Genomic DNA, 956,651 nt, shown 5'->3' on the forward strand with positions numbered 1-956,651 from the left:
GTTGATTTGAGAACAAAATGAAATGCCTCTTCGACAACAATTTAAATGCTTCTACACGTGTTTCTCTACCATGTGTTTGATCTTCAGGAGGTCTTAGATCTCTAGAAAATATATTATAAATTAAATTATTTTCATAAATGATATACAAAAACTATATAAAAACCAATCATGCTACAAATCTCATCATAACCTAGGGCACCCTAAACATGATTGCTGTTCTCAAAAGGAATAGTTGATTTGTGAGAATTCAACCTGATAATACTGGTGAAAACCATGGATATTGCATTATACATTCATGAAGTCAAATAGCCTGGCTGAAGCCAAACACTGTCATTGCTATCATTTAAATAATACAATGTTGAGAGCTTAGGATTTCCTACCTTGTTAGATATTATTTCCCTAAGAAACAATTGTTGACTTCAATCTGTTTCGCTTGACAATTCTAGATAGAATCCAAGATTGAGCTAGAGTAGTCTTGGACAGTATAAGTGTTTATCTTACCTAAAATGTGAGATTCTTTTGTGCTTAAGGAAACCTGGATATGCTAGTTCAGCATTTGTTTCAGCCACATGGTTTACTCGAAATTCAAAATGGCTGCCGCTTTGTTTAGATATTCTTTTGTGACGTCATCACGCTACGGTAATACGCGTTGACGTCATATCACTTTAGCTGTGCTTCTCAATTAGTTGTCGCGGTTCGAGTTTGTTTTTATTGTTATTAATGAAATCTGGCTGATTATTATGAAGCAAAATTGTAAATAAATAGCTAAAAATGCTTAAAGCCAGATTTCAATTTCAATTATTGACAGAAATGATGTAGAGAGTTTCTCAGAAGCTACAGGGCATATTATGTTGTAATTCGAAAACCTGTAAATCAAATAAGTCAAACAAATGTAGAAACTATAAGTGCAATACAAACTTTGTTTAAATCATATTTAGACCCTTCTTCGGTCAGAAATTGTCCACTATCATGCATGGTGTACAATTGGTTGCACTCCACACCTACACATTTATGGAAATTCCTTAGGTCAACAAAATGATCAATGTCTCCCATGTGATCTAGTTGTTAATACTTCATACTATATCAAACAGGGTGTGTGTGTGTGGGGAGGGGGAGTGGGTGGGGGAGGGTGTCTGTCTCTTGCCCTCCAGGGTCAGGATCTTGTTTACATTTTGACACAGATTTGAATAAAAATCTGTACAGGGATAAATTACTTGATTTTGTACCAAGTCTGCCTCCATCCAGGTAATGTTTGTATATGTATGTATGTATATATATTCATGCCGAGTTAAGCCAGTCCTGAGTTCCCCAATGCATTGAATTTCAGGGGTTTATTGACATACGTCTCTTACCTTAACTGATAATTAACTAAAGTGTTTTCATTGAATATCAAGGGTTTTGTTATTCCACAGATTTTTTCCGCACCATTGGCCATGCCCAATGTATACTTTGGAACAGTGCCCAATGTATATTTTCGAACACTAACAGACCATTAGCCATGGCCTTGGATCGTGCCCACTGTATTTTAAAACACTACCAGACCACTAGCAATGGCCTTCGGCAGTGTGACTCTGGTCACTAGCCACATCCTGGGCAAATACTCATAACTTCCTTGCCCTCTCATCATTTCCCCTCCTCACCACAATGTCTGTCTTTCAACAATACTCCATTTTATAAAGATAATTTGTAAAGTACACATACCATAGTGTCACTCAAATATGTAAATCCTTACAAAACTATGTTAGGCAAAAAGTGTAATTGTGGCACTAGTGCCCCGCATATTGAATGGGAGACTACAAATACCAGAATGCATTTCAGCAAAAGGCAACAAAATGGTCTCAGTGAGCACTGGGAACAAAGAACATCTTCAAACCATACTGGGCATAGTTGTCCCTGACATTTGAGACACGATATTTAAAATAAAAGGTTATTCTAGTTTGCAATTTTCCATGTATTAGCAGCTCCTTAACCAGGGATGGCTGCTCTTTAGAGTGCAATACTTTCACAGACTGACAGTTGCACGGTTTAAAAAAACAATGTGGATGCTGTGTGCTTTCTTAGTGTGTTATGAGATATTTAAAACTAAGGGCGCTTTGAAACACAATTTAATCGACGTATAAGCCTTACAAATACGAAAGAAAGAAGCAAAGAAGGAAAGAAGCAAAGAAAGAAAACACATGTGGGCTGTCTCCAATCCGTGCAGTAAACGGGACCGACCCTACCTAGCATCAAAGCAAGGAAGCTGCCGCCCCGTCAGGCCATGTTGCTCTAACTGGTCTTGTAACTTGGGCTCATTTATTAGGCAAGGTGGCCTGGGGGGGCCGGCTCCTTCCTCGCTTGGAAGCCAAGCAGGGTCGCTCTAATGCTAGCTTCCAATGCTAATAACTTTGGACTTGATTAAATGCTCTTAACAAAATCCCAGGCCCCTCCAAACCATACATTGTGGGGAAAATGTGTTGAAAGATGGAAAAGTAAATAAGAACATTTAAAAAATGCTGTTTTCAGCCTAATCCCATTCATTTTCTTGTAGAGAAAAAGTTCTTTGACCGAACTTCCTTAGCATGAAAACCTCTGGACAGATTTGCACCAAAAAAGTAACAATGTGGGTACAAGTGCTGCAGGTGTGCATTTTAGCGATTTGGGTTAAATTCGTCCAGTATTTTAAAAATATTCAAACTGAGAAGTTGTGCCGAGTGCTCCTGAAAAACATGTATACATTCCCTCAGTGCTTTGCAGCAAAGGGTCAGATGTTTTTCAGAAATAAGAAGCCGCCATTTTCTTTTGCTTGATGTGAGCAATTCCAGGGGCCAATACCTAGGGTAGCTGAAATGTAAAAGTGCGCAAAATATTTGGAGGAGGAAAAGGGGTGCATTCATATCGAGTTACAGGCGGGGAGCGGGAAAGAGGAACACATGAGCAGTGGGAGAGCAGGAATTGCCATAATCTGTATTACCATGGGATTGATTATTGGGCATGACGTCTGCATGAACAGAGGACTTCAGTAAAGGAGTGGTTAGCGCAAGACTTCACAGGAATAAAAAGAGGTATTATCAATAGCCTATGGACCACCTGGACGTTGTGAGAGTCTCTTAAAACTGCCAGTGGTGGGATTGGACCTACTAGGCAATGGGATATTATATTTAATAATTGGTGCAACAGGTACTGTGGACACGGCTAAAGGCCCTGGCCACTGGCTATGGCCAAGGGTCCTGGCCAGTGAACCCTGCGGCTGCCGGCTAAGTCCATTTAAAAGAAACATTTGCGCCAACTTGGGTAGTGGGCACTAAGGTCGAAGGCCATATCTATTGAGCAGTGGACCTTGAGGCTAGGTACTAAGGAGAGGGTAAGGGCCTCTGCCTCTTAAAATCATTAGTGCAACATGAACAATAGCCGCAGCCAAAGGCTCGACGAAACTATAATATTGCAAAACCCTTCATGTTCAGTGAAAGGACATTAGCTAAGAGTTAAGAAGAACTGATTTTTCGCAAAACAAAACCCTTGAAATTGAAATGTGAAAGCAGAATTAGCTATTTCAGCCAAGTTCACTCCACTTCAGAGGGAGATGGGCAATGTGTTTTAGGTAGACAAATTAGCTCACATAAAGACTTTTCTTGAGGAAAGTGCCTTTGTCTATATGGTACTGCTATTTTATGCATAGCGTGTTTCAACCATAGACGGACATCGCTCAAGGATTCATACAAATTCAAACATGTTTCACCCTTATTAAGGATCGTCGGTGCTAGCCTGTATTCTTGTGGTTGGGAGCACTGGGGAACGTTGAACAAACAGCAAAGCTATGGTGGGTTTAAAAGGCTTAAAAAATGTCTGGTGTTGAAAATGTAGTGCCTACTTTAGCGTATTCCCATATAGACAGAGCCTTTATTTGTATGAGAACGGTAGCTGGAGCAGACAGGCATATGGAGGCAATCTTCCCTTTGAAGCTGATCTGGGAGGGAAAATTCTGGGGGACAGAAAATCTCAATGGAGAATAATAACCAATATAGGGCTGGGACCTCAGGTTCTAGAAACCTATCCCAGATCACTACAGACATCACGCCAGTTAGTAGGAACAGCAGCCACAGGAAATCCGGAAGCCAGATCATGTGTGAGATAAGTGCAGATGCATCAGAGGCGTTCTGAATGCAAGTGTACTGGCTGCATCAATGTTAAAGATCATGTATACCGCTCACTTGCACCACAGGAGTGGTCCCCTGGCGCTCTGGCGGATCTGAAAGGTAAGACTGTGAGGGTATGCAGGTTAGTAGGGTATAGCTGGAATAGGTAGAACGAGAGTTGTGATGTGCTGTTGACAGTTTCAGTACGGTTAGCACTGTTCGCTGAGCTTGGGTGCGATTTACGGCTCTGCAGATTGCCATGTTTTGTTGTGCAGTGCTATGTGTGGTTGGTTTGTTGTTGCAGTGGGGTGAAGTGCATGTGGATTGCTGTGCAGAGGTGGTCGTGCTTGTTTTGCGTTTGAGAGTTGTATGCAGAACTTGAGGATTTTAGGGTTGGGTGAGTGGGGTCTTTTCCTACGGTGTTGCTTTGGACTTCTTTGCTCATCATCTCTGTCCGTGCTGTGTGCTGGGCGTTTTGTAGTGGTTTAATTACCAGGTACTGCATATGGTGGTGGCTTTAGTTATTCTCTAGTGGTTTGTGGGCATAGGGTTGTAAGGGCCACTCCAGGGCTGTAGATGGCTAGGGTTGGGGGTTTGGTTGCTTCCCCGGGTATCTTGTGTGGGATCCCCACACAATGAGGGCCGGGTGCACCAAGTCCTCCTGGGGTGAGTGATTAATGCTCCCCCCGTCGGCAGCTGGGCCCCTTGTCTCTAGGGTAATAGCTAGGATGGGGTATTGTAGGGGGTGGTTCTTTCTTGGGCTCTTTTCCTGTCTTTTTCCTTCGATGAATGCTTGTTGAGCTGTGCTCTGTTTCCCGTGGGGTCTGTTTTTCCTAGTTGTTCCCAACTGATTCTGAGGTGTAGAGCCAGGTTTTAAGTCGTTTTCTGAATTTTAGGTAATCCTTTGTATTGCGTATGTCTTGTGGGATGCTGTTCCAAGTTTTTGCTGCCAGGTGGGAGAATGACAACACCCCCAAGTTTTCTTTTTTTTATATGGTTTTGGTTCTAGGCAGATGTCGCTGCTTGATCCGAGCGGTCTCGCCAGTAGATAGATGGTTATTTTTTTTGGTAGGAATTCAGCTCCTTGACCATGGATTTCTCTCTGCGTTATGCACAGCGTTTTGAATATTATTCGTTGTTTGACGGGTAGCCAATGTAGCGTAGCATTTTTTGCGCTGGGGTTATGTAGTCCCTTCGTGGTAGTCTGAGCAGGTGTTTGGCCGCTGCATTTTGGATACGTTGCAGTTTTATTAATAGGCGTTCCGACATTACAAGGTATAGGCTATTGGCATAGTCTATTCTGGACAAGATGAGGGAGATGATGGTAAGTGTTTTGCGGGTGAAGGAGAGGAATGGTAGGATCCTTTTTACTATGTGAAGGAGGAAGAAACATGTCTTGATTATTGCATTTACTTGCGGTTCAAGTGTTAGTTCGTTGTCCATCAGGATCTTTTACTGTTGTCGACGGCGTTGGTGCAGTTCCTAGTTCTGTTGGTTATGTGATGTAGTGCCTGTTTTCTCTGTTTGTGGGTATAACCATCATTTCTGTTTTGCCTGGGTTGAGTTTGAGGCTGTTTGTGTTCATCCATTCATAGAGTTCTTGTAAACAGTCTTCCAGCGTTGTGTTTTGTTCTTGTGTCTCTTCTATTTTGTAGATGTGTCTGTGGTCTGCGTAGTTATAGAATGTGAAGCCGTGTCTTTTATTGAGCTTGATTAGTGGAGTCAGGTAAATATTGAAGAGCAGTGGGGCTATGGATGATACTTCTGGTACTTCACAGTTGGTGTCCCTTGGAGTGTATTTAAAGGGTTTAAACCAGACAGTCTCTGTTCTGTTAGGAATTATTTAATCCAGAGTAGGGCTAGGTCTGTGATTCCCATTTCTTCTAGTCTCTTTATGAGGATGTCATGGCCGACTGTCGAATGCTGCAGAGAGGTCTTCAGAGCTGGGCCTGTGTTGGAGTCTGCACTTGTCTTTAGATCTGTAAGGATATTTGGCGTGTTACAGTACAGAGTACAGCACTACTGCACAGGTAGCAAACAGCACAGAGTACAGCACTACTGCACAGGTAGCAAACAGCACAGAGTACAGCACTACTGCACAAGTAGCACATTTTTTTTTTTGCAGCACCACCACAAGGGTGCGGTGCATTGCTATATGGGTTACCAGATTAACAAGGAAAGACAAGCTATTCAGTCAAAAACGATTTTAACATATAAGATGCAAATCTATTTTTACAGTTAAAAGCACACGTGCTCATTTAAAAATGCACACTATTTTCACCTGAAATGCCTATGGTGCGAGAGACACATTTGAAAATTAACAGCTAACCTATTAACCATTAACCTGACTAATAAAACCTTATTTAACATAACCCACTAATAAAATGTGTTCTCCACTGCAGAATTAGGCATACTCTGAAAGCCATTTAAATGTGTGTGCAGATTTTTTTTTTCTCTTCTCTGCCTGCTTCTCCGTGTTTTTGTGCACAGTAACTGCAGGAAGAAGGAAGTCAGATTTGCAACAATTGCAAATGTATAAGCGAAGCTTTTGTTGAGAGTAGGAGGATGAGAGATGATGGATTTCATTGGGACACGTCATACAGAGGGCTGAGATGAAAGTTTTAGTGGGCAGTATCGGGGAAAAAGACAGGGAGACATTTTTCTGCACTACTGGGGAGAAGACCTGGCTGTGGGACTCCTGACTGAATGCAGATTCCTGCGTCCTGCTACAGTCAAGATTTGGCAGAGCTGGGAGGAAGACCTTTTCCTGGTTGGAGGCATTCCTATCTGCAAAAGCTAAGAATTCCAGGCAATGACCCCGGTTTGAAAAGGAAAGGCGATCCTTTTACTGGGGTTAATCTTCAAGGGAACCACATTCCGAAGGAGAACAGCTGAAGAAAACTCTGAACAAATAAGGTAATTACATAAGCGTGGGAGCCGTGTGTGCACGAAAATATGCAGTCAGTGTAGGAAAGGGGATTCCTGTGCGTGTCTTAATCAAATACCAATGTTGCAATTTGAGTTCTGTTCTCCGCCACTCTCTTTGCAGTGTGTCATAGACAATGCTTTTACTGTACCATTTTATTTATTTCTGTAAAGAATGAGATCGTGTTTAAATGCAACTTTTATAATACAGAAAAATATTTGAAAACAGACGGGTGGTGTATTTACTATTTACCATTACAATGCCGATGATGTGGGGAGATTTTTAAACAGTGCAATGGTCATTTTAAGACAGATCTGTGCATGTCAGAATCAGTATGAATAATTGTGAGTGACTGTAGCATAGCTCGTTGGAGGTACATGAGCCAACGGGAAGAGAGACTCTCTGAACATAGCTCCCTACCGTATATAAGGTAGTGGAAATTACCACAAGACTACCATATATAGCTCTCTGTCGTAAATAAGTCAGTGAGTTCGCACATGGTGGCACACCAACACTATCAATGAAAAATGTGGTATTCCTAAAATGTAGGTCTGAGGTCTCTCTAGTGATCACACGAAAAATCTAAGCAAAGATAAGGGATTCTGGACATTGGGGCCACAAATAAAACAAGGGAATTATGCTCACCAAAATACCACCAACCACGTATACCAAATATGCAGGTCTGGGTGCTGAAATAATGCATGTCCATTGTATTATTGTTGCACATGGCCAAATCTGAATACAAAGAGTGATTATTGCTAAGTTATTTTTCGGCGGTAATAAAATACCGTCAGGCCCCAAATCTCCACAAAATACCCTACATATTTATGGTGTGTTGCAGGCCGGGAAAGTGATCATAGAGTACCTACTGGGCGTGGCAAGCGTGTCTCACACTGCCATTTGCACATTAAAGGGAACCCATTTTATAATAGCAGTGTGCCACTAAAAACGAATTTCAGAATGTCACAAAGGGAAACCACATTCTCAGATCTAGTGCAATATTTAGAGGCAAAGTTATTTGCACATGGGAATTGGTCTTCGAATAGCACGTTAGAATGGAGTAACCGCATTCAGGGTGAGGTGCAGAAAGAAAAACTAGACAATATTTTTGCAGAAGGCAGCATAATTCAGGTCTGCCTTACAAGATTATTGAATGCAGCCGATAAAAGTGCAGAGAAAGACTGTTTAATACGGCTATGCGGCAAAATATGGTTTATTTTAAACAAATCCCTGCGAATGCAAGAGAATGATACTCAGCTAATTAACAGGTTAAAGACTGAATTAGAGGGGGCAAGTAAAAATCAGGAAATGTTGAGAGCAGAATTGGATGTATGCCAAAAAGACATGCAATTAAAATGCAGAGACTTTGATACTCAGTTATCCAAAAGCAAGAAACAATTTGAAGATAGTGAGCAATAATTGGCACACTTAAAAGCCTTAGTGGATCACATTAGGCAGGATAAAGATGAGGTTGTTTCAGAAATGCAGATTTTACAAAAAGAACATTGCGAAAAAGAAGGTGATCTCCAGAGTGCAGAACAAGAAATGATTAAAATGATTCAAGAAAGAGACAAGAGAAATAAAGAGTTCAATGAATGCCAAATGCAAATGTGCGATATGCAGGAGGTGCTTAATAAAATGAATGATGAAAATAATTATTTGCAAAATGAAGCAACCAGACTCCTTAAAAAGTGTAAGGACTTAGAACAGCAAATGTGCATTCCCAGGTCCCAGGAGAGGCGGCAGGGTACCACATTCAATGGAGTGGAGGTGAATTCTAGCTATGCCCAAAGAGCTAGTGCTACAGTGGCTGGGCCGGTGACTGAACTTGGTTGCAGCGCCCTTGGGGGATTTGATACTCCCATTGGGGGCAGCCACCAATCTCATACACCTGAAAACAGGATTGAGTCACAAAATAGTGCAATTCCATGCATTGCAACAAGTAGCCCCATAAAAATAATGAAATCCATTAAAGCCCTGATCAAACCATTTAAAAAGGGAGGTGAATGCTGCATTGAGGATCACTTAGAAGCGGTACATGACATTTTTAAAGCACTCCAGATACCTAAGGAACAGTACAGACAATATTTTCATTTAACTTTAGATGCCCCGACGGCCAGCATCATAAGGGGATTAAATGAACAGCAGAATATGACATGGCTGGAGTTTGAAAAAGAAATTAGGCGTCATTTTTCTCCTTTTCAGTCATTGCAGGAGGCAAAGAAAGTCGCGTACACAATTACTGCTGGACCTAATACATCCCCTCGCCAATTTTTACAAGACTTAAAAAGAGCATTCTCTCGCTTTGATGTATCTTTTGACTCAAATTCCAATGAGTTTAAAACCGCATACTTCTATGGGCTACAGAAAGACATCATATCCCAATTGGTCCGTGAATTTGACCGTGACAAGTCCCTTGAATGGATTGTACATCAAAGCACAAAGCTATATGAGGTCCTCTATTGTCAGGGTAGAGAAAGTGATAAAATGAAAGATACCAGGCCTAAATCTAAAGAACCCTCAGCCACAGTAATGGAAATCAGGTCAGCCAAAATGTCCCTTGAGTCTGCTCAAAGCCAAGGTAAAAATAATGTGACACCTGAACTAAGGGGTAATCAACAAAGATCGCCATTTCCTGTACCAATGTTCCAAACACATGATCCTAGTAATAGAGAGAGCTACATCAGCCCTAGATATTTAGGGGATAGACCCCGGGTAGGATATCGGCCTGATATGGCAGGTATGAACAATAACCAGAGACAAAATCAAGATCAAAGAAATGATGGTCCCTACCAGTCATTGGGGACACAGAGTAAGTTTGATCCCAACACCATGATATATGGTAATCAGGATAGGCCCCGATATGTGGATCGATTTACTGATAATGGAAATCAACATAGGGGCCAGTACCCACAATCTGAGAGACAGGACATGAGGCAAAACGTGAACTACAGTCCACGCCAGTACAATGATTCCCCACCAGGGGACTATAATCAAAGGATGGGTGCAACCCGCTTCCCTCCACAAATGAATCAAGAGTTCAGAAACCATCCCAACCGACATCAATCACCTGAGAGGTATCAGAATAGATCCAATTAGGGGGAAAACAACCAATATCGACCTAGGCCACAGAAAGAGGATCCTAGAGAGATGGAAAGGTTCCAGTGCCTTGAGGCCCAAGTGAAAATGTTAGCTGAGCAGATAGAAAAGCTCTATACAGCGCAAAAACAACCTTCCAAAGAGGGGGCTGATGGCCATAGCAATGACCGGGGGGCTTCCGAAAAGTGACTAAGTACTCATGATAATCGCAGTGCCAAAATGACAGATTGCTCTGATATAATTTTGCATAACAACTCTGAGATGCCTAATGGATTAAAAATGAAAGTACCAGTAAATGAAATTGTGATAGAAAGTGCAAATACTTCTAAAAAAGAGGTAAAAGAAACATTAGGAAGTCCAAAAGAACAAAGGAACAGATTTAAGAAAAATGACTCATGCATGGGGAATACCAGTGAAAAGGGAGTAAGTGGGGATGCCATAGCTCCTTCCCTGGGCAAGCAAAACAATGACCAAACACAGACAGAAAAAGGAAATACTCACAAGGAGGGTACAAGTCAATCACCTGAAGAATTCTTTGAGCCACATATTTTTGAAGAGGCTGAAAGGGCTGGTATTACACTAAATGATCACAAATGCACAGAATTAAAAGATGAAAAATTGATTGCTGAATGATGTTGTTACACATGTTCAGTTGGAAGGTTGTAAGGTGGTCTCTGATGTTACCCAGATGGATGGGCGAACAGTGGCCACACTCCAAAAAAACCTCTGAACATGGAGAAATGAATAAAATATCTCACACAGAAATGGGTAAAAAGGAGGGAAAAATGTCTTTTCATTTACCAATGTGCTTAGCCAAAAGTCAAAAAGACCTGAGAAAGGTGAGCCCTGAAATCAGTAAGAATTCACATTTCTTATGTGTATTAGAGGAAGTTGAGGACAGATATTATGCACCCATCACTGTAGAAGAAAAATGCCACACCTTCGCTATGATTGACACTGGCGCACAGGCCACAATTATGTCCAAGGAGCTGGTAAAGAGTATCAATGAAGGGAGGCCTCCACAGAGTCAGATCACAGTGAAGGCAAATCAAGGCCCAGTGCATAACTTTAATGGGGAGGAGGTGCCCATCATAGGTGTAACTGAGGTTGACATAAAAATAGGAAAGCACAGAATGAAACAAGAGGTATTGATCACATCTATTTGTGAAATTCCATTTCTGATGGGGACAGATTGCCTGAAAAGATTGTCTCCTCTCATAGATGGGGTGAATGGAGTGCTGTGGTCCTTAACCAAAAAAACATTGAGGCCTAAGAAACTAAAATCACAAAACAGCAATATAAATGAATGTCACACCGTTGCCAAAACAAATGATGCTGTGGAGGTATATCTCCAGAATAGCTGCATACCTAGTGTCACTGTTATATTAATGTGTCAAGACAAAATGCAGAGCGACAATGAAAAACTACCTGTACAAATATACTTGGACCCAAGGAAAGATTGGCAGACTGCCATAGATGAGCACACATTACGTTTCTATTTAAAAGAGAAAACATGCAAACAGAATATTGCTCCTAAAACAGATTCAGAAAAACACATTACCACTCTGGCAGAAATACACATGGAAGATGAGCAACCATGGGTTCATGTTGGTATAAATGATTATCTTAAAACAATAAAAGCCACTTTAGCACTTGAACATGAAAGGAGTTTCATTAATGAGAAATTGTTGCAAAAAATTATGTAGAGGGAAGAAATCCCGAAATTTAGGATTAAAAACCAATATGTTTCTGGGTTGGACAGTCCAGACTTTGAAAACCGAATTGCAGGCAGATGCATGCTTAAAATTAGCATTGGGCAGAAAACAATTTACCATAATGTATGGATAGTGAGTGGAGCACAAAATGAATTTTACATGGGCAATGACATCATGCACAGAATGTGTATGGTGTTAGATTTCCTTAATCAAAAAATATGGTCACGCCTAGGTGGTCCGGCACCTGAATTTGAAGACAAAAGAAGGGCTTATCATTGTGCACAACTGGTTCCTTATGCAGTCGAATTACAAATGAGGAAAAATACTATTATTCCTGCATTTACAAAACAGTTTGCAATAACACTGAAATGCAAAAATGGACAGCAGATGAAAGGCTCTGATGCATTTGTATGCCTGAATGAATCCATAAAACAGCAAGACCTGGATTATGAATACATTCCATTGGTAGACATTGGTGAGGGATCTGTAAAAATCATGGTAAATAATAAAGGTTGTCAGGATATTCATTTAGAGGAAAACTCCCCATTAGGAATGGCCATACAAAAATCACATTATACGGCAGATTTAAATAACATGGTGATTGGGAATATTCCTGAAAAATATGTAGATGCCAAGGGCGAGTTGCCAGAACACCTGGACTCTCAGCCCAAAGGAATATTTAAAATTCATTCTGTGTATCCTTATGATTCAAATGAGATAGTGTGCTGCCATCAAGAGGATTGCATAATATTTAATTTAAATGAAAATGAAACAGGAAATCAGCCCATTGAAGTGGAAGCTGATATGCCAAAATATTTAAAAGTGGCAGCTCTACAAAAAGACACAGCCACACAGTTAGAGGAAAGCGCTGAGATTCCTTTACCAGAAGAGTTTCCAGAATTTTCCAGAATGGTAGAAGAGCAGATCTCCTTAGCGGATGCATGTGACAGAGATAAGGATAGAGACGACCTGAGGGAAATATTTATGGAGTTTAAGGATGTATTTGCAAAAGATGCTTATGATTGTGGTTTAACTGATTTACATGTGGCCACACTACCAGAAGGTTGTAGCAGAAATCCAGTGTTTGTACGCCAGTATAGACTACCGCTGGCATGTTTAGAATCATTGGCAGAGATTATTAAAAATTTGGAATCACAGGGAATAATCAGGCCCATTCATAGCACATCCAATACGCCTATTTTAGGTGTGTTAAAGCCAAATGGTCAATGGCGGCTGTGTGCAGACTTAAGAGAGTTAAATAAAAGAGTACCAGTATCTAGATGGCCACTACCATTCATTGATCAGGGCCTAGCTCAGATACATGGTTCAAATGTATTTACCACATTAGATCTCACATCTGGATATTGGTGTGTGCCATTGGCAGAGGAGATACAACACTTATTTTCCTTTACATTTGACAGGACTCAATATGCCTGGCTTAGAGCTCCGTTCGGGTACATCAATAGTGGAAGTGAATTTGGCATATTTTTGAGAAAGGCCATGCCGGATGCAGCGGAAAGAGGAACAATAGTTTATGTGGATGATGTCCTGATAAAAAATGAAAGCCTGAAAAGCCATTTTGATGAAATAAGACATGTACTTGGCCAATTGCAGAAAGCAGGCGCCAAAGTATCTTTGCAAAAAGCACAATGGTGCAAGAAAAAAGTGAACTTTCTAGGGCATGAAGTGACTGAACGTGGGCTAAATCCACAAAGGAAGAAAATAGAGGCAATACAAAGATTAAAAAATCCTAAAGATGTGAAAGGAGTAAAAAGTTTATTAGGGACGACAGGCTATAACAGAAAGTTCATTGAGAATTATGCAGAAATCACTCAACCATTGAATAAACTGCTTAAACTAGATACTCCCTGGAGATGGGAAAGAGAGCAGTCTGATGCAGTGGCTAGATTGAAGGAATGTCTTGTAAAGGCACCATGTTTAGCATACCCCATAAAGGACAGGGATTTCTTTATAGAAATAGGTTTTTCTGAACATTGTATGTCAGCAGTATTATCACAAAAACACGATTTGAATCACAAAACCATTGCATATGCAAGTAAGGCATTTTCCCAAGTTGAAATGAAATTTAATGAATGTGAAAAGGCCCTATTAACCACTGTGTGGGCGCTACAACATTTCCGCCCCATTGTTCAGGGAGAAAAGGTGATTATTGAAACAAATCGTCAACCTTTGCAATTTTTAGAGAGTAAAAGAATTAGATCAGGCAATCTAGCGCAATCCAGAATCACTTCATGGACGCTGGCATTACAAGGTTTTCCCGTGGAAGTGAGATATGGACAAAATAAAAAGAGCCCAATTGCTCAAGGGTTAGCTGACTTACATGATTGTGCAGCTGAACAAATACCAAATGAAATGGAAGTGGAAACTAGTTTGCAGGAATTTGAACAATTTTTGAACAAGCTTTTGATGAAAAAACATGCAAGGATTTGCCAACTGTATATGTGGATGGTTGTGCTTTTCACATTGAAAATGACAGTAATAAACAGTTAGTGGCAGGAATAGGAAATGTCTGGTTGAAATGTGAAGACGTCCCCAGTATAGGGATGAGGATTGGGGATAGGAGCAGTCAGGTGGCGGAATTGGCAGCCATCTATAAAGCAATTGCTACTGCAGTTGATAAAAAGTTCAGTGAAATTGTCCTGGTGACTGATTCTGACTATGCACGGAATAGCTTTGTGGAGTATTTGCCTGGTTGGAAAGCAAGAGGCATGGTTACATACAACAAAAAGCCACTTAAACATGGAAAAATGATACAAGCCATAGACAAATTGGTGTCAGAAAATAATTTAACAATATACTGGAGAAAAATTCGTGGGCATTTAAAAACACCAGGAGAGGATAAGGAGGGAAATGATAAGGCAGACCATCTGGCTAAGATTGGGGCTGTGATGGGAGAATTGCTACATATTGATTATTTAATGGGTGAAATACAAATTGATGCAGTGACACGTTCTAAAGCACCAAAGGAGGTAGATCAACCGGTGGTGCAGTGGAGTCATGACACGCCAGACCAAGATTTGATTGAGGCACAAAAGAATGATCAAATGTTGGGAATCTATTATAATCATTTGATAGATCCTGAACAAAATCCTTTAACAGAAAATGATTGTATGGGAAAAGAAGAGCTGAGGGTGTTATTAAAGAACAAAACACGAATTCGATTACAGGATGGACTCATGATTAGAGAGTCCATAACAGGACAAATACAGTGGGTAGTACCCCTTTCATTCAGAGGACTGATGCTACACCATGCACATGATGCCATAACTGCAGGCCATAGAGGTTCACAAAAAACATTAGAAATATTAAAAGATTATGCTTACTGGCCACATATGTCCCAAGATGTGGAATTATATACTAGAGGATGTCTAGTATGCGCCCAATTTAAACCTGCTTCACCAATGCATAGAGCACCATTGATGAAAAGAGGCCTAACTCTCCCATGGTCAGATTTGCAAATAGACTATGTAGGTCCTTTAAAAAGGTCGAGCAGGGGACACCGTTATATTTTGAGTGTGGTATGTTTGATGTCAAAGTGGATTGAATGCATTCCTGCACCAGATTGTAGTGCGCAAACAGCAGCCACATTGCTGGTGAACCATGTGTTCTCAAGGTTTGGGTTGCCACAAAGAATTGAGTCAGACAGAGGAAGTCATTTCACAAGTACTCTAATGAGTAAAGTATGGCAAATACTAGGTGTGAAAAGGAAACTACATATCGCATATCGGGCGTCGTCTTCAGGTACAGTTGAAAGAAGCAATAGGTCTGTTGTGGATATTTGAAAGAAATTTGTGGCAGAAGCAGGTTCCAGCTGGGATTTACGTTTACCGTTGGTTCTGATGGCAATCAGGTCGACTCCTGCCAAAGCAACAGGTGTTAGCCCCCATGAGGTCTTAACAGGTAGGAAAATGGTGTTACCACAACACCTACTATACAGAACACATGAGCAAACTCTAGTGAGTGCATCCACAGTTCATGAATATATTGATGAACTGAGGAGGCATTTGCAACATGCATTTGCTTTTGTGCAGAGAAATCTGGAAAGAGCTGCTGACAGTGCAAAGTCATATTATGATAAAAAGACATCAGCAAAGGAATACAGTGTAGGGGATCAGGTGTACAAGTTTCATTTTGGAAAAAGTAAACAGAAAAATTCTAAATTTCTAGCAGCCTGGCAGGGGCCATTTCGGATTATAGATAAGGTCTCTCCTGTAGTGTATAAAATTTTGAAAAATGAAGGTGAAACAGCAATAGAGCAGTTTGTCCATGTAAATCAAATCAAACCATGCCATCCCAGACATGAGATCAGGCGGCTTGGGCATGTAGAAACAGATAAAGTCCCTTGAACACAAAAAGAGAAATAAATGGGTACAATCAGGAGGCAGTGACAAAGAAGTTAAAAAGTTGATTGTTATGAAGGCACATAAACACTGTAGTATATGTAAAATATAATATAAAATAAATAAATAAATCAATAAATAAATAAATGCACATATAATGGAAGCTCATGGTTGGTGTGCAGAGAGAAAGTGTGTTAAATATTGAATATCTGTTTGTTTTCTTTTAACTTGTGTTTAATTTCAGAAAAAAAAAAAAAATGAAATATTTTTACCAAGCATGTTTTATTTTTGGCAAAAGGATGAAGTTAGTATTGTGCTATGTACTTAATTTGTTTATTTTCTATTTTGATTTAGACAATTAACATTATTTGGTCGGAGGTTCCGGGATCAGAGGCCACGGGAGACGATGGAGTCCTGGAGTCCCCTGGATGAAGACCAAAAGATGCCTGCCTCCAGGTGGAGGTGAAGACAAAATAACCGGAATGCCAAAAGAGATGACTGCTGTGGATTCAAGATTGCCAAGATGAAAGAATACTCGAATGAACCGAATAACATCGCTGGTCGGGACATACCAAAAGAGACAAAACAGAAGTTCCGGCATTTGAAGTTCCACGTATTTATTATTTTAATTATTTATTTTAATTTGTTATATTAATTATTTGTTTTAGTTAGTTGTTTTATTTCGTTGTTTTTAATTGACTTGGAAAATTTAAACTTAAAGTAATGCCACTTCCACTGAGAAGGCAAATGTGGAACATTTTATGAACTGATGGACTCAGATGAAATGTTGATTGCAAATTTTCATTGATGCACATGAATATTCATTTTGTTGGATTGCTATATTGTAAAAAAAAAAAAAGAACAAGTTGTTTTTAGGAATTGGCTTGGATTATAGCCAAGTTCTAAAAACAAAAGGAGGGTATATGTAAGGATATTTGGCGTGTTACAGTACAGAGTACAGCACTACTGCACAGGTAGCAAACAGCACAGATTACAGCACTACTGCACAGGTAGCAAACAGCACAGAGTACAGCACTACTGCACAAGTAGCACATTTTTTTTTTTGCAGCACCACCACAAGGGTGCGGTGCATTGCTATATGGGTTACCAGATTAACAAGGAAAGACAAGCTATTCAGTCAAAAACGATTTTAACATATAAGATGCAAATCTATTTTTACAGTTAAAAGCACACGTGCTCATTTAAAAATGCACACTATTTTCACCTGAAATGCCTATGGTGCGAGAGACACATTTGAAAATTAACAGCTAACCTATTAACCATTAACCTGACTAATACAACCTTATTTAACATAACCCACTAATAAAATGTGTTCTCCACTGCAGAATTAGGCATACTCTGAAAGCCATTTAAATGTGTGTGCAGATTTCTTTTTCTCTTCTCTGCCTGCTTCTCCGTGTTTTTGTGCACAGTAACTGCAGGAAGAAGGAAGTCAGATTTGCAACAATTGCAAATGTATAAGCGAAGCTATTGTTGAGAGTAGGAGGATGAGAGATGATGGATTTCATTGGGACACGTCATACAGAGGGCTGAGATGAAAGTTTTAGTGGGCAGTATCGGGGAAAAAGACAGGGAGACATTTTTCTGCACTACTGGGGAGAAGACCTGGCTGTGGGACTCCTGACTGAATGCAGATTCCTGCGTCCTGCTACAGTCAAGATTTGGCAGAGCTGGGAGGAAGACCTTTTCCTGGTTGGAGGCATTCCTATCTGCAAAAGCTAAGAATTCCAGGCAATGACCCCGGTTTGAAAAGGAAAGGCGATCCTTTTACTGGGGTTAATCTTCAAGGGAACCACATTCCGAAGGAGAACAGCTGAAGAAAACTCTGAACAGATAAGGTAATTACATAAGCGTGGGAGCCGTGTGTGCACGAAAATATGCAGTCAGTGTAGGAAAGGGGATTCCCGTGCGTGTCTTAATCAAATACCAATGTTGCAATTTGAGTTCTGTTCTCCGCCACTCTCTTTGCAGTGTGTCATAGACAATTCTTTTACTGTACCATTTTATTTATTTCTGTAAAGAATGAGATCGTGTTTAAATGCAACTTTTATAATACAGAAAAATATTTGAAAACAGACGGGTGGTGTATTTACTATTTACCATTACAATGCCGATGATGTGGGGAGATTTTTAAACAGTGCAATGGTCATTTTAAGACAGATCTGTGCATGTCAGAATCAGTATGAATAATTGTGAGTGACTGTAGCATAGCTCGTTGGAGGTACATGAGCCAACGGGAAGAGAGACTCTCTGAACATAGCTCCCTACCGTATATAAGGTAGTGGAAATTACCACAAGACTACCATATATAGCTCTCTGTCGTAAATAAGTCAGTGAGTTCGCACATGGTGGCACACCAACACTATCAATGAAAAATGTGGTATTCCTAAAATGTAGGTCTGAGGTCTCTCTAGTGATCACACGAAAAATCTAAGCAAAGATAAGGGATTCTGGACATTGGGGCCACAAATAAAACAAGGGAATTATGCTCACCAAAATACCACCAACCACGTATACCAAATATGCAGGTCTGGGTGCTGAAATAATGCATGTCCATTGTATTATTGTTGCACATGGCCAAATCTGAATACAAAGAGTGATTATTGCTAAGTTATTTTTCGGCGGTAATAAAATACTGTCAGGCCCCAAATCTCCACAAAATACCCTACAGATCATCCCAGATTGAGAGGAGTGCCGTCTCAGTACCTCTCTTTGGCCTAAAGCAGACTTGTGCGTGGTCCAGTAGTTGGTGTTTCCTTCTCTGTGTTCCTGTGTTAGTCCATAGACGTAGGTTTCTAGTAGTTCTGCTGGGTAGGGGATGTTTGAGATAAATCTGTAGTTAGAAAGGTCTTCCATGTCGCCTGCCGTGTCCTTGATGAGTGGTTTGATATACGCTGATTTGAATTATCGTGGTAATCTCCCAGTTGCGAGTGACAGGTTGATGAGGTTTCTGCAGCATTCTAGGGGAGTGCCCTGTGTGAGGAATTATTTATATATGTCTGGGGAGCAAGGTATCCATGGGTGAGCCTGCTTTCGTGCTATTTCTTACCAAGTTGACAAGTGTCTCTACTGGTATTTGGGCGCAGCTTTGGAATTTTTCTGATGATCCTCGGTTGGAGAATTGGCTTGTGTATTTTGGTTGACTGGTCTGCTTTGTATGATTTGGTGGATGACACTGATTTTATTTTTGACGTGGTCCGCAAGGTCGTTGCATAGTTTCAGTAATGGTACCGGAATGTTGTTGCAGCCAAGTAGGTCCCATATTTTGTTTATGACCTTGAATAGTTGTTTTTCGGTGTTTGCCGCTTTGGTGTTTCGGTTATCGTAGTATTTCTTTCTGGCCTCTGGAATTTCCATTTTGTATGAACGGATTTCTCGTTGAAATTTTGATTGTTTTGTCTGGTCGTATTTTTTTCTACATTATACTTTTAGCTTCTTGTTTTTCTTTTTCATGGCCCATTTTGCCATTGCTTTTTCGCGTGATGGGTTTAAAGGTTTTTCCTTGGAGATCGCGTCAATGGTTTTGGTGATCCATTTATGCAGTAGTTCTGTTTTTCCATCGGAGGTTAGCTTCATCCAGGTTTGTGGTTGATGGTTTTGTGAGTTCAAAGTTACTGTCTTTGATGGTCTTCCAGTTTCTTTTCATGAACGTCGGAAGTTTACTGGGTTGTTTGGCTGCTTTTGTGGGTAGCATGATCAGAAATGGGATGATGAGGTGGTCGCTCCAGAGTATCTGTATTGGTGGTACCGTGGTGATGAGGTTTTTGTTGGTGAAGACTGCGTTGCGTGTGTGTGTTGCTCCTTTAACTAAATGATTTAGTTTCATGGTCATCAGTTGCTTAACTAGCGATCCTTGTAAGATAGCGTTTTCTTTTTCGAACTAGAGCTTGAAGTCTGAGGATTATCAGGTGTTCATGTTCAATGGCAAGGTTGGTGATGGCTTCTGTGACGGTGTCCACAAATGCTGCATCGTATGTCAGTGGTCTGTAAATCAGAACAAATTTGAGGTTTGTTTTGGGGCTCACTGCCAAATGAAGGATTAGAGATCCCAGTTTTTTTTAATGTCTAGTTGTGCGTCTGTTTCTATTTTCAGATGCTCCTTGTATGCTATTGCAAGTCTTCCTCCTCTTTCTTCTTTACCTGTGAGCACTTGAAGTTGTCTGGGAGGCAGCTGTGTAGTATGATTTTGTAGTTGTCTTCTAGCCATGTTTCTGTGACAAAAAGGATGTCGATACCTCTGTTGCACAGTAGGTCATAGAGCTCTGTGGCATGTTTGGACATTGATCTTGCGTTGATTAGGTTGCAGTGGATCCTTTCGATGTGGTTTAGTTTAGTTTTTAATATCGGCTTGGTCTCGTGGATGATGGTCTACTTCCATGTTGCTTTCAAGATGCGGTGAGAGTTCAGTCCAATCTGTTTCGTCATTGAAACGGTCATCTAGATTAATTATTGGGTTGCTGATTTCTTCTGCTTCCTATTCTATATTTTGCTGTAGTTGGTAGAGGTGTATTTGTGTTTTTGTGATATATGGAGCAAGGGTGTTGGTTTCGTTCTTTTAACTTCTGGGTGTTTTTCTTTTCCTGCGTGGTTCCAGTAGGTTTTCGGTAAGCCTAGCGAGGGTGCTGATGTTGGATGTTCGGGTGAGTGGTCTGTTGCGAGGTACAGTGTTCGATATAGGGACTTTTCTCTTTGCAAAGTGTTTGTGTTTGTTCTGTGGCCCAGTGTTTGTGTGGTGTGTTCTGTATTTGTGGCAGGGTCTACTGCAAGGTGGTGAGGTTCCATTTGGTTTGTTCCTTGTGCTGTTTTTCTTTGGCGTTGTCCTGTTCTGTGTCATGGCATGTTGTGGCCCTTAGTGGTAAGTTGGTTTTGAGGTTTCAGTGTGGGTCACAGGGGCAGTAGCCCGCCTGTAGGACTTTGCAGGGTTTGAATTGTGGCGGTTCATATCTTGCTTGCATTGTGATTGTAGGTAGAACGGTGTAATCTCTGTGGGCTTGTAGCTTGATACATGGGTAGTAATCCTGTGGTGGTGGGGGTTCTGCTGGTAGGGAGGGGGATTGACTGTGGAGTTCTTATCCTGCAGTAGGATTGAGGTGATGGGGGTATCTCTCCTACGAGGCGGGTTAGAGTCTCCTGTGTAACGTGGATCTAAGGGGGAGGGAACAGTAGTTAAAAGACCACACCTATATTTGAGTTTCCTGGGTGGTGGGAAAGGGCTATGTTTCACAGTATAGCAGCCAATGAAGGACAAATAGATTTGAGTCTCCTGGAAAGTGGGGGAAAAGGCCTAGGTCTCAAAGTATAGCAGTCAATGAGCAAACCTATATTTGCGTTTCCTAGATAGTGGGGAATAGATGGGAAAATCTTAGACAAGGGCAAAATTCCCACTTCGTGGAAGCAGGCCTTTCTAATAACAGTCTTTAAAAGGGGCTCTCGACCCAACCCTTATAATTATCGCCTAATGGCGATGCTTGATGCTAGTCAGAAGAATTTTTTCCAGTATTTTATTGAGGAAGACGACCAAATGGTCCAGTGAGGCAGTTAGTCGGTCTCCTTTCCAATCCGGATTCAGAAGAGGCTTCAATACTTTTTGTAACATTAGCATTTTACAATATCTTATTTCAGAGAGTAATAAAAAATGTCCAATGAAAAATTATATGTATGTTTCATTGATTACTGTAGGACGTTCAGCATGGTACCACGCCAGAAACTTTGTGAAAAGCTAAATAGTTTGGGCATGAATGGCAGTTGAACTATGAGGGGTGACAACTACGGACTTTCGAACAAATGCTGGTGTGAGACAAGGCTGCGCACTTGCACCCCTATTGTACAGCCTCTATGTGAGTGACATTGAGGAGGCAATCTCAACTGCGTGAAGTTTCACACCCAAGCTAGGACTGATAGAGATTCAACGGCTCAGTTATGCTACAATATTGTTACATAAAACAGCCATTGGTCTTCAACGCTCTATTTTAGCAATAGAAAAGTACTCTCAGACCAACAACCTAAAGATAAACATCGGACAAACAAAAATAATGACACTGGGTAAACAACATAAATCAGTTCATTATAAATGGTACCTGAATGGAACGCCCCTGGAAGTGGTGGATAAATACATCTATTTGGGTTTCCACATATGTAAACCACCCTCTAGTGATTATTATTGCAACTTTGTGACTTATAAGGCTATGAACAAATGGCTTGACTATAAAAACATCATACGTATAAAGGGCGGAAACGACCTTGAGGGACAAGTAGCCTTATATAGTAAAAGTATTATACCAGCTATACTCTATGGACTTGCCATTCTCCCCGAAAATATGATAGTATGGCTTGACAAATTTGAGGGTAAAATACAAGATCAATCTTAGTTGTCCCCCAATCAGTTCCGGCACAAGCCCTAAGATGCAAGGTGGGTGTTCAATCATTGCGAAAGTACTGAATAACACAAGGCTGCCAACTTCACATCCCTATCTGTCTAACGGGTGAATCCTCCGATTCACTTTATTACTACCTAGGCCGGCAGGATGGCATATGCGGCAATAACACATTCCTACAAGGTCTGAGACAATATGCAATAGGACATATGGCTCAGACAAACCGACCACTAGAAGAATTGAGGGATCATCCGAATTGGTTAACAGTATTAAAAAAAAGAGAATCAAACGCTTACCTGTCTTGAACAACTTAGATTATTCTGCATAAATTGATTTAGCTGCCAAAGACTGTAAACAAGCATTCAGGGGGTTGCATGTCAGTTACTTGGTAAAGTACTGTCCTATCCCAATCCCGAAAATGTATAACATCTTAGATTTAACATACTGCCCACGCTGGAGCACATAGGGAGGTGGAAAAAGATTCCCAGTGGGAAAAGATTGTGTTTTTTTTTGTGAAAGTGGAATTGAGACAGCCCGTCATGTACTAACTCAGTGTGCAAGGATGTCCAATTGTTATAACAAAGGCTATGATCGGTTTCTTACTAACCCACCGCATAGGGAGGGAGATCAATTCTGGAGCACCATTATGGGAGCGGAATCTGTTGTAACCATGGCCACGGTTTTTTATATATGAAAACGTGTTAATAATTGTATCACAGACCTTTCCTGATCTTTGTGTTCATAACTAATCCTTTAAGATTTGAACCAATCTTTTAAGACTGTATTAAGTATGATGGCAAGTATCCACTAATTGATTTAAATTCTAATTAGAGGATTTCTTTCTTGTGTCATTATTGTGTTTTGTATACTGTTTTTAACACATGCATTCTATACCTCTTTTTAAAGTTTATTAATAAATGTGTCTAAGGTTTATCTTAACCAATAATGCACAATAAAAAAGAAAATAATTCTAAGAACTAGTTGGAAAAGGGCCTAGGTTTCACAGTATAGCAATCAATGAAGCACACCAAGATTTGAGTCTCCTGGAGAGTGGGAAAAAGGCTGAAGTTTGGCAGAATAGCAGTCAATGAAATGAACATATATCTAGAAAGTTCCCTGAAAGATGTCTAGCGTGCTCGGGATGAGAAGTAGATAAAGTTGTTTGGCGAGTGCGAGTGGTGGGGTGGATTTAAGGATGAACTGAGACAGATGTTCTCACTTTTTGCACAGTGCCTACCTTGTTAGTTGGCGCAGATGGATGTCATCCTGTTTCCCGTTTCCTCTGCAGACACAGTCTGGAGCGGCTTCTGTAGGAGCTGTCCTTTGCCTCTGTTCTCTTTGCCGCAGGGGTTACAATGGGCAGGGGGCTGCCCTATCATGGTCAGTATCATAGGATGTTGAGAAGGGAGGAGCCCCGTTCCAACCCCCTAAGTGCTTTAGTGTGAGGTGAGATGCATTCAAAGCACTGTAATGGGCTAGGAGGGAGGGGGGACAGTGAAAGGATAACCTCCCAATACAAAGGACCCCACTTCCATATAATCAAATATAATCAACCCAAATAATGCAGCGCAAGGCACGAGCAACATTACTATTTTTGCATAGATGTTAGTAATTGTAGTTAAGAGACAAGGCCTGCATGGTGAATGCAACATTGCATGCACTAGGCCCAAATAGCGAGAAAAGGGAAATCTCCAGCAATGCCCAAGCTCCCAGGAGGACAGCCCACACCCCCAACCGCCACAACGCCTATTCATTGTTCTAACAGTGTTGCAAAGATGTGTTTTGTAACTGAAGAGGAATGTGCCCTACAAGGCCGTGATCACAAAACGGCGCCTGGTGTGCATGTTATCACACACTGGCCAAAGCATGACTCCAGCCCATCCCCAGGCGACTACGAGTTAAAGCCCATTTAACTGACTAAACCTTAAGATCCCTGAATTCCATGAGACCAGGTGCCCTTTGACCACCGACCTCAAAGTAACAAGTCCTGCAATGTTCAAAGAGGACGGACAGGGCACATTGTGGAGCGACAATCGTGTGATTTGTATTGCGAGGTGCTGTGAGGGATAAATTATAGTTCAAAACAAGGGTTGAGACCTCCTTTGGGACCGTCTTGAGGCCTGCCAGGTGCACAGTATAGTGATAAAATAGCATTATGTTATGAGTGTAGTTAATTTGTTCTTTGAACTTCGACATAAGAAGATGATTATCATCCCTGCAGCACCCATGTGATGGAAGACGGACAGACTGGGTTGGAACCAATGCCCTGGCATCTCTTATGGAGCAAGCGGATCATGTATAGGCACACACCAACCAACCTTGTGGGTTTTTACTGTATAGATTGCATCATGTATGACATGTTTTCCTTTCTAAGATTCTGCTTGTACTATTTTTTGGCAGAACGTTCTTAGCAGCAGAGTGCTTTGCTGTTGCTCTCATTTATGTGTGAGATTAAAACGTGTTATCCTTACAAGATCGACTTGGGCCTTTCTTCCCTAGTGGGTTGCATTCTCTCTGGTGTGAGCGCTCAGGGACTTCAATTGGTGACCCCCAATGTGATCCCAGCACCTCCTACACATGCAGCGGCTTCCAGGCTGCTTCTCCAGAAGGAGTCATGCCCACTACAGCGACAGATCCACGACGGATCCCAAAAAAAAACATGTTCCGAGTGGTCTAGCAGGAGCCATTCTAAGATAAGTCCTCTCTGCTCTTTGAAACGGAGCGCGGTTCAGAGGAGAGTGAAAGCCGGTGTAGTAATCGTTTGACAGAGGAGTTTGGGTGAGCATGCACATGTGAGGAAAATCTTGTGAGCGATAACAAGTAGGGGACAGATGCATGGGGAAGTGTGAGAGGGGTGAGCACATGGACAGTGAGGTTGATGTGACGTGGGTGAGGTTTGTGTTATTTCTTGTTGGTGTTTGTACTGCTCGGAAGGGGAGGGAAGGTGGTACCAAGGTGGTACCAAAATAAAAAATATTATTTAAAGGAGGCATACAGAAATAAAAGTAATGGTCTCATATGGAGTAGGCTGGGAAGAAGTAGTAGTTGTTATTTTAGCTTGTTAATGTATTGTATTTGTGTTCTATTGGATAGAGAACATGCCCTAGTTGGGGCAGTAATTGGGTGTGTCGCAGTGTGGTGTGGCATTGAATGGTTTTGTGGAGTGGTGTGTGTGCAAGGAAGGGGGACAGAAAATGATAGGGGTTGATTTTCTTTTTTGTCACAAACAACCGACAGCGTGAGCTGCGCGTCAGCAGGACTTTGCAGGGTCAGTAAGTGATAGAAGTCACTAGCATGGTGGGAGGAACACCAATAGAGTAGATGTACAAAGCCTTGCAAGTCTATCGTGACAGGGTGGAGAAATACCATAAGCAGTGGATCCCGGAGACAGGATCAGGGGAGGATGCCCTGCCCATAGCCAGAGCAAGGCTCACACAATAAGAGCATCTTGGAACACAGGTCCACATTTTCTGTAGCTAATTATAAGGTGAAGCAGCTACAGAAGAGAAAAGACATTTTAGACCTCTGGCATGTTTGAATATGTAGAAGACCAAGGGGACGGGGTAGGGCACAGAGATAAAAATATGGAAAGTGCAGGAAGGGAAAAGGAGAGGGCGGGCGTGAGTGGAGTGTCGGGGATTATATCCCTTGACAGCATGTCCCACAGAAGGGTACACAAATCCAAGCTATATATCCGCTGTGATAGGGACCCCTCCAGCATCTGTAACACACAGGCTACTGCTCCCCCACCCCCATACGCAAACCCGCCTGAAGAATCGGCCTCCGCAGGTGTCGGGTCAAGAGAGTTTGAAGAGTTGTTAGCGGAACTGAACAAGATACAAACATCCTCAAGAGAAGTGAGGGATGTAAGGGCATCAAAAGACTGATCAGGAGAATGGAAATGAGGAGATTATTTTTGCTTAGAATAGATAAAGGAGGAATAAGAAATTGATGTGTCGAAAAGGAAGGAGGAGGGCGTAAGTGCACACTCTTCGGACAAGATACAGTGGTGGGAAATGTTGAGAGGGAGGACGGTAGTGACTCGTTTGCTGAGGTACAGGGTGTGGAAGGAAGGGGTGAAGAGGCGGTTGAGAATACCCTCCCAAGCAGCAGGCACATGGGGCAGAGGCAGGTTCAGATGTACTAGCCGGATAGCGTTAGTACGAAAAAGGGTAAGTGTGAAGAAGGATATGGGAAGTGGGGCAAAGATGCAAATGCCCCTGATACATAAGGGGGCGAGGAGAACACAGTATGTGCCCTGGCCTCAGATGGATAAGAATAATTTAATTAAGGCCCTCCCACAGCTCACAGCAGGGGCAAGCAAGTGGATAAATGAGTTTGAAAAGCAAACAGCAAGGGTGCCCCTGGCAAGAGGGGATGACAAGAGCTTGATGGTCGCTTTAATTGGGGATCAGGCTTGGGACTTGTGGGTTAAAGCTGGACATCCAGGAATAACCCTGGAGGACAATGAACATGATGGAGCATCGTTTAACAGAATTAGAGCACAAGTGTGGGATGCGTTACGCAGGCCTTTCCTGGATACCCCCCGATTTACAGCCCTGATGCAGTGTAGAATGAGTGATGAGGAGCCAGCTAAATTAATTCTCAAATTACAAGAGATGTAGAGAGCTGAAACGAGAGGACCGTGGGATCGTTCAATATCATTCTATTTTATTGTAAAGAGAGGATTGCCAAAGGAGTGCAGAAGGCTTTAGATAAGATTGTGGGTATTGAGGCAAAGGGGTGGCGGGAGATACAAGGTATACTGGTGCATCATTGTAAAAGGATCACGGAGCGGGAGAGGGAAACGGTGTAAAGGCGTCAGGCAGAGGAAGCAAAGTTGGTAGAAAATAAATTGGCAATGGGTGTTGTTCAGGGACCTGTGTCTACATCCGTACAGGTGGAGGGGACAGAGGTTACCCAACAGGTCGTGAGCACCACTATTGCTACACTATGGGCTGAAGGACGACAAGGTCAGTGGGGCAGGGGGCAACAGTATCCCGGCCCACAGTGGCATCAAGGAGGACCACAGTGAAGAGGGGGATTCCGAGGAGAAAGAGGGGGAAGTTTTGGACCCAGAAGGGGTTTGGACCATCAGAATGTTGGAATTGTTTAAGGTGGGGACACTTTACAAGGGAATGCAGGAGCAGGTCTGCAATGGGGTATCATTTACTGGGCAGGGACCTGCTCAGCAAATTTAACATGGCATTATAATTTACAGATCGCAGTATAGTTTGCTCCACACCTGGGATGTGCACCATAAGAGCAATGTTGATAATACATCATAAGAGCAATGTTGATAATACACACAATGACAAGGGAAGTGGTGGTCCGCGGGACTCCTGTGGACCCGGACATGTTCCTTTATGGTTTTACTGTGCTCATGGAAGCGTTGTCTCAGATTGCTAAACAGTGTTGGCGAGTGCCAACATATTTCTTCTTTCGTCCAGCTGCGTCACCTGAGGTGGTGGCAGAACGATATTGTTGCAGGATTTACAGGGATTGTTGGTCTCTGACAAGAGGGCTGTCATGTTAGGAATTGATAAAGACGTGCAAGTTGTGCACAGTGCTATGTATAGATCCAACAGTACAGAAGTGACGGATGAGGAGTTGTTTGAGAACAGTGATAAAGATGGGGAGACATTAGATTTGTATCCCCTGTGACATAACGATACAGTACCAAAGGGTGCAGTGCCCCCTGATGACAGTATTAACCCCACCTCTAAAAGACTTACAACACGTGCCTTCATAGTTGTGGACTACCCATCCAGACAATGTAGGATTACTGAAAGATGTGAACCTATGCCTATAACAGTGAAGCAAGGGGCAGTGCTGCCGAGGGTAAAATATCCATTATCAAGGGAGCCAGAGGAGGGTATTAGAAAGACAATACAGGCCTTACTGGACCAGGGGATCATTGTGCCATCTATGTCCCCATGCAGCACAGCAAGAAATCAACAGGGGGTAATTGGAGAATGATGCAGGATTTATATCCCCTCAATGATGTGGTACAGAAAGAATTTCTAGTTGTCCCGAATCCTTCAACAATTTCTATGCAGCATCCCCAGACCCGTCTCAGATATAGAAATGCAGAGGTTTCTGGGCCTGTGCAATTACTGTAGTGCATGGATCTTAGATTACGCAGCATACACAAGGCCACTTCTGCAAGCCCTTAGGGAAGCACCAAATACAAAGGACCATAAATTACAGTGGACGGCAGACACGATCAAACGGTTTGACGATTTAAAAGAAGTCATGAGTTCGGCACCCGTACTGGTCACCCCAGACTACACGCAGGAATTTTACTTATTCTCACATTCAGAAGGCCAGCTTGTGACAGCGGTACTGACACAGAAGAGCACTATGGGCCATAAGCCATTGTCCTATTATAGCAGCACTCTGGATGCAGTGATGCAAGGGCAGCTGGCGTGCAAACAAGCTTTAGCAGCTGCTGCTTTCGCAATAGAGAAAAGTTCTACAGTTGTAATGGGGTGCTCAGTTACGTTGTATGTGGCACACTCTTTGTTTGCCATTCTAGAAATGTCAAAATCTACCCCGACTACACAAAGATCTTCAGCATATGAGATTATCATTTCTAAACCCCATATTCATGGGGTTAGATGTGCAACAGTGAACCCCTGCCACCTTCCTAACAGGCATGCCTACTACAGAGGATTTAATGTTGCACGACTGTGCCACATACAAGGGGGAGACAGACCTCCCCAAGGCAAGGGATTGCGCATTGTCATAGGGGGAGATACTTTTCTTGACGGGTCATCCAAATTGACCCGGAGGGAGGGCAAATACATACAGGGGCAGTGGTGGTACGACATGAGGAAGGTGAGAACAAAACGGTGGTCATGAAAAAATTGCCCATGCATTCCGCACAGGTGGAAGACCTCCTAGCGCTATTGAAGCTTTGTAACGCTTACCTGGGACTCCGCAGGAGCGTAATGCCTTCTCAGCTAGAGGATCTGTTATCTAGGCTCTTATTCTGTGAAAACAACAATAATAACAATAGAACTACTGTAATTTCTATTGGCAGGAAAAAACTGTATTGCAGTGTGCCTTTGATAAATCCCTCCCTCCTCACCTGTGCTTATGTTTTGTGGAGCTCTCCTTCCTGTATTCTACAGGGGCGTGTTGGTTTGAAACTTTTAACTTGAGAGGCTGTGGTGCTCAAAAGATTCTTGTCAGAATACTATCCTCGCCTCTTTTTAGAGTCATCTTGGGTGGCATCATTGGTGAAAAAATATATATAGTTCTTCAGATTCTGAGCAGTCCCTACGGTGGAGAGATCGCTCCTTCTAAATTTTCCCCTTTTATTTTGCAGGTTCTTGGTTCTCAGAAAAGGTTAGATGCTGCAGTATGGTTGTGACTGTACTCGGTTTGAGGAAACGTTTAATAAACGTGAGTTCATCTTAACTGAGTAATTGTAGCCTTCAGAGACGAGCAAGGTCATGACTAAGCAAAGAATAACTTGCTGGGACTTCAGGTAAGAAACATATGTAAAACTCATTCATGAATGAAAAAAACCTTTTGTTTTGCAGGTTTTTGGAAAACTGTAGATATGGTACCTTCAGGCGATGCAGAGACTGCTGAGGAAAACTTCTGAATGAAGGCACTGCAACCGCGAACGAAGACTGCTGTGAGGAAGATGCTGCGGCTGAACTTCTGACAGAAGATGCAGAGATTATGAAATAAACAGCTGACTGAAGGAACACTTCGGAAATACTCTGGTTCGGTAAGTCTTTTCAGTAAACTATGGAATTGTTTCTGTGGAAACTAATATATCTTAACTTCTTTTTTCTTTTGACAGGTGCTGTCCGGGGATTGCTGGGAGCATTACCCGCTGTCAGCGGAGAAGATGCGAAGCGAGCGCTCCAGCAGAGGCGGGGCTTAAGTAGCTCCTACTGCAATAGGTGTAGTATGTGCTGTGAGTTTACAATAGACTTGGCGGCAGCCATGTGGAGTGTAGGAAAAACCAATGTAAGTGCTATGTGAGCCTATGGTTGCAATGCTATGAATGAGACAAATGCCTTTTGTGCCAGGCTTCAAACCACTGTTGACCCACTGACTGATCTGAAATTCCTTGCTTCCTTGGTATTTCTGAATGGGAACGGTGCTCCTTTGCTGGGATCATGACAGTTTCTCCCCCCCCTCCACCTCCCCACCAGATCCCTCCCAAGGATAAACACTCCGGTCCTGGCTTAGTAGGGTGGTTTTGATGAAACCTTTGAAGTAATCTGGGGGCGTGAATATTTGAGCTAGGTTCCCAGGTCCTATCCTGTGGACCAAACCCATTCCAATCTACTAGGTACAACAATTTCCTTTTGACAATCTTGGAATCTAAAATTTCCTTTACTATGAATTCTGGTTCTCCTTCTATGATTAGGGGTTTTGGTGGTGGCTGTAATCTGGTACCTGGACTCAGTGATTTGATCAAAGAAACGTGGAATACTGGATGAATTTGCATGTGGGATGGCAACTTTAGTCTTACTGCTGCAGGATTGACAATTGTCTCCACCGGAAATGGGCCCAGAAACCTAGATTGGATTTTACGTGGGCCTTTGAATGTAATGTATGTAGAAGACAACCAAACCTTGTCTCCCACCTTATACTATGGAGATTTTCTTCGAAGTCCATCTGAACATTTCTTATTGTCCTCCTTTGCTGTAGCCAAATGTCGTAGAACCTCTTCCTGTACTCTGGTAATGTTATCATGAAGACTCTGTACTGCTGGCATCTCTAAAGACTCTCTGGGATCGAAGGTGGAGGTCCGAGGATGTAAACCATTCAGTGTGTAGAAAGGAGTATAGCCTGTGGAAGTATGTTCAGAGTTATTATAAGCATACTCTGCAATCCAAAGGACGTCCACCCAAGAACAATCTATCTGGTGGAGGAGATATCGAAGGTATTGTTCAAGAGTCTGATTGGTTCTTTCTGTTTGACTGTCAGTCTGTGGGTGGTGACTAGTAGATAGACGCACTTTGATCTTAGCCAACTGGCAACATTTTCTCCAGAATTGGGATACAAATTGGCTCCCCCTATCAGAGATGACAGTAGATGGAAATCCATGAAGACGTCCAATTTGTTCCGGGTATACCTTTGCTAAGACTGAGGAAGTAGTAAGTCTCTTAAGGGCAGTGAAATGCCCCATCTTGGAAAATAAGTAAACTACGACAAGAATTGTGTTATACCCCAGACAAGGAGGTAGCTCTGTAATAAAGTCCATAGAAATGGTATGCCAAGGCACTGGTGGAGCAGGTAACGGTTGAATCAGTCCTGCAGTTTTCTGCTTTAGGCTTTTATTCTGAGCACAAATACAAGTTTAAATGTAATCTATGATGTCCTTGCACCATGTTGGCCACCAGAAATGCCTCTTGATTTTGGCCATGGTCTTAGCGATTCCAGGGTGGCCTTCCAATGTGGCTGCATGGTACTCTGCCATAACTTTCTTTTGCAACTCCTGATGGGGGAGGTAAAGTCGACTCTGGAAATAAGGACCTTCTTGAAGACAAAACTTAGGTTCTCTTGAATCCCAAGCCTCTAACTCTGAAGTGGTCATGTTAAGTAGAATTTGTGCCTTCAAGTCTTCTTCGGAGGATCCAGTGACTCCCAGAATCTTCTCTTCTGGAATTATGTTTACAGGTTCTGTTGTGCCTTGAATTTCTTCCCTTTCTCCAATCCTTGACAGGGCATCCGCCTTGCCCTCAAGTACCCCTGGGCGATAAGTGATGACAAAATCGTATTCTACGAAAAATAACGCCGAACAGAGTTGTCGGGATAACTCGGCTTTGGCGTTGTGCATATTTTGCAGATTTTGGTGATCTGTAAAAACGCTAACAGTATACTGGGCCGCTAACAAGTGATGTCTCCATTCTTTGAACGTGTGTTTGATTGCTAGTAGTTCCTTGTCTGTGATGCTGTAGTTTAATTCGGCTGTTGAGAACTTCTTGGATCAGGAGGCCACTGGATGCAGCTGTCTGGTTTCAGTGTCTTTCTGGGATAGTACTGTTCCCATTGCTGCACTGAACGCATCGGTTTCCACTACAAATGGTAGCTTGTGTTGTGGGTGCCTCAAAACGGGAGCAGTAGTACATTTTTTCTTTAATGTCTGGAAGGCCTCTTCTGCTTCTTGGGTACAGGTGAAGGTTTTGTGTGTTCGCAGAAACGGAGTTATTGGGTGGACCAGTTGTGAAAATCCTGCAATAAAGCATCTGTAGAAATTTGCGAATCCTAAAAAACTTTGGACTCCTTTCACTGATGTAGGGGAAGGGCAATTTAGAACAGCGTCGACCTTTCGGCTATCTATTTGGATTCCCATAGGTGACAATATGAATCCCAGAAACTCCAGTGAGGTCGCATGAAAGGAGCATTTTTCTAGTTTAACAAAGAGCTTGTGTCGTTGCAGTTTCTGAAGTACTGCTCTTACATGGGTTATGTATTCTTGGACTGAGTTCAAGTAAATGAGAAAGTCGTCAAGGTACGCTGCGGTGCAGACATCAAGCAATTCATACAAAACATGGTTTATACAATTCTGGAAGGATGCTGCAGCGTTACATATGCCAAAGGGCATGACTTGATATTCGTACAATCTGTACTTTGTGCAGAAAGCAGTCTTCCATTCATCTCCTTCTTTGATTCTCACTAAGCGGTAAGCTCCTCTAAGGTCTAGTTTAGTAAAAACCTTGGCATCCTTAACTTGATCCATTAACACTGGAATGAGTTAAAGGGGGTACCAGTTCTTGACTGTGATCTGGTTGACGGCACGGTAGTCTATGCAGCTACGAAGGTTCCCTTCTTTCTTGGGCACGAAAAACAGAGGCGATGCCATGGGGGACTTAGAAGGCCGAACAAACCCATTTGCCAGGTAATTATCTAAATAGGTCTTTAAATTAATATTTTCTTGTTCAGTTAGGGTGTAAATTCTGCTGCATGGGGTTTTTGAGTCTGGGATCAAATCGATGTGGCAATCAAATGGCCAATGAGGTGGCAGCACGTTAGCCTGTTCTTCTTCGAATACTTTTTGAAAGTCTTGATTCTCTGGGGAGAAGGGTTCCCATCAACCCATCAATTTCGGAATGGGAACAGTGCTCCTTTGCTGGGATCATGACAAGCTTTGAGAGTGTCCCAAGGAGGCCATGTCACAATATATTCCAATTCACTGTACATCACACAATGGTACACGGCTCTCTATCCCGCTGGAAGAGGAGGGGGTTTTGGAGGGCGGCTGGATCCCCAGTGCAGCATGCAGCACTGCTAGAAATACTGATACAAGCATTATCCCAGCCATCTGTTGTGGCGGTCGTCAAGTGCGCCAAGATCTGTAATGGAGGCAAGAGAGCGCAAGGAAGACAGTAATGCCCCGGGAACTCCTCACAGTAGTTTTTGAACAGTTACATTACCCATCCCACAGTTTGAAGCAGCACACAGCAGCAGATATATAGGAGGATTGATTTATACCAAACATCCAGGAAAGCATTACAGAAATGGTCATAGATTGGCCACATGTCGGAGTTTCAGTACAGAGATGACACTACGGATGTTACGGGGCACTTGTCCTGCCCTACTGGGCCGTTCCGTGAACTACACATGAATTATGCGGACATGAGTGAGCATTGTAATGGCTCTAGATACCCCATAGTAGTGGTTTGCCCTTTTTCAAGGAGGGTGGAGACAGGGCCATGCACATATCCGGATGCCAAATGTGCTGCTAGATTTTTGGTATGTGAGGTTTTCCCTCAGTGGGGTGTATGCAAGGTTTTAAGGTCAGACAATGGCACACATTTTTTCAATGCACTATTCCAGCATGTCATGACACTACTCGACATTAAGCACTGGATACGTTCAATTTACCACCCACAGGCCAACAGCATTGTGGAGAGGGATCTATGGGCTCCTCAAAATGACATTTTTTCAAACTGTGTACAACGTTGAATAACTGGGTGCACGGTTTGCCCCTGGCCCACTTCAGTTTAGGTACACAGCCCAGTAAAGACCATCATTTGTCACCTAACAAAGTAGAAATTGGTCAGCGTATGCACTCTCCCATATCCCCTGTAAGAAAAGTCTCAGACGCACATATGGCAGCAGCAGTTCTAGGTGATGAGTTCAAAGATTATTTGACCACACTAACTAGGGCAATTAAATGAGTCTCCCGACAGATTGCACCTCCCAGGATTGAGACGACAGACACCGGACGTAGCAACCACGACGGCGACAGATCCAGAGTACACACTGCTGCCTGGTGATTTCATATACGTTTGAGATTTAGTGCACAGGTGAAACAACCCTCAGTTCCACAGGCCCTACGAGGTGGTGTTTTGCACACCCCTCATGGTGAAAGTGAAGGGCTTGCACTATTGGGTCCACCTCTCTGATGTCCATAGGGCACCTCCAGATGGTACATTGGCACACCAATTATCGTATGGTGGCCTCCTCATAGCGGCAAAAAACCATTTGAACCCGAAAGTTAGGGGAGAATGGGCTTTTGCACATCATTTTCTGGTGGTGGGCCTCTCATTGTGGTACAATAATAGGGACACACCTTTTTTGCTGGTTAATATATACTGGAATCCGGCTGAACTTTCGGACAGGCAATTATGGGCTGAACTATGCAATTTAGGGTCCCTTCTGCAGAACTGGTTGCTAATTAATATAGGAGGCCAGATTGTGATCGCGGGTGATCTCAATGCAGTCATTCATGGGGACTATTTCATGGGGGATGTTTTGATTAGCAGGCTGGGGGATGCCTCTATAGGTCTTGATAATTCAATCTGCAGGGGGAGGTTGTGGTCCCACTTTGCGGAGATGTGGGGCTTGGAAATCTTGGTAAACCATCTTCCTACTTGCTACTCAATAATTGACTACATTATTTGTTCAGGGGACTATAGTTCTGGTAAACTTGAGTGCATTGAGACTTCCCTTAGTGATCATTGCATTTTGTCACTGGAAATAGGTACTACTGGACTTATCGAACCCAAAGCTGTATATAATTACAATCTAAACGTCAATCAAACAGGGAGCAGAATTTCATGGACGGGGAAAAAAAGTAGACAATTTACTGTTTCCATGGTAGCAGATTTTGAGAATTTTTCAGAACCAGAAAAAAAAGACCTATGCGGCTAACAACTTCACAGATTACATTGGCAGTGCCGTGTCAAAATTGGGCAACACCAATTTGAGGGACAACCGATGGAAGAACGACAAATCCCATAACTTTGACATAGAAATCAGGAAAAAAAAAAAGAGGGATATGAGAAAAGGGATCAGACTAATTAAGAAATCGGGACTTACTCTAGAAAATACAGCTGAAAGAATAAAAAAAGTTAAACAAAGCTACAAAAATTGGTCCATACAACATAGAATAAATAAAGGTCAGAGTGAGGGGGAAAAAATGTTAAGTGCATTAAGAGGCTCAAATTCAAGAAATGTTTGGTATTTAATTAACAATTGGGACAAACCACAGAAAGAGCACTTAGTGAACCCAATCAACGAAGTAACGTGGCAGGGTCATTTTTCAAACACGTTTGTTCTTAACAAGGAGGGGGCTGGGGCTCCTTGGATGCACGAAACAAATTGGCTCCTGAATTTTACCGTTTGGGACATAAAAAACCTTATTGTAAAATCAAAAAATTCGGGAGCGCTGGGTCCTAACAACTTGTCTAACAAAATACTCAAAACCGCTCCTGAATTATGGGCAAAAATACTGTTTACCTTGTTTTCGAATATACTACTGACCAAGTCCTTCCCCCTGTCCTGGAGGGTATCCATTATTATACCGGTATTCAAAAAAGGTTCCCGATTATGTCCCAAGAGCTACCGACCTATAGCCATTGCTGATCCGGAATCCAAGCTATTCTCTTCGCTTGTCTTAAAAGACATCCAGAAATGGATTGATAACAAAATCTTGGATATGAAATTTTGGTTTTAGGAAAAATATGGGGACGGAATGTGGGGGGCTTATTCTATCCTGCCTGAGAGTTGAAGCAATGAAAAAGGTGGATACCTCGGTCTTTATAGCGTCTATGGACCCGAGTTCCGCTTTCGACTTGGTGGATAGGAATATACTATGGTCAAGACTAAGAACACTAAACATGCCGCCAATTGTGCTAGACATAGTGAGGGCAATATACTCTCAGACTGACGTGAAAGTAAGACTGGACTCTGCAGGTAACCTTTCGGAGCAATTTACTATCCACAATGGATTGCGCCAAGGATGCAGATTGGCTCCCACAATCTTCAACCTCTATGTTAGCGGTGCAAACCAGGCGTTATTAAATAGGGGATTAGTACCACCTAGAATTGGGAATACTTATATGTCCTGGTTGGCATATGCGGACGATTTCCACCTAATTGACACCACTAAGGTGGGACTCCAACGCATGCTTAGAGCTTTTGGGGGATTTATTACCTCAATTGCTCTTAAGGTTAACCCGGACAAAACAATAATTGTGCGCTTGGGGAGGAAAAACAAGAAATCAAACATGCTATCTTGGGTATCTGGAAATATAAATCTCAAAGCAAAAGCGGAGTTTAAATATCTGGGCTTCTCAATAGCAGGGGCACAGTCAAGACCCTTACTTAGGACACAATTGAAACTCATGGCTGATATTGCCATCTCTCAAATGCGGGCATTAGACGCAAAATTTGGGAAATTTTCTATGTCCCCTCTGAGAGAATATTATACAAAAAAAAGTAATTCCCTGCCTAATATATGGGGCCGAATTTCATTCCTCAACGTGTGAAGGTGAGTGGGCCTCGATAGAAAGCTATATTTGGAAATCAGTAATGTATCACTTACCTAAATGTATCCTGTATAACTTAATCAAGTACGAAATGGGTCTAAATTCGCTTCAGGCGCTAGTGACATGGAAACGAATGACGCTATGGAGAAAATGCAATTCTGCAGAGACTAACACTTTATATTATCATGCAGGTCGGGATATTTGCAATCCTTTCATAGTGGAACTAAACGAAGAAATAAATAAAAACTTGATGCTAATGGGTATTTCCACGATTTCTCTTAGGAACAACCCGGGAAGGGAGAAGGAAAGTGTGCTGGGTTTCGATTGGATCCATACCAAAAACGCGATATTGGGCTCCAAACTCTACCAACAAGTGTGTGCTGTAAATAAATGGTTACCAGGGATGGAAAGTTACCTAATAAAGTACCCAAATAAAATAATCCGTAATGATTTTATGCGTTTTAGATTCAACGTATTGCCCACTAACCAAATACTCTCAATTAGATCCATTGCTCAACTTATATGGCCGTGGTGTAGGTTCTGTGGTATTGAAGGTACGGTAGAGGACCTGAAACACATATTGCTGGTATGCCCGGCACTGAGGGAGAAAAGACTTCTACACTTTGCACAATATGTTCACAACACGGCGGATGTAAATAGAGAATTTATTTGGTATAAAATGCTACACAACAGTAATGGCAATTTGAACATCAGAGTAGCAACATTTCTGAGAAATGTGTGTGCTCTGTTTTAAATCCTCTGTTCTTTTCTACTTTCCATTCATTTTAATTTGGCTTTGGTTTTCTTACTATGTAAGAGTAATGAAGATGAACTTTTGGATCGTTATTAGGTGACTTTGTTAAGCAATATTGTGAAAATTAATGATATGAATTGGGAAATAGTGTTAATATGCTAGAGATAGGAAATTAACTGTGTTCTCTTTTTATTTGAAAATGTGAATATGTCTTCTTTTCTTTTTTGCTTTGCTGTTTTGTTCCTATTTTGTATTCTTAGTAACGAAAATGAACATTTTTGTAAAGGTTTTTCTAAACCAAAACAAATAAATAATAATAATAATTATCGCAAAAAGGAGGGGGTAGCAATACCTGTACCCCATCTACCTCACCGGCGTGTCCAGGCTCGATACATATGCAGTGGCACAATCCATAAGCTGGCCGAAGCTCAGCTGCAAGCTTTATATCTTTTTTCAGGAGCTCTTCCTCTTTCTTTTTCTCACTCTTTCACTGTGTAAAAATTATGTCTTGTATGTCTCTCCTTTTCTGAGTCTTGTGTATCTGTGCTTTCATTTCAATAGAGAAGATGGACGCAACTAATGTAAATAATGTGTTAAGTAGGCACCTGAGGTGTAGGTGCATGAATGAGAAAATATGGACCTATTTTTATTATTGTGGGTTGACCATTATCACAAGTCTCTATGTGACATTGATGGTACTTTTGGGACTTTATTGGGGGAGGCTGTAATTGGGGGAGGTCATATGAAGGTGGGGATGGGATTGTATATTATCCAAATGCGACATATAAATGTTATTAGTGGAGTTACATATGTTCGTAATAGTGTGAATACTAACAATAAAAATGGAAATGAATATAGGAGTAGCAATAGTGCTGATACAAGTGTTTGTGATGATTATAACAGGTACAACACGACAATGGGGGAAAACAGTGCAAAGATTGTTTTCAGCAAGTAGGTGATTATTTAGCAATGTGAAACAATACGATGTTATTTTCGATAGCACTGTTACAACTGGCACCCTTGAGAGTGTGTATAGAATAATGAAAAGAAAAGTATGAAAAAAGTATGATACGTATCAAGGGCTGGGTTTGGATGTGATTGAGAATATCTGTCATCCTGAGTTTACCAACTCATGGTATTCTGACAGGAGTGGTGTGGGAAGAAACGCTGTGAATGGAAGCGGTTACATGCGTGTTCACTCATTCAGCAAGCGTCAGGGGCTCCCAAGGTGTTAGCACCACAAGCAGTTCCAATTATACAGGCACAATGCCTAGTTCATCTTGTGCTATGCAGAATAAAAGGAACATTGCAAGCACATAGTGTGCAACTGCAAATGGTGGGTCCAGATCTTGTACAGTGCCGCAGCGATTCAAAAAACATTAAGTGTGTGGAGCTACCCTATCTGATGGTGAAAGGAGTAAACATGTCAGTAACAACTGGCAGGATGCTGCACTACCTTGCTTGGCAGACGGACTGGTAACATACAGCAAGGAGAGGATAGCACCGGCGGACAATTTCTGTGCACAAATCGAGACACATCATATCACAAAGCTGACGTGGATTGCAACAATGGAAAAGCCGGTGCAAGGACACAAGGAAGAAGAATATACACTGTTTCCGTAGCATGGGTACAGTCTTTGTCAGCTTGAACTAATGTTGCAATAAGATGCTCCTGATCAAAGACATGAAGAAGGGAACAGCGGCGAAGATGGATTACTACTGGATCTGTGGCCAACAAGCTTACTTGCACCTCCAACCATCATGGAGGGGCTGTTCGCTGGCCACGTTGCACTCAGTGCTATTAGTAATCCCAGAAGAACTCTTGAAAGGGGGGGAACTGCCTGCTGAGGGGCCAACTAGACTGCCCACATTCGAAAATGAAAATAATGGCTTGTTGCCCACATAAGAGCTACACATACCGCCAGGAAAAGGACAGTTACAACAAATAAAGAGGACCAAAACAAAGATTGAATTATACATATCCAAAGACTCTTCTGCATTGCTCGCTGAACTACCAGAAGAATATAGGCTCTTCAGCTCAGCAGAATCCTTTTTTGCATCTTTAGTTTTATCAGGAGTGCAGGCCGCAGCAAATGCCAAATGGTTGCAGATCGTGAGATGGGAGCTGGTCCAGCTTGCGAACGATACAGAGAACGGGTTCAATGTGATCAAGGTTGAGTTGGATGCATTGAGACTTATGACGATGCAAAACCGATGTGCTGGACATGTTAACAATGGAAGTAGTGGTTTGCAAAAATGCAGCGATTCCTGCTGCACATTTGTGCCTGCAGAGGACGCATCATTATCCCTCATCATCGCAGCTGTCCATGTCCTGGGTGTTCGCAGTAAGGAGGGAGGAGTACAGGACAGTGATTGGTTTACTTTGGAGCGATCATGAAGATGCTTATGTCCATCATCGTGTTCATCCTTGTTATTTTCTGCACCTCTCAACTGGATGTTGTGCCAATGTGGCACCTAATATTGCAATAGCGCAAGAACAGTGGTATCAATTGGGGTTCCAAAAGCACCTTGCAGGACAAAAGATATTGAAGTACAGACTGATATCCCAAAAATAGGCCATAAGTATGAAATACTCCCCATCCCCTATGGAGATTAAGTTGACCATCTATACCACACCATAATTTCTCCACTGTAAGGAAGGCATGGCATCAACAGTAAGACAGACACAAGTGACCACAGTTCAAGGGTGTTTATAGAACTTCAAAAAGGCTATGGTAAATGCCTGTCTAAACCTAAATCTACAGATGGAAGCAAGATACAACCATCAAATAATAGCGCAGTCCTACTGGTGTCTTGTCAAAATAAAAGGGCCTATATTTAAAAACCTATTGCCAATCCTTACCTCTAAATACAAATAGTGTGGGAAACAATGTTAGCAAAAAGAAAGAAGTGTTCACAAAATGATAAGTCAGGATGTTCAGGCCGTTGGCCTCCCTTCCCCACGTTTTCAGCAAGGGACAAGGTGGTTCACTCGAGCGTAGCAGTCTCTGGCTTCCCTAGCACAAGGTCACAGTTCAATCATCAGCATCTGGGCCTTCGGAGCGTAAGTCTCCTTGCTTCCCAAAGTCTCTTCACTCAAAGGGCCTGATGCAACAAAATAAACAAGAAGTTATTTTCCTCTTTAGATTTTCACATCGGGTGATTCACAATTCACCCCAGATTTCTGTCAGCCGAGCTCTGATCCTTTCAGCACAATGTTCTGTACAGGCCCTGTCGGACCCGAGCATGTCTTTGATTTTCCCAAGTATTCACATTGGGTGATTGACGGTTCACCCCGAATCCCCCTCAGCCAGGCTCAGACCCCTTCAACACAATTAGTCTCCCTCAGCTGGGCTCGACCAATGTCAATTTTACATAAAATATCGAAGACTTTTGAATGTGCACAGGGTTTGGCTTGACCTGTTTGCAGGACCACTTTGATTTCACAATTCTCCTTCTTTTAACATTGGCACTCTTCCGGTTGAATACTTAACAGACTTTCGAATTAACACTCACGTGATGCCGGACCACTCTGTCTACGGTGTTGTACCTTAGCTTCAAAGTGAATTCACTCATCCGCTGTTTTTTTTTTTTTAAACTTTGATTTTTATTAGCATTTTGTAAAACAAAGACAGAAAACGGGGCCCAACTGAGGCCCCCCTCACCCCCCTTTCACGACCCTCCCCTTCCTTCCCCCTCACCATGTCCAAACAAAAAACATAACAGCAGAAAAGAGACCAAACTTTCACATTTTTTCCTAGGTCTTTGAAGCACTGCAACATGTGACCCATTCAGTTACTGGCTAGAAGCCGACGTCGCCCCAGGTCGTGGGGACCCCCCATTTGGGTATTGTCCTTCACAGCGGTGGTCGTGTCATTTCGGGACTAGTGGACATCCCATCCCCATGTCTGCTGGACCCCATACCATTCAGCGAGGAATGAGCATGAGTCATTGTTCACCAATGCAGTCAGTTTGTCCATCAAGAACATGTTCTTAAGTTTTTTGGTCCAGTCTTCTTTGGAAGGTGTTTCCGGGCTCTTCCACCTCTGGGCCAGGGCCACTCTGCCTGCTCTCAACATAGTTTCCCACATCCTTGGGTACCGGTGTATTTCCACTTCCTCCGGGGGGAGGCCCAGCAGCATGGTCAGCGGGTTGAGGGGTAGAGGGTCCTCCGTTAGCTCCGCTATCCAATCTCTCACCGCTTCCCAATAGGTCTGTACCTTCGGACATAGCCACCACATATGACTTCTAGTCCCTAACTGGCCGCAGCCCCTCGGGCATTCAGGTGATACCCCTGTGAACATTTTCGAGAGTTTTACTGGGTCCCTGTGCCACCCCTGCAGGATTTTAAAGTTGTGTTCCATATCTGAGGTGAAAAGATTGCCATGAAACGATATCTTGAAAATGCGAGCCCAGGCGTCCTCTGATATCTCCTCCCCCGCCAGATCACTCCAAAAACCACGGAAACCTCGCCTAGCCTGGAGGTAATGGGTGTTTAGGACAGTGTACATATGGGAGACCGCTCCCTTTCTAGAGGTTGCTGAGTCAAGGAGTTTCTCGAAGGGAGTTAGTTGTCTACGCAGGTTAGGGTCCCACGCGGGGTCATTGAGGATGCCCTTGAGACGGAGGTATTCGAAGATGGAGGGTCCCGCCTCCCAGTCCCTCCCGTAAGTCCTCATAACTCAAGAATTCTCCCTCCCTGAACAGCTGGCCCTCCCATTCCAGTCCCGCATCTGACCAACTCTGGGATTGTCTAAACCCTCTGCTGCCCAATTTCAGGGGGGGGGGCCCACAAGGAGGTCATGGGGGACGGCCATGAAGAAAGATGTGCTGTCCGTGGGCATTCCCTCCAAATGTCCCAGAGAACACCCAGGGTCGGGTGGGATAGAACTTGTTTCGGGATAGACCTTCGAGGAGCCCACAGGAGGTCACTGACTTTTAGAGGGTGGACATCCATGTCTTCTAGGTATGACCAATATGTCCGTAAACCTTCCTTCATGTGTTATAGAAGGACCCGTAGTTGCGCTGCGTGATAGCACAGTTGGAAATCTGGGAGACCAAAACCCCCCTCCTCTCTTGGAAGCGTCAAGGTGGCCCTAAAAATCCGCGTGGTTTTCCCCTGCCAAATGAAATCTCGGACCCCCTTGTGTAAGTCGATAAATGTTTGAGCGGGTACCCGGGTAGGGAGGGCTGTAAAAAGGTATAAAAGCCGAGGCAGTATGTTCATTTTGACTGCCGTCATCGGACCGTATCATGAGAGGATCATTCCTCCCCATCTTCTCAAGTCAGAGGCGATCTCAGTTAGCATGGGCTCATAGTTGGAAGACCCTAGTTTTGTTAAATCCCTAGTGAGGAGAACCCCCAGGTATTTTATGTTGTTCTTGCCCACCGCTATCCCATGAAACCTAGTCAGGGGGTCCAGTACCGGGTCCACCAGGCGCATCGGAAGGAGGTCAGACTTGGTGGTATTCATTTTCAGGCCTGAGAACCTCCCGAACAAACTAACCAGGGACAGGAGGGGAGGGACCGAAGAGCCCGGGTCCACTAGATATGCTAGGATATCATCCGCAAATAGGGATAGCTTGAATTCCACCTCTCCCCTTCCGATACCCCTGATATCTGGGTGGGACCTAACCGCTATGGCCAAAGCCTCCATCGCGAGGACATACAGAAGGGGGGAAAGAGGGCAGCCCTGTCTAGTCCCTCGGGTGAGGGGGAAAGATTCTGACAGCACTCCGTTCACCTGGACCCTTGCGGTAGGGGCTCTGTAGAGGGCGGCAACCCAGCTCAGGATGTGCGTCCCAAAGCCCATTCGTTGGAGGAGGAGGGTCATGTATCTCCATTCTACTCTTTCGAAAGCTTTTTCCGAGTCCAGGGACAGGATGCATGCCTCGAGATTTGAATTTTGGGCGAAGTGAACCAAGTCTATCGTTTTGCGGATATTATCCGAACCCTGTCTGCCCCTAATGAAACCCACCTGGTCCCCGTGGACTAGCTTCTGCATTATCCCCTCCATCCGCCTACCCACCACCTTAGCCAAGATTTTGACGTTGATGTTGAGCAACGATATGGGTCGGTAGGACGAACACTCCCTCAGGTCTTTACCTTCCTTGGGAAGGACCACTATAATGGCTCCCATCATGGTGTCGGGGAGAGTGCCCCCTCCCAACACCGAGTTGAAAACTTTCTCCAGGTATGGAGACAGGGTGGATCGGAACCTCTTATAGAAATGCACAGAAAAGCCATCCTCCCCCGGGGAAGTCCCCACCTTCATCCCACTAATCGCCTTCTCCACTTCTTCCTCGGTCACCCGACCCTCCAGCCCCTCTGCCTGATCCCGTGAGAGGGAAGGTATCTGTATGGAGTCGAGGAACACTTCGATATGGGCATCGCCGCCGTCATATTTGGAGGCATATAGTGTCTCATAATATTGACGGAAGGCTTCGCTTATATGGGGGGTGTCATATCCCAATGTGCCCCTGCTGTCCCTCACTCCCTTCACCATTCTGCTTCTCTGGACCTCTCTCAATTTCCAGGCCAGGATCCTATCCGCTCTGTCCCCCTTCTCGTAGTATTTCTGTTTGACCATTTGGAGGCTTTTCTCCGTTTTATGGAGGAATAGGTCTTTCAATTGGAGCCTGTAATCCTCCAGGGTGGCCATGCGGTCTCGCTCTAGGGTTTGTGCCGGGGAGCCCCCCGGTTGGAGGGGCGCTATTTTTACCCTCAGAATCCTCTCCTGGGTCTCCCTTTCCCTCTTCTGTCGGGAACCAATTTTTAGGAGCACTCCTCTTAGTGTTGCGTTAAAGGCGTCCCAGAGAGTGTGCGTGCCCACCTCCCCGTTATCGTTGAGCTCGAAGAACTCTGTGATGGCCTCCAGTACAGTCTGGGCATGGACCTTCTCTCTCAAGATGGCGTTGTTACATCTCCAGCGTCCCCTCCGTTCTCTGCACCAGTCCCCTGCAAAGGTGACCCTGACCAAGTCATGGTCAGACCAGGGGACGGGATCTATCCTGTAACCCGCTATATGTGGTCGGAGTACCTCGTCCGCAAGGATATAATCTATTCTGGAGAAGGCTTTGTGGGTGGAGGAGTAGTACGAGAAAGAGGGAGTCCCCACTCGGGGGGTGGGTAACGTGTCCACCAGATTCAGGTCATCATTCACCCTTTAGAAGCAGCGAGACGTGGCGTCTCCAGCGGGTCTGGGGTTTGGTGCACCTACCCGTTGTCTATCTCTGGATGGGTCTAGGACCATATTAAAGTCGCCTCCCACCACCAATGGGCCTTGGACAAAGGTTTTCAGTCTTTCCCCCACTCCCTCCCAGAATTGGGCCTGGCCCTCGTTCGGGGCATATACAACCGCCAGGGTTATGGGTGATCCCTGTAGGGAGCCTCGTACGAAGAGGTAGCGGCCTTCGGGGTCCCTTAGGATGGAGTCTTTCTCGAAACTCAGCCCCCTTGCGATCAGAATTGCAACCCCTCTTTTCTTCCCCTTGTGGGATGCATAGAATATCTCTTCAATTCCTTCCCCCTCGCCCAGTGCGTTTCCTGCACAAAGAGTAGGTCCAGCTTAGCCCTCCTAAACTCCCTACTGATTAGGGATCTTTTCGTGGGGGGTGTTCAAGCCCCGCACATTCAGGGTTCCCACCCCTAGGGCCGGTCGGTCGTCAGCCATAGTCGCTGTCGCCTTTCCCCTTGGTTACCGGTGTTGCATGGACGATCCCTCCCTGCTTACTGTATTTCCTTGTTTGGATCTCTTTAAAACGTTTCCCCAACATCCCCCCCAACGCATTCCCCGCCCTAAAACCCCCAACTTGTGAACAAACCCCCACCCCCCCTCCCCGGCGTCCAGCCATGTAGTTCTTCCATTCCTGGATTGTTGGCTGGACCACCAGCCGGTTCCCCTCGGCCAGGCGTCAGATCCCAAGCTCGCTACCGTGAGCCCCCCCCCTCCCCCCTCTTGTCGCTCCCCCGAACCTCCCAATTTGGTTACTCTCCCGGGCCTTGGTTGGTGCATCTCTCGGTTCCCACAGTTATGATCCCCTCTATGCCCCCTTATACTTGCAGTTCAAGGGGGTGCAGCAAACCAGGCATCTCCAGTGTCTTTCTGCTTTCTAGACCCGATCTCCATGGGGTCGCTGGTGTCACCCCTCTGAGTCGGCCCGGTCCTCCTCCATTGGTGTTGGTGGTGTGTTAAATTTCTTGAACTTCCTCGCACCGGTTTTCCTCCTTCTGGGGTTGGGCTGCCCGGGGGTACCCCCTCTGAGCGCCTCCGGACCCACTGGTTCCCTCCGGGGGGCGGGTTCGCCCACATAATCTTGAATAGCGCCTTTAATGTCTTCTTCGGTTACCAACGTTGTGCGTTGGCCAGAGTATTCAAAGGACAGGGAGAAGGGATATCCCCATCTGTAGCGGACACCCTTCTCTTTCAGTTGTTGTGTCAGAGGGCGGCACATCCTCCGTTTGGCTAGGGTGTAAGCAGAAAGATCTTGAAAAATGGCGATCTGTGCACCGTTATAGGTTATCGCCCCCGCTTTCCTCGCAGCCTCCTGAACTTTGGCTTTCTCCGTGTAATAGTGGAAGCGGGCCAGAACCGTTCTGGGGCCCCCTGCTCTTCCCCCGGCCCTGTGTACCCAGTCAAATGTGAGTTCCGTTGTCATTTCCTCAGCAAACAAGAGGGTGATGATGTCTCTCACCACTTGAGTCAGCTCTCTCTCCGTCTCACCCTCCGTCTCCGAAATTCCAAAGAACCTTAGATTGTTCCGCCTTTCCCCGTTTTCATAGTCGTCCATGAACCTGGCTCTTTCTTCATCTCTCTTCTCCAAAGACGCAAGCTGTGTGCCAAATTGGATTTCCTGAGATGTAGAGGACGTTTGATAGTTTTCCACTTGCAGGACCCTATCCTCAATTTTGTCTACCCTTTGGTCCAGCTTCTCGAACTTCTGGGCAATGTTGGATCTCATTTCTCTGATCTCCTGAAGGATGGAGGCGAAGCCCTTTTCCATCGTCATTGCGGGTTGGCCTGCGGGTTCCGTGTGGGCTATGGCTCAGGAGACAGTGGGGACCTCAGTCGTGTTTGCTGTTTCTTGGAAGCAAAACGTTTGTAGGGCCTTCTTCCAGCTCATGAGGTGTCGTTGGTCCTTTGCCGCGGGGTCCGCTGCAGTCCGGGGGCTCCAGGGGGGAATGCCGTGCCACCCCAGGACCAGTCCGTAGTGCGTCGCACCAGTGGGTTTTGTAGTCGATGGAATGTCCCCTGCGAGGGGGTGGGGCGGCCCTCCAGGCGGGCACTCGCCCCGCCAACTGAGGACGGGGGCCTCTCACCTGGGTCACGGGCAGCCTGCCAGTTCAAGGTGGGCCGGGGGTGCAATGGTGCAGAGGACACCGGAGGTGTGTGTCAGTTCTCTTGGGCGGTGTGATCGTGGGGTCTCCCTCCGGGGCTAGGGTGCTTATTGCCCCCCAGCTGCTTGGTGGGTCGTGGCCCAGTGGGCCCCTGAGGTTGTGCTGCGCTGACCCGGGGTCGAGTTGTTGTGGGTCTCCGGGGCGTGGGGTCTGGTCCTAATTAAAGGTGGGGCAGCCCCCCAATTGGGCCTGTTGAGCGGGAGGAGGCCTCTGGGGGGGCACACGCCCCACCGGGTCCCGGCGGGGGCCACACACCCAGGTCAACCTCTTTGGTTGGTTAGGTCCTGACAGACTGCAAACGGGCACACACCCCACGGGTTGGCACGCGGGCCACCACTTGCTGGAAGAAGTAGAGGGTAAAACCCCACTCTCCCTCCTTTTCCTCCGCCCGGCAGCGCGGTATGCCCAGATTTGGATGGTCTTTATAGGTGGATTCCGCTGACCCAGGGACGTGCCAGTGTGCGTTGCTCGGGTGGGGCCTACAGGATCCGGCTATACTTCCCAGTAGAGATGGGGTAGGCCCCCCAGGCGGGCACACGCCCCACCGGCCGCCGGCGGGGGCCTCTCACCTGGGCCGTAGAGCTGCTGTCGTCTCCCAGGGGGCGGCCTCCGCTGCGTAGCTGGGCCTAGCCCTGCTTTGTCCACGAGGCACTGTGTGGGGTCAAAAATGGGATCCTGGCTGGGGCCGTGCGCTCCCTGTGTGCCTCCGGGGTAGTTCTGCGTGGTGGGTAGCCCTGTGTGAGGTGGCTACGTCGATGTTTTCCGCCCCCGTGGCGGGAGGGCCGGTCCGCCGCTCCCCCAGGGTGCTGCAGTGTTCCTTTCCTGATCCTTCCCCAGTGGGGTCCAGCCCCCGGCGTTATTGTCTTACTTTTTTTATGTTTTTTTTTTTTTTATGTTTAACTTTGGGCACTGCCCACTTTCCCGCTGCCTGAAGCCCTCTCTGGCGGTGGGGCTGGTGATCCGGGTCCGGGGGGGGGGAGGGGGTAGTGGAGGGACGTGCGCCCACCTCCCCTCCTTTTATGGGTCCTTGCAGTGCCTGGGGGTCTTCTCTGGGCGGGCACATGCCCCACCAGCCTCCGGCGGGGGCCTCACACCCAGTATCCTCTGGGCCTCCGCGCTCTTTAAGTCCTCCTGGCAGCGGGCCCGACTAGCGCGTGTTGCTCGTGGGCGCGGGCCACTTTCCTGCTGACTGTAGTCCTCCCTGGCGGTGGAGCTGGGGATCCAAGACCGGCGGGCGGGCGAGGGTCGAGGAGCCGCCGCCGCCTCCCTCGCGGGTGATCCGCAAGCCTCCCCAGGGGGCCTGAACCGGCACCCACGCCTCTCCGGAGGCCTAGCGGGGCCGGCGCTCTTGTCTCCCGGTCGGGCGCGTATCACACGCGACCTGCGCCGTCTTCGCCTGGGGGGTGCAGGCAGCCCACCCCCTTGGGCGAATTCTCTGGATTCCTGCTCCGTGCGCCAGCGCCGTGGGGGACGGACGCCCGCCGCAGTGCAGGAGGACGGTCCCACCCATCCCCACCTCCTGTGTCGGCGGGCCGCAACTCTATCTTCCGGGTTTGCGGCCGCCCGGGTCCTCTGCGGCGCTCCCGCTGCCGAGTCCACAGCGCCTGATCTCCGCTCTCACGGGGTCCTCGGACCCCGCTGTTTCGATCGTGGGGGCCCCGGGGGTTCCCCTGCACTCCGGTTCACTCTCTTGCCGCAGGGGGGGGGGGCTCAATCCCTCTTGTGACCCGGCTGTTGGAGGAGCACGAGAATCAGGCAGCCATTGCCTGCGCGCCCCCTGGTGGCCTCCTCATCCGCTGTTTTAATAATCTTCTTCATACAATGTTGCAGCTTGCAACCTTGGTTTCCACACAGCCCGATCTGGTATCAGTCTCCCAAACTCACCGGCTGTGCTCACTTCAGTGGTGCTGCTTTGTTGTAGGAGCCAAGGACAGTCCCACAGCAGCAAACGCTTCTCCCTGCCTTGACTATCGACGTGGGAGAGCCCCGGGTACCTCAGACGCACAATGCAGGATTCTTCAGATTTAATTCAAGGTCTTAAGTATCCTATTCTCGAAGGCTCATGAAAGATGCAGTCTTTCAGTGAAACTATCTGGAGCATTATTACAGAGGGTTTTTATTGAAGAAATCAGTATTTTACTTCATTGAGAGAGATCATTGTTTGCCATTATGTTTATAGAAAAAAAATATATTTTCACCAAACTTACTCCTTGCGAGATGTGTATTCTAAGGGGAAAATGCCCAACTGAGATGCTAAGGTACCAACTATAGAGGCAACTAGAGATGCACTAATGTCATTGGTAATCAGTGGTGGTGAAAATATGTATACTCATTATGGAGCATCTTTGTGGTACAATTTAGGATTGCAAATTGGGAACAAGACCTTGTGCTGGCGGAGTTGGATAGCGAAAGGAATTCTAAGGGTGTGCGATGTATAGAATGATGGGCAAATTATTTCTTTTGAATCTCTCAGAAGAAACTTTGGTTTAGGAAAAGAGGAGCAAATATATTATACAGAGTTAGAATCTCTTCTCACGCAGAGACAGGGCATGCTAAATAGCCCAATGAAAGATAGGCCGATTGTCTGCAATATATTTAATCCGCTGCCACGTATGGTTTTGACCTTTCTGAAATTGATGCCTATGAAGGGCTCATGTGCTGCCTCGTGGGAAAAAATTACAGCAAGCATGGATGAAAGAGCTGGGCAGAGACATAGCTGTAAAAGAATGGGATAATTTAATAAGAGTGGGTACGGTACGGCTACAAAGATGGATCTGAATCTGCTATTTGTTCAGAGGATTTGTGTCACCTATATTCGACCCCACTACGGATGGTTGACTTGGGTATGACGAATGAGGAATCTTGCTGGGGGTGGTGGCCAGAGGGGAGGTACCTTTTTGCATATGTTGTGGGAACGCCCAAGACTGGTGGATTTTTGGGCGGAAGTTTTGAACAGGCCGGACATCATTTTGGGAGTAGTGTTCCCTAGATCAACATATTCAGTAATTCTGCTTTAAAATGCTGGGAGGTGTATAATAGCTCGAGACCATGGAAACTGGATAGAGTATTGGTGGTGGCTGCTAAGAAAATCCTGGGGGTCTGGAAAACAAGGAAAAAGCCAAAAGTGGAGGGATGGTTATCTGATTTACAGACCCCGTCCAGTTATGAGAAACTCATGCTACAAAAACAGAAAAGAGAGGGCAATTATTTGGAGATATGGGGACCATTCAATGAACTGTATATTTGAGGCTAAACTATTACCATAATAGTTGGATGAATTGGGGGGTGTGTGGTTTGGAAAGACGTGAATGAATAGGGAGATAATTGTGAATTGAGTTGTGCTGTTTTGTCCATATATGTTGTGTGTGTCTTGTTTAGTTTTGTTGTCTCCATTTACATATAGCAATATTGCAATGGGTTAGTTATAGTTGATGACATATTGAATGCTGATATAGCAGATTTGAATTTATTTATATTTTTGCATAGTAGGGAAAACAATTGATTGGTTCAAGATATAACCCGCAGATGTTAATTGATGATTCTATTGTGTTAATCTAAACTGACAAGAGAAAAAAAAAAAGAGAAAAAAAATCCTTTACTGTCTTGCCGCCTTTCGCCTTGTATTAAACTGCTGCTTCCTTGTGTGCTTTGCCTCGCTCAGAGTGTGCTTCCTTGCTCCGCCTTTTATCCGTGTGGGGAAGGGTGACGGAAGTGAAGTGTGTGACTCTGCCTGACCTTTGTATTGGGACATGTCAGGTATACAACTCAGGTATTCCATTTTTGCTCACAGGGAGTGGTCAGTGGGAAAGAATGTGTGTCGGAACAGGAGAGGGGGGTTGAATCCTTAACTATCCTACCTGGTAGGATGGGGTAAAGGTGTTACAGGGAAGGGAATACTGCGATGTGCCATTCGGTGTCCCACTTCCACTCCCCGAAGACCCCTCATCCAGGTGATCCTCCCGCGCTCGTCCACCCCCAGGAACCAGATCCAAAAGCGATCGCTATGTCCCGGCCACCTGGATGACAGATCCCTGGGGACTAGCAGGTGAGACACCTTCAGGTTTCTCACACCACCCACGATTGAGAAAATTACACAGAGGTTTGGGTGTACCTGGCGGGGGAGAGTGGATGCATCTATATGACTTGCTCACCTGAAGAGTATGCACGCAGGGTGGGGAGTTTGCGTTCAGTGTGTAGTGTCTGTGTGCCAATAAAAGGAACTCAGCCATAAGTGGAAGCAGAGAGGAGGGAGTAGGAATGCAGAGGTATCACAGAGAGTGTTACTGTACAAGTAACAAGAGGGGGGAATGGTGAGACGAGATGCATTTGAAGCACTATGATGGGCTAGGGCAGATGGGAGGGCGATAAAAGTACCACCTCCCAATACAAAGGACCCCACTTCAATATAATCAAATATAATCAATCCACATAGTGTAGCTAAGGGCGCGAACAACATTGCTATTTTTGCATTGATATTAGTAATTGTAGTTGAGAACAAGGCGTGCGTGTCAAATGTGGCATTGCATGCACTTGGCCCAGATGCGAGACAAAGGACATTTCCAGCCATGCCTGAGCTCTCATGAAGACAGCCTACACCCACAACCGCCACAACCCCTATTCTTTTTTCTAACAGTGTTGCAAACATGTGTTTTTAGTCAAGAGGAATGTGCCCTACAAGGCTGTGATCAAAGACCGGCGCCTGGTGTGCATGTTATCTCCGATTGGCCAAAGCATACCCAGCCCATCCCCAGGCAACGAGTTATAGCCCATATAACTGACTAAACCTTAAGATCCCTGAATTCCATGACACCAGGTGTCCTTTTACCACCAACCCCAAAGTAACAAGTCCTCAAAATGAAAGTAGAGACCTTGGAGCTGTATGGTGCGGAAGGGAGGGAGTGAAATGTGTGTGAAGGGTAGAGTGCCCCAGAACCTCCTTTGTGCCAGTCTTGAGGCCTGCCAGGTGCAAAGTATAGTGATAAAATAGCATTATGTTAGGAGTGTAGTTAATCTTTTCTTTGACCTTCGACATGAGAAGATCTTCACAGCACCCACTTGATGGAAGACGGACGGACTGCGCTGGAACCAATGACCTGGCATCTCTTATGGAGCAAGCGGATCATGTATTGGTGCACACCAACCAGCCTCGGTCCTTTTCTGTACTTAAGCAATAGTGATTAGCACCCCTGATATCTCTCTGCTAGAGGCACAGACTATTGTGTTTTCTCCAGCATGGAAGCAATCTCTTGCTGGAGCAGCAGGTCCGAAGGTTAGAGTCTCAGGGTGGGAGTTATTGCTGCTCTCTATGCACGGGTGTATGTCAAGACATTGTGATTTGTGGTTGGAGGTTTTGATGGTAGTGACAGTAATAGTAAAAGACAGGATCAAAACATTTGAAGACATCATGGTTTTGTAGTCAGATTGTGCAGGGTTATGGTATTTAAGCCGATAGCTCTTTGAATGTCTTTCAAGATGCAGTTCCAGGTTCTCCAGCAAGACTCATAACTGCGCCCACTAGTAGCGAGCTTCCACAGCTCATTGAAGCTGAAGAGCTTCTTCCGGAGCAACCCTACAATCTCGAATTGTTGGTGCAGATCTAGGTCTCATCTCAGGGCACACATACATTTACAGAGGAAGACATGGACGTAGATGGCATTCATGTTCCAGGATTGACTGAAGAATTGGGCCTGGGTGAAATAGCAGATATTCCTTGGGCTTCTGGTTCTGGTGTAGTTTGGACCTTTCTGCACTGGGAAGCATGGGCTCAGGACAGAAGCCCCAGAAACTTCACTGCAGTCTGTGTGGTGAGGAACACTTGTTGCAGTCCGTGCTAGCAGTGTTGCAAAGTCTGACGTTAGGTGGTCGATCTTCAGGTAGCGAAAATCCATGGGTTGCAGAGAGTGGCAGGGTCCCGCAACTGGTTCCAGCAACGCCCCTTTTACCTGTGAGTGGAGAAATCAAATGACCTACGCAAGGGACTTATTAAATAGTTCAAATCCCATTGCATCTTCCAACCGAATATTGAAATGTGTGCAGCAAAGGTTGGTGATGTACCCATGTGCACAGAGTGACCTGTCAGAATTACTTAGGGTGATGGACCATGCCTTTTGTTTCGGTATTGCACATATGTAGTTGTATGAACAGTAAGGCTTCTGGCCATCTAAGACCGGTTTACTGACACCTTAGAAATTCGGAGTCCAATATCTCCATCCTAAATTCTACTATTCAGCTAGATTGAGGGTGATGTGCACTGTGACGATTGTGGGCAATATTAAGAGCCTTAAAGACATTCCTGATTATTTACCCAGTAAAGTGGCTGTCTCTATCGCTATCAATAATGAGAGGGTGCCCTAATCATAATTTGGCTACAGTAATATAATCAGCCTTTGAAAACGGATAGGCTTCCACCCATCCAGTTCTAAGTTTATGATGATCAAACAATACCCGCATCTCTGGCACTTGTGGAGCTGCATGAAGTCTATCTGCATTACAAAAGGGTCCCCTGGGACCGGATGTGGAGATTTCACCATCTTTACCACTCTTCCCATATTGTAAGCTAGGCACAAAGAACAACTACATCAACAAATCTGAGCCACAGCGGAGAAGTAGGGAGTGAATCAGTCTTGGTTCTCAATATCAATCATTACTCCCTTCCCTGGGTGAGCCACAGAATATTCTAGTCTGGCAAAATCAGGTAGGATCAGTCTAAGTGCTACCAAGTGGCCATCCAACCAGTGCCATAGGAAATTGTGATGCAAGAAACACTTGTGTACAGTTGCTTTATAAATTACATTTTTCCTTGAACCACAGCTCCTTCTCAGACTCTGCAACTTGATCTCGCAACACAGACTGGAAAAGAGTTGCCATTGGAAGCACAGATAATGACATGGTTATGACTCAGAGGGGGGTTTGGGGGTCTGTTTAGGTGTGCATTTTGAGCCGATGTGTCAGCAAGCCAATTACCCATAGCAGTAAAGGTTTGTGAAATAGCATGTCCTCAGCACTTGACAATTGTCAGGGTAGAGGGAAGTAAAGGTGCTTGTGCTAACATTCAGCAGAAACATATTCCATGAAGGAAAGGAGTACCAGCAGAAGCCAAATAGCGCCTCGGCTCCTAAAAATCATGCTCTAATTTGTAGGCTTACCCAGAGTCGCTACAGATAGTGGCAGTTCTATTCGCAACAAGGATACAAGCACGGGTGGTTTAAGCAAGGCATGGTATCAAAGTAAGACACAAGTGATCACAGTTCTAGGGTGTTTATTCAACACCTGAAACACTTGTGTATAGGTGTGTTATAAATGCCATATCATACATCATATGAACTGCAGAATAGGTGAGATAAACGCCTAATCTAAACCTAAATCTAAGATCGGAGCAAGCTACAACCATCAAATAATAATACAGTCTTTGTGGAGTGTAGTCAAATAATAGGGCATATACATTATAAAAAAAAACGAAAAAAAAAAACATTGCCCATCCTTCCCGCTATGCTACAATAGTGTGTGGGACATTGTTCACAAAAACTGGCTGTGGGCCTCCCCCACGTTTTTAGCACAGGACAAGGCAGGTCACTCAAGCACAGCACACTCTTGGGCTTCTCTGGCACGAGGTCAGTTTCTTTCACCAACATCAGGGCCTTCTGTACCCAAGTGTCTTTTGTGGAGAGTCTCTTGCTTCAGAGGACCGGATGTACCACAAACAAAGAAACGTTCCTTTCTCGATATTCACAAATCGGGCGATTCACTCTTCACCCTGGATCCCTCTCAGCTGGGATCTGATCCTTCTTTCATTGTTAGCCCCACTCAGTCGGGTTCATACCAACTTCAATTTGTAGACATTCCTCAGTCGGGTTCACACTTGCCTCAGCAATCTTCTTAGGCGTGTTACTGTTCACCCTGATTCACAGGCATCCCTCAGTCGGGTTCACATTTGCCACAACAATCTTCTCGGGTGTGTTATTCTTCACCCAGGATCCCCCTCTTCCGGGTTCAGACCCATTTTCTACAATTGGTCCCCCTCAGTAAGGCTCAGACCAACTTCAGTTTAGAGAAAATCGAAGACTTTTGAGTGTGCACAGGATTCAACGCAACAATCTTCTCAGGGTGTTATTCTTCACCCAGGATACCCATCATCCAGGTTCAGACCCCTTTTCTACAATTAGTCCCCCTCAGTCAGGCTAAGACCAACTTCGGGATTCAACGCAACCCGCTGCAGGACCACTTCGATTTTACAGTTCAACAATTCTTCCCCGCTCAGAAGGGGGAGGAGGCACCAAAAGGAGACCTTCTAGTGAGCACCCACGCAACGCCGCATCACTCTGTATCTGGTACCTATCTTGGTTTTACAAGTTCACTCATATTCAAGTTCTCTTTCTTCACACAATGTTGTCACTTGCAACCTTGAGCATAACCATCCGGTCTGCTATCAGTTCCTGTTTCTCCAACTCACTGGCTGTGCTGAACTCGTTGGCATTGCTTGGCTGTCGGAGACAAGGACGGTACCGCAGTGGCAATCGCTTCTCCCATATCCACTTGATCCTCCTGCACTGGTCCACCCCCAGGAACTGGATCCAATAGCAATGGCTGTGTAATGGCCACCTGGATGACAGATCCCCAGGGACTAGCGGGTGAGACACCTTCAGGCTTCTCAAAATGTGGGCTACCTGGGTGGAATTTACATTGGGTAGTCAAAAGGCTTCCAGAACCTCATGTGGTATTCATATTTCATGACCTGCTGAAACTCTGGCCCCATGATTACTATGTAAACCAGACTTGTCCTCGAGCAGTATCATCTTGGATTATGAAGAGGCACATCTTTCAGATCAGCTCAAGGGGTCATGAGGTCCTCGATACCAAGTAATCATGGAGTTCCCACTGTAAGGGGGTTGAAAGCACTAAGGCTGGATTTAAAACAACATCTGCCGAGGGCAACCGCAGCCGAATTATCAACTTCTCATATTTGGTCAATCTCGAGTTTGAGATGTGTTGGGTTTTGCCTTTCATAAGCAAAGTCAATACACCATGCTGCACTGCAACGCCGATTGGGTGTCCCTGAACTGAAGCATGAGCTTTCTCAACTAACAATGAAGTCACCAAAGCTCAGAAAAAGGATAACCCTATAGCCACTGAATCTAGTGTGGCGCTGTCAAATGTAGTTTGATGTTATTCAACAGACAATTGAACTAACACACCTTAGGCAAACTGGTCTCATTCATCACAAAACAATGTAAAACACTTCTATCATTTGGCAAATCCAGTGCTGGAGAATTTGACAATTCCTGCTTAACTTTAATAAAGGCTACATTAGCTTCAGTGGACCAGAGTAAGGGTTCAGAAACCGTATTAAGGGTATGATTTTGAAGGGGCTTAATCAAAGCATATCCCAAGACCCACTTACAGCAGTAGCCAGTCATCCCAAGGAATCTCCCATTTGCTTTTGGGGTCAGGGTACTTGGAAAAATCACAATAATACTGTCTTTGGAGAGTGTCTCCCCCGTGGAGCTATCATGATCCAAATACTAGATTCTGGTTTGACACAATTGAAGTTTTTCTTTGGCCGCTAGGTGTTCTTTCTGATCAAGATCACACTTTGAGTGTATCTATTCATCCTCTATTGACTTGCCTGTATACCACTGTATGCTTCAGCCTGTACGGGATTCCTGTTTCCTCCATCTCTTTGCATAGGAGGAGAGCATAAGTCTCTTACCTTGACTAAGACTGTAAATGATGATTGCATAATGTAGTATAACACTCTTGTAACTTGTATGTAAGATTATGTGCCTGATTGCCCACGGGCCTGGTTGCGCTTTACAAATAAAATAAATACAAATACAAGATCTGTCAATAGATCGAGAGAATCTTGTTCATAGGCTTTCAATGTGGAAGATGTCAATAGAAGGTCATTGATGTACTGGACTAAAACAGACCCCCCTTTAAACACCAGTGGGTTTAGATTGTTCGTCAGAATTTGGGAGAAGAGAGTCAGACTTTCAACATTCCCTTGAGGCTGCCTTGTGAATTTTGTTTTTAAATATATGAAAACAAGAAAGAATAATGGCTGAGTACACAGAGAGAAGAAAGCAGAGCACAGATCTACCACAGTAAAATACATAGCGGCTGCAGGAATGCAAGACATAATAGCGGGGTTAGGAGCAATAGGAAAAGTAGAATTAACAGCTCGAGGGTCTTTTACGAAAATTATAGGAATCTTTACCGGTTTCTTGATAGACTAACTCTGGGTTGTAAGGACTGTATAGGCACAATAATGCCTTCCATGAGTAACAATTCAATGACAGGTCTAATGCTTTTCTCAGCTTGCATCAAAATGGTGTATTAAGGAATGCATGGAAGAGGTTTGGCCGAGTACAAAGTAATTCGCACAGGTTCACCATTCAGCATGCATCCCACATAATTTGGATGTGTGGACCACATTTTAGCAGAACCTGGTCTAACAGTCCCTGTTGTAACAGCAAACAACAAATAAATTCTAAGTGCACTGGAACATCCAGAAGAATACCATCAGTGGAACATTAAATAGGACAGACCATTTTACATGATAGGTTTACTGGTGTGGACAGTTCTTAATAGAAAAGCATGGTCCTCAGAGATATGACACTGAGTGATAGACGTAGGGTGAGTACCAGGATGGAGTACAGGCTTAACCCAAATTCATATAGCATGTATTACTTCATCAGAACAAAGGGCACGTGGAAACACAGAGGCTCTCAACGTGTCAAGCTCCGGTATCAACCAAACATTCACATTTTTTGCTGCTGACAGCACAGTTAAAATAGGGGGCAGATAGATCAAGTGGTAGCAATGGAGAAATAACCCGACACATTCGATGGCTGTCCTATAGTGTGGTCAAATTATTTAGTGGTGGAGGTGGTTGAACAGGTTTAGAAAAGAATGGATGGAATTGCGTTTATTGCACCGATTACTGCATTGGTCGGTTAAGGTACATTCACTTTCAATGACCAAATACTTTGCAATAATGACATTGGTCATTATACATATTCCCAGTTTGTCTTGCCTAAAACCCCCAATCACCTCCCTCTTCCAAACATCCTCCCTCAGAAATTGACACCAGCACAGTGCACTACCGTTCCCTGCGAAGGCTGAAGTGGTTGAAGTAGCTGAATTTGTATCCCCATTAATTTTGCTTCAATGTTTGCTTTCTGTATTTGTGTTTTCTCATGAAAATGTGATGCAACTAACAATACTACAGTCAAATTCTTTTGCTTCCCAACCAGTGAGCACAGCCTTCATTCTATCCACAATCTTGCGTTGGAGTCCCATGGCAAATGCTGAAACCATAGCTTGTGGTGCCCTGATTGCTGCACTTAAAGTGACATGGTCCACAGCTCTGATGAGCAGGAGTGGCATGAACCAACCACCCCCACTGCGGTTTTGGGACCTGCAAGTTTAAGCTTACACAGGGCTATGCAAACTCAGCAGGGAAGGAAGGTTAGCAAATCGATGACTGGATAGGAACGGGGAATGAGAGAGGTTATGGACAGATAGGGGGGCATACACTGCACATACATCCTGCTTCGTACACACATACGTACTTGGTAATGGCCCAATAGAAAACAGAACAATGCATGCAGTAAGGCCATGGAACAAGAACAGTGTAGTAATGCACAACATAGCACTTAACTCAGGGTGTGGTGGCTGGAGTGTCCCTTTTTGTCTCCTGTGTATTCCCAGAGCCAAGCTCCATTGCAGTAGCAGTTCAAATGCTGCAAGAAGAGCTAGAATTAGTGCACACATCAATACTGCTGAAGTTGCTTAACACGTGCGTGTCTGCAGTTTTCTGGGTTGGGGTCTTGGCGTTAGTAGTCACACAGGACTTCACATGCTATGCAAATGCGGGGATGTGTGGGAGCCGCACGTGGCCTTTTGACAAGCAGCTTTTCTATGAGGAGGCCGCACATGGCTAATTTGCATGCAGCAGTAAGGTCCTGGCGGCACGTGGCTGTCTTAACGTGCAAACAAGTGTAAGTGAGTGAGTATGGATGTGCCCCGCAAGGACCACAGCTTATAAGTGGTCCACAGTACTGCACATGGTAAGTATGCACGGGTTAGTGCGTTTGAGCCCTGCGTTTAGTGCGTTTCATTTGCGCCATGAATGCAGCGTTAGCGGGCACGGCACTTAGCTTTGTGGGAAGCAGGGGCCAGAGATCTGGTGGGGCTGGACCCCTGCGTGATTTACCTGCTTTCAGCGTTAATAGAGCGCTGCAGTACTTAAAGTCTTGCGAGGGGTCAGGATCTCAATCTTGTCGGGTGTGGTCCCTCCCGTGTGTCTAAGGACGGAGCTGCTTGAAGTCTTGAGCACAAGCACTGTGTGCTTCCTTGCGCGCATGTGCACCAAGGTACCACTCCCAACGAGGATTGCATATGGTAGTTCTGGGCCCAGGTTCTGCTGGGAAATGCAGTCTTTTAGGCGTTTGCCCTGCAGAAAGGGCAAAAAAAAGTCTGATATTGTCTAATTGCTTTCTTTCTACAGTGCCTTTGTGTTTGTTGTCCTTTCGGTGGTCTCTGGTCCCCCCACAACATGTACCAAATGCAGCCCTCGACCCCCGTTCTGACATACAGAATATTGGGGGAAAAATTTACTAGATTTCTAATATAATCTACAAGAATTTTGCCTTTAGTCTGTTTGCAGGGATATATCTTGGTCCAATCGGTCTTTTTTGGGACAGGGTGTTCTTGCTAGGCCAATTTCATTTGTTTTAGTAATGTGAAAAAGTCTAATGAGAGGGCATCCCTTTATACTGGATTGATCAGCACAAGTACAATTGTAGCAGTTGATAATGACCTGCAGCTCCTCTTGAACTTTAACAGGATCTTCACAAACCTTTGTATAATATTAAATAAATCTGTTGAGCTCCATAGTGCATGCATGGTAACTAATGTATTGCCTGCCCCAGGTAGCTCTGTTACAGGGAATGCTGTGGTGCTCTTTTTGGGTAATTAGTTTGGAAATCCCATAAAAGTCACAGATGCATTAGTAGATGGGGAACCAAAGAGATTAGAGATGCATCAACTTTGTTGCAGTGCATCAATAGTTAAAAGTGACTGTGTCGCAGAGCTTCTTTTCTTGGTGTTCATATAGATGTGGATTGACTATAGGGTGGTGGTTCGCAGAGGGTTGAATCTGGGCTTCTAAGTTGGCTTTACTCCTCAAATAGCAGAGTTTACCATGAGAGGAGTAAAGATGCTTGAATGTGAAGGAGTAAAGATGCCTGAATTTGATTGGGTGCCTGAACTGGTAAAACATTTAGTATAGCTTCATTATAAAAGTCTAAAATGTCTTCTAGAATTCCTTTTGGTGCAGGTACTTGTGGCGGCATGGAATGAGGAGTCTGACCAAATGGTGGCATAGTGACTGATATAAACATTTATTAAAGTAAAAATCAAACCTACCTCTCCATAAATAGAAGTGGTTTCCCTACCTCAAACAAACTAAAACTCGGGCAGTCAGGAATTCTGTGTAGTCCAAATCAAAAGTTCACCATCCTATCACATACTTCTATTCTATCCCAACCACTCAAACACAAATCCTAATCCACGAAAAATAGTTATTTCTATAACCCAGGAGAAGGACTCCCTTCTGTGTAGAAGTCTCAAGGCGCAGCGTTCTCAATCTTCTAAAAATGTTCCATGGTTCAGAAAAGAAGGAAAGGTTCCACAACATCCAGGTGGGTCAAGGAGAATGATGCCCGTCTCCTAGCTTGTTCCCCAGTTCTCTATAAGCCTCTTTCAGGCCATTTTATTTTCAACTTCTTTAACAAATCTTGTTGTTCCCTCCAAGGGCTTCTTCCGCTCTCCACTTTCTCTTCTTTCTGTAACTTGCCCCCACTGGGACAAAGAAGAGGTTCCCAGAGTCCTCCTTGACTCTCCAGTACCAGACCCTTGGAGAACTGGATAGGAAATTGCCTCAACGCGTTTCACTACTTTCTCTTCTACTTCTCTCAGGGAAAGCTTCACCGGTTTCGCCAGGGGCCGCTGACTTGTTCTTCCGTCTTCTTATACTTCTCTTCCGTGGCCTGCTTGTCTTGGCTGCCAGGTACTGCTGGCGGTCTCTCCATATCTTCCAGACCGGACGCTCCACCTGTTACAGGTCACGCCACCACCAGAGTTTCTCGTGCTCAGCCTATAGTCATGTACTCTGTGGTAGGCTTGGGCAGGTACGCTCGGTGCAGTTCTCGGACTGCACGGTCCACCCACGACAGGTCATGCCACCTCGACTCTCTTTTTTCACTTCATGTACGCCGGCTCCCAGCCAACACACAAGACGCTTCCCTGGCATCTTATTGCTCTTCTCTGCAACTCTGGAGAGCTGCATTGCTGCAGTCTCCCAAAGTCCAGTTGCAACCTTGCGGGCCTCGTAACTGCATCCTTGCTCGCCGGGTTCTCCTTCCGGATTCAGAACAAAGTCCTTCTTTGCTGTTTAGTTTAAATAGTGGGGACTGCCCCACGTAACATTCGTTCCACAACAGCTGGTCGAGCACTCATCCTACTTGACTGCAACATGCTCAGGATCTTCTTCGTCCCTGTACTTATCAATGCGAGATTGTCTGACAGTTTCAGACTGTATCATAGGTATAGAAGGTTTGGGTATTACTATTTCCCTGTGGGGTCAGGAGTTAAAGAGGGCGTTTCTCTGACTCACGTCCTTATCCCCAAGAGGGGAGTTCCTCCCCATGAGGTCCGCATGTTACCAGCCCTAAAGGGACTTCTGGTTAGCAGCTGCACCTCCCTAGCCTCGTGGAAAGGGGCTCCCCTCTGGGGAGAAGTGACGCCATTGGGAGGATCATCACAGTACCCTTGAAGTATCTATTGTAACCCTTTTTAGGAACTCCCAGATTACAATGTTCAGTTTTTCATTCTTTTAATTCTTTTAACTGTGCCTGGAATGTCTCTCGGATGTCTTTCTACACTTTGATTTTAGATTTAGACTGCCTGTGTGTTGAGACAGCAACAGAGGAAGATGTAAGATGTGATCAAGGCCCTACGAGTGGAGCAGTTGATTTGTGCTCTGGGCGGCCACTGCGACAGAGGTCCAGTGATCGCGCTCTGAAACACCCGTGTACAAGCGCAATACAAATAAAATATAAATTCAATTGTCCGGCATCCAACATTAGCACAACCGACTTGGACACCCCGCCCTAGAGGAGATGGTATCCTTGGTGGTATTGTCTGAGGTGGCACTAAGACAGACGCTGACACCTCTCCCCAACTGTGGCCCTCCTCCCTCGAGCTTCCATCAAAGGTCTAATACAATGGCCCAGGGGGATGAGACAGCGAGGCGAGTGATCCTCCAAGGCCCACGAACAACTCAGATCCCTCGTGTCTATCCAAACCTGCCCAGCAACCAGCAGAATTAAAGTACCATCCAGCGAGGAAGGCGAGGAAGTGAGACCAATCTGGACATGGATGGCTCCACGTTTTTGCCAAGGCCTCAACCCTTTCCTACAGAGGGCCGTTCTTTAAACCTACCTGGCATTAACCAGAAATCACAGCCCCATGAGGCGTGTCCTATTGGTGCCCACAAAAGGCACACTGAGGCACAAGTAAACTTTCTGCTTTCCAGATGAGTGAGATTGGAGTAACTTGCACCAAGATGTGGTAGTCCATGTTTGAATCATTCCTCACTGTTGTCTATATAGGGGTCTATTCCGCAGCTAACTTGAATATGCAGTAGCGACATAGCCCGAATTGAACTACCTAAGTGGAATAACACCCAGAATTGGGCATTATTTGAACTAGTTTCACCAGTGACTGCCTCACTACCATCTACATGTGCAGGAAACATATGGTCTATGGGTTTCGTCCTTTCATTTTGCCAATTCCCGCCCTCAAATAATCTACCCCCGTCACAACTGCACGTCTGCAGCAGCAACGGAGGATGGCCCCCTGAGGAGCCTCGCTATACCTGCCCCAGCTTCTGTGTTGAGCCATTACCAGCTTGTCAGAGAAGATCAAGGGAGATTTGCCAGCAAATGCCTGCTGGCTACCATCAGCCCGTGACCCCAAGCCAACTTAATCCGGACGAATTTAACTGACATGATCAAGGTGTATGCTTAGAGGGAGGCCACCAGGGACTCGGGCTGCTCTCTTGGTACATTGCTGGAGTGAATAGGCAATTGGACGATCCTACATGGATTTGTTTTATTAGTGGTTTTAATATAATTGCTTTGCAGGAGACATGGGCCGTGGAACCGGTCATGTTATATGGTTAGCAGTTCTTTTGTATCCCAGCCACTAAGGGGCTGGAAGAGCAGGGAGTTTAGGTAGGGATTGTCATACGCCAAATAGACACCAGTGTGGGAGCTGGCAAAAGTCTGTAGGAGACAAGGGTGGCAAACAACTGCCTTTTTCTGAGTGGATAGCTCTTTTGAATCGGAATTCCGAGTGAGCGGACCTCCCTTTTGCCCTAATCAATTTCTTTAAGCCACGCCATTTCTCAGGCTTTCTTGTCTCTCCTTCTGGCTTCTATCAGTTCTTCCCTCCTTTGACTGTTTCTCCTCCACCACCTATTCCTTCCCTCTCACACTGTATAAAACCTTTCAAATGTTACACTCTTTTCATTAAGATTTTCACAGTCATCTTGTCATTTCCTCTTAAAAGCGCTGTCCTTTTATAACCACCGCAGGGAACTACTGATGCCTTCCTCACCTATGTTTCCCTTTCTGGGGACTCAGTACTGTCCCTCACCTACTTCACCCCACTGTGCACCGTTATCACTGTCCTCTCTTTGTTTACCCCTTTCAGCATTGCTGTCAGTACCCTAGCATCTTCGCCCCTTTATGCACCACTAGTACTGTCCACTCCTTTGGATACAGAGGTCACTTCTACCTTCGCTCCTCTGAGTACCACCTTCCTTCCTGCTGCTAGTGTTGCCCTTTTTGGCTACCACATTTCAGCTCCATACCAGGAGCGCCAGTTCCATTGGCTCAGTTTACGCTTCTGGGTTTCCCCTCCAGTACCGACACTTCAGTGTAGCTCTGTCTTCTGGACCTCTCCTCCATACCCCTGGGCTCTACTCCAACTCCAGGTCCTTCTGCTCATTCCCAGCCCCCTCCAAAACAATTCCTGTCTCCACCTCCTACTGCACATGCCCACACTAACAGGCTGAGATTCTGTACTCTTACGGTGCTGTGTTCCAATCCTCCAGCATCTTTCTGCCGTCAGCCGATTCCTTGGGACAGGTGTTCCTAGCTTCCATTAAAGTGGTAGTTGCTAAAGAGTCCCAAGCTTTAATGGATGTGAAAGCATTGTATTTTGGTGTAAAGAAGAGCCTAATTTCCATGATCCCGAGTGGTCTCTCCCCAGCTATAAGGGCTACTTCCTTTAAAGGTGTCATATCTCCAGTTGGCACCATTTGGCAGTTCCCCGCCCTGAGACTTACACTAAGCGGGGGTAACTATGTGAAAAAGTCTTTTACATGATAAAAAAGTCAGATTTAGAAAGATCATTCTGACCGCTCAGAGTGGTCTTTCTAGATCTAACTTTTACACCCCTGTGGCACACGGGTGCACGCAGGGGCCAACAGGTGCGGCCAAGATAAGCACAGGAAGACGGAAGTTCGGGATTAAGTGTTAGTTTGCGTCTCTGTGTGAATATTGTAGGGTAGCGTTTGGAGTGTGTGGGGAGGGGCTGGGGGAAGGTGTGTATATTTATATATGGGGGTAGCATAGGGACGTTTTGGAGAGAGGGAGCAGGATCAATGGGGGGTTCAGAGGATGAAACACGCTATTTCAGAGTTGATTTGGGGGAGGGGGGTGAAACGAGATATTTTGCGAATATTAAAGAATGCACCAAATCGGTCGGTTTTTGTGTGAGGCCTTTAATATTCAATATCACACATAACCTACTCACGATCCACCCTATACAATCTCTGGGTCCCTCATCTGTGGCATTAGGTCCCATTGGTTGCCCCACTTGATGTCCTAAGAACGATGCATTGGACTGTCGCATTATCTACACTGGATAGCGCATTCACTGCCACTAGCGTCATTTCAGTTTGGATATCTGTGCACATCAATATTTATAATGCAAAAACGTCTTCTTGCAAATATTGCATTTTTATTATGCTTGAGCATTGCTGGTTGTGGATGTTGATACCATATAGAAGACAATTGTTGCTGCTACCACATTACACTGTATTGCGGTAGGTGTCAGGCTGCTAGCACCTGCATTACAAATAGCCATTAAGGTCGAGGGATATCTCTCTACTTAAATCGGCACAAAAATTATTTATCGATGTGCGAAAGAAGAAAGGGGGAAAAAGACACTGCATTGACAATCGTGTGAATGCAGGAAAGTGACATTATGGAAAGTCTAAACTACAAACAGAGAACCCCAATGGCATGCTCCTTACTTCTAGCAGAAGCATTAGGCGTGCAGATCTTCACAGCAAAAGCACTGAAGTATTCAGGAAATCTTTCTGAATGATTGCAAAATGTTATAATTTCAAATAATCAGATTCAGGTTGTTTATCTACAGCTCTTTGAATATTGCAATATAAAAGAAGAGAACCTTTTCAATGATAATGTTGAAGAGCAAACGTGTAAATCTATGTGCAGTTTATTGAAACATAATGAAACCTGAGAGGAGAAGTGAGATGAAACCTTAACAAATACTCACTGTATGTTCTGCTTGGACCATAGTGTCGAGGAAATTCTGAAACATGTCGTTTTGCGGTGTGTAGCTTTCAGGGATGTGAGGTTGCGCTATTTAGAATCCATAGAACTAGCAGAGCAATTCTGGGCCAGCCTTATGTGGGGGAATGGTGTGAAACTGGTTGTAGCTCTGTATGTCTTTCTTTGCGTTGTTATAAAGAGGCTGGAGAAACCTTAGCTCAGCTAGTTTCCTCCCTCATGGATGTGTTGTCGGTTTCCCTTTTCTTTGGAAGTGAAAGATCGGTCGACTCATTCTTAAATTCTGTACGACCTGAAGTATGTGGGGTAGTGTTTGAACAAAGCATCTAGGATGTTTTGCATTTAACATTCTGATTTTACTTATGTTTTATAATGTACTATAAACACTGTTTTTGTACATTTCTTTTTTTTCTTCGGTTCTTGTTTTTGTGAAAGGCTCATTTTTATAGGGTGAAACACAAATAAAGAAAAAAACAATTCGACATTTAATGCTAACATGCTTGGGCACACGCAGTGCAAGAACTACACATCTGGCACGCCTCGTTGGCAACCTCGTTTATACAGAACAAAGATGTGGTGGTCCCGCCTTATTAGAGAGGAGAAAACGTATTGGGCCATAGCAGCAGCAAAAACTCTCGAACAGATCCTTGGATCGTCTGGCAACTCAACTGAACTAACTTCGATTAGGCTGACTGAATCCAGAACTAAGAATTAAGACTAAAAAACTTGAATTTTAAATTTCTAAACGCTGCTTCCAACATGAAAGATTGGAAAGCTTTTCACAAACCATGTAAAAATCGCAAAGCAAAGCGATTAAAACTCGAAAATAAAAATATAAAAAAATAACTAAGGAACTTGAAATACAAGGATTCAAACCTTATTTTTGCAGGCATGTTTTCAAGAACTTTGCTTAATTTGATCAGTTCATAAGCTTACAATACAAAGTAAGAAGCACATTGTGCCTGACCTCAGCATGAAACTAAATATGCTATTGAACAAAATTAATTCAATATTGTTCTCTTCTAATTTATATAGGTAATGTTATGTAATAAGCATTTATACTGCTCCTCCTACCACTATAAGGAGCTCCCAGCACTGAGGCTTGTCTTTTGGAAAGTACTGTGCCCAGGCCTGGGTTTTACAGACTTGGTTTACAGAGGAGTAATAAAGAGGGAAGCGGCAGAGCGGTTCGGCATAGAAGGAAAAGGAAAACCCTAAGGATAGAGAATTAGCAAAGACAGAACTTGGTTGTAGGGGTGTGTGTTTCAAGTGAGTGCTAATGAATTAAGCTCCAATGAGCAGAGGTAATAATTATCTGTCCCAGACTGCCAAAGGTCAATATTGAAAAAAATATATTTCCGAGTTGTGTTTTTTAGTGTATATCAACACTAAATTGACAATAAGAAAGGTTTATTGGCAAGGATGAATGAAGGCTTTATCTTGATTAAAGTAATTGTAGTAGAAGACAACCTTGTAAATGCATAGCCAGACAAGTGTGTCTATATACAATTAGGAGTTATCCTTTATGCCTTCCTTTCTACGCGTGTGATTTCAAAAATGAGCCAGAATTAAGTTTGAGTACATACATTACAAAGTCATAATAAAAGTTGCACAAGTAGATCTTAAATATATTCACATATGTAAAAACTCCATATGTCTTGATGAAAATGCATGCATTTGAAATGTTCAGTCTTAGTACACTTACAAATAACATGAATATATTTATAAGAAAATATATGCAGACAGTGACTGAATTATATAGTCATCCATTATATTGAGTAATTGCAAATTGTTTTCCACATGCAGTCAAGAAATAAATGAAGGATACCATTAGCAATTTGCCACCCTGCATATATGGTTTACAGCTCGCATCACCAAACTGATCCACTTCAGACCCAAGGTTAATGTATCAGTAATTAGGATTTGTTTTCTAACAGATTTTGTTCCCTTCAAAGGCCATTTTCCGCCAGGCGGCGTGCTTAGAAGTGGGAGCTTATACATTTAATGACATCACTCGTGCTTTCTTGAATTGGCTTCCTCTGCGCTTAAGAATTTTATTTCCATTGCCCGGCACCACTTTTACAGCACTTGTCCAGGTTTGGCATTTTTACTTGGATGAAACCTTTACCTTGTGGTGCATCCAGACACCACAAGTAAAGGATTTTCTGGGATACCGGATACAAAGGAAAATGTAATTGACCATTTATTCCAATAAAACATTTTCCTCAGACTTTTCCAGCCAAAATCCATAAAGTAGGCATTATAAACTATATCTTTAAAACTAGTCTTCGCTGTGTTAGTCTTCCATAATTTTGTCTTTGCAAGAAGTTTCGGCTTCACAATTCATCTGCTTACAATGTTTTTGCTTCTTGGGGTGGGTGAAGAAGCATAGCTGGAAAGTAAGAAAACTGAAGTGCTTTATTCTTGGTAAAGTCCAGTCATTGCAGGCCTCACTCCAACTGCCAATTGTTCACTTCCTGATAAACATTCACCATTGTGAAACAAACCCACACATGCACATATCATTGAACTGCCTCCCCATGTGCAAAGTCTTGGGAGGATAGCTCAGGGGCGATGTGCTCGCCTTCGAAGCAAGAATGCACGGAGCAACAGGTTTGATCCCCAGGTCAGCGCTTAGAAACCTCTGGGTATTAAGCGCGTTATAAATAACCTATCATATCACAGCTTCTACACACAAACTGATATTCCAACATACCTATTCTGCAATTCCACAATTATACGACACGTCACGTGTTGACATGCACAACATACACCCCCCCTTAAAACACGAACACCATTAATTCAAGAGTGCCTAAACCACAAGGAACTATTTCAAAACAGAATCCTTTACATTGGCTGACACCCTCATAAAACGCATCCCCCGATGGGCCTATCCCATGCGCCAGTGAACTTTCAGGTGGTCAGCAGACAGCTCCTCTGCCATCTATACTTAAGTCAGATTCCACATCACCAGGCTCATGGTGTCCTTCATGTTGAGAAGTCAGTTCTCGGAACTCCAAACATCTGTCGCTAGTACCACAAGCACCAGTTGGTGTATCTCCTATTTTGTCTCACGCTTCTACATCACCTGTATCTCCTTTGCTTACCAATATGCCTCCTGCATTCACCAACCACAATCTTTCACCACTACAAAACTCAGACAACCACACGTGGCTTTTCAAAATATCAGGACTCTGGACAACAATGCCATTTTGTGAACCCTTGCAGTATCTTATAGAGATTATTTTTGGTGCACCCAGTTTTATCATCGTTTGCCTTGTCCCTAGTTGAAGGGTGCTCCTGCTTAAGATTTTTGCATGCCATTACACATACTCCATTACCTACTTTTACCTAGTCAACATCGGAAAAAGTAGTCATGTTCTTAGCACCATGCAGCAATTCCAAAGAGGTGATTTGGTGTGGCAAAACTATAGCACCTCCTGCACTGCCTCCACTACATTATAGCAAACCAAGAGTCCAATGAGTGCAATCATTCACCACTCTAATGGTGCAATCTACTTGACCATTTCCCTGGCCATGATAGAGCTTTACTCCTGTGATTAATCCTGGTCTTCCTTTAAAAAGCCCACTCCTGTTTAGAAAACCTTCTGCATTCTATTGTCAATGATGAACTCGGCTGGAAGGCCTTTTCTTGTGAAACTATCCCAGAATAAATTATAACTTCTTAAGGGATAAGTACATCCCAATAGTGTGCATCACTACTCCACATGTCAAAAGTCCCCTACTATAAATGCATATCATTGAAAACCTAAAAACAGATCCAATGGTCTGAGGGCTTGATGCATTCAACATGGGCAGTTCCTGAGTTACTAAAGTCTTTAATACCCAATTACAACTGCTGCACACGAGGAAACATTCCACTTGTGTTGTATGCCCATTCCGGAGCACCGAAAATCCACCATGCGATTACACTTCGTCCATGTCATAACAGCTATCAGAGTCTATCTTGTGCAGTAATAAGTGCGACTAATAATTCCATTACGACAAACCCTACCCCAGTGATATTTCAGATGCCACTTGTAGCCTTGAATTTCATGCGGTACATTCCCCTCACTTTGCCACCCACCCTTCTACCATGTAATCCTAAAACTGCCACAACACCCCACCGCTACTGGCTTTCTGTATCCATTCCTCGCTAGAAACAGCAAGGCCGAGTCCATTATAGCCCACAACGGGCGTGAACCAGGTATATTTTATACTGTTATGTTATCCAAACCTGTATAGCGCATGTTCACCCAAGGGCATCTTGGTGCTAGGATACACAACACCAGAGTGGGTGGGGAGGACAATTTGCCAGCATCAATTGCAAACGCATGGCCCCCAACCCTAGCTAGGCGAAATCTGGGAACCGTGACCAGACAAGCATTGCCCGAGCTAAGAGTCCACCTAGGAAGTTAAGGAACTAATTTATCTTGAACGTTATTCGGCCCTCTGAGGATAGTTAAGCCCAATGGACCCAACAGAGGTATTTGAAATCAAACCTCTTGGCCACTGGAGCCAGTGGAGTGAGCAGAGTACAGGAGTAATAGGGAGTATTAGGGCTGCAACCGGCGAATTAGACCAATGGGCTGGGCTAGGAACACAGTGTTGCAGTAATTTTTATGTCTGGGTGCTTTACACTTGGAAGATGATGAGAGATTGGAGTAACATTAGCCACCTGGTATAGCCATTATAAGTGATGAGATATACGAAGAGGGAGGTGTGGAGTAAGGAGCCCAGAACAGGGTTGGCTTTTTGCAGGAAGGAGGAGCGAGAATGAGCTCACACCAGCCCAGACGTTGAATGGGTGGAAGGAGCAAGAGGAACCACAGAACCAGCCAAGTAGTGGAAAGAGTGGAGGGGTGGGGCAAGAAGGAACTGAGATATCTATGGGATGCAGCCAGCCACCTTTGGTTAAGAGGCATTTGCATAGAAGGCATTTCAGGCAGAGAGGCCAATAGGTTTTGTCCTTGTCAAAGCACTTGTCAACCAGAGCGATGTATGCCGCAAACCATATCCAGCAGTGATGGGACCGGAAGGTTTCAGGTCTGGATGTGTGGGCCTAGCAAAGCCCCCAGTTCAACTTCCTGCTGCAGGATGCTAAGGACTAAATAGGGAGCCAAACTACAAACAAGGTGTGATGAAGGTAATCATGCACAGACCAGATAGGTGTGTCTCGGCCCGGCACAAACAGGGCTTTCTCCATGAACTGGGTGAGCGGCTCACCAAGTAGGATGCCCGAGGGCAAAGTTCAACAGTGCCAAAGTAGTACTTTTTCCTCCACTGACAAACAGGATAAACAGTGTGAATGCACATTCCTTCCACGATAGTTATTGGCACCAGAGACTGGGCGGAAAGAAAAGTATTTATCCTAATCTGCATTACGGCAGCCATCACTTTGAACCACTCCAACTGTGAACTATTTGCTCACCAACACATTCAAAATGCTCACAAGCACTCACATTACACATCCATACCTAAACGGCCCCATCCATGCATTCACACATTCTGTGAATGTATTCCCATTATACACACACGCACACGTGTGCATGTGCATACGTGCGTGCACACATTTCATAACTGAGACAACACTATAAGGACTCATTTACTTTTACAATTTATTTTTATTCGAAGTTTTTCTTTTTACTGTTTACAACAATCCATTAATGTTTTTTTGAAATTTCATTTCTCCTGTTAAATATCATACTTTTTCTTATTTATACATGGCCACACTGCCTTTGGGCGACAGGGCACTTAAGCAACACTTTAAATATAATTAAATAAATAGCATTCAACCAAAACATTCCCAGACCAAGTTGTTGGCAACAAGGATCTTCAATAGAGAAGTTGAGATTAGACAATTCTCAGAGTGCCTGTGGAGTAACTACCTGTTCATGGCATCTACTCCATATTTGTAGTCATTATACCACAACAAATAAAGTGATTCTCATTAAGTTCCCGTGCGTCACTCACGTGGTTGCGAGGGATGGAACGGAATAGTGGAGTGCAGCTTGTGACGCTGATTTGGGTGGTTAGATGAAGACAGACTGAGTGCTGAGCCGCCTTAAGAGCACAAAGAAGCAGGTAGGAGGTTGAGGATGAGAAGAGGATTTCAACAGTGGCAAAGAGGCCTCTGAGTTACTAGACGGGAGCTAGAGGGGCCAATGCTGGTGACCAAGCAAGTGGGGTAGATCAAGATACTGCCAAGGCAGAGTAGCTATCAACATTTATCTAGTGCGTGTTTAGCCGCCATTGTCCCATTGGCACCACTGACCTCACAGGAAGGATGAACTTGACTCACCCAAACCAGCTACTGGAAAGGGTATAGTTGAGTATGGAGCAGATGAGCATATGAAAGATCAGGAGGAGGAGCAGAATGAGGAAATTGGAAGGCAGTCAGTAAAGGCCAGGAAGGAGGCCCACACGGTTATGCATATGCCTCTGTGCTACAAAACTGATACAGGGGCATCTTTTTTAATTCTGGGATCAAACAGGTGTAGGGGGCTAGGAGCCGCCCTTGACCTCCCTTTATTTTCTTTACAAATCTATACCCCTTATACTTTAAAAAAAATAGTTTTATTATTGTTCTAACAAACAGAGGAATATGGTTACATAATCAATTACATTTCCATTAGAAAGACCACAATAGACATAGGGCCTCATTACGAGTATGGAGGCAGCCATGCCCTTAGTAAGGGCATGGCTGCCTCCATACCGGGTTCCAATACCGGGTTCCTCCAATGAAGACTTACCGGGCTATTCCAACCATGGAGGACTCAGTAAATCCTCATTGGAAAAACCCATCCCCATTCCCATTTGAGCCTCTATAGGGCTCAATGGGAATGGGGAGGGAGCTAATAACGGGCCCGTTATTAGCTCCCTGGTCCCCTCGCGGGACCCGCTAACGGCGCCTAGTTTTACCAGGCATGCTTACCGGGTCCCGCAAGGGAACCTCGTAATAGGGCGTCCCGTAATGAAGGGTGCCGGTCCCGTACCGGCACCTTTCATTACGGGAGCGCCATGGCCGTAATGAGGCCCATTAACTTTGTATTCCACTTATCCGCCCATAACCATTAATTTATTCACCCAAGTAACTCCTTTAGCTAAGTGCCACAATGACATCATAGGCTCATCCTCACCGATTTCTAACATCTGTTCTGGACTGCATTGTATCTATCCCCTTATCCTTTATTTCATTTATTTGGTATGTTCCCAGAAAGAAAAGAAAAAAAACTAAAACCTATGCTTTCCACTGATGCTAGTGTACATTGTTGCAAAAGCTGCGAAGGAAAGACATGTCACTCCAGCATCATTGTACCAAGAGAATGAGTTTCATAACCACCCTATATAAGGAAGCATATAAGGAAGCACAAATTAAACAAACTTCAACCAAGTTGGAAAAAATCTATCCAACAGGAAAAATTATCCAATTCGTCCAACAGATGTGCCACCCAAAGTGCCTCACAGGAGATGTTGGTGGGGACTCGGGGCACACCATGATTAGACCATTGTAGAAGATTAAGTGCTAGATGGAGTTTGGTACAGAGTGCACTAATCAATAGCACCTATCAGATCTGAATATTTCAGAGCAAATAGCTACAATTCTGCAGCTGGGTGACAGGTTACTTTCCCATACATGTAATAATTACCTTCAAATTCGTCCCAGGATGTCAGTTAAGAGTCAACTGCATGGATGATGTGGGGAGGACCATACCCGGAGGAAGGCCATAAAGGATAGCAATTATCCAGCACAAACAAAGATTCCATGAGGTGGGGCGTTTGAAGAATCTTAATTTCAATTGGCAGGAAATGTCCCCCTCAGATGGACTAAGAATGCCCACACAAGAAATTGAGAAAGATTGGAGGAAAGTTCATCAAGCAAAGTTGTGGGTGTAATATATAATTAAACAGTCACCTTAAAAAATAAAGTGTGAATAGGGTGGGTAAAACGCAATCTATATCTTAAGGTGAGAAAACAGAAATTTCTCCTTTCGAAATCTGATACTGCCGCTTCAAGAAAAAGAGACGCCCCTGTAAGCAATTTTGATAATTAGGCAAGATTTGGCCCAAAAAGAGAACAATGCCCATATGCTGTGCAAAATTAAGCTGACCCTTGAAGGGAATATCAGATCAGCCTAGACAGCTACAGGGGGTCCACCAGAAAACATTCAGGAATGCCATATTCACGGCAATCAAGCAAAGACCAAACACAATTGTAAGAAAAATAAATACTGGGTACAGAATAATAGCATAGATCCAGCTGGAGAAGACTGACTGATTTAAAATCCAGATCACTGCATTAAACCAGTTAATGAAAAAAACTGGAAAGGTAACAAATAATTGTCTGGAAATGCAACACTAGAAAGAGAAAGACAGGCAAGGCAAGAAAGACGAGTTGGCTAACCAAGGATGGAAACAGAAAGAACACCTGGCGGTTTACACATACATGAGGCAGAGGGTGCAAAGAAAAAGGACCAAATGAAAAATTAGATGCATGTTAATGTATCAAAGTCAAGGAAATGTCCCAGAAATGCCCTGGGATACACGTGGAGAAAAAAGGTGCTTCAAAAGGGTAAAAACTAAGAGCAGCGAACTTGCAATACCTCGAGAAATCTATAAGGAGGCACAGACAGAAGAGAATGTTTAAAAAAAACAAAGTTACTACCCACTAAAGAGGTGAAAAACTAACTGCTTCACTCAATTCCCCATTTGAAGGTGTTAGAAACCTAGGATATGGACCTGGCACTTCCAATGCTGCCAAAGCACATTGTGAAGTCACAAGGGGTGCCTGGCCAAGTCCAACTTGACATTCATAACAGAGATGGTGTGGGCTAACCAAGAGGTGGACATTTAAAAATAAGAAAACAAGAACCGACTCAAACATGTGGAAATTGTTCTAGAAGAGGATATAAAGTCTCAAAATTGTGACACACTGCTCGGATGGTGAAAGTTCCGGTTTGAACAGTAAAGATTAACTAAATTTCTTGATAAGTAAGGAGATCCTCCAACAGGAAACATGGCTGTTGCATACTCAAGATCTTAATGGCTAAACGCGTGTTCACAAACCTGCAAGGTACACAAGGAAGATCTAGCCGCAATTTGGACATGTACTGGGAGTCAGATGTGCTTTCACTGCGAGAGCTCGCTATAACTCCCCATAGAAGCCAAAAAGGAAAAGTGTGAATAGGAGTGGCCCTCCTTTTAGTAGGCTGATATTTATCCTCTAGCTTCTGTTCCAGGTGTTGCTGGAACGCGAAGTACTAGATGTGTACTACAGGAAGATGTGAGAAATCCATTGTAGTGCTTGTTGGGGAGTTGAATGCCAATATATCTAGTGGAAAGAATGTCGCAAAATAAACTGAAATTCAGTAGAGCATCCTGGGAATCTCTTCCACTCTACACTGAAGATTACAAAAAAGGTGTCCACCCTGCATTATTAAACACCCAATTCTTATTAAGTTTTAAATGGCTTAGGCCAAGAAAGCGGTAGACCCTCTTTCTCTAGAAAGAAAAAGTGCAAAATCCTACACATGTTGACAGATGACCATTACTGGGCGACGTGGATCACTAATATGACCCAAAAGTGAACTTTTCCCGATAATAGCTCTTTTAGACTGAAAAAGCCTGCAAATTTCAGCCAAAATATCAGACCTTAAAATGTCAATGCTAGAAGTAATAAACTTGCCAGTAAGCAGCCTCCAAATGTGTAATCTATACGGCCTGACAGAAGAAAAAGATCTTGGAAGAGTCAGCAAAAAGGGAAACTGCTTTATTAACTCACATGCCCACCAGAAGTAGGTCCCGAGATGTATGCAGTACTCGTGAAGTCCCTTATGCATAATCCTCGGGTCTTAATACCCGAGTGGCAAAAGAGGCAAAATCCCCTTATGGTGGAAAGCTTGCAGGAAGCCAACATGAAGCCAAACCATAATGGAAGAGTATGTAAAGGCAAAGGATTGCAAGAATATCAAAGGTGAAGGAACCTGGAAATTAGAGCAGATAATTTTTATAGTGCCAGAGGAAATGACCATCAAAATAGTTGGTTCCTGGTAACAAAAAGGCATGGCTTCAACCTAAGAATTAATCAACTGGCCACTGCGCGTAGTGGTCTCAGTATTTGACAAAATGCGTGAGAGTAAGGCAAGGATGCCTAATGGCACCCATACTATGTCTTATCAAAATGTGCGCAATTTAAAATTACTAACGAAGGTAATCAGTATCCTCCAAAAATAGCAGGAGAGGAGAGTCCAGCACTATTGTACGCAGGCAATACTGCCATTGTAGACAGGACAGAGATTGGTTTGGGAGCAACAGCATCGATGAAACACTTTCTAGAAAAAGGACTGGATCTTAATTCAAAAATTACAATAGCAGTTATTGGAGGCCATGGATTACCGCAAGGAAATGGTGCTTCGGAAAAGCAGAGAGGTGTCAATAATCTACCTATAGGTACCCATCCATCGCTTTTAATTCAAATAAAAGATGGCTTACTTTCACAAAAACAAGGGATGAGAACAAAACTATTGGACACTTACAGGAATGTCAGCTAAATATGGAGGCCTGTCACTGGTAAATTCACTGGGAGGTTTCAGAAGGTAAAACAAGTGACTCAATGCTTTACTGCTGCAACATGTAGACCAATGCAGCTCTGGAACTATGTCAAGGAGGCACATTGCCTAAGAGCCAAGTCTGATCTGCCTAATTCCACATAAAGTTGTCAATCTACTAAGAGCTAGCTAGAGTGTCAATACGTAGGAGGACAGTATTCCTCACTATCCGGGAGGGAATGTCATTAGAGGTCTCAACTTACTGCAAGTAGGACCATTTGCTACTTGATAAAGGAAACCAACACTGCACTTTAAAGCTCTAAGAAGGTATTCACCATCTTCAAGGTACTATATTAGATTAACTGGTATGTTATAATTATCTCCCTCTCTGAGGGTTTTAAGCTGTATGGATTGTTTTAAAATAAACCAGAGAATTCCTAAATAACACATACTTTTTACTGATTATAGTCTGGTGGCAAAAACAAAAAGGCAACCTGTGGGGAGCAATTGGCATTAAGAGTTAGTTAGTGACCTATTAAGCCAAATGAATTGTCAAACCCCAAATCGTTTGCAAATGGCATCACTGTCATAACCTATTTAGATGAGATTTACAACATTATTTATTTCAAAATATTTCCTTCCCACCACTACTTGAATGCTTAGACTGAAACCGTAGCTGGTAGTGGATCGTCAACCAAAAACAAAGAGGATCCTTAAATGCTCTTAGAAATTTAAATAACATTGGAAGACAAGTGCTTGGAAATACATTTGAAGGCTTCTGAATTAAAATACATTTAAGAAGTGCTGTGAGACTACACAAGGCCCTAATGCCAAAGATGATGTGCTTATTCAGTTTTCCTGGCAAGGGATGTGGGTGATGTAGAAAAGCATGTGTTATTGGAGAAAGCAATTGGTGTGAATGGAAATGGATGCAGGTCTAAGTAGGGCTGATGCCAGCTGGTCTAGAATCAAGTGAAACTGATAGAGAAGAATGAAAGTGAGGAATGTGATAGGAGAAGTAGGGGGGAAAAGGGGTGTTCCATAGAGGAATAGTAATATTTGGCGTTTAGGGATATCAAGAGATTGAAAGGGTGCACAAGGGATATGGAGAAAGTCATGAGATGTTTAGAAAGAATTGTAGCACCATAGCAGGGTGTTAACATCTAATGGTGAATAGGAGGTCTAACTTCTCCATCAGCTTTGTCTGGTTGTACCCTGATGCATCTTGTGACCATTGGGATGCCAGTAGTATTTATACTATGTATGTCCTTCTGAATGGTCTTACAGCTAAAGTGCAGCCTCTCCCCAGTGTGGATCCTCTGGTGCCTCACCAGATTGTGTTTCTTAAAGAACCTTCCCCCGCACACCATGCAGCAGTATGGTCCTTTGGCAGTGTGAATGCCCTTATGCCGCTCCAGATTGGGTTTCTGAATAAAGCTGTCCCCACACTCATCACAGCGAAAGGGTCTCTCCCCTGTGTGAATCCTCTCATGCCGCTGGAGATAATGCTTGCTATTAAACCCTTTCCCACACACACTGCAGGCAAACCGTTTCTCTCCAGTGTGTATTCTCTGGTGACTGATTAGGTGCGGCTTCCCGGTGAAGCTTTTCTCACATTCAGTGCAGGTGAATGGCTTCTCTCCGGTGTGTACCCGCTTGTGCATCAAGAGGTGTGGTCTGGCATTGAAGGACTTCCCACAGTCATCGCAGCCAAAGGGTTTGATTTCTGAATGGACTTTCTTGTGCCGCACAAGGGCTTTGCTATGAAAGAAACTTTTACCACAATCGGGACAAGGGCACGGTGTCTCTCCTTTGTGATGTCTCATGTGTGAAATCATGTGCTGCTTCCTGGTGTAGCTCTTGCCACATTCCTTGCAGGAAAATGGCTTCTCTCCAGTGTGGATGCGCTCATGGATGATTAGATCTGCTTTGCGGTTGAAGCTCTTCTCACATTCCATACAGATATAGGGCCTGTCGCCAGTGTGGAGCCTACGGTGTGTCTCAAAGTTCCCCTTGTGATTGAATTTGAGATGGCAGTCACTGCAGGAGTAGGTCTTCTCTCTTGTGTGGATTCGCTGATGCCCCACAAGGTGGTGCTTGTAGTGGAATCTCCTTCCACACTGACTGCATTGGAAGGGTCGATCCCCATCATGGATGCGTTGGTGGCTGGTGAGGTGGGATTTTCGACTAAACGAGCGTGCACAACCATCACAGGCAAAAGGTCGTTTTCCTGAGTGCACCTTCTCATGCATTAGCAGATGAATTTTGCTACTAAACTCTGCTTCACATTGAGAGCAGGAGAAGGGACCCTCTTCTGGAGGAAGGCCAGGGGGATCATGACACGCTTTGCTGTTGATGAGATTGTCAGAATTTCCCTCTAGCTCCCCAGAGTTATTAGTAATCTCCTCTGGATACTCCTGTTCCAATTTAATGCTGGTCCTTATATTTAAATCCTCAGAGGGCCAGACACATATGTTCAAGTCTTCTTTGCCCCTGGCTACGTTTTCCAGTTCCTGGGATGCAGAACGTTCTTCAAACTGCTCTTCTTTAATTTCATTCAGGAGTCTTCTCCCTGAAAAATATTTAAAATATTGCATTTATTTAAATGTGTGCATCCTGATTTTTATATCCCAAAAGGGGCCTTTCATACAGAGCACAAAATGTATTTACAAGAAATTGCAAGAAATGTTTCATATGAAGGTATTTAGAAGAGGGTAAACGATGAAAGAACATGGCTGGGAAGGATTGGCAATGGGTTATAGTGATGGGGAGGTTATTGCAGAAACAGTTCAGAATGAGGCGACATAACAGTACATATAGGGAAGCAATACAATGAAAGCAATAATGTATAACTTGCTCAGCATACAGTGCTTTATAACGCAGCGTCTGCCATTTCATAACATCGGAGAGAATATGTTTTATTAGGATCCATTTTAAAAGTACTCTGTTCTATCAAACTTGGGATGCTGAAAGCCTGAGTTGCACCTGCTGAGATTCTAAAGTGTGCTCTGTGGGTTATCCACCTATCGAAGAAGTTCAAATTTAACTCACTGGGCTATCAGACTTGCTTATGTACAGTGAACCTATAACAAACAGGTAGAGCTCATAGAGCAATGCTTGTAGGAAATGGAGTCTCGCAACATTGCATTTAGAGGAGATGTAGGAATCGTGCAACAATCTCTAGCAGAGGTGGTGGCACAACAACACACTGCTAAGAGGTTGTGGTGAGTCAGTGAACAGCTTTTGGCAGTGGAGCTGGATCGACAAACAGCAAAGGAAGTGGTTTCAGCACGTCCACTGGAGATCATACATATAATAGGAACTCTTGGAAGATATGGACGAGCGCCAAATAAGATGGTCTGTGGGAACTGTAGCTGGCATGTTAGTGGTTTTGAGGTTAGGAAAACAATGGACACAAATATGGGCCAGGTGTCTAGAAGAGGGTAGACAAAAGACCAGGTGACACGACGATTAAACAATATCTGCATTGGTTTTGTCTGCAGAATCAGGACAACGGGTTGCTGCTATTATGCACCACAGAGTTTGTATAAAAGAGCCTCCCACATTCAGCCATAGGAGCATCTTTGTTCTATGCCATTTATGGGCAACATTGATGTAATCATCTGTGAGCCAGCTGACAATAACACTGGTGCTAATCCAGGAATACAACACAATGATGTCCATTCCTCTATTCAAAAGAACCTACATAATGCCCAAGATCGAATGAAAGGAATCCACAGGTCCTCATCAATCAATCAATATCCCCGGAACATTAGGTGGGTATTGGGTTTGGTTGGCATGAGTTCACCTTTGCGTTCCAGGACCAGAGAAACTGCTTCCTAAATACAGTGGAAGAAACAGAGCCTACAAAAAACATGTAGCAACAGAGAAGGTTTATTAGATTACAATGCAATTCAAAACCAACAGCATGTCCCATTCTAAACTTCAAGCAGTAACTTAAACTTTGCCGACACACAATCATCTTAGTTTATAATATAACTTGACTAATGCACTCAAAGTGAGGTCATTTTGCTTTGGTTGGTCCTAGTTCTGAGAAGATGCATTCTTCTGCTTGGGTGAGAGTTTAATTTAGTACACCATTAGTTGTCCCATTAATCCTTTGCCTCCTTCATGTGTCCTTGCTGCACCATCACAGGATGAGACTCTTCTCCAAACGTTCAGACTCATCAGTAACCCTGGGGCTACCCAATGCCTTCCTTCCAACATGGACAACTTGTACTTTTTCACCAATCAGTGATTCACCACCCCCTCCCCGGAATGCAGCTCAGCTGCTATTCTCCACATCTCTCCCCCTCCCCCCCCCACTGGGAGTGTCTTGTACTTTCAATGGTTTATCAATTTCCGTAGATGAGCTAACGACCGTATTTGTTAAAAAAGGGCAGCCAAATCCCGTCTATGAGGTGGGTCAGGTACTCCATGTCGTAGATGGACCTTGTCTTTTGCACCCAATCCCTCTCCGTGGGCACTGTCCCTCTTCCATTGTTGGGCTATAGAGCATCTCACTGCCACCAACATGGTGTGAATCATGTGGCCCTCCTTGAGGCCAACTTCCTCCACACCAAACAGCAGCAAACCGGGATCCCTTTGTCGGGTTATTTCATCCACCCCTTTCAGCCAGTCCAGCGTCTCTTTCCAAAATGTCTATTAGCAAGCTTTTCCACCACATGTGATAGTCGTCTGCCTTGGTCCTTCCGCAGCGCTAGCAGCTGGCCTTTGTCCGTGGATACATTTTTGCTATTGTTGCTGGAGGGTAGTGCCATCTGTGGAGCAGCTTAAATGCCTGCTTTCTGTATTGCAGGGTTATTGTGGACTTTCATCCCTCTGCATATTTTACCCCATAGCTGGTCATTTATTGCCCTCCCCAGATCGTCCTCACGCTGGCATTGTGTCTAAAGGCTCGCCCCTCCTCAGTTCCCTGGATAGCCTGCCTCTGGTATTAGTTTCCTGCAGTAGTGCTTTTTCAAAGGGGGTTAGATCTCGGGCTAGGTTGTCTCCCCATGTGGGCTTCATTAACACGCCCTTTAACTGCAAGTACTTGAAGGGAGAGAGCCCCCCCCATTCCTAATAAGACCTTTAGTCTGGTTAATGACATGAATTCTCCCTCTCCCCACAGTTGCCCCGCCCTAGAGAGGCCTGCTTCAGACCACTGCTGGAATCGTAGATGGTCCGAGATGTGGTTTCGTATGGTGGTTCCCAGGTACAACAAAGGGGAGATGGACACGTGGATAGCCAGCGTGTAGCGCTTCCCTTGGGCCAGATTGACCCAAACACCTCCAGGACTGGGTTTACCAATACACGTCCATGGATCTCCCTCTGTGGAACCCACATCCATTCCCCCAGTGTGACTGGGCTGAGAATCGCATTATCCATATGCACCCACTGCTTCTTCGTATCAGGGTCCAAGTGGTCCACCATAATTTGCAGCTGGGCCACCCTATAGTATGCTCCCAGGTCTGGGAATCCTACCACGCCTCCTTTTGCCAACATGAACACCTTTTGCGTGACCCTGGGTTTTGCTCCAGCCCATAAGAATCGCAAGAGGGCTTTCTGGATTGCAGTTAGAAAGCGGGCCGGTATTACCATGGGGAGCATTTGGAAAATGAATAGCAGCTTAGGGAGAACTGTCATTTTAATGAAGTTCAATCGTGCCATCCATGATAGGCCTAACCTACTGCAACGCTGCAGGTCTAGCTTTATCCCCTCCCACTCACTGCAAATAGGTCCTCTTGTTTTCTAGTGATTTCTATGCCCAGGTAACGGAAGCCTTTCTGCTGCGCATGGAACCCCCTTTTCCCTACCAGGTCTATGTCTGCTTGCTCCCACTTCCCCACCAGAAATGCCACTGATTTGGAGAGATTTGCCTTGAACCCAGACGATTCTCCATATTCCTCTAGTCCTCTAAGGAGGGCGGGCACTGAAGATTGTGGGTTGGAGAGGGAGAGCAGCGCATTGTCTGCAAAGAGACTTGCTTTGTATTCCTTTCCCCCTATAGAGACTCCTGTGATATCCCTTGATTACCAGAGATCCATCACCCAATGCTCCATCACCAGGGCCTATAGTAATGGGGACAGGGGGCACCCCTGTCTTGTTCCCCTGTGGAGCCCTATAGATTTAGACACGTCCTGTTTGACCGCTACTTTGGCTCTTGGAGTGTGGAACAGAGCTTTGATTCATCCCATCCATCGCTCTCCGATTCCTTTCTCTACCAGTACCCTGTCCATGAATGTTCAATTCACCCTATCAAATGCCTTTTTGGCGTCGAGAGGCGTTTTTGGGTAATATAGGATGTGTATGGTCTTTGTCAGGTTGTCGGAACCTTGCCTATTTTGGATGAAGCCTGTCTGGTCAGGGTCTATGAGGCCGGGGAGGTATTTCCAATTGGGATGCCAGGATCCTTGTAAAGATCTCTGCATCTACGTTCAGTAACGAGATAGGTCTGTATGAGGCGCAGTGGGTTTTGTCTTTGCCTGGCTTGGGGATCACCGTTATAAGCGCCTCCCAAAAGGTCAAAGACATATCGTCTGGCCCCCTTGTAGAGTTAAAGACCTTCATCAGCAGCCCCACTATGGCGCCCTGAAACTGCTTATAAAAGCCTGCTGTGTAGCCATCTTCCCCAGGTGCTTCCCAGTTTTCAACTGGCCTATCGCCTTTTTGACCTCTTCCTGTGAAATTTCTGCTTCCAGCATGGATTTCCGCTCTGTGGTAAGGTGGCGGATGAGGAGCCTGCCCAAGTATTCCTTAATCGCCTTTCCTTGAGCCATGGCCGGTTGTGCGTAGAGTTTCATAGAAGTCTGCGAAGCGGTCTGGGATGCAGTCTTCAAATCCAAGTGTCACTCCATTCTTGTCCCTTAATCGGTGGACCCTTCTGTCTCCCCTACATTCCCGGACTCTGTTTGCCAACAGCATACCCACCTTAACGCCCCCCCTAATAGAACTACTGTTTGGCATACCATAGCTCTTTGACCACCTCTCCTATCAGGAGGGAGTCATTCCTGCCTCTTGTCCCGCATTGCACCCAGTAGACCACTCTGGTCCTCTCCTTGTCGTGCAAGTCTAGCTCTCATATCTCTCAATTGTTCCTGTATTTTCCCCTCCAGTAGCATCCTTTCCCTCTTTTTGCATGCCCCCTCTGCTATAAGAAGGCCCATTATTGTCACCTTGGCCGCTTCCCACACCCCTTTCGGACACTGGGGGAAATCCCTAAAACAGGGTCCCTAAGGAGGACATTGTTGCACCTCTGTCGTGGGCGTTCCTTCCTGCCCTCCCCCAGCCACCAGTCTGCTGTGACCATTTTGTGGTCTGACCAGGTCACGGTCTCCACCCTTGGCCATGATGCCATAGCCTCTTGCTCATTAGGTACCAACAAGAGGTCTATCCTGGTGTAGTTGCGGTGTGAAGGCGAGAAGAAGGTGTATATGTCATGACCCTTGCACCTGGCCCTCACTGGCAAGTCAGCCTTCCAGTTAGGGCCGGGTCAAAGGCCTTAAAACCTCATCCAAGACTCTCTTGGGGTCAGTCCTGGCTCATAACCATCATGAAGACCAACATTAGAATGGGACTATTTAACTGGGGGGCAGAGGGGGAAGGGGTTCAGCCAACATGGAGGCACACACACAGCTCAGTTACAAGGAACTGAGCTATGCGGTCTAGTCTTTTGGGTGTGGCAGGCCTAGGACTACTTTACCTGGACTACTTTGGGTGGGACAGGCCTGGAACTATTTTACCTTGACTACTTTACCTGAAACTATTTAAACCGCACCCAAACAGCAGAACATGCTTTGCGTTATTCTGCTGTGGGCAGCGTAACGCTCACCGTGTCCAGTTCTTTGATGCCAGTTTACCTGAAACCAAGGACCTGCAGAGAGAGAAAGAACACTACAAAACTTACCTGGAACAGTATCCTGTCGTCAATCCCTCGCCGACTTCAGTTCCACTCACCTGAAGGTACGAACGCCATCATCCGGCACCACATGCATCCTGGAATACCATAACCTGGAAAAAGGAGAAAGAAAGACAGCATTAGTAAGCGTTTACTCACGTTTCCTCCCGAAAGAAGAAAGCCACACAATTCTTACCTCGGTAGTCCTCTCCTGGTCAGTATCATTGCTGGAACATTACGGCGCTCAGCGAGGAACATCGCAACCTGCAAGGAGAGAAAAGACACAGGTTAGCAATATAAAAGGCGTAACAGCGCAACGCATTACTCACCAGACAGCATCGCACCCACCACGCTTTCGCCTACCGGCCCATGCTCATCTCCAAACTGCATGACAACACCAAAATACCTTTTCATACCTAAAAGGAAAGACGCAAGAAATTAATATTGGAACTAAGAGGAACATAAGAACTGCATATAAAGGCTGTAAAGCAGCACACCTACGGAGTCGCAGCAGGCCTGGATTCCCACAGGGGGGGCTTGCACCAGTGAAGTAACTTGGTCGCTGCTCGCCGCCCACATCTATGCGCTCCTGCCACGAGGAGCAGGACGGAGAATCCACCTTTTACAATATTAAGGTGAGGAGAGGGCCTAAGGGGGAGGACGGAGTTGAGGTCAAGGGAGGTGGGAAAACAGACAATCTGGTATTGAATCCAGCTCTCCTATATTGCAGACCCATCTTGAACCAGAGGCCTTACCAAGGGACCGGGAGAGGGTTTGAGAGTGCAAATCATCCAACCAGGGCTTTAGGTTTAGTGTTGCTACTTTTCGGTTAGCCATCTTCCCTTTCCCATATTCTCTCTGTGCGTCGACCCTCATTGGGCTGTTTCCCCCGATATGAATGTCATGTTTTGCTGCATTCCATTTCCCACTCTCTTGGAACGGGTAGCCCTTTCCCCTCCCCTCTGACCTCCTCCGTTCTACTTAACATGTTCCTTCCTTTCTGTGGCCCCTTGCCCCCGCCTGCTTTCTCCCTTTCCTCTTCCCCACCCCTCCCCCACCCTCCCTCTCCTTGATGAGGCGTTCGGCCTCCCGTTATCCTATCTATGGGCATTCTGGCCGAACCCCTATATCAGTGGTCCCTGTCCTATTCTTCCTTTCCCCGTGGTGCCCCTTTTACAGCCTCGGTTGCCAGTTTTAACCCTTTCCCTCCCCCATCCGCCCCTGGTGCAACTCTCTTTGGGCATTTCCCTCCTTACCCCTCTACCAGGACTATGGTATTCAGTCATCTTCCCCTCATCATGTTGATCGAACAGTAACAAAGCAAGTGCCCTTAACTTTATAAGCTTAACTGTGTTTAACACCACCCCACCCGGGCTTCTTCCCCCTGCTTCCTTCATCGGTAACACTGACCTCGTTCAGTGAGGCCCCACAATTTGGGAACGAAAGGCCCTTTTGTTTAGTCCATTGGCAACCGGAAGCAACCTTTCCCTTCGTCGCCCCTTGCCTGGGGGGGTGGGGGTGTGGGGATGTGGGGTAGGATTGAGCTTTTGGCATTTCCTGGCCCCAGTGTCTTGCGTCTACTATGGTCCATCTGCGGGCCTCTAGCTTCATGTCTTTTGGGTAGCTCTGTCCCTCCCCCTTCCATCGGCTGTGGTCTCGGGACTGTCCTCTTAAATCCTCAATGGCCTTCATGATATCCTCTTTGTGTATCATGTGGTGTCTCTCCCCTTCTATTCCCAATAGGAGCATGAAGGGGAACCCCCATCTATACCGTATCCCTTTATCCTGGAGCCACTTTGTTAGAGGGCCACATTCGTTGCGTCTCAGGAAGGTTTGCACCGACAGGTCCTGAAAGATTGCCACCTTGGAGTTCTCGTATTCGATCGCTCCCATTTTTCTTGCTTTCTCCAGGATTTCGACCTTGTCTCGATATAGTGCATCTTTGTGAGCACTGATCGGGGTCCCCTTTCGCCCCTTCCTGCCCTGTCGACCCGGTCTATGGCCGCTTCCTCGCCCTCTTTGGCCCCTCGGACCACTCCCATTATTTCTTGTATTTTTCCTTTGAGTCCGGCCAGGGATTCCCCCTCCTTTTCTTCTAGTCCAAAGCAGCAGAGGTTATTGCGCCTCTCACGATTCGCAATATCTTCCACTTTAAGTCCTAAATCGCACTCTTTCCTTTCAATGTCGCAGAGAAGGACCTCTTTTTGGGACTCCAATACACCTGCTGATGCTCAATTAGCTTCCATGCCCTCCAGTCTTTCTTCCAAGGTGACCACCTTCGCGAATAGTTCTGTCACCTTGGCCCCAATGTCTGTGCGCATTCTGCGTATTTACTCTAATATTATTTGTATGTCGCTCTTTATGGCCCCCATTTCCATGGCACATGGGTGCAATCCCCCATCCATTGTTGCTGCCGTCATTGCTCCCTCGTCGGAGTAGTGAAACTTCGAGAGCTGTCGTCCAACTCTGGGTGTGGGTCTGCAGCACCTGGGCACTCTCCCCAGTGTTCTCCTTTTGCTTCGCTTCCCTTTGTTCAATTCTCTCACAGCCGGGGTGTGGCGAGTCTCAGAGGGGGACGGGGGAGGTCCTTGTTCCTCCTCCCTCCTGGCGCCTATTTGCCGCTCACTGGTGTTCTTTTTAGGAGTCCCTCCGCCTTCTCTGGTCCCTCAACTGGCAGCTTTTATGGCCTATCCTGATATGGGACTGAGCATTTTTGTCCCTCCGTAGTGTGCCAACTTTAGTCCTTCTGTGGCGGCTTCGATGTGTTTCTTTTGCCTCCTCCGTTGGGCCCTGTGTTCCTCTATGCTCCTCTGCAACAAAAGTTCCTTGGCGAACTCTGTGACCCCAAGGTTTCCGTGCTCTTTCTCTCCCCTTCCGTGGTGCACCTTTTCTGGTCTTCCACTGGTGCACCCTGTTTTATCGCATGGTCCGTTACACCCAGGGGTGGGGGGGCTGTCTCCAGTATCCCACTTCTGCTTCTGGGGGCCAGTGCGCTGGCTGGGCTGTGCGTGTCCTCTCTGCCCTTATGCCTCTATATGACGGCTCAGACCTCCCTGGGGACTGGCGGGCATCTCCCTTCTTGGCCTATACCTTCTGCAGGACTTTGGGGGTGGAGGCTTTTCCTCACCCCCTGCCTTCTTCCACCACACTGTGCCCTGGCCCTTCCTGGGCAGACCCAACGGCTGATCCCTGCAGCCTCTCTCGATGTTCTTGGGGAGCTCTTCCTCTTAGGTTTATCCTCCCCACCCTCTGTCTCGACGGTTCCTCACAGCTGGGGGCGCGGAGACTCGCTGTGTCAGCAGCGGGCTGCTGCCTTACCGCTGGCCTCGGGCTCCCGCTTCTTGTGCTCCGCTCTTTGAGCCAGTTCTCCCGCACTGCCACTTTCTTACGTCTCCCTGTGGGGGGCTCTCTACCTCCACCAGGTCGCGTCTTGCAAGGGGTTCGCCCGAAGCACACTCCCGCACTTGGCCGGGTGTCCTGTCGCCCTGGAGACCGCTTGGTTTCAGCTGCATCCCAGTGTGGTCTGCCTCCTCTTCTGCTCCTCAGCCCTTCAGAATGGGCAGGCTCACCTCCTCGTCTGCGGGCTGCTGCGCGGCTGTCGGGATGTTGCTCTGCATGCTCTTTCCTCAATTTGTCAGGCTCATATTTCGGAGGCGATTTCCTCCATTCCCATGGGTTGTCGGGCTCGCTCCTTGGATCTGGGCATGCCGCCTGCCATCTGTCCACCTGCTGGTCAGTCCATCTGCTGTCTCCAGGGGTCAGTATACGCCTGCAGCTCCCACTGTTCCAGGACAGGGACCGGAGCTAGGGATTCAGGCGTCCATCTTGCCTGCGCCCCCCTGCTGGTCTCTCCTGTTCAGTACATTTTAAGTTAAATAAAATGTCCAAGATGAAACTGCACAAGAAGAACCAAAAAACAAAATCAATAGGTTTATGGTCCTACAATATCTATGGCCAAACAAGTTGTCCCATATGATTAATCCTTTGCCTTTTTTTTGGAATTCTTGAAGAGCAGACAGGGTATTGACCAGGATAACAGACATGGGAACATTCCATAAGGGAAGGGGGCGTTGTGTGAGTGTTAGTGTTACGTGGATCACCGTCATGGCTCAACCAGACTGAACCAGATCCTTGGTGCCCAGTTTTGTGTTCCTGATAGTGTGCTCCTTGGAAGGTTGCAGTGTGGTACAGCACATTGTAATTAAGATAGTCATCCACCTGATCACATGTAAATGTGTGGAAGGAGAAATGGCTCACTGTAATGATCTTTCTATGGATTCTTCTCGCGCAGAATCTTGGTAGATATCCGTCATCCAGCTCTGATGTTCGGAAACTTTACAACAGGGGGCGTAGTGGACCTCGACTTGGCCGTCAATCCGTCTTGTCCGGCTCTTGGACATCTGCTCTGGAAGGGACGTCGGGCATCATACATAACACGCCATTACGCCCCATGCTTCAGTTCCTCCACTCTTTTCCCCCCATGCTTGAATGCTGCAGAAGGAAAAACCACAGGAGGCAACTAATCAGCTGGTAAAACCTTAACAAGGATGCATCCCACACAATAATGATTGGAGAACAACTGGTTGGGAATGCCTGCATCTGCAGGTGGGCCGGAAAAACTGTCTGAAAAAGACAGCCGTCAGAGTTTTAGAAGGGGAAGGGCCTACGTCAAGCAGACATCCCTCAGTGCGCCGGGACCACACCTTACCCTCACATCACCAATGGTCCATACCCCATTCCTCTGGTTCCGCCGATGGTGGTAGAATTTAAGAACATACGCACTGTAGGGGATGGATGTGCAGGTGTTGTGATGGAGGGAGAACCTGGAATAAGAGAATATGAATCACCATGAAGGTAATGTTTAATTTCTCTGTCGTCCTGGCTCTCCCTCCTTCCCAATTAGTTAGGACAAGACTAAAAAGCCTTTGAATAAGCGAGGGTGCAGGAGACCGCATGTACAGGATTCAGGCAAACAAGTTGCGGAGAACCTCTTGGCCGAATTGTGCATCATTTCGGGACGATGTGTCCATAGCATAGTGCTTGCAAAATGCAAGCGGGGTAGCCCAGGTAGCTGCTTTAACGAGGTCTACAATGGGAAAGTGCCTTGTAAAGGCTACAGATGCTGCCTTGGCTCTAGTGGAATGAGCCTGAAGTTTCTGCAAAGTCACGAGGCCTTTCAATTCGTAAGCCTTGGAAATACAGGAGACAAGCAATCTAGCAATGGAAACCTTTGCTGCCTTACTGTCAGGAGAAGGACCACCGTAGGTAATGAAGAGCTGGTCTGCTTTTCTAAACTGTTTCAAGGTAGAATTTTAAGGTTCTTACTACATCTAGATTATGTAATTTCTCTTCAGCCACAGAAGTGTGCAGTCTAGGAAGAAAAATGGGAAGACAGATTTCCTGGTTTAAGTGAAAATCACGGAAACCACCTTAAGTAGAAAGGAGGTGACCATACGTAACAACTTTGTCCTTCTGGAACAAAATATACGGTTCCTTTGAAGAAAGTGCCTGGAGATCACCAATTGGTCTAGCTGAAGTAATGGCCACTAAGAAGGCCGACTTCCAAGTTAGGAATTCTAAATCGCAAGAAGCAATAGGTTCGAATGGTTTTTGTATTAGGGCTGATAAGACCACGTTGAGATCCCACTGAGGTGGAGGTTCACGAATAGGGGGATGCAAACGGTAAAGGCCCTCGAAGGGCCTTTTTTTATAATCAAATTTTATTGGCATTTTAGGTTATAACATCATGCCTTGTATATCAACAGTAGTCTCCTTGGTACAATTATAACAGTATTCCTCTCCCAACCCACCCCCATCCCCATCCATGGCCATGGATCGAGCACAGGTATCTAAAGCATCTAGAGAGCTCACAGAGAACATTTCAAGGTACAGTCAAAACCTTATTTCCTTGCACACTGGAGCCTTAGGCCCGACTGTCTCCCCAGTGGCACATATCTCGTGTAGCACACCATCTTATTTGTTGTACAATTCCTGGTGGTCCCTCATGTTTGGGTTGGCCCCCACATGTGATGTTGTCAACTTACGCCAGGCGTCCATACTTTTCAAAAAAGGGGAGCCACAGTTCTTCAAGGTTCGATTTGGACTCTTGAGGTGTGTTAAGAACTCCATGTCATAGATGGCCCGGACTTTGGTGACGCATTCTTTTTCCCCTGGCATGTGTGGACTTTTCCACTTCTGGGCCAGACAACACCTAATTGCCACCAGCATGACCTGCAGCATATGACCTTGGGTCTCTTCGTGGTCATCACCCACATCAATTCCAAAAAAGAGCAGCCAAGGGCACAGGGTCCTCCCCACTCCATCTACCCCTTTAATCCAGGAAAAGACCTCTCCCCAATATGTCTGCACCACCGACACCTCCACCACATATGTATGTAATCACCTTTTACCGTCTGAAACTTCCAACAATGCGGGTCATATCCCACCCTCATCCTAGCAATCCTCTGCGGGGGATAGTGCCACCTATGTAATACCTTCAGAGCCTGGTGTCGGAATTGGAGCGAAGCCGTTGAGCGGTTAGCTTGGCTGCACATTTTAGACCATTTTTTATCATCAATTACCCCCCTAAGTCCTTCTCCCATTGTATACGCGCTGGCGGAGGATCCCTTGGAGCCGACAGAAGGAGAAGTTTGTAGAGATGGGATATCACTCCCTTTGAGCTGCAACTTGAGATGAGCAGTCTCTCAAAGTCCATCAGATCCAGGAGGGTTCGGTGAGAACTCCCTTGAGCTGGAGATAGCGGAACGGGGAAAGGCTGCCCAACCCCAGGGCCTCCTCCAGGTCTTTCAGGGGTATAAAGGGGGCCCCCTACACACAACTGACCTGCCCTGCTGAGACCGGCTTCGTACCATTGGTGGAATGCAGCTAGCTCGGCTATTTTATCTATGAACGGGGGGCCCCAAATACAACTCAGTGGAGAAGGCCAGGTTATAAGCCATCAATAGTAACCCCCCCCCCCTCCCTCCACACTGACCACAAGACCCCAAGTACTGGGTGATGTAGGACCCCTCTCGAGATGCGCGCTCTGGGCACCCATTCATCTAGTGTTAACGGGGCAAGAACCTTATTGTCCATCGCTACCCACTGCTTTTCCGTCCCCGGGTGAAGTGGTCTACCAGCAACCTCAACTTATAGTATGTCTCCAAGTCCGGGAACCCCACACCTCCATCTTCCTTGGGTCTAGTTAGTACCTCATAGGAGTTCCTATGTTTTTTACCCGCCTAGAGAAATCGCAAGAGGGCTCGCTTTATTTCCGTTAGCAATGTCTTGGGAACCTGCACCAGGAGCATTTGGAACAAGAATAGGAACTTGGGGAGAATCACCCTTTTCACCAAATTGAGGCGCGCCATCCACGAGAGTCCTGATCTCACCCATCTTTCCATATCCCTCTCGACTTCTGACCAGAGCGGGAGAATATTATTGGGGAAAAGGTAGTCAGGACTCAGTGTCACTTGCACCCCCAGGTATCAAAACCCATCCCTCTGGAGCCGGAAGGGGAGCCCTCCCACATAGTCCACCTCTGCCTCTGTCAGATTTCCCCCTATGAACACCACCAACTTCCCAAAGTTCACCTTAAACCCAGAGAGGTCTCTGTTACGTGCTATACTTTGTAGTACAAGAGGCACCGTCTGGGATGGTTTTGTGATATAGAGCAGAGCGTCATCGGCAAACAAGTCGATCTTGCAATGTGAGTTTCCTATCCGTACCCCATTGATTGCTTCATCATTTCAGACAGAGATCGCCCAGGGCTCCATAACCAGCGCATATATTAGGGGGGAAAGAGGACATCCCTGCCTTGTGCTCCTCCCCAGGGAGAATGCCTTTGATCCATCCCGTCTGCAACCACCCTAGCTGAGGGAGTGTAGTATAAAGCCGCAATCCAGCCCAACCATCTGGGTCCCATCCCCAGAGAAGAAAAGACCTCCCCCATAAAGGCCCAGTTGACACTGTCGGAGGCCTTCTCGGCATCGAGAGCAAACAAGAGGGCCTCCCTCTTCACGGACCACCCTCTAGTTCAGCACATGAAAGGTCTTCAACAAGTTGTCGGACCTTGTCTGTCTAGCACGAATCCCACCTGATCTGGGTGGATCAGACGGGGGAGGCATCTCTCTAGTCGGGTCGCCAGGATTCTGGCAAAGATCTTAGCATCTAGGTTCAGAAGGGAGATAGGCCTGTATGAGCCGCAATCTGCCTGGTCCTTGCCCGGTTTGGGTATTACAGTGATTAGGGCCTGTAAGAATGTAGGCGGGATGGAGTCTTGGTTCGTAATTTGGTTGAACAATTTGGCCAGTGGTTTCGCCAGAATGGATTGACACCGTTTGTAAAAATCTGCCGTATACCCGTCCCCTCCCGGGGCTTTTCCCGCTTTTAACCTCTTAATGGCACAGTTTACCTCTTCTTCTGATATTTCCCCCTCCAGACCCTCAAGTTCTGAGACGGTGAGACAGGGTAGAGGATGTTCAGCCAGATACGCCCAAATCCCTACCATCGACTCGTCCCCTTGTTTGGTGTACAGTTCTCTGTAGAAGTCGGCAAAGCATTCCACTATTTTCTCCCCTTTCTTACACACGTTGCCTCCTTTTTCTCCAACAAGCCCCACCCTCCGTTCTACATCCCATCATTCTGCGTGCCAAGAGAGTCCCCACACTGTCCCCCCGTTCATAGTACCTTTGTCGTGTGTACCTCAATTTCTTAATCACTTCCCCAATGAGGACCGGCTTTGTTGGAAAGAGAGAAAAACTTCGGTTCTCTATACAGGCAAGCACCGATAGCTGATAAGTAATGTTTACACGTGTCTACTTTGACACCTGTGGAAACTAGATTAGACAGGACATCCTCAATACAGGCATTTACAGGGTTAAGATCTTGTTCTAAGTCCCAGTGACAGAAATGTAACCACTTGCTACGATATTGCTTCTTAGTGGAAGAGTAGTATGATTGGATGAACCACTCTTGCCTTGTGTACTTGTTTTAAATGGCTTAAGATTGTGATGATATGGTTGTTTCACCGAAATTAAGCTGCGAGTTTTAGCTGCTGTGACACTGGCCTTACATTTCTGTAGGACCTCATCTGAGGATGGATCAAACAATGTTTTGCCATCGAACGGAAGGTCAAGCACTTTCTCCTGGATATCCTAATGGAGGGAAGAGGCAGACAAATGTGTGCGTACGCATGCAGACTGCACTAACTGCCCTTGCAGCTGTGTCAGTTAGATCTCTAACGAATTGAGGCTGTTGCATAGCAGCTTCTCTTCTCTCTCAAATCCAGAATGAGAACTCCTCTGGTGCTTCCTGAGGTAGCATGTCAGTGAAACGCTCAAGTTTTTCCCAATTAAGGATATTAAATCCCACCAGAACTGTAGAAGTGTTAACCTGCCTAAGTTGTAAGGTGGAAGTGGTGTAAAACTTCTTCCCTTGGATCTCGCATGCTTTAACTGAAGCTGGAGAAAGGCTTGTGCCAAGGGCAGCATAGACTACTGCTGAATTCGCTGGAAGACTTCCCATGAGAATGAAGGGTTCGTCCATAGGCACCTTGTATTTATTATCTAGGGCCTTAGAGATGCGGGGATCAAAATGGGGGTTTCCCCAACGAGCCAGAGCTTGCTCTATAATTGACAATTCCATGGGCAGTGGAACCTTTGATTGCTGAGATGGCAGTTTCCCAAAAAAAAACACAAATGGTGTTTCAGGCTTATCCTTTGGAAGGATTTCTAGTGCCTCCATGGCTTTAGTGACAATGTCAGGGAGCACCTTAGAATGTGTTGTGTCCTCTCCTCCTCTGAATACGAGTCCGAGTCCTTTGACATTTATTTTGTTTTTTGGGTGGAGGAGCAGAGTCCTCATAGTCCCCTGGTACCGTGACAGGGTCGGGAGTAGGATCCTTGATAACATGGGTGACATTTTGTCCTTGATGCGTTGAGCCAACACTTCTAGGAAGGGCTCAGAAAGCATTGATGTCATTGGCCATTTGGCAAGGGCTAGGTAGAGTGTCTCCTAGTCTGATAGAAGAAGTAGAAGAGTCAGCCCTATTAGGCGGTTGGCTAGGATTGTAAATGTTCAACACCACGGATCTAGGCACCTGAATGTTGGTTAGAACCAGTTGGGGTCCAGGCTGTGTTGGTACCAGTGCAGGTTGACCCAAATTGTCCTCAAAATGAGGAGATAATTGCGACAAAATGTGAGCGGTTTGTGCCCTCACAGGAGTGCTGAACAATTGTTCTGGTGGAACTGTAAAAAAATGTGAAGCATCAAAGTCTTCAGAGTCAGAAATTAGAGTCCAATTGTCCTTGTGACTCTCCGGTACCGAGCCCGAGACAGAAGCCAAGGGAAAATTCTTCCGTTTTTGTTTTCTTGGCGAATTCGGTACTGGAGTAGATCTCGAATGAGAGTGCTTATGCCTCTTATGAGATTTCCTCGGTACCGAGGAGCTTGAAAGCTCAACTGCGGTAGCAGAAGGTAAAACTTCTTTCGGTACCGAAGTACCAGAAGGTTTGCCAGCGGAAGCCGATTTGGCTTTGTCCAGTACAGGGGAATCAGAGTGGACCAAATCAACCCCGGAGTCACGGGCATCTTTGCACGTACCCTTGCCTGTTCGGTGTACCGAGGAAGAGAGGGGTTTCCCGATACTGTTATTTTGTCTGGCCTGTATTGAGGCCGTCATGTCTATTCTAGTTTCCACCGGTCCTGGGTGGGTGTTCTGCGACCCTTTCCCACCTGGAGGTACTAGTGCTTTCCCACCTGAACGGTCCTGTGAAGACTCCTGGACTGAGGAGGCAGTCTTCCCTTGGGTACCGACGGCCAGTGCTGAAACGAATACCTCACCTAATGGTACAGTCCCCCTCTTATCAATATCTGCCTCCCTCCTGTTACGAGCAAAGTCTTCTGTCGTCTTCAGCACCTGTCCCAGCTCAGGCAGAGAGAAGACAAGTCCGCAGAGACCTCAGGTGAATTACACAGCAAGATTTGGTGATGTATACCCAGACAGCGGACGCAGGCATGGAGGGGATGGGCCACAGAAAAATACTTCCGGCAACGGATGCACTGCTTGAAACATGTCCCTGAAAAAGGGAGTTGCAGTGCAGCAAAAATTCTGACCCACACAGTAGGCAGAAAAACAGGAACTGGGTGTGGACCGTTGGGCACGCGAGGGTAAGGTGTGGGAACGGAAGCAGAGGGATGCACGCATAACGTAGGCCCTTCTTCTAAAACACGACAGCTATCTTGTTCAGCAAGATTTTCCAGCCCGCCTGCGGATGCAGGCGTTCCCAACTAGTTGGGAAGGAGGGATAGCCGGGACAGAGAAATATGTATATATTTATTTTTAAACAAATGAGATTGAAGCGGTCATCTAAGAGCCATCACCAGATGCCTTCTCGTTTGGACAGAAGCGACAAGCCACAGAACTTTCTGAGCGGGGATGGATGGGAGAGTCGATGAGTAATCTGCGGGAGAAGAATCCATAGAAAGATTACGGTGCGAAATGTCTCCAGCAATGGATTGCTTTTCTTCTGCAGATTTTTCATCTTGATAGACTTCCCAAGCAGTTAGAAAAATGGAGGCGGGCAGAACGATTTAAACCAGTAGATTCTGTAGAACTGCCCTACCAAAGCAAACCGCGCATCAGCTCCCTGTGCAACACCAAAGGCATAGTGCTTGGTGAAAGTATGCAAGGATGACCATGTGGCTGCCAAACATTTGTCCCTAACAGCAACCCTTCTTTGGAGGGTTGTTGAGGCCGAAACCCCTCTGGTTGAGTGAGCCCTGATGCCCGCTGCGAGCTCCCTGTCTGATTGGTAACACTCGGATATGCACAAAACAATCCAATGTGACCGAGTCGGTTTTGATATGGCAAGACCTTTGAGACAAAGAATGAGTTACGATCAACTGGTCTGACTTCCGAACTCAGACGTGCAAGCAACATAGAAGCTAAACGCTCTCTTTGAATCAAGGCAGTGGAACCGCTCTTCCTCTTTAAAGGGATGTGGAGGAGGGTAAAAGATACAAAAGTCGATAGACTGGGACAGGTGAAACTCAGAAACCACCTTAGGAAGGAACCCAGGCCTGACTTTGAGAGAGACTTTCTTACGAAAGAACCTTAGAAATGGAGGTTTGCAGCACAAAGCTTGCAGCTCGCTATCCCTCCAGGCAGATGTGATTGCTACCAAAAAGGCCGTTTTAAGGGACAGCAGCCGTAAAGAACACGAGTGCATAGGCTCAAACAGAGCCGCCATTAAGTAGGCCAAAACCAGATTAAGATCCCAATCTGAGACAATAAAAGGGGTTGGCGGAAACTTATTGAGAAGGCCCTTCAGGAACTGGGCCATGACCGGAATAGTAAAGAAAGAACCTTGGACTGGGGACCTCTTGAAAACGGACAAGGCCACCAAATACCCTTTGACTGTGGCAACCTGAAGGCCTGACGAGGCCAGTGATGGAAGGAGCTCCATCACTGTGGTGGTGGGGCAAGAGATAGGGTCAATCACATGGTCCCTGCACCACGCTTCAAATCTTCTCCACCTGCACGCGTACATAGACCTTGTAGACTGTCTGCGTGAAGCCAGCAACACTCCAAGTACCTCCTCTGAGAGGTCCCAGTCAAGATACCTCATCCTTTCATGAGCCACGCATGTAGATTGAGGGAATCCGGAGTTGGGTGGAGTACTAACCCTCCAAATGGGTCAGGAGATCCAAACACAAGGCAACCGGTAAGGAGGACAGATGGTCAGATACAAGTGATCGGAGTAACATGTTCTCCTTGACCAATCTGGGGCGATCAAGATCATTGTCTCTCGAAATCTCGTCAACCTTCTGAGAACCCAAGGGACGACGGGAATCGGGGGAAGCGTAGTGGAGAGGGAAGATGCAAGCCACCAGAAACTTGTCCCCCAATGCGCCGATCGCTGTGGAGTTCCTCGAGCAAAACTGTTTGCACTTCCTGTTAGACTCTGTGACGAACAGATCCACTGCTGGGGTAACCCAGATAACCAAGACCTCCTCTAGGACTTCCTGGCACACTTGCCACTCGTGTGAGACCGTGCTGTGCCTGCGAAGAGCATCTGCCAAGGTGTTCGCCATCCCTGCCAGATGAACTGCCGAGACTGAGATTTGGTTCTTCCGTAACCAGAACCACAGGTGTATCGCCTCAAGGCGGGAGTGCACACCACCCTACTTTGCTTACTGAGGTAATGCCTAGCCACTGTGTTGTCCGTCAGGACGAGGACATGCTTTCCTCTAAGAGACGGGGCAAAGGCCCTCAGGGCTAACTAGCAACACCAGCAAGTCCTGAAATTCAAGAGCGTGGATGTCTCTCAAAGTCACCATCCTGAGTTGGTCTTTCCCCAGGAACTTGTTTAGAGCACTGAGGTCCAGAATGGGACAGAGACCTCCTCTTCTTGGTTACCAGGAAATACTGGGCCAATTACCAGCCTGATCGTCTCTGTCCAGGAGGTACCTCTTCCACCGCACCCTTTGACAACTGGGCTCTCAATTCTTCCTGGAGCTCCTGTCCCGGTTGGATTGGGGTAGGTGGGGGTCTGTCCTGTGGTCTCTTTAGAAAGGGCAAACAATAACCCCACCGAATCAACTGCAGGGCCCAGGCCTCAGAGGTTATCTCCTGTCACTGGGGCCGATGCCCCGCCAACCATCCGCCAACCGGTGCATTGTGGAAGGGGAAATCAAAGCGGCTTAGAGGGCGCCGGCATCCCCGTTGCTGTTTGTTGGCCTCTAAAGGTCCCCCCTGCCCCTTCTGGGACATGAGACACGCCTCTGCCCCTGCCTGGCTTGTAGGATCTGCACCTTCCTGCCATAGGGTACGGAATGACTATAGCCCATACCTCGGGAGGCAAAGCTTAAGGCAGGCATGGCCGGCTGCGCCGCTAGGCCTAGTGATTTAGCAGCCAACTTGGATTCCTTTTCTGAGAATTCGTCAGCTTTCTGACCGAAAAGCATGTCTCCCTCAAAGGGCATGTCCAGCAACCTGTTCTGAACATTCAGGGAGAAGCCAGAAGTTTTCAGTTAGGCCTGCCGCCTCATTACCACTGCAGAACCCTTTGATCGGCCAACACACTGAGCTACACCCAGGAACCATTTGCAATGACTGCTTGGCTACCTCCTTCCGATCCTCCACCAGCTGTAAAATCTGTCCCGCATGGCACCCCCAGGGACGTATTCAGCAGCATGTTCCACAGCTTTCCATAAACCGAAGGAATACTTTGCGAATCCACAGGCAATGTTTGTGGCTTTGAGCGCCATGCTGCCAGAGGAGAACACCTTCCTGGCTAATGCATCTGTTTTCCTCCCCTCTCTGTCCGTAGGCAGATTGGAAGTGGATGCGCTAGTCTGGTAGAAATAGTGGCAGCCTGTATGACCAACGCTTCAGGGGAAGCACGCGTGGCAAAGAAAGGGTCTCCTTTTGCTGGCCTATACTCCCCCCCCCCCCCCCCGTCGGGGAATAGTACAAGGGTGCTGCCATAAGGAGGCTAAAGGGTCCGCAATGGCTGGGTTGAATAGCATGTTACGCTTAACTTTGGGACTGTTGTCCAAAATGTCAGTGAGCTCATGCCCCTGAAGAGGTGTGGTGGACGCCTTCAACGCAAGGGTGTCAACAACTGTGTGAACCAGATCTCTGAACTTGATATTAGCATGCATATAGGGCTGGTTTGTTGTAACTCAAGGTCTGGGGAAGTATCCAGACCACTAGCGTCCTGTAAACCCTGTGCTAAGGCCAATAGATCGGCTTGGTCGCTGGAAATAAATCGATACTGCCGGCTCTCGTGTAAACGGGGTGGACCCGATCATCGGGTCATCGATGCTGAAGATGGACTGCATAGCGAGCCGAAGAACCCCGATCTCGATAACGGCACAAACGAATCGTCAACGACTCTCAGCGATGAGGCCTTGATCGCCAATGGAAAAGGCTTCGAGGCCAAAGTGGCTTTCGATGCCGATGCTTCTCTTGGTGCGGAGGGACACTCGGAAGACCGATGGACGACTTGGGCCTCTGCCTTACAGCCTTCCGGCGATTTCTGCCTATTAGGCTCGACGCCCGAAGACATTTAGATGTCAGTGTCCAGCTTGGGGTTGGGAGCACAGAGCACTGCTTTTGCCGCCAGAGCCTGCTGGTCGGGGGCCGGAGCCGCACCTATAGTTGCTCGCCTTTTAAACATTTTGAGCATATAAGTTTTAAAACGTTCTCACTCATCTCGAGTGGTCATTCCTGTCGAGGGCTTAGCTCATTCCAACGATGACGAGCTGGACTCAGGTTGATGGCAGTGGCGCCACTTTTTCCGCGAGGAAGACAACGAGGTAAGGCTCCTGTAATGCGACCGTTTGTCTTCTTGCAATGTCGTTCCTTCCCTTTGTTGGGGGTGGGCTCCTCAGTCTCAGGCTCTGAAGACCAGACGAGAGACCGCGCCAGAAACTTGCCACACAGTCGGCCCAACGCCAGTTTCCCAGCCCTCTCACAAAGGGATTTCGGCTCCATCTCTGTGCACAACACGCAGGCCTGTGTTGTGACTAACACCTAGACACCACAGACAGATGTCGTTGGGGCCAGTCACGGACATCCTGGCCTTGCAATCGCAGCATTACTTGAAGCCTGAAACACAGTGAGACGACATTGCAAAGTTTTCGTATTTGAAAAACATACAATTTGTATTAAAAAAACAGAGTAAACTTGAGTTGTGCACCCGATGCAGTGTGCAAGTGCATGGAAAAAAGGAACTGAACCATGGGGCGTAGTGACATGCTATACATAAGATTCCTAATACTACTTCTACAGCCGACAAGCGCGAGCCAGACAAGACGGATAGACGGCCGAGTCGAGGTCCACTACACCCCCCTGTCAAGATGTTTCCGAACAGCAGAGCTGGATGATGGATATCTATCAAGATGAGGAATCTGCAGTAGAAAAGCAATCCATTGAAGCTGCAGCACTTCAGACTTGTATGCCCCAGTGACATCCTCACAACATCTGAATAAGTGTAAATAAAGAGACCCCAGGTACCTACAGAATTCCACCTTAACAAGTCTTAGTAATAGAGTAGCAGTCTGTCTGGGCCTGGTACTTATTGCAGGGTTTGTGTCTGGGGTTCAGGACACTTTGCCTGCTTAGAAGGCCCACTGCCATTAGTTTTCGCTTGAAGTATGGTTTATTTTTACCATATGCGCTTGCCTTTTGAATTATACCAGGCCTTTATTATGCAATGTCTGGTTTTGACCACTTGGCCTGATTATTGGATTTATTTGGTTATTGTTCTGTGCTCCCGACTTTCTAGTCGAGGGAATGCTACTCAGTTCACTAACATACAGTTACCTGCAATAGTCCTCATTTTCCCTGTTGATTTACCCAGTTCTTACTGAAGCACCGTTTTGCTCCTAGGTGTTTCTCTAGGCCTTTCCCGTCACCATGTCTTTATTTTTTTATTGTGTCCCTCTGCCCTAACCGGTCCAATTCGCTCCACCCTCGTGGAGGACCACTTGTGCTTCAAGATTTTTTCAGCTGGTGTGTGAGGGGTGGTTCTCATTGTGATTCATGGACTCTGATCTTTGTCGCAGGTGGAAAAACTGCTAAGTTTTGCAGACTGAAACCCAAGTTGGGCCACTGGGAAAGGGATATTGTACTGTACCTATTCCTTGATTTAACCTTTGTTTTATCTTTTTCTTGCAACTCTGGGAGAGATCCAGCAGTACAGCGTCTAGCATATCGAGACAAGGACAATGGAAAGATTTGCTAATATTTGCACTGAAGCAAATTAGTAGAGGGTCAGAGCATTTCAGATTTGCTCCTGGTACCCAATACCTGATTCTCAAAGCCTAAAATTGGGCAAAAAATTGGGCTGCTTGGAACCTCTCTGTGATGCCCTTGCACAAATCTTTTTCATTCACATTTGCACAGGAGCATCTCAAAGATGCTACAGGAAGCTCAGTTAAACGCTCTGCATTATTAGCATAGCACACCAGGGTGTTACTGGAAGAAAATTGTGTCCACCAATATAAAACTCGCTCAATGTGTAACAAAGCAGAGCAGTCAGGCTTCACTCTATGGAGAGAATGGGCTTGTATCAAAGTACAATGCAAAAGTATTGCATTAGAGTAGAAGACCCAGTCAAATAATTACTAGCAAACATATACAAACAAAGCAGGTATCATGAAGCAAGACACCAGCAACAGATTAAAAGTTCAAACAAAAAGGGTTTATTAACTTAAATGTCAGGATGGTTAAAGGCCTCACCTGACCTATGCTAAGGTGGGATTTCCTTACCTAAAGGGACCAAGGATAGTCAGAGTTTAACTTAAAAATCTGTCTGTATCCAAAACCTATACTTGCCCTAACAATTAAAGCTAAAGAATGTCTACGGATGTCAGTATTAAAAGAACCAGTGTTCAAATGAGATGAGCTTCTTCCAGCTCTGGGCTTTCTTTCCAGCTCTCCTTTCCCAAGTTCACGGTTCCACAAAGTCTCAGGGTTCTCTTCCCCATGAACACAAAAGAGTTCCAAAATGAGATCTCAGGGTTCCTTTCCACAAGAAAACAGTTCAATATTTGTCTCAGGGTTCTCCTTCCCCAAGATACCATCTTGCCAACTTGTACTTAAGTTCAGTCTCTCAATGTTCAAAACCAGTTCCAGGTCAACTTTATACTCCTAGTTACTGACAGTTCATACATATCGCTTGCTTCGGCTTTACTTCAGCAATCTCTCACATGCACTTGTAGATGCTTTCTGTATGTTTCTTTGGCTTTCATAGATCGGGTATACCTGGTCTAGGCGCTTTTAAAGGACAACACGGCCCACCCATTCCCGTTCACGCAACCGGTCATCCTGTGTTCGCCCATAAAGGTTCTTCTGTAACTACACCTGTGTTCTGGTTCACACTCACTTGGCTTTCTCTTTGCCAGCCTTTTGGCTTTGTCACAACTGGTTTCACTCTTTGCCAGTCTCTCCACTCTGCCACCATGGGTTTTGTTCTACAATTCACCATATTGCTCCCACTCCCCAGCAATGTCCCATACTTGCTTTACATTGCATTTCATCTGATTCACTCTTAACTTGCAATATATGGTATTTGTTTTTATACCAACTTGCCATTCGCACATGGGTTTATGAAAAGTGTTCATATGCTCATTAAAATGTTATTCACTTCAGTATTCAATAGTTTCCAGTTCTTATTTGCTCATACTTGTAGTAATCATCAAAACCCATTTACTTTAGTTCACTGTATCTTTGAACCCTATTTCTCATTCATTCGGCATTGCCCTTTGACATGTAACAGTCCCCGTTTTTCTCTCTCCCCTCCCTCTCCTCCCTCTCCCCCCTTTCTGTAGTTTTGTGCATTACCTCCAGTTACTGCGTGCGTAGGGGGGCTCTGCCCTTCTGTGCCATTAATTGAAAGGAACCACACCTGGAACTTGTTCAACTTTGGAAGGATTCCATTTCTTTAGCATGTGAATATTAATTTAGTATAAATATTGTGGTACAGCATGTATAATAATGATTAAGTGAAATAATTCCCAAGATGTGCGTTAAAGTTGAAAGCTGTGCTCCTGACCTAGATATCCTTGCTGGATTCTTTGGCTTGAGGTGGCCAGCGGAGCACAATAGCCGTAACGGAACACTGGGAAGTGCAGTAATCACTGTGCTTCATTAATTTTGCTTGTAGGCGAGTTGTGCCTGTGCAGTGTGGCGAACCCGAATAAGGAATCGGACTATCTGCCACATTATGGGGTTTCCATTTAAAAGAAAAAGAAAATGCCTATCGAGCCCTACCGCTATGAGGGTAGTTCCCGGCCTAACAAACTAAAACTAATGGTGCTAAAAAGAAAACAGTCCTTAGTCCAAATCCTAACGTCCAATTGACCGTACCACTTAAGAAAATTACAAAAATAAGGAGGCCAGAGCAATAGCCTCGGTCTTCGGCCTGGCCCAATCACTTGGTTCTTTTCCAAGAGGTTTACAAAGTTCATCAATGTCTCAAAATACCGTTCACAACCTATCTGTAGGTCAAATCAAATGTTAGTATCTTCCATACTGTTTTTCTTGCTCAGGAAAAATACTTTTTTCATACAATTTCTCCAAAAAATTTGACTAGATGCTTGAAACCTTCCAGTTTTTTCTCTACAGTACTCTTTTTAACGTTTTGTGGTTCCCAGACTCTCCAAAGTCCTCTGGCCTTCTGACAGGCTTACTTGCTCTCTATCTCACTGGGGACTCAGCCAGTTCGGGGTTTCTCGGTTCCCGCAACCCTAGGTGCCATTGCAGTCTTGAATGCTAAAGTCTCTCTGTTTCTCAGGGTTCTCCTCAGCCTTCTAATAGCCTTGTTGCAACTTGATTTAAATAGGGCTTCTGTCCGCTCGGGTTTCTCAGGCTCTAGTAACTTGTTGATTTTCACAACCTTGATTATCACTATTCGTACCTCTCACTGGTGTTATCTTATTGGGAGCATTCCCTTTCCCATCCGCTGCCTGCCTTTGCAGCTGATATACTTCTCGTGCAGAACTCAGGGATCCGGGCTCTGCAGACTGGTCTCGGCGTCTGTTACCAGCCCCCAGGCCCCCCCCCATTGCTGGTCGTGCCACCAGGCAAGAAGGTTGCTTTATTGTCCCAGTGTCCTTTCTGACCCAGGCCTCTTTGCAGGTCAGGGAGCCAACCTCTGGTGTCTTGCAAGCGACTCATTTGCACCCCATACTACAGCTGGCTCCACAGTCTAGCATGGCTCTGTCCCTCCAGGACGTCTTTCCGTCAGAGGCTTGCCTCTGCTTATGATCCGAACCCCTTCCCGGATTCAAAGTACCTCTTGGTTTTATGTACATGATCGGAAACAAAAGGGGTGTCTCTTTCCTCTGACTGTGAAGTTCAGGCGAGACCAAGCATTACCTGAATCCAAAGTTGTTCAGTGAATTCAGAACAGAAGTAACAAGTCTTTCCAATTCCCATGTAGGCAGATGGCATGTTCTGGACAGGAAATTCCTTATCGGAATGGGAATCTTTGTCCCCAAAAGGGGAGTCACTCCAATTAAGGTCCCACTTGCCCAAACCCCTATGGAGGGTTTGGCTGAGGGGGCTCCCCTCCCTAGCCTCAAAAGGCATGGCTTCCCCAAGGGGAGAAGGGACGAATACCCTGAATTCGTCACAGCAGCTTGGTTATAAACTGGTCCACGGCTGACCAGGATCGGAGCAGATGCACCGAGACGCAGCTCCCCCCCCACTCGCAAAGGTGGAGCGGATGCTGAACGGCACCCCCGGGGGAGGAGTGGGGGCAACATGTGTGGTACGGCGTATCACCAGAAGGTACTAAGGCTGGAGGGGTTTGAACACCGGTGGGGTGTCAGGGAAGACTGGATCCATGCCCTGGAACTGTGATGAACGCACTACATCATTCCCACAGCGCTGCAGGTAGAATCAGCTTACTGCGATCCATCACACCTCTGCTGGTTATAGTCAACCCCTCACCTGTTGACCCCACCGTGCTGGAGGCCAGCTGAGCGGCTCCGTGTGAGCAGCCTGAGGCAGCTGAGCTGCGCTGTCCCGAACCACTCCAGGGGCAACAAACATGGGGAACACATACATGACAAAGCCAGCAAGCTGGGTGCAGCATACCTTTCCTCACAAGGCAGATTACATTGCAACAGCAAGCAGCATATAAAGGCAAGCCATAATAAGAAGCAGCCTAAGTTTGAGAATTCCGCCATGAAGTCACAGTCTCTACCCACTGGAGCCAAAGATAAAGGGATGGTCGGTTGAGGACATTTTGTGGAATAGAACGAGCAACAGGGTGTGAACATGAAGGAGGGGCAGGAGCGGGCCTTACTGAGCTGCTGAAGGAACTTAAATCTGCTATCAAATCAGTGGACAATAAGATCAACTCACTCAGGTTGAGAATGGATGTTTTGCAACACAAAATTGAGCAACTTTGCGAACATGTCAACAAAACAGAGCGCAGACTCAAGTGCAGAATCCAGGGCAGACTAACACAGCCTTGACCTTGCGACACTGAAGAAGCACCTTGCTTAAGTCAGAGCTAGGAGCAAAGATTTGGAATCACGCTCTCTGGCATTGTTGGGCTGCCTGAAACCGCAGTACATGGTCCCATGGAACCTTTATTTGAGCAGATATTAACAGAGATTCTAGGGAAGCCAGTGTTTTCACAACACTTTCAAGTGAAAAGAGCCCACAAGTCGCTTGGCTCCGGACAGGCACCAGGGCAGCCTCGGAGACCAATAACGGCATACATTTTTAATTTCAGAGGCCAGGATTTGGTCTTTAAGGCTGCTACAGGACTGTCAAAAATTAAACATGTCATCGCTCAGATCCATGTATTTACCATCTTTAGCCCTATGGTACAAGCAGTTTGCAAGTGCTTTGTTAAGATTGAGAAGCCTCTCCAGCTTCATAACATGCAATATCAAATGCTCTTGCCGGCAAAGCTTAAGATCATGCATCCAAATAAGGCGCACATCTTGGTTATGTCGTCTGATGCACTGCAGTACATTGTAAAGTACCTTAGAAAGTCTTGATTACTATACCATTCGAGGGCGCTGAATATTACATTTGTATTTGTATTTATTAGTTTATATAGTGCTTTACGCCAAAGCGCTGCACAATTGGACAACTTGATACAAAGAACATAACATAACAATATAACGATAGAAGCAAATTACAGAATGAATCAATTAAACCATTAAGAAGAGCAATAAGACTGGAGGGAATAGGGAGAGAAAAGCAGTGGGAATGTGGGGGAGAGGAGGGGAGAAGGAGGAGGGGGGAAGGGTGAGAGGGGTGGTAGGGAGTGGAGGGAGGGAATCAAGGGAAAGGAGAAAGAAAGGAGGGGGAGCAGGAAGGGGAGGGAGTTTCAAGGCGGGGGTGGAGAAGGAGAGATTTAAGGGAGGTGCGAAATGAGGAGAAAGTAGGAATAGAACAAATTGAGAGAGGTAAGGAGTTCCAGTGCAGGGGAGCTAGGAGCTGGAAGGAGTGGAAACGGGAGGGGGCACAAGGGGACGGAGGGACAGTCAGAAGGAACTGATCAGCTGAACGAAGGGAGCGGGAGGGAGTGTAGAAAGAGAGGAGGGAGGAGAGGTACGGGGGAGTGAGTCCATTGAGAGATTTGAAGACCAGGCAGAGGAAGTTAAATTTAAGTTGAGAGTGAAATGGGAGCCATCCAAGGGAGGAGAGGGAAGCTGAGGTCACGTCACGGGAGGTAAGGAGACAGAGGGTACGGACAGCAGAGTGGTAGATAGACTTGAGAGGATCAAGATGAGAAGTAGGTAGGCCAAAGAGTAAGGAGGAGCAGTAGAAGAGGCTAGAGGAGATTAGAAGTTTATTAGCATGAAAGGTGAGAGAAGGCCGGATTTTGCGAATATTGAAGAGGTGGTAGTGACAGGCACGAGAAGTGAGTGAGATATGGTGGGAGACAGAGGAGTCAAAGTGGACGCCTAAGTTACGGGCGTGGAGAGAGATAGGGAGATTAGTGGGAGGGAAATGAATGAAAGGGGGAGGGAGGAAGGGGGAAGAGAGTTGGAGGGGAAAAAAGACGACTTCAGTCTCGTCAGTGTTGAGGGAGAGAAAGCGGGAAGACATCCAGTTTTTTATGGCAGTAAGGCAGGAAGAGAGTTTCAGGTGGAGGTCGGATGAGAAAGAAAGGAAGAGTTGAGTGTCGTCGGCATAGAAATGGTAGGAAATGCCAAACGAGGAGATAACAGGGGCAAGGAGGGAGGTATAGAGTGAGAAAAGGAAAGGACCAAGCACTGAGCCCTGACGTACGCCGTACTCCAGAGGTTGGGATGGAGAGGACCGGCCACCCCAGGGAACCGTGAAAGAGCGGGAGTAGAGGTACGAGGATAGCCAGTTAAGGACAGAGCCTGTGAATCCAAAGGAGGAGAGAGTGTTAACAAGGAGGGGGTGATCGACAGTATTGAACGCAGCAGAGAGGTCAAGAAGAATGAGGACTGAGGATTGCTTAGAGAGTCGAGCAGAGAGAAGGGAGTTAAGGATATAGGTAAGAGCAGTTTCAGAAGAGTGTTTAGGACGGAAGCCGGATTGGGAGGGGGGTAGGAGGGAGAGATTGGTGACAAAGGTTGAGAGCTGGGAGTAGGCAATGCGCTCTAACAGCTTAGCGAGGAATGGAAGAAGTGAAATAGGACGGAAGTTGGAGGTAAGAAGGGGATCAGCCGAAGGTTTCTTCAAAATAGGGATGATAGTGGCATGTTTGAAAGCAGACAGGAAGGTGGCTGATGAAAGGCAGGCGTTGAAGAAGGAAGTAAGGTAGGGGATGAGAAGAGGGTAGATCTTGGGGATAAGGAGGGATGGGAGAGAGTCAGTAGGGGCGGATGTAGGGTGGGCTTTGGGGAGGAGGGTGGAGACTTCAGAGGGGGAAACAGGTGAGAAGAATCACACCAAGAATCACACCTGGTAAATCACACCAGCCAGTTATGGGTGTGTGGACACTCCTGAAGATACGTAATCATATAGTGGCATTTGTTTCGGACATATTCCGGCAGAATTGTTAGCACCAGCCTTAATCAATTATTACAAGTTGTAGGTCAGGAGCTAGTGCTTACCCCACATAAGCGCTTTACCCAGTTGGGCTCATTGGTTGTCGAGGGGAATGTTCCCACCGTTAAGAAGGGGGTCCAGTGCCAGAGGTGGGCAGTGGAATAGTGTTAACAAGTTAACTAACATGTTAGTAGAATGGGAACTTGTTGAGCTTGCAGTAGGTACGTGGAGCAAAAGCAAATCCGGTTGCAGACAAACCACAATAACAATCTTTTTTTACTTTGAACTGTATGTCTTGGAACACCAGAGGATTGCACAAAGTAATCAAAACAAGGAAGGTGCTAGCTAATTCCAAAAGACATAGCATTAATGTTCTTTTTTTGCAAGAAACACACTTGCAGGATTGGGGAGCAGGCAGATGGTTTGACTCCTACTCTAGGAACTCCATGGGGGTCATGATTATAATACGCAAGAGAGTCCTCTTTTTGATGACAAATGTCGTTGACCCAGGCGGATACTTTATTCTGGTCCATGGGACACTCTGGGTCAACGTGCCACTTTTGTGAACATACATGGCACCAAACCATGACCCCCCCCCCCTCCAGCCCCCCGCTCCCTCAATTTTATCAAACTGTGTGGGAGAAGCGTGAGCCTTATTTTGATTTTTGGAGGCAACCTCAATACAATACTATTGAGACACTAGACAGGGAAGAGTAGAAAACCTTGCAAAGCAGCGGGTAAAATCAAAGCAATGTCTTTCTTTATATCTGGAGGCATTCACATGGTAACGTTAGGCAACATATCGTCTATCCTGAAGCCCACGATAGCTCCATACACATTGATTAGTGGCTAGCATCTCCACAACTGTACAAAGCAGCATAGAAACGTGAGCTTCTACCCAGAACACTGTCACCACTCCCGATTGCTGTTCTCTTTGGGGTCCCCCATCACGGGGAGGGAACAAACCCTCCCTCCTTGAAGTTCAAGGGTGAATCCATCTGAGATGAGCAATTTCCCAAAATGTGCAGGATAGATTTGCAAGAGTTCTTTGATTGTAATGCAGGATCAGTGGAGGACTTTAGCATGGTTTGGGAATCCTTTAAGGTCCACATGAGGGGTATTTGTCTATCCAAAGAACGTTGTATCCTGAAGTCTATTCCGAAGAAGACCTAAAAGGAATGCAAAAAATAAAAACTGGAAAGGGGGTATGGACAGAACCTGCAGCAGACTACTGCTTGGAAGATAGTAGATGTATAAGAGTAGCTTCGACAAGCTGGCAGGTTGAGAAGTAGAATTCATCTTTGGGTCTTAGGAGTCAAGGAAGTATTGAGAGTCAAATAGGCCAGGTGGGTAACTGGATTATTTGTTTAGATTAGAGGGCGGGCACAGCGCTACAGGATCCATACAGGACAGAGGTGGGGAACTATTATGTGACGATACTGGATTTAATTAGCGCTACAGAGATTTCTACTCTGAGCTTTATACAGTGACAGAGGTGGCGAGCTCTTGGGCGATTGATGCCTTTCTAGAGGAGGTAGCAATGCAATGATTTAAAGAGAGCCAGAGAAAGTAGCTTGGGCGAACCATAACTCTTGAAGAGGTCGAGGAGGCCATTTAGGGGGATGGCCTTTGGCAAAGACCCAGTCCCCAATGGCCTGACCATTGTGTTTTACTGTCACTTCTCTGGCATACTAGCACCTAAACTCCAGTGACTATATTATGAATCATATTAGAAAGGGCCATTACCAGACTCTCTGCGGTAGGCCAATATCATAGCACTGTTGACACCTGGGAAATATAGCACAGAGTGTGGTTCATACAAACCGCTTTCCATGCTAAACGTGGATTGCAAACTGTATGCTAAACTGTTGGCCTGCTGACTACTGCTTATGCCTGATCTGGTGCTCCCTGATCAGTCAGGTTTTGTCCCTGGGAGAACCACACACCACCACCTCTGGCAACTCTTCACAATCAAGCACCATGATACCAGTTGTGACTCTCCTTTTGGATATACAAAAGGAGTTTGGCTGGAATTTCTTGTAATTGTTTATTTATACAGTGCGTATACACAGGTTGAGTCCTTCAAAGTGCTGCAAATTCTTGTTTTAATTTTTACGTTGGGTGGGGGAGGGGCCGGTCGCCAGGGTCCTCACCAACAGCACACTCAGCACTGCTTAATATATTGGGAGGAACTTGGTTGGGATGCCCTATGTCACTGATGCTTTTTGCGGTACCAAGAGAGCTGCTTGCCTGTGCATAAAGGGAAAGGCAATTGACAAAATGGGTCAACATGCATGGCATTCGTACCTTGCTGCTGCTATATGCGGATGACCTCTTACTGTACATTAAAAACCTGTAGGTCAGCCTGCACCCAATACTTACGCATGTTAAGGCCTTTGGTAGAGTATCGGGCCGCAGGGCAAATCCCACCAAGTCTGAAAAATTACCTCTAACAAGTGCCATCCTGACACAGGCCTCCTGAAATGGTGCAATGACACATCATGCTACCTGGGCATCCATCTAACCTTCTCACATAGCGCTAATTCATGCAGTTCCACTATGTCAAAAGGAGCACACATTTTAAAAGTGGCCCAGCCTTCCCCTGTCAATGCTAGAGAAGATCTCATTTATCTGCATGGTGGTGCTGCCCAAGTGGCTATATTTATTTATAAAAATACCAGCCAGATTGCCCTAATCCCTTTTCAGAAAGCTTAGGCCATTATGTAGGACATTAATCTGAGGCACAAAATCCCCCAGGGTCAACTGGGATAGCCTCACGCAGCCGCTGGATATGCGAGGATTGGGTTTCCCTGACCTGGAATTATATTACTTAGTGGCCCAAATGTCATATGCCTGGTATTGGTACGCAGCAAACCTAAGCCCACCACATGTTAGACTACAGAAGGCGCTGCGCCACACCAAGAGCTTGACCATTGCACTGATCGTGGACTTCTACAATTCTAGCGATACTATAGACGCTGCGATCAGGAATGCCGGAAGCTACATAAGTATATAGGCATCTGAAGGGCCATGTCTTCCAGGTTAAAATAAAAACAAATGCAGGGCATACAGATTACCTTTGATACAACAGTTCAGAGGGAATTTGCAACAGCGGGCTTGGTGAGTTTAGAGGACATCGTTCTGGAAGGCTCGTTCATAGAATTTGATCTGTTTTTTTCGAGTTGGGTGTCTCGAGTAGCACACATGCTCTATTGTACATGAGTTTACAGGCATCACTGAAAAAGATAGTCAAAAGCTTCCCAACATTGCCACAAGATAGCCTGATATTCAACTGGGTGATGGGCCCGTCATATAGCAAGCATGCTATTTTGTCTTTTTGCCTTTCATCCTTCTGAGGTCGATAAATGAGTACCAATTTCGGTTGGGTGATATTGTATGTAAATATGTGCTCTGTAAAGCGCTTTGGATTAAGGCACTATATAAATAACACATCATCATCATTGTCATTCTATAATCTTGTACTCTCCGACACTCGGGGCACAAGACAAAAACTTAGCAGGCAACTTGAGGTTAGTGAGTTGGGGTGCGCACTGAAGCATGTTAGATATTATCAATGAGAGATAGGCAGGAATGTAATTTGTCCACCTTGTCATGCTCCAAGGGTGGACATTCTATCTTGGGACTGCACTCCCCTCCACCCCCCCATCCGCCCTGCAATTGTTCTGGGAGAAATGTGGCGGGACATTATGGAAATAACAGACTACTATCTCCAGAGGTCCCCAGAAGTGTGCTTGTTGGGCTGCCTACCCAATCTAAACCTAAAATACTTGAAATTCACAGGGCTGGCCTGTATAATAGCTAAATCGCTTATAGTCGAATCATAGATGAAGAGGCCTGTCCCAACAATGTAGGGGTGGATGAACTACCTCATTTGGTACAAGAATGTCAGGCTCGATGGCGCGCCCTTGAGACTTCGGGAAGAACTTTTGATCCCATCTTGGTAAAGGTGTTCAACCCTCTTAAAGTCAGGTATGTAACTAATATTGTGCGATAGATGAACTAAGCCTGCATTGTATTGATCATCTTGCTGTAGACCGAATGGATTGTAACCGACTGCTGTAACTGTATTGATGAACATGTTGGAAGAAGAAAGTATCAATAAAAAGGTTTAAACTAAACTGTCCTTTTGCACCCTTAACTATGCAAACAGTGCTTAACAAGGTGAACTTGCATGACAAATGCACAGTAAACTTACACCACAAAATTAAAATGAAGCTGAATTTTAGATACTTGTTTTCCAACCCCTACAATAATTTAAGATGGGGCAATGACTTTCCTCAGTATGGTAGTAGCAATTTTATCAAGCACTGCTTCAGTGAGGAAAATAAATATATTTTTGTCTAGTGTGCAACCACTGCTTCTATGTGCACATCATTTTCTAATGACAGCCATTATTTGTTGAGGTTAATTGAGCCCATCTACTGTTGGTAATATGGGGTCTGAAGTATTTCAAGTGACTAAATTGTCAGCTTATTTATTTATTGGAAAATGTACAGAGCACAACTAAAGCCCAAGGGCGTCTAAGTGCTGGGGTCAACAGTAGCGTGAGAAATAGCTCGTACTCAAAATTTAATTGAGTTTATCCATATTCTCCCAAAATGGTATGCTGTAAAAAGGCATATTGACCTAGTAGTTTTTAAAATTCCTCTGCCTAGAAATCCCATCTGAAACTTCAATGGTGGTATCAGGCTGGCTTACGTCGCGTGTGCCAATTTTGAGAGAACAATCACTCCACAACACTAAAGTACACCAACTTCCACTTAGTATTATTGTGCTTTTAGATTTTATAGATCTAATGATGTTGTGGCCCACAAGAGAAAAATGTGAAACCACAGTGGCCCCTGTCCAAGAGTTTGGCATGTCTGATCTATAAAGTGGGAAAAATAAGAGATCTTGTGGTAACAAGCATTTTCCCGTGATTGCAGTTTCTAGTACATGGAAGGAAGTACTAGAATTATTGGAAGAATGTTAGTGTGATGGCCCGAGATATGTCCTTGACGCCATTGAAGTGTGGAGGTCAGAATTTTCTGATTTTCTAGTGCCCCCTGCAAATCCCAGGGATATAACTTGTCCAATCAAACTGTCAGAAAGCTAAGGAATAGGCTGTGGAAAAGGGTTAATGCAATCACACACTGTGGTAGAGGGAATACATAAGAGGAATTGATAACCAACCTACAAAAGCGATGCGAGTATGGCCACCCCATGGGAGTGAATTCACTAATGTGAGCTGACAAAGCTGTGTGAGGATGCTTCACAGCTATTCTTGTGCTTTCCAGAAATGTATTAGCTCTTGTATATTTAGGACTACTTGTACACACAGTTACCAAATGGAAAATAATGCTGCTGGTTTACAGACTGATAGTTGCCACTTTTACTGGCCATGCCGCCTGAAGAGAAAATGATACAAGTTTTCAATTAAACAGTTATGCCATATGTACATACATCAAAGGCCTTACCAACAAAACATTAACTATTTAGACATCAAATCTATTGAACATCTATAATTAACTAAGCATTGAATGTCTCAAGGAAAATTTAAAGGTCCGGTTTAGGCCTGGTTAATGGCAGTTGGGTGCTTGAAGTGGGGCGGCAAACTCTTGTCCCAACAAGATTCTTCCAGACGAAGAAGGCCTAACAAAGAAGAAAACTAGAGCGATGGCCGACAAGGCAGAAGAGTCAGCAGCAATTAAGATAGCGCCTTGACCACGGAAGAACCCAGCCAGAGTCAAAGGTCAGGCCAGAGGAGCAGTAGGATATACATTCAGCCAGCAGAGAAACAGACCCACGACTGAGGAAAAGGCTGGACGCATCCCGAGATATCACACAACAAAGTGGATGCAGAACAGGAGCCAGTCACTTAACATTCCAACCCTACCTCAGACACAAGTATACAATTGGGCGGTCTAGCAATTGCAAGTGAGGAAGCCTCCAGCAAAGACGGCCAGTCCTAGCAGCTAGGAGGATGGCAAGAAGCAAAGGAAGAGTCCTGCATGGGATTTCACCAGCAGGGAGAAGCAGGATGCACAGCCTAAAGGAGCAAAGGTTCAACCAATATGGCTAGGCCATGATATTCAGGAGCAGCCCATTATGCAGCAGTCTTCAGGTATGAATTGGGACTCGCTCTTCAGGAATGAATTTATAACATACTTAATATTAAAAATCATGATATATTCAATAAAACCAATGCTGTTCAATACATTTCATATACATCCAATATAAATCTAATCATACAAGTCTACTTATCACACATCAAGCCAGGATTTTTGCCAGGTTACTCACCGTAGTGACCACCTTACTCCTAGTCCATAGTCCCCTTTCCTCCATACTTGTGGGACATCTCTCCGTCCTGTGGCACAGGACCGGAGCACTTTGTAAAAAGCATCCAAAAATGGATTTTGTAAAAAAAAAAATGTATTTTAAATGTGTCCCTCCTCTCTTTCCTGCGCGGGGCCCGGCACGCGGCCGTAACCCCGCCCACCTTGGCTCCGCCACACGCATCGCCCATCAGTCCTTTTCTATCGCCGGGGCAAGATCCATTAGCAATAACAGAGGAACCTTATTAGAGGGGACGGCGGGCGGGCGTATGGAGGAAAGGGGACTATGGACTAGGAGTAAGGTGGTCACTATGATGAGTAACCTGGTAATACGCCTACGTCCCGTCCCCTTTCCTCCATACTTGTGGGACATTCCCAAGCACTCCGTACAGGAACTACGGGTGGATGGAAATACCCTTTACTGAAACAGGTTCTTCAGCACAGCCTGACCAAACTGAGCGTCAGCTCTAGAGCTCATGTCGAGACAGTAATGTTTACAGAAAGCAGATGGGGAGTCCCAAGTAGCTGCCCTAGAGATGGACTCCCAGGGAACATATTTCTGAAAAGCAACTGCAGCTGCCTTGCCCCGCACCAGGTGTGCATGGATACCTTTAGGAGGTTTCAGCCCTTGGACGGAGAAAGACTCTGTGATGCAGGCGGCAATTCACCTGGAAATAGTTGCCTTAGACGCCGGCTTGCCCTGAGGGTTACCGAAGGTCACAAAAAGTTGAGAAGAACTCCCAAGCTCGGAAGTCTTGTCCAGGTAGAATTTAAGAGCTCTTCGGACATCAAGACAGTGTAGAACTGTTTCAGCCTCTGAGGCCGGGTTCGGAAAAAAGACCGGAAGGGAGATCGACTGATTCAGATGGAATTCGGTCACTACCTTCGGTAGGAAAGCCGGGTTTGTCCGAAGGACCACCTTGTCCTTGTGAAAGACCAAGAAAGGATGCTCCACCGACAATGCCTGGAGCTCACTCACTCTCCTTGCTGACGTAACGGCGACCAGAAAGGACACTTTCCAAGACAAGTACTTGAGGTCTACCGTAGCCATTGGTTCAAAGGGTTTATGGCACAGCGCCATCAGGACTACATTTAGGTCCCATGGTGGGTGCGGATTACGAACCGTAGGGTAGAGGCGTGTCAAGCCAGCAAAATGCCTCTTCACCACTGGGTTAGAGAATAACAAAGGAAAGGTAAGCGGAAACCGCTGAGAGATAAGTCCTGCATGACAGAACATGAACCCCCGACTCTGCTAGGGAGGACACGAAGGAAAGCATCGTGTCAATCGTGGCCACCCTCGGATCCAACTTCTTCTCCAAACACCAATGACAAAACCTGAGCCATTTACTCCTGTATTGAGATCTGGTCAAGGGTTTCCTGGCTGCCTGGATAATGCGCATGTTATCGGCAGACAAACTCAGATGCTCTAAAGACTTGAACTCAGGCACCATGCCGCTAAACTGAGCGATTGTGGGGAGGGGTGCCACATCTGTTGTTCCCCCTGGTGAAGAAGATCGGGAGTTACTGGTAACCAGATCGGCGGAGACACCGACAGGTGTTGAAGTTCTGAGAACCAAAACCTGGGCGGCCACCACGAGGCTATCAGTAGAAGGGAACAGTTCACAGAGTTCTTCAACTTCCAAATTGCATGGTGAACTAGAGACAGAGGCGGGAAGGAGTAAGCTCTCATGTTATGCCATGGAATCTCGAGAGCATCCCCCAGAGAGGAGGCTCCCAGCCCCCCTCTGGAGGCATACTGAGGAAGCTTCTTGCTCACTGCCGTGGCGAAGTGGTCCACCTCCGGTGTGCCCCAACGCAAGAAAATCGATGATAGGACCTCCGCCTTCAACTCCCACTCGTAGCTGACCACTGTCCGCCGGCTGAGTGCATCCGCTGTGACATTCAGCTGGCCTGGGATGTGCACTGCAAGCAGCCAGACACCATGAAGCACGGCCCACTCCCAAATCTGGATGGACAGATCCACGAGGGGGCAGACTTCGTTCCCCATTGCTTGCTTATGTAATACATTGATACCACATTGTCCGTTCTTATGCGGACCACCTTGTTGACAATAAGCGGTCTGAACGCCCTGAGCGCTAGGAAGATCGCCAGAAGCTCCAAATGTCTTATGTGCAGGAGCTTGTCCTGAGGCGACCAGAGGTCCGAGACCTGAAGAAGATCTAACGTCGCACCCCACCCGAGGAGGGAGGAGTCCATCGCGATCATCACTGTGAGGACCAGGTCCTGAAACACCCCACCCCCATACAGATTGATGAGAGAGAAGACCACCAATCCAGGTCCACTCTCATGGAATCCGGAATCATTATCCGCATGGAATCCGGATCCACTGCTTTACGCCATGAATTCCGAAGAGCCATCTGGGTCCGTCTCATTTTGAGACGAGCAAGAGGAAGAGCCAGTACACACGAGGCCATGAGGCCCAAAAGCTTCTGGAACCACCAGGCCGACATGCTCTCCGACTGCGCAAACATCTGACACGTGGCCAACAGATCCGCCATTCTGTCCCTTGTCAGATACACTCTGCAGTCGATCGTGTTCCAACGACCACCGAGGAAGATCAGGTCCTGTGAGACCGTCATGGAGGATTACCGACAGCCCAAGATGGTACAGGAGCTGAAGGAGAGACTGGAGGTTGCCCGCTACTGCCAACGGACAAGGGCTGCGTAAGAGCCAGTCGTCCAAATAAGGATACACATGGATACCCTGGAGACGAAGATAGGCCGCAATCACTGACATCATCTTCGTGAAGACACGCGGCGCCGAGCTGAGGCCAAAAGGAAGCACCGAAACTGGAAGTGCTCCTCTCCCAAAGAGAAGCGGAGGTATCTCCTATGTGGATTCCAAACCAGGATATGCATGTACGCATCCTGAAGATCCACCACGCTGAGCCAATAGCCCATCTGCGAAGAAGAGCGTATCTGGCCGGGCGTGATCATCTTGAATTTCTCTTGGGGTAGGAAAAGATTGAACTGGGAAAGGTCTAGGATGGTGCGCAGGCCAGCCTGGTTGGGATTGGGCAGCGTAAACAGCCGGGAGTAGAAGCCCTCCCCTCGCTCCCCAAAGGGAACGGGTTCCACAGCCCTGAGGTCCAGGAGTTTCTGAACCTCGGCGTTGAGGGAGGGCGAGCCCAACGGCTGAAAAAGAGGGTTGAGGGGTGGGGTAGGGGGTAAAGGTAAGCGGAAGCCCGCTCGAACGGCTGACAAGACCCATCTGTCTTCTGTGATGGTCTGTCATGCCTCCCAATGAGACGCAATGCGTCCTCCCACTGGGGTCTCGTGCGAGCGTGGAAAACCCTAATTTGGCAGGTTTATCGGTGGCAGTGCCACCTGAACCTGATGAGGAGGCTGAGGAGCGGGAGAAAAACCGCGTATGCTGTTGTCTATGGCGGTTATTCCCCGCAGGAGTATCCACTCTGCGAGATTTGCAGTCGAGGAAGCCCCTAAAACCAGAGGAAGGTCGACTTTCCGACAACGGTTTCTGGGATTTGAAAGGAGCTTTAACCAGAACAGACAATGATTTAGCCGTCTGAGTGCTATCCTTGGATTTGGTGAGCTCTACATCGGTAGAAGAATGAAAAAGCTCCTTACCATCGAATGGAAGGTCCAACACCTTGTCTTGCACTTCCTTAGAAAATTTAGTGGCATGCAGCCACGCCTGCCGTGAGGTATCAACCCCAAGCATCAGGCCCCGAGCCGAGGTGTCTATGTGATGAGCCGCAGCCTCCAGGAGATCCTGGGCCAAGACCCTGGCATCGGAAAGGCCTCCTTTGAAATCTTCCAGCTTCTCGATCGGGATGTGCTCCTCAAACTTCGACAGACCTTTCCACATCCGCATGTTAGCTCCCGCCAATATCAATTTGGCGTTGGCCTGCCTGAGCTGCAAGGCCGAGTTGGCGAAGATTTTCCTCCAGAGGGAGTCAAGGAGCTTGTCCTCCTTTCCCAGAACCTGAGTAGCCGTCGTGGAAGAGGATTCTGCAGGCCGGGACTGCAAAGTGTCCGCAGCCACCACTGTGGAGGAGGGAGGCGGAACCACCGGAGGAACAGGTGAAGCCGGAGGCGCCGGTGGACATATCTCCTTGAAAAGCCCTTTGAAATATTCCCTCATGGGGTCGATGTGCATAAGCGCTTGAAATCTATCGAAAAAGGCATCCTCAGGAGATGGGCAAATCCAGGGACGTAACGGGGAAGGGTGCCACACCGGCCCCTCCACCGATGTATCCACATAAATCAAAGGAGCCGCCCCCGCGGGCAACAAAACATTGTGCGGAAGAGGCATCAGGGGCTCTAATCATAACCGGCCGGTAAGGATGCGCACAAGGGACCTTGGGTTCACCCAAGAGACCAAGCCCTACACCAGAAGCTGATGGCATAGTTGTAGGGGTAGCACCTAAAATGGCCGCTGTGGTCGTGGCGGGAAGGGAACGGGGCGCCATTTTGTCCTCATCCGAGGGGAACTGCGGCACGTGAGGAAGGGGTCCCTGTTGATGAATCAGGGGTCTTAATCTTAGCCTTAACATAACGAACCTCGGCCGAGCCGGTACTATGAGGCCTGGAATGTTTTTGTGACATACCAACCGCCAACTGAGCTTTCGAAGGAAGGACCTCGGCACTGCCGGTAAAAGAAGAACTTTGCTTCTTTGCCCTCTCAACAGATCTGGTGTCACCACAAGAGCGGGAACGGTGCGCTTTCACCGACAAAGCCTTGACTGGCCTCTCAGAACTGTTGGCAGCTTTAGCCTCAGTACGAGGGACCTTGGACCCAGGCCCGGTAACGGCCTTTTCTGCACGGGCCTCAAACATCCGTTCGGTAACTACAAGCCCAGCCAAGGCCTCGGGGCGCACCCCGGTTTTGTTTTTGAGGGAAGCCGACAGAGGCCTCAGAGCGAACTCCGGTACCCCACGACTGAGAAGAACTGGGTCTACAAACAGCCCCCACAGGAGCGGCCTCGGAGCGTACTCCGGTGTTCACAGGCCCCTTACGGAGACCCTCGGAGAAAACTCCGGTAGAATTATTAGGCTCAACGGGCACCTCAGGGCGCACCCTGGTAACAGAGCGATCAACGCCCCTCCCGGACCGAGAGGAACCCGGGAAGGTATCCCCCGGTCGGGGTGCTCTGAAAAGTAAAGAACTTAACGGGCGTTTTTTCTTCTCGTCGATGAACGCCTGAAAATGTGGAGGAGTTTGTCGGAACACCTCCTCCCACCGCTCCAACCAACGTTGAAGTGCCCAGACCGAAAGGGAGTCACAGTAAAAACAGGAGTCCCAACGGTGTTCCGGATCCAAACACTCTAAAGAAAGAAGATGGGGATCCGCCCTCGCGAAGTGACGGTGACACGATGAACAATCTGGAAAGTCTAATTTTAAAGACATAGACAGACTAGTAAACAAACGCTAGCGAGAGCCAGAGAGGAAAAAAGGGAAGAAAATCTTCCGAGGATGCAAGTGTGTCCGGCCCCGATTGAGCGGAGAAAAGGACTGATGGGCGATGCGTGGGGCAGAGCCAAGGTGGGCGGGGTTACGGCCGCGTGCCGGGCCCCGCGCAGGAAAGAGAGGAAGGACACATTTTTGAAAAAAAATAAAATTTGGATGCTTTTTACAAAGTGCTCCGGTCCCGTCCCAGAGGACGGAGAGATGTCCCACAAGTACGGAGGAAAGGGGGTGGTACGTAGGAGTATGACTATATACAATATTTAAATCCTGGAATCAGAGCGTAGATCCAATTATCAATTTTTCCACCACTCTTATCAATGCCCTACTTGTACAAGTTTCTGTCCTTTGAGGGCTTTACCCCGCAGGACATTCATCAGTGCTGTACATTTTCTATCGGTGTGTCATACTAATTGGCGATTTATTCCAAGCAAACACAGTTTTCTGACGATACGCATGTCAACACTGGTGAATGCCATGTAAGATTTTGGGGACTCAGTATGCCCCGTTGTGATTTGGTTTTGGAACCAGGCCCATGCCGGGGTTCTGTCTGATAGATGAGAGGTATTATGGGACCAGACATGTCCAGGCTGGCCCATATTGGCGCTCCACTATAGCGTAGAAATCAATCAAGGACACTATACACAGCCCTTCTGGTTGTGTATGTACATTTATGTGCGATTATATAATTCTCCCAGTTACAGGACCAAGATTGTCAGGTAGAGGAGTGATTAAGGAACTAGACACCATCATCCTTGTGATATATTGGCATTTTACTTAAGAGAAGTGTACAGTAAGGATACAATATATACCCCTTTGAGGTTAGGAGTGAACCTTCATATGCCCAGTAACAGAATCAAAAGTACTTTTACACCCTTCCTCTAAATTACAGGATGACAAGAGGGAGTAGTATTATAGTATACTGAATGAGCCTGTATCGTACACCTGAGAAAGACCCAATTGCGCGAGGATGCAGTCATCGCGTGGGACTACGCTTGTATACAAATGGCAGCCATTTTGTGTACGCCACAAGGCGATCCACTAGGAATCAAATGTGCTGAGACCTGAGAGAACTCAAGTCCTAAGTTCAGGGTTTCAACTAATGGTATTGGGCTTTATATGAATAAGTCCTTCTAAATGAATTTAGCGCCTCCTGATGACCTCCATATTGCAAATATGACCACAACAGTCTTTGTTGTTTTGTCTCTCGCTACCACCAGTTCTCTACAGAGACAATGGACATTTACAATTGAAGGGAGAATGTTTTAAGAATCGGACTATGAAGTTGACCATATAGTTGAAGGTAAGCATGCGATGTTAGAATGCGTTCTGCTGCCATTACACATACTAAAGCTAGCGGTGAATATATGAATCAACACCTAAGGTGGTAGTTTGGTATTACATATTGGCAAGAGTGTGAGAAGAGGACGCTTATGAAGTTAGTGTCAGCAGCATTCAAGGTTGCAGGTGTTCCTTGAGAGTGATCACAGACACACCGTTCGGGTATATTATATTGATAGATATATACTGAAATCCCTTGGGGAAGGGAATATGCAAGGTTCAGTAATAAACCCAATCTTTTTAAGAAGAAATTGTGTTTCTATTTGTTTAGGGTACATTGGAAAGACCTGGGGTGGGTTTGCTTGGCATACATAGCCAATTAGTTATGACACACCAATGTACAGCCCCTGATGAAAGTCCAACGGAGTAAAGCCCACACAAACAGAAACATGTATAAGTAGGGCATTGATAGTAGTGTGGAAAAATTGATCATTGGATCTACGCTCCCATTCCAGGAGTTAAATATTGTATAAGGGAATAGTTTCTTACCTGTAACTCCATTTCTCCAGCATTGGTATCTTTCATGGATTCACATGCTTAGAATATTCCCCGTCGTCAGACTGGGACCCCTCGGTACATATATATAGCCTTTTCCAATAGGAAAACTTCCGACACTTTTGTGTCCTATCTACGTCCTTTTAGGACCCGCCTACGCATGCTCCGCAGGCCGTCCCAGTATAAGAGGCCCGCCCCCGCGGCTCCCCTTCAGATTTCGGCCCCTCCAAAGTAGGAAGGGTTAGCCTTATCAATCAAATACATTACATTCCGGGGAGGTTGGCGGGCGCATGTGAATCCAGAAAGATACCAATGCTGGAGAAATGGAGTTACAGGTAAGAAACTATTCCCTTCTCCAGCATTGAATCTTTCATGGATTCACATGCTTAGAATAGATTGTATAGCAGTAACACTTGAGACGGCGGTGAGAATGTAATGTAATATACCATCAACATACTACACCATGGGTGCACAACTTACGGCCCGCGGGCCAGTTGCGGCCCGCCATGCTCTTTTGTCCGGCCCGCGAGGCACAAAGACTTTCCTAATGGAGGGCGGCCCGCGGCCGCCCTCCATTAGGAAAGTCTTTGTTGTCTTCCGGGCCGGACAAAACACTGGCCGTCATTGGCTCAGCACACATGCACCACGTTGCTCCTACGAGCCACGTAGTGTGTGTGTGCTGACCCAATGGAGGGCCAGCACTACGGCTGTCGTGGTCCATAAGGCTTGATGCCGGAAGGCATTACAGCCTTGGACCACGCCAGCAGTAGTACGATTCCAGCGTTCCTGCTTACCTGCCGCTTACCTGCCTGCCTTCCAGCACGTCTCCGGTAAGTGGTCTGTTTGCGTTTGTGTGTCGGGTCTGTTTCACTTTGTTTGTGTGTGTATGTTGCGATGGGGGGATGGGGGGGGTGTCGGATGTGTATGAATGTTGGAATTTGAATGTATTTTGTGTGTGTGTTGAGATGCGGGGATGGGTGTCGGATGTGTATGAATGTTGGAATTTGAATGCATTTTATGTGTGTGTTGAGATGCGGGGGTGGGGGGGTGTCGGATGTGTATGAATGTTGGAATTTGAATGCATTTTATGTGTATGTTGAGATGCGGGGGTGGGGGGGGTGTCGGATGTGTATGAATGTTGGAATTTGAATGTATTTTGTGTGTGTGTTGAGATGCGGGGATGGGTGTCGGATGTGTATGAATGTTGGAATTTGAATGCATTTTATGTGTATGTTGAGATGCGGGGGTGGGGGGTGTCGGATGTGTATGAATGTTTTGATTTGAATGCATTTTATGTGTATGTTGAGATGCGGGGGTGGGGGGGTGTCGGATGTGTATGAATGTTGGAATTTGAATGTATTTTGTGTGTGTGTTGAGATGCGGGGGTGGGGGGGTGTCGGATGTGTATGAATGTTGGAATTTGAATGCATTTTATGTGTATGTTGAGATGCGGGGGTGGGGGGGTGTCGGATGTGTATGAATGTTGGAATTTGAATGCATTTTATGTGTATGCTGAGATGCGGGGGCGGGGGGGCGTCGGATGTGTATGAATGTTTTGATTTGAATGTATTTTGTATGTATGTTGAGATGCGGGGGGGTGTCGGATGTGTATGAATGTTTTGATTTGAATGTATTTTGTGTGTGTGTTGAGATGCGGGGGTGGGGGGGTGTCGGATGTGTATGAATGTTGGAATTTGAATGCATTTTATGTGTATGTTGAGATGCGGGGGTGGGGGGGTGTCGGATGTGTATGAATGTTGGAATTTGAATGTATTTTGTGTGTGTGTTGAGATGCGGGGATGGGTGTCGGATGTGTATGAATGTTGGAATTTGAATGCATTTTATGTGTATGTTGAGATGCGGGGGTGGGGGGGTGTCGGATGTGTATGAATGTTTTGATTTGAATGCATTTTATGTGTATGTTGAGATGCGGGGGTGGGGGGGTGTCGGATGTGTATGAATGTTGGAATTTGAATGTATTTTGTGTGTGTGTTGAGATGCGGGGGTGGGGGGGTGTCGGATGTGTATGAATGTTGGAATTTGAATGCATTTTATGTGTATGTTGAGATGCGGGGGTGGGGGGGTGTCGGATGTGTATGAATGTTGGAATTTGAATGCATTATATGTATATGTTGAGATGCGGGGGTGGGGGGTGTCGGATGTGTATGAATGTTGGAATTTGAATGCATTTTATGTGTATGTTGAGATGCGGGGGTGGGGGGGTGTCGGATGTGTATGAATGTTGGAATTTGAATGCATTTTATGTGTATGCTGAGATGCGGGGGCGGGGGGGCGTCGGATGTGTATGAATGTTTTGATTTGAATGTATTTTGTGTGTATGTTGAGATGCGGGGGGGTGTCGGATGTGTATGAATGTTTTGATTTGAATGTATTTTGTGTGTATGTTGAGATGCGGGGTTGGGGGGGTGTCGGATGTGTATGAATGTTTTGATTTGAATGTATTTTGTGTGTGTTGAGATGCGGGGGTGGGGGGGTGTCGGATGTGCATGAATGTTTTGATTTGAATGTATTTTGTGTGTATGTTGAGATGCGGGGGTGGGGGGGGTGTCGGATGTGTATGAATGTTTTGATTTGAATGTATTTTGTGTGTGTGTTGAGATGCGGGGGTGGGGGGGTGTCGGATGTGTATGAATGTTGGAATTTGAATGCATTTTATGTGTATGTTGAGATCCCGGAGTGGGGGTGGGTGTCGGATGTGTATGAATGTTTTGATTTGAATGTTTTTTGTGTGCTGAGTTGGGGGGGTGGGGGTTCGGGTCTGTATGGGTGCATGTTTGTGTGTGTGCTGAGTTGGGGTTGGGGGGGTTCGGGTCTGTGTGTGCTGATTTGGGGGGTGGGGGTTCAGGTCTGTATGGGTGCATGTGTGTGTGCTGAGTTGGGGGGTGGGCGGTTCGGGTCTGTATGGGTGCATGTGTGCGTGCGCTGAGTTGGGGGGTGGGGGTTCGGGTCTGTAAGGGTGCATGTGTGTGTGCTGAGTTGGGGGTTCGGGTCTGTAAGGGTGCATGTGTGTGTGCTGAGTTGGGGGGTGGGGGTTCGGGTCTGTATGGGTGCATGTGTGTGTGCTGAGTTGGGGGGTGGGGGATCGGGTCTGTATGGGTGCATGTGTGTGTACTGAGTTGGGGGGTTCGGGTCTGTATGGGTGCATGTGTGTGTGCTGAGTTGGGGGGTGGGGGTTTGGGTCTGTAAGGGTGCATGTGTGTGTGCTGAGTTGGGGGGTGGGGGGTTCGGGTCTGTAAGGGTGCATGTGTGTGCTGAGTTGGGGGGTGGGGGGTTCGGGTCTGTATGGGTGCATGCTTGAGAATGTGTGTGCTGCGTTGGGGGCGGGGGGTTCGGGTCTGTATGGGTTCATGCTTGAGAATGTGTGTGCTGCGTTAGGGGCGGGGGTTCGGGTCTGTATGGGTGCATGCTTGAGAGTGTGTTTGGGGTATAGTGTTTGGTTGGGGGTGAGGGGGCCATGGGGCATAGTGTTTGGTTTGGGTGAGGGGGCCATGGGGCATAGTGTTTGGTTGGGGGGTGAGGGACAGGGGGCATAGTGTTTGGTTGGGGGTGAGGGACAGGGGGCATAGTGTTTGCTTGGTGGGTGAAGGACAGGGGGCATAGTCTTCGCTTGGTGGGTGAGGGACAAGGGGCATAGTGTTTGGTTGGGGGTGAGGGGCCCATGGGGCATAGTGTTTGGTTGGGGGTAAGGTGGGTGAGGGGGACATGGGGCATAGTGTTTGGTTGAGTGTGAGGGACAGGGGGCATAGTGTTTGCTTGGGGGGTGAGGGACAGGGGGCATAGTGTTTGGTTGGGAGCCATGGGGCATAGTGTTTGGTTGGGGGTTAGGGGGGGTGAGGGGGCCATGGGGCATAGTGTTTGGTTGGGGGTGAGGGACAGGGGGCATAGTGTTTGCTTGGGGGGTGAGGGACAGGGGGCATAGTGTTTGGTTGGTGGTGGGGGCCATGGGGCATAGTGTTTGGTTGGTGGTGGGGGTCATGGGGCATAGTGTTTGGTTGGGGGGGAGGGGCCCATGGGGCATAGTGTTTGGTTGGGGGTTAAGGGGGTGAGGGGGCCATGGGGCATAGTGTTTGGTTGGGGGTGAGGGACAGGGGGCATAGTGTTTGGTTGGGGGTGGGGGCCATGGGGCATAGTGTTTGGTTGGGGTGGGGGCCATGGGGCATAGTGTTTGGTTGGGGGTGAGGGGCCCATGGGGCATAGTGTTTGGTTGGGGGTTAGGGGGGTGAGGGGGCCATGGGGCATAGTGTTTGGTTGGGGGTTAGGGGGTGAGGGGGCCATGGGGCATAGTGTTTGGTTGGGGGTTAGGGGGGGTGAGGGGGCCATGGGGCATAGTGTTTGGTTGGGGGTTAGGGGGGTGAGGGGGCCATGGGGCATAGTGTTTGGTTGGGGGTTAGGTGGGTGAGGGGGCCATGGGGCATAGTGTTTGGTTGGGGGTTAGGGGGGTGAGGGGGCCATGGGGCATAGTGTTTGGTTGGGGGTGAGGGGCCCATGGGGCATAGTGTTTGGTTGGGGGTTAGGGGGGGTGAGGGGGCCATGGGGCATAGTGTTTGGTTGAGTGTGAGGGACAGGGGGCATAGTGTTTGCTTGGGGGGTGAGGGACAGGGGGCATAGTGTTTGGTTGGGGTTGGGAGCCATGGGGCATAGTGTTTGGTTGGGGGTTAGGGGGGTGAGGGGGCCATGGGGCATAGTGTTTGGTTGGGGGTGAGGGACAGGGGGCATAGTAATTGCTTGGGGGGTGAGGGACAGGGGGAATAGTGTTTGGTTGGGGTGGGGGTCATGGGGCATAGTGTTTGGTTGGGGGTTAGGGGGTGAGGGGGCCATGGGGCATAGTGTTTGGTTGGGGGTGGGGGCCATGGGGCATAGTGTTTGGTTGGGGGTGAGGGGGCCCATGGGGCATAGTGTTTGGTTGGGGGTGAGGGGGCCATGGGGCATAGTGTTTGGTTGGCGGTGAGAGACAGAGGGCATAGTGTTTGCTTGGGGGGTGAGGGACAGGGGGCATAGTGTTTGGTTGGAGGTGGGAGCCATGGGGCATAGTGTTTGGTTGGGGGTTAGGGGGGTGAGGGGGCCATGGGGCATAGTGTTTGGTTGGGGGTGAGGGACAGGGGGCATAGTGTTTGGTTGGGGGTGGGGGCCATGGGGCATAGTGTTTGGTTGAGGTGGGGGCCATGGGGTATAGTGTTTGGTTGGGGGTGAGGGGCCCATGGGGCATAGTGTTTGGTTGGGGGTTAGGGGGGTGAGGGGGCCATGGGGCATAGTGTTTGGTTGAGTGTGAGGGACAGGGGGCATAGTGTTTGCTTGGGGGGTGAGGGACAGGGGGCATAGTGTTTGGTTGGGGTGGAGGCCATGGGGCATAGTGTTTGGTTGGGGTGGGGGCCATGGGGCATAGTGTTTGGTTGGGGGTGAGGGGCCCATGGGGCATAGTGTTTGGTTGGAGGTTAGGGGGGTGAGGGGGCCATGGGGCATAGTGTTTGGTTGGGGTGAGGGAGAGGGGGCAGTGTTTGCTTGGGGGGTGAGGGACAGGGGGCATAGTGTTTGGTTGGGGGTGGGGGCCATGGGGCATAGTGTTTGGTTGGGGTGGGGGCCATGGGGCATAGTGTTTGGTTGGGGGTGAGGGGCCCATGGGGCATAGTGTTTGGTTGGGGGTGAGGGGGCCCATGGGGCATAGTGTTTGGTTGGGGGTGAGGGGGCCCATGGGGCATAGTGTTTGGTTGGGGGTGAGGGGGCCCATGGGGCATAGTGTTTGGTTGGGGGTGAGGGGGCCCATGGGGCATAGTGTTTTGTTGGGGGTGAGGGGGCCATGGGGCATAGTGTTTGGTTGGGGATGGGAGCCATGGGGCATAGTGTTTGGTTGGGGGTGAGGGGACCATGGGGCATAGTGTTTGGTTGGGGATGGGAGCCATGGGGCATAGTGTTGCACTCCAAGAGTGAACTCAATAATAAAGCTAAAACAGGCACAGTTAGGAGATGTACATCCTTTGCTTTTTTGAGGAAACCTGACTCAACGAAGGCCATACTCCTCTTGGGTAACCCAAACAGCAAACTATAGCAGTCCAAAATAACAGAATGTCCAATCAAGGGTCAATAAAATATATATAATTTAATTAAACAGACGATATACAATAACTAAATCGAAATAAATGATAGCAATGGAAAATGTGTAGTACAAAATGTAAGTTTGAAATGCAATAAAAATCGTTGCCCCTCAAAAACATCTTTTTCCATGTGTTTAATACAAATTGGGGGTTGAAAAAAGCCTCCTGACATGTCCCGCCTACCGCCCCGCCCACTTTTACTTTTCGGCCCACTATAGCCCTCATGTAAGGTACTTTCGGCCCTCTGTCAAAATCAGTTGTGCACCCCTGTACTACACAATGCATATGTACAGTAGGAATAAGTTACCTCAAATAACCTAACCCAGATAAAATAAACTGTCATTAAAAGGTAGACAACATTCTCCACAGTGTGGAGCTTACCTTACTGAAACAGATGGCGCAGGACAGCTCTTCCCATCTGCAGCTCGTCCGCATGCTGCCTGGCAAGGCAGTAGTGGCGGGTAAACGTGTTGGGCACCGACCATGCCGCAGCTTGGCATATGACCGTCAACGGAATTCCTGCCCATAAAGCTGTTGAGGAGGACATCGATCTTGTAGAATGGGCTCTAGGATGTCCTTGCAGTGGCCTTCCGGCCTTAGAGTGACAAAAGGCAATCGTCGATGAGACCCATCGAGCCAAACCTTGTTTAGAGATTGCTTTTCCTCTCGTCGACGGACCATACGCGACGAACAGTTGTCTAGTAGACCTGAATTCCTGTGTACGATGTAGGTAAAATTTCAGAGCCCTCTTAACGTCCAGGGTATGAAGAGCTTTTTCTGCTGCCGATGATGGCGTGGCGAAGAAAGTAGGGAGAAGAATGGACGAGTGTTTGTGATACACTGTCGGAACTTTTGGGACGAACATAGGATTAGTTGCCAGGACTACTTTGTCCTTAAAGAATCTTAGGTATGGCGGGTCTATGACCAGCGCTTGCAGTTCTGAGATTCTTCTAGCTGATGTGATAGCAATCAAGAATGCCAACTTCCACGAAATGAATTTTATGTCGGACGTGGCCATAGGCTCAAAAGGCGGTTTCATTAAGCCTGCCAATACTGTGTTGAGACTCCAAGTCGGGGGGGAAACGTTTTTCCGGGGGAAAAGCTCGAAATAAACCCCTCATGAAGTGTTTTACAAGTCTGTCGCTAAATAGAGGACACGACTGCCTTTTCCTTGTGAACCTCGAGATGGCCGCCAGGTGCACCTTTATCGATGTGAAGGATAATCCCCTCTCCGCTAAGAGGAGCAGGTAAGGTAGAACTTGTTTCGGCGTCACCGACAACGGTTGTAGGCCCTGTTGTCCCCTACACCATTCACAGAACCTCCGCCACTTATAGGAGTAGGATTTGTTTGTAGAAGGGGCTCTAGCCGCTTGCAGAATTTTTTGACAATCCTCCGAAACGTCTAAGGCACCGAACTCCGAAAAGTCAGGAGCCAGGCTGTAAGGTTGAGACTGTCCGGGTCGTGATGCCACACCGTGCCTTTTTCCCTGGATAGTAGGTTCGGGGCTTTGGGAAACCCTATGGGATGTTCCAGCGACAGGTGAAGCAGGTCGGAGAACCACGGTTGCCTTGGCCAGTATGGTGTCACTAGAATTACCCGGCAATTGTATCTGCGTATCCACTGTATTGTCCTCCGTATGAGGGGGAACGGGGGAAAAGCATAGAGGAACATATCCGTCCATGGGAAGGAGAATGCCTCCCCCCTGGAGCCCTCTTGAGGCCATCTGCTTGCGAATTGCTCGCATTTATTGTTGTCTTTGGTCGCGAAGGCGTCCAGAGGGGGGTGACCCCATTTCTCGAAAACTTTCATCAGGTGAACTGTGTCCATTTCCCACTCGTGTATCTGGGCCATGTTTCTGCTGAGGGAGTCTGCTTGGGAGTTCCTCACTCCTGGAAGGTGATGAGCCACGATGGAAATTTCGTGCTTTAATGCCCAATGCCATGTTTTCTGGGATTTCTATGGAAAGAGTTCTTGATCGCGTCCCTCCTTGTTTCCTCAGATAAAACATGGCCGTTGTATTGTCGGTCAGTATTCGTACTCGCGAGCCCCTGATGTGTGGTAGGAATGCCTTCAAGGCCCATCGTACTGCTCTGAGCTCTAACACGTTTATGTGTAGGAGTGACTCCGTTGGAGACCAGCGACCTTGCGTTTGGAGAACACCCATGTGAGCTCCCCATCCGGTTAGGGACGCATCCGTGACTATGGTTCGCTGAAACTCCGGCTCCTGTAAGGGTACGCCGTTTTTCAGATTGTGGAAACTCTGCCACCATTGAAGGGTCCGAAGCAGCTTGTCGTCGTCGATGGTTATCTTGTCTGACCACGATCCTTGAGCCTGCGTCCATCGGTCCGCGAGGAATTCCTGGACTGGCCTCATGAATAGGCGACAGTTTTCCACCAAATGGATGCAGGATGCCATGGCCCCTAGGACCGAAATGTATTTTCTCACTGAGATCTTGGTGTTTCGCCGTAGTCGGCACGCTTGTTGATTGAGTCTTGAGGTTCTGTCGAGAGAAGGTTTGACTAGTCCTAACTGGGTCTCGAACTGTGCCCCCAGGAATACCAGCGATCTCGATGGCTGCAGAGAGGATTTTTCGAAGTTTATGGCGAATCCCAGCTGTTGTAGAAGCTGCATGGTGGCTTGTAAACTTGTGTTGGTCGACGCCGGGGAGGATCCCCTTACCAGCCAGTCGTCGAGGTATGGGTATATATGGTGGCCTTGCTTCCTTAGCCAGGCCGCTACAGGAGCCAGGCATTTCGTGAACGTTCTGGGGGAGGTCTTGAGCCCAAAAGGAAGAACCGTGAACTGGTAGTGAGTCCGCCCTATTACAAATCTTAGGAATTTCCTGTGTTTCCGACACATTGGAATATGGAAATACGCGTCCTGTAAATCCAGGGACGCTAGAAAATCCCCCTCTTGAACGGCGCGGATCACTTCCTGCAGAGTGAGCATCTTGAATTTCAGGCTCTTTAAAGACTTGTTGAGATCGCGTAAGTCTAAAATGGGACGCCATTTGCCGTTCGGCTTTCTTACGACGAAATATCTTGAGTAGACTACTTGACCTCTCTGTGATGTTGGAACTAATTCTATCACGCCCTTTGCTAACATGAGTGTTACCTCTTGTTGCAGTATCTTCAGATGGGAATGAGCGGTGAACGCAGGAGGAATTTGCGGAGGGCTGTGTTTGAATTGTAGAGAGTGTCCGTTTCTTATAGTATCCAGCACCCATTGATCCGTCGTTATTCGTTCCCATTCGTCGACATATGCTGAAACTCTTCCCCCCAGAACGGTGTGTTGTATGTCACTGCTGATCTTTATTTTGCTTGTCTCTCGTCGACGACAGATATGATGGTCTTTTCCTGGAAGTCTGGAAGTTCCGGCGACGGTTTGCCGTTTGGGAGGCACGTCTGTATCCCTGGGAGGGGTAAGCTGATCTGCCAAAGGATCTGTCTCAAGATGCCGAGAATCTTGAATTACCTGAAGCCCCTCTAAAGGGACGAAAAGACTTCGTCCACCTTCTCACCGAAAAGAAGGTCTCCCTCAAAGGGCATATCTAAAACTTTGTATTGTACTTCTGGTCTGAAGTAGGTACACTTAAGCCATGACTGTCGACGTAATACGACCCCATTATTGACTTGCTTGAAGCCTGACTCCGCGAGGTCCACCGCGATGTTTATTGCGTGATTTGAGGCTTCCTCACCTTCTCGGACGAGTAACATCGCTGCCTTCCTATGCTCTTCCAGAAGATGATCAAGCAACGGAGCTAGCCTGTGCCACATCTCCCTATCTTATCTGGCAACAATTGCCAGAGAGTTTGCGGCCTTTACTGTGGTCGCTCCCACGGATAGCACTTTTTTGCCAAAGGCATCTTGGCGTCTCGCTTCGTTCTCAGGAGGAGTTGCACACTTGTGCTGGGCCTTCGCCTTCCTCGCCGCTGCCGCTGACACCACCGAGTCTGGCGTTGGTTGGGAGGATAAACACTTGGGGTAGACTCTGGAGCCTTAAACTTTTTTTCCAGGCGTCCTTTCACTGCTGGTTCTGAAAACGGGTGACGCATTGTCTGCAACCCCTCTTTCCATACATGGTCTAGTATTGGTATCGAGAACACAGACCTCCTTCTCTTACCCATGAGGTCGAACAAAAAACAGTCCTTTTTCTGTTCTTCCTGGGACAAACCAAATTCTTTGCATGCCTTCTCCATCATTGTCATGATGCCTACCTCTAAGGAGCCAGGCTGGGCCCAGCAACCCCAGAGGCAGACATCATTCACTCCAGGGAAGTCTCAGCGGGCCCAAATCGGGGCCCTTTGGACTCAGTCCTGGCGGCGTAGGCGCCAGGCTCATAGTGGACCCCAGTCCTGGCGCCTTAGGCGCCAGGCTCATAAAGGAGGATTTATGTGTAAGTGCTTGGGTGCACACTTACCTGATGCAAACCTTGCTGCTTCATCCAGGCCCTCTTGAGGCCTGGATGGGACTACTTTACCTGTGGGACTACTTTCCACCCGGGTGTGGTCGGGGAAGGATACATACCTGATCGGTGGAAGGATACATACCTGGAACTTCTTCCAAAGCTATTTAAACCCCACCCGAACAGCCACACGTGCTTCGCGTTGTTCTGCACCTAGCAGCTGGACGCTCAACGTGTCTGCTCCTGCATCCTGACTTCTGCCACGCCTGCCAGCACCCTGGATCACCTGCAAAGGGAGAAAGGAGGAGAATTGGAAAAAAGGAAAGACCATACCTGCTAAATCTGCATCCCGGAATCATTTCACCGACGATCCTGAAAAGGAAGACATCATTTTAAAAGCATTTCACTACGATCGCTGCAGCGCTGCATTTTACTCACCTTTTCCAGGCGCCTCCATCTTCAGCGGCGATCATCCGGATTTCGCCACTTCCCGGCGCCTAGGGGAAAAAAGACAAGAACAAAGGTGAGAGGGAGAAAAGGAATAAGGAAAGCTCAATTTCCTGAAAACTTACCCGTTGGGTTTTTCCACTTCATTTCGGGTCCTGCCGCTTCCGGACCCCGGCCCCTAAGGGGAAAAAAGGCTAAGACATTGAATGAGCGAATGCAAAGACATTACCTGAGCGCTCATCCCGAACTTACCTGTCATTTACTGAAGCTGCACGTTTCACTTCGGGTCGGCGCCATATCTCCGGCATACCAAACCCCGGCCCCTATGGGGAAAAAGACATAAGAATTAACGCTTGCTGCAATAAGACTACGAACATTATTAAGGCTTGAACTTTTTGACAGAACTTATACTGCGTCTTACCTGAACAGTCAAGCTTACCTGAACACCAATCCTCAATCCAGTGAAGTAACTGGGTTTCAACGCGCCCCTGCATCAGAAGCAGGATGGAGAGCTCTTCCTTCCAGATCCTAAGGAGGATATTCCTGCGAGCCTGAGAAGCTAGAGTTGAGGGGCCCATCCTGTTCATCTTTGGAGTCCGGCGCCCCATCTTAAGGAAGCATCAGCACCCGAAGCCGCGCCTCCGTGGGAATCAGGTGAGCGTTACAATCATAGAATGGAATGACGCAATGTCGTCCGGAGGGGAAGGGTGAGCTGGGCTTCTAGGGGTTTCCAACTCCACCTCTGACTCCCAGGTTGGATCCCTGGAGGGGGATGATGAGATATCCGACATGGCTCCCCTGCCTGACTCCGAATCTGGCAGCTCACCTTCCTCTTGTGCCAGCGCTGAGATTGGCGTGCGTAGGTGCGTCGGTTGACGGGGCGGGCCCGGCTCGTCGACGGGTGCCTGTGGTAGGTTTGCCTGAGGTAGTCTCTGGTCCAACGACTGTAACAACGACTGAAGCGTGGACAGAATTTCCAACGACAAAACAGATTGAGGATTGAGAAGAGGGGCAGATACCGGTATAACGGATCCCCTCGTCGACGACTTGTCGGCCACTCGTAGCCCTAGGTCTGCTGGGCCAGCTATTCTCTCATTCTCGTCCTCCGAGGACAGCAACACAGCCTGTTCTTGTAGTAAAGTATCCGGGGGGGATCGGATCAAAAATTTCAGGCCTCCAGGCCTCCTGTAGAACCCCCGTCGACGAGGCCATCGTCGACGTCGTTGTGGTGGATGCCACCTGCGTAAGTGGCAGGATGGAGGCCGATGACTGGGCCGCCGTCGACGACGGTGAGTTAGCAGGTGGTTTTGGCGGTCCCGCCTTTTCCACACATTGCTTGCTTTTACTCGACTCTCGACTCGTGGTCGATCTATGATGATCGCCCGAGGAGGATTTCCTTTCCTTTTCATGCTTTTTTGATGAAGATGATTTCTTTGACGAGGAGTCTCTCGTTGAGTGACTTCCAGACGACTCTTTTTCCGTCGGTCGAGATTTCTTCGCCGGTGGTTCCGACGAGGTAGCGCGGCGTGATGTTTTCGCCGATTGTGTGGAGCCTACCTCCGAAGGGGGGTATGCCCCCGCTCCTTCATTCAGCCATGCCACCAGTCGACTGCGGTCTTTTAGGGTTTTTTGAGAAAACCCTTTGCATATGTCGCAGTTATCCGCCAAATGATGAGTGTGGAGGCAATATATACAATCCATATGTCCGTCCCCCTCGTAAACTTTTTTCAAGCCGCACGTCGCGCATGGGCGGAACAGCGCTTTTCCTGAAACGGATGACATTTTCTGTACTCAAATTCCAGTAATGCAACCTTGTACAAAATAGTAAGACAACGCGAGGAGATCCCACTACTTTGGAGACGGTTGAAATCTGAAGGGGAGCCGCGGGGGCGGGCCTCTTATACTGGGACGGCCTGCGGAGCATGCGTAGGCGGGTCCTAAAAGGACGTAGATAGGACACAAAAGTGTCGGAAGTTTTCCTATTGGAAAAGGCTATATATGTGTACCGAGGGGTCCCAGTCTGACAACGGGGAATATTCTAAGCATGTGAATCCATGAAAGATCCAATGCTGGAGAAAGTCAATATCCTGGCTTGATGTGTGTGATCTGTAGGATTGTATGATTAGATTTATATAGAATGTATTGATGATCATCAGTTTTATTGAATAAATATATAAATTATGTAATAAAACTAAAATAAATATAGACCTATACAGCTTTGTCGAGGGGGGTGGGCTGGGGGGGGGAATTCACACTTGTATGAACAATGGGCTCACAAGGAGGCCTCAAGCACCTGCAGCCCCTGTAAGTGGGGGGAAACCAAAGAGAGCCACTGGCTGTGTGACCGAAGGGGGCCCTGGTCCTGGAATGCCACTGGAGTCAAGGATCCCCCCATAACACTCAGATGTGTCAGAAAGCTACAAGAACCACAGACTTCAGCCGATTCCACCTGCACCAACGTTTCTTGGTCTCTGTCACCCCCCCCCCACCTCAGACACCTTCCCCCCCCCAGCACAGTAAAATGCCAAGATCCACTCAACAACCATTTTGCCCTTTCGGATCCATACTCAGAAGGTGCATGAGATCATCAGTCTGCATGCAAGACATCAGTGTCTACTATGACCCAACCCTTCTATTCATTCAACAGCACCATTCCATCCGAACTGAATCCCCCCACACTACAGACTGTGGCTGCCATCTTCAAATGGCTCGGCCTGGAGCAGGGTCTGCATATTCAACAAGGGTTACGGTATTCTGTCCATCTGTAAACATCTCTGAATTGACAGTGGTTAACTCGGTCAGGGGCTGCAGCGAAAAAAAGTGATTCATGCTGTCTCTATGAGTGGTAGAGACACCGATTTAGAGGAGCTCACAGGTCTGTCTTCTACGGATGGCCACTGTCTGTGGTTCTATGTGCCCCGTGAGCAACGCTATGCAACCCTTGAGCAGGAAAACACACTCCCACTATAGTTGGGACACGCTAGAGAAGGGCACTACGCTAATTGGAGCCACATTGAATGGGGGGTAGGGGGAGGGCAGCTGAGAGGTTGTGTACAGTAGTCCAGAGTTATCCATGTATAAGAAGGATAGGCTGGGATGAGTTATTTTCCCAATGCAAGCCTTCCCTAAATTCCATATCTTATGTATGCCTATGATTTTAATAAGGTTCTTTTTCCAATACCCATCAGCAAGGAGGATGGATAGTTTGCTGAATTTCTCAGCATGACTTTTGGAATAGATGGGTGCTGCGGCCAAAGGGGCCAGGAACTCCCGATGCATATTGCAAGGCTGTGACAGGTGGCAGCAAGAGGAGGATCCCATGCCCAACCCACCATACTCTGGCCAAACAGCAGGCACAGGTCACTGTGTCCAGAAACATAGGTCTTATCATTTTAAGGAGGCTTGAAGTGGGTGTAAGGCAACTAAACCACCTTCAACCCTGTGGTATCATCATGCACAAAGTCTGTGTTCCAAATTAGGCATGGGACATCCATGTCCTGCAAGCCATTTTTGTATGGCACTTCCCAACCCAAAACAGAATAATCCCAAACCCACCTGGTAAGCAGGGTCTACAGAGTCCTGACCACTAGGGAATCGTTCCTACTCAAACACCAGAAACTAAAACACACCTAGGCACAAAGTAAATAATATTACCCACAGTGATATAACGTGGACAATCACACACCTAGAATCAGTTGTTCTATTACAATTCAGCCTGTCTTGAGACAAACAGTGGAGCTCTGAAATAGCAGCCCCACCCCAGGCTCAAGTGGAGCAGAGGCCCAAGATGCCAGCCAACCCCTTGATATAGGTTGCTAGAATGTTGGGAAGCATGCAAACAAACAATTGAACCAATCGGATTTGTAGTTTCAGCATGACCCACACACGAGCGCAGTGAGGTGCGATTAGTCCCTGGGTGTGGGACCAACTGCCTATTTTGCCATGGGGTTTTTCAGTGATGCATGGGTGGCCTTTCAAGGAGAAACTTTGTGGAGGCAGAGCAAAAGCTGCAGTGAGGTGACCAGAGGAGTGCAGAGGAAGAGTGAGGTTGAGAACAGACCGGTGGTGTGCAAGAGGAACATGAGGTGTGGGGGAGGAACATCAAGGGAACTGTGGTGGCTAGAGGAAGATGAAGGAGTGAGTTATAACAGAGCCAAGAGGAAACAAAGGGGCACAATGTGTAGGTCAAATCCCCTTCGGTAACAGATAGTTGTGACTCATCAAGCAGGTAGATGAGGAAGGGGTTATTAGGGACTAGAACCAGGACCTTACGAAAGGGAGGAGGGAAAGCAGCCTGCCCCAACCTCCAGAAAAGCTCCTCTGCCTGACCTTCCAGCGCAAGCCTAAGGGCTTAAGCTTGAATTACCTGCCCCTAACCTCTGTTATTGCCCAGGCCTAGCATGCAAGCATGCATGCATGCATGCTTGCATGCATGGATGCATGGATGCATGGATGTGCACAGAGGTCCGGGACCTAAACAAGGGTTTAACAGTGAGGTGAGGTCTAAAAGAAGGCGCTCAAAATAGACAGACAATGAGTTGGTGTATGGACACTCAAACTCCCATAACTGGAGGGATGAGACATGAAGGAGTTGCCGGGAAAGGGAGCCTTAGATTATAAACCCAGAGTTGGTAAAGATTTTTGGGTTCCGTTTACGCGAGTTGGCCTTCTTGTACATCAATCACTAATAAATCTGTATTTTGATCAAACTTGGCTTCTTGGAAACATGGAATTCTGATGCAAGCTGAAAAAAAAAAGACTACATGGTAAGTAATGTTTATCTTTACAGCTTGTGAATCGGTTTTTACATTTACATGCTATGTACATATTAGCAAGCAATAGTCCCTCCAGGTGCTGTGTGTAGTAGAAACAGTACTAGATCTATTTATCACAACTCCTTGTCCCACGTGTTAGTCTGCTCTTTCCTGTCTGTCTGCACCATAGTGTGTTATGAAAGTGTGTACAAAATTCTTGTTGCAGCCATGGAATGGCATCCAAAGGCATATTGGCTGGAAAAGCAAGTGCAGCTCCAGCCACCCTTGAAGAATGTGCACTTGGCTTTCCAGCAGACATTTATAGGTGTATACTTGCATGCATAATACTATCCATCTTTCAATGCCTGCCTTGATGATGGAGTACACCCTTTGTACAATTCTAAAAGCCACAAAACACTGTCTGGCTTTCAGTGTGTGCAGGCTGGTTTTTCTGTATGCTATTGTGGTTGGAAGAAAAATGGCCATTCAATTGTTTGGGTCACATGACAGAATAATTTAGGTGAGAAATAATGTGACTTTCCTTTTCATGGTGTATTGCTGCAAAAAATGTCGCACATTAAAGTCCTATTTTTCAGAGAACATATGTGCGTGGGTTTAAAAGGCATAACAACGGGCCTACATAGACCTATGTTGAGAAACCAACTCACAGTTGTCCACTTACTGGTGGGTGTAAACCTTTAATTCTACTTCTGATACTTTCCACAATGTGAAGCAGTTACTTCACGACTTCCTATTATGTGCACTGCATTGGTTATTCTTGGACTCGTGCACAAAAAATATACCCCCTTCACTTAAAGTAGAAAAACCTTGTGTTGGGTTTCCATGCCTCCCCTAAAATGCCCATATATCGTTGGGACAGTTGTACATTTGCAAACTATGATTTCAGGAGAATAGCTGTTAAGTTCTCTTCATTTCATTTCTACTTCTCTCTTCACTCTCCTCTGCTTTTTCCACCCATCCCCATCATCTCTTCTCGCGTCACTACTCCTACTCACAAAACATACTCCAACCCTAACTTCCATTACACATCCTCTTCTTGCATCTACCCCCCCAGCGCCTTATTTCTCAGACACAAAGTCGGCTATGCTTCTACATCTCTCACTCTTTCTATGGCTCTTTGTAATGCAGTCTGTCTGCAATAAAAACCTCCTTTACCTCAGACTTCTTCCTTTCGCATACTCCTTCTCTTGACCTCATTACCTTTACTGAAACCTGGATCTGTCCATCTTACTCTGCAACTGTTGATGCCCTTCATGACCCTGACCGACACACACACACACACACACACACACACACACACACACACACACACACACGACTGTTCATCCTCCAAACTTCCCATACCCTGCTAATTCTCCCTCATTCAAATACACTATTGCCACAATCACTGCCCCGTATGACTTACTGTTAGGAAATATTCTTCTTTGCTGCACCTTTCCTTCCATTTCTATGGACCCCCAAGCGTGTTGCTTTTATTTTGGTATTTGACCTGTTCTTTTTACAGTGCAGTGAAACCTTATGCTTCATTACACTGGCTTTTGCTCATCTGTCATTGGGAAAACTGACATGTCCTTCAGGCTGTCAGTACTGGGAAACATGGTTTCCCTTAATCTAGTTACTTTGTCACTACATTTAGAAACTGGTAACATTTCTCATTGTATTGTACAATGCATCTTACAATGCAGTACAATGGGGTACACTTTGTTTTGCCCTAGACCAACACTCAAGAGGATTTTTGGTTACTCTAGGTGTGCTAAATGGAAAAGCTGGTGGCAGCAGTGACATTTTACTATTTTTTGGTGCATTTTGTTTTAGCCTTACTTACCGCGATTGGGTACCAACTGTGGCTAGTGGTCAAACATGGCCATGCCACAAGCTTTTTTGCTTGTCCTTTGGCCATCTTTTCTTTTAGTCTTCTTCCTAGTCTGAGGCCAGGAAAATCCTTATATGGACTTCCAGTGCCCGGGAAAGCAGAGGCTTTCGGTGGGCTATGAGTGTTCGCTGCCAGGAAGTGATCTGGCACTGTCTGGTCCCAATCCACAAACTGGTGCCACTGTGTCTGAGTGGTATGCATGCGTTTACCACGTAGTCGTCCTGATTGGGGGGTGTGGGGGGGATGTGTGTGAGAGAGTGAGAGAGTGAGAGAGATCTGTCATTGGCTAGTGGGAGCTGCTGCTCTTACCTGGCTTTTAGGATAAGAAGAGGACCCCCTGCACCCTATATCTAGGGAGAACCTGGAAAAAACTGAAGGAGCCAAGACTCCTGTCCAGCTACAAGACTTGCAAAGATACCGTGGACCTGTTGGAAGAAGGCTTGGTGACCAACTTCCGCTGCTGCCCTGGCAAAGGCCTGTCCTGTGGAAGATCTCCAGAAGTCCTGAGAAGGAGCTGCAACTCTTGGAGTGGAGTGAATATCCATTCTCGACGTCAGCTCATAGTCCTATGAAGAAGAGCTTTCAGAAGAGCCCCAGGACCGCCCTGTGGATCACCAATTCCGGGTTTGCGCTAGCATGCTGCAGATGTCACCATTCTGAGTTCAGGCCTGGAACTTGGGGGGGAGGGGGGGCGGGGGAGGGTGATCTTCATCTTGTGCAACAAGACTTACCTCTGCGGAATTTCATGGTCCTAGCATCAAGGGGATCTGAGATAGGTGGGAATGAATGACCACAGTGAATCCCTTTGCGTCACTGTGCATCGGTGTCCATAATCCGAAACTGCTTACCTGCATCCATTCCTGTCCTGAGGGGCCCTGCATTGGGTTCTGCTGCAATCTTCAACTGGGAGACCTTACACCAGCATTAGACACCGACCGTAGAGCTGCTCGAACCTGTAACTCCTGTGAATCAAGGGCTTAGATGGACAGTGGGAAAACCGACCTTGGACCCTCTTCAATTGACCTGCCAAGTATTGTGAAGAATCGGAGCAGTGGGGCGAGTTGTAGCAATACTTACCTGAACACCTTTTCTCTCTTTTAAAAGTTTGGTAACTTTTAGAAACGTTTAGATTACTTTGGTTTTGCCATTGCTTGTTCAAACAAGCATTGCAAAAGTTGGGAACACGTGTTAGCTAGTTTAACTTGTAAACTGTTCACTGTACCCCAGAGACCCTAACTTCATTTGTTCCAGCTTCACAAAACTGCATGGAACTTTGCTGAACTTTTGGGCACAAGGACCCATACATTTTAGGAATGGATTTGTGAAGTTAAGATTGAATCTCGGTGGACTAGTAGTGCTAATACTAATCTGTACCTTCCTACTCAGGGGTTTCATATGTATTTTGCCCTACTGCAGTAATTGTATATATGCATCTCATTTTTAGTATAAAGTGACAATATTACCTCTGTCAGTAGTCCTTTTTCCCCTGCGTTATTTGGTTATAAGTAAAGAAGAAGTTAATTACCCATGGTAACTTTCTATCGACTGGATGGTCTTCCCACGTATTCCTCATCTTATGATCTTTCCATATCCAGCTTCAGCTGCTTTGGAAATTATTTCCAGCAGAGGGCGCTGCGCGTTGATGCCTGTCGGCTCGATGTCCCTCAGTGGCTTCTGTCTCGATATCGACGTCATTGATTGTATAAAGGGTGCGCTGCGACCGTTGGCTTCAGCTCTGTTTTTTTACATGTATAAGATATCCTACACCTGACCGTTACTCCCCCTAAAAGAGCAAAGACTGCAATCACATGGAAAAATCTACTGTGGAGCAGGTTGGGAGTGGCGATGAGGACTACGTGGGAGGAACATCCAGTCAAAAGAACTTTACCATGGGTAAGTAACTTGTTCTTCGGATGGATTGTGTCCTCCCACGTATTCCTCATCTTATGATAAACTCCCAAAGCAGTGCATGTATTCCTGGAGGATGGAGTCATAATTTTCCAAGTTAGGAGTTCCTTTATAGGTCTGTGTGTAGAGATTGTAGCACTGCCTTTCCAAATAAACCTTCTCAGCTTGAGGAAGAGTACAGATTTTAGTGTTTGGTAAGTGTGTATGGACGACCATGTTTTTAATTGGGACTCCCTCTGTAAGGCAGAGGAGGTTGTCATGCCCCTGGTCAAATGAGCTCTAAGACCCTCCGGAGGATCCTTTCCAACTAATCTGTAGCATTTAGACATTCTTAAATTATCCATCTTGATAAAGTTTGTTTCAAGATTGCCACAAACCAACTTGTGGCCGTGTAGCCTACACAAAGTTGGTCATCCTGTCTTAGTTTAGACATCCTGGAGATGTAGAAACTAAGTGCACGCCTTGGATGAAGCCTGTGTAACCTCTCCTCTTTCTTTCCAGGGTGAGGATGATAAAAATTAAAGTAGAATTATTTTCTGAGTTAAATGAAACTCAGACACAATCTTAGGCAAGAAAGTAGGTTTAACCTTAAGGACTCTGTCCTTATAGTGTGTAAGGAGGCTTGCAGACAATGCCAGAAGTTCACTCACCCTTTGGGCTGATGTAATGGCCACTAAAAGAATGGTCTTTAAAGTTAATAACCTTAAAGGATAGGAATGGATAGGCGGAAAATGAGCACACATTAGAAATTTGAACACCAAGTTGAGGTCCCAAATTGGGACTTGAAAAGGGACCATAGGAAATGTATTTGTCAGTCTTTTTAAGAATTGTATAACTAGTGGGATCTTGAAGATAGATAACTCTTCAGAGGAGCGCTTGAAAATAGAGCGCTGCCAGAGCCCCAGATTGGTTAGGTGTAACAAGAATGATAGCACTATAGGTGTACTGCATGTGTGTATCCCTGCACCAGCTGCAGAATTAATATTCTCTCACTCTCTCGCTCACTCTCATGGTACCACTTCCTCCTGGCCCAATCCGGAACAATTAGGATCATGGATTTCCTGAAGCTCCTGATGAATGACGGACTGGAGGGAACGCGTACAGGAGTGGAAACTCCAAGTCCACTATGAACAAGTCCCCTAGAGCTCCTCTTGGGGGAAATTCCCTTGAACATTACCGCTCACAATTCCAGATCCACTTGAGGGGTTCCCCAAAGGGTGACGATCTCTTGAAAGACTTCCTGAGCTAGTTCCCACTCGTGGGAGACTGCTCTGCTTTCTTAGAGCGTCACCCGCCGTAGTCTCCACTCCAGCTAGGTGAACTGCTGGTAGGGAGATTCCTTCTTGAATTGACCAGAACCAGAGCTGCATTGCCTCTCTGCACAGTGATAGTACATGGCCACTGTGTGGTCCGTCATTATCACAACATTATTCCCCCCACACAGAGGGCAGAAAGGCCTTCAGCGCTAGTCCGATTGCCCTCAGCTCCAGAAGGTTGACATGTAGTTTGGACTCCGATGGAGACCAACGACCGCTGATTGTCAGATCGTTGGCATTTGGTCCCCACCCTGTGAGTGAGGTGCCGGTTACCACCGTTATCTCCGGCCATAGCTGCCAAAAAGGTTATCCCTTCAGGATGTTGTCCTTGCAGGCCCAACACAGGAGATCCTATACGACCCTGCCATCCTGCCTGAGAATTGATACCATTGAGTCCTGAGTGCCCACTGGAGAGATCTCATTCTCAGGCGTGCCTCTGGCATTTGAAAAATGCAGGATGCCATGAGGCCGAGCAACCTCAGAAAGTCGAAGGCCAGGAGACGCTGGGCACTTTGGAATTTGGTGACCATCTGCAGAATATCTTGAGCCGTCACTTGTGGTGGCAAGGATTTTACCAGGGATGCATCCAGGACTGCTCCAATGAATTGGAGCCTTTCAGATTTTATCTTCTTTATTTAGGCATAAAGTTAATTACTAACTTTTTACCAATCACAGCTGATCACAATCAGCATCCAACTTCCATTTTCGTATACTTCTACGTTTAAAAAAACAATTTTCCAAATAGGATACCAGTGCATACAACCACCTGACATTTCCACCCATGTATAGTACTTCCCACCATACCTCTGCATCCAGTTATAATTTTGGGAATAGATTGTTGTACAGATGGACAGTTCTTAAACTTCACAGTTCTGGGCACTATAGGGTCAAGTATTGTAAAGACTCCACATCTTCATGACATAATCTACAATTTGCACTGCTGATATATGTTCCATATCTGTATAGTGTGGTTCTGTTGTGTAGAATGTTGAGTCGAAATCGCAGGAATAGATCCCAATGTTTGGGATTTGAGAATTTTGACACGTAGAGCAGCGTCACATTGAGGGTAATCATTAACGTCTTTGATAGTGAATGAAGCTTGGAATTTGTGATTCTCCAGTCGTCGGCCCACAAAATTCTTTTCATATAGGCTGGGTTCCGGCAAAGGGTTTCAACTGTGTCTCCTATGTCTAATAACAATGAATGACAAGCTTTGGTCCATTAGTCCAATGTCCAATCAGTGCAAGTGTCCTTTCTAGGCAACACCGTAAATTGGATCAGGCCATCCAGGGTATACAGTATTTATAACTAAAATGTTATGTAGAATGCACATATAACGAAAATGTTATAACGAAAACGTATGTGGGGTGGGGTAAAGGGTTAAATCTTGTGGGGAAACGTTTGGGGGTGGGTTTTTAGGGGTGGGAAACGGGGTGGGGGTTGAGGGGACCCCCCCAAAAGAAAAAAAATAATTGTTTTGTTGTTATAAAAATGTTCCTTATAAGGACATGCAACTGCCATCCGGTGTTTTTGTTTTACTGAAGAGTAATAACAACTTCCATTTTACTCTTACATAGGAGGGAGAGAGAGAAGACTAATCTCATGACGGATAATAGCCATAGGGACTGCATTCGGCCAGCGTAGAATTGATCGCCAGATGTTTCCTTCCAGCCAGTGCCACGTCTTCCACGGTAGGCCAAGACATGCTTCAGCTGCATATGTGAGGATTGGGACTACCTTCTGGTTGTAAAATTGGACAATTGGCGTCAGTGAGAATTTCCCATATGTGTGTCCCATTATCTTGGCTTGGGCTATCAGTTGGTTTACTTTGCTTCTCAAGTGATCTTTCCAGGGACATTCAATCGCGCTTGAGCTAATCATTGCTCCTAGGTATTTAATTGTTGGGACCGCACAAGCAATGCTCCTTTATGTACCATCCCAATGACTGTTTCCCCTGGAAGATTTTTTTTTTTCAAAAATTAGAATTTCAGATTTCTTTGAATTTATCTGTAGCTTATGTTGTCCCACGTATATTTGGAGTGCGTCTAATTTTCTTTGTAGGCCTCTAAGGGTTCTGTCCAATACCACCAGATCATCAGCATAGAGTAGCCACCTCAGCATATAGTCATTTATTTTTGGCGACCACGACAGGGCTGGGTCAATGATGTGCCTTACGTCAGAGATGAAGAAGTTGAAATAGAAAGACTTTCAAGGGGCATCCCTGTTTTAGTCCATTTTGTGTCGAGATGGAATTTGTCAAAACGCCTTCCCGGTTTAATTTCACTTGCAATTATGTTCTGGTGCACAGATCTTTAATTGCAGGTCCGGTGGACATTCCGCCTCATACATTTTTTTCCAGAGGCGTTCTCTCACAATACTATCGAAGGCACTTTCAAGATCGACACAAGCAAGATCTATTTTACAATCTCCTCTGAGGGTTTGCATGGTCATCATGCTCATCAATAATAAGTTAAGATTGCGCACAACGCCCTTGACAAAGCCTCAGATGTTTTCATCTGGGACTTCTTGAAGTTGAGGGAGAAGCCCAGTCCATGGATAGAGTGACAGGTGTAGCTGAGATGTTCCATCACCAGTTCGGGGCAACTGGGCCTGATCAGCCAATCGTCCAGGTAGGGGTAGATGTAAATCCCCCCCCTCTCCTGAGACTCGCTGCCACCACCGCCATCAACTTGGTGAAAACTTCAGGGCGGAAGTCGGCCAAAATGGCAGAACTCGAAACTGATAATGAGAATTGCCAACGGCGAACCTCAGGTACCGTCTGTGCTTGTGATAGATTGGCACATGAAAGTAAGCATCCTGAAGGTCCAATGATACCATCCAGACTTGAAGCTGGAGGGCCTGAAGGATCTGAGAAAGGGTAACCATCTTGAACGTGTCCTTCCTGAGGAATTTAAGTCTCAAGTCCAAAATGGGTGCTACAGGTACTGGTTCTATAGCACCTTTCTCTAGCAGGGTCAAGATTTCCTGCATGAGGAGCGGATCTGGAACTTTGAAAGAGCTGTTCCCCGGAGGATTACTTTTTAGAAAGGGAAGGCAATAACCCTGGGCAACTGTTTCCAATGCCCATGCATCAGAGGTAATGCATCACCCTCACCATTCTTTAAGATGGAGTGAGTCTGCCTCCCATCAGGGTCTTGTCAAATAAGGCCTCAGAAAGGTTTTGAGGCGGCTGAAGCAGTGGCTGATGGTATAGCAGCCGCTGCCTGGGCGGTCTTAGTACCACTTCCCCGTCCACCACAGGGGGATCTTTTTTGACCTCCGATTCGACAGGCCTCTCCCGCTTCCAACTGAGGAGTAAAACAAAAAGGACCTACGCCTCAAAGGTGTGGCTTGTCCAATAGCAGCACCAAGGGATTTGACTGCTGCTTTGGAGGTCTGCAGCTTCTCCAGGCTCCATGTCAGCCTTGCTACCAAATAAATGTGTGCCATGTCGAGTCTGGACTGCACATCTAGAGCAAAACCGGACTTTAACCAGGCAAATCTGTGCATTACTGTACTAGTTGCCATTGACGTGCTGATACTGTCAGCAGTGTCGATACCAGTCTGGAGGGATTCACACATTGCGTCTTTCCCATCCTTGACTAGATTTAAAAATCTGTCTCTTTCCTCCGGGATATGTTCAGCCGCCATTGCTATAGAATCCCAAAGTGTGAAAGTGAACCTGGCCAGCGTGCACGTAGCACTGACCGACTTTAGGGCCATACTCCCTGCAGAGAAAACGTTCTTGGCCAAAGCGTCGTAACGCTGGTCATCTCTGTCTGGAGGAATAGTGGAGTATGCATTTTGTTTTGAGGTGGATATGGCAGCCTGCCACTACCAAACGTTCAGGTGTCAGGTGTTTCGTCAGATAATCGGGGTCATTACTGGACGCCCTGCATTTAGATGTTCGCTTTTTATTTACTGCCGGAATGAACTCTGGTGTCTCCCAACTGGCATTTACCCACCTTTGCAGAGCCACATGAAAGGAAAGAATAGGATCCTGCTGGGGTCCTTTATCCAGGATATCTAAGATCATCCTGCTCATATATTGTCGTGGGTCCACCCCATGTATTCAACCACCATGGACATTAAATGTCTGTAAGACCCATCTGCATGGTCAGTAGGATCAGGTCTCCCAAATACTAATTCTGGGCATTTTGCAGGGACTCCTGTAGATTTTGGATCCGCGATTCCTCTGAGATCATGGGTTCAGGTACCCCATGTGTTCCATATTGTAGGCCAAAGGGACGAGAATCATGCCAGGAATGTTCTACATCCTCAAATAGAAGAAAGTGATTTAAAAAAATCCTTTCTTGGTAGTGGAGTGCATGATTTAAAAAAAGTCCTTGATGGCATTGCTTCAATTTTCGACCCCGTTGACGTCAAGGGTTTGGATGCTTGCAGTGTCGAGGACTTTTATGACCCAACGAGGAGTCTTCCGGCGCCGGTGACGACTTTCTCGAAGGAGATTTGTCTTGACGCGAGGGATCTTCGATTGCTCTCGAGGAGTTTCTCGCCTCCCGGGCTCTAGGGCGCACAGGTTTTGCCCTCATCTTTTTTCTTGTTCAGTTTTTCAACATGGGCATGGCTTTCATGAGTCTTCGAGGGAATCAAGGCAGAATCCTCAAATACCTTCATAATTTTTACTCCAAACTTTTCCCACTCAACCGGAGAGGCTGATTTCGTCAGGCACTTGACCCGTTCTGGGGAGGAACTCCACCACGACGGCGACCTATGGTGCCTTTTCTTCAAACGCCACGAAGATGACAAGTGATGAGATCCACTGGGTGATAGTAATCTTTTTGTCTTCTTTCGAAGAGGAGATATATTTCTCGATTCGTCTGAAGATTGCTTTTTCGACCGAGTCGTCGATGGGGATTTTCGAGACCTACCTGCCGCTAGTTTTCCTCTTCGCTCTTTTAGGGTTTTCGCCATCATCGATAGGCAGGCCTTACAGTCAAAGGTAGCGTGAGAGGAACAAAGGCACCACAGACACACCCGATGGGGGTACATAAGGAACATCTTCGCCACACAGTTCTGGCACTTCTTAAACCCTGATCGCAGAGTTGGTGGTGCCGATGACGATGCCATTTGTGAGATTTTTATCAGCGATTCTCGCAGGGAACCGAAGCGCAACATATCCGAAGCGATAGACTTCACGGAAAAACTGAACTGAAGCCATCGAGACAGAGGCCTCCGAGGGACATCAAGTTGCCAGACATCAACGCACTATGCCCTCTGCTGGAAACAATTTCCAAAGCAGGATATGAAAATATCATAAGATGAGGAATAAGTGGGAGGACACAATCCATTCAAAGTATTTTATACCTGTTTTTGCAAGTATGTTCCTTAACTATTTCACTGTGTGTGCTCATTGTGGACCCCTTACAGGCTCACCAGCTCTTGAGACTTAGCCTAGACTACTCGCCTTGCTACCTAGAACTGGTTTGGCTACAGCTCCCATAGTTGTCCGCATTACAATACTAGGTTGGCCTTCTATACAGCTGTCCACCAGGCCAGAGTCTAGAAAATCAGTCCTAACACTTACAGATTATCTCCCTCTACCAATCACATGGTCAGGTAGGTCAATTCTTCTACCACATCTTCTAACCAATTGACTCTCTCCCTCCAGATCACCACCTCATTGCCTGATGACTTCAACTTCCCCTCTCTCTCTCTGCTGCTCCATCGACTGACTTTCTCTCTTCTACTTAACCACTCTCTCTCTTGTCCACTCTCTGCCCACCCATTCAAATGGAAACACCCATGACCTTATTCTCATCTCCTCTCAAATCTCTGCCTCCAATATCTCTACTGCGCCTTCTCCCTCAGATAACTAACGTCTTTGCTTCAATATCCACTCCTGCGTCTGCCTCTACAACTATTAAGAAGTGCAAGTTTCGCTCCTCCAAACTCCCCGACTAACTCTCTGACCTACACCACCACTCTCTCCTCTTACACTAAACTCACCTTTCCATCCACTGAAGAAGCCTTCACTAATTTTAACACTGCTCATTAAGCTCCCTTTTCCTCTCACTACCCTCTTACTACACTTACTCCTAAATCCTCCGATCCACGGTCCTGGATTACACCACTCACCCACACCTTGGAAACAATGCGGAAAAAACTTCTACTCCTCTGAACTCCTACTCAATCTCACTGCTCCTCAAAATGTTTATTCTGGACTCTGTCAAATTTGACTTCTATCTCCCCCTAATTTTCTCTCAATCCTCCCAACCTAGGCACCTCCAAAAATTCCTCAACTCAATTCTCTCACCTCCTAAATCCACCTCTCTCTCCTCTACTCTTTCAGCAAATGATCTTGATCTCTACTTTACGTTTATACATTTCTACCTTCTATCCCCTCCTCATGCTCACTTTCCTCCACCACTCCAACTCTGCCACTACTGTCTTCCTTTGCCCCCACCAACCCAGATGAGAGTCTTGCCCTACGCCTCAAAGCTAACCCTTCCGGTGCCCCCACGGACTGTCCCATGAGAAGCACATAGCTCCCAGTGTTGCTCTACATCTCACTTCCCTCTTCAACTCCTCTCTTGACAATGCCACTTTCCCCATATCCTACAAGACAGCTACTGTCATGCCTTTCCTTAAGAAAACGGATGGAGATCCTAACTACCCTGACAACTTTCATCCCGTCTCTCTTCTACCACACTATTCCAAAATCCTAGAGCAAGAAATATTTAATCCACCCACTGAGTTTCTTGATACAAGGTGCGGAACCCCTCTTCAATCTGGCTTCCGACCTCTGCATTCTACAGACAGCTCTCCTAAATGTCAGTAACTTAATCTCTTCCTCTTGACATGCAAACGTTTCATCTGTTCATATTCTTCTGGACCCCTCCGCTGCCTTCAATACAGTTGACCGTTTTGACCATCTGTCTACATTCTCTCTCCTTGGCATCAGAGATATCGCTTGGTTTGCTTCATATCCTTTCCCCAGACACTTTCAGGTGTCCTGCAACTGCCTTACATCCCCACTCACCCACCTTACTGCTGGAGTTCCCCTAGGGTCTGCCCTTAGTCCACTTCTCTACACGGTTTACTTCAGCACTTGGCGTCCTGCTATCCTCTGACGGCTTTCTCTTATTAACTCTTCAGTGATGACACTCGGATCTTATTCTCCTTTCACTCCTTATCTGACAGGCTGTTGTCAAAAATGTTAAACTGTCTCTCTGCCAAATATGGGATGGCATCTCACTCGCTCATGCTCAACACCACTAAGACTGAAGTTCTCTTCTTCCCAGGCAAACAAGCTGTCTCTACTTCTCCTTCTCTTCTCTCCAGACTACCCTTCTTACTCTGCTTCCGCTTGTAACCTTGGTGTCATCTTTGACCCTTCACACAACTTCTCGCTCATCAATATTAGAAAAAAAATCGTTCATCTTCCTTTCAATACTGCTAAACATTTAATTTTCTCTTAAATCCCTTCTAGATCAGACTACTGCACTGGTCGCCACTATGACCTTCCCAACTACGCTTTTTCACATCTGGACAAAGTCCTCTACCTTCTCTGCCAGTCACCAGATTGGCTGTTTCTCTATGAAACAAAGGGCCAAGTATAAACTTTGTCTCAACATCTTCAAAATTATCCATGGACTTGCCCCAGCCTACCCATCTTTTCATCTCACTCCTTACTCTCCTCCTCACTCATTAAGATCAACCTCAACTCACCTCCTTGCCACCACTTGAGTCCCCTGTGCTCCCTCTCGTTTCCCTTCTCTATCACCCCTTGCTCCCCTACTCTGGAATCCTCTTCCTGTTAGCTCTACTCCAACTCCATCACTATTTAAATCCCACCTAAATGCTAGCTTTCTTTCTGAAGAACCGGTTTCCTAGCACACTATACTACTGCTTCACCTTGTTTTTGTCTCTCTTCATGGACAACAGAACAGCACTTCTCACTCACCCCTTCCATCTTTAATTCAGCACTTTCTCCACCAACCCCGCTACTATGTCATTCTGTTCTGTCCTCGTCTGTGGTTTGTGTTTCCACCTTCCCCTGCAACATCCTGCCTTTTTTTTTTTTAATATCATATTTTATTGGTTTTTATAACATACAACTGCAGGTCCTTACCGGACCAGATCATAATAACCACAACAGTAACATTCAATGGTATGCGTGCTCATACAGATTGCATACATTGCATAACATTTCTCATGGTGAGGTCTCCGCTGCATTGTTCATGTCCCGTATCTCATGCTACCAAGACTTTAAGGTTCGAGGGCTCATATAGTGCCATATCCTATCTGCCTTTTCGGGGCATCCCCTGGCTCTATACAGTCTCCTCTCAATGGCTATGCAGATTTGTACATCTGTGATCCACTGGTTTACCTGTGGCGGTTTTGCTGCGCCCCAGAGTTGGGCTATATTTCTTTTGATTATCGCAGGGTCATAAAGCATAGTTTTCATATCTGGACAAGTCTATTTCGCTGTCTGCTCCTAGTAGCAATAGTTTAGGGTCCCTGGGGATTGTTTGCCATAAGACCTTCGTAAGGATATCACAGCACTGTGGCCAGTAGTGACTGATATGTGGGCATTCCCACAATATATGGAAGAAGGTTCCCTCCTCTCCACGACATATAAGGTATAAGGCCACTCTCGGGTAGTAGATCCTGTGCAATATTTTAAGCTGGACTAGCCTTAGTCTAGTCGAGATGGCGGTTTCACGGGGGTACATTAGGATCTGGACCCAGTCTTCTGGCATGATTTCCCCAACCTCCTCTTCCCACTTTGTCTTCAGCCGTGTCGGTTCTGGTGTGGCAAAGGAGGTTATAACATTGTACATCACTGTGGTGATCTTCGCCTGGATATGATCTGTGATTACATTTCGTTCCAGTGGGGTACTATCTGGAATGTTGGAGAGGGGAGGGAGATGATGTAGTGCATGTCGGAGCTGTATATAGTGGTATCGTTCCAACTCTGGGAGGTTAAAGGACAGAGCCATATCCTCATAGGATCTAATGTTGTCATTCTCTGCGATGTCCCCTACTTATCCTATACCACATCTCACCCATGTGGGCCATTCCGGCAGTTTGGTTACCTCGGGGAGGTTCCCATTGTTCCATAGGGGCTGTAATGGTGTGACCTCGTCTTCCCACCCTATAAAAGCGTGCGACTCCCTCCAGATACGAGGTGTCTGTGTTGCCATTTTGCTGGGACCTGCTCTGGGTGTTGCAGCATATATCTTCGGGGGGGGTGACGCTCGCACCTGCGGCAGCATAGATTCTGCATGCAGTGCGTCGTTTATTACTGAGATTTGGCCAGCCCAGTAGTAGTAGTAGTAGTAGTAGTACTGTAGGCTTGGCAGGCCAATGCCGCCTTCCCATATCGATCTTTGTAGTGTTTGGAGGGCTATTCTCGGTCGTCCACCTCCTCATAGAAGTTTTCGGAGTATGCAGTCTATTTTTTAGAACGTCTTCTCCGGTATGTGGAGTGGGGCATTCTGGAGTATGTACAATTATCGAGGGAGTGTTAGCATTTTAAACAATGCTACGCGACCTAACAGGGTCAGTGGCAGAGATTTCCAATGTTGCACATCTCCCCCAAACCGATCTGTAATGGGTTCTAAATTATTGGACGTGTAATCCTTAAGGTACTGAAAGTGGTCGGGGGGCTATTTTATATGGGCAGGGCTCTGGGGGTTTAATGCAAATATCGTAGATATGGACCAGTTCACTTTCAGGCCACTAAAGGCCCCATATTTCTGGAGTAGTTGCGTCACTACCGCACATGCTGTCCTGGGGTTGCGCATGTACATCAACAGGTCGTCTGCGTATAATGGCACCCTGTCTTCCCAGTCTAGTCCCCCCGGGATCCCTCTCCATGTGGGTGCATCTCTTAGGAGCTGGGCAAGTGGTTCCATGGCTAGTGCAAAAAGGAGGGCTGATAGGGGGCAGCCTTGCCGCGTCCCTTTTCCGAAGGGGAAGGATCGAGACGTCCAGCCATTCACCTTGACCTCGGCCATCGGTGCTTTGTATAGTAGTTGAACCCAGGATAGGAATTGCTCTCGGAACCCCATTTTACGCATGATCTCCCATAGTGCCTCCCAGTGGATAGAATCAAATGCTTTTTCAAAGTCTATTGCGAGGACTCCCAGGGGAACATTCAGGGTCTGGGCGCGTTCAATGGCTAAGTGTATCCTCCGGATATTCATTCTTGTAGACCTGCCAGGCAAAAAGCCACACTGGTCTGGGTGAATCAAAGATGGTATGAACCGTTGTAGGCGTGTTGCTAATAATTTGGCCAGTATCTTCGCCTCAGTGTTAATAAGGGAGATCGGTCTATATGAGGTACACTTGTCTGGGGGCTTATTTGCTTTGGGTATTACAATTATTGTGGCCTTTCTTAGGTCCGCTGGCAGGCTGCCTGTGATTCGGGCTTGTTGGTACATTTTGAGCAGATAGGGGGCCAGTTCGTTACCTCCTATCTTCTTCCATGCCTCAATGGGGAAGCCATTCGGCTCGGGTGTTTTCCCGGATTGGAGCTGCATCATAGCAGTTATGATTTCATCTTCGATAATTTCCTTTTGTAAGGTAGCAATTTGTTCGGCATTTAAGGAGGTGAGGGAAATCTCTTCCAACACAGAGACTCCAGGGGCACATGCAGGTGCTCTATATAATTTCTCATAGTACCTTGCGAACTCTTCAGCTATCTCTGCATCTGTCAGGCGCGGTTCCGATTGGTGGGGTGTGATCATTCTTACTTGGCTATGTCCCTCGTCCCTCCGTTCAAGCCAGGCAAGCATCTTCCCTGCCTGGTCACCCGTTTCATAGATTCTGGCTTTCATTGCATTGTGTGCTTGTTTTGCGTTGTCCAGTGCAATGTTTTTAAGTTTCTTCTGCGCCAGGATTAGTGCTCTGTTCGTGTCAGCGCAGTCTTGGCTTAGGTGTGCTGCCTCTGCTTGCTTTACATTTGCTTCCGCCTCCTTCACTGATTCTAGATATTTTCTCTTTTGTGCTGCAGTCCAAAAAATAATTTCCCCCTGTATCACTAGTTTGTAGACTTCCCATAGTTTGATAGGACAGTCTACCGACCCTTCATTTAGTTCAAAATATGTCATGCTAGCATCTTGTAGGCGTTCTACTAATTCAGGAGAGCCTAGGTGATAACTGTTCAATCTCCACATCGGTGGAGGGGTCGGCTTACATGTTGTTATCGACATGAGTAGAGGGGAGTGATCCGAGATGCCTCTTGGGAGGTATTCCGCTCGTGTTGCTGTGTGTACTATTGCTGCAGGTACAAAGAAGTTGTCAAGGCATGATAACGATGCATGTACCCCTGAGTGATAGGAGTATTGTTGCTCTCCGGGATGCAGGTCGCGCCACACATCTCTGATGCCAAGTGCTTCCACAAATTAGGCCAGGTTGGTTCGGCGGGTGAGATCTCAGCTACGTAGATGTGTGCGGTCATGTATATTACTCATGACATCGTTAAAGTCACCCCCAAGGATCAAGATATCAGAGGCATCATCAGACATCAAAGGTGTTATATCTTCAAGTAGGGTGGATTGTAGTGCAGGCGGGGCATAGATCGCCAATAGGGATATTGATTTATTCCAGAGTGTGCCTGTGGCGTATGTAAATCTGCCCCCTGTATCCTGTGTTTTTGTGAGGGTGAGTGGCAATCTTTTATGTACAAGTATCAGTACTCCTCTGGCTCCCATCGTAAAGCAGGCTTGTGTTGCTGTGCGATAGTTGTAGCGGTTGAACAGTGCATTGGCTGTGCCGCCCAGTGAGTTTCAGTTAGGAAGACTATGTCTGGGCTGTGCCTATTCAACAGCTGTCGCACCAATCGTCTTTTCAGGCTGTTTCCTAATCCGTTCACATTCCAGGTGAGAAGCTTTAGGGTTCGGGTCTTGCTGTCCGGCAGCGGTACTTCAGTGCTCATGACTCTAGGTGACATCGCGTTTTCCTGGGGTAGTAGTGTCGCCCCTATTCATCTTGTGGCGGGGAGCGTCAGCTAGTGTTTGTTTAATTTCCAATTTTCGTATGCCTTGATATTCCGTTGAGCTTTTCCATCTTCTGAACTTATATCCAAACTCCCCCCTCCCCACACTTCATCCCCAACTGAAGTATCAGTCGCCCCTTCATAACTTAATAAACTAGTCCAAACTAAACTGGTTAATTACTATGTGGTCTCTTCCTTGTCAGGGGGGTGGCTCCGGTGTGGCCGCCAGCCGTTGCATACTTTTTGATTCTTGTTACTGTTTGGAGCAGGAGCTCCGTTACGTTTCAGTTTACAGTGGTTGCGTCGGCTTTGGTTGTGAACAGATGGCCGTTGCTCATTTCATTATGGCGGTATTCCTTCCTGTTTTTGCTGGGGTCTGTTCTCTGGTGGTCTCTCAGGGTGTAGCCCATTCCGTTCGCCTCCTGTTTTCTTTTTAACGCTCTAGTCGCCTGCTATGTGTCTCTCCGCCCAATTCCACGCATCTTTCGGATCTGTGAAGTGCACTGTGGTTCCATTGTAGAATATTTTGAGCTGGGCAGGAAAATCAGACCATATTTTGTTCCTAGTGCCTGCAGCCGTTTGAGTGGGTCAAATGATTGGCGCACTTTTTGTACCTCCCTGGTAAAGTCAGGAAAGAAAGCGATTTTCGATCCGTTGTAAGTGATGGACCCCTTCGATTTCGCCATCTGCAGCACAGCGTCCCTGTCTCTGTAATTCAGGAATCTTGCAATGACTGCTCGTGGTGGTGCCCCTGGTGCAACTTTTCCAGTTGGAATACGATGTGCACGCTCAATGGAGAAGAATTTGGAGAAGGATTTTGCATCATATATGTCTGTGAGCCACTCCTCAAGGAAAAGTTCCATGCTTGCCCCTTCTGTCTTTTCGGGGAGGCCAAGTATGCGAATATTGTTGCGCCTGGATCTCCCTTCATTGTCGTCGATTCTCGCTTCCAGGGTTTTTTTCGGTCTAACATTCCAGACATACATCTGTTGACTCCCCGTGGGCTGTCCTCTGTTTCTGAGATGCAGGCCTCGAATTCTCCGGTGCGCAAGGTCAATTTTTGTAAGTCGTGTCTCAGCAAGGACATGTCGGCACCAATACTGTCCATCTTCTCCATTGATGTTCTGGAGCTGGCGATAGCGCTCATCACGTCTCTAAGGGCGATGTCGTCCTCCATGTTGTCAGGTTCAATTGATGCTGGACGTTCTGGTGAGCAGGACATGAGTGTCGTTGCGTATTGTTCTATCCTGCTCTGTGTGGATGTTTTCCTTGGTTTGCCCTTCCCCATGTTGGATCAGTGTTGTGATGAAACAGAGGTTTCTTGTGTCCCAAGGGAGGGTCTAACAGGATCGTCACGAAGGTGCGTTGCAAAGGCTTTAGGTTTTTGGATTTTAAAGTGTTTCTGGGTCGTAGCGTTTAATGCGGGCTAGTGCTGCATTGTTTCACAGAGCGGGACCTTACTTTAGTATTGCTGCCCTCAATGGAGGCGTCTGTTGTTCGTGGGACTGTGCATGTAACTGCTTTCTCTATCTTGGCGCCACTTATGTATGCTTTCACTGTCCACAGTGTTCTGTTCGTTTCCCACTTCAGAATGTACCATGCCCCTGCTTGCGGTGTGAGTTATCGGTTACACACAGCGATCGGATCCTTCAAAGTATTTGGTTACTCCTGCCGTAGATTCGCACTTTCGAGCTTTGTTGTTCGTTGCAGTCTCCCCATTTGGTTCTCGAGTGTTGCTCAGTTCCTCTTTTCTCTCCCTCCCTCCGGCTGCAGAAAGGCGCCTATGGTGATTCCTTGCTTGTGACGGCGGGTTTCGTGTGGAGTCGTGGTAGTGTGCTCCCAGGAGACCTGGGATACGTGCATGCGCACCACCACAGAGGCGTGATAGCTATGGTTGCTAGGATGTGATTGGACTCCCAGCAGCTGTATTCCGTTTTAAGGCAAAGTTCTGCGTCTGAGTGTGTGGTTGCCACAGCTGGCTTTTCGCAGTTAGGTTGGATTGTTGATGAGGCCTGTCTAGCAGTGTATTAGATAGTGTCAATTGATCATGCACAACGTGTTGTATATTCAAATTGTTGGGTCATTTGTGATGTGTCGAGTGTACACTTTCACTCCTCATTATCTTATGTCCCCAGTGCAGAGACGCAAGAAAGGCCCAACTTCTGCCATCCACCCCTGGCGCTGTGCGTTACTTGTTGTGCGCCATGAGCACGCCAGGGTCTTCTTGCAGCTTTTGATGTGTATGGTGGGGCCACAGGGATTGCAGTGGGTCTTTGGGGCGTAGGCAGAGTTTCCGCTCTCTCCGTCTCCACCACCCCGCTCCCCGTGTCTCCCCCTCCTTACCGTTACTTTGGGCTCTCTCGTGCAGGCGGGTAAGTATAGAGTTCTTTCTTCGCGGGTCTAGCAGGCGCTCTACACCAGCCGGAGCACCCGCGACTCCGCCGCGGGTTCTGGTAGCCTGCTGGCGTTCTGGCTTTGTCACGGGAACGGGCTAAGGCGGTTCTTCAATCTCACATACCGCCATGGAGGTGATGTCTGCTGGGCCGCCTGTGTCCTCCAAGCCCCAAGGCTCCACTTTGTTTTGGGAGCGCACGCAACCTGGACCACTCCGGTCATTGGTGTCACCGTGCAGCGGAGGGAAAGATCACCCGCTCCCAACTGTATGTGTGTGCGGGCGGGTGGGCCCCCGGGCGGGTGGGCCCCTGCAGAGTCGCGTGACCGCTCAAACATAAAGATGGAGCAGGCAGTGGCGGCCGCGGCGGTCCATCAGCCCCCACGCCTACACCAGTCCAGTGTCCACGCACAGGTCTCGCCTCTCGCTGGTGATGCGGTCCTCGCCTCCGAGACAGGTTCAACACAGTTGCGCGCCGTCCTCCGGTTAGCTGTTATACTCGGTGGCCATTTTGTCCGTCTTACGCGGCTTGAGCCCGTTTGTTTCAGGCGACGTATCCGGAGATCCTGTTATCGAATCCGGTCCTAGGTCAGACTGGCGAGTGCAGCATCATTTCCAGCGTCACTGAAGCAGTTTCAGCCTTCTCCAATTTATAATTACACCAGGATATTTACAGGATACGGCTGGCGGCACAGGAGCGACGCAAGCTCACGTCCACATCGCTCGTATGTCGGCCACGCCCCCCCAACATCTTGTCTTCTAATCACATACACTTACCCCACTGTAAAGACCCATGTACTTAGCTCTGTTATCAATGGTCAACTCTATTGCTTTCCCTGTGATTTGTATGAATGAAGTTCAGCGTTTGTGAGCTGGGATGCGAGATCTGCTGCTGTTTCAATGTGTACACCTTGATGTGGATTGAGATTCATTGGTTAGTCAACAGCCAGCTGGAGAAGGCAGACACCACACTTGTCTGACAATTGTGGGTGCGCCAAGAATGAGTTTTAAGCACTCTTCCTACATCTTCTGTAATATCTGGTGTTTGTTATGTTATTGCGAGTCATTGTGCACTACTATTTTCATGGTCTTCAGGTGCTCTGCAATTCTGAAAAGGAAGGGGGGCTTGGGAGGGTTAGTGGGATGGAGAGGGGTAGCACAACAGAGCTTTGTTGTACTGTTGGCAATTTCAGTTTGGAAAAACCGGTCAGTGTGTTTGTTGGGTTCACTTTTTGGGTTGGTACGGGGTTGGTGGTGTTTTGGAGTGCTAGTGTGTATGAGATCAAATGCGCGTCTCTGGCTTAGTTTTCTGCAGTATGTTGGTTTGAGTTGGGTGTTGCAGAGTGTGTGGTCTTTCTGTGGTTCCTAGCTTTTGATGTGGCACAGGTATATGTTGGTTTTGTTTGGAGTTTGAGTGAGCATGTATGAAACAAATGTTTTAGTAGAGTTAGTCATGGGAGTGGTTTATAACCCTCCCAAAGAAGGGTATGTTGCTTTGGGTGTGCTTGTGTCCCATTTTTCTAAATAATTGTGCTCAAATTCAAACCAATTGTTTATAAACATTCCTCGGGTTGGAACTGGCCCGATAAACCTGTGCTACCACGCTCTGCTCAATCGGTTTAGTTAATTCAGGACCAATAGAATTGCCCCTCCACTAAAAATGTTTGTGCACCCATCACAGACCTTGAATCATTTAGACATCGGTAACAACCTAGCACACCCTGCTACCAAAACCTGCCTCTTCCACTGAGTGGGCAGGACTGAGTCAACTATATACCTCATAGGACAGGGCTGCTGACAGAATGAGCCCAGCCTTCAGTACATTACAAACGCAATGCATCAATAGGGACAGAGAAAAAGCAATATCCCTGACCATCTGATCCATAGTGCATTGCCCATAGACCACTGTTAAAGGCATGGTCTAGTAAAAAAATGTATTGTCCCTACGGGTCGGCCATGTTTTTTTAAGCCTAAGTGGCTCGATTTTAGAAAACTTTCCTATGGACCTTACCCAGGTTTTCGTCCATTAAACGCACGCGAAAACAAGCACCAGGGAGCCGCCATTGGCTGACCTGCTTTTGCGGCACTAAATCAAATCCCCCGCCCCTGACCCTGTCATCAGCAGACTCGTACCGCCCATTTCCCAACGCCAAAGCACGTCTTGTGTCAACATTCGCTGCGCTTCAGCTAATGACGTGTCGCCATGGAAATGGCAGGACGCCTCTTTCCTCAATAAGTATAAACAGACCGTTTCACAACACACAGCAGCAGATTTTCGATTCCATTCCTCTCTCTGTGTTACTTTGAGTATTCTGTGACTCGTTTCAGTGCTCTGGTCAGCTACCTTCGCCGCTTGTAGCCCGTGTGAACAGATACCAGTACCACCGCTATAAATTATTTTAGTTTGTTTAACACACAATGGCTACAATAATGCCCTACATGTACGAGCCCGAGTATACCGAGGAGGAACTACTGGAAAGGGAAGCATGCGAAAACGATGGGGATTCGGACGGCAGTTGGCAGGACGAATCAACAGATGAAGAGCCTGGGCCTAGTCGCATGGACGGCGTCTCCACCTGGTGCACATGCAATCGGTGCGAGCTAATGCCAACTGAGGACGAGAACTGCTGCTGCCGAGAAAACTCGGGATGCCTGGCCTACATTTCGGAAGGCGAGCCACGACCGCAATGCATCACCAAGATGCCAGACTTCAGGGAAGCCTGCCTCACACGGGCCGTGTTCAGAATAATGATGGTGCTTATGCACAAACTTCGCGCGACTGTTCGTCCTCGTAATCCGAGTAACAAGTAAGTATACTCTGCTTGTCATGCCACTCCGATTTCATGTTCTTCTACTATATCCAAAATTACATCTACATATCATTGTAACGCATGCAAGTCGTTCAATAGTGTGCATTGTCTAGATAGCATTTGTCCGTGCAGAATGCCATTAGTTACAAGAATTGTCATTGACAACAAACGTTTATTAAACTTATCTTGGTCATTTAAAAACAGTTTATTTCATTCCTTTTCACAGGTGGTACAGGCTGGTGGCCTATCGTTCCTTTACATGGTGGCTCCACGGGAGGCTTGGACACCGCGTTCGAAGAGTGATACCCGCCTGTGCCGTTCGTGCCATTAGAGAAACGTTCCCGAGTGACAGCGGTCAGTACAGGGGAGTTTCTCTCGCTATGCTGCAACCTGACCTGTATAATCTTTAAAGTCTTGTATTTTTGTGTCATGAAAATAAGATACAAAATAAAACACCACATATATTTTAACAACGGTTGTTTCGATTTTTTAAATGAATCAAGTGTGTCTCCATTCAAGGATGGACGTCAGACATCTGTGCTCCGAATGGGTGAAGGTCTGGTCGCTGTGAAGCAGGGTGGTCACCATCTATCTAAGCTAACATAACATATTCTCGATAATGCATGCACTAAATAACATTTGTTCAAAGTCTTTCAGTAGGTTATGTCTCTATAAAAGTCACACATATATCTATACTAACAATTACCATTGGATTATACAGGCCTTAGGGTCTTGACCACTATAATACACCGGTTGAAGTGTGGGTCTGTGCTCACAAGAATCTCCGGTATGTGGCATTTGTTATTGATAAGCAACGATATGCTATCATTGATACAAAGGCGATATACTATATATTGATATAAAGGCGGTTCGCGCCAGTGGATGAGCGCTGGCATGGGGGGCTGTCAGGGGCGCGAAAGGCCAAGGTGCCAAACTACATGTACACTTCAAAAGGTATCACATGCCAAGGGGCCATCGGTCACATGGGCCTCCTCAGACCCTGTGTCTCCAGCCAGGCCTCCCCTTGAAGCAGGCCGCCCCCCTGCAATCCACATAAGTGTGCCTCCATTCAGCAGTCTTCCTGTGCCTTATCTGCACGCCCCAGGCCCATCCATCCCAACCCCCTCTATCAAAGGCGGTTCGCACCCGGGGATGAGCGCTGGCATGGGGGGCTGTGACGGGCGCAAACGGCCAAGGTGCCAAACAGCATGTACACTTCAAAAGGTATCTCACGCCCAGGGGCCATCGCTCACATGGCCTCCTCAGACCCCGTGTCTCCAGCCAGGCGTCCCCTTCAAGCAGGCCGCCCCCCTAAGACCACGACATACATACGTCATTCATTCACAAACACACCCGTTTCTAATACTTTATAAACCACTTGATATGTCTCATGAGAACATCTTTGTGCTTTGCAAGTCAACTCCTGAACGTGTTACCTGGCAACCACTGAGATCTACGCTAATCTGCTCGTCGTCGTGCTATCCGTGAACTTCTGTGACCGCTTAGAGCAAACCCATCAGTGTGCTACCTGTGGCCACCCACCTATTCTCCTGCAACATACTGCTCTGCTTGCTGAATCCAACTGTTTGTTGGTCAAGGTAAGGCCATGTGTATCCTAGTCATATTTCGCAGATTTTTAAATTTCTATCTATTTGCGAGTAGAGTACACAATAGTGCTATGTTCATTGGTCTCATTGCTATTGACTCGAGTTTCCATTGCTATGCTATCAATAGATCTATTTATTTTCATCTGTGTCTGTTGTCATCGAATTGCATCCTTCGGGGGTCCAGTCTATAATGTAAGCATGTTTCCTTCTCGTGCAAGACAGAACATCCAAGGGACGAGTCACATGTTCAGATTTTAGTCACATCATTTATACATTTCTGCAACTTATGCAAATACTAAGCCGCACATAATGAACTGGTATAGTTCCTGCGACCAAAACAAACCTTGCATTGATCATTGTAGGATTCATTTACTTTTGTATCAAATCTTTATTCTTGAAGATTGTATAATAATGTCGATATTTACTTTTCAGATTTATCAACAATGCCTGCCTGTTCTATTAGCGGTTGCTCTTCGAAGACCCATGCGAAATCTGAAGGCACTACAATGCATGTATTCCCGAAAACTGTTGATCGAATAAGAGAATGGGTCAGACATTGCGGATATCCACTGGATGAGCTGGAAAGTAGAGTCCAACAAGTCTTACAGGACAAGAGGGGTGATGAATACCGCAACTGCAGCCGGCACTTTTCCTTGGACAAGTACACAACATCTTGGGTAACAAAGAAGAATAAACGGCGAACGACACGGAAATTGCTCGAAAACGCTATTCACACTCTATTCGTCCACATTCCGCCACCGGTGAGTCAAGTGTCTGGATTTAGCTTTAGGCCTTGCGGTAGTGTGTAGGTAGCCCAACGGATTAATTGATATTGTAGGTGTTCTATCCCTTGTAATAATTTCGATATTGATATGAGTGTATAGTTTTCGCCTTACATGGCTATTTTTAATATTGGCATTTCATTATCAATCATTAATTTACCTTTACAACTTCTTGACTATCCCTTGAATCTGAAGCAAGAACAATCTACATCCTTGACGTGGTCGCAGTTATCAACCACTTCTAGAGCGTATCAGGTAATCTTACTAGGCTAATCCGCTACAGACTTGTTTTATGCATGTCAAGTAATAGTTTTATTTTATCGTGTAATTATTTTACCGAATGTTTGGTTAGTGCTTTCCAATTGATATACACCTTAGTTATCGTCAACTGGTGTTTGTTTTCAGTTATAATTAGTGTTATCCATACTAATGCAAATACTGTCTTTCAGGGAGATGCTGAAGCGTCCGCCACATCTACAACATTTCTAGATGTTCTTCACCAGTAGGAGGTATGGATACTGACAGCTCCATCGAGCGTCATCATCAGAGCTGGAATTCTTGTCGTTTGATTGTTCTACACAATGTTTCATTCCTGGTTAGCCGTTGATATGTACCTGTGCTGTCGACCCCAGGTGTGTGTTATGTTTTCACTATTGTAATCCTCACTAATGCAAGTACTATGATTCAGGCAGTTGGAGTGTCAACCCCTGCACTTGATGCAGAGCCTGACATTCAAGTAATACCAGGGGACGTGGAAGCGGGACCATGCGTATACGAATCGGCGCAACAGCTTTCGGAAGTGCGCACTACATTTGCAACATCCATAGATATTCTTCAGCAGCACGAGGTATGGATACTGACAGCTCCATCATGTGTGATCATATTACGTGATTCCATTTGCTATACTTACTTCCCTATTAACGCAAGTGCTGTGTTTCAGGGAGACGACGAAGCTTCCACTACAATCACAACATCCAATTTAGATGATGCAGATGTAAATAAATCGGAGAAATAAGTCGATGAAATGTGATCATATTTAGATTTTCCTTGATTCTTTTGGACAATGCATCATTTGTGGTTATCTCTTTATATGTACCTGTGCATTCGACCCCAAGTGTGTGTTATGTTTCCAATATTGAAAACTATACTAATCCAAGTACTGTGTTTCAGGGAGATGCGGATGCCTCCTCTCCAATACAACCATTCATGGCAGTCCATGCAGAGCCAGAGGTATGGATACGGACAGCTCCATCGAAATAGATCATCACTGGTCGAATACTTGTCGTTTGATTGTTGCACACAATGTTTAAATCGTGTTTGGCTATTGAGATGTACCCGTGTGTTCATCCTCACGTGTGTTTTATGCTAACAATATTTTGATACATAGTAATGAAAGTACTATGTTTCAGGGAGACGATGGAGCCTCATTCCGTGCTGTCTATGCGGATACAGAAAATATAGTCGTTACAGCGCAAGAGGAAGGGAGGACATGCGGAAACGAATCGGAGCTACATCGTGCAGATGTTGAAGGTCGAGTCAAAAAAGCTGCAAAGAAAAAAAACCAAAAAAAGGTTAGTTACAAACAGTTCATAACTTTAAAAAAATGTTTGTGCTGGGGACTATTTTATGTTTTTTTCCAGTCAATTGGACTACACTTTATCTTGTGTTTAAACTGAACATCCCTTTTCCAATCTCTCCTCCAGTTACCCGTGGGTGTCAGAACTATACATACACAGACAGTGAAGCGAATGAGAGATGTTGCTTGCCAGATCATGTACACTATGGAGGAACTATTAATTGAGGCGAGGCATGTTCAGGCTCGAGATGCTCATGTCCAATGGCCAGAACATGAATTAACTGTGTTTGGAGACTACAGCAAAGTTGCATTGGACCATAGCTACAGTGCGACCGCACCACCACAACAAGATGTTATTGAATGTATTGAAGATAGCTCTGAAGTAGTTGCAGATCAATTTACACAATCTACACCCGCCAACAATTTCCCACCAAAAAACCTGTCGACATTGTTGTGTTCTCCCATCAATGTTGAAGTAATAGATGTCGAAATGACAGAGAATGAACCAGCCGCAGCATCCATAGACGCATCAGAACTTGATATCAGCGATATTACTTTCCAATGTGTTGAAATCTCCACAACGTCACAGGCCGAAACAACGTTGACGCAGGATGACAGTCTAATGAAAGAGAGCAAATACATTGTATTCGACAGTTGTTTGATGGAAATTATAAGTATGCTGAAATGTGTGCATTCCATTAGAGGGAAAGTATGTGGGAAGCCATTGATTAATGTGACTCGTCAAATAAAAGGCAGTAACGTCAAAATAAATGCCGCCTGTAGATTAAATCATAGGTTCTCATGGTCTGCACAACCGATGCTGGGGAAACTGCCAGCAGGCAATCTACTGTGTGCAGCTGCATCACTTTTTAGTGGCTCCAGTTTTAGAAAGTTAGAGGCTTTCTTTCAGTTTGTGGGACTCCATTTCATTTCTAAAGCGCTGTACTACATATACCAACGTGACTATCTGTTTCCGGCCATTAGTGATGCTTGGAAAATTGAACAATTGTCTCTAGCAAGTACATTCGAAGGCAAACGATTCAGGCTCGCCGGCGATGGACAGTGTGACAGCCCTGGATTTTCTTCTAAGTACTGCACCTACCACTTTCAGGACATGGATAGTAAGAAAATTCTGAGTTTGGTGGTCGTGCAGGTAACACAATGTACATCGTCAGTGGCCATGGAGAAACTAGGATTTATAAAATCAGTGGAATATCTACAATCAAGGGGAATGCACATCGACCTCATAGCCACGGACAGACACGTTTCAATTGCCAAGACAATTAGAGAGCAGTTCCCACATATTAAACATCAATTTGACGTATGGCATCTTGCTAAATCAATCAATAAGAAAATCTCGGCTGCAGGGAAAAAAAAAGGTTTTGAAAGTATTTTGCAGTGGTCCCATTCTATCACCAACCATCTTTGGTGGAGCTCAAAAACTTGTGAAGGTTCAGTGGAAATACTACTTGAAAAATTGCGGTCACTGATGCACCACTGTACCAACGTTCACCACTGGACAGCAAATCAACATTTCCACCAATGTGAACATGGTCCTTTGTACCCAGTGGAGGCACGGAAGAAGAAGTGGTTGATTCCATCTTCACCGACACAAAGCCATTGAGAAGATTGTTTTCGACAAAACTCTATCAAGAGATTTGAGAGGACTGACAGAATTCTGTCACACAGGAGATTTGGAGGTGTTCCACAATATGTGCCTAAAGTACAGGCCAAAGCGCTTGCATTTTAGCTTTCGGGGCATGAAACATCGCATTCTACTAGCGGTCTTGGCCCATAACAGCAAATTTCGGATGTGAACAATCTAGGACTAGGGGTAAAGTAAGGATGCCTCGCTACACTAAGGTGTTTTCAAAACGAAGTAAGCAATGGGTGATCAAACCAGTCTATGATGAAATGCAGTTCGACTTTGTGAAAGGCCTTATTGTTGCTGTGTTAGAGAAGCACAGATCTGGAATTTTGGACGTTTCTGTGCAGAGCAGTGATCCATTGCCACCGAACATTGCGACTGTGCCATGCCCACCCGAAGCACAGCTGGTTGTGAAGTACAAATCCCGGTTTAAATAATTGCAATAAGATTGTCTTTTTGTAAATAAATGTTATTGTACAGTGTACCTGTAACCCTAACCCCTACCTTCACCATCATGGATGGCGAACAAGCTGGGTGTCATCTTTGAACTCTCTCTATTCACCTCATATATGTGTATGTATATATTTTTCTCATGTCTCATCTCATGCAAATGTAAATGCTGCGCACTGTTAACGGAGGGGAGGCTTGCGTATTGCAAATAATAAAACAAACAATAAATCTCACTTTTAACTCAACTCCTGTGGTACTTTATACTTTCCCTGACATTCCGCCAAAAATTAAATGTCTCAATTTGGGCTGCAAAGCTCGCAGACAACGGGGACAAAATTGGGGCACTTAGAACGCGCCAGCCAAGCGGGCCGTGGCATTTGGGAGAGAAGCCAGTTCGCATTTGCACATTGAGGCGCACTACATAGACGGATTCTAAACTTCAAGTTCACAGATGCCTATACTACGTGATGTTGCAAATAAAGAATGCGAAGGACAGCGGCTTTGATTTTCAGGTCGTGCCCAGATGAGGCCCACAAGTCGCACTGGAAGTATAAGGGTCTATTGTTTTTTGACCTTGAGACAGGGACCATGCCGAAAGAACTACATTTGAAGGGGGTGCGCAATAACATAAGAGACGATAAGGCAGAAAATTCATAAACTAGACCGAGTTTCATTTTAGTTCAGTATACGAAAAATCGTTGTCAAGAGCACGGTCCGTTTTACAGATTGCATTACGAAGAGACACAATGGAAATTTCAAATATAATGTAAGTAAATCTTTACAGGCTTTTTTTACCGGAATGAAGATTTAATGAATGGATGCATGAATAAATGAATGAATGAATGAAGAGCTAGGAAAAGCAAGGAAAACGTGTTCGTAGTGGGCACATGGGCATGCAGGTCCACTGGTCTCACCGATCTCGGTCCTTGGCCCAGCCACTTTTCCCTGCACTGCCTACCTGCACTACGGGACTGTCTCTGTATCCTTCAGCCCCTTCTCCCGGCATTTACCTTGCACTTGCCACCAGCTGGCCCATGTACAGCATTTTTACCCCCCTCCCCCCTTCCCCATGCGCGATCAGAAAGACACCTGGCCTAGTAGGATCATTGTCTGTCTGCCCTTGTTCCCCACCTGCCTCGTCGCGCCTAGAAACACTTGAGTATAGGCGTGTTACAAATGCCATATCATATATCATATCATTCCTCACGCATGTAGACTAACTGTCGTTTATCATTGTGTGTTGGCCTTGATTTATTTCGTTACTTTTCGCATTGATTTTAGAGCCGAACATACTCCATTGAACTATCCTTGCAAGCAAATAGTTTCTGATCGGCTGTAATAAATAAAATAATTAATATTAATGAAGATCGGCTGGCGAGACTAATTATAATTTTTTTGTTTTCATAACAGGTATTTGCTCCCCTTCTGCTACTGCCATCGGTTTGAGACACCAGCAGATGGCTTTTACAGTAGACACCTGCAGCTTCGTGTGAACAATTGGAGCACACTGACAATTTTATGGGACGATCGCCAAGGGCCCACATGCCCTTACGCTGTACTAGTGGCTAGAAGCAACATATCAACCTTTACGATGGACTAGTGCCTAGTTGATGGAACAGCCTTGCGGTTCACCGTGCTTCCAAAGTGCTTCTTTTAACGAAAAGCAACACCCTGTGTACAGTGGCGGATACAGATAAAAGAAAATAAATGGCTTTCGGAGTTCATATGGCAATTGCTGAATATTCTCTAAACATTTAATGTAAAATAAATGTACTTTACCAAATGTACCGTGTTGCTGTTTGATTTTAAAGTACAGTTTCATATTCCGAATTGTGGCACGCTGTGTTGTGATATGGTCTGTGTTGGTTTCCGGGTTCTGTGTGGAGTCGCGTAGAAGACGACTGGGCGCGTTTGCCTACGCAGCACAGTAACGTCACGGAGAGAGGTGGGGAATTTGAATGTTTGGATAATGTCAGGCTCAGGGGCGGGGGAATTGATTTAGTGCCGCAAAAGCAGGTCAGCCAGGGCGATGGGGGAACTGATAGGATTATCAGAAAATGGCGGCTCCCTGGTGCTGGTTTTCGCGTGCGTTTAATGGACGAAAACTCGGGTAAGGTCCATAGGAAAGTTTTCTAAAATCGAGCCACTTAGGCTTAAAAAAACATGGCCGACCCGTAGGGACAATAACATTTTTTACTAGACCATGCCTTTAAGAACCTAGTCTACAGAAAGAGTTATTCTGTGGCTTTACCTAGTCTAATGCAAATCAATCTCTGGTTTATAGCACATGGCACACCTCACAACTTCAGTCAAAGGGTTAAAGCATGCAGCATACTACAACTGCCTTCTGGCTCTCCTCCAGGCAAAGATAGTCCCACCTGCTGGCCATGGGTCACTTTCCTAGGTTTCTTGTCAAAATTACAGCTCATGCCGACCAGAAAGTACTTTCATCTCCTCGTTGTCTTAAGGATTACCTTGTATGACTAGGAGAGAACCCTGGTCTTGTCATGGGGCGCAAGGCCTACCACAGATAATTCCAGTATCAGTCCTACCCCAAAGGGGGGCAATGGCAGTTGACAGGGCCCCAATTCCTATCCTCCACCTTTATCCCAGCCTATTTATGTGCAGTAGCCCTTTGTCTCACACCTCGTAAACAAGATGCTTTCCAGATTCTTTCCAACTTTCCAAGAGCCAAGGTACCACACCTGTGATGCAGCAAGAACCAGCAACGTGAGAACAACCCTTCAGCACAACATGCTGTCTACGCTATGGCACTGGAAAACTATAACCAAACCGAGTCAGAGCAGCCCACCAGCTTCCTGCGCAGATCATGATCCGATGACTGAAGTGAAGAGCTAGCAAAAGGAGGGACGGCAAAGGTGGCGCGGGAATGCATACACCTCTGCGAGTTAGCTTGTGCAATACTCCCCCCAGCCACAGCAGCATAGGCCCATGAGCCACAGTAAGTGGCCGAGACCATCAAAGATTAAACCAAGGAGCACAACCCCCAACAAAGATGGAACTCACGGGAGCCCACTCCAAGGGTCCCTAACACAAACCTGGATATGATACTACCCTGGTCGTCATCACTATTCAGTAGCAGGACCGCGTGGAAAAAAGGGGCTGAGCATAGCCCATTATTTAAACATACTTGCTGTTTCTAACCCCTCCAATGCAGTGAAGTCCAGGCCAGATTTGTCAGCTCAAGTGATCCAATGGCAGGAGAAGATGTAGTATAAAGAGGGAAACAGGAAGCAGGAAGTTGATTTGTTCAGGAGAGAGCAGAGGAGGAGGTGGCAGGCCAGAAGACAGCAGAAGGAAGGACAGAGAAGCAGAGTGTGGAGGAGATTTCTGGAGCAGGTGAGGTTTTGGTTAGAGTGCAATTATTACGCTGTTGTTTGGAGCGTGCATGAGAGGGTAATGAGTGTGGCTAGTAGAGAGTGTGACAGGAGTATATGTGAAATGCGTGCATGAGTGAAAGGAGGGTGTTTGAGTAGAAAGGAGGATAGAATCGTTTTAGGGTGGAGGACAGTTGTAGGGCAGAGTAAGCAGAGGAGGGAGTTGTAGGTCAGAGGAGGGAAGTCCTAGGACAGAGGAGAGAATTGTAATGTGCAGGAGGGAGTAGGAGTACCAGGAAGCAAGTTGTCACATTGTGGCGATGAGGTTGAGAGAGAGAGACATGGGAGGGTAGAGTTAAGACTGCGAATACAATGAAAGTGGTATTGGAAGGAGAGCGTCATCAGAGGGAAACATCAGTAAGTGAGAGGGAAGAGGAGTACAAGAGTGTGATAGAAAGGAGACCCTATCAGGCAGTGTTGGTAAGGCACTATCCAATTACCCTAATAGACCACTACAATCTGGTAAGAGCATGGACAGTTGGAAAGTCCCAGAGAATGTTCAGTTAGAGAAGGTGCTCAGCCTTTGGGTCTTCACTCCTTGTATTAATAAAAACCTAGACGGTAAGGTGGAGTCTGCTGTTTATACTAGCTTGGGGAGCAACAATGCTTGGGTTAGGTACGATTGGTGCTTTCTAGATGAAAAAGAGGGACATCATTGGGTCCATAGAAATCTTAATAAAAACCCTTGCACTGTCTCAGAGAGTTTGATTATTCTTTGAGCCATCTGACATTTACTAGCAAGTTTCTTTTCCCAGTTGCTAAGAATGTCGTCATTCTGAAAGTTTGGCCCACCACTCCAGGGTAACCGCCCTGGGCTTGAGTGCTCAGCAGGCTCCAATTTTCTCCTTCTGGTCAGTGGCTCCTGCCCGGATATGCGGTAAAGCGCTCAGCAAGCAGGTGACTGTTTTTCTTGCTGTCTGAGTGCTGTCAGTGCCTGAGCAAGGTGGCACCTCGTTCTCCTCCAGCCTGGCTCACAGCATAACATGTCTCCCCTTTGGACTGCTATACACACACTACAGATTTCTACTCTCTTCCATTGCCTTTTATATAGGTGTGAATTACCTTGATTGACTACTAAGCTTCAGGATTTGTTTTCCATGTTCCTATTTAAACTTGTGTCTTGGGATTGGCCCTCCCAGTTCCCTTTCCTCTCTGGTGTTTCACTTCCCTTTTTTGAGCTGCCCAGGCATGATCTATTCTGCTTCTCCCAGTCTTCGATCAGCTGGATGATTATTCTCTTTTGTGTACCAAGGGTTTGAAACCTTGGTCCACCGTCTTGATATCTGGCAGAAGCTGAGCTGCTAGTCCCAGTGATCGTCTCTATCTTGGCAAGTGACTCTTGAGATAGATGATTGTGGGAGAAGTGTGAGCAGGATCCTATTACACCCGGAGATGGAAGACCATATGTGAATACGCTTCTCTGCTGAAGGCCCATTCACTACAAGTTTGCGGAGGTTCCAATGGGACATACTCAGGTCCCCACTCTCTGCAGTGTCACCAGAGCAATTGATCTGTGTGTCTGAATAGTCCCAGGAATAAACACTTGTAAAGTAACAGTGTGTGTTTGCAGCACACAAGTCTCTCTGGCATAGTATGTATGGAAAAAAGCCCACTTCAATCGCTTTCTAAGTGTGGCTATGTAGCCATAGGAGTTTGGGCAAACTAGCACTACTCCGAGATCTCCTTCAACCCGCCTCCAGGCTGCTCATCACAGGCCCTGTGTGCATCCACCAAGTTCTCCTGAACTCTGCAGCCGATTCCTCAAATGCGACTGTCACATAACATATTGTGTTGGTGTGAGACTTTCCAAAAATGTATTGTGAAAAATAATTGCAGTAATAACCACACTCTGCTGTGCAACTGCTCTTATGGTTGGCACAGTTCCCAGTTATCAGTCAGTTGTCCATGTAGTAACAAATGTATTTTGTGTCTAAATAGTGTCAAAGGTGGCACAAAAATCACTGAGGCGATTTAAGGATTTTTAATTGAAATATCAATTGGCCCTATGGCTGTCCCCTTCCCTTGTGTTTACAAGCACCTCCTCCCTAGCCCAGAGGTTCTCAGTCCCAGATTAGTACATTGTGACAGTTTCTCTCTCAGTATGCGAAGTGCTAGACCTCAAGTACTTCCATGATTCCCTACTATAACCAGTTTGTGGTCTAAGGGGTTACGGTCTGTGTGCATTATAGACACCTTGCTTGATTTGGACTTGGACTTCTCGCGCTCTCCTCTTATCTCTTCCTCTCCTCCTTCCGCTTCACTCGACTCATTGCTCCACTTTCCGTGCCTCAAATGTCACTCATACCTTGGTCTCGCCTTCACCCTTTGATGTCATGACCCTGTCACTACTACACGTACGAGCTGCGAATCGCCTTGCTATCTGCCGGTCTCTCCCCTGCGCCGACAGATTGCAGAAATCTGGGGAGCAGATTGATGGTGGTTGGGACCCGGGCCTTCAGGCAGCTGGAATGCAGTGCTGAATCACTGTTCTCCGTCAGATACTTTTTGCTGCTTTCTCACTGGGGTAGAAGGTCACTGGGAGAAACAAGAAAACACTGGAAAGCACCTTGTTGACGAGGTATGGCATTCATTCATTTTATTTATTGATCATTCGTAAGGCGCTTTACACAATAGAATTGGAAGGGCACAGAGGGAATCACAACAATGGCAAAAACAGTATGTTTGCAGTAGTGGTCATACTAGGACTTGTGCCATTCGGACATGCAAGTGTATTTGAGGTTAAGTGCAGGTAATGGGGAGGAATGAGGAGCAGCGGAGTGGACAAGTGTTGAAGGAGGGCGCGCATGGTAAGTGCTAAGGGGAGCTAAGAAGGAGAACCTCAGGCTAAGTGCTAGTGCAGGCGACTCCCACGTGTGGGATTTGGAGCCACCAAGCAGGGGCTGACAGTACAGTGGGGGGTGCTGTTATTGACTGGGAGAAGGGCCTGTGATCCTGTGAGATTAATTAGGATCAAACCACCTGTTACAGCGGCAGTGGGGTGATTAGCAGGGAAGGAGGCAGAGAAGAGTTTGGAGCCGTTTCCAGAACTTAAGGAGGTCCGGCTCAAGTCTGAGAGGGGCAGGGAGGCTGTGCCAAAGGGAGGCACCAGCCGAGGAGAGAGGCTTGCCCCCCACTCTTTGCTTGGAGAAGTTGGAGATTGCGTGGTCCCAGGCGGCCTTTGGGATAATGCAGAGGGTCTTGAATTTGATCCTGGGAGCCAGTGGAGAGATTTTAGGGCTAGAGAGATACAGTCCCTCGGCCTGGGCTTGAGGCCAAGGATAAGTCTTGCATCCCTTTTCTGGATTAGCTCCAGTGGACAAAGGGAGGAAAGAGGGAGATTGAAGAAGAGGCTGTTGCAGTAGTCCAGACTGGAGAGGACCAGAGCTCTAGAGACATTGAGCTTCTGGGGGAAGGTGTGAAAAGGAAGAATGCCTCTAAGGAGATGGAAGTGGGACTTCTTCAAAGTTCGAAGGAAAGCAGTGTGTCATCGGCTTAGCAATGGAAATTGGGAGAGAAGGCGATCACATGAGCAAGAGGGGTGAGATGGATGTTGAAGAGCCATAGTGATAGGATAGAGCCCTGGGGGACGGCACAGGTAGAGAGGGTGGTGGTTGGAAAAGGGCCCAGTTGCAGCCGGGAAGGGCGGTTGGTAAGGTAAGAGGACAGCCAATCCAGTGCCCAGTCAGTGATGCCGAGGGTGTCAGTCGTTTTATGAGGATAGAATGGTTGACCGTGTCAGAGACAGAGGAAAGATCAAGGAGAATGAGAACAGCAGGAGAGTTGGAGTCGAGATTCACAAGCATGGGTTCACAGGTGTTCAGGAGAGCAGTTTACGTGCCTCTGGTTGCCCGGAATCCAGATTGATGGTTGTGAAGGCAACCCGAAAAATACGTGTGGAGGGTCGGTTGGGGGTGGGGGAGGACCAACTTCGCCATGAGTTTACCCAGGAAAGGGGGTCGTAGAGATGGGGCGATAGACTGGCAGGAGATGGCCAGCAGATGGCTTTTTAAGAGAAGGTACACAAAGGAGTGCTTGAGGGCTAGAGGGAAAGAGCCAGTGCCAATGGAGTGGTTACAGAAGTCAGCAAGAGCCAGGGCGTGAGAGGAGATGTTGTCCTTAATAGTTCTGGAGGAGCAGGGGGCACCCATTTGGAGGAGGCCTTCAGAGAGCGGACCTCCTTAGAGACCTCATCCAGTGCTTTGGGCAGGAGGGAGGCAAGTGAGGGGGAGGGTGGGAGGAGGGGAGCCAAGGGAGGCAGGGGAGCAGGCGTGGGAGAGGAGATGAGGGTGGAGGAGAGCGAGGACAGGAAGTCCTGAATCTTGGATGTGAAGTGGGAGACCAAGGCAGTGCAGACAGCCTGGGAAGGAAAGAGGTGGAAACTGCAAGTGGATTGGCAAGTTCCTTGCAGATTTTGAAAAGTTCAGCCGTGTTGTTAGTGGCTCCACAGATGCAGGCTTGGATGTGGGCTGGCGTCTTCAAGCGGATAGAGAAGCAATATTGCCTTTGGAGCAGGCAGCAGGACAGTTTGTCAGATAATAAGCCCAAGGCCACTTCCGTTTAACTCTGCACTTGCGTTTCAGAGATGCTAGATCGGAGTTGTAACAGCTGTTCTTGGTGGCAGGTTTTAGGCAGATCCTCATGGCAGGGGCAAGGATGTAAAAGGTGTTGGAGATGGCAAGGTGCAGGTTAGCAAGGACAGAGGAAGAGGGAGATGGGGCCAGTGGATCTCTAGATGGTGGCGAGGGTGAGAGAGATTAGGTGAAACCCCAAGCCTACAGACAAGGCATTCAAAAGAGGAGTAGGATTGAGTAGGGATAATGGAAGCAGGGACCCACTATGGGAAGGTCCGGACCACTCCACTTCCAGGCCTGTTGGGTCTGGGTTTGGAAAGGATTTTGTAGCCCTCAGGAAGGTGCAGGTCAAGAGCAGTGACAGGGCTGGCTTTGAACCACGTCTCGGTAAGAGCGAGGACGTCCAGCTCAAAGTCTTTGAGAAGGAGACAGATGTCAGGAGTGTTTGAAAGCAGAGCGAGCATTCAGAGTAGCTAAGTGAAGCTAGTTACCATCTTTGAAAGTTTTCTGAAGGGGGGTGGACAGGGCGTGGTACTCCCATCGGGGGTGGCAGAGAAGTGAGAGGAGAGGAAGAAGGGGTGGCAGGAGAATGGAGGATGTTTATGAGAGAAGAGAGGCGCTGGTAGAGGAGAAGAGTAGGTTGAGAACCTTGGGCCATGAAAGTGCCATTGTGATGGGCATTAAAGAAACATCTAGAGGTTAAGTATGCCAGCAATACTTCCCACCTAGTGCCACCATTAATGAATGAGGAGGAGAAAGAGGCGAGCCCAGACTGGGGGGTGGGGGAGGGTGGAATCCATAGGCCAGCAGAGAGGACAGTGAAGAGGATGTCTGTAATAGTCTGTCTGGAGGTGGCATTAACATAAGTGTTAGTAATAGGTAGACCTGGATTAGAGTCCTGGAGAGCTTTTTCTTCCAGACTTTGTGAGAGAGGTAGGATAAGTGATAGAATAGCAGTTAGAATAGATAGGAGAGATGGAGTGCCATGGGAGTAGAGGGGGAAGAGGGAGATGGGCGGGAGAGCTGCACAGTGCATGGGAACTCACCAAGTGGCCTAGCAGCCTGGCAGGCACAGAGGATATGGTGTGCAAAGGAAGACAATCGGTACACATTTATATAAAGCACCCCTAGATTCGAATTTCCCAAAATGGAGAATGTAAAGATTTAAAAAAGCACACAGATTCGAATTTCCCAAAAAGCACTACAAGCAGCACAAAAATGGAGGATGCACAGCTGTAAGGCACTCCTTGGAGGCAGGGCGTACAGAAGATCAGCAATGCAATGCAAGAGACCGGCATCAACATTTAGTAACAAGCCCACGTGTGGGTGGCAGCATTAGGTTGGACATGCAGGGTGGCTCATAGACAGCAGAGAGGGTATGCATGTAAAGACAATAGTAGTGGTAAAAGACAAGGAGGAAAGATAGAGGAGAGGAAGGGTTTGGTGACTTCAGAAGAGGGATAGCATAGCGTAAGCACTCAGTGTGGAGGCAGTCAATCCGGGCCTGCAAGGATGTATGCCAAATGATGGTGGGCCGCAGTGGTGGCACACATTTGTGTGAGGCGGTGCTGCACACAAGTCAAGGCAGGATTGTGACCAAAGTGTATGGCCAGTGGGCTTTCTCTGGCAGGCGAGGTGAATACATATGAGTGTAGATCGTTTGCAGCGGCTCGTGCAGTAGTGGTGTGTCAGCGAAGAAGGGAGCTTACCAGTGGTGGGTCATCCAGGCCCGGACAGGGCCAGACAGATGGGGACTTGGCCCTTAGGGGAGTCGGGCGATCACCTGCCGGTACTGGGGGCTTTGTTGCAGTAAAAGAAATGTGCAGCCAATCAGGCGGCGAAGATCAGCTGATGAGGTCGTCTCGCCTGGTGGCCATGATTGAAGATGCACTCGCGGCCCGTTGGGGATGGCGCATACAAGCTGGCTCCTGCTCAGCTGTTGGGCGAAATGCCCATGAGAAGAAAGAAAAACATGAGGCAAAGGTGGAGGCAAAGGTGGACTGCTTGGAAATAGACAAAGTGGGGACAGTAATTGTGCCCTTGTTTCTGTTCAGTTGCTCGCTTTTATAATCTTGTGGGTACAGTCATTGTATGCCATTCACCTCGTCCTAGGATTTCTCAAAGTGGAGCTTTTTTGATGGAGCAATGTGTGAGTTTACGCAATGGGACTGTAGATCTTCACTGTGCGAGCCCAATAGCAGCGTCCCTAATTTCAGAGTGCCGTCAGACCATCTCCCAGAAATCCAGCACAGAAGCCATCTTCTGCCTTTTCTACCTGGAATGGGCCAACGTTCTCCTCCCCTACCTGCCTCCATGCTATGCCCAAAACGCCTCCTTTCAATGTTCAAGTATCTTTGCCTTAAACTTCATGCATGCTTGGGAATTATCCTCCGTTTGTGTTTTGAGAGCCAACATTGTGAAGCCCATGACCAAATTGCTTCTGCTAACTAACACGGAATACCCGGATATCCAGGCCCGACTCTGCTATTTACCTCAAGGGCTGAACATCTGCACCAATTCCTTTAGGTTTCACATCGATAGATCTCTCATTCAAGGAGTACATTGCAAGGGAGATCCCAAACTGCTTGGTACCAGGGCTTCATCCCAGCAAACGTCTTCAGATCTACTGTCCAAGAATAAGTCCTCTCCCACCGGGATGGTTCAACGCCATCCTCGAAGACCTGCTGGCGACCACACTTGCACCCCTGAGAGGTGTCCTTCATGTAGCAGCATGACTCAAAGGACTCCAAATTCCACCACATCACCTGACTCACATCTAACTGCACTGCCTCCCACTGTAAGCATGCATCACCTTCAAATATTGCTGCATCATCTGCAAGGCAGTCACACTCACACTCCCAAGGCACCTGGCTGAGAAGCTCATTCTCTCCAGAGGCCTATGATCCAACAAAAGTCAGAACATATGGCTATGTGAATTCTGCCTGTGCAGTAAAGAAAGAACCAGGGGACTGGCCTTCTTCGTCTATGCCCCTAAAGTCTGAAACCGCCTTCCCGTCAACACCAGACTCACCATGTTGCATCTACATTTCAGGCAGGAGCTCAAGGGGCATATAGAAAATGGTTGCTTAACGTAATTGCTCCCGACCAACCTCACAAAACATTCATCAAATTATCCGTTCCTCTGAGAAAAAGCAGTGAACGCAGTGAACGAGCCAAAGGAACCAGCTCTGAAACTGTCAGGAAGCTAGTGAAACCTGGCAAACTGGAGCATCCGATTGAAGTAAAAACTTCAGCTGGAAGTGGTCGAGGAGCAAGCGGGAGCGGGGGCGTTCTGACCTACAACAGAGTGCCAGCACCGACACGGCTGGCACGTGGCAGCAGGTGGCGGACCTTGGTGGCCGGCCATAGCATACACAGTTGGGTGCAGGACTTTGACTGCCTCCACCCATCTGGCCCTCTCTACGGTGTTCCTCGTGATCTGCGCCACGGGGCCGGAGGATTTGCCTGCTCTGCGCGGTGAAGAGGAGCAGAGCCAGAGGGAGCCTGCACAATACAAGAGAGCCCCTGAAGAGTGGCAGTGAGTGGGGACCAACAAGGGGCTGGAGGAAAGAGGCTGTGATACCCTGGTATGCTGGGGGGAGCTGCGATGGTGAGAAGCCCTGAGGCCTAGTCGTGTAGAAAGTGTAAACAGACTCCCAGGGGATCGCTATGACAACTCCACAAGGAGGTTAAGGTGAAGGCAGTGCGATCCCAGTGAAACAGTGCCCAACTGCGAGGTAACAGAGCCAGAGTTGGGGAGGCACCTCACGAAAGGTGGATGTTGAGACAGCTTGTTACAGGCAAAGCGAGAAACAGCGTGGTACGATAGGGGCGCCCCACAAAGGCAGGAGCGAGATAAGGAGATGAGAACAGAGGTGGAACCAACAGAAGCCTAAATCCCAGCCAAGAGAGCCCTTGAAAGTCCCCGGCCTCACCAGTGGAAGGTGTAGTGGGTGAATGGCAACCAAGACAGAGACAAGAATAGTGACTGCAGCCATGGGAAAGGACAAACCCGCTAGGGTGACTCAGAGCAAGATGGAGAGATGCACAACAGGCCACATGGATAAAACGCAAGGCAAACCTGTCCTTGCGCTGAAACACATTGCCAACACAGAGGAGGTGAAACAGACTATGGCACATGTCTTGCAGGCGGTGAAAGACTCGAGATTCAGCCTGGAGAAAAAGAGAGGCCAAGGAGGGGTGGACGTCTCCCTGCTACAAAAGTATTTGAGAGCGGTGTCAGAAAGAGCAGGGGAAGCTAAGGAGAGGATAAACCAGATGGATTACACAGTAAAAACCCTGCACTCACAAGTGCACGTGCTACAAGGCAAAACTCACACCCTGGAACAGAGCAGAAAACACAGCGGGTATATGCCAAAGGGCAAACATCAAAACTTTGCGTCTCCCAAAGAGGGTATAGTTGTCTGCAATGGATCTATTCCTGGAACAATGACTGAAAGCCTTAACTAAATTCTTCTAGATAGTAGGAGCAAACTGTACCGCGTAGACCACCCCCACCGGGGGCACAGCCAAGACCAGTGGTGGCAAATCATTTTAATTACAGAGACAGGAGCACCATATTACAAGCTGCAAGAGCCAGAGGCCCAATAAAGGTAGACAATGCCCCAACATCATGATTTTCCCAGATAATACCCTGCAGGTGTAACAAGCAAGGAGTTCCGTTGAGGAAGTAAGGCTACAATAAACCTCATTAGAAGTTTGGTGGTAGTTCTATTACTGCCAGTTATCCCACACTGCCAAACTACAAGTTTGGCGCTGGGGTGGGCCGATTTACCTGTAGCTCTGAGCTGCCGGTAATTCCGGCATCTCACCACCAAAAGAAACCTAGTATTATGGGCCCCTGTGTTAATTGGTGCCGGTAATACAGGCATTCCCCCCCCCCCCACCCCCCTGAATGCACTGAATGGGGAATTGCATACACTTACCGGCACTTGTAATATGCCAGTAATTCCGGTAGATCAAGTGACGGTAACAGTAATACCGTTCGATGGTATCCCGCCGGATTTACTGTCCGGATACCACCAAACTAATGAGGCCCAATTGTGCAATAATTACTTCCAATACATGTGAGTTTTCCAGGAGATGTTGAGAAGGATAGTGGGAGAGAGAACTTGGATATTCCAGGAACCTAGACAGGTCTGGCAATGGCTGGCGAGCAGAGGAGTGACAGGGATTGAGGGGATAGCAAAGGTTCTGTATATCAAAAGGAGCCAGTGGAAGGACGAAGACACCCACCGCAAAGAAATGAGATCTGTGTGAAGTAACAACAGAAGCCCCCCACCAAGACCATAGGTTCAAGGTGGGCTTGGATAGCACAGTTAACAGAATCAACTTGGGCTCAGTCGAGGAGGAAGACGCATCAGAGTTCTACCTGGCAAAGAAGGCAGGCAGCAGCACTGTGGACTGAGAAGACGATCTGGCATACAGTCGACTATAGTCCCATAATCTTACTGTTGCACCTATGGATGGGGGTAAAGAGCTGGAAAGATAGTCCAGTGAGGCTAATGCTGTACAGGGAAGAGGGGGATAAGGGGGGGGGGGGGATATTACTGGGGCACGTAGAGGGACACAAAAAGGGAGGTAGGGACGCTGCAAATAGGAAGAAAGGTTGGCAGGGAAGTGGATTTGGTAGCAGGCAGAAGCGTGTAGGGCTTTTCAGTGGCGACCGATACTTTGCAGTTGGAGAGCAAGTATGGGGAGGAGGTGGGTGCTGGGGAGGAGCTTCATGGGGACAAGGGTTGGGTTACTTTTTGCAGACAGTCAAATCACAACACTGTAAGCAGGGGGGGGGTAAGAGGGACAAAGAAAGACTAGGCACACAGTGTAGACTGTTGACCTATCAGCATGGATAGTACAAGCAAAATGCATCTCCCGGAATGATAATGGTCTGAACGATCAATCTAAGAGAAGTGCAGTGTTACTGAAAAGGCACAAACCGGATGTGATACTACTCAAGGAAACACACCTGTTTGGTGACTCATGCGGTGTACTGGGGAAGAGACCATATAAATGCGTGGCACACGCAGGGTTTTCAAGGGGATCAAGAGGAGTAGGGATACTCATTAAGAAATCATTGGCCTTTCTGATTACGAAAATGTTCCAAGGCAGGAGGGGTATGGGGGGGCTTAGGGGTTTGGGGGGGGAATAGGAAAGGTAAACATTTTCTTCATTAATGTATATTTCACCTTCACCCCCCCAATGTTACTAATAGACAAGCTTGAGTAAGTCAAAAGAGTGGTTATTTAGGGGCCGCCTGTAAGGATGACGGTGACGGGGGCTTTTAACTGTCACTGGACAGGTGGAAGGGTAAATGGCGGGTGGCTAACCGACAAACTGAGAGACTTCCAAAATATAATAGGATTAGTGGACCTGTGGAGGGAGGCCCAACCAACAGGCCGATAGTTCTTGTTCTTCTCGGTGGTACATAAATACTTCAAGAACAAATTAAGTCTTTTCTCCATACTCCGATAGGCACACCGTGGAGGGGTGTGTACCAGCCGACTCCTTTCATCCCTCTGAGCATGGTTCGAGATTCCTGATGGGAGGTATTCTCCGTAGGGCATCTCGAACCATCTGCAATGACACAGGGAGTCCAGACACAGACAATATTCTCGGGAGGGATATCTAGATTGGGTTCCTATCATTTATTGGATGAGGTGAGAGTAGCCGAGTTAAAGAAGGAAACGGTGCAGTACATCCACCTTAACGAGAACACTGTGGAATTGAAGTAAACATTTTGGGAGGTATACAAAGCTGTGCTTAAGGGGAAGGCCATGGCAGTGACCACGGCTAAGGTGAGAATGAAAGAGACACAGTATGAAGAGAATGAGGCCAAAGTAACAGACCTAGAGGGAAAGTGGAGGGAAACCCAGACAGGGGTATTACTACAGGAACTTAAAAAGAAAGAGGTTTGAATTGGGGCGCTGGAAACGGCTAAGGTGTGATGGTGGTACAAGGGGGTGCACATTTATGACTTGGGAGACAAAACCGGAAAACTACTTGGTTGGTTAGCACAGAGAGAGGAAACAAGTCCCTGGTACACAAAATTAAGGTAGGAAAGAATGGAGACAATGCAGGAACCTCGGGAGATTGGGCAGGCCTTTACCTCATACTATCAGCAATGATATAAAACGCAAATGGTCAAATCGGAAACAGACATACAGGGGTTTCGGGAGTACCTACCCATAGCTCAACTGTCAGTCGAACAAAGGGAATCCCTGGAAGGGGATCTACAGATAGAGGAAATGGAAACCGCTAAGCTGCAGTTGAGAAGGGGAAAACTGTGGGATCCAATGGACTGCCCTTGGAGCTATTGTTAAAAATGAAAGCAGGAGAAAGAGGAGCCTCCCACTAGACCGGGGAGAGGCGACAATCATGGCAATACTAAAGTAAGAGTAGCAGAAGGAACACTGTGGGTCACACAGACCCATCTTCCCAATCAACATTGAGACTAAAATCCTTGCTAAAGTCCTGGCAAACACGTTGCAAAGGATAATCGCAGATCTAGTGAAAGATGGGGGCTCATCCCAAATAGATCTAAAAGAACGAACATCGGTTTTGGGTATGCCTAAAATCAAATACCAATCGCTGGATAGATTAGAACTGGATGCTCAGAAGGCATTCAGTTCCGTTGAATCGGCGCATGTGTTTGCAGTATTGAGGAGAATGGGAATTGGGTAGGAGTAGATTAGCTAGATGCCACTACAGTCCGAGTTAAGATAAACTGCACTGTATCTGAAACATTCACTGCAGAAGGAAACCAGACAGGGGTGTCTATTATCACCTATGCTATTTGTAATAGCATTGGAGGAATGGGTCAGGAGAGACCCAGAATTGGCGTCTTATCGCTAGGCAGGAGGGAAGAAGAAAGAATATCACTATACACAGATGATATCCCATTGTATCTGACAAACCAAGTAAGCTCCATACCAAGAGCTATGGCCATATCAGAGGAATTTGGACTATACCCAGGCCCGAGGGTAAATTCGGAAAAGAATCCATCCGTTAACCAGTGTAGTGGGGGTAGGGAGACCTGAGAAAATAATCCACCTCTGAAAACGGACGAAAGGGGTTTCAAGCACTTAGGGGTTTTCATCCAAAAGGACGCAAGCCTCTTTAGTGAACTTGATCTTAATTACAAAGGATTTGAAAAGGACACTAGGCAGTGGGCTACCCTTCCAATGCCACTAACGGAAAGGATCACATTGTACAAAATGGTGACCCATCCCCGTTTACTGTACATAACACGCCCCAGGACAATAAATGCCGGCGAATTTGATAGAATCAATAGAACGCTGCTGGAGTTCCTCTGGGAGCAAAAGACACAGTTAAACTGGAGACACTATATAACTTCCAGTGGGAAGGAGGTTTGGGACTTCTGTATCCTACAAGCATACTACTGGGCCTCACAGCTGCCATAGCGAATGAAAGTATACCTAGAGGGCAAGGGCACCCTAGATACATAGGTGACGCTTCTTGGGAGGAACGGGTGGGAGAAACTCATATGGGAGACCACTCCAGCTGCAAATTCCATTGACTACAAAGGCAGTGGGGATTGTGTGGAACTCGGTGCAAAGGCTTTTGAGATGGGACAAGTGGCTCACACCGGCTGCCAGGCGATGGAAAAAAAAAAAGACTAATCAAAAGGGGTGCAGTTCCTGAGCTGGGAGGGGGAATGGAAAAGCAAAGGAATTAAATGGTGGGAGATGTGGTGGGGACCCCGAACTTAAGAACATTTTAAGAAATAAGAGGAATGGGGGCTGAACAGAACTCAGGAGATGCACTAGCACTGCATAGTAGGAGAGTAGACAAATACTGCAGGCTTCCCCCTAGAGAGAAACATACTAGATGGTTAAATTAAAACGAAGCAGGTCATTTCATTCCACGAGACAATTAGCAAAGCCAAAACGAAGATGGCAAAGGCACGTGGGGGCTCTGGATCAGGATGAGTGAAGCACTGCAAGACCCCAGGGAGGTAGCAATAGCAGCCACATTGAGACTGATACAATGTAAATACCTACACAGTCTCTAATTCTCCAAGGAAAGGCAAAGGGATGTTCTTTCTTCCACATGCTATGGGAATGCCCAGAGATAAGGTGGTACTGGGAGAAAGTACAAAGGGAAGTGGAAGGGGTATTGGAGAGACCAGAGCAGCTTGAACCTAGGAATGCACGGCTGGGATATGGACAGATGGAGACGGACAGATATGCTAAGATATTCCCAAATATAGCATGTATAATAGGAAAATGATCCATAGCAGAACATTGGATGAGATTGGAGTCCCATCTCCTGCACAGCTGTCTGGCAGGTGGGAATGGATGCCATAAAGGGATGGGACCAGCTGGTGTTTAGGTGTAGGGGGTGCCCACACAAGTGTAAGATATGGGGGGAAATGGGGGGAGAAGAGAGCCAGGCGACCTACAGGGGTGGTCAAGGCCATCGATGGAAGAGGGCAGGGACATGGTGGGAGGGACAAGGGGGCAAGAGAACCAGGAGGGGACGGCAAGAAGCATGGGAGGTGGGAGGAGGTGGGGGGGCTGGATGTAACAGGGGGGTGAGACTCAATTGAACTGGTCTTTGGCAAATGGGATGGCTTTTGACTTCTGTTCTGCTCTTTATTGTTGGTTGTGGGATTGTTTCCATGATAAAAGCTTAATTCAAATGTTTGTCAATAAAAATGAAACTCCTCTTCAAGAATGGCTTCTCCTTAATGCCTATCTTCACACTCTCTCCACTCCCCATCGAGCCGGAGACTGGAGGCTCTGCTGCTCCCAGTTTGCTTGCAGATTCCTGACGGCTAAATTGCCTGCATGCATCCTGCGAGGTTAGCTCCTCACCCCTTGTATTGAACACGTGCAATCTGCCTGTAGCATTTTCCATGGGGGCCTAGATGCAGAATAATCTTGAGATTGAAAATCATCAAAAACATGAACATTTATGGGAATGTAAATTGTTTTGTAGTTTTAGTTGGCAAGCAATTGAGTGCTGCAAGAATTATGCAAGCATGGCAAAGGGAGGCCAGGCAAGAGCGGGTGGGTGTGGGTGCAAGGACAAAAGCTGGGGAAGTTTGCTGCTCAGCCATACACAGTTCCAACCAGTTTTCAGTCTGGTTAACTTGTCAGCATGCACACAAAACAGAGCCTCATCAGTAAAAGACAGGCCAAATATCTGGTACTGAACCAATTAGCCTCTTGAGGCTTGGGTTTTATCCATGAGAAAGTTTCCTTTGCAAGAGTGTTGATTTGCCAAGCGTGCACTGACCTGCTAGTTAATGTGGAGTCACCACTCGTCATAAAGCACAGGGCCAAGTTTATGTATTGGGCTTGCCTAAAATAAGGTGGGAGTGGGGCTTTGAATAGGTGATGCAGCCTAATGAGTAGGATTTCAGTTTTAGGACCATTTAGCATGAGGCTCATCTACCCCTATTTGGGTGATGGCATGAATAAAGAAGTAGCCACCTTCTCAATCTTCTTAAACAAGAATTAACTCATCCAACATTGTGTGAAGTGAACTCAGAGCGAGGAAAGGATGCTTGCTCTCATAATAATAAAGTCTCATAATAAAAGTCTCAAACATCCTAAAGGTGGGACTGTGCTCCCTTTTCCTAAAAATAGCAGTTTGCTCCGAGTGACAAAAACACATACTAGTGTTAGAACACTCAAAGGTAAGGCACCAGAACCATAGCTAGAGCTAATAATAACGACCCTACTGTACTAATCTACCAGTTTCTTTTAAATCTAGGAGTAAAATGCAAGTTTAGGCAATTTTTGTTTGAAAATACAAGTAGTATGAGGTCAACAATATTGCATGTTTATTCTTTCACATGTATAGCAGTATGGGAGTGGAAGACTCATCACAATTTAGGGTGTCTTGTGACCAGTGCTTTTAGACGCGAGCCTGATATGTGCGTGAACCTTTCCTTAGTCTCAAATCTGACCACCTTTGTGAGAGGGTACTGGCATGGAACATACTTTGCTTCAGACCTATTGATAGTTCAGATTACCTGGCATGACATGTAACCAAAGCGACACCAGTACTGGCATGTGACAGTGGCCATGTCTCTATAGATCTTTCATCTATCAGCCAGTTATGCGACTGTTTCAGCCAGGACATTTAAAGACACTGGTCAATAAGCACCGGCTTGAATCCTATGTGAAGAATGTTGTAAATAGGGACTCATTACCAACTTCATTTGTTGGGAAACAAAATCTCACCCTGAATTCAGCACTGAACTCTGTGGTTCAGACTTAATTCTCTCCAAATTAGACAATGGAAATGATCTGACAGTGGTCCATAGAAAGGAACTGGCCCCACTGAAAGCCATACAGTATAAAGCATCACTTCCCAGATCAGGAGCCCACTATTTCAAAACCACCATGCGAGTCCTCAACCTTACTGCAGTGGCTGCCAATAGAAGCTTTCCATATTTGTACGATATCTGTCTAATATACAAGACCTAAAGACTCCAAAGAATCTGGCTGATAAACACCTTACTTTAGGAAGCTGTAAGCCATTCGGAACCAACAAATCTCTTGCTTATGGTCTTCAACATAAAGAGGCAACAATCCCTCATTCAATGCATTACTGGCTGTGCCACAAAGATTTGGAGCCCAATCTCTCCTAAATGGCACTACTCACCATCCCTAATTTTCATCAGGGAGGAACTGAACACGCACTACTGGCACAGCGACAGTATCCTGCCATGACATTCAATCTACAAATACAAACAACTTGTTGCAAGGAGGTCTGCCTACTATCTGACAAGAAAAGAAACTTTCTTAAATCCTGAGAAATGGGTATCCAACCACTATCATCAATGCAGTACTGTGACCATGTAGTCCGTGTCTCTGGGCTATAGTAAACAAAGCAAAAAGGTATGGATGCCTCTTCTGGGGAATAAGTAGCAAGCTACCAAGGAGCAGTGTCCAATGGAAATGCAGCATCTCCTTCAAGGAGTCACACTGGGAAACAAACATGAGCACAGTCCCAAAAAAGTAAACTCATTTATAAGGAAGCACCAGGGTGACCGCAGACAATGGCAAATGGACCTCATATAGCACCCTAAGTGTCTAAGATAGCAAAAAGATTAAAAAAAAAAAAAGAGTATGAAAGAATAGGCAGCAGGAAAGGCAAGGTCCTAAAACAGTTGTGGACCTAAAAAGCCATACTCTGCTTCTTCTATAGAGGCTGTAGGGATTTCAAGCAATGGCAATGTATAAATAGTTTTGGTTAATCTCTTATTCTGATTAACAAGAAAGGAGGTTCTTGGGTTGGATGAACGCCATTATGTAGCAGGTGATCAGAGGGTAACAAAGTAATGCACCTCTTCATACAAGTATCTGTCCCTCGTGAGGCACCTAGTTCTAACAACCAAAGATTACAATGATGGCCAACAAATTTCAAATCCACTGCGTAACAGGTCATGTAGCCTCAGGGCTAGCCTTAAGCTATGCGTCATTAGAGTTCTCTATGTTTGGTCAACAGAAGTGTTCATAAACGTAACATTTGGAAGTCCGTCCTTATTCTATAAGAAAACATAAAATGTTCCTGTGCAGTCAATTTATGGGTTTACGGTTTTGACTTCTGCAGCATCTCGGGCCAACACAGCTTTGTCAGGACTTCCCACTGCCTCTTGTTCTGTTAATGCATCAACCTTCTCTGTCTCTTCACAACCTCAGATTTGCACACTCTTCTCTCGGGACTCTCCATGAACTTGGATTCTCGCAACACAACATTCTTGACAGTAATCAGTACGGCCTGCCCCTTATTCAGCGTTCCCGTCAGAATCTTTTCTCACGTAATTGCCAAAAGGTGGTTATATTTCAGAATTTTCAAGTGATCGGGTAGCCCTCCTGCCTTCCCTTTGGTAACCAGTGTTTTGTTGGCAGGACCCACCCTATGTATTCTCTTCAATTTAGGACTAGTGCCTCTGGTTGCATGTTTGGCGTACGCTCTAGAAAAACAGTTGCAAGACTCATAGGACATGCACTACCTCTACCCAGGTTGTGACCTCCCAATTCATCCATAGAGCAGATGAAAGCAGGTCTGCTTACTCCTAGTCTTCTCCCTTTACTGAAATATGTGCCCAGATTGATTTGTCTGCTTCATCTGAGCTTTAGTCTCATTACCTACCTACGTGCATTATTACCTACCTACCTTTGTGCAACAACCCAGTGGTTGGGGCTGCTTAATAATGAGCAGGATTGGGGCCTTCGGCACCCGCCATTACTATAGGCCAACCCACCTGTCACTATCTAAACCAGCTCATCCACCGCCCGTCTTAAAATCATGGTATCAATTGATGGGCATCTGCCAATAAGACTATGATTTGTGAAGTGCCACTTAAAGATTAACTTATCAAGGCGACAGGTAAGGTGTCCCAAACCTAGGTGCTACTGTATTGAACTACTGTTATTCGTGGTCCAGAGAGACCACGAACAACGAGACCATGTCAGCCACATTGGACAAAGAAAAAGAATGCTGCACTGAACTACATTAAAGCATAGGGTATGTATACCTTACACCACGTCTGTGGACACAGGCACGGCCATCCATCCATGCACCATAGAATGCAGCTATGGCTATGCCATTCCGTCCTAGTGGTGCACATACCCATCCACACTGAAACTCCCGAAGTAACTCACCACGTCTGCCACTAGAATACCATGACTAACAACGAAAATAAAATTTGTTACAGCTGGGCACACATCGAATCTTCAGCAATAGCACTTATACTAAATCACCAACAGCACCCACCCATGTGCCGGAACTTTGGGCTGGTTACTGGAACCTAGACAGCCACCTAAGTCCTAAGCTAGCAAAAATGCACACAAGCATCTCCTAATTTAAACTGTTAGAACCTCCTACACATTGACTGTGGTCACCGAGGGAGTTCCAATCACAAAGTGCATTGAGGCCATACAGATGGGGAAAGAGCGCTACATAAATAACAAATACAATACATTGTTTAAGGCTTAATTGATGTTTACATTTTTTAATGCACCGCACCAAGACTTTAATTGGGGACCAATCCCTCTGGACCATTTTGGATTTGCAAACACTGTGTTAATCGTTAGCAGAGACTGCTGATTTGGTTGAATGCAAATGTTCTGCTACTCGCACTGAAAGTAAAGTATTTGACTGGATGGGTGGGCGTGACTAGCAGCCAATGGAGTGGGTCGGCTTCCTGAACTGCTCCCGCCTGATCCTTCATGGTCCGATACAAACGCAAGCTCTCTGGAGTCTACATAGCCCGCAATCGACTGGGTGTGCGTGTGAATCTCTCGGGGATGCCCAACTGACAGGCGAAGTGAGGAGGCTTTGTTGCTGGCGAGATCTGCAGCACGAAACAAGAGGACCGCCGGCAACGCCAGGAGTCAAGATGGTGCTCGCACAATGAAGAGGGCAGCAGAGGCGAGCGGATGAGGCCCCGGAAACCCTGAGGACCTCGGGTGAGGAAGTAGCGAGAGGACGAGGGAGGCGATTGCTGGAGCAGACCGAGGATCAAGAGCAGTGGAGGAGGAACATTAGAGACCCGATCTGCCCAGCCTAGGGAGGAAGCGAGGTGAAGAACAATAGTGGATCTCTGAGTACACGATACACGGCACCCGGAGAAGTGTGGGCTGTGCGCGACCCCCCGGAGCGTCGTATTCACTCCTGGTGCTGTGGGCAGACTGTCAGCTACACGCTGGCCCACATGGCCAACACAGTGGGGACGTGGAACTGTGAAGCAACCCCTAAGGTACGCAGAGGAGCCAGTCGGGCTCCATAGTAAGCCACCTCTCCCCATCCAGACTTTTGGACACAGGCAGTGTTTGGAAAAACCCCGGGAGGCAAACATGGGAACCCGGGCCGGGCGGTGTACTTAAGAGGAAGGTTCCTGCCGTACGGGGCCCGCAGGCTCCAGAAACAATAACCTGCTGGATGGTGGCAGCACTCGGAGGGCAGAATATATCCAACTGGGCCGAGCGGTGAAACAACGAGAAAAAAAGGTCCCTGCTGCACAATGCCTGCAGCGGCCAGATGAGAAGGCACAATGCCGGCCAGAAGCAGCAGCTACGAAAGCGGCAAACACACGGACCCTGGGCGGAGGGGTGAAAACAAGCGCACAGCCCCAAGCACATAGGGCCTGCAGCGGCCAGGACAGGAGACTGCGGGCTGCCTGAAGTTGGCAGCCATGAGAGGAGCAAAGGGGGGGGGACCTGGGCCGTGCGGTGAACTGTAAGAAGCAACCCCTCCGGTGCTCGATCAGAAGCAAAAGAATAAAATAAAACAAAATCCCCCTCCCCATTTTACAAAAAAAGAAGGTTAATACAATATTAGATTGCTGGAAGCAGCTTATAGAAGGCAGTAATACCTTAACACTGGCATACACACACCTGGCAAGGATCTGAGAGACAAGCCCCAGTGACAGACCTGTAGGGCAAGCAGCCCAGGAGCACAAAGCACTGAAGGAAGCCACGGGAGGTGATGGCCTGCATTCGCCTCCCTTTGAGGGAACTACACACGTCAGCCACCCTGTGTGGACAGCAGCGCCATGGTTCCTTATCACATTGTACGGGCTCACAGGTACTGCTCCCTAAGCAATATACACCCGGGGGCTTTATAGTACCGTCATCCTAGCAGGAAGCAACTGGGGCCAACTGGGCAGAAGGCAGGCTGGCTGAATGCCTCCCAGGTCGTCTAAAGCCTAAGTGAACCAGCCAACTGTGGACAGCTTTGCCAGGCCCAAACAGCAGGCACCTAGAGGAAGCATGGACTCGGAAAGAAAGAAGGGGCGCCATGGAGTTGCATAATCAAGTAATTCCAGCCAAAGCGGAACTAAAGGCCTCCTGCGGGAGACAAATCGAATGGTGCAACCTGACGTTGGATTATTGCGACAGGACATGCAGAGCTTGGCAGAGCGCACTACCACGCTGGAGACACAGGTGAAGGAGAATTCACGCGTGCTCCGGGTCACACATGTGGATGTTCATGTTCTGCAGCAAAAGGTCAGTCTTCTGGAGAACATAGTCAAAGAGGCAGAGGGACGGGCCTGGAGAAATAATATCCGCATAGTAAGCTTGCCTGAGGGAGAAGGCGCAGACCAGACTACGTATATAGAAAACATACTGCTCCAGGAGATTGGGCCGGGGAACCTCACACAGGGCTTTACAATTGAGAGAGTGCACAGGGTGCTCACTAGGCGCCCATCCCCAGGAGCACACGGGAGACCAATTAATGCTAGAGTTCTGAAGTATAAGGACAGTGAAAACATACCGGCTTATTCCAGGCAAGGAGAATTGAAGAGAACCTCTGCAGAACTAGCGGTCTACCCAGATTATAGTTTCAAGTGAAGAACAGGGCAATTTTCAGCAGCTAAGGCTAGACTCTGTACGGCTAAACTAAAATACATGTTGACCTACCCAGCACGATTTAAGATCATATATAAAAACAAGACCTGGTTTTTTGACCTCCTGGAGGATGCGCAAGCATGGATGCACAGGGAGAGGATAGGTCCCTTTGAAAAGGGTGGAGACGACAATTGAGGAAGACGCAAAGGAAGTCCTACTCAACCCGAGGCAAGAGATAACTAAGATTCTTTGGACGGTATGATCTGCACAGCTGAGTGCTCCTGGGGAACCATAATTGAACAAACATCCTAAGACCAAAGGGCTTTTTATTATGGGGCAATAGCCCAGCAGAACAGGTCCTAGATGCTTGTAACTGGTTTTTGTTTGCATATGGCGGGGTTTATTAGTAGTCAATGCTTTACAACAAAAAAGAGGAGACCAAGCCACCCTTCAAGTTCAATATTTGAGGGAACTTGTTTTTGTGCCCATCCATTGTGCACCAGCCCCAGGCTGGAGAGCTTGGGGCAAATACAGGAAGCGGACATGCCTGAGCAAGCGTTACAAAGCTGGGCAGTTTCTAGTTGAGGTAGTTCAAAGGGGGAAAAGGTTGCCTGCATGTATGTTGAAAGGGGTAAGCAGCACAGCATTCCGGGTTGGAGCACAACAAGCGTGGCAGGGGAAGCCCTTTGCAATGTCAGATACAGTCGGCCGTTCAGAAGGGGATAGAAGCAAATGGCGGGGACTATAAACGTACTTACCTGGAATGTAAGCAGGTTGAATGCTTATGTAAAGAAAAACACAGTATTTTCATATTTTAAGAGATGTAAAGTGGACATTGCCTTGCTGCAGGAAACACCTCACGACTGAAAAACAGGCACTATTAGAGGGTAAATGGAAAGGGCAGATATTTGGTTCCCCGTATTCCGCCTATACTCGAGGTGTTTGAATATGGATAGTGCCCTCGGTAGCCTTCAAGGTTACCTATATTAAAATAGACAACAAGGGCAGGATGGTGCTAGTGCAAGGCATCTTAGAATAAGTAGACACATGCCTGGTTAACACGTATGCACCCAATCACAGTGTCGCCAAGTTTTTTCAAACTTTATACCCACGACTGGGCCACTATCGGGATAGCAATAGGATATGGGGAGGAGACTTTAATTGCACGCTAAACCCATTCCTGGATAGGTCAGACACCAAATACACCAAACTAGCTCTGCCTGCCAGAACATTACAGGCGCTCCTGGACTCTTGATTTGGAAGACACCTGGAGAATTCTCCACCCAGACGCTAGACATTATTCACACTTCTCAGCTCCACATGCAGTACATACAAGAATAGATAACTTTTTTGTGGTAAGTGAACTGGCACATCATGTCATGCATGCCCAGTATAAAGGAAGGGTCTTGACGGAAGGGTCTTGTCGGATCATGCCCCACTTAGCCTACAGTGGCAATATGTGCCCCCTAAGGCTCCGATACCCATGTGGAGACTTAGGAGTGAATCGCTGAGAGATTCCCCCATTTCGTGATTGCATTAAAGAATGTATAACTGAATATGTCTCGCACAATTTGGGCAGTGTACCCTGTGCCTGGTACCTTCTGGGAGGCATTGAAGGCGGTGGTTAGAGGGGTCGCTGTAGCGGGGTCTAACAGCGTTCAAGCAATATCAATAGAGAGCTAGCTTCTGCTGAGGAACGACCGAGGATATTAGAGCAATCTAGAGTGCAACATCCAGACAGTAATGCTAAGGCTAGGGAACTAAAACAGAAATGCATGGATTGCTGGGAGAGGCTGGGAAAACAGTTTTGCTAGATACATGGAGAAGCAACACAGAGAGCGGGATAAGCCTGGCCAGTTGCTAGCATGGTTATACAAGAAGGAAGCGCATCAAGGCCCCATACACTCGATAAACAAGGGACAAGGGAATTTATGCTACACTCGAATCAGGATTAATGAGGCGTTTCGAGAATTTGACCACCAACTGTACCAAGAGGGTCCCCCCAGTGGCAAACACCCACCTAGTGGATGTGTTGGACGAGAATGAGTTTTCTGGAAGCGCCCATCACCTTAGAAGATATACAAAATACAATTGTGAGTTTGCCGACAGGGAAGACACCGGGTTCGGATGGGCTACCCAGTGAATTCAGTACAATGTCCTTTCATCGTCTGCCTGTTCATCCCCAGGCTTTTTAACGTGCACATTCCATCGAATGTGTTCATCGAAATTTTTAGGGGGGGTGGGAAAGGGCAGATAAGAGTTTGGGCAGGTGGCCAATAGCAAAAAAATAAGTGTGGGAGGGGGGGAACCCCCCACCCCCAAAACAAAAAACCATGAGCACATTCAATGGAATGTGCACGTTAAAAAGCCTGGGATGAACAGGCAGGCAATGAAATTACATGGAACCGTGAATTCTATAAAGAATACGCACAAGTATTGGCCCCCATTTGCTTAGTACTCGCAACGATTCTTACAAGGCAGGGGTTCTTCCACTTAGCCTGAGAGAGTCTATTATAATAACTCTCCTCAAACCCCATAAAACCCTGACGGAATGTAGTTCTTACAGGCCCTGATCAATGCTTAATCAGGATAAAAGTATAGTGACGTCCATACTAGCAGCTAGAATTAAAAATGTTATACACAAGTTAGTGCATCCGGATCAGACGGGCTATGTCCCAGGCCGAAGTATGGCCTGGAACTTGAGGAGACTACATCATGTGATGGAAAGGACAGCATTGTGGGGAAACTCAGAGCGCCATAGCTACAATGGATGCAGTGAAGGCGTTTGATGAGATGGGACTGGCTTTATGAAACTCTGTGCGGATTTGGATTTGGGCAGACATACATCAAATGGTTCCAACTGGAGTACACTAGGCCAATGCCTAGGGTTAAAATGAGCAAATCTATTTCGGAGGCATGGGAATTAGAAAAAGACACAAGGCAAGGCTCCCCCTTATCACCGCTGCTCTATGTCCTTGCTATGGAACCGATCGCCCAGTACCTCAGGGCGTAATACAGGGAGGCAGGTATTGAAATAGACAGGGCCAGACACTCGATATCCTTATACGCTAATGACACACTATTATATATTCAGAACCTTGAGGATAATCTGGAGTTGCTGTTAGAAGCCACGGCACTTGTTGCGAAACTGTCCAGGCTTACAATTAGCATGGATTAATCAGCATTATTCCCATTAGTGGAACTGCGCAGGATAGAGCGCTGCCTGTGCTTACCCTGCAGTGGAGAGTGCGCATGTTTAGGTATTTGGATGATGGTGGTGGTATTGCCCAGACTACTACACTTCTTCGTGAATGTCCCGTTTTACAGATCTAGGCCCTTCTTTAAGACCTTGGAGGGTATCAGCAGAAGCTTCCTGTGGCAAAATGGGAGGAAAAGAATAGCTCTATCACCATTATACAGGCCGCATGTAGAGGGTGGCATCAGGGTCCTGCACTTCGAATTATATTACATAGCAGGGCAACTGCAATTTGTAGTAGATTGGCTTGCCGAAGACCCTTCTCTGGATACACTGATTGTGCAATCTACTGGACTGCGTCATTATCTAAAAGGAGATATTGTGGTTCAGGAAACCTCGCGGGGGCCGATGGTCGCACTGAGTGTCTCTAGGGGTGAACATTTGGGACAGAACCCTGGCAGTGATGGGGCTGACAGACCCAATATTGGCGCAGATTCCTCTGATTTCGTTAGGGTCATCATCGTCTCAGGCGAGAATGGGTATACGCACTTATTAGGAAGCCTGCGAGGTGGCCACCATAGGGGATATGTTTTTGTACCATTAGAGTTGGCAAGACAGACGGGCATGCACACAGGCCATATATATGCTACATAGTACTATTAAGAGAGGTTACACGTAGGTGGGCTGCATATAGCCAACTAATGGAGAAACATTTGATAGTGGATATCCTATATGACATAGCCGAGGGGGGGCATACTATATCAAGAATATATGACTTTCTACTGTCTAATGGGCCTGCCTCCCCGCCCCTGGTAAGGGGCAAATGTGAAGAGGATTTAGAGGTAACCTCCATGGAAGCGCAATGGGTAAGGGTACTAGGATACCACAAGGTGTCACGAAATGCGAGACTGCAGCTTATACAACTGCTTGTGACGCCCAGGGCATATATGACGCCTCAGCGGATATCCCGGTTTCCAGGGGAGGCAGCAGCACAAGGATGCCCCAGGTGCAATGCGATGGATGCGGGAATGCTTCATATGGTCTGGGCATGTCCTGTGGTGGGGCTATATTGGCAGGAGGTGGCAAATAGAGTACAAAAGGGGGGGGGCGGAATTTGGCATGCTTTCCCCGGGTGCATGTCTGCTGGGCTCCTTCTCACGCCCCAAAGGCCGGAAACATGTTACTAAACTAAAAGACCTAGCGTGTATACTAGCCAAACGTAGAATTGCTATGGCATGGAAATCATTCAAAGGCCCTGGTGTAGAGGAGTTATAGAAGGATCTGTATAGGTGGAGAGCGGCAACAACTGTTGCATGGAAAGGGGCGGTGCAGTGGGACCATGAGGAAGTCTCAGGGGGTAATCGGGGAATGGGAAGTATTACTGCAAACTCTGTTTGCTAAGGCAGCCACAGAAGAAGCAGAGGTGGATTGACCATAGCAAGAGCACACCTGGCTCCTAACTGTTGGAAAATGAGTGCATTTATAGTATAAATAAGATGCAGGCAAGCTGGGGGTAGGAGTTGGGAGGGGAGGGCAGGGAATGGACGGGGGATGTTGGGGTAGGGTTTAGGACATCTTACAAGGTGTTGGCTATTGACATTGCATTGATAATGTTGTATTAAGTTTTATTTGTGTTCTGGTAAAATCAATAAAAAAAATTAAAAAGAAAAAAAAATATTTGACTGGGTTTAGAGCTCAGCATTCAGCAAACCACATGGGTTCACTGCTCCACCGTTGTGCTAGCCAGTTCAAGTAGAACTGTAAAGTTTAGTTTCACAACATCGGTTAACTGCATTCTGGTTGTTAAGGAAGCATTTACAAGGGCCATGTTCCCTATTGCTAAAGGCTAACTGTTCTGGGGCATGCTGGAACTTGTAGTCCTGGGTTATCTTTCCAAATAAAGATGAATGCTTTTGAAATAAGGAAGTTGTGTGACTGACATTAGGGCATGCCCAGTAAATTCCACTTCTTCCACCCTCTAAGAGACCTCAAGTAGCAGCAGTACCAATCCATTCCCCCATGCTCAACCCACTCGAACAAAAGGATGGGGAGTTTCACCACTTCAGCACGCAGCACAGTTTCTCGCATGCGCAATGAGCCTGTTGCCAACTTGCATTTGCCTCATGCCGACTTCCGAATACAATTCCACAAGGATGCCGCCATGTTTGCACAAGGAGACAAACCCATGGAAACCCGCAGTAACTGGCATATGATAAGCTCCCAAAGGGGGCCACTCCATGTTCTCCCAAACAGGCCACACCATTTTCCTTAATATTGTATTATGATTCCTTCTCTTATAATGAAGGGTTCCAAGTCTTTTTTTTTCTGACCACAGCCCAACTTCTTAATGTAGCTAGGTCACTCATATGCCTACCACTCCATAACTCCTTTGCAATACCAAGGGCTTTTGGCTGTGAAATGTATTTTACCACCATGTTATATGTCAGTGCTGTGTTTCTACAGTTCCGTTCCCTTTGCTGTAATGATTTTATATTTCATCTCTTTTTATGCTCCTGGGGCCCCGATGCACACATTATAAAACTACAAATAAATAACTTCATCTTATTTTTTCAATCATGAAATGGAATGACATTAGCAAATGTGCTAGTGAACTCCTCCCAGAAAAACTGTAACCTAGGCTTCCTCTGAGCAATTCACTTGCACTACTCTTTTCAAAGTGATATGAAGGAGTCCTTTAAGTTGCTAAGGCTGGCGAGCACCCCATTCTTGCATGAGCAGTCAACTTATCTGGAGGGGCCGATTGTCTAGTTTACCAGCAGCAAGGTTTTGGTCAAGAATTTCCTACAAGATATTATGTAAAATCTTCATTCTATGTGAAGTCGGGAGGCAAGCATTATGCTTGTTTAAACCTTACTCACCACCAACGAAGCCAGCTGTTCAATAGGTCTGAGACAAATCTCTAAAGACTAATTTTCCAGTCCAATCAACCATTTGTATTATGTCCTATAGGCATACTCCCACCTGGAAAGCTTTTGAGGCCATACCATGGCTCCTCTGAGAGCACTCCGAAATGCGACACGACTACTCCAGACTGTGCTAGCACCCATTTGACCCAGCGTGCAAGGGTTGGTGACGCATCTGCTCTATGGGGTTTCCAGGTGGCAATTTGCAGTTGCCCCCCGAAAGCTATCCTAAATGCTTCCAATGGTGCTTTGTACGTTTTAACATAATGGACAACACACAACTCTGGTCGTTCGCGAAAAGGCCGGGTATGAGATGAACCTTGAATTGCACTTGGTACTCTTGTTCAGAGAGGAATTGCCATAGCATTTCAGTGCTGGACTGCCCATGTGAGAGGGACAAAGACTGATATGCAAATGGATATTTCCCATCTGTGAAAGGTACTGTGAGCAAAAAGCATGTGCTGCAAACTCATCTCAGAACAGGTTATCATGCCATGTTCCTTCTGGAGAGGAGCGCCTGCTACCTTTTTTGAAATACTTGAATTGCACTTAGTACTCTTCATGACGTGAAATACTAACTCATCGGGTGGTGGTGGGGAACCCTTCCAGCAAGATCCAATGCTTTAACGTCTGATACCTTCCTACAAGCTATCAGACACAAAACGGTAGTCAGCTTAGCCGAAAGCGTATTAAGGGAGAGGTTAACATTCTGAGGCCTGTACAGAAACAAATTCAGGACCACACTGATGACCCACAACACAGTTTAATGAGCTGACGACGAGGTTTGAAAGCCATACTCTCTTGCGAAGCCAGCACACCACAGGGTGTTCCCCAACCGAAAGGCCATCTATCAAGTTGTGCCTTGCCGAAATGGTTGACCAATAAGAGTTGACCTGTAAGCCAGTCCTTGCTCTGCAATCAAGTGCTACTAAAGAGGCTGAAACCGGATATCTATTCCATTCCACCCACCAGCGCGACCATGCTGCTCTAGAGGTCGCATAGCACTTGGATGTGGATGGGGACAAGCTATCATTAATGAGGTCAACTGCTTTTCCTGAAATGCCTGTGGCCTTCCACCTTGCCCTGAAATCCTCCATGCTGCTAGGCCAGAGTTCCCTATGTGATCATCAGATGAGGATCCCCCTGCGGATTTGCAACGAGAAATGGATTGCGGAGTAGACTGATTAGTAAATCCAAGGAAAGTTCCAGAAGAGCTGAAACCACGCTTGTGTAGTCCACAGCAGAGTTACTAGGACCAGCTCCATTCCATCCTGATGGACCTTCGCCAGGGTCCTCACGATCAGAATGAAAGGATGGAACAAATAATTCACTCCTGTGCTCCAGGGTCGCTGAAATGAATCAGCTGCTGCCACTGCAGGACCTAGCCTCCAAAAGCAAACAAATTCAGAAGTTGCGTTTTTAGGAAGGAAGAAGTCAGTCTCTAGTGACCCCCATTTCGCTTGCAGACGACCAAAGACTGATGCAGTCCGCATCCAATCGATGTAATCAACCAGGTATCTGAAGTTCCAAAAAACGCCTCTACATTGGCCAGGGACGGAAGGTACTCTGCGGTCACTGAAATCCAATGCATTAGACAGAAGTCCTTGGCTAACTCTGCTAGAGGCTTGGATCTTGTGCAGCTGAGGCGATTGATATACCTTACCACTACAAGAACTCCATCTTTAGCAGAATATAGCAACTTGATCTGCCTATAAGGACCGGACTGCAAAGGAGCCAGCTAGCAGTTCTAGGCTCTTCATTTGCAACTCTAGTTTGCGTGCAGCCCATTTACCGCCTGTTGAGACTGCTCATCACCTTGCTCCAAAACCTTTCCGGATGGCATTCGACTCCACTACCAGATCTAGTGCGGAGCTGAAAATAGTTTTGCCATTCCACGCCTGCATATGATCGACTCACAACCTTTGTTCTGCCCTCGCTTCCTGGGTGAGACTGCTTCCGGTGTGAGACTTATTTTCCACATGTTTGATATACCCCCCTCGCAAATGCACACCTGAATCTCGGAAGTGTAATGGTCCGGAAAATATAGCCTTAATGGACGGCGCAAACCCATCACTCCATGAGCGATAAGCCGCCTCCCCTTAGTAGCGCCCAGATCTTTCTTGGTTGAGCGGATTTTCTCAGTGGGCAGCCTGCTGAGATATTCCTCAGCATGTGAATGCCCTCCATCTTGGAAGTGACAATATAGAAGGAAGCTGTTGAGGCTCTTGAGATGGATAACTGGTCTGACATTTGCCTTCCTCCTTACTAGCAAGGGGTTGCTGATAAAGGCGCACGGATAGGGCGCAGTTAAGCAGATTGCTCCTTTGTGTGCTAATTTGACTACCTCTTCATCTATAGCATTCCGATCGGATGCCGAAATCGCTATTTTAGTGGGCAGTCGTACCTGCACTGGGACTGTAAAGCTAAAACCCTTGTACCAGCCGTCTGACCTTAGCATTGCTCAATCATGCATCCCATACTTGCCTAAATCACACTTTTCTGCCTCTGATGGGGTGCAGTGGCGCTGCACTAACTACGCTGTGGCTGTTTTGCTGGGCATCTTCCACCTCGCCCCCTGGCTCCTTGTCTGGAAGAAATTGTCTGTTTGGTGGTCTTGCCAGTATTGGGCCGCGGGCCCGACATATCTCTTTAGACTTGAAACCCAATCCAAATCGAATTGCCACTATCAGTATCCAATTTGGTAACCACAGGACTTCACGCCAAATAGGATCCTCATATAGTATATGCCTATCCAGGGCCCATTCCTGCGTGATTTCAATACCATATAAGCTTTTCGGGGATTACCTTCCTCAGTTTTCCATTTAACCTCTCCTCAATTGTTATCATACAAGGCATTCATTTGTTGCATTTGACCAAACGGTCATGGCATTATGCCTCACATTGAGCAAGGTCGGTTTTCCTACATTTATTTAAAAAGGAAATTTAAGTAAAGAAAACTACTGACACTTTTCCAACAGGACATTCCCCAATGCCCAGTTGAATTTGGTTACCTTTCTAGAAGTTATTAGCATTATTTTTGTTTTCGCAGGATTTATTTCAGGCAATTTTCTGGTGACTAACCTTTGTTAAAGCAATGGGTGTGTAATCAAATAAAAGAAAATCGTCTGCGCATACTGTACAAAAAAAAGCGAATCCCCACAATTGTGAGGGAGATAAAAGCTAACTTACTAAAATAGTCCGATATCAGACATGTATAAATTATAAAGGCTGGGCGCATCCTTGCCTTAGACCCGAATTTGTAGAGATGTTACGGGAGAGGTTACCGTTCTGGTCTAGCCGAACACATGAGTATTTGTGCAGACCCATTATCAAGTTCTGGAGTCCCACAGGAATTCCCCATCCAGATAATTTTTGCACGCAATTGACTTCGATTGACGAGGTTGAATGCGGACGATAGATCTAACGACACAGCATACATCGAGTCGTATTTCTTAGCCCATGCCAGATCCTGCAAACATTACAACAGACAGCCATTGAGTATGGTACCCTGCTGTTTGAAAAAGCCGGTTTGAATTTCTTTTACTCTCCCCGCCTGTGCCGCCCAAGGTTTCAAGTGAGTCAGGATGATGGACGCAAATTTATAGCCTTCTGCGTCCCTCACATTGATGGGCTTATAATTTTTGGGGTTGGATTTCTGGACACGCTTTTATATCAGAACAAAGGACGTCTCCCAGGAGGCTGGAAAAATTAGAAGTTACTCACTGTAGTGACTAACGTCCTTAGTCCCCGTTCCTCCATACTGCATGGTTGTCCCTTCCAAGGGACAGCAGACGGAACCTTTTTCACCAGAAAAAACCTTCCCCTTTAAATTTAGAGGCGCGCAGAGCTGTGGCTCAGGGAGCATGCGATGCCCTGACTCCGCCCTCTGCCGCCACACCTCAGTCCCCATTGATGCGTCGACAATAGATTTAACATTGCCTAATGACACCAGTATTATTAGGGGGGGGGTTGGTGGGACGTATGGAGGAAAGGGAACAAAAGGACTAAGTATGTTAGTCACTACGGTGAGTAACTTCTAATTACTCTAACGTCCCGTCCCCTTTCCTCCATACCGCATGGCCGATTACAACTGAATGTAGCCCCCGGGTGGAGAGGAGACCCTCCTTAAGCAAATAGGTTCCCGAGAACCGCCTGTCCTAAAGCCGCATCAGATCTAAAGCCGGCATCCAAACATTAATGCTTGCAGAAAGACAAGGAGTGGCCCAAGTGGCCACCCTGCTTAGGACTTGCCTGGGGACATGGCGCTGGAATGCGATGGCCGTTGCCTTGGCCCCTACTGCGTGGGTGTGCATGTTGGCCGGAAGCTGCTTGTGCTGGCCCTTGTACTCTTTGATGGCAGAGACCATCCCGCGGGATATGGAAGCCTTGGGGGCCGACAGCCTGGTCTTGAGCCTCCGAAAGTGACAAACAGGGCATCCGATTTGCAGAAGCCCTTGGTCCTGTCCAAGTAAAATTTCAGGGCACGCCCGACATCCAGGCAGTGCAGCACTCTGTGCATCGTCCTTGGGCTCGGCAAAAAACGTAGGAAGGACCATCTCCTTGTTCAGGTGGAAAGCAGACGGCACCATGGGCAGAAATGCTGGGTGTGTCCGCAGGACTACTTTGTCCTTGTGAAAGGGAGTATATGGTTCTGAGGCGACCAGCACCTGGATTTCGCCGGCTCAGCGAGCCAAGGTGAGGCTGACTAGTAAGGCCATCTTGATGTCCGCGTAGGCCATCGGCTCGAACGGTTTGTGGACCAGGGCGCCCAAGACTATGTTGAGGTCCACACAGGGTGCAGCCTCTTGACGGGCGGGTAGAGCCTTGCAAGCCCCGTCAGATGTTTCTTGATGATAGGATTGCAGGAGGAGAAGATAGCATCCTCCGAGTTCCTGTAAGCTCAGATGGCTGCGAGGTATGTACGGCAGGTGTCAACCTGCACGCCCGAGTGGGCGAGGTGTGCCGAGAAGGAGAGCACGTCGTCCAGAGTGCATGCCAGGGGATCGATTCCCTTGGAGTCTACTCAGTGGCAGAATCTGGTCCACTTGCTTTCATACTGGGCCCTGGTAGCCTTGCTCCTTGCGCCCTATATGATCTTCAGTTTAGCCTGGGAGAGGCTGAGGTGCCGCAGCGTTACCTGCTCTGGTACCACGCTGTGAGGGCTAGTTTCTGTGGCACGGGGTGGATGACTCTGCCCCCCTGCTGTGCCAGAAGAAGTTCTAGGCCCATCGGGAGGTGAATCAGGGGCATCTGTTATAGGCTGAGCAGCTCCGAAAACTGTGGCCTGGCTGGCCACAATGGAGCTATTAGAATGATGTTGAGTTGACGAGACTCCTTGATTTTGCGAATTACTCCAAGAATCAGCGGCATGGGCGGGAAGGCTTAAGCCCTCCTGCCATTCCACTGAAGCCAAAATGCATCGCCCAGGGAGCCGGGTCCCTGTCCCTGACAGGAGGCAAACTGATGGCACTTCTTGTTGTGCCAGGTGGCAAAGCGATCTACCTGGGGATGACCCCACCTGTTGGATATCTCCTGAATAACCAGGTTGTTTAGCTACCACTTGTAATTGTCTGCTCCCAGCTGCTGAGCCTGTCCACCTCCAGGTTGGATTCCCCCGGGAGGTGGACTGCTGTGAGGTAGATGTCGTTTTCCAGGGCCCACACCCACATGCTGATTGCCAGTCTGCACAGCGGAGGGGATCTGGTACCTCACTGCTTGTTGATATAGTACATGCTGGTCGAGTTGTCGGTCTGGATGAGGACAACTTTTCCCTTGAGAAGTGGTAGGAATGCCTTGATCACTAGCCAGATTGTGTTCAGCTCTAGCCAATTGATGTGGTATTCCTGCTCCTGTCGAGTCCAGGTGCCGTGGACCGAGAGATCGTCCAGGGTGGCTCCCCAGCCCTCGATTGAGGAATCTGTGGTGACAGTGGCCTGTGGAGTGGGCGGCTGGAAGGGCTTGCCCGTCCGTAGGTTGCAGACCCTGGACCACCATGTTAGGTCCGGGTGGAGAGATGGAGGAACGTTGATCATCTCGGATTGAGAGCCCCGAACTTGGTTCCATGAGGCCGCGAAGTGCAGCTTAATCCTCCTCATCCTCAGTCCCCGTCTCGTATGTGGAACGGCTAATAGGACCGCTGCCAACAGACCCAGGAGATGTTGGTACCACCATGCCGAGGTCACCTCTCTGCTGATGAAGTGAGTGGTGGCCCTCTTGAGGGGCGAGATCTTGTCCTCTGACGGAAATACCTTCTCTGAGCGCGTGTCTCAGATGAGGCCCAAGAATGTCAGAGTCTGCGTGGGCTGCAACTGTTACTTCTTGAGAATGAGCAAGAAGCCCAGATCGTGCAGCGTGTTCATAAGGGCATGGGAAGAGTGGTGAACCGCTTCCGGAGATGTAGTCCCGATAAGCAAGTCGTCGGGGTATGGGTAGATGTGGAGGCCCTGCGCTCTGAGGAGGGCCGCCACCGCATTCATGAGCCCTGTAAAGACCCTGGGGGCCGAGTTGAGGCCAAAACGAAGAACTTTGTATTGAAAATGGTAGCCCATGATCCTGAACTGCAGGAAAAAATTATGGGGCTAGCAAATCGGGACATGTAGGTACGCGTCCTTCAGATCCAGGGAGCACATCCAGTCTCCCTTGCACAATGTCTCCGCTATGAAAGCTGGCATAACCATCTTGAATTTTTGCAGGGGTAAGGAGAGGTTGAGTGTGGAAAGGTCCAGCACAACTCTCAGGCCCGCCTGGTTCATTTTCTGAATGGCAAAAATCCTGCAGTAAAAGCCAAAGCCTAGCTGGGAGGCTGGGACTTCCTCCACTGCCTGGCTCTCTATGAGCGACCGGATCTCCGCCAAAAGAGTTGCTGTCCCAACCTGTGGGAGTGGAGGAGGGAGGAGAGGCTGGGATAAGGAGGCAGTACCCCATGGATATTACAGAGAGGATCCAGGGGTCCGCCAAATTCGGGTGCCAGAAATGTGCGTGGAGAGCAAGCCTGCCCCCCACTGGAGACTCGTAGACCCGAAGGGGCAGGTTATGCCTTTTTTCCCTCAGAGGCAGTCGCGGAAGAAGGGGACTGGAAAAAGCCCTTACACTCATCCACCCCCCTTTTTGTTGCTTGCGCCCCAGTTCTGAGACAGCGAGCGGTCCGGCTGCCTGGATCTCTGTTCCTGGAAGCCGCGGAACCCTCAGTATGTACGACCCCTGTCGGAGCGCTGCTGAGATTGGGTGTACGATTTGGGCATGGTCTTTGTCAGGATGGATAAAGACTTGGCCATTTGTGAGCTGTTTTTCTTCTTGTCTAGCTCTTCGTCCGTGGAGGAGTGGAAGAGGCCCCCCCCCCTCAAACGGTAGATCTAATATGCATTCCTGGACGTCCGCGTTGAATTTTGTGGCCCGGCACCAGGCAGTCCTTCTCATGTCCGTGGCGATACAGATGGCACGGCCAGAGATGTCAATATGGGCCATGGTAGATTCCATGACGTCATGTGCCACCAGCTTGGCCTCGGCCAGCACCACCTTAAAGCGTGATCTGCTCTGCGTATGTAGTTGGGCAAGGAAGTCCGCAATTTTCCGCCATAATCTTTGGTTGGCAGCAGCCAGCATGGCATCAGCGTTGGCCCCGACGAAGATGCAAAGACGCGTTGGAATAGAGCTTCTTCCCGTACGCCTCCAAGATATTCTCTTCCTTGCCTAGCAGCGCCGCAGAGGAGGAGGCTGAGGACGACTGAGGCTTGGAGTATAGTGATGCCGCAGCAATCACTGAGGAGTGTGGTTGAGGATGGGCCCGAGAGCAAGAGTGCATCCCCCTCCATCTGCCTGTACTTGGCATCCAGGTGTCGATTGACTGGCTGGGCCGAGTGGGGCTTGAGCCAACCCTTCTTGGTAAGGGAGACCACATCGGTTTGCAGCCGGAATCCCTGTTTTGGCAGACTTGGCGTCGCGTGAGGACTTCAGCCAGGACCCCCTCTGCCGGCTGCTCGACCTCTGGTTGGGGTAGGCCCAGATACTCCGCCAATCCTGCAAGGAATTTGTGGAAGGCCCTGGCAGAGGGTGGCATATCCGGATTCCTCCTCCTAATCCATATCCTGTGGGTCAGGAGGATCCTGTAGAGGAGGAGTAGTTGGCGCTGGAGGCTCGGGTACAGGGACCGCGGGCGGAGGCTGAGGAGGTGGTGGAGGCTGGTACAGAGCCGCCTGAAGAATCGACTGGGGAGCCAGAGGCAGCGGCAGCACCGGGACCTGGGGCGCCGGCGCTTGTGGTGCCGCTAGCATTGCGAGTAGGACTTCCCTGATGTCATCTTTCAGGATAACCCCCATACGAGGTGACTTCATGAGTCCGAGCAACCTCTATAAGAACCCCTCTTCACTAACGAGGAGGTGGCAGGGGTGCTGACGGGGTAGCTGGGAGCTGCTGGAGCCGCTGCGTACCCTGCCCATTTGGACACAGTGGAAAGCTGTCCTGCGGAAAAGAGGGATAGGCTGTAGGCCACGTACCTGGTTGAGGCCAGTCCCACCTTGACACACGTTCTTCGCCAAATTCTTGGAATGGCGTCGACGGGTGCTTCTGTCTGGAGCAGCGCCCATCTTGTCGAGCTGCCTGCCACGTGCCTGCGACGTGCTGCTTGGCCCGCTGGGCCTAGCCTCATTCAAGACTCTTGCATGTGGATCACAAGGCCTAACCTGCTCCTCGGGCCCAAGCCCGGTCGGTGTGACACCCTTGGCCCGGGGGTCGGTAGAGCGGCGTTTAGGCGCCCCCTCTGACTTATTGCCGGTGTTATGGCATAGCCCCTCGGCCATATTGCCGGTATAAGGGCGGAGCCCCTCGGATGACAATCCGGTACAAGAACCCTCCGGTCCCTCAACACTACCACCGGGAGGATCCAAGGATCCCTCGGGCCGAAGGCCGGTAGCTGCAGTAGCCTCGGTGTACGTGTTGGTATAAGGTCCGGACCCTCCCGTGCAGGAGAGTCCATGGGAAGGAGTCTCCTTTGCAGCGTGCGATGGAAAATATCGACCCTACCTTGGGCTTGGCTCGATGCTTCACGACGTTCTTGAGGTCCTCCTGAGGTGACTTCTCGAAGAGCTCTCTCCACCTGGCTAGTCTGTTCTTCAGCGCTTTCGAGGACAGCGAGACACACGCTGTACAAGCTTGCCAACCGTGGTCTTGGCCAAGGCAACGTAGGCAGAGGGCGTGGGGGTCTGAAGTTGGGATAAGCCTGTTGCAGGATGGACACCTGCTGAACCCTGTGGAAGTCGTCATGCGCCAGGGAGGAGCGTACTGTCATGATGCCTACCCCCAAGGAGCCAGACCGGGCCCAGCAACCCCAGAGGCAGACATGTTCCCGAGGGAAGTCCCAGCGGCCCCAGGTAGGGGCCCTTTGGACTCAGTCCTGGCGCCTTTGGCACCAGGCTCATGTTGGACAACAGTCCAGGCGCCATAGGCGCCAGGCTCATAAAGGATGACTTTGTGTTAAGAAGTACTTGGTGTGAACTTACCTGATGCAGACCGTGCTGCAACATCCAGGCCACCTAGAGGCCTGAATGGGACTATTTTACCTATGGGACTACTTTACCACATGGGTGTGGCCGGAGGAAGAATACATACCTGGAACTACTTTGAAGGCTATTTAAGCTACCCCCAAGCAGCAACTCACGCTTTGCGTTGTTCTGCACCTAGCAGCTGGACGCTCACCGTGTCTGCTCCTGCATCCGGACTCCAGCCACGCCTGACAGCATCCTGGAACACCTGTAAAGGGAGAAGAGAGGAGAACAGGAGAAAGAAGAGACATTACCTGCTTAATCCGCATTCCAGAGTCATCTCGCCGACGATCCTAAAGGGAAGACATTCATTTTTAAAAGCACATCGCATAGCTCGCTGCAGCGCAGCATTCCACTCACCTTTACTAGGCGCCTTCTTGCCCATCAGCGACCATCTGGATCTTCCGCCGCATTTCAGCGCCTAAAGGAGAAAAAGACAAGAACAAAGGTGAGCTAGGGAAGAGAATAAGAAAGGCTTAATTTCCACCATAAGACTTACCTGTTGGGTCAATCCCTCTTCACTTCGGGTCGGCGCCGTTTCTTCGGCATTTCCGAACCCAGGCCCCTAAGGGGAAAAAGACTTTAGCATTAGTGAGCGAATGCAAGGACATTAGCGGAACGCTCATCTAAGACTTACCTGATATTTATTGGGACATCTCTTCTCACTTCGGGTCGGCGCCATATCTTCGGCATTTCCGAACCCCGGCCCCCAAGGGGAAAAAGACACAAGCATTAGTGCATTAATGCAAGAACACTAGAGGAACCACTCATCAAAAACTCACCAGAATTTTCCTTCGACGGTTCCATTCCCTAACTCGGAATCTTCATTCAGCACCTGAAATAGAGAAAACAGACAATGGTTATTTAAAGCTTGAACTTGCAACAGAATTCTTACGATACCTTACCGAAAAAGTCAAGCGAACTTGAACCCTCACCAATCCGAGATCCAGTGAAGTAACTGGATAACAACGCGCACCTGCATCAGAAGCATGATGGAGAGCTCGTCCTTTCAGACCCTAAGGTGAGACTTCACGGGGAATCGCAGAAGGGTTTCGTGGAGGGTGAGAAGGGGAGTGGGAGGCCTACGCATTATCCTGCAGATTGTTAATACTCCCTTTTCACACACCGAAGGATATTTCTACGAGCCAGACAAGCCAGTTTTGGTGCCATCTTCAGAGTCCTGCGCATCACCCTAGAAGAGGCCACAGCAATCCAAACCAGGCCAGCGCCTCCGTGGGAGTCAGGTGAGCGTTACACGTGACGCCTGAAGACCGAGTACCTGAATGACAGAAAAGACAAAAAAGAAAGAAGTATCCACGTGTGGAATTACATGGCCAAAGCCAAACCCAGGAGCGCTGGTGAATTCGGCCCGTTCCAGTCTACGCAGAAAAGGAGACTGAGGTGTGGCGCCAGTGGGCGGAGTCGGGGCACTGCATGCTCCCTGGCCGCACCCCTACACGCCTCTAAATTTAAAGGGGAAGGTTTTTTCTGGTGAAAAAGGTTCCATCTCCCGTCCCTTGGAAGGAACGCCCATGCAGTATGGAGCAAAGGGGACAGGACGTAAGAGTATAACGGGTCAATACCAAGTTTTGAAATAAAGTATGCAAGATCATAACCAAACTATCCTTGTCTGGCTTAAATAGGAGATTAGTTAGTGCATTAGGACCAGCTGTCATGACATGCTGGCCTTACTTTTACTTTCCAGGATATCATTTCTGTCAAACTCCAAAGTCTATGATCCTAAAAGCAGTTAATCAGTCTGAGGAGTTGTGGCCGGCACAAGCTCCAATTCCTTTTAAAAATAAATAGATGTAAAATGAAGCACCCAAATACTCTCTTGAAGAGCATTTAGCTGGGACACTGAGGATTACCCACTGAAGCCAAAAAATTTCCAAAAGTTGACAGTGTCTTTTCTTTTAAAAATACCGACCAACTCCCTCTCCCTTTGCAGCCTTTGAGCAAAGGGATTTTTCACCCAGTTTCTGTAGGTTTGTTTAGTTTCTCTAATCTTTTGACTGCACTAGCTTTAACAACGTCACATTTTTGACAATGTGTAAATAAGTCATCTACAAACATGCAATTGGGCACAGCCTCTTTACCACCTCTGTGCCAAGTAGCTTGCATTGCATCTTCATCAGTCAAGTTACCATTCAACGGAATCAGGCCCATATCTCTTAAAGTGGACCACATGTTACCATGCAACACTTTATGTGAAGGATTGTGCTTTATAAAAGAATGCACATGGTCATCACCAGCCCCTACGGCATAGCAGGTGGAATTGAGGTATCCAGCTACCAGAATGTACCAGTGTGTGACTTTTTCTCTCCAATTAAGAACACACTTCAGTAGGTTATTGAAAGATTCACCCAATGGGCACACACCAATAGATATTCACAACTAAAAACATGATCAATGAGGAATCGGACTCCAGCTTCAATTCAGACGCCATGTGGGGGGCGCTGCTGAGCAACCACAAAGATGGCTGCTTGAGTGAGCTTTCGCCCCAGCAAAATCCTAATCGTCCTAAAATCCTGCAAAGTGCTGAGTGGTGGACGACGCTTGATGTTGGCGTAAGGAGTGCTGCTCAATGTGGCCGAGCCCCAGGCAAATCAGACGTCAGACTGGGTAGCGACCGGCCTATTAGCGGGTCGAGTAGTGAAGGAGTGGCTGTGTCCAAAGTCGTCACCCATGAAGCTGACCTGGATCAGAACCACAGACCGCGGGTAAGAGCAGCCTCTCAGTGGGAGGAGCTCCAGCCCAGCGAGTGCCACATCTCGTACCCTCATTGCCGAACTGTGCTGGCTGCCCAGACTCTGCAACCCCTCCACAGTGCCAGTGTTGCTGCATCAGAGATACGGTAGTGCAGTCCGCACAGGTTTCAGTAGGGGCTGCAAAACTGGAGCGGCATGTACACCAGCGATAAGGGGGGTGGCAAGCCTGCAACGTTAGAAGGCCCCAGACAAGACGGGCAGCGGATGAGTGCTTGGAGGAGCGGGAAGAAGCCCCGGGGTGTGGTGAAAGGCGTGAGGCAGGCCAGATTGCGGAAAAGGCAGTGGCGGACTGGAGACTGTGGTAAGACTGCCCACCTGTATCACGCAACCTGCACTGGGGAAGCGTTGGTCTGCAGCAGCCCTGAGGCCAATCTAACAGGGTGTTAATCCGCATTGGACAGGCAAAGGAGATATCTGTTTGTAAAGGAGGTCGGGTGCATGGGCATATGTGACCCAGCGGGGCACCTTACGGTGAAACGCTGCGCAGTGCGCCTGGAATTATTAATGAAGGCCCAGTGGTTGGCGGCGCGCAGCCTTTGAAGAGCAGGCAATATATTCTGGACCACTGAAGAACAACATTTGATTGGCATTTACGATACAGCAGGGGGCCTACAGGCGATACTGGTGTGACACCTGTCTCCCAGTACCAAGTTCGTATAGGGAGAGGGTATTGGCCACGCGTGATGGCGATGCTGGACAGTGCTGGGCTCCCCTGGGGCCTCATCGCAGGATGTGCTGCTGTGACTACTCGGTCTTGGGGTGCTGGATTCTTGCTGGTGCATTGGCCTGGACTGCAGTGAGGACGCAGCAGGGGCCACCTATGGTGCATGGTGGACAGTATTGTGTGAGCTCAGTGTCCCTGTGTGATTGGAGAGGCAATGGTGTCTGGTAGGCAGAGCGACATGCAAGTGCGTCCTGTGGATATCCTGTTGGGGGCCCGCTGACTGCAGAGTGTTGCGACCCGTCTCAGAAGGGCACTATGATGAAGGGTGCAGGGAAAAAGCGAAGGCTCATGGACTCCTATATGAACACACACGCAAGGTCTGCCAGGACGTAAGAACCAGAGAGCGAGGGTGGCCCAAGTGTATTTGAAAATGATGCCCGTGAAGACCAGCTGATGGTGGCTATACAAAGCAGATGTGTGTCTGTGAATGTCAAGTTGGACAACATTGTGGCGAATATCAGCTCCCTGAAATCCAAGTTCGAAAAAGAAAGCGGTTGCATCACAGAGGCTGGAAACAGGCTGGGTGACGTGGAAGGTAGGGCAACATGACCGCGCAATGCCAGGCTGAAGGACGGAGCGACCATCTCGAGTCACACTTGCGGTGTAACAATGTGCAAATAGTGGGGCTTCCTGAGAAAGCTGAAGGGACCCATAGAGCTGTTTGTGGAGGAGCTGTTGAAGAAGTTGTTTGGGGCAATGTACCTTTCAGCGCAGTTCCTGGTGGAACGGGCACACTGTGATCTAGCTCCTTTCCCGAAGCCCAGGACACCACCATATAACATCAATGCCAAACAGATCCATTATAGAGACAGGGATCTCAACGTGAAAATGTCTAGGGAGCAGGGAACCCTCTGTTACAAGGCCAGCAACATTCATATATCCTGATTTTGCAGCTGGGGTGCAGGTACTGAGGTGATCCTATGGCCCAGTGAAGTGCCTGCTACGAGCCAGACAGATTCCGTATACCCTCAAGTTCCCAGCAAAACTGAATACAACATGGGGGCAGGGCACACTATTTGGAATCTTGGCAGAAGCCGTTGCCAGCATAGAAGCGTTGACCCTGCTGTCACCACAGGAGAGCTGAACCGATCGAAGTCCCAGCCAAATGGTGACAGCTGAGCCAAACGACATGGGAGTTTGATCAAGACATCCTCATAAAGGAATGCTAGATTGTGGCGAGTTCACATGAAGGTGCGCAGAGATATTGGTGAGAATATGCAGGGGCACAAAGTCTTTCTGAGCGTCGTTGCTGTTCACAACGCACCCAAGGAGGGTTCCACTGACGTTTGGGGGATGCATCATCAGGTTGGGGGAGAGAGTGAAATGGGGGAAATGGAGAAGGGTTCATTTATTGCAGTTCCACTGCACGTTGGAGATGAGCCAGGTGTGCGGCTGTTGGGGAGGGGGGGCGGGGTTGGGAGTACAGTTCTAAATGTTGGCAGACATGTTGCTTATTGGACAGGTCGCCAGGACCAGGTTGAGCAGAAGGGGAAGAAGATGTGAGCACAGATTGTTGGTTTAATCCATAGGAATGGCTGATCCTATTAAGTTAATTGCATGGAACATCCGTGGCCTCAACAACCCCATTAAAGCCAGGAAGATACTGGCATACTTCAATCGCAAACAGGCCCAAGATTGTCATGTTATAGGAGATGCATGCGCTGGGATGCGCAGGGGTTTTTTGCACCCAAATGGGGTCAACAGCGATTTTACACAGGCTACTCATCTCAGGCAGAGTGGTGCTCACCATGGTACATCAGTCCTTATATTTCTAGGCTGACGAGAGAAGTATAGACCCAGAGGGGCATTATGTGATTGTTTGGGGGAGAATTTCTGGGGTAAAGGTCGGGTTGGTCAATACATATGGGCCAAATATAGACAACACTGATTTTTATAGTCATTTATCTGAGATAATACTCAGCAAATGAGCCCTCCTCATCTCCCCCGCTCCTTATATGGGGCAAGATTGACACTATCCTTCCTGGACTTTGTGTTGGACCGATCGAAGGCTACCCAGTGGGGCTTAACTGGTGATGTGCAAATGATTGGACGGATTATGTCTCAGTTGAGGTTGATGGTTGCGTGGAGGAATAGATACCCCGGTGCAGTGAAATTATACCTGTTATTCATCGGTCCACGATATGATGTCCAGAATAGACCTGTTGTTGCCCTCTACAGACGGGGTGTCACAGGTACGGGACTGATTCACCCGCGAACCTTATCCCATCATTCGCCTGTTTAGTTATCCCTTATGCTGGACAGCCCCCTAGACCCTGGCCTATGTGGAGAATGCCTCACGCAATAGAGGCAAAGATGATGATATCAAGGCATACCTGCAAGACAAGCTAGATGTTTTTTTTTAAGTAAATGAAGAAGGTTCAGTATGCTACGGTATGGGAGACATTTAAGGTGTGGTTGCGGGGGAATTGAGGTCTATGGCAACTGGGGTGCTGAAACTGGTCCGCAAGGACCTGCAGGAAGATGAAACACAATTAAGACAGTTCGAGAAGGAGTATGGGGTAACCAATGATCAAGTGTTGCTAGGAGTGATCAAGGGAAACATGCAGAAATTCTGTGATTTAACAGACAAAGAGGTGCAATACTTGGAGAAGCCCACCAATGCACGGAGCTATGGGGAGGTAGATGGGCCTGGATGGTTTCTAGCCGGGGTGGTGAGGGGTGAGAAAGGAATACAGCCCATTACGGGAATCAATGGGATAACAGGGAAAGTACTGACCACAGATGAGGGGATCAATGAGGAATTCCTGTACGGATGATGAGATGGCTATATACCTGGGGGATATGGCTCTACTGAACTTACTGATGAGGCACGTCTGCTTCTTGACCAACCGGCGATGGTGGAGGAAGTAGTTGAGGCAATTACATCGTTGGCATCTAGAAATGTCCCAGGTTCAGATGTCTTCGGAATCAACCTCTACAATGTTTCGGTAGACCTTGGCACCATAGTTACTTAAGCTGTGGGAAGAGTCGCTGGAAAATGGTAGACTTCCGGCGTCGCTCTCAAAAGCTATTATCTCTGTATCAGTGAAGCCAAGCAGCATGAATTAACCTCATTTAGGCCGTTGTCCTTGATCAATGCAGACGCTAAGATGTCCGCAAAAATATTGGCTGCTCGGTTGCTCCCATATATGTTGCTGCTGGTACACCTGGACCAGTCAGGTTTTATTCCCAACTGATCCACAGCCTTAAATCTGAGGCGGCTTTTCTGTATTATATCGTAAATTAATCCACAGGCTGCAGCGGTTGCTCTATCATTAGATGCGGAGGAGGCCTTCGACTCCGTTTCGTGCACATTTCTATTAGAAATATTGTGCCATTTTAAGTTTGGGGACTACTTTATATAGAGTTTGTTCGACATATATGTTGCTCCGAATGCCAGGGTCCGTACTAATGGGGGGCTGTTGCAAACCTTTAAAAAGGGGGCAGGGAGCGCGACAGGGATGTCCTTTGTACCCATAGTTATTTTCCCTCATAATATAAATATAATCTTTGGCAAAGTTAGTGAGGATGCGGCAAAGGCATAGAGGTATCCGTATCATGGTGGCACCACAGAACATCTCGTTATATGCGGATGACACCATGTTGATGTTCGGGTCCCAGAACGGAATCTGGGGCACATACTGGAGGAGGTACATCTATATATATATATTATTCTGGTTATAGGATTGATAGTGTAAAATCTGAATGGTTTCAACTCACGGTTGGAACATTCAGTCAAACTGATCTGCTGGCATTTCGGTAGGTCCCAATCAGATTTAAATACTTGAGCATTCTGGTGTTCTGAGCACAACACTCGTTATATGTGGACAATCATGAGACTTATTTGTGTTCTCTTGCTGTTAAGTTAAAGGCCAGGCTCCCCGTCTTCTTGTATGGGAGACTGATATTGTTAAAAATGGTGGTGGCCCCTAAATTGCTATATTTCAGCACTATCCCGATAAGGCCTGGGTGTTTATTCTTTACTAACCTGTAATCCATGGTGGTTGAATTTGTTTGGAAGGCAGGGGTGGCCCTATGAGTGAGGGGGGCTTGCCGTGCTGGACCTCAAACTATATCACACTGTCACACATGAGCAATACGCCGGTTATTGGTATTCTCCAGTCCCTGGCCCAGTGCATAGAGCACTAGAGCTCTATAGCGCAGTGCCCAAAGATCTGAAGCCTGTCCTCCTTAAGGACTGTCATGTGGACTGCTGTACTTTTGACCCCATTTGCATTACTGTAAATGCACGTCCTGTATATTTAAGAGGCTGGGTATTACAGCCCGTATTGCGGTGTGGTCCCCTTGTGGAACTGCCCCCCCCTCCTCCCTCAACATACGATTCTGGTGTGTAGGTGTCCTGGGATGCTGACAGGCGGAAGGTTCTGGGGAACTGTGCCCAGGTGGGAGATATGTAGCGCTGGAGGAGTTTGCAGCAAAATTGGGTAACAATCCCATGAAAACTTTACAACCTTTTCAGATGAAGGCGGCTGCTAGGCAGAGATGGCCGTCATTTCCACAGGAACCAGATATCCATGGATGCATCGAGCTGTGATGCTAGAAGACTGGTTCTCCAGGCTGTATAAGCTGGCTCAGGCCAGGTCACCTTTCCAGGAATATGGCACGAGTTAAGTGGGAGCGAAACCTGACTGTCGAGATACAAGATGTTCAATGGCAGAAATATTGTCTCCCCATAAGGGAGGTCTCACTTAATGTGAGGTTTCGACCAATACATTTCAAGGGCTTCAATCAGTTCTATTATACACTGATGCGGCTATCCAGGTTTTCAACGAATGCAAGTAATGAATGTGCAAAATGCACGAGGGAGGGGGCTGACTTGTTTCATATGTTCTAGGATTACCCACTGGTAGGGCAATTATGACAAGAAATCGACATGCTGTACGCTCTCCCCTCCAAAATACCTCCTGGGTGACATTGGTAAGGTTTCCGTGCTTGTGCAAAGATTAAACAATCTTGGTTGTATTATTGCCAAAAAATACATATTAAAACACTGGAAGTCTAAAACAGCTCCCACATGCCGTGAATGACTTCGGGAACCAACATATGCAAATTAATTAATTAATTAAAATTGTATTGAACATTTCAGAAATTCATATTAAAATTACATAAAATAAACACAACCTAATCAGTCCATAGAATGTGTGAAGTAACAAATGACAGCACCTTTATTTCATTTCGATCTATGTCCATAGCAGATACACTTCTTATATCTGTATATCCTACCTGAACACCCATGAATGCTTTTTCAGCATTGTTAGCTAAGAAGCATGCCAAGATTATTGCTCCTATTCGTCCAAGCTTTACTAATTGAATGGTACAAGCTGGTTAATCAGTGATTACACCTTTGTTACAAAGACAGATCCCGGATCCATGCTCCCTTAAGCTTTGCACATGTGACCTTGCCCAGCTGCCTTGGGATGCCGCTCAGAAGAACATTAGCAGCACACACAGACAATCAACACCTTCCCACGCATTCCTATTCACAAGCAACAGCAGTTACTTCGATTTGCGTTTCCGTGTTAATTTCATTTTGATATTCTGGGCTAGTTTAGTTATGTTATCCCTACTTAAGGAGGGTGACCTTACAAACCGATTTGCTATCTAAGGAGTTTGCATAGGCAAATTTCATGCTCATCTTCTCCACCGATAGCATTGCTAAAATTACCCTGTAAGGCAAGAGCAGCATAGCAATATCATTTGCCTGGCCTACAAATGATTAGGGGTATAGCAATTATACTGGCCCTCATCCAAGAGCATTAGGGTAATAGATATTCATAACTCTACAATGCTTTTCAGGCAATCTGCATTATTTCCAGGTTTTCAGAGCTCTTTGGGCATGGTTATTTGGCATAGTGTAAAAAGCTATTCACGTAAACAGGCTTTATTAAATGCTACGGTAACTCTCTCCAATTAATTGTTTCACAACACTTGTATACTCCTACTTAACAATATTATCTGGAGGGGATTCTGCAAACAATCTTGTTTGCATTTCAAAATAGGTGTACAAAGATCCATGACGTTTGTAAATAAACTGCCCTTATCATTGGGAGTCTTTAAAAAATGTTTGTATGCAAAATATTGTTTGCAATCAAATATCCCAGTGAGTGTTTTATTGATACAATCCCCAGGAGAACCCTTTGAGGAAATATCTTCTGCTCTGCTCGAGGACAGGGATGAGTCGTGGCTAAACCGCCCAACATAAATAAACTATCACTTATCTCAATTATAAATGTGAAAGAGGCACAGCACGACAGGTGCACATCCTTGGCCTCTTTTGGTAGTACAGGGCAAGGGCACGGTATATCGGTAGAGGTGTGAAGCTAATACAGTTGCAACAAATTATAGATCAGTGGTACCAAAATACAAATGTACAACCAAGGTTCTATATCAATAGGACATTTAATTAGTTCTGTGCATTACAAGATTTTATAAAAAACACTTCTTGTGCAAAAACCGCGTGAGTTTTCCTCACAAAGATGGCCATCGCCGTAGAAAAGAGGCTTACCAGCAGCTAGAAGTGGCCGTGTGTCGCGCTTGGCCAGCCAGCTGCATTTTTACCCAATCCGGCGCGCCGGCAGGCGTTAGCCGGCCCCAAACAAAGGCACCAAAATAAGGCACCTGTCCCGTGCCTGATTAAACTATCGTCCCCCTGAAGAAGGAGCAGGAGCTCCCCTCTCCCGTGGGCTGCAGGAGCAGCTCACCCACTTCGTCCAACCCTATACGTAATAGGTAAGCCTGTGTGCTTAATCTAGTGCCTATGCACCAATACCAGCTACCGACTTGCGCAGAGACTATCCGTGATGACCACAATTCCTCTTCACATCTGAGGAAAGATTATAAAATCGAGCTACGCGCCCATCAGGAATCGCTTCATGCACATTCTCTTCTTCCTGTGCAAAAACTGCGTGGGTTTTCCTCACAAAGATGGCCGCTGCCGTAGAAAGAGGCATACCAGCAGCTAGAAGTAGCCGTGTGTCGTGTCTGGCTAGCCATCTGCATTTTTACCCAATCTGGGTGCGCCGGCAGGCACTAGCCGGCCCCCAAACAAAGGCACCAAAATAAGGCACCTGTCCCTGTCGAGGGTTGTCCAGCGACCAGCACCCTAACGCCAGCCCAGAGTGCCCCCCTTTCAGTCTCCACAATGACGGATTCCAACTTCAGTCCTGAGCGCCTACTTGATCCTGCAGACCATCAAAACAAACACTGCATCACAGCGTTCTACTCCAAGTAGCGGTAAGCCCTGCTGCACCCTTGTCTCTCCTTGTAACACCCAACTTTATCGCTCCAACTAGTAATCCTACTACAACTGTTGGCAAATCATGCTACACCGCACAACAGTTAGTCATGTAAAGACCACAAATCTCTCAGTGAGTACATACTATTAGAATGGACCACTTTAATTCTGAGTAATAGGCTAACTAACAATATCAGCTCAATCTCACCAGTCTTTTATCCTTGGCATATATAGTCATGCCATATCAAGTAGCGTATTCCTTGGCACGGTTCTGCCCTACTTCATAATTCTATGCTCATTTACTGGATTGTTAATTGCACTGTGTACTGACTACTAAGTGAAACGCCATAAACTTATATGCCATTACAATTGTTTCAACTGGATCACCATATTCATTTGTGTATACCTCCTGCAAGGTTATGCCCTCTATATGTAGCCACCAGTACCTTTTACACTGGCATGGCATTGATGTTCAAGTGAAACGAGGCAGACCCCTACCACACTAGAATTGCTTTGACTGCCACTTAGCATTTGCAACACTGCCTGTCGTTCTCTTATATTGAAATTGCTCCACTCACTTGCAAAACACAGCGCCTGCCAAACATCAGCTTTGCACAGACGTCCAGTGTAACCCTTTCACGCCAACCTGTATTTGATTTGTTCTGCTCGCCTAGTGTAACAGCACCGAGCCAATAAAGTTGTGATCACTTAGTGAAACCGCTTCCCACTTAAATACATTTTTGTGGAAGTAAGTTTACTTTAGGCGATCAAAGTAGACATTGTCTTGTACCTATTATTGCTAGTTTAACCTATCTACTGTGACACTAGTTATTAAGCTCCTTTTCTTAACAACATATACACCTAAACATGCACATCCTAAGGAGTCTACGGCCCTTCCTCACTATTGTGACAGCTACTGCGTACTTAGTGATCATACTGGTAGATTACCACCACCAGATCACCCAAAACTCCACTATGGCCCTACCTCCTATTCATACAAGTAAACAATGGCCTATAAAACTCATCACGCAAGGACCTGCCCAACCGTGTACCACCACCGATAGAAATGGAAGACTCTGCTCGAAACTAGCCAAACTATGAACCATTAGCTAGAACCCTTGCTACTACTAACAAAAGATCTAACCATAATCCTGTTAATCCCACTACCAAAACAAAAGGCCGGCCTATACTTACTGCCCCTAACCACTCCACCCCCAAGACCCAAACTATAACAGGCTCTCCAGTACCAGCTTCAGCCAACAATAGTCTCAAGGGCGCTCTAATAAATGCGAGATCTATGGTCGCTCATGCAACCGAGATAGCAGATATCATCTAGGTAGATATCTCGACTTCCTAGCGATCACTGATTCTTGGCTTCATGCTGCTGCAGGACCAGCTCTTTCATTAGCTATTCCCAATGGATATACTATCTTAAGATCTGACAGAGTTGATACCCGCGGAGGAGGCATCACACTCATAGCTAGAGACAATCTACTGATTAGACTAGTGCCAGCCCCTGATATCAAAACATGTGAGAATTTGACAGCCAAGCTCAACATAAACATCTCCCAGCCTCTGACGATCCATCTGATATATAGACCTCCAGGCCCTATCGGAACGTTTGAGGATGACCGATCTAATATTGTATCCAACATAAAAAACTCTTCTCAAGTCTTACTACTAGGGGACCTAAACCTGGGCTATAATGACCCGAAAGATGCACATGCATCAAGTGTGGCAAATATCCTAATGGAAAAAGGCTTCCCCCAAAAAGTGCTCCACCCTTCACATGTTAAAGGAAGAACACTGGACTGGGTAGCAGACCACAACGGCAATGCCACAATCTCCTCCATATCACCTCAGATCTGGTCGGACCACCGCCTTATAACCTTCACCTTAGACACTGAAAAACCCATCTCCATGCCTGTATCGCCAGCCCCACCTATTCCCACCCGGAATAAAAAGAATATTACCTGTGACAACCTACTCCCAGTTATCCTCCCAACACTTAATACAATCCCGGAAAATGTGGGACCTGACGCATTGGTCAATGAATATAATCATATCATGACCACCTCCCTAGACTCAATAGCGCCACTCAAATTAAGACTAAGCAAACCCAAGGCCCATCTCAACTCTTGGTATACACCATATCTAAAAACACTACGTACCAAAAAAAGGCAATGTGAGATAACCTGGAAATCACAACCGGCTGAAGAAACCAAGAATAATCTCAGCACCATCACAGCCCTATACAAAAATGAAATACTCCTAGCTAAAATGTGAAACTTATAATGCTAGAATATCCCAAGCAAACTCAAGTATGAAGAAACTCTGTCATCCTCAAAGCCTTAGAAGCTCCCATCCCAGTGCCAGACAACTGTATGAAGGATAAGCTTTGGTGCTTGAATATACAGCAAGCACTAGCCAACAAAGTTACAACTCTACAAGTAGAAATTGCTAAGAAAAAAGCTTCATTAATTAGCAATACACCCACTAGAACCGCACTAGATCTATCCAAAAACAAGATCATACCTTCCCGCTTTAAGTTCTCCAAAGTCACCATAATTGAAACTGAAAAGACTATATTATCACGCAAACCTAATTGTCAGGTGACCAATGCCCCGCTCAACTTATAAAGGATGCGGCCAGAAACCTGGCCCCCTTTATTACAAAACGTTTCATTCGCGTCTAATACCACCCCATCTAAACTCAAGGAATCATAAGTGCTCCCATTATTGAAAAAACAGACTCTAGACCCTTTGATTCCTACCAACTACCGTCCAATCACTACTGTGCCATTTCTCCTGAAAATCAAATGGCCTACTCACAAATTCAAAAACACTTGCAATCTAACTCCTTACTAGGAGCAAGGCAATCAGGTTTTCGGCCTCAGCATGGGACCGAAACAGCATTAATAGACTTGAAGGCCCAGATTGATGAACTTGGGGACAAAGAGAATCAGCCCTTCTTCTCCTTCTGGACTTATCGACTGATTTTGACTTGGTCGATCACCGGGTCTTATGCAGTTACTTGAATTCGGCGGCATACTTCTCAACAGAAGCCATAGCGTGGATACAATCCTTTCAAAGTAATCGGACTATAAGAGTCTTCTCACCTATGGCTGCAGCTGACCCAATCCCTATCCCTTCACTTGCGGTGTGCCCCAAGGATCTTGTGTTTCACCTACCCTATACAACATCTTCACCAAGCTCCTTTTCGATGATCTGGATCATCGGGGTATCAACTACACCAATTATGCAGAGGATACTCAGATCCTCCTATCTCTTACTGGTAATTACGACAAGGATTTGGACTTGGTGAATAGGGTATATCTCATCATTCAGGCATGGATGGCCACCCATGGACTATGCCTGAATGATAAAAACAGAGCTCGTCATCCTGGGAACACCATCAACCCTCAAAAAACGGAGTCCCGAATACTCAGCCTTTAACATAGACCATAATATCATTACCGTCCCTAAGGAAGTAAAAACCCTGGGGTTCTACCTGGATTCTACTCTCTCATTCAACAAACAGGTTGAACGAGAGAGTAGTTCAACCGGTAATCAGTTTTCAGGTATATTCCTCAACCACAGCATATACCTGCAAACTGATTAGAGCAGGCAAAGCTTTCATCTCAAACACTCGTTGCATCACCCTTGCCAGAGCACTTATCTAAGCTCGACTATTGTAACGCCTTGTACATAGGGGCTAAAAAACTATCAAGAAAATCCAATTCTTGCATAACAATGCTCCCAGAGCAGCTCTTGGAATTGTAAGGAGAGAACACGTATCCAAGAAGAGACGAGCCAACAACTGGCTGTCCACATACGACAAAATTAAACTAAAGGTTGCCTCTCTTACACATAAATGCATGAACAATGCGGCACCACGCTACCTATCAGATAGAATTATTACGAAACCTGCGACAAGAACAACTAGACTCTCTAATACGAACTGCCTCTTGATCCCTAGATTTAAGTTGGCCAGAGTTGGAGGCAGCAGTTTCCAGGTCAAGGCAGCCCAACTGTGGAATTCGCTACCCGCCCCACTAAGAGTAGAGCATTCGTACCAAAAATTCCATTGGAGCCTAATAATGCGGCTTAAAGATGCAGACTTCTAGGTCGACCTATGACACCTAGACTAACTGGCCCACTATACTGTAAATATTCTAGTACTGGCCACCATACCGACTGTTTCCTACACTTCACAGACTACTACCTTTTGAACCACGACTCTCCCAAGATCCTATGTGCCTTCTCTCAGCCCATAGCCTGAATCTCATGTATGTATAAATCCTGTATGTATATAATTTGCCTGTGTGTAACCTAATTGCCTTATGTAAATGTATATTTTTATGTGTAACCAAGCTGTGAGTGATCTTATGCAATGCGCCCTAATACCCACGGGTCTGGTGCGCAATACAAGTAATAAAACAAACTACAGACCCATCTCAAAGAAAACACTTGAATGCAGACTTTCAGAATAAGGGAAATTGTGCTGAAAGAAGGGTGGTTCAGAAGTAGATTTCAGCTGCAATGTTAATGTTTGAGGATATGCCTTTAAAATGATTCAGAAGGGGGAGCTTAAAAGTCACAATGGTATTTTGAGCAGGAATGGGGGGGGCAGCAGGCTTCTTCAATTACCTCTTGTGTCTAGCCTGCACTGGCCATCTATGGTTTTAGCAATTGCAGACGTTTATGGAGGACCTAGCTATCCTCGATTTTCACATTAATGGTTTCACCCAAAGCATGGAATGGACCCTGTTCTGGTCACAGTGTGGGACAATAGTGATGTGTAGTGCTGAGGAGGGAGCCCTCTCCCTATTGGTAATGATGTACCTATAAAACACGATTCGACAGCATGGAGCACAAGTTGCTCATTACTGAGCCTAGACCAAATGAGTATTTAATCTGGTGATTAAATGGTTAATTTCTTGGTGAAGAGAGTTCGGAGGATATGCTAGGCCACTTATTTGTAGAGTCCTACATTGAACCCAACTGTCATTACTGCATTTTAACAGCTCCTCCCACTAATTAACTTCTTTAGGGTACACAACCTCAGCAACCATTCATACGCAGATAACACCAAGATCTATTTCAGGTGAGCAGGCCTAAATGGGACTTCCAAAACGTGTCCCGATGTCTGGATGACATTGGGCTGTGAATGCTAAAAAGTGGTCTACATCTTAAAAACTAAGATGATGCATTTAGGCACACTGCATCTTCGTGGAAACCTGCAAAACCTGCACAAATGCCCATCAACTTTTTTCAAACTTGAGACCATCATCATTAACAAAGTGAAGAATTTAGGAGTTCTTGGCTGGCAGACCTTCAAATGTAGGTACAAATTAGGGTAGGTTAGCGAGGCAAGAGGGATAGTATAGCAGTTGATGCTTGAGGAACCACGAGGAACTGGCGTCCTGTGCGAGTCGGTTTTCTAAGTGAGACTGATTGTGTGCACTGGCTTGTTGTATCCAGAGGGGTGAGCCCAGTGTCGGAGATTGTTTGCGAATGTGCGTTTTTGAGTTTGCCTGTAATTTGGCTGGCCCATTGGGCTTGTGCGTTACTTGGGAGGCATGCAAGAGAGGAGCAGGAGCTGTTCGTACATTGGCTGCTCTCAAAGTGTTTGTAGAGCAATACAGTGGGTACCTTCATAATACTTCTAAATTGTAGGGATAAGCTATCCTCTTAGTCTATTGTGCGCAGCATTGGCTAGCTTCCACCATTCTTTTAAGTGTAACACAATGGCTACCCTCAAAATCTTCTAAGTGCAATACATAGGCTATCGTATCTCCATCTATGTGTGGTGTATTTGCTACACTATTGTGTGTAACGCGTTGGCTGGCTTTCACCATTCACGCAAGTGCAACACGTTGGCGACCCTCAAATCTAAGTACATTACATAGGCTATCTTCAAATTTCCATCTAGGTGTGGTGTACTAAGTGCAATATTTGGCTACCATGTAAGTTTCTTCTGAGTGTAAAGTAGTGGCTAACCAATACTCACCAGCAGTAGGGTCCTGTACTTGGCAATTCATCCAAGCACCATACATAATCCATACTTCTCATATACTCCAAGAGAAATACATAGGCTAACCAACGCTGTTAAATGCAATACATAGGCCAACCAGCATAACTCGTCCAAATGCAATGCATAGGCCAACCAGCATAATTCATCGACATACAATGGCAAAACAAAGAACACAATAGAAGACAACAATGTTAAGTGTAGGTGGTAGTAGTGTAGGAGTGGTAGGGTTTTCCCACATTACCTGGCAACTAGTACCTTACTTTGGCAACTGCGACACACCGGTTGCCTTCCTTCCTGAAGAAAGATATGCAGCACTGGTGTATTGTATGCAGATATTTCAGCTCATCAACTGCAGTAGCTCTGGTAAGTCAAGAACGTGGCCATTCTTCTCTCTTTTCTTATATCAAAAGGAGAGAACCAATGTTTGTCCTTAGACAGGTACACCACTCGCTACCAGTACGCTATGGAAAATACTTTATGATTTTGCGCTTGACGTTCAAGTGTTGGTATGGGTTTGTACCATTTTTTAGCAAGAAAGACTTGCACAGCCATTTTGTTGCCTTTGCTCATAATCAACTCCTAGTAAAGGTCCCCATAGTGGAAGTATAACACCAGGGTTGGTTGGGTGAATGTAGGTACTCAGTTGCTCCCAGACTGGATAGTTGCGTATCTGTGGGATAAATCAGTTGCTCATCTTTCATAATATCTCTAGCTCTCAGATTGAACATACTATGCCAGAAGTAATAGGCGGGCCTCATGCAAAGAAATGAAGTAGAGACGCACCCTGAAAGTACCCATGACCCAATGATGTGGACTATGCCTTTGCAGGATATTGTTCCCTCTGCCTCCTCAGGTGAAAATATTGTGGTCAGAGGAAATAATGGATTTAGCAGGTTAAAATGTGGTTGTCTTCTACATTAGCTTTATTTTGGCGTGAGCCATAGAAGCGCAAGTAACAGATAAAGTACAATAAAATCAGTTTAAAATTGATCGCCGTATTACATCAAAATGTTAAAACTGACACTTAGGACATCAATTTCAGAAATACACAATCCAAAAGTAGATACCATCTTATAAAGATAATTCCATAAGGTTGATAAGAATAATTCCATGAAAATAAAGTTGTTGTTTAATACTGCCTCTAGGATATAAAGTGCTTCCATAGATTCTGTGTGCTTATGTGGTTAAGGATTATTACCATACTAAGTGGCATAGCGCATGCAGTACTACATATACAATATAAAGTGCTAAGTACTGGATTTGGTGTGCTTGGGACTGCTTGTAATATATTTTTATAACAAATGGGTATATATTATTTGTAGGCGGAGTACCCAACCAACCTCACATATCGATCAAGTCTATTCAAGGCTAAAGCCATTGTTGTTGGGCAAGCTTAGCCGCCCTTCTCTTTCATGCTTTAAACAGGTAGTTGGCAACTAAGTGGACTGCCAAACTATCTTTCGAGGAGGGACATAGAATCAATGCTTGCATGCATTGTTCTAATGGATCTCACCTGAAACAGTGGTTTTAGTTAACTTTTTCAGAGGTCCAAGTAATAAGGGCAAATTAACAAGAAGTGAGCAGTACTTTGTCGCAATCCCGAACAATGGTCAGATCACTGACAGTAATATTCCATTTGTGACATAAATGTGGTTGTATGGATCTAGCAAGTAACCTATCAGCAATATCTGGATGTTTGATTCCCCATATACGAAATCGATATGTCCTGTTAACCTGTAATAAGTGTTGATTTGGAGGCATTATGCCAAAATGTAACATCCTCTGTTGCCCCTATTGTTACTTTGCCTTTTAAATTAGTAAAAGACTGTACAGCCAGCATTTGAACAGGGAGTGCAGGTAGGCCAGAAAATATGTAATCGAGAGCTTAAAACAAGTGGCACTCACCAACCGTGATGACATACCAAATATATGTCCCACATATAAAACCCTAGTGATCAGAAGAACGAATATACTCAACATAAGTGTCTGACCATAGCAATAGCACAAAGATCAACCATCATCCTGGAGCATTGTTAATGAAGTTGAATTTAAGAATACTTTTTTTAACACAGACGTTGCAGTTAACCTTAACGAAAGTAATGTTGTTTGGCTTTTGTTTTTTTTTTGTTTTTTTATACTAGCTCAAGTCAGATTTCTTTTCATATTCCACCAAAAAAAGATGAACAAATGTTTGCCACAAAGGTAAAGTGCGAAACATGTTAATTTCACCAAATGTTCATTCATCTCCGATTTAAATTCTCACATGAATATCATATTTGTATGCTTACTCTGATGATTTGCAGTGTTAGCAGTGGTGGCCATTTTCGCTGCTAAACACAAACTGCAAATAATCAGAGTAAGCATACAAAAAGGATATTTATGGGAGAATTTAAATCGGGTGTCCAATTAATTGTGAAATCAACATTTTTCGAGTTTACTGCAAGACAAATCAATGCAAAGAAGCTACTAACTCTCTTAAAAAAATGAAAACAAATATAGCACGCAATGAGTACTTTCTACAAATGACCTGTAGATGGTGCGTGAAACACCACAAAACGTTATGCTGAAAAAAAACATTTATTATCTCAGGAACGCGATGACCTGTCGAGCTAGAAATATAGCTGTGCATACAGTGGTAACCGCAGAGTATTGCATCTCGTCTTTCGGGGACGTCGGCATAGGCGCGTCTGTAACACTATCCCTATCGTGGCGTGTAGTGTACCCAAAATCCCTCACGCCCCGAGGTCCCTCCGATTGTATTTTTTCTGCCATGAGGGAGCCCAAGCCTATAGTGAGTGAGTACATGAAGCATAGAGAGAAGTAGTAAGACTTCTATGTTCCTTCCACACCGAGCGGGGAGGCAGGGCGGGCGCATGTGAATCCAAGCAGATACAATCATCAGAAATGCTATTACGGTAAGTAATGCAGGTCTTCTGATGCTTGTTAATCTGCTTAGAATCACATGCTGTGCATAGACTAGCAAGCAGTACCAGGAGTTGGAGGTGGGTTGTGAGAACTAACACTACAGAAAAGATGTCTTAACACTGCTTGTCCCACCAGACCTAGAATGAGTGTCTAGGCAATAGAGTTTTGTAAAGATGTGTACAGAACTCCAGGTTGCCGCTTTGAAAATGGACTCAAGGGGAACATTTGCAATGAATGCCATGGAAGCCCCAGTGCCTCGAGTAGAGTGTGCTCTGGGCTTGAAGGGCAGTTCTCTCTTAGCAAGAGAGAAACAGTGTGATGCATTTGACAATCCACCTTGAGATAGCCGATTTAGAGACAGGATCCCCTTCTCTACCAGCTGCCACTGAAACAAAAAATTGGTTTGTTTTCCTCAGTGGTTTAATTCTTTCCAGGTAGAACATGACTCCCTGCGCACATCCAGTGTGTGTAGGCTTTTTTCGGCCATGCTAGTGGGATTCTGGAAAATGGTAGGTAGTTCAATCGATTGGTTCACATTGAACTTTAAGATGAATTTGGGCGCAAATCTGGGGTGTGTGCGCAGAACTACCTTATCCCTGTAGACTGTAACAAAGGGGTCTAAATCAGAAAGTGGCTGCAGTTCCCTAACCCTTCTGATAGAAGTAATAGCCACTAGGAAGGCCGTTTTATAAGTCAGGTCTTTTAGACTTGCTTTATGCATAGGCTCAAAGGGAGCTCCCATGAGCCTGGTCAAAAGCACATTTAGGTCCCACCCAGGAGCTGGGTGAGAAATGGGAGGATAAATCCTCTTAACCCCTTCCGTAAAGGCCTTAATCACCGATATCTTCCACCACAACACCTTTTGTTGTGATGTGGTGTAAGCTGACAGTGCACCCAGATGAACCTTTAGGGAATTGAAGACCAACCCAGTGTCCAACAGATGGGCTAGGTATAGCACAATGTGTGTGAGTGAGCAATCGATGGGATTGACACCCTTGGAATTACAGCAGATGACAAAACGTTTCCATTTGCTGGCATAGCAATAACATGTGTTGGTTTCCTAGCTTCCCCGAGTATGTCCATGCACCTCTGAGGGAGCTTTAGGTGTCCAACCTCTATGACCTCAGGAGCCAAGCTGCTAAGTTCAGAGTTTGAGGGCATGGGTGTAGGGTCTCGCCCCTGTCCTGAGACATGTTGTACGGGCAGGGTAGTTTCACTGGTGGGGAGAGGAACATTTCCATCAGATGAGTGAACCAGGGTTGGCAGGCCCACATGGAGGCCACCAGTATCATGGTAACTGGTTCCTGGTGCATCTTGTGCACTATCTTGTTGAGAAGGGGAGTCGGGGGGGGGGTGGGGTGGGGGAAAGCATAGACAAATTTCCCTGACCATGTTATCCAGAGACCGTTCCCCTTGGAGCGCTTCTGCGGGTACCTGGAGGCGTAATCTGGGCATTGTGCTTTCTCCAGAGTTGCTAACAGGCCGATCTATGGGGAGCCCCAGTCTGTGAAGACGTTGAAAACAATGTCTTCGTGCAGACGCCATTCGTATTCTTCGGGCAGAGGAAAATATCTGCTGAGCACGTCTGCCAGAAGATGGAGTTCCCCCGGAACATGTTGGGACAACAGAAACATCTTGTTTCTGAGAGCCCATATCCAAATGTTTTGGGACAGCTTGGATAGCCCTGGAGAGTGAGTGCCCCCCTGTTTGTTCAGGTAATACATTGCTGTAGTGCTGTCCGTTAGAATCCGCACTGTCTTCCCTTGCAGTTGCATCTGAAAGGCCTTCAATACCTTGAACACTGCTAATAGCTCCAGTAAATTTATATGGTTGGACGCTACTTGAGGGGATCACACTCCATGTGCTGTCTGCTGAAGCAGGTGAACCCTCCACCCCGTGAGAGGAGTCTGTCGTGAGAGTGGCTTCCACTGCAGGGGTGGTGAAGGTCTTCCCCTTCAAGAGGTTTTCTCTTGACCACCACTGCAGAGAGAGAACGAGGGCTGGCGAGACAACTACCACATCTTCCCATTGTCCGCTGGCCTGACACCACTGGTTGTTGAGCACTCTTGCATGGTATGCATGCGCAGCCGCGCGTGGGGAACCAAGTATATGTACGACGCCATCATTCCTAGCAAACGCATGGCTTTGCGCGCAGTCACCTCCCGACTGGCTACATATTGAGGGATCTGGAAAAGCATGTTATGTACCCTCTCGTTGGAGGGGAAGACTAGGCAGTCTTCCGTCCGAATTAGAGCTCCCAGAAATTGTTTCGTTTGACTGGGGACTAGACTGGATTTCTTCTCGTTGATCGAGAAACCCAGACTGAAGAGAAGATCTACTGTTTTTTGGGGTGTTCGAAAAAAACATGTGTTGTACGAATCCTCTGTGATGAGCCAGTCGTCAAGGTAAGGGTAAACTGGGACAAATAGTCTGCGCAGGTGTGCTGCAGATACCGCTAGGACCTTAGTAAACACCCTTGGCGCCGAAGCAATGCCGAAGGGGAGTACCTTGAATTGGTAATGCCTGTCTTCCATCATGAGCCTTACATATTTCCTGTGCACTGGTAACATTGAAATATGAAAGTATGCATCTTTCATGACCAATGTTGCCATGTAGTCCCCTTGTTTCAACAGTGGGATTACCTCCTGTAGTGTTACCATGCAAAACCTTTGAGGTTTTATGAACTTGTTCGCTGGGCGCAGGTCTAGAACAGGGCGCATGGTGCGGTCCTTTTTGGGTACAAGGAAGTACACTGAATAAATACCCTTGTTTACCTGAAGAATAGGGGCGGCTTCTATGGCGTCCTTTCCCAGCAACGCTTCCACTTCTTGATTCAGAATTTCCAGATAGTCCGGAGAAAGGCCGTGAGCGTGGTGGTCCGAATTGTGGAGGTCGGCTGAATTCCCCACAGTACCCGTGGGTGACCGTCTTTATGACCCATTGGTTTGAAGTTATCCCCTCCCATGCCATGAGGAAAGATGTTAATCGCCCCCGACCGAAACATGGGAGGGGACCTGGATCTGATGGTCACTTCTGACCGGAGGCTGCGGCTCCTCTCAGACTGAGGCCTCTACCTCTGCCGCGTCACTGCCCTCTTGAAGTGTAGTATGCGGGGCTTCCTGAAGTTTGTTCTGTATTGAAACTCCCTAGTTACTTTGATTTGTACGGGACTGCCCTCGAAAGGACCGCCAGGAGTTATTTCCTCTCTGGGGGGGGAAGGTCTTTGTGTGATCTGTTGCAGAGACTTAAGAGTCGCATGCTCTTTTTTGGCCGTTTCCAATGCCTCATCAACCGCTTTCCCGAAGAGGTTACTTTCTTCAATAGGCTTATTGATGAGTGAAGCCTGAGTTTCGGGTTTAAACCCTGAGGTAAGCAGCCAAGCGTGTCTTTTGACTAGGGTCCCTTGGGCCAGAGACTTGCCTGCTGTCTCAGCCGTGTCCAGAGTGTTCTATATCACATTCTGGTTCTTCGGTTACAACAGAGAGAAGTTTGGACCTGGAGGGTTCTGGGACCTCCTGGAGGCCCTCTTGGAGTAGGTTCCATTGAGCGTCAGCATAACTTGCCAACAGCCTGGTATTATTTTCTATACGCATAGTGTATGCGGCAGCCGAGGTGACTCGTTTGCCTAAGGCATACAGCCTCTTGTCCGGAGGCGCCTCCCCAGTGGCAAGGGGTACCCCTGCTCTTTTTCGGGTGGTAGTCACTACCAGAGAATCGGGGATGGTGTGCCCTTTAATGTTTTGTGGGTCAGAAGGAGAGTGCTGAAACAATTTTTCCACTCTTGGGTTCACCGCCCGGGTTTCAGCTGGTGATACCAAGGAGGGAGCCAACCTTCTCTTGATGGAGTTAAGGAGGGGAATAGCTTGGCTAGATGGAGGCTTCTCCTTAGGAATATCCTCTACAAAGTCCTGCTCCAGCACAGCCTCTTGAGTAGAGATCTGAAAATATTCAGCTGCCTTCTTCAACAGAGTTGAAGGCCATCTGGTCATCTACAGACGAGCCCGACGAGCCAGAGTGGATGGATGGGAATCCAAACACAATACATCAATGTCCTGATCTTGATGGGGAAGTGTCCATGGGTCCGTTCACTCGTGCTGGGTTTCTTCCCAATTGTCTGCGGCATCCGTCTGTTCCTCCACATAATCCTGTAGAAAGGAATTTTCTTCCTCTTCATTGTAAATGTCCCTATGGGTGTACATGTGCACAATGTCTTCCTGCTGGATGGGGACAGAAGGCTGATCTTCCTGATAATGAGTAAATTGAAGGTTAGGCTTTCCACGAGACCTTTTCAGTGGAGGATGGTCAGAAAGACTGATCATTCTCTCCAGACGGTCCATACACCCCTCGAATTTCTCCCTTGTCCATTTGGAGGACCCAGGAGGGCCTACTGGTGGAAAAACATTGTCTTCCTCCCTACGGCGCCGAAAAGTGTCTCTTAGAGTGTTGGAAAGAGGCTCCTGACTGTCCTCATAAGTATCGTGAGAATCGGGGCCCCATGGAATATCAAAGGATTTGTCCGCGGTTTTTCAACTAGGCCTAGATTTTTGGGCCTACGAATTTCCACACTTCGACGTGAGAAGCTTTTGGATTAGCGCCCTTACTTGTTTTAGATTGCCCAGTTGCAGGACGCTGCTGTGGATGCGGGGGAAGGCTTTGGATCTGCACGATCCCAGGATACCGCCGACATTTTCGACGGCCCTGCTGGCGCTTTCGCCTTTTTTGACGAGGACGTTGAAATAGGCGTACGGGTTGTGTGCTTAGTGAGATGCGTTTGTACGCCCCCGTCGCCGGGTATTGTCCCTGAAGCGTGACCAGATCAGGCCTTAAAGGGTCGGGGACGGGCGTGGCGGACCTAGAAGTGTCCGCTTCCAGGTCTATTACGTCCGCATCATATGTTTGGTCATCTGAAGTGCCCAAGTCAGTCTCAGTGGGTGTGGTGGTGGGGCAAGGGGGTTCCTCCCACGACATACCGCACACGGCCCACCGCTTTACACGGTGCTCCTTAAGGGTCTTTAGGCCGAATGAGTTTGCAGCCCGCACACCGCTTTTCGCCGTGATCTGATGGGAGACAGGCGTTACACGTCCTGTGCTCGTCCTTCCAAGGATATCTGACCCTACACTTAGGGCAGAACCTAAAAGGAGTCCTTTCTATAGCAAAAGGGGAAGATGACTAGACCAAAAGGGTAAAGCGGACGAAAGAGGAAAGACATACCAAAAATATGGCCACCCCGACGCCACTCTCGCTACTGTAAAGGTCAGCCAGAAGGCCCGGCCACGTGGAAAGTCCGGCCGCCGGATCGTAGGCGCCGAAATCCACCGCCGTAGATGAATCCCAGCAGCCTTCGTCGAAGATGTTCTTGAGACCGAAGTGACTTAACGGGGACTAACCGACAAGTCGGTATAGGATAAACAATGCCCCTTATGCATGTTATCTGGGCGGAAAAAAACAATCTGAGGGACCTCAGCGCGTGAGGGATTTTGGATACACTACACGTCACGATAGGGATAGTGTTACAGACACGCCAATGCAGACGTCCCCTTTCGGTCCCCGAAAGACAAGATGCAATACTCTGTGGTTACCACTGGATGTCAGACTATTTGCACAGCATGTGATTCTAAGCAGATTAACAAGCATCAGAAACATAAGATATAACAAGAGTACCGTAACTGATAGTTCAGGTATTGAACCATCACCACACTCCGTGCTCCAAGTACCTTCTAAAATGTGTGTTTTTTTTTTAAACTAGTGTTGATGTAAGTTGAGCAATCATTTATTTTTCCATTTGTAGAGCGCACACAAACCCGTGGGCATCAGGTGCTTTTAACATTTACATGGGGCCCATAGTGGGGCGAAGGCATAAGTACATTTTAACAATTCTAACTACCAAAGCGTAAGTACGGGTGTTGTCATAATGAGCTTACAATCAAGGTACATCGGTAGAGACAAAGCAGGAGTGAAGTGTTTGGGGGATTCAACTAAGTGAACAGCCGAGTATTTAGGGCTTTGCGGAAGATCCAGTATGATTCTTCTGCTCTCAAGGTAGGTGGGAGGGAGTTCCAGTACTTGGCGGCAAGAACTGGGTAGCTGGATCCTCCTGCTTCCCAGGAGGATCCAGACATTAAATATGGCCATATCTGCCATATCTAATGTCCAAAGATATGGCATAGCTCCCTATAGCTTTATTCAAACCTGAATTGGCAATGCAGCTCTCTTTTTAACCTTCTATTTTCTTGATTTAAGAGCTAATCCTAAAAGGATTACTGCCTCACATACCTATATAACCATTACCTTAAAGGCCCTAGCATGACTTGGGAACCTCAGGAATGCTGGACTGGGCTTCTGCTACCAAGGAGGGTTCTCAAAATTCCACCATCAGTTAAATGTGCCGATATTTCCTTCCAGCTTTTCCCCCATCTATAGAACCTGGATTGTGTGGCGGTTTGGGGGTTAGGGGAGTAAGTAGAAGGGCTTTTCACGCTGTGTTTTCATGGGCATGGTTTCTACATGCCTTTGCTCGCCATGACAATGTGGAAGGCTCACAGGTCTGGTCATAGATCGGCTTTGTGTCCTTAAGCACACAAGCCTAGGGTTTTGGTAGCCATGACAAATTAAGTAACAAAAAAAGGTGAGTCCCCCCTTTTCAGGGAGCTTTCGCAAACTTGGCAATTCGTATATCTGACATACAACCCCTTCTAAATCTTGTTGGGTGCCTAGGGAGGTAAGCGGATGGGCTTTGCCATCCTGTTTTTATTGGGCATTGCTTAAACATGCCCAGGGTCACCATGCAGAGAGTAAATTCAAGGCATTACACCGCCTCCAGCCCCACATCCCCAGCGCAGAAAACGCATCCTCTCCAGATAGGTCTCCTCTTGGTGCAGCACCCCAGAGAATACAATTGAGTCCACACAATACATTTGGTGGAATTGTAACATGGCTCCACCATCTTTTCTTTCTCAGGCCTTTCTGTGCATCTTATCTACCCCTCGCCCTCCTCACAGCCATCTACCTGCCCCTGCTTCTCCCAACCAAATAGTGGGTATGATAGCACAGCAAGTAGAGCGCTCGCTTTGACATCTGTGCAGATCCTGCTGACGCAGGTTCGAATCCTGGCAGGGCCAAACTCAGCCTTTCATCCTTCCGAGGACGATAAATGAGCACCTACCACCGCGGGTAATAAGCAGCGCTCAGAGGCCTGAGGGTTCGTAGCGCGATATAAAATGCTAAATTATAATTATTAATACTGAATGTTCAATCATACTGCCCCTTTTCCACTCTTTGACAGGCAAGGTGCTTTGACGCCATGAACTATGGGGGTAGGTGGTATACAAATGCCAGATAACTTAACATTTAAATGCAGCTAAGTACATTCCACTAACTGGCCATTGGCTGAAATTGTCTCCATCTTTAAACAAGGTGCTATGTAAAATACCAACCTAGTTCCTTAATTGATTGGTTGTCCAACGTATACAGAAAAATGTTAAACAACAAGTCTGAAGGTTTGGGCAGATGAAACCAGAGTTCTGGTGGTTAGTTAAGCTGAATTTAGAAGGAGGTGTTTAACAACAGGTCAACATTTTTTGATGATGAATGCTAGTACAGAAATGTATGCTGCAGTACAGAACTACGCTGTACAATGCATACTTCAGAATGGCGTTGCACAAGGTTGATTTGACGAATTGTGGAAGATGCTGATGGAGTACGGTGTCCCTCTACCTTTGCTAAGGTCTAGCGTTCATCCTTATAGCACTACTTCGGGGGCAATCGGATAGGGTAAGGAAGGAGACATTTGTACCCATGTAACCATCAAGAGTGGGGCTTGCCAGGGCTTTGTTTCAGCCCCACTGCTGCAATGTATTGGAAATAGCATTCAGCTTAAAACGACATTCAGAGAGTGGGCCTTATGTTGTAAGTGTTCTGCAATCACAGATCATGGTTTAACGTCAAGATACTTTGTGAATGCCCAAACATATTTACATTCACAACGGATTGAGAATTGTTGCTAGAAAGTCTTTACTTAAAATTGGATCTGAATGTGCTCCCTCTTGCTTCAGTTCTCAGAAAGTGGAATCCAAAGTCATCTGAGATATCAGAATGATGGAGAGGCGATGCTCAAGAGCCTTGGGAAAGGGGGACTCCCGAAATTTCTGGCCATTTATTAACCGGACAGAGAACTCCCAACCGTCGGCTCGGAGTAACGTATAGAAAGCCACTGGCTGACCAGCCCTAAATAAAATGGATTTTGTCCTGGAAGTTTGAATTATCGGAGGACTTAATTCTACATCAAATAAGAAAAGCCTCATCCTCCAGGGCATCTGGCCCAAATGGGCTTACACGTGCCATCATGTAAAGTAACCCATACACCTGGTCAATAATACTAAGTGTACTCTCTGATGAAATCTTAAAAGAAAACCATCTACCATGGTCATGGAACTCATCCATAGTTGTCCCCATATATAAGGAAGGTGACCGGACATGTCCGGGGAACTATCGTCCGATCACCCTCCTAGACGCTGATAGTAAGATCTTTTCACTGGAGAATTGGGTAGGGAAAAACAACATACCATCAAAGGCCCAAATAGGCTTCAGAAGGGGTCAATCTACTTCCTTGAATGGCCTGGTATTGAACTTTATAAGCGAAAACTCGTGGTCCAAGGGGAGCACGGCCCTGTATGGGTCATGGATTATCTGTCAAGGGCCTTCAATATGGTGTGCAGAGTGCACCTTTGGGCAAAGTTGGATGAATGGGGGATTCCAAGACCACTCCTGGCCCTGTTGGCAAGTTTACATGAGATCTTTTTGAAGATAGGACTAGATGCAGTTGGCCACCCATCTATGCCAGTGAAGGTTGAGAGAGGAGTGAGACAAGGATGTCTTTTAGCCCCTCCACCCCCCTTCTTTTCAACATCTATCTGGCCCCAGCAACATTGATCAGCCCGAAGATCGGGGCTGCTCCCCATCAGGTGGTTGGCTTACGCGGATTATATAGTCCTATTGGACTATTCTCCGATAGGCCTGCAGCGCCTGCTGGGAGCACTGTGGAATTATGCAGAGGAAAACGCACTCAAAATCTAATGAAGCTAAGAAGTCAAATATAATTAACTTTAAAAGGCTGGGGAAAAAGCCCAGGTGCTCAAAGTGGTTTCTGGGTGATGAGATTATTCCTATTGTGAGGCAGGTGAAATATCTGGGGTTCAAATTACATACCTCTCCTACAAAGGTGCAATTAAATCTAGATTCAAATGATAAGGTTACGGTTTGGCCGGTCAGATGAAGAAAGTGGTTAGAACGTACTGTAGGTTTTCCATGGAGCGCTTATTAAAATTCTATGTTGCAAGCGTGCTCTCCGCATTGCTATATGGAATTGACACAAAGCCCTTAATTTGGGAAACCAAGTGGAGGGATGCCTGTGGAAAAAGGTGTTGGGGTTGCAATCATCCCTACCAATGGCAAGTCTCAGATTTGAACTTGGACTCTCGTCCCTAAACTCTCATGTTGATTGGCGCCTAATCTCACTGTACAGAGCAATCATAGTCCCTTAGGCAAATTCCCTATGTGAAGACACCATTGCTATCCTGGATCATGACACTTCTGGGTTTTTGACAAAACTAAAATTAGCAAAAAAGTTATTGTCAGATTGTGAAAGTAACCAAGAAGAGCTAATTTCCAATCCATTACGTACCAAGAGACTGATGAAAACAACTGATTGGATACAAACAATAGATACTATGCGCTCATGTTTTGGCTAAATCATTTGTCAAAAATAAATTGGGAATTGTGCGTAGGTATTTGAGGCGCTTCCCTAATCCTAAAGTGATACAGGATTTCCTGAGTATACGCCTTAATCTACTGCTCACAGGGGAAATTCTACAATCACGGAAGGGGCGAATGAAAGTGGGATAGGATGTCCTCTCTGGCAAGAGAATGTAACTCAATCTCTTAAAAAACATTTTGATGAATTGCAGAGGAACATGGGAGTTGAGGAAACAACTATTCCACTCAGAAGATAGACAAGATTAGGTTTGGAGATGTTTTGGGATAGACTCATATCTGGAGAAGATAATGCCCTAACCATAAAAGTGATTCGCCTAATCCAAGCCTTGAGCTTGGTGACTAAAGACTGAATAAAAGAAAGTGGAAGCCAATATAGTAGTGCTGTTTAAAATAATTAAAAAAAAAAAAACTCAGCCCTAACCCCCGATTGTTTATTAAAGTCATTATTAAAGTCATTACTCCACAGAAGACGGAACCCGGGAACAAGACGCAGTTAATAAACCACCAAAAGGCCTTCCTGAAGGATTTTTCCTGGCACTATGAAAACTTCTTGTATATCCATTAGTAAGGAACATTGTTGAAACCCACGTTTCCTGTAACAGTATCAGATCACACCTCTTTAGTTCCTTAGCCTCTGGATTAGTAAATAAAACTGTATGGCAACTCGTGTTCCAGGAAGAAACAAGAGCGCGCCCTCTACTAAAGAATAGGTGGCCTGTTCGTTCTATTAGTGTTAGAACTCCCGCCAACCATTGTTACAATGCAATACCATCCTAGTTGAGGAAACAATGGAGATGTCCCTATCCCTCTGCCCACATGCGTAGAAGGAGATGAGAATTTCCGTTTGATTTAGATTCTAATAATTAAGAGAGGAATTTCCTTTTATCGTTGCGAGACTTAAGCATATAGGGCATGATAGAGTTGACGTAAGATTGTGGCCTAATTTAAAATTGCATTGTACACCATCTTTGACACAATATCCAATGCAACTTTGTCAGTACGTTGGTAGTCAAACTCCACTAATGCAATGTCATTGCAGACAACAGGCAGATTAGGCAACTCCGTAAGGAGCGCCAACATATTCAATCTGTTTAAAATAAATTGTATGCCTTTCGGAAATAAACATTCCAACAAAAATCTGTGTTGCCTTTTAGTATCACCATCACAATTATGCCCCGAGCCTGTCTTTCGCTGGGCAAATTGACCACTGTTAGCGAGCAACACTCCAACGGGGGGAAACGCAGCCCGAGGCCCAGTCCGAGCCTTCCTCATTCCTGAGGGATCAGACTGTATTGTTCTCATTCAGCCTCTGCAAGGAGATGTGGAATTTTGGATAACAGTTACGTTATTCTCGCATGGGTAGCAACCTTTAGAAGGCCTAGATAAACTCCTCAGTTGCATTTGTGCGACCGCCAAGGATTTTTGTGCTAAAAGAATATCATCTTCCCCTTCATTAGGTTCAAAGCGACATCATAAAATCCTCGACAGTGGTGGTCGGTTTGGATTGCTCATGTACCAAAGCAGAGTGCTTAACGACCATTAGAAAATGCAAGCGATTCTGTTATCGCCTGAATCCTTAGGAATTTGTGCAAGTTTTTCCATATTAATTTAAGATTCTTTGATTTTTTCCTGTTTGTCTGGCAAACTTTGATAGGAGATGTATTTCCTGAAATTATACCAATTGTTATCAGCGACTGTATGCTCAATAACGCTGCAGGCCTTCTTGTCCATACCAGAGAGAGCTAGATGATAGAGACTGTAAATCTCTCTCCTCAGGTACAATATAGTCCAACACCTGCTTCTCTTGAATAGTATCCTGAAGTTTATCCAAAGGAAGGTGGGCAGAAATTATTCTATCCACCCTCTCTATAGTGGGATTAGGGCTAACTGGCCTTTCTGGTTCCATTGGGGGAGCAGTACTGCGCTTACTTTTATGAATGTTGCCTTTGTTCAAGGTTATCCAACTTTTCTTTCATGGCTTCCATAATAGCAAAAATTATTTTCACCTCTGAATAAATATTTTCATTGAGAGACGAAAGATGTAGGCACATAATCAAGTGCCTGAAGGGCCGATTGATGTCCTTAGACATCAAAATGTGCTCATTGCAGCAGCAAGGACATATGTGTTGAGTGTAGGGAACTACATGTTTCTCAGCAGTTTCAGGGAGGTGCAGTTTGATTTCAATGACTCCCTTTTCCTGGTATTCGGGTAATGTTCCAAAAGTGTTCTATTGTAAAGGAATGCAAGGGGGGGGGGGGGAATCACTCCCTTCCCCTGGCTGGTGTTTCCAATAAAACATGTTCAACTCAACTCTCAGGACCTTCACCTGGTGTTGGCCCATACCTTCCAATATAGTTAACAACAAAGCAAGGGAGAAGGACACCCTTCCCATGGCGACTCATGTGTGTGTACAAAGACTTCAATTTCTTGCCAGGAGAAAGGCTCCCTTCTAGTGTTTAAAAGTTATTTTCCAGATCTGTTGACTTCATCTTTGTTTTGCCACTCTTTCACAACATTAACAAGTCCCAAATCCTTACCTGGGTTTCAGTGGATCCATCTCTTCCACTGTGATGAGGAAGATTTCCTCTGAGATTTGTTTCACTGGCGTTGGGGTTCCAGACCCTTCTCCGGTTGTCGGTGGACTTATCACTGCCACTCAGACGAAGATACTTTTCTTGGATGCACAAATCTTCTCCCGGAGAGTCAGCTGCCGGCAGCTACGACTGAGACAAGGAAGCTTTTCTCAGATGCACGATTCTGGACTTGGAGACTCTGTGGTCTTGGAGCTACCACTGAGACGAGGACGCTCTTCCCCCGGATGCACAAATCTTCATCATGGGGGCCAATGACCCCCATTCACAAAGTTCATCTCATCACAAGCTGATCAGGAGCTAAGCAGAGACCTTCTTACTACCCCCCTGTGTATCCCTACTGGTCTGCCCATGCCTCCCGTTACCTTCTCTAGTTCTTTCTGGGACTGGGATCGGCGTCTCGTCCTCTTTGCACAACTTTGCTGTGCCCTGGACGTTGCACGGTGGCTCCCAGCTTCCTACGGTCTAGGCACCATTGTCGAGCCAAACGGCCCACCTCCCGGAGGTCATGCCACCGCTTCTCAGCTGGGCTGAGTCAGCTCCTGCCAGACCCGACAAGGACACCCTCAATGGCTCACCAGCAAACTGCCTCTGGCCCGCTGACGGGATTTGAAACTCCCGCTCTGGAAGGCTTCTGCACCTCTTGCCTCTCCCGGCTGGGCTTCTCCAGTTCCTTTGTTCATCTATTGTTATACAATGTTGCCAGTCCCGCCCAGGCGGATTGTCAACGTCCTTTGTTGCTTTTGATGCTCTGATCTTCAAGTCTCCTCGGGCCACCTCGTCCAGTACTAACACAGCAAGTGATCTTCCTGTTTTCTGTGCTCTTCTTTGCCTTGGTACTGTCTGTATCCCAAGTACTACCATAATACATGCGTCTATTTTCAAGGAAGTGGACTGGAGGGGGGCGTGGCCAACGGGAAACTGATGCAGACGTGAAGCTCCGGAGCACCTGCCCCAGGCCACATGATAATCAGTCCAAAATCCTGTCTAAAGTTCACCCTGGAGGTGGAAATAGAGCGATTCGAGCATAAGAAGATCTCAGGGGCTGAACTGACAGTGGAACAAACAGAAAACGATCTGTAGCTCCCCGTACGCCGGCGAACCTGGCGTGGAAGGGAGCTGCCACAGGGAACCGCAAGATGGCCGCCGTTAGAGGAGGAACGGGCTGGTGAACTCGACTGGCAGCACAAGGTACCTTGGGCACCAGCAACAACCCTGACCCCAGGTGGCAGGCCCAAAGATGCCAAATTGAAACTGCTGTGTGGCGTGAAAAGTGTAAGAAGCAACCCTGCATGGAGGTGGAGGTGTGCTACACTATGCCCCACGACTGCAAGGAGGAGCGAAAAGGCAGCTGGAGCCAGCTGGACGGACAATGAAGGAGACAGCAGCCCCCGCAACCACAGAAGGGTGAGAAGTGCTGCAGGAAGAGTCGGGTGAAGCGGTCAGCGGGAAGCAGGATCACACAGCCGCGAGACCCGGTGGAGCGGAGGCGGCAGCACCACGTGGAGCGGCGTTGCATTGAGTTACTCCCCCGTGGCCGCACAGCACTAAAAAAGGCACGCAGGTACCAGCTGCGGGGGGCAGTCTGGTGAGACACAGATACACCTGTGCTGATTCCGGCACAATCCGGAGCAGTTGATGCGCAGCCCTGGACACAAGCCCCATGGTTTACTGGCATATTTAGGGGAGCTGCAACGGCTAAGCAGGACAGTGCCTGGTGGGAACGACAATACGAGGATGGCACAAGATAACTGGGAGGTTGAGGCAGACCCCCTCAGTGAAGCACCTAGACCCAGGTAACCCCAGTAAAGAATAGGTGCAGTGGATGCTATCATACAGGGTTAGCGAACGAGCAGCAGACACTGCGAAAGGGATTCCCCGCAAGGCGAGAGCAAGCAACTACCATGGATGACAGAGGGTCCCGGGGGTCAAATGGGCCGAACAACACTTGGAGCTGCAAGAAAGGCCAGATCAACATAAAGACCGACAGCACAATAATTGGACACAACAGCAGACGCAGAGGGCTGCCTGAAGGAGTAGGCCCGGCCTATAGGGGGCGCAGACGGACAGGCATCAGTGAAGGAGACAGACGAAGGGGAAGAAGTGAAGAGCCAGGGCACACCGTGGATGATGAAATAAGGGGTAGACATCGGGCGCAGGAAAAGGCGGGGTGACCGTGAAAGAACGTGGGACAGCAGCACAGACCTCACAACACGGCGGACCTTGTTGACAACTGAGCCTTACATAATCCGAAATGTGGGGTCGTTACTGGCACGATGGTGAAAGGCCAGCAAAAGATAGACCACTACACTACCCACAAGGGTAGGGCAACGAAAGGACAGGAGGGGGAGAGTGATACAACAAGACCGGGGGCAGAGAAAGGTGAACGTGTCACGCTGGAAGGGCTGGTGGCAGCCATTCAGGAATCCAGAACCTCCCTGGAAAGGAAGATACAGGAAGGAGGAGTGGATGTGACCCTGCTCCGGGCTTACTTGTGCAAAGTCAGTTACAGAGTGAAGGAGGTGGAACAGCAGGTGAACACGGTGCAAGACGACTTGGCCACACTCAAAAACCAAGTACGCGGCCTGATCGGGGTGACAAGATGCAGAAGGACGATCTCGTTGCAATAATGTACGCCTGGTGGGGGTTCCAGAGGGCCAGAGCGCAGAACTGTACGTTGAAAGACTGATCCTGGAAACTCTACGCCTGAAAGAACTGTCAAAACTATTCACAGTGGAGCTGACACATAGGGTACCAGGCAGACCACCACCCCCAGGAGGGCAGCCGAGAGCGATTGTGGCCAAGCTGTTAAATTTCAGGGACACAATACTGGATTTTACACAGAAAGTTCAAAAGCAGAGAAGGTCCTTCAACTCGGCTCGCCTTAGGCTCCTAGAACTGAACTTGCGGTACATGACAAACTTTCCAGCAAAACTAAAGGTGATGGATGGTGGCCGGTCCTTTTTGTTCACATCTCCCAAAGTAGCATGGGTCTGGCTGGAGAAGAGAGCTGAAGGAGATGCCCCAGGGGCCCAACAACTGGCAGCAAAGGACGAAGGGAAATAGTCACCCGACGGAGAACTGAGCCGGGGCAATTGAGTGGATGAAGAGTTAACTAGGAGGTTTGAAGGGGAAAGAAGTGTTGCTCATTGAAAGGAGGGCACAGAGGTGCACAGAATGGTAGGTGACTGGAACAGGAAGAGAATCTAGCCAACCCCAGAACAGGGACCCACACCGCTGCACCGGACCATGGATGTGGAATGGAGGGCTCTCCCGATTAAAGCAGGTTGAAAAGGGGAGGAGGGGCAGGGGGGGATAGAGTATGGGGGATGGAGGGGGGCTGGGGGAGTTGGGAGGGAAAGTTGGGGTGGGAGAGTTGGGGAATAGTTGTTTGTTCATGGGAACGGGGAACGCTAGTTTGAGGAGCGTTAGAAGCCAAAGGGATGGGTGCCAGGGTAGAAAAATTCAACACTGTAGCGGACATGGGCAGAAACGATACAAATGGCGGCATGGGTGGAAGCTACCTTAGGATAGGCACTTGGAAGCAGGGGGAAGAGGGTCGGGATTGTACAAAATCTGAGGCGGCATGGAATTCAACTGGTGCTGCTACAGGAGACACACCTGCGGGGGGGGGGACTTGAAGACATTGGAGGCCAGGTTGGGGGTGTGGGGGGGCCAAGGTATTTGGGTCAATATATTCCAATTATGCAAGGGGAGTGCTAATATGGGTGGCCCCGGGGATCCCTATACAGGTGGAACGCACACTGGGAGACACGGAGGGACAGGACATCTGTGTGGTGTGCTCTTATGCTCCGAACGTGGACGACAATACATATTTCACCTCAGTGATGGAACTGACAGGGGCCAGCGCAACAGGGCTATACATATGGGGGGTTGGGGGGATTTCAATTGCGTCCTAAACCCGGAGCTAGACCGCAGAGGCAGAGGGGGGCCAACAAAGCTGCATGCACCTGAATCACTACGACAGGTAGTGGATAGGCTGGACCGAGTAGAACTTTGGAGGGAGGCACATTAAAATGAAAGGGCATAGTAATCCAGATCGACAGGATACACAGGGTAGGCCCACGCTGCAGTGGAGAACCCAGAGCCCGCCCCAGAGATGTCCTGATAGCAATGGCATCATACCCACAAAACAAAGATCCACGGAAAGCCTGAACGATGGATCATATCAGAATGAATGGATCGGCGATACGACTATCAAGATCTGGCACAATCCACCCTCCAAAAATGCAGGGAGATGTCACAAATAAAAGAACTGATGGCAAAGCAAATACGATATAAATGGACGTTCCCCTTCGGACTTTTATTCACGTGGGAAGGGAAACAACAAAGGATCACCACGAGTGAGGAAGGAGAGCGGATCATGAAGCTGCAAGAGAAGGAGGGATCCCGACCAACGACGGGGAACCACTCCTAGGGAAAAGGGCCCTAAGAGGCCAGACTACAGTGAATCCAAAATCTAGACGCGCCACGGAAACATCAAGACATAAATAATGGCCACAACCACCGCATAGACGAAGAACAACGACCACTAGTCTTCCATCAAAAATTCATCAATCAAGCGGCGACCACAAGCAACACATAGCCGCGACGAGCTGGAATCGCACTGGAATCCAAAGACACTTTTAGTGAGGTTTAGGACTCCTCACACAATAGTTACCCCTGAGATTGAGAGGGCATGGCGCAAAGGACAATACGCACAAGCGATCATTGGGCCCAGTGCCCTCCTCAGGGAAGTTATAAGGGAAGGGGAGGGGGAAGGGAGTGGAAGTTGGGGACCACAACAGGGGGAAAGTTACTTTAAGAGGAAAGGACAAGGAGCGGACACAGCAGGGGAAAGGGAAACCCACCGGCACACAGCAAAAAATCCACGGCATTCTAACTAAAGTATTCAACAAAACTCAGAAAAACACTACAGGATGGGGCTGAAAATCCTAACACAACATCAGAGGACTAAATTACCCAGCCAAAAGGAAAAAAGTCGACCACCAACTACGACAGGGGAAGTACGATATAATTATGCTACAAGAGACTCATATTCAGAAAAGGGATAAGGGGAAAATCAGACTGAAAGGCTACAATGGGATAATACATGCAAACAACGGGGAAAAGAAAAAAATAGGGGGTGCTGATAGCGTTCGCCGACTGCCTCAACGTCCAAATTCGAGAAACCTTGGAAGACAAGCAAGGGAGATTTTTAGCAGCAAAAACACAAATAGACAACCGCCCGCTGACTCTCGCAACTGTATACGCCCCCAATACGGGCCAGGACGGTTTCTTGAAAGACACTCTACACAAACTGGAAAATTTCTCACAAGAGGAGATGATTCTGGCCGGGGACTTCAACATGGCCTGGAAACTTAGAGAGGACAAATCGAACCCCAACCTCTCACCTCAAAAGCTCCCCGATGTAATCGCTAAGGAATACCATGCAATGGGAAGACGTCTGGCGGAAAATTAGTGGCACCACACCGGGATACACGTATCACCCCCATGTGCACGGCACATGCTCCAAAATTGACTATATCTGGGTGTCGGTGAGTCTTCTAGGGGAGATTCAGGCGGTAGAGACGGTCCCCATATCAATCTCAGACCATGCCCCCATCTGGATCTCGCTACCGGCCATCCGCAAACAATCTGGTTTATGGCAATGGGCCTTCCCCAGAGAAGTCATGCAAGACCAATTGATGTGGGAATCAATCAGAGGCTACATAGAAGTGTACTTTGACCAAAACAATACCCATGATGTTGCCAAGGCCACAATTTGGGAAGCCTTTAAGGCGGTCATGAGGGGTCCTCTAATCGCACTAAAGCACAGAAAGATAGACAATCCCAAAAATGGGAAGAGGAGCTTGAAAACAACCTAGCGAAGATAAGAGATGGAATGACTAATAAGCAAACCCAGAAACTAAAGAAAGCCTATAGACATATACAGGGACAGCTGGAGGCGATCCGAACAAAGAGGGCAGAGAACCAATTACTCCACTTGAAACATTGGTATGCCAAGAAAGCCAAAGCAGACAAACCACTGGCGAGACAGCTGAAGGGCAAACAACAAAGGCAAACAGTACAGGCGCCGAGAGACAGCAACGACTAAGGGAGAAGACAATCGAAAGCCATAAAAGACATCTTTAGAGATTATTACCAAGATTTATACTCATCGGACAATCCAACAGCGATCGACCAAAGGAACTATTTAAAAGACACAAAGCTCCCAACCATTACATCAGAGGAGAGAACAGCACTCAACGCACAGATAACGGTAGAGGAAGTCGCGAAAGCGATAAGAGATCTGCAAAAAAACAAAGCCCCGGGCCCAGACGGCTACACAGCCACCTTTTACAAAACCTAGGAGGGAACCCTAAGCCCGATCCTCGCAGAACTCTTTAACACCTTCAAGGACTCAGCTAACATCACAAACTCAATGAACGAGGCAAAAATCTTGGTTTTCCTTAAGAAAGGGAAGGACCCCGAGACACCAGGCTCATACCGACCCATAGCTCTCATAAACTTAGACGCCAAACTATACACCAAAATCCTAGCCAATAGACTCACCCCCTGCTCCCCAAACTGATGCACCAAGACCAATCAGGATTTATCCCTAACAGAACAACACACAACATCAGAAGAGTCACCCACCTGATCGAGAAAGTGGGGATCACAAACACCCCAGCTGCACTGCTGGCAATAGACGTGGAAAAAGCGTTTGACCTCGTGTAGTGGTCCATGCTTTTTCGAACCCTGGAGAAATTGGACCTCGGCGAAACCTACATTGACATGATACGGGCCAACTACAACACACCAAAGGCCAGAATCGCGGGGAACTCTCAGGCATAATAAGAATCGAAAGAGGTACTCAGCAGTGTTGCCCCCTCTCCCCACTCCTATACGTCATCTTCTTGGAGGCGTTGCTGACGAAAATTAGGAACACACCCAACATCAAAGGCATCACAATGGGAGGCACAATCCATAAAATAGCAGCCTATGCGGACGACATGCTGATCATCCTAGCGGAACCGGTAGAGACACTGCCCCCACTAATACAAACAAAGAAGACTTTGGTAGGGTGTCGGGCCTAAAGATAAACAGGCAAAAGTCAGAGCTAATGGTACTAGCAGGTGATATACAGGAAATACAGAAGCGAGCAGGAGAGCTACAACTCCGAGTGGCGGAAGAAGGGATCAGCTACCTGGGGGTCACCCTCACAAACACACTTAAAGGTCTATACTCAAGAAACTACCCGCACCCGTTAGATAAAGTGAGAAAGGACCTGAACAAGTGGACACCGCTATCCATCACATGGTGGGGCAGAATAACAGTGATAAAAATGACAATACTACCCAGACTATTATACTTCTTCCAGGCACTCCCAATCAGAACCCTGCCCGCGTTCTTCAAATCACCAGTCAAAATGATCAACAAATACATCTGGCAGAGCAAAACACAGACTCTCCAGTATAACACTTACGGCCCCTAAGTCAGAAGGAGGCATGGCACTCCCACACTTCGGGAAATACTACAAGGCTTCCCAACTGTGGGTCTTGAAAGAATGGATCCCCAACACATCAGAGAAGTTATGGGCGGTGCAAAACAGGGCAGTGGTGAGGAAAAGCCTCCAACATCTCCTGTGCACTAGCCCCGAACATAGGCACTCAAACCTCAGAATCAGTGAGATTACGAGCGCAGTCCTCCAAATCCGGAACAGGGCGACGAAACAAGGAACACAGACAATAAACTCGGCCCCCTTCATGTTGTTTGAGAATCTGGAATTCAAACCAGGCACAGAGAAAGATAAGTTAAAAAATGGCAAGATTCTGAATGCACAAAAGTGGGGGACATGTTCAAAGACCAACAGATTAGAACATTCACGGAATGCTGCACACTCCTCGGCCTCACGGAAAGAGACAGATTCCAATACAAACAACTCCATCACTGGCTCGCCACTCCAAGGATAACACAGGAGGCAACAAGAGACTTAACCCCATTCGAGACATACATCATGACACGTACAAAAAATTTGTTTGAACACTGTACAAATTCATAAATGTCCAAGCGGAAGACACAAAATGGCAATATATGGAGGGATGGGAAACATCACTGGGGAGAGAGATCACGAGAAACCAATGGGAATACGTCTGGCAAATCGTCTCCAAATGGACACGGGCGATCCAGCAAAGAGAAGCTTGAACAAAGATTAATCCAATGGCATTACTCCCCAGAAAGACTACACCGAATGTACAACACAAAAACAAAACGCTTGCTGCGAGGCTGCGGAGAGGAGGGCACATGGAGACATATCTGGTGGGGCTGCCCGAAACTGCAAGGCTTCTGGTCAGAGATAAAACCCCAAATGCAGGAGATGTTCAAAAGGGCAGAACTCAAAAGAAGGTGTGGATGGGCGGCTTTTGGGATCCCTGAGACAGGACGATGACGAAGACCCAGAAGAGAAATTTTATGGGCTTCCCGATTACCGCATGGCTAACATGACCCAAAGATGGAAACAGAAATCTCCGCCATCTACGATAGAATGGTTGCAGAGAGTCTGGCAGCTCATAGCAATGGAGCGCATTACGTATAACATACAAGGGGCCCGTCAAAACTTCCAGACCGACTGGGGGCCGGTGCTAGAATACCTTCAAAGCAACTATATGCTGCAATGGTGCCCACATAAAATCAGAATTCTGGACATGTTCACATGAGGGATCAATCACAAAGGACTGATTGGGGGGGGGGGTGATGGGAGAGGGGAGGAAGGGAGGGAAGAAGGACAATGTTCTAGTCCCACAGTTTGTGTTACTTTCATAAAATGCAATAAAAACAAGTTATAAAAAAAAAATGAAAGGGCAAGCTCCTATTGTTCAGGGGTCCATGGTTTCTTCTCCAGAGTGGATTACATATTTGTGGGGCCAGAGTGCTTCCACCGGCTCGCGAACCCACAGTATTTAGAGGGAGCACGGTCTGACCACTCCCCAATGGTCGTGGGATTGGAGGCCGCACACAGACAACCGGGCATGAGGCTGTGGAGGTTGAGGCAGGGATTACTGGGAGATGCGGCGAACGCACAAACCTTATGGGAGGCAATTACCTCCTTCTTTGAAGTAAAAGAGGGATCGGTAGGGGGGTTGTGGGGGTACAGTGCGAGCATTCAAAATAACGTTGTGGGGAGTGTGCATGTCCTAGGCAGTGGGGGTCAAACGATCACTGGATGACACCATAAAAAAGCTGGAGGGGGAGATTCGGCAATTGGAGATGGATCTGGCAGCAGGACAGCAGGTGGGGGAGCTACTGGTAGAGAGAACAAGTTCCCACCGGAGGGCCCTGGACGCATTAGCACGATTTGATAAAGGGAAATACACAGAACGGATACACAGGGAAGGAGATAAGGCGGGCCAACTTCTAGCATGGTTGTTCAACCGGGAGAGGTCAGGGGGAAGGATAACCCAGATACAGGACCAGGCTTGGTGTCATCACAACAGCAAATAAACAATGTATTTCTAGAATACTATAAACAGTTGTACTCATTGGAAGGGAATTATTTGGACCAGGAGGCCTCAGATCTATTAGACTTAGTACGAATGCCCAGGCTGGAAGGGGAATCTAGGGAGGGACTGGATCTGCCCATAGAGGAAGGGGAAATACTGGGGGCAATTAAATCAATGCAAGAGAACAAGGCACCGGGCAACAACGGCTTCCAGGTGGAGTTCTATAAAGCATTTGCAGACATTTTGGTCCCCCAGCCGAAGAGAGTTTATGATCACGCAGTCCAGAAAGGCTCTCTGCCTCAGCCCATGATGGACGCAGTGATCACAGTACTGCTAAAGAAGGAAGGGGACCCAACACAGTGTACCTCCTATAGGCCCATTTCCTTATTGAGCGTGGATGCAAAAATTCTGGGGAAGGTGCTGGAAACCAGGTTGGCGGGAGTTGGCCCCTAACCTGGTACACCCGGATCAATGCAGGTTCATAGGAGGGCGGGAATCCCGGCATGAATATACGCAGGCTGCACCATGTAAGGACTCCATTAAAGACTCACCTAGGGAGATGACACTGGTGGCATTAGACACAGTCAAAGCGGTTGATTCGCTAGAATGGCTGTGGTTATTTAAAGTACTAGAGGCCTGTGGTCTTGGAGAGGGGATGTTGAAATGGTTACGCCTGTTGTCTAGTTCTCCCACGTCCAGGGTGAAGACGGGCAGTTGGGTCTCGCAGGGATGGAACCTAGAGCGGGGAACATGTCAGGGGTGTCCGGTCTCCCCAAACATATCCACTGTGGGGCTGAAGCCACTGGCAAGGTATTTTAGAACATACATCATGGAGACAGGAATTCAGGCAGGGGGAGTGGTTCACAGCATCTCGCTCTATGCGGATGATGTATTGCTCTATGTAGACGACACACTGGAAAATATGCCAGGGATACGAGAGGTGAGTGGGGTTCCAGGTTAACAAAGGAAAGTCACTGGTATTTTCACTTGCAGGGCTGAGGGAACGCAGGGAGGAAGACACCAGATTGGGGGCTTCGATGGGAAAGGGAATCCTTCAAATACCTAGGGATCCAGATTGTCCATGAAATGGAGGAGACGTTTGCACATAACACTAGGAGGGCGCTTTCGCGCATACAAGATGCAGTACAGTTTTGGAAAAATCTACCCTCATCATTGATGGAGAGAGTAGCGCTTTGTAAAATGGTGGTACTCCCACGGCGCATGTATTATTTTGCAAATATTGCATACGCAGTCAAAAGGGTGTTCTTTAAGATGCTGGATAAAATATTGGGGGGAACTGCTATGGCATACAGGGTGCACTAGGGTGGCTATAGAAACATTGGGACGTAGACGAGAGGAAGGGGGACTCAACATGCCGGATTTTGAGCTGTACTTTATGGCGACACAGCTGCAGATGATAGTTCCTCTTCTAGGGCCGCCTGCTAGTATGCTAACGGGACTACTGGGCGGGAGTTATTGTGGGGACCCATGGAGGGGAAGGGGGGGAACACGATTGTCTTCAAAGCGTTCAGAAAGTTTGTGATATTGCTAGTGTTGAGCACTTTGTCAACCACCCAGCACACAAAATTGTCCTTTAAGGAATCCTGGTAGATGTTCAAACTCAAATCAATATCCACAGGACTCAACGAGGCACTACCTTCTGTTCTGAGAACCTGATCTCTTCCACACACCAATGTATTGCTGCACTTCTGCACTGAGCATACATACAACAGCTCCTTGATGCCTATCTTCAGGTATCCATACAGCCTAGCACCTAGCCTATAGTATATTGCACTTGTATCCCATTCCTATGTACCACATACATGCTTATATACAACATTAGGCATCCATTTACCCCTCCATCTTCAGCGTTCAGAAAATGGGAGAGAGGGTCAGACTCTGTACACTTATGCCTGGCACGCACCTAGTTGTGGTGTCTACATGCAGTCACTTAATGTCACCATCACCAAACTTTTCCCTGCCTGCCTCATTGCCCACCTTACAGGCATGCTTTGCATTAGCCGCATAGACAGCCGGCATTGGCACAGTACTATACAGATAGGCATTATACGCGTATGCCAGGCTCTCACTTAACCGTTCTGCCAGCTCGCAGTTACTGACTGTCATCCAGTACATGCTTTTCCTTGTAGAGATTTCCCATCTCTCAGGCATTTGTTGCATTTTTCGCTTACAAGGTGTTACATACACTCAGCGCAACTCCCCCTGCAGCCTAGTGTTATGTTATTTTGAAAATGCTGCGACTGCCTAGCCAGTTGCGGCTATAAGATACGCCTTCTGCCCATATTTAGATAAGGCTACTTTAAGGTTCAGTTATGTTTATTTAGTTTGGGTGATTTTCCGCCGCTTTATAGCACGATCAGCCATACCAAGTTGACACACATACTATTTATGTCATTGCGGCATACTCTCTCACTTCTGCGTGCATCAAAGCTCCGCATTACAACGCTTATTTTAAACTCACAGCGCCATGTACACGAGCCGCATCCTTTCCCAGGCTTGCACCGTGTTGCTTGCACAGTGTTGTGGCACCCGTCCCCATGACCACGGATGCCACCCTCAGTGTAGACACATGCGCAATAGACTAAACACTGTTCTCCTTATACACATGCGTAGTTAGCCGACACATACAGCTTCATTTTGTGAGTGCCTGAGCTACAGGACACACGCCAGCTGCAGTGTCTCCAACGTAGACAATCGGAGGTAAGAGCGCCCTGCTGACTCGTGATGCTAGTTTTCCCGCATTAGTCAGGCGATGCCTATTTTACCTATATGGGACTAAGCTCCCGTTTCCCCTTATTTTCTTTTCTCTTGTCTATCCAGTTACACGCCGTATCTTTGGCTTGCTAGGCATGAATTCCAGCATGTTCACAAGTTATGTGCCCATGAGTTTAGAAGAAGAAAATGCCCCTAAGCATATAATGGCCCGAAGGTACTTTTTGGTTTCTGAGTAAGCCTCGTGGCACGGTTATTTCTACTGCTTAAGATTTTATACCATTTCTCACTGAGACATATACATGTCTTCCTGTCTCCAGATCAAGCCCACCATTTTGAATACGTGTGGGATAGAGACACCCTGTCTGTGACACGCAGTATGACCATCTACTAGCCATTAGGCATCTACTTAGGACTGCGCCCTGTTTAAGTTCAGTGAAGGACCAGAAATATGTGCAAACTATACTTTCGGTTTATATCTGTTTTATCTGTGTTTACACGTATAGTACATCTCAAACTCCTACTGAACTCAGCAACCCCTTTTTTATACAATTCTTTTAATACACCTCCCCTTCGCCCTCTGTAGGGGAGACCACGCCTTGGCTCCAGAAGAAGGCTGTTATCTACACATAGCCAAAATGTCAGAGGACCAGTGTACCATCAGATGTCCCACTGTCCCTATTTTGAGAACTTTCAATGTTGATTCACTTTTGTGACGTCAACCTAACATAGGGTCCCCCTTTAGCCTGGCTTTGGCAGACCTACCCAAGGTCTTCCACTTAGAGTATTAATTACACATGCTCCATCTGGTTATTAACGTTGGTCAAAAATCATAATGTACCGATAAGGACTCTGACATGTATTAGATTACCTTTCATGTATGTATCTTGCGGTTCCTATTCTATTATGTGATGAATATCTCTGTATTCATTTGTTTTACCAGATGTATGTATGAAGTCCTGTGGACCATTCCTCCTTTTTTGTACTCATTGTCCAATGTTTTTCTGTATGTGAATTGCATACTTACACATAGGAAAATAGCCAATACTATCCCGTTACTATTCAAAATAATAAAGATGACAGCAATATATATATAAAGCTTCACTAAAAATATGAATAATACAAGAGTGCCTGTTTGTTTTTCGTACATGCATCCAGGATTAGGCAAAAAGTTGTGTTAGCCGTGGATCTGCACTACACAGCTGAATCGATTTGCATAGAAATGAATTGCAACATTTGACTATTTCAGCCAGGACAACCCCCTCTAGTTTATACCTGGTCATAGCCCATAGTCCTGTGTCTGTAGTGGGCCACCCCTACAGTTACACCCACAGTTTGCCGTTTCACCTTTCTGCGAGTGCTCTGCTCCTAGCTCCGAAGATAGTGTTTTATTGGTATTCTCAAAGATTGATTGCTGTGTTAGTCATTCCGTGAACTCCAGCATTCACCTTTGCTTCGGCATTCAAGTCTGTTAAAGGGATGGCGTTAGATTTAACTGCATAACAGCTCTTCAGTGAGTCCTGGGTTTTCTATGCTATTCCAGTATTATGTTTTATGAAGCATTTACAATATCCAACTTCTCTAGTAGTAGAGTTTGACCATTTCCGGGCATGCTGGGACCTGTAGCCTCAAACTACCTTTTTAGGGAATGCTATATCTGGACAGACTAAAGGAATATTGCGTAACTTACAGGAGGTCAAGTGCCTGAAATAATGCTCCTTCCATCCTCTGGGAGGCTCACTGGGTAGCTGATGGACCAACCCAGTCCCTGGTGGCTAGGCCCCCAAATGAAAGATGCGTGGCTCCTTCAACTCGCCACAAAGGACATACAGTGCCTGGATGACATAAGTAGAGTAGATCTTTCAACTGAAGGAGGTGATTATTTTACTAATGGCATTCCAACAATGGGGCTGCCAGATACAGAAAGTGACAAATGCTACATACATAGGCAATCACAATCCAATATCATTGTCAGATTGAAAGGAGCGCAGCCCCTTTAGTTTGTGCAGTTAATGTCCAAAAAAATGGAAATGTTTTCTTCATATTGTGTTAACAATGGAGAACAATTTTAAGATAGGGATGGCTCAGGATGAATTCATCACTTCACACTCCATAGATTAGCTGTTATAATTGTGACTTTAGTGTAGGTCAGGAAATATTTTAAAGTTACTCACCATAGTGACTACTTTACCCCTATTCCATAGTCCCCTTTCCGGCATATTTATGGTATGTCATCCCTGGGAATTGGACAGGACTGTAGCAGGGCAAGCAGTGGCACCGACAAGTGCCAATTGCATGAGCGAGAGTGGCTACAACCCCACTTGAGACCTCCCTTGTGCATGCACCCCTTTCCAACCATCAGTCCTTATACAAGGGTGATGGAATACTCCATTTTATTAAAGGGATGGTGGAAGAGAGTATAAAGGAAAGGGGACGATTAATTACGAGTACCACAGTTCCTATTGTAGGTAACACTAGGTCAGGACTACTTTCGCCCATAATGGAGGGAGATTGGAAAGCAACCTAGCATTTAGGGATGAAGGAAGAAAACAATTGAACCGAAAAGAGGTTTTTGTAGACAGCCTGACTGAAATTGCAATCCACCGTATAACTGACAACTAGGGAGTAATGATATCAAAACTTGACATGAGTTGCCCAAGTATCTGCCTTGCAAATGTCCTCCAGCAGAAGGAGGCTGCAAAACCACCAAGGATGCCTAGCCTGAACCAAATAGGCAAGAAGGCCTTTAAGAGAAAATGTACTGCTCTTTTAACATTTCATAATTTAAGAAATTATCCAAATGCAAAAGGTGGTCTTAGATGCATGTTAAGAAAACATTTTCTTAATGCAGCGTTCCTTCCATTGACAACAATGGAACCCCAAGCTGATCGCCTAGGTCTTGAACCCTTGCTTAATTTTAAGGCAAGTGAAGCCTTTTTAGCATCATTTAACAGTCTGACCCATCATTTTGGGGGCAATAATCAGCGAGAGGGACATTGTCCCATTTCATGTTTTCCTATGTTTTTTATTGTAGCACACACCACCTCACAGTGGAGTGCTATAGGGGCGCAATGTAGCCCTTTTCACTTTTGTTTGGCTGGCAGCATTCTTTATGGCTTTTTGGCAGTGAAACTTTCTTTTTATATTCTTGGTGCACGTCTGTGTACCATGTACTCAAAATGGCAGTTCTATGTTGTTTAATTTCTTACCAGTTTGGATGGTGCAGACCCTTGCCATTGGTGGGCTGGGGCAACCCCAAACCTGCTGCTATGAACAACCAGCTTTGTCCAAGCCTACTCCCTGTGTACCCTTCTATCTCTGCTGTGACCAGAAAAGCCCCCGACAGTGCCTTTCTACATGGGTTAGTGGGAACAGCAGGCTTCTGGTGGTGGGCACAGGACTGACTATTAGTGGATGACTCAAGTGTCTTGGGACCATCCTGTTCACTGCCCATCCGCTGACCAGGCCCCTCTGCTGTGACAGTCACTCTCCAGAATTTGCGCATTGGACTCTGCAAGTTCGACGACTTGTGGCCCAATGTCATGGTTGCTGCTATTGCTGCTCTCCTGCATGGAGCCTGTGCTTTACCACCATGAACCAAGTATGCTAAACCCAGACCAGGTTTTCTTTGCTGTTGCACTTAGTCTGCAGTGACCTAGAGGTCTCCCCTAGTCATAGAATTTGTTGTGGCTGCTGTCCTAAGGTATTTGGCCTGTCCACCAGTCTGTCGTAGCCGTCCCAGAATCAAGCATCAGAACTGCTGTGTCACCAGACCCCCTTTCCAACTTGATATCAACTTCAGCCACTTCACCTGCAACCACTGCATCTCAAATCGACGGGGCCAATATCATGTGTGTCCCAAGTGTGTTCGATTACCCAGCAGTGGTGAATTTGGAAAATTGGAGTAAGGGCCACACGTGTACTTGCCTCTTTTCGTGCTCTACTCCTGCCTTAGGGATTGAACATGCATACAATCAATTCCCTAAACACTTCCCTTACCTGGCTGTGAATGGCACCTAGTTTGGTGGGTTTGAGTGTACCCCACATTACATTTCTCACTATGCCTGTTCCAAAAGGTTCTTTCAAATTACATACATTGCCAACCTGTTGGCTTTGCCAAAGTTTGAGAGGGGGAACATTTGAGACTTCCAACCCCACTTTCCGGTACTTACAGTCCATGTATTTACCTGATGGGAAAGGACTGTCTGATCATTTTAAGGCAAGCGGTATGATAGGTTTCAATTCACTGTTCTTTTCTCTTTACTTGTTATAATATAAAGTATAAGTTACCTTATTTTGAAATTACCAACTGTGAAACTGTGTGTATGTATTGTAATGGGAACAAAATACACCAATGAATATGTTCAAGGGTATTCATACATAAAGGGCTCCCACATTTGGTTTGAAAAAATGACTCTTTGAAATTGTTATAGAGAAAGATCTCTAGAGGACTTTTTATGTTGTAATTGCATGAGTCAAAAACACAACAACACAATTTACAGAGAGAGAATAGACATCATCAATGGTTTGTTGGACCATAACAGAACATAAACGTAAATGCTTTAAAACACCATTTACCACCAATGCTCGGGACAAAGTTGAAAATGGTGTGTGTGCAACAAACCCAACCTCTGTGGAGGTTTGTCAAAACAGACACAGTTCAATCAGGTGGGTGTATGAGCCGCAGAACTAATTTAAATTGAAAAAGGGGGGTGGGGGGAGTGAGTCTAAACCCCAACTGTTATGTTTACTTGCAGCCATACCTTTGATGGCTGACCGCTTTACAACAAATTGGACCTTTTCACCTGTAGTTATTCGGTGAAAGGTAAGACACGTTTTACGCTTTGTGTACATTTATATTTATTATGTACATAACGGTTGGGGTTTAGACTCACCCCCCCCCTTTTTTCTGTTTAATACAACAGGAGTACCTAGAGACCAGCCCAGTGTGGCGTATGGATCTCTAATACAGTGCCTATCAATTGCTACGCAGGTAAGCTGTGTGTTTTCTATTTTGTGACTACACATTTTTGATTCAATCAATTTAAATTAGTTCTGCAGCTCATACACCCACCTGATTGTGATCTCCCTTCCCCACAGCTTAGACGTTCCGTGTACAGAACCTTGTTCTGATGATGGCTGTCCCAAAGATGAGGCTCATTTAGCCCAATTCTAAACGGCCGAAACACCTGATGTAGACATACTACTCCCCGAATTCACAGCACATTGATTGCTGTTCACACATGAAAAATCTTATCTGTTGCCTCTTAGTTGTTTTAAGTTGTCTTTAGAATTCCGCTTTGAATTGTTTCACAATTGAACTGTGTCTGTTTTGACAAACCTCCACAGAGGTTGGGTTTGTTGCACACACACCATTTTCAACTTTGTCCCGAGCATTGGTGGTAAATGGTGTTTTAAAGCATTTACGTTTATGTTCTGGTCCAACAAACCATTGATGATGTCTATTCTCTCTCTGTAAATTGTGTTGTTGTGTTTTTGACTCATGCAATTACAACATAAAAAGTCCTCTAGAGATCTTTCTCTATGATAACAATTTCAAAGAGTCATTTTTTCAAACCAATTGTGGGAGCCCTTCGTGTATGAGTACCCTTGAACCTATTCATTGGTGTATTTTGTTTCTGATTTAACCCTCCTGGGTAGAATAGGTTCCATACCAGGAGCCTGAATTTTTTGATTCTGTATTGTAATTGGTCATGAGTAAGAGTAGGACACAGAGGCATACTTTGATAGTTATATGCCTTTATTAAAGAAAAAGGGGTTGGAGGAACCCCAACCTTTACCTATAGCCATGAGGGGTTTCCCTCCCTCAACCAAAATAACTAGTGTCCAAGTCAGGATGTCCAAAATTGAAGGTCCCCAGTCCTATGTCCAAAACCTAAGCTGACCCTCACATTCTAAACTAATCATGCAGCTATACTTTGCAAGTGCAACTTAAAGGTCCAAAATGGTGCAAAAAAAAAAAAAAAAAAAAAAAAAAAGGAAACATCCAATGCTCCACAAGGATATGAAAGGGGTTCCCTTCCACTAGAATTCCAATGCATTTATAAAACACAGTCAAGATAACAACAGGTCTTCACTTCCTCCTTCTGGTTTTCCAATGTTGCCACAAAATAAAATAGATGTTCCGCTTGTTTACAAGGGTTGCAGCGTCCTGATAGCTTCTCCTATCTTGACAACCACAAGTTTTAACACATCAGTTTTATGGTTCACAACACTAAAATATTGCTCTTTCTCTCTCAAAGAACATAACTTCCTCTCTTTTGCTGATTTCACAGGGTCAAGAGAGTGCTTCTCCTCTTTTGATGGAATGACTCAAATATGTACAGCTTTAATGTCTTTCAAAACAGTCTAACTGGTGTACACTCCCCTCAGGTTTTACTTAAGCATCACAGTTTACAATTCTCTAAAACACACCTGGTATAGTCTCCCGTCAGGTTTTATTCAAGCTTCCGAGTTCATAGTTCTCCAAACAACGCAACTTGTATACTCACCTGCCAGGTTATATTCAAATACCTCAGTTCATAATTCTTCACAACAATACACTTGGTATACTCTGCCCTTCACTGGCCACATGGGGAGGACTTTTCCTGGGGAGTTAGTGGTGGCTTTGTCAGATTCCCCTACAGTCCGGGTCGTCCCTCTGAGGCACACAGGACTGTATATGTTTTCTTTCAAACTATTTCCAATAGAGGTACCCCTAGAATTTTGCAAGGTCTGATGTGTACACAAGGATTCCTTATATGGTACTGATGAAGTGCGTTTGCGGTCCATCTTTCCCCTTTTGATATAAATGGTAAGATTTCCGATGTTTTCATGGGGAATGGTATCTTATGTTTAACAGGGCGCCCAGACATCACTTGTAACCTTATTTTTATTTATTGAATAAATATAAGGTGCCCATACAGCAAATGGTGTTTCCAGGCACCCTAATCTAGCTGTGCAATTTGTGCTATCCATTTGGAGAACTGTGGTATGTCACTACCAAGGATCAACTGCACCGGTAGTCCTGCGATTACAGACAATTTCACCCACATTTCTTTCCCAAATTTGGTTATTGGAATTCCAATGGAAGGTTAGTTCTCAGTATGACCATGGACACAACAAACCTCTTCTATTTGAAGTGCCTTCCACTTTCAAGATACAAATTCACGTCTGACGGCACGCCTTGTACTCCCGATATCCAACTGGAACAACAGAGGTTTATGTTAGACTATAACGGGTATCCAGTAGATGGTTCTCTCCCCCTTGTATTTAGAACCCGGCTTTTGTTTTTCCTATTCTTAGTGTTCTTTCTGTTTTCTAGGGACTTCTCAGTATTTTCTTTTCACGTGGGTATTATTTTATTTGGATAGGCGTAAAGGAGGTTAACATAAAATGGTTCTGTTTTTTGGTTCTTTTAATTCCCCATCCAAACTAGTTTATGGTAAAACAGTTGTGAAGTCATCTTGTTTAAGGGGCAATGTCTTGCAGGATGACAAATCTCTCCACAAGAAACAGCTAAAAACATTTCTCTTCAACTGACACTTCTCTGCTCTCCTGTGCCCCCCCCCCTATTTCTTTCCCTCAGCCCTCATTTCTGTAACCAGCACCTAGATGCCCCTGGGTTATGTGCGCTTCTGATAAATGTACGAAATAAAATAACAATCTATCTCAGATAGGAGATAGTGTAGAGAATGGCAGATCTCTAGTTTAACCTTCTACGCTTAGAATCTTTGTATAGGATTCATTATTTTGGGGTTCCTCCGATGTCATTCCTTTCTGGGAATTAAAGAGAGGTGTTATGAGAGTAGATCTTCCTTCATTCTGCTAAAGGTTATTCCGGTATGACTGGTCACGGCATCTTAAGCGTCTCTGTGTTACCAGGAAAAACTAAAGATTCTGCTTTGTCATCTTTTTCCCTTCTGGATTTTGTGGGGTTTTTATCAGTGGGAAAATACAGGGACTGGGTCTCCTAACGTACAGGGTCCTGGAGATGGTACAAATTCTTTCCCCGAGGGATTGAGTTCCTCTTGTTTGGGAGATGGGGACAAGTAGCTTTGGTCTCTCTCCCTCATCCTGTGCCAGTTCTTCCCGCAGACCATCTAAGGAAACAAAACCTAGGCTCTGAGTCCTCTACTGTTTCCCAAGAGGTATAGAATCGGGAAGGGTAAGCTTACTTGACAGCAGTCCTGACCGGGATATCTTTGCTTTGAAGGGTTGGGGGAATATCCCTATTTGATGTTTGGGGTTTCTAAACGTTTCAAGGCACGGAGTGGTATTTTTAGCTTCCCCCATTTCAGGTTTTTCTATTTCCAAGAGCACAGAGCTTTCCAAAGGAATTATGGTACTCGGAAAGTTGGCTTTTTCATTATTCATTTTTTCACTAGGATTATATAAAGATCTCTTTAGGACAAGATAATGACAAGGGTATGAGATCTTGTTTGTCATATTTTCCAATGGAAATGATACTATGGGAGTCTCCCTCCTGGGAAGTGAGTTGCTTTTTCGCTTTGGATGAACTCAACCTCCTACCATAGGGAAAGGAGGTTAGTTATTAGATCAGCCTTTGGTGGTGAACATTTTAAGGTCTCTGTTTTTTTAGTGTCACAACTTGCTATTCTCCATGGGAAAGGGGTCTCCAGTAATATTGGAGTATTTGAAAATGTCATCCCTTCCCATAAAACCTTTGACTGAAGTAGATCATGATTAGAGGCAAAGTGTAACTGTCTTCAACTTTGATTTACCCAAAGAAAATTCCAAATCCCATTCCCACTGGATGGTCTGTCTGGGTTCCCAGCATTTCCCCACTCTGAGGTTTGCTGGAAGAGAGGTTCTCCTATAGTTTCATATACTAGCTGTCCCACCAACTCGCCTCTCAACCTGATTGTACTCTGTACTCCATGACACCTTTAGAAGTTTGAGTTCTCTCTCATCTCCACAAGCTACGAGCTGTAACACTTAATTTCCCTATCCTGTCAGTTTTGTCATGAGACAGAATTTGGTACTCGTGGGGAAGATTATATATATTCCCCGCCACCTTTTCCTTAATGCGTAAGATGGCTTCGCAAGTCAAAGGGAAAAATCAAGAGTCCCATTCTATGACCTGGTTTGGAAATGGTCTTTTAGTTTCTCCAAATAGGTCACGAACAACTGGTGCAAAAGAACACGGGTGCTTAACTTTTCCCAGATGTGCAACTTGTGGAACTGGAACTAGTCTTAGTTAATTTTCTATATTTCTGTGGTTTCCAAATTTGTATCAGCTGAGCCTAATCCCCACTACTGACACCATGTAGGATGGGTCATGAGTAAGAGTTGGACACACAGGCATACTTTGATGGTTATAAACCTTTATTCAAGAAAAAGGGGTTGGAGAAAACCCTACCTTTCCCTTTAGCTATGAGGGGTTTCCCTGCCTCAAACAGAATAACTAGTGTCCAAGTCAGGATGTACAAAAAGTAAAAGTCCTCTGTCCAAAACCTAAGTTGACCCTCACATTCTAAACTAATCATAAAGTGATAGGGTAAATGTTCTTTTGGCTGCATCCTGCGGCTATGCTTTGCAAGTTCAACTTAAAGTTTGAAAATGGTGCAAAAAGGAAACAAACAACCAATGTTCCACAAGGATATGAAAGGGGTTCCCTTCCCCCTAGAATTCCACTGTTCTTTGATAACACACAGTCTCAAGATATCAGCGGGTCTTCACTTCCTTCTGGTTTTCCAATGATGCCACACAATACAATATATTTTCCTCTTGTTAACAAGGCTTGCTGTGTCAAGACATAGCTTCAACCTCTCTTGACAACAACAAGTTTTAATACATCAGTTTATATGGTTCACAACACTAAGATTGCTCCGTCTCTCTCAAAGAACAGAACTTCCCCTCGTTTGCAGATTTCACAGGGTCAAGATCTCTTAACTGAATGACTCTAATATGTACAGCTTTAATGTATTTCAGAACAGTCTACCTGGTGTACTCTCCTGCCAGGTTGTATTCAAGCTTCTCGACTCAGTTCTACAAAGAAATGCACCTGGTATACTCTACAGCCAGGTTATATTCACATTCACTTGGCTTAAACGTTATAAACTCATTCTTCTTCAATTGCCTGTTATACTGTCCTGCTAGGACTACTCGCATTCGTAGCTTTCTGCGTTGGGGTGCAGGTCCATGACTCCCCTTCACTTTTCCTGGTAAACTCTCCTGCCAGGCCTATGCCAAACTTCATACAATTTTTCTTTCCAACAATATTGGGTTCTTGACCTCTCCCTGATGGCTGTGGGTGGCCAATGCTTATTTGGGCTCACAGTTTTCCTTGTTCAGGGTTTTCTGCTTTCCCCAGTCTCTTTCAATATTCTCAATGCTGGCTTAAACGCTCCAGCTCCCTCGCCCACCTCAAGGATTTCTCTCACTTCATTCCCACTCCAGTGCACACAGCGAAGCGCCCCAGTGTAATGTCGCTTGTTATACTGATCTATTCTTCTGGCTTTCTTGCCAATACAGGTCCTCTCTCTAAACCAGTGTCATTAGTCAACATTCAATTCTGCTTCTCCTTGACAGTGTCTTGGCTTTGCCACAAAGTGTATTTCACACAACTCACTCAGTTGTGTTCATCCTTTTCCACCACCTTACTTTCACATTATTCATAAGTACTCATCACTTGCTTTTCACTCGTGCTGTATTTTCATATCTTTCCGGCATTAAAAAACCCTCAATTCAGTCTCCAAAACCAACGATCACAGTTTTCAGTTCTTCGGCTTTTACATATGCCGGTTTCCAGCCCCTGGAGCACCCACGTAGGAGTGTTCCCTTCCTTAGACTCACCGGTATGCGGCCGTTCTTCCGGGCGTCTTCTTTCTCCTTTCCGGCTTCCTTTCACTCTGCTTGTGCTTTTCAGGGGCTCCAGCGATCATCACTCGCAGTCTTCGAAACTTTCTGCAGCGGCCTGCAGCAGTCTGGAGGCTTCAGTGTCCCACAGCTCTGGCTGTGGACACATGGCAAAGGGGGCTGCAGATGTTTCGACCCTCTTGCAGCCCGCTTGGGCCCCAGGGTCTTTCCCACCCTTCTGCTGCACACTGCGTCATTTCCGGTGGCCCATCTCCAGCCTGCTCCACATCTGCCAGCTGCGTCCTCCTCGCCAGACTGGTTTCCGGGCAGTCTCCCATTTAATGCACTCAGGCAGGTTAACTGGTTGCAGGCGCAAGTCCTTTACCTCATTTGTGTGACCATAGTTGAACCTATTAGCGGGACATGCCTGGCTATTGCAATGTTACCCCTCGACAGTCTTCCTCGTTTCAGCACCAAAGTGGAGTGAATGAATGGAAGTCTGCATAACTACCAGTTGCCTTCCTCCTCGTCCGAGTCCTAAAGGGAAATAGCTGTGCGATAGTTTGTGTGTGAGAAAGAGGCTAAGACTGACACCCTACAAAGGCAGGGGGAGGGGAGGATTCATTCAGACAAGGGAAAGGGGGATACCATGTCTCATCCAAAGATATCCTCTCCCCACGCCCCAAGGTCCATCCACCCACGTGACCCTTCTTCGCATATCCACCCCCAAAGTAGGGATCCAAGAGCAATGGTCTTCCTCTGGCCACCTGAGAGGAAGATCCAGTGGGAGTAGATGTGAGGATGCCCTTGATTCCTCACAGTACCCATACACGTAGATCAGGCATATTGTTACAGGTACGCCTCTGTCGATAACCCTTTTTCGATTCCGAAAAAAATAATATGTAATACTCTGCACTAGCCACAGAAGAACAGATGGCAGCCTATCCAAAGCATGTGAGTGGAACAAGTTACTATTGTTCACCAGAATGGGTCTGACATGGATTCACATGCTCATGAATATTCCCCGTCAGGCCGGCAATCCTCAGTAAAAGAAAACAAAGTTTCACTTTCACTTACAAACTGTATTTCTCCTTTAAACCAATCACTGCTGGGTCATGCTGACCCCATCTAATGACAGTCTTCTCCCTAAGCCCCCCTCCTCTGGCAGCCATCTTCGTAAGCACGTAAAGTGGCAGTATGACCAAGAAGAGCTGCAGAGGGGTCAGAGGGAGGGTTCGCATGTCAGACCCATGCTGGAGAACAATAGTTAGAGGTAAGTAAATTGTTCCTTCTCCAGCATGGGGTCTGGCATGAATTCACATGATCATGAATAACGAATACATAGCAGTATAACATTACACAACCACAGAAGGGGACAAGGTTCAACAGAAGCTATTAACTCATACCCCTGAACAGACTCCCCTCAAGCAAACAGGTTGCATAGCACTGCTTAGCCAACTCTGGACTCCTCCCTGGAATCCCAGTCGACGCAGTAGAACTTTGTGAAGGAGTGCGTGGACCTCCATGTAGCAGCCCTGCAAATGTCCAGCAGGGGCACACCAGCCAGGAACGCTGTCATAGCAGCGATCACCCGAGTGGAGTGGAGTGGGCTCGGACAGCAGGGCAACGGTCAGTTCACCAACCGATGACAGTGTGTGATAAAGCCGATGAGCCACCTCGAGATGGAAGCTCTGGACAAGGCCTACCCATGGTGCACAGGACCAAAGTTCACGAACAGTTGAGAAGTCATTTGAAAACTCTTTGTGCATGTCACATAGAATTTCAGGGCACAAGCAACGTCCAGGGAGTGCAAGGCCCTTTCAACCAGTGACAAAGGCCTCGGAAAAAACACAGGTAACCCAAAGGCACGCTGAGGTGGAATTACAACGGGACCTTGGGCATGAAAGAGGCGTGCATCCGCAGCACCACCCTCAATTCGTGGAAAGTCAGATATGGCTGCTTGCAGGATAGGGCCTGGATCTCACTCACTCTCCTGGCAGAGGTAATGGCCACAAGGAAAGTAGTTTTCCACGAGAGAGGCCGGATGCATAGGCTTGAAGGTGGCCCCTATGAGCCTCGTCGGCACCATGTTGAGTTACCATGCCGGGCCAGGAGCATTCACCGGCGGGAAAGATCGAAACAGTCCTTCCTTGACGAGTCGATGAGAGCAAAGTGAAGATCTTCCTGAAGCCCTGGTGTAACGTGAGATAGCCGCCAGATGCACCTTGATGGAGGCGCGCACAAGTCTGGTCTTGGCCATGGATAGCAAATATGGAAGGATCTGCGGGGCCGTGACCCTCGGAGGGGTAATCTTCTGAGACTGGCCCCACGTTGTGAATGCTTCCATTTGTGACCGTAGCACTTCAAAGTCCCCAACGCCCGAGCATTGGCAAGGACCTCCCTACAGTCTGCCGGCAACTCATAGCCTCCAAAGTCTAGGGCTGCAGGAGCCACGCCCTCCGGTTCAGTGACCCTGGGTAGTGGGGAAGGATTGCTGCTCCTCCTCTGGTGAGAAGATCCAGAACCACCACCAGCAGCAGCAGCTTGACTGGAGCTGACACCGATAGCCTGAGAAGGTCCGGATACCAAATCTGCCTCAGCCACGCCGGGGCTATGGGTATCATCCTGCATTGGCACTGACAGAATAGCAGGAGAGGCAACGGAGGAAACGCGTACAGAAACTGGCCTTCCCACAGGAAGAACGCATCCCCCAGGATCCTTGGTTGGTGGAATCTGCTGTAGCAAACGCATCTATCTGGGGCCTGCCCCACTTGAAGATGCGGTTCACCAGGTACTGCCGAAGTTCCCAGTCGTGGCAGCAGCGCAATTCCCTGCAGAGTGAGTTTGCGATGGTGTTGACTCAGATTCAGAGACGGAAGCAACGACTTGAGGGCCCAGAACACTGCCGTAGCTCCAAGATATTTATATGGAGATCCTTCTCCAGCAGCCACAGGCCTCTAAAGTGCAGACATCCGGTGTGGGCTCCCCAGCCCTACAGGCAAGCGTTTGTGGTAACCATTTCCTGGTATGAGGGGTTCTGAAAACCTGTGCCCTGGTGATGTTGGAGTGAACGCCCAACCACTGTATCGCCCGCCGGACTCCTGGTCAAGCCGGATCTTACCTGCAAATCTTCCGGACACCTGTATCCAGCAATCGTCCAGGAGCTCCTGAAGAGGTTTCATCCGTAACCTGCAGAGCTGGATAAGGTAGATCCAAGACGACATCATGCCGAGCAGTGATTTGATGGTTCGCACTGTGGTGGTCTTCATTGACAACAGGCATTGCACTGTTCACTGAATGGCTGCTACGCTCTCCTGCGAGGGCGACGCTAGGCAGGATACCGTGTTGAGTCTGGTTCCTAGGAACAGCGCATTCTGCGATGGTGGCAAGCAGGACTTCAGATTGAGGGTGAATCCCAGATCGCGCAGCAGATGGACAGTTGTATCCGTGTGTCTGACGGCTAACTCTTGCAAGCTGGCCCGGACGAGCCAGTCATTGAGCTATGCCTACATATGTATCCCCCGTAGATGCTGATGGGCCACCACAGGCGCAACACCCTGGGGGCCGACTTCAAGCTGAAAGGAAGGGCCTTGAACTAGTAGTGCCGTACCTGCACTACGAAGCACAGAAACATTCAGTGGTTCTTGTGAATGGGGACGTGGAAGTAGGCGTCCTCCAGGTCCAGCAATGTCAAGAAGTCTTTTTCCAGTTGGCCGAGCCAGTGCTGCAACGTGACCATCCTGAATTTTTGGTACTTGTTCAGATGTCGCAGGTCCAGTCTTCTTCTGGAATAGACTCCGGAGCTCTGCAGTCTTCGGGGAACCAGCTCTATCATCCCTTTTCATAGAACAGCCTGTACCTCCTCCAAGAGCTGAGGGATATACTGCTCCTGCCGGGCCACAGGAGGACTCTGCGGACACCTGTGTTGAAACTCCAGGGTAAGTCCTTGGACGAGAGCGTCCAGCACCCTTAGGTCAGTGGGGATCTTTTCCCACTGGCTGACAAATCCCATCAGCTGGCCTCTCACCGGGGTGCACAGGTGGGGGCCCAACGTCCTGGCTGGTTCAGGTCTGCTTTGGTGTCAGCCCCTTGCCTTGCGGGCAACCTGGTAACAGCCTCTGTAGGCTTCCTGAGACGTGGATCTTGAAGGTTGGTGGTACGAGGAGGAAAAACCTTTTGATGACCTATTCGACTTTCCTCTGGAGGGGCGAAAGGAAGAGCAGTGGTGCTGCTGGAGCGTGCCCAGGGAACAAGCCGTCTCTGTATCCGCCTTGATGGTCTGCAGGTACTCAACGACTTTTACAAAAAAGTTATCACCACCGAAAAGCATGTCCAGCACCCTCGCATGGACCTACTGGTGGAAATTCATGGCCATCAACCAGCCCCGACGACGAAGGCAGACACCGTCTGCTGGAACCCTGTGTCAGCAATGTCCAATGCCACTGTGATGGCATGACCCGACGCTACCTCTCCCTCCTGGAAGAGGGCACCTCCATCCACTTGTCATCAGGGAGGAACTCCAGAATCAGACCCAGCTTGTAACAGCTCCCTGTCTAGGATTGCCAGTGCGTTGGCCGCCTTGATGGTGGACACTGTCGTCTAAAAATGACCTCCCTTCCCATGGCATCCATCTTCTACCCCTGCACTGTCCCAAGGTACTGAAGACGACGAGGACAGGTTAGCCAACCGTTTCCTTGTGGCCATTGAAACCACAGAATCCAGCGATGGTTGCGACCTCAGGCACTTGGGTCCGAATTTCAGCACCCGGTACTTCTCCAGCCTATTACGTTTGGCCGGAGTCATGCAAGGGTTCTTTAAGAGGGCCAGGTCCCCCTCCCACACATTGTACAAAAGGGGCACTGCCATGATGGTCTTCCTCTTGGCCGCGCGCCTCTGGTACAGGAAGCCCTCCTTCTTGGTTTCCCCTCTGGCACAAGCTGGAAAAGCTAGGAGGCTTTGGCGACCACGGAATGGAACAACCCCACCTTATCCGTTGGGGACACCCTTGGCTGCAGAGAACCGCCCCCACCGGCGATGATATCGTCAGTCGTCGCTGTATCTGTTCCAATGTCCGTCGGGGGTGAGGGAGCCCGGCACAGATGTGGAGGCTGAAACGGGGGGCGTTGGATGACACTTTGTCTTCTTTGCCGGAGGTTGATCAGGGGCCTGGGTGTAGGGATGGTGGGGATGGTGGGGGAGGGGGGAGGGCATAGGAACCAGGCCCTGCTGCATCATGTTCTGGATCTCCGATACCAAAGTGCAGCGGGTTGACAGGATGTTCAGAGATGCATCCCTCGGCGAGCTGTCGTGATCTAACACTAGGCCCTGCGCCGTCACTGTCCTCCACCTCGTTGTCTGTGGACGAAACTTCGATGGCCTGGGACACATGCTGGGGCTGGTCTGCGACTTCCTTTTGCCACCCTGAGGGGTCAGAGCCGGGTTCAGGGACGGCATCCTCTTCTCCGGCGTGCCTGTATACTTCGCCAAAGTCACTGTGGTGGTTTCTTGCCTCAGAGGCAGTGGCACCTTCGGCGCTGTGGGGGTTACCTTTACAAGATCAGCCCCTTTCGCCTTCGTGAGAGCAGCCATCACCAGCTCCATCGTCGACAAAGTCTTCTCCTGAGCCTTTAGGGCCTTAGTTGGGCAGTTCGGCCACCTTCTCCTCCGTCCATGGCTTCTCTCACAGCTCAGGCAGGTTGGACGATTTCCTTTTCGAGGAGGAGCTCGATCGCTGGCCTGCCATGGAGGCTGATGGCGATGTCGAAAAATGAAAACATTTATTAAAAAACATAGAAGTAGCTCACGGAGCAAAACTCGAGGACTGTGTGCGGTACAAATCTGAAGATGGCTGCCAGAGGAGGGGCTTAGGGAGAGGACTGTCATTGAATGGGGGTTGTATGACCCAGAGGACAGCGATTGGTTTAAAGGAGAACTACAGTTTGAAAGTGAAACAGTTTTTTCTTTTACCCAGGATTCCCGGCCTGACGACGGGGAATATATTCATGAGCATGTGAGTCCATGCCAGATCCCATGATGGAGAACTAAGCAGATTCACCAGCTCCAGAAAGTATGATACTCTGATCCCCGTGCCACTGCTTACCATCAATTGTACACTGTCCTGAGAATAGAGCAGTAACACTTACTCAAAACCATCCTTACAGCTAAGCAGAGCACCAAACACCTTTACTTCTTAAACCTCTCAACAACAAAAAAATAGTACGTACAAATATGGTGAACACAATATTGGAAGGAATTAACAAATAGAAGCCCCATCTCACACCCACAAAGTTGCACCGACGTTACTGGGTCAGGGAGGAGCTCCAGTAGTAGTATGCCTGATCTGAAGAGGAACTTAGAAAAGGAATCTCTTAGAAAATGAATCCTTTAGTTAGGAATTAAAAAAAGGTAGAAAGTATTGATTGCAAAAGGTTATCTACTCTGGAGTTAAATATATATTCCTACTTGACAAGGGCAGTCAGCAGTACCAGCACGCTGTGCTGGTGATCGAGTCTTTCTTCCTGGTTCATTGTTGGAGGCGTGTGCTCAGAGGCGTGTCCCGAGCCCTCCACTCTACTTACCCTCAGTCTCCCGCGAAGCGGACCGCGAAGGGACTGACAAGGGCAGTCAGCAGTCCGCTGGCCTGCGTGACTGCGCGTCGATTTAAACACTGAGATACTTTCTACATTGATCCCCTGCCCTTCAGGCCCGGTGGATGGCAGCCCGGGACGAATCCGTAAAGCGGAAATTTGGGCTGGAAGATCAAGATAAGCGTTTGCTAAGAAACGGCAAACCTCGCCAGCCACCGACCCATAACAAGGACTTTGTAACCTCGCCGGAAACTGTGGAGCAGTTGGCTACTGAGAGGCTTCAACGGATCTCCCGCATTAAACACGCGGGAAAAGTGATACAGGCAAATCCAATTCGTCCAGCTGAGCCTAATGAAGTAAGTGACTTTATGTTTCCCCCGATTGAATCCTTGGGCTTGGATGGTACGCCGTCCCTGACGGCGCCAATTGTAGAAAACGAACTAACTATTCCTCAAGATGCGACTTTAGCAACGACGTGTCCCGCAACTCCCCACACACTTCTCACCTTTATCCAATACGAAGGTACAAGGTCCAGAAACAAGGTGGGGAAGTCCGATAAACCCGGAGTCGATTCCACCATGTGGTGAGGGAGCGCAAGAGGCCACGCCCGAGCAGCCTATGACCTCTACACGGGACGCGGAGGGGGGGGAGCCAGACACCGCCCCGCATTTTAGACTCCCCTGCGGAGCAAGAAATGCGCGCGGGCGATAGGAAAATACTCCGGACAGACCCAATCCCGCCTTCACTCCCGGGGGACCGGGTAGTGATCATGGTACACAATACAGAGGGAGTGGAGGAAGTGGAGGACTTACGAACACCGCCGGGACTAGATGTCCCACCTTCCTCTCCCCAATCGCTGTGCGAACTTGTTGTCGAGGAGGGAAGGGAAGAACACAGGGGGCTGGAGATTCCGGGGATACCCCTGGAAGAGGGGGGTTGCCAAGTCATTGCTCCCCTTTCTCGGGTGGTAATTCCGAAGCCCAGCTCCAGCCCTGTGAAACTACTCCCATTTTCATCCAGTATCCCCCCCCCCAGCCTTACCCAATGCGATTGATGCAACTGCAAACGCTAACCAGATTCTGAGCAACTTGCCGAAAACTTCGGGAGGCAGTCACAAGATGTCCTCTCGTAGGACGGTGAGGGCCAAGCCTCCGTACAAAAGAGGACAGGTGGGGGGGAAAAAACAATCAATCCCTCACTGTATGTCAACTCTGAAAGAGTTTTTTGGAAAAGAAATACGAATGGAGGGCGAAGGTTACCAAGACGTATCAGATGCAGAGCTCTTGGCCATAGTTGAAGATAGAGCTATGCACCTCTCAAACTAAAACTTTCCTGACAAGACGACCACTTTGTCAGAGAAATCGGTTAATAGTGCTTCGCACTTAACCGCTTAAGGGAGTCGAAGTCTCAACTTAATAAACATGGGAGCAGAAGCTGTAATGGGGAGGGATATCACAGAACCTGTTAAGAATGCCGAGCTAGCCCACGCAGGAGGGGGGACCTTGGGTAGTGTCACCTCGATTACTGGCACCCCACCCTGCATTGATAAGCAAGTAGAGGGATTGGGGCTGTCAGGAACCCCAGCGGGGGAGATATACCCAGCCCCGGCATTGGTTAGTGGCCTCCCTGCGCTACACAAAGTGACCGTCCCTTTTAATCCTCGATCTTTGGAGACCAGCTTGGAACCGCACATTGGAGGGGAGGGCCCTCCGTATGATAAAAGTTCAGGCCACCACAAAGATCAGGGCTTTTCGGCGCTCCCCAGATGTCAAGGCGATTCCCCTGCTAGCCAAGAGACTGAAACCCCCTCGAAAAAAGAGGATCTTATGACTATTCTATCTACAGTCACTATCGCGTTGGCCCCATTCGGAAAATTATATGAAGCCATTAGCGATACTCTAAAAGACCAAACCACTCTGATCGCACATATGCACACCAAACTGAATTTCCTAGAGGGGTTCATTACTGCTTTTCAACAGCACAAAGGCGATGACATGAGAGGACCGGAGTCTGTCCGGGAGATAGAGGTGGGCATTCGGCCCATTGATAGACCCCTACCTTTGGCGAAATATGCAGCACAGAAGGAGCAAAGCACAAAGGGGGTCTGTCTTCGAACGGATCGACTGGCAAACCAGGAAGGAAAAATGGATCAGTCGCATTCGCCCTCCCAGAAAGTGCAGCGATTCAAACAGTTGCGAAACCAATAGACTTCTCCAAAATGAAAATCCCGTCTACCTTTGAAATATTTCAACACAAAGGCCAAAGTGAACCGGTCTGTAAGGGCAAAAAGGCTTCGAAACATAAGCCTCCTCAACAGCCCGCACAAAAAGACAAAGCAGAGAGCAGAGGTCTAAGTAACCAAGGTAAACCTACCCCTCCAACACAAAATCGTCAAGTTTTCAAACTAAAACCCCCGGATAAGACTCGGCAGGCCCTACGGAGCCTAGAGAGGTCGCGAGAGGATTCTTGTAACTCAATTGACCCAATGAACATGAGTACATACACGGTCGAGGAATCAGAATCAGAAACTCCGCAAGCGCCGAATCAAAAAAGAAAAAAACCTGAAAGTCGCGACAACAGAGAAGCGGATGAACCGAAATCAAAGGCCCTGCTCCTTGATTCTCCCTCGACCTTGCCGCGAGCATTGGAAAAAACTACTCTGCCACAAAAAAGAGCAAGTAGGAATTTGAGACAAGCGCGGGGTAAGGGGCCCCATGGGAGAAATCAAGGTGAAGTCCAACCCCGAGACCCACAGCAAAGATCTCCCGGGGCAAAAAACCCTGGGGTTCAACATGACAGAAAAAAGGACAGGAGTCCAGCAATGGACAAACCCAAATGCCACTACAGAACCAGGGTTCACTCACCGCCGGGATCAACAGGGCGGCGGGTCGGTGGAGCCTTCCGTACTAAGCGCTCTCCTCCGCCTAGACAAAGGAAAATGATGACAAGAACTTTCAAATTGCAAAGAATATATGAAAGACAGGACAGCTGGACACTGAACCGTAAGGCCCTACTTAAACTGTTCCAGGAGAGTCGGCTGTCTCATATCGATGTCACAAAAGACATAAAAATCTTGGAACCGAATCCTAACGGAAGAAAAGACAGTTCGTTTCTACACATAAGATCGAAAAATATTCAAGAACAAATCTGGAAAGCAAGAGACAAATTGTACAATCTTGGTTTCGACCTGTCAAATGCGGTGGAGGGTAAAACATCGATTCTGTCCCTGCAAGAGTGGTCTCACTCTCGATCTAGACAGCAGGAACCTGTTCGAGGCTCTCGGCCTCACAAGATTCCTACTGGGGAACAAGCCCTCAGTAAATATGTTGAAAACCGGTCCCGGCGAGAATCTAATATTTTGTACACTCGACGGGATGTGAAAAGGAGATTGAGTTCGGAGAGGGGTCTCTCTCAGGCACCACATTTGACACGCAATGTAACTCACAGAACCTTTCAACGCGTGGAACAAATAGATGAGACAATGAAGCAGGGTAGAAGCCTATCAGGAAAAATTGACCCTGTTGTGGAGGGAACGAGATACAGCATGGACTCCTAGAAACCCCTAGTCAGTAGGCAGTAGCCACCACAGGGTCCTTCCAGCGTTTCCTTCAGGAAGGCATCGGTTCCCATGGAACCCCCGGAGGTGTCGCTGAAACTGGGATCGTGGAATACCAGAGGATTTGCCCACTTAACTGTTACATCAGACATCAACTTTGGGAGTTTCGACGCCCTATGTTTGCAGGAAACATGGCTAATCAAGCCTCCCACGCTGGACGGATTCCAAATGGCACACTCACCTGCCCATAGAAGTGAGAGGGGCAGACCGAGATCTGGCCTTATTACTGCCATAAGAGTGGGCTCAGGCTTATCATTGTCAAAGACACTTTTTGCTTCGGAATTTATTCTGGCGACGCTCTTGGAGTGAGAAAGGACGGAAGGTTCCCCGGAGCTTAATCAAAGTACAGAGATCCTTTTGATCAATGCCTACTGGAACCCAAAGCGAGTGACTAACGACTACTTCCTAACTCAAATTGAGACTCTAATAGATGACTTTCTGATAACATCTAACTCCAGCGACGTGATCATCGCCGGAGACCTGAATATTGATCTAACCCTTCTTTCTAAAGTGCTCCAAAGTAGAAACAATAGGTGGCACAATCTTCTAAATGCAAGAGAGATGCACATCCTCAAGCAAAAGGATGTGAAGAAGCTCAAAGTGATTCCAACTTGGGAGAGAGAGGATCAAGTGGCAATAATAGATTACATCCAGGTTTCAAGGAGCCTTCTGCCGCTGCTCACATCCTTTACAATCACCAGGACGCAGCATAGTGACCACAACTTGCTTACCTTCTCGTGGCATTCACGGAGAAGGGAGGCGGTTTTCGACGCTCAGAACCTGGCAGTAAATCAGAGCGGGATAAGGCTGAGATTGTCAGAAGTAGCTATTGCCAATATAACCACCCAATACAAGGCACGTAAGCTGGTTGACCATTTATGCCCGGCAAGTCGGATCGAATACTCGCCCCTTCTGACAGTATACCAACGGAAAAAAGGAGTGCTGAAACACGGAAACAAGGTCCCACTTCATACATATAATGAACAGCTAGTAGCCCGAAGAAAGGGGGTCAGAAAATTGCAACGGGAGGCCGCAAAAACAATGTCCTTAAGTAAGAAGGCTGAAGCTACTACGGCAGTAAAAACTTATAAAGCTTGGCTGAAGTCAACAAAAGCAAATAGGACCCAGATGGACGCGGAAAACATGCTGCGCGCTATCAGTGGTCATAAGGCACGCGACTTCTGGTCACTAATTAAGGGCAATTCTAAATTAGTGAATCAGGCACTGCAAAACTCGATTGGTGAAAAAACATGGATATCCCACTTTGGAAATCTTTACGGAATCCTGGATAAGGAAAAAGAGAGCGGGGCCCCTAGCTCTGGGGAACGGTGGGAAATCCCTCTGGACCTGCACACAATCAAAGGGAAAATAACACATCTCAATGGATCCAGAGCGGCAGGCCCGGACGGAATAACCAATTCTGACATAAAAGACAAATTGGAATTCTGGGCACTCTTCATCAAGGAGGTTTTCTCAAACTGCGTCAAACTCTCGACCATTCCCTCATCATGGAAAAAAGTGATTCTGGTTCCCATTTTTAAAAATGGAGCTAAAGACAACCCTGCACATTACCGCCCTATCGCTTTACTTGATTCCATAGGAAAACTCTTCGGTGCCTTAATCCTGGATAATTTTAGTAATTGGATCTCCGTGACGGGCCTGTCGGATCCTTTCCAGGCGGGATTCGTGAAAAACGTCGAAACTATGGTTAACATCTTGGCGGTGAGCACACTCAAAGCTAAAGTGTTCGAGGGTACCCCGAAGATCTACATGGCATTTATCGACCTGGTGCAGGCTTTCGACCGGGTAGACAGGCAACGTCTTTGGGCAAAACTTCAACTTCACGCCTGTCCCTCAAGGATATTGGAGCCCATAAAGGCCTTGTGCACGGAAACCACAATATGTGTCCGGTTGAACAACCAAGGCCTTTTATCTTCCTGGATGAAAACGGAAAGAGGGGTAAAGCAGGGGTGCCCCTTAGCCCCCGCCCTGTACAACGCATACATGGCCGATTTCAAAGAGTACGAAGCCAGAGTCCGGATGTTCCCTCCAACACTGGGATCAAGCAAAATCTCACGCCTACTATACGCGGACGACATAATACTCTTTGACGTAACCCCGATCGGCCTCCAGAGGCAGATAAATAACCTCGACTCCTATTTGAAGGAAAATAACCTTTTGATGAATTTGGAAAAGACTAAGATCATGACTTTGGGCGGAAATGAAAGGAAATTGGAGAAATTCACATCGGCGGTAAACAACACTAAAATCGAACAGGTGGACAGCTTCAAATACCTGGGCGTTATTATCAACAAGAACAGTAAGGAAACAGCGATGCAGGAGAGCATCATATCCAAAGTGAGACTGCTCATTTCACAATCTCGGGCAATATTGAAAAAATACGGAAAATTCACGATAGCGCCAGTGGTGACTTTTTACAAGTTTAAAGTGATCCCAACGCTCACTTATGGGGTAGAAGCTTTACCGAACCTACCAACATCCTTTTGGTCAAAACTGGAAGGATTTTATTGGAGAAAGGTTCTTAACCTTCCTGACTCGCTACCAATGGTGTTAATAAGAAGGGAACTCTCACTACTATCTTTGACCTCCATTGTGACCCGTAACAAAGCTATGCTATTTCGAAAGTCTTTACTTCCAAGCTCCCCACTGATTATGCAAGAAATCCAGCAAGAAATTCAGTCGGGATCATGCAAAATGCTAGTAAAATGGGCGGCAAAGATTGATTCAATCCTAGAGGGCGCTGGAAGCTCTAAAGACGAACTAATTCACAACCCTTCTAAGGTCAAACTGCGTCTACTACATCAAGATTGGATTGATACTTTGGAAAAAGCAGCCGCATCAAAATTGTTCATAGATCTGCCTCCACAGTTGACTAAAGTGAACAAACTTAAGCCTTACTTGCTAAAAGGGCCGGATCCCATTGTCAGGGTGAACTTCTTAAGAATCCGCCTGAACATCCTTCATACAAGGGAAGTCCTATTCCGAAGAAATTTGGTATCGGATGAAGCCTGCAGATTCTGCAAAAAGTCAGAGATGGCAGAAACCATAAGACATCTCCTGCTAAACTGCTTAGGAGTCACGGGCCCCCGCCTGAGACATCTGGGGCACTTGTTCAAAAATCTACATGTCTATGACGAAGAGGAATGGTGGTGTCGGCTCCTTAGTGGGGAGACTACTTGGGTGATTGCGGTGGTGGGCTTCTTCCGAGAGATTGAACTGCTTACCTGACGGTAGTTACAAGTGAGTAGGATCACCAGCTGGGCGTCCTCACCTTAACTTTTCTTGGGGGGATGCTGATTCTGATTTTGAACTAGAATTGAAAAAGAATTGATCTGACGGATCCTTTCGGGGAATTTTGAGATGTTCGGGGTTCTGGACAAAGAATGATTCTGCGGGGAATCTGGACCAGTTAATGTGGGGATTTCTTTTTTTTTCCCCCTCTTCAACTTTGTAAAAATTGTCTTACACAATTAAACCAAATAAAAAAAATATATATATTCCTACTTGCCTAAAAAAGAAAATAGGCTGATTAACTATGCAAATAATAGTTTTGTCTCTAAAAGATCATTTTACTGCATACTTAAAAATAGGGAGTAAAATTCGCCCCCCCCCATTAAAATCATATCTGCAACCATGTTTGTACCCTTGTCATGGGAAGCAAAATGACTTGGCACAGACTTTAGCTCACTTGTTTTTCCAACCCTTTCCCTATCCAAGCCTAAACCGAGAACCATGGTGCACCTTAAACAAACTCACATAGGCTTGCCTTATAAATTAATAGCTTCATTGCAGTATCTTCTCCTGTAACTTGGGATCATTCTTTTGAAATTCCTTGTTAACATTTAAGCAAGATGTGGAGGAGATGCTGGAGGCTCTAAACCACAGAATACATTATTATTAAGTTGGAAAACCCCAGTAGCGGAGTGCAGAAAAAACACAGAATGGTCAGTTTCCTAGACTGTTACTAGAGCTTATTGCCCTTCAATGCAAACAAGACGTTTCCTTTGCTGTACAACCGAAACATTTGACTTGGATATTGAAAGTGACCAATTTGTCTTTCAGCACCAAGGATTGTGCTCCTGCCGCATAACCGTCCCCATCTTCCTCCATATTTCCCCACCACGCCTGCTCTAGCCTCCAATCCTAGTCGACAGTGCTCAGTAAAAAGTGAGATGGGCCGCTCTAGGGAACGTATCAACAAAGGACTCACTGTGATATTTGGATACACAGTACTAGGCATGGAAACAAATATTTAAAACCAGACCAATATTGTAGCGCAGTTGACGACTTCATGAATCTGCATGCACACAATTATTTTGCACAGAAAACAAGATTGTTTGCAGTATCCCCTCTCCCGAATATTGTTGTGTAGGATTATACAGTTCCAAGTGAATTCTTGACTTACAGGAGAGACTTGAGTTATCTAACGTTCATTCATTAATGTCTATGCACAATGGAACTCTCACAACTTGGAAAGTAAGTTGATCGACTGAAAATTAGTGCAGATTTCTGAATATGTATTTTACTCTGGGTTCAAACTAAATTTACACTTGCACCACTATTGGCGAGTAAGAAACAGTGTGCTGTGTAGAAGTATTGAATGGCGGTGGTGAGTGACTTTCTTATGGCTGGCTAGTAGCTTGCAACTTAATTTGGTTTGCCCCTTGTATTACACTAATGCTAGGTACGAGTAGTGCCACTCATATTTCCATGAGATCATACCATTACTACAGTGAGTTTACTGCTCCAGCCGAAAATGTCGACCCCTTTTCTCATCTAATATATGTGGGGGATGGGCTACAGTAAATAATGGGGGCAAGGGGTGGGTTGCACAGGTCTCCCCAGCATATATATGCTGTGAAAAGTGAGTCGAAAAAAAAACAGACTTTTCAGCTGGTGCAGTAAACTCGGAGCAGTAATCACGTAGATCCCATTTCCACACCCATAATCCTTAGCAGACCAAGCAAATGATTTTGCAATTTTGCACAACCCTTATAGGGTACTGTTAGTACTGTTAAAGTATGGACGGCAGAGCATGAAATTTGCCAACATCAAATCCTTACAGGGCAGATTTGGAATGCTGGATAGCTAAGCTGGGCCTACCTTGTTTGACCAGTGTACTTTGTATGCAGCACAAGTATGAAATCTTGGTATCCTTTTTGATTAGTCTCCATATTTCTCAAAGCATGTCCGCAGAGTCTCTAAAGAGTGCCACTGCATAGGTTCCTGGGCTTTTTTCCTTTCCCTCCGAGTCCAGGTGATTAATGTACTCATTTCGAATAATGCAATTCTAGCTCGCTGAGAAAACAGTCTTCCAATCTACATAGATTGCAGCGTATTTAAAATGCTGCAGCCCTTATATTTATGACACTGGGTCAAACGGATCATGTTTCTCCAACAACGTACCCTACATTATTTACCGGTTACGGAAGGGAGTAGTTTCTTAACTGTAACTCTATTTCTCCAGCGTTGGTATCTTTCATGGATTCACATTTTGTGTATATTCCCTGTCATCGGGCTTGGAAAATCCCGGTAAATTCAGTATAGTAGTTTTCCTATGGAAAAACGTTGACACCTTATGTCCCCTATCAACGTTGTTATGGGTGCTTTAGGTAGAACCAATGGGACATTAAGTGTACAGCCCCGCCCCTGCTGCTTCCACTCAGATTTTAACCTCTCCAAAAATAGGATGTCCTAAGAGGCTGTTTGCCTGAGGGGGAAGGCTGGAGGGCACATGTGAACCCATAAAAGATACCAATGCTGGAGAAACTGAGTAACAGGCAAGAAACTACTCCCTTCTCCAGCATTATATCTTCATGGATTCACATGCTATGAATAGATTTTGTAGCAGTAAGAATGCCTGGAGGTGTACATCAGGCAAACAGGACATATACCATACCATAGGATCAAAAAAGAGAAGGACATAACGTTACGTCAATAACAGAGGAGTAGAGTCAAAACTCAAGAAGCTGCACGGCTTACCTTACTGGAACAGGCGTTGGAGCACTGCCCACCCTACTTGTACGTCCTCCGCATTCTGTTGACTCAGACAGTAGTGTCTGGTGAACATGTGGGGCACTGCCCACGTTGCTGCCTGGCAAATGTCTTTGATTGGTATGCCCACCCATAGGGCCGCTTAAGTGCGCTTGGACCTTGTAGAGTGAGCTCTGGGAGCTGACTGCAATGGTTTGTTGACTTTATTGTAGCAGAAAGATATAGTCGCTGCCCCCAGCGTGAGATGCCTTGTTTTTTTAATCGTCCGACCATAATGGAGGAACCGCCACAAATCGTTGTTTGGATGATCTGAACGATTTAGTGCGATCTAGATAGAACTTTAAAGCTCTTTTGACGTCAAGGGAATGGAAAGCTTTTTCCGCAGGCGTAGAAGCATCAGGGTAAAAAGTTGGTAAGATGGTCGTAGTGTTTTTGTGAAAATCATATGGAATCTTCGGAATGAAATGTGGGTTTGTAGAGTGTAGAACCCTGTCCTTCTTGAAGCGCAGATATGGAGGGTCAATGCAGAGCCTGCAGTTATGATACCTGTCTGGAGGACATGATGGGCACTAGGAAGATCACATGCCACATGAGAAATGTTATGGCAGCTGTTGACAAAGGCTCAAACGGTGGTTTCATGAGGGCTGGGAGCACAAGGTTGAAGCTCCAAACAGGAGAAAACCTCCTGAAAAGACCCTTGAGGAAATGCTTAAATTATCGGTCACTGAAAAGTGGTGTAGAATTTCTTTTCCGCGTGAACCTTGTTATGGCCGCTAGGTGAACTTTGACGATTTTGCAAGCCCATCTTTTGCTAAAAGCAAAAGGTAAGGAAGGAGTTGAGGTGAAACTCGCAATGGCTGCAAGTTAGACAAAAAACCTTTTCCACTTATGGGCATACAATGTGTTGGAAGAAGGAGCCCTTGCCACAGCCAGAATGCAGCAACAATCCCGAGGTATGTTTAGGTTGACAAAATCTGATTGGTCAGGAGCCATGCAGTTAGGTTGAGGGAGCCTGGGTTGTGATGCCATACCATTCCCTTGTTCTGAGATAGGAGATCCAGCTGAGAACCCAGGTGAAAAGGATCGTCTGCCGCCAGGTGAAAAAGGTCGGAGAACCAGGTCTGCCTGGGCCAGAATGGGGCCACTAGGATAGTTTTGCAGGGAACCTTACGAATCATCTGAACCGTTTTCCTTATCAGGGGAAACGGAGGGAATGCGTAGGCGAACATCCCCGTCCACGGCAAACTGATGGCACGGTTTGTTCTTGGGGGTGGCAAACAGGTACAAAGGGTGAATGCCCCACTTCTCGAAGATCTTGCCACTTGGGAGCTCTTCAGCTGCCATTTGTGCGTCTGAGAAGAGGCCCTGCTGGGGGAATCTACCTAAATGTTCTGAATTCCTGGCAGGTGGAAGGCCAGGATCTGAATTCTGTGATGTATGGCCAGTGCCAGAAGGTTTGGGCTTCCTGGGAAAGGAGTTGCGAGTGTGTGCCACCCTGCTTGCGTAGATAAAACATGGTTGTGGTGTTGTCAGTGAGAATCCTTAAAACTGAGTTCTGGATGAGGGGAAGGAAAGATTTGAACACCCAATGTACCGCCCTCAGCTCTACGATGCAGATGTGAAGAGACTTCCATTGGAGACCACAGGCCTTTGACTTGGAACTGGTCCAGATGAGCACCCCATCCTGCTAGCGAGGCATAAGTCAAGATAGTGTGTAGAAAATCTGGTTCCACCAGCGGCATGACCTGTTCGATGGCGAGTGGATGAGTCCACCACTGTAGGGGGTTCGCCAGAGACAGAGATGACTACCCTGTCTGACCAGGAGCTGTGGATTTGGGACCACCTGGAAGCAAGAAATTCCTGTGCTGGGCACAGAGACGACAATTTGGAATGAGTGGGATGCAGAACACCATGGCGCCAAGGAGGGACACGTACAAGCGCACCTTGACAGATGTTCCTGGTGTAAACCAGCCCGCTAGGGACAAGAGTTTCCCTGTTCTCTTTTTCGATGGATTGGCCTGATTGAGAGATGTCTGGAATTGCACTCCTAGAAATAACAAGGTCTTTGAGAGCATCAGAAAAGACTTGCTGAAGTTGATGGAAAATCCTAAATGTTGTAAAAGGAGCATTGTTGTGTTGAGAGACTCAGTCTCTTGGTAAGTTGCCCCCCTGACCCAAAAGTCGACCAGGTACTAGTAAACGGGGTGCCCGTTTCTCTGTAGGTAAGCTGCTACAGGAACCAGACACTTGGTGAAAGTCCTGGGATCTGACTTCAGGCCAAAGCGGAGAACCCGAAACTGGTAATGGCTGTTGCCCACCATGAACCTGAGAAATGTTCGATGCTTTGCTATGTGAAAGTAAGCATCCTCGAAATCTGGAGACACCAGAAACTCCTCAGGCTGAACTGCCCTTACTGCATGGGCGTCCCTTCCTAGGGACGGGAGACGGAACCTTTTTCCCCTTTAAATTTAGACGCGCACAGGGGTGAAAGCCCTGGGATCATGCGCTGCCCTGACTCTGCCCTCCGACGCCACGCCTCAGTCCCTATGGACGCGTCGACAATAGTTTAACATTGCTTAATGACACCAATTTAATTAGGGGGGGGGTGATGGTGGGACGTATGGAGGAAAGGAAACTAAGGACTAAGAGTACATTAGTCACTAAGGTGAGCAACTTATAATTACTCTTACGTCCCATCCCCTTTCCTCCATACAGCATGGGCAACTACACTGGAGTGTAGCCCAAGGGTGGAGAAGAGACCCTCCTTAAGCAAACAGGTTTCTGAGAACCGCTTGTCCGAGAGCCGAGTCAGATCTAGAGCCGACGTCCAGACAGTAATGCTTGCAGAAAGCCGAAGGGGTGTCCCAGGTGGCCGCCCTGCTTATGACTTGCCACGGGACCTGCCTTTGGAATGCGATGGGCATGGCCTTGGCTCTGACCGCATGGGCGTACATGTTAACCGCAAGTGGCTTATGCTGCCCCTCATATGCCTCCTTGATGGCCGAGACTGTCCATCGTGCTATAGAGGCCTTGGATGCCTGATACCCGGGTCTTGGTCAACCGAAGGTGAAAAACAGTGCGTCTGACTTGCAGAAACCCTTGGTCCTGTCCAAGTAGAATTTTAGAGCACGCCTGACAACGAGGCAGTGCAGAACCCTCTGAGCTTCGTCCTTAGGGTCGGCAAAGAACATAGGCAGCACTATTTCCTTGTTTAGATGGAACGCGGAAAAGGTACCTTGAGTAGGAACGCTGCATGTGTTTGCAGGACTACCTTATCCGTGTGAAAAGTAGTATAGGGCTCTGAGGCAACTAGTGCCTAGATCTCGCTGACTCTGCGAGCCGAAGTGAGGCCAACTATCAATGCCGTCTTAATGGTGACCGACCTGATGTCCGCGGACGCCATTGGCTCAAATGGTTTGTGCACCAAGGCGCCCAACACTATGTTGAGGTCCCACACAGGGTGTGGCCTCTTGATGGGCGGGTAGAGTCTAGCGAGACCCGTCAAATGCTTCGGGACTATTGGGTTGGAAGAGGAAAATACCTCCCTCTCTGAGTTTCTGTAGGCTCCTATGGCCACCAAATAATGCGGCAAGTGTCCACCTGCATGCCCGAGTGAGCGAGGTGCGCCAAGAAGGAGAGCACATCGTCCAACATACATGCCAAGGGGGAGGGTCGATATTCTTAGAGTCAGCCCAGTAACAGAACCTGGTCCATTTGCTCTTATACTGGGTCCTGGTAGACTTGCTCCTTGCACCCTGTATGATCTCTAGGTTAGCCTGTGAAAGCCTAAGGTGCCATAGCATGACCTGCTCAGGAACCACGCTGTGAGGGCTAATTTCTGTGGAGCGGGGTGGATGACCCTGCCCCCCTGCTGCGCCAGATGATGTGCTGGGCCCGTCGGAAGGTGAATGGGTGGCCTCTCTGAGAGGCTTAGCAGCTCCAAGAACCATGGCCTGGCTGGCCACCATGGAGCTATTAGAATGATGCTGTGGTAGCAAGAGTCCTTTATCTTGCAAATCACCCAGTGGATCAGCGGTGAGGGCGGGAAGGCGTATATTGTCATGCCGCTCCAATGAATCTGAAATACGTCGCTGAGGGAGCCGGGGCAGTGCCCCTGCCAAGACGTGAACTGTTGGCACTTCTTGTTGTCCAGGTGGCAAAGAGGTCCACCTGGGGGTGCCCCCATCTGCTGAAGATCTCCCGCAGCACCTGGTTGTTCAATTGCCACTCGTATTGTCCACTCCAAGTCTGCTGAGCCTGTCCGCCTCCAGGTTGGATTCCCCCGGAAGGTGGACTGCCATGAGGTGATGTTCTCCAGGGCCCATTCCCACATGCTGACTGCTAGGCTGCACAGTGGAGGGTATCTGGTAACCCCCCCCTGCTTGTTGACATAGAACATGCTGGTCGAGTTGTCTGCCTGGATGAGGACGACCTTGCCTCCTATTACCGGAAGGAAGGCTCCGAGCGCTAGCCAGATGGCCTTCAGTTCCAGCCAATTGATATGGTACTCCTGCTCCAGCCAGCCGGGTCCAGGTTCCATGGACGCTGTCCCCCCCAGCCCTCGAGCGAGGAGTCAGTTGTGATGGTGATCTGCGGAGAAGGCTGCCGAAAGGGCTTGCCTGTCCGCAGATTCAGTCAGTGGACCACTATGTGAGGTCCAGGTGAAGAGAAGGAGGAACGATGATCAGCTCTGCTTGAAAGCCCCGCTCCCGATTCCATAATGCTGTGAAGTGCAGCTGTATCCTCCTCATCCTGAGTTTTGTGTGGGGGACAGCCAATACGACAGCTGCCATGAGACCCAGTAGGTATTGGTACCACCAGGTCAATGCGACATATCGGCCGAGTAAATGAGCCGTGGCCCTGCTGATGGCCGTGATGTTGTCCTCCGTGGGGAACACTCTCTCAGAGCACATGTCCCAGATGAGGCCCAGGAAAGTCAGCCTCTGTGTAGGCTGCAGCTGGGATTTCTTGAGATTGAGCGAATATCCCAGATCGTGGAGTGTGCTCATAAGAGCGTGGGAAGTGTGTTGCACTGCTTCCGGAGATGTCACCCTGATGAGCCAGTCGTCGAGGTATGGGGTGGTGGCCCTGGGGAGGGCCGCCACTGTATTCATAAACATGGTAAAGACCCTGGGGGGCGAGTTGAGGCCGAAGGGAAGCACCATGTATTGGAAATGGTAGCCCATGTTTCTGAATCATAGAAAAGAACGATGAGGCTGCCAGATCGGGACGTGTAGGTACGCTTCCTTCAGATCCAGGGAGCACATCCAGTCTCCCTTGCACAATGTCTCTGCTATGAGTGCTGGCGTAACCATCTTGAAATTTTTTAGAGGTAGGGAGAGGTTGAGGGTGGAGAGGTCCAACACAACTCTCAGGGCAGCCTGGTTCTTTTTCTGAATGGCGAAAATCGTGTAGTAGAAGTACAAGCCTTGCTCGGAGGCTGGGACTTCCTCCACTGCCTGGCTCTCGACGAATGACCGGATCTCTGCCAAAAGAGTTGCCGTCCAAATCTGTGGGAGTGGAAGGGGGAGGCAGGAGAGGAAGGGATAGGTAGGCGGTACCCCCTGGACACTACAGAGAGGATCCAGGGGTCCACGAAATTCTGGCACTAGAACTGTGCATTGAGAGCAAGCATGCCCCCCACCGGAGACACGTGGACCCCAAGGGACACGTAATGCCTTCTTTCCTTCGGAAGCTGTTGCAGAGGAGGGGGACTGGAAAAAGCCCTTACTCCTCTCCCCCCCCCCCTTTTTGTTGTTTGCGCTGATGTTGAGTCGGAAAACGGTCCGGCTGCCTGGACGTCTGCTCTTGGAAGCTGCGGAGCCCTCCGCATGTTATGCCCCTTGTCAGAGCGCTGCGTCTAGGGCGTGGCCTTTGTGAGGATAACGACTTCGCCGTTTGCAAGCCGTTTCTCTTTTTATCCAGCTCCTCGTCTGTGGTGGAGTGAAAGAGGTCACCCCCCTCGAATGGCAGGTCCAAAATGTGTTCCTGGACATCCGGGTTAAATTTAGTAGCACAGAGCCAGGCTGTCCTTCTCATGTCCGTGGCTATGCAAATGGCCCGGCCAGAGGTGTCAATGTGGGCCACGGTGAACTCCATGATGTCTTGTGCCACCATTTTGGCCTCTGCCAGTCCCGCCTTGAAACGTGACTGGCTCTGCACCGGAAGCTCAGGGAGGAAGTCTGCTATTTCCCGCCAAAGCTTCTGGTTAACGACTGCCAGCATGGCATCCGCGTTGGCCTGACGAAGATGCAGAAAAGCGTTGGAATAAAGCTTCTTCCCGTACGCCTCCAAGATTTACTCTTCCTTGCCTAGCAGTGCTGCTGATGAGGAGGCCGAGGACGACTGAGGCTTGGAGTAGAGTGATGCTGCAGCAATCATCAAAGAGTGTGGCTGAGGATGGGCCGATAGCAAGAGTGTATCCCCCTCCATTTGCCTGTACTTGGCCTCCAGGTGTCGTTGGACTGGCTGGACCGAATGGGGCTTGAGCCACCCCTTTTTTGCCAAGGCGACAACATCCTTCTGCATCGGGATCCCGTTCTCGCCATGGGGCGTAGCGCGAGAACCTCGGCAAGCACGTCCTCCTCTGGTTACTTGAGTTCAGGTTGAGAAAGGCCCAAGTACTTGGCCAGCCCTGCAAAACGTTTGTCGAAGTCCTTGGCTGACGATGGTGCGTCGTGGTCCTCTTCCTCGTCTGTGTCCACCTGGGTGTCCAGTTGGTCCGGCGCCGGTGGAGGAGAGCTGGGAGCCGAAGGCTGAGGTGTGGAGACCGGAGCCGGAGGCTGCAGCGGAAGCTGGTACGGAACCACCTGCGCTACGGGCTGTGGGGCCGTAGCGGGCAGCAGGAGCTGCACAGGAGTCTGAGGCGCTGGAGCCATGGCCGGAGGGGCCGGAGGGAGCATGTCCCTGCTGGCGTCCCTGAGGATTGCCCCCATGCGAGGAGATCATGAGCCTGAGGAACCTTTCAAAGAACTTGTCTTCGCAGGCTGGAGGGGTGGTAGGTGATATTGACAGGGTTGGCATCAGTCCCACCTTGACACTCGTTCCTCCACCAGCTCCCTTCCTTGGTACGGTATCGGACGTGTGCCCATGTTGTCTGGCGCAGAGGCCATCTTGTCGAGCTGCCTTCCACATGCCAACGTCGTGTTGCCTGGCTCAGTGGGCCCAGCCACGTCCATGACTCGGAGTGTGGATCATGAGGCCTACCCTGTACTTCAGGTCGAGACCTGGTAGGCGTTTCGCCCTCAGCAGAGTTGCTTATAGTGTTGCGTGTAGGTGCCCCCTCGGACATGTTGCCGGTACAAGGGCATAGCCCCTCCGGTGAACACTTGGTGAAAGGACCTCAGCACTGTCACCGGGAGGATCTGCTGACCCCGTCGGCCGGTAGCTGGACTAGCCTCGGTGCTCGTGCTGGTATGAGAACCTGAGTGGTCACTCCCGCTTGGGCTAGTCCTTGGGAAGGAGTCTCCCTTGCGGGGTGAGCTGGAAAAGAGTGGGCCTACCTTGGGTCTTGAAGGATGCTCGACAAAATCCTTCAGGTCCTCTGGAGGGGACCTCTGGAAGAGCTCCCTCCACCTAGCCAGTCTGTTCTTCAGAGTTCTCAAAGAGAGCGCGGTGCACGTGGTAGAAGCTTGCCAGTCGTGGTCAAGGGAGCAGAGGCAGAGGGCGTGGGGGTCTGACGTAGGAAAGAGCCCTTTGCAGGCTGGACACCTGCTGAACCCTGTTGAAGTCGACATACGCCGGTGGGTGGGTGGGAGGGATAGAGCATGACACCTGAGGACCGAGTACCTGAATGAAAAAAGACAGAAAAAGAAGAAGTATCTGCGCATGGATTTACACAGAAAAGGCGACTGAGGTGAGGTGTGGTGCGGTGTGGTGTGGAAGGTGGTGTCAGGGCAGGGCATGCTCCCAGGGCCACACCCACACTCCCTGTAAATTGTAAAGGGAAGAAGGTTTTTTCTGGTGAAAAAGGTTCTGTCTCCAGTCCCTAAGAAGGGACGCCCATGCAGTATGGAGGAAAGGGTATGGGACTTAAGAATGCGCCTTGCAAAGTTAACCTCCTGAATTTCTGCTTTTTCACGTCCTTGTTGAGTAGCTGCAGGTCTACAATGGGGCGCCATTTTCTGTTTGGCTTCCTTACTACAAAAAACCTGGGATAAGTTCCCTTTTCTCTTGCCGATGAGGGGACCCAATCTATTGCCCCTTTTTGTACCATGAGCCGAACCTCGTGACGCAAGACGCGAAGGTGAGGCCGAGGTGTTTTTAGTGGAGGAATGGGGTGTTGTGGACGCCTGAACTCCGAGTGGCCATATTGGATAGCTTCCAGCAACCATCTGTCTGTCGATATTGAACGTCACTCGTTGAGCTGGAATGCCACCTTCCCTCCCAGTTGGCTACCTATGTGGCAGTTATTGTTGCTGCTTGTTTTGACGGCCTCTCTGAAGAGGAGGCTCCCCTTTTCCTCTGGCGTTGGTACTCCTTGTTATGTTGGGCAGTCTGGAAGGAATGCCTGTAGCCTTGGGAGTAGTAGTAGGACCTACTGTATCCCTTATCTTGAGAACCTGCAAATCTTGCGTTTCCCAAGGCGCCGCAAAAGTAGCGAAAGGGGTGAAAAGATCTTCTGCCCTACAGGGCTCTAAAGGATCTTGCTGTATCAGAGTCCACTTTCATGGTTTTCAAAGCGTCAATCTTTTCCCCAAAAAGATTTTCTCCCTCGCAAGGCATGTACACCACCTTGTGTTGAACCTCCTGGCGGAAATCCACACAGCCAAGCCAAGCTTGATACCCGAGAAGCACCCAGTTATTGATTTGCTTGAAACCGGTCTCTGCGAGGTGAAACGCAATGTTTATAATGTGGTTCGATGCCTCCTCCCCCTCACACACAAGAAGCATTGCTTCCTTCCACTGTTGCTCTGGAAAGTGGTCTAAAAGTGGTGCCAGGCGGTGCCAACGCTTGCGGCCATACCTTGCCACGATGGCCAACGAGTTGGCAGCCTTTCCCAGTAGTGGCTGCAATAGTGAGGACTTTCTTACCTAAAGCGTCCAATTTACGGTTCTCATTTTCGGGAGGAGTGGCGCACTTGTGTGGGGTGCGAGCCTTTCTAGTAGCCGCTACAAAAACAACTGACTCCGGTGGAGGCTGCGATGTCAGGGACATCCGAGTGGACTCGAAAGCTTTGAATTTCTTTTCCAAGCGGCCCTTGACCGATGGCTCCGTAAACGGGTGCTTCATGGTACGGATGCCCTCCTGCCATATGTGATCCAATACAGTGATTGAGAAAAAACGCTTTTCTTCTTTTCTCCATGTGGTCGAACAGGAAACAGCCCCATCTCCTCCTCTGGGATGAGCCCAAATTCCTGACAGGATTTAGCCATCCTGGCATGGAATACCCCCATGTTGTAAGGAGGAGATGGATGGGCCGGACTACTCTGAGCGTCCTGGTCTGTAGCCTGGAGCCCAATTGGCCCAGGAGAGACTGTAAGGTGGAGAGAACTTGCAGACAAAGTAATGACTGCGGATTAATCAGCGGATATGGAAGTGGAAAAGACCCCATGTCCACTGACGTGGACGGCAGGGCAGGCGATTGTACAATCTGCTGAAGGCAGAGTACCGGTGGATCTAGAAGAGGCGTTTCTGATGGCCCTTCTTCGGGATCAGATTCAAAAGCCACCTGCTCGTCGTAGAGTGGTGCTTCAAAATCAGAAGTGATTTCATGCCAAAGTATTTCCTCCGGCAGTATGGTTGGAGACTTTCCAAACATGGGCTGTTGTGCAGGCACAGTTGTGTGCTTCACCCTCTTGGGAGTCTGATCTTCTGTTGGTCCTGCTGAGGGAGTACTGGTTGACAGATGTTTTCTTTCTTTGTCGTCGATGTTGTCGACCGTGGTTGACGGTATGGTTGTCGACTGTGTTATCAACGGTTTTGTCATCGGCGGTGCAGTAGCAGATGGTATGGTCGTCGATGGGACAGCAGTCGCCAGTGTCATAGTGGACAGAACAGTCGACGATGGAGCAATTGCCAGGAGACGAGTCATAGATGTCGTTGTCAGCACCCTCATCGATGAAGACAAAGGCCTGGAAGACAACTTGGATATGTGCTTCGTAGTGTTGTGGATTGATGAAGACTTGTGGGACGCTCAAGAGCGATGCTTGTCAGTGAATGAAGATCCTTTCTTTGACGAGGACTAAGGCCTCAATGCGGATTTATTCGACAAAGACTTACGGGCCGAGTCCGCAGATTTCTGTGGGTGAGAGCCCCTCTCCTTCGGCTTGGAAGTGTCATGAGGGTGTGAAACCTGCCCCTCAGCACTCAACAGAGGACCTTTCCTAGATTTATCCTGACTGGATGAAGGCCTAGGCTCACCTAGTGCTGTTTCTTAGGCAGCGGTTCTTCTGACCGTGAGCGTTGTCGCAGTGGTGACCTCTAAGCTGAGGGAGTGGACACTCTGTCTCCGTGTGAGGAATGATGGATAGGCCCCCCTCCTTCAGCCAACAAATTGGGTGTCTTTCCCTGTCCTTGAGGGTTTTTTGGGGAAAACCCTGACAGATGTTGCAGTCTTCGATGGATTGATTGGGGTATAAACAATATAGACATTCGGAATGTCGGTCCCCTTTGTAGACATTCTTGAGGCCGCAGGTCTCACAGGGCCTGAACAAAGATGTCTTCTCACCCGAGGATTGCATAACGGGGCCTGAATACACACCTTTCCTTTATGAAAGAGTGGGAACAGCGAAAGCTGAAGTGATGAAAGAAATGTTCTTCTCATAAAAAGATGAATTCTCTGGAGAGAACACGAGATAAACCCAACAGTTAGGAAGACGGTTGAAATCTGAGGGGAAGCCGCGGGGGTGGGGCTATATACTTTATGTCCCATTGGTGCTACCTAAAGCACCCATATCGACGTTGCCAGGACACTCAAGGTGTCAACGTTTTTCCATAGGAAAACTACTATACTAGAGTTACCAGGGTTTTCACAGCCTAACGACGGGGAATATTCACAGCATGTGAATCTGTGAATCCATGAAAGATCCAATGCTGGAGAAAGTGTGTTGATCTTTTTAGACTCTTTGTATCCTTCCACAAGGCCCACTTTTTCAGCGCACATGATTTTTGCAGAATAGGTTTACTTCAGGTATGCCTCTCCTACGTCACTTAGAGCAGCTGCTAAAACCAGGTGCTAGTGCCCCACTATCAACTGGCTAGCTCAATTTCGTTTCTTCCAATTGTTCAGGTTTGGAGTCTCAGCACCACGGATTACCTGTTTGATCAGCATACTCTGTGCTAGCAGCACCTCCCCCACAGTTGATATGTACCTATTACAGCCCCTCATCTGGACTAGCTTCGGCCAGCCAACTATTTGCAGTCAGCCAGTGATCCAAACACACCTTAGCAGCCTCCCCTTCCATCAACCCCAGAGGCAGCCCAAATTCCCCTTCATTCAATTTCAGGCTTTTTCACTAGTAAGTCCTCATCGCTTTCCATCTTACTCTCACCCATATGCTCGTATCCACTCTTCTCTCATTCCTATCCCAAGGTAATACATGAAGTTACCACTCACCCCAAGAGCAGGATTCACTGGATATCACCGAGTCTGCCATGCCTTGAGGTTCTTGGGCGATTGCTTCCTCCATTGGCTCAATCTTCTTTATGATCAATGAGTCAAGTATGCTAGAATCTGCTGCAGAGTAAACATGTGAACAATTCCTTGGTTATAGTGATTCACATTAGTTGATTTAGTCTTTTCATGTTTAAGACAAGTAATCTGCAAAATAGTGTCTGATATTGTGGACAAGTTGAAACACTAGAACACCTGATAACAAAATGCCCAGAAGCTTTCCTTGTTAAGGCAAAAGATGTTTGACCACTTTAGTCTCCCGATGGGAGAAGACCTCCAGCAGGTCTTTATGAGAGAAGAGGAGTACCCTACACTAGCTATAGGCTGATCTTGGTAAAATATCAAAGGTAGCTTGGATAGCTTTTGCAGAGTAGGAGTTTTTGGTTACATTAGGTTTAGTTTGAAAATATATGGAATCATTATGTGCTGTTTATAATATTAGCAACTTAATTACAGATGATCTCTAGTATAAATACCAAATTCATTTGTCAATTGACGTACATAGTGTTTTATGTTTATTTTGTATTAATTTATATTGTGTATAAATTACTTGATAAGAAAATAAAAAAATACTAGTGTATGATCTTTATGACACATATCAATGCTAAAATTTGCCGGTTTCTGTTAAATGGGCCACAAACAACAACCATGCAGAGATAAAGGGGCTCATGCAAAATCACACCCACAGGAAGTAATTACAAAGCTCACCAACAGGACAGAAAGGAACTCACTAATGGGATGGCCACCCCGGGGAGTACGCCGGTGAGTGCGCCGGTGGCTGAGAAGATTGTATTTGCGGCTGAAGGGGCGCCCACAGTCATCACATATAAAGGGACGCAAACCAGTGTGAACATTCTGATGCCTCTTAAGAAGGCCTTTGCTGCTGAAGCCAATGCCACATTCAGGACACAGAAATGACTCGTCCTTTGGATGCGTGACTGGGATGATTTTTCGCACTTTTGGCAGTGTTCCAGGAAGATTTTCTGTTCGCCGAGGGCGCCCACGACGTCGAGGACACAGTATGCTTTTCTTCTGTTCTCGGTCTGACAACTTCTCCATTTTAAAGTCAAACCCGCCCTTTTCCAACATATCCTGCTCCTGCCCTCCAGAAGGTTTTGTAGAGCACATTTCTTGAATATTCTTCCAGGGCCTGGTCCCTGCAAAAACAGAAATAAATTGTTTATTTGCATTTATGTATTGAGTCTGTAAAGTGCTTCACCAAGAATCATTGCACAAAGGGCATAATGAACAAACAGTCCCATTGCTGGGTTCTTTACAAACCTTTACAGTACATGGGGAGAGCACACAGCAGACTTATAAATACTGTACACACCAAAGATGCATTTATAAATACATATAAGAAATTTGTGATTATTCTGGCAGGGGAATTCTTTTATTTTGTGTACGTAGGGGGACGGTCCAATAACACCATCACTTTAGGGCACAATCCCAGGAGGGAAACTAGCTTGAAAAGGCGATTGTAAAGCCAGGGACTGGTGGAGCGTCCCTAATTTCAGTAGGGTGCACGAGTGAGACGATGCAAGGAGGGTAAAAGAGTGACAGTGAGAGACAGTATGGGATTGCTGCGTGACATTTGGAGCTTGGGAGCATAGAGTGCAACGGAACGAGTTACAGAAGATGGATTTAGCTAGGTGGAGGAGAGGGATAGCCCGTGGATAGATATAAACAGAATGAGGAGAAATGCAAATAGGGAGTGATTTCTGCATGGCTATCCCCCCGTCTGAAAGTAGTGCATGGAGGTGACTGAGTATCATGTAAAGACGTAGTGTATTCAATATAGAATTGAGATGAGCATAATGGTGGATGAGAGGTCACGGGAAGAGTCGCCTGAGAAGGTCAAAGCAGTAGGGTGGCAAAGAGTGTTCATCGATTAAGCTAGACAACCAAAGCAGTAAAGGCGAGGAAGTCCTGAAGTTGTAGGTCACTGTCAAAGAATGCAAAGACTGCAAGTCGTGGAGGATATTGTGAAGAGGGCCGGAGGAAAGGATATAGAAGAGGGGATATTGTGGCATAGGGGCTTGGAAAAAGATCACTTGACCTTTAGAGGGGCTGGGAATCAATCAAGGCAGTGCCATCAAGGGATGGATAGGAGGTGGGGACTGATGTAAGGTAGCAGCTCAGGGGCAGAGAAGTAGATTTCAGTATAATTGGAAAAGATGATCTGAGAATTCAAAGGAAGAAATTTGTTTGCACAAATAGGGTGTGTAGTGTGAGAAGAAGTGGGCATCAAAAACAAGCCATGAGGGATCCTTACCATGAGTGCTTTGGCAGAGATGGCCTCAGTGTTTGAGGAAATTAAAAAGTGGTCATCAGCCAACGAACCAAGCAAGGATAGTGAGTTGGAGGTTTTGAAATGTCTTTATGGTTAAGCCTCCAAGTATCTGGAAAATGAGATTATCCGTTATGAATCTGCCAGATCTCTCCGGTCTGATCATCTTTTCCTTCTGGTGGTCCGGAGAACACTATTTAAACATAGCGGTGATTAGAGATCCTCGGTTTTAGGACCATCAATGTGGCATGATCTCCTTCTATCTTTGTGTAAAATTGATCAGCTTCTAGCTTTTTGTAAAGCCCTGAAATCAATTTGTTTTCTTAGACAAATTATCCTCTGTGTCGCCGTCTTTTTAATTTGACTGCATTTTACTTTCTCCTGCGCACAAATGCAGTTCGGTCGGCCGTCTTGAGCATTTATACATTTCAAATTCAAAGTCATTATGTGAGTCTAAAAACAGAGACCTTTTTCTTCATTATGCATTCATGATTTACGAACTTCAGAATGCATACCATGAAATACTCTCCCTTAAACACATGGAAAACGTTAATTAGTTGATTTTTGTTTCATTTCTGGTTTTATAGACTCTTCATTTTCAATACAAGAACAAACCAATGCATACACTATCCAAGAATTGATCCCCTGAAATCCCTTGTTGCCCTCCCACTACCCAGCCCCACTCTCAGAACACCCTATTTAGAATGTCAAATTCCTGCGTACGTATCTCAATTGAAGTATTGAAATGCAAAGACTATTACACGTCTAAAGATTTGGCCTATCTCTGACATTTTGTTATGCCTACCTTTGTCGTTATGCATCAAGTCTTCAAAACCTGTTACCATGGACATGAAATCATTTCAGCCTTTAAACATATGCTGTGCTACCCATTTCCAGTGTCATGTTATCACTGTGCTGACCCAGGAGAAGGCAGCTGCTCCATCTTCTCACCCCCAACTCTAGTCAGTGCTCAAAGAGATCCAGATCCACCATAGCAAACTAGCGCAGATGAGGCGCAAGGAGACTTCAATCCAATCACCCTTGAAAGTGTCTCTGCATCCTTATACCAAAAGAGGGACAATACAATATTATACCCATAGCCCCATGAAAAGCCACCTGCATGTGCAAGGTTGGAAGGGTACCAATATGGCCTGTGTCAAATATTATAAGCAAATGAACTTCATGTTGGAGTATTTTATGCATCTGTGCCCTTCTTCCTGCTATTCATGTGAACTTTAATGTACCCCCAATTCCCTGCCCATTTCATTCTTAAATCTTTTAACCAGCTCTTTATCCAATGGCTGTATGAAAGCATAGGCCCAAGAAATGCTCTGCCCCACAAGGCTTACTGATCTTAACCATATCTATAAACGCTTCCCTCAGATCCGGGTTGCCCAATTCTAACATTTTATCCTGCATACAATGCATAAACTCAGAGTATGTACAGAAATCTTTGTTTTCTATCCTTTACAAGCATTTTAGATCTTCAAACGAAATGAACGGACCATCCAGCAAACACTGCACAATCAAGCAGAAGCCCTTTGTATGCCAAGCATTTCAAGAGACGAGTTTTACCCCTCTCACCAAAGTTCGTATTGTGTTATACAATCACACTGCGTGCAAGGGCAGAGTACGACGACAATCTTGCGTTAACCATCTACAGACATCACTCGTGTTAAGATGGGAATTTTACACAGGCGGATAGAACCGGCTAACCCATTGAATTGCTTTAAAAGCATGTAGGATGTACCTCTCAAACCAAATCCACACAGGAAGAACTATGGCTAGTTGCGCCAACAGTGTGGCCCACGTATAACGTCCAAGATGGGAAGAGTTAGATGTCTCCCTTTGATCTATCTCCATAAAAAAGGACAGATTTTTTAAACCTAGTTTTACCGCCTACCCATATAAAGGAGAGTATTCCCTTCTCCATACGTCCAACGTCCGACTGGCTAACAGTTCTGGGATGCAATAAAACAGATAATTCTATGTCAAAACCCAAGGCAAGCATTATACTTCCCTTTTCTTTTAGAGAAGCTGAAGCAGCTATATCTAAGAAAAATATTCACCTTCAATGATAAATGTTTGCTAAAATCTTCCATGAACCAAAATCTGAACAAACAATCCCCAAGAGTTCTCGCCTCCTAGGAGTCCTTAACCCTCTGACTCGGCCACAGATGTGATAAAAGTAATACGGGACAAAGCAATTTGGCTAACAACTTTAACCCTCTACCCATTGCATCAGGTGAAGAGTGCTGCAGAACAGACAAGCTGTGGTCAATTTTAAGGACAGCAATTTTTTCTTCACCAAAGCGAAGCTAACAAAAACCTGTTTCTTCCACCTCTTGCCCTGCTGGAGAAGCTCAACGTCTGATAAATGAGTTTCTTGTATCAGACTAAGTCTCCATTTGTTTTCTTGAGATAAGACAGCACTGCTATTTTATCGATGGGTTTATCTTCCCCTTTAATGTTCCATCGGAAAATCTTTAATGGGGTGTCAGCCATTGACAAAGAGTTTGTACTTGTAGATGTTTGTGAGTAGTCGAAGAGGTTCCCTGCCTCTTGTTTCGAATGGGAGCATAGAGTCCCATCTTGAAGTTCAATTGCCCTGTCTGTGAGTAGAACCCTTGCACAATCCCCCGCTATTTGTCTTGGGTAAGCATCTGATGTTGGCATCCAAAAAAGAAAGAAACGTGTCCCATATATTTCTCCAGGTAGGCCATAAATGAGTGCCCATTTAAACACTCTGAAGGATCTACATCCTCAGCCCTTAACAGCAAATTTAGGATTTCTTTCCGGTTTGCAACATCATATTGTTTGTCCTCGAGATAGCAGCGATGGAAGACTGGTATAAATCCCCAAAGAGTATTTCGCCGAATCTGGACAATTCACCCCTTCTCCCCAGAGGGGAGCCACACCCTTTGTGTCTAGGAAGGTGAGCCCACTCAGCAAGACCCTCCCCCAGGGGTCTGGGCTAACTGTGAGTGACTTCCCTCTTGGGGACTCCCATTCCTATGACGAACTCACTTTCCAGAAGACTTTATTGGCCTATATGGGAATTGGAAAGACTGTTACTTCTGTTTTGAAACCACCAAACAGTGACATTTCCTCAAATTCATTGGTTTCAGGTAATACTGGATGTCGCCTGAAAGCCACAGAAGAAGAGCACTGCCATTTTGTTTGTAATGACGTACATAATACCACAACTTTGAATGGAGGAGAAACTCATAGGCAGGGAGAGGAGAGAATTTACACATAGGCGATCCTCTGGCGGGAAGACGTCCTGGAGGAACAGAGCCACGCGGGACCGCAGAGCCATCAGTGGCAAGCAGAGGAAGCAAAGTGATTGTAAGGCACCAAAGGCTGGCATCTTGATCGATAAGTCAAGGTCGGGAGAGAGAGACAGACGGTAGAGTGACAGGCAAGCTGTCGTGGGCCCGCGGTCCGTCACCCAGTGCAGCAACCCGACTGCAGTGGAGAGCCTGGAAACCCCGAGCTCCACACGAGAAGTATAGTGGCTGCCGAGCTGAGCAGCGGAAGGGAAGCAAATGCTACCGAGAAGGTAACGCAATGGAGAAGGGCAAACAAAGCGAGTCGAGGATCTGAAGGCCACAGGGGTCACAGGAACCAGAATAAAACAAGACTATCAAAAGGAGTGAGGGCTTTGGGGAGCCTTGAGAAACAGAAAGACATTGACAGTCTAGGCTCGAGAAGCCAGAAGTGTTACGGGAGACCAGAATACCCGAAAGGGCATACTCCTTACCATGGCCCTGCTAAAATAAGCCTAACAGAAGGCCAGAGGATTTTGAGGAAGCCTGAAAACCAGATTTGAGTTAGAGAAAGATACAAAGATTACAGGAGCCAGAGAAAAATGAACAGAGAAAAAGCAAGTATATCCTAGGATCAGAGGGCTTTGGAAGACGGAGAGAAACCAAATGAATGCACTATTCGAACCTCAGAAAGCCACAAAGGTTACAGTGACCCTATAAATCTGAGTGGGCAAGAGAAGCTAAACTGGATCAGTCAGAAGACCAGAGGAATTTGGGGGAGGGAGAACTTGGTTTGTTTCGAAATGTTTGAAGGTGAAACAAGATCCTTGAACAGTATCAAGTTGGAACTGAGGGAGTTGTTGTAACAAAAACCTTGTTTCTTTGAAAAAAAGGACACCTTACGGATTTCTAAAGAAAGTTGGTAAAACCATATGCCATGTCCTTCCCTTCTGATATTGGATTTTCCCTGGCAAATTGAAGCCATTTACCATGTTGCAGCATATCAAAGAATTATAAATTGTTTAGCTTAATACCAGCGAGTGGTTTGTAAGTGCGGGATCTGGATTCAAACCTGTGTTGCGCTGTGTTGTCTTGCTTCCAAGACAAACGTGTTGCCCCTGAGCTATCCTCCCTCCCGAGCACACTAAAAACGGGCGTGGGGGTTTGCCTCAGTCAGGTGGTGGTCTTGCAGTCCTATGAGCTCTATGGATATCCTTAGAGTCTTTAATCTCCAGTTGAAGAGATTAATTTAATATTAGTCCTGGGAGGATAGCTCAGGGGCAACATGCTTGCCTTGGAAGCAAGACGACACAGAACAACACAGGTTCGATCTCCGGGTTGGTGCTTAGAAACCTCTGGGTATTAAGAGCGTTATAAACATCCTATCATATCATTTGGAGAGCCAGACTCTTCAAATTTCCTGATACAAGCCCTTCAGAATTGCAAGCATTTTAGCAAATAGCTTTGTTCTCTCAATTTCAAATCATCCAGGCACTATTAAAGGGTCTGCAAAAGCTGGGACGGCCCCTTCCCTGCACCAAGATCTTATCCTACATATATGTTGTTCAGCCTCTCTGATGAGATGAGAAATTCCTATTAGTCCAGATGTAGTTATTTTCATCTGAGCATCGATTGATGCAATATCTAGAGCCAGGTTTTGAAGTAATGCATGCATATATGCCAGAGATGGGCAAGCATTATTCCAGTCAACAGACCTATTCGACTGTTATCCATTAGAGGGTGGGGTCCTGGAGTTCTTGCTTCTGTTCTTCTGGTGGCCTCCAACCCAATTGGTTCAGCCAGGCCCTATCCCTGTGCCCTAAATCTCAGATGAGTATACTGCCTAACAGGCAAAGTTCTGAAGAATGTCCAAAGAAAAAGTATCTGCTGTGTTGACAGTTCAGACAGCCTGCAAGGTTAATAAGCCCACCCTTCAATAACATGAGTGGGCTATGCCTCATAACACAGGATATCCAAAAAAGCATTCAGCAAAGTTCAACTGCTTTCAAATAGGGACGCTCAAGAGACTCACAAAACATTTGGTCTAGGGGTCCTTCATGGCCCCTTTTGCCTGACACTGACCCTTGTCAGTTCAGCAGTTTAATGGGTTTACAGTTACCCCATTGATAATATGTGCACCTTTTAAAAACTTGGCATCCCTAGGTTAGACCCTGTTGAGGGTCCCTTTGTAGTGAATGTAAAGTGTAGGTGTTCACCTTCATCTGGCCCCTGCAGGGCTCGTGGCTGACTCATCAATGTGTAATCTGTGAGACAGAAGAGCAAACTTTGCTCCGAATGGCCCCAGTGAGGGCCAAGCCACCACACTGCTGTAGATACTGCCTGCACTTCCCACTCGGATTGCCCTCAAGTTGTCAGCTCTTTCATTTGCCTAGCTCTGAGCTAATGCTGCAAGAGGCGGGGTGCTGATTCTGCCCGTGCTTATGCAGAGACATTTGTACAAGCCATTGTCAACACTACGAGCTGAGCACGCCGTAAGACACCAGAGCAGGCTGTGGTGTGTCCGCTACTGGGACCTTCATTGATTGTCCCAGCTTTAAAAAGCTCTAACCCATTTCTTGGGCAGCCATAATCAACTGTGGTGCCCCCAAGAATCTTTACGAATACACAATCTTTCAAACGTGAGGAAGGGGTACACCAGCTGCCAAACAAAGAATCCTGTGTAGGTCATATTGGGCACCATAAAACATTTACAATACAACATTAAAAAACTGCTTGAGCAGGAAGCAATCATGCCACAGATGCTCTGAATGCAAGTATGTAAACCAGCATGGTGAGGTGAGGGTGAGGATATCTAAGAAAATTGTCTCCATGAATGGCACAGGAGAAGGGACCTATGTATGACAAGTCTGAGGAAAATCCTAAAACACTGGTTTCTTTGGGTCAAAATACAGTGGTTGGTGTAAGGGAACGGGTCCCGTCACACAAGGGCAACAGCACATGGCTTTGTAACAGTGCACAGGTAAAAGAGAAACAAGCCAGTGCAGGGAAATGTCCAATTGAAATCAAACTAAAGTTAGTCATGCGTCTATTTCCCAACAGTGTTTGGTCAGGGTGGTCTTGCTCTGAATGGATGAAGCAAAATCAGCCGCAGATTAAGGGCTCAAAGGTTTCAGCCCCTCCTTTTCTGGTTGTTGGTAGAAAAGTGTACCTGCTGGGCTTTGATAGACCGATATCAAGATGAAATTCTAATTCTCCCCACTCTTTCTCAGGTGTATTTTCATGCATCTCCTGCTTCAGCCATGCAGGTGTGTCTTGGTGTCTCCCTCAACCTCCCGCTCTCCCTCCCAAATAAGGGTTCTTTAGTAGTCCCTGCTTTGGCCTCGAGGATGACTTGTAATTTCTCTGGCTCAATTCGAGCATCGCCTGCCACAGTGTTTAGGTTGGAATCCTGCACAGGGTGTGGGGGAAATTGACCTCCCCTGCCAATGCAGTGGGTGGGTGACCTGTTTTAGTCCTGCCTTATTTTCTTCTTGCAAGAGTGGGCAAACCCCAAGGCAAAAACAAGAGCTAAATTGCTGCATTTTACACTAGACATCAACGCTCTGGTTCAACTCCCATATTAAGAATTATGAAAAATTGTGTCAGTACAAACTTTGTCTGTTGGAAAACAAATTCCATTCCATATTCAGACCAGTGCCCTAATGGTTCATGCCCTACATTGGATAATGCGAAGGTCGCCCTGACTGTTATTCATTCTTCCGAAATATAAACATCAATGCTGATAATTTACTTGACAGTCCTTATAGTATAGATGGTCCTTCCTTGCCATTCACCTACCAATACAGACTGCTTAAATGCTTAGACAAAACCCTCAAGTTCAGGTTTAGCTACTTGCAGATCCTCGTGGATACTCTCCACTCCACCTTCTTCCATTCTAGTCTTGATGGTCTGTCAAAATTCTTTCCCATCCAGTAGGTTTTCCTTTTGGATGGGAGGACTTTCTTTGCTGGCACAAACCCTGTGCGGCTGGATACCTTCCTCAACATTAGGAAAACAGCAATGACATAGTCAGAGTGCTTATTCTGCCACTGCAGGAGTCTAAAAGTGCAAAATCAGAAAAGGTGGCATTGATGGAGGATGGGTGGCTGAACTACCTAAAAGGGGCAAAAGCACAGGAGGTCCATCTATGTTTGGAAAGAGGCCAACAAACATCAGGTTTGTGAGGTGATAGGGGAACGTATAGTCGCCAACAGTGTTCCCCCTTCTCTGGTATCTTAAGCAATCATTTCAATCAGCCGGCTTGAAGCAATTTTGAATGTATGCTTGAAATGGCAATGAGCGTACTGTGTGTTGGGTTTGGATTCGACAAGCCGTTTGGTCGACAAACGTCTTCAACTTACAACAGTGTCTCTGAAAAGTCACCCCCTGACTTGGAAGAGAAAAGTGGTCTTCATTGAACCATGGTTCTGTCGATTTGGGTTTGCAAACGTATAGTGGGTGTAAAAGGGGTAAGGATATTTTGTTCTGGGCCCCCTTACAAGATTAGATGCACTAAACAGAAATACCACTGGTTTACCAACAGATAACATCATGGCAGATTATCATACGAAAGGAGATAAATGAGAAAGAAATGGTACAGGGATGAACCAGACCAGGCTTGAAGAGGTCAATCTCATTTACAAAAAATTAATCTATGAAGACTAAATTCTTATTTTACATAATAGTTTTTATTAGCATCTGGGCGAGAGGGTCTGGCCAATTAGGTGGCCAGAAAGTGCGAGGAATGGGCGATTAAGTGTTCACATTCCCTATGCCAACTGTGCCTCTTCCTCAAGAGCTTGATTTTTCCCCCCGGCCCATACCCCTTGCCCTTTCTCCAATCTTTTTCACTCTCACCAGAGTACCACCGCCCTCATACCCGTCCCCTAGCCCCTACCAGAGCCAAGCACTCCCCTACCCACACACCTCTACTTCCTGCACGTACCTCCTCTACCTGGTCTCCAACCCACCCTCATCCTTTAGGGTCATGAAGGCATGATTAAAGGGAATGACTCCCTTTACGGTTTCCATGACGACCATCTTAATGTGTAGAATTGGGCATGCAGATTCATCATGGGCACAATTCGCATTATAGAAGGAACGCCAGGGGTGCTAAAAGCGGTAACCCTGCATTCAGGAGCAGTAAAGGGCTGTTAAGAGCCATAACACTCTGCTGAGACCCTCTGTGCACTCTGGCCTTCCTTAAGCTAAGGCTGGCAGACTGCCACCGGCCCTACCCTCCTCTCTTATTCAGGAGGTTACCAGTGTTACCATTTAAAATGAGTCTAGAAAGCTTTTCAGGTGAAACTTCTTTTAAAACCCAGAATGCACTAAATCTAAGTGCCATTTTTAGTTGAACAATGTAAACCTTTCAAAATTGTATTGAACATTTCAGAAATTCATATTAAAATTACATAAAATAAACACAACCTAATCAGTCCATAGAATGTGTGAAGTAACAAATGACAGCACCTTTATTTCATTTCGATCTATGTCCATAGCAGATACACTTCTTATATCTGTATATCCTACCTGAACACCCATGAATGCTTTTTCAGCATTGTTAGCTAAGAAGCATGCCAAGATTATTGCTCCTATTCGTCCAAGCTTTACTAATTGAATGGTACAAGCTGGTTAATCAGTGATTACACCTTTGTTACAAAGACAGATCCCGGATCCATGCTCCCTTAAGCTTTGCACATGTGACCTTGCCCAGCTGCCTTGGGATGCCGCTCAGAAGAACATTAGCAGCACACACAGACAATCAACACCTTCCCACGCATTCCTATTCACAAGCAACAGCAGTTACTTCGATTTGCGTTTCCGTGTTAATTTCATTTTGATATTCTGGTCTAGTTTAGTTATGTTATCCCTACTTAAGGAGGGTGACCTTACAAACCGATTTGCTATCTAAGGAGTTTGCATAGGCAAATTTCATGCTCATCTTCTCCACCGATAGCATTGCTAAAATTACCCTGTAAGGCAAGAGCAGCATAGCAATATCATTTGCCTGGCCTACAAATGTTTAGGGGTATAGCAATTATACTGGCCCTCATCCAAGAGCATTAGGGTAATAGATATTCATAACTCTACAATGCTTTTCAGGCAATCTGCATTATTTCCAGGTTTTCAGAGCTCTTTGGGCATGGTTATTTGGCATAGTGTAAAAAGCTATTCACGTAAACAGGCTTTATTAAATGCTACGGTAACTCTCTCCAATTAATTGTTTCACAACACTTGTATACTCCTACTTAACAATATTATCTGGAGGGGATTCTGCAAACAATCTTGTTTGCATTTCAAAATAGGTGTACAAAGATCCATGACGTTTGTAAATAAACTGCCCTTATCATTGGGAGTCTTTAAAAAATGTTTGTATGCAAAATATTGTTTGCAATCAAATATCCCAGTGAGTGTTTTATTGATACAATCCCCAGGAGAACCCTTTGAGGAAATATCTTCTGCTCTGCTCGAGGACAGGGATGAGTCGTGGCTAAACCGCCCAACATAAACAAACTATCACTTATCTCAATTATAAATGTGAAAGAGGCACAGCACGACAGGTGCACATCCTTGGCCTCTTTTGGTAGTACAGGGCAAGGGCACGGTATATCGGTAGAGGTGTGAAGCTAATACAGTTGCAACAAATTATAGATCAGTGGTACCAAAATACAAATGTACAACCAAGGTTCTAAATCAATAGGACATTTAATTAGTTCTGTGCATTACAAGATTTTATAAAAAACACTTCTTGTGCAAAAACGCCGTGAGTTTTCCTCACAAAGATGGCCGTCGCCGTAGAAAAGAGGCTTACCAGCAGCTAGAAGTGGCCGTGTGTCGCGCTTGGACAGCCAGCTGCATTTTTACCCAATCCGGCGCGCCGGCAGGCGTTAGCCGGCCCCAAACAAAGGCACCAAAATAAGGCACCTGTCCCGTGCCTGATTAAACTATCGTCCCCCTGAAGAAGGAGCAGGAGCTCCCCTCTCCCGTGGGCTGCAGGAGCAGCTCACCCACTTCGTCCAACCCTATACGTAATAGGTAAGCCTGTGTGCTTAATCTAGTGCCTATGCACCAATACCAGCTACCGACTTGCGCAGAGACTATCCGTGATGACCACAATTCCTCTTCACATCTGAGGAAAGATTATAAAATCGAGCTACGCGCCCATCAGGAATCGCTTCATGCACATTCTCTTCTTCCTGTGCAAAAACTGCGTGGGTTTTCCTCACAAAGATGGCCGCTGCCGTAGAAAGAGGCATACCAGCAGCTAGAAGTAGCCGTGTGTCGTGTCTGGCTAGCCATCTGCATTTTTACCCAATCTGGGTGCGCCGGCAGGCACTAGCCGGCCCCCAAACAAAGGCACCAAAATAAGGCACCTGTCCCTGTGCCTGTCGAGGGTTGTCCAGCGACCAGCACCCTAACGCCAGCCCAGAGTGCCCCCCTTTCAGTCTCCACAATGACGGATTCCAACTTCAGTCCTGAGCGCCTACTTGATCCTGCAGACCATCAAAACAAACACTGCATCACAGCGTTCTACTCCAAGTAGCGGTAAGCCCTGCTGCACCCTTGTCTCTCCTTGTAACACCCAACTTTATCGCTCCAACTAGTAATCCTACTACAACTGTTGGCAAATCATGCTACACCGCACAACAATTAGTCATGTAAAGACCACAAATCTCTCAGTGAGTACATACTATTAGAATGGACCACTTTAATTCTGAGTAATAGGCTAACTAACAATATCAGCTCAATCTCACCAGTCTTTTATCCTTGGCATATATAGTCATGCCATATCAAGTAGCGTATTCCTTGGCACGGTTCTGCCCTACTTCATAATTCTATGCTCATTTACTGGATTGTTAATTGCACTGTGTACTGACTACTAAGTGAAACGCCATAAACTTATATGCCATTACAATTGTTTCAACTGGATCACCATATTCATTTGTGTATACCTCCTGCAAGGTTATGCCCTCTATATGTAGCCACCAGTACCTTTTACACTGGCATGGCATTGATGTTCAAGTGAAACAAGGCAGACCCCTACCACACTAGAATTGCTTTGGCTGCCACTTAGCATTTGCAACACTGCCTGTCGTTCTCTTATATTGAAATTGCTCCACTCACTTGCAAAACACAGCGCCTGCCAAACATCAGCTTTGCACAGACGTCCAGTGTAACCCTTTCACGCCAACCTGTATTTGATTTGTTCTGCTCGCCTAGTGTAACAGCACCGAGCCAATAAAGTTGTGATCACTTAGTGAAACTGCTTCCCACTTAAATACATTTTTGTGGAAGTAAGTTTACTTTAGGCGATCAAAGTAGACATTGTCTTGTACCTATTATTGCTAGTTTAACCTATCTACTGTGACACTAGTTATTAAGCTCCTTTTCTTAACAACATATACACCTAAACATGCACATCCTAAGGAGTCTACGGCCCTTCCTCACTATTGTGACAGCTACTGCGTACTTAGTGATCATACTGGTAGATTACCACCACCAGATCACCCAAAACTCCACTATGGCCCTACCTCCTATTCATACAAGTAAACAATGGCCTATAAAACTCATCACGCAAGGACCTGTACTGAATGCCCAACCGTGTACCACCACCGATAGAAATGGAAGACTCTGCTCGAAACTAGCCAAACTATGAACCATTAGCTAGAACCCTTGCTACTACTAACAAAAGATCTAACCATAATCCTGTTAATCCCACTACCAAAACAAAAGGCCGGCCTATACTTACTGCCCCTAACCACTCCACCCCCAAGACCCAAACTATAACAGGCTCTCCAGTACCAGCTTCAGCCAACAATAGTCTCAAGGGCGCTCTAATAAATGCGAGATCTATGGTCGCTCATGCAACCGAGATAGCAGATATCATCTAGGTAGATATCTCGACTTCCTAGCGATCACTGATTCTTGGCTTCATGCTGCTGCAGGACCAGCTCTTTCATTAGCTATTCCCAATGGATATACTATCTTAAGATCTGACAGAGTTGATACCCGCGGAGGAGGCATCACACTCATAGCTAGAGACAATCTACTGATTAGACTAGTGCCAGCCCCTGATATCAAAACATGTGAGAATTTGACAGCCAAGCTCAACATAAACATCTCCCAGCCTCTGACGATCCATCTGATATATAGACCTCCAGGCCCTATCGGAACGTTTGAGGATGACCGATCTAATATTGTATCCAACATAAAAAACTCTTCTCAAGTCTTACTACTAGGGGACCTAAACCTAGGCTATAATGACCCGAAAGATGCACGTGCATCAAGTGTGGCAAATATCCTAATGGAAAAAGGCTTCCCCCAAAAAGTGCTCCACCCTTCACATGTTAAAGGAAGAACACTGGACTGGGTAGCAGACCACAACGGCAATGCCACAATCTCCTCCATATCACCTCAGATCTGGTCGGACCACCGCCTTATAACCTTCACCTTAGACACTGAAAAACCCATCTCCATGCCTGTATCGCCAGCCCCACCTATTCCCACCCGGAATAAAAAGAATATTACCTGTGACAACCTACTCCCAGTTATCCTCCCAACACTTAATACAATCCCGGAAAATGTGGGACCTGACGCATTGGTCAATGAATATAATCATATCATGACCACCTCCCTAGACTCAATAGCGCCACTCAAATTAAGACTAAGCAAACCCAAGGCCCATCTCAACTCTTGGTATACACCATATCTAAAAACACTACGTACCAAAAAAAGGCAATGTGAGATAACCTGGAAATCACAACCGGCTGAAGAAACCAAGAATAATCTCAGCACCATCACAGCCCTATACAAAAATGAAATACTCCTAGCTAAAATGTGAAACTTATAATGCTAGAATATCCCAAGCAAACTCAAGTATGAAGAAACTCTGTCATCCTCAAAGCCTTAGAAGCTCCCATCCCAGTGCCAGACAACTGTATGAAGGATAAGCTTTGGTGCTCGAATATACAGCAAGCACTAGCCAACAAAGTTACAACTCTACAAGTAGAAATTGCTAAGAAAAAAGCTTCATTAATTAGCAATACACCCACTAGAACCGCACTAGATCTATCCAAAAACAAGATCATACCTTCCCGCTTTAAGTTCTCCAAAGTCACCATAATTGAAACTGAAAAGACTATATTATCACGCAAACCTAATTGTCAGGTGACCAATGCCCCGCTCAACTTATAAAGGATGCGGCCAGAAACCTGGCCCCCTTTATTACAAAACGTTTCATTCGCGTCTAATACCACCCCATCTAAACTCAAGGAATCATAAGTGCTCCCATTATTGAAAAAACAGACTCTAGACCCTTTGATTCCTACCAACTACCGTCCAATCACTACTGTGCCATTTCTCCTGAAAATCAAATGGCCTACTCACAAATTCAAAAACACTTGCAATCTAACTCCTTACTAGGAGCAAGGCAATCAGGTTTTCGGCCTCAGCATGGGACCGAAACAGCATTAATAGACTTGAAGGCCCAGATTGATGAACTTGGGGACAAAGAGAATCAGCCCTTCTTCTCCTTCTGGACTTATCGACTGATTTTGACTTGGTCGATCACCGGGTCTTATGCAGTTACTTGAATTCGGCGGCATACTTCTCAACAGAAGCCATAGCGTGGATACAATCCTTTCAAAGTAATCGGACTATAAGAGTCTTCTCACCTATGGCTGCAGCTGACCCAATCCCTATCCCTTCACTTGCGGTGTGCCCCAAGGATCTTGTGTTTCACCTACCCTATACAACATCTTCACCAAGCTCCTTTTCGATGATCTGGATCATCGGGGTATCAACTACACCAATTATGCAGAGGATACTCAGATCCTCCTATCTCTTACTGGTAATTACGACAAGGATTTGGACTTGGTGAATAGGGTATATCTCATCATTCAGGCATGGATGGCCACCCATGGACTATGCCTGAATGATAAAAACAGAGCTCGTCATCCTGGGAACACCATCAACCCTCAAAAAACGGAGTCCCGAATACTCAGCCTTTAACATAGACCATAATATCATTACCGTCCCTAAGGAAGTAAAAACCCTGGGGTTCTACCTGGATTCTACTCTCTCATTCAACAAACAGGTTGAACGAGAGAGTAGTTCAACCGGTAATCAGTTTTCAGGTATATTCCTCAACCACAGCATATACCTGCAAACTGATTAGAGCAGGCAAAGCTTTCATCTCAAACACTCGTTGCATCACCCTTGCCAGAGCACTTATCTAAGCTCGACTATTGTAACGCCTTGTACATAGGGGCTAAAAAACTATCAAGAAAATCCAATTCTTGCATAACAATGCTCCCAGAGCAGCTCTTGGAATTGTAAGGAGAGAACACGTATCCAAGAAGAGACGAGCCAACAACTGGCTGTCCACATACGACAAAATTAAACTAAAGGTTGCCTCTCTTACACATAAATGCATGAACAATGCGGCACCATGCTACCTATCAGATAGAATTATTACGAAACCTGCGACAAGAACAACTAGACTCTCTAATACGAACTGCCTCTTGATCCCTAGATTTAAGTTGGCCAGAGTTGGAGGCAGCAGTTTCCAGGTCAAGGCAGCCCAACTGTGGAATTCGCTACCCGCCCCACTAAGAGTAGAGCATTCGTACCAAAAATTCCATTGGAGCCTAATAATGCGGCTTAAAGATGCAGACTTCTAGGTCGACCTATGACACCTAGACTAACTGGCCCACTATACTGTAAATATTCTAGTACTGGCCACCATACCGACTGTTTCCTACACTTCACAGACTACTACCTTTTGAACCACGACTCTCCCAAGATCCTATGTGCCTTCTCTCAGCCCATAGCCTGAATCTCATGTATGTATAAATCCTGTATGTATATAATTTGCCTGTGTGTAACCTAATTGCCTTATGTAAATGTATATTTTTATGTGTAACCAAGCTGTGAGTGATCTTATGCAATGCGCCCTAATACCCACGGGTCTGGTGCGCAATACAAGTAATAAAACAAACTACAGACCCATCTCAAAGAAAACACTTGAATGCAGACTTTCAGAATAAGGGAAATTGTGCTGAAAGAAGGGTGGTTCAGAAGTAGATTTCAGCTGCAATGTTAATGTTTGAGGATATGCCTTTAAAATGATTCAGAAGGGGGAGCTTAAAAGTCACAATGGTATTTTGAGCAGGAATGGGGGGGGCAGCAGGCTTCTTCAATTACCTCTTGTGTCTAGCCTGCACTGGCCATCTATGGTTTTAGCAATTGCAGACGTTTATGGAGGACCTAGCTATCCTCGATTTTCACATTAATGGTTTCACCCAAAGCATGGAATGGACCCTGTTCTGGTCACAGTGTGGGACAATAGTGATGTGTAGTGCTGAGGAGGGAGCCCTCTCCCTATTGGTAATGATGTACCTATAAAACACGATTCGACAGCATGGAGCACAAGTTGCTCATTACTGAGCCTAGACCAAATGAGTATTTAATCTGGTGATTAAATGGTTAATTTCTTGGTGAAGAGAGTTCGGAGGATATGCTAGGCCACTTATTTGTAGAGTCCTACATTGAACCCAACTGTCATTACTGCATTTTAACAGCTCCTCCCACTAATTAACTTCTTTAGGGTACACAACCTCAGCAACCATTCATACGCAGATAACACCAAGATCTATTTCAGGTGAGCAGGCCTAAATGGGACTTCCAAAACGTGTCCCGATGTCTGGATGACATTGGGCTGTGAATGCTAAAAAGTGGTCTACATCTTAAAAACTAAGATGATGCATTTAGGCACACTGCATCTTCGTGGAAACCTGCAAAACCTGCACAAATGCCCATCAACTTTTTTCAAACTTGAGACCATCATCATTAACAAAGTGAAGAATTTAGGAGTTCTTGGCTGGCAGACCTTCAAATGTAGGTACAAATTAGGGTATTTTTACAAAGGTAGCGGGCGCCCCTCTCTCGCAAGAACAGACATGATAACCTGTTCAGTGGTTATTAACCACTTGAGAGTTCGCAGCCACTGCTTTTACTCACTGTGCCTTTCACAGATGGGAAATATCCATTTGCATATCAGTCTTTGTCCTGCCCAGGGGCAGTCCAGCACCGAAATACAATGGCAATTCCAATCTGAACGAGAGTACCACCAGCAACCCCATACACGTGTTTCACCCTTGTTGGGGATCATCAGTGAGGTGAAGCTGATGCCTCTCTAAGCACAGTGAGAGGGAGACCACGTCTGGTTGCCCCCAGGAGACCTAGGGTTACCAATCCCAGGTTCCTTAATAAATAGTTTTACAAAGGTAGCGGGCGCCCCTCTCTCGCAAGAACAGACATGATAACCTGTTCAGTGGTTATTAACCACTTGAGAGTTCGCAGCCACTGCTTTTACTCACTGTGCCTTTCACAGATGGGAAATATCCATTTGCATATCAGTCTTTGTCCTGCCCAGGGGCAGTCCAGCACCGAAATACAATGGCAATTCCAATCTGAACGAGAGTACCACCAGCAACCCCATACACGTGTTTCACCCTTGTTGGGGATCATCAGTGAGGTGAAGCTGAGACTGATATGCAAATGGATATTTCCCATCTGTGAAAGGCACAGTGAGTAAAAGCAGTGGCTGCGAACTCTCAAGTGGTTAATAACCACTGAACAGGTTATCATGTCTGTTCTTGCGAGAGAGGGGCGCCCGCTACCTTTGTAAAACTATTTGTTAAGGAACCTGGGATTGGTAACCCTAGGTCTCCTGGGGGCAACCAGACGTGGTCTCCCTCTCACTGTGCTTAGAGAGGCATCAGCTTCACCTCACTGATGATCCCCAACAAGGGTGAAACAGGTGTATGGGGTTGCTGGTGGTACTCTCGTTCAGATTGGAGTTGCCATTGTATTTCGGTGCTGGACTGCCCCTGGGCAGGACAAAGACTGATATGCAAATGGATATTTCCCATCTGTGAAAGGCACAGTGAGTAAAAGCAGTGGCTGCGAACTCTCAAGTGGTTAATAACCACTGAACAGGTTATCATGTCTGTTCTTGCGAGAGAGGGGCGCCCGCTACCTTTGTAAAACTATTTGTTAAGGAACCTGGGATTGGTAACCCTAGGTCTCCTGGGGGCAACCAGACGTGGTCTCCCTCTCACTGTGCTTAGAGAGGCATCAGCTTCACCTCACTGATGATCCCCAACAAGGGTGAAACAGGTGTATGGGGTTGCTGGTGGTACTCTCGTTCAGATTGGAGTTGCCATTGTATTTCGGTGCTGGACTGCCCCTGGGCAGGACAAAGACTGATATGCAAATGGATATTTCCCATCTGTGAAAGGCACAGTGAGTAAAAGCAGTGGCTGCGAACTCTCAAGTGGTTAATAACCACTGAACAGGTTATCATGTCTGTTCTTGCGAGAGAGGGGCGCCCGCTACCTTTGTAAAACTACAAATTAGGTTAGGTTAGCGAGGCAAGAGGGATAGTATAGCAGTTGATGCTTGAGGAACCACGAGGAACTGGCGTCCTGTGCGAGTCGGTTTTCTAAGTGAGACTGATTGTGTGCACTGGCTTGTTGTATCCAGAGGGGTGAGCCCAGTGTCGGAGATTGTTTGAGAATGTGCGTTTTTGAGTTTGCCTGTAATTTGGCTGGCCCATTGGGCTTGTGCGTTACTTGGGAGGCATGCAAGAGAGGAGCAGGAGCAGTTCGTACATTGGCTGCTCTCAAAGTGTTTGTAGAGCAATACAGTGGGTACCTTCATAATACTTCTAAATTGTAGGGATAAGCTATCCTCTTAGTCTATTGTGTGCAGCATTGGCTAGCTTCCACCATTCTTTTAAGTGTAACACAATGGCTACCCTCAAAATCTTCTAAGTGCAATACATAGGCTATCGTATCTCCATCTATGTGTGGTGTATTTGCTACACTATTGTGTGTAACGCGTTGGCTGGCTTTCACCATTCACGCAAGTGCAACACGTTGGCGACCCTCAAATCTAAGTACATTACATAGGCTATCTTCAAATTTCCATCTAGGTGTGGTGTACTAAGTGCAATATTTGGCTACCATGTAAGTTTCTTCTGAGTGTAAAGTAGTGGCTAACCAATACTCACCAGCAGTAGGGTCCTGTACTTGGCAATTCATCCAAGCGCCATACATAATCCATACTTCTCATATACTCCAAGAGAAATACATAGGCTAACCAACGCTGTTAAATGCAATACATAGGCCAACCAGCATAACTCGTCCAAATGCAATGCATATGCCAACCAGCATAATTCATCGACATACAATGGCAAAACAAAGAACACAATAGAAGACAACAATGTTAAGTGTAGGTGGTAGTAGTGTAGGAGTGGTAGGGTTTTCCCACATTACCTGGCAACTAGTACCTTACTTTGGCAACTGCGACACACCGGTTGCCTTCCTTCCTGAAGAAAGATATGCAGCACTGGTGTATTGTATGCAGATATTTCAGCTCATCAACTGCAGTAGCTCTGGTAAGTCAAGAACGTGGCCATTCTTCTCTCTTTTCTTATATCAAAAGGAGAGAACCAATGTTTGTCCTTAGACAGGTACACCACTCGCTACCAGTACGCTATGGAAAATACTTTATGATTTTGCGCTTGACGTTCAAGTGTTGGTATGGGTTTGTACCATTTTTTAACAAGAAAGACTTGCACAGCCATTTTGTTGCCTTTGCTCATAATCAACTCCTAGTAAAGGTCCCCATAGTGGAAGTATAACACCAGGGTTGGTTGGGTGAATGTAGGTACTCAGTTGCTCCCAGACTGGATAGTTGCGTATCTGTGGGATAAATCAGTTGCTCATCTTTCATAATATCTCTAGCTCTCAGATTGAACATACTATGCCAGAAGTAATAGGAGGGCCTCATGCAAAGAAATGAAGTAGAGACGCACCCTGAAAGTACCCATGACCCAATGATGTGGACTATGCCTTTGCAGGATATTGTTCCCTCTGCCTCCTCAGGTGAAAATATTGTGGTCAGAGGAAATAATGGATTTAGCAGGTTAAAATGTGGTTGTCTTCTACATTAGCTTTATTTCGGCGTGAGCCATAGAAGCGCAAGTAACAGATAAAGTACAATAAAATCAGTTTAAAATTGATCGCCGTATTACATCAAAATGTTAAAACTGACACTTAGGACATCAATTTCAGAAATACACAATCCAAAAGTAGATACCATCTTATAAAGATAATTCCATAAGGTTGATAAGAATAATTCCATGAAAATAAAGTTGTTGTTTAATACTGCCTCTAGGATATAAAGTGCTTCCATAGATTCTGTGTGCTCATGTGGTTAAGGATTATTACCATACTAAGTGGCATAGCGCATGCAGTACTACATATACAATATAAAGTGCTAAGTACTGGATTTGGTGTGCTTGGGACTGCTTGTAATATATTTTTATAACAAATGGGTATATATTATTTGTAGGCGGAGTACCCAACCAACCTCACATATCGATCAAGTCTATTCAAGGCTAAAGCCATTGTTGTTGGGCAAGCTTAGCCGCCCTTCTCTTTCATGCTTTAAACAGGTAGTTGGCAACTAAGTGGACTGCCAAACTATCTTTCGAGGAGGGACATAGAATCAATGCTTGCATGCATTGTTCTAATGGATCTCACCTGAAACAGTGGTTTTAGTTAACTTTTTCAGAGGTCCAAGTAATAAGGGCAAATTAACAAGAAGTGAGCAGTACTTTGTCGCAATCCCGAACAATGGTCAGATCACTGACAGTAATATTCCATTTGTGACATAAATGTGGTTGTATGGATCTAGCAAGTAACCTATCAGCAATATCTGGATGTTTGATTCCCCATATACGAAATCGATATGTCCTGTTAACCTGTAATAAGTGTTGATTTGGAGGCATTATGCCAAAATGTAACATCCTCTGTTGCCCCTATTGTTACTTTGCCTTTTAAATTAGTAAAAGACTGTACAGCCAGCATTTGAACAGGGAGTGCAGGTAGGCCAGAAAATATGTAATCGAGAGCTTAAAACAAGTGGCACTCACCAACCGTGATGACATACCAAATATATGTCCCACATATAAAACCCTAGTGATCAGAAGAACGAATATACTCAACATAAGTGTCTGACCATAGCAATAGCACAAAGATCAACCATCATCCTGGAGCATTGTTAATGAAGTTGAATTTAAGAATACTTTTTTTAACACAGACGTTGCAGTTAACCTTAACGAAAGTAATGTTGTTTGGCTTTTGTTTTTTTATACTAGCTCAAGTCAGATTTCTTTTCATATTCCACCAAAAAAAGATGAACAAATGTTTGCCACAAAGGTAAAGTGCGAGACATGTTAATTTCACCAAATGTTCATTCATCTCCGATTTAAATTCTCACATGAATATCATATTTGTATGCTTACTCTGATGATTTGCAGTGTTAGCAGTGGTGGCCATTTTCGCTGCTAAACACAAACTGCAAATAATCAGAGTAAGCATACAAAAAGGATATTTATGGGAGAATTTAAATCGGGTGTCCAATTAATTGTGAAATCAACATTTTTCGAGTTTACTGCAAGACAAATCAATGCAAAGAAGCTACTAACTCTCTTAAAAAAATGAAAACAAATATAGCACGCAATGAGTACTTTCTACAAATGACCTGTAGATGGTGCGTGAAACACCACAAAACGTTATGCTGAAAAAAAACATTTATTATCTCAGGAACGTGATGACCTGTCGAGCTAGAAATATAGCTGTGCATATAGTCCGACATCCAGTGGTAACCGCAGAGTATTGCATCTCGTCTTTCGGGGACGTCGGCATAGGCGCGTCTGTAACACTATCCCTATCGTGGCGTGTAGTGTACCCAAAATCCCTCACGCCCCGAGGTCCCTCCGATTGTATTTTTTCTGCCATGAGGGAGCCCAAGCCTATAGTGAGTGAGTACATGAAGCATAGAGAGAAGTAGTAAGACTTCTATGTTCCTTCCACACCGAGCGGGGAGGCAGGGCGGGCGCATGTGAATCCAAGCAGATACAATCATCAGAAATGCTATTACGGTAAGTAATGCAGGTCTTCTGATGCTTGTTAATCTGCTTAGAATCACATGCTGTGCATAGACTAGCAAGCAGTACCAGGAGTTGGAGGTGGGTTGTGAGAACTAACACTACAGAAAAGATGTCTTAACACCGCTTGTCCCACCAGACCTAGAATGAGTGTCTAGGCAATAGAGTTTTGTAAAGATGTGTACAGAACTCCAGGTTGCCGCTTTGAAAATGGACTCAAGGGGAACATTTGCAATGAATGCTATGGAAGCCCCAGTGCCTCGAGTAGAGTGTGCTCTGGGCTTGAAGGGCAGTTCTCTCTTAGCAAGAGAGAAACAGTGTGATGCATTTGACAATCCACCTTGAGATAGCCGATTTAGAGACAGGATCCCCTTCTCTACCAGCTGCCACTGAAACAAAAAATTGGTTTGTTTTCCTCAGTGGTTTAATTCTTTCCAGGTAGAACATGACTCCCCTGCGCACATCCAGTGTGTGTAGGCTTTTTTCGGCCATGCTAGTGGGATTCTGGAAAATGGTAGGTTGTTCAATCGATTGGTTCACATTGAACTTTAAGATGAATTTGGGCGCAAATCTGGGGTGTGTGCGCAGAACTACCTTATCCCTGTAGACTGTAACAAAGGGGTCTAAATCAGAAAGTGGCTGCAGTTCCCTAACCCTTCTGATAGAAGTAATAGCCACTAGGAAGGCCGTTTTATAAGTCAGGTCTTTTAGACTTGCTTTATGCATAGGCTCAAAGGGAGCTCCCATGAGCCTGGTCAAAAGCACATTTAGGTCCCACCCAGGAGCTGGGTGAGAAATGGGAGGATAAATCCTCTTAACCCCTTCCGTAAAGGCCTTAATCACCGATATCTTCCACCACAACACCTTTTGTTGTGATGTGGTGTAAGCTGACAGTGCACCCAGATGAACCTTTAGGGAATTGAAGACCAACCCAGTGTCCAACAGATGGGTTAGGTATAGCACAATGTGTGTGGGTGAGCAATCGATGGGATTGACACCCTTGGAATTACAGCAGATGACAAAACGTTTCCATTTGCTGGCATAGCAATAACATGTGTTGGTTTCCTAGCTTCCCCGAGTATGTCCATGCACCTCTGAGGGAGCTTTAGGTGTCCAACCTCTATGACCTCAGGAGCCAAGCTGCTAAGTTCAGAGTTTGAGGGCATGGGTGTAGGGTCTCGCCCCTGTCCTGAGACATGTTGTACGGGCAGGGTAGTTTCACTGGTGGGGAGAGGAACATTTCCATCAGATGAGTGAACCAGGGTTGGCAGGCCCACATGGAGGCCACCAGTATCATGGTAACTGGTTCCTGGTGCATCTTGTGCACTATCTTGTTGAGAAGGGGAGTCGGGGGGGGTGGGGTGGGGGAAAGCATAGACAAATTTCCCTGACCATGTTATCCAGAGACCGTTCCCCTTGGAGCGCTTCTGCGGGTACCTGGAGGCGTAATCTGGGCATTGTGCTTTCTCCAGAGTTGCTAACAGGCCGATCTATGGGGAGCCCCAGTCTGTGAAGACGTTGAAAACAATGTCTTCGTGCAGACGCCATTCGTATTCTTCGGGCAGAGGAAAATATCTGCTGAGCACGTCTGCCAGAAGATGGAGTTCCCCCGGAACATGTTGGGACAACAGAAACATCTTGTTTCTGAGAGCCCATATCCAAATGTTTTGGGACAGCTTGGATAGCCCTGGAGAGTGAGTGCCCCCCTGTTTGTTCAGGTAATACATTGCTGTAGTGCTGTCCGTTAGAATCCGCACTGTCTTCCCTTGCAGTTGCATCTGAAAGGCCTTCAATACCTTGAACACTGCTAATAGCTCCAGTAAATTTATATGGTTGGACGCTACTTGAGGGGATCACACTCCATGTGCTGTCTGCTGAAGCAGGTGAACCCTCCACCCCGTGAGAGGAGTCTGTCGTGAGAGTGGCTTCCACTGCAGGGGTGGTGAAGGTCTTCCCCTTCAAGAGGTTTTCTCTTGACCACCACTGCAGAGAGAGAACGAGGGCTGGCGAGACAACTACCACATCTTCCCATTGTCCGCTGGCCTGACACCACTGGTTGTTGAGCACTCTTGCATGGTATGCATGCGCAGCCGCGCGTGGGGAACCAAGTATATGTACGACGCCATCATTCCTAGCAAACGCATGGCTTTGCGCGCAGTCACCTCCCGACTGGCTACATATTGAGGGATCTGGAAAAGCATGTTATGTACCCTCTCGTTGGAGGGGAAGACTAGGCAGTCTTCCGTCCGAATTAGAGCTCCCAGAAATTGTTTCGTTTGACTGGGGACTAGACTGGATTTCTTCTCGTTGATCGAGAAACCCAGACTGAAGAGAAGATCTACTGTTTTTTGGGGTGTTCAAAAAAAACATGTGTTGTACGAATCCTCTGTGATGAGCCAGTCGTCAAGGTAAGGGTAAACTGGGACAAATAGTCTGCGCAGGTGTGCTGCAGATACCGCTAGGACCTTAGTAAACACCCTTGGCGCCGAAGCAATGCCGAAGGGGAGTACCTTGAATTGGTAATGCCTGTCCTCCATCATGAGCCTTACATATTTCCTGTGCACTGGTAACATTGAAATATGAAAGTATGCATCTTTCATGACCAATGTTGCCATGTAGTCCCCTTGTTTCAACAGTGGGATTACCTCCTGTAGTGTTACCATGCAAAACCTTTGAGGTTTTATGAACTTGTTCGCTGGGCGCAGGTCTAGAACAGGGCGCATGGTGCGGTCCTTTTTGGGTACAAGGAAGTACACTGAATAAATACCCTTGTTTACCTGAAGAATAGGGGCGGCTTCTATGGCGTCCTTTCCCAGCAACGCTTCCACTTCTTGATTCAGAATTTCCAGATAGTCCGGAGAAAGGCCGTGAGCGTGGTGGTCCGAATTGTGGAGGTCGGCTGTATTCCCCACAGTACCCGTGGGTGACCGTCTTTATGACCCATTGGTTTGAAGTTATCCCCTCCCATGCCATGAGGAAAGATGTTAATCGCCCCCGACCGAAACATGGGAGGGGACCTGGATCTGATGGTCACTTCTGACCGGAGGCTGCGGCTCCTCTCAGACTGAGGCCTCTACCTCTGCCGCGTCACTGCCCTCTTGAAGTGTAGTATGCGGGGCTTCCTGAAGTTTGTTCTGTATTGAAACTCCCTAGTTACTTTGATTTGTACGGGACTGCCCTCGAAAGGACCGCCAGGAGTTATTTCCTCTCTGGGGGGGGAAGGTCTTTGTGTGATCTGTTGCAGAGACTTAAGAGTCGCATGCTCTTTTTTGGCCGTTTCCAATGCCTCATCAACCGCTTTCCCGAAGAGGTTACTTTCTTCAATAGGCTTATTGATGAGTGAAGCCTGAGTTTCGGGTTTAAACCCTGAGGTAAGCAGCCAAGCGTGTCTTTTGACTAGGGTCCCTTGGGCCAGAGACTTGCCTGCTGTCTCAGCCGTGTCCAGAGTGTTCTATATCACATTCTGGTTCTTCGGTTACAACAGAGAGAAGTTTGGACCTGGAGGGTTCTGGGACCTCCTGGAGGCCCTCTTGGAGTAGGTTCCATTGAGCGTCAGCATAACTTGCCAACAGCCTGGTATTATTTTCTATACGCATAGTGTATGCGGCAGCCGAGGTGACTCGTTTGCCTAAGGCATACAGCCTCTTGTCCGGAGGCGCCTCCCCAGTGGCAAGGGGTACCCCTGCTCTTTTTCGGGTGGTAGTCACTACCAGAGAATCGGGGATGGTGTGCCCTTTAATGTTTTGTGGGTCAGAAGGAGAGTGCTGAAACAATTTTTCCACTCTTGGGTTCACCGCCCGGGTTTCAGCTGGTGATACCAAGGAGGGAGCCAACCTTCTCTTGATGGAGTTAAGGAGGGGAATAGCTTGGCTAGATGGAGGCTTCTCCTTAGGAATATCCTCTACAAAGTCCTGCTCCAGCACAGCCTCTTGAGTAGAGATCTGAAAATATTCAGCTGCCTTCTTCAACAGAGTTGAAGGCCATCTGGTCATCTACAGACGAGGCCCGACGAGCCAGAGTGGATGGATGGGAATCCAAACACAATACATCAATGTCCTGATCTTGATGGGGAAGTGTCCATGGGTCCGTTCACTCGTGCTGGGTTTCTTCCCAATTGTCTGCGGCATCCGTCTGTTCCTCCACATAATCCTGTAGAAAGGAATTTTCTTCCTCTTCATTGTAAATGTCCCTATGGGTGTACATGTGCACAATGTCTTCCTGCTGGATGGGGACAGAAGGCTGATCTTCCTGATAATGAGTAAATTGAAGGTTAGGCTTTCCACGAGACCTTTTCAGTGGAGGATGGTCAGAAAGACTGATCATTCTCTCCAGACGGTCCATACACCCCTCGAATTTCTCCCTTGTCCATTTGGAGGACCCAGGAGGGCCTACTGGTGGAAAAACATTGTCTTCCTCCCTACGGCGCCGAAAAGTGTCTCTTAGAGTGTTGGAAAGAGGCTCCTGACTGTCGTCATAAGTATCGTGAGAATCGGGGCCCCATGGAATATCAAAGGATTTGTCCGCGGCTTGCCCCATGATTTTCGGCGAAACCGGGATAAGTCCCACTGCCGCAGTAAATCTCTCGATGCCGTCCTCGATAACCGCCGAATCGGCGTGAGATAAAGGTTCCGATGGTCTATTGCCTTCCGCAGCGTTAGAGGGCCCAACGGTCGGTTTTTCAACTAGGCCTAGATTTTTGGGCCTACGAATTTCCACACTTCGACGTGAGAAGCTTTTGGATTAGCGCCCTTACTTGTTTTAGATTGCCCAGTCGCAGGACGCTGCTGTGGATGCGGGGGAAGGCTTTGGATCTGCACGATCCCAGGATACCGCCGACATTTTCGACGGCCCTGCTGGCGCTTTCGCCTTTTTCGACGAGGACGTTGAAATAGGCGTACGGGTTGTGTGCTTAGTGAGATGCGTTTGTACGCCCCCGTCGCCGGGTATTGTCCCTGAAGCGTGACCAGATCAGGCCTTAAAGGGTCGGGGACGGGCATGGCGGACCTAGAAGTGTCCGCTTCCAGGTCTATTACGTCCGCATCATATGTTTGGTCATCTGAAGTGCCCAAGTCAGTCTCAGTGGGTGTGGTGGTGGGGCAAGGGGGTTCCTCCCACGACATACCGCACACGGCCCACCGCTTTACACAGTGCTCCTTAAGGGTCTTTAGGCCGAATTAGTTTGCAGCCCGCACACCGCTTTTCGCCGTGATCTGATGGGAGACAGGCGTTACACGTCCTGTGTTCGTCCTTCCAAGGATATCTGACCCTACACTTAGGGCAGAACCTAAAAGGAGTCCTTTCTATAGCAAAAGGGGAAGATGACTAGACCAAAAGGGTAAAGCGGACGAAAGAGGAAAGACATACCAAAAATATGGCCACCCCGACGCCACTCTCGCTACTGTAAAGGTCAGCCAGAAGGCCCGGCCACGTGGAAAGTCCGGCCGCCGGATCGTAGGCGCCGAAATCCACCGCCGTAGATGAATCCCAGCAGCCTTCGTCGAAGATGTTCTTGAGACCGAAGTGACTTAACGGGGAATAACCGACAAGTCGGTATAGGATAAACAATGCCCCTTATGCATGTTATCTGGGCGGAAAAAAACAATCTGAGGGACCTCAGCGCGTGAGGGATTTTGGATACACTACACGTCACGATAGGGATAGTGTTACAGACACGCCTATGCAGACGTCCCCTTTCGGTCCCCGAAAGACAAGATGCAATACTCTGTGGTTACCACTGGATGTCAGACTATATGCACAGCATGTGATTCTAAGCAGATTAACAAGCATCAGAAACATAAGTTATAACAAGAGTACCGTAACTGATAGTTCAGGTATTGAACCATCACCACACTCCGTGCTCCAAGTACCTTCTAAAATGTGTGTGTTTTTTTTAAACTAGTGTTGATGTAAGTTGAGCAATCATTTATTTTTCCATTTGTAGAGCGCACACAAACCCGTGGGCATCAGGTGCTTTTAACATTTACATGGGGCCCATAGTGGGGCGAAGGCATAAGTACATTTTAACAATTCTAACTACCAAAGCGTAAGTACGGGTGTTGTCATAATGAGCTTACAATCAAGGTACATCGGTAGAGACAAAGCAGGAGTGAAGTGTTTGGGGGATTCAACTAAGTGAACAGCCGAGTATTTAGGGCTTTGCGGAAGATCCAGTATGATTCTTCTGCTCTCAAGGTAGGTGGGAGGGAGTTCCAGTACTTGGCGGCAAGAACTGGGTAGCTGGATCCTCCTGCTTCCCAGGAGGATCCAGACATTAAATATGGCCATATCTGCCATATCTAATGTCCAAAGATATGGCATAGCTCCCTATAGCTTTATTCAAACCTGAATTGGCAATGCAGCTCTCTTTTTAACCTTCTATTTTCTTGATTTAAGAGCTAATCCTAAAAGGATTACTGCCTCACATACCTATATAACCATTACCTTAAAGGCCCTAGCATGACTTGGGAACCTCAGGAATGCTGGACTGGGCTTCTGCTACCAAGGAGGGTTCTCAAAATTCCACCATCAGTTAAATGTGCCGATATTTCCTTCCAGCTTTTCCCCATCTATAGAACCTGGATTGTGTGGCGGTTTGGGGGTTAGGGGAGTAAGTAGAAGGGCTTTTCACGCTGTGTTTTCATGGGCATGGTTTCTACATGCCTTTGCTCGCCATGACAATGTGGAAGGCTCACAGGTCTGGTCATAGATCGGCTTTGTGTCCTTAAGCACACAAGCCTAGGGTTTTGGTAGCCATGACAAATTAAGTAACAAAAAAAGGTGAGTCCCCCCTTTTCAGGGAGCTTTCGCAAACTTGGCAATTCGTATATCTGACATACAACCCCTTCTAAATCTTGTTGGGTGCCTAGGGAGGTAAGCGGATGGGCTTTGCCATCCTGTGTTTTATTGGGCATTGCTTAAACATGCCCAGGGTCACCATGCAGAGAGTAAATTCAAGGCATTACACCGCCTCCAGCCCCACATCCCCAGCGCAGAAAACGCATCCTCTCCAGATAGGTCTCCTCTTGGTGCAGCACCCCAGAGAATACAATTGAGTCCACACAATACATTTGGTGGAATTGTAACATGGCTCCACCATCTTTTCTTTCTCAGGCCTTTCTGTGCATCTTATCTACCCCTCGCCCTCCTCACAGCCATCTACCTGCCCCTGCTTCTCCCAACCAAATAGTGGGTATGATAGCACAGCAAGTAGAGCGCTCGCTTTGACATCTGTGCAGATCCTGCTGACGCAGGTTCGAATCCTGGCAGGGCCAAACTCAGCCTTTCATCCTTCCGAGGACGATAAATGAGCACCTACCACCGCGGGTAATAAGCAGCGCTCAGAGGCGTGAGGGTTCGTAGCGCGATATAAAATGCTAAATTATAATTATTAATACTGAATGTTCAATCATACTGCCCCTTTTCCACTCTTTGACAGGCAAGGTGCTTTGACGCCATGAACTATGGGGGTAGGTGGTATACAAATGCCAGATAACTTAACATTTAAATGCAGCTAAGTACATTCCACTAACTGGCCATTGGCTGAAATTGTCTCCATCTTTAAACAAGGTGCTATGTAAAATACCAACCTAGTTCCTTAATTGATTGGTTGTCCAACGTATACAGAAAAATGTTAAACAACAAGTCTGAAGGTTTGGGCAGATGAAACCAGAGTTCTGGTGGTTAGTTAAGCTGAATTTAGAAGGAGGTGTTTAACAACAGGTCAACATTTTTTGATGATGAATGCTAGTACAGAAATGTATGCTGCAGTACAGAATTACGCTGTAAATGCATACTTCAGAATGGCGTTGCACAAGGTTGATTTGACGAATTGTGGAAGATGCTGATGGAGTACGGTGTCCCTCTACCTTTGCTAAGGTCTAGCGTTCATCCTTATAGCACTACTTCGGGGGCAATCGGATAGGGTAAGGAAGGAGACATTTGTACCCATGTAACCATCAAGAGTGGGGCTTGCCAGGGCTTTGTTTCAGCCCCACTGCTGTAATGTATTGGAAATAGCATTCAGCTTAAAACGACATTCAGAGAATGGGCCTTATGTTGTAAGTGTTCTGCAATCACAGATCATGGTTTAACGTCAAGATACTTTGTGAATGCCCAAACATATTTACATTCACAACGGATTGAGAATTGTTGCTAGAAAGTCTTTACTTAAAATTGGATCTGAATGTGCTCCCTCTTGCTTCAGTTCTCAGAAAGTGGAATCCAAAGTCATCTGAGATATCAGAATGATGGAGAGGCGATGCTCAAGAGCCTTGGGAAAGGGGGACTCCCGAAATTTATGGCCTTTTATTAACCGGACAGAGAACTCCCAACCGTCGGCTCGGAGTAACGTTATAGAAGGCAATGGTGTAAAACATTTTCTCTGCAGCGTATAGAAAGCCACTGGCTGACCAGCCCTAAATAAAATGGATTTTGTCCTGGAAGTTTGAATTATCGGAGGACTTAATTCTACATCAAATAAGAAAAGCCTCATCCTCCAGGGCATCTGGCCCAAATGGGCTTACACGTGCCATCATGTAAAGTAACCCATACACCTGGTCAATAATACTAAGTGTACTCTCTGATGAAATCTTAAAAGAAAACCATCTACCATGGTCATGGAACTCATCCATAGTTGTCCCCATATATAAGGAAGGTGACCGGACATGTCCGGGGAACTATCGTCCGATCACCCTCCTAGACGCTGATAGTAAGATCTTTTCACTGGAGAATTGGGTAGGGAAAAACAACATACCATCAAAGGCCCAAATAGGCTTCAGAAGGGGTCAATCTACTTCCTTGAATGGCCTGGTATTGAACTTTATAAGCGAAAACTCGTGGTCCAAGGGGAGCACGGCCCTGTATGGGTCATGGATTATCTGTCAAGGGCCTTCAATATGGTGTGCAGAGTGCACCTTTGGGCAAAGTTGGATGAATGGGGGATTCCAAGACCACTCCTGGCCCTGTTGGCAAGTTTACATGAGATCTTTTTGAAGATAGGACTAGATGCAGTTGGCCACCCATCTGTGCCAGTGAAGGTTGAGAGAGGAGTGAGACAAGGATGTCTTTTAGCCCCTCCACCCCCCTTCTTTTCAACATCTATCTGGCCCCAGCAACATTGATCAGCCCCATCAGGTGGTTGGCTTACGCGGATTATATAGTCCTATTGGACTATTCTCCGATAGGCCTGCAGCGCCTGCTGGGAGCACTGTGGAATTATGCAGAGGAAAACGCACTCAAGATCTAATGAAGCTAAGAAGTCAAATATAATTAACTTTAAAAGGCTGGGGAAAAAGCCCAGGTGCTCAAAGTGGTTTCTGGGTGATGAGATTATTCCTATTGTGAGGCAGGTGAAATATCTGGGGTTCAAATTACATACCTCTCCTACAAAGGTGCAATTAAATCTAGATTCAAATGATAAGGTTACGGTTTGGCCGGTCAGATGAAGAAAGTGGTTAGAACGTACTGTAGGTTTTCCATGGAGCGCTTATTAAAATTCTATGTTGCAAGCGTGCTCTCCGCATTGCTATATGGAATTGACACAAAGCCCTTAATTTGGGAAACCAAGTGGAGGGATGCCTGTGGAAAAAGGTGTTGGGGTTGCAATCATCCCTACCAATGGCAAGTCTCAGATTTGAACTTGGACTCTCGTCCCTAAACTCTCATGTTGATTGGCGCCTAATCTCACTGTACAGAGCAATCATAGTCCCTTAGGCAAATTCCCTATGTGAAGACACCATTGCTATCCTGGATCATGACTCTTCTGGGTTTTTGACAAAACTAAAATTAGCAAAAAAGTTATTGTCAGATTGTGAAAGTAACCAAGAAGAGCTAATTTCCAATCCATTACGTACCAAGAGACTGATGAAAACAACTGATTGGATACAAACAATAGATACTATGCGCTCATGTTTTGGCTAAATCATTTGTCAAAAATAAATTGGGAATTGTGCGTAGGTATTTGAGGCGCTTCCCTAATCCTAAAGTGATACAGGATTTCCTGAGTATACGCCTTAATCTACTGCTCACAGGGGAAATTCTACAATCACGGAAGGGGCGAATGAAAGTGGGATAGGATGTCCTCTCTGGCAAGAGAATGTAGCTCAATCTCTTAAAAAACATTTTGATGAATTGCAGAGGAACATGGGAGTTGAGGAAACAACTATTCCACTCAGAAGATAGACAAGATTAGGTTTGGAGATGTTTTGGGATAGACTCATATCTGGAGAAGATAATGCCCTAACCATAAAAGTGATTCGCCTAATCCAAGCCTTGAGCTTGGTGACTAAAGACTGAATAAAAGAAAGTGGAAGCCAATATAGTAGTAGCCATCAGAAATGGGCAGTAATGGGGGAGGGGCACATCTTGAATTAATTTTATGAAAGGTTTACATCTCCTTTTAAACTGTAATTTATGCTTTGTATGAAATTATGTATTTTTATTTTAGGATTGATTGTTAATGAGAAGTGATTGTAGAATTGTGAAAAGCCATGATTTGGCTGTGACGCAAATAAAAAAAAAGGAATCCAAAGTCTTCCAATCTTTTTACTTTCTGCACCATGTTCAAAGAAAGTAATTCTCATGTTTTCTTCACGCTTAAGTTCAGGGCAGAGAGCTGTGTCCCTTCACAGTAATGCCAACTGTGCCATTTTTGCAAAGAGGTGCAAGGGAGCCCTAATCAATACAGACTCCAAGCTTAGAGAGGCCACGCTGCTCAGGGGATCCCATTTTGCAATCCTTTTTTCAAAGCCAATACCTGCACAGCTCTAGAGAAAGCACAATCAAGAAAGTCTTCTCCACAAATGATTTTGCAAGGGCCGGAAATGGTGGGGGATACTCCTCCAGCTGTTTCTCACTGGACAAGACGCTACAAGCAAAACGTGCTGCAGCCCAATTCTAATAAGATTAGAAGATCAACTTTTTCCTGTCCAGAAGCACAGGCAGAAGATGAGATTGGAGGCATCGAATAGGTAACCAATATAGCAATCACGGCATGTATTTGGTCAGACCACTCACTGCTTACATTTGGTGTTAGCCTCCCGGCCCCTCCAGCTAGATTAGATCTGAACCCTAGACTGGAGGTTTGTATGCGCAATACGAAAACGTGACGCTTGAAAACTTCTCCCCCGTACTACTTCAAAACTTGGGTGCTTTAGAGGACTTTGACTGTGCCAACGATCTTGCACTACATATTACTAAGTCCTTGACAGATGCAACCAACCAATTAGCACCCCTTTAAGACCTGTCTCTTACAAACTGAAACCACACAAAAATCTTGGTTTAATGAAGACTTTCTAGTGATTAGGAAAGACAAGCATGCAGCAGAAATGCGTTAGCGCAAAGACCCCATCCAGTGCCTCTATAGCCCATTATAAATCTTTGGTTAAAAAGTATAAGGAGGCAATGGTGAAAGCCAAGTCAGAGGATTATAACCACCGGATTCAGAACGCAAAGTCCGGTTCTAAGGAATTGTTCTCTATCCTTCGGGAGTTTAAGAATAAACCCTTCTTCACCAGGGCCTCTCAAGGATAAGGAATGGTGCGAGTCCATTCACAATTTCTTCTCGAATAAGGTCACAGCACATCGGTCCAATATCCAACAATTAAAGGATACAGTGGAGGTATTAGCAGTGGATTTTAAAGAGGAGATGCCTTCCAAGACAAGTCCCCATGCCTTCGACTTTACCCCGTGCTCCGAAACATTTATTGTACAGACGATCACAGAAATGAAACACCTCATGCCAAAGTGATGTCTGTCCATCCAACCTGTTTATAGAGTGCAAGGACATCCTTGGTCCTTGGGTAACCGACTTTGTGAACTGTTCCTTTGCAGAGGGTAGTGTTCCCCTCTTTCTGAAGGAAGCATGGGTGACACCCATCTTAAAAAAGGAGTCACTGGATCAGTGGGTCTTGGTTAATTATCAGCCAATTACGAATGTACCATTCTTGCTGAAAATTTTGGACAAGGTGGCACATATACAATTTCAGAATTTTCTGGAGGGCAATTATATTTTACTGTCTTGCCAATCTGGCTTCCGGAAGGGCCATGGTACTGGAACTACAATGCTGGACCTAAAGACCAATTTATTGTTGAACATGGACCAAGGACAACTATCGAGCCTCATGCTGTTAGATCTTTCATCAGCATTAGATCTCTTGGATCATGATCTACTCAAGGGTAGATTCCAGTCCTTGGTCAGGTGTTCCTCCAAAACAGCTGGCTGGATCTCATCCTTTCTGGGCCCCAGGAATTCCAGAGTGAACATAGGTGAAATCTGTTCGGACCCGTCACCTGTGGGGTCCCGCAGGGATCCTGCATTTCACCTATATTGTTTAATGTTTATTTGATCCTGTTCCTGCTCTTATTGAGAAGCCTGGGCGTCTATGTGCCCAAATATGCCGACGACACCCAGGTGACTAAAATGATCTGGCTCTTATTCCGAGGATGCAGCTAAGCTGAACACCACCTATAAAGCCATCCATCTGTGGATGTCCGCTAATTCCTTGGCTTTAAACGCTAGCAAAACCAAGCTTTTAATTGTAGCTACCACAATGAGACAGAGGTTTTTGCCAGCCGAGTACAAACACTTCTTACTCCTGGGTATGTTGATCCCTGTGGCAGGAAGGGTGAAAACCCTTGGTGTGGTCATGGATGCCGAATTCCATGGCACGCCACGTGGCGCTGTTCTGATCTTTCTGCGGGTTAATCACAAAACTTTGTAACATTCGCCCTTTGAGAACTTAGCCACTTCGGCTTCTGTCATTAATAACACACGTTTGGACTACTGCAATAGTCTGCTTAGTGGCTGTGCACACTCCTCTATAGCAGCATTTCAGGCCTCACAGAATGGGACAGTAAGGGTAGTCTCAGGTCTTGCTAGGCGGGACCATGTTACTGTGGCAAGGCAGAGCCTACACTGGTTGCCGGTAAAATTTAGAATCGGGCACAAAGTCCTGACCCTTACACATAAATGTGTGATAAACACGGCACCTCAGTACCTCTCAGCGCGCCTACAACTTCAGGCGTCATCTCGCTTAGTGAGGGCCCAATATCGCATGAGACTGGTTAAACCCAGATTTAAAGTGGTAAAAGGTGGGAGGGTGTAGCTTCAATGTGCAAAGTCCTGGCACCTATGGAACTTGTTTCCGTCAGATCTCAGAGCCCTAGATACTGCTTCTAAATTTAAAAAGGTGTTAAAAATGCTTCGATTGAACCTTCCGCCTGATTAGGCAACAGAGGTCCGATTGCTCTTGGAGCTAGTGCTGTTTGACTGGAGTTTTGCCCCTGGTATCGCTTCTCATTGTTTTAATGCCATTTGTCCTGGTTGTTCGTTTTTTTGGGTTTCTATGTGCACGCCCCAAGGCCTATGGGCATGTGTCACGATGATATAAGAATTTAAATAAATAAATCTAGCGAAGCAGTCCCCACAGTCTAAAGGTGGGAGCGATTTGCACAGTGCCAGCGCCTCTCAATCCGCTAGGGAGCAGGACAGCATATTTTGCTAGTGAGTAGCAGGCATGAGAAACCGTCATGGTTTTGGCCTAGAATGCTCACAGAACCAGGGCAGTACAATACACCCAAACCGATAGCAACGTCCATCTCCGATCGAGAAGCCTTGAAGGATGAATTAGTCAATTTATCCCAGTAGGGTACAATAAATCCCTCAGTGCGACAACCTCACAGTTTTATTAGCAGGCTCTTTTGAGTCAGGAGGAAATCAAATAATGAGTTGCTCTCAAACACAGGTAGCTGTTTAGATCTGAAGGATGCCTAAGTAGCGGTTCCGATCTTTCCTTCACACAGGCATTTCTTCCAGATTACAGTGGGCGGGGTGTTTTTGGGAGTATGCAAGTCTGCGCTTCGTGGCCTGGTAACACTTTATTGCTTCACTAGCCTGATGAAGCCAGTACTGGTGACACTTACTTGGAAGGCATGATTATCATATCACAAGATGAAGCTCTGATCCTAGGGTTTCTTGTAAATTTGGAAAAGTAGTGCTCAGAATGTACTATTTGGATAGTGATCATTTACTTTTGGTGTTTATACATAGTGGAATTTCTGGAATTCCTAATAAATACAGTGGAAGCCACTCTCAAGCTCCCAGTAGGAAAGATTAATCCTAGAACACGTTCGATTCAGGCGCTTATAGGGAAGGAGCAAATCTATCCCATGGAGTTAGGCAGGGTGATCGGGCAGCTTTCATCATCCATTGAAGCTTCATTTCCCGGTCCCTTACATTACAGGAAATTGCAGAGTCTCAGCTCAAGTACTTAGACTTGCATCACAATCTGTCAGAAACACAGTGTGTTTCACTCTATGATGGAGGCAACAGAGGAGCACACCTGTTGGCTAGATCCCATGGAGGCCTAGAACAGCAGGAACATCTTCAGGCCCTCCGCAGGTCTGGTGAAAGAATTAGCCAGCCGAGAAAGCTTGGAAACATGGTGCAGGTCAGTGACAACAGGAAGGAAATTGTCCTCTCGCGAGCTTTAGGAGCTAAATAAAGTAGAGTGGTTGGTACGAGTCTTTGCAGTTCGTTCGTTCATGAAAGACAGAGCAAACTGCCGTACCACTCTGAAGATGGACAATATGTCAGCAGTGAGGGACATCAACCACCTTTGGGGCATGAGAACCAGGCTGCTAGCATAATTAGCCAAAGACAGATGGCACTACTGCTTGGACAATCCGATTTCAGTGACGGCAGTAACTTCCAGGTCTACCAAATATGGCGGCGGACTGGAATTCCAGGTTTCTAGTAGATTACCAGTGACTAGAAGCTGCACAGAGAAGATTTCTCCTCCTGCAGGAGTGCTGTGGACCATTTTGCATTATACAATGGACAAACTAAGAAAGCTGCACACATTCGAATTTCAGAACAATGTTCACACATAACATGTAAAAGATCAAACTAGAATGGGGTAACACACCTTGATTCTATGAAAGGTAATGGTTTTAAAACTTATATGTGGAAAATATGACAACATTTGAAGGTTCAAGGGAGAAAAGACGACTGACACCAAATGTCGACTAATAGTTATAAATCTAGAAGTGTCCTCAATTGACGGACACTCCCGCCCCCTGCACACTCTTTATACTGGTGATTACCAGTCAGCAGTTCAAGAGGTTTATGGTGATTTAGACCTCATAGTAAACAAAAATACTCTTTACAATGCACTAATAGTCATTGTAGTCAACTATATATTGCATATCAGATTGTTTTAATCAGAAGTGTAGTAGTTCAATAAAAAACAAACAGCTCAAGCATTTCGGGAATGCATTTCCCTTCTTCAGGAGCAAATAAACACTCCTTGCTTCCTCCCTCTCTCCTTCCGTCCCTCCGTCCCTCCCTCCCTCCCTCCCTCCCAACCTCCTCCCATCCGAACCACTGTGTCCATATTGGGTCTGTGCTCCTGAACACGACCGGTTCGCCTAAGGACACCTGATGCAGACAAACTACAGGAACAGAAAAGGTAAGTGCGGTGCGGGCTGAGAGCACAGCCATTACTGTACTCCCCCCCCCCCACCACTCTTCTTACTATCATATACTTACCTGCATTTAGACTAATTGTGTAAACTGACTGTCTTCTGCATCTGGCCTATTTGCATGGGTTGGCCTCTTGCACTAAGCCTATTTATGCAGGTTAGCTATGTTTTGCATTTGGCCTAATTTAGATGTTAGGCAAATGCTCCCTTCTATGCACCGAGAAAGGCTTGGTGCAACATATATATTGAGTTGGGTCCTGCTCCCAGAGTTGGATTATTGGGGGTTGGAAATGTGTTGCTCTTAACTGTACTAAAAACTCACTATTCTGCATACTCCACCTCAAACTCTGAACTAAACACAACCATACCTCTGCAACACCACAAACCACACGCACTTCACAACACCCAACATGAAACCAAACCACGCGCAATCATACCTCAACACCACATGACTGCTAATGTGAGAAACCAGAATGCGTCTCACCCACTTGCCCCCAGGGATCTGTCATCCAGATGGCTAGGACAGGGCCATCGCTTTTGGATCCAGTTCCTGGGGATGGACCAGTGCGGGAGGATCACCTGGCTGAGGGGTCTTCAGGGAGTGGGACACTGGATGGTGAGACGCGGCATCCCCTTCCTTGTAACACCTTAACCCCATCCTACCCGGTAGGATATTTAGGAACTCTACCTCTCTGCCCCCCTTTTTTCAACACAAACACTTTCTCACCGACAGCCCAGTCTAAGGGAAAACAAACACCCGAGCCGTGTACCTGATACGTCCCAATACCATGGTCAGGCGAGGTCCGGCAATTATCGACAATCACTCACGCCTGATTGCCATTACACTTCCCAACACGGATAAAAGGCGCAGCACGAGAGCACACTCTGAGCGAGGCAAAACACACGAGGAAACAGCAGTTTCAAGATGGCAGTCTAGTGAGAGAAGACAGAAAGGGATCACAAGGAGGGAAGTAACCTTGACCTTTTCAACAAGGAACCGTTGCTTTCAGGAGTCTGCGAGATTGGAAAACAAGAGCAGGAAAACAGGCTGAACTACCCGGAGCCCTCCTGCGTCAAAGCGGGGAGAATCACCAGCCACTGTCGTACTGTTCTTGGCTCCAAGAACAAAGCAGCGACAGTGAAATCAACACAGCTGGTGAGTTGGGGAGACCGATACAAAACCAGTCTACGTTGAAGCTGTATGGCGAGCGCTGGAACAAACATTGTTAAAAAGTGTATGAGAAGAGAGGCGAGTGAAGTTAAACTGCTGATGAGTGATTGAACTTTAATACCAGCTACAATACCTTTGACAGAGTGCTCCAGAACCGCGTGGGTGCTCAATAGAAGATCTCTATAAAGGTAGCCAACTGAGGAGTAATGAAAGTAGATTCATTTGATCCGAGCCCTGCAGAGGGATATCATTTGAAAGTGAACAAATAAATGTTCAAACAAAATTCTGCACAAAGTCGAAGGTCTTCGGTTTTGATGCAAAAGAGAAAGTTTAGAAAAATACAAGAATCTGGTCAGAGCCGGACAGACGGAGGCCAATTGAATATTTTGTGTTAAAGTGGGTCTGAGCCTGGCAAAGGGGGACCCGGGGTGAATCGAAAATCACCCAAGAAGTTGCACATAAGAATCCTGAGGAGAGAGTAACTTTTGAACGTTTGTCCCATCAGGCCCTCTGAAGTAAGAGACTTTGAATGCCAAAGAGACTTTGGTACAGAAGGCCCTAATAATGAGATTTGAACTGCAACCTCGTGCTAGCGAAGCCAGAGACTGTGCTGAGCGCGATTGTGCCGCCTTGTCCTGTGCTGAAAAAATGGGGGAGGGAAGCCAAGGGCTTTAATATCCTGACATAGCATTTTTCTTTTGCCTAACATTGTTTCCCATACGATTTATAATTAGAAGTAAGGATTGGCAATAGGTTTATTAGTTTAGGCCCTTTTATTTTGACAAGACACCACTAGGACTGCGTTATTATTTGATGGTCGTAGCTTGCTCCCATCTTTAGATTTAGGATTAGATAGGCGTTCTTCAAATCCAGTTGAAGTTCAATAAACACCCTTGAACTGTGATCACTTGTGTCCGTCTTACTGGTTGATACCATGCCAACCTTACACTACCAACCAAAAACGCACCTATGCTCAGCGACAGGTTTCTCTGAACTGAAGCTGCCCACAGCACATCAAAACTCTTGCTCTTCTCCCGCTCAATCCCACTAACAAACCCCCCCAACCCCTCCCATTGCAGATCTGCCAGAGCACCTAGAGACCACACATGTGGCAAAAGTGCATGGTAGAAGACGACCTATTAACATTAACAAGGAAGCAAGATGGATCCACAAGATGCAGGCACATCTGGGCTTAAACATTTTTTACCATGACTTAGACACTTGAATTCTTCCTGTGACTTTACCTTCTACTTTATTGAATGATTTATTGATTGGATAGTTGCAAGGTGCCTAAACAACAAATGGTGTTTCAGGGAACCACAAGACAAAATAGTGGGGGGGTGGGAGGGGGCAAGGGAGAAAGATAATAACTAGGCTTTGTGACATTCAGATTGTGCAAGTAACAAGAAGTACGAAGGAAAGGGGGAAGCGCAAGTTACAAGAAGTACGAAGGAAAGGGGGAAGCGCCGGTCTGCGCAAATGCAAAGTGCTAGGGTGGGAAGGGAAGTGCAGGGTAAAGAATTGAGCGTGCAGTGGCTCCTAGGCGAGTGCTAAGGAGAGGTCAGGAGAGCAAGTGCCTAGGATTGCATGGGGCTTAGGGGAGAGGGTCCAGTGCGAGGAGCGGGGTGGGCTGGACGGGGGTGAGGGGCTGGTGCCCTGTAGAACTCAGAGGGAACCCGGCAGCCAGTCACTGCGGCAGACGGGGGTGTTAGCAGGGGAGAGGGAAGAAGGAAGAGAAAAGGAGGGTCTGAAGGAGCTTCGGGAACTTAAGGAGATCCGGCTCAAGCCTGAGAGTGGTAGTGAGACCATTCCAGCAGGAGGCTCCGCCAGGGGAGAGCGATCTACCCCCCCATCTCTCTGCTTAGAGAAGCACTTGATCTGCGGAGAGTTGATGCTAGAAGACCAAAGGGCTCTAGCAGGGAGGTATTTCGGGAGAGAGTTGGATGAAGCAGGGTCCCAGGCCGCAGAAAGCCTTGTGGATGATGCAGAGGGTCTTGATCTTGACCCTAGCAGCAAGCGGGAGCCAATGGAGAGATTTTAGCACTGGAGATGCGGTCCTTGGGCTTGAGGCCAAGGATAACTCTTGCATCCCTATTCTGGATAGGGGCTGGATACTTTAATGGGGCACTACTCCGCTCACTGTTGTAGCAAGTGGTTAGCCCTACCCCTTTCTTTCACCCTTCCCAGTGTATACATCCCTTTAGCTTGCTTTTATAAAATCTTTTGCAAACATTCCATTTTCCTACCTTAAAGGTTTTTTCTCTATTCCTTTTACAATTTCGCTGCCTCTTCCCTTGCACGGTATGTAATTAATGATTTGGCCAGGCATTTTTTACTTTTCACCATTTGAGTACTTTAGCTCTCATGCCACTGAAATAATCCTTTGGCACCCCCGCGTTATGCTAATGAACGGACGTCATTGCACCCAAGCGGATTGATGCCTCACCACGAAAGAGCGTGCTATTTTTACCTGCAGTTTTTTCAGTCTTTCACTTTACTGCCTACAGCACCGATACGGTTTACTTATCCCACATCCATTTTTGAGGTAAGACAACTAGTTTAGCCTATGATGTCAAGTCTTCTCTGTGCAGCCTAGCTCTTTAAACGAGGGTTCCCTCTACCTCCATGTACCATTACAGCTGTGTATGGAATGTTGATGGGATACATCCACAGCGACTTCCCTTAATCAGAAACCCACTTCACATTTTTCAGATATACCAACACAGGGATTGAAATGAAGATTGGATAAGCAGGAGCTGAAAGCAGATACTGGGTACTCTCAAGGCATCATGAAGCAAGAAACAGACAACAGATTCAAAGTTCAAACAAAAATGGTTTAATAACTTAATTTTCTGGATGATTGAAGGCCTAACTTGCTCTATGCTAAGGTGGGATTTCCCCAACTAAAGAAACTAAGGATAATCCGAGTCAGTAAATTCAACTCAAAAGTGTGTCTATGTCCAAAACCTATGCTTTCCCTCACAACTAAAGCTAAACAATGTGTAGGGATGTCAGTAATTAAAGAAACAGTGTTCCAAATAAAGTTCTGAGCTTTTTCCAGCTCCCCTTCCCCAAGTTGTAGGCAGTTCCACAAAGTCTCGGGGTTCCCTTCCCCAAGACGATAACAGTTCCAAAACAAGAGCTGGGGGTTCCTTTCCCAAAGAAAACAACCAAGTTCAAAATGGTGTCACAGTCCTCCTTTCCCAAGACATCCGATAGTTCATCTTGCCAACTTGTAAAAGTTCAGTCTCTCAATATTCAAAAACAGTTCCAGGTCCACTTTACACTCGTAGTTATTGACCGTTCATGCAGATTGCTTTCTTCTGCCTCACTTCGGCAATCTCCTTCATACACTTGTAATTGCTCTCTGTATGTTTCTTTGGTTTTCACAGATAGGGTACGCCTGGTCTCGGCGCAGTTGTCGGACCACACAGTCCACCCATTACATGTAAGTCAACCGGTCACCCTCGACTTGCTTGCCCACAGTTTTTTTTTTTTTAAACAATTTTTATTTTATTTGTTTAACCATAAAAACAACAATGTACACTTAATAATCACAAGCGAATACACATAAATACTTAACTTCCCGCCCCAACTCCCATTCCCCCCCTTTGGGCTACCCTCTACTTTAAATCATGGTCACTCTGCCATCAGCACCACTTCCTCCCTGGCAATGGAATCTCTTACTAGGATCTCTTCTACATCCAGAATATCGTGTACCGAGGCGGCCAAATCAGCTATGAGCTGTTTCTACATATCTACTCCTCTCACACTTGGTTCCTCATCTCTAATGGACGCATCCATCCACACCATCGTTTCCGCATTGGCCCATTTTAACAAGTCCCTCAACATTTTAACAAGGATATACGCCAAGTCTTTCAGCTTGCTTACATGTTTAGCCCGCTTGGGTCTTGGGAAGCACCCCAGCAGGCAGGCTTTTGGAGAGTCTACATCTAACGTGATCCCAGCATTCGCCAACAGCCGTGCTGCCTCCCTCCAGAATCTACCCATTTCCATGCATGGCGAAAACATATGTACTAAGTTAGCATCTCTCGCTCTGCAATTCAAGCACACCTGGTTACCTATTAGGTTAAACTTGGCTATTTTGTATGGAGTCAGATATGCTCCATGTGTCAAGCACAACTGGATCTGCTGGAATCTTGCGTTTCGCAATACTTTCTTGTGATACATTTTCACTCTGTCCCATTCCCCATCCGACAGTGTTGCTCCTAGGTTTGCCTCCCACTTCCCCCTGACTTTATCTATTTGCCCCCTACTGCGGACATCAGTACCTCGTATATGCATGAGATCTCATGTCCTCCTCCTGATACATCATAAAAGGACTCAATCACTTTGCTCAGCTGCATGTGTGGATCGGGTTCTGGCCATCTCTGTTTCAAGCCTTTCAGTAGCCTAGCGTGTGTAATGTACTGACCACTATGTATCACTGTATCTACTACCAGCTCTTCGAATCTCTGGGGCTCCCCTTCTTTAAGCACATCTCCCACGGGTTCCCAACTCTTACGTACATTCTTTCTGGTCTGTTCATTTGCTCCTGCGAGTGCCGCCAGCGGCACCTGCGGGGAATACAGAACTTTGGTGCCTAACAGCCGCAGTGCTCTACGCCATATGTTGCAGTCCAGGCACAGCAGGAGGTGCTCACTGGTTTTGTGCAAATCGGGTAAGTCTGCGTGCCGTTTTCAGCAGCCTTAATTCAGTAGTCGGTTCATCCGACAGCCATTTGGCCACATACTGCAGCTGACTGGCTATAAACTACATTTCAAGTTGGGCAATTTAATACCCCCTTGTTCGTAAGAATTCTGCAGCTTTCATAACGCCACCATGTTTCTTGACTGATGACAAATGAAGCTCCGGCAAGCGCTGTGTAATTTACCCAAAAACTTTTTCAGGATCGCAAAGGGGACATTGGCAAAATAGTGCAGGAGTCTCGGCAGCACCACCATCTTCAATAGCGCCGCCCGCCCCTTCCTCGTTAATGGCAACTTCCCCCAGAATGTTATGCTCTTCTCTATCTTCTTCACCGCTTTCTCTGTGTTGTGCTTATGTTCTTCTTTGGGATCGTGATATATGTCTATCCCTAGGTACCCGAGCGTAGCCGGCTCCCATTTGATAGGCAGCACCGGCAGACTGTGTATGGGTTTCCCTTTTTAACACCCCAGTGGGTACAAACTAGACTTCTGAGGATTCACCAATATACCAGACACTAAGGCGTACCGTACCAGCATCTCCAGGACATACTGTAAATTTTCTTCCAGATAACGCAAATACAGCAACATATCATCTGCATACAGCAGAACCAAATGTCTCCCGTACTGTGTACTTACTCACACCTCCCCATATTCCGCCCTCAAGTAAACCGCTAATGGCTCCAGCGCAAGTATGAAGATCATGGACACCCCGGTCTCGCTCCCTTACATAATTGCCACCTCTCGGAGATCACACAGCCCGTCTCAACTCTGGCCATTATACATTAGTTCCACCCATCTTATATACGTGGGTCCCATGCCGAATGCCTTCAGAACCGCCAGTAACCAGGGCCACTTAACTGAGTCAAATGTTTTCACAGCATTAAGCGAAACCACCGCCAGCTCGTCTGTCTTCCCTTTCATGTAATCTATTATGTGATGCAATGTCCTCAGGTTGTCGGTGATGTTCCTATGTGGGACATACCCAGTCTGGTACGGGTGGATGATCTTACCCATCATTGACCTCAGTTTCGTTGCCATAACCGCCGTGAGGATCTTCCCGTCCTGGTTCAGTAATGACAGAGGTCTATATGACCCACAGTCAGTGTCTAATTTGTTAGGTATGAGGAGGGGGACGATTATCGATTCCCTTAGTGATTCGGGCAACTTGCCTTGTTCTAATGCTTCATTTAACATTGACAACAATGGGGGGAGGATATCTGCTTTATGCTCTTTGTAAAACTCACTGGGGAGACCATCAGCCCCAGGGGCTTTGTTGGTGGGCAGATCCTTAATCACATTTTCTAGTTCATCAATGGTGGACTTCTAATCTGTCCCTGTCCGCTTGGGTGAGTTGGGGGAGACTTATCTCCGATAGTACCCCTTGTATGTCTACGACTTGCTTCCCCATAGGTACACTGTACAGGTCTCTCTAGAAGTCGTAGAAGTCATAGAAGCACTCGTTTACCTCCTCTTGGGCATCTGCCCCTTGCACCTCTCGTATTGGTTGCAGTGTGGCCTCGCTCTTACATAACCACGCCAGTAGGCGGCCAGGCTTATCTCCTTCTGCGTGTTGGCACTTGATATTTTTTTATTTTTTTTAATTTTTTTTAACTTTTTTTTTTATTGACATCATACATATAAGGAAGGGTGCGCGAGCAATCCCTGTCAGCAGTACATCAAACATAGATGTCGGTAATTTTACCTTTTACTCCCATCCCTCCTCCCCCCTCCCTCTCCACCCCCCCAACTTTTCAACATACCAAGTCTTGAGGTTTTGCAGGTTATAGAAGCTGCAGAGAGAACATTCGAACATCATTGTATTATTAGTCATACACATTGACATGGTGGGGTCAGATTGGTTCACAGCAGTTCGGGGGCCGAACTTGGTCCCTGGGGCTGGTGGAAGGATGTGCAAGATGGATACGTTATAGGTCGTACTTTACAAACGCATTGAGATGCAGTCATCATTAAGAAGAACTGCAGTCCATTCCTGTACAAAATCCGACATGGAATCATTTGTTATCGCTGTGAGTTTTTCATAGGTGAAGATCGACCTCAGTTTACAAAGCCATTCCTCCTTGGATGGAGCTAAAGCGCTTTTCCACTTTTGGGCCACTGCTAACCTCGCCGCCCTCAACATGGCCCCGATGACGTTCGGGAATGCATTCTGTTCTGTCTCCGGCATCGGAGTACCCAGAAGGATTTCCAGTGGAAGTAGAGACGGGCAGTACCCCTCTATATCCTTAATCCAGCTGAGCAGTTACGACCAGTACATCTGAATGACCGGACATCCCCACCACATATGAAACCATGTGCCCCTTTGCTGACATATCCTAGGACAGAAAGGGGATACCTCTTTAAACATTTTGGACAGGGTGGCCGGCAGGCGATGCCAAGAGTGGAGTATCTTGAAGCTGTGTTCCATTGCAGCCGTATACAGTGAACCCGTGAATATAGATTTAAAAATTGCCCTCCATGTGTGTTCGTCCAGCGTCATACCCAGCCTCTCTTCCCATATTTGTTTAAAGGGTTTTCTACCCTCCAGGTTAGCCGTTATCAATGTGCTATAAAACATAGATAGGGAGCCCTTCCGGGAGACTCTTTTGGCAAGAACATTCTCAAAAGCAGTGAGGGGACGTTTAAAGTTATCAGCCCAGCGGGGACGAGTCAAGAGTCCCTTCAAGCGCAAATATTCGAAGATTGAGGGTGGACTGTCACCCAGTGCTGCAGTCAGTTGGTCGTATTCTATGAAGCCCTCCTCGCGAGAGAGTTGAGCAACCCCCTCCAAACCCATGTCAGACCATGATTGGGTATCTCAGAAGCCTCTGGTGCCTAGGTTGATGGGGGGCCCCACAGCGATGTTAAAGGGGACGGCCAGGATGACAGCAGTTTATTATCTTTGTTTGGTTTCCAGACTGCCCAGAGGACCGCTAAGGTAGGGTGCGTTCTGAGGTGGGAGGGGAGGGTTTTAGGGGGGGGCCATAATAAGTCCCTGACTTTTTCGGGTGGGTGTGGACGTCCTCTGTGTAAGTCCAATACGTCCCCATGACATCTCTCATGTGCTCCAACATCACCCGGAGCTGGGCTGCTTTATAGTATAGCCTGAAGTCTGGGAGGCCGAATCCGCTGTGAGACTTTGGAAGGGTCAGGGTCGAGAATTTGACTCTTGCTCTTTTCCCGTCCCAAATGAACTGAAGGATTCGGGACTGCAATACCTCAAAGAAGGCATCAGGGATCACCACGGGGAGGGCTGCAAAGAGGTACAGTAGGCGGGGCAAGATGTTCATTTTAACCGTAACCATAGGCCCAAACCAAGAGAGTGTAAGAGGCCCCCATCGTTTGAGGTTGCTGCTAATCTTAGCCAAAATCCCCGGGAAGTTGCACTGATAGAGTTGTGAGAGATCCCTGGGAATGCAGGTGCCCAGATACCTAGTGGATACCCGCTCTATTCTTACTCCCAGTATTTCGGAGTTATCCCCAATATCGCAGTCCCCGGGACCCATGGGCATAATGCTAGACTTGGACGTGTTTACCTTGAGCCCCGAAAAGGTACCATAGTAGTTTAGAAGTCCAAATAATCGGGGTAGAGAGACCTGAAGGTTGGTCAGGTAGCCCAGGATATCGTCTGCAAACAGGGAGAGTTTGAAGTCGCAATCGTCACATCTTATCCCTGCGATTTCTTGGTCAGCTCTAATCGCTATAGCCAGGGGCTCCATTGCCAGAGCATATAGAAGGGGTGACAGGGGACAGCCCTGACGGGTGCCCCTAGATAGGGCCAGGGGATCCGATGTACCGCCATTGACCAAAACTCTCGCTATGGGGCCATTATATAATTTTGAGACCCACCCACAGAAGTTGTCCCCCAGACCCATTTTCCCAAGGACTTTACCCATATAAGGCCATTCGACGCGGTCGAAGGCCTTTTCTGAGTCTAGCGAAAGGAAATAGCCCTCCACCCCCTGCCTTGAAGCCTCATGTATGAGACCCAGGGTCTTCCGTATATTGTCCAAACCCTGGTGTCCCGGAATAAAGCCCACCTGATCTCCATGTACTAGGGAAGGGAGGAGTTTTGCCAGTCTGTTTGCTAAAAGTTTGGCCAAGATCTTAACGTCGACGTTGAGGAGGGATATAGGGCAGTATGATTGGCACTGGGAGGGGTCCTTCCCCTCTTTGGGGAGTACTACAATCAGAGCGGACATCATTGTGGGTGGGAGGGAGCCCTGTTCCAATGCTGAGTTGAACATCTTGGCCATAAACGGGGCTAGCGTTGATCGATCGGTCTTATAAAACTTGACTGTATACCCATCATCCCCCGGGGCCGTTCCACTCTTCAAAGAGGATATGGTGTCTATTATCTCTTGCGGGGTTACGGGAGTTCTAGTGTATCTGCCTTATCGGGAGAGAGGAAAGGAATCGGGAAGGAGTCCAGGAAGCTATCAATCTCGGTTCCATCCCCTGCATATTCCGAGCAATACAGATGTTCGTAATATTGCCTGAATTGTTCAGCTATCATAGTGTCTCTCACAGTCGATTCCCCTTCTGGGGTGCGAATGGAATTCACCCTCCTACTATTTCTGAGCTTGCGAAGCTTCCAAGCCAATATCTTATCCGCCTTTTCCCCCTTTTCCATATATTTCTGTTTCAAGAATGACAGCTTCCTTTCCGTTTGTCCCACCTGGAGGTCTGCCAGCTCAGAGCGCAGCTTTTGGAGCTCCTCCCACTTTCCGGGGAACATCTGCGTTTTCAGTTTCCCCCCCGGTTGGATAGTATCTATTTTTTCCCTCAATGATTTCTCCTCATGGCCCCTCTCCCTCTTTTTTCTCGAACCTATCTCGATAAGGATGCCCCTAATGGTTGTCTTGAATGCCTCCCAAACTCCCATGACGCCGACCTCCCCATTGTCGTTGATAGAGAAATAATCTTTTATGGCTGCTAAGAGGGCTTGGCGTACTTCCTTGTCGTGCAGAAGGAGGTCATTGCACCTCCACAGGGACCCGGATGCAGGGGCAGGGGGAATACCCATTTTTATTCTAACCAAATCGTGATCCGTCCAAAGAACCACCTCCACCCCCGAGTCTGTGACCTCTCCCCGAAGCGTGGAGTCAACTAGGATATAATCAATACGGGAGAATGTAGCGTGTGGTTTCGAGTAAAAGGTGAAGTCGGGATCTCAGCCTTGCTTAGTGGTGTGCGTATCACTCAAGCCCAGTTCCCCGTTAACTTCTCGGAAAGCTTCTGCCAGTTTATTATGAGTCGCAAATTGGGACATGGATTGAGCGACTTCCTATCCCGCTCGGGGCAGAGAACCATGTTAAAATCCCCACCCACCAGTAGAGTGCCCTCGGAAAAAGCTATAATTTTCTCTTTCATCCCCTCCCAGAAGCCATCCTGCGCCTCGTTCGGAGCATAAATGCAAACCAGGGTAAACAATCGGCCCCTCACCTCCCCCTTAACCATGATATATCGTCCTTCAGGGTCTGACCTATGAGCTTTGAACATGAAATGAACCCCGGGAGAGACCAGAAGGGCAACTCCGTGTTTTTTAGCCTGGAAGGACGCTACATACACCTGTTTTTAGCCCTAAGCTTTGGTTCCTTGCCCCGGACCCAGCGAGTTTCTTGTACAAATAGGAAATGAAGCCAGAGCCTTGTAAATTCTCTCACCAACAACGACCTTTTAATAGGAGAGTTAAGCTCGCGTACATTTAACGACCCCACTGTCAAAAATTGGAGTGGATCATCCATAACAGTGATGATAAAAGCTTGCGTCTCCCATGGAGCGCCAAATGTCAGTGCTCCCGCAGTACTTCCGCACCCTGCTGCTGCCCAGAAACAATTCTAAGGTTGCAAGATAGACCAGAAAACTTGACGTGTCCCAACTAAATCCCCAATGAACAAACCCCCACTTTTCACCCCCCCCCCCCGAACGCCTGGTAGACTAGCGGCTTCATCTTGTCGCCAAGCCAGGCCACCATTTTCTCCCCCCTCCGGGCTCTTAAACTCTTCAAAAACAACAACCTGAGCCCCCCCCCCCACCCCCTTATTGCAACCAGATTGTGAACTATTACCATGCTCCCCCACTCACAGAGTCGAGTACAAGCTTGATCATAGAGCTCCAGGGGCTCTTCAAGTGTTAGGCTGATCTGGGGATGCCGGTGCCACTCTTCTAAATTTCCTGTGGCCTCGGACCTTACGCCTTTCCCGTGGAGCCCTTGTCCCCCCTGGGGCCAACCGGGGCTCTCTCGCGCTCTTGCTCGCCCAACTCCATATTTGGATCATCCAGGAGTTCCCCCGACACCCTGCGAATATCGTCCTACGCGACCAGGGCGTACTTGTACCCTTCCAGTTCGAAGGAAAGTGAAAAAGGGTATCCCCACTTATACCGGACCCCTTTGGTCTGAAGCATTTGTCAGCGGAGAGCAGAGCCGACGTCTTGCCAGGGTGAAGGCGGACAGATCCTGATACACCGAGATCTGGCTCCCTCCTAATCCACCGGACCTTTCTTGCGTGCTGTTTCAAGAATTTCACTTTTTTCCGCGAAATAGTGGAATTGCACGAGAGTGGATCTGGGGCCTCTGTTGGCTGCTCCTGCTCTATGAGCTCTGTCGATAGTTGGTTCATTCGTATTCACCCCTTCGAAGAGGGATCCCACCACTGCGTTAACAGCTTTAATAATGTCTGTTTGCGTTTCACCATCACGCTCCGGGAAGCCTAAAAAACACAGGTTACAGCGACGTTCCCTGTTCTCTAAATCGTCAAGTTTTAGGGAACATTTCTCTTCCCTCTTCTCGAGCTCCACCGAGCGCATGTCGAATTGAGTCTCAAAAATGTCATTCCAGGCCGTATTGTTCTCTAGCGCTTGGACCCCGTCATCTACATTGTCCACTTTTTTGTCCAGGGTGTCCAGTCGTACCGCTATATCCGCTCTAAAGCCCCCGATTTCCTCCAGGAGGGCAGCCATGCCTTTGGTGACTGTGCTAGTGTCTGTTACTTCCTGATGCGTCAGGGCCGCCATCTCAGGGGGAGTTGGGGAGCCTGGGGGCAAGCGTCGGAATCTCTGCAGGGACTCCTTCCAGTTCATAGGCCCCCCCGGACCATCACCACTCCACGGGGACTACCCCTGAATGCCCCAGGCCTAGAGGGCAGCGCCGCCGGGCCACAAAACAACTCTAAAGGGAGGGCAGCAAGAGTTACTCCCTGCCTGCGGCCCAGGTCTTGTACTCACTGTTAGAATGGGAGGTTGCTCGGGCCAATTCTCCAGTTCACGGCCGATAGGGGCCTGTCGCCCCTCGTCCCAGTGTTGAATCTAGTCGCCTCAGCTCAAGCCGTCCTTAAAAGGAGTGGTCACTGCTGTGGGGTCAGGATATAACTGCAATTGATAGCCCAGGGGCAGGCCCTCTTTGCCCTTGATGTTGTTTGAAGCTTTGGTGCACCCTCACACCTCGTGGGAGCCCTGCAGTTCTTGTGGACTGTCTCCTGATCGGTTGTTGGATCCAGGGAGGGCACGGTGGGGGAGGGGTAGAAGGACTGCTGTGGGCACCCCCGAGGGGAGGGGGCGCCCGCTCTCTCGCGTCGCCGGCGGGGGGCCTCTGCTCTCGGTGATCCCCGATGAGGGCTGGCCCCGCGGGTAGAAAGGGGGTCAAGAATCCTGAGGCGGCAAACCGGCCCTCCAATGTACGCTCCTGCGCCAGCTCCACGGCACGCTAGTGCCTACGGGGGGAGCGCGAGCCACCGAGCACGGCGCGCAGCCCCGGGATGCAGCCCCAAAAGAAATGAACAGCCCAAAGCAGGTGTCCAGTCATAATGTCGAAACAATAACGTCGAATTACAAAAAGGTCGAATCCAAAAAGTCGAAAACAAAAATGTCGAATTTTTATTTTTTTATTTATATATTTTTTTGGGGCTCCGGGGGTAAAAAAAAAAAAAGGGGTAAAACAAAAAATACAATTAAAAAAGGGGGGTTAGGGGTGGGGGGAACCCCCCATTTCGAAAAAAAAAGCAACCCAAAAAAAAAATTCTACATTTTTGTTTTCGACTTTTTGACTTTCGACATGATTGGATTCGACTTTTTGACTATAAACGCCCAAAGCGCTGTGTGGCCCCGCCCGGGCTCAGAGGGGCTCGGGAACCACCACAATGAAGATCCAGGGGGGGGGGGGCGCTCTCCCCCGCCGCCCGACGGAGTTGTGGGCCTCACCTAAGCCGCGGCTCTCTGCTGTTTGGTGCGGAGCCGCGGCGCTGGGGGAGGCGGGGCTCTCTCTCCCTCCTGGCTCAAAGAAGAAAACCGCCCAAAGCGCTGTGTGGCCCCGCTCGGGCCCTGAGGGGTGCAGCAACCGCTCCGATGAAATTCAGGGGGGGAGGGGAGCCGCTCTCCCGCGCCGGCCGGCGGAGCCGTGGGCCTCACAGGAGCCGCAGCTCTCCGTTGTTTCATGCAGAGCCGCGACACAGGGGGAGGAGGGGCTCTCTCACCCTCCTGTCTTCAAAGGCTCGCAGCACATCGAAAACTTTGCGTCGGAAGACCGGAGTTGCAATGCCCAGGTGCCCTGCGTCGCCAGAAGGTTGCGATGGGGGTCAGCGCCTCACTCCTGGGAGGTCTGGGGGGGGCTCAGGTCCCGTTACCGGCGCCCTTCGGAGGAGACCGGTGGAGATGCATCAGCAGATCTGTGCCCCCTGGTGGATCCGATATATTTTTTATAGCTTAGGTTACCCAGCCTCTCCCATTGCACTATGCATTCCTGCTGGAGGCGTAGCGCTTCTCTTGCTTCCTCTTGTGTCCCGCCACCAGTCTTCAACATGTCCTCCAATTTCTGCTCTGTTTTTTGTAGTTCCCGCACTATTTCCTCTTGTAACCTTTTGTACTTGGCTATTGCCGATCCCCGCACTACCACCTTGAATGCTTCCCATAACACGCCAGCCGAACTCACACTGCCGGTGTTATGTGTAAAATACTCCTGCACCACTGCTCTCATGTGGTCCCAAAATCCTGCGTCCTTTAAGGCTTCAGTCGCCAGGTAGGGATCCTCACGCTGGGAGGCCGTATTTGCCACGTGATGACTAGGGGCGCGTGATCAGACAGGACTACAGCTTTAAATGCAGTCTATGTGAGCTTGTGCATCACCTCCTCCCCTGCAAACACGTAGTCCAGTCTTGTATACAGGTTTTGCGGGGATGAACAGTGATTATCCCCGGTCTAGTGGGTGCAATTTCCTTCATCTGCCAATTTCAGATCCCATACCAACGCTCCCAATGCTTTGGCCACTGGGGTTGGGTTAGAAAACTTCCCATCCGACCTCTCTCTTTTCGGCTCTATTGTGCAGTTAAACTCCCCCCCACACCTCCCATATGAACCCACAGTCCCTATGCGGGCTGATCTTGGAGTAGAGTGTCTTAAAATAGGCTGAGGTGTTCTGGTTCGGGTTCGGGACGTACATATTTACGCCACATCTCCGTTTTCTACCATGCCTCTGACAATAGCAATCCTGCCGTCATCTACTGCAGCTTGGAGGACCTGGAATGGGGCACCTGGTGCCACTCAAATCAAGACCCTTCTCACATAGGTTGAGTAGGCCTTACCAATCGTAATACCTCTCCATTCTGCCATGGCTGCATCAAACTTGCTTTCCCACAAGGATTTCAGTTCTGCAATGGCTTCCAGGATCTGTTGATCACTGCACTGGATTCGCTACTCCTAGCGTGTTGCCCCCCTGTATGTGTAGCAGCTTCTGGTGTTTGGGCTGGTTTAGTGAAAATATCGTAGGTGGTTTTGGACGGAATCTCCTCCATCGTATGTAGCTCTGGTGTGTGGCCCCTACGTCAGTGGCTCAGCACTTAGGTTCTGGTCGCTTCTCAATGATCCCTCGGCCAACTGTATTTCTGGCTTCCTGTTGGGCCGTCCGGTGTGTATGTCGGTCCGGCTATGCAGAGGTGTCCATGCTGTACGCTCAACGGCAAGGGCCGTGGACTCCAGCCTGGGGCTACACAGTTCTAGCTGTTAGAGACATAGTTGTGTTTATCAATGTCGCTGCTTATTGTGTGCCCGTCTGTGTGCCCGTCTGTCTGTCTGTGTGCCCGTCTGTCTGTCTGTGTGCCCGTCTGTCTGTGTGCCCGTCTGTCTGTGTGCCCGTCTGTCTGTCTGTGTGCCCGTCTGTCTGTCTCTGCCTGTGCCTGTGCGCGTGCCTGTGCGCGTGCCTGTGCGCGTGCCTGTGCGCGTGCCCGTCTGTGCCCGTCTGTGTCTCTCTGTGTCTGTCTCTCTGTGCGTGCGTGCGTGCGTGTCCCTGTCTGTGTGTGTGTGTCTGTGCCTGCCTGCCTCTGCCTGCCTGCCTCTGCGTGTGTGTGTGTGTGTGCCTGCCTGCCTCTGCCTCTGTGTGTGTGTGTGTGTGCCTGTCTGTCTGTCTGTGCCTGCCTGTCCCCGTCTCGGTCTGTGCCTGCCTGTCCCTGTCTCGGTCTGTGCCTGTCCCCGTCTGTGCCTGTCCCCGTCTGTGCCTGTCCCCGTCTGTGCCCGTGCCCGTCTGTGCCCGTGCCCGTCTGTGCCCGTGCCCGTCTGTGCCCGTGCCCGTCTGTGCCCGTGCCCGTCTGTCCCCGTCCCCGTCTGTCCCCGTCCCCGTCTGTCCCCGTCCCCGTCTGTCCCCGTCCCCGCCCGTCCCCGCCCGTCCCCGTCCGTGCCTGTCCCCGCCCGTCCCCGTCTGTGCCCGTCCCCGTCTGTGCCCGTCCCCGTCTGTGCCTGTCCCCGTCCCCGCCCGTGCCCGTCTGTGCCCGTGCCCGTCTGTGCCCGTCCCCGTCTGTGCCCGTCCCCGTCTGTTCCTGTCCCCGCCTGTCCCCGTCTGTGCCTGTCCCCGTCTGTCCCCGTCTGTCTGTGCCTGTCCCCGTCTGTGCCTGTCTGTCTGTGCCTGTCCCAGTCTGTGCCTGTCCCCGTCTGTGCCTGTCCCCGTCTGTCCCCGTCCCCGTCTGTCCCCGTCCCCGTCTGTGCCTGTCCCCGTCTGTGCCTGTCCCCGTCTGTGCCTGTCCCAGTCTGTGCCTGTCCCAGTCTGTGCCTGTCCCCGTCTGTGCCTGCCTGCCTGTCTGTGCCTGCCTGCCTGCCTGTCTGTGCCTGCCTGCCTGCCTGCCTCTGCCTGCCTGTGTCTGTCTGCCTGACTGTCTGTCTGCCTGACTGTCTGTCTGCCTGTGTCTGTGCGTGCGTGCCTGCCTGTGTCTGTGCGTGCCTGCCTGTGTCTGTGCGTGCCTGCCTGCGTCTGTGCGTGCCTGCCTGCGTCTGTGCGTGCCTGCCTGCGTCTGTGCCTGCCTGCCTGCGTCTGTGCCTGCCTGCCTGCGTCTGTGCCTGCCTGCCTGTGTCTGTGCCTGCCTGCCTGTGTCTGTGCCTGCCTGTGTCTGTGTCTGTGCCTGCCTGTGTCTGTGTCTGCCTGCCTGTGTCTGTGCCTGCCTGCCTGCGTCTGTGTCTGCCTGCCTGTGCCTGCCTGTGTCTGTGCCTGCCTGCCTGTGCCTGCCTGTGCCTGCCTGTGTCGGTCTGCGCCTGCCTGTCTGTGCCTGCCTGCCTGTGTCTCTGCCTGCCTGCCTGCGTGTCTGTGTCTGTGTCTGTGTCTGTGTCTGTGCCTGCCTGCGCCTGCCTGTCTGTCTGTCTGTGCCTGCCTGTCTGTGCCTGCCTGTCTGTCTGTCTGTGCCTGCCTGTCTGTGCCTGCCTGTCTGTGTCTGTGCCTGCCTGTCTGTGCCTGCCTGCCTGTCTGTCTGTCTGTGCCTGCCTGCCTGTGCCTGCCTGTCTGTGCCTGCCTGTGCCTGCCTGTCTGTGCCTGCCTGTGCCTGCCTGTCTGTCTGTGCCTGTCTGTCTGTCTGTGCCTGCCTGTCTGTCTGTGCCTGCCTGCCTGTCTGTGCCTGCCTGCCTGTCTGTGCCTGCCTGCCTGCCTGTCTGTGCCTGCCTGCCTGCCTGTCTGTGCCTGCCTGCCTGTCTGTGCCTGCCTGCCTGTCTGTGCCTGCCTGCCTGTCTGTCTGTGCCTGCCTGTCTGTGCCTGTCTGTGCCTGTCTGTCTGTGCCTGTCTGCCTGCCTGTGCCTGCCTGTGCCTGCCTGCCTGCCTGCCTGTGCCTGCCTGTCTGTCTGTGCCTGCCTGCCTGCCTGCGTGTGCGCGTGCGTGTGTGCGTGTGTGTGTGCGTTTGGTTGAGACATTTGTGGGTGATCATGAGAGTTCGGAAGGTGATTGTCTTTTATGGGGAGCCATTTGACCATCTGTCTGGCTTGGGATATATGGTTGGAGCATGGGATGTTAAAGGCTGCTCAGGGCATTATTTTGCAGGATTTGGAGTTTGTGGAGGTTTTGCTTGCTAGTGCCAAGACAGAGGGAATTACAATAGTCTAGTTTTGATAGTATCAGAGCTCTAGCTAGTATGATTCAACTCTGGGTGGATAAGAATGGTCTACAGGCAGTTATTAGTTTTGCAGTGTAGGCCGAAGAGGAGGCTGTGGCATTGACCTGTCTTGAAAGTGAAAGGGTTGAGTCGAGGTAGACCCCCAACGTTGTGGCGTCTTTCGAGACCTTGATGAGGTTACCGTCGATCTTGAATGAATTCTATTGTGGGTTGAGTTTATTGAGGCGTTGTCTGGAGTCAAGGAGTAGGAGCTCGGTTTGGTCATCATTTAGACAGAGCCCGTGCTTAGCTATCCAGTCTTGTATTTTTCTGCAGATTACGTTTAGGCAATTTACTTGAGACTCTGCGGGTGATGGGCGACTGCTCTGCTGAGGCAGTGTCTGAGAAAACCCTCATGGATCTGTCAGAGGAAGGATTGGATCCGTTGGGTGAGAAGGAGGCTGAGGTTAGGTGCGAGGTTAATATGCTGTGGTCGACCAAGTCGAAAGCCGCAGAGAGGTCCAGGAGTAGGAGTGGCCTTTGTCTTTGGCCTCGTCCATTGGGATCTTCAGATCTAGAAGGGCTGTCTCAGTGCCGTGTCCAGGTCTGAAGCCTGATTGGAGGAGGCCTAGCAGGTTGCGAGTTTCGAGGTGGTTCTGAATTTGAATATATGCTGCTTTATCTAGGATTTTTTGCATAAATGGGACGGTGGTGAACCCCCACCCCCATCCCGCACTGAGGACAATGTGAGCGACAGAACCCAAAGGGGTAGGTGGACATGCCGCAAGGTTAGATGCGAGAGCCAGAGATGTACAGAACTGAACTTGATAGACTAGGAGAGAGCCTAGCTGAGACACCAAGGAGACAGGGGATACAGTGCGGATCACGACACAACGTGCCAGTTGCAGAGTCATGTTTGTTTGTTGGGGTTGTTGTTATGGTTTGTTTGTTCAGTGTTGGAAATGAATAAGAGTTTAGTGAAGGGGGCAAATTATTTGGCTCCTTCTTTGATGATGGAGGCTGAACAAATGTCCCCTTGGCATTTGGAGGATTCGAGTCCGGCAATTATGGCTTCCACCCGTTTAATGGTGACAGGGAGAATTCAAATAGTTCAGAGTTTTTGGGAGAAGGTATTTGGGTTTAGTGGGAATTAGTTGTGCTTTTAGCAGCTAGGATGGTTCTTTTAGTTTCTATTTTGGCCTGGCGTAGAGCTATTTTATCTAATAAGGCCTTCTGCATGTTGGCGCACCAAGTAGCATCTTTGTCACAAGTGGATTGGGGAGGTTTGGGTGATTCCATTTCCTTGAGAATGGTGGAAACTTTTCACATTGGAGTTGGCATTTTGTAGTCTGCTGTAAAAAATATCACTTTTGGTTTTAATTATGGCTTTTGGTGAAAGTGTCTGTTAGTGTGCATTACTCCTAGTCGCCTCTTCCTCATACCAGTACTATAGTAATGTACATATGGGCCAGCTGTAGTGGGGGGTGATGGAGAAGATTGATAATACCCTATAGAAGTAGATGGGGGACAGAGGGTATTTTGATAACTTCTCTATTTTACGAGGTGGTTTGATTGTGGGAATATTCTCTAAGGAACAAGTTACTTACCTGTAAATATTGTTCTCCAGCATGGGTCTGGCATGGATTCACATGCACATGAATATTCCCAGTCAGGCTGGGAATCCTCAGTAAAAAGAAAAACAGTTTCACTTTCACTGTATTTCTCTTCTAAACCCATCACTGTCCTCTGGGTCATACTGCAACCCCCCCCCCTCTTATATGACCTATAAGAGTCGCAGAGGGGACGGTGAGAGGGTGAGCATGTGAATCCATGACAGACCCATGCTGGAGAACAATAGTTACTGATAAGTAACTTGTTCCTTCTCCAGCATGGGGTCTGGCATGGATTCACATGCTCATGAATAACAAATACACAGCAGTACAACATTACACAACCACAGGAGGTGGCAAGGCTAAACAGAAGCATTCAACTCTTACCTCTGGAACAGACTTGCCTCAAGCGAACAGGTTACGTAGCACTGATTGGCCGACTCTGGACTCCTCCCTGGAATCCCTGTCGATGCAGTAGAACCTTGTGAAGGTGTGCGTGGACCCCCACATAGCAGCCCTGCAGATATCCAGCAGGGGCACACCAGCCAGGTACACGGAGTGTGCTCTCGGACGGACGGTCCGGCAGCAGTGGGTTCGCCAACCAATGACAGTGCATGATGCAGCTGGTGAGCCACCTTGAGATGGAAGCCTTGGACACTGCCTTCCTATGGTTCACAGGACCAAAGTTCATGGACAGCTGTGAAGTCCTTCGAAAACTCTTTGTGCACGTCATGTAGAACTTCAAGGCACAGGCAACATCCAGCGAGTACAAGGCCCATTAAGCCGGTGACGAAGGTTTCGGGGAAAAAAACTGGCAACATCAAAGGTTCATTGAGGTGGAATTCCGACAGAACCTTGGCATGAAAGAGGGGTGCGTCTGCAGCATCACCCTTGATTTGTGGAAATTCATGTATGGCTGCTTGCAGGATAGGGCCTGTATGAGGGCCACCAGGAAAGCCATTTTCAACGAGAGGAACATGATAGGGCCTGATGCATAGGCTCGAAGGCCCCCCCCCCAGGAGCCTCGTCAGCACCACGTTGATTTCCCAAGCCGGGGCAGGAGCCTTCACCGGCGGGAAAGAACAAACAAGTCCTTTGAGAAATTCCTTGCCGAGTCGATGAGACCAAACAGAAGACCTCCCTGGAGACCCGGTGTAGCGGGAGATAGCCACCAGATATACCTTGATCGAGGCGTTTGCCAGTCCGGCCTTGGCCAAGGATAGCAAATATGAAAGAATCTGCAGGCCGTGATCCTCAGATGGGAAATCCTCTAGGACTGGCACCACGCAGCAAAATGCTTCCAATTGTGACCGTAGCACTTCAAGGTCGACGATGCCCTGGCCTTTGCGAGGACCTCCCTGCAGTCCACAGGCAACCAATTTCCGCCAAACTCTAGGGCTGCAGGAAGTCAAGCTTTCAAGTTGAGCAATCCTGGGTCGTCAAGCAGGATTGCGCCTCCTTCTCTGGCCACTGGTACCTCGAGGGCAGGCGACGCTGACAGGCTGAGAAGGTCCGTATACCAAATCTGCCTCGGCCATGACATACACAGTCTCAGTGTATTAATGATTCGTAGCAGGAGAGACAACACCGGAAACAGGAAGGAGACCGTGTCCCCCCCAGGCTCCTCGGTTGGTGGAATCTGCTGGCAAACTTCTTTTGGAGTTTGGTGCCATCACAAACAGATTGATCTGTGCCCCACTTTGCAAAGGTGCGGTACACCTGGTCCTGCCAAAGTTCCCACTTGTGGCAGGAGCGCAAGTCTCTTCTGAGGGAATCCGTGGTGTTCTTCACTCCCGCTAGATTAAGAGGGACAAGGAACATTTCTTGGCTAACGGCCCAGCGCCATAAGTCATGCGCTTCCTTGGAGAGCACCCGGGATCGAGTGCCCCCTTGTTTCCTGATGTAGAACATTGTGGTGGTGTCGTCCGTGAAAATCCTCACCACCTTGCCCTTCAGAGACGGAAGGAATGACTTCAGGGCACAACACACTGCCCCATAGCTCCAGGATGTTGATATAGAGATCCTTCTCCTCCAGCAGCCACAGGCCTCTGGCGTGCAGACGTCCAGTGTGGGCTCATTAGCCGTCCAGAGAAGCATCCATGGTGACCGTTTCCTGGAATGGAGGGTTCTGAAACCCCATGCCCTGTGCGACGTTGGAGCAGATGCCCCACCACCTTATCACCTGACGGCACTCATCATCCAGAGTGATCATGTCTGCGAAGTTTCCGGGCAGTTGTACCCACCGATCATCCAGCAACTCCTGAAGAGGTTGCATCTGTTAGCTGCAGAGCCGGATACAGGACGACACCATGCCGAGCAACGACTTGATGGTTCGCACCGTGGCCGTCTTCATCGACAACAGCCACTGCACCTTCGCCTGAATGGCTGGTACCCTCTCCTTCAAGGGTGATGCTAGGCAGGACACTGTATTGATTCTGGCCACCAGGAACCACACGTTCTGCGATGATGGATAATCCCAGATCAGTCAGCAGCTCGACGGCCACCTCCTTGTGTCCGACAGCCAACTCTTGCGAGCGGTCCCGGATTAGCCAGTCGTCAAGTTATGAGTATACGTGAATCCCCCATAAACGCAGATGGGCTGCCACCCATCTCAGGCACTTGGTGAACACTCTGGGGACCGACTTGGTAGGGCCCTGAACTGGTAGCGCTGTCCAAGCACTAGAAAGCATACAAATACATTTCCGGTGTTTTCTGTGAATGGGGACGTGAAAGTAGGCGTCGTACTGGTCCTGCAACGTCAAGAAATCACCCCTTTCCAGTTGGCCGAGCACTTGCAGCAACATGACCATCCAGAATTTGAGACTTGAGGTACTTGTTAAGACATTGCAGGTCTACATTGGTCCTCCAGGCCCCAGTCTTCTTTTTTACCAAGGAGGTATATGGAATAGACTCCAGAGTCACTGGGGAACCAGCTCTATCGCCCCTTTTCTTAACAGGACCTGTGCCTCCAAGAGCTGGGGGATGTGCTGCTCCTGATGAGCCACCAGAGGGATCTACGGACACCTGTGCTGAAATTCCAGGGTATGTCCTTGGGCGAGAGCGTCCAGCACCCATCTGTCAGAGGTGGTCTTTTCCCACTCGATGACAAACCTCGTCAGTCGGCCTCCCACCGGAGTGCCCGGATGGGGGCCCGACGTCTTGGCAGGTTCAGGCTTGCTTCAGTGCTGGCGCCCTGCTGGCGACGGCGATGCTGTCCTCCTGGGAACGGCCTCTGGGCTTCCTGGGTTATGGATCTGGAAGGCTGATGGTACAAGGAGTTGAAAACTTTCGAAGACCTGCCCGACTTTCCTCTGGAGGAGCTAAACGAAGAGCAGTGCTGCTGGAGGGTGCCCAGGGAACGGGCCGTCTCTGTATCCGCTTTGATGGCCTGCAGGGACTTGACGACCTTCCGTCAAAAGGCATGTCCAGTACTGTTGTTTGGTCCTTCTGGCGGAAATTCATGGCTTCAAGCAGCCTTGGCGACGAAGGCAGACACCGTTCCCCATCTGCCGGAACCCCATGTCGGCAACGTCCAGCGCCACTGTCATGGCGTGATCCAACGCTACCTCTCCCTCCAAGAAGAAGGCGATGGCCTCCATCCTCTTGTCGTCGGGAGGATCTCCAAAATCAGACCCAGCTTGTACCACACCTTCCCGTCGTACCTGGCTAGGGTTGCCAGTGCTTTGGCCGCCTTGAAGGTGGACACCACAGTGTAAATCACTTTCGTCCCCATGGCGTCTATCTTCATACCCTTGCTTTCCGGAGGGACTGATAGGATGTCCAGAGACAAATTCCTTGGCCGAAACTGGTCGTAGTCCTCTTCTTCCATGTCCTCGTGGACCGTGTGTAGAGACTCCAGGTCCTCGTCGTCCGTGGACGAAATTTCCATGGCTTGGGCCACAGCCTGTGACTGATCCAGGGCCTCCTTGCACACCCCCCCCCTCCTTTTCCACCAGGAGGGGCTGGAATTGGGTTCCGAGACTGTGTCCCCTTCTCCAGCGTGCCAACAGACCTTGTCAAAGTCACCACAGCAGCCTCACACCTCGGAGGAGGGAGGGAGGGATATCTTCAGCGCTGTGGGGGCTACCCTTCTCTGGGTCAGCCCATTTACTTTCGAGAGAGCAGCCGCCACCAGCTCTATCTTGGGCAGCTCAGCTTTCTTCTCCGTGTTCTTCTCCCGCATTTTATCCGGGTTGGATGATTTTCTCTTCGAGGAGGAGCTCGATTGCCGGTTGGTAATGGAGGCGGAAGGTGACAGATTGCGCCGTCTGCCGTGGAACCCGATTCTGCTGTGACCCCGGACTCGCGGCTCTTGGCCTTATCTTGGGCCCCCACGTATGAGGGGCCCTCACAGGACTTAGAAGACCACTCATCAGACAGACTGGCCATGGGGCGAGGCATGCCCCTGCTCGGAGCATGGGGCAGAGGCCTTGGCGTTTAGCCATGCCGCCAGTCTACTGTGCATGTTCTTTGTCGTCTTCTTGGCGAATCTGTGAAAAATCTCGCAATCTCCTTCCTTCTGGTCCGTGTCAGGAGTAGGGTTGGCCTAAGGCCAGGTACTATTGGAGTTGTGGGGCCAGGGACCTTGAAGAAGCCCATTTCCAGGAGGGTACTGTACTTTAAAGGGCTGCTATGCCCTTTCTGCAGACAAAATACGGCTGCAAACTACAAATCCCAGCGTTTGACTCGCCAGGACTACAATCCCCAGCATGCTTTGCGGGTTCGGGAGCCAATGGGAAGCCGCGCTGGGTGTGGCTCGCGAATGCCCATGCGCAAGCCCCGAGGCACGGGGCTTGTGCTCGAGACGCCGAGGAGAGAGGACGTAAGCCCAGCAGCTCCCCGGAATCCATACGCGAGGGGCCTAGAGCCTCAGGAACAACGATCCGGCCCCTCGCTGACACAAGATAAGTGCCGCTCGGCCCAGGCAGAGTCTGGGACCCTTGGGGAAGCGCAGGGGGCATACCCCGACCCCTCCCAGACCCCTGCGCATCATGTAAAAGCTAAGTGGGCGGAGTCACGGGAAAGCCATATTGCTAAAGTGAAAGAAGGAAGAGTGCATGGTTTCACGTGCATTCGTCTCATGGGAAAACGCCGGGAGGGCGCGTGAGATGAAGGAGCACTAGCTGGGGAACCCGGTCTGAGGAAAGGCCGCGTTTTGACCACCCGGTCTGAGGGAAGACCGTGTTTAGGGGCAATTGTAAACTCGGGGCTTGATAAGCCACGTGCGGCAGCGCACTCCAAGATTTGTGGAATATTTATGTTAAAACGCTGAATGCGTGTTGTGAGAGTTTGTGAGAGAGTGTGAGACCAGCAGAAACTTAAGACATACGCTAATGCTTGTCCTTTGTTTTCTTTTAGTTTGAACCTGATTCGAACCTGAATCTCGGACTGCAAGGACGTGGCACAGGACTTGACAGCCCTTGCAGGACAGGACTCAAAGACTAAAGCAAAAAGCTAAGTGTGCTAATGCATGTGACTGTGTTCATGAAAATGTAAATGGGCTAATGTCAACAATTGTTTGTTGCTAATCCTGGTATGCTGCTGTAGTGCTCAAAGGAGCACCTTCATGTTTGTTCAAGGGTAAGGTGGAGGTGACAACACCTTTACATGTAAAGGTGTTACGGCAGTTCCATCAGCCAGTTTGATGAAAGTGTGCAGACATCGTTTACCCTAACATCCCCGGTCCCATCCATAACCTCTCCCCAACCCTCAATCCGGTTATCCTAAAATCCCTCTACCTATCCACTCATCGAGATCCTAACCCTCCTTCCCCGCTCTGGTTAAAGAGGTCTGTGTGAGCTCTGTCTTGCAGGCACTGAAACCATTGAGGGGGTGGTTGGTACTGCGTCGCTCCTGCGCCTAGGACCTGAGAATCTCTGACAGTCCGGATGCAGGCAGTAGAGGCATTGCAGGTGCTTGTCCTCACCAAACACATTTTTTTAAGCCTGCCCTGGTGCAGGACTTTAAGAGGGATCTTCCTTCCTTTTCCGCCGTCATGGTCAGAGGGCGCAAAGTGGGCCTGATGGCCTTCTGGAAACTGACTATCTTCACCCTTGAGGGATAAAGAAATTCACTGACAATGGATCCCCACTGTCGGCAGATGGAGAGAAGAGCACACAGGCTCTTTCGGAACAAAAATAGAACCTTTTTCAGCGAAAACACAAAAAAAAACTTAGAAGTAGCTTGCAGAGCAAACTTGAGGACTCCCAACACTGAAGCGTGCAGTAAAAATCTGAATATGGCTGCCAGAGGAGGGGATTAGGGAGAGGACCGTCATTGGATGGGGGCAGTATGACCCAGAGGACAGTAATTGGTTTAAAGGAGAAATACAGTTTTTAAGTGAAAGTGAAACTTTTTCTTTTTACCGAGGATTCCCAGCCTGACAACTAGGAATATTCATGAGCATGTGAATCCATGCCAGACCACATGCTGGAGACTAAGGTGTTTTTGTTGGGGTTTTCATCCTGGTTCATCGATACTGGGGTTTTATACAGGGTTGGATTTGAAAAGAAGCAATGGAGTGGTTTTGACAGTACCCAATAAAAGCCTCAAGGACTGTGGGTTCATTAAGGAATGTAAACAGGGAGTAGCAAGCCTCAACTGATGACATTTTCCTTCCACTCCCCAAGGACCCTCCACCGAGGTGATCCTCCCTCGCATACCAACCTCCAGAGTTGGGATCCAAAAGAGGTGGCCCTTCCCTGGCCACCTGAGAGGAAGACCCAAGGAGAGTAAATGGGAGGACGCCCTCAGGTTCCTCACAGTATCCAGTAACAAACTGTGACCAGGAGCTACTACTGGGGAACTAGGAGCTAGTACATAACGTACTGCAAATCTAACTTCCACATAAGATGCAAAGGTACAATCAATTTTGTCAATCATTTATTACCCCTTGTGCTTTAAAAATCATATGGATGTGTCCCAATGTTTATTTATAGATTGTCCCAGATGCACAGAGTTAAATTCACATAGGTGCGTTTGTTCAGTAACAGTTGGCCTGCACAGCCAAAAGTAGCTCTTGGTAGATGTTGGTGTCAAGCTAACAAGGCTCTTCTAGGCTACAAATAGGAGCTTAATTCTACTTCGACCCTGCATTTCTGAAAACGCTGGGAAATCCATTTCTGTTCGTTTAAAAATGACTTGTTGTGAATAAGCATACATGCTCATTGGTACGTTTCTTCCAACTAAGGAAGACTCAGTCATGTGCCTTTAGATATTCTTGTTACATTTAGCTATTTTACCCTTCTGCTTTTTCATTATGTTTGTGAATGAGATGTGTGCTAATAATTTAGACGTATCAACAATCTGCTTGTACTGTCATCCTTTGTTTGGTATTCTCTCAACGAACAACGTTCTTTCTACTGGATGTTCCTCTGACGGATTCCTCATCTTTGAAATATTCATATGTCTGCTTGCAGCTTCGGAACCCTTTTTCATAATATAGGGCGCTGTGCTGTTCTCGGCTGTGACGCCAACACTGGTATAAGTAGCTTGCGCAGGGCCTGTTGCCCCAGTTCACGTCCCCCCCCCATGCTCAGCTGTCTCAAAGGTTATTAACCAGACGGTGAAAGAGGATGTAACAAAGGAATTACTCGCTAATTAGAGGGGTAGGCTGGGAGGACGATAAGGAATCAGTGGGAGGAACATGCAGTAGAAACACATTACCAAGGGTAAGTAGGTTGTTCTTCTAACAGATTGTGTCTTCCCACAGATTCTTCATCTTTGAATACTCCCAAAGCAGTATGCTAAAGGCGGTGGGAATCAAGAAGAACAAGTTACTTACCCTTGGTAACGCTCTTTGGAATGGATGTTCCTCCCACGTATTCCTCATCTTATGATAATTATCTTTCCAACTTCAGCCGCTTCAGAATTTTTTTTTCCATCACGTGGCACTGTGTGCCATCTAGTCCAGTCATCCCTCGAGGGCGTCCATTCGACTGTCGATATCAGTAGAAATAGCGCATACAGCGCTCGTTAGCTTCAGCTCTATTTTTCCCCTCCTGTAGAGGAATTACAGGGCGTACTATAGACCGTAGGCTCCAAGAAAGAATAACATATAAAGACATGTCAATTATACAGCAGGGTAGGCTGGGAAGGGTGAGGAGAAATACGTGCGAGGAACATCCAATCGAAAGAATGTTACCAATGGTAAGTAATTTGTTCTTTGAATGGATTGTGTCCTGCCACATATTCCTCATTCTTATGATAGACTCCCAAAGCAGTAATAATGCGGTGGTAGGATTATGAATTATATTTTGTCTGTTAGCAAGGACTGAATGAAGGACAGCTTTTCCAAATTGTCCTTCTTGACTGTAAGATTAATCCAGGCAGTAATGTTTTACAAATGTCTGACCAAGTGGCTGCTGCACAAATGTCTTTAACTGGAACACCTCTCTGAAGAGCAGCAGAGGTTGCCATGCCCTTTGTGGAATGTGCTCTCAAGCCTTCCAGCGGGTCTTTGTCTGCTAACTTGCAACATTCCCCAATAGCCAGGATGATCCATCTGGATAGGGTCTGTTTTGTCACAGCTAAACCCAGCCTGAATATATGTTGACGAATTTTACCCATTCTCGATATATAAAAGCTGAGAGCTCTTCTTGGGTCCAGCCTATATAATCTTTCCTTCTCGTTTTCAGGATGAGGAGGTGGGTAGAAAGGTGGCAAAATTATCTTTTGTGACAAGTGAGGGTCAGAGACTACCTTAGGTAGAAAGGAAGGTTTTACCCTGAGAACAACCTTCTCTTTATAGAAAACAATAAATGGAGGTTAACAGGAATGTGCCTGCAACTCGCTTACCCTACAGGCTGCGGTTATTTCTATTAGTAAGACAGTTTTCAAAGTTAGTAGTCTTAATGGGTATGAATTTATTGGCTCAAAAGGGATGCACGTTAGAAATGGTAACACCATGTTAAGATCCCATATAGGGACTTGGAAAAGGAACTGCTCGGAATACATTATGAAGACCCTTTAGGAATTGAACAATCAGAGGGATTTTAAAATATGAATCCTACTCTGAAGAGCGCTTGGAAATAGACAGCGCCACAGGTAACATTTAATTGTTCCAATCTGGAGCCCCAGATTCGCCAGATGTAATAAAAAAGAAAGTACCATATGTGTATCACAAAAAAAGGGTCCACATTCTTATCCATGCACCAACTGCTGAACTGGTTCCAACGGCAGCTGTACAAAGATTTTGTTTCTGGCCTTGTGGCCGAAAACAAGATCTCCATTACGTCCTCCGGGAGGTCCCAATCCTTGTATCTCAACCTCTCAGAAACTGTTCCATGTAATATCCCTGAAAAAATGTAGCTCTGGCAAAATAGATGGCAAAGAATTGTTTTATGAGGGACATTATTACAATGAACATTTTTTTTTCCAAGGGTAGTGGGGGACACTCCCTTTCCCCTTAACCCTATATATAATGTCACCACAAACCTTTCCCAGCAACATTATGTATGGCGACTATATATATATGGGGAAATTATTACCAGATACTTCAGAAACCACACGTGAAGATTGAGTGTCTTGACCTCTGGATGGACAACCCGATCCTCCTCTCACCTCTCACAAGAGATGGGCCTCTCTTTGTGGAAGAGGCATTGGAGGACAGATGGACATGTCCAGAAGGTGCAGGTATCACGCCCTCCTGGCCCAATTCGGAGCAATTAGGATCATGGCTTTTCTGAACTTTCTCAACCTCCTGATCATGTGAGGACTGATGGGGACTGGAGGAAACGCGTGCAGTGGAAAATCCTGTACACTACGAACACGTCCCCTAGAGCTCCTCTTGGGAGAAATTCCCTGGAGCAGTACAGTTTGCACTTCCGGTTGACACTGGTCACGAACAGATCCACTTACGGGTTCCTCCAAAGGGTGAAGATCACTTGAAGGACTTCCTGAGATACTTCCCCAATCGTGGAAGACTCTGCTCTGCCTGCTCAGAGCATCCAACGCTGTGCTCTCCTATCCGGTTAGGTGAACTGCCGACAGGGAGAGTCCTTCTCGATTTGCCCAGAACCAGAGCTGCATTTCCTCTCTGCACAGTGGTAGTGACCCTAATGCCTACTTTCTTGTTGAGGTAGTACATGGTCACCGTGTTGTCCGTCATCGGGACATTCTTTCCCCGTAGAGGGCAGGAAGGCCTTCAGCGCTAGTCTGATTGCCCTCAGCTCCAAAGGGTTGATTTGTAGTGTGGACTCCAATGGAGACCAACGACCATCACTGGCATGGGCTCACCACCCCGTGAGTGAGGCGTCCGTCACTACTGTTATCTTCGGTCATGGTTGCCAAAAAGATTCTCCCATCAGAATGTTGTCCTTGCACACCCACCACAGAACATCCTGTGTGACTCTGCTCGGAACTTGAAGGTGGTCTGACATCCTGCCAGAGAATTGGGACCATTGAGTCCCGAGAGCCCATTGGAGGGATCCCATTCTCAGGCGAGTCTCTGGCAACCGGAAAATACAGGATGCCATGAAAATGAGCAACCACAAAAAAGAAAAAAAAAAAAAAAAAATGTATGTATATATATATATATATATATATATATATATATATATATATATATATATATATATATATATATATACACACATTACTCACCGTAATCGTATTTCTGATGCTTGTATCTGCTTGGATTCACATGCTGTGCATAGGCTGACATCTAGTGGAAGCTGCGGAGTATTACAGTTTGTTTTTCGAAACTCGAAAATGGGCGTCGACACAGGGCATGCCAGTAATACTATCCCTAGTGTGACGTCCACTGTACCAAAGATCCCTCACGCGTCTAGGATCCTCAGATTGTATTTTTTCTGACATGAGGTAGCATGAGGAGTAGCGCGAGTACAGATAATCCAAGCAGATAGACAGAAAGGTAAGACTACAAGCAATCATGCGCCTTCTCTCGGAGGGGAGGAAGGGTTGGTCGCATGTGAATCTAAGCAGATACAAGCATCAGAAATACAATTACGGTGAGTAATGTATCCCTTCTGAGGCTTGTGGCATCTGCTTAGATCACATGCTGTGCATAGATTAGCGAGCAGTACCAGAAGAAGGAGGTGGGATGTGAGAAGGGTCAAGAGCAAATAAGTGTCTTAGAACCGCTTGTCCCACTTGTGTATCTGCCTTGGAATGGGTGTCAATGCAGTAATGCTGAGCAAAAGTGTGAATAGAGCTCCAAGTAGCTGCTTTGCAAATGGTGTCAAGGGGTAAATTTGCAATGGAAGCCAGAGTGGCCCCAATGCCTCTAGTAGAGTGGGCCCTCGGCGTAAAAGGCAGAGTTTTTTCAGAGAGTGAGTAACACAGCTGGATACAGTTAATAATCCACTTCGAGATGGCACCTTTAGAGACGCGATCCCCCTCTCTGCCTGTAGCTACGGAGACAAACTGTTGATCTGTTTTTCTTAGCGGTCTGGTTTTATTTACATAGTAGAGGACCGCCCTACGCACATCTAGGGTCTGTAGTTTCATCACAGCCGAGCTTTGCGGGTTCTGGAAGAAAGCCGGAAGCTCGATGGACTGGTTTACATGGAATTTTGATATAAATTTAGGTGAGAACCTAGGGTGTGTGCGTAAAACCAGGTTGTCTTTATGGACAGTAAAGAAGGGATCCTGCACTGACAGAGCCTGAATTTCACTGACCCTTCTTATAGAAGTAATAGCTACTAAGAAGGCCGTTTTATAAGTCAGGTGTTTGAGACTGCTTTTATGCATGGGTTCGAAAAGGGGGGCCCATGAGCTTGGCTAGCACCACATTAAGGTCCCACCCTGGTGGTGGGTTTGAAATAGGAGGGTGAAGTCTCTTTACTCCTTCCATGAAGGCTTTAACTACTGGTACTTTCCACCACGAAACCTTGCTATGGGAAGTGGTGTAAGCCGAGAGGGCTGCCAGGTGTACTTTCAGTGAGTTAAAAACCAATCCTGCATCTAGAAGGTGGAGCATGTATGTAACAATAGTGGAAGGAGTGCAATCAACTGGGTTGATTTGTCTACTCTGGCACCAGATAACGAACCTCTTCCACTTGTCAAAGTAACAGTGCCTTGTGTTTGGTTTCCTAGATTCCTTTAGGATGTCCATACACCTCTGTGGCAAATTGAGGTGTCCAAACTCTATGACCTCAGGAGCCATGCTGCCAGGTTCATTGAGTTGGGGTGATGGGACAGTAGGTTGTACCAGGCTGGAAGTTTGATGGGCTCGCACACCGCCATCCTGCGTAGGTGTGGGAACCACGGTTGTCTTGCCCACATGGGAGCAACTAGGACGAGCGTCATCGATTCCCTGTTCATCTTGTTCACCACTTTCCTGATGAGGAGTTGGTGGAAAAGCGTACGCAAACATCCCTGACCAGTTCATCCACAGGGCGTTCCCCTGGGAGTCTGGTTGGGGGAACCTGGATGCAAATCCTGGGCATTGTCTGTTTTCGCTTGTGGCGAATAAGTCTATAGTGGGGAAACCCCACTGAGAGAAGATATCTTCTACGACCTCTCTGTGAAGAACCCATTCGTGTTCCTCTGGGAGGGAGTCTCTTCTCAGAGCATCATCCGCTAGGGAATTGAGCTCCCCTGGAACATGTTGTGATGACAGGAAGATGTTCCGTCTGAGTGCCCATATCCAGATTTTCTGGGCAAGCTTGGACAGATTTGGCGAGCGAGTCCCTCCTTGCTTGTTCAGGTAGAACATGGCTGTAGTGCTGTCCGTCCGGATTTGCACTGACAGGTTTAGTAGGTGGGGCTCGAACGCCTGAAGCGCTCTGAATACTGCCAGAAGCTCTAGCAGGTTGATGTGGTTCTTGGCCACTGAGTGAGACCAGAGACCCTGAGCTGTGTGGTGGAGATGGTGAGCTCCCCACCCTGTCAGACATGCATCTGTAGTGACTACTGCCTTTACTTCGGGATCGTAAAAGGGTTTCCCCTGTGCGAGATTCTCTCTTGTCCACCAGTGAAGGCTTTGTACCAGTGTTGGTGAAACGACCACTAGATCGTCCCACTGACCACTTGCCTGAGACCACTGTTTCGCCAACCATTCCTGCATGGGACGCATGCGCAGGCGCGCGTGGGGGACTAGGTAAATGCATGATGCCATCATGCCCAGTAAACGCATTGCTTTGCGTACCGTTATTTGTTGACCCGACTGATAATGCGGAATTTGCAGTAGTATAATCCAAATTCTTTCTTCTGAAGGAAAGGTCAACCCCTCCTGGGTATCCAGGATTGCTCCTAGGAATTGTTTTGAGGTGCTTGGCACCAGGCTTGACTTCTTCTCGTTGATTGAGAAGCCTAACTCGTGGAGGAGGTCGATAGTCCTTTGAATGTTTGTCCTGCAAATTCCTGGGGTTTCCCCCGTTATGAGCCAGTCGTCCAGATAAGGGTACACTGGGATTGCCTCCCTGCGTAGGTGTGCAGCCGCCACCGCCAGTACCTTGGTGAATACCCTTGGTGCTGAAGCTATCCCGAAGGGCAGTACCTTGAATTGGTAGTGGCGACTGTCCACCTTGAAGCGCAAGTACTTTCTGTGCGCTGGGAACATGGAAATATGAAAATAAGCATCTTTCATATCCAAGGTTGCCATGTAATCCCCCTTTTTTAGGAGGGGGATTACCTCTTGTAGCGTGGTCATACAAAATTTTTGGGGCTTGACATACTTGTTGGCAGGCCGTAAGTCCAATACTGGGCGCATTGTCAAGTCTTTCTTTGGCACAAGGAAGTAAGTTGAAAAAATACCCTTGTTTACCTGGTGTCCCGGGACGAGATCTATCGCGTCCTTTTGTAGAAGAATGGCGATCTCCTCGAGGAGAATCTTCTGATGTTCTAAGGAGTGTACTCTTTGTCGTGGAGGATGGTTCCGGGGACGCTGCAGTAGCTCTATACAATATCCTGTGGATACTGTTGACAGCACCCATCTGTCTGATGTGATCCCTTCCCAAGCCTGGGTGAAGTTTGAAATGCGTCCCCCTACTGGGGTTGCGTGAGAAGGGACCCTGAACTGAGCGTCACTGCTTTGGTGGAGGCGTGCCGCCTCCCTTGCTGGGGCTGCCTCTGCCTTTACCACAATCTCTCCTATTACCTCTGCCGTAACCCTGGGTAGACTGTTGGTTGTTGTTCCACTGTGTACCCTGCCCTTGGGAATAGTTAGATCCTCTCTGGGAATTTTGGCCACATGGGCGACGAAAATTACTATTCCCTCTCTGGTTAGGGGGTTTATTGGTTAACTGGCCAAGGGATTTGAGTGTCTCGTATTCGTCCTTGGCATTTTTCAGTGCGTCTTCGACCGCCTTACCAAACAGATCGGTTTCCACCGGTTTGTCCAACAATGATGCCTGGGTTTCCGCTTTAAAACCAGACTGCCGTAACCACGCATGTCTCTTGATAACAGTGCCCTACGCTATCAATCTGCCTGCGTTGTCCGTGGCGTCGAAGGTTGCTTTCAAAATGCAACCAGACACGGCTCTACCCTCTGCGGAAATCCGAGCTAATTGGCCCTTTAACGGTTCAGGAGCAGAGGCTATGAGTGCCGCGACTTCTTCCCACTGATGGCAGTTGTAGCTGGCCAACAGGGTGGTGGAGTTAGCAATTCTTGCTTGATAGGCGGACGTTTAGGCTACCTTCCTGCCGAAACCGTATAGTTTTTTGCTCTCCTTGTCGGGAGGAGCTTCTGACGAAGACAAGGGTGTCCCAGCCCTCTTACGAGTGTTGGTGACAACTAGGGAGTCTGGCTTCAGATGTCCTCTTACATAGAGAGGGTCAGACTGTGCCGCCCTGAAAAGTTTTTCAACCCTGGGATTGACTGCTCTGGTGAGGTTTGGGTTCACCAGGGACGGATCTATTCTCCACTGAATGGATTTAAGGATAGGGATGGTCTGGGCAACAGGCCTCCTTTCTCCCACTAACTCTTCTGCAAAGTCCCTTTCCTCCTGTACACCGTGGGTGTCAATGTGGAAATGTTCTGCTGCGCGAGCGAGAACCTCATTTAGGAGGGGTTGGTTATCGACCGGGGAGTCGGTAACCGGGGCTTCGTTCTCTACCGGGGAATCTACTCTGTATGTTTCCGGGTCATCCTCTTCTTCTTCCTGGTCCTCATCATCCCCATAGTAGCCCGTCCCGGTTTGCTATTCTATCATACCAAATTCTTGGTCTTCACAAAAGGAAGCCTCTCCTTGATACCGTGAGTATGGTCTTGCGTAAGGTTGTACCTCGAAGGGGTCTGACCTCATCGGAGTTTCAAACCGGGCCTTTTTACTCGGGGGGGATAGGATCAGTAGAGCCTGAGGGTGTGGCCCCTTGTGGATCATACGAGAGGAAATGTTCTGGATTTTTATCATAAAAATCAGCCAAAGAAGACATTCTTGACATGACCCTATCTATGTCTTCACTGGACCATTTTTTGGAACTGGGAATGACTCTCTCAGCAAGTCTATGGGATTTATCTTGAGTAGCTTTGCTGGTTATGGACCTATCGGCAGACCTGGACTTGTCTGTCTGTTCAGGGGGGGTGGAGTGTTTCACAGGTGTGGAAGAATGTACAGGTAGTTTCTTCTGCTGTTTTCCCCCCTCCCCGTGCGTAGAAAAATGTTTTCCCTGTCCCCTTAGTGGCTCCGGAGTTTTTCGACGCCTGGCGTCGAGGATCGGGAGAGGTGTCCCTGTCCTTCGAGCGTGGGGCCTCGCTGGCTTTAATTGCGGGCTCTGACTCCTGGAGCGCGGCCTGGGGGTGGAAGTCGTCTTCCGACGATCGAACTTCTGTTAGCCTAGGGAGCGAGGCACTCTTGGCAAGAGTGGATGATTGCCTGGAGTCATGCGGCGATCTTGATCGGGAGCGCCCAGAGGACACCGAATCGGACCGTTCTGTCTGTGCCTCTTTCCGAGAACTCGACGTCGTCGAGTCTCGGTTGGACTTAATGTGTTTAGTGTGTGTAGTATGTGAAGCGCTTGTGTCGCCGGGGGTCTTCCCCATAGCCGCCCCGCTGGACGGCCTTCCGAGGTCGGGGACCTGCGCTCGGCTGTCTTTTGACACCGTAATGCCCTCGCCGTCCGAAAGTACGGCGTCGCTGCCATCGCTGAAGGCGCCCTCCGCTGCCATGGCCGCCTGCCTGGCATGGTGGGCCCAACGCTTCGTCGAACGGTCCTTAAGTGTCTTAGGTTTAAACCTACTACACGCTCTGCAGTTCGCTTCGGGGTGGTCCCTCGGCAAGCAGAGATTTCACGTGGCGTGCCTGTCGACCCAAGGGTATTTGCGATTGCACTTGGGGCAGAATTGAAAAGGGGTACCCTCCATACGCACCTTGAGGCAGCGGGCTGTTAAGTGTAGGAAATGTATAAGGTGTACCTATATACCAAGAGTGTAGAGTATGTACCACCCCCCACTCTCCCTACTTGCAGGGCCGAGGCCAGCGGCCTTCCGAGGCCCAAATCCGTCGTGCAGCAGCAGACGGTCGATGTCTTCTCCAGCCGGCGTCGAGTGTCGAAGTTCGACGTTGGGGTGGGGAAGGATGTCAATAGATTATTATTTTAAATCTTAGCAAAAGTATGGCTAAGGCCAGGGGACTCCGACCAGTATGGCGGAAAAAAACAATCTGAGGATCCTAGACGCGTGAGGGATCTTGGGTACAGTGGACGTCACACTAGGGATAGTATTACTGGCACGCCCTGTGTCGACGCCCATTTTCGAGTTTCGAAAAACAAACTGTAATACTCCGCAGCTTCCACTAGATGTCGGCCTATGCACAGCATGTGATCTAAGCAGATTCCACAAGCCTCAGATATATATATATATATATAAAATAATAATAATAGAAGACCGTAAGCCTTTGGGAACTCTGTAATTCAGTGACCATCTGCAGAATGTGTCGAGTCCTCACCTCGGGTGGCAAGGCTTTTCCTGAGGAAGCATCCTGGACTCCTCCAATGCATTGGAGCCTTTGAGCTGTTATCATGTGGGACTACTTGTAATTGAGGGATAAGCCCAGTCTGTGGAGGGAGTGACATGTTACGCTGAGATGTTCCTGGGCTCATTCAGGTGAACGTGTCCTGGTCAGCTAATTGTAAAGGTAGGGGTAGACATGAATCCCCCTATGCTAAGACTCACTGCCACCACTGCATTTGGTGAAAACCCTTGGGGCGGCGGTTAGCCCGAATCGCAGAACTCAAAACTGATAATGAGAACCGCAAACCTCAGATACCTTCTGTGCTTGTGATGGATAGGCTTAGGAAAGTAAGCATCCTCAAGGTCCAATGACACCATTCAGTCTTTAAGTTGGGGGCCCTGAAGCATCTGAGAAAGGGTAACCATCTTGAACTTGTCCTTCCTAAGGAAATTAAGTTTTTAAAGCCCAAGATGGGTCTCAATCCTCCGTCCTTTTTGGTCATCAGAAAATACAGGGAGTACCAACCCTTGTTCCTCTCCGCCATATGTACTGGTTCTATAGCTCGTTAACTTGAGGGGATGCCAGGCATTTAACAGAGAGGGGAGCAAGTCTGATATATAATCAACACCACAATAACAGCTTCCTATTGCTGTAGTCTATGGTACAGGTCACTAGGGGTTTGGAGACTTAATATAATTCTATGTGGAGCTCCATGTGGTCAAGTTAACATTGTTGACAGAGTATTCAACCTGTCTAACAAAGCTAACCATCATTAATATGTCGAAAAAAAATCTCATTTATTTATTAAGAAAACAGTTATAAAATAAATGTTCAATTTAAAACCATAGTAAAGTGACTTGTGCTAGATAAAGTGACCAGTGCATAACACCATCAGTGACTTTAAAGTGCAGGTACAATAAAATACAACGTTTAACAGGTCAATAGTACTGTGTTTTGACCACTAACATTTTAGATACACAAGTATTATGTTACAGACCACGATTGTAATTCAGAAAAAAAAATACATGTTCAGCAACCTGCTCAACAATACATGAGCATGCTTAGTTCCTATAAGCCTTTTTATTGACATTTTCAATATGAATCATAACACCTTCTGTGGTATTATTAAAAACCCAACATGTTTCGTTCCTCTAATCCAATTGTCAGATAATTCTGAGTACTTCTTCAGGGGTGAACAACAATAATAGTAACAAAATCGGTCTATCGTGTGGTGGCTGTGCGTGGCACTTGTGAAACTCCAAATCCTTAAGCAGTCTCTAACATGGAGTAACATATGATACAAGCACAGAGGTATTCTTAGTTTAGTTCCAAAATGTCTTTTTCAGTGGAATGTATCACCCTAGACCATAGAACAAGAAAAAAAAAAAAGAAGTGATAGGTATTCCTTTATATGGTCTCCAATAATAATAAAGAGTACATAATGGACACATGTGATGCTTAACATGTATTAGTCTCGGTAATGCAGCAGTATTTGCTGCAGAATCTCAGCTGCAGCAATTCCCTAAAAAACACACATTGATAGGGCTAGTGTAAAGATCCAAAAGTTATTACAATGCTTCACAAGAAACAGTGTTGGAAATGAAATTAGGCGTTTTAACTTCCACTTACTTGATATGCTTCAAAAAGGGCTCGTAGTTTGATCAAGTAGTGGTTTTATCATCAAAGTTCAAAATGATCTCACTGACTGCTGCAAAATGCTAAGGCAGGTCTTTAAATAGTATGATGTTAACAAGTGCACATGTGTAGATTTGCTTTGTTGAACTCTGTGTTCACTCAAAACTTAAGTCAAAATGGGCCAGGCTGTAGTAATGAAGAATATGCCACAGAGAAGAGCTCAAAGGCGGCCAATGCTCACTGTATCGTACTTCGACTATCCATAAAGTCCGACACCAATCGTCCGCGTTTGTTGACTTCCAGTCCAGAGCTCCATACACTGATCGCTCTGGACGCTTATGTGGGCATTGTGACACTTGGTAATAGTCCGTTCACACTGTCATTAATGCGTCACGTGGCACACGCTCATAATGGAGGTGAGGTAGAAGACACACCTTTCTCTAGCAGGATCAACATTTCCTGCATAAGGAGCGGATCTGGAATTTTGAAAGAGCTGTTCCCCGATGGATGATCGAGGCCTTTTTAGAAAAAGAAGGCAGTAACCTTGGGCTACCGTTTCCAGTGGCCAAGTATCTGAAGTAATGCCCTGCCATTCTTTCAGAAGCTGAGAAATTCTGTCTCCCACAGGGGTCTTGTGGATTAAGTGGTTTTGAATCGGCTGAAGATGCGGCTCAGGGTAAAGCTATTGCTTGTGCTGACTCGTCACCTCTCCCTCGTCCACCACGAGGGAATCTTCTCTGACTAGCATGTCCTCTTCCTCTTCCAACTGAGTAGTAGAATCGAAAGGACTTACCCCCGAAGATGAAGAACCACGGTAGGAGTTTTGAGGCTGTCTGATGGCGGCATTAACAGATTAAGATGCCGCTTTCGAGGTCTGCACCTTTTCCAAACTTTAATCAGCCTTGCTGCCAGACAGCCTCGAGCCGTCAAAGGGCATGTTGGGGAGTCTAGACTGCACATCCAGTGCAAGTCCTGACTTCCTCAAACACGCAAATCTGCGCAACACGGTGCTAGTGCCATGGATCTACTAATGCTATCTGCAGTATCCAAACCTGTCTGGAGGCATTCACACATTGCCTCCTTACCATCCTTGATGATAGCCAGGAAGCAGTCTCATTCTTCTCCTTCTGGGATGTGGTCAGCCGTGCAGTCCCACAGGGTAAACGTAAACTTTGACAAGACACAGGTTGTGTTAGTTGATTTTAAAGCCATACTTCCAGCAGTAAATATTTTTTCTCGCCCAGCCATCTACCCTCTTATCCTCATTGTGCGAGATAGAAGGATATGCCGATTGCTTGGTAGATGTAGCAGCCTGAACCACCAAACTCTCTGATGTTGGGTGCTTTGTTAAGTACTCCGGGTCACTGCTGGATACTGTAGCTGCAATCTCTGGGGGTTTCCCCATCAGACAACCCTTTTTTGTAGGGCAATGTAAAAAAGCTAAATTGAATCCTTCTGGGGACCCTGATCCAAAATATCTGTCCGGTCATCCTGCAGGAAAGAAGGTGTAGGCTTGCTCCAACCTAAACATTCAACCACCTTGCTCATTAGTGGTCTGTATGAGGAGTCAGCATGGTCAGTAGGATCTGGCTTACCAAATTCCAGTTCTGGAGAGGTATCTGTACCACTGGCTGATTGTAGGTTATCATACACATCTTTTAACCTAGATTCTTCAGAAATCAACTCCTCTGGCACATCTAGGGTGCCAAAATGTAAACCAAACGGTGGTTTATTATCGTCTGAAGGCTCATTGTCTTCATAGATTGAAGTTAAAGACTTTAAAAAGTATTTCTTTGGCAACCGTTTCAAAACCTTTTCTGGAGTAACGATTAGCTTCGACAACGTCGAAGAAATTGTCAACAACTACTTCGAAGTCGATTTTGTCAGAGTCTACTTCGCCACTGGCGTCGACAGCTCCGACACAGATGGCATTAGCGAGACCGGAGTTGCTGGCTTTATGTTTTTTCAAAGGAACCCTTGATGGACTGGATTCCTGGCTTGTCGAAGCCCTCAGCGATTTCTCATCAGATCGAGTTTTCTCTCGATGCAGTTCCGGCTTATAGCTCGGACTCAAAGATTTTAAAGGTTTAGTCTTCGACTTGCCTTTGCCGTCTTGATGCAGATCGACAGGGGCATGGGCTTTCTGCTTGTCCTTCGAGGGGGTCAGGCTGCATTCTCGAAGATTTTAAGCATTTCTTTATGAACTAACTTAGTTGGTCATTTGATACCTCTGCCGAGGAATCACTTGAGGTCGAAGGTGACCTGTGATGCAGTTTTCTTGGCCTTCTTAGAAGACGAAGAATGGCGCAATCTAGATCGAGATCTTTTAGACCTTTTCTATCAAGGAGAATCTCTCGACTCTTCAGATTTTCTTTTGGAACTCTTCGAACAAGACTTCAAAAGTCAACCTCCCCACCGCCAATTTACCTTTATGCTCCCTCAGAGCCTTTTCGGTCATAGCCTGGCACGAGTTACAGTTGGAGGTACAGTGACTGGTACCAAGACTCCAAAAGACATATGCAGTGGGGGGAGGGGGGGGGGGGGGGTTGGTCGGTGAACAACATCTTCGATCCAGAAGTCTTGGCACTTCTTGAAGCCCGTTTTAGGCGTTGGAGCCGATGGAGAAGACATTTTCGTTTCCAAAAATAGTGACGAAGTTCAGTGAAGAACCGAAGCACAATGTAAATCTTCGAAGTGTTAGCTTGGAAAAACGGAACTGAAGTCAACGGGTGCTGCGTGTACTATTTATACTGATGACATCGACCGTCGAATGAGGCCCTCGAGGGTTGACGAGACGGCACACAGCTCCCACCTAAAAAAAAAAAAACTAAAAAAATTAAAAAATTAAATCGGAAGCAGCTGAAGTTGGAAGGATAATCATCATAAGAGGAATACGTGGGAGGACACAATCTATTCAAATTCATTGTTGGTTTATGCTGTGAAGTACAGCCTCGCCACATTTAGCCTCCTAGCCCGACATGGAATCCCAACATGGAATCCAGGCAGTAATGCTTGCTAAATGCGTGTAAAGAAGACTAAGTTATGGTGTTGCATAGGTCTTATGCAGGCACCCCTCTCCGAAGAGCCGAAGAAGTAGCCAGTCCTCTGGTGAAATGTACTCTCAAACCATCGAGCAGGTCTTTGCCTGCCAAACCATAACATTCAGAAATGCATAAAATAATCCATCATGGAAATGGGTTGCTTAGTTACAGCCTGTGCCAATGTGTGTCCTGAATAGCCCACAAAGAGCTGGCCATCTTATCTGATTTCAGACATCCTGCTAATATATATCTTAAAGCCCTCTTCATGTCTAAACAGTGCAACCTCTCCTCCTCTCTAGAATGATGAAGTGGAGGATACAAAGCAGGAAATATTTTTTTGTGCCAAATGGAATTCCGATACTTCCTACGGCAAGAAAGAGGGTTGAACCACCAAATACCACCTTATCCTTAAGGTTGTAAAAGGAGGTTTAGAAGCAAGAACCTGAAGCTCGTTCACTCTACAAGCCGATGTAATTGGCGTTAGAAAGATGGTCTTTAAAGTCAGCAGTCTCAATGGACATGAATGCAGAGGTTCAAATGAAGCTCCCATCAGGAACTTCAACACCAAGTCCCAGACTTGTACTATAAACTGGAGGAAAGATGTTAGTCAGACCTTTCAGGAACTGAAGATAGGGATTTTGAATAAGAAACCCTGTTCAGGCGAGCTCTTAAAAATGTTAAGCGCCACTAGGTATCCCTTTGCAGTGGAAACCTGCAAACCCCAATGGCTCAGATCTAGTAAAAAGGGTCAATGTTCTTAGTTATGCACTAGCTGCAAAATGTGTTCCAATGGCAGCAGTACAGAGCTTTCATTGCTGGCCTTCAGGCCGAAAGCAACACCTCTATTATGTCTTCTGGAAGGTCCGAATCTTTGTATCTTAACCTTTCAGAAACCTGCCATGTAGGTTCTGGGTTCTGATTTCTGGGTGAAGAAGGTGACCACCCTCCTCTCTTTGGGGAAAACAAATTGGAGGGCAGATCTACATATCTAGAATGTCTAGGTGCCACGTCCTCCTGGCCCAATCCAAAGCAATCGGGACTATGGGTTTCACGAATTTCCTAAACCTCCTGAAGACATGAGGAATGACGGGACTGGCGGGAACGCGTACAGGAAAGGAAACTCCAAGTCCCCTAGAGCTCTTCCCCGAGGACATTCCCTGGAACAGAACCGATCCACTTGAGGGAGTCCCCAAAGGGTGAAGATCTCTAGAAGGACTTCTGAACCACCTCCCACTCGTGAGAGACTGCTCTACCTGCTCAGAGCATCCACAGCCTTGTTCTATTCTCCGGCTAGGTGAATGGCTTCTTAAAGAGCCCAAACCATGTGCTGCATTGCCTCTCTGCACAGTGGTAGTGAACCTACACCTCCTCTCTTGTTGAGGTAAGGCATGGTCACTGTGTTGTCTGTCATTTTCAGGACATTTGTCCCCCGCACAGAGAGCAGAAAAGCCATCAACACCAGTCTGATGGCCCTGAGCTCCAAAGGGTTGATGTGTAGTTTGGACTGCGATGGCAACCAACGGCCGATTGTCAGTTTGTTGGTGTGGGCTCCCCACCCAGTGAGTGAGGCATCCGTCACTACCGTTATCTCCGGCCATGGTTGCCAAAAAGATTCTTCCTTGAGAATGTTGTCTTTGCACGCCCACCAAAGAAGGTCTTGAGCAACTCTGCTCGGAACATGCAGTTCATCTGACATATACCCTGAGAATTGGGACGATTCAGGCCTCTGCCACCAGGAAAATGCAGGATGCCATGAGACCGAGCAACCACAGAAAATCGTAGGCCGGAAGATGCTTGGCATTCTGGAATTTTGCTACCATCTGCTGAATGTGTTGAGCTCTCACCTCGGGAGGCAAGGTTTTCCCTGAGGAAGTATTGAAGACCGCTCTGATGAATTGGAGTCTTTGGAATGGTATCATATGGGACTTCTTGTAATTGAGGGAGAAGCCCAGTCTGTGTAGGGAGTGGTGGGTGATAAGGAGATTTCCTGGGCTTGCTCTGGTGAACGAGCCCTGATCAGGCAATCGTCCACGTAAGGATAGATGTGAATCCCCCCTCTCGTGAGACTCGCTGCCACTACAGCCATCAGTTTGGTGAAAACCCTCGGGCGGAGGTCAGCCCAAATGGCAGAACTCAAAACTGATAATGAGAACCGTGAACCGCAGGTACTTCCTGAGCTTGAGATGGATTGGCACATGAAAGTAAGCATCCTGAAGGTCCAATGATACCAACCAGTCTTGGAGGTGGAGATCCTGAAGGATCTGAGATAGGGTAACCATCTTGAACTTGGCCTTCCTGAGGAACTTGTTCAAGTTTCTTAAGTCCAAGATGGGTCTCAATCCTATGTCCTTCTTGGGAATGAGAAAGTAGGGAGAATACCAACCCTTGTTCCTCTCCGCTACAGGTACATGTTCTTTTGCACCCTTCTCTAGTAGGGTTAACATTTCCAGCGCAAGGCGCAGATCTGGAAATTTAACAGAGTTGGCTCCAGGTGGATGATCTTGAGGCCTTTTTTGAAAAGGAAGGCAGTAACATTGGGCTACTGTTTCCAGTGCCCAAGCATCTGAAGTAATGCCCTGCCATTCGGTCAGATGCTGAGAGATTCTGCCTCCGACTGGGGTCTTGTGGGTCAAGGCCTCAGAGTGGCTTGGCGACAACTGCAGCAGCGGCTGAGGAAGATGCCGCTGCTCAGGCTGATTTAGCACCGCTTCGTCCACCACGAGGGAATCTTCTTTGCCCCCTTTGTCCGGCCTGTCCTCTTCCTCTACCAACTGAGGAATAGAAGCGAAAAGAACAACCCCTCCAGGAAGATGAACCCGCGTTGGGGTGTTGAGGTTGTCGAATGGAGGCACTAAGGGACTTTTCCGCAGCCTTGGAGGTCTGCAGCTTCTCCAGACTCTCATCCGCCTTGCTGCTGACCAACCTCAAGCTGTCGAAGGGCATGTTGAGCAGTCTGGCCTGCACATCCGGTGCAAACCCCGACTTTCTCAACCACGCAAACCTGCGCAGTACGGTGTTGCAGCCATGGATCTGCTGATGTTGTCAGCAGTATCCAAACCTGATTGAGGACACTCTCCCATAGCCTCCTTACCATCTAACTATATTCAGGAAGCTGTCCCTTTGCTCGCCTTCCAGTAATGTGATCAGCCGCCATGGCAACAAAGTCCCACAAGGTATAAGAAAATCTAACGTTACATGCACCTTGGCTAGTAGGCTTCAAAGCCATGCTGCCTGATGGGAACTTGCAAGCCCATGTATCAAGTTTCTTGTTGTCTATCCGGGGGGATAGAGGGATAGGCAGATTGTTTGCTTGAAGTAAGAGCCTGGACCGCTGCTAGAGGGTCTATACTTCTTAGAGAAGTTTCCTGTTCACAGCAGGCCCAGATTCTGGAGCTTCCCAATTGGCCACAACCTTCCTCTGAAGGGCCTTGTGGAAGGGTAAGATTGGGTCCTTCTGATGTCCCGGATCTAGGATGTCCATCATGTCATCCTGCTCATATGCCGGGGAAGCCCTACTCCACCATATACTCTGACTCTGTTCATCAGGTTTCTGTAACCTGAATCAGCATGCTCTGATGGGTCAGGCCTGCCAAACTCCAATTTTGGAGAAGTATCAAGTCCACTAGCAGACTGCAGGGAGTCACAGAGGTCTTTCATCCTTTATTCTGGATCAATAAGGTCTTCAGGTAATTTCTTTTTGTGTCAAACTGCACCTCAAATGATGAAGTCTCCTCATCAGAAGCACTTTCCTCTTCATATATGGAGGACATTGACTTGAAAAAGTATTTTTTCGGTACAGGCTTAAAGTTCTTTTCCTGAACCGGTATAGGCTTCAATGAGATCGAAGATTCCATCGACAGTGTTGTAGACAGCTTCGAGAAAGGGGTCAATTTGCAAGGAATCGCCGTCGACTTCGGCGTCAAAGCACTCTGCGTCGACACAATCATCTAAGGTCTCGACGATTTAAACTTTTTCGATGGTATCAGGGATGAACTCGATTCCAGAGTCAATACCTTTATCACATTTTCGTCAGGTGGAGTTTCTCAACGAACAGCCGGCTTACTCGGTTTTGCCGAAGTAGCCTTTGACTTCCCCGAGTCGTCCGAAGGAGCGACTGGGGCATGGCTCTTGCGTGATTCTTTTGAGGGAGGGTTGAGGCCGCATTGTCAAATATCTGCATCATTTCCACTCTTAAAGCGTCCCATTTACTAGGGGAACCAGACCTAGTTGGGCACTCGATAACCTCTGTAGTGGAGTCCAAGGAAGAAGATGGAGACCTATGACGTCTCTTCTTCGAAGAAGATGAAGAGTGCCTCGATCGGCTTCCCGACTGAGACCTCTTCGACCGGTTATGCCAAGTGGAATCTCTCGATTCCCCAGATTTCTTTTCCCTCTTCGAAGAAGACTTCGAAGCTTCCCGGAGAGCTTTTTCCGTAATGGACTAACAGGATCCGCAGTCATAGGTACAGTGCCCGGAGCCCAGACACCAAAGGCAGATGCAGTGAGGGTTGGTTATTGACATTTCTGCCCCGCAGTCGCGACATTTCTTAAATCCCGACTTTGGGGTCGAGGGTGTTGAAGATGACATTTTGTTGACAGAAACACTAAGTGCGCCGTTAGTGCTCAAAGCAAAAGCTTTTGGAAAAACTGAACTTAAGCCAACGGGCGTTGCACAAGTTATTTAAACTACGGATGATGTTGACGCTCTACGGTGGCCCACGAGGGTCATCAACGCCACGAAATTGTGCACAGCGCCCTCTGCCGAGAATATTTTTTTCCAAAGCATCAAAGCTGGTGATGTACAAATATTAAAGATGAATTAAAGATTAGGAATACATGGGACGACACAAGCCATTTCAAATGCGCACTACAACATAGGACAAACACAGTTATGGCAGTAAAACGTGGCATTTGGTGAGTTACTAAACCTATTCAATAGCGCGACTGGAGGGGTAGCTGAAGAGTTTGGCAAATTAAAATTCTGCCCCCTCCCCTTACCCTACGCCCTGGGCAGCCCCTTCTGACGATCCAAAAGGCAAATGCATCCTCTTATCTGGAGCGGAGCTCTGCCATTGGCAGGTTGGAGGATTTCAGGTCGCAGGGCAAGTCCAAGGCCTTTCGAGAGAGGCAGCTAACTTCATCAGAGACAGCTGGGTTCCTTCCACGTGAATGTAAAAGCAACTGGCTCCCTGCAACAGGGCATTCTCCCGGTTTCAGCCTTTCTAGCATTTATTCTTTGTACTTTGATAGCAGAGTTCTCGGAACAAGAGAAGGCCCATAAGAGAAAAAAATACAGCATCTGTCTGCAATCTCTGCAGGACACGAGCTGGTGGATGTCTCCCAGTAGGGGAGCATTCCCTAGTCTGCTGCATTTGAAGGGGGTTCACCCAACAGCTGCTCCTGCAGCAATCTACGCAGTTGCGTGGGACATTAACTTAGTATTGAATGCATTTCCCTCTTGGCACAAGAATTATAGGCTATTCCATTAGGTGCTGTCAGGCAAACGGACTACTATGCTGTGCCTGGTGTCATGCCAGAGGGGCTTCGATGTGCCTACGCTAGATCTAAGGGATAGATTACCCTCTCCGGATGGGGTAGTATTTCTTATTTCCAAACATAAAAAAATACATTTCCAGGGTGTCCCAGACCATCCCAGGCTTTGTCTCAGGAGCTATTTGAAGACATACGAAAGGGTGATTGTGGCATTCAGATCTGATCCCACAGGTTAGCTGCGGATTGCGAAGAGGAAGCCTCACAAGGCAGTCTTTCCTCCTATGCTCACTCGATGGTTAAGATGGATCCTCGATCAAGCCGGAGTGGATATAGCTCCACTGGAGCTCACACTGCCAGAGGAGATATGGCGCCTAAGGCTTTTCAGATACGAGTTTACCTGAAGGATATCATGAAGGTGACTGATTGAGTTTGCTGAATTGGTCTACAGAGATTTATATCTCTAGCGTATTGAACAGCAGGCTTCTTTGGTGGAAAGTAATCTTTGAAAAAGCATAATGCTCGCCATCGCTTTCGACAATGAATGAAGATGTTCCAGAATAGCTTGTAGGGAAGTCTTTATTTCCTCTCCGCTCATCCACCAACTCGGAGGATCAGACGCTTCTCCAAGCAGAGAGTTGGGGGCAGATCCATCTCCTCGGCTGGGGCCCCCTTCTGGAACAGCCTCCCAGCCCCTCTCAAACTTGAGCAGAACCACCTCCGGTCCCGGAAGCAACTCAAGACCTTCCTTTTTGCTTCCGCTTTCTCTCTTCCTCACCCCTGCTGATACACCCGACTGTCCCGCACACTGGTCACCCTCTGAACTCTGGCCCAGGCTCCTGCATGTCCAGTTGCCCTTGCACTGCCCCCCCAACACATAAGGGTCTGTATCTGCAACCCTACAGTCCCTTCTCTCTGCATTTATGAGCCACCCTCATGCTGCAGTTAACTGCACTCAAACCCCACTCGCCCCACCCCCACCACTCCCACCCCCACCCCCACCACCGCTCCCCTTCCCTCTTCCCCACACTTGCACCATCTGAATGACACAAGGCGTAGTAAAATTGTTATTTTTTCCTCCATCGTTTCCCCCTCTTTGTCTTGTCGCGCCTAGAAACACTTGTGTACAGGCGCGTTATAAATGCCTCATCATTGAAGACGTGAGGGCCAGTATTACCCTACCCCCTAGTTTGTAATGATACAAGCCGGGATTATTATGGCCATATTGGTCACATGGTTTTTACTAATCAAGTTCTGTATTCATTTAGTACTTTACATTGTACATATATTGCTGATATGTTTGATTTAGTACATTGAAAAAGTGTTCGATATCTGGCTGATTATACTATTTGAAAATGATTTTTGAGAAGGATGAAGGAAAGGGAGGAAAGGGAGGAATCGAAGATGACTCAGATTTCTGGCTTCAGAGGAGGGGGCGGGGGAGGGCCATGGAGGAAGGCCAGAGTGAAGGTAAAGAAGTAGGGTCCAGGGGACCCAATAGGGAGAATCTCTGTTTTACTGGCACTGGACTCCCGTAGACCAGCAACACCCAAATTCCCATACGGTATCACAGGGTGATCAGCCTCTGCTAAAGGACAAACAGGACACACAAGATCAAAAATGCACCAGCTTTGCACCAGGAATCTAAGCAAGGTGCTGCTTGTACCGAGTAACTATCCCTTTTGAAATAAGAAATTCGAAAGTGAACACAAACAGCTAACACTCCTATTGTGTCTTTGAGCTCCTATTAACTACAGGCGTCTGCAGTGCGGCTTCCTATGTAAAACAGCCATCTAAGGAGAATTTGTTGACACCATCTGTGGCAGCTATGTAAAGTTTCTCGGGATATGTGCCCTCAGTCTATGACTCATCAAAAGAAAATATGCATTTCAAAGGCACAATCAAGTGAACTACGCTGCTACATATCTGCACAGGTGTCTGGAGCAACTAGACTCCCTCAGATCTCCATCCTTGGCACTTTGAGTTCTATTCCTCGGTCAGCGGATGGGCACAATGACTCAAGGGTGGGCAAACTCATGGCCCACCACTTAATAAAAATGGAAAAACAATCAAAAGGAGGAAATCTAGATCTCAGCCACCAGGCAACAAATTGACTGACACATACGATTTTAAAGTGGCAGTATTGTATTCACAATTTTTTAAAGTAGTGAGTAAAATGATTAAGGAGTAAAAAAAGTAATTCCCATTCCTAATGAGATTATTTTTATATGCGAGTAAAAATGTTTTAACTGTAAAACAGAAGCGTTTTCAGAATAAATATTTTGTTGTACCTAGTTATTCATGAAAAAGATTCATGTTTACCACTTCAGATCATGCTCCAATAGTTTCTTCTTGTGGCATAATGTGCATTACTGGTCTTAACATATTTATCAAGCTGTTTGGGTGAAACCAGGGAACATGCACCTTATTTGTCCATTTCCTATTTTTTCATTGGGGGTATTTGTACTCCCCCATTTTTCTTTTTGGGGAGCATTTGCCTATTTTAGGGTGGAAAAGTGGTTGACATGCCCCATCTCTGTGGCTGACGACACATCAATGGATTCTACAACAGAGAACAAAGATCAGACTCCAAGTGAAATGCATGTGCCGATGAATCAATGGGAAAAAATGACAAATCTTACATACAAGATCTGCGCAGTGAGCTTGAAAAAATTGTGTAAACGTGGAGAGACAGAATTGTGAATACTGAAATGCCAACAAAGAAGGTAACCCACATCGCAGGCAGCAAGTAACATCTGATGGAGCATGTCCTCAATGATGAAGAATCTAGAGACCAAGTGCATAATATGTACCGTCTGGATTCTGGACAGAGCTGAGGGACAGGCCGCAAAACCTTTCTTAATTAAAACTACTTTCTGCTACGCTTCAGCTAGACAAAGGCAACGACACAGATCAACCGAGCCCGCAGGACGCTCTGACCCAAACCAGATCGAAGAAAACCTCAGAGATCCATTACAGTGAACTTCCTGCACTTTTCCTCCAAGGAGAAAATACAAATGCTGGCAAGAGGGAAGAATGAAGTACTTTGTAGAGCACACAGTATCACATTTTTATCAAGATCTGGAGCCAACTGTTCTGAATAAGAGATGTTATTTTACCACGGACAAGTACTGACCTAGCATACGCGTTGGTTTTTGCCTCAAACTACATTAAATTTCACAAAAGGCAACTAAAAACAACATCACAATATCTCACGCTAACAAATGCCAAATACTGCGGGAGGAAAGAGAAAGCGATGCAACTTCCCCAGAGCCCAGAAATAAATCTGAGACATATTCATCAAATAAAGACCCTCTGAAAGACTAATGATGCCAGAAGGGGAACACCTTTTTCTTGCATCAGGTGAAGGCCCGAAACCATCACAACCAGAAATTATTCTCTACTACTAACTTTATCCTGGAACATTAATAGCGTTAACAATCCAATGAAGAGAACTAAAACCCTCTCATTTTTTTGGAAGACATATACTGACATAATGTGGCTACAACAATGACATTCATAGTACTTATCTGGGGACACGTACCCCGTCAAGAAAAAAAAGGTGTTAGACCCTGAGGGCCAGTGGTTGATAGTGATAGGCATATCGACGCATTCTTGATAACGTCGGGATATGGCCCAAATGTGAATGGCTGCTCTTTTACAGTCACTGAAAGACCAGATTCAATCCTACTTGGGATATCGGCTAATAGCAGGTGGGAACTGGAATGAGACATTAGAACCCACATTACACAGATCTAGGCTTTCTAGGAGCCTTGCATCTCAGGCCATTTTGGCGTTTGACAAAGAATGTTCACAAACATCTCGATACTAGACACCAGGAGACTTCTCAATCCCACAGTTCAGAATTGCACATTTCAGTCTCCAAGACATCTAATTTTCTTAAGTACACAGTAACAAAGTCCCAAAGGCAACTTTGCGCCTGGAGGTATAATAGACACCATAAGTGTGATTTACTAAATCATAAGACTGGAGTATTCCAAAATTAGAGACCATCAAGGCTGTGATGACCTGTGCAGTAATGAGTTTACAATAAATAAGCAAATTGAAGCATTCTCAAAGCACAGCCAACATGTTTCAAACAAAAAGGGGTCTTCTTCAAGGCTGTAGTAAGGATACATCAGTAAATCAAATTTAACCAATTGATAATTAATAAACAAACGCAGAGTGAATCCGAACAGATACAAATCACATACTGGTGGTTAAACAATGAGAAAATATAATCAGAAAAAATGCATGTACGTAAGTACATGATATGATATATGGCATTTATAACGTGCCTATACACAAGTGTTTCAAGGACATTAATGACCATCTGTGTCAAGTTAAAATGCAGAGAGAAAAGAAGAGGGGAGAGACAAGCCATTAACAATAATTAGCACAACTTTTCTGATGCCACATAAAGTGGCAGTATTCAAAAAAGAATTAGAAGATGGACATCTAGAGACTGATCCTTAGGTTATTCGATCTTTCATTGTACTTATCAGACCATGCTGGGAACAAGATTGACTAGGACTACTGTTTTCAAACGACGCCTCTTTCCAAACTATCCCAAAAGAATGCTGCAAAGGACATGGCACGCCTCATTTCAGAGGGGGTGACCTGAACAGCAATCTCATCCATGAACAATGTCAAGACTCCTGGATCAGACTTAGAAGTGCAACCAGGAATCAATTCCACGCCAATTGACAAGACCCTCTAACACACTTTCTTAGACCAATGATCTCTCCCAGTATTTATGTCCCAATTACACTCATTCCAAAACCAGGAACAGACACCTTGGAAAGGAAAACGATAATCTCATGTCCTTACTAAATACAGATCTAAAACATTTAATGAAAATATGTCAGATTGTGTTCAGGCACACAGATATTTTTCACACAGATCAAGTGGGGTTTATAGGTCACAGATCCTAAGACTATTTACATCACTTGGCCCATATCATAGACATGGCCCATCCTGCAGATGGAAGGCATACGTTAGCCTCTGTCAATGCAAACAATGCTGTACATAGAGGTGAAGGGCTTCTTGACTAGAGCTTTGAAGGCAGTTGGGTCAGATGATGTTTTTGTTGATTGAAGTCTCTGCATACAACCCTGGACACATGTATTAAGAAAAGCAATGCAGTTTCAGTGCCCTTCGAATTGGCATGGGAAATCTGTTGTCCTTTGTCCCAATTGCCTTTTGTAATAGCTCTGGAGCCCCTGCTAAGTTGAATTAGGGATGACCCAGCCATAAGAAGCATTAAGCTAGGCAATGCAGAAAAGTAAGTTTCTTCTATACGTTAACAATGTCCTACTCACTCAAGTTATCCCAGATATGGATCTTCCACTAATATTGTAGAGCCTCTCTCACTAAGGGGTAGGACCTCTCTTTAAAATGGTCTCCATCCTGCACATTTTTATTTGTTTAATATTCGGCCTCTGTCAATTCCTCAAATTCTTTTTAAAGGATTTCTCGGTTCCTTCTTACATTTCTATAGCATGGTGGGAAAGCTAAAATTAAACTTGATACATTTTACAGAGAAAGAGTAGGGGAGGCTTAACTGTGTTGAATAGAAATCTGAACTACGGGGCTTCAGGATGTGCTTAAATTGGCTAAATCCAGTATAGAAGGGAAAGGGAAATCCTAGTGGCGCAGTTACGAGAACTTTCTCCTGAAACCCCTTAACACTGTAGACTACATCAATCAATTCCCAGCACAGGTTTACTCCACCGTAAGCAGATCTGGATGGCCATTTACAAAAGAAAAAGCCTTAGAACAGGTCTTACTGCTGAAACTCAAAATCGGGTTAAAGAGGGACCGTTTGATTGATAAAACGCGTTTTCATTGGTCCACTTGGGATTCCATGGTGTTTTGCCACATGAACTATTGCTTTTCAGTTGGATTTCTGTAATCCTTCAAAATTCTTATGGAAAAATTAAAACTTCCAAAGAGGAGTTCTGGAAAGAAATACAGCTGCAGCACAGCCTGCAACCACTCTTGAGATGATCACTCCAAAATGCACCCATGCCTTCTCCATATAACACATACCCCTCAAGAGTCACTCGGGCGAAAAAGGGCCATATCCATTCACCTCTTCCATGCACAAAGATAATCATGAAGAACGTTTGTATACACTTAAATCATACTGGCAGTAGAAACTAAGTTCACAATTTACTGATGACCAGTGGTCAGATGCCCTGGCCCAATGGTCTGATGGCCTTCGAAATGCAAATAAATGAACTCTTAAAACACTGACTAATTGGGCCGAGGACCCGTTCGTATGGCTCCGAGGTAGGCTCTGGGAACCCCTCTCCCGACAAAGCTCAAATCCCCCCTAAATGCGTCTGTATTTTCCTAAAAAATGATGCAGATGTTGATAAACACCTAAAGGCACCGTTGGGTGAGAGATGAGGCGATGAGAAGCCACCGTGGGCGAGTTCAGAGCGTTTGTGTGGCATGATCCAAACCTCCCGCCAAGATGGCGGGCCAGCGATGAAGAGCTGGCGCCCAACGCAGTACACCAACTGGAGCTGAGGCGGTGGAGAAGGGGCGGGCCCCGCCGAGCAGAGCGCATCAGTGCTCAATTTATACCATTGTGGGAAAACTGTGGCTCTGCGGCGCCGAGAAGAACAGTGGAGCTTGGAGCTTGCCAGAGGGGAATGAAGTGAGGAGGGGAGGCCTCCGCGTACCGCCATCCAGTGAGGAGCTGCAGGGATAGGACGGGGGCCGCCTGGAACACGAGCAACAGCGAACCGACTAGTGTGTCTGCTCCCCGGGAGTGTTGGCAAGGTTGGGCGGTGATCGGTGAAGCCATCCCTGGAACGCCGACTGAAGGACGGCCAGCAGAACCGCCGGGACCCGAAGCTGGCGCGTAGCATCTGGAGCGAAAAAGCAGTGTGTACCCACTCGGGGTAGAGGTAGCAGAGTCACGCAGTGACCGGCAGGACTCATCCCCAGGACTGACGCCCGGATGAGACCTGCAGGGCCGAGGACTGCTGGAGAAGCAAGTTGAGAGGGAGCAGCGGGCGCACCCTCCCGTCTACATCAGTAACGGAAGAAGAGCGGAGCGGCAGGGGAGGCTGCTCTGGGATATCGAGCGCCGGTCGGGCGCACCTCCGCCTTCCCCCGCCCTCCCTGCAGCTGGGGTAGGGACTTGGTCCTGGCACCTCCCGGCCAGGTGCGGGCTCGGTGGGGAGCGGATGGAGTGGGAGGATCTTGCCCTGTGACCCAGCATGGATGTCTGCGTGAGACTCCCGGGAAGGGGGCGCACCCCAGCGCGGCCCACGCATAGCAGGAACAGCCGGCTGTAAGCTATGCCTGAGCGGGACTGATCGAAATAACTGGAGGAATCTCCTTAGCCACTACTACAGCATTTAGCACCCACTTGAAATGACTCAGCTGCACTGCCCTGCTTATTCAATTAAGAAGGGTGAGAACACATACACCCCACGGATTGCCCTGAAGCTCCAGGGTCACTGCCCCTGCACCCCAACGAGGCGAGAGAATCCAACAACAGCGGAAGCTACCTAATAGGATGCTCCCACAGGAAGATCTTAGTCAATAGAGCCGCCTGAAACTACAGAGGAGAAGCAAGAAGGGCAGACCCAAGAGGCCTCTATATTCATAGAAGGAGTCTCAAGACTCATTTGAAGACACCTGGCAGAGGCAGCAGCCCTGGGGGGGCTCTGTGGAACGGAGGGGACCACCTGTGCCAGCACAGCGCGTACCACGAGCACGCCAGAGGCAAGTTCAGCCCGAAGTAGCCGCGGAGTGCGCTCCCTTTCTCCTCCTACTCAAAATATGTCCAAGCAGTCTGCTAAATCAAAAGGGGGAGCATCAGGAGATATCAAAGCAATGATGCAGGCGGCAGAGACTCAAATGTGGCCAGATTCAAGCTACCGCCCAGATACACCCCATCACAATGGAAGACCCAGCTGAATCGGCGGATTCCCCCAATCTGGAAATCTGATCTCCTGCCAATGCTTCAGGAGTTGAAAAAAAGACATTAAAGATAGCGCTGCAGATTTAACTAACTCTATAGCGGATCTCAACAAAGGGGTCATGGTGGGTGAAAGAAGGGTGGATGAGGTGGAGACCACGATAGCCGAACAGGGGCAGGAGCACGAATAACTAACCAAAAGAGTACAGGAGCTTGAACAGATGGAGCGGGTTCAGGATAAACAGGAGGATGCCGAAAACAGGTCTAGGAAAAACAACATACGGATCCGGGGAATTCCAAAATACGTGGCAGATCCCGAACTACAACAATATGTAATAAACCTGTTTCAATATATCCTAGATACTGGGGATAACAGAGACATGGTGCTGGGCCGCACGCACAGGGTCGACTCGACATATCAACTCAACAAAAACTTGACTCCGGATGTCCTAACACGGATACACCTATTTCCGTTGAAAGAAGACATCATGCGTGCCGCTAGAAAGAAAGAATCCATACATTTCAGGTTCCGCAACCATTCAACTATATCAGGATCTGGCGCAGGCAACCCTTCTCAAGAGGAAACACCTGAAGGTTGCAACAAACCGGTTGCGGGCTAAGGGAGTGCGCCATCGATGGGCATACCGTACTGGACTCCGATTTCAATGGGAGGGCCAACGGTACAGGATTACAAAAGAGGAAGTAATGGAGAGTCTTATGGCGAAGAAGGTAACGAGAACTCTGGCGTGAATGACTCCCCGTCTAGAGGCAAAAGGAGGGAAGACACATCTGAAAAGGAACAATGGAAACCTGCACGCCCCCGGCCAAAGGGCCGCAATAAGGACACCAACGTTACGGATCCCGCATGATCGACTGATTTCAAGGCATCGATGGACACATCTGAAGAGTGGTGCCAAATATCAATCACTTGGTCCCGAACTACGACAGGCACCAACAAGATGGAGGGTAAATATGGAGGCTGGGGACAGGGGGGGGATATGGGGAGAGGTGAGTGGAATCTATCACCAACTCTGCCACACACAAGTTCAACAAGCTGACTCCCTGATGCTCCGAATGGACAGAAATCTAAACAAAACATGACATGCGCAAGGGACAGGTCACAGTAATAAGGGCGCATATTTGCAAATCCAGAATTAACGGGGGGGGATGGCTGAGGGGTTAGGGGGGGAACCAGACCCTAATTTCCTGGGTAATTTTGTACCTGGTGATTTGTTGTGGTAAATCCACCATGTGTGTTCAAAGAGGAAGTTGGAGGTCTGGGGTTAAAGGGAGAAAGTTTAAGTTTACGGATGAGGGTGATATGTGGCATGCAAAGAGTACCTAAAGGCACAGAAGTGTTTAAGGAACCTAAGAAGCATAAGAGCAAAGCACGCGAATGGCTGAATTAACATTTGTTACACTCCAGGGACTTAATTCCCCAATCAAACGCAAATCCATGTTGTCTAGACTGGGAGATATGCAGGCCTCGGTGGTCTGGATGCAGGAAACACATCTGCTTAGAGAAGATGAACACAGACTAAGGCACAAGGGCTTTCCCATGCAATTTTTCGCCTCCAGTGGAACGAAAAGATGAGGGGTGGGCATCCTGCTGGCCAAGGGAGTTACCTTTGAAAAACAATTCGTAAAGAAATACCCGGAGGGCCGTTACCTGTTGGTGGGAGGGAAACTGATGGGGCAGCAGGTAACGTTGGTATCAATCTATGCCCCTAATGAAGGGCAGGACCGATTCCTGATGGAGGTGCTTCCGATCATTGCGCAATAGGGGAGGGGCAGATACTAATGGGGGCCATGGGGTAATGGATGCTGAGATGGACAACTCTTCCGGCTTCCCCTAATGACCACACGTTTAGACAGGCCCTAGCAAAATTCCTCAGAGACCTACATCTAACTGAAACGTGGCGTTTCTTTAACCCACAAGATAAGGCATACACCCATTACTTCGTGGTACATAGAGGTAATTTCCGGATTTACACGGTGCTGACCTCGGGCTCGCTGATCCCACAAGTTACGGGACTAGAGATTGGAGTGAGGTGCCTGTCGGACCATGCCCCAGTCCTCTTAAAGTTGGAACCCCTAAGCCCACAGTGCCTGCCCCGCAAACCATGGCGTCTAAATGAGGTAACCTTGAAAGATGTAGCGCTCAGAGCAGACAAAGAACAAGCCTTGAATAATAACTTCCAAGAAAATGTTACCCCTGGAATACACTGGGACACCATTTGGGACGCAAGTAAAGCAGTGGTAAGAGGGGAATTTATAGCGCACACAACAAACTACATTAAAAGAAAAGAAGGGGTGAGACGAGACATGGAAACCCAAGTGGCAGAAACCGAAGCAGAGTATAAAAACAGGGGCTCGCAGAAAGCACGGAGGGCACTGAAAAAAGTCAGGGCAGTCTTGGAGACCCACCTGGCGGATGAAGCAGCGCTTCTACTTGTACAAACTAAACAATCCTACTATATTAAAAGGGATAAGGCGAATCGATTCCTCACGGCCAAATTGAGGCAGCGAAGAAACCGGAATCGCATAACCCAACTTCAAAATCAAGAGGGGAACCTAGTGCGGGGGGGGGGGAAGCAATAGAGGAAGTGATTCACTCATACTATACCAAAAACCTAAAAGGGAGGACCCGGTAAGAGGAGAACAGACCGCATTCCTTAATCAAATGTCCCTGCCACAAATCAGCGATCTAGATAGGAAAACGCTAGAAGCTCCCATAACGGAGGAAGAGGTGGCAGAGGTAATAAAAGCACTAAGTGAATAAATCCCCAGGCCCAGATGGGCTTAGTAATGCATATTACAAAATGTTCAGAACCACCCTGATAGGCCCCCTAACGAAACTGTTTAACTCCATCCGGGACTCTGGGAGGATCTCTGGGGACATGAGCCAGGCAACCACAATTCCTATTAAAACAAGATAGGGACCCCATAGAATGTGCAAGTTATCGCCCTATATCGTTATTAAATGAGGATGCAAAAATCTATTCAACGGTGCTAGCCAGTAGACCAGCAGAGGTCCTGCCGTGGATAATCCATCCTGCCGGGGATAATCCATCCTGATCAAGCGGGGTTTGTACATGGGCGAAACACATGACAACATCCGCAGAGCCATAGACACAATTGATTGGGGTCGCAGAACAGGACAGCGGTTTTCGGTTCTAGCGTTAGATGTTTCCCGAGCCTTTGACAGCCTACATTGGGGTGTCTTACAGCTGACTCTGGAAAAGTTTGGGTGTGGCCCGATTTTTACCAGTATGGTAATGGCCAATTTTGCATATCCATCTACACGACTAATGGTTAATGGACGGCTCACAGGTAATATGCTCATTCAGAAGGGCACAAGACTGGGGTGTCCATTGTCACCTCTGATCTTCACCATGGCCATGAAGCCGTTGGCACAAAAAGCCTGCGACGACTCAGAGATCCAGGGGGTAGAGGCAGGCGCTGGAGGGCCCCAAAAAATAGCTCTCTACGCCAATGATATTCTCATGTTTCTCAAGGATACAACACATTCCCTCCCAAAGGCATTAGATTTACTAGAAGAGTTTGCGAAGGTTTCCAGATTCCATATTAATTATTGTAAATCCAAGGCGCTTAACATTACCAAGAGAGCAGAACAGGTGACAGAATGGGAGGACATGTACCCGCTGAAGTGGGAACAGAGCACTGTAAAATATCTAGGAATACAATTAACCTCCAAATAAAGGAAACTATACGGGGCCAACATCCCGGAATTACTGAAGGAGCTAGCAGGGGACCTAAAACACTGGGAGGTGCAGGAAATGTCATGGCTGGCAAGGATAACGGCTGTGAAAATGACCCTGCTCCCAGATTCCTCTACGTGGTAAGGGCCCTACCAATACGCATCCCAAATCCAGCAATCAAAAAATTACAAAGGGAGGTAATGGCATTTATTTGGAAAGGGAAAAACCAAGGGTCCCTAAAAAGGTCCTGTTTAGACCACAAGTGTTGGGAGGGCTAGGAGTCCCGGAAATCCGCAGATATTTATGGGCAGCGCAGATAGCCCCCCATGTTACAATGGTCACCCAGAAATAATCAAATCGGTTGGGCTGCCCTTGAAAGGGAAGCAACTAAAGCCCCCCTGGATAACCTTGCCTTAACTGCTGAACGGCACAGAAGCAAAGAGGGTACATTACTCGAATAAACCAAGACCACCTTATGGTACTGGGACAAAGCACTGAGAAGTAGAAAGATGAAAACCGGGGGAGGACCTTTGACACCAGTGGCCCACAACCTCCCGGAATGGGGCTTGACTTCTGGGTACATGGGGGGGTGGGGGGGAGAAAACACTGACAATGGGAGACCTTTACAAAGAAGGTACACCCCTAACCTTTGAGAGATGCAAGGCTTAATTTAACATACCTGAATCTGAGAGGTTCCACTATGTTCAATTTAGGCATTGGATTTCTAACAGGAGGGTCCGGGAAGAGGCAACCAGGGATCCAGTGGGACTAGAACTCACGATAAAAGAAGGCCAACCTGGGAACAGGGTGTCGAAATTGTATAGCTTAATGGGAGCAGTAGACCCTGAGGAATCCCTCATACATCTGCAAAAGTGGGAAGCGGATGTAGGGAAACCAATCTCTGGCGAGACTTGGAGCCAAATATGGCAAAGAGCCGCTAAATGTTCCAAAAGCACTTCAATCAAAGAAGCAGCATACACAATATGTTTGAGGTGGTATATGACACCAGCACGCATGCATTTCTTTAACCCAGACTACCCCATATCCTGCTGGAGAGGCTGCGGACACCCTTGTGACCTAATACATATGTGGTGGTCCTGTCCGGTGGCAGAAATATATTGGGAGGGAGATCCTGAGCCACATCAAGGAGATAACAGGGATACAGCTGCCATTTGACCCAATGGTGGTCCTACTGGGGGAGGCGGTTGATGGGTGCTATGCAAACTCCGGGTCGAAAGCTTGCCTCATTACTTATATGCTAAGTGCTGCTAGAAAAACCTTGGCACAAACATGGAAGAACAAACAAGGACCGATAGTGGCCATGTGGTGGGTAAGACTATAGGGGGTGATGGCCAAGGAAAAGATAACTGCACTATCCCACGGCTCTTAGATAAATTACTTGAACACCTGGATGCCACTGCACGAATTTACAGATAGTGAAAAAATGTATTTTAAGCCTAAATTATTGCGCAGTATACCTGTTATTTAAAAGCACATACTCCGGGCCGGAAGGTAACTTGGCCCAAAGACCCAGAATGCTGCAACATGCTACACTGTATCCGAATGTTGAGATTGTTAGGGGGGAGGGAATATTATCAAATGTTTGTAACCTATGCTCTTGAAAAACCAAAATAAATTAAACTTGGTTAAACAAAAAAAAAAAACACTAACTAATCCAGGTAATTTGTACCTTCTCCCCAAGGGGGAGCCACCCCTTTGAGACTAGGGAGATGAGCCTGATACGCAAAACTCACACTAGGGGATTGGGCAAGCAGAATCCCACTGGGGGTGACTGCCACCCCTTAGTGAGCAAGGACTCTGAAGTGAGCAAATCTGTAACATCTCCCTTAACACCAATATCCAAAGGGTTGTTGAATACATGGGGACTGATATCAATGTTAAAGAAAGGGGACCTTTAAATATGTTCGATTCCGACTCCTCCCTTGAGCCAGAATCCCAAGACCAAAAGAATTACGCCTCGTGTTGCAGCGAGAGACATAGAACGGACAAGACCCTTAGCAGGGAAGGATGAGCCGATGTGGAACGAGTTGGCCACAGGAAGCAAGCCAACCAGAGAGACACTGCATAACTAAACCAGGTGTTGAAGAGAACCGGTGGGCCTATAAAAAAAGCTTTAAAGAAAAATACCCGATGAACCCGAAAGCCATAGCCCACAAGGGGTTGTAAGAAACAAGAAAGTGTGTGAAATACCCAAAGAGGTTGAAGTTGAAAGCCACAACCCGTGAAAGTGTTAGAGAAGCAAGAACGCTAGGCCAATGCTCATAGGGGGTGAACTTGAAAGCGATAACCCGCACAGGGTTCACAGAAACAAGAGATTAAGAGAAATACCCGAGAAGGGTTTAGGGAAGCGAAGCAACCCGAGAGAAGGGAAAACTTGGCTGAGAGCCGGGAGCCCAGTCCGGGCTAAGAATCAGAGCCACACACAGTGGGTAGAAACAGACAACATCCCAAAATCTCAAGTAGAGCGTGGTCTCCATTGGACCACAAGAACTTAATATTGGCATAGGCCTAAGACCCCCCTGGAAAGGTGAACGAGAGACAGCAGTTGAACAACTAAAAGACCGATAAATCATTTGTTTTTATTTCAACTACGCGAAATGGCAAACGCTAAACCTAGTCCGTAGCAATAGGGCTAGGCGAGGGCTTTTATTTTACTTTAATAAAACAAACACAAACTTTGAAACACGTCCAGCTGTCTGCATCCGATCTCTGTCCTACCACAATACTATACAGGGCCTATGTGTACCCTTCCTGCATGAAAGCCATGAACCAATCCAAGTCTGACCTATGGTGAAGGGGTAACTTGAGACTGGCACTTTCTGTGCATGATGTGGGCTTGTCCTGTAGTTAGGAAATTAGAAGTCAAACCTTTTAAAAGTTGTAGGTTTCATACTGCAGTCACCATTAGATGACTCACCAAATCTGGACTTACTTGGCATTCCCCCTCCTTGGAACTAAATCCATCTAGCCAGCAAGAACATGCGAGTCTATTTCTCATAGTGAACTCAAGACGATTGATATTAAGACACTGCAACAGCCTGATTTGCGAGAACCGAATGGCTGGACTGCATTTGCAAGATGTCCGCATTTGAAAGACTCCTATTGAAAGGGGCCACAGCAGAGGAAAGAGATGCTCCCCTGTGTGATAGTTTTATGCAATTCATTTCAGAGGTTGGATTCTTGGTACAACAGTTCTTAGGTGGTCGAATGTACTAAAGGGATTGTTGCTTTCCATCTACTTTGCATACTGACATGAGCTATTAAATTCAGACGTCATATACAAGTTTGTTGCTACAAGAGCCACCGTTTGGTTTGCTTAAGGTTTTCTTTAAATTGTACACAATTTAATAAACAAATATTATTTAAAACAAATGTCTTTTTAAATTGTCAAAATAGGAGCCTAAACTTCCATTTCAGATTTAAAAATATCAACAACTGGTATATGATCTAGACCTGGCACTTAGTTACTCGTTTGTTTCCCCCAAAACTTTCTCAAGCGGAAATGAGCACATGGGTGAACATGGGAAAAGGAACAGGGATTACAAAATCGCCCCTTTCAATGAGAGTCTTTCAAACACTGCTGCATGGCTTTTCTTGCCCATCGATTTACTATTAAAGTCAGTGATAGAATATCACTGTTCCTGCATTTTCTATGCCAAAGTCTCAATTTTATTGTGGGTTAGATAGTTTTAGTTGCAAGGAGGGAATGAACGTTAAGGCCATACTCAATCTCTAGAAGAGAACCCTGTCTATTAACCACCAGTTTCTCATGTGTTGCAATGGGAGCAACATAACACAATCTGTGCAAATTGATGAAGAGTAGTGTAGGAACTCAGCTTTGAGATTGGAGTGTAACATAGGAATACGGCTTTGTGTGCTCCATGCCACTAGGTTTCAGAATTATCTAATATCATTAGCCTCAACAGCCTCTATAATTTCAGCCTGTGAATGCTCATGGACCTCTTCCTTCGAGGGATTCCTATTTTATATTGACTACACTGCAAGGACAGTGATAGGGTTCATGGCATCACATCAATAAAACCTTTCGTGTACCCTTTTGAGAGGGCTGCCTTAATCCGCCTACACTCACTGTCAAACCAGGAAAAGCAGCAAGTGATCCAAGAAAGAGACAGGAGCACGAAGCATAACCTATTCTCTGAAAACCAGTCTGTAACACCCATCTGTAAACGTGTTAGATGATGGGATTAGGTCCAGAGGGTCTAGGCCATGTAGGTCCGGGCTAGTCAAAACCAAATCGGCTCTAAACGAGAAGATGGGTAATAAGACTATTGGATCATGATCACTCTATAGTCTCTAGATCACCAAAAAGCTAGACACTATTCTTCAGTCCGCACACAGTCACCAGAGAATATATCTGTTGGTATTGCTCCTACGTAAAAATATTATCTAGAGCTCTGAGTATTAGAATGATATTTCATTTAGGATCATATAAAATTCCTGAAAAGCAGCACAAAGTAAACCTATTTTGAAAACGGGAATATGCATCAATCCTGTTGATTATAGCCCCATTTCACTTCTGAATGGGAGATGCAACATTTTTGGAAAGGTTTTCTTAATGAGGTTGTCAGCTTGGCAGTAAAGGGAAGCAAAGTTGACTAGTATCAAAAGAGGGTTTTCGAAAAGAGCACAGGGGCGATTGAGCAGGGGTTTTGTTGGCTCTTTCAGATCAATTATGTAGGGTCACAGAAATGAGTCGTTGACCTTAGGGCTGCATTTGATTGTCAAACAGCCCCTAATTTGGTGAGACTGTGCAAAGGAAATGAGTTGTACCATTTGTTGTCTGCCCTTCATGCAGGCACAGATGCCAAGATTAAGAAAAGCTCCAAGGTTACAATGGAATCCCAGTAGGATTGGGGGTGAAACGGAATATGTTAGGACCCTAATCCTTTTCAATCTCTCTATAAATGATGCAGACATCTGCACTGTTTGTGCTTGATTAGTGGTGGAGACAGGGGTGCCATTGTCCCCTCTCCTGTTTAACCTCGTGGTAGAGCACTTGGCCTTCTTCCTGAGAACAGCACAGTGATAAGGTTATTGAACATCTCTATTTGCTGATAATATGCCAATTTATACCACTAATCGAGAGATAAAGCCAAAAATGGACACTGACCGCGACTGGTCAATATTCAGGTCCAAGAACGTCATCTTTCCCACCACCCCGGCTTCTCTCCACCTTGTCACCCCCACGATCCCAATGAAATCGTACCCATCATTTAGTCAACCCATCCTGTTCTTTTGATCCCCTTCACAACCAAAAAACAACCCATCATCTCCTCTTAACTCTATGCTCCCACGCCAACCTCTCACTTTCAAGGGCATCTTCCCAGCTTCATACAAAGAACCAACAAAATACCAGTGGTTATAGGAACACTAAACAAACCTGCTGCTGACCCAAACTATCTTTTCTTTGGAACAGTCTTAATCTTGCTCCACCACTCCAAAATTCCTGAGGCATTTGTCGTCGAGCACAGTGCCGATCATCTTGGGGTCACCAAAGTATACACCAGCATTTGACACTTTAGATTATCACGCCCTCAATTAAACACTTTCTCCCCCCTTTGCTTCAAAGCAAACGCACTGACTAGATAGTCTAACCTCTCTGGTCAATTCTTTACCATCTCATGAAACTAACACCTCCTCCCCCAGATACCTTCCAAAGTGCATCCCTTCAGAGACCACTCATATTCATTCTCTGCACCACTTCATTAAGAAAACTCATCTCTTCCTTTGGCTCCCGCATCATCTTTTTGCTGACGATATCCAGCTCCTTATTTTCCACCCGTAAACCCTGCTATTGCATAGCACATCACTGGATCTATGTTAAAAAAACAAATACAAAAAGCTTGAATTGCAAAATTGTGAAGCCCACTTGTTCACATTTTGTAATTCAAGCTTTTTGGATTTTAGTTGTTTGTCTCCTGCTGGGCATCTAATGTATGCAGGGTACACCCCGCAACCCTAATACTAAACTAGGGCAGCGGGGGACACTCCCACGCTCCTAGTGCGGTATTATGGGATTCAATCTTTTATACCAGGCTGATTGTACACTAATTGTGCATTTTACCTTTTTTTTTTCTTCTCGATTTTGGGGTAAACCCACATCACTAGCTGCCTTACCCCCATCTAGCACAGGATCGTTTTTCTGCTGCCTGATGAACTTCTCTCATAGACACCTTCTAATGGGTTTCTGATGCTAACCCCACTCTTCCCTGTCCTTCCCACTCGGCCGGATTGCTAAATCATTCTTCTTGGTGCCTCCTTTTATAAAGTACCTTAAGCTCCATTAGTTCATTGCCACCACAGCCATGATTAACCTTCTTAATATTAGGAACATCTGCCCGCACCTCACTCACTACTTGGCAAAAACTCTGATCACTGCTCCAAACTTGTGCTCAATTAACTGGATAATTAGGTATGCCTACTCCGTGGTCTTGCTCTTTACTTTTTGGCTCCCCTAAATAGAGCCCTCAACTTTTCAACAAGGACCCCATAAATCCTAACCAACTCCTCTCCCATTTCCTTACACTGACACAAAGCTGGATGGCTCTTCATGCAAAAGTCACTCCCCTTTTAGTACCTACTCCTCATCTTTAAATCCATTCATGGTCTTGCCTCCCCATTACCTCACTTACTGCATCTATCTTTACTCTCCCTCTTGGACTGTGCAATAATCTGGACCCTATGTGCCCCTGCATGTCTCCGCGCTTTCATCTTCATCTCCATCTCTCTACTGGCTCCCCTCCACTGGAATGCCTACCCCTGGCCATCAGAGTTTCCTTTAACGGAATTTGTCAAACGTCACTTGCTAGCTCTTTAATGGGCATCTCTAGCCCTATGCTACTCTGAAATGGGCAACAACATGCCTTTTCCAGTAATGCCACACACAAATATGTTAATGTAAATTGTACCAATGTAAATACTGGCACCATTCCCCATACATCTATTGCATTTATGTTCATTGCCCTAGTCATTGTTCCAGATCAGCGTTTCATTACTTTACACTCTCCACCAGCTAGTCAGTCACATTCAGGCAAACCGTGTACACTGTCAAGGAGCCCTGCATTGGGAATGTCTCTGCCATTCTCTAATGTATCCTCTGTCATTTTGTTCAGAAATTACATCCCGATTCCGAAATAAATAGCAATAAAACAAGAAAAAATAAGCCACCCACAGAAGAACAAGTTACTTACCAACTGTAACATTTTCGATTAGATGTTCCTCCCACGTATTCCTCATCTCAGATATTCGTATCTTCAGCTTTGCTGCTTTGGAAAAAATGTTTCTCCACCAGAGGACGCTGTACTCGAGGTCACATCGCTGCTGTCCCTCGGAGGCTGCCGTCGACATCATCCGCAGTATAAAGGGCTTGAGCCATGCCTGTTGGCTTTAGTTCTGTTTGTTCGTATATTTTCAACTGATGAGTTGATAAAGGCATACCCCTTAGACCACAAGCTCTCAAGGAACATTGAGTGTAAAATATGTAAACTGTACGGCGGGGTAAGATTGGGAGGGTCGATGAGGAATATGTGGGAGGAACATCCAATCGAAAGAATGTTACAGTTGGTAAGTAACTTGTTATTCAAATGGATTGTGCCCTCCCACGTATTCCTCATCTTAGATAGCCTCCCAAAGCAGTATCAATTTGGAGGAGGGAGTACCAGAAAGTATTAATCATGGACTGTATGAAGGACAGCTTTGGCAAAGAGAACCTCTTGTGATGATGTTGAATCTAGAGGATAGTACTTCACAAAATTGTGCATAGAGGACCAGGTGGCCGCTGCACAAATGTCTTGCATTGGGACACCCTCCTCTGGAGAGCCGTTGAAGTTGCCATGCCCCTGGTTGAATGAGCACTCAGCCCATCTGGAGGATCTTTTCCAGCCAACCTATAGCATTCAGGGATTGCCAAAATTATCCATCTGGACAATGTTTGTTTGGTTACTCTAGACCCAATTTGTGTCCAGAATATCCAACAAAAGTTGAACACATTGCCAAACGTTAGCCAATCTGGAGATATAGAAACAGCCATTTTAGGGTCCAATCTATGTAACCTATCTTCCTCCTTACTTGCATGAGGAGGAGGATAAAAGGAAGGTAACGTGATTGTGCGACAGGTGAACGTCAGACTATTTTTGGCAAAAAAAGAGGGTTTGACCCTAAGAATAACCTTGTCCTTATGAAAAATGGTGTGAGGAGGCTTACAAGAGAGCGCCTGAAACTCACTCACCCTGCGGGCTGATGTCATTGTCACTAGAAGTATTGCCTTTAAAGTAAGGAGTCTTAATGGGCAAGAACGTAAGGGTGCAAATGGAATACATGTGAGGAATTTTAAAACTAAATTTAAATCCCAGACGGGTACCTGAAAAGGGGTTGGAGGGTACACAATTGTGAGCCCTTGCAGGAACTGAATAATCAAGGGCATTTTGAAGTAAGACACTTCTTCTGAGGAGCGCTTAAAATAGATAGCGCTGCAACGTATCCTTTTATTGTACCAACTTGGAGCCCCAAATTGGCCAAGTGTAAAAGGAAAGAAAGTACTGTAGGAGTATTACATAAGAATGGATCCACATTCTTATCCCTGCACCAGTTACTGAACTTGTTCCAACGACACCAATACAAGGATTTTGTTGCTGGCCTTCTGGTCGAAAGCAAAATCTCCATTACGTCATCCAGGAGGTCCCAATCTTTATATCTCAGCCTCTCTGAAACCATGCGTGAAGGCTGGGTGTTTTGACCTCTGGATGGAGAACCCTTGCGAGAGGAGATCCTCCCTTTGTGGAGGACATATTGGAGGGCAGATCATTCCCAGAAGGTCCGAGTACCACGTTCTCCTGGCCCAATCCAGGGCAATTACTATCATGGTTTTCCGGAACTTTCTCAACTGCCCGATTACGTGAGGAATGACAGGGATTGGGGGAAATGCGTACAGAAGTGGAAATTCCCAGTCCACCACAAATGCGTCTCTTAGAGCTCCTCTTGGGGGAAATTCCCTTGAGCAGTACTGATCACAATTCCGGTCGTGAGCAGATCCACTAGAAGGGCTCCCCAAAAGGATCTCTTGAAGGACCTCCTGAGGTAGTTCCCATTCGTGGGAGACTGCTCTGCTCCCCAGCTAGGTGAACTGCAGACAAAGATATTCCTTCTTGTAATGCCCAGAACCAGAGCTGCATTGCCTCTCTGCACAGTGGTAGTGATCCTACGCCTCCTCTCTTGTTGAGGTAGTACATGGCCACTGTGTTGTCCGTCATTATCAGGACATTCTTTCCCCATACACAGGGCAGAAAGGCCTTCAGCGCTAGTCTGATTGCCCTCGGCTCCAAAAGGTTGATGTGTAGTTCTGATGGAGACCAACGACCGCTGATTGTCAGATCGTTGGTGTGGGCTCCCCACCCCGTGAGTGAGGCGTCCGTCACTACTGTTATCTCCAGCCATGGTTGCCAAAAAGATTCCCCTTTGAGGATATTGTCCTTGTAAGCCCACCATAGAAGATTTTACGCCACTCTGGCCGGAACTTGCAAAATATCTGACATATTGCCTCAAAATTGAGACCATCGAGTCCTGGGGGCCCATTGTAGGGATCCCATTCTCAATCTGGCCTCTGGCAGTAGAAAAATGCAGGATGCCATGAGATCGAGCAGAAAAATTGAAGGCTGGCAGATGCTGGGTATTCTGGATCTTTGCTACCATCTGCAGAATGTGATGAGCTCTCACCTCGCCAGGCGAGGGTTTGCTAGAGGAAGTATACAGGACTGCTGATCATTTGGAGTCTTTGGAATGGTATCATATGCGACTTCTTACACAGACTGGGCTTCTCCCTTAATTACAAGATGTGGCAAGTCATGTTCAGATGTTCCTGGGATTGTTCGGGTGAACGTGCCCTGATTAACCAATCAACCAGGTAAGGGTAGAGATGAATCCTCCCTCTCCTGAGACTCGCTGCCACTACCGCCATCAGCTTGGTGAAAACCCTTGGTGCGGAGGTCAACCCGAAACCGATACTGAGAATTGCCAATCGCAAACCTCAGCTACTTCCTGTGCTTGAGATGGATTGGCACATGAAAGTAAGCATCCTGAAGGTCAAATGATACCAACCAGTCTTGGAGTTAAAGAGCCTGCAGGATCCGAGAAAGTGTGACCATCTTGAACTTGTCCTTCCTGAGGAACTTGTTCAAGTTTCTCAAGTCCAAGATGGGTCTCAATCCTCTGTCCTTTTTTGGTATGAGAAAGTATGGGGAATACCAACCCTTATTCTTTTCCGCTACAGGTACATGTTCTATTGCACCTTTCTCTAGCAGGGTTCAAATTTCCTGCAACAGGAGCGGATCTGGAATTTTGACTGAGTTGTATCCCAGTGGATGATCCCGAGATCTTTTCTGAAAGGGAAGGCAGTAACCTTGGGCTACTGTTTCCAGTGGCCAAGCATCTGAAGTAATTCCCCGCCATTCATTCAGATACTGAGAGATCCTGCCGCCCACCAGGGTTTTGTGGGTCAAGACCTCAGAGTGGCTTTGCAGCGGCTGCAGAAGCAGCCGAGGGGACAGTTGCTGCTGCTGGGGCTGATCTAGAACTTTTTCCTCTTCCACCACAAGGACATTTTCTTTGCTGCCCTCCTTGATTAGCCTGTCCCTTCTCTCTCCCAAATGAGGAGTAGAATCGAAAAGGGACGACCCCTCCAGGAAGATGAGCCTGAGTAGGAGTGTGGTTGAGGTGGTTTTATAGAGGCGCGAACACTTAGCTGCCGCTTTTTAGGTCTGCAATTTTTCTTAACTTTCGTCCGCCTTGCTGCCCAACAACCTCAAGCTGTCAAATGGCATATTAAGTAGCCTGGCCTGCGCGTCCGGTGCAAAACCCGACTTTCTCAGCCACGCAAATCTGCATAGCACTGTGCTAGATGCCGTGGACCTACTGATGCTGTCAGCAGTGTCCGGTCTTGATTGAGGGCATTCCCCTATAGCCTCCTTTCAATCTTTCACAATCGCAAGAAAACATTCTCTCTCCTCGCCATCACGAATGTGTTCAGCCGCCGCTGTCATACAATCCCATAGGATGTATGTGAATCTTGCAAAGGTGCAAGTCACATTAGTCGATTTTAATGCCATGCTTCCCGAAGAGAAAATCTTGCGAGACCATGTATCAATCTTTTTGTCATCTCTATCTGGGGGAATTGTAGGGTACGCCAAATGCCTAGTGGATGTGGCTGCCTGGACCACTAAACTTTCAGGTGACAGATGTTTTGTTAAGTATTCAGGATCATAATAAGAGGGCCTGTATCTGCTTGTGAATTTTCCATTTACCGCAAGTCCGGATTCAGGGGCTTCCCATGCAGCCATCACTTTCTTTTGAAGAGCTATGTGAAAGGGAAGGACAGGATCCTATGGAGGACCTTCACAGAGAATGTCCATCATGTCATCCTGCTGGTAAGTAGGGGAATTTCTGTTCCACCCCATGAATTCTGTCACCTTATTCATAAGTCTCCTATATCTGGCGTCTGCATTATCAGCAGGGTCAGGTCTTTCAAAATCCAATACAGGAGACGATGTCCAGACCACTTGCTGCCTGTAGACACTCATATAGGTCAGCCATTTTAGAGTGAGGATCAATTAACTCCTCAGGAACATCCTTTGTCCCAAATCTAACACCAGAAGGGGAAATGTCCTCTTCAGAGGATTGCTCTTCAAAAATGCAAGACATAGATTTGAAAAAATCCTGTATAGATTCAGGAGGATACATTTTATTCAGTGATTTAATGGGCATAGACCTTGGCTTCGTGAAAAGAGTCGATTTGGGTGCCGGAATTAGTGTTGACTTCGACAAAGGCATTGATGGTGTCGATATTATCGACGCAGGCTTCGACACAGTCGAAGGAGCCTTCGATAGCGTCAAAGGAGCCCTCGATGTAAGCATCGTCGCATGAACTGTCAACGCCTTTCATGCTGGCGTCGAGTAGGCCTTCGACAGAGGCGTCGAGCAAACCTTTGACATCGACTTTAATGGTGGTTGGGCACTTGGCGCCGTTTTGTCAGGTGTTGCCTCCGGTTTATGCACTTGTAAGCACAATTTCCTATTTGAATTAGGTGTCGGAGAGGTTTTTTCAGCAGATTTTAACCGTTTGGTCTTTGACCTCCCTCTGTCACGTTTTCAATGAGCTGGGGCATGGTCCTCACAAGATTTCTTTGAGGGGGTCTGGGCTGCGTTCTAAAAGATTCTCATCATCAAGGCTCTAAAAGCCTCTCACTTTCTAGTGGAATCATGCTTTGAAGGGCAGGTGATAACCCCTGTATCAGACGACAACAAAAAAGAGGACGCAGGAGATCGGGGACGCCTTTTCTTCGATTTTGTTTTGAAGAAGACTACTTCCTAGACAAACTCCTCGACTTTGATTTCTTCGATTTGTGTTGGATTTTTTCACTCGACTCAGCCTTTTTCCCCCCTCGAAGACAACTGAGGAGGAGTCCACCACCGCCAATTTACCTCTTCGTTCCTTGAGAGCTTTGTTAATCATTGCTTCACAGGTACCGCACTAGTCAACCCGATGGTCCGGACCCAAGCACCGGAAGCAAACTCGATGGGGGTCGGTGATTGACGACATCTTTCTGCCTTTCTGAAATGTTTTCAAATCCAGTCTTGGGCGTGGAAAGATTCAATGAGGAAGACATAGTTCAAAGAACTGAAACACCGTTTGTGACACGAAGTGAAAGCTATCGGAATGACAGAACTGAAGCCAACGGGCAAGGCTTGAGCCCTTTATACTGCAGATGACATCGACGCTCAACGGCAGCCTCCAAGGGACATCAGCAATGCAACCTCGAGCACAGCGCCATCTGGTGGAGAAACATTTTTTCCAAAGCAGCAAAGCTGAAGATACAAATATCTAAGATGAGGAATACGTGGGAGGACACAATCCATTCAAAAGGAATGTCATGAAGCAATGTTTCTTCAGTAGAATGCACATGATGCTATGCATGTTCAATGTTGCCTTGCCATTCAATACTATTTTATACATATTAAGAACTCAAGTAAAGAAAGTGTGACTTTTTGTGGCTAAATACAATGTACCAAAGGCTTTACAGTGTTCTAATGAGCAGCTCAATTAAAAAAATAAAATCTTAATCCTAAAAAAAAGCATGGTGAAGGATGAACTCTGCTGTAACACAGAAACACCTCCATCATTAATGAGCACCACTTCGCTTACAGGTCCATTGTCTCAAGCTGCAATGGTTTGCAGTAAACAACTGCAGCTTTATGGGTTTGCAATAAACAACTGGGACGACTCATAGCTCATTGCGTACAACTTGTCACATAGATTACCTTACCAAGCTTTCCCCCTGCTAAAGTGCCAGCTCACACGTGTTAGGAAAAGTCCTTTTATCACTTTTGGGAAACCCTGTATATTTGTGCTTTTAAAAAAAAAGATTCCTAGAGCTTTTTCCTCTGTGGATTATATCTGTGTCTCATTGAGGATACAACTCTACATTAGTGTTTTAGTGGGAGCCGTTGTAACTCCTAAAGTGAGTGTACCATGAAAGTGACCATTAGTTTGTCTGGACAACCACCTTCCCAGACACTGCAGGTTTGTTACTGCCTGGGGCAGTGTTGCCTTAAGTCTTTGCTGCATCATGTGTGGCCATTTTACTGTTCTGAGGCCCTTTCTTGCTCTCTTAACAGAATCTTAAAGGTGTCTCCTTGATTTTTAAGTCCGGAAGAGCGAGTGTCTGTGCAGATTTGTATACTTGTGCGTGTACCAGAAATGCAAAATATGGTTACTGCCGACATGGGCTGTCAAGAATTCACAAAGGAGCTCTGTGCAGGTTCGCTTAGGTTTACTCAGGGTTAAATGTCTAAAAGTCCTTAGGAATCCATATTCCTGTGTTTGCTGCAGAAGAGCCTGGGAAAGTCGGAATGTGGCACTTGCACGGATTAGCTGGCCACCAAACATTTGAACATTGCATGTGCATGTGTGTTTGCGATTGGTGTTTCAGATCACCCCTATGCCTGATTTAGGGATACAAGCTGAGACACTGCATCCTTACATTTTGCGGAGAAAAGTACTTGGAAGGAGACTCGCAAGACTGCATGGGAAGGAGCTCTGGTGCTGTTTCTCCCGAGTCTTTGAATCTCTGTTAGACAGGCTCTGTTCTTACTCTCACCAGACAGATACGATTACGACCTCCCCCCTCCCGTTGATATGCTGCAACAAAAATTGGATCTCTGCCCTCTGCTTGGTGTTGGTGCTCTCCTAAAGCTCCTGGTTGTTACTCTGATCAGTCCCAGAAGCAGGATCATCATTTTCACCCAGGGGTCGGTCTTGGTTGTTGCTGGATATTTGTCACCGACTCTTCCAGCAGTACCCTGGTTTTGTTGCTCTTATGTGGTGACCTGCAGTGGCATGCCCAGCATCGTTTGTCCCTTACCGCAACTTTTGTTGACCCATCTAGAGACACCACACTAATCTTCTAAACTAAGCTGCTAGAACACATCGCATCTTCAGGTCATCATCTTTGGGGTCCCCCAACTTCAACTGCACTTTTGTCTTCTTCTACAGCTCTGGGGTCTTCAGTTGCAGACCCTGCCTAGCCAGTGTTGAATCAAGACTTCTCCAGCTGCTGATTGTAGACAACACTCATATCTTCAAGTCCGTGGTTGCGGTTTCCTCCCCTGGTTACTTGTAGACACCTTGCTACTAAGTGCCCCATCATCCCCCTCCAATGTTGCTAGCTTCCGGCTCCCTTGTATCTGCTTCACTCACCATGTACTTTCCCCTACGACTTGTAAAGTTCTTTGTTGCTTCCCGAAGCTAGGTCCACGCACAATAAATACCCTAATAATAGTGCTACAATTGCACATGTTGGACAGCGGGATTTCTTCTTCTAGTTCCCCTTGTTTTCTCCATGGTCTTCACTCCACTCTCCCAGAGTTGGGGGAATGTTTGCATAGCTTGTATCTTCACCTATAAGATAACATTGAGCCACTGGTGTCAATTGCAAAATCACTGCATCGTGCTGAACCAATCGCAGCCCAGCAACATGCACAGGACCGAAGAAATAAATCCCTTACAACAACCATTTTTTTAGTAAAGTGATTAAAGTGATCAAATGAAAAACAGACAACTTCTACAACGTTGCCTGTATAGCGAACAAAGCCCATCAACTTCTTGGTCTTCAGCATGAAGAGGAGATAAGCAAGCAAAAAATGGGAAGGTGTCAACAGCACTGTTCTAACCATGCTAAGTTTCACTGGTGAAGGAGTATTTAAATGACAACACTATTTTAAATGTGCAAAACATGGGGGGGGGGGTCTGGGAACCTCTCTACCAGCACGAACACAGCCCATTGACTCGTTCTTGGGTGGATGGCCCCTGGGAGAGTCGCAACCAAGTCTTTAGCTCACTGTTCTTTTCACAGAGAAGAAATATCCCCACATATCAGTCTTTGTCCTACCCAGGGGCAGTCCAGCACCGGAATGCTAGGCAATTCTCCTCTGAACAAGAGAACCACAGCAACCCCATACACGTGTTTCAGCCTAGATGGGCATCATCAGTGAGGTGAAGCTGCGTCTCTAAGAGCAGTGAGCAAGGTGTCCACGTCGGAGTCCCCTGGTAACTTAGGGTGAGACCCAAAGCTACTTGGTATGCAAAACAGGGGGGGGTCTGGAAAACTCTCTCTAGCATTTCAGGACAAAGACTGATATGTGGGGATATTTCTTCTCTGTGAAAAGAACAGTGAGCTTAAGACTTGGTTGAGACTCTCCCAGGGGCCATCCACCCAAGAACAAGTCAATGGGCTGTGTTCGTGCTGGTAGAGGAGTTTCCCAGGCCCCCCCCCCTGTTTTGCTATTTTAAATGTGCTAATCTTGGTTTTTTTATGCTTCAGTAGTATAGTATTTCGATTTTTGACAGATTTGGTCTTTCTTGTATTGTACACTTACATTTTTGTATTGTACACTTTAAAGTTATGTCCAAAATTGTGCATGGACAGTGTGATATTCCGATTGGCCTGCAGTTACTTGATTAAGCTTGCTAGCGGTTTTCTTATTGGAGCAGGTATATAGTCTGCTTGGTTCTGGCTTCACTGAATCAGTTCAAATTTGAAATACCATATGAATTAATGTATTGAAAACTACACCCATATGTGCAGTGGAGCAAATAGAAACTCGGGGAGATGCATGGATTTGCCCAAAACTACACATTTTTAGTTAAGTGGAAGCCATGACTAGAACATAGTTTAGATGGTTTTAAAGATGCCAATGTATCTAACGCACCTCCTATTTTCTTTTCATTCAATTTTCTATCTTTACTCTCCCCTACCTCACCCTAAGCACCTCTTCATTTCAGCTCAGCTCTTGTACTTGTTTATAAAAGATAAACATGTGTTTGTGTGAGTGGACAGAAAGCAGAGCTGCGTTTGTGTGCAATGGTGGGGGGTGCCTATAAGGAGTGGGTGCAGAATATGTGTGTGCCATAGGGTTTTGTTATGTGTATGTGTCTGTAGGACTGGGGCTAAAGAGTGGTTCTATGCCTTTTTGGGGATGAGCAGTGCATGGAGAGTGGCTGGAATGTGGGCGAAATGGCTGCCCCGGGGTAGTCGATAAAGGGCTGGAAACGTGTGGGTGAGTAGGAATGTGTGTCGGGAATTACATGGCGTGGGGCTGCTTAAGAGTATGTGCAGTTGATGAGGTAGAATAAGGCTATTTCTTTCGGGCACATAGTGGCGCTGGGTGGAATACTTGGTCTTTTTTGTCAGTAGTTTAATTTGCAATTATTTGTGAATACCGCTCAAATGATTAATCCAGTCAATTATCCTAGTCAGCACTACTGCTGCAGAAGGGTCTATATCGCTAATGAACCATGGATTTATACAATTTCAGTTTTGGGTAAAAGTTTGCAGGGCTGTATGGGCAGGGGACAATTCGTTTTCTAGTAGACAAACACTGAATAGCAAACATCTCTCTAATTGTATGACAATGATAAATGACTATCACAAAGTCTCTCTCTATCCCTCTCTCCCGGAGTAAAACAGAAATGATCTTATTTTGGACATCCCTATCCCAGCATCTGGCAATTCAAATGCCAGAATACCTGCAAAACCCCTTGCAAAGACAGCTAGAGGCCCAGAATGTGTGTTTAATGCAACAATTGGCTTCCCCCTACCCCCAACAGGCAAATGTTGTGAATCGAAACACACCTTATATCAAATCCTTCAATCCCTGGAAATGGACAACAAAACTGAAATACTGGGTTTCCAAAATATTGATCCGACAAGTGCTGCTACTAGGCCTCACTGCTAGGAACCTACCATGACAACACTAAGAGTACTCCACTGGCCCCAAGCAGAACTGACAATCAAGTGCAAACCTATTTGCGGAACACATCAAGCCTAGTAGAACAAACTTCAAAAAAATAAAAACCAAAACAATAAACCCATCAAACTGCAACTCCCAGTAAACCCCATTATGAGCGATGAGGCTGGCTTCATCAAATAGATAAAGCATACCAGAAAGAAATCCAGAACAGGCACAACACTGCTCACCACTCAAGGCCCTAATCACTGGCACAAACTACGAATGGAGAGCAAAACCCCAATCACATTTAGGAAGGCATTTAAAATTGAACAAAGTAACCCTTTCACTGCTGGGACTTCTTATAGGAATGAAATCTTATACATATGTTCCAAGAGCAGTTCAAGGTTTGTAAAGCCTTCAATCAAACCTAAACCTTTGACACAGAGTTTGTATTTAACCAAGAGCGTACAATGAATACTTTCTTTTTTGGATACTGGCATTTAACATTGCCTCTGCCCGAAACATAAGAATGGACATTGACCTAGCTGGGAAAGTGCCTCTAGGGCCATAGCCTACTGTTCTTCCTTCTACTCTTGATGTTTGTTTTCTGCCCCCACCCCACTGCCAAATCTCTCCTGCACAAGGTGCCACAGACATGATCATTTTGGTGGTTGCACATTACAAATTATGAATAATGTCTCTTTTCCACTTTCCCTCATTAACTCCCACCAACATGCAGTAAATGAAATGTCACCTACCAGATATCACCTGTTCTACAGAGCCTTGCAGCTCTCGACTGTCTGCTTCCCCCACTGACTCATTCTTCTTTATAATTGAGTGCAGTCTGCCAGAATCTTCTGCTGCTGAGCAAAGATGTTAACAATGCATTAATGATTATTCCTTTTTAGTAGAACCGGTCTTCATTTTCTTTAACACAAAAAAATGACCACACTAAAGGGTTCACTATTCAAGACACTGACATCAATGCTAAAAAGGTTACAGGGTCAATCTGCCATCTATGATCCACTTACCAAAGCCCACACCCATACATAGATAATGGGGATTCACTATTGAACATGCAGGATCTTATACACAAGAGGCGATAAAGAAGCTTAAAGAAAGGGAAAAAAAGAACTCACCAATGAGATGGTCACCCCGGTGCGAGCACTGGTGGCTGATGAGATGGCATTTGCGGCTGAATGTGCGGCCACAGTCACTACATATAAAGGGACGCACCCCTGAGTGAACATTCTGATGTCTCTTCAGAAAGGCCTTGCAGCTGAAGCCGATGCCACATTCAGGACACAAAATGGATTCGTCCTTTGGGCGAGCGACCCGAGGGATCTTACGCACCTTCTGCAGTTTGACAGGAAGATTGTCAGTGCGCCTTGGGCGTCCAGGTCGCCGTCGAATTGTGTTTAATGCCCCCTCAGACTGCTTTTCCACATTCAAGACTTTGTTTCCCCTTGCAAACTTCTCCCAGTCCTGTTCTCCAGAAGGTTTTGTGCACCACATGTTTTTAACCCTCTTCCTGGGTCTTGTCCCTGCAATAATGAAAGCAAAAGTTAAGATTCTCATTTCTGGTAAATGAAATTTTGGTTAGTGCATAAATCATATGCTCAGATGTATATGCGGGGGGAGACTGACATCAAGGACATTTACAAAGGACAGCACAGGAACGAAGGATGGGCGGACGAGCGATTGTAAGGTCAGCAGGACTAGTCCACCCCCACATAACAAGCTTTACAATACTAAACATGCATAGACTCTCTCCCCTACCAAACCCCAGAGTGAAAGATCAAGTGTCCAAAGCAAAAGTTGACACCACATCATAATACTGAACAAAATAAACCAATTCTCAGCATCCCTTTTCCAGCAGTTTTAGGGATTTAGTCTAATCCAAGTGGATCTAGCTGTTAATAGATACTATTCTGATCTCTTACGCAAAAGCTGTGTGATTGAATCTAATGAGGACATGACTCCACTCCCTGGGGAAGCCTCTCGGTATGTGGCCAGGGGACGGCAGCCGCTACCTGATCTTGAACCTGGGGACGGCTACATGAGGGAGGATCACATGGGAGGGGGCAACTACCGGAGGCGATGTCATGGCTTTATTGGAGGTGGTGTGGTATCCCCCATTTGCCCATGAGGAAGACCCCCCCCCACCCCCTTGAAATCCAATACCCTTACAGCCTTTTTCTATGCGTTTGTTCCCATCTTTAAGGAAAATCAAGAAATATTTTCCCAACACCATTCAGGCCAAACTTCCATCTATAAAAGCTCCAAGAAACCCTTTTCATTTCCAATTCCCCTTTACAATGAACTGCTCTTTCATATGGAATCACAGAGAGATTCTCCATATATTATGTATCAAGTGACAACAATGGACTCCAACTACCACAACCATCTTAGTACTGAGACGATGAGGATGAAGGAGTTGATGCAAAACAGTAGGAGCTTCAAGCTCAATGAACGTGCTAGTTTGGTGAAAACACCTGTGCGCGGGACATTTAAAGATGCCACCCACACTATAAGAGTTAGTTCAGCAGAAGACGTTGCATCTCCCACAGAGGCGTGTGAATGCTGGAGACACGAGCCGGTGTGCAGAACAGTGGAGCTCACCAGCAGAGAAAGAGTAATGTGTTGTGAGCAAGATGTGCCGTGGAGATGACAGGAGCCACGAGAGAGTTCCTGGGCAGCTCGTAGAGACAGCGTTATCCTTAACAGGATCTGAAGGAAAGCAGGGGTGCAAGAGCAAAGCCGCGAGAGAAGCCGGAGAGACATGAGAGCAACCCAGAGTGAAAAGCAAGCAGCAGGGGTATGCCCCATAAGTGTGAAAGGGACCGAAGACACTAGACAGAGCCAGTGAGTCAGCCCAAACAGTCGGGACCCCAAGGCTTTCGGCGACCACGCCAATGACAATTTGAATGCGGTGAAATTTAAAATACCGAAACAATAAGATTGTTTACAAGTAAAAAGGGTATAGTGCAAACCCAAACCTCAGTAACAAATGAGTGCATGCAAATGAGTGCATGCAAATGAGTGCATGGACTGCAGATGAGGGGGAAAGCTTAAACGAACATTGAAACAGACAAATATACAGCGTTATTTGCAGTTTTGGATATAAAAAGGAACTGGCAAGAGTATACAAGGGAGTTAAAAGTACAAGAGGAGAGGTGCTTGCACACCAGGCAGTTGAAACTACATACGTTCTGATAGGGGAGTATACCAGGAAAATGCAACCCTACAAAAAAATAAATAAATAACTATTTTTAAAAAAAATACGCAGTGTTTGTTGAACAAAGAAGGAACTTGTGTTAAAGAAGGACTTTCAAGGCTAAAGAGTTGGTTTCCTAATATAATTGTTGTGGGCCAAAGAGAGACACAAAGAACTATTAGAACACAGGACATTGCCATCCCATTGAAGAATTCAAGGGAAGGGAATAACCCTCGGGAACCAAAGTCTTTTAATCTTGGGAGAACATTTTCTTTGGGAATGTTCAATTTTTCATTCATGAACACTGTTTGCTAATGCCAGGTTAAAGACAGACAGATCCTTAACTTTTGAGACTTAATCCCAACTTCCTCCAACTCCCTCCACACTACCTGAAAACAGGCCTGGCATCCACAGGGACGGAGCAATGCATAGGGGGCTAGAGTGGGCAAACCAACGCAGCGGTCTAGTTTCTAGAGATTGCTCGGTCTGCCCGGGAAGATTAATACCACACCGCTGATAGACGCAGCAAGGAGAAACTCCAGGAGAGGAGAAGCAGAACTGCAGAGGCTGGAGTGTGCTGCAGACGAGTAGATGTTGCTCAGCCCACTGTAGGTGGAAGCGCTGTAGGAAATGGTACAGAAAAGAAACGTGCCATGGAACGAGAAAACAGAGCTGGAAGCCCGCCACAACCCCTCGCGACGCAGCAGGAGCCGTACCCGACAGACAAGAGTACGGTGGGGAAACATAGGCTCGCTGGATGTTCGCCGAACTGCAGAGGGGAGAAGGAAAAGGTGAAGCAGAGGAAACACTCCAAGCAACCGCTAAGCCGGGGGAAGTCAAACGGATTACTGGGTTGCCAAACAGAATGTGCCGCTTTGAGAAAGTAAAACATGAAACCCCAAATGAAGCTTGTAGAGAGGGTACACTAGAACCCCTTTGCTGGTTGTAGAACCTCCACCACAGAAGTGGAAGTATATTAAACCAAGAGGGTCTTGAGAGTTAGGAAGGAACCTGGTACATAAAAGACCCACAAAATACTGACTCCAACGTTGTGAAACAAGGTTTATTAAGTCAACCATATAAGGACATTATTTCTTGGATAAAAGAAAATATGGTACGATAAAAGTCCTGGCAGGGGAAGTACACAAGGCAAAGTGTGTAACAAGTAAAGAGAAATGTCTCAAGGAAGCCCATACCCTTGCAAATGTTAAAACTGTGCAATGGTCCGGGCAGGAGAGTATACCAAGCAAAATCAAGTGTGTGAAACACTGAAGAGTGTACAAAGAATCTCGAGGAAGAATCATACTTTTGAAATTGTAAATGATTGTCAAGAAAGAAAGAAACCTGGCAGGGGAGTATACTAGGTAAACTAGTCTTGAAGTTGGCAACTAAAATTGTGAATACAGTGAAAAGGAGAAAACAAAAAGGGGACACATCCTTGGGAGTGTTTTATTTAAACTGTCCCAAATAGAAACCTGGGGAAGGGAGGCAATCCCTGTAGAATTACCAAGAGGAGGGAGTTGCCCTCTTGGGTTATAAGTAACTTGATCATTCTTGAGTTCAACATTTTCATTTTGAGAAAAGTAATCTGGAGAAGGCTGTGAATATTGTCCGCTTGGAACTTTTTGGTTGGATTTATAGTTGTGTGTTGGATTGGAACATTTGTGCACTTCAAATAACGGAGACATTATCCTTTGCACCTTAGAATCAGTTTTAGAGTGCGAGGGCCAGAATAGGATTACGGACATATACTTACTTTTGGACATCTTGACAAAGGACAGGTTATTAGTGTTTGTTGAGGTAGGAAAACCCCACCTAGATTAGAGATAGGGAGGTATTTTCCCAACTCATTTTATTTTCCAAGTTTATAGCCAAAACAGGAGTCCTCTGTGTTCACGTCTCATTCCCGTCTCTTCACAGCTATCACATTTTTTGTTACTTTGCCCGTCCTCATTATCATAAAGGTGTGTGACTGCCAGAATACTCCGATGTGAATAGGCATTGGAATAGGAAGTCTGTTCCTATCAAAACAAGAGTATTTTCCAAATCACCACATAAGACTGGTTCAGCTGGGCAGTCAAATGTGCAAACACCTTGCATGCATCCTCCTGCAATTTAAAGATTGTGCATCAACCAGGAGCAGTCTCCCCGTTCAGGATCCACCCATTTGCCTACATTAAGAAGACCTGAAATGGTTGTACCAGCATAAGTTGAAACAGAGGACCTAAAGCAAGTACAAAATCTAGACGTCTGACAGCATCTGAGCAGGGCAAATAACTTTGCAAGTTGACACTTGTGTACACGCACAGTTCACAGTGCCAGAAGAAAAACCCAATGCACATCTGGATGCCAGCACTCATTAAGGTAATGCAAACAACAATGTGCAGGCGAGTTCTACTTCCTGGTGCACAGCGGTCATCTTCAATAAAGGTATAGTAGAAGGAAAGGAGCTGTATACAGATTCTCCTCTCCATGCTGTGACAAGGTCAGTACCCAGACCTTGTCGTCAAGAGAGTATGGGAACCCATCTCAGCCTGGAGTAGTAGACCTACCAGAGAGGATTCCAGACCCAGTCCTACACAAGAGGGGGAAAGTTTAAGTTGGAAGGGCCCCAATTCCTGTCCCCTTCCCATGTGCCAGTGTATGTGCAGTACCCATTTGCATCACCCAATGCCTAAAATTACTGCCAGAGAGGGAGAGACACTGAAGAAAGAAAGGCACATAGCGTTGTCTTGGAGCCCTACACGAGCGGCATGTCAACGACGCCAGTGCCAAGTAAGCACAGAGTGAGGAGCAAGAGGACCTACGCGGGTGTCTGCAAAGTCGTGCATGACATAAAAAAACAGGATTTACCATAGCCTTTACTTCACCCCATGGGTAGAGTGTGCTGGACACCCCCCTCCCTCCAACCCCCAGTAGTGGTGTGGTAGGAATAGAGGTAGAGAAAAGGATATACCCGTCACTATGCATCAAAAAGGTAGAGAAGGCAATCAACCCCTGCAATGGGCTACCCACCCTCAGCCCATCCACCCAGGACTGATTTACTAGTGCCATGTAATTTTATTGAGGGTCTACTGTTCAAACCTCTCCCAACGCATTCCTCATCAAAACATGCACTGTATACAGTACACCTAATACCTATGCACAAATGCTTCTGGCTTGATTCTCAATAATGAACACTCAAGGAATTCGCACTCATGTGAAGTTCAATTCTTTTTATTATGAGAAATAAGTCAAACAAAAATATTGCCTATATTATTGTAACTACACAACACAATCAATATGCCAAATTTTATAAATGAAAACACAGCTATCATTTGCTTAGCCTCTATGTCTGCTCAAAATGAGTTAACCATCTCAAAAACATAATAGCTCCTCAAAAGCAATTATATGCTCATCAATTCTCACTAAACAGCCTCATAAAATGAACTGCCTTTTTAATACCTCTCCTCTTTCCAATGCGATATTAAAAATGGATAAAACGGACGCTCATACTCACTACAGTCCTCTGATAGTAGTAGTGTGTCATTTTTATAGAGCCTTTATCCCATTAGTATGGACTCAACACGCTTGTGAAAGGATCGCCCTCGGGGACCGAAGTCAAAGGTATGGGAAAAGTGTCTGAAAGGATTATAATGAGTGTGTGCATTTGGCCAAGGTAGGGATTAGGGTGGGATGGCCTAGCCCCAGTAAGCTACCCATGATGGTCAGGCATGTGGATGGGTGCTTAGGAGGTGCTCAAAAGAGTGCGTGAGTACAATCGACTCGGTATGTGTCCAGCTAGACAGAATTGTTTTTCGTAGGAGGTAGCTATATTCTGATGTCAGAGATGTTGTGCTTTGTCTTTTAGTCTGGTGTGTGGAGGCAAATGCGTGCCAGTGGGCTGCTGTGCCCGTGGCTGGTGCCCACCGAGGTGATGTGTAAATACGTACCTTGAGCCTCAGTTGGAGCTTTGCTTTTGATTTAGCATGTGTAATCCAATTATCCAGGATGCTCCGAATTTATACTTTGCTCGGCAGAATGTGGAGAGGCAGTGACAGAGTCAAGGGCTCGTTGTTCGAAGGTAAATGTGAAATGGTGAAAGATAGTCAGGTTGCTAGAGTGAATACCCAGGCTTTGAGGGCATTCCTGAAGGAGAAGTAGTCCTCATGGCCACAGATATTGAGAGTAAGGGAGTTCTAGAGGGTGGAAGCTTGGATGGAAAGTCTGGTGATACTGGCGGGGATCACAAGGAGGAGTGCAAGCCAGATCTAAGGTTTCTAATGAGTCAGTACTGTGTAAGTTCATATTGGAGGAATTCAGGACCCGTTTTACGGAGGGCATGGTGTGTAATGCACATAGCATTGAAGGTCACCCATCGACTGATGGGAAAACCATGGAGCGCTCTAAGAGCAGGAATGATCTCTGGGAGAGAGGGCAAGGAGGAGTCTGCCTGCAGAGTTTTAGATCCAGTGGAGATTTCTGAGCCGATAGGCAGGAGTCCCCAGATAGAGGGAATTGGCATAGTCTAAGTGGGAGAGGAGGATGACCAGGATGGCTGAGACTCTGTGAAGGTAGGAGAGATAGAGGAAGATTCATCTGAGGGTATGGAAATTACATGTTCTGGATGTGGTGTTGATGTGGTGAGAGTTAGATCTGAGTAGAAGGCGCATCCCAGGTTTTATACTGTGTTGGATGCCACAGGCAGGGGTCTAGGGAGGAAGGCCCGGGGGTGGGTTGTGGGAAGAGTAGGTTTTACTGCAGATCACGATTTCGGTTTTGCCAGGATCGAGGAAGAGGTGGTCAGCTGTCAGCTAGTGGTCGATTGCAGAGAGGCAGGAGGTGAAAGGTCAGGATTGGAAGATGCTGCATAGTTGTAGCCAGTTAGTGAGAGTGGATGAGTGCAGGGAGGGGGGTTAGGTAGAGATTGAAGAGGAAAGTGGACAGGGAGGCCCCCTGTGGTAACCCTTTAGAGACAGAGTTGGCGGCGGGTAGCAGAAGGGAGGGAGGAGCATGACTTGTGAGTGGTTGGAAAGGAAGGAAGTGATCCATCTTCGAGCGGAATCTCTGATGCTTGGAGAGTGGAGTCTGTCCGTTGGGATGTAGAGATAGTGTCGAAGGCAGCTGAAAGTTCAAGGAGGTTAAGTGCAGCACAGCCATCAGAGTCTGACATTCTTTTCAAATCATCCCAGAAGTTTCAGTTCCTCTGAGGGATCTGAACCCAGACTGGGCATGGTCAAGTAGGGAGTTGGTTTCTGTGTAGATCTAAGAGTTTGGCCATGAAGCAGATGTTTGAGATTTTGAAATAGGGTGGTAGTTGGATGGAAGGAGGGAGTCCAGTGGGGGCTTTTTAAGTAGGGGCTTGACGTGGGATGTTTTGGACACTACAGGGAAAATGCCTTGCAGAGAATGGTTGATTATGGAGCTTGCTACGCTGCTGCACAAGTTGAAGAAAGAATGTTCTTTAGGAGTGAGGGGAAGAGGCAGGGATCACCTCGGATCCGGAGGCGCAGTTTTGGGATAATGGTTTCAGAAATTCGGGATGTGATATCACAGTGAAAGAAGAGAGTATCCGGTGGGCGGGAGGAGGGGGAGGGGGGTGGGGGGGGGGGGAGTCGGGACAGTGAGGAGACAAGGGGGGGATGAATGCTGCTAATTTAGTTTTTATGGAGCAGTGTCTTTCGAGAGCAATGTTGTAAAAGTGGTCTGATAGGGCATTATTTATTTTAATTTGTATATGTGCCACACGCCCGTAAGCCTCAGAGCGCACACTTAAAACATGACAAGACAAACACTGAAGGAGAAGACAAATAAGATCAGCAGCAAGAGAGGCAAAACGGGAGAATCCTAGATTAGTCCGGTTTAAGGTTGAAAAGACAGGTTTTTATTGCCTTCATAAAAGTAGACAAATTGACAGCGAGGCGTGTGGGAGCAGGGAGAAGATTACAGTGTAGGGGAGCCTGGACGTCGAAAGAGGTCCCTCCAAAGCAAGATAGCTTGTACCTAGGCTGGGTGAAAGTAGGCGCTGCAGAGGAACGAAGATTCCTTGTAATGACGTGGGGCTTGAAACAATAGGAGAGATAAGCCGGGCAGATTTTGGAGTGGCATTTGAAGGCCAAGGTCAGGATCTTATGTGTAATCCTTTAATCGGTAGCCAATGCAGAGCTCTCCTGGCATTAGAAACTTGCACACACCAAGATAGTCCTCGAGTTGCTCGGACAGCATTGTTCTGGGTAACCTGCAGGGCCAGAATGTTGAGAGCTGTGGTACCTGCCAAGCAAGCTGTTGCAGTAATCCAGACTTGAATTAACAAGTGCTGTAGAAAGCAGAGCACAGTTCTCAACAATGAGGAAGGGACAAATGTAGTTTATGCGTTTAGTGATAAGACCACATGTGGAACGGATTTAAGACATGGGGTCTCGTAGAAAGTTCCTGGTCAAGTAGCACCCCCAAGGATTTGACTTCCTTAGAAACAGCGATGATATAGCCCACAATGCAAAAGTTGTCATAATCGGGCTAATTTGCTCAGGCGTGTTTTGGAGGCAACAATCAAGAATTCCGTTTTCTTGCAGTTGAGTGCTAGTAAATTGCATGCCATCCAGGCCTGGAAGGCATTGTAGATGATGTTTAAAGCAAGCAGTGCTTGCTCATAATGACCACTAAGTTCGAGGACGCCCGATCGGCATAGTTTGTATAACGGACACCCAGGGTGTCTAACAGGTCAAGCAGAAGCTGAATGTAAATGTTGAATAAGATAGGGGACAAACAAGCCCTGAGGGACACTGGATGCGAGTGTTCTTCACCAACGGATACCCGGACAGTCCGGGGTCCCAAGAAGGAGGATATCCAACTGGGAGCTAGAGTACAACAATGGGCGACCTCCCAGAGTCTCGTCACTAGCTGAGAGAGGTCCACCAGACAGAAGGCTGCAGAAGCATCAGCAGGGCAGGGTGACCTTTGTCCGCCATGGCAACCAGGGTGGATTTGAGGTCCAGCATGGCAGTTTCAGTCCCATTATGTGCTCTGTATCCAGATTGACACAGGCCCAAGATCTTGTGTTCTTCAATGTGTTTCTCAAGTTGAAGCTAGGCCATTTTGTCCAAGATTGTAAGGATAAATGGCACAATCGTGATGTGATGTGCTTATAATTGTCAACCGCCAGTGGATCCATGTTAGCTCTTTTAAGCAAGGATATAACCTACGCTTTTTTAACGGAGGGTGGCACTACTCGATCATCAAATGAAAGGTTGACGAGTTTTGTCATCCACACTGCTAAAAGTTCAAGAGAGTCTTTAAAGACATCTGTAGGGCAGCCGTGAGAGTATTGCAGAGTGCGTGAGAGTGAAGGGGGGCATGGTGGAACAGCTTGGAGTCTTGAATTCTGCAATGATCCTGTGGAGTTCCCTGCTAGGGTTACAGGAGGTGGCTATTCGGTTTCCATAGAAGGATCTTTTGGCTTTCCCAATTTCCACCATACAGGCTGTGACCGGTTTGGCATACGTGGCTCTGTTCTGGGGCGTAGGGTTGGACCGCCATGTGTGTTCCAGGCAGTACTTAAGGATGGAAAGAGGGAGAAAACCACTTGGGGTTAGGTCTGTTCTCTTGGAAGCAATTCTATTTGGGGTGAAAGGGATGATGGCACTAGAGAGCCAATGATCGAAAAGGTAGAGAGAGAGGATTGGGAGGTAGCATAGGAAGAATCAGCCAGGTCAGGGTTTATAATGACCTTGCTGCAAAGAGGTACACATGAGGAAAGGAAGTGGCTGGTGAGATGGGTGGGCAAGGGGGTAGCAGGAAGAAGAGAGCTGAAGGCTGGATGCCTGGAGCAAGGCTTGTTGTCTGTACAACCCAGAAACATCCAAAAAATATCAAATCCAATTGGAAGAACCACCCAGCAATACCCTCATGGCCTCTTTGCAAAAAGCAGGAAAAAAAAGGTAAAAATGCACTAAAAAGATTTAACGTCAATTGGAATTGACCATGATGCAAATATAAGCCAAATCTGAATACAATAGTTCCACGGGTGGTGAACTGATTGCCATAAGTCGGATTGCTTCCCTATGCAGTTCAGTCAACTATAGTAGGTCTCTAAAAAGTAAAAAGATGTGTTCAGAGTGTCTGGGGCCCAAAAATGCAATTTCAATTGCCTCAAAATCCAAGTAGAAAAAGTGAGTTCCCCTCTCCTCTCTCTAAGTCATAATGAATTTCTAGCTTGCTTCTCCTGCCAGTGTTCATCTAGGATTGCAAACAGCACTGCCTGCGCCCCCTCCAGAAACTGGCAGTTTTAAGCTTTTTTTTTTTTGTTTAGCTCCAAGCCCATCAGTCAACAATTCCCCTCATATATGGCCTAACCCAGAGGCCTTGTCCAACATTGTAGTCTTTCTTGTTTAGCAGAACATTTGGTACTATTTACCAAAACAAAAATAACTATTTGCCCACATCCCAGATCACTGGATTGCAGCCCAGAAGCTATGTTAGCTATAGTGAACCCATCATTGTTCTGCAGTGTCCCCATGAACCGAAAGGGGGAGGGGTTTAAGGTACTATATAAGGATTTTCTTGTATGCAACACCTCCTGGGTGGGGGAAGACCGGATCAAGTTGGCCAGGGACAGCAGACCAGCCACAGGACAGGCAGGAGGTGAAAAGAGACCCCAGGAAGGGACTAGCAGGGGGAAGGACGGCAGAGTATAGAGACGATTCTTGGACCTGGTGAGTGAGTGCAAGTGGTACTGCGTAGTCAGTGTACATGAAAGCATATCAAGTGCGCTTAGGAGATGGTTCGTAGGCAATGGATGTGAAATCGGTTAGAGTGAAAAGACGGTATTTGAGTAGAATGTGGGTGATGGAGTAGTAGTAGAATGAAGGTGGTATTAGTGTGGAGGAGGAAGTAGCAGTGTCATGGGGAGAGAGTAGTAACATCAGACAGTGACGCTTGGAGGAAATGCTTAGAAGGATTGAAACACATCGGAAGGACAAAAGACGCAAGAAATCTAGTAAGAGGAGCAGAGTGGAGTTGAGGGAATGAAGGAACAGTAAGAGGAGAACCCCAGGAATTGAGCAGAGTGCATAGGCGTGATAGGAAGGAGACCAAAACGGGCAGAGAGTCTCAAAGGTACAATTCGATATCCTTTTTTTAGATCACCAACTACTGGATACTACAGGGTGAGTCTAGGAATTCTGAGGAAGGAGAGGGAGTAAGTTGCTTACCTGGAACTCCTGTTCTCCTACATTGGTATCTTTCATTGATTCACATGCTTTGAATATTCCCAGTTATTAGGCTGGGAATCCTCAGTAACCTCAGTATGGAGAACAGGAGTTGCAGTTAAACCACATAATCCCCCTTCAGCATTGGATCTTTCATGGATTCAAATGCTTGAATAGAATAGACAGCAGTTACAAGTAGAAACAGTGGTGTACCAGGCGTATACCATTCTTTAAAACGAATGACCTTTTTTGAAAGGCCTACCTTACTAGGAGGATAGCTCAGCTGCAGCATGCTCGACTTGGAAACAAGACGACACGTAGCAACACAGGTTCGTTCCCTGGGTCCACGGCAACAGGTTCCATCCCTGGGTCCGCGCTTAGAAACCTCTGGGTATTAAGCGCGTTATAAATAACCTATCATATCATACTAGAATAGGTTTCTGCTTCGTTCTGTCTTTCTAGACAATAGTGCCTCGCATACGTGTGTGGCACTGCACAAGTAGCCGCTTTGCAGATGGTGGCCAGCTGGATACTCAATGTGACAATTTGCCAGGTATTGTCCCTTCTCCTCAGGGGGAAGCCCTTTCCAATGAGGCTAGAGGTGTAGACGTTACCGAATAGTCCCCCGAGGGATGGTTAAATACAGGGGGGGGGGACCTCATGGGGAGGGACTCTCCCTTCTGGGAATAAGGACAACCACCTTGGATACAACCCGTTAAACATCGCACCTCGACATGCCTTCTTCATTTTAATTCATAATGCGCTAAATATGAAAAAGCACCTAGGAATGGTAGTGCAAGACAAGACAGACAACAAAACACAAAAATCATGGCCGAGACAGGATCGGATTTAGTAACTGGAAGGAGGAGTTTAACTCCCCCCCCCCCTTCTATTTCAAACCACTGTATTGAGAGTAAACCAATGTATTTATTTCTGTAGTACTTGGGGTACAGCCAAGACAGAAGATACTAGGACAAAACAGAGCACAGAAAACATGAGGATTACTGACTGAGGTGGCTCACAGAAGGCATGAGGAATACCATGGATCCATTGACAACAGGTATTGACATTATACTGGGGCGGAGTAAGCTCTATCAAGTGGAAACAAAGAAACAACTCGGCATCCTCCTTCCTCATCGGAGAACCCGGGACATTGCGCACTTGATCTGAAGAGAAGACTTTGCAGAGGATGCCAGCAAGTGGCTGGGCAAGTACATGACGAATCCTGTGCCACCAGGACCAAGCCCAAAGGGAAGCAGGCGAGGCAGTGGCACGATCTCCCGGAGGAGGCGGACCGAGCAATCCCCCAATGGTGCAGAGACTGCATGGAGCCACGACATGCAGAGTTGCCGCAGTAGCAGTAACAAAGCAAACGGCCGCAGAAAGCAGGAAGGAGACTAACTCCAGTCCCTGGAGAGACAGGCGCCATGCAAGCAGGACCCTGAAGATAACAGGAAGCACGGGCAGACCGGTAGGGACGTGGGGGGAGTAGAGAGGTCTCTTCATGCCGAGGCAAGCGTAAGGCCTATTAGAAGGCCATCAAAGGTCGGGGACCCAAAACAAGGCGAAGAGTGCATCCGAGGAGTGCTTCCTCGTAAGCAGTGGCAGGGTAAGCCTGCTGATCACCAGAGAAGGGTCTGGGACCCCAACAGAAGTGGGCCAAGCATCAGGGACATTTTCCTCATAGCAGTGGCAGAGATAGACCCACTGACCACCAGAAAAGGGCCTGGAACCCTAATATAAGTAAAACAAGCATCAGAGGAAACCATCCTCACAGCAGTGGCAGGGATAAGCCCACCGACGATCAGAGAAGGGTCTGGGACCCCAACGCCACTGAAACAGGCATCCGAGAGTCCACTTGACTCCAGAGAAGGACTTGGGATTTTGCTGATATACTGAAAGAGTGTCACGATAAAACTTGAAAAAGAACTCTCAAACAGCAGGCGAAGGGAGCCATTCACCTGGTGAGAAAACCGCATCCTTTCAAGTACACTGAAGAGACACCAGGGGAAGGGAATCATTCCGCCTGGCCTTGTTGTGAATTGTATTGGTGCAGATCAGTAGCATGAGAAGTGAGCCATTCTCTTGGTCCATAAAGTTGATTGTACATGGCGTTGGAACTACAAGCTAGGGGAAGGGAGTCATTCCCCCTGGTATCCATTTACAAGAGGACATTTTGGGAACACCACCCATATACCAGGAGAAGGGAGTCAGTCTCCTGGAGAAGGAACTTGGTTGATTATATTATTCTTTAGTTGTGTTGTAAGTGATAGAAGTAGTTTGTGACAAAGGACGGTGGACTGTGATTTTGATAGACATTCTGACAGATCGTTAAGTATTAGTTTGAGGCAGGGGAAACCCCCCTTAGACATGGGGTTAGTGAGAGTTATTTTACTATAAATAAAAGTCTATAACAATCATCATGCCACCCTTGTGTCGGCTTCCTTCTTCGACACCCTTCCATATGGCGTCAGGCATGGGATCTGATACAAATTGAGGAACTCTGAAACATTCCAAACTGAGTAGCCAGGCCACTGATCCCACTGTAGCTACTGGCGAGTCTATAGGTTTCGACCTACACAGTAGTCAGGATGTCTCTATAGAGGTAGGAGAACACCAGTTGATCACCACAGGACTAATCCTGTCACCACCTAAGGGCACCTACATCCACCTAGTATACAAGTCCGGCCTATCTTGGAGATATGGCTTGTACACAAAAGCTGGATTAATAGACCCAGATTACAGGCGAAGTACAAATATGAATTCAGAACAATGGGAAACAAACATACCAGGTGAAAACCGGGGAGAAAATCACCCAGGGAATCTTAGAAGGGGCCCTCTTTCCCAAACACGCAGAGGTTCAAGAATAAGAGCTCACGGAAAGAGGCACTAAGACTTTGAGAGGCTGATAAGGAACCCCCATCTATTGTGAACCCAATAACCCTGAGGGCGACTGGTTAAGAGACGAGATAATTGCACATCTAGCTTTCGCTCAGCGAAATTACCTCAGGGGTTGAAATAGAGATGTGTGTACCAGGAGCTGAAAGTGGCTCTGGGTGATCTGGGATCATCTTCTTGCCAGGAGCTATTTCACTAACCCAGGAGCTATTAAATGGAACCATGTTCGTCTGGTGTGTCCTCCTAGGTTTACCAGCTGGCATTGGGTGGAGAGATACAAGGAATGCAGTCCATCCTAGTGACACAGGGGCATACAATCTGCACAGAAGCTTTTCCAAGAATTTTTAAAAAGAAAGATACATTGTTAGTGGTGCAGCCTAGGGTGTAACTGGAATCGGGTGTTTTAGCATCAGGTTCACCTTGTCTAGCAGATTTCAGCGAGTACTGTTGGGCAATGGTATCTTTGCAAAGTGCTAGTGCCCATGAAAACCGTAGTGGGTGCTAGAGGGCATTTGTTTCAGAAAAACCTCCACATGTCCAGTATATTGCACAGCATGTGAAAGGTCTGTCTGATTACCATGTACCTCGAGCACAGTGCAGAGATGCAAAAGCCCCTACTAATCATACGTTTCTAATTACTAGTCCTAGAGCAATGCTGAATGGCCGCTGCCCCTGTTGGCCCGATACCTACTTACAAGGTAAGCCCTCTTAGGCTAATTGCGGATTGACCGCTACTTGCTTACAGATCAGATATAAATATATCTGCTGAAGTTACGTTTTCGCCATGACCTGACTTTTTGATATTTTTTCCTCAGGGACGGAAACAGCTGCATATACGTTTTTATGCACATGCCGAGCTGTCTTCTCAACTGTAAAAAGAAATATCCTCAGAAATGGCCGCTGCTCCATCTGCATCAAAATTGCTTCCTCCCTGCAGCATGAAGCTGCACTGATTAGTTGGCCTCCTAATCAAACAAGCCAATCCGGGAGCCGGCAGGCGACCGCTGGCCCCCACCAAAGGCCCACACTCAAGACCCCTGTGTGTGGAGACCGGGACAACACGAGCCACGCAATCACAATCAAAATGCAAGTAAGGTCCACACGGTACTACACATTCTGCACTGTGGTTGTCCATTGCCTCTGACACTTATCAATATTCAATTTCCAATCTAAACTGTACAAGCTAGCGGTTAAGCTGCTCCCACTTCGCCTCTCTAACACGGTGACCACAAATCCAGTGAATCCTTGCATGCGTTACTGCCCCCTCTGCACACTTATGCCTCTGGCTGTCTACCGAAGTGCAGACACCTGTGTGCTTCCTCTCATTATGAGCTGTGTGCCGAAATTAATCTGTCCGGCTAACCGCCCCTTACGGCCGCGGCAAAGCTGATTGCTGATTAACTTTCCAAAACCCCAGTGCGCGCTATACGATACCACAGCTCTAACATTGTCCGGTCGCCGCACCAATCTTCATCAGCAGATCTGCATATGCTGCCTAGTCAAGCCTGGCTCCATCTACCGCTGTATCTATCCACTGCCGCGCCATAGCTAAAAGTTGCAATACTACGCCTATATAAAATGTTCCATTATTTTTCATTCGTAATTGGCACACCTACCCATTAATTGCACCTTTGTGGTGATCACACACCGAGTGCATTATCTTTTGATTTATGCACCTATGCCCAGATACTGTGCCCATGCTTTATTTGTGCGCTCTACGCCTAAATATTGTGCCCATGTATAGATGCTTGTGCCTTATGCGTAGATATTGTGCCCATGTATAGATTAACAAGTTACTTACCAACTGGTAATATTCTTTCGACTGGATGTTTCCTCCCACGTATTCCTCATTTTTGATATTCGTATCAGCTTTGCTGCTTCGGAAAAATTCAAATTCCACACCAGAGGGTGCTCTGCTCGATGTCATGGTGTTGATGTCCCTCAAGGGTTGTCGTAGAGCGTCAACGTCATCCACAGTACAAATAGCTTGAGCCGCGCCTACTGGCTTCATTTCTGTTTTTTCGATATCCTCAACTGAGGAGTTGATCAGGCGTACCCTTAGACTGTAAGCTCTCAAGGAACACAGAGTAATTCACGTAAATTGTATGGCGGGGTAGGCTGGGAGGGTCGGTGAGAAAAACATAGGAGGAACATCCAGTCGAAAGAATGTTACCAGTTAAGTAACTTGTTCAAATGGATTGTGTCCCCTCACGTATTCCTCATCTTCGATAGACACCCAAAGCAGTGAAAATTTGGAGGAGGGAGTACCAATTAACTCTAATCATGGACCGTATGAAGAAAGGCCTTAGCAAAAAGACCTCCTTGGAATGAGGTTGAATCTAAAAATGTTTCACATATGAATGCATAGACGACCAGGTGGCCGCTGCACAGATATCCTGTACTGGGACACCCCTTTGAAGAGCTGTCGAAGTTGCCATGCCTTTAATGAAATGAGCTATTAGCCCATCTGGAGGTTCTTTAACTGCCAGTTTGTAACATTCTCCGATTGCCAAAATTATCCATCTGGATACGGTTTGTTTTGTTACTGCAAGGCCCAATTTGTGGCCAGTATATCCAATAAAAAGTTGGTCACTTTGTCGAAACTTTGCAAGTCTACAAATATAAAAGCCGAGAGGCCTTTTTGGATCAAGCCTGTGAAGTCTTTCTTCCTCCTTACTTGCATGAGGGGGAGGAGAGAAAGATGGCAAAGACTTGCAGTATTATATTATCTTTATGGAAAATGGTGTGAGGAGGCTTACAAGAGAGAGCCAGTAACTCACTCACCCTGCGGGCTGATGTGATAGCCACTAGTAGGACTGTTTTCAATGTGAAAAGCCTTAGAGGACAAGAATGCAAAGGCTCGAAGGGAATGCATGCAAGACATTTTAAAACTAAATTTAGATCCCAACCAGGGACATGGTATAGGATTGTGGGTTACACGTTAAAGAAACCCTTCATAAATTGTACAATCAATGGTATCTTGAACTAGGATACCTCTTTAGAGGAGCGCTTAAAGATAGAAGGCCCTGCTAGGTATCCTTTATTGTACCAATCTGAAGCCCCAGATTGGCTAAATGTAACAGGAAAGAAAGAACCATAGGTGTGCCATATTGGAATGGATCCACATTCTTATCCTTGCACCAGTTACTTAACTTATTCCAACGACACTGGTACAAGGATTTTATTGCTGGCCTACTGGCCAAAAGCAAAATTTCCATTACGTCGTCTGAGAGGTCCCAATCCTTATATCTCAGCCTCTCAGAAAACATGCGTGAAGGCTGAGTGTCTTGACCTCTGGATGGAGAAACCGACCTTCCTCTTGCGAGAGAAGATCCTCTCTTTGTGGAAGACGTATTGGAGGGCAGATGGACATGTCCAGAAGGTCCGAGTACCACGTCCTCCTGGCCCAATCTGGAGCAATTAGGATCATGGTTTTCCTGAACTTTCTCAGCCTCCTGATTACGCCAGGAATCATGGGGACTGTAGGAAACGCGTACAGGAGTGGACATTTCCAGTCCACTACGAACGCGACCATTAGAGCCTCTCTTGGAGGAAATTCCCTTGAGCAGTACTGATCGCACTTCTGTTGACCTTGGTTGTGAACAGATCCACTTGAGGGGTTCCCCAAAGGGTAAGGATCTCTTGAAGGACTTCCTGAGCTAGTTTCCACTCGTGGGAGCCTGCTCAAAGCATCCGCCCAGTGTTCCTCTCTCCGGCTAGGTGACCTGCTGATCGAGAGATTCCTTGTTGTTTTGCCCAGAACCAGAGCTGCATTGCCCCTCTGCACAGTGGTAGTGACCCTACGCCTCCTCTCTTGTTGAGATAGTTAATGTCCAGTGTGTTGTCCATCATTATCAGGACATTCTTTCCCCGTACAGAGGGCAGAAAGGCTTTCAGCGCTAGTCTGATTGCCCGCAGCTCCAAAAGGTTGATGTGTAGTTTGGACTACAATGGAGACCGACCAATGATTGTCAGATCGCTGGTGTGGGCTCCCCAGCCCGTGAGTGAAGCGTCCGTCACTACTTTTATCTCCGGCCATGGTTGCCAAAAAGATTCTCCCTTGACAATATTGTCCTTGCAAGCCCAGCATAGAAGATCTTGAGTCACTCCGGTCGGAACTTGCAGAAGATCTGACATATTCCCCGAAAATTGGGACCACTGAGTCCTAAGGGCCCACTGAAGGGATCTCATTCTCAAACTTGCCTCTGGCACCGGAAAAATGCAGGATGCCATGAGGCAGAGCAACCTCAGAACAATCGAAGGCCGGCAGATGCTGGGCATACTGGAACTTTGTTACCATGTGCAGAATGTGCTGAGCTCTCACCTCGGGAGGCGAGGCTTTCCCCAAGGAAGTATCCAGGACTGCTCCGATAAACTGGAGTCGTTAGAATGGCATCATATGAGACTTCTTGTAATTGAGGGAGAAGCCCAGTCTGTGTAGGAAGTGGTAGGTAATCCTCAGATGTTCCAGGGCCTGTTCAGGTGAACGAGCCCTGATTAACCAATCGTCCAGGTAGGGGGTAGACGTGAAATCCACCCCCCTCTCCTTGCAACCACTACCGCCATCAGTTTGGTAAAAACCCTCAGGCGGACGTCAGCCCGAATGGTAGAACCCTAAATTGAAAATTAGAACTGCCAATCGCGAACCTCAGGTTCTTTCTGTGCTTGAGATGGATTGGCACATGAAAGTAAGCATCCTGAAGGTCCAATGATACCAACCAGTCTTGGAGTTGGAGAGCCTGAAGGATCTGAGAAAGCGTAACCATCTTGATCTTGTCCTTCCTGAGGAATTTGTTCAAATTTCTTAAGTCCAAGATGGGTCTCAATCCCCGGTCCTTCTTGGGAATGAGAAAGTAGGGGGAATACCAACCCTTGTTCCTCTCCGCTGCAGGTACATGTTCTATTACACCTTTCTCTAGCAGCGTTAAAACTTCCTGCACAAGGAGCGGATCTGGAATTTTGACAGTTGTATCCTGGTGGATGATCCGGAGGCCTTTTCTGAAAAGGAAGGCAGTAACCCTGGGCTACTGTTTCCAGTGCCCAAGCATCTGAAGGAATGCTCCGCCATTCATTCAGATGCTGAGAGATTCTCCCTCCCACCGGGGTCTTGTGGGTCAAGGCCTCAGAGAGGCTTAGAGGCGGCTGCAGAAGAGGCTCAGGGGACAGTTGCCGCTGGTGGGGCTGATCTAGCACCCTTTCCTCCACCTCCACGAAGGGAATCTTTTTTGTCCTCTTTGACTAGCCTGTCCTCTTCCCCTTCCAAATGAGGAATAGAAACGAAAACAACGACCCCTCCAGGAAGATGAGCCTGAGTAGGGAGTGTTGACGAGGTTGTCGTATGGAGGCGCTAAGTGACTTAGCCACAGCCTTAGAGGTCTGCAGCTTCTCTAGACTCTCATCCACCTTGCTGTCAAACAACCTCAAGCCGTGAAAGGGCATATTGAGAAGCCTGGCCCGCCGATCCGGTACAAAGCCCAACTTTCTCAGCCACGCAAACCTGTGTAGCACGGTGCTAGAAGGCATAGACCTGTTGATGTGGTCAGCAGTGTCCAGTTCTGACTGGAGACATTCCCCCATTGCCTCCTTTCCATCCTTCACAATAGACAGGAAGCCGTCTCGTTCCTCGCCTTTCCGGAATGTGCTGAGCCCCCATGAGAACAGTCCCTGGTAAAACCAGGCATCGTTACCAGGTCCCGCAAGGGGAAGAGGTAGCCAACAACAGGCCGTTAGCTCCCTCTCCCATTCCCATTGAGCCCTATGGGGTCTCAGATGGGAATGGGGAAGATCCGGGCCCGGGTTCCCAGAGGGAGGAATTACTGGGCCCTCCGAACTCGGAATGGCCCGGTAATTCCCCATTCTGGGAACCTGGTAAAGGAGCCCGGTTTGGCGGCAGCCATGGAGCTAAAGGCCCATAGACTTGAAAAAGTCTTTCCTTGGCAAATGGGTATTATCCTTACCCGTGGGTTGTGGTCAAGAAGACATCAGCATTGGCTTTGCCAATGGCATTGATGACGCTACAGGAATCTACGCTGTCTTCGACAGAGGCGTAGATGTTGCCGAAGGTGCCTTCAACAATGGGGTCGTCGAGAATGGTGTTGATGAAAACTTCGACACAGGTGTCGAAGGTTTGGAACCGGATGCCATTTTGTCCGGCGTTGCCTTCTATTTATGCACAGATAGGCTTGTTGACTTGCTATTGCTCTTTTTCTGAGGTATCGGAGAAGGGTCTCTAGACTGTACCCTTGACGATATCTCGCTGGATTTAGAGCGTTTAGTAGTCTCTGACCTTCCTCTGTCATCCGAAGGATGAGCTCTGGCATGGTCTTCGCGTGACTTCTTCGAGGGGGTTGGGCCGCTTTCTCGAAGATTCGCATCATTGAGGATCTGAAAGCCTCCCATTTTCTAGGGGAATCATGTTTAGTTGGACAAGTGATAACCCTTGAAGAGTCAGAAGACAAAGAAGAAGAGGGAGAACGGTGACGTCTCTTCTTAGTCTTCTTCTTCTTTGAAGAAGACGACTAAGATTTCCTGGACTGACTCCTCGATCGAGACTTCTTTGACTTACGCACGGACGAGTCCCTAGACTCCCCAGAGTCTTTATTCCTCTTCGAAGAAGCCTTCGAAGTTTTCCCTCCCCACCGCCAATTCACCTCGTCGTTCCTTGAGAGCTTTTCCTGTCATGGCCTGATAGGACCCGCAGTCATCAATCTGATGGTCAGGACCCAAGCACCACAGGCTGATGCGATGGGGGGGATCAGTGATGGACATTTTCTTCCTGCAATCCTGGCATTTTTTAAAACCAGAAATATGAAGACATCTCGACGAAAAACTGAAGCGCCGTTTCAAACACACGAAGCGAAAGCTTTCGGAAAAATGCAACTGAAGCCAACGGGCGCGGCTTGAGCCATTTGTATTGCGGATGACGTTGGCGCTCTACGCCAACCCTCGAGGGACATCAACGCCACGACATCGAGCACAGCGCTCTCTGGTGTGGAATTTTTATTTCCGAAGCAGCTAAGCTGATGATACGAATATCAAAGATGAGGAATACATGGGAGGACATAATCCATTCGAATTCTACCTTCTATGCCCAGTTACTGTGCCCATGTATAGATTTCTGCGCCTTAGGCCCAGATACTGTGCCCATGCTTGATTTGTGCCTGCTACGCCTAGATATTGTTCCCATGTATAGATTTCTACATTCTATGCCCAGATACTGTGCCCTTATCTAGACACTGAGCCTGCATGAAGAGCCTTAGCGAATCCAGACTTAAAACCCTCAACATAGCATATCTGACCCAGGTCAGTACCCTAGCGCAATCCCAACGTCCTTAACTATAACCTCACTCCAAACTAGAACAGTCTGGTACTATGTCCAATACTAAATCTCCTACAAATCCACCACTACTCCCGGCCACAACCAGGAAGATGAGCACATCTCGAACATCCTCTCAAACCACCAACTCCCCACTTTGTTCCTCAGAATGGTGGTGGATGGGGCTAACGACTAGCCTCATGCACTCACCCGCAGCTCAAAATGGCATTACCACGTACCCTACCCACTAGTGACAGAAAGCAATCACCCTCACAGACATCAGACACCATCCTCCTCAAACTATCAACAGGTCAATCACTGCAATACTTCTGAGGCCACTGAAACTCCATTAGTCCAACCCTCACACCTACAAGACAAGCAAAAAGAATTGAAAACTCCAAAACCTAACTTTTAGGATACCGACCGCATTAACACTATGACACACTTGAAAGGAGCCCTTATCACTGCTAAATCTCTCCTAGCCCACGACTTGGACATCCTCTCGATCAAGGAAACATGGCTCCACGCAGTTTCAGGACCTGCCATTTCCCTAGCCATCCCGGAAGGCTACACTATCTATAGGAAAGAGAACTACCGCTAAAGGAGGAGTAGCTCTCCTCAGGAAAAACACCTTTGATCTAAGGATATCTGTAGAACACAGCTTCCCATCAGGTGAAGTAATTACCTTGAAAATGGCCCTCACGCTCACCTGCACCCTGCCTCTCCACATCGTCTACAGACCCCTCAGGCCCAATATCTTCCTTTGAAGATGACATCACCTCACTCCTATCAGCTAACACAAAACCTCTCTCAAAAATAATCATTCTGGGTGACTTTCATCTAGGCCTGAATTACCCCCTCGACTCTCAAGCATATCTCCTTGCCAACTCAATGGTAGCCCAAAGGTTCACACATTGCATTACCCTCCTGACTCATGAAAAAGGACGCACTTTAGATTGGCTTGCCAACAACAATTGTGTCACTGACATTCCAGCCACACCACCCTCTCCTTGGTTGGACCACAATACCATCCTCTTCTCTACTGCTACAACTGCCAAACCTACCCTTCTCACATCACCATCGTCAAGAAGTTAGAAAAACATCAACCGAGACAATAGGTTACCCTCCTGCTCCCAATAACTTAACATTCCCCATCCCCAGTCAGATGCCACATCATTAGTTACCCTCTACAGCAAAACTATCCTTGCAGCTATTGACAAAGTAGCTCCATTAAGCACTAGGAAAGCGAAATCAATAGCACACGCCAACTCCTGGTTGACAACAGACCTTCTCACCTTATGTGCAGCCAAAAAGTCTGCTGAATGCAACAGGAAAAACACAGTCAACTGCAAATAAGGCCCATTTCCATGCCCGAGCCAATGAATATAAGGTAGCAGCCATTAAACCTAAAGGGGACTCTTATAACCAAAGAGTTGAGAATGCCCAATCTTGCTCTAGAGAATTCTTCGCCATACTTCGTGAGTTGGTAATACCTGCCCCTAACCTTGACCATTGAATCAAGGATCAGCAATGGTGCTCCAACGCTGGCGGACCAAATTACGCTCCTTCAAAACAAAATTGAAGTCAAGAAAACTAAACTTAACCACGACTCGACCCCAGCGGGCAGAAAATCACACCCACATTTGCCTTCACACCTCTGACTACATCAGAAACTATCAAAATCATCAAAGGACTTAAACCATCAAGATGTAAAGGTGACACTTGCTCTGCCACCTTCATTAAAGACATCAATGAGTTGGCGCCCTTATTCACCACACTTATCAACAGCTCATTTGCTTCTTGTATAGTGCCGATGACTTAAACGAAGCCTGGGTACTACCATTGCTAAAAAAAAAAAAAAGAAAAAAAAATATTTAAAAAACACATTGGACCCAAACATCCCAACTAATTTCGGACCCATCACCACAGTGCCATTTCTCTTAATGTTAGACCGTGTAGCGGATCTACAGATTCAAAAGTTTCTGGAATCCAACAATCTCCTAGGACTCCGTCTGGCTTCCGCCCGGACACAGGACGACACAACACTTCTGGATCTAAAAACACAAATAGATCATATCAAGGACAAAGGAGACCGCTGCATCCGCCTCCTGCTTGACCTGTCTGCAGCATTTGATTTGGTCAACCACAAAATCCTATGCCATCAACTAGCATCAGCAGCTCAATTCTCCCATGAAGCCATAAAGTGGATTGAATTGTCTCTCCAATCAGGAAGGTCTTCTTTGCCTTCTCAGCAGCCACCCCAGCCATAGTGTCTTGTGGCGTACAAACTGGGTGTCACGTGTATAATTATGCAGACGACACCCAAATACTCCTACCTATCACAGGCTCCTATGACACTGACTCAAACACCCTCAATAACATTTACCTCACTATCCAAGCCTGGATGGCGCAAAACGAGTGATGTCTCAATGATGAGGAAACTGAATTACTCATAGGGAGCAAATCTAAACTAAATAATCTATCACAACTCTATAAATCCTTCAACATTGATGGCAATACTATCAACTTTGAGGAGAAGAGAAAAGGCGGGCACAACCGCAGTAATAGGAAAACTTAGTCGTCAATATATCAGACAGATTGTTAACTAAAATCAAGGAAGAAACTCTACGGAAGGGATTAAGCTTTGTACCCATATGGAACTTCGCAAAGTAGAACTCTTCCAGATTATAAGAAAACTGAAGCTCAAAGTATTTTTTGACAAAATAGAAACAAGTGGCCAAACCACACAGGATACTGATGAACCGGAATTCAAGGAGTTTAGAGCAAAGAGTAACTTTATGCCTCCCATATCCACACCTTCGATTGAGATCTTTCACAGACTAGTTATGAGGGATTTGGAGCAGATTAGATCCAAACGTCCTGAACATTGTAAACTGCAACTGAACTCAATGACTGTGTTCAAGAATATATGGCACCAAAGATATCACAATTCACCCAGCAGACAAAGGAGGCGCTTTAGGTATCCTTAATACAAGAGACTACGATGATGAATATATGAGACGGCTCAGGGACACTAACACTTATGCCCCTCTAGATGGAGACCCAATAGTGGATATTAAGAATAACTTGGAAGACCTACTCACAAAAGCATTACTCTGGGGGATAAATCATCATACACATAGGTTTCTCACCAACAGTCACCCCAGGATTCCAAATTTCTATACTCTGCCGAAAATCCACAAAGATCCCATTAAACCACCAGGCAGACCAATCTTAGCTGGCGTGGATAGTGTACTGCAGCCCCTAGGAAAGTATTTGGATTTCTTCCTTCAGCCACTTATACAACAGACGCAAACATACCCAAGAGATACCACACACTTTTTGCAATTATTGAAAGCCACTAGATATGATCCTAACCATATCTTGTTCACTGTAGATGTCAAAAGCCTTTATACGTCGATTCCGCATGAAGCTATTGAGTGGATGGTTTTGAGAGAATCAGATATAAAAGCACACAGAAAGAATTAATCCTTGCCCTACTACAATTAATCTCTGAAAATGCATACTTCCAATGCAAAGACTTTTTATTTACAGGTTGCTGGAACATCCATGGAGGCGACAATGGCCCCCACCAATGCAAACTGTTATGTTTAAGTTTGAAACAGATCATGTGTTATCAAATCACACTTAGAACAGGAACATCCAGTTTTGGATTAGGTATTTAGGTGATATTCTTGGTATCGGGTAGGGCACAGAATTAGAATTTTTGGATTTCTTCATCTACCTCAACGGTATAGGCCATAGGCTCCAGATTGCTCATAAGATTTCACATACTGACATACCTTTTCTAGACGTCAAAATCAAAGCACACCCTAATGGATACAGTACTCACGTATACCATAAAGACACGGATAGGAACAATCTTCACTGTTTGAGCTTTCATCAAACCAGCCTAATCCAAAATGTGCCTTCTAGTCAAATGCCATGCATTAAAAAACATAGTGAGTAATCCAGAAGATTACATTAGAGAACACACAGATGCGAAAACATTTTTGCCACGTGGTTACAAAGAAATGGACATAGAAGCAGCCACTGCTGGGGTTGAGTCTATTGATCGGGACAGTCTGTTGACACAAAAGAAGGAAGATAAGAGCACACCAGCATTAGTATATGTGTCTAAATTCTCAGTACAAAGCAAATTGCATCAAGAACATCATAAAGAATAATTGGGAGAACCTCACATGTGATATTAGAGTACAACAATTGTTTAAAACACTGCAGGCATGTGCCTATCAGAGGAGCAGAAACCTCAGGGATGAACTGGTTTCTACGAAATCACACATGAAAGAATCAATCACAAATAAGCTTGGCACCTTTCCTTGTCTTAACTGTTCCAATTGTGGCTTCATCATCAAAGGCAGTACCATAAACCATCCACGTACAGGTGGGAAAATTAAACTGAAATGTTACGCCACATGCAACAGCAATAACATCTATGCCATTAAATGCCCATGCGGCTTGTATTATATTGGGAAATCAAAACGTACCGCTAAAACAAGATGGAATGAGCATAGGTCATGCATAAGAAATTGCAACTTGAACTCAGCAGTGGCCAGGCATTGGCAAGAAAAAAAAAAAGACATAACTTGTCACAAATCGGGTTTCAAATTGTGGAAGCTGTTGTGAAAACAAATCCCCATGAAACTGGGGACATCAAATTGAAAAGAAGAGAGACCTTTTGGATAAACCTTTTGGGCTCACTCGCTCCCAATGGGATGAACAAAGAAATCAACTTCTTATGCTATATTTAAAATGCCATAAGGCCCTGTGTGTGTTATAAGAGGACTTTATCTAACGCTATAAGATTTACATTCGCACATACGGGATTGCTTTTCCACATACATTTTTTCACCCAAAGTAGTGCGGATCTCCTGGACACATTTCTATGTCTAATAATTGGCATTTGATATTTGCATAAAGTTTTGTTTGAGGACCCTGTGTTACGCTCACCTGGTTCCCACAGGAGCGTAGATCGAACACGGACAGCTGCGGCCTCCACCAGCGTGAAGCGTAGGGCAAAGATGACCGTCTGGACGGACCCCCTCAGTCTTGTAAGCTTGACTCATAGAAGAATTCTCCTTATGTTTTTGATTGGTGAGCTCTCCATCCTGCGTGGCATGCAGGGGCGCGTAGATACCAGTAACTTCACTGGTTTTAGGTGTTGGGGTTCTGGACGGTTATTGAGTCCAGAGTTTGGCAAGTTTTTAAAGAGTTCTAAATGTCCAAAGTTCACTCTTGCACTCCCCTGTTGATTTGCGGCGGCAAATTCTGTCTGGAGGTTGCTGGCGGCGTTCAGGTAAGAGTCTAGATTACCCAAACTATCCTGTAAAGGTGCGTGAGATTAGCTCACCGTCTTCCTTTTTTTCCTAGATGCGGCGTATTGAAGGATAAAGCCTCTGGTGATAGCCAGGTAAGTCTTGTAATATAAGTGATTGTTCTTTTAGACTCTTTAGGCTCACTTTGCTTTTTCTGGTCTTTTCCCCAGGTGTTGAAAATCACCGAAAAAAAAGTGACAGAGGCAGCGCCGAGTCGGAGATGCTGTGGGCTGGTGAAAATGGAGCGGCGCTGCAGCTAGGATGCGACGCGTGCCGGACGAATGTCCCTTCAGGCTCGGAGTGATGCAGGATCCGAAATCAGGTGAGGAATCAGATTAAAGTCTGTAATCTAACCTCTTCTATTTTCCTTTCTCTCCTAGAGGCTCCGTGTTCGAGGCGGGCGTGGGAGAAGGCTGGATGCAGGTTTTCAGACACGGTGAGCGTTACGCTGCTAAATGCAGAATAATGCGAAGCGGGTGTTGAAGATCGGGCGTGGTTTAAATAGCTTTAAAAGTAGTCCCAGGTAAGAAGTTCCAAGAACCACACCCAAGTGAAAAGTAGTCCTTGTGGAAAAATAGTCCCTCCAGGTCTCACGTTGGCCTGGATGCATGTACAGCATGGTCTGCCTGAGGTAAGTGATGACTATGAGCCTGGCGCCTTAGGCGCCAGGACTGAACCCAGATAGCCCCTAGCCGGGGCTTCAGAGGTTTAAACAGATGTCCGGATGCCTGCTTCCGGGGTGGATGGGCTTGGTTCAGCTGCCCGGGGGTAGGCATCATGACACCCTGACCTTACCCAACATTAACATAAGGTCTTGTGCGAGTTGTAAGACATTAAAGACATGTTCTTATACCATTTACATATATAAACACAGTATTGCCACTCTACTAATATTCTACCTTAAGAATTTGCTTGATATTTTGTCAAGAGTACTGGTATTCAATATCAGCATGATGTTCGGGCTTGAGGACACTCACCTTGCCACAATATTTTATTAGTGCATGCGTTTGAGGACACTTATCTGTTCATAACATCATGTTACTTATTCTATTCATTATAAATTGCATTGCTATAAACAAGTACAGCAGTAATATTCACCATGACACTCCATGTTCTAGTCATGGTATCGGCATTTAACTGTTTCCATGTTCCTTATTTTTCACTTTTATTTGTGTTATGTATGCATTACCATTCCTATTGGCACATTACATAATATAATATCTAGATATGTATCAAAATAAGTCACCAGTACAGCTATCATTTTATTCATTGTGCTGTCAGCTAGGCAAACAGACAGTTGTCTGGCATTAGTCAGACAACTCCAAACTGTTAGTAACTACCAAGGTATAATCCATCTGCCCATTACCTTCGATAGACCGACAGATGCAAACCCGTGGGCGAGTCTTTTCTTTTGTTTACACATTATCTGATTTAACCTCGACATGGGTTGTTTCGAAATCCACATACTTGTTAGTGTTCTAGTGAGGTAGGCAAGTCCCGATCCCTCCGACACTGTGGTCTCCCCCGTGGGGCTGGGCAGTGGCGTTTTAGCAATCTCCTTGACAACCACTCTTGTATCAAAGGCGCGCGATCCTGCGCATCCACCACTGATTGTCAGCAGCATTTGCTACGGCAGGTAAGCGGCTGTCTAGCACGCTGTTTTTTCATATTCACGAACTAGCCATGTTTGTATAGCAAATCTTTGCTTATTATTACAGCCAGTGGAAGAGTGTGAGATCACACATCTCTGTTTGAGAGCGTACAAGGATCGATCGTCTGTGTATGCAGCATTACCTGTTACAGTTAAGCAGCTGCACAGCATGCCGTGTTATGTTGATCACCAGACATACACGCGTTTACACTCGTTTTCATTATTCACTTATAGCTTGAAAAAACATGCGTCTTCACATCCCATCTTTCCTACTGGGAAGATATCTGAATCAAATCCTTATGTCCAACCACTTAGGTATTTTTATTTCATTTGCATTCACATATGCCTTCAGTTATATTGTTCACACACTAACAGGATATTGTGTTTTTGTTTCTTTTCCTTTTGAGCCCACCATGTGTGATCTTGGTATGTACCATTACATTTCATTTTATGACATATGTTTAACTCTTTGTATGGAATTGCAATTGTATTTGTTTCATCTAACAATGTGTAGGGCTTCGCCCTGATGAAGCTTAGTCTCCGAAATGCATTGGCTTTAGAGCTCTACCCTATAAGAGGTGGCAGTTGGCCTCCTCCACTGTTGGACATTAAAATTGCTTGATTTGGCACTATGAAGAGCTTCAGTATCATCTTTACGAGATTTACTTACAAATTGCAAGATTTATTTATTTTCAAGAATCATTCAAGAAGATCATCTAATTTACGTATTTGTCTAAACAATTATTTGAGTAACTCCGTCAGGAGTACAATTTGAGAGCGGCTGGCTAGCTGTGTGGTTTCCACACAGCTTTTTGCTTGTAACACTCACAGGTCAATGCCACTGTCTCTGCCGCAGCATACACGTCCAAATTAATTAGAGCCAGCAGACCCTGCCTCTCATCTGACAACACATTACGCTGGCAAGAGCACTGATCTTCTCTAGGATTGATTATTGCAATTCTCTCTTTGCAGGATTCAATGCCAGAAACATCAATAAACTTCAAGTTGTGCAAAACAATGCAATCAGAGCAGCACTTGACATGCCCAAACATGAACACATCTCATCAACTAGACGCAACATCTACTGCCTCCCAGTACGAGACAGAATCTCTGGAACACCCTGCCATTAACACTGAGGACTGACATCGTTGTGGTCCTTCCTCAAAAGTCTTAAAACTTTGCTGTTTAATCAAGATTAAAACTAAATGTCACCTCTCTTAGGATCCCCCACCTAGCATAGGACTCCACATGCAGAAACAATTCCTGTTAAGCCTTTAAACAAATTAGGGCCTGTATATTTGTGTAATTTGAGCAAATTGTGTAAACTCGGTAAATATTGTATGACAGTGCATGATAACAATGAAAGATAAGATGGTAACCGTCACTCCCGCATTGTACCTTGTATCTGTAACCATTCATCTATGAATACGCGGAATTATATCCTTGTAACCAATCTCGGAAGATTAAGCGCCTAGATACCTCTGGGTTTTGTGTGCTATAGAAATGTTCAAATAAATACAAAATAAATAAGATACTTCACTGTTCCACATGTTGCAGCTTGCCTTCTCATTTCCCCACCCAAAACCAACTTGCACATCTATTCATGCATTATAAAAGAAAGACATTTGACTAGTAGGCTTTATTTTACGGCCAGAGTTCTCTTTTCTGAGAAAGTCCCACTTCCACCAGTAACCAACAATAAAGTAGGAATACATCTTTACAGCAGGTTTCCACTCTGGTTTCTGGCACGCTTACCATAAATGTACGTTATGTTCAAAGGGTTAAAACCTCATCACTCCTTTCACTTGACCTCTCCCTTTCCCACACACACCAGGTACTCCCGTTTGCTATAGCATACAACCAGCTCTGTGCCTTTTTAAAATTTATATCAAGCAAAAATTAACTTGTTTAAAACAATACTGTGATCATCGTGTATAAAAAAGGCAATCAGGTCTGTGGCCTTCGATTTTCAGGCAATGGTGACATTTATCGGTCTCCTTCATGTCTTAACGTGAATATTTAGGGAGGGTGCGTGTGTGAAAGGGTCTGCCAAATACCCTATAAGGTCAGACTTTTGAAGCTCATTCGAGCAGTAGCACAAACCTCAAAACTCGTCACACTGCCAGGGGTCCTAAAAGGAAGCGCGTTAAAAATGAAAGTTACCCAAGTTATAAGGATGCAGATTACAAAGTTACTCACCTTATCCAACCAGTGCACAGTCACTGCTAAAATGTGACTTATGTGTAGCTGAATTTCAATTTATTGACTCTTATAAAGAAACTCCACAGTGTGAATTGGAGAATATTTCCATGGATGAACTGGCTCGGAGGTCTGCCACAGAGCATACAAATTATCTGTAGTGCAGACCTACTCACACATGCTGCTAGCATTGATAATAAATTAGGATATGTCCTCCCGACTGTAGCGTCAGATTTATCCCGTTGCAGAGTACTGTCAGTCTGGGAACAAAATTAGAAGCATGGCATTCGGAAGGATGGGTGCACCAGATAGAGTGTGCGCTGTGCAGGCCTCCAATACGTTTGAATGCCTTTTGAACAAGCACTTGGTGCTGGGCATATTAGCAAACACCCTTTGTTACTGCGTGCGACTTTCCTTAGATTAGCGCTTTGCCGCCTCCTAGTGGTCATAATGAAAAATGGTACCACATTGACTATACAGCAGACCCCGATGTCAGCGCCTGGAAACAATGAAGGGGAATGTCAGCAGGCGCTCTGTCACATCAACAAGGTTACCCTATTCTGCCAGAAATGTTCTTAACTGTAGTTCCCGAAGAGGAAGCAAGGTCTAAAGATGGACCTTTTTTGTCTGAAACAAGGGCTTCTATATCGGGAAACCTCAGCCCAGAAAGGGTAACCAGGACCCAGATTGCCGTTCCTAGAAGCAATAGGAGGGTTGTCCTGCTGAAAGTCAATTCCCATTTGACTTCAGGACAATTAGGAACAGCAAACACACGGGGGCAGAGAACCAACAGGTTCTATTGGCCAGGGGTTCATACCGACATCAAGACCTTCATAGCCAAGTGCCCTCAATGCCAGAAAACAGTTCCACACTACCCTCCACCAACCCCATTACAGCCTCTTCCTACAATAGCTGTACCTTTCTCTAGAATTGGAATGGACATAGCGGGACCATTAGAACCATCCAGACTAGGGAATAAGTATATTCTAGTAATCCTGGATTATGGAACTCAGTATCCTGAGGCCTTCCTGATGAAAAATAATGCCTTGCAACAGATTCTTACAACTCTAATCCCTTTTCTGTCACAGGTGGGCTTTCCGAGGGAAATAATGACCGATCAAGGGAGTACCTTTATGTCAATCTTGATGGCAGAAGTGAAACCGAGTTTACAGATCAAAAGATAATTTTTTTTTACAGAGCGTATGCACCTCAGACATCTTAGTAGAACGTTTTACTAAAACCTTTAAGAATTTCCTACTAGAACTAGTGGAAGCAGATGGATGCAACAGACACAATGATCCCTTGGGCCATTTTTGCAATCAGACCCCACCACACCCAGAACTCCCTAGGGTTTTCCCCTTTTGAGCTCCTTTATGGATGCGACCCCAGAGACATATTGGACATGCGCCGGAGACCTGTGAAGAAGTGGAAGAGGCAGTGTTACCTAGGTCTCAAACAGCACAACAGCTTAAAGTGCACATGGCTATTCTGAGGGACCTAGTCCAAAAACATCTAGGGCAGGCCCAAAAAAAAAAAAAACATTACGACAAACAAAGCAGTACCACAGTCGTTTTTCATTGGACAGAAAGTGTTAGTCCTGCAACCCACCTCAGACCACAAATGCTTTTGCAATGGTACGGACCTTAGGAAATATTAGAGAGTTCAGGTCCCCATAACTATACGGTCGCCCAGCCAGACAGAAGACTCAAAACCCAAATATATCACAAACTTTTTAAAGGAGTGGAAGGAGGACCCGGTGTCCTAATGGCCACCTACCTTATTAGCAGATGAGAAATCAGAACACAGTGGTCCCTTCTGATCTACCAGAGAGACAGCAGCAGGACATCCAGGATCTCCGATGAAATTACGGATGTCTTAAAATAGTGAACCCGGGCGAGTGAAAGGGGTTAAACATTACATTTGCACACCCAGGAGGTAAGCGGATTAACATGAGGCCCTACTGAATTACAGAGGCAAGGAAGGAGGTGGTCCTACAGGAGGTGGAGAAAAGTAGCCACAGATATAATTGAACCATCACAGAATCTGTGGTCATCCCCAAGAGTCATTGTGGCCAAACCAGATCAGTCATGGAGGTTTTGTATAGACTTCCAGAAGTTGAATGCTGTATCCCAGTTTGATAACTATGCGGATCCTCCGATTGACTACCTCATCGACAGACTGGGATTGGCCGTCTATATCTCCACAGTTGATCTAACAAAAGGTGCCACTGAACCCCTCCGATACAGAGAAATCCGCTTTCTCCACCCCCAGAGGACTATTTCACTTCAAAGTCCTTCAATTCGGACTTCATGGGGGCCAAGCGACCGGTCAGCGGCTAATGGACCAGACACTGCAACCCTTTGCCTACTTCTGCAGCGCGTACCTGGATATAACAAAACCTGGGAGGAGCACCTGTTTCACATATATAAAGATCACCTGCTCTACGAGACAATCCAACCTTACCGTCAATCCCAAAAAGTGTCACCTAGCACAGTCAGTGGTCAAATAACTGTTTTTGTGTGGGAAATGGCTTAGTCCAACCTCACTTGGAAAAAGTCTGGGAAAAAGGCCAAGAGAGACACAAGAGCTTTTTTGGGGATTAGCGGATGTTCATTCCTAATTATTCTGCCACAACATCTTGCCTCACTAACAAATTGAAAAATGCAGAGGTACAAAAACATTGGTGGCAAAAGGAAGATCAGGCCAGCTTTAATACCCTGAAACGCATTTTATGCAGTGAACCTGTCCTGAAGGTCCCCAATTTAATAAAGAATTCATCCTTTAGACGAATGCTTCCAAAGTGGGCATAGGAGCCGTTTTATCCCAAGAGTATGACGGGATAGAGCATCCAGCTTTATACATCAGTCGGAAGCTCTTCCCAAGGGAGAAAAATGATGCAACAATCGAGCTTGAGACCCTGGCAATCAAATGGTTCGTGGGTTACTTCGAATATCATCTGATGGGAAAAAAATTCTAGTTAGTAACCAACCACTCTCCACTCACCTGGCTCAGTTCAAGGAAAGACAAACCCACAAATGATGCGCTGGTTCCTTGATCTCCAGCCTTTCCGTTTTAGTGTAGAACACAGAAAAGGCAGAGAACAGGGAAATGTCAATTTCCTTTCCCGATTTCCCTTAGAGGGAGATGGGCAATCCAACAGCATTAGGAGAAGGGTATGTGACAATTCGCCAGGTATTGTCCCTTCTCAGCAAGAAGCCGTTTCCCCATGAGGCTAGGGAGGTGCAGCTGCTACACAATAGTTCCCCTGGGGTAGTTTAATGCAGGAATACTTCATGAGGACGGACACCTTGGGCACAACCACAAACATCACACCCGCACATTCCTTACCCCCCCCCCCCGATCCATTTCAAACCACTATATTAAGAATAAACCAATGTATTTCTGTAGTACCTGGGGTACAGCCAAGACAGAGAATACAGAGAATACAAGGACGAATAAGAGCACAGAAAACATGAGGATTACCCACTGTGCTAGTACTGAGACGAGGTGGCTCGTAGGAGGCACGAGAAATACCAAAGAGCCACTGACAACAGAAACAGATGTTGACGTTGCATTAGAACGAGTAAGCCGTTAAGCTGGGGCGGAGTAAGCCCTATAACGTGGAAACAGAAAAACAACTCTGGGTCTTCCTTCCTAGTCACAGAACCCGAGAGATTCGAAGTCCACACTTGACTCAAGGAGACGCCTATATTGGAGAGAGCAGACCAATAGGAGAAGAGTCAAGCTCCTTGTCCAGAAAGTTGTCTGTACAAGGTGTTGGAACTACAAGCCAGGAGAAGCGAGTCATTCGCCCTTACACCTTTTTGCAAAAGAATTTTGGGAACGACACCCATATACCAGGAGAAGGAACTTTGTTGGATAATCATATTCTTTAATTGTAGTGTAAGGGATAGAAGTAAGGTGTGACACATGACAGTGGACTTTGATTTTTAAGACATTCCGACAGATCCGTTAATATTAGGTTTGAGGCAGGGAAATAACTCTTAGAGGTAGGGACAGTGAGAGTTCTTTCACTATAAATAAAAGTCTATAACAATTAACATGCCACCCATGTGCCAGCTTCCTTCTTCAACACCCTTACACTGACCACATTGCTGCCCATTGCTCTCATGTAATGGGCATAAAGCACAACTAGAAGGGGTTTCTTTGCTTCTGCCCGGCACTTGGAAATTGCTGACATGACCTACCGGCTATTCCTTGTTTGGAGATGCCTTTGCCTTTGTTAGGAGGTCCAAAAGCGGTAAACAGTTGTGATGCAAGCCAAAATGATTTTGTTCTGTCCAGATAAAACCTTTGGCTCTACCAAGGTCTAAGGAATGTAGAGCCATCTCTGCAGGAGTTGACAGAGTTGAGGAGATAGCTAGCAGGGCTATTGCTGGCTGTAAATGATAATCTGTGTACTTTTGGGATGAAACGCGGGTTAGTCCTTAAATCACTTTGTACCTTGTAAAGCATAGATATGGCTCTTTTGATAAACTGTGCTTCTATATCAGATGTTCTTCTGAATGATGTCACTGCTAGGTGGGACGCAACCTGCCAAGTTGTATATCTGATCTGCGTTGTAGCCATGGGTTCAAACTGCGACTTCATGAGTGCAGTTAAAACTGTATTTAAGCCCAGTTGGGGTGGCATTTACTTACTCGGTGGGTATGTGCGAAATATCCCCCTCATGAAATGCTTTATGATTCATTCACTATAGAGCAGAGAGTGGACTTCCCGTCTATTATATCTTGAAACGGCTAAATGATGCAGTTTATTAGAGGAATTGCGATGAGCCATCCTTTGCTAGTTTTATTAGGTATGATAACAAGTGGTGTGGTATGATGTTTAGAGGGTCTAGCTGCTCCTGGTTGCACCATTTACAGCAACGCATCAATATGAATACTTAGGACTTGTCAATGGACTTCGCTCTAGAAGCTTTTAGGATTTCTCTGCCATCATGGGATAGCAGGATGCAGAGGCATAGACAGGGTAGGGCCTGAGCAGGCAAGGCCCACACAAATTCTGTAAATGCTCACTTAGCAGCGCTCTGTGGGCATTTATAGATGTTAATTTCACTGCAGTGGGCCCAACTACATAACTACATTAACTTCAGGCCCCACTTGTTAGACAATCCTGGCTACATCTCTGGCGGTATGTGGCCAGAGTATGAAATCAGGAGCCATGCGTTGAGGTGCAGGGACCCCTGATCATGGTGGAGAAGGTGCCCACTATCATGCGAGAGCAAGTCTGGGGCTTATCCCAGTAGATTGGGACGTTCCTGCATTAGTTGAAGATCTGAATACCAGGTTTGACAGGGCTATTAGAATGATTTTGCACCGGTACATTGACAGCATTTGGAAAACCCTGCGAATCACTGCAAGGGGCAGAACATGTACGTGAACATCACCTCACAAGACCGCGTGAAGGCGTCTCCTGCACGATAGCAAGAAAACCATCCCGTTCCTCCCCTTCGGGAATATGATCAGCCGCTAAGGAGATACAGTTCCACAGAGTGTGCGTGAAACGAGACAAGGCACAAACGGAGTTGGCAGCCTGAAGCTCCATAACCCCAGAAGAAAACACCTTCGCCCAGCCGTCAAAACGTTTGTCGTCCCTATCAGGAGGGATGGTAGGGTACGACACCTGCTTTGCGGGGGCCGTACCCGCCTGCACCACCAAACTCTCCGGAGTCGGGTGCGTGGTCAAGTAGCAGGGGTCGCCACTGGCTGGGCGATATTTCTTCGGCAAAGACTTGCTCACTGCCGGGAGACTCTCCGGAGAAGTCCAAGCTGTAGCCACCCTTCTCTGCAGGGCCATATGGAATGGCAGTACCGGGTCAGTTGGTGGACCTTGGTCGAGGATATCAGTCAGATCATCCTGCTGAAAATCCCCAGGGAGGAAGACCACCCCAGGTAATCTGTGACCCTTGACATCAGGCATAGGTAAGAGGAGTCAGCATGCGTGCCAGGCTCAGGTCTACCAAACTCCACCTCCAGAGAGGTGTCCAGCCCACTGGCGTTGTGCAATGACTGGTGCAGGTCCTCAAGTTGGCTATGACCAGAAAGGAGCCCATCAGGAACCTCACCTTCCTCAGACCCCTCATCCACCTCAGAAATATAACCCAAAGGCTGGAAAGAGGGTACAGAAAAAGGAACAAATACATGTTTAGCCTTGGCCAGAGCCTTTCAGGGGGGGTTCCACCGTGCCACGGGGTACCCCCGACAAAGCCGCCTCGAAAGGCGTCGACTGAATCGACGTCGAGCGTGGCGCCGACAGCTTCGGCGGCGTCAACACAGTCCTCGAGGGCGGAGCCTCAAGAATGTCTCTCTACAGCCTGGACGCCGACGACTTCCTCAGAGGCGGAGCCTCGAGAGTCAGTCGACGACCTTGGTGCCGCCGGCGTCAATGTCTTCTTCGAAGACTTCACAGGTTCTCGTGGTCTCGAGGGCGTCGAGGACTGGGACCTGGAACGGGCATGCCTAGAGCGACCAGCCTTGTCCGACCGGGACCTCGAAGGCGCACAGTGGTCGCGACAACTGCTCGAGCCCAAAGGCAGACGAGCAGTCTCTCTAGTACGGCCACGTCCGGCGTCCTCATGCGGCGTGGACGGACCGGAGCCTCGCCAACATCTCCTTTCGGAAGGAATCCCATTCCTCAGGAGTGGAATGCTTGTTGGGACAAGCAACCCGCCGACGGGCAGAGTCCTCGGACGAGGACGGGGAAGGCGACCTGTGACAGAGCTTTCTGGAGTGCCTCGAAGAGGCAGAGGAATGGCGGGACCGATTCCCAGACCGAGAACCCCCGGACTCACTACGACGATGCAGAGAGTCACCCCTTGAATCATCCGTCGAAAGACCAGTGGAACGCGACTTCCGGGTCTTGGCCACCTTACCGACCGACAGCTTCTTCTTAAGCTCCCGCAAGGCCTTCGATGTGAGCGATTGGCAGTCGGCACAGTCATCCGTATCATTGACCTCCCCGAGGCACCAGAGGCAAGCGTCATGCGTGTCCATAAGCGACATCTTGGACCCGCACACCCGACACGTCTTAAACCCGGACCGCGGGGTGGAAGAAGCCGAAGACAACATACAATATTCAATGAAGAAACAGGTTTGAAGAACAGGAGTCAGTAGAATCGAGGCGCACTGAGATCTCGGAAGCAAACACGTTCGTGTAAAAAACAGAACTGAGGCTATGGGCGTCATGCATCCTACTTATAACATCCGGTGACGTCGGCTCGACGGAGGCCCTCAAGGACGGCGTATCGACGTAGGACGCCGAAAGATTTTCCGAAGCAGCACAGCTGTGGTGATTACTGTCATAGATATGGAATACACCAGAGGAGCTAATCCCCTCGAAGTGTAGGTTATGGGTTAAACATTAGGACAGGTTTTCATCTTGCACTGTCAATTAGGCAAAGAGCCAAGTCTTTAGGGCCTTTCGAAAAGACCAGTAGGTCTATTGCTCTCATTGTGGGTGGGACTGCGTTCCAGTGATGTGCTGCAACGAAACATATGACAAATATTACATACCTTTAATCGTCTTTCTGATGCTTGTATCTGCATAGATTGACATGATTTGTGTAGGGCAACATCTACTGGTTGGTGAAGAGTACATATTTTTTTCCATTTCGTAAAGGGACGTTGACTGGACGTTACTGTAATACTATCCCTATTGTGAAGTGTACTGTACCCATAATCCCTCACTTGTTGAGGTACTCAAATCATTTCCTTCCCTCCCCCTGACATGAGGTTGCATGGAGTACAGTGTGAATGTTGTCTATGGTGCTTCTACTCCCAACAAGTGGAGGTTGGCCGGGCACATGCAACTCTAAGCAGATACAAGCATCAGAAATGCAATTACAGGTATGTCATATTTGTCTTCTGAGGCTTGTGGATCTGCTTAGAATCACATGCTTTGCACAGATAAGCAAGCAGTACCAGAAAAAGGTGGTGGATTGTTACAAGGAACCGAGACAAACCAATGTTTCAGCACTGCTTGTCCCACCTGCAAATCCTTCCTGGCCTGTGTGCGCACACAATAATGTGTGCAAGTGTGTATAGAACTCCATGTTACCGCTTTGCATATTGCATCTAGAGGAATGTGAGCAATAAAGGCTAATGTAGCCTCTCTGATGTGTGGAGTGAGCTCTAGCAGTAAATGGCAGTGTCTTGATTGACAATGTGTAACAATGCAGTATTCATTTTACGATCCATCTGGATATTGTAGCTTTTGAGACAAGGTCCACTCTCTTCCTGCTGCTGAGAAAACAAATAACTGTTCTCTTTTCCTGAGCGACTTAGTTTTGTGTAGGTAGTACATGACTGCCCTACGAAAATCCAGCGTGTGGAGCACCATCTCCACTGCATTGTGTGGGTTCTGAAAGAAAGCCGGCAGCTCAATTGAACGATTTCTGTGAAATTTAGAAATGTATTCAGGCGGAAACAGTGGATTTGTTCTTAAAATCACTTTGTTATGTATTGTGACAAAGGCTTATGCCACAGACAATACCTGAAGTTCACTTAGTCTACGAATAGATGTAATCGCTATGAGAAAGGCAACCTTACTTTGTTCCCTTTATTATCATTACTTATAAAAATAAAAAACTAACAAGAGTACGTTAACAAAAAAAAACCCAAAATCTATTCTCAATTTTATCACAATTTTTCCATCTTACAAATTTATCAAAGCATTACAATAAAAAACGAAAGCATGAAATATAAAAAACAACAAATCATAACTACATTTCAACAAATACGATCCTAATGTACACAATGTCTATAGGTCACCCAGATTCAAAGATTTGATAAAACCCTGCATCGCCCAAACAGAAGTGGGTCACCCACTCAAACACTTACAGCATATGAATTCACAATCAACCTGCGCTTATTGTGAGCCCATTGCAGTGCACACGCACGAAAATCGATATTCGCTACATTCTACTGCCTACCATATACAACATTTCACCAGTTAACAGGATTAAGGATAATATCAAGAAACAAGTCTCCCTGCCGCCGAGACAAGCTATTGTATGCCCCAAGCAGTATTTACAAACCGCAACGTTTGCACGTAGAAAGGATGGCTGCCGCCGCTTTGAATTCACTTCCTCCACTACAGAGAAAGCTTACCACAGCCTGATTGGTCGCCTTCTTGCATTTAACCAATCACGGGGCACCGGCAGGCTTTAGCCGCGCCCCAACAAAGGCACCAAAATAAGGCAAATGTCCAGTGCCTGTCCAGCGCTTTCCAGTCACCGTCGGCAGAAATCCCTGCCCAACTGCCTTCCTCTGCCCAGCAGCACCTTCTCTTTCCCTTCCTACTTCAGCCCATTGCAGTTCCAGTGCACCCCCAAAACACATCTGGTCGGACAACAGAGCCGGGTAAGACCCATTCTGATAAAAAAATATATATTTTTCTTACTGTAGCTGCTGCCCCACAACCTATGAACGACCTCTACTGAGCATTATGTATAACATCAAGCCATATTACGCAATGTGCATCTAAGACCTGAAATTGGCCTTGAAGTGAACATCTGCTCCCATCATGGGTCCACACGCAACAATGCTCTTACGACCGCTTGATTAACTAGCCCAGCCCAGTACTAGCCACCCGCGATCAATTGCTTAACGAGCTTGCTCAACGACCCCCCAGCCTTGTGTTTCAACGCCATTGATGTTCTGAATGACTCATTTCCCCACTGCCAGTGTTAGTTGCGCTAATTGCGTGCGCACTAAATCTGCTCTTACGTGCCCCCAACAAGCAACTCGGTCCCAATCTGCGTTACAGTATCACTTTCATAATACACAGCAAGCAGCTTCTGATCAATTACGTTCTACCGTATTCATACTATGCCTGTTTGCATTATACTGTATCCTCACTGGTCTGCTTTGTGCCCTCACTCCCCATGTTAACATTCTGCTATTACTGGGCAGTATCTGTACACTGGTTACTCCCTGCTACTGGTGAATTTGCAGTGCCTGTTGACTTAGTGATTTGATGCGCCTTTGTTTATCTCCTACTATGCATCCCCCATGTGTTTGTTAGCATGCTTAGATCTCAGTACTATATCGATTATTTGACTTGTCCCACCTTCTCCGATGAGACTGATATCCATGATATTCATATTCCATCCAACATGTTGTACTCCTCGATTATCCTGTGTGCCTTGCTTAACCACTAAAATCTGCAACTTGCATAGCGTTCCTTTGACTTACTTCAGCTTTGGGCACAGCTGCGGCTTTAGGCACTATGCATCATCTATACACACTTGTTTTTGCTAAACTTCCTGCTTTGTGCTTCCTCCTTGAATGAACTGCTCCGACTGTGGCACTCTCTTATTATAACTACGCCACTCCAGGAGCGTCACCACATATCAGGCCCTGCTCACATTCCCTGCTACTCTGCACACAACCTAGTTTCATTATGCTTCCTAGCCCATCTGGACAAAGCTCCAGGAGCGCTCTTGACAACACCATAAAGCAACAACACATCTCAGCTCTGGGTCCCTTTACACATGTTTTTAACCCTTACCTCAATTTGCCTGCCCTCTGGATTGATCACTTTGCCACGAAACCTACACACAACCAACCATGCGCTACACCTTTGAGGAACTACAGACTTGGGTCTAGACTCCTGCATACTTCCTAACACCACGCCAACACTATTAGGCACACTAACATGTCTCCACCCACTGCAACAGCCCACGCCACCACACCACACTCACCCACTACGAACACCAACCCTGTCACGAACACGCCACTTACTCCTATGACCCTGATCAAGGGGGCTCTGAATAATGCCAGGTCACTTACTGCACATGCACTCGACATGGCTGAACTTATCCTTGCACGTGATCTCGACTTTATCGCCATCATCTTACTAGGTGATCTTAATCTGGGTCTACATGACCCCAATGATTCCCCAGCACACAACATCAATAACTAGCTTACCAACATAGGTATTACTCAAGATATTAATGAGCCAACATATTCTAAGGGCAGAATCCTCGACTGGATATCTGACCTCAACTGCGAAATAAATGTGTATTCCAATCAACCGTGCGTCTGGACATACCACCATCTACTCACATTCAGCATCTCTGCCAAAATTACCCATACCAAACCTGACATTGCACCTGCTATTTCCACTAGAAATAAGAGACATAATGTGTGCAAAAGCTCCCATTTATCTTCCCTATTCTCAATGGTCATGTCTCTATCTACACTGACCCAACTGTCATGGTATTGTTTAACCAGAGTATACTAAAAACGCTAGACCAAATTGCACCCATCAAGCTTAGAAAAGCTAAACCACTGGCCCACCTCAACTCTTGGTTCACACCTCACATGAGAGTCCTACGCAAAGACAAACGTAATCTAGAAGCGTGTTGGAAAAGTATCCCCACTGAAATGAACAAAGCAAGTTTAGCTTTAGCCACCTTGAATTACAAAGAGGCTATACTTCAGGTGAAAAGATACTTCGAACAAGCGCATTGAACAAGCTAAATCTAACATCAAAGAGCTTTTCATAATACCAAAAGAATTGGAATTGCCTGTCCCTCCTTCCGACACCAGTATCAAACACAGCTCCTGGTGTGCCAATATACAAAAGGCACTCCTTGGTAAAACAACCACTCTCCAAACCAAAATCAACAACAAAAAAACAGCCTGCAGTTCGACCCACTAGACAAATCAGATTAGTACAAACATCAACCTCCACTCCCAGAAACCATTTAACTTCTCACCCCTAACTATCTCTGAAGTTGAAATTATTATCAACAACCTTAAACCCTGAAACTGTCAAGGAGATGCATGTTCGGCCACTATTATCAAGGCTGCTTCTCACAAGCTAACTGCTTTCATCACTGCCTTTATAAATTCCTCCTTCAGCTCTGGGATTGTCTCAAGCAACCTTAAGGACGCCTGGGTCATCCTGCTTCTTAAAAAACCGTCCTTGGATGCCAACATACCTACCAACTACAGGCCCACCACTACTGTGCCATTCCTGCTAAAAATCCTTGATCGTGAGGCCTATCTGCAGATCCAAGACTACTTGGAAACTAAAACTCTTGGGACTTTGACAATCGGGACCCGGCCGCGTCATGAAACTGAAACCGCCCTGATTGATCTTAAAACACAGATTGAGGATCTTAAAGATAAGGGTAAACTTGCCCTCTTACTCCTACTCTATTTATCTGCAGCGTTTGACCTAGTAAATCACCAAATCCTCTGCCGACACCTTAAACTAACAGCCCATTTCTCGGATAAAGCTACGGCATGGATTAGCTTCTTTCTAGACAACGAGGGTCTTTTCCCCGTCCGCATCTGCTCAACCTTCACCTGTCACATGTGGAGTACCACACGGATCGTGCGTTTCACCTACACTCTATAATGTGTTTACAAAGCCACTTTTTGATATCTTGGATTATCTGGGTGTTATTTATACCAACTATGCGGATGACACCCAGATACTCATACCCATTACTGGTGATCATATAGCTGACTCACTTGCCGTTAACTCGGTCTACCAAGTCATCCAAGCCTGGATGGCGCACACAAACTCTGTCTGAATGACGAAAAGACAGAGCTTCTCATCCTAGGCACTCACCAAAGACTCAACAAACTGGACCCCTTGTTTAACTCCTTCATCATTGATGGTAACATCATTAAAGTTACAAAGGACACTAAAACCCTAGGCATTTATATCTTTTCCACACTCTCTCTCTCTCTCCCTCTGCAGGAAAAGCAGCATCTTCCAGAGCAGCCTACACATGCAAGCTCATTACAGCCTGCCGCCCCTTCTTATCTCCAGCCAGCTGTACCAGATTAGCCAGGGCCTTGGTAATGTCTAAAATGGACTATTGCAACACCCTCTATCTTGGCACTAACCAATGTAACCTCAACAAGTTACAGATTATTCTGAAAAATGCCATTAGAGCTGCATTAAACATCCCTAGGAATCACCACATCTCTTACACTAGACAAAGTCTCTGCTGGTCATCAGTTACAGAAAGCGTATCCCTAAAAACCCTTGCTCTAACACAAATGCATCACCAACCAAGCTCCTAGTTACCTTGCCAATAGATTTACTATCCATACCTCTAACAGACCCCTCAGAAGCGCCCAGTCCAATTGTCTAGCTATACCCCACTTCAACCTCCAGAATCAGGGGTGGGAGGGGGAGGGGGAGGGATCAGCTTCCCTGTCCTGGCAGTGAAACTCTGGAACTCACTACCAAACCCCCTCACAGCGGAACCTTCCTTCCCAGTGTTCAAGAGGCAAACTAAAGCCTGGTTGTCTGCCGGAACTTCCATTGAGCCAGACTGCTCACCAACCACCCACATGCCTAGACAAATCGTCCTTTGCCTGTTTGTACATATGGAATTGTTGAGGTCTATTTACTGTGCAACTATTGTTAACTATTGCAAATAATTCTTTAACCATATAAGACCCAGACACATGGCTAATTGAAAGCCCCAGAACAAAGAATATTTTTCTTTTTGGAACTCTCACTAACTTGGGCCTCATTTTTCCAATAGAGCAATTACAAGGAAAAGATAGAGGGAGCCCTTTTCAAGACACCCACCACAGGGGGGTCAAACTAGGGAACTGAATTCCAGTTTTTCCCTTCCAGAATTTACTTTTAATGCCATACTTTGAAATTTTAATTTTGTTTGTCAGATCGTTGAATGTTGTTTAATGAATCATGAAGATAAATGCTTTTTCTTTGATTATGATCTGTTTATTATGGAATACATTAGGGATATCTACGTTGAACACTGAGTATTTTTGCATTAATGTTTATTTTTTGATTAACATGAACTAAAAAGCATGTGTTATCTAAAAATGTTTTCTCTCTCCAACTAGCTCAATTATTCTAAGTTGTTTATAAGTAAATTCAATTAGATGATTGATGCAACTGAAAGGTCACCTGGAAAGCAATAACTGAGTGATCACCCCGAAATTCTTGCTCCGTTGAGATTATTTTGATTCAGGGTGGGATATATCTTAATGTATATGTTTTAACTATTGTTTGTCATTTGACACCCTCTTCTGTATATTATATATAAATGCTTCATGTATATTATTTGTAATGCCCATCTTGTATGTATCCAAAGTTATGTGCCTGGATGCCCTTGGGCCAGGTGCGCTTTATAAATAAAATACAAATACAATAAAATTCATTCAATAAACAATACTTTTAACGTACATAATTTGTTTAACTTGCAGTTCTGGAAAAAATATTAAAAGATGATTCATAGTATCAGGCTCATTTAGTTACAAAACGTACAGACTGCCTGGACCACAGCAATCGACCTATAGCTTACTGATATTTCCTTGGTGGGATGCAAATTCCAACTAAATTTTAAGAAGACATTACGAACAAATCTAATAGGATGGCTGTTAACAGGGGCCACCAATCCCCGTTTTTTGAGATCAAAGATAAGATCGTTCAACGATGCATAACTGAAGTTCATCGAGAGTAGAATTCTAGTCCCATTCCTACAACCTGATCTTTACTTTACATGGATTTTCCAGAAGGTCATTCTTTGTCAGACAAACTAGGCTCAGTATATGGTCACAGTACTCGGAGAACAGTTTCATACCACTGTCCATTTGTCGCATACCACTGCTATTCAAGTCATCATATACAAAATGTTCAAATGGCACAACATTTTATAATCAAACAATAAAATTAACATATTGCCCTACTAACCAAAGATATGAGTCCTAGCTCATATCTAATTACGGCAAGAGGAACAGAGTTTGGAATTCACAGAGCCTTCCACCAAACAAGACCTTCAGGTGTGGGAAGAAAATCTGACCCATGGAGGTAAAACTACAATAACTACAATAGCATATACAACTAAGTGGAATAACTGAAAATGTCACATACTTTGTGTCAATTTTGCATAATTGGTTGGTTAGGGCTCCAACCCTGGACCTCAACTACTCCTTAACCTGAGACTTGTGAGGGGTAGACACAATGGAGAATCCGAGGTAGATACAATTATCTACCCTCTCCAATTTATCTGACCCATTCCACCATTGAAAATCTGTCTTAATCCTCTTCACTGTGCATTGTGCATTGCATAATTTTAGTTTTCCCAGTGTTAAAACCTTAAAAAGTTATTCTTGGCAAAAGCATTAAATCGGACGCTGTAACCCAATATGTCTAGCTTATGTGGATGCTTTTTTATTATTCGGTTATACCCAGACAACTTTAAGAAAGTCAACTTCAGGCGAAACAAAGGCAGCAGCACCAATAAATTCCTCAACATTGGAATTTAAAGATTAAAAAGGTAGGGAGCAAGAATGCATCCCTGCCTTACACCTGTGTGAGTGTTAATTTTCCGAGACAGTAGACCCCCCATGATCGAGTCCAACTTAAATATTGGAGTGCTCATGGAGCCCAGTGATTAAACATAACATAACCGACAGTATACCCCAACAACCTTATGAGTGAGATCATTTAGGCTTGCTTTAGGCATTGGCTCAAAAGGGTGGCCCATGAGCTTGCTTAAGACCAGATTTGCCATTGACGGGTATAAACGTTTGAATCCTTCCATGAAGGCTTTGACGACTGACACTTTCCACCAAGCAAGAGATCTCGCTCTGAGAAGTGGTATAAGTAGAGGGAGCTGCAAGGTGTACTTTTAGTAAATTGAAAACAAGACCTGAGCCTAGCAAGTGCAACAAGGAGTGTACTATGCGTGATGGAGAACATTCAATAGGATTGATATTTTACTTTTTACACCAAACTACAAACCATTTCCACTTGTTAAAGTAACAGTGCCAAGTGTTGGGTTTATGGCTCGCTTTTAGAATTTCCTTGATTCTGGCAGACAAATTAAGGTGACCGAACTCTTGACTTCAGGAGCCAAGCTGCTAAAGTTGGAGGTCTGTAGATGAGGATGACGGGTTAATCCCTGATTCTGTGTCAGCATGTTGTAAGGACATGGCAGTCTTATTGGCGGGCAGATGGACATTTTGAGGAGGCGAGATCCACATCGGATGGGCCAACATGGTAGCCATTAGGATAATTCTTACTCTCTCACGGTACACTTAGTGGATTACCCTGTTCAACAGTGGTGTCGAAGAAAACCGTAAGCAAATGTCCCTGAACAATTCATACACAAAGCGTTCCCCTTGGATCTTTTGAGCGGGAACATGGAGGTGCAATTCAGGCATTTGGAGTTTTCTTTTTTGGCAAATCGATCTATGTCTGTTGTTGTTTAGAATTTCTGAATATAACTCCCACTCGTGTTCCCGAGAGCTGATTGATGATTCTGCTTAGCATGTCTGTTAGGCAATGGTGTTCCCCTGGAACACGTCGAGATTGGAGATGTATTCGTCTTTGCAGGCTCCAGTTCCAGACCCTCTGTGCCAGGGTGGACAGACTGAGGGAACCACCCTATCTGGTGATGTAAAACATGGTTGTTGTACTGTCTGTATTGATTAGCTCAGCTTTCCCAATCAACAGATTTTGGAAAGCTTGAAGTGCCTTGAAAACAGCTGGTAACTGTTGGGTATTGACATGCTTTGTGGCAAGATTGCATGACCATGTGCCTTGTGCTGTTTATTGGCGACAATGGGCTCCCCAACATGAAAATGAACCGTCTGTTGTAATTGTGATTTTCGCTGTAAGATTGAAAAAAAAAAGAAACTTTACCTGGAACATATTTTACTTTTTCCACTATTGAAGGGCTGACACAGGTGTTTGAGAAAATACCACTAGATCCCCCCCCCTTTCCCCAATTCCCTTCTTTCTGCGACCATTGTCCCTCCAACTATTCCTGGATGGGACGCATATGAAGCCTAGCATTTGGCACGATGAAGATGCAGGACGCCATGATTTGATTTTTTTCATTTGTAACGCGCACATGACAGAATGAACCGTATAGAAGCGCAGATGTAGTAATCATTAGTACGAGGCATAATGTAGATCCAAAGAGTGAAGCAGCCTAATGTAAGAGGAACACTGCTTCAAGCCCATCTAAACAGAAAGGTCTTCAGTGCCCTCCGAAACTGAGGCAATGATTTAAGAGTCCTCAATCCCAGTGGGAGAGAACTCCATAGTTTTGGTCCAAAAACAGCAAATCTTCTGTCTCCCCTTGAGATGTATACAGAGCGGGGGATAGCCAGAAGATGCCGGTCACTGGATCGTAAGCATCTGGATCACTGGTACGGTTGAAGGAGACCACAGATATACTGGAGAAAGCATGTTGATGCACTTAAAAATAAGACAAGCCACCATGAATCTAATACGGTCTTCAACTGCCAACAGTGTAAGGCACGCTGTGATGGCGAGACCGAGTATCTGCATAGGCCCAATATAATTCTTACTGCTGCATTCTGAGCTTTTTGAAGGCGTTACATTTGTTTAAGCCGGATGTCGAGCAGCTGGATGTTACAATAGATCAGGTGTGCATTGGCGTCTACCAAAACAGTATGATCCTCCCTGGGCATGTAAGGTAACACCGTCGAAGGAGAATCAAAACAGTGCAATGCCTGAACCTTTGACCCAACTTGGCCTTCGCTGCCCAGGTCATCCTGCCAAATGCAGCCTAAATTCTTAACCTTGGAGACAAATTTCATATTCGTCCATAGTAGTGTGGGAATGGGAAATCTCAACTGCTGAAAAGATGTTTAGGTCCAAATAAGATCAACTCTGCTTTGGCTGCATGCTCACACAGAGCAGGCACATAGGCTTTCTGAATGTTATTTGTCGACCGGCTGTATAACAAAGTATCTGGTGAAGGTTTTGGACCTTCTCGTTGGAGGGAAAATCTAAGGTGTTTTTCGCTCGAATAACACCCCTATGAACTATTTTTGTTCGCTGGGGATTAGGCTTGACTTTTTTGTTGATGGAAAAACCTAGATGTGCAGAAGATTAATAGCTTTCTGTGTGTTTAAATGACATTTTATTAGCCAGTCATCTTGATAAGTGTACACTGGAATGCTCTCTCTGCATAGATGTGCTGCTGCTACCGTAGGACCTTTGTGAATACGTGGTGGCTGAAGTGATCCTGAAAGAGAGCACTTTGTATTGATAATGCGCTTGACCCATTTTAAATCTGAGGTACTAAGATGTGCTGGCAGCATTGAAATAAAGTATGCATCTTTCATGTCTAGTGTTGCCATAAAAAGTCTCCCTTCTTTAGTAGTGGGATGACTTCCTGAGTGCTGTCATCCTTAACTTCTGTGGCTATACATCTGTGTTTCTGGTCTTAGATCTAGTAACTGGCCATTTTGTCTCATCTTTCTTTGGCATGGTGACGAATTACAGGATCCCTTCACTTCTCCTCAGAGGGCAGCCCCTCCCCTGTGAGGCTAGGGAGGTGAGCCTGCTATGCAATCATTCCCCTAGGGGCAGCAGGATCCCACAGGGAGAGACTCCATTCCTGGAGACATGGACTCCTGTTCCTTCCAGGAACTCCTTATAACCTCTCCTCTGGAGATGCCATAACACCAAAAATCAAAACATTCCCTCCAAACCAGTCATTATTTGCTACAATATTGTCATCAGTAAATCAACCTTCACCAACTACTTCTACTGTGAAGAAGAGTGGCAGAACCATGAATAATCAGGGGCTGGTAGCCACCTGTAAGAAAAGCGCCCAGATGCATTTGGGCTTGGCGTGCTATATAAGCAACAACAATAAATAAACCACAAAGACGAAGAAGATAAGGCCAAACATGATGAATGCACTATGGAAAGAGATAAAGGATCGTGGCCCTACGCTGGGGAGGACTCAACACTCCCTCATAAAAATCAAGGAAGGAACAATAGCAGATCTTGTCCCCACAGCCCGGGAGATTTGAATCCAAGCTTAGGAAGCAGTCAGCAAACGAAAAGCTGCCTGGTGCAGAGCCGGTGGCCCAGACCAAGGAGAGAGAGAAGCATTCGGGAAGCATAAACCCAAACTGATCATCTGAGGAAGGCCTGGTGGCAGTGGCGTGACTCAGACAGGGTGGAGCGTACGGTCCGTGAACAAAGCAGAGACCATACGAGGAACGGCTCAGCAGAGCCACATAAGAAGAGGAGGTCCATGCAGGTATTGTGAGATGGGCAAACCTGCCCCAACGAGAAGAACCAGTGACGCCTATCCTGAACAACGGAGGTAACGGGAACGGCGAGCGACCCGGGTGGAGTAAGTGGCACAAATTGAATGACGATTGCCAAGAGTCCACCCCTACTCGTCCCATTACTAGTGAATTTTGGAAGATTGCCAAGGACCGAATCATATTTGTCCCAGTACCAGTGAATGGAGTACAGTTATCAGAGGTTGCCAGAGACCAATCGTACTCTTCCCAGCAAAAGAGAAAGGTGTAAAGACAGCAAAGGCTACCAAAGGAGTAAATAAAACTCATCCCAGTCATTATTGGGAAGAGAAAGCAACCCGTCAAGTGGATATTGTTGTAAAATATAAAATAGATGAGAGAAAGAGAGACAGAGACAGAAAAAAGTTTGTCCAGACACTGGAAGGGTTCTATGTGAAACTAAACCCACAGTACAGGGGAAGATCCAAAGTATTTCATAAGTGGAAAAGGAATAAATACATTTGTTTGGAGGATAGCCAAGATCAGGATCAGTGGCTTTGAAGTTTGGACTTGAAGAAGGAGGTGTGTCAGTAATAGAAAAGGAGAAGTCCTGAATGTACAAAAGCCCCTTTGAAGAATTAAAGGAACTTGTTCACAGAATTGCCAAAAGCCATCCCAAGAAAGACTTGAAGCTATTAACACCTGTCCAGAAGAAGTGAGTCATGCTCCTGGACCCCTCTTTTCTTTGCATCTTTTGGAGCAGTGGTAGGGACAGAATAGCTTAGTTTGGGACGGGGGACAGTTTATTACATTGGACACTCACTCACAATGAGCACCGGTGTTAGATTTATGTTTAGTTGGGCAAACACTATTATATGGGATAGATGGGCCTTTTCTTTATTGTTTAAATAAAACTGAATACTGAAATGCCACCAGTGACTGTCTCCTTTATCTGGCCTACCACAGCACAAGGAAGTACACCGTATAAATATCCTTGATTGACTCTGATGGTGGAACAGGTCCTATGGCACCCTTTTGCAGCAGTATCTTGGTCTCTTGTTTGAGAATATGCATATGCTCTGTTGGATATTTCTGTGGCTTGGCGGCAATTACGTGTATGTTCCTGAAATTCCATGCAATACCCCCTCTAACTGTAAATATAGCCCGCTAGTCTGTGGTGATCCCCTCCCATTCGTGGGAAATGCGAGGGGGTGAAATGGGAGGGAACCTGGAATTAAGCCATTGCTTGCAGGAAGTGGATGACCTGCTTTGGATTTGGGCTCTACCTCGGCTCCTTCTGTGCAGTCTTTGAAATGTGGTTTGAGAGATAGCTGACAGACCCTGGTTTCCAAACCAGAAATAGGACGAACCTGCACCAGAGGCGGAATCGGTCTGCTGTTGATTGTGAGTAGCTTTAGCCACAAAAAGTATGCCGGCTTGACTGTGCGTTGCTCTGATGAAAAGGACGGTGGGAAATTTTAGTAAACGCTTTTAGTGTTTCGTGGTCTTTGTTGTTTCTAGGGTCTGGCCAACTGCTTTGCCAAATAGAACTTAATGGTCTATTGGCATGTTTAAAAGTGTGGCTTGAGTTTCAGCCTGAAAGGCAGAGTTCCTGAGCCAGGCATGTCTCTTTAGTATTGTGCCCTCTCCAATGATTCTCCCTGCAGTATCTGCAGCGCCTAAAGTGTTTTAAAGTACTGCATTAGCAGTTTGTTTGCCCTTGGATAAGGCCTTAACCATTTCAGTCCTTTAAGGCTCCTGGGCATTAATTAGCAGCAAGTCCCTTTACGTAAAGCTGTTGCCAATGCACATCTGATATGCTGTGGAGGGAGGCACTCTTTTGGCTAATGCAAAACGTCTTCCTTTCGTCATCGGGAGGCACCTCAGATGTAGGAAGAGAGGGCCAACCCTTTTCCGTGTTTTGGGGAGGACTAGTTTGTCTGTCTTCAAGTGTCCCCTGATAAAGAAGTGATTAGTAGATGCTGGTTTAAATATTTTCTCTACTCTAGGGTTAACTGGTTTGGTTAACTCTGGAGTTGTTAAGGAAGGTCGAGCCATTCTTTTACAGATTATAGTAATGGGATGTACACACCAATCTCTTTCTTTCAATGAGGAAGTCATCTACGAAATCCATGTCCTCCTCGGATTTGTGCGAGTATTTTAAAATAATGTTCTGCTTTCTTAAGCGGGTCATTGTGAAATACATTATTGTCACTGAGAGAAGAGGAGATCGGGTCATCGACATCTATTGAGGGCACAGGGATATCATTTAAATCCGTGCCAGTGTTATCGACCTGAAAGTGACCAGCCTTGTCTGAAAAAAAGCTACATTTCTTCAGGATCCTCATAAGGAACAGATCATTCTCTTCTAGTCTTCTTTGATGGCATCTCTGCTTGGGAAATTACCCCTTTGTGTTAGAGAGGGTGGTTCTCTAGAAACTCATCAATTATGCCATTTTATTCATGGTCACCTCAAACCTCCGTTTATCCATTTCTCTGAAGTGCCAAGGGTTCATGTGGTGGGAAAGTGGCCTCACTTGTTTTGCCCTGTTCTAATGGTTGTCTCTTCTTTTTTAGACTATCTGACAAAGAGGAAGCCGATTCAACGCGTGTGCATTTACTTTTATCAACATAATTAAAAAAATAAATTTGACGTATATTATATATTTTTTTAGATGCAGAATCCTTCAGTGAGGAGGCAGTCCGTGCAGACATGGGCTCAGGGCCACGCGTCGAGGGCGGAACATTAGAAACAGGCCTCCTCTGTTGAGCTGACCCGGAGGTTGCTGAGGTAGCCTTTTCCACTGAGGATTTTGGACCCTTGACGGGAACATCATAATAGTACCAGAGGGCAAAGTATGTTTGGATTTAGTCAAAAGCCCTGCAGGGTCCCAAATGGATTTGTGGCCTGATTTAGTATGTTTGGCCTTGTTGCCAGAGGTAGTCTCCATAGCAGAGCATGACGCTTATCGTTCGGAGCTGGGAGCCTGCAGGAACATGGGGACTCCCGATCGGATATCTTAGTCTTCCAAAATGAAACTGGGCTGCCCTGTTCTGGCTCAGACACCTCTGCTCCGGGGGTGTAATCCAAAGATGCCTCAGACTGCATAGGGAAGGCTGCCCAGTGTTTTGGATGCTTTTCTACTAGTATTCTAGGGTTAAAAAGTCCACACGACCGGCCCTCGTCTTCCCGGTGATCGAGGAAGGCAATAATTGCAGACCTTATGGAACTTTTTGTTGCACGGGGGCCAAAACGGGGTATTCCCAATGTCGGAGGCCAAAGGACAGCGAGGTCATAAATATTATGTAGGAAATGTAATGAGACATTCTTGTAAAGTATAAGCAGAAGTGCATTTCCTCCAAGCTCCCTACTGTGAAGATAGGGGTCTGTGGCTGTAGTCAGCTGGTGCTGATATCTGAAGCCGTTAGACATCCATTGCAACAGTGTTTCTATGGCCGTTGTGCTCCAATGGGAGCTATTAGCAGGATGATGTTCTCGAATACAGACTACATATATCATTAGTTAAGGTGGAGTTAACTTGTGCAGATTTAGCACAACAAAACCTTTGCAATTAAGCAGATGTGGTAAGTCATGACCAGCTTAACTTGGCACTCTCCTGTTGATGTCCCACATAATGCCATGTCCCCGCACCCATAAAGGCATTTTTTATGTCATTGTGCATCCCTTCTCTTGTAATGCTTATGTACTCATTGGCTTGGGACTTAGAAAATGCTGAGTTAAGCTGGTCACGACTTCCCACATCTGCTGAATTTCAAGGATTTCGTTATATTAAATCTGTGCAAATTAACTACACCATAACTAAGGTTTTTTCCAGTGAATTTTAAGGGTTTTGTTAGACCATCATTTTTTTATTAAGTGCCGGGCCTTTGGCCGTGCCCACTGTACATGTTCCTCCAACAGATTTCTTTTGTACCCACTAGGTGCCCATGGCGTGAGCCTTGATATGTTGCCCCAATAGGTTACCCCACACCTTAGTCGCTATAAAAGTAAATTTTTTTTTGGATTCATCTAATTTTTTTAACTTTCATTTTTTCACTTTTTGCCCCCCATAACCACAGTTATATTGACAATGAACTACAAATAGCACAGACTAGTCCCAAAAATATTTGTGTTTTTTATACATATGACGCAATTACAAAACCCTGAATATGCAAAAAGTAACCTCAGATATCAAAAATAACCTCCAATATAAAAAAATTACCTCGAAATTACAAACATTTTCAAGCTCTAAGCTTGGTCTTCAGGATCCCCCTCCCACCACCCCACGACCCAATTTCACATGGTGTCTCTTACCCCCTCCCCTCCTGTGGCTTGCTGCAATTTCCTTCTTTTTCCTCCTCCGAATGGCATTTTTTCTACTTGTTGTTTTTGGATAACCCCGAATATCTCTTGCATCGAGCAAAAAAAAAAGAAAATGGCTGCTTTTTCATTTCTGAAAAGTCTCTCTGCTGCAAAGCACCATCACTATGGGAGATATTACTATCATTTTGGGAGAAGTGGGCACACCCTACTCTGTCAAATATTTGTTTTTAAAACTATTGGACGCAATAATCCAAGAACCCCGCTCCCCCCACCCCACCCCTCTGGAAATCGAGTCAACGCTACATGCCCAAGTAGTTTCATACCTGGGCCAATTTTATCCATGTCCAGCAGTTTCTGCTGATCGTTCCCAAAATGTCCAGTCTGTAGTGGCGGGTTATGCAGGGGGCGGGGCATGGAGGGCTGCAAGTACAATTTTGTTTGCAAAATGTCAGCCAAATCCAAAATATTAGGCAAATCTTATTAGCAATTCATTTTTCAGGTTTCCTTTGGCACTCAACTATAGTGAAGCAACCACCGCCATATATGTCATTTAGGGGTCGCTAGGGGTCCCTGGCCGTTAACTTGCGACCCCCTAGACAATCCATTGCGACCTCTGGCCATCTATCATGGCATTTTACAATAATAAAAACCCTATTTGTGTTCATGCCCACTCATAGCATTCAGGCAGAACCGACTGAAATTCTGTTTTGTTCTAGCAGCCCGCGTGTGAAGCCAGGTGGTACGTCGGTGAACGACAAACGTCAGTGTGAGAGTGCCCCTGGCCCACTGTGATGCATCAAATCAGGGAAGTGAGAGGGAGGGAGCCTTTAGTCTGGGGGTCACGGTGCAGAGCAGGCGTTATAAGAGTGCGACTTTGCCAAATCTCAGTACAGCGCCCGTGGACCCTGAACTGCTCATAAAACATTGAATATATCGTTATTTATCTCACGTTTATACTGGTTAAAAAAAAATTATATATATATAGAGAGAGAGACTGGGCTTGTGCAAAGTTACTTTCTTACCTTAGTTACTTTCTTCCCTTAGTTACTTTCTTGCCTTGGTTAGTCCCCAAGTGTATGAATGGTTTGGGAAGCTAAACTCCCTGCACAAAAACCATTGTACACTGCCCAAACTGTTTGCAATTAAATGCCTCGAAAGGATCTTAAACTGTTACACAGGGCTGCACATTCCAGAGTGGGTGGAACCCATATACAAAAGGCAATTGACAGTTGGCCAGCTGACTCGCTCTAGTTATTTCAACTAGCCTAAACAATGAAAATAGTGAAGCGCTCAGTCTCCTGCAATTAGGATTGAAGGCGTCACAGTAAATTATAACAAAACGCAACATATTTATACAATTTCACCTTCAAAATGATGTACGAAAATGGCAAAGAAGCCGATTTACGCAAATGTTATCTCTTCTTCGGCAAGTGATCAGACGACAGGTCAAGAAGTTGGCCCAACACTTGTCCTATTTGTTTTTGGTACTTACAATTGGTAGCCGACAAAGCAATTAAAACGCCACAAGAGCTTTGAAGGGCATTGCAAATCAGGCAGCACTACGCTTCTATCCACGTGGAATCGCATGACTGCACAGTTTGAGGGATTATCAGTCAAGCCGAAAGATTACAATAACCAAAGGTCTGCTAGGTAGTACTTTGATACCACAAAACATGCATAGTCACTAGAGCAATGTTTAAGAATGGTACTTGCAAGCAGAATGTGGAGCCGAATAAATCTATTTCACATTTTCCAGGCTGTGCTTCCAAATCATAATTTCCTGCTCCTACAAATGCAATAGACACATGAATCTTCATCAGTCGTCCGAGAGCGACACAGAGAAGAGCCCAAAAGCGGATGTGAGTACTCCAAACAACTAAAACTGAAATAAATCCCTCTCTTGAGTCACGAGCGATTCAGTGGGTGTGTGGTGAACGCTGCGTGATCCATTACTCGCAGAGGAAGTCGGTGCAACCTGCAGACCGGGGACCCACTGCATGCGTTACATTTTGGGCGCTAGCACCGACAGGAGATCCTAGTTTTGAGGAACTGAGGCGCTAGAACAGAGCATGCCCACTCACACAACCTGCTGCCCCAGGTTGACATGTTAACACATGCCTCTCATACCGCAAAGCCTACCTCAACATTATAAGATCAAAGCAATATAAACTGTACTGTCAAGCATTGTGTTAGAGTTTACACTACGCTCCAGCACCTTAAGGGATTTTGCAATTAAGGCACATGGGGTTGGGGGAGGGGATGGATAACGCAATCTTCTCACTATCCCAACATGATGTTGCTGGTGTGCTTGCGTCACAGGTTTAGTTGCTTACAGAGTCGGACTGTGGCATGAAATTGTCTCAGGATCCAATGAAAAGGTGGCCCACAGTTGCCAACGGCAATTCATTCCTTTTGTGACAGACTGAGAAGTACCCGACGGGTAGGGGGTTTGATAAAATGTGATGCAAATTGTGCATTTCAAAGAATATTTATTCAGTAGCACTGTTCAAAACTACTAACAACATGGTGAAGTAACTTATCAAACTGCCCCAAATAGGCCAACAAAAAAAGTGTCTCACTTTGACCAAAAGAACTGGCCGACACTAGGATTTGGCATTTTTTGTTCGGGCAATGCCCTATTGCAGTCTGAGCCTGGCTGCTTAACCAAATAGCCTATAAAAAGAAATGTGTTAGTTTACGGTTCCCTTTCCTGAGTCGCCTCCACATAGTCTGCTTTGTCCGGACCCTTAGGCTAGTGAAGCCATGCACTGCAATTACTCAAGCATTTTGTTGATTGCACCTGCATTCAGATGCATACATTTTTAGGCAATTAAAATCGTGATGTGGGGTTACTGAAATAACAGGGCAGATCCACATAAAGAGGGGATTTGGGTTCATACACTTCCCGTAGTAACACAGGACTTGACACGCTGGTATTAACGCTACAGATGATGATCCATTCTTGTATGAAATGTATATCACATTACAGTGATCTCGTAACCATATTCTTTGTCATGTACTGAGGGACGATGCTATGTAATGTAATGGGTCATTTGTATAGCACCTTTCACCATTGGTATGGTCACAACACGTGGTAATTTAAATGCCCAAGGGCCGCTCCACCCCCAACTCAAAACAGGGCGTCAACAGGGGGTGCCAGTAATAATAGCCCTAGGGTGAAGTCCACTGTACCCCTGGTTCTTCACGCATCGAGGTCCCTCAGATGGTTTTGTTTCTGACAAGAGGTAGCATGAAGTGTAGCATGAGTACAGATGTAATAAAGCAGATAAGAGTAGATCAAGCCAGAAAACATCTATGCACATTATACTCCACAGGGAGCAAGGGTGGTCGCATGTGAATCTAAGCAGATACAAGCATCATAAATTACAGTGAGTAATGTATCCCTTCTGAGGCTTGTGGATCGGCTTAGATCACATGCTATGCATAGATTAGCGAGCAGTGGCTTGAGAAGGTGGTGGGTTGTGTGATGGTACAGCGGCAAATAGATGTTTTAGCACCTCTTGTCCCACCTGTGAATCTGCTTTAGAATGTGTGTCAATGCAGTAATGCCAAGTAAAAGTATGTATAGAACTCCATGTAGCTGCTTTGCAAATGGCGTCCAGCGGGACGTTTGCAATAAAAGGCCAAAGTATCTCCTGTACCCCTAGTAGAGGTAGCTCTTGGTATGAAAAGCAGAGTTTTGTTTGATAGGGAGTAGCAGAGCTGTATGCATTTCACTATCCATCTGGAGATGGCGTTTTTCGAAACGTGCTCACCTTCCCTGCCAGGTGCTACGGCTCTTTGATTGAGAATCCCAGTTGGAAAAGAAGATGGATTGTTCTTTGGGTATTTTGCTTGCAAATTTGAGGGGATTCCCCCATTATCAGCCAGTCATCAAGATAAGGTTACACTGGGATTGATTCCTTTCGTAGGTGCGCCGCCACTACCGCCAGTACCTTGCTGAATACCCTTGTAGCGGAGGCTATGCCGAAGGGTAGCACCTTGAATTGGTAGTGTTGATTTGCACTGGTAGTGAATTAGTAGTGTTGCAGCGCAGGAATTTTCTGTGCGCTAGGAACATTGAAATATGAAAGTAAGCATCTTTCATGTCCAAGGTTGCCATGTAGTCCCCGTTTTAGCAGTGGGATTACTTCTGGTAGCCTTGTCATGCAACATTTCTGAGGCTTGGAATAAGTGTTCGCAGGGCGCAGGTCTAGTAGAGGGCACACTGTTACATCTTTCTTTGGCACAAGCAAGTACATTGAATAGATACCATTGTTTACCTGGTTTGCTGGGACGATGGTGTCCTTTAGTAGCAGTGCTTTGACCTCTTCCAGTAGAATGCGCTGTCCTCTTGCGTGGTTGGTCTTGGCGGGTGGTGTTTGAATGAGTTCCATGCAATAGCCCTCCGCCACTGTGGAAAGTACCCACTTGTCTGACGTGATCCCTTCCGATGCGTGGGTAAACTGAGAAATGCGACCTACTAGAGGCATGGGAGGGGACGTGTAGCGGGTGGTCATTGCTTTGGTGGGGTGGAGCCTCCTCTGGAGGAGGAGGCTCTGGCTCTACATCTGGACCTTCTGCACCCCCGTTGAAAATTTTATTGGGAGGACTGCCCCTACGAGGACCCGACCCCCCCCCCGCCCCACCAAGATGAATTTTGACCGCCTTAGTTGTAGTTGGAAGATCACTAGGAGTTTTGTCCTCTAAAACAACGTGTATTAAACCTGCCTCTCTATACAAAGGGTTGTTTGTGAGTTGTCCCAGGGATTTGAGGATGTCGTACTCCTCTTTAGCACTTTTCAGTGCGTCCTCAACTGCTTTACCAAATAAGGCGTTCGGCTCAATTGGCATGTGGCTTAGGTTTCCAACTTGAAACCTGTTTGGCATAGCCATGCATGGCATTTGATGAGGGTACCCTCAGCTACTATCTGGCCTGTATTGTCTGCTGTATCCAGATTGTTTTTTCGGATGCAGCTTGCCACCTGTTTACACATAGGCTACTATTTGTAAAATATGTGTCTTTAGGGGCTCTGGGACAGAGTATCTGTTGTGATATGTCATCCCACTTGTGGCAATTATAACTTGCCAGTGGTGTAGTGTTGTTGGTTATCCTCACTTGGTAAGCAGCCGAGAAAGCTACTTTCCTGCCTAGGGTGTACATCTTTTTGCTCTCCTTGACAAGGAGGGGCTTTGGCAGAGGCTAAAAGGTGTGCCCGCTCTTGTCCTTGTGGTGGTCACTGGAGAGTCAGGTGTTAGCTGCCCCCTGATGTACAATGGGTCTGACGAGGCCGATCTAAACATCTTCTTAATGCAATGTTGACTGCTATGAGGAACACATGGTGGCAATAGTAAAGACAGACAAGTGACTACAGTTCAAGGGCGTTTATTGAACAATGGTTGCAGGGTGGATAAACGCCTAAGCTAAACCTAAATCTAAGATGGGAGCAAGAGTCGACCATCAAATGAAAATAAGGCAGTCTTAGAGGCTGTGTGTCAAAATAAAAGGGCCTATACTAAGAAACCGATTGCCAAACCTCACAGCTAATACAAAAAAGGGTGTGGGATAGTTCAAGAAAAGAAAAATGTTCTCAAATAAAATGTCAGGATGCGGTAGCCTAGGTTCTCCCTTCCCCACGTTTTGAGCGCAGGGTAAGATGCAATCTTGGAGCACAGTACAATCTCTGGCTTCTCCAGCACAAGAGAACAGTTCTAATGGCAGCTCTTAGGACGGTCGATGGTGGTTTCCTTGAAAGTCTCTTGCCTTCGAGAACTGGATGTATTCAAGCAACAAAACAAATAAACCGTCTCTTTTCCTTGGTCTTTGTGTGGAGACTTTCACCCCGGGATTCCCCTCTTCTGGGCACAAATCCCTTGAAAGTTCCTTAATGATATCAAGACCACGGATAGCTATATTCTCTTGCTTTCGAAGGCCTCTCTGGTTCCAAAATAAAGTTCAAACAAAAGAGTTCCTTCAACAATCTTAATATCCTTTTTAACAGTTCAATGTGGACATCCCTCCGGTGGGTTCACTCTTCTCACCGTTTCTTTGGACTTTAGACTTGCCCCCCTCTCATCAACATCCCTCGGTCGGGTTAACTCTTACCAAATTCACATTCAAATGGTTACGGGATTCACTTCCCTTGCTTTCTCATGTAGCGGGATTCACTTTGCTTGCTTTTACTCAATTTGTAGATCAAATTCTTTCGATTGTACAGGGATTTTACTAGACCTCCGGTATGACCACTTTGACCTCTTTCGACGACTCTCGTACGGCCTCCTGGTATCCATAATTCGCTCACACGGGGATCAACCGGAGTCTCGAGTTAACACCCACGTGGTTCCGGTTTACCTCTGCAGCTCGTCTCCCCTTTAACACTTGTTACAATTCTTTCACAGTTCATGGAGCTTGGTTCAAATTTGCCACTTCGCAATTCTCAATCAACACAGCCCGGTTCTTATCAGTTCTCCCCTGAACTCAACGGCTGTGTTCAACCGCTTGGCTTTCCTCTGCATTGGAGTTAAGGCCGGTACCACGATCGCAGGAGCGTCCCTCAATCTTGTTTAATCGGCATAGGCTTGCCTGTGCACCAATGACATCTGCTGCAAGACCCTTGAGCTATTGTTTGCAGTCTTAGGCTTTCTTTCTCAAAGGTTCCGCGGGTCTGACAAAAAGTGCAAGGTCCCTTCCTCGTCGCCCTCTCCATTACATGCCGCCTTTCTCCTTCGTTTGAACTGCCGCGCCTGCCTAGCTGTCTCGTTGTGCTGCCTGCCATGCTCGTACTATGCTCTATGGGTCCACCTTTTATCCCTGTGGGGACGGGAAAGGGCTGGCAGGGGTTTGTGATTGGGATCAACTGCCCGACTCTTGTATTGGGACATGTCAGGTAAATGGCTCTGGTGTTAGTCCATTCTCTGGTGTGTCATGTGAAAATGCTTGTGTCAGAAAGGGAGTGGAGGGGCAGTGGTTTTGAATGTCCTATGTGTTAGGATGGGAAAAGGTATTGAAAGAAGGGGGAATACCGCGTCCCACCCGTCAGTGTCCCACTCCCCGAGGACCCCCCCCATCTAGGTGATTCTCCCTCACTGGTCCATCCCCAGAAACTTGATCCAATAGCGATGGCCATGTCCTGGCCACCTGGATGACAGGGACTACTTAGGGAGACACATTCAGGTTTCTCACACTGCCCTTGTCAGATTGGGTTTACGTAGAGAATGCTGAATGCGCCTTTGGATAGATTGGAGCAGTGGAATTAACTGTGCTGCAGATCTCTTATCCCTGAGGATGTCCTCTACGAAGTCTATCAACTTGTGCCTCCTGGGTATCGATTTTAAAGTGTTATGCAGCTTTTAAAAGAAGATCATTATACTGCAGTTGGTTATCCACTGCAGAATCAGCCACTGGTTGTTCAATATGGTCTGGAGATTGAATGATTAAACATTACCGTCATAGTATTGGTCTGTATCCTCCATGTCCCCTTGGTCTCCTAGGTCTGCTAATGAGCCAGGATTTTGCAAACCTGTAGTGTCATAATAGTATAGGCCAGACACATCTTGATAGGTAGAAGTATTAGGTTGTGCCCTGTCTAGGCGGGCTCTTTTGACGTCGGGCTGCTTACTAACTGCTTTGCGTTGAGGGCGTCCCTGGAGGTTGCTAACTTGATCTGGGTGTTGATCAAAAAAAAGTTAACAAAGCTAGACATTCTGCTCATAACTCTCAAACTATTCCGGGGTCCATTGGGAGGAGCTTGGTAACACTGTGGGAGCAGGGGCAGGGAAAGGCTCTAGACCAGGGGGCGCTTTGTGGTGCATTGCCCCTGAGAGGGTGTCACTAGGGACTGAGTGTTACTTATCCTTTGCAACCTGTGATTTTGAGGATAGGGGCCTCGAAGACTTTGTGGTTTTTGACGTCTTTGTTTTGAGAGGATTGTCTGAGACGTGTTTTTAAGGAGTTTGCCTATTTTTGTATTTTTAGCATGGTACTTGGATGCATGTTCGGCGGAACCCCAGGACTTACCCGATTTGCTCCTGGTGTCGGAAACAGACTATGGCGTTAGTTTCTGGGGTCTGTCATGTGGCGAACACAAGTGCGATGGCTCAGAGGACAGGGATTTTTCAACCTTTCGGTCGGCGACACGGTCAACTGTCGGCCATGGGGTGTGAGTTTTATGTGGCGTGCAGTGAGTGCCTGTGCAGCAGGGTGTCATCTCCATAGCAGATCTGCTGCCCTGCCTGTTGAGTCGGGGGCTCACATGCAGGCATCCATCGGGTCCCGATCGCCCTCTGTGTCACTTACGATGCTGCCATCGCTGGAGGCTCGCTCGACGTCCATGGCGGCCTCGTCCTGCATGGTATGGTGGGCCCCGCGTTTAATTTTCCAGTCCTTTACATTTCTGGGCCGAAACAGTCTGCAGGACTTGCACTGTTTTTCGGAATGATCCCTAGGGAGGCAAAAGGTAACACACTGTGAATCCTTCCAGGGAAACTTCTGGTTACAAGGACAGAATTTAAATGGTGCGTTTTCCATAGTATAGAAAGATAGAAGCCTGGCGAAGTATAGGGAATAGGCATTCTCTAAATGAGAGGAATTATGACCTCCACCCACTCTCCCCACTGTACAGGGCAGAGGCCCTTTGGGGCCTAGGTAGGCCGCACACAAAGTTCGCCGAGAGGGGAGTCGTCGTCGAATGGTTGTGTCCTCGAAAGCAGTTGCCGGAGATCTTCCAGTGTACGGTCGTCGAAAGGACAGAAAGAAAGTTTAACTTTTAAACTTTGTATAAGTAATGGTGTTAGCCAGAAGAATGGACTCCGCAACTTGCGTCCAACTACGATGGCGGCAAAAACAATCTGAGGGACCTCGACGCATGAACAACCATGGGTACAGTGGACGTCACACTAGGGATAGTATTACTGGAACGCCCTATGGACGTCCCTTTTCAAGTTTAGAAAACAAAAAATATAATATTTTGCAGCTACCACAAGATGTCGGTCTATGCATAGCATGTAATCTAAGCAGGTTCAGAAATATATATACATACATATACACGCACACAATTACTCACCGTAATCGTATTTCTGATGCTTGTATCTGCTTAGATTCACATGCTGTGCATAGGTCGACATCTAGTGGAAGTTGCAGAGTATGAGTATTACAATTGTTGTTTTCGAAATTTGAAAAGTGACTCCACAACACGGCGTGCCAGTAATACTATACCTAGTGTGACCTCCACTCAACCCATAGTCCTTCACGCGTATAGGTCCCTCAGATTGTTATTTTTCTGACATGAGGTAGCATGAAGTGTAGCATGAGTACAGTTGTATCCATGCAGATACGTATCAGACAAGCTCATAAGCATCCATGCGCCCTCTCTCTGAAGGGAGGAAGGGTGGATCGCATGTGAATCTAAGGAGATACAAGCATCAGAAATACGATTACGGTGAGTAATGTATCCTTTCTGAGGCTTGTGGAATCAGCTTAGATCGCATGCTGTTCATAGATTAGCGAGCAGTGTTAAGAGAAGGTGGTGGATTGTGAGAAGGTACACGGGCGAACAGATGTCTTAGAGCCGCTTGTCCCACCTGTGCATATGTCTTGGAATGAGTGTATATCCGAATATCAATTGGACAGCAGGATCACTATTCCTAGGCTCAGAGTTTTGTATGTCTCACTGTCTATTCCTGGATCCCTCCTTGACAGTCCCTAAAGAACCACCAAGAGACCAGCAAGCACCACTCATGGTTTCCAATATCATACAAGTCCCTGAGGCCTATCAGGGATATGCTGATGTATTTTCAACTGCCATAGTCCAGGCCTTACCCCCTCACATACCTGAAGACTGCGCCATAGATACAGATCCCTCAGCAGTGATTCCCTTCGGCAGAATGTTCATCCTTTCCGAACCTGAGAAAAAGGCCCTCCGAGAATACCTGGATATGTCATGATGCCTACCCCCAGGCATCCGGACCAAGCCCATCAGCCCCGGGAGCAGGTATCTAGACATTTAGTAAAACCTCAGCAGCCCCGGCTAGGGGCTATCTGGGTTCAGTCCTGGCGCCTTAGGCGCCAGGCTCATAGTAGAAATCAGACCTGGCGCCCAAGGCGCCAGGCTCATAGTCATTACTTACCTCAGGCAGACCATGCTGCAAATGACTCCAATCCAACATGAAGCCTGGAAGGGACTATTTTTCTACAGGGACTATTTTGTACTCGGGTGTGGTTCTAGGGACTACTTACCTGGGACTACTTTTGAGGCTATTTAAGCCACGCCCAACCAGCAACACATGCTTTGCGTTATTCTGCATCCAGCAGCGTAACGCTCACCGTGCCTGCAGCCTGCATCCAGTCTTCTGCCACGCCCACCTCGAATCCGGAGCTCCTAAAACAAAGAGGAAAGAAAGGGACAAAGTTAGAAAACTAACTTATTTCTATTCCACACCTGATTCTGGATCCATCTGGTCTCCGGACCTGTAAAGAAAATCATTTCTGCACGCGCCGCAACTCCAGCTGCAGCGCCGCGCCATACTCACCAGTCTTCACAGCATCCTTTGGGTCGGCGCTGCCTCCATCATTTCTTCGCCGAACTTCGGCACCTAGGAGACAAAAGAAAACCACAAGGTGAGCCGAGGGAACAAACAAATATAATTCTTACCACCATAGACTTACACGATTTACCACCGGAGGCATCCTTTTGTGACTCCATATTTTCACGTTCCGCATCTGTAAAGAGACAAAACACGTTTTCCTCGTGCAACATTTACCGGACAGCGCCAGGTAATACAGACTCTTACCTGAGCGCCACCAGCTGCCACAAGAGCATCTTTTCACGAGCCAGCTGCAAGACAAGAAGGGAAGGGGGGGAACAAGAGTGCACATCGGACATATTGAACTCTATGAACTTAATACTTACTGGTCCTCACCAGGAACCTCAGAGTCAATACTCTCCGGAACTCTCCCAAGCCTTCAAACCAGTGAAGTAACTGGAATCGACGCGCCCCTGCAAATCCACGCAGGATGGAGAGCTCATCTTTCAAGAATATAAGGTGAGATTGTGTCATGATCTCTGCTTCCAAAAGGTCAGGACTTACCCAACTCCCTTGGAAGCAGACGCATAACCCAGGTTCCAAGTGCCAACCAGTCCCAATTGGGACCTTTTGGACCCTGTCCTGGCGCCAGTGGCACCAGGCTCATAAATATGCCCAGTCCCAGCGCTGGAAGCGCCGGGCTCATAATGCTTGGGTGGACTTACCTGCAGCAGACCATGCTGCTTACTTACCTGCCAGTTGAGCCTCTAATCCTCTTCTGTTTGGGACTACTTTTCCTGTTGGGTGGGGCAGGAGCCACTCCCTAGGTTCAGAACACTGGAACTCTTCTGGAAAGCAGGAACTCTTTTCTTACCTAGGCGAGGCTGTGGAAGGAGACACCTAAGCACCACAGGAGGCTATTTAAACCACACCCGATGGATGAATCTTGCTTTGCGTTATTCTGCATCCTCTGCAGCAGAACGCTCATCGTGTCTTCTGCATCTGATCCTGGGCCTAAGGGAAAAAGGCTTACCATCCTGAATCCAGTCTTCAGCAACACCTATAAAGACAAGAAAGAACAGGTTAGCATTACGGTCTTCAGTGACAGCGCTTCTCTTACCTGGTCCATCGGCTGTCACCAACGCCTCGCGCTGCATTCCGGCATCTGAAAGACAAAAGCTTACCAACTCTTTGCACGCTCCGGAGGCCTTCGGCGCTGTATCCCGCATCTGAAAGACAAAAGAAGGTGCGTTTAAAGACATTGGGTAACTTTATTACTCACGTGCCATTACTCCTTCCCACGCCGAACCCAGTGGGTATTCCGGCACCCTTCAGCAGCTCCGAACTTGTACCTGCAAGATAAAAGGACAGTTAGTGCGCATCGTGAAGCAGGCAACAAGCGCTTACTTACGTGCTTCCAGGCGCTTCTATTCCTCACACGGGTTCCATCCTCAACTCACTTCAGCCCGTCATCCGCCATCGCCGGAACCCTGCAAAACAAGAGACATCATTACAAAAAACTTTTAAAGACATTTGAAATACTCGGAACTTACCGTTCGTGCAGTAAACGACGGACAGCAGTCCTCTGAGGTCAAGAGGCCTGCACCCTTATCCAGTGAAGAAACTGGTTTCGGCACCCTGCCCCGAGGCAGATGGAGAGCTCGGCGTTCACTTACCTAAGGTGAGAGCGTTAACCTTTGGGGTTCTACAGGAGAAGAGAAGGGGAAGAAGAGAGAGACACCCAATAACCCCAGTTCATTAATCCCATATTTTCTATCTGCAGACATCGTACTGTTCGAGTCAGACATACAGTGCACAGAGGTCCAGCCCAAAGAGCCAACCGTGTGTTACACATCACCGTTGAAGATACGGTATTCGCCCAGTCAAGACCGGCGCCTCTGCGGGAATCAGGTGAGCGTTACAGATTGCTGTGAGGGCATTTCGGAGGTGATTAGTTGGCGAGGACTGTGGAGGTGCCATCACTTCAATCCACAAGTGGCTAAATCCATCTCTCCACTTGCAGGAGAATATTTCTACGGGTTAAGCAGACAAGATTAGGAGGGCAGATCCAGTCAGTCTTTGCTGCACTACGCATCACGTGGATGGAGACCGCAGCTGTCCGGGTCCGACCGACGCCCCTGTGGGAGCCAGGTGAGCGTAACAAGAGATCACTTGGGCCACCTATGTAAATGTTTCACTTAAGAACTTAATTGGGTGGGTTGACGGCCATAGGTTCACCCCTTTTGAAGGAATGATGAACTTAAGTCGTTCTGGAGCAAATTTTTGCTTCTTTTTCCCCTGAGCTCAAACAGCAGCAGGCTGATTCTATGGAGTTGGATCCAAAGAAGCTATCCATTGCTGCAGACCTGTAGATGTCTCTGGTTGTCTCATAAGGACGAATGTGCTTCTACTAAGCATGAGAAGGAGAAAAAGCAGAAAGTGGGGAGAACTGACAAACCAGGTCCCCTTAAGGCCCACAATGTAATGGGTCACATCAAGATCATTTCAAGGATAGTGGGATTTACCATACCAAACACAAGTCTGGCCACAGTAAGCCTCCCTACATGCACAGATCTTCGGAATCTTTCATTACCGGTGGAGCAAGTGACCACGCGAAGGGAGACCTCAAATGTAATAGTAAGACCATGGGGTTCCTCTCTGTGAATATTTTGGCTTTCTCTTACAAGGGAAAATATACTCACAGGGGCAGTCTTCACTTCCGAGTCCCTTCCCAGAGGCGTTGGATCAGAAGTTACTCTAGTGTCCCTGGGATCCACTAGTAGCTGAAGCATATGCAGCCACCCCTGACAATACAAAGTGTTATTTTTAATAAGTGTGCTGGTAGATGGTACAGCCGCTTGGCCAATAGAACTGTGGTGGATTCAATTTCTGGCCTGGCCTCTTGCCAGGGCCAGCAAGTTAGCAGATAGTTCCCCCCTACAAAGATTCCCGGTAATTCATGTCAATCTACCAGTAAATGGAGAGCGGTTAGGATTGCCGTCAGTGTCCAGAGGCAAGTCCCAGGTAGAGTTCTGCTGGGGGAATGATTTCAAAGACTTGGAACTTGTGGGTGACACAGCAGAACAGAAAGACGATCTATAAGGTCTCAAACAAAGGTGGCTACCTTAGCCAAGCCTAAGGGGAGGCCTAAGTACACAGGGAAACAAACACAAGGCTAAGGAGTCAAAGGTTCCTAAAGAGGGGAAGAAGAGTACCTCACCAAAAGTACCTACAACCGAGGTGGAGGGAACTGACCAGACACCGGATGAGGAAGAGGTGTTCCTCAAGTATTCAATCCCTATGATCACCCAGAACGGCAGCGTTTACCTGCAGAAGGGGCATCTCTCTAAGGAAGAAATCAGTCAGGGTCATAGAAAATGTCCACCCCTGGAAGACCCAAGGAGAGACACCTGTTCCCAGTTGGAGGGTAAAACCCCTGTAAAACACATGATCTATTGGAAAAGTGGGTTACTATATAGGGGTAAAGGGCGCAGGGTGTCACGCCCCACTGGGGAGCCTGTTTGTCCCAGGAGGGACTCCATTCATGCACCAGAACGCTAGGCCACGACCCCTCCACCATTAAAGGCAGCAGCAGGACCTGCGGGGTAAAGGGCGCGGTGTAAAGGGCGTGGGCAGTCACGCTCTGCTGAGGGTGTCAAGCGACTGCTGAGGGTCGAGCCTGGACGCTCAGCGAGAAAAGAAAAGGTCAGTTGCCCCAAAAGGCAAGAAGCCAAGCAGCAAGCCTAGTTGAGGAGTGGGCAGGGGAGAATGTGGAAAACAGATGGTGCTTGAATTCAATCCCTCATTACTTAAAGTTGAATGTCGAACACTGAACATTAGTTTATTGGCCGCCGAACAGTTCTTTTTCCACCTATTTGTCCATTCATCCTGCGATTAACTAATACAGATACATTGGTATGGCAACGAAAGCAGTGGCTACAGACTTCGTGGTCTCCCCTGTCCCACCCCCACCCCAAACCCAAACCCACCCACATTCACCAAAGAGGAAATTTCTATCCGTTAAACGGATGTTAGTGGAACAGCCTTGCCCAGACGGTGACAAATCTAGACCCCAGAGCCCACCAATGATAACAGGAGAAGCCTACACTTTGATGAAGGAAATCCATGAATTCCTTGGGTCGGCCATCGGGGCGGGGGGCAGCAACGACTGACCAGGATCGCCAATGCAAGGGGAGCGTTTTGACTAGAGCACGATTAAAAGTAGGGCAAGGTCCCACAGAAGGTCCTGTAGAAGAAGCTCCAGCCATAAGCACATTCCCTCTGACTTTGCAGGGCAGGAAGGTGGTACCCCCAGACAAAATCCCTCTGGGGCATGGACTTAATCTCAACTCCTAAATCCGCCCACATGCCACTAGCTATTTTTCCTACATGCCCTGCTCCTAAACCATGGCCTTGACGAGCTACGCCTGAGCCCTATAAGACAAACCCCAGGCCAAACACAAGTGTCCCCCTCCTTTTGCGTCACCAACACCAGTGGCACCAGCCAATTTTTCAGCAGAGCCGAAGAACGGAACATGCTCAGCAAAAGGAATTCCTAACCTCAAACTGACAGTGTCACAGAAACGGTGGACCTTCGCTCCAAGCACCTCCAGGAATGTATGCCTGCAATCTATTTGACGATCTGTGCATTGAAAAGGGTGACCCTACAGGGAAGAATCCATCCTGCTATACTTCCACCTGCAATATATCCTACCCCAGTCCCAACCTTTGACCCGGAGCATACACTACAGGGATGTCATTGTTCCTGGGTCCTTACAGAACTGGTGGCCCTTAAGACACTCTTACTGTTGGTCTTAGATAAGGCCGGAGACATTGAAAGAAGTTACCCAGAGGTCCACAGGCCAAGTAACAAACTTGATACTAAGGGTCTAGAACCACAGGCAAGGAACCCTTGTACTACCCCCCCTAATGGACGTGACCCAGCCTGCCCTTAGTGGCTTCAAGGCATCCACTTTTGTGCCATCTACTGAAGAGCCTCAGGATCGCTCCAGCATTGGTATTAACCTGATGCTCGGATAGACCCTTCTAAAGAAAAAAAAAAAAAAAAGGTGGGGTGATCTAGGGCCACCCGACGATGAGGGCATGAATGTTCTGCAAAGGGGTAAGGTATGGGGGGGCACGTGAATTCGTTAAAAGTAAGTCTACTGTCCCTCCAAGCACCAAAGTACCAAACCCACTGGCCCCGAAGCTACAAATCCCCCAGCACCAGCACGGAGCATAGTAGTCCAGGGAGGTCGAGAAGACCAGGCGTGGTCTACATGCACAGGGTCTCCAAATGCTTGGTTACCAAGCCTAAAACCAGAGCCTCTATCACAAACAAGTGTATCCACTGGTTGTGGAAAGTGCACGGGTGCCGGTCATTGATCAGGGAGAACATTCTTTGGTGCAAAAGAAACATTCACTGTTGGAAGCCTGTATGACTCCATCCGCATAGAATTAAGGGACTCTAATTTGGAATCGACACCCGGCGGGGCCCAAAGTCCAGCACCTCTATTGTCATTAGCGCCCTCCCCTTCTGGAAAAGCACCGACCCTAGGGGAAGCCTGTGCGTACTGGGAGCTGCGCCAAGTCATTTACACTCACAGGAGCCAATTTAGTTGAACTAGGTCCAAGACCTGAGGGGTTATGGACTGGTATTGGGAACTCACAGTAACTCAGAAATGTCTGTTCTGATATTTTGTCTTATGATGTACTGTGCAGCTTTTATGGCGTTTCGCCAAAATAAAGTCGATGGTGATGATGATATAGTGAACCCCTAAGAATCCACAGGAGGAGGCCATTGGAGGTGGGTAATCAAGCTGTGAGATCCTTCCTCCGGTACTGGGGGCATTAAGTCCCTTCTTGAAGGTCATCTTGGGACCAAGAGGACTAAGGAAAAAAGTTATACATGCATTTCTACTGGCCAAAGATGGGGTCCAAGTAGGAAGACACTGCAGGAGTTGTCCTGCTTATCAATTGTCTGGCAAAGGGGTAGCACAGATCCAGGCTCCACTGGTTCTATTTCCCATAGTGGGTATATCATTTGAGAGGATAAGGAATAACGTTGTTGGTCCCAGTCATCTTCTTACGTACTCTGGCAGCAGTTTTATCCTGGTGGTTGTCGACTATGCCACCAGATATCCTGAAGCCAACCCACTTGCAAGTGACTTGGGATTACGCTTAAGAGCAGTATTAGGCATCTTTTCTAGGGTTGGCTTCTCGAAAGACATTGGGCCTCAATCCGAGTTTCCCCCTAAAACGGCACCAATTCCGTTATTAGCGTTTCCAAAGTGGCATGTGCTGGATTCTCTGGCGTACGAGTACGCGGGTGCACACACAAGACCCTTGCCGGAAGCGGCAATACCAGCATGCCGGTATTATCAGAAGTGAAAATCAAATTGCCATCGATACCAGCAGAATAAAGCTGGTAATAACGGCTATGCCAAAAAAATACTTTAAAACACCAAAGAAAGTCCACAGTGCCTGTAATACCAGCGCCGGAAACCGAAACGCTGCCGAAAACCAGAAGACCTGCGGCAGCCATCATAAAAACAGAATCCAACTCAATCCACCTGTTTCAGGACCCAGTCATTTTACCAAAAACATTTTACTGAGGTAAAATGTACTGAAAAAATACAGAAATTGATTTATATATGGGGGCAGGGGGTGTGGAGGAGGTGCAAGGGATTCGAAATCATATGCGCATGCGAGAAAAAGCTTTCCAACCTTGTCCAGCCTGTACATTAGCGCACCCCCGTCCGATGTAGGCATCGGAAGCGTGCCTTCCACATGCCACAAGTACACTCAATAGCCACCCTGGTCCGGATGTGGGCCAGATTGTATGCCACCTCCTGTGGAGTCTGGGAATTCCTCTGAGGAGTCATCAACTATGTAAACTGTGGATATCCAGAGTCACCTGCAAGGGGGACAGACATGGGAGCACGTGATTGGGTACTGTGGATGGATGCATCATTACAGCAGTTACACAATAGTAAGAGTTTCATGACATGTCACATGCGTCAGCCCACTATGCCTATACATATTTAGGCCTTTGCATGTGGGGTGTACTACATATGGGGCTTGGGGGTCTACAGGCATGCCTAATATTGTACACACCCAACAATCGTAGTAGCCAGGAGTGTGGGCTCACAGGACTTGTCTGGTGCACTGTGGCAGTTAATCTTGCCAACATGTCAACATGTCATGCATGGCCGTGTGATGCACTCAATGACACAGTGTTTACCTCATGGTTCACATTCCCGTTGGTGTGACCTGGGCCTGTTCCTTACTCCAGTTCATCCCCATGCAAAATGTGTGTCTAGGGCTTGGCAGCCCATGTTGACGCACAGTATGCCATACAGCAGATTGACTGGTCAATGACATGTGGGTGCGTGTGCATGTGTCCCCCCCCCCCCGTCTTTCTCAGGGCATTCATTTTCATTGTGCCAGTAATATTTGAAGGTCAGTGAGGGTCCATGGTGTGGCCCGAACACAGGGTATGGGTGCATGTCTTGCATAGCGCCTCCTCCTCCCCCTCCCCCTCCCGCTTCCCTTTCCCTACCTTGGGCCCTCTGTTCATCCTCCAGACTCTACAGCAGTATGTTGGACTGGAAAAGGCTGCATGTCAATGCAGGTGTCCGTTGAAGGTGTGGCCTTTTTCAGCTCCACCATGCTGCGTTGGATACACTTGGGTGCACCTGTGGCCTAATTTCCCACACATGCATGCATTTTCTGCCATTTACCACCTGCTTTCAGGTGGAGGTTTAGCCGCCTAGTGTTTGCTTGGCGGTGATATAGGAAGTGACTGCCTCGGGATGTGCCATTGTTGGCGTTGTGTTGTTAATACCAGCACTTTGCAGTGCCAAATTCACCAGAGCCTTTATTTGCAGATACCTTGTTACCGGTGTCGGTGTATCAGGCACTTGTGGTCCACGTCACATGTAGTTGGCCGGTCCGGTATAAGTGCCGGAAGCCGTTCATACCAGCACCTTTGTAATGTGGCCGATTGTATCTCACAGAGGCACCAACAAGGCTTCTGGGGCCTGTGTGTGTCACTCTCACTCCAGTATTCACATGCACTGCCTCCAGGCCAGACAGACAGACAGACAGACAGACAGACAGACAGACACACCCACCCACCCTAAGAAATCCTGAACATGAACCCTAGACGTCCAAGAACTTTGCAGTACAAATGGACAGGTCCTTGCCATATTGCCATAAGACTAGTTGAGGTAAATTATTTAGTGGACCTAGGAAGACCTAAACAAGCTCCCAACATGTACCATGGAAATAGATTGAAGGCTCGCATCTCAAGAGTTGAAATGGAGCTCTGCTTCTGGCTTCAGATACCAAGGGAGAGTGCATTGAGTGTTAAGGGTTTTGCTTGAACACTACAATTAGCTTTGTGGTCTTGGAGCCAAAATTTCTTGAAAAAAGTAAATTTACACTTTCCATCTGCATCAGGCTGCACACTGGAAATAAGAACTATCCATTCAAGCGGAGCGAGCAGAGAGTGCAGTGAGTGTTAGGTGTTCGGTGGACAGTGATGAAGGGAAGGCCATTATTCATCTGGAAGCAACGCAATGGTTTGATGAGATTCCAGGAAAAAGCAAGTACTTAAAACAAATCGTACATTTTAAGTAGAAAGCACTTTTTTTTCTACTGCCGTTTGCTCCTTGTTTTTGTCTGGGCTTTGCATTACAATGTGTTTACCGAGTGGTTCAGGAAAATAACCACTGGAGTGATTCCAGCATGACGATATACAAATGATGAACCCGCCATATCTGACAGATTAATACTCTGAACGTGTGCAAACATGCCTTATACCCATCGAGGGACTATGGGCAAATTGATTTGACCTCTAATTAGTGGAGAATTTATTTAATTTATTTTGATGTTGGCAAGTGGAACGTAAGAACTTTGTATTGAATCTGCTATACTTACGCTTTGGTGTGCGCAAACGTGCTGTATATCTATCGAAGGACTGCGGGCAAATTGCCCTTGACCTCAAACTAGTGAAGAATTAATTTAGTTGGCAAGCAGCACAGATGAACTTTGTAGTAGACCCCAGGTAGGGCATTATTGGAACTAGACCTGCTATTGAAACGCTTGGTAGTGTTGTCTATTCTATTGGTATAAATCTGCAAAACGAGACTGAATAGATTTTGGACACCTTCATCCCGACTTTAAGTAAATGGTCTCTTAGTAACATTGAAATTAGAAACTCCTGTTGGGCTCACCAAGCGAGAGACTGAGGACTGAGAGCCTTTGTAAAAGTGTAATATAAGTGTGGACTACCAGGCAAGTGACTTGAGGGCTCACTGCCTTTGAACTTGCCCTGGCTTATTAAATTGGTTATCTGAGGGGAAATGTGTAAACGTAGGGTGTATTCAGCCACTACCTCTCAGATTTTCAATTATACATCGAGTGTGAAGTGGTACACACCGTAACACAGCAGTATTTAAGTAATAAAAGTCTGTAATGATGCCCCCAATCACAAGGAAACAAATACACCCGGACCCAATGGAAGTTACACAGAGAACCCTGGCGACCTCTAAGAATACAAGAGGACCTAAGTTGAGTAAAGAAGCAGAGGATCAAATATGTACATCCGAACATGATGCCAAAATGCAATCTAGTGTCTGCACCAAAATTACGGAAGAGGAATTTGTTGTAATCTAAGAGTGACAGAGCAATCAATGATCATAATGATGTGCAGGGTGCATGTACAAATATTAGTGGTAGTATGTGTATTGATACTCTATCAACAAGGGCAGGGAGTTTACATTGCATTGAAACCTAAGTCACACAGGGACGTTACATACAACCATTGGAATGGTTCCTAAAATGACAGATTATTACAAACGGTACTAGTACTGACCACAGAGGCTCTAAACAATTCCATACCGACACACCGGCCTTCCCAGGTGATATCACAGACATCAGTTTACTGGAGCGGGCTAGCATGTGTGTTGGGGATTTGGTGGGTAATAAATGCGAGGGTGGCCAGGACCCATTATTGATCTAGTACAGGGACAGACTCAGGAACAACCAGCAGTAGCATCTGACTTGTTAGCAAGCTCTCCATCACAATTATAAGATGCAATGTCCCATAGTGATATAGACTATGGAAAAGATAAGGAGGGGCTCTAGGTCTTTGAATCATACTCTAAGGAAGGCAGACTAACACATTACATTAACATCACTATCCATTTCAGCACTCAACACTGTTCTTAGTGCCTTAGTTGAACTCTATGAAAACAAAAAAGATGAGGTCAAACCACACACATTGATCTTGTGCGAATTCAATGTAAAAATCGATCTACTGTCCAATTCAATGCTAAATCAAACAAAAAAAGGGAATTAGAATTATGTGAGACAAAAACAGCTACAGAAGACAGACAATTAACGCCCCACACAATAAGGTGCATCAACAAGATACTATTGAAAACATACTAGGAAATGGAAATAATGAGGAACAGGTGGCGAAGTAACTAGAAGATGGTCCAGAAGGAAAAATGTTGGCCAAAAAGCCCCGAAAAAAATGTAAGAAAAGAATGGTAGGAAGAACCAGCTGCGACTAGATTCAAGAAAATATCTTAGAAACGTGATAGTAGATGACACGGCTCTGAGCACCTCTTCACTGGTGGAACAAGACATCAATGGACCCAGGGTAGAGGACAGTGAAACCCTAAGGAATTCAGCGAGACATGCAACTGTAGACTTAAAAGAACAATTTGATAAGAGCAAGCCACAACCCAGTAAAACGAAAAAACCAGTTGTCATGTGTCATGCCAGATGACGCCTGGGAAAGAAGTGGTGAGCTGGTTAAAAATAGAATACCAAATGATGGGGGTGTAGAAGAGCCATCTCAATCTTCAGGCCACTCGGACAAGATGGAGCACCATGAAGCCTTATCAACTCGGCGGTAGCTAAAGATCTGGAAAAAAAGAAAGGAGATAAGGCGATGGGAAGCATTATTGAAAAAAACAGCAAGTGAATCCATTAGCACTCAATTGGTGAAGGTCCCTCTAATCTGAATAAAAATAGACACGTCTGAATTTATGGACGAATTAGGAAGGATTTAGGACAGGGCAGGGGAAAGAGTAAACACCCCCATGCATACACGAAACAAGGGATTGATGGGGAGAGATCGAGAGGGGTTAATGGAGCTCTTTAACATAAAATATCCCATACACAAGGGGTCTGCTAAAAAGAATACAAGGAACAATAGGATAAACAATAAGTTGACTGATAAACCAGGAGAGGGAGCCTGGGGGGAGACAGATTTGGAACTATTTAAGCTATATATGGAACTTAGACCCAATATTAATGTGGCCATAATATGGAATCGCAGCAATGTACTGAAAATGCTAAATGCCCTTCCTGAATTAGAATTTCCTCAGAGGACATTACGTTTGTGAGCTTCCCGTATGAAAAAAGGACATACCTAGTAGAAATCCACTTAAAATCAAAGGTTGTGGAAAAAAACAATATTGGAAAAAAGAGAAGCCCTACTAGATTTGGGGTGCATGGTCTATCAAGAAAGAAAAGCATTCAAAGATTACCTAAGAGAAGGAAAACAGAAATTAAAGCATTGGAGAGCCAGTGCAACTTGAGTAAAGAAGCAGGGGAGGCACTGCATATTGAATTACTAAAAGATAAATTGAGAACCCCGTCTTTACAAGAGATGCAGGGTAGTTGGGCCGAGGTCTTGGAATCTCTGAAGAGTGACTTGGTGAAGGAACTGATAGGGGAAGAAGCACTCTTACAGAAGAGCCTCTAAGAATAGTAGTTTGGAACAAGAGAGGACGCAAAACCTTTACAAAATATAGAAAGCAGAATAAGATGTTCGCTAAGGGGGACATCATTCTGCAAGAGACATGGCTGGATATCAAATAATGCAGCAATTGGCAGTAAAACCTGGTGCGGTTAGACCTGCAGTTGGTCTCTTGTGTGGTTTTAGAAGTTCCAAATTGCAGTCCATAAAGACCATCTCGAACTCTATCTCTGGGATACTGGTGACTGGAGCAAATTATATAATGGATAAAAATGACCATTAGAAGATCCTGATTATTAACGTATATTGGAATGAGAGGGAGGTGGGGATACATGAGTTCAGAAATCCTATAGAAGAGTGGTTGATGGATTAGTGTAGAATGGCATGTAATTATGGGCAGTGATTTTAACATGATTTATATAGGTGAAGAAGGGGTGGAAACTAGGAACATCCGTGCGCACAGCATGAAATAGACTCAGCATTTGGATGACTGGGATTTGTTGGTAGCAAAGGGGAAAATTAGGGGTGACTTCATAAAAAGGGCAACCTGGAAAAGAGGTAGTCAAACATCTAATATAGACTACTTAATATTATCCTGATTAATCTACAAGTAGTGCAATAGGTTTGAGATCATTACCACTCATCTGAGCGACCATAACATGCTGGAAGCAACATTCGATCTTTATACCTAACCCCAAACTAGGGAGAAACTTCAGGAATTGGTGGTTAGTAGTGGTAAAGACTCAAAAAATGTTTGCAGCAATGGGGTGAATTTAACAAAGAGATAAGAGGCCTTACTTAACAACGGGCAGGAGGAACTTATGCTGGAAAGGTGCACAAGTGTATATTTTAAATGATTTTATCTGGGAAGGTGAAACATTTTAAAAGCCTGCAGAAAGCACATTATACACAACCATGCATTCAACCCACTGATAGGGGATTGGAAGAAAAAGCATAGGGCAGACCTAGCACTATTGAGGCGTCAGTCGTCGATAGTGAAGCCTATGGTAAAAAGAAAAAGGACTTTGTAAGAACGCATAAAAACTGGATGCGAAACCAAAAGTCCCTAATGTTTCAGTATGACAGTGAAAAAATGCTGTTGGCACTTAGGCAAAGTAACACCCGTCATTTTTGGTCCATAATTGAATACAGACACAACAGATGAAATTCTATTAAAAAGTAACTCAGTAGGGGGATGTGAATGGCAGCTGCATTGGGCAGTTATGTATGACATTACATAAGATCGCTTAGGAGGGAAGGTAACTATTGTCCTTGGAGTGTAGATTTTGAACAGGAAGACGTTAGGCAGTTTATTATAGAATCATTGAATTCTAATGCAGCAGGGCCTAATAGACTTAAGAGCACCATATTTAAGTCAAACACAGAATTTTGATCCTTGGCCCTGACGCATCCCTGCACCTCTGCTAGCTAACCTGGAATATAACCTGAGGGTGCGAATAAATGCTGGTGGATACCTCACAGGTATCGCACCATGCTTATTTGATTTATACTTGGCGGACCTAAAGGATGCAGTGGGAAAGGCACCCCAATTAGTCCCGATGTGGGTGGGCTCCCCATTAGTTGGCTGTCATATGCGGATGATGTGGCACTTATGGCTGGTTCACCTATGGGGCTACAGAGGCTGCTGATAGCCTTAAGCGAATATGCAAAGGCCAATGATCTGATAAGCAACCAGAAAAAAAGTATAATTATTATGTTTGGTAACATCAAAAAGACGTTCAGAATGTATAACTGGTCTATCAATGAAACTAGTACTGAGGCGAAGGACAGAGTGACGTACTTGTAATTTATACAAACTCTCAAATAGATCACTTGTCATTGACAATATTGAAAAGAAAGTTGACCAATTGGCTGCTCAAATGAGGAGGCTACAGAAAACTATGTAAATTTACAATTAAACCTCATTCTTGTTTATGTTGGCAAGGTTATACCAAAGATAACGTATGAGATGGAAATAGACTTGGCTGCATATGACATTCCATAGGAGAGATAGGAGGGCAGACTATGGAAGCAGGCACTGGGTCTGCCTTCCTCTCTCCCCATGGCCCCATTACGTTTTGAATTGGGCGTGCTGTCGCTAGACTGGCTGCTCTTCTCCTTGGTTAGAAATATTTTAATGCCTATGAGAAACTCCCTATATATGAATCTCTTAAACGGCGTGAGGGCAAGAACCTCATCATTTCTGAAGACGACGACATCCTCGGTTCATAGTTTTTCAGATGCAATAGACAAAGACCGCTGGGATCTGTTGGGCAACCCAATGAGCATAAAGAAGGCTTTGAAGGAAAAAGGACTGGATCAGTACCATCTCGCGCACAAGAGGTTATAAACTACACTCTACCTTTTCATTAATTGACAAACCTCTCGGTCATTTACAAAATATCCTTGTCCCGTTACAAAACTCAAGTTTTTAAAATTTAGATTGAACCTTTTACCAACTACGGAAATTACATATGTGCGAAGAAAGCAAAAAGCGAGGGAAGTAATATTTGCCCTTGGTGCAATTAGCTAATAGCACCATGGTTTTCCGCCGGAGTCCTAATGAGGGCCAAAGTCACAAACAAAGTGCAATTCACGCGGCAGGACATGGAGAGGTTGTACATAGTATTAACAGAGAAGTTAGTGCACAAATTAATGCACGTTATAACAAACGTTTCTGTACGCATTTCCTGAACATCCCCCTAATTTAACCCATGTGTTAATTCAACCAATTAGTGGGCCTGCAATTTAATTTACAGTTTAAAGAGCGTACCTACCTCGAGAGTGGCTGACTGACATGCAAAATAACTTTCTATCAAAAGCAGGGGTGTATGGCATGCAGTCTGATCAAGGGAAGGGGTAAAGTGGGGCAGTGACGCATGCATTTGTTGGGCCTAGTGCAGCCGAAAGGCTTAATACATCACTGGTGGGTGGGAGTGTAATATACTGTCCCACATACAGCAGGAGTGCATCCAGCATCTTGACCATCAGTTTGGAGAATGTAGGCTGTGATAGGCCGTGCAGCTGGCTTACAGTGCGTTATGTGTATCGCATAGGTCCTCATCATGATCCAGGAAGATACTGTGAGCAGGATTGGCATCCGTATAGCCATACCACCATTGGTAAAGCTGGCGTTGTCCTGCATGGGCACATTTCAATAATAAAAGATGGGCCCTTGAGTTTAACATTTCAAAGAAGGTGTATTCGCTTTAGTCTAAAACATTGCAGAGGCTTGCTTAGCCTGACTGCCACTGCAGGCGCCCGCAGAACTGCGAGGTCTCTTGGGCTGTAAATGCCCAAGTGGCAGTGGGTATTGTGGTAGATCAGAATCAGGAGACAGACAAGGTGGCAATGTGACTGGCTTTCTTGTATTACCAGCCGTACACCTATTCTTTCATTGTCTCTAGGATCTTGGCCCTCTTCTTCAAAAGAACTGTCAAAGGGTGCTAGTCAGGAAGGTTGTTACACAAGAAGAAGTCCTCAGTCCAAAAGCCTGTGTTAATCCAGTGAGAAACCAGAAGATGTCTCACCCGCTAGTTCTCGGGGGTCGGTCTCTCAGGTGGCCAAGGCACAGCCATCGCCTTTGGATCCAGACCCTGGGGGTGGACCAGGGCGGGAGGATCACCTGGGTGAGGGGTCTTCGTGGAGTGGGACACCTGATGACGGGAAGCGGAATACCGTTCCCTGCAACACCTTTACCCCATCCTACCAGACAGGATATTTAGAAGTTCTAACTCCCCCCCCCCCCCCCGTAGAAAGTGAGATTACATGGTCAGAGCCCGAATGAGGGAGATCCATGGTCCGAGCGAGGGAGATCAATTGTAAACATTGTGGTAAAAAGGGGTCCGAGCCTGAAGGAGGGAGACCCATGATGAACATTGGAAACGCAAACTTGTGCATATAAAAATCCTAAGAAGAAAGGAACTTTGGTGCTTGTTTCTTACGACAGGCCCTCTGCAGTAAGAGACTTATTCGGAAAGAGGATTTGACAGAAGGCCCAGACACCTATTGCTTTCAACTCTAGCCTTGTGTCAGAGATGCCAAAGTGTGTATGAAGCTCAAACATGCCGCCTTGTGCTAAAAGCGTGGGGGAAGGGAAGCCAATACCTTAACTATCCTAGCATATTTATTTATTGTTCACTTGTTAGGCACGTATACAGCAAGTAAGACATGCATTACTTACCGTAAAAGCATTTCTGATGGTTGTATCTGCTTAGATTCACATGCTGTGCATAGTCCGACATCCAGTGGTAACCGCAGAGTATTGCATCTTGTCTTTCGAGAATCCAAAGGGGACGTCGACATGGGCGTGCCTGTAACACTATCCCTACGCGAGTAGTGTATCCCAAGATCCCTCACGCGTCAAGGTCCCTCCGATTGTATTTTTTCTGCCAAGAGGGAGCCTTATGACTATAGTGAGTGAGTACAGAAAAGAGAGAGACAGCAGTAAGACGTTTATGTTCCTTCCATCTGAGCGGGGAGGAAGGGTGGGGGCATGTGAATCTAAGCAGATACAACCATCAGAAATGCTTTTACGGTTAGTAATGCATGTCTTCTGATGTTTGTCAATCTGCTTAGAATCACATGCTCTGCATAGACTAGCGAGCAGTACCCGCAGTTGGAGGTGGGTTGTGAGAAGAAACAGTAGTGAAAAGATGTCTTAGTACTGCCGGTCCCACCCGAGAATCAGACCTAGAATGAGTATCTAGGCAATAGTGTTTTGTAAAGGTGTATACAGAACTCCAGGTTGCCGCTTTGCAAATGGACTCAAGGGGAACATTTGCAATGAATGCTATGGACGCCCCAGTGCCTTGAGTGGAATGTGCTCTAGGCTTGAAGGGCAGTTCTCTCTTCGCAAGATGCCAGCAGACTGTAATGTAATTGACAATCCATCTAGAAATAGTGGATTTGAAGACTGCATCTCCTTCCTTTCCTGTGGCCACTGACACAAAAAACTGATTAGTCTTCCTTAGTGGACGAGTTCTTTCCATATAAAACATGGCAGCTCTGCGTACTTCCAGTGTGTGCAGGGTTCTTTCCCCCAGGCTTGAGGGATTTTGAAAGAACGTTGGTAGCTCTATTGACTGGTTCACATGGAACTTGGAAACTAATTTAGGCATAAATCTAGGGCAAGTGTGCAAAACCGCCTTGTTTTTGTGAACTGTTACGAAGGGATCTAGAATAGATAGTGCCTGCAGTTCACTTACCCTCCTAATGAAGGTGATTGCTATTAGAAAAGCAGTCTTGAGTGTGAGGTTCTTAAGACTTGCTTTATGCATGGGCTTGAAAGGAGCTCCCATAAGTCTAGTTAATGCCACATTTAGGTCCCATCCGGGAGCGGGGTTAGAAATGGGAGGGTGAATTCTTTTTACCCCTTCCATGAAAGCCTTAATTACTGGTATCTTCCACCATGACACTTTCTTTTGTGATGTTGTATATGCTAAAAGTGCCGCTAGGTGCACCTTTATTGAGTTGAACACTAGGCCTGAGTCAAGTAAGTGAGTTAGGTATAGGACAATGTGAGTGGGAGAGCAGTCAATAGGGTTGATGCTCTTTCAGTTACACCATATGACAAACTGTTTCCATTTACTAGTGTAACAGCCAGACTACATCAGAGGCCATGGGACGTCATGCGAACACCAAATACATGGAAACAATGGAGGGGCCCGCGGAAAGCAGAGAGGTGGACACTGGAAAAGAAAAACTCAAACCTGAACGTACAAGCCGAAAGGAGGAGAAGGAAGACACTGAAGGAAACAGTCAATTGTGGTCGGAGGCAGACCTGGATGCCTTCCGCGAATTGTGTTGCCTGAATGTGGATAGTGGAAACCCTAACGCACGGACGGTAGCGGCATTGAAAAATGGCGAGGAACCCACGGGCAAGGAACGCGGAAACCAAAACACAGGCGAACAGACGGAACAAGGGTCTGCCGGCGTGTGCCGCGTGTTCCGCAGTACGAACGACCAACGGGGAGAGGTTGTTGGGCCAAGACGGCACAAACGGGGAACGGAACAAAGAGAAGCAAAAGAACCGTATAACCTCACCCTCGTAAAGCAGAGAAAAGAAACCAAGAAGAAGAATATTAGAAGGTCTTTATCCTTACCAAAGTTAGGGACCTCTGACTGTAAAAACCCCAATCTTCACCTCGTGGCACATGGCGGAGAGACATCATGGCGACTCTCATTCTGGAATTCACCCCATTAACTTCTAGGTCTACTTCCTTAGAAGGATACTCTTTAGTGTCCCCATGTACACATCTGATTTGAATTGGTTGACTTCCCACCCCTTTAACCCCACTTACTTCCGGCCTTATGGCTGTTTGTTCACTTCCGAAATCAAGAAGACCTTGTCTTGGAGTGCCATCCACTCGGACTTCAACCAGATAAGGTTCCCTTCTTCTCCGGAATTCTCTGGGTTGAGCACATCCAATTTCCATCAGCTCTAGCTGAGGTCTTCTCGGGCAGAACCGGGCTATATGTCCCCATTCACCGCAGTCAAAGCACTGAGGTTGCTTGTTAGGGGTCGGGGGGTGGCCAGGCGGCCGTACAGGTTTCCGGGCGGTTGTTCTTGACTTTCGGGACTGGGGTTCCTCGAGGTGCTGGTCTATGTACATCCAATGGAACCAACCTGGTGGGTCCGGCCTTTTGGAAAGCCGTAGCAATGTCAATGGCCTCTGACAAAGTGGGTCGGTGGTGTTGACGTACCCACCGTTGCATAGCCGTAGGTAGAGCATCCATAAACTGTTCTAGTTTAACTTTGTCCATGATTTCTTGAACAGTGCTAGCCGTTGGTTTTAACCATTTATCACTTCGTGTATTCTATAATACAATTGCCTGGGGGTCTCTCCGTTGCGTAGACGGGTCTCTTAGCCTAGCCCTGTAGGATTCCTCGTCCACCCCCATCCTTTCCAGTATGGTTTTCTTAATCTCCGCATATGTGGCATTGCCTGCAGGATTAGCAGCCTGGTAGGCTCCTTGCATGGATCCAGTCAAGAGGGGAGCAATGAAGTGGCCCCATTTTTCCACTGGCCACTGGGAATTTCTGGCTACTCTTTCAAAATTGGTAAAGAAGTACCCTGGATCTTCTCCTGGCTGGAATTTCTGTAGTACGTTGGTAGGGGCTATGGAAGCTCCTCTGGTAGCCGTCATCGTCTCGGCGATCTGTTTAATGAAATCTTGATTAGCCACTTGCATTTGTAGTGCTTGCTGTAGAGCTTGTCTGTCTGCCTGAGCCTGGTGGGTCTGCACCTGTAACGATTGCTGGAGTTGTTGCTGTCCGTCTGTGAGAGCTTTGAGGAGGGCCTCCATGGCGTTTACAATCCCACCCCTGCCACCAAATTGTGACATCTACCTAGTCTGAGTGGTCTAGGTTTAACCAAAATAATTTTTTAAGAAATTGAAAGGAAAACGTTAATTCAAGTATCAGTTCTCTTTCCAGCCGAGATGACTCTGATGGGGTTTCTGTGAGTGTAAGACTGAAATCTCTGTTTAGTCTTCGTAAGCCCACTGGTATGGACTTGTGCACTCCTCGCTTCCAACCAGATTCTGCAATAAGAAAGAACTCCCCATCAGTCCTTCGTCCCTCTTTGCTTTATATAGGAGCCGGCCACTCTTGACCCAATCAGGACTTTCCTTCTGTTCGAGGATATAAAAACCCTCCCAAGCCCCGCCCCTTCCTTCCTTCCGTGCTCCCAGTCGCCATGATGTCTCTCCGCCATGTGCCACGAGGTGAAGATTGGGGTTTTTACAGTCAGAGGTCCCTTACTTTGGTAAGGATAAAGACGTTCTAATATCCTTCTTCTTGGTCTCTTTTCTCTGTTTTACGAGGGTGAGGTTATACGGTTCTTTTGCTTCTCTTTGTTCCGTCCCCGTTTGTGCCGTCTTGGCCCAACAACCTCTCCCCGTTGGTCGTTCGTACTGCGGAACACGCGGCACAGGCCGGCAGACCCTTGTTCCGTCTGTTCGCCTGTGTTTTGGTTTCAATGTTCCTAACCCGTAGGTTCCTCGCCATTTCTCAACGCCGCTACCGTTCGTGCTTTAGGGTTTCCACAATTCTCAGAAGGCATCCAGGTCTGCCCCCGACCACAATTGACTGTTTCCTTCAGTGTCTTCCTTCTCCTCCTTTCGGCTTGTACGTTCAGGTTCGAGTTTTTCTTTTCCAGTGTCCACCTCACTGCTTCCCGCGGGCCCCTCCGTTGTTTCCGGGTATTTGGTGTTCGCATGGCTTCCCATGGCCTCTGATGTAGTCTGGCTGTTACAACTAGACTAGCAGTATCTAGTGTTAGGTTTCCTTGCTTCCCTGTGAATGTCTGAGGGAGTTGCAGGTGCCCAAACTATGACCTCAGGAGCCAGGCCGCTAAGTTCAATGTCTGCGGGCATGGGTGAAGCGTCTCGCCTCTGTCTTGCGACAACATGTTGTACGGGCAAGGCAATTTGACTGGTGGAGATAGGGACATCTCCATCGGGTGAGCGAACCAAAGTTGCGGGCCCACATGGGGGCCACCATATCATTGTGACTGGTTCCTGGTGCATTTTGTGCACGATCTTGTTGAGAAGGGGAGTCTGAGGAAAAGCATAAACAAATTTCCCTGACCATGTTATCCAGAGTCTGTTCCCCTTGGATCGGTTCTGGGGGTATCTGGAGGCGTAATCTTGGCATTGGGCGTTCTCCAGGATCACGAACAGATAGATCTCTGGAAAACCCCATTGTGAGACGATGTCTCCGTGTAATCGCCATTCGTACTCCTTGGGCAATGGAAAGTCTCTGCTGAGTACGTCTGCCAGTTCCCCTGGAACACGCTGTGACAACAGGAACATGTTGCGTTTGAGAGCCCACTTCCAAATGTTCTGGGACAGTTTGGACAGCCCTGAAGAATGAGTGCCTCCCTGCTTGTTCAGATAGTACATGGCTGTGGTGTTGTCTGTAAGGATTAGTATAGTCTTTCCCTGTAGTGTTTCAAACGCCTTCAGTGCTTTGAACCCTGTCAGCAGTTCCAGTAGGTTTATGTGGTTGTACACTATGTCTGGGGACCACACTCTGCTGGCTGTCTTTTGGAGCAGGTGGGCTCCCCATCCTGTAAGGGAAGCATCCGTAGTCAGAGTGGCTTCCACAGCGGGGGTGGTGAAGGATTTCCCCTTCAATAGGTTCCCCCACAACCACCACCGCAGCGAGAGAACTAGGGCCGGCGAGACCACTACTAAATCGTCCCACTGTGTGTTGGCCTGACTCCACTGGTTGCTTAGCCACTCTTGCATTGGGAGCATGCGCAGGCGCGCGTGAGGAACTAAGTAGATACATTATGCCATCATACCCAGTAGACGCACAGCCTTGCGTACTGTTACCTCTCGACTGGCTACTTCGTGGGGGATTTGAAACAGCACGTTTTGAACCCCCTCATTGGAGGGGAAGACGAGGCCGTCCTTTGTTCAAATTAGAGCCCCTAGGAATTGTTTGACTCAACTGGGGTCTAAGCTGGATTTCTTCTCGTCGATGGAGAATTCCAGGCTGAATAAAAGATATATTGTCTTTTGGGTATTTGCCAGGCATGTTTCATAAGAGTCCCCTGTTATGAACCAGTCGTCGAGGTAAGGCTAAACTGTAATGGATTGTCTGCGCTGGTGTGCTGCTGCTACTGCCAATACCTTCATAAATACCCTTGGCGCAGATGCTATGCCAAAGGGTAGTACCTTGAACTGATAATGTCTGTTTTCTATCATGAACCTGAGGTATTTTCTGTGCGCTGGAAGCATTGAAATATGAAAGTATGCATCTTTCATATCCAGAGTTGCCATGTAATCCCCCTGTGTGAGCAGAGGAATTACTTCCTGCAGGGTGACCATGCAAAACGTCTGTAGTTTTACAAACTTGTTTGCTGGGTGCAGATCTAGAACAGGACGCATGGTTAGATCCTTTTTGGGTACAAGGAAGAACACAGAATAAATACCCTCCTTTATCTGTGATGGAGGCACGATCTCTATAGTTCCTTTTTGTTCCAGTATCTCGACTTCCTGAGGGAGCATGCAAAGATGTTCTGGTGTTAGTCTTTGTTGGCGTGGAGGGCTGCATTTTGGGGATTGGTTGAACTCTACACAGTACCCGTGGGCTATGGTCTTTAGCACCCACTGGTCCGTGGTTATTCCCTCCAAAGCTTTCAGGAATGAGGTCTACTGGCCCCCGATTGGGGAGGCATGGGAGGGGACCCGAATCTTCGAGTCATTTGGAGCCTGAGGCAGGAGAACCTCTGGGGGTCGGGTTCCTGACTCTACCCTTACCACACCGCTGTCCCCTTTGGGGGTAGGGGTTATTGTAAGTGTTGGCTCCCTGTCGAGAGTTCCAGTTGTTTCCTGAAGGGTATTGCTGGTGAGAGGAGCGTTGACCACGGAAAAACCGGTTTCCAAATCCTTGCCTTGTGGCAGGTCTCAAGAGTAATTTGGTCCAAGCTCTTTAGGGTTCCATTTTGTTTTTTCACGGTCTCTAAGGCTTCATCGACCGCCTTCCCAAACAAGTTGGATTCCTCCACCGGTTTGTTTATAAGAGACGCTGGCGTTTCAGGTTTAAATCCCGAATTACGAAGCCACGCGTGTCTTGAGGAGAATGCCTTGAGCGAGGGCTCAGCTGGCTGTCTCGTGGGAATCCAAAGTATTCTTTAAAATACTTTGGTTAACTTGCCTCCCTTCAGAGACTGTGGCAAGTAGGCGGGTCCGCAGAGGTTCTGGAGCCTCTTGTAGGCCTTCTTGTATTAAGGCCCATTGCGCATCGGCCTAACTAGCCAATAGAGTAGTATTATTGGCGATACGCGTGGAGTACGCTGCTGCTGTGGTAACCCTCTTACCCAGGGCATAAAGTCTTTTTACTTTGTCAGGGGGAGCCTCGCTTGTCGATAAAGGGACCCCTGCTCTTTTTCTTGAGGTAGTGACTACCAAAGAATCTGGGGTGGAGTGACCTCTAATATATAGAGGGTCTGATGGGGAGGGGTGGAAGAGTTTTTCAATTCTTGGGTTTACACCCCTTGTAAGAGCTGGTGTACATAAAGACGGAGCCAGGCATTTTTTAATTAAATTGATTAAAGGGATGGCTTGGCTAGTTGGCGGCTTCTCTTTGAGTATATCCTCAACAAAGTCGGCTTCAGGTGCTGCCTCTTCAGTGGCAATTTTAAAGTGATCCGCTGCTTTCCATAGCATTACATTAAATGTTAGTTGATCATCAATAGGAGAAGGATTCCTTGCAGGGGTATTCTGAGGAGAGTCCAAGGCCAGAATATCTGGGTCTTGTGGCTCTGGTGATTGCCATGGTTGAGGGTCACCCACATCTGGCTCCACCCCCCCGGCCTTCAATAGGATCATCCTCAATGGGTTCATGTTCCTCCTCGTCATGAAAAGGATTCTCCCCTACCTTAACTGGCAGAATGTCGTCAGTAAGGTCATAATTATATGTCCTCTTCTAAAGAGGGGGCAAAAAGCCTTGGAAATTTAGATCTAGGGTTAGCAGGGTTTTCATACCTTGGCCTTCGAGGTTTCGGTTGTTCTGCACGTGAAACAAACTTATCCAACCTCTCAATGCAGTCCTCAAACTTTTCCCTAGTCCAGACTGACGATCTGGAACGGCCTAGGGGTGGAAAGGTGTCTCTCATAGTCTTCTGTCAAAAAGGTGTCCCCCCGCACCCTCTTCCGTCAAAAAACAGAACTCTGTGCCTTAGCATCGAAGAAAGTCCTTCCTTTCCCTCAGAGAAAACCTCTGGTGGGATCTGCGAAAGTGGGGTTTCCTTGTGTCCTTCCCTCGACTTCTGAACACTATCCTTAGATCTCGGCGGATCTTTGGGTCTTTCAGAGAGTCCCTAGCCTGCCGTTTATGAGAATCGGCAGCCACAATCCTTGCCAAGCTGACCTCGACGTCCTCACCTGACAGTTGTAAGGGAATCTGTTTCGGCAGAACCGAGGCCTTGCCTTTATCGGCTGCTTTTTCTGGCAGTGCCGTAACTTTTGGCGTCTTATGTTTGTCATCGCCGTATGCCTTCCCATGATGCGTGTCGGCAGAACTATGTGTTTTGGGGGTAGCGCCCTTTGTCTTGGATTACCCAGTCGCTAGGCGCACATAGGCTGCGGGGAGGGCTGCTGAACTCGTCGCTCAGCGGGCATCACTGGAAGGACCGGGGCACCCATTGGCGCCGAAGTCTTTTTTCAACTTAGTCGAAATAAGGCTAGGGGTTGTGTGCTTAGTATCATGCACGTATCTGTCTTTGTCGCCGGGGTGCGACTTCCCCATTGCAGGGCTTACGCCGTGCTTATCGGGACCGGGGACAGACGATATGGAACGCTATTGTTCCGTCGAAAGGTCAACAGCCTCCGATTCGGAGACCTGATAGTCACTCTCGCCGTCGTCACATTCGGTGGCAGCAACAGTGGGAGAAGTCCCAGCCTTGGACATACCGTAGGCCACCCACCGTTTTACCCTACGCACCTTTAAAGTTTTGGGTCAAAGGAGCTTGCAGGCCACATACCCTTCCTCTTTATGAAAGAGTGGTAAGCACCGGTTACACCGTCTGTACCTGGCCTTCCACTGGAATTTGCCCTTACAAATAGAGCAAAATCTAAATGGGGTCCTCTCCATAGCTAAGGTAATACAGAGTGACTAAGACCAACTGGGAAAGAGGGAAGAAAGGGAAAGGCATTTTCACTTTAAAAGAGACATGTAAACGCAGACCCCACTCTCCCTACTGTATAGGCCGGCGAAGGCCAGGCCACGTGGTCGGCAGCACCAACAATCACCTTCCGTCGAATCTCGCAGGTCTTTGGCAGAAACTGGAACAGCCATCGAGACAAGGGACGGAGGGGGTGATGTTAAATATTTCTCTAGAATAAATTGACCAAAGGTCGTTGGACAATCGCAATGTTCTTTACGAACTCTGCATAAGGGTTGACCAGCTATCTGGGTGGAAAAAAACAATCTGAGGGACCTCGACGCGTGAGGGATCTTGGGTACACTACACGTCACGTACGGATAGTGTTGCAGGCACGCCCATGTCGATGTCCCCTTTGATTCGCGAAAGACAAGATGCAATACTCAGCCGTTATCACTGGATGTCGGACTACTTCTGATGTTTGTCAAAGCGCCCATGAGGCAAAGGGAGGGAACAAGGGAGTGAAACACATTAAACACAAAATATTGAAACAGTAGAAGTAAAAGGAGAAAGGACACATCTACTATGCCTTGTGAGTATTCAGTACGTACAAGTGCAGCAAGGTAGAGAGCAGGTGGGGTGGTGGGGTGTGCGGGATGGGGTTCGGGGGGTGCTGGAATGTCCATGCTCGTGGGTGAGCCACAGTATGTGCATGGTATGGATAGTGCTACACGGCTTGGAGCCACGTTGGGTATAAGTGCGAGCCTCTGAGGCAGAGCGAGTGCCAGGGTAAGTGCTGAGGATAGACCGGAGCAATTGGGTGTGGGAGGTCAGGGGCCCCGAAGATGCTTAAGGACCCAGGACATCAATCACAGCAACTGTGATATTAGCAGAGGAGCGAAGAAGGGAAGAAGCAGGTAAAGATGAAAGTCTTGAGATACTTCCGGAATTTAAGAAAGTCCTGCTCAAGGTGCAGAGGGAGGAGGAGGCTGTTCCAGAAGAGGGAGACAGCGGAGGAAAGCCATCAACCACCTACCCTCTGTTTGGCAAAACTCTTTAAACACAAAGAGCTGGTGCCAGAGGAACGTAGAGGTCTAGATAGAGTATTTAGTGAGAAAGTTGAAGATAGTGTGGTCCCCAGGTCCAGACAGCCTTGTAGATGATGCAGATGGATTTGAATTAAATCTGTACAGCAACCGGGAGCCAGTGAAGACTTTTTAGGGCAGGGGAGATGCAGTGCCTGGCCTTAAGGACAAGGATAAATCTTGCTGCCCTATTCTGGATCAGCTGGAGGGCTCACAGAGTGGAAGAAGGTAGATTCAGTAGGAGGCTATTGCAATAATCAAGACAAGAGAGAACCAGGGCTCAGGCAACATTGAGCCTGTAGGGGAAGAGAGAAAAGGGAGAATTCCTTTGAGAAGGATTATTATTAAAGAATATTATTTCTTAAACACTTTTCTTTTGTGCATACATTATTGTCCCACACCATTTTGTATTTAGAAGTAAGGATTGGCAATAGGTTTATAAGTATAGGCCCTTTTATTTTGACAGAGACTTAACTAGGACTGCGTTATTTGATGGTCGTAGCTTGCTCCCATCCTTAGATTTAGGTTTACCCAACCCACTGAAGTTCAATAAACACGCTTGAACTGTGATCACTTGTGTCTGTCTTCCCAGTTTGATACCATGCCTTCCTTACAACCCTTATAAATAAAACAAAAATCCACTCAGGATTTCAGCCTTTGCATGTGAATGATGGCTGCTTTCTGACCCTCAGTCAACTGGGATGCCCTACTGGGCTCCCTGACCTTGAAGTACAGTTAGTCCAGTGGTCTGAATGTCTTTTCAAATGCTCTCTTTCTCCGGCAGAGTTCAATGAAGTCCAATGAGTGTTGTATCTGGTTCTAGTCCTAACCCACCCCCCCTGTTCACCAGATCACCCTCATCACCAGCATTTTGAGCGAGTGCTCCGGGTATGGTCTACCAGGAAGGTTACAGGCGTTTTCGCCCTCAAGGTAGTTCTTGGTTGGTACCCTTTCTTGGGATTTGGTTTCTCGCATCCCACCTTGTGGTCTTGTGTCTTCGTCCCGTCTTGGGCTTCTGTCGTCTCACCCCAGCTGGGGACTTCACTTCTCTCAGCCCGGCATGGGATATGGGTTCTGTCACCCTGCCTTGGGGTCTTGACTCACACCACGTTGGGATTGCTCTTCCCTCAACCCGCTATGGGGTTTGGATTCGCTCAACTCATCTTGTGGTTTTTCTTCCCTAACCTTGCCTTGGGGTTGTTCTCCTCTCACTAAGTCTTGGGGGTCTGGGTTCATTCACCCCACTTTGGGGTCTTGCCTCTTTCACCCTGCCCTGGGGTATGGATTTGCACACCTCGCAGTGGGTTCAGATTTGCTCCGCCCAACCCCACAGTTCTCCAGAACAGTACTGCGTACCCCTGCTTTCTTAAGGGACGTTTCTTGGGAGAACCACAGAGTTCGGCCTCTGTGTTTCTGCTTCTGAGACATATTCGTGCTGCTCCACATCGGGTAGGTCTGGCTGGTGGGCTGCGACTCTGGTACCAGCCTCTCGGCACACGTGGTGTTCAGTGGTTTTGTGGGGTTCCTCCCGGCCGTGTCCTCCTGGCTCCTAATTCAGCAGGTCTTTCAGCGTTCTGAGGGGTTCAGTCGCAGTTGGACTCTGCGTCTCTTCAGCCCCGTGGGGGTCGGCTCTCCCTCTCTTCACTCCCTATTGGTGCTTTTGCCATCCCTCTACAATGAGTTGGGGTTTCCCCACTTCTCTTTCATTACCAACGAATACTGTGCATATGGAGGCTCAGACATTATACCAGTCATTCCTACAGCCATTTTCACAATACACAGTTGAACCCCATGTAGCCAACAAAAGCATTTGAAGCCAGAGTATAGGGAGACTCATTTATATCCCTTTCCATGGATTCACAGTCCCCAAAACGGAAGGGGGCGTCACACCCAGTGCAATCCCGCTTGCCCGGAGCCCTAGAGGATATTACGCTTAGCAGGCTCACCTCCTAACCCCAAAGGGTGCAACTCACCCTTGGGAAGGCAGTACTAATTACCTAGGTTACCATTGAGCATCAGGAGGTCTTGGTGGATGCCGGAGGTAAGGTACCAGGTGACAGAAGGATGGCCTGTCAGGACACAGAAGTTGTGGAAAAGTATAGTAGATTCAGCAATGAGCTGCGCATGGATAGGGAACAATTGTTCAGAGGTGAAAAGGTAATTCGATCTGGGGGGCAGTGCGTTTATCATTAGCATGGCTCACAGTGTGCCTCTTGGTAGGAGTATGACGAAACAGAATGTCTAGAAGTGGTATTGGTGGCAGATTATGGATCGGCAGGTCGAGGAGATTGAAATTCGGTCTGCCGTGTGAACAAAGCAATATGTTCTATGCGGCCAACAAATCTCTCCAATGCCCAATAGAAATTCAAGATGTTGCTTGGTCAAAGTTGGCCCTGGAAATTAGTAAGGCTGGTGTCCAGTTTGGGACCAAATTGAAGATTTTTGTTTTTGCTGATGGACTATCCTTCCAAGTTGTTTTTAATGTTGTGGCCCGGTGATGCTACGGCCTGCATCATAGCTCAGCTTTTGGACATGGTGAACAAAAGGAGGGTTTCCCCCATGACCTTGTTTTCCGACAATGGGGCTGCTCAAGTCAGGTCTGGTTTGAGGTTTTTTTAAGCTAGTGGGTGTATATCACGAAACTACTGAAGCCATAGGAGTAACCCCTGAAGCCAATGCCTGCCCTGCAATTGGGTTAGCATGTCACGGCTAGTGACTCAAATAGCAGATTCCCCCAACCAGAAGCACAAACACCTGCTCTGGAGGGACTCTGAGAGGTACTCCTGCCCACCAGCCACCCAGACAAGATGCACCAACTTCTTGTGAGCTTCAAGGACCAGTAGATGGATTGGTCTGGTTAAAGGGGCAAGTTGCGTCGGAGCTAGGAGTGGGGCTGGAGCTGGGTGAAATGTTCGTCCAACAGTGGAATTTTGATGTGCCAGGGGAATGTGCCTCGGTGACAGTTCCACCTGAGGCGGTTAGTGAGAAGACAGTTGGTGATGTATATGCTCGGATCCTTGTGTAGGGGTCCTTACCAATACATATGCTCAACTGTTACTGGGGCTGTGTCTTCTTTGCAACATCTAGCTTCTAAACAGTTTCAACATTGTACCCACATGTCCCCGCCCCCATTCCAAGCAGATAGACCTGCTCCACATTTCTGTGTCAATAGGACACTAGGTAAAAGATGTGGGCCTTGATATGTACATTAACTGCAATATATCCTTAGCCCGAGTCAGTGTCTCATTATGAATACGATTGGAGAATGTATTTTATGCCAACTAGATGACACAGGTTAGACCATGCTTATTCAAACGCCTACTCTAGCTGCAGCAGTGCCAAGCCCGATATCTACATTTGGAATGGGAATGTACCAGGGCGGGCAAAGTTTGAGAAAATATCTTGAATATATGATCACTGATGGTGAGCAACAGGTTGGATAAAATTAATCATATGTGGTCTGTTGGGGGATATTTGGCTTAGAAGTACATCTCAATACTAAGTTCATAAGAGTATTTTTGCGGTGGCCATCCTGTGGACGATTAAAAACAAACCTCAATAAGGTGGTTTCCTTCTGGGACTGGATATACTTCAGCAAAGTGGAAACAGACTACTGCTCTTAAATATATCACCTGGAAAAGGCCTAGGGCATGTGCAGAGTTCAACTCAATCTTGTGTAACCTACAGAACACATCCATATCAGATAAGGATGGTGATTAGTCCCCTAGTTATTGCACAGGTTTTGATACAGTTATGCAACAATTTTGCACCCGGTTGGAATATTGATTTTTTGGAATGCAATGATAAAACTGATGCCAGGCAGAAATGATCACATAAAAAGAATAATTCTTACCAACAGAGGTTAACAAGTCTAAGTTCTCCTTCATCACATCCCGGTGCAGATCCTTCTGCCATTCTTCCAAGTACTCCCACTCTTCCACTGAGAAATGCACTGCAATGTCATCAAACGTCACTTGCTCCTGAAATAATAACACCATACTTAGAAACGTTTGTTCACTCAAATGCCTACAACACAAACTATTCCCTCAAAATGATCTACCTAGGGTTTTAGAAGAGCAGGGCTGTTTGTCGGTTGTCAAACATGCTTTTGAAGGCCAAACTAATTCAGTAAAACAGGATGTAATGGGCCCTAACCTGTTGCGCACAGCATAGGAGTTATGGACAGATCACTGGTCCACAAAACCTTAAGTGTAAAGTAACCATTGAAAATAGCATTCCCTCCTCAGAGGTGACTCTGAAAATATTTAATTGATAAATGACTGGAATCTTCAGCTCCAACTAATTAGCACCACACATAAACAGGAATGCTCTGTGCAGGTTCTAGGATAACTACCATGAAGGACCACCAATCCAGTGACACTACACAACAATCAATTCCATCTTTCTCCAGCTACCAGGACTTCAGGTAGGTGGCATGTTGGCCCATTTTACTCTGCAGTGATCGAAATTTAGATTGAATAAGCAGGAGCTAAAAGCAGCTCCTGTGTATCCAGCATTAACGAGTGAGCAGGAGCGACCTTTGGGGAACAAGGATCTAGCACATAGAGCTCTACAAATCTAACTTCAACATAAGATGCAAACTTTATCATTATGTCTATGATTATGATCCCTTATGCTTAAATGTCATGTAGCTGTTTCCTAAGGTCTATTTCTAGATTGTCCCAAACGCACAGAGCTAATGTCACATAGGTATGTTTGTCATTAGCCTGGTGGTTCAAAAGTAGCGCCTGGTAGCTGTTGGTATGAAGCTAACCAGGCTCTTCTAGCAGAAGGTAAATAGCTCCCAGCTCCCCTCGTTTTTGAGACCTGCTCTGTAAAATCAATTTGATACTCCCAACCAAGAAAACAAAAATTATTTGTAAACAAAAAATGGTATTGGAGTTACCAGGTGTGTGGGCGGTGTGTCTATAGTATTAAGGTTTATGGGATATATTAGGGTCTGCTGCAGATGGCGATTCTCTAGGCTACCACAGCCTAGCGCTGAAATGAAGAAAAAAGAAACGGATCACCAAACATGCGCTGACATATGTCAATAAAAAACGATGTAATGATGCATAGTTTGATACAGAAACCAATTTAATGGTGATGTATGGAGTTTGTGCAACGGTGTCGACCAAGTAGGTCTCCTTTGGTTTTATTTATTTCTTTATTTATTGTGCATTAGTCAAAAACAAAATCTTGATTTTCAACACATTACATAAAAAAGAAACAAAAAAGCATTTGATCACAATGAGGGAGAAAAACACACTAAGATATGTTAAAACAAACATTCAGCAAAATCATACCCTTACTAAGAAAAATCCAATCTCCAATTTCAATCAAAAACATCTTAAGACAAAAAAATTCCATCTCTCCACACATGAAAGAAAAAAAAACGAAGTTACTGACAAAAAAGGAAAATAAAATAGGAAAGAACTACGTAAATCAGAGCAATATATGAAAAACAAAATATAGTATTTAACATACAGTATTTTGAGATAATACAAATTCATTAAAGAATTCCTGGAGATTGAGGAGGGTTTCCCTCTTAGTCAGCTTTCTTTCCAATTAGGTTCAACTTATTCAGTAAATTGACCACTTCAGCCAAAAGAAAAATAATTTCCTGAAGCCAATCTTTCCCAAAAGGGCACTGTATCTAGTGACCAAGCATCATGTACAAATCTTTTGAATCTCAAGAGTCTTTGATTCCAGGTCCCCGCACACAGAGTAAATGACGATGGGATTGTTTTTTAATTTTGTGACATTTATCACAGATGTCTGAAGGAAAGTTCTGTGTCGCTAATATGGAGAATCTCTAGGGTAGGCAGAATATTTAATCTAAACCTCAGAAATTCCATTCTAGTGCCCGGACCTAGTCATTTCTTTAAGTAGATCAGAAGAAAAGCCGTAGGTTTATCGGTGGGTGTAAATGAAGATGATAATTTTGCCAACCTTTTTTTTTTTATAGTCTTAATCCAGTCCATGAGCTGGACGCACACTTTTGCTTTTCCAGGATTATGGACCAATATATCAGGTGTACTATCTGACCTGATTAAGATATCATTGCACTTTGATTTAAGTGTGCTTAGGAAGATATTTTCGGTCTCATTCATTAGTTCCTGGACATCTTCATACAGCGACGATTGAGGTGAATCAAGAATTAGTCTGTACATACATAGCCATTTCCGTGAGGCAAGGACCAACTCGTATCTGACACATGTTATTGGAACACTCTGGAAGTGCTAATGTACGTTTCCAAATTTTTGACTCAATTTTGTCCCCGTCTATTTCAAAGGCTTGAAGATTTGAGTCCAAACCAAAAAGAACGACTGGCGCCAATTTACCAATCTAAAATTTTTATTAGTTGAAGGATGGAAAATGCACAATATTTTAAGTACATTTTTTTCATCTGGGAACCCAAATTTAATACATTTAAATCTAAAGTCAGAAGTAGATGTTTTGTTGTGGGGAAGGCTTCGATCCCAAATATGTGACCTCTTCAGCCACTGAGACTATTTGTTCACCCATGTGCCAATTATTTGGATGCTTAAAAATGACTATTTTAGATTTATTGGATTAATTAAGTCGTTTTGTATTGCATAATTGGTTAATGCAGTCAACAGATGCTGTCGGCCAACTTAAATAATCTAGCATTAGTCAATTTTCGGGCCCGATATACCAATCCCTTCAAGCCATTGAGACAGCTCAGATATAAATATGATAAAGAGAAAGGGAGCCAACAAGAAACCCTGACTGACTCCTCTTTCAATACGAATCGACTGGGACAAATTGCCCACTTTATCCATTCTTACTCTGAGTGATGAATTCGGATGCAATTCTATGAGGATGGATAATAAGCTCTCTGGCAGACCCCAACTGTTTAATTTCATCCATAGTCGCTGTCTGTTAATGGTGTCAAATGCCTGGGATAAGTCCACCCAGGCTTCAAACAAAGGTAGACCTCCTTTTATAAATGACCCGGAACTACAGCAACTTAGGATAAGACCATTCAATGAGGTGGATAAACCCCTCCTAAACCTCGTCTGCTGTTTCGGGATATTTCCTTTAGACGTTGCCCATTTTTCAAGATCACCTAGCACCAGACCTGCAAAGAATTTTCCATCCGCATCCAACAGGGAGATGGGCCGATAGTTATATGCTGCCAATCGATTCCCTGTTCTTTTTTATAGATCTGGATGATAATGGATTGTCTCCAAGACTCAGGGATTTCTTTAGAGGCAATTCTGTTATCAAATAGGATTTTTAAGTCCCTAGACCATAGAATCAGGTTGGAGTTCTCCAAAAACGCAGAAATCGCGTTAAGTTCTTACGATGAGTGGGAGGCACAGTGCACAGCTTCCAAAATGGCGTCATCCAGGATGCCAATGTGTTGGTTATGAGCTCTGTGAGGTTCCATGGAACAGAAACCAGAGTTTGCATTATTTTCCACCAGTCACAGTCACCAGTCAACTTGATCTGTTGAGCCCAAAGGGAAGTGGTTCACTATAGTGTTCTTCATTGTGGTGGTTGTTAATGTGTAGTTAAAATTTGCTGGTAAGGGGTCTTTCAGGGGGTGAAACACTGGTGTAGATACCCAGTTTTCTTTTGCGAAAATAAACAGGCAGACGCCATCCCTGAACCAGTCGTTTTTTGATGGTCGGCCGGGAAGACACATGGTAGAGGATAAAACATGCCTCCCCCTGATTTGTAAGGTCTAAAGGTTATTCTTTCTGCGATTGAAGTACTTGAAGCACTTGTGTTGGGACCCGTTTGGCGTTCAGGATCAAGAGGTCTACAATCATCTCCTGAAGCAGTACTTCTCAGGAAATAGGATTAGACATTTTATTTGACTTCAGTGTGTTTTGACAGCTTCAGCTTAGATGGTCGATACACACTTATTTCTGCTCCGATTCTCTTTGCAAACCTAAATAGCAAATGATTTTCAGGAGCCGAGAGAAGGCAACAGATTTTGATGTAGAAGCAGACGTGGTCAGCTCTCCCTCGAAATTCCCCAGCAATGTTTTAAAATGGGGGAGACGCTTTCTTTTCCACCTGCTCGAGACAAAGGCACATCGCCCGCAGTCTTCGCGTGGGGTTAACTTTCACACAAATACAGACCCAAAATTTGTTGTCAGAATCGAGTCAAATTTTACCCGTGCAGATAGTGCACACTGAACGAATCAAAGGCACTCCGGCCCAGTCTTCGCTCCTTTGAAGCTATCACAGGGAAACCAATTAGCTCCGCCACCCGCACAACTCTCAAGCTTTGAGTGTATGCGGGACAGCGATTATAAATCAGAGGTGGCTGGCGGTCTTCAATACTTTATACTGGAGGGGGAGGGACGAAAAAAAGACAGCATATCTCTAGCTAAAAAAAATTAAATAAATAACATAAATCAATCTCCGATTGAGGTGCAAGCCACTAGTAAGGCATTTTACCTTAATGTCATCATACTAGAGGAAACTTTGCTCCTCATGGCATACAATTTCTGCCTCAGCCATCCTCACGCTGACTGTACTGACTGGCTGCCTGCCTGCCGCACACTCTCCTCCAAAGCTCCATGCCACGGACACGGACAGGACCGCTGCAGCCGCTGACACCTCTCGTCTTCCTCTCAAGGGATTAGAGGAAAGAACCTAGAAAACTCCAACGTAACGCAAGACAACTGAATCAAGTCGCACTGTGAGACCTCCCATCTCGCACAGCCGCTTCTGACACAGTTCCCCAACTAGCTCTTTCTCAAGGCACAAACAAAATTCTTGGGTTATACAATTCAATGAGAACAATAACGGTATAAAATTATTGCAATAACGATCAACATTACCCAATGTGTTATCCACACACATCAAAAAAAGAACCATGAATTGCAACAGAACATTGAGATAGAAAGCAAACAAAACTACGAAATATAGGAGGAAGATGGAACAAATCCAAAATGCCAAATCAAAGGAGAAGAAAGACACAAAAATAAAACATTAGTCTCAAACTACAGACCTCTAAAAACTGTTCAGAAGATAATAAATGAATGACCCATTTAGGTGACAAGATCGGCTCATTATGCCCTTCTGTGCAATGTTAAGCCTAGATGGCAATATCTTAAACTCAAAGAGGTATAAGACCCATTGCTAAATATGGATGCATAATCGTGAAATATAGCAATAAAATAAACTGCATCAAAGTTTACAACATGTGGTGTAATGTACCATAAACATATGAAGAAACCCCTTGGGTGAATTTTATCTGGAGCATTGCGTGTGGCTGCAGATATGGACAAGAATGAAATCACTTCCAAAATTAAACAGTCTTACCCGAAACTCTCACATGAACTCCTGGCTGTTTAGCCTGCACAAATTTCTATGTTCGGAGAAAATAATGTAGATAAAGTATTGTAGAAGCTGAAAAAGGGTATGGGAATACAGTCCATTGGGGCACTGTCATTTTGTTGAGAACAACATATGGGAAATGCAATTTTGAGAAAAGTGCAGAAATGGGCTGTAGCGCAGCGTGCACTTCACAGATTATAAGAGACCAAGAATAAAGAAGAATGATATACCTTATATACATGTCACGGGGTCTCTATTGTGAGATAGTGAATTGGTAATAAAACATGGAAAGTGGTGAGAAAAAGCCCCAAGACTGCACGCGAGGAACATGCATGACCGCTAAATAACAGAGCAAGTGATATACTTGAAAAAACTTTAAAGATTGTTGGGTCAGTTCTGTAAAGACTGAAGACAAAATTATTCAATACAGATGGCAGTTGGCCATAGCTTCTTATTAATGTCCTCGTTCAGCCCACAAAATTGCGAGCGTAATGTTATTTCAAAAAGTATGGCGAAATAGCCTCAAAGCACTTAATGCTAACAGCATGTGTCAAAGGGTGCCGAAATGATATTTAACAACGGCCTGTGAAAAAGAGGATACGGAATACCTGTTGGGACGCTTACCAGTGTATCTTGCGATTCCGTGTGTGTGAAGCAGCACGGTTAGTGTCGCTTGGAAATGCTTGTAACTCTGGTAGAGTCAGGTGATAAAAGCCTAGAGGCATCACATATCGGTGAATGCCTGTCTGAATTACGAGCCAGAATATTCTTGAAGTGACAGTGTATGCGTTTAATAGTGAGTGTAAGCAGAGCCGGCCTTAGGTGGGGGGCGAGCCGGGCGACAGCCCGGGGCCCCACGCCCCCCAGTGTGCCTTTGCCCCTGCCACGCCAGCTCGGGGGAGTCTTTCAAGGGCTCCCACGAGCTGGCGTTGTGGGACAAGGCGCAGCAGGCGGCCTTTTACTGTAAAAAGGTGCCCGCGGCGGAGGGTGCATTTAAATGCGCCCCTCTGCCATGGATACTTTTCACAAGAAAAGGCGCCATTAGCCCCCCACCACGCCAGCTCCGGGGAGTCTTTCATGCGCTCCCCCGAGCTGGCAGATGGTGTGGCAGACGCCACATGGTCATTCAATGACAATGGGGTGTTAACAGCACTTATTTAACCTCCTCACCGGAGCGAGAAAAAAAAAAAGAAAAAAAAAAAAAAAGAAAAGAAAGCTGCCCATCCTGGACCCGCCCCCTTCCGCCCCGCCTCCTGTTAACCAGGGGGCGCGGTGGGCGAGGGGGGGGCAGTTCGCCCAGGGCACTGCTGGCCTTAAGGCCGGCCCTGAGTGTCAGTCTACTTGCAACTACGAATGTACATCCAGGATTGGTAAATGAACACAGAAAAATGAGGACCAAGTAATGAATAAAGCAAGAGATGATGATTAGTGTATTGCTAAATTCGAATGGACACAAAATCCAATTGTATTTGTTGATGTTCAATTAAGTTGCATAGTGAGAGCGTGAGCTGCCTGTATGCACAGAACTAATTTAGCCTACTGATTAGCATGAGCATCAAATGGACACAATCCAAATTAAGTGAAAACCCCCACTAAAATACAGAGAATGACTACAATGTGCAAGGTAACATACACAGGAGTTTCTACATGACCGCACTAAGGATATTGATTTATAGTTAACGAGAGAGAAAAAATGCATCAGATATATTGTAACTAAACTAAAAGAATACCGAAATTGGTATGTCATGACATAACCAACAGAGCTCTTCATAAAGAGTGGGGTGCATATCCAAAAACACTGCTAAACACTGTCAATATACTCATCTAATGTAAACAAATGCTAAGAAATACGGAGCACCGGAGTAATATGGACCGATGCATAATGGCAAACAAACAAGAAATATCTCATGCATACATTTAATCTGAACACTTGTAAGTATGATTCATAAGAAACCATTCCGTTCATGGTCACTGTTAAGGCCAAGCTTGGTGCTCCAAATGGCAAATCATGCGGTTTTCCAGCTGTCTAAGCAATAGCTGACTATCTCCGCTTATATGTTGACGTGCTTGCTGTAGTCCCACAAAATGAACATCTTTCTTATCAGCCATTTTATGATGAGTTTGCCAATGCAAAGCGAGGGGCTGTTTGGGATCTTGGCTGTACAAGTTGGATGGTGTCCAGTCAAAATGTCGAAAACATTTGGTCGAATGACAAAATGTTGAAAAAATTATGTCTAAAAAAAAAAAAAATTTGAATGCTTTCTTTTTTTTTTTTTTTAATTTACATGTTTTTTTTTGGTTCCGCAAGTAAAAAAAAAGGGTTATAACAGAAAAATACATTTAAAAAAAAAGGGGTGTTGGAGGGAGGGGGGGGGAACCTCCCACTTCGACCAAAAAACTAAAAAAGACATTCGAATTTTATTTTTTCGACATTTTGACTTTCAACAAAATGTTATTCGAAATAGTGACTATAAACCAAGTTGGATAGATGTTCTCAAATCCTGAGCTCTCGGATAGTGCTCCCAATATACACCTTATTACATACGGATATGATCACACGAATAATGAATTTGGATATGCAGTTGATAAAGTCACTAATCTCAGCTTTGATACCCCCATGACAGTGAAAGAGTGGTGGAGCCAAAGCAAATTGACAAAAGTTGCATTTACCACATTTATGAAATCCTCTCACATTATCAAGTAACCAATTCATTTGTGAACGAGGTGCGTCTTTGGGTTTCAGGACGAGGGGCTCAGTTTGTCCTTCAAAGTCATGGACCGTGTGATAATCATTCTTGCTCGATCAGTAATGCGTTTGCAAAGATCTTGACCTAACATCAATAAATGCCAATATTTTGACAGAAATCTATACAATAAATAACTGTCATTAGAAAAAGTGTCAGCTTCATCACAAAGTTGAGACATGGTTGTTTTGACACTATTTTCTTGTCCAATAGCAGATTGGTTTTGGTAAGCGCATTGTGTATACACTGCGAAGAGTACCCACTTTCCCTAAGCCTGCGCCCAAGTAAGTCACATAATTCCATCCAAGTATGTAGCTTGTAAACTGCAGTTCCTTTTGGCTCGATGGAATGCCCCAGCAGGAATGTTATTTATGCTATTCTTATGACAACTAGTGGCATAAGGAGTGGAGTTGACTTCAGTTGGTTTTCTAGAACTGCGCGTATGTACCTTTTTGTTTTCAAAGTAGATCTTAAGATAAAGAAAATCTCTAGTATTGAGATGGACGCTGCCAGTCAACTCTATACCAAAATAGTTACTATTGAGATACCGGAGAAAAGAATGGAATTGTTCATTGGGACTGTTCCAAATTACAAGAACGTCATTGATGTAGCGTTTCCAAAAGTAAAAGCTCTTTAACATAGTCATGAGGATTGTAAATGTGAATATTTTCATAGAAACCCATAAATAGGTTGGCTAAGGAGGGCAAGTATTTAGCCCCCATGGCAAACCCCATTGTTTGTGTATAGTACTGCTGGCCAAACAGAAAATGTTTATGGGTCCAATGTGAATCTTAAAAAAGCCTTTAGCGACCAGGGGGTGCACGGATGGATCCTCCCTCTGTGTGAGCTCCGACACCGTAGGTCCATAAGGCGGATTGAGCCCCCTCCTTGGGACCCCCCCCCCATGAACAAAATAGTGGAGCAGTAGTCGGAAGATCACCCCCCCATGCCGGCAAAAAATCCGATCCAAAACGGAGCTCGGAAGGCTGAGAAAAGTGCCTTCCCACGCGTGTGACGGCCCCGCGGCGCTCCGGTACCCTGGGCAGCAACGAGTGGCAGGCCTCGGACCTCTGGGACTGGTGGAGCCTCCTCTGCCTCTCCCCCCGAGACAGCAGCTTTCTACCCGTGAGGGGCCAGCGGAGACGCTGACACCACACCCGGCGCTGTGCTGCCTGCGCCCACGCTGAAGGAAGCGCCCACTGGATCACGGGGCGAGCCCGCCTAAGGGAGAAAGGTACGCGGCCGTCTCCCCCCTCCCAACACTCCCTGTGAGCTGCAATCACCCCGTGCCCCCCTTCACCCCAGCGGTCGCGGGAAGCTGGAACTGTGCGCCGCCTCTCCTCTCCTCTCCTCTCCTCTCGCCCACGGACCGCGTATCACGCGAGAGGCCCTGCGGGCGCTGCGCCAGAGACCCGCCAGAGATCCGCGCTCGAAGAGGAGTACGCGGAATAAAGAAGAGTTCCGCTCACGGACCCATCCACCCCTCACTCACCTGACTGCGCGGAAACAGCGCAATTGCCTAAATAAAGAAGAGGGGAGAGGGGAGAGGAAAGAAGACAATAAAACACATAGGCCTCAATCATTGGGGCCCCACATACCCACGATTGAATAGATACCCCACCTAAAAGACACTGGGCATCAAGGCCATCAGTGAGCATATGATCCTCGCCAACGCTCTCCCTTGATTCCTGCCACACCACGATGCACCCAGAAGCACCGTGAAGGGCTGTCACCCTTATTGCACCGTTACCTCCACCAGCCTTCATCTGCTACTAACCCTGCAACAAGCACCCAAATCAGACGAAGACACTCTTTTGGGGGATACTCCCACCCAAGACTTTGCCGGAAACACCACGCCCTGCGCTTGCCTCGCAGAATACAAACAACGTGGATTGTCTCCCTCCAATGTGCTGTCCCCTGTGCCTTGGATTCTCAAGGACAACCTGCTAGGTGGGCATAAATACCGCTCGCTCTAAATCAGAGGCACTGAGGATTGTTCCCCGGTCTACCAACCAGATAGCCTCCATTGGTGGTGCTACTCACTCCAGGCTATCAACGACAACCCATGAACACTACCAACTAGTGGAAAGTGAACCACAAATAGTCCCCCTCCACCGTGGACCACCTAGTGAACCCCACAGCCGTCTCTCCGGCCTTGTCACGAGCCACGCAAACACCTGAACGCCTGGATCTACCCTGCTCCCACCAACCTACACTCCGACAAAGAGGGTAAGGCCCCCCGACTACGGGGCGTGTGCCTCCTCTGATCTCGGACCCACCCCATGAGCGCAAAAAGTAGGCTCGCCAATTACATTTACGCCCCATCCTCCCCGAATCCTGAACGGAAAGCAACAATGTCAACAGACGCCGCAGAAGCGGGAGCCGCTTCCACCAAAGGGGACATTGCTGCATTGCTAAGTGAGATAAAGTCACTTGGAGCCAACCTGGGCGGTAAAATCGACAGGATCACCCAGAGAATGGACAATTTCGAGGAGAGGTCAGAGGGTGTGGAGAACAATCAGGCCTCGATTGACACCCTTGAAGCCCAAATGGACACGAGGATTCGTAACATCGAACAAAGGGAAGAGGAGATACGCCTCAAAATGGATGATTTGGAAAACAGAGAGAGAAGGAACAACCTCCGCTTTTTCGGAATTCCGGAATCCGAGGGGGAAACTGAGGACTCACTCAAAACCACAATACACAACATCATAAAGATCTTAATGGCAGACGAGGAGATAGATGAACCTAAAACGGAGCGGATACACAGGGCTGGTGGGCCCCCTGGTGGACCACGCTCTGTCCTAGCAAAGTTTCACCGATATAAGGACAGAAACAGGATCCTGATGAAGGCCAGATCCGGGGACTCGCTTACACTGGGAGGTGCGCAAATCACCATCTTCCAGGACCTATCCTCACTTACACTGGCACTGAGGCGCCTCTGCAGCCCCCTGACGAAGTGGCTCAAGGAACAGGGCACAAGATACAGGTGGGGATATCCTTTCTCCCTCACATTTGAACACGGTAGCTCGAAGATTGTCCTTCGATCCGAGCAAGAGATCAAGGACTGCATTGCGGACATCCTCGGAACGGCCCCTTGAGGAGGTGAAAGGGACGGGCATGAACAAGCGGTAATGCAATGGGAACTTCAGGGTCCTAGAAGTAGAAGAAAAAGAGTGAAAGGATCAAGGAAATACATGCGACCAAACAATACGCCCGAAAATGGAAAAAGAAAGAGAATCTCAAGAACCTTGCAAGCCAACTGACTGCAATCCACGCCTGCAAATGTTCGAAAACGATCATCCATCGTCACAGAGGGAGGAGTTCACTTGCTGGACGACGGCTCTCAGCCGCAAAACCCCCTCCTGAAGTGGGAGGGAAATGAGCTTCTGAAGAAAAAAGCCGGAGTGCACACGTATCGTTACACCTTTGTTTCCTTTTTAATGTTATTGTTGAATTAAAGTGTGTTGGGGGTGGGGGGGGACTGGGGGATAAGGGGGCTCAATGGTATGTTATGGTAGCATATTCGAATCGGACCGTGATGTAACGGTCTCCACTGGTGGTCCAATACTGGACTGAACATTTCCACCAAGTCCGAATTGGACGCCGTCAAAGCGCCTAAAATGGCACATTTTCAGTTCTTGGGTTCACTTGAACACCATCAACTCAGGGAGAGGGGGGAAGGGGGGGAAGGGAAAAGAGAAACTTGAGAACAGTAGCACCAACATCTGAACGAATTTGCTCTATTACCAAAAGCATGGGATGGATGAATCAAACACCGGTCTGGCCACCTGAAGTGAGCGATCCTCTAAAAGTACCTAACAATGGCGACATCTGATGAACACATGGTGAGAGACTCACTCAGGGTCGGGACTATTAATGTGAAAGGCTTGAACTCCCCGACTAAAAGATCCTTGGTCCTTAGGGAATTTCATAGATCCAATATTGACATACTCCTCCTGCAGGAGACCAAGTATGCTAGGGGCGAGGAGCGGAGCATCCTGGGGAAGCGAGGAGGCCTCGAGTTTTGGGGTTCGGGCCCACTCAGGAGAGGCGGTGTTGGAATTCTACTCAAGAAAGGAATCAACTTTGAAGTGGATAAAACATGGTCCGACGTTGGGGGCCGTGCCCTGCTCATAACGGGCAAAATAGCAAAATCTCAGGTGACTATTGCCACCGTATACGCACCCAACACTGCTCAGGTCGCATTCCTTGAGAAAACGATCCCTAAAATAATGCTAGAAGCCACAGGGCATATCATCCTGGGAGGAGACTTTAATCAATGGGCTGACCCGTACAAGGATTGGAAGCCAGGCAGACCTGAAGCGAGAAAACAAAACAAGAGGGAGCCCACCGAATTGGCTGCAATGATGGCTCTATACGACATGGAGGACGTGTGGAGACTCATACACCCCACCGAAAGCGGATATACCTTCTACTCAAACCCCCATCACACATTTACACGGATTGACTATATATATATATATATATATATATATATATATATATATATATATATATATATATGGGATACATTACTCACCGTAATCGTATTTCTGATGCTTGTATCTGCTTAGATTCACATGCTGTGCATAGGCCGACATCTAGTGGAAGCTGCGGAGTATTACAGTTTGTTTTTCGAAAGTCGAAAATGGGCGTCGACACAGGCGTGCCAGTAATACTATCCCTAGTGTGACGTCCACTGTACCCAAGATCCCTCACGCGTGTAGGATCCTCAGATTGTATTTTTTCTGACATGAGGAAGCATGAGGAGTAGCGTGAGTACAGATAATCCAAGCAGATAGACAGAAAAGGTAAGACTACAAGCAATCATGCGCCTTCTCTCGGAGGGGAGGAAGGGTGGGTCGCATGTGAATCTAAGCAGATACAAGCATCAGAAATACGATTACGGTGAGTAATGTATCCCTTCTGAGGCTTGTGGAATCTGCTTAGATCACATGCTGTGCATAGATTAGCGAGCAGTACCAGAAGAAGGAGGTGGGATGTGAGAAGGGTCATGAGCAAACAGGTGTCTTAGAACCGCTTGTCCCACTTGTGTATCTGTCTTGGAATGAGTGTCAATGCAGTAATGCTGAGTAAAAGTGTGAATAGAGCTCCAAGTAGCCGCTTTGCAAATGGTGTCGAGGGGAACATTTGCAATGAAAGCCAGAGTGGCACCAATGCCTCTAGTAGAGTGGGCCCTTGGCGTAAAAGGCAGAGTCTTGTCAGAAAGAGAGTAACACAGCTGTATACAGTTGATAATCCACTTCGAGATAGCGCCCTTAGAGACGCGATCCCCCTCTCTGCCTGTAGCTACGGAGACAAACAGTTGATCTGTTTTCCTTAGCGGTCTGGTTTTATTTACATAGTATAGGACCGCCCTACGCACATCTAGGGTGTGTAGTTTCACCTCAGCCGAGCTTTGCGGGTTCTGGAAGAAAGCCGGAAGCTCGATGGACTGGTTTACATGGAACTTGGATATGAATTTAGGTGAGAACCTAGGGTGTGTGCGTAAAACCAGTTTGTCCTTGTGGATAGTAAAGAAAGGATCCTGCACTGACAGAGCCTGAATTTCACTGACCCTTCTTATGGAGGTAATGGCTACTAAGAAGGCCGTTTTATAAGTCAGGTGTTTGAGACTACTTTTATGCATGGGTTCGAATGGGGGTCCCATGAGCTTAGCTAGCACCACGTTGAGGTCCCATCCTGGCGGTGGGTTCGAAATAGGAGGGTGAAGTCTCTTTACTCCTTCCATGAAGGCTTTAACCACTGGTACTTTCCACCACGAGACCTTGTTATGGGATGTGGTGTAAGCCGAGAGGGCTGCCAGGTGTACTTTCAGCGAGTTAAAAACCAACCCTGCATCCAGCAGGTGGAGCATGTATGTCACAACGTTGGAAGGAGTGCAATCAACCGGGTTGATTTGTTTATTCTGGCACCAGATAACGAATCTTTTCCACTTATCAAAGTAACAGTGCCTTGTATTTGGTTTCCTGGACTCCTTTAGAATGTCCATACACCTCTGTGGTAATTTGAGATGTCCAAACTCTATGACTTCAGGAGCCATGCTGCTAGGTTCATAGAGTTGGGTTCCTGATGCACTGTTTGACCCTGTTGCTGGGACAGTAGGTTGTACCAGGCTGGGAGTCTGATGGGTTCGCACACCGCCATCCTGCGTAGGTGTGGAAACCATGGTTGTCTCGCCCACATGGGAGCAACTAGGATGAGCGTCATAGATTCCTTGTTCATCTTGTACACCACCTTCCTGATGAGAGGAGTTGGTGGAAAAGCGTACGCAAACATCCCTGACCAGTTCATCCACAGGGCATTCCCTTGGGAGTCCGGCTGGGGGAACCTGGATGCAAATCCTGGGCATTGTTTGTTTTCGCTTGTGGCGAATAGGTCTATAGTGGGGAAACCCCACTGAGAGAAGAGATCTTCTACTACGTCTCTGTGAAGGACCCATTCGTGTTCTTCTGGGAGGGAGTTTCTGCTTAGAGCATCCGCTAGGGAATTGAGCTCCCCTGGAACATGTTGTGATGACAGGAAGATGTTCCGTCTGAGTGCCCATATCCATATTTTCTGGGCAAGCTTGGACAGATTTGGCGAACGAGTCCCCCCTTGCTTGTTCAGATAGAACATGGCTGTCGTGCTGTCCGTCCTGATCTGCACCGACAAGTTCAGTAGATGGGGCTCGAACGCCCTTAGCGCTCGGAATACTGCCAGAAGCTCTAGCAGATTGATGTGGTTCTTGGCTACTGAGTGAGACCAGAGACCCTGAGCTGTGTGGTGGAGATGGTGAGCTCCCCACCCAGTCAGGCATGCATCTGTAGTCACCACGGCTTGTACTTCGGGATCGTAAAAGGGTTTCCCCTTTGCGAGATTCTCTCTTGTCCACCAGTGTAGGCTCTGTACGAGTGTTGGCGAAACGACCACTAGATCGTCCCAATGACCACTTGCCTGAGACCACTGTTTCGCCAACCATTCCTGCATGGGACGCATGCGCAGACGCGCGTGGGGGACCAGGTAAATGCATGACGCCATCATGCCCAGTAACCGCATAGCTTTGCGTACCGTTATCTGTTGACCTGACTGATAATGCGGAATTTGCAGAAGTATATTCCGAATTCTCTCTTCCGAAGGGAAGGTCAATCCTTTCTGAGTATCTTGCTTCCCTGCGTAGGTGTGCAGCCGCCACCGCCAGTACCTTGGTGAATACCCTTGGTGCTGAAGCTATCCCGAAGGGCAGTACCTTGAATTGGTAGTGGCGACTGTCCACCTTGAAGCGCAAGTACTTTTTGTGCGCTGGGAGCATGGAAATATGAAAATAAGCATCTTTCATATCCAAGGTTGCCATGTAATCCCCCTTTTTTAGGAGGGGGATTACCTCTTGTAGCGTGGTCATACGGAATTTTTGGGGCTTGACATATTTGTTGGCAGGCCGTAAGTCCAATACTGGGCGCATTGTCAAATCTTTCTTTGGCACAAGGAAGTAAGTTGAATAGATACCCTTGTTTACCTGGTGTCCTGGGACGAGTTCTATCGCGTCCTTTTCTAGCAGAATGGCGATCTCCTCGAGAAGGATCCTTTGATGCTCTAGGGAGTGCACTCTTTGTCGTGGAGGATGATTCCGGGGACGCTGCAGTAGTTCTATACAATATCCTGCGGATACTGTTGACAGCACCCATCTGTCTGAGGTGATCCCTTCCCAAGCCTGGGTGAAGGTGGAAATGCGTCCCCCTACTGGGGTTGCGTGGCAAGGGACCCTGAACTGAGCGTCACTGTTTTGGTGGAGGCGTGCCCCCGCCCTTGTTGGGGCTGCCTCTGCCTCTTCCACGACCTCTCTTGTTACCCCTGCCGTAACTCTGGGTAGACTGCTGGTTGTTATTCCATTGTGTACCTTGTCCCTGGGCATAGTTGCCTCTTTGTGAATTTTGGCCGCGTGGGCGACGAAAATTATTGTTCCCCCTCTGGTTAGGGGGTTTGTTGGTAAGCTGGCCAAGGGATTTGAGAGTCTCATATTCATCTTTGGCATTTTTAAGTGCGTCTTCGACCGCTTTCCCAAACAATAGGTCGGGTTCCACTGGCTTGTCTATTAAAGAAGCCTGGGTTTCTGTCTTGAATCCCGACTGCCGTAACCACGCATGTCTCTTGATAACAGTACCTTCTGCTATCAATCTCCCTGCGTTGTCAGCGGCGTCGAAAGTTGCTTTTAAAATGCAACCAGACACGGCTCTCCCCTCTGCCGAGATCCGAGCCAGCTGGCCCTTTAACGGTTCTGGAGCAGAGGCAATGAGCGCCGCGACTTCTTCCCATTGATGGCAATTGTAACTAGCCAACAGGGTGGTGGAATTCGCAATCCTTGCTTGGTAGGCGGACGTTGAGGCTACCTTTCTGCCAAACCCGTAAAGTTTTTTGCTCTCCTTGTCGGGAGGAGCTTCTGATGAAGATAAGGGCGTGCCAGCCCTCTTTCTAGTGTTGGTCACCACTAGGGAATCTGGTTTAAGATGTCCCTTTATATACAGAGGGTCAGACTGGGCTGCCCGGAAAATCTTTTCAATTCTGGGGTTGACAGCTCTGGTGAGGTTAGGATTCACCAGGGAAGGATCTATTCTTCGTTGGATGGATTTGAGGATAGGGATGGTCTGAGCGACCGGTCTTCTCTCTCCTACAAACTCCTCCGCGAAGTCCCTTTCCTCCTGTACACCGTGGGTGTTGATGTGGAAGTGTTCCGCTGCTCGAGCGAGAACCTCGTTAAGGAGGGGCTGGTTATCAACTGGAGAGTCAGTAACTGGGGCTTCGCTTTGTACTGGGGAATCTACTCTGTAAATTTCCTGCTCATCTTCTCCCTCCTCCAGGTCCTCATCCTCTGCATAGTAATCTGTCCCGGTTTGTTCTTCCATAAATGCAAACTCCTGGTCCTCTTCAGGGAAAACTTGTCCCTGATAACTGGGGAGTGGAGTAGAATATGGAGTGGAGTAAGGCTGAACCTTGAAGGGTTCAGGTCTTTCGACCCGGGGCTCTTTACTTAGCGGGATAGGATCGGAGGAGCCTGAGGGTGTGGCCCCTTGAGGGTTATATGAAAGAAAGTGTTCTGGGTTCTTATCATAAAAATCAGCCAAGGAAGACATCCTAGACATAACCCTGTCTATGTCTTCACTGGACCATTCCCTGGAACAGGGTATTACTTTAGCAGGTGATTTATTTTCAAGGGTAGACTTGTGTTTGCTTGTCTGCTTAGGCTTTACAGGGGTGGAAGGCTGTGCTTTCCGCTGTTTCCCCCCTTCTCCGTGCGTGGAAAAATGTTTTCCCTGTCCCTTGGGGGCCCCAGAGACTTTCGACGCCTGGCGTCGAGGGTCTGGAGAGGTATCTGTGTGCTTCGGGCGTGGGGCCTCACTGATGTTAACCGCGGTCTCGGTATCTTGGAGCGCGGCCTGGGGGTGGAAGTCGTCTTCGTCTCCCGACGATCGAACTTCCGTTAGTGTGTGTAGCGAGGCACTCTTGGCAAGAGTGGATGATTGCCTTGCGTCGTGAGGCGATCTCGATCGAGAGCGCCCAGAGGACACCGAGTCGGACCGTTCTTTTTGTGCCTCTTTCCGGGAAGTCGACGTCGTCGAGGTCCGGTTGGTCTTAGTGTGTTTAGTGTGTGTTAGGTGTGTAGCGCTTGCGTCGCCGGGGGTCTTCCCCATAGCCGCCTTGCCGGACGACCTTCCGAGGTCGGGGACCTGCGCTCGTCGGCTGTCTTTCGACGCCGTAATGCCCTCGCCGTCCGAAAGTACGGCGTCGCTGCCATCGCTGAAGGCGCCCTCCGCTGCCATGGCCTCCTGCCTGGCGTGGTGGGCCCAACGCTTTGTCGAACGGTCCTTAAGTGTCTTAGGTTTAAACCTACTACACGCTCTGCAGTTCGCTTCGGGGTGATCCCTCGGCAAGCAGAGATTGCACGTGGCGTGCCTGTCGACCCAAGGGTATTTGCGATTGCACTTGGGGCAGAATTGAAAAGGGGTACCCTCCATACGCACCTTAAGGCAGCGGGCTGCTAAGTGTAGGAATATATATAAATGTAACTATATATCAAGAGTGAAGAGTATGTACCACCCCCCACTCTCCCTACTTGTAAGGGCCGAGGCCAGCGGCCTACTAGGCCCGGGCCGAGGCCAGCGGCCTACCGAGGCCCAGATCCGTCGTGCAGCAGTCGACGGTCGATGACTTCTCCAGCCGTCGTCGAGGTTGAGGGTCGACGTTGGGGTGGGGAAGGGAATGAATAAGAATTAAAATTATAATAACAGCAAAAGTATGGCTAAGGCCAGGGAACTCCGCAAGATGCTTCCGACCAGTATGGCGGAAAAAAACAATCTGAGGATCCTACACGCGTGAGGGATCTTGGGTACAGTGGACGTCACACTAGGGATAGTATTACTGGCACGCCTGTGTCGACGCCCATTTTCGACTTTCGAAAAACAAACTGTAATACTCCGCAGCTTCCACTAGATGTCGGCCTATGCACAGCATGTGATCTAAGCAGATTCCACAAGCCTCAGAAATATATATATATCTCTCAAGTGCTCTCACAACCACGACACAGCAATCCGACATAGTCCCGATAACCTGGTCCGACCACGACATGGTTCTGACTGATATCAATTGGGCGGACCTACCTGTCAACGGAGGAAAGTGGCGATGTAACGAGTCTCTTTGGAAAGATCAGGTCTTCAAAACCACCAGGGAGACCGAAATTGACGAATATTTTAAAATAAATAATAATGGGGAGGTCTCCAAACAAATGGTATGGGAGGCGGGGAAGGCCACATGGAGAGGCATTCTGATCCGAGAGGGGTCCTCCAAGAAAAGGGAGCGGAAGATTATAGAACATAGGCTACGGACCGAAATATGTCAATTGGAGGGTGAGATAAGGGAAGATCCAGAGGTAGACCCAGACAGAATGAAAATAGCCCAACAGAAAAGGGAAGAACTTAGGCTGTTAGAGCGCGACCAAGTAGTACGCAAACTGCAGTTTTTAAAACAGAAATTTTACGAAAATAGAGACAAGGCCGATGCTCTACTAGCTGCCAGGCTCAGAGAACAAAGGACAGAGCGCAGGGTGACCAAAATACTGGATGACTCTGTCCCCTTTTCCCAGACCCCCCACACTATCCCGGAATCCTTTGCCAATTTTTATGAGAAACTCTACACTTCCGAAATAACCTCTGGCCAGTTAGACATAACCGCTTACTTATCCCCGATCACTATGCCTACAATAACGCATGCTGACACCGAGCTCCTCGACTCCCCCATTAGTGAACAGGAGATCCATGATGCAATTAAAAGGTTAACGCTCGGCAAGTCCCCAGGGGAAGATGGTTACACTGCTGGGTTTTTATAAAACTTTCAGCAACCAACTAACACCCTTCCTAACGGAACTATTTAATGAAATCATCGAAACAGGTGTGGCTCCAGCCTCCTTTAAAAGAGCACTTATAACAGTGATCCCCAAGGAAGGGAGAGACCCCAAGTGTTGCGCCCCATTTCCCTCCTCAATCTCGACGCCAAAATCTATGCTAGGGTAATAGCTGCCAGACTGGAAACGCTAATGCCCAGTCTAATCCACCCAGACCAGGTCGGGTTTATACTGGGGAGACAGGGAGCTGATTCCATGCGCAAAACACTACACCTCATCCATACGGCCCATGACCTCCCTGGCGACCCTGTCCTACTATCGATTGATGCCGAGAAGGCCTTTGATAGAGTGGAGTGGGATTTTCTGGGAGCAGTCCTGCAGAAAGTGGGAATAGGCCCGAGAACTAGAAAGGGAATACGAGCATTATACACATCCCCCATGGCAGCGATATTCGTTAACGGGGAATACTCCAGATGGTTCGAACTGCAACGCGGGACTAGACAGGGATGCCCCCTCTCCGCAATTCTATTTGCATTCTCACTAGAACCCCTGGCACAAAAGATGAGAGCGGACCCTTTGATAGAGGGGATGCGGCTACGGGCAACAGAGTACAAAGCCGCCCTCTATGCAGATGACATCCTCCTCCACATAACTAACCCCACAGAGTCCATCCCTCATGCCCTCAAATTAATGGACGAATATGGCCAATTCTCTGGCTTTAAAGTAAATAGGATCAAGTCCATTTTGTTCCCCCTTCAGGGAACCGCAGAAGTTAATGACGCCAAGTTCCTCCCGTTGGGCCTCAAGCTCGAACATGCCACACTACAATATCTGGGCATACAGATCACCAAAACCCTGGACGATCTTTTCGAAGCCAATTTTCCTCCGCTCCTCCAGCGATTCGCAGCCGACCTCAAAAAATGGGAGAAGCTCACGATCTCCTGGCTTGGACGAATCAATGTAGTTAAGATGGTATGCCTTCCCCGTTTCCTGTATCCATTCCAAATGCTACCGGTTGAGATACCCAGAGAGTTTTTTATTGAAGCCAAAAAGATCATGGTAAGATTCATATGGCAGGGGAAGAAACCAAGAATCCCATACAACACACTAACGCTCCCCAAGGCCAAGGGAGGAGTTGGGCTTCCTGACCTGAGAACCTACTACAAAGCCGCTCAGCTGCGCGTCCTGATCCCACACCTTACAGACCATACTAACCTCCAATGGGTCCAAATGGACAATCATTATCTGTCTCCTGCCACGCTATCGGAATGGCTATGGACCCCGCACAAAAGGGTTCAACGAAAAATCAAGGGCCACCCTATCTTAAGCACTATATGGAGTATTTGGCGCATAGGCAAAGAAATGTGCAAAATCACCACCTGGCCATCCCCGCTCAGCCACTTATGGTCGCCTGGCATAAACAACCATATACCTGATGTGGGCAGATTCCAAGCATGGTACGAGGCAGGCTTGGAGAGAGTAGGACAGCTACAGAAAAAAGATGCGTTTATCACTTTACCAGATCTAACGGAAGCGTTGGGTATAGGCACCCTATCTACATTCCACTACATCCAAATGAAAGGGGTCTTAACGAAGGAAGAATGGAGAGACAAACTAAACAGAGATCTCACTCCATTTGAGAAACTCCTAGACTCTAAATCCGAGATGAAAGGCCTCATATCCGCAATTTACCAAGAATTAATAGCGGCGGGAAACGGGTCAACGGAACCTCTGCGGAAGAGATGGGAAAAAGACTTTGGGGAAGAAATGCACTCCAAGCTATGGGAAACAATGTGTAAGGCAGCCTCCAAAACGTCCACCACAAGTCAATACAAGCTTCATGCCATCAAACTGCTACACAGATGGCAATACGACCCCCTTAGACTCTCCAAAATGTCCCAAACAATGAGTCCAACATGCTGGAGGGAATGCGGAGAAATAGCCAATTATTGGCACATGTGGTGGGGCTGCCAACACATCAAAGTATTCTGGAACGAGGTCCTGGGGTGGATCAAAGAAATAGAAGGTATCCAAAGAGACCCCGATCCCTACCTAATACTGTTTGGCCTCGAAAAAGATGAAGATGAATGGACCAGAGTGAAAGGCTTGACCCCCCCCACTTGCTGCTCGCAGCCAAGTCCCTCTTAGTGATTAAATGGAAATCCACAACGACGCCCGGTAAGAGGGAATGGATCGCCCTAGCAACAAACATCTATTTAATGGAGACAATAACCGCCTCACTGCACGGCAAAGCCACCCAATGCGAAGCTCTATGGATGGACTTTAAAAATAAATATCTCATAACGGACTCTGGGCTCCAATCGGAGGAACCTGTCGGACCCTGATGAAAAGGCAACACTCGACAGAAAACAATGGAAGAGACTCTGCAATAAGTAGCACCTGACCGACCATGCAATGGAGCTCTGAATAAAACACTTTGGAAATCCCCATGCTTTCACAAACTTCAATGGACGTGTGCTCAATCAAGGAAGGGAGGGGGGAGGGGGAAGGGTAGGGTTCGTTAGACTAAGATGGATATACTTTGAGGTACCCAATGTAACATATGCTGCATAACTATGCTTGTTCTTCTTTTAACAACAAATATATCTTCCTTGTTCTGCAAACATATGCTTACTATGGTGAAACATGTAATATGTATTCCATCTTGTTTGTTCCTTTGTTAAAACCAATAAAATCAAATTAAAAAAAAAAAAAAGCCTTTAGCATGTCAATATGTGTGCTGTGTGATGCTGAATATTGCCGGACAACATGGCGTCAATGGCCAAGTCATGTTTGATGGAAGTGTACAAGGACTTAACATCTAAAGTTGCTAGCTGAAATTGAGATTGCAGGGTACCAGACTCAAAATTGCCAAGGTTTGTATGGAGTCTGAGATGAGATGGTAAAAGCAGAACCAAATCTTTGATTGCTGTGTCAATATATTCTGACAGTCCCTCAGTGGCCCAGCCCAACTCCCTCCCCCCATAGCAGCATCACGGAACCTGCAGATACCGCCTCCGTCCAGGAGCAACCCCTTAATAACGGACCCGGCAATACCATCATGCTAATACCAGGCTCGTAATACTGGACCCGGAAGTAACGTCATCACGCCGGAACGTAAAATGCGGCGGCGGCCATCTTAAAAGACACAATCCATCGCAATCCTCCGAACACAGCACTGCTACTGAGTTGGGAGTAGAGCAAATCAACAGACAATGTCCAAGGCAACAAGAAAATCCACCCCCCGCCTGCGCAAGAAGAGGTTCTCGGACGAAGAACTTAATATGTTAGCCGACACGCTGGTTGCACATGCAGAGGAAGTCTTTGCCAAAGATCTGAAGCGCCCAGCACAACTGCGGAAAAAAGAAATCTGGGAGGAGGTGGCAAGGAAAGTCACTGTGGTTGGCACCACCACCCTCACAGTGAAGGATGTTAAAAAAAGATGGGACGATCTACGTCTCCGCGTCCGCAACATCCTGTCTGCCAACTGCAGGGAGGCCATGGCAACAGGCGGCGGGGACCACTCCCCCACCAAACTGACAAGGTGGGAGGAGACGTGTAGCACCATCATCAGCATGAAGTCGATAGAGGGCTTCGGAGACATGGAGGCGGGTGCGCCGTCATCGGCAGATGGAGGGGAGAGTCCCCACAAACCACAGGGAACCAAAGCATGACGTAGCACAACTGACATGAGAGTTAACCAAGTCAATGGATGGCCCATCATACACACAGAAAGAGATCCATGTCCAGATGGTGGCCCAAACCCTGGCACATTGATATGCATGCTGCATGGCCAATCCCATTACCAACAGACACCCAACACACAGCAAAACATCACATGTCACACATCACGCAAAATGCAACACAACGGTATGCCACATAGCATAATCAGTTCAAAAAGGAGAGTCAACGACGTATGCCCATATGTCCCCCCCCTATTGCAAGCACCCTGTGCGTCACACCTACAAGTATGCAATGCATGAAATGTGAACTACTGAACACCAATGTATGCATCTTGCACGTACCACCAGCACTGATGCCCTGCATCTCTTGGTCCCCCCACAGGCACAGATGTTGACAGTGAAGCCCAGGAGCCTGCCGCACAGGCCACAACATCCTCCAAGGGATCCAGGGCCAGCCAAGAGGGCACAGGACCTTCTACCTTTAGGGCAACACCAACGCCCAGACTACAACACAGGCCAGCACCAGCAGTACAGGGCAGGCCACCAGAGAAGGAAAAAAACAAGTGAGACACCACCCGACAACACAGCCACAACGGAGTTGTCCACTGTTGTAGAGGCAGAAGTTGATGGCACACAGTCTGCTGCCATCAGTTGTATTGGGGAGGTAGCTGCCTCAGCCCCCCTCAGCGATGTGGAGTGCCACGTCGAAGAAAATCTCGACATGGACAACAACCTCCATGTGGAATGTCCTCATACCCTGAGCTCCCAGCCCACCCCCCTGCAATCCACACCATTCAGCCCCATGCAACAGGCCGGAGTACTGGGGAGTCCACATGTGTCGCCCCCACCAGATGGCAGTCCAGCATTGGCCCGCCCTGCCACTGCCCAGTCCACCTCGACAGCCACCACTAACATGGAGGCCAGCATGACGAGTATTGAGGCCAGATAGGATCGTATGATCGAGCTGGTCCGGCAGTAAGTGGCGGATGGGGAACGGACCTGCCGGGAAATACGTGAGGCCAAGGCAGCAAACATTCTAGCCATGAACAGTAACACTTGGTGATCAGCGACAGTCTGGCAGCAGTGACCCAGGCCCTGGGCAGAATTGTTGAGCAACTGCAGCAGCAACGACTGCGGCCACCTCTACCCCATCAAGCACACCTGCCAGCTCAGCTCCAAAAAGCCCTGTGCACCAGACAAGGCGCATCACACGCCACACAGACATGCAGCCCCCAGAACCAAAGAGGGGCTGCCACTAGCAGGGCCACCCTGCATGTGCCAACTACATCCTGAGGAAAACCACGATTGGCACATCATGTGTGGGATGTCAATGGGGGAGGGGGTATGGGGTGTTGGGGGGGGGGGGTATGGGGTGTTGGGGGAGGGTGTGTGTGAGGTGGAGGGTTCAACCACAATAATTCCAATACACCCGTTAAGTCAAAAATCATATCTTGCCTGGACATTGTTCATTTTGTGTGCGTTTATTCAATTCATGACAGCGCACAGTGCCCAACTCCCCACACACCCTGTGGCCATATGCACACAATCCCAGTGCCCAGTGTAGTACCGACACAGACCCACCTGCATCCCAGTGGTTCGGAAGAAATCGTCAATCACTGATTGGCGCACAGCACTGCCATCTTGTGCATCGCGAACTGGCAGGGGTGTTGCTTCTCCTCCATCATCTTCATCCTCACCTGGTGCATGCAGGTCAATGTCAGGTGGCAGTGGTACGTTTCTCCGGATGCACATGTTGTGCAGCATGACAGACCATGGTGATCTTTCCCACCTTCTCAGGCCCGTAAAGGGGTGCTCCACCAGACCAACTGAGGTAGCGGAACCGTGCATTCAACAGGACAAAGGTCTGCTCGATCATAACACGGGTACGGGTGTGAACCCGGTTGTACTCCTCTTCCTGCCTGTTCTGCGGGTTCCGTACAGGGGGAAGTAGCCACGGCTTCAAGGGATAGCCACCATCACCTGCATGGCAGCACAATGAGGTTTGTGCAAGTCAATATCTGTCATGACACCTAGAAATCACTGTCATGGCTGCAGCTATTTGGTGTTTACATGCACATGTCGCTGGATGTATGCACACAGTTTCATTTGTCGCAATGTGTGCTGTACTATGGTCTGCAGGTGTGGATTGCGTTGTCCAGAAGATGCAGGGTGTTCACTTGCATGCTGTTGCAGATGTACTCTGGATGCGGAACAATGGATTTGCACACATATTGACTATGTATAGTACTCTGTATGTATTCCCACTAGCAGCATTGGCACTGGTGTAATCATGATTTGTCATCCATCGGTTGCCATTCCCATGGTGGCATGCAGCACTACTGTGGTGGTGGGCCAGTGACAATCAGTGTATTCCCTCGGTGAGATTTCTTTGTTACCACTCATGGGTGCATGTCCTGTGTCGTGCCTTGCTGCAGTCATGTCCGTTACGCATTGTCACTGCATGTTGGTGGATTGTGTCGCAGAGGGAATTCTCAGTTGATGTGCAGTCGACGCGTTGAGGGAAGTGGCCTGCTTGTACGTCTGGGATATTGTCATTGGTGTGCAGCATTGGTCTTATGTATGGCATGGATGTGTCATGTTTAGGGCCTCAGTGTTTTGCTGTATGTTCATTGTCCACTCACCCCCCACCAATCTCACCTGGCTGGAGTATGCATCCACCCCCCCCACATCTCACCCAGCTGGGTATACATCCCCCAACCCCCAATCTCACCCAGCTGGGATATGCACCCCCCCAATCTCACCTAGCTGGGATATGCACCCCCCCCCCAATCTCACCCAGCTGGGATATGCATCCCCCCCCCAATCTCACCCAGCTGGGATATGCATCCCCCCCCAATCTCCCCCGACTGGGGTATGCATCCCCCATCCCCCCCAATCTCACCCGACTGGGGTATGCATCCCCCCCCACTGCACTGCCATGGGCCTGTCAGGCAATTTACAGACACGTCGTCCAGCATGTCATTCCATGTAGCGGGGTAGCCAGGAGTTCCGCAGCACCATGGCCTCATGCGCGGATCCGGGAAATCGGGCACAACGTGTGATGATGTTTCTGGAGTCACATACCATTTGCACATTGATGGAGTGGTACTGCTTACGATTGCGGTACACCACCTCCATGTCATGAGGGACCACCAATTCTGCATTGGTGCAGTCGAGGGCACCAATGCAATTGGGCATGCCTGCCACTGCATGGAAGCAAACTTTAGTATCAGCGAGCTCCTGGCCAGTCTGTGGTAGGGATATGTGGTTGCTTGCATGCTTCAGGAGGGCATCCAGCACTTGGGTCAGCATTTGTAAGAAGAGAGGTTGTGATATGTCATGCAGCTAGCCCACTGTGTGCTGGTAGGTGCCTGTGGCCAGGAAGTGGAGCACAGACACTACCTTCAGTAGAGGGGGGATGGCAGTGCGGATTTCTATCAGGCTGAATGTCGTCGTGTATCATGACCACTATGCTGGCGATGGTGTCACGGTCCAACCGCTCCAGGGTGTGGATCTGCACAGGGGTTAGGTTGAATGGACTGGCTCTGATGCGAGGGATTGGTGGCTGCCTATGTGGTACCACCGCCTGCAGTGGTGGGACTTGCTGGGACTGTCTCACCCTCCTTCTCCTGCTGCGTCTCCTCTGTGCTGCCTGTTGTTGTTGCTGGTGTAGCAGTACAGGCACATCCTCCAGCCCCAGGATTGCAACAGCAAGGGGGATCATTTTGGTGTAGGGAGGGGTGTGGTGTGTGGGTGCGCTCCTTTCATGCTGGGGCAGGCTCCATTGCCTCCACATGTGGTGATTGTGTGCACCTGTGGCAGTTGGGTACAAAGCAGGTTGCCATTTACGGGTGATCCGTGATGCCTGTAATAACGCCATTGTCCAGCCCCATTTACTGCCTTCGAGATGCCGGAGGGTGCATGTCTGCGTGACTTGTGATGTCCTCCTGTTAGCAGCATCCCAGTATTGCTGCCACGAAGGGCGCATGTACGTGTGCATGCCAGTAAGAAGGGGCATGGTACAGGCGGTGGTGGTATTGCCGGGTTTGCTGCACGTAATCTTGTAATGGCCCGGACCGGTACTCGATGCCGTTATTACGATTCTGCCTTCCTTGTTTGCTTACCTCCATCCTCGTAATGAGGCCCATAATCTTGTCTATTCATGATGACTATGTTACTACCTTTATCGGCTTCTCTTATTACAATGTGGGAATCTTGTGCAAGATTGAGGGAATCTCTTTCTGCTTTGATAAGATAGGGTTTGAGGCTGGTAAAGCCTCTTTTTGAATGATCAATATGGTTATGAATCTCGGTTTTAAACTGCTTTGTAAAATGTATGAATTACGTTCTCCGTGCCCAATGAAGGGCTAAATTTAAACTTGGGATTGACTTCTTGGAATTCAGAGTTTCTTTGATGAATGCCTAGTTCTTGTCAAATTTGTTCTTTGGTTTGTGCTGTATCAGTGGTAAGAGAAGGCAATAAATGAGTGTTATCAATATCAGCTATAGTAAAAGCACTGGTGGGTTATTGGGTTGATGGTGGATGCGTGACTACTGAATGGCGAAAGTATTTTTTGAGTTTTAATTTATTGATGTCAATTTGAAATTCTATCATATCAGCTGTCCTAGTAGGAGCAAAAGACAGTCCCCTAATAAGTAACGACACCTCACTCGATGCAAGAACCCTGTTGGATAGGTTAATGACTAAATCTTTAGAGCGGACTTGTTCTTGAGAAATCTCGTGCTCGACCTGGTTAGTCTTTTGTATTGATTGCCTCCCATGCCTTCTCCCCGAGTCTCTTCCTTGTCTTCCTCTGAAGAGGTTTTTGCTGTTGAAATATTGTGCCCTAAAGGTGTTTGAAAACTCACCTGTTTGCAAGAGGTGTTGTAGTTAGATTGATTCCCTTTCATATACCTCTTAATTTCTGCTAGATAGCCTCTCCTATCAGGATGCAAATTCGGGCAGTACTTGAATCTCCCAATTCATCAAATTATAGAGAGCTAGGGTTTTCGCACCCTCCGATTCCACATCTGAAGTACTGGTTGGAGTCTTAATGTTGGAAAACGTATTGTCACCATCATATTTCGGCTGAAAAGTGTAAACACGATCTTATTAATAGTCTCTGTCATCACGAAAAAACATCTGAAATTGTCTTAAATTTAATGTTGTCTTGGTATTCTTTGAGAAGTGTGTGCATTTTTTGATAATTCTTTCCTTTAGTACTGGCCGGATTGGACATTTTATCAATTTCGGTTTTAACATCATCTATCTGAGCAACAACCCTAGTATGTTCACGCTCTGCGTGCGTCATCAAAAGACGCATCATTTTTAAAGAACTGAGAGTTAGATTTTCCTCCCATTGCTGAGCTAAGTCTCGATCCTCCGAGTTAGTAAAATCTGGAAAAATAGTCTCCTCAGCCCTCTAGGAATCTTGTTCTGTTCTAAATAAATTGTCAAGGGATGCCTTCTCCCAATATTTATTTATCTTTTTTCGAGAGATGCTCCAGTTTAAGAAATTCAGAAGATAATGTTTCTGTAGAAGTGTTTCTACTTGAGAATGCATTGGCAGTACTGCCTCGAGGTGCAAAAAGTGTTGCTCTATCTTCTTCTCGGTTGGGAATATATTCAGCCATATGTATCTAATCAGTTTGTGCAAGACTTTGCACAAACTATTGCAGAACTTGCCATGGCCTATTCCATCTTAGTGTTACTAGGCGATTTTAACCTTCGCCTACAGTCATCCCATGACCTCCTTTACAATCATGGACCCACTCATTTTGGGGGGAAATCAACTGGATTTAATATTTTCAAATATTAATGGTCTGCAGGTCTTTGAGCCACTGCCTATGCTATGGTCTGACCACTTTCTCATCCCGTTCTCCTGGCCTCATTCCTACCCTAAAACCACGCCCCCTCCCTTTTGAAACGATGTTGTCTCGGGTTCCTATTGACAAGTTCTCCCGTGCGGTCTCCATTTCTCGTTACAGAACCAATTGCCTGAATGCTTGCCTGAATGCTTGTAATGCTCTGGTTGCAGCTTTTACCGATTCTGCAGAGGCCCTGCCCCCCACTTCAGCTTCGTTCTTCGCGTAGCGCTCCCTGGTATTCCTTAGCACTGAAACAAAAATGCTACCGCTCTGAGCATAAATGGCAATCACTACCATACCCTGAAACCAAATTGGCATATGCATTTGCCAGAAACCACTATCAAAGGCAGTTAAATCTGCTAAATCTCAGCACTACGCTGATCGAATCCTCAATGCTCCATGCTCTTCTAAGGAGCTTTTTCTAGAGGCCAACGAGCTCACTAACCCTGTCCAACCTCCGGCTGCAGCTTCCCGCTCTCAAACTCGATGCACTCTCATAGCATCATTCTTCCAAAATAAAATTTGCACGATTAGAAAACATTAGTGCTGAGAGAAGCGCCTAAGACCACCGAATCTCTTGATTTGTCTGGCTCCTAAATGTTCCAATACGTTTCAGTTTGCCTCCATTTTTAGATAACCACGCTATCAAAGCGCTCCTCAAACTTAAAAAAATCGGCCTCTCCTATGGATCTGATTCCTTTGTATATTTTACAGGATCCAGCGCTGAATTATATTCCTTTTATTACTGAGGCGCTTCAATTCTCATGCAGCACCGGATTCATCGCTCCTTCTTTGAAGCATGCAGTTCTTCCGCTGCTGCTCAGGAAGACCCATTTAGATCCTGAGATGGTGTAAAATTATCGGCCTACACCACTTCTTACTGCTCGCTCTAAACTGTTTGAAGCCATTGTCACTCCCCAGCTCTCTACACATTTTGAGGTTAATGGCATCCTTCATCTCCTCCAGGCGGGTTTCTGTCCTGGATGGGTATTGAATCAGCAATAGTGGCTCTCCAGGACGACATTGCACTGGCATCAGAGTACGGAGAGACGAGTGCTCTCATCTCACTCAATCTCTCTGCGGCCCTCGTTACCGCGGACCACCCGAGACTGCTGCAGTGTCTCCTGGAGGCCGGTGTCTCAGGAACGCCTTTGAAATGGTTCTCTTTTTAATCAGGGTGCACTCAGGTGGTGTCTCTCCCTCCTTTTACTTCTTCCGGCACTGTGGTTGACTGTCGAGTCCCCCAGGGATCAGCACTCTCCCCTCTGCTTTTTAACATATACATGGCTGCCCTGGTTCGACTGATAACCATTTGCGGTGTTCCTTTCTACATATATGCGGACGACGCACAAATCATCTTTTGTCTCAATGCCCCGACTGACAGTCCCCCGACCCTTCTGAAAGACTGTCTCTCTGCGGTTTGCCAATGGATGTCTGGCAATTGGTTAAAACTTAACGGCAACAAGTCAGAAATACTTGTTATTGGAAAGTCAACCACTGGCCGGACTCCAAACTACTGGCCTACTTGCCTTGGGCTTTGTCCCCAACCTGCCAGCATAGTGAAAAGCCTGGGCACCAAGATTATGCTGTCTGGCTCCAGAGAAGCACATAAACCCTGGGTATTAAGGAAGGTGCTTCCATTCATTCCAAGTAACGCTAGGAGTAAAATTGTCACCGCCGCCATTATGGGGGCCATTGATTACTGCAATGGCATCTACCTGGGTCAACCGGCGGCTTTACTTCAGCGACTCCAAATCCTACAAAATGCAGCAGCCAGGCTGGCCTTGATTGCCCCTAGACTTGCTCACTCTCGAGACCTTCTGCGGCACCTTCATTGGCTCCCAGTCAAGTTTCGGGTACAGTTTAAAACTTTATGTATTGTTCATCGGGCCATCCATGCTACAGGGTCCTCGTTCCTCCAGTGAAGGTTGGCTCTCTATCAATTTAAGAGAAACCTTCGCTCGGCTGATCAGCTTCTGCCGACTGTCCCCTGCTTTCGACATATCCGGATGGGCGGCAGATCCTTTTCAGTGCTGGCACCCACGTTGTGGAATGCACTCCCGCCACATGTTAGGAGTACTCCGGCATTTTCTGCCTTTCATAGGCAGCTGAAAACAGGTCTGTTCTGAGTCTGTTCTCCATGCCTCCTTCTCTGGCACTCCGCTGCTTCAGCCCCTTGATGCCTTCGGGTCTTTGCCGCGCTTTATAAATCAGCATACATACATACATACATACATACATACATACATACATACATGGGCAATTACTTGAGTTATGCTGCACCAACCTGGTTGACTGAAAACAAAAAATGGTATTGGGGTTACCAGGTGTGCGAGCGTGGTGTCTGTAGTATTACGGCTTGTGAGATATATTGGTGTTTGCTGCAGATGGTGATAGCTAGGCTACCCCTGCCGACTGCAGAAATGAAGAAAAAGGAGGCAGATCACTAAACATGCGCTGACATAGGTCTATAAAAGATGGTTAATTATGCATAGTTTGATACAGATACCAATTTAATGGTGATGCAACGGTGCCAACACGTGTTTCGACCAAGTAGGTTCTTGAGGCACAAAACAAAAAATTGTGTTATACAATTCAATGATTTGTATTTGGCTATTTTTGTCACCTATGCAGCTAAAGTAATAACCTCACAGAGTGTGAAGGAATCTACCCCTAGAATTATCCCTGAAATCTCTGTAAATTGTGATCTAGGTAACAGACAATCTCAGGATGGGATGACAGCTTAAGGATAGAAAAGACACCAACATAGCTGGGAGGAGAAGATCAGATTAGTTACAGATGGAACAAGCGAGCCGAGGAAAAAGGGACAGACTGATTGCATAGCAGGATTTCTGAAATCTGATTAAAACAAAACAAAAAAAAAAAATGAGGTTTCAACCCATATTCAAACAAAGCGGGAGAGAAATAGAGGACTACAGCTCTTATAGAAACTTGGGGACCAGACACTTCTTCTGCCACCCACTCCAAATCTGCCATTCTACTTTCCTAGAGAAGTAAAAGTGTTCTAAACAAAAATAATGGCTTTTAACAGTAGTAGGACACAAGAAGGGACCGTCCAGGAGATCAGCTTCCTACCAACACAGCTACTGTTAAATAATGGTTTATGTGTGTGCCACACTTTCATCAACCAGCTAGATGCTACTAAAGAGCAAAATGGCAAAACTTAGTTAAGACATATATGGCAAACAAAAGTTAGAAATACTTTCATGATAAAGGCCACTATAACTTCACAAAAAAAAGAGACAAATGAGCTTTTACCCCCATCATTTTATAATGAAGTGAACATCAGGATAAAAATCAGATCCACCTACAGCAAATGAAAAACGGTCAACACAAACCAAAGACAATGCTCCCAGCCTCTGTAGCCCATGTTGGAAAGTCCAACATACCCAATGAAGATTACCCAGGCCTCCAGCACAGAGCGTCTTGCTTGCGTTAAAGACACAGAGGCAAGCATTATACCTAAACTTTAAATCTTAACCCTTCAACAGTCAGCAACTTAAACTTTTGAAAAACCAAAACTTATTTTTCTTTTTCTTTAAAAACTACAGTCCCCAAAAGCTCCTTTCCAGTCCTATAATTCTTTCACCACTTCCTGTTCTGTGAGCCCTCATGCCACGTCCTGCCTGGGTCCCTTCCTCTTCTTTGGATGCTATGAACTGATCGCTGCACGTCACTTCTCTTGAAGACAACTTGAAAAAAACGCAGATCCAGAGAGAACGCCTCGGGTCCAACGGAAAGTTGATCCTCGCTATGCAGAACGTGGACTACTCTCTCCTCATTCCGATATGCTTACGCAAGCCGTTCTTCTGTTCATCCACTGCATAAGCAGAAGGCAAAATCAGGGAGGGAGGGAGGGAGGATGCACTCAATTACCAGACAAAGGAAGATACAATACTGTTTGTAAACCACAGCGACCTTGCATAGGATGGTAGGGAAATAATGTTTGCCTCCATGTCTTAAATAAAATGAAGACTCCCTTTGATGTTGTCTTTGGTAATCGTCATTCTATATCATGCCCAGAGGCGAGCATTATGCTTTTTCAAAGCTTTGTATTACTGCTGCTGCCACTAATGTAACTGGTTTGAAGTAGAATGTCTTAAATGAAGTGTCGTTCATCCAATCGGCTGCTCGGAGAATGTCTGTCAGCGCTGTGCCTGCGACAAATGCTCTTAACTACATTGTACCCTTAAACTAGTGCGCCCCAAACTTGGAGAAATCAATGCCCACGTTGCATGACCCCACGCACCAATCTTTCTATCGTGGCCGATGCCAAGCCCTACAGATAAGGGGTGTTACACCTACTTGTACTCCCTAAAATAGGCAAATACTCCCAAAAAATAAAAAATAGGGAGTAAAAATACTCCCAACAAAAATGGCAAACAGACACATATGACTGTGTGCTCCATGGAAATGTTTGGACCAGCCATGCAAAGTAGTACCAAATGAAGAATTTGCCATTATTAATGCCTGATCGGAAGACGTATCTTCTAATGTCTATGAATAAATGAAAATAAATAATTATTACAAAAACTTCTGTTTCCCAGTTAAAACATGTTTTACTCGCCTATAAAATACTCCCATTGGGAATTGGACTTACATTATTACTCCATAAAAAAATACATTTTACTCCCAACTTTCAAATAGGAGAGTAAAATACTTGCACTTCAAAATCTTATCTTGAGTCCTACTGATGCCACAGCTGCGGAATCGGTAGAAATTACCAATAAGAAAAGGTTTGACCAATACAAAAAGGTCAAAAATGCTTAACACCAAAAGGTTCAAACACCAAATGTTCAAACCTTTGGTGACATGCATAAAAAAAAATAAAATTAAAAAAAATTTAAAAACATGGCCGGGGCTGCGGGGGATGTCCCCCGCAACACTCGGCTCTCTATACTAGACAGTATAGTGAGCAGGGGTTGCAGGGGGAAAACCCCTGAAGCTGCCCAAAAAACATTTTTTTTTTTTTTTTTTTTAAAAACAAGGACAGCTCCGGCTCCCGTTCACAAAAGTGAAAGGAAACTGGTGCAAGGTAAGGAGAGTGTGCGTGAGCAGGGGGGGGGAGGGGTGGAGGTGTGGGTTTTGTAGGGTTATTAATATTATGTTCGCATGGGAAATGTACGAACATTTTGTGTTTGTGCATTTCTCATGCAAACTTTTCGGTCACAAAGAAGGCAGCCGCAGTATGATCCCACAGATCCCCAGCAGCAAATAAGTTTCCTATTCGCTATGAGCAATTGAGTCACTCCCGAGAGGTCGGACTCGAGAATGCAGGATGCCACGCATAGCTGAGGCTGTCCTGGTATGTAAGGATATGAAATGGAAGTAGAATTTGTCCAGGTGTTCTTGGTTAAGGTAAAGCTAACCCACTCAGAACCATACATCGATCTATCCTTGACGTCAGAAAGACTCCTGCAGGAGACTAAACGCAGTAGCCTCGTCAGCTCCCCTGATAGCAGCATGATCAACAGATATCCGTTCGCGGGCCAGTTCACCAAGAATTGTAACACTACGTTCACATCCACAGATATTCGTATTTTGGGAGTGGGGGAGCTTGGATCTTTGCTCCCTTCATGAGTCAGACCACGGACAGGTGAACGCCTACTGGCGGACACCGTTGCTTGGCACACACCCTGCTGAAAGCCTTCCTGTCTGCCAGGAGAGAGGCTAGGCAATTCAGTACTGAACCTAGAGGCGCAGAAACGGGATGTAGACTTCGGCTCCAACACCAGTCCTCCCACTTGCTCCACGCAGAGTTATAGCTCCTGCAGGTGAGGCCGTCCACAAATCTGTGATGAGCTGGGCAGTGTGGCACGAAATGCCAGACATCGCCCCTATTCTCGACTCCCTGCAAGCCACCAAGGCATGGTGTCCCTCAATCTTCGAGGATGACACGTCCCAGCTGGGTCTGTGAGCAGGTCTCGCCATCAGAAACAGAAACCAGACTCGCACCTTCCACATGTGCGCCACAACAACTATCCCTGCCTTCTCTGCAAACCTCGACTATTACTCTGCGAAGCATCACAAAGGGAGGGTATGCGTACTGCAGAGCTACGCTCCCTCCCTGCAGGAACGGGTCTTTCCCCTAGTGCGCTCAGATATAGCCTCCAGTTTGTGCGTTTAGTCTGGATGCAAAGAGGTCTATGTGGATGAGGTCCCATTGCTGGTTCAGCTGCTGGAAAGCTTTCAGTCGCTGGAGTCAGTCAGGTACTGGGAATTCCAATCCGCTACCACGTTCGGTGCTCCCAGTAGATACTTCACTGTGACCGATATCCCGATCTGCAGGCAGTAATACCAGAAGTCCTTTAATAGTTCTGCTAGGAATCTGGATCTTATACCTCCTAGATGATTTATGCATCGAACTGCCAAGATATTGTCCATCGTCAGGCGAACACAGCAGTTCACTCGGTCTTTCATAAAAGCTTTGATCGCGAAGGACCCAGCTAATAGTTCTAGACAGTTTATGTAAAGATCTTCCAGCGCCCATTTGCCTCCTGTCTCTACGGTGCCGCACCTGATCCCCCCCCAAAATCTCCAGCCTGCTCTGCTGGCATCCGATTCTATGACCAGATCTGGCCCGTCTCCAAAGGTGGCACAAATGTTTCAAGCTTCCATGTTCTGCAGCCACCACTGCATCTCTGTCCTCGACTCCTGATCTAGTGGAATCCTCTTATGATGCCCAAGACCTTGCTGTAAAAGCCTGATCTTCAGTCTCTGCAGGGCACTAATGCAGAGGCCCCAGGAAAATTACTTGAATAGAAGACGCTAGTAGCCCTACTATCACCATCTTCCCAAGAAACGCTCTGATCTCCTCCTTGATATCTCATCTCGTTCGCTGGGAGTTCCAGCGTGGCCTTTTTTGTGTCCACAATGAAACATGGGAAGTACATGCTACTGCTCGGGGACATATCCGATTTCTCCCAATTGATGACAAACCCTAGTGACGTTAGGAGATCTTTCACTCACTGGGTCTGACATTCAAGTGTTTCCTTGACGGCTACTAGCAACAGGATATTGTTGAGATACATCATTATCCTGACGCCCTTCTCTGGGATGGCCTCTGATATCAATTTTGTAAATGCCCACAGGGCCGACGAATCGCCAGAGTCGTCCCGGCCATCTGAAAGGCAGGCTGGCACGATCAGCATTCCTCCGCCACTGGAATTGTTAGGTATGCGTCTTTTAAATCTATCCTTGCCACCCAGACGTCCGTCCTCTCCAGTAGTTCCTGTTCTGCCTGGGACATGTGAATGGGGGCTGGCCCCGACGTCTGTGTTGGTGTCTGTATAACTCCGAAGTGGAAACCCTGCAGTGTCTTGAACACCTAATAAGTCGCTGCATAGCTCTCGCTAGTTTAGCAAGAATTGTAATGTGTCCCCCCCCCCTACTGGCAGATATACAAAGGGGAATTGTTCTCACCTGGTGTCGCATCTTGCACTCTGTTGGATTTCTACCTCTGCGCCATCTGAAATTCCTTCCGCTCACCAGGAAGAAGGAATCCTGTTGGCGTGACTCAATACTGGGCTTTGGCACCTTGAGGTCTTCGGGATGAGGTATAGCAACCGGCCCCTCGTCCTCTATAGGCACTGATGCCAGCAAAGACTCTGCCTGGGAAGATTCTCTTGATGGATGCTTGGGCTTTCTCAAATGAGGCATACGTACCTGTAAACCTCCCCATCTCTTAAGAGGCGAGGTCGCTCAACTTGGAGTCGATTTTGAGAAGTAGAGCTCTCCATTTCTCTGAGGAAAATCGCACAATTAGCATTACCTAGAAAACATACCCCTCTTTGAGCCCAGCTCGCTATGGTGTCTGGATTGATTGCTTCGTGTGTATCCCTGGCATGCTCTGCCAGATCCATAATCTTTGCTATTGAATCTGTGAGGTCTAGCAGCTTCTCCCAGCACCTCTTCCAGGATCTGTCGATCCCCTTCCTTAAGTCTTTTGACGTCTTCATAAAAAAAGGTTATAATTCATGGGCCAGATGGGGGGCGTCAGCAACTTTGCCCACTGGGTCAGGCCGAAGCAATTCCGCTATCATGCGCATTCTGGTGTCATTGTCCAGTGGCTTCCTTATCTTCTGTGACATGTACAATGCCACTCTGGGTGATGGCTGCCAGTCGGAGGATGTTTTTCTCCTTCCTTGCTTTTTTTGGGCCCCACAGGGGCAATGCAATTCCTCTTTAGGGCTGTTGTCCTCCGATTGTGAGGATGTACTGGTATCTGTGGTATCCCAGTCACAGCTGAACACTGTAGGAATGCCTCTTTGAGCTTTCCAAAAGGCATCAGCCGCCTCCGGGGCTTGGTATTCGTCCCCAAAATCCTGACCAGAGGAGTAGAAGAGAGTTTCCTTTTCTGGGTCTTGGTACTCCCCTGCAGGCTTCCCACATCAGCGGTAGCCTTTGCGGGCGTGCTCTGTAAAGCTTTACTTTGTGTGCCTTTAGCATTTTTCCCCTTGAATGCTCTACACGGTGGACAATCTCTCTTGAAGAGACCCGACCCCTTCTGCCACAGCTTCCACCCAAGAGTTACCCAGAACCTTTTTTAAAGCTGAGCGCCAGGTCGCTCTCTGTATGTTCCTCCTCAGTCCAATCGCAGTCAAACATAATTGGTATTCTTAAAAGGAGTGTGGTTGTAAGTGATGCGTGCCTGAACTAACAGGCTGAATCGCACATCCGCTGTAAATTTGCAGGATCCTGCAAATGACTGGGCTGGCATAGGCAATGCAGGTATTGCCAACCGTGTCTGCTGTGAATTATTCCTATTTGCTATATCAGGTGCACACGGGTATGTTTACACTACATGCCCAAGCTCCGTCCTATCCTAGGTAGTTGCTTAGCAACACGAACGCATAGGCTCTGCCGGCACCGTGTTCCCCACAGTAAGCATTGAAACACCTAAACCAATAGTAGTGCACAAAACCCTACCCACCCAGTCCTGCCCTTCCCGGGACTCTGGTAGTTATCCAATCATTTTTCTGAATAAGTAACGAGCCCCTGTACACCACGCGCACGCACCAATACAGGAGGCGAAAAGCCATTACTTTGGTGATAAGCAGACGACTTTGTAAGTAAACTGCTGCACAGTACCATCCGATTTAGATCCTTGTAGCCATTGAACCCTTGAGTTTAAGAAATTAAGACAAGGTATAAAACAATTCGAACGGCTCACGGGTACGGTTGCACCACACACCTGACCCCCATCCAATCTGGGCAAATTGCCTAACAACATGAATGCTTAAGCTATGCCGGCCCCGTTTCTCTGGGATTTCCAACCATTGAGACTTGCGTCATTCGCTTAACAAGTAGCCTTTATTCAGCATGAAAAAACATTTTGTAAAAAACGAAGCACTAGAGGCTACTGTAAGTTAATACATCAAATGAGTAAGCTCTTATCCTTGGTTCATAGATTCTCCAAAGGAGGTGTGAACAACACCAAAAACCAAACCTATCACGAGGATCGTTATACCGGGGTACAGATGACACCAACAAAATAAATCACAGCCCAATCCACCAAAAAGCCATAGCACAGGTATGAAAACACCCTTTTTTCTGTGCATATCAAAACACTGCACACAGATTACCCCTTGTATTGAATGTCATCATTTTTATTGTTTTAGCAACAATGGGACCTTCTAATTCTGAATAAGAAGAGAACCTCATTTGCATGAAGTCCAGTCCTGAGGAAAGCATAAGGAGAGAGACATTCACAGCAGTATTCTCATTTTATGTTAGAAACACCAACAGTGTCAACTTGGAATATGTTTTGAATAGCAACATCACATAAAGTCACTGTTCCACTAACCTTTCACTACCTCACTGCAAGGGTTCAAACAATATACTGTTGAAGCACTACGATTAGTCATATGGTGTCAACAAAAATTGAAGTTCTATAACAAATGTTTTGTATGTTATAGTGTTAAGCCCAAAAAGTGGGCCTTTTTAGCAACATGAGACAAACAAAATGGTGTTTTTTCACTATTAAATCTGGGTGATCTGTCTCTTGATGAAAAATACAGACCAATGTTAGGTGTCTGTTAAAGTGGAGCATCTTCATACCTTCAGGTGGAGAAGGGAGGGGTAGCCTGCATCCCATTGTATCTATATAGTTCAATAAATTCCCTCTAGATACAGGCTCCTCGACAACAAAAGAAAAGAGGGTTCTTTACCCCATTTCATTTGAGACTACATCAGTTGCAATACAGGCTTTGCTGGCAATCTTTCTGGTAGGGATTTCCCCAAGATCACCTGCTGGGCACTCCGGCAGTGTAAGCCGCTGGCTGTGAACAAGCGACCGTCTTCTGCTTACACTGGCCTGGTTATCACTGCGTGAACTCCTCCGTGCAGATCTGCGTCGTCGCACAGAACTGAAGCTTAGGCTCTGCCCCTCCAAGGGAGGGGGCTGGATTCACACTCTGTGAGAAGCTGCAGTCGGTGTGTTGCTACCGAGCGGGCCCCCGGGCATGCTCCAATACAAGCACGGGTCCCACTGAGCTCCCGGTCGGCAGCTGTTCTCGCAGTGAGTCCGCTCTCGGTTTCCTGACACAGCGGACATTCAGATGGCCCTGTCGCGCCCAATGTGCTCGGGAACGAGCCTGTAATCACAAATTGAGCTTGCGCTGCTTGAACAAACACCCCATTCACACGCACCAATATTTAAGTATGCGAGCTCTGTAAATGCTAGTCACAAAGGTTTAAACATGCTCTACAAACAAACACTCACATCTAACTATTACACATGAAACCTATGCAAAGTCAACAAATACATGTCAATTACGCGCTCTACAGAAGAGATAGAACTTATCTTGCTGAAGAGCAGATAAAGAAGACGAATGGACACAGGCAGGCAGTGGCTTGAGGGCTCTCAGTAAAAAGGAAGTGGTGAAAGAACTACAGGACTGGAAAGGAACTGTTGGGGACTGTAGTTTTAAAAGAAAAAAAAATACACAAAGTTTTGGTTTTGCTGAACGGTTAAGATTAAACAAGTTGAAGCATAATGCTTTTCTCCAGTCTTGACATAGAATTATAAAATGTGTGCTGAATTCACAGGGCCCCACCCATCAACCTGGCCAGGAAATGGCAAGAAAGTATACTGCAAAGGATCTATACCACCCATAATTACAATTAAAAAACCACCACATAGAACTTGTAGATTACAACAAAAATAATTGTTCTATTTAGCTTCATTTTTCATTGCAGAAAGATAATCAAACAATGTCCTCCAATATATAAAATAATGTAGGCTTAGATCTCGACAATGTATTCCTATGATATCATGACCTTTTGAAAAAGCTTGTTACTGCATGTACAACATCAGCATTCATCGCGTTTCTGCTGAGAGCTTCAGCCTCAGCTAGTGTCTCACCTGATGGTAATTTAACAAGGCATAAAATAAGCGGTGTCGCATAGAAATTTGCTATGCAATTCTGTAGGTTTGCTAATCAAATGGACACTTGTGTAGCAAAGTTAGCTATTTAACTTGTCCTCTTCAATGAAAGCACAGCTCGCCCTGCATTCCTCTCTTACCCTCAGTGCCCTCTTCACCCTCTTTTCTATGTTCACTTCAAGTGCTAATGGACAGAAAGTGCAGCACTAGTCGTCTCCTCCACTCTGGAGTGCCAAAGGCATGTGTGGGAGTGCTAGGCAGGAATTTCTTTTTCAAATAATTGAAATCCAGAAGTAATCAGGAGGATACTTTTATTAAGCTTTCTATATCCTGTCTGGCAAAAAGATGTATGTGTCAACTTTATATTTCTTTTTAAAGATAGTCATGCAATTCCATTCCTAAAATGTAAGTGGTTACATAATGCATAATTATCGTATTGATACTGTAAAACACTACATTATTGCTTTACAGTAACGTTTAATTTAGTTTATCTAAATGTCAGTGTTACTATATTTCATTTTGTTGGGAAAGATGCATCATATTGACGAGTCACTTTTGAAAAGGCACATGATCAAATGAATTGGACGACGAACCTTGTTCTGTAACCTGCTGGCTGCATACATCTTGCAAATGGTGCTCAACCCATGAGCGAACCCATACTCCTTGACATTCTATATTATCACCCTGTTGCTTTATACCAGGTACCCTAAATGTGAGATGACCACAAACTCTGTATTCAACCTAGTTTGCCCAGTTTCTGTCTGCTAAGCAACCCAATCTGCTTAGTCTCTTTCTTGCCTCTTACACAATGATACACAAAGCGAACTAGATGCTTGTGCAAAGTAGTGATCAATAGTTCCATCCAGTCTGTACATCTATTGATCTACTGCAATACCGAACAGCTCATTTTGCTTTATACTTATGATTCTATTATATATTACCACCTGTGGGAGACAAATGGCCAAACTGTTTTCAGAGCCTTTTTCTTATCTTATCCATTTATTTGTGTCCATCCATACAGCTACCCTTTACATTTTACAGACTCATCTATGGCTTGCAAAGTCAGTTGAGTAGATTTTATGAAGGGCGAGTAGCATTTACAAAAGAAGTTTGAAACTTTTATTTAACATTTACTTTGTTTGCAGTAAATATCAAATACAAGTTGCACTGTGCAGGTTTGGCCTCTGGGGGGGAAGCAGTGTGCCAAAACAAAGTGGGTTTGTAGTAAGATGCACCATTTGACAGAAATCGCATTTTAAATTTGCAGACCTCCATTCCTATGGGTCGAGTGCATTTCTCTTAGGCTGAATAGGTAAACTAAGTTACCCAACCTGCAGGGCTAGCTGAAATTTAAAGAATTGGCAAGGCCCGAATCCTCTTACTAATGTCTTATTTCAGCGGTACGCAGAACTGCTGTATTGTTTCTCATTTCATGTCTTGGGTACTAATAACGTCTTGTGACATTAACAATATTAGTACAAAATTGCTAATCAAATGGGTCTGTTAATCAATTTTTGAAAACTAATTTATGCCTTGGATTGTTAGTGGGTCAATTCCTGACTTTTGCCAGGCTAGTTAAAAGGCTAGCAGATAAATGGGATAAACAACTCTAAGAACCAGAAATAAAACTAAAATGAGGAATTTATAAAAACAGGAAAACAACCCAGAACTAAATGCGACTGAAAAATGCATGGGAAAATGACCTTGGAGCCCCGTTCGAAGGTAGCAATAAAAAAAATAAAATATCCCCCTAAATACAAAAAGCATCTAGAAATTCAGTATTCAAATTGATTCAATTTAGTATTCTACATAACACAGATGAAACTACATATGATTAAATTAACTATATCAGATGAATGTCCCAGATGCCAACAAGGTTAGGCGAGTTACTGGTTTATAATCTGGAAATGTCCATTGATCCACGAATACCGGCAGAAAGTTATAGATATTTTATTGTTTATTATAAACGCGCTTAATACCGGAGTTTGGTTTCTAAGCGCAGATCTGGGATTCAAACCTCTGTTGCTTTGCGTGGTCTTGCTTCCAAGATCAGCACGTTGCCCCTGTGCTATCCTCCATTCACAAACTCAATGCCCTATCACATGGAGCCTCTGAATGTAATGCAGATTGCCATTTTGGAGTGACCTGCTTTTTGGAGTTGAACTAAAGTCTGTTCACCACTTCTATTACCTCTACCTTAAAAACACCACTCACACGCGGAGCGTCGACGAGTGTCAGTCCTGCAGTCCCGCAGAACGGTAGACTGTAAGCGGTGAACGGGGAACTGTAAGTTACTGAGTCTGCATTCGGTTAAAAACAATTGACTGGTTCTATTCCTGTAGCAACATCTGATTAATTGCGTTGTTCGCGCCCACGCCCAATAGTGGCAGTGAAATCACATCTCAGAATACTGAGTCAACAATACAGGTGTGAAACACAATCAAATCGCAATGGCTATCATAAGCGCAAGCCCTTTGAATCAAGTTTCAAGTCAATTACGAGACCCAATAGTAGATTTACCAGACTTGAACATTATTGAACAATGACAAAGTCAACAACAACACCCATGTTTGGTCTCGCGTCATCAGCCCAGCTTTAATGTGGAAGTTGATATTACCGCACAAACGGCATCACACATTAACAACAGGCGGACCCCTGAACTAATATCCGTAATACAGCCCACAACAGACTTGACGCCCGGGTGCCTGGTGGAGACAGCCCCGGCCCACACCGGAAACAGTGAACTCCTGGGCGGAGCTGCAACATGCGGGCAGGCGAGCGGGGCTGCCGGGAGAGTCGGTGTTGAGAAAACCAACTCGCCCGACTCCGAACGCAGAGCAATCAAATGCCACCAACCAGGAATACTATACACTCATACTAAATTTGTTTAATACGCCTGCAGCGGCTCATAGCAATGCAGCTATAGTCAATGAAATGAGAACAACTACACAGAAGTGAAAGCGGCTAAAGAGCTGAAAAGTAAGCTAGATATCACACTTCATGAGCAAAGGGTGGCACATTTCTTTGCCAAACGGGCAAACACTAGGAAAGAATGGAAACCGATGTACCTAAAACCAAATAACCCTGGTGGGTGTGTTTTTCACTACATAAGTGGATACTACTCAAGAGATGAAAATAAAATTGTAAATTCTAGTTTTACAAAAAAAACTATGAAAGTAACACACCAGAAATTTCAGATCAAATAATGCTAGACACATCTATACTAATGGACAGTGGGGACGTACTAAATACGTGCTCATCAAATGAAGATCCAGAGCAGCCAAACAGTTGATCGCTTGCAGCCAAGACAACATATACACCAGCCAAATGTGAAATTAAATCGCTTGATGGAGAGCAAGAATGAGTGGAGACATCGGAGTTTAGGACAGTAGAAAACTACAGATGGCTTGCTAGTCTGTTTGCGACAAAAATTAATAATACATAGACCTCAAACCAACTTAAAGCCACAGGCTTAAAGCTAGCAAGCTGGAATTCACGAGGGTTCAACCACTTGACTGATCCTACTACCACAAGTATCTTAACTCAAGACATAGTTTGCCTGCAAGGAATTTGGTTATGAAGCACTCCAATTATCAATGGATATTCGGTATTTCTAAATCCAGCAATTAAAGGCCCTCATGGCAGACCATCAGTAGGCCTGTTGATTGTAATTAAAAACACACTAAGTTTTGACTTAATCCATTGGAACAACGTGAACTCATATATTCAATGTACAGTTGGTACGTTGTCCAGGAATGATTTAAACAATTCAATTATCTTAATTATTTTCAATATTTATTGGAACCCTCTAGCAAAATATCTCAAGAATTTTCCAGAAATTATTTCATTGCAGGTGGCTAAAGCTAGAGAAAAATGGACGAATCCCCATATTGTCATCTGCTGGGATTTGAACTCCATGTGCTGGAACAAGGAAGGTTATGAAACTTATGATGATCCAGCCCATGTGTCAACAACCAGGCAGAGAGGTATAGCCTGGACAAGAATAATGACCCAAAGAAATATAACCATTCTTAGTGACAACCCGAACAACGGCAAGGTTCCGCAACACAGAGAGGAACGAAAAACACCAGAATTCTTGATTAAATCTGTATCTGAAACCATCTTACAATATCAAACCACAATTAAGGTAATTGAGACACTGAGGAGTGATCCCAACTTATTACAGATGAGTTGGTTATGCCAAATTGAACGAAGCGAGTGACAAAAACAGCCCGTTGGATTTAACACCATGCGGAAATAGACTGAGAATGTCTTCTGCAAAATTAACACATTTTCAAATGGAACTGGAAAAATCTATTTCAGAAAGGCTGTCTCTTTGAGCAGTGGATCTATCTGATTTCACAGCACTGTTTCAAATGAAAAAGGACATCTCCAACAAATAAAAATGTCAGCACAAACACCACTATGATCAGATAATTGTATATCAAAAAAGAAAAGAAAAAAAGGCAATTCGAGCCATAATAAAGAAAGACACTACATTGTAAAACTTTGGTTAAAAAAAATAAAACAAAATTATCGGAACTAGAGGAAAGGCTATATGAGAACACTAATACTCAAAGATGCAGAGCAAATGCCATATTTTGTCAAGAACAAAAATACTGCACAGATAGGGTCATTGATCAACAATTTTCACACTCCCGAAAATGCTTTGCAAATAAATCCAATCGCTTCATCCATTTGGATCACACACTTCAAAATTCTTTGATCATACCATACAACAGCATTCTCCTAAAGAGACACATGGCAGCTGGGAAATGTTACACATTGATACCACAATTGTGAATCAAGCAATACTAAAGCTAAATAAAATCATGCCCCCGACGGGCTAATGCGCTTTTGAAAGATAATGTGGAACAATGGACCACAAACAATGGACCACAATCCTAACATCATATTTTTTAATAATATTGAAAAAACAAAAAAAATCCAGATTCTTGGAAAAAGGCTATTATAATCCCGATTTTCTAAAAAGGACCAAGATCAATACCATCTAATTATCGCCCCATTACATTGTTGGATGTGGTGGGGAAGATATTTGCTTCCTTTGTACGCAAGGCTCTGAATCTGTGGAGCATTGAAACGAACCATCAGGACATCTAGCAAAGTGGTTTTGTAAAATGGATAGGTACAGGCCTATATGTATTCATATTGAACACTTTGAAGGCTCAAACACAACGCAGTAAAGGGAAAAATATTTTATTGCATTTATTGACCTAACCGAGGCATTCGACAAAAACTCTGGCACAAGTTGAAAACATGGAAATGTCCACCACCAATTCGTCAAATAATTGAAGAACTATATTCAAATACCTCGATCCAGATCTGTTTAAACCAGCAAGGGATTCTGACCAAATCAATAGCGACAAATGAAGGATTAAAACAAGGGTGTCCCCTCGTGGAAGAATTGTTCAATCTGTTCATTGCTGACATTCGGTGAAATAAGAAACTTTCCACCAAAAATTGGCTCCACTACTATAAGCTGTCTCTTGTACGCAGATGATCTTGTGCTTATAGATCAAACGCCAATAGGCTTGCAACGCCAACTGAACGCACTCCATCTATACATTCAAAGAAATGGGCTAAAAATGAATCCGACAAAATCGAGAGTGATGACATTTGGAGACAGAAATATGAATTCAAGAAAACACACCAACATTTGGACGATCAATGGAGAAAATACACCACAAGTAAACGCACTGACATATCTAGGAGTATGTCTAAACACAAGTTGATCGACAAACCAAGAGTGTATACTCTAAAAGCCAAAGCAGTGAATTTGGCAAGCCCAGGTCAAATCCTCTTGAGACGTTATTGTGAAATCTCCACGAGACCCCTGATAACCTTTAATCGATTAAAAGATATCCCTAATTTACCATACGGGGCGGAAACAGTGTTCACCTTTAAAAAACAGAACTGGACGATCCTGGAAGGTATTTTTTGGAAGCATGTTCTGCGTATACCTTCTGGATCACCGATCCAAGCGCTACGAATGGAACTGGGGTTGACGTCTCTCCAGGCAATTGTAATATGGAAATCACTAACTCTGTATCGAAAATGCATAAATCCTCCGGATAAAAGTGGCTTTAAAGTCATCAATGAGGCTTTGAGCAAAAATCAGGATCAGACTTTAAAGAATGGCAAATTATATGCCAAGAGACTTAAGATTTCAATGCATCAGATAAATCGTTGTGCGTGATCCCAGATAAAGTCAAACGGAAAGTCTGTATCAGAGACTGGATCAACACACAACGTGACAGACAGAAATTCACTCGATACGGAAGACCGAAAATTAAACAATTCCAAAATATCTAGCGGTCTTCCCAAATGCATTATTCCGAGATCATTTATTAAGATTCCGTTTGAATCTATTTCCAACCAGTGATATAGTGAAATCAATATCAAATACCACTGCACTATGTAGACTATGCCAGGCCCCAGAAATAGAAGAATCATTAAAACATCTGGTGATGGACTGCCTCACAGTTTCAGCCACTAGAGAGCGACTAATGATGGAGATAACCTCCAGTTATGTGAGCAAAACAGCAGAGGACTGGTGGTTAATGCTAGAGGACAGTGTAGATGCACCTCAATAGCATTAGGAAAACTTTTGCAATCCATTTTTAGGTTGATAACGAACAGAAAAAAGGGATAAAAAATTATCATAATAACAAATGTTTAAATGTTTTATGCTTTTTTCTGCATGAAAAATTTGTATTTCAATAGAGAATTTGTGACTTATTGGATTTAACTGAAACTGTGTTTTTAAGTGAATTATATGCAAAAGGTTTGTATTTTATAAACCAAATAAAAGCCTAATAAAATTAAAATAAACATGCCTTTTGGGGATTTTGCCAGGGGACAAAAAGACAAAATGTCTTTTTTTTTTTTTAAATCAAAATCAAGGCAGAATATTTCTGGCTATGGTGGCCAAAAAGAGAATTGAGAAATTGGCAAGAAATATCCAACGATGGGTAACAGCAGAGATGGTAACAAATTAGCTGAGGATTAAGGGGGAGCATGAAGATGGATTGGGGCAACTAGTCATTGGATCACCATCTTCACCAGATACAAACCTCTGTAATCTGGATAGAATAATAAACTGCAGAACATATTTGGACATAGATATATATGCAAAATACACCAAAACAATATAGATATACATCATTAATATGGACAGTTGAAATTTCACTGAATCAAAAACATAATATGTCAAATGCAGTAGTATTGAACTGAGGTGTTAGAGACACATCAGAAATGGAGGAGGTTGCAACATCACTAACGAAATCAATTACCGAAAGAAAATGGGCACAGTGTCAATACACATTATGTAATGAGCACGGCTGGCTGCAGAAACAGGGTAGAAGACGAAAGGGGTATATGGTATCACATTCCTTGCTGTGAGAGGTTTATGATTGCAGTTGCATTAAGTTAAATGCAAATACCTACTGGACTCCACCGCTTTCCAAATCATACAGAAGCTTTTGGGAAAAGCTCTTGCATGTGTTGCAGGTCATATGACACAGAGAAACATTCTTTTCAGACAGCATATGGCAGTGATCCCCAAAATGTAGCTTTCGAGCAACACCTCGCCAGTTGCTTGGAGCCACGATGCGGAGACCAAGAGGAAAGAGGCACTGTGTGAATGAAACAGCAATGGTAGTGTATGTAGGCTGAGCCAGGACTGTATGAACAATCTAGTCAATCAGTTGGCTCTACCAGACAGACATGCTATACCATTAGTTGTGGAGGCATCAGCAAAATGGGCTATGGCATAGGGATGATTGGATGGGTTTAAAGTGCACAAGGAGCTTGGAGGAGGCTGTTAAAATGAACAACCTCATGGTGACCACACTACTGCTGAATTCAGAAGTAGCACTCTACTGGTGCCCCTACATTGCTAGGCCCATGTAGGCAAGAACTACAAATGGTGCTAGCAAGGCAATGATTGAGGATAACCTGAGGCCGAGAAATTAGGCCTGCACGATTATCCCAGTGAAGACCATGCTACTGTAATCAGCATTAGGAACTAACCACCAATGAATCTGCACTTACCGGGCCAGACTCCCTCTACAATCGCTGCATTCTACCAGGAGCAAAGATGGTGGTTGGAGCAGGTACACAATTTGTGCAAGAACTGTTGCATTCAGCCAAGTGTTCCCCATTTGCTCTCAAGTAGCCTTCAATGGGGATATTTGCTAAACCTTAGCAAGTGCATGAGGGGTAAAAGAAGTAGTCAGGCCCAACTGTCTGCAATTAAAAAGTTCCAATTGGCTTTTTGTACATGCACAATTTGTAGGCAAATTATTTGTTAGAAATGTTCAATACTTATTCATTTCCTTGCGAATAAAATCTTCTGATACACTACTTGAACCAAAGGCCCTTGTTTGTGTCATGATAAAAACTGCCATATTGTCAGGATCAGCGCCACATGCCGTCAATCGCAGCAGCGTATATGGTGCAGCAGGTTGCCATGGGCTATACAGGCGTGGAAGGTCTACACCTCCCAACATGCCTTGCAGTAATAGGCAACGTAAGGCACAATCAGCTGACCTAGGAAGATAGGAAGACGCATCACAGCGGTCAGCTAATCCATGAAGATACATGTTATGTTATGTTAATGGTACTTATATAGCGCACCGTCACCAATGGAATTGGTCCCCAGGCGCTCTGGAGGATCTGTAATAGAGAAGGTGGGATGGGTTAGTAAGGTGAAGAGGGCGTAGGATAGTGAGAGGAGTGGTGTACTGTTGGCAGCTTCAACTCGGTAGACACCGGGTGCTGAGCTTTGGCGCGAGTATTGGATCAGTGTCAGTTTGCGTGTGCTGTTGGTGCGGCTTATGTGTTGTTGCAGTGTGGTGAAGTGCGTGCAGCTGGTTGTGCGTGAGATGGTTGTGTGAGTTTAAGTATGCAGAGAGTTAGAGTTTATATTGGTTAGTGGGCTATGTGACATTTAACATGCAAGCATTCACAGTTCTGTCTAAGTGTAGCACTTGCTTACCTACACAATTCAGTCTGAGTGTGGCACTCACCAACCCTAACAATACCCTCTAGATACGGCACAGGCCAATGTTCATAATTGGACATGTCAACATTCTCAATTCCTTTTAAGTGTAGTGCTTGGCAATCTTCATGATTCCGTCTCGGTGTGGCACTCGACAACATTAACAATCCGGGCTAGATACGGTGCAGGCTAATGTTCTCAATAAGTGTGATATATGCCAACATTCACAATTCTATCAAGATGCGACGCAGGCCAAAGTTAGGAATTACGTCTGAGTGTGGCACATGCTAACATTTACAATCTTGTCTGGATACGACGCAGGCTAGTGTTCTCAATTCTAAGTGTGGTGCATGCCAACGTTCATATTTGTAACATTTCAATGGGAATTCTATCAAATGAGGGGTCTGCTAAGCCTTCCTAATTCCATCCAACTAGGCAGATGCCGACATTTACAGACCTATCTAAATGCGACAGTGGGAGCCAGTGAAGATATGCTTTTATTTTCTCCATTCCCCTGGGTTTGCCAGCTTGGTAGTTTTATTAGTTAAGAGACTTTTGGCCAATAGACCACAAGAAATTTCCAGAGATAGAATGATGGACCCCAGAAGAAGTTACAGAGAGGAGCACCCTCCCACCCCCACTACAGCGGACCAGGGACACAAGTAAGGTGGGGGGCAGGCGGGGGTGGGGGGGGGGGGGGGGGGAGAGGGGGGTTTCAGGGTCAGGACCTGAAATAGTCCTTCCTAGTACCACTCATGTCAGCGATTTCAGTGGAAATGGCTTCAGGAAGCGGATCAGTGTCAAGTAGACACTATTCCCAAAAGTGTAATTTGCAAGATTTGCTGCTCTGGGACTTAAACCCTAGGCCTTAAACCCTGGGCCAACGAAGGTCCCAGGAAAGAAACCAAGGCTACTACCAGGATCTCTACCTTGAAGCCAGGAGTGAACGATCCAGCAAGGGAGAATCCTAAAATGAGGGAACACAAACGGCTCCCAGCAACATAAGAGCAAATGATCCCAGGACAGAGACAACGGCTGGTGGCTCCCTCGGATATCCCAAACTGAGGATCCAACACAGGGATTAACTTGCTGCACCTCTCTGGACACCAAGAGCAACACACAGCCAAGCAGAACGTCCTGGCAGTAAAGAGTGGGATGCAGAGAGGAAACAACCCAGCAAGTAAATGTGGTGAGTCAACTGTCATCCCTATTGGCTTTAGCATAATAAGCCTGCTGGAGATATAGAATGGATTTTCAGCTTTTTTTGTTTGAAGCAAGTTTAACTTGCCCTTTATTGTTCTATATGCCTTTTGAATAGCGGGGCCATTTTTAGTTTGCATTTTACACATTATCTGTTGGCGTTCCTGCTCGAGCTCTATGTCTAATGCGATTTTCTGTTTCCTAATATGGGCCACCTCACCTATAAGGCTCCTCGAATTGTCGCTTTAAACGCATCCCATGTCAGATTTTCAGACTTATCTTGCGGCTAATTAAATTCAAAGAAGTCAACTATTTTGTTTTCAATTTTAACCTTTATTACCAAATCCTGCAGAGTTTCAGAAGGGAATCGCCAAGCCCAGACCCTCTGGATAGCCCCTACAATATTAAAGTCTAAAATCAATTGTGCATGATCTGGGAAAGCGATTGCCGAGAGGTAAAATATGAGTGACTGCTCCAAGGAGTGATTGCGAAACCCAAATATAGTCAATATAGGAGAATGACCTGCGCACATGAGAATAATAAGTCTATCCCTTCTCATCCCCATTAATGCTGGCCAGACATCCAAAGTTAAGTTTTAAAATGTTTGTTTTAAAGTTTCAGAGGGTGGGAGTTGCATTGTGCAGGTAACCGCACTCCACTTGCACACGGGTTCCACGGCTAAATTAAAATCCCCCAACAGAATCACTTCCCCTTCACTGAAAGTCTCCAACAATGTTATAAATGATTTCAGGAAGCTTTCCTGGCAGGGATTAGGTGCATAAATCGAAGCCACTGTAACCCTCTTTGGACCAATTCCAAATGTATTAAGCAGATAGCGTCCCTCTGTGTATTTTTGTTCTTAGCACCTTAATATGGGGAGCAAGTTTCAATGAAATCAATACACCTGCTACCTTTTCCCACTGCATTTGCCTGTGACACCACCGGGTATCGTCGCAAGCAAAATTTGTATCTGTCTGCAAGGCAAACATGTGTCTCTTACATCACGAACGGATGCCGTGGAATATAAACTGCGGCCAGATCACGGTTCGGTGCTCTGCGACGAAGTGAGGCCGTTTTCCCATGTATTTTTTAGTTCTGGATTCCCGTTTCCTCCATTGTCTTCTTCCGCTTCTTTCTTGTTCTGTGTTGTCTATTCCTTCTCCCCCTTACCTGTCTGCCATTTCTCCTTCAACCCACCTTCACTTGAATGCCACTGCCCGTAACCAGACTATTATTTTGTTTCCTGAAAACAGTGCATTTCCGAATCTGTATCTCACCTGGGAATTGTTAATTCTATTTATTCATCCACACTATTTTTTTTATTTATTTCGGTTGGATTTGTGCTACCTATTCTCTACAGAGGTCTTCTTCAGTGCTCCTTTTAGATACACTGGATTTCCTAATGCTTTTCCTCCCATTGTTTTTTAGGCTATTTGCGTGCCGTCGGATTAGTGTCATTTTTTTTTATTTTGAGAGTCACCCTGTCGCTCTGAGCCATCCCCCTTTTTTCCAAACCCTCGACTGATATTTTAATTCCAGTGCAGAGTGCAGCACCTTTGGGTCCTAGATCTTAATGTTTGATATCAGGACATCTGCTTCTACTCTCAACCGTTTCAATAATTATCTTTTGAATTTTTTGCACAAAAGAACGGACATATGTAATAACTAATTTGGGCAGCCTATGTATGACCAGCGGAGCAGTACGACCTGCAGAGCAGAAAAAAGATGGCCTGGTTTACTCTTTCAAACTCGCCCCTTTTGACTGATCAAGAGATGCTTCTTGCCACAAATATGTCACTCCCACCGTCCCCGGACCAAGGCCCCTAAATAACAATCGCTGATGATCATAAACCCTTGCAGGCCCCACCACACAATGGACGAGTTGAGGAGAAATCACTTAAGTCGGGGTTACAGAGTTGAATCACAGATAATTTGTCAGCGCGTTCTCATGACTGTTCTGCGGGACTTGTAGCATCTCTCAATGCTTCTTCTATGTCCCAAACTATGTTTCCATGCCTCCAAAAATACTTCTATTCAAGAGACATCCCTGGAGGGTGGCCAAATTAATAAATGAATTTTTTCTCTCCCGAAACCCCTCCTGACCGGCCATCCACCCTCTTTTGTGCCTCAGTATCCTCCCCTCTTCCATCTCATCCACTCCTGTGCAACTGCCTCCTGAGCGTTTCTCTGCCATGATTTGCAAGGTAGATAGCAAATTGGATTTGGCTTGTTTTAAGGTTGAGATCAAAAACCATTATGTTTTACATGAGTCACTCCTTTTGAAATTTGAGAACGTCAAGGCTCACAGTTCTCTAAAGGATGTTGTATTTAATCATCAGCAAAGGCTTTCTGTTAATAAAAAAGGATCACACTGGACACACTGCTTGTGCTCAAACATCTTCTTCCGAGACTGTTACAATCCAGGGTAACATGTCCTCCTCAAGCATACCTCCAGGGGAGGAGGCCATTAATCCGTCTGCCATCATGATAAATTCAGAGTTCCCTCGAGCAGTAGTTTATCATTCTGTTATACCAAACGTGAGGGTCAATTGTCCATGATCAACTGTACTGCGCCTGTGAATCAACCTCCTCCCCCCATTGCCCCTATTCTTGCTGTGGAGCGCTGCAATGATTTAGAGTCTGTGGGGAGTTCTCGACCAGGTAGTCGATCACCTGGTTTTAAGTAACCTGCGGAGCAAACAAAAGGAGATTCTAAAAATAATCTTAAAAATACTTCACAACATCTCCAGAAACAAGCTACCTAGAAATTTGTGAACTGCCTATTAAACAGGCCACTTATTGAAGAAGCACTCTGCCGTGATGCAGGGTGCATTCAAAAAGATATGGTGCATTCAGCAAGTTGCAAGCAACCAGTAATCAAGGAGTCAGGTTATAGTTAATGCAAATTATGTGAGTAATGTAACTGAGCCTCCAATGATTCCAATATTAAATCAGACAGAGAGAACTGATCACGAGTCACTAAAAGCAAATGCGCCATTTGAGGTTCCGGACAATATTCCTTGTTCAAATCCTGAGGTTACCCACTTGAATACGATCTTCCCTCGCAGTAATCCAGTTTTTGATCAATGCTCTGTCCAGAGAAACCCTTGGTTTCCTGCTGAATCCTGTAATCCACCTCTTGAACAAGGAAAAGCCTAAAGAAACCCTTTTCTACCAGTGAAATGGTTCGGTCTCCGCCCCTTTGAGTTTGTTTCCCATGCCACAGGAGAATATTACTTGGGGTACCCCTAGCTCGATTTTGGAAACCCCCAACAAAAAGAAAGTTGTCTCTTCTGGGAAACATTGAATCGGGTCTATAGGGTTCTTTGGGCCCCCGATTCTTTACGCAACAAGACATTCTCGCCCCTTAACAGGATTAAAGGCAAACCTTGTGATCCGGCACTCATACTTGAAAGAACCTTGCAAGACAAATAGTTGTCATGGCTCCAACATCCTGCGTGTCTTTAATGCAATCCCTAAACTTGGGGCAATTTCGTCTCGAGATATTGATAGAATTTCATTTGTGGACCACTACAGAACTGATCGGGTAGATATTCATTTTCAGTCTAGGCTGATTAGGGATCTCGTGATGAGTGAACTGACCAGCATTCGCACCTACGGTTTTGACATGACACCCTAGATCGATAGGGGGTCATTCTAACGTAGTGGTGAATAAGGCAGATCCACCCCTCCTGAACGAAATACAGACTGTTGGCGCTGACAAGGTGGTTCAATACCAAAGGTAAGCCTGTAGTAACACATGATACCAACGGCTGTACTGATAATGTCACCCCATTCTTTCACACTGTATTGCACTCAGAACATCCATCTACCCAAACCCACTACCTTCTTTAAAGCCAGACCCTTCATGCTGTGTGTTATCAGGCCCCCAAACTCTGCTAGTCACCCGTCCATATCAATGTTACCGTTGAGCCTCAGCTCCGTGCAACCTGCTGTCCCTCACTGGCACCCATCCCCAACTTTACCTATGCACCTAGCAGTTTTGCCCAATGACCATGGAGTCTGCCCTATACAATACCAACTAAAATGCTAATGATGCCCCGATACCCTTACCTCCAAAACACAACCCACTATCCTGGATCCCTTACCAGGCTCTCCCTGCTGCTGCTACGTCCAGACCGTAGACTCCGAAGCCGCAATCACCCACCCAGTTACCAATCACACCACATCCCTAGGCCTCACAGTCCCACAGAGCGTAGCGTGCCTCGACAGCCCTTCTCCTATGACACCCTTAGTGCTGCACGGGTAACTTATGACCCGAAACGATTTGTGCCCATTATCACTCACCCGTTTCCTCAAAATAACTGAACGTTCCCATGCAAACACAATCTCACAAACTGTTGTATTTGGAGGCACCTTGACCCCTCCCCTCCAATTCGTACTCAGAAAGAAACACTAGGTTGGGCTACAGAACACGCAAAATAAGTCCCCCTGCCTTCCTGCCACCACACAGGTTAGAAATGCAAAGCTAGGCACTCTTTTCCCACACCAATTATCAGGATCTTTTCAGCACAGCCTGCTTACAGAACTAACAGTAGCAGACTGCCGTCAGACGACCTAGATAAAACCCCTGGCAATTTCCAACACACTGTTGATATTGCAAATGGCTTGCTGAAGAATAGGCTACAACACCCCTCCACAATCAACAGTACTACCACATGAGGGGGGCGAGGGATGGCCGACTGGAGAGCAATGAGGATGAGAGTTCCTGTGTGCTATTGTGAACGGCCGGCAGAATCCTGAAATCACAGCCTACATCTGTGGCAGATGCCGACCAAAACGATATAGCAGAAGGATAAAAGGGTGCTGCATCGCTGACAGAAGGGTGAATACTGGAATCCAGCCGAAACGGGAGAAACATGGGCCGAAACAGAGCCCCACGACTGCCTGAAGTGAGATCTCCAAGATGGGCGCCAGCCAATAACTACGGACCACACAGACCACTGACGACCACTGTCATAGACCTGGGAGTGCCGGTGCAAGATACCACACCGGAGCTGAGCAGAACATGCCACAGTCACTTGGTGCCCTCCGTGTGGTGCAGAATCAGAACCGCCCATACACGCTACGTGCCACAGTACCCATTGGCGTGCCAGACCCACCCAGAATTTGAAGCCGGGATAGCCTGTGCTATGGCGTAGCGGCACACTGCATACAACACCACCTGAGGGTGTTTCCCGGAGCCAGCGGAGTGACGGAGCGGACCTGTGAGCGTGGGAAAAACACCACAAAGCGCAGCCCAATCCCTGCATCTGTCCCACTGTGCCACCCTGTGGGGGGAACTTCCCGATCAGCCCGGTGCCCCAGACGTGCCGAACAAAACACGCCACTAACACTGAATATACTGCAGAGGCTGCATGAGGAGTGCTTCGACCCCTGGGCACCGCAAAGCACTGGATTAATTGAAGGTAGCCCAGGCGAGAGTGCAAGCCATAACAGATCTATAAGATCTGACTGCAGCAAGACCGCTGGGACACCGGCCCACTATTACGGATTTTAAGAGGGACCCCACGCGTTGCCAAAAGATCTGCATTGGGACATTCCTAACGGCCATAGATGGATAGGCTGACCGGAGACCCCCTGGTAAACTAACAACATTCGGTCTCTCCTGTTTCTTCCTGCCCAGTATCCTGCCGTCTGAACTGTTTGCACGGAGGTCAGATTAAGTGAACTGGGCAAGCATTGAGATACTGCTCTGCCTGAAGCCCATATTGAGTCGGCGACTGCTATGGAGCACAGGAAACATCGCCTCATTTTATACGCTCCAGCAGAGGTTTGGACTCCCAGACACTGAACGTTATCACTATATGCAAACTACCCACGCTCTGCAAGAACACCTATCAGCACGGACTGCCACGCCTGAATGCACACCTCTGGAGCGCAACCTCTTAATGAAGCGCATACGCACTTGGGTCACTTCCATTCTATACAATGCCATACCAGCCTTTGCCACTACCGAACTGACCAGTCTTAAACTAAAGTGGGAAATAAATGTGGGCCCTATCAACCCGGAAGATTGGACAATAGCCTTAACGCACCAACGGGAGATTGCAATGACCTCCAGGCTCCGCTTGATACAACTGAAAATTCTTTACAGGGTATATTACCCCAGGGTAGCGTTGCACCGATGGAACCGGGCCCCTGACCCAGACTGCCTACGATGCCGGGAGGCCGAAGGGATCTTTATATACATCTTGTGGGAATGCCCCTGAATTCGAAACTTTTGGTGACAATGTTGTAGCAAACTGACTGGCACTCTGGGGAGAGTGGTGCCAATGGACCCTAAACTGTTATTAGTGGGTATACCTTATGAGAAAGCTGCCAGTCGATGGGGGACACTGTTCTTATCCACTGTGGTTGGTCTGATTAAACGAAATATAGCTCAGCGAGAGGGCTCACCCGAATTTCTAGGGTTGGCTCAGTGGGTTGCTGATGTAGACTTTTGTGCGGCAGTAGAACACCGTATTTCTACATCACGGGGTTGTCCAGCAAATGCTATGAAAATCTAGGGCAAATGGGAGGAGGGAGGAGGTTAGAGGAGTAATGTAGCGCCACGATACGGATGTGTACAATATAATGTGACCTGGCATAACCTGTTTACACTGGTGACATATGGTTGAGTTAAGTTGAGATATACCAATGGGGAAAACCAGTACAGCCACATATGCCCCCACTGTCAGCAAACCACATAGCACGAAGGCTATGCAGCTAAATGAGTGCTCCATCAGCCAACCCTGTTCTACCCACACAGTAGCTGGACCCCCCCCTTCCCTCCTCAATGCTGCCCTCATAAATGCAAGATCTATCCCTGCCCATACACTTGGCATCAATGTCCTAGTCACCACCCAAAACCATGACATGCTAGCCAATACAGAAACATGGTTACACCAAACGTCTACCTCAGTATTATGGTTAGCAATTCCCGACAGCTTTACTATCATGAGAAGCAACAGGCTTGATGCTAGAGGATGGGCGTGGAGGGTTGGGGGGGGGGGGGTTCGCCCATATCTTTATAGTCACCTTACATATAAGACTCAATACTACGTCTAGGACGGACAACTAGGAGTTGCTCTCTGTCAAACTCTCATCCTCGCCAACCGGCTCCCTCTCTATCCACATAATCCACCATCCACCTGGTCCCTTTGGTTCTTTCGAAGAAGACCTTCTCCAATCAATAGGAGGCAACATCAAGCCTACCACGATATCTATAAATACTAGGGGATTCGAACCCTGGACTCAACAAACATGCTCTCAGACCTTCGCTGTAAACAGTGTGTCAAAGCCCCTATGCACAACAAAGGCAGGACCTTGGATTGGGTGGACCTCCCCTCTCCCCGCCCTGTGGCTTGGTCTGACCATTTTCTTTTGCCTTTTTCTCCCCCTTTTTCTAAGCATATACTGAAACCAGTGGCTCTTTCAAAATGTCATCCCCACTGGTCTAGAGTTCCGTCCGATTCTGTTTCCAACTCTCTTATCGCTCTCACAGTTTTGGGGTATCACTAATGACTGCGAAGACCCCTGCTCTGCCCTGATGCCTTCCAAGAAACGGCTGACAAACTTGCTCCTCTTAAACAATCGCTTTGTCGAGCTCTTGCTTCTGCTCCTTGGTACTCTCCATTTCTCAATTCACTAAAGCAGCTTGGTCGCAGAGCGTAGCAGGCTCTTCAAATCAGACTGTTGCCCTGTCCGTCTATTTGAAGGCCCACTCTGTATATCAAGCAGCTATAAAAATAGCTGAGGCTGACTTTTATGCAAATCGCATTCTTATTGCTTCGTGTTCCTCTCGAGAACTGTTCCGTGTGACCAGGGAAACTGACTTCCCCTGCTAAAGTGCATCCGGCAACTCTTCTTACTCAGGCCCATCGTGACCATATTGCCCTCTTTTTTAGGGACAAGATCCTTAATATTCGTCTACCTATCACTCTAGGCAGACCAACACGGCCCGAGCCCTCTAAGGCTCTCGGTGTTAGGCAGGAAACTCAGCCCAATGCCATCAGGTTTAAGGATTTAACCGATAGTCTGGTCTTATCTGCCTTAATTAAACTTTGTTCTGTTTCACCATTGGACTCCATCCCGCTTGGGGTGCTTCAAGAGGCTTCCAACAATGCTATCTCCCTTTTTACTGCGGCACTCAAGTACTCTTTTATGACTGGCCATAGTCCTGCCTCCCTCAAGGATGCAATAATCTCACCTTTGTAAAATAATAAATAAACCTCATCTTGACCCCACGGTTGCCGTAAACTATCGGCCTATTTTGCTTCTTCCATTGCAAATGAAACTAATGGAATCCATTGTGTAGCCTCAACTTTCTGCTTTTCTTGAGGCCAATGTTCTTCACCATTTTCAATGTGATTCAACCCCGGGATGGGGAATGAATCCGTGATGGGTGGCACTTTTGGACGATATTGCCCTGTTTCAGGGCCGCAGAGAGTGGAGAGCCTTGATTCTACTTGACCTCTCTGCGGCCTTTGATACCGTCGACCATCAGAAACTTCTTTCCTGCCTTTTTGAGGCAGGCATATCAGGCATTCCGCTTAAACGGTTTTCCTCCTTTTTGTCAGACAGGACCCAATCGGTTTCTCTTGCCCCATATACATCTCCGCCCAGTGGGCGGAACTGTGGTGTCCCTCAGGGCTTGCTATGTCCCTGCTGCTCTTTAATCTTTACATTCAGGACCTCGCTAAAATTATCACCGGTCATGGAGTTCATTTTTTCTCCTACGCTGACGATATGTAGATCCTGTTTCTCCTCAACATGCCCTCCTCCATTCCCCCCAGTAAATAAAAAAAAAATGCCTTGTTGCAGTTGGAGAGTGGCTGGCTATGAATTGGTTGATGCTTAATGGCGAAAAAACAGAGGTTCTTCTGGTTGGTTCAAATGCAGAAAGTCAGTCATGGACATGTGACTATTGGCCTTCTCTTGGTCCTTGTCCCGAGCCCTCATCTGTGGGCAAAACTCTTGGGATCAAACTTATGACCACAGGCTCGCGGAAAGCCCAGATTTCTGCAGTCTGTCAGACCGGTTTTATGAAACTCAAGGTTTAAAAAAAATAAAAGTCCTACCCCGGCTCCCTGCTGCTCTCAGAGCAAAAATAGTTACAGCCTCAATCAGGAGCTCTCTTGATTATTAGAACGCAATTTACCTTGGGCAACCGGAGAGACTACTGCAACGCCTTAAAATCCTCCAGAATGCTGCTGCACGTCTGGCCCTTGGTGCCCCCAGACTTGCCCACTCTCGTGAACGTTTACTTCAATTACATTGGCTTCCCCATCAGAAGCCGAATTACGTTCAAGGTTTTCTGTATGGTCCATCAGGCTATTCACAATGTTGGGGCTGAATTCCTGCGTTTCACAGATTCTCCCCTACATCCCTAACCGGCCACTGCGCTCTTCAACCAAACTTTTGTTACACGTTCCCAGATTCCTTTGTGCCAGAGTTGGTGGGAGATCTGTACTCCATGTACACTCCATGAGTTCCTTCCTTTTCATAAAGCATTAAAAACGCACCTGTTCTAGTCTTTTTTTTCAGCACCACCCTCACCACCAGCACCTTGATACCTCACAGTCTTTGTGCGCTCTATAACTACCCTATACATACATACCTATCTTAACAGTCAGATTATCATCTCTGCTAACACTCTGTGCCCCTGGTCGGATCACCACAGCCGTTCTTTCACCTTCCTACCATCCAAATCTCACCTGCATGCACCTCCAGCGCTACCCTGTATGTGGACACGTAGTGCCCAAAAGAGGACCAAAGCAACCATTGCCCCTCACCTCACACCCCTCCTACGGGAGTACATTGTCTCTACAGACCATAGGGTACTAGCAGACATCTATTCCAACACCTTAATTAAGGCAGTGAACGATGTTGCCCCACTGGCCCTGCGCAAAGCCAAGCCTGTGGCCCATATCAACCCCTGGTTCACCCCAGACCTTCAAGCCCTACAAGCAAGAAAAATGACAAGCAGAAGCTGCCTGGAAAAAGGCACCAGCCAATATGCCTAAAACTGCATTCAATAAGATTGCTGGAGCTAGCAAACTTGCCATTATCGCAGCCCAATCGACTGCCTGTAATACTAGAATCACAAAAGCCAGCTCTAACTCTCAGGAAATCTTCCACATTCTTCGAGAGCTAGAAACACCAGCTATCCCTCCCCCACCCCATCTACTATCAAGAAAGATGAGCTGTGGTGTTCAAGCATTCAAACTGCCATGAGAGCCAAATGACTTTCCCCTACAACAGAAAATAAATATCTATGAAACAAGATCTCATCAAAATCCACACACCCACCTCCAGGGTATCTCCCCCGCCCCCAGCCCATATACCCGGACCTTTCATTTAAGAGAGGTTTCAGAAGAAGAGACAGCGAACATCAGAAACCTTAAACCATCCAGATGCAAATGTGATATCTGCCATGCATCCATTATCAAAGACTGCTCAGACGACACAGCACCCTTTATTACTAGATGGATCAACGCCTCCTTCTCATCCAACCATGTACCTGCCAGTCTGAAAGAAGCTTGGGTCCTCCCCTGCTTAAAAATATTAATAAAATAAACGTAGACCCATCAGCTCCCAACAATTACCACAGTTCCATTCTTTCTCAAGATCCTGGACAGGGCAGCCTACAACCAAATTCAACCCTTTCTGGAATCCAACCATATGCTAGGAAAGCGCCACTATGGCTTCCAGCCAGAACATGTTACAGAGACAGCACTGCTAGACAAAAACGTATAGCCTGACAGTTTCACCCAAGATTCTGAGGACTTCCTGGCCCACGAGGTAATCTCTTCACCCCTGGCCCTTGGCCCTTGGCCCTTTTTTTGAACTTGGTTTGAAGTTGGTTTGCTTCTCCTTGAGTGACTCTCCGTAAGCTGACGGCCTGTATTATTTCCAGCTAACGCCGTCTCCGTCGATGAACTTCCAAAAAAACCTCCTTTTTTGGACTCGTGCCAAGACCGCTCGAGATTCCTTTCCCTTCCCTCCCCACCTTTTCGTTACTTCTCCCCCGCTCCTCTTTCATTTTGTTTCCAAAGTCTTTATCTAAGCCTTTACTTCTCCCACTCCTTCTGGTCTTTCTCTCCCCTTCCCTCCCTCCCCCCTTCTCCCCCTTCTTCCCTTTCCCTTGTTTTCCTACCTTATCCCCACTCCTGCTTTGGTACCAATGGAGGATGACTCGGAGCTTCGTTCATTAAGAAGTCACACAAAAAAAAGGCGACTTGCGGGAAGGCAAGTTCACTACTGCCTTTGATTACACTTTCAAATCCATCTGTGCTGCAACTGTCACCGTCTACTTTACCTGCAGTTTTCGAAGGCGCCAACTTGCAAGTAATGCCATCTACTTCATCTACTTCATCCCTCTCCGGCAGTGCTGGCCTCCCGGGGAATCCAGCGATCATTCTACCCTGCAAGACATCTATTGCCTACTCAAAAGTGACACAGCCTTTACTATCTACTGTCTCGGGCTATGACTTTTCAGCCCTCGACACTCGCTGATCAGTTTGTAGAGGGGACCTCAGGCCCATTGCCCAACGCCATCCACCCCGTTTCTGCCTTGGCGAGGGTTCCGTTCTGTGCGGGGATCGAAGGATGCCCGCCAGACGACCTGAGGGTGGCGGCCCAGGCAAACCGCCCTGTACGGCCCCCCCACCATCTGCCATCTGATGGCCTACCACTCTGCTCAGTTCAACGTTTGGCAAGTCCTCTTGAGCCATTGCTTCTGTCTGATGATCCGTCCATGATAAAGCCCGTGACTTCTTCCATCCTGGGCGACTTGCGGGCCCCCGACCCGCCTACAGCCACCCCTTGGATTGTTACTGCTATGTTGCACACAGCTCCGCAAGACTTAACTGTTAATTCCAATGAAGGGTGCTTAACACGAGATCATGTGCCATCATTTGCAGATGACTATCAGATTGAGCCACCTCTGCCAATTTTGAACGTCCATGTAACTGGTACTTCTGAGGACGCTCTAGACCACGACGCCGACAGTCTTTCTGGACTTTCTCCAAACACAAACTTAAAATCTAAATTACATCCCAATTGGAAAAAACTGGTCCACAAAAACAAAGGAAAGCTACCTTTAACTAACTCCATCACAAAAGGCAGCAGCAAGAAACGGCCGATGGTATCCAACTCACAATTTCCGCAACCAGCTGGCAAAGGAAAGTACAGCAGACTGCCGAAGCTGATTGATACCACATTAGGACCCAAAAAAAGAGCCGCAGGAATTAAGAGTTCCTACCCCAGTGTTGTCAAACGCCTTATTCAAATTCTTCCAACACCAAGTTATAAGAAAACAAGCGAACGTTTTGGAACTGTCAGATGCAGAAATTTTGGAATCTCTGGAATCAATTCCTCCAGCTTCTAAATGTAGAAAAACAATTCCCGTCTCCGAGGCTAGCCTTCCCCCTGGGTTGCCAGTCGTAAAACATCCTGTGGATTCCCAGGGCACGGCTACGCCAATTGCCCATGCTTCAGCTTCAGCTTCAGATCTAGTTTCTACTACTTCAAGTCACCCACCTGACTCTTGCTTAGGCCCAGGGTACAGTTCTCCTATAAGACCAGTGGTGAGGTCTCCAACACTATCACTCATCGAGGCCAGGACCATTCCCCTAACTCCATCTCCGCAGGCCAGGCAAACTCAAAACGGGGTATCAGACATTCTGGAGCTTTTACAACCCAAATCTTACCCGATCCATAAACGCTTGAGTACAGACCTCTGGACGAAGGCTCACCTAAATACACCTGCAGATTCCTCATCACCGCAAGAACAGGCAGCGAGATGTCGCCATTCAATAGCTAATCCTGGACTGGTTGAGACAAGAGATACCTTCGGGAAAACAACGAGGCCAAATGCCCCTCCCTCAGCAGTCCACAAAGACCCGTCGAACATCAAGAAAGACTTGACAAGGATTATGTCGGCAATAACGATAGGCATGGCACCCTTTTGTAAACTCTATGAAACACTAAGTGATACTTCAAGAGATCATACGGCAATTTTAGCCAACATCCAAGCCAAACTTTCATTCTTGGAAGGATACATCTCGGCGACAGATCCAAAACATGACATCCTGGATACAAACAAGCCTGGGTCAGGCTCTAATCTTCCCACACCAGTTTTGTGCACCTGCTCAAGCAGATGCACCATTGCTGTTGTTTCTACATCGACACAGACCTCTGTGGTCACACATCATGATAAAATTGCTCCAATATTTCAAAGCAAAGCAAAACCAGTGGCCTCTCTAACTGCGCCTACAGCTATAACTGCTGCTAAGCCAACAAAAAATATTAACCAGAACTCACAGATGACAAGGGAAAAAAGAACATTGAAACTGGCTAAAAAAGACTGTGGGACAAGACCAGGACGAGCCGTCAACTAACGAATCTGACCTCAGTGCTTTGGTCTCTGAGCTCAATAAAGTGGCTACAACTCCTGACGTGAGATCGCCTAAGACATTTGACATAACCGATCTAACTCAGTCTCCTGTGGTTGCTCACGCTGGATTGGACTTGAGTTCGACTTCTTCACCCTCTACACCTTTCCATCGAGTACAGCTTCCAAAAACCAAAAAGAACGAAGAATCTGCGACACCTACTAATTTCTCTTCTAGGTCAGCATCTAACTTGCAATCCCAGATGGGTCCTTTGGCCCTAAAGCTGCCAGACACGGTTTCTCCACCAGCTCTAGGGACAAATCCATCTAAACATCCATCCAGGCACCCTGAACGGATCAACCCTTTCAGGTCGCTGAGTCCTCGTCGCCTCAGGTATGACAAGTCAGAAAAACACAGAGAACGGGCCAATCCTAGAAGCCAAGATACCCGCCTGTTTAAAATCGAGCAAATCTCCTCTCACGACAAATACATGATTCTGAATCGAAGAACGGTCTTTAAAATGACAGCGTCGATAACTGGTCTAAAATGTAACGCTCACCTGATTCCCGCAGAGGCGCCGGTCTTGACTGGGTGAATGCCGTATCTTCAAAGGTGATGTGTAACACACGGTTGGCTCTTTGGGCTGGACCTCTGTGCACTGTATGTCTGACTCGAAGAGTAAGATGTCTGCAGATAGAAAATATGGGATTAATGAACTGGGGTTATTGGGTGCCTCTCTCCTCTTCCCTTTCTCTTCTCCTGTAGAACCCCAAAGGTTAACGCCCTCACCTTAGGTAAGTGAACGCCGAGCTCTCCATCTGCCTCGGGGCAGGGTGCCGTAACCAGTTTCTTCACTGGATAAGGGTGCAGGCCTTTTCACCTCAGAGGACTGCTGTCCGTCGTTAACTGCACGAACGGTAAGTTCTGGGCACTTCAAATGTCTTAAAAGTCTTTTGTAATGATATCTCTTGTTTTGCAGGGTTCCGGCGATGGCGGACTGATGAGAGTTGAGGATCGAACCCGCGTGAGGAATAGAAGCGCCTGGAAGCACGTAAGTAAGCGCTTGTAGCCTGCTTCACGATGCGCACTAACTGTCCCTTTTATCTTGCAGGTACAAGTTCAGAGCTTTAGAGAAGCTGAAGGGTGCTGGAATACCCACTGGATTGGGCGTGGGAAGGAGTAATGGCACGTGAGTAATAAAGTTGCCCAATGTCTTTAAACGCACCTTCTTTTGTCTTTCAGATGCGGGATGCAGCGCCGAAGGCCTCCGGAGCGTGCGAAGAGCTGGTAAGCTTTTGTCTTTCAGATGCCGGAATGCAGTGCGAAGACCTCCGGAGCATGCGAAGAGTAGGTAAGCCTTTGTCTTTCAGATGCCGGAATGCAGCGCGAGGCGTTGGCGACAGCCGATGGACCAGGTAAGAGATGCGCTGCCACTGAAGACCGTAGTGCTAACCTGTTCTTTCTTTGTCTTTACAGGTGCTGCTGAAGACTGGATTCCAGGATGGTAAGCCTTTGTTCCCTTAGGCCCAGAAGCAGAAGCAGAAGACACGATGAGCGTTCTGCTGCAGAGAATGCAGAAAAACGCAAAGCAAGATTCATCCATCGGGTGTGGTTTAAATAGCCTCCTGTAGTGCTTAGGTGCCTCCTTCCACAGCCACGCCTAGGTAAGAAAAGAGTTCCTGCTTTCCAGAAGAGTTCCAGTGTTCTGAACCTAGGGAGTGGCTCCTGCCCCACCCAACAGGAAAAGTAGTCCCAAACAGAAGAGGATCAGGGGTTCAACTGGCAGGTAAGTAAGTAGCATGGTCTGCTGCAGGTAAGTCCACCCAAGCATTATGAGCCCGGCGCTTCCAGCGCTGGGACTGGGCATCTTTATGAGCCTGGTGCCACTGGCGCCAGGACAGGGTCCAAAAGGTCCCAATTGGGACTGGCTGGCACTCGGAACCGGGGTTATGGGTCTGCTTCCAAGGGAGTCGGGCAAGTCCTGATCTTTTGGAAGCAGAGATCATGACATAAAAAAACTGAAATCTGAAGACTTCAAGTGGATTAAGCCCTATCATACGGACAAGAAGGCTAAAGCCATTCTACATATTTATGCAACTGCAATCCAAGATTTGCCCTGTCAAACAACAGACGAATTAAAGAGATCAGGGTTTCTTCTTACGGAAGTGAAATCCTTAACAGCAGAAAGCGATCCACATGCAAGGCGAGACCCACTTAAAAGACATGCTATTTCTCCGACACACCACCACGACGCTCGAAGAAAAGAACTTAAAGCCCACTTTAGTACGTCAAGCCACAGGAATCCAGATGATTATGGCCTAAACCACTATCAAGCTCAAACTGCGGTAACCACTCAAGGAGTAACACGGAGGTCAGACAAGTATCAACATTCACTTAAAGCCTCCCTTTCATCTCCGCCCCGTACCCGACTCTGTTATGAAAACACCAGACAGAGTCCGAATAAACCTCCTCTACGCACCTACGCAAGGAGGAAACTGTTGAGAGAAAATTCGCCCTCTTTAAGATCCGAGGCCCACAACACCCACACTGAAAGTCGGTCTGAGAGGAGACCGGTCTCCGTAACAGACCCCACGAAAAAAGTCTCGTTTACAGACGCTCCATGGAACTGGATAAAGGGCGTCATGAGCTCAAATAGGGCTAAATAGCAGTCAACAACTGAAGCCTTGTCTCCACCTGTCCTGAAGACTTTATCTCTGGCTTCATGGAACACTAGGGGGCACGCCCACCTTACGCTAGACACCGCTCCTGACTTGGGCCAGTTTGACATCTTCTGTCTCCAAGAGACCTGGCTCCAAGAGAAACCCTCAATGGACGGTTATCAGATCGTTATCTCCCCTGCTACTAGGGGTCTCCTGGGTCGCCCATCTTCAGGATTACTCATTGCCGTGCGATCCGGTACAGACCTAAAAATTACTAAGATCATCACAAGGTCCTATGGGGTGTTGGCCGTCCTCATCGACTGGAACTCGTCAGCGGTAAACAAGCACTCTCAGAGTAAGCTTTCTTCCACGCCACCTCTCGCCCTTATAACGTCTTATTGGAACCCGCAAAGAACGACGACATCCGATTTCTGCCAGAAGATGGAAGAAACTATTGACGCCATACTCACGGATTGGAACACCCCATTTTTAATACTCTGTGGAGACCTTAATGCTAAGTGTTTAGACTCCTCACGTCCATCTCACAACTCCGCATGTCCCGCGCAATCCGAACTCAGAGGGACCGCCTGGATGAATTTAATGTCGAGCAGGAGGCTACATAATGCGGCATGGACCCTGGGAACCAATCCCCATATTGCGACCTGGGAAAGAGGGCAGTCACAGGCCACGCTCGATTACATTTTTACATCACAGGCCTTGATTCCAGAAATCCCCAACTTCAAGATGGCCAGAACAACTGAGAGTGACCACAATATGCTCATTTTAGAATGGGCTTCTTCTACAATTGTACATGGCTGTTATGTGCCCGAGATTGAGACCAACCCGCAACAAACACGGCTTCGCCTTACTACATCTAATGTTAGAGCTCTAACTGCTCAGTACGCATTCAACGCGGGGCACGCATCTAACTCTGATACAATGTCAAGGCCAAATTACCTTCCCCTGCTGATCGAGCACCAGACACTGCAGCTACCCAAAAAGCGTAAACACGCTACCTATACGCATCAGTACGACAATGTAATAGCTGAAGAAAAAAAGGCCCTCAGAAAATCGAAACGTACTGCAAGGAAAGCAAACACGCAAGAAGTCTGGGATCAGTGGGCTAAGAACCTAAAATCCTACAAATCTTGGATTAGAGGTCGCAGAGCGGCACTCTATCAGCAAGACTCAGAGATTATGATGCAGACTTTGACATCAAAAAACTCAGCTGACTTCTGGTCTTTGATCAACAAAACCAAAGCCACCACAGATTCCAGCATGAGCAATGCGGTCCCGGAAGCTGCGTGGGTTGACTTTTTTTCGGAACTTTTCGCCAGTCCACGTACCATTAGTCACCCTAGGGAGAAGCTCGTACACGAACCCTGGATCGATCTTCCTGAGAAAGCGGACATTACCATTGCTATCTCTAAGTTAAAATCATCTAACGCTCCGGGCCCAGATGGTCTCTCAAACATGGACCTAAAAAAAGAACATCACAGAATGGACCGAGTTCATCACCCTGCTCTTCGAGCATTGTAGAAGGTCTAGGCAGATTCCCCTTTCGTGGACAAAAGCCATTATGATACCCATCTTTAAAAAAGGTAGTCGGGACGAACTGGGCAACTATCGCCCCATAGCTTTGCTAGACATAATGGGAAAACTGTTTGCTTCTCTCTTGCTGGACCACTTCCGTCGATGGGCAACTTCGGCCCCCTGCAGCGATCCCTTTCAGTTGGGTTTCAAGAAAAACGGTAGCACCTCTGTGAACATTTTCATACTTAACATCGTGAAATCCAAAATAAAAGAGGGCGCACCACCTGTCTACGCGTTTCACCTGTCACGGCATTTATTGACCTTTCCCAGGCATTTGATAAGGTGGACAGACTACTCTTGTGGAGAAAGTTGGCTGAATGGAATGGCCCGAACGAGATTCTGAATCCCATAATCGCCCTCCATACTAAAACCACGCTTACTGTCCGTCTTAACAAGCAAGGGACGCTCACTAGGGAAATCCAAGTCAATCGAGGAGTGAAGCAAAGCTGCCCGCTGGCTCCCGCCTTGTTTGTGGCATTTTTGGGAGACTTCAAGGATTCAGAAGCCACAGTTCGATGCTTCCCGCCGAAACTTGGCACCACAAGACTGTCCAGACTCTTGTACGCTGATGACATGATTTTGCTCGATCAGACCCCAATTGGCTTACAGCGCCAGCTTGATAACTTAGCAAACTACATGGCCTCCAACAACTTATCCATAAATAAGTCAAAGACCAAAATCATGATCCTCTCAAAATCAAATCTACCCCAGAAACACAGCAATAACTGGGCAGTGAATGGCAAAAGAATTGAGGTGGTGTCAAACTTTAAATATCTTGGCGTAGTTTTGGATGGGACTACACGTAATTCAGCGATGCAACTTCACTTGTGGTCCAAAGCCAAAAGCTTAACCTCCCAACTCAAATTGGTCGACCGTAAGTTCGGCAAATTTTCCCTGCTGCCGGCCATCAACTTTTATAAGGGCAAAATGGTGCCGGCACTCACCTACGGGATGGACGCTATGGTTAACATGCCTAACTCGCTTTGGTTGAAACTCGAGGGTTACATATGGAAAACCATCCTCGGACTCCCCAATGCGATTCCAATCGCATCTGTGAGAAGAGAACTGGGGCTTCTTTCTTTGAGCGCAACCGTCAGTGTGGCTGCTCTGGCGTTATTTAGGAAGACTCTCCTGAAAGATAACCTTCCTATTTTTGAGATAAATCGGCCAAGAGTTGGCATCATCGAACTGTTCTGCTCTCTTGAGCTGGTCAGAAAAGCAAGTGGCCAAACTTCAAGACCTAGCATGCACAACAGACGATCTCATCACGAACCCTCAAAAAGTAAATGGGAAGCTGAAGAATCAAGACTGGATTAATACTATTGAACAAGCGGAATCATGCAAACTACTGAATCACCTTCCTCCCACATATAATAGGCTCAAAACGCTGCTAGCCTATTGTACGAAATTTCCGAACAAAAAATGAAGGAGCACGTTTTTAAGGGCCCGGCTGAACCTTTTGCACACCAGAGAAATTTTAGGGATAAGAAACCTTTCTGCTTCCAAAACATGTAGACTGTGTAAAAATCCTGACTCTATTGAGTCAGTACGCCACTTACTTCTAAGCTGCCCTTCACTTTGCTTAGAATGCTCTGCGTTTTTGCTACCTCTATGGGCGGACTCAGTCCTGATTGAAGAAGAAACTTGGTGGCTCCGTCTTATATCAGGGGAAAAAATTTGATGGTCTGTAGCCACGGCTAAAATACTTGAAGCTGCATTTTGTAAAATTGGTGCTGCAGAACCTGTTTCTATGACAGTGGCTGATTTACCATAACAGACCCTTGCTGAAGATTGGTCAAGCGAACGACTCGCCCCAACTGGCAGGTTTTCATCTCGACTTGTTCGCGATCTCTGGGCCTACTTCGGCTCGCCACATCTAAAATAACATGGCGGCCAACCGTCTACTGTACCTTTTACTTTTGAATAAGTTCTGATTGTCTTAAAAGTAAAGAGGGGTCGGGTACAAGACTGTACTTCCTTTCTTTTGTCTCTTCTTCTTGTAAAAATCATTTTTCTGTGATTATGTACAAGTAATAAAAAAAAGAAATAAAAAAAATTAAAAAAAAAATAGCCTGACAGTTTCAGAGATGAAGGAAAGACAGACCTTCTCCTTGACCCATCAGCCGCCTTTCACTTGGTGGACCACAAAACTTTGTGCCACCACCTCACAGCTGCTGCCAATTTCTCCCAAGAAGCCATGACCGGGCTTGCATTTTTCCTTGAAGGGAGATCCATGAGATTCTTCTGAGATCGGTTGAGGGCCCCCCCCCCCACACCAATCCACTGTGGCATCCCGCAAGGTTCTTGCGCCTCCTCCACCCTCTATAATTTATTCATCAAACCCCTCTTTGACCTCCTGGATGACCTTCACTTAGCCGACACCAACTATGCCAACACCCACATTCTCCGCCCCCTGTCAGGGTCCCATAGAGAGTATACCACTAAAATCAACAAAATGTACCCAAAAATCCCGACCTGGATGGCCACTAACCATATTTGTCTAAACGACGATAAGATGAAGATCCTCGTAGCGGGGTCACCCGCACTGCTAAAGAAACTCTCACCCTATTATTAATCTTTCCTGATTGAAGGCATCAAAATCATAGTCTCAGCGTCCGTGAAAACCTAGGGAGTGCACCTAGATGCCACTCACTCACAAAACAAGTCAACGCAGTAGCCTTGTCAGCAGCTTACACCCCCAAACGTCTTAACAAAGCCAGACAATTCCTTACACTAACAAACTGCCTCACCATCGCACAATCAGTAACTGGAGCTAGACTCGACTACTGCAATGCCCGGTTTGCAGACACATCCAAGAAGAATATCTGCAAAATGCAGGTAATCCAAAACAATGCGCTACGATCGGCACTCAATATCTCCAAAAGAGACCATATCTCAGCAGCAAAAAAGGAGGCACATTTGTTACCCATCCATGAAAGGATTACCTTCAAAATCCTTATCACCCACAAATGCCTCTTTGACACAGCACCCGAGTACTTGGTCCAAAATAATCATCAGATCCAACACTTTCAGAGCTGCGAGGTAAACCCACACTCACTGTATCGCACCACCGAAATTCAAACGTGCCAGAGGAGGGGGTGCTAGCTTCCCTTCAGTAGCGGCATCTCATTGGAACTCCCTTCCGCCCTCGCTAAGAGCAGAAAACTTGTACTGGGCCTTCAGGAAAGGCCTAAAAACCTGCCTCTTCGTCTAAACGTTGCCCTGTCTGACCACAGACATCGCAAGCGACGAACGTTGACTCTTGCACCACACCGACACATTGGTTAAATGTTTTTCTCCTCAAATATATGCACAGTAACTGGTTCGCAACAGCACCTTGATGCCCTTGGATTTAGGCGCTTTACAAATGCAAATAAATACCCATGGAATCATTCTAATACTCTTAATCAGGTAAAAGATTGGTTGTGGCTTACTGGTGCATTATGTGGTAGGTCTGACGATAACACAATTTAGCATAACACTGACTTTTCGTTATTTGTCCTTGCATGGCATACTAGAGGACACTCATTTGATGTCTAATCCAGCAGCAGGCTAAATATTTAGATCTCATTCAATAATCTCACCTCAGGAAACCTGGCTCACTGCTGCGCATGCCTTCGATGGTTAGGCCTTAAATGTCCAACTAGCTAAGAAAGGTACTCATAGGCGCCAGTCAGGCAGTCTCACAAACAATGGGTAGGCCCTGCAAACGTGTACGTATAGTTGCAGGGGTTGAGCCCAGTTATGGTAACTTAGCCACACACGTTCACTGTACCTACATACAAATCTATGACATTGTAATCATAAACGTGTACTGGCATATCAGCATTTGTATCATTTATCAACCAGATTTTAAACTGTATAAACACGTATGGCTCTATTACAAGTTGGAGGTAACCCGCCGGTAATTGCACCGGGATACCGCCAATGCAAAAGCATTACCACAACTCGGTCCGGCGCTATTAGCGTCAGATCCAGAGTAGTAGTGGTAAGGCAGTAATTCCCCATTTTTGTGAGAGTCCATAGGACTCTAGGGAATTTCGGCACAGTGCCAAAAATGGATAGAAAGCTGGAGATTTAAAGCTGGAGGTAAATCTCCAGCTTTCCGCCCAAACTCGGAATTGGGTGGAGCGGTAATACAGCAGTAATATAGTTACCGCTGCATTTTTTGCGTATCTGCCCAACCCATGATGAGGCCCATGGTCTGATAAGTGTGGGGGTGAGGGGTGGGTCACATACTCCTCGTGGGCGATCTCAATTACTCCTGTGTTAGCCTTGATTTAGCACAGGCATTCCTCCACCCCATCCCGATTAACTGGAAAAGAACATTGTTGCATTATGTGGTTAAAATACTTGCACAGGCTTGGTATGTTCATGTTAAATGGCTCAGTAAGCAGAGACATTACAAGTAAACCAACCTATTCGAATGGTGTGGCTCATTCGACAATAGACTATTTTTGCTAGTGGTGGATTATTTGAAAAATGCATATAATTTGACATTGACACCTCAGATTTTAGTGATCATAGCATTATGAAGGCAGAATTTCAATTAGTAAATGTGCAACATGTGCCCTCCGGTAAGATCTGTTCTGCTCTCACTATAAATACAGCAGGCACCAGAGTTAAATGGAATCCCTCCTAAGTCGAACGTGTAAATAGATCATTTGACACCTACCTGAGCTGGATATCTTCTGAATGTCAGTATGATGTATTTTCAATCTACAAATATGGTACTTTTATCAATGACATAATCGACCATAATTTTAACACTGGTAAAAATTGTTCTGGCTTCCAACATATAAAGGCATGCACATCGTTTTGACTCAAGGCTGCTAGAGAGGGGGGGGGGGGGGGAGGGAGGGCCGAGAGTATTAGTCAAACAAATTACTAAATTGGGCGGAGCGGATAGATGCTTCGGTAATGCTTTTACTGCTGCATTTACCGCTCCGTCCAATCCCATGTTCCAGGGCATTCACCTCCAGCTCCGAGCTTCCACCATCAGGAGCTATGGAGCTGCTGGGCTAACTACTGCGCAGGATTCAGCGTTCATCCTGTTTCGGCCCATTTAGTGCACGTATGGAACTTCCTGGCAGAAAGGTTTGGGGAAGGATGTGCATACAGGATGATTGGAGTCTATAGACCAGCTATCTCAGTGGGGCATGACATATTTGAGAGTAGGCCAGTGGGGGGGGGGGGGGGTAGGCGTAGGGGGGGAACACCCAGCAGTTCTGCACCCGTTGAGGGGAGTGAAAATACAGAAGTCCCCAGAGCCAAAATACTCTGTGCTCTGGGACGTGCAAGAGGTCTTTCAACTGTTCTTGTCCTGGCTGGACAATGAGGCCCTTTCGATGTCGCAATTATCAGAGAAGCTAGCTATGCTTTTATGCCTAGTGGCTTGTAGGAGAGTCTCAGATGTAAAGGAGCTATAAATAGACAGAGATTTTCTATCTGGAAGGAGTAGCCTTTAACGTGGTGCATAGGACCAAGTTAGAAGTTAGACTCCTCGATTATTTCCTATCCATACTTCCTGAATAATACCAAGCTATGCGGTGCTCAATGTATTAAAGCCTATGAGGTAGCTCCAGCAGCAGTACGACCCATCGGAGTTACTGAGCTTCTAATTGCACGGAGGAAGTCATTCCACGCAGTAGCGACAGCCACAATTGCGAGGTGGGTCAGGAAAGTAATGCATTGGGCAGTTATTGATTGGTCTCAATTTGGCGCTCATTCAGCGAGGGGGGCAATGGTATCTAGGGCGTTTTCTGCAGGGGTGTCTTAGCAAGCTATTATGAGATCTGCGGATTGGTCTAATGAGTCTACTTTTAAGACACTTTATTTTAAAGCAATTTCGCAGATAGCAAGTGCTGTGATTGACAGCTTTGAACAAGCATAACGCTTGCCTCCTGTCTCGTCATAGAATGACCATTGGCCATGCTTATAGCGCTAGGTAGTCTTAATTCTATTAAAGACAAAAGGAGGCGAGCATTATATCCCACCCCAAGTAATTAAATGAGTTGGGATGTCTAACCTGTATTGAAGACCCACTATGGTTGACCCTCCCTTATGATGACCTCTCTGTTGGTTTCAGGAAATGAGCAGAAGGAGTAAGAGGATGCTTCAGAATTAAAATGTAAGGGAAGGATGTTCCGTCGTCAGCGACTCAGAGCTGCGTCTCAGCAGAGGTTCAAGTTCTCCAGTTGGTTAGTTTGACTGTTGGCGTTTTAGTTAAGATGGTGTGCGCTGCCAAAGAAAGGAATTGGACTGTCAAGGAGGGGCTTTTATAGATGGCATCAGTGCCGGATGGGGTGAAAGGGTACACCAGGATGACCAGAGGATTGGTAGTTTTTTCAAGAAAAATGTTTTGCTTCATCAATTGACGCTCTTCCCCTTTTGTGTATAAAGCCCAGAGGTTCTGAGGAAAGTCAAGTGTTGATAAGTTTTAAAATTTAAAAAAGTTTGAATTTGAAAAGCTGTTGAAGCAGTAATAAAGAAGGATATAGCAGAACGCTTGAGCTCTTGTAAAAATCTTGTTTGATTATACACAAGTAATTTTAAAAAATAAATAAATAAAATAAAGAAGGATATAGCAGAATGCTCGCCTCCTTTGTCTTTAATAGAATTAAGACCACCTAGCGCTATAAGCACGGGCAATCTTCACTGTCATTACCTATTGTATTTGCATCTCCAAAAATGATTAGTCATTTGAAAGTTGTGGTTAGCGCACGCTGATGATTTTTTCATTTTTGATTGTTCTCAAGTTGGTCTTCAGCGTTTGATAAATGCCTTACTTGATTTCGCAGTAACTAAATTCCATACAGTTGAACGCCCAAAAGACAAAGATTATGAGATGTACAGCTTGGAGAAAGGCCACGGAGAAAGGCCCCCAAAGGCCGTGAAATGTAAGTTGAAGGCTGGACCCACCATACTCAAACAGATTGAAAGTTTTATCTATCTTGGTTTTCCCATTTTTGTCACAGAGTCCAAAGGTCATCTTAAGAACTGGTTTATTGAACACACAATGGCACCTACAATTCAGATACTAACAGTTGACTGCAAATTTGACAAAATATTTCGTGCTCCCCATTATGTGATTGTATCAAAGAAAGATAATCCCAAAACATTAAGACAGGGTTGAAATATTGCCATTTTGGATTCTCGACCATCAGTTCTGGAATCTAAAATCTGGAAAATGGCCCTAAAGCTGCCTAACAGTGTTCCACTTACAGTGATTCAATATGAATTGGGCATGCAATCACTGTGTAAGGCTAGTTGGAAACTTATTATTTTTGCAAAATGTTATGCCCACCAAATCTATTCCAGGACTATACCATGATAATGGCAAAATATTTTGCGCTAATCCGATAGAGAAAATTGGTTTAACAATTGCAGACCTGATCTCTAACCCCTCACAGGTAAAGTGGTTACTAACATACGTGATTGGACTAGAATATAAGAGTCCATAAGAGACAGTCATCCAGTGCTGTTTGGTAGTCCTCGATTTATGCAGGGAAAAATCTAGGACTACAAGTCCCAGAAGGCAACGAGCAAAATCAAGTCAGAAATATAGTTCCCGATTGAATGGCATGGGTAGTAGAACTCCGAATTGCCATCCTTTTGTTCTTGAAGCCTTCCTACTCGCATTGCGCTGACTTGCCCGATTTCAAAATGTCGGGCGCGATGCGGCCTCAGAACGAGGCTTAACTTCCCTTCGTCGGCAGGCAACGCTGCAAATAAGTACCGCGTATATCCGCCGGCAGGCGGAAGCCGGCTCCAGCTAAGGCCAGCATAAGGCCTGTTAGCTACTGTTAGCGCTCTGGTTGCGCTACATGCACATGCTATACTACCTCCCTATTATACCACCTCACGAGGTAAGACTTTGACTAGTCGGAAGCCGGCGGTCACCTAAGGCCAACATAAGGCCGCCTGCCCTGTTTGCCCCTGTACGCCACGGTTCGGCGCAAGGTGACACTCCATTGCGGACAATACTGAACGGACTAACTTCTACTTATAGGTACCTGTACATCTGATGCAAGTACCACATTATCTGTACCTTAACTCAGTATTGTAAACTAATGTATGCTCCTACTCTATAGCAGCCAGCCATACTCCATCCGGCTCTATCAGTGTCCTACCTATGCTCATGCCTGCACGCCAGCCCAGTGCCTTGCTAAGCTCCTCCACCATGCACAGAACCATACTATAATCTGCACCAGGCAGCACTAATAGGCCCTTTTATATACCCCTTTCCTAATTGGCCACGCTGATAGCCCCATGGCGCTGAAAGGTCTAAGCGGCCCCTGATCAGCACACCGATTGCTGCATTTAGCCTATTTTGGCCTAATACTTGATTGCTGCATCTAGCCTATTTTGGCCCAATATCGGATTGTCGCATTTAGCCTATTTTTGGCCCAATATCGGATTGTTGCATTTAGCCTATTCTGCCCATACCCAGCCCACTCTGTCCAATATCTAGCCCCATGCTACCTATTATTCAATCGATGCATGTAATAGCAGGACCGAGCTCGACTAGCCACAACACTATGTACTCTCACCTGCCAACACTAGTCTCTCGAGCATCATTCCTTAATCTGATACCTCTATTATTACTATCTACATCTCCATGCCCTCCATACAGCCCCCAGAGGGCGTAGGAGCCTCTCATATGCTACCTATCTCTAAATCCCCGTGCAATATAGCACAGAGAAACCTCAGACTCCGGGCACGACTACCTAAAATATTCGAACCCGTCAATAAATATAACATTAACCTGGATCACCTTCGACCGAAACTACCTCCACCCCTGGAAACCACTGTTCCTCCTAGCCGTAAACCCCACCCTAAAAGAAACAAGCCCACTACTAACCAACCTACCACTGCCAACCTGCGTCCCACTATACAACCAGAACCTGACATTAAAGGCGCATTAATTAATGCTAGATCTTTAGTTGCTCATGCTACAGACATAGCACACATTATTCTGGAAAATGACCTTGACTTCATCGCCATTACTGAATCCTGGCTCCATGAGGCAGCAGGCCCAGCACGAACGTTAGCAGTCCCTAACAACTACACTATCCTTAGAGCTGACAGACTAGATGCACGAGGTGGTGGAATAGCAATCATCTCCAAAACCAATCTCTCCCTGAGAATCACCTCCACACCCAACCTTAAATCCTGCGAGTCTCTTTCCATTAAACTACACACCGCCAACTCGCAAACATTAAATATCCATCTCCTCTACAGACCACCAGGCCCAATAAGCACCTTCAATGAAGATATCACTACTGTTATCTCGGAGAAGCTAAAAAAATCCTCACAAACCCTAGTGCTAGGAGACTTTAACCTAGGGTACAATGATATCAATGATCACCAGGCCACCTCCGTAACCAACACCCTGACAGAACTAGGTTTCACACAGAAAGTGAATATGTCCACCCATACTAAAGGGAGACTCCTCGACTGGGTTGGCAGTCACAACTGCAACCTCTCTATTACTGTAATGCTCACCTGATTCCCACGGAGGCGCGGGTCTTGGCAGGAGGGTGTCTGTGACTCGAAAAGTGATGTGCAGGACTCGATTGGCTTCTGGGGTCGAATCTCTCCTCCCTCTCCTCCCTCCTCCCTCCTTCCTTCCTCCCTCCTCCTCCCTCCTCCCTCCTCCCTCCTCCCTCCCCCCTCCCTCCTCCTCCCCCCCCCCCCAGGTCAACGTGCTCACCTTAGATAGGTGAATGCTGGGCTCTCCATCTGCGTCTGGTGCAGGGTGCCGTTGCCAGTTCCTTCACTGGTGAAGGATTGGCCTCTTGAATTCAGAGGATGGTTACCGTCGTTATCTGCACGAGCGGTGAGTTTCTGGACACCTTTTGTCTTTATAGTCTTTAAATGCGTGGCACGTTAATATTGAAGACTCTGTATAATGGCTTTTCCCCTATGTATTGCAGGACTCTTGGGATGGAAGATGGAGTGAAGCGCCTGGAAATTCGTAAGTATGGCAAGCGCTTTAACTGTCTTTCCTTGCAGCTTAGTTTGTGTTAAAGCGACGCCGGAGTATTCGCAGGCGTTTATTGCGACGAGCGTGATGGGCGTGAGTAAATACCTGCTTAATGTCTTTTTCCTTTGTCTTTCAGATGTTGGTTTGCAGCGCCGGAGTCAGCGGAATGCTAGTCAGTTTTAACTAAACTTTGTCTTCACAGGCGGCGATGCAGAATGAAGAAATCCGGAATTCACGGCGTGCCGGTAAGTATAACAATGCTTTTGTCTTTGCAGGCGAAGGTGCAGCGTGAAGACGCGGCCGCTGCTGATGGATCAGGTGAGAAAGCACTGTGTGTAAAGTTTGTCTTGCTAACCTGTTGTTTCTTGTCTTTTGCAGGTGCTGATGTTGACTGGATACAGGAATGGTAAGTATAATTCTTGCAGGTTCAGGATCGAAAGAGGAAAGGCTGGAACAGACTCGGTGAGCGTTCTGCTGCAGATGCAGAATAACGCGAAGCACGTTTCATCTATCGGGTGTGGTTTAAATGGCCTTGGAGTGATGAGGCGTCTTCTTCCACGGCCCCGCCTAGGTAAGAAAAGAGTTCCAGTTTCCAGAAGAGTTCCAGTGCTGTATCCAGGGAGTGGAGCTGCCCCACCCAGGTAAGAAAGTAGTTCCTGTTCACAGAGGGCTTCTAAGTGGCTGGTAAGTAAGCAGCATGGTCTGCCGCAGGTAAGTCCACCCAAGCACTTTCACACCAATTATGAGCCCGGCGCTTCCAGTGCCGGGACCGATGGTTTTGATGAGCCTGGTGCCACCGGCGCCAGCACAGGGTCCAAAAGGTCCCAGTAGGGACCGGCTGGTGCCTAGGATTAGGGTTAGGGGCCTGCTTCCAAGGACGTTGGGCTGGTCCTGGCTCCTTGGAAACAGTGATCATGACAATTACATCCATCGCCCCCCAAATATGGACTGACCACCACCTAATTTCCTTTACTCTCAATACCAAAAGACCCACGGCTCTAACACCCCTCGCCGTACCTACATTGACCAGAAACAAGAAAAATATCACAGCAGACAATATTTTGCCCTATATCCTACCTAATCTTAACTCCTTACCAGATCATACTGACCCCAGGCCTCCTAGTGGAGGATTTCAATAATTCTATGACCAATGCTCTTGACAGCATTGCTGCGCTTAAATTTAGGAACAGTAAACCAAAAAAGCATCTTAACTCCTGGTTTACTCCCCACCTAAAAAACTTAAGACTACAGAAAAACTTGAAACGGTATGGAACCGCTCTCCCACCGCAGAAAACAAAACTAATCTAATAAATATCTCAACGCAATACAAAAAGGATATCATCTTGGCTTAACAAGAAACGTATAACAACCGGATTACCCAAGCTAACTCCAGTATGATGGAGCTCTTCGTTATTCTAAAAGAATTGGAAACCCCTATTGCAGTACAGGATGACTCTATTAAAGATAAAACCTGGTGCACAGACATTCAGCTGGCATTAACCAACAAAGTGGCCAACCTCCAAACTAAAATTGCTCTAAAGAAAGCTACTCTATCAGCCCAAACTCAATTTCCACCGAAAAAAAAACCTGTACCGAAACCTAAAGAACTCAACCAATTTAACTTCTCTAAGGTCTCAGTGCTCGAGGTAGAGAAAACTATTCTTGCACTTAAACCATCTAACTGCAAAGGAGACCAATGCCCAGCACAACTGATCAAGGACGGGGCTAGAGATCTAGCTCCGTTCATCACCAAACTCATCAATGCCTCATTCACTACTGGCACAATCCCGTGCCACTTAAAGGAATCGTGGGTACTCCGCCTTCTGAAAAAACAAACACTGGACCCTAACATTCCCACAAACTACAGGCCCATCACCACGGTGCCTTTCTTATTAAAAATCCTAGATAAGGTAGCATACACCCAAATTCAGAACTTCCTTGAGGTAAACCATCTCCTTGGCACCCGCCAATCTGGTTTCCGACCTCAACACGGCACAGAGTCTGCCCTTATCGATTTAAAGGCCCAAATAGACTCACTCAGAGACGAGGGTAAATTAGCACTACTCCTCCTACTAGACCTCTCAGCTGCCTTTGATTTGGTGGACCACAGAGTCCTTTGTAATCATTTGGACTCTGCGGCCCACTTTTCAGAGGAGGCTATAGTCTGGTTACAGTCATTCCTTAGTGACAGGACTATGAGGGTGTTCTCCCCCTCAGCGGCAGCAGACCCGATACCTATCACTTGTGGAGTGCCCCAGGGATCTTGTGTATCGCCAACACTCTACAATATCTTCACCAAGCCACTCTTTGACAATCTGGACAATCTGGGTATCACCTATACCAATTACGCAGACGATACCCAGATTCTCCTACCACTTACCAGGGATTATGTGGAAGATCTGGCTTTGGTGAACAGAGTCTATAGCATCGTTCAGGCATGGAGGGCCAACCATGGTCTATGCCTGTACGATGATAAAACTGAGCTCATCATCCTGGGTACCACAGCTCGCATTTCTAAACTCAACCCCAAGTATTCAGCTTTCATTATTGATGGGATCATCATCAAGGTTGCAAGAGAAGTAAAAACACTAGGTGTCTATCTCGATTCGACCTTATCCTTTACCAAACAGGTAAACTCATTGGCCTCATCCACGGCCTATACATGTAAATTAATTTGATCCAGGAAACACTTCTAATCAGATAACAGTTGCCTAATTTTATCCAGAGCTCTCATCCTCTCAAAATTAGATTATTGTAATTCCCTCTACATAGGGGCATCCAAACAAACCATCCAACAGAATACAAATGCTCCAAAATAACACTTAGAGTGGCCCTAAGTATTCCGAGAAGAGCACATATTTCTGAAATAAGACGGAAACACAAATGGCTCTCTACCCAAGAAAACAAATCAACCTCAAATCTGCCTCCCTCATCCACAAATGCTTAAACAACAAAGCCCCTATCTACCTAACAGAACGATTTACCAGAAAAAAAACAAATCTACTAGACCAACGAGAATAACCAGCCCCAACTGCCTTCTGGTGCCCAGATTTAAACTGTCTACTGCTGGAGGGTCCAGATTCCCAGTTAGGGCAGCTCAATTGTGGAACTCCCTACCTCACGCACTTAGATCGGACCAAACGTTCAACAAATTCAGAAAGAACACAATAAAATGGCTCACTGAGAATGCTATGTAACCCTCATTCTCCCCATTCACCTACTGCATGTATTGTACCTGACATAGACTTGCTATTTTGTCACGTCAGCCTGCTGACTTGTTGTCGTCATCATTCCATTTGTATTTGTACTCTATTGCCTAACCCTCATCCTGTGGAGCCAAGAAAACTGTTCTACCTTGTTCTGTAAACTTGTAACTTCTGTAACCAAGCTGTAAGCCCAATTGTCACATGCGCCCTGCTACCTCTGGGTCCAGCGCGCACAATAAATAAATAAACAAACAAACAAACGGCAAAACGCTTGTCTTGGAAGCAAGATGAAGCAGAGCAACACAAGTTCGAATCCAGGGTCTGCACTTAAAAACCTCTTCGGTATTAATCGGGTTATACAAAAACAATGTTAAAAAATATAATACCGAAACAAGCCGACACGCATGGAGACATAACCATGTGACATTAGCTTTGTGTGAAGGGTATAAAAAGGAGCACAGTAAACACCAAAAAGGACATTTAATAGCACAATGGGTCGTATGTAATGTGCAAAGTTATAATTTTTAACTCCTGTGTAAATTCGAATTGTGCCACTGGTTGCATTTGTCCCCACTACCACCAATGTAGATCTGTTCAAAGGCACAGGGCCTGAAACCAGGGAGCTGCTTCAGCTCTTCCTCAGCAATTCTTTAATTTGATCCCTGCTGCCAATTAGTGTTTTGGAATGCCATCTGAGAGAGTCTCAAAGCATTGGATTTTTAGGGTTTTTCAATAAAGGGCGTTTTATTGGCATTTCAGTTTCTGAAAAGTCTGCTAATCCGACATCCCTTTCAGAATGCTCGTGGCCAAAATCATAGTTAACTCATGTGCCTTTGCTGTGATAGTCACTTGACCATTCCCAGCACCTGCCCTCCAGTGGCAGCAAGGCACGGTCAAAGTTCATACGTGCATTCCCCGATAGCTGCTGGAACAGAATTCTAAAGGCTGGGGTGGATTTTTAATCATCTGCGCCTTTGGTTTGAGCAATAAGAATTGTGTATCCTAGTCAGCCTGGAGGCAAGTTAAACTGCAAATATAAGCCACGTCTGGTTATGGCCACACAATTATATAACAATACCATTTGATGTCATTTTAGTGTCCGATTGGTGGAGCACTCAGTTATGACAGGGCTGGTGTGTATTAGCCATCAGACCAGGGCATCCACCCAAAACAACCATTTCTGAACTAGCCCAAGAAGTGGCTTTCATTAATCTCCCAGTGGAAGGTCAACACTTTCCTCCAGGGCACAGGAACACTCCCTGGGAGGTTCCCTGGAAACTGTACTACAAAGACAGTCCTGACAAAATAAAGACATTCTCACACCAGGGTGCTGATCACTGGAATCCCTTTGAAGAAAGCAGACATGGCATCCCTTTGAAAAAAGCAGACATGGCAAGAGGGTGGAGTACGAGTAGCCATACTCGTTAAGGCTAAGAAAGAGATGCTGCCATCTTGGATTCTGCTAAGGCCCCCTAAACGTCTTGCCCCATGCCCACTTCCTGCAGACAAAGCGATATTACAGCAGAAAAAGGTCAAGTGTTACAGCAGCCTGATTGGACCCCTGACAACATGCTTGCCATGAACGTTTGCACTGAAGCATGTCCCTATATGAGGGGGTAGGATGTGGTGGAGAGACCTGCTGCTTAGTTGATACATCTTTGGACTTCAAGAGAAAAGGATTCGCCTGGAACTCTGTTGGGAAATACAGTCTATTCCAAAGTCCTCCACCGCAGATGTGAAAAGAGAAGCTTCCAAGTAAGAGGAAAGCACTTCTCCCCAACCACTTCAGGGGCACATCTGGGATGACACTGATGGTGACCACGTCCTAACTGCTATGTGTGAACTAGAACCAGTAGCCTGCTCAATGCAGACGAGGGACCCCTGTATGTGCCAAACAATATTCCTGGAGTGGAAGTGCGGAACCAAGGATGCACCTTGTTCCTGGAGACCCTGGACCCGGACTGTGCTTCCCAGCAACTCAGAAGCCCAGGATCATCTTAGAGCCCCGTTTAGCACCACAAGACATCTCCAAGCCACTTCAAGACCTGCAGTGCTTCTTTTAGCGGTCGAAGGGCTTCAAACGGCCAACCTGCTCAAGCCCTCCAGATGCCAGCTCGACCCTAGTGGACCATCTCGACCCAATCGCCAACTCTAATCGGTGGAAGCAGAACTGTCACAAGCTGTGGTGAGGCCCCCTTGTAACTTTTTGTACTGGGCCAGTGGCAGTGGCGCAAACAGGAGACGCGAGAAATCTCTCCTTGAATGTATGTGTGGAGGAACCTGAATATGCTTTATTACGGCTACAAATCAATTACAGCAAAGCCTTGTTTCTCCACTGAAGAAAGATTTATTCCAGACTAAGACCCTCATTACAAATATGGCGGAGAGCTAAAGAAAAAGTGGCTGTAAAGGAATTACTGCTCCTTTTACCACTCTGCCATATTTGCGTTTGGCCTTGGAGTAGAAGATTTAACTCTAGCATTATGCTGGAACTAAATACTCCAGCTTCCCACTGAAAAAAAGGCAGACTAACAGCCAGCGGACAGTAATTCTGCCAAAATCCCCATGGAGTCCTATGGATTCCAAAAAATAGGGACTAACTCTGCCTACCACCATCCGCTGGACAAAGTGGCAGTAACGCTAATAACGTTTGGCAGTATACACTTGTAATATTGGCCTACATTTTGTATCATATCCATAAATATTTGCAAGACAGTGTGCAGTGTGCGTGAAAGCACACATCATACTCATTGACTGGTATATGATGTTCAGTGGTGGCTGGAGGGGCATTCAAGTATGTGGGAATTGCCAAAACCAAACAACAGGGGTGTGGGGTGTTATTAGAAAAGAACTGAAGATCGACCTCTTCAAGGAGTCTCTCCTCCTCAACACCTAGGCAACCCTTCACGCCATCAGCCAGCCTAGAAGCTGACCGCCCCTCTCCTCCCAGCCACCCAATACAGCTGTACCCCTCCTCTGTATCTGTCACCCTGCTGTATATCTGTTTTGTTACCACTGAGAAGCGCTCGGTTATGCATCTGTAATGTTGTACACCTCTGTAAGCGCTCTTATGCATCTGTATTGGTGCTCTGTTGCTTCTCGTAGCTAGGTGCACACTCAATAAATACAATAAAATGTATATTATTATTATTACTATTATGTGGCCAGACAGTCTAGCCCTGTAATAACACTTAGCTTGTCATGTTCGCTTTACCCTCGATGCATGTGCAAATCGAAAAAAAGAACATCAGGCCTCAAGCAGCCCTCAGCCCTAAATTTAGCTGGGCTGCTAAATTTAAGGGTCAGGGCTGGCACACACAGAGACTCACATACAACAATTTTTCAATTTTCATCCACGCATTCACACATCATTCAAACAACTCCTCTTTGCATGCATGCATTCATAAAAACAAACACACCAGGACCGGATGGCCCTCCTCTTCGCAACGTGAACACGCTGAGTGACAGGAGAGTTTTCCTTGCCCGTCAGTGTGTCTACGCTGTCAGTGCAATAATGAGAGGCGGCAGGCTCGACTTAGAGCCCTGCACCGCCTCTCATTATCTCGTAATGTTTTTTGTAGAGCAAATAATGTGCAAGGGACACACGTACCTTCTGAGAGAAAGGTGACAGTCCCTGTGCAAATAATCAACATAGGGGCACTATGTTGCCTGGCACCCAGGGGTGGCGAACCGAGGCCTTCACAAACACGAGGCCCAGGGCAGTTTGCCCCCTCTGCCCACTCTCTCGTGATGGCCCTGTGTGGAAGCAACTGTAGTGTCCGGGCAAGGACACAGTTAACGGAGCCCTGTCACATGGACCAATCAGCACGCGCGACGTTCGTGCATGCACAGTAGGGAGCTCGGGAACCGGCAGTTCGCCATGGTGCATAGAATAAAGAAGGTTCACGCTTCTGAAAGCCACGTCATTATTGCAGGCCTGGGCCTGCTTGTGTATACGAGTGTACATGCATTCCCGCTGCGTGCTGTCCTCTAGTGAGGAATAGCTTCGAAAGAACCCAGAGAAATACGACAATGGCGACGAGGATGGGCTTTCTCATCTGCAAATATGAAAGTAAGAAGGCCCTCACAACGACACGTGTTGCAGACGAGGTTGGGAAGTGGTGCCAAAATCATCTGGCCACTAAAAAATGTCAGAAGCCGTAGACTCAGGTAGTGCAGCAGCCTTTCGCCGGCCCAGACCGTTTGACATGGGTGACAAGCCCTGCAGCCCTGATGGGAGAGATGGATCCGTAAATTCGAAAATTACTTGCATGCCCACAATGAAACAGTGCCAGGCGGGTGCTGGTGAATCTGGTGGGAGATGAAGAGGAAGATCTCATACCTACTTTCCTGCCTGAAGATGCTGCAGCATACAAAGGCCTCAAAAGCACTGAGCAAATACATCGACCCGCAGTGCAACATTGACCACGAGAGAGACACATTCAATGTGGCATGCCAGACGGTGGGTGAATCCATGGACGCTTCGCCGCCCGACTTTGTAAACTAGTGGTGCACTGCGAATATAACAAATTCATGAATGAGGAGGCCATATTACAAACGGCTAGGACGTAGTCTCAAACAGATACACAAGCCTCGCAAATTCAAACCACGAAGACTCCAGGAAGAGAACAAGTATATCAGGTGTCATCAGCAGCTCCAGCTCAAAGAGGACCCCTGTCACCAGGACAATGGTACAGATGTGGCCTTCTATTCCCTCATCAGGAAGGTGTGAACTGTCCTGCCTTCGGACATTCCCGTATCGTCAAGTGTGGTAGGGGGAATTACTTGGAGGTTATCTGCAATTTTGCACCTGGACAGTCGCAGGGGTACAACTCCATGGCATATCATTCTTGGAGCAGTGCTGCACGTGTTGGACTCAGAAGTGATGCAAATGCAAGAAGACACCTTGCGAGACATGTCAGGCAAGTGACAGGAAGATCTCAGTCGCCCTCGCCCTCTACAGATGGCACCCAACGGGATTACGTCTAAACGATGAAACGGAATGAACACCAGCATCGGAGGGAGACATCACTCGACTGGTGGACGATCACCAAGCCAAGATCCTCATCGATACCGGCGCCACCCTAAACATCAAGTGCATATCAGAACATAGTAGGATGACGTATAGACCCCAACTAAGGTCATCTGATCCGTGAGTTTTTCATTGGGCTGCGAGAGGACTGGTGCAGAATCACAGGAAGTTCTACACAACAATCGCTACAAAGAGAAATGTGCACGAGATGAATTTCACATACCTCAAGGGGAAGTGCCGGGAGCAACCTACTGGGAGGCCGGCCTGACGCTGAACAGGGACAAGTGCGTTTCTCACAAATCTCGCCTTAAGTTCTATGGACACATTTTCTCACACAAAGGCATGAGCCCCGATCCAAGCAAAGTGGCCAACATCACTGAGATTTCAGCTCCTCAGAATGTCTGTGAAGTCAGGTCATTCCTGGGGATGGCTAGCTACTGCAGCCGATATCTCTGAGATTTTGCGACTACCAGCGGCCCTCTCAGAGAACTCACCAAGCAGGGTAGGGTATTCAGATGGTTTCAGCAATGTGAGCAGGCTTACGCACAAATAAAGAAGGACATCACCTTGGCTGACCACATGGCTTACTTCGACCCAAACATGTGCACAGAATTAACTGTGGATGCTAGTCCAGTTGGCCTGGGGGTGATTTTGGTGCAACATCGACCAGGGCGAGAATACCCCAGAACAGTAATTGCCTACGCCAACAAGAGCTTGTCGGAGGTAGAAACAAGATATTCACAACCTCAAAAAGGCAGGTCTGGCCGTCGTATGGGCTTGTAAGCACTTTCAGGATGTTTCTCATTGGCAAGCCCTTCACGTTCGTGACGGCTCACCAGGCCCTGGTGACTATCTACGGAAGCTCTAAATGCAATATGCCACCACGGATAGAGAGATGGGGCCTGCGACTGCAGGACTGACTTCACGATTGTTCACAAGCCAGGAAAGGAAAAAAACTCTGCAGATTTCATGTCCCGACACCCACTACTGGACACCTCCACCAACAACTCAATGGCAGAGGAGTACGTTAACTTCCTCACGCATCACGGGCCCCCCAGGGCCATCACAACAACAATGATCCTGGACCACACAGACCAGGAAGTCACACTGAAGTGGGTACAGGACCTGATTAAGTCGGGAAGGTGGAGAGACAGAGACTTCACAAACAGGCAAGTCAGAGGCCATACCACAATAGAACTTCAGGAACATAAGAGAGGAATTATCGATATCGGCAGAAGGGCTCATCATGCGAGGACACAGAATAGTGATTCCCACGTATCTGCAGCAACAGGTCGTAGATCTAGCACATAAAGGACACCAGGGGGTGGTCGCCACAAAGAGACACCATGTGGTTCCCAGGACTAGATCAGATGGGGGAATGCACAAATGTTGCCTACCACCTGTGTCTGTGCACCTCCAAGCCTAATAACACTGAACCCCTAAAGATGTCAGACCTGCCGGAGCTCCCTTTGGACCCACCTGGTGATTGACTTCTTTGATCCTTTTGAGAACAGCAAGTATTGTCTAGTAATCCTGGATGAGTATTTGTGATTCCCTCTAATACACATGACATTGTCCACGGCTGCCAGTGCGGTCATACCGGTGCTCGATCTTCTCCGCATGGGGCATTCCTAAAGTCCCTATGTCGGACAACGGTCCACCATTCAGCAGCTTGGAGTTCGAGAAAATGCACGCAGTACATGGGTATCCACCACAGAAACATAACTCCCTATAACTCCCTTATGAACACAAGCAAACAGCATGGTGGAGCGATTCATTAGCAGCCTTAAAAGAGTCCTCAAACAGAATGAGCTATGATCCCTGTCACTCCAAGTTCTATGTAGCATGTTGCAGGAATACAGGAACTCCCTGCAAGGCACGACCGGAAAGTGTCCTTCAGAGTTGCTATTTGGCAGGCAAATAAGAATCAGACATCCCTATCTGGCAAGTGACCCAAATGAGGATGCAGAATAAGCCAGAGCGATGGATGCACGTAAGAAACAGGACATGGAGAAACATGCCAATAGCAGGAGACGAGCCAAGAGCTCTGACTTGTAAATAGGAAACAAGGTGCTTGTCTGTAGACGGCAGGACAGGAAACCAGAATCGAGATTTGATCCAGACTATCTGACAGTATCACACATCAATCAAACAATGGTGACTGCTCGTTCTCCTACCAAAGTGGTCCCTCAAAACGTCTCCCAGTTCAAGTTGTACAAGAAAGAGGATCAAGAACAGGACAGCTCTGCAGCCTCATGTAATGAGCCAATGAGGGAAGAGACTGAAGAGGAGCCAGAAGGACGTCAGACAAGGCCAACCAGATACATTAGACCCTTACATCTAATTGAAGAAATGTGAATACAGAACTGTGACTTTTGTTTTGCTCGATAGGAGGGGGCAGGGGGAGATGCAGTGTCCTGGCAAGGACACAACGGAGCCCCAAAGCTCCGTCACATGAACCAATCAACGGAGCCCCAAAGCTCCGTCACATGAACCAATCAGAATGTGCAATGTTCGCGCATGCACAGTAGGAAGCCCGGGAAGCTCCAGCTCGCCGCAGGGAATAAAACAAAAAAAGGTTCATGCTACTGAAGGCATCTGTCATTATTGCACGCCTGTGCCTGCTTATGTATGTGAGCGTGCCAGCATTCCCTCTGCGCACTGTCCTCTAGTGAAGGATAACTTCAAAAGAACCCAGAGAAATACGACAGCAACCAACTCAAATGGTAATTAGACCTACTGGGAAGCCCTCGACTCATCTCAAATGCCAACTCAATACACAACGAGCCCTTGCTTCGAACTGCCTCACTAATCAGAAAGCAGAACATGACTCCCTTGACACAGGCTCAACTGCAGTAAAGCAACTAGAAGCCTGACCCCAACACTGCTGTGCCCCAAAGACAAGAAACAAAAAAAAGGTATTTGAAGAGGTGCTGTCCCCCTGGTCCACGTTAAAGAATTTTCGTGACTTTTAAGGACACTGCCTCTGCCTTTCAAAGTCATAGCAATTAACAATGGCATGATTGAAGACATCTTTTGCCTGAGCAACTAGTTTGCCCTTTGTTCTCAAAGTCTGTGTTTGCTGCGTTTCTTCTGCAAAGGTGGATCTTTTTGTGTGCATGGATATTTTTTATTTTCTAGAAAATTGGTTGGACATCATTTTATTTCTGGGCTACTGCACCATTGTTGTTTGTGTTGCATTTGCATCAGCTCCCACTCCTTGTGAAGAGTATAGCCTGGCCATGGCCTGAGCAAAAGTGCTGAACAGGGTATACCTGCAGGACTGTGGCCGATTCAGCTTTATGATTGCGTTTGCTGGCAGCCTCCATTAAAAGCACCGGTTTACTGCTGAGAATTACAGGTACTATGCCTTTCAATTAAAAGGTATTCGGAACTGGCAATTACCTGCCCATTTAAAGAACTAGGTTAGCCACTACTCACCCCTGTACTCCTGCAGAACAGAATTAATTTCGTCAGATTGAGTAATTTGACACACGAAAGGGATATTTAAATCACAATTGGTCATGTGTAATGGACACAAAGTTGTAGTTTGTGCTGCATCTCAAGCGCAAGTTCAAATTGTGGCACACTATGTATTTGTGCTCCCCTCCGATTCCCTCCTCCGCTCCCCCCAATGTAGATCTGGCTAAATGTACGATGCCAACACGGGGGAGCTCAACAAATATTTAATTCGATCCTTGCTACTTATTACCCACACATTTCCTGCTTTTGTCCAACGCAGGCCTCAATAAATCACTGCCCCAAACAAAAGGGACTGAGAGGAAAAATTAATTACCATCGCAGGGCATATAGCACCTGTCATGAATGCTGCGAGATCCCCATAGCTACAGGGTCCATCAACCCCTCCAACAAAAATCTGGGCTCCACAAAAACGTACGCCTATACTTAATTAGTGCGCTTAATTAGCGCATACATGATGTTGGCATGTTGGTCCTACACGAGAGCATCTCTGTAGCGGCAATTCTTGTAAAATGAAGCGCTGGTACTTACCTACTACTAGAACACCACTGCCTAACCTTTCTCACCTGAGCACGGGCGCCCCGTCTGCTCCTCCGTATCGGGGCCTTGCGATCATCCTCCGGGGCCAGGTGGGCTCCATAGCGGTACCGGTACATGGATACTCTGGGCTCCAGATCCATGTGTTACATCAAATGAGTTCCCCCGTTAGATTCGGTTTTACCGCACACAGTGCGCGTGTGCAGCATTTCCCTGCGTTCTTCACGAGAGCGACAGAAAGTGCTTCCGTGATCAAGAACTGGGAAGCGCGTGCGCCGTGCGAAGGCGCTCTCGGTGCAGGGAACGAGCGCTTTGTAGGCGCGTTCCTGTTGCTCATCATTTTACCGTCGACTTCTATGAAAGAAACAAAAACGCAGAAACAAGGGCAACTGAATTATGGTCGGATACAAAAGATAGGCAAATGGAGAATAACAACATGATAGGTCAAAGAGGGCAAATAAACATGCAAATACAAGCAAAACGAAACAAAAAAGCTATTTTATTAACAAGTGTTCATTGACCAATCAGGCAAACACAGATTGCTAAGGACAGTATGCTCGTCTTTTTTGCATAGGGTTGATTAAAACTCAGCAGTTAATCTAGTTAAGTAAAGAAAAATAACAGTATATTCCATTTTGATGATTATTATAACAAGCTACGATGAGCACTGTTATGAGGGGTGGGGGTGTTCAAACGTGACACCCCAGGGACACCTCTGTTATAATGCTTGTGCTGGTGGCCAGACATGCCAACATTCTAGAGCCCGTCAGAGGGAGATGTCCCCCACAGAAATCAGAAGAATGTATTTTCTTGTAGGATTGCATTGGGGTTATCATTATTTTAGGTGGGAGACAGTAAAAAATAGCACTATTTTTAATTGAAAAATCAGGAGACTCCAGCCTGAATCGGGAGGTTTGGCATGTATGCTGTTGGCACTCCTGTCGAGCAGTGCAGAGTGGTACGGTATTGCATGAGGAATTGATATAAGACTCTCTTAAGACACATCACCTGACCGAGAGCTATTCAAAACACTGTGGTCAGGGTTCTCATGAGCCTCTCCGCGTCACCGTTGGCCCGCAGCCACACTGGTGTTCTCTTCCTGTGGCAGATCCTGTGATCTCGCATGACTGCTTTGAAACAGAGCCCCATTGTCAAAGCAGATCACTTCTGGCAGACCATGGGTAGCCAAGATCTTTTCCATGACTGCGATAACATCTGAGAGCGATGTGGAGGGCACAAATTCCACTTTCGGGTCCCTGGGATCACTGGTCTACCATGAAAAGGAAATGGTTGTCACGGCTGGTAGATCCAAAGTCAATATGAATGACTTGCCAGAGCGTGTTCCCTCTCAGCATGGACTAAATGGTGAGTTGGTGCACCCCGCTTGCCGCCTGACACCACACACATCCTAGGATATAATCATCCACCTTGTCTTCCAACCCCGGGAACCACACCTTCATACATAGGCGTGCCTTTGTTTTTGTAGAGCCGTGGTGTACCTGGTGTGGCAACGCTATGACCATGGGACAAACTTTGCTAGAATAACTGTCTGAGACCCTCTCAATAATAGCCCATCATCCTTGAATGTGAGCTCACCTTTGATGCACCATAGCTGTTTCAGCAAATTATTGTGTGTTTTCGGTTCACCTGTCCAGTGTCATCAGTGCCATTTCCATTCTCCCCTGGTGATTGCTTTCTGCATCATCTCGAAGCACTCATCCTCTGAGGAGGCAAGCCGTATCTCATCAATGGACATGGAATTGGGGTCATTGCTCTCAGACACCATCCTGAAAAAGTCTTCCGTTACTCCCTCATCGTTGCTGGCTAGGTTGGCTCTGGAAGTAAAATCATTCTTGTGTAAAGTTAGATTACAAACTTTCTTTGCTGAAAGAACTGAGGAGCAAGATCAGGACAACAGAGGTGCAGTCCACTTTCACATCTAATAATGTGGACAAGCCTGCAGAGATGTTGACCTTTGAGAAACTTGCATTATCAGATGTCCAACGCATTACTGAATCCCATCCTAAAAGCCATTCCCCAAACTCATCATTGTCTGAATTTCGAACGAATGACTGCCTTTCCAAAGATTCTAGAATAATAATCAAGGCTGAGGATAATGGGGGAAGAATCGTTGTATGGGATGTTGGAAAATATGACCAAGAAGTGAAGCAGCGTCTTTCTTTCCCAGGTCATTATAGAAAACCGACACACAATCCAAGTGAGGAAATCAAATAATGATCAAAGGGTTGACAGGTGGGGCTCTGAGGTGGGCATAATCTCTAAATAAGAATATGAATTTCATAATTCTTCTGATGGTCAGTTCCCACTTTTTTACCTTCTTCCAAAAATCCATAAGAATGTATTGCTTCCACCAGGACGTAAAATTTTATCTGGATGTGGATCCATTTTAGAGTCACTTTTGAAACTTTTGATATGTGGACATCTTTCCAAAACCATTAGCTATGTGAGGTCAGAAATGTGAGACGGACACAAAGGCGTAGTTTTCGCAGAAGTTGGTATTTTATTAAATTTAAAGGGGTGAGAAAAACGCCTATCTTTCTATAACCTAAGAAGGATGTCCCTGCTTAACAAACTAAGGCTAAAGAAAACTGACATAGTGTCCAAAATGTATCTGAACCTCACACTAATATACACAACAACATAACTATACAAGGTTGGTTTTGTCTTAAATTCAACAAAATAACATATTGATTCGAACTCAAAATCTTTAAACAGTAATCCCTGTGACCAGAGTTGGATTCCCTTCCTCTGGATCAATTCAGGAATATCTAAAACAAAGTCCAAGTTCAAGAAAGTTCTGTGCAATAACAAAGTTCCATTCATTATTCCATCCCCACCTTTTCCTCCATCCGTGCTTCCTTGAAATATCTTCTTATCCATTCCCCACCCTGACACCTTTTTACCCTCCTCTCACTTCTCTCTCTCTTCCTCACATCTCCCCCTACTCACCTCTCCCTACCCGCTCCTTTTCCTCTTACCCTCACCTCCCCCTCCTTGCATCTTCACTCTAATACCCTTTCTGTCTCCCTCCTCCTTTCCCTTTCTCACCCCCTCCTTCTCTTGTTTACCCTCACAGGTTAATTGCTCTGCTCACTGTTTTGTTGGTTTGATTCAACTCTTGTAAATTGCTTCTACTGTTATAATCTTCTATGTACCCTGTTGTTATAATGAAAAGCGCTTTGGAGTAAAGCGCTATATAAACACAATAAATACAAATGATAGCATACAAAGTACTTTCCATTCAATATATCCTTTCACTTGGCAAAGTGAATATCTCTCTTCCAGAGGCTTGTTCACAAATCAAAGCAAATGTAAATTTTCCCGCATTCTCCTTCTTGGCAAAACAAAAGTATTTTCCTCCAAAACACAAATTCATTAATCAATGCAAATGTTATATCTTAAAGACCAAGCACTTGTTAGTGCATCATACTTCTTCTTGAAAAGAAACAATTTAGTCAAGATGGCTCAATAATCACTTTCTGAAATCTAACAATTTATTAAGACAAGGTGGTGGAATTAACACTTCCTCTTCCACCACACCTTTTTACCACAACCACAGTACTTCATATCACCTTCTTCTTTCCTGGTATATCCAACAGCAGGACTGACTACAATTGGTCTCTTTCCAGGTGTACTTGCCTGTCAGGCTAAAATGGTTATATGTACTTGCCTGTCAGGCTAAAATGGTTATATGTGATATTACCGATTGAAATTTCAGAGTGGTATATTTCATTGCGACCAAAATACTGAAAAATACTGATTTTATTTTTTTATTTGGGGCCCACAACCCCGTGTTTTTCTATCCTTATAACCCCAAACACATCCCGACACATTTTAACCCCTTACCCCTCTACCCTATATATATTTAATATTTTCGGTATTTTTCGGTATTATCGTTGCACTGAAATGTACCAGTCTGAAATTTGATTCAGTAAATTGACTGGATACCGATAAAACTCCTACTGCTACAATTGTACTCTGTGGTAATGCTTGTTCCAAAACTTTCCACATCAGAATCATAAATGAGGTGGTTTGAATCAACAACTTTTTCTGTTTATAGTCCCTTGTCTCTTAACAGAGTGGGTTACAATTCTTCCCAAATTAGTATTCCATAAAAGAATATTGGTTCTCATGCTTGCCTTTTAGCTGTAGGTAATGCAGGTCACAGTTCTCTCCCCTTTGGTCTCTCATACAAGGAGGGCTTTGCGCTTGCAGTCTTTGGTTTCTAGTTATGCAACCTCTTGGCTGCTGGCAATAAAGGTTATGATTATCTCCCAATTGGATCCCTTTTTGGGGGAGTTGCGCCCAGTTTGCCTGAATCTCAATCTTCTTTGGCTTTGGCAATGGGGGTTACAATTGTCTCCTAATTGGTATCCCTTATTAGGAGAGTTGCGCCCAGTTTGCATCCGTTCATTTGTTCGATATTCAAAATAATTACTTTCACCTAGTGGTCTCCTTTGGAGTGGCCCGGGGTCACCTGCTTCAGGTCAAACCACCATTTATGAGTTAGTGTCTCCTTCTGACTCGCTGGGTTTACTGTGGGTCTCTTTGTGGCCTCCTCTGCTTCTGGCAGCTCCCGTTTGACTGCTGCTGTGCGCGCATTCCTTCACTGGAGCTCTGGCAGCTCTGTGTGATCTCTGGTGCGACTTCGGTACCGGAACAGTTCCTGGCGTGCTGGGAGCTCCTCTCCCGCACAACATGGCTTGCTTCTACACTGCTTCCTGCTGCACATTCTCTGCATGGCCACGTTTCCACAACATCTACTGTATCCCCCACCTAGCTTTCTGCCGCCTTCACGACTACACCATTAGCTTCCTTCCGCCTCTGCACCTAAAGTTCATTTATATTTTTAAAGGTCCAGCTGAGGTGCTTTCTCTACAAACAACTAGACTGATCATGACACTTAATAAACTCTGAGTCCTCTTCCTCGTCCAAGTACTATGGGCATTATGGGACTTGGAGTCCCTAGTTGTTTGTACATCAAAATTGCCTGCTTGCGTACAATAAGCCATTAAGGTTTTGGGAACATTAGGGAAATAATTTAGAGAGGTCTCCCACTCCCCCTGACATGTGTCCTCTCCCATGTGCTCCTCCTGCATAATACCATCCCCAGGGTCAGGATCAGGTAACAGCTGCCTATCCCTGGCCACATGAGAAGAGGCACATGTCTGTCTCTTGGGGTGATCTCATAAGATTAATTACCTTTCCCCTAATGTCACTGGTTTTTAACAACATTTTTTTAGGAATCGAGAAAGGAAATATACATTACCCTGTTGTTTCACTTTCTGATGTTCAACAGAAAAACAATAGGGTTATAAATCCAAAAACCAGTTCATGACTCTGGCATTGGTATCCTTTCGAAGGCTCAGCCATTTAAGGGAGTCATGATCTGTAACAAGGCAGAATTTGCTAACCGTTAGATAATATTTTAATATTTCAGGGCCCACTTAATGGCTAAATCGTCAAGTTCCAGAATAGCATTGTTTTTCTCTCGAGGAAATAACTTCCTACTAATATAGAGGATAGGATGTTTAGACCAGTATGTAATGCATCGTTTTTGTAGTATAAATGGTCTATTGACCATAGTCACCATTTATAAATGGGACATATGTTCTTGCCATGATTTGCTATGAATGATAATATCATTAATATAGACTCCACAAAAGGCGGTATATGGTCTAAGAACTTGGTCCATCAATCTTTGAAAGGTGGCCGGGGTGCCATGTAATCCAAAGGGTAAAACCTAACATTTAAATAGATGTATAGGGGTGGAAAAGGTAGTCTTTGGTTTATCTACTGGATTTACTGGGACTTGCCAATATCCTTTTGCTAAATAAATGGTAGAAAGATATATAGCATCCCCCAACCTATCAATAAGCTCGTCTATCCTAGGTATACAATTGTGATACTTCATTAACCTTTCTGGAGTCAATACAAAATCTCTGAGCTATCATGTTTAGCGACCAATACAATAGGAGATGACCATGGACTTTGTGAAGGCTCGATGATGTCAGCTATCTATACGATATTGCTTTTAATTTTGTGCTAAGTCTGGAGAGATCAACTTGTTGGTATAAACTTGTTATTAATTTGTTATTAAATCGGTATTAACTTGTTGGTTAATAAACTGGTTAATATCACTGAAGTATTTTTAAAAGGGGTTTCCCTCGATTCTTTAATATGATAGATATGAGTTTTAATCTTCCAATTAGGTTGTGAGATTAGATAATTGGAAGTTTTGTATGCGCTATTTGCACCTTCAACCTAATCATGGTTGGCACATGTACACGACCCTGCCACCTTGTATTTGTATTTCTTTTTGGTCTTTTATTTGGGATTTATAAAGCGCTTTAAACCAAAGTGCTGTACATAAATTACAAAAATGGTACAATAAAATGAAAATGCAAACGACAAAATAAAGCACTCAACCTTGTAAATCAGTTTCAAGAAGATGAGTCTTTAGTGAGGAACGAAATAAAGAGTATAGGGAAATGGAGTGGCAAGAAATTGGGAAGGAATTCCAATCAAAAGTTGCTAACAATGAAAAAGAATGAAAACAGGAATTAACACAGGAAGGACGAGAGACTACAAGAAGAAATTGAGACTGGGAGCGAAGAGAACAAGTTGATATATAAAAAGATACCAGTGAACAAAGATAGGTTGGCGCAAGACTGTAGAGAGATTTAAAGACTAAGCACAGAAAATTGAATTTGAGATGAGAATGAAAGGAGAGCCAACTAAGAATAGACAGAGAAGGGATAATAGAGTCACATTGAGTAAGGAGATAGAGAAGACAAACGGAAGCATTCAAGACTAATTTCAATGGGGCAAGATGAAAGAGGAAGACCAAATAGAAAAACAGAACAATAGAAAGTCGAGAAAAAATTTGTGAAGTAATGAAATGTTTAGTAGCGTCAAAAGTTAAGAAAGACAGAGACTTAGGGATGTTATAAAAGTAATAACGACATGCTCGAGAAGATAGTGAGATATGATGCGTAAAAGATAGATCTGAATCAAAGAACATTCCCAAGTTATGGGCTGAAGAGGAGATAGGAAGATGAGAATGAGGGAAAGATATTGAGGAAGCAGGAAGAGGAGATGGAATAGTATTGGAGGGTAAAAAGAGTACTTCAGTTTTGGCAGAATTGAATACTAAAAGGTGTTCCGTCATCCAAGAATTGATGCCTACTAGAAATGTTGAGAGTTTATTGGGAATGTCAGGAGTGAAACAGAAAAAAGATTAAGCGAAGTTGAGTGTCATCTGAGTAAAAGTGGTTAGAAAGACCAAAAGATGAAATTACTTCAGCCAGAGCGGAAGTATAGAGGGAAAAGAGAAATGGGCAGAGGACAGAGCTTTGGGGAACACCATGGACGAGTGGCAGAGTGTCAGAAGTTGATCCAGCCCAAGAGACTGAGAAGGTCGTTTGGGATACATATGACCAAGAAAGAACAGTCCCCAAGAACCCAAAGGAAGAAAGAGAAGAAAGTAAAAGAGAGTGAACAGTCTTGAAAGCTGCAGACAAGTCTAAAAGGATAAGTAGAGATGACTGTTTAGAGTAACGTGCAGAAAGTAGAGGATTAGAGAAGGAAAGAAGAGCAGTTTCTGTGGTTTGAAAAGGCCAGAACCCTGACTAAAACTGAGGAACAATAGAATTATTAGAAACAAAGGTAGAAACCTGAGAGTAAACAAGACGTTTGAGTATTTTAGAGAGATATGGTAAAAGAGGAATAGGTTGAAAGTTGGAGGTCAAAGAAGGATAAGAGGAAGGTTTTCTTTAGAATAGGAAGAATAGAAGCTTGTTTGAAGGAGGTGGGAAAAACAGAAGTCGAACGTCAAGTATTGAAAAAGGAGGTTAGATAAGAAACAAGAGAAGGGTAGATTTTAGGAATAAGAACTGATGAAAAAGGGTCACATGGAGAAGCAGTAGGATGAACCTGTGTTAACACGAGAGAGGTCTCATCATTCGAAATAGGAGAGAAACAAGAAATAGTAGTTTTACTAGGCAATGGTGGAGTAATAATACTATGAGCGGGAATACAGGACTCAATGACAGCCCGAAGAGATGGTTGGCAAGAGATGAGCAGTTGTAGTTCACAGGCCACCTCAAGGCAACTCATGTGAGGAAGAGGGTTAGGAAGAAGTTGTGGATAGTTTGAGAAACCCGAGGGTGTCCTCACATATGCGGCTGCCTCAAGGGTACGGTGAGTCCCCATCGATCTTTAACAGGGTCCTCCTACATATGGATCCTGGTAACATTGAATTTAAGAGTACAGCAATTCAGTACGTAGATGATATATTGATTTGCAGTAAAAGAGAGGATGAGTGCAGGCAAGATTCTGTTCAGTTAATGACTATTTTGGCAGACAAGGGATATAAAGTGGACACAGAGAAGCTGCAGTACCGTCAGGAAGAAGTACTATATATAGGTCAGCTAATTGCACATGAAGGCAAAAAAGTGACACCTGAGAGTTTAAGACGGACACGTGTATATGGTCAGACCACCATAGCATAGCCTTTCACATCACACTGCCTCTCCCTAAACCTAAAACTCCCAACCGTCCCATCCTCTCGACTTATCGTAACTACAAAAACATTGACAGGAACCTTCTCATACAATGCCTGGCTGAGGTGGATAAAAACCAAGCCAAGAATGACACCTGCGAAACCATGCTAGCAAACTTACTCAGTCATCTCGAAAAACTTAGGGACCAAGTAGCCCCCCTCCAAACCAAGTCAGCTAGATCCACCCAAAAAAAACAACAATGGTTCTCCAAAGAACTAGCAGAACAAAAAAGGGACAAACGAAACAGAGAAAATGCTTGGCTAAAAGAACATTCATCAGCCAATAAAGCTCTCTGGAAGGAAAGCGAAATAAAATATAAACATATGATAACCGAGGCTAAGAAAAATCTCTATAATGAACAGATCTCTACAGCCACTAATTCCACCAGCAAATTGTTCAATATCCTTAAATCTATAGAAAAACCTAAAGCCATCACCCCTCCGTTTCTACCCTCACAAGAAGAATGTGATAGTACTCAGATCGCCTTCTCCAACAAAATTGCCAAAGCCAGAGACACTATCATAAACTCATTGACCAACAAACAAACAACAGTCACCCTGCCAGCCGAGACCATAACACCAGGTATTGAAACTTTCAAGTTCACAGAGATCAATAACAGTGAAATGATCAAGGTACTGGCGACATTGAAACCCACGACATGTGCAGAAAACATCATCCTGCCCCAAAATAATATTGGACAACACAGACATATTCGCCCCCACCTTGACAAAGTTCATAAATGCCTCTTTCAGAGATCAGAAAGTTCCCGATACCATCAAAAAGGTTACAGTAACCCCCCTGGTAAAAAAACCCAATCTAGACCAACGGGACCCGAATAACCTTAGACCCATAACTAACTGCAATTTCATCCTCAAAATCATGGATAAGATCGCCACCATGCAACTTCAGACACATGTGGAGGAATCAAACTCCCTCCACCCACAACAGTCCGGTTTCCGCCTTGCCCACAGTACCGAGACAGCTATGTTAGATCTTCAGACCAAAATGCTCGGTATTATTTACAAGGGTAAGACAGGCCTTCTCATCCTACTCGACCTCAGCGCCGCATTCGACCTCCTTGACCACAACTTACTCCAGAATGCTCTAAACAAGTCCACCAACTGCTCTAACGAAGCCATCAGCTGGATAATGTCATTTTTAAAAAACAGAATATCCAGGGTGCACTGGGGGGACAAGTTCTCCTTGGAAAAAGAAATCCTTTGTGGAGTTCCCCAAGGGGCCAGCATGTCTCCACTGCTGTCCACTGCTGTTTAATCTCTACTTGAGGTACCTATGCCTCGTTCTCGACCATATCAACACCTACTTCACTAACTCCGCTGATGATACGCAGCTTGTATTTGAACTAAGTGGCAATTATCAGAAAGACAGCGAGCAATTTACCACGATATATAACCACGTGGAGCAATGGATGGACTCCAATTGGATGTGCCTTAACGGGAAAAAAACAGAGCTCATGATTTTCGGTTCAACCTCCGCCCGTGCTAAGTTATCCCCTTCCTACACATCCTTTCAGATCAAAGATACACCCATATCGATCTTGAGCAAGGTTAAAATCCTCGATATGCTGCTGGAAGCATCCTTGGGGGCTGATGCCCAAGCACAATACATTAAAAAAAACTGTGCCTACCATCTACGACTGATAAAAGCCATCAGACCATTTATATCAGAGAACAACTGCGCGACCATAGCAAGAGCCACCATCCTGTCGCGCCTCGACTATGGGAACGCCTTAGTCCTGGGTGCCTCCAAGCAGTGCCTACAAAGCTACCAAGTTGTACAGAACAACGCTGTAAGAATTATCAAGCTCAAACCCAGAGCAGAGCATATCAGCAACTCCAGAAGGGAGCTTCACTGGCTGAAAATTGAAGATAGGGTGCACTTTAAGACCTTAACCATTGTGCATAGATGCATTCACGGAAAGGCACCAACGTACCTAAAAATGAAGATCAGACCATACGTCCCAAATAGAACACTGAGATCGTCGCAACTCGGCAAAATTGCCATAGCCCCACACAAACTTAAAAGCGGCCTAGGCAGAGCCTTTCCGACCCTAGCTGCCAGTCTCTGCAACAACCTCCCGGACCACCTAAGACTGGAACCCAACTACACTCGCTTTCGCAAAATGGTAAAAACCCACATTTTCAAATAATCAGCCACCCTTCTAACTCCCATGTTAGAGTCATTTCTTGTGTTTGTCCCGTCCTATCTGTCCCACTACCTGTTTGTTCTGTCTTCTCGTGTTCTTGTTTCGGCGCCCCGAGCCTCACAAGCTACCGGCGCGATATAAATATTAAAATAAATAAATGAGAGGGCTGAGGCAATCATAAATCATGCCAAAACCAAACACAGTAAGCCAAATGCAACAGTTTTTGGGCTTGTGCAATTATTGCAGAGCCTGGGTTTTTGACTACAGCACATACACTAAGTCGCTTTTGCCAGCGTTAAAGGAGGTACACGTTGGTAAAGAAAAAATAGAGTGAACTGAAGAGATGGAAGAAGGATTTGAGGAGTTGGAAAAAGCAATTTGTACAGCTCCAGTTTTAGGGATTCCCAATTACAGCGAGGAGTTTTATTTGTTTTCACACACAAATGGTTCGGTCATGACAGCAGTGCTTACACAAAGGACAACTTTGGGGTATAAGCCTTTGGCATACTACAGTGGGATTTTAGATCCAGTTATGAGAGGACAATTTCCTTGCGAACAATCTTTGGCTGCTGCCACGTTCGCAATTGAGAAAGCCACAAGTTTGACCATTGGCTGTTCTATAACTCTTAACGTGGAGCATGTCCTATTTGCTATTTTAGAGAAAACTAAGGGTACATTTACATCACAAAGAGCTTCGGCTTATGAGGTAATACTTTCCAATCCAGCGATTAAAGTAGTGAGGTATAAAATAGTGAACCCGGCCACGTTTGTAGCTAACCCCATAGAAGAAGGTGATCATGTGCATGACTGTGCAAATTATGTTGAATTCTATAATGATATACCCCATGTAAAAGAGAATGCTTTGGCGGGAGGGGAGATCCTTTGTATTGACGGTTCTTCAAAAATTGACTAGACTAGTGGTGAGAGGCATTCAGGCGCTGCAGTAGTAAGACACAGGTTAACTGGAGAATTCGAGGTGGTGGCGAGTGCAAGGCTACCGTCTCACTTTTCATCGCAAGCAGCAGAATTAGTAGCGCTTATTGTCGTGCTCGCGAAACATGAGGGACATGAAGTGACAGTGTATAGTGCCTCTGCCTATGTGACGTCAACTGTTCACGCAGGGCTGTCATGTTGGAAAAGGAGGGGCTATCTACGTGCAGACGGCTCTCCAGTACAACATGCGTCCTTATTGGACAGGCTCATCAAGGCACTACAACTCCCAATGGCCACACCGCTCATGCTAAATGAACAGACTTTATTTCCTGCAGAAACGAAGCCACAGACGTAGAAGCCAAAAGAGTTGCATATTCCCCAGATACTTTGATACCACTTGCGCAGCAACATTTTTAGTGCACCGTTTTTCCAAGGTGGGGTGTGTGCAAAGTATTAAGATCCGATAATGGGCCACGTTTTGTTAAAGAGTTATTTGAACAGATAGGACTTCTATTAAGCATAAAACACAAGTCTTCTTCTGCTAATCACCCGCAAGCAAACAGGATTTGTGCGTGACTCAATGGCCTCCTCAAAGAGGATTGCCCAGATCAAATTAACATTAAAAAGGGGATGGCTATATTGCCTACCCTTAGCCTTACATGCCCTGCGGAACCAGCCAGGTTCTGACCACCACTTTACAACCCACGAGTTAGTGACAGGGCATCGTATGAGAACGGCTCTTATGCCTCCATCTAGGGTCAGGAGTGATTCCCAGAGTGTAGCAAAGGTTTTAGGTGATGAAATGCATGATTATTTAACATGTTTGACTACCAGTATTTGTATAATTTCAGATCAAGCCAAGCATCGAAGGGAGAAGTCTAAGAACACGGAAGAGGATGATCCAGTGACCAATCCAAGTGAACTATTGCCATTGCCAAAGTTATTTGTCAGATATTTCATTTTGATAAAGAATTTTAGCCACAGGTGGCATGAACCTAGATTTAATGGACCACTCTGTGTTGAGGAAGTCTCCCCTTCTGCAGTTAAGGTATCAGGAAGACGAACTTGGCTGCATCTGGGTAATGTGAAGGTTTATAAAGGCGAGACACCCTCCAACGGTTGCTGGCCCAGAAGCAAGAAAAAATAAGATGAACTTCTGCATATGCAGACTCAATTGATGACTAAGAAGAAGGACGATAGAGCAGCAAGTGTTTAACATATATTTTCTTTGGACTGGAATTCAATGGACACTCCTTATATATTTTAGCATGAAGTGCAAAAGACTTGCAGAGGAATTCCACAGGTTGAAACAAACTTTTAGCAATATTTCTGAAGAAATAAATGTTACACTGACACCATGCCTAAACGTCAGTTTTTGATTAGAAATTGGAAAAGGGATCAGTATCCAGATTCATTTTGTGGATCATATTTGTTCTAAATTAATAAAATACAATTCACCTATTGTCATGATCTCTGCTTCCAAAAGGTCAGGGTTTTCCCAACTCCCTTGGAAGCAGATCCATAACCCAGGTTCCGAGTGCCAACCAGTCCCAATTGGGACCTTTTGGACCCAGTCCTGGCGCCAGTGGCACCAGGCTCATAAATATGCCCAGTCCCAGCGCTGGAAGCGCCGGGCTCTTAATGCTTGGGTGGACTTACCTGCAGCAGACCATGCTGCTTACTTGCCTGCCAGTTGAGCCTCTGATCCTCTTCTGTTTGGAACTACTTTTCCTGTTGGGTGGGGCAGGAGCCACTCCCTAGATTCAGAACAATGAACTCTTCTGGAAGGCAGGAACTCTTTTCTTACCTAGGCGTGGCTGTGGAAGGAGACACCTAAGCACTACAGGAGGCTATTTAAACCACACCCGGTGGATGAATCTTTCTTTGCGTTATTCTGCATCCTCTGCAGCAGAACGCTCATCGTGTCTTCTGCATCGGATCCTGGGCCTAAGGAAAAAAGGCTTACCATCCTGAATCCAGTCTTCAGCAACACCTATAAAGACAAGAAAGAACAGGTTAGCATTCCGGCATCTGAAAGACAAAAGCTTACCAACTCTTCGCACGCTCTGGAGGCCTTCGGCGCTGCATCCCGCATCTGAAAGACAAAACAAGGTGCGTTTAAAGACATTGGGGAACTTTAATACTCACGTGCCATTACTCCTTTCCACATCTAACCCAGTGGGTATTCCGGCACCCTGCAGCCGCTCCGAACTCGTACCTGCAAAATAAAAGACAGTTAGAGCGCATCGTGAAGCAGGCAACAAGTGCTTACTTACGTGCTTCCAGGCGCTTCTATTCATCACACGGACTCCATCTTCAACTCACTTCAGCCCGTCATCCGCCATCGCCGGAACCCTGCAAAACAAGAGACATCATTACTAAAGACTTTAAAGACAATAGAATTACTCGAAACTTACCGTTCGTGCAGTAAACGACGGACAGCAGTCCTCTGAAGTCAAGAGGCCTGCGCTACCTACCCAGTGAAGAAACTGGTTACAGCACCCTGCCCCGAGGCAGATGGAGAGCTCGGCATTCACTTACCTAAGACATCTCACTCTTGAAGTCAGGCATACAGTGCACAGAGGTCCAGCCCAAAGAGCCAACCGGGTGCTACACATCACCTTTGAAGATACGGTAGTTGCCCAGTCAAGACCGGCGCCTCTGCGAGAATCAGGTGAGCGTTACACCTATCAACAATAGTACACATCAGCTTGTTTTTGCTATCTTTGTGTTTATCCTTCAGTCTTATCCTACTCTTGTTAGAAGAGACGTTGACATTCATACCTTTTTACAAGATCCCAAAAATGGCCAAGGGATAGGAAGGCTCCTCATTGCTATAATTGAGCAAATTGTGCGATTACAATTGTAGAACGAGCAATTGAATACTTGCATTAAAAAAATGGTTTGTGAGGAAGATAACGTGATTTTAGAAAGAGCACGAGTTCAACAAGTACTGGTATGGCACACAAAATGTTTTACCAGGCTCTTATGCGTGATAAACATATGCATGTGCATACTTTTTGTCGTTCTGTATCTTACATTCCATAGCCTCTATTATCCTAATGGTCCTGTTGAAGAAAGGGCTCCTATGATTTTCCCTACTATGAGTACGAATGATGACAATTTCTTTGATCTTTATGGATATGTTAGACGACACAAAAGGGATGTGGAGGAAGATAATCAGGGGATAAATACCTATCTCGATAATTCGGCTCACCTGGGGAATAATATGTGGTATCAACACATAAAATAGTTGGGGGAAAGAGCATCTGACGAGAATTGTTATGTTTGCTCTCTCATTCCCTATGCCATGTATACAGTAAAGACTTTCATTTCAACAGAAGTATCAGCGCACAATGCAAAGTGCCTCAACCATCTTGCAGCATATACTACTGGCGGACTGTTCCAAGGGAATTGGGCAACCTTGCAATGGAGAAATAGACAGTCTTTCCCATACCAGGATAATTATATCAAGGCTACTCAAATGGAAAAGGAGCCTGGATGGACAGACACGTTGCTCATGTATCCTGCTGCAGGACAGCACATGGCGATTGTTGAAGAAATTAAGAGAATTAACTGCTCTGATGTGACAGAAAAAGCTTGGATGCCCGTATACTGGGAGCAATCTCAGCTGCTAATCTATGGACGAGTGAGTATGAGTAAAGGATGGGAAGAAGGAATGATGTCCTGTGCAGCTCATTTGCTGATGAAGGAAGAAATACGAGGAATACAAAAAGTGAACAATGACTGCCTGAAGTCGTGGTCAAATATTCTAAATTATTGACATGGGTGGAAGATGAAGCAGGCCCAGTGGCTGTAGTCCCATTGAGTAATGCGACAATGTGTTTACAAGGCCATGGAAAGAACTACGTCGGACAAAACAAAGGATGCAAGACTACCATTGATGTTCCAGGAATGAGGAAAGGGACAGTCGTTCTGATGGATCGATATTGGGCCTGTGGATCAAGAGCATATATGAAATTGCTCAGGAATTGGGGAGAAGTGTGTACTTTGGTGTTTGTCCATGTTCCAGCATTAGTGATTCCTCAAAGCAACCTGAACATTGATGAATTCCCAAAAGTGGATGACCAAATGAGAAAAAGAAGATTTCTTGAACTCCGACGAACAAAAAGAGAAAGTTATTTCTCATCTAAGTCAATAAAAGCTTATGAAACCATTCCTGATGAACATAAGTTGTTTAGTAAGACTGCCATTATGATATTGATATTCATGCCTGGACTTCAAACAGCAGTGAATGCCAAATGGCTACAAATCACCAGGTGGGAGCTTCAGCAGACGATCAATGCTACTATAAAGGGATTTAATGCCATAAAAGAAGAGCTGAGGGCCATACGACTGATGACCATCCAGAACAGATATGTCCTCTATATCCTGAAAGTTATGTAAGGAGGTGTTTGCGCCAAAATCGGACCATCATGTTGCGCATTCAAACCTTCTCACGATGGTGAGAATGGGACTCTGACGGAGGCCATATCGATGTTGACAGACCTACAGATGAAGATGGAGGAAGAGACAGATGGTATTGAATATGATAGCTTGCTCACGTTCCTGTTCTCCTGGATTCCTTACCAGATGGTGAACGTATTTAAGTTTCTTGGTGCGATACTGGTCCTGGTAAGGTTTGGATTCTGTGTGATCAGGATAATAATTTCACAATGTAAGAAGACAGCGAAGAAGGTGGTAGGAATGAAGCTGATGATTGATGCCAAAGAAGAGCTGGATGCTAAAGAGCTAACTAATGATGCTGACAGGGATTACATAAAGGCACCAGAAGGCATTGGGGCACCTGAAGGAGCAAATTACTGCTATCTGAAGGATCATAAGAAGTGGATAAGAAGTGCATAGGACAATGGGTCTTCTGCACTCTGAATGGACAGTGTAGTTGTTACACTCATCTTGTATCCACGGGGATGCCACTAGCCCTGGTTGGATGATTTGCACTCATGAACCCTCTCCCGGTCCTTTGGTAAGGCCTCTGGTTAAAGATGGGTCTGCAATATAGGAGAGCTGGATTCAATACCAGATTGTCTTTATGTTTTCCCCCTCCCTTGGCCTCAACTCCTTCCTCCCCCTTGGGCCTTCTCCTCACTAGTTCAGTAGTTCAGGTAAAATAGTCCCAGGCCTGCCACACCCAAAGTAGTCCAGGTAAAGTAGTCCTAGGCTTGCCACACCCAAAAGACTAGACCGCATAGCTCATTTCCTTGTAACTGAGCTATGTGTGTGCCTCCATGTTGGCTGAACCCCCAAGTTAAATAGTCCCAAGTAAATAGTCCCATTCTAATGTTAGTCTTCATGATGGTTATGAGCCTGGCGCCAAAGGCGCCAGGACTGACTCCAAGAGAGTCTTGAATGAGGTTTTAAGGCCTTTGATCTGGCCCTAACTGGAAGGTTGACTTGCCAGTGAGGGCCAGGGGTAAGGGTCATGACAGTAGTAACATGACGTGACGTGGATGAGCACATCTGTCACGCTCCCAGCACCAATCCACCAACGGTGCCAGCTTACCCGCTGTTCACGTACTGATCAAGCCTGGCAGAGGCGAAGCAAACGTTCTTCCCTCACTCATGCACTTCATTATGGTGGGAGCGCTGGCCTCTCACAGAGGTTGCGTTATTGGCGGCTTCGGCCGTGGGCTCGATGGCGGTTGCCATGGAGACTAGTGGACACACAGGGATTGCTAACATCCGATCACGTGGCACGCAAGAAGTCACATGATCGGTAACCATAGAAATGGCCATATATGAATGCTCGGCGCAGTTCTCAGCACTTCTCAGCTGTGTTCCCAGCCGGCATTTAATGTTTCCTCCTTGAATTTCATACTATGTGCTTTTTTGACCTACTGGCTCCCGACCTCGGCTACGCTCTTACGGATTGATTTCTGGACTTCCTTGAACTTCATGGACCCTCTTTCCCTTGGATTGCTTCTGTGCTTTTGACCTCGGATTTGCCACTGAACAGCTTTTGAACACTCCTTGTACCTTGGACTTCTATGCTAGGGCTTGCTGCTGCACCGAGCTGATACCCACATTGCCTCTCTGGTGGATACCTCTTGGACACCATTTCCATTGGGTTTATCATCTTGGTTGCTGTATTTTGCTTATCAACTGCTTTGCACCACGCCTAGTGGGGGATTACCTTCTGTACTTCGGGAGTACTACACCTTCCCCTACTTTAGTGCCTGTTCCCAGCCTTTCCACTGGTAGGTGTGTTTCCTATAGTTGTGTGCCTGTATTTGATCATTGCATTTCCCATAACCTATTCTGTTTCCCTTGCGGCTACATGGGAACCCGCTGCTGTTGTTCCAGCCACCTGTGGCCCCAATAATCGGTCAGCAAGTGATATCATAGCTCCCTGGCTGGCAATTGGGGACGGAGGTACTTAAGTCCATGCAGTAGCCCACGTCTTGACAACATCAAATCAGCAGGCACCCTGAAGGGGGTGATGAAGACATGGACACCAAAGAAGAACATCTTCAAGAAAAAATGCAGGAAGAGTTCTTAGAGGAGGAGGTCGACGACTCAACCAGAGGGGGTAATGTAGAGGAGCAGCTGTACACATCCGCAGGAGATCCCACCCCCTTGCCTCCCATATACTGGAGACATGAGACCGTGACATGTTTGACACCAGCCATCGTACCAATATCGCAGCGAGTATTTGGAGGAAGATACCCATTGAGAGAACCCTATCGAATGTACCCACAGAGTAATGGTATCCTGCAGGAGGAACTATGAAAAAGAGCAAAGAAGATGAGCCAGTGACGTCATGAGATGATGTGCTTGGCGTCTCAAGACATTGGCAAAAGATAATGCATGAATCCTAAGAACACTAATGATGAAGTAAAAGATCGAGTGAACTCTTAAATGTAAAAGAAGATTACACGTGCACAAGCTCCTGCTGAAAACAAATTGTTCAATAAATTTACAGATGCTGAAATGCAAGGTAGATTCAAGTCATCATAGAAGCTAGCTATAAGTATTAAATAGAATGCAGGCGAAGCTGCCATTGCACAGAAAGTGGACATTGGTATCATGAATTTAGTAAGCCAGAACCATGAAGCAGGAATGGAAAACTATGTTGCAGCAAGAAAAGTGGACTCGTGGGGCTGTGTCGTGAGGCTGCCTGGCCGGAAGTCAAGATTTTAGAAGGCAATTTCAGCTATCTAAAATGAAGAAGAACATGTGTGCGGAGGATGAATCTTCTCACAGCAAGGTGCAATCAAAGACACATGAGATGCTAAGTTTTAATTTATTTAGAGCACTTAAAAGCTGCAAAATGGACCAGATCATGGTCTCCTGTCACTTGAGCAAAGGATGGAAATAGAGTTGAATTTGAAGTTCCAGACACGATAACAAGTCCCCTCACTCCTGTACATTCTCAAAGACAAGGATACTTTGCAAGGTCAAGTACAAAGACAATTTCATGGCAGAAGGCATGGGTGATGAGAGATGCAAGGCTAATTGGGTGGTGAGGTAGTCTCATGTCCTATCTCGCTGCGACTGGGTCTGGGTTTACATGCTGTAAAATTGTTCCAGACATAGCACAAGCGTGCCAACCAATTATAGTAGTCCATATAACAACGGACCATATAGTTCGAAGACCAATGAAAAACTGTGTATCTAATGTTACTGAAATTACATGTTTTCTAGAGGTAGGCATAAGTTGTCCACCTGATAACGGGCTGCCAATAACAATTCTAGCTCTTATAGAATTGTACACTTAGATGTCTCCCTTAACCAATCCCGAACCCTGATAGGTTTTGTATTAAGTGCCACGTAGTATGACATCACTCAGACGCAGTCTTTGGTACAAAATCAATATTTTGTGTGAAGATCATTGCGAGACTGAACGTACGTCTGTTGATGTTCGTTGTAACCTGCCTGTTTTAGATAATTATTAATAAAACATTACTTTGCCTTCTTCCTGAGTTGGTTCCGTTATTTGGATTCAGAATTATTCTGGTGTTATCCCATCCATTACATGTGCACGTTCCTAAAGGGCCTTAAGCTCAGAAAGTTTGGTAGAGCCGCCTCTTGCAAGCTGGAGGAAGGCAGCTAGGACCCTGCTGGCAGAGTCTGTGTGAGTGCGAGTTCTCTTGGGCCGTGTGCCGGGCCCAAGGGTGTCAGAGGGGCAGAAGGTGAGACACTGACCTTGACGCACATCATCCCGAAGAAATCACTTGCCAGCACTGCGCTACCCAGTGAGTTTCGCATGAGAGAGACAAACTCAGAAGCGTGCAGTTGGCTGGAGCAGGGAAAAGAAAGAGAGCAAGAGTTAAAGGCAGATTTGAAAGTGGCACAAAGCGAAAAGCAGAGAAGCAGAAATAGTAAGCAAGAAAGTAAAAGGAAGAAAGCAGTGCAAATGTAAAGATGCGCGAAAGTGGCACGGAAGGAAAAAGGGCAGAAAGCAAGCAGAACTGAAAAAGGGCAAGCGGCCCGAAACAAAGGTTGAAAGAAAATTGAAACTAAAGTTGGGCAAGAGGCCCAATAGGAGGACAGAAAGCAAACAGATCTGAAAGCGGGCAAGCAGGCCGAAACAAAAGTTGAAAGCAAGATGAAAGTAAAGTCGGGGAAGTGGCTCAAGAGGAGCAAAGCAAATAGAAAGACGCAAAGTGAAAGAAAGGAAAGTGCAAGAGTGCACGAGAGAGACACAAGAGGACAAGTGACTCGGGAAAAGAGGAGGGAATGAAACAAAATGGTGCAGGCAAACAAGCAAAGCAGGAAGGTGCAAGAGGCACGAAAATAAAGTGAGAGAAACAAAAATCAAGAGAGGGGCAACAGGGTGAGGTTGGTTGCGCCTAGGAAAAGCCAAGATCCTGGCGTTCTTGAAAGCCTCTGGTTTTACCCCAAGAAGAAACACTTTATGAAAGAACTGTTGAGTAAAACATATTCCAAGAGTGATGTGTGTTTAACAATTGGAACTTTAAGAAATCAGAATACATCCCGATAAAGAGTGACTTTGTCTTTAAGAGTTGAAAGGGGCCTGAGCTTGCGGAAGGGAACCTCAAGTGGCCTGACATTTTGGTTGTGTTGTTAAGAGGTTTGAAGCTTAGGGAAGGGAACACAAGAAGCTTATAGAAGGAACTGTGATAACAAATTATTTTATGGTATTCTCAGATTCTGTGTGTGAACCCTCGGTTACAATGCGGGTCTCCTCTTCCAACTCCTCACCTGGTTCTTCTGCAAATTTGTCTGGTGACCCGTTCTTCTTCTTTCTTCTTTGTGGAGTTGTCTTTTTGCCCTTTTCCTGGAAGAGATAAGGGTGCGCTCCCCCGGAGGCCACTTTGCTTTAAAAGCAATCTGCCAGACAGTGGGTACTCCGGGGAGCCGACTCCAGCCCAGGGAAAAGCCGTCAGGCAGAAAAAGCCTGGTGTTCTTGAGTGGTTCAGGTAAGTTCAGGCTGTTAGTATTTAGAATCCATGGGAGACTGGGCTCCAAGAGAATCCAGTGGCGGGCAGGGTGAGAAATCCACAAGGCATGCACACAGAGCATGAGCGAGTCCCAGAGAATACACTGCAGAGAGGAAAACGGGACTCCAGGAACCAGAATGCACCAAACAAGGAAGCAAGAGGCAAAAGAGGAGACGCAGGCAAGAAAAAGGTAACGAGAGCGGTCAGAGACCGTAGAAAAAGCACAAGAAGAGGAACTGAAGGGCAGCATATGGAAGGCAGAATGAGAAGGGCGGCACTGCCAGCAGGAGCGGGAGCAGCAAAGTATTGTTGTGAGACACCACGCTGAAGAAGAAAGCAGCTGACCGCAGCCCGAGGCCACGAGGAAGGAGCAAGAGAGGAGAGAGAGAGCTCCATGGTCCGCGGGCGGAACACAAAGCTGGGAGGTAAGCATAAGCAGGCAGCGATGAAACAAAATTACGGAGCGTCTTACCTAGCAGCATGGAAGGGTTGCAACACACCGACTAGCTGAACTGAAGCCGGTATAAGCCTGGTGGTGGCCATATTGGGCTGGAGCACTAGACCGTTGAGCACATTCTGGGAATAATGTGTTCGAACCTCAATGGAGTCTCCAGTGACTCCAAAACTTCCAAGGCTGCATCGTGAGAGGTATTTTGGAGTTTGACCAAACTGAAACGTGAGTAAGGGAACTTAAGAATTTTGTTAAATACAAGAGGCCTAAGAAGAAGGTCCTACGAACAGCTCTATTGTTTGACATTGACCAAGCAGCACCTAGTAAGAAGACCACCTGGAACCAACCCTAGTATCCATTTTTGTTGAACCACAATTTTCTTATTTTTGAAAGACTCCCTATCACATTTTTGCATAGAGTGAGGGCAAGCATAGGTTCAGACACAGATGGACTTTTATTTTGGACTACTAGAAACATCAGCTAAGGGAACTGTTCCTTTAGAGTTAGGGCCAGTTAGGCATTACACCAACCCAAAAGCCTTGGTAAAAAAAAGGTTTTCGAATTAACCCCTTTGAGTCTGTGTCTCTCTTGATACCATGCCTGTCTCACAAGGCCCATAAAGAATGCCAGGCGTACAATACTAGACTTATACAGCTTAAGCAATCCTTCAATAGAGTAACCTCTATTGGCGGATATGAAGGCTTTCATTAGTTGGAACTTTCTAAGAGCTTTGTCACAAGTCTGTCAGTAATCTGGCGCAATTCCTGCAGAGCGGAAATAGTGTTACCGCTCGGTCGTGTGGCGGTATTAGCGCCACATCACAACCTGCCGTGAACTGTGCACCACTCCAGCGGTAACGCTTTTGCCGACTGGTGGAAACAAAATAAGGGTTACAGCCGAAGAATCGGCACAAATAGCGCTACCGCCGGCGATTCCGGCGCTGATAGCACTGCCAGAAATTGCATCATCGCCAGAATGGGATGCATTGCTGGGGCCATTTTATAAAACACAATCCATCAAAAATCTCCAATTCCTGCAGCCATCCAGACCTGGAAACAAGCCAGAATGGAACAGAGGCAAGGTGCTTGAAAATCATCTGCGAAAAACCCAAGTTTAGTGAGGGGGAGCTGGTGGTCCTCACAGATGAGTTAATTGCCCACTGTGATTAACTATATGGCACTATATGAACTATATAGCAGTCAGCAGCGTAAAACCACAGGATAGCGCAGGACAGCCATCTGGCATGCCATCAGACAGAAGGTGACTGCAGTGGCGAGTATACCCCGTGACATAGAGGACTGCCTCAAGCGGTGCAATGGCCCAGTGGACAGGGACACAAAAACAGGGTGGAGTGAAGTGGTGGCACATTAGCCACCCTTCACAGCAGCCATGGGGCAGGGCATCAAGGGCACCCCTGAGCATCACAACAGTGGGAAGGGGTGGCAAGTGACCTATTCTAGTGCCATGCACACCACACCCCTAGTGGTGTCCCCTTTGCCAGCGGAATTGTGGTGTGTGAGCAACCATGACACTGTGCAGCAGTCACACCAGCATGTTGCGGCCCAGTTGGCCTGGCCCATGTTGGTATGACAGACAGGCCACAGGGAAGTACATCTCCCCCTACACCGACATGAGTTCAGCTAGCCAATCACTGTACACCACAGTGCAACCCTGCTGGTTGCAGAGCAGTGCCACATCGAGCCATGCCAGGGCCATGGAGTAAGTCGCCACATCCACACCCACAAGGTGAGTGCGACCCGAGGATTGGATGTGGCGGCATGAGGGACCACAAGCATGCATGCCACCCATCAGCTGCCCCAGCATGGACACCCTGCCCTCCCCACACACAGGCAAAAGACCAACTGGCCATGTGTCACACACTCATTGCTACAACCATCCCCATAATGCTGGGCCCACATGCAATCTCCCCTGACCAACTATGCCCATCTACCAAAATGTGTGGCGTCCCACTTTGTAACATAGCAAGTCTAGCATGCTGACACATGTGAGGGAACCATACCTGACATTTCCTATGTGCCCGACAAGCACTCAGGCATTGCCAGAGGCATCGGAGGAGGACGATGGGACAGGCCTACCTGGGAGTGGCGCATCCTGTCCCTCACGTTCTGCCACCAGCCAACAAAGGTGGAGACAGGCTACACGATGCAGATGTCCTGCCATGAGACACTGCAAGCCATCAGGGCCAAGTCAATGTAGACTCCAAAGCCCACCAGAACCACTGCAAGGCCCACTGCACCCACTCCCGCAGCTGGAGGGTCTGACACTGAGGCCATACCTCCAGGCAGGGCGACTGTGGAAGCACAGGTGAACACCAGCCCGGTGTCACCACCTATAGAAGGGCCACAAACCCCTCAGTGCCTTCGCCACCACCAGTGTTCACAAGCCTCAGAGAGCCCTCACCACCAGCAGCATATTCAGACACCAGAGAGCCCTCACCGCCAGCAGCTTTCAAAAACCCCAGAGTGCCTTCGCTGCTGCTAGTGTTTTCGGACACCTGAGCCGGACATTGACACACTGTCCTATGGCTCCCCTGACAACAGCCAGGGGCACTGCACAACCCCCCTCCCATACGGCACATACCACCAAGCAGCACTGTGCTGCAGAGGCTGGAGGAGATGGATCGGAGATAGAGGGAGATGGAGGCAACAGGGCACACACACTTGGAACACCTGCAGGCCATACATGACTGCCTTCAAGGGGCCACCCGCAGGCTTGTGCTGGCCATTATGAGGAACCAGCCTGAGTCAGCTGCAAGTATGGCCACCATCGCAGTATACGCCCAGAGGGTTGGGGAGATGACCAAAGGTGTCTCTGCACTCGCAGCGGCCATCCGCCAGAACACAGAGATCACACTCCAACATATCCAGGGCCAGGCTCATCCCTTCCAGTTTTATGACTCCCACAGAGGAGTCTCAGCAAAGCATGCCAAGGCGCCAGTACCAGCGCCATTTGTGCCCAAGATCACCAGTGGTTGGCAGGGGGGAGGGAAGAGGCCACAGTTACAGTCAACATCGAGACATGTATTGCCCTGAGTGGCCATGCTGCGGAGTTGGTGGTGGGAGGAAGGAGGGGGGATAGTGCGCTGCTGAGTTGGTGGTGGGAGGAGGGGGGAGGATAGTGTGCTGGGGATTTGGTGGTGGGAGGAGGGATGGGGATAGCGTGCTGGGGAGTTGGTGGTGGCAGGAGCAAGGAGGATAGTTGGGGAACTTCATATCATTAAAACTATTAATCAATGAAAGGGCATTCCTGATTGTGTCATTGTCGTGTTTATTGATATAGGTGAGTGTCACACAGTGGTGCATGCCTTGCACCATGCAAATGTGTCAGAAGAAATTGTGTATCAGTCCCTGGCCAGTCAGTCTCCCATCCTTCACATCATCTCTGGCAACGCATGCAATTGCCTCTGCCACAAGCAGTGCATCCTTATCCTCTTGGGTTGGGATGTCCACATCAGGGGGTATCAGGACATTTCTTTTCAGGCAGACATTGTGCAACATCGCACACAGAAGCACAATTTTACCTACTGTATCCAGTAGATTACATCAGGGCTCCACCGGTACGGTCGAGGAAGTGGAAACGTGTCTTCAGGAGGGCAAAGGAACACTGTATGCACACACGGGTCCTGCTGTGAGCGTGGTTGTACGCAATATCTTGCTGTATTTGTGGATCACACACAGGGGTCATTAGCCAGGGCAGCTGTGGGAATCCAGAGTCACCTGCACAGCTATTAGTTACGGTGTAAAGTGTGGTGGTGGCCTTACCCCTATATCAGGGCAATGGACATCTTGTGCATGTATATGGGCCTTATTTTCATGAAAAGTGTCTATTCTATGTCTGTGCATGCAATGTCACTTGTATCATGCCTTGTTTCTGCTTCAAATGGGCCCTGTTCCCTTGCAGCATATGTTACGTATGGTGTCGGTCGGCGACATGTGCATCTGACATGGTGGCTGTCATGTGGCAGAGTATTTCCCCTGTGCATGTGGCATGCTGGGTTTCCCATCGGCCTTGCCTGAGCTTCTGGGGCCACCGGATCGCCATTGTGGGCTGGACGCACCTGGGTGCATGGTTGTGGTACTGGCAGGGTAGTTGTGTGATGCAATGTGGCCATTTGTCAGCATTGCTTTGATTTATGCATGTTGCATTGTGGTATCTGAAGTCAGGTTTGTGTTTATAGTTGATACTGTATGTGTACATCATCTTCTCCATCCAGGTAAGTCCCTTATGTGCATGGTGCCTGGGCTGTACGGTGACATTGGTGCGGGAGTTGAGCAGGTATGGATTTTGCATTTGCTTGTCATGCCATGCTTCGTGTAGTTATTCACATCCCCCCACTCCCATTTGGTCATGTACTTCACAGCGCATGTGTGTAAGCGATTTTCCTCACCCACTATCCAGGTCCTTTGTCCTCTGTACCTCTCCTTGTATCCTGGCAGTGTGCTGTTTCACAGGACCATGGAGTCGTGGGTGGAACCAGGGTAGCAGGCACAGCAATGGGTGATGTACAGGTGGGGGGGTTGCAGGTCACCAGCACATTCAGTTAGTGGTAGTGCTTGCGGTTACCCTACATGGCTTTGTGGGCCTGGGGGGGCCACCAATCTAACATGGGTATATTCCAGGAAAGCAATCACTTTTGGCATTTGGGACACGGCATAAAACTTTGCCTTCATGGCATTGGCCTGGTCTGGGGTGGTGGGCAGTGAATTGTGGCATTGCACTTGCCACAGGAGGGCTTCAGGCACCTGAGCCAACACTGCACAGAATGTGGACTGTGCCATGCCATGCATCATGGCCACAGAGCGCTGCAAGGTGCCAGTTCCAAGGAATTATAGGATGGACACTAGCTTCAGCAGTGGTGGCACAGCTGTCCAGGTGTTGATCCTGCTCCCTATGTCATCCTGTACTGTGGTGAGCAGTTCAGTTATGGTCTCCCTGTTGAAGCAGTACGGGGTGACCAACTGGCTGTCTTTGAGGGTGCAGGGTCGGGGCCTGGCCCTGGGGATCACTGCACGCTTTGTTTTGGCTCTTTTCCTCCTCCTCCACCCCCGTGTGCTCCCTGTGCCCTGACCTGGTTGTTCTACCTCCCTGCTTCCAGGCACAGCATGAGCAGCTGCCTGTCCCAGCTCACAGTGGCTAGTGACAGCATGGTGTTGGAAACAGTGTTTGGGGAAGGAGTGTGCCTTATATAGCCCTCTGGATTAGATTGGGATCACCTGTGGCTTCATTTCTGACACCTGTGTTCATTTTCCTCCAGCTTAAGGCAACTGTGCCGTTTTTTCGGCGGTATTAGCACTATAAACGCTGTACATGGACTTGTGATGGAGCTGTGTTTGGGCATTGTGTGGCCGGCGCTAATACCGCCGGCTGTAATATGCCTGGCTGTAATAGCGCCAGCTGATTTTACAGTCGGTAGTATTTGCACCAGCTCATGATCCGACGAAGCGTTATTGGTGGCGCTAATTCAGTTACCGCCACTTTTAAGGGTTACCGCTGAACTCCTGATGATGCCCTAAGACTCTTAGGGAATTTGGAAGCACAAAGAACCGAACTATCCAGATAATTTCCCACCCAAATATCTGTACTCCTTAACCACCTCAACAGGCCTGTTATCCAACTTCCAAACTTATTCTGTCTTTTCCTATTACTATCAAGGATCATAATTTAAAAAAATGTATATTGAGTAATAGATCATTTGATTTAGAGTAATTAATCAAAGCCATATGGCTACGCTGTAGTCCAATAGCAGTCCTATCTAGTATAATAGTGTTGTCCGCATAGGACAACTAAGTCAAAGGAGTAGTGTCCACATGAAGAGGAAAATGATTAACGATTTCCAAGGTACACACATATCTGCAACATACAGATTGTAAGAAGGAGCAGAGCATTCACTGCCTCAAGGTGCTGGGATGCACTTGGATGCCCCAGCAGCCGCTACCCTTTCCATGATGGCCGCTGCCATCTTGTCCCTGGAAGCCTCATCGTGCTGTGAAGTGGCTTCTAGCCAATCCCCCACCAACGGGGCCTTCCGATTGGCCAGAGCCTGCTACTACTGCATGCACTACGTTCTGCTGGCCGGCAGAGCCGGCTGTATTCAGGCCCTCCTCCTAAGGCCTTGTGAACCTGTCTGCCCCTGTTCGGTCATGACCGGTGTGCTGGACTGCCCCCTGCACGTCTCCAGTGTTGGGATACCTTCGCCAGGCCAATCACCTGGCCTCCCCGACCTTAGCCGGGAAACTCAAACATCCCAAGGCATACCCACGATCAAAGGACGAGGTAAGAACCCCCCCCTTATGTGTTCCCCTGTTTCACCCAGGGTCAAGTGATTGCAATATTTACTCTTCAATCTCCGTCTCCGCCATGCCACATCACCCTTCTGTGCCACTAGACTCCCAGTGCCTGTCAGAAACACAGCAACTCAGATATCCCCCGCCACCAGTTGGGGCACCCATATCCTTGTGAGCTTACGTCACCAGCTGCTGCCACCTACACCTTTCCTCTCTGCATTAACATCTACTCCCTGCTCAGGGTCTCCACTGCAACCTACATCGATTGCAGCCCAGTTCAGTCATAATGCACCTTGGTTGCCTACGCCTCCCTTCCCTCCCATCTCTACGCTCACCTCTCATCGCCACTGCCCTCTACCCACTCCTAGTTCATTCTTGCCACCAGCAAGCCCATTCCTAACTAGGGTGAATGCTCAGCAACAGGCCCATATACCATCCCCTGCTAAGGTCATATTCCCTCACCCTTCCCCGACCCTCTCCTATGCCCTACTGAAACCCACCCACTTCCTTCCCAAAATCAACTGCACTGTCGCTCTGCACAAACCCGGTTTGTGTGTAAAAAAGGTGGCAACCACCCCACCTACATCTTCTCCCCCTATCTCTGCCATTAGGAGTGTCGCCACTAACCAGGCAGTGCTCTACCAACATCTCCAAGGCACTCCCTGCTTATTCTGCCCTTGTACATGCTCTCAATGCCAAATTAAACTTCATTCCAGAACTATCTCAGCACTACCATCGATGCCTGACCTCACCTACCCAATTGCACATGAGTCCAGAAGACTATCTGCCTCATCATGAGTTTTGCAGTAACCCTTAAATGCGGCGGTAATGCTATTACCGCCACATTTAAGGGTCCGCCAAATCACAGGCTTGACGGATTTACCCCAGCTCTGAGCTAGGGCAAATCTGCCACAATTTTGCCGATTTTTGCCGCTATTACCACCGGCGGGCCGAATGAGGAATGGGAAATTCCTGAATGGGCCCAATGGGGAATGGAGACTTACCGTTCCGCCAAACCCATGATCCGACACTAATAGCGCTGGGGAGTTTGGCAGAAGGGCTAATAGCCCCTGCGGTAATACCACCAGGGTTAGTGGCCAACTCGTGATGAGGCCCTCCCTTCCCGCACCAGCCCCCCACCCCTCCAACCCAATAAATCCCCCTTACCCATTACCTTCCCTGCCCCCTGCCCCCGTCCCACCAGTCCACCAAGCTGTAACACTCAATTGTGCATTCATCAACGTACGCTCCCTTGGAGCACACGTCATTGAGATCCACTATCTTATTACCGATCACCAATATTGAATACTGTCTTCACAACGCTTCTTGCCCATTACTTTCACTGGCCATTCCCCCCAACTATACCATCTTTGGGCTGACCATTGTAATGCCCCAGGTGGTGGCGTCGCCCTTATTGCGAAATCCTCACTATGCGTCAGAATCACACCTTCACTACCCTCCCTCGGATCACACCACTCAGCAAGCCAGCCACCAAATGCATTGTATTAAGTGACTGTAACCTGGGCTTCAATGATCCTGCAGACGCAAAAGCCTCTACATTGGGGCTTTTGTTACAGGACATGAACTTTATTCAGCATGTCTCCTCACCTACTCATACCAAAGGACATATCCTAGACTGGGTCCTCACCACCAACACATCTCTCTCATACTTCCTGTTCCCTGGTCCGATCATCAACTAATAGAATTCAACCTCTTCTATTGTAAACCCCCTCCTAACCCAGCACCATCCACCTTTCCCATTTTGGTCAGAATTACTTGTGAACTCACACACAAGATACTAATGCCCACCCTCCAGATATCGTTTATATCCAGACCCTCTCAAGCCAAGAAGTCTCTGCATAAATTTACCATTGTAGCCTCCTCCACGCCATGGACCTGTATGCCCCTTTAAAACCTAAAAATCCCAAACCCCACAAGACCATTAAAAATGGTTCAAAGATTAGCTTGTTACTCTTTGCAGAATTAAGCGAGCAGCAGAAAATCTCTCAGGGCAAAACCCCACCTTCACTAACTGCGCAAATTCTGCCAAGGCTGTTAAGCTATACAAGAAAGCAGTAATCGCCCATAAAGCTAACTCCTACAACACAAGAATCTTTAATGCAAGCTCTAATGCCAAGTAACTCTTTTCCATCCTAAGAGAATTGGAAAACCCTATCCCCTCTAATACCCAGACATTGTCTGATGATGCCTGGTGTACCACTATTCAAGATGCACTAGCCAAAAAAATGTACCCCCTTCACAACAAAATGAAGGCTAAAAAAAACATAGATAGCTCCCAAGTCCCTACCACAGGTGACCCTGAGACCCTTAGCCTCCCTCAATCCTACTGTTATCCCCCTTTACTCTTTCACTTTGGTAACCCAAGCCACCGTCCTGGATATCATACAACTACTGAAACCCTCAAACTGTAAAGGAGATGTGTGCCACGCACGTATTGTCAAACTTTGTGCCACAACCATGACCCCCATCATCATCGACTTTTCCAACTCCTCTTTCAGAACTAACGTCGTTCCCACCAGTATTAGAACAGCCTGGGTCTCATCGCTCCTCAAAAAAACATTGCTGGACCCTTCCCAGCCCACAAACTACTGCCCCATCATGACTGTCCCCTTTCGGCAAAAAATCCAAGACCGGATTGCTTACTTCCAAGTACATTTCCTTGAACATCATCATCTGCTTGAAGCTAGACAGTCGAGATTCACTCCTAAACACAGTCCTGAAACAGCTGTACTTGACCTTAAAATGAGGCTGGACAGCATCTTTGATTCTGCCAGTTTAGCCACTCTCCTCCTCCTTGACCTTTCCACAGCGCTTCATCTGGCCGACCACAACACATTATGCCAGCACCAGAGTTCACACTACCACTTCAACTCTGACACCATCTCCTGGGTCAAATCATTTCTCAGCTAACGCACCTCAAGTCGAGAGTCTTTATCGACAACTCACCTGCAGACCCGATCCCAGTACTCTTAGGTGTTCCCCAAGGCTCCTGCCTTTCTCCCACCCTATACAACACCTACACTAAGCCTCGATTTAACATTCTGGACTCCTATGACAGTGACAACCAAATTCTTATCCCTACCCCTATCACTGGCAACCATTCAGATGACACTGTTACCATCAACACTGTGTAAAGTACTATTCAGAACTGGATGGCCATCCACAACATCTGCCTCAATGATGATAAAATTGAACTCCTCATAGTAGGTTCACTGCACTGCCTCAAAAATCTTGACACTTCCTACTCGTCTTTTCTCATTGATGGTACTACAAAACTGGGCCTCAAACAGGGAAAAACATTGGGGGTATACCTTGATGCGTAGCTATACATGACCAAGCACATTAATGCCCTTCCATCATCCACAGCGTAGACAACTAAACTCACCTCCAGAGTAGACATTTCCTCGCACTAAGCAATTGCCTTACGCTCGTTAGAGCTTTTATATTTAGCAAACTGGACTATTGTAATGTTCTCCTTATGGGCATGTCGGCCACCAACCTAGATAAGCTCCAGCTCTTCCAAAATAAAGCCCTGCGTGCAGCACTAGCGCTTTGTCGCTCAGATCACATCACAGCAACATGGTGTAAGGCTCAGTGGCTCCCAGTCAAAGCCTGCATTGTCTTTAAAACGTTGGCCATTGGTCACTGCTGCATCTACAAAGAAGCCTCCCTCTACCCATTGCCGTTAGCATGTACGTCCTCTATGATCATTCAGCAATCTCTCGCTGGTCACTCCTAGAGTGAAACACTCCAGAGCAAGAGGCGCCATTTTCAACATCACACCATCCACCATCTGGAACTCACTACCTCCCAACATCAGAAATGAAAGATCCTACCCTGCCTTCTAGAGACTTGAGAAAACCTGGCTTTTTGACAAGTATGACTAACTTTACCATGTCATCTGTTATTGCTATTTCTGATGTCCTTCATTTATCACCTGTACAAATGCTGTGATACCCCAGGGTTTGTGCGTTACATAAATGCTATAAATAAATAAATAAAGCAGAGGATCAAATACACAACCCTGTTTCAAGCCATGATTAGTAGCAATCTCAGCAGATAGTAAACCAGCATTATTAATTGAAAAGGAGGGGGGCGTGGCTAACTGCCATGTAGAGCGGACGTGTCTCCTGTGAGCTCCGTGCCGATGTGCCATCATAAGCTGTTTTTCATGTATTTCTGCTAACTTTTAAAAGCTGCAACTTGCACCATTCGTTGCCGGATCTCATCAGCAGTCGTTTGAACTGTCTTTCAGACGGTTGGAGACAACCAACGTCGACATACGTCGAGCGAGAAGTGCCGGAGCCGAGAACTAAAATGGCGGCTCCCACGTCCTGAGTTTCGAGGGACCGGAGCGCGCCTACACCGCGGAGGACATCGTCCATTGGGGCCTGCCGGGGAGCCGGAACAACCAGCCAGCCTGCACCGGGGTCGGGAGAGAGAGCAACCGTGCTCATAGACAGAGCGAGCCGCCCCCTGAGCCTCCATCCAGCGGCGTCCTGCCCGTGACCGCGGAGCCCAGTGGAGACCTGACAAGACCTGCGGCCGGCCGGGGCCACGAAAGTGAGCGGGGCGGGGGCTAACCAGTGATAGAGGACCTGCGACCGCATATTGCCGGGGCCTCGTCCCCCCCGCGCCAACGCGAATCTGCGCCTGGGAGTGTCGCCGAAGCTGACCCCACCACCTTGCGCCCTTCAGCCGACACCGAGGGCGACCCAGGCCCGACGCACTGTACATCCACAAGAACTGGTGAACCCACGGGCGGCCATAGCTTACCCTCCTCCCACGCGGACTTCACCCACAGGACGGGGTGCGGGCACTGCCGAATCCTGATGCCTGCCTCTTCGGATGTACGGAGCCCCACCTTGGCGCCCAGATATCGCTGCCTCTCCCCCCGCGCGCCTTCACTTTGGCCCCAGGCCCCGCAGCAACAGTGCAGAGCACCCCTCCGCGCCTCTGACTAGCGGCCTACCACCTGCGCCCCCGGCGCGAGAGGACTGTGTGCTCACAAGATGGCTGGTAAAAATAGCAGGCTCAAGCAACGACAGACCACCATGGACACATACGCAGCCAGTGAATCTCCGAACCCTGAGAGTACGAATTGTGTGCCCACAAATCTTCAACCGGACCATACGGCACCGACGATACCCGAACCCAGTAACACCCAACTCCTCGAAGCCATCAGACTTCTCCAAACAACGATGGAGCACAAAATTGATGCCGTTGCCATTGACCTGGGCCTTCTGCGCCAAGATGTCCGCTCTTTGGCTGGTAGGACTGAGGCGCTCGAAACACAGGTCAAATAAAATACCGAATCCAAAACGCAACTCCTCCGAGACGTAGATGAGCTCCACCAAAAAGTCAAGAACTTGGAAGACAGGGCAGAGGAAGCGGAAGGGAGAGCCCGTCGCAACAATGTTCGTCTCCTTGGGCTACCTGAGGGTATCGAGGGCTCCGACCCCACTAACTATATTGAGAACCTCCTGCTGCAGGAGGTGGGAGCTGGCAAAATCTCCCAAGGTTTCTCCATTGAAAGGGCCCACAGATCCCTTGCTAAAAGACCTCCGCCGGGCGCTCCACCCAGGCCGGTGATAGCAAAAGTCCTTAACTACAGAGACCTAGAGGTGATCCTAGCCTTTTCCCGAGCAGGCGGTCAAATCAAACGAGACTCCGCCACAATTGCAATCTACCCTGACTACACCTTCCAGGTTCAAATGAACAGAGCCCAGTTTATACACACAAAGGCCAAATTGAAGTCAGCTGGGTTGCGTTACATGCTCCTGTACCCTTCAAGACTCAAAGTGCTACACAACAACAGGGCACACCTATTCGACACTCCGACACAGGCCAGAGACTGGATGGACGGGCAGCAAATACCTGATATCGAGTAAAGAAAGCGGAAACCTAGATAACGTTTCTCCCGCCATTTCGATAAGAATCATGCAGCCTTCACCCACCGCCGGCGGGTGAAATGAGCCCCTACACAGCTGATTGGATCCTGATATGGAGACACTCGAGTCAAGGTCCACTCCACCCCCTGGAAATTTCTTTCCTTTTTGGGTGTACATACCCACCCGTAGGGCACCTCGTGACCTATGCACGGTCCTACGGAGCGGAAACGGGATTGTCATAACGAGGGTAACCTCGCTGGGCTAGTTCTATGTTTGGGTTGTTTAGAGTTAAAGGGGGAGGGTGGGAAACGGGGAGTTATTACTACAGTTGGGAACTGCAAACGGGAATTACCAAGACCACGGAAGCACTTGTCATGCATTTCTGCATTAATAAGACTCAGAGTCCTGCTGGCCCCACACGTCCGACTACGCAACACCTATGGCTGACACAGTAAAGATCGTTACGTGGAACGTTAGAGGCCTAAACAGCTTTGTCAAACAACGACGCGTCCAATCCTACTTGAAGAGATGCAAGGTCGGAATTGCCATGCTCCAAGAGACTCGCCTATCTGCCAAAAAGCTAGACGCCCTGGCCAAAACTTGGCGCGGCACCCTAGTGGGTTCCACATACTCCTCCTATGCCAGAGGGGTCCTGATCTGGATTGCCCCCACGGTCCCCTTCAGGCTCACCAGCACTAAATCAGACAACGAGGGGAGAATGGTTGTGGTTTGTGGTTCTATTGAAGGCAAAGAGCTATGCCTAGTCAGCACTTACGCACCCAACCACGACGCAACTACCTTCTTCCACTCCCTCTACACACGACTCACCCCATATATGGACAGAATTATGATATGGGGGGCGATCATAACTGCACCCTTGACCCTTTGCTCCACAGATCCTACAACAAACACGACCGCCCCTCACCTCTGGCCAAAATACTTTCTAGACTAGTCCACCAGTTGCAACTCAGTGGTATTTGGAGGGACCAGCACCTGGGGCAACGCGAGTACTCCTTCTACTCCCCCCCCCATGCCATGCATACCAGATTAGATTATATCTTTCTCAGCCAGACACAGCAGTCTTTGTTTGTTGACGCGCACTATTTGCCGAGGGTGCTGTCCGATCATTCTCCCCTGCTGGTCACCTGGGAGGTGTTCCCGCCTAGACCCCCCATACCCACGTGGAGATTGAGAGCCGAAGCTCTACTTGATACAGCATTCAGAGAGCACATTAGAGACGAGACCGAAGAATATTGGGAGAACAACCTACATAGTGTTAAATACATAAGCACCGCCTGGGAGGCATATAAGCTGGTCATGCGGGGTGAGATGATCGCAGCAGTTGGGGGTGCCGAGAGATCCATCACAACCCTGTTGGAACAAGCAGAGGGAGACCTGCGCGTCCTCGAGGGCAGGGCTGACTCATCTCCCGATCATTTACTTAAAATTTCTGAACTCAGACAAACCTGCCTAAAGCACTGGGAAGCCCTAGGTAAACTAAGCTACGCCAAACACACGGAGAGAGTCCATGCCCTGGGGGACAAGCCCAGAAAACTCTTAGCTTGGCTCTACAAAAGGGAAACCCCCAGGCCGCCCATATGCCACATACTCGCACCGGATGGCACTACCGTGCATACCCAACAGGAAATTAACTCGGTTTTCTCTATCTACTACCATAATTTGTACTCTGAGACCCCCCCCCCTCTGACACGGGGATCGAGGACGCCCTCGACGTCATTGATTTGCCAAAACTAGACTCGCATATGGCCGAGACCCTCGACGAGCCCATCACTCCCGACGAGGTCAAGGTGGTGATCAGAACGCTACCAGCTGGGCAGACCCCGGGCTTGGATGGCCTCCCAGGGGAGTTCTATAAAACCTACGAGGAAACACTCGCCCCTATATTGGCCCAGGTCTATAATGAGGCCTTCGAGCATGGCACCCTCTCGGATTCCCTGAGCGAAGCCGTGATAATACCCCTACTCAAACCTGGGAAGGACGGGGCAGATTGTGCCTCATACAGGCCCCTCTCCATGCTAAATGTAGACTGCAAGATCCTCACCGCATTGCTCGCCAACAGACTACGCAGAGTGATCCCACTGCTGATCCAACAAGACCAAACTGGATACGTCCCCGGACAATCCATTACTGAGAACCTGCGTAGGCTACATCACGTTATTTATAGTACCGAGGGAAGACCACAGAAACTCGCGGTGGCGTCACTGGATGCCACCAAAGCTTTTGATTCCGTGAGGTGGGAATGGCTATATGCCACTATGGCAAAGATGGGAATAGGTCCCGTATTTCTGAAATGGACCCAGTTGGTTTACGCCAACCCCACGGCAAGGGTACGAACCAATAGAACCTTTTCCGCGAAATGATCCCTACACAGAGGCACCCGTCAGGGCTGCCCCCTATCCCCCATGCTGTACATCATCGCCGCCGAGCCTGTAACAGCCTAACTGAGACAGAAATATGGAGATGGGGGCATCACTATAGATGGGACAACTCATCTCGTCTCTATGTATGCGGACGACACCCTCATATATTTGCAGGACCCCGAAAACCTCCTACCCTACATTCTCGAAACCCTGGACAGCTTTCATAAGCACACCGGGATCCAGATTAACAAAAATAAATCTTGCCTCTACCCCCTAGCCGCACTACACAGTGATTATTATGGGTCCCTCCCTCCCCTAGATCTCGAAAGGCAGGCGACATCGTTTAAATATTTGGGGATAACCATACATCGAAACCCCGGCACGGAACATATACTTAACACTGTAAAGGCCAAAGACTCTCTCTTGAAGTCCATGGATTTTTGGGGGCGGCTCCCGCTCTCGGTGGCCGGGAGGGCGGGCCTCCTTAAGATGGTCGCCCTGCCCCGCCTATTGCATAACTTCACGAACATTCCCTTCTATATCCCCCCTGCGTTCTTTAAAGACCTCAACAAGCTCTGTAGGGGCTTCCTTTGGCAGGGAGGCAGGCATAGGGTGGCATTGGAGACCCTCCAGAGACCATACGAGAGGGGTGGGCTGAAGATCCCCAATTTTGAACTCTATTTCCTAGCCAGCCAGCTGAGACACATTGTGCGGTGGATGGCCGACGAGAGCACAACAGACACCCGCCTCCTCCAGCCGGCCCTCCCCAGCTATTACTTAGGGATCTGCTGTGGACCAAGAGGAGTGCCCTCGAACACTGCCCTTACCTCGTTAAACTGGGACTCCGACTCTGGAAAAGGGCCTGCAAACTGGTCTGGAGACCCGTACTCCCCACAGAACCCCATTGCAGCACTCATGTCCAACCATTCCTGGGGGCAACTTGAGACCCGTACACAATGGGAGCCCCTCGGGGTGGCCACACTTGGGGACCTAATCCAGGAGCAGACGGTTTTAGCCTTCCCGGACCTTTGCGATGCCACTGGCCTCCCGGCCGGGCAATTCCTACTGCACAGAGCGGTCATACAGGCCCTGACTAGCAGGTGGCCTGTGCTGTCGACCTGAATGATGAAAACAAATGTATCGAAACGATACTTAATGCCGCCGAGGGGGGCCACGAAACCTCACATATTTATGAGGCCCTACTATGGGGCTCCACCAAAGACGACCTCAAATGCCGGGACAAATGGGAAACCGAACTGAACTTGGTTTTCGAAGACAAAGCCTGGGGTGATATAACCCACTACCACAAAAAAGTCTCCCGAAACGCCTGCTTACAGCTCATCCAACTGTACGTCACGAACAGAGCGTACCTCACCCCGGAAGCCATATCCAGATTTACCAGTGCGACCACCCAATCGTGCCCCAAATGCAGCGAGCCCAAGGTTGGCATGACCCATATGTTCTGGGGATGCCCAGTGATCAGAGAATTCTGGACTCAAGTGAGGGATAGAGTGGCTGGTGCAGACATTGACATCGAAGTGGACGAACCCTCGGCATGCATCCTGGGCAGGTATGGGCGCAGCAGGGAGAACAAACCCCTCAACAGGCTCAGAGACCTTATTTACATAACTGCCAAGAGGCGTATAGCCATGGGGTGGAAGAGCCCCAAAGGCCGGTCTATGCCCCTATGGTGGGGGGACCTTACAAAGTGGATCGCAGCGGAAACTGTGGCATGGGAGACTGCGATCCAAGTGCAGAGACTTGACTCCAGCGAAGAGCTACACCGCTGGGTGGACTTAACAGTACCCTTGCTGTACCCAGACTCACAGGAGAGTGAGATAGCCGGGGAAGGCGACCCAGGCCCGAGCATGGATGACGAACATAGAACTTACCGTGGTCTTGGAGGGGGAAGGGATGGAGGGGTGGGGGGGAGTTGGGGATTTACCTTCTGATATGCTCAACCATCACCATTGATGCCTGTTTTTTCTCTTTGTTATCGTTTGTTATGAAACCAATAAAATATATTTAAAAAAAAAAATAATAATTGAAAAGGAGTGTGGGAGCCCATTTGCTGAGAATGAACATGGGTCAAGTACCCTGTTCTATGGAATGTGTTCCCCTCAGGAGGGTCTACAACCAAGTTTTAGCTCACTGCATGCTTCACATAAGAGAACTATCGGATATACGTGAAAACAATGCAACGCAAATGTCTGCAACGGAAATGAACGAAGTTAATTTTTTCGTTAAGACGAAAATGTCAAAAGGGCTGAAGCACATACGGCACATATTAGAAAGATTAAAAACAGTATAAAGGTAGTCAAATATATCAGTGGTGTCGCTGGGGCGGGGGAGGGGTGAAACCCTGTGCCCCCCCTATACCTCCTACCTAAAACGAGCGGTGACCATGTTCGCCCCTTACTTTTGTCTGTGCCCCCCTACTTTTGTCTTTGGGCCCCTCTGTGCCCCTCCTAAATTTGATTCCTATCGACACCACTGAATATAATGATTTAAAAGTAACTAATATAGAGAAAAAGGTACTTGCAGATAACGAAGGTCTTGAGAACGAAAACTTCTCAGTTGAAAGATCACACATGAAAAATGACGATAATGGTCGTTTAAGGAAGTGAAAGGCTGCAACAGCAAAAAAGTCCCTTTGCATTATTATTACTAATAAGGAATTGGCTGTGGGAAATGCTGACTGGGGCGGCTGCCGCGTCCCTGGGAACCAAAGCGCTAGCTGCACACACAGGGAACCATAGCAACATAAAAATGGTTCCAAAGCATTGGGTACCTGCCCCTATCTACTGCCAAACGAACCCGCAGTATAAACATAAAACGGATTGTGAAATACAGCAAAGCAACTCCTCAGCCTGTTTCCAAATGTATTATAAATACATTGAGGAGGGCACCTGCGGAACATGCAGATTTACTGGATTGGCGAATAATACACAAAGCAAGGTAAGGGGCCTCATTACGTGTTTGGCGGCATCCATGGAGCTAATAGCTCCATGGCTGCCGCCAAACCGAGCTCCTTTACCGAGTTCCCTGAATGGGGAATTACTGGGCCATTCCGAGTTCGGAGGGCCAGGTAATTCCTCCCTCAGGGAACCCGGGGCCTGACCTTCCCCATTCCCATTTGAGCCCCCATAGGGCTCAATGGGAATGGGCGAGGAAGCTAACAACGGGCCGATTATGACCGGCCCGTGGTTAGCTCCCTGGTCCCCTCGCAGGACCCGGTAACGATGCCTGGTTTTACCAGGCGTCCTTACCGGGTCCCGTGAGGGGACCTCGTACTTGTGCGGAATGGTGTTAACGGGTCCGCATCCATTAGCAGAACCCGTTAACCCAATCCGCATGGGTCGTAATGAGGCCCAAGGTGTCTCAACCCTCGCTTCACAAAGGACATAAATACACTTTTACCGATTTTTTCACATTGGGGAGAGGTCGAGGGGTGCACTCTGGTTCCCAGCTTAATTTACCTTCCACAATCCAGATGGTGTTCTCCTCCAAGCAAGCTTTCATTCCTCTTACAATCTTCAAGGAGGCAGTCAATACAGGTGTTACTGGTTAATCCCAATTGTAGCCTCAGGGGATTCTGGTAAATGCAGTGAATGCAGGTGTGAGAAAACACTTTTACACATATGTATATTTTAGATAACAATAATAATAATATGAACGCTAATACGAACAGAAATAATGAATATTAAAAATAATAAAAAATAAAAGTATTAATATAGATCATAATGAAAAAATTAGACCATACAACCTTTTATTTTCGAAATTTTCAACCGAAACGGAAATATCCGTATGTATATCAGTCTTTGTCCCACCCACAAAGGCAGTCCAGCGTTGAAATGCTAGGCAATTCTCCTCTAAACAAAAAAATGTGTTTCGGCCTTGTTGCGCTTCCTCAGTGAGGTGAAGCTGAGACTCTCTAAGGCTCAGTGAGCAAGGGGTCCACATCTAGATTACCCTTGGTTGCTTAGGGCAAAACCCCAAGTTTTACCAAATTTAAAAGGAGTGAGAATGAACATGGGTCAAATACCCAGTTCTATAGAATATTTTCCACTCAGGAGGGACTACAACCATGTTTTAGCTCAATGTACCCTTTCCAGAGGAGAAATGCCCATTTACATATCAGTCTTCGTCCCACCCACAAGAGCAGTCCAGCACCGAAATGCTAGGCAATTCTCCTCTGAACAAGAAAACCATCAGCAACCCCAGACACATGTTTCGGCATTGGTTGCCCTCCTCAGTGAGGTGAAGCTGCGCCTCTCTAAATCACAGTGAGCAAGGGGTCCACGTCTGAATTAGTATATAGTTGTTTTATAAAATGTAATAATCAAGGGTTAATTCCCCATTTCTCCAATTTAGTCCACAATCGTTGTAGAGAGACTGTGTCAAATGCTCCAGAGTAATCTTTAAAACAGGTATATAGTCTCTAATCTTTAGTCAATAGTGTAGTCCGAATGAGACAAATAAGCATCCAGATATTATGTACAGTGCTGAACCTTTCCTAAATCCAGTCTGCTGGGATTTCAATAGATTTCTTTCCTGTGCCCACTTATTCAATTTACCTAAAAGGCATGTTTACTTCAGAGGCATGTTGCGAAAATCTTCGAAAAAGAATCAGTTAAAAACCAACCCGCAAAGGGACCATGGAGCTAATTACGGTACCGCAATTTGCGGTGCCGTAATTAGCACCTTCCCCATTCCCATTATGCTCTATGGGGCAAAAATGGGAATGGGGAAGGGCAATGGGGGAAAGGGGAATTACCGCCCCACCAACCTTGGAATAGGGCGGTAATTCCCCTTTCCACCAAGGCGGTGCCGGTATTTTACCGGCATGGACCAAGGTGCTAATAGCACCTTGGTCCACCGCCGTCCGTGTAATGAGGCCCTTAGTCTTTAGATTAATAATCCAAAGATTTTTCACATCATGATCTATATTAGCTTTATGTATCCTCCTAATTACATACCATAAATTCTTTTATTTTGTGGCTATAGCAACATCAAATTTCTTAAAACACTTCTTATGATATAAGGTAGGACATTTCTCCACGTATTAAAATTAGTAGGGTAAATTTCAACAAAGAGATTCAGATCTTTAATTTCATAACTCTCCAGTAAAGAATTCCACTTAATACCAGAAGAAACTCTGGGATTAAAACATGCTAGTTTCAATCTAGATTCATGATCACAAACAGCATTAAAATCTCCCAGAGCAATAACTTGCTGCCCAGGGTACTGATAAGTCCAATCAGCTAAAATAGAATCGAAATCATTCTTTATAGTCAAAGTGTGAGTGCCAACAGGTGGATCATAGATATTAATGACTAGTATTTCCAACCACGTAGGATTCTGAGTGATCTTTAAATGAGCAGTAAGAACAGAAGGATGAAGAGGATAGAAAAACTCCAAAATAGAATATTTAGATTTAAAACCTATCATAAGGCCACCCACAGGTCTACCTAAGGCTTTTTTTGTATTTCGCAAAAAAGAATAACCATCAATCACCACTGTGCTATTTAGTAAAGTCTCCTGGATACAAATAAATCAGATTCCAAGATATCTTTAATCCCATTCCAGTTTCTAAGAAAGGAGTGATAGCCCCTGGAATTCCAAGATGATATCAGAAAGAATTGCAATTTAACAGCATAATTCTGGGCAATAGAAACCTCTATTCAATTCACTGCACGCACATTATTAAAGGAGCCATCGGAATTACCAGAAACCTGATACTGTTGCTTTACTTGTTCAATAACAGTCTTCATTAAATGCATCAAGCAATCCTCCAAAGCCTTAGGTACAATCATATCAAGTGCCTTACAGATTCATATCCCATCATATCCCATCCTCAAGAAATCTTGTGCATGCATTAAAACAAATTCAACAATAGCCGGAGAAATAAAATGGATCAAGAGGACAAGGGAGCTAAGGCACCAAGGCTTGTGGTTACCTCTATAGCAGGCCACAAAAGAACTGATTATTCCCCTCAGGCTAGAACAAGTACTGAAACAGGAACAATTAACACAATTTGCGCAATAGCACGCACTGAATGCTCACATATTAGCGACATCAGCATGATTGAGTATGCAGAAAATGTAGTGATGGTTGGCAAAGAGGGACAAGAGATGTTGGAGAATGATGCTGAAAATGAAAACTATACTGCAGTGTTTAATATTCATTATGAAAGGGATTCTGAGATGGGTTCAGGTGAGGATGAGGGGCTGGGGCCAGGAACCCTACTGAGTTAACGGATTTGTGGGAAGGTAAAACGTATGAAGAGGTGGAAATGCGACCAGGTGGCTCACTGGAACATATGTTGAGGGAGGTGGATGAGCGAAGTAAACGCACCTCCCCCACTATTTTGGCTCTAAACATGGTGTTGAGCTCCTTCGTCGAGTTATAAAATAACATAAGCAACAATGTTAGAGCTCACACCCTGTTATTGAGCGAAATCAATGTTAAAATGGAATTGTTGGGAGAGAAGTGCTCCAAGAATCCCCAGGAAGGGGCAACTCACTCATGATCCCAAATTTGAATGTTCAGAAAGGAAGTATTTTAAAACCGAAAGCAGTAAAGGATCAGGAAGTAGAAATTACGGGTGTCTTTTTACCGTCAGGAACTATTAATGTGGGTGGAGGGGTTGAAGTCTGATTTATTTATTTATTTGGATTTATTAAGCGACCAGCGGCCCGGAGGCATTGTGGCGCTGTTACAGAATATTCAACTTGGTGCATGATATTAACATTGGTTACAGGCAAAAACATGTGTATTATTACAATAAAAAGGTTGTTCCGTGGTTACAGTGGAACAGTGTAGGAGGCAGTAAAGGATGGTACACAGTTTAGTTGAACAGCTTTGTTTTTAGCGCTTTTCTAAATGTGAGGAGGAATTCTTTGTTTCTTAGACTGGGCGGAAGTGAGTTCCAGGGTTTAGGGGCTAGGACTTCAAAGCTGGTTCCACCGGCTTTGGCTCTGTTGAATGTTGGTATTGAAAGTTGGTGTGAGTATTTGTTGCGTTTAGGTCTGTGGGTTGGCGCTTGGTCTCTCTACTAGATAGGCTGGTGCTGCCTGGGTGCTGATAGGGAGGATTAAGTAATAAGTCATGAGGTGGACCCAGTGGTGGTCAACCTGTTTGAGGAGGAGGATCCGCTAGAGCGCTCATCAAGTCTAAAAAATAGAGGGACAAAGAAAGTAGCAGGGAAGAAACAGGTCAACAAATCAAAAAAACATTAAGATGAACAGATTTAGAGGAAACTCATCACATAAGTTCATAAGAAATTTAACAATCATAGAATCGTTTGATCATACAGTGAGTGGGAAGCCTAGAAATAAAGTGGAAGAAAATCAGGAGTTAGAAGTCAGCCTGGAAGGGGAGGAGAGTGAGTTAAGGGCTAAGATTGTTAATATATAAACAAATGATGTGGAGACGGTAAGTTCTGTGGCAAGAATGGTGGTGGATTCCGATGCCCAGAATGAGGGGCTCAACACAGTCGCCCCGCACAGGGTGTTGTGGAATGGGATGTTCCAGGGGGATAGGGAAAGAGATACAACACAGGGGATCCTGAGGTGTATGACAATTCATAATGAAGGTGAAATTGAGGAGCCCCGTGGTAATGACAAGCTAGACCTTGTTACATTATGCCCTTCTGAGAAAACTCTGCTGGCCAGATCAGGGGAAAAAGAGGTGTGTGAATTTCCCTAAGGAATATGTAGCAGAGGATCCCCATTACCCAGGGGTAATGGGGATGTAGATTGAAGGGAGGAAGATGCCTTTCTGAAACAACTTTATTGGCTCAATCAGGGAAAAAAGAGATTGGTCTTTGGGAATGGGTAGTGAGGTAAAGATGAAAACAGGACGATTTCAAAAGATCTACCTTGAGATGGGTCAAAAAGTATTGAGTGGAAATTAATGTTTAAATCTAGATGTGAAGAGGGGGCTGATCAGAGGAATACGTATAACGTGTTGAGAACTGCCCTCAGTAAAGATAACAATATAAGGAGGCTCAGAAATAAGTGGATGTGAATAGGAGACTAAACCCTTCGGGGTGACTTAAAAATAAAGAGTTACAATCTGAATCTGGTCAAAATAAACTACGGGTAACAAGCCCGTGGGATAAGGACATTGATATTTGTATAAACAGAGCAAATAAAATTAAAAAAAATTCTCGTAAGTTCCTAATCTTAGGGCAGTTTCATCTTATGACACTATCAAAGCCTTAGTGGTAGGCAAGTCGGTAATACCGCCAACGCAAATACCGTTACTGCTACTCGGTCCGGCATTATTAGCACCAGATCACGAGTAGCGGTGCAGTGGTATGTTCCCATTCCCCATTGGGTCCTTTAGACCCAATGGGATTGGGGGCGATGTTCGTGCCCGCGCAACCTTTCCACCCAACTCATGATTTGGCCAGCCCTTAATTGTGGCAGTAATATCGTTAGCGCTGCATTTTTTGAGGGCTAAGGCCAAACTCGTGATTAGGCCCCAAGTTTGCACGGATAGATGTGTGCTGCATTTTAGTTCGCTAATTGTGAAAGATCTTGTATTAAGAGGGAAATGTGAGAAACCAGAAGGTGTCTCAACCACTAGTCCCCCCTGATCTGTCATCCAGGTAGCCAGGACACGGCCATCGCTTTTGGATACAGTTCCTGGGGGTGGACCAGTGTGGGAGGATCACCTGGGTGAGGAGTCTTCAGGGAATGACAGTGGGACACCGGATGGGGGGGACGCGGTATCCCTTTCCTTGTAAAACCTTTACTCCATCCTACCAGTTAGGATATTTAGGAGCTTTGCCCCCCCAACCCCCTTTACAACACAAACACTTTCTCACGGACAGCCCGCTATGAGAGAAAACAGACTAAGACCCCAGCAGTATACCTGACGTGTCCCAATACAATGATCAGGCGAGTTCAGGCAATTACTGATCATCACACACACCTGACTTTCATAACAGTTCCCCACACAGAAAAAAGGCAGAGCACGAGAGCACACTCTGAGTGAGGCAAAGCACATGAGGGAACAGTAGTTTTGAGACGGCAGCTGAGCAAGAGAGGAAAGATGGCAAAAGTGAAGGGAATCGCAAGGAGGGAAATTCCCTTGACCTTTTCGATAAGGAACCGTTACTTTCCTGAGACCTCGAGAAAAGAGTAAGACCTGAGAACCAGGCTGAAGAATCCTGCATTGTATGTCAAAGATATCCAGGGCCCTCCCGCGTCAATAACGAAAGCGGGGAGAATCACCAGCCGCCGTGGTACCATCCTTGGCTCCAAAAACAAAGCGGCTTCAGTGAAATCAACACAACCAGGGAGTTGGGGAGACCGATACAAGACCGGTCTGTGTTGAAGCCAAGGTTGCAAGCAGCAACACATCTCAATCATGCTTACATAGAGTAGCCCCCCTATGTTCACTGGGCAAAGACTCGGTTACCTCCCAATATCCAGCACACCTTGGAAACAACAACCAGGATGTACTTGTGAAAACTAGCTCTAGTTTACTGTTTACAAATTCACTTTTTAAGTGCCCAGTGAACATAGGGGGGCTACTCTATGTAAGCATGATTGAGATGTGTTTTGTATAGAGGTTAACCCCGACAACATTCTTGACTGAACAATTGGTTTGCATTTATGTATATGTAATAACACAACGATGTTCATCTGTGAATAATCTGGATTGTTTTCCATATTTGTTTTTTTCTGTTCTCTTCTTAATATGTCTGGCAAATATTAGGCAGGTTTTTGTTCTAAAAAAACTATATAATACTATGGGAAACCAAACCCATGTTTATTCGACATCAGCTAAATAAACAAGCTTTTAGTCTCCATATACAGTTTTTCCTTTTGTTTAGACCTCCATTTAACACAGGTATACAGTCTCTTTGATACGTAGCATGTCAAATGGTATAATTTCTGCAGTGAATGTGAATGCAGATCAATACCCATAAAAATTTGTGTGGCAGGACGCCACCCTTATGTTCCAATACCATCCTTGTGCTAGACAAGCGAGAGAGTGTGCAAAGCTCAAGTATGCCTCCTTGTCCCGTGCTGAAAACGTGGGGGAAGGGGAGCCAACAACTTGACTATCCTGACATATCATTTCTTGAACACTTTTCTTTTGCATAACATTGTTTCCCACACTATTTTCTTTTTTTTATTGGCATTTCTTAGTTTACAATTTTAAACTTTTTATGCTATATTTAACCATTAAAAAAGAAGAAGAAAGTTGTACAATAAGTTAGAATTCAAAATGTACAAATAACTAAAAAAGAGAAGAAAAAAAACCCCCAAACAACAGAAGACACACAAGTGGTGATGGTGAATTAAAACAAACATAAGAAAAAGGATGTAAAGTCCTACTAACATATGTGAATGCGTTATCACAACCAGGGAAGTTCCAACACAGTCCAGTTATCATTGTCCTTTTGTTAATTCACCTTTGGAGCGCTGGGAATATTTTGTGGTTCAAGAAACCTCTTTGAAATATCTTTAAAAAAAGCCAGTTATCCCAATGTTACGGTGGTTCTTCTCCTTTGCATCAGGAGAACCCGTGTTTCTCTTGAAGACCTAGTAGAGAAGTTTTTTAGAAATACCCCCAAATGTTTTCCCTTGAATCCTTCAGGGCCAAGCACTCAATCATTAAGTGCATCTGTGTTTCAAAGGGATCTGCACATAATCTGCATGAGTAGCTGCGCTTACTTTGTATTTAGAAGTGCGGATTGGTAATAGGTTTATTAGTATAGGCCCTTTTATTTTGACAGACTCGACTAGGACTGCGTTATTATTATTTGATGGTCGTAGATTACTCCCATGTTTGGATTTAGGATCAGATAGCCATTTTTCAAACCCAATTGAAGTTCAATAAACTCCCTTGAACTGTGATCACTTGTGTCTGTTTTACTGTTTGATGCCATGCCTTCCTTACAGACGTCACAGTTGAATAACATGGGCTCTGTAGTTAATATTGAGGGAGACGGGTTACCCGAGTCAGGGGTACAAGACCAAAAGATTAGGGGGCATAAAATAGTGGTCTCATTGCATGCACCGGTGGGTTCTTGTTGTGAAATAATAACTAGTAATATCAACTGAGTGGAAACTCACAGACAAGGAGACTGGTCCTGGGTGGCTGAGGCATTAACAAGACCGTGAGCAAGCATTAAGCAATTTCTTTAGCAGTGAAAACAGATTGAAAATTTCATCATGGAACTACAGGGGTAATGCCCATTTGTTTAACAATGAGTTTCAGTCGCAACTAAAACTTAACCCTCCTGAAGCACCATCATAAATTGTTGACTGAGAAACACGTGTCCAGGGATAATTATATTTCATTTTTGGCCAAGTGCTGTAACATAAAGCAAAACTTCTCTGCCATTGATGGATAAAATAAAAAGCTGAAAACTATAATTTGGAAAATGTATGGAGAAATAAAATTCAAAGTTTGGCGCAACTATACAGATTTCCAATTGCATTCATGGTTTGTTCTTCTTTACATTCTGATCAGCCTCAGAATTAGGAATACACGTGCTGCCAAACCTACACCAATTAGCAGACATCAAATTGGTACAAAAACTGAATCAGGATCGCCATGTGTTGCTGAGAGGCTGACCACTAATGAACTTAAGCAAACAATTCTATAGCAACCAAGGCAGAAACTGCAGGAAATATTCTCTAATTTTGAGTAAATACAGTCAAGATTTCATAACACAATGGGCCTCATTATGGCCCTGGCGGAAGACAATGGTGCTATTAGCACCATGGTCCATGCCGGTAAGTTACCGACTCCGCCATGGAGAAAGGGGGAATTACCACCCCATTACAAGGTTGGCGGGCGGTAATTCCCCCTTCCTCCATGGCCCTTCCCCATTCCCATTTTTGCCCCATAGGGCTCAATGGGAATGGGGAAGGCGCTAAGTACGGTGCCGCAAATTGCGGCACCGTACTTAGCACCAAGGTCCCTTTGCGGGTCCCTACTTTAACGGCTGGTAAAACCAGCCGTTAAGGTCGGGTCCTGCAAAGGGACCTCGTAATTAGGCGCTAATAGGTTAACGGCGCCGCAGCCTTTTACGGCGCCGTTAATCCATTAGCGCCTGGGTCGTAATGAGGCCCAATGTCAACTAATTACCAATTAAGAGCTCAAGAGGCAGAACAGCTCTTTGCAGGATACAAACTAACAGACAAAGACAAAAGCACAACAAATGATAAATCATTGAGGTCACTATTTGAAAAAGTGGAACCACTCCAAAAAAGGACCTTTCTCGTTGGTGGGAAGTAAAAACAATGGAACAATACCTACGAGTTGACAGGATCCCAAGAGGTATATTTCCCTCCTTTGAAGAGGACGATTTAACAGGCTTCAAAGAGTGGGAAGATCTCCTGACTAATAGTTTGAAAAAAGTGATGTTGAGACTGATTCGAAATGCCAAATAAGCTCACGACAAGTTAACAAAGGAAATAATTGGAATAAAACATGATATTGAATCATTAAATGTACCAGAAGCAAATTTTAAAAATTATCAAATACTAGACGACTACTTACTATGGTATACAAAAGAACTTAAAATCAAGAAACAAAAAAAGTTTATAAGAGATGAGATGGATTACAAATTCCAAAGGATGTATACGTTCCAAAAATTATCGACATCGAGAACTTATCAACCTATGCAAAAAAGTAGATCGTCAATCCAAATACCGCCAATCCGAATATCACCTTTGCCATCAGAAGCAGACTCCCAAAGTGACAAAGATACTGAAAAAGTGTCATCTATAGCTCCCACCACCTTAACTGCTTCAACCAGCAGTTCTTCTTCTTTTTTAGAAGAATACATCAAATACAAAAACATAAGAACTACCCAATATACCAATTGGAATCAACCCAGTCAAGAATCTACCAACCCATCTACTATGAGAGGAAGAGGTCAAGGAGGGGCAATAATACCCATACTCGTGTCAAGCAGCAAAGGTGTTCAAACCAGATCCAAAAATCAAAGGTTCAACAAGAAAACATAATAGTCAACCTAACAGATCTGGTTATTTCACCACATCTCATGATAGCATTGAACAAAGGACTTACATTCTGCCCAACCGGACCTCCAGACTATTTCACTCTAAATTCTGATCTATACAAGTTTTGTAGACGTTTGAAGTTGAAAAAACATTTTTCTCAAATCACCCCATCTAAGAGACCCACAACTACTGGCATACCATCAAATCTATCTGTTACACATTTGAAGATACAATGAATTTACTTAACATAGGTGACCAGATGATCCACACACAATTCAATCACTCTCAGCAGATCTAGATATAGAAATGGGCCTAAGTAAAGAAACAACACTCAAACCGAAGTCTAAATTTGTTCCACATTTGGCACCGGACAATGTGATCGATCTCTTTTATAAAGCAACTCAACAAGAACTAAGGAACAAATACCTCTCAGGCAAAACTTCCAATATCCGTCACAATATGTCATTCAAAGAAAGAAAGGAAATAGAGAAACTCAGCAAAAATTTAGAGATTACAATTAAAAGGGCAGATAAAGGGGGAACTATAGTGTTGATGAAAACAGAGGATTACCTAAAGGAGCAGAAGAACACCTTAATCAATCAAGCTGTTACAAAAAACTGAGTGCCAACCCTCTACCAACATTAGTTCATGATTGGAATTTAATGATCTCTTACTGGCTGGATATAGGCCTATTGACAGAAGACGAAAATGATTATCTATGTAATTCTTTCCCAATCCTAGGAACTATATATTTAATCCCAAAAATACACAAACCTTTTACTGATTTTCTGTCATGTAGACCCATTATTAACAGTATTGGCTAAGTTACTGAACCAATCTCACAATACATTGATACACATTTACAACCTTTAGTGATAGGCTTGGCTTCTTATATAAAAGATACTAAATATGTTATCCAACAGTTGGAAAACATAATTTGGGAGAAAGACTACAGACTCATTATACTAGATGTTTCATCATTGTATACTAGCATTCCATACTCGAAAGCACTTGAAACAACCAACTATTTCCTCAAAACTAGATCAGTCTCTTATTATCGACAAAATGAAATGATACTTGAAATGCTGGACTTCACATTGAACAATAATATCTTCACATTCAAATAAGTAATATACAGGCAAGGACAAGGAACGGCCATGGGTGCCAAATTTGCGCCCTGTTATGCAAATCTCTATATGGGGCATTACGAGATAGAACATGCCTGACAGCACACAGCATTTACTATCAACAACAATATCATCTATTGGGGCCGCTACATTGATGATGTTTTGATAATATGGAATGGAGACCCAACTACTTTAAAACAGTACTATGACTATTTGAATGACAACCAATACAATCTTAAATTGACCATCACAGAAAGCACAACATCTATCCATTTCCTGGATTCTGAACTCTACATAAAAAAATGAAAGAATACACACAACCCTATTTGTGAAGCCTACAGCTGGCAACACAATCTTATATGCTAGCAACAATAATCCTAACCATGTAATACAAAATCTCTCATATGGTGAACTACTCTGCATAAAAAGGAATTACACTGAGCATGAAGAATATGAGAATCACGGCAAAGAATACACAAACAAGTTTAAAGTAAGAGGTTACGACCACCGTTAACTGTGCAAAACTTATGACAAAACTGAAAATAGAACAAGAGCGGAACTACTTATCAACAAACGCTCATTACCTCTTTCGAGCAATCCCAGCAAAATAAGATTCATCACAACCTATTGTTCCAACATGAAAGAAATCAAAATGGCACTTAAGAAAAATTGGCACATTCTGAAATTGTATCAAGACAAAGCAGACTACCTGGATGATCAGGTTAACATTATCTTTCGAAAAGCAAAAAGCTTAAAGGACACACTGAGCCATTCACATTTCTCATACAAAAATAAGTTAATAGGTTTTCAACAATTATGGAACTCCAAACCACTTAGAGGAAGTCACAAGTGTGCGAAATGTACAATATGGCCTAACGCAGTCAATGGAAAACAAGAAATCACTTTACCCAATGGAACCACCCAAAAAGTAAGACAATTTAGCAATTGCAACTCAAAAAATGTTGTTTATACCATTGAATGCCTATGCGGTAAAATATATGTAGGAAGTACCATTAGACCACTCAAGATAAGAATTCAAGAACACTTTAGATCTATCACCAAAGATATCACCATCAACAAGAACATAAAGGACAACCAAAGAACAATATGAAATTTTATGGCATAGAAAAAATAAGTATGCCACCAAGAGGAGGAAAAATAGAAACAATCTTGCGATCCAGAGAGGCATACTGTCCGTGAGTTCCCCATTGACCATTATTCTAACCGAGGGGGTATTGTAACACGCTCTAATCCGCTTGAGAAAGTTGACTCCAAACCCCATACAATCCATGGTTTTGAAAAGCATTGACCATTCTACACGGTCAAATGCCTTTTCGGCATCAACCGCTAGAAGAGTCAGCGGAATGTCATGTATACCCACCTTCTCCACCAGATGGGCCATGCATCTCAAGTTATCGTGAGTCTGCCTGCCAGGGATAAACCCCGACTGATCTTCATGGATCAGATCAGGAGCAGTGGAGCTTCGATCTGGGCAAGGATTTTAGTGTATGTCTTAGCATCTTGGTTAATCAGGGCTATTGGACGATACGATCCCGGCTGACTCGGGTCCTTCCCTGCTTTATGAAAGACCACAACCTTCACCTCGTTCATGGTCGGGGAGAGATCACCATCCTCTCCAAAGGAGTTGTACAGTCTGGTAAGGAAGGGAATCAGATCCTCCGCGAATGTCTTATAGAAGGACGCAGTGAAACCACCTGGTCCCGGGGCTTTGCCGGCCTGAAGGCTCTTGATTGCTCGGCGCACCTCCTCCTCCTTTATGTCCCCCTCTAACAGAGTCCTATCAATTTCAGACAGCCAGGGAAGCGAGAGTGAGTCCAGGTAACCATCCTGGGCCCTCCCATTCGGTCTGTCCATGGAGTAAAGTTCCTCGTAGAAGGACCTAAACTCCTCCCCTATTTCAGAAGTGGAAGAGAGCCGCTCCCCTCGCTTGTTAGTTAATGTCTTAATCAGCCCCTTCCTTTGCAGTGCCCGTGGTTGACTTGCGAGCGACCCGCCTTATTAGCTTTAGTATAATACCAGTGTCTGAGGCGGAGAAGACTCATTTCCGCCTTTTTTGTGCGGAGAACGTCTATCTGGCTCTGCACATGTCTCATAGCCCTCCTCAGTTGACGTGTCGGCGTTTTCACACATTCCTTCTGAATATCCACCAGTTTCGCCTCTAGCTCTCTTTCCCAGGCCTGCCTCTGCTTGTTTCTCGCTGCCTTCTTTGCAATAAATTGCCCCCTTAGGACGGCCTTCAGGGAGTCCCACACAATTCCCAGTTTACCTCACCCGTATCGTTAATGGACAGAAATTCCTTAATTTCCCCCTGATTTCTTCTCCCAGCACCGTGTCCTGCATAATCTCATGGGGGAGCCTCCATTTCCAAAGACCCGATCTCCTAAGTGGCCAGTTCACCTCCAGCATCAGAGGGGCATGGTCAGAGATCGATATTGGCCCAGTTTCTATATTTGAGATCCTCCCCAGGAGGCCTGCCGTTACCCAAAAATAGTCTATTTGTGCCATTGATTTATAGACATGTGAGTAGTGGGTGAAGCCATTCTGTTGAGGCCTACGCTCCCTCCACACGTCTAGCAGCGACAGGTGACTCATCAGCTGTCGGAGACGCTTCGAGGGTGCCGCCTGTCCCCGCCCCGTTCCCGAACTCCTGTCGATGGGCGGGTGCCATGCCAGGTTTAGATCACCTCCCAGGATGATTTCCCCCTCTGCAAACCCTTCCAGTCTCCCTATCGCCTCCCTCAGAAATCCGGCTTGCCCCGTATTTGGGACATATATATTTGCTAGCGTGCAGAGTGTCTCGTTTATCTTGACCTTCACAAACAGATACCTCCCCTCCTTATCTATTAGTGACCCGAAAAGAGGGATGTTCCGGCCTTTATGTGCCGCTATAAGGACTCCTGCTCTCTTGTCCAGTGCATTGGACTGCCCCAACAGATCATATCCTTTTAAACTCAGTTTGTTCTTGTCCCCCCGTTTAATGTGAGTCTCTTGCAGCTTGATAATGAGCCTCATTACGAGTCCGGCGGTAAGCGAGGCGGTAAAACTGCCTGGTTACCGCCGGACTCGTACTACCATTCCGCCTCCGTGATTCCCGGAATTACCGGGGCAATGCAACCCCGGTTTCCCAGGAATCATGGAGGCGGAATGGTGTTAATCCCCAATGGGGAACATGGAAACACTGGCAGCATCTCGTGATGCTGCCAGTGTTTTCTCGGCCGCCTGCAGGAGTCGGGATCAGGTGGTCCGGAAACAACGGTGGCGGCGGGTTTACCGCCACCGTTATTTCTGGACCGCCTGATTTGTAATGAGGCCCCCTCTCTTTTCAGAAGGCCCTCTACCTTTTTCCGCTTAACCGGGTGGTTAAGCCCTCTCACATTGAAAGTGATCACTCGCAGGGGACCCATGAGCCCGATATAATGGGACGTGGTCAGGCTCCATTGCCTGACCAGCTCCGGGAAACCCTCCGGGTATCCCCTCTCCCTTCCCTTTCCCACTTCACCCATAAACATCCCCCAACAAGAAGAAACATGAACCTCCCTCCCTCACTCGCCCCCCTTCCCAACTTCCCCCCAACAATTGTAACCTTCCCAGTGAGAGACCAGGTGTCTAATTTAGCTGGGGCGTGTCGCCCCTCGCCCCTGTCCCTCTGCCAACTTGGGAATAACCTAGCAGGGGCTCCTAAACCCCGCATGTACCACTCTTTCCGTATATCAGCTCGACTGCACTCCCCTGCCGAGCCCCTGTTTCGTGTTCTACAGCAGCCAGCACCACCCCGGTGCTCCAGCGGGCTCCCACCCCTCAACGGCCGGGGCCGCCCGACTCCTCAGGAGGTGATTTCTGGCCCTGTCTTCCGACCCCCCCCTTCTGCGTGATGCGTTCCTGCTTTGAACTGATCGCCATCCGGATCTGTCCCTCCGCTCGGTCTCGCCCCTCGGCCGGGGTTCCTCCATGTCACCTGCCTCCTGCAGTCCCGTAAGCTGCAGACCTTCCTCGCATGTTTGCACTCTCCTTTGCTTTCCATTCCACGTGAAGAGGAGGCCGAACAGGAATGTCCACCTATATCTGACACCCCGGGCAAGTAGCTCCTTGATCACTGGGGCCATCCTTCTTCTTTTTTGAAGTGTGACTGAGGCCAGGTCCTGGAACAATTGAATGTCCACTCCATTCATCCAGATATGTCCAATATCCCGGGCCTTCCGCAGAATCTGTTCCTTTTGCTGATAGGAGGTGAGGGCGACCAAAACATCTCTGTGGCGCTCCACGGGCTCACCTGTGCGCTTCGGGACCACCCTGTGGACCCTATCAATTCCCACCTCTTCCCCCGTCCACCCCCAGGATGTCCCGGAAGATCGACTGGACTGCAGATCTAAGGTCTTTATCCTGAACAGAGATCGCCACATTTTTAATTCTAATGTTCGATCTCCGGGATCTGTTCTCTAGGTCCTCACATTACAAATCCAAATTGTTTGTGAGGGTTGCCAGGTGGTCTAGCACATGCCCGCTCTGTAGAGAATCCTCCTCCATGCTTTGTATCGATCTCTCCAGTGCATCCGTCCGCTCTTCCAGTTTGGAGACGTCCGCTCTAATTTCCTGTAGCGCCTGCTTCATGTCTTCTCGTAGGGAGCTAAACTGCTCCTGCACAGTGGATATGAATGTCTGTTGGAGTTCCCTGAAGCAGGCGTGGAGTTCGTCCTTGGAGGTAGTGGCGTACGGAGGCCCCGGATCCCCCACCATGAGGCCCTCTGCTCCGGCACTATTCAGGTGCGTCGCTGCATCCGAGGACCACAACTGGACCAGGTTCACATCCTGTTTAGCAGCAGCGGTTTGTCCCGCTGGAGGCCCGCTCTTCCCCTTTGATTTGGACATGCTGTACAGGGGGTGCGGGGGGGAATCCGGTCCTCAAGCTTCCCGGTGTGTTGAGCCTTCTTTCTCTTCCGCCTCCACCAATCTCGATCCCCTCACGGCCTCAATTGCAATCACCCGGGGCCCAGCGCAAAGCCAGCTCCCCCAAAGGACCGCCACCAGAGTAGGTTCTGCTTGCACCAGTCACAATGTGGGAGTCCTCCAATCCCCTCTGCCGGCACTCAAGGCAGAAATGCAGTCGGGAGAGATCTCAGTCCTGTAGGGGGGTGGGGGGCAGGCTCCATCCACTCTGCACCGGCTCCCTGTGTACAATCCAGAGAGCCGCTACCATCTCACCCCACCCCCTGATAAGAAACGCGTGTGGGACACCTTCTCCACGTCCAGTCTGGGCCCTGGAGAGCATTGGGGGGCCCACCTCCGTGTCCACGCTCACCTTGCAGATCCCGGCGAGCATTGGGCCCCTCCTGGGGCTCACAGCAGTAAGCACACTACAACCCTCTCCAGATGCTCCTCACATTGGGTCTCCGTCGACTCTCCGCCGAAGTCCAAGGGCGGGAGGGACTCCCAGCCCCCCCGATGGTCAGGAGGCGGACCCCGTCTCTCCCCCCGGGGATCGTTCCAGGCCGACCCAGCCTCGTCCGCGGGCAATCCGCACCTGGCGTTTCTCCCTCTGCACCAGGATGGTTGCCTCCGGCAGGGGTCCCCTTAGCACTCCGGGCCGCGGCGCTGGGTTTCCTCCACTGCGCCGGAGAGTGGGGGGGCTGGGCAGTTTGCATCCTCGTTCCGCTCTCCCCGTGGGCCCGCCCGGGTCGCGAGGGCCACACACCTCAACTCCTCCGGCTGCCGATGCGGGGAGAAAGTGGTCGCTAGAACGGATGGCCGCCGGCTGTATTTGCACCTTTATTGAGGCGGCCCGGCGGGAGAGACAGCCGCGCACGTCTCTACGCTGCAGCTGCCATCTTAGAGTCGGCAGCCCAGAGAGGCATACTGGATATGCATTTTGGACACGTGCCACAGTGGCCTCAATTTAGACGCTGAGATGATAAATCTACTTTGAAGTACTTAATCAACATTTGACAGAGAATCTTCAAGACTGTTCAGCCTCAAACCACATGCTCATTAATTTGTTGCAAGGAATATTGTAAATCTTTTGCATGTTCTGAATACAATGGCAATAATCTATTTCAACTTTCTTTTTGCTATCATCTAATGTGTATAAATAATATTCCATAATACAGTCCATTTTGGATGCTGTTGGACTCTGGACTGATCGTTTACATTAGCTCTCATTACTTTAACCGCAAGGGATGATCGAGTAAGTCATTATAGCCCAACCCAAGATGGCGGCCATGAGACGACTTGATTGCAGGTTCAAGTGGTTACATCATCACGTTGCTTTAAATAAGCAGCCATTTTGCCAAAATTTGCTGGTTATAATGCCGCGGATCGCACTCCAAACTACAGATAAACATATCTAAGAGCAAATTCTAGGTAAGAGAAAGACAGGATGACAAATGTTTTGTCCGTAAAGGTAGGCATGGCCGCTATATCGCTAGACGCACACAAAGCCTTTGATCTGGTAGACTGCGGGTACATTCGAGAAGTCCTGGAGCACCTGGGTTTTGGCCCAAATTTCATCACTTGGGTAATGGCCAACTACCAATCTCCCACCACGCAGCTGCGAGTCAATGGGGCCAGATCTAGCAAAATCCACATAACCAGGGGCAGTAAGCAGGGATGCCCACTCTCACCTTTAATCTTTGCTCTGTCTATGGAGCCCTTTGCCGCAAGAATTAGACAAAACTCCAGCATAAGTGGGCTAACGGTGGGGGGCCATGAATATAAAGTAGCGCTATATGCGGACGATGTCCTGATAACAGCGACTAACCTGGCAACGTCCTTGACAGCTTTATGGGAGGAAATTTTTGAATTCCGGGCCCTGTCAGGGTTCTCGGTAAACCTATCCAAATCCACAGCCTTGGCGGTTAATCTCTCTGAACGGGAAAAAGACACTCTCAGACCACTAATGCCAATCCCATGGTCTACGGGCCCAATCGGTTATCTCGGGGTACACATCCCCAAGGACCCATCGCGCCTGTATTCGAGTAACTTCCCACAATTGATCAGAGATCTCCAAAACGATCTCAAAAGATGGAAGCCCCAGGAAATATCTTGGTTCGGTAGAATCACTGCTATCAAAATGAACCTAATCCCCAGATGGCTGTACCATTGCACAGCAGTCCCCGTCCATATACCGGGACCGGCCCTTGCAGCCTTACAAAAACAAATCCAAAAGTCCGAATGGGGGGGGGGGAAACCTTGCATAGCCAAACGAATAATGTTAATGGGCATACCACAGGGAGGCCTGGGAGTACCAGACCTAACAAGATACACTCTAGCTGCGCAGTTATCTCAAGCTTTCGCATGGGTCCAAGAGACAGACAAGCCGAAATGGACACAACTCAAAGAAGCTTGGTGTCCGGTGCCTCTCTCAGTCCTCCTACACCTGCCAACAATGAAACCGCAGGCAAATAGTGGATCCCTACTAGCGACGATGATAACAGTCCGTTGCTGGAAAGAAGCGGCCCGTAAATGGGGCATCCGTGTCCCCATGGGCCCCCTAACTCCCATTTGGAATAACCCAGAATTCTCCCCAGGCCTGTCGACGCACGACTTTCAACCCTGGATAGAGGGAGGCCTACGGACGACTAGCGACTTCCTAGAAACAGGGGCGCCCTTCTCGTTTGAAAGGTGCAAAGTAAAATTCGGGGTGGGGGAACGGGAAAGATTCCACTATGCCCAAATCCGTCATTGGCTGTCCCACAGAGCAACCAGGGAAAAGTGCTCCAGAGAATTAACAGCACTGGAACTTTCTTTAGCAACCCCCACAAGTAAAGGCAGGATCTCGACCCTTTATCGACTTCTCGACAGAGCAGACCCCTATAAAAAAGAAAGGTATATGTTTGAATGGGAAAAGGATCTGGGAAAGGAAATTGCAGTCGAAGAATGGGGAAGAATTTGGGCCAGACTACATAAAAGCTCGCAATGAATCACAGACAGAGAAGGGGGCCATAAACTCCGTTACAGGTACTACGTAACTCTGGCGCAAATTAACAAGGCCAATCCATCTATACCTGGAACTTGCTGGCGAGGATGCCCAGATCCTGGCTCACTATTCCACATGATATGGACATGCCCGAAAGCTGAAGTGTACTGGAGAGAGATAATCAATCATATCAAAGAAATCACAGGCCTCTCCATCCTGGGCGATCCCGGAGTCATTCTCCTGGGCGACACAGGTGGGGGTGAATTCCCAGTCTCAGGCCACATCCCCAGGCTGTGTACGCATCTACTTCTAGCAGCAAAAATAGCAATGGCCCGGGTGTGGAGGGATAAAGAAGGCCCCTCAGTGGCCCTTTGGTGGGCGAAATGTTGGGACATAGCGGTCGCCGAAAAAATCACAGCGATCCGTACGGGCTTCCTAAATAGAACCTTAAACATATGGGACCCGTTTATGGACTATGCAGCCAAATTCTCAGCCCTCACCAGGAGGCCACCGTTAACCATATGGCTCCAGTGCAGCCACCTCTACTAAACCACAACCCTAAGCCATTGCCCCCCTTTATGCCGCAACCAGTACGTACCACCTGGCATCCAAGGACAAGATGGACCATGGACAATGATGCTTCTCCCAGCATTTTGGCCCCCGCACACCGGTCTCCCCGACAGTCACTGCTGCTTTAACAGATTATTGAATGCTACACTATAACTGCTGTTGTGTTCAATGTAATGCTCTTTAAAAATGCCAAAAAAATGTTGTTATGAAAAAAAAATGTTTTGTCCGAATGTTATATTGCAACTATCAAAACAGCATTTTAGGTAATCGCAAATGTAAACCTTGCAACACTGAGATTAACAAGGAGATTTGACATTAGTTTCCTTAAATTCGATTTTAGAATAATCATTCTGCAGTCACTAGAATGCCTAACAGAGGAAAGACAATTCTGTTACAGATAAGCTTTAAAAAACAAGAATTTTGGAAAATCACTGCAACACTTGATATAGTGAGTACCATTTTTTAACTGCAGCTAAAGCGAGTTATTCCACAGCTCAACAATATAATATATTGCACTCATGTAATTGTTAAAACATGATATAAAATGCAGCAAATATATCATTGGATCATTTTGTTTCTTCTTTCAATTTCAGTTTTCAAGGTATTTCAGTCTTAACTAAGACTTAACCCTCCTGAAGAACCGTCATAAATTGACAGAAAAAGTGTCGAGGGATAATTGGCAGGAATCCAGACGGTGTCTCCCATCCTGAATCACGTTCCCTGCTAAACAATGAATCTCGTGCTCAGAAACCATACACACAGCCCCGCTTACTTTCTCTCTGTCTCTGTATCTCCAAAATCAGATATTGCTCACCACAAGTTAGCAATCGTTATGCGACACGTACTGGTGTATCATCTACAAGGAAAAACTTGTTGTATGGTAAGCATTGGCAGTTGCCATGGAAATTGTGGTGTTCATATTAACTCTCCCGCTACGTCACATGCACACTGCAGGTCATGTGATTTTATAGCTTTTAAGCACCACCTTGTCAATGTATCAGTGCTTCTGATTTTGCTGAAGTGTGCATTGTTTATTGTTACGTACTCTTGAATTCCTGGTTTTCTGATCTATTGCCTGTTTTTCTGGACTCCCTTCTTCACTTGCCTGATCTGCTACGTTCACCTCAGAATTATGCCCTCTGGTTTCTTCGGACTGGGAATACTGCTCTCGACCTGCCTAAAGGTGCTCCCTCTGAAACTGTGTTGCCCGTCCCGTTGCCGACTCAGAAATTGCTCTAGAAGGACTGCCTTTGTCTCACCCTTTGGATTTATATCACCCGCCTCATTGCCTACTTGGACTGCATACACAGATTGCCATTGTTCCCCAGATTTATTGTTGCCACTGTCACGGCTGAACTGTTTCTTTTTTAAAACACTTACTGAGTTTAGCCCAGAAACATTACTCCTTGCATCTACGGACTAAAGACTGCCTGCGTACATTGGTGGTGCCTCGAGGAGCATCCTCATTTCGTCGGGTTCTGGACATTCAAGGACTTCCTTGCCTGTAGGCGTACGCGTGCCATCGTGCAGGGGAGTTGCTAGGTCAGGAAAAGACCCGGGGCTAAGCTGATGTCGGAACTGTTGGGACTGGGGGCTAGCTAATCTTTTGGCTGTAGCTCCTGAGATTCTATCCGGGGCTACAGCCAAAAGATCAGGGGCTATAGCCCCCTTAGCCCCCCCTAGCAACGCCCCTGCCATCGGGTATAGTCCCTCCACCTTGTTACTGCTTCCTGGCCTTACTCCTTAGTGTTAAATCTACTGCAACACCGAAAGGACCATTTTCATCCACTTGCACAGTAAGATTACATCCACCACTTCTATCTCTTGAACCTGATTCACACACCCTGTTCTTCCACGCTAAAGTTTTGTTATTATTGTGTTCCTAAATAGATCAGGTGTACTCTGTCTGTATACTGGAAGGAAAACCGATTGTCCCCAGACACTGTGGTGGCATATCTTTGTTACCACTTCTTCCAGTTACAGGTTGGTCTGATCTTGCACCATATATATTATTGCATAACCAGAGAAAGGTTTGTTCTTAACCTGACTTTTCTTTCCGGTTCTAGGAACTCTGCTGTTCGTGTTCGGGTCCATTCTCCCAAATAATAAGTCCCTTGGTATTGGTTCGTTCCATACACAGGGTTATATTGTTAGGTAGAATTTGTCGTCTACACTACGTGGGCAAATTCCAGGCGGATTCTGACAATAAATATATTTCATTTTTTGCTGAACGCTGTAACATAAAGCAAAACTTCTCAGCCATTCATGGATAAAATATAAAGCTGAAAACTATAATTTGGAAAATACATGGAGAAATAAAATTCAAGTTTGGCACAACTATACGGATTTCCAATTGTGTTCATTTATTGTTTAACAATCAGTCTACAATGCTAATATTGAAAGATTTTAGCTTTGTGTTTATTCAAGAGTCATGCTTGAAGACGCCCGGTGAGACAGGTATTGTATTAAGAGAGACACAGACTCAAAGATAAGTTTTCAAAACCTTTATTTCTAAAGGTTCCTGGGTTGGTGTAATGCCCAACTAGCCCAACACTAAAGATATGCTTCCCTTAACTGATGTTTCTAAGGGCCGTCAAAGTCTAGAAGTCCAAAATAAAAATTTGTCTATGTCTAAACCTATGCTTGCCCTTACTCTTTGACAAAAATGTGTTAGGCAGTCTTTCAAAATCAAAAGGTGGTGGTTCAACAAAAATAGGAAAACCAGGATTTGTTTCAGGTGGTCTTCTTGCCAAAGGTAGGTTGAACAGCTTCAAAAGGATGAGTTCAATCAAATTGGACTGTTCATAGGACCTCCTCCATAGTCCAAACAGTGTCAATGGGCCTGATTATAAGTATGGTGGTCCGGGAACTAGGGTACCAGTAAGCTTGCCGGTACCGTAGTTCCCGGACCGCCATACTACGAGGTCTGGCCTGGCGGGCAGAGCAGCACCCGCGAGTGCAGCATGTTGGATGCACCCATTCCCATTGAGCCCTAGGGGGCTCAAATGGGAATGGGGACTGACAGGCATCGGCACCCAGCAATGCAGGAATTACTGGGTCCGGCAATGTCGGAATTACCTGGTAATTCCTCATTGACGGGTGCCGGAAAAAATACAGCTCCGGCGGCAGCCGTGCCTGTTTTACAGGCGCGGCTACCGCCAGGGTTATAATGAGGCCCAATGTCTTTAATGCCTTGGGGTACCCTTACCCAAGCTTCAGTTCCTTCAGTAACACAAAATAGTCAATATTCCACTTTGATAGGCCTCTTAGGGTTCCCTTGCCCAGGCCTGTTTCAAATTCAAACACAAATGCACTTCTTGGGCCTCTCAGGGTTCCCTTACCCATCTCAGGCCTCTTTCAAATCCAAACACAAGTTCAGCTCGTAGGCCTCTCAGGGTTCCCTTCCCCAAGCTTAGGCCCCTCTTGAGCTTAAAATAAATCACAAGTTCAGTTTGTCAGGATGTACCTTGTTTTTCATATACAGTTCTCTCAAAGGGCTAGCATCAGAGACTTTTGAAAATGCCAGGTTAATTTTTCCTCCTAGGCGCAACCACTCAGAGCCTTAACCCCTCTCTGATTTTCCTGCTCTTGACTTTTTCCTTCAGGGGCCTTCTGCGCCCCTTCTTGCTACCCTCTGTTTTCTTGACTTTCCTTCTTGTGCCCACTAGCACCTTTTTTTCCCCTCGCCCTGCACACTTACAATCTCCTCTTCGTACTGTAAGGAACTCATGGTGGCAACAGTAAAGACAGACACAAGTGATCCCAGTTCAAGGGTGTTAAACTGTAAATGCAGGGTGGAAAAACAACTAACCTAAACTTAAATCTAAGATGGGAGCAAGCTTCGACCATCAAATGAAAATAAGGCAGTCCTTGTGGCGTCTTGTTGAAGTAAAAGGCCTATACTAAAAGAAAACTATTGCCAAATCCTTACAACTAATTACAGAAAGAGTGTGGGATAGGGTTTTCAAGAGTCTCTCCCTATCTTTGTAATCAATGGAGGAGGGTTTTGTGTACTGTTGACATCTGCTGCAACACACGCTGGCTATTGTTCACGGTCTTAGGATTCCTTACGGCAGAGGTTTCACGGGCCTTGGTTGGAAAGGGCAAGGTCGCTTCTCTCCTTGTCACCCTCTCTGAATGCGCCGTCTTTCTTCTCCTCTTGAACTGTCGTGCTGAGTTAGCTTTCACGTTGTACGGTATGCATTGCTCATCCTGTGCTATTGTGCCCCTCCTTTTATCCCTGTGGGGAAGGGAAAGGTGTGTGTGATTCTGGTCAATTGCCTGACTTTGCCTGACCCTTGTATTGGGACATGTCAGGTAGCTGTCTCTGGTGTTAGTCTGTTGTCTTTTGTGTTGTGCAAAAGTGTTCATGGGAAAAGGGGGGCAGTGTTTTGGAATATCCTACATGGTAGGATGGGGAAAAGGTGTTGAAAGAAGGGGGATACCACATCTCACCCGTCAGTGTCCCACTCCCACTCCCCAAGGACCCCCCATCTAGGTGATCCTCCCTCAATTGTCTACCCCCAGGAACTGGATCCAATAGCGATGGCTGTTTCCTGGCCACCTTGATGACAGATCCCCAGAGACTATCTAGGGAGACACCTTCAGGTTTCCTACAGTACCCACTGGCACCTTTCTTCCCTTCTCTTGCACACTTGTGCTTTCTTTTTCCTCTTTGTGCCCACTGGCACCTTCTTCCTTGCTTTCCTGTGCACACTTGCACTTTCTTTACCTCTCCGTACCCACTGGCACCTGCCTTCTTGCTTTCTCATGCACACTTGCACTTTATTTACCTCTTCCTGCCCACTGGCACCTTCCTTCTTGCTTTGCGACTTTCTCTAAATCTGCTTTCTTTACTAGTTTCCTTTTCTTTCCTCTTTCCCGCTCTGTGTCGCTTCATGCATTTTCTTCTGCCCGCTCTGCTTCAGTCAGTCTCATGCTCCCGATTCTCTCTCTTCATGAGACTCACCCGGGCAGCAGCACGGTGATAAGCGGTCCAACCTGTTTGTGCGAGCCTGAGGTCGGGCTCTCACCACCTGCCCCTCAGACAGCCTTGGGGCTGGCACAGGTCCCAAGGGAAGGAGCAACGTTTTACCCACCAACAGCAGCCAGCAAGCTACTTTGCTCCGGCTCTCTGTAGACACAGCTCCCTAGCCACACTGCAGCACCTCAGAAACACTGGGCCAGCTTTTCGGCACACCGTTCTCCTCTGAGTCATCGATCCTGCTGCTCTCTGCTCTGTGGCTTCTCTGGTCCAAACAACATCTCAAAGCTCGCTCATTCACCTGTTCAGAAGCACACCTTTTATAGTTGGAAAAGCAGTCAAGTGGAGTCACGTTTGTGTGATAATTAGGGAATGCCTGACTCTGCCTGACTCTATCAATAGGACAACTTAGGTTCTTTTTTCAGCCGGTTTCCCTTACATTCTCCATGTTAGTCCTATGGGAAATCTTCACTACTCCCGGTTGCCTCTTCCGGGTCCTGGTATTGGTTAGAAATGGGGAGGGGGTGATGGCATGGGTTTACCCCATGAGAGCTGAGAGAAAGGGTTTTGAGGTAGAATGGGAAAGGGGGGATACCATGTCTCACCCTTAAATGTTCTCCTCCCACTCCACCGTGATCTTCCACTCAGGCGATCATCCCTTGCTTGTCCACCCCCAGGGTTGGGATACAAAAGCGATGGTCCTTCCCTGGCTACCTGACTAGAGGATCCCGGGGGAGAAGGTGGGGGAACACCGTCAGTTTTCTCACAGTCCCCAGTCCCCAGTGTGGGACGACATTGAAGTGTTCTCTGAAGAGGCCAAGCCAAGTGAGGGAGGGAGGTCAGGGAGGTCAGCGGGGGTGGGGTCATAAGTGCAATAAAGTCCTGTCAGAATCTTGAGGCCAGAAAATTCCCTAACTTGCCGTTTGGTCTGTTAGTGGTGGAATTGGTGTCAGGGAATTCATTTGTCGGCACACTGCTGCTTCTGTTAAATATATACTCGCATAAAAAGGTGAGTGACCGTGACTGCTTTTTAAAGGTGATCACAGGTCTAATTCTAGAATGGAGTTGTGAAAAACCCGATGGCTGTGTTATTTTGGTGGGCGATCTAAACTCTGCCTGTCTTAACATGGAAACTGAGGAAAGATTGTGCAACAAGATGAAGCAATGTAGAGTGTGAATTACAAGGTGAGGTTTGTGAGGAAGTGGTACAAGGAGTTGGCATCTGTATGACTATACATGCTAAACGGGAATGTAAAGGGTGACAGCCCTCAAGGTTATAACTAGTTCCGGGGGGAGAGTAGGTTCACTTTGTACTACTTCTTGGCAGACCACATAGTATCAAGAGTGTGGTGATATGAATATACTGAGGAACCCTTGGAGCGATCACAGTATTCTTACAGCCTCATTTATGTGTAGAAAAGGTTGAACAGGGGGGGGTTGTGGACTTGTGGTAAACCCTTCAAATAGCAGGGTCGCTTGGAGGCAGAAAGACATTAGAAATGTTAATCAAAAAGTGGAAGAGACCCTGTTAGAAACAACATATGACTGGAAATTGAACACATTCTCTGCAACTAATTATGATGAAAAAAGATTAGTTGGTGAGCATGGTTTTACCGATTAATAACAAATTGGACAGAAAGAATAAGACGCATACTCCTAGATACGACAGTGTAATGGCCATGGAGAAGAGAGGACTCCGGTCCACGATTAGATTGGTGAAGGGTGGCGATAGCTCTCCAAAAGGGAAAATGGAGGAAATTAGAAAACTAAAGCAAAAGTTAAAAAAAACATTTTCAAAACAACATAGAGCTGTACTATTGCAGAATGAAGCTGAATAAATGCTAGAGATTCTTAAGAAAAAGAATATAAGCGCATTCTAGGAAGTGATTAAAGTGTTTGATAAAGACCAATCAACGAAACAATAAAGGCCCTGATTCATGGATTATTTGTGCTGAAAAAAACGGGATTTGTGTGCCATTCTATCCGCAAATCCCCATTTGTTAAACAGGGTTTGCGGGCAGAATGGAGCACAAATCCCGTTTTTTTTGGCGCAAATAATCCATGAATCAGGGTGTAAATGCGGTACCTAAAACAGAATGGGTAGCCCACTATAGTAAGCTGTATGCAAAGGGAAGTAATCATCAACAAAGAACAATGGGTAAACTGAGGGAAAAGAATAAAAAATGTATCCCTATGGCTGATGCTGAAACCATCTTGCCTCTAATAAAAAAAACGCAGAGGACCTAGGCCAGCAGGCCCAAATAAGTTGACTAATGTCTAAAAAGTGACCCCGCCAGTTGGTCCTGTTTGCTATCAATACTGTTTAACCCCTTAACTTCTGAAGGTTTTCGCTCCCAGTGCTGAGCCCTTTTTTGGACATTTCTATTTTTCGCATTCAATCCCTTGTAACCTTTTTGTTACAAGTGATATCCCGGCAGTCATAACGCCATTAAGGATTAGTCGTTTCCTGTAGGGGGGTATGAGAGAGTAACAAAAAGTGACCAAATGATGTGTTTTTTCAGAAAATGCTAGCATAATGATGTACAAAGAAGCTTGTGCTTTTGTAAGAACTAGGAACAAATGGTTTGCAGTTCTGAATTCGCCATTTTCCATGCATTCGAAAACAGGTTCAGTGGAAACAGAAAAACATATTTTTCATAAGGTTACCATCAGTTTTGTGAGAGGTAGGCAATTTTTCCCTTTTTTTTTAATAGGGAATGCTTGGACGGAATGGAAAAGAAGGGTAGGAAAGCTCAATGGGAACACAGACAGGCATACATTTCTGAACAGTAGACAAAATTCCAAGTTCAGGATGGGGTCATTTGCGCAGGTCAGGCAACAACTATGTACCTGAAATTCCCATAGTTTGGGAAAAAACTGGAAAAGGGACAGAAAAAAAAGGATGTGCTGGACATGTTTGCACTTGTAAAGTAATGGCTTCTGTTAATATTGAGAAAAGCAATGCACTGCTACATTCCCCCGATTCTTATAGTTAGGAAATCACACCTTTTTCATAATGTTTCACAAAACAAGCAACACCATGAGCCATGGTTCACAGGATTTTTTTGCTGATGGCCTAAAAAGACATACTTAGCATTTGAAAATAAGGAAAACGAATGTGGTGAAGAATGGCAAGCATACATTTTTTGAAAGAGCACAGGCAGACCTTTTGAAGGACAAGTGACTTGCGCAGGTTACCAAAGCGTACAGTGCCTAAAGCAGCGACTAAATGTAGGTCACATTTTGAAAATGAAAGGGTTGTGTAACAAAGTGAGGTAGGAAATGTATGAAAACGTTATCAAAACCAAGAGAAAACAACACATTTCCTACCTTCCTACATTCTAACAGGTGTCCTTATAAAAATGGTACCTCACATGTGTGGGTGCACTGACCTGGGTGCAAAGGGAAAAGGCTAAACCACTGGTACATCAAACACCTGGGGAAGACTGGATTTGGCTTTGTGGACACGCACAGATTTGGACCTGGGGTGTCGCAGCCGCCAGGGAAAACAGGGAACCCCATGCATTTCTGAAAAGACAACACCCGTGGGAATTCAAAGAGGCCTCACTTGCGAGAATTGCCCTAGGATATTTTACTAACAAAGGTCAGGCAAAGTACAAAATGTAGGGAACAAGACTCAATTTTCAGACATTTGCTACCAGGAAACCACCGAAACATGCAGGCAACAACACATGTCCTACCATCCCACATTCCCACAGGTGTCCTGACAAAAACAGTACCTCACATGTATGGGCGCACTGACCTGGGTGCAAAGGGAAAAGGCTAAACCACTTGTACATCAAACGCCCTGGGGAACACTGGATTTGGCTTTGTGGACAACCCACAGATTTGGGCCTGGGTTATCGCAGCCACCAAGGAAAACAGGGAACCCCATGCATTTCTGTAAAGAAGACGCCCGTGGGAACCACAGAGGTCTGACTTGCGCAAATCGCCCTAGAATGTATTACCCACAAGGCCTGGCAAATTCCAAAATGTAGGGAACAAAACACCATTTTCAGACATTTGCCACCAAGAAACCACAGAAACATGCCAGCAACAGCACATGTCCTACCTTCCCACATTCCCACAGGTTTCCCGACAAAAACGGTACCTCAAATGCATGGGTGCGGGAAACAAAAAGGGTTGCCTGTCAGCAAGTCCAGCAGCCGACCCAGGGAACCCTGGCAGGGTCACCATCCCTCGCCAGAGGGAAAACTATACCACAGCACTGCCAGAGCTCCAGAACAGACAGGGGTGCTGCCACTTGCCTGGGGCACCTGCCTCCATTGTGGGTACACTGTCCACAAGTCCAACCACAACCCCAGGGAGCCCCGGCAGTCGCCATCCCTCCTGGGAGGGAAGAGCTATAACACAGCCCAGCCAGAGTTCTAGGACAGCCAGGTGTGCTGCAATTAGCCTTGGGTGTCTGCCTTGCACGTGGGAAGACCCCCCTTCCCCAGGCCTGCAGCGTTCATTGGATGGCCTGGCAGGGTCCCCGTCCCTGCCCATAGGGAAAAGCTGTAACGCAGCATGGCCAGAGCTCCAGGACAGCCGAGACTACTGCCCCTGGCCTTGGGCACCTGTCTCCCATGTGGGCCACACATCCCCAGGCCCAGCTGTGGTCCCAAGGAGCCCCGGCAGGGTACCCATCCCTCCCCGGAGGGGAAGCTGTAATGCAGCCCAGCCAGAGCTCCAGGACAGCCGGGGGAGCTGCTTCTAGCCCTGAGTGCCTGTCTCCAATGTGGTTTGACCAACCATAAGTCCAGCAGCGGTCCCAGGGAGCCCCGGCAGGTTCCCCATCCCTCTCTGATCCGAAGGGAAAAGCTGTAATGCAGCCCAGCCGGAGCTCTATGATGGCTGGGGTGATGTCCCTGGCCTTGGGTGCCTGTCTCCCATATGAGTTGACCGTCCCCAAGTCCAGCGGCGATCCCAGGGATTCCTTGGAGGGTGATCATCCCTCCCCAGAGGGAAAAGCTATAACACGGCACAGCACGAGCTCCTGAACGGCCGGGTGATGTCCCCGGCCATGGGCGCCTGACTACAATGTTGGCTGACCGTCCCCAAGTCCAGCAGCAGTCCCAGGGAGCCCCGGTAGTGTCCCCATCACTCACTGGAGGGTAAAGCTTTAACGCAGCCCAGCCAGAGGTGCAGGATTGCCGGGGTGCTACCCTGGCCTTGGGCGTCTGTCTCCCATGTAGATTGACAATCCCCAAGCCCAGCAGCAGTCCCAGGGTGCCCCGGCAGGTTCCCCATCCCTCCTCGGAAAAGCAGTAGCACAGCTTAGCCAGAGCTCCAGGACAGCCGGAGTGCTGCCCCCCACCTTGGGAACCTGTCTCCAAAGTGGGCCAACCATCCACAAGTCCAGCGGCAGTACCAGGAATGGTCGGGGGTGATGTCCCCATTCTTGAATGCCTGTCTCCCATGTGGGTCGACTGTCCCCAAGTCCAGTGGCAGTCTCAAGGAGCCCCTGCAGGGTCACCATCCATCCCTGGAGGGAAAAGCTGTAATGCAGCACAGCCAGAGCTCCAGGACGGTTGTGTGATGTCCCCAGCTTTTGCAACTGTATCAGTGTACACCCCTCCTGCGCTACCAAAAGAGGTGATGGCGGTATACCTGTTGGTCTATGCCTGTTTCACCTTTATGATTGGGATCACTGCTGGGTTAGTAGGCGGGGCTGAGTAGTGGTTTAGCTACTACTCATGGATAATACTGTGAGCTGGTACTGCACTTACTTGGTGACTGTCTTTTCATTTTTATTCTCAGATGTCTTTTAAATAGTTCTCATTACTTGTGAGTGGGGTGCAGACCCACTAATATGCGCCTCCATGCTGGTCACGTCAATAGTTAACAAAAATATACTGACGTAGGCTGTTGAGCCTTCGGTGTGGGTTGCACACCCTAATTTCCACTTTGTGGTTATATTTCCTTGTGATAGCATTTAAAGTTTCTTCGCATGGTGTCCTTTATAAAGAATAGTCATTAGTTTGTTTTATTTTCTGTTCATAAAGTTTTTATTGTCAAACAAATATATTCAGTGCAGATGCAAATCGTGCCAATGCATTTCGGACTATTTATAGTCCTTCATCAGGGCCTGTGATTCTGATCTGATCTGCACACTGTCAGATGCAGTGATCATTATTATATTCAACCCAACATAAATCATCATCAGAGTTGATATAGAATAACAACAAGCCAATTCATCCATTAAGTTCAATATATCCGTCATAATTCTAATAAAATGCGGAAGTGTTGGGCCACAGGACAAACCAACACCAACAACATGTAGGGAACGGAAAACACAAAGAAAACATGGAGAGAACATGCAGAAAAACGTAATCAGATTGGTACATTGAAGCACTATTGTCTTGTGCTAGTGTCTAATGAAGAAACCATATGTCACAGTGGTGAATCAAGACACTATTTTCTCATCTTGCTATTTGATTCTATAACGTGATCCCGTGAGTCAATATGTCAGTGTGCCTCATGATTTAGAAAAACGTGTGCATTGATCTACTTTGGGAGTTCCCATTCATCGATCTTCTTTAGTGGTTTCAATGTGTGTTGAATCCCTTCAACACAACCCGATGGATACCAGGAAAAATATTAAAACTAGCTGTTATTCTGTGCAAGTGGCAATACATTACACTGCAGCTGGTATAGCTGCTCGCTCCAAAGTGAGTAACAAGCGTGCTGACTAACCTTTGCTGCTTTACTAGGCACCATGGGGCGATGCCGTGTTTCTACAAAGAAAGTGGCAGAAATAAATGTAAATATCTGAAGCATTCTGCCCAGGGTTAATGCCATTGCACTGGCACGTTCCATGATTAACTCACCGTTGTGTGATGAAAGTTCAACTCGTCTACAGGCTGACTCGCTCTGCTCATATGAGGACCGAAGCGATAGAGAGCTCACTGTTGCTATTGTACACAGGAACGGTAGTCATAGTGACAGTTCCAAGAGAATTCCAAGATGGAGTATGATCTTAGTTAAGGTCCTACAAACAGGTTGGACATCTTGTAATGGAATAAGTGTAACCTTGTGCAGCTCTGAATTCTTCTGAACTGCTTGGTCATATAATCCTTTTCTCATACACCCGATGAGGTTATCAATACTATTAGATTGCTGTGGTTAAACTGAAGTACATGCATTACTGCCTATATCGGACAATGTGCTGCCCTAGACTTACACTGAATTGCTTGGTCATATCATCCATCTCTCATGGGAACAACTGAATAATAAATAATACTATTAGCATAGTATGATTCAGAAATATCAAACTTGAGCAATACATTACTGCCTAACTCCGGACAAATTCCTCTCTGCGGGCTAACAGGCTGAATATATCTGTGCTAATCTGCCATGCTATTCAGTGCATGACCATGATTGTGGTAGAAAGGGCATGTGAGGAACAATCCTATAAGTCCAGTGTGTGATGCCGGACAGGTGTAGATGAGGTGCTGTCTGTGTGTCTGGCTGTGCTCACTAGCCCGTACACTCTGATGACCAGTGTGGGTAAGAGGCTTGACCTATGTATGTGGTTATTTGTCTATGCGGATATCAATAATTATCTTAATGGCATGTTGGTTAATCACCTGAACTTATTTCAAAAGCAAACTAGTACCATCAACAACGAACCTCATGCGCAGTCCATAGATATGCTGCTGAACTTTCAATAGAGCAAGGATTTCAGTTTCATAAAAAACAATACAGATCTTATTCCTAGTACATTCCAGTAAAGAAATGACATATCAATTCATCTGTACCCTTATAGAAAACAGTTAAGATCCCATTACTGATTCATTCCACTAGGGGAAAGTGAATCGGGTCGATCTATCCAATAGGCTTCTAGTTGAGCTCTCTTTCTTTTCACATCTTGTCTGATGTCTCTTGTATAAATGACCTCTAACACCTGAAATTTAAGCTGGGAGATACTATGCCCTTTTTCCTCAAAGTGTCTTGCCACTGCTGATGACTGGTTTGTATTCCGGATGCATGATTTATGTTAATTCTTCCTCACGCAGATTTTTCTTCCTGTTTCACCGACGTAATAGATACCACATGGGCATCTGATACAGTATACTGCATTCTCAGTGAGGCAGGCAGCATGGCACTTTAGTTGGATCTTCTTACCTGTTTGCTACTACTCATCCCAGTACTCATGCAGAGCGATAATCCTGTGTCACATACAATTTCCTAGTTGCATCAAGGAGGAGTATGGGCGTAGGACAATATTTCTCTGGACAGTTTCTATCTCCCTTCTTGCTGATTGGAACAATTATTACACCATGCCATGGAGCTGGCACTTTACCTTCTTCCAATATGGGATTAACACTCAGAAAAGTACATGAGTCCACCGAGGTATCTGCTTTAAATAACACAATTGGTACCAAATCTAGCACTGGACCTTTTGACGAATTTAAGTTGTTTAACATGCTGTCTACATCAGGCAAGTAAAGGGATCAAATGAAATATTGCAGAAATGATAAAAAGTGAATTGGTATAGATGGTGAGAGTAGCATTGCCAGAGCAAGAAGCAAAGAGCATTGGATGTTATGCTGCACAATGGGTAATTCTAAAATAAAAAATAACATTTTTAAAATAATAAGTGTGTGTGGCTGCTGCAAAAGGGCTCCCCTTCATTGGCTCACTAAGATATTTACACCTTCCAGACCAGCAATTCCAAACGTGAGCACAAAATGCCCTTGGAGTCTTGCCAATAGAAATTGTCGCTATGCAGTTATGCTAGTGTTCTTGTAACAGAATAGCAGAGTTCCACTAACTAAAACAAAAAGGGGTTTGGCCACCTGGCCGGGGTCGATATTTGACAGTTGAAGGGATTACAGTGCAAGGAAGTCTTGGCATGATCCCTTAAGAACATTGGTCTCCTCAGAGGGATGAAACTAGGTACGAAAGCTTGGGCAGGAGAGGCAAAAAGCATGACGGCTGGATATGGTCTGCAAAGCACCCCCAGCAGGCTCGACTCCAATACACATGTTGTATCTGATCTATATACATCAATACGGATTAGCGGCAGAGTAGCAGTCTTTGGTGACCTGCTGCAACTCAGAAGTCTGTTTCCTGTTTCCATAGCTGTGAGGGGAGGAACTGCTCAAAACCCCCTTTCAGCCGCAGAGCGGCCGCGGAGTAGGGTCAGAGTAGCAGTCTTTGGCAGTCTATGGCTGCTATGGACGTTACAGACGCTACTCACAAGCTTATCAGCGAAGAAGAAAGCCGCTGTCTACGGAGCTCGCGTATTTGTCGAGAGGAGAACAGAGACCTAGGACACATGAGTAAAAACTCACCAAACATCAAATCCCTTCAGTGCACCCCGCAGATTTTACAAGTGACCCCTGCAAAGGTGAGAATGGACGCGGGAGTCCTGACAAGCAGGGACCCCGCTCACCTTTCATTACAACAATATGCTGTGAAAATCGGCCGCTGTCCCAATGGAAGCCGACAAGCTTGAGTCACCCGCGGCCTCCGCAAAGCACTCTTTAAGCAAAAGCGGCAGCACTATAAACAATACAATAAAGGTTTTTCGTAGCGAAGATCAAAGTCAGAGACAAAAAAAAACTTTCCAAGAAAACGTCCCTGAACACCCGCAACCCAAGACCTTACCTCTGTGCGGCTCGTCCGATCCATCTGTCAGAGGAGAGGTAGAGAAGGGAGCCGATAGCTGGGCGGGACTTGCCGGTGGTCCGGGGGCAGAACACAGAAGTGCGCCCGCGGTAGTCTATGCAACACACGAAAAAGCAAACAACACAAACTCACTCACAAATGAAAGGGAAAGTGAAAACGAAGCTCACAGCCTGGTAAAGCATAAAAACTGCAGCGAAAAGTCAGAGTCATTGACAAGGACTCCTTCTTTAAACAATAATAAAATGGAAGTAAACAGGGAAACTGAAAAAGACACATTAAACATAAACTAAAATCGACTACTGGACACGAAACATCAGCGAAAGTCCTCATTGAGGCACAGATCGAAGTGCACGCACAGAGAAACAGAGAAATCTTGGCGAGCCCGCTCACCCCGGTGGAATGCCCCAGTTCGCCACAAACAGAACAACTTACACCATGAAACCAAGCCCCTGGTGCGAAGGACAACATAAAGTCGACAGAGTATAGAGAGAAGCATAGTAACGACCATGAAGGAGCATTCAGCTCAGTCCATCCATTGCAGACAACAAACGGAACAAAGACAACAAAAATAACAAAGAAGTAGAGATGAAAAACCCTGGAAACAACGTTCAAGAAAACAAGCTGAAGTGGTAAATATACCAAAGTTAACAGCATTAAAGAAGAAAAAAACAGATAAAATCGGTTTAACAAATTCTTTTTTGAAGATACAGCAAACGGGCCCACAGAAAACTGAGAAAACCTGAAAATATAGGAGGATCACCCCTATTAATCCTCCACATACAAACTCCTTAAGAGATCTCTTTAGTAAACAGAACAAAAGAAAACTAGACAAAGTAAACAAGCTTTTGGATGCAGAAATACTGGAAGCCACGCAAGAAGATCCGGCTTTCACAAAAAAATGAAAACAAGGCGACTTGTCAGCTAAGAAAGAAACAAGCATATGGAGAAAGTTATAACTGAAAATCCCAGAAACCCCAACAAGATGGCACTTTGGCAGACCTCCGGCGATGCTCACTGTTACTCTAAAACCAACCCTACAAGAGAGCTCGCCCTGTAATGCATTGGCAGGACAAAGCCTTGCAAAGAAGGACGGCCTTGTAGTAAAGGACTTAATCCTAAACGCAGAGCCATCAAAGTCATAGAAACTAACGAAACCAAGATTGGAAAGTTCGCCTGAAATCAACACTTAATTTAACAAAAAAATTCAATTAATGGAAGGCATGATAGATGTAAGCTCGAGCCCACCTGCCCGGGGAATACAACCACTACACTACCCATAGGAAAAAACAACATAATTCCCAGTACGTGCTCGGGTCACTAGTGTGAAGATCAAGTGACAATGGGAAAAGATCTACATGTAAATCCCAATGAAACCTGTCCAAACAAAAGTAAAGAAGGAGTAAATAGCAAGAACCCTCGAAGTGAGTCAGTACTGCAGAATTTGAACCCTCCTATCAGAAATAGAAGATTGAGCGAATTGCCATTGACAACAAGCAAAGACACACCAACAAGAAACCTGATCTCTTCTCAATTATGTCTGCAGTCACCATAGCTCTAGCCCCGTTCAGTAAGCTTTATGAGGCGTTCAATGACACACTAAAAGATCATACCATGATTTCTGCAATGATGCACACAAAATTAATATATCTTGAAGGTTACATAACCGCAGTGCACCTAAGGCAAAACGAACAAGCCAACAGTGAGCTGTCCTCAAACATTGTCAAAATGACTGAAAAGGGAACAATGGACCAAGTATCTCAAGAAGGTAACAGAAAGACACTCTTGGTAGGAATGCAAATGACTACAGACACCAAGTTTCAAGGTCGGAAGGATAACATGAAACACCATAAAAACTTGGGCCTAAAGATGGTAACGAGCAGAGATTTACACAATACCTCAATGACCAACTCACTCACGCAAAAAAAATACATGGCGACAACCGAAAAGAACTCCCTACTGTAGGTACACAAAAAAACAACAGTGTAACCTACAAATCCGAAGGACAACAACATCAAACATTTGCGTGTCACACAAAGACATTATTTTAACGCTGGTTCGAAGTCAACAAAGCCACAACCAAATGTATCTTTCAAATGAAAACGTAAATAAAGATTTTGCCATCTTTGAACAACCAAGGTCTAAACACAGAGACGACATTGACAACGGGCACCAAAGCGTACTCCAGCTTTGCACCCCTGAGCGGGGTTCAAAAGGCGAAGACAGACCCGATAAGAAGACAGCCCCGAAACCAGCCCCACGGAAAATGCAAAAAGGGCTGGTCAACAAGGAACCAGATGCTGCAAAAAATGCCACGAGGAAGAACCTTGATGACAGAATCCAATCATATAAGTCTCCAATAACAATATAAAATTTCGAAGCCAACGAAGAATTGATGGATCTAAGTCAATACCCACTTGATGAGCCAGAAGAACTACAAACTGAAACTCCTTTCTCAGAAAAAAGATCTGTAAACACCCGGCAAAGCACGCCAAGACAGGGCAAAAGCAAGACGCAAACAGTTGACCTAGATGAATCAATAACTTTCTTAACACTGGAGGACAAATGCAAACAAGTAGCATCAGCGAAAAATTGGGGAACGGAAAGTGAAACCATCATTCCAACAAGAAATGAGAAACAAAATCCTCTTCTGACTAGGAGATCTAGAATAAGAAGTCACATAAACAGAAATAGAGATGCTCCCAATGGAAGCAGTCCAAGGAAAAGAACGAGTGACACAACAAAAACTCCACAGAGACTTAAAGATACAAAACCCGAAAAATGCAATGAGAAGAAGGATAATCAAATCTTACATAAGCACCAAAGAACTCACTCTGAGAGAGGTCATAGAAACAAACATAAAAAAAACTATCAGTCAAAAGGAAAAGAAATAAGTAACCAAACGTTTAAATTGGAACAAATACTGGACAAGGGGAAGAGTATATCCTAAAAAGGCACACAGTTTTTAACCTACTGCATTGCATACCTAACCTCCGACCTTTACGATCAGAAGACCTAAAAATAGTTGAAGCAGGCCGCGAGGGACAAAAAGCCATATCCTATCTGCACATAGTCTCGCCGGTGGGGAAAGCAGTGCTAAGGGACGCAGCAGAAAACCTCCTAATGTTGAGGTATGACCGTACAGAAGTAATGGATAAGGAGATCACCCGATCTCCAAAGACGTCCTAAAAGAAGAGAGGGGAATCCGATGCCCTATAACGCCAAAACTAAATATGTGACAAAGAAAGAAGACACAACAAAAAATTAAAGATCAAGGGATGACGATGCAAGAAAAACCAGCTCAAAAAAGGGAAAACTGGAAGCAAAGGACTCGAGGGACAAACAGACCTGTATCAACCACAAAAAAACAAAGAAAAGATGAAAAGGAACCTCCTAGATTTAGGAGATCAGACAACAAAATCTTTGAGGATCCATTAGAGACAGGCAGAATGCCTCGTGGTCTGCTTCCAAAAATGAAGGTTACTATTGTACAAGACTCACCCATAGCATCACCAAATAGACAGGACAAGGATGAAGCAACCCATGACCAGCAAGCCTGGGCTTGGATTCCAAAAGCTCTGACCACCCACTTAAGAAAATAGCAATGCAAGATCCTCCAACGCCAAGAGAAGTAGGAGGAGACAATAGAAGATCTAAAATCAAAGCCAATGTTATTGAACCTAGGCTCTTAGAACACAAGAGGTTTTCACCACCTGACGGCCCCAAGTGACGTTGACTTGGGATCGTTCGATATACTGTGTCTTCAAGAGACATGGCTGGTGGACAAGCCATATCTGGATGGATATGAGCTTGTCATTTCGCCAGCCCAAAAAGGTGAAAAGGGAAGACCAACTTTGTGTCTAATATCGGCCATACGTTCTGGTAGTGGATTACATCTACTAAAAATACTTATATCAAATGTATTTCTGTTGGCAATATTTGTAAGCTGGGGACATCAGAGCGCACAGGTTGATGAAGGAGAGCAAGCAACAGTAATAGCTATAAACACATATTGGAACCCCCAACCACTGAGCAACAAGAGCTACCTCTCTTTGATCGAGAAAGCTATTGATGAAAGCATATATTGAACATCAAGCGAAATACATATTTATCTGCAGAGATTTAAATGCAACATGTCAGAAGGAAGGAAGAGTTAGAAAAAACATAAGGAAAGCATCTCCAGCAGAGGAAAGAGGAACCTGATGGATAGATCTTTTGACATTGAGAGAATTCCATAATATAGATTTGCTGTTCAATCAGGCAGATCGCATACCGACATGGGAAACAGAAGAAGCACATGCGCCAATAGATTATGGGCCTCATTACGAGTCCGGCGGTAACCGAGGCAGTAAAACCGCCTGGTTACCGCCGGACTCGTATTACCATTCCGCCTCCGTGATTCCCGGAATTACCGGGGCATTACAACCACGGTTTTCCGGGAATCACAGAGGCGGAATGGTGTTAATCCCCATTCCCATTGAGTTCTATGGGACTCAATGGGAATGGGGATCATGGAAACACCAGCAGCATCTCGTAATGCTGCCGGTGTTTCCTCGTCCGCCTGCAGGCGGGTGGTGTTAAACCCGCCAGGTCAAACCTGGCGGGAACATCACCTCCCGCCTGCAGGAGTCGGGATCAGGCGGTCCGGAAACAACGGTGGCGGCGGGTTTACCGCCACAGTTATTTCCAGATCGCCTGATTTGTAATGAGGCCAAATATCTTTGTGTCAAGATCCTTTCTTCCCTCAATAACCCCTTTTCAGGTCACAAAAACTGCCTCAAGCGACCATAACTTACTAACTACTACATGGAAGTCGTTTAAAAGCCTAAAGCCATAAATGTAAACGCAAGTCAAAACAGTTTCCTAACAGAGCCCTCAGGAACATTTTCATAAGGGCGTGTTTAGACCTTCTAGAGACTAATGACATTTTGGCCATAAGAGGACTTTCAACCTCGAATAAGTGTTGATACTGCAAAAATCAAGAGCCGATAGAAACTGTGAAGCACCTCCTACTATCATGCCCAGGAACTCACAACATAAGAACGACTTATCTAAACCGACACCTTTCCGCATCAGCCTTATACGAGGAAGAGGTCTGGTTGTCGCGACTGATGATCGGAGAAAAGACCTCATGGGTGATAGCTGTGGCTCAAATCCTGCGACATATATTAACAGAGTGTCATGAACCACCGTGCTCGCCCTTTTGGACTTCGTAGTCCATGATGCGCCGCAGTGTCTACCAACATGGCCGACGCTTCCGAAGCTCGCCGCGCTATTCCTCTCTTACTACGTTCAGCTTCCTAGAAAAAGGCCACGCCTATGCTACTGCTTGGTGTAACTTGGTGTAACTAGACATGCGTTCCAAAGTTCGCTTCGCTCTCCCAGTTATTCCTTTTTCCTCCTCCTTTCCTGATATCCAATTCACCCTACCCTTGCCCCAAATTCATGGACTATTTCTGGAATTTACCCGTTCCTTCGGGTCCTTCGTCTGCTTCCTGGTCCTCGTCGGAAGCGGTACTCTTCTGTCGGAAGGCTGCAACTTCACGCTGGACTCCGAAGAACCGCATCCAGGCTTGTACAAGTCCCGGACAGTAAGGAAGAAAGAACCTACCTCCAAGAGCGTCACAAGAAAGGAAAGACCGGTGAGAAGGGGTGAAACTTGTGACCGATTGAGACGCCTAAAACCTGAAACAAAGACAGAAAGGGAAGCTGCAGTACAGGACCTTATGTAAGGCATGCAAGAATTAACCACTGAAGTTCAGAATCTAAAGGCGGAGAATGCTGCATTAAAGCAGCTGGTTTTGTCCAGGGATTCTGCTGCAAAGGAAAGCGTTCTGTTAGGCGGAGTAGTTGACAAATTCGATGGATCATCCAAAACTCTACAGGCCTTCCTAGATTCCTGTTTGGTACACTTCACCTTCATACCATACTATTTATCCACTCCACGAGCTAAGGTCGGCTTCATGATATCTCATCTCACGGGCAATGCCTTATCCTGGGCCACCCCTTTAGTCAATGCTGGCGATGCCCTCTTGGATGACTATGATGGGTTTGTAGAAGCTCTTAAGGCCATGTTTGATCATCCTGTGCTCGTATACAGTGCGTAGGAACGACTACTCGAATTCTAACAAGGGAACCAGGACATGCTCACTTATGTCACACGTTTCAAGCAGCTAGTCAAAGAAGCTGATTGGTCCCCAGGAGCTAGCTTTACCCTCTTTCGAAGAGGTTTAAATGAAGAGATAAAGGATGAACTAGCCAGAGTAGCTCGCCCCAGCTCCTTTCAAGCCCTCCTGGATCTCTCCCTACAGATCGACTTCAGGATCCAGGAAAGGAAGGCCTAGAAGAAGAAATCAAGATCGACATCCCGTAATTCAGTCGTGAACTATCCTGGTCCTAGAGAAGCAACAAACACTCAAGCCTCTGAACCTGAGCCAATGCAATTAGGAACCTTCCGAGGACCTATTTCCCCCCAGGAAAGGATGTGCAGAATCAACACTGGGCTATGTATTTATTGCACCTCAGACAAACATCTTGTGAGAGAATGTCCTTTAGCGCCACCTCAGTGCTCGGGAAACGCCAGCTCCCGATCCTAGGCGGAGCACAGCTTCGGGAGAAGGACCATTGCTCCTTGTCTATTCCCTCCTTGAGATCTCCTGGACGGAATACTCTTGTGGTCCTACGGACTACCCTATCCTTTTCCAAGAATGAATCCTACCCCATCCTGGCTTTAGTGGACTGTGGCTCCATGGGCATCTTCATAGACCATGATTGGGTCGTAGAACATCACATACCCCGGGAATCTAAAGAAATTATTCAACCAGTCGAAGCCATTGATGGCAGACCCTTGTCTTCTGGACCCATAACCCATCAAACAAAGGATCTACTGTTGTCAATAAATAATCATCAGGAAATCCTCAAATTTGACATTATAAAATCGGCTCACTATCCTTTGGTTTTGGGTATGCCGTGGTTACAAAAGCGCAATCCCTACATCAATTGGACAGCAGGGTCCTTGTTTCACGGTTCAGAACATTGTATGTCTCAATGTTTATCCCTTACCACCTTGTCACATCCTTCAGAAGATTTCCAGGGATCTCAGCAATCCTCAGTAACTGTCTCCAACATCATCCAGATTCCCCGAACTTATCAATCATACTCAGATGTATTTTCAACTGCCATTGTTCAATCACTCCCATCTCACAGACCTGAGGATTGTGCTATTGATACTGAGCCTTCAGCGGTAATTCCTTTTGGAAGAATGTTCATTTTGTCTGAACAGGAAAAGAGGGCCCTCCGAGAATATTTGGACACTAATCTAACAAATGGAACGAATCGACCATCCAAGTCCCCAGCTGGTGCTTCTCTCTTCTTCGTTCCAAAAAAAGACTCCAAGGAACTTAGACCCTGTCTGGATTACCGTGGCCTCAACCAGTGCACTCTCAAGGATTGTTACCCACTCCCCCTTATCTCAGATATCTTGGAGGCTGTGAGGGGAGCTGTCATCTTCACTAAGCTTGATCTCAGAGGCGCCTACCGTCTCATTCGTGTAAAGGAAGGTGATGAGTGGAAAACAGCATTCAGAACTCCCTTTGGTCACTTTGAGTACCTGGTAATGCCCTTTGGTCTTGCTAATGCTCCCGCCGTGTTTCAGCGTTTCATGGATCGGGTTTTTTCTGATATGTTGTTCCTTTTCGGCATAGTGTACCTAGACGACATATGGATTTACTCCAAGGATCCTGGAAAACATCAAGAACATGTGAAGGCAGTTCTACAGCATTTACGTGAACATAAGCTCCTTGCCAACCCTGAAAAATGCGTATTCCTTATATCAATTGTTCATTACCTTGGATTTGTTCTTAGCTCCAAGGACATCAGAATGGATTCTTCCAAGGTTGATTCCATTCTGTCTTGGCCTGTTCCTACTACTGTGAAACACATCCAATCCTTCCTGGGACTTGCTAACTTTTACAGGAAATTCATACCCACATTTCCTGACATTGTACACTTTATTGTAACACTTCTGAAGAGAGACACTCCATTTCAGTGGACCTCAGCTCAGGAGTCGGCGTTTCAACGATTAAAATTGGAATTCACTCGGGGCTCCCATCCTAGCCCAACCGGATACAGACTGACCCTTCCTAGTTGAGACTGATGCATCGGATTACGCCATCGGAGCAGTCTTGAAACAGGAACTTGACGACAAGAAGGAACATCCCATAGCCTACCTATCCCGTACTCTAACTGGCGTCATTGTTATCTCTGTAAACTCTAACCAGAATTTATGCCTTTGTAAAGCATCAACGAATTGGAAAAATAAGAAAGTCTCACCTCGGCAGACTGGAAATATTCAATGGGAAGCCAATGCTGAGTGAAAAGACTCCCCCAACCGCCGCGTCACTCTCTACTCGGTAAAATAATTCCTGAGAGAAAGTACGTGACCGTCAGGGACACCCTCTGGGGTCGAAAACCCTGGTAGGAAGCGGAATCCGGTGTATCGAGCGAATCGTGAGGACAGCATCACCGATGGTAATGGCAGTTCTATGCGGGAAGGCTTCTTCTGATGGTAAAGAAACAACAGGGAGACATAAGTTGCAGGAGAGCAGAAAGGCTTGGATAGAAGGTCAGTAGGAACAGGAAGTACATCTAACCTCTTAGTCTACAACGTCTTGGATACCTGAAGCGAACCCTGGAAAGCAGGATTCCGAGAGAGCTGAAGGACGGGAAGTCTAAAGGATAATTGAGAGGTAAGTGCGCGCACTTGGAAATGGGTGAGTATTGAGGATATCATTCTGAACTGTAAGTAATATTTACCAGGAAGGATAATGAGCAACGGGATAGAAACCGAGGCTCCCGACGAGGTGACGGGAGCAACCCCTCAGTTTGGGCAAGCAGGAAAGGCTGATAAGAGGATCTGAAATTATAGGTGAGACAGAATTAGCAAGGTAAGTTGTAGGAAAGGTTTAACCAAGGGTAAAGTGAAATGAGAGCACATAGTTACAAACTCACGGAGCATCAGCCAAAACAGTAGCGACGCGAAGAGCGGTCAAACTTCGTGCAGTGTAAGGGATCACGTGAGCTGTTCGCCTGGTCCCTGGCAAACGTGTAAAGACTTCAACGTTGCTCTCCGAACAGACCGTTCTGCGGTCGCCATCTTGGAAGTATCGACCCGAATTGAACCCCATAATCAGTTTTGGGACCAAAGGGACCAATGTCTTGCATGTGTAACAATAGGCCCCCTTCTTCTGGGAGGCGACCCCGGCTTCCCCGGATGTAATCGGAAAAAACGTTGAACTAATCGGGGTGTGTCAACCCCCGAAGCTGGTTCCCAGGTTCTCTAGGCAGGAGAGTACCCCTTCCAATCCACCAGGAATTGTAGTTTTCCCCTGCGATAGCGGGTGTCGCAGATGCTGGCAACTTCAAATTCAGGACCGGTATCTGTAGATACCGGAGGTGGAGGGGTTCTATCCAATCGATGAAAATGGTCTTGTACAGCTAATTTTATCTGAGACAGATGGAATACAGGATGTATCCGAGACCATGAAAGAGGTAGAGCTAGCTTGACTGCTGCTGAACCCACCAAGGAAATAATCTTGAAGGGTCCACAAAATCTCGGAGAGAGCTTAGATGGGACCAAGTGACGGGGGAGAAATCAAGACGCCAACCAAACCGAATCTCCCGGATTCAACAGCGGGGAGTCTCGGCGATGTCGATCTGCAATACTCTTGGCCCGGCATTGAGCGGCTTGCAGTGATATCTTGGCGAGTCTATGTCCTTCCTGAATTCCAGATATAAGACTATCCACTGCCAGGCAGCATGAAGGAGAATTGGTAACCTCTGGTGCAAATGAAGGATGAAATCCATATGAACAGTGGAAGGGACTAGTGTGAAGGGCTGAATGTCTGGCGTTATTGTAGGTAAACTCTGCAAAAGTTAGTAATTCCACCCAATTATCTTGAGCGGCGAATCCAAAACAATGTAAGTATCCCTCGAGGTTCTGATTAAGACGTTCGGTCTGTCCATTAGTCTGGGGATGATATCCTGAACTGAGAGCCCGCTTGATTCCTAAAGAATGACAGACCTTCTCCCAGAAAACTGAGGTGTATTGAGGACCCCGGTCTGACACCACAGTATCTGGTAGACCGTGTCGGGAAAATATTTCCGAAATAAAGATCTTAGCCATTCCTTCTGCTCCTGGTAGTTTGGCCAATGGTGTAAAGTGAGCCAGTTTAGTTAAGTAATCTATAGTGATCATTATAGTGGTCTTGTTACGTGAACTAGGAAGATCCACTATAAAGTCAGTAGAGATTACTTGCCATGGTTATTTGGAATAGGCATCTGAGTCAATAATCCCATTGGTGGTACTCTTGGATTCTTAGATTATGAGTATACAGTACAAGCAGCTACATAGTCTTGAACGTCAGTGCGGACTCCTGGCCACCAAAAGTGCAACGTACCTTGAAACCCTCGATATCCTGCTGCTCGGGAGTCGTGGCACATCTGTAAAACTTCTTGTTGAAGTGTCGATGTAGGAACCAGAACTTGGGTTTTGTGAAAGTAGTAAGGCTTTTCCTCGGTGAGATGATGGGTAGAGGCAATCTTTTACCAGATTGATTGGTTAGCTGTGGACGTGGATCTTAGTTCTTGTAGAAAATCTGTTATCACAGCGATAACCTTTGCTTTGGGAAACAATTGTTCTGGACTGAATTGAGAGGTGGGTGAATCTTTACGGGAAAGGGCATCCGACCCTTAAATTTTGTTTTCCAGGAAGAAAAGTAAATTCAATCTGAAACGGGAGAAAGAAATATGCCCAGCGCGCTTGTCGACTGTTGGTCGTGTGTGCATTCTGTAAAACCTTGAGATTCTGATGGTCAGTGCGGACCTCTACTGGGAATGGTGAACCTAATAATAAGTGTCTCCATTCCTCAAAGGCCTTTTTGATAGCCAATCATTCTTTTTCAAGCACTAAATAATTTTGTTCAGAAACATTGAAGGTTTTAGAAAGATACGCTACTGGTCTTTCGTCTCCTTGTTCCGTGCGTTGTAGTAAAACGGCACCTAACGCATGATGGGATGCATCTGTTTCTATAAAGAATTGTTTGTTCTGGTCAGGAGTTACCAAAATGGATGCAGATGTGAACATTGACTTTAGGGTTTGAAATGCTTGATTGGTTGATTCGTCCCAAAGGTATGGAATCCCTTTTTTCAGGAGTTGGGTTAGTGGTAAAATGATTTCTGAAAAGCAAGGGATGAATTTCCTATAAAAATTTGCGAAACCTAAGAAACGTTAGATCTCCTTAACATTGGATGGAATTGGCCATTCAACTACAGCAGAGACTTTTTTTGGATGCATGGATATGCCTTGTGGTGACATAACAAACCCTAAATAGGTTACTTAATTTCGATGAAATTCACATTTTGAGGCTTTGCAATAGAGATGGTTGGACTGCAGGCATTCTAATACTATATTTACATGTTTGATGTGTTCTTCTCGGTTAGATGAATACACAAGGATGTCATCCAAATAAATGATCACGAAGTGAAACAGAATATCTGCAAAATGGTCCATAAAACGTTGGAACACGGCAGGTGCGTTACCAATCCAAATGGCATCACGTGATATTCATAATGTCCGAATTGGCGTTCGGAAGGCTGTTTTCCATTCATCTCCGGTGGCAATGCGAATGAGATGATAAGCCCCACAGAGGTCTAGTTTAGTGTAGAAGGAGACCCCCCCGGATGGCTTCCAGGATGTCCGGAATCAGCGGCATCGGTTATTTGTCTGCCACTGTGATCTTATTAATCCCTCGAAAGTCGATGCATGGTCTGAGTTCATTGGAATCTTTTTTGGGAATAAAGAAGAGTGAAGCACCAGCGGGGGATATCGATTCCGTAATGAGTCCATTTCGTAAATTTGCATGAAGATATTCTTTAAGGACACTCTTTTCACGCTGTGAAAGAACATACATTCTCCCGAAAGGAATAGGTTGGTCAGGAAGTAAGTCAATGTGACAGTCATCTCTTCTGTGAGGCAGTAGGGTAAGGAATTCCGGATTGGAGAATACAGATTGGTACATCATATGGCAGTCTGGAATAACCTCCAAGTGATTAATGGTGGAAACCGAAGGAGTATCTGAGCTATCTGTCGGGATGTGTATGCCTACTGACTCATTGGATAAACAATGGCGAACACAATATTCAGAGCCGAGGAAAAGGGTTCCTGCTGTCCAGTTTATAAAAGGGTTATGCACCACTTAACCAAGGAAGACCTAGTATAATTGGAAAGTGGGCCGCTTTGAAGAGATCAAACACCAGGGTTTCTTTGTGCGCAGCAATCTGACAAGTTATTGGTTCGGTTTGTTCTCGGATTGGGCTAGAGCTTAAAGGGTTTCCATCGACCCCTTGGATAGGAGTGATCATAGCCTTGGGTATACGGGTTATTCCGTGATCCGTGGCCCATTGATCGTCCAGGAAGTTTCCTCCGGCTCCACAGTCAATTAACACAGGTATTCCTGATAGGACCTGATTAGGCAATGCAATGGTTACGGACACAATGACCATGTTCTGAGTGGTTGCAGCAGTGTCAATATTCCAACCAAACCTCTTTGGGGAATCAGACTTATGTACCCCTACTGCTGTTCTTCCTGCGGTAGGGTTTTGAAGTTTCCCGACCCCGAGACTTGAGTACGGCAGGGAGGAACCAGAAGACAATCTCGTAAGATGTGAGACGAAGCTCCACAGTACATACATAATCCCAGGGTTTTTCTTCTCTCTTTCTCAGTAGTGGATAAAGGTCCTCTTACAGCTCCAATTTGCATGGGTTCGTCAGTCGGAACTGGTTTACTGGCAACTGAATGGAATTCTATATGAGGTCGGAGCCCTTTATTCTTTTTCCTTTCATGCGATCGTTCGTGTAGGCGATAATCAATTTGCATGGTAAGAGTAATCATGTCGGCTAGATTGGCAGGACGAGGAACTTTAGCTAACTCGTCCTTGAGATCATCTGATAGCCCCGTCTAAACAATGTGAGTAACCCGTCATCTGGCCACCCTGTCTCTGAGGATAACTGTTTGAAATGTGTGATATATGTCAACAGGTCCTTACTACCTTGCTTAAGATCTAGCAATTTCTCTTGTGTGGCTACTGAAATTTCTTGTCGGCTAAACATAGATTTTAGGCTATTAGTAAAGGCGGAGTAAGAGTCTAAGATCACGTTGTTTGATGTCACCAATGGAGTTGTCCAGGCCAAAGCGGGCCCGGCAAGGTGGGAAATCACAAAGCCTACTTTATCCTTGTCTGTTGGAAAGAAACAAGATTTAAAAGTGAATTGCACTGTGCAACTGTCAAGAAACTCTTTAGGTTTATGTGGGTCTCCATCAAACTTGCCTGTATTTAATGTAGATTGGGGTGAATCAGAAAACGCCCGGGCGATCTGTTGTCGCAGCTGGACGTTATCTTGTTTGAGGGATTGCATCTCTAAGGACATCGCTTGCATGGCGGCCATAAGTTGTTGCATTTGCTGGTCCATTGAATATCAGTCTGCCAACTCCTTTCTTGAAAAATGTTATGGGCATCGCTATCTGTTATCTCTGTAAACTCTAACCAGAATGTATGCCTTTGTAAAGCATCAACAAATTGGAAAAATAAGAAAGTCTCACCTCGGCAGACTGGAAATATTCAATGGGAAGCCAATGCTGAGTGAAAAGACTCCCCCGACCGCCGCGTCACTCTCTACTTGGCAAGAAAATTCCCGAGAGAAAGTATGCGACCGTCAGGGAAACCCTCTGGGGTAGAAAACCCTGGTAGGAAGCGGAATCCGGTGTATCAAGCGAATCGTGAGGACAGCGTCACCGATGGTAATGGCAGTTCTATGCGGGAAGGCTTCTTCTGATGGTAAAGAAACAACAGGGAGACATAAGATGCAGGAGCGCAGAACGGCTTGGATATAGAAGGTCAGTAAGAATAGGAAGTACACCTAACATCTTAGTCTGCAACTTCTCGGATACCTGAAGCGAACCCTAGAAAGCGGGATTCCGAGAGAGCTGAAGGGCGGGAAGTCTAAAGGATAATTGAGAGGTAAGTGCGCGCACTTGGAAATGGGTAAGTATTGAGTCCGAAGGGATGACAGGAACTGAACTGAAAATAATATTTACCCGGAAGAACAATGAGCAACGGGATAGAAACCGAGGCTCCCGACGAGGTGACGGGAGCAACCCCTGAATTTGGGCAAGCAAGAAAGGCTGATAAGAGGATCTGAAATTAGAGGTAAGACAGAATTAGCAAGGTAAGTTGTAGGAAAGGTTTAACCAAAGGTAGAGTGAAATGAGAGCACCTAGTTACGAACTCACGGAGCATCAGCCAAAACAGTAGCGACGCGAAGAGCGGTCAAACTTCGTGCAGTATAAGGGATCACGTGAGCTGTTCGCCGCGTCCCTCGCGAACGTGTAAAGACTGCAACTTTGCTCTCCGAACAGACCGTTCCGCGGTCCACCATCTTGGAAGTACCTACCCGAATTGAACCACATAATCGGTTTCGGGACCAAACGGACCAATGTCTTGCATGTGTAACAGTCATCTCCTTCTGGGAGCCAAACATCCAGTACAAGTTCGTACGGACCATCGGAATTTGCAAATCCTACAGTCCCTGGAGTGCAGAAACAGCCGACAGGCCTGTTGGGATTTTTTTTGCTCAATACCAGTTCCAAATACTTCATCTTCCTGGAACACATAATGTCATTGCTGACGCCCTGTCCAGAAGTCCTGACTATGAGCCTCTCAAGACACGCTCCTTTCACAAGATGTTTCCGAACACAGTGTTCGTGGCCCAAGCTGACTCCCTGCTGGAAAAGATCCGAGCTGCAATCCCATCCTCTGAGTTCTGGAAGGACTACATTGGAAAAAAACGATGGTCTTTGGACACAAAGGACGGTTACCTCTTCAGAGAGAACAAGCTGGCTGTGCCCACGGACAACCTGAGAACCAAGATTATCCATCTTTGTCATGACACTTTCCATTCCGGACATCGAGGCATCACTTCCACCCTTGATCATATTCAGAGACAATTCTGGTGGCCACAGATGAAAGATGATGTAAGAACCTACGTTCAGTCCTGTGCAGTCTGTAACCAGAATAAACATGATAACAGAAGACCAGCAGGTCTCTTACACCAACCAGTGATGCCAACACGACTTTGGGAAATCATTGCACAGACTTCATCATAGAGTTACCTCCATCCAGAGGATACACGACCATAATGGTTACAATTGATCTGTTCACTCACATGACTCATTTTACACCTCTGCTCAAGCTACCATCTTCGTCAGAACTGGCTGGAATCTTCCTGGAACACATATTCAGACTTCATGGACTGCCTTCCAAAATCATCTCAGACAGAGAGCCTCAATACATAGCCCAATTTTGGAAACACCTATGTCAAATATTGGGAATTCAGTGTGCATTATCATCCGGTTATCACCTGCAAACCAATGGAGCTACGGAACGAGTCAATCAGACTTTAGAGCAGCATCTTCGTTGTTTTTCTACCAAAGTCCAGGATGATTAGTCGCTTCTGATTCCTGTGGCCGAGTTTGCTTACAACAACTCGGACCACTCAGCCATCAAGACCAGTCCCTTCTACTGTAGTCAGGGGTTTCATCCTTCAGTGCTACCATCTATACTACCTCATCCAACTCCAGTCCCTACAGTCAACTCCTGGATTGAAACCTTAGTCAATATCCACAAAGACGCTAAGGAACGATTGGAAAAGGCCAGGAAGGATGTCAAACTGTCAAACGTTACGCAGACACCAAAAGGAGACCAAGTCCTCCTTATACAGTTGGAGATAAGGTCTGGCTGTCCTCAAAGCTTCTTCCACGGCATCTACGGCCAAACAAATTGGCTCCTAAGTATTATGGACCCTTTTCTATAAAAGAAATCATCAATCCGGTAGCCTACCGACTTCAGCTACCAGATTCCTGGAAAAGGATTCATCCAGTCTTCCACACTTCTTTGTTGAAACCGTTTATACATTCCACCCGAACTGCTCCTAGACCCCCTCCAGTACTCGTCAATAAACAACTTGAGTTCGAGGTCTCCAGGATATGTGATTCCAGATACAGACGCGGCCAACTGCAGTACCTGGTTGAAAGAAAGGGGTACCCTCCCAGTGAGCGTACCTGGGAACCGGTTTCAAACATGTATGCCCCTCGCCTGCTAAGAAGATATGTTATGTTATGTTATTTTGCATTTATATAGTGCCTTATATACCATTGGTATGGTCTTAAGGCGCTGGTAGGTTGAACGCCCTTGGGAACCGAAGTTCAGCTCAGTAGAGAGAGTAGAGGGTGCGTGTGAGCACCGTGTATGTGTGCAGCTTGTGCGGTATTCATGTAATAGCTGCTTCTTAGCGGCAGGTGTGGTGGTTGAGAGATCAGGAGTATGTGTTCGTTCTGGCAGGATTTATCCAGACCGGATGTGGCTGTGTTAGGCCTGGCTGGGGGTGTGTAACCAGCAGTGTTTACTTAGAATGATGTGGAGTGAGCGGCGGATGTTGGTATGAGAACAGTTATACCGAATAGTGTCATAGTATCTCTGTGTTCTAGTTGAGTAGTGATGTAAAGGAGAGAGTAAGCGTGGTGGTGTGATATGATGGGTTATATGCTCTTTCAAACGTTCTATGCATTCCAAACCATACTATATACGTTAGACAATTCTATGCGCTCTAGTCAGTTCTATGCACTCCTATCCACTCCATGCACCCCAGTCTGCTCTATACACTCCGGTGCACTCATGCATTCCAGTCCGCCCTCCGCGCTCCAGTCCGCCCTGCGTACCCCAGTCTGCCCCATGCATGGACTCTTGTCTGCCCCACGCATGGACTTCTGGCTGTCCCACGCTCTACGCATTCAGCAGTTCTATGTACTCATCTATTCTACGTACTCATCAGTACTGGATGCAATCTGTGCTCGTTTGTTCTACGTACTCGTCCGCTCTACGTAACACGTCTGTTCACTCTGGGCACTCGTTCGCTCCAGGCACTCGTTCGCTCCAGGCACTTGTTCGCTTTATGCCCTTACACGTACTATGCATTCACCTGTTTTACTCACTCACCCCCTCTACGCACTCATCCCTTCTACGCACTCATCCCCTCTACGCACTCATCCCCTCTATGCACTTGTCCCCTCTACGCACTCGTCCCCTCTGCGCACTCATCCCCTCTGCACACTCATCCCCTCTGCACACTTATCCCCTTTACACACTCAGCTCCTCTACGCACTCAGCCCCTCTATGCACTCATCCCCTCTACGCACTCGTCCCCTCTACGCACTCGTCCCCTCTACGTACTTGTCCACTCTACGCACTCGTCCCCTCTACGCACTCGTCCGCTCCTCACACTCATCCTCTCCCCGCACTCATCCGCTCCCGCACTCATACGCTCCCCGCACTCATCTGCTTTAAGCACTCGTGCTTTTCCCGCATTCATCAGCAATGTCCTGTTCTATAAAATCATCTCTACACTCATCTGTTCTATATCTTCATCTGCTCTGTACACTCATCCTCTCTGAACACTCATCCACTCCATATACTCATCCTCTCCATACATTCATCCGCTCAATATGCTCATCTGCTCTATAGGCTCATCTGCTCTATACACTCATACACTCTATATACTCATACGCTCTATATATTCATCTGCTCTATACACTCATCCGCTCTATTCACTCATCTGCTCTATCCACTCGTCCACTCTATCCACTCGTCCGCTCTTTCCACTCGTCCGCTCTATCCACTCTATACACACATCCGCTCTATACAATCATCCGCTCTATACACTCATCCGTTCTATACAGTCATCCGCTCTATACATTCGCCCGGTCTGTACATTCATCTGCTCCAGCGATCTACACACTCTCTGCACTTCCGTATTCATCCGCTATTCACACTCATGCGCTCTACTTGCTTCTCCTGCGGATACCTGCAGATACGACCTGAAGTCGTCACATGCTCTACATATTCATCCGCTCCACATACTCATCTGTTCTACACACTCATCCGGATTACGCTCATCCGTTCTGCACAATCATCTGTTTTACGCACTCCTGCCTTCTACTCGCTTCTCTGTATTTACGCACTCATCCGCGCTACACGCTTGTCCGCTCTACACACTCATCCGCTCAGTATGTTCAACCATTCTATACAATCATCATATCTACATATTCATTTGATTTCCACACTCATTCGAACTATATAGTTATCTGTTCTTCCACTCATGCATTCTTCCACTGAGCGCATTCATCTGTTCCATCTGCATCATCCATTCTAACTATTTCATCCACGCCATTCATTTCGTTCACTCCTCATGCATTCTGTCCATTTCAGGAGTTTAAATCTCTTTACTGTTTCCGTATGATTTACTCTTATTAGCCATTCCACTGCTCTGATCTACTTTATTTGTTTAATTCTGTTTGTCCTTCTAGTTTATATTAGGGGTTATTAGCTGTCAATTTCTCACATCAGGTAGTATGTTGGATTGGTGTCATTGAGTTGCTGTTAGCCTGTTTGGGTTAGTTTGGTACCAGTTTGTTTTAGGGGAAGAGCCAGGTTTTCAGTAGTTTGCGGAAAGACGTTAAATCCTCAGTTAGGCGGACGTGGGGTGGGAGTGAGTTCCATAGAGTGGGAGCCAAGGCTGAGAATGATGATCCGCCTAACCTGACGGAGTTTGTCTGTATGACTAGGAGGCCGGCTGAGCTTGATCTTAGGGTGCGTGGGGCGGTGATAGGGTTTTAGCTTCTCTTGGAGGTATTGAGGTCCAGTTTTATGCAGTGCTCGATGGGAGATGCATAAGGTTTTGAAAGTCACCCTTCGGACTACTGGAAGCCAGTGCAGCGTCTTAAGGGCTGGGGAGATGTGGTCTCTTGGGCCAAGCGCAAGTAGCAATTTGGCTGCCGCGTTTTGCGCCCTTTGGAGTTTATTCAGTTGGTATGCGTGGACTCCGAGGTATAGGGGGTTTGCGTAGTCCAGTCTTGATATAACGATTGATTGGACAGCAGAGAGTCTGTTGGGAAAGGAGAGATATGGAAAGATGCGCCTAAGGGTTTTAAGGTGGTAGTGGCAGGACTTTGAGACGTTGTTGACTTGGTGCGAGAGTGTTAGGTCAGAGTCAAGGGCGCATCCAAGATTTTTAACTGATTTGGAGGGGGTCGGTGAGTTGCCCATGGCGGATGGCCATGGTAGTGGGTGCGGAAGAAGTTCGGAGTTGCCACATACCATGATTTCCATTTTGGAGGGGTTTAACAGTAGGTGGCTTTGGGTCATCCAGAGTTTTATGTCAAGGAGGCAGGAGGCCAGGTCAGGTCGGGAGTTGGGTTTTGAGTTCAGGAGTTTTAGAATTAGTTGAGTGTCGTCAGCGTAGTTGTAGCACAGGATGTTGTGTGAGAGAATCATTGGTGGGAGGGTGATCAAGTAGAGATTGAACAGGAGGGCGGATAGGCATGCTCCTTGTGGGACTCCCATGTCGACTGGTCGGGCTTGAGAGGTATAGGTGGAGGACATTGCTATTTGGTATCGATCTTTGAGGAATGAAGCTATCCATTTAAGAGCGGTTACACGAATTCCTAGGGAGTGGAGGCGGTCTAGGAGGATAGAGAGATTGATCGTGTCAAAGGCAGCGGATAGGTCGAGAAGGATTAGTGCGGCGCATTCCGCAGAGTCTGCCGTTATTTTAAGGTCATCCCAGATTGAGGTTAGGGTGGTTTCAGTTCTGTGACGGGCTCTGAAACCTGATTGGGCGGGGTCTAGGAGATTGTTGGCTTCGACAAAGGCATTTAGTTGGGAGTAGGCGGTTCGGTCAATGAGTTTGGCAAGGAACCTGGTGTTTGAGATGGGGCGGTAGTTTTTGGGCTTGAGAGGATCGAGCAAAGGTTTTTTAATTAGAGGTTTGACATGAACCGTTTTGAATGCGTCGGGAAAGATACCAGAGGAAAGGGAGGCATTTATGATGGATCTTGCGTGTTCTCCTGCACAGGTGGAAGCCAACATTTCTTTGAGGGTCGTGGCTGGGCCAGGGTCCAGCGGCAAGCCAGATGGTTTGCGGGCAGGTAGAAGTTTGAGAAATTGCTCTGGTGATATTGAACTAAAGGATTTGAACATTGGTTGCGTAGTGGTTGCAGCTGGTGGGCTGGCGGGTACGGGCGGAGAATTGCTTGGTGGATGGAAGAGAGCCAGTTTGGTGGCTAGACTATTTGTTCTTTCGAGAGCCGTGGTGTAAAAGTGGAGGGAGAGTGAGTCGCACAGTGATTGTGAGGGGGTCGGGACGGTCGTGGTGCAAGCCGGATTGGTGAATTCGGAGATGATTTTGTGGAGTCCTTTGCTTGGGTTTTTGCAGTTTAGGATTCGGGAGTTGTAGTGGGCTTTTTTTGCTTTCCGGATTTCGGCCTTGTACTGGTAAAGGTGTCGGGCCAAGGTGGCCCTGCTCTCCTGGGTTTTGTCTTTCTGCCATTTGCGTTCTAGGTATTTATATAGTTGTTTAGTGATCTTCAACTCAGGAGTGCACCATCTGAGGAAGAGGCCATGGCGGGTTGATGGTTTGCAAGGGGGTGTGAGCCGCATCAGAGATGCGTTGAGCCATGAGTCAAAGGTGTCAGGGGTTAGTTGTTTGTTGAGAAGGCAGGTCATGGTGGAGACTGGAGGAGTGCGTCCGCTAGGTCCGGGGCGATTATTAGTTTTTTCCAGCATTTGCGTGGATTCGGAGGTTCAGATTCAAGTACGGGGAGGGGGTCGGGTGAGCGAATGGAGAACGAGAGAATGAAGTGATCGGACCAGATGATAGGAGTGGGGGGGCTTTAAATGAATCAGGGTGTTGGAGCTAAAGATGGCATCAAGAGTGTGTCCTTTATAGTGAGTCGGGCCATTTATGTGGGGTTGGAGGTTAATTGCGTCTAAACCGTCAACCAGAGAGTGTGTCATAGGGTTGGTGGGGATGTCGAGCCATATGTTGAAGTCTCCAAGAAAGGTGAGGTTGGGATGGTTTCGTTGAAGGGTGGCAATAGAGTCGCAGAGGTTGTTTGAGAATTGTCTATCGTAGTCAGGGGGCCTGTAGATTATTAGGAAGCTGTGTGAGAGCGACGGGGAGAGAGATAGTTTAATGAGGAGAGATTTGCAGGAAGGAATGGAAGGTTGGTTGTCGATGATTGAGGTGGGGAAGAGAGACTTGAAGACGAATGCTAGTCCCCCTCCTCTGGGGGGACGGTTCAGTGGGATGAGGGAGTAGTCAGGGGGGAAGGCTTCATTAGCGATTGGGCCGAAGTCGTCAGAGAACCAAGTTTCAGTGATGAAAACTAGGTCAGGTTTGTCAGAGGCGAGGAGGTCAAAGATCCAGTGTCTGTTTTTTGCTACGGATCGGGCATTAAATAGGATGCAGTTCACATCGGCAGGCGAGGTTGGTCTCGGAGCTGGAGCGGAAGGGGGAGGTGGCAGAGAGAGTGGAGGGAGAGGGGTAGGGTGGGTGATGCTTGATGGGAATAGTGGGCGAGCAGAAAAATTGGCGGGCTTCGGGCGGGATTGGGTGGCTGCGTGTGTTAGGATGATCAGGTTTGGCTCGGGGGATTTGAAGGTGGGGTGTGGGCGGTTAGGAGTTTCAGTTGCAGTTGATGAGAAACCGAGGGAGAGGGGTTTCAGGAAGGGTGAAGCCACGGGGGAAGGAGGTGATTGCGGGAATGAGGTGGTGGGTCGAGACAGGGGAGGCGAAGAGTGCTGAGAGATTGATGGGGACCAGGTACGTTTCCTCTTTAGTTTCTTTGTTGCGATTGGAGTGTGAGAGAGGGTAGGGGGATCAGAGGGGGAGAGGGATGCGGCTTTGGTTCTTGCTAGGGCTAGGCGTGCAGTTTTTAGGGAGAGGAAAGGGTGCGGTTGGGGGAAACGTGGCGGGGGTTTGTGGGCGGGGGGGTGGATGATTGCAGGGCGGGTGTGCCTGTTATGATAGTGGGGGGAGCAGGCATGGTTAACATTGGCTGGTCGGTGGTGGGGTTCGGGGGAGGAGTGGTCTTAGGGTGGTTGGCTCGCCATCGTGCCCCTCTGGCTTGGTGTTTGGAGAGGGGAATGGTAGTCAATGCGAAGGGGGATGTGATGGTTTGGGCAGGGGGGATGGGAGGGAAGGCAGATCGGGAAGTGGGGGCAGTCCACGGTGGTCGTTTCTGACAAAATCTGGTGGAGAGGGTGTAATCATGCTTGGTACGAGCTTTTTGGTGGAATTTTAGGAGGGCTTTCTAATTGTAGTTCTAAATTCAGTGGGGGCACGCTTTTCGGCACACTTCCAAGTTCATTTTTCACAGAGATGATATTAGACTATTAGATGCACTTCTTGGTTTCGACTGTACGGAGAGGTGATATTAGGCTATTAGGTACTATTAGGTACACTTCTAGATTCAACTGTACACAGAGATGATATTAGGCTATTGGGTACCATTAGGTGCAGTTCTAAATTCAACTGCACACAGAGATGGTATTAGGTCTACCTCTAGATTCAGTTTTGTATAGAGGGGATATTAGACTATTAGATGCAGTTCTAAATTCAACTGTACACAGGGATGATATTAGGTCTACCTCTAGATTCAATTTTGTATAGAGATATTATTAGTTCTATCTCTAGGTTCAACTTTTGTGTAGAGGGGATATTAGACCCTTAGGCACACTTCTCTCAATTCGACTTTATACGGGAAGGGTATTAGGCATGATTCTAAAATCAACTTTGTACAGAGAGGTCATTAGGGAGATTAGTCGATTCAACCACGCACGGTATTAGACTAATAGAATATTGGACACACTTCTAAATTCAACTTCCGCAGAGAGGCTAATGGGCGCCCTTCTACATTTAACTTTTCCTCAGAAGCTATTGGACATTTAGCTTTCCCTCAGAAGCTATTGGGCACACTTCTAAATTCAACATTCGAATAGAGACTATTGGGCACACTTCTAAATTCAACTTCTAAAAGCACTTCTAAATTCGACTTTCACATAGAGTCTATTGAGCGCACTTCTAAATGCAACTTTCAAAGTGAGGCTATTGGGCACACTTCTAGATTCGACTTTCACAGAGATGCTATTGGGTATACTTCTAAATTCGACTTCTAAATGCACTTTTAAGTCCAACTTTCACCTGGAAGCTATTGGGCACACTTCTAAATTCAACTTCTAAATGCACTTCTAGATTCAACTTTTCACAGAGGGGATATTGGGCACACTTCTAAATACAACTTTCCATGAGCGGCTATTGGGTACACTTCTAAATTCAACTTTGCACAGAGGTGTTACAGGGCACACTTCTAAATTCACAGAGGGGCTATTGGGCACACTTCTAGATTCAACTTTGCACAGATGTGTTAGAGGGCACACTTCTAAATTCACAGAAGGGCTATTGGGCACGCTTCTAAATTCGATTTTCACAAGGAGGCTATTGGGCACACTTCTAAATTCAACTTTGCACGAGGTGTTACAGGGTGCATTTCTAAATTCACAGCAGGGTTATTGGGCACACTTCTAATTCAACTCTCCATGAGCGGCTATTGGGCACACTTCTAAATACAACTTTTCAACAGAGAATATTGGGCACACTTCTAAATACAACTTTTCATGAGAGGTTATTGGGCACGCTTCTAAATTCGATTTTCATAAGCAGGCTATTGGGCACACTTCTAAATACAACTTTCAATGCGCGGCTATTGGGCACACTTCTAAATACAACTTTCACATAGAGGCTATTGGGCACACTTCTAAGTTCAACTTTTCACAGAGGGGCAATTGGGACACTCCTAAATTCAGCTTCTAAGTGCCCTTCTAAATCCAACTTTCACCTGGAAGCTATTGGTACACTTCTAAATTCAACTTCTAATGCACTTCTAAATTCAACTTTCACAGAGAGTCTATTGGGCACACTTTTAACTTCAGCTTTCACAGAGAGGGTATTGGGCGCACTTGTAAATTCAACATCTAAATGCACTTCTAATTCAACTTTCACAGAGAGTCTATTGGGCACACTTCTAAATTCAACTTCTAAATGCACTTCTAAATTCAACTTTGCGCAGAGGCTATTGGGCACACTTCTAAATTCAACTTTCACAGAGGCTATTGGGCACACTTCTAAATTCAACTTTCACAGAGGCTATTGAGCACACTTCTAAATTCAACTTCTAAATGCACTTCTAAATTCAACTTTGCGCAGAGGCTATTGGGCACACTGTTAGGAAAGATTTCGTAATTGTAGGTAATTTTCCTTCCATGTGGCCACCCCTAAACTTTTTGCTGTTGTTTTTCACCTTGTTCTCGACTTTGCCAGAGAAGTGCAGCCTTCTGCCGCACTCCTCTGGGCTTTCGCTCCATTCTTACGGGGAAACTGACATGCCCTTAAGACAGTCAGTACCGGGAAACGCTGTTTTCCGTAGTTTCTTTTATCATGTTGCGGCTTTCGTGCAACATGACACAAGAGGGCACTGTAAGCTAAGTTACTGCTCTCTTGGGTCTCTAGCCTTCTACAGGCCCTAGATACTCTTTTTGGATTGTAACTGATCGGTGCAAGTGATTCACGGACGGGAATGGTGGCAGCGATCGTTTCTTGTGTTTTGAGCTCCTTTTGGCGTTTTAAGCGTGTTTCTCGCGCTTAGCCCAAAATGGTGGCCTGGCTCCCAAAATGGCCAGACCACGAGGCTCCTTTGTCCTGTCCGCTGACCGTCTTGCTCCCTTCACCTTCCCCAAGTCGAGCCGACCCGGGGCCTTCCTTATTTGGGCATGTACTTTCCCGCGAAACAGGGATGCTTTCGCGGGCTTCTACATGCCTGGTGTGTGCCTCCAGGATGTGGGCTGGGATGTCTGGTCCCAATACACATCCTGGGTGCCAGAGAGTCTAGGGTGGTGTGAATGCCTGGGACCACCGTGGTCCGTGATAGGTCCACGTATGGTGTGAGTGTTGATGAGCGGATCTCCCATTAGGTCCCCACCGTTTTGGCGCGGAGGGAACCGTGGATAAGAGGGGGCTGGAAACACCACTACCAGGTCGATCTCCTGAGTTCTCACAAACGAAGGAATACAGGAGCCAAGTATCCTGCAACCAAGAGGCTGAACCGAGGAATCGCTGGTGACCCGCTGAAGGACTGCTCCTCTGCACTGCGGTCGCCTTGTGAAACCCTTTTTACCTTTGATCGAACCAGAAGGCCTGTACTGGTACTTCGACCCTTGGAATAGCGGGGACAGCTATTCTCGGCATCTTCATCATCTCCTGCTCGTAAGCCTTCGGAAGCGTCTCTGGGCCATCCAGCAGACTGACCAGCCTACACAGGAGTCTTGCTCTGTAACCGCCGCCAGGTTGTGTAGTATTTCGAGTCCTTGTCACTCTCACACGATTCGTACACTTGGCGTTCCCAGGTCTGAAGGGAGTAGTGTACATTTGGCTCAGATACACACGGCCGCTCCGTTGCCCTGCTGTGGTAACAATCTGTGCGGGTCCACTTCGTTTGGGACGTCTTCTACTCAACTCTGCTGCTGCAGATTCAACACGACGACGAGACGTCCCCTGCGCTCCTGAACCTGCCAGCGACTGAAACTGACGCGGAGAAGCCTGGGTCTGCTTGCATCGGGGACCGGTGAGTAGCATAGCTAGGAACTGGTCGCCCTCCTGCAGGAGCCCATAGCTTTTCCCCGCTGTGTCAAAACAGCACGCCTTTCCGTACTCGCGCTCTGCTTCTGCCCACAGTGGAGGCTGCGCTTGAGTCACAGAACTCTGTTCTTCTTCATTCGTGCACTAAACTGAACTGCCTGATTTCCCTCGAAGAGACTCCCCTTTTGCCCGTTGGCACCAGCGTGTGCAGGTTCTTTTGAGCACAAGGCTCCACTCTTCGTAGGGCTCGGACTTCCTTTTAGTTAGGTGCCTCTGAAGGCGGACTGGGTCTAAGCATTATTTCGCACTGCCTGTTTTCCTTCCCTTTTAGGTGGACTACACATTTCGTGCATCTAACGCTTGAGACTTGTTTGTATTTGTATATATATTGCATTGGTATGGTATGTGTTGGTTTACTAGAGTTGTATTGTGATTTCTCGCTACGGTCATTGTTTTAAAGGCCTTGGAATAAATGTGTATATATTTTTAATATAACACCTGTTTGGAGTAGTTTGTAAGTGTCCTTGCTTTGTGTGCTCATTGCGGGCTTTCAGTCACCCTCACCCCTCTTGAGACCTAGTCTTGACCGCCGCGATCGCTACCCTGATTGGTCTGGCTTGTCCAGAGGTTACCTTGTTCCAAGTAATTAGGTTGGCCTTCTGAACTTCTGCGCCACCAGGACAGAGTTCAGAAATCCGTCTTAACACACATTTCTAAATTCAACTTTGCACAGAGGCTATTGGGCACACTTCTAAATTCAACTTTGCACAGAGGCTATTGGGCACACTTCTATATGTAATGCTAACAAAATATGATGATTTTACAATGGTTTAGTTTCTAGGTTGGCTGGTAGGGTAGTATGGTGGGAAGTAATTGCTTTTGACCCTGCCTTTGCCACCCTTACTTATTGTTGGCTTCTTGCTTCTCCTGCTACCTGCAGATACAATCTGGAGCCGTCTGTAGGAGCCGTCCTTTGCCTTGGGTCTTTATCTGTAGGGGCTGCACGGGCAGAGGGCTGCCCTGGAAAGGCAGCAATGGCCTGTGTGACACCAAGGATTCATCAATCTTCCGGGGGCGGGAAGCAGCAATCAGAAAGAGGATCGGGTACGGTGGGAAGAGGGCGAACAAAGGGACAGGGCAGAGCCCAGGTGGGATAACCGTTGGAATGCACTCACCTCCTCGGCTTCAACTATTTTGGGGATCATCCAATCCACCCAGGCAAACCCGGAGGGGTCGGGCTTAGGAGGAGGCATGCTGTCATGAACCATCGTGCTTGCCCCTTTTGGACTTCGTGGTCCATGATGCGCCGCGGTGTCTACTCCGCGGTCCTTCCAACATGTCCGACACTTCCAATGCGCGCCGCGCCATTCTCTCTTACTACGTTCAGCTTCCTAGAAAAAGGCCACGCCTACGTGTCTCGGCGCTACTGCGTGGTGTAACTAGACGTGCGTTCCAAAGTTCGCTTCGCTCTCCCAGTTATTCCTTTTTCTTCCTCCCTTCCTGGTATCCAATTCACCCTACCCTTGCCCCATATTCGTGGACTATTCCTGGAATTTACCGGTTCCTTCGGGTCCTTCGTTTGCTTCCTGGTCCCTCGCTCGGAAGCGGTACTCGGAAGGCTGCAACTTCATGCTGGACTCTGAAGAACTGCGTCCAGGTTTGTACAAGTCCCGGACAGTAAGGAAGAAAGAACCTACCTCCAAGAGCGTCACAAGAAAGGAAAGACAGGTGAGAAGAGGTGAAACTTGTGACACAGAGCGTGAAAAGAACGGACCATGAAAGAGGAGTTGTAGACGATAAAGACAAACAGGAAATCACAACTAAACCCAGTAACAAATCCGCTGAGACATAGAGAATAATGAGATGAGAAACAAATGGATTAGCCATTTGCAGTAATGGATTTCTCTTTTTGTTTAGCTGCAACTAAAGGAGTTTTGGCGTCATGATACCTTGTAAAAATCGTTAAGCAATTCAAACAAGTAAATAAAAATGTTTGTTTTAAAAGAAACTAGGTATATGAAAGAATTCTATCTAATGATATTCTACAACCTCAACGAGTTCCACTCGGCCACAACTGCCCTGCCTTAAAACTAGCATCAATTTGAAGTAGAGAGGCTCAGCTTCACCTCACTGATGATGCCCAACAAGGCTGAAACACGTGTATGGGGTTGCTGTTGGTACTCTTGTTCAGAGAGGAATTGCCATATCATTTCGGTGCTGGACTGCCCATGTGGGCGGGACAAAGACTGATATGCAAATGGGTATTTCCCATCTGTGAATTGTACAGTGAGCGAAAAGCAGATGGCTGTGAACTCTCAATGTGGTTAACAACCACTGAACAGGTTATCATGGCTTGTTCTTCCGAGAGAGGGGCGTCTGCTACCTTTGTTGAATTCAATTTGAAGTACCACTTGTAGTGTTTCTACTATGAAAATGTAAATTGTATGCATATCGCCTCCCTGTATTGGAGCCCTTATTTTAGACCTTGTTAAATGGCTGACCTATATAAAAAGTGAAAGGATTGCCTCAGGGGTGAGGCTAGAATCCAGCACGTGTGGCCTCTCACTTCCCCAACAAATATTCTAACATGCAGTCCGCCACGAGTCTGCCTGTGGCATTTACCTGAACTCCTATGTTCATGCGAATAAGAACAGCGTGTTGTGTCCACTGTGAACCTCACGTAGCTGTTAAAGCCACATATCGTGAAGAATTTTGAGCCAAAAGAGCATGCTCAAGTACAGTATAAGTTATCTTACCAGCTAAGAAAGAGACTCGGATACAAAATGCAGGGATTGCTCTAAGCAGGGGTGTTGCTAGGTCTGGAAAAGATCTGGGGCTACGCTAATGACGGGACTGTCAGGACTCGGGGCTAGCTAGCCTTTTGGTTGTAGCCACTGAGCTTCTTTGCAGGGCTACAACCAACAGACCAGGGGCTATAGCCCCCTAAGCCCCCCTTAGCAACACCTCGGGATATAAGAGAGTGAGTCTGAATAAGATGGAGAGGGTCTTGGAGAAAGGGACTCTGATAGTTATAGCAGCTCTAGGGGCAAATTCTAAGTAGGTAATGCACAGAAGAGCAGCCATGTGAGAATGGTCCTAAGGATAGTGCTTCTGGGAAAAGGGTCTTGGAAAGAGAGGGCCTCCGAGGGCGGTTCTGAGAGAGACCATGGGGTTCTGGCCACATGAGCCCGGGGGTTTTAAGCTACATACATCTCATTAAGGGAGCTGCACACAGAAAACCCCTTTGGGGAAACCCTGCCCCCCCCTCCCGCAATCCTCAATACAAGGTGGCCGGGCTTTCTGGCTGCACTAACACGGTGCAATTGTGGGTATAGTTTCAGAACACTGTCCAGGGCTGGTTTTGGATGCCAGGCCAGCCCTTTAAGTGGGCTCTAGGACAGAGTCCTTGTGTCTGGGGCATTGAAGCCCCTAGGCATGGGGACGGTCACTACGACCCTATCAATTATTTGTAGGTCATACCTGTGAAGCACTTCAACCAGGAAGCAATGTGGATATTCAGTGGCACCAACATATTTTGGTTGAGTGTCATGCAAATACTCTGCAGCAGATATTACTATAATATCATACTGTACTGATTCTCTCTCTCTCACACACACACACACTCTCTCTCTCGGAATTTTGGGTAAATTTGAATTGGGGGGGTCTCCCCCTTGGACGGGTGAGGCAGTGGGGGAGGAGTGGGTGGGGCCGATGGGCGTGGTCCCAGGCCAGGCCACACAAATCAGTATCTCTTCAGAGAGCCCAATTCTGGCGCTTTGCATAAAAGGAAAGAGTATTATGGGAACGTAAGTAACCAGAATGCTTATTTTGAAACATGTCTTGCTGTAATTCAGTCCCTTTTGAAAGAAGAATGTAAGTTGGGGTCTGCAGTTTTAATTGGTCACATCACTCATCCTAAGAAGAAAAAATGTATTTTACATTGCAGGACATATATTTCCGGTCTGGACAGATACAAGCAAGCGAGGCTTTGGCTGTTTCTGTAAGTATAGGTCCATGCCGAATCAACTGAAAGTGTCCTTTTCTTGAAACATGGGTTGCGCGCATGTAATGACTCGACTTCAGGACAGATCTAGGTGGGGGTGTCCTGTTCTCAAGCCGAGTTGTCACACACTCAAACAAGCAACCCACGCTTCTTCGAGCAGACTGCGTACAGAAGACTCGGCAGAGCTGCAGTCTTCTGAAGCCTGCTCGTTAAAGTGTGCGTGTTGTGGGCACGCCCCTGGGTATGGGGAGTGGGTTGCAAAACGTGTTTTACCGTAGCACCGCTCTGGCACATTCCCTGCACTAAATGTGGCACTGCTAGTCATCCAGTGTGCTATAACAATAACCAATGGCACCGACATCCATATAATTGTGCCCATGTGAACATCCTGTGGTACTGATGGCTTTATTGTATGCCAGGAATGAAGTCCTTAATTCTGCATCCTATGTTGTAGTACCTCCACAAGTCGCTTGGAAGAAGAGTTGCAATATTCAATGGAAGTTTTCACCTTCTGCTGCAGGGAGATGCAGTCCCTCCTACTCTTCTGGATGCAAGGAACTGTTCTCCTTTCAACACCATAGGCTCAGAAACCCCTCCCAGAGATGCATGCAGATGTAGCCACCTCAATCCCTCCCAGAGATGCATGCGGATGTTGTCATCCTGGATATTGGACATCAGAGACCACTTTCGGAGACAGATGCGGAATCCCACTGTGCTGGCGAAAGCTATAATATTTCCTACACTACAAGCAAAAGGGAGCTGTAGTCTTTCCCCTTGCACCCAGGCTGAGCTTAAAAAGTTGCAATCCCCCTCCTGCACCTTGGACTACAGGCAAATGTCATCCCCCTGATGGGAGTCATTTTTTGCGCTGCAGGTCTCTCCTCACTGCTTTAGCCCCTTCCCCTATCCTCCTGCAGAGGGAGCATTAGAAATGATTTGGTCCCGCCTCCCTCCTGCAGCAGAGGAAGCACTCCCTGCAGGCGCAGCTCCCACAATCCTCCGCGCAGGAGGCACACCAATAGGGAAGACAATAGCAGCTTCTGAGGGAGTGAGAGGAGAGAGAGGCAGCATTAAGGAGCGAGACAATAGTGGAAAAAACCGGCAGAGAGAGATTCGGGGGTATAATAAGCGGTAGCATGAGGGAGAAAGGCAGGGACATGAAGAAGGGCAGGTGGCAAGAGTCCAGGCAGCCGTCCTGTCTACGACCTCCTACACAGACAAGACAGACATCGGTATCATCGCCCATCCCAGGCAAGGTACACAGGTAAGAGGAGCTCATAAATCCCCCTGTGCGATCGCGCTTGCGCAGCGCAAATATGTCACACGGAGCGGCTGATTTTGTTCCCGTGAGGCATCACTGTTCTACGCATGCTCTGCTGGCACTTCGTGACCGTGTGTCACATAACGAAAATGGACGCACGGCCTGGCACTGCGTGCCCACGCTTGATATTTCAAAAATACTGTAGCGCTGGAACAACTATCTGTGTCTCAAAGACTACTAAACTGATTATGTTCAGCAATTAAACGAATCCTCATTCTAATGGCCTTACATTTCCCAGACCCTTCTTCATTGCGAACACGTCCAATCAAAACACAATATGAATAAAGGGGCATACCACTGACCTCTAGCAAGCAATTGGACTGAACTATCCAACGGCTAAGAGCTAGATTTGTTTAAAGTAATATTGGGCTGACGTTTACACTCAGACAACAATGCACCAATTAAATATATCACACTGTGCCGAAAATGTCAAAAAAGTTAAGTACACAAGATCAGAAACCACGCCACAACTGCTCTGAGATGTAGGCGAGTCCCTGACCCCCAGCTGCGGGCCCGTCTGTAGATAGTGAGCGATATAATGATCACAGCAGGTTCTGGGGGAGAACGTGTGATACTTGGGCCACTTTTGCCGTCTACTGCACTCCCATATATATCTTATTCATAGCATTTGCCCACTCACCTCTTGCTAATTACCCTGCACTCTTTTCATTGGAGTTGCATGCTTGATTTCTTCTCTCTCGCTCACCCACCTATCCCACCCTTGTACTCTGCACCCTCTGTTGGCGGTCGCTTGTAGGCCGCCTCCGTGAGCCCCCCACCCCCTGTAGAACAGAGACACGGAGACGTGGATGTTGTCGGTGTGGGCTCCCCGGTGAACTGACGTCACCAGGAGCCGCCCCGTTTATTTAAACATGCACGCGACGGAGTTGACGTCACTCCGTCGCGTGCGTACCCTTAAAGGGGCAACGCCACACTCCTCCTTTTCCATAACAACAAATTGGAAATAGGAGTATACAATTAACACACTTCTAGAACACAGAACACTTTAAACGTTTCAACAAAACACACCCCCATTTATTGACAGCCACCCCGGATCCCCCGTGTGGGCCTGTCATGGCCTGACCATTAGTCCCCGGTCAGCCTCCCCCTTCAGTCTGTAACATAGTCACTGAGACGGACAGGTTTCCCACGCCCTGATCTCAGGGGGTACCTCCTGCCATCGTCTCGGGCTGGTGTTCCGGAGGTAGGTCCGCTTCGAGCCGGCGATTCCACTGCGGCACTTTCTCCCCCACCTTCATCCAACACACCTTCACTCTCTCTGCTGTCCGGGTCAGCCGCTCTGGATTCACCAAACTTCCTGAAGAAGGATGCATTCCTGGTTACCGATGACGTTCCATCCGATGCAGTCACCATTGACCCCTTGACCGCCACCACGTCCAGGGGCGAGGGCTCATATGTGAGCGACAATTTTCCATGTGGATGGCGATTTCTCACCAGCACCTCATCCCCAAGGGCAATGTGTGGGGGTTTGAGCCCCCTCCGGATGTTCTCCATCCGCGTCCTGATCTGTCTGTCCTCTTCCACCTGCTCATTGTCGATGACGGCAGGGTCTCGGTCCCCCAGTTCCGGTATGACGTCTCTCGGGCACCGCTGGAATAGTGCCTCTGCCGGGGCCACCCCCGTAGACGAGTGAGGGGTGGTGCGATAGCCTCGCAGAAACACGTACAGAGCCCTCTTCAGACACTCCCCTTTTCCATGGGCAATGCGGAAAACCTTGTTGAGGGTACGCATCATTCGTTCAGCCTCCCCGTTGGCACGGGGCCACAGTGGGGTGACCCGTCGGTGTTGGATGCCATAATCTTTCATGAGTTCTGCGAAGCTCTCCCCTTGGAACGGGGCTCCGTTGTCCGAGCACAGCACAGAGGGGAGTCCATGAGTGGCAAAGATCTTTTCCAGCGCCACCACCACGTTCTCAAACGCCACTGAGTCTATGAACTCAACTTCCGGGTATCTCGACCACTCGTCTACCACCACCAGAAAATGCGTACCTCTGGAGGTAGACCCTGAGTCCGCGTGCACCACCTCCCACGGCCGAGTCCCGCGGGGCATTGTCTCTATGGACGGTTCTTTCAGTGCCGGGGCCGCCGCCTGACACCACACACAAGATGCTACGAATGCTTCCACCTTCCGCTCCAGCTCAGGAAACCACACCTTCTGCCGGAGACGAGCCTTGGTCTTGGGAGCCCCTTGATGACCCTGGTGTGCTAGCGCGATGACCTGCGCCACTTTGCTCTGGGGCACCACAATTCTTTCACCTCTTAGTAGCAGTCCTGAATCGGAGAATGTTAGCTCCTCTCTTACTTTCCAGAGCTGCTCGAGGGTGACCCGGGCCTCACACGTTCTTCGCTCCACCGCCTCCAGCACTGTCTTCCAGGCACCCTTCTGCATGGCTTCCCTCAAGATGGAGAAACACTCGTCATTTTTCGATGCCACTTCCAGATCTTCCACCTGCATGGAGTTGGGTGTCGCAGTCTCCACCACGAGGCAGACATGTTCGTCAGCTTCCTCCGCTGACGCCGATTCCTGCGAGTCGTCCCTGGGGTGACGGGACAGGTAGTCCGCCGCATTGTTGGCACCGGGGCGGTATGTCAATGATACTCCGTATTCCAGCAGGGCGAGCATCCACCGCTCGATCCTTACTGGCGGGCGAGATGACGAGCCCGCCATGATCGGCAACAGCGGCTTATGGTCCGTGACTACGGTCACGGGACGCCCCAGAATGTAAAGGCGAAAGTGCCGACAGCCCCACAGCACCGCCAGGGCCTCCCTCTCGATTTGAGAGTATCGTTGTTCGGTGTCAGACAGGGCCTTGCTGGCGTAAGCAATCGGCCGGACCTCCTGGTCTTTTCCTACCTGTGTGAGCACCGCCCCTAGCCCATAGGGGCTGGCGTCTACCACAATCTCCGTCTGCAGGCGTGGGTCAAAGAAAGCCATCGTGTCATCCGCCGTCAGTGCCCCCCGAATATCGTCAAACGCCGCCAGTTCCAGAGGGCCCCACTGCCAGGGGGCGTCCTTCTTGGTGAGCGACCTCAGGGGCTCAGAGCGGGACGCGAGATTTCTGATGAATCGGCCACAGTAGGTGACCATCCCCAGAAAACTCCTCACCTCCGCGACATTTTCAGGCGGGCGCGCCTCTTTGATGTCTCTCACTTTGCGGGGGTCTGGTGACACCCCGTCAGCCTTGAACACGAACCCAAAGAATTCGATCTCCGTCTTCAGAAATTCGCACTTGTCCTTATGCAACGTGAGGCCCAGCAGACGTAGCCGTTCAAAAGTCCTGGACAGGCGTGCCAGGTGCTCTGCTTCGGATTTGGCGTACACCAGGATGTCGTCGCTGATATTGATGACACCCTCCAGATCCGCCAGTGCACCTCTTATTATATTTTGAAAAACCTCCGCTGCCGAGGACACCCCAAAGCTGAGTCTTTTATATCGGTATAGCCCCCGATGCGTGGTGAAGGTGGTGATATATCTGGACTCGGGGTGCAAAACCACCTGATGATAACCTGATCTCAGGTCGAGTTTGGAGAAAAATCTTGCCCCCTGCAGCTCCGCGATGATGTCATCGATGGTGGGGGTGAGGTGTCTCTCCCTCTTTATGGCCTTATTGGGCAGTCGCATGTCCACACATATTCTTACAGCATCGGGTTGTTTAGGCTTGCGGGCAATGACAATGGGGGACACCCAGGGGGTGGGTCCATCAACCTTTTCAATTATGTCCAGCCCCACGAGATTGTCAAGCTCACGATCCACCAGGTCCCTGAGATGGAACGGAACCCGTCGGTGCTTCAGTGCCACTGGTTGTATGGATTCGTCTATGTGGAGCCGGACAGGCTCGCCCACCAGCTGTCCGATGCCCTCAAACAGGGACCCATGTTTGGCCAGGAGGACCTGGATGTCCTCCAAGTATACTGCATAAGCGAATGTGACGATACCCAGTGCCTCCGCCGCGGCACAGCAGAGCAGGGTGTTATCGCTCACCGGCGTCACGTAGAACCGAGCCCGTATGTGTGAGTCCCCATACTGCACACGGGCCACGAAAACACCGTCCAGAGGTAGAGGCCGATCCCCGCCGAAGGCGAATATGCGTGCCCTTGGCGCCGCCAGCGCAGGTGGGGCCCTCATGTTCTTGTGATGCTGGCGGGCCATTACATTTACAGATGCGCCAGTGTCCACAAGCATCGGCACAGAGTCTCCATTCACCAGCACATTGCACCTGGGTTGTCTCTTGGAGCGGGACTTAAGCATGCTTACGCTGGACACGAAGAACACGTTCTCTTCATCTTCGTCCTCCTCCTCGTCCTCCTGGGGTGCTCCCTCGTCCCCTTGGTCGACCTGGGCAACGTTGGAGGCCCTCTGGGGGCGGAAGAAACCAGCTCGAACTGGTCCTCTTGGCACTACCTTGGGTGCGGCCGATTTGCACATCCTTGCGAAGTGGTCAGGGCCCGCACATCGGCCACACTTGACACCCGTGGCAGGACACTCTGCGGGATGTGGGAGATCATAGCCACACTTCGAGCACGGGACATTCGATCCTTGTGCGCGCTGACCCTGGTTGTTCAAAGGGCGCCTTAACCCGCGGCCTCTTCCGACCGCGCAGACCTCCTCCAGCTTGGCTGGGCGGACCCCCGCCTCCATCCTGGTTGCACGCAGTTCAGAGACCTCGTGGCACCTCCCCAGTTCTAGGATGCGAGGGAGGGTGATGCCCGGTTCGCGCAGGATCTGGCGTCTCAGCTTCCCCGAGCTGCAACCCTGAATTAGTTGGTTCCTAATCATGACATCGGGGTCATTCCAGGCACACGGGGCTGCCATGCGCCGTAGTCGCCCAAAGAATACATCCAGAGTCTCGTCATCCTTCTGGCGGGCTGTACCCATGAGGAAGCGTTCATAGTCCGCATTGGCCATCGGCAGAAAATGATTATGGAGCGCCTCTTTGGCCGCCGCAAACGATCCATCCACCGGCTGTAGGGACATAAATACCTCATGCACTGCCGGGCCAGCGGAATACAGTAGGGTGGCCAGTTTGCCGTCATCCGTTGTTTCCATAGTGGCCCTGAAATACATTTCCAGTCTGTCCATCCACATCTTCCACCTCTGTCCAAGGCCAGCTGGAGCACCTGAGATATCAAACTCAGGCATTGGTTGCAAGGACCCTGGTGGCTTCGGCGGAGGGACAGGCAGTGCCTGACCGACAGCAGCAGGAGCAGCAGCAGCAGCAGCAGCAGCAGCAGCAGCAGCAGCATCCATGGTGGAGAGCGCACAGGCACCCCAAGGATTGACAAGACAAGGGGCCGCAACTCACCACCAGCCTTGACCTTTGCGGAGTGATCACCTCAGCCAGTCTGCAGACAATGGTGTATCCAAAAATTGAGCAGAGGAGGAGACCCCTATTTAACCAGCAGGCCTCCCATGGAGTCTCTCAGCCACTGCTCGACAAAATGTGCATAAATTGTCAGAATTTCACTATGAAATTGACATATGTCGTGTCCAACGATCATCCGCCGCTGAATTATCCAAAAATTAGACCTGGATGGCTCACCGACGCTTCGTTACGAAGCCGTGAGTCTCCAGGATCTATTTATCAAAATGGCCGCCGGCCGCGTGTGTCGCTTCCTTCTCTGCGGGTGTTCGGAGTTCGCCGCGCGCTCACACTCGATCATCTGCGTCGCGTCGGAACTCCCCCGCAGTTCATGGAAGCGATCCCATCCTCGTCGCCACTGTTGGCGGTCGCTTGTAGGCCGCCTCCGTGAGCCCCCCACCCCCTGTAGAACAGAGACACGGAGACGTGGATGTTGTCGGTGTGGGCTCCCCGGTGAACTGACGTCACCAGGAGCCGCCCCGTTTATTTAAACATGCACGCGACGGAGTTGACGTCACTCCGTCGCGTGCGTACCCTTAAAGGGGCAACGCCACACCCTCCACAAAAGACAACATAGTCTCTTCTCTTGTTCCAACTAATAGCCCCCCAACTCTGACCTCAATAACTCTTTCCCCCTCTTCCTACTCCACTCATGACCAACAAAGCACACCCTTTGATCCGCCTTCCACCCCCCATATCCTTGTCTAGAGGCCACCAAGCCCTCTCAACAGCTAACGCCCTGACCTTAAACTGCTTCTTGTCCTACTCCTCACAGAGGCCCTGATCCCTCTACAAGGAGGCTTCACATTTCCTGAAATCTATTTAGGAGGTCGGGAAAATTATATCGGTAAAGAGTATCATGGGAATGGCTAAGAAAAATCCCCAGGTATTTAAGGTAGCTTCTTGGCTTCCCATTTAAATGGGAACAGGTGTGTATCGAATTGGACATCATTGTTGGATTCTGTTATATTAAGACACATGATTTGGGGTAATTAATAGCATAACCTGAAATATGTTTCAACTGATCTAGTTCTTCTACTGTTATGAAGTGGATTTGGGGTTTTAAATCATAAAGATCACATCATCTGAGAATAAAGCAAGCTTGTGTGTAGTTGACCCAGTTTTTCAGTCTACGGTAAATCTCACACAAACACTGTTTATGTTCCTATTCTAAAGCAGTGATCTGGGTTTCAAGGTCATCTAGCTCGGATCGCATTAGCCTATGCTTTGTTGTTGATAATTTAATTAATTTGCCTTTGAGCACCACTTTACAGGCTTCCAAGTGCTTTTCCAATGAGACGTCCCGGTTTTCATATGTTTTGAAGTATTGGGTAATATTATTATTTTCTCTTCTAAATCAGGATCTCTTAGTAACGGGTCGGCCTCCAAGTCTTAATCTAGAATCTAAATGGACTTTTAGGTCAATATGAGCACGAGCCAAATTGATCTTATTTCCTATAGTTGCACTTTGAGCCGGATCTATTGACGAAAGCTGAGAGAATAATAAATCAGTCATAGAATGGCTATTATGAATGTGAGATTAAAACATATCATTTTTGTAATCTGGAGGAAGATGGCGCCAAATGTCAACCAATCCCAGCATTGTAATTCCTTAAGCAAGAGTTTTCGAGGAGTGAGTATAATTCGTCATGCTAGGCAATGAGCGATCTTTAGTCGAGTCCATCACCGTATTCAAATTATCCTCCAAAAATAATGCTCCTTCTGTGAATTGTACAATAATTGGAAAAAAGCGATGAAAACAAATGGGATTAATGATCATTGTGTCCATAAATAGGAAAAAGGGTAACAACTTTGCCTGCAAGATCTACAGAGATGTCTATATAGCGTAATTCAGTATCTTTGAGAATGCACTTATTTTTGTAAAGGTTGTTTTAGCATTGATTAAAATTGCTACAACTCTTTGCTCACAGTCATCGGCTGAAAAAAATTGGACTGAAAATGTGCGTGAATCAAGATGCCATTAATCTGTTAGGCGAGTTTCCTGAAGTACAACAATGTCCACATCATGATGGGAAAGTCGATGTAACAGTGTTTTCTTCTTTAAGGGGGATTTAGACCCTGTACGCTGAGAGAAATTATCTTAATGAGCATAAGTATGAAAAACATGGCGAGAGGTGCATATAATATGGAATCTTAAAACTCGGATTGAGTAAAATATTGGTCTTTACATTCCCAAATTTCCCCTCTTTCCCTTTTAGTATTTATATGGATGAAAAACAACCTTTCCGTCAATAACTCATCAGTTCCTTGTATGCATACAGTCCCTACAGGCTAATGCTCAAAATCAAAACCAAATCTAGATTCCAATCTGTTTCCGTTATATGTCTGTGTCTCCCATAACACTTTTGTGATTAACCTAATAACTAAAACATTTGTAAATTTGAACATCAAAACATAACAAAACAAATTCAATACACCATATAAGAAACGTAATCCAACAATTTGGCTCTTTAATCCCAAGGAGCGACACATATGGGGGAGAAGGGGTGTTTCCCAAGTTTTGAGGGATAGTAATCAACAATGATTCCTCCAGGAAACCTGGCCTCGGACCTTTCTCATGTGGCCAGGGGAAGGCAGACGCTTTATGATCCTGACTCTGGGGGCGGTGTTCTGCGAGACGATCACATGAAATGGGAAGCAGGTCAGGAGGAATGGGAAACCCCCTTGTTCAACTTTCCCCGAAGTCCTACTCTTCTAATGGCTTATTGAAACACAACAGAAGTAAGAAAACCTAACTTTGTCATTAGGTACTTAAAGTCCCATAGTTCCCTAAATACTGTGACAAGGAAGAGGGCTAAAGAGCAGTCATGCAGGAGTGATCATGTTTCGGGAGGATGGCTCAGGGGCAACATGCTGGCCTTGGAAGCAGTACGACACGGAGCAACACAGGTTCGATCCCCGGGTCAGTGCTTAGAAACCTCTGGGTAATAAACACGTTTTAAATAACCTATCATATCATATCATTCATACAAATGACCCTCACCTGAGAGAGGGAGAGAGGCTTAAAAGGTCTCTCCAGGGGCAGGTCATGAGGTTGCAGAAGAAGAAGTTGAAGCAGCGTGGCTCGGGATGGCAGTCTAAGCTGGAGGAGAGAGAAGACGCCCGGACCTCTATGTGGCAGATATCAGCTGCCGACCCTGAGATGGTCTGTACTTCTCGATTCCTGAAGTGCAGAGATCATACATGAGCAAAGCTTTTCCTCTGGCGATCTAATTTGCAGAGGCTGTGCAGCGGGAAGCTAAAGGCGAGGGAAGATTTCCTGCCCAGGAGGTGTCTGAGGTGACTGGCATGCACCGAGAGCCTCAAGGTAATTTCTGGTGGCTGGCATGCATCAGAAGACTGTGGAAGGTGGCGGCAGACTGACAGAAGAAGTTTGCCAGGTCGCGAGGAGACACAGAAACAGAAGTCCTGCAGGCAGTGAGAGGAATAGAAGCGCACCTCTTACCCGTTGAGTTCACAGCTTGACAGGGACCCGGAGCGTTCCGTCCCCGCTTGCTTGTGCAAATCAGGCATTCGGCGAGTGAGGAACACTCGCGTATGAATGTATGTTGCTCAGAAAGCAATTTTGAATCTCAACCTTTGCGAGTGAAAGCAGTTGTAAGAGTAAGCTGATTTATTTTGAATACCAAACTCTTGAAAAGCAGCAAAAACAAATGTGAGTCTGTGGAAAACCCAGCAACCTGCTGAGGTGAGATTGTTAAGAAATAATAGCTGCAAGCATTGCCCAAGTCAAGAGAGACTATGAGTCAGGGAAATACAATCCAGCAAATATTGCCAACAATGAAAAGGGCCTAATGAAACGTATATAAAGTGTGAAACTTGTTGCCCATATTTTACCCTGTACATGGTAAACTGGTATAAACTCACATTGTCAAGGCCAAGAGAGAAACAGAGTAAAACCGTCTCCTTGTCAGTATTTGGTCACTGGTGCAGTGGGGAAATAAGAGCGTCAAAAATGCGGCCCTTGTGGAGAAGGATATTCTGGAGAGAAGCATTATTTTTATGAAAGTATTGAAGAACATCAATGTGAAACTTGTTTCCGCTGAAGAGTTCTTAACAGTTTTGAAGCTGCAAACTGGTGAACCGTGTGAAGTTGTTGTGAACCTTTTGTTTGTTGACTTTAACCACAAAAGCACTATTACATGTGAAGCGCTGTTCGGGCAGGAGTGTATAGCCATATGGCAAACCTTTGAAGGGCCAGGTGGAAGTTGCAAAGTGCTACAAAGCGGAACCTGACAAAGTCAACGTATGTTGCGATGGTGCTGAAGGAAGAATTGTGTAAAGCTGCTGCTATTGAAGAAGTTACATTTCTTTTGAACCTATTAGTTGTGGCAAATCATCCCGATCAAGACATTTATTGATGCTATTTGATAAACTGAGAAACTGTCCTTTAATTGAAGGATAAACTGTATCATTGTTCATAGAAGAGGAAGAGTTTTTTTATTTTCTTTGCTGAATTGCTGGAGTATTGGAACCTTCAGTTGAAGAGTTGACATTTCAAAGAATTGTGTTGGAACTTTGTGGCGAAGCAGGATTTCCTTATTTACTTTTCTTAAACTGTTCAGCAGAAATTCAACTTAACTCTGGGGAAGGGAAATGAACCCAGGTTATAATGAGAGGCCGTGATTACATTACAAATGTAATCATTATTGTTTTGAACTGCCATATATTTCTTTATTTATTTATATGTATAAGTGTGAGGGACATATATCCTTGGTTATTCCTTTAGTTTATTTTAGGCAGGGAAATCCTCGTCAGAGTAGGGCTAGTGAGGCATTCATCCAACCTTTAAAAATAATAAAATGGCATTTGTTGAAAAAACGTCACAAAGTTGTCCGCCTCACATTTCTGACCCCTCACATCGCTGCCACATTTATGACAGGAAGGATAATAAAGCGGAATAATAAAGCGGAACCTTCTCTTTATTATGGTTGTGCTGTGAATTGAATACATGTTACGGTTTGCCTCTTGTAGGGAGGGGCAAGCTGAATATGTTGTTATCTTGTAACAAGGCTTTCATCTTATAAGGGCGTTCAATGTACCTAACCCCTCATCAGTTCCGAACCATTATGGTTTTAGAATGCCGGTTCATGTCAGAGAAATTATCTCCGTCTCACAGGTATTTTTCCTTCCAAACGCATATAAGTGGATCATTTGTTCACTCATGCTGGGTCATTCGGTCCAGTGATTTGACGTACCACCATCGGCTCTCCTCTTACCTCTGATGGGCCTCTCCCCTGGGCGGCTTTGGTGCTGGTCTGGAGTCACGTCTCAAGCAAAGCACGTATCGCACAGCTCTGCTGCAAGTTTACCACTTGTAGGAGCATATTGCACCTCGGTTCTTGGTCAAAATACGCACAGGATTCTCCTACTCACAGCAGCAGTAGAATTTCACATCTTGGGCACCAAAGGAGGGAGAAATTCGGTACTATTCACCCTCTGGTAATGTAGCTCACAGGAGAGCAACTACATGCCTCCTGCAGTCAGTCAATGGCTCCCTTCTTATAATCGTAATATCTTGTCCAATGTTTCCTCCCTATCTGACCCCTTATACTTCTAGGGTTCAAATGTTCCGGGGAGGAGGGAACTAAAGCAAACCAAATAGAAAATAGAATCATTCATTTTCCAGCTTTTCACCAACTGCTCAGTTCAGATCCTTATTTGGAGGGAGTTGTCAAATCACAGTCACTCACAGCCATAGGGCTTTGAGGGTCCCCACACTTCTTTCTTAGCTCTGTGGAGAATGGAACTCTGCCTTATAATCCTGTCTTGCTGTTCCGGCGAACTCGTCCTCACCTAGATCTTTGGATTGTTGCGCAATGGGCCTATGCAGCAACAGATGGTAGGGCTTGATGCAGCCAGGTTAGTCTCCCAAGTTACCATCAGGGGGACAGCTGCTTAGGAATATTGGGATACCGGTTAGGAAGTCCTATCATAGCATTGTCCCCATCTCAGGGTTACAGATCAAATTCACACCAAATGATCCATATTGGTCTGATTAATAACCCTTCAAAATCTCAAACTTTTTCTCTTCCTTTTCCTGCACTTTCCTGATTACAAGTCATTTATTTTGTCCTTTCCTCCACCTCGATGCTCTGCCACATGCTTATACCTCCACCCCTCCCACTCTCACGCCCATTAGCCATATGGACTGTACACTCTTTGCTCAGATCTCTCTGGAGCTCTCCTCCAACTTCTCCTTTCCTATGCTCCTCCTGTTCTACTTCTTCAAACTCAGCCTTGTCACATTCGTCCACCTATCCCTTGATATCACTTCCCCCCTCCTGGTCCCTCTCCTCCTCTTGGTTATGGTTACCTCTCCCTTCCTGAAGATTCTTTGCTTCTTCCTCTTCATCTGATGGCCATGCTTCCTAATGCCTGGTTCCTCTACACCTTCTCGCCTTGACTCCCATCTCTCCCTTAGTTCCCCACCTTCCTTTCTTCTCCTTCTTGGTTTTTCCCACTTCAACATTAAGTTCAATATGGAATACTCAAAATTACAGCATGACGTCCTCTTGAAGAAACTTCATTGGCCCGATCAGGGGAAAAAGAGATTGGCCATTGGGAATGTGCTGTGGAGCAAATATGACAACAGGCAGTCTCCAAAATAATGACCTAGGGCTGGTCAAAAGGTATTGAGTGAGAATGAGTGGCTTAGACCTAGAAGTGAGGAGGGGATTCCACACAGGAATATGTACAGCGTGCTGAAAAATGCTCTCAGTAAAGATAATATGACATGATATGATTGGTTATTTATAACGTGCTTAATACCCAGAGGTTTCTAAGCGCAGACCCGGGGATAGAACCTGTGGTGCTCTGTGTCGTCTTGCTTCCAAGGCGAGCACATTGCCCCTGAGCTATCCTCCTGAGATAATATGGAGGCTCAGAAAGAAGAGGAGATGAAAAGGAGACTAATCCCTTTGGGGGTTACTAAAAACACACAGTTACGACCTGCTCCAGAAAAAAACTGAGTATTGGTAATAGGTTTGTGGGATAAAGAGATTCCAATTTGCTTAAATAGAGGCAATATGTTAATTATCTTTTCCGAAATCCCTAACCTTAGGGCAGTGTCATCGTATGATAGTGGCCATATTGAATTCACGGACCAGGTCCGTACTGACAGATGCGTGCTGCACTTTGGCTCGTGAATAGTAAGAGATCTTGTATTAAAGGAGAAATCACTGTTGCATGATATAGGCTTTGAAGTCAATATAGAAGGGAATTGGTTACTAGAGTCGGGTGCACAGGATCAAGGCATAGTGGCATGTTTGCAGGCACCAGTGGGGTAAGGTTGTGAAGTGATAACTGGTGATATTAACCAAGCTGAAAACTCCAGATAAGTAGACTGGTCTTGGGTGGCTGAGGCATTAATAAGGCCTGGAACAAGCAATAAGCAATTTCTTTAGCCATGAAATCAGAATGAACATTTCATCTTTGAATTCTAGAGGTAATGTCCATCTGTTTAACACTGAGTCTGCAATGCTATCATTGAATGATTTTAGCTGTGTGTTCATACAGGAGTCATGGCTGAAAGTGCCCCTGGTGTGGGATGGTTTTGAAGCGTCTTCCCAAGAGGCAAAGCCAAGTGTTGGGCGTAGGTCATCGGGTGAGCTTATATTGGCGATTAAGCCCTGTCAGAGTCTTGGCCAGCAACTTGCCTAATCTGCCATATGGGGTGTTAGCTGTGGAATTGGTATCAGGGAATCCACTTGACGCCACACCGTTGCTTCTAGTAAATATATACTGGCACAAAAAGATGAGTGACCTTGATGGCTTTTAGAGCTCCTGTTTTGTGGCGGATCTAACGTTGATAATGGTTGATCATACCAAATCTAACGAATATCTAATAAATGACATACTTTTTGCTGTACTATTTTTGATTGAGGTGGTGTGACTAGCTTTCTAAGGGTTAACTCCTTATCTCTAAATAATTCATTATCACTCCGTCGTTGCATAGACATCATGAAGCTGCGCTTCATGGGGTCTCTTCAGAGGACGACCCCCATCATGCCCCAGCAAAGATAAGCCCACCTGGGCCCTACACAGAGAAATCCGTTTGCAGAAAATATATCCTGCGTTTTGTTATCAGTGACCGCATCCCACATGAATTACTACAATGACACAGTAATTCCAATTGCTCTTTGTTCCATACCTGCTGCTGGCTGAATTGTGCAGTGTTGTACTGCATTCTTTGGAGCTACATTGATTCCTCTAATTGAAAAAACGCTCCAAAATGGTGGCCATGCCATTTGGCACCAGAGTGCATGCACCACTTCCCTGCTTCAGTACGCTGCTGCTGTGATTGGCCTTGTCCCAGCCAAAAAGGGCCAATCGGGAGCCGGAACTCTGTTTTACGCCAGTGCCCTATGCCAAGTATTTTACATGTGCTCCTGCCTCTTAAGCGATCAGCCGCACTTTGCCTTTGCCCATAGAACTGTTACACAGTGATCTTCCTGCGCTTTTCAGCAATAACTCAGTACCACGCCAGTGCCACACGTCCAAGCTTCGCATTCCATCTTGAAGTGCAAGTAGATAGTCGCTTCTTGCCTTTGTCCACAAACCACCTACACACTGCTGCTTATCTATACCACACAACCTCACTGCCCCTGGTGTATTGCACCACTCTGCACCGTACTGTGCACATTGCCTCTGCATGGTGTTTTCTGCATGCTCCCAGACTACACTGATTCCTCCCTACAGCCACACGCAGGAAGCTGCACTACAAGGCCAGGAAGGTGACGCGCCTTCACGGCCACACCAGCGCCCACATAGCATCTCCTTCCTTCACTGCACATCATGGCCATCACAATACTCAACATGATCAGCAGACCCTCAACCTTACTGGGACTCAGATAAGCCTGTTCCACATATCCCCATCCCACAATACTAACTAATCCTATAGCCAGCAACCTCTGGCTCCACATACAACCCCAACACACCCTGATTAGAAACTCTAACTTGTCATCCAGAACCAAACCACTCAGAGATATTACCACAAACACCCCCAACATCGTGCGCAGGAACTCAATCCTCCCTCTGAGAACCAATCAGAGTTACACTAGCCTCAGGAATTCACCTGTCAAAAATTCACCTTCTGACTCACAAGCACTCCCAACACATCCTAGATGCTCTCATCAACACCAGGTCTCTCCCAGCACATGCTGACATATTCACAGTTCACAATTTGGACTTGCTTGCCATAACCAAATCCTGGCTGCATGCAGCTGCTGGCCCTGCTCTATCCATCGCCATTCCAGATAATTGCTCCATCTGCAGAAGGGACAGACCGACAGTCAAAGGCGGAGGCGTCGCCATCATCGCCAAAACCATATTGAACATGAGAGACACTCCCTCATCCACCCCTTTCACCACAGGGGAACTCATCTCAGTAAAAATATCTCCCCATGCAACCACCACCATTAACATCCATCTGGTTTACAGACCTCCAGGGCCTGCACTAGCATTTGAAAACGACATCACCGAAATCCTTTCGTCCAACTCCAAATCCAAATCCCAAACGATCATAATGGATGACTTCAATCTAGGCTTCCGCGACCCTTCAGACTAATATGCCTTAACTTTAGCTAACACAATGACAGCCCTTGGGCTATCTCACAGGATTCACAATCCCACACATATTAAAGGCCATACTCTTGATTGGCTCGCAGATATCAACTGCAAATCCACTATTTCATCCAACTCTCCATGCCCCTGGTCTGACCACCATCTTATTACCTTCACCATCAACACATCAACCAACAAGACCGACTCCCCCAAATTGGCACCAGCCGCCCTTACCAGAAACAAAAGAAACATTACAGTGGACAACCATGACCCGACCACATTGACCAAAAAATATAATGACATCATGTTAGGTGCTATTGACCAACTGACCCCGCTGGCCATTTGTAAAGCCAAACAACCCGCTCATCTGAACGGATGGTTCACCCCCATACTAAATGAGCACAGAAAAAAAGAAAGGCCAGAGCACATTGGAAGAAATCGCCATCAGACCCAATAAACTAGCCTTCCTTAAAATTGCGCATGAATACAAAACTCAAGTTCTCCTAACCAAAAGCGCACTTTACAATGACAGAATAGCCAATGCGAATTCGAATTCTAAGGAACTATTTTCTACACTCGGAGAGCTAGTGACTCCTATTCCCCGAGAGGATAACTGCAACAAAAATGTGAGCTTGTGTCTGGACATTCAAAACGTCCTGCTAGGCAAAATCGCACAACTCCAATCTAAAATCTCAGAAAAAAGAAAACGCTAGCACAGCCTAGAGCCTCAGTAAATACCCAACCAATAACCACTAACAATCATGCAACTCCACAATTCGATTTCACCAAGGTCACCAACTCGGGAGTGCTACAGATCATCTCCTCCTTAAAACCATCCAGATGCCAAGGTGATCCTTGCCCAGCCTCTGTCATCAAGGACTGCGCACCCCAATTTACCCCGTTCATCACAAACCTCATCAACGCTTCCTTCAACAACTGTGTCCCCAAGGACCTAAGAAATGCCTGGGTTCTACCTCTATTAAAAAAAACTTGCTTGAACCCAACATCCCCACAAACTACCATCTCATTACTACCGTACCATTTTTACTAAAAATCTTAGGCATATCTTCACATTCAGAAATACCTAGAAGAAAACAACATCCTGGGACTCAGGCAATCCTGCTTCCGACCTATACATGGGACCGAAACAGCTCTCCTAGGTTTAAAAGTCCAAATGGACGACTTGAAGGACAAAGGAAAACTTGCCATGCTCCTACTACTCAACCTTTCGGCTGCCTTCAACTTGGTGGACCACACCATCCTATGCAACCACATCCCTACAGCTGCACAATTCTCAGCCAACGCCACCCTTTGGATTAAATTGTTTCTCTCAGAAAGAACGATGAAGGTCTTCTCAGCCAAGGCAGAAGCACCACCCACCCCAGTTACCTGTGGAGTACCACAAGGTTCATGTGTGGCTCATACTTTGTACAACCTATTTACAAAGCTACTGTTTGACCGCCTAGATGGACTGGGCATCCCGTATACCAACTACGCTGGCGAAACCCAGGTCCTCATACCTATCACTGGAGACCACACCATTGAAACCACCACCCTCAACGCCATTTACCAAACCATACAGGCTTGGATGGCACATCACTGTCTGTGCCTCAATGATGAGAAGATTGAGTTGTTCCTCATAGGCTCTCAACTCAGACTTGCCAAACGTAGCTCGGCATTTCAATCCTTCAACATTGATGGCAGCACCATCACAGTCTCCAGCCATGTCAAACCCTTAGGTTTTTACCTAGAATCGTCCCTCACTCTAGCAAAACAAGTGAATTCTACCACCTCTGCTACTTCCTACACCTGCAAGTTGATCAACGCCTGCAGGCCTTTCCTCTCCCTCGACGGTTGCATCATGCTGGCGAGAGCATTAGTGCTAACCAGACTTGACTATTGCAATGCATTATACACTGGCACCTCGATGTACAACATCAAAAAATTACAAGTCCTCCAAAACAATGCTAACATTCCGAGATCAGCACACATCTCAGAAACCAGACTAAAACTCCACTAGCTGGCCATTCAAGAACAAATCTGGTTTAGCACGCTCACATTGACACACAAGTGCCTCCACCGGGTAGCCCCTGCCTACTTAGTCAACAAAATCACTAAAACCCATTTAGCCCGACCCACCAGAGCAGCCTACAAGCACTTCCTGGTCACACCGAAATTCAAACTCCAAAAAGCGGGCGGCAGTAGCTTCCCTGCAATGGCGAGTAAACTGTGGAATGAACTTCCCATTCATCTCAGAGCCCTGGATTCCTTCTGGATCGTTCTCAAACAGCTTAAAACACATCTCTTCACACGCCAACTGCACAACCAACACTAATCACTTTGATATCCTCAGCCTAATCCACCAGTCATACTTTTTTTTCACAACCTCTTAGACTTCTGTCCAAATGATAGGCCTGTAATATAAATGCAAAATGTAAGTAAGCAAATATGTAAATATCAGAAGATGACTGTAACTTCTGCAACAATTGTATTCTCTTCATGTAAGCAACCACCTAGACATTTGCCTAAGTGTAACGTAAACGTAAAATGTAAATGCATACAGCAACTATGCAAATATGTGAATTTGAATGCATGACGTAACCCCATGTAACAATTTTAAGTTTTTTATGTACGCAAGCGCACATATGCCCTAGGGCTTGCCGAGCTTTACAAGCAACAAAAATAAAATAAATAAAGAAATAAAATAAAATAAATTATAACTCCTGTTCTGTAGCGGATCTAACATTGAACATTTGAATCCTACCGGATCTAAGGAATATCTAAGAAATTACATACATTTTCATCCATTTTTTTATTAAGGGGGCTGGCTACAGGTTGCCCCCCTCGAAATAATTGCTTATAACTCCTGTTCTGTAGCAGATCTAATGTTGAAAATGGCTGATCGTACCGGATCTAATGAATATCTAACAAATTACATACATTTTTGTCCAATTTTTGATTGTGGGGCTTGCTATTTGTTAGCCGCACTCTAAATAATTGCTTATAACTCCTGTTCTGTAGCAGATCTAATGTTGAAAATGGCTGATCGTACCGGATCTAATGAATATCTAACAAATTACATACATTTTTGTCCAATTTTTGATTGTGGGGCTTGCTATTTGTTAGCCGCACTCTAAATAATTGCTTATAACTCCTGTTCTGTAGCAGATCTAATGTTAAAAATGGTTTATCTCACCGGATCTATGAATATGTATTGAAATTAATGACTTTTTTTCCAAACTTCTGTTGAGAGGGGCAGCCGCCCTCCTTTGCATCCAAATATTTCAGCATCTGTGTATGGTCTATCAAAATAAATGCCTGATCATACCGGATCTAATGAATATCTAACCAATGACATAGGTTTGTGTTTTGGTTGGGGGGCGCTAACTAGCTCACTGCGGGTTAGCCGCCCTCTAAATAATTGCTTATAAATCTTGTTCTGTAGCAGATCTAACATTGAAAATGGTTGATCATACCGGATCCAGCGTATATATGACAAATGACATATGTTTTTGTACTATTTTTGATTGAGGGGGGTGACTAGCTTACTACAGATTAGCCCCCCTCTAAATAATTGCTACTGTTCTTTAGTGGATCTAACGTTAAAAATGGTTGATCTTACCAGATCTAACGAATATATATTGAAATAAATGACTTTTTTTCAAAAAATGTTTCCCCTCTTTTTATTTATTTTTTTATTTATTGCAGTGTCAGACATGTAACCATAAAGTACATAGCAAGTCAGGCAAATTATAACAACATGCTGTTTTATCAGAGCGTGTTAATACATATTATGGAAGAGTGCTGGCATAGCATAGACAATAAATAACACTCTAAACCCTACTGTTCAACATTCGCTCTCGGCAGGTAGTCACAAATATATATCTATGGGCCTACATACAGGACTAATCATTGAAACAAAGCACTCTTCCCTGTTGTTTACATAGGTCAGTTCCCTAAACCATTCCTCGACCTGAGGGGCTGCCCTGGATTACCAGTATCTCAGAATACATTTGTTGGCGATTAGGCAGCCATGGTTGAAAAGTCTGGGAATCCCAACAGGCACCATCCCCATATCTCCTAGAAAGTATTTAGGGGGTGATCAAGCAGGGGGATCTCTGTAGTATAGCTCAGGACAACTGCTACCAACTTCCAAAAACGGGAGATATGTGGACAGCTCCAATACATATGAAAGGAGTCTGCCAGTATTTTGTTACATTCTGCACCCTCACCAGATGACGCTGTGCAAATTTTGCAATATGTGCGGGGGAAAAGTGCAGCTTGATCAATATCTTAAATTGTATTAGCCGAAAGCGAGCATTCATAGATATCTCCTTCGTCAATCGGACCAGCGTGACAACGTCTCTTCGGGTATTGTTGCCCCTAGGGCCCTTTCCCATTTCCCCTTTGAGTTATTGTTGGTAGGTTGAGTGGCCTGACATTCCTTGTACAGTCTGGAGACTAGTCTTCTGGGATCCCTGTTATTTACAATAATTTCCACCAGCTTACAGGTGCTCGGCTCCTGAGGGAATGAGGGCCAGCGGCGACGAAATGCTGCATGCATTCTATAGTATTATAATGAACTCATTGGGTTATTTCCCAGCTAGGCCTTAAAATCTTCAAGTGTGACAAATACCCCATCAGGAAAGAGATCGCGTAGATACATTATCCCTCTAGAGTCCCACATGTTTTGGAAATCTTTATCATAAGACGGGGCATCATCACAGTGGGATCGACCCACAGTATGGTGTTTCCACCCCCATTCTCTTGAAGAGTCTCGACCAGCCGTTGGCCGTTGTGCGGACCAGGTCGAATGAGCATGTATCCTGGTGGTGGCCAGCTAGGATAATCGCTTTTAGATTAGTCGGGAGTGTTAAGATGGATTTCTGAACTCTGTCCTGGAGGAGCAGAGGTTCAGAAGGCCAGCCTAGTTTCTTGGAACAGGGTAACCTCTGGACAAGCCAGACTAATGAGGGTAGTGATGGCGGCGGTCAAGACTAGGTCTCAAGAGGGATGAGGGTGACTGAAAGCCCGCAATGAGCACACAAAGCAAGGACGCTTACAAATTACTCCAGGCAGGTGTTATATTAAAAATATAGACACATTTATTACAAGGCCTTTGTAACATCGACCATAGTAAAGAATCACGATAAAACTCAAGTAAACCAACACATCACAATAAATACAATATATATACAAGGCCGAGGGGTCTAACGAGTTAGGAGCACGAAATATGCAGACCACCTAGATGGGGAGGAAAACAGGCAGTGCAAGTAATTGTTAGGCCCGGTTCGACATCAGAGACCACCTAACTAGAAGGAAGTCCGAGCCCTACGAAGAGTGGAGCCTTGTGCTCAAAAGTACCTGCACACGTGGGTGCCAACGGGCCAAGGAGTGTCTCTTTGGGGAATTCAGGCAGTTCAGAGAGGTGAACAAACAATGGCGAACAGACCTCCGCTACTCAAGCGCAGCCTCCACTTGTGGGCAGAAGCAGGGCGTGAGTACGGAGAAAGGGGTGCTGCTTTTCAACAGCAGGGGAAAGCCACAGGCTTCTGCATGAGGGAGACCTGTTCAGGGTATTGACTACTCACCGGTCCCGGATGCAGGCAGACCCAGGTTTCTCCGAGTTAGTTTCTTCGCTGGCAGGTTCAGATGCGATCAGATGGACGTCTCAGCGCCATGTAGATTCCGCGGCAGCAGAAGTCAGGGTCGAGGGTGTCCCAAACGCAGCGGACACGCACAGATGGTTATCTCAGCAGGGCAACTCGGCAGACGCTTGTATTCCAGGCCCAATGTACACTTCTCACTTCAGACCTGGGAACGCCAAGTGTACGAATCGTGTGAGAGTGTCAAGGGCTCGGATTTCAGCAGCAGCCAGACGGCGGTAACAGAGCAAGGTTCCTGTGTAGGCTGGTCAGTCCGCTGGATGGCCCAGGGACGCTTCCGAAGGCTTACGTACAGGAGTTGGTGAAGATGCCGAGAATAGTTGTTCCCACTATTCTAAATGGTCGAAGCGCCAGTACGGGCCTTCTCATTCAATCAGAGGCAGAGGGGTCTCACAGGAGGATAGCAGTGCAGGGTGCCAAACCTTCAGCGGGTCACCAGCGATTCCTTGACTCAGCTTCTTAGTTGCAGGATACTTGGCTCCTTATCCTTTGTTCATGAGAACTCAGGAGATCGACATGGTAGTGGTGTTTCCAGCCTCCTCTTATCCAGGGTCCCCTTCGCGCCAAAACGGAGAGGGCCCACTAAGAGATCTGCTCACAAAACACTGACACCATACGTGGACCTATCACGGACCACGGTGGTCCCAGGCATTCAAGACACACTAGACTCTCTGGCACCCAGGATGTGTATTGGGACCAGACATCCCAGCCCACATCCTGGAGACTCACAACAGGCCTGTAGAAGCCTGCGAAAACATCTGTGTTTCGCGGGAAAGTACATGCCCAAATAAGGATGGCCCCGGGTCGGCTCGATCTGGGGAAGGTGAAGGGGCAAGACGGTCAGCGGACAGGACAAAGAACCTAGTGGTCTGGCCATTTTGGAAGCCAGGTCACCCATTTTGGCCAAACACGAGAAGCGTGGTTAACAGGGCAAAAGGGAGTTCAAAACACAAAGAAACGATCGCTGCCACCAGTCCTGTCCGTGACATACTTGCACAGTTCGTTATAAATCCATCGAGAGTTTCTAGGGCCTGTAGAATGACTAGAGACCAAAGAGTGCAGTAACTTAGCTTACGGTGCCCTCTTGTGCCATGTTGCGCGAAAGCTGCAACATGAGAAAAGAACTACGGAAAACAACGTTTCCCGGTACTGACTGTCTTAAGGGGATGTCAGTTTCCCCGTAAGAATGGAGCGAAAGCCCAGAGGAGTGCGGTGGAAGGCTGCGCTTCTCTGGTAAAGTCTAGATCAGGGTGTAAAACAACAGCAAAAAGTTTGGGGGTTGCCACTTGGAAGGAAAATTACCTACAATATGAAATCTTTACTAACACTCGCCCCTCCCAGACTTAGGACAGGGGGAACTAATCCACCCCTGGATGAGTCTCTTGTTCAGGTCAGTTAAACATTCTGGACAAACCATCAGCATTGCTATGTTGGACACCTGGCCTATGCTCAATAGTGAAGTCAAAGCCTTGTAGACTTATGGACCACCTAAGCAACTTTGGATTCTCTCCCTTCATGTTCATCAGCCACTTTAAGGGCTTATGGTCAGTTTGCACAGTGAAGTTGGTCCCATAGAGGTAGGGCCTCAGCTTCCGTAGGGCCCACACAATAGAGAAGCATTCATTCTCTACTGTGGACCATCAGAGCTCTCTGTCCTTAAGCTGACGACTAATGAACCCAATAGGGTGTTCCTTACCCTTCTCATCTACTTGCGATAGTACAGCTCCTATCCCAGTGTCAGAGGCATCTGTCTGCACAATAAAAGGTCTTTGATAATCAGGGGGCCTGAGGACAGGGGCCTGGCACAAGGAGTCTTTTAAGCCGTTGAAGGCCTTCTCACACTCGTCGGTCCAAGTTATCTTCTTGGGTTTCTTCGGAGTGGTGAGGGCAGTCAGAGGGGCAGTTATGGTACCATAATCTGCCATGAAGTTGCGGTAATACCCCGTGAGTCCTAAGAAGGCTCTCTCTTGGGTCTGTGTAGTGGGGGTAGGCCAGTCTTGTACTGCTTGTACTTTACTGGGAAGAAGCTGTATCCTTCCTCCACCTACTTCATGTCCAAGGTAAACCACTGAGCCTTGTCCAATCTGGCATTTACTAGCCTTTATGGTCAAGTGTGCTTTCTGAAGAACCTGTAGCACAATCTCGAGGTGTTTCACATGGTCTTCCCAGGTGGCGCTGAAAACTGCTATATCATCCAGATATGCAAGACAGAATTCATCCAACCTATTCAACACATGATTCACAAGCCTTTGGAAAGTGGGAGGTGCATTCTTCAACCCGAACGGCATTAGCCTGAATTGGTAAAGACCGTCTGGAGTGGAAAACGCTGTCTTCTCCTTGGCATGTTCTGCTAAGGCTATTTGCCAATAGCCCGCAGTGAGGTCAAACGTGATGAGGTACTTGGAGGCACCCAAGGTATCCACCAGCTCATCTGTTCGAGGCAAGGGGTGTGCATCTGTCTTGGTGACAGCATTCAGAGCCCTGTAATCCACGCAGAACCTCAATTCAGAAGTGCCTGCTTTTGGAACTAAAACCACAGGGCTGGACCAAGGACTACTAGAGGGTTCAATCACCCCAAGATCTAACATTTTGTTGACCTCTGTCTTAATGTAAGACCGTACTTTGTCTGGCATCCTGTATCCTCTACTTTTGGTAGGAACGCTGTCTCCTGTGTCTATGTTATGTTTGCACCAAGGTGTCAAACCAGTAGACTGCGAAAACAGGGGGGAAAATTGCCTAAGCAAACTTTTCACCTCAGCCTGCTGATCAGAAGTCAGGTGAGGGGCCACTCGGACACCCTTAAAGGAGCTATCTGAAGGACCGCTTTGGAACAGGTCGGGGAGAGGTTCAAACTCCTCTTCCTCAACATCTGAAGCCAGTAGCAGTGCTGCGATTTCGACTCTTGGGACGAAAGCCTTCAGCCTATTTACGTGGAACACGTTTGGAGCCTGTCCAGGCTTTCCAAGGTCCACTAAATAGTTGACCTCACCCAGGGGCTCCACCACTGTGTAAGGGCCTGACCATTTGTCCTGTAAAGCTCTAGGCCTTATGGGATTCCTGATCTGGACCTGCTGACCAGGTGTAAAGTTGATGAGGGAAGCGTTCTAGTCATACCAATGTTTCACCAGCGCTTGTCCTGCCTTCAACTTGTCACTAGCCAGACCCATCAGAAGTACCATCCGTTTTCTGAGCCCTAACACATAGACTACTACGTTGGTAGTAATAGGGGGAGTGGGCATCTCCCATCCCTCCTTGACTATGGCTAAGGGTCCCCGCACAGAAGTTCGAAGGGGCTAAAGCCAATACCCTCCTGTGGTACCTCTCGGTAGGCAAACAGTAAGCATGGTAAAAGAAGATCCCATTTTCTTCTTTGAGGTTCTTCCAGAGCCCCAATCATACCCTTAACGTTCTGTTGAACCGTTCCACCAGACCATTGGTCTGGGGGTGGTATGCGGAAGAGAACTTGTAGGTGACCCCACATTCCTTCCACATAGCCTGCATATACTTTGACATAAAGTTGCTGCCTCTGTCAGACACAACTTCTTTAGGGAAGCCAACCCTAGTAAAGATGCCAAGTAACGCTTTTGCAACTGACTTGGCAGTTACAGTTTTCAATGGGATGGCCTCAGGATATCTGGTAGCATGGTCGACCAGCACCAGGATAAACCTATTGCCTGAGGATGTTAGCGGGTCAAAGGGGACCAACGATGTCGATCCCTACCCTTTCGAATGTTATTCCCACAACTGGGAGTGGTACCAATGGAGCTTGGATTGTTGAGCCACTCTTACCAGATAACTGGCAGGAGGCACACTCCTGCAGTGACTTTCTACTTGCACCCCCATCTGGGGCCAGTAGAAGTGCATGGATAACCTTTGCCTGGTCCTCTTAATACCAAGGTGACCAGCACGGGGCACTTCATGTGCGAGCTGCAGGAGGAAGGGTCTTTCAGCAAGGGGAACCACCAACCTCCTATGGTCTCCTTCTGTAGACTCTGTGGGCTCACTGTACAGGAGTCCACCTTCCAAATAAATCCGATGCTTCCCAGGAGAGCTTCCTCAAGCTGGGAGCAGGCCTGTCTCCTTAGGCCTTCCAGAGATGGGCACTCACGTTGGCCTTTACTGAACTCTTCCCTGTCAGGACCACCTTCTACTAAGAAGTCTTTTAGTTCAGGATGGTCATTGGGGTCAAATAATTCAGGTATCGCTGCCTCCTCATCAGGTCCGGGAGATTGACCAACTTCCTCCACCGCAGTGGTAGGTGAGTTCGAGGGAATATTTTCTTTCCCTCGTTTTGGTTTCTTTACTCCTTTAGCCTTGGGTTTCCCCTTTGGCTGGGGCAGTGCATTGGTCTTGGCCAATGCTGCCCGTGTTTGAGACTGTGTGAAGGGTCTGTCAGCAGTGTCTCCCACGAGCCCTAAAGCTCTGAGATCGTTGCCCAACAAGACCTTTCCTGGGACGTTCCTCTGAATGCTCACTGGAATCCTGACTGCTGCCATTGAGAGTAAGATTTACAGGTATTACTGGAAACATGCGAGGTGAGCCGTCAGCCAATTTAGTGGGCATCAGAGTAGCTCTGGCAACTTCCTCTGAGTCTACCAAAGTAGAATCCACTACAGTTCGACTGCACCCACTATCCCTAAGAGCTGGAGTATCGACTCCATTGATCAGCACACTGTCTTTAAAGTAGTGCTTGGTATTATCTGGAATCCTAGCATAAGCCTCTGCAACTTTAGCTCCCAGGAACCCAGGGAAACTAAAACTACCTCAGCTTCTATCCCACTGGGGAAGGAGTCTGAGGAGAAGGATGCTCCTGTAATCTCTTCTTCCTCGTAGGAGGAGAAGGCCAGATTAGCGGAGTGGACCCCCAAAGGTTTAACCTTACACCGGGGATCCCCCTTCAATTGGTCAGTTGCTCCACAAGCAAACCAAGATTCATTGGGTCTGTTTACATAGGGAGGCTTACTAAAACCAGAGTTCTGTTTCGGAGGCTGACCTCCACTACCCTGTGAGTTCTCTTGTGTCTTACCCTTATTTTTCTTTTTGTGGCCCTTTTGAGAAGAAGATTTATCAGATTCCCCACCCTCCGTATCTTTGGACTTTTTCCCTTCCTCCTGCTTACCAGGATGAGTTTTGTCCTTATGGGACACTCGATGTGACACCCATAAATCTGCTGCAATGGCAAGCTTCTTAGGATCTATCTCCTTTGAATCTGCCAAATGCTGCTTAAGCTCAGGGGAAGAAGATGCAAAAATATGTTCCAGCATGACAAGACTTATCATACCTTCAAAGGTAGAAACCTTATAACCTTCGACCCAGCCAGTCAAGTTTTTTAAGGATTTGGAAGATACCCAAGTACCACCTTCTTTTTTCTTATACTCTCGGAATCATTTTAAATATTGGGCAGGAGTCTTTCCAAACTTTAAAATGAGTTTGCTTCAAGATTGCAAAATCTGCTCGCTCAGCCTTCGACATTTCCATAATGGCACTGCAGCCAGAATGGGGCAGTCTGCTGAGTAACCAGGCAATTTTATTAGCATTGTCAATTTGTTGAACTTCACATGCATACTCAAATGTATTCAGCTAGTCCATAATGTCATTCTTTTCCTCATACACACTGACCTTGGATGAGAGGAGGCCCCAGACCCATGTCCAGGACCCTTGGATCCATTGGCAACTTGAAGCTTGGCTAGTTCCAACTGGTGATCCCTGTCTTTCTGTTTTTCTGCCTGTTCGATTTTTAGTTTGGCCATACTGAAATCAAGCTCCTTCTGCCTAAACAGCAGCTCTTGCTTCTTGAATTCAAGCATGGCCTCCCCATCGACACTCGCAGAGGAAACATTGGACATTTCATCCTCCCTGTCCTCATGGTCGCGGTGGACCAGTGCAGCGGCAGAACTGTCAGTTCTACCAGTGAGAGCAGCCTTACCTCCTTCTGCACTGTCCTCGGAAGCTATAGCGTCAAGCTGAGCTTCTTGCCACGCCATGATTCTTTGGATCATTTCCATTTTTGTGCCTTGCGAGGAGACACCTCTTTCAGCACACATCTTTTTCAATGTTTCGGATTTAGAAGCATTTAAAGTTAACAAGGTACCTGTTTCCATACTGTTAGATAGGACTATGGCTTTTTAAAAGTTATACTACGTCACTACGTGTCCTGGTAGGAATAACTTGAAATGCCTTTGCTCGTGTGCAACACTGGATACCTTCAGTCGTATCCCACCGCTGTACATCAATTTGTTAAGATGGATTTCTGAACTCTGTCCTGGAGGAGCAGAGGTTCAGAAGGCCAGCCTTGTTTCTTGGAACAGGGTAACCTATGGACAAGCCAGACCAATCAGGGTAGCGATGGCTGCGGTCAAGACTAGGTCTCAAGAGGGGGGGGAGGGTGACTAAAAGCCCGCAATGAACACACAAAGCAAGGACGCTTACAAATTACTCCAGGCAGGTGTTATATTAAAAATATAGACACATTTATTACAAGGCCTTTGTAACATCGACCATACTAAAGAATCACGATAAAACTCAAGTAAACCAACACATCACAATCAATACAATATATATACAAGACCGAGGGGTCTAACGAGTTAGGAGCACAAAATATGCAGACCGCCTAGATGGGGAGGAAAACAGGCAGTGCAAGTAATCGTTAGGCCCAGTTCGACATCAGAGACCACCTAACTAGAAGGAAGTCCGAGCCCTACGAAGAGTGGAGCCTTGTTCTCAAAAGTACCTGCACACACGGGTGCCAACGGGCCAAGGAGTGTCTCTTCGGGGAAATCAGGCAGTTCAGAGAGGTGAACAAACAATGGCGAACAGACCTCCGCTACTCAAGCGCAGCCTCCACTTGTGGGCAGAAGCAGGGCGCGAGTACGGAGAAAGGGGTGCTGCTTTTCAACAACGGAGGAAAGCCACAGGCTTCTGCATGAGGGAGACCGGTTCAGGGTATTGACTACACACCGGTCCCCGATGCAGGCAGACCCAGGCTTCTCCGAGTTAGTTTCTTCGCTGGCAGGTTCAGATGCGATCAGATGGACGTCTCAGCGCCATGTAGATTCCGCGGCAGCAGAAGTCAGGGTCGAGGGTGTCCCAAACGCAGCGGACACGCACAGATGGTTATCTCAGCAGGGCAATTCGGCAGCCGCTTGTATTCCAGGCCCAATGTACACTTCTCACTTCAGACCTGGGAACGCCAAGTGTACGAATCGTGTGAGAGTGTCGAGGGCTCGGATTTCAGCAGCAGCCAGATGGCGGTTAACAGAGCAAGGTTCCTGTGTAGGCTGGTCAGTTCGCTGGATGGCCCAGGGACGCTTCCAAAGGCTTACATACAGGAGTTGGTGAAGATGCCAAGAATAGTTGTTCCCACTATTCTAAAGGGTCCTTCAGCGGGTCACCAGCGATTCCTCGACTCAGCTTCTTAGTTGCAGGATACTTGGCTCCTTATCCTTTGTTCATGAGAACTCAGGAGATCGGCATGTTAGTGGTGTTTCCAGCCTCCTCTTATCCAGGGTTCCTTTCGTGCCAAAACGGAGAGGGCCCAATGGGAGATCTGCTCACAAAACACTCACATCATACGTGGACCTATCACGGACCACGGTGGTCCCAGGCATTCAAGACACACTAGACTCTCTGGCACCCAGGATGTGTATTGGGACCAGACATCCCAGCCCACATCCCGGAGGCTCACAACAGGTCTGTAGAAGCCTGCGAAAGCATCTGTGTTTCGCGGGAAAGTACATGCCCAAATAAGGATGGCCCCAGGTCGGCTCGACCTGGGGAAGGTGAAGGGGCAAGACAGTCAGCGGACAGGACAAAGAACCTCGTGGCCTGGCCATTTTGGAAGCCACGCCACCCATTTTGGCCAAACGCGAGAAGCGCGGTTAACAGGGCAAAATGGAGTTGAAAACACAAAGAAACGATCGCTGCCACCAGTCCCGTCCGTGACATACTTGCACAGTTCGTTATAAATCCATTGAGAGTTTCTAGGGCCTGTAGAATGACTAGAGACCCAAGAGTGCAGTAACTTAGCTTACAGTGCCCTCTTGTGCCATGTTGCGCGAAAGCTGCAACATGAGAAAAGAACTACGGAAAACAACGTTTCCCGGTACTGACTCTCTTAAGGGCATGTCAGTTTCCCCGTAAGAATGGAGCGAAAGCCCAGAGGAGTGCGGCGGAAGGCTGCGCTTCTCTGGCAAAGTCTAGATGAGGGTGTAAAACAACAGCGAAAAGTTTGGGGGTTGCCACATGGAAGGAAAATTACCTACAATATGAAATCTTTCCTAACAGGGAGGGCACTATATGTTTCAAGAACTAGATGTAATGGGGTGTCGCGTGAAGTGTACCAGTATCCCACATACTGCGCCTGTGATACAATGTAGTAAAGGTCAAAGTCAGGTGCCATCAGGCCTCCTTGTTCAAATGGCTCAGTCAAACCCTCCCATTTCATCCATGGGGGTTCCCGATCCCTAGGTGTATTGAATTGTCATTGAGCACAGCTTGTCAAAGAAGGCATACCCTGGCCATACCAGGATATTGCAGAAGTAGTATATCATCTTTGGCACTATGATCATTTTAAGCATTGAAAGTCTGCCGTATATTGACATGGGAACTTGCCCATAGTTGTAGCTTCACCGAGAGAGAGAGTCTAAGTAAGCCTCGTGGTTGTCTACCAGTAAGGAGCGGTGTGCTCGAGAGGCCAATATGCCCTGGTACTTTAATGTTTTCGGGACCCATCTGAACCCTATCAAGTCGGTCGGGATCTGCGTCCTGTCTGTCAGTGGGAAGAGCTCTGATTTAGCTTTGTTGATGCGGTATCCTGAGTGCTTAGTGAATCTACATACTTTATCTAGTAGCTGAGCCATATTTTGATATGGGTTTCGTATATACATCAACGTGTCATCGGCATATAGGGATATTATTTGTGGGGGGTCCGCTATGTGGAGTCCCCTGTGGCTACGTTTCTGTCGTATAACACATGCAAGAGGTTCAATCGTCATGGCAAAGAGAAGAGGAGAGAATGGACATCCCTGTCTCGTGCCACGACCCAACAGGAATGGGGGACAACTTACCATTAGTGCGCACTGTGGCAGTTGGGTTGGTGTATAACACCTTTATGAATTTAAGGAACTGGGCACCAAGTTGCATCCTCCAAAGCACCGCAAAGAGGAACTTCCGGGAGACAGAATCAAAGGCCTTCTCTGCGTCCAATGAAGCAGCCACAGCCCTGGTCTCTGGATCTAATTGAGATATGATACAGAAGAGTCTGTGCTGGTTGAACGCAGACGACGGTGCCGGAATGATCCCGGTGGATCAGTGTTGACATAAAAGGAAGGAGTCGGGCGGATAGTATTTTGGCAAATATTTTGGTATCGATGTTGTTTAAAGATAATGGCCTATAAGAGGCCATGTCCGAGGCTGGTCTGTTCAGCTTAAGCAACACTGTAATGATGGCTTCAGATAGCGATGGGGGGAGCCCTCCAGTATGTAAGGACTCATCCCAGATGTTTAAGAATTTGGGCGCCAGGGTTTGACAGAGCTCCTTGTGCAATTCTATTCCTATGCCATCAGGGCCAGGAGCCTTCCCCAACGGGAGGGCTATGATGGCCTCAGTCACCTCGTCTACAGAGATTGGGCTGTTGAGTACTAGTTGCAATTCGTTGAATAGCGATCGGAGAGGGATGTTGTTAAGGTAGCTAGTCAGCTCGTCCCATGTCACTATTGGAGTATAGGGTTTTATAGTATTGGTGGAATTCGTTATTAATTTCATCCTGAGTAGTCAATATGCCACCATTCTTGCCTAGAATTCCAGTGATGTGTTGTGAGCCTCTCACACTGGATGGCGTTGGAGAGGAATCTGTCACGCCTGCAGGCTTGCTCGTATCTCCTCGCCTGGATTGGCCGGTTCAACAACCATACCTCCTTATCCCCTCTTTGGCAGCCAAATATTTTAGCGCCTGTGTGTGATGTAATAAAAAATAAGCCTCATCTTACCAGATCTAATGAGTATCTAACCAATGACATCGATTTCTGTAAATGTTTTGGTTGGGGGGGGCAACTAGCTCACTACGGGTTAGCTCCCCTCTAAATAATTGCTTATAGCTCCTGTTCCATAGCAGATCTAATGTTAAAAATGGTTGATGCTACCGTAACTAACGAATATCTAACCAATGACATGCATTTTTGTACTATTTTTCATTGGGGGTGACTAGCTTACTACTGGTTAGTCACCCCCTCTCTAAATAATTGATTATAACTCCTGTTCTGTACCAGATCTAACGTTGAAAATGGTTGATCATACTGGCTCTAACGACTATCTAACAAATTACATACATTTGTGTCAGTCAACCTTTTGGTTGGGGGGGCTAACTAACTCACTACGGGTTAGCCCCCCTCTATATAATTGCTTATAACTCCTGTTCTGTAGCGGATCTAATATTAAAAATGGTTGATCCTGCCGGATCTAATGAATATGTGTTGAAATTAATTACTTTTTCACCAAAATGTTGTGGCAGTGGGACCAGCTCCCCCTCATTTGCAGCCACATTTTTCAGCACCTGTGTGTGATCTAACAAAAAAAGAAAAAGGCCTGATCTTACCGGATCTAATGAATATCTAACCAATGACATCGATTTGTGTCCATTTTTTGGTTGGGGGGGGGCTAGCTAACTCACTACGGGTTAGCCCCCCTCTAAATAATTGCTTATATCTCCTGTTCTGTAGCAGATCTAACCAGATCTAACAGAGATCTAACAAAACAGAGAATTTTTTGTAAAAGATCATTAAGCGGTGGGGGGGGGGGGTTGAGAGGAGGGTAATCCAATTCTGAAACCGGACTAAATATGGTGGTAGAATTAAAGGACGTCATTGCAATTGCCCAAAGTTGCGATATAGTTTATATTTTTAAATTTTAACCTGGTACATTGCCCATTCAGTTATTATTATTTTTTTTAAAAATAAAAACGTTTTCTATAAAACAAGTTTAATCCAAACGTGAATCCCTTACTCTCTGTGCCTAGGAAGACACTGCGCCACAGCCATACCACACTGATCCCACCCAAGGCAGAAACATGTCTGAGTTTGCTGTTTGTATTCTTATTCATATAGTGTCTAGCATTTCAGTGGTGGGCTGTCCTGTAGGTAGGTCCTCACTGATACTGAAATTTAATGTTCTCATCTAGTAAGGCACAGCCAGCTAGCATGTGATTGTAGACCTTTTAGAGTGGGTACCGTGGAAGAGGTTATTTGGCCTGTTCTCAGCAGGTGGGCTTTCACATTCTGGGCATACAACTGGATCTCGGTTTACAGTCAATTCCAAAGCAGTATTTTCTAGCCACAACTGTTGTTAGTTTTAATTATTAAACATAACAATTACTGTGCTTAGTTTATGTTGTAATCTGATGTGTACGTTTATCTATTCCTGAACTATTCTTTGCTGGAACCAACTGGTGTAATGTGTGTCCAACCTATTCTACGGCCGAGTACGGAAAGATGTTAAGGCTGAACACTGCCAGTGACGCAAGAGAAATGTAGATTTTCCTCTTCGTTGTATCATGGAAAATGGCATACTGCTCACCTTTGAATGATGTCTGAGAGTGATGACAACTTGCACGTTGTGAGAACGTTATATTGCTTTTAGCAGCAACTTTGTGATCATCATCGTTTCGATGATTAGCTTGGAGCATCTAGCCGGGTCCCCTTCCATTTCGGTGGCATTGACAGCACGTGGCATCAGAGGGCAAGACCCGCCCTCTTTTCCCCAGGGCAAGGTCATGAGGGGAAGCAAGGAGCACGAAGGGAGACGCTCCTGCTGGTCACAAGTTACCGGAATACTGCTCACAGCGTGCACATCAATGGACACACTTAAAAGTGTCAGCCACAACCTCACAGGGACTAACAGACAGAACAGGAGGGGAATTAACTCTCAGAACCCCATCAAACCCAGGGCCCTGTCTGCACCCCGGCTTCTTCCATTAGATAACCTGAAATTAACTCACCTATTTCTATGACTTCCTTGGATGGAAAGGGGGGCCCCGGGGGGAACGCGAAGCGTTTCTCCCCGGGGAGTTTTTGGCTCTGCACACGGACAGCGAGTGGCCGTGGGGGGCAGAGCGCCTCCCGGGGGTATTTAAGGGCTCAGGGAAGGTTCGGGAGGCAGGTGACGGTTAGGACTTGGTGATTGTATCAGTCCTGTCGCCTGCTCCCAAGCCTTCCCTCAGTGTGCTGGGCCTAGCGGGGCGTGGTAGTGCAGTGCAGGTGAGGTAGGGTATTTGTGGGGGATTTAGGAATTGGAGGGCGGGTATATATATATAAAAAAAAACAATTTTGTGTCGGCGATTCTCGCCTAGCCGGGGGTAGCGTAAATAAGCTACCCCCCCCTCCTTACTTGGGCTGCCGTCGACGTTTGTCGTGCTCGGCAGGGCGGTGGGGGTTGTGGGGTCAGTGGCCCTTACCGGCCTTCTTTGTCTGGTGACCCGGGGCGCGGGGCGGGAGCGGGGATTGTCTTCGCCGGGCCCATCTGCGGCGTTGCCTCCAGCGCTCGGGAGTAGGAGGGAGCAGGCCTGGGCGGGCGGCGTTACCAGGAGGTGCCGTGTGGGATCTGGGACATTTCCTTGCCCGCTTCCCTCAGCGCCGGCCCTCTTCCTGCAGGTCCTCCTGGTTTGCGGGTTGGTGGTGGGGGGCGAAGCGGCTCCCTTGTGTCCCGGTGCGGTGATAGCCTCCTGTCAGAGGGGGCAGGGCAGGCACCTTAAAGGGGCCGCGCTAATTTTTCTAGTTAGGCTGGGGGGGCGGTGCAGCTCGTGTGCCACCGGGGGGCAGGCCGGGCTGTCCTAAGTGCATTTTCTCGCCGGTTGGTCTGGGTATATAAAAAAAAAAAAAGGGGAAATAGTGGGGTTGGCATCAGCAGTGGTGCGGGCTCCTGGGGGGGTGCATGTATCGAGGGAGGAAGGGGAGTTAGGAGTGGGGGGTTTCTCTTTGGGAGAAGGGTATTTTAGGCAGGGGGGGCTGTCTAGTGTCAGTGGGCTCATACCTGGTCAAGTGGCACAGCGAGTAGAGCGCTCGTTTTGACATCAATGCAGAGGCTGCTAACGCAGGTTCGAATCCCAGCGGCGCCAAACTCAGCCTTTCTCATCCTTCTGAGCTCAATAAATGAGCACCACACACCGTGGGTAATAATAAGCAGCGCTCAGATACCTGAGGGTTCGTAGCACTAGATAAATGCCAAATTATTATTATTACTATTAAAGTGCCAGCTCTATTTTTCCTTGATTGCGTTACAGTGCGGTGCTTCTCGCGATACACCAGGGGGCAGTGTGGGAGGTATTGTGTTCAAGTGGATCTTGTGTCTGGTGGGTGTAGGGTTTTTGCTGGGCACTGTAGAGCAGGATTGGGGGGTCTCTGAGGGCGAGGGCATTAAGAGGGGCCAATATTTAGGGGGGTAAAATAGGAAAATTAATTAAAATAAATAAATAAATAATAAAAAAATAATACAAATAAATAAACAAATATACTATTTTGGTTTACATATTACCAGTGGGTTTTTATGAGGTGTTAATTTTACGCTGTTCAAAGATAGCAGTTTTGGCATTTTGGGTATAGGTCCACGGGTAGGTTTTGGCTCGGGGCGTAGTTTAGCTAGCTTAATTTTCAGGGGGCATATTTTTAGTGCACAACCAGATTATTGGTGCACAAAGGTGGGCCAGGGAGCTAGCAAGAAGAGTTTGGTTGATGCTAGGGCTCTGAGGGAGGCCCTGGAAATTATTAGCAGAGCATCTAAGGCCCAATTGGAAGGGGCGGTAGGGGAAGTAACGGGAGAAGGGGAGGTAGGTGGGGGCAGGCCGCAGCATAGAGCTACGGCTGATGGGGCTCTCGCGGTAGTGGTGGCTTGCACCCCCGCGGCAGGGAAAGGGGAGGTTTGGGAATCCAGGGGCAGGAAGATGAGGAGGGAGATAGACAGGAGGGCGCCCGGGGGAGAAAGGGTTTTGGGTGGGGAGCCAGTGAGGGAGGGAGTGAATGATAGACAGAGGGAAGCTGGGAATGCTCAAAAGGAGGTGGCTCGAGGGAACAACAGTGGGGGCAGGGATAGGGCACAGAAGGGGGTGTCAGGGCAGAGGGGAAGGGGGGGTAAATACCTGCAGAAGAGTGCAGGTGGGAGAAGGAGGGAGAGGTCCCCATCAATAGAGGAAGGTAGAGCGGGGCGCGGAACGGTCCCCCCCCGGGTAGGAGGAGTGAGGGCAGAGGGCGCTGCGCAGCCCCCGCTGGGCAGGTGGAGGTAGAGGGTTTCAGTACGGCCCCTCGGTCAGCGCAAGGAGAGCCTAGAGGGTGCAGCACAGCCCCTAGTAATGAGGATTCCAGGGTGGAGGACGGAACGCCTCGCCCGAGAGAAGAGGACCAGGCAGGGGTTTCCACAACCCCGCCGAGAAGATGTCAAAGGAGTGGCGGGGCGGACGCCCGGGGCTCGCAAGAAGATCATCAACTCAACTCGGGCATGAGCTCACATCCGCAATGTAGGAGCCTTCTAAGAAAGGAGATGAGGAGCATCGGTTTGGACGCCAGACCACAGGCGGCAGGTGTGGAAAGAGGTGAGCGGGAAAGGGAATGGTCATCTGCATGGCAGAGAGGGGTCACAAGAAGGGGGACAGGGGACGAAGGATCTGGACTGCAAGGTGTAAGTAAAGAAGTTGGTGCGCAGGCCATTGGAGCCGCAGGGGTTGAAATGAGCATTTGCTCAGTGGAGGTCCAAACGGACAAAGTGGGGGAGCCATTGGTGCTCGAAGTGCAAGCTGGAAAAGATAAGGAGGTTGAAGTGAAAGGAAAAGAGAAAAAATGGCCATACATGGGAATAACAAAACCATTGGGGGCGCACTTGATGGCAGCGACCAGGGAGAAGATTTAGGTGGGGGAATTTGTGGATGTCTTTAAATTGCTCCATAGGGAAGTGAGAGCAAAGGAGGGGTCTAAGGAGGAAGAGAGGGAACTGGCTTCACGCCCAAGGGTCCCGGTGACTATTGAGAATTGGACGTCGGCGTTTGTCATTTATGCCAGTGTGTATTGCGATAATTCCCGGAACGTGCGTGGCCCTGCTTAAATATATGGATGTAATAAGGAAGGCTTTCACGAGTTTTGGGGGTTTTGCCTGGGTAAGGTATGATGAGGAATTCAGAGCGAGAATGGCAGAGGACAGTCAGGCGGTCTGGGGGGAGATAGACATGGATCTCTGGCTGCAATGGATGGCCCCAATGAGGCCTGCCCCGACATTGCACACAGCAAGTGGGCTGCCCGTGCCTTTCCGGCCCTTTCTTGGTCGCCCCGCCCATGGGGGTGCGGGGGGAGGAGGCAGTGGACAGCCCTCGACAGCATGTTGGGCGTTCAATAAAGAAGGCTGCACGAGGTGGATGTGCAAATTTAAACACGAGTGCAGCAGGTGTGCGGGTCGGCATCCGGTTACAGATTGTTTTCAGGCAGGGGACAGTGGGTCAGGGCGAGGAGCGGGGCAAGTAGGGTGGGGGGAAGGACCGCCTGCCAGGTAAATTGGGGTGTGCTGGTAGGTCGGGCTCAGTTTATCGTTTGATGAAAGGTTTTTAGGGGCAATTTAAAGGGGGCAGGAGAAGGGTGAGGAGGAAGACGCATAGGTAGGGGAGGGCCGCAGGGGGAATGTAACGGTGGAAATTGTTAAGGGGAGGTAGCTGTCGTTTGGAGGGCATGGACGACGGTGGTGAAGCCCTCACGCTTGCCACACGACAAGGTGAGTAGGCTTCAGGCTGCATGGACGGAGGTGCGGGAGCGCCTCTGGTGCAGCAGGGGGAAGTGAGGAGATGGGTCTGCATGGACGGGGGTGCACTAGGGCCCCTGGTGCAGCTGGGGGAAAAAAGTGGAGCAGCGAAGCAAGGTGCCGGAAGAGGAATTTATGTGTAATGGTCTGCATGGACGGGGGCGCAGGTTTGGCCCCTGGTGCAGCGGTGGAGAGGAGTAAGGCAGAAAAGGGGCCTGCATGGACGGGGGTGCACTAGGCCCCCTGGTGCAGGTGGGAAACAGGTGGTAATGGACGCAAGTAGCTTGAAGATTGTGATATGGAAGGAACTGCATGGACGGGGGCGCAGGTTTGGCCCCTGGTGCAGCGGTGGAGTGGAGTAAGGAAGAAAAGGGGCCTGCATGGACGGGGGTGCACTAGGGCCCCTGGTGCAGGGGGAAAACAGGTGGTAATGGACGCAAGGAGCTTGAACATTGTGATATGGAAGGGACTGCATGGACGGGGGTGCAGGTTTGGCCCCTGGTGCAGTGGCGAGAGGAGTAATAAAGTAAAGGGCCTGCATGGACGGGGGTGCACGTGGGCCCCCGGTGCAGGGGGGACAACGCAGGACTGTAAAGCAATAAACTGGGCACAACAAGTGGAACAAATGGTTTATTGCTTGTAGGGGAGCTGTTTGCGACTTGTTTTACGTGGTTATTGTTTGGGGGCTTTCAGGGTTTCTGAGTTGGTCGGGGGAAAAGGGGGGGTAGGGGGACTGCAATGGGAAGATGTTCAAATTACAGAAGAAGGTTTAGACATCAAGATTAAAAGGTCTAAGACGGATCAGAAGGGAAGGGGCTCTTGGGTTCGGCTGGGTCGAGGGAGCAAGGTCTTATGCCCAGTTCCAGGTGCTAGGGGTATTGCGGAAGGCGCTGGTGGCAGTGGGAGAAAAGGCAGAGGATTTTGGGACTCATTCCTTTAGGATGGGTGCAGCATCTGAGGGTACCAGGTGGGTTTTTCAGAAGACAAGGTGAAAAGATTGGGGCGTTGGAGGTCTGGGAAATACAAGGGGTACGGCAGGGAGTTTGATAATGGGGAATGTTGAAAAGGTGGAGTAGGACTTTGTGGGCCAACTGTTGTTGAAATATTTTTGACTTGTCAGTGATTTTGTAATTTCTTTTTCAGATGCTGCGCGAAAGAAGGGGGAGTTGGCGCAAATTTTGATTTGTTGGCCATTCAATTGTTAAGTGGGCTGGGAAAGAGGTGGAGAAAAGGGTGTTTGGAAGGTAACGGGGGTGCAGTTACAAGGAAGTGGTGGTGAGATGGCACGGGTTGGGGGGCCTGCGGTGGGATCAGCTGCTTCCTATATTGGCAGGGATGAGGGAACGCTTGAGGTTCCAGAGGTGGTGATTATGCATGCAGGGGAGAATGAACTGGTGAGAGATACAGGGTTGGCTCTGCTAAGGAAAATGAAGAGGGACTTAGTGTGGGTGCGGGAAATGTGGCCTCAAGCAGTGGTGGTATGGACAAAGTTGTTGCCGCGATGAGTGTGGAGGGGAGTGAGAAGTGGGGGAGCAATAGAGCGGGCCAGGAAGGGGATAAACAGAGAAATGGTAAAATTTTGTGCCTCGGTGGCAGTGCAGGTCATGGACCATAAGGAAATAACATATGAGGGTCTCCTTATCTTTAGAGAGGATGGGGTACACTTGTCCGTGTATGGGAATAATAACTACCTGGCGGACTTGGGTTCTTGGCTGGGAGACTGGGTAAAAAGTTGGAGAAAAAAAAAAAATTGGGGGGGTGGGGCAGAAAGAACTCCTTGGGGGAGGGTTTTTCTGGTGCTGGGGGCATGGCCCCTTTTGATGTGGGGGGAGGGAAGCACAATGGGGGAATGACACGGGAAAGGATGGGGTGGCGCTCTTTGCACAAGCAGGTCACCCCGGGGGATCAGGTATTGAGCCTGGAGGGGCATGGCCCCTGGGAGAAAGCGGGACGCCTGGAAAAGGGGCAAGGAGACGGTAGGGTCCAAGGGATAATAAGGGAGGAAATGGGTTATTTAATTATTAAATTGTTGGGGGAAAATGAAAATGAAAATGTTTAATTTATTTAATTGGTTGTTAAAATATTTCTTTAGTTTGTTAGGCCATGGAGCCAGTTAAGCGTTTTGATTGTAAGCTTTGGCCTGTCACATTAAAGCGACCTTTTCCACTTTTAAATGAGTCTGGGTTTTTGTGCAGTAAGCCAAAAGGGGGGCCCCGGGGGGAACGCGAAGCGTTTCCCCCCGGGGAGTTTTTGGCGCTGCACACTGCCAGAGAGTGGCCGTGAGGGGCAGAGCGCCTCCCGGGGGTATTTAAGGGCTCAGGGAAGGTTCGGGAGGCAGGCGACGGTTAGGACTTGGTGATTGTCCCGCCCTCCCACCCCGTCATTTTGGTTTTAGGCTGGTGTCTGGTTATGGAATATGGGGGGGCCCATTGTTCATGGGATTGTGCGGGGGGTTTTAGATGACATGGCGAGTTTTTTATGAGTTTTGGGGTCTGTTAGGATGGTAGGGGTTGGTAGTTTTGTGTGACAGGTCAGGGCATTGTGAAAGTTTGTGTGTAATATATGTTGCTGATGTGGCAGGTCAGGCTGGCTGCAGGTCCTAGGATTGGGAGTTTGGTGTAGAGGGGAGTTTGAAGGGTGTTGAAGTGGGTCGGGGCGCCGGGGGCATGGCCCCTTTTGATGTGGGGGGAGGGAAGCACAATGGGGGAATGACACGGGAAAGGATGGGATGGCGCTGTTTGCACAAGCAGGTCACCCCGGGGGAACAGGTATTGAGCCTGGAGGGGCATGGCCCCTGGGAGAAAGCGGGACGCCTGGAAAAGGGGCAAGGAGACGGTAGGGTCCAAGGGATAATTAGGGAGGAAATGGGTTATTTAATTATTTAATTGTTGGGGGAAAATGAAAATGAAAATGTTTAATTTATTTAATTGGTTGTTAAAATATTTCTTTAGTTTGTTAGGCCATGGAGCCAGTTAAGCGTTTTGATTGTAAGCTTTGGCCTGTCACATTAAAGCGACCTTTTCCACTTTTAAATGAGTCTGGGTTTTTGTGCAGTAAGCCAAAATGGAATCTGGGCACAGGATTAAAGCATGCATCTTGTGCAATATTTCCCCTCTCTGAGTGCAGAATGTTAGCTGTTTATTCAATAATGGACAAGTGTGCACAGGCGCCTCACATCCACAATAAAAGCTGTGTCGAACCCTCTGCTTTAAAGGAAAGTACTAAGGAGCCTCTGCAGAAGGACTCTGCAGCTAATCCCAAACAAAGCCCACAAAATGGGTGCGAATATTCACAGCAAATATGTGAGCGGGTAGATCTCTCTGGCTGGGCAACCGCTGAATGAATGGGCTTTTAACACTTGGTGTATTGCAGACGTTCTTCTGAGTTGTGTGTAAGTCTGAAAGTAGGACAATCTTCGGGTTGTTTGTATAGATGGTAAACCAGTCCTGGCTTTTAGGTTGACACAATATTGCATTCTGTTACATGAAGTGCTTCATTCATAATGTCTAGGGGAATGCAAAAGATTTCATATGCTACTAATGCCAGGACTTGGGGAACATGATTTCAGAGCTCTATATTTGGCATATTTATAAGAAACAGGACTTTGAATTAAGCTGTTGCGATAGGTGAGAACAACTGATAGTTATTTTTCAGCAGAACTAGCGTTAGTAGGCTTTAGAATTTTGATTTCAGCAGCTAGTAAGCATCGATTTTACTGCTGAGGGGCAGAAGAGAAAACATGCATATGTTCAATTTCTGGAACGGCTCCCTTTTTATCTTTATTCGGTCGATACAATTCATGATGTTTTATTGGCTAGTCATGTAATATTTATTATTCAAAATGTTGTGAAGCTACTGATACTCAGTGTGAGGCAGCGACGATTATTTCTTTGACAAGTCTACTAGTAAGTGTGACTGTTTTGAGTGATTTGGCCTGCAGCAAAACCATCTGGACTCGCAGCTCTCGACAGCTCAATAAGCAATCGAAATCTTCAAAAACAAGAAAAAGAATCACAAAGAAAACCCCTTTTTTATGTCTAAGAACTCGAATAAATGTCAGCTTTTTAAACATACAAACAAGGTTGGCTTTTTGTAGCACTTCACATTTTTGACACATCACACACAACAAGCCACATTCCCTTTCCAAACAATGCCTGCAGGCAGGTATCCTTATCACACTTACTGGAAGTAATGTCATCTACTGCATTAGTAAACCAGATGTAGAAGTCCTTCACAAAGAAAGACAGCAATATGCTTTGCTATTGTGAGCATGGGAGGTGATTGGGATTGTCAAATGTGATTATTCGTTCTTCTCGTTCTTTCAGGAATGTATCATGACTTCCAAGTAGGTGTTTGTGCGAGAAGAAATCCCCACACAAGAGAGCAAAGAAGGGACTTGCTATGGATCACTGCCTGGAAGAAATCACGTCTTCTGAACTTCCAGTGCTAGGCAAGGATGTGCCAAGGAAGTGTTTTGCTAAGACCAAACACCTAGACCAAGAACCTCCTATGAATAAAGAAGCGATCCAGAGAAGGGAAGCTGGAGAACTGGGAGGACCACTGATGGCAGGTCAGTGGAAACGGGCTACTTATTTTCTGTAGTTGTTTGCATCTGCTATGTGTAGAAGTGTTTGGTTACGCCAACGATGTCCCACCACAAAAGTCTGGAGTCGCTTGAATCAAAATACCTATATCCTTATTTTGATTGTTTTGCAGAGTACAAGTGTATTGCTCAAGAACACTTCTGAGAGCCTGAGAGGCTGTCCTCTGTAACAAAGTCCCTAGCCTAACCTTTATCGTGGGCTATCGTGGGCCAGGGGCTAGCCAAGGGGCCGTGTACAGCCACCTGCAGTGTGATTATGGGCTCCCCTGGTTACACTCCCCAGCCCACAAGCAGGAGGCAGGGGTTCGCCACATAAACCCAATGGTAACCCATGCCCCCTTAAGTGGGTTTCCTAGAAAATAATGGAAACTTTGTTCTCAGAGACGCAGATTGGTTGTTATCAGGTTCCACGGTCAGGAAATCATTTTTTGTGCCACACAGGGCAAGTTTGACTAGGAAAACCCAAAGATTAGGCTTACCAAGCTTTAAACACAGAAACTGCACCATATCCGGAGCACAGCTAGCTCTGTACACTTGGATCAGAGCTCCTGAGTCTCCTCTCATGTGCGCGGCCCAATGACAATCTAAGATAGCGGACGTACTATACATAATCTCATTCCCGGGGACATGGGAGACTAGCACATCCCAACTGACATCAAGGACATCAAAGACATATTCCGAACTGACCAATCTCACACTAATAGTACTGGTTACCCACATGTGAAAAAGTTTACCTTGAGCCAAACCCAAGAGGAGGTGATAAAACTGTATATGAGGGAAGTTCAGGACAACAATAGCATGTTCTGTTGGAGGTGCAGGTAAGGCATGAGTAGAGGCTGTTGGAGGAAAAGGCTGTTAGAGAGAGGAAATAAAGATAGTACACGAGGTGGCAGAGAATGGTTGAAGGCACCCTGGCGGAACATCCAGCAAAGAATGAAGGTGATAGAGAGAAAAGAATGCAGGAAATGGTCATGCCTGCGCCATGGGCGCATACATTTACGATCAATATGGACTTTATTTTCCATTTGCGAGACTTTGGTGCTTTTCTATTTTTCCCAACAAAGTACACTTACCACAATGCACTTGGCTATAACCATCTATTCCTGGCCATTCCTATTCGTCATCTTCGGAACTACAATCCCCAGAAGCCCTAGGGATTTGCTCTGCTTCCACCAGCTCAGGAACAGAGAGGGAGGTGGCCGATTGTCTGCAGGTGTGCTGAGCCAGGTGCAACCAATTAGCCTGCCTCTGTGCTGGGCAGGGCGGTATAAAAGCTGCTGCCTGCAGGGGACCAGTCTCTTGCATTAAGAGTCTTTCCGGCACCTTTTTGCTTCGAGCTACGGATCTTGTATGCGGTTCCTCCTTACTCCGGCTTTGGATCCAGTACCCTGCTGGGCTCTCTACATTGCAGCTGATCACGCTCTGCTGCTTTCCAGCCTCCGCCCTTGCCCTGCCAGGCTCTCTGCTTTGCAGCCGATCACACTGTGCTGCTTTCCAGCCTCCGCCTGTGCCCTTCCGGGTTTCTGCCTTGCAGCCGATCACGCTCAGCTGCTACCTTCCGCCCTGGTCTTCCAGGCTCCTGCCCTGCAGCCTGCCTCACTCAGGCTGCCTACAGCCCTTGTCCTCTGGGCTCCCAGCTCTGCAGCCTGCCTCACTCCGGCTGCCTACAGCCCTTGTCCTCTGGGCTCCCTGCTCTGCAGCCTGCCTCACTCCGGCTGCCTACAGCCCTTGTCCTCTGGGCTTCCTACCTTGCAGCTTACAGTCCTCTGCAGCCTTCTACAGTCAGCGGCCCTGCTCCTCTGGGCTTACTCCTTGCTGCCGGTCCTTCTGGCTCCTTGCCGCGCAGCCCGCTTCTCTCCGCTGCCAACAGCCCTTGTCCTCGGGGCTTCCTACCTTGCAGCCGATCACGCTCCGCTGCTTGCTCCCTACAGCCTTTGTCCGCTGGGTTCTCAGCCTAGCAGCCCTCTACAGTCCTCTGCAACCTTCTACGGTCAGTGGACCTGCCCCCCAGGGCTCACTCCTTGCTGCCTGGCCCTTCTGGACTCCGTGCCGTGCAGCCTGCTTTACTCCACTGCCCTAAGCCCTTTCCCTCTAGGCTCCCTATCTTACAGCCCTGCTCCTGTGGGCTTGCTCATTGCTTTCCTGCTCCTCTGAGCTCTCAATCTTGTTCCATACTGACCTCTGCTGTCCAGTCCTGTTATACGACTTTCCCTTCATTTCCTTCTGCTAGTTTGCTATCAACTTCCTTTTTCTGGATTTGTCTGTAAGTATCTTCTCTTGTACTGTTTGTAGACCTTTTTTGTACAGAGCTTGTCTGTTGGTTTCCATTAGGCAACCTCTGCCCCTTCCCTTGTCTTGTTTCTATGTTACAGAAAACCATAGCTGTTGCTCCAAGCCATGAGCAAACAGTGTGGGCCTCTGTTATAGCAAACTTTGCAGAAGGCTAGAGTTTTTCCTAAGGTCAGTGGAATACTCTTTTCCTATATCTGCATACACCCTTAGAGGGAATCCATTCTTTTGTACCTTATTCCTTGCTACACTTGCCTACTCTCCGTTCTCATTACTTTCACTGTGTGTGTACTTATCTGTCCACCTTACTTCGGCACAACCACCCAAACCCTTCTTGGGTGTCCTGTGCCTCTCTTTACAGGGTGTCATCCCGTGACAGAATGCAAGAGCTAAAAATGTCTTGTTCTATAGGCAGGAAAGGCACACACAGACCAAAGATGCTTTCCTTTCGGGTTAAGAAACCTTTGCAAAAATCTATAGGTTCCCTAAAGTCAGCAAACAAGAACATTAGTCTAAAGAACTGTCTCGCCTTAGTAAACAAAGATTTACACGCACGGTACTACACTCACTGGCTTGCTGACCCTTCTATGTGTAACTATTATGACATTTGCAACTATGAGCCGCAGTCTCTATCTGTAGAAGAACTACAACAAGAAAATGATTTCCTGCAGATTTTGTTAGCCCAACCAATGGAAAACACTCATGCATTTTCTGACAATTCTTCTAACACTGCTACAGCCAAGGACATAGCACTCATTGTGGGAGACTCTAACCCAGAGTACGCTGTTGCTACAGTGATATGTTCAAGATCAGCTTGGCAAGCTCCCCAGACTGCTGGTAACCCTCATTTGATAGGACACGGCATTAAGTATCCTGAAGTTAGTCCACCCGATCCTGGGTACAAAAGACCAATACTGACCATCGGTTGTCTTAATACTTCCCCAGTATCTACTAACCATAATAACCTTAAGGTCAGTCATCCTATTGCTACAACCAAATGTTCTGCTACACCAGATTCTGAAGCTTTAGATCAGGCTAATGAAACATACCTGCTTCAAGAACAACTCCTACGCCTTAAAAGACAGACCGAAGATCTCTATGATGACTTTGTTTATTTACATAGTAAAAATTGAATGAAGGGACACAATATTCCAGACCTTCTGACACTATGTCCTACACCTGATATTCTGTCTTTAGAGATCGACATGATAAGGCCTGGAATTGCCACGCAGAAAAGGATACAGACTTATTCCAAGCAGATGGAAGACCTAAATTTAGCATATGCATCCCTTCTAAAGTCTGACACCGCTCTTTCACCTTCAAACCACAGTAACTCAAGTTGTTGTACAGACAGTAAAAAATTAACTCCTTCGGTGGGCCAAATCACTCGCACTGCCATTACACTACAAGACAAGTGTAATCTTCTGAATAGAGATCCTTCTGAGTCAAAGAATGGTTCCGTTCTTACCCCTGACTACTGTCCTCTACTCTCATTTACAGCCTCTTCTGAAGTGATCAAATCAGAAATGTACTCTGCTTCTAAAGGTTTTTGTACACCAGACCACAATTCTAATTCTGAACTATACCCAGTACCTGTCTGGAATACAGCCTTTCCATCAGTCAATACCCCAGATCCACCTAGCAATTTGAGCACACCAGACTTTGAAGATCAACCTTCAGAACGCCTACACTATTATGAACCCTTATCTGTTGTACTACCTGTTACTGTATCTGCTAGCTCAATCTCTGCTGCTCCTCCTGCTAATACTTCAGATTCTGCTACTGTTGCAGCATCTCACATCACTCTTTCTGCAGCAGAAACACCCCCTTCCTCTCTGCCTGCAAGGACAGAACCTGTTGCTGAGTCAGATAACAACTTTTCTTTTAGGAATACAGCTCCGGTTGTTCCTGCTGGTGCCTCTGCAGCACTAGAACTACCAGACTCTACTCTGTCAGTCTCAGATGCGTCACTGGCCACTGGTGCTTCTATGGCACCCACACTCCCAGTTGCTACAGCATCGGAACTAGCTACAGCCATTCATGATCTCCATGCTGCGGTGGCTTCTGAACTTCCTACAAATCATGGAGAACCCTCCACTGTGACTCCTGAAATTTCTGCGGCTAATCTTGACTTTGCCATTGCTGCTTCTGATGCCTTGGAAAACCTTCCTAGAGCAACCAACTCTGCTGTACCTCTGGCTCCACCTTCTAACACCTTACTGTTGCCTTTCAAAGCAAGATTTGCCATGGAGCCTGCAGCAGTCTTTCACAGTTCCTCTGAACACACAGTTGGGTTTTGTGCTCCAAAGACTTTGTCTTTTCTGAATTCTACCTCAAGGGTTCAGAACATTGATCCTGTCTCTGTCCTTTAAGACTCCCACCTAGCAACTTTAAACAGTTTTTGGTGCCTCATGACGTGCCTTTTTGGAATAAGACTCTTTCACGGTGTGACAGACATTCTTCTTGTTGGTCAACCCTCAGGGAGCCTGGAGAGGGGCATACTGTCATGCCTGCGCCATGGGCGCATACATTTACGATCAATATGGACTTGATTTTCCATTTGTGAGACTTTGGTGCTTTTCTATTTTTCCCAACAAACTACACTTACCACAATGCACTTGGCTATAACCATCTATTCCTGGCCATTCCTATTCGTCATCTTCGGAACTACAATCCCCAGAAGCCCTAGGGATTTGCTCTGCTTCCACCAGCTCAGGAGCAGAGAGGGAGGTGGCCGATTGTCTGCAGGTATGCCGAGCCAGGTGCAACCAATTAGCCTGCCTCTGTGCTGGGCAGGACGGTATAAAAGCTGCTGCCTGCAGTGGCCCAGTCTCTTGCATTAAGTGTCTTTCCGGCACCTTTTTGCTTCGAGCTACGGATCTTGTATGCGGTTCCTCCTTACTCCGGCTTTGGATCCAGTGCCCTGCTGGGCTCTCTACATTGCAGCTGATCACGCTCTGCTGCTTTCCAGTCTCCGCCCTTGCCCTGCCGGGCTCTCTGCTTTGCAGCCGATCACAATCTGCTGCTTTCCAGCCTCCGCTTGTGCCCTTCCGGGTTTCTGCCTTGCAGCCGATCACACTCAGCTGCTACCTTCCGCCCTGGTCTTCCAGGCTCCTGCCCTGCAGCCTGCCTCACTCCGGCTGCCTACAGCCCTTGTCCTCTGGGCTCCCAGCTCTGCAGCCTGCCTCACTCTGGCTGCCTACAGCCCTTGTCCTCTGGGCTTCCTACCTTGCAGCTTACAGTCCTCTGCAGCCTTCTACAGTCAGCGGCCCTGCTCCTCTGGGCTTACTCCTTGCTGCCGGTCCTTCTGGCTCCTTGCCGCGCAGCCCCGCTTCTCTCCGCTGCCAACAGCCCTTGTCCTCGGGGCTTCCTACCTTGCAGCCGATCACGCTCCGCTGCTTGCTACCTACAGCCTTTGTCCGCTGGGTTTTCAGCCTAGCAGCCCTCTACAGTCTTCTGCAACCTTCTACGGTCAGTGGCCCTGCCCGCCCGGGCTCACTCCTTGCTGCCCGGCCCTTCTGGACTCCGTGACGTGCAGCCTGCTTTACTCCACTGCCCTAAGCCCTTTCCCTCTAGGCTCCCTATCTTACAGCACTGCTCCTGTGGGCTTGCCCATTGCTTTCCTGCTCCTCTGAGCTCTCAACCTTGTGCCATACTGACCTCTGCTATCCAATCCTGTTATACGACTTTCCCTTCATTTCCTTCTGCTAGTTTGCTATCAACTTCCTTTTCCTGGAGTTGTCTGTAAGTATCTTCTCTTGTACTGTTTGTAGACCCTTTTGTACAGAGCTTGTCTGTTGGTTTCCATCAGGCAACCTCTGCCCCTTCCCTTGTCTCGTTTCTACCTTAAAGACACCCATAGCTGTTGTTCCACGCCATGAGCAAACAGCGTGGGCCTCTGTTATAGCAAACTGTGCAGAAGGCTAGAGTTTTTCCTAAGGTCAGTGGAATACTCTTTTCCTATATCCACATACACCCCTAGAGGGAATCCATTCTGTTGTACCTTATTCCTTGCTACACTTGCCTACTCTTCGTTCTCATTACTTTCGCTGTGTGTGTACTTATCTGTCCACCTTACTTCGGCACAACCACCCAAACCCTTCTTGGGTGTCCTGTGCCTCTCTTTACAGGGTGTTATCCCGTGACAGAAATTTGGAGAAACATCAATAGTAAAGGAGGTGGTGGTAGACAGAGGTAAAGAGGAGAAGCATAGGAAAATTGAATGAGTAAATGAGCAGGGGGTTAAGACCGTTTTAAAGCGGGCATAGAGGTGAAAGGAGGCTGGAGGAGATTTTCCATCACGATTCTTGCTAAAGCCAATACCATTGGGCAGTGGTTCTGCCCCTTTATAGATTTGCACACAGGCACGAGGGTATGGACTCTGTAACATGTGGGTGACTTCCTCTTCAGAGCTGCAGATCTCATTGCTCAGATAAGGGCATGGTCATTGCCGCTCACACCATGTTAAGGTAGCAATGCGCTGTAGCCCAGTGCAGATAAAGGGGACAACTGCCCCCCCCCCCTTCACACACAATTAATTTCCTGGTGCGCTACCCCTTCTGCTTTCTTAGCCTGTCTTGCTATGGGTCAGCGAAGCAGTAGCGCTACCTCCAGAGTGTAAGTTCCTCAACCAGGCCCTAGCAACATGTTTTCATCATGTGGTTTACATGGTATGATCAGTCAAGTGTGGAATGTCATCCTGTGTGGACACGTATGGGAAGGCAGGGACTGATGAGAAGATGTTTCCTAAGAACGGGAAGATAGGAGCCGAAGCAAGCATGAAGCGAGGGTGGTGAGTGCAGTGGGGGAAGGAAACTCAGGAGCTGAACTGAGGATGGTGCCTGAGTGCTGATACAGGATCACCGGACCAGAGGGAGAGGATACCATTATCGTGCATGGAAAGTTAGGTGTGAACAAATATTTTTGTGCATGTGTGCCTCGAATGTAATGTGATGTATATGTATGCATTCATGCTGGCTTTTATTGGCCACAGAAAGACGTGTCTTCTTACAAGTGTCTTCTTACAGTGGCAATGGTGGCATATATTTGGGCACAGCCAGCATGAACAGCACTTTTGCAGGGCCATGCTGGCATATATTGTGGACAGTGATATCATGAGCATGTGCTTTAACATGGCAGTGTCACCATATATTGCAAGTACAGCATCAAGAAAATGTTTTCATGTAACAATACTGCCATATTTCTGGGCATGACCAAGTGTTTTATAGGGCCATGCTTGCATATATTTTGTACGGATGCATCACACCGTTATGCTTTACAGTGGCAACATTATATTGTGAGCAGGGCTTCAAGAAAGTGTTATACTGCATGACAAAGTCACATTGGAGGGGTCAGTGGATGAGGAATAGGGATCCATGGGGACTGGGTATGGGGCAACCATTTGGTATGCTGGACCCAGAGGAGATACACAGGGAATCCTCTAGGGCCCCATTCCATTCCAAGGATCCTGTGGCACATACCACAGAATCACAGAAGCAGGAAGCATAAAAGTCAGAAATTGTTAAGCGATTCATCAATCATAGGCCACCAAAAGATTAGGTGTAATGAGGTTAGCAGAGGAGAAGGGTTTTCAATGAGTTCACTTGATTAAATTAAGGGAATGTACATCCGATCATCATAAAGAAGAGCGAAAGGCAGTTAAAGAAAAAGGGGATAGGAGGAGATGCCAATACTTTGCTGTCTATCTAGGGTGAGAGTGTCACCACGTCCGCTTTATTTGTTCACCATATTATGCAACCTCTGCCACCACATTATGCAGACCTCTGCCAGTCAAATGCCTCTTTGACAAGTGATCTGTTCAATAAGGTATGGTTGATTTATCTGTGCTGGGTTGGGGGCATTCTTCCTTTTAGTAACCTGTAACCTGTCAGGCAGACATTGACTGATAAAATGACCATACTTGGTAAGGGTTAGCAAAGACTGTATTTACCAAGGTGTATCAGTTGAACCAAATGAACAAGCCCACTTGTGTCTGAATGAAGGTGCCAGGATGGGCATTTGCAATGCCAGGTTAGAGCTCGGGAAAACCATACAAAAAGAAAGTGCCTTTAGGGAAGTAGCAACAGTCTAACAAAAAGTACTTGCTGTTTTTCTAAATACATGTTTTTTTCTAAACTTTTTATTAAAGTTTAAAACAGAGACATTGCCACAGCCAATTGGTAAAGACTAGTGAATTACATTGCATACTCTGACTCTGCCCACCCTGCTGCCCCTTCTCCCTACAATCTCCATTGTGACAATTCACAGGATCTTGTCACTTCTCCCCAGAGGGAAGCCCTTCCCTATGAGGCTAGGGAGGTGAGCCTGCTAGGCAACAATCCCCGTAGGGGTTGGCGGAAAGCGGAACCTCACAGGGAGACTTCCATTCCATGTTGGAACTCTGTAACTCCCTTACCTTCGAGACTATGAAATCCTTAAGGTCCTCCAAGAACTAACCTGAAAGCACCACTGTTTGTTACTTCAATATTCCCTACTTTCCTCACTTAAAACGTAATACTACCAAGATGAGGAGGAACATACAGTGATAAGTAATCTGCCAAAAAGTACTGAGAAGAGGAAGATTGAAGGAGTGATGCAAACTACTCCTACTATTCCTTTTCCAAGTCTACACAGTACTGAGAAGAAGGAGGCATGAAGAATACTCAATTGATACAAATGAAGGACTATGGCATTCCGCTGGGGTGGACCCAGCAACAAGACATAAAAAACAAGAAGGGACTCAATGAAGACAGAACCCGGCGTAAAGCCTGTCAGCCCCAGGAGATTCAAACCTGGGAACAAGGAAGTGAGCAGGGGAAGCTGGTCCTTGGTCATGAGGACACAATGGAGTGGTCGACAGAGCACTCAGTAATGTAGTCAAATGGAGACCCAACCTACGCAGAAGCTGGAGAGAGGCCGACAGTGCCCTCAGAGAGGTGGCCCATGTAGTCCTTCAACTATATTGACACTAAAAGGCAAAGAATTCCATAGAGGCAGCAAGGTGCAGCGGGAAGCAGAGAGAGAGAAATACACAAAGAGCGTTCAATAAGAGCTAACAAGCCCAGTCGCCCAAAAAGAACCAGTGATGTGCCCCTGCCAGAAAGAAGGTAACCGGTCCCACGGGAGACCTGGTAGGTATTTTGGCAAGAGCGAAGAGTGCTTCAGGAGTAATCTCCCTCATCACAGTAATTGTAAGGAAGACACCAAGAGTGAAGAGTATCTCAGGAGTAAACTCCCTCATCCCAATAGTTACACGGAAGATACCAAGAGTGAAGAGTGCCTCTGGAGTAATCTCCCTTGTTAAAATAACCGCAAAGAGAATCAAGGATAAAGATTACTATGGGAGTGGTCTCCCTCCTCAGAGGGTTTGTGGAAACTGTGGAAAAAGCCAAGGACATTACAGGAGTAATCTCTCTTGTTACAAGAGACAAGAAGAAGAAGAGAAGGAAAGTCCATGAATGTATATATAATGCTGAGAAATAATAATTGTTAGACATTTAACCAAGCCCAAAGAAGTGCCTGGGAGGAATTAAAAGGACTTATCACAACTGTTGATAGAGACTGTTAGAATTCAGCCCTTAAGGCTTAACCAGGAGAAGAGAGTCATCCTCCTGGCTTTATTTCTGGTTGCTGAATACAGTTGATTAGTGGTAGGGTCAGAGTAGGATAGTTTTGGACAGAGGATTGATTATTTAGTTTGACAACCACCTTGAAGTCGAGCACCCAAATTAGAATTCAATTAGGTAGGGCACCCCTTCCAGTTATAGGGAAAGATAGGTCATTTTCTTATTATTTGAATAAAATCTTTAGTTTGAAATGCCACCCCTTTGTCCGACTCCTCCTTCACGGTTCTCTCCCCCATCCCTCTTCCCAGACTGACCCCCCGTCTAATTACTGACAAACTCCTCATCTCCTCATCCCCAACCCCCAACCCCTGGCAGATATTCTTGTATTTGTGTGGGCATTCTCTTCCCCTTTATACCATGTGGTCCCATCTTTTTATGGCATCCATACCCTTCCACCGTGCCGCTATAGTCTGGGCCTTTGTTCCCATCCATAATTCCGCTATTGTTCTTTTGGCTAGTATGCATGCCAAGTTTAAGAATATCTTAATATATCTGTCCCCTCACATTTCTGACCATATTTCCAGCAGTACACCTCTAGAGGTCAGTAGCATTGATCTTTCCAGTAATCTTTCCACCTCCCTTTGCACCATCCCCCAGTATTTCTTTAACTCCGGGCAAAGGATCCCACCGGCTGTCTTGCAGCCAAATATGAGGCTGTTGATCCTTACCTTTCGAGGGTCACAGTCATGTGTATGTACTGAGACACACCGCTCTGCATGGGGGAGCAGTTTCGGAGTGCTCTCAAGGCTTTGGTCAAGGAGCACAGGAAACACTGCCCCTACCTTAGATTTAAGACATGCCCAACATCTTCACCTGTACACCAGCGCCTCCGTATCTGTGGTTGGTGCCCCTTCCCTCCCTTACCCACCTTACCTCCTTGCCTCTCCTAGAAAAAAAATCCCCAAAAAAATATAAAAGCCAGAAATACCAAAAGAGGTTCCTTTTCGAGCCACCTTTCACAGTTAAAAAATAGAACTAAAAAAACAATCAAAGCATATTTTGCAGCCTTCATAGTCCGCGGACACTATAATATTCTGTGGACACCTGGAAAATTCCAGGTGCGGGGGCGGGGGGGGTTTGGGAGATTAAAATCAATTAACTCGTTTTTTGTACAAAAATGGTGTCTCTTAAAAGAACCTTTTTTAAAAAAACAAATGTTGGGGGGTTTTATATACTGAACTAACAAATGTTCTACTGAACTTCATTATTTTTTCTAACTTTCACAAAAACTACTTTGAATGTTTTTCTGTTTTTGCTTTTTATTTACTACAACTATAAAAAAAAATACTTCACTACATATTTCACGTGTTCACACAATCTGTTTCAATGCGATTTGGATATTCAAAAGAAAGATCTGATTTCCAACATCAGTCAAATCTCTTCGATAAATATTCACAGTATCAAACTTGATATTTTCATTGTGAAAAGATGACGTTCCAACATCCTGCAAAAAAGCACATACAGCTTTGTTTATACTGCATCTTGCTTTCTCGTTTTGTGGACACCATGAATTACAACATTTCCACATTTGTCTTTGAGCTATCCGAGAATAAACAATCCTCGAATGTGGAAACAGTTCCAGTAACTTTGCAAATATATCCATCATGGCAAACAGTAAGGGAATTCCAGTGACATAGCCCACACTTTGCATCCACAGTGAACTACAATGATATCTGGATGCTTTAAAGCAACCATACTCTCGCAAAACAGGAGTAATTCCGCCCACTTCATTTTTCAAACTCCATACCAGGAAACTTAAAATTCTTCAAATCCAAGATTGACAGGTAATCCACACTGCTTACAGTACACCCTTAACAAATGGATCCAAGAATCACCCACCATCCAGACACTCTGTTTCCTCAAAGCCATAGCTACAGCCATCTTTAATGCACACAACAAAACCAACTCTTGCGACCCGGTCTTCTTGTACACCACAACCACGAAATCTGATTTGCTAATCCTTTGATGTTGACGGACCCCGTCACTGTCCGCAGTCCCTGCAGTCCCCTTTCCAAGCCTGGCATCCTTAAAAGACCCAGATGGCACGTGCGGGTCCGCAGACTACTGCGATGTCTTCAGTCACCGTAGCACAAGGCAACCCTTCTACCCTTTTTATTTTTATGTTTGTAACACTGCCTTATTGTCTGCTTTCAAACAGTCACATATCCATCCACCAGTTACACCCAAAAACTCTACATTTAACCCTGTCATCTCAGTTCAACACTTCAGATGCACTCTTGAACTCTCAGAGTACATATCTCATATTACTCACAACCACCTGCATTAGAAACTGCATTTAACAAGATGTAGTACAGGTATGCTTATAGTTTTAAAATGATTTTTTCAACCCATTTACAAAAATATATATAAACATTAGTGAAAACCTCACAAGCACCAAACTCCTAACATACAAAAAAGAAATTGCTAAGTTTCAAAACACATCTGCTGAAATACTAGACCAAGTATGTGTCTGTTGCAGCAGAACCTTTTATAAAAATAGCACAACAATAGTAGATATGGCCTACAAAATAGAGGACAGTGAGAAATCGCAATGGTTTCAATTAGCTTTATATCTAAAAACAGAAAATAAATACAGATATAAATACAAAATAACGGACCCCTCAATAGTTTGCACATACCACACTACAAAGCTTGACAATAACCAAATGCCATCACATGCAATCACTAATAAATAAATATTCCCACTTCCAAAAACTCTCCAACAACTTAACTTGTATGAGAGCATTATAATCCAAACTGTAGACCCATTTCAAGCTATAATACACCTTCAGCGGAAAAAAGCCAAATTGCATCCCTCTGAGTTAATAAGAGGCATTCGTGGCAAAGTAGTATATTTGCCATTAGATCTTAAAGAAAATGTAGAAACTCTAGGAGTACAACGGCCAATAGATCAATCTTTGATTGTACTATTTAATGGTGTACCAACAAAAGACAAAAGTGTTTGGCAACAACTAGTCAACTTAAACAAAGTTAGACAAGCCCTACAATATCTAAAATAAAATAAACAATGAATACTACAAAGATAGAGGATAACTAAACAATATAAACAAATAATTCAAGATTCACCACAAACTGGCCAATTTGAACGTGTAGATCCTGTTGCTGCAGCTAACATTTTAGACAAATATGCAATTCACCCACTACACTCCAAAAACACCATAGAAGATGCATTAGAAACATATCAAATGCGTCAAGCCGAAGGATCCCCAATGAGTATATGGAAGAAAAGTGTAGAAGCATGTTCTTTTCCCCTACTCTTTCCTGCAGGAAAAGGAGGCAGATACAGTGAAAGACCCACACAAATTACTTCAGCAGAATATGGCTCTTTCCAAATGTATTCTGAAGACCCCAGATTCAGACAAAATGTAGAATACATTTTCCACCTCCTTTATGTTATGGAGTTGCACAAACATTAAAAAAAGGCTCTAATTTTTTTAACATACCCGCTACCCACATGCTTTAAAAGATAAAAGACAAAGATGAAGCTTTGCAATGAAGTATAACACATCTCTTGGATTACATGCGTGGTGCAAAAGAATATCTTTTCCGACGTCACACTGATGTATGTTGTATGCTAAGAAACCTAGGCCCACCCACATGGTTTGTTACTTTAAGTTGTGCAGAATACGCATTGGGATGACTTGCAAGAGTTCTTACGCACTGCAAGCCAAAATAAAGAGTAAATATGAATAAAAACACCAGGAGAACTCTGTGCTCTTGCCCCAGTCAATGTATCAAGGTACTTTCACCAAGCGTTTCATTGCCATGCTGCACTTCATCTGCAATAAAACTACTCCTCCACTCGGATGAAGTGGAACACTTCTTTTGGAGAAAAGAATATCAATCCAGAGAAGCATCACACATCCACATGCTTTTATGGATAAAAGATGCTCCCAAATTTGGCCATGAAAGTGATGCCACTGTTTTACAATTTATTGAAAAATACATTACCTGCGATATTTCTTCAGAAACCACACATAGTGACCTACGTACACAAATTTTACATTTCCAAAAACATAATTGTGGCAAATACTACCGACAGTGATATAAAAACAAAGGTAAATATTATACCAAATGTCACTTTGGCTTCCCTAGACCAGTTTGCACAAAAGGACAAGTAAATACCTTGATGTCTTCTGTTAGACACAGTGTAAAAGGCAAATCCCCTAGAAAACATACAACATTAAGAGGGATGAAGCATCCAAGTATATCAATGATTACAATACATTCATTGCCCTCTTGTGACACTTCTACTGCAGTTGCATGATATGTGCCAGCCTATCTCATCAAAGCTGAGAAAACAGAGCTAAAAGACCTCTGGGATGACCTATCATCTGACAAAACACTGACACAAAAATTGTAACAGCTTCGGTATAACAATGCTCTCCCATACAAAATGTGGGTGCTATGAAGCTGAAGACAATTAAACAGATACACCCTGGTATGGGAAATTTGAAAACATTGTCTGGCTAAACTTTGGTCCAGCTTCATCACAAAAAAAGAGTACTAAAATCCTACCAAGAGATAGAAACAATAGCCACAAATGATCCCAACAGCAAGGACATTTTTAAAAAACAACTTAATTGACACATACTACTACCCAAACAGAAGTACTGCTTTGGAAAATATTTGCCTGTAAGACATAGCCCTAAACTTCTCCTACAAAAACAATGTCATACCAGAAGAGACAAATGCCAAATGTTCAGTCTGAACTTGTGAAGGAAGCCTAGTAAAACTTACCAAACCCAGCCTAATTAATCATATAAAGTTATAATTTAAATCTCTGCAACACAGAGTTTTATTGCATGGCCCTACTACAACTTTTTAAACATCGGAGAAAAGAAGAATTTTATGTATGGTGACCATGACTTATTTGAAGCTGCATTCAATGCAAATGAAAGCAGTATAACAAATGTACATTTTAAACAATACAAACAAATGTGGGACAATGAACACCAGCAAGAGGAATACATTGAGGCTCTACTAGATATAGACACTCCTGAAGGCAGTCAACCTTCTCTTACAGGACGCCAAGAACCACCTGGAGAACCACTCATTCTAAATGAAGCAGAAATAGCCATGACTGAGGAAGAAAATACCATTTACCAGTCTAAACAAACGAACAAGACTTGTCAGTGCTCAAATCACAGCTAAATGATGAACAACTCACAGTTTATCTAGAAGTCACTGAAGAAATTTAACATGATTTCAAACAAACGTGTAGCTGTACACATTATACACCTTTGCTCCTGTATGTAAGTGGGAAAGCTGGCTCTGACAAAACATTCTTAATCAAAATAATCAGCACATTTCTACAAGACTTAACAAACAACAACCTTTCAGTTATTTTAACAGCCCCCACAGGTGTAGCTGCCTATAACATAGGAGGTGTAACTTTACACCGACTGTTGCTCCTCCCAGTAGAACACCAAAACAAATTAGGATACTACAATTTATCAGCAGAAGTTGCTACTGAAGTATGCAGAATTCGGAAGCAAACAAAAGTGCCCCTAATAGATGAAATAAGCATGGCTTCTAACCTCATGTTGGCTTTAATTCATCTCAGAATGCAAGAAGTCCTAAAAAAATGATAAAACGAAGAACTGTTTGGAGGAAAACACGTTATTGTTTTCAGAGACCTCCTACAGTTAACACCAGTAAAAGGTCAACCTATTTTCAAAATAATAGTGCACAAACAATGTCGCAACACACTTGGCAGCATTGGAAATGTAAATCTCTGGCAACATTTTCGCTACAGAGAACTAACTCAAAACATGCATTAGTCGGATCAGCCCCTGATGTCATGGAACAATTAACTTAACAAAATGTAAAATGCATGTCCTTAATGCCAACCTTTGCAAGCTGTAGTCAATTCAATGATAAAGTGTTGAACAAATGCAACCCATACTGCATATCAGCTCCACAGACAAACTAGAATTGCACGGCATGACGTTCCCTATGTGTCAACAACCAACAGCAGGACTACATAGCTTAGAAAAATGTATCTCCAACACAGCTAGATTAGAAAAAGTATTAACTCTGTGTCTAAACTGCAAAGTAATTCTAAAACATAACCTTGACGTAGAACAGGGTTTAGTCAATGGAGCAATTGGTACAGTTGTTGGCTTCCAAACATATCCACATGACAACAACATTCAGTTTGTCAACATCCACTTTGACAAACTTGCAGAAGTTAAAAAAAATAGGTCACACAATAGCATGGTTTCTTCTTTTCAAAGACATGTACGTCTGCAGAGAACAATTCTCTCTATCTCTTGCATTTGCTTCTCTATTCACAATTCGCAAGGTCTAACAAAAGATCACGCATTGATTGACATTGGCAGCCCAGTCCTCAAAGAAGGTATGCATTATGTAGCACTTTCACGTTTCTGTACGCTCAATGGTCTTTACCTAGTTAACTTTGATGCAAACAAAGTCAATGCTAACATTCCTTGTATCCTAGAATACAACAGGCTACATGCAATGTACACCCATCTAGATATGTACCATGTACCTCAAAAAAAGTAAACCTTTAAAAAGAAAACAAATACAAACAGAACCTATAGCAGATCTCCCAGCAATCACGCTGAAAAAACTGAGAACAACTGCTGTTCTGTCAAATAATACAACCACAAAAGTCTGTAGTCCAAAAACACCTACATTTCCATCTGAAGACAAAGAGACAAATGTGTCGTCTCAAAAAACAACTGCAGGCCCATCAAAGGATACAGAGTCACACCTCTCTGGTCTATTTAAATTCAGCAACACAACTGTAGTAAATTGCTATGCACATGTAGCAATCAAACTTCTCTTCCAATTGCCATCAATTGTTCACAACATTACTTAAATGGCTCGGACTAGTTGTGTTTGCAAATGCTCCTCCTTCATAGAAATGCCACAAATAATACTAATAACACTTACAGTGTCTCAGTTATAAGGTACAAATTGGGCTACTGTATAGGAATGGCATGAATCGCCACGCACACACAGGAAAATCCACAAGAATTCCTAGTGTATTTACTACAAGTACTAGAAAGCAAAAACATCCCTATAAATGACATCTTCCAGATTTCATACACATGGAAACGCACATGCACTCTCTGCAACCATGTTTCACAAGACCACGTCCATAATGAACGATTTGTGTAAATTTATCCATACCAAATTGTGAATCCATTTCCATTTCACCAGCTTCTGCATAATGCAAATCATGGCATATTATGCAATTCAGACAATCGTTCCAGCATACCAATAAACTCAAATGGCCAATATGTCATACTAATGCTTCTAAGGTACAATGCAGATGTTACCAAAAATAACTGTAATCTTACTAGCTTCACACATGGCCAAGTATCTCTTGGCAAGTAAACCTTCACAACAGTAGGCATAATCTACATACTGGTGCCACAACCCCTTCAGGTCACTCACTATACTGCATATGTCAACAGAAATAAAGTGGTTGGTTTAAATGTAACGACACTGCTGTTACTCCAAAACATAGGTTACCAGCAAATCTAACAAATGCCTATTCAATATTCCTTCACTCCAAATTCAGTCACTAAAGTATAGTACAATACACAGTTGGAATTCCGCGAACGGCTATCTAACTACATCCATAATACTAGAATAATAATTCTAAAATTGAAGACAGTTAGAATACGCCAACAGATATCCAACTACATCCATAATACTACAAAAGTAATTTTTAAATCCAAGACAGTTACACTACACCAATAGGTGTCTAACTACTTTACAAATACGCTGCATTATAATACACTTCAAATATGCCATCAGTTATTGTTACTGCAAAATGTCTTGTAAAGTCCAATATAGTTAGAATACAACAACGGGTATCTACCTACTTTAAACATACCCTTAATTACGACACACTTCAAACAAACATCCTATAACACTTACTCTTACATAATATATCCATGCTACCACATACAAGTATTCTGTAACATGTACATTCTTTAAAACTATGTAAATGCCAAAAACTCTATGTAATTTAAGTCTTTTTTTTTATCCACTATGGATTTATTCCCAATGACCCAATGATTATTTCATGTCAATACAACAACAGTGTACCACACACTAATGTTGTACCAAACATAGTACACAGAGGGCCTCATCACGACCTCGGCGATAACCCTTAAATCCGGCGGTAGCGCTATTACCACCGGATTTAAGGGTCTGCCGAATCAGGGCCTCGGCGGATTTCAACCCAGCTCTGAGCTGGTGTGAAATCCGCCGAGAATTCGCGCTCATACCGCCGGCGGGAAATCCACCGGCGGTATGAGCGCAAAATTTCCCCATTGAGCCCAATGGGGAATGGGGCATTCCCGAATGGGCTCAATGGGGAATGGGACTTCCAAGTCCGCCCAACTCGTGATCCTGCGCTATTAGCGCCGGGGGCTATGGCGGTCGCGCTAATAGCCCCCGCGCTAATACCGCCGGCATTACCGCCGAGGTCGTGATGAGGCCCAGAATATGTTATAAGGCTATAAGTTGGAGATAGCATTGTCCTAGGCCCCAGAAAGCCTTGTGATGGATGCAGAGGGTCTTGAATTTGATCCTCGTGGCCCCTAGGATCCAGTGGAGAGATATTAGGGCTGGTGAGATACAGTCCCTAGGCTTGAGGCCAAGGATAAGTCTTGCAGCCCTATTCTGGATTAGCTAAAGGGGCATAGGGAGGAAAGTGGGAGACTGAGGAAGGGGCTGTTGCAGTAGTTCAGCCTAGAGAGGATCAGAGCTCTGGAGACGATGAGATTCTGGGGAAAGGTGAGGACAGGTAGAATGCCTCTAAGGAGGTGAAGCTGAAAGTGGGTTTACTTGGCAAGATCCAAGGTGTGAGGGGTGAAGGAGAGTGCAGAGTCATAGATGACCCCAAGGCTTTTGGCCTCACAGGATGATGAGGGTAGAGGACCCAAGGAGGGCAGCCAGTGAGTAGGAGGGAAACAGGGCACTGTTGCCCCAATGAGAAGGATCTCTGTTTTACTGGCATTAAGACGGAGATCATTAGCCGCACACCATGCTTGGATGGTGGTCAGACAATCGGGGATGAGAGAGGTGGAGGTAGATGGAAGTTTGAAGAAATGCTGTTTATCAGCATAACAGTGAAAATTCAGAGAGTAGGAGGAGATCAGGTGAGCAAAAAGGGCAAAATAGATATTGAAGAACCACAGTGATAGGATAGAGTTTAGTACGATGGTTCAGTTGGGGGAGGCCCAACTTCTCTAAGAGTTTTCACAGGAAGGGCGATAGTTAGCTGGGCAGGAGGGGTCAACGGACAGCTTTTTTAGGAGAGGGCGCACAAGGGAGTGCTTGAGGGAAAGAGCCAGTGGTGAAAAGCACACGGACCGCACACAGTGATTCCCTGCAGGACATCTTGTTTGGTAATAGTACCAGATATATCTTGGGCCCCGAGGTACCTAAATATTGGGACAGCTTACCAGAACCCACACACTTATTTCAAGAGGAGAATTGCTATCCCTCAATAAAACGGTCTAATTGAATGGAAAGCCTAGCTTTGAGAAAGACAGTTAAGAGAAAACATTTGTTGGCTTTTCAACTTTTAAAGAATACATTGATAGACCAAGGACATTATGAATTATGTTATTAATAATTTGGATATATAACCATGTACTGAACTCAAGTTCATTAACAATCTTGGGCTTAGTGCGAAGAGCTGGTAGTACACACACACAGTGGTGAGGGAGTGGTTGCACAAATCGGCAAGAGCCGGGGTGAGAGAGGAAATGTCCTTATTGGTCCTAAAAGTGCAGGGTTGCACTTGTTTGGATGAGACCTTCATAGAGCAGACAACTTTAGAGACCTCATCGGGTGTTATGGGCAAGAGAGCGGAAAGTGCAGGGGTAAAGGGAGGGGGAGCCAGGTGAGGCTGGCAGGCTGAAGCAGGATTGGAGGTGGTGGAGAGTGAGGACAGGGTGTCCTGAGTTGTAAATGAGAAATAGGAGGCCAGAGCAGTGCAGAGAGCCTGGGAAGAAAGGAAAGAGGTGGAGACTGTGGTTGGATTGGCGAGTTACTTGCAGATTTTGAAAAATTCAACCATATTGTTAATGGCTGCAGACCTGCAGGCTTGGATGTGGGCCCTCTTCTTGGAGCGGATAGATAAACGATATTGCCTTTAGAGCAGGCGACAGGCCAGTTTGTCAGGGGATAAACCCGTGGTCTTCCATTCAGCAACTCTGCACCCATGTTTCAGGGATGCTAGATCGGAAGCATACCAGCTGTTGCACTTGGAGGCAAGCTTTCAGGCGTATCCTCATGACATTGACAAGGATTTCAGAGGTGAAGGTTAGCAAGGACAGACTCAGAGGGGGAGTCAGAAGCAGGGGAGAGGGGTTGAACGTAGACGCAAAGGCAGAGTCTGACTCTTGGTTCATCAGTCGAGTGACAGCGAAGGAGGCTGGCAGTGCAGGGGGAGGCTTGGACAGAGGGCCAATGGGCACCAAGTGGGAGGTGAGGACAGGGTGGTCAAACCAGGAGAGGGGTGGTGACTGGGTTAGTGATAGGGATGTCTCCAGAGATGAAGCCATCCAGAGTGTCTTTGGCTGAGTGGGTTGGACCGGAAGGAAGAACAGTAAGAGGGAGGGAGTCACAGAGGCCATGGAACTCTGAGGTGGCTGATTCAGGGGAGTCAAGGTGGATATTGAAGGTCACAAGAAGGAGGAGTTTAGAAGAAGAGGTCAAGAGGGAGGTGGTCAGGTCAGCCCATTCAGATAGGAAAGTACAGAAAGGACCCAGCGGCCTGTAGTTGTTAGCGAAGGTGAGAGAGAGAGAGTAGGAGAGACCCTGAGCCTGCAGACAAGGCATTCGAAGGATGAGTAGGATTGAGTAGGTATGATAGAGTCAGGGACCCACTCATGGAAAATCAGGGCCACTCCACCTCTGGGCCAGTTGGGCCTGGGTTTGGAGAGGATTGTATAGCCCTGCGGAAGGAGAGTGTCAAGAACAGTGACAGAGCTGCCATTTAACCACATTTCAGTAAGGGTGATAGCGTCAAGGGCAAAGTCTTCAAGAAGTAGACATATGTCAGAGGAGTGTTTGATAGCAGAACGACTGTTCAGAGTAGCTAATTGAAGCTGATTACCACCTTTGAAAGTATTTCGAAGAGGGGTACAGGGGCGTGCTACTCCCGTCAGTGGTAGTGGGGAGGTGAGAGGAGAGGAAGAAGGAGGAGTCGCAGGAGAAGGGAGGAAGTTAATGAGAGAGGGCAGGCGCTGATCAAGAAGGACAAGAGTAGGTTGAGAACCTTGGGCCATGATAGTGCCATTGTGATAGATATTAATGATACCCGTAGAGGATGAGAAGTATGCCATGAGTACTTCCCATCGACTGCCACCATTAATGGGTGAGGAGGAGAAAGGGGAGAGAGTGGAGACCAGATGGGGGGTCAATAGGTCAGGGGAGGGGACAGAGACGAGAATGTCAATCATAGTCTGCCTGGAAGTATTATTGACGTAGGTGTCAGCAATCGGAAGCCTGGGTTAGAGGCTAGGAGAGCTTTTTTGAGATTTATTCTCCCAGACTTCGTGAGGGGGATAGGATAGGTGATAGACTAGCAGTTAGACTAGAAAGGGGAGATAGAGAGTGGCGGAGGAGAGAGAGACAGGCAGGGTAACTGCACAGTGCACAAATAACTCACCAGGTGGCCCAGCAGGCAGGCAGGCACAAAGGGAAGTATGTGCTTTTAGCAAAGTTCAACATGGTAGTGGAATTTTAAGTACCCATGCTGTGTGGGTGATTAAATGCAGCAGAAAACAGTCAATGTGCAGGTTTGAAAGCATGCCTAAATTAAACTTTCAAGCAAAGCACTAAAATGCAGCAGAAAATGGACAATGCACAGGTTTGAAAGCACACCTAAATTGAACTTTCAAGCAAAGCACTGAAATGCATCAGAAAATTAACAACGAGTGGATTTGAAACACAAGATTCACATTTCAGGTGGAGAAGAAACTACAGTAGAGAGGGTTCGTGGCTCAGCCACCTGTCAGAACATATAGGCACTTGACAATTACGGTAGAAGGGAGTCATAAAGATTACATGTTGAGTGGTAAAGGAGAATAAGACACCCATGTGGCAGTTACATAGAAGCAGACTGGTGAACAACGAAGGTCAGAGGACCCAAGGGGAGGGATGTAGTTCAGTAACAAGGTTTGTGTAAATGTTCCCCATGGGAGGGGCGTGGCACACCAAGGTGCTTACTAGGGTGGTGCAGAGCAAAAACAGTTTTTTTCATGTTCAGTCTATGTCGGGCCGCGGCCACATTGTTCCCTGAAGAGCGTGACCTGCCGACAAGTGGATGAACGGTGACATGGAGAGGGCCAGACAGGGGCCTTAGTGGTGGGCCTGCAGGCTACCTGATTGGACTTAAGGTTGCATGGATGGCCAATCACAGCACAGGCAAGGCAGGCTGGGGAGGCACTTCATTGTGGGGTATGGTGTCACCCATGTTAAACAGAAAGCAACAGCCCCACTGGGCTGCTCCGAAAAAAGCAGTAATGTAAGGAAAAGCAGGCAAAGTCCAAACCGCAATTACATATGGCACTCACAGGCCGATTCTGGGAGATGCTGCAGCAAAAATCATTGTTGCTTAAGGAGTGCTGTTTAATTTTACTAAATAAACACAATTTGTTGTATAGGCGCCGTAGAAATATCTAATAAATAAATAAATACAAATACATTTGAACATAAAGGTTTTCGTGTGGGAAGGGCAATGGTGGCACCCATTGATGTACCTGTGATCTGCAAAAAGAAACCGTCCATGAAAGAGAAATATGTGTTCTGGTAGATGAACTCCAGTAACGTCATAATACATTTTTTGGATACCCCTATGTGATCTTCTTGCAAAAGTAGCCATTCAGTAGCCTGCAGTCCTAAATCGTGTGGAATGCTTGTATACATGCTCTTGAATTCGCAGCTGAAAAGGGTATTGTTAGTGTTGAATGTGGGACCTTAGGGTAGCTTAAAAAAGTGAGTGGTATCTTTAATATGTGTCATATTTCTTTTGTATAATGGATTGCAGAAAGTAATCAATATACGTGACTAATGGTTGCAAGATTCCATTGGTTGCCCCTACTATGGGATGTCCCAGGGGTCTCGCCGTGTCTTTGTGTATCTTCCGTAAAATGTAAACATGAGGCCTATTAGGATATTGTGTGAAAGGTACATCAATGGGTACCAACATGGTGTAACGCTCACCTGATTCCCGCAGAGGCGCCGGTCTTGACTGGGCGAATACCGTATCTTCAAAGGTGATGTGTAACACACGATTGGCTCTTTGGGCTGGACCTCTGTGCACTGTATGTCTGACTCGAAGAGTAAGATGTCTGCAGATAGAAAATATGGGATTAATGAACTGGGGTTATTGGGTCTCTCTCTTCTTCCCCTTCTCTTCTCCTGTAGAACCCCAAAGGTTAACGCTCTCACCTTAGGTAAGTGAACGCCGAGCTCTCCATCTGCCTCGGGGCAGGGTGCCGTAACCAGTTTCTTCACTGGATAAGGGTGCAGGCCTCTTGACCTCAGAGGACTGCTGTCCGTCGTTTACTGCACGAACGGTAAATTCCGAGTATTTCAAATGTCTTTAAAAGTCTTTTGTAATGATGTCTCTTGTTTTGCAGGGTTCCGGCGATGGCGGATGACGGGCTGAAGTGAGTTGAGGATGGAACCCGTGTGAGGAATAGAAGCGCCTGGAAGCACGTAAGTAAGCGCTTGTTGCCTGCTTCACGATGCGCACTAACTGTCCTTTTATCTTGCAGGTACAAGTTCGGAGCTGCTGAAGGGTGCCGGAATACCCACTGGGTTCGGCGTGGGAAGGAGTAATGGCACGTGAGTAATAAAGTTACCCAATGTCTTTAAACGCACCTTCTTTTGTCTTCAGATGCGGGATGCAGCGCCGAAGGCCTCCGGAGCGTGCGAAGAGTTGGTAAGCTTTTGTCTTTCAGATGCCGGAATGCAGTGCGAAGACCTCCGGAGCACGCGAAGAGTAGGTAAGCCTTTGTCTTTCAGATGCCGGAATGCAGCGCGAGGCGTTGGTGACAGCCGATGGACCAGGTAAGAGAAGCGCTGTCACTGAAGACCGTAATGCTAACCTGTTCTTTCTTGTCTTTATAGGTGTTGCTGCAGACTGGATTCAGGATGGTAAGCCTTTTTCCCTTAGGCCCAGGATCAGATGCAGAAGACACGATGAGCGTTCTGCTGCAGAGGATGCAGAATAACACAAAGCAAGATTCATCCATCGGGTGTGGTTTAAATAGCCTCCTGTGGTGCTTAGGTGTCTCCTTCCACAGCCACGCCTAGGTAAGAAAAGAGTTCCTGCTTTCCAGAAGAGTTCCAGTGTTCTGAAGCTAGGGAGTGGCTCCTGCCCCACCCAACAGGAAAAGTAGTCCCAAACAGAAGAGGATTAGAGGCTCAACTGGCAGGTAAGTAAGCAGCATGGTCTGCTGCAGGTAAGTCCACCCAAGCATTATGAGCCCGGCGCTTCCAGCGCTGGGACTGGGCATATTTATGAGCCTGGTGCCACTGGCGCCAGGACAGGGTCCAAAAGGTCCCAATTGGGACTGGTTGGCACTCGGAACCTGGGTTATGGGTCTGCTTCCAAGGGAGTTGGGTAAGTCCTGACCTTTTGGAAGCAGAGATCATGACACATGGCCCCATTTTATGCAAACGCCTTTATGTTCAAATTATAGATGGACCGCATATTCCTGCACCCAGTCTGGCAGAAATATCTCAAATATCGGGACCCCTACATAGACCATTATTTTGGCATATTGAATGACCCCAAAGAAATTCTGTCAGTCTTTGTAGGCTACCTGAAGCTGATTGACAGTAGGATACAATTCACTGCAGAGATAGGAGCCCCGGGGGCCAATTTTTCTTGACATAGGAGTCAACCCAAGGGAATCAGGTCTTGAAACTAATATTCATTTCAATTTTATTTTGAAATTTGTTTATTGGCATTTAGTTAGGGTTACAAAACAACACCATCAGCGGGTGCATCTGTCAATATCAAATGAGCAAATTTTCCACATAGTACAGCAACATATTAAACAGTAACTACAAACAACAAATTAACATTAACTGTCTCCTGAGTCGTCTTGAACAATGTTCTACTGGTCACCGACAGGGTGGATGTTTGGGTTGTGGGGGGGGGGGCAAAACCAATTCAGGAGCCATCTTGGGCCGTGATGGTCTAGTTCCAGGTAACTTAGTTGGCTGCATGGACCAGCGATTCGCCCCGGCGAGTTATTCAAGGAGGTTTGTCGTCTGGAGAGTGGAACAGTTTTACCATGGTGTCTTTCCATGCAGTTAGTGCCATACTCGAGTCTTCGGAAGATCTGGCTACACTATCCTCCCAGGCCCTTGTTTCGGCGTTCGCCCATTTCTCAAGTTCTTTATGCCATACCGTGAAGATCGGACCTGTGGGCTTTTTCCATGACATGGCCATAGTTCTTTTTGCCAATATGCACACTAAGTCCATCAGTTTAACTGAGTGCTTGAATTTAGCTAGTCTGGGGTAGGTACCCAAAAGGCATTCATGCGGAGTCCATGTATACCTGGTCAAACCCGCCTTTTTGCACATTTGCTTTATTTTTGACCAGAGGGTCTGAGTTTTGGTGCAGTTCCAGAGCATATGGATCAGGTCTGCATTATCAGTCCCGCACCAGGTGCAGTTCGGTTGTGTAGAATTGTTGAATATAGCCAATTTGATTGGGGTTAGGTAGGTGCGGTATAATACATTTATCTGGATCAGTCGAAATCTGTGGTTTCTAGAGACCTCCCTAGGGAACGCCAGTGCTCTATCCCATTCCTTATCTGACACCTCCAGTCCCATGTCCGTTTCCCACTTAGACCTAAGTACTGCACTCCGGGGGTTAGGAGTGTCGATTAGGTGACCGTATATTTGGGACACCACCCTCCCGCCTTCTCCGAGATTATATAGTAGTGTTATGAAGGGGTCCATTTCCGGTTCCTCTGGCCAGGTTACCCATTTTATTTGTGCTATTTTTCGAATCTTCTGGTACCAAAGGTATTGGCCAGAGGGAATACCATCTTCCGCTTGTAACATGGGGAATTCCCGGAAGGTTCCCTCAGCATATAGATCACCCCAAGTGTATACCCCTTTCCTTTCCCAGAGTCTGATATTATGCAGATCGGTATCGGCCTTGTCCTGCCCCGAGATTATTGGCATTTCCGGGGAGTATGGCTGCTTTAGTTGCATAACCGAGTTGGTTCTATGCCATATTTTCCTACCCAGGGTCACCAAAAAGGGTGCATTGCGTAGCAGGTTTTGGGGGGCCCAAATCAGTTCTTTCAGTCTTACCGGAGATATCATGTCCTGTAGCAGGGGAGTTTCAGACGTGGTCTCGTCTGCTAACCATTTAGTTACAAAGCCCAGCTGAGCAGCAAGGTAATATTTCTCTAAATTCGGTAGTTGAATTCCACCTTGTTTGTATGGTAGAACCAATGTGGATAGGGCAACCCGGTGTCTACCACTTCCCCATAAAAAGTCCCGGATTATTGCATCGAGTAATAGAAAGAAGGGTTTAGTGATGTAGAAGTGCACATTTTGGAACCCATATAAGAATCTAGGAAGAACAATCATTTTAACTATAGAGGCCCTACCCATCATAGATAGAGGTAGCTTAGCCCAGAATCCCATGGATTTACGCAGTCCCGGGAGTGCCGCCCTCGTGTTACGTTCATGCATTAGCTCTGGGGTGTGCATTATCTGGATCCCGAGGTAACGGAATGAAGTAGTTTGCCAATTTATGCCCACCGAAGGAAGTTCTTGAGCAGACCTACCTTTTAGTCCCGCTAGCGGAAACAAGCAGGACTTGGTTTTGCTGAATTGTATGCCCGAGACCTTCGCATAATTGTCAAGGACTTCCAGCATTGTTGGCACATTAAGAAGAGGGTTGTTGACATATATAAGCACATCATCGGCATATAAAGAAACAATGTGATCCACCCCGCCTATCCTTATGCCTGCGTCAAAAAACTGCTTTCTAAAGTAAATAGCTATGGGCTCCAGACCTAAGATATAAAGCATGGGTGAGAGAGGGCAGCCTTGCCTAGTTCCCCTACAAATGTCCCAGGCCTCCGACACATATCTCCCAGATTTTAGCCGTGCTCTTGGTTTATTATAAAGGATCTTAATCCACCTAATGAACCCCTGGCCAAAGCCGAATCCCTCCAAAACTGCCACCAGCCACTCCCAATAAATAGAATCGAATGCCTTAATGGCGTCTAAGGACAGTAGTGCATAACATTCCTGGCTTGTGTCGGTTTGAGCTATTATGTGCTGGAGCCTGCGCAGATTCATGGTCGTGTTACGACCAGGCACAAAGCCGTTCTGGTCCGTATGTATTATGTCTCCAATTACTCTGGATAGCCTCTTAGCTAGAATTGATGTAAGTATTTTAACGTCGTAATTAAGAATAGCAAGGGGGCGGTAAGAGTCGCACCTATCTGCGGGTTTATTAGGCTTGAGCATTGGGACAACCAGAGTTTCCCTCATGCTATCAGGTAGGGTCCCCCTTTCATAAGATTCCAAGAAGACTTCATGTAATAGCGGTGTTAAGGAGGGTTCATATGCCTTGTAAAATTCCGGAGGCAGCCCATCGCTGCCCGGGGCTTTACATGTCGCCAGGGATCTAATTGCCTCAGTTATGTCCTCGGGTGTGATGTCCATGTCTAAGGTCTCAGATTGTGTGGGAGTTAGTTTAGGCAGGCCAATCTCATCAAGAGTATCTAGTATTTGGTCTTGGGGGACTCGATCAGTGTGAGAGTATAATTGCATGTAGAAACTCGTAAAAGTATCATTAACACCCTGTTGAGTGTTGTGAGTTTCATCAAATTCATCCCGCAGTGTGGTGGTTATGTGTCTGGGGTGTTCTTTCTTGCAGAGCCAAGCTAGTAACCGGCCAGGTTTGTCTGCTTCTGCGTGTGCTTTGTTTGTTCTAGCGACAAAGTCAAATCTAGCTAATCTGCTCCATGCTTCAGCGCAATTCTCTCTAAGCGTACTAAGTTCTTCTTCCCTCTTCGGGGTGTCTATGGGGGCAGCTTCCAGTTTCACAATTTCCTGTTCCTTCCTGCCTAACTCACTGCGCAATAGTTTCCTGATGCCACCCGCCTTAGCAATGACTTCTCCTCGCGTTACTACTTTTAGGGCATCCCATAGAGTACTGACGTGGTCTACGCTCCCAGTATTTTCTGATATGAAATTGTCTATGGACTCATGCAGCTCCTCTTTAAATGCCGGATCTTTCAGGGCTTCCACCGGCATTCTCCACATGGGGATGGGAGGTTTTGGGCCAGTGTGATTCCATTCCATTAAGAGTGGAGAATGGTCTGAAATGGTTCTTCCCAGATATTGCGCATCCCCTATCTGAGGTAAGTGCTCTCTACCCACAAAGAAATAATCTAACCTAATATGAAGGGCATGTGGAGACGAGAAGTACGAATAACCTCTTTCCTCTGGGTGTAGTTCCCGCCAAACATCTGCCAGATCTAGTCCATCAGTCATAGCTTTCAGGGACGTGGTGGCAGTGGAGGGCCCCCTTGTTGGAGGCCAGGACCTATCCAGCGTTGGGTTGTGGACACAATTGAAATCACCCCCCCATATAAAGAAGCCATTCTTATATTGCAGCATTTTGGTACTCAGCTCCCTCAAGTGCGTTGGGATATTGTGATTGGGGAAGTACGAATTCACAATACATATTTCCATCTGCTCAAAGGTCCCCCATATTACCACATATCTGCCTTCTGGGTCTTTTTCCATCTTGGTGAGTCGGAACGGTACTTGGGGGTTGATCCAGGTGTAAACCCCTCTTGCAAATCTGGAGTAGGAGGCCCCAAAGCCCTGTCCCACCCAGTGTTCCCTGATCTTCGCCTCTGATTCGGCAGTGCAGTGCGTCTCTTGTAGCAGAGCTATATCCACTTTTTTCCTATGCAGGTAGGATTTAATCCTATTTCTGCGGAGATAGGTGCCCAGGCCCCGCACATTCCATGTCATTATCCTGAATTGACCAGCCATGGTGGTTTCAGAAGGGGTCCGGGGTCAATCCACCTCTCATAAGGGCCATCTGTTAACTTGGCTGAGTCCTCACAAAGTCCCCTTAGCTGTAGGTTCAAACCCATCAAGTCCACTATTTCCGCCCTCCCATCCCTTATCCTCATATTGACGTTCGGAGACTTACCAACTTTCTCAACTTTCATCTCGAAGGATGTATTAACCAAAGGGAACAACAAGTAACTGCCCCCAGCAGTTGTTTCAAACTCACAACGCTCGGGGGCTCCCGAGCCTCCGGGGCCTCTCCAGGCCTTTCGGTACGGGTGGTGTGTAGGCATTCGGCCAACACTGTATTGGGTGGGGCGGGTCGCTGGCGTTCCTGCACTTGGGCCCTCGTGCTCCTGCCCAATTAAGACTTCTGTTCGTTACAGCGTTAATTCAGGCTCCGCAGACAATGTCGTGATTGCTTAGTGTCGTGATCCTTTTCTCAGGCAGTTTCAATCGTTCCTTTATCGCTTGTTTCCTTTCTCGAATTTTTCCGTGTCATCGGCGAGGTTGTTGTGTTCAAGCCACATATTTGCAGCCGCCGGAGTTTCAAGGAAGATTGCCTTCCCTTTGTACAGTATTTTAAGTCTGGCTGGGTACAGCAGCATATACTTCAGATTGAGTTCCCGTAGTTTAGCTTTTATTGGTATGAAGGAGTTCCGCGCTCGTTGCACCGTGGGGGTGTAATCAGGGTATATGACTATTAGAGAATCGTTCCTTCTGATCTCTCCGCCTTCTCTTGAGAACCGCAATATTACCTCTCTATCTCGGAAGTTTAAAATTTTAGCTATTATTGGGCGTGGGTATGAACCAGGTGGCGGCCTTTTCTGGAGAGACCTGTGGGCACGTTCCACAGCTAATATTCATTTCAAACCCACTGACAGGAACAATCTACTGCATTGCCTGAGGTTTCACCCCCCTAACCTCATCAACAATTTACTTTACAGCCAGTTGCTACGGGCTAAGAGGAAGTGATCAGCAACCCTCTTGAACCCAAAATGGATAAAATTATCCATAAATTGGGCTAAAGGGGTTATGCCGAGGACCAGCTTCTGACTGTATGCAACAAGGTAGCTGAATTGCACAGAGATACTACGCTCAACAAGATTACTACTAGAGTTAATCCTGGCCTAGTTTATGTATCCACATACTCCATCCAGAGTAACAGGATCAAGAAGATAATATACACGCACTGAAATATTATTACCATTGATGATAAGTTTAATACACTGTTCAATTTTCCCCCAATCTTCTCTTACAAATGCAGTAACAATTTAAGAAACATGTTGTTTCATAAGGGTTGTGAGAAACCAGAAGGTACTCACACATCTACTCCCCAGGGATCTTCTGTTCAGGTGGCTATGGAAGGGCCATCGCTTTTGGATCCCAATCCTGGGGGTGGACAAACGAGAGAGAATCACTTGAGTGGAGGGTCCTTAGGGATTGGAGAGAGGGTACCCGAAGGTGAGACATGTATCCCCCCTTTCCTGATATTGATCTACTCTCCCCTCCCTTAGCCTTCATTGGCTATTGTGAATCTCATCCCATCCTCCCCTATAGTTTTCCCTTAAGTAATGAGAAGCACCACTCTGGGACTGAGACAAAGAAGATTGGTCTGAAGGCATGTGGCAATGAAGATCAGGCATGCCTCACTAATCGACTCAAAACCGTCATGCAGTTGAAGATACCTCATTTCACCTGCAACCTATCAGTAATAGAGGAGAGTATAAAAGGTTGAATCCAGAAAGGCATGAGAGGTGCAGTCGCAGAAGAAAAAGAGAACCGAATAGTTGCTGTGCTGAGGAGTGAGAAGCCGAGACGTTGACACTCCAATGAAGATCCCGAGAGTCTTGCAGAGGTGACATTGCAGGAGCCCCTGTGAAGGAAGGTGTACAGCAAGCGCTGCTAGGGAGCAGAGGCAGAGCCCACCACAAAGGCAGATGTGCTCCAGAATTAACTACCAGATGAACTGACAAGTTGTTTTTCCTGCTCAAGGAGACGCTGCCGAACAGAGCTACAGAGACCCAGTAAGTGTCAAGAGACACTAGGAATGCTGGAGCATTTCCAGGGACCTTGGAATTGGTAACGATCCAGGGAAGTAATGAAAACTACATTTATTGAATACTGAACTGCCTGAAAGTTACTGCTTAAGGGCACACAAGTAAAAACTGCATTTATTGGCTATTGAACTTCCTGAAAGGTGCTGCTTAAGCGCACGCAAGTGAAAACTGCATTTATTGAATAGTGGACTGCATGAAAGGTGCTGCTTAAGCCCGCACAGGTAAAAACTACATGTATTGAATATCGAACTTCCTGAAAGGTACTGCTTAAGCGCACACAAGTGAAAACTGCATTTACCGAAAACGATTTGCATGAAAGGTGCTGCTTAAGTCCAGGCAAGACTGAACAACGAACGGCTTTGGGGAAACCTATGGTTGCGTGACCTGTGATGAACGAACTGTGTGGTCTGACAGCTGCGCAGGGAGTTTCCTAACACTAACATTGCCAACATCAAGAGACAAATCACAGACAAGGCATGTGGTTGCTGGTTTCGTGACCTGCAGTGGGTGGACCGTGTGGTCTGATGATTGCGTCTAGACCAGAAACCACTTCAGATTGGAAAAGCAGCAAAGAAGTGTGTGTCCTGGGTGAAGCTAACCAAAGGATGGCTCAAACAAACCAGGTATTCTCTTATGAACTTGTGAACAGAGGTTGCAAGTTAACTGTTCAGTGTAAATCTTCAGGAAGGGAACCCTAAGAACCAAAGAAATTGGGGAAGCGAGTCCCAAGATCAAAGTGTTGTATGAACTTCATTATATTTAAACTTGGGGAAGGGAAAACCAAGACCTTCTTTTGATGCGAATTGTGATGCCAGTGAACCTACAGAAGGTAACTTCATAACGTGCTCAAACCTCCTTGAAACGAAGTTACATTGGAACTATACTGAACTTGAACACTTATATTTTTTTGAGAACATTTCCCCACTAGATTGTGTTGTAGTTGTGAGGACAAGCTTAGGTTTACAGACTTTTGGTTTGGACTTATAGACACAGACTTTCCTTTGATTTCTTTTGGCAGGTAAAATCCCACCATAGAGTGGGGTTACTTATGCCTTACACCATCCTGATCATTAATGATGCTTTGTGTAGAAATATATATCTGTTGTCTGTTTCATCTCTCTTGATACCATGCCTGTCTCATAAGGTACACTCAGTAACAGAAAAATAGCAGTGCACAAATGCTTCAGAAAGGTCACTTACCCGTGCCTGTACTGTGTAAACTATCACAATTTAATTAATGGTAACATTTATCATCCACAACCTGGAGAAAACATTCTACTGAAACACTTTGCAACATGTGATACCTCTCATTGAATATATGCCATTTCACCCCATATGTTATCCATGTAGTTAGCATTTCCCCTCTTTTTCATACATCTAAGATTCCAGCCTTTTCTGACTACTTACTGCATCCATGGCACTTGGACATTGACGCGATGACGTCATTGTGATCTTCTGTGACATGACGCACCTATGGGCTTGCCTTTTTTAGCATCCTCAGCATTTCCACACTCCATTTTCTATGGTCTGTTCTCGGTGGCAGTTTTTGTTTTTAGCACTCTTAGTTCCTGCTTGGAGTCATAGGTAAAATGGATTTATATGTACACTTTGGCCCTTAATCCATTGATCCGTACTGGGTGTTGATCTCTCCTCTTTATTAAAAGATTTTCAGCAGCAAGCTTCACTCCCTCACAGTGACCTTTTCTTAAACACCCAGGTCTATCTTATTTGAAAATATTCTGGGCTTAGTAAGTATGGATGGCATTATAATAATGGCACATATTACTCTCTTTCCAGACAGATGCTGTTTTCTTTACGTGTTATGCCAACAGGTAGGAAGGTAGGATGTTATGCACCACTTCTCACATATATTTGTACATACTCATGAATATTGTCTATAACTACATCAATAACCGGATTGGATTATGTTGGTTTTGGTGTGAACTACAGATTGGCCCTGAAGAAGGAATCATTTTTCTGAAATGTATTGGCCATAAAGGAATATGTCTACTTTGTCATCTGTTTCCTCTGTGTGTTTATGCATCTGTCAACTAAAATACTTTTTGCACACAAACCAGTTAGTATTGTGGTTATTATGTTTTGAATGACATACAGATTGGATTGTAATGTGAATGGTTGTGTCCACAACCTAGTGAAAGTTACTCTTATAATATCTAAAATAAATGGTCTAGAGTTAATGTTGGCAGCTGAGTGGAGTTTCCTTCTGCTGACCTCAGACATCTCTTCTGGTTGACACAAATAGAGTTCCACTTGGTTGCTCTCTATTCCCAGAGAACACTGGCTTCATCTGTAATAACAGATATCATGTCTGCTCTATTACAGCTTCAACACAGACCTCTGAAAGTCAGCTCCTGATTTAGTGGAATATATTGCCCCATTGTATTACGGTTGCTTCTTTAACTCTGTTTACTTTGCTCACGTTGCCCTGCAAGATATTTTTCCGTTTTCCATTGTGGCAGCTACACTGGCCTGTGAGAGGGTCAGTTTAATCTACAGTAGAAGGTGCCATTATTTGTGTCATCATGGCTGTTGTGCCATACAAAATTAACTCATAGGAAAATGAATAGTAGCTGCTGCTGATATAGCATCTGGGTTAGTGGTCCCGCAAAGCCCTGGAAAGGCTGAGTGGACACAGTCCCTTCTTCCCCTTCTATCATCTGTAACTAGGTTTCATTTAAAAAAAAGTCTAATGGTTTCAAAGGGAAAGAGGTACTTTAGCAGATTGGGTGCAGTCTTTAACATTCAAAGTGATGTTGATGCACCACATAGGGATTAGAAGTGGCTGTAGGAAATGTTGACTCCCTGTAATAAGGATAGCTGCCATAAAGGGCTTAAGGAACAGTGGCTGGGCAGTGTGGGAAAACTCAAGGTGCTGCTGTCCCCAGTCTATTGAATCACATCTGTTGGGGTTTCAAGCAGGATGAGGGAGAGTGTTTTTTTTTCCCGCCATCTCTCATCAGCATCAAAATAGCAACTAGATGAACGAACCTGGTGGTCACTATCTAGTAAAGCAAAATTAATGTTTTATGTAATATTGACACATTCTTCATAATGTCATAAATATTCATCAGAAGGTTGCAGTTTGCTTTGGATGTCAACAGGAGATTTGTTTCCAAATAATCACCTTCGAAATGATGATTATCTAGGGATTGAGTATGTTCTACTGTGGCAGTAATGAAATCTGTATTTATTCTTCCATCTTTGAAATAAAACCCATATATTTCTTGTTCCCTCTGCAGATAGTGGAGCCATAAATACTAAGAGCATGCCGGAAAGTCATGTAAAAAGAGAGCCATACAAAAATGTATCGGACCAGGAAGCAGAGAATCCTGAACTGTTTTCTGATGGTGCAATGGATAGCTGGACCTCTTGCAAAGTGGAGAGCAGCAGTAACTCAACAGAAAATATGTCAAAGGAACCATCATTCACTGCGGAAGGAGAGCATCTGCCTAGCCAAGCTTTCAGAAATGACAAGGGAGCCTTTGCTGGGACACCATTCACATGCCTTGAATGTGGGAAGAGCTTCAGTCATCTGCACAACCTCCAAAAGCATCAGCGAATCCACACTGGGGACAGACCATTTGAATGTCTGGAATGTGGGAAAAGCTTCATCCAGAAACAACATCTAAAAAAACACTTACAACTCCACACCGGGGAGCGACCTTTTGCATGCAACCAGTGTGACAAAAGCTTCAGCTTAAAACATAACCTTATCACCCACCAGAGAATCCACACTGGAGAGAAACCACATGAGTGCGAGGAATGCGGTAAGAGGTTCAGCCGCAAAGAGACTATGATGACACACAAGAGGAGACACATAGGACAAGTGAAATTGAGCACCTCATTTAATGAAGGGGAGGATGTTGTAATTGATGAAAGAATACACACTAATCAGATGCTCTCCAGTGATAAAAAGTTAAGTCAAGACCCAAATGTGACCACTCATTTTGAACAGCAGACAGATGCCACAGATGTGAGACTGTATACTTGTTCCCAATGTGGGAAAATCTTCCACCACAGGCAGAGCTTTATAAATCACTACAGAATCCACATTAGGGAACGACCATTTCTCTGTATGCAATGTGGTAAAAGCTTTGTTCAGAAACAGCATCTCACCAAGCACCAGCGAGTTCACACAGGAGAGAGGCCCTTCTTCTGCAAAGATTGTGGAAAAAGCTTTAGCCTGAAACACAACTTACTAACTCACCAGAAAATACATACTGGAGAGAAACTGTTTGTCTGTGAAGACTGTGGCCGAGGCTTTAGTCGTAAGGAAAACTTCACAGTCCACCAGAGAATCCACAGAGTACAAGAACATTTTAATGCCAGTTACATTAGTGATAATGTCATTAGTAATGTTGACAATGGCACTATTGTCGAAAAGAATATCCAGGATGAAAAACCACTGATGATCACCTTGTTTGGGAAGAGCGTGGATGAAGAGAGTCTTCTCTTAAAACCACCATATCCTCTCTCTGGTTTAAGACCTTATGAATGTTCTGTGTGTGGGAAGAGTTTCAGTCACAAACACAGTCTAATGAACCATCTTAGGATTCACTCTGGGGAGAGACCATATCCATGCTCTGAATGTGGGAAAAGCTTTATCCAGAAACAGCATCTTACTAAGCACTTGAGACTTCATACTGGAGAGAGGCCTTTTTCATGTAAGGATTGTGGTAACCGTTTCAGCTTGAAACACAATCTCATAACACATCAAAGAATACATACAGGGGAGAAGCCTTACCGATGTATGGATTGTGGGAGGCGGTTCAACCGCAAAGGGACTCTATTAGCACATCAGAGACTCCACACAGGTCAAAGGTCTAACTCATCTAATTTCAGTTGCAAGAAAACAATTATCAGTGAAGTAATTATGCAAGAAAAGAAACCCTTGATAATTAATTCTTGCGGGAAGACGCCCAATCTTAGACGTTTCAAAAGGCAATTGAATATTAATTCAGTACAAAGGGTTCATACTTGTTCCATTTGTGACAAGAATTTTAATCATAAGCACAGTCTGATGAACCACCTTCGGATCCACTCTGGTGAGAGGCCATACTCCTGTTCAGCCTGTGAAAAGAGCTTCATACAGAAGCAACATCTCACCAAGCATATGAGGCTTCACACTGGGGAGAGACCATTTGCCTGTGACGATTGTGGGAAAAGCTTCAGCTTGAAACACAATCTTTTAACCCACCAGAGAATCCACACAGGAGAGAAGCCTTATCGGTGCACTGATTGTGGGAGGCGTTTTAACCGAAAAGGAACACTCATTGTTCACCAGAGAACTCATTTGAGACAACGACAATTGTCATCTTCTCTCATTCTTACTGAGCCATTAGTTGCTGGTAGTCCTCTCCTGATAGCAAAGTCAGAACTGCTTCCTGTAAAACAGGCATTCCTCATTCAAAAGAGAGTTTGTAAACCACAACAGAGATCCCAGTCCGATATAAGGCTACCCTATGCTTGCAATGAATGTGGGAAAATATTCAGCAAAAAACACAGCTTGTTAAATCACAGAAATATCCACACCAAGAACAAACCATTTTCATGTACTGAGTGTGAAAGAAGGTTTGTTCAAAAACAGCATCTTGTAAAGCATCTTAGAGTCCATACAGGAGAGAAGCCATTCTCTTGTGAAGAGTGTGGGAAAAGCTTCAGTCTTAAGCATAACTTGATGACTCACCAGAGAGTACACACAGGGGAAAAGCCCTACCAGTGCACAGACTGCGAACGGAGGTTTAGTCGCAAGGAAACTCTAAAGGCACATAAGAGAATACATTCAATGCAGAGATTCTCCACTTCCACTGTCCCTCTTAAGGAAAATGGACAAGATAATGTTCACATCAAAGAGTTGTCAACAACTTTAAATTTGTCTGGGAAGAACATTCGGTGTAAGAAACATGCCATATTCAATCCAAAGCCTCAGTCAGATGAAAGTTTTTATTGCTGCACTGTCTGTGATAAGAATTTCAATCACAAACACAGTTTGATTAACCACCTTCGGATCCATTCAGGGGAAAGGCCATATCCTTGCACTGAATGTGGGAAAAGCTTCATACAGAAGCAGCATCTCACTAAGCATTTGAGGCTTCACACTGGGGAAAGGCCCTTCTCCTGTAATGATTGTGGGAAGAGCTTCAGTCTGAAGCACAATCTCAAAACCCACCAGAGAATTCACACAGGGGGGAAGCCTTTCCTTTGCACAGACTGTGGAAAGAGTTTCAATCGCAAGGGAACTCTTGTAGCACATCAAAGGATCCACCTTGTTGAGAAATCATTGGACCCCACTTTGTTGCCCACAGAGGATACGATTAAAGTGGAAACTATCAAAGATGAAGGGACGCAAGTTCCATTTATGCAATGGGACCACATTTTTGACTGCACAAATGTTCCAAAAAGCCACACAAGAACTCCTTCTGATGGGAGATCTTATAAATGTACTGAATGTGGGAAGGACTTCAATCATAAACACAGTCTTACAAACCACCAGAGAATTCACACAGGAGAAAGGCCATTTTCCTGCATGGTGTGCGGGAACAGCTTCATCCAGAAGCAACATCTTAAAAAACACCTGAGACTTCATACAGGGGAGAGACCATTTAGCTGCACAGAATGTGGTAAGAGCTTCAGCCTGAAGCATAACCTCATGACACACCAGAAAATCCACACCGGCGAGCGGCCCTTCCTATGCAGTGAGTGTGGTAAAAGCTTCAACAGAAAGGGTACTCTCATCTCTCACCAGAGGACCCATGTTGGTGAGGGGATAATCACATCTACTGCTAGTCACATGGAAAATATCACCCCATAGGAGAGAACCCAACTCCATCTTTTGACTCATGGGATCAGTGGCTTCCATTGAGAAGGAGATTGTATGTCTATACATATTGTTCATTCAAAGTCTTGGGCAGTAACAGACTGAGTACAACCTACAACAATGATTTGCTAAATCTGTACAGGCAATTAAACCATTAGATAACAGCATCATGCAGCCATTCACCTTGGCATGCAGTTACAGAAGAATATATAATTCCATTGGTCAGGAAAAGTACAATCAGAAACAGTAAGAACAGCAACAGCTCAGTTTGTTAGTCTATAGGTTTGACATGATTGCATAGTTAATACGGGAAAGTGGAGAACAGAAGTGAAGGTTAAGACCTGTCATCCTGGGTCTAACATTGTTTGAGTGTGCCATACAATGCCTAGAGGTACTGCATGTTTTTGTACAGCTACTTGTTTCTTTCGGCTGAAGCGGTTGCCTTAGTCGCAGCATTTGAAACAACCCCTCAGAAGGTTCAAAGAGGAAGAGGCCATTACAGTGACACTATAGATGCCAACATAACATCACAATAGAAGTAAGTGTTGCTGCCAAACTGCTCTGTCCACAAGAAGTGGGAAGATCTGCTTGTGATCTTCTATGTGCCATGTATAACTGTTGTAGCATGTTGTGACTCTGGTTAATTTATGTTATTGCATGTATGCAAAAATAGAATCAGCTTGGAGAAAGTAACCCTGAACATCTAGTAGATTTAAGGAGTTTGTGGTAAAATATAGAACAAAAATACATGTGCGTTTAGATTTTCGTTCTCAACCAAGAATCTACATTTCATAGTCCGCATACACATTTTTCATGGACATTTCAAGGACTACTGTTTTTGGGAAGGATGTGACCAGATTTAATGTATGGGACGATTCTCTCACATGGTTGACATGTTATTAGTTGAGAATACTTTAGTAATGGGTTGTCATTTGTCATAATCCTGATTGCCCACCATAGACCTCTCAGCTCTGGATGTTGACAGCCTAAGAGCTGCTCTGTGAACGCAATCAGCCTTTGAGAGATCACTAAATGAAACATGTATACAATGAACATCAAAATGCTATTTTCCCAATTGTTGTTTGTAGACATCTGCAGCATTTAAAAACTACTGCTCGCTTTGTGTGGGACAAAGCCTTAATGAATTTGGTACTAGTGCAGAAAGACTAGACCTATACTTCCTTTCATGCAGAGAAGAAGATGCTGAGCAAGTGAATGTATAGATGACTTATGTGGTAACCACATTGTGAATTAAATCAGTTTGTGACACTAGCTCACTCAAGCCAGTCATCTGTTCTTCATGCAATACCCTATAATATTGATATTCTGGTTTTGGGGCCACATTATTGAAAGATCATTCCTGCCTGTCATTTACCATATTAGGACAAGAAGATGCCACAATCAGCAGCAACCATCCAATTTTATTAAATTGCGCCAGTACTATCTGCAGCTTGGAACATCAGGTTTCCCAACTCAGATTATTTCAAAATGAAAGTAAAAATTACAGTTTGGATTGAGTGTCCACCAATAAATGAAGAATCAAAAATGCAACCTTTCCCACTGACAAGCTCTTGATTGACAGTGAAAAAAATAACTGCATAAAATGCGAGAAAAGGTAGAATCAACAAATAAATTATGTTTGTTTTTCATTACATATGTATGGTAAGATCATCACTTATTATTGGAAGATGGTATCATAGGCAATTGTGTACGAAAACTATAAATGTTCCATTGCCCAGTTTATTGTGTGATTTGTGTGTATTTGGGTGCCCTATGTTATACAAACCAGCTGAACTTGTGGGCAGCAATCTTTCACATTCGTGATTGATGGACTAATTCAGCCTGACTCTCTAAAGCTACCAGAAGCTCAGGCCAGGGTTGGGGGGGTCTTCCATGGACCAAGCGTTCATAACATACATCTTCAAAATCTCAAGCCCACTCTCAATTTCCCATGGCCAATAATCCACTAATGTGTACATGATCTTTTTTTCAAATAATTTTTTATAAAATGTTCAGTTCATCAATAGAAACAAATTATGCGTTGATACAGCTTATAACCTGTACGCAGTGTTCTACATATATAATATCTTATTTAACATGAATCAATTGATCTTAACCCTCCTTCAGTTATAATTGTATTTCTCATAATACAAAAATCTACACACCATGCTTCTTACTTCATTCAGTTGAGGTGTGACTATGCCCCTTTCGCTTGGTATACCGCCTCCAGTATTTCGCTTTTTACCGTGGTTCCCTTGAGGACAACGTTAATCTTTACTACATCTTCAATTATGCCCAACTCCACTTCAGAGATACATTTGTTTTAACATGACGTCAATAACTGAGTACACATTTCAAGATGGGTTTAAGTCCGATGGAGCATGCAGTGGGTCTAGTACCTCTTGCCAAACGCTATAACCAGTCGGGTTGTTCCAGGGCAATCTCAAGCACTTTTGGGGCCCTGGGTATGGACATCTTTAGGGCCCCCCTCCACCAAACCAAAGGAATTAAGGGATCAAGAATATTGGTCACGCCCCTCCACCCATTGCGCTCACAAACTATAGGTTGATATGCTGTCTCGTAGCATAATAACCACGTTTGCTCCCTTTAAGTCCCCTTGCCCTCTTCATTCTTGCTCTAATCAGAATGATAAACAAGTAGCATTTGAAGACCAACATTCAGAGTCTACAAAGGGGTTACTGTTCTAGTACACACAGGATATTTTGTTTCAATAACATCCGGGAAGTTAGATGTAGTTTTAAAGCAGGACTGTATGTAAAAGGTACACGTAATCCATAATAGACAGAAAACTCACATTAGCTGCCTCACAAGATGCAAAAGTGCTCATACATGGATAGAGACCACCAATTGGAAGGAAGAAGAACGCTACACATACCGTAGCATGGATAGTGGAGGCAGATTAGAATCTACCAGGAAGGTGTTTTCAAATAGTGTTGCCATTATATATCAAATGAACAAATGCCTGTTGTGTGTGATATAAATATGCTCACTGGCTTTTATGGAGATCATATGTTGAGAAGGCAATCACTCGGAAGGGCTGACAATGTTAAAAGGTTTAGGGACTGGCAATATTGAGGGGTTAGTCAATACAAGATTAAATGAGATGGCCAGGATCTCACATTGGTTAAGGGATGAAGGGTGAAGCTGGTATTTGTGCCAACTCTGCAATTTCTACATTTGAACACTTTCTTTTCCAGTTCTTACCATGAACTAAAACAGTCGCATTTTATTAAAAAACAGACTTGGAAAGTACACAAATCACATTACCAAACATGACCATTTTTAAACAAAATATTATAGAAGGGTGTTATGCATAATGGGAATGATTCTAGCTTCATTCTCTCCATAATCAAGGGAAGTATATAAGATACCAATCGATGTGATTTAACAATTTTAATCTGGGTTTGTCTTTTGTATTTTAAAGCTTTAAATACTTCCAAAACAATGGCTTGTGACATTTTCATTTATAAACGTGCATAAGAACCATTGACTTTTACCAAAAAGCAAACCATTTTTGTGTCAAACAGGAAGACCTTAAAATATGGTTGCCTGAGGCCTGCAAAATATGGTCTTCTCTTTCGACCCAAATGGCCTACATAAGAAGAAAGATCAAGTAATGGGCTAAATGATACCAGCAGCATGCAAGAAGGCAAATCTCACAGAAGACAGCACAGTAATGTAAGATACATTAGATGATTTGACCCGGATCACTGTATCGTCTGCTGGCAAATCCAGGATAAAAACATGAATGCTGTCATTCCAACTCTTGAATTTGGATACTTATTTACCTCTTGGACTAACAGTTTATGCCATCGTTGGAGGCGATTGCCTAGGTTTTACAACACCCCATCTGAACAAACCAGTTTCTAGTCCTTCACCATACGGATGATATGTTCGTTTTTATAGCAACCCCTATCTGGTATGGGTACATTGATAATGATAGCAGATGTTGTTCTGCAAAACCAAGTACATATGCAGGCAGGTTTGTAAACTTCAGACATAGGAAAGGCTCAGCCGGCCTTGCTGGAATGTGATATTCTAGTTTTGCATATGAACACATATCTCTGCAATGGGTGCTTCACACACTGAGCTTACTTCTGAACCATTGTGGCACTCAAATGATCAATATGCATTTCACCTTTACCTATTGCACATGATCAACATAATTCCCACAGGAAGAAAAGAATGTTACAGAGTTGTGCCATAAGGAACACACAAACTATGTATACCACAGTGAACACAGAAAGCAATACATGATGTGATCAAGGCAGAATGCACTTGCCAAAACAGAAAGGCGTTGGGTTTAGAGCCTCAGCAATACCCCATAAAATATCCTGACGTGTGCTATTTAAGACTGGTGAACAATGGAATCTTACTTCTTCAGATCAACTAGCCTTGTGGGGCCCCCTCCAATGTGGGGGACCTGGGCAAGTGCGCCTGTTGCCCTCCCATAAAAACGTCTCTGGTTGTTTCCTAGTTGTCTCAGCCTGTCTCTGACATCTCATTCTGCCTTAATTCATTTCATTATACATTTTACCCACATCTTCCTTTGGCCCGTCTGGTGTCTTTCACGCTATTGCAATGCTTCTTTCCGCTAACACACTGACCAGTGCTATCATCTTATACAGCATGTTCTCCTTTCCTTTCCTAGATGGGATTAAACCCAAGAAATATTGTTTAATTGACATGTGTTTATTCCTTTCCGTTACTCTTTGCAGATTATCTATAACCGTGTTCCAGAAAAATGATACTGTCAAGACTTGATAGTCGTGAAGATTAGAGAGACCTCCGTCCACAAGTACCACACAGGGAGAAAGTAACACCACTCTCTGTGCAATCTTTGAGGCCACAGGTGGAAGATGCTGGAAGCCCGGAACCACGGAACACTGGAAACCCTAAAGCCGCTGTAAAGCAAAATGCCTGATTAGCACCAAACAATCACAGTAACCGATACAATATACATGAAGGGTTGTAATTGGCTTACCTAGCAAGGGCAGTGATGTTGCTGCTAACCACACTGGATTTAGGGAGTGGGTTCGTGAGGGACACGTGAGCAGCACCCCAGATGGAGGCAAGGATGAGTTGGGAGAGCTCACTGCGGTGTGTAGCAAATACCGACTGGCCCACCTGTAGATGACATTGGAGGAAACAAGGAGGTCCGTGAAACAATCCTGAAGTCTGTAAATGACACTTGGAGAGCGGATTCAGAACGCCAAATCAGCAGGGTTAATCCAAAGGAGTCTTGATGCAAATCCGAGGTCGAGGTCCGTGAAGCAAGAGCAAAAGCGTCAAAACAGAAGAGAAAATCCGAAAGGCATCTGTGTAGCAATTCCGAGGTCGAGGTCCGTGAAGCAGGATCAAACAGTCATCGCCGTACAGGGATCCAAGGAAACAGCTGTGAAGCAAGGAGCATAGGGCGAGTCACTAGTTAAATACAGATTGCTTCCTTGTCACGTGACTCACAGCAGTATCACGTGAACAGGAATTCATACCACTTGACTGGGAACCAACTGTCACGTGATACGGACGCAATCGTTTGCGAATGCCTACCCCAATTCGCCAGGGCAACTGCCACTGTAAGAAGGGGTGCAATCGGGACTGCGGACGGCGGCTGCCGCCCCTTGAATCGATGAACTGTCCCAGAGGGAAACGTAGAACCGGCCACTCTCGTGACCCCCACCCTATGTGAGTAGTAGAGGAGGGAGAAGCGGGGCCTGGGAGCGCTATGGGGCACTTATATGTGTGGTGCATGACAGGAGGGAGCGGGATATGTGTGGTTGTGTGGTGCATGACAGGAGGGAGCGTGACAGAGTCCCCCCCCAAAGGCCCACGACCCAGTGGGCAGGACGGGTGATCCATATGGAAGTGAGAGACAAGACGTGGAGCATGGACATCCCCCGCAGGGACCCAGGAGCACTCCTCGGGGCCATAACCCGCCCAATCCACCAGGTACTGCATGCGACCCCTGAAAACACGGGAACCCAGTATGGCAGAGACCTCGAACACATCGGGGGAACCCAAGGAAACCGGGGCAGCCAGGAAACGGAGGCGGGTAGGACCGGGGCAGGACTTGAGCAGCGAGGTGTGAAACATCCGCCAAGCCTTAGGGATCAGGAGCCGATAAGCCACGGGATTGAGCACACGGGAAACCACATAAGGCCCTATGAACCGGGGCAGAAGCTTGCGACACCCCGGAAACTTGAGATGCCGAATGGATAACCAGATCCTATCCCCTACCGCATGGACAGGGGCCGACGACTGTTTCCGGTCCGCCACAGACTTCAGAGAGGCTGGAGCTTCTAGGAGATGAACAAGGGTCTGGGAGTGGACAGCGGACATGTCCCGGACACAGGCAGTAGCAGCCGGATTTAAAAAAAGGGAGAAATCAGGGATGGGTAGGACCCGAGGTTGCTGACCTTAAAGAGCATAGAACGGGGAGAACCCTGTGGAGGAATGGACAGCGTTGTTGTAAGCAAACTCGGCAAGAAGCAAAACACTGCAGCATCAAACAACGCAGGTATTGTTCCATGGTCTGGTTGACCCGCTCGGTCTGCCCATCCATCTCTGGGTGGTAGGCCGAGGAGTAACAATAGTCAATACCCATTAATTTGGTCAAGGCCCGCCAGAAGCGAGATGTGAATTGGGAACCTCTATCAGATATCAGCACGGTAGGTAACCCAAATAAGCAGACAACAGACTTGAAAAACAACCCAGCCAATATAGGAGCGGAAGGGATGCCTGTTCATGGAATGAAACGGGCCATTTTGGTAAAGGAGTCCACCACAACCCAGATGGAGTCAAATCCCTGTACCCTTGGTAGGTAAGTTACGAAGTCCATGTTAAGGGTGTGCCATGGCTTGGGGGGAACAGGTAATGGTCGCGGCAGGCACAAGGGACGTCCCTTACGGTGCTTAGACTGAGCACAGACGGGGCAGGTGTTTACAAAACATTCGACGTCCAGTTTCATGGATGGCCACCAACACCATTGATTAAGGAGAACCACTGTCCTTCTCTGACCGGGGTGTCCATTTATGGCTATGTCATGGGACCACTCCAGGGCAAGATTACGAGTGTCTGTAGTGGGCAATACCAATCTGTCCTGCACAAAGGGTAACCCCTCGTGGTACACCGGATTCCACTCTGACAGCTGGTCTGGGTGGCTGGACACCCAAGTACGGATAGAGTCCAAGAGTGGTAGGGGAGGTGTACAAAGGCATATAATATTCCTCTTGTCTAATAAGGACTCAAGGTATACAGGTAGAGAAATGCCCACAGGGGAACAGGATAACGCATCGGCCTTCCTATTAGTGATACCAGAGCGATGCTTGATCTGGAAGTCATAAGCCACAAAAAACAAGTGCCACCTGACCTGTCTACTGTTAACACACTTGAGGGAGGCTAGGTCTTGCAGGTTCTGGTGATCCGTGAACACAGTCGTTCTGTATTTTGCACCCAAGAGATGGTGACGCCAAACTTGAAAGGCGTCTTTTACTGCTAACAGCTCTTTCTCGGTTACTGTATAGTGACTCTCAGTGGGGGTGAATTTGTGAGAATGGAACGCCACGGGATGTAACTGGCCTGTGGCGGGGCATGCTTGGGATAGAATCACCCCCAGGGCAAACGAGGAGGCATCCGCCTCGACTACGAATGGTAATTCTGGGCCAGGATGTTGAAGGACCGGGGCAGTGGTAAAGGCCGTTTTTAGTGCGTCAAAGGCAAGTTGGTGTTCCTCCGACCAGAGGTAGGGTACACCGGGACTAGTCAAAGCAGTGAGAGGCACCACAATGGAAGAGAAACCAACTATAAAACGCCTGTAAAAGTTAGCGAAACCCAAGAACGACTGCAAGGCTTTGAGGTTAAGGGGTGTCGGCCAGTCTAGTACTGCTCGGACTTTGGACTGGTTCATGGCCAGCCCTCCTGGCGTCATATGAAAACCCAGGAATTCGACCTCGTTTACGTGGAACTGGCACTTCTCGGGTTTTGCAAAGAGGGAACGCCTACGTAGCCGGGACAATACTTCGCGTACATGCGTTACGTGTTCCTCCATAGTCCGTGAGAATATGAGGATGTCGTCCAAATAGACAACCATGAACACGTCCAGTATGTCGCTGAAGACTTCGTTCATGAATCGTTGAAACGTGGCCGGCGCATTGCACAGCCCGAATGGCATGACCGTATATTCGCATAACCCATAGCAGGTACAGAATGCGGTTTTCCACTCGTCCCCCATTCAGACACGAACCAAATTGTAGGCCCCCCTGAGATCTAGTTTGGTGTAGACTGAAGCATGTGTTAGGCTGTCAAGTAATGGTGTTATAAGGGGAATGGCATATCGATCTTTCTTTGTGATGGCGTTAAGGCGACAATAGTCCACACAGGGACGGAGATCACCTTCTTTCTTAGGGACAAAAAAGATCGGACTGGCTGCAGGCGAGGAGGAAGGACGTATGTGACCCAGGCGTAGGGACTTCTGTATGTAGGTTTTCAATGCTTGCTCCTCGGAAGGGGAAAGAGAATAAATACGACCAGTATGAATGGTGGAATCAGGAAGCAATTCTATGGGACAGTCGTACGGACGATTTGGAGGAAGGACCTCAGAGCTCCCTTGATTAAAGACCTCTTTGAAGTCTTGGTAATCTGCTGGAATGCCCTTGACGACCAATCCTACCACATGAGAGCCGACTGAAGAGACCTGGGATTCTTCTAGAGTGAGATGCGTGATGGTGCCCAATGCCTGTGATGGTGTTTCATTACCCTGGGGCATCACGAGACAGAAGTCCTGGCATATCTCGGATTCAAAATGTACTTGACCTGTCTTCCAGTCAATAAGTGGGTTGTGTTGTTTCAACCATGGAATACCCAAAATGAGACCGAACTGTGGCATGCCGATCAAATCAAAACTGATAGGCCCTCATTACAACTGAGGTGCTAAGTGCACCAACTTTACCACCATGGTGTAAACTACGTTTACACCATGGTGGATGGCGGATTTACCGCCCCATTACAAGGTGAGTGGGGCGGTAAATCCCCATTCCCATTTTTGCCCCATAGGGCATAATGGGAGTGGGGAAGGCGCTAATTACGGCACCGTAAATTACGGTGCCGTAATTAGCACCAAGGTGCCTTAGCACCATGGAACTTAACGCCTGCAAAAAGCAGGCGTTAAGGTGGGAATCAGGCGTTAAGGGTTAACGGTGGCGTTAACCCTTAACGCCTGAGTCGTAATGAGGGCCATAGTCTCTTTATGGGTGGACTGGAAGATCAGGTTGAGCGGTGCGGTTTGTTGCTTAACGGGACCGGACACCAGGGCAGTACCATCAACAGCCTGTACGGGTTCAGGGCGTGTTTTTTTTACCAAAGGGAGGTTCAGGAATAAGGCCAACGTGATGTCGATGTAGTTCCCTGTGTCCCCTGAATCAATAATGATGGCAAAAGGATGCGTGATGTCTGGGGTGGGTTGCAGAATTGCCTGTATGACAAAGGGTCTAATGGTACCAAATGCGGGCACTGAGTCCGAGGAGAAACAAGGAGTGCTCGATCCAGCCCCCAGATCTATGATCGAGCTGTCCGAAAAACCTGGTTCTTTGGTTTCGGACGACGTGGACATTCCTTAACTTGGAGAGTGGATTCAGAACAGATTTAATCAGCAGGGTTAATCCAAAGGAGTCTGTGATGCAAATCCGAGGTCGAGGTCCGTGAAGCAAGAGCAAAAGCGTCAAAACAGAAGGGAAAATCCAAAAGGCGTCCATGTAGCAATTCCGAGGTCGAGGTCCGTGAAGCAAGATCAAACAGTAATCGCCGTATAGGGTTCCAAGGAAACAGCTGTGAAGCAAGGAGCATACAGCGAGTCACTGGTTAAATACAGATTGCTTCCTTGTCACGTGACCCGCAGCAGTACCACGTGAACAGGAATTCGTACCACGTGACCGGGAATCAACTGTCAGGTGATACGGACACGATAGTTTGCGAATGCCTACCCCAATGCGCCAGGGCAACTGCCACTGCAAGAAGGGGTGCAATCGGGACTGCAGACGGCGCATGCTGTGCCTTGAATCGATCAACCGTCACAGAGATTGAAACGTGGAACCGGCCGCTCACGTGACCCCCGCCCTATGTGAGTAGTAGAGGAGGGAGAAGCGGGGCCTGGGAGCGCTATGGGGCACTTATATGTGTGGTGCATGACAGGAGGGAGCAGGATATGTGTGGGTGTGTGGTGTATGACAGGAGGGAGCGTGACAGGTACCCTCTGACACGCCTGTGTGCAAAAAAGGACCACTCTCCCTTTTACATCTCCAGCTTGTCGGTGCCATGCTTAATGACATCTTTGAGATTACTAATGGTATCAGATAAGTTCCAATCATATACTTATATTGCACCCATTTGAATTGTGCGTTTCTGGACATCTCTTTAACATGTCTCAGCTCTCTTCCCCATTCAGCCTCAGTCAGTTGTTCTCCCAAGTCTATATTCCAGTCGTCTTTGACTTTCCATATTTTACCTTCCTACCCCAGTTGTTTCGCTTTGTATAACTCCGCCACACGCTTACCACCCTCAGCCAATCCAACCAGAGACAGATTCATTTGGTGCATTTTAGGTTTAGCCAGGAATCATGTCCAGACTTTTCTCACATCTGCCATTATTTTAGCATATTCCAGGAAGTTTAGCCATATTTGAGGATACAGCTGTTTCAATCCTTGCGATGTCATTACCCTAGCACCCAAATAAAGACCTTCGATCCCCCTTCTCCAATCTTGTTCTATGGACACCCGTATAAGCATGTTTGGTGGTGTACCCCATACAGCTACTACTTAACAAATACATAATTATGTGTCGCAGCAATTTTGTAGCCCGTCTCCAAATTACTATCAGAGTCTTCACTGTCTTTGGTAGCAAGCTTAACTCACTATTCTTATCAATTAACTCTATAGTGTTGAACATTTCTTCTATCATCTTTATTATCCCATCCTTACGCGGAACCACAAACCAATTGACTGCATACTGTAGGGTGGGGTTGCAGCACAGAGGTAAGTTCTGTAATTGGGTGCACCGATTTCCCCCTTGCCCTGCAGTTAATTACAACATTGACATTGCAATTCTCTGTGCTTTATTCCCTCAAAGTAATGTCCCCAACACCATGTTAAATTTTCAAAAGTATTCTGTCAGTATAATCATAGGCATCGATTGGAATATGTATATTAGTTTTGGTAATATTATAATCTTTGATATTGCCAGGCACCCTATTATAGATAATGTAAACTTCGCCCAAAATTCTGTTGCCCAATACATGTTAATAAATGCCTTTTCCACATTCTGCAGATCTGAGCTTATTGTAATGCTTATGTGCTTGAAACCCGTTGGCGATATATCCGTTTGCAGGCTGCAATCTTACACCAATTTTTACTGGTGTTGTATATACTATGGAATTGGCCCCTTTACTACTAGTCTCAATAATAATCAACATTCTTCTACCGCTTCTATAATAAACCGTAGCATTTGCTTGGGTTTAGTTGCGTGCAATAAGCGGTTGTCAGCATATAGTACTATACAATGGGGCGTCTCCCCATTATACTTCATATTCCATGAACCTGCTTCATATCACACTTGCCAATGGTTCAATTCCTAGTGCAAAACTCAATGGTGACAAAGGGCAACCTTGTCCGGTGCCTCTGCCTTCCTGCCATGTTCTACATTTCATCTTATTCACCTTCACCCTAGAAATCGATCCTTTATACAAGCATATAAACTGTGCGGGGGGTGATGTGGAGTAGCCAACTAAGATGGCAGCTTCTCGTTAAGGCTCTGTGCAGAGCGGGTGTCTAATGCTGTTGCAATCAAACCCGACACTTGACTGGACTACAGGCGCAAGTCCATCCTGCAGTTAAGGTTGCCCTGACCTGGTGGGTGGAGCTTTGGGCTCTAAAGATGCCAGAGGACTGTGGCAACTACAGGGAAACTGCTGTTACAGAGGGGGGAGTGCCTACAGAACACTGCAAGGCCTGGAAGGAGGCATCGCTTCGGAGACTGGCGGAGCCCGATCGAGTTGCAACCGGGGAACAGACCGGCAACCGGGAAGCTGGAGACCAGTCTTCTTCAGTGGAACCGCCGCTGCCATGTCTGAGCCCTGTTCAGCGAGAGCATGTGGGGCAGGGTGCAGAGACGGTGCGGGAGCCCTGGGAGACCGGCCTACCTGTGACGCTGCTGCGGCCCTGAACAACGCGAGGCAGCATTGCATCAGGACGCAGCCCGGCCTGCAGCGGTGAAATCAGTAGCACTTGTGTCGGTCACCTGGCAGGGTGCATGTTGCCCAGCTGACATTGGGCTCATAAGGACGAGTTGGGAATGGTTTCTGGTGCGGTGACTTTCAGTTCAGTGAGTGCGAGGCTATTCCCGGGCCGTCACGTCAAACCACCACTTGTCTCTGCGCCTCCTCATCACACTACTGCATGGCCCCTTCTGTACTGTATTTTTATGGGCACTAAGGATACTTTTCATGTGATCTGGCCTAATACCCCCATCTGCTCCTTTCTGTTCTATAATCTTTCGGGGACACTGTTGCAGTGCCTATGTGCTTGGACAGACGGGAGGGGTGAAAACTGAGTGTGGAACTGCTGTGTGTGTCCTCCTGGGCTGGAGGGGTGGTTAATGAAAGAGGAACCCACACACACCTGCAGCATTGCTATGCCCTTTGGGGAGCTTGCTGGGTGGAAGGGCTGTCCCTGGATGCTTGCAAATTGGTGACGACCCTGCCCTCTGCTGCGCCCATTGTGTTTTAGGGGGACTGTGATCCCTATGTCCCCTAGTTTCAGGGCATGTGCCACAGGCCCACGGTCAGACAGATCTATTGAACTGCAGCGGGCGACACTCACATCCTCCCTGCCCCATTTGACATTGTGGTGAGACTTTTTTGCTGCAACTCTTAAAGCCCAGGAGGGCCACTGTGCTTGGCAGCTGACCACTCGTCCAGCCATGCTGCTTTGGGCCGCTAGCTGGTGATGTGTTGGGCGACCGCACTGCGTTGGATGCATACAGTGGAGGAGCTAGACCCGACATGATGAAGGGCGGTGGTGGCAAGAAAGGTGGGAGCATGGACCGTTTTACTAAAGCCACCCCTATGGCTGCTGATCCCGCTGCAACGTCTATGGCAGCACCGGTTTGCTCGCCACCCTGCACACCATGGAGCCCTTGAACATGCAACAGCTTATGGACACGATGCAACAAGGGTTTTGTTTAGTCAACGATAAGCTGGATGACATCACGTCCAATGTCACGTCAATACGTGCCCAGCTGGAAAAGGAAACACAGAGAGTCACAGCTGCGGAGGGCAGGACAAGGGTAACGGAGGACGACATTGTGGCATTACAGAACACTGTGAACTCTTTCTCCAAAGGCATGAAACCCGTGAAAGCCAAATGTGATGACATGGAGTCTAAGACCCGCAGGAAAAACCTGCGCATCATTGGGAATCCTGAGGATGCACTGCATGGCAATATGGAGGTTGCTGTAGAGGAGCTGCTCAGGAATACACTGTATGACCAGGAACTGTCACCACACTTCGCAGTGGTGCGGGTGCATAGGGCACTGATGGCCAGACCCAAGCCAGGGGACCACTTGCGTCCCATTATAGCACGTATTCTAAACTTCACGGACAGGAACAGAGATCTGATCCTACGCCGCACCAAGTAACTGAAAGAGCTGCAATTCAAATTCCCCACAATGTCCACATATATCCGGACATCAGTAGAGGCATTCTGGCCCCTAGGTTTTGTCATCAGAGAAATGAGGCTAGGGCAGTGCGAGAACGAGGGGGTAAAGGTAGGACACCTCCCTCTCATTGAAGATGATCGCTGTGAGAAAGATGGCCTTGTACAGAGGTATGTACCTGTAAACACTAAGTTGGTAGGTGGAAGAGAGCCTGACCAGGGCCTTGAGGGGGAGTACCACAGTGACAGAATAGCGTTAAAGTTAAAAATTATTAGAAGTAATTGGAATGGAACATAGTGATCATGATCTGGTGGAATTGGTTCTGGGATTGTCAAATCAAAAGAATGTGGAAGTGTGGGAGCAAGAGAAAGGGATAGGTCAGGGAAGAAATAGGCTTTATCTGACCCCTAGTGACGTATGGTTAATCAATGCTCTGAAAGATCTGTGTATTGGTGCCAATTACGCGCCCCTGTTTAGAGACGTTGTCTAGACAAAACTGTCTGGGGAAAAAACACAGTTTAAACCTAGACATGCATATAATATCCAAATAGTTCTAAATAAAAAGCCAGTTGAATAGAGATATTAGAAAGTGCGGTCACTCAGGGGCCTGATGGAAATTGATTCTATCAAAAAGTGTAAACAACAGTACACAAATCGGCTGTCTTCCCATAAAAGTTCAATATTAAAGGGTGATGCTGAACAAATGCTAAAAATGCTTGCGAACAATGGCTCAAGATGCCCGTGGTTGCTACTGAACGAGGTAAGGGGAAATCAGAGGGCTCTTCAATGTAATGCAGTGCAAGAGGACGATTGGGTTCTTTTTTGGGGTGCTTTTTAAAAGAATGTTGGGCAAGGAGATCTTGGTGGCCCTGTTGCTTCCATCCTGCTGGTCTCTAGTACGCGTTAAAGGTGAGATAATGGACACGATTAAGAGAGCAAGCAACTCTTGTTCACCTGGGCCTTTTCGAATGGCATTCTTAAGAAAGCCCCTGAAAAATTGTCTGACTTCTGCATGACTCTTTTTGTGGACATTCCGACACAGAGGGAAGTCCTCAACTCGTGGAAGACTGCCATTGTGGTGCCCATCTTCAAAAAGGGCAATAGGATGGATCCAAAGAACTACCATCCTCTTGCCCTTTTGGACGTCCTTGAGAACATTTTTGCTTCACTGATCCTGACCAAATTAAAAAGGTGGGTCGCTAAAACTGGGCACTTTGACCAAAGACAAACAGCTTTTGTAAAGGGAGTGGCATGCAGCCTGAACTTATATCTTTGGAATGTGCATAGAACAGTTAAAGGGCGCAATAGTCTACATCGCATTCATCGATCTTGCGCAAGCATTCGATAGTGTGGATAGAGAGTCTTTGTGGGAAAAATTTCAGCATGGGCTTGTCCAGCAAACATCCTTGGCCCAATCAGGGCTTTGTATACAGGCACCTCTATACAGATAAAACTAAATCAAAAAGGTCTATAAACTAAAAAAATCCCCACCTTATGAGGTTTAAAACAAGGCTGTCCTCTGGCCCCGGAATTGTTACATTTATTTATTTCTGACCTAAAAGAGGTGATGGAGGATAGTGCTGCGTTCCCACCAAAATTAAATGGGATGTCGGTGGGGTGGATGTAATATGCCGATTACCTTATTATTATTCTTGACCAAACCCCCATCGGCCTCCAGAGAAAACTGGATCTTTTAAACAAGTACATCCTGACATATGCCTTAAAAATAAATGTTTCCGAATCGGCTGTCTTGGTGCTACAGAGACTAAGGGGTAAGAAAAAACATAGTTTTCGAAGGCGGCTTGGAAATGAACAAGTAGAGCTAGTGGAAAATAGGAGATACCTGGGAATTGAGATAAACTCAAGTGTAAATGACACAAAGAGTATAGTGGAATTGAAATCAAAGGCAAAGAACTTAGCCACCTAGGGAGTGATAGTTCATAAAAGGTTTGAGAGATTTTCATTACTCCCTGTATTGAAATTCTACAAGCAAAAGGTAATCCCAATCCTGTTTTATGGTGCAGCGGCATCCTTGTGTTTGTGTTTCCCATGGGAGGTCAGGAGCTCTCTGGAAGGATTATTCTGGAGAAAGATACTGGGCTTCCCAAAGTGTGTTCCAATAGCCATCATAAGACATGAATTGTGCCTGCTTTCAATTTACACGGTTGTGGCATTGAAGTCCCTGTCTCTGTTTGGAAAGCTTATAATGGATAACCAACCTTCCCAATTTAAAATACTTCATAGAAACAAGGGAGCTAACTTGGGCTGGACTCAAGAACAGTGTTTAGCCATTCTGGATGAGGCCAACATGAAGGTGGAAACTTTCCTCTCAAACCCGATTGCAGCTAAGAAAAACAAATGCTACTGGGACTGGATAAGAACAGAAACAGAGAGGGGACTATATAAGCTTTACGAGCATTTAAACAAGTAAACAAAGGCCCAAATGTTTGGTTAAGTTTCCAAGTCTGCGACATCAAGACCTCTTTATGCGTGTCAGTATGAACCTGTTCGTAACTAAGGAGGTTCTTATCTCGAGAAAAACAGGGTATTGTATTGTATCCGGATTTGTAGAGTGCAAGAAGACCAAAAAGGCATCATGGTGCTAATTGAGAGTGTAACTGCACGTCAGGAATCTAGAACAGGAGTGTGTTTAACTGTTTTCGAAAGGAAACAAAGTCAGGAATGCCACAGATCTGAGGAGGGAGGGCATTCCACAATGAAGGGGCCATCACAGAGAAAGATTTTCCTCCCATTTGAGCCTGCTGCTATCGAGGTAAATCAGTAAAGACTGATTGTCTGATCGGAGAGACCTAGTTGGTTGGTAAGGATGAGTCTAGATTTGAGAAACTCAGCCCCACCCTAGTGGGTGGCATGATGAACAATACACAACATTTTAAACTTCACTCTGCTCCCAACAGGGAACCAGTGCAGGCGACAGAGGCAGTCAAGGGAGTGAGTCATTCTAGGTGCGTTTAGCGCAAGACTGGCCACTGAATTTTGAAGTCTGGAGACATTGAAGCATAAAGTCCAATTGGCTGAGATAGATGCCATTACATTAATCAATTGAACCCATGATGGCAGCAGTCATAATTTTTGATCTAGAGTCACTCTGAAGAAAAGGAAGGACCTTCTTAAGCATTTTGAGCTTGATGACACTAGTTTGACAAACTGTGGAGATTTGGACTTCTCTGGTTCCTGAACACATGATTTAATTCCTAGGCTCTTAACTAGTGCAGAAGGTTCGGGAGCAGGACCAAAGGACAATGGCCAATATTTGAAGGTCCAGGATTTTCTAGCAGAGATGGGGCCAACCACTAGGATCTCGTTTTTTTCTCTGTTATGCTTAAGCCAATTGTTGGCCATCCAAGACCCAACCGCTGAGAGGAAGTGCTTCAATATTTGGGGACTGTCCTCCATAGGCACATTTAGCCGGAAGAGAATCTGCGTATCATCGGCATACGAAAAGAAGCGTACCCCGTGGCTAGCAATTAGTTTGGCCAGAGCCAGTATATAAAGATTAAATAGCAAGCAGGGAGAGGGCTGAGGGACCCCACACTGAAGCACAGTAGAGGGAAGTGAAAGGAGACAGAGAAACTGTTTAAAGCCGGGTTTGGAGCGAAAAGAAGAAAACCATTTTAGAGGGATGCCCGAATTTCCAGCATCAAAAAGGCACTGGAGAAGCCTCTGATGGTCAGCCGTGTCAAAGGCTGAGGAGAGGTCAAGAAGAATAAGGACACCAACCTCTCTGTAGTCCTGAAGCAAAGCAATATCATCAAGAAGAGACAGCATTACAGACTCTGTGCCCATTCCAGGGCGAAACCCAGATTGAAGAGGGTGAAGAATATGGTTAGACTCGAGATAGGCAGAAAGCTGAGGGGAGACAATAGATTTGAGCAGTTTCATTGTAGCGGGAGGAGGGATATAGGACGGTACTTTTCAGCAACCGCAGGATCAAAGTGAGGTTTTTTTAACAGAGAGCTCATTGCATGCTTAAGCGAATCCGGAATATAACCTGTAGAAAAAGAATATTCAAGTGCTTCTGTGAAAAGGGTAGCAAGTTTATTAGAAAGCGAGTGAAGAATACGAAGCAGAATTGGATCGGCAGGTGAGGCAGATTTAAGCTTTAGCAGGGCAACTGAGACCATGGCGTCAGTCACTGTAGTGAATTTAAAAGCATTAGAGGATTGTTCAGTCAAATGAACAAACTTTCCCCCTTCCAATCTCCACCGTTGCCTGCAATCTTGGCCTCCACATTGACTCCTCCCTCTCCTTCTCGAACCACATCTCTCTAACCTCTCGTGCCTGTCGGCACACCTTTTCAACATCCGCAAGATCCGCTCCTTTCTCACCTTCCATGCTTCTAAACTCTTAATCTCCTCCCTTATTTTCTCCCACCTCTTCTACTGCTCCTCTCTCCTCTTTGGCCTCCCTGTCTCTCACCTGACTCCCCTAAAATCCATCTACCACTCCTCTATCCGTACTCTATGTCTTCTTGGCCCTTGTGACTCTATTTCTACTTCACTCTCTCAAATCGGCTGGCTTCCCTTCCTCTCACAAATAAAATTTAAATTCCTCTGTCTTGTCTACAAATCTCTCCATGATCTCACCCCCCTGTCTCTCTTCCCTTCTTTCATTTTACTCTCCCTCTCGTCCTCTCCGCTCACCTGATCTCTACCTTCTCACTTTGCCCCCAGCCCATTGCGGCTCCTCACGCTTCTGCTCCTTTCAGCTCTTGACCCCCCTCCACTGGAACTCCCTACCTCTTTCTATTCGCTCCTCCCCTACCTACTCATCCTTCCGCTCCTCTCTGAAAGCCCTTCTCCTCCACTCCCCCGACTCTCCTTCCCTACCTCTCTCCCCCCAAACTCCCTGCCCCCTTCCCCTCCCTCCTTCCCCCTCCTCCCCTGACCTCAAATCAGACACTGAAACCACCAGGGGGTATTGGAGGTCACCAGGGTGCCCCCCCCATCCCTTCCCCCCTCCCTCCTTCACCCTTCCCTCTCCTACCGCTGACCTCAAATCAGACATTGAAACCCTCCTCACCTACCTCCTCTTACCTCTCCTCCCCCCTCTTCCCCTCCTTTTAAGTAAATTGTTCTACATACTGTATCATTGGTTTGTCTCATGTTGTAAATATGCTTCTTTCTTTATTGTACCTTGTTGTTATACTGTAAAGCGCTTTCGGTTAAAGGGCTATATAAACTCAATAAACATAAACATAGATGGAGAGAGGGGTCAAGTTGAGTTGGGGGTAGATCTTTCAGTGTGCATCTTTTCATGGATAATACAAATCTTTTCATTAAAGAAGGAGGCAATGTGGTCACAATGAGTTTGCGTAGAGCCGTTATAGGGGGGAAAATAGGGGTGGGCAGGCCTTTAGCCACCTGATAAAGCTCTTTAGAAGAGCAGGAGGCATTTAAAATGTGATTGGCGAAATGTTGAACTTTAGCTTTTTTATAGAGTTCTGATAGATGTTACGTCTGTGTATATAGGCTAGCTTTGCAGAAGTTTCAGGTAGCTGATGCCATTTCCTTTCAGAGTGACAGCATGTTTGCTTCAACAGACTCAATTCAGGAGAGTACCATGGAGCAGAGGGCTGAGTGCGAACGACAGAGAGCTGAGAGGGGGCTAGAGTATCAGCAGCTGACTGGAAAGCCTCAGCTAAGGCAGAAAATGCATTATTACCATCCTTAATAATCGGTTTGGTCATTGTTTCAATCAAGCAGAAAATTGACTCATGAGGAACATTGGATCAGCGATGTTGATGTTTAAGTTGGGTCCTGGATCTATTTTTAGATCTTACAAGTGGAAAAGAAAAAGAGAGCAGGCAGTGATCCGGCCACAGCACTGGCCAAGGACGGAAGGACTGAAGTTCATGGATGTCAGAAAAGATAAGATCAAGCTGATTACCGCCCGAGTGCGTAGGGCTATGTTTAAGGAGAAGAAAACAGTAATCCGCTAATGAGGAGACAAGTTTAGAAGCTTGTGGGTCAGGGGGGTTATTAAGGTGGAGATTGAAATCTCTGAGTATAATATTTTTGGATAATTTAAAGAAAGATCAACCAGAGTTTGTACAAAGTCACCAACAACCTGGTTGGTGGCATAACCAGGGGGGTGATAAATAATGAGAAAGTAAATAGAATTTTCAGGTGAGGCCTGAATCCTGATAAGAAGTAGCAATGACGTGGGGAGTGGTGAAGGGATGGATGCCTGTAGACTATGTAAAACATCAAGGGAAACAATAAGACACTTGACCCTTTGCTGCCCCAAGCTTAAAGAGATGAGAACTAAATACTTGCGCTCTCTCATAATCGAGGTACCCACTTGGAGTGCTTCAGATTGGTGGGAGTCCATGTGCTGGGGTGAACATTCTGAAGTGATTTTTGCACTAACGATGTTTACAGATGAAATATTTAAATCAGTTTTAATATAAAGTTGCAAGTGACCTCTTAGATCCTGTAGATATGCACATGTGAAGGGTAATACGCATTTATTAAGGTTTTTTTTTCTTTGGACTTTTCTTCTTTGCATATTTGTTGTTGCTTTTTTTCCTGTTCATATTTGTATGATTGTATATCTTTCTTCTTGTTTTCTTTTAAATTGGTAAAGGTTTGAAATAAACTAAATGCCTAGTTAAAAAAAGATAACAAAGAATATTTCTTTACAGTCCCGTCTGAAGCCATATTCTTCATTGAAGCCCAAATGATGCTGCACACACCTCGCCCGGGGAGCTCGACCACCCCTTGAAGTTCACTTGTTCTTGTTCTGCTCACATGTGGCCAGCTGTTACATGACGCTTGTAATGATGTTCCTGATGGGTCCGATGGATTTCATAAGTGTTCTGTCTTGATATTTGCGGTTCGTCCCCGCTCTGCACGGCTACAGTATTCCCCCATGCAAGTGCATTTGTTTGTTGGAATGTTGAGGTTCCTTTGTTTGGTGGGATATGGCACTGCTGGTGTTTGGGGAGCATTGAGGGTGGGTAAGGGGGTAGTTTGCTGGGGATGGTGCATATGAAACATAGAACTTCATTACTAACCTTCTCAAGCTATCATCCTGCAAGCTTGAAAAATAACTTAGCGTTTGGACAATTTCTTAGCTACCGTAGGAACTTCTCCAACACTTGCGACCATGAAAGACAATCAGGTCAACTTGCAAGAAAATTATAGAATCGGGGGTACCCCAAACGAACCATCAAACAGGCCAGGAAGAGAGCAAGGAATATCCCAAGAGAAACAACACTGGAACAGCACAAGAAACGGAACAACCAAGATGATAAGATCACAGCAGTATTCACCTACTCTCCCATGACCAATAAAATCAAAAAAGAAATGCTCAGAATATGGCCCATACTGAATGTAGGAGAAAAGAGTCTGGAAACACTGAGATTCGCTTTAAAGAGGGGAAAAACTTAAGAGACTCATTGATCCACACTTACAAGGAACCAAGTAGCCCTATTCCAAACACTTTGTGAAACCAGACAAAACCATCTGGACATGCCCCATGTGGAGCATACAGCGCCTGTGCCGACACAACAAGAACGAAAACTGTCAACATTGGCTGGCACTATCCCTGGATCCAAAAACACCTGACCAACTGTAATAGCAAGAACGTGATTTACGTCATTACTTGTACACGCGGCCTGCGATATGTGGGGATGACCACCCGCCCTATCAAAACCAGACTTGCTGAACATCGCTCATGCATTTGTACCAAGAAACTCTCTGCACCAATGGATGAACATTTTGTAGACAAAAAACACGCCCAACTGAGTTTCACTGGACCATCATTGAGAAGGTGATCAGCCCTACAAGGGGAGGTAACCTCCATAATCTACTCTACAGACGGGAACAATTATGGATCTTCAGGCTCAAATCTGATACCACCGGCCTGAACGAATCAACATGCTGGCAAACTGTGGCAACACTGTAAATCTACAGCCAGCATTGTGAATCTACAGCCTTCTAGATATCTAACTCTGAACCTCCTTGTTGCATTCTCCCACCCCTCTAGAGCTGCTTAAAAACTGCTAAAAAAAACTGCTCAAAAACCTATGAGAAATTCAACAAGCCCCTGTAGCATGTTTGAAAATACTGATTCATATTGATGTTTTTGTGTTCAATAACTTTACCAGCTTGGATTTCCAGAAGAGAAGCCCTGTTTGCCCACATGTATGCATTGTGTTGACATGGTAGCATTTGTTATGGCTGGAATGTGACATACTTGTAATGTTTTTCTATTCGCGACATTGGGAATTTAATTCTGTTCCCTATGTACGTGATGGTACGTTTGCAGAACCATTGGGTATACAATTCGGAATAGGATGGACTGAAAGCATGTTGCAAAGTTTCAATCTCTGTATGATTTGTTCCAGAGACACTTATATCCTGTTTAGCCCTGACATTTAGAAGTTAATTCGAGTCTTCCGACAACCACACATTGGCATTGAAATGTTGACCTGTGTTGCGAATATTGAGTAATATTGATGTATTTGTGTCAGTAACTTCACCAGCCTGGACTTCCTGAACAGAAGCCTTGTTCGCCCACACTTAGCTCACGGTAGGATGTGGTATGATGGATGAAACTTGCAATACGTGTGATGTGGTTCTAATCACAGTGTTGGGAAATGCCCTCCGTTCCCCGTGACGGGACGAGTGCAGAACCAATGGGTAGACAATTGGAAATAGGATGGACTGAAATGCATTGATATGTTTACCTATGGTACGGCTGCATGTCACAGATTTGTGATTTTACGCATTGCGTCCAATTGGTAATACACCCCCATCCCCTCGGCACGTGACCGGGTGTATGCAATATAAACAGGTATATAACATGTAAATAAGAGGGGCTGGGCACACGCTGCTGTGGCCAGATGGACGCTGCATTAATGTCACAGCCACATCAACATGGTGCTACAACTTTTTGCCGGAACCATTGGTCCATTTTTAGTGTCTCCATGTGTGGAGATCAGAACACCTGACTTTTGACGTGTTTGTTTTTCGCATTCAGTGTCTCCCGTTTCGATTAACTATATCGGAACGCCGCCCGCGCTGTACATGCAGCTCGGTGCCACAACACCAGGAGGCAGGAGAGGAACACGGAAGGTTAGTAACCAACCATACGTGTTCATATTGCATTAAACGATACACCCATATTCGTCCATGACAGCTTCTGCACTGAAAGGTGCCTTTATCTACAAATATCTCAAAGTGTCTTTTATTTAAAAGTGTCTCTTCTCGAACCATATCCCTTTGGCTAAAATAACGCCTCTCTGGTTAATGGTTTGGAGAATCCTGGTATTTGACGTGTCAAGGGTTGCACTCGTCATTGAGTCGACCCGGTGTACTAGAACCTAGCTATTGATTTTAAGTATAGATACAAGATACAGGATAACGTGTTTCCCCCTTCCCGTGACCTAGAGCTACATATATATTGTGTTTATTTCGCTAGGTTCCCCGGTATGCACTTCTGAGAGCTCCCCTGTTTGGAAGCAAAATGCTAGTCTTCTGACTGAGAAGGACCGCTACTTGTTTGAAAATACTAACATGAGGGTAAGACACGTGATAGAATTGTATTGTCGGTACCCTGCTGAACCAGAAATCCGGGGTCAAAATAGTCCAACTCTAATACAGAACATCTTAATTCCCTCCTATCCCCCTGCTCCACTCTCTCCTTAATGTCCAGGAGGCACCTCCTGTAAACAGCAAATAGAGATGCTGAAACCGAATAAGAAGACAGCACACTACCTCGTGCCAGTCTAGGATAGCCCTGATGAAAGTGGTTCAATGACTATTCACCACTGAAACCGGTAGGATTTGTCTGTGCCCTGGCAAACACAAGCGAAGAACCAGGAACTTGAAGCCAGGCTACAGATTGATCCTCCTATGAATCAAGGTAGAGGACCACGATATATTCTACACTGTGACTGGAGGTCAAGAAATTGTAAAAACTCCTCTTCTAGTGTACAGGAGAATTTACCGAGCTACCTCGGTCTATTCAATTCTTAACTGTGTTTTTAGAAAGACACACACAACTGTTCTCTGGCGCAATTGCTTGTCTTTGGCCAAGAACTTTAAAACTCTGCATTCCATAGAAATCGAATAAAATTGGCATATATTTCATTTGGAAAGCAGTCAATGCACATGGGAAAAGGGAAAGAAAAACAAAACCCAAGATATTGGGGAATCTATAATTTAGCACAAACTAATTCACCTGAATCACAATGTGGGACTATCAAAACTTAGACGCGACAAAGGAAAGGGACAGAGATTGCCTCACCAGAAACCCAGCAGCGAATCTCTGACCAAATGAATTGCACAAGCACATGTGAGGATACAAAAATGTACAGAAATATCCAGGGAAAGAACAGGAAGCCAAAGTGAGCAAGGTTCAGGACAGAGAACAGAGCAAAAGTAAGAAGACAAGAATCTAAGTGCTATGGTATAGGAGACTGGAACTACAGACTGGAAACTAAGGACCGGAATCAAAGAACAGCCGACTGAACTATAGAGCAGGAACAACAAAACTCAGGATTGAAACTGTAGACTATGATAAAAATGACTGAACTGCCGACTTGTAACAGGGAATAAAAGGAACTGTAACTCTGGGCTGGAATAACAAGGTCAGGACTGCAAATAGATAACAAGGAAACTCGGGACTGGAATCTAGGAAGCTAAAGGCAGGTAACACGGACTATGAGCACAGAGCATGGAACTGTGGGCTGGGAACAAGAGGACTGGTGGTGGAGAGCAAAGGGCTGCATATAGAGAACAGAAGACTGCAAGCAGGGGAGCAGGGCTGCACAGCAAGCTGCAAACGGGTGCAGGGCACAAGGCAGAGGAGTGCAGGCAGAGTAGCAGGGCTGCAGGGCAGGGAGCACAGAGCACTGGAACAGGTGCTGGTTCTGGAAACAGCAGCAACAGGACACAGCAGAAATCCAAGGATCAAGGCACGAGGGGCTGGCAGCGAACTCAATGCAAGAGCCCTGTGTTTCTGCATGCAACTGCATAAATACCGACCCATCCTGTACTCAAGCAGGTTTGTTAGCAGCATCTGGAGCACCACATCTGAAGGTAATCTGCCTCCTCCCTCACTGGACCTAGGAAAGTGAAAGCAGCACTGATCTCTAGAGCTTCTGGGGATTGTATTTCTAAGACTGCTGCATAGGAATAGCCGGGTAATGAAAACCGCTGAAAGGTGCATTATGGGATATGTCATTTTTAAAATGAAATAGGCAAGTGCCAAAGTGTTGAAAAGGAAAAGTAAACGCATAAATATGAATACCTGTTGTCGAGGGCAGAGTATGGTGATGAATTTCAAGTCCCAATTTGTCCACAATGGGTGCCACTTGGTGTTCCAGTGACAAGATTGAGACAGTCTCCCACACCTCTGTCTTGCCTCCTGCTTGTTGTAGATCGAGATCTCATCCAGGCTCATATTGAAGACATTTGTCCATGGTCCTTCAGGCTTGCATGTGCCTGCACATTGGGCTGTCCACTGTCTAGAGCTAGGGCTATGTCCAGCTGTTTAATCCCCACCAGGATATGGACAACCTAGAATTCCTGTCTACATTTGGTTGATTAGCTCTTCAATCAGGGTACCGGCTCTGGATCCCAAAACCCCAACTTCCACTATCTTCTCAGGGTCCACAGCAATCTTGTTCCTATGGGGGCCTCTCTTGTTCTTCCTCACCCTTCCCTTGCAAGTCTTTAAAAAAGACTCTTCTCAACTCTACCGTCAGGTTTAACTGCCGTTGGAGCTCCTTTCTCCTTTTCTCACTATCCTAGATGCCTCTCCATGTTCTTGAAGCCCTGCCCTCACCTACGTCCTTGACAAACAAAAACAGGTGCTTTCTTAAAGGAACTTATCTTTCGTCTCTCCTCTACCTCTTAGTCTCCTGAGCCATCTCTTCTATTTCCTGACATCTGTCTCCAGCCTCTATGCTATTTTCTAGTTTTACTCCTGCCTGCACCCCTGTACTCTTCTCTGTGTTTCTCCTGATTATGCTCCTATCCCTTTGCTTGGCTCTCTCCTGCCTCCTCACAATTCCTGCTTGTCTCCATACCTTCCCAGCCAATCTACCTATGGTTGTTCTTTCTACTTTCCCCCTTATCTCACCAAACAATGTCTATGCAAAGGCTTCTGCCTTCCTCATCCTTGCTCCTCTGGGCAAATGTCTCCCTTGTCTTATCCACCTCCTTCTCAATTCCCTCCTTAGTTATTATCCCCTCTTACATCAGACTCATTTGATCCACCTCCTCCCACTTAAATCTTGGATCAACCACTTCCTTAGTTCTCCTCGCCTCATCCACCTCACACCTCAGACCTACCCCTTCTTTCTTGCTGCTCTCAACAACATACTCGGTAGTCCTTCTCACTACCTCCTCAATGTTCCTCCGACCTCCCTGTTAATGTACTTTCCTCTCTCTGGCCTTGTCCTCCAGCCATCCTTCTGCCCCCAAACCTCTTTGACCTTCTGTTTCCTGTCAGCACCTCTCCACCAACAGCTCTGTGTGTCTCACTCTCCAGGTCATAACATCCACCACCCGACTAAACAATTGGCCTTATTACGAGTCCGGCGGTAACCGAGCCGGAAAAACCAGCAGGTTACCACCGGACTCGTATTACCATTCCGCCTCCGTGATTCCTGGAATCACTTGGGGCATTACAACCCCGGTGACCCGGGAATTCCGGAGGCGGAATTGTGTAAGTCCCCATTACCATGCAGCCCCATAGGACTCCATGGGGATGGGGACCATGCAAACACTGGCTCCGTCTATGACAGAGCCGGTGTGTCCATGTCCACCTGCTGGCGGGTGGTATTAAACCCGCCAGGTCAGACCTGGCAGGAGTGACACCTCCCGCCTGCAGGACTCTTAATCAGCCGGTCCGGAAAGAACGGTGGTGGCGGTTTTACCACCACCGTTCTTTCCGGACCGGCAGGGTCGTAATGAGACCAGATGTCCCCCTTTTATGTAACCTTTGACCCTCACCTGGGCCTTGCTTCTCCTAAGAGGTGGCAACTGTTCTCAGTAATGAGATTGTGATTGGTGGAGTAAGGTGTACCGACTCTCTCCTGTGAAAATCACGGGGTAACAGCACTATGTGGACCAAGCTTTCCCAATGCTCGTCTGCAATCTTGGAACTGACATGCACAGTGTGAAGGCCACTGGGCAGCCATCCTTTTTACGCAGAGCACTAAAATCATCCAGCTTGGCACCACAGTAAGACTTATTTTTCCCATCCTTTTAATCATGTGTGCCAAACAGGCATTAGCACAGGGCTGTATAATACATTCCGGTGATGTCTTACAAGGACAACTGCGTAGTGGCCAATACCCTGTGATATTATTCTGACAAAGAGCTGGGGTAAGGAGAGCATGATCAGAGGATCCTCCATATATTGCCTACAGGCCAGCAATATGACGTGGGTGCTGGCACCCAACCCTGTGACTAACCCATACAGTGTCATCAGAGAGAAGTAGGGATTTTGTCAATCCCATCCTCCCCGCTTAGAGAATCCTGTTAAACCTAGCACAAGGTAATTTTCTTTGGTAAAAACATTTTTTTAAACACACTGCACCCAATTCTCAGAAAAGCGTGCATCTAAAAATAGCAGAGGATACTTTTTTATGCCTAATTCTCATTCATGTGCAGCCCTTGCATATGTTAAAGTATGGAGCACACTCCTGATACTAATGTATGACACGCTCCTGCAATGGATCCAGATGTTTTGCAAGAGGCCATGCCTGGTTTTTCACACATTCAGGAACACCAGACTAAGCCTCATTCCAAGCTGGCCGGTCCAGAAATAAGGTGCTGGTAACAACATATTGTTTGTTTGTCTGTTTATTGATTTATATGGCGCACCAAACCTGAGGGTATCTTGGCACACTTACATGTCAGTTACAGGTATACTTTCAGCATGAGTTACAATGTTACAACAGGATATACAAAAATTACAGCAAGATATACAGAATATTACATTAGTTATATACAATAAGGTTACAGCAGGAATACAAAGTATAACTGAAAGGTTATGTACACCATAATGCAAGGCTCAGGCCATTGAGTACAGGTAGGGCCGGCATAATGGTAGGTCAGTGGTCATTGGCTCTGAGCCATCTTGGGCCTGAAGTTGGGGAAGGGTTGGTCCACTCTCAAGGATGGCGGGAGGGCATTCCAGTATTGTGCTGCCATAACGGGGAAGCTATTTCCCCCTGCTTTTTTTGTTTGAATCTGGGAACAACCAGGCAGAAGGAGTTTGCTGTCCTAGATGGACGTCCTGTGTATTTTCTGAAGATTCTCTCCGATAAGTAAAGTGGGGCAGCTTTGTTGAGACATTTATCAGTTAGAGAGACGGTTTTGAGCAGGATTTTGTCATTGATGGACAGCCATTTGTTCGGTGTTCTGATCTCTGAGATATGTTCACGTCTCGGAATGCCCTGTGCAGTTCTAAGGGCATTGTTCTGGAGGATTTGGATTTTATTGATAATGTGCTTGCTTGCACCTAAGTATAAGGCATTGTATTCCAGTTTGGAGAGGATGCAGGCTCTGGCTAGGATAGTGCAGCTGTCCTTGGAGAAGAATGGTTTGCAAGCTATGATCGGTTTACAGGTGTATGCCGTAGCCGAGGCTAAGGCATTGACCTGTTTGCTGAGTCTAGGTAGGTGCCTAGAGTTTTTACTTCTTATACCACTTTGTTGTGATTTCCATCGATGTTGAAGGAGGTAAAATTGGGACTAAGTTTGTTTAAGTTAACAGCAGTTCCGTGTATAAGGAGCTCGGTTTTATCGTCGTTCTAGCAGACGCCGTGGGCGGCCATCCATGCTTGTATGCTTAGGTATATTTTGTTAACTAGGGCCATGTCCTTGTCATAGTCCCTGGTAAGCGGTATGAGGATCTGAGTATCATCTGCATAGTTGATGTAGGTGACACCTAGATGGTCTAGGTCATCAAACAATGGTTTTGTAAATATGTTGTATATTGTTGGTGAAACGCAGGAACCTTGCGGCACACCACATGTGATTGGAATCAGGTCTGCAGCCGCTGAGGGAGAGAAGACTCTCATGGTCCTGTTGTTTAAGAAGGATTGGATCCATGTTATGGCATCCTGGGAAAAGTGGGCGGCTGAGTCAAGGTGTTTGCATAACACTTTGTGGTCCACCAGATCGAAGGTGGCAGATAGGTCAAGGAGAAGTAGCAAGGCTGTTTTCCCCTTGATTTTGAGCTCATCGATCTGGGTTTTTAAATCTATCAGAGCCGTTTCGGTGCTGTGTTGTGGCCTAAAGCTGGATTGGCGGACTCCTGGGATGTGGTTGGTCTCCAGATATTTCTGTATCTGAAGATATGATACTTTGTCTAGGATCTTGAGGAGGAACGGTACCATAGTAATTGGCCTATAGTTGGTGGGAATGGCAATGTCTAGAGATTGCTTTTTTAGGAGAGGTAGGACCCATAACTCCTTTAAATTGCATGGGACTTGCCAGATGAGAAAGAGGCATTAATCAATTTTGAGATTAATAGTGCTAGGTCTCTAGCGGCATCTTTGATGATATTGGCTGGGCAGCTATCTCCCTGACACTTTGAAGGTTTGCGGGATGAGATCATTTTTTCTACCTTGAGGATGAAGACTCTGGAGAATCGGAATCGTTGAGGTGGTTTAGTGGAGTGCATTGGGGAACTGGCATGCGTGACTGGATTAGGTAAATTTGCTCTTTTATCTGAGATTTTGTTCTGGAGAAGGGCACTTTTGTTTGTTAAGGCATTCTGGATGTCGGTGCACCAGAGTTTATCCTTCACGCAGTTTTCTGTTGGCGGTATAGGGGCTTGAAACTCCCTTAGGATAACAAAGAATTCCTTAGTATTTGAGCTTGCTTGAAGAATCCTATTGTTGTACGTTTCCTGTTTAGTGCAAATTATTTCTTTTTTGTACAGGGCAGAGATCTTGATTAAGTTAGTTTTATTTTCCTCAGTGGGTAAGTGTCTCCAAAGGACTTCCAGTTTTATTTTTTTGGCTCTCAAAGTTTTAAGATGTGGAGTAAAGTTCAGTTGAGCTCTGGGTTTACTTTTGCACATTTTTAGTGGGGCCACAAGGTCTAAGGCTTTGGTCATAGTAGCATTGTACTGATCTACTAGTGTGTCTGGGTCAGAGGAGTCTAGTAAAGAGTTGAGATTAGGGATTATGAGTGGTAAGATTTTCTCCACTGTAATATTCCTTTTGATCCTAGTTAGGACCGGAGGTGCAATTGAGTTGATTCTCGTGGTGGGGATGTTAACTGATAGGGTGAAGAACAGAAGGAAGTGATCTGTCCATATTTGAGGGAGAATAGAGGTGATTGAAGCTTTACAGTTGAGGTCTGCCACCCAATCTAGGGTTCTGCCTTTGTCATGAGTGGGCATGGATCACTCTTTATGTGAAGCCGAGTTCGATGAGCACACTGGAAATTGCTAAGGCTTGTTGGTCGTTGGGATGATTGAAACCAAGGTTGAGCTCTCCAAACAGCAGTATTTGAGAAGAGGTTTTAGTGTTCTCAGATACAATTATGAGTCAAGAATCGATGCTGCTGCCCCCTCTGGCCGTCCTGGTTGGTTCGCCAACGAACCAGGATAACCTCTCATACCTCCAAATATGGCAGAAAGCGGATCCGCGGTCTAGTTCCTGGGAAACACAACAATGCTAGATAAGCTCCCTGCCCCTGCTGTACGGCGCGTGTCAACGCTTTCAGTTCCGAACTTGCGGTTGCTGTTCCTAGCGTTCGCTCTCCCGGAATCCCTGTCTGGCGATTCCTTCTGTGTTCCTCCCTGGATTGTTTTCCTACGCGACCGCTATGCGTGCTACAGCGGATCCTCCTTCCTGGACTTCTTGCTTCGCGGTCCTCGCGGATCGCACCACCTTTCTTTCCTGGGTATTCTGCTTCCGCGGTTCCTCCGGACCGCTTCCATTCCTTCCTGGGCTCACTGTTACGCGCTCCTGTGCTGACTACTTCCTTCTCCTCTCCTCCCTGGGAAAAGACTGTCGACACTGTGAACTCAAAGAACTACGCCGGCGAAGTGGCGTCAGAAGAAGGTCGTCCTTACCTTCACGATTCCCGCACTTCCAGGAAACGTGGGCAGACGGAGCCGACAAAAAAGAAACTACCCAAGCACTCACAGGTGAGCCCGTCAACAGGTCGAGAAAGCCTAAACAAGGAAAGTAGTGATAATTGTGACATTATGGAGATATCCTCCTCGAAAGAGCCAGTAGGTTCTGGAGGTCTGTAGAGTAGGTGCACTGTTAGAGTTTGGGCGTCAGAGATCAGTAATGTGACAATAAGTAATTTGCAAGATTTAACCGATGGTGATGGGGCTATTCTCATTGCTAGGTTAGACTTGGCAATGACTGCTATACCTTCCCATATAGAGTCAGCCGTGTCAGCTCTAAGAATGGTGTAATTGTCAGGGACTGCCAGTAGGAGGGCGGGGCCCGCAGATGCATGCAGCCATGACTCTGTTATCACTAGGAAGTCATAGTTTTCAGCTCAGATTAGGTCAGCTATTTCGGTAGTATGTGCCACCACTGATCTGGTGTTGATTAATGCGTCCTTGATGTTAGGGGTAATGTTGTGAGATCGAGAGGTGATGAGTTTGCCCTGACTTGCTTTTTTGTTAATGTGGACGTTAGTCTTAGATATTTAAGGGGTGGATATAGCATTATTTTTATTTCTGGAGTTAGTTTTGGCGGTAGGGAATTTCTCTGTTGAGAGAAGATGGGCTTTGTCAGATGTTCTGGTTGGTGGCTCATAGAGTCTGGATAATCTGGCGCAGAGTTTGTAATTTCTCGCTGTGGTAGAACAAGGTAGGTTGGTTTTGAAGGGATCATTGTTTATGTTGGGATTTCTGGGTGGCTTGTGATCTAGGCCCAAGCTACTCGAGCGATCAAGATGGGGGAGATTAGTATCAGCAACCAATGTGGGTAGGAATCTGGTAGGTTTGATGGTCACGAGCTGACGGATGAACTTCAGCTGGGGCAGAAAAGAAGTGGGTTTGATAGCCCCTGGAGGTACTGTTGTGCTAGCCATAGTTGTATACTGTAGATTTATATGATCATAGCCTGCAACTATGACTAGTTGGCCCATTGCCAGTAGGGCGCACAGAAAATTTGGTAGAAGGTGGTAGGTGGTGGTGTACATATTGCACGTGTGATATTACAGGGGTTGACCAGGGATCTGTAATTTGGCAGGGTGGGTGTCCAGTGGCACATTGGCCTTAGTGCATGTAAGATGTCAAAGACAAGGTCAGGGCTTCACTTTGGGCAAGGCCCCAGTCAGAGGCTAAACGTGGCAAGTAGTGTAGGTGTAATGTGCAATTAATTGGGCGCGGGTAAATTTAAGGCATTGGATCAAACAATTTGCACGGCATGGATCACAGTCCTCGCAGAAACAGATCTAACGTTGGGCATTGCACGCAAACAGGTCAACAGTGGAATAAATGGCATTTGAATGCACACAGGTATAGTGGCAGACATCAGTAGATAAAGCAGTGTGCACGGACAGCACGAATCACAGTAAAAGCAGAATAGAAAGTGATCTAGCGTTGGGCTTGGTGCGAAATGGCGATCAACAGTGGTACAATAGGCACACAGGCGCCGAGTTGAGTACAATGTTAATATGAAAGAGCTGAGAAGGGCGCTCAGACACGCAGTTAGACAGGATGTCTAATCGGCACATTAAAGTGTCACAGGCAGTTTGAGATACGCTAAGGCTAATGTCTAGTGGTGGCAGGGCCATCTTAATCACTTTGGGGACTCGGGGCACAGACAGCTTTGGGACTACCTCCACCGAACAAAGAAATAAAGGATTCCAGAATATCTGGTCACGCACTCCTCATCAGGATCACAAGACATAGCTTGATGTGTTGCCTTGCAGCAATCAAAATAGGCAGGGGTACTCCCTGCCAGTCCCCTTACCCTCATGCTTTAATCAAAATGATAAACCGGAAGCATTTCAAGGCCAACGTTAGAAGTCCATGATGAGGATACGTGTGCTCTAGCCTAGTTGCAGGGCACTTTTCATCAATATTAGAAACGAGAAAGGTATTCCGACCATAGTATACATGGAGGCTACAGATCGTATGAAAAAGGTGCACATGATCTAGAATAGACAGACGACTCAGATTAGCTGCCTCCCAGAATGCAATAGTGCTCAAGCATGGATACAAGAGACCAATGGGAAGCGAGGAAAAAGCTACACATACCACAGCATAGATAGTGGATGAAGATTTAGCTACCAGGAAGGTGCCCGTAGCCAGACAGATTGAGATTCGAAGAGGCACATGATTTTTAAGTAATGTTACCATTAGAGAGAAAAGAAACAAATGACTGTTGTGTGAATTATATTAATTCTTACTCTTATTATAGAGGAAGCAACACTATAGCCAGTGAATCGATGAGTGGGGCTTTTTTGAAGATCATACCCTGAGAAAGAAATCACTTTGAAGGGCGACAATTTTGAAAGGTTTAAGGACTGGCAATTTTGACAGGTTAGACAATATAATATTAAATGAGATGCCCAGCATCACACATTGTTTAAGAGGTGCAGCTGAGTTTTGTGCTCATCTTGCAATTTCTCTACTTTACCACTTTCTTTTCTAGCACTTACCATGAACTAAAATAATCCCATGTTATAGAACTGACTTGGAAAGTAGAAAAATCACATAACAAACCATGACAATGTTTAAAAACAAAATGTTTTAGAAGCGTATTATGCTAAATGGGAATGATTATACCATCATTGCCTATACCATTAATCGAAGCATATAAGTATCAACATACCAAATGATGTCATCTTAAAAGCTTTCATATGGCATTCTCTTTTGTATTTTGAAGCTTTAAATATGTCCATAACCCAGGCATGTGAAATTGTTTTTACAAACGTGCCGAAAAACCTCTGACACAAATGAGCAGGCGTTAAAGTATTTTTGCTGGAGGCCTGTGAGATCTGATCCGCTCTCTTCTGTGTAGAACCCCTTCTACTCAATCCAGCAATGGGCTAAATAATGCCACCAACATGTGAGATGTCAAACCTTTTCACAGAAGATAACACAGTAATGCCACTGTTATTAGATGATTTGTGCAGGATCACTGTATTGCCTTTTGTCAAAGCCAGGATACATGAATTCACTCTTTGGTTCCAAGGTCTTGAATTTGCCTACCTAATCACCTTTCAGACTATCACCTTATGCTCATCATTGGAGGTCACTGGCTAAGTTTTGCAAGTCCCTATGTGAACAAACCAATGTCTAGACCATCACCATACTGAAGCTATGTTCGTTTTTATAGCAACCACTGTCTGGTGCAGTTGTGTTACTGATAATAGTACATGATGTGCTACAAAACCAAGTACATATACATGCAGGTTTATCATCTTGAGACATAAGAAAGGCTGAGTCCACCATGCATACATTTCGTATTGCCATCTTGCATATGAACACAGATCTCTGCAATGAGTGCTTAACATACTGAGCTAGCTTCTTAACCATCAAAGCACTCAAATGCACCAATATGCATTTACACTTTTTGGCTATTGTAAATGATCAAGATACTCCCCCAGAAAGCTGGGAAAGCTACAGGAGTTCTGTTGCAGTGTGCACACAAACAAGGAATATCAGAGTGAACCCAGAAATCATGAAAGGGTGAATTAATCAAAGCAGAATGTACTTTTCAACAACAGACTGTCCAAAGATTTAGTGCCTCAGCAGCACATCATAAAATATCCTCACATGTGCTTTTTAAGTTTGGTAAACAATGGTAACTGGCTTCTTTAAGTCAGGCAGCCTTGTGGGGCCCCCCTCCAAGGTGGGGGCCCGGGGCAGCTGCCCCTTTTGCCCTCCCATAAAGTCGTCACTGTGTGGTGGACCTAATTGTGCATGCGAAGTAAAGCATCTGGGTGCGTAAGTCAATTGTAATCAGAGGTAGGGATCGCGTTAGGTGTACAATGCAGGTACACCCAAATTAGTCATAATAGTTGTGTCGTTGTGTAGGTTACACGTGACAGAGCTGGGAAAGAGACTTGTGCTGCGAACGGCTGCAGTACGCTTAGCCGGGTGGGGCAATGCTTCCTGCACTCGATGACTGTATGTTGTGGGTACACCCTTGGGGTGGGACCTGTGTGAAAAGAGTGTGTGACCAATATGCATTCTATGTTATGGGTATCTGGTTTCTGTGTATCTGACACAAAGAATGAGACAGCCCTGCCTGAAACTGACATGAATGCAGTATGGTGTGCTGAAAGGCTGGGTGCTTGCCCCAATCCACATTCCTTGTTATGGTGTCTATGTAGAAGTGAATAGACTGAATGCCTGTGAGTCTGATTGGCTGCCTGCCTGCACGAATGCCCTTCTGTCTGATTGGCTGACTGAGCTTGGCTCAGCAGAGTAAAGGAGAGACAGATGTGTATATCTGGGGACATCTCCCTTCCCAATTTGTTCAGAAGCTGAAGTTGAAACTTGAAGCCTTGAGAGTTAGCCCAGGGAGTTAGACGTTGAAGATAAGTCTAGGGCTGAGCTGATAGCTGTCCTGGTTGACTACCAGGCTCATTGTGATGCTCCTGACGAAGGGGGATGGGGGGGAGAACCACTGTGGACCCTACCCCTGAGGTTATTACTGAATCTGTTTTTGGGATTGTCACCACACCTTCTGCCTATATTTCTAAACCCTGCACTGCTCTTCAGGGAGAGTCCCTGAAGATTGAACGTTTTAGATTGGAGCTACAAACGGGAACAGTTAGCCTTCCCCTCCCTCCTCCCCGCTCCCCCTATGACCTCAAATTGGACAATGAAACCACTTAGGGACTTCGGAGGTCACCAGAGCACTCCCCCTTCCCTTCCCCTCCCCCTTCCTCCCCTGACCTCAAATCAGACATTGTAACCCCTACCACCCACCCTCTCTCCCCTCCCCCTCCCCTTCCACCACTCTCCCCCTCCTTTAAGTAAATTGTTCTACATATTGTTCCAATGATTTGTTTCATGTTTGTAAATATGCTTCTCTCATTATTGTACCTGTTGTTATACTGTAATGCGCTTTGGCTTAAAGCGCTATATAAACTCAATAAAGATAAACATAACATGAACATACAAAAAGTTGGAAACAGAAGCCGAGTTGAGGAAAGAGGAGCTGGCACAGCAAGTGCCACGCAAAGATAGAGACACTGAACATCAAAGACTCCAGCTAGAGAAAGCTAAGGTGGAGACTTCAGCTAGACCAGTTGGGGGTATTAGGTCTCATGCCACTACATTTATGAAAGATTTGTGAATGTGTATGTGGAGAGTTCAGATATTCTCCAATGGTTGGAAGCTTTTGAGATGGCTTGTGAAATCAATGATGTTGACCGGCACTATTGGCCTAAGTGTTTGTTAAGTAGAGTGCCTCAGACTGGTTATGATTGTATTCTGAAAATGAGTGTGGAAGAAAGGGTTTGGTATGAGTGCATGAAAACTGCTTTGATTGCCAAGTTTAGCAAGACACCTACCCAATACCTTAAAAGGTTCAGGGAATATAAAAAGAGAGAGAATGTGTCTTGGGTTGACAGGATGAGTGCTTCACATATGAACATGATGGAGGTGGATTGATGGATACAAGGAGAAAACGTTTTTTGAATTGTCCCACCTTTTTTTTTTGGAGATTTTTTCTAAAGCCTGTTCACCAGGGCTGCGTTAGTAATTTGCTGACCAGAACATTTTGGATCCCTTTATGCTGGCCATGTTGGATGACAAGTGGATCTCCCCAGTGGGAAGGAGAAGGACAAATAGAAAGGGACCTCTCCGAAGGCTCAGGAATCCCAAACGCAATCACAGTCGAGTAAACCTAAACCTCCCTCTCCTAAGAAACTACAATCTAGTGAGGATAAGTCTAAAGGGGGTGGGAGTAAGAGTAGCAGTTCTCCTGCTGTAAAGCAGACTCCCAGTGGATCCAGTACAGTACCTCGCATTCCTGGCACTTGTTGGGACTGTGGAGCTCTGGACCACAAGAAGGGTGACCCCAAGTGTAAAGGTAAGGCACTTGGAGTTCAGGCTGTCAGCCTGACCTACCCTTGATTCATGCCTGAAGTGGAGCCCACTGTCCTCCCCTCCTCTACAGGAATCACCTTGGTGCTCCTGCAGAGATTTCCCTAGTGTCCATTGGGGCCTGGGACCAGTACACAGAGGTACTGGCTAATATCCCACAAAATACCCGCAGATTTTTGAGAAGTGTCCCCCTGAAAGGCCAGCCTTACACTGGTTTGAGAAACACTGAGACAAGTATGACAGTGGTGGACAAGACTCTGCTTATGCCAGAGGACTAAGTAGGTGCTCCTCTGAGAACTACCAGGTTAGCTGGTGGGCCTCCCAAATGATCTCATGTAGCCCTAGTCACCATCCCGATGGCGGACAAGACAGCAAAGCTTCCCGTCGTGGATCAGGACAATTTGCCTGCCAACATATTGTTGGGGAATGATCTAGCAGAGTTGGGGTTGATCTCAGATGGACTACCCCTGACTGCTTCTGCAGTCACTAGGTCTCAGGTCACTCAGGGTCTGACTGCTTGTCAGTTACCCACGCCAGGGGGGAAACCAAGGCGAGAAGGAAGAGCAAGAGGACTACCTCTGTGAAAGGGGCTCCTTCTCTTCCTGCTGTTTCAGCAGCACTCACTGGAATTCAGGGTCAGGACGGGCTGGGTCCAGTGGTAACCCGAGACTCAACTCCTGAGAGAGAAGAGCCAGAAGACCCTCCTGCAGGAGAGGTGCTCATCCCAGAGGATCACCCTGACCATCAATACCTGCTGGCCGAAGGGGGGCCCTCCAGGGGAGACTTCTATAAGGGTCAGAGAGAATGCCACTCTCTTGAGTTTCTAAGGAAATAGGCCCAGGCAAAAGGTGAAGTGCCTAGGTCATTCAAGATTTATTGGGAGGTTGAGCTCCTTTGTACTGAGCCCACTAAGCCTGAACCTGGTGCCCTCAAGAGGTTGGTGGTACCCAAGGTTTACAGGCCCTTCCTACTGCAGCTGGCACATGAGGTACCCTTAGTTGGTCATCTTGGGACCAAGAAGACTAAGCAAAGGCTCTCTGCACATTTCTACTGTTTCAGGATTGGAGTAGAATTGGAGTCCCACTGCCAGACCTGTCTCACTTGTCAGTTGTCGGCAAGACTGGAGGCAGTGTCATTGCCCCACTGCAGCCTTTGCCAGTGGTTGGCACTCCATTTGAGAGGGTAAGCATCAACATTATTGGTCCCTTGGACCCTCCCACATCAGGTGTAGACCGGTTCATCCTGGTCCTTGTTGATCATGTCACCAGGTACCCTGAGGCGATACCCCTTCGGACCATTACTGCCAAGGTGGTTGCCAGGGCTCTCCTGGGCATTTTCATCAGAGTTGGATTCCCTAAAGAGGTGGTCTCTGACAGAGGATCCAACTTCATTTCTAGTTACATGCAAACGATGGGGAAGGAATGTGGAGTGAGATAAGTTCTCCACCTCCTACCATCCCCAGGCCAATGGTCTGGTTGAGAGGTTTAATAAAACTCTCAAGGGCATGGTGGATGCTTTGGAAGAGCCCCTAAGGAGGAAATTAGATCTCCTCCTACCATGCCTGCTGTTTGCCTAGAGAGAAGTGCCTCAAGAGGGTGTTGGTTTCAGCCCCTTTGAGCTTCTCTGTGGACATTACTCCTCCAGGCCCTGCCAAGCAAGTGCAGGACTATGTGTTAGGCCTCAGAAGGAGGATGGCACAGATGATGGGCCAGGCATCAGCAAATCTTGGGGCAAGCCAAGAATTTAAAAAGTACTGGCATGACCTTAAGGGGTCACAAGTAGATTGGACTCCAAGACAGGATATCCTTGTGAAGGAGCCTACCAAGCCTCAAACTGTGGCAAATAAGTGGACTGGACCCTTCAGGATAATCTCCAAGATGGATGAAGTCAATTATCTGGTTGACATGGGAGTCCCTGGGTAACCCCTCAAGTATTCCACGTTAACAGGCTGAAGCCTTTCCACGGGCGAGAGGAAGTCTCACGTCTTCTGCTAGCTTCATAAGAAGAGGAGGCTGAGAGTTAGCACCTTCCTGATTTGCTGCATAGCAACCCTCAGGATGGCTCAGTGGAGGAAATTACATCTCTCTCCAGACCTGACACCAGAGCAGCAGAGGGCCTGCAGGGCTTTGCTCCGGCAGTATGCCCCTTTGTTCTCACTGATCCCAGGCCTCACCCTGTGGTGCACGCACAAAACTGACACTGGTGACAGTGTACCTGTCAAAAGCAGATGCTATCGGATGTCAGATACTGTAAAGAACCACATCCAGGTTGAGGTCGCCAAGATGTTGGATCTGGGTGTAACTGAGCCCTCAACCAGTCCCTGGTCCAGCCCCATGGTTCTTGTCCCCAAGGCAAGTTCCCAGGCAGGTATCAAGGATTGGAGGTTCTGTTTGGACTACAGAGGAGGCAATGCTGCCACCAAAACTGACACGCACCCAGTGCCCAGGGCTGATGAGTGTCATGATTCTTGCCCCTCATGTCCCCAGCCCTCCAAGATGTCAGGCTGGAGCCAGGCCATGATCACCTACATGGCCCTCAAGGGCCTCTCCATCCCTCCAAAGACCCACTTGGAGTCAGACTAGGCGCTTGTGGCACCAGACTCACTCACTCCCATAGGATAACATTGGGGATTGGACTTGTAGTGCATTGATGGGGACAAGATGGATGCCCCCACATATTTTGGTACCCAGAACTGCATGTGCGGTCTAGTCTTTTGGGTGTGGTTCAGCCCAGAGGCACCTGGGATACCCAGAGACTATTTAAGCCACACCCAGGCTGAGAAACATGCTTTGTGTTTTCTCACCTGCAGCGTGACACTCACCGTATTCGGATCAGTCTCCAGTAGGCCTGCATCTTTCTTCTGCGCTCAGCTCCTGCAAGAACAATAACACCGTTAGGAACAGCCTTACCTTGTGGCGCTTCTGCCCATCAGTCACCGTTCCTTCTGTTCTGCGGGCATCTTCGGCTGTTTCATTCCCATCCCGGCACGCCGCTTCCTAAGGAAAAGGGAAAAGAACAGAAAAAAGGCATTAGTAAGCATTCTGCAAATCTTCGCTTATTTTAAAATACTGTACGAGCTTCAAACGCTTACCTGAATCCCAGCCGCTCTGGGGGAACTCTGTCTCCGGAACTTCTCATCCATCTGCAAGAGGGAAAAGACACTCCAGGTTAGCGTGGAAACATCTAGAGGCGCTGATTACTGCGCTTACCCACAGCATTTGTTCTTCATAACCGGCATCATGCTGAAAATGTCACGGCACCTAAAAGACACAGAAAAAGAACTCAGTTCAATGCAAATACGAAAGGGCATCGCGCTCTCACTCACCTTCAACGCTACTTATCTCAGCATTACGCCGCCATCCCCGGACGCCGGCCATCATCTAAGGAAGGAAAGGAACGAAGTTAGAGAACTGTTCAAAAGACTCATTATACTTACCTGTCAGACTCTTGCCAGTGAAGTAACTAGGCAGCAATGAGCCAGCATCAATCAACGCGCCCCTGCGCTGAAGGCAGGACGGAGAGCACACTATCCAAGAAAACAAGGTGAGCTGTGGATCAAAGGGAAGGGTTGGACCCCGGGGAAGAAGGGGTTCAAGCACACAGAGACAATAGGGAGTTAAACTCTACCAATCCTGTGTTTCAGGCCCAGTCTCCAGTCGAATAGCCTCCAGGGAAGGGTTCGAGGTCGTAAGAGGTCAGAACAGGCTGAGTGACGTCCCCGTGGATACCAGGTGAGCGTTACAATGAGCTTGTGGACACCATAGATGCTGCCAAATCTGTAAGCACCTTTGACCTTGTCTGAGGCTATTGGCAAATAGCTCTGATGGACCAGGCTAAGGAAAAAACTAAACTGCATTCTCAACCCCTGAGGGGCTCTACCAGTTTAGAGTCATGCCTTTTGGGTTGAAGAATGCAGCTGCCACCTTCCAAAGGTGGGGGGATCCTCACTCAGAACTGTGTCTTAGTAGCTAAAGAACCATTCTGTCATGGTTTTATCTAACTTGCCTTCCTTCCTATGATGTATGCTGTTACACAATGCTGCATAATTGGTATGCCATTATAACTGTCAGCAGTTGATGCATTTCTAAGGGGTAATTAGCTAAGTGTGGTACCACCTAGACATTGTATATATTTGCAATACTAGAATTGCCAGAGTACAAAGTGTGTTATTAATTGATGTATATATCTTGAGCCTTATTTCTATATAAAGAACTGTGTTAGCACATAACATAGTGCGTGGACATTCCTTTATGGGGGGTTTGGGGACTAGACTGTAGTTAAGAACCAGCCTGCATCACCTCCTGAGAGCTTAAGCCTTGGCTGCTTGTCCATTGCTACCAAAATAGAGAACCTTGGGTGGGGTGCTCTGTACTTCTACTCTGCCATATAGAGGGCAGGAGTACTGATGACTCCCTCCAGTCTTTACACATATACCAGCACCTTTCCGGACAGGTCAACTCCAAGTCTGCCGGAAGGGGCTCTGATCTACCGGCAGGCCTGACCTGCCGGTAGATCCGTCCCCTACCGGCAGATAAATGCCTGAATCACTGGCACGATTACTAACAGTGCCAGTGATTCTGGCAACCCCATCCTGTGGAGTCCTATGGGACTCCACGAAATGGAAAGTTACTGGCCTCTCTGCCCCCCGTAATATCCCGGTAATACCGGCATATCGGGCAGCAGAGACAGTACGGTAGTTCCCAGGTATCTTGCTGGAATTACTGACGGGATACCAGGGAACTCATAATGAGCCCCCAGGCCCTCATTACGACCCTGGCGGTAGGGGGTTAATGGGGCTGGTAGAGCTGCCAGCCCCGTTAACCCCCTACCGCTTCATTACGAGGACTGCTTGCGGGACCCGCTAAGGACGCCTGGTAAAACCAGGCGTCCTTAGCGGGTCCTGCGAGCAGACCAGTGATGCTAACAACGGGCCTGTCATTAACGGGCCCGTTGTTAGCATCATCCCCATTCCCATTGAGCCCTATGGGGGCTGAAATGGGAATGGGTATATACCGGTTCCGGGTTCCTTGAATGGGGAAATACCGGGCCCTCCAAGGTCGGAATGGCCTGGTATTTCCCCAGTCAGGGAACCCGGACCCAGTACCCGGAATGGGGGTAGCCATGCCGCAAAAAGCGGCATGGTTACCTCCAGGGTCGTAATGAGGCCCATAGACATAGAACTACTGGAACCGGACAGTTCTCTAGCCATGTTTATTTTATTTTTTATTATTGTGTTATCATTTTTAACAGAAATAGAATATTTTATCAATTATCAATAAGATCAAACAATGTATAAATCATTCATCCTATCCATAAATAATAACATTCACTTATGATTCCTATTAATCTTAAAAATGCATCAAAATTCATTACAATTTTATATATGAATCAACATCGAAAAATGAATGTATATTTTTTTAAAGCCTAATAAGTGCAATAATCAATGATGTATTAGTCTCCTCCATTAATCTTGACCACAGGTTCGCATTTATCACCATGCTAGGATTATGTACAAATCTTTCTAACCACATTCTTCTATATGATTGTATGGCCTCAGTGTAAAGAAGATGCTTCAGAGTTTCACAATATTCAGGATGTTTACATAACCTACAGACTTGATTTTTAATCACCCATCTCTCTAAGGTACCTAATAAATAAAATCGGAACCTCAAGTTGAAAGGGGCCCCTAGGGGTCCCTAACGTCTATGGAAACAAGGCGAATCACCACACACGATAGATACGCCAGACACGAGGTTGTATTCCCAAAGCTAGGGTTTATTGCAAAGCAAAAAGTCTCAGTTGTATCTCTAGATCTCGAGGGACGCAAGAGAGTGAATTACGTACATCAGTTACATATATACAAAATGCATATCAAACAATCAGCTATGACATGTTTAACACCCCCCCTTTATTGGGTTTCTTTGAACTTGGTGTGATGATGGACATCTCCGACAACTATGACACCTTCAAACATCTATTCTAGTAACAATTTGCAATTTGTGAGTGCAAAGGCATCTTTCAGTTGTTGAATAGAACACAGCGCTTCTGTTCTTGCAAGCGAGCTACATACGGGGGGAAGAGTTGCATTCCGGACCTTGCTATCTATTAGGTGCTATTCGTGTCCTGGGAGCCGACACGCTCTAGCGGGCTCAGCAAAGGGGGGCCGTAAGAAAAGCATAATTCAAGCCTTCAGCTATATTATTCTAACATATCCTACCATATAACGAGACTGGCTGCCAGCTGCGAAATGATTAAATGCCCTGCAGCCCTGCTTCAAGGCTACATTCGGGAGGGAGCCGGGCATTCTTCCTGGCGCTGCCTATGTTTGTGTTTCAACAAACTCTTGTTATCCTCTCGGCCCTGCGGCCTTGTCCTTTTTACGTACAGACAACAATGTTTTACAGTCGAGCAGTGTAAGCGGAAAATATACTGCGAAGCAATAGGAACAGAAAGCAATGAGCAATGGTTAGAAAACAAAATGGCGATTCTTGTTACATCAAAATGGCCGTTCATTGGCAAACTCGAAAACCTATATTCTGTCATATCGTGCATGAGACGGTTGGCCCACGGCCACCAAAATACGTTTGCGGTCACAAATTAGAGGTATCCATTTTTCTAGACTGACAAACCCTCCTTTGGCCGTATGCCAAACGTCTCATCTATTTATTGAAACCTCCTCTAGTGATGATGAGTCTGAAGTACTTATGTCTGAATTTTGCATGCTATCGTAGACATCATCGTCTTCATCAATCTCTATTGCCATGAACTCTTTTACTGCTCTCATCTCATTTGGGTATTGGTCAGTTCGACCATGAGGTTGTTTTTTCTTTGTCATCATATGCATACATCCTTCCGTACATCCCTCAGTTACCTCAGCGCAAACTATGGGTAGACAATGTATACAACAACAGCACGTTAGGAATATTCCAAACACCACTACTAATATTGAGATCAGCTTCCATCCCCAAGAACATAGTATTCCCCAAAACCAAAATCCTGTTCCCCAGCTTCCTTCTCCAGTAAGGAGTTCAGAGCTTAGGACATGCATTTTCTTTATTGCTTCAAAGATCGTGGGGGAATAGTCATCGACATAAACGCAACATGCTGATCCCACTATTTTGCAAATTCCCCCACGATCAACCAGGATCACATCGAGAGCCATTCTATTTTGCAGCGTCATTAACCTGATTCGTCTTTCTTCCAACGTCATGTTAAATAGTATATCTGTTGTTGTGTTTATTGTATTTTTTAGGATTCTGGACAGTTGCCTTATATTATAGGAGTTCACTATCTGCCTTAAGAATGGAATGAATGATTTTGCTACATCAGTTGCTATTAAAACACCCTTGTCCGTCCTTTTGACTCTAGTTCTGGATAGTCTGGCCATGTCTGCTGTTTCTAAGAGGAATACTCCTGGGAACAGTAGACCTAGGTAACATGTACCTCCCCAGTTTCTGGGCAACCAAGGATATGCTTTCTCCCCACATATAAAATAAACTGGATCACCTACATATACTGGTTCTATTTCCCATCTTAATACCACTGTAATCATGCATCCAGTATATGTTCCGACTGAAAAAGATCCTTTCTTTTTCAGACAAAAAGGGACAGTTCTTGGGGTATAATTCACTGTGTAAGATGGGGGGATTGCATCTTTGTCCCCTTCTGTTCTTACACGAAACGTCATTACAGATGTTTTTCTGGTGGGGACAATCTATCTCGTCTATTTTGTCGTGTTATCTTTCGTGTACCTTTCCTCGTGGGCTTTGGGGCTATTACTTGTGCTTTATGGAAAATGGAAAAACCCACAGGCTTCATTATTATCTCCTCAAACTCATTCATGTTGGTTCTGTCTAATTGACCCGTACTGCTCTCATTCAATTTACCATAAAACATTGCACCTAAAGATGCACTACATGCAGAATTTAATGGTAGTGGCTGTACAGACCACCCTATTCCTTTCCAAGCATGCTGTGGTAAATGGGCACATACCCAGCAATTTGTTTTTTTCAGAATTGCATGTGTCATGTTCATGATCAATAGCAATGTATCATTTCCAAAACCTTCCCTTTGTCTTTCTTCCATTGGGGGCAGGGTATAAGTTATCACCTGAACCGGGCTTTCAGTAGTGGATATATTAATTATTGGTAAAAAAAATTCTAATGGGTGTATTGCTTCCACATACCATAATATTAGGGTTGTCGATATTGGTGCTACCATGCTCATAAAGCACATTATTATTTTCAGTACCAGCATACAATTCGTTTTACCATGCGTTTTTCTTAAGCTTACAGTCTTTATAATTGACTCATTCTCAGCAGTGGTGGTGCAGGAGGAGGCTGGAACCGGTCTCAGCATGTTTCTTGTTGTCCTTCTTCTTTCTTATCACAGTTCGTTGTGGATATCTCTCTTCGTCGCGCTTGCTCTGATGTCAATAAGTTCAACGGAATTGTCACAGTTCAGTTCTGCCTGTCCTTTTTAGCCTGAATTTGTTTATTCGTTCTTAGGCAAGATCACTTGTCCTTTCTTATACTGCTCAGAGGACCTTTGATCAGTTATCTTATTGCCTTAGTACCATGTGTGCCCAGCTTGTCCGCTCTGGTTCCTGACACATGTACTTTTAATCAGTTATCTCATTGCCTTAGTACCATGTGCGCCCAGCTTGTCTGTTCTGGTTCCTTTTATGATCGCACCGAGGAGCAGCGAGTCTTGAATTGTCCGACTTGCACAATTCTCACGCTTCTCTCCTGTACACCTCTAGTTCCTTCTACGTCCATGAGCTGAACCAGAGGTTGACATAAACATCAAAAAAGAACTGCGGATCACTTTGGGCCTCATTACGACCCTTGCGGAAATGGAAAAATGATGGCGGAAATGCAATACCGCCATCGAACACCGCTCGTTGCGATCATGACCCGTCACCGTAAAGTACGATGCCATTAGCGACACCGCAGTGAACGGCAACGCTAACTGCACCAAGTACGCGCACGCGCGCCTTGCAAAACCGGAATCACCGCCATGGCGCAACGGTACGCGAATTCTGACCCTAGCGGACATGTACTGAACGCCATCAAGCACGTCGTAAAGTACCATTCCGCCATGGCGAGAAATACGGCAACGCGAACCAACCGTAAATGGCCCACTGAGTGCCTGTACTCCACTCCCTGGCCTCATTGCACAACTCCTGGCAGGCGCAATGTACACACACTATGCAACCAGTGAAATCCACTATTCACCCATGCATGCCAACGTAGAAAAGCATGCAGGGGCTCAAAGCGCCCCGTGAGTGGGCATCCATGTACGGCATGTCACCATAGCCGTACTGACGCAGCACAGGCATGTGAAGGTACAACACATCAAAATGAAAATCAAGAACACATGACACAAAACAACAGTAGTCCCCCATCGCTTGCCACCAGCGCAAGGCAACATCCACAACAGCATCCTGAGGGGGATTGCACCAGCCCTGTACTCATGCCAGTAAACAAACCAACCATCAGCAGAAGCATGTACCACACAAGTCGGCAGAGTGACTGAGCAGCCAGGCCCATCCCAAGAGGGGCCGATGGGAGCTGCAGGGCACAGATGGCATCAATACAGAAGCTATTCCAATGGACATGACCCCAGTCCCCCTCCAACAAACGCACGCAAACACAGTCACCTGTGACCAGCCACATTCTGAACAACCCATCATTCCACCAATCGACCTGGCTGACAGGCACCAGTCGGCCAAAAGCCAATCCCCCGCCCCTGAACAGCACATCATGTAAACAGACACAATGGCAGCCTCTATCCGTGACCATACTGTGCTACGTAGGCAAACGCGGCCAGTACTGTACCACACAACTCAACTCAGAAGGCGGAACACAAAGCAGATCATCATGCAATACATACCGCCACAAAGCGAAAATCGCCACATCACCTGCAAAGAACAACGCAACACGACAAATATCGGAATACAATTTAAATGCACATCCAAATGACAAAGGCCCCACATCAATTTGCAAAATCCCACCAAAACAACCATCATCACCGAGGGCTGCATCTGCAATAATTGACCGGCTTCCACTTGTGTGACGCCCTGTACCATCATGGCACACAGGGCTTACATCAACGTTCCAAAAGGCAACATGGAAGCGGCAAGAACCGCAGGTCCGTCCCATGAGGCAGGCACTAGTCGAGCTGAAAGGCCGAAATGTTGCACCTAGCCACCAGTACAGCGTAAGGGCATGTGGCCCATTGGCGATCGTCCCATATGATCGAAATGGTGCTCCACTGATTCACCCGAAGCTGCAGGAGTCGAGAGTAAAAACCATCTGGAGGAGTGGCGTAGAGATGGCATCTGCAATAGGGCAGGAGATACCTGTCACCCAAAAGAAACACAAATCAACCGATTGCATTACGGGACTCATGATGCATTACAATCTTCATTCAACACACCAAATCCACACCCATATGCATGCTAGCCCACTCCAAAGGAATATACACACCCCTAATCCAGTATCGAATCACAACGAAACCAATCGAGCTAAATACACCATTGGCAACGTCGGTTACTGTGCATGCGTCCGTCAAGATAGAACCCATGACATGGGATTAGTAACGTGCCTAGACACAAGTGTATGAAGGCGCGTCGAGACAGGGAGGATCCGACAAGGGCAGAGAGACGTATGTCCCACTATGGCAGCCTTGCATCACATAACGCAGGGGAAGGGGAGTGAACCAAGAAACCCATGTACATGGCAGACCCTGAACGGATTCATCAGTCCATGCATCCACACATCATTCCCTCATCCCGCAATGAAAACGCATGAATATTCACTCACATAATATGTGAAACTTCCATCGCGTCTGTGCGTAATGCAGTCCGCAAAAACCACTGTGCCCCTGGCCGGATCTGTAGTGTTGTGAAGCAAGATGGATTTGGGAACGTCCTGCCTTATCGTCCACTACGCTATTGCGCATCCCATTCAATTCATATCATTCATTGCCTGCTCGTTATGGGCCATGTCCCAAGGACATTCTACAATAGAACGTTACATTTCCAGCCAGACCTGTGGGCGTATCCTCGCCGCTACTTCAAAACCAAAAATGCTGGCCTTCGAATTCCTCACTTGCAACATTACGTCGAAAAGGCTTCTGTGAACGCTTGCATTCACAATTACATCAATGTAGTGCGGCTGTGTGTCATGATGCTAACTGGCTGCAATCACAAATGGGACGCCACGCCCGTCGGTGAAGTACGTTACTGTGCTGCATGAGGGTCGGCCATCGATCGAGCCCTACATACCACTGACTCTTCACAGGTATGTAAGCGGCTGCAATCATAGCATGTGTAACAATGGGAGCATAGCATGAAAATCAGTCAAAGTACATCACACTGCCATCGGGATTTGATACATGATTCCAATCCCAAGATGCCATGCGGCCAAATGCAGCCTTACGTGCGGGCCGTGCTCGACCAGAAGGGATTGCATCTGCCACAGATTCATTCAATCAGCACAGGTGGAGGCCATACAGGCCGACAGCACATATATTGCAGACCCAAACCCCTCCCACAACCACTCCCACTCCAAAATGCTACCGGCAGGACTAGCGATGTTGGGCCTGGGGTACCAGATAGCACTGCAAGTGCTACAACTACAAGAAGACGACGAACAACAACAGGTACAACAACCGGGCGCACAGGGGAGACGGAGGAGGAGGAGGAGGAGGAGGGCAAGGCAGGGTCAGCAAGGCCCACAAGCACTGCCACCACCACCACGCAGGCGGCCCGCAATCCCACGCCTCCGAGCCGATCCGTTCAACCTCACTGCTGAGCAGATCCACACCCTCTACCGTTTGGACCGGGACACCATAATCGCCATTGTGGACATGACACATGCTGACCTCGTGAGCATGATAGATAGCCCAACCGCCATCCCACCCCTACTGAAGGTGGTGTCTGCACTCCACTTCCTGGCCACAGGCACCTACCAGCACACAGTGGGACAGTTGCATGGCATTTCACAGCCACTGTTCTCACGGACACTCTTCCAAGTGCACGATGCCCTCCTGAAGCACGCCGACGACCACATCACACTACCACGCACGTACCAGGAGATTACCAACGCTAAAGTGGGATTCCATGCACTTGGCGGCATCCCGGGTTGCATTGGTGCCATCGACTGCACCCATGTTGAATTGGTTGTCCCACATGCCATGGAGGTCCAGTACCGCAACCGGAAACAATTTCATTCAATCAATGTGCAAATGGTGTGTGACTCCAACAAGATATTTACGCATTGTTGTGCCAGATTTCCAGGATCTACCCATGATTCTATGGTCCTGAGGAACACAAGAATACCACGCTACATGGAGCGACACGCAGGGCACAGATCCTGGCTACTCGGTGAGTCTCATTTCATGCATGACATCGTGGCCCATTTGATGCGTCAATGACCTTGCAGGGGGGGGGGGGGGCTACTTAGCACTATCATTCCACTGACACCCTTTATTCGTCTCATACAGGTGATGCCGGGTATCCACTGAAGAGATGGCTCCTTACACCAATCCGGAACCCACAGAACGAGCATGAGGAGGACTACAACCATGCCCACTCACGTACCCGTGTGGTCATTGAACAGGCATTCGGCCTACTGAAGGCTCGTTTCCGCAGCCTCAGCAGGTCTGGCGGGGCACTCATATACAGCCATGAGAAGGTTTCTAAGATGGTCATGGCATGTGTCATGCTGCACAACATGTGCATACGTAGGAATGTGCCCATGCCCCCTGACGCTGTACTGCATGCACCTGAAGATGATGATGATGATGAGGGTGGGGATGTGGAGGCACCTCAAGGAGTCCATGAGGCACAGGATGCACGTGCAATCCGACAGAGCATCATAGATGCATGCTTCTAGCAACCACGCATGGTGCCTATTACACGGAAAGGGGACCTGTGGCACTGTGTGTGTGTAGTACAGGCACATTGTGGACTGTACGCCTATGAAGGCCTCGTACGCAAATATCAATGTCCACACATGTCATTGGATGATAATGAGGTGCTGTATTGTTAATGTGATTTGATTTATACACCCTATGGACCCGCCACCCAGTGAAGCCCAACACACCCCCTCCACCCTACTACCTCCCCCCCCAACACCAGTGTCCAAATATGCATGCTGTCCGTGGGTAGACGCTATTGCAAGCCCCCTCTACGGGTATCAGGGGCACCCCTGCCCGTGGAGCGCAGGTTCCTGCCAGATCTGCGTTGGGGGCTGCCCTGGACGGAACTTGCCACGGATGAGGTCTCTGCCTGCTCGCGTCCATGCATGTCTCTGAGGGTTTGTGAGAGCTCCGAGAGCACACGGCGCACAGCAGCAAGTTCAGCACAGACGTCTTTGGACGTCGCATGCAGTTCCCCCCTCAGGCTCTCGGTGCTTTTCTCCATTTGTGCTCTCAGGCTCTCGGTGCTTCTCTCCATTTCTCCCCTGAGGCTCTCACTACTTTTCTCTATTTGTGCCCTGAGTGTCTCGGTGGATGTTTCCATGGCTGCCCTGGAACCCCCGCATTCATTTGCATGGTCCTTGAGTAGCGTGGACGCTTCCTGCTGTTGCTCGATCAGCAGGTCGAGGGACTGTTGCCTCTGCTGGGCCATGGACATTTGCGGTGGTGTGACAGGGGGGCTGCTCAACACATGTTGCCTTGGCACAGGACTTGTGGGGGTTGGCCAGTCGTCGTCTTCAGGGTGCCCCTGCGTGGTTTCGTCATGGTGTAGGGGATGGGACATGCAGGGGGATTGGGAAAGGTCATGGATGGTACCTACGTCGCCAGCACTGTTTTCCGTGTCGGAGCATGCTGGCATGACAGCTGTGTCCCCTATGGTGCTGCTACCACCAGAGGCGGTGCCATCAGATACGTTCTTTGGGGGGACCTGTGGTGCTGGGGTTGTGGACTTGCTGGCTGCTGGGGTGCCTGTTGCAGTCCCCTCCAGTGTGCTGCCACTTGATTCCTGCTGCTGCCGTGTCTTGATCCTTGCACCTGAGGTGGAGGCTCTTGGGACGTTGGTCCTGGCCCTCTTTGCAGGCGTGCTGGTAGGGGTGTCCTGCAGCTCGTCGTTGGTATCGGACCCTGTGGTGGAGTAAAGAGGGGCGAGCGTTAGTTATGGGTCTGTCGGATTTGGAATGGCAACGTATCAAATGCATTGGGGTGGTACATGAGGCTGATTTGGGACTGGGCCTTGGAGGTGGTCTCATTTCCGTGTGGATTGAGGATGCATTCATTTGGCTGCCTGCAGTTAGGGGGTGCATGCTGCACATGTAGGGGTTGTTTATGGCTTCTTGATTGATTTGTTTGTTCATTCTGACTTTTAGAGGGCGCTGTCAGGGCTAAGTATGTATTGCACTATGGGGTCACATGGTACTGCACATGTTCGTGGTTTGTGGATTTCGCATTGTTTCTCTTGGCCAACCTACCTGATTCTCCGGATGTCGGCACTCCTTTCTCCATCCCTCCGACTCCCTCTATGCTCTCCATTCCTATGGTGGAGGCGCAGATTTCCTCCCAGGGGGTCAACTTGATGGGCGACTCTGAACCCCCCCCGGTAGCTGTGGCGATGTTCCTGTTCGCAGAAAGTATGCTGCGTACGCGGATCCGCAGGTCGTCCCACCGCTTGCGACATTGCTGTGGCGTGCGGGGTGTTGTCCCCACCGCACTTACGCGCTGTGCCACCAGGACCCATATGGCCTTCTTGTTGGCAAGGGCCGTCCTGGTCATTTGACTGGAGAAGACGACGGCGGAATTTTCCTGTAGGGTCTCGGTGAGCACGGTCAGTTCCTCTCGGGAGAAGTGTACCTGCCGCTTGCGGTCACACGCTTTCTTGGCTACCTTTCCCATATTTATTTTTTAAACTGGGGTTGCTAACGGGTTGGGATGTGTGTCAGGGTCGGATTTTTTATGGTTGTGTTGGGATTCGGATTTTATAGTTGTGCGGCGTGCTGTTTCCCGTTCCGGCCACATGCTTTTACTTCCGTTTCCGTATATTTACGGTGGCCGTAATTTGCGGTGCACGCTCGTTACGGTGACCGCTCATTACGGTGACCGCTAAGATGGGTGGCGGTATTGCACCTGGTGCAGCGTACGGCGGCGGTAAGGGCCGTTTTGGGGTCATTTCCGCCATCGCAGCCTTTCGGATTCCGCCATGGCGTAATGCTCGTGCCCGATGGGTCGTGATTGGCCGCACTTTGCTCCTTCGTGCAATGGCGGAAACGCTATTTACGCTGTTGCGGTCCGGTCAGTCAATTTCCGCAAGGGTCGTAATGAGGGCCTTTGTCTTTTGAGGCCGCAAGTTGTATCGCCTCACTCCTGGTATCGTGTGATCCGTGAATAGTGCCGGTGCACTTCCAGATTCAGGCTCAAAGCCAGCCTGCGGCGCTACTGCAGATGCTGGTGTGCGCCGCGCCAATGATGCAGATCCGTTCTTTGGCGTGCTGGCAAGTGCTGGTGGGCGCCAAAGGGGTACACGATTTGTGTCTGCTGGTATTTGCAAGGCAGATTTTGTGTCAGTCAGCAGTGATGTTGATTCTGCTGGGCAACGTTGGGGCACTCTTTGCCCTTCCCCCTCTTTGGCAATCGTCTCAGGCTTTGTTTCGAGTTTCACTTCTCGTTTTGGCAGATTAGGTGGCTGCTTACTGGCAACAGTTTCTTTCGTTTCTGGGACCGCTGTCTCTTTCCGGTCATCACTGTCAGGCAAGTCTTTCAGTGCAGTTGGAATCTTCTTGGCATGGGTGGCATGGATCCACGACTTCCTTCCATCCAACCTTATTGCCGTCTGCGTCGCCAAGAGTACTTGATAAGGCCCGCGCCACCTGGGTGCTAATGATGGCTTTCTTTCAACATTTTTTAGCAGCACCCAGTCGCCTGGCTCCAGCGCGTGCCCTGGACCGGTGCATCTCACTGGTAATGCCTCCTGCACCTGCTGATGAATCAAACGCAATTTCTGCATTAAAAGGCCACAATAAGTACTAAGCACAGGATGTTCTACCTCACTAAGTCGTTTTGGCTGTGGTGCGCACCATACATTTGCCGGCCTCCCCATCACGATCTTGTACGGGGAGAGCCCAGTTTTAGCCTGTACAGACGTACGCATGCATAATAGTGCTATTTGTAATGCATCCACCCATCTCAACTTGCTTCCCGCACAAATCTTGCTAATCTTTGATTTAAGAATCCCGTTGTGCCTCTCCACAAGACCGGCAGAACTCGGGTGCCTTGAACTATGGAAGACCAGCACATATCTGTAATACCACTGCGCCCACAAAATGTGGTCCATTATCGGACCATAGGACACGGGGCAAGCCAAATCTGGAAAAGTACTCCTTAAGCATTACTTTTGCCGTGCTCATTGCTGTGCAGTCCTTCAAGGGATATGCCTCCACCCACTTACTGAATGCACAGATCACCATCAAAACGTATTTTAAGTTTTGGCACCTCTCCATCTCTATGAAATCAAAATGGATCACCTCAAATGGCATAGAGGGCGGGCCAAAACTGCCTGTTGGAGTCACTGTTCCCTTCCCCACATTGTGTTGCAAACACGTGATACAGTTCTGCACCAACCTCTCTGCATTCTTTTTTATGTTTACATTCTGCCAAACTGTAGAAAGGTGCTGTATTATCTTCTTCGCACAGATGTGCGTAGGGCTGTGAGCCATTGTGACCATTGCAGTCACGTACGAATTTGGCAAGATCCAGTTTCTAGTTCCCTTGTCCACCCAACATCCCTCTAGATCCAACTCAGCAGATCCCTCTGCCCACCCCTGTATTTCATCGGCCGTAGCTTCGGCCTGCATTTCTTTGACAGTGGCAACTCCACTTTCTATCATACAGGGTACTTCCTCAGTCTGAACCGTCATCATTTTGGTATTCAAGTCAGTGGCAGTTTGTTTCGCAATCCTGTCTGCAAATGCGTTTCAATCTCCTACTTTGCATGTTACCTTTTTGTGTGCCTTGCATTTCACTATTGCTAGGCGCTTTGGAAGCGTGAGTGCAGACAGTAATCATACAATCAAAGGGCCATGTTGATGAGCTGGATACGCCTACTATACAACTGTCCAATCGCCAGAACCAGGATCAATGGATGGCAATCAGATCCCTTTGGGCTGGGGAGAGGCACGAGGCAGGGCTGCCCACTGTCAGCCATGATTTTTGCGATCGCAATAGAACCCCTAGCAATTCTCCTGAGAAACACACCAACCTGGGAAGGCTTTCGCTGGTCAGCAACCTGGGAGGACAGAGTATCGCTCTATGTTGATGACCTGCTCATCTATCTGAAGGACCCAGCCAATTCCTGCTCCAGAGTCACGAGCATACTGGAGCAATATGGGGCATTCAGCGGCCTACGAGTGACTGGGCCAAATCCATCCTATTGCCCACAGGGGGTGTACCACCAGCTAGTCTAATGAACGCCCCCTACCAGATCGAAACGGAGCAGCTCAAATACCTCGGTATACGCATCACACAGCAACTTGCAGACTATACATCCCTGAACCTTGCCCCCCTCGTAACAAGATTCGCAGAAGATACCCGCAACTGGATCTCTTTGCCATTGACACTGTTGGGTAGAGCTGCACTAGCCAAAATGATTGCCCTCCCCAAATTCTAGTACATCCTGCAAAACGCCCCTCTATATATCCCGCAGCAAGAATTTCATAAGCTCGACTGCATCCTCTGAAAGCTACTATGGGGAGGAGCACACCCGCGGATTGCTCTCTCCACTCTCCAGAGGTCCATATGGGAAGGAGGGATTGGACTGCCCAGGCTGCAATCATACTACTGGGCCGGCCAGCTGACGCTGGTCAATAACATGTTGCATGGGGATGGGACACTTCCGCACATCAAAGCAATTAACCCCCACAACACAACAGCACCATTAGAACATCTCTACGGAAGCCTGGGTCGTCCACCGAAACCAGATATGGCGACGCATATTGTGAGATTATGGAAAGAGGTACACCGACACCCAGGATGGGATGGGAAACCTTCACTGGCCCAACCCCTCTGGAACAACTGCCATCTTCCTGAAATACAAAAGTTACCTAGATGGCCCGAATGGGTCCAACGAGGAATCACCACCGTTGGGGCTGTGCTGCGGGAGGACAAACTGGTACCATTTGAAACATTGCACGAGGAATTTTCCCTCCCAGCCACAGAAAGATACCACTACACGCAACTTCAACATGCGTGGAGCACCCACCAACAGAATATACGAAACATACCGGAAAGCTCCCCCCTTGAGCGCAATATAGTATCGGACCAGGTGGAACGGAAGGTCACCTCCACCATGTACAATGTGATTACATCCTTTGCGACACCAGAACTAACCAGCCTGAAGACCAAATGGGAACGGGACGTGGGATTGCTCCAGCCGGAGGACTGGGTGGAGGCCCTAATGTACCCGCGCGAGGTAACCATTTCTTCAAGACTCAGACTGGTTCAACTAAAGATCCTGCACCGCGTCTACTACCTGGGAGTGGCCCTTTTCCGTTGGGGGAAGACGACAGACGCACGATGCCTACACTGCAAGCGTGAGGAAGGCACATTCTTCCATATCCTATGGGAATGCAATAATATCCAACAACTCTGGCAGAAATGCTGTGACAAACTATCCAGCGTTATAGGCAAGACAATTGAAAGATGTCCAAAACATCTCCTTCTGGGGATCTCCAATTAAACCGATCTGTCCTGATATGAAAAGATACTCGGCTCCACTGCAATGGCCGTGCTCAGGCGGAACATAGCACAACTGTGGGGCACAGAACGCACTCCTGACTATGACCAATGGGTCGCGGATGTAGACATTTGCGCTGAAATGGAACATCGGGTGTATGCTGCGAGGGGCTGCCCGCAAAAAGCGAACAAAATATGGAACCGCTGGGAAGACACCAGCTAGAAGTCGGGTGTGACACGGCAGACGCTGCGACTGGACAGGGTTGCATGACGCCGAATGAAGCGAGCCAGGAATGTATTGATTGTGCCACGAGTAACTCCTGTTTTGGCAAAGTCTGACGGACCACTGGACGGCAGTCCCTGTTATCAAGGGTCTTTTCTCTTTTCTTTTTTCTCTTTTGTTGTTTTTAGTTCTTTACCTGCTTCTCTCTCCTTTTCCTTACCCCCTCCTGAAAATGTTGATCTTACGAATGCTCCCTTGCTCCCAGCCCTGATATACAGAGAGATGCATGCACTGTTATGTCGTTTTCCTATGTTTCAAAATCAATAAAGTCTTTGATCAAAAAAAAAAGGGCCATGTTGAATTCTGGCGCCACGTGATGTCAAAAACCCTCTCTCAGCCCAGAGTCGACCAAAGTTATGAAGCACTCCAAAAGCATACTGACTATCAGTATATATATTCACATTCAAATTTTCAGAAACCTCGCAGGCTCTGGTTAATGCTATTATCTCTGCGGCTTGTGCCGAATTGTAGGGAATTCTTTTGCTTTCTACAACGCTCTCTAGGGTACTGATAGCTTATGCGGCAGTTGTCGTGCCATCTGGTAATTTAAAACATGAGCCGTCACCAAATAACTCTCCATCTGGCTCTTTCTGTGGGATATCACTTAAATCAACTCTCCCCTTGGTTTCTTCCTCCGTGACCATTAAGCAATCGTGGGGGGGTGATTCATCCTTCCCAATTTCTTTTATGGTTGGTGGCATTAATTCTGCAGGATTCAACGCGCTACACCTCATAATTTGGATATGGGGCGCGAACAAGATAATCTCATATCTTGTCAATCTAGCAGATGTGAGGTGTTGCGTCTGTGTCCTATTTAATAGAATGTCTATGGCATGTGGCACCATCAAAATTAAAGTGTGCCCCAATACCATCCCTTCCATTTGTTTCACTGATGCAGCAGCCGCCGCGACAGATCGCAAACATCGTGGTAGTGCACGCGCTACAGGGTCCAGCGCAGAAGAAAAATAGCCGCATGGCCTATTTCTTCCACCTTGTTCCTGTGTCAAAACCGCCAATGCACATCCTTCACTTTCACACACAAATAGTCTAAAAATGTTCTCATAATTCGGCGTGCCCAAAACTGGAGCCGAGCATACTGCAGTTTTCAATCCATAAAATGCTTTCTGACATTCCTCATCCCACTGCAAAGGCATAACCGCATCCTTTCTAGTCAAATTCACCAACGGCTTCACAATTAACGCAAAATTATCAATCCATTGTTGGCAATATGAAGCCATGCCTATTATGGCTCTGACTCCTTTTTGTGTCTTTGGAATAGGCATACAAGAAATACTTTTTATGCGTTCTGGCGTTTGTCTTCTCCCTCCTTTCGAAAGTAGGTAGCCCAAATAGGATACCTCCTTTCGATTATATTGGAATTTCTTAAAACTAGCTTTATGGCCATGCACCGCTAGGTGTGACAGTAGTAATACAGTGCTTTCTTTACAAATCTCCTCTGTGTCTGCAGCTAGCAGTAGATTGTCTGTGTATTGCAAGAGTACACAACCCAAGGGTAATTCTAGCATGTCTAGCTGCTCTTTTAATGCTCTACTGTAAATACTTGGACTTTCTGTGTAACCTTGCGGAATCCGCGTAAATGTAAATGATCGTCCTCCTAATGTGAACACGAACAAATATATGCTGTCCTTGTCCACTGGAATACTGAAGAACGCCTTTTTCAAATCTACACACTAAAATATTCTGCTGACACAGGTATCATTGTCAATATTGTAGTGACATCTGGCACTAGAGGAAATTGTGGATCTACTACTTTGTTCAATGCGTGCAAATCAATTATAAAACTGTATGGTACCTCATTGCCTCCTTTTTTATAAACTGGAAGAATCGGACTGTTGCATGTACTGCCTCTAATTTCCTCGATTACCCCTAACTTCACCAAATCTGTAACAATACTCTTCAATCCTTTCTCACCTTCAGCCGAAATTCTGTATTGGGGTATTCGCGGTAGGGTAACACCTTCCTTCAAGATGATCTTTACTGGCTCTATCTTTAAACATCCTACATCATTGTCATGCATTGCCCATATACAGGTTGGTACTTTACTTAGTTCCCCTGGTAACGCTTCGGACATGAATTCTGACACAGGGGCATCGTGTGGCCAAATCGTTAGAAACACTCCGTCTGCCATGCAATGTACAACGGAACCTAGTTTTTTCAACAAATTTAATCCCAACAAGTTCTCCCCACAATTTTCTGTTAAAAGGAAAGGACAATGTTCAGTAAATGGTCCTATTGTAACTGGGACTGGTTTGGACACTGGGTTTATGACTGGTGTACCTGCGAACCCTACGGAAACATTATTTTGCCCTGACAGTGGTATATCCGGAACCAAGTGGTGGTCTATTGAACACTTCTGTGCTCCTGTATCTACAAGAAAGCGGTGCTCCTCATTCCCGACTCTCATTTCTATGTAGGGTCCTCTCTGATTCACGGGAATAGACACTGCTTCCGACCCCTGTCCTGGGCTGTCCTATTGGGGAAATAACACATCGTCCGATGTGTAATCATTACTATTACTGTAATACGTGTTTGGCTGTGTATCGAAAACATTCCCACTCTTTCCTCTATTTCCCCCACTCTGGTTTCCATATTGTTGATTTTGCTGTCCCTGACTCTGGTTTGGGGCATTTTGGTATTGGCCTTGGTTTTGATTACCTCCGTTATTGTGATGCTGCTGCATACTATTCCTATTTGGTCCATTCGCTCCTGGGTGTCCTCTATGCTGTCTCCTCTGACCAGACCCATTTCTATTCTGTAGATGTGGACATTGCGCTCGCCAATGTCCTTCCTCCTTACAATACGCACACTGATTTGGTCCCACTGTTCCCCCATGCATATTTGAATTACTCCTTCCTTGTGCGTTCCCTTTCCCTTTATTATGTCCAACCACTTGCTGCATTAATACCTGTGTTCTCAATAGACATTCTTTCAAGTCTGCCCCCAACTGTTTTAGCAATGATAATTCGTTCACCATCTCCTTCTGTCCCGGTGATGGTAACTGCTGCCGTTTATTGTGCGACCCCTTTTCCCCCTTCCCAGGTCTCCCAATATCCCTACTCCTGTATGCAGGTGTAGTAAACATTTTGACAGGTGTAGTAAACATTTCGACATAATCATTATCCAATTCATCTCTAAGCTCAAAAAGTCTATATACATGTTCTCTCACTTCTTCATCCCTCTCCCTACAGCGTGCTAATGCATTCAAATCTAACAATCGCTGCGGTGGTAATTGCCCAATTAACTGTTTCCATTTCTCCACCAAATATTCACCCATGCATTCCAACACTACCTGTCTTTCATTGCTTCTTTGGAAGTCATACATCGAGGCCAATGCTGCCGTCCCATCATTCCCGTCTAAATACATCTCTGCCTGTTGCTGCAATTCCACCTTCCTTTCTTTGCTGATCGCGCTGCGAGTTACCCTCGTGCATCCCCGTTGGTCAGTCCCGCTCTTGCCCCTGTGGTTTCAATTTCAACCGCAGGAGGAACAGACGATACCGAGTCTGTGTCTGGGGCGGGAGGTGCGGATGGGACTATGGGAACAGGGAGTGTCTGTTGTGGGCCTGGTTGGCTAATAGGAAGTGTTACGTGCGCGGTCTGTGGCTGTGGGAGGGCTTGAGCTACCAGAGGGGGAGCTTGGGCTACGGGCGGGGTCTGGGCAATAGCTACTGACGTGTCTGGCCTCACTTCTGATCTTGGGCCTTGTTTTGTATGGGTCAATGTATTTTCTATCAATTCATCTGCTATGTGTAATTCCCGTTGTGGATATATCTTTTCTATATTCAACTGGTCTCGCCAACCTGCCCTTCTTAGACTCTCAGTCCACTCCTCCTCTTCTTTCTCTTCCTTTACTTTACCTTTCGATTTATGCCTGCGCGCATGCTTCGCTCTGCTTCTAAATCGGAGCATTGCTTCCTTTCTCCAGTCTTTAATAGTCTCAAATGCTGCAGGACGCGCTTTCTTTCTTATCAACATCCTTTCCAGGTTGTTTTACAAAGGTAGCGGGCGCCCCTCTCTTGCAAGAACAGACATGATAACCTGTTCAGTGGTTATTAACCACTTGAGAGTTCGCAGCCACTGCTTTTACTCACTGTGCCTTTCACAGATGGGAAATATCCATTTGCATATCAGTCTTTGTCCTGCCCAGGGGCAGTCCAGCACCGAAATACAATGGCAATCCCAATCTGAACGAGAGTACCACCAGCAACCCCATACACGTGTTTCACCCTTGTTGGGGATCATCAGTGAGGTGAAGCTGATGCCTCTCTAAGCACAGTGAGAGGGAGACCACGTCTGGTTGCCCCCAGGAGACCTAGGGTTACCAATCCCAGGTTCCTTAACAAATAGTTTTACAAAGGTAGCGGGCGCCCCTCTCTCGCAAGAACAGACATGATAACCTGTTCAGTGGTTATTAACCACTTGAGAGTTCGCAGCCACTGCTTTTACTCACTGTGCCTTTCACAGATGGGAAATATCCATTTGCATATCAGTCTTTGTCCTGCCCAGGGGCAGTCCAGCACCGAAATACAATGGCAATTCCAATCTGAACGAGAGTACCACCAGCAACCCCATACACGTGTTTCACCCTTGTTGGGGATCATCAGTGAGGTGAAGCTGATGCCTCTCTAAGCACAGTGAGAGGGAGACCACGTCTGGTTGCCCCCAGGAGACCTAGGGTTACCAATCCCAGGTTCCTTAACAAATAGTTTTACAAAGGTAGCGGGCGCCCCTCTCTCGCAAGAACAGACATGATAACCTGTTCAGTGGTTATTAACCACTTGAGAGTTCGCAGCCACTGCTTTTACTCACTGTGCCTTTCACAGATGGGAAATATCCATTTGCATATCAGTCTTTGTCCTGCCCAGGGGCAGTCCAGCACCGAAATACAATGGCAATTCCAATCTGAACGAGAGTACCACCAGCAACCCCATACACGTGTTTCACCCTTGTTGGGGATCATCAGTGAGGTGAAGCTGATGCCTCTCTAAGCACAGGACAAAGACTGATAAGGAACCTGGGATTGGTAACCCTAGGTCTCCTGGGGGCAACCAGACGTGGTCTCCCTCTCACTGTGCTTAGAGAGGCATCAGCTTCACCTCGCTGATGATCCCCAACAAGGGTGAAACACGTGTATGGGGTTGCTGGTGGTACTCTCGTTCAGATTGGAATTGCCATTGTATTTCGGTGCTGGACTGCCCCTGGGCAGGACAAAGACTGATATGCAAATGGATATTTCCCATCTGTGAAAGGCACAGTGAGTAAAAGCAGTGGCTGCGAACTCTCAAGTGGTTAATAACCACTGAACAGGTTATCATGTCTGTTCTTGCGAGAGAGGGGCGCCCGCTACCTTTGTAAAACCCTTTCCAGGTTGTCTATCCTCGCTATCTCAAAACTACCATTAATCGGCCACTGATGGTCTTGTTGCTTTCTGGTTTGCCTATGCCAAGTCTCACAGAATATTATTGCACCCACTCCATACTTCAAATACATCTCATACGCCGGCGTTCCCCCACGTGGTACAATCTGGCTATCTTCCAAAGATTGTCTACCACAGCGGAAAAATCCCGATAAGGTGGACAATACCCCAGGCATGTTTCAACCTTCCCCCTGGTTAATCAACCTTACCTAGGGCGTTTGATTTTGCAAAGTCAACTCTCAACCAATATCAGGATTACTTTGAATCGGGGAATGACTCACCTGATAAATCAAGTCGTCTGTATACTGACGCACCAAAGGACGTCGTGTCTGCGTTTCTTGGCTTCCGCCTCGTTTTGGGACCCTCGCCTCCTTGTTCTCTAGCCAGGCACGTCGATCAGGAATCAGATGTGTGCAGATCTGCAAAGGAGTCTCTCATCACTTTTACAGGGCGCCCCAAACACCTCTTGATCCCGGCTCGATCGTCCCGTCCTCGCCATTCTCCGCCTTACTCAATTACAACGTTATGCGATGGAACAAGTAGGGGAGGGTCCCTATTCGGGCACCATCTTGAAAGGGGCCCCTAGGGGTCCCTAACGTCTATGGAAACAAGGCGAGTCACCACACACGATAGATACGCCAGACACAAGGTTGTATTCCCAAAGCTAGGGTTTATTGCAAAGCAAAAAGTCTCAGTTGGCCAACTTGGTCTCACGCCCCGGAACGTGTATCTCTAGACCTCGAGGGATGCAAGAGAGTGAATTACGTACATCAGTTACATATATACAAAATGCATACCAAACAATCAGCTATGACATGTTTAACACCCCCCCCTTTATTGGGTTTCTTTGAACTTGGTGTGATGATGGACATCTCCAACAACTATGACACCTTCAAACATCTATTCTAGTAACAATTTGCAATTTGTGAGTGCGAAGGCATCTTTCAGTTGTTGAATAGAACACAGCGCTTCTGTTCTTGTAAGCGAGCTACATACAGGGGGGAAGAGTTGCATTCCAGACCTTGCTATCTTTTAGGTGCTATTCGTGTCCTGGGAGCCGACATGCTCTAGCGGGCTCAGCAAAGGGGGGCCGTAAGAAAAGCATAATTCAAGCCTTCAGCTATATTATTCTAACATATTTTACCATATAACGAGACTGGCTGGCAGCTGCGAAATGATTAAATGCCCTGCAGCTCTGCTTCAAGGCTACATTCGGGAGGGAGCCGGGCATTCTTCCTGGCTCTGCCTACGTTTGTGTTTCAACTAACTCTTGTTATCCTCTCGGCCCTGCGGCCTTGTCCTTTTTACGTACAGACAACAATGTTTTACAGTCGAGCAGTGTAAGCGGAAAATATACTGCGAAGCAATAGGAACAGAAAGCAATGAGCAATGGTTAGAAAACAAAATGGTGATTCTTATTACATCAAAATAGCCGTTCATTGGCAAACTCGAAAACCTATATTCTGTCATATCGTGCATGAGACGGTTGGCCCATGGCCACCAAAATACGTTTGCGGTCACAAATTAGAGGTATCCATTTTTCTAGACTGACAAAGCCTCAAAAAATTTACAAATTATGAATACAATTTAGAATCATACAAACTTTGCAACTGCTGACACCAATCAATATGTTTGCCGTTTTTTTTATAATCTTATCTGTTTTTCAACAAAGTTAATATTACTATCTTATTTCGATAGTATTTCCTTGCATTTCTGTGTAAACTTTATAATCTCTTTGGATGTGCATTCACAGCACATTTTATTCAAATCTACATAAAAGTTGCTGACCAGATTTAAGATTTTGTAGAAAATATTCAACTGATTTCTTTTTATAATAGAATGCTCCAAGACTGAAGTCACAATTTGTGGCGGATTAGAGCTTGAGAAACATGTGCAGTAGCACCTGGAGTGTTCCAAGTACCAGATGGAATTACCAATAAACTATCTCAGACCCAAATAACCAGACACACTCAAAGAATATGGCAAAGTACTACTTTATTATCAGCTAAAATAGAGTAGGGAAGCCTGGTGAACAAACGGATTGCAGCTCACTCACTCTCATCTACATTTCGATTATAAAAAGGCTTTATGCCTCGATGTACATCAGCTATGACGTCATCCTACTTTGCAAACAGAAAAACCTATCGAAAGGAGGGATTGGTTAAGAGAACATATATACTTATATTTTCTTTAGGTGTTAGTAACATAATTGGCTGCTCCTTATCAGGTCGACATGCATGGAACTACCTCCTACTACGTATAATGCAGATTAATAGCAGAATAAGAGCAATGGATTGGCTTCGGCAACAATGTATGGTACACTGCTACATAGGCCCTCATCATTGGTTGGCATTCTCTCCCTACCATGGACATTCGGCTCGTTAGCAGCACGTAAGCAAAACGAAACCCAGGTGCGGGGAATAACGTCAGACCACTGCCCACTTGGTCAATTAGTCTATCATCTCTCATCAGTTAGACCCTAAGACAAGGCTTCTTCTCTGTAGTTGACCTTGCTGACTGTTCTCTTCCTTGGGACTTTTAAGGAAGTGCAGGTAGATCGCTATCTTCAGTTGGAGCTTAATGAATAGGCCTTGCTTTCGAGTCTTGCATCAAGTGTTAGGAGACCACGATTTGTCCATTTCAACCTTTTATTTAATGCTATTTAATTCTATTAGGCTGGGTGCTATTATTCCTCTTGGCCTCTGGAGACTTAGTTTCTCTATCTTGCATATGCTTTCTTCATCTTTAATTGTTCACTATTTGGACCTTGCACATTTTTTCTCCTTTACGTAATCTAAGAGAAATATGTCATGCTTATCCTCTTTGACTCCCCTTGTGCCTTGCAGTTGCCCCTTGATGTAGCATCCTTGATCCCATGTTTGATGGATTATTTGATCCGAATAAACATATTGACTGATCACAAGGCAAACAAATATTTTTTGTTCCTCGCACAAAGCTGTTCTTCCAGCAACTTTCAGCTCTGCAGAAAGCCTCTCTCCTTCAGGTTTCTTACTCACTATTTATACGAAACCGACATCCATCTTTTCATCATGGCCACTTTACTCATGTTATATTTTCTCCTGCAGAAAGTTTATAGTCTCATCTACCTTGCGTTTCTGCGTAAATACATTTATTGATTCTCTTGTTACTTGTCTACTTAGTGTATATGATTTCTTCGTATTTGAATACAAGTTTCTCTTTTTACTTCAGTTACATCTTCATTCTTTAAGTATTCGCATATTGTTTCAGTGAGTCCTTGTGTCTTCTCCTCATGACATCACTTTACTCTGGCATGATTTCATTTATAGCTCTTCTATGTTCAGTGGTGTATGCAGACATCCTTCTACCTCATCAGTCCGAGGAGCGTACATTCAATACGATTGTCTGAGTGCATAACGTCTCTTGTATCTTCGATGCGGTATTAGGATGATACCTGGTGTCACACACAACAGCTTTCTATTATTCTTCCAGTATGACAGGTGAGGCGGCAGGCACTAGAGATGACATGTACATCTGCCTCTTTACGTTCCCCCCCTCTGGTCGAGTCCCCAACCACTTCCTCGATCTTCTTCACTTTTTCTTCACACTTTGATTTCTTTGGAATCCATATCTTCATCACCCCCTCAGGTCACCTGCATTCTTTATGTGCTCATCCACACTCCAGGCCATGTGACAACACTCCCCAGTCGGTTGGCACAATACCCAGTGTCCTACATAGTTCTTAGGATCCTTAGGGTAGTAAAACCTTGTTCCTGGGGGTAACAGGAGACTTCCTTTCAGGTGCTCCAAGGGTGGTGCGTTCAGTCTGTATGTGCTGGCCAGTCTCAGCATTCACATTGATCATTATCTTCATCCAAATAGCTTTCTTTTTTCTTTTTTTTTTTAATTTTCGTTCAGTTTTTACAAACTTTTTGAAAACTTTTTAAACACTTTAACTTATTAAAAAAACACTTTTAGAATACATAAAATTGAGTCCAAAAACAAAAATAGGAAGTACAACTAAATGGAAAAATTTCTCTTAGCTTAGCGCAAATGGACCTTGGTATATCTCCATTCGGGAGATTCCTCTAATTCTCGTTTATTTCTGTACTCTTTACACCTTCCGTTTTCAGATCTATGCATATATAATAAATGGCTTTTTTGTTCAGTGTCTTCACTATTCACCAAGTCAATCGTTTGCGATTGTCTTATCCTCGCAATATGGAGAAGTCTCCTCCAACCGAATTTGCATTTGATCAAGGAATCGCATCGTTGCAATCAGCAGGGATTTACTTTCGCCAATGTGAAGATGTATCCACCATTCTTCCAGACCATACGACAGGACTCGACTCCTCTCCTTCCTCAAGCAATTTTCTTGTTGAACTTTAAGTTCGGGGCAACGCAGGACCAGATGTTTTAAGTTTCCGTCTTCCTCTGCGCAGAACCTACATTTAGAGTTTCCAGCCGCAATCTTCCTTCGATGGATTAGGATCTCTTTGGTTTCATAGATGTATAGGCGAAATTTTAAGTATAGTCTTCGTAATCGTTTACACGGTGATAGCATTAGATATTTTGCGAGTGTGTTGCGTCTTTTGGCTTCAGGTGGAGTGTTTAGCATACACTTATGCGAAGATCTTTTTTCGTTGATTTCTATCCAGTCCCAGTCTAATAGTTTTCGTTTTACTAGATCTGGATTCTGCCATAAAGTATCTTCGTCTGAACCCAATTGTGCTAGAATTTCTTTGCACTGGCGCTTCCACTCACACAATGCTGATTTTCCTTGTCCTTTGTCTTCTATCAAGAATTTAACGGAGGGTAAGTTTGCTACTTCATGTGTTTTCCTGAACAGAGCCAGTTTGTTCCAGGTGATTCTCGCGTTAAGAGTAGAGATTCCTATCTCAAACAGTACACATGCTGTAGGTGTGCTTAGTGGGATCTGAAGAATCCTTTTCCAAAAGATGCTTTCGCAACAGGCCCATATTTTGTAATCACACCCAAACATATTCTCGGCACCCTAGGTGAGAATTGGGCTTACTTTACTTTGATAAAATCTTCTTACCGCTTCATAAGAAAATTTGCCATGTTTTTGCTGTAAAATGGTACCCTGTGCTGTTAATAATTTGCAGCTATTTAGGAGTTTTTTTTATCATTGGGGTGTCATTTATGCTGGAGTTAATCATGGTTCCTAAATATCTTGTGTGCGGCACCTTGTTTAATTTATTTGTTCCTATTGACCAAGTTGTTTTTTTTTTACTTGCAGTTCTTCCTCTTTGGTTTTCCAATACTAAAATCTCCTATTTGGCCACATTGATCTCAAGACCCAAGTCTTCAGCAAAAGTTCTTAGTGCTGTAAGTTTTCTTTGGAGCCCTATGGGGGTCTGGTCTATAATTACCATGTCGTCCGCATACATGATATGATTTATTGGGACTCCATTTATGAGCGGCGGAAATGAAACAACAGATGACAGTGCTGTTCCAACTTCCGATATATAAAAGTTAAACAAGGTAGCTCCTAACGGGCACCCTTGTTTCACACCCCTCTCCGTTGGTATGGGATTGGTTAGATTTCCTTCACGATCTAGTCTCACCTGTATATAGGTGTCGGAGTATAGATCTTTAATAGCATGAATGAGGCTCGCGTTGCATCCTCTTTCTTTGAGTTTTTCCCATAAGGTTTCTCTGTCTACACCATCGAAGGCATTCGCCATGTCGATAAAGGCCAGGTATATTTTTCGTCCTGATCTGATGGCATCGATTTTTAGCAGGTTCAATATCAACAAGTTTACATTACAGCCTGCACCTTTGACAAAGCCGGACTGGCGTTCATCATATACTTTGTTTTGGTGGATCCATGTGGTCAGTTGAGCTAGCAGCATCGATGCAAACACTTTCCCCACTACATCGAGTAGGGCTATTGGGCGGTCGTTTGAGGGATCTGTGCGGATGCACTTCTTGTAAATCGGAACGATAATCCCGGATTTCCATGTCTCAGGGATTTTCCCTTCCTTTTTTATTGCTTTGAAAAGTGTATGACAGAAATTTGACCATTCTTCGATATTTTCTTTTAGGTCTGCATTTGACAGGCCATCAGGTCCCGCTGCATGGGAGGCGTTACATCTCTTGATGGTCGCTCGGATGTCTTCTCTTTCCATGTCGATTTCCCACGGCTGTGTAGTGTCTTCATTTGATGGCTCAGACGTTTTTCTCCTTTTGAATAACATTGTAGAGTGCTTTACCCACTCTTTTTCGTGCACCATGCTTGATAGCAGTGCCTTATCGGAGTTCTGTGTGTCGTTAATAATGTCCCAAAAGCCTCTGGTGTTCTTTTGATTTAGCGCCTTCAGCATTGACTCGGCTTCTCTTTGTTGAAATATTACTCTACGCTGTTTGTACCAGTTGTTATATTGGTTTTTCACCTTTTTTATCTGTATTTCCATGTCCACTGCGTGTATGGCCCTAATTTTCCGTATTAATTTCCTTGATTCTCTTTTTCTTCGTGCTACTTCCGGGTCATACTGGTGTTTTCTGTACTCCGATCTCGTCAAAGACGTTCTCTTTTTGACTTTATAGATCTCAAGGAGTTGTTGGTATTCAATTGACTTCGGGAGGTTCTGTTCTTGAGATTTTTTTACTGATTCAGTGATTGACACAATGTTGCGTTGTTTCAGACGCAGTCTATTACGGCCAGGAACCACAGATGGATCTTGTCTCCATTGCCTACGCTCCACCAAGATGCTCTTATTCCATTCAGCTGCCACCATGTTGTGGTCGCTGTGGTTAGTCATAACCACGTCGAAAGAGTCGATTTCCTGGAATAGATTGTCAGAAATGAAAATGTAATCTAATATTGACTTTTGACTTCCTCGTATCCAGGTTGGTTTGGCTGGAGTATCACCCTTTATCGCTCCATTCAGCATTACTAGGTTTCTTAGAGACATTTCATCAAGCCAGCGATCACCGTTTGTTTTTTCTCTGTGATTCGCTAATGCCTTAAGTTGAGAGATCTCAATCAGTTTCATATTAAGATCTCCACACAGTATTATTAGTGCGTTTGGATCTCCTTCTAGTATGCTGTCGATTGCATCTAAGATGTCATCCTCAAATTTTAGATGTAGTTTCGCTGTTGTATTCCAATACACATTTAAAATGTAGATGGTCTGATTGTTAGTTGTTGACAGACACACTGGTTCAATGCAAATCTTTTGTAGATGGGACGATAGATTACAAGCATCTTTAATTCTCAGACCGCTTTTTTTTTTAATCAGGGTTAATTGTCCCGACATTGGGCGACCTTTTCCTTTGCTAATCACTGGATCAAAAGCTACTTCATAGCCTTCTACACACGGTGTACATGTTAACCATGTTTCTTGCATGCAGACAATATCAGCTTTTCTCAAGAACTCTGCTGTTGAACTCAATAAATGGTTGAACGCCCTCGTGTTCCAGGAGGTTATCACCAGCTTTCCCCTTTGGCATTAGCTCATTGGTGACCCATTTAAAGATTTTGCTATCCATCCCCATGATTGGGACTCATCTTCAGTATTCAGTGCGTTTTTGCACTTCATCCTCTTTAAATCCTGGGTGTTCTCTACTATTATTCTGATTTTTTCTGCTTTATCTCCTCAAACGAGTGTTGTATACCCCCACCTTCTTCGTCCCATCCATTTTTGTCTAGTTCTTGGGCTTCATTTATTAGACTTTTCTCCTGATGGCTTTTCAATTGTAATTCCTTTTCGGATCTCAACTGAGCACCTTTATCTTTTGGATTATCACAGTCGTTTCCTCCCAGTGCATTATCTGCCTCATACACTTGGTAACCTGCGTTCAACAATTGTCTCTCGCTCAGCATTATCAGTTCCACAATTTTTTTCTCAGCAATGTGAAGCAGTACAAATTTCTGGTTTGAGTCTGCTATAATTTCAACCCTGTCAATTTGTGGGCTCTTTAAAGTTCTTAGCACCGGGATCTTTTGGAATATCTGCAATATCGTATATCTGTTTAAAGCGGGGTCACTCTTTTTGAGATCAATTCTTTCCACCAGTACCCTATATCGGGTGGAATTCTCATCTTTCTTAGATTTGCAGCTGTGATCGATGGGTTTAGCTGTTTTTCTTTGACTTTTCAGAGAAAGTTCTGTAATTGATTGGGCCCCCCTCGTCGTTTGGCACTTCATGTCATTGCTTATTGGTTTGGTTGATAACCCACTTGGACTACACACAGCATTTTTTTTTGTTGTTATATAATCCTTGCACGTTTCTCCTCCAACGTGCAAAAGCTTTTATCATTTCCCTCTTTGGGCTCTTTATTCTTTAACGTTGAGTCTGCTTTTTTTGGCGTCGTAGGCCATAGGAAGACTCTTTTTCCTGGTTGCCCTGTCGCTCCCTCTTGTTCAGGTTCGATAGGGGTCTTGCATGTTGAAGTTGGCACTCCTCTCATCTTGTCTTGCTGGGTTTTCGCTTCGCGTTCATCAGCTGTCTCAGTGGCGTTGTCTTCCTCAACATCTCCTTCTGTCCGTGAGCTATAGGTTGACATATTCAGTAAATTTTCGTCATCCTCAACTTCCTCCTCAATCACCAATGATGCTTTTGTTTTTCCTTCTTCTTCGTTTGTCTCCATCTGTCTGGTCTTGCTCTTAGCTGGATCTTCTGTGGCCGTTGTTCTTGCGGCCTCGCTGGAGTCTGTGCTTGTCATGATGCCTACCTCCAAGGAGCCAGGTCTGACCCAGCAACCCCAGAGGCAGGCATCATTTCCCCCAGGGGAGTGCCAGCGGGCCCAAGCTGGGGCCCTTTGGACGCAGTCCTGGCGCCTTAGGCGCCAGGCTCATGTTGGACCTCTGTCCTGACGCCTTAGGCGCCAGGCTCATAAAGCTAGACATGTGTTCAAGTGTTTTAATGTGCACTTACCTGATGCAGACCATGCTGCCACATCCAGGCCCTCTTGAGGCCTGAATAGGAACTACCTTACCTGTGGGACTACTTTCCACCCGGGTGTGGTCGGGGAAGGATACATACCTGATCGGAGGAAGGATACACACTTGGAACTTCTTCCAAAGCTATTTAAACCACACCCGATCAGCAACTCATGCTTCGCGTTGTTCTGCTCCTCGCAGCTGGACGCTCACCGTGTCAGATCCTGCATCTGGACTTCAGCCACGCCTGTCAGCATCCTGGGTCACCTGCAAAGGGAGACAAGAGACCTACCAGCTAATCTGTACCACAGAGACATCACCGACGATCCTGAAAGGGAAGACATCATTTTAAAAGCATTTCGTTACGATTGCTGCAGCGCTGCATTTCACTCACCTTTCCTGGGTTCCTCCATCTTCAGCAGCGATCATCCGGATACACAGCCACTTCCCAGAGCCTAGAGAAAAAGACAAGAATAAGAGGTGAGAGAAGGAAGGGAATAGGAAAAGCTCAGTTTCCTTCTAAGACTTACCTGTTGGGTCATTCCCATTTCATTTCGGGTCTTGCTGCTTCCAAGCATTTTCCGGACCCCGGCCCCTATGGGGAAAAAAGACAAAGACATTAGATGAGCGAATGCAAAAACATTACCAGAGCGCTCTTCTAGGACTTACCAGATCTTTACTGGAACTGCACGTTTCACTTCGGGTCGGCGCCATATCTCCGGCATTCCGAATCCCGGCCCCTATGGGGAAAAGACATCAACATTAGCGCTTTGTTGCAAGAATTCTCCAAAGGAATCTTCATTCATCACCTGAAAAAAGACAATGAACATTATTATTTAAAGCTTGAACTTTTGAACTTGCAACAGAACTTTTACAGCGCCTTACCAGTATAATCAAGCTTACCTGAACTCCCATCCAACCTCAATCAAGTGAAGTAACGGGGTTCAACGCGCCCCTGCGTCAGAAGCAGGATGGAGAGCTCGTCCTTTCAGACCCTAAGGTGAGACTTCACAGGGAATCGTGGAAGGGTATCGTGGAGGGTTGGAAGAGAGTGGGAGGCTTGAGCATAACTCAGTCAGTAGGTAATACTCCCATTTCACGCACAGGGGTATATTCCTACGAGCCGGAGAAACCAGAGTAGAGGGCCCTTCCTGTCCATCTTCAGAGTCCTGCGCTTCACCATTGAAGAAGCATCAGCACTCGAAGCCAGACCTGCGCCTCCGTGGGAACCAGGTGAGCGTTACAGTGCTGCATTTTTTGTTAGTCACGCCCGTGGGCTCAGTATTATTTACTGTGATGGTTAGTGCTTTAGTGTTTCGGAAGAAGTTTGCAGAACTTCGTGGATTTTTGTTCTTCTGCACTTGCTGATTTTTAGATTTCTTTTTATGTTTACTCTGATTTATGTCGACAGACCTGCCTTTCACACATTGACCCGTGCTCCCTTTTGATTTTCTAGACTCGAAAATGTCAAACCATTCAGCTTTGTTCTTCTTTTCAGTTATGACATTGACTTTGCTGTTTAAAGTCGTCTGTCTCGTGTCTTTTTCTTTCATACTCAGCCTTGGATCATCTAAAACTTCACTCTCACTTCCTCCCTCGTCATTTCCAATTTGTACAATCACAATTAGGTCAATTTCTTCGGCCATCTTTTTTTTGTTGGAGTTTTAAGGGTATTTTCCTTTGTGACCTTACCACTATCTATGATCTCTTTAGTGGGTTCCTTTTTTTTAATTGTTTTTCTCTTTGCTGTTTCTTTCACTCACTTCGTCAGAGGAGTCCTTTATCTTATTTGTTTTCTCTGGGCTGCCCCTCGTCAGAATTGACATTTCCAAGTCTGCTTCAGAGCAGCAGTTCTTATTCTTCTTTGCTCTTATAGGCACAGATTTTAGTTTTGACATTTTCTCATTTGTTAGTGATACAACGTCGCTGTCTTTTGGGGTCGTGGCATGTGTTGTTTCTGAGTTCAGTTGGATTTTTGATGGAAGTCGATCTCACTTGCATCCGCTCTATATTCACGATCTTTTTGGAAGAGCGTCAAAGCTTGTTTCGTCACTTCTGCCAAGAGTCTTTTATCTTTGATTGTTGCTTTTAAGGACTCTCTTAGCGCTGTTAAGGATATGTCATTACCTCTTCTAGTTTCCACGACCTGTGCCGTCATATCCATCAAATCTAGTTTGAGTTTTACAATTTTCGAGTTCAGCAGGGCGACCAATGTTGTGTGGTCGCTAAGGCTCTCGTTTAGAATTTCATAAATTTTTAAAAACGGGGCAACCGCTATCGTCGTTGCAGACATTAAAATGGGGCTCAACCCTCCAATTGTCGTCTCAACGAGTGTTGTGACTTCGTAAGAATTTTGAGGAGCCATCGGAGCTGGGGGTTGCTCAGACTGTTGTCTCACCTTTCTTGGATGGAGAGACTTTGCTTCGTCCTCAGACTCAGATGATGCCTGACTCGGTGCTTGCTCACTTAATCTCTTCGGTGTGGGCGTCAGACTCCGTCTTGTGTTACTTTTAAATCTTTTGTGTCCACCTTCGAGTCATAAGTCAGAGCTTAATTTTCTTCGGCTCCTTTTTTGTGAAACTACAATCTCTTTGTTTCTAGATTCGAAGGAAAGAGTGTTCGCTTCTAGCGTCATCACGTCGTGTAGGCTCTTTTCCTTAGTTCCTTGCCAATCTACTTGTGGGGATGTCCTTCCACATGAATGTGTTACTGAATTCCTTCGTCGTTTCGATAGATTGGAATTAATTTCCACTAGGTCTCTCAGGACTTGGTCCGCGAGCCCTACTGAGTCTCTTCTACGTGGTGCCTCGACAGTTCTTTCCTTTGTAAGTCTTTCTTTCCATCTCGCAGCGCGAGACCGCTCCTCATTGGAGTCTCCTTCTGTCACAGTGATACTGGTTTTCTCGCTTGACTCTAGGAAGGAGGAATCAGAGTCCGATATTCTTCTTTTGTTGTTTATTACTACATGTTCTTTTCCCTTTTGAGTTTGTGGATTTAAAGTTTTGCGATCCTCCTTGTGCATTGTAGCCACTCTTGTCCATGCCAGTATCTTTAGAGACGAGCCTGTGTGTATTGGTTTGGATAAAGACTCGGAGGGGACAGCCGCGCGACCTGCTGGGGACACACTTTGTCCTCTCACACTCCCTGGAGATGACTCTTTTGTTAGATCAAACATCTCCGCTGCTGTATCCTCTTCTGACGCACAAGTCGTTTTATTCAGTTCTTTCCTCTGCTTATTGTAGTGTGAATCGTCTTTAGGTAAATCCACACTCTCCTTGACTTTATCAGAGTGGTCTCTAAGTCCTATCTGGGCGTCCATGTGGTTAGGGTTTGAGGTAACGTTCATAGACCTTCTCCTCTGAGTCGTAATTGCAAGTGTTTCACTCGTGGGTCTGAAGAATGAATTTCCGGCACTAGATGTTGTCGCGGCAGAGCCGCAGTGTACCATAGCAGTGCAGATATTCAGTCTCGACTCAACCCCCATTTTTCTCTCCTCCTCCGATTGTATTTGCAACTCTTCTATTTCAGTCCTTATCGTGTCAGTAGTTTCCTCAGTTTGCATCGGAGCGAAGGGGGGGGGTCCCTTCTTTTGTATCACTCTCACGTCCCTCGCTCAAGTAAGCCCACTCCCCTGAGCCACCAGTATCCCCCTCCATAGATTCATCAGCGCCATCAGTGTGCTCTGATTCACTTGTCCCCTCGCTGTCACTTACAATTCTCAACTTATCACTAGCTGAGCTAGCGACTTCTACCTCTCGGGTTAAAATTGAGCTGTCTTTCCTCACATTTCTTGATCTCAGTGATTCAGCGTGGGGCTCAGAACATGCAGCGAGGTGGTACGGTGAAATTGTGCTCGTTGCATGTTGGACATCTGCTCCCGCTGCTCTTTCCTCTCTCACCTCTGTTGATGACTTTCCACGCGTCGCTGTGATAGTGGTATGTAAGCCCTTCATCGGGGCATTTAACATTACTTTCCCTCGCTTTGCGTGTGCTCACGTGTTGGGTGGAGCAGTGTCTCCGGTCCTCATCCTTGAGACTTCCGGATCTCTCCAAACGCTTCTCACGCAGGGCGCACTTCTCGTCTTTTTTCGTCAGAGCTCACTCGCGGTAAATGCGGCGCAGCGGACAGCGGGCAGGAAAATAGGGGAAGGTGCACGCGCAGCTGCTCTTACCCGTTCTATCCTGCGATCGTGTCATCTTTCGCCTTCTGCTGGTGAGAGTATCCGAACCTCTCCGGACCTCCACGGACCACCAGGGAACACAGGAAACACTCTGTCCACTCCGCTCCGCTCCGCTTCGTTTTTCTGGGGGATTTTAATGGCTGGCTCCTCCTCTCCAGTAGAGCAGTGGATGACAGACTGTCCCACACAGGAAACACTCTGTCCACTCCGCTCCGCTTCGTTTTGCTGGGGGATTTCAATGGCTGGCTCCTCCTCTAAAGTATAGCAATGGATGACAGACTGCCCCACACAGGAAACACTCTGTCCACTCCGCTAGCTTTCTTTGCTGCCTTCTTGCACTGTCCTATACTTATTCATACAAGACAGAATACTAGCAAAACAAACACTAGTATTGCTCCAAGTAGCTTTAAGGCATTTGCCAACCAGGTTGGAACTCACGAAAACATGCACGAGAAACAATCCTCTTCTTCGGTCTCGCCTACTTTTCAATCCATCTTCGTATGTAGGGACGGCAGCATAGTTATTGCCTCTGTCAGGGTTCCATTTTCTCCATCATGGGCAGGTAGGTATGTGCAACAGGAAGGCCCGATCTTGGCCCACACGCCGCATTCCAGTGCCGTGATCAAGTCAAGCACATACCTGTAATGGAGAGTGATGAGTCTGTTAGCCCTCAATTCTTCTCGAATCACATTAAATCCTTTGATTGTTGTGTTTATTGTTTGTAACAGTTCCCACCTGGTTATTTGTAACCACTTGGTGTTTACTGCAGTCGGAATTCCTGGCATGAATATTTCCTAAGTACCACTGCTGTTTTACTGAACAGTTTATACTCACATGGGATATCATCATAGGCTTTTATTGATGTTGCTGAGAAATAGTTCTCTCTCTTCAGCCGGAGGACGTTAAGTGACCTCTCATTTCTTTGGCGTGCATCCATCTTCAGAAAAACTTCTGTATGGAGATCACTTTGGGGAATCACCAAAGTAGGAACATATATGACCGCTATGGAGCATAATCCTCCCCAATTTTTAGGCAGCTGTATTAGAGCCCTAGATCCACAGGCCAAGAGGAATAATAGTGGTCCATTAGTACAGCAGTTCCGCTATTCATTCCTGGTACATCAAGTATCTGTTTGCATTCCTTGTTTTCTTCAACCTTAGTCAGACCCTTGTTCCTGAAGCACACTGTGGCATTCTTAATCGGCAGTATGGATACAGGTACTGCTTCATCTTTGACCCATGCTAACCATTTTGAATACTTGGCCCATGATTTCAGACATTCATCATTCACTACTTGCACTATCTGTACTGGTGCGGTCATCAATAGATGTGCGCTACAGGCTAGGATTCTGTCTTCATTTTCTTTGCTGGTAGCTACTAGTCCATATACTAATAGTTGAGGTCTCTTCCAGCATCCTGGCAATCCTAGTGTTTGCCATTTCTCTGCACAATCCAGCCTCTTTTGCTCAACAATCCTTATCTGGTCTCTAGTCATACCACTGATAGTGTAGAGAAGCATTCTGGTTTTCCACTCTGGATCTTTTTCCATTTGCTGCATTTTTATGTATTCATCTTCATATGGGAATGTATTCCCATTTTAGGGTTGCCCATCTTCCTTCAAATTGCCCTTTTGTTATGCACACTGGTAGATGACTGAAACATCCTGCATCATGTACAGGTATTTCTCTTGCAATACATGTTCTGGCTGCGCTCATAGCATAAAGGATGAGAGAACACACGTAACAACTTTCTTCTGACGTTCTCCTCCCCCTACCTCCTTCATATACTGATACCACCTGTTATTCTTTAAATGTTAGGAATTATCAGCATCCCTCTTAAGTCGGACAATTTGCCTGGAAATATCTGGGAAAATATTACCTGTGTATTTGTTAGGGATGAAAATAGATGTCTCATTGCCTAATACTTCATATGCATTATTGATTATTATGTGACAAAATCCCATAATAATAAGGAAGAAAAGTCAAATCATTGTACAGAATGAGGTTACAAAAAGTATTTGGTAAGAACAAGTTGTAGATAGATTGGTCCTCAGCCACAGACAGCCTTATGAATGATGCAGAGGGATTTACATTTGATCCTTGCAGCAAACGAGAGCCATTGGAGGGATTTTAGGGCTGGAGAGATACGGTCCCTGGGCTTGAGGCCAAGGATAAGTCTTGCAGCCCTATTCCGGAAAAACTGGAGTGGGCAGAGAGAGACTGAAGGTAGATTAAGGAAGAGTCTGTTGCAGTAGTCAAGCCTATAGAGTACCAGAGCTCTAGAGACGTTGAGCTTCTGGGGAAAAGTGACAACAGGAAGTATACCTCTGATGGGGGCACCAGTCTGTGGCTCTGGAGGGAGGGATGAAACAGCTGGGTGCAGCTCTGGAATGAGGGATGGGGCACTTGGGTGTGGTTCTGGAGGGAGGGATGGGTCATCTGGGTGTGAATCGGGAGGGAGGAATGGGGACACCAGGGTGTAGATTTGTAGTGAGGGATGAGGGAATTAGATGTCGATGTGGAGGGAGGATTTGGCATCTGGGTGTGGATTTGGAGGCAGGGATGGGGTCACCAGGGTGTGGAGTAAGATATGAACCATCTGGGTGTGGATATGGAGCGAGGGATGGGGCATCTGGGTGTGGATCTGGAGGGAGGGATGGTGGCAACTGGGTGCAGATCTGGAAGGAAGGATGTGACACCTGGGTGCGGATCTGGAGGAAGGGATGGGGCATGTGGATGTGAAGCGAGGGATGGGGCATTTGGATGTGGTTCTGGAAGAAGAAATCAGGGTATCTGGGTGTGGATCTGGAGAGAGGGATGAGCATCTGGGTATTGATCTGGAGGGAGGGATCAGGGCATCAGATGTGGTGGGAGGGTGGGGCCTCTCTGTGTGGAACTGCCGGAAGGGATGGGGCACCAGGGTGTTGATCTGGATGAAAGGATGCGGGCAGCAGATGTGGATCCTGAGGGAGGAATGAGGTCACCAGGGTGTGGATCTGGAAGGAGGGATGAGACATCTGGGTGTGGGTATGGAGGATGGATTTGGCATCTGGGTGTGGATCTCAAAGGGAGGGATGGGGATACCTGGGCGTGGATCTTGTGGGAGGATGGGACATCTGGAGGGAAGATGGGGCATCTGAGTATGGATCTGGAGGGAGGGAAGGAAGGGGCACCAGGGTATGGATCTGGAGGGAGAGATGGGGCTCCCAGGTGTGACTCAGGGGAGAGGGATGGGGTGTCTGGGTCTGGAGGGATATAGGGGGCACCTGGGTATGGATCTGGTGGGAGGGTGGGGCATCTGAGTATAGATCTGGAGGGAGAGATGGATGGATGGGGCACCAGGGTGTGGATCTGAAGGGAGGGATGGTTCATCTGGGTGTGTATCTATAGTGAGGGATTGGGCATTTAGGTATTGATCTGGTGGAAGGGATGGGTGCAAGGGGTGTTTCTCTGGAGGCAAGGATGGAGGGACCTTGGTGTGGATCTGTAGAGAGGATTGGGCATCTGGGTGTTGATCTGGAGGGAGGGATGAGAGCATTTCATGTGGATCTGGAGGGAGGGATGAGACATCTGGGTGTGGCATTAGAATACAGGGCGGGGCCTGTGGGAGCAGATCTGGAGGGAGGGATAGGGCACATGGGTGAATGTCTGAAGGGAGGGATGGCTCACCAGGGTGAAGGTCTGGAGGAAGGGATGAGGGCATTGGATGTGGAGGGAGAATGGGGCCTCTGGGTGTGGAACTGAAGGAAGGGGTGGGGCACTAGGGTGTTGATCTGGATGGAAAGATGAGGGCATCAGATGTGGATGTGGCGGGAGGGATGGGGTCAACAGGGTGTGGGTCTGGAGGGAGAGATGAAACAGCTAGGTTCAGATCTGGACAGAGGTATGGGCATCTGGGTGTTGATCTGGAGGGAGAGATGAGGGCGTCAGATATGAGATCTGGTGGGAGGATGGGGCATCTGGGTGCAGATCTGGAGCAAGGTTTGGGACATCTGGGTGTGGATCTGAGGGAGGGATGGGGCACCTGGGTGTGTATCTGGCAGGAGAGATGGGGCATCTGTGTTTGGATTTGTAGGGGGCATTAGGGTGTGGATCTGGAGGACAGAATGGGGGCAACTGAGTGCGGATCTGGATGGAGGGATGGGGACACCTGTGTGTAGATCTAGTGGTATGGGCATCTGGGTGTTGATCTGGAGGGAGGGATGAGGGCATCAGATGTGGTGGGAGAATTGGGCATCTGGTTGTGGAACTGGAGGGAAAGATGGGGGCACCATGGTGTTGATCTGGAGGGAGGGGTTAGGGCATCGGATGTGGAGGGAGGATGGGGCATCCCTGTGTGTATTTGGAGGTAGAGATGAAACATATGGGTGCGGGTCTGGAGGGAGGGATGGGGCAAGTGACTGTGGATCTGGAGGTAGGTATGTGCATCTGGGTGTTGGTCTGGAGGAAGGGAGGAGGGCATCCAATGTGGATCTGGTGTCGGAGGATTTTGCATCCGAGTGTGGATCTAGAGAAAGGGATGCAAGGACCAGGGTGTGGATCTGGAGGGAGGGATGGAGCACCAGGGTATGGATCTCGAGGGAGGGATGAGACATCTGGGTGTGGGTCTGGTGGGAGGGAACTGGCATTTGGGTGTGGATCTGGAGGGAGAGATGGGGCAGCTGTGTTTGGTGCTGGGTGAGGGCTAGGATATCTGGGTGTGGATTTGAAAGGGAGGGATGCTTTTACAACACATTTATGGTCCCCTTCTTCCACATGCTGGAACAAGAGGGGATCCTTTTCTCAAATTACGCAGATGACACGCAGTGTGTTATCCCCATTACAAGATCCCATGAGGTTGACGAACCGTAGATCAATAAAGTTTATCTTGCTATACAACGTGGGTGGTCACTAATGGATTGGGCTTGAACAGTGCAAAGACGGAGCTCATGATTGTTGTCACTGAGGCCAAATTGGCTAAACTTGATCCGATGTACTCCAGTTTCAACATAGATCAATGCAGTATCATGGCCTTAAATAAAGTTAAGACTTTGGGTGTCATACTGGACAAAAACCTAACCATGAAGGCTCAAATTAGCAGCATAGATTCTACTTCCTCCTATTATATCAAACTGCTGCATCATCTTCGCCCACTAATCTCTGAAGAAAACTCTGAAACTTTAGCAAGAGCCATCATAGGGTCCAAGATAGACTACTGTTGTAGTCTTTTAGCTGGCAGCACCCACACCGATTTCCATCGCCTTCAGGTAATACAGAATGGGGCGGTGAGAGTCGTAAAAAGGCTGAATTGCAAAGACCACGTCTCGTATGCAAGACGGAGCCTGCACTGGCTCCCTGTATAAGCCAGAGTACGCTTTAGGGGGCTATTAATCACCCAGAAATGCATTGTAGGGAATATGTCAATCTATTTAATGGATGCAGTGGTAGTAAAACCCACCTTGAGATCATTAAGATCTGATAACTCAAATGTTCTTAAAACCACTTGCTGCAAAACCAACAGAGTGCGGAATGGAGCCTTTAATATGGCAGCTCCACTCACCTGGAATGCCTTGCCCCCAGATCTCAGAACTAGTGAGTCAACTGATGTGTTTAAGAAAAAATTAAAAACTTTTTTATTCTGCTAGTCTCGCTTCGGGTCTCGCCCAAATCAGGTCTCAGCTTATATTTTTCATATCGTTTGTCTTTGCAATCTCTTTATGTTTCACACCCTTATGCCCCAGGATACCGGGTGCGCGCTACAAATCCATAAACATAAACATGGGGCATCTGGTTATGGATATGGAGGTAGGGATGGGGCACCAGGGTGTGGATCTGATGGGAGGATGGGGCATCTGGAGGGAGGATTGGGCATCTGGAGGGAGGCACCTGGGTGTGGCTCTGATGGGAGGAAGGGGCATCTGGAGGGATGATGAGACATCTGGAGGGAGTATTGGGCATCTGAGTGTGGAACTGGAGGGAGGGATGTGGCACTAGGGTATGGATCTGGAGAGAGGGATGAGACATCTAGGTGTGGGTCTGGAGGGAGGGATATGGCACGTAGGTGTGGATCTGAAATGGAGGGATGGGGGCATGAGTGTGGATTTGGAGGGAGCGATGGGGCATCTGGGTACGGATCTGGAAGGAGAGATGGGGCATCTGGTTACAGATCTGGAGGGCGGGATGGGGCACATGGGTGTGGATCTGGAGGGGGGATGGGGCATTTGGAAGGAGGATTGGGCATCTGGGTGTGGATGTGCAGAGATGGATGGGGCACCAGGGTATGGATCTGAAGTGAGGGATGAGACATCTGGGTGTATGGAGGGAGGGATTTGGCATCTGGGTGTGGATCTTAAAGGGAGGGGTGGGGCATCTGGGTGTTGACCTGCATGGAAAGATGAGCGCATCAGATATGGATGTGGTGGGAGGGTGGGGCATCTAGGTGTGGATCTGGAGGTAGGGATGAAACAACTAGGTACATACAGATCTGGACAGATGTATGGGCATCTGGGTGTTGATCTGGAGGGAGGGATGAGGGCATCTGGAGGGAGGCACCTGGGTGTGGCTCTGATGGGAGGAAGGGGCATCTGGAGGGATGATGAGGCATCTGGAGGGAGTATTGGGCATCTGAGTGTGGAACTGGAGGGAGGGATGTGGCACCAGGGTATGGATCTGGAGAGAGGGATGAGACATCTAGGTGTGGGCCTGGAGGGAGGGATATGGCACGTAGGTGTGGATCTGAAATGGAGGGATGGGGGCATGAGTGTGGATTTGGAGGGAGCGATGGGGCATCTGGGTACGGATCTGGAAGGAGAGATGGGGCATCTGGTTACAGCTCTGGAGGGCGGGATGGGGCACATGGGTGTGGATCTGGAGGGGGGATGGGGCATTTGGAAGGAGGATTGGGCATCTGGGTGTGGATGTGCAGGGAGGGATGGGGCACCAGGGTATGGATCTGAAGTGAGGGATGAGACATCTGTGTGTATGGAGGGAGGGATTTGGCATCTGGGTGTGGATCTTAAAGGGAGGGGTGGGGCATCTGGGTGTTGATCTGCATGGAAAGATGAGCGCATCAGATATGGATGTGGTGGGAGGGTGGGGCATCTAGGTGTGGATCTGGAGGTAGGGATGAAACAACTAGGTACATACAGATCTGGACAGATGTATGGGCATCTGGGTGTTGATCTGGAGGGAGGGATGCAGCAGCTGGAGGCAGGGGTGGGGGACTTGGGTGTGGATCTGAGGGAGGAATAAGGGTACCTGGGTGAGGATCTGGTGAGGAGATGGGACATCTGTGTTTGGATCTGTAGGGGGCGTTTGGGTGTGGATCTGGTGGGCAGAATGGGGGCAATTGAGTGTGGATCTGGACGGAAGGATGGGGACACCTGTGTGTAGATCTAGTAGTATGGGAATTTGGGTTTTGATCTGGAGGGAGGGATGAGGGCATCAGATGTGGATGTAGTGGGAGGATGGAGCCTCTGGGTGTGGATTTGGAGGGAGGAATGAAACATGGGTGCGGGTCTGCAGGGAGGGATTGGGCAACTGGGTGCGGATCTGGAGGTTGGTATGGGCATCTGGGTGTTGATATGGAGGGAGGGATAGGGGCACCAGCGTGTGGATCTGGGGGGAGGGATGAGACATTAGGTGTGGGTCTGGAGGGAGGGATATGGCATCTGTGTGTGGATCTCAAAGGGAGTGATGGAGGCATCTGGGTGCAGATCTGGAGGGAGTGTTGGAGGCACCTGGGTGTGGATCTGGAGGGAGGGATTGAGCACCAGGGTATGGATCTGGGGGGAGGGATATGACATCTGGGTGTGGATCTGCAGGGAGAGACGGACAGCTGGGTGTGGCTCTGTGTGATGGATGGGGTATTTGGGTGTGGAGTTTTAAGGGAGGGATGGGGCATCTGGTTACGGATATGGAGGGAAGGATGGGAGCACCAGGGTGTGGATCTGATGGGAGGATGGGGCATCTGGACGGAGGATTGGGCATCTGGGTGTGGCTCTGATTGGAGGATGGGGCATCAAGGTGTGGATCTGGAGGGAGGGCTGGGGCATCTGGGTACAGATCTGGAGGGAGGTATGGGGCATCTGGTTACAGATATGGAGGGAGAGATGGGGCACATGGGTGTAGAACTGGTGGGGCATGGGGCATCTGGGTGTGGATCTGCAGGGAGGGATGGGGGACCATGATATGGATCTTAAGTGAGGGATGAGACATCTGGGTGTTTATCTGGAGGGAGAAATGGAGCAGCTGGGTGTGGCTCTAGGGCGAGTGATGGGGCACCTGGGTGTGAATCTGGTGTGAGGGTGGGGCATCTGAGTGTGGATCTGGGGTGAGTTATGGGGGCACCAGGATGTGGATCTGGAGGGATGGATGTGACCACCTGGGTGTAGATCTGGAGGTAGGAATGGGCATTTGGGTGTTGATCTGGAGGGACGGATGAGAGCATTGGATGTGGATCTGGAGCGAGGGATGAGACATCTGGATGTGGCTCTCAAACGCAGAATGGGGCATGTGGGTGCGGTTCTAGATGGAGGGCGGGGGCACCTGGGTGAAGGTCTGGAGGGAGGGATGGGATATGTGGGTGTGGCTCTAGGGTGAGGTATGAGGCATTTGGGTAAATATCTGGAGGGAGGGATGGGACATTTGGGTGCAGATCTGGAGGGAGGCATAGGGCATCTGGGTGCAGATCTGGAGGGTGGGAAGGACACCTGTGTGCTGATCTGGAGGGAAGCATTTGGCATCTGGGTGCAGATCTGGAGGGAGAGATGGGACACCTGGGTGCTGATCTGGAGGGAGGCATGGGCCATCTGGGTGTGGATCTGTGGGGAAGGATGGGGCATTTGGCTGTGAATCTGGAGGGAGGAATTGGGGCACCTGGGTGTGGATCTAGAGGTAGGTATGGCATCTGGGTGTTGATCTGGAGGAAGGAATGGGGCATTTGGGTGCTGAACTGGAGGGAAGCATTTGGCATCTGGGTGCAGACCTGGAGGGAGAGATGGGACACCTGGGTGCTGATCTGGAGGGAGGCATGGGCCATCTGGGTGTGGATCTGTGGGGAAGGATGGGGCATTTGGCTGTGAATCTGGAGGGAGGAATTGAGGCACCTGGGTGTGGATCTAGAGGTAGGTATGGCATCTGGGTGTTGATCTGGAGGGAGGAATGGGGCATTTGGGTGCAGATCTGAAGGTAGGTATGGGCCTCTGTGTGTTGATCTGGATGCAGGGATTGGGGCATTGGATGTGGATCTGGTGTGAGGATGCAGCATCTGGGTGTGGATCCGGAGGGATGGATAGAGGCACCAGGGTGAGGATCTGATGCGAGGATGGGGCATCTGGGTGTGGATCTGGAGGGGGAGTGGGGGCACCAGGGTTGGCTCTGGATAGAGGGATGGAGGCATCTGGGTGCAGATCTGGAGGAGGGATGGGGCATCTGGGTCAAGGGGTGTGGATCCGGTGGGAGGATGGGGTATCTCGAGGGAGAGTTGGGCATCTGGGCATAGATCTGGGGGGAGGGATGGGGCATTTGGCTGTGAATCTGGAGGGAGGAATTGGGGCACCTGGGTGTGGATCTAGAGGTAGGTATGGCATCTGGAGGGAGGAATGGGGCATTTGGGTGCAGATCTGAAGGTAGGTATGGGACTCTGGGTGTTGAACTGGATGCAGGGATTGGGGCATTGGATGTGGATCTGGTGGGAGGATGCAGCATCTGGGTGTGGATCCGGAGGGATGGATAGAGGCACCAGGGTGAGGATCTGATGCGAGGATGGGGCATCTGGGTGTGGATCTGGAGGGGGGGTGGGGGCACCAGGGTTGGCTCTGGATGGAGGGATGAGACATCTGGGTGTGGATCTCAAAGGGAGGGATGGAGGCATCTGGGTGCAGATCTGGAGGAGGGATGGGGCATCTGGGTCAAGGGTTGTGGATCCGGTGGGAGGATGGGGTATCTCGAGGGAGAGTTGGGCAGCTGGGCATAGATCTGGGGGGAGGGATGGGGCACCAGGGTGTTGATCTGGAGGGAGGGATGGATGGGGCATCTGAGTGTGGATCTGGAGTGAGGGAGGGTTAGGCATCTGGGTGCAGATCAGGAGGGAGGGATGGGGGCACCTGGGTGTGGATCAGGAGGGAGGGATGGGGCACCAGGGTGAGGGCCTGAAAAGGGGGATGGGTCATCTGGGTGTGTATCTGTGGGAGGGATCAATGGGTGCGAGGCGTCTGCCTCTGGAGGCAAGGATGGAGGCACCTTGGTGTTGATCTGCAGAGAGGCTTGGGCATTTGGGTGCAGCTCTGGAGGGAGGGATGATACGTCTGGGTGTGGCTCTCAAACGCGGGGTGGTACATGTGGGTGCAGAACTGGAGGGAGGGATAGGGCACCTGGGTGAATGTCCGGACGGAGGGATGGCTCACCAGGGTGAAGATCTGGAGGGAGTGATGGGGGCATCAGATGTGAATGTGGTGGGAGGATGGGGCCTCTGGGTGTGAACTGGAGGAAGGGATGGGTCACCAGGGTGTTGATCTGCATGGAAAGATGAGAGCATCAGATATGGATGTGGTGAGAGGGTGGGGCATCTGGGTGTGGATCTGGAGAGAAGGATGAAATATCTGGGTGCGGATCTGTATCGAGGGATGAAACAACTAGGTACACACAGATCTGGTCAGATGTATGGGCATCTGGGTGTTGATCTGGAGGGAGGGATGAGGGCATCCGATATGCATCTGGTGGGAGGATGGGGCATCAGGGTACAGATCTGGAGTAAGGGTTGAGGCATCTGGATGTGGATCTGGAAGAAGGGATGCCGCAGCTGGAGGCAGGGGTGGGGGACTTGGGTGTGGATCTGAGGGAGGAATGGGGGTACCTGGGTGAGGATCTGGCGAAGAGATGGGGCATCTGTGTTTGGATCTGTAGGTGGGCATTTGGGTGTGGATCTGGTGGGCAGAATGAGGGCAGCTGAGTGCGGATCTGGATGGAGGGATGGGGACACCTGTGTGTAGATCTAGTAGTATGGGCATTTGGGTGTTGATCTGGAGGGAGGGATGAGGGCACCAGATGTGGATTTGGTGGGAGGATTGGGCATCTGGGTGTTGAATGGGAGAGATGGGGGCACCATGGTGTTGATCTGGAGGGAGGGATGAGGGCATTGGATGTGGATGTGGTGGGAGGATGGAGCCTCTGGGTGTGGATTTGGAGGGAGGAATGAATCATTGGTGCGGGTCTGGAGGGAGGGATTGGGCAACTGGGTGCGGATCTGGAGGTCGGTATGGGCATCTGCGTTTTATCTAGAGGTAGTTATGTGCATCTGGGTGTTGATATGGAGGGAGGGATACGGGCACCAGCGTGTGGATCTGGAGGGAGGGATGAGACATTAGGTGTGGGTCTGGAGGGAGGGATATGACATCTGTGTGTGTGGATCTCAAAGGGAGTGATGGAGGCATCTGGGTGCAGATCTGGAGGGAATGTTAGAGGCACCTGGGTGTGGATCTGGAGAAAGGGATTGAGCACCAGATTATGGATCTCTGGGGAGGGATTTGACATCTGGGTGTGGATCTGCAGGGAGAGATGGGGCAGCTGGGTGTGGCTCTGTGTGATGGATGGGGTATTTGGGTGTGAAGTTGTAAGGGAGGGATGGGGCATCTGGTTACGGATATGGAGGGAGGGATGGGAGCACCAGGGTGTGGATCTGATAGGAGGATGGGGCATCTGGACAGAGGATTGGGCATCTGGATGTTGATCTGGAGGGATGCACCTGGGTGTGGCTCTGATTGGAGGATGGGGCACCAAGGTGTGGACCTGGAGGGAGGGATGGGAGCACCAGGGTGTGGATCTGATGGGAGGATGGGGCATCTGGACGGAGGATTGGGCATCTGGGTGTGGCTCTGATTGGAGGATGGGGCATCAAGGTGTGGATCTGGAGGGAGGGCTGGGGCATCTGGGTACAGATCTGGAGGGAGGTATGGGGCATCTGGTTACAGATATGGAGGGAGAGATGGGGCACCTGGGCGTGGGTCTGGTGGGAGGATGGGGCATCTGGAGGGAGGATTGGACATCTGGATGTGGATCTGGAGGGATGCACCTGGGTGTGGCTCTGATTGGAGGATGGGGCATCAAGGTGTGGATCTGGAGGGAGGGATGGGGCATCTGGGTACATATATGGAGGGAGGGATGGGGCACCTGGGTGTGGGTCTGGTGGGAGGATGGGGCATCTGAAGGGAGGATTGGGCATCTGGGGGAGGGATGTGGCACCAGGGTAGGGATCTGGAGAGAGGGATGAGACATCTAGATGTGGGTCTGGAGGGAGGGATATGGCACCTGGGTGTGGATCTGAAAGGGAGGGATGAGGGCATATGAGTGTGGATCTGGAGCGAAGGATGGGGCATCTGGGTACAGATTTGGAGGGAGGGTGCATCTGGTTAAGGATCTGGAGGGCGGGATGGGGGCACATGGGTGTAGATATGGTGGGGCATGGGGCATCTGGGTGTGGATCTGCAGGGAGGGATGGGGCACCAGGATATGGATCTGAAGTGAGGGATGAGACATCTGGGTGTTTATCTGGAGGGAGAAATGGGGCAGCTGGGTGTGGCTCTGGGGCGAGTGATGGGGCACCCGGTTGTGAATCTGGTGTGAGGGTGGGGCATCTGAGTGTGGATCTGGGGTGAGTTATGGCGGCACCAGGATGTGGATCTGGAGGGATGGATGTGACCATCTGGGTGTAGATCTGGAAGTAGGAATGGGCATCTGGGTGTTGATCTGGAGGGACGGATGAGAGCATTGAATGTGGATCTGGAGCAAGGGATGAGACATCTGGATGTGGCTCTCAAACGCACAATGGGGCATGTGGGTGCGGTTCTAGATGTACGGCGGGGGCACCTGGGTGAAGGTCTGGAGGGAGGGATGGGATATCTGGGTGTGGATCTGCAGTGAGGTATGGGGCATTTGGGTACATATCTGGAGGGAGGGATGGGACATTTGGGTGCAGATGTCATGATGCCTACCTCCAAGGAGCCAGACAGGGCCCGGCACCCTCAGAGGCGGGCAACATGTATGGTAGGGCGGTCCAAGCCACCCCAGATAGGGGCTCTTTGGACTGAGTCCTGGCGCCGTTGGCATCAGGCTCATAAGGGATAACAGTCCTGGCACCATCGGCGCCAGGCTCATACAAGATATGGAAGGAATAGTGTTTGGTGCAAACTTACCTGGCAGACCATGCTGCAATTTCCTTACCTGGCAGATCATTCTACAACTTCCAGATGAAAAAGGAACTACTTAACCACACGGGTGTGGCTGGTGGCAGGATACATCCCTGGGGCTACTTGAAAGGCTATTTAAGCCACGCCCAGACAGCAAACCACGCTTCGCGTTGTTCTGCTCATAGCAGCTGGACGCTCACCGTGCCTACTCCTGCTCCAGTCCTCGACCATGCCTGCCAGCATCCTGGAAACACCTAAGGAGAGAAAAGGGAAGAAGAAACAGGTGAAAACAAACCTTACCTGTTAAAGCTGAATTCCGGATTGAGCGCGCCAACGTTCCTGCAAAAAGACATAATTTTAAATACTCACTGCGTCGCATACATCTCGGCGCACTTCTCTTACCTGCACGTGGCGCCTTCGGGTCTGCGACGCCCATCCGGATCTCCTGCAGCATTCCAGCACCTATGGGGAGATGAAGAGAAGAAAGCAAGGTGAGAAGGGGAAAATAACCAAGAAGCACTTACCCGCCAAGCTAATTCTTCTTACCTTCGGGTCGATGCCATTCCTTGAGCATTTCAGCACCCCGGCCCCTATGGGGAAAAAGCAAACATCACATTAGTGAATACAAGAACAGTAGCAAAGGAACTATTTTAAAACTTACCAGCTTACAGGTCGGACTCAGCTTCTGCTTCGTATCGGCTCCATTTCTTCGGCATTCTTGAACTCCGGCCCCTAAGGAAAAAGAGACAAGGAAAAGACAGTAGTGGCCCTACACCAAAACTCACCTGAAATCAGGTTTTCAACGGAAACCGCCCTCAGCCCGGAGTCTTCCATTACCTGCAAAAGAGAAGAGGAACAGTTTAGACTCAAGCTTGCCATAAACATTTACGGTACTTACCGGAACAGACAAGCAAACTCGAACTTACTATCCAGTGACGTAACTGGATCCCAACGCGCCCCTGCATCAGAAGCAGGATGGAGAGCTCGCCTTTTCAATCCCTAAGGTGAGTCTCCACAGGGAATTACAGAAGGTTTGCAAGGAGGGTGAGAAGGGGAACGGGCGATCAACACAAAACCCGCAGAGTATTAACCCTTCCTTTTCGCTCACAGAAGGGTATTCATCCGAGCCAGACAAGCTGGATTTGGGAACCCAGCCCACTCCATCTTCAGGGTGCTGAACATCTCCTTCGAAGAGGCCACTGCCGTCCAGACCACGCCCGCGCCTCCGTGGGAACCAGGTGAGCGTTATAGCAGATCTGGAGGGAGGCATGGGGCATCTGGGTGCAGATCTGGAGGGAGGGATGGACACCTGGGTGCTGATCTGGAGGGAAGCATTTGGCATCTGGGTGCAGATCTGGAGGGAGAGATGGGACACCTGGGTGCTGATCTGGAGGGAGGCATGGGCCATCTGGGTGTGGATCTGTGGGGAAGGAAGGGGCATTTGGCTGTGAATCTGGAGGGAGGAATTGGGGCACCTGGGTGTGGCTCTAGAGGTAGGTATGGCATCTGGGTGTTGATCTGGAGGGAGGAATGGGGCATTTGGGTGCAGATCTGAAGGTAGGTATGGGCCTCTGGGTGTTTATCTGGATTCAGGGATTAGGGCATCGGATGTGGATCTGGTGGGAGGATGCAGCATCTGGGTGTGGATCCGGAGGGATGGATAGAGGAACCAGGGTGAGGATCTGGTGCGAGGATGGGGCATCTGGAGTGGGAGTGGGGGCACCAGGGTTGGCTCTGGATGGAAGGATGAGACATCTGGGTGTGGATCTCAAAGAGAGGGATGGAGGCATCTGGGTGCAGATTTGGAGGGAGTGTTGGAGGCACCTGGGTGTGGATCTGGAGGGAGGGATTGAGCACCAGGGTATGGATCTGGGGGGAGGGATATGACATCTGGGTGTGGAACTGCAGGGAGAGATGGGCAGCTGGGTGTGGCTCTGTGTGATGGATGGGGTATTTGGGTGTGGAGTTGTAAGGGAGGGATGGGGCATCTGGTTACGGATATGGAGAGAGGGATGGGAGCACCAGGTTGTGGATCTGATGGGAGGATGGGGCATCTGGACGGAGGATTGGGCATCTGGGTGTGGCTCTGATTGGAGGATGGGGCATCAAGGTGTGGATCTGGAGGGAGGGATGGGGCATCTGGGTACAGATCTGGAGGGAGGTATGGGGCATCTGGTTACAGATATGGAGGGAGAGATGGGGCACCTGGGTGTGGGTCTGGTGGGAGGATGGGGCTCTGGAGGGAGGATTGGACATCTGGATGTGGATCTGGAGGGATGCACCTGGGTGTGGCTCTGATTGGAGGATGGGGCATCAAGGTGTGGATCTGGAGCGAAGGATGGGGCATCTGGGTACAGATTTGGAGGGAGGGGGCATCTGGTTATGGATCTGGAGGGCGGGATGGGGCACATGGGTGTAGATCTGGTGGGGCATGGGGCATCTGGGTGTGGACCTGAAAAGGGGGATGGGTCATCTGGGTGTGTATCTGGTGGGAGGGATCAATGGGTGCGAGGCGTCTGCCTCTGGAGGCAAGGATGGGTGTGGATCTGCAGAGAGGCTTGGGCATCTGGGTGCAGATCTGGAGGGAGTGTTAGAGGCACCTGGGTGTGGATCTGGAGGAAGGGATTGAGCACCAGGGTATGGATCTCGGGGGAGGGATTTGACATCTGGGTGTGGATCTGCAGGGAGAGATGGGGCAGCTGGGTGTGGCTCTGTGTGATAGATGGAGTATTTGGGTGTGGAGTTGTAAGGGAGGGATGGGGCATCTGGTTACAGATATGGAGGGAGGGATGGGAGCACCAGGGTGTGGATCTGATGGGAGGATGGGGCATCTGGACAGAGGATTGGGCATCTGGATGTTGATCTGGAGGGATGCACCTGGGTGTGGCTCTGATTGGAGGATGGGACATCAAGGTGTGGATCTGGAGGGAGGGAGGGGCATCTGGGTACGGATCTGGAGGGAGGTATGGGGCATCTGGTTATAGATATGGAGGGAGGGATGGGGGCACCTGGGTGTGGGTCTGGTGGGAGGATGGGGCATCTGGAGGGAGGATTGGACATCTGGATGTGGATCTGGAGGGATGCACCTGGGTGGGGCTCTGATTGGAGGATGGGGCATGAAGGTGTGGATCTGGAGGGAGGGATGGGGCATCTGGGTACGACTCTGGAGGGAGGTGTGGGACATCTGGTTACATATATGGAGGGAGGGATGGGGCACCTGGGTGTGGGTCTGGTGGGAGGATGGGGCATCTGAAGGGAGGATTGGGCATCTGGGTGTGGATCTGGGGGAGGGATGTGGCACCAGGGTATGGATCTGGAGAGAGGGATGAGATATCTAGGTGTGGGTCTGGAGAGAGGGATATGGCACCTGGGTGTGGATCTGAAAGGGAGGGATGAGGGCATATGAGTGTGGATCTGGAGCGAAGGATGGGGCATCTGGGTACAGATTTGGAGGGAGGGAGGGTGCATCTGGTTAAGGATCTGGAGGAAGGGATGGGTGCACATGGGTGTAGATCTGATGGGGCATCTGGGTGTGGATCTGCAGGGAGTGATGGGGCACCAGGATATGGATATGAAGTGAGGGATGAGACATCTGGGTGTTTATCTTGAGGGAGAAATGGGGCAGCTGGGTTTGGCTCTGGGGCGAGTGATGGGGCAGCTGGGTGTGAATCTGGTGTGAGGGTGGGGCACCAGGGTTGGCTCTGGATGGAGGGATGAGACATCTGGGTGTGGATCTCAAAGGGAGGGAAGGAGGCATCTGGGTGCAGATCTGGAGGAGGGATGGGGCATCTGGGTCAAGGGGTGTGGATCCAGTGGCAGGATGGGGTATCTCGAGGGAGAGTTGGGCATCTGGGCATAGATCTGGGGGGAGGGATGGGGCACCAGGGTGTTGTTCTGGAGGGAGGGATGGATGGGGCATCTGAGTGTGGATCTGGAGGGAGGGAGGGATAGGCATCTGGGTGCGGATCAGGATGGAGGGATGGGGGCACCTGGGTGTGGATCAGGAGAGAGGGATGGGGCCATCTGGGTGTGCATCTGGTGGGATGTTGGGGCATCTGTGTGTGGATCTGGAGGGAGGGATAGGGGCACCATGGTGTGGATCTGAAGGAAGGGTTGAAACAGCTTGGTGCACCTCTGGGGTGAGAGATGGGGGATCTGGCTGTGGCTCTGAAGGGAGGGATGGGGCATCTGGGTGTTGATCTGGGGGAGGGATGGGGGCACCTGGGTGTGGATCTGTATGTAGTTATGGGCAATTGGGTGTTGATCCGGAGGGAGGAATAGGCGGTTTGGATGTGGATCTGGTGGGAGGATCCAGCATCTGGGGAGGGATGGGGCACCAGGGTGTGGCTCTGGAGGGAGGGATGATCAATCTGGATGCAGCTCTGGAATTAAGGATATGGCATCTCCGTGTGGATCAAAGGGAGGGGTGGGGGCATCTGAGTGTGGATCTGGAGGAAGGGATCGGGCATCTGGGTGCAGATATGGAGGGAGGGATGGGGACACCTGGGTGTGGATCTGGTGGGAAGATGGGGCATCTGGAGGGAAGGATGGGGATACCTGGGTGTGGATCTAGAGGTAGGTATGGGCATCTGGAGGGAGGGATTAGGGCATAGGATGTGGAAGGAGGATGGGGCATCTGGGTGTGGAATTGGGGGATGGATGGGGGCACAAGGGTGTTGATCTGGAGGGAGGGATGATGGTATCGAATGTAGAGGGAGGATCGGGCATCTGGGTGTGGATCTGGAGTAAGGTATGGGCATCTGGGTGTTGATCTGGAAAGAGGGATTGGGGCATCGGATGTGGATCTGGTGGGAGGATGCAGCATCTGGGTGTGGATCTGGAGGAAGGGATGGATGCACCAGGATGTGGGTCTGGATGGAGGAAGCAGCATCTGGGTGCGGCTTTGGAATGAGGGAGGGGTATTGTAAAGATTACATGGTATCAAGAAAAGACTGCAAAAACAAAGAGGTGATGGCTGGAAGGTTTAGACTGAATCTTAACCACTGGCATTGCTCGGGGCAACCCTCCAGACCATCGTTCTTCGCCTGCCAAGCCATTACAGAAGGGGAAAGACCATATGCAAATCAGGCTTGGCCCCACCCCAAAAGGGGCAGTCCAGCCCGAACTGCTAGGTCACATCCATTCTGCACGAGACCACAAGCATCCCCAAACATGTTTCGCCCTTGTTGGGGCTCATCAGTGAGGAGTAGCTTGGGTCTCTAGGCCCAGCAGGCACGGGACCCACGTCTGGGCTACCCGTCCCACTCGGGGTGACAAAGCAAAAACAAAGAGGTGATGGCTGGAAGGTTTAGACTGAATCTTAACCACTGGCATTGCTCGGGGCAACCCTCCAGACCATCGTTCTTCACCTGCCAAGCCATTACAGAAGGGGAAAGACCATATGCAAATCAGGCTTGGCCCCACCCCAAAAGGGGCAGTCCAGCCCGAACTGCTAGGTCACATCCATTCTGCACGAGACCACAAGCATCCCCAAACATGTTTCGCCCTTGTTGGGGCTCATCAGTGAGGAGTAGCTTGGGTCTCTAGGCCCAGCAGGCACGGGACCCACGTCTGGGCATACCCGTCCCACTCGGGGTGACAAAGCAAAAACAAAGAGGTGATGGCTGGAAGGTTTAGACTGAATCTTAACCACTGGCATTGCTCGGGGCAACCCTCCAGACCATCGTTCTTCGCCTGCCAAGCCATTACAGAAGGGGAAAGACCATATGCAAATCAGGCTTGGCCCCACCCCAAAAGGGGCAGTCCAGCCCGAACTGCTAGGTCACATCCATTCTGCACGAGACCACAAGCATCCCCAAACATGTTTCGCCCTTGTTGGGGCTCATCAGTGAGGAGTAGCTTGGGTCTCTAGGCCCAGCAGGCACGGGACCCACGTCTGGGCTTTGTCACCCCGAGTGGGACGGGTATGCCCAGACGTGGGTCCCGTGCCTGCTGGGCCTAGAGACCCAAGCTACTCCTCACTGATGATCCCCAACAAGGGTGAAACATGTTTGGGGATGCTTGTGGTCTCGTGCAGAAGGGATGTGACCTAGCAGTTCGGGCTGGACTTCCCCTTTTGGGGTGGGGCTAAGCCTGATTTGCATATGGTCTTTCCCCTTCTGTAATGGCTTGGCAGGCGAAGAACGATGGTCTGGAGGGTTGCCCCGAGCAATGCCAGTGGTCAAGATTCAGTCTAAACCTTCCAGCCATCACCTCTTTGTTTTTGCTTTATCAAGAAAAGACTGACACAAGTGATCACAGTTCAAGAGTTTTTATTCAACTGTATAGGTAGGGTGCAAAAACGCCTATTCTAAGCCTAAATCGAAGATGGGAGCAAGCTACAACCATCAAATCAAAATAAGGCAGTCCTAGTGGCGTCTTATCAAATAAGAAAGGCCTATACTAAGAAAAACCTATTGCTAATCCTTACGCTAAATACAAAAGAGTGTGGGATAGGTCTCATAAGAAATGATGAAGTGTTCACAAATAATAAGTCAGGATTCGTTGGAACGAACATCGTGCGTGCATATGTAACAAAAACTTGAATTCAGCAGTTGCAAGACATTGGCTTAAAGAAAGACATAATTTGACACAAATTCGATTTTTGATATTAGAGGTAGTTCAAAGGAACGATCCACATGAGAATATTCAAATCAGACTCGACAGAAGGTAATGTTATTGGATTGAAAAGTTGGGGTGCTTAACTCCACGAGGATTGAATAAAGAAATCAACTGGACATGCTTTCTAGGAGCATGCTCGAGATTACATGACAATGAGGGCTATATCACATGTGTAAACACTTCATGATTCAGGCATTACATGATTTCACAATAGATTCTACTGTATAAACAACTGAATAAGAAATACGATTCTCAATATGTATATCTAAACCTATGAAAATCAGATTTCATACATCAGTTTTTGAAACTAATAACGTTTAGAAATACAACAGAGAATGAGCTTCTACTTATGGTATATAGAACCTTATCTACATAGCTGTGAAATCCAACCATATTGAGCAGGGTACTTGGTACTTTGTACGACTTATGTAGTGAACTACAGAATTACTATGCACAGATTGTCTAATTGCACATTTTCATTGTTTATGGCATTTTTAACTTTTCGTGACCATCTACAAGTGCGGATTAGGTAATGAGCATTTATTTCATAAACATCTTTTCTCATAAATATCTTTTCATATAAATGTTTTCACGTACAGATGTTATGTTGAAATATATTTTCCTAAAAGCGTTAAGCCAATGAGGACATTAATGCAGACACGTCAGATTATATTTTAAAATAAACCTACCTTAAAGCATCATGCTAACTTAGACAAAGATGCGTGCAAAACGCATGTAGAATAGATGTTTCTTATTTCCACATGGATACCCCGACTGTCCCGTCTCCCTGTTTCCATGGGGACACGGGACGTGAGGCGTCGCAACGCTGGGAACGTCCTACGCGATTGCATACGCCGAACGGGGTTGCCATGGAAACCTGAACACGACTTTAACCAGTGTTTCCTACGCGACGCACGCGATCAGCCTGTCTCCACGTTGAAGAATAGCAGAACACAAGGGTAAGCTCTACCTGCCCGCTTACACAATGTAAGATATTGAAGGGTAGTTTACAACTGTTTTAAAATCAGGCTCATTGATTATTTTCCTACAGAGCGACCATAGATAAAGAAAAGATACAAGAGCGAATTCACACGGGTAAGCCTTGAATCCTTTCTTTAAGGTACACAGCAATTTACACCAACTTAAAGAAATTTGTAGCACTTTACTGAGGGCACGTTATCTTTGTTCTTATTATTTACAGTTGAACCGTTGAACACACTGCCCTGCAATGGCTTTTAGACACCACAAGAAATTGCAAAGGTAATTTAGCTTAACGATTGACATGCAGAGTACTGTGAACATAATGCTCATTGTCATGTAGTTTTGAAGCAACACCTGTCTAACGAGGATGCCATGTTGTTGTTTTTTCCCCAAAATCATCTCTTCAAAAATTTACTTTTGGAACTTGCTATTAATGGGTATGTACACACATATTTAATTATCTTCCTATATATTGGATTATTATCACCATAACGGCTCATTATGGAATTAATGTATATGTACTTGTGAAACAATTCAAACCTATATGCACTACATTTGATTTGCGATTTCCCAAACATGTGATTGATGTATTCTTTGATTTTTTTTCAACTAATGTATTAGTTTTTGAATATATTAGTGTGGTTAACGCCCTGAAGAAGGAGATTTGCTCCGAAATGCATTGGCATTAAAATAACTGCACAAGAAACCAAATGAGTCTGCTTCTTGTCTGAATACCTAGCGGTTTACAACTTGTAAATCCAGTGTATATCTGAATGTCAGCACCAAAGGATAATACTAAATACACATATAAATATAAAGAAATTTTGAAAAGAATCTTGATCAAGACGGCACTAACTTGCATTAAGCCATCGAATAAGCTCCATGAGAGCCCCACAGAGAGCGCCAGACTTAGTTGGAAGAGTTAATCCAACTTTTTCTTGCACATTATTCTGGTCAATTGCCTTAATTTACCTGACCCTTGTGTTGGGACACGTCAGGTAAACGGCTCTTGTATTTGTCTAATGTCTTTCATGATTTGCGAAAATGTTAGAGTTGGAAAAAGGGGGTGGGGGTAGAGTGTTTGAATATCCTATGAGGTAGGATGGGGAAAAGGTGTTATAAGAAGGGGGATACCGCATCTCACCCGTCGGCGTCCGACTTACACTCCCCAAGGACACCCCATCCAGGTGATCCACCCTCACTAGTCCACCCCCAGGAACTAGATCCAATAGCGACGGCCGTGTCTTGGCCACCTAGATGACAGACCCCCAGGGATTTGTATGTGAGACACCTTCAGGTGTCTCACATGCCCTTCCCCTATGCGAGGTGGATATGCCTGTTCCTTGTTCAGGACTTTTGTTTTCAAAACCTGGAAGAGGACAGGGATGAGAGATATCCAGGAACTCTCGCATATTCCACTGTTTGTTGTTGGTCGAGGTAGGTAGAGGTGGAATGATTTTACCGGTTTCTCCACAGTTGCCTATGAACTGGGTTTTAAGATCTATTTTGGATTCCACTGGTTTAGGGTTATCCCAGTTCCATATTGGATTTGTACACCTTCAGGTTTCTCACAGTATCTGTGTGGATCTGGACGGAGGTATGGGCCACTTGGGTGTGGCCCTGGTGAGAGGGTGGGGCATCTCAGTGTGGATCTAGAGGGGATGTGGGGGCACCAGGGTCTGAATCTGGAGGGAGGGATGAGACATCTGGGTGTGGGTCTGGAGGGAGAGATACAGCATCTGGGTGTGAATCTCAAAGGGAGGGATGGAGGCATCTGGGTGCAGATCTGGAGGGAGGGATGGGGCACCAGGTTGTGGATCTGGAGGGAGAAATTATCCTTCTGGGTGTGAGTGTGGAGGGAGGGATATGGCATCTGGTTGAGGGCCTTAAAGGGAGAGATAGGGGATGTGGGTAGTGATCTGGAGGCAGAGATGGGTCAGCTGTGTGCGGATATGGAGGGAGGGATGGGGCATCTGGGTATGGATCCGGAGGGAGGGATGAGGCATCTGGCTATGGCTCTGGGGCGAGGGATGGGACATCTGGCTGTGGATTTGAAAGGGAGGGATGGGGCATCTGGGTTCAGATCAGCAGGGAGGGATGTGCACCATGGTGTGGTTCTGGAGTAAAGGTTGAAACATCTAGGTGCACCTATGGGGCGAGAGATGGGGCATCTGGATAGAGATCTGAAGGGAGGGATGGGGCATCTGGGTGTTGATCTGGAGGGCGGCATAGGGGCATTGGATGTGGATATGGTGGGAGGATGCAGCATCTTGGTGTGATCTGGAGGGAGGGATGGGGGCACCAGGGTGTGGCTCCGGAGGGAGGGATGAAACATCTGGACACAGCTCTGGAATGAGGGATATGGCATCTGGGTGTGGATCTCAAAGGAAGGGATGGGGGCACCTGGGTGTGGATCTGGAAGGAGGGATGAGAGCATCAGATGTGGATGTAGTCAGAGGATGGTGCATCTGGGTGTGGATTTGGAGGGAGGAATGAAACATATGGGTGCGGATCTGGAGGGAGGGATGAGGCAGCTGGTTATGGATCTGGCGGTAGGTATGGGCATCTGTGTGTTGATCTGGAGGTAGGTATGGGCATCTGCGTGTTGATCTGGAGGTAGGTATGGGCATCTGGGTGTTTATCTGTAGGGAGGTAGGAGGGCATCCGATGTGGATCTGGTGCATGGATGGGGCATCTGGGTGTGGATCTGAAGTTAGGCATACAAGGACCAGGGTGTGGATCTAGAGGGAGGAATGAAACATCTCGGTGCACCTCTGAAGCGAGGGATGGGGCATCTGGATGCAGATCTGAAGGGAGGATTGGGGCATCTGGGTGTGGATCTGTGGGGAAGGATGGGGCATTTGGCTGTGAATCTGGAGGGAGGAATTGAGGCACCTGGGTGTGGATCTAGAGGTAGGTATGGCATCTGGGTGTTGATCTGGAGGGAGGAATGGGGCATTTGGGTGCAGATCTGAAGGTAGGTATGGGCCTCTGTGTGTTGATCTGGATGCAGGGATTGGGGCATTGGATGTGGATCTGGTGTGAGGATGCAGCATCTGGGTGTGGATCCGGAGGGATGGATAGAGGCACCAGGGTGAGGATCTGATGCGAGGATGGGGCATCTGGGTGTGGATCTGGAGGGGGAGTGGGGGCACCAGGGTTGGCTCTGGATAGAGGGATGGAGGCATCTGGGTGCAGATCTGGAGAAGGATGGGGCATCTGGGTCAAGGGGTGTGGATCCGGTGGGAGGATGGGGTATCTCGAGGGAGAGTTGGGCATCTGGGCATAGATCTGGGGGGAGGGATGGGGCATTTGGCTGTAAATCTGGAGGGAGGAATTGGGGCACCTGGGTGTGGATCTAGAGGTAGGTATGGCATCTGGAGGGAGGAATGGGGCATTTGGGTGCAGATCCGAAGGTAGGTATGGGACTCTGGGTGTTGAACTGGATGCAGGGATTGGGGCATTGGATGTGGATCTGGTGGGAGGATGCAGCATCTGGGTGTGGATCCGGAGGGATGGATAGAGGCACCAGGGTGAGGATCTGATGCGAGGATGGGGCATCTGGGTGTGGATCTGGAGGGGGACTGGGGGCACCAGGGTTGGCTCTGGATGGAGGGATGAGACATCTGGGTGTGGATCTCAAAGGGAGGGATGGAGGCATCTGGGTGCAGATCTGGAGGAGGGATGGGGCATCTGGGTCAAGGGTTGCGGATCCGGTGGGAGGATGGGGTATCTCGAGGGAGAGTTGGGCAGCTGGGCATAGATCTGGGGGGAGGGATGGGGCACCAGGGTGTTGATCTGGAGGGAGGGATGGATGGGGCATCCGAGTGTGGATCTGGAGTGAGGGAGGGTTAGGCATCTGGGTGCAGATCAGGAGGGAGGGATGGGGGCACCTGGGTGTGGATCAGGAGGGAGGGATGGGGCACCAGGGTGAGGACCTGAAAAGGGGGATGGGTCATCTGGGTGTGTATCTGGTGGGAGGGATCAATGGGTGCGAGGCGTCTGCCTCTGGAGGAAAGGATGGAGGCACCTTGGTGTGGATCTGCAGAGAGGCTTGGGCATTTGGGTGCAGCTCTGGAGGGAGGGATGATACGTCTGGGTGTGGCTCTCAAACGCGGGGTGGTACATGTGGGTGCAGAACTGGAGGGAGGGATAGGGCACCTGGGTGAATGTCCGGACGGAGGGATGGCTCACCAGGGTGAAGATCTGGAGGGAGTGATGGGGGCATCAGATGTGAATGTGGTGGGAGGATGGGGCCTCTGGGTGTGAACTGGAGGAAGGGATGGGTCACCAGGGTGTTGATCTGCATGGAAAGATGAGAGCATCAGATATGGATGTGGTGAGAGGGTGGGGCATCTGGGTGTGGATCTGGAGAGAAGGATGAAATATCTGGGTGCGGATCTGTATCGAGGGATGAAACAACTAGGTACACACAGATGTATGGGCATCTGGGTGTTGATCTGGAGGGAGGGATGAGGGCATCCGATATGCATCTGGTGGGAGGATGGGGCATCAGGGTACAGATCTGGAGCAAGGGTTGAGGCATCTGGATGTGGATCTGGAAGGAGGGATGCCGCAGCTGGAGGCAGGGGTGGGGGACTTGGGTGTGGATCTGAGGGAGGAATGGGGGTACATGGGTGAGGATCTGGCGAAGAGATGGGGCATCTGTGTTTGGATCTGTAGGTGGGCATTTGGGTGTGGATCTGGTGGGCAGAATGGGGGCAGCTGAGTGCGGATCTGGATGGAGGGATGGGGACACCTGTGTGTAGATCTAGTAGTATGGGCATTTGGGTGTTGATCTGGAGGGAGGGATGAGGGCACCAGATGTGGATTTGGTGGGAGGATTGGGCATCTGGGTGTTGAATGGGAGAGATGGGGGCACCATGGTGTTGATCTGGAGGGAGGGATGAGGGCATTGGATGTGGATGTGGTGGGAGGATGGAGCCTCTGGGTGTGGATTTGGAGGGAGGAATGAATCATTGGTGCGGGTCTGGAGGGAGGGATTGGGCAACTGGGTGCGGATCTGGAGGTCGGTATGGGCATCTGCGTTTTATCTAGAGGTAGTTATGTGCATCTGGGTGTTGATATGGAGGGAGGGATACGGGCACCAGCGTGTGGATCTGGAGGGAGGGATGAGACATTAGGTGTGGGTCTGGAGGGAGGGATATGACATCTGTGTGTGTGGATCTCAAAGGGAGTGATGGAGGCATCTGGGTGCAGATCTGGAGGGAATGTTAGAGGCACCTGGGTGTGGATCTGGAGAAAGGGATTGAGCACCAGATTATGGATCTCTGGGGAGGGATTTGACATCTGGGTGTGGATCTGCAGGGAGAGATGGGGCAGCTGGGTGTGGCTCTGTGTGATGGATGGGGTATTTGGGTGTGAAGTTGTAAGGGAGGGATGGGGCATCTGGTTACGGATATGGAGGGAGGGATGGGAGCACCAGGGTGTGGATCTGATAGGAGGATGGGGCATCTGGACAGAGGATTGGGCATCTGGATGTTGATCTGGAGGGATGCACCTGGGTGTGGCTCTGATTGGAGGATGGGGCACCAAGGTGTGGACCTGGAGGGAGGGATGGGAGCACCAGGGTGTGGATCTGATGGGAGGATGGGGCATCTGGACGGAGGATTGGGCATCTGGGTGTGGCTCTGATTGGAGGATGGGGCATCAAGGTGTGGATCTGGAGGGAGGGCTGGGGCATCTGGGTACAGATCTGGAGGGAGGTATGGGGCATCTGGTTACAGATATGGAGGGAGAGATGGGGCACCTGGGTGTGGGTCTGGTGGGAGGATGGGGCATCTGGAGGGAGGATTGGACATCTGGATGTGGATCTGGAGGGATGCACCTGGGTGTGGCTCTGATTGGAGGATAGGGCATCAAGGTGTGGATCTGGAGGGAGGGATGGGGCATCTGGGTACGACTCTGGAGGGAGGTATGGGGCATCTGGTTACATATATGGAGGGAGGGATGGGGCACCTGGGTGTGGGTCTGGTGGGAGGATGGGGCATCTGAAGGGAGGATTGGGCATCTGGGGGAGGGATGTGGCACCAGGGTAGGGATCTGGAGAGAGGGATGAGACATCTAGGTGTGGGTCTGGAGGGAGGGATATGGCACCTGGGTGTGGATCTGAAAGGGAGGGATGAGGGCATATGAGTGTGGATCTGGAGCGAAGGATGGGGCATCTGGGTACAGATTTGGAGGGAGGGTCATCTGGTTAAGGATCTGGAGGGCGGGATGGGGGCACATGGGTGTAGATATGGTGGGGCATGGGGCATCTGGGTGTGGATCTGCAGGGAGGGATGGGGCACCAGGATATGGATCTGAAGTGAGGGATGAGACATCTGGGTGTTTATCTGGAGGGAGAAATGGGGCAGCTGGGTGTGGCTCTGGGGCGAGTGATGGGGCACCCGGTTGTGAATCTGGTGTGAGGGTGGGGCATCTGAGTGTGGATCTGGGGTGAGTTATGGCGGCACCAGGATGTGGATCTGGAGGGATGGATGTGACCACCTGGGTGTAGATCTGGAGGTAGTAATGGGCATCTGGGTGTTGATCTGGAGGGACGGATGAGAGCATTGAATGTGGATCTGGAGCAAGGGATGAGACATCTGGATGTGGCTCTCAAACGCACAATGGGACATGTGGGTGCGGTTCTAGATGTACGGCGGGGGCACCTGGGTGAAGGTCTGGAGGGAGGGATGGGATATCTGGGTGTGGATCTGCAGTGAGGTATGGGGCATTTGGGTACATATCTGGAGGGAGGGATGGGACATTTGGGTGCAGATGTCATGATGCCTACCTCCAAGGAGCCAGACAGGGCCCGGCACCCTCAGAGGCAGGCAACATGTATACTAGGGAAGTCCCAGCCACCCCAGATAGGGGCTCTTTGGACTGAGTCCTGGCGCCGTTGGCATCAGGCTCATAAGGGATAACAGTCCTGGCACCATCGGCGCCAGGCTCATACAAGATATGGAAGGAATAGTGTTTGGTGCAAACTTACCTGGCAGACCTTGCTGCAATTTCCTTACCTGGCAGATCATTCTACAACTTCCAGATGAAAAAGGAACTACTTAACCACACGGGTGTGGCAGGATACATCCCTGGGACTACTTGAAAGGCTATTTAAGCCACGCCCAGACAGCAAACCACGCTTCGCGTTGTTCTGCTCATAGCAGCTGGACGCTCACCGTGCCTACTCCTGCTCCAGTCCTCGACCATGCCTGCCAGCATCCTGGAAACACCTAAGGAGAGAAAAGGGAAGAAGAAACAGGTGAAAACAAACCTTACCTGTTAAAGCTGAATTCCGGATTGAGCGCGCCAACGTTCCTGCATAAAGACATCATTTTAAATACTCACCGCGTCGCATACATCTCGGCGCACTTCTCTTACCTGCACGTGGCGCCTTCGGCTCTGCGACGCCCATCCGGATCTCCTGCAGCATTCCAGCACCTACGGGGAGACGAAGAGAAGAAAGCAAGGTGAGAAGGGGAAAATAACCAAGAAGCACTTACCCGCCAAGCTAATTCTTCTTACCTTCGGGTCGATGCCATTCCTTGAGCATTTCAGCACCCCGGCCCCTATGGGGAAAAAGCAAACATCACATTAGTGAATGCAAGAACAGTAGCAAAGGAACTATTTTAAAACTTACCATCTTACAGGTCGGCCTCAGCTTCTGCTTCGTACCGGCTCCATTTCTTCGGCATTCTTGAACTCTGGCCCCTAAGGAAAAAGAGACAGGAAAAGACAGTAGTGGCCCTACACCAAAACTCACCTGAAATCAGGTTTTCGACGGAAACCGCCCTCAGCCCGGAGTCTTCCATTACCTGCAAAAGAGAAGAGGAACAGTTTAGACTCAAGCTTGCCATAAACATTTACGGTACTTACCGGAACAGACAAGCGAACTCGAACTTACTATCCAGTGACGTAACTGGATCCCAACGCGCCCCTGCATCAGAAGCAGGTTGGAGAGCTCGCCTTTTCAATCCCTAAGGTGAGTCTCCACAGGGAATTACAGAAGGGTTGCAAGGAGGGTGAGAAGGGGAACGGGCGATCAACACAAAACCCGCAGAGTATTAACCCTTCCTTTTCGCTCACAGAAGGGTATTCATCCGAGCCAGACAAGCTGGATTTGGGAACCCAGCCCACTCCATCTTCAGGGTGCTGAACATCTCCTTCGAAGAGGCCACTGCCGTCCAGACCACGCCCGCGCCCCCGTGGGAACCAGGTGAGCGTTATAGCAGATCTGGAGGGAGGCATGGGGCATCTGGGTGCAGATCTGGAGGGAGGGATGGACACCTGGGTGCTGATCTGGAGGGAAGCATTTGGCATCTGGGTGCAGATCTGGAGGGAGAGATGGGACACCTGGGTGCTGATCTGGAGGGAGGCAGGGCCATCTGGGTGTGGATCTGTGGGGAAGGATGGGGCATTTGGCTGTGAATCTGGAGGGAGGAATTGGGGCACCTGGGTGTGGCTCTAGAGGTAGGTATGGCATCTGGGTGTTGATCTGGAGGGAGGAATGGGGCATTTGGGTGCAGATCTGAAGGTAGGTATGGGCCTCTGGGTGTTTATCTGGATTCAGGGATTAGGGCATCGGATGTGGATCTGGTGGGAGGATGCAGCATCTGGGTGTGGATCCGGAGGGATGGATAGAGGAACCAGGGTGAGGATCTGGTGCGAGGATGGGGCATCTGGAGTGGGAGTGGGGGCACCAGGGTTGGCTCTGGATGGAAGGATGAGACATCTGGGTGTGGATCTCAAAGAGAGGGATGGAGGCATCTGGGTGCAGATCTGGAGGGAGTGTTGGAGGCACCTGGGTGTGGATCTGGAGGGAGGGATTGAGCACCAGGGTATGGATCTGGGGGGAGGGATATGACATCTGGGTGTGGATCTGCAGGGAGAGATGGGCAGCTGGGTGTGGCTCTGTGTGATGGATGGGGTATTTGGGTGTGGAGTTGTAAGGGAGGGATGGGGCATCTGGTTACGGATATGGAGGGAGGGATGGGAGCACCAGGTTGTGGATCTGATGGGAGGATGGGGCATCTGGACGGAGGATTGGGCATCTGGGTGTCGCTCTGATTGGAGGATGGGGCATCAAGGTGTGGATCTGGAGGGAGGGATGGGGCATCTGGGTACAGATCTGGAGGGAGGTATGAGGCATCTGGTTACAGATATGGAGGGAGAGATGGGGCACCTGGGTGTGGGTCTGGTGGGAGGATGGGGCATCTGGAGGGAGGATTGGACATCTGGATGTGGATCTGGAGGGATGACCCTGGGTGTGGCTCTGATTGGAGGATGGGGCATCAAGGTGTGGATCTGGAGCGAAGGATGGGGCATCTGGGTACAGATTTGGAGGGAGGGGGCATCTGGTTATGGATCTGGAGGGCGGGATGGGGCACATGGGTGTAGATCTGGTGGGGCATGGGGCATCTGGGTGTGGACCTGAAAAGGGGGATGGGTCATCTGGGTGTGTATCTGGTGGGAGGGATCAATGGGTGCGAGGCGTCTGCCTCTGGAGGCAAGGATGGGTGTGGATCTGCAGAGAGGCTTGGGCATCTGGGTGCAGATCTGGAGGGAGTGTTAGAGGCACCTGGGTGTGGATCTGGAGGAAGGGATTGAGCACCAGGGTATGGATCTCGGGGGAGGGATTTGACATCTGGGTGTGGATCTGCAGGGAGAGATGGGGCAGCTGGGTGTGGCTCTGTGTGATAGATGGGGTATTTGGGTGTGGAGTTGTAAGGGAGGGATGGGGCATCTGGTTACAGATATGGAGGGAGGGATGGGAGCACCAGGGTGTGGATCTGATGGGAGGATGGGGCATCTGGACAGAGGATTGGGCATCTGGATGTTGATCTGGAGGGATGCACCTGGGTGTGGCTCTGATTGGAGGATGGGACATCGAGGTGTGGATCTGGAGGGAGGGAGGGGCATCTGGGTACGGATCTGGAGGGAGGTATGGGGTATCTGGTTATAGATATGGAGGGAGGGCTGGGGCACCTGGGTGTGGGTCTGGTGGGAGGATGGGGCATCTGGAGGGAGGATTGGACATCTGGATGTGGATCTGGAGGGATGCACCTGGGTGGGGCTCTGATTGGAGGATGGGGCATGAAGGTGTGGATCTGGAGGGAGGGATGGGGCATCTGGGTACGACTCTGGAGGGAGGTATGGGACATCTGGTTACATATATGGAGGGAGGGATGGGGCACCTGGGTGTGGGTCTGGTGGGAGGATGGGGCATCTGAAGGGAGGATTGGATATCTGGGTGTGGATCTGGGGGAGGGATGTGGCACCAGGGTATGGATCTGGAGAGAGGGATGAGATATCTAGGTGTGGGTCTGGAGAGAGGGATATGGCACCTGGGTGTGGATCTGAAAGGGAGGGATGAGGGCATATGAGTGTGGATCTGGAGCGAAGGATGGGGCATCTGGGTACAGATTTGGAGGGAGGGAGGGTGCATCTGGTTAAGGATCTGGAGGAAGGGATGGGTGCACATGGGTGTAGATCTGATGGGGCATCTGGGTGTGGATCTGCAGGGAGTGATGGGGCACCAGGATATGGATATGACGTGAGGGATGATACATCTGGGTGTTTATCTGGAGGGAGAAATGGGGCAGCTGGGTTTGGCTCTGGGGCGAGTGATGGGGCAGCTGGGTGTGAATCTGGTGTGAGGGTGGGGCACCAGGTTTGGCTCTGGATGGAGGGATGAGACATCTGGGTGTGGATCTCAAAGGGAGGGAAGGAGGCATCTGGGTGCAGATCTGGAGGAGGGATGGGGCATCTGGGTCAAGGGGTGTGGATCCAGTGGCAGGATGGGGTATCTCGAGGGAGAGTTGGGCATCTGGGCATAGATCTGGGGGGAGGGATGGGGCACCAGGGTGTTGATCTGGAGGGAGGGATGGATGGGGCATCTGAGTGTGGATCTGGAGGGAGGGAGGGATAGGCATCTGGGTGCGGATCAGGAGGGAGGGATGGGGGCACCTGGGTGTGGATCAGGAGAGAGGGATGGGGCCATCTGGGTGTGCATCTGGTGGGATGTTGGGGCATCTGCGTGTGGATCTGGAGGGAGGGATAGGGGCACCATGGTGTGGATCTGAAGGAAGGGTTGAAACAGCTTGGTGCACCTCTGGGGTGAGAGATGGGGGATCTGGCTGTGGCTCTGAAGGGAGGGATGGGGCATCTGGGCGTTGATCTGGGGGAGGGATGGGGGCACCTGGGTGTGGATCTGTAGGTAGTTATGGGCATCTGGGTGTTGATCTGGAGGGAGGAATAGGCGGTTTGGATGTTGATCTGGTGGGAGGATGCAGCATCGGGGTGTGAATCTGGGGAGGGATGGGGCACCAGGGTGTGGCTCTGGAGGGAGGGATGATCAATCTGGATGCAGCTCTGGAATTAAGGATATGGCATCTCCGTGTGGATCAAAGGGAGGGGTGGGGGCATCTGAGTGTGGATCTGGAGGAAGGGATCGGGCATCTGGGTGCAGATATGGAGGGAGGGATGGGGACACCTGGGTGTGGATCTGGTGGGAAGATGGGGCATCTGGAGGGAAAGATGGGGATACCTGGGTGTGGATCTAGAGGTAGGTATGGGCATCTGGAGGGAGGGATTAGGGCATAGGATGTGGAAGGAGGATGGGGCATCTGGGTGTGGAATTGGGGGATGGATGGGGGCACAAGGGTGTTGATCTGGAGGGAGGGATGATGGTATCGAATGTAGAGGGAGGATCGGGCATCTGGGTGTGGATCTGGAGTAAGGTATGGGCATCTGGGTGTTGATCTGGAAAGAGGGATTGGGGCATCGGATGTGGATCTGGTGGGAGGATGCAGCATCTGGGTGTGGATCTGGAGGAAGGGATGGATGCACCAGGATGTGGGTCTGGATGGAGGAAGCAGCATCTGGGTGCGGCTTTGGAATGAGGGAGGGGTATTGTAAAGATTACATGGTATCAAGAAAAGACTGACACAAGTGATCACAGTTCAAGAGTTTTTATTCAACTGTATAGGTAGGGTGCAAAAACGCCTATTCTAAGCCTAAATCGAAGATGGGAGCAAGCTACAACCATCAAATCAAAATAAGGCAGTCCTAGTGGCGTCTTATCAAATAAGAAAGGCCTATACTAAGAAAAACCTATTGCTAATCCTTACGCTAAATACAAAAGAGTGTGGGATAGGTCTCATAAGAAATGATGAAGTGTTCACAAATAATAAGTCAGGATTCGTTGGAACGAACATCGTGCGTGCATATGTAACAAAAACTTGAATTCAGCAGTTGCAAGACATTGGCTTAAAGAAAGACATAATTTGACACAAATTCGATTTTTGATATTAGAGGTAGTTCAAAGGAACGATCCACATGAGAATATTCAAATCAGACTCGACAGAAGGTAATGCTATTGGATTGAAAAGTTGGGGTGCTTAACTCCACGAGGATTGAATAAAGAAATCAACTGGACATGCTTTCTAGGAGCATGCTCGAGATTACATGACAATGAGGGCTATATCACATGTGTAAACACTTCATGATTCAGGCATTACATGATTTCACAATAGATTCTACTGTATAAACAACTGAATAAGAAATACGATTCTCAATATGTATATCTAAACCTATGAAAATCAGATTTCATACATCAGTTTTTGAAACTAATAACGTTTAGAAATACAACAGAGAATGAGCTTCTACTTATGGTATATAGAACCTTATCTACATAGCTGTGAAATCCAACCATATTGAGCAGGGTACTTGGTACTTTGTACGACTTATGTAGTGAACTACAGAATTACTATGCACAGATTGTCTAATTGCACATTTTCATTGTTTATGGCATTTTTAACTTTTCGTGACCATCTACAAGTGCGGATTAGGTAATGAGCATTTATTTCATAAACATCTTTACTCATAAATATCTTTTCATATAAATGTTTTCACGTACAGATGTTATGTTGAAATATATTTTCCTAAAAGCGTTAAGCCAATGAGGACATTAATGCAGACACGTCAGATTATATTTTAAAATAAACCTACCTTAAAGCATCATGCTAACTTAGACAAAGATGCGTGCAAAACGCATGTAGAATAGATGTTTCTTATTTCCACATGGATACCCCGACTGTCCCGTCTCCCTGTTTCCATGGGGACACGGGACGTGAGGCGTCGCAACGCTGGGAACGTCCTACGCGATTGCATACGCCGAACGGGGTTGCCATGGAAACCTGAACACGACTTTAACCAGTGTTTCCTACGCGACGCACGCAATCAGTCTGTCTCCACGTTGAAGAATAGCAGAACACAAGGGTAAGCTCTACCTGCCCGCTTACACAATGTAAGATATTGAAGGGTAGTTTACAACTGTTTTAAAATCAGGCTCATTGATTATTTTCCTACAGAGCGACCATAGATAAAGAAAAGATACAAGAGCGAATTCACACGGGTAAGCCTTGAATCCTTTCTTTAAGGTACACAGCAATTTACACCAACTTAAAGAAATTTGTAGCATTTTACTGAGGGCACGTTATCTTTGTTCTTATTATTTACAGTTGAACCGTTGAACACACTGCCCTGCAATGGCTTTTAGAAACCACAAGAAATTGCAAAGGTAATTTAGCTTAACGATTGACATGCAGAGTACTGTGAACATAATGCTCATTGTCATGTAGTTTTGAAGTAACACCTGTCTAACGAGGATGCCATGTTGTTGTTTTTTCCCCAAAATCATCTCTTCAAAAATTTACTTTTGGAACTTGCTATTAATGGGTATGTAAACACATATTTAATTATCTTCCTATATATTGGATTATTATCACCATAACGGCTCATTATGGAATTAATGTATATGTACTTGTGAAACAATTCAAACCTATATGCACTACATTTGATTTGCGATTTCCCAAACATGTGATTGATGTATTCTTTGATTTTTTTTCAACTAATGTATTAGTTTTTGAATATATTAGTGTGGTTAACGCCCTGAAGAAGGAGATTTGCTCCGAAATGCATTGGCATTAAAATAACTGCACAAGAAACCAAATGAGTCTGCTTCTTGTCTGAATACCTAGCGGTTTACAAATTGTAAATCCAGTGTATATCTGAATGTCAGCACCAAAGGATAATACTAAATACACATATAAATATAAAGACATTTTGAAAATAATCTTGATCAAGACGGCACTAACTTGCATTAAGCCATCGAATAAGCTCCATGAGAGCCCCACAGAGAGCGCCAGACTTAGTTGGAAGAGTTAATCCAACTTTTTCTTGCACATTATTCTGGTCAATTGCCTTAATTTACCTGACCCTTGTGTTGGGACACGTCAGGTAAACGGCTCTTGTATTTGTCTAATGTCTTTCATGATTTGCGAAAATGTTAGAGTTGGAAAAAGGGGGTGGGGGTAGAGTGTTGAGGTAGGATGGGGAAAAGGTGTTATAAGAAGGGGGATACCGCATCTCACCCGTCGGTGTCCCACTTACACTCCCCAAGGACACCCCATCCAGGTGATCCACCCTCACTAGTCCACCCCCAGGAACTAGATCCAATAGCGACGGCCGTGTCTTGGCCACCTAGATGACAGACCCCCAGGGATTTGTATGCGAGACACCTTCAGGTGTCTCACATGCCCTTCCCCTATGCAAGGTGGATATGCCTGTTTCTTGTTCAGGACTTTTGTTTTCAAAACCTGGAAGAGGACAGGGATAAGAGATATCCAGGAACTCTCGCATATTCCACTGTTTGTTGTTGGTCGAGGTAGGTAGAGGTGGAATGATTTTACCGGTTTCTCCACAGTTGCCTATGAACTGGGTTTTAAGATCTATTTTGGATTCCACTGGTTTAGGGTTATCCCAGTTCCATATTGGATTTGTACACCTTCAGGTTTCTCACAGTATCTGTGTGGATCTGGAGGGAGGTATGGGCCACTTGGGTGTGGCCCTGGTGAGAGGGTGGGGCATCTCAGTGTGGATCTAGAGGGGATGTGGGGGCACCAGGGTCTGAATCTGGAGGGAGGGATGAGACATCTGGGTGTGGGTCTGGAGGGAGAGATACAGCATCTGGGTGTGAATCTCAAAGGGAGGGATGGAGGCATCTGGGTGCAGATCTGGAGGGAGGGATGGGGCACCAGGTTGTGGATCTGGAGGGAGAAATTATCCATCTGGGTGTGAGTGTGGAGGGAGGGATATGGCATCTGGTTGAGGGCCTTAAAGGGAGAGATAGGGGATGTGGGTAGTGATCTGGAGGCAGAGATGGGTCAGCTGTGTGCGGATATGGAGGGAGGGATGGGGCATCTGGGTATGGATCCGGAGGGAGGGATGAGGCATCTGGCTATGGCTCTGGGGTTAGGGATGGGACATCTGGCTGTGGATTTGAAAGGGAGGGATGGGGCATCTGGGTTCAGATCAGCAGGGAGGGATGTGCACCATGGTGTGGTTCTGGAGTAAAGGTTGAAACATCTAGGTGCACCTATGGGGCGAGAGATGGGGCATCTGGATAGAGATCTGAAGGGAGGGATGGGGCATCTGGGTGTTGATTTGGAGGGCGGCATAGGGGCATTGGATGTGGATCTGGTGGGAGGATGCAGCATCTTGGTGTGATCTGGAGGGAGGGATGGGGGCACCAGGGTGTGGCTCCGGAGGGAGGGATGAAACATCTGGACACAGCTCTGGAATGAGGGATATGGCATCTGGGTGTGGATCTCAAAGGAAGGGGTGGGGGCACCTGGGTGTGGATCTGGAAGGAGGGATGAGAGCATCAGATGTGGATGTAGTCAGAGGATGGTGCATCTGGGTGTGGATTTGGAGGGAGGAATGAAACATATGGGTGCGGATCTGGAGGGAGGGATGAGGCAGCTGGTTATGGATCTGGCGGTAGGTATGGGCATCTGTGTGTTGATCTGGAGGTAGGTATGGGCATCTGCGTGTTGATCTGGAGGTAGGTATGGGCATCTGGGTGTTGATCTGGAGGGAGGTAGGAGGGCATCCGATGTGGATCTGGTGCATGGATGGGGCATCTGGGTGTGGATCTGAAGTTAGGCATACAAGGACCAGGGTGTGGATCTAGAGGGAGGAATGAAACATCTCGGTGCACCTCTGAAGCGAGGGATGGGGCATCTGGATGCAGATCTGAAGGGAGGATTGGGGCATCTGGTTGTGGATATGTAGGTAAGCATGGGCATCTGGAGGGAGGGATGAGGGCATCAGATGTGGTGGGAAGATTGGGCATCTGGGTGTGGAACTAGAGGGAGGGATGGGGCATACAGGTGTGGATTTGGAGGGAGGGATGAAACATGCGGGTACAGATCTGGAGGGAGGGATGGGACAACTGGGTAAGGATCTGGAGGTAGGCCTGGCATCTGTGTGTTGATCTGGAGGTAGGTGTGGGCATCTGGGTGTTGATCTGGAGGGAGGTAGGAGGGCATCCGATGTGGATCTGGTGCGAAGATGGGGCATCTGGGTGTGAATCTGAAGGCACGCATGCGGGGACCAGGGTGTGGATCTGGAGGGAGGTATGAAACATCTGGGTGAAGCTCTGGAGCAAGGAATGAGGCATTTGGGTTCAGACCCGGCGTGAGGGGTGGGGCACTTGGGTGTGGATCTCGAGGGAGGGTTAGGGCACCTGGGTGTGGATCTGTAGGAAGGTATGGGCATCTTGGTGTTGATCTGGAGGGGGGTAAAGGCCCTGCATGTGGATCTGGTGGGAGGATGCAGCATCTGGGTATGGATCTGGAGGTAGGGATAGGAGCACCTGGGTGTGGATCTGGTGGGAGGGATGGGGGACCAGCACATGGATCTGGAGGGAGGGCTGAGACATCCGAGTGTGGGTCTCAAGGGAGGGATGGGGCATTGGATGTGGATCTGGTGGTAGGATGCAGCATCTGGGTGTGGATATGGAAGGTGGGACGGCGGCACCAGTGTGTGGATCTGAGGGAGGGATGAGACATCTGGGTGTGGGTCTGCAGGGAGGAATATGGCATCTGGGTGTGGATCTCAAAGGGAGGGATGGGGGCATCTAGGTACTGATCTGGAGGGAGGGATGGGGCATCTGGGTACGGATCTGGATGGAGGGATGGGGGCACCATGGTGTTGACCTGGAGGGAGGGATGAGTGCATCAGATGTGGATGTGGTGGGAGGATGAAACATATGGGTGCGAATCTGGAGGGAGGGATGGGGCAACTGGGTGTGGATCTGGAGGTAGGTATGGGCATCTGCATGTTCATCAGGTGGTAGGTATGGGAGTCTGGGTGTTCATCTGGAGGGAAGGAGGAGGGCATCTGATGTGGAGCTGGTGCAAGGATGGGGCATCTGGGTGTGGATCTGGGTGGAGGAATGCAGAGACCAAGGTGTGGATCTGAAGGGAAGGATGAACATCTGGATGCTGCTCTGGAACAAGGAATGAGGCATTTGAGTGTAGATCTGAAGGCAGGGATGGGCCACCTGGGTGTGGATTTGTAGGTAGGTATGGGCATCTGGGTGTTGATCTGGAGGGAGGGGTAGAGGCCCTGCATGTGGATCTGGTGGGAGGATGCAGCATCTGGGTATGGATCTGGAGGGAGGGATAGGAGCACCTGGGTGTGGATCTGGTGGGAGGGATGGGGCACCAGCACATGGATCTGGAGGGAGGACTGAGACATCTTAGTGTGGGTCTGGAGGGAGGGATTTTGGCATCTGGTGTGGTTCTGGAGGGAGAGATGGGGCAGCTGGTTGTGGCTCTGGGGCAAGGGATGGGTTATCTGGGTGTGGATTTGAAAGGGTGGGATGGGGCACCTGGGTGTGAATCTGGTGGCAGGGTGGGATATCTGGTGTAGAGGAAGGAATGGGTGCTGCAGGGTATGACAATGGGATCAAGAATCTGGGTGTGCATCAATAGTGAGGGATTAATACATTTTTTATTGTGCATTTGTAATGCGCTTATACATCAAGTAAATTGTGTTTCAAAAGCGCCCACAGGACACCTGTAAAATCTGGTAATGGTTGAAATCGAATATCACAATCTAAGAATCTCTTTCGTATTGCAGAGACAAAAAGACTAACCTGGTCAGACAGCAGTGACTCTGGATTGCAGATGTAGAAGATTTCCCTGTTAATCCTACCTCCTCCCGTCCGATTAGGAACCTTACAGACTGAGGGAAGGCAGTGTTCCCAGGGAAACCCTCTGGGGAAGAAAATCCTGCATTGACGGAGGATCTGGAGGACTTCGGAACCTGGATGATGTGAAATGTCAATGCTGTTCTTCGAGATCTGAATGATGAGCTGCGTTGTCACCGGGATCGTTCCAGCGAATGAGCTTCACTGAGAAGACAAGGCAACAGGTAAGTGAGTGAAAGGTAGCAGGTAGGATGAAGAATAAGAAGTTGCCGGAAGTAAAACCTACCGAGAACGATAACAGGTAAACTCTATGAAAAGTTGATAAGAACGGGGAGGCTCCTAGCAAAAAAAGGAATACGTTATTATAGAGTGAGAGAGAAAAAATGGGAATGTGGAAAGCTGCTCTAGATACCTACAAGCCCCACTTGGAAACGGGAGTAGAATGAGATATCTCATTCAGTTGATCTGAGGCCATAGAAGGGATTAGGTTTAGCGTATTGGAAGCCAAAAGAAAGTTGCTGAGGTGCTGGTAGATGGTGGGGAAGCCTGTCCGTATGAGAGTAAGGAGGACGTCTGATGTGGATCCGTAGCGAGGGAAGCTGGATAGAGTCCGAAGATGGCTAAATGCTGGAGACAGGGTTGCACAAATCTAGTTGACCAAAAGCAAAAGAGAGGATTAGAAAGAAAAATATAGGGAGAAGTTAAATTGAACACCTAGAATCAGTAACTTACGAAGCGTCTTTCCTAAGAGTAGCGATTCAGTGGAAATGCAGTCCTTATATGCGGTCACATGATCAGCACAAAACGTCAGAAACATACGTGCGGAAACTGCACAATCCATCCAAGAGAGCCTGGGCAAATCGTCGGCCATTTTGGAAGGAGACACCAACAATGAACAACAAAATCGGCCGCGATGCCACAGGGACCAGCGCCGATAAGAATTTGTAACAGTATGCCCCCTGCTCAAGGGCAGAGAACCCGGTTTACTGGGATGTAGCCGGAAAAAATGGCGTACCAAACGGGGAGCATGAACCCCCGACGCCGGTTTTCAAGACCGGTCAGCTGGGCCATAACCCTTCCAATCCACCAAGAACTGAAGACGACCCCTGTAGTAACGAGAATCGCAGATGCCAGCGACCTCGAATTTAGGACCCAAAGGAGTGGATACAGGAGGAGGGTGAGCCACCATATTCCGCTGAAAATGATCTGAAACAGAGTTTAATCTGGGACACATGGAACACAGGATGAATTCTTGACCAAGAAGGAGGCAGCAAAAGACGCACCGCAGCAGAACCCTCCAGAGACACCTTGAATGGACCAAAAAACCGGGGAGAGAGTTTTGAAGGAACCAAGTGACGAGGGAGAAAATGAGATGACAACCAGACTGAGTCCCCAACAGCCAAAGCCGGAATAGCCCTCCGATGGCGGTCAGCATTCCTCTTGGCCTGTTCCTGAGCTGCCTGAAGAGCCTGAAGGGCGAGGCGATGACCAAGTTGAATGTCAGCTAGGAGATTATCCACACCTGGAACACGAGAAGGAGGTGTAACAGAAGGAACAAAGGCAGGATGGTAACCATAAGAGCAGTGAAAAGGATTCATCTTTAGGGCAGTATGGTAGGAATTATTAAACACAAATTCAGCCAAAGGTAAGAGTTCGACCCAGTCATCCTGTGCGGCAGATACAAAGCAGCGCAAATAGCCCTCCAAGGTCTGATTGAGACGCTCAGTCTGTCCGTCCGTTTGTGGATGGTATCCAGAACTCATATCCCTTCGTATTCCCAAGTAAGTACACAGCTTATGCCAAAAAAGAGAAGTATATTGGGATCCCCTGTCAGAAACCATTGTGTCTGGCAAACCAAGTTGAGAGAATATCTCAGAGATAAAGATCCGAGACATTTGGTCTGCATTGGGCAACGGGGTGAAATTAGCCATCTTTGCGAAGTAGTCTATCGTCACCATGATGGTGTTGTGATGATCCGACTGCGGAAGATCCACTATAAAGTCTGTAGAAATAACCTGCCATGGTCTGTCAGGAATAGGCATACAGGTTAGTAAACCCAAAGGATTCTGATGAAAAATCTTGGATTGTAAACACGTGACACAGGCCGAGACATAGTCTCTAACATCTGCTCAAAGAGTTGGCCACCAAAAATGGCGTTTGATCTGTTCCAAAGTGGAGTGATAGCCTCGATGACCAGCAGCCCGAGTGTCATGACACATACTAAGAACTTCAATTTGTAGAGCAGTTGAAGAAACAAACACTTGATCATCATGAAAAAAGAAACCTTGATTTCTCGGAAAACAGTAAGTTGGTTGCAGGTCGTTGCATAACTGTAAGTGCTGGGTAGTAGCTTGTTTAATGGTTTGAAGGAAGTCTGTTAGAACGGAGAAGAAACTGGCTCTGGGAAACAGATATTCTGACCTAAATTTAGCGTGGGTTGATCCTTACGGGAGAGGGCATTTGCCCTAAGATTCGATTTTATGGGAAGAAAGGTAAATAATATCCGATAAGGCAGAAAGAAGTGTGCACACCGAGCCTGACGACTGTTGGTAGTTTGGGCCTTTTGTAGTACCTTCAAGTCTTGATGATCCGTTCGAACCTCAATAGGATGGGGAGAGCCCAACAATAAGTGTCTCCATTCCTCGAATGATCTTTTTATGGCTAATAGCTCCTTTTCGAGGAGTGAGTAATTTATCTCAGACGAGTTGAAAGTCTTAAATAGGTAAGCAATCAGTGATTCTTCCCCTAGGTCAGATATTTGCAAAAGAACAGCTCCCAAGGCATAATGTAAAGCATCCGTTTCTACAATAAACTGATTGGACTGATCTGGCATGACCAAAACAGGGGCTGAGGAAAAAAAATGCTTTAATAGTTCGAAGGCATCTTGAGCTTGCGAGTTCCAGGAGAAGCGAACATTTTTTTTTAGCAATTTAGTGATTGGAAGTATGATTTCCGAAAAACGAGGTATAAACTTCTGATAAAAATTGGTAAAACCAAGAAAACGCTGTATATTCTTAACGTTAGATGGAGGTGGCCATTCTAAAACTGCGGACACCTTCCTAGGATCCATGGAAACACCCTGGGTGGATAGAATGAAACCGAGATAGTTGACCTGGGTCTGATGGAATTCACACTTCTCAGCCTTGCAGTACAGCTGATTACACTGGAGTCGGTCTAAAACCAGAGCTACATGATTCACATGTTCGGCCTCGTTTGAAGAAAAAACTAAGATGTCATTGAGGTAAATAACCACAAAATGCAACAAGATGTCCACAAAGAGATGATCCATAAACCGCGGGAACACTGCGGGAGCTTTGGAGAGACCGAAAGACATGACATGATATTCATAATGTCCGAACGGCGTTCGAAAGGCCGTCTTCTATTCGTCCCCGGGGGGCAATCCAACTAAGATGATAGGCCCCACGGAGATCTAGCTTTGTGTAAATCTTTGCCCTTCGCACTGCCTCCAAGACGTCTGGAATTAACGGCATAGGGTACTTGTCCACAACCATGATTTTATTTAGACCCCGATAGTCTATACATGGCCGCAATTCCTCTGTATCTTTTTTTGGAACAAAAAACAAGTATGCTCCAGCCAGTGAGGTCGATTCAGTGATAAGACCGTTTTGCAGGTTTGTGTGGAGATAATCTTTGATTGCAATTTTTTTGCGTTGAGACAACATATACATTTGCCAAAGGGAATAGGTTGATCTGGAATCAAATCAATGTGCCAGTCATCTCTCCGATGAGGGGGTAAGGATGGAAACTGCGGCATGGAAAACACGGATGAATATCCATTATAGCACTCTGGAATCCTGCCCACTTGGCTCACAGTTGTTACCTTGGTGGAAGCGTTGGTTTGTGAAGGGATTCAAATCCCTACTGACTCTTCGCTCAGGCAATGTGCCATACAATGATCGGAACCTAAGAAAAGAGTGCCTGCACAATCTAAGAATCTCTTTGGTATTGCAGAGACAAAAAAACTAACCTGGTCAGACAGCAGTGACTCTGGATTGCAGATGTAGAAGATTTCCCTGTTAATCCTACCTCCTCCCGTCTGACTTGGAACCTTACAGACTGAGGGAAGGCAGTGTTCCCAGGGAAACTCTCTGGGGAAGAAAACCCTGGGTTGACAGAGGATCTGGAGGACTTTGGAAACTGGATGATGTAAAATGCCAATTCTGTTCTTCGAGATCTGAATGATGAGCTGCGTTGTCACCGGGATCGTTCCAGCGAATGAGCTTCACCATGAAGACAAGGCAACAGGTAAGTGAGTGAAAGGTAGCAGGTAGGAGGAAGAATAAGATGTTACCGGAAGTAAAACCTACCGAGAACGATAACAGGTAAGCTCTATGAAAAGTTGATAAGAACGGGGAGGCTCCTAGCAAACAAAGGAATATGTTATTATAGAGTGAGAGAGAAAAAATGGGAATGTAGAAAGCTGCTCTAGATACCTACAAGCCCCACTTGGAAACTGGAGTAGAATGGGATGTCTCATTCAGTTGGTCCGAGGCCGTAGAAGGGATTAGGTTTAGCGGATTGGAAGCTAAAGGAAAGATGCTGGTAGATGGCGGGGAAGCCTGTCCGTACGAGAGTAAGTAGGGCGTCTGATGTGGATCCGTCACCAGGGAAGCTGGATAGAGCCCGAAGACGGCTAAATGCTGGAGACAGGGTTGCACAAATCTAGTTGACCAAAAGCGAGAGAGAGGATTAGAAAGAAAAATATAGGGAGAAGTTAAACTGAAAACCTAGAATTGGTAACTTACAAAGCGTCTTTCCTAAGAGTAGCGACGCACTGGCAGGCGGAAATGCGGTCGTTATATGCGGTAACATGGTCAGCACAAAACGTCAAATGTACGTGCGGAAACTGCACAATCCATCCAAGAGAGCCTGGGCAAATCGTCGGCCATCTTAGAAGGAGACACCAACAATGAACGAAAAAATCGGCCGCGATGCCACAGGGACCAGCGCCGATAAGAAGATGTAACAGCACCAGGGAGGGAACATGGGAATGAAAAATCAAATATAACAATGAAAGATAGAGACGGCCCTACTAGGCCCTTTGAGAATTCAGAACGTGCAACTGCAGAGAGAGAGGGAAGGGATGAGGGAGTGGGGGGGCTATGTGCTAGGAGCACCAGGAGGGAAGTGCTAGGGAGTGTGCATCTGTAATTGCCTACATGAGTGTACAGCTGCCAATAAAGCCAATACATTATCATTATTATTATTATTATTATTATTAAAGTAAGTGCAGGCCTATGGCGGCATGGGCCGGTAGATGCCAAGCCAAATGCTGGGAGCAGGCGAGGGCTGAAGGTGATTGGGTGTGGGAGCTAAGGGCCAAAGAGGACACATAAGGGCCCTTGTCACCAATCTCAGCACTGTAGGGGATTGGCAGAGGAGGGGGGAAGGGAAGGAGGAAGTGAAAAGGAAAGTCTTGAGGAGCTTCCAGAAATTGAGGAGGTCCGGCTCAATACAAAGAGGAAGGGGGAGGCTGTTCCATTGGAGAGAACCTGCTGAGGAAAGAGATTGGCGACCAGCTATTTAGCGAAGCGCTTGACACAAAGAGAGTTGGGGCCAGAGGAACAGAGATCTAGAGGGAGAGTATTTACTAAGAGCAAGTTATAGATAGAGTGGTCCCAGGCCCCAATCAGTCTTATGGATGATGCAGAGGGATTTGAATTTAATCCTTGCAGCAACCGGGAGCCAGTGTGGAGTTTTTAGGGCCGGAGAGAACCGGTCCCTGGGCTTGAGGCCAAGGATAAGTCTTGCAGCCATATTCTGTTTTAGCTGGAGGGGTTGTAGAGAAGAAAAGGGTAGATTTGGGAAAATGCTACTACAGTAGTCTAGCCTAGAGAGAACCAGAGCTCTAGAGACATTGAGCTTGTGGCAAAAAGTGAGGAGGTTAAGAATTCCTTTGAGGAGGTAGAGTTGATAGTGGGCCTTCTTGAAGATGACTCCAACGTTTCTGGCTTCAGTTTAGAGAGAAGGGGGAGAGCCCATAGATGATGGGCAGAGTTAGGGGCGGAAAGAGGGAGCAGTAGTCCCAACAGGAAGGATCTCAGTCTTGCTGGCATTGAGGCAGAGATCATTGGAAGTAGACTAGGACTGGATGGCAGATAGGCAGTCAGGAATGATGGAGGAAGTAATGGGAGAGTCAGAGGGAAGTTTGAAGAAGAGTTGTGTGTCATCTGTATAACACTGGAAGTTAGGGGGAGAAGGTGGAATTTAAGTGTGCGAGCAGAGTGAGATAGGTGTTAAAGAGTCAGGGAGAAAGGTTGGACCTCAGGGTGGAGATAGAGGTGGGGGAGGAGAAAGAGCCCAGAATAACCTGGGACAGATGGTCCTTGAGGAAGGAGGTCAGCCAGTACAGTGCCCGCTCCGACATAACTATGGTATCATGGAGCTGTTTTATGAGGATGGAGTGGTTGACCGTTTTAAATGGAGAGGAGAGGTCAAGTAGAATGAGACCAGCTGGAGAGTTGGAATCAAGAGATGGAAACAATTCCTCAAGGGTTTTCAGAAGAGCAGTGTCCATGCCTCTGGATGCTCAGAATCCAGATTGATGGTCGCAGAGGCAATCAACAAGTTCAGTGTGCTGGGTCAGTTGGGGGAAGACCAGCTTCTCCACGAGTTTCTCAAGGAAGGGGGTGATGGATATGGGACGGTAGTTGGCTGGACACAAAGGGTCTGCAGAAGGTTTTTTCAGGAGGGGACAAACAAGGGAGTGCTTAAGGGAGGAGGGGAAAGATCCAGTAGCAAAAGAATGGTTGCAAAAATCAGCAAGTACAGGGGCAAGAGAGCCAATATTGTCCTTAATGGTTCTGGATGAGCAGGGGGAAACCTGTTTCGAGGAGACCTTCATGGAGCGGACAACTCTGGTGATCTTATCAGGTGTGACAGGCAAGAAGGAGGAGAGAAAGGCAGGGGGAGGATGGGAGGCCATAGAAGGCAGGGAGGTCGGAGAAGGGGGGACTCAAGGGTGTTCAGGATGTCATGAGTTTTTGCAGCAAAGTGTGTGGCAAATGCGTTGCTGAGGGCCTAAGAAGGAAGAGGTGAGGAGGAGACTGTGGAAGGGTTGGCTAGTTCCCTGAATATTTTAAAGAGTTCAGCCATGTTGTTGGATGCACCAGAAATGCGAGCATGGATGTGGGCCCTTTTCTTGGTGCGGATGGAAAGTCTGTATTGCCTTTGCAGCGGGCGACAGGCCAGCTTGTCAGAGGGTTAGCCTGAGGTCTGCCACTTCCGTTCTGCAGCTCTGCACTTGTGTTTCAAGGCTGCAAGTTCAGAGTCATACCAGGTGTTACGCTTAGAGGCATGTTTCAGGCAGATACTCATGACTCAGGCAAGAATGTGAAGGGTATTAGTAATGGCAAGATGGAGGTTGCTGAGAGCAGAGTTAGTGTTAGTGTCTGTAGTGGGGGGAGAGGCGGAGATGAAGGTAGATGCGAAGGTAGCAGCGGACATTCATTTCATTGGATGGATGTTCGTGAATAAGGTTGGCAGGGCTGCAGATGGTGCGGTCAGAGGGCCGAGAGGACCCAGTGAGAAAAGAGGAGAGAGTGGTCTGACCAGGAGAGAGGGGTGATCAATGGGGGGAAGAGTGAAGGATCAGTGTGAATGAAGGCATCAAAGGTGTGTCCAGCCGAGTGGGTAGGACCAGAAGGGAGAATGGAGAGGGAGAGTGAGGAGCAAAGGTCACAGAAGTGAGTGAATGCCATTATTGAGGAGTCAAGGTAGATGTTGAAATCACCCACAAGTAGGAGCTTACAGGTGGTTGTACGGAGAGAGGGGGAGCAATCGGCCCATTGAAAGAGGAACAGGGTGGTAGAGTCAGGTGGCCTATAGATAGTGGCCATGGTCAGAGAGGAGGTGGGAGAGATGACCAGCTTGGAAACCAGGCTCTCGATGGAAGGGTAAGGCTGGGTGGGTATGAGGGAAGAAGGGACCCAGTGAGGGATGATCAGAGCAACCCCACCGCCAGCACGGTTAGGGCAAGGCTTGGAGATGATTTTATAGTCATCTTGGAGAAGAGAATTAAAAGTAGTGACAGAGCTGCCATTGAACCACATCTCGGTAAGAGCAAGGATATCGAGGTCAATGACTTCAAGGAGGAGGCAGATGTTGGCAGAGTGTTTGATGGCAGATCAAGCATTAAGCATGGCTAGCTGCAAGAGGTCTCCACCCTTGAAGGTTATCCGTGGATGGGTATAGGGGTGTGGTACACCAGCCGGAGGGAAGGGGACAGGGAGAGTGGAAGAAGAAATAGCAGGTGTGTGAAGGAAGTTAATGAGGGATGGCAGGCTCTGGGCAAAGAGTAGGAGGTTGGGTTGAGGACCCTGAACCAAGATAGTGCCAGTGTGATAGACTTTAATGATACACCTGAATGTAGCGAAGCCCACCAAGAGGACTTCCCATTTAGTGCCAACATTAATGGGTGAGGATTTGAGAGGAAATAGAGTATAAATGAGATGAGGAGTCCATATATCAGGAGAGGGGACAGAAAAGAGAATATCAGTGAAGACCTGTCTGGAAGTTCCGCTGACGTAGGTGTCTGCGATAAGTAGGCCAGGGTTAGTCGTCAGGATGTCTTTTTTTAAGCTTTTTTCTTCCAGATTTCGTGAGAGATGGAGGCTAGGAGATAGTGTAGCAGTTAGAGAAGATAGGGGATATGGTGAGTGCCATAGGGACAGCGGCGGATAGTTGAAAGAAAGAGGAGGGTGGGTATACATAGCACAGTTTGAGCATAAGCTCACCAGGCGGCCCAGTAGTCGATGCAAATAAGAGAGCAGGTGCACTGGGAAAACTTTAGTACTGCAGATGGGTGCAAAGGTGTAAAAAAAAAAAAAACACACCAGTTTTTGAATTTGTCAAGAGACACAAAATGCAGTGCAAAAAGGGGTGCAAAGATGCAATAAAAGCACACACAAGGGGTGCAAAAATGTCAAAAAACACACAACAGGCTTTAGCTCAGGTGAAAAGCACTGGCCTTGGAAGTAAGGTGAGCAGGAGCAACACAGGTTCCATCCTCAGGTCCGCGCTTAGAAACCTCTGGGTATTAAGCACGTTATAAATACCCAATCACAATTACAAAAAACACACACCAGGATTAGAATTTGCAAAAAGAGAACCAAAATGCAGTGCAAAAAGGGGTGCAAAGATGTCAAAACACATACACCAGGCTTCAAATTTGAAAAAAGAGGCACGGAATGCGATGACTGAAGGAAAACGTGAGATTACGTAAGGCAAGGAAGGCATAATAGTGTGGCACACCTTGCTTGAACAGTTGTTGTGGTAGAATCGCACCAAAATATAGAGTAAAAAAGACTGAATAGATGGCTAGCCCACATTCAGTATAACTAGAAAAGACCGAACCTGAAAATACCGAATAAGTGAGCGGGGTTGCAGGGGTCGAGCCACCCCCTGTTCCTAAATTCAGTATTTTCGGGATCAGGTATTGCAGGGGGGGAAAAAAGTGGGGGGACAAATAACGAAAAGCTCGAATTGCAAAATGCGACAAAGAGGGCCTCAGTATTTTCCAATTCGAGCTTTTCAGAATCCGATTTGATCACGTACATCATGTTGTGGTTAGTGGAAGGGTTGGCATGTATGACAGTGTCCGCTGTGCTGATGAAAGCTGAGGCACTCCGGTGTCTGCAAGGAATACAAATGCGGCGGCCATCTTTGTGTAAATGTGGCCACAGATGTTAAGTGGCCCCCCAGCCCCCAAGGTAAATGGGATATATTTGAAAAGCACCGGCTGCAACGATGTCAGCAGCAGGCCACCAGTGATCACAAAGTCCAAATACACAAATCGCCAGCTAAACTTCATCACCGTCAGCGGGTTAGACAACATGCCCCAAATGCACAAGCTTAGCCATAGCTCTCAACTCACACGCTTTTGGCGGGTGTCACCCGCCTTGTAAAGAGTGGACTCACCTGCCAAGCCTCCTGCAGGCCCATTCATTGCAATGGGCCTCTCACCCGCCAAAAACAAAATCGGGTGTTTTCACCCGCTTTTGCGACTCAAATGGTTGAGAGCTATGGCTTAGCTGTAGTATAATACTTGCAATGATGACAGGAGGCTTCTTGATAACAGTGATGTCCTTTATTCAGCATACGACATCATTCAACACTTAACGATGTGTAGATGGCAAGGCCCTTCGGTTAGCTTGCTCCTAAAATAAGAGGTTACAGCTGGGAGGCCGTAAATGACTTTATTTAGGCCGGGGCCTAAATCTCGGAGGGGCCGGGAGAGGACGTCTTTACACGTCCTTTGCTGCTCCCGAAAATGCGCGCCGAACGCGCGGGGGCAGCCCTAGTGGCTGCGGTCGAGATCTCGCGAGAGTGGGAGCTCTCGCGATATCTCTACACACCTCCCCCTGATAATACAAAGGCAGTTTATTGCAGTACATAGTCATTGTATCTCACCGGTCTTCTGTGTTCTCTTCTTGGCCGGTCACCTCTCTCACTGTGGGCATCCTGGTGTTCCAGTTCTCGTTCTGCTGTGGGTACATCCGGTTCCATCTCTGTTTCCTCCCTTTCTCTGTCGTCAATCTCCGGCTCACGTTCTTCTTCTCTCTCGCAGTCCATACTTCCTTCCGCTTCTGATCTCTCCGGGGTCCTTGCTCTCTCTTGTCTCTTCTGGAACAGGGCCACTCTTTCCAGGTTCCACGTGCGCCCGTCTTCGGTGCGGACGTGGTTGGTTCCTCTGTGGATCACTTTTATTGGTCTGCTGTAGCGAGAGCCCGTGATCTGATCCTTTGTCGGTAGACGGATTTTGATCCAATCTCCCTCTTTAATGTCTGACGCTTGTTTGGTTCTTCTTCTCCTGTCACTCCACATTTTCATGCGTGATTTGCTGTTTTCGATTCTCCACACCACCTCTGACATGTCTACTTCTTCATCTTCCCTTACTTTGGTCAGCCATGGTGGTATAAGCGTCGAAGCTGCTCTTCTCCCTCTTAACATACGGAACGGGGATATTTGAGTGATCCCGTTAGGAGTAAGTCTGTGGGCCGCTATGGCCTCTTTGGTCGTCTTGAGCGGGTCCATTCCGGAAGCTGTTGCTAGCTGGATGGCACCTTTTATAAACCTGTTCGCTCTCTCTACCAATCCGTTGGCTTGAGGATGATACAACGCTGCTTTCTTCTGGTGTATGTGGTGCTTCCTCAGGAATTGTTCCATGTCCTTTGAAACTAGTTGCACCCCATTATCCGTTACCACTTCGTTGGGGAGTCCTTCCCTTTGAAAAATTTCCGTGAGGACTTCAATTACTGTCGCTGTCGTGATGTTTGGGACAAACTCAGCCTCAACCCACTTTGATAAGTAGTCCACTAGTACGATGCCATAGCGATGTTCGGGTGTCATCGCCTCCAAGGGTCCTATAAAGTCTATGCCGACTTTTGACCACACCGCTTCTGGTACTTCTGTGGGAATCAGAGGCGCCTGTCTGACCTTTAAGCGCTTGTCGCTGTTGAGGCATTCATGACATCTCTCTATCATGGTGCGAATCTCTTGATCCATGGACGGCCACCAGTAGGCCTCTTTCACTCTGCGACGGGTCATAGTGTTCCCTAGGTGGCCCGCGTGGGCTCTGCAGAGAATGGTCCTTCTCATGCCTACGTGTGGGATTATCTGGTCCGTTTTCAATATAATGCCATCTATTTCTGATATCTCGTCTGCTACCTTCCAATAGGGCCTCATGCCTTCTGACATCGCTTTTTCATTTGGCCACCCTTCCCTGATCCATTCTCGTATTCTCGCCATGGTTGGGTCCTTTCCATCTTCTTCGGCCCAATGCTTCTCGCTGAGTTCTAAGTAGTCCGGTGCTTTGAGATCTGTGATGGATGCCACGATGCATTCCTCTTGCAAAAACGTGGTGGCCTTGTCTTTACCCTCAGGTAATCTTGACATGCAGTCTGCCTGCAAATTCTTCCATCCTGAGATGTGCTGTACCTCAAAGGTGTACTCCTGCAATTTGACTGCTATGCGTGCCAGTCTGGGTGTTGACGCTTTGGTGCCTCCTGGGCTGAGCATGTGGATGAGGGGTTTATGGTCTGTTACCAACCTAAATTTTGTGCCCCACACGTATGTTCTGAAATGTTCCACCGCCCATGCACACGCTAACATTTCCTTTTCTATGGTGGAATAATTCTGTTCGGCCGAGGCAAAGGCTACCACATGTTCCGTGTCACCTTTCTTCTGCGTTAGGACAGCTCCCAATCCGTACGCACTGGCGTCTGTGGTGATGACAGTACTCCACTCGGGGTTAAATGGTTGAAGGCACGGGGCTTCCATTATGTGCATTTTTATGCTTTCTACGGCTTTCTTTTGGGGTTCTTGCCACAAGTACTCCGACCCCTTTTTGAGGAGTTCGCGGAGGGGTGCTGAGGTTTCCGAGAACTTAGGAATAAACTTTGCGTAGTACTCCGCCAGTCCGAGGAATGACCTTACTTCTTCTTTGCTGGTGGGTTCCGGTGCCATTATTATGGCCTGCAGTACATTTTGTTTGGGACTTATCCCTTGCTCAGATATCTTGTACCCTAAGTACTCAACTTCTTTCGCCTTGAATACGCATTTCTCGTAGCGTAACCTCACCCCAGCTTCTTGCAGCTTGGTTAGAACCGTTCTCAGTGCGGCATCGTGTGTCTGTTCATCCCTTGCATAGACAAGGATGTCATCCTGAAAATATGCCACATTTTCGACCTTTCGTAGTAGGACATCCATCATTCGTTGAAAAGCCGATGCAGCCGACGATAAGCCGAAAGGCATCTTGGTAAACTGATAAGTGCCAAACGGAGTGATGAATGCTGTGAGGGGTTTGGATTCCTTGTGCAATTGTATTTGGTGGTATGCATTTCTCATATCCAATTTTGAGAAAAGTTTTGCTTCTTTCATCATTAGAATCAGTTCATTTATGCTTGGTAGCGGATAACTGTCCGTAATGACTTCCAAGTTTACACTGCAGAGGTCAATGCAAACCCTTAGCTCTGGTGAGTTGGGTTTCTTTATGAGCACGACTGGGCTCAGCCACTCAGAAGCTTCGACTTCTTCAATGACGCCATCCATCCTCATTTTGTCCAATTGACTCCTGAGTGCGTCTCTCGCGGTTGCTGGTACTGGCCTCACGCGATGTTTGACTGGGACCGCATTCCTTTTAAGCATTATTTTGTGAACAAAGCCTTTGATATGCCCCGGCTCCTCCGAGAAAAGTTCAGGATAATCGCTCTTGACTATCGGTACGCTTCTCCCACAGACAGAAAGTACTTGATCTTCTGTGCTGGGATCCAGTTTGATTTTCAGTTTATCGTGGTCGTCCCATCCTAATACTGCTGGGCCCTCTTGGCTGAAATATACTCTGGTGGTGGTTTCCCTTCCTCTAAACTCGACCATCCCATTGATATAGCCCAGAAGGTCGACTGACGCACCTCCAAAAACCGTGGGTTTGTGCCGTGTGGTGAGCACTTGAACCTTATCCATCCCCATCATTTCCTTGTATGTGCGTAGGGGAATTATGGTGAGGTCAGAACCAGAGACCGCCATGACTTTTGTTTCCATCCCGTCAATTTTGATAATGCAATGGGGTTTTTCTCTCCTGGCCCGTGTACTGTTCACCATGATGACGGTGGGTCTCCCTTCATCTTCCGAGGACGACTCTTTTTCCGAGTTGCGACTCACGTTGACATTTGTAACTTTCTTGTTCCTCCACCGACACACAATTGAGAAATGGCCAATGCGTTTGCAGATAGAGCACTCCTTATCTCTGGCCGGACACTCCCTGTCAAACGCCAAATGCTTTGTGCTGGTACACCTGTGGCATTTCAGTGGGTCTCTCGTGCCCCCTTTGTCCTCTTTCATGTTCGATGCTTGTCTCTCTTTCTTCGGACGAAACGCCACTGCGTGTATTTCAGTGGAGCTATAGCTTCCCGTGAGTTCTTTACACCCCCCAGCTGTTTCTTCGACTGCTCTGGCAATCTCCACTGCTTTCTCTAACAGCAGTTCTTTCTCCATGATGAATTTATCCTGCACTTTCCTGCTGTTGGTGTGAACCACCAACACGTCGCAGATCAGACTCTCAGCATTGTCGCCAAAGTTGCATAGCGCTGCCAATTCGCGTAGCTTCGTGATGTAGTCGTCAACGGGTTCTGAGGCTTCCTGTCTGCGACTATAGAAACGAATTCTGTGGAGAACCGTGTTCTCTTTACTGGCGAACCTTTTTACGATTCTTCTTACCGCTTCCTTAAATACGTCATCGTTGTCTCCAACCACCTGGCCCGGGGTGAGACTTTCAAAGACCCTCTGTCCTTCTACCCCTAGGGCGTTAAGTAACATTGCCCTGCGCCGAGCAGCCGAAAATCCCGCACCGCCCACTGCTTCTACGTATGTCGTAAATAGCGGTTGCCATTGCGGCCACGGGATGGCGGGTTTACCTGGAGTTTGTAGGAAGGGCGGAGGTGGTGTCGCGCCTTGCATGGTTCACGTGGGTTGTAGTGGTGATCCTCGTCGCCAATTTATGTAGTATAATACTTGCAATGATGACAGGAGGCTTCTTGATAACAGTGATGTCCTTTATTCAGCATACAACATCATTCAACACTTAACGATGTGTAGATGGCAAGTCCCTTCGGTTAGCTTGCTCCTAAAATAAGAGGTTACAGCTGGGAGGCCGTAAATGACTTTATTTAGGCCGGGGCCTAAATCTCGGAGGAGCTGGGAGAGGACGTCTTTACACGTCCTTTGCTGCTCCCGAAAATGCGTGCCGAACGCGCGGGGCGGCCCTAGTGGCCGCGGTCGAGATCTCGCGAGAGTGGGAGCTCTCGCGATATCTCTACATTAGCCCTTCGGGTTTACCTGCTGGCATAGGTAGCCCGTTCGTGTTTGCCGCCTCGTGGTCTTCCTCAGAGGCGGGGGGAGTGACTGCATGAACTGGAAATCAGAGGAGGAGTGGAAGGGGATGGGCATTTGGGTTTTATTGTGGAGGGAGTGATGGGTCATCTGAGTGTGAATCTGGATGCAAGGATGGAGGCACCTCGGTGTGGATTTGGAGGAGAGGATTGAGCATGTGGGTGTGGATCTGGAGGGAGGGACGAGGCCACCTCGGTGAAGGTCTGGAGGGAGGGATGGGGCATCTGGGTGTGGATCTGAAGCGAGGGATCGGGCATTTGGGTGCAAATCTGGAGAGGGGGATGAGACATTTGGGTGCCGATCTGGAGGGAGGCATAGGACACCTGAGTGCTGATTTGGAGTGAGGGATGTGGCATCTGGGTGGGGATCTGGAGGGAGGGATGGGGCACCTGGGTGTGGATCTGGACGGAGGGATGGTCCATCTGGGTGTGGATCTGGACGGAGGCATGGGGACACTAGGGTTTATATCTGGAGTGAGTGATGAGGGAATCAGATGTGGATGTGCTGGGTAAATTGGGCATCTGGGTGTGGATATGGAGGGAGGGATAGTGGCAACTGGGTTCAGATTTGGAGGGAGGCATGTGGCACCTCAGTGCGGTTCTGGAGGGAGGGATGGGGCATCTGCATGTGGATGTGGTGGGAGGATGGGGCCTCTGGCTGTGGAACTTGACGGAGGGATGGGGCACCAGGGTGTTGATCTGGAGGGATTGATGAGGGTATCGGATGTGAAGTTTGTGGGAGGATGTGGCATCTGGGTGTTGATCTGGGAGGGAGGGATGAGGTCACCAGGGTGTGGATCTGGAAGGAGGGATGAAACATCTGGGTGCGGATCTGGAGGGAGGGATGAAACAGCTAGGTTCAGATGTGGATGAAGGTATGGGCATCTGGCTGCAGAACTGGTGTGAGGGTTGGGGCACCTTGGTGCAGATCTGTAGCGAGGGATGAAAACGCTAGGTTCAGATCTAGATGGAGGTATGGGCATCTGGGAGTTGATCTGGAGGGAGGGATGAAAGCATCCGATATGGATCTGGGATGGGAGGATGGGGAATCTGGGTGCGGATCTGGAGCAAGGGTTGGGGCATCTGGATGTGGATCTGGAGGGAGGGATGCAGCACATGGGTGCAGATCTGGAGGGAGGGATGGGGGAACCTGGGTGTGGATCTGTAGGGGGCATTTGGGTGTGTATCTGGAGGGAGGAATATGGGGCACCTGGGTATGGATCTGGAGGGAGTAATGGGACACCTGTGTGTGGATCTAGAGGTATGGGCATCTGGGTCTTGATCTGGAGGGAGGGATGCAGGCATCAGATGTGGATGTGGTGAGAGGATTGGGCTTCTGGGTGTGGAACTGAATGAGGGGTGGGGGCACCAGGGTGTGGATCTGTAGGGACGGATTAAACATCTGGGTGCGGCTCTAGAGCCTGGAATGGAGCTGCTAGGTGTGGATCTGAAGGTAGGTATAGGCAACTGGGTGTGGATCTGGAGGGAGGGATGGGAACACCTGTGTGTGGATCTAGAGGTATGGGCATCGGGTGTTGATCTGGAGGGAGGAATGCAGGCATTGGATGTGGATGTGGTGGGAGGATTGGGCTTCTGGGTGTGGAACTGAAGGGAGGGGCGGGGGCACCAGGATGTGGATCTGGAGAGAGGTATTAAACATCTGGCTGGTGCTCTGGAGCCTGTAATGGAGCTGCTAGGTGTGGATCTGAAGGTAGGTGCGGGCACCTGGCTATTGATCTGGAGGGAGGGATGAAACAGCTAGGTTCAGATGTGGATGGAGGTATGGGCATCTGGCTGCAGAACTGGTGTGAGGGTTGGGGCACCTTGGTGCAGATCTGTAGCAAGGGATGAAAACGCTAGGTTCAGATCTAGATGGAGGTATGGGCATCTGGGAGTTGATCTGGAGGGCGGGATGAGGGCATCCGATATGGATCTGGGATGGGAGGATGGGGAATCTGGGTGCGGATCTGGAGCAAGGGTTGGGGCATCTGGGTGTGGATCTGGAGGGAGGGATGCAGCACATGGGTGCAGATCTGGAGGGAGGGATGGGGGCACCTGAATGTGGATCTGTAGGGGGCATCTGGGTGTGGATCTGGAGGGAGGAATGGGGGCACCTGGGTATGGATCTGGATGGAGGAATGGGACACCTGTGTGCGGCTCTGGAATGAGGGATAGGGCATCTGGGTGCAGATCTGGGGGAGGCACAGGTGTCCAGCCCATTCACCACCCACCACCAAGCCACTCCAACATCAGAGGCTGGACGGCATGGAGAGGCAACAACTTGAGATGGAGGCCATTGCCAACACTCACTCCCTACACCTCCTGGCCATACGTGACTGAATGCAGGGAGCCACCCGCAGGATATTAAGGCCAATGGAATGCAACCGGGCACAGGTGGCTGCAAGTACTACCACACTCATGGTCTATGGCCAGCAAGTCAGGGAGATGTCCATGGGATATCAGCATTTTCAGAGTCCATGCAACAGAGCCTTAAACTCACTCTGCAGAACATCCGGGGGCCAGGGTCCATACCCTCAAGTTCAGCCACACCCACTGAGGGGTCATTGCCGAGCACACCAAGGGCCGGTCTGAGCGTCATCTGGGCCCAAAGTCACTTGGGGCAGCCCTGAGGGAGAAGAGGCCACACAAGTGACAGTGACACACGTGTTGTCCACAGTAGGCGTGTTGGGGTGTTGGTGGGGGTAGGAGCTATAGTGTGTTGGGGTGTTGGTAGGGGTTCGGGGGGATAGTGTGTTGTGGTGTGGGTGGGGGCAGGGGGGATAGTGTGGTGGATAGTGTGGTGGGGTGTTGGTGGGGGGAGGGAGGATAGTTGGTGTACTTCAAAACATTAAAAATAGTTAAACTTCATCAATGCAAGGACATTCCTCATTGTGTCATTGTTGTGTTTATTCATTAATGTGAGTGTGACACAGTGGTGTATGGTATGTGAATGCCACCCCTGACGTAGTCTCTGGCAATGCGTGCAGGCGCTGCTGCCACAGGCACTGCGTCCTCATCCTCTGGGGGTGGCATGTCCACATCCAGGGGTAGAGAGACATTCTCTGGAGGCAGATATTGTGCAGCATGGCACAGACATGTTAGTCTGGAAATAAAGCCCTATCATCGTCTTGCCCCCCCCCGGGCAAGCATGCTCCGTTCTCAGACAATCTTTGACAATCCCCTAGGGGAGGTGTATGTGGCGCCTATACCCCCCAACCTCCATGTCTCAGGCCCCTTGTGCACTGTGTTACTCCTAGATTACTTCTAGGAAAATAACCATGTTGTACAGAACAAATAATACCAACACAATACCAACATACTCCTCTCTTACTACTGTGGACAAAATTACAAGATAAAAAGAACAACACATGAATTGATTCAATTATAACTGTGGAATACATTCATTTATGCTAATACGAAAGCATAATTCAAACAATGCTAAAACTCTATAAGCCTATATCGAATTTGCACCTTTTATGCTTCTGGTGCAAATCTACCATGCAATAACTATACGCCTTTCAGGTTCCTAATGCAAGCCTGTAATGCAATCCTCCTCTATGCAGAATCGAACCTCTCCAATCCAATCCACACCAATCCACACCATGCTTCACACTCACTCTCTTAAAACAATCCCTGTCTGATCTCCCTTTTCCCAAACTCAAAGCTCTTTGTGTGTGTGTCTGACCAACAACTAGATGGTGTCACATTCTAATCATATGCATAATTTTGGAGGGGGTGGAAAACAGGGAAGCCCGTCCCCCAACCTCCATGGCACACCATTCTGTCCCCATGCATTTTGGCTCAGGCACCTCCCCTTCAGATGCCATGTCTTTCCCAAACCCATCAGCAAAGTTACCCCACTAAATGTAATCAATCAGTGTGTCTAGCCATGAACCATACTTCCCATTTGCTTGTGCATCTCTCTGTCTCCAGCTCTGTATTTGTCAAGCCAGGTCTCTCCTCTTCCCGCTACTCTCTTCAATCAGTCAGTCAGTCGTGGCCGGCCCCTTAAGATCTGGTCACACGACTGCTTCTGCCAAGCTCTGACAAGCTCTCTGCCCCAAAGCCATTGGATTCTACTGCACCAAGACATCTCTCCCTCATTCTCAAGATTGCATCCTCCATCCATCAGCAATTAACTCGAACAAACTCCATCTGTATCTAACTACATTCTCCAACAGACTCAGCAACCAGCAAGGACTAAGGGCAACTCCTTCACAGCAACTCCCTCGAACTAGCCACTCTCCTTTCTCTCCAGCTCTGGTTATAGTTTCCAATAACGCACCCATTTCTATGGTTACTTACATTCTTTACTAAGAATGTCTATTCCCTTCGTGTCGCATTAACAATGCCTGCCAGTCTGTGTTTGCGTGTACTTTCACTGTGTGTTCTATGTCAAAGAGTGTCAAAGTGACATTGGACATCATATCTCTCTGCCTTGGCCTTCCGTGTATGGTGCGAAAAACACCATCTAATTCCCTATTTCTCCGTTCACTTCCACTGTTGGCTCTGTCTGCATTACGAAATGCTCTCTTAGTACCCATTTTCAAAGCAACTCCTTGTGTGAAAAGGCTTCCCTCCTCTCTCCCCATGTCGCTCATTTCATGGCCCCAACCCTCGTGTTGTCTCCGCGAAGCTCAGAGCTCAAGCTGATTAGCCTCCCCACTTAGATAAGGGTTTGTGTTATCTGTTTCTCTCTGCCAATGTTTACGAATACTTTCTATCACAGTGTACCATAACATTTCGCAGTGCCCCGGCACTCCGCACTGTCTTCAGAATGGATTCAAATGCCAGCCTAATGCTTTCTAACGTTTACGCTATTCTCGCAATGCAAGCGCTAACCACATACAAACTCATTCTAAATACACACTCAACATGCATACATGTGTGTCAAACATATCTCTAAATGTGTAACTACAAAGCATAACAATGTCATCATACTAAATGGCTCTCCATGGCATTTTCAAATATGACTGTGTGTGTCATTTCCAGGCCTCATTCATTCTCAATCCTGAAAACAATACGTTTCTCTCAGCCTAAGCGCTACAATGCAAAATACATAACATCTTCTCTACATGTCATGCTGCAAATATACCGTGTCTCTAAAGCACTACATACGACAGTGCAAGTGTCATGCTATTGCAAACTCTAGTGTCTAGCATGTTTTTCTCCTAATGGCAAGCGCTATATTATAACGCAAACATATCATTCTAAAAGCAAACCCTTCATACAACAGGGCCTATTTCTCTCTTCAAATGCGTAACATGTCAATGGCTAATGCATAAAGTGGCAGTCTAATATGGGGATAATTATAAGGATGCTACTTCTTCATGTACTTAATCAGAACTAAACAGAATACAATAATGGATAGCTAACCATGATGCACCCATGCCTAAAGGGATAATACTGGCTAACAATAAGTAATGACTCAATAATTCTGTAATAATCGGTATTGGTTCTGTAACAAAGTACTTATTCTCTCCAATGGGTCTTATGATTCTCTAATGATAACAATTCTAGGCTCCTCATTTTATCAGATTCCACAGACAGGCACGATTTTACCCACTTTTTCAGGTGTATACATTAGGGTGCCTCCTGTACGGTCCAGGCAGCAGAAACAGGCCTTCAGGAGGCCAAAGGTACGCTCTATACAGACATGGGTGCTGCTGTGAGCGTGATTGTAGGCCAACTCCTGTGGAGTTTGTGGAACCCTCACAGGTGTCATGAGCCAGGGCAGCTGCGAGTATCTGGAATCACCTGCATGGGTCACAGTGTATTGGTTGGGGGTAGCCTTTCATGGCATCAAGGCAAACGGCATCATGTGCATGCATATGCAGCTTCATTGCGTAGCATGTGTCTTATTCAATGCTTGTGCATATTATAACACTCGCCTCATGCATTGTATTGTCTTAACATGCACTCTGTTCCCTTTCAGCTGATGTTACATCATGTGTCTGTCATTGTCATGTCAAGCTGACATGGTGGCTTATTTGTGTCAGTGTATTGCTCTCGTGCACATGGCCTGATGGATTTACTATCGGCCGCCATAGGCTTCTGGGGGCAGCAGGTCTGCATTGGAGGCTAAGTGTACATGGCTGTGGTACTGGCAGTGTTATTGTTCTGTGATGTGATATGACACTCTGTGCCATTGATTTAGGATCACACATGTTGCATTGTGGTACCTGTATTTGTGTGTGTGTTGGGAGTCCCTACTGTTTGTGTACATCAGCGTATCCATTAAGGTATGTCCGACATGTACATGTTCTGTTGGCTGTACTGTGACATTGGTACGGGAGGTGGGGAGGTCCGACTTGTACATTGACTTGTCATGGCATGCATTGTGCAGTTTTACAAATCCCCCCCTATGTGGGCGGATGCGTCACAAAGCCTGTATGCTGACACTTTTACTCACCAACTATCCATGACTGTTGTCCTATGTGCCTCTCCATATAGCCAGCAATATACTGTTCCATAGGCCCATGGCATCAAAGGTGGAACCAGGGTAGCAGGCACAACAGTGGGTGATGTACAGGTTGGGATCACAGGTCACATGCACGTTCAATGAGTGGTAGTGCTTACTGTTGCAGTATACCACTTTGTGGGCCTGGGGGGCCAGCAAGGACACATTGGTAAAGTCGAAAGCTGCAATGACATTTGGCATTTGTGCAACGGCATATAACTGTACCTTCATGGCGTGTACCAGTGCTTGGGTGGTGTGCAGTGAGATGTGGCGTGTGTCACGCTTCACTCACCGGCTGTATATGGAAACAGGAATCCATATGCGCTTAGAACGGTGGCAAGACAGTTCTACAACAAGCGGAGGTCGTTTTCCCGACTTCCTTCAAAACGCTACTGCATTTCGGCTCGCAAGGTCACATGACCGTTATGAGATTCTCAGTCACGTGGTCCGGAATGTATTTAGGTCCTGTTTTCTAAGCGGCAAGCGCTTCTCATTGTTGCCGTTAATCTGTGTTGGCGGTCGAATTAGGTTTCGGACTGCTGTCAGCCCTACCCTTGGGCATTCTGATTCTACCATTCCAGATATTGGAATTTATTTCTTCTTACCATTTGTGCTGTACTAGGTGGAGTTATATCTCGGAAGTCACTCACTAGCTATTCCGAGTACCTGTTACCTCGCGGACGCTGCCCTCACTCTTCTGTGCTTCCCAGCTGGTCTCGTCTCACGGACGCCGCTCTCAAGCCTCCGCGTTCTCTGCAAACTTCCCTCGCAGACGCTGCTCTCAAGTTTCCACGTTCCCCGCTGGACTCAACTCACGGGCGACGTTCCAGTTGTCCATACCTCCCGGCAGAGGGGACCGGGAACCTTAGTGGAAGTATTATCATATCCGCTTCAATCCGGGGTTATTACCGGATGGTCTACAGTAAGTGAAGTATTAACAGCCTACTTCCCTCTGTGTTGACATTACTTCCACATCGAAGAAGTGATTTTTTTCTATCACCATATTCTACACTCTTCAGTTATATCCCAATTGGGAATGTTTCAATTCAGTAATAAGTATGAATGTTTAATTGTGAATTAACTAGAGACCAGAACTTGTGCTATTGTTTACCAAGGCGGTACTTATTCTTTACCATTGGATTTGTCCATTACTTATACTTGAGATGCCAGGATTATTTTGAATTTGCTTAGTGCACAGAACTAAGGACGCTATCCAGGGTGCACCTACCCGTCTCTAGATCGACCCTCGTTCCATTCGGGATTAGTTTCCCACTAACCTTCCCTTTCCTTGTCGTTGTTTTTTATTTTGGAATACATTGGATCTCCACCTGAACGCTACTAAATCCTACTACAGGTCAGTGCCATTCTGGGGGGTTTTCTTAGTGAGGAATTGGATCATATAGTTTCTTACCTTATTCATTGTTGTTTACAGATTGGAGAGTGCACTTTAATCACCCTTTCAGTTGATTCCTCGCCCTGACCTCGTTGTTGTATCCGGCAGTGGGTGGAATCAAAGGAAAGGTTTCTGCCTCGAGGATACTACATTGAAGTTAATGTGAAGACCAAGAAGAGGATTCAGAATCATACTGTATCCTTTTACTATATTCTACCCGTATCCTTTTTGGTGTATTACTTGCCTAAAGTTGATTCTAAGGGTAGCATGTCACAATCAGAAGCCATAGCAATGGAGGTAGTAGACCCCCTGGAAGCCCTTACGCGATTAATAGCGGATCTCCGCAATGAAATGATCACTGCTCAGAATACATTGCTCACCGCATGGACGTTCTACAAGACGCAATGCATACTTCAGTTACTCAGGGAGGTGAAATCCCTGAAGCCAGGGCTTCCAGTTCAGGCTCGTCTCTATCTCCAAAGGAGTCAGTACAAGTACTGATGCCTACACAGTTTCCACTTGCTCCTCCTGAGAGATTCTCTGGACACCCTAAAGCATATCGTACATTCGTTAACCAGTGCCACTTGCACTTTTTGTGCCTTCCTAGCTCATCTCCTGATTTAACTACCAAGGCAGTGTTTGTTCTATCATACCTGGGTGGCACAGCTGCTGCATGGGCCAATCCCCTCTTAGAAAACAACAGTCCATTACTTTATGACTGTGACGCCTTGTTAGAAGCCATGAGAAAGGTATTCGACATGCGATATGCTACTTAAGCTAATGATCTGGAACTATTGAGTCTTCAACAAGGGAATCAACCCCTGTTGTCCTATTTGGCCAGATTCAATCAATCAATTAACTGCAGAAACGAGTTGGCCCGAGGAGAAGAAAGAAGCGGTCTTTTACAAAGGCCTTTCTGAAAATCTCAAAGATGCCCTTTCTACGGTGCCCGTAGTACCCGCTGGATTTACTGAACTTCTGGATCTTATTGTACAAATAGATGCCCGCAGAAATGCCCAGAAAGGTGAAAAGAAACCATTCCTTCCACCTATAGCACGTTCTGATCCTCCACTGGAGTCCTCCAATGATCCTGAACCCATGCAAATAGGAGCCATACAAGGTTGTCTTTCAAGTGCAGAACGGGAAAACAGGCAGACGAATAATCTCTGCATGTATTGTGGTTCAGCGGAGCATCTATTGATCGCTTGCCCAAAAAAGCCTAATAGTCGTCCAGGAAACGCCAAAACCCGACCTCAGTAAGATCCCCTGTGTCGAGTTATGATTCGGGCTCTAGGAAATCTACCCCATCGGCTCCCATTGCCATTTCTGTGGAATTATGTTTCCATGATTCTAAAATTCAAACTCAGGCGATGATTGATTCAGGGGCCACTAACAATTACATTGATCTCTCATTTCTGCACAAAGCTGGTATACCTACGGTGACCAAGAAAATCCCAGAAACAGTTAATACTGTTGATGGTTCAATTCTGGTCTCAGGTCTGGTCACCAAAGAAACTATCCCAATCACTTTGGTTCAATGCAATGGACATTCGGTAGAATTAGTTGTTGACGACACTGCAGCACCTCAGTACAAGATGATACTGGGGATTTCTTGGCTGATCCAACACAATCCATTAATTGATTGGTCAACTGGTCAGATACAATATCCTTCAGCATTCTGCAATGAAAACTGTTTTACGGAAGCTGAATTGGTCAGGGATTCCTCGATTGTTTCCTTACTTGATACCGCATTCACTATAGGAGCAGTGTCCGCACCTGCCATCCAAGTACCACAAGAATACAATGCTTTCGCTGATGTGTTCGATAAGGAAATGGCAGAACATTTGCCACCCCATCGTCCTTAGGTTTGTCCGATAGAGTTCATACCCAGTTCTAAGATTCCAACCGGAAGAGTCTACTCCTTGTCTCAGCAAGAGGATGCCATCCTCAAAGAGTACATTGATAAGGCGGTTGAGATGGGTTTCATTTGCCCTTCCCAGTCTCCTGCTGTCATGATGCCTACCCCTGGACATCAGGACCAAGCCCATCAGCTCCGGGAGCAGGCATCCAGATACTTATTAAAACCCCAACAGCCCCGGCTGGGGGCTGTTTGGGTTCAGTCTTGGCGCCTTAGGCGCCAGGCTCATCATAGAAATCAGTCCTGGTGCCATAGGCGCCAGGCTCATAGACTTTACTTATCTGATGCAGACCATGCTGCAAGTGAGTCCAAGCCAACGTGAGGCCTGCGTGAGGCCTGGATAGGACTATTTTATTACAGGGACTATTTTTTACTCGGGCGTGGTTCTGGGGAACTTCTTACCAGGAACTACTTTGGAGGCTATTTAAACCACGCCCGAACAGCAGCACACGCTTCGCGTTATTCTGCATCCAGCAGAGTAACGCTCACAGTGCCTGCAGTCAGCATCCAGTCTTCTGCCACGCCTGCCTCGAATCTGGAGCTCCTAAAACAAGAGGAAAGAAAAGGACAAGGTTAGAAAACGAACTATTTCCGAATTCCTCACCTGATTCCGGATCCATCTCGCCTCCGGACCTGGAAAGAACATCATTTCAGTACGCGTTGCATCTCCAGCTGCAGCGCCGCGCCATACTCACCAGTCCTCGCAGTATCTTTCGATTCGGCGCTACCTCCATCATTTCTTCGCCGAACTCCGGCACCTGGGGGACAAAAGAAAACAACAAGGTGAGCCGAGAAAACCAACAAATATAACTCTTATCACCATAGACTTACCTGATTTAAAACCGGAGGCATTATTCTATAACTCTCCACATCTTCATGTGCCGCACCTGCAAAGAGAGAGAAAACAACATGATAAACACGTGCAACATTTACCGGACAGCGTCGGGTAATACAGACCCTTACCTGAGCACCACCAGCTACCACAAGAGCATTTTCTCACAAACTCAGCTGCAAGACAAGGAAGGAAGGGGGGAACAAGAGTGAACATCGGACATATTGAACTCTATGAACTTGATACTAGTCCTCGCCAGGAACCTCAGAGTCAATACTCTCCGGAACTCTCCCATGCCTTCAAACCAGTGAAGTAACTGGCATCAACACGCCCCTGCAATCCATGCAGGATGGAGAGCTCATCTTTCAAGGGTATAAGGTGAGATTGCTGAGAGGGCACTTCGGAAGTGATTAATGGGGAGGACTGTGGGGGGTGCCATCACTTGAATCCACGGGTGGCTAAATCCATCTCTCCACTTGCAGGAGAATACTTCTACGGGTCAAGCAGACAAGATTAGGACGGCCAGTCCAGCCAGTCATCTCTACACTACGCATCACGTTGGTGGGGACCGCAGCCATCCGGGTCCGACCGACGCCCCTGTGGGAGCCAGTTGAGCGTAACAGAATGCAAAGCCTCTCTATAAATCCCCACCCGGGCGTTATGGAAACTTCAGAAACCGACCAAATGGCCCAATTATTGGGGGAACTTAATAGTGCACTCCACTCACCAAGAGACTAATGCCCTCAGGAGAGAACTGATTGTCTCGAAGGAGCGCACTGACGATCTGGCTAGGCAGCTGCTGCAAAACCAAGGAGGGCAAACACCTTTACCAGGACTCGGGGGGAATCCAACTCCTGTTTCATCGATCAATCCGGTGCAAGTGGTTTTACTAGGGGCTATTCCTTTAGCTCCAGCTGAACGCTTTTCTGGGGACCCAAAACGGTTCGCCGTGTTTATGAACCAATGTCGCTTGTACTTTTTATGCAGACCTGGAGCTTTTCCAAATGACCAAGCCAAAGTTACTTTTGTATTATCATATTTGAGTGGCAGTGCAGCTGATTGGTCGATTCCACTAGTCAATCAGGATGACCCTCTTCTTCGGGACTTTCAGGGTTTTCAAATGAGCATGGAAAGACTATTCGCTAGGCATTCCCAGGGACAGGCCCTGGATAACAAACTTTTATCCCTACGACAAGGTAACCAGGATCTGTTAACCTATATCGCAAACTTTAATAGGTTGGTGGTGGAAACCGGATGGCCAGAAGTAAAACGAATTACACTATTTCATCGTGGACTTTGAGGAGAACTTAAAGATGTTTTGGCCCAAGTTGTGAACCCACCTCAGGATTGTGCAGAATATATAGACTTAGTGGTCCAGTTAGACCATTTACTTCAGAATAGAAAGGCTGACCGAGCTAAGTTCGAGAATCGGGTATTGGTTAAACCCGTCACCCCCAAAGGAACAGATGCAGCAGAACCTATGCAGATCAGGGGAGTTAAGGGACCCTTAATTGAAATGGAAAGAGAAAGGAGACGGCAGATGCAATTGTGTCTATACTGTTGGGCCTCAGGACATTTTCTACGGGATTGCCCTATAAAACCATCCAAGAAAATAGTCGGAGTCGCTGATAGAAATCAAACAGAACCTGATTCGGGAAACGACCACGCCCAACAAGCGTAGAGGTCCGCTTGCCGAGCTTGAAGGAGGACACTCAGACCTTGCATCTAATCATACCAATGGTCCTTATTGATCCAAGGCAGCCATCACGTATGCACGCAGTAAGGGCATACATTGATAGCGGGGCCATAGGAAACTATATGAACCATGAATTGGCTTCTGGGATGAATCTACCTTTCTGCAAAAAAACCTCTTCGGATGTCATCACCACAGTTGATGGAACTGGAATTGCCTCTGGGCCTGTAACTCATTCCACCACGGAGATGACACTGTTGGGTCAAGATGGGCATCGAGAGACTATTGTGTTTGATTTAATCAAAGCCTGCAGTTCCAAATAATACTGGGGATACCTTGGTTGGAAACACATAATCCTAGTATTGATTGGAGAGAGAAGAGAATAACCTTCCCGGATTGTGCACACACCTGTTACCCAAAAAAAGCCTTGAACAAAGGCCTGGCCACAGTTGCTAATCCAGTCGTGCAGTTACCTCAGGAATATCAAGAATTCCAGGATGTTTTTCAAAAAGAACAGGAAAACACCTCACCACCTTCACAGATCATACGATTGTCAAATCGACCTCATACCCGGTGCACAACCTCCATGCAGTAGGATCTACGCACTTACGGAACCCGAAAACCTTCGCCTACGAGAATACTTGGACCAATACCTTGCTAATGGCTTTATTCGTCCATCCAAGTCCCCTGCATCCTCAGCTTTGTTCTTCGTGCCTAAAAAGGAAGGTGACCTCAGAACATGCATAGAATACGGCACATTAAATCAGATTACGGTGAAGAACCGATACCCATTGCCTCTGATCCCCAAATTACTAGACCAAGTAAAGGATGCTTGCATCTACACTAAATTGGATCTCTGAGGGGCATATCATCTGGTACGTGTAAAGAAAGGCGACGAATGGAAGACTGCCTTTTGCACCAAGTACGGATTATTCGAATATCAGGTGATGCCCTTCGGGTTGTGCAATGCACCAGCAGCCTTCCAGTATTTTATGAACGATGTCCTTCGTGAACTCATTGACGTCTGTGTTGTCGTATACATGGACGATATTCTAGTGTACTCCTCCTGAGAATCAGACCATGTTAAGCACGTGCGTGCAGTCCTTGAGAAACTACGCCAGCACAAGTTATATGCAAAATTGGAAAAATGTGTTTTTCATACTACGGAAGTTGAATTCCTCGGATTTATCCTGACTCCAAAAGGAGTCCGAATGGACTCTCGAAAGGTGGACGCAATTCTCAAGTGGCCATCACCCAGTTCAGTTAAAGGGGTACTAAGCATGCTCGGATTTGCTAATTTCTACCACAGATTCATTCCGGATTTCTCACATGTTGTACACCCCATCACAGCACTTCTTGTGGACCGAAGAGGCTGAAAAGGCCTTTCAAGAGCTGAAAGCAAAATTCACGTATGCACCTGTCTTGAAGCATCCCCGCCCTGAACTTCCATACATAGTTGAAACTGATGCATCCAGTTTAGCCATGGGAGCTGTCCTGTCCCAGAAGGATCCTGAAACCGGTCAACTTCACCCAGTAGCATTTTGGTCCAGAAAGTTCTCGGCACCAGAGTTAAACTATTCGGTTACTGATAAAGAGTTATTAGCCATCAAATCCGCCTTCAAGGCTTGGCGGCATTATCTTCTCAGTGCCAGGCATACCATCACTGTAATCACTGATCACCGGAACTTGCAGTATTTAAAAACAGCCAAAGCCCAATCATTGCGGCAACTTCGAAGGGCATTGTTCTTTGCCGAGTTTGATTTCGTGATCACTTATCGACCAGGCTGTAAAAATGGCAAGGCAGATGCCTTATCCCGAATAGGGATGGGAGAAGCATATGCGAACCCGGAACCGGTGCCTATAATTTCAGAACAAAGAATTCTTGGCATAACTACTCTACAGACACTAGAGGATATTCGTGTAAAAATCCAACAACTCTTCGATCCAACAGCCCTGCAGGACTGGGTAAAGAAAGGCCCGGACTACTCAGTCATCAATGACCTACCTTATTATCAAGGGCGACTATTTCTACCACACAAGGAACTACAAGAACTAGTCCTCTCCAATTATCACGACACCCTGATGGAAGGGTACCCAGGTATCGCAAAAACTCAAGCTAAAATTAAGAGACAATTCTGTTGGCCCACCTGGTGAAAAGACGTAAAGTCATTTGTGATGTCTTGTGGCATTAGCGCCCAAAACAAAGTCAGAAGAAAAAAACAGCTGGCCTTTTACAACCTTTGGATATTCCACCTACACCATGGCACACCTTATCTTTAGACTTTATTACAGATCTACCTCCATGTAATGGATTTAACACCATTCTAGTTATTGTGGATCTTTTTTCCAAGATGGTCACCTTTATTCCTTTAAAGGGATTACCTTCTGCTTCAATTCTGGCCAAGGAGTTCCTCGAGAACATTGTTCGAATACACGGATTTCCTTCCGTATTGGTCTCTGACCGAGGTAGTCAATTCATTTCACATTTTTGGAAGAAATGTTGTCAATTGGCGAAAATCGACGTGAGGTTATCAACCAGTCACCATCCCCAGACTGATGGTCAGATGGAGAGGACCAACCAGACCCTTGAACAGTATCTACTTTGCATGCTACACCAGACCGAAAGTAATTGGAAAGATACTTTATGGATTTCCGAGTACGCATACAATAACTCTGTACATTTAGGAACCGGACAAAGCCCCTTTTATACCATATATGGCCACCACCCTCGAACCTCAGAACTAGATTCGCCTCAGCACTTAGAAATGCCCGTAGTTAGTCATTTGCACTCTTCTATTACACAAGCCTTTAAGGAGGCAACAGAACATTTGAAACAAGCAAAAGAGAAATATAAGAAAAATGCTGATCAACATAGAAGTGAAACTCCACAATACCAGATTGGGGATCAAGTTTGGCTGGCTACAAAACACATACCTCTGAAGGGAACTCGGACTTTTAACCCTAGATATTTGGCACCTTACACCATTAAGGCCATTATCAACCCGGTGGCTGTCAAATTGGAATTACCCTCTAATATGCAAATTCATCCTGTCTTTCATGTTTCACTTTTAAAACCAGTTCAACCAGGAACAAGATTAACCAAACCACCCAACCCCATCTTGATAGATGGAGAACCTGAATTCGAGGTAAAAAATATCCTGGACTCCAAGATGGTTAAATGAAAACTTTTTTATTTAATACATTAGAAGGGCTACGGACCACAAGAAAGGTCATGGGAGCCTAGTGACCAAGTTCATGCACCTCGGTTGGTGAAGAGATTCCATCGGGACTTCCCAGACAAACCAGGGCCAAGGGGAAGAACAACTTTAGGAGGGGCCTTGGGGGGTGGAGGGGGAGTGCTGCCATGATGCCTACCCTCGGGCATCAGGACCAAGCCCATCAGCTCCGGGAGCAGGCGTCCAGATACTTATTAAAACCCCAACAGCCCCGGCTGGGGGCTGTTTGGGTTCAGTCCTGGCGCCTTAGGCGCCAGGCTCATCATAGAAATCAGTCCTGGCACCATAGGCGCCAGGCTCATAGACTTTACTTACCTGATGCAGACCATGCTGCAAGTGAGTCCAAGCCAACGTGAGGCCTGGATGGGACTATTTTATTACAGGGACTATTTTTTACTCGGGTGTGGTTCTGGGGATCTTCTTACCTGGAACTACTTTGGAGGCTATTTAAACCACGCCTGAACAGCAGCACACGTTTTGCGTTATTTTGCATTCAGCAGCGTAACGCTCACCATGCCTGCAGTCAGCATCCAGTCTTCTGCCACGCCCGCCTCGAATCTGGAGCTCCTAAAACAAGAGGAAAGAAAAGGACAAGGTTAGAAAACGAACTATTTCCGAATTCCTCACCTGATTCCGGATTCATCTCGCCTCGGGACCTGGAAAGAACATCATTTCAGTACGCGTCACATCTCCAGCTGCAGCGCCGCGCCATACTCACCAGTCCTCGCAGTATCTTTCGATTCGGCGCTGCCTCCATCATTTCTTCGCCGAACTCCGGCACCTGGGGGACAAAAGAAAACAACAAGGTGAGCCGAGAAAACCAACAAATATAACTCTTATCACCATAGACTTACCTGATTTACCACCGGAGGCATTATTCTATAACTCTCCACATCTTCATGTGCCGCACCTCAAAGAGAGAGAAAACAACACGTTAAACACGTGCAACATTTACCGGACAGCGTCAGTTAATACAGACTCTTACTTGAGCGCCACCAGCTACCACAAGAGCATTTTCTCACGAACTCAGCAGCAAGACAAGGAAGGAAGGGGGGAACAAGAGTGAATATCGGACATATTGAACTCTATGAACTTGATACTTACTGGTCCTCGCCAGGAACCTCAGAGTCAATACTCTCCGGAACTCTCCCACGCCTTCAAACCAGTGAAGTAACTGGCATCAACGCGCCCATGCAACCCATGCAGAATGGAGAGCTCATCTTTCAAGAGTATAAGGTGAGATTGCTGAGAGGGCACTTCGGAGGTGATTAGTGGGGAGGAATGTGGGGGTTGCCATCACTTGAATCCAAGGGTGGCTAAATCCATCCCTCCACTTGCAGGAGAATACTTCTACGGGTCAATCAGACAAGATTAAGAGGGCCAGTCCAGTCAGTCATCTCTGCACTACGCATCACGTTGGTGGAGACCGCAGCCGTCAGGGTCCGACCAACGCCCCTGTGGGAGCCAGGTGAGCGTAACACCTGCGGCCTCTCCTTTGTTTTTTGTCCCCAAAAAAGAGGGAGACCTACGACCCTGTATTGATTACAGAGCATTAAACGATATCACAGTGAAGAATCAATACCCATTGCCGTTAATCAATGTCTTGTTAGACCAATTGGGTGCAGCAGTCGTTTTCACAAAATTGGATCTACGTGGGACATACAATTTGGTACGCATTTGCAAAGGAGACGAGTGTAAAATGACTTTCAAGACACGGTATGGTCTTTATGAGCACCTTGTTATGCCATTTGGCTTGTGTAATGCTCCTGCTACGTTTCAGTTTTTTATGAATGACATTCTTCGAGATCTCCTGGATCAGTTTGTTGTCATTAATTTGGATGATATCCTCATATATTCCACTTCACATCAGGAACATATACGGCATGTCTCTCAAGTACTACAAAGGTTAAGGGAGCACAAGCTGTTTGTGAAAGCTGAAAAGTGCGTTTTTCATTGTCAGGAGGTGGAATTCCTGCGTTATGACATCACAAGCACAGGAGTATGCATGAGTAACTCCAAGGTTAAGGCCATTTTGAACTGGCCCATTCCTGCTAATACCAAAGCATTGCAATACTTTTTAGGATTCGCTAATTTCTACCGTCACTTTATTAGATCTTTTTCACAAATGGTAGCTCCTTTGACGGATCTCACCAGTTCTAAAACGGCCTTTGCCTGGAACAAGGACGCACAGAGGTCATTTGATACTCTAAAGGAGGCTTTCACTACCGCCCCGGTTTTGCAACATCCGGACATTGATCTTCCGTTTTATGTAGAAGCAGACACTTCTAACATTGCAATTAGGGCGATTCTTTCGCAAATCTGCCCAGACAGCCATGAGGAGCATCCTGTTGCTTTCTGTTCTCGGAAATTGAATCCATACGAGCGGAATTATACTGTCATGGAACGAGAACTCCTAGCGATCAAAGACGCACTACAGGAGTGGCGTCACCATCGACTGGGAGCTAAGCATCCGATGACCATCTATTCCGATCATCGCAACTTGCAAGCTTTCAAAACCATGAAATGTCTAACTGCACGTCAAGCTAGATGGCATGCCTTCTTTACTCAGTTTGACTTTCTGATCACTTACCCTCCTTCACAAGAGGTATTTAAGGCGGACGCATTGTCACGCCTTGGAAAAGACAAAATCAAGGTGGAACCACACCCATTGGTCGCAAAGCACGTAGTGTGCAGCTGTTCTGCTCGGTCTTCATTGAAACACGAGCTTCAGGATTGGGTATCTCAACATCCGCAGGAAGTGGCTTCATTGAATTTGGATGTCCAGAAAGGTCTTCCGTTTATGCAAGGGCTCTTGTATCTACCTACTGAAGACACTCATGTCAGGGCCATGCGCTGGGGACATGACTCATTAATGGCAGCTCATCCGGGTCAAAAGAAAACCACAGAACTACTACGCCGATGGTGTTGGTGGCCGTCTATGTCTAAGGACGTGATCGACTACGTCAATGCATGTTCTGTATGTGCCCAGTGTAAAAACCAACCTGGCAAACCCATGGGATTGATGCAGAGACTACCTATTCCCCATAAACCTTGGTACATGATTTCAATGGACTTGGTGGTCGAATTGCCAACGGAACAGGGTTTTAATACGATTTGGGTTGTTGTAGACTACTTTACCAAACTAGCTTTGTTCATACCATGTAAGGGTCTGCCCACTGCTGCAGGGCTAGCAGATCTTTTTCTATGACATGTTTTCCGTTTTTTTGGACTACCTACTATCATCATTACAGACAGAGGTTTGCAGTTCTCCTCCCATTTCTGGAAGGCTCTTACATCTGCTCTGTTGATTGATGACAGAATGTCTAACTCTTTCCATCCCCAAACGGATGGGCAAACGGAAAGAACAAATGGTACCATGGAGCAGTACTTGCGATGCCTCGGTCTACAGTATCAGTCTACTTGGTTGTCTATGTTACTGTCAGCCGAGTTTGCTTACAATAATTCACTTCATATGTCTATTGGTACCACACCGTTTTTTGCCTTGTACGGATAGATCAGGATCCATTCCATTGGATCCTGATCTATCTACAGTCAATCCTGCATCCAGTTGTACTATGAGAGACATATAGGGGCTGCATACTCAAATCAAACAACAGTTGCACCGTGCCCAGCAAAACTCCAAACGTTACGCCGATGCTAAGAGATCCTCTGCTCCGGTGTATCAGGTGGGAATGAAAGTATGGTTGTCATCCAGAAATCTGAAGATTCCAGGCAAAAAGAAGCTTCTTCCGTGATTTATTGGTCCTTTTGCCATTACAAGGATTGTCAATCCTGCGGCTGTCTGCCCGGATTTGCCCGCCCGATGGAGAGTCCACCTGTGTTCCATGTCTCTTTGGTCAAACCATGTCATCCAAACACCAGGTTGCCTGTTAGACCTCTGGTCATACAAGTGAAAGGCTCTGAGGAATACGAGGTAAAGGCCATTCTTGATATGCAGATGCTTGCTGGTAAGCCCCACTATTTGATTTATTGGAAAGGCTACGGTCCTGAAGATCGAACATGGGAACCACTTGCCAATATTCATGTGCCAGTGCTGCTCTGTAGGTTTCATGCCAGAAGGGGTGTGGAGATGCCTTTGGGGGATGGTACTGTCACGCTTCACTCACCGGCTGTATATGGAAACAGGAATCCATATGCGCTTAGAACGGTGGCAAGACCGTTCTACAACAAGTGGAGGTTGTTTTCCTGACTTCGTTCGAAACGCTACTGCATTTCGGTTCGCAAGATCACATGACCGTTATGAGAGTCTCAGTCACGTGGTCCGATACATATTTAGGTCCTGTTATCTAAGCGGCAAGCGCTTCTGATTGTTGCCGTTACTCTGTGTTGGTGGTCGAATTACATTTCGGACTGCTGTCAGCCCTACCTTTGGGCATTCTGATTCCACCATCCCAGATATTGGAATTTCTTTCTTCTTACCATTTGTGCTGTACTAGGTGGAGTTATATCTCGGAAGTCACTCACCAGCTATTCCGAGTACCTGTTACCTCACGGACGCTGCCCTCACGCTTCTGTGCTTCTGAGCTGGTCTTGTCTCGCAGACGCCTCTCTCAAGCCTCTGCGTTCTCTGCAAACTTCCCTCACAGACGCTGCTCTCAAGTTTCCACGTTCCCCGCTGGCCGCAACTCGCGGGAGACGTTCCAGTTGTCCATACCTCTAGGCAGAGAGGACCGGGAACCTTAGCGGAAGTATTATCATATACGCTTCAATCCGGGGTTATTACTGGATGGTCTACAGTAAGTGAAGTATTAACAGCCTACTTCCCTTGTTGACATTACTTCCACATCGAAGTGACTTTTTTCTATCACCATATTCTACACTCTTCAGTTATATCCCAGTTGGGAATGTTTCAATTCAGTAATAAGGGTGAATGTTTAATTGTGAATTAACTAGAGACCAGAACTTGTGCTATTGTTTAACTAGGCGGTACTTATTCTTTACCATTGGATTTGTCCATTACTTATACTGGAGATGCCAGGATTATTTTCAATTTGCTTAGTACACAGAACTAAGGACGCTATCCAGGGTGCACCTACACGTCTCTAGATCGACCCTCATTCCGTTCGGGATTAGTTTCCCACTAACCTTCCCTTTCCTTGTCGTTGTTTTTATTTTGGAATACATTGGATCTCCACCTGAACGCTACTAAAGCCTTCTACAGGTCAGTGCCATTCTGAGGGGTTTTCTTAGTGAGGAATTGGATCATATAGTTTCTTACCTTATTCATTGTTGTTTACAAATTGGAGAGTGCACTTTAATCACCCTTTCAGTTGAAAGGGTGATTCAGCCGGACACTAGCTTTAGCAGTGGGGGCACAGCTGATCCGATGTTGATCCTGCTCTCTGTCGTCTTGGATTGTGGTGAGCAACTCACTTATGGACTCCCTGTTGAGGCGGTACAGGGTGACCAACTGACTGTCGGTGAGGGCCTGACCTTGCGTATTGGTGCACGCCTTGCTTGGCCTCTCCTCCTCATCTGTGCACCCTGTGCCCTGGGCTGGTTGTCTGCACCTCTAGGGGCAACATGAGCAACTGCATATCTCATCTCGTAATGTGTACTGGGAGCATGGTGTTGGGAACTGTGTTTGGGGAAGGCATAGCCCACTTGAGTGGATTGGGTTCACTAGTGGCTTATTTCTGCCACCTGTATGTATGCATTTACCCCCACTTGGAGGCTGGAGCTAATTGCGCCATGTTTTCAGCGGTATTAGCGCTGTATTTCAGTCCTAATATCGCTGTGATGGGACTTAGTGATGTGGCAGTAATTGTGCTTCTTGGTATCGGCGCAGATTGAGCCAACTGTAATAGCACCAACTGTTTTGTGCCAACTCTTTATCTGGCAGAGCGGTATTTGCAGCAGTAAATCAGTTTAAGCCACTTTTAAGGCTTACCACTGGGGCCATGATGAGGCCCTATGTGTGGTAACAGGCTTGCTAGCAAGATAAAGGGATTTGCTACAGGCTGACTTTCCCCTGCAGAGTCAGGTTCAATTACCATGGCAAATCTTACCATATATCCAGGGAAGAAGAAATGGCAGACCTAATGGGGGAAGGAAGAAATCCTGCAATCGACGGAGGTCTCACCGGAGAGAGACAGAGAAAGGGCAGTCACACATGGGTAAACTGTAGAGATGGTGACAGGGGCCTCCTTTTTCTAAGGGAAGAGGGCGTGTGTCCTGTAAAGCAGACATTACCTGAGATGTACTGGTCTTTCGCCCGGGCGTGCACTGAGCTATCCTAAATGGGTAAAGGGTGAGGAGATAAAGCAAAGGGGATCCACAGATGGCGGGGAAGCTGGGAGGGTCTATGGTTTTCATGGTTTTTATTAATGGAAATGTTTAACTTCAGAGATGGAGTGGAAACTGTTTGTATTGGGTATGAGGGGGTGGGAGCCGCTAGGGCTATGAAATTAGGCACTATGAATCCAGGGACACTTTATGGGCCCTGGTGGGGATCACAATGAAATTAGTAGCTAGAGGGCAAGAGGGTGTTGCTTGTTGGGTGTGGGGGGAATGGGCTGAAAGTTGTTTGTTTTTGTGGCATGGCTAAGAGTCTGTTGGGTGGTGATACCAAGGCAGCATTTGGAATGCGACAAACTGAGCCACTACAGTTAGAGAAGAACAAGTTACTTACCAACTGTAATGTTCTTTCGATTAGATGTTCCTCCCACGTATTCCTCATCTTAGATATAATCCTTACCTTCAGCTTGCTGCTTTGGAAAAAAATGTTTTCTTCTTCAACTAGAGGGCGCTCCCCTTGAGGCCGCGGCGTCAATGTCCCTCGGCGGCATCCGTCGAGCACCGGCGTCATCCACTGTATAAGAGCCTCTAGCGCGACCGTTGGCTTCAGTTCTGTTTTTTCGTATGTTATAGTCCATGGATTTTAATTAGTTAATGGCATGCCTCTTTTGACGCAAGCCTTAAAAGAGTTTAGAGTGTAATTCATGTAAACTGTACTGTGGGGTTGGTTGGGAGGGTTGATGAGGAATACGTGGGAGGAACATCCAATCGAAAGAACGTTACAGTTGGTAAGTACTTTGTTCTTCGAATGGTTTATGTCCTCTCACGTATTCCTCATCTTAGATAGACTCCCAAAGCAGTTTTGTCTCGGAGGTGGGAGTACAGTGGCCCTCATTACGACCCTGGCGGAAAGTGACTGACCGGACCGCAACAGCGTAAATAGCGTTTCCGCCATTGCACGAAGGAGCAAAGTGCGGCTAATTACGACCCATCGGGCACGAGCATTACGCCATGGCGGAATCCGAAAGGCTGCGATGGCGGAAATGACCCCAAAACGGCCCTTACCGCCGCCGTACGCTGCACCAGGTGCAATACCGCCACCCATCTTAGCGGTCACCGTAATGAGCGGTCACCGTAACGAGCGTGCACCGCAAATTACGGGCACCGTAAATATACGGAAACGGAAGTAAAAGCATGTGGCCGGAACGGGAAACAGCACGCCGCACAACTATAAAAACCGAATCCCAACACAACCATTAAAAATCCGACCCTGACACACATCCCAACCCGTTAGCAACCCCAGTTAAAAAAATAAAAATGGGAAAGGTAGCCAAGAAAGCGTGTGACCGCAAGCGGCAGGTACACTTCTCCCGAGAGGAACTGACCGTGCTCACCGAGACCCTCCAGGAAAATGCCGCCGTCGTCTTCTCCAGTCAAATGACCAGGACGGCCCTTGCCAACAAGAAGGCCATATGGGCCCTGGTGGCACAGCGCGTAAGTGCGGTGGGGACAACACCCCGCACGCCACAGCAATGTCGCAAGCGGTGGGACGACCTGCGGATCCGCGTACGCAGCATACTTTCTGCGAACAGGAACATCGCCACAGCTACCGGGGGGGGTTCAGAGTCGCCCATCAAGTTGACCCCCTGGGAGGATATCTGCGCCTCCACCATAGGAATGGAGAGCATAGAGGGAGTCGGAGGGATGGAGAAAGGAGTGCCGACATCCGGAGAATCAGGTAGGTTGGCCAAGAGAAACAATGCGAAATCCACAAACCACGAACATGTGCAGTACCATGTGACCCCATAGTGCAATACATACTTTGCCCTGACAGCGCCCTCTAAAAGTCAGAATGAACAAACAAATCAATCAAGATGCCATAAACAACCCCTACATGTGCAGCATGCACCCCCTAACTGCAGGCAGCCAAATGAATGCATCCTCAATCCACACGAAAATGAGACCACCTCCAAGGCCCAGTCCCAAATCAGCCTCATGTACCACCCCAATGCATTTGATAAGTTGCCATTCCAAATCCGACAGACCCATAACTAACGCTCGCCCCTCTTTACTCCACCACAGGGTCCGATACCAACGACGAGCTGCAGGACACCCCTACCAGCACGCCTGCAAAGAGGGCCAGGACCAACGTCCCAAGAGCCTCCACCTCAGGTGCAAGGATCAAGACACGGCAGCAGCAGGAATCAAGTGGCAGCACACTGGAGGGGACTGCAACAGGCACCCCAGCAGCCAGCAAGTCCACAACCCCAGCACCACAGGTCCCCCCAAAGAACGTATCTGATGGCACTGCCTCTGGTGGTAGCAGCACCATAGGTGACACAGCTGTCATGCCAGCATGCTCCGACACGGAAAACAGTGCTGGCGACGTAGGTACCATCCATGACCTTTCCCAATCCCCCTGCATGTTCCATCCCCTACACCATGACGAAACCACGCAGGGGCACCCTGAAGACGACGACTGGCCAACCCCCACAAGTCCTGTGCCAAGGCAACATGTGTTGAGCAGCCCCCCTGTCACACCACCGCAAATGTCCATGGCCCAGCAGAGGCAACAGTCCCTCGACCTGCTGATCGAGCAACAGCAGGAAGTGTCCACGCTACTCAAGGACCATGCAAATGAATGCGGGGGTTCCAGGGCAGCCATGGAAACATCCACCGAGACACTCAGGGCACAAATAGAGAAAAGTAGTGAGAGCCTCAGGGGAGAAATGGAGAAAAGCACCGAGAGCCTGAGAGCACAAATGGAGAAAAGCACCGAGAGCCTGAGAGCACAAATGGAGAAAAGCACCGAGAGCCTGAGAGCACAAATGGAGAAAAGCACCGAGAGCCTGAGGGGGGAACTGCATGCGACGTCCAAAGACGTTTGTGCTGAACTTGCTGCTGTGCGCCGTGTGCTCTCGGAGCTCTCACAAACCCTCAGAGACATGCATGGACGCGAGCAGGCAGAGACATCATCCGTGGCAAGTTCCGTCCAGGGCAGCCCCCAACGCAGATCTGGCAGGAACCTGCGCTCCACGGGCAGGGGTGCCCCTGATACCCGTAGAGGGGGCTTGCAATAGCGTCCAACCACGGACAGCATGCATATTTGGACACTGGTGTTGGGGGGGGAGGTAGTAGGGTGGAGGGGGTGTGTTGGGCTTCACTGGGTGGCGGGTCCATAGGGTGTATAAATCAAATCACATTAACAATACAGCATCTCATTATCATCCAATGACATGTGTGGACATTGATATTTGCGTACGAGGCCTTCATAGGCGTACAGTCCACAATGTGCCTGTACTACACACACACAGTGCCACAGGTCCCCTTTCCGTGTAATAGGCACCATGCGTGGTTGCTAGAAGCATGCATCTATGATGCTCTGTCGGATTGCACGTGCATCCTGTGCCTCATGGACTCCTTGAGGTGCCTCCACATCCCCACCCTCATCATCATCATCATCTTCAGGTGCATGCAGTACAGCGTCAGGGGGCATGGCCACATTCCTACGTATGCACATGTTGTGCAGCATGACACATGCCATGACCATCTTAGAAACCTTCTCATGGCTGTACATGAGTGCCCCGCCAGACCTGCTGAGGCTGCGGAAACGAGCCTTCAGTAGGCCGAATGCCTGTTCAATGACCACACGGGTACGTGAGTGGGCATGGTTGTAGTCCTCCTCATGCTCGTTCTGTGGGTTCCGGATTGGTGTAAGGAGCCATCTCTTCAGTGGATACCCGGCATCACCTGTATGAGACGAATAAAGGGTGTCAGTGGAATGATAGTGCTAAGTAGCCCCCCCCCCCCTCCTGCAAGGTCATTGACGCATCAAATGGGCCACGATGTCATGCATGGAATGAGACTCACCAAGTAGCCAGGATCTGTGCCCTGCGTGTCGCTCCATGTAGCGTGGTATTCTTGTGTTCCTCAGGACCATAGAATCATGGGTAGATCCTGGAAATCTGGCACAACAATGCGTAAATATCTTGTTGGAGTCACACACCATTTGCACATTGATTGAATGAAATTGTTTCCGGTTGCGGTACTGGACCTCCATGGCATGTGGGACAACCAATTCAACATGGGTGCAGTCGATGGCACCAATGCAACCCGGGATGCCGCCAAGTGCATGGAATCCCACTTTTGCGTTGGTAATCTCCTGGTACGTGCGTGGTAGTGTGATGTGGTCGTCGGCGTGCTTCAGGAGGGCATCGTGCACTTGGAAGAGTGTCCGTGAGAACAGTGGCTGTGAAATGCCATGCAACTGTCCCACTGTGTGCTGGTAGGTGCCTGTGGCCAGGAAGTGGAGTGCAGACACCACCTTCAGTAGGGGTGGGATGGCGGTTGGGCTATCTATCATGCTCACGAGGTCAGCATGTGTCATGTCCACAATGGCGATTATGGTGTCCCGGTCCAAACGGTAGAGGGTGTGGATCTGCTCAGCAGTGAGGTTGAACGGATCGGCTCGGAGGCGTGGGATTGCGGGCCGCCTGCGTGGTGGTAGTGGCAGTGCTTGTGGGCCTTGCTGACCCTGCCTTGCCCTCCTCCTCCTCCTTCTCCTCCGTCTCCCCTGTGCGCCCGGTTGTTGTACCTGTTGTTGTTCGTCGTCTTCTTGTAGTTGTAGCACTTGCAGTGCTATCTGGTCCCCCAGGCCCAACATCGCTAGTCCTGCCGGTAGCATTTTGGAGTGGGAGTGGTTGTGGGAGGGGTTTGGGTCTGCAATATATGTGCTGTCGGCCTGTATGGCCTCCACCTGTGCTGATTGAATGAATCTGTGGCAGATGCAATCCCTTCTGGCCGAGCACGTCCCGCACGTAAGGCTGCATTTGGCCGCATGGCATCTTGGGATTGGAATCATGTATCAAATCCCGATGGCAGTGTGATGTACTTTGACTGATTTTCATGCTATGCTCCCATTGTTACACATGCTATGATTGCAGCCGCTTACATACCTGTGAAGAGTCAGTGGTATGTAGGGCTCGATCGATGGCCGACCCTCATGCAGCACAGTAACGTACTTCACCGACGGGCGTGGCGTCCCATTTGTGATTGCAGCCAGTTAGCATTATGACACACAGCCGCACTACATTGATGTAATTGTGAATGCAAGCGTTCACAGAAGCCTTTTCGACGTAATGTTGCAAGTGAGGAATTCGAAGGCCAGCATTTTTGGTTTTGAAGTAGCGGCGAGGATACGCCCACAGGTCTGGCTGCAAATGTAACGTTCTATTGTAGAATGTCCTTGGGACATGGCCCATAACGAGCAGGCAATGAATGATATGAATTGAATGGGATGCGCAATAGCGTAGTGGACGATAAGGCAGGACGTTCCCAAATCCATCTTGCTTCACAACACTACAGATCCGGCCAGGAGCACAGTGGTTTTTGCAGACTGCATTACGCACAGACGCGATGGAAGTTTCACATATTATGTGAGTGAATATTCATGCGTTTTCATTGCGGGATGAGGGAATGATGAATGGATGCATGGACTGATGATTCCGTTTAGGGTCTGCCATGTACATGGGTTTTTTGAATCACTCCCCTTCCCCTGCGCTATGTGATGCAAGGCTGCCATAGTGGGACTTACGTCTATCTGCCCTTGTCGGATCCTCCCTGTCTCGACGCGCCTTCATACACTTGTGTCTAGGCACGTTACTAATCCCATGTCATGGGTTCTATCTTGACGGACGCATGCACAGTAACCGACGTTGCCAATGGTGTATTTACCTCGATTGATTTCGTTATGATTCGATACTGATTTAGGGGTGTGTATATTCCTTTGGAGTGGGCTAGCATGCATATGGGTGTGGATTTGGTGTGTTGAATGAAGATTGTAATGCATCATGAGTCCCGTAATGCAATCGGTTAATTTGTGTTTCTTTTGGGTGACAGGTATCTCCTGCCCTATTGCAGATGCCATCTCTACGCCACTCCTCCAGATGGTTTTTACTCTCGACACCTGCAGCTTCGGGTGAATCAGTGGAGCACCATTTCGATCTTATGGGACGATCGCCAATGGGCCACATGCCCTTACGCTGTACTGGTGGCTAGGTGCAACATTTCGGCCTTTCAGCTCGACTAGTGCCTGCCTCATGGGACGGACCTGCGGTTCTTGCCGCTTCCATGTTGCCTTTTGGAACGTTGATGTAGGCCCTGTGTGCCATGATGGTACAGGGCGTCACACAAGTGGAAGCTGGTCAATTATTGCAGATGCAGCCCTCGGTGATGATGGTTGTTTTGGTGTTATTTTGCAAATTGCTGTGGGGCCTTTGTCATTTGGATGTGCATTTAAATTGTATTCCGATATTTGTCGTGTTGCGTTGTTCTTTGCAGGTGATGTGGCGATTTTCGCTTTGTGGCGGTATGTATTGCGAGATGATCTGCATTGTGTTCCGCCTTCTGAGTTGAGTTGTGTGGTACAGTACTGGCCGCGTTTGCCTACGTAGCACAGTATGGTCACGGATAGGGGCTGCCATTGTGACTGTTTACATGATGTGCTGTTCAGGGGCGGGGGATTGGCTTTTGGCCGACTGGTGCCTGTCAGCCAGGTCGATTGGTGGAATGATGGGATGTTCAGAATGTGGCTGGTCACAGGTGACTGTGTTTGCGTGCGTTTGTTGGAGGGGGACTGGGGTCATGTCCATTGGAATTGCTTCTGTATTGATGCCATCTGTGCCCTGCAGCTCCCATCGGCCCCTCTTGGGATGAGCCTGGCTGCTCAGTCACTCTGCCAACTTGTGTGGTACATGCTTCTGCTGATGGTTGGTTTGTTTACTGGCAAGAGTACAGGGCTGGTGCAATCCCCCTCAGGATGCTGTTTTGGATGTTGCCTTGCGCTGGTGGCAAGCGATGGGGGACTACTGTTGTTTTGTGTCATGTGTTCTTGATTTTCATTTTGATGTATTGTACCTTCACATGCCTGTGCTGCATCAGTACGGCTATGGTGACATGCCGTACATGGATGCCCACTCACGGGGCGCTTTGAGCCCCTGCATGCTTTTCTACGTTGGCATGCATGGGTGAATTGTAGATTTCACTGGTTGCATAGTGTGAGTACATTGCGCCTGCCAGGAGTTGTGCAATGTGGCCAGGGAGTGGAGTACAGGCACTCAGTGGGCCATTTACGGTTGGTTCACGATGCCGTATTTCTCGCCATGGCGGAATGGTACTTTACGACGTGCTTGATGGCGTTCAGTACATGTCCGCTAGGGTCAGAATTCGCGTACCGTTGCGCCATGGCGGTGATTCCGGTTTTGCAAGGCGCGCGTGCGCGTACTTGGTGCAGTTAGCGTTGCCGTTCACTGCGGTGTCGCTAATGGCATCGTACTTTACGGTGACGGGTCATAATCGCAACGAGCGGTGTTCGATGGCGGTATTGCATTTCCGCCATCATTTTTCCATTTCCGCCAGGGTCGTAATGAGGCCCAGTGTCTTTTTTAATCGTGTACAGAATGGAGTACAGATTTAGCAAACAGACTTCCTTGAGAAGAAGTTGAGTCCAGAGCATAATGTTTTATAAAAGTGTGCATGGATGACCATGTCGCTGCTGCACAAATACCTTGTACAGGGACACCCCTTTTAAGTGCTGTTGAAGTTGCCATGCCCCTGGTTGAATGAGCTCTCAGTCCATCAGGTGGTTCTTTCCCAGCCAATCTGTAACATTCTGTTATGGCTAAGATTATCCATCTGGATAATGTTTGTTTAGTTACCGGAAGACCCAGTTTGCGTCCAGTGTACCCCACAAAAAGTTGATCACACTGACAAATTTTTGCCAATCTTGAGATGTAAAAACTAAGAGCTCTTCTGGGATCTAGTCTATGCAGCCGCTCCTCTTCCTTGCTTGCATGAGGAGGTTAAAAAGTAGGTAAAGTTATTTTCTGTGACAGATGAAAATACGAAACAATTTCTGGTAAAAAAGAAGGTTTAAACCTAAGAACTACTTTGTCCTTTGTTCTTGTAAAAGATGGTGTGAGGAGGACCGCTCGAAAGCACCTGCAACTCACTTACCCTGAGGGCTGATGTCAATGCTACAAGAAGAATTGTTTTCAAAGTAAGGAGCCTTAGTGGACAAGAATGTAAAGGCTCAAATGGAATACATGTGAGAAATTTTAGCACCAAGTTCAGATCCCACACTGGAGCGTGGAAAGGTATTGGTGGAAACGCATTATTTAAACCTTTTAATAATTGAATTATTAAGGGTATCTTGAAGTAAGATTCTTCTTCTGAAGAGCGCTTAAAGATGGATATCGCTGCTAAGTATCCCTTTATCGTCCCAACCTGGGGCCCCAGATTAGCTAAATGCAATAGAAAATATACAATTGTGGGGATATAACATTGATATGGGTCCACATTCTTTTCTCTGCACCAGTTACTGAACTTGTTCCAATGACACCGATACAGAGATTTGGTTGCTGGCCTTCTGGCCGAAAGCAAAATCTCCATCATGTCATCTGAAAGATCCCAAACCTTGTATCTCAGCCTTTCAGAAGCCATGCGTGTAGGTTGAGTGTGTTGACCTCTGGATGGAGAACATGACCTTCCTGTCGCGAGAGAAGATCCTCAATTCTTGGAAGATGTATTGGAGGCCAGATGGACATGTCCGGAAGGTCCGGGTACCACATTCTCCTGGCCCAATCCGGGGCAATTAGGATCATGGTTTTCCTGAACTTTCTCAACCTCCTGATTACTTGATGTATCACAGGGATTGGAGGGAACGCATACAGAAGCGGAAACTCCCATTCCACCACAAACGCATCCCCTAGAGCTCCTCTCTGGGGAAATTCCCTTGAGCAGTACAGTTCGCACTTCTGGTTGGCCCCGGTCGCGAACAGATCCACTTGAGGGGTTCCCCAAAGGGTGAATATCTCTTGAATGACTTCCTGAGCTATCTCCCACTCGTGAGAGACTGTGCTCGGCCTGCTCAAAGCGTCCGCTGTTGTGTTTTGCTCTCTGGCTAGATGAATTGCCGATAGAGAGATCCCTTCTTGTATTGCCCAGAACCAAAGTTGCATCGCCTCTCTCCACAGCGGCAGTGACCCCACTCCTCCTCTTTTGTTGAAGTAATACATGGCCACTGTGTTGTCTGTCATTATCAGAACATTCTCTCCCCGTACAGAGGGCAGGAAGGCCTTCAGCGCTAGTCTGATTGCCCTCAACTCCAAAAGATTGATGTGTAGCTTGGACTCCGATGGAGACCAACGTCCGCTGATTGTCAGATCGTTGGTATGGGCGCCCCATCCCATGAGTGAGGCATCCGTCACTACTGTTATCTCCGGCCATGGCTGCCAAAAAGATTCGCCTCCGAGGATATGATGTCTGCAAAACCATTGTAGATCCTCTGCTACTTTGGTTGGAACCTGTAACAGATCTGACATTTCCCCTGAGAATTGGATCCATAGAGTCCAGAAAGCCCATTGAAGAGATCTCAGTCTCAATCTGGCTTCTGGCACCAGAAAAATGCAGGATGCCATCAGAGCGAGCAACCTGAGAAAGTCGAAGGCTGTAAAATACTGGGCATTCTGGAATTTCGTTACCATCTGCAGAATGTGGTGAGCTCTCTATTCGTGAGGCGAGGCTTTGCCCGAGCAGGTATCCAGGACTGCTCCTATAAACTGGAGTTTTTGTGATGGTATCATGTTTGACTTTTTTAAATTCAGAGAAAAACCTAGTTTGTGAAGGAAGTGACAAGTCTTGAACAGATAGGGGTAGACATGAATCCCCCCCTCTCCTGAGACTCGCTGCCACCACCGCCATCAACTTGGTGAAAACTCTTGGGGCGGAGGTTAACCCGAATGGCAGAACCCGAATCTGAAAATAAGAATTGCCAATCGCAAACCTCAGGTACTTTCTGTGCTTGAGATGGATTGGCACATGAAAGTAAGCATCCTGAAGGTCCAATGATACCAACCAATCCTGGAGTTGGAGAGCCTGAAAGATCTGAGAAAACGTGACCATCTTGAACTTGTCCTTCCTTAGGAACTTGTTCAAGTTTCTCAAGTCCAAGATGGGTCTCAGTCCTCTGTCTTTCTTTGGAATAAGGAAATATGGGGAATACCAACCCTTGTTCCTCTCCGCTACAGGTACATGTTCTATTGCACCTTTCTGTAGCAGGGTTAAAACTTCCTGCAACAGTAGCGGATCCGGATGTTTGGCAGAGTTGTATTCTGGGGGGTGATTCTGAGGTTTCTTTAGAAAAGGAAGGCAGTAACCTTGGGATACTGTTTTCAGTACCCAAGCATCTGAAGTAATGCCCTGCCATTCTTCTAAATGCTGTGCAATCCTGCCTCCCACCGGGGTCTTGTGGGTCACAACCTCAGAGTGGTTTTGCGGCAGCTGCAGCAGCGGCTGAAGGTACAGATGCCGTTGCTGGGGCAGATCTAGCACCTTTTCCTCGCCCCTGAGGAAATGTTCTGTGACCTCTCTGTCTGGCCTGCCCTCTTCCTCTTCCAATTGAGGAATAATAGAGAAAAGGACGACCCCTCCAGGAAGATGAGCCTGTGTAGGGGCGTTGCTGAGGTTGTTTTATAGCAGCACTGTGAGATTTTGCCGCTGCTTTGGAGGTCTGTAGCATCTCCAAACTTTCATCTGTCTTGCTACCGAACAACCTTGAGCCATTAAAAGGCATATTAAGAAGCCTGGATTGCACATCAGGAGCAAACCCAGACTTTCTTAGCCACGCAAATCTACGTAGCACTGTGCTAGTTGCCATGGACTTGCTGATACTGTCAGCTGTGTCCAAACCTGATTGAAGGCATTCTCCCAACGCCTCCTTTCCATCCCTTATAATAGCTAGAAAGCCATCACGTTCTTCAACTTCCGGGATGTGTTCAGCTGCCGCTGACATGTAGTCCCACAGGGAATATGTGAACCTTGCCAAGGTACAAGTTACATTAGTAGACTTCAAAGCCATACTGCCAGATGTAAAGATTTTCCTAAACTATGTATCCAGCTTTTTATCGTCCCTATCTGGAGGGATTGTAGGGTATGCCGCATTCTTTGTGGAAGTGGCTGCCTGTACTAACAAACTTTCCGGAGTTGGGTGTTTGCTCAGGTATTCCGGATCAGATCTTCGAGGTCTATATTTTGCCACAAACTTTTTATTTACTGCCGCTATGGCTTCGGGACGTTCCCATGCAGAAATAACCCTTCTCTGTAAGGCAATATGAAAGGGTAGAATGGGGTCTTGTTGGGGTGCTCCAGATAATATATCCGTCATGTCATCATCTTGACAGACTGGTGAACTCCTACCCCATCCCATAAATTCTGTAACCCTGCTCATGAGTTTTCTATAACCCATATCAACCTGTTCTGATGGGTCTGGTTTGTCAAATTCGTACTCTGGAGAAGTGTCCATGCCACTTGCTGTTTGCAAACATTCTTGCAGATCTTGAATTCTTGATTGAGGGTTAATTAACTCCTCTGGAACAGATCTTGTGCCAAATTTAAAACCAGCAGAGGTGACTTCTTCCTCTTCCGATGAATCTCCCTCATAGATGGATGACATGGTTCTGAAAATAATCATGTCGACTCTCAGGTTGAAAAACCTTTTCTGGTAATGTAGGTTTTTCCCTTATTAAAAGGCTTGGGCGTCGACGAAAACGTTGATGGCGCCGATGTCTTAATCACATCCTTCGACGTCGTCGAGGAAACATTTGACGATCTCGATGTAATCGTCGAGGGGGCTGTGGAAACTGTCGAAGGAGCTTTCGAGTTTATCGAGCGTGAACTCAACATAGCTTCCTTCGAGGGAGTTGTCGACTCGAGGACCTTCGAAGTCTTCAATGGCGTTGATGTCGACTTTGATGGCGTATGATTTTTCAACGCCATTTTGTTTCCCTCTACCTTTGATTTATGCACCGAAGGATCTTTTTTATGAGGTGATCGAGAAGAGTCTCTCAATGATGCTCTAGTCGTCTTTTTATCAGTTTTCCTTGTTTTGGACCTTCCTCTGTCACTTTTTTTATAGACAGGAGCATGGTCTTTAGCTTTTTTTGAGGGGGTCTCGGCCGCGTTCTCAAAAATTTTAAGCATGGAAACTCGAAAAGCTTCCCATTTACTCTGAGAGTCATGCTTTGATGGACATGCTATAACCTCCTCCGAAGATGTCGAAGAGGATGAGGGAGATCGATGCTGTCTTTTCTTAGCCTTTTTCGATGACGAAGAAGACTTTCTCAATCTACTCCTCGATCGATATTTTTATGATACTTTTTCGAAGACTCGGCCGAGTCTTTCTTTTTTAAAGTGGACTTTGATAAACCCTCCCCCATCGCCAGTTTACCTCTATGCTCTTTTAAGGCCTTGTGGATCATCGACTGGCACGAACCACAGTCTTCAGTTCGGTGGTCGGGACCGAGGCACCAAAGACAATTCTTGTGTGGATCCGTCAGGGTGTCATGATGCCTGCCCCCGGAAGACCAGACCAAGCCCAGCAGCCCCGGAAGCAGGCATCATGCCACTTGGAGCATGCCCAAAAGCCCCAGTTAGGGGTGTTTGGGTCCAGTCCTGGCGCCTATGGCGCCAGGCTCATAAAGATAAAGTCAGTCCTGGCGCCATGGGCGCCAGGCTCATTATTGATAACTTACCTGAAGCAGACCATGCTGCATACTCACCTGAGGCAGACCATGCTGCATGAAGACTCAAGCCAAATGAGGCTTAGGAGGGACTATTTTACTGAAGGGACTATTTTGTTACTTGGGTGGGCTGTGGAAGAATACTTACCTGGATCTTCTTCCAAGGCTATTTAAACCACGCCCGGACAGCCACACGTGCTTCGCGTTATTCTGCTTGCTGCAGCGTAAAGCTCACCGTGTTTTCAGCAGCTCCAGTCTTCAGCCACGCCCGCTTCAGTCCTGGGACTCCTGAAACAAGAAGAAAAGAAGGATAAAGGTTAGAACAGGAGTTTTAACTTTAATCCTTACCTGAATCCTGATCCATTTCGCCACAGAGCTGAAAGACAGAAGTCTTTGAAGCATCGCTTTGCATTCCTACGGCGCCGCGCTGAACTCACCAGCTTGGCGGTACTTCAGCATTCCATCACGCTCTCTCCATCTCGCGGCCGTCCTCCGACACCTAAGGAGACAAAGACAGCAAGGTGAGCCAGGGGTCTCTCTAAGGCTATACAAGCTACCCCCAAGGACTTACCCGATTTACCATGGGGGATACTCACCTCATCTCGGGTCGGCGCAGTAAACTCTGCTTCATCGCCGTACCCCGGCCCCTAAGGGGAAAACCACAATAGACTTACCTGAATCTTACCAATTGCCATTTGGAAATCTTCGAGTGGATTAATCGGCAACCTGCAAGGAATCGGACAGAGTGAAGATCAGACATTTGAACTCTTATGAACAATTGGACTTTAGAGTCAATACTGGAACTCACCAATTCCTCTACGCCAGTGAAGTAACTGGTCATCAGCGCGCCCCTGCGTTCGACGCAGGATGGAGAGCTCATCCTTCCAAACCATCAGGTGAGACTAAGGAGGGGACATCAAGAGTGATCTGTGGGAAGACAACGGGAGTGGGCAATGTGGGTTGACACTCAATTCCACAGGTGGTTAATTCCTCTTCTCCTTTGCAGAAGAATATTCCTGCGAGCCAGAAAAACTAGGCTGAGCGGGCCAGTCCAGTCAGTCATCTCGGCGCTACACGTCACGCTGGTGGAAACAACAGCGGCCCAGTTCCGGTCGACGCCCCGTGGGAACCAGGTGAGCGTAACAGAACGCAAAGCCTACCCACAAATACCCACCTGGGCGTCATGGAGACCTCGGAAACTGATCAGTTGGCCCAATTATTAGGGGAATTAAGGGCCAAAGTGCCTTCCGCCCGCCAAGGAACCAATGCCCTCAGGAGGGAACTGATAGTGTCAAAAGAACGAACTGATGAGTTGGCCAGACAACTATTACAGAGCCAGGCTGGACAAACACCTCTACCAGGACTTGGGGCAAGTCCAGCTCCTGTACCATCGAGTAACCCGGTGCAGATAAATTTACCTGGAGCCATTCCTTTGGCTCCGCCTGAACGCTTTGCCGGAGACCCAAAAGGGTTTGCAACATTCATGAATCAATGCCGCTTGCACTTTTTATGTAGACCTGGAGCTTTCCCAAACGATCAGGCCAAGGTAGCCTTTGTACTGTCATAGCTCAGCGGCAGTGCGGCGGATTGGTCCATTCCACTAGTTAACCAGGATGACCCGATTCTTCGAGATTTCCACGGTTTTCGAACAAGCATGGAAAGACTATTCGCGCGACACTCCCGAGGACAGGCTTTGGACAACAAACTTTTATCCCTACGTCAAGGTAACCAGGATCTTTTATCTTACATTGCAACTTTCAATAGATTAGTATTGGAAACCGAATGGCCTGAAGCCAAGCGAATCACATTATTCCATCGAGGACTTTGGGGAGAACTCAAAGATGTTTTGGCCCAAATCGTGAACCCGCCTCAAGACTGTGCTGAATATATAGATCTAGTGGTCCAGCTCGATCACAGACTTCAAACCAGGAAGGCTGACTGAACCAAGTTTGAGAACAGGGTGTTGGTTAAAACCCACGTAAGCTCCAAGGGAGTAGATGTCTCAGAACCTATGCAAATCAGGGGGGTTAAAGGACCCTTAACCCAGAAGGAAAGAGATAGAAGACGGCAACTGCAATTATGTTTTCAGACCCTGGAGACAATAAATAACCGTTGTTTTCTACGTAGGCAGACCTGTTAACCAATTTATATTTGGCAGACCTGTTAACCAATTTATATTTAAATTTCAACCTGTGACATTCCAGTTCAGGCAATGTTATAAATTGATTGTTTATTCTGTCAAAGCTTGTGATGTTTCTTTGCACAAGTTGCTTTTCATTTATTGTTTATTTTCACATTCATTCTTATTATTAAGTACATGCATATTCTGAACTCAAGAATGCTTGACCTTTTTCTTTTTACCAATTATCATTTGCAATTGTTTGATACTTTAGGTTTATCTATTTTTCATTGTAATTTACTAACACTGAATTTTCATTGCAAATTTTCAACATTGATTTTTTGAGGTTTTTTGTATCACTGTATTTTATACTGACAAACTGAATACATTGGGAAATACAAAAAGGGTTTTTTCCTCCCCCCTTTTCCTCTGTTGACTGTGCTTCAATTATCAAGGGGTATTTAATAAGGATATCTACAATACCAAATATAAATATGAATTGAATTAAATTCACTTTTCAGGCTAGAATTATTTCTTACAGCTTTTTGGACTATTTATTTATACCATAGTGTTATTAGCATTTTTAGGAATGGCTTTGATATTTTTCGACTTCTTTGGACATATAGCCGGGTGTTTTAACCTATTCTTTTAATGAATAATATCTTGTGACTTGAGTGAAACCCGCAGAGGTCCCTCATCTGGTGAGGTTCCTCTAGGGGAACGCTGTGTATTTGACTCAGCCTGTTCCACGCTAGCCCAAGATTCATTAGCAACGTCATCTATCAAACCGGCCATAGGATCGACCACAGGCTGGATAATTTGATTAAACGTTGGCAGTGCTGATGGAGGGTCCGCAATGCATTGTCTATACCATTTTTTGTATTAAAGCAACGCAAAAAAGCAGGAGCTCATGTGCTTTCATGCAAGCTGATTGGAGTAAGTGTGATTGTTTTATGTGACATGGGGACAGCACTCGGGCCACCGCTGGAAGCCATTTTTGTAAGCGTGTGTGAAGGAAAGGGCATGCACGATGTCAGCAAGTAAATATTGTTAGACATGCACTTGTACACTTTGAATTTAAGTAACAATCGACTCAAAAAGAAAGGAGCCGCTCACCACCTTCAATAGATTTGCCCACAGCTAAAAGTATGATGAATTACAAATCAAAATATAAGGAAAGCAAGACCCTGCTATACCGAGACTCCGCGGCCAAGAGGTACTTCACAAAGGTACTTGCTCACAGGTGCACACGCGCAAGCGTTCTAGCTTTGTAGGCGGTTCATGAGGCGGCACAAACAATGGGCGTGCCTTCAAACACGTGAAGCCCATCTTTGTAAATGTATAAGTTCAAGAACAGCAGCCAATCGGTACTTCACAAAGGTACTTGCTCACAGGTGCGTGGCTGCCTGCGTACAATGTCTGTCCAGTAAATGGTGTATATTTGACATTTCTGACGGTGTGGTCCCCCTTTCATCAACATGTTAGAGAAAGGGAACAACAGTTCTATAGGCCTGCTATACTTAAGAGCTTCTCCATTTTTAGAGAGGCACAGCTCCACCCTACTGATGAGGTCCAACCAGACCGAAACACGTGTCTGGGATTGCTGTTGGTACTCTTGCTCAGAGGAGAATTGCCTAGCATTTCTTCTCTGTGAAAGATAGTGAGCTAAAGACTCTGGGTAAGTCTCTCGTAACCAGGACTAATGTCTGGCGGAGGGACTCCCAGGACCCCCCTTGTTAATTTGACAAGAGGTAGGCCCCTAAACGAAGTAAAGGGTAGCAAAAAGGATCAAAGTTTCATGGACCTTTGTTATGCCACAAAGGTTTTGTTGTGGATTATTGAAGTTAGGTTGAGGGGGGGGGGTTTAAGCTGAACATTAAACCTTCATTGTCACTGGAAATGCATTATGAATGAGGCAAGCCAATGGTTCATTTACCTCTTGTTTTCTTTGTTCTCATGATGATTCATGTTAAGTGGAATAACTGTACCATATGGCTCTGGTGATGATGAATAAATGCAGGTTTCAGCCAGTCTTTACACAATGTCATGTGCAGGAGAACGACTCCCTTCTCCTGGAATTGATCTGTACAATTTCCAATAAAACCAGGGGGAATGCCTCCTTTCCCCTGGTGTCTCTAACTCAACTCTCTGTTTCGAAGAAGAGTGCACAACAAAGCCAGGGGAATGACTCCTTTCCCTGGCATCTTTAATATCACTCCTGGTTTGATACCAGGAGAATGACTCCCTTCATGTGAAAGGGCTCACCCACAGGGGGAAGTGACAACACCTGCCGAAGAAGTGTGAGGTCTAGGATGGAAGCCCGGCAAGATAGTCACCAGGTTGAAGTTAAAATCAGATACAATTTTAGGAATAAAGGATGGCCATATCTCTAATGAAGACGATATAAGTCTGTTCTGAAGAAAGAGCTTGCAGCTCGGTCACACTAGTGGCCATTACTGCTGACAGAAAACATGCCATTTCCAAGTGATAAGGACCAGGTCACAAGAATGAAGAGGTTTGAAGGGCTTATGCATGATAGTAGCCAGAACCACATCAAGGTTGCAGGAAGAAGGTGGTTCCCTGGGGGGTTGGGGAGTGAAAGTGAAGCCCTTCAAAAGGCCTCTTTACAGTTTAATTTTTCAACGAGAAGGTACCTTCAGGAGAATATCGGTATGCAGCTATTGCAGATAAATAGTGCTTGCAGGATTGAACCTGAATGCCTGTATCTGCTAATCGAGTCCTGAAAAAGAGGCTTTCCATGCATTGATGCCCTTAGATAAGGACCAATAGCAAAGCCATAGATTTTTACTTTTATATTGACTCCTGGTGGAATCTTTTCTTGCTGAACGCATGATGAGTATATTTTCATCACAGATTTAAGCATTGGCGTACGCTAGTTCTTCAGGAATGGTAGGCAAGGGTGTAGGACCACTCCTCACTGCTGTACTACGAGATCGCTGGACGGGGGAGTGGATGGAATAATCCCTTGAAGAGAAGCAAGAGATCGGAAAAGCCACTTGGCTAGGCCAGTAAGGAGCCACTAAGATCAGGCTGCAATTCAGAGCCTTCATGAAGGTGTCTAAAGTCTGGTGGATTAGAGAAAAGGGGAAATGCATAGAGGCAATCCTGGCTGAAGTCATCTCCCAGAGAGTGTGGGCACAACCCCTGATGAGAGGCATTGTGTGATGGCTGACTTGTTAAACTCCCATTAGTGAGTAGCATGAAGCAGTTTGCTCAAGGAGTCAGCTTTTAAATTCAACTCCCTTTGTAGTTGGGATGCAACAGAGTGAACGTAGTTCAGGAGAAACCACTCCCAAAGCTTGCAGGCTAGAAGGCACAAGGAGGGAGATTTAATTTCCCCCTGCTTGTTTAGGTAGAACATTGCTGTGGTGTTGCCTGGATACACCTGTACTACTTTCCCCTGGAGGAGAGCGAGGAAGGATTTGATGCTCAAGAAAATTGCTTTTCGTTCCAAGTAATTTATGTGTGTAGCCCTCTCCTGAAATTTCCACAACCCGTTAGTTTGGTGGTTCTGACAGTGACATCCCTATCCTCAGAGGGAGGACAGAAGGATGCTGCCATTGTAGAAATGTGTGGAAGAGGAGGACAAAATGGCAAACCCCAGAGAAGGTTTTTGTCCAAGGTCAACCACTCTGGAGACTTGCAAATCTCCTCCTTGATGGTAATCTTCATGGTCTGGGGGCAATTTGCTAGCCAATGGGACTGTAAAGGTCTCATTCCAAGTCTTGCCAGAGGTACAACTAGAATGCACAAGGCCGTCAACCCTAGATGTTTTTGGAACAACCTGACAGATGTCAGAGTCCTGGTTTTGAAATGATGGATTGTCTGTTTTAAAGCTGCAATCCTGTCGGCAGGGGAAAAAGGCATACCTAGAGAGGTGCCTAAACCACCCCTCTGAACAAAATCTTCTGAGCTGGAACCAAGGAGGACTTTTTAATGTTGATTGAAAATCCTAGATCATGTAAGGTATTCTCACACGACTGAGAGGTTGTTTAGATTCATCTTCTGAGAGGGGGCCCTGATCAACCAATCGTCTAGGTAGGGGTAAACGTGGATCACTAGGAGAAGGGGATGGGAGACCACCACAAAAAATAATCTTTGTGAATACTTTGGGGGCCGCATTTAAACCAAAGGGAAGGACCCTATACTAGTGAGTGTTGAAAGTCCAGGATGAACATGAGGTATTAATGGTGTTCTTTCACAATGAGGACCTTTAACTTGATATTGTACACTCTTGTGCCAAGAGCTTTTCTACCGTTTTGCTCCAAAACTGTATAGAGTGATTTGGGAATATAAATAAGAATTAGTAAACTAAACTGTTTCAAGTGGTGGCCACCTCCCCGTAATCTGCTATATACACCATAGGCACATCTCTGGGTTAAGGCACACTACAAATATGTCCTTTGAAGATATTGAATCACTAACCAATAAAAGCGGAAACGCTTGGTTTTTCATCAGAAGAGGCAGATCCCATCTCGGGCTTAATTAGGGACACTAAATTTTCTGCTGCAACTACTGCAACATCGATACTTCAAAACGTATTAAGCAATTAGAATAGCTCATTCGTAAAGAGATAAACAGAAAATTACACACCATAACCCTGGGTAGATACTATAAGAACCAACATATCCCGAGGGGTTTAAGAATGTCATTAAGACCAAAACTCTGCAAAGAGTAATGAATTTGTTAAGAAGTGGAAAGCAAAACTAAATAAGTGTTCATTAGACTTGATTTTGCTAACTATCCAAGAGCTGTCCAAAAATGTAGGCATACTCACAACAGAAATACAGGACATTGAGAAAGAGCTAAGTGAATTATTAGGACAGGAAGAACTTGAAACCATTCTATTTGATATTAACCAGAAGCTAGAGCATTATAGAACTGAATTAGAGGCAAAGAAAGTAAGAACGTTCAGACGTGACACCTATAACTATCTGAACGAAGAAGTATATACATGGATGGATACATTTAGACCACAACAACAGGGCAGTTTGAAGAACGTGTCAAGTAGTGACTCTGAAACAACCAGTGAACACGGAATTCCTGTTAGAGAAAATAATCACACTTTAGAACCAGAAACAGCTAATGAACCACAAGCCACAGGATCCATGACTTTTTTAGGGAACACAAAAGAAGGAAAAGAACAAGGAGGGGGAAGAGGAAACCAAAGACGAGGAGGTTGGATCAAGAAACAGCAAAAGAAATCTGGTGGTAAATGTGTCCAGCAGATTAATTAACACTCTCCAAAAAGGTCTTAATTTTGTCCCCATGTGTAGCACGACTCAGTTTGGCACTAAAGTAGAACTATTCAGATTTGTGAGGAAGCTCAAGCTTAAAGTATTCTTTGATGAAATAGAGAATACACAAGTAAGTACTATACTACAGAAGGAGAGTATGAGAGGCTACAATTCAGAGGGAAAATCAATTTTATGCCCTCATCAATGTACCTTCAGTGGATACCTTCCACAAACAAATACTCAAAGATCTTGGTAAAATCTCGTACAAACATCCAAGATGTGTTAATTTGAAACCACATGAGTTGGGTCTTATTAAAAATCTGTATAGCGGCAAATGTCTGACCATTTGCCCTGCATACAAAGGGGTGCCCTAGTAATAATAAACACTATTGATTATGAGCGTGAATGTGAAAGGCAACTTAGTGATAACAATGTTTATGCTGGGTTAGACACTGAACCCACTCTCACAATTATGGCCAATTTGACAGAGATGCTCACTAAAGCAGTGGAGCTACGGTGGATAAGTCATAATACCAAGAAGTTTCTTTTAATAACCCACCCAAGAATACCACATTTTTTACCCACTCCCCAAGAGTCAAACACCCCCTGGTTCTACCAAGCAGGCCAATTGTGGCAAGCAGGGAAAGTATATTTCAACCACTTGGTAAATATGTTGATGTTTCCCTGCAGCCTATGGTTCAAAAGACAAGTACATACATTCAAGACACTATACATGTCCTGCAACTATTTAGTCAAGTTAGTTACACCACAGAATACATCATGTTCACCATTGATGTGAAAGGTTTATATACTTCGATCCCACATGATCTAGTCATGGAAGCCATTGAATGGTTCCTTCCCAACAAAGGGGAAATCAAAGCATCAACGGAATTCATACTCATCCTCCAACAGTTTATTTCAGAGAATTCCTATTTCCAATTTAAAGACCAATCTTTACTCCAAGTATCAGGTACCTCGATGGGGACCACTATGGCTCCGACATACGCAAATTGCTTTATGCATTCATTTAAAAGGGAATATTTTTTTAATCATGATATGTGGCGCAACTATTTAAGTTTTTGGTTGTGCTACATCGATTACATTTTTGGGGTATCGAAAGGGACACAGGAAAGCCTTACAGATCTCCTTACATATCTTAACTCCATTGACCAACATATACAATTTACCAGCGAGGTCTCTGAGAATTGCATCCACTTTCTTGATGTGGAGATCAAGTTGACAGAGGGGAACTACTAAACTAACATTTTCAAATAAGAGACATCCAGGAATAATCTATTACATCAATTAAGTTTTCATCAACCCAGTTTGATCAGAAATGTACCCTATAGTCAGATGCTCTGGGTGAAAACATAGTGAGTGATCCAAATGAGTGTACTAAACAGATTGTGAAAATGGGAAAAATAAATTTGGCCCAAGGTTACAAACTGAAGGTCAATGCCGCAACGGAAAGACTGGTCAATACCACACAACAAGATTTATTAGGCAAAACATGCAAATAAAAGAAATTACCATGACTAGTTTATGTATCAAAATATTCCATCCAGAGTAGCTAGATTCAATCTGCAATCATAAAAAACTGGAGAACTTTGACTTGCAACACAAGAGTAGAACACCTATTTTGGGAGTTACCGGTGTTTGCCTATGAACAAGGCACAAATTTGAGAGACCGCCTGGTGAACACCAGACCTACCAGAAAACGTCCATTAACCAAGAGAACTGGTACATTCCCATGCCTCGATTGTACCAACTGCAGGTTTCGTACCAAAGTGCAACATTGTAAACTCCCCACGATCAGTAGAGCGGATCAAGATCAAAAGTTATGCTACATGTGATGCAAATAATGTGGTCTACGCAATCAAATGCACCTGCAGAGTACCATTGAAATGACCATGCAAACAGTGATGGCATGAGCACCGTTCATGCATAAGGACCAGAAATATTAACTCAGCGGTAGCTAGACACTGGATGGAAAAAAGGCACAATATATCCCAGATCAGATTTCAGATGGTGGATGTAATCACAAGGAGAAACACTCATGAGAATTTGACAAAAAGGTTGGACCAAAGGAAAACTTTTTGGCTCAAGAGACTGGATTCTTTAACCCTCAGTGGGATCAACGAAGAAGTGAATTATATGCGTTTCGTTTGAAGTAACTCGTTGCTATAAGTTTGAAAATCTGTAAATACCCTAGCTAGAAGAGTGCAGATACAATCTCTATTCTGGTATCCAATGGTAAGCTGGTGACATGTCAATGCAAATGTTCCAATTGGATGATTGTTAACATTTTAGGGTTAATGACCAGGAGAAGAGGATAGGGAATCTACATGGCCATGTAGTGATAGATGTCCGGACGATGAGGAGAATTAATGTCAGGGAAACCAGAATTAAGTACAATAACAATTCATAGCAAGATTGTTGTGTAACTTTTTGATGCTGCATGAATGTCAACACACTCTAGAGGTCAAGCATTATAATGCCTGCAGCATTTAAATGCCCGGTAGTGATTTTGATTATCGCATCTTTTACTTTGAGTGGCACCGAGATGTACTGCATAGTTACCTTTCGCTGCTGGAATATGCATGTTTTGGGAAAACAGTCAACATACATGTTTTCCTATTTTATTCATGGTTTGCTTCTATACCGCTAGCTGCATGCAGCCGCTCTATTCATTGTTACTATACTCCCGTTAGCAGCGCTAATGTAAATAAACAAATAATGTAATATACATGACGGCGGTAATGTCACTCCGCCCGCGCACAGAAAGGACAAAACAGGTAAGACAAGGCCACTGCAGATGCACAGCCTCGCCATTTTTCAGGCTTCTGATTGGGTTCAGAGAGCCATAAGGCTACAAGTAATTAGGGAGTTTTGTGTATCACTTTTGTGCGAACATCAGGCCCACACGTGGGACATTGGATCTTTTTTTATTTACAATACCTTTCTTTTTGTTCTTTTATCAACTGATTCTCTGGGACAATAAAGTGTTTTCTATAAACCGTATACTGGTTGCGAGAGAAACTCAGGTAACGCGTTTTACTACATTTGTTCTTTGCGGACTAAAATGAGGAACATTTATTGGAGTTCAGGTTGTGCGATACATATACATGTCTTTCTCTTTCTTTTTCCACTTAGTTCTTGATTCAGATATGCATCTTATTTAGATAAATAATAAGTATGTATGTGCTCTCTATATGATTTGTTATTGGTGCATCAACTTGAAACTAACATTTTCTTTTCTGTGTTTTTCTTTTAATTCATTGTATTTGCTTTATGTACCGTCCTTCCATTGTTTTGATATAAACTTATGATGTGTTTGGTTGATATACATTAATTCTATTCATGCATGTTTGAGTCATGTTTTTTGCTAGGAGACGGACTTGGAATAAAATAGATTAGATTGGATTAGTGGAATATTACTGGAGATAATGTGAATTCTGATAAATTGAATGACAGAAAAATATGAATCTTTAACTGAATGATACTGTGAGAGCATATGGTCGGCCCAAAGAGAACTCTGAAACTTTATCGTGATATTGTACACACTTGTGCCAAAGGCCTTTCTATCATTTTGCTCCAAAACTTATCAGAGTGATTTTGGGAATACAAATAAGAATTAGTAAACTGGACACTTTCAAGTGGTGCCCATCCTCCCTTAGTCGGATGTGAAAATATATGTGCCATGACAGTCCACAGATCTTAGCCAATCCCCACCTAGAGAGCCTCCAAAAATTGCTCTAGCATTGTCATATGAAATGCCTTCAGCGAGAGGAACTATGATTTCTGAAAGATCCAGAATTGGTCCGATTCCTCCTGACTTCTTAGGAACAGTGAAGTAACACCTTGATACGTCTCACTCTCTGGCACCAACTCTATTGCTTTAAGGCAGAGAAGATTTTGGATCTGCTGAACAAGCAGAGGAGAAGACCTCTGGAACTCTGGAGGGGATGAGGGAGGTTTAAATGGGATGCATAATCTCAGTCCTTCCCTGATGATGAAAGTACCCAGGCATCCTGTGTAGCTCTCAACCAGGCCTCATAAACTAAGGAAAACCTTTTCTGAGCTTGATGATGCCTGAGAAAAGATGGATAAGCATGCATCCCCACTATATAGTCAAGCTTATTTTGTTGCAGAACCCTGAAATATGGTGGAGGAGACTGTTGGTTTGGGTCTTGAACGAAGTCGGTTCTTTTTGGAAAAAACTAGAAGAGGAAGAGGGGATCGAAATTTTGCCCTTGGAGAACTGCCTTGCATTAAAAGCTCTAAAAGCTGCAGAGGGTCGAAACCTGGGACTAGTCTGCACAGAAATGGCAATTCAGGATTTTGCAGTAATGACACCAGTTTGGCAGGTTTGAAGTACCTGATCTGTTGAAGGAGAAAAAAAGGTTTCCCCATCAAAGGGTAAATCGATCACTTTCTCTTAGATGTCAGCATGAAGACAGGAGGTTTTGAGGTGGGCATGCCTCCTCATGCAAACTGGAGAGATCATGGCCATGGAAGAGGTATCAGCAGGGCTCAAGTGGAGGGTGCACGGGGGGGGGGGGGCGAAGTCCACCCACTTTTCCCAGAGGGTGGACTCAGTCCCCCCAGCTAAAATGAGAAACATTGATGGTTATGCAAAGCCAATTTAATGAAATGTGCATATTTCACCTTAATATGCTGATTTCTGGTGACGTTACATCCCATTGCATTTATTGATAAGTCCCCACACTTTAATTTTTAGGACTTGACCCCTGGGTATCATTACGTTCTTTATTGACCTTTTACTGTTCCAAAGCTGTACTTTGCATTCTTGCCAGTAAAAAGAGGAATTCCTCCTGAGCCTCAGTAGGAGGCAAATCTCTGAACTTATCTTAGACTTACCAGTGCGGTATGCTGTACATGGCTAGTACAGATAGTGAATGAATCGGTCTCGGGGAAAGACAAGTGTTTTGATAAACTCTTTTTCCCTGAGAGTCCCAACATTTTGAATAGTTCTTAAGGACAGATGCTGGATTTTGAATATGTCATTTTCCCTTATTTGGGGCTGCAAAAACAACCACAGACTATGCAGGCAAGTTTTCCATAAAGATAAAAGGCTCATCCTTAGGGGTTTAATATTTAGAGTCTACGGATTTGGAAATAACTGGTTTTGAATCAGGCTTTGACCAGAGGTTTATCTGATGGCAAAGAAGAAGAAAGTCTTGAAAAAAGACCAGATGCAGCAGGCTTTTCAGGGGTAATAAATCTAAAGCCTGCATAACCTTTGACATTAAGTGAAATTGTTTTGAGGAATGAATAGGTGCCACTTCTTCATCTGAGGAAGAAGGAACTTCGTCGACTCTTGGTACCTTTGGAGGAGGAAGGTTGACTGGTAAATCTGTAGGTACTGGAGTTGGAATAGAAACCAAAGGGGTTGGCAATCATCACAAGTTGGGGGGTATCCCGGCGATAAATGTGCTGGGATACCGCCCAATGCTATTAGCGTTAGCGCAACTAGGTGCAGCACAATTTGTGCCGCATTCCGAGTTGCGTTGGTGCTGTGTTAATCCCCATTTATTCTGAGTTCATAGGACTCTATGGGGCTCTCCGGCACTATTGCTGCCAGCGGTAATAGCGCACAAAATGGGCAGAAAGGGAACGTTTATACCTCCAGCAAAAAGCTGGAGGTAAACCTCCCACTTTCTGCCCAAACTTGGGATTGGGCAAGCGGGATGTGGCAGTAATATCGCTACCACCACATATTTACTGCTCTGCCCAACCCCTGATGAGGCCTGTAGTCAGTAGACCGCTATAAAATAGTTTGTTGGCCAAGACATCCAAAAAAAGCATCCGACATGACTGACTGCATAATTGCAATTTAATAAAATCTCATACCCAATGCACAATTGTACCTTTTTTTAGTGTGTTTCTTTTATAGGGCTAAGCACAGAACTCGGGTAAATTTAGGATTATAGATGGAGGACTTTCTTGTTTGCAACGGCATTTATATTTTTCATTAAAGAAGAGGGCCAAGAATCTTAGAGTTAAGGGCAGTTTAGGTTTTTTGAGGTCTCGAATGAAGATAAATTCAATCACAATGCTACCTTGTCCATCTCCTGATTCTGATCTACCACACTAAGCATGTTCTCAGGTTTTATTACTAGACAGAAATGACGGGAACTTGCCTGATGGAGACTCTCAGGACAGTTGACACAGGCTCTGTTAGGGTCAATGCTTCCCGAGTCCAATGCTTTGCTTGAACCCTGTCGTCAGCAGCATGCGTGGAAAAGGAGGCAATGTTGACAAAAAGATATTCAATTAAATAGAAAATACACCCCTCACAGCGGGAAGACAGAGAAAGAAAAATGAAAGCCTAAAAAAAGGGAAGTGCCTGGAGAAGCTCTTCAAACGTCTTACCGCACAGGTGGAAAAATAATAACTGGTAGGTGCCTGTTGGTACACACTGGTGGGGGCAGGGTTGGGTGCGTAGAGGAATGCGCATGCATACAGAGCCACAGTTAAAACTCTTAAGTGACAGCTCATTCTTTTGAAGTAACGTTTTTTTCCTGTCCAGCTTGTGTGCAAGCTAACCCAACCAGTTGGGAAGGAGAAAGAGTCGGACGCTGGCATACTAGTCTCAAGTCTTTATGCTCTTGGCTCCCCTAAGATAATAACATAAATGTTCAAGACATTGGCCGAAAGAAACCGTTCGTAAGGCCTATTCTTAAAGCCCATCCCTATACAAATATAAAAAACAGATTAGCTCCTTAGTTCTCTACTAGGCTCTTCCCGGGCAGCGGTTTTAGGCTACATAGTGGGTCTCCCTCATAGGCCTCTGGTTTCAGGAGTTACAGCAAGCCTCTCTCCTAGGAATTACATTTCAGGATTCACAGCAGGCTTCTTTCCAAGACTTTCCTCATAGGCACTGGGTAGCAGTATTCACAGTAAGCTTCTTTCCTATGACTTGGATATCAGTATTAACCCCCACTTTACTATGGAGAAAGGCAGGACTAATACCTTCCTCACCGGAGTCTGGCCAGAGGGATTGGCTCAGTTTGGTCCTTGCAGAGCCTCTCAGTCATTGGCTGTTGACCAGGAAGTTACCCCTTCTCAGGCCTCCAAGAGCCAGAGCCTTCTGGCATCTGCTACACCAGCTTCCTGACAAAGGCTCCCCCTTCTAAGCATCAAGGGGGTGGATCATTTTCCTCTCCTTCATGTACACTGCAGCAGGTTATACCAGCCTTCATCTAAGGATAAACACACTATTCTGATTTCCCTTTTTATAGTCCATCACCAGGGCTTTCCCTTTTTTGATTGACCCTTTCTCAAACATGCTTCCAATTGGCTACTAGACTGCTGGAGCTTGCTCTCTCACTTTCCTCTCTTTTGGTCTCCTTTACTCCCATTGGAACACTTTGGATCAAGTCCTTCTATTTCTAGGCTAGCACAGGGCTTCAAAGAGCTGGTGGCCATCTTGGTAGCAGTTGAAACCAAAATGGTTGCTTTGCAAGGTGTGGTGTGCTCTACCTCGTAGATCTGGTGATCTGTCCTGTCCTACTTCTTGGCCTTACCCGTGCTCTGCAGTTTTCCAGCTCATCCTCCAGGGTGCCCCTACCCTCTGGTACGTGCCTGGTGTTTGCTTGTGAGGCAGTGCAAATTCCTGTGGCAGATTCCAGAGTTCTGGGTCTGGAGTCCTATAATTTCAACCAAGGGGCATGCTATAGGGAGTGGAACTTCTTGGCGTCATATATTTTTCCTGTGCCACCCTCTGTTCCCGTTTTTTTTTAAGTTGTCCAGAATCCAGTAAGGGGTTTCCTTATCCAACTGGTGTTTTATGGGAGATGTTATGAGTTCCCTTTCACATGTCCTACATTTTCCATCTGGACCCCTACTCTTCGGGCTCCAGTCTGGGTCTCCCTCATATAGAAATTATGACTTATCTGAGTTGAAGTCTAAAATTGCATATTTCCATCTTTTGGACTTAAAAAACAAATGGGACTTTGAACCCTCGCTTTTCACTACCTATGGGTTGTACCTCAGCCACATCTCTGCCCCACCTCACCCAACAGAGTTGGGAAGCGTCACTTCACCACTCAAAGTGGTCAAAGTAATTTGTCTTCAGCTCTATTGCCAGTGCCTTGAACAGGACCCTCTCTCTCCGCATAGCTGTTTAAAGGTTACATTTTCTAGCGGCCATAGAGAATTGTATCCCACATTTCAACTATGCGCAAATTACACGATAATTGCTTTCAATCTAAGACCAGCTCTGGACACAAAAACACTAAAAATTGCCTTCAGTACGATGAACAAAAATCTCTACTTTAATGAATCAAAACCAAAATCTATTCTTTCAGCTTACCTTCCCCTCCATCCATCCCTTTTGAACAGTCTGTTTGACTACATTCACCTCCCCTCTTTTCAAAGTTAGTGAAAAACATAAGCATCATATTTGAAGCGACATGTACTTCAGGCCCCACCCAAGCGTTCATTCCAAATCCACTTGCTCTTCCTGGAAATGGCTCAGAAGATAAACCTAGCCAGAGTCCACGACCATCCTAAACCAGACTACTGCAATTGTGCCTATGTAAGTTTAAATGAATACCAAATACCTCAAATGATACTAACTGAAAATCAGGCAGCCCGATATTGAGACTTAAGGTTCGGGTCCCTATGATTCCGGCGCTTAAGGCCCTCTGCTGGCTGCCTATCAAGCCATCCTCTCAAAATTATCTGCCTAACCCCCTAGGTCTTCACAGCGAGGGGGCCTAAATAGATCTCAGAACTCCTTAAGACTTATCACGGTAGAAGTCATTGGCGTTCCTCTGGCGAGAACATTCTTTCCCTCCATGATACAAGAGGCCCTGTTACCAAAGGAGATCCTTCTGTCTCAGTCTATGCCACTACATGCTGGAAAACATTACCCAAAGCACTCAGAGTACAAGCTATATGAGGTTCAAACGTGCTCTTAAAAAATTCCTCCTCAGCAATGCTTTTCCTGAGCCCCCAGGAGAGTCTCTCCTGATACCAGGGACCCTGCACCGGTGGGGCAGGCCTGGGACTTGGAGCAGAACCCACACTGGCATACACAACCTCTTATATTCTAATGAATCCATTACTTTCTGTACTTTCTAGTCTAATGTTGATTCTCGAATTTCTCTATTTTGCATATTGTTATCCAGAAATGTTCTGTACCATGCATCTAACTGTAACTGTTTAACTGCACTCCCCTCCTTCATCCCATGACTACGTTTTGCCTCTTGCTCCCCTCCCATTACACTCTAAAACAGTTCTGTATTGTAACTAAGCGCTCCACAAAACAATACAATAAAAATAAAATGCAGTCTTTGTCAGTCACATATCCCCAAAGCTGAGAGTTTCCGAGTTAGGCAGTAGTTGAGAACAATGTCTCTATCCTTGTCACTCGACTTCTCAATTAGATTTCTGTTGTATGAACTGTGCCGACTATGGTCCTCATTACAAGTTTGGTGGTATTTCGACTTGTAAATCCGCTGAAATACTACCAAGCGAATTTGCAGTTAACGCCACATGGTCTGGCAGAGTTACAGGCGGATTACAAGTGGTGGTAAGCAGTGTTACCCCATTTATTGGAGTCCATAAGGCTTCAAGGGGATTTTGGTGAAATGACCACTGGCAGTAATTCCAACGATTTTGCTGATTTTTTTGGCGGCAAGGTGATGGATTTTCCTCCAGCTTTTGTCTGGAGGAAAATCCTCCACCTCACAGCCAAAGTTGTAATACTGTGGTGCGGTAATGCAGCAGTGATGCAGTGGTAACAGAGTTACTACAGCATTACCTCTGTTTTTTCCCCACACAGCCGTTCTTGTAATGAGGCCCAATTGTCGCCTATGTCACAGCCGAAGAAAGATCAACAATCAACTGAAAGCATAGATAATGTGTCTCAAAGAGATTTATTTCACAAAGTCAACGTGCAAAGGGTTTAATACGTGTGTGAGAGACATAAAAACAATGATGAGCAATTCTAGCTTCCTAAAGTACTGTACTCCGCTCATCTCTTTCCTCTGGCTTCTCCACCTACCAGTCAAGTAAAGCGCTCACAGTCTTCAGGGTTTTAAGTGTGCAGACACTTGGTTCTTAGGTCGAGTTGGGCGCTGCCTTTGTCAGGATATTGCTTTTCTTAAAAGGAATGTCCACCACTTTGGACTTGAGGGGCCGCTGGTAGCTAGTCAAGACCTTTGAGTCTGGGAAGGGCAAGGCTCAGACTACAGGTGCTGATGACAGACTGCCACAGAGTCCGCCAGCACTGGGGTGGTAGGTGCATTAACAGTTGCTTGCCCCATAACTTGAAAAAACTGCAGGGGGGTTGTTCCTGTCGGTTTGCATTTAGAAGTGCCTAAGACATTTGATATATTCATGCAATCAATCAATGAAACATAATTACTGGCAGTTTCACCTCAACAATACATTCCATTCAACCATAAATGATATGACAGATTTTGCCTTCTTTAAAAAATGAAATTTATGTCTTCTCAAAAACATTTATTTTTGTTCACGTTTTACGGCTAAGTGCAGGCCTAAGTATTAAATTGCATTGTTTTAGGTTGCATATCCTGGCCAGGAACACTCCAGACACAGATAGATCATTGTGTAACACCCAAAGATAATCATTACTCTGTATGGCTTATTAATTCATTCTAAGGTATCCTGATTTAGCAGGAGTGTGAGAGTTTGAGCTCTATAGCTTTATTCTTGTCTTGATTTTTTCATTATTGGTTGATTGTCCTTTTTGCATTTACTCGTTGTGGTGTTTGTGAAAGCTGTGCTGGTGTTGTGGAAGCTACGTACCAGAACTGCAGTTAACAACAACCCCTCAGGGCAACTGCCAGGCTCATTGCCATTTGAACCCTCTTGGCAGACTATACACTCCAGGCGTCGACACTGAAGCATCGCTTTACTCGCTGTGGTGTTTGTGGAAGCTGTGCCAGTGTGTGGAAGCTACGTACCAAAACTGCAGTTCCAGAACTGCAGTTAACAGCATCCCCTGAGGGCAACTTTGGGGCTGACTGCCCTTTGGACCGTCTTGGTGGACTGTAACCTCCAGGTGCCAATGCTGAAGCAGGGCTTTAGTCACTGTGGTGTTTGTGGAAGGTGTGCTAGTGTTGTGGAAGCTTTATACCACAACTGCAGTTACCAGCAACCCCTGAGGCCTGAGGGCGACTGTCAAGATCATTGCCCTTTGAACCCTCTTGGTAGACTATAACCTCCAGGCGCCGATGCTAAAGTGGCAGGCTGGTGGCGCGAGATTGCTTGCGATGTGCACATAGTGTGTCGCCGTCATGCCATCATCCGGCCGTGGCGGCACGGTGCCCTGCGCTAAGGAGCTCTGAAATGGAGCCCACTCCAATCGCAGACATTGACCCATTGGATGGCCTGAAACATCAGATAAGACTGCATGATGCTGTTGCTGATGCTAGGTTAATGCACTCGTATGATCTTCAATAGCCTAAAATGTGTCTTCAAAAGATCATTAGAGCTCCCCCTGCCGTTACCTCTTTGTGTAATGTTGCTCCTGCAAAAACTATCCAATTCTTTCCTCTTCGTTCATTAAGTGACACGGATCTTACGTTTGGAAAGGCACTTAATGAGATTAACTGCAAGGTTGAGAATAACAAACCCACGGCCAATTCGGGCAATATTCTGGACTGTATCATTTTGAAAAATTTGAAGGTTAAAATACAAAATACTGATCCCTGAATATGGTCCGACCACAGCATAATAAATCTCACAATCCAACTGGAGGAGACCCACTCCCCAAAAAACCAATCCGGCCAAAACGGTTTATCGCCGCAATTTTAAGAAAGTCAAAAACGTACATCTTCAAAGTTGCCTTCAAGATATTATTTCCGCCACAAGTGATGCTGATTCTCCAGCATAGTTAGTGAAAATTTACAACAATGCCATGATAAAAATGCTGGATGAAATAACCCCATTCAAAAAGAAACTTGAGAGTAAACACCAACCATAACAAATGGTATACCACTGATCTCGCAACTTTGAAGAAAAAGACAAGGCGGGCTCAACAAATCTGATTGAAATATCCCATCTCCCCTAACAAAGCTAACTGGAAGTTATTAGAGCAAGCCTATAAAAACAACATAATTCCGGCCAAAAAGAACTTCTTCGATGAAGAAATACCCGGGCCAAAAAACAATTCAAAGAAGCTCTTCGAGATTCTTAAACTTCTGGAGAATCCCAATGCCCTAGCTCGCCCTATCCACCCTACGAATAAGGATTGTGATGAGGTCCAACAGGCTTTTGCTAAAAAACATATGGTGGCACACAATCAAATTAAACAAGATTTAGACAGTGGTCCCGACACTGGCAACTCAACCTTCATCTCACCATCAGGAGGCAATCTCAATTCCCATTCAAACATGTATCTAATCAAGAAATGGTCTCAGTACTGGCTTCAATGCATCCTACATCTTGCCCAGAAAATGTCATCCCTGCCAAGCTAGTGTTGAAAAATAGAGACATGTTTAATCCCTTCTTTGTGAGATTGGTTAACTCCTCCTTTGACCATAACATGGTCCCAGAATTAAAGTCATGTCCACTGGTGAAGAAAGTGGGTCTTGATCCTAAAGATGCAAAAAACCTTAGACCCATTACCAACTCAAACTTCCTACTCATAGTCTTAGACAAAGTGGCTACTAACCAATTTCAGACTTTCTTAGAAGCCACACCGGTATTGCACCACAAGAAATATGGGATTAGAGCCCCATCACAGTACAGAGACAGCACTGTGAGACCTGCAGACTAACATGCTCGAGAGCCTAGACAAGGGGAAAACTGGCCTCTTAGTCCTTCTCGATCTGTCCATGGCATTCTATCTGCTTGATCAGAATTGTCTGCTATACTCTTAGCAAAGCCCAAGGAAATGCGCTCACCAGGCTGCCAGTTGGAGCCCATATTTTTTGTCTAATAGAAAATCAACTGTGTGCTGGGAGAAATCAGCTCCTATTATCTGGGGTGTTCCTCAGGGGGCCTGTATTGCACCAACTTTGTTTAATTTGTATATTAGCTCTGTCTGCAGTCTTTTAGAATCTTGGGGGTCCTTTTTTACCAACTACGCAGACGACATGCAGCTGGTCCTGGAAATCAGTGGGAACCACAAGGTCGACACGAAGAATCTTAACACCATCTATGGGATCATTGAAAGGTGGATGTCGGAAAATGTACTTTGTCTCAACGGAGCTAAGACCGAACATTTGTAATTCGGAAGTGCTCAGGCTAGAGCAAGATTAGGGTCAGAGTACTCATCTTTTAGTATTAAGAATTGTAACATTCCAGTGGCTGAGAAAGTGAAAACTTTGGGCGTACTTCCTGAGTGCCGAAACTCAGTACAACTACATATCCAGAAACTGCCAATATCACCTGAAACTGCTAAAAAAACATTAAAACTTTTATTTCCTTGCCAAATTGTTCATCAGTGGCACAAGCTATAATCCTCTTGCGCCTCGACTGTTGCAATGCTTTGCTGATCGGGGCAAGTACAAAAATCCCTGCATCGATTCCAGACCCTCCAAAATGATGCAGTCCGCATTGTTAAAGGAATTCCACAACGCAAGCACATTACTGCTGCTAGGCAATCACTGCATTGGCTCCCAGTCCATGCTTGGACCCAGTTTAAGACTGCTTTGTAGGTACATAAATGCCTGTACGGTAAGGCTCCAGTTTATTTAAAGGCTGGCATTACCTTACATGAGGCTAAACGTACCCTACGTTCCACAAATACGGGTCTGATAAACTCCTACAAGGCCAGAAGGGCCAGAGGATTGGGTAGAGCTTTTCCTTGCCTGGCTGCACAATACTAGAATTCCCTGGCAAGTACCCTACACTTGAAAAAAAAGGAATAACTTTTTAGAGTTCCTTGAAAACTCTAATCTCTAGTTAGTCTCCCTATCACTAGTGGTATTTTATTTCCTGCAATTAGGTGCTGTTTCCTGTGATGTCGCCTTATTATATGTTTGTCCCTTTGTGTTTTTGTGCACCCTGATGCCTGCGGGTTCCCGGCACGTTATAAATAAATAAAAATAACTGGACAGTCCACTCATGTCCTCACTGAGCTGTCTCGGCACAAAAATGATTGCGCATGTCGAGACCATGTTATCGCCCATTCCTGGAGAAGATCCAACAGATTCACACATCTTTTAGATGGATACCATTTCTGTGCTCAATGCGATGACTAATATGACTAATTTGCTATTGGTCAGCCCTAAGTTAAGCAGGAAACCTGAGACCGCTACACCGCAA

General features: G+C 46.8%; 2 protein-coding genes across 4 annotated transcripts; one reads left to right on the forward strand and one right to left on the reverse strand.

The window, feature by feature from the left end:
• Nucleotides 1-71,783: 71,783 nt before the first annotated feature.
• LOC138567598 (zinc finger protein 605-like) lies at nt 71,784-589,625 on the reverse strand. 3 transcript variants are annotated; one of them, XM_069645984.1, is made up of 7 exons: nt 589,391-589,625; nt 498,676-498,802; nt 404,789-405,193; nt 404,408-404,509; nt 289,493-289,918; nt 288,705-288,824; nt 71,784-79,298 (listed from the first exon to the last, which is right to left on the reverse strand). In XM_069645984.1, exons 1-7 carry the CDS (start codon nt 589,502-589,504, stop codon nt 77,890-77,892), a joined length of 2,703 nt encoding a protein of 900 aa, XP_069502085.1. In that variant the 5' UTR covers nt 589,505-589,625; the 3' UTR covers nt 71,784-77,889. The 3 variants fall into 3 exon arrangements, with proteins under 3 accessions (XP_069502085.1, XP_069502086.1, XP_069502084.1); XM_069645985.1 differs by having other exon boundaries at nt 288,705-288,821; nt 404,408-404,512; XM_069645983.1 differs by having other exon boundaries at nt 404,408-404,512.
• Nucleotides 589,626-693,323: 103,698 nt separating this feature from the next.
• Nucleotides 693,324-774,297, forward strand: LOC138567599 (zinc finger protein 585A-like). Its single transcript, XM_069645986.1, has 3 exons — nt 693,324-693,677; nt 734,454-734,698; nt 769,068-774,297. Exons 2-3 carry the CDS (start codon nt 734,530-734,532, stop codon nt 772,637-772,639), a joined length of 3,741 nt encoding a protein of 1,246 aa, XP_069502087.1. The 5' UTR covers nt 693,324-693,677; nt 734,454-734,529; the 3' UTR covers nt 772,640-774,297.
• The last annotated feature ends 182,354 nt before the right edge of the window (nt 774,298-956,651 follow it).

Source organism: Ambystoma mexicanum, chromosome 2p, assembly GCF_040938575.1.
Source record: "Ambystoma mexicanum isolate Mex_15411 chromosome 2p, UKY_AmexF1_1, whole genome shotgun sequence".
Lineage (NCBI taxonomy): Eukaryota > Metazoa > Chordata > Amphibia > Caudata > Ambystomatidae > Ambystoma > Ambystoma mexicanum.

Coding starts and splice junctions, on each gene's coding strand:
- LOC138567598 (XM_069645983.1), bottom strand. CDS start 589,504: ATGGATCTGGAGCCCAGAGTATCCATGTACCGGTACCGCTATGGAGCC. Junction 289,919..404,407: donor TGTAGAACAGGTGATATCTG/GTAGGTGACATT, acceptor CTGTTTTTGCAG/GGACCAGGCCCTGGAAGAAT. Junction 288,825..289,492: donor CCGGGGTGGCCATCCCATTA/GTGAGTTCCTTT, acceptor TTTACTCTGCAG/CAGATTCTAGCATACTTGAC.
- LOC138567599 (XM_069645986.1), top strand. CDS start 734,530: ATGGATCACTGCCTGGAAGAAATCACGTCTTCTGAACTTCCAGTGCTA. Junction 734,699..769,067: donor GGGAGGACCACTGATGGCAG/GTCAGTGGAAAC, acceptor TTCCCTCTGCAG/ATAGTGGAGCCATAAATACT.